This window comes from Oryctolagus cuniculus, chromosome 5 (genome assembly GCF_051225735.1).
Source record: "Oryctolagus cuniculus isolate XC-2025 breed Fujian yellow rabbit chromosome 5, ASM5122573v1, whole genome shotgun sequence".
In the NCBI taxonomy this organism is placed as follows: Eukaryota; Metazoa; Chordata; class Mammalia; order Lagomorpha; family Leporidae; genus Oryctolagus; species Oryctolagus cuniculus.
In genome coordinates this window covers 14,865,121-15,785,809 of record NC_142871.1, presented here as the reverse complement: position 1 = coordinate 15,785,809, position 920,689 = coordinate 14,865,121, and the positions used below count along the sequence as shown (strand labels likewise).

The 920,689-nt window shown below is 39.6% G+C and overlaps 4 protein-coding genes, 1 long non-coding RNA gene and 2 pseudogenes across 20 annotated transcripts; 3 read left to right on the top strand and 4 right to left on the bottom strand.

Annotated features, from left to right (window-relative positions):
- Nucleotides 1–29,767: 29,767 nt before the first annotated feature.
- SYNE1 (spectrin repeat containing nuclear envelope protein 1) lies at nucleotides 29,768–581,226 on the bottom strand. 15 transcript variants are annotated; one of them, XM_089332569.1, is made up of 148 exons: nucleotides 581,003–581,147; nucleotides 573,904–574,114; nucleotides 573,107–573,375; nucleotides 472,605–472,666; nucleotides 451,117–451,212; nucleotides 442,853–442,936; nucleotides 437,833–437,853; nucleotides 437,266–437,358; nucleotides 436,484–436,662; nucleotides 430,775–430,971; nucleotides 421,499–421,608; nucleotides 417,790–417,840; nucleotides 414,675–414,782; nucleotides 411,711–411,848; nucleotides 409,132–409,296; nucleotides 369,672–369,784; nucleotides 368,967–369,135; nucleotides 362,586–362,682; nucleotides 361,790–361,992; nucleotides 358,020–358,184; nucleotides 357,408–357,560; nucleotides 356,323–356,466; nucleotides 353,952–354,125; nucleotides 350,506–350,664; nucleotides 349,788–349,952; nucleotides 347,780–347,914; nucleotides 345,351–345,509; nucleotides 344,971–345,179; nucleotides 344,320–344,428; nucleotides 342,225–342,389; nucleotides 339,096–339,263; nucleotides 337,235–337,405; nucleotides 336,318–336,458; nucleotides 332,251–332,411; nucleotides 330,188–330,338; nucleotides 326,758–326,985; nucleotides 326,277–326,375; nucleotides 324,037–324,224; nucleotides 323,524–323,647; nucleotides 320,929–321,095; nucleotides 318,685–318,838; nucleotides 314,735–315,363; nucleotides 312,223–312,402; nucleotides 309,210–309,360; nucleotides 308,735–308,893; nucleotides 305,427–305,609; nucleotides 302,721–302,822; nucleotides 299,687–299,890; nucleotides 297,388–297,595; nucleotides 296,491–296,603; nucleotides 295,529–295,734; nucleotides 294,131–294,286; nucleotides 292,299–292,590; nucleotides 291,400–291,572; nucleotides 287,623–287,932; nucleotides 284,890–285,054; nucleotides 279,506–279,862; nucleotides 275,804–275,940; nucleotides 275,412–275,589; nucleotides 274,381–274,563; nucleotides 270,105–270,248; nucleotides 269,609–269,764; nucleotides 267,504–267,668; nucleotides 265,100–265,272; nucleotides 262,784–262,937; nucleotides 259,389–259,532; nucleotides 258,456–258,620; nucleotides 254,693–255,010; nucleotides 253,853–254,008; nucleotides 253,220–253,390; nucleotides 251,751–252,077; nucleotides 250,437–250,589; nucleotides 249,990–250,157; nucleotides 248,180–248,356; nucleotides 245,826–245,972; nucleotides 241,634–241,759; nucleotides 239,977–240,153; nucleotides 238,354–238,619; nucleotides 234,650–236,810; nucleotides 231,283–231,620; nucleotides 230,942–231,086; nucleotides 230,128–230,346; nucleotides 227,998–228,257; nucleotides 226,575–226,740; nucleotides 225,779–225,931; nucleotides 224,344–224,496; nucleotides 222,849–223,031; nucleotides 221,569–221,706; nucleotides 216,895–217,080; nucleotides 216,598–216,720; nucleotides 216,193–216,375; nucleotides 215,013–215,156; nucleotides 206,297–206,491; nucleotides 205,129–205,266; nucleotides 199,603–199,770; nucleotides 199,231–199,392; nucleotides 191,862–192,050; nucleotides 190,135–190,308; nucleotides 187,176–187,367; nucleotides 177,661–177,795; nucleotides 176,525–176,634; nucleotides 169,893–170,046; nucleotides 165,679–165,810; nucleotides 165,290–165,445; nucleotides 164,581–164,790; nucleotides 155,624–155,725; nucleotides 151,003–151,122; nucleotides 148,029–148,229; nucleotides 145,598–145,771; nucleotides 142,360–142,491; nucleotides 141,700–141,896; nucleotides 140,886–141,018; nucleotides 139,982–140,164; nucleotides 138,476–138,625; nucleotides 137,777–137,953; nucleotides 137,155–137,310; nucleotides 130,667–130,822; nucleotides 127,613–127,783; nucleotides 125,162–125,295; nucleotides 124,608–124,812; nucleotides 122,258–122,440; nucleotides 120,592–120,738; nucleotides 118,040–118,194; nucleotides 116,377–116,524; nucleotides 114,257–114,351; nucleotides 110,685–110,919; nucleotides 109,862–110,056; nucleotides 104,275–104,400; nucleotides 100,827–100,982; nucleotides 90,854–91,012; nucleotides 86,695–86,861; nucleotides 71,016–71,178; nucleotides 66,144–66,331; nucleotides 64,966–65,116; nucleotides 61,188–61,370; nucleotides 60,808–60,945; nucleotides 58,798–58,989; nucleotides 57,568–57,901; nucleotides 55,450–55,518; nucleotides 53,369–53,511; nucleotides 50,923–51,049; nucleotides 49,780–49,991; nucleotides 47,003–47,203; nucleotides 45,270–45,398; nucleotides 42,210–42,422; nucleotides 41,049–41,141; nucleotides 39,646–39,704; nucleotides 29,768–30,761 (listed from the first exon to the last, which is right to left on the bottom strand). In XM_089332569.1, exons 3-148 carry the CDS (start codon nucleotides 573,171–573,173, stop codon nucleotides 30,521–30,523), a joined length of 26,475 nt encoding a protein of 8,824 aa, XP_089188695.1. In that variant the 5' UTR covers nucleotides 573,174–573,375; nucleotides 573,904–574,114; nucleotides 581,003–581,147; the 3' UTR covers nucleotides 29,768–30,520. The 15 variants fall into 15 exon arrangements, with proteins under 15 accessions (XP_089188695.1, XP_089188694.1, XP_069929478.2 ...); XM_089332568.1 differs by lacking the exon at nucleotides 573,904–574,114 and having other exon boundaries at nucleotides 581,003–581,226; XM_070073377.2 differs by lacking the exons at nucleotides 573,904–574,114; nucleotides 581,003–581,147 and adding an exon at nucleotides 580,422–580,772.
- On the bottom strand, nucleotides 466,226–472,032 carry LOC127493138 (solute carrier family 71 member 2-like; annotated as a pseudogene).
- Nucleotides 581,227–597,916: 16,690 nt separating the features above from the next.
- Nucleotides 597,917–599,108, top strand: LOC100351759 (presenilin-associated rhomboid-like protein, mitochondrial). 2 transcript variants are annotated; one of them, XM_089332354.1, is made up of 3 exons: nucleotides 597,917–598,526; nucleotides 598,668–598,742; nucleotides 598,833–599,108. In XM_089332354.1, exons 1-3 carry the CDS (start codon nucleotides 597,917–597,919, stop codon nucleotides 599,048–599,050), a joined length of 903 nt encoding a protein of 300 aa, XP_089188480.1. In that variant the 3' UTR covers nucleotides 599,051–599,108. The 2 variants fall into 2 exon arrangements, with proteins under 2 accessions (XP_089188480.1, XP_089188479.1); XM_089332353.1 differs by having other exon boundaries at nucleotides 598,668–599,108.
- A 26,641-nt stretch (nucleotides 599,109–625,749) lies between these two features.
- MYCT1 (MYC target 1) lies at nucleotides 625,750–649,334 on the top strand. Its single transcript, XM_008263706.2, has 2 exons — nucleotides 625,750–625,935; nucleotides 646,929–649,334. The coding sequence occupies exons 1-2, from the start codon at nucleotides 625,884–625,886 to the stop codon at nucleotides 647,438–647,440; spliced, it is 564 nt and encodes a 187-aa protein (XP_008261928.2). The 5' UTR covers nucleotides 625,750–625,883; the 3' UTR covers nucleotides 647,441–649,334.
- Nucleotides 649,335–693,754: 44,420 nt separating this feature from the next.
- On the top strand, nucleotides 693,755–702,297 carry VIP (vasoactive intestinal peptide). The gene is made up of 7 exons (XM_008263707.5): nucleotides 693,755–693,927; nucleotides 695,076–695,192; nucleotides 696,958–697,068; nucleotides 697,976–698,080; nucleotides 698,783–698,914; nucleotides 699,703–699,791; nucleotides 701,465–702,297. Exons 2-6 carry the CDS (start codon nucleotides 695,086–695,088, stop codon nucleotides 699,746–699,748), a joined length of 501 nt encoding a protein of 166 aa, XP_008261929.3. The 5' UTR covers nucleotides 693,755–693,927; nucleotides 695,076–695,085; the 3' UTR covers nucleotides 699,749–699,791; nucleotides 701,465–702,297.
- Nucleotides 702,298–827,738: 125,441 nt separating this feature from the next.
- LOC149126419 (uncharacterized) lies at nucleotides 827,739–920,072 on the bottom strand. The gene is made up of 3 exons (XR_016233622.1): nucleotides 919,585–920,072; nucleotides 869,497–869,566; nucleotides 827,739–828,123 (listed from the first exon to the last, which is right to left on the bottom strand). It is a non-coding gene; the product is annotated as an uncharacterized LOC149126419 (long non-coding RNA).
- Nucleotides 890,819–891,243, bottom strand: LOC108177359 (large ribosomal subunit protein uL24 pseudogene; annotated as a pseudogene).
- Nucleotides 920,073–920,689: the final 617 nt, after the last annotated feature.

Below are 920,689 nucleotides of genomic sequence, written 5' to 3'. Positions count from 1 at the left end.
ATTCACAAAGAAAATAGGTGTATTTAGCTCACAGTTTTTGGAGGCTCAACCAACAAACAGCAAGGCACAGGAAGAAGTCATAGGGTGGATGGCGTGGTGGCAAAAGTGAATGTGAGAGGGATCACACAGTGAGCCAAAAAATCTCAGAATGGGCAGTGCCATTCCTGCCCTTTTATAATAGCCTACTCACTCAGGAACTAACTGGAGTCCCATGAGAACCGTGTTATTCCTCCCAAGGGCACTGTCCCAGTGACCTAATCACCTTGCTCTAGGCCTTACCCCCTAGAGTCTCACCGCCTCTTCACATCTCCACACTGATGCGAACCCTTAGGGCATACACCGGAGTCATACCCAAACCAGAGCAAAAAGAGATAATAGAGTCACTTGCCTGGAGCATCACTTTGAAGATGTGGGTCCATCCATGGAGAGCACTTAAGGACAGCAGCTGATACTGCTCCCTTTCCATTGTCCTCTGCAACTGTGCATCTGACCTCATTTCTTTATTAGGATGGGTTTAGAAACTTCACATCATTTGAGCCAACTGGATCCTGAAAACTATTTTTTTTGTTGTTCTATCATTCCTTCAGCAAATCCTTCAATCCTTTCTTCCTTGGTTTCCTCATTTCTAAAATAGAAATAAGAATGACACCATAGGAGTCCTGTGGACATCAAGAGAAAGACATCTACCAATGCTTGGTATAGGACTAAGGCTCAGTACCTAACTATGAATTATTGCAATTAGTATGACCATCTCTGAGCATGTACATTTAATGGAATTATTGACATGTTTTCATTTACATGTGCCATTTTTTTGTACATGTCTTTAATTTTTGTTGTTGTTGCTATTCCTCTGTCCTTACTGCCCCCTATTGCTATTGGTGATTTTGTGATATGATAAAAAGAAAAGTGGTTTCTCCACTGGGATGCTGAGAAGGAGATCCTGAAACTCATGTAGATTAGAATGCTAGGAAAATGTTGTGTGTACTATTTGGTCCTTGGCCCTATACCCTGATACAGAGCTCCTTAATCCCTCAGGATATCTTGGTTCATTGGAACATCTTTATTTTTTATTTTTTTCAACTACTTGAAAGGGAGAGAGATAGATAGAAGAGATAGAAGAGATAAAAGAGATAGAAGAGAGAGAGAGATAGATATCTTCCATATTCTCCCCAAATACAACAGCCAGGGATGGACCAGGCCAGGAGCCTAGAACAGCATCTGAGTTTTCCGTACAGGTTGAAGGGGCCCTAATATTTTAGCCATTATCCACTGTCTCCCAGGATGCACTAACAGGAAGTTGGATGGGAAGCAGAGGGACTAGAACCAGGTACTCTGATAGGGGATGTAGGTGTCAAAAAATGGTGGTTTAACCCACTGTGCATCAATGCCCAATCTACACCTTTTGTTTTTATGACAACTGTTGGTGGTGGGCTCCTGGATAGCATCAGGATAGGGGCTGCTTACCAGGGATTCCATCCATGTGATTATAGAGCTAAAACTCTCAACCCCACTCACCAATCTGGGGAGGAGAGAAGCTGAAGATTGATCATCAATGGCCAATGATGTGATCAATCATGTCTACCTAATGAAGCTTCCATAACAGCCTGAGCGGACAAGATTCAGAAAACTTCTGAAGAGCTGAACATGTGCAGGTGCCTGGAAGGTGGTACCTCGAGAAGTCATGGAAGCTCTATGCCTCTTCCCCTTAGCTTGCTGTGGCCATTTCTTCATCTGTCTGTTCATCTATTTGCTTATCTTCACACAGGTAAGTGTGAGCCCCTGTGACAGCAGCAAAGCTTTCAATCTTTATGACTTTCTCCATCCTGGTGCTAGCTGAACTTGGAGGGTGGAGGATGGAGGCAGTCCCAGGCAAGAATGCCACAGATTCCCACTTGCACTTACATGTTCAACAGTTTTCCAAGCGTAAACATTTCCCAGATGGTTGTCTCTCTTTGATCAATTTGCCAATGGTCAAAATGTGTTTTTATCAGTTTTGTTCAGCTTTACAGTTAATTTTTGGATGGAGAATTTACCAATTTCCTCAGTTGGCCATAGCTAGGTTTCCCCTCTTCACACACTTTCTCTTATTACCCTTCTCAGATGCCAGTATGGTCGTCGACATATGCCGTCTCTCTCTTCCAGTGATCAGTAAGCTTTCTCGAGAGATTGTTGAGCAATCTGTGGGCCTTTTAAATCTCTCCATTGGTGGGAATGCCTGAGGGGCTGCATCACATTGATTCAAGATTGCATTCTCCAAAGTCTTCAAATTTTCTTTTCTAGACAATAGAGAATGTATGCCTTGGAAGACCAAATTTTTATTATTGGGGCTACATACATTAAGGCACTAGTTTAAAGTTCACATTCACATCAGCTTACAATAGCAATAGTTGTAAATATCACAGGAAGAGTAGAGTCGAGACCAGAGGACAGGTGCTCTTTCAAGGAGGATAAACTTTCTTCTGGATCTGTCTGTAGATGATTTGGGCCACTTAGAGGAAGGTTAAGGGTGAGGAGATTCCCTGCAACAAGAAGCAGGGCCAGATACTGATTCTTCCCAAGTAGGGTTAACTCTGAGCAGGTGATTTGATTACCCTTTGATTACCCTTTCTATCCTGAGGGATTGCATGCACATATAAGGATACTTAAAAAAATTCATGAAAACATGGAGTTAAAAGGCAAGTTTTGGCTCAAAAAATTTTGATTCCATGCACAGTTGTTTCATAGAACACATTTCCATGAACTTTTTGAATACCCCTCAATATACGTGGACTTCAGGAATTCTTTGTACCATAATAAACATCATCTAATTCCATCTTCCATGAACATTTTAACTCCCTTGCACATATTTTTACACATAATATCATTTTGGGGTGTATTACTATGCTTTATTTCATATTTCTATATAATCCTTCCAGTCACCCTATGAAGGGAGATATATATTTTTATTATTATTATTATAGATGAGGAGATTGAGGTATAGTACTGTTAACTGACTTTTTCAAGCTCAGATATCTTGTGACTAGTGGGATGAGTCTTTCTGACGTCAAACCTGAGTGGAAGAAGAACCATTTTGAATTTCATAGGAGTTACTGGAAGTCTCTGAGTACATCAGAGGTTTTACTATAGGGTCAGAGGAAGAGTGATTTTTGCATTTCCTCAGCTTTCCCATTTAAGGAGTAGAAAGAAAAATTTGCATTAACTTTTGAGACAACACATGGCTCTTCCAAGAGAGACTAGTTTGGGCAGGTTGCTCTGTGCTATGCCTCTCAAGTTCCTGAGAAAGGCATCATTTCCTGGTGTGTGCTCCCTGGCAAGGAGGCGGGGAGGAGCACTTCTTCCTCTGTTATTCCTCCTACCTAGGAGGAGCCAGTGCTCTTGTGTGTGTGTTTTTTTTTTTTTTAAGATTTATTTATTTATTTATTTATTTGAAATGCAGAGTTAGAGAGAGAGAGGTCTACCATCCATTGGTTCACTCCCTAGAATTTCTACAATGGCTAGGGCTTTGCCAGGCTGAAGCTAGGAGCCTGACACTTCATGTGGATCTCCCATGTGGGTGCATAGGCCAAACACTTGGGCCATCTTCCACTGCTTTTCCAGGACCATTAGCAGGGAACCACTGGATCAGAAGCAGAGAAACTCAGACTGGAATCAGTGCCCATACGGTACGCCAGCATTGCAGGCACTGGCTTAACCTGCTGTTGCCAGCACGCTGGCCCCAGTGCTCTTGGTTTTTGAGGCTGTGCCAGGTACTTTTCCTATCCCTGGTTCCTGTCAGAAGTGACAGGGACAGGTGAGGTGACCTTGGCACCAGAAAGACCTGTTTCTAGGTGATGTCCTGGGACCTTGGAGCCCGAGACAGAGGTGTGCACTCTAGCACCAGGCCCAGGTTCAGAGTAAAACCACCTGGGAGGGACAGGCGCCATGGCGTGGCGGGTGAAGCCACTGCCTGCAGTGCCAACATCCCATATGGGCGCTGGTTCAAGTCCCGGCTGCTCCACTTCTAATCCAGCTCTCTGCTATTGTCTGGGAAAGCAGTGGAAAATGGCCCAAGTCCTTGGGCCCATGTACCCACATGGGAGATTCAGAAGAAGCTCCTGGCTCCGGATCAGTGCAGCTCTGGCCATTGTGGCCAGTTGGGGAGTGAGCCAGTGGATGGAGGACCTTTTCTTCTCTCCTTCTCTCTCCCTCTCTCTCCCTCTCTCCCCCTCTCTCCCCCTCTCTCTCCCTCTCTCTCCCTCTCTCCCCTCTCTTTCCCTCTCTCCCTCCCTCCCTCCCTCCCTCTCTCCCCCTCTCCTTCCTCCACCTCCTTCTTTCTTGGTGTAACTCTGACTTTCAAATAAATAAACAAATCGTTAAAAAAAAAAAAAAGAATAAGTGGAGCTCGGACTTGAACCCAGGCATACCTTATGGGATGCAGACATCCCAAACAGCATCTTAAACTAAACACCATCTTGTCAACACTTTTAAATGTTTGTTTAATGACTTCGGTTAGTAATGCAGATTAAAAAAAAATTACCTGGGCCAGGTTTGATAGCCCCCACTTTCCACAAGACCATCTCCTGTCTCATTGCCCAGAATGGAGACCATGTGACATCGCCAAGGCACTTGGCATGTATAGGTACCGTATATCACTGACAAACTAGTAGCTTTCACACTAACTAGGTGAAAACAAACAATGACAACAAAAATCACAACAGATGGAGCAAGGAATTATTAGGCCAAGCATTTTCAAAATTGGCTATGGAATGGGGTGTAATACTCTGCGTGAAAGGCCTGGCTGGGAACAGAGAAGCCACTCCCAAATGGCCCATTGCAGATCCTCTGCCAAGCACCAGGCCCCGGAGTGCTGCAAGGTGGCAGCAGTCTGAGAACCTTTGCAGAATGTATGTTGCCATGCCTCTTTGCATCAGGGCAACCTGTAACCAGCCAATGTGCACTGGGAAATCCAGGTTATAGGAGACGCCAGTGAGGTTTGTGAGCTGGTAAACTTTTTGACAGGTAGAGTGACAGACAGTGAGATAAAGAGACAGAGAGAAAGGCCTTCCCTCCACTGGCTCACTCCCCTAATGGCCACTATGGCCTGCGCTGTGCTGATCTGAAGCCAAGAACCAGGTGCTTCTTCCTGGTCTCCAATGCAAGTGCAAGGACCCAAGCACTTGGGTCATCCTCCACTGGCCTCCCAGGCCAAAGCAGAGAGCTGGACTGAAAGAGGAGCAACCAGGACTAGAACCTGGCACCCATATGGGATACCGGCACCCCAAGGCGGAGGATTAACCAAGTGAGCCATGGCGCCAGCCAACATTTTTATGGACTCATTGAATGCCCTAGCTCACCCAACTCTGAAGTTTAAGCTGTAAAGTTTTCTGAGTGTTTCCATATTTATAACCAGAAAGAACATGTTGTAATACCCAAGGCCCCAGACCATGGAATGCAGGGGAAGAAGGAAGAGAAGGGGCACTGCAGGCAGCAGCAGGGCCATGGCTGCCTCTGGGAGCTGCTGGGGACATCAGCCCCACCTCTCCACGGCACCAGGCGCAGCTTCTGAGGCTCCAACATTGGAAGGAAGCATTTCCTTCCAAACAGAGGGGCGGATTAGAGATGCCAAAAGTGGAGCTCCTAGATGCTTTACTAAGACTGGATTACAAACTAGAAGAAATTATTAATTTGTGTTTCTAAATTATTATTACATACTTCAAATGCCCCTTAATCCTTACAATCCAATTCTTGAACACATAAGAATACATATAGGTTGAGTAGCATTTTCTGAAATGGTTGGACCAGAAGTGTTTCAGCTTTCAGAATTTTTCAGGTTTAGAATATTTGCATAAATGTTACAAGTTGATCACTAATCCCAAAATCCAAACTGTGAAATTCTCTGTATTAGTCAGCATTTGGTTACTACTATGAAATGCTTGAGACTACTAACTTCATAAAGAAAAAAAAAGCTTATTCAGCTTACAGTTTAGGAGGTTCAAGTTCAGCTACGGTGGTCCCATCAGTTTGGCCTCTGGTGAGGCTGGCGGATGGCAATGTCAGAGCGTGCATGGAGGGAGGAGTGTGTGGCAAGCTAGGAAGCACAGAGAGAATCAACGGCCCCAACTCAAGCTTTTATAGCACCCTCTTCAGAGGATGAACTTCTGAGGGCACACCCCCAGTGACCTAAGGACCTCCCAGGAGACCCCACTGTCTGAAGGCCCCACCATCTCCCAATAGCACCAGCCTGGGAACTAAGCCTTTAACATGGGCTTTTGGGAGACATTCAACATTTACATTCCATGAGGATGCTCAAAAATTTTGGATTTCATAGTGTTTTAGATTTTGGATTTTCAGATTAGGGATGCACAACACGAATAAGGGAAAGCATGAAATAGGTTTATGAAAGAGGGGATTTGGACAAAGAAATTTAGTATAACTCCTTGGCAGTGTTGGTACCGGCTGGCATTAGTCCAGGATCAGAAGAAACGGGGCTCAGGAATGGGAAAAACTTGAACCCAGGAACTGCAGAACCCAAGGTGGCTCGAAGCATCTTCCCACAGGAGAAGTGGGTAAGTTTGGCCTAAGTTTTTATAAAAAAAAGAAAGTACTATATCAGAGAGCTTAAAGCATTATGAAGAATTTTTTTAATCTATTTTCTGTAATTACATAGAGATGGAAAAATACAATAGATGTCCTTTCAAACTTGCTATGTCCCAAGGCCAGTGCTCTAGTGGAGAACTTTAAGCTGCCACTTGCAATGCTGGCATCCCATATCAGAGTAACGATTCCAGTCCTGGCTGATTCAGCTCCCTGCTGAAGTGCCTGGGAGAGCAAAGCAGATGGCCTGAGTTCTTGGGGCCCTGCCACTCCTGTGGGAGACCTGGATGAAAGTCTGGGCTCCTGGCTTTGGCCTAGGCCAATCCTAACCTTTGCAGCTATCTGGGGAGTGAACCAGCAAATGGAAGGTGTCCCTCTCTCCCTTTCTTTAGTCCTGTCACTCTGCCTTTCAAACAAGGAAACAAATCTTTATAATAAGATTTCTGGGCCCCATTTACAGTTAAGTGTCCCAGCTGGTGAGTTCTGCTGGCGATCTCATCAGCTGCTAATGCTTAGAGGCCACTGGAACACTGCAAGGGCTGAGAGAAGCAAGCATTGGATTAGGTATCTGGGGAAATGGTGCTAGGGCCTCCTTCAGTCCACAGAAAGGAGCCCCAGCCCTTAACAGACAAGGCTGATTGCCTGCCAGACTATCACGATCCTGATTCCAAGCTTGTTGTTCCCACGTGAGCTCCGGGGGCCACATGTATGTACTCTCTCCCCTTAAAATTTATTTACTGGGGCTGGCGCTGCGGCTCACTAGGCTAATCCTCCGCCTTGCAGCGCTGGCACACTGGGTTCTAGTCCCGGTCAGGGCGCTGGATTCTGTCCCAGTTGTCCCTCTTCCAAGCCAGCTCTCTGCTGTGGCCCGGGAGTGCAGTGGAGGATGGCCCAAGTGCTTGGGCCCTGCACCCCATGGGAGACCAGGATAAGCACCTGGCTCCTGCCATCGGATCAGCGCAGTGCGCCGGCCACGCGCGGCCATTGGAGGATGAACCAACGGCAAAGGAAGACCTTTCTCTCTGTCTCTCTCTCTCACTGTCCACTCTGCCTGTCAAAAAAAATTGTTTACTAATTTATTACAAAACACAGGATTATGTATGTCAAGGTACTTCAACAATATCATGTAAAATATATTTATTTTTGTGCAAAAACTTTAGAAACACAAATACATATGACAAAATTAAGCATGACTTTAAAAAAAGAGTGTGCCACATTAAGTGTATATTTTAGTTCCATTTTTCTACAAACCTTTTGAGGTACTATGATATAAACATTTTTCCTTTCCTTTTTGATAAGATCATTTGAAATTTAAAAGTATCTAAATGTGCAAAACTAAACTATTAGCTACATTTATCATGTTGCACTATGGTTCTCAAAAACAAATCAAGAAAAAAACAAAAAAAAAAAAAAAAAAACAAAAAAAAACAAGAAGTAAAACTTCTTCCCCCTGCTTCACTGAGGCTCTAACTGCTCTGGTAACCAATTTCCTATCGCCCCCCCGCCCCAATTCCCACCATCTGGTAATCACCATTCTTCTATTTCTTGGAGTTAGTCTTTGATCGCATAACTGAGAACACACAGTGCTCATGTGTACTTTCTTTGTCAACATGATATACCCAGCATCAAGAAAACAGCTCTGTAAAGGGGCCAGAATTCTCACATTCCTGATTTCAGCCCCAGAAGCTGAGGGAACAGCCAAGGCTGCCGACCTGGCACGCACCCCAACCAGAAAAGAACAATGCAACTAGCGGCAGCCAAACATTCTCCATACTCTCTGTGACCATTACTCATGAAAGAAGATGCATTCCAATCTCAAAGCAAATATTAATGTCTTGTCTCCATGAGCTTCTGACAAAATGTAAGGGGCAGGGGGAGGGGACATGGGGAGGGAGGGAAGAAAAATTCATCCTCAATGCAGCAGAATGGCTTCAGGTTAGACCTCTGCATGATAGTCCAATGGAGGTGCAGGTAGGGGGAGCTGACAAAGTACTGATCTTACCTGCCGGGTTGCATCCTGCGAAGTTTCTATGGAGAAAGGAATAGCTGTTGCAATTCTGCCATTAATGGTGTTTTTCTTGGGCAACTCTATCTCATGGGTCAGCAAGCTTTTCCGTAAAACATCAAGAGTATTGAAGGCATTGTTTATTCTACAACAAAAATATAAAACTTAGTCAAAGGGCCTAAAAACAGGTACAGACTGTGGTCCTTTACTTTTCAAACCTTTGCTGAGTATCATCAGCCTGCAAGTCCCCACTTTGTGAAGAGAATAAGAGTCCAGGGAGGTGAAACTTTGAAGGAGGCCCTCCTGGAAAGGGCGACTGGGAGTAGGAGCTCAGAAACCTACATACCTGGCGGGATGGCCCTCTTCGCCTGGCAGAGTCCCAAGCTACTAGCAGAGCTCTCAAGACTCTAAGGTAGGCCGGCATCACAGCTCACTTGCCTAATCCTCCACCTGTGGCGCTGGCACCCCGGGTTCTAGTCCCGGGTTGGGGCGCCGGATTCTGTCCCGGTTGCTCCTCTTCCAGTCCAGCTCTCTGCTGTGGCCCGGGAGTGCAGTGGAAGATGGCCCAGGTCCTTGGGCCCTGCACCCCATGGAAGACCAGGAGGAAGCACCTGGCTCCTGGCTTCGGATCGGTGCAGCGCGCTGGCTGTAGCAGCCATTTGGGGGGTGAACCAGCGGAAAGGAAGACCTTTCTCTCTGTCTCTCTAAATCAGCATACAACACTGTGCTTATAGTTTTACTACATTGCACCATTTGAGAGGACTTCACAAAGTTTGCGGACGGCTGGGCATTTGGCTTAGCAATTAAGACTCCTCAACCACAGAATGTGGGTTGGGGCACAGTGAGTTAAGCCACTGCTTGGGATGCCTGTGTCTCATTTCAGAGTGCCTGAGTTTGAGTCCCACTTTCACTGCTAAACCAGCTTTCTATCGATGCACAATCTAAGAGGTAGCAGGTGATAGCTGATGTATTGGGACCCTACCATTCCCATGAGAGACCCAGTTGGGAGTCCTGGGCTCCTGGCTTTGGCCTGGCCCAGCCCAAGAATAGAACATTCATTCTCCTTCCCTCCTTCCCTCCTTCCCTCCTTCCCTCCTTCCCTCCTTCCCTCCTTCCCTCCTTCCTTCCTTCCTTCCTTCCTTCCATCCATCCATCATCTATCATCTATCATCTATCATCTATCATCTATCATCTGTCTTTTGTTTTATCATTCAAATATACAAACTTAAAAATGGGGAGGCACCCATATCCCACAGCAGAGTACCTGGGTTCAATTCCCAGTCCTGGCTTCTGATTCCAGCTTCCTGATAATACAGACCCTGGGAGGCAGTGGTGATAGCATAAGATACTGGGTTCTTGCCACCTCTGTGGGAGATCTAGTTGAGTTCCTCACGTCTAGCTTCAGTTGCTGCTGGCCTTTGGGGAGTGAGTTAGCAGATCAGAGTTTTCTTTGTGTCTCTGTGTCTCTATGTATCTGTCTCTGACTTCCAAATAAATTAAAGCTTTCATGAAATGTCTGTGAAAAATAGAATTAAAGTTTAGTTTAGTCAAGATGGCAGATGAGTAAGATGCTTGGTTGAGGGGCCGGTGCTGATGTATATCAGGTAAAGCCACCTCCAGCAGTGCTGGCATCCTGTATGGGCGCTGGTTCTAGTTCCAGCTGCTCCTCTTCCGATCCAGCTTTCTGCTATGGCCTGGGAAAGCGGTGGAAGATGGCCTAAGTCTTTGGATTGGCACAGCTCCAGCTGTCGCAGCCATCTGGGGAATGTATCAGCAGATGAAGACCTCTCTCCCTCCCTCCCTCTGCCACTGCCTCTCTGTAACTCTGCCTTTCAAATAAATAAATAAATCTCAAAGAAAAAAAAGACGCTTGGATGCTTGGTTGATGGTTTCCCCACAGAGACACCAATATGAATACCTATTCACACATCAAGTCAAGGTCACAAGACCATGGAAGCCAGGTAGAGAGACCAAACTGCCTGTATTAGTATAATACTAAGAAAAGATTCATTGAAGAAAGCAGGAACTCAATAGTTGCTTGTGTTATGCCTCCCCCACTCCAAATAGCACAGTTAGAGAAAATAATTCTGCTTGTCAGGGAGAGAGTGAAATAAGTACATACTCTTGACTTGAAATCCATTACCAGGGCTGCCACATGAAGAACATGCCCTAGCAAGGCCTCTTGGCCCCTGCCCCCGCCCCCCATCAATATTTACAGAATGAGATTTTGGTTCCTCTTAGCCAGGTGGCCTGAGACTACATCTACCACCCCTACTCTATCCTCTGATTGATAGTAGAGCGAGACTGCAGCCACTGGGGAATGGAACAGGAAAGGGTACTTAGGACCTTTCCTTGGAGCTCGGGGCCAGGCCGCAGCTGTGCAATCCAGCACCTGAGAATGTCCAAGGAGCTCCACCCCCAGGAAGTGCTCATAGAAGGAGCCACTAGCAGTTGCCCCAATTCCAAGATGTGTGCCCTGGTGGGACTAACATATTGCTGCTAACCTCAAGTGGCCCTTATGTGAACTCCCAAAATTGCAACAGGACTAGCGACAGTGAAACCCAGTTGTCACCCAGCTTAGTGTCAATGTGGAAAGTTAAATGGGCTGCCTTTGTCACTCCTACCCCAACCTTGGGTAGGCAACAAGGAACCGCAGGACTATGTATTGGTGCTCTCTACTGGATTAGTAAAATCCACACTGGGAACATTCCAATAGTCTCTGTCCCTAGGGCTGTGGACAAAACCTCTAGGTTCACTCTAGTGTCAGGTAAACACTTGCATCCTTGTGAGACAAACTCATTTCAGGACAAATCACTGCCAGCCTCACATGAACCTGGCATGCAACTCCAAGCTGACCAGGGACGGAGGCTGTGATTGACATGTTCCAGCTTAGAACCACCCTGGACAACCAAGCTGCTTAGATCACACCTCCTCTGATCTTAAACAGAGAGCAAGGAACCACAGGACTGTGCCTTGGAAATCACTGTTGGCCACGCTGGAAAAACTCAACACTGGTCAGATCCTAATGATTCCAATCCCCAAGCCAGTGCCAGTAGTCAGAGCTCCTGGACCTGCACTGGTGGCAAATGGAGTCTCATGTATGTGTTGATAAGAATTACATTCCAACCAGCATCATTTTTGGGTAGCTGTAGCAGATGAAGAGTTTATGGAAACTTTGAGAAAATATTAAAAGAGCAAACATTCAAACATTTGGGGTAGGAAAGGGACTTGAGAATGCCAAATAGGAAGCATATTTGAAGAGATATAAAGAAATCACACCGTTGGAAACATACCAGGGGATTCCAATTCAATCCCATCAAGGTGGCATGTGCCAATGCCATCTCACTACTCCAAGTGATCAATTTCAGTTCACAATTGATCATAATGAAAGGACTAAGAGTCAAAGGGAGCACATAAACAAGTCTAGTATCTGCTAACACCAACCGATAGAATAAATAAAGGGGAGAGTGATCCAACATGGGAAGTGAGATACTCAGCAGACTCATAGAATGGCAGATGTCCTAAATAGCACTCTGGCCTCAGAATCAGCCCTAAAGGCACTCGGATCTGGCTGAAAAGCCCATGAGAGTATTTCAGGCATGGAAAGCCAAGACACTCTGGCAAAAAGATCTCTGTGAGTGAGATCCCAGTGGAAAGAACAGGTCTTCAAAGAGGGAGGTGCCTTTCTCTGAAGGGAGGAGAGAACCTCCACTTTGACTATGACCGTGTCTAAACAAGATAAGAGTCGGAGAACTCAAGGGGCTTCCATAGCCTTGGAAACTCATAACTGGTGCATAGGGAGATTACTGATGCCATAAACAGGAGTGTCAATTGGTAAAGTCAACAACAGGAGTCACTGTGCACTTACTCCTCATGTAGGATCTCGGTCCTTAACGTGCTGTACACTGAGGCTTAATGCTATAACGAGTACTCAAACAGTATATTTCACTTTGTGTTTCTATGGGGGTGCAAACGACTGAAATCTTTACTTACTGTACACTAAACTGATCTTCTGTAAAAAAAAAAAAAAAAAAAAGAAAGAAATTTTCAATTCCCAACTTGACTCTCACTGGGATTAAACATGACAATAGGTCTGATCTGATTTCATCATCATTTTAAAAAAATCATCTATTATTTTTCACTTTATGTTTCTGTGTGGGAGCAAACTGTTGAAATACTTACTTAAGGTATACTAAGCTGATCTTCTGTATATTAAGATAATCGAAAATGAATCTTGATGTGAATGGAAGGGGAGAGGGAGTGGGAAAGGGGAGGGTTGTTGGTGGGAGGGACGGTATGGGGGGGGAAGCCATTGTAACCCATGAGTCGTACTTTGGAAATTTATATTCATTAAATAAAAGATAAAAAAAAAAAAAATGGAAAAAAAAAAAAAAAAAGAAATCACACCAACTTAGAGGAAGATGCACCTGTCCAGATATCACCAGATTGAACTCAACCAAGTCAACACCAAGACATATAATAATAAAGCTCTCCATGGTGAAAAATAAAGAGACCATTCTTAAAACTACAGGGAGGAGGAATAACTAACATGTAAAGTGGCCCCAGATTGACTGACTGCAGACTTACCAGCAGAAACATTATAGGTCAGGTGCGAGACAGATGAGATACTGATAGTACTCAAGGAAAAACGTGCCAAGAATACTGTGTCCAGCAAAGCTATCCTTCAGATAAGAGGGAGAGAGAAATGCATACCCAGACAGTAAAATGACAGAGATAATTTGTCACCACCAAACCTGACTTACAAGGAATGCTAAAGAGAGTTCTTTAAACTGAAAAGAGTGCTAAAAGGTAAGAAAAAATATCAGAAGCTAGAAAACTAAGAATAGCTGTACAAATTCAGAATCCTCTAATATAATAAGCATGGTGCACAAACATTCACATCTTTAGTATGAAGATTAAAAAGCAAAACAACTAAAATATAAGTATATTAATAAAATTATAGAAATATGTCAAATGGGATATCAAAAATTGAAAATATGAGGAAGAATCAAGTATAGAGATCTTTACTAGTATTCATATTTTGTTTTTCCCCTATCTTTGTAATCAGTGCTAAGTTGCTATCATTTCACAACAGCTTCTTAAAATCAAAATATGATTTTTGTCAGCCTTGTGATAATGAAAAAACAAAAGAAAAACTGCAACAGTCTAATCAAAAATAATAAGAAATCAAAACACACTACTAGAGGAAATGACTTAACAACAAATAAGATTGTAGGAGAGGGAGGGAAAAAAAGAACCATGGGATGACATTGTGGTGTTGCAGGTTAAGGCTCTGCCTGTGATGCCATATTGGAAGCCAGTTGGAGACCTGACTGCTTCACTTCTGATCCAGCTGCCTGCTAATGTGCCTGGGAAACAGCAGAAGATGGCCCAGTGCTTGGACCCCTGCACTCATGTGGAAGACCTGGAGGACGCTTTAGGCTTCTGGATTCAGCCTGGGCCACCCCTGGCCGTTTCGGTCATTTGGGGAGTGAACCAGCAAATGAAAGATCTCAATGTGTCTCTTTTCTCTGTAACTCTGCCTTTCAAGTAAAAACAAACAAAAAACTACAACAAAACCAGAAAACAAGTATCAAAATGGCAATATTGAGGCATGATCAATAATTATCCTTAAATGAAAATAGACCAAATTCTACAACTGAAAGAGTAATAGAATGGATAAACAAACTGAGTTTAACTATATGTTGCTTATAAGAAACTTGCTTCAACTGTAAGGACACATACAAACTGAAAGTGAACAGATGGAATTCAAAAGAATGCAGGAATTGCCATACTTATATTGGATAAAATAGATTTTAAACAAGAGTAGAAAGAGACAAGGAATGTCATATTATGATAAAGATTTTAGTCCAGCAAAAGGGCAAAAAAAAATGATATTTGTCCAATATCAGAGCACTCCAATACATAAAGCAAATATTAATAAATCTAAAGGGAGAAATAGACTCTAATACTGTAAGTGTAGAGGACTTCTACTTCATTATTTTAAAAATGGTCAGATCAGATGGAAAATAAAGAAATGGGAGACTGAAATTGCACCCCAGATCAACTGGACTTAACAGACATCTACAGAACCTTACATCCAAGAGTTGCAGAATACACATTCTTCTTAACAGCACCTATTATGGTCTCTTATGGTAGTCACAAAACAACTCAGCACATCTCTAAAAGTAGGAATTATATTGAGTATCGTTTCTGACCACAATGTTATGAAACTAGAAAACAGAAATAAGAAAAGCTTTGGAAACTACATAAGCAAGTGAAAATTAAACAACTTATTCCTGAACTAATAAATAAGTTTATTAGAAATCTCCGCGAAATGTGTGTGTGTCCTCTTCCTTGTCAGTGCTGCCACCTGTTTCCACTGCTGCTCCTGGTGCTGTTGGTGTGCTTGTTTGTTGTGGACCTCATACCTTTCTTATGAAGTAGCAGCTGAGGAGACCCCAGCACTCACATTTCATGAAAAGTCCAAGAAAGGAGTCAAGACTGAGAACAACAATCATTAATTTGAAGGTGGTGGTGCAGTTAGGAGGCATGCACCATTTGGTAAACTAAAAGGTCTATTTTGAATGACATGGCTTATCAATCAGGTAGATCATATTCTGATTTGATATGCAACCATCAGTGTAACATACATACCTGCACAGTTGAGGATGAGGACAAAATAGATGTAGTCCAGCAGCAGATAGGTTTCTACTAAAAGAATCTGCTTCCTACAGCACACTTGAATACATTCTCAATTGGAAAATTACAAATGCCACCATCATATTCTCTAGTTTTGTTTTGCCCTTTCCCATTCTTTTATTGTGCACAAAGTAACTGGTATACGTGCACAAGCATACTGCAATGCCTTTTTTTTTTTTTAACTAAATGGCCAGTAGTATGTTTTGATTGGCACCAAACGGAGATGGAAATGGGAAAAATCCTCTTTCTCCACTGGTGGCATGGACGCTCAGCTCTTTTGTTTGTAGTCCATTAAGCTATTGTGCCCTCACTGTTTCGACAAAACAACAACGTAACAATCCCTGAATACCTTTGATTGGAGAATACTGAAGTTTTTCATTTGTTATAATAAAACCAAGGACAATTTTATATCTTTCGTACATAGCTGTTAAATGTAGGGTAATTTGTTTTAAAACAGGTTTGAATTACTCTTTAAAAGTAAATTCAAGGCCGGCGCCGCGGCTCACTAGGCTAATCCTCCGCCTTGCGGCGCCGGCACACCGGGTTCTAGTCCCGGTCAGGGCACCAGATTCTGTCCCGGTTGCCCCTCTTCCAGTCCAGCTCTCTGCTGTGGCCCGGGAGTGTAGTGGACGATGGCCCAAGTCCTTGGGCCCTGCACCCTATGGGAGACCAGGATAAGACCTGGCTCCTGCCATTGGATCAGCGCGGTGCGCCAGCTGCGGCAGCCATTAGAGGGTGAACCAACGGCAAAGGAAGACCTTTCTCTCTGTCTCTCTCTCTCACTGTCCACTCTGCCTGTCAAAAAAAAAAAAAAGTAAATTCAAGATAGTATTTCCAGGGGGCTGGTGCTGTGGTACAGCGGGTTAATGCCCTGGCCTGAAGCACCAGCATCCCAAATGGACGCCAGTTCTATTCCTGGCTGCTCCTCTTCCGATCCAGCTCTGCTATGGCCTGGGATAGCAGTGGAGGATGGCCCAGCTCCTTGGGTCCCTGCACCCATGTGAAAGACCCAGAGGAGGCTCCTGTCTTTTGGCTTTGGATCGGCGCAGCTTGGGCTGTTGCGGCCACCTGGGGAGTGAACGAGTGGATGGAAGACCTCTCTCTCTGTCTCTACCTCTTTCTGTAATTCTGTCTTTCAAATGAATACAGTATTTCAAACATTTTGTTATTTAAATAAACTTGATTTTTTAGAAGAATGAAAATGAAAATACAACATGCTTAAACCTATGGGATACAAAAGAAGCATTAAAAGGAAAGTTTATAACAATAAAACTTCCATGAAAACAGCCGAAAAATTTCTAATAAACTTATTGTTACATCTTGAGCAATTAGAAAAGCAAAAACAAATCAAGTCATATCATTTGTATATAATTTCTACATTTGAAATAAATGTAGAAAAATGTTAAAAAATTGTAAAGGAAAAAAGAATAAATCGAACCTAAAATTTGTGTAAAAAGTAATAAAAGTCTCTCTCTCACTTTCTAACTCTGTCAAAATAAAAAAAAATAAAGTAATAAAGTTCAAAGCAGAAATGAGATGGAGACTTAAAAAGCCATACAAAAACATCAATGTAACAAATAGCTTGTTTTTTGAAAAGATAAACAAACTTGATAACCCTTAGCTAGGCAAAGAAAAAAAAGAAGATTCAAATCAACAAAATCAGAGTTACAACTGATATCATAGAATTACAAAGAATTATTAGGAATAATTATTTGCCAAAAATTTGATAAACTAGAAGAAATGGACAAATTCCTGGATATACATAGATTACCAAGATTGAGTCATGAATAAATAGATTCCCTAGATTAACCATTTATGAGTAGCAGGGTTGAATCAATAATAAAGAGTCTCCCATTAGAAGAGCTCAGGACCACAAGGTTTTGTTGATTTCTATAGAATATTTAAGGAATTTACACCTATTCTTAATTTATTCAAAAAATAGGGTAAGAGGCAATTCTTCCAATTTCACATGTCCAATGTTAACTCGATACCAAAACTAGACAAGAACACAAAAAATTGAAAGCTTCAGGCCAGTGCTCTTCATGAACATAAATACAAAAATTCCTAAAAAAAAATACTGAAAAGTTGAGTGTAATAGTACATTAAAAAAGATCACTCACCATAATCAAGTGGGATCTACCCCAGGCATGCAAGGGTGATTCAATACATGCCAAGTCAATAGACATGATATACCACATCACATTCTATCCGCAACAGAATGAGGGATAAAATTATATGATCATCTCCACAGATACAGAAAAGTAAGTTGATAAAATACAACATCTCTTCATGATAAAAACTCTGAACAAATTAAGTTTGGAAGGAATATACCTAAGAAAGGCCACACCAACACACACTAATATCATATGGAATGGGAAAACCTGAAGGCTTTCTCTCTAAAATCTGGAACAACACAACAATACCTGTTTTCACCACTTTGATTCAGTGTGGTACTTCAATTCCTACTCAATTAGGGGAAAGAAACACATGGCATCCAAATTGGAAAGGAAGAAATCAAATTGTCATTATTTGCAGATGATATGATCTTGTATAGGAAACCCCAAGGATTTCACCAAAAAAGGTATTAAAATGAGAAATTCAGCAAAGTTGCTGAATACCAAGTTCATGTCCAAAAATGAATGACATTGTAATACAGCCAAAGCTGGAGGCATCACAATACCAGATTTCAAGAGATACCACAGGGTAGTTATAATCAAAACATCCTGGCTCTGGCACAAAAATAGATATGTAGACCAATGGAAGAGAATAGAAACCTCAGAAATTAATCCATACAGCAATAACCAACTAATCTTTGACAAAAAAGCCCAAATCAGTCCCTGGAGAAAGGACAGTCTCTCCAATAAATTGTGTTGGGAAAATGGAATCAGTGCACAAAGAAGTATGAAATAAGATCCCTACCTTACACCTTACACACAAATCAACTGAAAATGGGTCAAGGATCTAAATCTATGACCTGATACCATCAACTTACTAGAAGAAAACATCAGGGAAACTGCAAGACATTGGCATAAGCAAAGACTTCTTGGAAAAGACCCTATAAAAACAGGCAGTCAAAGCAATCCTAGACAAATAGGATTAAACCAAGTTAAGAAATTTCTATTGGAATGGAGTCTTTTTCCAACCTTTCACTTTCAGTCTGCGTGCATCCTTGCTGGAAAGATGTGTTTCTTGTAAGTAGCAAATAGATGGGTTTTGTTTTTAATCCATTCAGCCAGTCTGTGCCTTTTAACTGGAGAGTTGAGGCCATTAACATTCAATGAGTATTGATAAGTAGTGACTTTGCCCTGCCATTTTTCCAAAGATGTTTCTAATATATACTTGGAACTTTCTGTGATCTTTTACTGGGAGATTTTCTTCCTTTACCTTCTTTTGTATTGATGGCCGTGTTTCTGAGATGGGATGGTTGTAGGTGGGTGGGAGTTATGGAGGGAAAAAGCTGCTATAATTCAAAAGTTGTACTTTGGAAATTTAAATTTATTAAATACAAGTTAAAAAAATTTCTGCACTGCAAAGGAAACACAGAGTGAAGAGGCAACTGATGGAATGGGAGAAAATATTTGCAAACTATGCAACTGATAAAAGATTAATATCCAGAATCTATAAAGAGCTCAAGAAACACAAAACAACAAATAATCCAGTTAAGGAGTAGGCAATGCACATGAACAGGCATTTTTCAAAGGATGAAATGGCCAACAAATACATGAAAAAATGCTCAAGATCAATAGTCATCAGGGGAATACAAATCAAAACCACAATGAGGTTTCACTTCAACCCAGTAAGAATGACTATCATCTAAAAATCAAAGAGTAATAAGTGCTGGAAAGCATATGGGGAAAATATGCCCTAATCCACTGTGGTGGAAATGTAAACTAGAACAGCCATTATTGAAGAAACTGTGGAGATTCCTCAGAAATCTGAAAGTATATCCACTACATGACTCAGCCATCTCATTCTTGGCTATTTATCCAAACAAAATGAAATCAGCATATGATGGAATTATCTGTTCCTCCATTTTTACTGTAGCTCAACTGCCAGTAGGTAAGATATGGAATCAACCCAGATTAGTGACTGCTGTATATGTATGCTATAGAATACTACTCAACCATAAAACAGAATAAAATCCTGTCTTTTGCAACAAAATGGCTATAAAAACATACGTAGGAATAAATGTAACCAAAGAGGTGAAAGATCTTTACAATGAAAACTGTAAAATACTGAAGAAAGGAATTAAAGAGGACACAAAGACACAGAAGAATATTCATGTACAAGGTTTAGAAGAACCAACACCATTAAAGTGGCCATACTATCCAAAATGATTTACAAATTCAATGCATTCCCTACCAAAACACAAAGTAATTTTTCACAGAACAAAAGTACAACTATCAAAATCTACAAAATCACACAAGAGCCCAAATATCCAAGGCAATCTTAAACAAAAATAAAGCAGGAGGCATTATAGTATCTGACTTAAAATACATTATGGCTGGTGCCGCAGCTCACTAGGCTAATCCTCTGCCTTGCGGCGCCGGCACACCAGGTTCTAGTCCTGGTCAGGGCCCCGGATTCTGTCCTGGGTGCCCCTCTTCCACTCCAGCTCTCTGCTGTGGCCAGGGAGTGCAGTGGAGGATGGCCCAAGTGCTTGGGCCCTGCACCCACATGGGAAACCAGGAGAAGCACCTGGCTCCCGGCTTCGGATCAGCACGATGTGCCAGCCATGGTGGCCATTGGAAGGTGAACCAACGGTAAAGGAAGACCTTTCTCTCTGTCTCTCTCTGTCTACTCTGCCTGTCAAAAACAACAAAAAAATAATAATAAAATACATTACAAAGTCTCAGTGGTTAAAACAGTATGGTATTGACATAAAAACAGACACACAGACCAATGTAACAGAATAGAGACTCTAGAAGTGAACTCACTTATCTATATCCAGCTGATCATTGACAAAGGTGCTAGGAACACACACTGAAAAAGAACAGTCCTTTCAATAAACGGTGCTGGGAAAACTGGCTACCCATACGCAGAAGAATGTAATTATACCCCTGTCTCTCAACATGAATAAACATCAATTCAAATTAGAATAAAGATAGAAATGTAAGATCTGAAACTGGGAATGACTAGAGGAAAACAGAGGAGCTGCTTCAGGACATTGGCATGAACTTGGATTTTGTGTGTCAGACCCCAATAGTACAGGAAACAAAAATAAAATAGACAAATGGATTTTCATCAAACCAAGAGCTTCTGCAGAGTGAAAGCGAACCATCTACATAATAGGAGAAAATCTCCAAGTTTTCATAGGACAAAAGGTTAATAACCAGAACCTATGAGGAAGTCAAATTCAATAGCCAAAAAAATTCAATTTAAAAATGGTCCAATTTATCCATTTTTTTCTCAATAACAAATGCACAACAGGTACATCAAAAGATGCACAACATCGCTTGTCATTAAGGAAATACAAATGAAAACCACAAGATATCACCTCACTCATCAGATTGGTTATTATCAAACAATAAAGGATGAGCACTGGCAAGGTTGTGGCAAAAAGGGATCCCTTGCATATTGTTGGTGGGAATGTAAATTAGTACAGCCACTGTGGGAAACAGTATGGAAGTTCCTCAGAAAAGTAAAAACAGTTCCAGAATATGATCTAGAAGTCACATTATGGAGTATGCATACATGGGAGATGAACTGTAGAAACAACTACACTCTCCAGTTTATCGCACCAATATGCACAAGTCAGGAAATGGGATAAACCTAAATGATCATCAACTGATGCACAGATAAATGTGGTACATATACACAATAAACTTTCATTCAGCCATATACAGGATGGACTCTTGTCAGTTGCAACATCAGTGCAGGTAGAGGTCATTTTGTTAAACAAAATAAGGCAAGCACAGAAAGATTAAGTATTGAATATATATCATATGTGGAATCTAAAAAAGTTTAGAAAATAGAAATTAGGAGTATAATGGTGGTTATCAGTGGCTGGGGCCTATAGGGGGAGAGATGAGGAAAGACTGAGTAAAAGGTACTAAGTCCAAGTTACAGAGGAGTAAAAATTTGTTCTATTGTACAATAGGATGGCTTTAGATAATGATAATGTACTGTATATTTCTCTAAAAATTATAAGATTTCAAATGTGTCTCCACAAGGAAATGTTAAATGTTTGCTGTAATAAGTATGTTTACCATGATTAGATATTATGTGGTGCATACATGTATAGAAACATCATACAGTTATCCTATAAATATGTAAAATGTTTAGGTTAGTTTAAAATAACATTTAGAAATGAAAAGATAAGTTTATCTTTGTGCAAACAATTGAAACTAACGCACATGGGGGGTCTTCAAAAAGTTCATAGAAATATGTATTATGGGGCTGGCCTTGTGGCACAGCAGGTTAAAGACCTGGCCTGAAGTGCCAGCATCCCATTTGGGCACCGGTTCTAGTCCCAGCTGCTCCTCTTCTGATCCGGCTCTCTGCTGTGGCCTGGGAAAGCAGAAGATGGCCCAAGTCCTTGGGCCCCTGCCCCCACGTGGGAATCCTGGAAGAGGCTTCTGGCTCCTGGCTTCAGATTGTCACAGCTCCAGCCATTGTGGCCACCTGGGGAGTGAACCATTGGATGGAAGACCTCTCTCTCTGCAACTCTGGGTTTCAAATAAGTAAAATAAATATTTAGAAAAAACTATGCAAAGATTTAAAAAATATTTGTATAAACTTATATGTATCTTTCAATACCATTTTCCATGAACTTTTTAAAGTACCCTTTAAAGTACCAGAAAAAAATCTGAAGAGGGCAAATCCCACATCATTTTTTTTTACCCACAATTGAAAATGTAGAAAAAGAAAAAAAAATTTTGAGACAGTTTCCTTTTCCCAAAATGGTTAAAAAAAATTAGGGGGTGGTGCTGTGGCATAGATGGTAAGGCTGCCACCCGCAGTGACAGCATCCCATAAGGGTGCCAGTTCAAATCATGGATGTTCCACTTCTGATCCAGCTCTCTGCTAATGTGCCTGGGAAAGCAGCAGAATATGGCCCAACTCCTTAGGCCCCTGCATCCTTGTGGAGACCTGGAAGAAGCTCCAGAGTCCTGGTTTCTGATTGGCCCAGCTCTGGCAGTTGCAACCATTGGGGAGTGAACCAGCAGATGGAAAACCTCTCTCTCTCTCTCTCTCTCCCTCTTTCTTCCTCTCTCCCCCCTTCTCCCTCCCTCTCCTTCCCTCCCTCTCTCCCTCTCTCTCCCTCCCTCTCTCTCCTCTGCCTCTCTGTAACTCTGCCTTTCAAATAAATAAAAATCTTAAAAAAATGGTTAAAAATAATAAAAACAACATGGGAGAGTCTGGTAAACTCTTATCAGTATCCAGTTCAGAAATCAATTTGCAACTAGAGGAAATAGTCATAAGACAGCATAGCTGTCTTTTAGTGCTTGTCTTGTACTATTTCAATACTTGCATATATTCATGTGTTTAGTCCTCATAAAAATTCCATATGGTAGGTACTATTTATTATCCCATTTGACAGAGAAGGAAATTGAGGAACTGATATGGTAAATAACTTGCTCAGGTTATAAACAGCCAGTAATTGGCCAAGCTGGGGTTTGAGTCCAAGTATTTTGGCTGCAAAATCTCTGCTACAGGTAGAGCCTATTTAAGACTTGAGCCAAAATAATTGGTATAAAAGTCCAGATTGCTGGTTCCCTTAATCAATTTTTGCATTTTGGTGAGTAGATACCACAGGTGAGGTGAGGTTGGGACACTGAACCACATGCCAAAGCCAGGCTTGCACGAGGTGGAGTCTCATAGGACATTAATGAGTAGGCGCAGATTCAAGCCAAAAGGCAAGCAGAATGCATGTCTGACACCTGTAGCAGGGAAGAAATGCACAGACACAAGCCCAAACCACCTGTGACTTCCAGCAGCTGACCATAGTCCTGTCCCCTCCCAACCCCTGTCACTTCTGGGGATCAGCTGCCTCTGGTGGCCTGACTTCACCTGCAAGCAGGGTGACTTCTGAGGCCAATGCTATATTAGGAAGCTGGAACTTTGCCTGAACAAATGACTGTCATTTGAACATCTCAGGGAAGACTTTCTCCTGTGAATTAGCGAGTCTCCTGGGTAGGGAGCCTCCTTATCCCAGACCACGGCCTGAACCCCTTTGTTCTTGCATCCTGGAGCCAAGCAGTCAAAATTAACACTCAGAGATGACTCATCATTAAGATTCTGCTACTTTTATAACTAGAAACCTGTCATTATTTTGGACATATTAAAAACTTTCTTTAAAAATTAAAAAGCAAAGCACATGTTGTCTCTTCATACAAGAGGACAAGTCTTTTTCAAGACTTTGTCTTTTCAAATTATCATTATTGTATCAATTTGGATAAAAAAAAAGTCATGCTCCCTGTCAAAATTTAAGCAGCAAAAAATGCTTAAAATGGTTTCTCTCTTTATAATTCCAGACACAATGTCAAGCCTTGTATTTCTTCTGTCTCTCCCCAAAGTTTTTTCTTGCCTCATACAATTAATAGATACGCATAGTTTTTTTCTATAAAAATTGATCATATTGGGACTGGTGTTGTGGCACAGTGAGTTAAGCAGCCACCTGTGACATCAGCATCCAATATCTGAGCACCAGCTCAAGTTCCAGCTGCCCTGCTTCTGATCCAGCTCCCTGCTAATGTGCCTAGGAAGGCAGCAAAATAATTGCTTGGGCTCCTACTACCAGTGTGGGAGACCACGATAGAGTTCCTGGCTCCAGCCTGGCCAGATCTGACTGTTGTGGCAATTGTAAAGCGAACCAGCAGGTGAAAGATCTCTTTCTCTGTGTCTCCTTTTTTTGTAACTCTTGCAAATAAATCTCAAAAAATATTACATGTATATTATCCTATATCTTTTTTTTAAATTTAAGAATATATAGAAGATATCTTCCTTAATCCACATACAGGTTAATCTAATTTAAAAAAATAGTCTCATCATAGTAAATACTATGTGTGCACTATAATTTATTTAACAAGCTCTGTACTGGCTGACATCCAGGTTGCTAAAAATTGGTAATACTCATAACAGGTGGCATCTCTGTGTTACTCCTGATCAGTTTTGAGACCTTTGTCTATTCATTTGGAAAATGACAAAGGAGTTCCTTACTTCATATCAAATACAAAAGTGGTTCTATATAGATTATTAAAAGAAAATACAACAATCATTTGCATAATCTTGGATCAGAAAAAGGCCTTTATAGTATAGACCATCCACAACCAACAAAACAACCTTTAAAAGTTGATGATGAAACATTAAAGCTTTTCCATGTAACTAAAGAAGATATTAAAATCAAATAATACAGGTGGCTAATTTTTCTCATATACAAAAAGCTTCTTTCACATGAAAATGTTAAAAAAAAATCTTCAGAGGATAAAACTGACCTTCCTGAAGAGATATTACAAACAGGATAATTATCATATAAACTAGTCACAGAGGGGCAAATTTTACAACCAAGAGCTACTGTTAGCCTCAAATGGGCAGTACTTTAGAAAACTGATAACATCCAGTCCTGCCCTTCCCAAAGCCGTCTGCACATGGAAATAGCCTGGGGAGTGAAAACCACTGCTCTCCAAAGACCAGGATTTAATTCAGAATGGTCTTGGATTCTGAATTTTTAAAAGTTCTTTAAGAGATTCTAATGTGCAGAATTTGAACAGTAATAATCTGGCCATAATTCCCCTAATTTGAACCAAGGGAAGGAATTTTTAAAAGGAAGTTTTCATCCCCACTGTGAGTGGGAATGCTAATCATCACAACTTTTTCAAGAAATAGTCCAGCAGAGTTTATTAAAATGCATTCAAAGATAGAATGTACATACCTTTTGATTCAGTGATGCCACCTTGAACAATGCATCTTAGAGAAATAAGATCAGTAGTACAAAAATGTGCACATGCACACACATGCAAAAGTGTTCACTGTAGCATCGGTGTACATCAAACAGCTGGAAGAAAACAACTGTTGAAAAAAGATACTGGTTTATTTCACTGAGTATAATGCTCCCCAGGTTCATCCATATTGTGGCAAATGAAAATCAGTAGTAATAATACATATGTACATTATATGTTTGCATTATATATTTAACTATACTGAAATATTATACAAATATTCATATACACATCATAATCAGTTATACTGTTCACTTACATAAAGTAGTGATAGCCAAAGAGGTCAATGGCATAGAAGAGTTCAGATTAAAAATCCAGATTCATATGGAAATTTATTGTTTTATGAAGCTATAGGGGGGTATGGGAAAACTTACTTAGACACTTTGTCATGGTGGCCAGCTGGAAAAAAGTTAAAGGGCCCTAAGATGTGCGCATATGGGGTGTATGGTGGCCTAGAAGCTGAATGTGGTACAGTCTTAACAAGTTTCCAGGTGATGCTGATGCTACTGATCTAGAACCCACTTTGGAAGGCACCAGTCTCTTGCATGCCTAAGTTTCCAGTCAACCTGCAACTCCCATGAGAGGTGCGGAACAGAGCATGGGAGGTGGGCTGTTCTGGGCTCCTGCCAAAAAATGTGGCTTAGGGTTGGGGGTAGCTGATGGGGACTGCTGTCCATTGTTATTGTCTGCTGCTTGGCAACTTTGCTTTTGAGTTCAACCACCAGCTGCAGATGTGTTCAGCAGGATTTAGAATGGCCCAGATGGCATACCTGCAAGGCACTGAAGTTAAATTCAGCAGGGACATCTAGATTTCTTCTCAGCCACCTATAGCGCCAAGTGCAACCATCTGTAGCTCAGCTTACAAATGTCCCCACTCTCCTGATGTTATTGCAGCTTTCAAACTCAGTTACATTCCCATACCTTTGGGTAGGGGGTAGGGTTGGGAGAACAAGGGAAGAGGAGGTGGAAACATTTGTAAGGCTGAGTCTTTTTTCCCCAGACTTTCAGTTTTAAGAAAGATGGCATCCAAATACCAACCTCAGTTCTCAGACTCAACTTTCCTTGTTGATCACCTTGTGGACAGTAAATTGCTCTGGCTTTGCATTAGCCACTCCTAACCTTCAACTTGCCTTAGGTAAATACCACAGGGGGCTGTTTGACAGAGGTTGTAGGACATGCCCCAGGCTTGCAATCTTCTTTGGCTTATTCCTCTGAACTTGAGTTCTCCTACAAATGCAGGTCTTTGTGCTGTAGCCCCCATGGATTCCTAGCAAATATTTTATACCTTTGAGGGCAAGGTTTGAGAGAAGCCAGGAGCAACAGAATAAAAGTTATCCTTCCTCAGTTCATTACCTCCAGGTAATGATCAGCTCAATGATCACAATGTGTTGTCACATCTACAACTGAAATGACAATGCTCAGAAAAATGCCTCCTCTCATAGTCAAAATTATCTTAGCACTTCCCACAGTCAAGTGGAAAAATGTTTCCAGGCCTGTAAATTGCTCTGATTTTACTCTGCTACCATTTGAATGGATGGACAGTTATGCTCTTTAAAATATCCACTATCACATAAACCAGGTAATGAAGAACTTAGAAGGAAATTTCCTGCCCTAAAATAGGGACCTACTAATAATCTCATTTTCTACCCCTAAATGAGATGGCTTTTTGTCTTTTTTGAGCCATGATCTCAAGATTCATGACATCCCGGTGGAGGAAGACACACATTCATATTTATGGTAAAGGCCCAGTGCCTTCTCTTAATTAGTAAATAAGAAGTTGCGAGGTCTTAGCTGAGACTTGACTTGCAAGGGAGCTTGGAGCCATTCCCACCATACAGTAGGCATTCCATAAATACTTGGGAAGTGAGTAGATGCCAAGTTGGTCCAGAAATACTTGCCCTGGTCATTTTTGGATCTATGGTAAACACTGAGACCACTTTAATTGCTTCACTATTCCCTATGGGAGTTTGGTGGTAGTGATGACAGACTCATGGGCACAGAGCTAAGAACCCAAATGTTGATTGAACTCAGGCAGATGTAGATCAGCACCATGGAGGCCCTCCTTATCTGGCCATCATTGCTCCATTATTTTTAGCTTTACAATATCTTATATGGCTTTCCAATAAATAAAATTTTATAGCTATAATTTCTTAATATTTGGCCTCAGAGAGTAGGTTATAAATCAGTCAGCACTGATATGCCTTTTTACAGTGAACTACAACCCACATCTTGCTGAATTTCCTATTTGGGCCTTTTGTCACCATCTCTTTTTACTTCTTAGAAAAACAAGGAGAGCCTCTGCCACCCCATTTCCTAGGGAACAACTGGGAAATTTCCTCCAAAGTCTTTCATTCCTCCCTGGATTTCTTATATAAGTCACTAGTTTTAGTTTCTCACTATTTATCCAGCTTTACTTTATGATCAATTTTTCTAACATTTCCTGTTTGCCTGTGCAATTCTCATACCCAAGATATTACTAAATCTCTTCTCACCCTTCCTGGTTGGTTAATGGTATCTTTGTCCATGTCCTTCCACACCCACCACTCACACAGAACTTCATTGCTTCTGTCCAGGCCACACCAGGTCTCCTGAGAGTCCTTACCACAGAAAAGGAGCCTCCTCAACAGCGATCAGGTCCTTTTACACCCTCAATATGCACTAAAAGCCCCCAACCCTTCCAAGAAGGCCTTGAAGAATACATCCTCTCTCTCCACTTCCAGGGTAGCTGCAGGGTGCCGGTGAGGGTGCCCCTGGTTCTTGAAATTGGGAAGACTCTGGTCCTGGTCTCATCGGCTGCTGGCTTGGTCGTTGCCTAGCTAGTCGAGTTGTCTTATGAGGAAAGCTATGATCTCATCACTTCAATACTCATACTTGGCTGCATCACCTAATTCTTTCCAACATTCTGTTTAACTCTTCAAAGTTTAGTGGAAATGCACATTATATACCATTTTGAGTGTCTCAGAGTTTTAGAAATGTAGAGATGAGACTGTACTATAAGTTTTTTTACTAATCAAAATTAGCTTTTTTTTTTCACAGAAACATTTAACATTTGAGTCTTCAGTGATGAGCAGGTGCTGAGGAAGTCAGGTAACTGTAGCCTGTGGGAAGGAAAATCTTCTGCTGTGTCTTTGTGCTTGCTTTTCCTGGGCCTACAGCCTCACTGAGTGGGAGGTTCCATGCTGTTCCAGAGGGGTTGGCTCTCTCTGCAAGAAACCCCTCTAATTTCAAGAGTTAGAAGCAGGAGTTCTGGGAAGTGATGGAGGAGTGAGGTCTGGAAAGGACCTTAGATGCCAGTGTAGGCATCGACCTCTCCCATGCCACACCGCCCCAGCCTCTCCAGAGGAAGGATGGGATGCTTTAAGCACAGGGTGTGTTCCGTATAAAACCAGCATTATTCCTGCTCCCTGAGTGGGCTAAAGTGAAGTAAAGTGGGAGTGACCTGGCGGAAAAGTCAAACACACATGACAGGAGTAGCACCAGAGGAAAGCTCAGTAGAAAGACATCCTACACACTGTCTAATGGGGGTCCAGGATTTCTTCAAGGGAGAGGGCATGTGTGCGAAGAGAGAGGAATGATGGGAACAAAATCATGGACTCAAGAAAGGGTAAGACAGTGTGTTTCAATAGTTATTTCAGGTATGTATTTGAAATGTAAGCTTCCAGGTCCTGCTTCAGGAGAACGAAGGGCAAGGTCTGAAGTGATCCCAGAGATCAGAAGGCTTCACCAGCCCCAGGGACCCTGAGATGATACTCAGCCCATGTGTGTCAGGAAACCATGGAAGACAGTTTCAGGAAATTTCAAGTATCTCAGATTGGTTTAGACACTTAACATACAGCAGGAATTGTAAACTCAAACACCTACTGTGCTTAGGCTGGTGCAGGAACTGAGAGAAGTTGATGGGCAATAACCGCAAATGGAAAACCTGTCTCCTCCAACTCTCAAAAAGGATAGCAATGGCTGACGTGGGGATGTTTTCAGGGCACCAGAGCTTTCAATTTTCAAGAGAAGCCAGAAACCTGGGTTTCCTATACCCCCTAACTTATTTAATGATGGATTACAATCCAAGAGCATGAAATAATTTCATGAGGGCCTCTTATCAGCAAAATTAGAAGGGCAGAGTAAAATTGTATTGACGGGACTTGAAAGACTAAAATTGTATACATGTAGGCAATGAATACAATGGAAAGCTTTGCACAAAAGAATGCATCTGGACAAGAGAATGCTTAAAGAAAGTTTACGAGGCTGTCGTATTCCCTTGGGATGGAATGGAGAAGCGCTGCAGACAGGAGACCCCAGGGAGCACTTTCAGAGGAGAATATGAAAGAGGCCAAGAAGCAGGAATTCATGAGATCTGTTTGTGGAGGGAAGAGGAAAAATGAATCATCTGGGACTTTCTGTTTAAATGTGCACTTCCCTTATCTATCCTGTCTCCTGAATACACACTTACATCCTGCTTCATTCATTACACAGATACACACACACACGATCACTGTAGTTGTGTAGTTGCATTATGATCACTGCCTGCTTCACAATGACTTTCAACCCATTTTTAGAGGAAAAAGAAATCCAGGACAGTATATTTTACTGTATCTATAATAAATGCAAAGTAATCAATACAAACAAAACTTGGCTTTAGCAAACTGTACATACATAAATATCTTTTTTTACTATAACATTCTTTTTTCCACAATAAAGCCTTCCATTATATATTTATTACATCTAGTTTTTCTTTATATCTTTAAAAAAGTGCATTTTAGATTTACAGCTTGTGCTTCTAAAGCAAAGGTTAGAACATCATGCCAAAAAGGAAAGCTGCCATATAAGCTCTTAAAAATTGTATGTTACAATGTACTAAAATCTCTTGAGCACTGGTTGGTTGGTAGATTGTACGATACTGACATGGCGCCTGGGTGGGCGGTTTATTGGATGGATGGAGCAGCACCATGGGAACGCTGCCCAGATGGTCTACTGAAGTCCTTGGTTATGCATAGAATGGGCCAGAGGTCCAGAATTCCCAATTCCAGGGAACTTTGAAAGTCCTCGTTCAATCTCCTCTGTGCTAAGGCTCAGAGTCTCCAACAAAATTTCTTCCAAACCTTCTCTGGTCTGTTTGCTCTCCTGCACTGCTTATCATCCACCTCTGAAGCCATGACTTGCACATGTGAGACACGGAGGATGGCCAAAGCCGGCACACCACTGGCTCCTGCCAAGATTCAAGTCCTCATTTTGGTAGTTTGGGATGCTTTTGGCTCCATCCTTCTTGTGCTTCCAGCATTTTTGCCAATGAGATCTGCTTGGTTCAGAGTGGAGGAGGGCCATTGGTATATCTGAGCATGGGGTGGAATGATCGGGCAAAATTGTTGGAGAGGGCACAGCTATAGTCTTCCTCTGACATTGGTACGAGGCAGGCGAGCCCGATGAGGAGCAGCAGCAGAAGCTGAAGGGGAAGAGCCGCCCGGAGGACTCGGAACAAGAAGGCTCGGCTGGACCGAGCTGGCTGGGGTTCAGAAAGGGAGGAATCGGAGCCACCTTTTGTGGACCTGGGAGAAGAATTGACATAAATAATTCAAATAACTCAAACATTGGGCAAATGCTGCTTTTTGCTTCTCCATCTTCCTGAAAGCTACAGGGCTAGACACAACCCAGTCTGGCAAAGGAGCTGCCAGCCTTCTGCAGTATGCACGGGTCATTAACCCAACACCAAATGAGGAGTTGTGGGAAACCACACTGACGAAGAGTAAACTTTTAGTTGGTCAGCTCAAAGTAACAAATTGAGATCAAATTCCAGCCCTTTATCCTTTAATTGGGTAAAATCTTTTCCATCAACAAAGATATTAATTTCACACATTATATCAGCATACCTTAAGTAGACCCAGATAATTAAAATATACCTGTTTCTTGCAGTTTATTTTTGATCTAACGATATCAGAAACATTGTTAGGCAAAATTACTTGCAGTCAGAATCATATAAGCCATCCCAGCTGGCCATCCCATAGATATCAAAACCCATGCATCAAGGACAAAAACAGTCCCAAGCATTTTACATAGACCCACAAAGCTTAGTTGATCTTCCAGTATACCATGGTTTCATCTTGCACTGAATCAGCACCTGGCCCTGACATTAGTGGGTTCCCAAGCTGTGTGAGCAAGAACTAGCGGTAGAGTCTGTGTTCAGAACACAGATGTTGAAGGATGTAGATTCTAGTCTGATCCTGTCACTAGCTCTGTTCCATTTATCTGAGGAAGACATTTTCATCATCATTTTTAACATTTTTTTATTATTTGAACAGCACAGAAAGAGACACACAGAGAGATAGACACAACAAAACAGAGAGAGAGAGAGGAGAGAGAGAGAGAGAAGGAAGGAGGGAAGAGAGGAAAGGAGGGGGGAGGGAGAGGAGAGAGAGAGAAGGAGGGAGGGAAGAGAGGAAAGGAGGGGGGAGGGAGAGGAGAGACAGATAGAGAGAAGGAGGGGGGAGAGAGGTGGGTGGAGAGAGAGAGAGAGAGAGAGCGCAAGCGAGAGCAAGTGAGCACTCCTACTGGTTCACTCCCCAAATGTCTGCAATGGCCTGGGCTGGGTCAGGATAAAGCCAGGAACTGGGAATTCAACTGAGATCTCTCACTTGGGTAGCAGAGACTCCATTATCTGAGCCTTCACTGCTGCCTCCCAGCATCTGTACCAACAGAAAGATGGAGTTAGGAGGTGGGGCCAAGGCCAGGAATTGAAGCCAGGCACTGCAATGTGGGACACAGGCCCCTTAGGCAGTGTCTCCAGTGCATGCCTGTCCCAAGATGGTCACCTTGAAGGGTCCTTCTAGATTACAAGTTTCAAGTTTCCCTGTGTCTCTTATAGATTCCTTTTAAATAGTGCATGGGGGATTAAGCACAAATTTCTGAATTCATAAGGAAGACTGCCAGAGAAACACTCAGCAGGCAAACAGGTTATAAGTAGGGTGCCATTGTTTTGTTTTGAGGAGCAGTCACACTTTGTTCAGTGACTACTGGGAAAGATGAAGAAAGAAATGTTATCTACCAGAACCATTTTGTGCACACCCACATGACATGAGAAAGGATAGGGATGGCAAGGAGATACAGTGTCACACACCTAGTATGAATTCCCTGATGGTTTTAAATATCCCTGAAAGTGGGAACATTGAATGTGAGCCTGTTGGGGCAATATGAAGGTATATAAACTATATTGGTAACTGCATTCTGGTCATAAGAAAACACTGTGTTTGCAGATCCCCTATTAGCTCTTAGTTTCTGAAGGTGGGACACCTTATTATCAGTGAAAGTAAAGGGTAGCACCAGAGAAAATAAATTTTTAAGACTATATAAGCTATATTATATGTTCAGGGAAGATCAGGGAACAGGAAGACTACTGAAACTTCTTCACTAATTTTTCAAAGAAAGATGGGAGACAAAAACAATGGTTCTGGGGAAGAGTCAAGCAACCCCGTACCAAATGTGTTTCTTGGATAGTTCTTATACTGAAATGGAAAAAAAATCAAATCAGACCTTGTTCTTTCCTGAAGTTCACAAATTATAGTATAACCTCAATGCATTTTACCTCCAACTGCCAATGTCTTCATCAATCCCTTCAAATTAGGCTAGATGCTCTTCTAACTTTACAGTTCCATTTTTTGTATGATTTGTGTCTTCTAATTCGTCAGTGTAAATAACCTCCCAACTAAGGGCCCACAAGAGTTCAATCACCATCTAGTGGTCAAATTGATCAACTACCCTGATGTTATGACCATTGTGTTACTCCTAATGAGCCACATAGGAAAAAAAAGTATGTACTTTGGGGAAAATAAGAATATAGCATACAAAATTTTTTTTTCATATACCTTATTAATGATAGGGAAAGATAGAAACTTGAGTTACTTAAATATAAAATACTGATGATGAGACAGGGCCTTAGAGAGTATCTAATCTACTTCCTAATTTTGTAGATAAGGTAAGGATAGTTAGCAGTTATACTTCTAATTGCTAACAACACTCCAGAATTTATCTTGGGTTTTCTCACTGAATCTCCACAACAGGCCTCTGGAGTATGTGCATATTATTTTCATTTTATACATGAAAGGAAGCTCAGATAAGTGAAATAACCAGATCAAGTTTGTACAGCTACCAAGTGGCAGAACTGAGATTTTTGACCTGGGATTTCAGCTTGAACTCAAACTCCATGCATAGTGTAAATGACCTCTCCAAACTCACTAGTTAAAGGTGGGAGGAGAGAGGGATCCACTAGGCACTCAGGGTTCCAAAATCTCTGTCCATCATATTCTACGCCATGCTCTGTCCAGTGTTATGAATGACGGTCATGCTGCTCATGTTCATTTCATAGGTATTTCATATGTAGGAACAAGGATAAGAATGCTGGCATCCTAAAATACTCAGAGTGCTTTTCTTGTGTCTAAAGTAAGCACCTCTAGTCATAAAGCCTCATAGCAGTACAGTGATCATCAAATCAGTATGTAGAAAGAAGGATGGTTTGTTTTGAGGCAGTTGTATAATTATACATGGGCAAGTAAATCAGTCTCTTTGGTCTTCAGTGTTCTCATTTGCAAAGATTAGGGGTTTGTTAATGTCCTAAAATCATTTTTCTCTGATAACGTATGATTAGGTAGTTTGCCTTAAAGTGTCTTGGGATAAGCTACCCACAATCTCTGCACTGAACTTTTCTTAAATATATCTTCTTTATTGAATATATATATAACCAACTCACTCTCAGACTTTGTTTCAGGCAGATTTACGTATATAATTGATACTACAATCTAACAGAGCTTAAGAGCCCCTATTTATTTATTTATTTTTATTTTTGACAGGCAGAGTGGACAGTGAGAGAGAGAGAGAAAGGTCTTCCTTTGCCATTGGTTCACCCTCCAATGGCCGCTGCGGCTGGCGTGCTGCAGCTGGCGCACCGCGCTGATCTGAAGCCAGGAGCCAGGCGCCTCTCCCGGTCTCCCATGCGGGTGCAGGGCCCAAGGACCTGGGCCATCCTCCACTGCACTTCTGGGCCACAGCAGAGAGCTGGCCTGGAAGAGGGGCAACCGGGACAGAATCCGGCGCCCTGACCGGGACTAGAACCCGGTGTGCTGGCGCCACAAGGCGGAGGATTAGCCTAGTGAGCCGCGGTGCCGGCCAAGAGCCCCTATTTATTAATTATTAATTTCTTTGAGCAATTAGGAAAAAAAATCAAGATCAAAACAAAGGATATTGACTAGTTTATACCAATGAAAAATGAGAAAGATACCATCTTTAGATGAAGGGCTCATGTGTTACAAACTCTGTTGAAACACATGGCACATTTAACAGTATCAGAGAATTCTTTATTACAAATTAATTGGCACATGACTTTCAATATTGAAGAGTGCCAACATAGGGAAAAAGTAATGAGTTGAGATAGGGATGAAGGGAACACATAGTACTTAATGACCACCCCTACAGTTGACTGCTTTGGAAAATATTCACTCTACTAAGAAAAAGGCCCACTCCCTGGGCTAAGGCTAAAAGTCACCTCCTCTTCAGGTTGAATCTATTCTAGAAATTTTAGTACCAACAGGTTAAAAAGTATACTTTCAGTATTTTCCTATTGACCTACCTAAAAATTACCTCAATTTCAAGAGTCTTGGGAAATTCATTAAGGGAAGGAACAAAGGAAACTTGTTGACTAGCCACTGTTCACTCTCTACTGGGGTTATTACTTAAGTTGATACCAGTGTACATTGTATTTGTGTAGGGAAAAGTAAATGTGTGAACTTATACAAGTAACTTAATCAATGGAGACATATCAGACAATTCTGTCCGGAAAACAGGGGGCTTATTCTCTACAAGTAAATATTTATTATTCTCACTCTTGTTACTCTTTAAAATTTGGAAGTAAATAATTTCTCAGAAGTTGTTTCATCTCTTCCCCAAAAATACACATACAGATGGGGGAAAGGAAGGTGGCAGGGGAGGGAGTAGTACAAGAGCACATCAAAGGTTTGTGGAAAGGGCTGGCATTGTGGTACAGCGGGTAAAGCCACCACCTGTGATGCAGGCATCTAATGTGGGAGCCAGCTGGAGTCCTGGCCACTCTGCTTTGACTACACACCCTGCTAATGAGCCTGGTAAGGCAGTGGAGGATGGCCCAAGTGTTTGGGCCTCTGCACCCACGTGGGGGACCCCGAGGAGGCTCCTGGCTTCAGCCTGGCCCAGCTCTGGTTGATACAGCCATTTGAGGAGTGCACTGGTGGATGGAAGACCTCTCTCTGTGTCTAACTCTGCCTTTCAAATAAATAAATAAATCTTTAAAAAAAAGTTTGTGGAAGATAGAATTCAAAAATAAACTTATTTTGATGCAAAAATTTTTTGAAATGCATGTTTCCCATAATATGCATTTCCATGAACTTTCTATAGTATTCTTGTACATAACACACCACACAAAAGAAAGTATATATGACAAAGAGACATGAGAAGTCTGAACATTGACAGAGTGTGACTCACTGTCAGAATTTTGCATAGTCAAGGAAAACAAAATGATATTTAAAGTCAATTGAAAAGAAACTTTCGATTCATTTTGCTACTTGTTGGCTGACTCTGGCAGTAGAGTAACAGGAATGTATTATGTTGAAATATCTAGGTTGTCCCTGATCTCGCTGCCTGCTGTTGTGTGAGTGGGGTTTGAAACTCAGTGTTTCCTGGATATGTGGTACAGACGATGAGTTTCAGAATCAGCTTAGGATGCTAGCTGTTCTTATTTCAAACCAAATATTCTGGCTTTGCCTAACCTATGTCAGGGAGTCTGTGATGTCCCAAGCCCTCAAATTGTTTGCAGTATCCTACCTACGGATGGCCCTTCAGTACAGTGGTGTGATTAACAAGCTAGGGTCCAGAGTCAGGGGAGAATTGGGTTGAAATCCTACATCTTCACACTGAATCCTGCCATCCTTGTCCATAAAAGCAAGGGCTGTGGCCATGTCAATGGGTTCTTGTGACGGTTACAGGAGGTAACGGATAGACAGTGCTTAGCATGTGCTTGGACTACATTAAGTACGAACTACATGTTATCAACTTGTTGTTATTATCTGTATTATTATACCAAAGGACTCAAGTGCTGACTCATACCCTTGGGGGTTGGCTGGATTCAGCCTTTCCTCCCCCCAAAATCATAATAATGCTTTCAAAGATGAGATGAATTCCCCAAGTACTTGACTTATTCTCCCGAAACAGGGGAAAGGTCCACCTCAATAAAAAGCAAAAGGGAAACCTACTGGAGCAATATCCTATAGCAGTTCTGGAGGCATGAGCAGGCAGCCTGCCTTAGAAGGGAGGCTGCTCTAGCTTGAGGCTCTCTGAGTGGTTTGAACAAGTAGATTGCCAGGGCAGAGTCTGATATCAAAGACTTGAGAACAAATTCTACAAGAAATTTCATGGTGTTTATAGTGAGGACCCAGTGTACATGGGAAAAACCCCACTGGGCTTCCTTAAGTGTATCTGACTGTCTCGAACACATTTTATATGTGGTATTTTTCCCTCCCTTTCAGTAATTCAGGCAGTTATTTGCCACTTTTCTGTGTAGAAGGTGCCAGAGACCAACAGTGTCCAGGGCAATTTTACATTTTCTAATACTTAGAAGCTTTAGAAATTACTCCATCCAGACCACAGAACAATTATTCCTTTGCTTTGCATGGAATTGGAATGAAATCTTCTAACTTGTCAAGTTCAACTCATCTGTAGTAGAGTTTTGAGGAGATACTGGTGATAGGATTAGAAAATTTTATGGCAGATTTAGGAAAAAGGTTCCAACTGGACTATTTTACATATTGCTTTGACAGAATACTTCTAAAATGTTTAATCTTAAATAAAGATCATGATCCAGTTAAAATGTATACTAAGATTTCTTTTAAAATATTTATAATTTCAAGAAGTCCTGGAGACATTCTTTTAGCTGGTTTAAGGAATCTCTAGATGATTCTGATAAATTATAAGCCTTTTAAAGATAGGAACCATACTACATTAATTTTATAGACCCAGTACCTAAACATAAAAGATGTTCAGTAACTGTTGGCTTCAGTCCATATACAGGTTTAGATGCCTATACAAGGGAATCAAACTGCCATCATCAAATCAAAGTGAAATATCAAACAGCTAAGTAGAGGAAGGGACTTCAAGACTTTCACAGAAAATGGAATTCAGTTGTTTTATTTTAGTGCAAAATATTTGAAATTTGTGCAGCCTTTTCATAATAGGCATTTTCCATTTATTGTTCAACTACCCCTCATATTAATAATATATGACTAAACAGTAACAAAACCACCACCACCACCACCACTGTAACAGCAGCAGTGACAACAAAAACATATAAGATGTCCCTCAGCTTGAAGTTTGTTCCAACATAGCCTCTTTCCTGCCCCAGGAAGACTGTCTAAAAGTTTCCCATTGCAGACCATTGGAGGCAACATTCTAAGCTAACTTCATCTTCCAGAATTGCTGAACCAGTGCAAGATCAAACACAAGATATTTCAATACTCCAGGAAAGGGGCCACCATGGCAGCCTGGTTAAGTGAAGCTCCTTCTTCCCCCACTGAATTTGCATTCGATTGTTGGGGTTGGGTGCACTCCTACAGGTGTCACAGAGTTACGAAGATAAAGAGTATTCAACCACAACCAGTCTGCCAAGGATTTTGATGGAGTTTGCCATTCAGGTAAAGGTTTGAATTCCAACCTATCAGAGTAGCAAAGTGAACATTGTGCTGAATTCTCAGAAAGACGTTAGTCAACAATGTGGGACAAAGCAGAGCTGAATGTCGCAGTGAGAGTGTCGCTGTCCCAGCCGCAAAGCCCTGTTAGGAGGCACGTGAAAGCTCTTTGCCATCAGAAATGAGGCCCTTGACATTTTAAGACCTGGGTAGTTGTCTGAAATAATCAGGGGGCACACAGATGTGATATTTCAGAACCAAAGGGTGGTTGCTGTTGGTGTTGCATACATATAAGGGCTTTCCCCTTCTCATCATCAAAGAACTGATCTCTGGTATCCTCAAAGGAAAAACATGGAGCTAGCCTTCACTTTGTGTTCATGGCACTTTAGCATTTGTGAAGACAGGGACTGTATAATACACACATTATCTATGGTACATGATTATCTTTTCCTGTAGAGGTTAAGCAAACATCAGATCACCCACAGAAGTCCATCATTATCTTCAAAAGTCCCTCTGAGTTTTTCTCCATATTTCAGCATTGATATTTTGTTATGGACGGGGAAGAAAACCCACAAAATTGTCTTCAGACCAAACCAATGGGAAAGAGAAAAAAATTATAAAATAAAATGAGGCTTAAAACCAAAAAAAAAAAAAAACATATCAAAACACATTCTGCATTAGTTCTGCTGAGAGGCAGTGGCCCATTGACATAGCCAGCCCCTGCCGCAATACAGCTCACAATTGTTTACAGTTCTACCTGTCCTCCTCCCTGCCCTCCTTCCAGGATTTAGATTCCTGCTCAGTGGTGGTAAGTTTACGGGGTGGGGTTGTGTGGAGGGTGGGAGGAGCAACCTATTTTTAACAGTGAACTCCTTGGGATGGGAATGAAACTCAGCTATGGGGACAATGGTTTTATTTTCAGAGAATCTAGGAAACCTGAACTGCTAAGTGGAAGGGCAGAGGAGCACAGACATCACACCAACAACAAAGAAGGCAAAGCACTGCCAACTGCAGAAACAAGGGCTGGTGAGAGGCAAGGCGTGAAGCACAGAGGAGTGGCTGGAGGCAGCTGGGGGGCCAACAGGGCTAGGGCACAGACGGTGGCTGCGCCAGAGAGAGAGAGCTCGCCAGGCTTCAGGAGCGTGAGAGACTGAGTGTGCTGGCTAGAGAGGAGGTCCAGGAAAAGCTGAAGAGAGAAGGTGCGCATTAATGTTAAGTGAAGAATACCCACTGAGGACTGGCTATGCTGAGAACCCAAAACCCACAATCTGGATAAAACATTAAAATAAAATAAAAAGCTGGGGATGTTAGTATGTTTTATGCAGATCTGTGGGTTCTGTGGATGGTCTAATAATTCATTGATTTATTACCTGTCTGATTGTTAACTCTAGAAATAAAGAGGATGATAAAAGTCTGCCATGAATCAAATGGAAGCTGTTGCACTGGTTGTATGGAATCCTTGCAACACACGGAAGACAATGTGATGGAAAGTACCACGTGGGCTGCGGGTGGCTGAACAAATTTTCAGTGGGGTCCAGACATTTATGCTCTGAGTTTGACTCATACTTTTGTTTTAGAAATGCCTCTTACAATTTGTTAGGGAATGATGTGGATTGAAATGGATAATTTCTCAACTGTCCTGAGGCAGATCAGATGTAGGCACACTTAGTCACGGACCACTTTCATCATCCTCTTGGAGTTCTAGAACAGTGTGGAAACCAGGAGAAGGAGGTACCTGCTATGTGGACTGCTCACAGAGGGTCCGGGCTGTGAGGGACTACATTTGCCTCGTGGCTGTTTGCAATGAACAGGGGGTAAAGAAAGAAGAATGTTCAGTCCAGGCAAATAAAGACAAGCTACTGATGAAAATTAAACTAAAAGTGCAGCAAAAGAAAAACAAATCAAATGAAACAATCAGTACCCATGAATTAAGGAAACTGGCTTTTCTTTTGGTGCAATCAATGTAGGTATATATTATCAATCACTGAAGAAATGCAAATTGTGGTTCTGAGGTCCACACCACAATGGGCATAAACTCATGGTGGAAACCAGTGACTCTACACTACTCAAGTGTCTCTCTATATTCACTGACAACAAATTCACCATGCTAGACCATAAGTGTCAAAGATATTTTACATATTTTTCTCATCTTTTAAAATATTAAAATGGTGCTTGTACAATTCTCTGCAGATAAACACAGCAACAGTAACATGACATTGTTTTTGGCAGGGATGAGACCCAACAAATTAAACTCAAGTTGAACAAAGTCTAAAATTTAACTTGAAAAGCCAGTATTCCTTCACATTCTTAAACTAGGATCTATAGGAAACTAGTGAATGTAGAAGAAAAAAAAATCCTAGAAGAGATAATACATTTGTCAGCATAGAACGTAAGTGCTTATAACAAAAGGGTACAAATGAAATTGATACTTCTAAAAACTAAGGAAAAATGGAATGACTATAATCATAAAGCCAGACAAAAAATAACAAAACAAAAACAAGCTTCTAATTACACAGAGAAACCAAGGCATAGAGGGTAGCAGGGGCCACATTTGTGTTTTGCATCCTCAGTGTTCTGCAGTGAGGACACCCCTACCACTGGCCTTGTGGGTGGGTGGGCTGACTTGTTGCCACTTTAGTGGCAGTAAATGGCCAGACACCTTCAGGACCACCACTCACAAAGTTCCTTGCTGGAGAGTTAAGAGAACCTCGGCTCATCAATTCCTTGGGTTCATAAGACATTCTCAGTTTTGTCCACCTCTGGCTGAGCTATTCCTGTCCTTTTTGAGGTGAACATAGCAGTGGTGGTTTGAAGGAGGAGCCACCAAAGGGACACATGAGCACCATTCTAGAAATGGCCATTTGAGCAGGAACACTAAGTTTTCTCCCTGCATACCAGCCACACCTTGAGCCCTGGTTCTTTTGAAAGAGAGAACTCCCATTTTGTGTTCCTGAGTGCATGCCAGAAGGGCGGTGGCAGGTTGACAAGAAGCTCTACCTGGGGTGACAGTCCGCATCTGTCTGGGGGTTCCTGCATTCGGGTGGGAAGAGCCTGCGGAACCTGTGGCAGGCACAAGTACTGTCACTCCCCTGTGTTCCCTCCCTCTGGGCCCACTGAAAGTCACTGATGGACAGTTACCGATTTCTGTCTGTTTGGGGTGCTTCTTCCTGATGTGGGACTCACAGATCCCGAAGTGTCTAGTTCATCAGCAGAAGACCAGGAAGACAGATCCTAGGTGGGAAAAGAGATCCTTTTAAGAATGCCATGTCCCAGAGAATGGAGGTTGCCTCACACACAATGTATTCCCCACTCTAACCCTCCATCCCATGTGTATGTCACACACACACACGCACATACACACACACAAATCCTTGGGGAAAAGGGACTCAGACAACATCTCAGAACAGGACCTAATTCTTCCAGTACATTTGGATTTCCTTGTTTATGTTTGGTCCTTCTGGCAAACCTAGCTATACGCTTTGTTACTGCTATGAGTCACTTAAAACTTTATTATTTCTTAATGACATGCATGGGGAGGAAATGATATCAGCATGGGAAGAGAAGTCTGTTTTATAACTGCAGGTCAGTCAGGGCAGAGAAAAATCAATTCAAGTAGTCACCAACAAAAGTTATCCAGGAATCTGCCTGGAAGCATCAGAGAAATTACATTATTTCTGACCCTTGATGCTATTTAAAATAGACTGCTGTTTTGCATGCCGATAAAAAAGCAAATCTTTTGTGTGTTCTTCACTTGATTTCAAAATTGAGTGTAACAAATCTTACCAGGGACAGCTACATTTGCAAATGCTTTTCCCAAGACCAACATTACTACCATGATGCAATAGATTTAAGAAAATAATATAAAAATAAATGAACAGAGGACCATTTTCAATGTATAAATTACCATATAAGGGAGGAGAATCACGCTTTACATGGGTTGAATACATCACTCACCGCAATGCCTGGTTTTCTCTGCCATGGCTGTGTTAAGTGAAAATGTGGGAATTCTTAAATAACCAGGGTAAAATATAAATGTCACAATAGTGGTAACAGGGTTGGTAGGAAGAATGACAAAAGATCTTTTGGATATAATGGACTCAAAAGCAGTGTCCTATAATATATATGGATGAGTCTTCTCTTTAATTCTGAGATGTGACTTGGAGGAGCAGTGAGTGAGAGTAGGCACTCCTTTCCCACAAGTACCACTTTCTAAGTCTTTCTTAAATGCCTGAAGATGCTGCTGCTCTGGTCTCTGTGAGACAGGCTACCCTTGCACAATCATGTCTGTTTAAAGCTTACCTGCTGACTGCTTGGCATGTCTAATAACTTCTCCAGTTCCTTGATATGACGACTGACCTCCTTCAAGAGAAGTTTGAGCCGATTTCCAATAACATGGACTTTTTCTTTGGCTTCTAAACAGTCTGTGCCTTCAGCATTCACCAGGAGTTGGCAAGACATGTCTTGTAGTGAGGCCACTTTGAGTTGCGACTCCAACAGCTCACGTCTTATTTGCTATATGTATAATAGGAAATATTTTTCTAAGAGTTTTTGGTGAAGTTCCAAAAGTGCAGAATTATAATACTGTAGCTTTAATGGGAAATTGGACTGGACAATGTGGAGCACACACACATACAAGGATGTAGCCAACCATGGCATAGTAACTGACGACCTGTGTTCTAATCCTGCCTCTGCTATTAATATTCTGTAAGACTTCTGGGGATAGAGGAGGAGGGGCTTTGATACAGCAGTTAAAATGCTGCATGGGATACTGGCATTCCAGATCAGAATGCCTGAGTCGGAGCGCCACCTCTACTTCTGATCCATCTTCCTGCTAATGCATTCCCTGGGGAGGCAACAAGTGATGGCTCAAGTACTCGGGTCCCTGCCATGTATGTGGGAGACAGGGAATGAGTTTCAGGCTACTGGGTTCATCCTGGTCCAGCCTCAGTTGCTGTAGGAAGTTAGGGAGTGAACCAGGATATGGAAGATATCACTCTCTGTGTGCCTCTTTTTCTACCTCTGTCTCTGCTGCCTTTTGCATAAGATGAAAACAAGCAAATAAGTAAAAGTTTTTTAAAAGACCCCTGAATCTTTTTTAATCTCAATTTTCTCAGTTGGAGCCTGCTGTGCAGTAAGTATCACTGAAGATTCAAATGGGTTAATATGTTAGTGTACTTAAACTAAACTTATGCAAATGAGAAATGAGATTCTTTTAAATCAGAAAAATAAAACTTACAATAAAATATAGCAAAATTTAAGTATGTCTATGCATGAGGCTACTTCAAAGAGTTTTTAGAAAATAGAATTAAAACATTTATTTTGGTGTAAAAAGTTTAGAAATTCATGAATAATTTTTTCAGAACACATTTTCTATGAATTTTTGAAAATTCGTTTATATACAGATTTCATTTTTTCTATCAAAATAAACTTATCTTTTAATTCTATTTTCCATAAGTTTACATATTCTATATTCTTATAGCTAATCATGATTTTTAAAAAAGACATCAGGTGGGGGCAGCGAAGGAGTTAAGAGGCCAGTTGAGCCACATGCATCCTGTATCTGAATGCCTGTTGAGTCCTGGCTGTTCTAACTTCCTGCTAATATGAACTTTGGGAGGGAGCCGTGAGTGGCTCAAGTGCTCAGGTTTCTGCCACTTACATGGAGTTGGAGTTCCAGGCTCTTGGCTTTGGCCTGGTCTAACCTGGACTGTTGGCATTTGGGAAGTAAACAAGAAAATAGAAGACCTCTCTATGGCTGTCTCTGTCTCCCAATATTCCAAATAGAATGAAATAAGTAGAAATTAATATAAAAAGATATAGGGTGATTCATAATTTACAATGTCATGTTATAACTTGACTCAGGTCAAACTCCAGTAAAAATGCATTGCAGAGCTATTTCCTTTTGGTTTCTAAGACCCGTATGGTACAGAATTAAAAGCTACCGGTTCTGTAGCTTTCACAAGTATTAGGTATTAAAACAAACAGGTTGGCCTGCGCCGCTGCTCACTAGGCTAATCCTTCACCTGCGGCGCCAGCACACCGGGTTCTAGTCCCGGTGGGGGCGCCGGATTCTGTCCCAGTTGCTCCTCTTCCAGTTCAGCTCTCTGCTGTGGCCTGGGAAGGCAGTAGACAATAGTCCAAGTGCTTGAGCCCTGCACCTGCATGGGAGACCAGGAGGAAGCACCTGGCTCCTGGCTTTGGATCAGCACAGTGCACTGGCCATAGCGGCCATTTGGGGGGTGAACCAATGGAAAAAGGAAGACCTTTCTCCCTGTCTCTCTCTCTCTGTGTCTAAATCTGCCTGTCCAAAAATAATAATAATAATAATAATAACAGTTTAAAAATACAGAAAGTTACAAAATGCAAATCATTTTTCTCCTAATGGAACTCAAATATGCTTTGTCTTCTATGAAAATCACTTAAATACATCGTATGTATTTCCCAAGACCCTTGAATAAGAATCTATACAATAAATTTCCACTTCAATGTAGTGCTAGAAAAAGGTTCTTATGGGCGCTGGTTCAAGTCCTGGCTGCTCCACTTCTGATCCAGCTCTCTTCTGTGGCCTGGGAAAGCAGTAGAAGATGGCCCAAGTCCTTGGGCCCCTGCACCCACATGGGAGACCTGGAAGAAGCTTCTGGCTTTGGATCGGCACAGTTGCAGCCAACTGGAGAGTGAACCAGCAGATGGAAGATCGATTGATTGATCTCTCTCTCTCTGCCTCTCCTTCTCTCTCTGTGTAACTTTGACTTTCAAATAAATAAAATCTTTAAAAAAAAGAAAAAGGTTCTTGATTCTAAGAACTGCTATTGTTTTTTTTTGGTCAGATGATAAAACAACTTAACTCATACTGCTTCATGTTTTGTCTTACCTTTCAGAAAACTCAGAACTAAGGTTCATGGTGAATCTGATATATTCATATTCTCTCTCTCTCTCTCTCTCATTTTAATGTCCTTTTATTATAAGCCATCAAGTATACCACGGGGACATAGACATAACAAAGTTGAAACAAAAAGCGTAATTCACTAGAAATAACTGCCTTAATAAACACAAGCTCATCAAGATGAGGAACACGTAGGGTTTTTACAACTGAGCGATGACTGAGGGTCAGATTCTAAAGCTAGCAGATGTTGACTTCTTGGCACACATTTGCTTCACAAAGGATGGAAAGAGTGAGGAGTTAAAAAAAGCATTAGAGACTATAGCATAAAAGGCTATAGCACACACACACATATAAATATATCATTGCAATATGTGTGTGTGTATCACTGCAATATTTGTGTGTGTGTGCGCATATTTCACTGCATTCAGTTTTCGTAAATGAAACTTGTCTGTGCTGCCACAGCCCTCACGTCTTACCATGAGCTGTCTGTGATGGTCCTGAAGTATTTCTGTGTCAAGGTTAGCATCAATGGGGACAATTTCATTTTTCCTTCTGTCTATGTTCTCCAACATAAGAAGCAAACTGTGGCTCATTTCATGGAAATCCTACCAAAACAAAACAAAACCACAGAGAGCATGAAATAACCATGGGTAACATATTTCTTGAATAGATTTTCTTCTTCTCAATTTCTACCATTGTTTAAACATAATACACATATCTCTTTTCTGAGGAAGGCACTAGTGGCTTTGTAATGATTTTACCATGAGTTTATGTTCTTGCCAAAATCATCTAATTATGTGGGGAAAAAATTTGACAAAGTAATTTAGCATCAAAGTATTTGATTTCTGAGAGAAGAGCAGTGCTGCTAGTTTGGAAGGAAGCAACTCTGCTCCCATTCCTTCTCCATGTATTAAAATCTTCCTATCTTTTAAGGCTTAGGGTCGATCTCATCACCATTTTATTCATCTGTTCATTGCACACACAATTACTCAATACCTCCCACATGTGTAAGGCGCTGGACTAGGAGTGGGTGTAGAGATGAAATAATGGTTTGAGTACCAGCTTTCAATGAGCTGATATTCTTGGAGCACAAATAACTTAAAGAACTAGCTTCACATCCTTCAAGGGCCTCCCATCGTGTTTAGAACAGAGTCCGAACTCCCCAGGACCTACCTTCAAGGCTCTACATGATCTAGTTCCTCAATCTTCCCAGTGTTTCTAAACACTCTGCCTCACTGACTACACTCTGGTCAGACTGGCCTCTTTTCTGTCCATAATGACATTAAGATTCTCTGGGGCCAGCGCCGCAGCTCAGTAGGCTAATCCTCTGCCTGCAGCGCCGGCACACCGGGTTCTAGTCCCAGTCGGGGCATCAGGTTCTTTCCCAGTTGCTCCTCTTCCAGTCCAGCTCTCTGCTGAGGCCCTGGAAGGCAGTGGAGGATGGCCCAAGTGCTTGGGCCCTGCACCTGCATGGGAGACCAGGAGGAAGCACCTGGCTCCTGCCTTCAGATCAGCATAGCGTGCCGGCCGTAGCGGCCATTTGGGGGTGAACTAATGGAAGGAAGACTTTTCTCTCTTTCTCTCTAACTCTGCCTGTCAAAAAAAAAAAAAAAAAAAAAAAAGATTCTCTGGGACTACCCACTGGTTGTAGTAACATCCCTCACAGAAACATCCTTCTAGAATCAGCTCAAAGAGTCGGAACATCCCTGAATACCCTCCCACTGTGGCTTTTCTCAGTTACTCTCACCATCCTGTCTGAATGTACCCTGGTTAACTATTTGCTTGCATTTTATATAGCTTGTTTCCCCAACAAAGGTAAAATTTATGCTTTTTTTTCATATTTGAATATACAATGAACACTAAGTAACTAAGGAATTTTCTAATGATTGGATGGATAAAATATTTGCAATGCTCACTTTGCTGTTCAAGAAATGTTTGCCAATGGGCTCAGTAAAAAGTGTTGAATGAATAAGTCAGAGAAGGAACAGCAGGAGTGACCTGAACCTGGGTAATAGTCTGTTCTTCCTAGCTGGACAGAAGATGGAAGCCATGGGCTTTGAACTCTGGTCACAACATGTATATTTTCCAGTAAAATGAGAAGTATGGGTACAAGTCATCTCGCTCCATATTGACTTTGGATCAAGTCACAGATTTGGCTAAAGAATCAGCATTTGGCTCCAAGTCACAGCCTGTCCAGAGCCCTTCCCACCTGGCACTGCATCAATGCATCCTGCAGCAGACCTCGCCACTCCTCCAGCAAAGAGCACACCCGGTCCCAGCGCCCATTCATGCGAGACAAGCGCTCCTGCAGGTCCTGGCTCTCCTTGCTGTCAGCCTGGGTAAACTCGGAGCTGCAGAGATTGATGGAGATGATGATGGCTTTGCGGTGGTCCACAGCTTTCTGGAGCTCCTGAAAGAGAAAAGAGAACAATTAAATAGGGATATTAATGGTTCAATTTTTTTTTCCTAAGACTGTGGTTTCAGTTCCTTGAAATGTTTTGCTCAAATAAAAAGGCCCATTAATTAAAACTGCCCTTAACAAGATGGCCAAGTTAGAGAAGCTGGATGCACTGCAGCGAGAACCATGCCATAGTTGGAAGAAATAGACTACATGGACACTTAACATGGGTGGGTTTTAAGAAAATATGGTGGAAGAGTTGGCATTGTGGCATAGCACAGTAAGCCACTGTCTGTGCCACTGGCATCCCAAGTGAGTGTTGGTTCATGCCCCTGCTAATGTTCCTGGGAAAGCAACAGAAGAAGATCCCAGTGCTTGGAATCCTGTCAAAATCTTGAAGACCCAGATGGAGTTCCAGGCTCCTGGCTTCAGCGTGGTCAAGCCCTGGTTATTGTGGGCATTTGGGGGGTTAGACGGCAGTTGAATGATCTGATTTCTCTCCCTTCTTCTATCTTTATCTCTGCTTTTCAAATAAGTAAACATTAAAAGAAAATGGTGGAGAGTGAAAAGGTCAAACTCAGAATGATATGTGGAAGACAATGGCATCAGTACATGTGTACACAAAAGCACTCACAGTGCTCAAGAATATACACAAGCAACAGACAATTCAGAATGGCTGCCATGGGCGTGAGGAATGGGGTTTTAAAAAAACAGCAGAGGAAATGGAAACAGAGTGAAGATGAGCCTTGTAGGAAGCCCTGACAACCCCATGCAACAAACAACGAGGTCTGATTAACTCACCCTATCCATGGTTTTTTTGTATGTGTTCAATCACAAGAAAGAAACCAAAAATGAGGCTCCAATAGTTCCCCTAGGGTAACAGTCCCACTTCTCTAGGCCAATGGTACTCAAACTGGTGTGCCTAAGAATGAGGTGGTGAGCCTGAGAAAGCAGATTCCCGGACACAAACTCCCGATGGTCTGAATCTGTGGGTAGAATGGCCCCCAGGCTGAGAATACTATCTGTGTCACAGGTCAATGTTTGAGAACAGGTTGGATACTTCTTGAGCTAGCGATTTTAGTTGAATTCACAAAAACCAGGCAATTGATTTTTGATTCTGTGCATTTCCAAAAAAAAACAAGATTCAGTTTCAAGAACTTCAGCACATGATTGTGTATGAATAATTGAGTATCTGGATACTGTTTAAATATCCCCAAATCCAAGAGAGGGGAACAGTTCTAGATCTACCCAGGCTGAATTTTCTTGTAATTTCTCACTAGCTCTATTATGCTCCCAGCTTGCTTTAAATTTTCATTTCTCAATACTTCTTAATCTGATGTGGCATAGATTCAACCACAGAGGCAGCATAAGATCAGGAGATATTGTGGAACACACTTGGTTATTCCATAAATTTATTTACAGAAAACATAGGAAGGATCAGGAATGGGAGCAGAGGAGGGTGGCCTTTTCCTAATGATGGAGGTTGACTCTCTCTCCAACCTAATCTCGCTGAGGTCTCAGACCCTGACCACATTTGCTTCATCACCTTAATAGTGATGGGAATTTGGTTGTAATGCAACATTGCCCTACTGGAGTCATCTAGGAACTCAAGAGAAAAATGCACTTTGCAATGCAGACTCATCCTGTCGACTGGCATTTCCCATTCTGGCCTTCATCTTAAAATTCACAGGGACAGTGCAGGGGCCTTTCTATAAAGATGTAACTGTGAGAACATCTTTGGAGATGACTATTTCTCTGCTGAAAATTTAAAACAGAACACAACTTCCAAAAGGCAAACTATAGAAAGATCCACCTCAGTTCAATAGTACATACTGAGCCATATAAACACCAAGGCATCACACTTCAATACAATAACCCAGAGAACCTGGGCAGCTTTGTCCTGAGGAGGGACACAATCTGATGCTCTCTATTAGAAAGAAACTGAGCTCTCAGTCCATAGAATGCTACAGCATTCATTTTAATAGCTGGGCTAATAAGGATTTGTAAGACCCAAAGCTGGAGTTGAAGGATATTGTCTCGTGCACCACACATTCCCAGGCCAAAATTAAATGCAAATCTCACGTGCTGTTAAATTATGCTACAGTTTGTTTTGTTGTATTCCTTACAGTAAAATTTCTTTATGCACCACTGCACTCAATTTCAAGTGTCATTGAATTGAGTGTATCAGATGATTTAATTAGGTCTCCGCAAATTCATGCAGATGCAATCTTGGAAAGGGTTTCTCTTCAGCTCTAGATACAAATTTGCAGGACTCTGATCATCTCTGTATTTCCCTTACAAAGAGGTTAAATGGATCCTAGATGTGCCTGGATTTTTCATGAGACTTTAATTGGCCATTTATTAAAATCCCAATTCATTAAGTCATCCTTGATTATTTACATGGTAGACAGTCCTACAAAGTTGTTCCACCATCTGCCCTTCAGAGCCAACTTTATGAAACAAGCGTGTTCTGGATGGCTGGTAAAGGAAATCATTCTTGCTCATTTTGGTTAGACACCTTCTCTGCTGCTGTGTTAGAGGAAATCAGGCTTAGAGGCTTCCTCGGAACAGGTGTTTTAGGCAGCTACCTTGAGCTTCTTGATTTGGAGCTCGATGGTGGGGATGTCAGTGCTGAGCTCCAGACGCTGCAGTTGTTCCAGCTCCTCCTCCGTCTCCCCCAGCCAGGCCCAGACGTTGTTCAGGTCTGAGTTGAATTGCTGCCACTTCTGGAGGTTCTGCTTCATTCTCAACTCCTTGCTCAGGGCCTGGGCCTGGATGAGTTCCCATCGATCAATCACACCTGCCAAGGCACACAGAGAAAAGTGAGGGGTTTTTCTCTACCCTAGATATTTAGGAAATGCTTTATATATACCTGGGGACTAACTTCAAAGACACAGAAGGAAACACCACTGGGCGTTTCTATAATCAAACAATAGTTAAAGGATCACATAGCTGTTTTTCCTATTTGCAACGATAATAAAGTAGAAAGAGGAATTAACTATATAGGATTTAAGGTAGTCAAGAGCTTATGAGGGGTAGGAACTTGGCCTAGAGGTTAAGATGTCCACATTTCGTATTGGAGTGCCTGGGTTTGATTCCTGGCTCTGCTCTCAATTCTTCCAGCTTCCTGCTGATGTAGACCTTGAGGGGCAGCAGGTGGTGGCTCAAGTTGTTGAGTCTCTACCATGCATGTAGGAGACTGGGATTGCATTCCTAGCTCATGGCTTGATCCTGAATGCTGTAGGCATTTTCAGAGTAAACCAGTGGATGGAAGATGGATCTCTCTCTCCCTCTCAAATATGTGTGTGTGTGTAGTAATGTGTGTACACACACACATATATGTACAATTATATATATATATATATAATTGAAGATTTTTTGAGGCAATAAGCAGTCATGTACATGAAGATATCATTCCATGTTTGGTTTCTTTCTACAGTAGGATTCTGAGAGCATACATAGGAGGGTATTTCAAAAAGTCCGTGGAAATGGAATTAAACTATAAATTTATTTTGCTCAAAAAATTGAAAATGCATTCACACTCATATAAAGTGCTGACTAGATGGGCTAGATAGTGTATTGAAATGAGTGGACCAGGGAAAATCTACACGATGCTCATGACTTTCCTTTCTGTAATAGGAGGTCATGAGCAGGTGCACAGAGAAAGGGCAGAAGGCAAACACTTCCAGATCCATGACTTCACTGCCCTGCACTGCGTGACGCACACTCACCAGCTGTTTGAGCTTCGGTGCTGTTCAGGTTGACAAAGCCAGGAAAGCTCTCCTCTTCCTCCTTCAGTTTGTGCTCCAGCCTCTTCACGGAGTCTATGGTGCCACTGCACTCACCCAGCAGCTTCATCTGTGTAGGCATTACAAATACACAAGCCAATCACTGAAATTCTCACCAGGGCAAGAGCTTCTGGCCAAATAGCTATTGCAGTTTCTCAACCAGGGCAGTGACTGCACGTTACTTCTCTGAGCCACTCAACCAAAGCTAAGCAAAATTCACAGGGTGAGCATTTGACCTAGGGGTTAGGATGCCCACATCCCACACTGCAGTGCCTGGATTCAAGTCCCCACTCTGTTCCAGATTCCAGCTTTCTGCTAATGTGCACCCAGCAAGACAAGAGGTGATGGCTCAAGTCTTTGAGTCCCCTAACATGAATGTGGGAGATCTGGATTGAGTTCCCTGCTCCCAAGGATTTGGGAAATGGGCCAGCAGATGGGAGGTTTCTGTCTATCAGTTTCTCTCTTTTTCTCTTGCTCTCTGCATCTCAAATGATTTTTAAGTGAACAGCAAATAACCAATGTTCAAAACATGTTGTTTAAATAAGCGACACATTTATGTATAAAAAAAGAAATGTCTTCAAGATATAGTTTGCATTCATGATTTACATGAGAAGTCATCAACCTTTTTAAATTCACGAATCAAAACATTAAATCAATCCAGGACTTAAAACTCAGAGACTTCAGCTTGCAACATAATATACAATTTTTGGCAAGTTGTTCCCTCTTCCTTTTTCTAAAACTGAAATGTCAAAATACTAGTATTACCACAAATCTCATGGGAAAATTTATGCATCAAATAATTATAATACTTAAAAGCATAAAGTAATATTAAAGTCAGCTGTTTTATTAGAAAATTTAAGCAATGCTTAACATAAATCATGGGACTCTATTTTAAAATAAGATAAAGTGCTTCCAAATCCATTTTGATTTTATTTTTGAGAAGGTGAGGGCTGGCAGTGCGGGGTGGGGTGGGGGTGGGGGGTTGGACAGATTGACAGTGAGTGCCAGAGAGTGGTTCTATCCCATGGAACTCAATCTAGGTCTCCCACATGGGTGGCAGGGAACCAACTATTTGAGCCATTATCTGCTACCTCCCAGGTTTCACAGTGCAGGAAGCTGGAATGAGAAGCAGAGCCAGGTCTCAAACCTAAGCACTCTGATATGGAATGCAGTCATCTCAACCAATGATTTAGTAGTTAGGCCAAATGCCTGCACCCAAATCCTTTGAACACTATATTCAAAGATTAAAAGGATAAGTCATTTCAAAGCATTTCTGCCATAGCAATCTTAAATTTATCTTCTAGAGCCTTTAACACCTTAGAATTCTATTTATTTAGATTATTTTTGATTGGGTTAAATGTAATTTTAGAGATACCAGCACAGTTTTCATAAAACTCTATTACTCTTTTGAAAAAGAGGTTTTAGTTTAATAGAAGTAATTGTGAGAATATCAGTTTCATCATATATGGCTGGAGCAGTTTTCTCCTCTGGCTTCAAAAAGTTGTACATGTGAGCTATGATTAGAACATGGAAAATTAAGTTTTATTTTATTTTCCAAAGCTGTGTTTTAGATTTGAAGAAAGATATGGGGCAAGAAATAGATTTATATGAAGACTTTGTTGCCTGTGTATGTATGGGAAAACAAATATAATGCTGAGGAAAACTTGTCAGTAACTTGAAAAGAGCACATAAAGTTACGCTAGACACTATCATGTGTAGCTAATAGCCGCTTAGATAGGGGGATCTTCAAAAAGTTCATAGGAAATTCCTGAATGAAAAAATTATGGATTTTCAAAAGCTTTTTGCACCAACAACAAACATATCTTAATTTCATTTTCTATCGGTTTTTTGAAGGGTCTTTACAGAACTGGTAAGATACATAATTTGTTGCTCTTGTCTCTCTAAGTCTCTCTCATGGACTGTTTTCTTCAGAGGCAGCATACTAAGAACAGAGGATAAAAATATTCCCAAGGTCATTAAGTGAATCAATAAACCCAAGAAAAGAACTCAAACAATCCCTTTAGTAATCTATTAGCTAAAATCTGTTGCTCCAAGGATAACCTTTGTCCAAAAATTACTAGCTGAATTTGGAAAAATGCCTAATGACTTTTGGATGCCAAAGCATTCTGCTGTTCAACTGACCAGATCTACCTAAAGGCTCAGTGTGAAGGAACAGGCTGATCATTACTTCAAGGCTTGTGGGTCTGAGAACAGACCAGTCCTATTTGAATGGTAACTTTAAAGGACAGGGCTTTGTTCTGCACATCCACATTCATGAATTCAATGACGGCATGGTGTTCAGAGACATCATAATACAGACGGACTGTTCCTTGTCATAGAACCACGAGTCCAGGTAGAGGACAGGGTCAGCATGGTCAAGGGGACTCACGTAGCCTTTGTAGCTGGAGTCTAGCTCCGGGACCGTGGGAGTTTTGCTGCGGATGATATTTTCAGTTTGCTGCATCTGAAAGCGGCTGTCATCCAGGGCTTTGCCCAGTTGGCGGATCTGCGATTCCAAGGCAGCGTGATCCCCTGCAGAGTCAATCATAAGACTCCTTAGCAGCCATACTGTTTGATTTATTTCAAGCTTGATGGTCAAGAATAAGTTCTGGAAATTATTTCAGGTACGGCAGCATAGAAAAAGGCATGTGTGGGGTAACTATAAAGCAAATTTAGCACTATCATGCTAGTGGGTTAGGCATTTAGATGCCAAATTAATGAATGTGTTTCTCTAAGTGTCCCAGTGAACTGAACATTGCAAATATCCTCATGGGTCTGCTCCCTCTTTCAGGTGGTCCCCTTTATATTCCAAATGCTATAAATGGTAGAAGGTCTTTAGAAAAGTTTGAAGCAGTGTCTACTGCACCCTAGTAAGCAGAGGTAGTGATTTCTTAGGCTCTTTCTGTGGTATCTTAGCAAGCAATGGTAAACACACGCTCTAATATTTCTTCCTGCACCTCCGAGAAGACAGTGCCTAGAAGGGCCCAGTTACTGCATCATTCACTTGAGACATAAATTCAAGTAATATGACAAGAGCTCAGAATAGAGATATATGGTGATATCACACTAGCAATGACTTTTTAGATACAAAAAGACCAGAGGAGGGTTAAAGTTTCAGCAATCCTTCTAGTTCAGGCTCTCAAAGCCTAGAATTCCTGGCTCATTCTCAGTTTTCACAGTTTTTTTTTTTTTTTTTTTTTTCAAAATTATAGTGTATGTGTCTGTGTATACATACTGTCGTCTTTGGATAGAATAAGAGCATTGATCAGAGTGGAGCAAGCACAGGGTGAAAGCAAAATAAACATTAGTAAGCTGTATTAAATTTATTATTGAAAAAAGCCCTTCTAATTACACCTGGCCTAGTGAAGTCTGCCACTGGGACTGCTCAGAAAATACTCTCTTAGTCACGCTACTTTGCTTCATGCCAAAACTCTAACTTCCCCTATCCCTTGGTATCCACAAGGAATTGGTTCCAGGACTCTCCTTGGATGCCAAAAACACACATGCTCTTCCCTTAAGTAAAATGGAGTAGTATTTGCTTACAACCTCTGCACATGCTCTCTAAATCATCCCTATAATATTTAATACAGGAAAATGCTATGTAAACAATTGTTTCAATGCATTATTTACAGAATATTTACAAGACAAAGTCTGTACACATTCAGTACAGGTACAACTTTTTCCAGAATGTTTTCAATGCACAGTGGGTTGAATCTGCAGATATACAACCCACAGATACATAAGTTCCAGATCCAGGTTCCGTATGTAGAGAGCTGACTGCATAAACTGGTGACCCCTGACTCAGTATCACAGGACTGTGTTCAAATCCTCCTCTCCCTAATCACTGACCCTGAACTGCAGTTTGCCTAGTACAAACTGAGCAAGACTACTTTGATTTTCCTTTGTGTTTGATTAATCTAAGGCACACTTTACTGTGCAATACATTTTTCTCTTCCAATTATTTTGAGATAATACTTCTGTTAACATACTACAGTTTTTAGAGCTCAAATTTATTTTCACTCTTGTCTTATAGGCAACCCCTGAGATGAGAGGGAGGAAGGGGTGGGTGTTCCCTAGGCCACTCCTGCAGGCTGGTAGACTTGTGGCCACTGCCTGTGCCCTAATTCCCCAGAGGGAGGGAGGTCTCAACCTCAGGAAGCTGGCATGACAGGACCCCAGTAGAACAGTGTGTGGAAGCATTAATGTGGAAGACTTCTCCCTCTCATATTTTCTGCCATTAATGGGCATAGGGACTGATCACCATTTCACAAGGAAGCTGTTTCATTTCACTGCTTATTAAAATTTTATTCTTGATGTTGATCACCCAGCTGTTTTCCTAGTACAGCAGGAAGAGAAGGTGGTTGTGCCTTAACATGCTTGAGCTAGAAAGCTGTGAGAGATACAGCAGATGTGCTAAGAGAGCCTGGTTACAGGTGAGGGAAGAAGGTTGGCTCCATCTTTTGTGCCTACCAGAGATATTTTTGATGGCATTTTCTGTGAGTTTTACATAGGCCTCGGGGCTTTCAGGGATCATTACATCTGCAAAAAGAGCACAGTCTAAGTTGACAGCTAAGTTCTGGAAAACTTGATTCCCTTGTGGCAGGAAAATAACTCTCCTAGAGAAAAAAGGAAATTAGTCATTCTGGACAAACAGCCCCTGAGCAAAGACAGCGGGGTGCACATGCTCACTAAAGGTTTCCTAAACTGAGTGCTAAGGAAAGCTCACACGGGTTGGAAGCATTTTACGAGCTACATACTAGTGTAAGTACCATTTATCCCAAGGTAACTCTACAGGATGCCTGGGAGTGTTATTCCCATTTCACAGGAAAAAAATTAAAAAAACACCCAGAGGAATTAAAATACTTACCCAACTTTAAACAGTAAGTGACTGAACTGAGATTTCAACCCAGATAGTCTGATTCTAGAAAAGCACTGTCTATATATTTCTATGGGAACCACATAGCTAATCTTGCAGGTTTAATAATCACACTGGAAGAGTAACGTAACACATGAAATCAATTTGAATACATTTTACTAAGTCAATATATTCAAATTATAACATGTAATCAACATAAATATTATTCATACTTTACATTCTTTCTTTGTGCTAAGTCTTGGAAATGTGTGTATCTGTTAAAGTACATTTTACACTTACAGCCCAAATCAATTTTAAGTGTCATATTTCAATGCTCAACAGTAACATGTGCTAGGTGGGTGGCTACATAGTGGACAGTGATGCTTCCAGTGCCATTTGCCTAACTAATGGACTCTGCTGTTAGGAAAACAGAAGTGAGAAAAATCATTTTATTTTTAGAACACTGGCATATGCTTGGGGATCCAGATTTCCACTGGAAACAAGCAGAACTACCCATGGATGATCCTGAAGAGAATGCATGATGACAAATGCCTCCAATCAGTCTCCAATGATCTATTCTACTTTTACTCACTGTCCTGACACTTGGCCTCTTTCTCTGTCCATCCTCTCATTACAGGCTGCTTGGGGTTTTCTTTCTCGTTTCCTGCTAGACACTCTTCCTTTGTGATTAACTGCATTCACTCAGAACAATTACTAATTATGCAATTTTAATTCCCTAATCTGCACATCCTGGACTTTAGACTCATGCATCTACTCCTTGGTTTTTGTATCTGGCAATCCTGCAAGTATCTCAGATGCAGGAGATACATAACCAAACTCGGCACCTCCACTAGCTCAGCACTGTGCCCCCTTTGCCCAGCTACAACAGTGATCTCTCTCCCTTGCGGTTCTCACGTCCTAAGGCCACCTGCATCTTCCTCCAAGATCCCAAAGCGAGCAATCACCTCCATCCCAATTCAGTCCATCATCAGTTATTCCTGATCTTATGATTTCTCATCTTCTCCATCTCCCATGCTACTTCCTTAGTTCAAGCCAACATCCTCTCTCTGTCCTAGATTATAGAGAATTTCCATTTGGATTCTTTCCCCCAGTATCTTTTTCTCCCAACAGTATCCAGACAGATATAACATCTGATTGCATCCCCTCCTAACCTCAGATCCTTCCATGACTCCCTGCTCCCTACAAGATAACCACCAGCTCCTAACATAGTGAACAGGTTGCTTTATGACCTGGTGTTTGGTTTCTGTTTTAGACTGTTTTGTTTAATCTTTTCCATGCAACCCCTAGTCTTTGTCATTCTGGGCAAACTTGCAATGACCTAAAGCATTGTGGCTGATCACAAAGCTGGGACCAGCTCCCATCTCCTTTCCTTCTCTGAACGTTGCCATGTCTACCAGACTTACTGTTGTTCCTCTTTCTGGTCTCAGCTCAAACGTTACTTTGCCCTTTGAGAATGAAAGGAACCGTGTATTCCTAGTGCTTGAAAAATGGCTTCTCACCCAGTAACCTAAATGTAGACTAGATCAATGGCAAGCCAATTTTTGTACAGGATAATCACATTGGTATGTAACTGTTGGCTCCAATAAAATTTCCCTCACTGGGAGAGGAAGACAATGACTCTGGAAAGAGGGTCATTATAGGTATGGCTCCCTATAACACTAATTCCCTTTGGTTTTCTTTCAAGTTGGGACTCATGACATGCTCATTCCTACCTGACAAGCCGACAGCACCCCTGAGGTAGAAATCCCGGTCCTCCTGGCCCTCCTCATCCTCAGAAGGCAGAGTTCCAGACACTGCAGACTCGAGGTCACGACTAAGGTCATAGTCATGGTCCCACTCCAGGGGAATGGAGTCCACACTGGCTGGGGTGTCTCGGCCCGATCTCTCGCTGCGGAGGGGCTGTGCGAGCGAGAGTGAGGGGTTGGAGGACGGTGGGGGTGAGGATGCCAAGTCTGCAGATGGCTCCTGCCAGCGCAGGTCCGAGAGGGCTGTGGAGTCTGCAAGTTCCAGCTCCCGGTCAGAGAGGTCGAGCTCATCCTCCGGCAGCTGGAAGGGAAGTCAGGCCAGCTCAGTGATTGCAGGGCTTGGCTGGTCCCACCACTCAGGTCCCAGCTTTCAGCAAACATCCACGATCAAGCCCACCTGGGCACTGCCTACCACCTGGGGATCCATTTAAATTCCCTAGTAACACATCAGGAAGAGCCTTCTAACCTTACCAAAAATGTCTGTGTATCAATCTCTGTAAGCCTTAGTTTCATTATTGGTAAAGTAGGAACTATATTAAAACCTACTTCAAGGAACTGATAGACGATTCAATGAAGTGATATCAATAAAGGCAACCTAGCACCATGCCTGAGCACAATAGGCACAGAATGGCACACACAAAGGGCAAAAAGAAATGACTAATAAAATCTTAGGTTGTCCTTTTCACATTATATCCAAGATATAAAATATATTTAATCACAGCAGAACCTAAATATTGTATTAACAGCGGAGATGTGATTATGATAACAAGGAAAATGACAGAAAAAAACCACCTCACTATAACTGCATCAATTGAGCAACTGTCTACATTGCCCATTTTCACCTTCTTATTGCTTCTAGAGGTTCTGTTGTCTACCATATAAAATTGGTGCTATACATTCTTCTAAATAATTGTAACTCTATGTGTACGTATACATATATATCTCAACTCATCCTGGGTTCAAAATGATTCTTTCTGCAAGGTAATTATTGTTGCTAAACCAGTTTTCAGTTGAGGAAACTAAGGAAATAAATGGAAACCAACTTGTTTACAAAGCCAACACATGCGAAAGCCAGGATTGAACCCAGGCATTATGGCTCCAGGGTTCGGGCTCTTACCAAGTATACAATACTACCTAATCCCACAAAAGTCATTCTCTTTAGATACAACAGCAATGAAAACAATACACGTTACGCACAGGCAGGCGGATCAGTTTCTTATGGTATCTCTCCACACGCCCGAAGACCTCTTGGCAGTACCGCTTCAAGTCATCGAGCTCTTCCTCAATGATTGCTGCGTCCAAGGGCTCACTCTTTTCCATCAGCTGCTCTCCTTGGGAAATGATCTGCTCAATCTTATTGTGGTTCAGTGAAATTTCCTGCTGGAAGGCCTAGGGAGCACAAGTCTCATGTAATTTTTTTATTGCTCACATTAATATAAAATAATAAGATATGCATTTCTTAGACTGTGCAGGGGGCAGATACTTGATTTACCATACACAGTGACAAGCCAAGAGACTGTTACCCTCTAAAGTAAAGCATAGAAATTTGAAGCCAGAACAGAAGTCAGAGAAAGAAGCATTAGAATTCCACAGGCAGGAAAGAGCCCTTGGTAATAAAATGTACCACCATGGACATGTTGAGTAGAGAATAACTCAGACTCATCATTGAGTCAGCAACACAGACAGGGCATCCAGGAGGAAAGCAATGGCAGTCAAAACACTGCCCGAGAAGTAAACATGGCATTTTAGAGAAATATTCTGAATATTTTGATTTTGGTTGTCCTGATCATGCATCAGACAGGAGTAGGAAAAAGCAACCATAAGACAATGCCACAAATTCTTCTCAGATGTGAGTAGGTAAAGTTACAGCAATGTGCCAAACAAGGGGTGCTGGGAAGTTTTAGACTCCTTCTTTCTGGTTCATAAGAGTTCAACCACTGGAGACATTTTGGGGAGTAAATTTTAATTCAATACAAAATTTAACTCTGGAAGCATGAAAATTATCCAGCCGTGAAAGTGACCACCAGAGGAACAGGGAAGGTGGTGGTAATTTCCATGATCTTAGCAGAGTCCCAATGGGGAAGACTCAACTACCACTTAGTTAAATTGTATGGCAGAAAATTTCTACCATCAATTTGCCTACAAGATGTCTTGTAGAAGGAGGTAGGGCAGAACATTTGGAAAGAATAGCAAAGTTTACAAGTTACGATTCCTTCCATCCCAGAATCTATGATTAAGGGTAATTTCCTTGGGGGCTGGCATTGTTACATACTAGATAAAGCTACCACCTGCGATGCTGGCATACCAAATAGTTGCCAGTTCATGTTCCAGCTGCTTCACTTCCAATCAAGCTCCCTGCCTGTGTGCCTGGGAAAGGGTGGATGATGGTCCAAGTGCTTGGGCCCCTGCTCCCAAGTGGGAGATGCGGAAGGAGCTCCCAACTCCTGGCTTTGATCTGGCCTAGCCTGGCCATTGTGGCCATTTGGGGAGTGAACCAATGAATGGAAAATCTCTCTGTCCCCCCTCCCCCTTAACTCTGCCTTTCAAGTTATAAAATAAATATATAAAATATAAAATAAATTTTAAAGAAAAAAGGGTAACTTCCTCATTTTATTACAATACTCAAAAGATTATAGGCAAAATGACCATACTTTTAAGAAATGTGTCTATCTATTGCGGAAAAAAAATTCACAAGCTGCTTTGCAAATTTTCAACTTATTAAACATTCCCTTTAGGAAATCCCCTATGTCTAATGTATGTCCCTCCTATTCAAATTCTAGCTAGTCAGTGTGTCTGCATTATATAGTAAAAACTGCATTTAGAATGAACTTGACATCCAAGAACGTAGAATAGGTGGAACAAAATTCCAACATCAGAGAGGTGTACAGCTTGGTAGATGGAGGTCAAACTATGTGAAGGTGCTTAAAGCAACTCAGAAGCAAAGCAAACACCATTAAAGAAGATCCCTACAATCTTGGCAGTTAAGTTAAAAACCAAAGTATGCACACTATTGGTAGTTGTATCTGGGTAGTGCTCTTTATTTTTCGATTGTTGAAAAAATAAATTCAGAAAACATAAAAACTAAGAACTAATTTTTCTTAGTTGAAACAGCAGCCTTCACTGTGTTTTTCCCAAAAGGATCTATAAATCCTTTCTGTTTTAGACTTTCTTCACATTGACACATTAAAAAAATATATAATCCATTACCTTCAGTTGCTTTATTTTAGCTTGAACATCACACTCAGAAAAATGCTCAATATTAGTGAGTTGCAGATCCATCTCTGTTAGCCAGACCAGAATGTTTTCCCGGGCAGTCTCAAACTCCTCACGCTGGCCAATGAAATGCTGGGTGTGGGGAGAAACAATAAAAATATGAAAGAACACAGAAACATACTGAGATGGCGCAGCCCGCCCCAGGCCCCTTTGGGAAAGCCATTGTCTCAACAAGCAGTGGGGATGTGCAGCCCCAGGCGTCACCCGCCTGCCCTCCCTGTCCACACAATCACTGAGACTGCGTCTCCACACAGCGTTCACATGGCCGGTCCTGTCTCTGGGCCTCTAAACTGCGGATGAGACGGAGCAGGAACCTTGAGTCTGCGCAAGATGGAGGCGACGCGCTTCTGCAGGTTGTCCCAGCGCTGGTTGCCCTCGTGGACCCTCTGTTTCAAGCTGCACTCGGAATCGGTGCGATTCTCCCTGGCCAGGCGGCGGTACTGCTTGTTGATCAGCTCCAGCTGGGTCAGGTTTTCGTGGACCTGGCGCTGGAAAGCCTACGAGCAGCGAGAAGCAAGTCAGGGCACCAGCTTTGTGAGCTTCCCCGAGAGACGGCTCCCACTGCACTGGCAGTGCGAGAATGTGGTGCTGAGAGGACAGAACAGTTTCTAAGAACATTGTACTTCCTCTTATGAAAGCAACACGATTTCATCAGTGTAGACTGAAGAGAGTGAGCAGATCAATTAAAAAAAATGGGAAAGTGGGGAATAGTAAATAGATACACATATGCACATGAATATATTCTTATACAAGTGATATGTATACACACACATATATGAGTACTCCAAAAATTCATGGAAAATCAAATTAAAAGATAAGTTTATTTTGGTATAAAAACTTGAAATCCATGCATGTTTTATTCACAATATGTAGTTACCGTCACCTTTTTGAAGACCACTTGTATACATGGATTTCAAAAATTGTTTGCAACAAAATACCTATTTTTGTAATTATATTTGTCCATGACCTTTTTGAAGCACTTTTATATACACATACCCTTTAAAATAATGAACATCCTGAGGACTACTGTTCATTCATAAACTTTATAAGATTGTGTGTTAAAATGTGAGTTAAAAATGTTCAATATAACTCATCTCAACACTGACAAACATATCTACAATAGAATTTCTTCTTGTAAAATATTTAATCTGAAAATCTAGGAATTGCCTCAATTCTTGCGTCTATAGAAAAAAATATATAATTCCCTTTTGCAGAAGGCTCTCTAAATGCAAGCTATTATTAACTTTTAAGAAAAACAATTTAGGGGCCAGAATTGTGGCATCATGAGTAAAACTTCTGCTGCAATGCCACAGCCCATACGGGCGCTGGTTCATGTCCCAGCTGCTCCATTTCCAATCTAGCTCCCTGCTAATGTGCCTGGGAAAGCAATGGAAGATGGCCCAAGTGCTTGAGTCCCTGCACCTGCGTGGGAGAACTAGCTGAAGCTCCTGGCTCTTGGCTTCAGTCTGGTGCGGCCCTGATGGTTGTGGCTATCTGGGGAGTGAACCAGCAGATGGAAGATTGATCAATTGATCTTTTCTCTCTCTCTCTCTCTCTGTAACTGTATTTCAAATAAGAATAAAATACATCTTTAAAAAAAGGAAAAACAATTTAGTAAAATATAAGTAATTTCACATTTAAATAAAATTTGGAACGTGATCCCTTCTTTTTTGTTTTTCCTATGAGTTAATTCCACTTTTTAGAAAATCTGGTGGAGCCAGTATACCACCATCCATGATAGTGGCTATTTACTCTGGGCGGGGGGGGCAGGGAGGGAGAGAAAGAGAGAGAGATCTATCCATCCATCCATCGGTTCACTTTCCAAATGCCTATAGCAGTCAAGGCTGGATCAGGACAAAGCCAGGACCCAGAAATTCAGTCTGGGTCTTTCACATGGGTAGCAGGGATCCAAGAAGTTGAGTCATCATCTACTGCTTTCTAAAGGGTATGCATTAGCAGGAAGCTGCAATCAGAAGTGGACCCTACACTTGAGCCCAGGAACTCTGGTCTGGGATGCAGGCATTCCAAATGGAGACTCACTCACTTGCCCTGAGGCCTACCTCAGCTATTTACTTCCCAGGACACTTTAAATTCAGCCTGGAGATTCTGAGGGTAAAACACTCTGCTTTGTTTCTAGAATATGGAATAGCCCTAGCAGAAGAGTCACTCAATCAAAATAAAATTAAGCCCTTTTCCCCAAAAAAGTATTTTTTTGATTTATGGCTGATTTTTATCCTGGCTTTAGGCCAAACATTTTTATAATGAATTAATTGAACCATACTCATCTAAATCTCCAAATTCTATTTTTCTTAGCTTAACAACATTTCTGCCTTGTAAATACTTTCCTTTCAGAGTTGCTTCAAGAGCTTCCATGCTATCTTCTACTCTATAAAACTCTAAGTCCTATCTTCTATATTTCCCCAGCAAAGAAAGCTGTAAGGGCAAGTTCAGTTTTAGCCACTACTAGAAGTCACTGCATGTGTTTGCACCCAGTGCAGTCACCCAGCACACCCTATCCTGTATATCACTGCCTTTCAGCAGGCTAAGGACTGTCTCCAAGCAAAATGTGGTTTCTGTGATCTATCTGTCTCTTAAAAAAAAACACTGCAATATTAATGGAAAATGATAGAAGCAATCATTATAAAGCTAACGCCAACGTCTAATTTTTGCTACAAAATCTGATAGTCTAAAATAGCTTCAAGAAAATCCTTGCATAATCCTCTTTCTGGAATGAGCCAATTATAAAAGGTTTAATCTTTACAAAGCTGAGTATAAGATGCAGTACAACAATGCTTCACTAGCACTTGTTCACATTGAGATGACCGGAAACCTACTGCAAAGTTGATTATAGATTTACAATCCACGTTTTCTGAGGGAAAACATCTTATTTCGAATATTTTTTCTGGAATTTAGTGGTGTAATTAGGTATAAATCCATTCACACATCAGGATAACTCACCTAGTATTTGAACATTATTATAGTTTTATTAATTATCTGCCTATGATTCTTAAATTTGAAACATCACAAGAACAGAAAAAATCAACTTTGTATTTCCCATAACAGGCCTCATTAAATGCCTGGTTAATCTGTATTGCAAGGTAGAAAAGAAGGTAGGAGAACACAGATTTTTGTCTTATTTCTAAACATAGTGAGGAACAAGAGGCAGAATCAGCAGCTCAGAGTGATCGGGACAGCATCTGAACTGTTTCCCGAGCACACATCTGTCTATCAGTGGGAATTAAAAAGAAACTTCTGACTTAAAACTGGCCAACCCTACACCATATCAGGACCCATGTGAAAATCAAAGGCAGCTGAGAAGTTAGTTTCATCACATCACAGTGACAAAGCAGACACAAGACTGCAAACAGGCAAGGAACTGGAACCAATTATTGAATGATTTGTCGCTTTATGATTTCGATTGCACTGTTATCACCACTATGTACTTGAAAAGACCTGGTGAATCAAGAATGGCACGACTCTACATTGTATACACAGAAATGGATTTTGATGAAAATGTTTCATTCATTTCTGGAGTCAAATCTATTTTATCAATGAATAAATATGTGTGTGTGTGCGCTAACATACACGAAGGTACTTCGAAAGGTAGAGAAAAGTTTAATTAAAAGATACATACACTGTGGTGCAAAAAATTTGAAGCCCATGCAAATTTCTATAGGTAGATGAAATAGATATTACTAATTAGTTTTTAAAAAATCAAGAAAATATAATAATTGTAAGGTAGATTTTTAGAGTGTGGAAAGCCATCATGTTTTTGAGTAAAGATGATTGATTACAAAAATTTTGAATTAAAAAATAATGTCGAGATTTTTTGGAGGGAACAATGATTTTTGTTTTCTAATAGGATTTCTCTTATTAGTACTTTTTTGGGAATTCTTGACAAAATTAAAATGGAATTCTCCCCATTCCTTTCTCTGTGTGCTTCTGAACTAACAGTAAAGGTGGCCACAAAGTTATCACCCAGCTGTCAGAACACGTGACGTGTGGGTGGACAGTGTATGCCTTGGAACACCAACTACCAGCTGGCTACTTTAATAGAAAACTAAGGATTAAATATTTGGAAAGATAAATCACCTCAAACTTCTTCAGTTCCTCCTTGGCAACTGTATACAGCACCCCCGACGAGCTGGGGAATGCAGCTGTCCTTTCTGAAGTCTTCAGCCAATCTTCAAATCGAGAATAGTCATCCAGAAACTTCTGCCACAGTCGCCATGTCTCTTCAATTCTGAGACACAAAATGAAGAAATGGATTCTGATTATTTAGGGCTGTTTACACTGTGGAGCCCTGTCTGATGCCTGCACTAGGATTAAGGGTGCCCAAACAAACATCTGTTGTGCCAAACAATAACTGTGCATTGAGCCAAATTTGAGGGAAAGAGAGACAACTGTGGGAACTAAAATGAAACAGCTTTTTTAAAAAACATGTCCTGCAGCTCTAGGTTTGAAATCAAACTAAATGTCACTAATGTGAACTATCCTGCATATGTGAAGGAAGTTCAGAAATTCAACATTTATTGTGTCCACTCAGCTCAATATTCCCAACATAAAACTGTGTCTGAAAAGTCCAACACCAATCTTACTCTGACAATTCAACCTGTGACAGCAAGACAAGTAGCAAGCTTTGAACCATTTGCCAGAGAGCACAACATATGTTTTCACTGATTATGATAATGTTGTAACATATCAGATTTCACCACTCTTAAATGTCAAAGAGCTTAAGGACAATGTGTCTCTTTTATTATTTATTTTTAATTGAAAAATGCTATTTTTTCATGCCACAAATTCTATAATGTTGTACTTGTTTGGCAACAGCTTTTCTGGATTATATTTAAACTGTTATGTCAGCTGTAACATGCCCGGGTTTATTGAAATATTACCTTTATACTTGCAAGGGTACTTCAAAAGGTTTGTGGAAAAATAAAAAGTTTATTTTGGTGCAAAACATTTAAGATTCATAGTCTTTTCATAATACACATTTTCCATGAACTCTTGGAAGACCCCTAAAATTCATGGATTTCAAAATGTTTTGCCCCAAAAGAGAAACTGACTTTTTTCAGTTCATTTTTTATGAATTTTCTGAAGTGCCCTCAGTACTTATTTTCACAACCAAATATAGGCAATGGCAAGTTAGCGAAGCAAGGCTATTTTGGAACATCTTAACCAAATGGAAACAGTGCACAACGGATACTCTGGGTGATTTTTTTCCTTTCTGGTCTTCCCTCTGCCCTGACAGCTGGAACATCCCAGCTCACTTGAGCCTTCTTTCCATGGATGTGGCACAGATATTTCTCCACCGCCGGTCCAGGGTTCGCGTTGCCTGCTGGATGGATTCACACTCGGCGTCAGTGGCACAGGCATCACAGTCGTGCAGTAGGACTTCACACAGGTTGAGGACAGAGGCCACCCCTGTGCTGTGTTTTTCTATGTCTCTCTGGAGCTCCTGCAGGGCAACATACATGCTTCATCCAACGGTCACAGCAATCAATGGGAGAAGCTGAGCAGTAATCACTGGCTGACAAATGTTAGGCTAAGTCTTGGTAAATATTTCACTTCCTCGTTTATGAAATCCAGCAAGTTCAAAAGTATGAGAAAACCGAACTAGAAATATGTCAGCTATGTGAGCAATGCTGAAATATAAACTGAATAAATTAAATAGACTGCACTACTGGTCAAATTAACCTTTTACATATAGTAAGGAATTTGACAAATTCTTTCCTAAAGTCACTTTAAACATAGTTTTGTCCAATTAAGTCTATAAGGATTATGTATATTGACAAGAGAAACACACAGAACTCTATATAGGAAAATATTGGAAAATGTTTTCTTGCAATTTAATCTGTCCATTTAAGTGGCTGTTGGGGATTAATCTCCTATTAGAGACAGATTACTATTTAGCTCTTATAACATGGGTCTTAAATGGTATAAATTTTGGAGAACCTTAAACATTTTCTACAAAGGAAACTACAGTAAAATGATCATGATTAAAGTAAATTACATGAGGCACGTCCAATTCTTTAAACTTTACAGTCCCACTGTGTGGCCCATAAGCTGATGATCAGGATCCCATGAGTAAGGAATGCCCCAGGCCATGTGGGAAAGTGGCAAGGTCAGGATTTGAACCCAGGATGTCTTTACATTTAGCCATCAGTACATAGCTTTTCAAAACTTTAATTTAAAACTGAATGAAAAAGCTCTATGTGCATATTTGGATATCTTAACAGTCAGAAACAACCCGGCACCCAGATCCCTCTTTCCCTGGAGCAACCGTCTCTCCTCCTCCTATAGCAAGAATTCCTTCTGGGACTCACATCTATATTTCCAAGTAACATGTTTATGTACCTATTTCTTGAGTTTTCAATTTTAGCCATTGTTGATTTTATTTTTGTAGAGAAGAAGTGAACTATATGGCCCACCATCCTCCAGAGACTGTTATTAGCACTACAATATGGCTAGAGCACTAATCATTGTTTATAGGACCGTACTTTTTTAGTATTTTTCACATTGGGCAACAAAATATGCTATCATCATAGTGTATTTCTTTCTTAAGTAACTTTATGCTTTTCTGGAATTAATTCTCTCCCTCTCTCTCAAATCTGTGTTGCTTGCTTCTTGCCTCTTTCCTGTAGAGCAGATAAATCTCTCTAGTTGGAGGCTGCTCGGGGAAGCTGGTTTGACTCTTTTGGAAGTCTTCCTCCTTTGGTTCCCTGGGCTACAGTGAAGATGTCATCAGCACTCTCATCCTGCAAATAGCCTTTCACTGTCTCTTGACTTGAAAATTCTTTTTTCCTCTGGCTTTAGTCTTTATAAGTATGTACCATACCTTTCATTAGATTCCTGCAATGAGTGAATGGGGGGTACAATTTTGATATATGTGGGTACTTCAAAAATGTCACAGAAAATGAAATTAAAAGTTTGTGCACCAGGTAAGCTGCTACCTGAAACTCTTACATCCTATATTGGAGAGCCTGGTTTAAGACTTGGCCATGCTCTTGTGCTTGCAATTCAGCTTCCTGCTAACGCATCTTGGGAAGGAGCAGATATTGGCCTAAGTACTTGGGACTTTGCCACTCATGTGGGAGACGTGGGTGGAGTCTCTGGCTGCTAACTGCAGCCTGGTTTGGCCCCAACTGTTTCGGACACTTGAGGAGTGAACCAGCAGACTGAAGATTTGTCTCCCCTCACCAACACCATCAAAAAATAAATCTTTTGGAAAAGTTTGTTTTTGTGTAAAAAGAAATTTAAATCCATGCAGTTTTTCACGAAGTTTTTGAAGATTCTCACATGCATGGATTTCAAAAATTTATTGCACCAAAAGAATTTATCTTTTTATCTCATTATATTTTATTTGAGAGGCAGAGAGTCAGAAGGAGGGAAGGAAGAAAAGGGAGATGAAAGGAGAGAGAGAGCAAGCTTGACTGATTTCTACACACTGGTTCACTCTTTAAATGCTCACAATGGCTTGGGCAGGACTGGACCAGGCCAAAGGCAGGAACTGGGAACTCAGTCCAGGTCTGCCATATGGAGGACAGACACCCAGCTATCTGAATAAGCACTTGCTTCCTAGGTGTGCATTAACACAAAACTGGAGCCAAAGCAGAGCTGAGCCATGAGCCCAGGTACTCCAGTAAGGGATTTGAGTGTCTTCATGGTGAGGCCATACATTAGCCCTAAACTTATCTTTTATTAAATTGTATTTTCCATTAACAGTTTAAAGTACCACTGTATTAATGGAAGGGTATAAAGTTCTAAATTTTAAATAATTTTTCCAGTTTGTTGAAGGCAGTTTGCTATTCTTTCTCAGGGCTATTTTGGGGAGAACTGAAATTTCTTTCATCCTGGAAATCTTCAAGATCTTCTTTTAATTCCTCAGGTCTTGCTAATTTACAATGCGGTGGCCTAGTGTTGTTTTTTTCTCCATTTAAAATTTTTCTGGGTATTTGTCAGGCTTTTATGATCTGGAAATATGTTTCTCATTTAGGGATTTTTTTTGTTTTTTAAATTACTACTTTGATAATTTATTCCTCATTTTTAAGCTTTTTTATTTTATGAAATAATTTTATGAAATAATTTCAATTAATGCATTAATCCTTGTATTAATCCTTTCATTTTATTATGTTTCTATTCTATTACCATATATATGTCTTTGATTTGCTTTGTGGGAGAGAGTCTCAATTCTGAAAGTTACTTTTAAAAAAATAATATGGCCATGCTATTCTTTTATGAATGCATAATTTCTCATCTCTGTGAGGTGTGGTTGTTTATTTTGTCTATCCACACATATTTAAGAATAAATCAGCCACTACTTGCTGTATATGGATTCTAGGGCATGCAAACCAGGAGGCATTACTCTGGGGAAGCTAGGCTGGAGTCTGGCTTTTTGTTGAGTTCCCTTACACATCGGTATCTCGTCTGGCCAGGTTTCTACAGGAATACCACTCCAGTCTCTCAGTTGGGGTATAAGCATGAGAACCAACACTGTGGAAGCCATACTGGGACATGGGGTGGGAGTACAGCACTTCGTATAAAGACATGTACTTCACTTCCCATTTTTAAGGCAGTGACTCAAGCCTCAATGGTTTCCTGACCTTAAGCCCAAAGTCCCTCCATTTTGCTTTCTCCAGAGCACAACTGTCTACTTTGCTTTAAGAGAAGCAGAGTGTCCTTGCTATCTGAGCTTACAAGGCATCTGCTAGTTCAACCACACTTTGTCCAAATGTTCAAACAAGCTTTCATTGTATAGGCTGACAATGCCCCGACCTTCAGCTGTACCTGCTCACCGCATTCTGATGCCCTGGGAACTCTGCAGCACAAATCCACTTTCCCCACCTTCCATTCTGCTACTGACATCATTCTCATCTACCTGCTTGCTAGCTTCCAAAATCCTGTTGACTCTGTAATTTTCATTTCTGTTCTGTTTGCCATGTTGGCTTTGGACATTTTTTGCCTTTTTAGTATTATTTATTGGAGTGTTAGTAGCAAAAAGGGTTATAAATGCATATCTTAAATTTACTATATTTAACCAGATACTATTTTGATTTTTATACATTTGCTAAATTACAATACTTGTCATTAGCAATTTAACTTTGATCATTGGTACACCTCATTCCCATACCTTCTAGAAGTATCTGGGGAATGGGAAGCCAACCACAACTCCCAGAGTTCAATCAACATCAACATCCGTTAGAGAATTTGAATCTTACAGAAACTGAAAAATATTCTGCTAACAAGTTTTCAAAGCAATGCAATTAATTTTAATGTAAAAATATCCAATACTTAAAACTGTTTTAACACCTATTTTCATTGGCTTAAACAGAATTTAAGATAAAGTCCATACATAAACTACTTCATAGGATTTTTAAATTAAGTGTGTTAGGTAAGTTGAATAGATACATTCTACAGCATTTTTAAGTTAAGCAACTTGGCTATGATGGCCTAACTATAGTGGAAAAAATAAGTCTGGATAGGATTTTCAAAAGCAATCTAAAGGTATGGGGTAAAACACTTGTCATAGGGAATGTATGATATTTACTGGAAACAGGAGTCTGATACACTTTAAGAATAAACAAAATGAGTGGGAGCTAAACATTTCATCCGAATGCATTGTTTAGTGTCATCCTATTGTGCTTTGTCGGGTTGCACATCTCATTCCAGTGAGATTTGATGGCTTTGTTAAACACATGGTGCTGAAATTACATTATGGTCTGCAGCCCATGTGGTCCTCTTTGTAAAACAAAAAAAAAATCTTATGTTCTAAAATTTCTAAATATGCATTGTATTTTTTCTCCAAGCATGAGACACAGAAAAAAAAAAAAGCGACTCCTTTCTAAGTAGAGAGGGGTGGACTAGTGGCCCACAGATGAACAAATCTATTAGCACTGTTTTAGACCCATTATGGCAATGCAAATTTCTTTCCACCGTGGAATGGCGGAAATGGTTGGTGAACCAATGACACTTAACCCTAGGATCTTTTTAGTCAACTCAGCAGTGATTTCAAAGCTATTTCCTTCCAACACCCATCTCAACATAGCTTCCCTTCCTCACCCATCCTGTTCAGCATTCCAGGCAGAAGGACAAGCAGACATTCCTTGGCCTACTACTTTAAGGTTGAAGGTTCTAAGTTATACCTGTTGCTCGTTAATCTTTTTCTGTATTTCTTCTGAGTTGCAGGAATCGTAGACTATGGGCTTGGCCAGCTCTGACTCGATGTGAGCAAGCCAAGCCCTCAGGCTGCTCATGTTCTTATCAAGCTGCTGCACAGCAACCAGGGTCTCCTTCAGCTTCTTCACCCTGAGGGCAGAGAAGGTGAGAAGGCCAGTGTCAGGGAGATGCCCTACTCATCTTGCCCTGGTCCATCCTGGCCCAGCCACTAACTGGCTGTGGGACCTTGAACAGGCTGCACAATTTTCCCGTGGCTCTATTTTCTCATCTATCAAATGGGGATTATATAGAGTATAAGAGTATTTGTGCAATTTAATTAAGTTGAATATAGAGTTCACAGTACATGAGAAATACATTCAATAACTACTGGCAATTATACTCAACACAGCTATAGTAATATAATCATGGAGTTACCTCATTGCTGTAACAAAAATTATTTCTACAAACAACATATATCCCTGTGAGGAACATATATTAGAGGAAAAATTGTACCATTTCTACCAGATCATCACTGAATGGATTGCATAGTTTCAGTTCTGATAGTGGCTAAACAAGTTTTCAGTTCCAGAATATTATATATCAGCATCCTTGTGACAGAAGAAAGCACAGTAAAAAATCTCTCAGTGGGATACTACATGTACTTCATCAGTTTGAGTCTTGCCAATGATAGGTCACATTAAAGGTACCTGAGGACCCACTGGATTGTGAACCGGTGTGGATATGAGGTCTTAGCTACCCAGTCTTCCACGTCCAGAGCCTAGTGTAGCACAGTATTCCCTAAACAGAATTATTTTTAAATGATTTTCCCCATTTTTTACAGGAAGCAGGAAGAAATACATTAACATTGACCTTTAGATGGGATTCCAAGATGGCAGAATAGGAAATGGGCATACTGCTTTAGGCTGGGGGAAAACAGTTAAAAAAAAAAGAGAAAGTGGAGGAAGTACATTCTCAGGGGAGAGTTGGAAAGAAAACTGCAATGTAAATTCTACAGAAGGAAGTAGGAGGTTGTGGATCTGAATGGAAGGTTAGGACATGTGGCACAAGCACGGACACAACACTCAACCCCAGGGCCAAGAAACAGAGAAAGAACCAGTTTTGGAGTGTGAAGTGAGATCAGACTGCAGCAGCCCATGCCACTTGAGATATAGCCAGATGGAAAGCCTGGTGGACTACAAAGTCTTTGAGTCTGGCCCCTGAAGCCCTAAGAGGGACAGGATACCTGCTAAGATAGCAAAAAAAAGAAAGTAAAAGGTGGGTGGAGACATGTTTCTCCCCACCCCTCCCACACTGGCACCCAGCAAACAGCTGAGAGTGGGCAGGCACCATTTAAGATGTAAGCAGCAGCTGCAGCAGCTCTTGTGCTCCAGCAACTCACAGGGACAAGATGCCATCTTGACAGCAGTAGCAGTGGCAGTAGTTCGAGTGTACACACCCAGCAATGGGAAGGGAGAAGGAGCCATTCTGACATTGGTACCAGCTGCAGAGGCTCTTGTGTATACCTGGTAACTGGCAGTGAGAAGGCATCAATGTGAAATGAGTAGGGGCTGCATCCGTCAGATCTTGTGTATGTGTGTGATCTAGGGACTTTACCAGAGAAAAAAGATACATTCCACACTGACTTTGAGTCTGGCTGGAAGGAATGACAGATGGCTGGGCACCCACATAGGACTGTGAAGTGCCCCCAGCCTCTCAACATATCACAGGCTCCTAGGCTGAACATTCACAAAGGCAGCTGGCTCTGAGAACATCTCTGCCTCCCCACGGATGGGTCAGACTAGAGGGGTGGGGTGGATCCTCTGCACCTTGTGACTATGGGAACTCTGTGACCGCACAAGAGGGCACAGGGGATATCTGGGAATCTGGGAAATCACTGTGTGCAGCTCCACACGCTCAGAGCTCCCTGATTGCCTGGCGTAGGTCATTGCAGTGGGATATGTGCTCACATTGAAGATAGCACAGACCTTTTGTGCAGTTCATGCAGCAGCATGGATGAATATTTCACCCACTGTAGGCTAACACTCAGGAATTGATCACCTTGGAAGAGAGGTCATGAAGTTTGATTATGCCAACAGTGGTGGCCTCCTTCCTGCTAACAAGAGAAGATCCACCATGCCCAATTTGGGTGTCACCCTAGACAGTCACCTCACCCTGGAGAATTGAACAGAGTTCGCTGGCAACACCCAGCACATGCCTCAGGGTATTCACTGAAAGAACAGACACTCCGCTAAGCCACAGAGGAATATTACAAAGATGTAAGTCATTAGAGAAGAAAACCAACACGTATTTCCACAAATGCCTAAAAATAAATGCAGAAATTTAAGAAACAAGAATATAGAAGACAACATAACTCCCTCAAAGGAACACAACAACACTTCAATGTTAGAATGTGAAGATGAAGATATTGATGAAATGCCTGAAATGGAATCCATAAGATTAATCATAGGATTACTCAGAAGCAATGAGAAGCAAATTCATGAGCTAAAGAAATTCATATATGATATGGATGAAAAATTATCCCATGAAATTGAGATTTTGAAGAGAAATCAAACTGAAATTCTAGAAATGAAAAAGTCAATATGTCAGCTAAATAATACAGTAGAAATTCCTAAGAACAGACATAGTGAGGCAGAAGAAAGATTATCCAAGCTGGAAGACCAACCTTTGGAAATTTTTCAATGAGACTAAAAAAAAGAAGAAAAGAAAAAGATGAAATTAGAAAAATTAAATAAAGTTATGGGGATTTATTGGATACCATCTAACAATCCAACATTCAGGTCTTGGGAGTTCGTGGAGGTGTGGAAATAAAGAATGGATCACAAGACCTAGTGAAATAATTAAAGAAAACTTTCTTAATTTGGAGAAAGGGATATCCAAGTACACAAGGCACATAGAACTCCTTATAGATATGACCAGAAAAGAACTTTGCCATGACACATTATAGTGAAACTTTCAAAAGTAAAATATGAAGAAAAGATTCTAAAATGTGGACAACAGAAATTCCAGATTACTTTCAGAGGATCTCCAATTAGACTCACAATTGACTTCTCATCAGAAAACCCTATAATCTAGGAGAGAACAGATAGAGTCCAAGTCTTAAGAGGAAAAAAAAAAAAGTCAACCGAGAATACTGTACCCTGTAAAGCTCTCATTTATGAATGAACATGAAATAATAAAGACCTTCCATACCAAATAGAAATTGAAAAAATTTGTCATTACTTGTCCAGGCTTACAAAAGATGTTTAAGGATATACTACACACAGAAACACAGAAGATAGTCATCATTATGAAATAATGTGAAGGCAGAAATTCTTCTAATAAAAGTACAAAGAAAAGCCAAAGCAAACAATAGAAATATTCACAGAAAAAAAGGTAGGGCCAAGTCATTACTTAGCAATAGTAACCTTGAATGTAAGTAGCCTAAACTCTCCAACTAAAAATACAGGCTGATTGAATAGATTAAAAGACAAGATGATTGAATAGATTAAAAGACAAGACCCAAGAGAGATTCCAAGATGGCGGATTAAGGAATGACATACAGTGCTAGGCTAAGGATAAACAGTTAAAAAAAAAAAAGTGAAGGAAGTACACTCTTAGGGGAGAATTGGAGAGAAAACTGCACTGGAAATCCTACAAGAGGAAGAGGAACATGGTGAACCTGTATGGTGGGTGCAGACATGTAGCACAAATATGGACACAACTACAGCTGATGAGAGCCAGAGAGGCTAACAGTTTAGAGATTGAAATGAGACAGGAATGTAGCAAGCTGCAGTGATACAGGCAGAGGGAAAGTGTGGTGTGAGTCCATACTTGAGCCTTGGGGGCTAGCAGTTGCTAGTGGTTGTCCACAGACCCAGTGGAGTAGAGGGGGCATGTTTATCTCACTCCAACTTTCCCATAACAGCACCTGCTGCCTAGATGACAAAGAGAAGGCACCATTTTGGTTTTGGGCAGCAGCTGTGGAAACCTTTGTGTGTGAGTACAGCAACTGGCTGAGACAGGATGCCTTCTCAGCAGTACTGGCAGCAGTGGTGGGCAAGGAACACACTTGGCCAGTGGCTCTTGTGTATATGTGTGATTCAGAGATTCTACTGGAGGGAAAAATCCAAAGTCCCCACTGATTTTGGGCCTCGCTGGGTGGTGCCTGCAGCCTCCTAGGATCAAGATACCTAGGTGGAGCTGTCTTGGAGAACATCTGCCTATCTGTCAACTGGACAGGCTGGCAGGACAGAGAGGTGTCTCTGAATCTAGTGACTGTGGGAACCATGTGTGCTGAGATCATGAGGACTCAATGGTTCCATGAGAAGGTGCAGGGTGTAGCTGGGTATTGAGATCTACCATGACCAACTTGAGTGTTACATTGCATACTTGCCCCATCCTGGAGCACTGACCAGAGTTCTCTGGCCACACCCACCACACACCTCTTGGTATTCAATGAAAATGCAGACATTCCACTAAGCCACAGAGACATAGCTCAAAGATAAAAGCCATCAGAGGAAGAAACAATAAAAATCAACTCCACAAATGCCTAAATACAAACACAAAAATCCAAGAAACAAGATTAAGCAAGACACCATGACCCCAAAGGAACACAACATTTCAATATTAGAATGTGAAGATGAAGAGATTGAAGAAATGCCAGGAATAGAATTCAAGAAATTTTTTTGAAAAAGACCCATCTATTTTCTATTTGCTGCCTACAAGAAACACAACTTACCAATAAATATTCAAGCAGACTGAAACTAAAAGTATGGATAAAGGTATTCCATGCTAACAGAAAGTAAAAGCAAGCAGGTATAGCTATCCTAATATCAGAAAAATTATACATTAACACAATAACTGTTAAAAGAGACAAAGAAGGGCGCTATATAATGACAAAGAGTTCAATTCAAAAGGAAGATATGTATGTAATAAATGTGCATGCACCCAACACAAGGGCACCTGGCTATTTAAAACAAACATTAATGGATCTAAAGGGAGACTTCGCCTCTAATAGTAATGAGGGTCTTCAACACTCCACACTCATCAATGGACAGATCAACTAGATAGAAAATTGACAAAGAAACAACAGAGCTAATCTACACTATGGACCAAATGGACCTATCTGATAGCTATAGGACTTTTCACCCCACCATTGCAGAATACACATTCATTTCATCAGTACATGGAACTTTCTCTAGGATAGACTATGTACTAGACCATAAAGCAAGTCTCAGCAAATTCAAAAAATGAAATCATACCATGTATCTTTTCTGATTACAATGGAATGAAGTAGGAAATTAACAACTCAAGAATCTTTAGAACACATGCAACCACATAGAGACTGAACAACATGTTCCTGAATGAACAATGGGTCATAGAGGAAATCAAAAGAGAAATTAAAAAGTTTCTAGAAGCAAATGAAGTTGATAACACAACATACCAAAACTTATGGGATAGCAAAAGCAGTATTAAGGGGGAAGTTTATAGCAATTGGTGTCTATAGCAAGAAAATTGAAAGGTACCAGAATAAATGAGCTAGCAATACATCTCAAGGACCTAGAAAGACAACAAACCAAACCCAAAATTAGTAGGAGGAAAGAAATAAGCAAAATTAGAAAAGAAATAAACTAAATGGAAATCAATAAACAAAAGATTAATGAAAGGAAGAGCTGGTTTTTTTAAAAAATAAACAAAATTGATACACCATGAGCCAGCTAACCAAACAAAGAGGGTTAAAGAGGGCTCAAAAGAAGGATGAAGAGGTGGCAAGGCCTAAAATCAGAGGTAGACAAACTGGTTCTAAAAAGTTTTCTCAATGATGGCAGGGTATAGGTAGCAGTTTGGCAGGGACATGGGTAGTATTCTCCAACTCTATGATTATGAAGTAATGATGAAAACTGATTATTGAGGATTTCTTGTGAGGACAATGCCATGGCTGTGTACATATATTGCTCTCCAAAGAAGGGTCCTGGTGATAGTAAGTACATGATCAATGATTTCTGGTACAGCCCTTCCTTAAAACTGTTTGACTTTTATACATGAATTTGCCACTTTAGGCAAATGTTTTAGGAAATATTATCACTTAGTTGACACTGCTCATTATACAGGTAAATAGCACAAAGGTACACCACTTCATTCTCCCAGGGTGAAACTTGGCCCAAATGAAGAGATATCTTCTTGAACAAATGTCAAGAGCAATATGACTTTTATAACTCTAAAGACATAATATATTTTAAGGCAGAGATCTGCAATAGAATGTTCTCAAAGACTAACAACTTACATTCAGAATCATCAAGTATTTCTCAACCTCTATTAGCATTCAGGTGTTTTTTAAAAAAAATTAAAAGTTCATTTATATCTACTTGAAGGGCAGGGCAAGAGAGTGAGCAAGTGTGAGCACTCTTTTCTATCTGCTAACTGCTCAGTCCCCAAAGGCCTACAACAGCTGGGACTAGACAGGCTGAAACCTGGAGTTCCCTCCAAAATATCCCACTTGAGTAGCAGGGTTCCAAACACTTAGGCAATCTTTTGTTGCCTCCAGAGTAAGCATTAGCAGGAAGTTGGATTGGAAGTAGAGGAGCCAGGACTTGAACCAGCATTCCAATATGGGATGTGGGTGTTCCTAACAGTGGTTTACCCCAATTCACACCACAACCCCCACACTTTGTTCAGGCTTTAGAAAAACAATTCTCAAATTGGGATTGTTACATAATCACCTGGAGGTACTTTCAAACTACAGGTGCCATTTTATGAGCTAGTCTTCACCCCTGGTGTTGAAATGCTTCCCTACTTGGGTCTTCGAAGAAAATGCTTCATAATCATAATAATCATATCGATATTTCAAACACTTGAATTTATATATTTAGTTCCTTAAAACTGATCTCAGCTCATATTATAGCTTCAATAAATCATTGCTTCTCTGAGAATGTGGTCCCATGATGACACAATTTCTTTTCTTCTTTGTCATTTTCCTCAGTGTTGTCATATGAATGCATTTAAAATGACTTCCACTATACTGGTCAGCTAGTAATAACAGCTGTATTTAATTATAGTTAATAGTCATATTTGAATAACATTGAGTTTGTGAAAGTACTCAAGTGCATGACTTTAGATTATGACCCCCACATTACACCCTATACAAAAATCAACACACAATGCATCAAGTATCTAAACCTAAGACCTGAAACCATCAAATTACTAGAGAAAAACAAAGGTAAAAACAATGAAGTCATTGGTATAGGCAGCAATTTCTTGGATACAATTATGGAATCACTGGCAATAAAAGCAAAAATAGTCAAATGGGATTATTTCAAGCTAAGAGGATTCCACACATCAAAGAAAACACTCAACAAGGGACTAGGACTCTGGCATGGTGGGTTAAGGTGCTGGCTGCAGTGCTGGCATCCCATATGGGCACTGGTTTGAGTCCTGGCTGCTCCACTTCCAATCCAGCTTCCAGCTAATGTGCCTGGGAAAGCAGTAGAAGATAGCCCAAGTGCTTGGGCTCCTACACCTATGTGGGACACCCTGGAAGAGGCTCCTGCCTCCTGGCTTCAGATTGGCTGAGCTCTATCCATTGCAACATTTGGGGAGTGAACCAGTGGATCAAAGATCTCTGTCTCTCTCTTCCTCCTAATTTTGTCTTTCAAATAAATAAATCCTTAAAAATGGAAAAAGAAAGACAACTGACAGAATCAGAGAAAATATTTACAACCTATTCATCTGATAAAGGATTAATTCAAAATATATAATGAGTTCAAACAATCTAGTTAAGAAATGAAAAAAGGACATGAACAGGCATTTTCAAAGGATGAAATGTGGCCGGCATTGCAGCTCAATAGGCTAATCCTCCACCTGTGGCGCTGGCACACCAGGTTCTAGTCCTGGCCGGGGTGCCGGATTCTGTCCCGGTTGCTCCTCTTCCAGTCCAGCTCTCTGCTATGGCCTGGGAGTGCAGTGGAGGATGGCCCAAGTGCTTGGGCCCTGCACCCGCATGGGAGACCAGGAGAAGCACCTGGCTCCTGGCTCCTGCCTTCGGATCAGCGTAGTGCGCCTGCCACAGCGCACCGGCCACAGCGCAGCAGCCGCAGCAGCCATTGGGGGGTGAACCAATGGAAAAGGAAGACTTTTCTCTCTCTCTCTCACTGTCCACTCTGCCTGTCCAAAAAAAAAAAAAAAAAAAGGATGAAATGCAAATGGCCAACAGATGTATGGAAAAAAAAATGTTCAGGCTCACTAGCCATCAGGAAGATGCAAATTAAAACCACAAAACTTCACCCCAGTTAGAATGGCTATCATCCAAAAATCAAAAAATAACAAATGTTGGTGAAGATGTAGAGAAAAAGTTACCCTAACACATGTGGGTGGGATTGTAAGCTAGTACAAAACTAATATGGATATTCCTCGAAAAACTGAAAATTGATCATATTAGCCAGTCACCAACTCCTGGGAATTTACCCAAAGGATGTGCAATAAGCATATGAAAGAGTTATCTGTACTCCCCTTGTTTATAGTAACTCAGTTCAACCCAGATGTACATCAACTGAGGAATAGATGAAGAAAATGAGGTATATATGCAGGATGGAATACCACTCGCCATAGAAAGAATGAAATCCTGTCTTTTGCAAAAAAAAAAAAAAAAAAAAAAAAAAAAAAAAAAAAAGAAAAGAAAGCAAGCAAGCAAAGCAACTGGAGACTATTATGCCTAATGAAATAAGCCAGACCAAAAAGTCAAAAATCATGTTTTCTCTATTTGTGGTAGCTAATATAGAGAATACAAAAAAAATGTGATGTATATGAATGAAGTTGACAACTTGATATTTGATTATTTATAACCTTTGTCTATACTCCTGTAGAACAATAATCTTTCTACTTGAATTCTTTATTTAGTGAACGATTAAGCCTGTAATTTAAGTAAATTGAAAGTAGGTTATTTGCAAAAATTAAAAGAAACTATAAAGTAAAGGAAGGAGGATGGAGGTTGGATGGGAAGTATCACCATGTGCCTAAAACTGTTTATATTAAACACATGAAATCTGGTCTCTTTATATAAAGAAAAAATATGCTCATATTCCAAAATAGGATACATTGACAAGTAATGAAAATATGTTGTAATGTTTATCATGACTCATAATTGCATTCAAGGCAAGATTTCTCTAATTATCTTTAAGAGTGCAAATTATAACCTGCCACCGGGGCACCTAAAGGTGCCTTGAAAAATATTTCAGCTTGTATATATATCCCAGTCACATTTTTTTCACATTTAAGACAAATTCACCTGGGTATCAGTTGGTGAACAACAGTTTTACAGTAGCTATTGATGAAAGCTGGGATAGCACATTCTACAAGAACCTTGGCATGGGCATAGGCATGCATCTTAACATGGCCCTGGCCATCCTGCCTCAGCGCCCCACACTGAAAGGACAGTGTGCAATTAGCAGGGTCACTAGGACAGGGCTGAGGAATGGTGTACCAAGCCATCTGTCCTGGCTCTGTCCCTGGAACAAAGTCCTCTCTGACTGCTCCTGCTTCCACCACTTTCTGCAGGTGGATTTGTCAGGATTTGAATGCTCACAATGCTTCAGCAGGGGCTTTTCCAGCAACGTCATAATATCCTTGTTCTCCTGCTCCAGGCTGGAGTATGTGCTTCCTCTCTATCCCTCTTACGTTAACTTCCTATGTCATTTATACAGAAGCTGGTCTCCTCCATGGTCATTCTGGGAATGCCAGTGCTGTGAATTTCACATCTTGATTTCCCCTCTCTGCCATGCTAAGCTTAGTGCCTCATGCAAAGTCAGACTGTATTTAAAAATCTATTAAACATTAATGCTTGGGATTCTAAGAAAAATCTTTACCTAATTAACATTTTAATTTTTTAAATGATACTGAATGTATACTTAAGTGTTTCTGCTAGATTCAGCATTGGCAAATGGTCTATTTGTCAAGTACTAAAATGCACTCATTTGCTTGGTTCAAAACTCACAATATGATCAGAAGATCCAAAACACAAGATAATACATGTAAACACAATTCCATTGGACCATCTATGCCAGCAAAATACATGACAGGATTAGTAATCTTGAATAATAGTGAGTTTCAAGTCAGAGTAATTAGTATGCAATATGTCAAGGGCATTGTGACACAGAAATGTTTATGGATTATATAGTCCATCAGGGAGAAGTTTCTCCTTCAAACTAATGTGTGAATTTAGTCAAGTTCATGGAGTGAACATTTAAGTGGTTCTTCATTCTCATTTTATAAAAAGTATATTTTACTAAGAATAGCTGTGTGTGTGTGTGTGTGTGTGTACATGTGTGTTTAGGGAAGCAGATCTGAACTTCTGCAGGAAACAGATAGCAAAGCCCTGTACATGCACTGTGGCTTTTATTGAATTTGATATTTGCCAGACAGCACTCACTCTTTTCAGTGAGGAATATCTCACTTTTCCCCCTTTATTTCTTTAAAGGAAGTTCTTGGTTAGAGTGTCACAATATTTTCATTTATCACTGGAAGAAGCCTGAGCAACATTCCTTTTGGCAGCATTCAGCATTATGATTTAAAATAGATACTTGCAGATGTCACATGTCTGCATAAATTTAGTGAGCCTGATAAACCTGTAAGTCCCTGCAGCTTATGGTTCTCCTTGAAGAGTCCAATGGGGATCACAGGCACTGACCTTTCTTCGGAAGGATTCTACTTTTAAATCCAATTGTCTAGCTTCTTAACATGGATGTGTGTGTGTACGTGTGTGTGTGTGATACACACACCGAGAAAAGCATGCATTTATGTATATAATTACATAATATATATCACTAGTTTCCTTTAAATTAATTTAGTACTACTTGTACACACATACATATAAAAGTATACATTTATGTATATAACTATATACTATATATCACTAGTTTCCTTTAAATTAATTTACTACTACATATATATAGCCACAAACAAAATTCTAAGTATAACAGAACTAAAAGTATAGACAGTAAACCCTATTCATCTATAGGAATTTATTTGGGGATGATAGGATAAAAGAAAAACATGTTTAAAAATTGGAAACAAAGTTCCTGTTATATCATTATTCTAACATAAAAATATTATAAACATTTGTATTATGTACTAATTGCTATTTAAGATATAAATTTGCACATTTTTCACATATTTCATATGCTTTAGTCAGTGACCAAAATTTACTGACAACCAAAGGCAAAAGCAACTTTCTCAAACACAAAATATTCCAGGCCCCTGAAATATGATTTTTTTAAATGAAGATAAAGTTTTCAGCTACAAGACTATCAACTGGCTAAGGCTGAATTTGAGTTTCATCAGAAGCTCATCCTTTAAATAGTGTATGATGAATTCTATCCGGCTTTTTTCTGAACATCTTTCCTGTGTCTCAACTTCTCTACCGAGTTCTTACTCCTCATACGACACATATGTCCCAGAAAGAACTCGAAACCAAGTTATTATAAGTTCATTAACCTTTTCACCCATCTCCATATACCCAGCAGAGGGACAAGCAAACAAACCAACAAATAACTCCATGCCAAAGTCCATGCCAAAGCAAACTCCTAACAACAATCATCTTCACTGAACACTGGCAAAGCAATTCTGGATTAAAGCTTCCAGCATCCATCCTATAAACCCCACGTAACACGAGAGCTGTGTACAATGGAAGACACTCAAGGAGATGCCTGCCTGGTGACATCGCAGTTGCACTCTGGGAGATCTGCATCTGCACAGCCGTCCTCTGCCATCCTCCGGGCGCGCAAGTCCTCCGCCACCACCATGAAGCTTCCACTTCAAAAAGTTAGTTTCTGTAGGGCAAAAAACTAAATCCTGCGTGGGGAGGCAAGTCACCCGTGTCTGCATGCAGAAGCGTGGAAACGCTCATGCTAGACAAATGTTGGTAGTCTGTGTCTGATAATATGACACTGAGCAGGGACAAGTGGTCATGTTTCTAAATAAAACCTACATTCATTAACATGTGCCAGGCTTGATCTCCTGGAATGTAGGCCACGAGGGTAAGAAGGGGAAAAAGCTCAGTGTAATCTGTGAAGAGGAGGAGGAGGAGGAGGAGGCTACAGGTCTAAAGAAAGGATATCAAAAATAAAGCTGGCTGCAGGACAGTCAACTTTTCTTGAGGGCTGTTTGCTAACAGCCTCAAGTGCAAACCAAAAACCATAACCTCCCCAACTGCAGCAGATTGTAGTTTCAAAAAGGAACAACTTCTCTTTGGTGTAATATGCCAGCTCACTGGTTTAAGTAGGAGTTTTAAGAGGTTGTTTTTTTTTTGTTTTTTTTGTTTTTTTTTTGTGGGGAGGAAGTAGGAAAGAGAAGATATTCTATAGGAAAGTGTTTGGTGTGTATCTTTCAACAGAGAACAAAAATTAATGAAGAAATATTACTGTCATCTTCATATATTAAAAACTTGTTGCTTTAAAAATTATTAATGGTGACAAAAATAAAATGTTCATTTAAGATAATTTTTATAATTAATCTATTTTAACTATCATTTTCTTTTAGAAACTTCAAAGAGTTCCCAAATTATCTGCACTACACATAAAAAATTATGAAAATGCATATAGTAGGTTATCTTCTGTTTTAATGTAAACTAAAGTGGGAAGAGTCATGAATGGGATTGAATCATGGAAACTTAATATCTCAGCCAGCATTTCACAGCTGACGACAGGTGTGGTAGATGGTGGGAAATGTTCACCCAGTTTGTGCGCTAAGGAAGCACTGATAAACAGGGGAAGGAAAACAAATGTGATGGCTGAGTGTCTCTGGGGAGAAGCCAAAGGCAGACTGTGAATCTAATGTGGCATTTAATTCCAAGGCAAATTAATGATCTTTGTGGCTTGTAGTCTAAAGTTGAAAGAGACACAAATGCCTACATTCAAGGAATGATTATCTGTATGTTGTAAGTCTCTACACAAGGAGAAACATTTGTGTACCTCATAAATATAATCAAGTGCATTAATGTATCTTTCTGGAAAGCAAACTAACATCAAAAATCCTTACCTAAACAGTCCAACAAAAATGTTTCATAGCAACATGATCCTAATGAGAAAATACCACACTCCCATAAAATGTTGGCTAATAGCTGGGCACACCCTAGGCTAGCTGCTTAGGACTAAATTATATTAATTTAAAATATCTTTGACCCACTGCATACCCATTCTTCACATCATTGAGGGACTCAGAATGTGGAAAGAATATTAGCAGCTTGACTGGATTACATGGAAATAACAAGTCTACCCGTGAGTCAGATTCTGACTGAAAAAATCCCACGGGTATTTACCCAGTGGGTGGTTTCTCTAGGAGGATATTTATAGTAGAAGAGGCTTCCATGTCTCCTTCTGAAGATTTTATCATTTTAGTGACAGAAGTGAGGCTAAACATAGCCCTGGGATCATAAAGCCTCCACATGTCTAAATTGTTGAGTGATTGTAGCTGAGATGTGGGCTGCCATCTCTTAAAAAAAAAAAAAGATTTTATTTATTTATTTGAAAGTCAGAGTTACACAGAGAGAGGAGAGGCAGAGAGAGAGAGAGGTCTTCCATCTGCTGGTTCACTCCCCAATTGGCCGCAATGGCCAGAGCTGTGCCAATCTGAAGCCAGGAGCTTCTTCCAGGTCTCCCAGGCAGATGCAGGGGCCCAACGACTTGGGCCATCTTCCACTGCTTTCCCAGGCCATAGCAGAGAACTGGATTGGAAGCGGAGCAGCCAGGTCTCGAACCAGCCCACATATGGGATACCAGTTCCTCAGGCCAGGGCATTAATCTGCTGCGCGACAGCATCGGCCCCTGACATCTCTATTTGTTGGAGTGATTGGCTCCTGATTTTCCTTGATTTCTTTGCATTTCTTCTGGATTCCCACCAAGCACTCTGTCATAGTATCCCCAACCTCTCTCCCAGTCCTTGTTACATATAAGTGCTGTACAAACAAAGCATTGGGAAATTATGCTGCCACAATTAATAACTGAACCTAATTCCATGTAACTGCATTCCCTCTGATGAGGAAAAGGTTGTCACAAACTCAACTGGCAAGAGAGTGGGTGTTGTGGTCTCAGGGCATCCTGGGCAGGCCTACGCCTGGGCTTACACAGCTCTAAAGTAGATACAGCCCCCTCAGTGGGTGTTGTGAACCACAAATAACACCCAGGAATAAATGAAGTGTTCAATAAGCATTGGCTGGGGCTGGCACTGTGGCGCAGTGGATTAACGCCCTGGCCCGAAGTGCTGGCATCCCATATGTGCACCGGTCCGGCTCTCTGCTATACCCTGGGAAAGCAATGGAAGATGGTCTAAGTCCTTGGGTCCCTGCACCCGAGTGGGAAACCCGGAAGAAGCTCCTGGCTCCGGATCGGCACAGCTCTGGCCATTGCAGCCAATTGGGGAGTGAACCAGCGGATGGAAGTCCTCTCTCTCTCTCTCTCTCTCTCTCTCTCTCTCTCTCTCTGCCTCCCTTCTCTCTGTGTAACTCTGACTTTCAAAGAAATAAATAAATCTTAAAAAAAAAAAAACAATAATCACTGGCTATGGCAGTGCTGTTGATACACATTTAAAAACCAGATAAGCATGTGTTCCAATTTATGTTTCATTATCACTAAATTATATCCTGAAATAACAATTTCTACCAAAGGTTCTAAAAATTAGTAATAGAGTCATCATGCCTGTAAGCAGTTTTGTTGGGTGCACAATATTCAAAATATACTGCTCATGCCCAGCTTTATACAATCCAGTTAAAGAAAGGCACTCAGATGGAAAAGGGTGCAGTGGGGTGGTTCCCAAATGGCTGAGTCTCAGAAGCATTTGTAACATTCCAGCTCTCACAGTTGCCATGAAAACGAACACCCATTCAGACATTCAGGTTTCCATTCATTCGTTCATCCACTGAAATGTTTACTGAGCCCACATCGCATTCAGGCACTGTTTGTAGTGCTCGTGATACACTGAATACTGAGCTCACAAAGCCCACATCCCAACATGAAGCAAGGTTCACCCCAAATAAAGCACCTATTAATTATCCCATCTTTATATCAACTAAGACAGTGCATCATTCAATCATATCAGAGTCTCATATTCTAAGGAAAAACCCTCACAGATGTTTCTTTTATCCGTTTTTCTCACCCTACCTTTCTGCAACAAAAATTGAACATGATATGCCTCTCAGAAGGGAGATGCACACATACAGTTATCATCCGAGGTAAGCACAAAATTACATATATGTAGCAGCTTATTTTTACAACCAGGCAGAGTGGCAATAATTAGCATTATTCCTGTACTTTACTTTGTGATGACAACAAAAACACCCTCCACAAATACCGGTTCGCAGTTTCCCTTTCTTCCAAACAGGAGGCTAAAATACTCATCAGTGCCTGAAATAAAGAATTTTCTGTAGGTAACAGCTTTTGTTTGGATGTGACGCTCTCTCTTGCTCACTCTGTCTCTCAGCTACATGCGAACAACACTAGGTTTATGAAGCAAAAAGGAGAATTTACAAGTTAATGAAGGTGCCATTTATGAGAACAGTCTGAACATTTTTCAAAATGAGATAAATCAAAAAAAGAAAGAGAATGATTCCTTCGATTGTCTTTAGCAGCAATGAAAGGCTTTAAAATTCTGCACACATGTGCTATTGAATTGGGTCCTCTTTACCTGGCCGCAATGAGATCCAGGAGATGCTGCCACCGGTCATTGACCTTCCCGAGCTTGTATTCAATCTCGGATGCTTTGCTTTCGTGGCTGGCTTTCGCAAGTCGTTCTCCCATTTGCTGGAGCTGTATTTTGTTCTCTTGGGCAACAGCAATTTCCTCTTGATAATCCTGTATAATAAATAGCAATCACAGAGGTCAGAAAGCTTATTCTTAATGCGTTCACCTGGCTCTACTACAAACATGATAATTACAGTTTTCTACTGCTTGGAAATAGTTTAGGCATGAGGAACACCGTGTGAACAGCAGTCCATATTCACAAGCATTAGCAGCGCCGATTATTTTCAGTATGGATGCAGACTGAGGATGTCCTTGAAAGGAGAGTGGTACTTTGTATTTGCTTAACATGGGCATTGAAAAATAAAAAAAATCATAATATTAGTTACAACAGACAAAACTTGATTGATACTTTATGGATTTTAATATGGGGAAACTATTCCTTATAGCACTAATCATTAACCTGCTATTATATTTAGAAAGAATTTTCATGCAAACACTTGCCACGCAGCTTGCAAGATGCACACATATATGACATATACAGCACACACATTCATACAGACACAGATGCAACTGACATATGCAATTGTGCCTGAGGGTTTGTCAGGATACTTGTGCAGAATATTTTAACAGTTTCTTCATTTGAAAGAGATTTTCTAGACAGTGCTGGTATTTTATAACACATAAATCAAGGACAAATTAACTCTCACCAACAATAGACATTCATTTTAGAGAATCAATGGGCCTCAGGCCTTCTTGATTTACCCTGTTTCTGTGCTAATTCCTTTTATATAGTCTACTTGTCAAAGAGAACCAGCTCCATATGTTCTGTTTGCAAGAGATAGGTTTTAAGTGGAATGGTTTAAGTTGTGGTAAAAGGACCACTGCCACTCACCCCACGACCAATTTACTCTCTTGCCACAGTCACGGCATCCAATCGTTAGGATCAACCTTTTCATTTTTGGCTTAAACACCTGTTAGTTAACAAATATTTTCTCCATAAGCCAATAAATATTATATGAGTGTGGATATTTTAATCTACTTTTGCTCTAAAGTTAATATCGTAACAATTTCCTCCCAAGTCATTTTACTTAAGTGTTGGTGAAATTTTATTCCATCCCAGTGCTGAGTGTTTTCCTCATGCCCGGGACCTCCGCCCAATAATCCATCATAAATTTGAGATGATTTCATTGAGAAATGTTTATTTCCAAGGAATCACAATAAATCTTAAAAACTACTATGGTAAAAGTATTCCAAATGTGTCACCTTTTAAGTTAAGCTGTTTTTGAGTGCTAACACCAAGTAGACACTAGTATCTAATGTTCAGTTTAATTATTTTTCTATGTCATCAACAGCAGCTCATGACAAGAGCCTAGGGTGATTACTGATGCCATAAACAAGAGTGTCAATTTGTTAAGTCAACAACAGGAGTCACTGTGCACTTACTCCTCATGTAGGATCTCTGTCCTTAGTGTGCTGTACATTGAGATTTAATGCTATAACTAGTACTCAAACAGTATTTTTCACTTTATGTTTCTGTGTGGGAGCAAACTGTTGAAATCTTTACTTGATGTATGCTAAACTGATCTTCTGTATATAAAGAGAATCGAAAATGAATCTTGATGTGAATGGAAGGGGAGAGGGAATGGGAAAGGGGAGGGTTGCGGGTGGGAGGGACATTATGGGGGGGAAGCCATTGTAATCCATAAGCTGTACTTTGGAAATTTATATTCATTAAATATAAGTTAAAAAAAAAAAGATTTCCATTGTTCATTAGTTTGCTTTACCCAATTACTTGTACTATCTCTGCTTCCACCAATGCCTGCATTTTCAGGAAGCTGGAATCAGGAACCAGAATCTAGAATTGAACCCAAGCACTCTGATGTGGGACATGGGTATCTTAACTGCCAGAATAAATGCCTGCTCTCTCATAACTTATTTTATATACTAACATGGTTAAGATTGTAAAATTTTTTACGTATTTATTTTAAAGGCAGAGAGGCATAAAGAGGCAGAATGATCTCCTATATGCTGGTTCACTACCTGGAGGCCCACAACAGTTTGGCCTGGATCAAGCCAAAGTCAACAGTTGGTGATTCAGTTGGGTCTCCCATGTATATGGTGGAGGTTCAAGTACTTGAGCTATAACCACTTCCTCTCAGGGAGCACATTAGTTGGAATGAGAAGTAGAGCCAGGACTTGAACCCAGGCACTCTGATATGGGGTACCGGGGTCCCAAGTAGTATCTTAACTACTATGCCAAAAGTCTGACCCTAGAGTTAATATTTTAAAGAGTACTTCTAACATTATGCTAAATAACAAATTATCTACAAAAAAGCTAAAATTTTTGTTTTAATTATATTTGTATTACAACAATAGAGTCTTTGTCGTGTCTAGTGTACCATTCTTTAACACCCTGCAACTAGCAAAGAACAACTTCAGCAGATGTTAAAATGAAATCTGCATCATCTCAGCCATTTTAAACATAACAAATTATGATTTATATATTTTGCAATTTTAAGTAGAAACCTATAACACTATTAACATTACATGTTAACTTATAGATTTTTCCCTTTTTCTTTTTTTTGTTTTTTGTTTTTTTGTTTTTTTTTTTTTGGCAGGTAGAGTTATAGACAGTGAGAGAGAGAGAGAGAAAGGTCTTCCCTCCATTGGTTTACCCCCCAAATGGCCACCATGGACAGAACTACGCTAATCCGAAGCCAGGAGCCAGGTGCTTCTTCCTGGTCTCCCATGTGGGTGCAGGAGCCCAAGCACTTGGGCCATCCTCCACTGCCCTCCTGGGTCACAGCAGAGAGCTGGACTGGAAGAAGAACAACCAGGACTAGAACCAGTGCCCATATGGGATGCTGGTGCCACAGGCGGAGGATTAGCCAAGTGAGCCATGGCGCCGGCCCCACCTTTTTCTCTATATGTGTTCATGGATAAAGGTAATTTTTCCTAACAATCTATTTTTTTCAGGATAAATGAAACTGTAATTCATTTACTCAGTAAATACCGAATGTTTATAAGAAAAAGTTAGGCATGGCCCTGGGTGCAGGGGAGATAACAATGAACAAGAAAGACAAAGGTATTCTCCAGTGAAGCTTACAGACCAGTGAGGATTCCATTCTAAACAGACATTGAAGCAATAAATACAAAAAGTGTAGCGTACATCAGGTGGTGACATGTGCTAATGGAAAGCATAAGCCAAAACATTAAAATGATTACTTGTTCAAAACCAATGTGGAAATTACACTTAAATCATCAGAAATAGTATATATGCTATTAAATTTGATCAGCCCTATATAGACCAATAATTGTTCCAATCCAAATGAATATATAAAATAAGTTCATCAGATAAATAAAACTTGAAAATAATATGAAGCCAAAATTATCAGGAAATTCTTCATTCCTATTTATGGTCTTTGTAAACCATATTTTATGGATAAAAATGTTATTTTAAGCGATCTTAAGATTTTTTTTTTTAGTTCTCTAGTGATTTTGCTTTTTCAAAAGAAAACAATGCTAAGACAAATAAATGATTTCTACTGAAAGCATGGCTAAAACACAAAATGTTGAGCAGTACCAATAGATAATCTATTCCATCACAGATGGAAAATACCCTATATATATTTTAGAAATAAAGTAAGTTTTGCCATGAAAGTTTATTTTTAAAAGATGAAATGTTTAAAATATAGCATTGCTTTTCCCAGACAGTAACTGTGAGTAAGCTGGCCCTCTTTTCCATGGATCCCACATCTGTGGGTTTCTACCAACTTCAGATTTAAAATATTTGGGGGAAAATTGTGCCTGTTCTGAACATACACAGATTATTTCTGTTGTCATCATTCCCTAAACAATCCAGTATAACATCTATTGACAAAGTATTACATTGGATTTGGTCATGTAAGTAATCTACAGACGGTTTAAGCATATGGGAGAACTGGCAGGTTATATGCAAATACTACATTGTTTTACATAAGGGACTTGAGCACCCACAGATGTTGACATTTGCAGGGTTTGCAGGACTCATGTCCAGGATTACTGAGAGATGCCTGAACTTTTTGCACACAAAGAAGAGTGAAAACATGGGTAGCATCCCATACCTTTCTGAGCTTCTGTATCATATCTTCAATGAGAATATCTCCATTCTGAGCGACCTTGCTTTCCATCTGAGTCAACCATTCACAGAGCTCCTTGTTCTTCTCACTGAAGACTGCCCATTCATTCAGTCTTTCACCCACTTGCTGCCGCCGCAAGGAGACCTAAAAAGTTCAAAATGTGAGGATATGCAAAAAAGGATAATGAGTACTTACTTCCTAAAAAATCTCTAACTGGACCATGTTGGGTGGACTAATGTGAGCGGTGGTTGTCCACCTATTTAGACCACTGTTTCCTGAAGTACAGGATTTGCTATCAAATCAACGTGGGAGACCTTGAACCCTTCACTCTAATTTTTCCCCACAAGACTCACATGTAGAATAATCCAAGTACACACATTTTTTAGCTTAGCTTTGCTACATGATCAATGGATGTATTTACATGATCGGTGGATGTATTTTTCCAAAAAAAAAGGAGGTGGGGGAGTTGGAAAGAATAGGGAAAGAAAGAAAAGAAAAAGGGAAAATGAAATGAAGGCAGAATAAAAGAAAAAGGGCAAGAAAGAACAAAGAGGAAAGAAAAAGGGAAAGTGTAAATAAAAATAGGGAAAGAAGAAAAGTGGGAAGCCGTCATTGAGCCTCAAGTTTCTGCAGAATGCAGCCAAGGAAGCACTGGAAGTACCCCAGAGTGGAACACGTGACTCCTGCAGCTAAGTTTGAAAGGGACAGTTTTATTTGGGGCAATTTTACTGCTATTTTTTCATTCATTTATGTTTGCATCTTTTCCTTTTTTCTGAGAACTTTATTGGGCTATATTCACATACTGTACAATTCACTGGATTTTAGTGTATTAACAGTGTTGTGCAACCATCACCACAATCTGCCATAAGATCCAGCAATCCCACTTCTGGGTGTGTATCTGAAGGAAATGAAATCAGCACACAAGGTATCTTCACTCCTATTCACAGTAGTCAAGATGTGGAATCAACCTACGGGTCCATCTCTAGATGAATGATGAAGAAAATGTGGTATATACACAAGATGGAATATTATTTAGCCATACAAATGAAAAATTAATAACATTTCCAGCAAAATAGAATCAGAGATTTTTATGTTAAGTGAAATAGACAAGACACAGAAAGACAAATACCACATGTTACCTCTCATTGGAACTTAGAATCATGATTACTGGAGGCTGGGAAGGGTTGGGGAGGTTGGATGATGGGTACAAAAACACAGGTAGATGCAGTAAGTTAGTGTTCCACAGCAGTGAGGTGACCATAGCATATGTAGATACATATTGAGTGTATATGTGTTCTATACTGAATGAAGAATTAGAAGAGAGGAGATGTGTAAGCTCCAAACATAAAGAAAAGGTAAGCAAATTGAAATTCTAATTAACTGACTTGATAATTTTATGCTATATACACGGGAAGAAATGTTGCACTGTATCCCATGTACAAGTGTTACATGTTAAAATTTTAACTGATCAAAAATAAACATTCTTCCAAAAAAGTATACAACTGATTTGCTTTTAGTATATTAACAGAGTTGTGCAACCATCATTGCAACTGATTTTATAACATTTCCATCATATGTTCCCTTCCCCCCAATACCCCTGCCTTCAGTAGCCATTCTTCTCTCCACACACACCTCCCAATTATATTCTACTTCCTATCTCTATCAATTTGCTTATTCTGGACATTTCATGTAAGGACAATAAAAAATAACAATAACAGATCCTCAGAGACTGGCTTCTTTCAGTTAACATATTTTAATTGTTCACTGATAACATACACAATATTTCATTTTATTGCTGAATATACAATATACTCCAGTGTATAGATATATCACATTTTACCTATTCATTCATTGGACGTTTGGCTGTTTCCATTTTCAATTATGAATGATGCTGTAACTAACCTTTATGGACAAATGTGTGTGCATATTTTCATTTCTCTTGGGTTTACACTTACCTGTAGAATCAGTGGGTCACGTGGTAACACTACAGATTGTGTTCCAAAGTGGTTGTGCTATTTTTATATTCCCATCAGCAACAGGATCCCAATTCCTCCACAGCCTCATCAGTATTTGTGAATTTGATAGCAATCCTAGGATTGTGAAGTGCTTTTGATTTGTAGTTCCCTAGTGGCTAATGATGCTGAGAATATTTTCATATTTCTTTGCCACCTGTATACCTTCTTTTTGGAAAACTAGTCAAATTCTTTGTCCATTTAAAAAATTTGGCTGTCTTTTTATTAATGAATTATACAAGTTCCTTATATACTATTGGTACAATGGGACTGTTTTCTTACTTTTAGGTGTAAAACTACTCCACAATTCTAAAGTCCTCTTAATTTGTAATACTCTGTTTTGAACTGTATTGTTTGAACTACTATTGACTGTTTCTAGTTGAATAGCAAAAACATAATATGATTTCAGTGGTAAGGCTTAAAATGTTTTTCTGTACAGTCCTATTGACAATGCTAGCAATTCCACCATTGATTCCTCTGTATTAAACATTTGTCTACTGATTTTCTCTTTCCACTCAGAATTTCTTGTGGAAAAGTTTAGAAACAGATATGCTGAAAGAATTATGTGGTAAAGATTTATGATATACTCCTTGAGTCTAAAATTGCTAACATTTTGCTTTTAATACATATATTTCTTTATCAATCCATTTACTTTATTATGTACTTTAATTTCCTTTTAAGGATGAAAATGAAAATATTTGTATGGTATCATGGTGGACTGTGTTAGTGATTAGACAGATAAGATTTAAAGTCTCAGAGGACTCCAAATGTCTGTGATTCTACATCAAAGAAAACAGAATTGCCCATGAGCTTAGGGCCAGCATTAGGTAGAGTGAATTACCTGGAGAGTAAGCCAACACTAGAAATGAAATGCCAACATTAGAAATTCATTTTCTGTGCATTAACTACAACTTTTTAAAATAAACATTTCTCTGCTTTATGCAACACACATGAATCCATTAAGTATTTCCTCAATACTTATGGTGTCATTAGTATAGTATAACTTACCACTTAATTGTTGTTGCTTGAATACTACAGTTCAGCCAAAGGCTGGATACTAAAATGAATGAAAATAGCTAAGAAAGTGCAGGTCAAGAAATTTTAGAGGGGCCTGTGCTGTGGTACAGCGAGTTAAGCCGCACCTGCAGCCCTGTCTTCAGTTCCAGCTGCTTCTCTTTTGAACCAGCTCCCTGCTAATGTGCCTGGGAAAAGCAGCAGAAGACGAGGCCCCTGCCACCCATGTGGGAAACCCGGAAGAAGCTCCAGGTGCTTGGCTTCGGCCTGGCCTGGCCTGGCCCCAGCTGTTGCTACCATTTGGGAAAGTAAACGAGCAGATACAATTTTGTTCTGTCTCTCCTTCTCTCTAACTCTGGCTATCAGATAAATAAATCTTGGGGAAAAAATTTTTGTGGAACATGGGATCAAAAGATAAATTGAGAGGCCAGTGCTGTGGTGCAGCAGGTTAAAGCTATGGCCCGCAGGGTCAGCATCCTGTATAGGTGTCTGTTCAAGAACAAGATGCTCCACTTCTGATCCAGCTCCCTGCTGATGCACCTGGGAAAGCAGTTGAGGATGGTTCCAGTCCTTGGGCTCCTGCACCCTAAAAGAAGCTCCTGGCTTCAGCCTGACCCAGCCCTGATTATTGTGACCATTTGGGGTGTGAACCAGTAGATGGAAGATTTGTCTCTAACTCAGCCTTTCAAACAAACAAATCTTTTTTAAAAGATAAAAAAGAAGTTTTAGAGACAACCTTTACCTTAAAATTTTTTTTTTGACAGGCAGAGTGGATAGTGAGAGAGAGAGACAGAGAGAAAGGTCTTCCTTTTGCTGTTGGTTCACCCTCCAATGGCCGCCACAGCTGGCGCGCTGAGGCCGGCGCACCGCGCTAATCCGATGGCAGGAGCCAGGTGCTTCTCCTGGTCTCCCATGCGGGTGCAGGGCCCAAGGACTTGGGCCATCCTCCACTGCCTTCCCGGGCCACAGCAGAGAGCTGGCCTGGAAGAGGGGCAACCGGGACAGAATCCGGCACCCAGACTGGGACTAGAACCCGTTGTGCCAGCGCCACAAGGTGGAGGATTAGCCTATTGAGCCGCGGCGCCGGCCTTTTACCTTAAATTTTTAAAGTAGTCAGAAAATTAATAAAAGAGTGTTTGATGCAAAGGAATCATTTGTGGAATATCTAACATCATCCATAGGATTGCAGAGGAACATTTTTAAGCAGAGAAAATGAATACACTGGATATTGGGATTCAATGATGTCCAAAACAGCTGAGGTCTTTTTAGAAATATTGAGGATTATTATCAATACACAGTTTTTCTTAAGTGTTGAAACTTAACTGAAAAGTGATTGCTGTTAAATATAAGAGAGGGAATAAGAGAAGGAAGAGATGTGCAATTCGGGACATGCTCAAGCTGACTTGCCCCAAACAGTAGAGTTAGAAACATACCAGGGGATTCCAATTCAATCCCATCATGGTGGCATGTACCAATGCCATCTCACTAGTCCCAGTGATCAATTTCTGCTCACAATTGATCATAATGATAGGACTAAGAGCCAAAGGGATCACATGAACAAGACTAGTGTCTGCAAATACTAGCTGGTAGAATCAAAAAGGGAGAGAACGATCCAACATGGGAAGCAGGATACACAAGCAGACTCAGAATGGCAGATGTCCTAAACAGCACCTGGCTTCAGAATCAGCCCTTAAGGCATGCGGATCCGGCTGAAGAGCCCATGAGAGTATTTCAGGCATGGAAAGCCAAAACACTCTGGCAAAAAACAAAAAACAAAAAACAAAAAACAAAAAGCAAAAAAAAAAAACCACACACAAAACACCACAAAAAACAACCTAAATTAAAGATCTCTGAGTGAGATCCCAGTGAAAAGAACAGGTCTTCAAAGGAGGAGGTACCTTTCTCTGAAGGGAGGAGAGAACTTCCACTTTAACTATGACCTTGTCTAAAGATCAGAGTTGGTGAACTCAAAAGGCTTCCATAGCCTTGGCAACTCATGACAAGAGCCTAGGGTGATTACTGATGCCAGAAACAAGAGTGTCAATTTGTTAAGTCAACAACAGGAGTCACTGTGCACTTACTCCTCATGTAGGATCTCTGTCCTTAATGTGCTGTACATTGTGATTTAATGCTATAACTAGTACTCAAACAGTATTTTTCACTTTGTGTTTCTGTGTGGGAGCAAACTGTTGAAATCTTTACTTAATATATGCTAAACTGATCTTCTGTATATAAAGAGAATTGAACATGAATCTTGATGTGAATGGAAGGGGAGAGGGAGCGGGAAAGGGGAGGGTTGCGTATGGGAGGGAAGTTATGGGGGGGGAGCCATTGTAATCCATAAGCTGTGCTTTGTAAATTTATATTCATTAAATAAACGTTAAAAAAAGAAATTTAGCAAATAAACAACAGAGCTAATCTAAAAAAAAAAGAAATATTGAGGATTATAGGTCAATTGAGTAATACGAGTGCTAAATGAAAAATAAAAATAACTATGTCAATTGTAAAGAAAAAAGCCTTCTTCCCATTGAAATCCTAATACATTTTGGTAATGTTTAGTTTAACTCAACTAGAAACATGTCCAGGACAGTGCTGAAGAGCATAATCCTTCACTATGCTTCAAACACTCCTTTTGTTTCTAACATTGAGAACAGAATGAGTTCTGAGCTTCTGTTTCAACTCTTCTAAGATTTGGATTGTCTTATAGATATGACTTTTCTCATTTTCATTCATAGACTGTTACCAGCAGGATTCTGGTTGGTAACTGAATTTCTTGATCAACTGATATAAGCTGAAATTACATTTTCATAATTGCTAGATGCTTTCTAAGAAAAAGTTAGAAACTGTAATCATTCATATTTAAGATGAACAGGTGCATAGCTTTCCCCTGAGTACTTCCACTCTGAGTAGCGTCCCCTAAATTTGATCATGAGCCAAGAATGCATTCTAGGGCTTCTTTCACCAATATCTGCAGGGAGGGTGACTACATAATAGAAAAATATTACTTTGAGAGGTGGGTATTATTATCGCTGTTCCAGAACAAGGAGGGTGAAGGTTGAACAAATCTTAGGCATCTGTCTATCGTTAGCTTAAGACAAGACCAGCAGGGCTGCAAAATAATCTTATGATCAAACATATAGAAGCAACTGAGATTCAAAAATGGTCTTATCACTTCCTAGTGGTGTGACCAGGGCAAGGTTATTTATCATCTCTAAGCCCATTCTCTTCATTTGTAAGTTAATCTTACATGTGTTTTAAAATTCATTAACAAATATTTATTATTTGTAGCACATGAGAGTCAAGCTGGCCGTTATGACACTCCACCACTACTCTTACTGCTACAACATGTGACTACAGGGCATCGTCTAAGTTTGTTTCCTCCTTGACAATCCTGTATTCAACATCTACACTAAGAAGCTTGGATATTTGTCTCTGCTGTTTATCCTGCACCGTGAAAGTGCTGTGTACATTTGCTTGCTGTGGAGATACAGCTGAAATAAGAATCAGGAGGGCCACAACCAGGGCTAAAATCTTTTCAAAAAGATGTCAGTTCAAAAGCAGGCAGCATCTTGCTTTAGTTTCTAAATCTCATGCTTAAGCTGCATGGTAAGTGGGCATTACTGTCCTTTTCTTTCGATGCAGTCAAAAATCCTCAAATGATTTATCAACTCAGCACACGTTATGGTTTATGAAGGGCACAAATACACTGTATTTCCTCTAGAGTGACAGCTGAACAGGAAATACATCCTTTTTTACTTTAAATATTTTTACCACAACATCTAAAAAAATTCAACATGCAATTATAGCATATTTATATATATATATTTATATATATAACATGTTTATATTTCTGCCAGAATTACAAACAAATCTACAACCAAACACAAGAATAAAAACGAGTAAAATTCACGGCTGTCCACAGGCAGCGCTGATCACCTGGGGATTGTGTTGGAAAATCAGATCCTATCATACATTCACCCTCCCTGGCAAGGTTTACTTACGGCCTGTCTTCTTAATTCTCACCTGTAGTCCCAGTTACCTCTAACTTCTCACCAACTGCTTCATTTGGAATAGGAACAGACTGCTTGCTCTTTTACACAGACAGTGCCATGTTTAACTAGAGCTTTTGAATTCTACAACGAGACAGAGGCATAAGCTCATTTCCTTTTGTGGTTTCATACTTGACAGAAGTTCACCGGAAATAACTTACTCAAAAACTAACAGCTAGTCTACTTCCTTTCTTACAGTTATATCCTGGTAAACTTGATTAAACTTACGACTAAACTCTCAGTAGTTTAAATAACTGTATTTAATTGAAGTAATATGGGATAAGTATGCTTTGGGTTCATCTCTTAAGACACTCCAATATAGGTAGTTTCCAGAAACACTTTAGACTCAATTGGCTGCTTCTTTTTTACTTCTTAATCTACCCACAAGTGCAAAGTACTAATCTCCTCACAGCACATCAGATGATCAAGAGTCACTTCCCAAATGCATTTTGAAACAGACTGTTGCCTTCGTATATGTACATTTCATGAATAGTTTTACAATATGTGGATATATAATTTAACAATAGTAAGATTTGCTATTTTTAAAATGTTTATTTTCTAAATGCTTTCAATTTTAAATTTTTTTTTCATCTACTTGTTAGTCAGAGGGGGCAGAGATAAATTTTCTATCTGCTGGTTCACTCCACAAATGTGTGCAACAATCAGTGCTGGGCCAGGCTGAAACCAGGAGTCCAGACCTCCATCCATTTGCCACCCACATGGGAGACCAGGATGGAATTCCAGGTTCCTGGTTTTAGCCTGGTCCAGCCCTGGTCGTTGTGGCCATTTGGAGAGTGAGCCAGCAGATGGAAGATCTCTTTCCCTCTCTGTGTCTGTCCCTCTTCTCCATCAATCTACCTCTCAAACAAACAAATTTTTAAAAAATTAAAATGAAGAAAAACAGATGGGTAGGCTCACAAAAGTAAATGGATAAAGCTATGACAATTTCTTATAATTTGTACCCACCAAATATATTTATAAGGCATATCATAAGGTCTTTATATCATAAAAGTATAGAAAAATTTACTGTTGATAATGTACTACTTTCAGATTAAAGAATTCAGGAAAAAAAATAAGTATTGTGAATAGTGTTACTACATTCCACGAATAACTCCATGTGTCTCAGTTTTCGTTGAGAATACTGAACTCTGACAAGTAGGTATGTCCATTTTGAACCCAAGTCACTAGACTTTTTGAAAGTCATCTCTTGCACATCTGCTGTTTAAAAGTATATTTTCAGAAGAAACTTCCTACCTACCACATGTGCTCCAGGTCTTCCTCTGGTCCATGGTCTAAGAAATATCTGAAGTTTTAATTTAAATATACAGAGAGAAATTTCCCAAAGAATTCATTTGTTGTTGATGTCAAATAAAGGCAAAGGCCTTGAGCCTCTTACACTGTTTAATGGTTCCCAAAGAGCAAGAATAAGCATCTTTAATGTCAGAAACAGTAGGGAGAAGGGCCATGAAGAGAGATTCCAGGGCAGAAAGGTTGGCATGGCATACAAAGCATGAGTCTGGGGTGAACACTAAGGAGCCCCTCTGCAACAGCCTCTGGCTCAGCTTTCCAACACCTGCTTGTCCCCAGCTAGGACCTAGGTGGACGTTTACTTGAGCTGCAACCTCATCAACACATCTGTCCATTCCCTCCACACTGGTCTGTCTCCTTTACTCTCAGTTCAGAGCTCAGTTTGAGATCCATCCATTACAAGGAACATCTCCTGTATTCCCTGCAATCCACACTGCTCAAAGCTTTCCAACACCTTCATACATTTGTATACATTGTTGTTACCTGTTTATACTTTGCTTTCTTCCTAACTGCGTAGAATTTCTAGCCTAAACTCAATTGTAAACCTGATGGTAGGAACAAGTATTAAAGGAACAAGACAGGAGCTGGCGCCGTGACGCAATAGGTTAATCCTCCGCCTGCAGTGTCAGCATCCCATATGGGCGCCGCTTCTAGTCCTGGCTGCCACTCTTCCAGTCCAGCTCTCTGCTGTGGCCCGAGAGGGCAGTGGAGGATGGCTTGGGCCCCTGCACCTGCGTGGGAGACCAGGAAGAAGCACCTGGCTCCTGGCTTTGGATTGGCGCAGCTCCGGCTGTGGTGGCCATTTGGGGAGTGAACCAACAGAAGGAGCTGTCTCTCCCTCTCACTGTCTGTAACTCTACCTCTCAAATAAAGAAAAAATCTTAAAAAATAAAAAATTAAAAAATAAAAATAAAAAAGGAACAAGACAGACATGACCCCTGCATCATGAAGAGTGTGACCACAAGACCTTAGACAGCCACCTGCTCTGTACTTGGAAGCCTTTAGTTTGCTGTTCAATTTTGTCCATGATGTCTTCTTCTCACTGTCTTTCCCCCAATATTTCCTTTTGATTTCAAACTCAAAAATTTACCTGATTTTAAGGTATTGTGCAAATAGAAAGTAATCAACAAGTAAGGTAAAAGTACCATACACCTATGAGTTACTAGAAAAGAACTCCAGTAAGTCACAAGTAATGATAAATCTTGTTTCTGAACTAGCTCCACGGTGTTGCTGAAATTGTAAATAAAACAATGTGGGTTTTTTTTTTCCACACAGAGAATGGAGGAGACCACCAATATCTAACAAAAAGTGCACTTGTGAACCAAACCACAACATTATGTTTTCTCTTAATAATACCCCAGCCAAGAAAGGGAAAGAAAGATATTTCAGTTTACACATATCTAAAATATAATGTTATGATACAATTGTCTAAATCAGAAACATTCTGGTTTTAACTATGGAGAACGTCCCTCATCCATACTGTACTAGATGGATGGGTTCATACCTTTGACATTCTGAATCATCTCCCAGTTCTCCATCTTTATGAACTAATCCCATCTCTGGAACTTGCTTTACCTGGTGGCACAGTTCTTCCCACTGCCTTTGCAGAAGCTCAATGCGTTCGTTAAGGATGGAGATGTCATCGGCACTGATATAGGCTGAGAGGGTGTCCCTTAGCAGGGTCAGCTGTGTCAAGTCATCTGTCCAGCTTCCAACTGCATTTTCTAGCTCCTGGATTAAAAATAAAAGTGTCAATGATTTTGCAAGTGTTTTTGAATACCCTCTTGATTTGACTTCCTGTCCATCTCAGTGAACTTCAGCATCTACCTTGGATCTCCAGTACTTGCTTCCTAACAATCTGGTAAGTTACCAAGTTCATCTGGAAAAATACCAGGTTGCTCTCAGAATCTTCCTACTCTATTTACCATTTCACTGATACTGATCATATTCATAAAGTAATATGAACAGGTTGCTAAATGTAGCCTTCATTTCAAACACTGTAAGTTACTACATTCCGCAGTACATACTTATAATGAAATAGCTAAGTTCTGTTGCTGTCTCTACTCAAGAATAATGAACTGGGAGGGAGTTTGGCCTAGTGGTTAAGACAGCAGTTATCATGTCTCTGTCTCACAATTTTAGTACCTGGGTTTACTAACTGATTGCGTTTCCAAGTCACATTTCCTGCTAACGCAACCCATGGGAAGCATCAGTGATAGCTCCAGTTATAGGGCTCCTAAAACCCATGTGGGAGACAGGTACTGAGAGCCTGGCTTCTGGCTTTGACTCAGCCCCATTGCAGGCATTTGGGAAGTGAATTAGCAGATGGATGCTCTCTTACTCTGTCCCTCTAACTCTCAAATGAATGCTTTTTAAAAACAAATTTTTTAAGACGTACTGAATGCATTTTCTATAGGATCAAAGACTTCTTCAAGTTAACTAAAAAACAAACAAAAAAAAAACCAAAAACAAAAAAAAAAAAAAACAAAAAACAAACAAAAGATGTTCCTGTCCTTTGGGGAATGGTTTAGGAAAAAAAAAATACACATAACAATATTTGAATGAGTATTGAATGAGTAGACATTAGTTTTTGCAATGCTTTGCCAGTTGAGCAGTTTTGCAGTTTGTGTAACTCTTCTCTGCCAGCTGTTGTTTCTGGAGTCCAGCTAATTTAGTGTGTGAACAGTGTGTTTCACACGGCTTTTTCCCATCTCTTTTTGTCTCCTCATACAGGAGACAAGTCTCCAAAGGCAAAGGGAATTAGCAATACTGGCTCAGGCTAACTTCACACGAGATTCAGGCAATCGGGGTTTTAGCCTAAATTTTCCAGGTAATTACTTTGTTTTGCTGCTAAGGGTGTTTTAAGAGAGTGCAGCAGAGAGCTGGACTGAAATGCACGCAGAGTGTTTTTGCCTTGGATTTGGGGAGATAAAAAAAATTGAGGTCCTGTGGTGACAGTATTTGGCAGAAAGACCAAACCACCCAAGTGAATTTAAAATGCAACGTTCAGTATATTACATTATGCAACATATTCTTACACATACTAAATTGTTATACCAATGGGAGAACTTTCTCTTCTGAATACAAATTTTTAGCTCCCAATGCCAGAATCAGATTTGCTGTTTGGGAACAATAGCAACTCAACCAGAATCCAACTGTTTCAGACTCATAGTTTCTGAGGAGTCTTCAAAGAGTTCATAGAAAATGCACAATATGGAAAAACTTTTCAAAAAAGGTTTGTGCCAAAGCAACTCTACCTTTAATTTTATTTTCCAATACCTTTTTGAAGTTCCCTCATATTTATCCATTTGGTGAATCAATGTGGTAAAAATATAGCCAGGCAACCCTGATACTTATAAGAAGTTATTAAATTTCTAGAAGCCTCAGTTTTCTGACCTTCAAAAGGGAATCAAAGGAATGCCGACACGAGCTTGTGTGAGCTAACACCAGCATAGTCACCGAAAGGTAAAAAGAACCTAACAAATGCCCACTTCTGCTTACCAGAAGTTTTCCTTACTAATTTTCTTATAAAATTACAATAGGTTTAAAAATAAAATTTTTAACCTGATAACCTTTGCATACTTGTTAAAATTACACTTCGAGATAATATTTCATTCATTATGTATGATATAAAATAATTTTTATTTACTACTTTTTCCTAAATCTGTCCCTCTCAAGTTTCAAAGAATATCCTTGAATTTTAACATCAAAGGAAAAATTCTTACACTCGCATCTTTTTAATGATTTCTAGCCTTCTTTAACAATTATAGTCTCCCAAACTTATCACTTCTTAGTCAATGTGAAGTGGAGAATTTGATAAAAGTCCTGGCCATATAATTATATGTAGAGTTTTAAACAGAATTGTCCTAGAACTACTGTTTGCAAATGGATACGTGTAAAGGTTTGTATGTGGTTTGTTCCCCATAGTTCCAGAGGGAACTATGTTAGAGGATTATTCTTCAGGGCAGTAGTACTGAGAGACTCTGGAACCCTTTAGAAGTGGGGTCAAGTGAGAGGTTCTTATTGGGTACAAGCTCTCAAAGGGGATTAAGGCAGCTCTGTGTGACTCCTTAGCGGTTTTTTGGACAGAGTTGTCATAAAAGCATGTAGCCAGCACCACCCTAGCTCTCTCCCTAGCTTCCTAGATTGAGATGTGATCACTTGCTCCTTTATACCCTCCTGATATTCCATTCTCTATGATATGCAGCAGCCAATAGGGCTCCCACCAGAATTGAACTAATACAGGTGCCAATCCCTTGAATCCCCCAAATTGTGTGCTAAATAAATCTCTTTTCTTCATGCTGTCAAGTATTTCATTATGGTAATTAAAAGATAATAACGGGAGAACATGTATAATTTGAAAGAAGGCATTAAGGGCCCTTGTGATACTATTACCACATTGCTCAGCAGGGAACTGATGATCAGGTGCCCACTTGAATACCCAGGTATGCCTGGAATGAATCCTACAGCCAGTAAGCAGTGCTAGTCTCCATGATCTCAGAATGCAGAGACAAGTTTATATCAGCCACTGATTTGCTTGAGTTAGATATACGGTGCTGATTAGAGCCATGATTAATTTAAGGATTATATGTCTCCATGCATTACTGAGACCTGCTTGGGTCTGGGAGGCAAGGCATGTTTCTCCTAGGATCACTGTCTGCAGCTCTTCCGGGATGCTGATTCTTGGTCTTCCATCCACAAACTGGGCTCTTCTGCTGGAATGACTGCCCTGTGTGGATGCTTTAGAAAAATTGCTTTTATTGCTCTTGACACAGCTTTTAAACATCTTTTATGTAGTGTTTTAAATTTTCATTTGTTTCCTTGGGGTGTTCCGTAAACAAGTCTGAACTTTCATCAACTGCAATAAGTCAGCCAAGCCAGTTTTACCAGAGAGCTGTCTGTCCAATTGATAGCCAGGATCTGCCGGCAGACAGTTGTAGGAATTGGACGGGATTATGCTTTCAAAGGCATTAGCTCAGCAGCGACACTGTTGGGTCACTGGGCAACGACGCCAGGAACTCACCTTGCAACGCATTTGCTCCGCATGGAGCTCCTCGTGGTGATCCGGCAGAGGCTGGGAAAGCGTCTTTTTGAAAGTGCGCAGTTTCTCCAGAGAATCAGCTATCCCTTTCTCACACTTTTCCCAGTCCTGTAACAGGAGGAAAAAGAAATTATGTGGATATTTTTGAGGAGGAAATCAGAAAAGAATGGAAATATTTGAGAGAGAGGCAGGCAGACAGACAGAACTGCCTTCTGCTGGTTCATTCCCCAAAAACACACAATGATAGGGTTGGACCTAGGTTGGAGCCATGAGCCAGGAATTCAAACCAGGTGTCTCAAGTGGATGGCAGATACCCAACTACTTGGGCCATCAGCTGCTGTCATCCTACATGGGGTACATTAGCGAGAAGTTGGAATTGGGAGCGGAGCTAGGACTTGAATCCATGTACTGCATAAAAGAATGCTTAACTGGGTGGGCAAATGCCTGCCCCAGAAACACTTTAATTCCCAGGGAAAGTATTAAAGTTGCACTGATGAACATCATTAAAGTACATCCATGCCCATTGCCATAGTAGGCAGAGTACTCGGTCATCAGAAAAGCTAAGTTCAAAATTGACTCCATTATTTATTAACTGTGAGGCTTTAAGAAGACCATGCTCTATGTGTCAGTTTTCCCATGAAAATGTAACTAGGGCATTGTGACATAGAAGGTAAAGCAGCCACCTGCAGCGCCGGCAAACCATAGGCACCTGTGCAAGCCCCGGCTGCTCCACTTCTGATCCAGCTTCCTGCTGCTGTGCCTGGGAAAGCAGCCGAAGGTGGTCCAAATCCTTGGGCCCCTGCACCCATGTGGGAGACCTGGAAGAAGCTCCTGGCATCAGATCGGCCCAGCTCCAGCCATTTTGGCCATTTTGGGAGTGAACCAGTGAATGTAAGATGTTCATATTCATATTCACTCTCATTCTCATTCTCTCTCACACTGCCTCTATGTAACTCTGCCTTTCAAATAAATAAATATTTTTTAAAAAAGAAAATGGAAATAACGTGAATTCTATACAATTTTTGGAAGACTAAAGCAGGCAATGAGTGTCAAGGCACCAAACACTATGGCCAGAGAGTTTGTGTACTGAAAACGTTACCTGTGCAGTACCTGGGAGTACAACCAAGTACCTTGCCTCTTTTCCTAGCTGTACCTACAATGGTTTGCAATCTCTATGCTCCCTCAAATGTACCATAAGGGATAGAAAAAGGACATAAAATTCCTTTTAGGGTGAAAAGTTATGAAGTGAGATGAAATATAAAAATAATACAACACTAACTGCAATTCATTATACAATGGGGCTTCAAAAAGTTCATGGAGAATTTACATTATCCCTTTAACTCCATTAACCCACAGACATTCAAAGCCCCTGCATATGAATAACATAAGCCACAGATTTAATTTGTTACCAGAGTGGAAACAGTTTGATCAGTTTTATCTTGTCTGTGTTGATACATGCAGCAAAGAGTTAAAAGCATATCACATAAAAGCCCATACAAATCAAGAAGTGGAAGAAGAGCGATAATGCACAACTTAAGAAATATATATCCAGCATGTCTAGTAGTGATAAGTGCTCTGGACAAAAATACATCAGGGTAAGTGGTAGAGAGCACACAGAGTGTGTGGTAGATCTCCAGGTACTAACAAAAGAAAACACAGACCAGATGGTTGTGTTTTGCAGGGTTACATAGGAAAATGGTAATAATGGTCTCCTCCAGGGAAGACAGACTTTGGATGATAGTGTAAGTGATATTTCACTTTTTACTCTACAAACCTCAATTATTACCTCAATTTTAAGACACATGTACTTATTTTGTAATTTAAAGAATAAAGAACAATTAGAGGAACTGTAACAGAGATTGAGTCTTTATAACCACCTGTGACCAAATTAATTTCTATCTAGTATCCCAGTGGAAATGCAAATTACATTTAACTAAACAAATCTTCCTTAGTTCGTGGAATGCTACCCCATTGTAATGTACTGTTCATTCGTGGCTTCCATGTTTCAGGTCATCCTCAGTGGCCACTCCCCAAATCAAAAGTTATTAAGCTCCAAAGAAAGACACATGGTATGACAGCTAGAATCACTGACTAATGAACATGGTGCAATACCATGTTACATTTTCCCTTCAGAATCCCTCCTTCGTCATCAGTAGCTTTTCCTTGTGTAGTCTTTCTGCCTTCTCTGCCGGCACTGTATTTGTAGCACACCAGCCCACAGATTACCACAGTTGTCTTCTGTACAGGTGTGGACTAACGTGCTTCCTACTCAAACTATCTAACTTGTCGCTCCCCCTCTTCGTGGAGGAACGACACTAAACCCTGCCTAGGCTTCATATCCGAGTCACGGCACCATTATGTCGCTCCCTGTCTTCGTGGAGGAGCAACACTGAACCCTGCGTTCTTTCGTCTGCTCGGCCCTCCCCGGATTTGCTGCTGGTTCTTCCCGGGTTGGCTACCGTCCCTTCCACCTCCGTGGAAGGGCGGTTCCCCCTGCCACATTCCCCACTTCCGCGGGGGAGCGGCACACCGCCGGCTGGCTCTCTCGGGGGCTGCACAGGTGTTCCTTCAGATGTTCCCCTTAGATGTTCCTGGTGCATGTTGTCTCTCTCCTCCTTTATAGTCCTCCTCCGCCAATCCCAACTCGGCTGCCCACACGCCGAGTATGCTGCTGTCCTCCAATCAGGAGCAGGATCAGCTCCTGGAGGTCAGCACTCAAGTTGGCAAGAGGCAGCTGCGTAGAAGCTGTTTTCTCCTCTTCCAGCGCCATATTGTGGGAGAGCAGATGCATAGAATAAGTCTTAATTCCAGTAACTCAGTCCAGTCCGGGTTGCTCCCCACACTAACTGAACTGGGAATTTGGACCAAGATTTTCAATGCTCTTTAAAATTCCTCCAGGAATAATTTCCACTTCCCAATAACTAACCCCCCCCCCCCCAAATAAAAATCTGTGCTTTCATGGGCAAATCTGTTCCAACTCTCCTTTATTTTAAAATGTTTCTGTGCTTCTTGGCTAAATTAAAATGTTTTTGAGTTTCTTGGCTACACAATTAAGGCTAGGCATGGTGAACATAAGCAAAAAGGTATTCTTTCTGATTAAACTGAACAATTAAATAATAATCATACATCAGAAATCCATCAATATGTAGTTAAAGTATGTTCATTGAACTGAAATAGATAGGTCAGCTTCTTATTCTTCCTAAGAGGCCATCATGAATCAGATGAACATGCAGGCCATGAAATTACAATGACTGCCTTTTTCATCCTTAGGGCATGAAATTAAGGGCTAAAAATACTCCAGTGCAATAGCCATGGTGAAAAGATACATGAAAATGAGGCTGTATAAACACTGCAATTGAGATTCATGAATTCCTTCTTAGGCAAATAGGGTGTAGTGTATGAGTCAAAGTAAACTTTAGGAGTAGAATAGGGGTTTTCCTTCCCAAGGGTGAGTTAGATTCTAAAGCCATAACCAAGTATTTTTCATTGCATGAGTTATAATGACATAACCTAATATCATGGTCTGAAAACTCCTATCAAGTGGATGCTTTATGCACCAAACAATAGATTGACAAGACAAGCAAATACAGTGACTCAGACATCACGCCTAATTAAGTCTTGGAAATAATTCCAAAAATCACAAATAAAGAGAAACATATTATGTACATGTTCTCTAAAGAAATGATTTACACTATTTAAATTCTTTCTTTAAAGCAAAAACAATCAGGCACATTATATTATTGATGAACTATCCTCTGTGCAAATAATACTTCTTTGCAATTATTCAGTGGCATTTTTGATTATTTCCTTCACAGAGGGTAATATTTTATTAAGTAAAATTTAGTAGAACTCAATGGGTGTTTATGCTTTAAGCATTAAATAAAGCAAAAATCCTGCAGTGGAAATTTGGAACAGTGGTTAAGACAGTGCTTGGGGGCCAGCACTGTGGCACAGTGGATTAACGCCCTGGTCTGAAGCACCGGCTTCCCATATGGGCGCTGGTTCAAGACCTGGCCACTTTTAATCCAGGTCTCTGCTATGACCTGGGAAAGCAGTGGAAGATGGCCCAAGTCTTTGGGCCTCTGCATCCGCATGGGAAACGTGGAAGAAGCTCCTGGCTCCTGGCTTCAGATCAGCACAGCTCCAGCCTTGGCAGCCAACTGAGGAGTGAACCAGCAGATGGAAGGCCTCTCTCTCTCTCTGCCTCTCCTCTCTCTGTGTAACTCTGACTTTCAAATCAATCAATCTTAAAAAAAAAAAAAAAAAAAGTGTTTGGAATGCCTGTATCCCATATCAGAGTGTCTAGGTTCAAGTCCTGGAACTGTTTTCCATTGCTCCCTGCTAAAATACACTTTGGGAGGCAACAGGTGATGGCTCAAATAATTGATCTCATGCCTCCCATCTGGGATACCCAGATTGAGTTCCAGGTTCCTGGCTTTGGCCTGGCCAAGCCCCAGCTATTTTGAACATTTGGAGAGTGACTCAGCAGATGGAAGGTTTATCTGTCTGTATGCCTATCAGTGCCTGTCTCTCTTTGTATCTCTGCCTTTAAAATGAAGATAAACTTTAAAGTTTTAAAAAGCAAATGCATTCCATTAACTTCATTTAGTAGTACTACCTTTCATTTAAATAATAAACCAAATTCAATATTCATTAAAGTGTTGATTATTAACATATACAAAACCTCAGCATTTGGCTGTGCTCACTTTTACAATAATACACATCAACAATGATATAGTTACTGCCATTTATTTAGTAATCAATACATGCCAGATACAGCACCATATGATGTAGCCTCATTTTTTCACTAACTCCTCACAATGGCCAGGTGAAGGAAGTAGGATTATTTCTGCTTTACAGATGAGGAAACTGGGGCTTAGGTAATGTGGCCTAACCAAATCACTAGGTTTGCAATGGTTTTAACTTGCATTTATCAGAATTTAGAGCTCATGCTCTTTTTAACTGCTGGTTTAATTATGTATTATACATGGAATTAGAGAGTGCAGGAGAAAAACACATTGTAGGACACGTGGATGAGGCTCATTTCCCCCAGACTCACTGTGTGCTCAGCATGCAATCGGTTTCCAACTAAGGGCTTGAGATACTTCCTGGAGATTTTATTGCATAGCCACTTGCATGGATAAGCTAAGATAAACTGAGAGTATCTTTTTGGGTTGGTTTTTCCCTACTATAAAATAAGAGATATCAATCTTGAAAACCACTTTAGAGTTTTAGATTAGGGAGTGGAATCCACTCTTTGAATTTCTGTCTGGGTTTATAAAGTCATCACATGGCTAAGGCTTAGCAGTGGCCATTAATCAGAACTCATAACTTGGAATGTCTTAGTAGACTTTAAATTACTTTGGTGGGGGACTTTACTAAAAGACAATATGCTGAAAATTGGGAAACCCTTCCAGTCCATGTAAGACAGGACAAATTCTTAAACAGAGCACAAATAGATCAAAATACTGTAGGCTGCTAGACAATGATCTTTGCATTATTTGACTCCGAAAAAAGCAATGAAAGGAAGTAGGGCAACTATTAAAAGGGCTTTTTGGATGGAACTTACTTTCAACAAGAAGGCCAGTTTTTTCTTCTGTTCCTCCAGACGCACACTGGCTGCTTTCCATTTCTCTTGGATCTCAGTGAGTTCAGCTTGCAAGGCGGCCTCAGCCCCACTATCAGCCGAGAGCAGAAGCTGCTTGCCAGCCTCTACAGTCAAGATATAGCTGCCTTGTTGTCGCAGAAATACTTTTTCCTTGAACTAAAAGGAACCACAGCTTTTTACTTTCTCTTTGTCTTCATAAAATGCCCTCCATTTTGGTATATAAAGCATGCTCTCTATGGATGAGGCCTCCCAGATAAATTTGGGGGGGAAAGAGATCACAGAAGAGCAACCTTTAAGGGATGTTAGCCCATGGACTATGCTGGGAAGGGCAGATTAGGGTGCTGGAGGAATCCATCTCCAGACCAGGGAAACTAAGGGACCAACTGGGGAGGGACAAAAGCTCAAGTAGCACTGAACCCGGGAGTACTTAAGTTCCATGTTGGAATCGCTTATGAGTAACATAAATACAACAGCACAGAGCTTTCCTTGTCATTGCCTTTGCATCCACACTGTGGTGGGGCTGGGGGGAGGGGTGGTCAATGAGCTGCCACAGGCTTTGGGCAGTGAAGGGAGGGACCCTTGAAGAGGAGCAGAGGTTTATTTTAACTTCCACGTTCACTCTGGCTTTGCAATACAATCATTTTTTATCTTTCTGTTGACATTTGTGAACAACGTTTCTCTTAATTCCAATGTCACTCAGAGTCCTTGTGAAGAACTGAGGCTAAGGTAAATTGTGCAGTGAAAACAGAGAAGAGGCTTGAGAACAATATGCTTCCCACCTTACCTGCACTTCATCAAATAGGGTTCTTGCTTGCTGCAGTGGTATAGGGATGCTTCCGAGACCACTCACGGGTAGATAGGACACTTCAACCAACCATTTACGAAGCTTTTCTGCCATCTCTCGATAGCGCTGCCACTGGCGAACCTGGCTGTCGATGATCCCCCTCCTCTGTTGGGCCCTGCGAATTACTCCCTGCCACTGATTACTGAGCAGAGTCAACTTCAAGTTGAACTCATCCCTGGAGAGGAAATAATTGCACGGGGAAAAGCACCATTATCTTCGATGCAGTCACACAGTCAGCCAATGTGTACCTTCTCAAAGATCATAAGCTATGAGGGCATAGTTTCAAACACCATGCCATGATCTGTTATTGAATCTATTGCAAGTAATTTACAATTAAACCACCAGCATTTGTAACAGTGAGTGTTTTCATATTTCAGCACAGGTGGGTAGCAAATACATAACAAGGTCATTGTCACTTCTCCTGAGTGCATGAAAGAGAAAAGTAATGGGAAGTGCTCCAAACCCTGCACACACTCACAGCAATGTGTGTAGCCCATGACCCAGTTATGTGTGCCCCATAGCAGGAAACCATGTGGAGAGATCTGATTTATAACTCTGTCTTCACCTAAAATCACAAGCCACTTTGGAGCAACAAAACTGTCATTTTAGCTGGAATCACAAGCCACTTAAAGCACATTATATATCTTAAGATTTTAAAAATCTGCACTGCATAAACTGAGTACTCCTTTAAAATAAGCAACCCCAGTCTTAAATTATTTCACATATGAATCTAAAGCATCCCCTCTACATTTCACTTTGTTGTTAGAAAAATGAAAGCTGTCTAGCCATTACAGCCTGCATATCGATTGTTCACATGTTTAGAGATATCAAAATTTAACTTTCTCAATTCAAGGCAAGATAACATCAGCTCATATGGGCACCAGTTTGAGTCCTGGCTGCTCCACTTCTGATCCAGCTCTCTGCTATGGCATGGGAAAGCAGAAGAAGATGGCCCAAGTTTTTGGACCCCTGTACCCATGTGGAAAACCTGGAGAAAGCTCCTGGCTTCAGATTGGCCCAGCTCCTGCCGTGGCAGCCATCTAGGGAATGAACCAGTGGATAGAAGACCTCTCTCTCTCTCTCTGCGTCTGCCTCTCTGTAACTCTGACTTTTAAATAAATAAATCTTTTTTAAAAGTATAGCATTACTTGTGCTTTCTCTATTAGTTTCGCTTTTGTTCCTTAGATACACTATTCTGTCCTTTTATGAGGGTGATATTAAACTGAATCAGACTTATCATTCTGGAATACTATGGGAAGGACCTTCAAAAAGTTCTTGGAAATGGGTGTTACGAAAAAAAAACAAAACAGTGCAGGGATTTAAGTTTATTTTGGTGAAAAAAATTGGTATCTTAAAAATGTTTGTTTTCATTTTATTTCAAAAGCAGAAAGACAGAGAGAGAAACAAAAGAAAAGGAGAGATCTTCTATTCACTGGTTCATTCCTCAAGTGCCCGCAACAGCTGGGCCTGGGTCAGGCTGAAGCCAGGAGCCAGGAACTCCATCCAGGTTTCCCACATTGATGGCAGGAGCTTCCAGTTCTTGAGGCATCACCTGCCACCACACAGGCTGCACATTAACATGACACTGGGTCAGAAGCAGAGTAGCTAGGACTCACTTTGCTATGGGATGCAGCATCCCAGCGGTATCTTAATTGCTGCAAATACTCACCCCAATAAACTTATCTTTTAATTCCATTTTCCACAAACTTTTTGAAGCAACCTCATATTATTGATACCTCATATTATCCAAGGCCACAATAAATTTGGACTTTGTAGACAAACGTGCTTAGTTCCAAAAACTTACCTAATGATTCAATTTAAACAAAAGAGGAACACATGGCTTATGCCAACAAAGCTGGTATTAAGGGAAAAAATGCACTGAAAAAGTTCTGGCAAAAATTTTATCATGCTCTCCTTTTAAAAACAGATCATGACTACTTAAATTTTAATGACTTCTGTTTTGGAAAGCAAATTCTAATAGATATGATCTGTTAGACATTTCTGTAACAAGCAAGCCCCTACATGCTACTTTCCATACCAGTCAAGAACTCTTTGGAGCCCTTGTCCTCATTCTTGTACAACTGCACTTCCCGAGCTACCTGCTAGCATGAGAAATTATTTAAAACATGACCTTGTTCCCATGGCTAAACTTGAAGCTCTGAACAACAAAGTTAACTCATGTTAACTTTTAGAGCACACTACATTTGTCATCGAGAACCTTCCTGTTGTCAACAGGCACTAATCTGATTCTTTTTCATCTGCAACTTTTGAAATAGTTTATCCTCTCTCAGGTCCAAACCTCCCACTTTCATCTCTTTGGCGTTGTCTCCGAAATGTTAGCATTTAAAATTTAATAGATTTTGGCTTGCATAGGAATTTTAAATTTTATTTTACTTAATGACTAGAATGTTTACAATATTGTTATAGAGTTGGCTAAGGGATGATAATGCAAAAGATAAAAGTTAATTGCACTTGAATTTGTTTTATTTTGAAGGCCTTAAATTCTCAGTAAAGCTCATATTTCAGTTTGGCTTCCTTAGAACAGAATAAATATGATACCACATTTTGTTGCTCCAACCTTAACCATGAAAATCTTTCATGTACTTTCCAAAGAAATTTCCACTTAAAACTGAAATTGCTTCCAAATCATTAAAAACAAGGTCCTCATAAAAGTGATTTATTTTCCAATTAAAAACAGACTAAGTTAATTATACTCACAACTACCAGTCCTAAATATGGAAAAGATGTACAAATGTAATAGGACAAATGAGGCTAACATCCCAAATATCACCATGGACAGTAGGTGAGATAAATACTGTCAACATAGTTGAAATGATTAATTCACATTTCATAAAGCTGAAGACAAGCTATATTCTTATCTCTGCATTTTTAGTAAAGCGATAAATCGCTACATCCAAGAAGAGCAAGAAGGACTTCATGCTGAATGCAAACTGATTTGAGGTAGAAAACCATTTTAAACATGGGGGAATTAACATAGCATGGACTCACCCAGCACTGACTAAAAACTAGACACGGGTGCTTTAGACCTGATGCTGCTGCTACTTAGCTACCAGACCTTGATCAAATCAGCTCAGATTGACAGTCTCCAGTTTTCATCTACAAGAGAGATGGACTAGGGATGTGTGTGCTCCTTTTAGGAGTGAAATTTCTGTAATTGTATGAGAATATTAGAAGCATCTGTTTACAAACCATTGATACAATTCATTCTGATCTATTCATCAATTCCAGTCCCCTGCAGATGATCAGCTAAGGTTGGCTAGGTGATTTCCAATTACTTTATGTCCTTCATATCATATAATAGCAGTTCTCAAAAAAGATTCAATACTCACTCATTTCAGAGATTCAGACAAGCCTTTCTTCCAATTACAGAGGCTCCACTAGGGCACAATTGCCTTTGGAAGATTGGATATATGCCCTCTAATCTGCTCATTAAAAAGAAAATGACTAATTTACTAGGACCCTTCTTCATAATAATTTGTCAAAGATCCTACCTGTCATCAACTTGACCTTGTTCTAGAAGACGTTGCCCATCAATAATGATTGAGTGCAAAATTTGCTGACGACTGAACATCTCGGCTTGAAACAACTATAATTTAAAAAAAGAAGTATGTATTTTAGAGCTCCTAATTTTAGTGACAAGCTCTCTGATAACTTTCCAAAAATTCTGGTTTTAGTGAGGCTACAAAAAATATCTCAAGCTGAATCAAGAAGTGTGTGCGTATGTGAGTGAAATATTATTGGGTAGGAATAATTTAGGTTTAAATCATCAATTAAGATATGATTGAAGGTACTGTTTAGTTTTTGGTTTATTAAAACCAAATGATTAGAAGTATAATTACTGTTCCCTTCTTTCTTTCAAAAGCATCTAATAACATAGTTAATGCACAATTTGTGGCCTGGTTTATTCTGTGTGTATACTGTAGCCCAAATTCAGGCACAGAGCATAGGTTAAGAGCTTTGTATAAACTGAAGAAAGTTAAAAAAAAAAAAAAAAAAAAAACACCTGATCTTTCTGAAGTCAGTGTTTTCAAGGTAATTAGATTAATGAAATCAATTTAGTATTTAAAAACTCAATATAAAGTCTTCCAAATTATTCCCACTATTTTAAAATAGCTTCATTGGGATGTAATTCACCCAGTTCAAAATGCCCAATTCAATGGCTTTTATGATAAGTGAAGACTTGTATGAAAACAACCATAACCAATTTAGAAAACTTTCATTAGCAATGATTCCCCAATTCCTCCCAGTACCCCCAAGCCTAGGCAGCCACTGATATTCTATGTCGCTATGGATTGCCTCTTTTGGATATTTCAAACAGCTGGAATCACAAACATGTGATCTTCTGTGGCCAGCTTCTCTCACTTAGTATAAAAGTTTTAAGATTTAGCAAGTTGCAGTGTGCATCAATACCCCATTCCTTTTTATTGCTAAATAGTACTCTATTATGTGGTCATGCTACATTTGACTCATCCATTCATTAACTGAAGGACATTTGGGTAGTTTCCACTTTTGCCTATCATGAATAATGCCACTATGAACAATGTATGCTGAACCAGTATTTATGTGGACACTGTTTTTATTTATATGGGGTACATCGAATTAGCAGTCTATGTGGTAACCATTTCACAGGTTAAGGAACCACCAAACTTTTTCCAAACCCTCTATATTATTTTACATCCCCAGTAGTGACAAGTAATGACAGATGTACTTTCTAGTGTATGTGTGTGTGTATGTGTGTGTTTGTGTGTGTGTTTTCTCACCAGCACTTGTTTTTTGTTGGAGTCATTCTGGTGGGTATGAAATGGTTTCTCATTATAGTTTTGGTCCACCATCTTTTACTTAATCATCTGTTTTATTTAATCAAACTCAGAAAAACTTGACTTAAAACTACCTGTACATCTTTAAATTCTATGCTTTTAAACTTTAATATGTTTTAAAATTGGTTCCATTCTCTTTTAAGCTTCTAAATTTTGCCCGTGGGTAAGTCCCATCTCTCTATGTTCATGTATTTCATAATCACATAGAACAATTTAGTCATACCAGTAAAAAGCAAAAAATGAACCAACAGTTGGCTACTTAATTTACTTTTTGTATGTAATTCTGCTTATTCCTTGAAAAATAATTATAATGCAATTTTACTAAGAGGTACACGTGGAGATATTTAATAACATGATTTTCTGGTATGAAATTGATGTTTGTTTTTAAAGAATACATAATTTTCATTTCTCAAAGTCTTTTGATCAAAGCAATTAACATTGGAAATATTAATACAGCACATAATCCAATTTGAAAACCATACTTCTACTTTGCTTCCTACTTTTCCTCCCAACTGCCAAGTCCCTTATTCCCACTAAGTAACCTTTAGCCATAATTCTGGTAGTACACATTGCGAGGAACTGAAGCTTAATACATGAGCATTACCAACCATGGAGCAGAAAACTTGGCTACAGTTTTGTATTAAGATGCCAAAGTTTCAAACTGAAGAAACCAAAACAAAGCATGCATTTGAGCTGACAAGGTAAAGCATTTTAAATTTCCCATGTGGCATTTTGCAACATCATCCAAAGTCCTAAAACTTTTTTCTTACCCCAAATCTACTGGCATAATTTACCTCATGGGCTCTCTGCTGCTCCAAAAGATGTTGATAATTGCCTGAAATCTCTACTGCTAACTTCTGTTCCGTCTGAACCAGGAATTCCATCCATGTTTCACATTTTTCCAAGAAAGTTTGATGTTGTAGCAAAAATGACTGCAACTTACTTACAGAGCAAAGGACAAAGAATGGCAATTATTTTACTGCTTATTCTTGTATCTCTATCATATAAAACTACATTAAATATTCTTTGTCTCCAATTCTAAATCGTACTGCCACAACACTTTCATGTTAGGCAGTAAAATAAAAGATAAAGAAGTAGTTCGGAAGGAAGGAAGAAAGGCAGAAAATTGAAAGGAAGTAAACTTTTGACTTATTATCATCTAAAGGATTAAAATAATATACTTCCCTTAAAATCACTTTTACTTATAAGAGTATTACAGAGGGCATACATTTGGCATATCGGTTAGGATGTCACTTGGGATGCCTACATCTCACATCAGAGTTCCTGGGTTCAAGTCCTGGTTCCATTTCAATTCCAGCTTCCATCTATTGTACATCCTGGGTGGTAGCAGGTAATGGCTCAAGTAGTCGGGTCCTTGTCACCCACATAAAAGACCTGGATGAGTCCCTGGCTCATGGCTTCAGCCTGGTCTATTCCTAGATGCTGTGGGCATTTGGGGAGTGAAACAATGGGTGGGGGAGATTCTCTCCCTCTCTCTCTCTCTCTCTTTCTCTCTCTCTCTGCTCTTCCTCCCTTTTTCTCTTTCAAATAATTTTAATACATAAAGAGTTTTCTTATTAAAACCCTGTTTAGTACATTGAACATGGAAAACCACTTCACATTTTGAGCTTCCCTTTTTAGTTCAAATTTTGTCAGTATTGTTAGACAGACCTAGAAGGTATAAATACACAGAAATCATGAACATATTTGCTCCTGATAATACAGGTGCTAGGGTTCGAATGTGTCTCCTCCTAAGTTCAGGTACTTCAAGGTTGAGGTAGGGCCTTTAAAAGGTCATGAGGCTGTGAGTTGTCCTCATCCACAAATGGAGTCATGGCCCTTCAAAGGGAAGCCTCAGAAAGCACTTGGTGCTCCTGCCCTTATGCCTTCCACCATGTGAGGACACAGCATTCCTCCCTCTGGAGGGTGCAGCCAGGAAGGCACCCTCTTGGAAGCAGAGAGCTACCTTTCCTAGACACCAAGCCTACTAGCATCTTAACTTCTCTTTTTTCATTTTATTTGAAAGATAGAGAGACAGAGGTGTCCTATCTGCCGGCTCACTCCACAAAAGCCTGCAATAGCTGAGGGAGGTCCAGGCTGAAGTCATGAGCCAGGAACTCAACCTGGGTCTCCCACGTGGGCAGCAGGATACAACTACTTGAGCATTCACCTGCTGCCTCTTAGGGTATACTTTAGCAAAAGGACAGAACTGGGAGCAGAGTAGCTGGGACTTGAACCCAGGCACTCCAATACAAGAGGTACACATCCCAAGTGGTCTCTTAACCACTGCATCAAATATCTGCTTGATATTGGCATTTTGATGCTATACTTTCCAGTCTCCAGAACTGTGAGACAATAAATTTCTGTTCTTTAAAAATTAACCTGCCTGTAATATTTTATCAAAGCAGCAATAAGCAGACTAAGACAACGTGAGTGATCAAAACATCTTCTGTTTACCTGAATCTTTCTGTTGTCTGAGAGGAGATGAGAGACCAGTGCCGGTTCAGGTTCTGCATCCTTTTGATTTCTTTATCATTCAATGGTAACCTATATCCAAGCTCATTTAGGCGGTCTAAATCTGGAGCCATGCTGCTGAATTTTAACATCTGTCCCTGAAAGCAAGGTTTTATAGTCAGAAAAGGTGGGGGTTTCTTTAGCATGCACAGTGAATTTCTAGTTTCAGGAAAACGCTGACCTTTGTTCTGCTGTGCATTTCTAGGTAATTTATCTGCAATGTGCAGAAGTAAAAATAGAGAAGAGCCGAGTCTCCTCTTCCCGGGGCACTGCTGCCACTGCTATTGCTACTGCCGCTATTTGTAGCAATTCATTGTAGCCTTCATTGTTGGTTAGGAGTTCACCTATATCATATCTATTTGATTCATTTATTCATGTGATCTTGATAGAACTGATAAAGGATGAGTATTATGCTGATGACTAAAAAGGCTCATTACTTACTCTTTACATTTAATTTATTCATGCTAATCTGCTCCTTTATTGTCTAATCATGGTAACAGTTATAACAGCCATAGCTAACATTTATGGAGCACTTACAATGAAACAAACATCATTTAAACAGCTTTATAAGTAAATACCTCATTTTCTCTTCAAAAACAATCTCATGAGGAAAGTACCAGTGTACTTTTCCCTTTACAAATGAGGGAAAGAAGCTAAGTTGCTCAAAGAAGTAAACTGCTCAAAGCCACAGCTAGCAAAGGGTGGAGCTGGGTAAACAAACGTTGGGTTCTTACTAGATGAAATACAAATCTCACTTGAGTTTTGAAATGACCACACATCGCCTGGAGAGCTTCAATGTTAAGTCCTTGAGCCTAGACTCAAAGTGCTGAGACACAAGCAAAATAGCAATCTTTACTTTCATATCTCTTTCCTCACTTCAAACACAGGACAAAGCTGCTTGTTCTGGTTTTTGCCATGGGCATTCTTATCTCCCTCTAGAAAACTGGCTACAGGAAGAAGAAAACCTCAAGACATCTTTAGCGATGTGGGTGTTCCCTCTTTACAGGCCATGCAAAAGCTCATGGTACCCGAAGAAGAATAACTCTTCCCAATTATTGGCCCAAATCACAACTATCAGATGGCAGAATTTCCATGGAAGGACATCAGCACTGAACAAAGTTGACATGACGTGGTCATGCACTTGGAAGGATAAGATCCCATGACAATGGTAGAGATCCCAGTAGTCACACACTCACACAAATGCAGTAACTAAATGACATGATGAAGCTGGCAGTAACAATAGTGTGCTATGAAAGTGTCACTGGGGAACTGGATAATCAGTGGAGGCCTTCCCAAGGGAGTGATTTTGAGCAAAATTATCAATTTTCCCTTTTTGGTGAGGAGGAAATTGGTGAAGACAAGCAAAGAAATGGGAAATATCATATGTTCAGACACTGGAACACACTGTGGCTCCCTCCTGAGTGGCTGGAATACAAGAGAAGAACCTTAGGTCTGGTGGAAGTTAGGCTACCATAGACTCAACAGACCACACTGCTCTTTATCCTAAGAACTAATGAAGGGGCCAGCACTGTGGCATAGTGGGCTGAGCCTCCGCCTCTGGCACCAGAAACTCACATGGGTGCTGGTTCGAGTCCCAGCTACTCTTTGATCCAGCTCTCTGCCTGGCCTGGGAAAGCAGTTGAAAATGGCACAAGTGCTTGGGCCCCTGAACCCACACTGGGGGCCAGAAGAAGCTTCTGGCTCCTAGCTTCGGATCGGTTCAGCTCTGGCCATTGTGGCCATTTGGGAAGTAAACCAACAGATGGAAGACCTTTCTATCTCCCCCAGTCTCTGTAACTCTACCTCTCAGTGAATAAATAAAATCTTAAACAAACAAAAACTATTAGAATCCAGTGATGGTTTTAACCAGAACAAGATGCTAAAATTATTATATCTATTGTACATTATCTACATCATTGAATGTTTAAAATAGTTAATTGAGTAAAATCAATTTTTCCATTTTAAAAATTAATACTGTTTTTGAATGACAACATCAATGTGATGGTTAAATACATGTATACAGTGTAGAATGATCAAATCAAGCTATTAGGTAACATTATTTGAAAGAGAAAGATCATGCTAGCTGTCAGGAATGGAGGAGGTTTCAGGGCAGGGGGTACATGCAAGGTCATAGGAGCTGCTATAGCAGTTGAGAGATCAGGGAAGCTTGAAGCAGGGGTGGATGATGTTCATCAGCAATGAAGGCTGGCAACTCAAAAAGGTGGAGGATGGCGCATGGTGAGGGACCCAGGCAGAAAGAAGAATGAGGTGGTTTTCTAGGTCTGGCCCTGGCTGTGCCCCAGCTACTCCCCATGGCTTGGGCAATCAGCTTGCATTCATCGCCCACATGCTGTTCATTCCTCTCAAGAAGATGGAGCTGAGGAGAATTTCCCTGAGGGCTCAAAAGAAAGGGGATGCTCGTGTCAGTTCCCAGTTTCTCTGAGGATTCTAATCAGAGAACAGCAGATCTGGGACTCAGACTGGAATATACTTACCTTAAGCTCTTCCATCCTTTCCTGGATGCTGGAGAGGTCTGAGGAGTGGGAGGGGTCCTGCCCTTGGAGTATGTCTTCAGCTTCCACTATCCAGGCCTCCAAAGCTTCTAAACTCTGGGCAAAGGTTTCATAGTCAAGAACTCCAGCCTGTTTTTTTCAAGTACAAAGAAAATTGGTGTTTCAGTGAAATATATTGACATTTTAATAAAATCTAATGAAAAGAAGCTATTAAAATTAATTTTCATCTTCCCAAATCAAATTGCTATTCTCAAGATGTCATTCTTTTTTTTGTAATTTGCAATTATCATTAGATTTATGATTTTTACTTTTGAACTTTTATTTAGTAAATATAAATTTCCAAAGTACAGTTTATGGATTACAATGGCTTCCCCACCCATAACTTCCCTCCCACTCGCACCCCTCCCATCTCCCGCTCCCTCTCCCATTCACATCAAGATTCATTTTCAATTATCTTTATATACAAAAGATCAATTTAGTATACATTAAGTAAAGATTTCATCAGTTTGCACCCACACAGAAACACAAAGTGTAAAATACTGTTTCAGTACTAGTTATAGCATTACTTCACATTGGACAACACACTAAGGACAGATCCCACATGAGAAGTAAGTACACAGTGACTCCTGTTGTTGACTTAACAATTTGACACTCTTGTTTATGGCGTCAGTCATGAGTTGCCAAGGCTATGGAAGCCTTTTGAGTTCGCCGACTTCGATCTTATTCCAACAGGGTCATAGTCAAAGTGGAAGTTCTCTCCTCCCTTCAGAGAAAGGTACCTCCTTCCTTGATGGCCCCGTTCTTTCCACTGGGATCTCACTCACAGAGATCTTTCATTTAGGTCTTTTGTTTTCCAGAGTGTCTTGGCTTTCCATGCCTGAAATACTCTCATGGGCTCTTTAGCCAGATCTGAAAGCCTTAAGGGCTGATTCTGAGGCCAGAGTGCTATTTAGGACATCTGCCATTCTATGAGTCTGCTGTGTATCCTGCTTCCCATGTTGGATTGTTCTCTCCCTTTTTTATTCTATCAGTTAGTATGCGCAGACACTAGTCTTGTTTGTGTGATCCCTTTGACTCTTAGACCTATCAGTGTGACCAATTGTGAACTGAAATTGATTACATGGACTAGTGAGATGGCATTGGTACATGCCACCTTGATGGGATTGTATTGGAATCCCCTGGCATGTTTCTAACTCCACCATTTGATGTCATTCTTAAAAATCCAAGGCTATCACAATATAATTTCTCTTATTTATTATGTAATTTTCTAAGAAGTAGAATTATCACTAATCAATAACCAATTAAAGTTATTCTTTAAATAAATTCTCAAAGATGTCCGAAATATATTGATTCCTGCAAAAACCTGTTACATAAACATGAGTGTTAATAAGCATTTATTAATAGAACAAACCATGAAGGCAAGCATAGACATCCTGAACAGAATTTAAAGTTACATTGTAGAGTATAGTACAAAACTCTCACTTTCCCTTGTTCCCACTGGGACTCCCATATTGGTTTATCTTTTTTATTATTATCCTTTGCTGTTGAAGGAGGCATTGTCTCAGTGAAGAGAAATCCTTTTTCTGTGTGCAGCCTGGACTTTACAGAGCACTCGGGTTATACCACACACTGCAAATGAGCTCTGTACCTGTAACACCGTCTGCTGTTTGCAAAGAGCCTGCTCCATGGCGCCCAAGTGTTGACTCAGGGAGAGCTGATCAGACTGAATAGCCGATGCTGCTGAAACATCCACTTGTTGCTTAAGCTGCTCTCCCAGCTCTTGGAGAACAAAAAGGGAATCCTTGACTGTTCCCAGTCCTTTGAGGAGGTCCTAAGGCAGATGAAAATAAGGCCTCGTGAAACAACATGGTAAGTGTATTCCTTGTTATAAAGAACAATCAGCAGAGGACCACCGTCTGGAAATATTCCATTCTTATCTATCAAACTATTACACTAAATAACATACACCTGCAGAAAAGTGACTAAGCCTTGAATCCAATCTCTAAAATGTTATGTATATTTAGCAGTTTAAACACATAATATATATTTTATATATAGAAAGTTCCTTCAACAGATTATGGAAAATGGAATTAAATGTTTAATTTACCTTAGTGCAAAAATATTATGAAATGTATTCAAACAAGGGCTTTCCAAATGTTCATAGGAATTGCATATTATGAAATTATGCACAAATTTCAAAATTTTTGCACCAACATAAATTTCTCCATTGAATCTATTTTCCACAAACTTTTGGAAGTGCACTGTGTGTGGTTTTTGTGCATGTGTAATTACTATTCTGATAAAAGGTACATAGGTTCATCACAGGACACTGAGTAAATGCAGGAAACACATAAACAAGGAAAAAAGCATGATCCCCACATGAAGCCAACTGCTGGAAACATTTTGGCAGTTACTTCTTGTCTCACTATGTAACCAATAACAAAGTCAAAATGCAATGCTCTATTTCACCTTCTCCTCATTGTTTGTACCAGAGATGAGTTGGTCCACAGCAGTTTCTACATGTGTTGTACATTACTGTAGTTACCATAACCCCCCTCACAGTGGGGTGTAGAGCCCATTGCTGATTCTGGTGAACAGGAGTGCTAGTAGACCATACCTCTGTTCTTTTCCATGATACCACTTGCCTCTACTCTGTGTAGAATCCTCTTCTAGCCTCAAAACCACAAGCCTGTAGGAATGCTCCTCTGTCCCTGGTTTTTAATCCATGAGTGACAACTTCTGTTTCTTCAACCCCACTGGACATGGTGGAGAGTGCACAGACAGCTATACCTACATAGCCACTAGTGCAAGAGAATGACAAAGGGCTCCCTTGATCTTGACGTGGACGATTGACAAATCCTCATTTTAGGAGGACTGAAAGTGACAGATCTGGGGTGGGCATGGGGCACAGTGGTTCAGACACTGCTTGGTTGCCTATGTTCCACATGGAAGTGCCTGAGCTCACAAACTGGCTGTGCTTCTGAGTCCAGCTTCCTGCTAGTACACACCCTGGGAGGCAGCAGGCAATGGCTCAAGTAGTCAGGTCCTGCCACCCACGTGGGAAACCTAAATTGATTTTCTGGCTTCTCGCTTTGGCCTGGCTGAGCCTCAGCCATTGTAGGCATTTGCAGAGCGAACAAACGATGGAAGCTCTTGCTATTTCTCTCTTTCTCAAATAAATAAAATTTAAAAATCTAAATCTCATTAAATTCAAATAAAGAAAATGACAGAACTTGCAAAGATAAACTATGAAGACAAAGAAAATATTGTATCAAATTAATCTTTACGCTTTAAAGTGATTATGTCAGAGTTATTCAAATAGGTTAAACTTTCACATTTATTTTTTATACTTGCCTAATCCTAACAAATTTATTTGGGAAAGTTAAGAAGCAGATCTCTGTGTAAGTTAACTGAAATAAAGACAAATCAGGATAAATATCAAGAAACATGTACTGGAGGAAACAAGAGCTGTCCCTGACAACCTTAAGTAGGTTATTGGCAATTACAGTGAAAAAGATTTTTTAAAAAGCTATTAAGCCGTATGCCAGTGAATCATGGGAGAAGGACTTCATTCTACCATTAACTTCTTAGGTAAAACCATTATGTAGCTGCTCACATAGCAGATATCAGATCTATCAGGACAGTATCTTTAACAGTAGTTTTTAAAAGACGTATCATTCCCCTTATGTTCACTTTCTATATTGGCTATCTCTGCAAAAACAGATAGCCTAAATCTTCACATGGATTATATTGTTTTATGAAAACTGGACAGTAATCCGACATTTAAAATGAAACAATGGGAGGGACCCCCTTAAATGTCATATCCATGTAACTGTGTTCTGAAAATCTAGCAGGCTCTTTGACATGTGAGATGATTAATCTGGGATAACTGTCTCACTTACTGAGACATAGCAAAAAGTCGCACACATCAGCATTAGCTCTGCTGAATTTGGGAAATCTAGGGACTTCCGGGGAAACACCATAGATCCTGAACTTACATTGCAATCTTGGATCCATGTAGCAACTTCATCATCAGCGATGTCCTTGTCGGTGGCTGCCTTCAACAGCTCGTTGGTTCGCTCTTCCTGCTGCTGGACGGTGGAGGTGCACTGTCTGGAATAGTCCCTGTACCTCTGCCAGAGCTGAAGCAGGGCCTTGCTAGAGTGCAGCTGCTCAGCAATCTCTTCCAGCAAGTTATTCCATCTGGAAATAACAGCCAGCACTCGTGGGCAGATGACAGCCGCTCAAACACCTTAGTTACTATCTCATTTTGCATACTCTTGCTTCATGCAAATATGAAAATAATACAGGCATGATTCATCCCTATTTAACGTAACAAAATTTCGCTCATATTTCAGAGGTAGATAATGGCAATCTATGGATACATAGCAGTTCTCATTATTTCTAAACATCTTTACTACATCATTGAATCCATTTTGTGGAGATCAAGATATCCACAGAATAGCATCTATACAGCTCAAGGTCAAAAGTCAGAAACTTTAACAGTGTTACTCATAATAAAGTTGGGATATGAATAATGTATACTTCATACCTCATATTGACTTCTTTTAGTGTGTTGGTAAGAGTTTCTGTCACAGGTGGGTGACATTCTTTTAATAGCTGGTTGGTAACAGAACCGAATTTCTGTAAGCTCCTTTCTTGTTTTTCTAGATCATCATGGAGACTCTGCCCAAAGAAAAAGCCCCATAGATGACATGATATGATTTAAATTACAATAAGCAATATTGAAATAATTTATATGTTTACATACATGCAAAACTTTGCTCCATTGATTAATAAGCTTTCCTTAGATCATTGCATCCTTATTTATGATTTTGTTTTTACAGCTATGAGAAGAGATTCCTAGCTACTGAGCCTTCTATAATGCCACCTGGGATTGTGTTGGAAAACATCACATGAAGAAGGATCCTTTTCTACCACCCAGTAGAGGGCGATGGCAGTGGCATGAATCTGTCACGTGTGCTGCTCTTTGACATTCAAAACCAAAATCCAGGTCCCCAGGTCTCTGATTTCTACATACCCAGAGTGGTTCCACTGCAAACTCCTGATAATTAAGATCCTAAGAACTCATAACTTTTATCAGCTATAAATTCTATTTCTGGGTGTTCTTCCTGGCAAAGAATTTGTTTAAAGATTTTTATTTTTAACTGAAAATTATTGTGTAAATTTATAGGACACATAGGTTAAGCCACTGCCTGTGACACCAGCATCCCATATTGGCACTGGGCTGTGTTTTCGTTGCTCCACTTCTGATCTTGCTCCCTGCTAACGAGCCTGGAACAGCAGTGGAAAATGACTCAAGTACTTGGCATCTGCACTCATGTGGGAGATCCAGACAAAGCTCCTGGCTCCTGACTTTGTCCTGGCTCAGCCCCAGCTATTGTTGCCATTTGGGAAGTGAACCACCAGATCGAAGATTTTGCTTTCTCTCTCTGTGTGTGTGTAACTCTGCCTTTCAAATAAATAAATCTTTTAAAAAATTTATAGGGTACAACGTGATATTTTTACATGTCTACATTTGGGATGATTAAATCAAACTAACATTGTCATCTCATATATTTTAGCAATTTTTGTCTGAAAATGTCAAACTCATAGAAACAGAAAGTACAACAGGAGGGGGAGGTGTAGTTTAGAGGGTATCTGGTTTGAACTAGACAGCAGGAATAAGTCCACTGATCCACTGCACAGGACTGTCACTGCAATGAACAACAAAGCACTGTATATTTCAAAATTGCTTTAAGCAAAGAATCTTTACTATACAGACTCAGTGGAATCTTCTTCCAAGGACCAGGGAAGTTTTGAGAACTGTAAGAAAGATGTTATCCTAGAAATACAGAACTGATAAGCTCAGTTTTTACAAAATCTCTATAGGTGAAGTAGGGCACAGTAAGTTTGTGTTGCTTAACACCTGCGTCTGATGGCCCTCAACTCCAAACAGTCAAGGAAAAGACCCTTAATCCTTTCATATCTTATGCAGCATTTGTAGGTCATAAACCCAAAAAGTACATGCAATTAAAAAAATACTTATCTTCTCAAACGCATAATGTGTATTTAAATGGACTATTCTCAAAATAAGTTTCAATAGTCCTTAGTGTCTGCAACAACTCCTGTTTAAAAGAAATCATTTTTAGGTAGTTCATTCCCTCCTCCTTACCAAATTGTTCAGAAAATGTCAGTCCCAGAAGAAAGTCTACAAATGAGGTCAGCCACATATCCACTATAATTGCCAAGCCAAGGATGTGGGATGGATGTAACAAGGGTACATGCTGAGCTTTGCTGGCCTCCCAGCCCCCAGAGGCCTGCTCATCCATCCCAATGTCTGCATTATTTAGCCAAGGAGAAAGAGCAGCATCAGGTAAGTGTGGCCTAGTGCCAGGCATGCAGGGAGTGAGGGCTGCAGCAAATTTGAGGGCAGTGACCTGACATAGGAGTTTCCTGCTTAAAACAGCCACAATTTCATTCTAGAAAGATGCAATGATAATAAACACATGGAAAAACAAGAAGAAAGTGCTTGCAAATAGGATGGCGTGGACACATCAGACAGGCCACGCATACTGGACAGAGTGAAGAGTAAACAATGGTATAAACATTTACCACTTTTACTATTTTTCTCTTTGCTTTCTTTAAAATCCCTTAGAATACATTTGTAGAAGCAAGAGAAAAAGAGAACAGGAAGACACAAAAAGCAGTGACAATGAATCAAGGAGGTTGATTTGGGTATAAATTATTTTATAAAATACATTTATTTAGGTATTTATAAAACAGAATTTTAAAGATTATTTATGTACATCCAAGCTAATCAAAAATTTGGTACTCATGGGCAACTTTAGCAATGAAGCACGTGAAATTAATTTTAAGATTTAAAAAACAATGAAATACAAACAATATACAGCAATATTCTGGTGTGATGCTCCCAATTGCTAATTTTCCAGGGTTCTCAAATGAAAACAGATGTCAAGACAGAACTAGATCCATTCCTTACCTGAAGATTGTCTACCTGCACCTGCACTGCTTCTAAGGAGCCAGTCAGCAGGCGGAATCGGGACAAAGAATATCTGGCCTCCATGAGGTAACTGTTTATCTCATCAAAGGCCTTTTTGTGATGGCTCCACTGGTCAAGCACAGACTTCAACAGTATCTTCAACTGCCCCACCTTTGGAAACAAACACTGCTTATAATTGCATAATATTTACGACGATGGAACATATAATCAATTCAAAGAAAAACATCAGAAATCCAATATGGCTTAAAGCAAGGAAACTAAAAGAGAAAAAAGAATGAGATAAAATGTAGCAACTTAGAAATTCATGCCCTTAACGACTGAACACTAAGTGTGAATGGAAATGTATAAGGGTGACTGGTAAATACATATATTTTAAAGGGATTATATTGACAACAAAAGTTTGGGAAATGTATTAAGTAACTGTTTTAAAGGCCTTAACTCATTTAATCCTCATAATAATCTCATGGGGTAGGTATAATCATGGTGAACATGACTCAAGACCATACTGTTAGAATCTGAGAGATCTAAATTTAAATCCAGGTAGTCTTTACCCTCACCTGCATCAGAAAAGCTTTCATTTTCGTCTACATCACTTAGAAAGAAGTCTACTTTGGACCTGTTGGATGGCACCACTGATCTTGATGTAATCTTTTGAATGGTGAGTCATAAACCCATAATTTAGAAAAGAGATCATGTAATTAATTTTCATTTGCATTCTTTGCTTTTCTTCTTGGCACAAAGGAAACCGATAAACTCTCTTTTGAGTCTCACAAAAGCAGTGCTGCCTCATCTCAGACAATGCCCATGGATGCTATCAAAGTTGCAAAACACAAATGAAAATAACGATCAACAGAATTTTTAAAAGGGCTATTTTTAATCTTATTTTTGTTTTTCATGAGGAGATGTTTCTATGAAATGCCCACTTTATGACAATTTTTTCCAAAAATGTATCCATTAATAAAAAGTATATAATAAAACAGATTTGGACGCTGTGGCTCACTTGGTAACCAGGACTAGAACCTGGCACCGGCATCCCATATGGGCGCCAGGTTCTAGTCCCAGCTGCTCTTCTTCCAGTCCAGCTCTCTGCTGTGGTCCGGGAGTACAGTGGAGGATGGCCCAGGTCCTTGGGCCATGCACCCACATGGGAGACCAGGAGGAAGCACCTGGCTCCTGGCTTTGGATCGGTGCAGCGCACCAGGGGTAGCGGCCATTTGGGGGGTGAACCAATGGAAGGAAGACCTTTCTCTCTGTCTCTATCTCTTTCACTGTCTAACTTTATCTGTCAAATAATTAAATTTAAAAAATAATAAAACATTTAAAATCAGGTTAAGCATAAGGGAAGGGCAGACTAGAGAGCTGAGAAGAGTGCATAGACCAGAAACCATTGTCAGGTCCCATGGATCCTGGTCAACTTCTTTGTACATCAGCTCCTATCTCTATAAATGTGATTCTTAAGATCCTACACAGTAGCCAGTGCCGCGGCTCACTAGGCTAATCCGCCGCCTTGTGGCGCCAGCACACGGGGTTCTAGTCCCGGTCGGGGCGCCGGATTTTGTCCCGGTTGCCCCTCTTCCAGGCCAGCTCTCTGCTGTGGCCAGGGAGTGCAGTGGAGGATGGCCCAAGTGCTTGGGCCCTGCACCCCATGGGAGACCAGGATAAGTACCTGGCTCCTGCCATCAGATCAGTGCGGTGCGCCAGCCGCAGCGTGCCGGCCGTGGCGGCCATTGGAGGGTGAGCCAATGGTAAAGGAAGACCTTTCTCTCTGTCTCTCTCTCTCACTGTCCACTCTGCCTGTCAAAAAATAAAAAAATAAAATTCAACTAAAAAAAAACTTAAAAAAAAAAGATCCTACACAGTGTGTGTTAAAGACAACTGTGATCTCACACTACAGAGTAGTATTTGTTGATTCACTTATTATTGGAGGATTTACCAGTTAATTCAGCACATACTTATAAAACTGCCTTTCAAGAGTACACATTTAGTGAGAGAAATTTAAATCTACAAGTAGTCAATAGCTATCTTAGCATTTGCTAAACAACATAGATAAAAGCAAAGGAGAGAACAGTTTGGGAGTAAGAAGTGGAGAAGAAAAAAGGACGTCTGTTTTTTAAAAGGTGGTCCTGAAAGTCCTGCCTGAGACGGTGAATTGGGGAGGAGAGGAAAGGAACTGTGCAGATACCTGGGAGAGGCTGTTCCAGGCAGAGGGAACAGCAAGTACAAAGTCACTGAGTGCAATAGGTGTCTGCGGAGTTCAAGTGCAGGGAAGATCAGCATGGCAGAAGCTATAGGAATCTGCCTACCACCACAGGAAGAAGAGAGAGAGCGGAAGCCTGATCAACAGAAGGAGATTTTGAGCAGGAGTGTGGGATGCTCTGACTTCCATTTACTCATACCCTTCCAGCACAGAGACTGTTTAGGAGGCCCAAAAAATAATCAAGACAGGCGATGATAGAGACTGAGACTAGGGTGTTAGCTGCAGAGAGGGGGACAGAGGTCAGAGTACGATCTAGTCTGAAAGTGCAACTGACACAGTTTTTGTGCGGACAAGATGTGGGATATGGGAGGATGCAAGGAGTAAAGATCAACTCTTCGGAAGGGTAGGGTTGTCATCCAGTGAGGAAACAGAAAGAGCAGTCTTGCAGTTTGGGCACAGAGTGTGCGATATCTATCAACCACACAAGTGGAGATATCTGCTAGTTGGATTTCTCCTCCTCTGTGTAGAGATTAGAAGAATCCGAGCTAAGGACAGACACTGAAGAATTATCTGAACCTTGATGGGATCTATAGCAACGGGTTGAATAGGATTATTAAGAGTAATGTTTATAATCATGGGCATTACAGGAAACACCTGTATTTATTCTGTATTCTGTTATATTTTTGAAAACAAAGTTAATGAAGTAGACTTAGTATAAAGGGAATAGGTATGAAGTTGACACATATTTACTCAGTTATTTTAGGGAAATCAAAACCCAGATTTGGGATAGGTGCTGGAAAACAGTCTTGGAGCCCGATGTCCACGGGCAACATTACCATGTGGTCTAAATTGGCCCAGGTCTGGTTGAGCTCCTGCAACGTCGTCGTAACAGTGCCGGAGACTTCTTCTTTCTTGTTCTGAATCAAAGCGAGTCCACTGTGCTCAATTTTCTCTATTTCTTTTTCTTTTGCTTTAATTGAATCTTCCAGATCCTGAAAGATTTTAAAAAATTGTTAAATTGTTATTTTATGGAACTCCAGGGGAGCCACTAGAACTGAGCTATTATAGTTTCCTGTCCTAAAGTTTTTTACTAATCCAAAAAGATTATCATTCTCCACAACAATACTTCTACCTACACTTACATGTTAAAAAAAAAAAGTCTTTTTACCCATGGGAAATTAGCATATCTGTTTTGATTATCAACCAGATAAAGAAGTGGTATTATGTAAGGTTTTAAAGAAGATTTAATGTTGGGGTCAGTGTTGTGGCATAGTGGGTAAAGCGGCTGCCTGCAATGACAGTATCCCATCCAGGTGCCAGTTAGTGTCCAGATTGCTCCACTTCTGATCCAGTTCCCCTAATGTGCCTGGGAAAGCAGCAGAGGCTGGCCCAAGTGCCTGGGTCTTAGTACCCATGTGGGAGACCGGGAAAAAGCTCTTTGCTCCTGGCTTCAGTCTGGCCCAGGACTGGTTGTTGCTGCCATTTGGAGAGTGAATCAGCTGACGGAAGATCTCTCACTGTATCTCCCTCTCTCTTTGTAATTCTTTTTTTAAGAAAGCTTTTATTTAATGAATGCAAATTTTATAGGTACAGCTTTAGGAATATAGTAGTTCTTCCCCCCATACCTCCACTCCCACCCCCACTACCATCTCACCTCCTACTCCCTCTCCCATCCCATTCTTCATCAAGATTCATCAAGATTCATTTTCAATTATCTTTATATATAGAAGACCAACTCTATACTAAGTGAAGATTTCAACAGTTTGCACCCACCCACACACAGACACAAAAATATAAAGTACTGTTTGAAAACAAGTTTTACTGTTAATTCTCATAGTGCAACTCATTAAGTACAGAGGTCCTACATAGGGAGTAGGTGCACAGTGACTCCTGTTAACAATCCACACTCTTATTTACAATGTCAGTGATCACTCGAGGCTTTGTCAATAGCTATCAAGGATATGGAAGCCTTTTTAGTCCACAAACTCTGTCAGTATTTAGACAGGGCCATAAGCAAATTGGAAGTTCTTTCCTCTCTTCAGAGAAAAGTACCTCCTTCTTTGATGGCCCCTTCTTTCCACTGGCGTCTCATTCAGAGATCCTTCACGCAGATCATTTTTTGCCACAGTGTCTTGGCTTTCCATGCCTGAAATGCTCTCATGGGCTTTTCAGCCAGATCCGAATGCCTTAAGGAGGGCTGATTTTGAGGTCAGAGTGCCATTTAGGGCGTTTGTCATTCTATGAATCTGCTGTGTGGACTGCTTAATAGTAACTTATGTTCTTAAATCCATGTGGGTTCATATTCAAAAAGTACACAGCAGAGCAAAGAGCAAGAGCATAACAGAATGGTATTTGGGTCCCCAGTATGTCAGATTCAATCATATTTCTATTTCTGTAAAGCTGTGTCCCTCTGGGTAAGTAAGAAACTTTCATGAAGTCTCAGTTTCTTCACTTAGAAAATCAGAAGACTGAGAGGGATAATCTCTATTAACCTCTGATTCTCTCTAAAATACTCTAATTCCATGATTCTGAAAAAGCAAATTTTCATTTTCTGTGGGGTGTTTATGACTACCAGTATGAAAAGTTCCAGAAAGAAAAAATAGAAGGAGGAAGAGATCTGGAGCTCATAGTTAACCACATATAAGAATTCTGATATATTTTAATGCCATTTAAAATGTGCAGAGCTCCGTGAGGCAACCTAGGAGTGCCATCAATGTGTTATAGATAAATCAATGGAACATCACGTCATCAGACCTGTCTTGGGTCACAAGTACTGTTGAGGGCTCCTGAGGGGATTAAAATGCAAACCATTCAACTACTAACTCTCAGCCCAACAACAGAGGTAACCCACGTAACAGGAAACTTTGCAGGAGTTGTAAATCACATCTCGGAGTGAAATGAAAAACTAAATATTGAGGCATGGATACATTCCCACGTTCGGGAGTATACTTCCAGAACTGAAAATAGATTTGTAGGAACTGGATGTTAGAAAGGACAAAATTCCAACATATTTAAGTATAGATAATGTTTCAACTGTGTAAAAAGATTTTCACCCCATGAAGATCCCTTTATCAATAAAACTATCAGGACTGGACAATGCTGTTGATGTTAATGAGGAGTCTACTGTCTCATTATACTAATTCAATTTTTGTACCTCTTATTTAATATTTTTGCCCCTTTCATTTTTGTATCTGTTGTGGTTCAACCTTTTAATCTCTCTCAACCTCATTTCTACAACAGATATATTTTTTGCTTATTCCAAAGGAACAAAATGAGATAAATATATATGGAATATGCAAGATATTATCATGTATAGCCATATGATAATCTGCTAAGCTTCAATGCAAATGTATTTATTTTTCTCTCCTGAATTATCATAAAGCTATTTTTGTCTTGGTGCATTAATTAGAAATTCATGAATTTAGTTGCATAAAGAGATCATTTTTGGTTTTTCATACTGTTCTTTCATTTCTATTTTATAATTGTTAATATTTTGACAGCGTTGATAATTACCAGAGAATGAATACAGTGATTACTGGGATTTTAGGTCCTTGACATAGTGCAGAAAACATAATTAATTTTACTATTTAAGGATTTTTCTCTCCCTTTCTCTAAGAAATAATTATGTATCAATCTTAACTTACATTAATAATATGTATTACTTTTTTATTTCAACATACAATAAGCACCACAACCCTTCTAAAATGTCAATTATGCTTCTAAAATTCAACAATTAAAAATTAATTTTAGGGGCCAGTGCTGTGGCATAATGGGTTAAGCCACCATTTGGGTGCCAGTTCAAGTCCTGACTGCTCCACTTCTGATCCCGCTCCTTGCTGATACACCTGGGAAAGCAGTGGAGGATGGTCCACCGATGCTCCTGTCTTCAGCCTGGCCCTGCCCTGGTTGTTGTGGCCATTTGTGGAGTGAACCAGCAGATGGAAGACCTCCCTCACTCCCTCCCTCCTTCTCTCTGTAGCTCTGCCTTTCAAATAAATAAATCTTTAAAAAATAATTTTATTCTTATTTTTCATAGATGTCAACTATGTCAACACATAGATGTCAACACATGATAAAAGACACTACACATACATATGTTGGCATAAGAGCAAAGCCCAGGAAAGAAACAGAATTGAAACATAGTTTATACAAAATTAAGATGTCTTTCCTTCTGATAATAATTAAAAAGGTTTCTCTTCCTGATCAATGAAAGAAAAGACCAAGCCTAACATTTTCGTTACAATAAATCATTCTTAACTTGGGTTAACTCAAAAATATCAGTTTTATGTTGGCTGCAATTAATAAATCACTTCTAAAGCACTGGAAAAATATTCAAGAGTTTTAAAACAAAGTGAAGCTTGAATCCAGTCACTGATTTAAGTATGCTGGCTTGAATTTCACACTCTGGTCCAAAGGAACAATTTCTCAAAAATGACAATAAATTTTATCAAGGTTTGTGGTGTTGCCAAACAGAACATGCCAGTTAGGCTATTGCGATTTATGTGAGATGTCCCCAAATAACTGTTGTGGGCTACTTTCATTCTGGTTTTTGTTTCAAATAAATGACCTTTCACTTGAAATCACAAATCAGCAGTGGTGCAGAGTCCTCTAAACCATATTCTAAGCTTTCTGCCCTGACGCTGTCTGACCTGACCCTCTGGGAGACTACTCTTTTAAGGAGAAGACATGCACCCAGAAAGAAGCAAAATGGAAAAGCAGAGAGAGAAAAGAATGGGAAAAGGAAAATTATTTTAACGGAATATTTCAATCATCCAGTGCTTAAGTTCATTAGAGCAAAGAAGTTTAAGCAATTAAAATGCTAAGCAATTCAAAATACATTTAAAAATTAACAAAAAGCATTTTAAATTTATTTATTTATTTGAGACAGAAGAAGGGGAAAGGAAGAAAGGAGGGAGGGAGGAAGAAAGGGAGACAGGGAGAGAGGGAGAGAGAGAGAGAGAAAGCACCTATATCTAAGTGTCACTCCTCAAATGTCTAGAACAGTGGGCTGGCCCAAATCAAAGCTAGCAGCCAGGGAACCCAATCCAGATCTCCCACAATTACTTGAGCCTTCATCACTGTTTGCCAGCGGGAAGCTGGAAATAGGAACCAAAGTTGGGTGTCAAACTCAGGTACTCTGATGTGAGACACAGGTGTCTCAACTCTTAGGCTAAACACCTGCCCCCAACAGAGTAACTTAAAACTCGACAAAAGGTATGACTTTCATCTTTAATAGTGAATTTTTGAAATTCTGATTTAGTAGATTTTAAAATTTATAGCCTGAATTGGAAATACTACTAGCCCCTAGAAAACTGGAAATGCAATGAGACTAGTTAATGCATGTTTTTGGCCTTTAATATTTTACAAATCATCTTCTAAGACATTTTAAATTTCTTATTAATTCAAGGTATTTGTCTAGTTGATGTTTTTGTCATTTTATGCAGCCTCAAAGTTGTAATCGAGGGGTCACCACTGTGAAGCAACAGGTTAAACTGCCACTTGCAACACCAGAATCCCATATATGAGTGCCAGTTTGAGTCCCAGCTCCTCCACTTCCAATTTAGCTTCGTGCTAATGCATCTAGAAAGGCAGAGGAAGATGGTTCAAGTTCTTGGGTCCCTGCTACCCATAAGAGATCCAAAGATGGAGTTCCTGTCTCTTTGCTTTGACCTGGCCCAGCCCTGGCTATTTTAGGCGTTTGGGGAGTGAACAGGCAGACGGTAGATCTCTCTCACACTCTATCATTCCTCTTCTTCATCTCTCCCTGTTTATGGTTTATGTGATGCTCTGTCTTTTGAATGAATGAGAGAATGAACGAAAGAATATTTTTAAAAATGCAACCCATTAGCTAAGGAACCCAACTCTAGGAACCTGAGCTCTTTCTTATCTAGACCAGAAAAAGCTTTGATTAAGAGCATCAGGAGATCTCTTCCCACATGTCCCCAAAGAAAAAGTGCTGATTGGAAGGGACACCATGACCTAATCCAGTTCTTTTAGCAATCTAGTCTTTTAAAAACCAGGATGTAGGGAGAGGAATTTCCTGCACAATCACTTCACAGTTGACTATTCAGTTGTTCTTGGAAAACACTGCAAGAGAACAGTCATAACTAATCTGTAACACAGTGCAATTAGTGAATTAGCTTAAACAATTTTATTACAGCATTAAGTGTAATTCTCACATTTCTTTCGTATAAACAAGAATACCAGAGGATCAATTACATGTTCCTAAGTTACTGAAAACATTTGAGCTACAAGTGTACCACCTGAATCCTTGGTCCTCCTTACTTACAGTTGGAGACAAGCAGGCTGTGTGTGTCCCCCCGTGACAAAGGAACACTGTTGCTTTGTATACCGTTGGGATACCTACATCCTATCTCAGAGTGCCTGAGATGGAGTCCTGGCTCTGCTTCCAATCCAGCTTCCTGCTAATGTGCCTGTGAGGCAGTAGCAATGGTTCAAGTAATTGGATTCCTGCCTGTCATGCAGAAGTCCAGGTTAGAATTCCTGGCTCTCGGCTTCAGACTAGCATAGCTCCCTCTATTGTATTTGTGGAGTGAATCAGCAGAAAAAAAAAGATTTATCTCCATCTCTCTCTTTCTGTCAAGTAATATTTTTTTTAAAGTAGAATGGGAATCCAGTCAAGCCTCTAATACTAACTTCCATGTATAAGCAATTCAGAGATGATAAAATCAAGTTAAATCACATCTTAAAGAAGTGCACAGGCTAACCCCGAACAATCTAGTTTCAGCAGCAAGTTCTAGTATTAAAGAATATTAAATAGACTTATGAACTCTAACAAGCAATGTGGACCCTGTTCATATTCATATTTGAATAAATTAATTTAAAATGCATTTTTTAAAGATAAGGAAATATGATTATCAACGAGGCATAAAAATACTAGGGAATTATGGTTACTTTTTTTGTAGTGATAATGTTATGATTGCATAAGAAAACACTGATTGTCTAAGATGCATATGGTAGTTTGTAGGAATAAAATGACATGTCTGGGATTTACCATGCAATCTTTAAAAACAAAGAGAATTCAGGAAAATATACTGAAAAATATTGATAGCTATTAAATCTAATGATTATAAGATTCCTGGCATTTCTATTTACAAGAGTAAAAATTTTCATAATTTCGAATTTTGAAAAAGCAAGTGCAAAAAACCTACAGTTAGGAAACTCTATAAGTCATATAATCACAGAAATTTGATACCAAATGTATCTATTTACACATAGTTAACTCATAACTCTCAGGCCTTCAAACTCACTCAGCACATGTGTGGAACAGTGGAAGGCCCATGTGAGCCACTTGGGAAAGTACCTGACAGTCTTTCAGTGAGTTCTGCACTGAAGCCTGATCCCCAACTCGTTGCTGTTGTTTTAGTCTCTTTTCCTGGATTTCAAACCAAGTTTTCAGACATTGTACGTTATTTTCATATTCTGACCAAGATTCCAATAAGCCTTCCAACAGCTGGATCTGAACAAACATAATGACATAAAATTTGAAATTTTATGTTAAGATCAAATCATTGGCAAGCTAATTACTCAAGCCACTATTTTCTCCAAATTAAGAATTGCTAAAATAAGGTCCATTATATATATGATTATAAAAATTCTGTAAAATGTGAATCAAGTGATACTGTTGGTAATCAAGAGAAGATTGATGCCAACTTGAAACAAAAATAAAGGAATTAAGAGCCATCTTTAAAAAAAAAATTGAAACAACCCGACACAAGCAAAGAGCAGAAAAGGTACATAAACAATTAATAAGACTAAATAAATTTAGAGTAATAAAATCCTCAATAACATTATCAGAGGCATTCTGGAGTCCAGTACAGATATACTGCTCTAGAACTGGGTTTCTCTTACCGACCATGCCTGTTTCGGGGGAGGCAGAGGGGATGCTATGATATATAGGAGCAGCCGCAGGTCACTTGGCTTACCTTCTCACTTACTAGACCTTGCAAGATTTGCCAACTTTTATTCATTGCTCCCAGCTGCTCAGCAAAATCAGTCTTATCACTCCGTTTACTTTCCACATCCTGAGTGCTGATTTGTAGCACAGACTGGTTCACAAAATCAACTGTCAGCTGCTTACAGTTAATGTCTATCTTAAAACCCTAAAAAAAAAAAAAAAAAAAAAAAGAAAGAGGGGGCAGTAACACAACCAGGAATTGTACATATCAATGCCTTACTATTTTACCAGGAATTAAAAACCTTAAGTGACCTTAAGACTAACATGATAACGTCCATTATTTAGTTCATTTATTCATATGACCCATTATTTTCAAAGGTAAATATTTACCTGTACACACTCATACAAACATATACACAGAGACATATAAATATAGGAGGATGTTTAGCTAGAAGATATAGCACTGGATAGCTTATAAAATCTCACTATAAATACTTATATTATTTGCTTTCATGATTTCCTTGATTTTTAAAAATAACACAAAATTATTCAAAATTATTCCTAACACCATACAACTTTTTTTTTTGCCTGTAACTATGGATTCAGTTTTCTTGGTTTTGAATGCCTGTTTGCCACCATTTATGAAACTTATAAGACCTGATTTCATAATTTGAGTTTTTTAGTTCTTTCAAATAAAATGATCTAAAAAGGAAAAAAAGCTAATTACCTTATATTTCTGAAGGTATTCATGAATTGCCTTGTAACCTATGCAATTTTTTATATCCTCTTCATCCTTTTGAATCACACTTTCCATTAGAGAAATCCAGCTCATGACCTCAGAAATGGCATGACGGGAAGGCAGCTTATCCATTTGGAGCTGCACAAGTTCGAGACAGAACAAGACGCAAGTGTTAAAATTCAAACCAAATTCTGCTACGTAAAAACCCTATATTAATTCACATCATTGTACTCAGAGATAATAACACTTTGCAATGACATTTTCAGATCTTAACCCCATTAGAAGGTTCAAATTAAACATCAAGCAAACACTGAAAGATAATAGTCATTTTATGTTCGCTTGATATCCAATACTATAAACACTGTATAAACATTAACTAATTAATCAAAACACCAGCAAGAAGAAAATATTATTCTTATTTTACAGCTAGTTTTATGAGCTTTAAAAAAACAACTACAAAACACTCAACAGATGTATTTTATTAATTATCTTGTAAAATCTCTGTATTATGACTCAGGAATGTGAAAAGAAGAAAGAAAAATACTACACTACAAGCTATCATTTTCTAGACTTTTGGCACTCTAATATTTATTCCTAAGAGCATAGCCAATTCTCTTAGTCGTTAATAAAATATACTTAGAATTCTGAATATTAGTATATCACTCATTTATGCATATACTTATTATAATGATTTGGAGGGGTAAAAGCAATTATTAAAAATTCACAGATGAACTTCTCTGTGATAATGAAAAACACTGAGATCGACGTGGAGCTGTTTCTGCCTTCTAGGAATGGATAGCTGCTGATTAGGAGAGATGAGGCATACACATTAGACATAGCTCGTACCCAGCAACTTGAGGATGAACGTCACATAAAGATAAAGGTGAAATGTTCTGGAATTTCTGCGGAGATAGGTACATTCTGTACACCAGGAACGCCGACATGGGCCAGATAATGTGTTTTAGTCAATCATAGACCACATATATGATGGCAGTCCTATACATGTTTATCACCTAGTGATGCTGTAGCCACCCTCTTGTGTGTAAATACACCCGGTGATGTTTGCACAATGATGAAATAATGCAAGGAGACATTGCTCAGAACTGCACTTCTGCTCATGACTCCACTACACCTACACTTATTGAATGCCAGTTGCCCTCTTATACACAAAATAATAATCTCTGACATGTGTTATAAATTATCAGCACCACTGACTCTCTTACATTTTATACATGAGAAAACAAAGTTTAAACAAGGCCAAAGATTTCAATACATACACACATACAAACACACACAACACGTTAAAGAAATATCATCTGGGCAGGGCTTTGGAAATAGTTCATTTTTAATATATAATGAGATAGAAGAAAGAAAAAATAAGATCTCTGAGCCAAAACTGATTTAAATATGTGAGTAAAAGCAGATTAACATGGTTCTCCATTTAATATAGCTTAAATCATTTACTCTCAATAAGGCCAATCCTTATTTTTCTACCTGGTGGAGCTTTTCTTGGACAGCTGGGATATTTTTCAGTAGCTCGGTCCACTGGTTGTCAATGTGACACAGCTCAGCACGCAGGGCAACTGTGTCCAACTTCTTTAATCGAAGAAGCTGATTTCCAGTGCTCAGGACAGATGACTTCAGGGAAGATTTGGCATCCACTTCTTTAGAAAACTCCTAAAAGAAGTAGCAATGTTTGCAATAGGGGTAAATAGTCAGATATTTCATGTAAGGAAAGCAACCAATTTAGTGAATAAAACCATTTTCTCTACATTCTGAGGCTGGAGTTGTGTTGGGTACTCCAGAGGAACACAAAAGCAGCACACCTTGCCTTCAAATAAAAGCCAACTTCAGCGGCTGGCGCTGTGGCATAGCAGGTAAAGCTGCATGCTGCCTGCAGTGCAGACATCCCATATGGGCACCAGTTCGATTCCTGGCTGCTCCACTTCTCATCTAGTTCTCTGCTATGGAATGTGAATGCAGTGGAAGGTGGCCCAAGTCCTTGAGCCCCAGCACCCACGGGGGAGACATGGAAGAAGCTCCTGGCTCCTGGATTCGGATTAGCACAGTTCTGGCTGACACGGCCAATTGGGGAGTGAACCAGCAGATAGAAGGCCCCTCCTCTCTCTGTGTAACTCTTTCAAGTAAATAAATCTTTTTTAAAAAAAAGTCAACTATGAAGTCGCTACTTAAAAACTATGTTAAAGAGGCAATGTTAAGTCCTTGAGCCCTACTATTTTGTATAATTATTAAACACATAAAATTAATACAGACAGGTTAGTTTAAAATACTAAGCCTTTGACAGCCGATTTCCTTGTTACCGATATATGGGTCAGACCTTGCCTATATATTTGAAAACAATGAAATCAAATCAAACGCCTTATATTCTCAGACTTACCAGGAAAGCATTGAGATGATCGCGGACCATCTCCAGTTCTTGTGGGACTGTCACAGATTGCTGAGCCCAAAATTCTAGCCTGTCTCTTGCTGACTGTAACCAGTGACTCAGATCTGCAGACTCCCGTTGGTAACTGCAAGTATATTAATGAGTTAAGTAAGTAAGCTTCCAGTCCCCAACTTTTTCTTACCCATGTTTGTTGAGTGTTTTCAAATTAGGGACACACAGTAGACTCAGAAGAAAAGTACACTTAGTTGTTACTCTAACACTCTTTTCTCTTAACATCCATGCCTTGATAAAGGCAGTCTCTCCAAGTTTCAGCTTTCCTACCCGTAAGCTGAAAAATAAAAATAGCTTTCTCCCCCTTCACATGGATGTTGCTTAGAAAATATTAGAATTCTTGCAAAGAAAGGTAGTATTGAAAGAGTGTACTATCACATTCCAGGTAACCCTTGGATACTTCCCATTGCCCCCTAAGAAACTTGTCCTTAGTTCACACTTCCTTTTGTTTGTCTTCTAAAGCTTTCCTATGGGACTCCCTCTCACTGACCCCCATCCCAGCAATAGACTATGTGATGGAGGAGGACAGTTGGAAAGTTAACTGCATTGTCCATCTGTCTCCCTGCCCAGTTTTAATACTAGGTTTATGACTATACAAGACTCCAACTAGTGACTTTCTAATATCTTTATTTTCCATACCATGCCACAAATTTCTAGAGGGACCACATCTTTTCCAAGTCTGACACCCAATAGCCTGATGAATACACTGCAATACTTATGTAAAAATATGCAAACCAGTTACTATATGTGTTACCTGGTCCAGTGTTTCAATATTGTTTCCAGTCTGTGAAGTTCCTTGGACACCTTGTTGGTATTATTTAGCCAGTGCTCTCCAAGTTGATTTAGCTGGCTTTCCAGATCTGAGCAGCTAACGGATATCAGAAGTCGTTTCCCATCATCTAATACCTGATACAGTTTGGGCTGGTATTCATTAAGACTGGATTTTAAATGCTAAAACAGATGAAAATATCAGGTTAAAAGTTTGGATAGTGCAATTTGTTTAAGAATTATAATTTCTGTGGTGCTTACACTGTTCAGATTACCCATAATTTAAACATAAATGATTTGTACCTAGGTAACATTGAAAACATTAAGACATTTCATCCGTATCATCCATATCTAGTTATAGATGCTCTTTCTTCTGGTAGTAACTTTAGGTGCCTTTTTTACAACTGCCAAGAATAATGTGACAACAGCATAAAATAGAGAAAATGCTTAGTAGGGTCTGAACTTTCAAAAAGAATTCTCTTTAAAATAAAAAAGGAAGATCTGCTTTCAACATGTTAATAACTTGAAAGCGCAAGGAGTTAATAAGGCATTTGCTTACATGTTTGTCTAAATTCCTTTAGCATTATTGGGCACTTTCAATGGAAATACAACAACTTGTCATCCCGAGACATCCCCAGACACAGACCTGGTAGAGCACGATCCGCTCCCTGAGCCTGTCCTCTCTTTCTTCCACCAAGCCCACGCTCGGAAGGCTGCTCTCCACCAGCGCCAGCTGTCTGCTCAGCTCCTGCTGCTCTGCCTCCAGATGAGACCACGTCTAGAAACACAATACTGTCTGTGAGCTAAAAATCCTCATGAGAGAAAAAAGTGCACTCGATACATTCTCTTTCAAGTCGTCAGGGGTGTTTGTGTGGGGATTGCTTGGGGGAAGCAAAACATGGCTCTGAAGCAACTAATCAGCTGGTGATTCTTTAAAGCCCCATGAATGGGCACCGGTGTTGTCTGCAACTAATCAGCTGTGTGACCACGGGAAAGATATTAAACTCCCGTGACCCTCATTTCCCAGACATTAAAATGGAGGTAATAATACTGTCTTCTTCATAATGAGAACTAACTGGAATAATGTATGCCATTATGGGGTATGGGGGATGCACGGTTTCATTTTTTATCACAGTAAGGGTTTAAGTCAAAGAGATAGTTTACTTTTCATGTAGCAAGTGAATGAAACACATTCCTTTTGCACATAAATTGAAAGCACAGCTTTCAAAAACTCAACATATAACATAGGCATTTCTGTAAGGAAAAATGTGTCACTTATTCCTAAATTCAGATTTTTATGTTATGTAAAACTAGAAAAAACATTTCTAAAAAAATCAGTTGACATTTTTTCTCAATAATTTGAAGCAAGACTCAACAGTTTTAAAACATGTGTATGTTCACTTCAATGTGCAGGTGGAGTGGGAACAGGGCATAGCATGGAAACCTGTGCTTTTTCCCACAAGCTTACTAAATAAGTATGGCCATGCACTGTTTGAGACCTTTAGACCAAACAAAATAGGAAAGATCTCTGATTTAGTTAAGTTAACATTCCAGTGAAGGGAGATAGAATAGCAACAATAAACAATACACCAAAAAAAAAAAAAAAGTAAAATTGATGGGCTGTTAAAGAGTCCTTGTGCTCAGGTCTTTGTGCGGAGGCTGTAATTTCAATGGCATGATCAGGTAGATCTCACTGATCTACAAAGTTCAGGCCATGAAACCAGACAGATAGGTGTGGTTTCCGGCTCTGACACCAATTAACCACGTGCCTTAGTAAGATAGTGCTTGCAGACGCACTCCCAGAAGAGAGATTGACACAGCATCTTAGAGAGTAAAATGACCTCGATGGATTCATCTGCAAATCAAATGCCTTGCCTGACATATATTGTTAAATACTGACTGTTCTCACAAATATTTCAAATATTAAAAAGAAATTTCTCTTCAGACTCGAGTAGATTGGGGAATTTCACAACTGGCCTGCATGTGTGTGGGGTTAGCTAGCTATGACAATGTTGGCCCAGAGAAGAAGATAAGACTTAGAAAAGTATAAATATGAGAGTACTTCAAAATGGTCACGGGAAATGAAATTAAAAGATGTTTTGTTGCAAAAAATTTTGAAATCCATGAATTCATGGGGCCGGTGCTGGGGCGTCGCAGGTAAAGCCGCCACCTGCAGTTCTAGCATCCCATATGGGCACGGGTTCAAGTCCCAGCTGCTCCATTTCTGATCCAGTTCTCTACTGCTGCCTGGGAAAGTGGTAGAAGATGGCCAAGACCTTGGGCCCCTGCACCCATGGTGGGAGATCCAGAAAAATCTCCTGGCTCCTGGCTTCGAAATGGTGCAGCTTGGCTACTGTGGCCATCTGGGGAGTAAACCGGCAGATGGAAGACCTCTATCTCTCTCTGCCTCTCCTTCTCTCTCTGTGTAACTCTTTCATATAAATAAATAAATCTTTTAAAAAAAGAAATCCATGTATTCAAAGAGTTTTCAAAAAGTAATAGAAAATACATGCATTAATTCTAAAAAATTCCCCCCCAAAATAAATTTATCCTTTAATTCCAATATTTCAGACTTTTTGAAGTCCCACCATACATCCTATAAGCAATCTAAGACTGGTAGTATCTGGGAAATGGATGAGGAAGAAAGGAAGAGATATAATTTCAAAAACTTTCATGGGAAAAAGGAAGGATGTGAAAGCAGAAATAGTTGAGGGCAATGACCTGGTTACTGAGAACAGGAAAATGTTGTTTTGGCATTGCATTTACCCAGGTTGCATAGATTACCCATCAGTCTCTGCTGAGCACCAACTATGTGACCAGGGCATACATTTGTGGTGAAGCTGAACTCCACTTCCAAGTCCATCTGACTCTACAGCAGTAGCCTGAGAACTTATTTTGCAATGGTCTAAGTAGCAAATATTTTCAGCTTTGTCTCAACTACTCACATCTCTCTCTAGAGAGTGAAAACAGCCACAGATAACAATGAAATGGTTCCAACTTTGTATATTCCAACAAAACTTCACAAAAACAGGCAGTGAGCTCTATTTGTCCCATGGCCCAGCCTTGGTTACAGACTATTTCCCTATCTTCTTACCTACAAGATCTAGCATATGAAACACCATTCCCTTCACCGAGAAGACTTGCCCTGTTGTATTGGTTGTCTGTCACCTGTCTGTTGCCTCACCAGTCCATGAGCTTGCTGAGACCAGAGTCCTGGACATTTGCAGCCTGCATTCCAAGTATCTGGGAAACTGGTGGCAGTTGATAAACGCTAAATGAATACATGCTTGATTCATTCATTTACAAAGAATGAGTGACTGAGAGTGACTAAATAAATGTGGGAATGTAATTGGTGACAAGGAAGACAACAAACTCAAGGTGATCCAGGTGAACACTACAAATGACTCTGACAATCTGGGTCCATGTTTTCTGATTTCAAGCCAGTGTTGCAAGGCCAAATGGACCCTTTATTTTCTGCTTTTGGAGCACAAAGACCCAGACTCAGTTGCTGTCCTCTAGACCCTGAACACCAGGGATAGAGCTTATCTAAGCAGTCACTGAAGTCGGGACACTCCTAGGGATATATTTCTACATTTTTTCGCTCGTAATTCAGCCATCAGTCTGAACATCAAGAACCCACCTCTCTCCATGCATAGTCTGATGTCAGTATTCACCTAGCAGACTTAACAGTAAGGGGCAGCATATACCCAAACGCAAACAGGAAATACAAGGTAACACATATGTAACAACAGAGCAGCACAATCCGGAGTCAGAGAGCGTGGCCAGTTCCCAGGCACGGCGTATCACCTAACACCGCTTGGCTTGCAGGTCTGCTCTGCCACGGGGAGACTGCAGCAGGGGAGCTGCCACACCCACAGACTCACCTCCAGAATGTACTCCAGCTCCACACCCCTCTTGTGAGCCTGTTTCAGCACAGCAGATGCCTGAGTCATCAGCTCCGTGTGGAACTGGGTCTCCTTTGGGACTGCAAAGCTGATTATCTTTCTGAAGAGTGTTTCCGTCAAGATCATATGAGATTCCAGGCCCTGAAAATATTCCTGCAAATTTTTAGGTAGAAAGTGATCAGTGACTCATTTATACAATACCAGGTGATAAAAACGGTCTCGGGTGCAAAAGTTGATAGAAGTCAATCAATACCCAACCAATACCTCTCTACTACACTCTGCTCATCCTCACTTTGCCCAGGCACTAACTGTTGGATGGGGAGATGGATTCTACTGTCCTAATCAGCTTCTGTTGTCTCTGCATTCAAGTGCATCTACTCACTGCTGTGCACAGACCAGTGTCCCTTGAACAAAGATCGCTATATGGGAGCAGCTACTGAAAAAAACTCCCATGTTCTCTTAATACCACATCCCTGTGCCCTCTGGCCTTCGACCTTTGGTGACACAGTTTCTCACTAACTCCATCATACCCCTAGCTGCCAGTGTGTGCCATCGGAATGCCTCACTCCCAGTTTCTCATCTTTGGTCTCTGTCACACTGTTCTTCAGATGTTCTCGGTTGACATTCACTAAGATCCTCCTTCCTCCATGCCTGGGCTTCAGGCTGACTTTTAAACTTCCAGAGTGTTTGTCATGCTTATTACTTTTGCCAGGCATAGCTTGACATACGCTGTTTGCTAACAAATATTTTAAAATTGCCCCTATTATACTTATACATAATAGAATCGTAGGCCTTGTACAACCCTACAAATATTTTTGAAATTCACTTTTATGTGTCATAGACCCTGGAGGATGGAGATAAGGCCAATCTCATATCCTATCCCCAAGACCAATAACAGTAACTAATTGAGTGCCTACTATTTGCTTGCTGTTCCTTCAACACATTACCTGACTCATGCTGTCCCTGAAACAACTCTTCAATCCTCGGTGGAGATAGGTGGCTTTATTTCTCACTTTTCCAGATGAGAACTCTGAACCACCAAGACCCTGTGGCTTGCCCAAGCCACATTGTCAACTGTGGCAGAGCGGGGATTTGAACCTGGGCTATGTGGCTATGTCTTTGTCCCTCACCTGCAAACTGCAGAATTCTATCTCCAAGAAAATGGACAAGTCAATAGAACCTAAAATCATTATTTTAAATTGACAATTATTTCATCTTAGAATTTTAAAGTTGCAGTTGATCTTGGAGGTCATCTAGTCCAACCTTCAATGAAAGCGGAGGTTCCTTTCACAAGGCTACCTCCCCTGACATCCTTGGCCTGACTTCTTATGGTCAGGAGAGCCTTTTGTTCATAGGCATCCCACTCTTCTTAGCATACTTCTTTTCTTGAGGTTTATTTCCCTGTTATTTATACTCATTGATCCTAGTTTTGCCTCTGGAATAACTCAGAATGATCTTTTATTGCGATGGTCATAGTTGAGAAAAAACAGCTGTGAATTTTAAAGCAGTGTTTTCAAAGCCAAATGATAAAGCCTCAAAATACCATAAAATTTGGACAAAAGTCTCTGGGGGAAAAAATAGCTAAAAGTACAATTCCCTCTCACTTTTCTCCCCAAGCCCACCATTTTTAGCCACTGAAGAGCTGCCGAATGTACAGGCTGTTAACCAGCTGTAACCCAGTGGGACTTTAGGTTTCCTTACAGGGAACTCCCATAGTCTGGGAGGCTAGCTTTGTGGACTGGCAAACTTTGCATGTTCTTTTTTAATATGCAGGAGAGAGGGAGAAAGGGAGAGAGAGAGTGTGTGTGTGTGAGAGAGAAAGAAACAGGCATCTCTTTACAGAGCAGTAGTATCTAAGCTGAGTTTGCTCACAGCACACGCAGATAGTGTCAGGCCCGCCCATTTTGTTTACATTGTATGAGGATTCCATGTCCCCAAGAAGAAACTGAGGCCTACATCAAATAGAAGTGCATGCATTTAAAGGTCAGAAGAGTCAACTGATCCATGGAATAGACAGGAACCCCGTCCCCAAGCTGAATGGGCAGCTCTGCATTCCCAGAGCAGAGCGAGAAGTCTTTGATCAAGAAGAGGCAGGGCAGAGAGAGCATCTGGCATTAGATACACAAGGGGGCACAGAGTGAAAAGCAGGGGAAAGACTGGAGCTGCAATCCTGTGAAAAGAATCCTTGAGTCTCCCCTTGATTGTAGTTTATGTAAGGGAAACGCCTGTCTAATAATAGTGACAACTAACTGAAAAGAAAGATTTCTGGGCTTGAATATACATCTGTTGCCCTTTTAAAAGCTAAAGTATAAAGGAGGAACTCAAAAAGGACACAGTATTAGGTTTTAGTAAGTATATATCATGATTTGAGAACATACTCTCACAACCACGCTTCTCTCTCATTTTTTACCTTGTGTTTGTCCAGCAGTTGCTGGATTTCCTCGTTGGAAGACACAATGATCTTCTGGTCCCCTGCCATCTTCTCCCGGCCAGTTTCAAGCAGGTCAGCCAGATCCTGCAGGGCCCTTTCGTACTGACTCTTGAGTGCAAGATTCTGATTGAGACCACTCCGCCGGGAGCTGATGGTCATCATCAGCTCGTCATACATGTCCTGAGAAACAGAGACCAGCACTCACTCTCAGTCCAGACTCCAGCCCCGCCTTTCACTGCCTGGCACTTCCAGGCCCCACCAACCACAGAAGCACCTTCAGGTGTGCGGCCCACAGGCCTTCTGCACATGCCAGTCATCTGCCTGCTTCTCTTACGAGCCTCACTTGGAAAACTTTTTTCCAAAAGAGATAAGCTTTGGATCTCTGTTCCCAAGCCTATAATATATGGTTTATATGATTGTTGTATTAAAAGATTTTGAAAACTTGGTAGTTCAAGTTATCTTATTAATATTGTTTAGTATTTTTTTTTTTTTTGACAGGCAGAGTGGACAGTGAGAGAGACAGAGAGAACGGTATTCCATTGCCATTGGTTCTTGCTCCAATGGCCGCCGCGGCCGGCGCACCACGCTGATCAGAAGGCAGGAGCCAGGTGCTTCTCCTGGTCTCCCATGGGGTGCAGGGCCCAAGCACCTGGGCCATCCTCCACTGCACTCCTAGGCCATAGCAGAGAGCTGGCCTGGAAGAGGGGCAACCGGGACAGAATCCGTGCCCTGACCTGGACTAGGACCCGGTGTGCCGGCGCCGCTAGGCGGAGGATTAGCCTGTTGAGCTGTGGCACCGGCCTGTTTAGTATTCTTAGCTATTCTTTCTTACTTTGAATTTTTATTTTATTTTCAATTGACAGGTAATAAAGCAAAACAGAAAATGGAAAAAAAAGAGAACTTTATTTTTAAAAATTTAGGTATGGAGTTACTAAGGAAGAAGATTATATATTCAATAAATAACCTGGAAACAAGTTAACTATTTGGAGAAAATTTGTGTCATAAACCAAAATATAATTTATATTGATTTTTAAGAAGTAAATAAAATTTTGAAAAATCTCAGAGAATAAAAATTTGTTGATAAAAATAAGCTTCATATTTTAAGATTCCAAAGATATACAAAGTATTTCCTAGGGGCTGGCATTGTGGTTCAGTGGGTTAACCTTTGCCTGCAAAGCCAGATCCCATATGAGCACCAGTTCAAGTTCCAGCTGCTCCATTGCCAATCCAGCTCTCTGCTAATGCAGAAGATGGCCCAAGTACTTGTGATCCTGGCTCCTACACGGGAGACCCAGATGGAGTTCCAGGCTACTGGCTTTGGCTTGGCTCATACCTGACCATCAAGGCCACTTGGAGAGTGAACCAGCAGATGGAAGCCCTCTCTCGCCTGCTTTATTTCCCTTTCATTTCTCTTTCTCTAACTCTGCCTTTCAAATAAATAAATCTTTTTTAAAAAAATTATTTTCTAAAAATGGCACATGATGTGGATTTGACCACCATTTTCTCAGGGTGTCAATAATTTAAGGTGGTGAGTTGTAGGGTGAAAATGTTGAAAAATTGTTCATGTGACTGAGGGAGATGTCATAGAAAATGGAATTCTAATTTTTATAATGTTCTCAATGTTTACATAATTTTAGAGCAATTGAAAACAGTATCCTTAACACTCCTGTTTGCTATATAATAATCAAATTTTGAACTATGCCTCAAATAGAGTATTAGACACACAGATGAGCTTAATGTGAGGAGAAAGACTTAAGTTTGAGAAAGGCAATGTTTTTGCCAAATGTGGTAAATAACTATTTAAATGGGAAAGATATTTTAAAAGATGATACACCAAAACAAAATTCATTTGAAGCATATGAACTTAATTAACGTATCATATTAAGGTTTAGCCAGCCAAAATGTTTCAAGCTGGACAAATTCAACTTTAATGCCTTTTTACAGCTATGACGTTTCACTGTTACACCTGATGCTGAAGTGCTGTCAGAAAATAATCAAGAAATGCGCACAGCGGAGACTGCTGGCTTATGACTTTGTCAAATATTCAATAAAAGAATGAGCTAGTTAAAAGAAAATGTAATGTCCTATCGTTTATGAGAGCTATTTCATTCCTTTCTGAGAGACAGAACTTGCAACCTCATCCTGGACTTACACTACTAATCCTTAGCTGTCTTGCAATGAGGCATGCAGAGAGAATTCTAATGTGTATGCATGTGTGTGTGTGTGTGTGATTACACACAGCTCAACATTGCTTTTTCTTAGTATAATGTAACCACATTGCCTTTCAGATGGTAATTTTCACTGGTCTGCCATCCCAGTATCTTCCTGCCACCAGATAATCAGATTCCTGTCTACGTGTCAGATCTCAGAAAGCAAACTAACCCCAAGTCCTATTGTATTTTCCTGAGGGATGCTGAGAAGTCTGTTTAGATTTCAACTACTTTCTAGTTTAATTATTTTTGTTATTGTTACAGAATTGAAACAATGTCTCTATTTCTTTCAAACATGCACAAAAGATAAACGGTAGTTTTCAACACCTTAGAAACATTTTCTTAAAAGTATTAACCTGAATATTATTTCCTTATATTAATTTTTGGGAAGACAGTAAGTTTCTCTAGGTAGGATTGATAGTTCTTACATTTTCTAGAGCAGAAAACAATGCTTTAACCAAACTAAACCAGAATGTTTAGCCATCAGAATAATGAAGTAAATAAAAAGTAAATGTCAAAAAATAAATATAATCTCCAGAAACATAGGAACACAATTCATTTTATTGTACTAAATATGGTAAAAGTTTTAGAAAACTTTCTAAAAGTTACTTGTAAGGAAAGTTAAGGCCAAAATGACATGAAATATATAAACAAAACTAGGAAAAGTAGAGAAACTACTTTTTTTCTCAACCTCAAGTTAGGTTGAACTGTTGAAGTACAATACTAGTGGTTGAAAACTGTACCTGAAGTTTAGAGAGTTCTTGCAAGGATGGCTGCTCAATCTGCAGCTTGTCTCCACGCCTTTTTAATTCAATGATTCCTGCATCCAATTCCTTTAGTCCATCTTCTGCCTGTTGTATTGCCTATGTGAGATTCGTGACATTTCATTAAAACTCCCAAGAACATGACACAAAATGTGAGTATTAGGTCTATCTGCTCCTCCTCCTTACACATACATACACACACACTCAAACACACAGAAAAGGAGTCATTTCAGCCAAACATCACTGTGACAGCTATACATTTGTTATGCTATGGATCAACTACCTTAAAGGAAAAGAGACAAGAGATTTAGAGTGGATAGACTGGAGAAAATAGCTTCCTTAAACAAACTAGGATATTTGTGAATAGCACTACATAAAACCGAACCGTGATTTAGAACATAGTTAGGAAACAGCATTTGCCTGAGACCTTCTGGAGGACTAACTCAGGGTTTCCTGAAATGCAGTTGTGAGCATCTGTGGAGAGAGATTCAGTGAGGAAAATACATTACAGCAGGGTCCAGGAATGCTTGCTCATTGTCATGAAGCAGAAAATCAATCAAGTACTAAAGAGGTTGCTATTGTGAAACCGTGTCTTCCCCGTGTGAGGTCTATAGAAAGAGAACCTCATCTTGGACATTAGGGAGCTGACAATCTGGTTGGGAAGTGAGAGGAAAACAAAGCAGGCTGCATACAATTAAGGGCTAAATTTGATGATGCAACTCACTCATCAGAGGCATTTGGAGAGGGGAGATACCAGGTCAGTAAATCTGGACGAAGTAAGCTTTGGGAAGAAGAGCAACCTCAGTTGCCCTCGAAGGATGAAAGGAACTGGACTCCAGATGGCAGATGGAACACATGTGTCCAATTTCTCTTTTCTGAAGACCCACGACAACCACAGCAAATATTCTGTTTGCTTGTTTTTGGTGTGTTTTCTCCCCATAAATCTACAAAGACAAGGGCGATGGGAAAGAAGACAATACCAACCCCAAAGAATGCTGGAAGCTGGGATTCAGAACACGAGAACATGGACTTGGGGAATCTAAGGAGCTGAAGGCTACTCCAGCAGATGATCTCCACTTGGAGCATCGGAAATGTCTGGAAGCCTGAGTGAAGTGGGATGCACTGCTAAACAAGGAGGGCTAGTGAAAAGTTACTTAAGGAGCAGTTAAAAACTCAAACCCCCTTCCTCATTCCCCATTGCCCTCTCCGTCCTTGCAAGATTGAAAGATCACTTCCTGGAGGAGGTAAAGCGGCCTCTGGACTTAGGGGAAACAGCCACGATGGTGCATGTAAGTGCTTGAAAGCTGGAATGACGTAACGGAATGTCAGTGCAGTGCTGTATGTGGGGTTCCAAAGTCTCTCAATCACATTGCTGCAGTAAGGCCACATAGAGGGCATACGAATGTGATACATTCTCAGACGCAGGGCCCACCAACCTACTCTCCAGTAAATCTCAGAATTGTCAGTGCCCATCCGTGCATGGAGTACCCAACAGCTCTTAGTCCCCCACAATAAATGTAGACAACGAAGGATTTCCATATACCTAACATGAAAGATAGAAACCAAAATAAGAAAACAAAAAATAATATGGAGTGAAACATACTATATGAAAATATTTTAAAGAAAATCAACAAATCATTAGTTACCATAAATGCATCAGTTGAAAAACAGAATGGGATAAATTTAAAAGAGGGTCATTCAGAGAACCAATGAGCTTGGGAAATAGTCAACATGTGAACAGTAATGCAAAATTCAGTGGGGCCAGTGCAGTGGTTTAGCGGGTAAAGACACCACCTATTGTGCCTGCATCTCACATGGGCACTGGTTCTAGTCCTGGCTGCTTCACTTCTGATTCCAGCTCTCTGCTATGGCCTGGAAAAGCAGAAGACGATGGCCCAATTTCCCTGGGCCCCTGCACCTATGTACGAGACCTGAAAGAAGCTCCAGGCTCCTGGTTTGGCAGCCCACCTCTGGTCATTATGGCCATCTGGGGAGTGAACTGGCAGATGAAGACTTTTCTCTCTCTGCCTCTCTGTAACTCTGCCTTTCAAACAAACAAATGAATCTAAAAAAAAAAAAAAAAAAAAAAAAAAAAACAAAAAAAAAAAAAAAAAAACTTAGTGTAAGAGTTTGGGGTTGAGATTGAAGATGTCAAAAATAGAGAAGATTGCAATAAGAAAATTAAAGGACTGGACCAAAATATTTAACATCTAACAGAAAGGAATTTCAAAAAGGATGACAGACAATATAGAGAAAAGTATTAAATAAATCATTAGAAAACTTTCCAGAATGGAAATATGAGCTGACAAATCAAAAAAGCCCATTGACCTCCTAGCAGATAAAAATAGACTCTCCCCAAGGCGTGGGACTGTGAAATCTCAGAATACTGGAGCCCCTTGGGAACTAGGACAATTGTAGATTCCTCAAGCCAATATTTGAATCTAGAAAACAATGGAGTAAATGCTTCCAAGCTCCAAAGGAAATTGATTTCAAACCAGGAATTACACAAAAAGCCAAGCAATCAATAAAGCTTGAGCATAGTTTAAGAAATTTTCAGACATACAAGAACTTAAAAAAATACATCTCTTTCTTAGGAAGGATGTACACCAGCAAAACAAGGAAGCAATACAGTAGAGAGAAAGACTTGGGACTCACAAGGAAAGATTCAATAGGAGAAGTGAAAGGAATTTTCAGGACAGTGGAGAAGGAAGAGCCTGAGAAGACAGCTGTGTAGCAGGCCTACTGGGCAACAAATCTCAGCCTGGAACAAGACTCAGCGAGGAACATATTTATAGAGGGTATCATCCTCATGCCTTCTGATGCCATCTTTTTAACCCAAAGAAGGTAGGGGCAGAATCAGCACATTCATCAGTTGCTTTCCATTGATTCAAAGAAGCAATTGTTTATTCCTTACTAATTGTTTACTCCTTTATCTGTGACATTGATTTAGTCATACTGTTCAATAATTAATAAAAATACTATATATCACATCAGAAATTCAATACAAGAAGACATCACTATAGTTGTTCAAATCTTTTTTGGAATCATCCACATTATAAGCCATAAACAAACAAACATCTCTTCATACGGAAGATCTGTCATAAAAATCATATTTAATTTGGGGAAAATGAGGAATTGGTTTCTTTAAAAGCAGATTATATTATGGTCAAGAAAAACGCACAGTCAACAATTCTGTGAACTATTTCAGGTGATCTCTATTTCAGAGGATTCTCTGTTGTCTATCCAGAGGTCCCTTGGGGTCCACTGAAATTATGTTAAGAATATTTATAAGTGCACGTCTGTGTCATATTCACTTAGCTTATGAAACATGAGATACTATGTAGCCTTCCTCCCAAGTCTTCTCTTTTCTCTGGTTTGAGTTCTCACTCTTTCTCATCAGAGAGGCAGCTACAGGAAGCCTCATGAAAGATCTGCCTTGATCCTGGTTGCTGTCAGGCCAACTGCCCATAGCAGATCTGGAACTGACACTCATTCTCACCCTCAATATAATATCCCCAGTGACTGTTCACTGCCAGTGGTCCCTGAGGTGACAAGCACCCCAAAGTGTACAAGACGATCTACCAGGATGAACTGCCACATCTTTGACTTACATTCAACCACATCATCATAAAATGTCATTAATGCCTATGTTTTATGAGATACTTTAATACCCACACATAATTTATAACTAAGTAAATATATGCATGCATATATTTGTGATATGCTTTTTATAGTATAAATATATAATAAGTATAGAGACCACTGGTTTATCTAATAAAGTCCAAAGTCTCTGATATTTACTAGACCCTACAAACTGCCTCAAATTTACTCACCCCATCTTATTTTCAATTTTTAATTTATTTTTATTTTTGAGAAAATATTTTTAGCCAAAGGCTTAATGTCCCCAATAAATAAAGTGTTCAATAAATAAAAAGTAAACAGACCATATTTGGCCAGGAAAACAGGCAAGGGCTATAAAACACAATCAAATCGAAAGATGTTAAATTTCCCTCACATGAAGTACACTTTTTAAGTAGTCACAAAATCATCAAAAGTATTCAATAATATCATCCTAAATTCAGATGAATAAGATTACTTGTGTTCTTCCCTAAATGTTAAGAATTTCCTAAAGTTTGCACTATATATATAAATGTTCTTGCTGTCTGCTGTTTTGATATTCTCTTCTCCAGTCACCATGTGTACAAATTTCCAATTTACTGAGTTTCCTTCTATAAAGTCTTGGTTGATTTTACCCTGGTAGAGACAACCTGCCCACTTCTGAGAGTCCACAGTAATTCCATGTATCTTTTTAAGGCCAGTTTGACTTTCTGTCCTATATCATCGAGTTTCCTATTAATCTCATTATTGGGTGTCAAACTCCAGGTCAGCATTGGTGACTGATATCTTTTCCTAACTCACATTTCCTAGTTCCATAAAAAAGTAGTGATGCAGTCAATGTCACTGTTACTCAAATCTAGTACTCAAAAAATGTATGACGCACAAAAATGCTGTATGATGTCACCAATTTTTCACAGAATATTTGAATTTCATAGTAACTCAGATCTCTGCATTTGCTCTTGCAGGAGGAAGATGTAAATACCTCCATCTGTTGTGCTACAGGCTGTTCGAACACATTCGCCAGTTTCTGCAGAATGATGTATTTGTTGTCAGTCAGCGATGCAAACAGCACCTTCAGATCATTCTAAGGAAGAAAGCAATAGGAAGAGATTTTGGAACAAGGAATTCAAACATATAATACATATTCTTACAAATATACACCAGAGACCCTTGGTATCCTCGGGGAAATGATTCCAGGACCCCCTGTGAAAAACATAATACCTAGATATTCACGTTCCTTATATAAAATGGCACAGTATTTGTATATAATATATGCAATCTTTCCATATACTTTCATTTTTCTTTTTACTTATGTGACAGGGAGGGAGGGAGAGTGAAGGGGAGAAAGCAAGGGTCAGGGTGACTATCACAATGCTGGTTCACTTGCCAAAGTCCGCAAAGCCAGGAGCCAGGAATTCAATCTGTGTCTGTCTATGGGCAGCAGAAACCCAATTACCAGAGACAACATCTGCTGCCTCTCAGAGTCTGCATTAGCAGGAAGTGGGAGCCACAGGTGAGTACTGAATCCAGGCACTCTGATATGAGACACAGGCATCTTAACTACTTGGCCAAATGCCAACTCCCCCCACCCTGTCTCCATATGCTTTAGATCCCCTCCAGATTATTTATAATACATAATACAATGCGAATACTATGTAAATAGTTGTTAATGTTGATTTAGTTAGGGAACAGTGACAAGAAAAATAAGGCTGGATATGTTTACTAAAAATATAATTGTATTTTTCCAAATAGTCTTAATTACAGTTGGTTGAGTCTGCAGTTGCAGAAACTAAGATAGGGAGTACCCCCTGTGCAAGTGTAGGAACTTAATCCCCAAGTGAAACCATACTGTCTTATGGGAAGGCAAAAGTAAGTTATAGCAATTTACTTAGGTGCTAAAGTGAATTTTGAAGAACTTGTTACACAAAGCATTTTCCAAATACAAATACAATTGAGCATGCTAGCAAAATGTAATAATTGTTATAGCTAAAATAAATGGGCACACGTGAACAATGCATATAAAATTTTATGCTAATGACTTTTATTGAGGAAAAGAAACTATAGGTATTATCCTAATTGGATAATAATATATTTTATTTATTTTTTATTTGACAGAGTTAGACGGTGAGAGAGAGAGAAAGGTCTTCCTTCCATTGGTTCACTCCCCAAATGGCCACTACGACCAGAGCTGCGCCAATCCAAAGCAAGGAGCCAGGTGCTTCTTCCTGGTCTCCCATGCAGGTGCAGGGGCCCAAATACTTGTGCCATCCTCCACTGCCCTCCCAGGCCACAGCAGAGCTGGACTGGAAGAGGAACAACCGGGACTAGAACCCGGTGCCCATATGGGATGCCAGCGCCACAGGCGGAGGATTAACCAAGTGAGCCATGGTGCAAGCCCCGGGTAAATATATTTTTTAAAAAGACTTATTTATTTATTTGAAAGACCTACAGATAGAGAGGGGGAAAAACAAAGAGCAAGATCTTCCATCCTCTGGTTCACTTCTCAGATGGCCACAGCAGCTGGTGTCGGAGCAGATAGAAGGCACAGCTTTATCTGGGTCACCCATGTAGATGCAGGGCCCAAGTACTTGGGCCAGCCTCCACTGCTTTCTCAGGCCCATTAGCAGGAAGCTGGACTGGAAGTGCAGCAGCCAAGACTCTAACTGGCACCAATATGGGATTAGGCTTAACCCAATGACCAAGAGTGCCAGCTCCAATAATATAATTCTTAAGAATAATATGATTCTATTTTTCCTTTTGTCTTTCCTTGCTTCTCTCCTTCACTTCCTTCTCTTCATTTCAAAGAATTTGCACAAGCTTATAAAGAAGCTCCAGAAGTTTAGAAAGTAAGCTTTTCCTTGGGGCTGGCACCATGGTGCAGATCAATCCTCTGTCTGCGTCGCTGGCATCCCATATGGGCACCGGTTCTAGTCTCGGCTGCTCCTCTTCCAATCCAGCTCTCTGCTGTGGCCTGGAAAAGCAGTAAACAATGGCCCAAGTCCTTGGGCTCCTGCACCCACATGGAAGACCAGGAAGAAGCACCTGGCTCCTGGCTTCGAAGCGGTGTAGCTCCGGCAGCTCAGGCCGTTGTGGTCATTTGGGGAGAGAACCAATGGAAGGAAGACCTTTCTGTTTCTCCCTCTCACTGCCTGTAACTCTACCTCTCAAATAAATAAATAAAATCTTTAAGAAAAATAAGCTTATCCATGAGGACCAGAGATTTATGAAGAGAAAACACAAAAAGTCTGAGATTTTCGTTCATAGAGATCATTGATTTATATATCCAAACTACTTATACATAAAAGGAAAAAGCTACCGGAGTTTTGATTTTCAATTCCAAAGAGGAAAACCAGAACAATATTTTAATAATAAAAATTTTTCCTGTGATGCTGGCTGTTCCACTTCGGATCATATTCCCTGCTGACACTTGGGAAAGCAGTAGAAATGGCCCAAGTACTTGGGCCGTTGGCACCCATGTGGGAAACTTGCATGGAGTTCCCACCTGCTGACTTCAGCCTGGCCCAGCGCTGGCCATTGCAGCCATTTGGGGGAGTGAACCAGTGCATAGAAGATTTTTTTCTCTCTGTCTCACTTTCTGCAACTCTGCCTTTCAAATAAATTATTTTTTTTAAAGTTTCCCTGCAACATCAGCAAGTAAGCTCTACTTATTGTCCAGCAAACACTTATGGTTGACTGGCTGTTGATCCCAGGCTGAAGCTCAGCTCATGACAACCTCTTCAGTGGGGAAAGTGTATGAGTGCATGTCACCAAAACAAATTCTGTCTTACGAGAAAGATAATCATACCAAGGTAGAAAAAGCATCTTCAAATTTAAGGATATATGGAGGCATTATAATGCAAATGCCAGGCTCAAAAGCAAAATAAGGAGTGAATTATTAGAAATAAAAAAAATCAAAGTGAAAACAAAGCTTGAACAAGAGAACTAGAGGCAATAGTTGATAATAATTGAAATTCAGACCCATCTGCCAGCCTACCGTCCAACTAAATAGAAAATTATAACTGTGCTAGAAATCCAATTCCAGAAATAAGAGTTTGAGATGAGTATGATAATATTTGTATTAGTCAGCCATGTTTACAGGGAGGTCCTGTGGGTCATTATAGCTATCACACATTTATCTATTTGTAGGCATAAAAGATGCTTCACATCATTTGAAAGGATCCCAAATATTTAATCTCCATTATCTACATGTATTTAGAAACCATTAACTTGATCCATCTAAATAAGCAGATACATATGAAGAATGTGTTACAGGTTACAAATTAAGTATATATCTATTTCTTGTACATTATCATTATACTTTCAGTAGCGTATTTTCTCTCTCAACTATGTTCTACTCAAGATCATAGAAAACAGAGCTTAGGATTCTGGAAGCCACACTAACTCCCAGAGGAGCTACTGAAGGCCATAAGGCATGTATTAGGAAGAATTTTTTAAATAAAAGACTTTCAAGGGATCAAATAATCAAATAGATGCTGATATTTTCTTGAAAGTCCAAAGAATATAATTTTTCTTACTCTGCTGATTATACAGGTTAGTTAAGGTATATTTCTATCACACATATAACAATTTTCTTATAGTCTATGGAATCAACAGTTCAATACAAAGGAGACAGATTCTAACTATTTGAGAAACAAATCCACAGAAAGTTTCAAGTTTTAAAATCATCTGCGCACCGGAAACCATTATATTTAGTGAAATAAGCCAGTCCCCAAAAAAACAAATACCATTTGTTCTCCTCTATCTGTAGTAACTAATTGAGTACCTAAAAGGTCATCTACAGAAGTGAAATTGACATTTATATGTGGTGATTTTAAACAGCCCTTGTCTCAACTGTTGAGGAACAACTTTTTTTTTTCATACTATCTGTTGAACTCTTCACTTAGTGTAGTGTTAACCTTATGTTTATAAAGTTAATTGAAAATAGATCTTTGTAAAAAAAAATAAGAATAATAAGAATGGGAACAGAAAAGAAAAAGAAGGGTAGGAATGCAGGCAGGCGGGGAGGGTAGGGTAGGAAGAATCACTATGTTCTTAAATCTGTATATATGAAATGTATGAAGTCTGTGTATCTTAAATAAAAGGTTTCTAGTTAAAATTAATTTGTGGTACCTCACTCATTTATTTATTAAAGAATTCTTTCGTTTCTTCTTTTTTTATCATTTATTTTTCATTTTTTAAAGTAACCAAATAATTACATGCCTAGGAAATTTTCTTGGAGGTAGGACTATGATTAAACAAATTTAAATACAGAACAACTGTTAATAATTGACTGTGATTTCATAGGTATAACATACATCTATAGAATATTATGTGTCCTTTCAAATAGTATTTTGGGTATAGAATAAAATTAGTCCTGCAAAAGATAATACTGAAAAATTAAATTGAAAATGAGGGGCTGGTGCTGTGGCATAGCGAGTAAAGCCACTGTCTGCAGCACTGGCATCTCATGTGGGGGCCAGTTCAAGTCCCAGCTGCTCTACTTCCAATCCAGCTCTCTGCTATGGCCTGGGAAAGCAGTGGAAGATGGCCCAAGTCCTTGGGCCCCTGCACCTGCGTGAAAGACCTGGGGGAAGCTCCTGGCTTCAAATTGGTGCAGCTCTGGCTGTTGCAGCCATCTGGGGAGTGAACCAGCGGATGGAAGATCTCTTTCTCTCTTTCCCTGCCCTGTAACTCTGCCTTTCAAATAAATAAATCTTAAAAAAATAAATAAGAATGAAAGCATGTCATTCCAATAATCATTGAGCACTGATAGCCTACTGGGTTCTTGGTAGAAAGTAAAATAAATGGTTTGTAACTTGAACTTTAATTATATAAGGGACCTTTTAAAATTTCATGAGAAATGTGTATTATAAAAATTATGCATGATTTTAAATTTTATACTAAAATAAAGTTATCTTTTAATTCAATTTTCCACAAACTTTTTGAAGGTCCCTTGTATTAACATTGGAATTCTTTGCCTCAATTAAGTTAGAACACAATATTTTGAACGATCAGATTCTGTTTGTGAGCTGGTCACCAACACATAAAAACTTTTTAGCAGAAGGAAAATGCAGAACATGATTTAAGTAGAATTTCATGATTACATGTTCTGCTTTTAGCTTCTGCAGCAAGATAAGTTCTAGAGTATCCAAGCTTAGTTCATATTTGACTATGACTTGTTATAATTACTAATGAAATTTAAAACTACCAAGACACTGACATAGTAAATGAAATTCAAAAAAGAGAAAATTAGCCTCAGAGTGATCCATAATTTGCACCTTTGATCTGCCTCACGCGTGGCTTACAGACTAGAATGCTGTGAATGTATAACTCAGGGTATTATTTTAAGAAAGATGAATGAGAACAATGAAACACGCTTTGGTAAGTTACCATAAACATACTATGTATATACATACATACAATCACCAACACTTACTTTTCTGACTCCATGTGAGATGCTCCTCATACAAATAAATACCAACCTAAATGGTTTGCCTAAGCCATACTCTTGCATATCCAAATGTCTACTATGACTTTACTGAGACCCTTCCCCAGTCAATGACATCATCAGTCACCCAGTCTTGTCCACTGGACAATGACACTGTTATCCACAATCCTTCTCTGCTGGTCAGTTACTCCCAGCTACCCTCATCTCCAGCCCCAGATGCTCAAGTCAGAACTCCTGGAGTTCCCCTGCAGCTCCTTTTCCCTCATTCCTGACATCCAAAACCACCAATAAATGCTTCCCTCTTGATTCTGCCTTCCAAATGCAACCTGAGTAGCAATTATTCTCCATCTTCTCTGCCATCACTCTAATTCTATAAAATACAAAACTATTCTTCGAGTCAAATCCTAGCTCTATTTCTTGATGGTTGAAAGCCCTGGAGAAGTAATTTAACCTTTATGTTTGTTTCAGATCCTCTAAGTGTTTCAATACTATTAATAGCAACAACAGTTAAAAACAAAACTCTGTGATACATAGCCTTGCTTTGCGTATCAGGCATTGTTCACAGCATTCTGCACATTTTAACTCATTTCACAATGCGCTTTGAGGCAACAATGATGGGCGTAATTCAATAGTTGAGGGTACAGGTTGGCGCCACGGCTCACTAGGCTAACCCTCTGCCTACAGCGCCAGCACACCAGGTTCTAGTCCCGGTCGGGGCGCCGGATTCTGTCCCGGTTGCCCCTCTTCCAGTCCAGCTCTCTGCTGTGGCCAGGGAGTGCAGTGGAGGATGGCCCAAGTGCTTGGGCCCTGCACCCCATGGGAGACCAGGAGAAGCACCTGGCTCCTGGCTTCGGATCAGCCCAGTGCGCCGGCCACAGCGGCCATTGGAGGGTGAACCAACGGCAAAGGAAGACCTTTCTCTCTGTCTCTCTCTCACTGTCCACTCTGCCTGTCAATAAATAAATAAATAAATAAATAAATAAATAAATAAATAAATAGAGGGTATAAAGTCTCAGAGAAGTTCAGCACCTGCTTTGTTCTTTCTTTTTTTTTTTTTTTTTTTTTTTTTTTGCTGTTTATTATCATTGATTTTTATTTACTTGAGGGGCAGAGAGACACTTTCCAAATGCCCACAACAGCCCAGGCTGGGCCAGGTCAAAGCCAGTTCCAGGACTCATTCCAGGTCTCCCTCAGGGGTGGCAGAAACCCAAGTTCTTGAGTCATTTATCCGCTATCTCCAGGTGTGGTCATTAGCAGGAAGCTGGAATTGGAAGCAGAGCCAGAGCCCAGACCTCAGCACCCCGACATGGTGTGCAGGCATCCCAAGTGGTGTGTTGACCACTGCACCAAAGGCCCCACCCCAGGAAGACTCCTTCATCGTGCTTCCCTTCCCCAAGTTTATATGCCAACAAATTCAGTCTCAAAGTAATTTCATTTTATTTAGATGTAAAAGCTTAACACTTTTCTGAATATTTTAACATAATCAAAACCTTTAAGACTTGCATTTTTTTTTTTATTTGATAGGCAGAGTTAGACAGTGAGAGAAAGAGACACACACAGCAGAGAGCTGGACCGGAAGAGGAGCAACTGGGACAGAATTGGACACCCCAACCAGGACTAGAACCCGGGGTGCCGGTGCCACAGGCAGAGGATTAGCCTAGTGAACCGAAGCGCCGGCCAAGACTTGCATGTTTTAAGACATAGTGTATTTCATGAGCCAGTAGGTAAGTGTATGGTTTTGCAGCTACATGGAGGCTTTATAAACCATTTTAATAAGAATGTATTTGACTCTCCAACAACAACAACAAAAAATATGCATGTGAATTAGCTCACTTTAGTCATCTTGCAATGTATGCAGGTCTCAAAACATGTTATGCACAATGAATATATATGATTTTTGTTTGTCGATGTAAAAATGACAAATGTGTATTTGAGGCTAATCGCATTAATAAGCGATTTTCAGTTTGCAGATGACATGTACAATCTTTATGGTGGGAACACCATGGTAGAGTTAGTGACTGTCAAATCATTTGACCTGTCCCTTGTGAGGAAGACAAGGACTATCCTTGAGACCGGACAAGAGGTGAGTATGTTTTTAGAACCTGCTTTAAATCTTATAAGCCTAATTTTGACAAGCAAATTCAATCCTGTATCTCCTGTGGCTGACATGAATGAGCAGCTAGTAAAACAGAAAAACAATTCCAGTTGAAACGAAGCTTTCTCATGCGCATCTTGCCAGTGGTGGCTAGCTCTTTGGGGTTGTAATCAGACAATGCAAGAATTGGAGCTTGGGATAAAAATCAATCTTTCAAAGCCAAGAAGGCTGTGCAGAGACCAGGCTGCACAAGGAGACCTTGTGGGCTGTACGAGGGGGCTGTGTGGCTCTCCCGGCCTGTGGGCACTGCACTTCTGGGAGGCCCAGTGTCTGGGGCACAGGCTCATTTTCTGCCATCCTTTCTTGCACAACTCTGTATAATTTTGGTTGATTTCAACAGTCTCTTGGGGTGAATCTTGCTTTGATTTTAACATTTAGTGGGTCAGAGGCAAGGTTGGTACCCATGGAAAAACACGTGTGTACATATATATACATACAAACATACAGCTTCAGCACAACTCTATGGATGTGGTAGTGGAAAAGAGTATTGTGGGTACCAAACATCATGTAGTCAAGAACACTGTCTATTGTGAGCTTCGTCAGTCATTTATCCACACTCCCCACCTTGCCCAGGTACCCAGTCATTTATCCACACTCCCCCACTCTGCTCAGGTTTACTGATGGCAGAACGAAGGTCGAATTTGAACCCAAAAGTGTTGGTAACAGAAAGATAATATTAGGCTGAGATAGGACTGAAAAGTAATGTGATAGTTTAAAAAAAAAATTAAGAGGCAAAGAGAGTTCTCATCTGCTTATTTGTTCCTCTAGAACAAGGAACTCAATCTGGGTCTCCCATGTGGGTTCCAGGACCCAACTTCTTAACCATCACATGCTGTTCCTAAGGGATACATTAGCAGGAAGCTGGGAACAGGAGTGGAGCAAGGACTTGAACACAAGCATTCCCATATGGGATGTGGGAATCCCACCGACTGCACAAAAGGCCTAGTCCATAACACATTTTTAGCCAGAGACAAGTTAGTGGGCCACAGCCACTTTCAAAGACTCCTGGACACCAGGGGCTAGGGCACCCTCTATCCTCTAGCACCTCCTGCATGCTAAACCCAATTACCAATTGAAAATAATATAATGAATCAAAAATTTGACTTCTAGTGTTTGAATTTCAAGTTCTATTAACTCCTTGATTTTATTGAGATGTTTTCTCAACATTCCACTTCTAGTACCATGGAAGATTTCTAATCCCTGAGTTTGATCGCCTTGATTTTCTACAAATGTATGTTTGGAAGAAAAAGGACTTATAACCTCCTCCATACGATACCCTGTTAATTATTATTAAACAGGCCTAGAGAATGGCTAAACACTCTTCAACAATGTTTACCTGGAAATTCAGTATTTGCTGAAGCCGTTCCTTCATCTGGTGACAACGCTGGTTCACGGCAGCATCTAGCAAAGACAACCTGCCCAAGAGACACCCCAAAGTGTCTTCAATGACATCTCGGTTATCGCCCTTCTCAGGAAAGGCCTGGGAAAACAAGTGTTTGTTCTTATCCATTTCTTCAGACATTTCCTTAATGTCTTTGGCAAGATTCTAGACAAAAGAAAAACCTCATGTCAATATCTATAATCTGATATGCAAATCAGGCCATCTCCTAACAGGAAGCCCACAAGATCTCTATTATTAATCACAAAAATTATGCTTAAGCCAGTTGAACGTCTCTCATCCTTACATTTTAGGCAAGTTGTTTTGGAAGATTTTCCCCAGTATTTCAGTATCTAATAATACAGCATGCAAAGTGCTATTTAGGAATTCAATATTTTTAAAGTCTTTGTTGCATATGTGAAGGACTTATAATATACAACAGTTTCCTACAAAGTTTTCCTTTTTTCTTCCTCTTACATACGTAAGAAATAAAAAGGCAAAATATAGCTATCTTAGAAAGCCTTTTGTTTTTATGGAATTCTTTTCTGCGTTAGATGCCTTGGAAACATATCTTTGTACTTTACGCTTAAATTTCTCGATACATAAAAATAGTTATCCAATACCAAAATCTCAAGTGCTTTCTTATGTCATACATCGCCACACTCACCTCTTGGTTGAAGAGGCACGTTTCCGTTTCCTCCGGCAGCAGTGCTGTGGCAACAAACAAACGCTCTTCCACATCATCCAGCCAAGTCGAGGTGGCTGAAACTCCATCGTACAACTTCTGTTCCAGGTGTATGTTCTGCTGTGTTGCTCCTCCACCCTGGAACACACACACACACACACACACACACACACACGGGTAAATAATCAATTATAGAGACTTGAGAACTCAGAATTATGAGGATGAGACTCCAGGATCCAGTGGCTTTATGTTTCAAGGCTCATCACCTGTGCTGTGTGGGTCTCAACACACATGCGTAGGATGGAACAACTTCACAGACGCCAAGGAAACTCATGCAAAGTGACCTGGTCACACAGATAGCACAGTCCTACCTGGGAAGACACCTCCTCGAAGACCTGGCTCAGTCCACCCAGCAAAGACGTAACTGCGGCTTTATCTTGGGTCTGCCCATCCCCTTTGTACAGTGGCATGCCAGACAGGAGTCGGTTTGGTCTGCTGTAAAACTGTGGGGAAAATGGGGCAGTTTACTGAAGAGAACATGTGTCATGGTCACATTCCCTCATTTGAGCACATGGAAGGAGATCCTGGGAAAACCATCCTCACCAAAACTAGAGAAAGGTGACTTCTACACAACATACCAGGCCTACGGAACAGGGCAGCCAGATTCAATGATGCCAGTATTTTCATAGATGGATTAAAAAAAAAAAGTGGGAGAAGAAATGCCTGAGATATTTCCACAGCCACCCTCTCAACTTGTCTTCTCAGTTTGAGAGTCTCTACAGCGAATGTATGCATCCTGAAAACCATACCTAGATTAAACTCTAAGAATTAGGAAACTTTTCTCCCCTAATCTCTTGTAGGCATACACAAAATACCTCCCCAAGAAGGACCATGATACGGCCTGGCACTCACACTTTTTGATGATGTTCTTATCAGACTCAGGCCCTCTGATTGTTCACAATCACCTCTCAGGCAAACTCCTCATCATCCTATAGTTCTCTGCATAGCTGGAATGTCCACCACACAGCCCACTTCTCTTTGAAAGTTGATACCTTACATTCCACATCTACTAAACAGGCTTTCCACTTACCAAAAAAAAAAAGTTTCCTTTGAATTTCTGAGTAAAAGCCTATCATGATTGCTTCATTATTTAGAAATGTATGAAATATTTTTTAAAGATTTATTTATAGATAGGCAGAGTTAGAGAGAGAGGGAGAGAGAGTGAGAAAGGTCTTCCATCTGTTGGTTCACTCTCCAAATGGTCACAATTGCTGGAGCTGAGCCAATCCTAAGCCAGCAGCCAGGAGCTTCTTCCTGGTCTCCCACATGGGTGTAGGGACCCAAGCACTTGGGCCATCTTCCACTGCTTTCTCAGGCCATAAGCAGAGCTGGATCAGAAGTGCAGCAGCCAGGACACAAACGAGCACCCATATGGGATGTTGGCATGGCAAGCAGAGACTTAGCCTACTGTGCCACAGCAATGGCCCAAATTATTTCTTCAACTGGGTAATGAGTTCTCAGAACCAGGGCCATGACTCATCCCCAAGCCGAAGAAAGTGTTCTGCAGAGGCACTAAAACACATTGGAAGTGAATGGGTGGAAGAAATTTGTCCTGATGCTCTTGGACCTAATTAACTACTCCACCCCCCAGGTTGTACCCTGCTTTTATACATGAGAGTAATAAATCTATCCAATGGACAAAATTGCCAGCAAGGTAATACGAGAAAGAAGGAACTCTGGAGTCAGATCTGAATCCCAACTCTACCTCTTCTTATGGTCCCATAACACTGAGAACATTATCTGGCCTCCCCAAGTGTTAGTTTACAGGCCTACAAAGTGGCGACATTGGTCTCACTTTGTTAGATATATTAAGAGCTGGAACACATAATATATTTATTACATAATCATTTGGGGTTTTTTCTTGGAAATTCTGACAAGTAAACAACTTCTACTCTATCTGCACCTCACCTTGAAAGGTGAACACCATATAGCAGAAAACAATCTAGGAGGCACTTCATATAAACAACGAATAATTCCTGAAAATATACACTCAAATGCAAAAAATGTTACTGCAAAAGGGTATTTGGTGCTTTCTACTTCTAAACTTAAAGGCGGTGAGAAATAAACATGAACCTAAACGTTTCCATCTAGGCACATGGGAGAATGTCAATGGCAGCTGGACAAGGTTAGATCAGAAAGCATTGGACGGTGTGGGGAGGCAGGCCCCAAGTGTAGAAGGAGCTCTCCAAGGTAAGAGCAGTGGAAGAAGCACCCAGGTGGTCTGCAGGTGCTGGATGCCTCAAGCAGGTGTCTTACCTTACATAACAACCAGTGGAATCCTGGGGTTGGGCATCTCATGAATGAAGTATGCATGGAATAAGCAAGCATAGAATCCAGAAATGTCTCAGGTGTATCTGGTTTAGAATTTTCAGAAAACACCGTGGTCCCTGATTAGGACTGTACACAGTCTTTGCATTTGAAGGAAGGGGGGAAGCCAATACCAAGAAGATAACAAGCAGTCAAGTCCAGGACCTACATCAGCAATTGAAGACTCAAGCTATGGGTCTGAGGGATGTTTACTCAGATGAGTGAGGCAGGATTGATTCAAACTCAGGCAGGAGGTCCATTCAGCATTGGCATATGGCACCACTGGCCAGGTGGAGTCTGAATCTGAGGCAAGTGCCTCTAGGAAAGAGTGTGTTATATTTCCCACAGCCAGAGCTGGTGACAGTTTCTGCAGAGAGTAATAAAGATGGCCCTGGCTGGCACTGCGGCTCACTAGGCTAATCCTCTGCCTTGCGGCGCCTGCACACCGCGTTCTAGTCCCAGTCGGGGCACCGGATTCTGTCCCGGTTGCACCTCTTCCAGGCCAGCTCTCTGCTGTGGCCAGGAAGGCAGTGGAGGATGGCCCAAGTGCTTGGGCCCTGCACCCCATGGGAGACCAGGAGAAGCACCTGGCTCCTGCCATTGGATCAGCGCGGTGCGCCAGCCGCAACGTGCCGGCCGCGGCGGCCATTGGAGGGTGAGCCAACGGCAAAGAAAGACCTTTCTCTCTGTCTCTCTCTCTCACTGTCCACTCTGCCTGTCAAAAAAATAAAAGATGGCCCTGGATGCAGGGAGCATGGAAAGGCATGTAGTTTTGTAAAATGGGCTAGAAATGCAGGGCTTTGACAAGATTTCTGTGTGGGACCTCATAGTTGAGGGGACATATGGCAAACTTTAGACCTCTTTACAGCAAGTTCTGGAAGATTACATGTGCTTTGGTGCCTGCTTTAACAGTTCCTGTCTGCCCCTCCTTGAACGGACTACAATTAGTAAACACTACACTTCTCATTCAGCCGCTCTCAGCCACTAACCTGGTCCTGGCTAGTGCAGTGAGGATACCATCTTCTGCAGATCCCCAGTAAAGGGCCTAGAATTTACACCAGTGGAAAATTACTGTCCTGGAACAAGCCAGGATGGGCACTGCTGGCTCAGGATATGCGGCTAGGCTTTGGTTTCAGAATTGCTCGGGCCACAGCTGTGGTAGGCAACCCAGGCATGGTTTTGTTCCTGGCTCACGCATTAGCCCTCTAAAGTCTCTGATTCCTCTGATTTCAGTTGTCCCCTGGCTTCTGCTCATGGTGAACTAATAGCAATTGTTTACCTGGAACCTTCTGTGGCTTTATCCACTTCCCCTGAACTTGGCATGCTTAGTGGAAACGAGCCCAACATCACACAATCTCCAGCCCAGGAACAAGTGGGTCAGTAACCTTTCTAGCTGACCACTGGCTTCCCTGCCATTGAGACCCACAGAGATCCCAGTTTGTTTCTAATTAAGAGCCTCTAGAATTATTAAATACTGGACGTAGCCATGGAAAATAAGATGACTTGATCACTTAGCTCCAGACTTGCAGAATCCTTTTTGTCCTACACATGTATGTCCTTGATTCGCTTCCATAATTTTCAAGATTGTCAAAAAAAGAGGACACTGATAATTTAATGGTTTATGATAATGAAGAATCATATACTTTTCATCTTTCAGAAAAAATATGATCTACAAATGAAATAAAATTTCATATATAAATATATTCATAAAATTAAGGGAAATATGAAAAAAACCTTGGTAAGAAAATGTAGATTAACTAATTTCTTTCATGTCATAATTTGGAATTGATAATTAAAATATATATTTTATTCTTTTATTTTTTGTATTTGTTTATTTCATCGACTTGAAAGGCAGAGCAACAGAGAAAAAAGATTGAGATTAAGAGGGAGGAGGAAAGAGCAAAGAAACAGATTGATTCCATCACTAGTTCATTCCACAAATGCCCACAGCTGAAAGTTCCAGGCCAGGCTGAATCCTGGAGTCCTCAGCTCCAACCAGGTCTCCCACATGGTGGCAGGGGCTCAAGCACTTGAGCTGTCACCTGCTGCCTCCCAGGGGCATTGGCAGGGAGCTGGAACAGAAGTGGATCAACTGGGACTGGAACCAGCACTTTGATATGAGACATCGGCATTCCAAGCAGCAGCATAACCTGCTGTGTCACAACACCCATTCATGTATGCATCTTTTATTTTAGTTAATATATAAACTATTGGATACCAGTTGCTCTTGTTCCTGCTCCAGAACATTCTGTAGTAGCTTCTGCTTGGTGCTGAATTCTTGATGTAGGCTTTCCCATTTCATTCTCATCTGGTCTTCAGATGATTTCTCCCCTTCCATCCCCAATTCCTGGGATAACACATCAGGTTTTTCGCTATTAGAAGAATAAATAATCTAAGTTTACAATGTGTGCAAAAAAGCGATGAGATAAGTAATATATTGTGTATACTAGACCTGGCCTCCAAAATTGGGAGTCATTAGCTTACATTTTAAAAATAAGATAGAAATTTTGACACTAATTATGAAACAAGTATATTCTTACTCATATTTAATTAAACCACAGGCAGAATATTTTAAAATACATCCATAAAACCTCAGTACTAAATAAAAAATAATTGCAACATGAAAATTTAAAAGTATAGAATTAATTACAGGCTAATAGACATTGACAAGCAGCCAACAGATAAGTTCAACATTGTAATAAAGTTACTTAGTTTCCTGGAAGTTGTTAACAGTTCAGAACATGGAACAGGACAAGCATGGGTAAAACCCAGCAGTGTGACATCTCAGAAAGAGGAGGACTTTTAGAGTGACATAGATCTGGATGACAGTCGCTGCTGTAACACTTTAGATTTGCAACACTGAGTAATTTGCTTCACTTCTCTGAGCTTCACTTTTCTTATCTTTTAAAAAGGAGGATCATCTGTTTTACAGATGAGAAAGAATAACATACAACATATGTGTGATGCCTGCAACCCTCCCTTGCAAACAACAGCCAATCAATAAACGTGGGTAAAGGAGAGTGGTAAAGGCAGCAATGACAATGGAGGGAACCTAAATTCCAATAGATCCTAATCCTTCAGGAGTTTTGCAGTCCTAACCAGAGCCATGTCATCTAAAAGCATATTAGATACTAATTAACATTTTGAAACAGGGCATTTTACTTAAATGGAAAAATAAATACCAAGTTTGTTGTTAGAACAATACTGTATCCTACCCCCAAGGCCTATCTTGTAGCCTACATATAAATAAAATAGTGTCTTTAGGTAAACCTCTTAGAGGAAGTCTTAAATTATCTATAAGCCTGGGATGCAGGGGTTGTACTTCCAGAACATTTAGGACTCCCTCTTATGTATTAGAGACATGTAAGAAAGTTAATTTCAACATATAGCAACAAGAAGAGGCAACACAAGGTAAATGTGATGTTTGCAACACAAAATACTATTAAGCAGTTAAACAACTAGACCTGTATGAATGGACATGACTCCATTTAAAAAAACTGTTGAGTGAAAAAAAAAATTCCCAAACAAAATTGACCTCTAACTGAGGGTTCATTATATTAGTTGCTAGGGTTTTCCTTTTTTAAAGTAAATCCTTTATAAATTAGAAAAAGTTTGTTTCTATTAAATTAAATTTCTTTATTGTGATTTTTATGTGGTGGTAGATTATAGCTCATTACTTTTAATTTGTTGATTCCAAAACTGTAATATTTACTATCTATGTTCTTATATGTAATCTTTGATGTATGTCAGACCAGCAGCAAATCAAATTTAAATTAGAACACTGCCTTCTGTTCCCCAGGGAAAATATTTTCCATTCTTTTGCTAAATGCCCAGTTGCTTTTCTTCAGTAGTTGGAAGGCCCACCGTCAGCGCTCCCCCCACCTTTGCACCCCATTCATCACAGAGGTAAATCTGTGAGTACTCTTATTTGAAGCAGGTCTTTCCACTCCCCCAAGGGTTTTCCTATACAAATCAATCCATATCTGATAATCTTAGAAAGTCAGTTAACAGGTTAAAGGCTTTTCCTTAGTGGTAAGTATGCTGGTGAAGACACCCATGGCCCATAGTTAAGGGCCTGGGTTAGGTTCCCAGCCTTGTTCCTTATTTCATCTTCCTGCTAATATAAATCCCAGGAAGCAATGATGATGATTTGAGAAGCTGGGTTCCTGCCACCCAAGTAGACTTGGATTCTTCCTGGCTCCCAGCTTTAGCCTGATCCAGGACCAGCTCTTGTGGGCATTTGAGATTTGGGAAGTTGTGGGGAGCAACCGGACTAGACTGAGTTACTGGAATTAAGACTTATTCTGTGCATCTGCTCTCCCACAATATGGCGCTGGGAGAGAAGTAAACAGCTTCCGCACAGCTGCCTCCAGTTCAACTAATAAACTGTAGGACTTGCTATTGATTGGAGGAGAGCAGCGTACTCGGCGTGTGGGCAGCCGAGTTAGGATTGGCGGAGGAGGACTATAAAGGAGGAGAGAGACGGCATGCACCAGGAACATCTAAGGGGAACATCTAGCTGAAGGAACACCTGTGCAGCCCCCCGAGAAAGCCGGCCGGCGGTGTGCCGCTCCCCTGCGGAAGTGGGGAATGTGGCCAGGGGGAACCGCCCTTCCACGGAGGTGGAAGGGACAGTAGCCAACCCGGGAAGAACCAGCAGCAAACCCGGGGAGGGCCGAGCAGACGAAAGAACAGCGCAGGGTCCTGTGTCGTTCCTCCACGAAGAGGGGGAGCGACATAATGGTGCCGTGACTCGGATATGAAGCCTAGGCAGGGCTTAGTGTCGTTCCTCCACGAAGAGGGGGAGCGACATAATGGTGCCGTGACTCGGATAGGAAACCCAGGACGGATAGGAAACCTAGGACGGATAGGAAACTTAGGAGGGAAGAAACGGGAAGAAGCAGGAAAATACCGGAGAGAGAGACTAGCGAAGAGCCTAGGGGAAAGCCGGACGAGAAAGGTGCCGGAAGAAGCTATTGAAAGCCTAGGCATAGACTTGGATACGGACTGTGGGAAAGAAGTTAGGATTGAAAGCGAAAGTGAAAGCTTTCATAGACTCGGATGCGGACTATGGCGGGGAAGCTAGGAGACTGAAAGCGAAAGTGAAACCTGAAGGAGGCTTGGACTTGGATACGGACTGTGGGGAGAAGCCAGGAGAAATGAGAGGAATATTGTTGGAAGAAAACTTAAGGAAACATACCGGGTAGAGAAAAATGTTAGGGAGGATGAAGCCACGAGCGCAGGCCAAGGCGGACACGAAAGCCACTTTGGGATTCTCAAGTTAGCCCGGGAATAGGGGGCGAAAAGTTGAAACCAGAAGCTGAAACGTAAGCCAGATTGGGATCCGTCTGATTAGCCCGGGGAGCAAAGGACGGGAAGCCAAACCGTGGGGCGGAGACGTATGCTGGGTTGAATTCGCCAGGCTAGCCCGGGGAACTTAGATTGAATGCTAGTGGCGGACACGTAAGCTACGCTGTGTTACTCGCGGAAGCCGCCGCGTGCAGAGAGAGCACGGGGCGTGAATAGATAAGGAACGGGGCTGGCGCAAGGCCGTGGTGCAGACGCGAAGGGCGTGGAGACCGCGGAGCGCGCGAAGCCAAGCCGCGCAAAGCCGGGAAGCTGTGCAGATGAAAGAGGCGCGGGCTGAAGCGGCTCAGCCGGGAAGCCGCTGAGAAGTAGCCTCAGGGCGGGCAGCGGGAAGCTGCGGGGATAAGAGAAACAGAAGTTTGGAAGTGGAGTGAGAGAAATGGGAATGTTGGCAGACAGAAGTAAAATGGGAGAAATAGGAATGCCCGGAGATAGAGAAATAGAGAAATAGAAAGGCCTCCCTACAATACAACAATTAGAAGGCTTGGATTCGGTCTGCCCGATTAGTGAGGCGATGAGCACCTGGGCGGCTAGCAGCTTATGCGCCGCAGGTCACCGAAGACAGGCACGAATTAACATCAGTAAGGCCTCCCCACAAAAAGGCAATGAGAAGGCTTGGATTCGGTTTGCCTGATAGGGCTTGTAAGCCCCTGCAGGCAGAGCAGAGCAGAGCATGCGCTGCGGGGCACCGAACACAGGCACGCATCAGCGCCTAAAAACCTCCTCATAACATGGCGAAGAGAGGACCCGGATTCGGTTTGCCTGATAGGACTTGTAAGAACCTGTGGCAACTCTAGCAAGTAGAGCAGAGTGTGTGCCGCGGGACACCGAAGACAGGCGCGTATCAATGCCAAAAAATAAAAAGAAAGGGGGATCTGTGGGGAGCAACCGGACTAGACTGAGTTACTGGAATTAAGACTTATTCTGTGCATCTGCTCTCCCACAATATGGCGCTGGGAGAGAAGTAAACAGCTTCCGCACAGCTGCCTCCAGTTCAACCAATAAACTGTAGGACTTGCTATTGATTGGAGGAGAGCAGCGTACTCGGCGTGTGGGCAGCCGAGTTAGGATTGGCGGAGGAGGACTATAAAGGAGGAGAGAGACGGCATGCACCAGGAACATCTAAGGGGAACATCTAGCTGAAGGAACACCTGTGCAGCCCCCCGAGAAAGCCGGCCGGCGGTGTGCCGCTCCCCTGCGGAAGTGGGGAATGTGGCCAGGGGGAACCGCCCCCTTCCATGGAGGTGGAAGGGACAGTAGCCAACCCGGGAAGAACCAGCAGCAAACCCGGGGAGGGCCGAGCAGACGAAAGAACAGCGCAGGGTCCTGTGTCGTTCCTCCACGAAGAGGGGGAGCGACATAATGGTGCCGTGACTCGGATATGAAGCCTAGGCAGGGCTTAGTGTCGTTCCTCCACGAAGAGGGGGAGCGACAGGAAGTGAATCAGCAGACAAGAGAGCTCTCTTTTTCACCTCCCCTCTCCCCAAAAAATTAAAAATTAAAAGTAGACATATTTTTCATTGGCTTGTTGATATCACTTAATTCGTGGCCACTACTTTGGTTGGTATCCAGAGGCTCAAGAAGAGTAGCTAAAGTGTAGTCAACTATATTTGAAGATGATTTTCTGAAGAATTTGTATAAACATTTTGTAAGAAGTCTTTAAAGTCAATCTTGTACAGAAAGCCAGTACTGCACTGTAAAATTTTTAAAAAATATTTTTGTATTTGAAAGAGCAATTTATATTTGTTTTTCATCTGGGTCTTTTCCAAAGCCCAAGGCAAGAAATCAAAAATTGAGACAAGAAAGCTGCAGAAGATTCCTACTGCTTTATTCCTGTGGTTGTGACTGCATACCTCAGGCAACGAGGTGTGCATGAAGTCTTCACAGAAAGAGTCTGAGGCTGGAAACTTTGCCTAGCAGTTAAGACAGCACGTAGGACACCTACTCCCATGTTGGAGTGCCTGGGTTCAACGCCTAGTTCTGCTCCCTATTCCAGGTTCCTGCTAATGCACACTGCTATGCCAAAGTTAGTTCTCATTGTCTACATTCTTATACAGTTCTTATTAATGTATATACTTTGCTGTCAATTTAACATCAATTTTTTTCCTTACAATGTTTTCTTAAAGAGTATCCATGCATAGATTTTTTCTTAGGCTTTTTATAGTCTATACTTCTTCATATATTTCTGCATTTTGTTATTCAGTATGTTGAATATTTTAAATATCACCTTCATAATACACATTTCCTAATTTTTATTATTTCCACCAAAAAAGTGTTCAGAAATGGGAAACAGACTTGCCAAAGAATACTTACAAATTACAATCTAACAACAGAACTCAGAGGTTTCATTTTTTTAATGTTTTAGATTTTATTCATGTTATCAATTTTTATTTATTCATCTTCAGTTTTTATTTGAAAGGGAGAGACAGAGAAAACAGAGACTGAGAGAGATCTTCCATGCACCGGTTCCCTCTCCATAGCCCACAACAGCTGGGGCTGAGTCAGGCAAAAGCCAGGAGCCAAAAACTCAATCTGGGTTTCCCACATGGGTGGCAAGGACCCAAAAAGCTGAGTCATGACCTGCGTCTCCCAGCCTGTGCACCAGCAGGAAGCTGCAATGGAGGTGGAGCCAAGACTTGAACCCAAGAGCTCTATGGGATGTGGCGTTCCAAGCAGGATCTTAACCGCTATACCAAATGCCTACTTCTGTTTCAGATTTTAAAGGTTTTCCTATATATCCTCTCACTTGGCATTTACAACATATACAATACTTCTGTGTTGATAGTAAATGATAATTATTTTAATCCTACAGATGAGCAAACTGAGGCAAAGATGAGTGGCTTCTCCAAGTCCTGTCAAATTCAGACCTGAGTGAAGTACAGACATTTCCACTCTGCTATAATTCCTCTACCTTCTTCTCCTTTCTAAATAAAAATTCTCATCATTAAAAACTGCTACTTTCTGAATTTTTCTTTTAGCACTTTATCTTTCTGCCAATACAACTTTCGAAATCTTTGCCCTTCTGCCCCAGACCAGTAATCCAAATTCAACATAGAAATCAAAGCAATAGATTCTAGAAAAGCCAAAATGTTTAGTGGGCACATATCTTTATGTCTTAGAATCACGTTGAAAGAAGTCAATCTCTTGAGGGATAAAGTGCTCAGCATTTAGACATGATAATTCAGTGGGAAATGCACTGACCTAATCTTACCATGCATTTCCTACTTGATTAGCGGACTCATGAGCATCTCTCTGGGCGGACAAGCTGAGCTTTCTGGAAGGAGGGCAAGTGAATCAGACACTATAGTTACTAGCTATGTTCATGCTACACAGAGAAATTTCCAAAGTGGAGGTATATTTAATTTCCTAACATGAAAACACAACGACAAATGTGACAGAAAACGCTTGAAATAGAATGTGGAATGAGATGGTTACAGTTCTTCAAATGTCAATCCAAAGAGCCAGTTGGAGTGTCAAACCTACCCTTCGCCACCAGAGGGCTCTGCAGCCGAGTGCTGGGTCAGAATTTCCTCTCCTCGACTGGCTACTGAGCGCAGGAGGATCTTTTGCTCCGCTAATTCCTGTTCCAACTCCTGCTCGAGGGAAACGCAAAGGCACAAGAATTTGTTACTATCGACTCCGTGTCTGGCGAATCCGAGAATTCTAGCAACAAGCGGTTAAGTTCACACACTGTATTGCTGTGGTTTAGGTAAACATCAAACGTGTCTCCAAAGTACACTATGGCTTTCTTTAGCTGTGATAACGGAGATCTCTGAAAAATCTGGGAAAACCAAGGTCTCAGAAAGTTTTGCTGGACAATGGTGCCCCCCAGTGGTATAAAATGCGTGTTCGGTTTTCAATACCAATACTGCCTTTTGCAGGTTGCCAGGGATGGTTGCAAGCAGCAGTTCGCTGTAATTCTCCACTTATTTTATAAATTGGATTGCCAACAGATTTGGTTTTGCATTTCATTATCTCTAATAGATGTTCTTGGTTCTGAGATGAAGAAACATTTTAGTGCTCTCTTTACGTGAGGATAAGGTTTCAATGAGAAATCATTCTTATTAACACCCATTTGTTTCCCTGGGCAACAACCTACACAATCCTATTTTGTGATGGCATCTACTTGAAAATGAAAATAAATTCCATTTCTTAAAACAGACACACACACACACACAACTTTTACCCAATCTCAGAGGCCTCCCTAAGATTTTTTCTTACAATAAAATGGACTCAAATGGAGGAAAATCTGAAAACAGAGTTGGTATCCATGATACAGCAGGCCAGGGTTGAGACGTCCTGTTTGTAAACCTAAAAACATGCTTTTTTTTGTATTTTATTTGACAGGTAGAGTTACAGACAGGGAGAGAGAGACAGAGAGAAAGGTCTTCCTTCCGTTGGTTCACCCCGCAAATGGCTTTTCTTAAAGACTGGGTTTCCAAACGGCCAGTCCTCCAGTGGGCACGACGACGCACACTGAGGCACGTGTTGCGCTTGATTCACAGCACAGGTAAAGGGACAGTCTGCCTTTACAAAAGCAGCAACTTGTCCTAAACCGCATCTCTCCACTCCTGTCCCTGGCAGGTCTGCAGGCTACAGAGAGGTAGGAAACACCTTACTTTTTGTTGCTGGAGACTGTTCTGCCGCTGGTGCGTCCATGTGGTGCGAGCTTGGGCCAGCCACTCCTGCACGCCCGGGCTCTGTGTGGCCGCCAGATCAACGTCACTCTCCTCCTTCTCCTGGGCTGTTCCCTGCTTTTAGTGAGGCAGAAACCAAGAGTCCTGTTACCCACAGGAAAACCATAACCAGCATGGCAAGAAAGCTACTTGGTACTGTTTGAATAATACCACCAAAGTGGTTCCATTTGGATGTGAAACCACACTTAAAAAAAAGGTAACACAAAACCCATCTAAGTTATGGCATTTGCAGGAGAGAGAACAATAAACAGATGGTCAAACACAGGAATATTTGAGGGGAGACCTGTCTGATTCCGCTGTGGTCACCAAAGACTATTCCAGAATCTTTTTCCACAAAAACATAACTAGGTCCTCCCATGAGTTTGTTCCTTAAGTCCCACGAAGGCAAAATGCTTCTCAAATGACCTTGACCCACCATCAGTCACTGTGTCCCTCCAGCGAAAGCACTGCTCTGTCACCTCCATCAAGCTCTACCCAATGAGTGTATATGCCAAATACTTGCTTGCTAAAGACTTCTCTAAAAGGTTACCAACCAAAGAGATTTATGTTTGAGAAGCCAGAAGTCTACGGCATTTGTAAAGGTTCACGAATTCAGTAAGAACTTGAACTTGATTGTTTTGCTCTTCTGCAGCATAGAGGTAAGGAATGCAGGCAAGGGCTCCCCTGGGTCGCTGAGCACCCACTGCCCCCACCCCTACCCCCCACCCCTACCCCCATGCTCCCTTCACAACCCAGGCTCTGGAACTCTGTCTACAGGCAAATCAATTCCTGAGGCACTTCAATGTGTCCAATACTGATCTTTGCATACCTTCAATGTCCACCTTCCTAGAGCCAAGCTTTGAAGTCGTCCTAGAATCCTGTATTTGTGAATGCCGTGTATACAGCTAGGTATACAGCTGTGTTTACAGATGCTCTGTATAATAAATAGATTCCACTTGAATCTCAGAATTCTTGAAGTATCTGTCTTTTACAACTATTAAGATGAGCACATTAAGAAAAGTACACCAAGTGGGTACACTTGGTTACCATTTTACAAATGCAAATGTTAATGAAACCTTTAGAGTTAAGCAGTGTGATAATTAAAGGTGAGACGTCTGAAAAGCTGCCTTGTCCTTTCTCTACTCCCTTCACAGTACCCTGGTCCACAGCCATGCTGCTGCTTGCTGGCTCTGTTACCAATTGGCTAAAGAAAGATACAAGCACTTATCTGCTAGGCAGATTCCAAGATTATTCCAATGGCATTTGGAAGGCCCACAATGCTGCCTATCAAATGGAATTAGTTCTTGAATGAAAGTTTTTCTACTAACATTGATGGATAGGTCCATGAGTCCCCTATGCTACTCACAAAGCATAGTTGCCAAACCCCCAGCACTGGCAATCAGAACTCACACACTATCACACTTGTCCTTGCTATCTGAGGAACTCTGGCTCCAGGATACCCTATGGATACCAAAACCCACACACGCCTAGGTCCCTTACATAAAATGTCATGGCCTTAGCATATAGTCTACACACATCATCTCATGCACTTTAAATCTTTTCTAGATTACTTATGAGTCTCCAAAATGTTCATGGAAAAAAGCACATTATGAAAAAACTATGCATAGAGTTCAAAAATTTTTGCACCAATATAAAATTATCCTTAATTTTTATTTTCCATAAGCTTTCTGAGTATCCTATGCGTCAAATGATACATTATATGATTTTAATCTAACTCACTGACAAGTACAGGTTCAGTACTCATTGTGTGTCAGATACTATTCTAGGAAGTGGGGGTATCCTACAAAAGGAAATGAGACAAGGGCCCGGGTAGGGGGTAGACAATGAACAAACAAGAGAAGTAGAGCCCGTGATTAGGGCTACTCAGCTTCCAAGCCAGAGAATGTGGTTTTGGTAAAACATTGCGTGTGATCTTCATCTAAAATATGCTATTTGCATTTTGCATCACAATCAGAATTGGTGACTGGTCACACCCAGTTCATGAAATTCTATACTGTACCAAGAATGACTCTCAAAGATAAGCAGTGCTTTTCCTGTGAGTGGGAGGTTTTTGTGGATGGGCAGTCTTCCAAGACTGAAGACCATGATTCTCTACTTCAAAATGTACCATCTTCCATGAATAAATTCTAAAAGAGCCTAGCTCTCCAGGCAACAAGGAAACAAAAGGAGAATGGCAGGTATGACATAGAGCAAACCCCTGAAGGAGGCAGAGTAGGAGACTGAGGTGTTTCTCCAAATCAGTGCCTTAGGCTGACAAAATAGTGACCTTGGCCTGACCTGTTGACTTTCCTCTGTGGGACCCTGGCCACTTCCTCTCTGCTTTTCTCTTCAATGGAGGCTTGTTTTTCAGAGCCCAGTTGGTAACTCCTCACAGCACTCATTACCAACTCCCCCATCTACTCAGGTTACCACCCTCTGACTGAAAGTGATTCTTTGAAATTCCTCATACCACATTTGTCTTTGGAAAAAAAGAAAATTGAAATGTTAGATCTTAAGAACAAAGTTCACTGTAGATATACCCTGATTCCCAGACTTGAAATCTGGAAAGGGGGTCACATCTGCTTAATTGAGTCCAATTAATAAAAATATGCAGCACCAAGAGCAGATGCTAACATGTATTTTCTATGTGGTCAGGTGTAGCTTGCCAGTTAGTGTTTCCCTGACATAGTCATTTAGAAACAGAAGATTTGGGCCATGGGAAGCCAAAAAGGAGTAAGAATTCAGTTCAAATTTCATTTCCTATTCCCTGGGGAGGAGCTGGCACTGCCAGGAGGAATGAGATTCTGGGACTTACTCTGAGACGTGAAAGCAGCTTTTCCTACAAGTTAGAGAACCCGAAGGCAGGCAGTTTGTGTCACCAGAGTCCCACTGGGTGGGGCTACCTAAGCTGTTTATTTTGGAAATAAAAGAGTAATCTCTTTTGCCAAGAACATTCCTTGGAAGATTAGTGAGGATTGGGAAATGCTAAACATAAATTAAACTTTCTTTACAAAGCATTTTATTATTTATAGAGAGCAAACTCTCCTCCCTGTTGATGGATGATAATGTGTGAAAATGACCCAAACCCTTGCGAAGAAAGATAGCATGAAATTCAAGATGCATTGTGATGAAGGTCAGTATTTTTCATGTAGAGAAGCAATCTACTTGAGCAGAAGCCAAAGGGATTGTTACTCAAGGATAACCATTCAAGTCCCATTAGTTAGAAAGAATGGGGTAATGGCAGTTCCCACTCTATAGGTACAGGTGCATCAAGAAATCATGCTCTGGCAGCCATCGGAGGCACAGGAGGGGGATCTCAGCCTTCCAGATCCTGTGAACCTAAGGTAAAGGACAACACCTGCCTGCCATATGCATTGAAAGCAAGACGCTTCTCCAATTCACTTTAATTTCAGATCAACTCCAAATTATTTTTAGTTTTCTGTATGGAAGGAGATGGTCCTTTTCATGGCAATACTAATGAAAATTAGGCTCCTTTTTCTTCCCACAGATTGAAAAATAATCTTGGAAAAGTCTAATTATTTTTAAACATCTCATCAATATCTTATATGCCAGACACCCATTAGAAGAAAGACGATAGAATTTATAGACATTTTTTTTTTTTTTGACAGGCAGAGTGGACAGTGAGAGAGAGAGACAGAGAGAAAGGTCTTCCTTTGCTGTTGGTTCACCCTCCAATGGCCGCCGCGGCCGGCGCGCTGCGGCCGGCGCACCGCGCTGATCCGATGGCAGGAGCCAGGAGCCAGGAGCCAGGTGCTTTTCCTGGTCTCCCATGGGGTGCAGGGCCCAAGCACCTGGGCCATCCTCCACTGCACTCCCTGGCCACAGCAGAGAGCTGGCCTGGAAGAGGGGCAACTGGGACAGAATCCGGCGCCCCGACCGGGACTAGAACCTGGTGTGCCGGCGCCGCTAGGCAGAGGATTAGACATTTTAAAAACAAACACCGACTAATTTCATGGCAGTAAAACACTACCATATTTTCTTGCATTTTCACTGCACATTCTTGGGCAGGCTTCTACTTGGGGGCAGAGTCAGGACCTGACTCTCCTGAATGAATTCCTGTGGCCCTAGGCAGAGTGTCCGCAAGCTCAGCCCAGCCTGGGTCAGGCTGCAGCCTGGCCTTCCAGCACATCGGGAGTTCCATTCTTCCCAGAGGTCATGGCTTGGAAACAGGTGGTTGTCATTATTATTACTGCTGCAATCTGAACACCTATTTTGCGCATTATCTACATTAAAATTCTCAGGATAATTAAGTTATACACAGTAGGCCTCTCCTCTTTTATCCACAATTCTCCTTCCAGTCTCAGTGGCCAATGGCCAACCATGCTCTGAACACATTAATATTTATCTTGACTCTTTCAAGACATTCACATGACTTTTGTTAAAGTTTAATATTAGAATTGCTCTATTTTAGGATTGCTGTTAACAACTCAGTGCACCTAGCTTATAAACTAAGCTTTATTATAGGTATGTATGCATAGAAGAAACAGCACATATGTCTAGGGTTCTGTGTGAACCCTGATTTCGGGCATCCACTGGGGAGTGTATCTTAGAACAAATCCCCAGTGGATAAGGGCAGACAAGTACCATTATCCCTATTTCACAGATGAGGAAAACTGATCCCTATGAAAATTTTGGGAAGCTGAAGGATCTTGTCCCAGGCCACTGGTTAATAACTGGTAGGAAAAGGGTGGATACATTTTAAATCTAGTTTGCGGTTACAAAGTGATGGCCCAAGAGCCGATCCCAGCCTGTGGCTATGCTTCATTTGGCACATAACTACCTTAAAAATTTTAAAACTCTCAGTGTTTAAAAATAACTTATTTAGAACTTTAAAATTAAATGTCACTGCTTAAAAATTGGGATATTTTAGAAATAAATGCAAATTTCCTTGCAAAACAGGCAAATCTAGCAACCCAGCCTTGTAGGACAATAGCTGGAACTGAGTAATAGCTGCTTCTTAGATCAAAGACCAGTTTGCCTGGTGCCTGACTGGGCCTGCTCGCTCACTGATGCTCCCTTCCTGGGCTCTGAGGTCTCGGAATGTGTGGGCGCTACCTTGCTTAATTCCAGTGTTGAGCAAGTATCAGGCTACCCCTTAGTTCCAGTATTAAGCAGGTGAGTATCAGGCTACCCCTTTCCTTCCTACCTGCCTCTAGGAGTGGCGTGTCATAGAAGCTTCACAAAAGCCAGCTATTCCACGTAGGAAACTGGAAACTTTCCTTTGTTGGTTTCTTTAGCGTTTAAGCTGATTCACAGATCACTTTGAGAACAGCAAAATATTATGCCAGGCATATTTTCCACCACATACATTTTCCATAATCTTTTCTAAAGCCTCTCCTATTTCCTTTCTTCTGAATTATGAGAATCTCTTCTCCCTTATATCTTTGTCCATATTTTTATTCTATGTTCTTTTCTTATAGAATTACAAAAGGTATGTGAATTATATAGTTTCTTTCTTGTTTGTCTCTATCTTTTAACTTGGTTAACTTTTAGATTTTTTTTTTTACCCATACAGAACCTTTTAAATTTCATATAGGAATTTTAAAAAGACTGTCAAAATTCTGGGTTTAAAGCCTACTGGGAAAGGCATATTCATGCCTTTAGTATTTTTCAGGTTTAATGTTCATGTTTAAATCTTGTTTTTCTATAAAAATGGTTGTGTGAAATGTAGTGTATCACTTTCCATGAAACTCACTTTATAACCAGAGTCAGTCATATTTTGTCTGCCGATTTATAATGTCACCTCTAACATTTATCAGGTTCTCTTATGTCCCAAGATTTCTAGAATATTCTATGTAATTTTTGTTCATATATTTTTGTGTCAATTCCAAACTACTTACCTATACATGAAAAGACTAATAACTCCTTTTAAGTCTGCATTTTCAGAATACTCTGGTTAGTTTTACAAAAATATTTCTCCAGATAAATCTAGTAATATTTTGTCACTTTCTAGAAATACACAGTTAGTATTTCAGTTGAAAATAATTTAAACTGATACATTAATAGAAGAATTAGCATCTTTAAGAAACTTTATTCCTACCTAAAAACATTGTTTTTTCATATGGTCTTGTGTTGTTTTAAAGTGTTTTAAAGTGAAATTCCACATAATTCACATTTTGCTCACATTGATAGAAAATTTTTGCACATTATTTCACAAACTTTTCCTTATATCAAAGTTATGTTTTCTCTATTCCTTTAAGCTAGTCTATTTCCTAAATTCTTCCATTGCTTCCAAAACTTTTCAGTTGATTAAGGTTTGGCTTTCTAAATTGTATAATCATAGAATTACAAAAAAAAAAAAAAAAAACCTGAAAAATATGTCGGGTTATTCTGAACAACCATCATAGACTGAGAAAACAAAGCAATTGCAGGAAATGTCCATCAAATTTTCACCACAATATTTATGCTCTAATTCCTTCCAGCATTTTACTCAAATACAGATGTCTTCCCTCCTTCCTAAGTTTTCTTTTTCTTTTTTCTAGTATGTGAAGGGATTGGCTTGGTCCCAGTCATAAATTATAAAAGAAGGGCAGCTTGGATGAAGCCACTGGAGGGGACAGAAGACATCAAGGGGGCATCAGTAGGTGGGGTGGCTCCGCCAAGGGGAGAGGCAGTTACTCTGCTCCTAGGCATGTCAGTTTCTGGCTTAGCAGGAAGAGCAGAGGAGACCACACTGCCCCTTGTGGTCTAAATTCAAACACCAAACACTCTACCTTTGATCCTAGCTTGTCCCTCCTACACAAGATTCCTTTTTCAGTTTTTTTTTTTTTCTACTGAGTTATTTCCATCTGTATGTAAACATACAGATACAATTATTATTTTTCTTATCATCAAACTAAATGTGTGTGGGGGGTGCTAAATAGGGGTGGGTGTTTGGCACAACTGTTGGGGATGCCCACATCCCATTTCAGAGTACCTGGGTTAAAGTCCCACCGGCTCCTCCACCGCACCCTGTGAGGCGGCAGATAATTAGTTGAGACCTGCCACCCACATGAGAGACTTGAGTTCTGGGCTCCCGGCTTCAGTCTGGCCCACCCTGTCTATTGTGGGCATTTGGGAAGTGAATCAGTGGATAGAGGACACCCTCCTCTCCCTCCTTGTTTCTGTCTCTCTCATTCATAAATCAATCTTTTTTTCTTGATGCGGTTCTTACAGCGTATCTCATTCCACTGTTCCATTTTCTAACAAAGCTCCTGGAGTCACCCATGCTCCCCCTCTCTCATGCCTCTGTTTTGTCTCAGAGGGCCCTCTGCTTCTGCCACTCCACAGAAACAACTCTTGCAGAGGTCACGAGTGGCCCGCAAGTCACTAAGACCAACAGGCAGTTCTCAGTCCTGCTCCGATCTCACTCCTCAGGAACCTCTGGGGACTTTCAGGAAGCAAACCCATCTTCCTCCCACCTTACTGGCTTCTCTTTTTATCTTTCCTGTTGGGCTCCAACACATCATCCAAACCCTAAATGCTGGAGCACCCCGGGGCTTCATTCTTCTTTTCAACCTGTCCTCACGTGGTGTGCTCCTCAAACCTTGTACCTCTAAGTGCCGTCTCGAGGAGGAAGCTCACTCGTGCATTTCTGTGATCCACTTGCTCCCCACTTCAGTGGTGGTTGTCACAGCAGCCCAGGGGACTCAGACAGGGCCTGATCTCTTAGCTGCCACTGTCCTCTTCCCCACCTCCCTTTGACCACACTGGCCCTGTCCAGAGCAGGTGTGACACTGCCTGGTAGTCTCTGCAGGTGCTTCTCCATATCCTTACAGTTCACTCTGTCCTGAAAAATTAGCGAGGGCTCCTTAGCCACCCTGTTGAAAACCGCAAACTCTAAGTCCTGCCTTTCCCTGTCATTTCACCTATGTCTCTGGTTGTCTTTTAACTTGGTATATAATAATGCATTTGATTTTTCCTCTTTCCTGTCCTTACGAACCATAATCCATTGAGGATGGCAACATACAGTCAGAAATACATAGCAAAATAGAGATTGTTGTTTCCCTGCTCCTTCACCAAATCACAAAAACCAGTAGCCAGCACACAGTAGCTAACTGATAAATATGTGCTTAGTTTTTGTATAGGATGATAACAAGAATGTGTCGTGATTAAAAACAGAATTAAAATGGTGGGCAGTACTAGTATGGAAGGCACATAGGAAGAAACTGAACATGTTGTAAGGTTCTTAACTGATACGGACCGAGAGTAAGATGCTGACTTGGAATTAGGTATGTATGCTATGTGCCTAAATCCGTGTGTATGAAATATGTGAAATTTGTTGTTTATATAAACTATTATAAAAATAAATTAAAGCACTTAATCACTTAAAAACAGATTGAAAAGGATACGAAGAATGCAAAAGAGTAGGACAAAATAGAAAGCAAAAAGTAAAATAATGAAAGTCCAACTATAACAGTAAGCACAATCTATTTAAAAGGACTAAGTTTGCCATTTAAAAGTCAGGGGCTTTCCCACAGCAGACATGTGATGTAGCAATTAAGACACATGTCCCTTTTTGGAGTATCTGGGTTTGATATCCAGCTTCTGTTCCTGTTTCTACCTTCCCACTAATGCTAACCCCCTAGGTGGAATGTGGTGATGGCTCAACTAATTAGTCTTTCCATTGCCATGGGAGACCTTAACTGAATTGCTGGCTCCTGGCTTCAGCCCAGCCAAACCCTGAATGAATGTTGTCAGCCTTCGGAGAGTGAACCAGCAGACTGGGGGAGTGGCTCTCTCACTCTCGCTCTCTCTGCTTCTCAAAAAATAAATTAAAAAAAAAAAACCTGGTATTTCCTGATTAAATGTTCCAAACCAACAAAATACAATTATTCTTTGTAAGAAACAAACCTAAAACATGAGGACACAGAAGGTTGAAAGCTCAAAGAGTTAAAAGACGTGCTTGGAAGGGAGGTTGTTTGCCTTAGAGGTGAAGATCCGTCTTGGGATGCCCATCTCTGATATCAGAATGCCTGGTTCAAATCTTGGCTTCTTTCTGATTCCAGGTTGCTGCTAATGCACACCCTGAGAGTCAGCAGTGATGGCTCAAGTGGTTTGGTCCCTGCCACCCATGTAGGAGACCTAGATTGAGTGTCCAGCTCCTTGCTTCAGCCTAGCTCATCGCCAGTCATCGCAAGCATTTGGAGAGTGAACCAGCAGTCTGCAGCTCACTCTGTCTGCCTGGATTTTCTGTCTCTTTCTGTTCATCTTTGGTTTTGGACTGTTATGCTTATTTCCCGTTCATTTCCCACACTGCAGTCCCCAGATCTATGGACTCACACACTCCTTACACAACTTATCTGAACATCTACTCCAAGGTCAAAGTGTAAATTCAAACAGCATGCTGCGATGCCTGTGTAAAGTGGCTGTACGGGGAAGCTCGGGTGCTCCTCCGACACTCAGAAGGGGCACACACAGCACGGATCGCGGCTGTCAGGGGCGGCGGGAGCCCTCACCTGGATGTCGAGCTGCCTGTCGTGCAGAGCCCTCTGCAGCTCCTGCAGGCTCCCCTTGAGCGTCCGCAGCTTCACCGCCAGCTGCTCAGCCTCGTCCTTCGTGTGAGCCTTGCCCTCCAGCAGCAGGTTTTCATTGTGCACTGAGAGCTCAGATAAGGCCACCACCTTCTGCTCAATTTCCACAAGCATATTCTACAATAACAGACATAAACATGAAATCCACATACCTGTAGCTTGTTTAGATTGTCTCTGCAGCAAAACACAATTCTCACGTGGTCTTAGACCAGACCAACAGGCTTTTGTAGGGTTTTGTAATTTTCCTATAGCTGGCAAGAGCAGCATATAGATTTTATTTTCAATTTCCTGAACCCTTGGATTTTACTCTTTCAAAGACTGAGTGTTAAAAATGAAAACCATAGGGTGTGTGTTGTGGAGCAGCAGGTTAAGCTGCCTCTTGGAACTCCTGTATCCCATACTGGAGTGCTGGTTCGAGTCTGGATTATTCCATTTCTGATTCAGCACCTGCTAATATGCATGGGAAGCAGCAGAGATGATAGCCCAATTACTTAGGTCCTCGCCACCATCATGGGAGACCAAGATGGAGCATCTGGCTCCTGGAGTTGGCTTAGCTGTGTCCAGATACTGTGTGTATCTGGAGATTAAAACCAGTGAGTGGAAGATCTTTATTTCTCTCTGTCACTCTGCCTTTTAAACAAATAAATCTTTTTTACAAAATGAAAAACAGTAGAGAAAATGTATTATATACAACAGATAAAGAGAAAAGGTTCAATGCTCTAGTGTATCTTATATTTATTACTATAGTATTTTAGTGTTACATTATCATGCTTATAGCTAGTATTAGTGAAGGTATCATCTCATCAACCTTTTCTTTGTTAATTTAAGTGGGACCCTATCTTTCAAAACATTGCTTCTTTGTGTTGATTATTTTCAGGTTGCAGTTCTTATGCCTTGTCTTTGTGGTTTTTTGTTTGAATATGATACAGCTTTATCCTTATATTTCCAACAAATTTTAATTCCCTTAAAATTTTAATTCATATTTCTGAGATGAATCTGTAGTGCTACAAGGTCTTCCTCTAAAATGAATACTAAACCAAGGGATCAGAAGAAATATTTTCCCTTCTTGCAAGGTAAAACAAAATATAAAGTCTTTTAAAATATCAAATATGAACAACACAATTTATGTATTACTATAACAATAAGTGTATTCAAAAGAAAGGGGAGGCAGTAATGACAAATTCTAATTTGGGAATACCAGTTTGGGTAGTAAGATTAAGTGCTAAAAGGAAGTGTTAAAAATAGATGTCATTTGGGGCACAATGTGGAGCAATGGGTTAAGCCACCACCTAAAACACGAGCATCCTGTATAAGTGCTGGTTCTAAGCTGCTCCACTTCCAATCAAGCTCCCTGCTGATGCACCTGAGAAAGCAGAAGATGGCCCAAGAACACGGGTCTCTGACCCATGTTGGATACAGATCAGCCCTAGTCATTACAGTGATTTGGGGAGTGAACAAGTAGATGGAACATTTTTCTCTCTTTGGCTTTCTCTTTCTCTGTAACTCTGCCTTTCAAAAATAATTAAGTAAATCTTAAGAAAATACATGTCTCTTTCAGAAAAGTAACATTAGAACAGAAAGCAATTACATGTGACTTTTTAATAACTATCATTTGAGCATGTAATAATAATAATAATGTCTTGTGTACATAGAGATAAGTTTCCTAAAGCAATCATAAATCCACATGGTTACCCTCAGCATTGCAAATATCAAGTAAAAAACAATAATGACCAAAACAGTGTACTACACATTAAGAAAAAGGTAGTGTTCACTGATGATTTTCACTTATTCTGATTCCAATTGGGAGAAATATCAAGCTGTATACACTGATGTTTCTGACTTCAGATTAGGAAGGGCTTTCTAGACATTTTATAGTTAATTAAATGAAAGAACTTTTAATGCACCCATATATATGTTGAAAATCACTAAATCATTGACAGTCACATCAGAGTTCATATCTATTCTATATAATTAAATGAGCATGTTTGGAAATCTCCTAGTAAGGAGGTAAGAAAATAACGTTAGGATAAGACTTCTAAACAATTAGGCCACACATTAATTCCTAGAGACCTGATGTAGGAGGAAGTAACTCTGCTCCAACAGATAATCTGTCCGTGTTCAGTATCTACTGTCTGCCTAAAACTGTCAGTTGGCAGGTTTCCAAATAATACATCAGAGTACACTCAAAATTCCAGCAAGACCTAGAGACACTTGCTATTGTGCTACAGTTGACTTAGTGGTACTGAGTTTGTATTCCTTTAATGTCTAAATATAGATACCACAAGTATTTTAGTATCTATAATCTGTAAAAATGTCTTCTGGTAAGGTGAAGATTTTCTAAAAAATAGATACTATTGGTGATTCTTTTCAAAAATTAAGTTCAGGCCGGCGCCGTGGCTCACTAGGATAATCCTCCGCCTTGCGGCGCTGGCACACCGGGTTCTAATCCTGGTTGGGGCACTGGATTCTGTCCCTGTTGCCCCTCTTCCAGGCCAGCTCTCTGCTATGGCCAGGGAGTGCAGTGGAGGATGGCCCAAGTGCTTGGGCCCTGCACTCCATGGGAGACCAGGAGAAGCACCTGGCTCCTGCCATTGGATCAGCGCGGTGCGCCAGCCGCGGCGGCCATTGGAGGGTGAACCAATGGCAAAAGGAAGACCTTTCTCTCTGTCTCTCTCTCCCTCACTGTCCACTCTGCCTGTCCAAAAAAAAAAATACACATAAAAAATTAAGTTCAAATTTGGATTTCATTTCAGCTTTTATAATGTATTGCTTTTCTGTATGAGTTGTGAGAAACATCTACCCACACATTTTTTTCACCAATATTTTTGGCAGTTTCAAAGTATGCATTATGGTGTTGGCATATTCCTTGCAATCATCTTCATACCTGGCAGTCCACCAGCTGAGCTTCCATGTCCATGGGCTCCTTGACTGTCCCCAGTGCACTATCCAGGGTGGCCTTTGTGCTCAAGAGCCAGTGGTCCAGCTCATCAGCCTCACAGCGGTACCTCTGCAGGGCCTGTTCCTGTCTCTGCTCTTCAAGTTGGTCATTTAACTTCTCCTAATAAAGAGTAAAAAATCTTTAAGATCCAATACAATAGAGCAATAGTTCCAAGCCCTTGTTGCACATCAGAAGCACTGGTGAAACTTCCAGAAAATGTTTAGGCCACATGCCAGTGAAACAAATCAGAATTTCTAGGGTTGAGGCTTAATAGTATTTTAAAAAACTTCCCTACAAGTTCTATAATGTACCTACAAATAATATACATCTAGCAGAAGGAACGATATGAATGATGAAAATCAGCCAAAGATTAGAAAAAAAAATGGTATAACTCAACTAGTAAATGGCAATAGACTCTTGACATTAATGTCTGAAAAACAGTAAGGAGTAGGGACCCTGGCTAACTTAAGAATATATGGTCTACTTAATCGTGTAGCCCCATGCAGCTTCAGGTAGCTGATCTCTGTGGGAAGGGATGGTCCAATGTTACTTGTGTTCACAGATAGGCAAAAATCTAAAGTTTGAGGCTACATCCTTGTTTTTCAGCTAGAAATTAATTTCATATAAAAAAAATCCAGACCAATCACTTCATTTTGAACCCCACATGTCTTTCACAGAGTAACTGCAGAAAAAATGAATGAAATAAAATGTTAACTTGAGGGGCCAGCGCTGTGGCATAGCAGGTAAAGCCGCCACCTACAGTGCCAGCTTCCCATATGGGTGCCGGTTCGAGTCCTGGCTTCTCCATTTCCGATCCAGCTTTCCACTATGGCCTTGGAAAGCAACAGAAGATGGCCCAAGCCCTTGGGCCCCTGCAACCACGTGGGAGATCCAGAGGAAGCTCTTGGCTCCTGGCTTCAGATTGGCATAGCTCCGGTCATTGTGGCCAATTGGGGAGTGAACCAGCGGATGGTACAATCAACAGCTAAGTAAAACAATATTCAATTTATACAATAAGAACTGTATTGAGAACCATATGAGCCAGAGGCATTGCTGAGCCCTGGAAATAAAAAGAGAGAGCCATGATAAAAGCGTTTCTGGAACCTTCAGTCAAACCAAATTAAAGGAGCAGCAATGTCAATGTCTTGTATGCTTTGTCCCAAGATTTATAAGACGTCAAACCAAAAGGAAAACAGCTCATTTTAACGCAGAACATTTTTGCCAAAATTTGTCTCTATATCAAATAATGCTTAAAACAAATAACATGAGACGCAGAATTAAAAAAATGAATTTTCGTGAAATAATAGGGTTGAATTGGTGACAGTAGGATTCATTCTTTACAGTATTAGTAACATCATGCATCAAATGCTCTTATTTTCACAGAGCAACCAGCATGGAAATCTTCTGCAATCATTCTTCACAGGCTCATGTCTGTCAAGTCTGCCTCTGATATTCTCAGTATCTCACACCTGCAGTGAGTACAGAAAGGGGAACAGGGACATACCCACGGCTACACCTCTCACTCTATTCACGAGATGGTTCTTGAAACACAATCGGGTTCTTGTGATGGGGAAACAATAAAAATTGAAATCACGTAAGTAACCCCCACACCGTGCACACAGCTGTAGGAGTTAATTCGGAAGTGAGAGGGGGACTTGAGGGTCCCTCATTACCTCAAGAAGCTGCCGTTTCCCCGAGGCTTTCATCCTGATGGTGGACATGCGCTCGGCCAGGACAGTGAGCGTGGACTGCAAGGCCAGCTGCTCTGTGGGGTCGCACTCCTGGGAGCCCAGCTCCTCGGCCAGACAGGACTGCAGCTCATTGATTTCATCATGGAGCATGAGGATCTCATCCATCAGGGCCTGTGAGGGAGTCGGTGGAATCACAGTCAGGTATACATTTAAGATTTATTTATGTATTTGAAAGGCAGCGTTAGAGAGAGGTCTTCCATCTGCTGGTTCACTCCCCAGGTGGCTGGAACAGTCAGAGCTGCGCTGATCAGCTCACACAGCCCATGGGTATCTCCCCTGGATTAAGGCTAAAGCCAGCTTCCTCCCTGTCATCTACTGCCTTTCTCTTCATCACTCAAGCTGGAGACATAGAAGTCATTCTTCATACCTTCCTCTCCTTCACTTACCATATCCAATCTGTCACCAAATCCTATAACTTCTACCTCCAGAATGTATTCTGTACACTTGCATTTTGCCACTACCCCCACCTGAAGACAAGGTCAACTTCCTGTCTTCTCTGAGTTGCCATATTGATCTTCTGACGGCCCCACCTACTCACACTCTTGTTTTTCTTGACACCTTTACCAAGCAAATACAACAACTTCCTAAAAATGTCAATCAGATTCTTTCACGCTCCTGATTTAAAATATGTAATGACTTCTTGCCTACAAAACAAAGTCTAGATGCTTTATTATCCTTAGAATGAATCAGCCTTCCTGCCCCTTGTAACACACACTCTTCACCTCATTCTATTCCGGACTGCTTCATTAATCTCAGGGCCCCAGCCCCTTCTGACATCCTGCCCTTTGTACATGCAATTCCCTCCATTTGGAACACTCTTCCTTCTACTCTTCATGTGATGTTCCCTTCATTCTTCAAGCCTTAGGCTAATTGTCTCAACTCCAGAGCTCTGATACCCAACCTAGAGAAAATCTCTATCCTTCCTTTCAATACTACCATTCTCCTGTTTAAAATCTATCACAATTATATATTACTTTTATTCCCAATTTTAAAAATATTTGATTTGCTCTTTAGTTAGCTGTTCACAAGAGAAAATCTCATGTAGGACTTAAATGGCATGTTAGAAAAACAGATACCATCACTAGAAAGGCAACCATAACTTCAAGTAAAATAGCCTAGGTTTTACATAAACTAATAATTCATAGTTTTTCATGCACCTTTACTTGCAAAATTCCTGTCTCTTCCATGGGACTGTAGACTCTTCTGTAAGCACAAGGCCTCCTTAGAGTGGATTCTCACTTCTCTAAACCCATTTTGCTTTTTAATATTCTAACTTCACACTTAACTGTACAATACACTCAGTTAATTTTTGTGTCCAGTGTACATAAAGGTCAAAATTTTTTGTTTTGTTTTCCTTTTTACCCATTATTTTGCAATATAATCTTTGCTAAAAGTCAAATGTCTATGTAGCTTGAGCCTCCTTCTGGGCTCTAAGTTTATTGATTCATTTGGTTAATGGAAACAAATTTTACACCACCTTACTTATGTACCATTTATATTAATTCATCTTGTTCAAAGGTGTCTTGGCTAATCTTGGGCTCTGCATGGTCAATATACATTTTTTTCATTTATTTGCAATATATGCATTTTAGAATTAGCTTGTTGATTTGTACCAAAAAACTGCTGAGATTTTAAAATGAGATTGCATCAAGTTTCTAGACTGATCCCTTTTATTAAACATTCAAAGTGTTTTTCCTCCAGTAAATTATTTTCTAATTTTTTTTTTTTTTTTTGGTGCTTGGTTGACAAAAGCATAAAGTCCACATTCTTTGGTCTGATTTTAAAGGCTCCTCCATAATTAGTCTGACCTCATTATGTCTCTTTTTTGCACTGTTCCTTCAGTTCAAACCAGGAAAGAACCACTTTACAATGGTACAGGAAGTGCACACTCTCCTTTGTGCCTTCTCTCTCTCTCTCTCTCTCTCTCACACACACACACACACACTCACACACACACACACACACACACACACTTACAGTTATGATGCCTGCAACCCACCCCTGTTGCCACTCTGAATTTTCAAACTTGTGTTTCCTCAAAGTCTTGGCTGGATCTCCTTCACTGTACTTCCTACTACTCCAGCTCACAACCACACTTTTGTTTTCTATACAGTGTTGGTGATTCATAATAGCACTAAAACAGGTTTTACATCATTTATTAATGCAAAAAGCTTGTCTTTTAGCTGTGCATATAGGAGATACTCAGTACATCTAGTTGAATTAATTATAGTTCAAGATATATAAAAACCAGTATCTGAATCATGAAGCAACCAAAAAAACTAAAAATATTTTTTAAAGCCTGATTTAATGTCAGTGGATTTTGAGGCTTGCAGTAAAGTCGCCAGCTTCCATTCCAGACTCACTCAATTCTGAAATAACTCTCAGAATGTTCTACGGTAAAGACTAAAGAGATTAGCAATTTTAGAACTGCCAGTTTTCATCCTATTAGAGCCAGGTACTTTGGTCATGCTTTGGGTTACAATAAGGGAGAACAGGTGGTTTTGGAAGTTGACTGTGCTTTGAACTTTAACATAGAGCAGCCAAGTTCAGTGGGTACAGGATTCTCTCCAGGGATGAGGAAAATATTTTGGAAGCAGATAGTGGTGGTGTTTATACAACACTATGCCACTGAACTGTACACCTTAAAATGATTAATTTAGCTGGTGCTGTGCCATAGCAGGTAAAGCAAATGCCTGCAGTGCTGGCATCCCATATGGGCACTGGTTTGAGTCCCAGCTGCTCCACTTCCAATCCAGCTCTCTGCTATGTCCTGGGAAAACAGTAGAAGATGGCCCAAGTCCTTGGTCCCCTGCGCCCCCATGGGAGACCCGGAAGAAGCTCCTGGCTCCCGGCTTCAGATCATCACAGCTCTGGCTGTTGAGGCCAATTGAGGAGTGAACCAGCAGATGGAAGACCCCTCTCTCTCTCTGCCTCTCCTTCTCTGTGTAACTCTTTCAAATAAATAAATAAATATTTAAAATTGATTAATTTTATGTTCTGTGATCGGCACAGCTGCTCACTAGGCTAATCCTCTGCCTGCGGCACCGGCACCCCGGGTTCTAGTCCCGGTTGGGGCACCGGGTTCTGTCCCAGTTGCTCCTTTTCCATTCCAGCTCTCTGCTGTGGCCCGGGAGTGCAGTGGAAGATGGCCCAAGTGCTTGGGCCCTGCACCTGCATGGGAGACCAGGAGGAAGCACCTGGCTCCTGGCTTCGGATTGGTGTGGCATGCCCTCCATAGCGGTCACTTGGGGGGGATGAACCAACAGAAGGAAGACCTTTCTCTCTGTCTCTCTCACTGTCTAACTCTGCCTGCCAAAAAAATAATAATTTTATGTTATGTGAATTTCATCTGAACCGAAAAAAAAAAAGATCAGCAGTGAAATATTTTAGTCCCCAAATTCTGAGTCCAAGAACTGGTGGCCAGTTGTGCCTCCATATCTGACTCAAAAATAAGAACAGCAAGATGAAAGGCATATTTTGGGACTCTGATTTGTGATTCTATTTTTTTTCTTTCTTTTTTTTTTTTTATTTTTGACAGGCAGAGTGGACAGTGAGAGAGAGAGAGACAGAGAGAAAGGTCTTCCTTTTGCCTCTGGTTCACCCTCCAATGGCCGCTGCGGCCGGTGTGCTGCGACCGGCACACCACGCTGACCAGAAGGCAGGAGCCAGGTGCTTCTCCTGGTCTCCCATGGGGTGCAGGGCCCAAGCACTTGGGCCATCCTCCACTGCACTCCCTGGCCACAGCAGAGAGCTGGCCTGGAAGAGGGGCAACCGGGACAGAATCCGGCACCCCGACCGGGACTAGAACCCAGTGTGCTGGCGCTGCAAGGCGGAGGATTAGCCTGTTGAGCCACGGCACCGGCCTTGATTTGTGATTCTAAGGAGGGTGTGTATGACACAAGGTTGAGAGAAGTACCTTGAACTTCTCGACAAGGACAAACTCAATAAAAGTTTGAGCAAATCATGGAGCTCACGTTTAGTTCAATGCCAGAGGTAAAAAGTTCATGCTTTCAGAATTATCTATGTATGTCTATGTATGTCTATGTATGTTAGAATTATCTATGCATGTACCTATGTATATGAATACAGTTATTTGCACATTCTATTTTATTTGTTCTCTGTATTGAAAAACAAAAGCAAAATAGCCTCAGAGCTCTGCCTATGATTTGTCACTGAGTTCACTGGACAAACATAACACAACCCAAAAAGCAGGTGTCCACAACTATGACAGTGAAGGTGGCAATGACAGAGGACTTAAAACTCAGAACAGCAGCCATAGCCCACTTAGGTGCCACGTAAAAGACGGAATTAAATATGACACCATTAAAGAGAGTAATGGGAAAGGCAAAGCACTCCACTCAAATTCATTGGATTTAATTAAGTGTTTAGAGGAAAAATGCAGGAATTAGGTTAACTCTAAAGAAATTTTAACTCTATAAAATGGTGGGGCTGAAATAATAATTGAACTATTTCTATTATTCTTTTAGGAAATTTTGAAAAGTAGTCTAGACTTTCTCACCCTTACTTGGTGGAACTTAACAGCAATTCTATAATAGTGCCTGTAATTTTTAAAGTACCACTGCAGAGGGTAAGAACAAATTTAGATACTGTGATACCATTAGCTTTTCACGTGGGCAACTATGTCCCAGAATTTGTAGAATTTAGGCACAAGTAGCAAAAGTTAGCAAAAAAGAACTTGGATGGAAAAATTTAATTTGTGATGAAATGCAAAATTATACTGAATCATACATTATTCATATTTTCTCTCCCTCTTATTAGATCATTAATATGACTGCTAAGCCCACAATGACTGAAAATCATTGCATTATCCCCATTTCCTCATTGCTATAATGGTAAGTTCGGACAACCACTCTCAACATAGAAAGGGTCGAAAGTCCTGTGACTGCCTTAATTATAAGAAAAGTCATGTATTCACTTATAATTTATAATACTCAGCATTACTGTGCAATTTTTAGTTTTCTCCATTAATTCTCCTGAACAAAATAATTTTGCTCTACATTCAGTGTGTTTTCATTCAAATGACTACGAGGTAAGATAGTGATGTTGATTGGGTGTACCAGCATTTTCAATTAGGAAGTCTGGAATGGCATGACTGACCACCAGGATCTTGTTTTCATGTAGTTCCTAACTTATGAGGGAGCCAGTGAAGGATCTTCTGCAGTCAGTAACCTGGGCCACAGGGGGGATGGGCCTTGAGCAAATATGGACATGACCTGAATACACAAAGTAAAAGGTAAACTAAATTAGCCTTTCTCCTGGGTCACTGGCTCCCATTAATCAGAGTATATGATCCTCAAATTCCTCTGAATCAGCCCTTGGATAATTGAAACTATTCTAAAATTTTTTTAAATTTTATTTTTTTCATTTGAAAATACATGTGATTGCTCACGCATGCACGCACGCACACACACACACACACAGATAGAGAGATACAGATGGACAGGCCAAAGACAGGTACTAGCAACTCAATTTGGGTCTCCCCCACTTGGTAACAGGGGCCCAGGTACTTATGCCATCACATGTTCCCTCCAGGGGTGCACACCAGCAGGAAGCTAGAAGCAGGGAGCAGAGGTGGGACTTGAACCCAGGCACTCTGATAAGAGATGTGGGCATCCCAAGCAGCTTCTTCACTGCTGTGCCAATGCCCTGCCCCGATGCTATATTCTTTTAGGATATTTGAAGTGACCCCGTCAAAGTTGACTTGCAGGGTTACAATGGAATGGAGAGAAGTGCTATATTCTCCAGGAACCATAAAGCAGAGGTATGGGAGACAGGATAGAAATAACTGCAGGAATAAGAGAAAAGACACCCAGAGAGCACACTGGGCCAACAGGAACAGCCCCTTCAGATGCGAAGGAAGTGGCTGTTGGCAATTAGAAAACGAGGGCATCAGTTAAAGAGGACTGGGACCGCTCTAGAAAAGAGGGGGCACGAGAGGGTAGCAATTAAGTAGGAAAATGGGGGAGTTCAGAGGACAACAGTTTTGTCTTAGTCACCTAAGTCCTTGGATGTCCTCATGATTGGTCTGGACTAAGAAAACTTAAGGTTAATTTTAATTCATACGTTCATAGTACCCACCTCAAACCCGGCTGATCTTGGGTCACTCTGGGGTAGCAGAAAAATCTTTAGAAGGTGGCTTTACCAAAACAAGACATAAAGATGGAGGCTATGCACTTTTATCTCTATCTTAAGAGGTTACAAGAATGTCACAAACCTGAAACCACTATTTCTCAATATTTCATCTCTAGATGAAATGTTCTCATTTTGTATTACACTGAAAGGTCCTATATTGCAAAAGATGGCAATTGTATCTGATTACACAGATGAGCAAGTGGTATATCCCAAGGTTACTTTGGCTTCTCAAACCAGAAAGTTATAGAGGAAGAGAAAGACCAAGAACAAATTTTCACTTTCATAGATAATAAATTTCCCTGCCCTTAATAGACACATCTAACACACCAGGCTTTCATAGCTCTTAATTAACATATAAAAATCTCTCTCTTCCTCTGCCTTCCGAAGGCTTGTCATACATTCCTGGTTTTGGTTGAGGGCAGTCTGCATATTCCCAAATCATTATGACTATACAGGTGAATGTGTGTCTCAGTGTTTTTAGACAGCATTATACCATATAAATATGGTCATGCATTAATAGCATACCTTGGAATAGCCCTCAAGTATTAACCAGATTTTAATATATGCACGTTCCTTAAGATTCATTTTAGATTCATGCCTTCTGACTTAGGTTATGTGATAATCTCCGCTTTTCACGTAGAGCTGAAGTTTTGTCTAGCTTATATAACTTAAAAAAAATCCAACTACCCTAGTCAGAGACAACCAAAGGTGAGAACCTAAAACCTCTTAAACTGCTTCCTGGCCCACTGAAGTCTGAGACTTGTTCCCTTACGTGACAGTAGGAAGGTGCTGGGCACATACTACTTTACGCCCAGAGAAGGTAGATTGGTGGTATAGTTTATTCTTACATCATTGGGTCTCAACAACAATCAAAATGAAGTGGCAACTATAAGGAAATGCACTTTGTACAAAAGTCCAAAAGCAACATCAGTGCACGTAGCCGTTAGATTCCAGATCTGGGCTTCTTTTCTCCTTTCTGAGATCTGTCCCTGAAGCAGTGGTGGAAGCAACCACGCTTGGAAACTTGTTTACTCTGTCCGAACTGATAGAGCAAAACAAGGTCAGTTTGTTCTCCCAACCAGTCACCAGAGTGCACCTACTTAACCCCACGAACAACAGAAGCCCTCTGCAGTGTTACCTGATGCTCAGCCATCTGGCTCTCCGGACTCCGGCCAGGTTCCAGACTCTCACTGAGTTTCACCTCGATGGCCTCCATTTTTGTGGAGATGGACGGGAGGGAGTCCTGGTACTTTTTCTGGCGTTCCAAAGCTTCATAGAGGGTGCGCTGCTTTTCACTGATCTGAACAAGAAAAGGGATCTTACCAACTGTTGTCGAGCCCCTTATCTTCCACGTTACCACATTTCTTTCCTTATTGCCTTACCTACTGGCAGAACAGAGGATACCCAACTATGCACCGCATGTGTAACTTTCTGCATGTATTTCATAAGACCATTGCTAAGGCAATTGGTGTCTGCTGGGCTTAAACAAGTCCGTGTGTTAAACACTCACCACATTCTTCAAGGTGTCCCAAGAACGCTGCAAGTCACCCAGTTTAGCAGTGGCAGATGCCTCCAGTCCTGGCTCACAGAACTCCTGGGATGCCGACACGCTGGGCTGAATCCTTGCAGCATCTGTTTGCAACCTCTCAGCAGACAAGGCTTGGTAATAAGCAATGTCCTGGGAGTGAGAGCAGAGCATTGGATTCCACAGGTCTTGAGCAAAGTGCTCTGGGTACTGCGTGTCATGCGTAGTGAGGGGTTAGGAGCTAAAGCTTTTGCCGGGGCTGCACGCAAGGGAGTTAGTAAATTCTTGTGACAAGAAAATATGAAGCACATTGCAATTGCTTTGGAATTTCGGCTTACATTTAAAAAGTAAACCATTTTGCCAATATTTCAAGTTGACACAGCTCAAAAGGAAATTCAAAGGATTTAAGTGATACATGTGTATTTAAGACTGATGAACTAATAGAGCAAAAAGAACTTGAATGATCTAGTTCCTAAAATGTGGTTTAATGTACAGATTAAGGTTTTGAATAATTTTAAGTACTGGTTTTAAATAAAATCAAAGCTATTGAAAGCAATTTTTCTGACATAGCTAGATCTTCACTAGTTGTGAATTCACTATATACAGAAATTAAATACTTTAATATTAAATAAGGAAAAGTGTGATAGGGAAGCTAAAACTACTCTAAGAAACAAATATTAAGAAAGAGTTCTTTATATCCATTTTCTGGAAGTACATAAGCAATCATTGAAGTGAATGATGACAATCATCTTTTAAATTTTTAAAAATCTAGTTATAAGTAATATTACATAGTAATAATTATAATGAAATTTTTTTATACCAATACATACAATTGTTTGTGTTTTCAATTGTTTTTATGGCTATTTATCTATACCTCAATAGAAATTTGATTGGAAGAGTAATGCTTATATTCTATGAATTGCTATTAAACTAGTAAACTTGATTGCTTTTACAGCTGTTCTGTAAGGTGAAGGTAATTATGTCAGTTTAAAATAACTTAGCCTTACAGATAATCATTAATTGGCAGAAGTCTTGAAGAAGGTTCCAGCCACATGGGAAAACAAGAGCACATCAGGAAGGGCCTGGCGCTGTTTTGGGGAAGCGGAAAGGACACTTCTTAGGGGCTACAACAGGATGCAATGGAATGAGTTAAGACTGAGAGTTGGGACACTGAGATCCAGCCAGAACTACTCTAAGTGTATGTCCCTGGACAACTGTGCCAGTCACTAACAACCTGCACTTCAGCTTCCTCATCTATACAACAGCAGGTGGTTTTGAGGAATATTCTTTGAGTGACAATACCGACTTTTGCCCATTTTTTGGTTGTGTGGCTGAGACTCCCAGATATGTCGATAACATTTATTGATGACAAAGGAACATGAAGACTTGTTCCTCTTCATTCTTCACTCTCTCAATCTCTTCAATGGGTTACTCTGGTATTTTCATGTCCTTGATAGGCTTATATCCATTGAGCTCACTCATGTCCACCTCATTTCATTCCTTGACACCCTTTAATGCTGTCATCATTAAATTGGTCACCTTCCCACCACCGGATACTTCTCACTGTGGTTAAAGTTACTTAAACCTCTTTCTTGCTAACTTTGTTTCTCTTACTTCTTTAAGCTCTGTTTCACCCACTTGGAAAATCCCAACAACCACCCAATCCAACTTTACTTTCCAGAGTACATGTGCTTGCAGTCACATCTGAAGCCATCAAGGTGACATCCCACAACTTCTCAGCTGATCAAGTCTGTCTATATTCAGACTCCTCCTTATTGCATGCATCAGGATGAACTCCCCTGTCATGAGATCCGTGGACTGATTTTCCAAGGACTTCCATCAACTAATACTCCCTCCCCTCTCTGCTGATATTCACCACCATGGGATATAAAGGGAATCAACTCTCTTCCATCCCTAAAGACCTACATGTCCATGTATTTTTATATCTTCTTTTCCTGAAGGATACTCCAATTTTAGAAAATTCCACAGATCACATTGTGATGGATCATCTCCTAAGAATGCACTCACATGCACTGGCTTAATTGCTAGTTCCTACTCCTCACCTATTCACTTTATAATCCAGCTTGTCAAAAGGGTGGCACATTAACAGATGAGGATACCTCAAAGTGTTCTTAGAAAATGAAATCAGGGCCAGTGCCATGGCTTACTTGGCTAATCCTCTGCCTGCAGTGCCAGCACCCCAGGTTCTAGTCCCGGTTGCTCCTCTTCCAGGCAAGCTCTCTGCTGTGGCCTGGGAGGGCAGTGGAGGATGGCCCAAGTGCTTGGGTCCCTGCACCTGCATGGGAGACCGGGAGGAAGCAGCCGGCTCCTGGCTTCGGATTGGTGCGGCGTGCCAGCCATAGTGGCCATTAGGAGAGTGAACCAATGGAAGGAAGACCTTTCTGTCTCTCTCTGTCTATAACTCTACTTGTCAAATAAAAACTAATAAAATAAAAATTTAAAAAAATGAAATCAAAAGATGTTTATTTTGGTGCAAACAAATTGAAATCCACATTTAGTTTTTTCACAATATGCATTTTTTCAAAGGAGATTTTTGAAGATCCCCTCTTTGGGGGGGTTCATCTTTATGCATTTCAATCCTCTAGGGATTTCAAAATTTTTTCACCAAAGTAAACTTATTTTTTAATTTCATTTTCCAAGAACTTTTTGAAGTACTCTTATATGTTCACTTTCTCATCCTTAATCCACTTCTAAATACCCATGAGGGCTTCCACCCTAAGGCCTACACTGAGACTTCTCTCATCCAAGTGATCAGTGGCTTCTTTTCTATGAAATAAAATGGTTACTTTTCAAGCCCTTCCCCCTCAGGTCCATGTGAAAGCATCCACCATCCCCTCTGAGAAACACTTGCCTTTTAATCTGTGCTCTCTACCAGCTTTCTTGTCAGCTGATCTGCGGCGTTTATAAGCTCCACACTCACATTTCTACTTGGTCACAGACTATGCCCCAATAGTTCTTCAAATGCTATCTTTCCAAAAAAGAACTTAACATGAAAAACTGATTTAGGAAAAAAATAATTTCTCAGCCAATGGAACTTATACCCACCTGATCTAAAAACTTAGAATGTATTCTTAACTTCTCTCCCTCTCTGCTCATGGCTACGTGAAGATGAAGTTCCATTGATGCATACTCTTGCTGCAGCCCAGGTCCAAGTCATATCTACAACAGCAACTTCCTAACTCAAGGGTAAATGAGAAGCCTGCAAACTGCCTCTGGCCTGTATGTTTTTAGTTTGGCTTACCTGAAGTTTTTAAAAGTTCTTATCATTAAGATAGGGAAATTTCATAAAAATTCAGATTCTTAGCTTCTCTTTGTAATCAGAAGATGTGGTAATACTGTCTACCTGGCTATAGTAACTGTTTCTAGGTGGGGGGGGGGCAAGAAGGGTGCAGAAAATTCTGGGGATGCCTCATTATTGTTATCCTCAAGTGAACAAAACTTATTACATTTTAGCTAATAGCTACTATCAAAAGCAGAGTACACAGACTATGAGTGGGATGGGTTATATAATGAAAATCCACTCATAGCTGCAGTCTAATGAAGTAGCTACATGGAGACAACTGTTTATATTCTGTACAGGGCATTGAGTCTGAAAACTTAAGGTGACTCTAACTGTCCTCTGTAGGTTTAAGAGACAATTTCACAGATGTAATGCATCACTGGTCACATTACTGTATTGTTCATTGACTCCTGACTTATTTTGTATTTTATTTTATCTATAATAATATATACTAATATACAACATAATTCCTGTACAGGAATGTGCAATATATGTGGCTGTAATGATGGGTTGACTGGTTGCAGCAACACCAATCATGTTTGCTTTTTCAACAGCTTCCTCTGAGGAAGTTTTCTGATTTAATCTAAACAAATGATATTCATGGATGTTACCAATATGATGTAACTGCTATTTTCCTATGATTAGGAGAGGGGAGGCATCAAAATGGGATTAAAAGCATAATCTTACTCAGCTTTGGATTTAAGTTAAGCTTTATGGTTGATGTCAAATATAAATAAGATGCATGTTTTGTCAGTTACAGGGCACTCTCACATGTACAGTGAGAGATACTTTACAATATATACCATGAGGACTTACAATTTTACCAAAGGTAGTCTTTCCACAGTGTTAGCATCAAGATCAGTACTGCTCAATTGAAAACGTTTAAGAACATTAAGCATATATAATATAAATTTTGTCTTTATAATAATTAGCTGACCGTAGCCCGATTTCTCTAACATAACATCTGTGACCATGGGGAAGAACGTATGGTCAAAGAGTGAGTAATACATATTTTTGTATCAGAAATTAGAGAACAGTTTCCCAAGTTCCCCATGGAGCCCTGGACTTCTCCTTTATTGTTGCTGTTTTTTAATTTCCTCTTACTGGTTCTGCTATTATTGGTCCCACATCTATCTTTCTGAGTTCCTAGCTGGCAGGACCACTGTCCCTCACTCTCAGTTGCATCTCCAAGACCCAGCGTAACATCTTGTGCCAAACAGGTGCTTAGAATACATTTGACGAACGAGTGAGTTAATAGCTTCCCAAGAGCTATATTGATTTTTACCAAGAGAATTGTGCTGTCTGAAGTTTTCATCAATTTTTATATTCTTTTTTTTGTGAGGCAGTGGGGGGTTTTCTTTATCACAGAAATCCGATATGAACTGCTTTAAAGTGAATTAATGTGGCTGATTTATAATATAGCTTACAAAACATTTGCTCTGTTCAATGCTTCTTCCTTGAAAAGACATCTGAATTCTTTTGTACTTTATATGATTTCATCATAATAGCTAAAAATGTTTAGTTGTTTTCCCTAGTATGCATAAAGTACTAATTAACATGTATTAAAGATATTTAGTTATAAAAGAACCCATTTCCACCCAATAATTTTTATTAAAATCCTGCAGTTGAATATAATTTATATTTAATATATGGCATGTTAAAAGGAATTTCAACACAATTAGGTATTATGCTTATTTTACAGGAAATAAAATTTAGGATTATTGAAAGAGAAGTAAGATATCTAGGTGTTCCAGTATATATAATGGTAGATATTCTTTAAGTTGGTTTATAGTTAAGTCTATGGTGAAAATATGATATAATGAAGGGAAGTTTTGCATTTTCAAAATCTGAACACTGTACTCCATGAATGTTAAACTAGCTGTAAAATTGTGTTATTTTACAACAGTGACACAGACCTTTCACTTTCTGTTAGAATGCAGGATCCCATTGCATACAATTGTTAGAAAATAAAGCTGTTACACCTTTAATAAGCTAAAATTTCCATGGCCTAAATTTTTTCTCATCTCACTGTCCGTAGGCCAGGAGAAGAGAGAATGCAGTGACTGAGCAAGCAGTCTCCCAAGGCATTCATAGTTTGCACAACTCTAACACCTAAGGTGTGGCCCTGGGGCCACGCCTACAGTGTCCTGAGAACCGAGAATGGAGTCCTGCATTCTCCCAGAGGCCACAGGACACCACGTGGGAGGTACCTGATTAACAGAAGCATCTGGATTAGCCACAGGTGAAGGGGAAGGACAGGCAGGTGGAGAGATCTCACTGCTGGTTCCCTCCTCCCCAGACTCCTCAGTGACAGGTGACAGCAAAGTGTGGCAGCGACCTGCAGTCATCTGCCCCATGAAACGTAGCCCAAAGGACATGAGAATCAGTTAGCTACATTAACAAAAGACCTGGTCAGGCACAGGTCAAAACACACATCATCCAATAACAAAGTTAGAGATACTGAGACCAAATTCACATGCTGTGTTAGTACTTAAAATTTTGTCTTCAAATGAACGTAATTCTAGAAACCACTTGTAAAACAGGGATGAGGGGTGCATATCACTTCGAAGATATTTTTGTTGTCTAAATACTTCCTTAACTGACTCCACCCCTATTTGATGAATGTCTGTGTCTTTATAACAACTAGAAAAAGCACAAATCATACAAATCAGGAAAGGGTCTGTACAATAAAGCTTAGGCTTTCATGGAATCTCAAGTTGCAGATATTCCAGGGAGGTCACATGCACCCAGAGTATTGCCTAATGGGCCCAGGTGTGATTAAACATTACCCGAGGCACAGCACCAATGAGCTGAAACACACAGCACTGGAAAGCACTGTAGTTACCAAAATACTCAAAGCAATTTAGATGCAAAATGTGGGGGGGGGGGGGAATAATGGTGCGGAACAGAAATAAATGGAATTTGTCTTTCAATGCAAAGCTGGAATTTGGATTTTCTATTTAGAATTTTTCTTCTAAATGCTGTACATGCACTTCTCTATCAGCTAATCAGCCTGGAAAAACTCAGCTAAATAAATGCACAGGATTCTCCCGTTCTCCCCTCCCCCACCCAGGAAACCAGAGCACCATGCAAAGGAATTTTTTTTTTTTTTTCATAAAAAGAAAGCACAGAGTCTCTCAGTGTGATTGCTAAATCATCCAGGAGATCACAGCCGACCTTGGACAGGTTCGGTAACTCAGCAGCCTGGGGAGAACAGCTTCATCCCAGCTGTCACTGTTTACTCTGTCAAACGCTGGCATCGCCCCAGAGAGACTTAAGGAAACTACTCCTCAATTCCAGTCGGGCGATCCGGAGAGCCCCCAGACCCCAGGCAGGCTGCAGGGGGAAGAGCTAAGCCGCCGGGACTCGACCCCTTACCATGACCACAGAGGGCTGGGCCGCCGGCGCGGGGAGGAGCTCCCCGTCCAGGTCCTCGCTCCCTTCTGCCAGCCCCTCGACCTCGGTCACCGTCAGCAGCATGGTGGCGTGCTTGGCTTTCATGGTCAGCATCTTGCACTTGGAGTTCAAGGAGGCGATCTGCTCCTGGTAGCCCTTGATTTTCTGAGCCAGCTCCTGAGAAAACATTTTTTTTTTTTTTTTTTTTTTTTGGTTCCTGCCCAGTGTGTCAGAGCAGCATCAAAAGGAAACAGAAGCGGTAGCGTTCATCTTCCTGCAGGGCGAGCCAATGAGCGCGCAGCGCCCTGCGGGGCTGAGAGCAGGATGTGGACTGCGAGCGAGCGCACAGCCCGCATCTCCGCTGGGGGCTGGCCCCAGCACAAGCAGCACTGAGAGACTCCCCCAGGGGATCACGGAACTTCCTACCGTTAAGATCCGGCAGCTTTCTTCCATATACCTACAGCATCTCAAATTTACCAGATGTTCATGCCAATTAGGTCATGTGACGGCTGGAACTACAGCAAAATGCACTGCGCAGCTCCTAACCATACTGAGTCCAACCAGCGGAGATGTCAGTCATTTCTAGAGACACAGTCACAAAGGAAAGCGCCTGTCCCTTCCTGTGGCTCCGGGGGCGGGGTTCAGGGATTCCAGATGGGTTATATATTATACATGAGAAACCCCAGTAAAATTTTGTGCAAGCTTCGCATTTTTGGCATGCACCCCATGATTGTCTCAAACACATCTGAGGCTTCAAACTGGCCCCTTGAACTTCAAGGGCAGTTCACATTTAGTAGCTTTGAAATTCATTTGCTTTTGAAAAGTAAATATTGTGTGAAAGATTTTAATCTTTTTACTGAGAATTTACTGGAAACATAATCTGGACAGCCCACTGGTCTTGGAAAGGTGATTGTACATGCATTTTAGGAGTATGGGAATTCTCAAATATTATAGATCCTTGCTTCAATATTAAACACTAAAGTTATACTTTCTTACATCTTTAAAAAATGAAAAGGTACATTCCAAAACATGGAGTCCTAAAAATATAAAACCATTGACTTTTTCTGTTCCTTTTATTTGGCCCCTTTATCTGAAAAGCTGTTCTTTGCTTTCATACAACATATTTGTGACAAAGACTTTAAATGTCAATGTCTTTGATAGTGTGTATAATATACACACACATAAGGGCCACACACATATATGTTCATATACATATATAACATCTCAGTATTAAGATTGTTCTGTTTCCTCTCTTCTCCCAACCAAAACTAGGCAGATGTGGAAACAGGCCTGTCTTCTTAACTTGTAGCACTGTAGGACTTTTAAAACAAGTATTTAAAATGTAAAATCATTGCTTCTTTATCTCTGGAGCAGTAGATGGGTACTTAAGCCCAATAGAGTTTTTAAAACAGAGATTAAATAGCTATTTAGTATATCTAGTGTAATGGCTAGCATATGAAATATCAACAAATGATAAGTATTATAATTGCATAATCCACACATATAGAAAACAGCTACTGGCGTAGCAGGCTCCCTGAGTTCCAAGTCACTTGGCTTTCTTAAAACCGCTTGCCCCATGGGGGTGCCTATGAGAACTATTTGTGAAGACAGAGCTCGTCTTGAGCCTTCCACCATTACCATCCACATGCTGGTCAGTCATGCTGCAGTCCCCGGCAGAGGTATGCCCACACTGACAGCATACATCCACTTCCTACGGCGAAATTCTCATCTCACTGTGTGCAAAATTCCTCTGGGTCTTTCCTAAGAATGCACGCACCCCTGATCACCACATCCAAAGTTTGCAATTTGCTGGGTTTGTGAGAATCTGCATTTCACAGTTTGCCCATTTACTATCATGCATGTGACACTCCTTAAGAAATAGTACTCTAGCATTTTCTTCCATATGAAGAAACTTGCTCATATCCCATCATCTTGTGGGCTGGTTAATCATGCACTAGCCAATTCTGCTCAAATACTATAGAGCACTGATGGCTCATGCGTTACGCACTCTCAGGAAGAACAGGTTGAGCACGCCAAAGCCAAAAATCTGAAACCTGAAATGTATTTCAGATTATAAAGGTTCAATTAGTAAAGCCGTGCAAATAGTCCAAAATCCAAAGAATTCTAAGATTTGAAACAATTCTCATAACTGTTTCAGATAAGAGATACTCAACCTGTGTGTGTGTGTGTGTGTGTGTGTGTGTGTAGGAAGGTGCTTCAAAAATTTAATGGAAATCAGGACAGGCATTTGGCACAGTGGTTAAGATGCTACTTGGGACACTTGTATCTCACCCCAGAGTGCCTGGGTTTGAGTCCTGCCTCTGCCTCAAATTCTAGCTTCCTGCTATGTGTACCATGGGAAGCAGCAGGTGCAGGTATTTGGGTCCTTGTCACCCACATGGGAGACCCAGATCGAGTTCCAGGCATCTGGCTTTTGCAGATATTTGGAGAAGTAACAAAAATCAAAAGATAAGTAAGAGGAAAAAGTTAATGGAACATAAAAAATATTTTAAAATATAAGATTTTGGTGCAAAACTTTTTGAAATCCATAGGGTTCTTTTTTTTCCCACAATTTTCCATGAACTTTTTGAAGCTCCCATATGTGTATATAGGCGTATGTGCATTTATTTATTTTAAAATTTATTTATTTGAAAGAGCTACAGAGAGACAAAGAATGGCATTCCATCTGCTGGTTCACTCCCCAGATGGCCACAATGTCCAGGGCTGGGCCAGTCCAAAGCCAGGAGCCGGGTCACCCACCGGAGTGGCATGGGCCCAAGTACTTAGATTATCTCTGCTGCTTTTCCCAGGACACTAGCAAGGAGATGGATCAGAAGTGGAGCAACCAAGACTCCCACAGGCACCCACACAGGATGCCAGCATCTCAGGAGACAGCTTTACCTGCTACAGCAAAACTCCAGCCCCTGTGTGTTCAATTTTTACCAGATTCTTATAATTTATTTATTTGAAAGCAAGAGCAAAGTGGGGAGGGAGGGGTAGTGGGCAGGAAGAGATATCTTCCATCTGCTGGTTCACTGAATAACAGCCAAGTCTGGGCCAGGCTGAAGCCAGGAGCCAGGAACTCCTTCCTAGTCTCCTACATGAGTGGCAGGGATCCAGGCACTTGGACCATCTTTAATACCTTCCCAAACACATTAGCAGGAAGCTGAATGGGACAGCAGTGGAGAAGCCAGGACTTGGATAGGCACTTCCATATGGGTACTGGTTTCATATGCAGTAACTTGACCTGCCGTGCCACAACCCCCATCTCCATCAGGTATTTCTAAAAGGGATGATAAAGTTGAGAATTTCAGGAGAAAGGAAGCACTCAGGAGCAGGCCTTCTATACCAGGTGGACAGCAACAAGGTCTGAGCATTCTCAACTATGATTTAAAAGTGGCAGGATTTAAAAATGGCAGCTGGTGCTGTGGCATGGCAGGTTAAGCCTCCGCCTGTGATGCCAGTATCCTATATAGGTGCCAGTTCAAGACCTGACTGCTCCACTTCTAATCCAGCTCCCTGTTAATGAGTCTGGGAAGGCAGCAGCAGATGACCCAAGTGCTTGGGTCCCTGCACCCATACAGAAGACCTGGAAGAAACTACAGGCTCCTGGCTTTGGCCTGGCCCAGTCCCAGTCATTACAGCCATTTGAGGAGTGAACCAGAAGATGGAAGACCAATCTCAATTTCTGTGTGTGTGTGTGTGTGTGTGTGTGTGTGTGTGTATGTCTCCTACTCTTTAACTCTGCCTTTCAAACAAATAAAAAATAGATACTTTAAAAAATAAAAGTTGCAGGATAATTTCTTTAAATTAAATGCAAGTTTTGAAAACGCACAAAAAGTAAAACATGAGTGAATTGCTTAGATATAAATTCCCAATTATTTTTATGAGTTGAAGATATCATATGAAAACCAGTTCCACTTTAAGATTAAAATTGAATTAAAAGCAGGCAGAAAATACAGGAAAAAGCCCTCTTTCAACTTTCACGTCTCATCAGCCAGGCTTTCTCTACTCAGCACATTCTTTCCTGTGTTTATTTTATGTCTACAATGAGCCTCACACAGGGCTACATCATTACTTTCAAGAAAATGTGTTCTCAAACACATGGTGAAACAAATATCAGAATACTTGAAAAGTTCATGGAAAATTTAAATTAAAAGAGCTCACTTGGGTGTGAAATGTGTTGCAACCCATGCATGGTTTTGTTTCTAATATGCATTTTTTATGAACTATTTGAAAATCTCTCCCATCTACACTGGTATTTAGGAGTATAAGCAGCAGATACAACAAGATGAACAGATCACTGAATTAGGAACCAGAAGACACACTCTGCTCCTACCAGGCTGAGAACTCTCGCTGTGACCTTGAGTAAGTCACTTATTTTCCTTCATTCTTTTTATTTTTTTATTTTTATTTTTTGACAGGGAGAGTGGACAGTGAGAGAGAGAGACAGAGAAAAAGGTCTTCCTTTTCTGTTGGTTCACCCTCCAATGGCTGCTGCGGCCGGCACGCTGCGGCTGGCGCACCGCGCAGATCCAAAGCCAGGAGCCAGGTGCTTCTCCTGGTCTCCCATGCAGGTGCAAGGCCCAAGGACTTGGGCCATCCTCCACTGCACTCCCAGGCCACAGCAGAGAGCTGGACTGGAAGAGGAGCAATCGGGACAGAATCCGGCGCACTGACCGGGACTAGAACCCAGGGTGCCGGCACCACAGGGGAGGATTAGTCTACTGAGCCGTGGCGCTGGCCTCTTTTTACTCTTTTTATTTTATTTTTTTTGTTCAATGAAAAAAAATAAGTAATTTCTGATACAGTGGAAAAATCATGGAATTTGGAGCCAAAATCCTGCGCTTGAGTCCAGCTTCAACCAGTTACTTACATTTGACAACTCAAGAAGTCATTTTTAAAAAGTCGATTTTATTATTAGTAAAATGCAGATGACTTTGAACATCCTTATCATTTTTTAAAATTATATAATACGGCCGGTGCCGCGGCTCAATAGGCTAATCCTCCACCTAGCAGCGCCGGCACACGGGGTTCTAGTCCCGGTCAGGGCGCCGCATTCTGTCCTAGTTGCCCCTCTTCCAGGCCAGCTCTCTGCTGTGGCCCGGGAAGGCAGTGGAGGATGGCCCAAGTGCTTGGGCCCTGCACCCCATGGGAGACCAGGAGAAGCACCTGGCTCCTGGCTTCGGATCAGCGTGGTGCGCTGGCTGCAAGCGCGCCAGCTGCAGTGGCCATTGGAGGGTGAACCAATGGCAAAAGGAAGACCTTTCTCTCTGTCTCTCTCTCTCACTATCCACTCTGTCAAAAATAAATAAATAAATAAAAATAAAATTATATAATACTTTAAAAGTTACTTTTAAAAATATTTTCAGCCGGCACCGCGGCTCACTAGGCTAATCCTCTGCCTTGCGGTGCCGGCACACCGGGTTCTAGTCCCGGTCGGGGCGCCGGATTCTGTTCCGGTTGCTCCTCTTCCAGGCCAGCTCTCTGCTGCCGCCCGGGAGTGCAGTGGAGGATGGCCCAAGTGCTTGGGCCCTGCACCCCATGGGAGACCAGGATAAGTACCTGGCTCCTGCCATCGGATCAGCGTGGTGTGCTGGCCGCAGCACGCTGGCCGCGGTGGCCATTGGAGGGTGAACCAACGGCAAAGGAAGACCTTTCTCTCTCTGTCTCTCTCTCTCTCACTCTCCACTCTGCCTGTCAAAAAAAATAAAAATTAAAAATAAAAAAATATATTTTTAAAAATTAGTTATTAATATTTTAAAAATAATTTCTGGGTTGATTTTGTGGCATAGCTGGTTAAGCTGCGATGTTGGCATCCTATGTGGGTGCCAGTTAAAGTCCCAGCTGCTCCTTTTCTAAACCAGCTCCCTGCTAATGCACCTATGAAAGCAACGGAACATGGCCCAAGTGTTTGGGCCCCTGCATCCACATGGGAGACCCAGAAAAAAATTACTTGCTTCAGCCTAGCCCAGCCCTAGCTATTGCAACCATCTGGGGAGTGAATCAGCAGATGCAAGATCTCTCTATCACTCCCTCTCTCTCTCTGTAACTTTGCCCTTCAAATAAAATAATTTTTTAAAGATTCATTTTATTTATTTGAAAGTCAGAGTTACACAGAGAGGAGAGGTGGAGAGAGAGGAGAGGTGGAGAGAGAGGAGAGGTGGAGAGAGAGAGAGAGAGGGAGAGAGAGAGAGAGAGAGAGAGAGGGAGGTCTTCCATCCACTGGTTCACTCTCCAAATGGCTGCAACGGCTGGAGCTGCACGATCTGAAGCCAGGAGCTTCTTCCAGGTCTTTCAGGCAGGTGGAGGGGGCCCGAGGACTTGGGCCATCTTTCACTGCTTTCCCAGGCCATAGCAGAGAGCTGCACGGGAATTGGAGCAGCTAGGTCTTAAACCAGCGCCCATATGGGATGCCAGCGATTCAGGCCAGGGCATTAACCTGTTGAGCCACAGCACCGGCTCCAATAAATAAAATTTTTAAAAAAATGTTTTCTGTAATGAGGAAAGAGTTGTTACAACAAATTTCTGGATCTAAACAAGTATAATAAAAACTCAGTTTATAATATATAATATACAAATATAGTCTAATCTATGTATTATATAAACAGTGGCTTCAAAAATTTGCATAATAGGTGAGCATTTCCTGCAGCAGTTAAAATGCCATTTGGGATACCTGTGTCCTATATCAGAAGGCTTTGGTTTGAGTTTCAGCTCCATTCCCAATCCCAGCTTCCTGCTAATGCGCAGCTTGAGAGGTCACATGTGATAGCTCAAATAGTTGGGTTCCTGCCACATATTTACGAGATCTCGATTGAATTCTGGGCTCCTGTATTTGACCTCCGATAGCCCCAGCTACTGTGGGCATTTGGGAGTGAACCAACAAGAAAGGACATCTCTGTCTATGAGAGACCTGAGCCTGGATCAAGGTGTAACTATTTTAAAATAGGCCTCCATCTTGTAACTTGGGCCTGACCGGGCCCTGAACCCTGAGCCAAAAGCTCCTAAAAATAAATAAATGAACTCCTCTTGCAATAAGCTCTCCTCGCAACAGCCAATTAGCAAATAGCAGAGAAATACCTAAAGTTCCAGCTGTCTTTTCAGGCAGTTAAGGTGATTGATAACATCCCAAAACCCTGCAGTTTGACACGTACACCCCAGCAAAGCAGCTCAGACCCTATACTTTAGCCAATCAATTTAAAGTCATCAAACCACCTTTACTAGGTCCATTCCCACCACTGGACGCACTAATCAATTCTAGGAGATGGCCTTTGAATTTCCCGTGGGATGAGATGATTTGCTAAATGGAGCTATAATGTATAGAATGTCTCTGAAAACCCTATAAAAACCCTGTTAACTGAAGAGTCGGGGCTCTCAATTCAAATCTGCTGTGTCAGTGATAGTTGAGAACCCAGGCCCGGACCTGTAATAAAACTCTCATGTGTTTTTACAGTGGTATCGGCTCCTTGGTGGTCTTTGGGGACAATTGAACTGGGCATAACATCTATAAAATTATATGTTTTCATTTAACCAATGCATAAGAGAAATAATTAACATAGATAATGTCTACAATTGTAGGAAAAAATTTTATAGATGGAAAATTTATATAAATTATTTGTAAATCATACATAAGGGCAAGTGTTGTACAGTGGTTTAAAGCCATTGCTCGGGATGCCCACATCGCATATTGGAGGGTCTAGATTAAGTCTCACTTCTGCTTCACATTGAGCGTCCTGCTAATGTGTGCCTTGGGAGGCAGCAGATGATGGTCTAAGTACTTGAGCCCCTGCCTCCCATGTGGGAGACCCAAATATAGCTTTTGGATCATGGCTTTAGCCTGGCCCAGCCCTGGCTGTTGAGGGCATTTGGGGACTGAACCAGCAGACAGAAACTCCCTCTTTCTCTTTCTGCCTTTCCAATAAACATAAGAAAAATCATATATACATACAAGTTATTGGTGTATTTTATATGTCAAGAAATTAAAGAAGGGTGTGAGTTGTAGTACAGTGAGTTAAGCTAGTCCTTGTAGACTCCTACATCCAATATTGGGGTGCCTAGGATCAAGTGCCACCTCAGCTTCTGATCCAGCTACCTGTCACCCACATGGAAAACTCAGATGTTGCTCTAGGCTCCTGGTGTTGGCTTGGCCCAGCCCAAGCTGTTGCATGCATTTGAGGAGTGAAACAGCAGATGGACAATCTTTCTCTGTTTCCCCTTTCTCTGTTACTCTGTTTCTAATTAATTAGTTATATTAGAAGATGATGAAAGTACGATTTTATTACACTTAAAAGACAACATTTTAATCTTCTGAGAGCCTAAGCTATTTGATTTGGAAAAACAGCTTGCTGTTCTCATGAAAAAGTTAAAATAGAGCACATGAAAGATAAATCAAAGACCCATCCTTGGCACAGAGAAATCAGACACTTCTCTTCAGTCACGTACCAAAAGCCATGGTGCTAAGAGCCAGTCTCCAAGGAAAAGAGTCAACTTGATCTATATAGCAATCGCCAGGTGAGGCAAGGAAGTTGACTGCTAACTTTACACTCAAGATGCAAAGAAGGCAAAGCGGCTGTCCAATAACTGAACATGCTACACACAGGACAGGGTGGACCTTTCTCCTCCATTCACAGGGAACCAATCATGTATTCTGGCAAGCCAATCGCCCGCCCTTGGTGCTTTGCCCACAGCCCTGTCTCACCTCATGCCGAGAAATCTGGGCTTGCAGCTCCTGGATATTACTGGTGGCCACAGGCGTATCCTCAATCTCTCTGTGAGCTCCTTCTATCAGCTGCTGGAGGTGCTTCATTTCTTGCTCATATTGTTCATACTGCACCACGGCCTCCTTGGGGAGAAACAAAATGAAACTCAATTGTCTTCCTATATCAAACTTGGTAAATGACTTTTTGCTGTCTGCCCTCAAGTGTAAACTTCCATTTACTTGTGTGTCTATGGAATACCGAAAGGATGGGTAAAAATTCCTAGGGGGTCCACATTCTCAACTCTGCTTAGCTATTTCAGAACTTTTTCTAAAATACTGTAGTGAAATTAATGATCCATTAAAAATTTTTAAATGGTTTGTGCTTTCTCTCTCCTCCCTACCCATATTTTTCTGAGCATGAAACATAATGGTCAGGTGGTAAGAAGCAGCATGTTTCATTTCTCCACCTAAGAAATACCAGATAAATAAGACAGATACTTGGCTAGGAGCTGTGGATTACGCATGGCTTGTAGTCTCAGAAATTTACTGTCTAGGAAATTACAAGACAATTCAAGGGGCAAGGATAGTTGACCAAATGCACAACTGGCAATTTTAGCAAGAGGATATTTATTCGATTTTTGATGAAACAAGTAAATATTGTTTTAAAGGAGATATATGGTAAATAGTGTCATTTCTCCATAGAAAATGATTATTTTGTGAAGAGAGTAACAGTTACACTTGAATATGATTCTTAGGGAAGAAAATGCATTTAATAAATCAATAGGCTGAAATATAAAAAAACTATATATCAAATAATAATAATAAACCCATATTGCCAGGTTCTAGATTATTCTGAAGTGAATAATAAAAGATAAAGATGGATGGCTGCATACAAAAGTAACCTTTTAGGTTGTTCTTAATTTAAAAAGTCACTACAAGATAGTTTTCTCCAAAGGATTTTTTTTTTTAATAGACCTTTCTCTGGACCTTTGTGGGGATCCAAATGACAGCATTTTAATCTCCTGATTTTATATAACCACAACAGTCTGTCAAATTTAACACTGGATGTGTTTTGATGGCTGAGCCCACACAATGCTAAGAAAAGAAGCCCATGACTCATTCGCCGTCGCTCGGGTGGCGTGGGCGCCACTGGCAGAGCCCAGCGCACAGCTGCACCTGCCTGCATGATGTTGCACTGCTGGATGGCCGAGTGCTGCAGCCGGCTGGCCTCTTCCTGCAGGCGCAGAGCAGCGTGGCAGAGCGGCAAGCTGGCAACCACGTCCTCAGGGATCCGGAGGGCACTCTGGCACAGCTGTACAGCATGTACCTTGGGCTTCAGGGACTCCATCTCTGACAGCAAATGCTGAAAGTGCAATTTCATAGTTCAGACATTTAGTATTTTTATCACCTATTGCATTAAGCAAAGGGCATTTACTAACTTATAGCTATCTTACAAGTTACAAACATTGTACAAGGAATGTTTTTAATATATCGAATGCCAAGACTGTCATAGAGCTTCGATTTTTCTTGCTATCATTTTTAAAAAACATGTCTCCCTCATCCATTCCACATGATTTTTGCTTACTTGTCGATGTGAGAGTTGCTCTTTGAGGCTAAGACGTCCAACTTCTGGAGAAGTTAGGGTTGCCTGGGCTTGTTCTAAAGCAACTTGTAAGTTTTTTAGCTCTGCTTCAAATTTTTTCATATCCTAGAGAAGAAAAGCCATTTGAATATTAATGAGAATACATCACATTTGAAGTCCAAAGTCATAGGTGAAGAATAATACCACAGTCAGGAAATTATACCACGGAGGAACTCGGTATCTCCACGGCAACATCACCATTTTTTTTTCCTTTTTAATTTTTCATTTTTTTTTTTTTACCTTAGCTGCATCTTGGAGGTTCTGCAAACGAGTTTTGATCATCTGTCGCAATTCCGCAGTCTCCCGCCCCAGCTCTGCCACTTGCTGAGACATTGTTTCTGTAGAGTACACACTCGTGAGGTACTGTACTTTCTCAGTCATTGTTTCCAGGTCATTGTGAATTTCTTCAGATTCTTCTAGGAGGGTCTAGAATAAATCATTGACAGGTAGGCAGAGAGAAACAGATAATGGATACAATGTGGTATGGAGACCACTTGACTGGGAAGGGATTAGAAATAAATTGTAATTTGCATTTCCATGCACATGTGTAGGTTATGTGTGTTTGTGATTGTGTTTAACTTTCACAACCCTGCTCCCAGTCCACACTTGGTAGCCACCTGCTGTTGTATCTACTTCATGGAAAGAGAAATCAAAGTTCAGGAACCAGAACAATTTGCTGAGACCGTGTGTTAAGTGTTGAACAGAGAGGCTCATGCTTAACCCAAGTTTCCTCCTCACGAAAGTCAAGACATGAGTAGAGCTGAGGCTCTTATGTGCTGGGTGTTGTGGTTACCAGGAATCGATGCCTGGGATAGCTTTTCTCCACACTTAAGCTAAAAAATAGCACTTTCCAGATCTCATACTCTGTATGCAAGATCTAAGTGCCTATTGGTTTAAGAATTGGAAACAAGAGTATTACAAATGATCAAAAAATCTTTTCAGGGTGAGTGTTATGGAGTAGAGGTTAAGCCATACCAGAGTGTTGATTCAATCCTTGCTTCTCTGCCTCCAATTTAGCTTCCTACAAATACTCGTGGGAAAGCAGTGGAGGATGTCCTAAGTACTTGGGCCCTCCCACCTATGTGGGGAGACCAGGATGGAGTTTCAGGCTCCTGATTTCAGCCTGGTCCAGCCCTGGTTGTTTGGGACGTTTGGGGAGTGAACCAGTGGATGGAAAATCGATCTCTCCCATTTCTCTCTGTTACTCTGCCTTTCAAGTAAATAAATCTTTAAAATTAAAAAAGTCTTTGATTGCTTATTTTTATTTGACAGATAGAGTTACAGACAGAAAGAGAGACAGAGAGAAAGGTCTTCCTTCTGTTGGTTCACCCCACAAATGGCTGCTACAGCCGGCGCTGCGCTGATCCGAAGGCAGGAGCCAGGCGCTTCCTCCTGGTCTCCCATGTGGGTGCAGGGGCCCAAGCACTTGGGCCATCCTCCACTGCCCTCCCGGGCCACAGCAGAGAGCTGGACTGGAAGAGGAGAGACCAGGACTAGAACCCAGCGCCCACAAGGGATGCCGGTGCCTCAGGCGGAGGATTAACCAAGTGAACACCAGCACCAGCCCCCGTCTGTTTGATTTAAACATGACAAAGGGGTAAAACCCAGTTGCATTATCAAGAAAAGCCCTCATCCTTTAGGATGGTTTCATCTATTGGGACTAATAACACAAATGGATAGTTACATAACATGCATTTTATGAAAAGTACAGTGAGACAGACTGAGTATTAAGAGATGACAGGGGAGATGTGCTACAACTTGTTGGAAGGTTGAAGAATTCTCCCTGAAAGAATGTAGTCTGACCTCAGAGGATGTTTGCAATTTGACAGATTAGGAAAAAGAGGAAAACATTTCATTCGGAGGGAGTGTTGTATACAAAGGCACCTGTAGAATGTATAGTTAGTGGGTACGTGATGTGTCTGGGCCAAGGATGGGAGCCAGGAATGTGACTCAGTTCTTAAACTCAGGAGGCTGGAACCCAATTACTTGAGCTATTAAGGCTGCCTCCCAGGGTGTTCATAGCAGGGAGCTAGAGTCAGGAGTCCAAGCCAGGAATCAAACCCAGGTACTCTGATTTGGAATGCAGACATCCTAACAAGATTTTAACCTATAGGCTAAATTCCCACCCCTAACTCCTTTTTTTTCAGCCACATGAAGAATACATGGATTTTTTTCCATTGTGTACTATTTTTTGATAAATTCAGGCAGCTGTCATTCCTAACGGAGGGAAATGAGAACTCCCAAAACCCGTCCACAGGCTTTCTCTGCTAAGCTTCTGTGCCAGTGTCTGGCGTCTCTTTTCATATGCCTTACGATGCACCTTCAGTCCTCCCAGCCACAAGTCACAAACACCTGGAGTCATCCTTGACTCCATCCTCCCCTTCACTGACATATCATAATCCTCAAGCTGGGGAATCCCAGCTCCTCCCAATCTCCTGATTTGGGCATCTCTCAATCTCCAAAGAGAGGACTCCTCATTTTCCACCAAAAGAGTGAAACGCCTCTTCTATTGCTTTACTGTCGTCGTCTGTTTTCCGCTGGCTGCTAGGTTGGTGTTTTTAAAATACAAGTCTGAATTTGTCACTGGCAGGCAACACATCTGTCAAAGGCTTAGGATAAAGTCCAAGTTCTTAACAGCCTTTCATCACCTGTCCTTTCCTTATCTCTCCATTCTTATCTCTTGTCCTTTCCAGCCCTCCAGGAGCCAATCAAAGCCCCTATCCTGCTGTGAGGATTTCCACATCTGTGTTTTTCAAAATCCCAGGACTCACCCCACTATCACCTTTGCCTAATAAGTCTTTTCTCACCTTCTCCAGGCAGTCTGGGGTATGCACCCCCCACCCCCACCCGGGGGATCTTTTGGCTCCTGAGCCCTCACTCTCTGTGTCAACATCACCATGTTGTAATCCACTCTGTTCTATCTGTCCCCTCCTCCAAAAATTCTCCCTAGGGCAAAGACAGGAAATATTCTTTGCATTCCAAACAAATGCCTCCCAATGTTCCTGATTTGGGAAAATATACCTATTTATCAAATTAACACATGAACAATGAATGCAGGAATTTTTTTAAAGTCTTCATGATCACTTTAAGTACTTCATTATAGTCTATCAAATGCAAATATTTACTCAGAAATATTATTAGATATTTAAGTTTTCTTTAAAATTTCACTAATTATTAATATGACAGAATATATTCTACAGTTTGGATTACTGCCTCAGCAGTGAGTCCAGAAATTCTAATCAACAGGTTGGTGTAGTTAACATTTTTAACATTACTACACATCTTGTCAACTGTTTTTCAAATAGATTTTACCAAGTTAATAGTGTTAGAGAGCTCTCTCATGTCTTTAAATATGAACTTTAAAAATTAGTGCTGACAGTGGAAACTCTCTCCCTGTTTTTTGCTGAAATTTAAATTTCTATATTTCTCTATATAAGGTTGGATTATTTTCATTGTTTATAAGCCAATTGGAACTTCAGTCTTGTCCATTAATATCTAGCTGTATCTTTTTTTTTTTTTTTTTTTTTTTTTTTTGACGGGCAGAGTGGACAGAGAGAGAGAGAGAGACCGAGAGAAAGGTCTTCCTTTTGCAGTTGGTTCACCCTCCAATGGCCGCCACAGCCGGTACGCTGCGGCCGGCGCACCGTGCTGATCCCAAGCCAGGAGCCAGGTGCTTCTCCTGGTCTCCCATGGGGTGCAGGGCCCAAGCACTTGGGCCATCCTCCACTGCACTCCTTGGCCACAGCAGAGAGCTGGCCTGGAAGAAGGGCAACCGGGACAGAATGTGGTGCCCCAACCAGGACTAGAACCCGGTGTGCCGGTGCTGCATGGCAGAGGATTAGCCTACTGAGCCAGGGCGCTGGCCCTCTAGCTGTATCTTTAAGCACAAAATTGGAGTTCTTTAAGAACAACATTTTGGAAGGAGTGTCCAAAATTGACTGGAGGAGAAAGATTGTGGATACAGGCTGAAAATTATGATCTAAGAAAGCATTCTAAGTAGTGGGAAATGAAGTTTTGATTTAGAACTCTCAACTGGAAGGAAAATTAGATTCATATAAAGGATATAAGAATACGCAAATCATCGAGAGAAAATCTAGAGAACTTGAGAATATCCATATAAATAAATAAAAGTCATTCTGTATACATATTTGATTGGAAGATAACTAGCCCATTAGGTATCTGTATATAATTCAAGCCTAAATTATCAAAGGATGAAATAATTTCCTGGATAACAAAAAGAAAAGGAAACTTGTTGTCATGTAACTGCAACGGAAATGAAGCAATGCAACCGCCATGCGATGTGAACTCATCTCTTGTTCCTGGCTGACCCCTACCTGTCGTGGAGGCCAGATGCCTGAGATCTGACACAAGCTGGGAGGAGAGAACATGAGAACTCTGAGCACCAGGATGGACATCTAGTGTCCTAGGTGTCTGCATCATGTTAAGCCATCAGATCCTCATGGTAATGACATATGATGACATCCCCATCTAGTAGATGAGAAGACGGAATTCACAAAGGCAAAGGATTTTGCTGCAAATCACAGCGAGCCAAATGGCAGAGCTATCAGGCCTAGTATGGAGCCTGTTGTCTTTCTATATCTCTTCGGTGGGAAGAGTTTCCCACCATTGCCTGTGTATAATTGTTTCAAAGAAGCTAGAAAAAAAACAGAGAGACAGCACCATCCATTGGTTTTGGTCTTGGGAAAAGGGAATGTAGAGAATTTAGTCACAGTCTTAGGAAATCTCATGGACAGGCACTTTCTGTCAGAGCACTAGACAGCTCCAGACTGCCTGTGCATTATTTCTATTTGGTACCTAAATTGCACACAATTATTCTCTAAATTTTGTGTCAGTCTAGCCACTAAATCAAATGGCTCTTCTTTACTCTTTGAAAACTATTTTTCCTAAAGTTACCTGATGTAAAATATATTGTTCCCGAAGCTGGCTTGCAGAATTCCATGTAATATTTCCATGTGCCAAGACTTTAGCTTTCTCAATCCACTTCAGAATTAATTCCAGCATCTCATTGTATTCTTCTAAATGTGATGCTGCCTGGAAGATCATTAACATTCATATGAGAAATGTAAATTTTGCTTCCTATTTAGAAATCCATCTTCTAGTTGTATCTTTGAACAATCCTAAGGTTTATTTCGAGATCTGTGATATTTAAGGATATCATGAAAAATAATGTGTTGAAAAGCTGTCCATCTTTTCAGTGTGACTTTAGGATAAAGTCCAACTTTTTAATATGCTTGAATGATTCCTGTTTTTCTGCTTCTCCATTCTTATCTTTTATTCCCCATAACTCTCCTCTATTTCTTTTCTCAAACTGCAGTGGGTAAGGAAGCAACAGGTAGAGATTACAGCATGGGGCAGGCATTGTGGCATAGTGGGTAGAGCCGTGCCTGGGATACCAGCATCCTGTACAGGTACCACTTCATATCCTGGCTGTTCCATTTCCGATCCAGCTTTGTGCCTGGGAAAAGCAGAGGAGGATGTCCCAAGTACTTGGGCCTCTGCCACCCACATACTTGGGAGACAGAAGTGACGCTTCTAGCTGCTGGCTTCAGCCTGGCTCTGCGCTGGCCATTGTGGCCATTTGGGGAATGAATCAGCAGATAGAATTCCTTTCTATCTCTCCCTCTCTGTAACTCTGACTTTCAAAATACGTAACTTATAAAAGAACGATTATAGCATGTCAAGTTTAAATACTATAATTCATTGGTTAACAACTCATGATTTTAAATTGTTCTCCTTTAGAAAAACAATACTCAATAGATTTATGGAAGTCCAGTCTATACTCCAGTTATGATGAACATACATCCTATATCTATGAAGCAAATGCAAGCTATTTATATATGGAGACTGAGAAGGGGTGTGTGTGTGTGTGTGTGTGTGAGCTGAATTTGAGATACACGAATTCTTCCCAAATTAATTTTTATAAAGCATGTTAATAGATAATTATTCATTTTACAAAATATGCACCAATGGACAATCTATGTCAATGTATTTGTTATATGATGAATATGATGTGTCAAAATAAACAGGTGTATACATAAATTTACAGAACACAAATGTGGTATGAAGTAAACTACACCTGAGCTGGTCACATCATTGTCAATATTGTTTTCATCTATTTTCAAAATAGAAAAGCAGAATCTGTAAGTTCATAGTTACTGTTCTGGAAAACATACCTCACCAAGCTTGTTGAGCCGACTCTCAGCCTGTCTGACGGTCTGCTGGTAGAGTTCAGTCAGCTTCCCTATCTTCTTGGCCAGTGGCTTACCCAGCTGAGTATTCCGTTCTGAGAATCTTTGTATGGCTGCATCTAATTCCATTAACCTTGAATTACACTGATCTAATTCCTCTCCCAGCACCTAATGGTCATGGGAATGAAAGAACATGAGATTACAGACAGTACGTTTCTCCTGGTCTTTCAGTAACAGAAAGATTATGCTACAAATAATTTTTGTAAAAGCTAAGTATTACAAAGGCTAATTCTACTATGATCAGGCCACTTCTGTTTCTTTGGCTGGATAGGCAGAGCAGGATGTGTTGTAATCCTGGTGTTTATTTCCTATGAGGCTGGGTGAGAGAGCTAACATTTTCCCTCTGCCCCACCCAAAAAGGATTAAAGTCACTTAACTCATCAACACAGTAAGAACACAGGTTTAGCTACCAAGAATGCCATTCACTTTAAATTCATGTTCTGTATTTCTAACCCATCATGCACATATATTTATTAATACAGTTTTATTATAATGATAAATCATATAAGCAGATCTGTGTTATTGCATTTATATAGTTTCTATACTGCCTTCTGTTACTATCTGGTTTAAAAAAGGTTGTTAACAAATACAGTTTTTTTTTTTCCTTTACCATATCCCCAAATAAAACTGACTCCTAAAATGTATTTAATTGATTATTAAACAAGAGTGTCAATTTGTTAAGTCAACAACAGGAGTCACTGTGTACTTACTCCTCATGTAGAATCTCTGTCCTTAATGTCTTGTTCAATGTGAATTAATTCTATAACTAGTACTCAAACAGTATTTTACACTTTGTGTTCTGTGTGGGTGCAAACTGTTGAAATCTTTACTTAATATATACTAAATTGATCTTCTGTATATAAAGATAATTGAAAATTAATCTTGGCCGGCGCCGCGGCTCACAAGGCTAATCCTCCACCTTGCGGCGCAGGCACACCGGGTTCTAGTCCCGGTCGGGGTGCCAGATTCTGTCCCGGTTGCCCCTCTTCCAGGCCAGCTCTCTGCTGTGGCCAGGGAGTGCAGTGGAGGATGGCCTAAGTGCTTGGGCCCTGCACCTGCATGGGAGACCAGGATAAGTACCTGGCTCCTGCCATTCAATCAGCGCAGTGCGCTGGCCATGGTGGCCATTGGAGGGTGAACCAACAGCAAAAGGAAGACCTTTCTGTCTCTCTCTCTCACTATCCACTCTGCCTGTCAAAAAAATAAATGAAATAAATTAAAAAAAAAAAGAAAATCTTGATGTGAATGGAATGGGAGAGGGAGTGGAAGTTGGGAAGGTTGCAGGGGGGAGGGAAGTTATGGGGGGAAAAAGCCATTGTAATCCATAAACTGTACTTTGGAAATTTGTATTTGCTAAATAAAAGTTAAACAAATTTATTCAGTAGCATCATTTATATTTCCAAATCTTCTTCTTCATTACCTTTTGGTCACTTCTAGCTTGAGCTAGATCATCAGTCTTTGCTTTCAGCTTTGTCAGAATTGTGGTGAGATCTTTGGCTATCTTCTGAATTTGCCGGCCGAATTCCAGGCTCATGGCTTTGCTCTGTTCAACTTCTTTTACTTTGTCTTGAATCTAAATAATGAATGAGGAAAGCAGAATCAACCATAATTAAATGGGATAACAGATACTAAAAACCTCAAATGCACTGACAAGAGACATTAGGTGGCCAGCCTTGCTTTGGCCTTGATGCACTTTGTCAAAGCATCCGTGCAAGTTCTTCGGTTACCAGGCTGCCTTCCTTCATACCACCCTGTTACATTCACTCACTGTGGGCCAGCAAATGAACAAGGAATTCACAATCCATGTGCGATGAACCATTTATTCAATATTTACAGAATACTCATTACAGATGGCCCAGTGGGCAGCATCAACACCTTTAAGCCTTTTTCTTCACAAAATAGAAAACCTTCCCAAACAGCGTATACAATGCATTGGAGATGTTTAAGAATCCAGCATGCTTGGATGAATTTTACAGTTTGTACCTTCCATTTCATTCAGTAGTTTAGAACTAGTAGTATATCTTTTCTTTGTCCCAGATAGAAAAATTTAAAATAAATTTTAATGGCTTTAACATTAAATGACCAAGAAGACCCCTTAAACCTATTAAATTTGCATACAGATGTTACTTAAGGTTATTTTTAGGACATAAACATGTGTCTTCTTTATGAGTCCAAATTTAGAAACCTATATCTGGTCTCAGCTCCAGAAAGAACTACATATTTCTTATAAGAAAAAAAAGATTGTTTTAAAATTTATAGACATGGAATTATATTTCCTTTCACTGCTTTCCTTGGATGTCTGGAAGCCAGGTTTCAAATGACAGCCTTTCCTCTCTCAGCATTACAGGACCCGGCAGCCTGGACTTTGTGTAATAAGTTTATCCCTGCATTTACCTTATTTTTCATAATTTGATTTTTCCCTATCCTCAAATATCTTCACCTCCTTATCTTGTAATTTGCTGAGCTGCTGAACCAAAATAGCAACTAGGAAAGTGCTTGGCAGATTCTGGGCTATCATTAAATATTTTTGTCACTGTATCCATAAAGAAAAAATTACTGTGTGCCAATTAAAGCATAAACAAACAAAAGTATTTGTTGTACACATGAACTTTAAGTCATTTTTAAAGATGTGGGAAAGTAAATAACCAATGTTTAATTGTATGACATTATTGATATCCTTAACTGTCTGATGTTTCTTGCCTATGAATAAGAACGTTAACATTATTGTTTCATATTGATCTAGTTTTTCACTCTGTTTCCAAGGAAACATGACTGCAAATCAGGAGATCTCATGCAAGAGGACTGGCTGTTGCAAAAGAAAAGAAACACACTCATTTTCTTGCTCATAAGTTTACCTGGTCCTGGATCTTTAGTTCCAATGCCACCTCAGCCAACTGAAGGGAGATTTCGGAAGGTAATACAGCAGAGAGACCCAAATACTTCTTCTTCTGTTCTTCAGCCATTTTCTCAATGTTCTGTCGGTGATTTGTAGCTTCTGTTAAGAGAATCTGAAGAGAAATAAATTAATTAATTTCTGGAACAATGACAAGGAAATGGATTTTTATAGGTAGAGAGACAGGGCTATATGTTGTCCAACAAAATATGCTGAAGTGTGGATTTAGAGAAATAGTTTTTAAAAATCCAAACTCTTCTTTAGTTTCTGAATATGAAATGTATCCATCTTATACAAAAGAAAATCCCACAAAGTAGCACAAAAAGCCCTTTATAAGATATATTTCTGAATTTTTGATTTTTTAAAATTTTAATTTGAAAGAAAGAGACTAAAACAGAGATGGACAGAGATCTTCCATCTGCTGATTGCCTAGCAGCTGGGGCTGGGTCAGGCCATAGTCAGGAGCTCATAATTCAATCTGGATCTCCCGTATGGATGCCACAGACCCAGGTACCTGAGCCACCATCCATGTGAGTGAGGACCAGGAGGCGGCTGGATTGGAAGTAGAGCAGCTTCGAGCTGAACCAGGCACTCTGATGTGGGATGTACACATCTCAATCAGCATGTTAACTGCTGTGCCAAATGCCTGCTTATGTTTCTGAAATGTTTTTCAGTATTTCATTAACAGCAAAGAAGTATATCTCATGGAAATCAGTGCAATTTTTTCTTTTAAAATGATGGTATGGAAATTTTTGTACCTGAAGCTCTTCGAGTTGGGCATCTACCTCTATTGTTGGATTTCCTAAATACTCCTTTGTTTCCTGAACCCAGGATTTCACAGAATTGATTTGCGTCTCCACTGCTTCGCGGTCCTTGAGCTCTTGCTTCGCCTGCTTTCCACGACTCTTCACTTTCTCCTGCATGCTTCAGGAACATCAGAGGGAGGAAACAGAAGTGGATTTGAAATGAGTCCCTAACACATGACATCGCTTCATCAAAAACATGCAAAAAAGTGGGAACTTGGGATCTTCTTTGCAAGTGAAGATACTTCCCTCCAAATCATCAGATAATTTTAGTAACACTTGAGTTCAGTTCCAATCTAACAAACTGAATCAAATATTCCTGGAAAAATGAGGTTCAACTTTCTCCTATGTTACTGTGCCACAATTTTCCTATCTGAAGTACCTAGGAATGATTCGATTATTTGCTTCCTCTTTGGAAGCATGCTCAAACAGCAGAATCACCAGCATTTACAATTAACATGCAGTGGGAATATTTGTGGCTAATAGAAATTAATCTTTAAGGACTGAACCAAGCTTTCGAAGCTTCACAGTGAATAATGTTAATAAATGTCCAAGGGTCACATCTTTGATTTGAAATACAGTAAATTCAGTAAAAAGGTTTAAATAAGTGGTGTGAGATGATCCTGACATTATTTGTAACCAAAAGAGGCTAAAAAAGGGTATGTGTGAGGTAATATTTGTTACTTAAATAATGATGACATATTCTCTCTAGCCTAAAAAATCAATGAAGCTGATGCCATGTAATTAAGATTCACCACCAGTGAATAATGGCTCCTATTCACCTGGACTCTGGTGTCCTCCTTGGTCCCTACTCCCCAGCACCCCACATGGCCAGGCGGTCTCAAACCTGGGTTCTAAGTATCTCCTGACTGCTTCCCTTTCCAGCTCCATTTCTCTTGAATTACCGCCCTCCTCCCCCACCACCGAAGGAGCTCCTGGAGAGTGACCTCCTTACTTCCAAGCCATTTGCATGTCATTCTCATGTTTGCAAAGTCTCCTCCCACCTTAAAGTCTGCTCACCCCTGCTCAACCTTCCGCTCAAAACTTCCTCTGAAGAGCACCCTTCCCGGCCGCTCTGAACTCCCTTCACCTGCTCCCATGTCTGCTGCGCTGGCTTACTTGTCTCTGCCGCCTGACTGTAAACTACTGAAGGGGGATACGGAACCTGGGTCATGCCTGAATTTTTAAAGTTCTACCAGATTTGTATTTGTCAGATACATGATTGAAAGGTTGAGAAAACGGAACAGCGGTGGTGATGGCAACAGAACCCTACATTCTTAAGGTGGCAAGCGGAGCACCCCTGCATCCGAGCACCACACTTGCCCCTGTGTGTCCAGGCCAAGTTAGTGACACAGAATGAGAGCAGGTGGATAATTACTTCAAGCACCGATCTTGCAGTGCTGCAATCTGTTGCAGGATGGGAGGCTCCTCCCCAGGTGGTGGGATGGCTCCATGCTGGAGCATGCTCAGTGCTTGCTGTAGCAGCGTGCCCAGAGCCGACTGCTGCAGCTCCAGCTCCATGAGGAACGCCTCCTGACATTCCAGAAGATCCAAGAGTTCTGCTTTGGAGGCCTTCTCTGTTGAACTTCCAGGTAATTTTTCTTGCAGCTGATCTGACATTTCAGTGGCTTTTTTAACCTGATGACAAATGTACATAATACGAAGTTCAAGAATTAAAAGCTGAAAAACACGGGACGATTACAATAGTACCTTTGACTGACACTTGTGCATCACAGCACATTAAAGGGGCTAGTGTAAGTTCTCAATTTTAAACTCTAAATCTTAGACTCATAGTTTCATTGATGTCTAAACCTGAGCAATTTCCATACCATGAAAGCAAAGACCACTAATGTAGCTCTAGGTTTAAAACTTTAATTTCAAAATAATGTTAGGATAATTAAAAACTATGGAAGATGTAGAAAAATTTTTTTTAAAACTAAATAAAACCTCCAATATTTCAGTCAACATGAATGTGTGTATCTTTGAAACATGGGAAGTTGTGATTTGCAACACTGAACGCTTCTTAAAAGAAGAAACTAAATACGGAATGAATATCCCTCACCAAAATGCTTTGAAAGTGTTCCAGATTTTGGATTTATTTATTTATTTATTTTTGACAGGCAGAGTGGATAGTGAGAGAGACAGAGAGAAAGGTCTTCCTTTTGCCGTTGGTTCACCCTCCAATGGCCGCCGCGGCCAGCGCACCGCGCTGATCCGATGGCAGGAGCCAGGTGCTTCTCCTGGTCTCCCATGGGGTGCAGGGCCCAAGGACCTGGGCTATCCTCCACTGCACGCCCTGGCCACAGCAGAGAGCTGGCCTGGAAGAAGGGCAACCGGGACAGAATCCATTGCCCCAACCGGGACTAGAACCCGGTGTGCTGGCGCTGCAAGGCAGAGGATTAGCCTAGTAAGCCTCGGCGCCGGCCTGGATTTATTTTTTGAATTTTGGAATATTTGTTTAGACATAATGAGATATCCTGGGAATGGGACCAAGTCTAAATACAAAATTTATTTATGGCTCATACACACTTACACACATACCCTGAAGGTATTATATAATATTTTCAATTCATCTATGTTTGGACTGGAACTCATCACCTGAATTTTCCACTTGTGGAATCATGCATGTCAACACTCAAAAGTTTTTGAAGCATTTTGGATTTCAGATTTTCAGATTAAAGATGCTCAACTTACATAGGATTTGGGAAATGAGTCAAATTATTGCCCAATTTTCATGGCAATAAAAAAGTATATTGTATTTTTTTCAAGAAAGAATGCAAATGAGGTAAAAGGGCTTATCCTCCTTTCAAAATTTAATTCTTTGGTTTTCATGTGGAACTATTTGATCCTGAGTTTGGAAAAAAATTGCCTGCTAAGTATTGTATTCATAATTTAGTTTTCATGCCTTAAAAATAGGGATTATAACAGGCTTTTACTTTCATAAGGTCAATTTTAAATAGGAGAAAAATATGAGTACTTTAGGAATTTTGTGGAGGATGGAATTAAAGTAGGAGATTATTTTGGTGCAAAATTTTTCATAATGTGCATAAAATGCCTATTATGAGAAAATTGTGTATGGATTTCAATTTTGTGTAGCAAGATAAACTCATTCTTTTAACACCAGCTTTCAGAGAACTTTAAGTAACCCCATACTGTTTTTCAAAACAGGGTCATCTCCACGTATGCAAGGGGGTTCAATTCCAGGACTCCCACAGATAATGAAACCCAGATTATTTTGTTCAAACCTCTTATGTGAAATGGCACAATATTTGCATATAAACCTTGGTCAGCTTCTTCTATACTTTAAACAATCTCTGGAGTACTTACAATACCTAATACCATGTAAATAGTTGTTATACTGAATTGTTTAGGAAATAATGACAAGAAAAAAGCACACATTTTCAAAACAGAGGCATTTTTTCTGAAGTATTCCTGCAGATACAAAGAACCAATGGTCACTATAATCAGGTAGGAAAATTAATTTGAACCTATCAATATTGGAAATTACCTTATTGTTCAAGTCCTTCCAATCATCCACTGCATCTTCCAAGATCTTCTCCTGGTCCTGGGCCACAGCATGGAGGCGCGTCCAACGCTGCCAGACCGCGGTCATCGACCTGCTCAGGGTTGCCTTACTGGCTTCATTTCCAGTTTTCTCCAGTTCTGAAGCCTTTTCCTCCAAGACCACAATTTTGGCACGGAAAGAGTTAACGACTGACACTAAAGCCTGGGGGTTTAGGGGTGGAAGGAGGAGAGATGGGTTCTTTAAAAGTTCTGTGGATCTTGGTAAAGCTTAAATTTTTTACCAGGGGAAATGTTTCTACCTGACATTGATTTCAGACTGAGTTACGCTTGGAATGTTCAAAACAGGTAAGGTGAATAGTACTTATTTAGTTATTAAAAACAGTTTTTACTTGAGATGATGTTTTCTCATTTTTAAAAAAATCAGCAAAAGTATAAGTGAGTCGAATTTGACAACTTACTGCAGTGACATGAGAGGGAAATGCAGTTACTGGTTTTTTGAATTTCATTTGAATTAATCTGAATTATCCACAGGAAGTATTTACCGACATTTACTATGTGCCAATTGCCCTGAAGGCCTTTTTCATATCTTAGCTGTGTATTTCCAATGAGGATTCTAAGAAGGTGACAGCATTTAATAAACTCGAAACTGCTATGAAATGTGATTAAATGCATCCTTAGCATATTTAAGGAAACCAGAGAGAAATGAAGATTTATCTATCTGTTTCTGGAGCCATCGTGTTGCAATGACACATTATAATCATAATTAAAGGATTTTTAGAGACAACAATAAAATGGACCTTGTGTTCTGCTAACTTTTCCTCTGCTTCATGACTGGAAGATGTCTTCAACAAGGAAAACTCAGACAATTTCTTTTCTGCCTCATTCATCAATTCAATGACCTCTTCCCTTGCCTTCTGGTAATCTTGCCAGTGCACTGCACACCTTGAAAGAGTCCAAGAGAAATCAGTAAGCAATATGAACTCACACATTTCAAAGCAGAGCCCTGGTGCATATATGTTTGATGATGTTTATGAAAGAAGAATGAATTTACATGCCAATGTATAGTATTACTGTATTACCATATTATGGGTGAAAATTCATTTCACTGAAGAATAAAGCACAAAGCAACTCAGAATACCTCTGTAAGAGATCCAACTGGGCATGTGAGTCCTGATTTATCCTCTGACTCCTCTTGTCTAGGGAGGCCACTTTCCGTGCTAGGTCCTCTTTTCCACTTGGCTTGATGAGTGGGTCAAGCTTGTCAACCAGACCTTGTAGCTCTTCCAGATTACTGTGCAACTGACCTTCGGCACTGAAAAATTCCATGTGACTTTTGAGATTTTCCTCTGCACTTTCCACATCTAGGCCATTGCCTGCCAGCTGTAACATTTCTTGGGCATCCTCAAGCCAGTCATTAGCTGCTTGAAATACTTGATAATACCTTTGACACTGACTGTATATTTCAGTCAAGCTGGCCTGAAAAACAGTAATTGAAACCATAATAAACTCTCAATTGCAATGTGTTTGCAGGAAATAGTTTCATTTACCCAATTTTTTTTCCAGTACTCAATCCTATAGATTTATGTGTGGATGTACAGCGATATATTGGTGAATTATTTTTGTGGGGTAATCTATTCTTAGTCTTTGTTTTTCCTATTACTATTTTTTATAATTTATCATTGCAGTTAAAATTAATAGGAACAGAAATAGAATAGAAATTTATGTTGGTATCTTGACTACTTCTAAAATTTTCTGTCTCCAAAGGGAAAAAAAAATTGTTTGGTAATAAATATGGCAGACTGAATGTTTACCAAATGGTAGCAGTGCCTCAGTTGGTTAGAAGTATAGCAACACCAAACTTCCCAAATGGAACCCTCCAGACCAGTTTCTAAAAGTGAAACAATATCACATGAATCTTGAATATAGAGTAAAATAGAAAAGTTTCGGTCTGGAATTCTGTCCCCTCAAATCCAAAAGTAAACATTCTGACTGCCTTTCAGTGCCTGCACAGGACAAACTAGCACTGCACAGCCAAAATGCAGAAAACTAGCAGACAAAGTACAGGCAAAGTTAGCACTGAATAAAGAATAGGGATGGCAAAGCAAAGAATCGGTAGTGCAAATTAGAAATAACCCTGAAACAATTTGCAAGATCAGTCTTTTTTTTTTTTTTTAATTGAGAGAAGAAGATTGAGGAAAGGGAGAGAGAGATCTCCCATCTGCTGATTCACTGCCCGCATGTCCACAACAGCCAGCACTAGCCAGGCTGAAGCCAAGAGCCGAGAACTCATTCTGAGTCTCCCACATAGAGCGCAGGGACTCAGCTACTTGAACCATCATCTGCTGCCTCCCAGGGCATGCAGTAGTAAAAATCTAGAATTAGAGTGAGGCTGGGATTCAAACACAGGCACTCTCTTAAGAGATGAAGGAATCCCACGTGGCCTTAACCATTATGCTACTACTATATACATACATACTATATATGATATACAATATATACACTATATAGTATATACATATATATACACTATATGGAATATATACTATAACAACAAATACCTGCCCCCAGTTAACTTCCATTCATACTCCTCACTCTAGGCTAAATACTTTGTTTATAACAATAGTTATAGAGAAATCATGAAACAAATTTAACAACAGTCTTGAGTCAATATGAAAAGATAAGTCAATAAATCTATTTGGGAAGTCAGAATTTTACTTGATAAAATTCATTAAAATTTTACCCAAATATTAAGATAAGCATTTTCCTACTTGAAGTATTAGCCTTAATCTGTATGTAAAATAAAGTTAAATGATCACAAAAATTTACCAGTGGTTGTCTTACTTCTAGCCCTAAGCTAAGAAGATAAACCTAATGAGGAAACTGTCACTCCCCGTCTTTGTGGAGGAACGACACAGGACCCTGCGCTGTTCTTTTGTCTGCTCGGCCCTCCCCGGGTTTGCTGCTGGTTCTTCCCGGGTTGGCTACCGACCCTTCCACCTCCGTGGAAGGGCGGTTCCCCCTAGCCACTTTCCCCACTTCCGCAGGAGAGTGGCACACCGCCGGCCGGCTCTCTCGGGGGCTGCACAGGTGTTCCTTCAGATAGATGTTCCTCTTAGATGTTCCTGGTGCATGTTGTCTCTCTCCTCCTTTATAGTCCTCTTCCACCAATCCCAACTCTGCTACCCACACGCTGAGTACGCTGCTCTCCTCCAATCAGGAGCAAGATCAGCTCCTGCAGCTCAGTCAATCAAATTGGCGAGAGGCAGCTGTGTAGAAGCTGTTTCTCCCTTCTCAGTGCCATATTGTGGGAGAGCAGATGCATAGAATAAGTCTTAATTCCAGTAACTTAGTCTAGTCCGGGTTGCTCCCCACAGAAACCATTGCTGTTCCACTTCCACAGAGAGAAAACTGAGACAGAGGTCTAAGTAATTTGCACACAACCATGCGGCTGTGATTAAAACCAGATGCGCCTTACTAAAGGCTTTAGATAATAAATTACCTTGAGAAAAGCTTTCACCTAAATGGTTGGTTGAAATCTCTCGTAATAAGAGTGGTGAGGACAGATGTGGTAAAAGGGAACAAGACTTAAAGGAAGTGATCCTCTGGACACTACTGTATCTCTTTTTATTTTTGAATGCATAGAAATTGCAAGCCCCAGAGCAATCCATATTTAGGAGGCCAATCTGAGAAGTTGTTATCCCGAGTCAGGTCCTCATGAATATTCTAGTCTTGCTTCTGCTGGGCTACAGGGAAATAGGCAAGGAAAGCAGGTGGTACAGATAAGAGGAGACCCCACAAGAAGATGCCTCAGCATCAGGGTGCATCATCAATTTGCCTCTCTGTCTGCATTTGGAGACCCTCCATGCAGCACTAATCTTAAAAAGGGCAGTGTTCATTATTCAGCGTTAATCAATTTGATTAATATTCTAATACAGTTGTCCCCGGTATCCTAGAGAGATAGGGTTCCCCTTCTCACAGACACAGCAGCACCATGGTTACTAAAATCCAAGATACTCGAGTCCTTTATACAAGATGGGGTAATATTTGCATAGAATCTATACCATCCTCCCATTCACTTTAAATCATCTTTAAATTACTTATAACATTTAATACCGTGTAAGTGCTATGTAAAATAGCTGTGATTTTTAAGGCAATATCAGCAAGAAAAAAATTTGCACGTTTGCCATAGACACTATTCTTTCTGAACATTTTATATCAGCAGTTTGTCTATATCAATTATTAAAATTTATTATCTCTCCAAATTGAGAATAGCTGAGATATTACACTATTTATTATAAGCAAAGCGGAGTCAACATGGAAACCCATATGAAATGAATGCTATGACAAACAATAAATACAATCTGAGAGTACAGAGGATGATTCCATGTAGTATCAAAAAGGAAGTATTAAAGGAAGTAATTCTAAGCTAACAGCCAAACACATTTCTCATGCCTGTTCACAAATAAGCTGCAGGAGAAAAGCAAAGCCAAGCCCAGGATGCCAACCTGTCTGGCGCGTAAAGCCTCCTGAACGTCTCCGTCCAGCTCCGAGAGCTCAGCAAGGGTGTGCTCTAAGTCAGCGGAAAGCAGTTCCTTGGCCTTCATGAACTTCTCCTTCTCCTTGTTACTCAGGGCATGCATGATTCTCAGGCTGGACTGGACCTCTTCCTGATGAATCTGGATCTTTCTGATTTCTTCCTGGATGGCCTGCAGATTGAGGTCCAGGCAGAGTGGCCCACTGAGTTCTGCCTTCACCCTCCTCAGCCAGTCCAGGGAGCGGCTCATTTCAGTCTGGAAGTCTATACTTTGTACCATCCGGCTCTCGCACTCTGTCACGGTCTCGCCGATGGCAGAAGTCAACAGTTTCAGCTCCTCTTGCCACAGCTGGATCTGACGCTTGGCTTTCTCATAAGCCAAGGGGTCCACGTGTGGGGTGAGATCGTCCAGATGCATGGCCACTCGTTTCAGTAGAATGCCCGAGTCCTGCAAACTTCCAGCCAAGGAGTGGTACATTTTGAGCTTCTCCTCTGCAGGCAGAGTTTCCTCATTCACTTTGGTCTGCTGTGTTTTCACAGACTCTAGTTGTCTCTCTAGCTGTTGGCACATCTTTTGGTGCTCTTGGTAAGCACTGGTGGCGTCTTCTAATACACTAACCCTTTGCTCCGTCTGTCGTTTCAGTCTGTGATACAAGGTGACGAGGTGCATCATCTTGTCTGGCTGCCAAGGCTGACCTGTGCTACGGAAACTTTCCTTTTTCTGATTCAGTTCATCCACAGCTTCCCCGAGGCCCGTCACCTCGCCCAGAAGGGTTCTACAATCATCCTGAAGAGACAGAGCTTCTTCAACAATCAGGTTCGTGGGGACTTTGCTCATCTTCAAGAACTGATCTTCAAGCTCAGTCAGAGACTGGGTTGTCAGCTCAATCAAGGAAGAATATTCTCTCCGTGCAAGAATTGCCTCTTGCACTTTGTAGAATTTGTCTTTGGCCAAAGCAACAATAACATTCAGCTGTTGGGGAAGAGCATTGAGCTTTTCACTGAGGTAGGAATGATCAACTTCATTCAGTGATGGTAATATGGCCTGTCCAGTTCTCTGTAGCCTAAGTAGAAGATTTTCATATTCTGGAGATTGTTCCAGAATGTCTTGGTATTTGGCCAGTTGTGTGTGTAGCTCAGTACTCTCATTCATTAGGTTTATTTCAGGAAATGTAACAATATCCGCTTGTTTTAGCCAGTGACAAGCTTTATCAAAATCTTCCTTAAAATGCTTCCTAGAAACTAAACTTTTTTCCAGTTCTTGCAGCCGATGGCTACATTTTTGTAAGACAGTGTCATAGACACTCTGCAATTCCTGAAGCTTCCCCAGCACTTCACCCTTTTCCTGCTCTGTGACTCCCTTCATCAATTCTCGACCCTGGGCCCAAAGTCCCGAGACTTCATTTTGGTAAGTCTTGAGGCTAGCTTGTGCACTCTTACATGTTTTAACTTGTTTGTTCACATCATCTGGTAGCAGACAGATATGTTCACGGAACATTATCTTCCGTTCATGTTGCTGAATTTGGCTGGTGGCCTGGAACACTGCCATGAGGAACTGGGTCTTCTCGGACAAGGCCTTGTTTAAATACTTTCTTCGCTGGCCCACTAAGTCGCTGAGACAATTCACGTGCCTTTGGGCGTCAGAGAGTGCCTTCTGGATTACTTGCCGCTCATTGAGGCCAAGGTCGGCCATCACCCTATCAGCATCCTTTGTAAGTGATTTCAGGAGCATCTGTTTGGCCTCCAGTTCACTGCAGATGGCCAGGTGGTCCATGAGGAGGTTCTGAGCCAGATCTGGAGGGGGGCTGTGCTTTAGGGCCTCAGCTATGTTGGGCTGCTGCTCTTCTGCCCACTCCATTAGCTCCTGAAATCTGGACTGAACCACATGCAACTCCTCCAGATTGGTGACAGATGCTTGGATTTTCCTTTTTACAAGGTCCTCAAGCTGAAACCAGCGTTGTTCAAAGTGACTGGTCTGCTCTTTGACAAGTTCTTTGTCATCTAAATTTAGGTGCTCTATTATTTTCTGCTTTTGGTCTTTCAGCTCTTCAATGGCATATTTTCTCTCTTGCAAGGCCAATGCTAACTTTTGCAATGCCTCCAGATGGACAGCAGTACTCTCCGCGTCAGATCTGTAAGAATATTTAAAGATACAAGAGAAATTCAGCTTCAGTCATTGTGGGTTTTGGTTCAAACCGTGTCAAATTACTCTTCATCTTTTTCTTTAAGTAGATGGCCTTAGCTTAAGGTTAAGCTTATTGTGAGTAGCCTGGTTCATAGTTTATTGATAAAGGTGCTGTAATTATTATGGAATACAAGTCCCATCTCTTTCTATTCCAGAAGTTGAATCAAATCAAGCCACCTACATACTTGTCTACTCTGCCCTCCAATCACATCTGCCTTATGTTTTTAGTTTCCTTTGGCTCTGATTAACTGAGCAGAATCTGAACAGGCACAAGATCCCCTGGTGATTTGTGTAACATTATATTTTGAAAAGCAGTAATCAACTGCATTCCTGAAAATGGAACTGAAGGAAAAAAGTCATGATTTACGTGCTTTCATATGGGAAGTGAATCCAGTAAACAAGAGTTAAGTACAATCTGGAAGGTGAAACCAAGACTCTAATAGCTACTCAATTTTGTACTTAGTGTTTTTTTTTTTTTTTTTTTTTTTTGTCATTAGAAATCTTTAAGTGTGAAATGCAAAGAATTTTTATTCCCCTGACCAAAAGCATACAAGAAAGTAGAATCTTACGATCTCTTACATTAACAAAGTGGTCAGTTCTGAAGTATGAGAAGCAGGGTTGGAGGCAGAATGAGTTCCATTTAGGATACAGAACTGAAGTACCTTAAAGACTAGCGTAAGCTAGAAGTTCAGGATTTTGCTGATACTATACTGACTGGATATATCACAGAGACCCTTAAAATGCTGAGCAAGTCAAAAGGAAAAAAACCAACAAATCAAAATAGTATACTGAAACAACAACAAAAACCCAGCATTGATGTAGCTGAATCCAAAACAATGTTGGTAGTTTTCACAGCTGAAAAGTTAAATCTTAGCAGGAACAGAATAGAGTTTAACAACTGTAGTGGAAGTGTAGGATGGTTTTCACATGTTGATCCTGTGTGTGTGTGTGTGTGTGTGTGTGAGTGTCCTTTTCTTCAAAGGAAAAAGGTAGGAGGAGTTCCATCACTCAAATTACAAAAGACACAATTTATTTTGGATGACTTGATGATTTCTAGAATATTAAAAACCTTGATCATATTACAAATATATTATTTAAAAAATTCATACGAAACCTAGGGAACATATACAGATTCAAGTGTTCATTTCACAAATTCATAAATAACAGTTCCACAAGGTAATTAAATAAAACCAGAAATATTCTTGGGATATTCTTTAAAGTGACTTAGTAATCATCTTTAGAATATCCTTTGAGGTCACAGAGAAAAACAGAGTCATTTTCAGATGATTCTCTTTGGCCCACTAGTAATTACAATATTAAGCTAGAAAACTAATGGCTGTATTTACCTGACAAAATTAGGTTAATAATGTTTCATTAACTCAGATATTGGTAATGATATTAAAAACATAAAGAAAGCGTTTTTGATTTTTATAGGAATTAGGAAATTTCTGGCTTTACACTTTGGTGACCCACTGGATAATTTCTCTTACCTGGCCAAGTTATCCCATTCCATAGTAAACTTTTCTAAGAATGCTTCAACAACATTCATTCGATCATGGTAATCTCTTGTTCTCCGAAGATCCTCTTCCCTTTGCAAGCAGAGATTGTTAGACTGAAGGCATAAGTCTAGCCACTGGTCATTTAAGTGGCTGATTTCCTTGTGTTCAGGAGACTCCTGATTTTTGGTGAGCTTGTTCACTTTTTCTATGACGGCACTCACTGATGCTTGCTTGGACTGCAATTGCTTAACAAATTCCTAAAAGATGATAACAACAAAATAGAGAACGTGAAAAGAACCCTCCAGATACATACGGAATGGAGCCCAGTTATGTCATCTCTAAACACTTTAAGTTCCTTAATGTAAAAAAACTAAAGATTGCATAATGTGTCATGAGAAAATGAGAAAAATCTGTAAATCAGCATACTTCCTTATGAATGTGAAGTTCTGAAGTTCATAAGAATCAGAGTAACTGTAGTATTTATTTTGTTATTTTGAGATGTATAAAGAAAAACATAAATGTGAAACCATATTATTGTCACTAAAAAAAGTTAGTATCTTACCTTGGAGTAGTCCTACTAAAATTTTTTCCTACTAAAAATTTTTAAAGAGCATATAATTTCAAACAATTCAATTATTTCCTACCATTTTTTCCATATTTGCAAACAATATCCTAGCAGAAAACATGACTCATTATCATAGAAAAAAGTCTTAAAGTTTGTTAAAAATATGATCTCACTTCCAATAAAGTTTATATACTTATATAAGGAGTCTTTGAAATATCCTGAAAATGCATATTATGAAAAAACTATGCATGAATTTCATAATTTTGGGATAAAATAAAAATTTTTTTAAAAACTATTTATTTACTTGATACACAGAGACAGAGAATCTCCACCAAGTCACTCCCCCAATGCCCACAATGGCCAAGGCAGAATACAGGAGATAAAAGCCAAAAACTCAAACCCGGTCTCCCATTTGGGTGGCAGGAACCCAATTATCTGAGCCATCACCACTGTCACACAGTCTGTATTAACAGGAAGCCAGAATTCGGAGCTGGAGCTGGGAATTGATCCCAGGTACTCTAATGTGGAGGTGGGCATCTGAAATTGTGTCTTAATTGTTAGACAAAATTCCCATCCCTCAAAATTTATTTTTTAACTTCATTTTCTACATTTTGAGGTACACTTACATATTCTATAAATTAAATTTGTATTTATTAATCAAGTATTTAATTGCTAAGCTTACAACCCTATGACTTTTTAGTAATAAAAATCTAAAAAATACTAAGGCCTCATGTTTGTTTGTTTAGTAGCAGAATCTTCTGGCTCTGTAGGCTGAATGACAGCTGCTGTGTTCAGAAACAAAGCAGAGAGGGAATGTCCACTGATGCAAGTGGCCATCTGGAGCTCCAAGAAGATTTGGACGTTTACCATAAGGTCTGTCTTTCCTGGCACCAAAGGAAGGCTACTTGTTTGGATCCTCTCTTATTCCTCAAACAGTTGTGCCGAAGTCTAGGGATTGACAGACCCCCCAGCTTATTGAACTGAACTCCTAAGTCCATTTCCTGTTTTCTACTTTGGCCTCTTTATCTCCTCTGCAAATTCAGTCCCACCTCTACTTGGGAAACCATGTTCTGGGCAATGTTGAGCTCTAGTTCCGAGTGCCTCCTCTTCATGTTCTGCACTTGCTGATCAGCGTCCTGCAGATAGATCCACAGCTCAGCTTTCAGACGCTTGATCTCCTCCCAGCCTTGAGTTAAGTTCTGTGCCTGCACAATCCTTTGTTCAATCTTGAGCAAACATAAGAATCAAAGTCAACAGAGATAGAAACTTCCATGCGTAGTGAAGACGACACACAGGCATGCAGAAGGGCAGACGTGCACACAACATGTACACACACACAGCTAAGCCCAAAAACACTTCTTTATTTACTTATTTTAGGTTTAGGGTGTCTAAAGACTTTGAATGCCTCAATTATGCCACGTGATTTCAGAGTTGTGGTGCTTTAAGAAATTCAACAATTTGTCAAGTTCAAAAGCTGCCTGATTGGATTTTCACACCTCTCATTTCAACTCGCACACCCATCTGACTGACTCATGCATTTGGTGTTGGAGTTAACCAGAAAAGACATTGTTCTCTGTTATGTACTTGTTCTTCCTTCTGAGTTATTAAATGTTTTGTATATATCTTTGGATTTGCTTCTCTGGATTTTGAAATTATATAATTTGTTTCAATAAACCACTCTGTAAAAATCTGCAGGTTATATCATGTCTCATAAAGATTTAACACCATATTTTGATAATATAATATAAGAGAAAAATCTTGTTATTTTAAGATATTTTCTTTTGGATAATTTTGCTACTGTGTGACCATTTATTAAAATAAATTCCAAATCCAAAGCTCATGTTTCTTTTCACTCTAAATATATCACCTTAAAGAATTAAAGGCTGCAGCAGCAGTAGCCATGAACAAATGACTCCTGTGCTGCCACTGTCTGTTGTGGATGGGTACTGCCAAATCATTACCATCCTTTCCACTGAGCCCACGTACAGCTTCAGAATCCTCTCAACAGCACACTTGATGGCCATCGCCTCCAAATAAGAAAGGTCATGACAGATGGCATGCTCTTCACCATTTCTGATGTAGCAGATCAAGAGTCAAGAGCCCCATCATATTAAGAAAAATTATATAGCATTATATATTACTTAATGACAGTAATACATTCTGAGAAATATGTCATTAGGGATAGCTTACCACTCACTTTGGCTATCTGAATAGCCTTTTGCTACAAGGCTACAAATCTGTACAGTGTGATATTGTGTTGAATACTATAGGCAGTTATACCACAATGTATTATTGTACCTAAGCATATCTAAACAGACTAGGGAATGTATAAACACTAGGCAATAGGACTTATGGAGCCACTGTGGCATATGCAATTTTTGTTGAATGAAACATGATTATGCAGAATTTGTGTTTCCTAAAGTAAAAGCTGAAAAACCGAGAAAAGAAAAAATACGGGGGAAGAGAGAGAATGGTAATTAAGGGAGAAAGCATGCAAATAGGTAGCAATAGACTGGGAATCAATGATTCAGTTCTTATTCCATGGCTTCAGTGTCAGAGGGCTCACTTTTCTATGACTTACCTGAAATTCAAATATCAATTTATTATAACGACGTCACAGTACTACAGTAAGAAGCCTCACATATAACATTCGAGCAAGAGAATACAGTAAAACAAATCCCATGTGACCTTAATTTCCTTTTTTACCATTTGCTCTGTTTGTTGAATGTCTTTTGCTGTGGCTTTCACTGAAGAGTTTGACAAGTCACACATGGAGCAAAGAAGATCTAAGTATGTCCTTGCCTGCTCTTGCAAAGCTCTGAAGTGTTTGACCTGAAACAAGGCAATTGTGAGTGGAAAATAAAGATATGCTCAATTTACATGGCAAATATTTGTACCAAATGTAATATACTTTGTTGACATTTCAAAAATAATCTTGGCATGTTTAGTGTTCTTACCATGTCATAAGTGATATACACTAGAGACTCTCAGAAAAGAATCTATGTGTCCTCTATCTGTTTCTCATTGAATTAAAGAAGTTTGTATGATGTTAAAGGAGGGGAGAAACCAAGACATTTCTACAGTCTTTCCAGATTCCCTGCTCACATGCTAGCTTATCCACTACCTTCTCTAGTCTATTGCTTAACATCTTTTTGCAGATCTTGGAGACATAAGGCAAAGGTCAGAGTGAGTTTGCAGGTTTCACTGGAATGAGGTGAAAGCACAGATGGTGGGCTACTTCTCTCTACACAAAGTTCATCTCTGACTCCTCCCTTTCCACAGATCCAAGAGAGGCTTCTCCTGGTGGATCCTTATTCAGAGAATAACGGGCATGGAGCAGTCCACAAAACAAAACCTTTGTTCCCATGGAGCTTATATTCTTAGGAGACAAATAATAAACAAACAAAAAATATACAATGCAATGCTTAGTGGTGTAAATACCAGGAAGAAAAGTCAAGATGGTGAGAGGACAAAGTATGAGGAGGAAGTGATGCTACTTCAGAAAGAGTCCAAGTCCAAGACGTCTCCAAAGAATCGACCTGAATGCTTGGCAGGTCAAGTCATGGCAGGTCAGATGCAGCAAATACAAATCCGCAAGGCTGCAGCAGAGTGAGCCAGGTAGGAGCAGAGGTCAGAGAGGTGACCAGAGGCCAAATCACAGAGCGGAGTTGACTACACAGCCCAAACACTGTGCTTGTGCCTTCAGTTCACAGTTGCTCAAGCTCAGAACCACTGACATCTGAGGTCAAATGATTCGTCATGGAGGTGGCTGTCCTGGACAATGAAGGATGTTCAGCAGCGTCCTTGCTCTAACTACTGGATGCCAGCATATCCCCAGTAGTCTGAGTCATAGCAACCAAAAATGTGTTCAGAATGCCACGTGTCCCCAGGCGTCAGGGGTTGAGGGCAAAGTCACTGCCTCCCTCAAGGGAATAACCATTGCAGTAGTTCCACTGGATGACAAAAGATGGACTCTTGTTAACAAAATGCAAGACATTATATGAACAGCTTATTGATAGGTCAGGGCAAGAATTTTGGAATTTACTCTAAGTGTGATGATAGGACATTGGAAGAATCATGGTCTGACCTCCACTCTGAGAGTCACCCTTACTGTGCTGTGAAGAGCCTGTCGTGGGCAGGAAGGAAAGCAGGTGAGCACTTAGGCTACTGCAGGCATTGGCTGAGAAGTGATGGTGGTCTGCCTGGTGGTGGAGACTGAGGTGAGAAGTGGTTCTTGGCTACTACATAAACAGCAAGTCCTAAGGGGTCAATTTGACCCACAGAAACAATAGGTGATTTTCAGCATCATAAAGCCAATATTGAGCATAAGCTTTTGATTATTTCAGTATCTTTTCTTCCGTGCTGTATGGACTGCCTAAATGTGCTATTCTTGTGTAGCTATAACAGACATAGAACAACTTCCCAGTAAGTCAGAGGTAGCACTTTATTTATCCAATGTACAAACTGACCAGCATTTCCCTTCTGATTAGTATTTAGTCACTAAGTAGTATACAAAAGCACCTTATCATGCACCTATGGCCCAGAGGTTATCTGCCCCAAACAACTTCTGGAAATGAAAAAAGAGTAAGGTATCAGAACATTAATTTCATAAATGCATTTCATTTAAAGGAACAAATGATTTATTTTGGCCTGATTCCAAAAGTGTTGGAAGCCACAAACAGATTATCAGTTGCAAAAGGTTTTTGATAAAGTTAACTTCAAAGGCAAAGCTGGTAGCACTTTTTCCTATTCCCCCAAATTGACATTTTAGGCCTGATAAAAGCATATGGCACTCTGAGTGGAGTCAATTCAGTGTGTCATTTTCTTGTGCTCATGTGGTTTGTTATCATTATATATTTATTGAATGTCATAAGAGGGAGGTGCTGGGAACACACATCTCAGGACGATGACCATTGTGACCGTAGCCAATCCCAAGTTTCACCTCTCTGTGGTTGTCACAGTGGGATTCCCCACTCACAGATCCAGGCTGGCCAACCATTCAGGATCTGCTGAATTTTACATGAACCGGTACTTCTCAAGGGGAAAAGTAATTAAGATAAAACAAAACAAATCCCTTCCCCTTCAGTGCAGCTGAGGATCAGGTGTCTCCAGCACCTCTAATTCTCTTCTCTGGTTACTCTCAAAGAGCAGAGAGCACACTCTGAGAGACCAGGGAGAGAAGCAGATAACCATACAGCCACATAAGCTGGACCCAAGAAGGATTAGCATCCACTATGATTTCAGCTTATTCTGCTAGGTTTAGTGACTCTCCTCTCTGCTAGTAAAATGTCATGAGGATTAATACTTTTTCCTCCAGTGACTCACTTCATTTATTTTTTGGTAGCACAGTAAAGGAAAAAATTAAATCATTTGATTCTTGTGAGCTTCAGTTTCTTCCTAGTGATTATATTTATTTCTGAAAACTATAATGAAACACAAATGAAAGTGAGCTGTAAACAAAAAAGCAACATTATCTTTGTTCTGGATAGATCTGAATAAGCCACCAGACAGAACATGACTCAAGAAAGCTTCCATTTCTCATGGAAAAGCAGAGTATAGAGAGTCTTTAATACATTTTTCTAGATTCAAAGACAGCTGGGTTTCATTTGTTTTGATCCCCTTGTTTATAAAATAAAGTATGAGGGTACTTCAAAAATCTCATAGAAAGCAAGGATTGTAAGAAGTATGCACATGGATTTCCAGGTTTCTTTGCACCAAAATCAATCTTTTAATTCCATTTTTCCACAAATGAAGTACTTGTTTATACAGTATGTGAACCATTTCATGACTGAATTAATGTAAATCATTTGGTCAGAAAGTTTATTTTGGAGGATAAACTAGATATGCTTCCTAGATGCACCAAATGAACAAGTCAATTATATTAGTCTGTTTTGAGAAAAACTGAATTATTTATTTAATACTGTCAATATCCTGTAACACTAACCTTTACAACTAAATTCCTTTGAAATGTTTTCTCACAGGATTAATACTGCATAGAAAAGCTGCTTAGTACATAGGCTATTAAAATATTTCCCCATATTTGGATGAAGTCTAAGTAGCAAACATTTAAGCATTTGAATGTCAAAATAATATGCAATAGTAACATATAACAATGTAAATTTCATTAATGATTTATTAAGTAAATATTGTGTCAAAAAACTGTGAGAGAAGCTAGTATTGTTTTTTTGTTCACAGATTGTGCTTGCTTGTGGTATGATACTTGAATTTCACCATAACTTTCAGAAGTATATATACAACTCAGCCTTTTCACCTGTAGAGTCTACATCCATACGTTCAGCCAATCGCATACCAAAGACATTAGAAAAAAATTGCATTGGTCCAGAACATGTATAGATGGTTTTTTTTTCCCTTGCCATTTTTCCCTAAACAATATAACAACAACTTCCTTAGTCTTGACATTGTGTTAGGTCTTATAAATAACTTAGAGATGATTTCAATTACATGGGAGCATTGTGTAAGTTACATTTAAATACTATGATATCTTATGTTAAGATCCTCAAGCATCTTGAGGCTTGGGTATCTGTGGGGGTCATGAACTAATATGCCATGGCTACTGAATATGGTCTGCACTTAATCATACATTAACAGGTGGGAAACTGACACTCACAGAAGTAAACTGTGGTCCGCCCATTGACTAAGTGCTAGAGTTGGTCCTTAGTTACAGCACCTATACTTTTTATTCTATCACTGGTCCCTCAATATTTTGTCCTTACTGGCTGGAACAAGAACTCAACCTTTGACAAGCTCAGCCCTTATACTTTGGGATTTTCAGGAGCCAGCACCTAAGTATTCAATATATTTTCAGTGATTATATATCTGAACATACACTAGAGTACAGTGCCATAGAACACTAGAACCAATTTAAGGAGCCTACTACCTGCTTCACGGCTTCTGCCCTGCTGAGAGGTGGCTGTGGGCTCGGCTTTAAGTCTGGCTGGACCGCAGAGAGCCAGGCCTGGCACTGCTGCAGAGTGTCTTGCCGGCTGACGTGCTTCTGAAGTTCATGTTCTAGACTCCGGTACACCTGACACAGAACAATCATGCTGAGGATGAGAGTGTTGCTTTACGTCTCTCCAAGAGCCATTGGAATTAAATGAAATACATCAACACATCTGTTTACAATGACTTTCTCACAGAATCCACCAATACCATATGCATATCTAAGATGCTTGCATATGTTGCAAAATTCTGTGGCTATCCCAACTTTATAACTTTCCATGAACATATCAGGATTTATATAAGCATGGAACCCTGTTAGAATACATGAGATCATCGAAGTAAACTGTAACAAACAGGTCAGAAGTTTTTGCAGCTTTTTGTCTATGGTATACATATTGCACTTTTTGTTTAAGCTAGAGACTAAAAATAATAATTAAACACCATCTCAAGAAAAGGTAACCTGAAAGAAAACATCTAACTCAGATGTTCTTGCTTTCGGGGTAGAGTCAAGCTGGGATGAAATTATAGCAGAGAACATGATGCCCTCATTTCATCTTAGAAATTATGTTCCAGAATAGCAATAACCCAAAAGTTCATACACTTTCTGATATATCCGTTCAATTAACTAGTCTTCAACCAGCCAACCAATGTCATTTTATTCATAAAGACATATTGATAAACTACCATTGTCTCTTTGAAATCGAAGTGATAAATAGCCTTGATATTTCCTGAGCAAACTATTTCATAAAAAGTAAAAAACAGGAAAATGAGTTTAGCCTGGAATTTCTTTCATTAATGAGACAACTAAAGTGGTCAATGAAATCTGTCTTTCTCTGCCGGCTGTTAAATTCATCACTTTCATTTGACATTGAGTGTGTCCTTTATTCTCATTTCAAGCAAAAAAAAATTTTAAAGGAGTTAGTTCTCTGTTATCACTTTTCAAACACAGTAAGGTTCAGACTACATATTCTTAGAGTTTCAACCGCTTTTTAAAAAATTATATAGGTCTTTGCAAAATTTGCCTATGTTTTTCTTTTCTATTTATTTTCATTTATTTGAAAGACAAAGAGACACAGACAGAGATCTCCCCTTTGCTGTATCTCTTCTCAAATGCCCACAACAGCTGGGCCAGGCTGAATCCAGGACTCTGGCACCCAACCTGGTCTCCCACCTTGGGGGGCAGGAATCCAAGTGCTGAGTCATCACTTGCTGAACCCAAGATAGATGGAAGCACAAGTGGGAACTGGAAGCAGAGGCAAGACATGAACACAGGCACTCTGATTTGAGATACAGGCAGCCTAGGCAATGTCTTAACCACTGCATTCAAAAAAAATTTTTTTTAATTTAAGCTCTATAACCAATGCAAAGAAAACATCTGATACAAATAATTCAGTTGCCACAAATCCTTGTCAATGAATGAGCTCACAAAACAGCTCCACATACAGTCATGTTGTTTTTATCTTGTTCTATTCTGCTGTCCGTCATTATCAAAATTATTTGTTAGATTTATTTTTTAAAAACTTTTTGAAAGTTAATTTTTCAAATTACCTAATGTCACTCAGCATTTATTTTTGTCAAATTTGCAAAAATGATAGAACTGGTTTCCTTTTAAAGCACAGACCAGTTTCGCAATCTCTCACTGTATCTCTCTAGTTCTTACTGGCTGGCTCAGTAACAAAAATACATGGAAGACTTTTATAAGTTTAACAAAATTTTTGCCATGTCATTTAAAAGTTCTAGAATAACATGAAGCTATCTACTTATTATGTTTTCATTTAAAGGAGAATTCTTATTCATCTTAGACATTTCTGTAACTTTAATGATACTATTTTAGTGGAAACACACTCTTCAAAGTATAACTCAAAATTGGTACTTACTCCTTTTTGCAAGTTCTATATGAAATGCCTAAAATAGTGAGTTAGAGTTAAAAAAACAAGATAATAATTGTGACAACTATGAAACATTTATTTTGGCCTTACAGAATAACTGGTAAATTGGAAAGAAGTATTGATGGCATGCAAATAAAAACAAAACAACTTTGTAACAAAATTCTTAATCAAATCATGGCATGAAGGCATTGGATAAAATTATATGGCTGAAAGTCTCTACTCAGTCACATCGATTGTATGACAGATTACAAGACTTTAGTTTTGTGTTCCCATAGAGATGATGAATCTATCCTATTTTCTGTCTGGAAAGACAACAGAACTCTCCCAAAGACGTAAGCATTGATCGTGTCCGAGAAAATCTCTAGATTGCACCATCATCACAGAGCATGCTGGTGGCACTCACCCTCTGAGCTGTGCTGCAGATCGCGGAGTAACTGTCCTTTGTCCCTTGCAGATGCGCATGCACACTCTGTTTAAGTTTGGCTTGCAGGTGGTCTGCACATTGGCTTATCAGAGTGTTGCCTTTAGTTTTCAGGCTGTCCAAACGGTCTTCGAAATTAGCAATTTCTTCCATCATTGCCTAAAAAATGAAGCAGAGTCCTCCTAAGCCCACTTTTAGTTCCAAGTGAACTTTGCATCAAACAGGCAGCTTAAAATCCATAACTTCACTGTGTAGTAAAGTTTCTAGAAGAGTTTTGCAATCTCTAGATCAATATCAGCAAATTTAAAAAAAGCAGCGTGTGTTTGGTGGTTAGGGATACTGCAATGGGAAAGCCAGTGGGTGTAAGGAAATGATAAGTAAGCCTTTGCTACAGTACGCTCATGCATCATGGTACTATTACCGGAGAAAAGGTATGATTACCAGAGAAAAAAACATATATTGTTCAGATCTATAATTAATAATTTTGGAATAATTTCATCTAAAATAATTATTTTTATCAAATTTATAGATTTTTCTAATTTCTATAATGATCTAATGTCTAATTATTTATATAAAACTACGTCTAATGTGTATGTCAATTAAAGTAACATTTACTCTTTATTAAGCACCTATTATATAGTCCAGGTATTATACATAAGCCCTGAAAAAAACATTGTGTGAGGGGTCTTTAAAAAGTTTAAGGAAAAGTGGATATTATGAGAAAAACTCCATTGGAGTTCAACATTTTTCCCCAAAAAAATGTTACATTTTCTTTCCCTTTTTCTGTGAGCTTTGTATGTTACAGGTGAGGGGGCTGAAGCAGAGAGAGGTCATGTGATACACTCCAGGTCATTCAGGTAATAAATGGCAGAAGCCTTCAGCTCCAGACACGTCTCTGCCTGATTTTAGCTCACACTGCAAGACCCACTCGTGTTCTCTAGTGAGAATTCTCATGGATTATCTAGGGGGGAGGAGCCAGCTTTTTTTTTAAAGTAGATTGCAATTTCCCTTTCCGTTACAGGATGTAATGACAAAGGACACATTCCAACACAGAGTTGCCAGGGTTGACTCTTCAGTTGATCTCAGGGAAATTCAGTGAGCTCTCAGCACTGCTGTGTGACAGAATATTATACACACCCAATCAAAAAGAACGCATTGAGTTGAATAGAATCATATAATGATTGAAATTTTTTTCCTGTTAAGTCACCCCATAGAATTGTGACCATATGGCATCTGTCAGCTGGTCCACCATAAATCTTACTAAAACCATATATTAAAGATAATACTGCATATATTGGTACGTGCTTTCACAATTGTAATCTCCTGTGACTATCAGAACAGTTCTTAGCTGGGGATGGTATTGTGACCATCCATCACAGAGAATAAGAAAGCTCAGAGAGGCTAGGTTTCCTGAGGGAGGAAGGGGAACACATGTTCTAAAATTCAACCTTCTTGAACAACAGTCCTGTATCCTGCCTTTGGCTGCACCTTTCTACAATAGAAATAATCTTCTTCTTTGCTAAATTGTGCTAGAAAATTGAATTGAGACACCTTTCAACTGGGGAAAGTGCTATACTGTGCTCAGAAGTCCAATGCCAGCACTGAACCGTTCTTGATTCCCCTGTTGAGTTCCATCGTTCTCAGTTGCCAGATGTGCTGAGACTCAGATCTGACTGACTCTTCAGGTACAATCTTTATATCACAGCGATGCACTGTACACAGGTACACACACACACACACACACAGGCAGCGCGAAGGCCATCCTGGGGCAGCCCATCAGGGATCAGTGTACCTTGTGGTGGGCCAGTTGTTGGGTGATTGTCTCCAGGCTGCTGGTCTCCAGCAGGTCAGGTGCCACCAGCCGGCCCGACATCTGCAGCAGCCACTTTTCCACCTCCTGGAGCTCACTGTTGTATTCTTCGTGGTCTTTGACTTTCGCCTCCAGGCTGAAGACATGCTCCTGTCAAACCAAGTGTCCACCAGAGGTGACTTTCAAGCCCAAAACTTACTTATTCAAAGCTGTTTTGTATTTCACAAGTGCAACAACTCACAGGTTTGTAGAGATAGTTATCTCAGGTGACAACTAGGAATAGAAAAACATGCCATCTAAATGTCCATTAGGCTGAAAGGAAAAGCACTGACCCATACCAATTCTTAAAACTGCCTTGTAGAGAGGAAGGACTCAGGTGCCCTTAGGCTGGAAAATAAAGACATTTATTGGATCTCAGATATCCCTTACCTTGGCGGTGCTGCAGAGGTCCTGGTAATCACTTTGAAGTTTGTCTACTTTGTCCTTTAATGTAACATCCTGCACCAGTTCCAGGAGCGCTTCCCCTTTCTCTCTCACTGACTTTACTGATGGTTCCTGGGACAGCACCATTTGTTGAAGGGACTTGAATTACAAAGAAAAGAAAAAGAGCTATCACATCCGTCTGAAAAAGGTGGATACACATGTACCTGTGGCACGGATGACACACCTCTCTGTGCGGAACAAAGTCCATGAGCCAATGTGTGCGAAACAATAAGGAGAGAAGGCTATATGATTTATGGCTAATACAGTTTTCAAATACATAATGAAAGCAACTGATTACACTTTTCTTTGGGCGTGGAGAAGAACAGTGGGAAGCAATCACGTTTGGCTAAATACACATTTGGCTAACAGCTCCTACTTCTGGATTCAACCTCATTCCTTTTGGTAGAGAAATAAAAATCACAAGATCAGATGAAGGGAGTGAAGCCTCTTTCTTTGATTTTGAGATCAGAAAGTTAGCTCCAGGCTGAGCTAGATTTGGAGCTGGGGGACAGGGCAGAATTCTAGTTGAAAGCTTGCTGAGCTAAAAGCACTATTTAAATACATGGAAAAAAAAATGGAGAAGAGGAAAAGTGATTGTGATTATTATGTGGCACCTTCAAAAACAAGCTGTCAGGCTTGGTCAAGAGGCCAAAGATAGAAACAGAAATATCAGTTGGAAGAGATATTTTAAAAAGCTCCTGAAGGAAAAACTTGAGAGTAGGCCAGTCATTATTTCAGACTATCACCAAACCATTCAGATCAAGTTTAGAACATAAATTATTCCACATATAAGCTTTGATAATTGCTACCCAAATTTGAGCAAGTTAAATAGTTTTAAATCATGGGCAGCTACAGATACATCAAAATTCTTTCAAAAATTAATTTCTAAGGTATTTAGCTATGATTTTAATTAGAATTTATTTTATCCCAAATATGATACCTCATTTTCAATTAACCAAACATTAGATTCTAGGCCTTGGGTACCAAAATATGAATATAACCATTGACCTGGGACAGATAAAATTGTTAGGGAAGGGATCCTGAAATTCACTGGTATCTATCCGGAGGACCTATAGGCCTGGATCGTACTGTCAAGGAAGATCTACATTTATAGGCTGATGGATGCGATAAATTCATTGACAGATCAGACACTTGAATGGAAGCATAGCACTGAGGTATCTTATTCAGCTCAATAAACCTTTCCCATTTTGTCCCTACAGACCTCCCTCCAAAGTTGCTGACAAGCAACGAAGTTATTACCTTGTATTTAGATAACTGAGCTTTTTTCTCATACAATTCCACTTTGGGTTCTTCAGGACCGTGCAGGATTTCTTGGTATTCTGCTATCCACTGGGTCAGTGCTTTGCATTTATCGGAGAATTCTTTTGTTAAGTGAAGACCTTTCTCCAGGCTCACGTGCTCTTTTCGGACAGTGCTTGTCAGCTCTTTCAGCTGCTCCACGTGATCCCGGATCTCCTTTCTCAACGTCTCAGCCTCCCCTGGCTCCAGGTAGGGAAGAGCCTTTTCTCCCTTCTCCCGGGCAGATTTCAGCAAACTGTGGCCTTTTTCCATGTCTTTCAGCAAACCCTGAGAAAGAGAGGAGTGGGAAGCAAAGGCAGAGTTAGTCTTATTTCTCTCCTTTGAAGAAAAATCTGTCAAGTCCTATTTGGAGTCACCTATTTCCCTTTCAAATAAGCTGTTGAGGGAGTGGCCGTTAAGTCTGAATTCAATTCCTGACTCCAGCTTCCCTCAGATGCAGACCAAGGTAGGCAGAGGTGATGGCTCAACCAATAAGGTTCCTGCCACCCGTGTGGGAGACCAAGATCAAACTGTTGGCTCCAGGCTCCAGCCCTGGCATTTGGGAGTGAACTATAAATGGGAACTCATGTGTGTGTGTGTGTGTGTGTGTGTCTGTCTCTTGAATAAAAAAAAAGTTGTTGAAGTTCATAACGAGATTTCATCTTCCAGGAATCAGGTTATTTTTTAATTTAAATAAAGGTTTTAAAAGTATTCAGCAATGTATCATTTTAAGTCATATACTCAGAAAAGGACTTGGCACTTCTCTATCTTTATTGATCTCCCTAAGGATCTGAGTTAAAACGTGTTATGGCGGCTGGCGCCGCAGCTCACTAGGCTAATCCTCCACCTGCGGCGCCAACACACCGGGTTCTAGCCCCGGTTGGGGCGCAGGATTCTGTCCCAGTTGCTCCTCTTCCAAGCCAGCTCTCTGCTGTGGCCCGGGAGTGCAGTGGAGGATGGCCCAAGTGCTTGGGCCCTGCACCTGCATGGGAGACCAGGAGGAGGCGCCTGACTCCCGGCTTCAGATCAGCGCGGTGCGCTGGCCACAGCAGCCACTTGGGGGGGTGAACCAACGGAAAAAGGAAGACCTTTCTCTCTGTCTCTAACTCTGCCTGTCAAAAAAAAAAAAAAAAAAAAAAAAAAAAAAAAAAAAAAAACACATGTTAAGGCATTGGACTAACTGGACTATGCATCTGAGATGGAGTCTCTTAATACCTAACAAAGTAGAAATTGGTGAAGTCTTTCACGGGAAGCACCACAAGTGAAAGCCACGTTTGGCCTCATGATGTTTCGAATGAAATGATGCACTCAAGATCATCAGTCGTGTGGATCTGGGTTGGACACAGGAATTTTTCTACATCTCCACGGGGGAAGCAGACACTGAGTGAATGAGGAGAGGTTTGAGACAAGTCTGCAGGATGCAGGCCTACCTCCAATGTCTTCAGTTTCTTCTCCATCATGACTTTATCTACTTTATCAATCTTGGTAGCCACATTCTTGAAGTTTTTATGCGTAGAGCCATACCAGTCAGAATAGGAACTGAGGGATAATTCTGATTCCTCCAAACTCTGGATCTCTTCCTCCAGGAATTTCACTTGTTCCTTGCAAAGAAAAGAGAAACATGAACCAGGGATAGAAGTCCTGCACCAAGGTCTTCATTGATAAATACACAAGTGCACTGGAAGTTACAGAAAGGCTTGTGGCTGCCGCTGCGGCTCACTAGGCTAATCCTCTGCCTTGCGGCGCTGGCACACCGGGTTCTAGTCCCGGTCGGGGCACCGGATTCTGTCCCGGTTGCCCCTCTTCCAGGCCAGCTCTCTGCTGTGGCCAGGGAGTGCAGTGGAGGATGGCCCAGGTGCTTGGGCCCTGCACCCCATGGGAGACCAGGAGAAGTACCTGGCTCCTGCCTTTGGATCAGCGTGGTGCACCGGCCGTGGCGGCCATTGGAGGGTGAACCAACGGCCAAAGGAAGACCTTCTTCTCTGTCTCTCTCTCTCACTGTCCACTCTGCCTGTCACAAAAAAAAAAAAAAAAAAAGGCTTGTGAGGCTTTGGTCCACTCACCAGCACTTGGAGCAGCAGGGCCTGGTACCTGGAGGTCAGCTGCGTGGCCTGGCATCCCAGGCTGCTGCCCACGTGGCTCTCGTCCAGTATCTCCTGTGCTCTCGCTCCCACGTCCTCGACCTCATCTCTGTAAGCAGTCACTTCTTCCTGCCATTTCTGAAATGACACAGGAGTTGGAGGGAAAGTCCAATCTTAGCCATCTTGAACAAGACAAGTACACACATATATCTTCTTAACAGGAAGTGATTCCAGCATGTATTTAGAATATATTTATTCTGAGATGTAATTTTGATGTCATATATAACCTTTGTGAAAAAAATGTATTATGGTAACACTATAAAAGCCATAAATTTGAGAATTTGGGGACCTTTCTTCATATATTACAATTCTGTTAAAAACTGTAAAAAAAATGACATTTTTTGTATTTTCTTTCAACTTTAAAAATAGATGAAAAAATAAGAAGAAATTCTCAAATTCCAAGCATTATTGTTGGATGCATACATTGAAATTGCACAAAACTAGAATAAAATTAATTATCAAATATCATTTCAATGTACAATGTCTGAGCAATTTCATATCAGAACTGTAAACTTAGGTGATTGTAGTACCAGCAAGTATATCTTTACAAAGCAAGGCTATAGGGTATGAGAATAAAATATAAAATACTTCCATTAAGCTACATTCTATCAAAGAACAAGCTATGAAATAAGCACCGTAAGATGTATGCTTCATTGTAATTTTTAAGTTTCTAAGCAGAGAGATTTTACAAAATCTAAGCCTTAAACAGTTAAAATTTTAATGAAACAAGTAACTGCTGTATTCAATTCCCATGAGTGGTACCTTCATCTGATGTAACTGTATCTCCTTGGTGGCCCGGTTTGACTGACGCCCCGTCCTAAGACTAACTTTCTCCTCCACTGTTTTTAGCCATTCATCCACTTGCTGAAACTTCTGCTCCATCAGCCTCAGTTTGTTCACGATGTTATTGACCTGAGTTTGGGTCTCAGACAGTCTGTGTTGGAAAGCCTGCCAGTCCTGCCGCAGGGACTCCAGCAGCCGGTCCTCCGCCTGTGGGATACCTGAGGGGATCACTTCCTCCCTGGTGTGCAGCACTGAATTCAACAGGGCCTGCCCCTCTGCACAGTGCACCTGTAGCTCCTGCGAAGAAAAAGGCACGGCTGTTACACCTCACCCACAGTTCACACTTGCATGGGTTCACACGGCTACACAGCTTACCCAAGCCAAGTGGGCCAGCTTGAACCTGACAGGGGAGAAATTTATTCTACCTTATATAAAAAGTTTGCATGTAACACTAAATACTGTTTCTCAAGTCAAGAGAAAGACTTTAAAATTTTTCCAATTAAAATAATTACATACACACAACCTAATATTTTTCTCAATTAACAGTTTCTGAAATTGGGCTTTTCAGCCAAAAGGCAAAAACATATATGATGAAAGGAGCTATTGTTTAAAAGAATGAACTAAGTTTGTAACTGAATGAGCTCAGTGCCAAACATGTCGGTGGGAATGGAGTCACGGACTGGCTTTCTGCAAAGGAGACATCTGTTGCTAAAGCTGTACTCTCAAGAACATGGCAACTAAGAACAGGTAGACACGGGGGGTACCAGGCACCCATTCCAGGCAGGCTGGATCATCACAACAGCCCTAAGCATGCCCTGGTACAAACACATTTCTTCCACTAAAGCATAAGCCCAAAGATTTTCTCTGCACATCCAGTTTCACCAAGTCTTTAAGAGCATAATCTTTTTCAAAGAGAAAAATCCAATATCCTTAAAGATGTTGGCAAAACAATAGATACTTGCATTTCTAATGATTAAAAATATCTGTACTGTCACTTGATCTGATCATCTGAAGTAAATGGATAAAGGCAAACCCCACCAAGAATGTTTAAAGTACCAACAAATTTAGTTAAAATATAATATTGAGGGGCTGGCTAAGCTGTAGCTTAGTGGGTAAAGCATCCCATATGGGCATCGGTTTGATTCCCAGCTGCTCCATTTCCGATCCAGCTTTCTGCTACGGCCTGGGAAGGCAGTAGAAGATGGTCCAAATCCTTGGGCCCCTGCACCCTCATAAGACGACCCGGAGGAAGCTCCTGGCTTCGGATCAGTGCAGCTCTGGCCATTGCAGCCAACTGGGGAGTGAACTAGTGGATGGAAGACCTTTTTTTCTCTCTTTGTGTCTCTGCCTCTCTGTAACTCTGCCTTTCAAATAATTAAATAAAATTTTAAAAAATATGTATAAAATCTATTTAAAAATATGAGGTTAAAAAGACCCTTACAATCAGAGCCAATCATTTGAAATTGCTGATATCTAATCATTTTACCCAAAAAATTAGCAACCTCATATGGTTTATGCTTATGGAATATTTTCTTCCATATGATGTCTTTCCAAGAATGGTGTAACCTGAAAGTGTATCTTCATGGAAAAATAATAGATGTTAAAAAATTAATCAAAATAGACACAAACACAAAAACAGAAAATTTATTACAAATTCTCAGATTGTTTTACAAGGTAATTTCAAGACTCTTTTAAGACTCCCAACTCAAAGTCACCGAACTGTCTGAAAAAGGCCTAATAGTAAATATCTTGGGCCTTGCGGGCCACTTAGTCTGTACTGCAAGTACTTAATTATGTCCTTGTAGCACTAACGTAGCCAAGAAAACATGTGAATGAACCAGTATGGCTGTGTTCCACTGAAATTTTACTCAAAACATAGACGTCATGGCCATTGCTGTAGGTAACTGATTCCTACCCTAGTTTGTCTTCTCAGTTCTTCATCATTTCTACCTTTTATGAAAAATGGTTTATCTATTATACAAATTATACTACTAGATAAGATTCTCATATATTCTATATTTCAACTATTTATTCTGGAGAATAAATATGGTTCAATATTTAATACAGAGATATGTTCTATGACCCAAGTTTGGCTTTTGGCTTACACAAAGTAATTTGTGAATTGGTTCAGGGTACGACTGATGGTCACAGTGCATGCCACAGGACAACAGCATCCTACAGAAGTTCTGCTGTGTCACTGGAGCATTGTAATTCTCTACCACTGTTTCCTGCCATTAGCATCTTCTTGCCTTTGAGCATTGGTGGTTACACAAATAATAAGGATGAAATGAGGGGTTGGAGTTATATTTGAGACACAATGATAGTGACTTAAGTGAAATATTTTTTCTGCTGTTGATGAGTAACTTCCTGATGGGTAATTTCCCAATTCCTGCACTGAAGCCCAGAGTACACAGTGTGTGATGGCCAGGGCAACTTGACCAGAGTCCTAAGGGTTATTCAGAGAAAAGTCTACTCAAATATATTGTAACAGCTATTCTCCGCAGATCCAGAAATCCCATTCTTTTAAGGCAAGGGTGAATAAGACGCTTAAGTAAGCTAACCAAACTGTGATTCTTCTCATTTCTACTACCTGTTATACAAACAGACCATTGCACTTTTCTCTTGCCTGAAGTCACCACAGGTCCTATTCAAGGAGTCCAAATTCCCTGACCCCAACTTGTTCTTCTACCATTACACAACAGCCCCTGAGGTCTAACAGAAAGAATCCGAAATTTTATAAGCAATGAAACCAAGATAGGCCCTGCTTTTTCCACTTCATCTAAGCTGTGGGTATATCCTGCCCAATCCTGAACCAACACTAGTGTTGGCTAACAATCAATGAATGAGTTCCAGCACTCCATTGGGGGGATGTGGAGTAGCCTTACTTGCCTGCCTTCATTCTATGGCTATACCTGCTAGCCCCTTTTATGGGGAACCTCCATGACCTCTACCACCTCTCAAGGTCAGTTAAGGGACCCTCATGGATGTGACCATAAAATTACTTGCATTAGTTGGTTACTATCTTCATGACCTTGTTCATAATAATCTACTTGTGAGTTTGTGTTCTTCATCAGATTACAAGTTCCTCAAAGACAGAAGCAATACTTTAATCATCTTCACTTGATGTGGCTACCAAAGTATGTGCATTGTATTACCTGTTCCATAAATGCTGAATGAGTGAATAAGTAGATGGGTTATAACTCCTTCCCCTACTTTGTCTGATATCATACCATAAATTGCAGCCTACTGGCCCAAACACCTCTACTTTTTTTTGAGTTTCTCTGATTTCTTCTAGAATGCTGACCTGTGATCCACAGCCCCATTGGTGTGGGAAGTTTTTATTGAAACCAGATGGCACAAGATACTTCCAACAGTCTGACTTAGAGTAGTGCCACATTCCATTGACTCTAATTATCGTGTCTCCTGTTTTATTTGATCCTTTAGGGAGCAAGAGGCAGGGATACAAGTGAACACCATAAATAAGGTCGTTAGCCATTTCTATCAAGGGCCATCTGAGTATCTGAATGAGTTTCCCAAGTACCTGTTCTAAAATGCCTACCAAATGATCTCAACTAGCAGACACTTCTCAAGTCCCAGAATACCCTATATCAAGCCTTACTTGGGTTGCACCTAATATGTGTCAGCCTGTACAGGAGTCAAGGCCATTTTAACTTCTTGTTTAAAATATTAATTCCATGTTCAGAATGAAGGGTGCTTCATTTTAGGATAAAGTAGACTTTACCTGAAGTTCCCGTAGAGTTGTCTCATGAGTGTGAGCATCACCTTCAAGAATCGAGTATCTATTAAGCTTTTCTTGCTCTTGTGCCAACCAAGCTTCAAAAGCCTTTAGGTCTCTCTGATACTCTTGGTGCAGGCGAACAAGTTTTTCAAACTTGCTCATTGCTTCCTGTAATTAACATTTCGAATTGTTGAGATAATAATACATTGCTATGTGCAGTGTCAAAGGGCTGTACCAAATCACTTTTGAAATTTTAGAAAAATATTATTAAATCACTGATTGATAGGATTTCCTAGGAGAATGAAATTTCAAGGCTTATGTAAAAAATATGAAAATGTAATACTCCAGCATTAAGAGATCTTAAAGATCACACTGAATTAACAACCTGATCTCTACATTTCTTATGAAAGTTAGCATAGATGTGTCAAAACACGAATGTTCATAAAAATTCAATTTTGCTAATGAAGAAAGTTGAAATTCTTATAGTCTGCCTTGAAGAACCAGACTCACTGTGGATTTCATTTTCCATGTACTTTTTCTAATAAAGTAGGATACATGCACAAAAGAATTTTAATTTTCTTTGTGAGGCTTAAATGAAGAATGCTCAATATTATTGGTGATTGCCTTTTACCTGTGAAAACTCTCATCACTAGATATAGGGTAGTTCTGAAACTTCATCTTAATCTATCTCGAACTTTTGTTAAATTGGTACATTTCTATATATTTCTCATTGAGCTTTACTCTATTCAGTAACTTTCATATGTTGACAATATTTGAAGGCTTTGGCTGATTTTCCCAGTGACACATTGAACACATTCAAATTCATTTTTGCTTCTGTAGTTCTGCCTTCATAAGCTTGCCAGTCTCAAAAATAAATGAGCATTATTCCAAACACTCTAATTTGGGGGCATCTAAGAGGAACCTGCTGAGTCATACCTTGGCCTTCTCTCTGATTGTGCTGTACCGTTCCTGGAGATCCTGGAGTTCTAACTGGGTGACATAGTGCTCCGTCATGCCAGCCCCTTTGACTTCAATGGTCTCCAGCAGGCTGCTGTGGCTCAACACTTCTTCATTCAACAACTGGAAAAAATGTTGAAAAAATGAGTTTCCTATGCATCTGTCAGTACTACTAAAATTCAGATATTTTATCTATACAGTTGACAAACAACCTCAGTGTATCCATATACGCATCCATATACTTAGCTTTTTAATATAGATACATGTTCAAACATATGAATGTGTACTTGCAGGCATTCAATATTTGGCCCAGACCTGTCTCTGAGACACTAACTTCCAATTGACTACTTGATATTTCTATTCTGCTATCTCAAACTTACTATGTCCAGAAATGTGTTCTTGATCTATGGCCAGTTGTCATTCTGCCTTGGACCCCACCAAACAATTATCTACTTCAGGTGTTGCTCAGACAGTAAATGGCTCCACTCCCCACCATGTAGACAATTCAGAAATCTGCATGTATGCCAGAGTTGTCCCTTGCTGTCTGTCAAATGAAATCTCATTAGTTCTACACCACAATATCATGATATTTGTCATGCATCCTGCAAACTCCCTTGCCCATGAAGCCTTCATCTCTCCTTTGGGCTTCTGCAGTAGTCTCCTAGTAAGGTCCTAGCTACTAATTCTTGCCCCATCCTTTTTCCAAACTCCATACAGCAGCTTACATGACAAAATGTATGACAACTGAAAATGGAATCATGTCACTTCCCAGTGTAAAGCATCACCTGTCTTCTCAATGCTGTCAAGATAAAATGAAAAATCCTCATGGTAGCCAATAGGATGATGTGTGATCAGGTCCCTGCCACCTCTCTCAACCAGCAGAATCTGCCAATTTATTTTCTGCTCTAACAGCTTTCCACATTTCTTTCAATGCCCTAGCGCATCAGGTGTTTTCCTTGCTGGGGCCTGTGTACATGTTGTTTATTCAATCTAGAATGATCTTTTCTCAACTAATTTCTCTGTTTTACGTACTGTAGGATGTAGTCCACCTGCTTATTGTTAGAGGGGTGTTTTGTGTCCTCCTAGCTAGCCCAAAGCCATTATTTCAGCCTGTTCCAAACTCCTGTCTCACCATGCCACTTGTTTCTTCATAGTGCTTATCAGTTATAACTGTTTTTTTATTCATGCACTTATTGAGTGTAAATATTCCAACCAGAACACAACCTTGCCTGTTCATTCACCTAGAATGGATGCATTGCCTGCATGGAAAATTTTTCAATAAATATTGATTGAATAGATGAATAATCTAACCAATTGGGCAATTAATTAGTGTAACACATAGTAAATGTGGATAATTACAAAGTAGATAATCCTATTAATATATAGATGCATAAATAAGATGCAGAAATATTAAGTGACTTGTCATAGACCACATAAGACCATGAAGTCATTCAAATATCCATTACTCAGCATTTGCTCTGTTTCAGAAAGACAAGTGCTTAGGATGGAAAGAAAACTAAGCATTTCTTCACTAAGGAGAGGGACATGTAAACATTTTCCTATAAAGCCCAGGATCATTGCGGTGGTAGTATCATAAAAAAAAATAACTTCTAAAACAACTCAGTAAGGTGAATAGCGCTTCCCAGGTAGAAGACAGAACAAGCACATTCTAGCAAAAGGAAGACATGCTGGGGCTGGCACTGAGGCTAGCGCGTACAGCCACCACCTGCAGCGCCTGCAATCCATATGGGGGCTGGTTCGAGACCTGGCTGCTCCACTTCTGGTCCAGCTCTCTGCTGTGGCCTGGGGAAGCAGTAGAAGATGGCCCAAGTCCTTGGGCCCCTGCACCCACGTGGGAAACTGGAAAGAAGCTCCTGGCTTCAGATTGGCACAGCTCTGGCCGTTGCAGCCATTTGGGGAATGAACCAGCAGATGGAAGACCTCTCTCTCTCTTTCTCTCTCTCTGCCTCTCCTTCTCTCTGTAACTCTGACTTTCAAATAAACAAATAAATATTTTTTTTAAAGAAAGGGAAGACATGCTGCAAAGACAGGAGAGGTTGGAGACCATAACACTTTCAGGAAACAGTTTGAGATTTGGTACGGCTGGAACATGTAGAGGGAGAGGGTGAGACAGGGAAGGAGATGAGGATGGCAGAGAAGCTTATTAACATTTTTACAAATCAGGCGAGGGGTGTTGATATTACACAATAGCCAGTGAGAAGTCAACAGAGGCTCCTTAGCAGGGAAGTGAGATATTCACCTTTATACGAAGATAGCAGTGGATGGAGGTAAGCAAGAAGGTGAGAAACTAGGAGTCTTCCAGTTTAAACGAAGTGGATGGATCAGGGGTATCTACGAAGTAGATACGAAGTAGGTGGGGATGAGAAAGGAGGATGTGGGGATGAGAAAGGAGGATGTGGGGATTTTGCAGTTTCCAATTTTGTACAGTCAGCATGGGGTGATTAACAGGGATGGAAATTGAGAATCTAAAAGCTTTGAGGGTTTCTGTTTAGGACATGACAAGGTAGAGATATAACAGGCAACTGGTGAGCACGCCCTGGAGTAAAGGTGTAGCTAGAAGTCAAAGGACTCCAAGATTTTATGTTCCAGTACTATTATTTATCAAAAAAAAATTAAGAACACATCTTTAATATTATTTAAAAATTTTATCTCATACTGTACTGATACAGCATTGGGGAAAACACAAAGAAGTAGTAATACCAAAGAATGTGGTACAAAGAAAGCATTTTTTCCTAATGATGAGCAGGCTGAAGATCCTACAAGTTGTTACCTTTTAAATGGTCTCTATCATAAAACATGGATCTGGGGCCACTACTGTGGCGTAGTGGGCTAAACCTCCGCCTACGGTGCCAGAATCCCATAAGGGCGCTGGTTTGAGTCCCGGCTGCTCCATTTCTGATGCAGCTCTCTGCTATGGCCTGGGAAAGCAGTACAAGATGGGCCAAGTGCTTGGGTTCCTGCACCCATGTGGGAGACCTGGAAGAAGCTCTTGGCTTCGGATTGGCTCAGCTCTGGCCATAGCAGCCATCTGGGGAGTGAACCAGTGGATGAAAGACCCCTCTCTCTGCCTCTCCCTCTGTAACTCTGCCTCTCAAGTAAATAAATAAATCTTTAAAAGAAATTTAAAAAAATAAAACATGGATATGCTTGGTTTTCCTGGAACAGAAATTTTCTGTTAATAAATAAACATAAGGACAAAGTCCACTTTAAGAACCATTAGAAATTACAGTTCAGGCTCACAATAAAATTGGCTTGCATGTGCATCCGTGCATACAGGACATCCCAGTTTGTCTGAAGGGACATTCCAAAGCAGCCTGTAGGAGATCAAATGGAATCTGAAATCCATCTCTAACCTTGGCTTTTCCAAGAGCAGTTGCTTTCTCCTGCAGCTCAGTATACTGCCTTTCGGATTCATTTAGGCTGGCTTCCACGCTGTCCATCCAACTGGAAAACTGTCGCACGTCATCCTGATAACTTGTCCATTTAGAAAGTGCTCCTTCAAGTTGACTGGAGGGATTTGAAAGGAGAATCATCAATACTGAAAATCTCTGCGAGTCCAATTATTTTTCACTGCGTCTGCTCTCCCCCAATCCAACTAACAGGGATTCCAGAGATCAGGAAAGGGGCAGGCTTCGCAGAGGGCGGCTGGCCTGGGGTCATCATATCCAAGCCTAAGACTCTGCCAAGGAGAGTTGGAAAGCAAGGGGGAGTGAAATCCATGTCAACATGTAGAAAAGTGGGCCTGGACACAAACCCAAGAGGCAGTGAGCAGGGAACACACTGGGAGGTATGGAGGAGGTTGGAAGGTGAACCCGGGAGGATCCTGGGTGGGTTTTCTCTGAAGCCCAAACTCAGGGCAGGCAGAGAGAGGCAACACCCAACTCTGCCAAGCTGGCCAGGACACTCAGAGCAAGAGAAAAAAAGGAAATTACTAAAGGAAGGAAGGAATACCCAAGAAAGAATAAATGCAGTACCCACCTTTCGTGAAAACTGAAAATCAGAAAATCACAATGGAAAAAAAAACAAACATTTCCTGAATTGGTCTAAATATTAAAACTCAATTATTTGTCTTACAAATAACTTCTTCAAGTCCCTATCTCAACCCTCACTGCATTTTTAATGCCATTCATGATTTATACCTAATTTTATCACTTTGATTTGAGTTCTTTTGCAGCAGTCATTGTCAGTGTCGCAAACACAGACACCAGCAGCATATGGCCAGCCAGAGTCTAATGGCCAGCTCCTGGGTCTCTGGGCCTGAGTACATCCTCTCTTACCAGTGTAATCTCAGCCTGGGGGCGATGGAAGTGAGGAGTAGGGGGGATGGTCTCGCCCAGGAGGAAGCCCGGATTGCCCTCTCCTCTCACTGGGTTTATTTAAAACATGCCAGTCCTTTATCAGCTTCTTAGTATTTGCTGGGGCCATTTCCCAATAAACTACTTGATCATATATTTATAGTATAAGTAACATATTTAATATTCTATTTATATTTAATATTTTATAATATTTATATTTAATATTGATTATATATAGTATAAAACCTTTCTTTATCTTTCTGTATGAGCTACAAACTATGCATTTTAGTTATTTGAAATATATTTTAATATGTATTTAAATATATTCTTATTACTTAAAATTTTATTTATTTATTGACAGGCAGAGAAAAAAGGAGAAACAGACACACACATAAACAGATGGCAGACAGAGGGATACAGAGAGATCTTTCATCTGCTGGCCCACTCCCCAAATGCCTGCCATGGCTGGGGTAGGGCCAGATCTGGAGATGGAGCAGGAGCTGTGAACTCAATCCAGGACCATCATGTAGATGGCAAGCACCCAACTCCTTGAGCTTTTATCATCGCCTCCCAAAGGCTGCATTAGCAAGAAGCCAGAGTCAGGAGCTGGAGCTGATAACTGAATCCAAGCACTGCAACGTGGAATGTGGTGTCTTAACTGCTAGGCTAAATGTTCTCTCCTAAAATAGACTTTTTTTTTAACATTAGGATGATCTGCATACAATTGCAGGTCAACATAAGTATAAATACACTTGTCTGCTTTTTTTTTTTTTATTCTAGTAAGAAGAGAGAGAGAATGAGAAAAGAATGATCAAACCAACTACATGACTAGTCTGTTGCTGAAGTATGAGGGGACTTCATAGACTTCAGGAAAAAAAGTCATTAAAAGACATTCTGATGCAACAAATGGAAACCCATGAATAATTTTTCTTTTCTTTTCTTTTCTTTTTTCTTTTTTTTTTTTTTTTTTTTTTTTGACAGGCAGAGTTACACAGTGAGAGAGAGAGAGACAAAGAGAAAGATCTTCCTTTTTCCGTTGGTTCACCCCCCAAGTGGCCGCTGCAGCCGGTGCGCTGCGTCGATCCAAAGCCAGGAGCCAGGAGCTTCTCCTGGTCTCCCATGCGGGTGCAGGGCCCAAGGACCTGGGCCATCCTCCACTGCACTCCCGGACAACCAGGACAGAATCCGGCACCCCGACCGGGACTAGAACGCAGTGTGCCAGCGCTGCAGGCAGAGGATTAGCCTAGTGAGTCATGGCGCCAGCCCCATGAAAAATTTTTTAAAGGTACATTTGCATGAACATTTGGAGGACCCCTCAGATTATACCGATTTTTTAGGACATGACTTGCAGTGCGGGGCTGCAGTTTCTCTTACCTTTTGCAACGAATGGCTGCAGACAAGAGCGACGCCCACATGTCCTTTACACTCTGCAGCTGCAGCTGAACTGCAGGCACGCCTTCTGGGGAGGTATTCTGCAGGACGTATTCTCCCCTGGCCACTATCATTTTCATCTGAATCTCTTTTTCCTGCTTCACTGATAATAAAGCCTGTAAAAGCAAATGCAGAAACCCTTGGCTATTTGTATGCTTAACATTTCTCAATTCAAATATTGTAGAGCTCTTGAAGGTGGTAGAATAATATGCAACTTTGTTGAGCTAGGAAGCCCCCAGGTGCTGAGATGGTGGGCGAATAAGCAGCTTGCAGGTGAGTACTAGCAACCAGTCACATGCTGGTATTTTTCTAAAGATTTATTTTATTTATTTAAAAGTCAGAGTGACAGAGACAGAGGAAGATACTGGCATAGAGATATCATCCATCTGTTAGTTCACTTCCCAAATGGCCACAACAGCCAGGGCTGGGCCAGGCTGAAGTCAGGAGTCAGGAACTCTATTAGGGTCCCATGTGGGTGGCAGTGGCCCAAGGACTTGGGTCATCTTCTGCTGCTTTCTCAGGTGCATGAAAAGGAAGCTGGATTGGAAGTGCGGCAGTCTGGACTTGAACAGTTCTAGATACAGGGGCACTGCAAATGATGGCTTAACCTGCTGCACACAGCCAGCCCCACCCACTGGTCTGTAAGTGACCTTGGCTTTCCAGATTTGCAGTTTTCTCTGAATAATCTCTTCCTTCCATAGAAGTTTACTGGTTTTGATAAAGGAATTATAAGCTACAGAATTCATGAATTCTGCAAGGTCATCAGATGAAGAGGTTATAAATGTTAAGGTCTCCAGAATTACAGAGGTCTAGAAATGTATTACATGTTCCAAGTTCTCCACAAGCACCACTCTTTTAATGTTTTAATTCAAAGTTACAAAACCAGTAGTACCACTAGCAATCACTCACCATGCTGTTTTTCTCTGGAATAATTCTCAAATTTCCACCTAGTTATCTTTTGCTGTGATAAGCTCCTCCATCATCATTTATTATTATTATTACATTATATTATTATTTTTATTTTATTTGAAAGTCAGAGATATAGACATACCAAGAGATTGTCCATCTGCTGGTTCACTTGGGCCTGCAACAGCCACAGCTGGACCAGGCTGAAACCACAGGAGCCTGGAACTTAATCTGGATCTCCCACATGAACGGTAGGACCAAATCACTTGGGCCATCACCTGCTGCCTCCAGGGTGTACTACAGCAGGAAGTTGGAAGCAGGAGCCCATAACTGAACCCAAGCACTCCAGTGTGCAATAATGGCATCCCAGGCAGTGACTGAACTGCTGCAACCACACACCTATCCCCGTCCCTCATTCCTAAAACTTGGGTTAGTATCAGACTTCCTAAGAAACCTGATCCAACTTTCAACCCCACCCAGCCCACACAATTCCACTCCTGTCTGTATCTGTAACAACCCTGTTTTTTGTCTTCTGTATTTCAACCTCCAGTCTCAGACAATAAAATCCTTGAGGACAAAGGTCACATTTTACTCACATTTGATCTCTTGATGTCAAGGAAAAGTGCCAGTCTCCTAGAAGGCACCCAGTATACAAATGAGTGCAGATTTATTATTTTCATCACAAACATAAAGTAGAACTAGTATCTTGGGATGGGAAAAGAATTGACTGAATAATACAGGCAGGCAAGTGAGTTGAATAGAATTTGAAATGTATTGCCCTACAAAATATTTCATTGTATTTTCTCAAAATAAAGGCTCTGTGATATAATTGGAAGGTAACCTCTTAAATGACTATCAAGGAAGCAAGCACATTTGGGTTTCATTTTATGTTATATACAGCATTTACGGGTGGCTGTGTCCAGGAATGAGTGACTTGGGACTGCTTGGGCATGCCCCACTACATAAACAGGGTCACATCCTCAAAGCATTCTAAGATTCTCATGGAGAGGGTGTGACGTCATCATGCCGGGAGGAGACACAGCTTGTTAGAGATATTTCTCTTTAAAAGTACACACCTCGGCCAGCGCCGCGGCTCACTGGGCTAATCCTCCGCCTGCGGCGCCGGCACACCGGGTTCTAGTCCCGGTCGGGGCGCCGGATTCTGTCCCGGTTGCCCCTCTTCCAGGCCAGCCCTCTGCTGTGGCCAGGGAGTGCAGTGGAGGATGGCCCAAGTGCTTGGGCCCTGCACCCCATGGGAGACCTGGAGAAGCACCTGGCTCCTGCCATCGGATCAGCACGGTGCGCTGGCCGCCGCAGCGGCCATTGGAGGGTGAACCAATGGCAAAAGGAAGACCTTTCTCTCTGTCTCTCTCTCTCACTGTCCACTCTGCCTGTCAAAAATAAATAAATAAATAAATAAATAAATAAATAAAGTACACACCTCAAGCTTGAGCATCCTGCTGTCCAGCACGCTTTTGTCAGATGTGGGGTGGCAATAGGAATCCAGCATGTGAACTGCATCCGTCATCCAGTCCTGCAAGTCTTTAATCCCGAGAGAGAACTGATTGTGCTCTGTGACAATTCTGTCCAGCCTCGACACTTTCTCCTGAAAGGACAGACATGGTTTTCTAGCTGTTGCTTTCCCAGAGACCTCACCCTCGAAAGCTAATCACATTGTAACTGTTTATTCTTTTAAAGCTTTAATGAATGCATCTTTCACAGGTACAACTTTAGGAATATAGTGGTCCTTTCCCCCATACCCACCTTCCCACCCGACTCCCATCCCACCTCCTACTCTCTCTCCTATCCCCTCCTTCATTATGGTCTGGATGAAAGGCCTGTGAGAGCTTTTCAGGCATGGAAAGCCAAGACTCTGTGGCAAAATATATCCTACACGAAGGGTCTCTGTGACACCTCAGTGGAAAGAAGGGGCCATCAAAGAAGGATGTACTCTTCTCTGAAGGGAGGAGAGAACTTCCACTTTGATTATGGCCGTATCCAAATACTGATGGAGTCTGTGGTCACAAAAGGCTTCCATAGCCTTGAAATCTCATGGCAAGAGCCTCAGGTGATCACTGACATCATAAATAGGAGTTTTAATTGTTAAAGGAACAACAGAAGTCACTGTGCAGTTACTCCCCGTGTAGGACCTCTGTCCTTAATGAGCTGTACTATGAGAATTAACTGCAAAACTTGTTCTCAAACTGTACTCTATATGTTGTGTGTGTATGCAAACTGTTAAATCTGTACTTAACATAGAGTTGGTCCTCTGTATATAAAATTAAACTAAAAATGTAACTGTTTATTGTAACTGTGATCAGTCATATCCTGGTCTGTAGAAACTCTGAGATACGAGAAATAGCCTTCTAAAGGTACCACAATCACTGGATCAGAAAACAGAAAACTTTATTTATTATTCCTGAACTTATTTATATGAATCATGATTTCTTTGTATACCAATAAAATTTCATCCTAATTCCTCATTTGGAGGATTAGTCAAAGTACATTCTAGTTCTTTTAGTTTACAAAGTCCATATCTCTTAAAGCATTCAAATACTGTATTTATTACTTTTTGGTATCTAAATACAAAGAAATAGAACTCCTTTATCCATTCCAATTTTAGCTATGTGCCAGAATTTTCTAAATACAGGAAGAAATAACTTATTCCTAGAATTAGCTTGGGTGTGAAGAGGCTATTTACTCCCAAGTCCTATACTAGCATGACAGTCTCAAAGATGTTTCATTGAAGACTCGAATTAGCAGACCAGAAGTGAGTCCACACTAGAGTAGGTGAGGCCAAATGGAAGAAAACATGCAAATACAATGAGTTGCATATACCCTAACATGAAATTAAGAATACATAGGAAACAAATGTTAAAAGCCACCTACAACCCAATAGGCCTGTGCCATCCAGGTCAAGGTGTGTCTACATTACAGCAGCTGACTGATTTGAATGAGATCAAGGTGGGACCCCACTTTTTCCTAAGCTGTGTGAAGGGATTTAATCAGTCATATAAATCTGCTAATTGTGAGCTCTGCTTGGCAATCTGCACTGAAACTCTCAATCAACACACACCTGACTACCATGAATGTAAGGTATTTAGATAGATTTTTAAAATCACCCCCAAACTCACTATATTTGGACCATGAAGATTCAAACTGAATTTATGTTTTCCTAGGGTAATTGACTCTAAGATTCTCTAGAATAAAAACTCTGAATTTTGCTTTGTGTTTATGCTTCAAATCTTTAAAAATCAAAGTCCCAGGGAACTTCTAATTGAGTACTCAAAGGAATATTTTGTGCAATAGAGATGGGAAATCTCTTTGGTCTTTGAAACTTCCCTGGTTCTTTTCAGAGAAACACGTGGAGATGATGCCGCATAAATGGTCACCTTGGACTGCAAGGTTGGAGACACAGCACTTGCAGGGCTTACTGTAGACAACACACTGTGGGGGTTCAGGACGGACTCCCAGCACCACCTACCTCCATGTCAGTTTTGCAACATCAAAATCACACACACACACAGCATATGCCAGGCGCGTTACCTTGGTTAAATTGCTCAGAGCGAGATACTGAGAAGACAGCTGCGACACTCTGTGCACAAAGCTCCTGCTGGCAGCTTGTCCCTCCCACAGCTGTTGAGCTTTCTCTTTCAGCCTGTGGAGCTGAGGCTCGTAGCAGTGTATTTCCTCAAGGACAGACTGAAAAGCACAAGCGAGTTACCATTCAGAGGCTGGGGGAAGCACATTGCAGACAAAGCACTGGCTCAAAGAACACAGAAATAAACACTGGCAAGCAGTCCGTGTCCCCGGAGGCATGATTATTCCAGGCTACATACACTGGAGCATTACAGGATGGAAAAAAAAAAAGTCACTCCTCAGAAGAAAGTCAGAAAACACAGAATCCATCAGACATAAGGAGGGGCACACCACATCTCAGGGCTGCGTATCCCGACGCCAGCACACATGTCTGCACCTGCAGCAGGGCGGTCCTACAGAGGATGGGCAAAGGTATGCTCAGTCAGCCCACGGGGCTGCTTACCTGGAGCTTCTGCTGTTCCCTCCTCTTTGCCGGCAGGTCGTAGAGACGATTGCTGCTTTCATGCACCACCTTCTCAGTTTTGCTGAGCCAGTTCTGCACAGGCTCAGCACTCACTTCAAAGTCCTTCATTTGGACCTTTAGATTCTGGGAAGATTTAGACAGTGCCAGGGACAAAACAAATTTAATAGTGAGTCTGGAGTCTCTTGCTTGGCATTCAAAGCCCATCCAAAGGTAGCCACACGGCTTCCCTCCCTGTCCCTCTCATTTCCCAATGTTTGGGACATTCCGTCTTTTACCTTGGTACCTGTATCATTTTTGAACAGTCTCTATGAACTTTTTTTTTTTTTTGACAGGCAGAGTGGACAGTGAGAGAGAGAGAGAGAGAGAGAGAAAGGTCTTCCTTTTGCCGTTGGTTCACCCTCCAATGGCCGCCGCGGCCGGCGCGCTGCGGCTGGCGCACCGCGCTGATCCGATGGCAGGAGCCAGGTGCTTTTCCTGGTCTCCCATGGGGTGCAGGGCCCAAGCACCTGGGCCATCCTCCACTGCACTCCCTGGTCACAGCAGAGAGCTGGCCTGGAAGAGGGGCAACCGGGACAGAATCCGGCGCCCCGACCGGGACTAGAACCTGGTGTGCCGGCGCCGCTAGGCGGAGGATTAGCCTAGTGAGCCGCAGTGCCGGCCTCTATGAACTTTTTATGCCTTTTTTTAAGCAAATTTTCCTCTAACTCCCCAGCCCATTTCCAACATCAAACCCATTTCTCAACTCCTAGATCTGCTGTTCAAAGCAGTGGCTACAGACTTAATGATACATTGGGTTGGATTGTGAACTTTTTTTTCTTTCCTTGGTTTGTTAATTTTCATTTGATGCACGCAATCTGTGTCACTACAACTAGATTATAAACTCAGTGAAGAGAAGGGTGTATGACTTATACTTCTTGAGTCACACCGCAATACGATGTAAGAATATAAATCAATGTTAGGAAGCATTTTGTTGATTTGATTAGTGATTGGGACAGGAAGTAGTTTACATGCTTATTATGTTTAAATAGTTTATTTTGAAATAAAAGAATATCAGCAGTGCATGCTTATTACATGAGAAGGCCATAAATCATTTCAAAGACATTGTGTAGGTACTACTAGCTGTGAAATATAATGGATAAAGTTTTATATGGTATCATTTCACCTTAGCAAAATTGTCTACATCAAATCTGATTTTGTTATTTATTTTATTATGTGAATCAACTAAAGGATTTAAAATTTAACAGCACTTTAGGTAGTTTTGTGAATAAAAATGGTTGGCAGAAAAATCAGAGGGTCAACCGTTAATGGATCCTGTAGTAGAATGGCTCAAGCTTTCATCTGTGTCCTGCCCAGGAAAACTAGGATATGGGCATAACCATGTCTTCACATTTACCTTGGCGGGAGACCTGTGAGCTACAGAAATGCTGTGGAAAGTTAAAAGCATCTCACAAATGTCAGATACCAAGGTAATTCCTGGAGTATGATAAAAAAAAAAATGCCTCATAAGGACAGGACTTTTTGTCCTGGTTTACTGTACAATGCATCCTCAAAGCCTAGAATAGTCCTTGGCAAATGGAAGATGTTCAATGAATGTTTATTGAATAAAGAAATTTATAAATGCAAAGTGTTTCCATCTTGTTACTGAAGTTTCTTGGAATCACCAAACTGCAAACTGGGGCAATTGTGATTGGGAATTCAGATCTGCAAAGTGCTTTGAGAAACAGAGTTTTGGGGGCTCAGCCAGAGGTCATCTGGAATCCTTTCCTATGGAGTGCAGTCACAGAACCTAAGCAAGGGGCCTGGAAGATAAGAATGAGGAGAGTGTTATTTTAACTTCCAAAGCTCCTCTTAATCTGAAGATTCTCATGTACTTTGCCCAGGGCTATATAAGCAATCGAATAAATGTTCATTCTACAGGTTTCTCAGTTATTTTTCCCAATCACTTCAATGGCCATCTGCAAACCCTCACAGCCCATATTTTTTGAATTATATATACCTGTATACTTTGAGGCAGCGTACCTGGGTTTGAACTTATCTCCGTCCCTTACCAGCTGTGAAATCTTGACAGATTCTTACCCTTTTTGTGCCTTAATTTCTCCATGTACAAAATACAAATAGGTGAGTTCCTACATCACAGAATGATCATTAAGATTAAATGTGGATTAGTCTAGAACAGTACCCAGTGCTGCTAAGCGGTCACCATCACTCTTACTGCAGCTCTGTCCTCTCTCTTAAGGCTCTTGGTCTTTGGCTCTTGGTTATCTTGCATGCACATAAAATTTGATGTGTATTAAGTGAATACATTTTTATTACCTTCTCTGAAACTACTTTTTCTGTCATATTTATAACTCAGTTTTTGCCATCTTCCAAACTAGAAACTGAGAACTCAAACTTAAGTTCTCTTCATCCCTATGCCTTCATCTAGTTAGTTACAAAATCTTGATGTATTTTTCCTTAAAGGTAACTTCTATATCCTATTAGTATTTTATTAAGTCAGGCCCTGTTTCTGTCATCTGGATCATTATGAAAAGCTCTCTCTGGAATTCCAGCTATGTATTATTTTCCATTTATTCTGTGGTACCAAGTTGGCACATTATCTCCAGCGTAAAAACCTACAGATTCCTCACTTGGCCTTTCTCAGTCAGGTTCTGGAAGATAACTAAGACCTAGTATGCAAAGCATCCATGTGTGTAATGAGTTAATTCCTTTCCTCAGCATCAGGTTCAGTTCCATCCTTGGGAAAACTGTGTCTGGGTTTCAAATAAGGAACCTGGTTGAGGACTAAGGTCATACTGCTTAGAACACAAGACATCTCACTCTCTGGCCCTCATCATCATTTCCAGCTCCTTCATCTCTGTTGCTTTTCTTGCAAAAACCTCACATTAAAGTCAAACTATTCAAAGTCCCAGTTCACAGTTGCCATTCAAGGCTTCCTGACCCTGTGCATTCAATGTCTTCTACCCGAAACTTAAGTGAGCCATGGCAAATTCAAAGGATGCTCGGGCTTCATGTTTCAGTTAACAAGTCTCCTCTCAGGAGACCTTCCTTGACTTTTCTAAATAGTTACATCCTTCAACAAGTGACTGTCACCTGTTGAACATGCCTATCTTATTTTATAGTCATATTTTCCTACACCATCTCTCCTCTAGAAGGCGCACTTCCTGAGGCAACACAAAATACTACTCCACTTTTAGTCCTTCCATAATGTCTGGCACCTGGTAAGCATTATTGTGTATCTGTTCCAAACAGGAAGGAAAGAAGGAGGCAGAGATCAAATAAAAGAGTTGTACCTGTCACGAGGAGGCAGGTTAAGACCACAGACAATTCCTGACCTACTTCCTCTTGGACATTTCTAGAACTAGGAAGTCTTGCAGTCAGGGTTAGGCATAATATATCTGATGGCTAATGTGTCAAACCTTAGGTCACGTTGCACTAATGACTTCTATAGGGTCCAGTGTAAATTTCTAGGCACTGTGAAGCGGATGGCACTCTGCTGAGTGGAGGCCGCCTCCATAATAGAATAGCTACCAACACAAGGGCCAGATCAACAGTCTTGAATTAAGAAACAATTAAAGAGAGATACATTCCTCCTTCTCGATACCAGTCCTCCATTATATTTTCCATTCTGCATTAAATGTTCTTAATCAAATGAAGGACCAATGAAATGCCACGAAGGATTGTTTGAAAAGGTAAAGGTGCTCCTCGTGCCTCTAAAATGTCCTCTAAGAGAAGAGAGGTTGAAAAAATAGATGATGTCAGGAAACAATGCATCGTGGCCGTAATTATTTTATGGTTAATAAATTCTCTGGGGAAGGTGAAATTATATGAGCATTGTCTCTTTGTATATTTAACTCCTAAATGCCTACTATGTGGTATTTATACAAATTATAACTTATCATTCACAGCAGTTTTGTAGCCTTAGGTGTGAATGTTTCTGTTCATTCTCCTAAAGCAGCTTCCAAAGCTGAGGCATTTCAACTGAAGGGTTAAGGGCTAGACTTCAAAGTAAATCGTGTTGGGAGAAGGCATGGCAATTCTGTGATGATAATGCCTAGCATGCAAATGCTGGCAGTTCCTCAGTGACTTCCACATTCTAGTGCCGAGTTATTTCTCACAGTTATTTAGTTGTCCATTTATATTCAGAGGGATGACCAAAGTCAGTGGAAAAGGTCCTTGGATACACTGAAACTGGTTTAACTAAGTAACAAAAAAACAGACAGTGTGCTACACTTTCCTGGCGCTGGCTAAATTGTACCTCTAGGGTAGATTCCTTTTGGTGGAGATTTGAATGAAAATTTTTCCAATCTTCTTTCGCAGCTGCAACCTTGGCTTGTATACCTTCAGCTTTCTCTTTGGTTAAAAGAGTACTCAAAAGTTCTCCTTTAGACAGCATCATGTTCAGTTTGTGTTGTCCATTTTCACTTTCTGACAGAAACTCCTATAAAGAAAAATAAAATCAGGCATGATAAAATTCTCTATTTTAAAATATTTTTCTCACATATTTCTAAATTAAATCAAAGTGAGGGAGGCCAGTGCTGTGGTACAGAAGGTTAAAGCCCTGGCCTGAAGCACCAGCATCCCATATGGGCACCGGTTCTAGTCCTGGCTGCTCCTCTTCTGATCCAGCTCTCTGCTGTGGCCTGGGAAGGCAGTAGAAGAGCCTGCTCCCGCCCAGTGGAGAAACTCCAAGCATAAGCCCTTATACATAATTTTCTCTGTGCATATGATTGCTGAAAACTACTCATACTTCATAACTACACTCAGGACAGCTAGTCCAACTATGAACAGTAATTTCCATAACTGTGCCTAAAAATGATAGACTTGAAGGTGCTGTGTGGAATAGCTCCATGAAGATTCAGTTAGCTGAAGAAATCAAAACCCAAATGAAAAAACAGAAAACACACCTGCAACTCTGAGTATTTTACATACCCATCAGTTCTGTGACCTCACTCAGATTCTTTACACTGTGTGTATACCAGGAAGACTAACCTTATGGTTATTGTGCAAATTAAATGAGAAAATCCATGTAGAATGCTCAGGCACAATACTTGTCAAATAGAAAGAGCTTTCATTATTTCCTCAATCCCTGTTAATATATTAAAGTAGCATGCAGTCATATAAATGGATTAGTTTATCTTCACTTACACAATAATTTCAAGCAGGGATTTAGTGGAAATTTGAGCTTCTTAAGCAAAACTTGAATATGGAATGCACTTATACAAACACCGAGTCACATTTTTAATCCACTTCAACACCATTATTAGAGTGACTTGATAGCACTGTTACCTGAATTTTCTGAAGACTTGTTGAAACTTCACTAATATTTTGAGGTATATCAAAACATTTGGCAGTAGTGATTCTTGCATTAACCATCCACTGCTGGAAATCCCTAAAGGCTTTCCGAAACCTTTGCTGTAAAATCTGTTCTTTATTCTGGCAGCCTTTTGATGCTTGCAAGCAAAGACTGAAAAAGTGTTTTGAGAATTTAATGGAAGAAGAAAAAAGAAAAAATTAATCAAAATAATGTTTCACAAGTCAACAGTTCCCCAAATACATTCTTATCTCATTTACATATTTAATACTTAATGCATATTATTGAAAACATACCCTAAAATAAATAAACCTGTAGCTTCTAATTTCTGTGAAAATATTCTGACTACCACATGGTCTGTGCTCACCAGTTGTATTCTTTAATCAAGCCTGAAACTCTTCCACTGTATGTACTCAAGTCTCTGGAAAATCGACAAAGTTCATTCAGCTGAGACTTGAGATTGTCTGTCCTTGGCTCTGCTTTTTGTAGAGCATCCAGAATTTCCTGTTATGATACAAGACAGAGCATCAAGCATTTAGATTGAGTGATTTCTCACCATGCCTGCATAAATCATATAAATTATTAATGAGGAAGGAATCACTACAGTAGATTTAGTAGAGAAATGAGGCCTAGTTTCAGAATTCCCCATGGCAAATCAAAGCATCTGCTGGATAAACACTCCTGCATCAAATACTGTAGAACAGTCAAATGATTAAATGGCCAAATGACTTAAAATAGGACGAGAAAAATAGAAAATAGCCTACATTTTAAAAAAGAGTCAAAACATTACACTAAGTCATCAAGATGAAAGTATTTGATAAAAGTAAAGAGAAATCATTTCAAAGAATAGTAACACTTATTTTGTATTTTTATATATGTATATATACATATACATATATATATATATAACAAGTGATTTTATGCAGCACACAAAGTATACTTTGACAAGAACGGTTTATTGTAAGCCACAGGTCTTTGTCAGTAATTCATTTCATAATTTCATTCATACAAATACTTCCTAAATGTCTACTGTGTGTCAGCATTTTGCAGGACTGTGGGACTCCCCAGGAGATGACACGCACGATTCTTGTTCCTGAGGTGGTTACAATTTAGCAGATGAGAGAGACACATGAATGAATTGTTACTGCACTGTGTATTCCTAACTCCAAATAAAGTTTATGTCTGGACAAGTACACTTTTGAAATTGAAGCCATGGTCACCTGAGTTACATAAGGTGCTTTACAATCCGAGCATTCTGTGCAGGGAATAAATGATATCGTGAGTGACAATACTTAGCACAATTCCTGTGCACTGAATACTCCCTGATTAGGATGACCACCAGGAACATGACTCCCAGATATCCAAACGGAACTGTGCACACAGTGAAATCACCAAAGCACAGCAATAAATTAAGTACATACAAAAAGATGAGTGATGGCTTGAATAGTTGCTGGAGTTACTATTATTATTCTCAGAGATATGCATCAAGAGGTGACCCAGATTTGTAGAGAATCCACATCCCTCAACAAACCAGGTCTGTGCTTCAGCCCTCACCCTGGTAGATGGCACTGCTGTCCTGATGGAAACTGTAGGACTAAGCACCACCTGGGCCTCTCCCTTTGGTTTCCCCTCTCACTCCTTGCAGGGACACCCCGGTCCGGGATTCTGTCTCAGCTCCTTTAATCACATATGCCTTAGCCTCTGCATATTGATCCTCACAGACCTTTGTGCTTTTATCATTTCTTTCTGGAATGACCCAATATCCTTCCAATTTGACTCCTCTTTTGTATTTTCCTCTCCTGAATTTTTTTTATTGTATCTTGGTGTTGTTCCTTGACTGCACCTATGTGGTCCAGATGTAACCATTCCTCCAAGTTCAGCTCAAATCACGGATGCATCCTTCCCGCCTCTCAGGGCCTCTCATCAGAGGTCACCCCAGCACCTTGTGGGCATTTGCCACAAGCTGCATCCCCAGGGATTTCATGATCCGGTTTGTGTGATCTGGACATCAGGGTGGGTGGTCTCCTGGTCTGCCCATTCTTTGTTTACCAAATTCATAAATAAAAACTAGACTGTTTCTTTCCAAAATTCCAAATGCTAAACCAGACACAACTGTGTTTCATGAACTTCCCGAAACGTGAAAATATTGAGATTCAAATCAATCACATAAAGTTGGGTGACAAAAGTGAAAAACTTTTGATTAAAACTTTGCATTTTAAAAATTTTCATAACTTCATCCTAAGTTAAAGCATTTTACATCACATTATATACTCATCCTCCTTAAAATAATTGTTAAATTTCCAATAGTAAGCCTAAAGAACATTGAGATAAATGAGTTTTGCAAACATGGTAAATAGGTTTTCTTACAATGTCATGTTATATGTTTATAGATCATTTGTACATTTTAAAAGATTTCTTGTATACCATTATTTAATTTCAGAAAATATATACTTATGAATATTTGTGATTATGGCGATTGCTGACAATGACAAGGCCTCTCTAACAACAGAGCAATGCCAAAAGAATCCTAGCAAATCCATTTTGTAAACGTTTTTCTACATACTCTCTGTAATTAAAATAAAAGGGATCATCAAAAAGTTCACATAAAAATGTGTATTATCAAAAAAGTATGCATGGGTTTTAAAATTTTTTGGCCCCAAACTTACCTTTTAATTTTATTTCTCCGTGAACATTGTTGAAGCTTCTTTGTATTGTACTCGTTTTGAGGTAAAATGCCATTTTACCTCTGGTAGTAACAGAGGCAGCGCAGTATTGCCCTCAAAAGAACTGGCCCTGCAGCCAGGTCTGGTGGTGTACCTAAGCATAGGCCCATTCGCTTTCCAAAGTTAACATAACTTGTTACTATTTTATTATCACGTGTGTTTTCATAGGCCTCAGATATTATTTTCAATAATAATATCAATATAAGAATAAAAACAGAATAATAATATAATCTAGGTACAATCAAATCTTTTTTAAATTTCGTTTATATAAATGGAATGGAAAGACTAGGAAAGAAAAAGAACCAAAACAGCACAATTCATTTGTTTCATAAACTGCACTTGGCTTATCCAAACAGACTTGCACAGAATAATCACCAACTTCCTTGCCCTGACTTACAGAACTGATTTGCATGATTTGCGTGCTTTATTCTGGCTTATTAACAAAACCCCAAACTTAGAAACATTACAAATGAAGCAGCATGAAGACAGGATTATACAATTTTATTTTATAGTGTGCTATCTTTGTATCAAAGAGCTGTAAACCAAGGCAATGCTGGAAATGCTACATGACCTGCTTATTGGCTGGAGCTATTTTGAAATGATCATAACATAAATAGAAGCAGAGTTTACGAAACTTCCTTTTAAGGACATCCGTGAGTCAGAGCCTGGTAAAACTGCAGACACTGAAAAGACTTTCAAATATACGATTTCACAGGAAAAGAAAGAAGAGGATTTTAAGCTTCTCCCTGTCTTGCGTTCTTGCTGTCTGAAAGGGCTTTCATTAGTTTAAAAAAAAAAAAAAATAGTCCCAGAGGACAACCGGCAAAGCTGACGTAGGAGCTGAGTTAACGGGGCTAACTCACGAACAGCTGTCAAAACCGCACACAGGAGAGCTAATCAGGGCGAAAAGTGCTTGGCGTGCTTTAGGAGACCACCAAATGCATTTGTCAAAGCTGTACATTCGACACTTCACTGAAATAGTTAACTGGCAAGAAGACCGCGATGACTCTCGGTCTATTTATGCCTCTGCCCACAGGCCAGTTTTCAGACTCTGTCTGAATACAGCCTTGCAAACTCTGACACCAAACACCATAAGAACGAAAGTATTGCGTCCCACTGTGGAGAAATGCTGCCTACGGCAAATAACTGCTTCTCCCCCATGTGTTAATTTTTACAAAAGCTTCACTTCAGACGAAAAGAAAAAGTTTGTTCTTATTCTTCTTAGTCTGAATGTTGCATGTTTTTAGTTAGCAAGAATTTTTTGCAGCCAAAAAAAAAAAAAAAAAAAAAAAAACAGAAGAAAAGTTTTTCAGCATAGGCATCAACAGAGCAAGAAGCCAACTTACTTGTTCTTTGTGCCAGCATTCCACTATCTCCTTATCCGTGTTCTTGCCTTCCAGGAGGCTTAGCTGTTGAGCCCAGGTTTTCAGGAGGGCATCGAATTGTTCCAGGGCCTGCTCCAGCTGAGCCACCTGGCCAGAGAACTCCTGCTCGCACAGGGCCATCTGGCTGACCAGGTTCTCCAGGCTGCTCTGCGTGTGGAACACACTGTCTTCCCACTGCTTCCAGTCGGCGCGCAGGGCCTGCATCTCCGTGTGCATGAGCGCACACCCACTGGCAGCTGTGTTCTGTTTCACTTCAGGGGCCAGCGACTCCACTCTGCTTAGGCGGCCGGCACCGATCTCTCTGGAATCTATCAGCTCCTGTAATGGAATATCGCCATGGTAACCAAGGAGGCCTTGCTCTGAGTCACTAGGACAGCACATTTCCAACTGGGAGCAGAGGGGGCTCCCGTCCTGCTAGGCATTCAGAGCGGGCGAGTGTGCCACAAGGAACAAGATTCAGTTCCCAAGTTTTACTAACAGGGAATTAGCACCACGAATGCTCAGGCTTGTGGGAAAACAACTTGAGAATCTGAAATATCCTGAAACAGATTAAGCAGGCATGCTGAACTCTGGTATTGCTGGAATATGTGGAAGTGTTTTGATAGTGGCTTCAGTATTTCCCAGTGGTGTGTCACTGCAGTACATAAGCAACTGCACACTCCCCATAAGTGCACACACACGTGAGGAAGCTGCAGAACTGGGTTCTGCTCATGGTCTGCACTCAGTTTCAGGCTCCTCCACAAATGGTGGCTCCCTTCTCTTCTGTCAGGAATCTGGCTGATCCGGCACGACAAAAGAATGAGTGCCTCGCCAGGACTCCATTACCTTAGCTAAACATTTTTATCATGGTTAAATGAAGAATTCATGACTCATAATCAAAAATTTCAATGACCTCTAGCTTGTGTTCATTTACTACTATTTTTTACATTAAAAAAAAAATCACTAGGTGAACTAGCATTGCAGTGTAGTGGATTAAGCCACAATCCACATTGCCGGCATCCCCACTGCTCCCTGCTACTGCGCCTAGGAAAGTAGCGGAAGATGGCCCAAATACTTGGACCCCTGCCATCCATATGGGAGACCTGCGTGGAGTTCCTGGCTCCTGGCTTTGGTCTGGGCCAGCACTGGCCATTGTTGCCATTTGAGGAGTGAGGCAGCAGACAGAAGAGCTCTCTATTTCTGTCTCTGTGACTCTGCCTTTCAAATAAATACATTAAAAAAAAAAAAAAAAAAAACCCTAGGGGCCGGCGCTGTGGCATAGCTGGTAGAGCTGCTACCTGTGGTGCCAGCATCCCATATGAGCACTGGTTCGAGTCCTGGCTGTTCCACTTCTGATCCAGCTCTCTGCTATGGCCTGGGAAAGCCATGGAGGATGGCCCAAGTGCTTGGGCCCCTGCACCCATGTGGGAGACTGAGAAGCAGCTCCTGGCTCCCAGCTTTTAATTGGCCCAGCTCTGGCCATTTTGGCCATTTAGGGAGTGGGCCACTGCTTCTTTTTTCTTCTCTGTAACTCTGCCTTTCAAATAATAAATCTTAAAACACCAGAAATTCAACAAGTTAGCTAGTTTTTCATCTTTTTTTAAAAAATAATTTGAAAAGCAGAATTACAGACAGAGTGGGAAGAGACAGAGTAGTCTTCCATCAGCTATTTCACTTTCCAGGGTTGAGCCAAGCCAGAGTCAGGAGCTTCATCCAGGTCTCCCATGTTGGTGGCAGGGACCCAAACCCTTGGGCCATCTTCTACTGCTTTCTCTAGGCCATTAGCAGGAAGCTGGAACAGAAATGGAGCAGCTGGAACACAAACTGGCACCCATATAGGATGTCAATATTGTAGACGGTGGCTTTACCCTCTATTCTACAACTTATGCCTTGTTAAACAGTTACAATAGTGGCAAATTTTCTGAGAATAGATTATTTTACTGAAAGTTTTCTTGTGAAATCATCTGGAATTTATCTATCTTCATATATATGAAAAATATATACACACACACACACATATTATTGCTGAGACCAGGATGTTGTTAGTATCAACACAAATTTATGACTTCATTCCTGGATCAAATAAAAGAAAAACTTCAAGAAGAAAAATCAATTCCAAATTAATAACAAAAACTTGGATGTTAAATACAATATATGTTTTAATGTTTTTCTAAGTACAGGGTATGTGTTAACTTGTCTTTACAATATTGTTTCAATTAGCTTGAAATAGATACATCTTCTTACAACTATACAAAATAGAGCTACTTTTTAATACAGATTACTTGGAAATATTTCATTATGTAGTAGGCCAAACTATAACCACACATAACTAGTATTTAGTACTCTATTTAACCTTTACTCAACAGAATCCTTAAAAAATATGTCTGTTTTCCAGTACACATAGCAATTAATAACTTGATAAAGGAAAATGATAACTTCTTTATGCAATGTCCAACTAACAGAGTAAGTACTCATATAATTTGCCTGAATAATTTCAAATTTGGAATTCAGAGGGCATCAACTGTTGAGAAATTAGTTTCTCCAAATACTCTCGTGCATTATCCCAGTTCACTTTGACATGGGACATTTCAATCTTTATGATCACTAATTCCACTCATCCAGATTTTTAACCAGGACAGAATCATGGTAAAGTGTTTTCAAATGACTTTCACATATATGTTCTTGCCTTTATATGTTCTATAAGGATATTGTATACACATACATGTGTGATGTATGTGGGCATGTAAAGTACTCATTTTGCTTTAAACTGGCTTCTCCGCAGTTGCTCTTGGGGATGGGGGTGGGAATCGTATTGAAGGTAGAGGCGGCACTTTGTTGAATTCCTGCAGGTTTCCTCCTTACACACCAGCCCACATGACAGCCTGGCCTGAGCTTCTAAGGGGCAGCCTCTAACAGGCCTCACTTTGTCTTTTCTCCTTCCTATATCCCAGCTCCTTTCTGGCAATTGATTGTCCTGTAGTTTCTGCCTTTTTGGAAGCATTTTTGTAAAAAGCTCTTCCCAAAATAAAAATTAAAAAATAAAAAAAGAGCATCTGGATCCCAGGAAGCAGCCTTGGTAAAACAATTCTTTTGCTTTCTCATATTGACATTTCAAAGGTTGGTGCATTCTGGCTATCTCCTGTCCTCACCTGCCATCCACAGGTGTAGTCTGGCTTCACACCCTCCTGTGCTGTGCAATGGCTCTCAGCGTAACAGTCAAATCCAGGGGCATCCTTCATTCTTCTTCCTTCTGTACTGCAGGGGAGGCTGCCTTCTCCACCCCAGGCCTCAATGGCTCCACCTCTTCTAGGTCTTATTACAGCTCCTATCCTTTTGCTTTCTCCCTTTCAACTCCTCTTCTTCTGGGGCTCCATGAATATTGGGAGCACCTAGGTTTCAGCCCTGTGCGTGTTGTCTGCTTTACATATAGGTCTTATCTACTCTAGTGCATTCATTGACAATTCATATGCTAGTCATATCCAACTCCGTCTTCAATCCCACTTTCTAGCCTGAAATTTGGATGCAAATATTCAACTGCCCCCTGACATTATTTACCACCACTCGGAAGTTCAAACGTGATGTCTGTCCTTGCATTCTTCATATTTCCTCTCTATACCTCAGTTCCTGTGCACACTCTTAATCTCCTCAAGAGGTGATACACACTGTAGATGAGGACGTGATCATCAACCTTGATAGTCAGTTAATCATTCCCATGGCAAATCAAGATTTTTTTTTTTTAATTTAAAAGCAAGATTTATTTAAGTCAGAGACCTCTAGCCACAGTGACCTGGTGGGGGAGGCCAAGAGAGGCAAAACCCAAAGGGGTGGTGGTAGTGGGGTTTTTAAGCACAATTTTGGGGAAGGAAAAAAAAATCAGTACAAGGTGGGGACAAACCCATCCAAAGACCTTATCTGCTCTTATTGCGTATGTGCTATGTGTCAGGGGTGATGCTAAATATGTCATGTGCATGGTGTAATTTAGTACTTGAAATAACTCTGTGAGACAGGTTCTAAATTGTGTTTCTCTTGGTTGGTTGTTATGAATTAAGAGGTTTGAGGATCTTAAGTAACTCACCCAAAGACATAACCAGAAAACCAGGAGACGATGGTGCGTGTCTGATTCTCAAGCCTGAATCTAGACACAGAGGGGGCTCCCACCACATGAATGTATTATTTTATAAATGTCAGTTTGTGCATCACTGTTCGCCAATGGACTATGAGTTCCATAGTGGGATGCATAACCATGGTTGGAAAAAATGGAGAGAGAGGTGGAAGAATAAATTGGAATATTACTAAAAATGTATCATTAAAGAATCTCACATATAAATATTAAAGATGTAAAAGTGGCCTCCTGATTATTTGCTTTAAATCTAGTCATTGTAAAAGGTAATGATAATCTTTTACAATCACATAGACATGTATCTTCAAAATACAGTTATTATTGCCATGTGATTTTGTGATTTTTACATTCTGATCTCCAGGGACCAGAATACAACCTCTGTCTAAAATTCCTGACCAAAATGGCCTATTTATTTCTTTATCTAAAACTACGCCATTGAGGATTCCATCACTGATTCCTTCTAATATTTAAATCTTTTTTTTTTCCCCATGGGGGAAATGATTGTAATGTAATAGTCAAGCAAATAGGAATATGCTAAAATATACAGAGATTTCAACTCTCTCAGAAATATGAATTTCTATTTTTTGAAATTATCCTTATAAAGAGTATATTTGGTGATTGTTTTAATTTTCATTAAAGTACTATCTTCTATTATGTTGCTGCACTGTTGGCTAGGAAAGAAGAATGACACATTCAGAATGACTTTTCCAAGTTACGGGTAAAATACAGAAGAACTTCAAGAGGTAAGTTAATTTTAGTGCTGAAAATCGTTGAAGTGCATGTGAGAGGTCTTTCCAAAGTTCATGAAAAATATGTATGATGAAACAGTTATGTCTGTATTTCCATTGTTTTTGTAGCAAAGTAATTTAATTCCATTTTCCCCAAACTTTTTGAAGTACATTTATCTAAGTTACTTCATAAACTTTTTTCCACTGCACTAGAAAATTGTATCTTGTTTTATCAGCCCAGCAAGCTGGAATTTTTTTTTTGTGTTTATTTCTTAAACATATTTGCACATCGGAACATATACAGACAATGTAAAAATTTGCCGCAAGTGTAAAGTCTTGAATTTCTTATGTTTTTTGTATGTTTAGAATTATTAAAGTGGGAAATAATACACAGTAATGCAAAACAGGAAGGAAACATTTTAAGTAACAGGATCTTACCCACCAAATTTTTATCACACATGTGTAGCACTCAAGAACGAATGAAACAAAGTAGTCATAGCATCTACCAATTTTCTGACCTTAATCTTGGACAACTTTTTCTGGGTGGCTGAGGAGTCTCCGGACATATCCGACCATCGATGGAGTTCCTCCTTTGCTGAATGGAGCCAATCTGTGAACTCTTGGACTGCATCTAAATACATCAGATGGTCTTTCACAATATCTTCCACTTTCCTCATTTTCTCCTAGTGAGAAAAGCAAAGGGTATTTGAAAACCAGTCATCATTGAGAGTATCAGCTAATAAGATAACAGGCCTGGCTGGGGGTAGATGTGGTGGCACCACTTGGGACACCTGTATTTCATATTGGAAAGCCAATTTGAGTCTCTGCTACTTTCTTCTGATCCAGCTCTCTACTAATGTGCCTGAGAAGTAGATGATGGCTCAAGTACTTGGGTTCCTGTCACCCACTTGGGAGACTAGATGAAGTTCCTGTCCCCTGACTTCAGCCTAGCTTAGTCCGGGCTATTGCACACATTTAGGGAGCAAACCTGTGGGTGGAAGATCTCTCTCTGTGTCTCCCTCCCTCTGTCACTCCACCTTTCAAATAAATAAATCTTTTTTTAAAAGATTTTATTTATTTATTTGACAGGCAGAGGTACAGACAGAGAGACAGAGACAGAGAGAAAGGTCTTCCTTCCGTTGGTTCATTCCCTAAGTAGCCACAACGGCTGGAGCTGCGCTGATCTAAAGTCAGAAGCCAGGTGCTTCTTCCCAATCTCCCATGTGGGTGCAGGGCCCCCAAATAAATAAATCTTTAAAGGATAACAGGCCCAATAGTTTCTTAATATATCTCAAAAGATCTCATTTCTGGGGCCAGTGTGGCTTAGTGGGTAAATTCACCACCTGTAGTACCAGCATCCCATATGGGCGCCAGTTCGAGTCCCAGCTGTTCTACTTCTGATCCAGCTCTCTGTTATGGCCTGGGAAAACTGAAGATAGCCCAGGTCCTTGGGCCCCTGCACCAATGTTGGAGACCCAGAAGCTTCTGGATCCTTGCTTCAGATTGGCCTAGCTCTGGCCATTGCAGTCATCTGGGGTAGTGAACCAGCAAATGGAAGATCTCTTTCTCTCTCTCTCTCTCTCTGCCTGTGCCTCTCTGTAACTCTGCCTTTTAAATATTAGTTTTTTTATTAAAGATTTCATTCCTATTATTTAACTTTTTCTGGGGTTAATAGCTTAAATTATTAGATTTAATTAAACTGAAAGATTTGAGGATACAATCACTTTTCCTTTAAGTTTACCATTGTTGGGCTTAGCATAAAAACTACACTTAATGAATATTGACTAACATCCCTAGCAATCTTTTAATAATTATCTTAGTAAATATTCTTGTTACTTAAGCAACGGAGAGTGTGAGTTTGGTGTGTAACATTGTGCTAAGCATTTAAATGCTTTTCTCAGTGAATTCTCACAATAACTGTGTGAAGTCAATACTATTATTACCACTATTTTATAGGAGAGAATCCTTAGGCTTACAGAGGATCAGCAATGTGCACAAAGTTACACCTCCAAAAAAAAGTTGAAGCCAAATTTCAAACTTAGGTCCTTTTGACTCTAGAGTCTTAATTCTTAATTATAACTAAATTAAGGGCCAGCGTCGCGGCTCAATAGGCTAATCCTCTGCCTAGCGGTGCCAGCACACTGGGTTCTAGTCCTGGTCGGGGTGCCGGATTCTGTCCTGGTTGCCCTTCTTCCGGGCCAGCTCTCTGCTATGGCCTGGGAATGCAGTGGAGGATGGCCCAAGTGCTTGGGCCCTGCACCCCATGGGAGACCAGGAGAAGCACCTGGCTCCTGCCTTCAGATCAGCACGGTGTACCGACCGCAGCGCGCTGGCTGCGGCGGCCATTGGAGGGTGAACCAACGGCAAAGGAAGACCTTTCTTTCTGTCTCTCTCACTGTCCACTCTGCCCGTTAAAAAAAAAAAATTATAACTAAATTAAAACGAAGATAAGCAAACACATATTAATTGTGGTATCAATAAGATAGCCATCTCAAAAGGCAAATCAAAGAAAACATAAGCAAACAGACCTTTTCCCATAATTTCTATAACATTCATAAATATGCAATAGAAATCATGGAAGAAAATAAAGGTTCATAAGGATGAAAAATACTTAATATTAAGATACCTGTATCTTAAAAAATAGGAAAATATAGTTTTTAGCTGGGAAATAAACACAATGTTTTCTACGTAGTTGAAATCTGGACGGTAAATAGACTTTAATATAACTCAAAAATACCATAAAAAATGAACTACACTGATATTTGATCTCAATCTTATACAGAAAACAGATGAATCAAGCATCAAAGTGGAATAAAAAAATCAAAGAATTATTCAAGATTGCAGGGATTAAAAAAAAAAAAACAACAACAAAAAACACCAGGGACCAGCATTGTAGCATAGTGTGTAAAGCCTGCAACGCTCGCTGGAACTCAAACAAACGCCCATATGGGAGGCGAGCGTTGCAGGCTTTACACACTGTGCTACAATGCTGGTCCCTGGTGTTTTTTGTTTTTTTTTTTTTGGTTTGTTTGTTTGATTCCAGTGGATGGAAGCGCGTTCTCTCTCTAACTCTGACTTCCAAAATATATAAATAAATCTTTAAAAACAAAACATATATATCCAAAGGTGAGAAATGACCCTATTCAATAAATGTTCAAATAGTTTTGAAGCAGCTACTTCTCCAAAAACTTAACCAGGAATTTATTCTTGACGTGCACCTTGGTGCTTTTCCTTCAAGAGAAAGCACACACCTTGGCAACAGTGACTATATCATTAAACTGTGCTTTCAGTTCTTCTTGCACCGTTTCCTTGAAAGACTCGTCCCCTGTCTTCTCATACAGCTCCCTGGACTTTGCAGTGAGGCGGTGAAGGGCTCCGGCGTGATCCTCCGCCTCAGACACGATGCACTGGAAGTGGTCCAGCAGGGCAAACTTCTCTTTCAGACCTGGCTGCAGTTGTAGAGGATGTTCTACTTTCTGATCCACTGATTCCATCCACTGCTCCAGCTGGTTTTTCCTCTCCAAGTAGTCATTCCACTGGCTGATCACAGACTCTAAAGTGCTGGAGTTAACGTCACACATTATAAAAATGAATTATTAATTATTTCACATTTCTACTGAAAACCAATTATAAGGTCATTACATCTATATTAATTTTTTTTTACTGAACACCATTGTTAAGTGATGCAAATGTTGCTTTGAGTACAGGGAGAAAAACTGCTTCTCTGATTCACAGACACCCAGTACAGTTCCCTCAGGCCAAGTAAATCTATGTGCAAGTTTGAATTAAGAAGATGTATACACACAGGCATCTGGAGACATTTCTTCCAAATGCTAATTATCCTAAACAAAGCGACAAATTTGTGTTTTATTGTTAGAAAAATCTGTACTAGAACTTTATTTAATACTCATATAGGAGTTCTTAGGCTTAGTTTATCTTACTTAAATCAGATGTTAATGGTGTGTTTACTGGAATTCAAAACTCCAGGTATTATTCTTGGGTAAGTAATAGCATTAGGTTGATTTTAATTGTGACACACACACATGTCAGTGCTTCAGTGTTGAATGTGCGAATGAATGAAAGCTGAATGTACTAACAACATAAGAAATATAGTCACAAATAGAGTCAAGTAAACGGATTTCCAGATAGCCAAAGCCTTTCCCAACTTAGCATTTATGGGAAGACCACATCACTCAGCTTACACACAATTCTGGAACTACCCACAGTGGCTTCCCTCATGTCAATCCCCTTTTCATACCAGCGTGTGATCTTGCAGTTATGATCTATGGCAAACGAATTTCCAACCTAGGATCCTGTGGCAAACAAACTTCCACTGGTTTCTAAAGTACTGGTTTTACATAGATAGGACCTAATTCTATATTTCTTAAATTCCTGTATTTTGCTTAGGAATTTTTTTCAGCCACAAGTTGGTTTAATTTCTAAGAGATATGAGTGCCATAATGAACAATGCAACATAGATGTCAACTTAATATTCAACAATGGCTAAACAAGATATTTACATTATAAAGTATAAAAAGTAAAACGAGTGCTAGAAAATAAGAGATCTCTCAATGTCTCAGTAGTTTTGTTTAGGTTTAGATATTTCCTCTTCATCAGAATTTCATCAGTTCTACCTTCTAATCTATTTTTATGAGGGTACTTCAAAGTTTCTATAAAAACCAGAAAAGTCTGTATAAAAAATAGAATTAAAAGGTAAGTTTTTTGTGGTAAATATCTTAAATATCCACACATAGTTTCTATAATATGTAAACGTTCCATGAACTTTTTCCAAGACCCCTCATGGGAAAAATCCCAAAAAATCCCAAAAGAGAGATAACTTTTTAACTTCATCTTGAAGAGTTACCATTAGTCTACCATTAATAAATTGGTATTAAGTAGTATTCAAAGAAAGAAAGAGCAGCATTAGAAAAGTCTTATAGATATAAAGCAAACTTAGATTGGAAAGACAGCCAATAGCCCAAAAGAGATTTCCTTTGTGTTACACAAAAAAAGTAGGTATCATCAGATCACAGATTTCTCAACTATAATAGAAGACAGGGTTTTGAATTAAATGGTAGAAATATGCATAGGAAATTTTCTACAAAGTCCAAAACAAAGTCACTTCTCCAGAAGCCACACAGGGCCTGCTTTCTTGAACAGTTCCACAGGGTCTTACACCGTCTTTGGAATCCAATCTAAGTCAGAGTTTTCCGCAATGTTCCCTACTTAGCCTCTGAGCTCTTACAGGGCAACAGCTGTGTAGTTTTGTTTCATCCTCTTAGCACAATCATTTGAATAGTGTTACTGTTCAGTGTGTGGTTGTCAAATTCAACGTCCTGCTGACAAGGAAGTCAGACGTGAAGCTACTTCTTGTTCTTAACCTTTTGCTCATCATCTGGAAAGCACTTGCCCATATTTCTATTAGATTTTAGGAAACTGGAAAATGACCAAGCACTGGCAAGTTTAGTTTGTGCTCCACCAGTCTGCTGTGTTGAATAAGAACCACTGGGTCTGATTTTTTTTATTCTTTGCTGAACATTCTGAGTTATCACTAAGTTATTCTGAGTTATTACAAAGTCATGCAGAGTGACTCTCAGAGTCACCATCTATGCACCATACTGCAGGACAAAGGAAAAAAAAAAAAACCTTCCAAATTTTAGTTGGTACCACATTTTATTGTTTAAATAAAAGTGGTTATCTTTGGTTTGATTTTGTGTTGAACTTTAATCTTCTGTTTGCCTATTTGTTATGAATGTCCTAGGCTCTTACTTATTCAGTTGTCTAACAAGGGATCTTCAAAAAGTTCATGAAAAAGTATGATGAAGGGCTGGCGTGGTGGCACAGCAGGTTAAGCCACCGTCTGCACTGCCAGCTTCACATAGAGGTACCAGTTGGAGTCCTGGCTGCTCCATTTCTAATCCAGCTCCCCACTAATGTACCTGGGAAAGCAGAGGAGGATGTCCAAAGTGCTTTGGCCCCTGCCACCCCTGTGGGACACCTGGCTGAAGCTCTGGAATCCTGGCTTTGGCCAAGCCCAGCCCTGGCCTTTATAGCCATTTGGGGAGTGAACCAGCTAATGGGAGATCTCTCTCTCCCCCTCTAACTCTGATTTTCAAATAAATAAATCTTAAAAAAGAAATGTATGATGAAAAAACTACATATGGATTTCAAATTTTCAATGCAAAAATGAACCTCTCTTTTAACTCCAGTTTCCACAAACTTTTTGAAATATCTATGTATTTCATGGCCCCCGAGAAAATGCCAGAATAATTCTGACTAGCGGTCATTTGTGCAACAAGCCAGCCAGAATTTTTGTGGACATTTTAAGGCAGAAAGGTGAACATGTTGCGCTCACAAATGTAACAGCACTGACAACACTGCCCGTTGTGACAACTGAGCCCTTTTCTACCTCCTCTTCAGCCTGTGATTTAGGTCTGTTCAACAGCGGTGCTCTGGGCATCCTGGGTGGGCTGGTTTTTGAATGAGTGAGCATGTTCCAGGAGTTGCAGGATGTCAGGTCTCCTGGCCCCAGTCACTAAATTACAAAGTCATCCCCATCACCATGACAATCAAAAAACACCTTGCAGGTTTCCTACATCTCCAGTGTGGGTGGTATTACCTCCAGCTGATGAACAGTTTATACTAAGGCTCAACATTTAGGTTCAACTTATTTTCCTGTATGTTCTTCCAAACAGTAAAAAGGTTGATGCAGATCACATATCCTTGATTTGATGACTTTACAAGGAGGCATTTTAGTGATCCCACGGGATGTGCAAGATTTCAGGCAAAGGGGAGATGTAAATATTTTAAAAATAAACCGAAACAGAAACAAAACAACCTAATGAACAGGAACCAGTCTTTGACCCATGGACAATACAGCACAGGCAAAGATAGGCACGCACTCAGCTGGCTTTACAAACACAACACGCTGGGCAAGCCTCCCACAGGATTCCCCAGCATTGCCCTGCCATTTGCCTAAACCACTGGGTTTACTTAAGCAAATTAACACTAAGAAAGAGGCTCTGTACCTCTGAGCGCGGACAGCAGAACTCATGACGTCAGCCCACACCTCTCTCAGGGTCTGCAGCTGAACCTGGATCACTGCCTGACCTTCTTCGTTGCTGCTCCTCAAGGCCTGCTCCCCTTTGCCGATGGCCATGTTCAGCCTCACTTCCCCTTCCCCTCTCATCAGGAGAATATCCTGGGCGGGAAGGAGGAGTATGTGTCAGTTGCAGTAGGAAAACTCTCAATGAAGACACGAAGAAACTCTGGCTCCTACCGCAAAGTAAGATGCTAGATGTCTGGGAGTTTGGGAGGTAAAGATTAACTCCAGATTGTCTCAGGAAACTCTGGGACGCAAGTGCAGAAAGTGTAATTTTATAAACTTGCTTCCCAAGAGCAGAAAGAAATTATTTTTAAAGTGAAGACACAGCTGTTAAGAACTTAACAGTCTTTTGCCTTCATTGCCTGGCTGATTCCTAGCATTCAAGGTTACCTTCACAGAGTACAGTCCAGGGTGGGGGTCTCTTCTGTGCTCCCAACACACCCTTGTTTTCTTCTATTATGGTCCCTACATCTGAACTGCAAAGCAAGTAACAATTTACAGGTTGGTCTCCCAGAATACAAGAACGAATGCTACTTCTATATTCCCCACAATTTGCACAGTACTCAGGGCAGAGCACGTAATCCATAATGCTTGCTGTTCAATTACTAGATGAAATTTAAAAGCATGTTAAAGCTTTTAAATATATTTCTTTAAAAACGATAAACATTACCCCTCTACATCCCTTTTTCTAGCTTTCTCTACTTTGACCACACGATCTGCATTTTGAGGCTCCCAGAACAACTAGAACCCAACTCAAACAACTCGTGGATGTAATCAAAACAATTCCCAGCCATTGTCAGCACTTGGCTGTGTCTCGTGTACCTGTATCTGAGCCAGCCTCCTCTCCAAGGTGTCTTTGCTGCCAATGGTGCTGTCTGCACTGGCCAGTCGGTCTTGAATGTCTTTCATTCGGGACCACGTGCTCTGCAGCGCCTCCTCCAGGGCTTCGTGCTCCTGGAGAGCCACCTGGCAGCCTCGCAGCTTCTCTTTGGTCATCCTGAGTAGGTTCTGGTAGCTAGTGAGGAGCTGGGAGCACAGGCGTCCTTCTTTGCCTGCACCGTGGCCTTCTTCACTAAGAAGCTGCCCTCGCTGGGAAAACTTGTCCAGAGACTCTCTAAAAACAAAAATGGAAAAACATTTTAAAAAATTCTGACCTTCTGGACTGCAGGGGAGTGACCAAGGATTGTTGATGTTGGAGCAGGAAGCAGACTGGAGCTCACAACTGACACGCCTGTAAAATTAGGAGGCTGGGAACTGGGCTGGCTGCTTGCATCCTCTTGAGGTCTCTCGTATCGTGGTCAGGATACACCAGGGAATACGACTCAGTCTATGCTGGGCCCTCATCCAACTTGCAGTTTTGGAGCCAACTGTCTCGCTAGGAATTCCATCCAGAAAATGGGCCCAGCCTCTCTCCACGGCCTCATTTCTAGCACCTCTTGATTTCTAGTTGAAATTCTAACCATGAAAAATTCCCCGAAGCCCTCCAAATGCTGTTTTGTGTACACAATCAGATGTTCAATTCTGTGAACATTTTCTGATTTTTTCTGGTTCTATACTAGACCATTGGAACGTAAAGCTGAATAAGACCTAACATCTCTGACCTTGAGAAAATCACAGGCGGGAACTGGGTGAAGAGTGGAAACAAAGAGTTTACAGCAAAGCAAGGACTCCCAGAGATGGGGGCAGAGCACAACCAGGGAATTTTACGGTCCTCAAACTGGCATTCCAAACAGTAGTTGTCAGGGTGGGTTCTGTTCTCCGTTTCTTTGTTTGCATGCTTTTTTCCAAAGGCAAGGGATGCTAGGCATGGCTGACCAAAAAGAGGACTCATTGAAAACCTAGAATGACTATGATATGAATTAAGTGATTTCTCCTCACTTGATGACTACTGATGATTTATCTGATCCTGCAGGCTGGGTGCTGTCTTCCGCTTCACAGACAGTACACTTGTTCTCTAAGAGGACAGTTAAGGAGCTCAAGTTTTTCATCCAGGTGTACCTCCCTGATGGATAGTCTTCTCTCTTCTCAGGGTGAGGAGGCAACTGAAGATGACGGTGGGTGTGGCATGAAGAGACAGCAAAGTGCTAAAGGTGGGAGGGGTTAAAAGCACAGCTCAAAGAATTTTACCAGGGAGGGGAGAGGAACCAGAAAGATTTTCTCAGTAGGGAAGCAAGGAAGAGATAAAGATTGCAGTAAGGAAGAGGAGCCACAAGGAGAGTCTGGTTTGGTTTACTAAGAATATTTTGAGGATGTGTGGGTAAGAAATGAACTGGAGGCTGTGATATGTGAAGAACAGATGAAAATTGGGTCTCCAGCAGTCACTGTTTTCTCCAAATTGGCTTCACATTATGTTAACAGAGCCTCAAAATAACCCCAGAGAAGAAGGCATAATATTATTAGCTCAATACATAAAGGAGATGAGTTCCTGCTTGATGTCTCCATTGCGGAGGCTGAACTGGGATGGACACAATCTCCTTACTCTACCTGCACACCCCTCAGACCCAACAGGGCCCCAAAGATGCTGCACCATAATTTGTATTCTGGAATTTCACAGGCAGGAATGATCTGCTACTGAACCAAACCAGCTAACCAACCCACCAAGCAGTCTAAAACACCATAGCAGGTAGAGGACCCACTCATTCTCTGTATCACACCTTGCAGCCAGTAGTTCTCCTAGAAACATTTCAACTTTATGAACTTCGTTTTTCTTCTCAGGAACGTGCTGTTTACTTTCTCCCAAATTTTCCGTGCTTAGCCTTTCTTCCATCTCATGGATCCACAAGTTCAGTTTTCTGTGCTGATCCTCAAAGCTAAAGAATATTTAAAAAATATGAGAGAAACCTTTAAGTGCTATTCATAGCAAATATGTTCTCATAGTTGAGGTCATGTCTTTTTCTATGGCATTTAAAATCTCATGAGCTTTCAAGTTATAGAAAACAACCATCAGCCCATCAACACTATTGCTTATTTCAGTAACAAAGTAACAAATCATGGTTGCTTCTTTTGATCTTGAAGCAGAAAGAGAGTCACCTCACCTAGATGAATGGATTTCATAGCTTGTAATTGCCAAGGTTATCATGCACTTAAGTATGTCTGTGTCTTATACAAAGATCCTTGAATCCAGACCAGTGGATAAGCAGGGCAATGGAAAAAAAAGGGAAGGGATCTCTGTATCTTATTTCTTAAACTAATTTGAATATGGCCCTTGAGTTTTGAAATGAAGTTAGCTCTCAAAGAAACCTGGACAAGAGTCAGGTAAATTACTGTCACCAGAAAGGTACTGTGTCAATACTGATAAATTTCTTACACCTAGTTAAAAGGTTTCATTTTTTCTTTCTAAATTTGTGTTTATTCCCACTGACATAATGTTTGGCCTCTCAACCTAAAAATTTAATAGATGTTTTGGATCATGACTCCATCCCAACAGGATAATTTAAAATTTGGGATGTCAAATTTCCAATGATTTTTTTTTGGTGGGGAGAGAGGGGTGGAGAGAAAAAGAGACAGAGAAGGGTCCATGTGCTGATTCACTCCCCAAATGTTACAGCAGCCAGGGTTAAGCCAGGCCAAAATTAGGAGGCTGAAACCCTATCGAGGTCTCCCACATGAGTGCAAGGGACTCAACTACTTAAGCAATCACCTGCTGTGCCCATGGTGTGCATTAGCAGGAAGGTTGAGTCAGGGGCCACAGGTAGGATTCAAACCCAGGCACTCTAATATGGGATGCAGGTGTCCCTAGCGGCATCTTAACTGCTAGGCCAAACGCCTGCCCCAAGACCTAATCAGATAGACAAGTTACATGCATGTGTGTAATTTACAGATAGGAGTGAACATAACCACTTTATTTATCCTGTATAGAAAGTAAAAATCAAACAATAACTTCAGAGTCTAAGTAATTGATTATTGTACTTGTATGAACCTGTACTTAAGGTCAAAGCTAAGTATAATTTCACCTCAATTTCAAATACTTGGTTGTTCACATGGCTCATTTCTTTAAGCCTTTGAAAACACATTCTATATATATGAAATCTATGATTATCCAAACAGCCTACCTCCCAAGTTCTGAAGCACAGTCTTGGAGAGCCTGCTTGTCTTTAAGGCACTGTTTCAGAAATGCCTGGAACTCTTCATTGGCCTTTGTAATTTGTTCCTGAATGCTACTGACCATTTGTTTGGGCAAATGTGCATACAAAGTTTGTCCTTCTTGAGTCACCACATCAAGTTTGCTCTGTCCATCACTGAATGAGTCCAAAAGTCTCTGTTTCAGGAAATAAAGGTAATATGGAACACCTCTTTTATTCAAAGGCCATGGTGCATATGAGTGGTAATTACAAATGGTAAGCCACGAGAAGAAAAACAAAACTTAGTGAAAAAGTAATCCCTACAAGGTTGATGGTAAAACAGTGCATACAATTGGGTTTAACCCAGCCTCAGAATAAAGATGGTACTAGTTAGCCATTGGCACCACTGGGAATAATTTTGGACAATGTGAGTATGTAAAAGAGGATGTTTTCATCAAGGTCTCCTTCTTAATCTCTACCATATTTATTGATTATTCATAGTCCACAAAACCAATATAACCCATACTGTTGATGATGTTAATTTGAATATATTCTATCTCCAAATTTACATCATAAGTTATTAAAAAACACAAATATCTCTTCCTTCCAAAAAAAAAAAACTCCTCTACACAAGAACATTAAAGAGAGACTCAATTATTCCATTGTTACTACGATAAAAATTAAAATTTGTCTTAGTTTTGAATTAACTCCAAAGAACCATTAATGGGCTTTAAAAAAAAAAAAAGAAGGGGGAAGAGGAAGGGATGTAGGAAGTCGTTAGCTTCCACTTATTTTCTCAACAGACTTTTCATATTGTCCAGCTGCTTCTGACTCAACAAGGCTAATTCTGCCGGGAAAGAAGAAACGATTAGCAAAGGAAAGAGGACACAGGCCTGGCCTGAAGGCCCCGGCGCGGGGACTGGGGAGGAAGGAAAGGGCACTGGGCTCTGTACCTGGAGGTCCTGCAGCTTGGCCCCCAAGACTTTGCTGTCACCAGTTCGATCAGCTGATTCTTTTGCAGCTGCCTTGGCACGCAAAAACCATTCTTGGAATTCCTGCATTGAATCTTTAGAAAGTATAAAAGTCAAGAGTAAATTCAAACCATCAAATGAGCTTCCAGATTTATCACAATGAATTACTTCTGGCCTTCAACCTATGTCACCTTGCTTTGCAAATTACTCCAGAAAAGTAAGGATAATATGGAAAATAATATCATCTGCAACCATGCCTGTTGGTGGTAGACTTGAGAAATTCTCTCAGAGAAAAGAATGAAAAGCTATCTGTATTCTGGAAATGTTTAATTTCCCATTGTACTTCTTTTGGTAAAGACAATAAACTGCAGGAAACTTTGTCTAAGAGTGCATGGGGGAAAATGCACCAAAGGCTTTAAGGCCACTTATAAGGCTATGTACCCGTATCAGAGCTCAGGCAGAGCTGTATTGAAGCAGCAACAGGGACAAAGGACTGCCAGTTTCTTACGGCCTAACCTTTGTCAAGTCACTTCATTACATTATAAAAACATCAGTGGTTATTTGGACAGTGGCTGCTGGGCACTTGACAGGTGGAAGTAATTTTACATGTACATGAGCTTTGTGTGGAAGACCCTGATGGAATGTAGAATCATCAGCACGGTGCACCCTTACTTTCTCAGGGAGAAAAGAGGAGGGATTCTGAGCAGAGTGAGAGCCTTGAGGTCAGCAGTCCTATTGCTCAAGTCCCAGAATCCAAATGGATTTGAATGATACTCATGTGGAAAGTTTCCTCAAACCTGATGGCAGTTTCTGGGCAGTGCTTGCTTTGGATTCTTTCTCATCAACAAAATACTCACACTGCAGCCCATCAGAGCTCACCATGGAAGTGTTTTTCCAGGGAATCCTGCAGGCTGGCCTGAGTCTTGGAGCACAGCTGACTCACAGCTTCATGCTTCTTTATCAACCCTGTCAGTGCCACGCCCAGGCTCTCCAGCTCTGCTGAGTGGTACTTGCGGCACAAGCTATTGAGATTTTCTTGGGTAGAGCTGATGTTGTTTTGCTGACTTTGAAGTTCCTTTTGTGTGTCCTATGGGATAAAAGCACACTGTGAAGGACATTCATCATACTCCAGCAATTCCATGGGGGTATGCTGCTTTAAATCTGAAGCTGATGCTGTTGAGATCCGATCAGTGGTGTGTAAACATTTTGGTGGCATTTGTGCAGTATTTGTGATAGAACTGTATTGTATTGATTCCTTAGTGTTTCTTGGGCACAAATAGCTGTTGGGAAATGGCTAGGATTTGGATTGTTGTCTATGATTTCAAGCTAATGGAATAGGCCCTTAAGGATTCCAGCCCCTGACCGTGGTTTTAGACACTTGATTAGAAACCATCACAGTTCATAGGGCAGGCATCTAGCCTAGCAGTTAAGACATCCCAGTTCCTCACTGGATGGAGTGCCTGGGTTCAATGTTCCATACCTGGCTCCAGTTCCTGACTCCAGCTTCCTGCCAGTGCAGACCCTGGGAAGCAGCAGAAATGGCTTAAGTAATTGAGTGCCTGCCACCCACAGGAGATACCTGGATTGAATTCCTGGCCCCTGGGTAAAGCCCCAGCCAGGGCCATGCAGACATTTGTGAAGTAAACCATTGGATGGGAGTTTCCTTTCTTGGTCTGTCTCTCTTTCTCTGAAATAAGATTTCAATAAAAATTTAAAAATTGTTTTAAAAAGAAAAGTACCATAGTTCACATTTGCAATGACCTATTTGAACCTTTTTTTCCCCTGTTATAGGCTATACCAGAAGCACCAAAAATAAATTTAAAATTACATAAGCCTTGTCTAGCAGGGATGGGGCACGTCTGATCTGTGGGCCAAGCCAGGGCAACGGCAGGTGAGACTCAAAATTCAGTAAATCTGTAGCAGGCTAATTTCTAAGTTGATCATTTTGTATGACCTGTGAATTACATTATAAATATCTCAAACCACCCTTTGCAGAAAAAAGGTTCCCACTCCTAGTCCAAAGGATTTTTTTTAGTAAGAAAACTTGCTAAAAGAGAATATGTTTAAAAAATCATCTATTATTTTTCACTTTATGTTTCTGTGTGGGAGCAAACTATTGAAATCTTTACTTAATGTATGCTAAACTGATCTTCTGTATATAAAGAGAATTGAAAATGAATCCTCATGTGAATGGAAGGGGAGAGGGAATGGGAAAGGGGAGGGTTGCGGGTGGGAGGGACGTTATGGGGGGGAAGCCATTGTAATCCATAAGCTGAACTTTGGAAATTTATATTCATTAAATAAAAGTTAAAAAAAAAAAAGAGAATATGTTGACAAGTCAACTAAGTTCACACTCTTTACAAAGAGTTCATCAGGAACATCGTTTACTTATACAGACGTGGAAGTAGACCGCTTTCTATTTTTTTAAGCAAAAATATATCATTCTACAGATGAAAGTAGTCACACTGACTGATAAACATAATTAAGCAATAAAAAACTATCTGGCATTCAAGCTTGAAAATTCATGGACTGTCAAGCAGTTTTTCTATGGTCTTCATTTTTTTATAAAAAAAAAGAAAAAAGAAATTAACCATCCTGGCTTTTAAGCAGGCCCTAAAGCAATGCATATTTTCTGTTTCCAGATTTTTCTTTGATTTCTTTTTTTAAACACATTTATTTATTTGAAAGACAGAGATCCAGAGAAAGGGAGAGAGAGAGAGACAGAGAGAGAATCTTCCATCCACTGTCCCACTCCTGAAATGGCCACAATATCTGGGGCTTGGCCAGCCTGAAGTAAGGAAACAGGAACTTCTTCCAGGTCCTCCATGTGGATGCAGGTGCCCAAGTCCTTGGGCCATCTTTTGCTGCTTTCCCAGGCCATTAGCAGGGAGCTGGGTCTAAGGAACAGAATCCAGACAGAACCAGCACCCATATGTGATGCCAGTGCCACACTGCTAACCCACAGCAGTGGCCTCTGTTCTGTTCTTTGATTTCCAAACAACTGCATTCAGTTCTTCACCTGCTTCTTACTTTGTTGTGTTCTGTGTCATGAATTAGCTGGCTGGTGTTAATATGAGTAATTGAGAGTTGAGGTCAGTTTTTTGTTTGTTTTTATTTTTTAGTATCGTCACCAACAAAACAGGAATTAAACAGCACTTAATGAGAGTTTACTACCTACCTTTACTTTTTTCAACCCTTCACAAGTCTCAGTTTGGGCACAGTTCATCAGGGACTCTTCGACTTTTGTCAGCCACAATGTCTTATCATTCACAAATTTCTCTACTTGTGCACTTTGAGCAGTGAAATCTTTCAAGGTTTCTTTTGCTTCTTCAGTGAATTCTTTGGCATGCTCCAGCTTTTGCCTTAAATCTGCTTCTATAAACTAAATAGAAAGCACAGTTTCAACAAAATCTGTGAGAGCCAGAACACTTGTTTGGGAGGATACCTGTTCATGCGCAGTTAATCAAATATGCAAAAGCCTCACTATGGAAGCCAGCTCCAGAGCTAACTTGCCTTTTCCAGGAAGGAAAATCAGTGGGCTTAGCTGTCAAACATAGGAAGTATGTGAAAAATTCAGAGGGAAGATTATAGTGAGCATGAGATATTAAAGCAGCAGTCATTTTTAAAAAATTATTATTTATTGAAAGTTGCAGAGAGAAGGGGCTTGGGGGGCTTGGGGGAAAGGGAGAGGGAGGGGGGGGGGAGAGAGAGAGAGAGAGAGAGAGAGAGAGAGAGAGAGAGATCTTCCATCTGTTGGTTCACCCCCAAGTGGTTACAATGGCTAGGGCTGGTCCTGGCCCAAACCAGGAGTTCAGAAATTCATCCAGGTTCTGTGTGGGTGGCAGGGGCCAAAATCATCTTCCACTGCTTTCCCAGACAAATCAGCAGGGAATCGGATGTGAAGTGGACAGTGAGACTAGAACCCACAGGTGGTGGGTTACCCTACTGTGCCTCACGTCCAGCCCCCAAAGTGGCAGTCTCGACTGGGGCTCCAGGGAATACACATGCTGAAAGCAATTAGACCTAAACAGAGCTCCCAGAGGGGCTCTTAACTTCTTGCTGGGAAACACACATTTTCTGCCCAGATGTGTCCACTGCTTAGGACAAACACTATAGGGTTTTATCTTAAAGCAGGTTTTTCTTTGTTTGTTTTCCATGCTCCATTGAAAGCAGTGGTGCTGATTCATTGCCCTTGCATGCATCAAGTATTTCAGGAAGATTGAGTTCTTGGGAACAGTCTCAACCCCACAATTCAAACATCCAAGCCCATTTGATAATGAAAGTTTTGAGCTTAAAGTTAAGGCTCCCTCTTTTCTTCCCAGCTCAAATCTGTTGCAAGCAGAAAGCCCACACTAGAAAACAGGCCCAGGGCCTCACATTTGTTTATTCTCTTTATTTCTACTCCTTCTTTTCCATTACAACTTATGTTATCTGCAGATTTGAACTGACAGACGGTAGACGAGGGTGCTGGTGTCTGTGCTTTCTAGGGTGGTTTGTTTGGACAAAGGGGAGACAGAAAAAGAGAGAGAGAGCTTCAAACTGCTGGTCCCCTCCCCAGATACTCATGATGGCCAGGGTGTTGCCCAGGCCAATGCCAGGAGGTGGGACCTCAATCCAGGTCTCCTACCTTGGTGGCAGGGACCCAACTACTTGATTCATAACTGCTGCCTCTTAGAGTCTGCACTGATAGTGAGCAGGAGCCAGGAGCTAGAGCAAAAAATCGAACCCAAGCACTTGCTGTTGGAAATTAGCATCTCAGCCCATGCCTTAAACCAAGCTTTGTTAATGGGTGTTGAGACCTCTCTCCCTTGTTTCCCCACTCCCACGGAAGCTTCCTAATGTGGTGATGCACCCCCCTCCCCCGGCTTTCGCTGCTTTCTTGTCCTGTAGGCATCTCTGACTCCTTGCTGTCGGGGTCTCTTTAGCCTCTTAGACAACCTGAGACATCCACCATGGTGCTCCCAACCCTCTTCCTTTCCTGTCATGACTCACGTCTGGCCACAGCTCACATTCTGGTGTCCCAGCATCCCCAAATCTGAGATGCAGGCCACCACAATCATTTCTCCTTTGGCAAGTATCCAAGCAGTGAGCCAGCCTCTCCATCACCTTGAGGGTTCTTGGGAGGTTAAACATGGTACTCCTGTATCTTCCAACTGCAGGAGAAAAGCATCCTCTAGATGGCACTACTGAAACCCTTCTGCTTAGGATTGAGGTAAGGTAGGACACCCTTCACCTCCTTCCTTGTGTTTACATAGGGGTGTGTGGTGTGTGGTGTGTGGTGTGGTGTGGTGTGGTGTGTGTGAGAGATAAAGAGAGAGAGAGAAGCTCTCTCCCCAAATCCTGCCTCAGACTTCATTCTGCAACAGTCCAATTGCATCTACTGATATGTGCAACATAGGCGAAATGCATAGGCAACCCTCCCTCTTTGTTAGGACTCCTTTGCCTCTTCTTGCTTCAGAAAACTTCTAAGATTTTTGTACTTGACTATCATCTACTAATTGATAGATATGCAGTCCCAGACCAGAGCAAAAATGGGTTAAGCTACTCTGATTTGTTACTGTAACATAGCAAATTAAGGATAAAGACATGGAGGAAGGAAAAAAAAAAACCTACAGAAAAATCCATGAGGGCAATAGCAAATGTAGAGGTTAAAGGGCTCTAGCAGAAGCCTTATGTGGAGTCCATGGGGCTGGCAGCCAAAAGAGATGCACTATGTTGGGTGCTTCAGGGCTCCGGCACTGAAGTAGCCCAGGACTCCTGGCCAGCCCGCTACACCCCATTCTGCCTCTTGGTTTCTGTTGATTTGTGCTGTCTTAAGAGTATTGAAGAGAGATTTGAAGTGGGGATCCTGCCAAACCCAGTTATTGAGTCAAAGAATTTGGAATTATGAATATGTTCCTATTTAGACATAAAATGATCCATGCAGCAAACTGGCTAGTAATGCATCTAAAATTCAGTAAAGGGAAACAACACTTTATTATAACATTTCTGTTGGAAATGTTATTAATACTGGCAAAGGGATTCTAAAAATACCAATATTTTAACTTCCCAATCTGATAAGATTCACATTAACTTGGAGTTTTGATGATCATAGCAATGAGGATATATAAAGATCAATAGATAGATAGATATTTTAGAGAGAGAGGGAGAAACACACATCGCAGAGGAAACCTTACACTTAACAGCCATTATAAAATAGACTGAGTGCTTACCTGAAGGTCCAGTGGAGTTTCAGGATTTTTCGTTAACTCTTTAAGTTCATTAATTTTGGAACGCAATTCTTCCCATCTCAATGTTTTGCTTTTAACTTCAGACTGCCCAAATTAAAAAAAAAGAAAAAAAAAGAGGGAGGAATCATGGCTAATGAAAAACCGACAGACTATATTTGGCAAATAAGAACGTCGAGAGCTAACTTAAGTACCAACCTGAAGTCAGTATGAAAAATAAGTCATCTGTCTCATGTTCTGAGGGACATTATTATTTCTAAATGTGAAAACGTTGCAGTAACGTTCACTTGGAATGTGAGGGAGGATGTGGAATTTTGTTTCTCCCCACTCTCTTATTAGAAAAAAAGCTCCTGGAAAAAATTAAAGGCTGGCCAAAAATCCTGAGTCAGTGGGTACTTTCAAGATGTTAACTGTCATTTTTTCATTAGCAGTAATGCCACTGGTTACTATGGCTACAAGAAACTCTTGAAGAAGCATTTCACATCAGCAGTGCCTAGTGGCTATAGACTAGATGCAATACATACAAACATTTAAAGTAGAAATCTACAGGCAATTACAACAGAAATCAGGTTAACTAGGAAACTGACACCTAATATTTTGAATTTTTTGCACTAAGAAAACATGACAGAAAAATCAAAGAAATTTTTTTACTGAGCAAATTAGATGACTTATAAACTTCATTAGGTATTTGGGAACACAAAGGAACATTTAACAAATTACTGTTCTAACCTTAAAAAATGGCATGTGGGTGCTCTGTGGACTTTAACAAACTTCCTGAAGCCTTGACTCCAGGAGATACTTTCCTGATGCAGTAGGATGTGACACACATAGCTCCTGAAGCTGGCTGGGTAATTAAGGATCACATCTCTGCGTCTACACTCATTATTGCATTGTAGCAAAGTGGCACTGGTAGACAAGCACTAACTCGCTGAATTTATTAGCTAGTGTGTCACAGTCAGGAACACAAAAAATAACATCTCTGTGCGTGAGTGAGCCTGGGCCTGAGACACGCTGACTCTGAATCTCTGAGGTCCATAGTAGTCTACTGGTTTAACAAATGCCCTCCCCCTCAACACACACACATGATGTCACTGCACATGGGCTGGAAGACACACAGAGTGGCACATCATTCTACAGTATTTACACCATCTATTATACAGCAACAACATCTGTCGATAACTCAAGAGCCTAGATAATATGTAGAATAATAATCAGGAAATGATGCAATCATTATGATGAATTCAATTATATAAATTCAATGAGTATTCATTATCTTTGTTTTCTTTTTTTTTTTATTTATTTATTTATTTTTTTTGACAGGCAGAGTGGACAGTGAGAGAGAGAGACAGAGAGAAAGGTCTTCCTTTGCCGTTGGTTCACCCTCCTATGGCCAGTGCACTGCGGCCGGCGCACCACGCTGATCCGATGGCAGGAGCCAGGTACTTATCCTGGTCTTCCATGGGGTGCAGGGCCCAAAGACGGGCCATCCTCCACTGCACTCCCTGGCCACAGCAGAGAGCTGGCCTGGAAGAGGGGCAACCGGGACAGAATCCGGTGCCCCGACTGGGACTAGAACCCGGTGTGCCGGCGCCTCAAGGCGGAGGATTAGCCTAGTGAGCCGCGGCGCCGGCCCATTATCTTTGTTTTCAATAAAATGTACTTAATTGTAAATTTATTTATAATTTCATTTTTAATTGTTTTTAACACTAGTTTTGAAAAATTACTGAAAATTTAACAGTTGACTTTTCTATACCAGATCCAGAACAGGCAAGCCACTGTTAGAACTAAAATGTTAATTTAATATCAGAGACAGCAACTAAACAGACTGCAGTATCCCTTACCCTAACATTTCTTCTACTCTAGAAATTTTCTACTTCTTATTGCCCTTAGACATCATGATTAGACTAAAAAATCCAGAATGTTCTTTGGGTCCAAGAAAGCTGGACACCTTTGAGGCAAAATAATTCATTCCCTTATGTTTTTTCAAACTAAAGTTAATTATTTCCTCACTCTATTTTCCCTCACAGCCCAATTAATCCTTGATATTTTATATGTTTCATATGATAATATAATTATGCAAATTCCATGATGGCGAAGAATTTGTTTTACTATTATATTTTCAGTGTCTTAAACAGTGCCCTCACATATGTTCAATATGCATTAACAATTAATGATACAATGAATGGATGTCAGAAATGGGAGCAAAGGAGGTTAGAATAAGTCAGTGATGAGAACCTTCCCATGGAAGCCTGTGGCACTCCAATCTCCAGTTTTCTTTCCAGTTCTGAATAGGGGGTGGAAGAACCCAGCATGTAGCACAAAAAGTAGCACAAGGTTATGTTTTTTGAGAAGAAAACAGATACTAAATATTACTGAATCTCAAACACAATTTTTTCTTTACTTTCCTGTGTTACCTTCTGATTTTCAGAAGAATCAGGAAAAGTATAGGTTTTTATTTTTATACTATTGCTTCAAAACCCCTACTAAAACTGACAAAGATGGAAGAAAAAAAAACTCTTACCATAGCCTATTCAAATTGCAAGAAGTAGTAAACGATAGTTAAGTGTTCTTTAACATCATATGTGTTTTTGAAGAGAAGGATGAACTTAAGTTTTTTTTTTTCACATTGTAATCTATGATGTCACACAAGCTCACACCACAAGCTACCATCTGTAGGTACACCCAGTTTACCTCCAGGTCTTTGAGGAGTTCTTCAGCTCTGAGGCTGTTACTCAGGTTGCTGATGTTTTCAGCCAGCTGTGGAATGGAGTTATTTGACCACGCATCGATCTCATCCTTACTTGAAAGTACATCGTCCCAGATGGACAAGCTTATCCTCAGCTTATCCATGTTTTCTTCCAGTTTCTCTGATGCCTAGGACAGAAAACGCAAGGCAGAGGATTGATCCTCTGAGGTGCTGAGGTGTCTAGTCTCTCACCAATGAATATTCCTTAATCAGAAAATTATATGATGATGCACATGTATAGTTTCACAAAAATAATTTTGTAAGCAAATTAGCACATCTGACTCAAGTGAATGCTGATCAATACACAGAATGTTTATGTGATTACAAGAGTTGTTTGAGCGGCTGGAATTGTGGCGTAGCAAGTAAAGATGCTGCCTACAATGCTGGCATCCGATATGGGCACTGGTTTGCATTGTGGCAGCTCCATGCTAATGGTCTGGGAAAAGCTGCAGAAGCTGGTCTAAGTATTTGGGCCCCCGGACACACGTGGGAGACATGGAAGAAGATCCTGGCTCTTGGCTTTGGCCTGGACCAGTTCTGGCCACTGTGGCCATCTAGAGAATGAACCAGTGGATTGAAGATCTCCCTCTGTCTCTCTCTCTCCCTAACTTGGTCTTTCAAAGAAATAATTAATTTTTTTTTTAAAAAAAAGAAGACAACTAACTGAGCACCAAAAAGGAAACCTATTGAAGTGAAATGGACATTATGAGAAACAGTGACTTGATCAGCCCTTGTCTAGACTGTTGATGAACTTAATACTTTATCCCTTTTAGTATTTTTTTATTCTATTTAATATTATTGGTTGAACTCTTTAATTAACACACAATTATTCTTAGGTGTTGAAATTTAACTGAAAAGTGATCTCTGTTAAATATAAGAGTGGGAATAAGAGAGGGAGGAGATGTACAGTTTGGGACATGCTCAAGCTGACTTGCCCTAAGTGGTAGAGTTAGAAACATACCAGGGGATTCCAATTCAATCCCATCAAAGTGGCATGTACCAGTGCCATCTCACTAGTCCCAGTGATCAATTTCAGTTCACAATTGATCATAATGATAGGACTAAGAGTCAAAGGGACCACATAAACAAGACTAGTGTCTGCTAATACTAACTGTTAGAATAAAAAAGGAGAGAACGATCCAACATGGGAAGTGGGATACACAGCAGACTCATAGAATGGCAGATGTCCTAAATAGCACTCTGGCCTCAGAATCAGCCCTTAAGGCATGCGGATATGGCTAAAAAGCCCATGAGAGTATTTCAGGCATAGAAAGCCAAGACACTCTGGAAAAAAAAAAAAAAAAGAAGACCTAAATGAAAGATCTCTGTGAGTGAGATCCCAGTAGAAAGAAGGGGCCATCAAAGAAGGAGGTACCTTTCTCTGAAGGGAGGAGAGAACTTCCACTTTGACTATGACCTCTTCTAAACAAGATCGGAGTCAACGAACTCAAAAGGCTTCCATAGCCTTGGCAACTCATGACAAGAGCCTAGGGAGATTACTGACACCATAAACAAGAGTGTCAATTTGTTAAGTCAACAACAGGAGTCACTGTGCACTTACTCCCCATGTAGGATCTCTGTCCTTAATGTGTTGTACTATGTGAATGAATGGTATAACTAGTACTCAAACAGTACTTTACACTTTGTGTTTCTGTGTGAGTACAAACTGTTGAAATCTTTACTTAATGTATGCTAAACTGATCTTCTGTATATAAAGATAATTGAAAATCAATCTTGATGTGAATGGGATGGGAGACAGAGCAGGAGATGGGATGGTTGTGGGTGGGAGGGAGGTTATGGGGGGAAAAGCCATTGTAATCCATAAGCTGTACTTTGAAAATTTATATTTATTAAATAAAAGTTAAAAAAAGAAGAATTTCTGAGACAGAAAATTATTGGTAAATTGGGATACCAACAACAGGTCTATCTATAAATCTACTAAAATATAATTTACTATAAGTCTGAATTCTACAGAATTGAGGTTCATTTCGGAAGTATTCTATTTATTTTTGAAAGTAACATAATACCATTTTTGGGGGGGAAATACTGAGACACAGCAATAGGCATTATATTCATTCTTTCTCCTCTTTTTAAGATTTATTTATTTAAAAGTCAGAATTACAGAGAGAGGGAGTGAGGGAGAGGAAGAAAGAGGGAAAGAGAAGGGGAGGAGGGAGAGAAAGAGAGAGGGGGGAAAAGGGGAGAGAGAAGGAGATCATGAATCCACTGGTTTACTCCCAGATGGCCACAAAGGCCAGGACTGGACCAGGGCAAGGCCAGGAGCCAGGATATCCTTCTTGGTCTTCCACATGGGCGGCAGGGGCCCAAGCACTTCGGTCATCTGCTGCTGCTTCCTCAGTCATTAGCAGGAAGCTGCATCAGAAGCGGAGCAGCTGGGACACAAATCAGTACCCATCTATATCAGATGCCAGCATCGCAGGAGGCAGCTTTACCTGCTAAGCCACAACCCCGGCCCCGGGTATTATCCTCTCACATATAACACAACACAAACTAACACGTGTAAGAGCAGTGGAATTCATGTATTTAAAGTGTCACTGTTTAATACTTTTTCTATAATAAGAATGCTCTTTTTGAAGTATGGGCATATGAGGTTTTTCTGCAGTTCTCAAATTATTTGATTACATTACAGAAATATCAATGTCTAGCTTTAGTAAATTTAGCTTAGATAAGGAACTTCTGAACTTAATGATAACAGGGATCAGCAAAAATCCCTGGATTTTTGAACTGTAAGGTAATATAAAATATTTATGGGTAAACACTTGAGTTCCAGGGAAGATCAAATGACTTCTTCTGTGGTCACATAGCTATTAAGTGACAAAGCTGGAACTAAAACCCAACAATGTGAAGTCCAATATTTCCTAATGCAAAATTATAGCCTTAGTGATTTACATTATTATATATTACAGCTTCATTTTCTGTAACATGTTTATAATCTTCTATTTTTAATCCATAATTCCAGAGTTTTGAAAAGGAAAACTTGCAGAGCTGTAATTTTTTATGATTAAGGCTACCATGTGAAATTCCAGAAAATCTGCCAGTAAGTTTTAACAAAAGGAAGCAAATAAATTTTCTGGTTCTAAACCTTATGTGAACACTACTTTTCTTCATAATATCATTTTTCATTTAGCATTAAAAGTTACAAGTGAACACACATCCCTGAATAAACCTTCACCCAGGAGTTTAAGAAACATGAACATTTAAACTGTTCACCGAACGCCTGTGATTGTCTTACATCCAGCCACTTGTCCACAATGCTCTCCATGTCTGTTTTCACCAGGATGAAATCACCACTGTGAATTTTTTTCAGCTCAGATAACAAGTGTTTTCCTTTACTGGTAAAACTATCCAGCTCTTTCTGTTTATTATTCATTTCATTCTTGGCAGTTTCATGCTGTGGACATAAATGTTGCCTTAATTAATAAAGCAATCAATAAGTCTAGTTTAAAATCACTTTAAAAAATTTAATATCACTGCCATTTGTCAAACCATAATTAATCAATGATGTTAATTATATGTATATTTAGTGACATTTTCTTAAATTACTAGAATTCTAGGATATCAATATACCTAGAAAAAAAAGGTTGAGTTTTTTCAGCCTGAATTATCCACATATAAATATACTGACAAAAAGAATTATGCAGAGAATTGATGTATGAGTAAAAAACAGACCTACTAATATAATAAAATAAATACATTTTGAATTTTACCTTGGAAAAAGCCCACTTAAGATCCTCCTGATCTTTTATAGGAGTTCTGGTTACAACCACACTGTTGGCATTTTCCAGGACTTTAGATACAGTTGACTTCAAGTTCTGGTAGTCTCTCATTAGGTCAATAAGTCCACAGCACTGACCCTGGCTGTCACGATGAAAGGAAAAATAGCATTTATTGTCACATATCAAGAAAGGGAAGAGGTCTCTATTGCTGGACTGATATATTTCTATGTAAATGCATCTACACATAAATGCTGGAATGAGAAAACCATATTTCTCCCTAGTAAAGCCAAAATAATGCTACTGATAATACTATTTAATTCAAATGGAAAAAAAAAATCTATGAACTCATTGGCAAAAAAGAATCCATATTTATTCTTAACAACTCAAACTTATTTAGATGAGTCACTGCAGTTTTTGTTTTTTAAAATGCAGTTTTAATTACTCTATAATGGCATATGTTGGGAGTAAGAAAATATAGCAATATAAAGCAAAACATAAACAAAAGAAACAAACACTCCCATTGTTTGAGATCTTTCCTTACATTTCAGTATAGCAAATTCATTATTAATGAATCACTTGAAAATTGTCAAAATAAGATATTTTTGTTTACAAGAGCAAAGTGCCATTGATTAAGCAATTCTATGTTTAAGAAGTTTTCCAAAGAAAAAGATTTATGTGTACTAACATTTAAGTAAAGTGATATTCTTCACACCATTATTTGTATTTTTAAGAGGGAAACAAAAATAATCCAAATGTTAAAAATGGATTAATGATTGAATAAATTCTACATTCTTAACAACTGAACACTGCACAACCTCTAAGTCACAATCTAAAAATTTTAAAACCTAGAAAAGTTTGTATGAATGGTTAAATTTAAAAAGCCTACATTAACAGTCTACATTTTACAATGTGTTCTTAGTTCTGTTTAAAAGGCTTTTGCATGTGAGGTAAGGAATACCTTGAGGTTCACTTTTAATGCACAGGTTTATTCAGTTTTTCCAGTACTATTGTTGAAAAGACTATCCTTTCCCCATCAAATTGCCTCTGTGGTTCTATTGAAAATTCACTGACAATGTGTGAGCAAACTAATTTCTGCATGCTATTTATTCCATTGACCTATACATATCACACTGAAAGCAGGTAAAGTGAATTCTTGATTTTTTTCAAAAGAATACTATTTATAATAAGCTTGTACGCTTCTAAAAAATTGTGTGGAATTTTTGATTGTCATTATATTGATACAAAAGGACCACAATAACTATTTTAAATCAAAAAAAATTGTTGATGTGAACAGGTGCTTTATTAACAAAGATATGCAGATGGCAGATAACATATCAAAACATGCTCAATGTCATTAGTCATCCGAGAAATACAAACAAAAAATACAAGATACTTTTATACATTTATTAGAATGTCAAACAAGAAACTAAATAAAAACTTGATGACACCAAGTGCTAAAAATCATGTGGAGCAACTGGAACTCTCATACACGTTTGCACTCTGTTGAGAGTGCAAAATGTTGAATGGAAACATTTAGGAAAATAATTCTTTAAATGTTAAATATATACTTTATCACAGACCCCACAGTCCCACTTTTACCTATCCAAGCTAAATAAAAACTTATATACATGAACTTGAACATGAATGTTCATAGATTTTTTTATTCATAATCATCTAAACTAGAAAGAACCCAGATGTCCATCAACTGCTGAATGGTTAAACGATGCACACCCATTCAGTGTGCATTCAGGTATAAAAAAGAACAAACAATGGATACATGCAGATTTGCAAAGCAGAAAAAGCCAGACTCAAATGGTTATGTCACGTATGACTGCCTTTATATTGTTATTCCAGAAACAAATGCAACTATAGATACAGAAAAATGATTAAAACTTGGCCAAAGACTAGCGTTGTGATGGAGGAAGACTGATTGTGAGACATGCGCGATTTTTTTTTTTCAGGTGGAAGAACTGTTAATATAAAATTTGAGGTTTTGATAGTTACAAAATTGCACGTTCATCAAAACTCACAGAGGCAGGCATTTGGTGCAGTGGGTAAGGCCGCACTGGGGACACCCATATCCCATGTCAGACAGCCAGAGGTCCACCCCTGCTCTGCTTCCATTCCAGCTTCCAGCTAATGCACACCCTGGGCAGCAGCAAGTGCCGGGTTTAGGTCACTGTCATCAAGGGGAGACCCAGATTGAGTTCCTGGTTTCAGGTCAGCCCTGCTCTGGCTGGGGACAGCTGGGAGTCAATCAGTAGATAAAAGGTATTCTCTCTCTCCCCCACTTCCTTTTATATAAATGAAAACTAAGGTGTTGAAAGATTTATTTATTTGAAAGGTGGAGTTAGAGAGAGAGAGAGGCAAAAGCAGAGAGAGAGAGAAGTCTTCTATCTGCTGGTTCACTCCCCAGATGGCCACAATGGCCAGGCCAAAGCCAGGAATCAGCTGCTTCAGCTGGATCTCCCATGTGATTGCAGGGGTCCCCAAAGCACTTGGGCCATCTTCTACTGCTTTCCCAGGTACATTAGCAGGGAGCTGTATAGGAAGTGGAGCAGCCAGGATCGAATCTGTGTCCATATGGGAAGCTGGCACCACTTAGCCCACTACACCACAGTGTGGGTCCTAAATAAACAAATTTTTAAAACTCATAGAATTGCACATGACAAAGGGTGAATTCTCCTGTATTTAAATTATATCTTAAGTCACTACAAATACAATAAAACAAAAAAGAAGAACCAGAGTTTCTCATTTTAACACTTTTTTAATTTTTGATAATGTCTGTTTTCAAGCACTGTCTTCCATGTGTAATTACCTCAAGACTACACACTTGATAACCTCCTGTGGGACTGGGTTTTTGTGTGCCTAAAGGGACACGGCATACCTACGGCAGCAGAAGCTATTTAACTGTTGGTCACATCGAGGTAAATCAATAACATATGGCCTAATGTCACAAAGTAAGGGGGAAACTGAAAACAGAACTGGAGCGTTTTTCACTTACTTTTCATGAATTAACTTTCTCGTATCTTCCCAGGTGACTTCTAAGCGGTTTATCTCCCTGTCGACTTCAGGAGCGAAAGCTACATCTTTCTGGGCAATTTGCTTAGCTTTGTCTTTCAGCCAACATAGTTCATGCTCGTGAGAATTCAGTTCATCTTCTAGCTGATTAAACATTCTCAACCTGTGAAGCATGTTATTTTATGGTCAGTTTTCGAAAGTTAGTAAATTATTTTCTCCCTTAGCACACAAGGTATCCATAAAGCACACAGAGGCACAGCTGGAAAAAACCCTTTAATTAGTGTATATTAACTGATAAAGATGCTTTTCAAGTTAATTTTGCAGCATAACTTAAATTATATCTAAAAAAAAAAAAAACACTAAAAGTTACTTTTACTATTCACCTTCAACTTTCTGCTGACCTTGTCTGTCTACTTTGTTTTGATAGTATGATTTTGAAGACTCAGGCTAACCTGTGGGCCAAGTAGGTGAATATTCATTGCAAGGCCATTGCAATAAATCCTTCTGTGCCATGAGATCCAATTCATGTAAATAATGCTATTTAAAGGTCGCAACTGTTTCACTCACCATCAAAATGGCTTTATTAAGCTTTATGAAAACTATGTTTAAGAACTTAAAGGACCTACTGAATTAAAAAGATTCCCATGTGATCACGGTTGTATCTCTAATATATTAATACTTGAGCATTTATGGCCTCACAGAGGTTCTTCCAGTCTAGTGTTTCGGTACAGCTTTGTAGAGTTTATACAGGGAATATCCAGGTGTTATTCATTTTGTTCCCACAATGAAAGGGTTGGAAGCAGGCATTATCATCGTCTCTGCCTTACAAGAAGTGCTGTGGTTTTCCCAAGGGGGTGCAGGGATGCATAGGCATGGCTGGGATTAAATGAACCCATCAAGTCAGAGCAGCATGTGGCATCCCACATGAGACTGTGGAGTTTGGTTTGGGGGCACTAGCAAGGCTCTTGAGCCCAACCCAAGCTTCCTTTTCTAGTAATGCTAGGGTCTCCTGTTTGCTTGGCCTGAGCAGGCCTGACAAAGTCCAGACACCCTACGGGACTAAAGCTACTGCCAACTTCCGGGGTGAAAAGCACTAGGCAACTCCTCTCTGTACTCTGCAGGCCATTTCTTCTTCCCAAATCTCATCCTGTTGTGTAAACTTCTTCCCAGATCTCATTCTGTTCTGTCAGTTTACCATGAGATTAGAGAGGAAGCTTACTGCCTACAAGGGATGCAATTTCAGGTGCTTAGTCGTTGCCCCATATTAACTCCATTCTCATCTAAAGCTTTGGCTTAATGTATGATTTTGGTTAAAATGAGACAAATGTCAGTGTTCTTGGTGGAGCCGACATGGATCTGATTAGTATGGAGAACTTCGTTTGAGTGCATTTCATCTGTTTTGTTGCCCCAAAAGTGGCCCCGGGAACATGAAAGGAGAGATTTTATTAACAGGGAAAAAGGAGATTGAAATGAAATCTGTACAAAGGGGAGATCATGAAGGGAACTTGCCTTTGAGCCCTTTGCTTCACTATCGCACTCACTTGACAAAACCCTAATTTTGCTTAAACCCATTTCTCTGCCCTCTTCTGCATACACGGAGGCATACAGACAAGCAGCTGTCCTGGGGAATACTACGCCAAGCTGCCTGGTCTCACTTGAAACGAATGAGCACAGACCTCAGGTGTCTGCTCAGTGCCTTCCTAAGCTCCTCAGCCAGAGAGCTGCTTCCTGCCACTTCCTCTCTGGCAACATCTGCCAGTCTCTCACCTTAGGAGCTTGTTCCAGTGTTCCACCAGGAGCTGGCAGTCCCCAGGGAGGAATCTGCTTATTTTTACCATCAGAACAACCGATCTACTCAGATTTCTTCATTTCTTTTCTCCCATTCTTTTTAGAAAAGATGAGTCCCTTCTCCTATCCATAATACATTGCTTAAAATGGACAATGTGAGTGCCAGATCTGGCGTGCAACAGATTAAGCTGCTGATTTTGATACTGGCCTTCCATATCAGAGTGCCAGTTCAAGTCCTGGTTGCTCAGTTTCCAATCCAGCTTCCTGTTAATGTACCTGAGAAATTACTGGACAATGGCCCAAGTACTTGGGCCCCTGCCACACATGTGGGAGACCATTATGACAGAGTCACTGGCTCCTGCCATCCCTGATTGTCGCAGGCATTTGAAGAGTGAACCACTGGATGAAAGCGCGCGCACGCTCTCTCACTCTACCTTTCAAATAAGTAAATAAATGTTTAAGAAACAGATGGTGTGAGCTACATGTGATCTTTTATCTAAAGTCTCAGAGTGGATCATACGAAATCCTTCTTAACATCCTTAAGGAAGCCAAGAACTTGCACTTCTCAAGTGTTAAATCACCCATGAATTTGCATCTTCGAGTATTCTTTAAAAGTTGCCAAATACAGTGCTGTTAAAGTTTCGCACAAAAGTTAATTTGAGCACAAATACAAAGAGCCAGCTGCCACGCACACCACTTCCCATTACCTCTGCTGGAGAGCCTGCCGGGTGGGCTCCTTCAAGCGCTCCTTGTCCGTCCGTTCTTCAATGTCCTCTATGCTTCTCAGCAGCTCCTCTTTCTGCTCCTGGAATGCTTTTTTCAACACTGCCAGGGCATCAGCTTCACTCTGCTTGGTTCCCAGAAGGTTCTGGATCCTCTCTACTTCAGCAGAGAGCTGATCGGCCGTGGCTCGGCATGACGTCCTTTGCTTGGAGCTCCCGCTTCTCAAATGGTATTGGGCTTTGGCAAGAATGCTGTCCAGACTAATGGCAGTGGATTCTAAGGTTTTAACATCTGCTATAGCATCATTCAGGTCTTTTTTTAACAACTCCGATTGTTTCTTACTCATGCTGCTGGTTGCTTCCACCGTTTCCCTCAACCGGTGGAGAAGCCCAGACAGAGAGGCATGGGTCTGTAGGAATTCTGTCAACTGGGACAGAGCAAGCTGCCGCCTGCCCACCACCTGAATGGCCTCCTCAAACAGCTGGAAGCAGTCCTCTGCCTTGCCCTGAAGGAGGTGGAGGTCCTCGGCTTGGCCCAGAGACCCCAGCTTCATCAGGTGGCTCCGCAGGCTCTGCAGTTCTCCCTTCTTGCCGTCTACTTCTGCTGCATGGTCCTGGAAAGGAAAAGAGGTGCTGATTCCTCGAGTACACAACCATGCATGACACAGACGGGCTGCAGGGGTTGTGATGTCAACTACAATACTACAAGTGCAATGGACTCAGCAGCATGTAAAGGTCATTTATGGCACTTTTTTTTAAAAAGAAATGCTCATAAAATTTCCCATTTTGTTCATTGGGTGCTTCATATAAAACACCATTCTGAGCAGGAACAAACTGCCTGGTGGGTAGAAACTGTCAGTTAAAACAAATTGAAAATTTGGAAGATTTCTAAAGATTATATAATACAGAATAGAAATAGTTTTATAAATAATAAATGCTTGTATAGAGCAAGTGTTTGGTCTAGTTATTAAGCCACCAGGTAGGGTGCCCAGATCCCACATCAGAGTGCCTGAGTTCAAGCTTCAGCTCTGTTCCCAATTCCAGGTTCCTGTTAATGCAGACCTTGGGAGGCGGCAGGTACTTTGTTCCTTATCTCCCCCATGTGGGAAAACTGGACAGTTTTTGGTTTCTGGCTTCAGCTGGACCCAGCTCTTGCCATTGGGGGCATTTGGAGAGTGAACCAGAAGATGGGAACCCTTTCTCTCCACCTGTCTTTCTCCCCCTCTCAAGTAAATAAAAAATAAAAATTTAAAAACATTTGTACATTACATATATATGCATATATAAACCTATGTATGCGTATACTACACATCCATATACATGGGAACTTTAAAAAGTTTGTGTAAAATGGAATTAAAAGATAGTGCATGTTTTCCAGGAACTTTTTGAAGCCCCCTGTGTGTGAGCACGCACTGTACAGCTAATTCTAATAAAGCTTACAGCAGGGGTGGACATACTCCTAGATGAGCATTAGCGTCCTTTCAGAGGTGAAGACCTGCACACGTCTCAGCTGCCCTTTCTCTAAGGCAGTGGCGTGCAGAAGACCATCCTGTGGGAAGCTTGACTGTTTCCCAGTGACTCCTTCTTACAGTCCAGCAGAAACTTGCTAACAAGCTCAGCAGGCTTCCCATTAAAGGGAAATTATTTATTTTGATGATAATGACATTCATGAACCCATCAGCTTGACTACTAAATGTTAGACCACTTCCTTCCTAACAGGAGGTTCTTTTTCTAGAGCAATTGCTTCAGAAAACTTGTCATTGCAACTCACTCTTTCCTCTTTGAGATGTCAATCTTTTCAAAGGCCTTGGGCCAACTCTTTAACCTGGGAAAATCTTCCCAATGACCTGGGGGCCTTCCCCTCGAAATGCAACCATCCTGAAAGAGAGCAGTCCTATCTCCCAATGTCTTTTTTTTTAATATCCTTTTTTTCTATCCTATACATTTTGTGGGAGGCAGAAACATAGAGGGAAAGAGAGCAAGCGAGAGTGAGAGAGAGTGCGAGCACTCTTATTCACTGGTTTACTCCCCAAATGCCTGCAACAGATGCAGGCCAGGGGCTGATGCCAGGAGACAGGGACTCAATCCAGTTCCGTGTTGTGAGTGGTAGGAACCTAACTATCTGAGGCAACACTACTGATTTCTTCACTAGCAGGAAGCTGAAGCCAGGAGCCAGAGATGGGTATGGAGCCCAGGGACTCCCCTATGGGACACAGGTGTTTTAATTGGTATCTTAGTCAGTAGGCCAAAAGCCTAGCTTTTTGCTATAATTTTTAACGAGATCAACATGTTATACTGAAAAAGGACACAGTTTTTTCCTAATATCCCCACATCAATATACACCAGAAAAGTGAAAAGCAGCAGGTATATGTAGAAGCCTGAAAGGTACAAAGGAAAGAGGGGAGAAAGGAAACTATAAGGTGGTGCTGCCAGAGCAAATTTATTTTGATTGATATATGAATAGCATTTTTAGCTTATAAATCTCAAAGGAACAAAAATGCTCCATTTAACAGCCAACGGTACTTAACCCTCTGTATGTCATTTTAGAAGTTATGTAGCACAAAAATTGTATTTTATCACAAGTATATAAGAGCAATGCAATGATAAAGTTTTTATTGAATCATCTGTGACAGGCATGTTCCTGTCGCTCCCCGTCTTCGTGGAGGAACGACACAGGACCCTGCGCTGTTCTTTCGTCTGCTCGGCCCTCCCCGGGTTTGCTGCTGGTTCTTCCCGGGTTGGCTACTGTCCCTTCCACCTCCGTGGAAGGGCGGTTCCCCCTGCCACATTCCCCACTTCCGCGGGGGAGCGGCACACCGCCGGCCGGCTCTCTCGGGGGCTGCACAAGTGTTCCTTCAGATAGATGTTCCCCTTAGATGTTCCCTGTGCATGTTGTCTCTCTCCTCCTTTATAGTCCTCCTCCGCCAATCCCAACTCGGCTGCCCACACGCCGAGTACGCTGCTCTCCTCCAATCAGGAGCAGGATCAGCTCCTGGAGGTCATCACTCAAGTTGGCAAGAGGCAGCTGCGTAGAAGCTGTTTTCTCCTCTCCCAGCGCCATATTGTGGGAGAGCAGATGCATAGAATAAGTCTTAATTCCAGTAACTTAGTCTAGTCCGAGTTGCTCCCCACATGTTCCAAATGTTTTATCTCTATTATTTAATTTGATTCTCCTCATACCCTTATAAAGTAGCTACATTATTATCCCCATTTCGTGTATAAGGAAACTGAGACTTAAAGCTAAGTAACTTGTCTGCATTCTAAGAGATGTAAGAAACCACAAGGCACTTCTAATCTCCCAATGTCTTCAGTGAGTGCCTTGCTCCGAGATGCAAAGCTACCTCCTGTCCTGAGGGTATGAGAAAGTCTGAGCCGATCAACAAACCATCACAGTCTGCATACTCAATAAACATAAAATGTTTTGATATTAAGTATTATAGCAAGCATATTATATGGCTTATCCCAATTATGCCAATGCTGAATGATCAATATCTGATTTTTCTAAATGTTTTTAGGTTCCAGGATAGATATTACATTGAGTTCATAGATAAAGGAAGTCATAAAGCTTAAACCTCTTTAAATAGTAACTAAGAAAAATGAGATTATTAAAACATTCAGTATTAGATTTAAGCATTGGAATAAAACAAACTGGGAAGCTTTAAAATGGACATGGCATCACATTACCCTAGAAATCACTTGTTCTTCTATGAAAAAATTCTCTCCAGGTGGGTGCTTATTTTATGAGACATGATTTTAACTCTTAATCTACATAAACGTTGCCTACACTCATACGCTCAATTATTAGAACATTTTCAGATGAGGAAAAAAGTAAATTGGTACCTGCCTGGTAGACTGTTTTATTTAAATGTTGCATCCCTTTGCCACCAGGAATTATTTTAGAAGTCGTTCTTCAGTATGAAAAGAACATACTTTACCTTGTGCCGGGCAAGAGCTACCTGCTGATCCGTCAGGCTTATCTCAGAAGTAGTTTGTAATTCACCAAGAAACAGCTTAATCCACGTAGAAAAGGAAAGCAGCAGCTCATCAAATTGCTGGTGTTCGGCAACCACAGACTGAAGAAAATTAATCCTACGGAGAGAAAGGCATGGAAATGCCCCAGAAGTGGGCAAGCTCCCCACGTGTTTTGGGAACTGAGTTTACCCCAGGCAGGTGACGTCATCAGATGGGGACACAACAGACCTCTGGCTCTTTTACACTTCCCAGCCCTGTTCATTTCCCAGCTTCCCCTGCCACTGTTGCCCCACCCCCCCTCAATCCCCTCCATTTCTTTTCCACCACATCTGATCTGTCCATATCTGGTTAGCACCTCCACCACGGTAGACAATGACACTGAAATCTTCTCTCCACATCCAACCCCCTCATCTTGGTTGAAATCACTTCATCTCACGCTGGCCTCCTACCTTCTCCTGCACCCACTTCCCTCCTGCCACCTTTGCCTCCATATCTTATTGTCCAAGGTCTAGATAACAGTCAGAAAGGATAGCATTCCCTGTCACGCAGAAACACTAGGCTCCTTTTCTGTGACACTTAGGAAAGCAAAACCCCTAGAGCTTCCAACTGCGGTCTACAAGGAAGCCCACACAATTCTTTTTCCTGCTCCATCTGACACGGCTCTGCCCAACACCCCACTGATCTCTTGTTATGTGATATCCCAGCTCATTTCTGCTATAGGGACTAACACTTTCTCCCTGTGTGCTCTGTCCTCAGAGGACCTTGGGATTTCTCCCACACAGAACTCAGATTTCAATTGGATACATCGCCCGAGAAATGCTTTGTCTTGCCCCAGCCATGTTACCCCATGTTGTCCTCTTTACGATGCTTAGCATCACCTGGAGCAGCTTTGTTCATTTGTTGATTATACACTCGTTTTCCCCTCATTCCTTCCTGTGTCCCTCCTCCTCCATGACAGCAAGGACTTTCCCCGCCTTGCTCACTAGAAAAGTGGTTGGCATATGGTCAGGGAGCTCCCAGTCCTTGTGTAATAAATGAACTGGTTCATTAATAATAGGCCATGAGAGCTCAGAATCCAAAACTGGTGTTAAAATAGCACCTTGATCCAATATTTGCAACTGAAGGTCAACATTTTAAAATTGACTTTCATGCTTTCATCCTTATCAAATCTGTTACAGATTATCCTCACATGCACAAATTATATTTCAAATGCCTTGATGTGAGTATAAGGCTTTAAAAGTCTTTTATTCTCCCCTGAGGGGTGGAGAGAGACTGTTCTATTTTACAGAAAATTGTTCATATTTTGACAGTTGGCATCAAATCCTTCTGTAGGTCTTCCTGAACCCATTCTCCCAATGGTTTCCTTGTTATCCTAAAATTGATGTAGAAACTACTGAAGGTCAGGTATTCTGTATTTTTGTGGCTCCAGTATCCGATATGTGTAGTATTAGGTAGGCACCCAATAAATACTTGTTGATTGAATAAATAAATAACCGATGATTAAGCTCAAGCTCCATGGAAGTAGTCAGTGAGAATCTGATTACCCACCAACACACACCAGAGTGTCCTGGTTACTATATGAACTCAATAAGTATTTGATGAATGAATGGACTTAAAAAATGGCCAGAAAGTTTGAATTCTTATCCAAGACCACATAGTAATCAAAATCAATATCAATTTAAAGAGAATTTGTTTTCTTTCATTAGAAAGGTATTTATGGCTAATTGCTAGTCATCTGGTTAATTAAAATTTAATATATTTCATATAACATATAATGCATTTCAAATAATAATCATTTTCCCCACTCTCCCCAAAAGATCTATATTGGAATGAAATGGAAGTACTAGTGTGTATATATATATATATATAAAATGCCTCTGGTTGAGAAATGAATTGTGAGGCAAATTTTAGTTACCATTTTCCATCTGTTCACAGACTGCTTGGGCAATAAACAATACAAACATTAGTAACCCTACTGCCCTCAATATACTAAAACTATTTAAATATTTGCTCATTGTAAGAAAAATGTTGAATTAAGGTTCATCAGTCATGTTAATTTTTGAGGACCTTAAAAAAGACTTGGACCTTAACATGACTGATAAAGTAGTTCTCATCTGTGATAGTCTCTGAGCAGCTGAATTAGACAATCAAAACTATGCTCCAATTTAAAAGCAAGCACACAGTATAGAAACTGTTTTACAACCAACCGTTTGCTAATTCTCTGTGGTAAATCTCTCCATCTCTCATCCAACTGCTCCAGGTGCAGTTTCATCGTTTTCACGTCGTCTTCAGAGGCCACGGAGAACAGCGACCCCTTCAGCTGCAGAAGGTTGCTGTAGCAGGAGGCCTGGGACACGACTTCCTTCTGCAGAGCCTGGGGACAGCAGAGCACATCACAGATGTTGGCCAATAGGACTGAGCCAGAAAGACCGCAAGACACCGGTGTTTGTCACTGACGGTTCTCATTCCTTCAAAATGCAAGCCATTCGGCTGCAGGAAGTTTTTAATTGCTTTTTAAAAAGATTTACTTATTTAATAGGTATGCACACACATATATAGAAAGAGAGAGAGGGAGGGAGAGAGACCTTCTATTTTCTGGTTTACTTTCCCAAATGCCCACAATTGCTGGGGCTGGGCCAGGCCAAAGCCAAGAACTGGGAAATCACTCTGGGTTTCCCACATGGATAACAGGGAATCGAATACTTGAACCACAGTCTGCTGTTTCTCAGTGTGCACACTAGCAGGAAGCTGGAATACAGAACAGAGCTGGGACTTGAGGGCCAGCCTGGGACTCCTCCATGGGATGTGGGCATCCTGAGTGTCATCCTAACCGCTGCACTAAATGCCTACCCATTTTATTTGATTTAGAAATGGAACAACTGTATCTTTAATGCTAATTTTCAGATACTACTGGAATCCAAATGAGTTTTCTGGAGTCTAAGTTATATTTGGTTAGGCTTATGTGGAAGCCGTAGAATCTCTTTCAGGATGTGTAGACTGACCATAAAACAGGAATCAAAGAAAAACTATTACCAAAGAGATCCACGCATCTAACAATACCAAGCTGTAGTGCTAAGTATATGGAACACAGCTGCTCTCTGATTAGGTCAAAATGGGGAACTTGGGCTCTTTATCTTACTTTCACACAACTGAACTACTGATTTAAAAAAAAAAAAATTCAGGCATTAAATCTCTTTGGCATTATGATTGCCGAAATTAAAAGTGTGGGTCCAACATAATAAGAGATAAACACTCATATAAATGGGCAACAACAGAATATGGTGTTAAATGAGATAATAGTTGTAGCATGACTCATAGCAGATGCTTGTCCAAACGTGCTCTTTCCCTTCTCAATGAGGCTACAAGCGAAAGAGCTAAAGCTATCAGTGAAAAGAGCACATGGCCTAGGGGTGACAAGTAACACCACAAAGCAGAACTGGGACTGTGCCGAGTAGCACAAAGGGAACAAGAAACACAGGAGGCCAGACCAGGAGGTGGGCATTCACAGGTCACATTTGGCCCACCCAGAGGGGACAGCTTTGTTGACGCAGTATGTGGATGCTGCGGAACCAGGCCTGCAAGCCCTCCATCATCCTCTAGGTCATACAGTACTCAGCTTCCATGTAAACGCATGCAGGGACACAGTTTTATATTCCCAAATGTCTTTGTACCCATATGCCTTACAATCTGTAAGAAAGGAGCTGTGACTTCCCTCTTGGAACTTCTTACATGCACAGACTATGGACTAATCATGGCCTCTGTTCTCAGGGCAGCAAAGAGTCACTGTTGTTTTCTGAAAAGGAGCTTTTGTGGAAGATTAAAACAGAACACATCAGTGTTTGATGAACTTGAAAGGCAAGAGAACCCAGGCTGTGGAGGACTGTCAAGGTCAAGGAGGCAGGAGAAGTGACAGACACTTCTGATGGAGATCTTATAGAAGCAATTATGAAAAGGAAAGGAGCTAAGCTTCCTCTTAAACTTACTGTACAGTGTTATGGGAGAAAGCTGGGGTGTCAATCTGTAATACAATAAATCTTGTCTGAGAAGCGATTTTGCCTGTTGAGCTTTTTGTCACAGTCAGCACCACTTAAAATAAATTATTAATCTGCAGAAATCAGTAACAGTGTCTGTAGCTTCAATAATACTTATATTTTAAAACAACTTCTTCACGAATAATATTTATATTTTGAAAACTAAATTTTATTTATTATTTATATATTTATGTTATATATTATTATTTTAAATACTTAAATTTTAAAAACTTCAAGAATGTAACAAGAAGCTGGTTTTTTTTTTTGCATTTCTATCTACCGGCATTTCTGCACATTCATTTTTTAAGCCTTACTTGAAAATAATAATTACTGTGACTTCTCTCTACATTATACTACTCCTCACTTCTTAGAAATACTTTTTATTAACAAAAGTCCACATAAATTTGTATTAGAAATTATACGTATGACCAGCTTCAGAAATTATCAATCGATAATCAACTTCGGTTTATCTACACTCGTCTTTCTACCCTCCCTCCCTCAACTCCCCTGACAGTTCCGTTCAAATATGAGACATTATGCTATGGGATTTTAGCACATCATGGAAACTGGTCACCACAAAGTCCTTTTCGTTACTTTATCTTTGGGGCTGTTCTATTTGGGATACCTTGACATCAAGTGATGCTTCAAGAATCACAAAACCCAAGCAAAGTGTTAAGTTGGATCTAGGTTTTTCAGTTATTTTCTTAAAAAATATAATGAGGACATAGCAAGAGCATTTTATTTTCCATGCGCACACCTCCCTGAACTTGCCTGTATCAGCTGAAGTTCACCCTCCACTTTGACTCTGTCAGCGGAGATGTGCCTCTCTGGGGATCGGGCTATTGTCTCACACCGCTCCAGCCAGGTCGAAAAGGATGACAGTTCTTTCTCCAGCCTAATGTAATCAGAGAAGAAACAAATTCACCCAAAATTGTCATGCTAAAGGATTAGACTTTTCTCAAGTTGGAGGGTCCAACAGGAACCAGTTTAAACAAGACGATGTCGGTCATGTCATTCGCAGCTGCAAAGGTGGGAAAGTTGCTTCTTTCTCTTCCCTATGTGGACTTGCACACGTGTTTACATCTGAGCAGGATATAAAGATCCGTACACAACCTCTGCACCCTCAGAGGTCTTCAGCTGGTATGTAGAGGTCGATCGCATCCCATAATACACACATGAATTTATGTATTTTACAACGGGGGTGACTATTCCCCATCTCTTAAAGGATAGTAGCCCAGAACTTCCTACCTCCTAGGGAAAGTATCAAGAGAAAACACGGCTTACCTCTGCCAGTGGGCCAGCAGGCTCCCCAGCACGGCCTGTCTCTCTTTAGCCTTACTCAGCGTCTCTTCATACCGCTGCTGCAGATCCATGGCGTCCTGCATGCAGGATTCTCCGCTTTTCACCTTGCGGGCACTGGCAGAGAAAGCAGTCACGGTGCTGCTCAGGGACTCCAGGCCCTGGCAGAGGTCCTAAGGAGAGGGCAAAAGGAACATAGTAGCCCGTGCATGCTCTCAAACCCTACACAGACTTCCTATCTCTTATATACATATCCATGAGAAAATTGAACTTATAACAGGCCCAGAGATCACAGTAACTAAAAATAGAAACCGTAACAATGCTGCAATGAACGTCATTTAAATTTTACGAGTGGGTTCTTTCTGGACTCTCATTTTATCCTTTTAGGCCATGAGTGTGGGTAACTGGAAGTGTGAAGGGACTGTTGGACAGCAAATGCACAGGATTGAACAGGACACAGGATTATTTTGAAACCCATCATCAAAAACTATTTCCCCTCTGTTGTCATAAATGCCGGTGGTATCAAAATTAAAAAATGCTCTGTCCCAGATTTGAAGTAAGCTACAGAGAAAGTGAGGACAAAGCTACTTTCTCTCATGCTCCTCTGTCTCAGCGTCAGCCCAGGTTCTTCCAGGTCTGGCCCAGCCCTACCTCCGGCTTTCTGGTCCTCGCTGGGCGGTGCTCTGGAGAGGTTTCCCACAAGGAGAGCAACTTGCTGTGTACCTGAGTAGTTCCAGCTCTCCCTCAACAATTCTGGTATCTTGTGAACATTCCTATTCCTTTCACATAAAATTTGTATTTAAAGAATGCTATTCTTAATTGAAAAGCTGCTTGCAACTTAGTACTTCTATGGAAACATAGAGGAAAGGTTAACACCCAAAATAGCTGTTGCTGGGCTTCGAATAATCCCCAGATGCCTCTGAGTGGGGTGGGGCGGGGCAGGGCAGGGCAGGGCTGGGCTGTCCATTGCATGGACAGACTGCCTTCCTGAAATATGCAATTGTCTGCAGAGACAGAAGAAAGGCACATTCTGTCATCACACCCATTTTACAGATAGGACAATCAAGATGGAGAAAAGTAACTTATGTTAGGAAATCTAAGTATTAGAAAAAATAGAATGGTATTCTCTGGGATTGCATTATTAACCTATTAAAATAGCCATTCAGATTGATCTTTTCCTATTTTTCCTCAAATTTTTCAAAGGAACATGTGACACACAGATATACCATCATCATGAACACTCAAATGATAAAAATTCCACCCCCCTTTCCGGATGTGCCTGTCTCAGCTCCCTGCTTTGCATCACTTAGCACCTTTCTTGCATGTATGTACAGCATCCCTACTAGGGATAGCATCCGTATTTGTGCTTATTAATTTACACGTTTCCCTTTAGAATTTCCTCGTGAATGAATCTCTTTCTCAGCATTGTTCCCCAGGCCTGCCTAAATCCTCAGTGGCCTCGCACAAGATTCTCAGTGATCATTGTAGAGCTTGGACCACAAAAGCCAGCACTGGAAACAGATCTGTGAGGACACAGCCCTTTCACATCTCAGTGCAGTGGGCTGACACCTACTCTGCACACACAATTCTTCCTGCACATTGAATTTTAAACATGCTAGCAAGTGGTTAAAGTGTTTATCAAAGCTATATTCTCAAAATATTGTGTTCTAATTAAAACGGAAATATTTTTATAAGTTTTTTTTTTTAAACATGGGTGGCTTTAATTTCAAGATTTATTTATTTGAAATGGACAGTGAGAGAGAGTGAAAGAGAGAGATCTCCTAGGTACTGGTTCACTCACAGAAATGCTCACAATGGCTGGGGCTGGACAGGCCAAGGCTAGGAGCTGGGAACTCAATCCAGGTGGAAGGGTCCCAACACGGGAGCCATCACCTGCTGCCTGCTAGTGCACACGCGAATGGGAAACTGGAATTGGTAGAAGGGCCAAGAGTCAATCTCAAGCACTCCAATAACAGGGATGTGGACACTTAACTACTATGCTAACTGCCCACCCTACAAAATATATTTTAAATGAACCCCCCTTTCACATACATTTTTAATGAGAATTTATTTGTATATTTACACCTCTTTTATGAAGTATGTTTGATCTATATGTTTTAACATGAAAATCTTTCCAATTTTAATTCTCATAAAATATTTACTCTGTTTTCTTTTCAAGTAGGAGTTATCCAATTTTGAGCTGAAATGTTGAAGCATATTCTTACCATATGTTCTTGGAGTACTTTATATGTTTCTGTAGCTGAAGAACATATTTTAATTGGATCAGCCAGTTTATCTTCAAATTCAGACACAGACTGCTGGATCTAAAACATTGGTGAAATACAAAAATATTGTTGACAAAAATATACAGCAAGGCTAAGAAGGTGGTGGAGAAAAAAGTATACCAACATTTTATGGTTAACATTCAATGTGATGACAAAATTCACCTAAAAATATCTAAAATCAATAGGTTTTATTATTTGAATTGGAAAATTAAGGCTTCAGGACCATTTGCATGCAATGTGTAAGCCTTACACTTCCCTACAAAGGGTACCATACAAATGCCTATAACTTTAAAAATTATGGACGACCTGGTAGACGATTGGTAAGTGTATCCTTTGCTTACTCCACTACTTGTGCAGGATTTATTACATTTAAAAGGCAAGGCGAAATATGTAACTGAAGAAATCAGGGACCGATTCTTACCTTGCTAAGGTTCTCCTCAAACTTTTGCTGCTGAGATAAGTGCCCCAGAATGGTTCCTTCGAGACACTGTGCATGCTCGCGGAGTTCTTCCCAGTATCTTCTTAGTTGTGTCAACTTGGCTTTGATTCGAGCAGACTCTCCGGTGGTAATAAATTGAGCAAAAGACTGAACTTCTTCTTCTAATCCTGCAATACTGCTGAGCTTACTTTCTATTTCTTGAATAATGACCTATTTAAAACAAGAAAAACTGAATGTAGGCTGAGTAAGATCGCCTTCTTGAAATGACATAATTATCTGCAGAGACAGGAAAGCGAGGAAAACCTCCTTAACTGACTTTTCAACATACTTGGTTGGTTAGAGTACAACTGTGAAGCAACTCTGTTTCCTGACCTCGCTGGGAGGTCTACAAATACTACCCAGCAGGGTTGGGCTCTCTGGCTAGAGACTAATGAGAAGCAGCTACTTCTGCTTGCAGTAAGTGACTCTTAACAGTATCTCCTAAGGTGCAGAGAGCCGCCTACTCTTCCAACCAAGCATTTGCATTGACTGATCTGGGAGGCAGTGTGTTCTAGCAACTGGTGGGAATGCTAACATTTACATTCATGTAACTTCTCTGAAATGTAGCTGCTATCTCATATTTTACCAAGCTAGAAGGTTTCCTGGCTGCATCCCTATTTAAAACAAGTCTTTTCAAATTTATCGTCCATTCTCTATGTTTATAGTTTCCAAATTTAGAATGTATTTGGGCTTTCTGGTTTCACCTGCAGAGATCAGATCCATCAAGTCTAAGGAGGCACCCAAGATTTTGATTTCTAGCAGATTCCCAGAGAAGCTGATACTACAGAGTCAAGGACTCCTCTGCTCCATCCACTCACTTGCTCTCTACAGGAAGGAGCCAGAACCCTGTAATTTTAATCTGAGGCACAGATGACATGGCATATGTTAGCATATGCCTGAGAAGTGCCAACAACCCCTGAAGGATGCATGTGTATGGAAGTGGGTGTGTGTCTCTCAAACACAGAGGCTTATTTGTGTATAAGAAAATCAAAGTTATTTGAGAAAAAGAGCGAAATCATTCCATCAAAATAGTGCCAAGAATTTTGACAAATTTCAATTTCAAATAATTTAAATGAAAACTCATGTTATGCTAGGAAAAAATAAATTAGTGATTTCTGTCTATATGGGATTCATGAATAACAGAGTAAGTTTCAGGTATACATTGCTCTCTTGTCTATTTTTTCATATGTGTGAAACAGTGGGATAGCAGATATTTGTTGTTTAATGACAAACCATGTCTTGATTAATAGAGTTCCTTTCTCTGTTTTAAAGTCTTTTTTAAGAAAAATATTACCCATAAATTTATCATATCTCAGAGTGTCTCCTATACTCTGATAATTGTTTTCTGTGCTTATATGGTGAAATAATCTTAAAGTTTTAGTTACTAGAGTAATACAATTTCATCAAGATGTTCACAAATACAATTTCATGGTTGAACTGTGGCTAAAAAAAATTCCACTCAAGAGAAGATGGGCAGTGATGGGCATTGTTTATCAATGATTAATTAGAAATACGGAACCAGTTACTTGGAAGAACATGTAACAATGAATAAACACTAACCTTGGGTAACTGTCATCAAAACAGTACAAATGCTTCAAAAATTTTAATTGTGAGATTAAAGTGAGAACACTATGGAAGTACTACTATATTTTTAATATTTTCTCTAACATAGCTTTCTGTTGGACATAGAACATGAGTCTAGCCAGCTAACCTCCACAGAATAGTCATTTCCATCTTTCCTTTCTTCTAACAGATGTTTTTTCTTTGTTATTTATGCTTATGTAATATATTTTTAGATAATTTCAAATGGCATACTGGACATAATAAAATGTAGTAGTTTTCTAGTCTGATGGCATGGAAATCCACAATTGAATATTTATATATGTTAAAATAAAGGGTGTAATTTTTTTTTACTCTGAAGAATAACAATGAGATGACATTGGATTATGGATGTATTTCAGAAGACCCAGAACAAGGGTTAAAATAGCAGTAAATGGATCACAGGAAGAATATAAAAGTTAAAAAATATATGTTCATTTTGAAAGGGGAAATATTTAAGAACAAACTACTCAAATATGCTATTCTTTTTTTTTTCTGAGAATTTGGGGGAAATGCTTGGATGTCTACTTTGAACAATTTTAAAGATTAAAATTATTTCATGAATATTCTTTGATGGTTTGGCATGTATTTTTCCTAACATACCATGGAAAGTAGGGCAGACTGTGTGTACCACATCTTGAGTATCTGTACATGCAAGGCAAGAAGGATCTGTATGGCTGTAATCTTAGCTCCACAACATTGCAACCCCCAAGCCCCTGCCTCCATGGTCATGGCTTGTTTGAGTCATCATGTGAAATGTTCCCTCACCTTGGTATTTATTTTATGCTATATGATGAACAAAATGGCAGAGGGCTTTCCTGTTCCCACCCCTCCCTTCTCTCCCACCACCAAAAAAAAAAAAAAAAAAAAAAAAAAGAGGGAAGAAAGAGCTGATAAAGAAGTGGCTGAATCTTGAAAATGTGTCATGTAAAATTACATAAAAAAAAGAGAAAGAGACCACTCCAAGCTTCTTTCTCTCAGTCCATTTTTCCTTAAACTGCTTGATAAGTGGACGATGACAATCTAAACACATGGTTATTTTAGATCTTGGAGACCTAAAGTTTCAGAGCATCTGTTCATGTCCCAAGGTCATTAACAAAAACATTGCAGGGGGTGGGGGATCTTTTTTTTTTTTTTTCTGCCAACAGCCATTTGGATATTTATAATATCTTCGAGTTACACAAAATTATCAATTTACGAATTAGCCTGCTACAGATTTATTGAATTTCAAATCTCACCTGTAGTTCCCTTGGCAAGGCCAGACCAAATGATTTTACCAGCTATAAGACATGCAGGCTGAATGCTCCCCACCCCTGCAGTGTCTGACACTTTACCTAAATAAAGTGAACTTTGTGAGCTCCCCCTTGTGGTTCATGAAGGAAACACCACTCATACGTGAGCTAGACATCTGAGATGACTCTCAGAGGACAAATGCATTCCAGACTGTAACAATGAATCAACAGAGCACCTCATTGAAGGTTAATTCAAAATCAAGGAAAAGAATAGTGTAACCATAAAAATATTTTAATGATATCGCACACAATAATGGCTTCAGATGCATAAGTCAGACAATATTAATACATAATTCCATCTATAAAGTATTACTCATTGTATCAATGAAGACCTCTTAGCTGGTATTTTCTGTGAATTTTAATGGGATCACATAGCAATGAAAGATTGATCCTGGGACCACGTAGTTGTTGATGAAATAAATTTAAGAAAGGAGTTCTAACAGCTAGGCATAGATCAGAAATGTAACATGGGAGCAGGTCACCTTAATTTGGCTGATTTGCATGTCCATGGCAGATGACGAAGTTTCCAAGGCATTGAGCTCATTTTCTTTCTCAGTGATCCAGATGGACAGGGTCTCAAAATTACTGCCAAAATGATCCCACTTGTTTTTCACCATTTCCATGGTTTTAATACTAAAATTAACCAAATTAAGTAAATAAAATGCAGCATTTTAATATAGAATAACAACAGATTTTCCTTTAAGTCATCAGGTGACATGATAGTGAAGACATTTTACCATTTATAAGTTGAAACTATGTTAATGAAAAATAATTTACATTTGATCTTAGTAGTATGTCAGGCCTTGAGTCTTTTATTTACCTCTGAGAATAAACTTTAACAAGGCAACACCTATGCTATGATAGAAATGGAACCACAAATTTGAACAAAGTATTATTGGGTACAAAGGGGAATTGCCTCCAAGAGAAATCTAATTTTGTTTGGGCCAGTAGTTGCCAGGACTAATCTTAATGAACTATACCAGAGTAGATTCCAGTGCACGGAGTTTTATAAGTGTACAATTTTCATGGACACATTCCTCTTGCCCATAAAGGAGAGACACTGTCAGGATGCTTTATACTGAAATATATATTTATACATGTGTCTTTGTAATCTGAATCCCATACCATCAGGCAGAAATTGTGTCCATCATTAGTGTTAGGACTGCAATTTATAATCTAAAATGATTTCAACTATTCTTATATCCACAGATGTCCTACTGTCCTGATTCCAAAAGACTTTTAAAAACTCTTGAGCATGAGCACCCTGTTTTTAGACACTTAGGCTTATCTATAACATATGTAGTGAACAATATCAGCTACAGACTCCCTGTTTGTGTTATCTATGCAGACATAACTAGTTGAATATGGCTTTCAGTTTAGAAAAAGACTGAGTACCTAATGGTATAATGTTGAACTGATAAGTCTTTCTTTGGGTTAAAATAAAAAGGCCAAAGAATATCCCTGTTTACCAAAAGGCACTTGAAAACATCAAGCAAAATTGAATGGTATCATTGATTGTCAGATTAAATAGTATTGTAGTCACAAATCTATGCCCTTTTTTATACAAAGTAACAAATAGATATTCTTAATAGGAGATTCCTTTATAATAAATTTTAAGTTTTACTTATAATAAATTTACTTTATAATAAATTCTAAGTTTTACTATTTCCATGATACAATTATTTACTATAAAGTCCTCCAAATTTCAAATCTTAATTTGCTTATAGCAAAACAGTTATCAAATTTTAAAGCTGAGGCAAATGGAAAATGTTAATTTCAAGGTGTTAACAGTATAAAATTTTTGAGATGATTGGCCGTAACTGACGTCCTGTTTCTCAGGAATACAGTGCTATGTGTCACTGAACTTTTTACCAAAGGACCTTCAAACAGAAATGCCTAACTGTATTTTGAAAAATATTGGCCATATCCCATTATGTCTATCTCCTCCAAACTTTTTGTATATATTGTATATATTACAGGATGCCAATAGGCCAAATTGTTTTTTTTTTCTTAAACAAACATAAAATGCTTAAGAATTAAAGAGATTATTCAAAGTAACTTCTGGAAATAGCATATGAGTCAGTGACAATTTGAATATCTAGCGCCTGTGAACAAGCTCCCTGAGCCTCCCCAAACTGGAGACAAATGATCTATAAGGGATGCGTTTAGACCTAGAATTTAAACGAACAAAATTTCTCCACTTCCCTCTAACTGGTGACACCAGAATGATATGGTAGAAGAATTATATGAAATATTGGTTCTTTTTTTCCCTCTACAATGTACAAAGGCCACAGAGTTGAATAGATATGGCTTTCTAATGGACATAACCCACTAAGGTGCAGAAGCCACATCGTGTTTGTTTACTCTGGTATAGGTAGTGGTTCCTGTATTGATGACATTTCTTCTGAATTGTGAGCTGCTTTCTCCAACATGCTGAAATACACAGACACTTAGGATTGTAAGACTGTTTCGATTACAAGATACAGGAAAGACTGCATTAAGCTTTAGCTCAGAGAAGAAAGTTTAGGACTTGTCGAGCACGTACTCTTCTTCAAGTGTGTCTTCTAATTTTTTGACTTGCTCTTTGACTGACTTAGCCTGCTGTTGCAGCAGCTGCTTGTTCTTGGGCCCCAGTGGTATCTCCGAGGCTTCCTTTACAAGGTTCTCAGCCTGGACTGCGATATTTTCTGTCCGTTTAGAAAACTCCTAGAAAAAAATATAATTGTTAGATGAGAGCAGTTTTATTTAGCTTAGCTCTGCCCTCTGCACGTGCAGGTGTTCCTTGTTATCTGTGAGGAATTGCTTCCAGAATCCCTTGTGGGTGACAAAATCTATGGATGCCAAGTCCCTTATACAAAACGGTGTAGTATTTGCCTATTAACCTGTGTATATCCTATTTTATACTTTATCTCTACTTTACTTATAAATACAATGCAAAGATGATATAAATATTTTCCTATATTGTTTAGGGGATATTAAGAAAAAAGCCTACATGTTCAGTACAGATTCATTTTTCAACAATGTTTTAGATCCACAGTTGGTTGAATTTATGGATGTACAACATGGAGATATACAGGGCCAACTGTGCTGCATATTCTCTCCCAGAAGAGATGGGTGGATAGATGGATTCATGAATATATGCACCTATATTGCTCTTAACAATAAAACTTATTTTCCTATGGCCAAAATAGACATAAAAACTTTCTCAGTTTACAAACATAATCAACTATTACTTTTCATAGCCACCCACGAATCCTCACAAAATACTCTCTCCATTATATCCTGGTTTTGGTTTACTGTTTAGAATTATAAGCTACAATATAATTATTAAATTGTCTATAAATAATTACTATAGGCCAGTTCATGAAATAATAGTGATTGATTTTTCAATCATGGAAATAAATTTCTAAGCCAATGAAGAGAAATATTTGTTTATTTAGTTGAATAATATCTTACACAACACACAATATCAGTAATCTCCACTATAAATATTTTGTTAAATTGTTCTCTGGAAGATTATATTATCTGATCTTAATGCCATTAAACCTTGCTTACTACCTGTGCATACACAACATGATAGAAAGAAAGATTGAACTTTAACCAGTCAAGCCTGGTCTAGAATTCTGGATCTGCCAATCATGATTTGTTTGTTGTTGGCGAATTGTTTGCAGCTCTTTCATGTGAAGTGGAGACAGGAATGCTTTTCATGGGAGGTAAGCATTTTTAAATGCCTAACCCTTTGGCAGTTACCATTTATCATTTTATATCTTATAAATAAAAATGAGGACTAAATGGTTTATTAAATCTACATACTGATATTTCATAAACTATTTTAAATAAATATTAATGTTTAAAACTTATTTGAAGTAAGTCTATTTCTATAGACTATGTTAATTCAAATGTTAAAATAGATGAGGCACTGGTAAACTTCAGGTGCTGTCTAAATTTTGTTAGGTAAATACATTAAATACTGAAAGCTAAAGGTAAACTCAAGGATAATATTGAGTGAAAAAATTTAAACTTTGTGTCTCATTTCTTCTCATGTAAGAGAATCTCACAGATCTAAATTTTGGTCCTCAGTGCCACGAAGAAATCCAATGTAAATATTAGTAAAAAAGCTTCTCTCTCAGAGCATCTCTGGGAGTTATTACATAATCAATACTAGTCATACGGTCATTAATACTGCTTTGGCTTGAAAGTCTTAAACTCATGGAAATAAAATATCAGTGTCATTTTGGAGAAACAACCTGCAATTTGAGAAAATAAAAATGAGTAAGTATAGCTTCCTTCTGGTAAGATTTATAGTGTCCTAAAATATGATGCTTGCTAGTATCACAACACTAAATTCTGTGGTTAAAAAGATCCACTATATAGGCTGGTGACGTGGCTCACTAGGCTAATTCTCCACCTGCGGCGCCGGCACCCCAGGTTCCAGTCCCAGTTGCTCCTCTTCTATTCCAGCTCTCTGCTGTGGCCCAGGAAGGCAGTGGAGGATGGCCCAAGTGCTTGGGCCCTGTACCCGCATGGGAGACCAGGAGAAGCACCTGGCTCCTGGCTTTGGATCAGCGTGGTGTGCCAGCCGCAGCGGCCATTTGGGGGGTGAACCAACGGAAAGGAAGACCTTTCTCTCTCTCTCTCTCACTGTCTAACTCTGCCTGTCAAAAAAAAAAAAAAAAAAAAAAAAAAAAGGATCCACTATATCTATGTATGATTTTATAGTCCCTGCAGATTCAACTGTGAGGGCCATGAATCCCAGAATAATCTCTCAGAATCCCATGAGGATCAGAAGCATAAGATAAAGTCTTCTTCCCCTTTGTATTTTCCCGATTGCAAGAAAAAACACAGAGAAATCAATGCTTGAATATGCTTATATACATTCAAACTTAGAGCCTCTTATGTGAGCTGTTAGGTGAAAGCACCATGTAGAGGAATCCCAAGAGCAGAATGCTGTTGATAGAAACAAAATTAAACAAAATAGAACATTGTGAGGTCTTATCCCTAAATCTGAAGAAGACATATCAGTGGTAGCACAATGTATCAGGAAAGAATTGATCTGGAGTTGAGTCTAGGGTCTTTCACTGCTGAGTGAGTTGTATCCCACAACTCTGTGAATTTTATTTCCTCAGGAAAGTCACGTTTTGTGGGAGGAGAGAAAACACGATCCCACTGTTGGATGCCTTACCACGCCCTTGCACACAAGGGACAAAGAAGTCACTCACATTGTCAACTGCAATGAAGGCTGTAATAACAATGCAGAGTAAGCAAAGAAGCAGAGCAACTGTTATGGATGATATCTGCCCGTGTGGCAGTGTAGAACCCAGTAAAGCCGCTCAGCTTTTTAACAAAAATCCAATATAGGAGCCAGCTTCACCACTTAGAAATTTGGAGACCAGGACAAGTTCATCAGTAAGCTTGTGCCTTCTTAGACCTCACTGATAAAAGAGGATTAATATTCATACCTTCTTCTTGGTATTGTTTTGAGGATTAAAGAAGGTGATAGAAGATGATAGACATGAGGATATAGAACATATTTAATAAATGTTTGCTCAGATCATCAAACCAATCTCAAAGCATGGAAGATCATCAGAAAGGCAGAATGTTAATGGTAAGGTTAAAAAGGTTACATTTGTTTTATTTACAGGCAGTTAAACTGATCCAGAGAAATAAGTACAGTCACAAGGTGTCAGACAACCTGGATGGAACCTGAATGAATTTACATGCAAAATCCACATGTAGATTAACCCAATGAATGTCTTTGAGGTTATAAAGACTCCTGTCATGCTTTAGCACAAAATAATTAAAAACTAGATGCTCATCTTTCCTCATTAACAACCACTCCTTCACGTTCCCTGTCTCACTGTCATGCTAACAACTTCTTGCTTCTTACCTTCTCTATCTAGTTTAGCTGCCCAAGCTTAGTGTGAATGGCATATCTTTGGCATTTGTCTCCAGGGCATCAACTGCAACCCCCCTCCCCTTATTTATACGCATATTAACTAAGGCTCATTTGCAGCACCTTTCTGATTAGGTTCCAGGGTCCCCAGTCCTCACGCTTTCAATCCCTTCTCTACACTTGTCTAGAAATTCAGCTCCAAAAAGCGCAACTCTTTCTGAAACCCTTTAACAGCCGCCGTTCCATGCTGCCATGAGAATTTCTTTTTAGGTCTTATCAGACTACTTGGAATGTGGCCTGGCTTTCCTTGACAAATCTACTTCTTATTCTGCTTTACAACACAGAAGCCCCATATATGGCACTTTTATACCTCATGCTATTTTCCCTCTGAGGAATGTGTGCTCTCTCTGCTTCAAATGCTACTTTTCTGAGTTTCATCTGACCTCCAAGATTATTTAAAAGTATCTTTCCCTCCAGATTTTTAAAACTATACACACATATTAGGGAACTAATCATTTTCCACTTTATGAAAACATCACTTTCTCTCTTGATGGTTAAGTGCACCTGATGATTTCATTCCCTGGAGTATTGAAATAGTAGATTATCAACACATAAGTATTGATTAAATGAATAATAGCAACAGTAATAATGGAGAGAAATAAGTGATATTTTTTTCTGAATAATGAGTACCGAGGGACTGTATGGTCTTACTAATATACCTTCGTCTGCTCCAGTTCTGAAGATAAGCTTTCCAAACTGCTAAAACTCAAGAAGCGTTCATGACTGGAACCTGTTTGGAAAAGGTATCGGACCACTGTCTCTTTGTTTGTTTCAAACCGTTCCCACTTTCTTAATGTGACCTAAATATGGAAAAACAAACATGCCAGGTTACAAATTACCAAAATGTGCCACGAAATATTGTCATTTTTTATCCATTTGCTAAGCTGCTAACTTCCAATGAACTCTAGCTCAAATCGCACACAGTCACACTGAATAAAATGATTCCAGTGTCTTAACAATTTCCTTTCTGCACCTCAAGTCTTCATCCATAAAGAGAGGGGACACATGGAACAGATGCATCCTGAGCGCTCCATTAGTTCTGACAATCCTAATATTTTAATTTAGATAAGTGACAAAGGCAGGGAAGCACCCCAACCTCATAACAGAGAGGAGGAAAGGAAAAGGAAAAGGAAGGAGAGGAGAGGATAGAGGAGGGAGGAGCAAGGAGGGAGGGAGGGAGAGAGAGAGGGAGGCAAGAAAATCTAACTTTTATAAGATCACGTGCCCCCCTCACAATGAAACAACAATGTAAGGCGAAGGTGTCGCCGCTGGGCTTCCTGGCAAAGTGAAATGAGTTGGGCCAAGTTTCTGGATTCAGACAAAGCAAATCCTGGCTCTATTCTTGACCACTGTTGTGAGACGTTGGGCAAAGTGCTCAAAGCTTTTTTAGGCATATGCACTTGGACAACATGTTAATTACAGTACTTCCCTTCCAAGGCTGATATGATGATTAAAAGAAATAATTAAAGTACTACAATGCTGGACGTGGGAGGCAAGAACAAACATTTGCTCCTGCGGGTAGCAGGTAGAGCCCTGAAGGCCACCTGCAGAATGGCCCCTGCCCCACAGCTCCAACCTGGATGCGGCGCTCCTGTCTCTCTCTGCTGTGCTCCACGCGGTCCAGGGTGCTCTCCAGCCTCTGCAGCTCCTCCCTGCCGGGGCCCGGCCGGCCACCTTCTCCCTGTTGCGCCTGCGCGATCTGCTGCTGCAGGTCTTTCTTCTTAGCTGAGATCCTCTTGGTCTTTTGCTGGAAGCATTTATTCAACAGATGGATATAAATGTTACTCTCCAACCAGCAAGTCAGGGACATAAACACCCACACACATTGTAGGTACAGAAAGGTACGGATTCATGAAGTATGGGCCTGAACTGTATTGTAAAGTTAACAGTTAAAATGACAATGGTGACTGTATAGGTCAACATGGACATTTTATATAAATATTTTATGTTTTTAATAGTAAGCAACATAAATAATTTGGCGTTAGTGCTTTAATTGTATGCAAATTTGGAGAACAATTAGCATGTTGTGTAATACCTTAGAAAGAATTTGGCAAAGCAATTCATTTGACATGATGCTTTCTGATATATTCTGCCTAAAAACACAAAGTCTCCAGTTATTTTTAACTATGCTATATAATGCTAATATCAAGAGATGGACTTCTTGGATATACTCAAAAGGGTTAATTTACTAAATATTGAGGGAAAGTTATGTTGTAAAGAAAATTTTTTCATTGAGATACAAGGGGACTTCAAAATGCTTGGAAAATGGAATGCAAAGACACTTATTTTGCAAAAAATGTGAAAATCATGTATATGAGGAGTATTTAAAAAGATCATGGAAATACATAATATGAAAAAAACTAAGTATAGATTAAGATTTTTTTGCACCAAAATAATCTTTTACTTTTATCTTCACATGAACATTCAGCCTTTGTATAACCTTCAAGCACAATGGTCCACAAATCTTGAGTGTACAACTGATGAGATTCAACAAGCACACACATGTAAATATGTAACAGTCCAAGAACTATGAGAAGAGTTTTAAAATATTAATATAAACACATGTAATCTTACAATTTTCTAACAAAGTATATGAAACCTGAGAAAATGATTTTGCAATGCTGGAGAACACAAACATTAATGGTTTTGTACACACAGCCTTTTTCTAGTTAAGTAAATCAATAAATCTTAGTGGCTGCCTTACAGTTTCCAGGCAAATTCCATTTCCATTTTATACGTAAAATTAGCTGTCTCTTTGCTATACATACATGAGAAATTTGTCACTGAAATTTTTGATTTGAATCTTATTTCTATTTATACTGAGTTTTCAAAGTAATATTTTCCATGTATACATGTATTTTAATATCTACACCAGGGCTATCAGGGAATAAGTTGATTAAAGTTATTTATTTCAACATAAATACCAGGATTCCTCTACTTCTAGTTCTAATCTTTGGTAAGAGCATGTTCTCCTGAAAGGTCTGGTACTTTAAGTGAGTTATAATTTCCCAAAGTAAAACATATTCAAGGTTGCAAATTGAAGAGAAATATTTTAACATAGTGACAAAAAATAATGGTTTGAACTATAAAGGAATTTGTCCATATTACACCTTCCCTGTTAGGACAAGGACTTTAATAAGTTTCATGCATATTTTCATAGTTAAATTATTTTTCTGCCCATGGTATTCCTTGAACTTTTTGATGTTATAAATAACTCCTCTGGGAATTTGTCTTTCTGGATATCCTAAAATATTTAATACTTACGAGACAGAATAGAATACAAATAGCCAAGTTCTTTTCACCATTCAAGCAGACTCCTTCTGGTCCCTCACTCCTCCAGCCCCCCATCCCAGTGGAGGGACCCATTCCTTATCTCTTGTTTTGTCAGCACCCAATCAACTTTACACGAATGCACTGGAGTATACAGGCTTTGCTACCTGGTGATGAAGAAGCAGCTGCTGCGCTTCAAACAGATTTTCAGTGTCTAAGATCTTCTCGGCTTGTTCTTGGACTTCTTTAGAGCCAGAGATTAAGTCTTCAAGGGAACTTTTGACTATTTCTTTATACTGGACACATTCCCCAAAGTTGCTTAACATCTTTTCAACCTAGATTTTCATGAAGTAAAAAATGTGTATTAATTGCTAATTAGTGAAGTTCATGCAATCATTTTTACTGAGATACCATTGACAAATGCTGTATATGTTTAAGGAATACAATGTGATGCTTTGATAAAGATACACATGTGAAAATTTCCCAAATCAAGCTAAAAAGTCTATCCATTACCTCATTATTTACATTTTTGTGTATAGGTGAGAACACTTAAAATTTATTCTCCTAGCAAATTTCCAGTCTACAACACAGTATTATTACAAATTCCACTATGCTGTTAGACCTCCAAAATTTATTCATCCTGTAGCTTAGAGTTTGTATTCTTTGATCAATACTCTCCTGTTGAAGTTCATGTATTGACTTTTTAGAGTATATTCCAACAAACAGAAGTATGTATCTTTTATTCTTTCACACATTTTAAAGTTGATTTATTATTAAATTACATAGTGATGTGATTACAAGCATTATTTGATATAGTGCATGAGCTCTATTAAATACCCACTTGACCTGGCAATCAAAGCAGGAAACTAAAACTGTATTGTTCCCTACAGCTAAATTATAATCTTATTAAAACCCAATTATAAAAGTGTCTTATAAGAAAGTTGAATCCATACTGTTTAAATAAGGAAAAAAAATGTAGAAACAGAATAGACTATTATTTGTGGGAAATGCATTTCCTATATTTATAACTAGAATGACATAATTTCTAATTTTGAGGTTCTTTTGTGGATTCTGTTTTTTTTTATCATCTTCCTGAATCTTTGGCTTTCTAATTCTGCTTCCTTAGTTTCATCAGTATCTTTTGTTTTCCAAATCCATCTTCCCATCTTCACTAAGATCGGGCTTTTTATATATTGCCATCATTTGTCTCCCCCAGAAGACTCCTGGTTTCTCTTCTCACACCCTTTCCCTTTGATCCTCTTCTGGTCTGAGTTGGCTCAAGGTAATGTGTGTCATGCTCATCTCTAAAGAAGCAGCAATAAGACCTGTGAAACCACACACTCCAGATCTTAGAAGTGGTGTGAATCTACCCACAGTCTCTTTCTCTTGACAGGGGACAATTGTAAACACATTACGATCTGCATTAATTTAAATATTAAATGGATACTGATTGAAAGAAATGATTGAATGTGCCAAACATATGTTTTTATAAAAGCTTATCCATAAACATGTTTTTTCTTATTCCTTTATTTTTGCTTTCATTTTTTGATTAAGCCGCAAAAAATGGTACTGATATTATACAGAATTTTAAGGTAGACAAACATGCCAAGAATTAATGTTTAATTGTGTATTATAGGAAATGTAAAAGATACTGTTAAATTTTCACTTAAAATGTAATAAGAACAATTAAGTTTGACCATTGCTGTGAGAGGTAATCAAAATATTGAAATAGCTTATATTCCATAATTGGATTAAAATCCTAAGTAGTCTGAAATACTTTTGGCATATAAAGCAGATCTGCATGGATTAAAGTCATCAAATGTTAATAGAAAAATTGTTACATTAGGGACATCAATAGAGAATTCCAGATCTTCAGAATCAGAAAGCTTTATGTGCCTTTTATAGTAATCTAATGGGCTATTTTTCCGAGCACGTTTATACTTGAACAAATCCAAGAAATATTGGCAAATATATATTCTACTTTACATTTTGATATTATCTTTCCATGCACAAATTACGCAACAGCCCAGTCAATAAAACTCTTCTTGCAGAGGGGAAAAAGTCTCTACTAGAAATGAGAGAGATGGCTTGTATATTTTAGTCTAAAAAGGAATATAAACAAACATTGAAATGCTATCAAAAAATTTAATGTGGGGAGGTCATAGCTAAAAGAGAAGCTTATTGTCCTATTGACCGAATGTTGACTATTTTATAATCATCAGCTGTGAGTTACTGGACATTCACTGAGTTCAGGCACAGAACTCAGCACTTTACAGACTTTATTACGTTCAATCCTTGCTACTGCCTTCTAGGGTGAATAATTTTTTGACAGAGTTAGAGAGAGAGAGACAGAGAGAAAGGTCTTCCTTCCATTGGCTCACTCCCCAAATGGCCACCATGGCCAGAGCTGTGCTGATCTGAAGCCAGGAGCCAGGTGCTTCCTCCTGGTCTCCCATGTGGGTGCAGGGGCCCAAGCATCCGAGCCATCCTCCACTGCCTTCCCGGGCCACAGCAGAGAGCTGGATTGGAAGAGGGGCAGCCGGGACTACAACCCTGCACCCACATGGGATGCCAGCGCTGCAGGCGGAGGATTAACCAAGTAAGCCACAGTGCTGGCCCCAGGGTCAATAATTTCAATCCTGTTTTAGAAGTAAGGAACAAGGAGTGGGGGATATTGAGTAATAAGCTCAAGACTACCTAGGGAAGCAGGATATCAAATTGAATCTCTAATCCGGAGTTTGACTTTCAAGTCTTTTTCTTAACCTCTGTGCTCTTATATGATTGTGAAATAATAATGTTTCTAGTATGAGTGAAAAAGCATGGGCTTGGTAAGCTTTGAACTTTTTTTTTCTTTTTTTTAACTTTTATTTAACTTTTTTTAACTTTTATTTAATGAATATAAATTTCCAAAGTACGACTTATGGATTACAATGGCTTCCCCCCATACCGTCCCTCCCACCCACAACCCTCCCCTTTCCCACTCCCTCTCCCCTTCCATTCACATCAAGATTCATTTTCGATTATCTTAATATACAGAAGATCAGCTTAGCGTACATTAAGTAAGGATTTCAACAGTAAGCTTTGAACTTTTAATGTAGGCCATTAACCTGAACTAACATATCCAATAATGGCACAGACCATAACTGAAACACTCATCTTTTCCAGCAATGGTGAAGCACCGTGACTATTCTGTATCATCTGAACTTTCTCTATGGGATTAGTTGCTACAGTGTAACCAGACAACGTTCCAGGTCCCTCATGCAGAACCGTTCCTTTAGGGTTAGTAAAGGACATACCTCTGACAGTAAGGAACCCAGAGCCTTGAAAGAACTAGATAATTTTGCCAGCTCATCCCCTTGCTTTTGGGCTTCTTTCTCAGAGGAAACCTCAGTCAGAATTTTAAGTCTGGATTTCAGCCAGCCAAGAGTCTCTCCTCTTTTGGTAACGCCACTTCGAACCTCCTGAAATTAAAACAAACAAACACAAAAAAACACTTTTGATGAGCAAAGTGCCATCGTGGAGCCTAACATTCCAGCAAGAAAGGACTCAATCCAAGAAGATTTGTAAGGTGGAAGGAGGGCCAGCGCCGCGGCTCACTAGGCTAATCCTCCACCTAGCAGTGCTGGCACTCCGGGTTCTAGTCCCGGTCAGGGCGCCGAATTCTGTTCCGGTTGCCCCTCTTCCAGGCCAGCTCTCTGCTGTGGCCCAGGAGTGCAGTGGAGGATGGCCCAACTGCTTGGGCCCTACACCCCATGGGAGACCAGGAGAAGCACCTGGCTCCTGCCATCCGATCAGCGCGATGCGCCGGCCACGGTGGCCATTGGAGGGTGAACCAACGGCAAAAGGAAGACCTTTCTCTCTGTCTCTCTCTCTCACTGTCCACTCTGCCTGTCAAGGAAAAAAAAAAAAGGTGGAAGGAGGAGAGCCAGGAATTCTTTCACCAAAACAGTGTCTCCTTATGTTACATATTGTACATGTCTTTCACAAAAGTCTACAATTACTCAAGAGAAATCTCCAATGCCAATACCCAATGTGTAAAATTAATAGTTTACAAATAATTTTCATGATTAGATTGGTTAGATATTTATAGACATTTCTTTAACCATGACAAAGGAGCTACTAAACACATGGAAGAAGAATATGAGGTACCAAAATTGGGAAGTATAACATAGATATACTTTGTCATATCACTTTCTATGAGCTGGAAGAAATAGTAATTTTAGAAAAAGAGAATGATAATCCTTTTTCAGCCAGCTGATTTCTATTACTAAAAAGTCCACTTGTTGAATATTGCTATGCATGCTCTAAAGATCTGCTTTAACTTCATCAAGTTACATTTTTGGCCTTATTTTTGCTAACTTTTAGAAGTCAACGCCCAAGTTAGATGCATAAATAGGAATCCCAGTTCTAGTCCAGGAAGGGAGGATTCGCAGCAGCCAAAACAATGCTGTGAAGATTTTGGGGCTTTGGCTTGTGAGGGAGAGGTGACTAGTGCAACCTGTGCTCCCTCTACCAGCCTGTTCCAAGGTTTTTGCAGGACAAATGCATACAAGCCAGAAAATTCTAGGATCCAGAAGTAAGTGATCTTTTCATTCCAAATAGCTTTTTTGTTTTTGTTTTATTTTGTTTTTACTATAACAACCACCAGTGGAAAATACAGCTCCTTCCATATACATACTATGACATTGAGTACCTCTTGCATTTGAAGGGATTCCATGATATAATTTAAAATAATGGACCTCACATGACAGAAACAGGAAGGAAATATCCTTAACAACAGCCAGTTGATTTGCAAGGGTTAAAAAATGCTGAAAGCAAAAAAAATTTTAAATGCTAAAAATAGCCTACGTCTACAAAATGAAGAGCTAAGATGAGAGGAAGAGGAATTGCTGGAACAATTCCCAGAAGTCAAGCAGTATTCAGGCCTGAGGCTCTGTCATCTTGGCTGGGAAGTGAAATTAAACAATTCACCCTGAACATGACATAAAATGGATGCTTAGAGACTTTGCTCAATTCTAAGTTTTCTAGGGCCTTGCTTTTGCATGGTGGAAAATATATTCTATAAAAGCATGCAGTGTTCTTGTTTACCATGACTATTTTCCGCTCTCTGCTGTGTTATCCACCCATGCATGCAATTTTCCACTCAGGGCTCCCCATTAGCTCGAGATCCATTGGAATCACCACCCAGAGGGACAGAATCTCAATGTTCCCAAAGATTCAATAGAATAAAACCCTATATAGCTCTTCACAATAATACAAGATTTATTTTAAAGAAAATTTTCAAGGACTCAATTTTTTTTCTAGAAAGAAACAAAAAGAACAATTAGGTTGTTTAACTTAAAAAAAAATTACTGGACAATTTCCTCTGCTGAACAGTGGACTTGGACTTACGTCAACAACATACGTGACCTCTGCATGGTTGGCAGCATGGATGGCCTCATCTTTGATCCCTTTTAACTGCATTTCCTTGGCAGATATCCAAGATGAGAACTCAGAAAATCTAAAGTAACACAGGCATTTTCTTATTAGAGGGAGGACATAGTAGAATGGGAATATGTTTCTATTTTGAATTAATTCACAGAAATGGGACAATCAAGCAATTACAAAATTGATTAACAATTTTTTTGGAAACTGTTCACTTAACGTGCTCTCACTTGAACAGATCTTAGCTGAGGACAAAGCTGCATCCTGGGCCATGAGCATCTCCCAGGAAGGGAGCAAGGAGCTGCCTGTCATCTGGCCTTATATGCTCCTACCGCAGGAAGACACTCACCCAAAGAAGCAGACGCCCCTAGAGTGGGGGATGTGAGGAAGTCAGGGAGAAGGGGGTTGATCAATGTTGCCTCTGGGTCATTTGGATACAAAGTATCTCACCCAGATTCTGACTGAAAATTTTTTTTATTAAATGTAGAATTTTCATATAAGAACATGTGATTATTGCGTAAGAGGAAATATACGCTGTTTCTCATTTTGTAATGATGTCTGAACTAATGGAATTATGGTAGACTAGGTCCTTCTGTGAAGACAATCCCAAGACAATACCTGCTTGTGTAGTCCTGCCACTTGTCTGGGTTTTCCATAAGCTTTGCACAGGTGCTGTCGATGGCAGCTCGGAGCTCTTTGAGGGTCGCATGACAGCTTCCAGGTGTTTCCCTAACGGGGTCCCGGACTGGGAGCTTCACACACAGTTCTTCAATGAGCTGCAACCTCTTCTCACAGAGATGATGAGGACCCTTGTCACTGAAGAATATCTAATGAGCAATAAACATTTTTATAATGCCTGTGAGAATCCATCCAATACCTTGACATTTTCATAGAAAATCCAAAGAAAGATTCTCAAGCAGACTATCACTGTAGGGTAATTAAAAGATTTTATCCAATCATATTGTTTAAGTAACAATGTGTACAAGGGAGAGATGTACCCTGTGCTCTTTGATGATCTTTTCACTTCCTTCCTGGGGCACCAGCCTGGTCTCTCGGTCCAGCTCATTCCTGCATTCTTCCACACAGGCTAAAAATCTATTCTTCTCCACATCAATCTTTAGATGAAGCAAATGATAAGGGGCTTCTCCTTGAAGATCCTGCATTCCACAGGAAAATCCAAAATACAGGATAATGTTTCTATGTACATTTCCAATTGAAGTGGCAAAAAACATCCCCTAAAAATATTCTATTTAGGGGCCAATGTGATTTAAATACTGTAGATATACTTAACCTCTCTATACTTTTCCAAGTACTGGGCCTGCAGCAAATCCTTTCCTGCTCCTGTAGGTCAGGTGTTTCTACAGTGATTATTCTATTTGATTCTCACAATGGCCCTGCAAAATATTAATGTCCCTATTTTACAGATTAGGCTACTACAGAGGCTCAGGGGATAACTAGAAAAGCTATGATTTGAACCTAGATCTAAACCATGCACTTATGCCATTTACTTTTTCCCTGCTAGGTGTCCCTGTTCATTTTGGCCACAGCTATGTGAGGTAGGAAGCACTGATACTGTGCCTGCTTCACAAAGGAGGAACATGAGACAATTTTGTAAGTAAAAACAAATCAGGATCAACTGGTGATGGCTGGCCATGCCCTCTTTCCATAGGTCACACACTGAGAAAACAAGCAAGCAATACCCAAACAACACATACATCTTCATGTTCTCTGATATGGGCACACGCTTCATCATTATCCTTAGTTCTTTAATTTATTAGCCAATTTGTATCCTATAGCATTTTAAAAATTACCTAAAAAGAAGATAGAGATGAGGTGGGACTATGAAAAGACAATGAGAGATTATATCCTACAGAGTTTAACATGTATGTGTGTAATGCAACACAACTTCCAATTTTGGTCTCTATTCTAGAACACATGTGTGATGTGCTAAGCCACAAAGACATCTTCATTTCTTTAAGGATCTTCTTTATGAGGAGGCACTTAGGTTTCAACTTAGAAACTTAAAAAACACATTGCATTAACTGCGCTTTTCCTACACAGATGATATTTTAGTGAATATTGCTGAGAATTTAAAAATCTTGAAAGTAACAAACTAATGGAGAGAGTTAGGCTCCAGTCTTTCAAGCCCTGAGACTCCCTGATCTAATACAAAGGAAATACCACCTCACTGCAGCCCCCGTTCACCCACAGCTAGAGTCGCCCTCCAGCTGTTCTCATAGAAGATGGCCTTGCCGGGTCTCAATTACACTGTGGCTGTCTGGAGAATCTGAGGTTGATTCCTCCTCCCCTGGGTCAGGTCTGGTCTCAGCTCCCTCAGCAGACATTCGGGGAAGCCTGAGCCTGAGCGCGCCCCTGGTCCTCCAGTGCATACGCTCCAGTTTTCTCTGATTGCTTTGCCTTCACCATCCTATCCACATTCACATTTTTTTTTCTTTAAAGTTCCAGCTGAGGAACAGGCATTTTAGCACAGGTATTACGATACCTGTGTCCCACATTAAAGTGCCTGGGTTCAATTCCTGCCCCTGGCTCCTGATTCCGGCTTCTACTAAGGTAAGCTCTTGGAGGCAGCAGTAACGGTGCAAATGATTGGGTTCCTAGCTCCCATGAGGGAGACATGGACTGAGTTCTTAGCTCCAGCCCATGACCAGCCCCACCGAACATTTTGGGAGTAAGCAATTGGTGGAAACTTTCTCTGACCACATTTCTCAAAAATTTTTTAAGAAGTCATTGTAACCCATAAGCCGTACTTTGGAAATTTATATTCATTAAATAAAAGTTAAAAAAAATAAATAAAATCATGAGTAATTCCTACATCAAAAAAAAAAAAAGTTGTTGTTCAATACTAATGATTCTATTCACCCATCTCTGATCACCAAGTGAGTTAAACTCTATAAAGCATGGGTGTATTATTTATGATTTTTGACTATTGTTTACAACTAACTATATTCCTATCTATATTCTAACATCTTTGGTGGAGAAGAATTATGCTTTGTTCATTATTGAATCCTAACCAATAAATGTTTTAATTTATAATTTTAGATCATAACTATCTGACCTGGATGGCAAAATATTTAGTCCAAAAACTGTGTGTGTGTAGTTTTGTAATTTTAGTAGTATACCTAGGATGATTTATTCATCTAAAAAGAGTTCACTAAATGTTGCTTAAGTTAAATGTCAAAAAAGAGAAAGAATACTCAAGTAGTGTGACAAAAGTGATGCCACCAAAAAATAAAAACAAAAAGTTCTATCATATTTTATCATTTATTCATGTCCAGTTTTTTTTATAAATCACCGAAGCAGCTATGGCAACTTTCTCTGCATTTCTCATTTCTCTTAGAATCGGACCTTAGCACACTGACGTTCTCTCCACTCATTTAATGCGAGGCACACACTGTGGCTGACTCACCTTCCATTGCTTATGGAGTTTTCTCACAGCTTCCTGCAGCCCCTGCTGCTCCTGCTCGGGGAGGATGTCTGTGAGCTCGTCACAGGCTTTCAGGAAGGCATTGAGCACCCTCTGATCCAGCTGACTGAAGAACTCCTGGCGTGGAGCAGCGAGATGCAGGAGGAGAGTGCGGCAGAAGAAAACGCAGCATTGAACATGATCTCACTCCATATACACACCTGTTAGAGGGCTGCTGCCCTCTACAAAACTTCTGGAAACAACTAGATTTCTTTTGTAGGAATGAACTATAAACAACTATACTTGGAGGTCAGAAACCCTCACGTTTGAAATTTAGTACTTTTTATTCTTCAGAGAGAAATAATCTGCTTTCACATTTGGTAGACTGTACCAAAGCCAAAGGGGATCCTAAATCCTAAGCCTTGATTCCTCAGCGATAGTTTGGGATCCTTTTTGGTAAAGTCGGGAGAGCAAAGGAGAAGCCAGCACGAATCTTCTTGGTGCCTCATTCCCTAACTGCAATGTATTCCAAGCCCTGCTGGTTCATTAGGAGCCATTACAATGTTCACACATGTGCACATGAACACACACCTACGTCCTGACTTGTGTGCCTGCCCCCAATTCCTATGTCTAAGCCTTACTCCAAATACGTTGTATTTGGGGATGTGGGGAATAACCACGTGTAGTTGAAATGGGATGATCATGATGGGACTGATACCCTTGTAAGAAGAGACACTAGAGAGCTGGCCATACCAACTCTCTCTGTGCCACGTGAGGACACAGGACAAGCCCACCACCTGCAAGCCAGGAAGAAGGCACTCCCCAGGATCTTAAAATAGTGGCAACTCTGAACTTGGACTTTCAGCCTGCAGAACTGTGAGAAGATAAATTTGTTGCTGAATCCACCACTCAATTTTGTTATGCAATCTAAGCAGAACAGGACAATACTTGTGTAGACACATCTGTGGCTGATCCCCCACAGCCTCAGGTACATGTATGCAGAGATAAGGTGAAACAACCCTGATTGGAAACATAAAGAGCTATTCTACAGAGGTGTACAGATGAAATGTTTTGCATTTGGTCACAGAAATTAACCCTGTAGTTAGTAGCCTGTGTCAAATCCATTGCTCATCTTTTGAGAGGGTAATTTAAATAACTATTCACTGAAATTTCAGGAAAAAACAACTCAAATACACATTTCTCAAGTGCTATCTCTCTAGATTTCATATTTTACTAATTTTTTGATACTAATACAACTTAAACAAGTATAATGAACAAGGATATAGCTTCATAATACTGGGACAAGATGTGTAAAGCAGCTATGAGACTTCACATGCTTTGATGTGGATTTATAAAAGGAACACAAAGGATATAGACGCTATTCTCAAGTTGCCTTTCAAAAGAATCTTTAGTTGCAAACAAATTATTTTGCTAAATAATAGATTTAGTAATTAGAGAACTCTCCAACTTAGTCATTTAGAGAGCCTTAATTATCCTGGGCCTCTTGCTGTTCCAGGGGCTTAAGAATTGTCAGTTGGGGGTGGGTGGGCATTAGGCCTATCAGTTAAGACATGCGTTAGGACACCCACTTGCATCCCATTGTTCCTGGGTACAATATCCAGCTGACTCAGACTTGGGAGGCAACAGCGATGGCTCAAGGACATGCTTCCCTGCACCAACAGAGGAAATCCAGATTGTTTCTGGCTCCCATTTTAACCCCTGGCCTAGGGCCATTGCAGCCATTTGAGGAGTGACCCAGGGGATAGGAGATCAAACGCCCTCTCTCTCTCCTCCAAATAAATTACTTTTTGAAAATTAAATGGGCAAGTATAAGCTAATCAATTGCTCTTGAAGTTCTTTTTGCCATTGTCTCTTTGAGTCTCATACCTAAAAAGTTCTGCCTTCCTCACTCATCTCCCCTCTCCACCTGTTAGATCACAACGCTCGGTATTTGCGCATCCCAGGCCACCTGTTTATGCACTCTTTATGCACTCGGGGAGGGTGGACTCACAGTGTGCCTCCGCAGGAGTTCTTCAGGATCTCCCTTCTCCTGCAAGCCCTCCTGTGCCATACGCAGCACCTTCTCCAACTCTGCTCGAGATTCCTCGAATTTCTTCATCAAGCGACTGTTGGTTTCCACATGCTTCTTCCAGTCTCCAGTTTTCTTTACCATGTTCTTGATGTAAAACAAACAATTGATTCTAGGACCCCCATGGATACCAAAATCTGTGGATACTAAAGTCCCTTATATAAAATGGTGTCATATTTGCATTTAGCGTAAGTACATCCTCTCATATACTTTAAATCATCTCTGGATTACTTACTTATAATACTTAATACAAATGCAGTATAAATAGTTGTTATATTGTATTGTTTATGGAATGACAAGTTTATATATGTTCACTGTGAATGCATTTTTTTAAAAACTATTTTTGATTTGTGGTTGATTGAATCTATAGATGTGGAATAAACTATGATCATAATGTGATACTGTTTTCTCATTATTGAAATTACCATTGTGTCAGATTATTAGGTTTTAAAAAACACTTGGAAGACATTATGTTATGATGAGATTCACTCTTTTAAACCGATATTAGAAAAAGTAGTGAAAACATTGATTTAAACATCAAGCAAGGTGTTTACAAGCCTGAGCGCCCAAGTGGTAATTACCTGTTCTCAGTTTTTACATTTTTCCTGGCTCACAGCACTAAAGCAGGAGAGAAAATTACCTGAAAAGCAACATGAACATCTGCAATCTGTCTTTGCAGCTTCGTCTGATCAAAATGTTTTAATACATTGCTCAAGGTCACAAACTTTTGAACACTTTGACTGCCTTTCTCAACGAGTGTCAAAGTTTTCTTACAGCTTTCTTGACAAGCTAACAGTTCCTACAAAGAAAGGAAAGCATAACAATATTATTTACAAGTTAAAGAGAAGGAAAGTGACGAACCTTACGAATAATAACATTATATAGCATTTAGTCTTTTAGTCAGCAATGAGGAAAATAAAAAAAAATACAGGGGGAATCAAAAGCACAGGGGGACATTTCAATAGAGCTCAATTAGAAGAAATCACTAGAGTCAGTGCTTTTATGTAAAGTATTTAAATATCACCATGAGTTTGAGATTTTACATATTTCGTGAACATTTCAATGACAGTAAGGAAATGACACAGCATCACAATTACTACTTGTCCAGTGTTTGCTTTCCTCCAGTCAGTTGATAGGGCTAAGGTTTATTTAAAGAACAGCCATAAAATCAATCTACATGTCATGGATTTATTTAAAAAAAAAAAGATTGATCAATTTGAATCAGAGTTGCACAGAGGGAGAGATAAAGACATCTTCCATCTGCTGGTTCACTACCCAGTAGACCACAATAGCCTAGGCTGGACCAGGTGGAAGTTAGGAACCAGGAGCTTCACCTAGGCTCCCACATGGTTGACAGGGGCCCAAACACTTGGGCCATCTACTACTTTTTCCAGGCCAATAGCACGGAATTGGATTGGAAGTAGAGCCTCTGGGGCTTGAACCGGTGCCGATATGGGATGCCAGTATTGTAGACAGTGGCTTTACTCGCTATGCCATAGCACTGGTGTCAACACATGTTTTATCCCACCAAATCAATTTAGCACTAAAGTGTTCGCATTTTACTGGAAGAGTCCATTGGCAGATTACATGTTACTTCTATATCCTAAATTTATGATACTTGAACTCCTAAGATTCTCAGGTTATCATCTTCATTATTGAATTTGTGGATTCCAGATCCAACTCAGAAAATGCAACAGAGGGACCAGCACTGTGCAACAGTGGATAAAGCCACTGCCTCCAGTGCCAGCATCCCATATGGGCAGCAGTTAAAGCCCCAGCTGCTCTACTTCTGATCCAGCTCCCTGATGATGCCTGGGAAAGCAGCAGAAGATGGCCCAAGTGCTTTGGTCTACACTCATGTGACAGACCCAGATGAAGCTTCTGTCTCCCTGCTTTGACCTGGCCCAGCCCCAGCTATCTGGGGGGTAAATCAGCAGATGGAAGAGCACTCAGCCCTCACTCCTCACCCTCACTCTGCCCTTCAAATAAGTAAATCTTAAAAAGAAAATGTAGCAGACCAATGAGTCTGGGGAAGATGTGTGGATGTTACACATTAGCAGGATGAGATGCAACAGTGACTCACAGAACTTCCACCTGACTATCACAGGGATTTCTGCAGTAAGTATCATGGAAATACAATCCCAAGGTAGAATCATTTTTTTTTTCACTTGAATGAACACCACTTGTATTTCAACACCTTAATTGCTTTGAAAAAATATTTCTCATAGCTCGTATTTTTGGCTATCTAGATGTAAATATTTTTAAAATTCTTATTTCAGAGATAAATACACACAGAGAAAGAGAGAGAGAGAGAGAGAGAGAGAGAGAGAGAGAGGGAGGGAGGGAGGGAGGGAGGGAGGGAGGGAGGGAGGGAGGGAGGGAGGGAAGGAGGGAAGGAGGGGGAGAGAGAGCGAGAGAGAGAGAATGAATAAATGAATCTCTTCTATATACTGTTTCTGTCTCCAAAGCTTCCACTAGCAGCCAGGATAAGGCCGGACTGAATCCAGAACTCAATCTAGATCTCCCTCGTGGGTGGAATGGACCCCAGTATTTGAATCATCACTTGCTGTCTCCCATTGTGTGCATTAACAGGAAGGTGGAATGGGAAACAGCTGGGACTCAAACCCAGCACTCTGATATGGGATGTGGGCACCCAAAAGTGTCTGAACAGCTGTGCCAAATGCCTGCCCCAATCTAGTCATCAATATTAACAGCAGGGTTTTTGTCTTGTTTTGGGAAAATGGAATAAGGCATACATTTTCCTTTTGAAGATTTAGGAGATAAAATGTTGTTAAATATATTATAAAATGATTAATATTTATTAATAAGAGTATAAATATTATTTCAACATGGAAAGATTATATGATAATGATAGCAATTTATAACAATTTGAGAATGTAGGAAATAGTATGTTTTAAAATATAAGAAAAAATTTTTATCCAATATTTTGAGAATCTTTGTTTGGTGGTATAATCATTGGGGTCTCACTGTGGATAATAGTAAGAATGTTACTTATGGAGTATATACTACCAGGTATTACCACTTTAATTTTTAAAAAGGAATCAAAACTAATCAAGGTTTTGTAATTTGCCTAAGATTTGAATATCTGTCTGGCTCATTTCAGACACTCTCTACTCTGTATACTAGGAGATGCCACGCTCTTTCCCCAAATCTATGGGAATTAATACAGGAGTATAGTTATTTCTTTTATCATCATATATATCTAAATGTACATATAATAGATATTTGTATGTTTGCAAGGAATCAATTAAGGAACATACACTTTTTAAAAATGAAATTAACCATTTCAGCAGTTAATGAGGTAACAGGTATTATTCAAAGTTATGTGTGGGAAACTGCTCTAAATGATTTCCTAAAAGAAAGCCAATATAAAGAGAAACATGTGTGTGCACATGTGAATTTTCTATCCTTTAGAAAATGCAAATGAGAATGTATTATACTTTTTTATGGGCTTTGATGGTGAAAAATAATCCCTGGAGTCAATGGCAGAAAGATACTGCAAGAAAAACAAACAAGTACAAAAGCAGAGAGGTTAATAGAAAGCCCTTCTACTAAGGGCATCCTTTTGGTTTCAAAAGAGAGCGGTGGCTGGCTTGGACTGTCTCAATCATATTCTTTATTTCATACAGACAACATGAATATCTCACCTTTTATACCTGGAGATCTGAATGTGCAGCATGGGTGTGCACAGAGCAGCTGCTCAACACTTGTTGGGTCCTGTCAGCTCACCACACTGCCCAGTTCATAGGAGGAGAGCCAAGTGCTCAAAACAAACTGGCCTTCCAAATTTTGCTTAAGTCCATGAATTTATTAATGAGATAATTAGTGCCTGTCTCTAACAAACCTAGTTTGCACCTCAGGATTCAGCTTAGCTCTCCCCGGAAAAATAATTCAATTTCCTTTCACCAACAGTGGTTAGGTTTGCATCATTGGACAAGGCATGAATTTTTGTTTTTTCATTATTAATACTGTACTATTTTAGAAATGTTTTTGTCCTGAATTTCTATTCAGTCTCATTAAACATGCATTAAAATAATTATGCTTCCTGAAAGAGATTTTTCTTACCTGGTGTTTTTGTTTAAAAAGAGCACTAGATTGTGCTTCATGCTCAAGAACCGCTATAATTTCATTGATTTTTCCAAGTGAGTCATAAAAGCACGTCATCTGCTTTTCTAATTCCTCCAACGGCACCAGCAGCTGCTGAGACTCATAAAGGAGTGGGGAGCAACATTCTTTGACCTTTAGAAATACAAAGACAAACACCCCGTGAAAGAGCGTTGGGTACCAGAGGCTCTGGCACCATTCATAGCTCCTACAAACATTTTCTTTAGTGACATGGTCATTCAATGCTTAGAAATATCCAAAGACACTTTTAACATGCTTCCTGTATATTATTAAATTCTGCTATAAAAATACTACTGCTGCAGCAAACGGCTTTTTTTTTTTCACATGAGAATTCATCTAAATTGTCCATCTAGACAGCATTTTCTAACCTCAATGATGGCTGTTGGTAAGCAGATGGCACCAAATTCTACTTCATAAACCATGTTAGAAGATGTCTCCCTCATCTGAGTTGGCTCAGCCCTTATCTTTCACTTGTTTTTTAAAAAATGCTATCAGCTCATACACCTGCATTTCCTTCATGAAGGGATCATAAGGTGGAGTCCAAGAGCTTCATAAAGTATCTGCCTTCTCATGTTTATCCAGGATCTTAGAATTCTCCAAGGACTTTATAATTCATCACCTTCCTAATTTATTTAATATTATTAATACAAAGAAAATCAATATTTTAGTAAGAGAAAGTGCTTTGTTTTCATAAAGTATGAAGACAATAATATGTTAAATTTAGGTGTGATATTTTGAAAATAATCCTTGAAGAAAGTGGGAGGTACCAATTTGTTAGACTATTATATGTAGAAGTTCCCACACAGAAATATTTTCTGGGGTATTCTGCCAGAAGGATACACTCATCAAAACAAAACAAACAGGGGCTGGTGCTTTGGCATAGGAGGTAAAGCTGCCACCTGCCATGCTAGCATTCCATGTGGGTGCAGGTTTGAGTCCGTCTGTTCCACTTCTATCCAGCTACCTACTAAAGTGCCTGGGAGAGCAGAAGATAATGGCCTAGGTCCATGGGCCCCTGCACCCATGTTGAAGAAGCTCTTGGCTCCTGGCTTTGGACTGGCACAGTTCTAGCCATTGCAGCCACTTGGGGAGTGAACCAGTGAACCTCTGCAACTCTGCCTTTCAAATAAGTAAGTTTTTAAAACAAAACAAAACAAGAAAAAAAGCCAAACTGCTAGCTTTCTACTGCAATAAGCCTCAGTTAAAATCACCCTGTAAAAAACCTAGAGACTAGGCCAGCGCCCCCCGGCTCACTTGGCTAATCCTCTGCCTGCGGTGCTGGCACCCCGGGGTTCTAAGTCCCCGTATGGGCGCTTGTTCCAGTCCCGGCTGCTCTGCTTCTGATCCAGCTCTCTGCTATGGCCTTGGAAAGCAGATGATGGCCCAGGCCCTTGGGACCCTGCACTCACGTGGGAGACCCAGAAGAAGCTTCTGGCTCCTGGGTTCGGATTGGTGCAGTTCAGGCTGTTGTAGCTATCTGGGGAAGGAATCAGTGGATGGAAGCTCTCTCTCGCTCTCTCTCTCTTTCAAATAAATGAATAAATTAATCTTTTAAAAAACACAAAATGTTTCTACTTATTTATGTAATAACTTTTATCAAAAGTTAATTACCCAATGTTAGAGGACTTCACAAACAATATTATTGATTCAACTCAAATTCAGAGAACAGATCTCAATTGAACTTTCAAAGCTGTTAAGAAAAGATTTCCAAATAAAATAGGAAAGACCTATGGCTAATGCTTGTAAGCATCAAGCACCCTGTACGGAAGTGTCATAAACATGTATGTGGTAAGCCTAAACTGAGCTCTGTCAGATGAGGACAAAATTTCCACTGCTTTGTGTCTTTGCTGCAGAAGACAATAGAAATAAATGTAAAGTGGAGGAACGTCGAGTAAATATCAATAATTCTCATTTCAACATATGACTTGCTCTTTTTCCTAATCCTCTTATTCTTTATGTTAGTTACCTTTACCTCTCTGTTTCATCACATTTTAAACTTCTCTAATCTATAAAATGCATACCTATTAAAATGTAGTTATTGCTACATTTTTAGCTACTATTACTAAATTTAGCAGCTATTACTACTAAATAACAAAAGTGATTCCTGGTATCATCCTCATAGTTCATTTTTTAAGTTCACTACAAAGTTACTAAATGCCAAAGTTACTAAACTAAGAATTCCAATGGGAAACAGAAGCATAATTTGTCACCAAGTCAACCACTTGCCAACAGTTGAAATGAGGCCCTAAATCAGGCTTGTTGAAGGCAGAGTTGGCACCACACAGTGTGGCACATTCAAGAATTTTCCCACCTTGGTTAGCTGTTCTTTGAGCCCAGACATGGTTGCAAACATTTTATTGGCTTCTTCTTGGGAGCTTTCTTTGGTAATGAGGTGTGCTGTCTTTGTAATCATCTTGTATTGTGCATCCATCACAGGTACCCTCTGCTCAATATCCTGTGCAAATCATTGGAACAGGCAGATTAGCACCTGGCACATCTTCAACTTCAGGATTCCACAAAAGGCAGAACCAAGGTCAGCTTGCATGGTGCAACACTCTATGCCTGAAGCAAACTCACGGATTCCAGTTATTACTGTCCTTTGTTACTAACATATTGGTAGTATTATACAAAAAACTAAAAGCTTCTCAGTAAAAGTGTTTAAAAATCCATTAACAAGTATTCTTTGCGCTTTCAAACAAAATCTATGATACTATATTGTGAAAGTATTATGTCATATAAAGGTATATTATTAATTTTGAGTATTTCTGACTCTAAAGATTGACTTATTTTCTCTTTAAAAAGCAACATATTGTCATTGTTGAAAACCTATGAATTATAGATATTAAGAGAATGAAAATTTAAATTACTTATAGCCTTCTTACTCAATGATAAGCAAAGGTAACATGTCTATATCATTAATCTTTTTTAGGGAATGCTAACATCCACCCAGTTTCATGAAAACAGTTTATATCAGTTTTAATTTTTCTCATTGAACAATTTATTTAAATATCTTTCCATGTTGTTAAATATTCTCCTGCACTTCATTTTTGAGAGGTGCAGGCTATACGAGGTATGTGATCACCACAATACATGTAATCATTTCCTTTATTATTGGAAGTATTTATGCAAAGTTGCTATCCAGATGTATCCTGTTTTCTCATTTTTTACAATTTGGTTGTTTAAAAAAATCTCCAATAGAAAAACTATTTTGAAGTTACTTTGTGTGATCAAAACATATCTTAAAAATATATTTTTATGAGTGCAAATCAGGATATACAGATATGTCAAAATGGCCACAGGAGACAGTGTCAGCTTCTACAATGATCTGAGTAACCACAACAATGTTTATTTTCACTGTAGAATAGTTTTGCACTTTGGTGTCCAGAAGACCCTCACCTCCAAGTCTTGAATTAACAACTTGACATTCATGAAGGAGACTTCTAAGGGGTCAGAAAATTTCTTACGAGCTTCAGCTGCAAAACTCAACAGCACAGTAACACAGTCTGTGTACTCTTTCTTCATTCTGTCCATGTCATCAGCCCTGGCGTACTGCAAGACAAATGGAGGGACACCTTGAAAGCCATCACACTGAGTTCAGAAGCCCACAAACTTCACTTTGGCACACTGCCCTATTCTCTGGAATTGTTAAATGCTAGAATGACTCTCATTCCTGATTCTTAATTTAGATAAATTTGAAGAAAGTCCAACTGCTCTGAAAATAAAAGGAAGTAGCATGGAGATGAAGAACTATAATTTTAAAGGCAAATCATTGCATATAAGTAGGCTCCATATGTCAACATAATCCTTAATCAAACTGCACATTTCTGTAATGTTCCTCCATGATAAATGGAAAAGAATGAATAATGGACTATAAAACATATCACTCAGAAACACATCTATTCCTGCCGTAATGAAGCCATTCTATCAAAATAAAATTGTCTTCACAGCTTGTTTACTATATTTATAACACACACGGCTGAGAGATGAATACAGATTTAAAAGACATACTTGCTTGACTTCCATAAACAACTCCCTCCATCGTCCATTTAGCAACAGTAACTGCTGCTTGAGGTCACGGGAAACCATCTCATCACAAGTTTCAATGAGAAAATTTCCAGCATCATTCATGGTGGTGTGTTGTTGAATCCAATGAGGCAAATTTCTAAAAAAATCCTAAACAATAAATAATACACACTATTATAATTCATGAACTAGATGTTAATGACTGATTTGCAAGTGACCATATTAAGAAAAATATCTTTGAGGGGGCTGGCGCCATGGCTCACTTGGTTAATCCTCCACCTGTGGCGCTGGCATCCCATATGGGTGCTGGGTTCTAGTCCCGGTTGCTCCTCTTCCAGTCCAGCTCTCTGCTGTGGCCCGGGAAGGCAGTGGAGGATGGCCCAAGTGCTTGGGCCCCTGCACCCACATGGGAGACCAGGAGGAAGCACCTGGCTCCTGGCTTTGGATCTGCGCAGCACCGGCCATGGTGACCATTTAGGGAATGAACCATTGGAACCAAGACCTTTCTTTCTGTCTCTCACTGTCTATAACTCTACCTGTCAAAGAAAAAATAAATCTTTGATCTAAAATTTTTAAAGTAAATATGAAATCTCTTTCAAAATGCAAATCTTAATGGTTTCACAAATAGTGTGATAGTTTTATAAATAAATTTATATTTTAATTTTATTTTCCACACATTTTTTTAAGATTTAATTTATTTATTTAAAAGTCAGAGTTAGAGAGAGATATCTTCCATCTGCAGGTTCACTCCCAATGGTTGCAATAACTGGGCTGGTCCAGGCTGAAGCCAAGATTTAATACCTTCTGAGTGTCCGATGTGGGCAGACAAGGACCCAAGTACTTGGGCCATCTTCTCCCAGGCCATTAGCAGGGAGCTGGCCATTAGCAACTGTGATTGAAGTGGTACCCATAGAGGATGCTGGCTTTGGCTTTACCTGCTACACCGAAATGCCAGCACCTAAAATACTATTTTTTTTTTTTTTTTGACAGGCAGAGTGGACAGTGAGAGAGAGAGACAGAGAGAAAGGTCTTCCTTTGCCGTTGGTTCACCCTCCAATGGCTGGTGCACCGCGCTGATCCAAAGCCAGGAGCCAGGTGCTTCTCCTGGTCTCCCATGGGGTGCAGGGTCCAAGTACTTGGGCCATCCTCCACTGCACTCCCGGGCCACAGCAGAGAGCTGGACTGGAAGAGGGGAAACCGCGACAGAATCCGGAGCCCTGACCAGGACTAGAGCCCGGTGTGCCGGCACCACAGGCAGAGGATTAGCCTATTGAGCCACAGCACCGGCCTCTAAAATACTATTTTTTAAAGATTGCTTTGTGTGTGTATGTGTGTGTGTGTTTGTGTGTGTTTGTGTGTTCAGAAGAATATCTGCATTTCTTTATGTGTAAGGGACTCACAGTCTTCAGGCTGGTAAATGCCAGTTAGAGTGTCACATAAAAGGCATACTAGGTCAGGGGCATTTAAAAAAAGCTTGAACTACTCTTTTTGATTTTAAAATCTGAATATAGTATATTAAAACAGAAGACAAACATCAAAGGAAAACTTTTTAAATGAAATACTAAATTTAAAGACAAACAGCAGCATACTTTCTTACCTAAGGGTACACACTTGGCACTAAAACGTTTCTGATTCATTTAAAATAAAATACACATGTTTGCACATGCAGACACACGGATCACAGTAAAAGCCAAATACCAGAGATAATTCAAAATACTTTTCCTAAGCCATGTGTAGCAGAACTTTCAGTGTCAATAGATGAGAACACTTCTGTATCTGGAGCTGAGCGGCCTTTGGATCCAATTAACACATAGGACATTGACTAGGACTCCACTAGTCTGATCAAAAAGATTAAAATCTGTGGGCAGCATTGCAGCACAGTAGGTGAAGCTGATGCTTGAGACACTGGTTTGATTCCTAGTTGTTCTGCTTCCAGTCCAGGTTTCCGCCATTGTGCCTGGGAAGGCAGCGGATGATGGCCCAGGTACTTGGATCCTTGCTATTCATGTGGGAGACTAGAATGGAGTTCTTTGCTCCTGGCTTCAGCCTGGCCCAGCACTGGGTGTTTCAGCATTTGGGGAATAAACCAGCAGATAAAAGATATTTCCCTCTCCCATACTGTCTCTGCCTCCTCTCTGTCACTCTGCCTTTTAAATAAAGAAATGTTTAGAAAGAAAGCCAAAATCTGTATGGTTACATAGTTACTGCTTTTTTTGACTATACAAATGTATATGAAATATAGAATGGTAAAACATTTTTAAATAACTATCTACAACTGTAGAGGAACCAATCTTGGATAGCAAGCAGTAATTCTAACACATGTATTATATTACTCTTGTTCTTTAAAAATTATTATTTATGTGGGAGGCAGACACACACACACACACACACACACACAGAAATAGACAGTGTACCTATCTGCTGATTCATTCCCCAAATGCTAGCAACAACCAGGACTTGTCAAATCTAGGAGCCATAAATGCAACCCAGGTCTCCCACATGGCTGTTGGGAACCCAATTATCTGATCCATCGCTGCTGCTTCCAGGGTACACTTTGGTGGGAAGCTGGAGTCAGGAGTTGGAACTGGAAATCAAACCTGGATAATCAAATGTGGGGATATGGGTATCCTAATTACTAGGCTGAATGGCCACTTCTAAATGCACTATATTTCTTAATGGGAGCCTCACATGTTGATGTCTTTGACATATACATTGATTTTTCATGTAAAGGTTCCAGACTTCTGTTAACAATAATATGCATAGGTTTCAGTCCATTTCTGCGATACTTACATGTAAGTGACATTAAAGTAAAACATTGACTCTTACATGCAAACACTCATATACATTGTAAATGGTGTAAAAGGAATCACTCCTCAGAATTACACCTTTCGCTGGGGATTGATAAAATCCAAAAATGAAAATGTAGACAAAAAAATGTGATGTTCCAGATGTCCTACTGGTGTTTGCCTCCAATTAAGCACTATGTTAGCTGAAGTTGTTTTGTTTTCCCATGAGATTAGGAAATCCATATCCTAGACTTGCCCTTTCCTTTACAGACCCCTGGACTGTCCTTGGGGTTTGGATGACCTTCCATCTCTTACAGCTTCTTTGAATGTAAAAGTCAAAGGCTGGACTCCACAGAAAAGGAACTGTTTGAACAGAGGTTTTGCTAAGCAGTATATTTATTGGTTCAAAATAACTAACCTGAAGTGCAACTTTTTAGGTAAAGGTAGGATTCTCAAGTGTTTTTTTGTTTGTTTGTTTGTTTTTTTGTTGTTTTGTTTTTTTGGACAGGCAGAGTTAGACAGTGAGAGAAAGAGAGACAGAGAGAAAGGTCTTCCTCCCGTTGGTTCACCCCCCAGATGGGCACTACAGCCAGCGCACTGCGCCGATCCAAAGCCAGGAGCCAGGTGCTTTCTCCTGGTCTCCCATGCGGGTGCAGAGCCCAAGCACTTGGGCCATCCTCCACTGCCTTCCTGGGCCACAGCAGAGAGCTGGACTGGAAGAGGAGCAACCGCGACAGAATCCGGGGCCCTAACCCAGACTAGAACCCAGGATGCTGGTGCTGCAGGTGGAGGATTAGCCTAGTGAGCCGCGGCGCCGGCCAAGGATTCTCAAGTTTCTCTTGCAAGCATATACCACCTAAGAAGTCTGTCACTTGTATTGATGAAAAATTGAAAAAATAGAGTAACAGAAAAAAGTCTCATTTCTACAACTGCAACAATATTTTTTTCTTTCGTATGAAAGCCTCTTACCTTTTTGGCATTTTCTGATTGATTGAGCATTTTTTCGGCATCCTCTAGCCAGGCTTGAAGACTAGCCACCGTATTGCCATAGCGATCCCAGTTAGAGATCACTTCCTCCAGCATGCTCCGCACACTCCTGACTTCTACTGAGAGATTCCGCCACTGAGCAGTGGTTTCGGTCATGAACTTCATAACATTCTCAGCTTCTTCCACTAAAACAGATAAAACCAATTACAAACTTCATTTTTTAAATCCTCAATGTCTTCTTTCTGCTGTCTTTTATACTGGTCTACTGAAGCCCTAAGCACAAAAGCTATGTTTCTAGCAGATGTTTTTACAAATGGAAAACATGTTTTACAAATTGTATCTTAACACTTACTCAAGTTCTCATTCAATTGATTATGATAATCAAGTTTTTCCAATTTGTTTTGCTACAATCCTTAGAATTTAAAATAGGCTGAAAATTTTCCATTTAGAAAATGCTTATTTAGCTATTCTTAGAAGCTCTCAGTCTCTCTCTCTCTCTCTCTCACACACACACACAGTGAGAGCAAGAAGGAGGGAAGGAGGGAGGAGAGAAAGAGGGAGAGAGGAGGGAGAGAATGGAGAGAGAGAAGGACAAAAATTATTATGCATGGTTAGATATTGCAAAAAGTTAAGTAGATTAAATCCAGTGTCTCCAGGCCAATGACTTGGCCATGTAAGGATTCTGCAGAGAAAAAAAAAAAAATGATTTGATCACAAAAAACCCTACTCTACATCCTATCTCGTTCCAGCCTGCAATAAACCCTGCAGGGTACATTACCTGAACCATCTGCTTTGACGTACATCTCAGCTGTCTGTTTCAAGATCTGGTACGTCACTTCATATTGTTCAAAGAACTTGCTGTTTTCTATAAAAGACTAGAAAAGGAGGAATGGTTAGAAGAGAGTAAACATCAGCCTTATATAGGAATGGTAAAGACGATTTGTTTTCAACATAGTTATATGGATATTTTACCCAAATTCTCCAATTTCCTTCTTGAAAATACAAATGAATTCCACTTCCACAAGTAACTAAGATTATACTGAGCACATAAAATTGATTCTGCACTGTTGATTCTAACTCAACACTAGACAGAGAAAATATTCTATTTCTTTGCCACCCACCCAATGGTTTGTTCTTTGAAAAGACAGAAATTTCTCCAGAGAAGTAGGGCTTAATGTTTAGAAAGCACTAAATTTGGAAGAACATTTTAAAATATCCCACTGAGATTTAGCTGTGGGAATCTGTTATTCTTTAAACATTATTATGGGTGAATGACTGTTTTGAGGAAATTCAGATTATAAATAAATGATGTTACACAAATACTTCCCTTAAAATAAAACATAGGTAGAAAAATTTAATTATGTATTTCATCTGTGTTATCAGTGGTCTCACATTTATCATGTTCAGTATAAAAAATTAGATAATCACACCTAAGTATATCTGTATGTAAATTACATATTTAATAAAGTTATTGTCAGCAAATAGATACTATAAACACTGAGAACATACAAAAATTTAAGAAAATGTTACTGCTAACTCTAAAAATAATTCTTTTTCCAAGAATTTTATTTCTCCTATTAATCAGAAAAATTAATGCAATTATAGAAACACATCACTAAAGGCTTTTTAATATAATGAATTCCTATTATTTTAATACATTAAAATACTTAACAGTGTCACTCATAAAATCCAAAATTTGTCCTCCAAAACCAGTTGAACATCTGTGCAGTATGTTGATGAATGCATAATGTACAGATGAAAAATGCCTGTGTGTAGATGTAAAACTATTCATGCAGCAATTCACAGCCATATGTAGATTTTACTGGTATTTAACATTTTTTTTTTTTTGACAGGCAGAGTGGACAGTGAGAGAGAGAGACAGAGAGAAAGGTCTTCCTTTACCGTTGGTTCACCCTCCAATGGCCGCTGCAGCCAGCGAGTTGTGGCAGGCGCACCCTGCTGATCTGATGGCAGGAGCCAGGTACTTATCCTGGTCTCCCATGGGTTGCAGGGCCCAAGGACTTGGGCCATCCCCCACTGCACCCCTGGGCCACAGCAGAGAACTGGACTGGAAGAGGTACAACTGGGACAGAATCGGCACCCCGACCGGGACTAGAACCCGAGGTGCCAGTGCCGTAGGCAGAGGATTAGCCTATTGAGCTGCAGCGCCGGCTTATTTAACATGTTCTAACATTTAAAAACATACACATGTATGTACACATATACATATACATATATACACCCATTTAATATTTTATGTTCGTACAACATTTACTTATATTCTTCAGGATTTAAGTGAATAAAGAAAGCTAAGAATTAGTTACATGGAATGAGAAGTTCCATGATGAATGCTTTATAACATTAATAGATATTATTATTTTGTTTGAGAATAAAACAATACAACAGAAGTCTGGCTAATTCATTGTTTAGCTTTATGTCTTAGTCCTAACACTTCAGTTGGGGGAAGAAAAATTTATTGGAATGTAAACTTTAAATAATTTAACCAAACAAGCAAATTATCATTTGATGAAAATGTATACCTAATGTTCAAGACACACAGTAGGAAACTGAAGAGATAATTATATGATAAAATTTTTAAAATATCATCCATTTAGTTTGGGCACAAATTTCAAGGAGATAATGGGAAAACAATTGCTCCAAGTGTCAAAGAAACAGGAAATCATGGCTGTGGTGGACAGTATGAAGTATGCTTTTGCTAGAGTAGTTAATTTAAAATGAACAATAGAGAAAGTTTACTTCCACTTTCATTTTTAATTGCTTGGTGAATGCTTTACATATTATACATTTTTCAGGGATTAAAGAATTTTTAAAAATTTGAATGATAGAAAAAGAGAGAGAGAAAGAGAGAGAGAGAGACAAAGAGAGAGAACAAGACTTATCTCTCCAAATACCTACAATGGCTAAGATGGGGCTGGGTCTGGGGCTGAAGCCCAGAGCCAAGAATTCAATCCATGTCTCCATATGGGTGACAGAAAAGAACCACTTGAACCAACACTGCTGCCTTCCAGGGTCTGCACCAGTAAAAGCTAGAATCAGGAAGCAGAGCTAACAGCCTAATCCAGGTACCCTGACGTGGGGCACAGTCTTCTTACTGGTGCCTTAACTTCCTGGACAAATGCCAGCCTCATTAAAGTATTTTTAAACTTCCTATTAGGAAGACCAGGCAATTAATCTTTGAAGGAAGATATATCATTTGTTATTTTAATTTGTATTAGTAAATTTAACTTGACCATATTTTTCTGACTATGAATTAAATCCATTTGACAATGTGAATTATTTGATTAGAATCATTTTAGCAAGAGAACTGCTATGTTTCCTTTGTACTGTGATTTGTCCAGACACACCTCTAAGATAAATGCAAAAGTAAATACAATTGAATTCTTAAAATGATAAAAAGATGATATTTTTTTCAAAATTAGGCTGAAACTTGGCTTTCAAGTTCAATAAATAATCCATGTTAGTTAGGGATCCTTTGGACAAATATCATGTTTTTTCTGATACAGGGTATTTAATAACAGAATACAAGAAATATATAGGAATGCAATGGACATCTTGTGATTTGATTTTGATTTTTAGCCTTATTCATACTCCTGTGGAACTGTGGTCTTTCAACTTTATACTTGATGAATATTATGGTTAGTGGTAAATTAAGCCTGTGATTATAAAAAGTTAATTGAAATCATGTTTTTGGAAATATTGGAGGAAAAAAAAAGGAAGGAGGGGGGTTGAAGGAGGCACTGAGGGAGGGAAGGAACTATGGTTATGTTCTTAGAATTGGACCTATGAAATACATGAAATCTGTTCTGTTTAATAAAAATTTAAAAAATAAAAGCAATAAAGGATGATATTTCAAAAAAAATAGATGCCTCTTATGCCATTAAACTCAAAATACTAGTGGAAGTAACCAGATTTCTATTCTCATGAGATGAGTACAGATATAATAAATGAATAAAACTCATCAATTTCATTTGAGGGGAGCATGTATTAATTTTGTTGTTGTCAACCATTCTGAAAGCAAGAACCAAATCTGTTACCTTCTGATTTACATTACAGTATGCATTTATCAATAGCATTTGGATTAAATTAATTCTATCAAGCATTTGTGAAGTATTTTCTAAGAATTTGTTAAGTACTCAGTGGCTTTATATCTAATCAAGGAAGCAAGTTCTCTGATTCTCCAATCCTTAAAAAAATACTTTGTCATTATTTTTTGTAGATGAATAAAATTGGGTTGGGGCAGGTGCTGTAGCATAGGTTAATCTTCCACCTGTGGCGCCATCATCCCGCATGGGCACCGGTTCTAGTCTCAGCTGCTCCTCTTTCAATCCAGCTCTCTGCTGTGGCCTGGGAAAGCAGTAGAAGATGGCCCAAGCCCTTGGTCCCCTGCACCCATGTGGGAGACCAGGAAGAAGTTCCTGGCTCCTGGCTTCAGATCGGTGCAGCTCCGGCCATTGCAGCCATTTGGGAAGTGTACCAATGGACCTAAGACCTTTCTCTCTGTCTGTCCCTCTCACTGTCTGTAACTCTACCTCTCAAATAAATAAAATAAATAAAATAAAATTGGGTTGAGAATTCAGACTGAGGTAAAGATAATTATGAAATCTTTATAACCAAATAGTACGTTAGCTTTCAGATGATGTGGCAGCATATGGCTTATTATAATACATTTTTTAGGTTCCTAGATAAGATCACATTTAAGAGAGTGACTTTATTATTTAATATGAAACTTTGAAACAATCTGTTCTAAAGAGAACTACACTCCCCCAAACGCCACAAGGATGAGATAGGCTCCCAGGGGCTGATATAGAAGGAAACATTCTGTGTCAGTCTTAGTCCCTTAGAAAAATTCCTGTTTATCATTGTCAGAGAATCGAAAATGAATCTTGATGTGAATGGAAGGGGAGAGGGAGTCGGAAAGGGGAGGGTTGCGGGTGGGAGGGACATTATGGGGGGGGAAGCCATTGTAATCCATAAGCTGTACTTTGGAAATTTATATTCATTAAATAAAAGCTAAAAAAATTTTTTTTGAGAAAGTCTTCTATAAATTCTATAAATTAACAAAGTCACATTTAGCAAACAGCTGATCCATGATTTGACCACATTTTTATGACTGGCGGCCTGGCTTCAACAATCTCTCCTCCAGAATACCATGCTGCCTAGTGCATGGGCAACAACAATGAACAGGCTGGAGAGTGTGAGTGTAAATATTGTCAAGTCCAGACTAACATTAAATGGTACTATATTTATGTGAGACACATGCTTTAGCTCAATAAAATGTGCAATATAGCAATGATTCGGTCTTTTTAGTTAATTTTTTTTCTTTTCATGAGCAATTTTTTGATAGTAACATTCAGTATTTGAACCTCAAGGGCTTTTGATTTAGAAACACTTCCATGTCTTGCCAATTGTACCACCTGGGGTATATAACTTGAACCTTAGCGCTGCAAGACTTTAACATGATTTCTTCAGTGTAGAAAACAATGTCACAATGTCCAGCCTGCAGGGCTGGCGTTGGGAGGAAAAGTGAAATGTCCCACCCCCCAGCAATTAAAACTATTAGACTAAACTGCCTTGAAAGACCTCACAAGAAAGAAACACAAGTGATACACTAGGGTTCTTGCTAGGGGATAAGAATATTAGGGAATGGTCATTCCTGCTACCAATGAGACTGCAATTGTTGCCAAGCAGCTTGCTATTAGCAGCTTAGTGAACTTCTCTTTGACTTTATAGAGTAGGCAGAAAGTTGTGTCTTTTTGCATCATTAAAAATAATTCTACATTTACATATCTGTTGGGAAATTTAAAGTAATTATTAATATCATTGTATTAAGTGTTTTTAAAGTAGTAGAACAGTCCCATTAGGTAGCTAGATTGGATTGGCTGTTTTAAAATAGATAGAACAAAGAATGGATCCCATATAATTAACCACAGTGCTTTGAGTGCAACATTTGATGTGACTAAACCTGAAAATATAAATGCATATCTGTAGTTAATGTTTAAAGGGCTAATATAATTGCTTGAATTTTAAAAAAGTCTCATTACTTTCCAGAATTATTTTAAAAGGAATATATCATAACAGATTTCACATTTTTGACAAATGTTTCTTGGATAATTTTAGTAAATCTAGAAAAAGATTTTACTTTAAACCAGTTAACATCTTTTTACATAAGGGTTATTCATCTATCACTTAGAAAATAAAATTAAAATACAGCAGAATAGATCATGATTCTAAGATGCTTCATTAAAGATATGGTTTCAATGAGAATTCAGTGATAACATATTAGTCATTGTCACTATTCAAGTCATAAATGGGCTTACATTTTAAAATTTCATTGCTTTAACATTTAGAACATTTGCTTTAGCACAAATGAAAGAATATAGGACTAACATGTCATTAATTTTATGAACAAATTTGCCAAGTTTTGGGGGAGGGTGTCATGCCTAATTGTCCAAGAGAAAGTAACTGCCTGGAACAAATATAATGCACAAATTATATATAAATGGAAACACTTAGCTTCAGAAAATAAACTTAATTGTCTTATTAATGCAAGGCTACTAGTCTATGTAGTTACAGTATTATCTATAATGAAAACCCAATGTATGAGATAATTTTTAAAAATTAACTTGGTATAAAGATTCATAGACAAAGTGTTACTTTCCCTGGGTGCACACAAAGCAATGAAGATCAAAGAATGATCATGAAAAACACACCTTAAAAAAAGTGGACAGTTTCTGTGTGGACAATTGAGAACTGCTCTTAATTACCCTGGACTGGATTTCAGAAGACAAGAGGACAGTCTTTCAGAATTTTAGCACAGCTTCCTAGTGAGCTCCAATCAAAGGTGTGAATATGCAATGCAAAAACTTTGAAGCAGTAAAACCAGGCACAATGGTTATGTATGATTCAAGCAGTAAAGCCTTTTTGAAGTATGGGATTTTAAAGAATGAAAATACAAAGAATATAGAGTTACATTTCAGATGATTGTGATAAGCTCATAAACTTACACCTACCCATTTAATGCATCAGTATCTTTATATTTAAATTCAAGTTTCTAGCCATATTGTCAATTAAAATGGTAGTTGTTAGATGCTAAATCCATGGCTCATCTGATTTCACCCTCAAAGCACCAGGGACTTACGATGTAGTTTTGTAGAAGCAGCTCCACTGACTCCCTCCTTCCATACTTGATTATCCAAGACTTGAGCTTTGACTCTGCAAGAACCAGCAGTGAGAGCAGACGGTACTTTAATTCTAGAAATTCCATTTTCATTAAGTGTAGCTCTGATGTGGAGGAAACAAAATGAAACCTAGAAATAAAACACCGAGAGTTTACAGGATGTAACAACCATTAACAGAACGATGCTTACTTAACCTGTTAAATGTCAGCCTTAAATATGATGCAGCCAGAGGTCTTAACACTGGCTCCTCACTGCCTGGAGTACCGATTCCTTTTCTAGCTCTGGGTTTTAAAGGCAAAACATGACTGACTGAAGTCTTTGATTTAGTTCTTTACCCTGCCAACACATCCCTCCCTCCTCTGTTTCTTTTATAAGCTGTTTTTGCAATATTACATAATGTTCCTTACAGAGCAGAATAAAAATACAGCCTATGAAGAAATCATCTCTTTTCCGAGGCTATGGGTACATTCAGGTCCACTCTTTTTAGTTAATATATTAGCACACTGGCAACCTCAGCATATGTCAGGGGAACCCACTTTTTATTTACCAAATGTATGCATGCATATATCTAAAAGATCCAACAATTCACTAGAATGAAATGCAAAAAGCACCCACCTAGCATTTTTTAAGAAAAGGACTTCACTTAAAACCTGACATTCTCTTACCTCTCGGCCATGTCCTCTAACTGATCATGTGGCACTGGGATCCCATTCACAGTCCTGGTCCGGTAGATCTCATGAAATGCTCTTTTGTGGGCATCTGTGTTTTGAAACAGATCCTAAGATACAATTTCAGAAAAATAAAAAATGAGAAAACACATTTCACAGAAGGCTTAGAAGCCAAATTTTCAGTCTGCACCGCTGAGTCAATGCATTCAACAATTTGATCCTGCTACCACTGTCAGATGCAGTCTGTCACTGGCTTCTACCTTGAACAGGAGTCCGGTGTGTGTATATAAGGCACCATGTGAGAACCACATCTAATAATTATGGCATCTTTGAATACACGACACTTTCATAGCAATACATTCAGACATTTTAAAGGCATATGATTCAAAGGAAAACATAATTCCTGCAATACAGAATGATTTCAGCATTTTTCTCCTTCCTCGATTTTGGATATGTTGGTATTTAAAGGCTGAAAGCTAAGCACTACAAACTTAACCCTTTAATTGCAAAAAATTACACTCTCAGTTGTTTTCTTATTTTAAATTCTTCCAGGCTATTATAAGGAGATATTTGCTTGCTTCCTAAGATGTGTCTGTTACATTTCAACATGTTTTGTTAATTTTTTTTGGCTGGAAAATTTCGAACAATTGCGAAGAATATCTCACTTATAGCACAGTGGGAAGATCAAACATGAGGTTAATAAACATTCTTTAGCAATTATATGGAATTATACAGGTTTGGTATATTCAGGTTAATTTGGATCTTTCTGGATTTGCTTGGAACATTTTTCACACTAGAATATTATTTATATAAAGATATGTAAGTATATTTCAAATGTTTGTGAAAAAATAGAATTGAAAGTTGATTTTGGTGCAAAAAATTGAAATCCCTGCACAGTTTTTTTCATGATCTGTATTTCCATGATCTTTTGGAATTAGCTGTATCTCAGCTTCCCAATTTCTCACACAGATGAAGAGTGAAGTGAAAAGAATACACCATAGTTTCTAGAGCTTGGTTTGCTTCCTTGTTGCAAAAATAAATGCTTAACAGTATGTCACTCAATGAAAAGACATATTAGTCCAAGAAAATAATAAATTAAAATATTGTTTCTCTCAAATTGGGATGCATTGAATTTGATAAAACAGAAGGGAAAACAGCCTAAAAGCAAAACACACACGTTTGACAGAAGGCACAAATGGAAGGACTTCATTATAAGTTAAAACGTTAAGGCCCATGTGTATTTGTGTGCATAAGTGACAATACCACTGACAACCTCAGAACCAAGCTTCTGTCCTGATGTCTTCTGCTATGAGCATGTTTTGCCTTGCTTTCAGGCTGTAGGCAACAGCATACGTATTCACAAGTCACTGGTGCCCTGGTAGCCAAGAGCTGCTCACAGAGGACAAAGTTCTGTTCTTGAGATAGCTATTAGTGATGAGTATTTTTGTCACCCTTTACCTCCTTTGTTTGATCCAGACATATTCTTATATTTTTGGTCCTGGTGGAAACTCCCTCAAGGGACTAAAGGATGAACCTGGAGTTGCCACCATGGCTAATTCTTTGTTTTTATTACATCTGACAGTTTTAAATGGCTACTGCATTGAAAAAGTCTTCATGTGATATCAAAATAAACACTTTCACATGTATGACAAAACGATATCTACAGCTGCCTCAGAAAGGATCTCTCCTTATAGAAGAAGCATACATTGTTACACGATTTTTATTCACTTCGTTGGGGACATAGGAAGTAAGAGAAGTCTTTTTTGTCCTTCATTCTATGAGATGTGTCCCAAAACTGGTTCGTGAACCTGTGAACAATAACAACTGAAAAAGCCATCTTGTTCTGTGGAAATATTTATACATTTCCTGCAGATGGAATGTCAACCCTAGTGTCTTTGAGTTGAGTCTTAAAACACTACCATTTCCCCACAGGGTGGGGTGAGGGAGGATGGATGAAAAAAGGTGTTTAAGGCCTGTGCTGCGGCTCACTAGGCTAATCCTCCACCTAGCAGTGCTGGCACTCCGGGTTCTAGTCCTGGTCGGGCCGCCGGATTCTGTCCCGGTTGCCCCTCTTCCAGGCCAGCTCTCTGCTGTGGCCAGGGAGTGCAGTGGAGGATGGCCCAAGTGCTTAGGCCCTGCACCCCATGGGAGACCAGGAGAAGTACCTGGCTCCTGCCATCAGATCAGCGCGGTGCGCCGGCTGCAGCGCGCCGGCCGCGGTGGCCATTGGAGGATGAACCAACGGCAAAAGGAAGACCTTTCTCTCTGTCTCTCTATCCACTCTGTCAAAAAAATAAATAAATAAAAAAAAGAAAAAAGAAAGAAAGAAAGAAAAAGGTATCCTGATACACTGTTGGCAGCGAACGAGTACAACCATTATGGAAAGCAGTATGGAGATTCCTCAGAAAACTAAAAATAGATCTACCATCAGCTATCCCACTCCTGGGAATATAACCAAAGGAAATTAAATCAGCATATGAAAGAGATTCATGTTTATAGCAGCTCAATTCACAATAGCAATGACATGGAATCAACCTAGATGCCCATCAACTGATGTGATATATATACATGATGGACTACTCAGCCATAGTAAAAAATGAAATCCTTACATTTGCAATAAAATTTATGGAACTGGAGATCATATGCTAAGTGAAATAAGCCACAGCCAGAAAGACAAGTGTTCTTCTAGCGTTCAAGTCAACATAGAGAATATATGTATGGATGTCATATCATTTGGCATAGTTATAAATATTGCACCACTGAATCAATCATACCATGTACATGAAAAGGTACCCTCCCTTCCTTCATTATGATCATTGTTATAAATTTCTCATTTTGTGTTTTTTTCAAGAGAAAAATAATATGTGTATGTGAAATAAATATGTATCAAAATAAAAAATAAAAAATGGTTAGAGGAAAAAAGACATAACATTTGAGATACTGATAAATTCTAAAAAAAAAAGAAATGTAAATAGGAAAGGGTAAAGGGAAGTTTTAGGAAGTTGTAACTTCAAAAGGGGTGGCCAGGAGGTGACAAGTAATAGAAGGACATGGAATTTTGTCTTCTGGCCCAAAACACTAATTTGCACACTAAGCATGCACAATATTCATTGAAATATCAAGAAAACCAGAAAAGTACTTATTGTTCCCTCCATTTGAAATTACAAAAGTAATTTTCTAAAGTTACTTCTTAAAACTCATTTTCTCCATTTTCTATTTACAGTTTTTTTTTTTACTGGCACATTTCTTTATATTTATATATGTATTTACTCTTTATTAATATAAAGAGAACAGGTTCCATGCATTCCAAAGGTAAGCTCCAAGAAGACAACAATAATTCCTTCCTTCCACACCTTCCACCCTGAACCACCTCTCCTCTCCCTTTCCTCTCTTCATCAGTTTTTGCAAAGATAAAATTTTAATCCACTGTATACTAACAGGCTTAATTCACCACTAATCATAATATTCAGCAAGTAAAAACTAGGAAGATCACAGTTCCACGAGAGTCTAAATAAGGGCTAAAAATGACTATCATTTTTACAGTTTTCCTTAGAATTTATCAACATCTTAACTGTTGTGACTTTCTCTCCCTTTAACCGTTTCTTTCTTATTAACTGAAGTACTGTTATCTTTTTAGATGTACCTATGAAGTACATGAAATCTGTTCTTTATATTAATAACAATTGTTTTAAAATGTATGCATGTACACAAAAGTATTTAAATTTTTCTCATTTTATCTTTTATATAAACATATATACCATTTTTCTCAAAACAGATATTAATGTCACAAAGTGAGGAATTCATGACAATGATCATAATGTGGGAAGAAAACCAGGAAATAGACTGATGAGAGCATTCTGAGGATGAAGGAATAAGTGCATGAAACACTGCGAATGGAAGAGGTAAGATGAGGACTGAGCATTGGCCACTGGGTGAGGAATGAGGCAAACCCTGGTGAATTCCGCATGGGTAGAACAGGAAGGGAAGTGTGTGATTAGAACAGTCCTAGGAAGACTGAGAGAAGATGATTTTGAACATAGATGTTTCTTGCGAAGAACTTTGCTGCAAAACAAAGGGGGGGATGGGCAGTGGCTAGAAAAGGAGGTAGAGTTAATGAACAGATTGTTATATATGAGTGAAATTGACAGTCTGAGATTTGATTATTGTTTATACCCTTTGTCTATACTCCTGTGGAACCATGGTTTTCCCATTTACTGCTTGTTGAATTCTTTATTTAGTGGAAGGTTAAGCTTGTGATTATAAAGTAAATTGAAAGAATGTCATTGTAAAAATTAAACGAAAAATAATGAAAGAGGAAAAAGGGTGGGTGGAAGCGAATGAGGGAAGGAGGGAGGGCAGGACGGGAAGTATCATGCTGCTTAAACTGTATAATGACATAAGTGAAATTTCTTCCATTTATATAAATAAAAAATAAAAATAGCATATTTGTATGTGGATGAAGAAAATCAACAGAGGGAGAAAGAGAACAAAAATAAGGGGAGGAACAATAGGAATGGTGTTCTGGAGAAGGGAGGAGGATGCCATCTAAGGCACACGTGGAGGGGCTGGCCACAGCTTGGAGCACAGATGGTTCACTCAGAGTAGCAGCAGTGAAGATGGAGTACCCGGGCACAGATGCAAGGATGTGGGTGGATGTGGTCGTGGGAGTTTGCGGAAATTCTTTTCTGATTGCTTCTATTTTCTCAGAGAATTAGGAAGTAATGTCATCAGCTAAGAGTGAGGATGGGGAGGAGTGTGTAGAAGGCTTAAGGAGACAAGGGCTGAAGCAGTTGTCCTAGCAAAAGAGCTTGGAAAGGTCTTGTCTGTGCCAGGCAGCATGAAGGGCCCACTTGGGTTAGTCACTGTGCCTGGGGTGTGCTGTTCTCTAGCCAGAGTCAGCTGCATGTGCGTGGGCATGAACCAGGCAAAGAATTGGCTTCAACCAGCATTGTGTTTTTACCAGGGGAGTATGACAAAGTGAGGCATGCACAAGGCAACTGAATGTGTACATAAGGGGTGACATTTATGAGTACTGAATTTAAAGAGAACAAAGGGTAAAAATGGAGATAGCCAGATTGACAGATTTTAGGGCACAGAAGAAATGGGGACTTGTTTGATTAGAGAAGGAGATGCTTGATCAAGAAGTGTGGAGAGGTTTCAGCTAACTGGTGATGGCAATTCTAGGCGATGGCTGTGGAGTGAGTGGCTAGATAGGGGTAGGACAGAATTGCAGGGTGAGAGGAAATCAAGGAACTGAGGATTATGATGTTGGGAGGATTATCTCTGGGTCGCTGAAGAATAATTCTATAATACTATATATAATACATATAATACTATAGCATGCATTATCATTCTGGAAATAAAATCTTGAAGTAGGGGAGGTGATCTAGGCAGGGCTCATAACTACAATAAAGGTGGGTAGCAGGTAAGAAATCTTGTCTACTCATGATTTCTTAAAGTTGAACACCTTATTTTGCCAAGGTAATAATCAATGCAGTCACTCTACATTTATTATATGTAATACTTTTGGAAACATTTTAAGTTTAACCCTTAAGGAAGTCTAGAATCTATGTTACCTTGGGCAAGTCATTTAACCTCTCTCCACCTACAATTTACTCCTGCCAGAAAGGTTAATAATATTTATCTTATTGCCCTTGTGGCAAATGTTCAGGCTGATACATGGCTAAAATCTCAGTGTTATGTTCACTGTCATCTGTCTAGATGACTAAACATTGGAGTACCTGAAACGCAGAAAGACAACACAGGTGTACTTTGATTTGTAGAATAAACATATTCTAACACTGTATTTTTTAAAACAATAAATCATTAGCAGAACACCCAGGAGCTCAATGAATATGCTTATAAAATTATCTGAATCTTATTTGCAAATACCACCTATGTATTATGATAAAAATTATCCTACATTGGGGCTGGCACTGTGGCATAGCAGGTTAAGCCTCTGCCTGTAGCACCAGCATCCCAAATTGGTACTAGTTCATGTCTTGGTTGCTCTTCTTCTGATCCATCTCTCTGCTTATGGCCTGGTAAAGTGGGGAAGGGAGATGGCTCAAGTGCATGGGCCTCTGCACCCATGTTGGAGATCCAGAAGAAACTCCTGACTTCAGATAGGATTAGCTCCAGCCACTGTAGCCATTTGGGGAATGAACCAGCTGATGGATCTCTCTCTCCCTCCCTGTTTGTAAATCTACCTCTCAAATAAACAAAAATCCTTATAAAAATTATCCTGTGTATGTCTTAAAAGGTATGAAGTATGAAGAAACAAGCATTCTAACTTTTGAATTCTGATAAGAATCAGAATTGAATCAGAGATACAATATGGCTGAATAGAGAAAAGATGTGCTGAATCTGATCAGAAAGATAACAAAAGTAAAGGGGAGGAATTGCACTGCAGGGTATAGTTGGAAAGAAGTTTGCAGCAGAAATTCTAAAAAAGAAAGGAGTCACTGTGGAGCAGTGGGAACAGTACAATCATCCAGCAGTGAGCTGGGCACTGCCATTGACTCTCAGAGCCAGTGGCTGGCTAGGACACAATTTTCTAGGAGCACGGCAATGGCAACCAGCATGGAGGAAATACCATATTAAGAAGGCAAGTAGAGGCTGCTGCAGTACATGTGTAACTGGGTAATTTTATTGGAAAGATAAATCTGCAGCCCCCGCTGACTTTGAGTCTGGTATAGAGGGTTGCTGAGGGGCAGGACCCCCCTTGGGTCCATGGGGGGTTCCCTTCTCCTTACTCTCTCAAGGAACCCACACTTGACTTTCCAAGCTGCAACAACAAACAACCTCTATCCATTAGGCACATGGCTCTGGGAATGCCATGGTTCTTTCATGGATGGGTTGAGAGTAGAGCCCATGCTTCTTGTGACTATGGGAGACCTGTATTCTGCTACTTTGGGAACTCTGTGCAATAGGGTGTGTGAAAGGTTGTGGCGGAGTCTTTGGATAATTGTGGGTGATCCTGTGCCTGGCTGGGAGACGGTCTGTCTAGCCCATGCAGGAGATTAAGAGGGCATAGCACCCCATGCCTCCTGGGAAAGACCCTGGATGGGGGCTCAGCATGCTGAGACCCACCCATGACCTGAGTGCTGGCAGGCAGTAGGAGTCCCAGGCACATTTCTCCCACTCCCACTTCCTGTTGAGGGCCTTGTAATTGTCAATTAGGTAAACAGCTTCAGGGTATGGCCCAGACCCATGACACCATCTGGAAGGCTACATAGGTTATGTGATCTTCAAGCTGATTAGGGAAGCATAGAGCCACTACTATTGGCTTTATCCTATAGAATTAGTGTTGCCACCCTGAACTAGTTACTCTCTTTGCCTGCCCCATAAGAGCTTGTGCCTAATTGTTAATAAACGGACATGTTCACCAAAATTGTCTCTGGTGTTTCTTGTTAAAGAATGCCATCGCCTCACCAACCTGACAATGTGGGCCTTGCAGGTCAAGTCCATAGATTATCACTGTATCTAGCATCAATGGCTCAAGGTTCTGTGCTTACATTGAGGAGCACACAGATGGTTTGTAAAGTTCATGCACCTAGTGGGTGAGGAGCCTAAGCACTGTGAGCTCACCCTGGGTAGTTGGATCACCTTGGAAGAGAGAAGATGATGCTATGACCATGCCAGTCAATGCCATCATACCCTCCCCACCTACTAATTGTCGCTCCCCCTCTTCGCGGAGGAACGACACTAAACCCTGCCTAGGCTTCATATCCGAGTCACGGCACCATTATGTCGCTCCCCGTCTTCGTGGGGGAACGACACAGGACCCTGCTCTGTTCTTCTGTCTGCTCGGCCCTCCCCGGGTTTGCTGCTGGTTCTTCCCGGGTTGGCTACCGACCCTTCCCGGGTTGGCTGCTGGTCCTTCCCGGGTTGGCTACCATCCCTTCCACCTCCGTGGAAGGGCGGTTCCCCCTGCCACATTCCCCACTTCCGCGGGGGAGCGGCACACCGCCGGCCGGCTCTCTCGGGGGCTGCACAGGTGTTCCCCTTAGATGTTCCTGGTGCATGCCATCTCTCTCCTCCTTTATAGTCCTCCTCTGCCAATCCCAATTCGGCTGCCCACACGCTGAGTACGCTGCTCTCCTCCAATCAGGAGCAGGTCCTGCTGTTTATTGGTTGAACTGGAGGCAGCTGGGTAGAAGCTGTTTTCTCCTCTCCCAGCGCCATATTGTGGGAGAGCAGATGCATAGAATAAGTCTTAATTCGAGTAACTTAGTCTAGTCCGGGTTGCTCCCCACACTAATGAGAAAGGAGACCCACCATGACCAACTTGCCTTCACCCTGGACTCTTGCCCCACTCTCCAGCACTGGCCAGAGCTCTAGGCCCCAACCATTGTATACCCCCTTTATATCCCCTGATGGAGCAGATACTCCAATAAGCCATCGAGGCATTTTTAAAAGAGCTGCCCAGGAAGTGTGGGGGGAAACCAACAAATGTTTAAACAAATGCCTAAAAATAATATAGAAATATAAGAAGCATGAACAAGGAAGGCAATATGACTCGCCAAAAGGAACACAACAATGTTTCAATATTAGAATGTGAATATGAAAATTGATGAAATGCCTGAAAAGGAATTCAAAGAAATGATCACAGGATAAATCAAAAACACAGAGAAGCAATACATGCATTAAATAAATCAAAATATGACATAGATGAAACATTATGCCAGGATATAGACACTGAAGAAAAACCAAACTGAAATATTAGAAGTCAACTCAATGTCAAATAAAAATACAGTGAAAGTCCTAAACAACAGATTTGCCAAAGCATAAGAAAGAATGCCCAAGCCATAAGACAAATCTTCAGAAAAGTCAAGAATAAGGAGGAGGAGGAGGAAGAGGAGAAGGAGAAATTGGGAAACTGAAAATAATGTTAGAGATTTATGAGATACTATCAAATGATCCAAGATACATGTTTTAGGAGTTCCTGAAGGTATGGAAATAGAAATAGATAGATTAGAAGACAGATTTAGTGAAATAATAGCAGAAAACTTCCCTAATTTGAAGAAAGATAGGGACATACAAGTAAAAGAAGCACAGAGAACTCCTAATAGACATGATCAGGAATGATCTTCATTATGACACATTATAGTCAAACTTTCACTAGTAAAGAAATTCAAGATCCTAAAAAGTACGTGAGAGAAATTCCAGATTTTATTTAAAGAATCTCCAATTAGATGGACAGCTTATTTCTCACCAGAAACCCTATGGGCTAGGAGAAAATGGAAATATATAGTCCAGGTCCTAAAAGAAGAAACAAAAATCTGTCAACCCAGAACACTATACCCAGCAAAGCTTTCCTTTATAAATGAAGGTAAAATAGAGATGTTCTAAAACAAACAGGAACTGAAGAATTTACCAGCCTTACAAATGATATGTAAGGATGTGCTATCCACAGAAAAAGAGCAAGATAGTCATCATCATGAAAGAATGTGAAAGCAGAAAAATCTCTTAATAAAAGTACAAAGGAAACCCCCAAACAGTAATATTTTTTTAAAAAAGGCAGGACAAAGTTGTTATTTATCAATAATAGCTCTGGAAGTAGATGGCATAAAGGTTGTAATTAAGATACGGACTAGATGGCAGAGTAGTGAGGGAGCTTACTGCTCTGGCCCAGGAGAAGACAGTATAAAACAAGTGGAGATAGTGTAGTATCAGGAAAAAGTGAGGGAAAAAATGGCAGAGGAAACTCTACTGAAATTAGAGGACACAGTGGACCTACATGTGGGTGCCATGGCTCAGGACTTCAGCAGCCAAGAGCCTATGCACCAGCACTGGAAAGTGAGGTGAGATGAGACGGCAGTAGCCTGAGCCACTGGTGAAAAAGTGGCGGGAAGAGCTTAGAGGGAACAAGGCTGGAAGCCCTGTGGGGGAAAGTGTATCAGGCAAATTAGAGAAGAGGAAAAAAAAAGGGGGGGGGATGGTACAGACACGTTTCTGTCTGATCACTTTACAAAGGTGTACAAGCCAATAGAGCGGACTTCATTTTGGACATATGTAACAGCTGTGCCAGCTCTTGTCTGCACCCAGAAATCAGCTGAGTGGAGACTTCTGATTCTAACAGGGGGCTATGAGCTTGTGATTGTGTGAAGCTTCTGAACTGAGACTGTGAAAAAAAAAAAAGTGAGGGTGTGTGGGAGAACTCACGGTGTGGCTGGGACTTTGAGCAGTCTCAGTGGAAGACACCACAAGCTTGGGGGTTCCTGATTACCTGGTGAGAGACATTGCTGTGGAATCTGAACTTACACTGAGGACTACACAGATCCTTTGTGGTTCTTTGGGACAGAGCAGATGAATATTATATCCACTGGGGCTAGCACTCAGGCACTGGTCCCCATCAAGGAGAAGAGCTCAGCTAAGCAGAATGTATTTCCTTTCTGATTGAAAAAAAGAGAGACGATTTACCATGCAAACCTGGGTATGTCACCTTAGGCATGACTTTAACCCTGGAGAACGGAACAGAGCTCTCTGGCCACACCCACTACAAGCCTCTAGAGATTTAATGAAAGAAACAGTCCTCTTACCTGAAAAGTCATAGTACAATGATAAAAGCTGCCACAGTAGGGAAAAAAAGACACCAATGAATATCTCCACAAATGCCAAACAACAAATGCAACAATCCAAGAAACAAGAATAAGGAAGACAATATGACACTCCCAGAAGAACACAACCCTGCAATACTAGATTGTGAAGATGATGAGATACAAGAAATACAGGAAATGGAACTCAAAAAAATTGACCATAAGATTACATAGCAGTAATCAAAAGTAAACGCACAAACTTGTGAAATCCATGCAGGACATGAAAGAAAAATCTTTTATGAAATTGAAATCTTAAGGAGGAGTCAAAATGAATTGAAGAATTAAATAGAACATGAAATTGAGATATTAGAGAGAAATCAAAATGAAGAAGTCAATAGAAAGAATTAAAAATGCAGTGTAGAACATTAAAAACAGAATCAGTGAGGCAGAGAGAGAATACTGGACTTAGAAGGCAGAGCACAGAAAAGTGTACAGCCAAACCAAAGACAAGAGGAAATTATAAATCTAAAAAACACTGTTTGGAATCTACAGGACACTATAAAAAATTTGGGTTCTAGGAGTTCCTGAAGGCATGGGGAGAAAGGATTAGAAGGCCTTTTTCGTGAGATAATAGCAGAAAACTTACCAGGTTTGGAGAAAGAAAAGTCCAAGTTCAGGAAGCACACAGAACTCCCAGTAGACATTACCAGAAAAGATCCTCACCACGATACATTGTAATCAAACTCACAACAGTGCAACATAAAGAGAAAATACTAAAATGTGCAAGATAGAAACTGCAGATTACTTTCAGAGGATCTCCAATTAGACTCACAGCAGACTTCTCATCAGAAACCCTGTAGGCTAGGAGAGAATGGAGAGATATAGACCAGTACTAAGATAAATGAACTGTCATCCCAGAATACTATAAATTGCAAAGCTCTCATTTGTGAATGAAGGTGAAATAAAGACCTTTCATAACAAACAGAAATTGAAAGAATTTGTCACCACTCATCCAGCCCTGCAAAAGATGCTTAAAGATGTGTTATACACAGAAACATGGTCATCAAAACAAAAGAAGGTAAAGGAAGAAAGTCTCTCAGTAAAGGATCAAAAGAAGTTCAAAGTATAAATTAGGAAAATCTGGAAAAATGGCAAGGCAAAGTCATTACTTATCAATAGTCACACTGAATGTAAATGGTTTCAACTCTCCAGTTAAGACATAGACTGGCTGAATGGGTTAAGGAACAAAACTCATCTGTTTGCTGCTTCCAAGAAACACATCTTTCCAACAAAGGTGCATGCAGACTGAAAGTGACAGCTTGAAAAAAGGTATTCCATGCCAATAGAAACCAAAAAAGTGTTGGTGTAGCCATATTAATACCAGACAAAACAGATGTTAACACAAAAACTTTTAAAGAGACAAAAAAGGGCACTACATAATGATTAAGGGATTAATTCAACAGGAAGATATTACTATTATAAATGTATATGCACCTAAATACAGGGAAACTGGCTATCTAAAAGAAATGCCAAGGGATTTAAAGGGAGACATAGATTCCAATACAATAGTATTGGGGGACTTCAATACTCCACTTTCAGCAATGGACTGATCAACTAGACCAACAAAAATTTCAAGAAATTAGATTTAATCAAGACTATAGACCAAATGGGCCTAACAGATAAATATAGAGCTTTTCATCCTACAGTTGCAGAATACACATTCTTCTCAGCAGTGCATGGAACTTTCTTTAGGATTTACCACATACTAGGCTGTAAAACAAGCTTCAGCAGATTCAAAAATATCAAAATAATACCATGAATCTTCTCAGACTACAATGGAATGAAGCTGGAAATCATCAACTTAGGAATCTCTAGAACATATGCAAACACATGGAGACTGATAACATGCTCCTGAATGAACAGTGGATCATAAAAGTAATCAAAAGACAAATCAAAAAATTTCGGGAAACAAAGATGACAAACAACATACCAAAATTTGTGGGATACAGCAAAAGCAGTGTTAAGAGGAAAGTTTATAGCAATTGGTGCTACATCAAGAAACTGGAAAGTCACCAGATAAATGAACTATCTATGCACCTCAAGGCTCTGGGAAAAAAAACCCAGCAAACTAAACCCAAAACCAGTAGAAGAAATAATTAAAATTAGAGAAGAAATCACCAAAATTTAAACCAAAAATGCATTACAAAAGATCAGCAAAATGAAGAGCTAGTTTTTTGAAAAAATAAACAAAACTGACACACCATTGGCCCAACTAACCCAAAAAAGGAGAGAGAAGACCCAAATCAATAAAATTACAGGTGAAAAAAAGGAATATAACAACAGATACCTCAAAAATAAAAAGAGTCATTAGAAATTACTACAAAGAGTTGTATGCCATAAACTGGGAAATCTATCAGAAATGGATAGAATCCTGGACCCATTCAACCTACCTAAATTGAACCATGAAAACAAATAAACCAGGGCTGCCACTGTGGTATAGCAGGTTAACCCTGAAGCAGTGGCATCCCATATGGGTGCTGGTTTGAGTCCTGGCTGCTCCACTTCTGATCCTGCTCTCTGCTATGACCTGGGAAAGCAGTACAAGATGGCCCAATTCCTTGGGCCCCTGCATCCACATAGATCTGCAAGAAGCACCTGGCTCCTGACCAATTAGGGAGTGAACCATCGTAAGGAAGTCTCTCTCTCTCTCTCTCTCTCTCTCTCTGCCTCTCCTCTATGTAACACTGACTTTCAAATAAAGAAATAAACCTTAAAAAAAAAAGAACACCTGAACAGACCCATAACCTAACAGAAATTGAATCAGTAATAAAGGCCCTCCCAACAAAGTAAATCCCAGGACTGGATGGATTCACTGATGAATTCTACCAGACATTTGTTTTTTTTTATTTTTTTATTTTTTTTAACTTTTATTTAATAAATATAAATTTCCAAAGTACAGCTTTTGGATTATAGCAGCTTTTTCTCCCCATAACCTCCCTATCACCTGCAACCATCCCATCTCCCGCTCCCTCTCCCATCCCATTCACATCAAAATTCATTTTTAATTATCTTTATATACAGAATTTCATTGTTGTTCCATGTATGGGTAAGAGCTAGGATTTGAAATTTAAAAACAAAATTAAGCATCATTTAAAATTGCATCAGGTTAAGAAGCAAATCCCAATCGGTGTCTTTTAACTGGACAGTTCAGGCCATTAACGTTCAATGTGACTAATGAAAAGTGGTAACTTTGCCCTGCCATTTGCCAAAGATAAGTTCTAATATATGCTTTGAATTCCCTGTGATCTTTTGCTGCGAGGTTTCCTTCCTTTATCTTCTTTTTTTTTTTTTTTTTTTTTTTTTTTTTTTTTTTTTTATTTTTGACAGGCAGAGTGGACAGTGAGAGAGAGAGAGAGAGAGAAAGGTCTTCCTTTGCCGTTGGTTCACCCTCCAATGGCCGCCGCTGCAGCCGGCGCACCGCGCTGATCCTGGCAGGAGCCAGGAGCCAGGTGCTTTTCCTGGTCTCCCATGGGGTGCAGGGCCCAAGCACCTGGGCCATCCTCCACTGCACTCCCTGGCCATAGCAGAGAGCTGGCCTGGAAGAGGGGCAACCGGGACAGAATCCGGCGCCCTGACCGGGACTAGAACCCGGTGTGCCGGCGCCGCAAGGTGGAGGATTAGCCTATTGAGCCACGGCGCCGGCCCCCTTTATCTTCTTTCATACTGATGACCGTGTTTCTGTGTGTAACACATCTTTAAGCATCTGTTGCAGGGCTGGATGAGAATATTGTTATTATACTCACTTTGTCAATCTTTATCTTTTAATGAATATATTTAAACAATTCACATTTAAGCCTTTAAATAAGAAGATGGTATTCATCCTATTTCACAATGGTTACTGTTCCTCTTCCCTGTCATAGCTAATAAATGATGTTTCTAAGCCCTCTACTGTGAAAAGTTGGTGGGATTCCTCAAGATAAAGCAAAGTATTGGATCCCTAAGTCCATGTTGCCTGGGAGTTTCCCATTCAGGGTAGGAATGGCCTCCAGCCACTGGGTAAAATTGCCTTCACACAAAGTTACCCTCTAAGTGCTTCAGCCAGGACTCTGTTCCAGATAAGCAGGTCCCAGCTGTGATTCCAGCTTTACGACCTTTGATGATTCCTGGGTGCTCATTGCATTGTAATTGCAACTCCTTAGTGTGCCCAGAGAAGCTGTTGATATTTGTTTTGTTTAGCTTATTATTGTTGTAATGAGGAGAGTAATGACTTTCAAGTCTTTTCATTTCGGAAATGATACTTGAAAGAACTTCCACTTTGACTATGACATTGTCTAAATAAGATCGGCGTTGGAGCCTCGGGTGATTACTGACGCCATAAATAAGAGTGTCAATTGTTAAATCAATAACAGGAGTCACTGTGCATCTACTCCCATGTAGGATCTCTGTCCTTAATGTGTTGTACTATGTGAATTAGCGGTATAACTAATACTCAAAACAGTACTTTACACTTTGTGTTTCTGTGTGGGTGCAAACTGTTGAAAACCTTACTTAGTATATACTAAATTGATCTTCTACCAGACATTTAAAGAAGAACTAACTCCAATAATTCTCAAACTATTCAAAACAATAGAAAGAATGGGAATCCTCCCAAATTTTTTCCAAAGCCAGCATCACCTTAATTCCTAAACCTAAAAAAGATGTAGCCGAGAAAGAGAATTCAGACCAATTTCCCTGAAGAACATAGATGCAAAATCCTCAATAAAATTTTAGCCAATAGAATCCAACAACACATGAGAAAGATCAACCATCTAGACCAAGTGGGTTTTATCCCTGATATGCAGGGATGGTTCAACATTCACAAATCAATCAATGTGATACACCACATTAACAAACTACAGAAGAAAAACCATATGATTATCTCAATAGGGGCAGAGAAAGCATTTGATAAAATAACACCCTTTGTTGATGAAAACTAAGAAGATTGTGTATAAAAGGAACGTTCCTCAACACAAGACAAATTATGGCAAACATGTGGCCAGCATAATAGTCCATGTTGAATATTTGGAAGCATTCTTACTGCGATCCAATACAACCAGAGTGGTCCACTCTCACCACCGCTATTCAATATATTTCTGGAAGTTTTAGCCAGAGCCATCAGGCAAGAAAAAGAAATCAAAGGGATACAAGTTGGGAAGGAATAAGCCAAACTATCCCTCTTTGCAGATGATATGAATCTTTATTTAGGGGGTCCAAAGAACTCCACTAAAAGACTATTGGAAATCATAGAAGAGTTTGTTAAAGTAGCAGGATATAAAATCAATGCACAAAAATCAACAGCCTTTGTATACACAGGCAATGCCACAGCTGAGAAAAATCAATTCCATCCACAATAGCTACAAAATAATCTAATGCCTTGGAATAAACTTACCCAAGGATGTTAAAGATCTCTACGATGAGAATTACAAAATCTTAAAGAAATAGAAGAGGATACCAAAAAATGGAAAAATCTTCCATGCTCATGGATTGGAAGAATCAATATCATCAAAATGTTCATTCTCCTAAAAGCAATTCATAGATTCAATGTGATACCAAGAAAATACCAAAGGCATTCTTCTCAGATCTGGAAAACATGATGCTGAAATTCATATGGAGGCACAGGAGACCTCGAATAGCTAAAGCAATCTTATACAAAAAACAAAGCCGGAGGCATCACAATACCAGATTTCAGGAAATACTACAGGGCAGTTGTAATCAAAACAGCACGGTACTGGTACAGAAACAGATGGATAGACCAATGGAACAGAATTGAAACACCAGAATCAATCGAAACATCTATAGCCAACTTATATTTGATCAAGGATCTAAAACCAAATACTGGAGCAAGGAGAGTCTATTCAACAAATGGTGCTGGGAAAACTGGATTTCCACATGCAGAATATGAAGCAAGATCCCTACCTTACACCTTACACAAAAATTCACTCAACATGGATTAAAGATCTAAATCTATGACCTGACACCATCAAATTATTAGAGAACATTGAAAAAACTCTAAAATATAGGCACAGGCAAGCACTTCTTGGAAAATAACACCCGGAGACACAGGCAGTCAAAGCCAAAATTAACAACTGGGAATACATCAAATTGAGAAGTTTGTGTACTGCAAAAGAAACAGGACAGTGAAGAGGCAACCAACAGAATGGGAAAAAATATTTGCAAACTATGCAACTGATAAAGGATTAATAACCAGTATCTACAAAGAGATCAAGAAACTCCACCACAACAAAACAAACAACCCACTTAAGAGATGGGCCAAGGACCTCAGTAGACATTTTTCAAAAGAAGAAATCCAAAGTGCCAACAGACACTGAAAAAATGTTCAGGATCACTAGCCATCAGGGAAATGCAAATCAAAACCACAATGAGGTTTCACCTCACCCTGGTTAGAGTGGCTCACATACAGAAATCTACCAACAACAGATGCTGGAGAGGATATGGGGAAAAAGGGACACTAACCCACTGTTGGTGGGAATGCAAACTGGTAAAGCCATTATGGAAGACAGTTTGGAGATACCTCAGAAATCTGAATATAGCCCTACCATATGACCTGGTCACCCTGCTCCTCGGAATTTACCTAAATTAAATTGGCAAATAAAAGAACTGTCTGCATGTCTATGTTTATTGTAGCTCAATTCACAATAGCTAAGACATGGAATCTACCTAAATGCCCTTCAGCAGTAGACTGGAAAAAGAAATTATGGGATATGTACTCTATGGAATACTACACAGCAGTAAAAAGAAATGATATCAGTCACTTGCAACAAAATGTAGGAATCTAGAAAACATCATGTTGAGTGAAATAATCCAGTCCCAAAGGGACAAATATCATATGTTCTCCCTGATCTGTGGCAACTAACTAGGCATCTAAAAGGAAACCTGTAGAAGTAAAACTGACACAATGAGAAGTAATGACTTGATCAGCCCTTGTCCTGTCGAGGAACAGCTTATTATTATTCTTTTTAGTATTTTCTTTTTCTACTTAATACCATTGGTTGTACTCTTTACTTAAATCCAATTTAAAATTTTAAATCCAATTGAAAATTGATCCCCATTAAGAATAAGAATGGTAATTAGAGAGGGAGTAGATGTACAGTTTGGCACATGTTCCCTCAGACTTATCCCTAAGGGTAAAGTTAAAAATTTTCCATGGAACTCCAAATCCCATTAAGTTGGCAGGTAGCCATGTTATCTTACTAGTTAAAGTGATAAGTTTAAGTTCATAACTCATAATAAAGATAGGATTAGTTGTCAAAGGGATCACATAAATAAGAGCAAGTGTCAACTAATAATTATTGATAGAATTAAAAAGATGAGAACTGGGGCTGATGCTGTGGCGCAGCAGGTTAATCCTCCACCTACGGCACCAACATCCTATATGAGCACTGGTTCTAGTCCTGGCTGCTCCTCTTCCAATCCAGTTCTCTGCTGTGGCCTGGGAAAGCAGTAGAAGATGGCCCAAGTGCTTGGGCCCTTGCATCTATATGGGAGACCAAGAAGAAGTACCTGGCCCTGGTTTCAGATCGGCACAGCTTCAGCCATTGCAGCAATTTGGGGAGTGAACCAACAGAAGTAAGACCTTTTTCTTTGTCTCTCCCTCTCACTGTCTGCAACTCTGCCTCTCAAATAAAAAAATAAAATCTTTAAAAAAAAAGGGGGTGGGGAGGACAATCCAACATGGGAAGCAGAACATGCAGCAGACTCATAGAATGACAAATGGCCTAAAAAGCACTCCAGCCTCAGAATCAGCCTTTAAGGCATTCAGATCTCACTAAAAAGCCCATGAGAGGATTTACGTCAGGGAAAGCCAAGACACTGTGGCAAACAATGACCTGTATGAAAGTTCTCTGAGTGAGATCCTGGTAGAAAGGAGGAGCCATCAAAGAAGGATGTAACTTTCTCTGAAGGGAGGAGAGAACTTCCACTTTGACTATGGTCTTTTCTAAATAATATCAGAATTTGTGGACTCAAGAGGCTTCCACAGGCTTGGCAGCTCATGACAAGAGCCTCAGGTGATCACTGACGTCATAACTAAGAGTGTCAATTGTTAAATCAACAACAGGAGTCACTGGGTTCTTGCTCTCCATGTAGGACCTCTGTCTGAAATGAGTTGTACTATGAAAATTAACAGTAAAACTCATCTTCAAACAGTACCTTATACTCTGTGTGTCTGTGTGGGTACAAACTGTTGAAATCTTTACTCAGTATAGAGATGATCTTCTGTATATAACGATAATTGAAAATGAACCTTAATGAAGAGTGGGATGGGAGAGGGAGTAGGAGGTGGGGCAGGAGTGGGGGTGGGAGTGTGGGTATGGGAGGAAGAACCACTATATTCCAAAAGCCATACCTCTGAAATTTATATTTATTAAATAAAAGCTTTCTATAAAAAAGATACAGGATGGCTGAATCAGCATACCTCACCATAATAGATGCACCAAGAATACAAGCAAAAGGATAGAAAAATACATTGCATGCTAATAGAAAGCAAAAATGAGCAGGGGTAGCCATCATAATATAAAACAAAATAGACTTTAAGATAAGAACTGTTAAAAAAGACAAAGAGCTACTAAGTAAAGATTTCAACAGTTTGAAAAAAAAAAAAAGACAAACAGCACTTTGTAAAGATCAAGGAATCAATTCAACAGGAAGATGTTACCATAGTGAATGTATATGCATCCAATGCCAGTGCACCTGGCTACTTAAAACAAATGTTAAGAGATGAAAAAGGAGACATACACTCCAATACAATAACAGGGACATTAACACCCCGTTTTCAGCAATAGAGAGATAAACTAGACAAAAAGTCAGCAAAGAAACAACAGTTCTAATCTATACTATGTACCAAATGGACCTAATCAAAATCTACAGAGCATTTTACCCTATAGAGAACACATTCTTCTCATCAATGCATGGAACTTTCTCTAGGATAGGCCATATGCTAGGCCATAAAGCAAGTTTCAACAAATTCAAAAAAATTAAAATCATACCATGAATCCTTTTTATTTTTTTGACAGGCACAATTAGACAGTGAGAGATAAAGAGAGAAAGGTCTCCCTTCCATTGGTTCACCCTCCAAATGGCAGAGGATTAACCTAGCGAGCCACGGTGCTGGCACCATGAATCCTTTCTGACCACAATGGAATGAAGCTGAAAATTAACAACTTAAGGAACTCTAGACAATATGCAAACACATGGAGATTAAAAAACATGCAGTTGAATGAACAAGTGGATCATAGAAGAAATCAAAAAAGAATTCAGAATTTCCTAGAAATTAATGAAGATGACAATACAACATATCAAAACTTACGGGATAGAGTTTTGACAAGGAAATTTACAGCAATTAGTGCCTACATAAAGAAATTAGAAAGTCATCAAATAAATGAGCTAACAATGCATGTCAAGGACTTAGAAAAACAAGAACGAAAATCTGTAAAGGTAGGAATTAAAATTAGAGGAGTAATAAACAAAACTGAAGCAAAAAAATAAAAAAGATCAGTGAAATGAAGAGCTGTTTTGAAAAAATAAACAAAATTTGTACACTATTATTTCAATTAATAAAAAAGGGAGAAGACACAAATTAATGAGATGAAAAAGATACAATTACCACAGAAATAAAAAGAATCATCAAGAATTACTGCAGTTATATGGCAAAAATTGGATAATCTACAAGAAATGGATAGATTTTTGTGTACCCTCACAAAAATCGAGTAATGAAAACCTAGAAAACCTAAACAGACCAATAACCAAGACAGAGACTGAATCAGTAATGAAGACCCTCCCAACAAAGCAGAGGAACAGCTGGCTTTACCCCTGAATCCTATCAAACCATTAAAAAGAATTAATTTCAATTCTTCTCAAACTATTCAAAATGGAAAGGAATGGAATCCTGCCAAACTTTTCTACAAGGCCAGCATCACTTTAATTCCAAAACCAGCAAAAGATACAAGAAAGAGAACTATAGATCAATATTCCTGATGAATATTTGCAAAAATCCTCAACAAAATACTAGCTAATTAAATCCAAAAATATTTCAGAAAGATCACCTGAACCAAATGAGATTTATCCCTGGTATGTAGGGATAGTTTAATATACATACATAAATAAATGTGATATATCACACTAATAAATTAAACAATAAAATCCTAGGTTATATCAATAAATTCAGAGAAAGCATTTGATAAAATACCACATCTTTTCATGATTAAAAACTTAAGAAATTTGGGTATAGAAGGAATAATCCACTATAGAATTAAGGCAATATTGACAAACCCATAGAAAGCATCATACCGAATGGAGAGAAGCTTGAAGGATTTCCATTAAGTTTCTTTTCTTAAAGATTTATTTTATTTATTTGAAAGATAGAGTTACAGAGAGAGGTAGAATCAGAGAGGTCTTCCATCTGCTGGTTCACTCCCCAGATGGCCGCAATGGCTGGAACTGCGCCCATCCAAAGCCAGGAGCTTCTTCCAGGTCTCCCACGTGAGTACAGGGGCCCAAGGACTTGGGCCATCTTCTACTGTTTTCCCAGGCCATGGCAGAGCACTGGATTGGAAGAGGAGCAGCTGGGACTAGAACCAGGGCCCATATGGGATGCTGGCGCTTCAGACCAGGGCTTTAACCTCCTGCGCCACAGCACCAGCCCCTCCACTAAGTTTCAGAACTAGAATAGAATGCCCACTTTCACTATTGCCATTCAGTACAGCTCTGGAAGTTTTATCTAGAGCCATTAGGCAAGAAAATAATTCAAAGAATTGAAATTGGAAAGGAGGAAGTCAAATAATTGTGTTTGCAAATGACATGATTCTTTACATAGGGAAACCAAAAGACTCCATTGAGAGACTACTGGAACTCATAAGAGCTTGGTAAAATTGCAGGATATAAAGTCAACACACAAAAAAAAATCAATAACCTTTGTGTACAGACAATGCCATGGCTGAGAAAGGACTTGTAAAATCAGTATCACTCACAATACTTACAAAAAATTTGAATATCAGATTAAATTTAAGCAAGGACATAAAAAATTTCTACAATGAAAATTACAATACTTTAAAGAAATCGAAGAAGAAACAAAATGGAAGAGTCCATGTTCATGAATTAGCAGTATAAATATCAAAAAAGAAAAAGAAAAAGAAATAAAAAAGGCATGCTGGCTGTAGCAGCCATTTGAGGGGTGAACCAATGGAAGGAATACCTTTCTGTCTCTCTCTCACTGTCTAACTCTGCCTGTCAAAAAAAAAAAGAAAAAGAAGTATAAATATCATCCAAATGTCCATACTACACAAAGCAATTTTTGATTAAATGAGATTCTAATTGAATACCAAGGATGTTCTTTTCAGATCTAGAAAAAATACTAAAATTCATATAGAAACACAAGAGACCCAAAATAGTGAAAGCAACCTTAAACAACAAAAACAAAGCCAGAGGCATCATAATACCAGATATTTCAATACATACTGACACAAAAATCGATGTGTAGAAAAAAGACACAGAACAGATACCCTGGAAATTAATCTGTGCAGTTGCAGCTAATTAATCAATCCCCTGGAAAAAGACCGTCTCTTTAATAGTGTTGGGTAAAAATTGGATCTACACAAGCAAAGTAGGAAACAGGACCCAATCTTTTCTTTTTAACATATTATTTCTTTATTTGAGAGGTAGAGTTACAGACAGTGAGAGGGAGAGACAGAGAGAAACGTCTTCTTCCTGTTGGTTCACTCCCCAAATGGCCGCAATGGCTGGAGCTGTGCCAGTCCAAAACCAGGAGCCAGGTGCTTTTTCCTGGTCTCCCATGTGGGTGCAGGGGCCCAAGAATGTGGGTCATCTTCTACTGCTTTCCTAGGCCACAGCAGAGTGCTGGATTGGAAGAGGAGCAACCAGGACTAGAACCAGCGCCCATTGGGATGCCGATGCTACAGGTGGAGGATTAACCTACTGCACCACGGTGCTGGTCCACAAGACCCAATCTTACATCTTATACAAAGATTAACTCAAAATGGGTCAAAGATCTCATTCTATGACCTTATGACCTTATTCTATTAAATTACTAGACGAAAATATCAGGGAAACTGATAGACATTGGCATAGGCAAAACTTCTTGAAAGACACCCCAGAAACACAGGAAATCAAAGCAGAAATAGACAAATAGGATTACATCAAGCTAAGAAGTTTTTGTACTATAAAGGAAACCCTCAACAAAGTGAAGAGATGACTGACAATGGGAGAACATATTTGTGAACTATGCAACTGATAAAGGATTAATATCCAGAATCTAAAAAGATCAAGAAACTCAACATAATCCTGCTAAGAAATGGGGAAAGGATATGAACAGTCATTTTTCAAAGGATGAAATTGAATTGGCCAACGGAAGCATGAAAAAGTGCTCATAACCACTCCTCATTAGGGAAATGCAAATCAAAACCACAATCAAGTTTCATTTCACCCTAGTTAGAATGGCTATCATCCAAAAATAAAACAAAGGCTGGCAAAAATATGGGGGAAACTGTACCCTAATACACTACTCGTTGGAATATAAACTAGTACAGCCATTATGGAAGACAGTGTGGAGATTCCTCAGAAACCTGAAAATAGATCTACTATATGACCCAGCCATGCCACTCTTGGGAGTTTATCCAAATAAATTGAAATCAGCACATGAAAGAGTGATATGTACCCCCATGTTTATTGCAGCAACTTCTGACTAAATAAAATATGGTATAAATACACTATGGAAAACTACTCAGCCACATAAAAGAATGAAATCTTGTGTTTTGCAATAGAACGATTGCAGCTTGAAACCATTATGCTTAGTGATATAAGCCAGTCTTAAAGAGACTACTATGTTTTCTGTTATATTTAATATAGAATACAACAATCTATAGGGATGGAATGGGCATCTTGTTATTTGATTGTTGTTTTCAACCCTGTTTATTCTTCTGTGGAACTGTGGTCCTTCTATTTTTTTTTTTTTTTGACAGGCAGAGTGTACAGTGAGAGAGACAGAGAGAAAGGTCTTCCTTTGCCGTTGGTTCACCCTCCAATGGCCACAGCGGCTGGTGCGCTGTGGCTGGTGCACCACGCTGATCCGAAGGCAGGAGCCAGGTGTTTCTCCTCGTCTCCTATGGGGTACAGGGCCCAAGTACTTGGGCCATCCTCCACTGCATTCCCAGGCCACAGCAGAGAGCTGGACTGGAAGAGGGGCAACCGGTACAGAATCTGGTGCCCCAACCGGGACTAGAACCTGGTATGCTGGTGCCACAAGGCGGAGGATTAGCCTATTGAGCCACGGCACCAGCCGGTCCTTCTATTTTTAAGACTTATTTTTATTCATTTGAAAGTCAGAGTTAAGAGAGAGGTAGAAAGAAAGGGAGGTCTTCCATCCACTGTTTCACTCCCCAAATTGCCACAATGGCCAGAGCTGAGATGATCTGAAGTGAGGAGGCAGGAGCTGCTCCCATGTGGGTGCAGGGGTCCAAGCACTTGGGCCATCTTCTACTGCTTTCCCAGGCCATAGCAGAGAGCTGGATTGGAAGAGGAACAGCCAGGACAGGAACTGGTGCCCAGATGGAGTGCCAGTGCCTCAGGCTGGGGCATTAACCCACTGGACCCCAGCATCGGTCTCTCTCTCCTCTTTTTTTTTTTTTTTTGAAGATTTATTTATTTGAGAGGTAGAGTTACAGAGAAAAAGGTCTTCCATTTCCTGGTTCACTCCCCAGGTGGCCACAATGCCTGAAGCTTGGCTGATCCGAAGTCAGGAGCCAGGATCTTCCTCTGCATGTAGCTGGGCTACCTTCTACTGCTTTCCCAGGTCACAGCAGGGAGCTGGGTTAGAAGAGGAACTGCTGGGACTAGAACCAGTGCTCAAATGGGATGCCAGTGCCATACGCAGAGGCTTAGCCTACTTTGCCACAGTGCTGGCCCCTCTACTTTTTAGTTTTTTATATCATGGTTAGTGTTGGATTGAGCTTGTGATAACGGAGTAGATTGAAATTTTGTTGCTGTAAAAAATAAAAAGAAACAAAGAAGGAAGGGCATTTGTGGAGGTAGTGAAGGAGGAATGTGTGGTTATCTTCTTAAAATTATAAAATACATGATATCTGTTTTATAAAAAATTAAGAAGAAAAAAAAACAGTCTTATTGATGTGTCAGTCCTATACTGTGATTTTGCCACATCCTGCATCTCTAGTGAGCCCGCTATATCAGCATAGAATAGTTATATCACAGGCCAGTCCTGTGGCATTGTGGGTAGAACTGCTGACTGTGGCACTGGCATCCCATGTGCGTACCAGTTTGAGTCCTGGCTGCTTCACCATCAATGTAGCTCCCTGCTAATGTGCATGGGAAAGCACCTGAAGATCAAGAGCTTGGCTCCTGGCTTCAGATTGGCCCAGCTCTGGCTGTTGCGTCCATTTGTTTAGTGAAGGAGTGGATTGAAGATCTGTCTCTCTTTCTCCCCTCTCTCTATAACTCATGCCTTTCAAATAAATAAATAAATGCACCTTTTAAAACATTAAAAACTTTGGCAGTTACTCCAATATGGTAGAATAGGGAGGGAGCACACTGATAGTCTGGGAAAAGATGGTTTAATAAAACTGGAGATCCTGTAGTTTCAGGGAAGAGTTAGGGAAAAAACTGCAGAGGGAACTCTTCTGGAAGTAGTGGGACACATTGGACCTACGAGGAGGGCACAGGCGCCCATGGCTCGGGACCCCAGCCACTGAGTCTATGCCCCAGCGTTGGAAAGGGAGGTGAGGCGAAACTTCAGTAGCCCGAGACACTGACTGGGAAATGGCAGAAGAGCCTAGAGGGAATGAGGCTTGAAGCCCCATGGGGGAAAGTTCACCAGGTTAACTAAAGGAGAGAAGAGAAAATAAAATAAAATAAAATAAAATAAAATAAAATAGACCAGTACGGACACAATTCCCTCTCCACTCACCTTACAAAGGCAAGTGAGACAAAGAGCAGGCTCAATTTTGCACATATGTAAAAGCTGCGCCACCTTTGGGCTGCATCCACCCTCAGCCAAGCAGAAAAACCTGACTCTGGTTGGGAGAAATAACAGCAGATTAAGAACTAGTGAATGTGTGGAACTAATGAAATGAGACTGTGAAAAAAAAAAAAAAAACCTGAGGGTGTGGGAGAGAACTCACGGAGTGCCTGTGATGCCACAAACTCAGCAACCTTGGCAACCTGGTGGGAGATTACAGGGGAATTTGAGCTTACACTGAGGACTGCACAGATTCTTGGTGTGGTCGCTGGGACAGAGCAGACAAATATTATACCCACAGGGGCCAGAGCTCAGACACTGACTGCTTCAATTCCGCTCAGCTGTGCAGAAATACTTCCCTTCTGAATAAAGAGAGAGAGAGAGAGAAGGAGAGGGAGAGGGAGGGAGAGATTTACCACCCCTAACCTAGCTGTGTCACTTTTGGCACACCCTTAACCCTGAAGAACCTAACAGAGCTCTCTGGCCACACCCATCACAAGCCTCTAAGTATCCATCAGGGCAGACAGTCCACTTAATCTAGAGTCATAGTATTACGAGAAAAACCACCACAGCTAGGAAAACAAAAGAAGAAACCAAAGAATATCTCCACGATGCCAAGCTACAAATGCAGAAACAAAGGAAACAAGAACAAAGAAGACATTATGATGCCCCCAAATGAACAAGACACCCCAATTCAACATTATGAAGATGATGAGATAGAAGAAACGCAAGATATGGATTTCAAAAAATTTATTTTAAGAACATCTAGAAGTTCTCAAAAACAAATTCTTGAACTAAAGAAATCCTTACTGGACAGGATAGAAAATCTCTCATGAAAATGAAATCTTGAGGAATCAAAATGAAATGAAGAAACTAGAAGAACATGAAATTGTGATAGTGAAGAGAAATCAAAATGAAATGAAGAATTCAAAAGATCAAATGACAAACGCATTAGAGAGCCTTAAAAACAGAATCAGTGAAGCAAAAGAGAATATCAGACTTAGAAGACAGAGCACAGGAAAGTATACAGTCAAACCAAAGATAAAAAGAGGAAATTAGAAATCTAAAAAATATTGTTGAGAATCTACAGGATACTATTTAAAAAACCAACATTTGGGTTCTAGGAGTTCCTGAAGGCATGGAGAGAGAGAGAGAAAGGAGAGAAAGGATTAGAAGGCCTTTTTAGTGAGATACTAGCAGAAAACTTCCTGGGTTTGGAGAAGGACAGAGACATCCAAGCACAGGAAGCTCATAGAACCCATAATAAACATGACCAAAAGAGATCCTCACCACAAACGTTGTAATGAAACTCACCACAGTGAAACAAAGAAAAGATCCTAAAATGTGCAAGAGCGAAATGTCAGATTACTCTCAGAGGATCTCCAATTAGACTCACAGCAGACTTCTCATCAGAAACCCTTCAAGCTAGAAGGGAATGGTGAGACTTGGCCCAGGTAGTAAGAGAGAAAAACTGCCATCCCAGAATATTATATCCTGCAAAGCTCTTATTTGTGAATGAAGATGAAATAAAGACTTTTCATAGCAAACAGAAATTGAAAGAATTTGTCGCCACTCGTCCAGCCCTGCAAAAGATGCTTAAAGATGTGTTATGCACAGAAACCAGAAACACGGTCATCAGTATGCAAGAAGGTAAAGGAAGAAAACCTCTCAGTTAAAGATCACAGGAAGTTCAAAGCATATATTAGAAATATCTTTGGGAAAATGGCAGGACAAAGTTACTACTTATCAATAGTCACATTGAACGTTAACGACCTCAACTCTCCAGTTAAAAGACACAGACTGGCTGAATGGATTAAGGAACAAAACCCATCTATTTGCTGCTTACAAGAAACACATCTTTCTAACGAAAATGCATGCAGACTGAAAGTGAAAGGTTAGAAAAAGATACTCCATGCCAACAGAAATGAAAAAAGAGCGGGCATAGCCATCGTAATATCAGAGAAATTAAAAATTATCACAAAAACTGTTAAGAGAGACAAAGAGGGGCACTATATAATAATTAAGGGTTCAATTCAACAGGAAGATGTAACTAATATAAATGTATATGCACCTAATTACAGGGCACCAGTTTATTTAAAAGATATGTTAAGGGACTTAAAGGGAGACTTAGATTCCAATACAATAGTACTGGGGACTTCAACACTCCACTCTCAGAAATAGACAGATCAACTGGACAGAAGATCAACAAGGAAACAGCAGATTTAATCAACACTATAGCCCAAATGGGTCTAACAGATATCTACAGAACTTTCAATCCTACATTTTAAGAATTTACATTCTTCTCAGCAGTGCATGGAACCTACTCTAGGACTGACCACATACTAGGACATAAAGCAAGTCTCAGAAAATTCAAAAGAATTAGAATCATACCATGCAGCTTCTCAGACCACAGTGGAATGCCGTTGGAAATCAACAACTCAGGAATCCCTAGAGCATATGCAAACACGTGGAGACTGAACAACATGCTCATGAATGAACAGTGGCTCATAGAAGAAATAAAAGAGAAATCAAAACTTTTCTGGAAGTAAATGAGGATAATAGCACAACATATCAAAACTTCTGGGATATGGCAAAAGCAGTGTTGAGAGGAAAGTTTATAGCAATAAGTGCCTACTTCAAGAAATTGGAAAGGCACCAAATAAATGAGCTTTCAATGCATCCCAAGGATCTAGAAAAACTGCAGCAAACCAGACCCAAATCTAGTAGGAAGAGAGAAATAATTAAAATCAGAGAAGAAATCAGCAGGATTGAATAAAAAAAAATTAGAAAAGATCAGCCAAGCCAATCTATGAGTCTGCTGTGTATCCCACTGCAGATGTCCTAAACAGCACTCTGGCCTCTTAATCAGTCCTTAAGGCATTCAGATCAGGATGAATAGCCCATGAGAGTATTTTAGGCATGGAAAGCAAAGACACTGGCAAAAAAAGAAGAGGACCTAAATGAAAGATCTCTGTGGGTGAGATCCCAGTAGGAAGAACGGGCCATCAAAGGAGGAACCTTTCTTTGAAGGGAGGAGTGAACCTCCAATTTGATTATGACCTTTTCTAAATAAAATTGGAGTCCGCAAATTCAAAAGGCTTCTATAGCCTTGGCAACTCATGACAAGAGCCTACAGTGATTACTGATGCCATAAACAAGAGTGTCAATTGTTAAATCAACAACAGGAGTCACTGTGCACTTACTGCCCATGTAGGATCTCTGTGCTTAATATGTTGTACTATGTGAATCAATGCTATAACTAGTAATCAAATAGTACTTTACACTTTGTGTTTCTGTGTGGGTGCAAGCTTTTGAAATCTTTACTTAGTATATACTAAATTGATCTTCTGTATATAAAGATAATTGAAAATGAATCTTGATGTGAATGGAATGGGAGAGCGAGTGGGAGTTGGGAGGGTTGCGGGTAGGAGGGAAGTTATGGGGAAGGGAAGCCACTGTAATCCATAAGCTGTACTTTGGAAATTTATATTTGCTAAATAAAAGTTAAAAAAATAAGTTCAGGCCAGCACCGTGGCTCACTAGGCTAATCCTCTGCCTTGCTGCGACAGCACACCGGGTTCTAGTCCCGGTCCGGGCGCCAGATTCTGTCCCGTTTGCCCCTCTTCCAGGCCAGCTCTCTGCTGTGGCCCAGGAGTGCAGTGGAGGATGGCCCAGGTAGTTGGGCCCTGCACCCCATGGGAGATCAGGAGAAGCACCTGGCTCCTGCCATCGGATCAGAGTGGTGCGCCGGCTGAAGCGCGTTGGCCGCGGTGGCCATTGGAGGGTGAACCAATGGCAAAAGGAAGACCTTTCTCTCTGTCTCTCTAACTGTCCACTCTGCCTGTCCAAAAAAAAAAATAAATAAAAAAAATAAGTTCAGCCAAATGAAGAGCTGATTTTTTAAAAAATAAACAAAATTGACACACCATTGGCCCAACTAACTTAAAAAAAGAACAGAAAAGACCCAAATCAATAAAATCAGAGATGAAAAAGGAAATGTAACAACAGACACCACAGAAATAAAAAGAATCATCACAAATTACTACAAAGAGTTGTATCCCAGAAAACATGGAAATCTATCAGAAATGGATAGATTCCTGGACACATGCAATCTACCTAAATTGAACCAGGATGACAAAGAAAACCTAAACTGACCCATAACGAAACAGAAATTGAAACAGTAATAAAGGCCCTCCCACCAAAGAAAAGCCCAGGACCAGATGGATTCACTGCTGAATTCTACCAGACATTTAAAGAAGAACTAACTCCAATTCTTCTCAAACTGTTCAGAACAATTGAAAAAGAGGGAATCCTCCCAAATTCTTTCTATGAAGCCAGCATCAGCTTAATCTCTATGCCTGAAAAAGATGGAGCATTGAAAGAAAATTACAGACCAATATCCCTGATGAACATAGACGCAAAAATCCTCAATAAAATTCTGGCCAATAGAATGCAACAACACATCAGAAAGATCATCCACCCAGACCAAGTGGGATTTATCCCTGGTATACAGGGATGGTTGGTTCGCAAATCAATCAATGTGATACACCACATTAACAGACTGCAGAAGAAAAACCATATGATTATCTCAATAGACACCGAGAAAGCATTTGATAAAACAACACCCTTTGTTGATGAAAACTCTAAGCAAACTGGGTATAGAAGGGACATTCCTCAATACAATCAAAGAAATTTATGAAAAACCCACCGCCAGCATCCTATAAAATGAGGAAAAGTTGGAAGCACGTCCAATGAGATCTGGTACCAGACAGGGATGCCTACTCTCACCATTGCTATTCAACATAGTTCTGGAAGTTTTAGCCAGAGCCATCAGGCAAGAAAAAGAAATTAAAGGGATACAAATTGGGAAGGAAGAAGTCAAACTATCCCTCTTTGCAGATGATATGATTCTTTATTTAGGGGGTCCAAAGAACTCCACTAAAAGGCTATTGTAACTCATAGAAGAGTTTGGCAAAGTAGCAGGATATACAATCCATGCACAAAAATCAACAGCCTTTGTATACACAGGCAATGCCATGGCGGAGGAAGAACTTCTAGGATCAATCCCATTCACAATAGCCACAAAAACAATAAAATACCTAGGAATAAACTTAACCAAGGACGTTAAGGGTCTCTTCGATGAGAATTACAAAACCTTAAAGAAAGAAATACAAGAGGATACCACAAAATGGAAAAATCTTCCATGCTCATGGATTGGAAGAATCAATATCATCAAAATGTCCATTCTCCCAAAAGCAATTCTTAGATTCAATGTGATACCAAGAAAATACCAAAGGCATTCTTCTCAGATCTGGAAAACATGATGCTGAAATTCATATGGAGGCACAGGAGACCTCGAATAGCTAAAGCAATCTTATACAAAAAACAAAGCCGGAGGCATCACAATACCAGATTTCAGGAAATACTACAGGGCAGTTGTAATCAAAACAGCATGGTACTGGTACAGAAACAGATGGATAGACCAATGGAACAGAATTGAAACACCAGAATCAATTCAAACATCTAAAGCCAACTTATATTTGATCAAGGTTCCAAAACCAATTCCTGGAGCAAGGAGAGTCTATTCAACAAATGGTGCTGGGAAAACTGGATTTCCACATGCAGAATATGAAGCAAGATCCCTACCTTACACCTTACACAAAAATTCACTCAACATGGATTAAAGATCTAAATCTATGACCTGACACCATCAAATTATTAGAGAACATTGGAGAAACTCTGTAAGATATAGGCACAGGCAAGGACTTCTTGTAAAATAATACCCGGAGGCACAGGCAGTCAAAGCCAAAATTAACAACTGGGAATACATCAAATTGAGAAGTTTGTGTACTGCAAAAGAAACAGTCAGGACAGTGAAGAGGCAACTGACAGAATGGGAAAATATATTTGTAAACTATGCAACTGATAAAGGTTTGAACCAGAATCTACAAAGAGATCAAGAAACTCCACCACAACAAAACAAACAACCCACTTAAGAGATGGGCCAAGGACCTCAATAGACATTTTTCAAAAGAAGAAATCCAAAGTGCCAACAGACACTGAAAAAATGTTCAGGATCACTAGCCATCAGGGAAATGCAAATCAAAACCACAATGAGGTTTCACCTCACCCTGGTTAGAATGGCTCATGTTCAGAAATGTACCAACAACAGATGCTGGAGAGGATATGGGGAAAAAGGGACACTAACCCACTGTTGGTGGGAATGCAAATTGGTTAAGCCATTATGGAAGACAGTCTGGAGATTCCTCAGAAATCTGAATATAACCCTACCATTCAACCCAGCCATCCCACTACTTGGAATTTACCCAAAGGAAATTTAATTGGCATACAAAAAAAGCTGTCTGTGCCTTAATGTTTATTGCAGCTCAATTCACAATAGCTAAGACATGGAATCAACCCAAATGCCCATCAACAATAGACTGGATAAATAAATTATTGGACATGTGCTCTATAGAATACTATACAGCAGTAAAAAAAAAAAAAAAAAAACACAACGAAATCCGGTCATTTGCAACAAAATGGAGGAATCTGGAAAACATCATGTTGAGTAAAATAAGCCAGTTCCAAAGGGACAAATATCATATGTTCTCCCTGATATATTTTACAACTAACCGAGCACCAAAAAAGAAACCTGTTGAAGTGGAATGGATGCTATGAGAAACAGTGACTTGATCAGCCCTTGTCCTGACTGTTGATGTATAACTTAATACTTTATCCCGTTTAGTTTTTTTTTTTTTTGTTCTACTTAATACTACTGGTTTAATTCTTTACTTAACACACAATTATTCTTAGGAGTTTAAATTTAACTCAAAAGTGATCCCTGTTAAATATAAGAGTACGAATAAGAGAGGGTTGAGATGTACAACTTGGCTCCTGCTCAATCTGACTTGTCCCAAACGGTAGAGTTAGAAACATGCCAGGGGATTCCAATTCAATCTCATCAAAGTGGTATGTACCAATGCTATCTCACTAGTCTAAGTGATCAATTTCAGTTCACAATTGATCACACTGATAGGTCTAAGAGTCAAAGGGATTACATAAACAAGACTAGTGCCTGCTAATACTGATAGAATTAAGAAGGAGAGAACAATCCAACATGGAAAGTGGTATACACAGCAGACTCATAGAATGGCAGATGTCCTAAACAGCACTCTGGCCTCAGAATCAGCCCTTAAGGCATGCGGATCTGGCTAAAAAGCCCACAAGATTATTTTAGGCATAGAAAGTGAAGACACTAAGTAGAACAAACAAAAAAAATACTAAGAGGGATAACATATAATACTTTTGGTTGAATACTGTAATCAATACACAGTTCTTAAGTGCTGAAACTTAACTGAAAAGTGATTGCTGTTAAATATAAGAGTGGGAATAAGAGAGGAAAGAGATGTGCAATTCGGGACATGCTCAAGCTGACTTACCTCAAACAGTAGAGTTAGAAACATACCAGGGGATTCCAATTCAATCCCATCGAGGTGGCATGTACCAATGCCATCTCACTAGTCCCAGTGATCAATTTCTGTTCACAATTGATCGTAATGATAGGACTAAGAACCAAAGGGATCACATAAACAAGAATAGTGTCTGCAAATACTAGCTGATAGAATCAAAAAGGGAGAGAATGATCCAACATGGGAAGTGAGATACACAGCAGACCCATAGAACGGCAAATGTCCTAACAGCACTCTGGTCTCATAATCAGCTCTTAAGGCATGTGGATCCGGCTGAAATGCCCATGAGAGTATTTCAGGCATGGAAAGCCAAGACACTCTGGGGGGGAAAAAAAAAAAAACTAAATGAAAGATCTCCACGAGTGAGATCCCAGTGGAAACAATGGGTCATCACAGAAGGAGGTACCTTTCTCTGAAGGGAGGAGAGAACTTCCACTTTGACCATGGCCTTGTCTAAAAATGATCAGAGTCAATGAACTCAGGGGGCTTCCATAGCCTTGGCAGCTCATGACAAGAGCCTAGGGTGATTACTGATGCCATAAACAAGAGTGTCAATTTGTTAAGTCAACAACAGGAGTCACTGTGCACTTACTCCTCATGTAGGATCTTTGTCCTTAGTGTGCTGTACATTGAGATCTAATGCTACAACTAGTACTCAAACAGTATTTTTCACTTTATGTTTCTGTGTGTGAGCAAACTGTTGAAATCTTTACTTAATGTATGCTAAACTGATCTTCTGTATATGAAGTGAATCGAAAATGAATCTTGATATGAATGGAAGGGGAGAGGGAGTGGATAAGGGGAGGGTTGCAGGTTGGAGGGATGTTATGGGGGGGAAGCCATTGTAATCAATATTCTGTACTTTGGAAATTTATATTCATTAAATAAAAGTTAAAAAAAGAAAAAAAAAAAAAAGAAAGTGAAGACACTCTGGCAAAAAAAGAGAAAAACCTAAACGAAAGATCTCCGCGAGTGAGATCCCAGTGGAAAGAACGGGCCATCACAGAAGGAGGAACCTTTCTCTGAAGGGAGGAGAGAACTTCCACTTTGACTATGACCTTGTCGAAAGAAGATCGGAGTCCATGAACTCAAAAGGCTTCCATAGCCTTGGCAACTCATGACAAGAGCCTACAGTGATTACTGATGCCATAAACAAGAGTGTCAATTGTTAAATCAACAACAGGAGTCACTGTGCACTTACTGCCCATGTAGGATCTCTGTGCTTAATATGTTGTACTATGTGAATCAATGCTATAACTAGTAATCAAATAGTACTTTACACTTTGTGTTTCTGTGTGGGTGCAAACTGTTGAAATCTTTACATAGTATATACTAAATTGATCTTCTGTATATAAAGATAATTGAAAATGTATCTTGATGTGAATGGAATGGGAGAGCGAGTGGGAGTTGGGAGGGTTGCGGGTAGGAGGGAAGTTATGGCGGGGGGAAGCCGCTGTAATCCATAAGCTGTACTTTGGAAATTCACATTTGTTAAAGAAAAGTTTAAAAAAATTAAAAATTTGATGAACTGCTTTAGAGCTACTGAATAAACAGAATTTTAGCTATCTTACTAATGATTCAGTTGTGTTACTTTTAAGCTTGGCTTATTTGGGGCATTGAATAAATGTATTTTGAATAAATGAGAACTGATCATAGTTTGCAATTACATTGCTTTATGCCTTAGCTAAGTGCCTGCAAGCAGACTTAGTTTGTGCCTCCCTGAAAAGACTTGTTTCATTCAAAGACTTGCCTTGATCCTTGTCTTGACTTCCACTTACCTCAGCTTGTATGCTCCTGTTTCTTATTTACATTCTCTGGGTTTCTCTTTACTCCTTTCCATTATTTCAGGCCTGGATAACTACTCCTGCCCTCCTGCCTCTCCCTGCTCTATTCATTTATGGTTTCTATGGCTTACTTACTACACTTTGGTCAAGAGGTTGGTCTAGCTGCACTCTGGGTGATTGGCAGAGGCTTTCTCCCTCTGTCTCTGTGGGGTCAGAGGGCTCATCAAGAGCCTCGAATTACACAGTCCCTGAAACATACAGAAAGCATGCATATCATCATGACTCAAAATACAGTACCTGTCAGGGGCTAAAGCTGTCCATAGCGTGCATGAGTTAGCATTTTCATCACCAGGCCTGTGGCCCAGCATTCCACACAGGTGTCAGTTTGACTATGGCCATTCCACTTCCAATTAGAGTATTTGGGCCCCTGTTACCCACATGGGATACTTGGAATTCCAGGCTCCTTGCTTTGGCCTGGACCAGCCCAGTCCTGCCCATTCTCATCATCTGAGGAGTGAACCAGCGAATGAAGCACTCTTTCTCTCCACCCTCCAGTCCCCCCAACCCTGGAAGCTCTTGCTTTCAAATAAATCAATCTTTAAAAAACATTGAATGAAATCTTATAAATAGTACAGTTACATTGTAGGACATATTCTCTATGGTAGAACACTTATTTCTTTTTTGACAGGCAGAATGGACAGTGAGAGAGAGAGAGAGAGAGAGAGAGAGAAAGTTCTTCCTTTTTCCGTGGTTCACCCTCCAATGGCCGCCGCGGCTGGCGAGCTGCGGCCGGCGCATCGTGCTAATCCGAAGCCAGGAGCTTCTCCTCGTCTCCTATGCAGGTGCAGGGCCCAAGCACTTGGGCCATCTTCCACTGCACTCCTGGGCCATAGCAGAGAGCTGGCCTGGAAGAGGGGCAACTGGGACAGAATCCGGCGCCCCAACTGGGACTAGAACCCGGTACTCTGGCGCCGCAAGGCAGAGGATTAGCCTAGTGAGCCGTGGCACCGGCCCACTTATTTATCTTTAAAGCCTAAAGTTTCAAAATATTTATTTTCATGTACTTGAGAGAATCATCCATCTGTTGGTTCACTCCCCAAAAGGCCACAATGACCTTCTGCCCAGGACAAAGTAAGGATCCCAGAACTCTAGCTGGGTCCCTCATGTGGGTGGGAGGCAGCACCCAAGCCATCATCTGCTGCCTCCCATGATCCATCAGCATGAAACTGGATTAGAAATGGAGGAGTCAGGACAGGAACTGAGAGTCTGATAAAGGACATGGCCATCCCACTGCACCACAATGCCTGCCGCATTGAAGGAGCATTTCAGTCAACTTAAATCTATTATTTAACCAAAAAACACATGGTGTTTATCAAGACACCCACTTGGAGTCATTACAAATACTTGGATGTTTTCTAGCACCTTTACCAATTCCCTAGTACTGAAGCCTAGCACACAGTAGGACCTCAATGAATACTTGCCAAATTATCACATTTAATTCACAAGTGATATTTTCTACATTTCATTTGAAAATCTGAGTTCATTTCTTTTAATGTAATTTATTTTTATTTTTATTTTTTATTTTTGACAGGCAGAGTGGACAGTGAGAGAGAGAGAGAGAGAGAGAGAGAGAAAGGTCTTCCTTTACCATTGGTTCACCCTCCAATGGCCACTGCAGCCGGCGCGTTGCGGCTGGCGCACCGCGCTGATCCGAATCCAGGAGCCAGGTGCTTCCCCTGGTCTCTCATGCGAGTGCAGGGCCCAAGCACTTGGGCCATCCTCCACTGCACTCCTGGGCCACAGCAGAGAGCTGGACTGGAAGAGGGGCAACCGGGACAGAATCCGGCGACCCAACCGGGACTAGAACCCGGTGTGCCGGCACCGCAGGTGGAGGATTAGCCTATTGAGCCGTGGTGCCGGTCTCTTTTAATGTAATTTTAAAATTTCTTTTTTAATTGATATCACATAATGCTTCATTATAAGAATATACTGTGTATTTTTCAAACTGGGGTAAGTTTCTTTAGCCTAGTAATTTATCATTCCTGTGTGGAAAAAATATTCAAAATCCCCTTGTCTAGCTTTTCTGAAATATACAGTACATTATAGTTACCTGTATTCATCTTATTGTGCAATAAAACAAGAGGGAGTAAGGTGATTTCTTTTGATGCTGATATTCACACCAGTGAAAGTAATTTCAATTGGTGCACATTTTACTTGAAGAGAAATTATCATATGTAAAGATGCCTAATTACTAATGGTTAAAGTGGTGTTACTTGTAGAATGAGTTTAGCACTTTGGGTGTTTCTATGCTTCTGAGAAGCCACAAACTGGTTCAATTCCAGAAAAAATGCTTGTGACTTGATCTCATATGAGGCCTGAACTCTGGCTCCAATAGAACTTCTCCTATTTCAGTGTACTAAGGGACAGAAAATCAGGACTGGATTTTACTGTATTTGTACAGGTAGAGCAGACCTCACAGTCATTTTCTCATCTGAGAAACCAGATGATAGGAAGCTCTTTGTGTGTGCTTGTGTGTGTTGATGGTGGTGGGGGGTGGAAAGGTTAAGTATAGAAAATTTGAAATTATCTGAGCACATCAATTGTTGGGAAGGGATGCAGAGCCCCAAGATAAACCCACATAGGTAGGCTCAATTGATTTTCAACAAAAGTGCCAAGAACACAATGGGGAAAGGTCAGACTCTTGAATCAATGTTGGGAAAACTAAATATCCATGGACAGAAGACACTGTACAGGCCTTTATCTGACACCTCACTTAAGAATCAACCCCAAATGTATTAGACTTAAATGTGAGACCTGAAACTAAATCTAGTAGCAGGAGGCATAGGAAAAAAGCTCTTCAACATTTGTCTAGACAATGATTTCTTGGTTCTGATCCCAAAAGAATGGTCAATTAAAGCTAAAACATACAAAAGAGAATGTGCCAAACTGAAAAGCTGTTAACACAAAGAAACAATCAACAGAGTAAAAGTAAAACCTGTGTAGCGAGAGACAATATTTGTAAATCATACAACAAATAAAGGGATAATTCCAAAATATATAAGGAGCTCAAACTACTTAATAACAACAAATCATCTTTTAAATAAACAGGCAAAGGACTGGAATAGAAATTTCCCGAAAGATGACATACAAATGGCCAACAGATATATGAAAAAATTTATGACATCACTGATCATAAGAGCAGTATGAATGGAACAGAATACAATATCACCTTATACACACTAAGTTGCCTATTACCAAAAAAAAAATTGGTCAGAAAATACTTATTAGCTATAAATTGCCTCACTATATATAAATGTATGTATGTATAAATGTACACATATATCTCATTCATATATATTATATGAGATATAATGAGGAGTAGAAATCCCTGGTTAGCAGTTTGTTTTCCACGTAGACAGTGAAATTCAAATCTATGGCACAGCAAATAGGTACATAATCTCAATGAACAAAATGTGTTATTGCATTAATGTGGTAAACCAATATTTTCAGTTAGGTTTGTGCTATCAAAGACGATGCATAGAAAGTACATTGGAACTTAAACCATACACAGTAAGATAAAGTCCCAATTGAATAAGTGGCCATTTGCAACAAAATGGATGTAACTGTAAACCATTACACTTTGTGAAATAAGCCAATCCCCAAGAGACAAATATCTTATGTTTTCCCTGATCTGTGGTAACTAATAGAGTACAAAATATGTAATGCATATGAGCGAAGTTGACAATTTGAGATTGTCTCTACTTGTCTCTACTGCTGAGGAACAGTGTATTTTTCTTCTTACTATTTGCTAAATTCTTTACTTAGTGGAAGGTTGTGATTATAAAAAATTCAAAGTATGTCATTGTAAAAATTGAAAGAATAAGAAAGCGCAGGAGGGATGGTAGGAGTGTGGGCAGGAGGGAGAATAGGGTAAGAAGTATCACTAAGTTTCTGTTCATATGAAATATGAAATTTGTTCACCTTGTATAAACAAAAAATTGAATAAACAAGCCTAATCTCACCACTTCCTAAGGCTACTGCTCCCACCAGCCTTACCCCTGCTCTACAGTGGCAAGACGGGAGAAATTCTGTCAGCCCTCTTTTGAGAATGGAGGCAGGGATGAGGTCTGGGGCCAACCACCAGTCACACTATTATGTAAATGTATAAATCTGTGGGCCTATCTTTGGAAAAATAAAGAAAAAGAATTGCAGTGATAGGTGTAGATCTCAAAAATTTAAAAAAAGTGAAGAAAGAAAGGGAGAGAGAGGGGATGGGTGGGCGGGAGAAAGGGATTGTCATTACATTCTTAGAACTGTGTCTATGAACTACCTTGAATCTAGTCTTTGTATTAATGGTATATTACCATGAAAAAATAAGTATCAGAGGGAGAATAAAAGGAAAAAAATCACAAGTTTAATGGTAAGTCTCTGAGGAAATCAAACATTTGGAATTATCAGCAATAAGTTTCCAAACAGGAAAATGTAAACTGGAGAATTCCTGAAAACACAATGTCTCTGAATTGCTGGTACTGCATATTCAGGAGGACCTGACCAGCCCAGGTTCTGATCGGGCCATGTGTGCAGGGCTGGTTATGCTGTAAAGTTTCTCAACCAGAATTTTACCTTATGTTGCTCAAGTTTCCGCTGTATTGTGTTTGCTGTTTCTTCATGCACCTGCTGCACTGTTACTTCCTCTCTCAGGGCCACCTCTGCCCTATACAGCCAAGCACCTATGGTGCCCAGAGGTGCAGGAAGAGATTTATCAAGCTGTATGTGCCAATCAAAGAGCTGAAAAAAAATTGAAGTATGAAAAGAAAATATCTTTAGTACAGAAAGCTATACATAAAATTTCCTTAAGAATTTTAAGACTACATAGACTTAAAGTTAATGATTGCAGGCTTATTTAATAAACACCACATAAGCAAATATCTATGGTCTGAGTCTTATACTTTGGAGATTGGGAGGAAAATTAGTTACAAGCAAATTCCAAGGAAACAAAATATTAAAAATGGAAGTTGGTATGCTTTGAATATTTGTTCCCCCAAACTTAGGAGTTTGGTCCCCGAAGTCTCATGTAAATAGTTCTGAGAGGGCAGGAATTGAATCCTACTGATGTTTAGTGATGGAGTCTTTGGGAAGTGATGAGATTGCTTCAGGCAGTTAGGGGGAGCCCATGATTGAATCCTGGTAGCTTCATAAGGGACTACATAGACACAGACAGACAGATGTGCTCCTTGTCCCTTGCCATGTCATGCCCTGTGCTACTCTGGGGCTCTCCCAGTAAGAACAGCTTCACAGTGGCTGAACCTGTGGGGTCTATCTGTTCTTACACTTTGGACATCAGAGCCATGAACCAACATTAACTTCTTTCCCTTATAAGGTTAATTGCTGCAGGTACTTAATTGTATCAGGAAACTAATGCAGAAGGCTACCATGGGAAGCCAAAGTACTTTACTTCTCACAGAAACAGCATCAAGTGCCCACTGATTGTCAATGTGACTTTTGATGAAAGTTAACGACTGGACTCAAAGGATGCAGTGGTTATACACTAGCATATGCTAATCAGAACAGAATCCCATTGAAACCTCCTACATAGTCAGAGCAAGACCAGAAAGGTGGAATTCAATAGGTAGATCTAGATACAAACAAGTTAGCAAGATTCTATTTTAACCCCTAAAGGTTTTTCTAAACTTCTGTCAATGTCTTCCATCTTACTGGGATAACAGTTTGGATGGGGCAGGGTGTTTAGGAGTTAAGCTATTCTTTGTTGGTGTCAATGGGAAAAAAAACTTGAGATTATCAAATAAAGAACATATGGTAAGCTAATGACAAACATTCCTATTGGTGGTTTAAGAGTTCCAGGCATTTAAATCTTGGCCTTCAGCATGAAAAAAACATTAATGTGAAAGATAATGAGAAGTGTTCCATCAGGTTCATGAATGATCAAATAGAGGAAATGCTTGAATAAAGAATACAAAGTTGGGGGCCAGTGCTGTGGCACTGAAATCCTATATGGACGCCAGTTCATGTCCCAACTGCTCCTCTTCTGATCCAGCTCTCTGCTTATGGCCTGGAAAAGCAGTAAAATATGGCCCAAGTTTATAGGCCCCTGCACCCACAAGGGAGACAAGAGGAAGCTTCTGGCTCCTGGCTTTGGATCGGCTCAGCTCCAGCTGTTGCTGCCATTTAGGCAGTGAACCAGCAGATGGAAGACCTTTCTCTATGTTTCTCCCTCTGTCTGTAACTCTCTCTCTCTCAAAAACAAACAGGGGCTGGTGCTATGGCTTAGTAGGTAAAGCCATTGCCTACGTTGCTGGTTTCCTATATGGGAGCTGGTTCAAGTCCTGGCAGCTTTACTTCCAATCCAGCTCTCTGCTATGGCCTGGGAAAGCAGTTGAAGATGGCCCAAGTCTTTGGGCCCCTGAACCTGCATGGGAGACCCAGAAGCTCCTGGCTCTTGGCTTCAAATTGGCCCAGTTCTGGCCATTACAGCCATTTAGAGAGTGAACCAGCAGATGGAAGACTTCTCTTTTCTCTCTGCCTCTGCTCAAAAAGTAAATCTACTTTTTTTTTTTTAAAGTAATACAAAGTTATATGTCAAAGCCTGAACATTGTTTGCTGTTGATGAAACTTGGTTACAGAATATAAAAAGGGTTAATTACTGGGAATATTCTAGATTCATCTCTTCCAAATAACTCAGAATTAAGGTATATAAATATAAAGTAATATACATGGTCTTTTGTGATTTCAATCTATTGCCTACCAGAGGTGCGGAACCTTTTTTTCTGTCAACGACTGGACTTTTACAACATCATTGACAGGCCATACAAAATTATCAGCTTAAAAATTAGCTTGTAATTGATTTATTGAATTTCAATTCCTGTCTGTGGTTGCCTTGGCAGTGCCAGCCCAAATAATTTTACTGACCTCATATGGCCCAGGAGCCAGATATTCCCCTCTCTAGTAATGGCTGATAATACATGTTGGATAGGCAAGGCAGGAAGATAGCTGGCAAACCAAGCACTTCCACTAACTTACAGGAAGATTTGACAAGAGGACAAAGATTGTCCCAAAAGTAAGCCTTTCCAACCCCAGAAGCAGCAGGCCCTGATGCAATATCATCATTTAGAAAAAGATGATAAACATTATGTGCTTGACTAAATTTTGCAAGCCCTAATAAAATTAATTGTAGCAGTACTTACCCTGGAGGACACTCTGTCCCAGGATTGTTTTAGCAATGCTTGGTCAAGTGACAATTTGCTGTCTCTGTGTATTGGTTGGATTAAATGCTCAATCTGTTTCCTTTTTATTTCATATTGAACTCTGAAGTGCTTAAAGGACTAGAAGAGGAAAAATAGCAACAATATGGCAGTGAGTCAAAAAAAGCAAAAGCAAAGGAAATCACATTTCCTAAATAACAACCCATTATATTTGGATAACACTCAATAAAAAGTTATCAATGTTGTTAGTAAAATTAACGGCAGGGGGCTGGCACTGTTGCATAATGGGTAAAACTGCACCTGCAGTGTCGGCATTCCATATGAGTGCCAGTTTTAGTCCTGGCCACTCCACTTCCAGTCCAGCTCTCTGCTATGGCCTAGGGGAGCAGCAGTAGATGGTCCAAACGCTTGAGCCTGTGTACCTGCAAGGGAGACCAGGAAGAAGCTCCTGGCTCTGGATTGGTGCAGTTCCGGCCGTTGTGGCTAATTGGAGAGTGAACCAGCAGATAGAAAACCTCTCTCTCTACCTCTCCTTCTCTCTGTGTGCAACTCTTTCAAATAAATAAATAAATAAATCTTTTTAAAAAACTAATGGCAGTCAAGATACCAGTAGAAGTTACCATTTATCAGGCCTGCAATTTGAGATTGACCCTGTGTTAAGTGCTTTCTACATAGTATCCTCTCTGGTTCACTGTGTAACCCTACAGCATGGAAATGTGTTGATTTTGTAACCTATAAGTGACTTGGCAAGGACAAATAATGGATGCAAGACTAACACCTAGGATTTTTCAATGTGAGTTAAATAATTTACACACCAGTCCATGTTTTCAGGAAATATAGTAAACAGGAGATAAATCTTTACTAATAATTGCAGTACTAACTTTATCTCACACTACCATAGAACTTAGAAATATCAAAATAAAGCTGAGTTAAACATAACTAAATTTTGGGTGGATGTCTGACACAATCCTTAAGATCTTACTTAGGACATCTACATCCTTTATCAGAGTGCCAGAGTTAGAATTTCTACTTTATTTAGGATTCCAGTTTCCTGGTATCAGAATGAGCACCCTGAGGCGTAGCAGGTGATGGCTCAAGAACTTGGGTCCTGTCACCCATGTGAGACCCAGACTGAGATCCAAACTCCTGGTGTCAGCCTGGCCTGGCCTCTGCTGCTGTGGCACTTTCTGACCATCTCTGTCTTGACTCTCTGCCTTTCAAATAAATAAATATATTTTAAAAAAAATACCTCAATTTGTGTGTAAGTAATCCTGTGTAAATAAGTTTACATTAGTGGAATTAATTTACATAATAATCATTTGCTTTAATTTTAAAACATTAAAATATGCTAAAATATACTTGAGATAAATCTGTATTACATAGACATAACCACAATGGTAACATTAAAAGGAATTAAAACCCTACATTTTATATGAATATAGTCTAAAACGTGACTCAAAGTTCAAATGTGAATTAAAAATCAGATTTTAATGTAAAATTACAAATTGGGACAAGAGAACAGCTCTACAGAATCTAGCAGATAGCACGCCCATATGAGCGACAAAATTGTGAATGAAGATGCACATTCACATGAAGAACACTGGGGGGAGATGGTGAGTAAAAATTTTACAAACGTTTTCTTTCCATTCCCTCTATCTGAATAAAATTTTACAAATATCCAAATATAAAATTGATCTTTACTTTCATTCCACAGATCCCTATGCGTAAACTGGAAAATACAACATGTATAAATTGAAATATATTGAATGCCTAATACAGAGATGAAGGCAATGTTCCTAATATTCAGATTTCAGATAGGATAGTCACCAGGCCCATTTTTAAGAGACTAGTGATCATCCTTGAACTGAAGGGTATATTTCTGTTTTACAGTTTTCTAGTCCTTGGTTTATTCCTTATTTAATATCATTTGTACAGCATGTAACCTTGAATCCTTGATCACTTAAGCTAAAACTAAAACTCACCAATGGATGAAATAAGTATATTCACTTTATTTGTTCATTTCTGTTTTCAATTTACTAACTTGATCTTTTTTTGCTTTTTAAATGGAACTCATCCCAGAAATTTTTAATTTGGGGAAAAATATCACTTTTGAGTTTCTACTGCTTTGCTGATTTAACAAAAATATTGATGGTATCATCCATCTAAATTCAGGCATATTTTATACATATGATTATCTCACAAATACTAATACTGTAGATAACTCTTTATTGTCTGCCATCTTGAATCTCTTACATCATTGGACCCTTTTTTGTATCAGAGTGATAAAATAAAATGTAGATTATAATATTCTATAGAATACACAAAGACTATACTTAGTTTTCTCAGCAAAATGAAGTTCTGGAGACTAGCAGACCACATAGAATAAATCATTACAGTTTAATGGGAAAAATATGTTGTATGACTAAGTCTTGGAAGTGGATATAGAAAGCAGAAATCCAATTAATGAATTGCAGAAAGCCACTACTCTGACCTCAACTTGATGACAATAGTGTTGATCTATGAGGTCATAGGAGAAATTATCTCCACACATGCCTACTTTAAATAGTCATTTTGCAAAACTTTATTACATTCACTTATTTTAGTACTTTACAATTTGGTGCAAGTCTTTTCTTTTGGGTGAATTTCGAGTTAGATGAAAACTAACACATGAGCATGAGTTCTACAAAAGCAATGACTCCCTATTTCTCCTGAGTTCTGGAAAAGGCAGGAAGCTCAGAGCTCCATATGCAGTGTGAACAAAATGTGACTTCAAACTTCCTATTTATATAGTAATGCAGCTATTAAGTCAAATGCAAACTTAAGATGATGCATATTTCTTTAAAGACTTTTCTCACTGATGTAATTTGAGACTAAACAGATTGAATGACAGACATCAGTTGTCTTCATGAAAATCTTTTGAAAAATTGAAATCTTTTTCATACTTACCTGATATTTGTCCTGCAAATTTGATTCTGTCATCTGTGCCCTTGTCAAATCTCTTTCAAATTGTTCTACCCAAACTTTCATTTCCTTCAAAAGTAGCCTGTCTTCTCTCTGGAAACCAGGAGACATCATCATTTTATTATGTAATTGTGCATTTATTTCCTTGCTTGATCAACATTTGAGTGATCCTAGAGTAAACAAGTCCCAGATGTTTCTGATTTTTTTCTTTGCACCATGCCTTTTGGAGAGTAATATGCAAAAATAACTACAGAAAAACAGCTTAGTTATGTTTTTGAATACCAAAATTATCACTTCTATCTCCCCCCTTAAGTAGTACAAATTTAGCAAAGAAAATATACTCAAGAATGTCCCAAGTATAAACATACACAGAAAGAGCAATAGATGGAATGAAAACAGACCTGTGAGGTGCTTCCTACCCCAAGGCCATCAGTGACTCAGGGGTCTGTTCTAGATGGGATTAATTTTGACTAAATTCAAGAAGCTACAGTCATAATATTGTAGACTATCTACACTATTATTTTAATATAATATTTAATATTCTAACAAGTTACATGTGGACAGAAAACACATATATCTTGTTCAATGTGGTTTTCCAGACCCTGGCAACATGATCCCCATAAGAGATCTACCAAATTATCTACTAAGTGAAGGCATCCAGGCCATCACTCACATCTCAAAAATGAGAAACAAAATTGAAATTGACATACATGTTTTCAAAAAATAGGAGCCATTACAGCACTGATTTAGTGAATATAACCCAATGTTTCATCAAGACCCTGTCTTCTAAGTAGGTCAGATAATCATAAATACATTCCACCATTTTTTTTTTTTTGGAACTGGCAAATAGCTTAAAGCTATGGATTGTAAGTTTTTTCTCATCGTCTTGTAACAAACATTAAGAAGCCCCCTTAAATTGCCTCCTCTCCTTCCAGGTTACAAACTCCATATAAGTCTTTCTAGCTTCAGCCTCTAACATTGTGTGATACTCAGGATCACTCAGTATCATTGTGGAATAATGATTAATTGGTAACATAGTAAGGGAAAGAAATGGAACTAGAGCCCAGGATTTCCCATGACTTTTCTGTTTTTTATTTTTTAAAGAATGATTTAGATGACAGAGAGAGAAGGACAGACAGGGAGAGGGAGAGGGAGAGATATAGATCTCTCATCCACTGGTTCACTCCCCAAAATGCCACAACACCATCCAGGTTTCCAGTGTGGATGGCAGGGGCTCAATTCTGGGCCATCTTCTGCTGTTTTTCCAGTCACATTAGCAGAGAGCTTGATCTTGAACTAGTGCCCATATAGGATGCTGGCATCATAGGCAGTGGCTTAACCTGCTGCACCACAATACCAGCCTCCCGCATGACTCTTTTGAATGAATAGGTGAAGTAATCAAGGCACATGTTTTAGCACCAGTTGACTTTTAGTTCCCCAAACGGCACAGATTCTCATGACCTCAGAGCAAAAGGTGTTCCCAGTGTCCAGGGTACCAAGTCTACCTCCAAGGTATCAGAGGTACCTTGAGTGAGTATTCTCAGTGGCCCACATTGCAAGGGACCTCACCATCAGCCTCCTAGGAAGATTTATTAACTCTTGGACATAAAATGCATTTGAGATTATCCTAAAGAGGAGCTCTTCGTGGTGAATTAAAATGATTTAACAACAAGTTATCTGTGAAGAAAAGTTTATATTCTTTCAAATCAATGAATAAGTTTTAGGGGCCAGCACTGCGGCATAGTGGGTAAAGTCGCTGTGTGTGATGCTGGCATCTGACTTGGGTGCCAGTTCACATCTTGGCAACTTCACTTCTGATCCACCTCCCTGCTAAAGTACCTGGAAAAGCAGCAAAGGATGGCCCAGGGCTTGGGCCCCTGAACGCACGTGGGAGACCTGGATGGAGTTCCTGGTTCCTGGCTTCAGCCTGGCCCAGCCTTGGCCAGTGGTCCCATCTGGGGAATGAACCAGCAGATGGAAGATTTTTTGTGTCTCCTTCAAATAAATAAATCCTTTTAAAAAGTTATTTTATTAGAGTTAATTTAGTAAATAACTTTTCCAGTGGTGGGAAATTTTCAAGTAAATTGCAAAAGGTAAGGATGGAGCTACTTATGCTTTCAACATTCTCCTCTCTAAGAGGGAAATAAAGTACAAAATAATATTGAAAGTCCGAGAACCCATTCATCAGGTGACTTTCCTTTAACAGGCGACTTTCGCATGTGTTCAAGACGTGGGGGTCCATGTGCCTGTAGAAGACTAGCTTTATTCCAAAGATCGAAACTGTCAACCTTCTCTCTCCTTGTGTTTGTCTTTTCACCATCATTCTCTCCCCTCCTCTTCTCTCTCTCATTTACATATATGGGCACAGTGCTGCTTTCTGTATTATGTTTCTACATACATGAACTCATATCATGGAGAATGAAATAAAAATTTATTTAGTATTTGATATGAAATTAGTTACTTCTGTTTTTATGTTCTAACATTAGCATAAGGTCTGTTGTATTGATGAATCTTTTACCTCAGACCTAGAGGGAACATGAAAAATTGAAAAGCTAAAGTAGAAGATAAGCACTCAATGTCTTGCTTGGACAGAAGAATTTGTAATCATTCATTCCACAAGTATACTTGAGCACCTATTATGTCGTGAACTTTACTAAACCACATGACTCATCATGGAGCACAAGAGGCATCAGGAAACACAGACTGATGAGCTAAAGGAAGACTAACCTTCTGCAATGATTTCCCACTTAATATTTTAAGATATAAAAATGAACTTTTCACTTTATTTTTATTTTCCATCTTACCTTTACAGAAACCAAACTGCAATTAATGGTAAATTCTTTTGGCTATTAGTGCTATTATGTGTTATTAAAAATAAATTAAAAGATAACATCTCACAAAGATTAGTAAGCAAATCAATGGGAGAGGGTCAGATTGCCACTAGCATTTGTAACAGATGTATGTTATCTGTTCTGCTAAAAAAGAGACTAACGTGATTAAGGTATTAAAAGAAATACATACATAAAGAAAAATGCATGCAAAGAAATTGCTAGTAGACTACAGAATGCAAGAGGTCACTAATTCATTAGTTAAATCTTACCTTAAATTTTTGAATACAATTTGCAAAAGATGGGAAACCTGGAAATATTTCCTAACAATATGAGAGATAATATATAGAAACATAACATAAATCAAGGATAAAAATTATATATGGCTAAGAAGAAAAAATCACTTTGGGGGCATCTGTCTAGAGAAAAACATGCAATAATTTTAAAGGTATATTTACCCAAAATATTTTTGTAACTTTTGAAAATATAAAAATTTTCAATTCCAGTAAGTCAAGAGTTACTTGGCAAATAAATAAATAATCATATGTGGCAACATATATATTTTTGTGAATGTCTTGAAATAACATTCAACATTTTAAAATGAGTTCTGGGTAATAAAAGAGATAATATGGGCTCCAATTTTTCCTCCTAAGTACACTAACACATACATTTGTCTGTCTTTAGCACAGTTAAGACAATACTGTGCAGTGCAAAAGTCCACGTGTGAAAAAAAACTGAAAGTTTAACATTGGAAGAGATAGCAAATAGATACATTTTATTTATTCTAATATAAGTAAGTTCTAATATAAAAATTAAGTTCTAATACAAATATTGTAATATATATATGTCTAATTACCCAATCATTATCTTCAGGAAAAAATTTATTAGTATTATTGGTTGAAGTGAAAAAGGCATAGTAATGCCTACTTCCAGTAAAAAAAAGTGTATTTAAAAGGGTATTCATAAAGTATTTAAATAAAATCATAAAGAAGATGTAGAAATCAAATCCACAAAAATGGAAGCCTGCTGGATATGTTGTCAAGTTTTAAAACATGAATAGCAATTAAGACTTGTCTAAATGTTTCAGCCACTCCAATCCATGTAGGCTATAAAATCTTCAATTTGTGGTAGGTAGAATTTGGTGACCATTAACTGCAATAAGCAAATATAAACTAAGTAAAAAAAAATTTACATTATAGAAATGTTTTAGGTGCTTATGCTTTATAATACAATTACCATATAAAATGGCAATATTTATATTCTTCAAAACTAATTTTTGAAATAACCCTGAATAAATCACGTGCATCCTCTTTTTAGGAAATGAATATGGAGAATTTACAAAAAAAGTAGCCAGAATGTTTCCTTCAGGTAATTAATTTCTTAAAAGTAAAGTATCTTTAATTGTATATATTAACAGACTTCTATCAGGAATATGTGTGCTGCACATATATGAAAATGTTTGCATTAAATTTCTGCTCATGAGCATTAACTAAACATCTCCTGTTTCTCAGATGTTACTCATCACAAAGTTCATTCATTATTAATATTAGGACAATTAAAACAGCAAAACCTCAGAAACCAAATCATATACAAATTCAGTTGGGCAATATAAAAGCATTTCACCCAAGGGACCCAAGAGTCACCAGTTACTGTTCTCCTTCTTTTGTGAATCCTTAGTTTCTAATCGTTAGTGTAATACTTGGTCCTGCTTAAAAGCTTTGGGTAATGCTCTCCTGATCTTTTCTTTCCTTAGACTTATTTCTAAGTCTATTTAAAAAATACATCTTTTGAAATTTTCTGTTTTTCTTGTCCTTCATCATAATCTCATTCTACACTGAAAACTCCAATGGAGATCTGAGCAATGAAGACAATGTTTAACACATCCTGAAAGTTCTATTTAACATTTTCTTTGTTGTCATTTTGCCATATACTTAATTTTAAATCAGCAGTGAATTTACCACTTAATAATGAAAAAAAATACAGCTTCAACAATGTTTGGAGACTGGTCATGTCTTTTGTTGTTATACACAAGGAAAAAGGGCATTCTGGTATCCTCTTTAGAATGTACACCACTTGCTTGTACTACATAAAATTGTTGGATATTACCTATTATTTAAAAAAAAGAGAGATTTCTAAAGGCAACCCAGAGGAATCCTTAATCCAGTTCTTCATTAGAAGAGATGTGCAATTCGGGACATGCTCAAGCTGACTTACCTCAAACGGTAGAGTTAGAAACATACCAGGGGATTCCAATTCAATCCCATCAAGGTGGCATGTACCAATGCCATCTCACTAGTCCCAGTGATCAATTTCTGTGCACAATTGATCATAATGATAGGACTAAGAACCAAAGGGATCACATAAACAAGAATAGTGTCTGCAAATACTAGCTGATAGAATCAAAAAGGGAGAGAATGATCCAACATGGGAAGTGAGATACACAGCAGACCCATAGAATGGCAGATGTCCTAAACAGCACTCTGGCCTCAGAATCAGCCCTTAAGGCATGCGGATCCAGCTGAAAAGCCCATGAGAGTATTTCAGGCATGGAAAGCCAAGACACTCTGGGGAAAAAAAAAATGAAAGATCTCCACGAGTGAGATCCCAGTGGAAAGAACGGGTCATCAAAGAAGGAGGTACCTTTCTCTGAAGGGAGGAGAGAACTTCCACTTTGACCATGGCCTTGTCTAAATATTATCAGAGACAGTGAACTCAGGGGGCTTCCATAGCCTTGGAAACTCATGACAAGAGCCTAGGGTGATTACTGATGCCATAAACAAGAGTGTCAATTTGTTAAGTCAACAACAGGAGTCACTGTGTACTTACTCCTCATGTAGGATCTTTGTCCTTAGTGGGCTGTACATTGAGATTTAATGCTATAACTAGTACTCAAATAGTATTTTTCACTTTATGTTTCTGTGTGGGAGCAAACTGTTGAAATCTTTACTTAATGTATGCTAAACTGATCTTCTGTATATAAAGAGAATCGAAAATGAATCTTGATGTGAATGGAAGGGGAAAGGGAGTGGGAAAGGGGAGGGTTGCAGGTGGGAGGGACGTTATGGGGGGCAAGCCATTGTAATCCATAAGCTGTACTTTGGAAATTTATATTCATTAAATAAAAGTTTAAAAAAAAAAAAAAAAAGAATGTACACCAGGATAACATTCTACAGAGGAATCTGTAAAGCATTTAGGAAGCACTAAATTCCACATGCCCTTTAGCCTAGGAAATCCGCTTCAAAGAATGAATCTTTAGCTTTATTCATAAAATCATTCAAAATAGAAAAAAAATCTGAATTTTCCATTCATTAGTATTGGATAAATTATTGTACATACATATGACCTGCATAGCTCTTTATAATATTAATGTAAAAAGATGATTATAAAATTATATGGGTACTATGATTCTAACTGGATGAGAAGAAAAATCCTGATTTTTCTCTGGGATAGTTCTTCTCTAGAATGTCAAATACAGATAATATTCCTTTTTCTTTCCCCCCTCCAAAGTTTAAAAAATTATGATAATGTATATACATCATTTGAGCAATGTGAAAATCTGAAAAATTTAACACTGTCAACAATAAGAGCTTTTACAAGTTATGCCTTAGTTCTATAGGCTTGCTGTGAATATATACAATAAAATCTAAAAGCCAAAATTAGATTTCATCAAATCAATGAAGCTTGGGGACTTAGGCTTTAGATGTGCAATGATGTGATCGATGTGAAACTGTTTTCAATTCTGAAATTACTAACATGGAGGTCCAAACACTTCTATCTTTGATCAGTTTTAATTATCAGCATCACAAATCTAACACTTATCATTTAGTACTCCAAGGATTATCTATCATACAATCACATCCCCCATAGCTAGTCCTTATTCAACCAATATTAAAATGCATACCAACTTATTAACAACAAAATATTTAAAACTGAGTTAGCATCATTGAGGACTATCTATACTTGATGCAAACAACGACCAACCTCATTCTCCAGCCCATCAATGCCTCCACTGTGGATGTCAGGATAATGTTTCAGAAACTGGGCCACATAGGTCATAATAGACTTCTCATCAGGCTTATCCACATCCACATCTGGAAAAATCAAAACCAAATGTAATAAAATTATCAGCACTCATTGCATTATAGTAATTCAAGTTTTGAAATATAGTTTTATGCCAGAAAACACTGTCCTAGTTGCAAAAGAGAAAGTTCTGGGGTAGGAGAAACTAACAGTCTGATTGATATATGTCTGACCCAAAAAGATGAGACATTTTAACAACACATTTTTAGGAAAGTAGTACATGTTTTCATTTAAGCAATCCCAACATTCATTCTTCAGGTATCCTAGATGCTCCACTCAGTCATTCTCTTTAGTTAATAAAATACAAATAAAATGTAAATTTTAGAATTGGGGTGAGTGACTGGTATAAAAATGCTCAGAGTTGTGACACTGAATTACATATGAAAGATACCTGGCCAAATGCTGATTAGCCACTCACTGTCCCCTGCAAATTTTGCTGGAGAAAAGGAGAGCTTTATATTCGACTCCTTAGATAGCTCTTCATTGTGAGCATTCTCTGTGTACCACATACTTTGAAAAATGAAGTACTCTGAGGGAAAGACAAACTGAAAATAGCTCAGTCATTATGGTTTTGACATTTATAGGTATTTACCTATCAAACCAGGAAAAATTTGGCAAATAAATTTATACAAATTTATTTTTTAAAGATTTACTTGTTTATTTAAGTCAGGGTTACAGAATGGCAGTGAAGATTTATCCTCTGGTTCACTCCCCAAGTGGCCACAACAGCCAGTATAGAGTCAAACCACAGCCAGGAGCTTCATTAGGGTCTCCAATGTGAGTGACAAAGGCCCAAGCACTTGGGCTGTCCTGCTGCTTTCCCTCCATTAGCAGAGAACTGGATTTGAAGTGGAGCAGCTGGGACACAAATTGGCTCCCATATGGGATGCCAGCATCCCAGGTGGTGGCTTTACTCACTATGCCACAACACCAGCCCACTAAACAAATTGAGTAATTATATACAGGATAACAGTGCATCAAGTGTCAAACATAATAAACATTTAAAATGCCCACTTTAAAGGCAATAAATGTGAAAACATTTTGTAAAGGTTCCTTTTGATTTGAGGTATAATTTCTAAGAATTAGCAATGTAGGATTTAAAATGTGCATATGATTTAAAAGAAACAATGATCATATGTTTTAGAATTAGTTACATGGCTCACAGGTGATTTCAGAAATGATAAGAGCAGAGATCCAAGATGACTGAATAGGCAAAAGACTTGCTGATTATGAATACAGGAAGATACCAGAAGAACAATGGAGAAACTGCGTTCCCAGTGGACAGCCGGAGAGAAATTTGCAGTAGAAAATCTACAGAATGAAGACACACACCATGGAGCAGCAGGGACTGTAGACCCATGCAGCAGTGAGCAGGACACCACAGGTGACTCCTGCAACTGGTGGCTGGGGAGACACAATCTTCTTGGAGTGAGGTGAGAAGGACCTGCAGCAGCCTAAGCTATTGATGGTAATGCCTGAGGGAGAACCCCACTGTCCCCATTGACTTTGAATAAATCCCAGAGCACTAGCAGGGAACAGGATGTCCACCTAACCCCATGAAGGGAGACCTCATTGCTTTCCTCTCCTCCCTCCACCAAGGTGCCTGTGATCAGAAGGGAGGAAGCTCCATTATAATAGGTGAGTGAAGGTTGCTACAGGGTGCAAGTGACTGAAGGATCTGGAGGGATAAATTTCACAGTTCCCACTGACTTTGAGTCTATCCTGTAGTGTTGGCAGAGGATGGGGTGGTGCCCATTCAGGTCCATGAAGCAAGGACAGGTTGCTCCCCTCCCCTCCCTCTCTGAAGGAGATGGACTCAGCTTGCCAAGGCAGAGCACTTAGCAACCTCTGTCAGGAAGGTAGCTTGCTCCAAGAATGCCATGGCTTTTCCCATGGACAGAGAGACTCACAGGTCTGAGAGTAGATCCCCTACTCCCTTTGACTGTGGGAATCATGCAACATGCAATAGCGTGTGGGATGTGACTTAGTCTTCGGATAAGCACTGTGGCTTCAGAAGCGAGAGTGCCCTCAGAGCTGGGGTCGGTGATTAAGAAAGGCTCTATGTTCTCTGAGGAGCACAGAGATCCTTTGTGCATTGCATCCACCTGTGTGGGTGGGGGTGCATAGGCACTGTGGGCTTACCATGAGCAGCTGGCTTACCCTGGCAGAAAAGGGCTGATGCTATATTCATGCCAATCAACATGCACATTCCCATCCTGCTGACAATAGAGGAGATCTACCATTCTCAACCTGTGTACCCTTTTGGACTCTCTCTCCCCAGCTCCCTGGCCCCACCCAGCACACAGCTCTGGATATCCATTGAAGGAGCACATACTAAGCCATAGAGAGGTATTTCAAAGATAAAAGCCCTCAGAGGAGAAAACCAAGTATTTCCACAGATGCCTAAAAACAAACAGAAATACAGCAAACATGCACAAGGAAGACAATATGACTCCTCCAAAAGAATGCAACAACACTTCAATATTAGAATGTGAAGATGAAGACATTGATGAAATACCTGAAAATGAATTCAAAAGAATGATCATAAGATTACTCAAAAACACGGAGAAGCAAATACATGGGTTAAAGAAATCCATAGATTACATAGATGAGAAACTCTGCTGGGAGATAGATATTGAAGTGAAATTAAACTGAAATATTAGAAATGAAGTATTTTATATATCAAATTAAAACACAGTGGAGAGCTTTAACTGCAGACTTGGTGAGGCAAAAGAAAGAATATCTGAGTTAGAAGATAAATATTTGGAATATCTCAGACAAAAAAAAGAAAATTTATACAAACTGAAAATAGTGTTCAAGATTTATGAGATACTATCAAATGACCAAATATAGATTTCTTAGGAGTTTCTGAGGGTGTGGAGAACCAGACTAGAATAGAAGACCAATTAGTGATATATCAGAACCCTTCCTAGTTTGGATAAAGATATGGACATCCAAGTACAGGAAGAACATACAACTCCTAATAGACACAATTAGAAAAGATCTTAACCACAACACATTGTAGTCAATATATCAAAAGTAAAACATAAAGATAAGGTTCTGGGGCCGGTGCTGTGGTACAGTGAGTTAACGCCATGGCTTGAGGTGCCAGCATCCAATATGGGCACTGGTTAGAGACCCAGCTGCTCAACTTCCAATCCAGTTCTCTGCTATAACCTGGGAAAGCAGTAGAAGCTGGCCCAAGCAGTTGGGCCCCTGCACCCACATGGGAGACCCAGAAGAAGCTCCTGGCTCCTGGCTTTGGATCGGCAAAGCTAAGCCATTGCGGCCAATTGGGGAGTGAACCATCCGATGGAAGACCTCTCTCTCTCTCTCTCTCTCTCTCTCTCTCTGCCTCTCCTCTCTCTGTGTAACTCTGACATTAAAAAAAAAGACAGGAATAAAATTGTAAAAAATAAAAGGTCCTAAAATTCACACAGGAGAAACATCAGATTACCTTCAAATGATCTCCATTAGATTGACAGCTGATTTCTCATCAGAAACCCTATAGATTAGGAGAGAATAGACACAGTCCAAGTCCTAAAACAAAAACCTGTCAACCCAGAATATTGTGCCCACCAAAGTCCTCACTTATAAATGAAGGTGAAATAAAGACTTTCCAAAACAAATAGAAATTGAAAGAATTTGTCAACACTCGTCCAGCTTTATGAATGATACTTAAGGATATGCTATGCACAGAAACAGAGGAAGAAAGTCATCATCATTAAAACCATGAGAAATCAAAACATCTAAAAAGTACAAAGGGAAGAGAAAAGAATCAATAGAAATATTTATGAAAAATGGCAGGACAAAGTCATTACCTATCAATAATAACCTTGGATGCAATTGGCCTACATTCTTCAATTAAGAGATACAGAATGGCTGAATGGATTAAAAAATAAGACCCATATATTTTCTGCCTGAAAGAAACACAGTTCATCAATGAAAGTCAAAAGATGAAAAAAAATTGTTTCATGCTGTAAGGAAGTAAAACTGAGCAGGAATAGCCATCCTACTATCAGACAATACAGGCTTTAAGACAATGTTAAAAGAGACAAAGAAAGGCATTCTACAATGATTAAGGGATCAACTCAACAGGAAGATGTGAATACAATAAATGTAAATGTACCCAAAGCTAAGTCACCTGGCTATTTAAAACAATTTTAATGGATCTATAGAGACATAGGCTTCAATCCAATAATAGGGAATTTCAGTACCCCACTTTCTAAAATGGACAGATCACTAGGCAAAAAATAGCAAAGAAACAAGAGCTAATCTACACTTGACTAAATGGACCTACTTGATTCCTATAGACATTTCATCCCACAGCTACAGATACACATTCTTTTCATCAGTGCATGAAACTTTCTTTAGGATAGACCATATGCTAGGCCATAAAACAAATTTCCACAAATTCAAAAAAACTGAAATTATACCATGTGCCTTTTTTGACCACAGCAGAATTAAGGTGGAAATAAACAAGAAACTCTAGCAAATTTGCAAACATGTAGAGAATGAATGACACTCATAATGGATATAGGTCATGGAAGAAATCAAAAGGAAAAACAAAAAAAAATCCTGGAAACTAATGAAGATGACAACACAACATATCAAAACTTATAGGATAAAGCAAAAAGCAGTGTTAACAGTAAAGTTTACAGCTACTAATGCCTACATCAGAAAATTGGAACAGCATCAAATAAATGATCTAAAATAAATCTCAAAGACCTAGAAAAACAAGAATTAACCAAACCCAAAATTAGTAGGAGGAAAGAATTAAAATTAGAGAACAAAAGTGAAAGAAAAAACACAAAAGATCAATGAAATAAAAAGCTAGTTTTTTTGAAAACATAATGAAAATTGATACACCATTAGCCCAACCCTCCCCCCCAAAAAAAGAAAAAAAGAGGAAACCCAAATCTTAAAAGTAGTAACAAAAAAAGGAAACATAACAAATACCACAGAAATAAAAAGAATCATCAATAATTACTGTAAACAGCTACATGCCAACATACTGGAAAACATAGAAGAAATGAGTAGATTCTGGACACACACAATTTATCAAAACTGAGTGATAAAGACATAGGAAACCTAAATAGACCAATAACAAAGATGGAGATTGAATCAGTAAAGAACTCTCAACAATGAAAAGAGTAGGCCAGGATGGCTTCAGCCCTGAATTCTAATAAACCGTTAAAGAAGAACTAATCCCAAGTATCCTTAAACTCCCAAAACAGTGGAAACGGAGGGAATCCTCCCAAACTCCTTCTATAAGGCCAACATCAACTTAATTCCAAAATCAGAGAAAGATGCAAGAGAGAACTACAGATGAATATAGATGCAGAAATCCTCAAAAATACTAGCTAATACATCAGGAAGATCATTCACAAATTCCAAGTTAGATTTATCCCTGGAATATAGAGATAAATGGTTCAAAGTCTGCAAATCAATAAATATATCATATTAACAAACTGAATTAAAAATATTGTATCAATAGAAGCAGAGAAAGCTTTTAAGAAAATACATCATTCATGATAAAAATCTCAGGCAAATTTGGTATAGAAGGAACATTCCTCAACACAATCAAAGCAAAACATGACAAACCTACAGCCAAGATCATATTGAATGAGGGAAAACTGGAAGCATTTCCACTGAGATCCAGAACCACACAAGAATACACCCTCAAATCATTAGTATTCAGTAAGTTCTGGAAGTCTTAAACAGAGCCATTAGACAAGAAAAAGAAATCAAAGGGATATAAATGAGAAAGAGAAAAGTAAAATTATCCCTGAAATGATTCTATACATAGGGGAACCAAAAGACTCTGCTATGAGATTACTGGAACTCCTGAAAGTTTTTATGAAGTTGAAGGATATAAAATCAACATGCAAAAATCAGTAGTCTTTGTATATACAATGCATTGGCTTAGAAAGAATTTGTATGAACAGAACCACTCACAATAGGCACAACAAACTTTAAATATCTTGGGATAAATTTAATCAAACACATAAAAATCTCTACAAGTAAAATTACAAAACATTAAGTACAGATACAGAAGAAACAAAAAATGAAAAAGCAATCATGTTCATGGATTGAAAGAATTAATATAACTAAACATATAAATGAATATAACTAAACTATCCATAGTACCCAAAGCAACTTACAAATTCAATGTAATCCCAATCAAAATACCAAGATGTTCTCAGATCTGGAAAAAAATGGTCTTAAAATTCACATAGAGGGGCTGGCCCTGTGGCATAGTAGGCTGAACCTTTACCTGCAGCACTGGCATCCCATATGGGCACTGGTTCATGTCCCAGCTGCTCCTCATCCGATCCAGCTCTTTTCTATGGCCCAGAAGAGCAGTAAAGGATGGCTCAAGTGCTTGGGCCCTTAAAACCATGTGGAAGACTCTGAGGAAACTCCTGACTCCTGGCTTCGAATAGGCCCCACCCTGGCTATTGCTGCCATTTGGGGAGTGAACAAGAAGATGGAAGATCTTTCTCTCTGTCTCTCCCTCTCTCTGAGGCTCTACCTCTTAAATAAGTAAATAGCTTTTTAAAAATCCCATAGAATCACAATCACAAGAGACCCCAAATAGCTAAAGCAATCCTAAACAATAAAAACAAAGCAAATAAAGCTGGAGACATCACAATACTGTATTTCAAGACATACTATAGGGGAGTTATAATCAAAATAGCCTGACACTGGCACAAAAATTTGGACCCATTGGAATACAGACCCTAGAAATTAATCCACATGTCTACAACCAACTAATCTTTGACTAAGTAGTGGCAAATCAATTTCTGGAGAAAGGACAGTCTCTTCAACAAATGGTGCTGGCGGATCTCCACATGCAGAAGAATGAGACAAGAACCTTATCTTAATTCCTATATAAAAATCAACTCACAATGGATCAGAGATCTAAATATAAGACCCGAAACCATCAAATTACTAGAGGAAAACATAGTGGAAACACTGTAAGACATTGGTATAGGCAAAAACTTCTTAATAAAAATCCCAGGAAATTCAGGCAACAATAGACAAGTGGTATTACATCAAGCTAAGAAGCTTCTGCACTGCAAAAGAAACACTCAGCAATGTAAAGAGGCAGCTGACAGCCTGGGAGAAAATAGTTGCAAACTATACATCTGATAAAGGATTAATATCCCGGATATATAGAGAGCTCAAGAAACTCAACACCAACAAAACAAGCAATCCAGTGGGCTAAGGACATGAACAGCCATTTTTCAAAGGATGAAATGCAAATGGTCAACACTCACCACAATGAGGTTTCACCTTAACCCCAATTAAAATGGCTATTATCCAAATATAAAAAAAAATTAACTAATGCTGATGAGAATGAGGGGATAAAGTACCCTAATTCACTAGTGGTTGGGATGTAAGCTAGTAAAACCATAATAGATAACAGAATGGAGATTCATCAGAAATCTGAAAATAGATCTACTATATGACCCAGCTAGCCCACTCTTGAGAATTTAATCTAAAGGAAATGAAATCAGCATATTGAAGAGTGATTTGTACTCATGTTTCTAGCAGCTCAATTCACCATAGCTAAGATGGAATCAACCCAGATGTTCATCAACTGATGACTAAAGAAAATTTTGCTCACAAATACATGATGTAATGCTACTCAGCTGTAAGAACAAATGAAATCCTGTCTCTTGCAACAAAATGGATGCAATTTCAGAACATTATGTTTAGGGAACTACGCAAGTCCCAAAAAGAGAAATATGTTTTCCCTGATTGTGTTAAGTAATATCAGACTACAAAAAAGCAATGTATATGAGTGAAAATGAAATTTTGAGATCTGATGATTATTGTTGCCTTTGTCTACACTCTTGAGGAATAATGGTTTTTCTACTTAAAATAAATGACAAGATCACTGATATTGAGGATTTATGCGAACAACTAGAAAAACCATTTCATGTAATACAGAAATGGAAAGAAAAGCAGCATTTTATTCATGATGTAACATAGTATATACTGTTACATAACAAATTGTAAAATTTTTATAATTTTTGGCCTACTTAAACTGTTTCCACAAAAGTTGACACATTCAAGTTAGCAAATAAACATTTTTTTTTGAAATGCAGAGAAACAGAGAAATGCAGAGACAAGAGCGAGATCTTCTATCCACTGCTTCACTTTTATGTCCAAAACAGCTAGGGTTGGGCCAGACTGGAGCCATGAGCCTGGAATACAATCCAGACCTCCCATATGGGTAACAAGGATCCAATTACTTGTGCCATCACCTGCTGTATTCCAAGGTATACATTATCAGGAAGCTGGAATTGGAAACAGAGCTGAAATTCTAAGCCAGGCTCTCCAAAACAGGAAGATGCTCCAAGTGGCTTCTTAAACATTGTTCTGAATGTGCCCAAGTAAATAACTTTTTGAAGGGAAGGTTCTCATTAGAAAAATAGAGGTTAACAAAGTTCATTTTGAAGCCTCATCTTGAAAATAATTTGCATTCACTGTATATTTCCACGTCATTAATACAAGTTTCCATTACTGTCATCCCTAAGAAGAAATTATCTGTAACATTTAGCAAATTCACTTTGCTACTTTCATTTCAATGTAGCAACTTACTAGTTTATGTAGAGTATCAGAATGATCTTTTGAAGGCTTGAAATGGGTAACTATTTCCAGAAAGCCTTAAAATTCATAGCCCTACCAAAACTGTGTCAAACAATTAGAATGAAAATATTAATCATTTATGTTTTTGCTACTTGACACCAAATCACTAAATGGTTACCAACATTTCTAAGTATCTAGTAACTAATATTTTAAAGTTGATCAAATATTTCCAATAATTAAGTAGAATAATTTCATTTATTCCAGAAATTTTAGAGTTATTTAAATTATTTTATCCTGTTAAACCCTGACCTCCCATAAATGCACTTCTAAAAATTACATTTAATCCTTAATTCTATTGAGTAAGTCCAGTCCCTCTGGATCAAAGCACTATTTGGAACAATGTAGTCATATTTTATCCAGTGAAAAATTGGTACAGGATGATTTTTTTTTTTGCCTCTTTTTGCCAGCTTTCTGATTTCCAATAGTGTCTTGGAAGTTGTGTGATTTCTGGATTTAGGCAGGACACACAAGCCCACTGTGTTAGGGTATAAAACAGTCCTTGGTTATTTTAGGTACCTTCAGGATCTAGCAGCCTTGGGATCCCCAGTTGCACTTCTGCAATGGTGAATGCTTCCTCCAGGTTCTCTCGGTTAGATCTGCCTCTCACTTTCTCCAGGTCCACTAGTTCAGGTCTGATTGCATGGATAACTGAATGAAAGGCAACTCCACTCCTCCAACTCCGTCCAAAGTCCTTCACTTCTATTCCAGTCTGCCTTGGTGTGATAAACACACAAAATCATGTCACATTCTCAGTAAACACAAGCACTCTCCTCAAGGCCTAATGCAAAATCCAGGGCTTTTCACCAACAATATACAGTTAAATAAATCAGTTCTATGTTTTTAGAAAAATGTAAGCAACAAAATTTAGAAGGCAGTAAGGCAAGATGGAAATCTAGTCCCATTTTTGGTGCTTCCTATAGAAATACTGGACTTTTTGGTCATTGATAGCTTAAAGCACATTTTCACACTTTCAATTTTTTTTTATTTTTTGAAAGATTCATTCATTCATTTTAAAGACAGTGTTGTAGATAAAGGGGGGTGAGAGAAGGGGAGATGGCAGAAGCAAGAGGAGAGAGGGGAGAGAGGAGAGAAAAAGAGAGAAGAGGAGAGGTGTGAGAAGGGGAGAAGGAGAATCTTCCATCCATGGGTTCGCTCTCCAAATGGCCATGATGACCAGGGCTGGGGCAGGCCAAAGCCATGAGCCTGGAATTCACCCACTTTTCTGATACGGGTGACAGGGGCCCAAGCACTTGGGCCATCTTTCACTACTTTACATATTAACAGGAAGCTGGATCAGAAATGGAGCAGCTGGGACTTGAACTGGCCCCCATATGGGATGCCGACATTGAAGGAGGTGGTTTAAAGCACTGGTCCCATTTTCACCTTTTAAAAAACAAACAAAAAAAATGTACAGAAAATGATCTGAGAAAAATTTTAAAAAGCTAAAGTATAAAAGCATCTAAAGTGATAATAATTAACTACTGCATAATTTTTGAAGACATACATTTCTGAGAACTGCAATGCATAGGTTATAACAGACTAAGGTATTATGGCTGAACTGTAGCAAGTGCAGAATATACAAATGCAAATAGATGTGATAATAAGTCCAAAGTGGTGACAAAATACCCTATGATTCTTATCAGCTCAGAGAGCCATTCCAATTATCTTATTAAAAGTTTTTAAAAGATTTATTTATTTGAAAGTCAGAATTAGAGAGAAGGAGTGACAGAGAGAGGTTTTCCATCCACTAGTTCACCTCCCCAAATGGCCACAATGGCCAGGCTGAAGGCAGGAGGCAGGCGCTTCATCCAGGTCTCCTCTGTGTGTGCAGGGGCCCAACCATCCTCCAGTGACCTCCCAGGCACATAGCAGGAAGCTGGATTGGAAGTGGAGTAGCTGGATCATGAACAGATGCCCATATGGGATGTTGGCACTGCAGATGGCAGCTTAACCTGCTGCACCACAATGTCAGCCCTTCAAATGGTTTTCATATGCTTTTGTGGTATTTTAAAATTACCTTGAAGACAATGACCTAGTGGCAGATCGGTCTTCTTTGTTAGTGAATTAGTTTTGAACCATTTATAATTTAGAAAGAGATTCAAACTGGCAACAGAAACCAGAAATGAGTCAAGATCATAGTGAGGATTTTTTTCTCTACATAACTCATCACTGAGAAAGGCAGCTCCATAAGGAGAGCTGAGATCATTCTGAGCATCACCAGCAGCCCTGAGTAGGAGAGACTGTGAATATGATTGCTTAATTAAGTGAAATGCAGTAGATCCAGTGATTTCAATTTCTTCTTAAAAACTTAGTCTCATTAACTTTGTAGCTATTCTAAATAAAGCAGAAATGTTATTTTTACTAGATTCTCTAACATTCCATGAAAAATACAATCTGACATACTGTTTAATAGAACAAATTTAGCAGAGCTGGTGAATGTTAAGTTTTCTAAGTGAACTTGAGGTTCACTGTAAAATGTTCATATTTTTTTTAAGGATTTATTTTATTTATTTGAAAGACAGAGTTACAAAGAGACATAGAGCCAGAGAGAGAGAGAGGTTTTCCATCAGCTGGTTCACTTCCCAAATGACAGCAAAGGCCAGAGCTGAGCTGATCCGTAGCCAGAAGCTTCCTCGGGGTCTTTCATGCAGGCAGGGGGCCCACGGACTTGGGCCATCTTCAACTGCTTTCCTAGGCCACAGCATAGAGCTGGATCAGAAGTGGAGCAGCTGGGCACCCATACGGGATGCCAGCAACGCCACAGCACCAGCCGCATGTAAAATATATACTACCAATGCACACAAACCTAAAGGAAACTCAAATACATGATGTAATAAATTGATGAAGTGTCCAGTTTATAGGCATTTCTGAACTGTAATACATGCTTATTTTAAGCTACTTTGAATGAATCTGTGTATACCTATCTTAATTAGTTTAGTTTGGTTATCTTATTAATTTCCATCATAAAATATAATTGTTCTTCATAGATACTTGATAATAGGCATGCAAATGTCAAATATGCTGTAAATTAATGTTATTTCTGAGACTATGTACTGGCAGTGGATGAAATCAATTTAAAAATAGCATTTATGGGGCCTGCATTGTGACATAGCAGTTGAACCCCTGCCTGCAGTGCTGGCATCCCATATGGATACCAGGTTGAGTCCCAGCTACTCTGCCCTCCAATCTAACTCCCTACTACTGTACCTGCAAAGCAGAAGATGGTCCAAGTGGGAAAATTGGATGAAGTGCTCCTGGCTCCTATCCTCGGTGTGGCTCAACTCAGGCCATTGTGGCCATTTGGGGATTGAACCAACAGATCGAAGTTCTCTTTCTCTCTCCTTCCCTCCTTTTTTTGTAACTCTACCTTTCATATAAAAAATTTTTTTAAAAAGCACTTATGTAGCCTGTGTTACTGATACAGTATTTTAATCTCATTTCTAAAATATTGTTAAACTATATATGAAAATAATGAGTTTACACTGACAGTCCGATGTTTACTGAATGTTAGTTACTTCCTACCGAACCTCCAGATTACAGAGTCCCACAAAAATAAAAATTTGGGGGAAAATATCATTCATAGACTCTATGGTGGATCCAAAGTCTCTTAACCACATCATATAATAAGTTCCATGAAAAGTATACACTAGGCTAGCATAAAAGGTAGATTTTAGGAAAAATTATCAAGAGTTGGGAGTATAATGGAATCATGTATTAGTCACCCAATTTTCATGGCAATGAAGAGTCATCTCCTTAAACCTCTAATTTCTGCATCTACAAACAAATGGATCTCATTGATGTGTTAGTGGGTGGAGAACATCAGGTCCACATTTCTGGATATTTCCACAGATAAGCAAAACACAACTTCCATTGGTGTTATGGGTATACAAGCAAGAAACGTTTTGAGCTGTCTCTGGACCCCTGAACATCTTTGAAACTCAACATGGCATGCATAAAATTAAATTCAGGGCGACTCCAATAACATTAAATATGAGTTTAAGTTAAGCCACTTAATTATTAAATGGGAATTTGTTTTGGGCTAATTTAATGCTGTGTGGAGTAATAAATAACAGAATGCTACATTGACTTGGTTACAAAGTTTAATTCCAAAAGCACATCAGTAAATATCTGGATGTGGTTTTGTGTTCTCCAGTCCAACCTCTTCCTTTTTCCAGTCAATTTCCAACAGAGATGAGTAATGCCCAATGTACTTGCGGTCAGTATCCCAGCATTGTGGGAAGAACTTATCATATTTATTTTCCACTATAGATTCTACAGAGTCACAAAAGCTTTACTTCAGGAATATTTTTGGCTGCTCTTGAATCATAAATATGCATCCCAAATTAGAAGTCGACACACTTTAAAAGCTAAAAAACTGCAAAAATTAGTAACATTAATTACATGTTCACAATGTTAATTTCCTCTTTCCATTTTTGCTCTTCAGTCACATTTAAAAATAGAAATAAGTCTGTTTAATGCCTCAATATTTTACATTAATTACTATTTACAACAATTTTTCAGAAAGAAAATCAGACTCAGATTATATTTAGACATGCAAAACAAGATAGAAAATGAGTTAGCTTATATAACAGGTAGGAAAATCAAATTAATGAACAATATCTCTATGAATGGATGTAGCCTTTTTTTTTTTTATTTGACAAGCAGAGTTAGTGAGAGAGTGAGAGAGTGAGAGAGAGAGAGAGAGAGAGAGAGAAAGAAAAGCCTTCCTTCTGTTGGTTCATCCCCAAACGGCCACTACTGCCAGTGCTGCACCGATCCGAAGCCAGGAGGCTGGTGCTTCCTCCTGGGCTCCCACGTGGGTGCACTTGGGCCATCCTCCACTGCCTTCCCGGGCCACAGCAGATAGCTAGACTGGAAGCGGAGCAACTGGGACTAGAACCCAGCGCCCATATGGGATGCCGGCGCTACAGGCGGAGGATTAACCAAGTGAGCCACAGCGCTGGCCCCGTGGATTCAGCCTTGATCACAAGATATTGATAAGTTAAACTGAACACTCCATTGAAATTTCAGTGAGAAGACTTCTTTTGGAGAGTAGTCGTTTTCTATATACGATTATCATATAAATGTTTCTACATGTGTATTTGTTGTGACAAGCAAAAGGAAAACCAGAGCAAATTCTCAGACTATAGAAGTAGAATTGGGGCCAGTGTTGTGGCACAGCAGGTTAAGCCACTGCCTAGAATGCTGGCATCCCATATCAGAGCACCTGCTGGAGTCCCAGATGGTCCACTTCTGATCCAGCCCTCTGTTAGTGCACCTGGGAATGCTTCAGAGTATGGCCCAAGTAGTTGGACTCCTGACATCTATTTTGGAGACCTGGATGGAGTTCCTGGCTCTTGGCTTTGGTCTGGCCCAACTCTGGCTGTTACAGCCATTTGGGGAGTGAACCATAGGATGGAGAATCTCTTTTAGTGTCTCTCCCTCTCTGTCACTCTGATTTTCCAATAAATAAACCTTAAAAAATAAAGAGTTGGCAAAAGAATATACCTTCTAGACAAAAAATGAGATCAATCACTAGAAAGTTTCAGGACACAAGAACATTTTTTTCCAATATATAGACTTTTTAGTATTAGTAAAAAGAGCTCAGTAGTCTTATAAAGAGATGATATAATTTAAATCTCTAACTTATTTGTGTAAAGATTATTCAATAGGAGCAGAAATTCTATCCAAAGGCCTGAATAGAATTACTTCTCATGCTATTAGCCAAAGTGTAGAATTAATTCATCTAATTAACCAGGCCTAATCTCACAAATGAAGAGGAAACTAATATTATTTCAGTATATTTCTAGACTACTACCAGTAATTGTTTTCATTTTAATTCAAGGGAAGAGAAACAAGAGTTAAAATAAAGACATCCATTCAAGTATCTCTTCAAACATTACTATCATTGGAAGATAATGTAATCAATTGATAAATTATTTAAGGGCTTTAAAAATTATTTATTCTTTTGAAAGAGATATCTCTCTCTCTCTCTCTCTCTCTCTCTCTCTCTCTCTCTCATCTGCTGGTTTACTCCACAAATGCCTACAAGTGCCAGGACTGGGCTGGGCTGAAGTTAACAGCCAGGAACTCAATCCAAGTTTTCCATTTTGGTGGCAGGAATACAAGTACTTGAGCCAGAGTCAGCTACAGGTCATGGGCATCAACCACAAAGCCTAACACCCACTCCACGGGTTTCAATTTAAACAAACTCTTAGTACTTACTTGCCAGCTGCACACTGAACCCACTTTAGTAACGTCTTCTTGGCATTTCCGTGGATCTTGGTAGCTACCTTGCGCTTACTTGGAGGGCTGGCGGTTTCAGAGCTGACAATGCTGTCCACGGAAGATGCACTGCCAGACAGAGACTGCAGCTGCGGCAGGTTGCTGGTCAACTCTTCAATCTGTGTGTGTTAATTACCAGCAAAAACATAAGAACTATCTTTCTTCACATAAGAACTATCTTTCTCCACATATATTTTACTTTTCTAACTAAATGTGGTTCATCTTAATGTCCTTAACACCCTCGACAAAATGTAAGACCTTACAGGAATTGGGTAATATCTTATTCCTCTTTGGAGCTACCACTGCACTCTGTTTTATGCACATCAATATATGCTCAGTGAATACAGTAATGCATTAACAAAACACAATGGTCAACAGTTATTTGGGATGGAATGACAATTCTCCCCTTCTTGTCTAACAGGAGCTTAGAAATGCTCCATCACAGAGAAAAATGAAAATTTCTTTGAGCTCCTTCTGCAGATAATCTTCATTTTTCAGACCGGACTGCACTGGAGTTCTCTGGGAGAGGCTCCATGTACAACATCTTTGCAAAGGAGAAGAGGAAAGAAAATTCCTCTGCTATTAAGAAACAATGTGTGAAGTTCACATTTCTGCTGAGGATTAACCTCAAAGATACAACAAATGAAGGCACTATTGAAATGTCTACTGCTGTCTCCCTTCATAACATTATTGTAGGTAAAGAAGGAAGCATAGCACAATACCTGGAAATAGAGAATGATGGTCCACATCAATCCGAGAACTATTGAGGGCCTCCCATCAGCTATATCCGTGGAGTTAATGTTGACTAATTTAATCTATTTAAAAAGAAAAAATGTACTAGTAGTATACTAGAACATTATAAGCCATTTAATTTTGTAATAATCAGGACTTTATTAGATGTCACTAATATTTGGGCATGCCTATGTAGTGGTCCACACAGGTCAGTAGGGTGAGTCGTAAAAACAAATAAGCATGTGGTTTCAGTGAAAATTCCAGGTGCATTGTTAGGTGCACAAAACAAACAAAAACCAAAAAAAACTATAAAATGGATTTTAAAAACTTTTGTTTAATGTTGAAAAATATATCATGCAGGAAATTGCCAACAAAAATGATAAACAAACAAAAAGCATATTCTTTATATTTAGAGGTCGACTGGGAAATAAAAGGAACCATGATGAGTATTTTAAGAAGATGCACTTACTTTGAAGTTTGTTACCAAATAGCATGAAACTTAGATTCTCTTTTACCTACAAAAATCAGGAGTTAAGAATTCTAAAATTTGTACTAACCGGTGATCCTCTGTACATGGACTGACATGAAAAACAAAGGGAGAAGATGATATTCATACATAAACCACCTTTCAAAGTCAGCATCATTTGTTCAAAAGAAATAAATACCTAAGTAGTAAATTTGAAAAAAAGAAAAAGGAAAGCTAAGAAATAGTAAAATGGAGAGATATTAGCATTCATTTCCTACTCTGGGGGGAAGATAACTATCAGGCATTCAGGATAGATGTCAATTTGTTACCAGTTGTCCCCAATTACTCATTTTGTTGTTGCCCTAAATATTAAAAGAAACTTCTTCTCTCCCAGAAAAATATATATAGTAAGTTTACGCTAAATCATTCTCCATAGTATTCAGTCAACAATTGCTCATCACTCTTCGCATAATCCCTGAACAAGAAAAGAAAAATAACACAGCACTCTTCAGACTTCTAGCACAACAGCTAAGTTTAGACTGATGATAAAGATGCTAGTTGAAGTATCCACTTCCCATATCAGAATGCCTGGATTTGAGTCCTGCTTCTGGTTCTTGACTACAGCTTCTTCCTAATATGTACCCTAGGAGAAAGCGCAAATATTTGGATGTCTGCTACCCTCATGGGAAACCTGGATTTAGTTCCTAGTTTCTTGCTTCAGCCCTAATTAGCCCTGTCCTGGTGATTATGGTAATTTGGGAGAATTGGTGGATAGAAAAATAATAATAATAATGTTTTTGCCTCACAAATAAAAATTTTAAAACAAGTTTAAACCGAGATTTCATGAGGTATGTTACTAATAAGAAAGGTTCAGGAACTCGTGATGGTTTAAAGATATTTATCCAAGACTCAAATGCATTACTTTCTCACTAAGTACAATATTTAAAATCTGAGTCTTCTCATTTTTTTATTACTTGACATTCCGTGAAAGCAGACCTTGTGAAAGGCAGTCTTCTGTGAAAACAACTCCGTGTAAACACATTTTACAGGATAAGGCATTAAACTTTTCTCTAAGATTATTAATTAATAAGATGAATTTTTAGATTCTAGAGAATAAATACACGTCAGAATGAAATACGGCCTTATTGTTATACAACTGAAATGGGAAAATTAATGACCTGAAAAACTACATTTATTGTTCCTCCAAAGCTTCACGCAGTTTTCTATGAAAAACTAATACAGGTTGAGCAAGAAGCAGGCATCCAACAAGAGTAAGATGACCGTGATCTTTTCACAACACATTGGGAATGAGGACCGCTTTTCTACACTACATAAACACCTGGAATCTCTCTTGGATATGAAGTTTGCACAACTGACTGAATTTTACACTGATTCATAGCATTGTCAACCTATCAAAATGTAAATGTTGAGGGGTAGGTCCCAAGATTTAATTTCGTATCATCCACAGTTCCTGTTTGGTGAAAGTACATTTGTGGAGTAAATGAATTAATTTAGTGAACATGAATTGAGAAGGAAATAATTGAATTGTTCTGCTTTCCAGAACTTTGTGTTATTCTATTTATAAAGCTGATTTTGATATCACCAAGCACAGATTTCTCAACTCCCACACTTAGAAAGGCTCAACCTCAGAGGGTTGCTTCAGCACTTTTGGAGGAAAGTATGCAAAACTTCACAAAAGTACATGTACATTTGTGTGGGGAGCAACCCGGACTAGACTAAGTTACTGGAATTAAGACTTATTCTAGGCATCTGCTCTCCCACAATATGGTGCTGAGAAGGGAGAAACAGCTTCTACACAGCTGCCTCCAGTTCAACCAATAAACTGTAGGACCTGCTCCTGATTGGAGGAGAGCAGCATACTCGGCGTGTGGGTAGCAGAGTTGGGATTGGTGGAAGAGGACTATAAAGGAGGAGAGAGACAACATGCACCAGGAACATCTATCTGAAGGAACACCTGTGCAGCCCCCGAGAGAGCCGGCCGGCGGTGTGCTGCTCCCCTGCAGAAGTGGGGAAAGTGGCTAGGGGGAACCGCCCTTCCACGGAGGTGGAAGGGTCGGTAGACAACCCGGGAAGAACCAGCAGCAAACCCGGGGAGGGCCGAGCAGACAAAAGAACAGCGCAGGGTCCTGTGTCGTTCCTCCACGAAGACGGGGAGCGACACACTTGCTTTTTTTTTTTTTACCTAGAAATCACACTTGTGATTTGTAATATACTTAGAAGATATATTTCTAATAATGTGAAACTACTTATGCTACTAGTTATAAATTGCGTCACTGTGTTTGAAAAATATTAGACTCAATCTAAGTGTCATTCAAAGAGAGGCTGAATAAGCTATGGCATATTCAGATAATGGAATACTACACAGTTGTGAAGAGAATAAGGTAATCTCTATAAACTGACATGGGTAAATTTCCAGGATGTAATGCTAAATGGAAAAGTCAAAATCCTTTATAGTGTGCTCACCTTCATGAACAGAAGTAGGGAGAATATGAAAACACGCCTCATTTGCGAAAGGAAATACAGAGAGGAGTTCAGAAACTAGAGTCTGGTTACCTGCAGGGGGCAAATGGAGCTAAAGGCAGAGAATAAAGCCACAGTAGCAGAGATGAGGTGGAAGGTTATGCTTCTCTAAACATAACATACTCTTAGAGTCACAGGGATGCGTCAGTCAACCAAGCAATTAAATCAACCAAGATACGTAAGTATATGTGTGGGAGGACAAAATGGAGTAGAAGCAGTAACAAATGAATATGACTATACTACAAATGAGTAAAACAATCTCACGGAAGGGGATGGGGAAGAATATAAGTAATCTAAATACATTTGGAAATTAGTCTCTTGGTGGGATACTGAACCACTAAAGACAAAAAAGTTGTACACAAATATTATTTTTCAGGTAGTAAATGTTTCTCAAAGGGGTAGTGGTTAGAAATTCTGAAACTACTTTATGTGTATATCAGAATTAAAGGCTATGTGAATATATTATAGATGAGAATCAGGTTGTTCATTTTCAGAGAAAGCAGAAAGCAAGCATTTAAGACTAGAATGAACATTGCGGGGTTGGATTAGGCTGTAATCAGGGGAATCAGCTTGAAATGATAGTGGGCACATACACACAGACAGAGGAAGGAGAGGAACAGATGTGTGTGTACACACAGGCAGTGAGAATGTATGCTTTCTCGATCTGTCTGCCAAGGTGGCCTAGGAACATTGATACCCAGGAGCAATAAGCAGATATCTAGACCGTGGTTTCTGATACCACCCACCAATGAAAGGAACAAGGCCTCCTTAGAGAAGTGCTTGATCTCAGGGTTGGGGTAGAAAGGATAGATCATAATCCTGGAATCTCTATCATTTCAGAAAAAAGGATGTGATTGAAAATTGGCAGGGGGACATCAGATGGTGCTATCAGGAGCTCTTAATGCTCAAAGCTGGAACAATACAAGTAACAAAGTAACAACAATAAGGAGAGTAACGGAGTATAACTATTGAATAAATATGATGAGTTTACACTGAGATAAAAAATTGAACAAATAAATGGGGAAGACAAGACTATTTTTCTTACAGAATAATTCAATTAATAAATGTAGTGAGAAGAAGGGAAATACAAAATTACCATCATGTAAACATCACAGAAATAATTTCTGTAAACAATTGATACCAACACAAGTGAACAGAAGTTTGCAAATGAATCAGAAAATTAGCAAGTGTTAATAATCTCCTTGGATTGCTTCTCAACATGAAGGGGAAAAGGTAACTTTACCACAAAACACATAGTGGACACCATCTACTGTACTGAACTATGTCCCTAATTCCGTATGTTGTAGTCTTAATCCTCAAATTCCTATGTTCATGATTGGTTATGTGATCTTTAGGAGGTGATGAAGATTGCACAAGGTAAGCAGGATGTGGTCCTGTGATAGAACTGGTGGCTTTAAGAGAAGAGAGGACAGACCTGAGCTGACACATGCTTGCTCTGTCTTGCCCTCGGTTACATTCTGCAGCAGGGAATTCCTCACCAAGTGACAGAAGCTGTTTTTTTTTTTTATTTTTTTTTACAGGCAGAGTGGACAGTGAGAGAGAGAGACAGAGAGAAAGGTCTTCCTTTGCCGTTGGTTCACCCTCCAATGGCCACCGCGGCCAGCGCGCTATGGCTGGCACATGGTGCTGATTCGAAGCCAGGAGCCAGGTGTTTCTCCTGGTCTCCCATGCGGATGCAGGACCCAAGCACTTGGGCCATCCTCTACTGCACTCCCAGGCCACAGCAGAGAGCTGGCCTGGAAGAGGGGCAACCGGGACAGAATCCGGCGCCCCAACCGTGACTAGAACCCAGGGTGCCGGCGCCGCAGGTGGAGGATTAGCCTATTGAGCTGCAGCGCTGGCCAGAAGCTGTTCTCTTGGTCTTTCCATTCTCCAGAACCATAAGCCAAAGAAGCTTCTATTATTTATTCTTTATCAACTACCCAGTCCCAAGTATTTTGTTACAGCAACAGAAATGGACTAGGACACCACCTTAGCAAGTGATCTAAGTTAACATTATCAGCAATAAGACTTGCCAGAATCCTGTATCCACTGAGTGAAACACTGGAAAGAATGCAACTTCACTTCATTGCCAATAGTCTACAGCTTCAATTGAATCATGACAGTATATTATATAAACTCAAATTGAGGACGTTCTGCAAAATCACTCACTAGCAATTATAAAAATTGTCAAGGTCATAGGAGACAATGAAAGAATACTGTAGACTAAAGAGACAAAGGCAACATGTAATACTGGGTTGGAACAGAAACAAAACAGCAGGAAGAAAATTGATGGGATTTGATCAATGTTGCTGCTTTAGTTAATAGCATCATAACCATTTCAATCTCTATTTTGGTAATTGTACTGTGGTTATACATGTTCTTAACATTAGTGGAAGTTGGGTGAAGAGGAGGCATGGAATATCTTTTGCAAATTTTCTGTAAATCTAAAATTATCTCATAGTAATATTGTATGTCTGTGCTGCATAGATTACATGGTGTTTTACCCCACAGCCAGTCAGTGTGTCCATGCCTTCCTTAAGTGTTCTGGTGTTTTATTTCTCTCTTACCTTTCTTCCCTCAAGGAACCTGAGTGCTGTGCCGATGTTAGCCACAGCATGGATTCGTTTCATCCGGCGTCCTTGTTCACAAGGCTATAAAAAGTTAAAGAAAAGGAATAAATCAAAATGAACACATTAAAATAGTTATAAAATCTATTCGTATGGGTTAAAATGTGCTGACAGAATATTCAAGAGCAATAAAAATTACTTGGTTTCTATAAAGGTCAGCAAATACATGAGGGAATGTTGTCTTCTTAGCACTCTTGAAGATGTACTAATTTATTTAATCAAAACATTCATTTTCAGCTGTCCTGTTAATGCATTTGCCTCTTAGGTTTCTGTATGCCTAAGAATGGAGATTTCCCAAACTCCTGTGCTTGAGAAATTAACAATCTATTGAGATTGTCAATCTTACCAGTAAGGAAATTGGCCACTTACTATCTTTTTTCAGCCATATGAACATGCAAAGATACTGACAGTACTAGTAGCATTCTTGATTTGAATGACCAAAACACATGGAACAGAAGAGCTAAGGATAAAATATAGTTGTGAGAATGAAAATATTTTCCACAAAACAGTGTGTTCTGATACATATATATCCTAAGTAATCTGTGTTTATGTCGCTCCCCCTCTTCGTGGAGGAACGACACAGGACCCTGCGCTGTTCTTTCGTCTGCTCGGCCCTCCCCGGGTTTGCTGCTGGTTCTTCCCGGGTTGGCTGCCGTCCCTTCCACCTCCGTGGAAGGGCGGTTCCCCCTGCCACATTCCCCACTTCCGCGGGGGAGCAGCACACCGCCGGCCGGCTCTCTCGGGGGCTGCACAGGTGTTCCTTCAGATAGATGTTCCCCCTAGATGTTCCTCGTGCATGTTGTCTCTCTCCTCCTTTATAGTCCTCTTCCGCCAATCCCAACTCTGCTACCCACACGCCGAGTATGCTGCTCTCCTCCAATCAGGAGCAGGATCAGCTCCTGCAGGTCATCACTCAAGTTGGCGAGAGGCAGCTGGGTAGAAGCTGTTTACTCCTCTCCCAGCGCCATATTGTGGGAGAGCAGATGCATAGAATAAGTCTTAATTCCAGTAACTTAGTCTAGTCCGGGTTGCTCCCCACAGTTTAAGCTACCAAAATTTTTTATGCACTGTCCCCATGCTACATTGTTAACTTGAAGAACCAAAACAATTTCCATTAAGTAGATATTAGCATACTTTACATGAAAACTCTAAATAATCTCTCATTCAAGCAAAAACCAAATCCTGTTAATAATGTGCTAGGTTGGGGCTGGTGCTGTGGTGTAGTGGTTAAAGCCTCTGTCTGCAGTGCCAGCATCCCATGTGGGTGTTGGTTTGAAACCAGCTGCTCCTCTTTTTTATTTTTTGACAGGCAGAGTGGACAGTGAGAGAGAGAGACAGAGAGAAAGGTCTTCCTTTGCCGTTGGTTCACCCTGCAATGGCCGCCGCTGCCGCGGCCGGCGCACCCCGCTGATTTGATGGCAGGAGCCGGGTACTTATCCTGGTCTCCCATGGGGTGCAGGGCCCAAGCACTTGGGCCATCCTCCACTGCACTCCCTGGCCACCAGCTGCTCCTCTTCTGATCCAACTGTCTGCTATGGGCTGGGAAAGTGGTGGAAAATAGCTCAAGTCCTTGGGCCCCTGCACCAGTGTGGGAGACCTGTAGGACCCTCCTGGCTTCGGCACAGCTCCAGCATTTGCAGCCAATGGGGGAGTGAACCAGCAGATCAAAGTCCTCTCTCTCTGCCTCTCCTCCTCTCTCTGTGTAACTCTTTCAATAAATAACTCTTTGGAAAAAAAAAATAGTGTGCTAGGTAGTAAGTTTGAGGATCAGATTTTAAAGCAAATACTTAAATAGAGGATATGTTTTAAAATTTTTGTTTATTCTTTACTGGGACCACTGTTATACCTTGTGCACATGAATCACTTAGATATCATTTATAATACAAAAAGCACCCATGAACTGCCAGCTAGAATTCAGCTAGGACCTAATTAAGAATGAAAGTCATATCCCTTGACACCATGATTTATTCCATACTCCTACATTCCTGCTCTCATGACAACCATCCCACTGCGTTCAATTCAACAATTCCCTTTATGTGTGTATATATATATATACACACATATATATGTATAGATTCCTTTAATTTATTTGTATTCTTTAACAGAATAGTCACTTCCATTTTAATACTATATAAAGAATATCACTGTATCAGTATCTTGAGATTACTTTTCCAGGTAGCACATTTTTAAGATTCATTTATATTATTGATTTTTTTGCTAAATTTTGTTCATTTTGAAAGCTATCTAGTGTGCCATTTACATGCTTTCCTTGTAAGATCACATGGATTATTTCCAGATTATTGCTATTGTAACCTATGCTGATGGGTCAGTCTTGTACTTCTTATCTTTTGTGTACGTATAGTTTCTCTTAGGTATATGAATAGGAAAGAACTGCTGAGTTAGCGGGAATGAGACTTTTGAACTTGCAAAGTAATGCCAATCTTCCCTGAAATGGTTGTAGTACTTTTCTCTATTACCAGCATTGCAAAAATAATCCTTTTTAAGCATGTGCTCTATGACAGTTGAATGACAGATACTTAAGAATCTTTTCCCCTTCAACTGAATGCATATAAAATGTGTGCACCCTTTTTCACTGTGTTATTCATTTGCATTTCCCCAATCAGCAATGATGTGCACATCTCTTCCTCTGTTTATTAGCAATGTGTGTTTCCTTTGTAAAATGCCATACTCTTGCCCAGGTTTTCCTATGAGCTATGTATAGACGTACTGTTTTGAAGATGTGTTTTATATATTCTTGGTAAAGTCTTCTTTTCATCCTTTCACAAAATGAATTTTGAGTATCTTCAACAAGTTTGTAACTTGTCAATTCAAAGGTGTTTTATTTTTAAAATAGTCTTAATTTTAAAAAATTAGTTTTTTCCAGATTCAATGTGATTTGTAGATACAATTCTAAGAACATAATGATATTTCCTTCCTATCTTCCTCACTTCAATTTTTTCTCTTTTTTTAGTTTGAGTAAAATGTATTCTAAAATTACATTACAGTAAAAAGGCTTAATACTTAATAAATTGAACCAGTAAAATGCAAAAATACCCCAGTTTAGTGGGGGTATAGATAATGGCCATAAATAATAATTGAATGGAAAATGACCATTTCACCCATATATAGCAAGTTTTATAGTAATCATAGATCACTAAAACTATAATTTTAATTTAAATACAGCAATATTTTCTGTGTCATATTAGTTTTTTTCAAAAAATGTTCACCCATACTAAGAATTTAAAGAGTTTCGGCCGTTATGCTCTTAATATGTATAGCTTTTATTTTTTATAGCACAATGATCAAATTTCATCTATTTATATTAGGATAAATTTTACTCCTGTTTAATTTATTGACTAGTTCCTCATTTCCTCAAGATCTGACATTCACCTCCAACATATTCAGGTTCCATTCATGTCTTTCTGGACTCTGCTATATTTGTCAATATGCCTATTTTTGTAACAATACCAACTGTCTAAATTGATAAACCTTCATTGTAAAATCTGATATTGTGTAGGGTAAATAATATCCTTTCTGCTTTTCTCATTCATTCAGAAGTATCCTGGCTATGTGAGGAAGACACAAACATCTATTATATTGTTTCATCATATTTTAATACACATTTTCCCATCCTAATACAATCATCCCTCCTTACTAAACTATAAGCTCTTTAAGGGCACTGAACATATCTTACTCACTTGTGCTCTGTTTTTCTCAGAGGGTAAAAGGTAGTTCCTCTCCATAACAATAACCCTAAAAATGTTAGCTGGATGATTTATAGAAAATGTCAAAACCCAGTGCCGAATTGAGTTTTAAACTAAATATGTGATTAATGGCTAAAAGTCACCAAATGAGCATGCAGAAATCTGATACTTGATTTCTTAAGTCTGACTATTGTTCACTCTTGGGTATGTCATTAAGCTTCTCCAGTCTTTTAAAAGATACTATACGCAAGATTAAAAAATAAGAGAGGGTTTTTTTTTCTATAATCCTTACTTTCTAATCATATTGTTTCTATCTTTTTCATGGTAACTCCATACATTTTTTAAGTTTTTTAAAAATTAATTTCTATAGGAAAGGCAGTGACAGAGAAAGAAGAAGAGTAAGATCTCTCTGCTGGCTCATTCCCCAAATCCTAACAACAGCCAGGACTTGGCCATGCAGAAGCCAGGAGCCTGGAGCTCCATCAGGGTCTCCCATGTGGGTGGTAGGGAGCTAAGCACTTGTGCCATTACCTGCTGGCTCCCAGGGTGTGCTTCAGCAAGAAGCTGGAATCAGGAGCACAGCTGGGAATTGAACCAAGGCAATCCAGGACAGGATAATGACATTTAAAGAAACATCTTAAGCACCATGTCTGTCTCCCTCACATTCTTAAAAAAAAAAAAAAAAAAAAACACTTAAGTGAAAAACTAAATTTAGTGTTCCTATGTTTGCATGTAATTAGAGATATATAATTTTTTTTTATTTGACAGGTAGAGTTATAGACAGTGAGAGAGACTGACAGAGAAAGGTCTTCCTTCCTTTGGTTCACTCCCCAAATGGCTGCTACGGCCAGTGCTGCGCCGATCCAAAGCCAGGAGCCAGGTACTTCTTCCTGGTCTCCCACATGGGTGCAGGGGCCCAGTCACTTGGGCCATCCTCCAGTGCCCTCCCGGGCCACAGCAGAGAGCTGAACTGGAAGAGGAGCAACCGGGACTAGAACCTGGCGCCCATATGGGATGCCAGCACCACAGGCAGAAGATTAACCAAGTGAGCCACGGTGCCAGACCCAAGATAAACAATGTTTTTTTTATTTTTTATTTTTTAACTCTTATTTAATGAATATAAATTTCCAAAGTACAGAATATGGATTACAATGGCTTCCCCCCTGCAACCCTCCCCTTATCCACTCCCTCTCCCCTTCCATTCACATCAAGATTCATTTTCGTTTCTCTTTATATACAGAAGATCAGTTTAGCATACATTAAGTAAAGATTTCAACAGTTTGCTCACACACAGAAACATAAAGTGAAAAATACTGTTTGAGTTCTAGTTATAGCATTAAATCTCAATGTACAGCACACTAAGGACAAAGATCCTACATGAGGAGTAAGTGCACAGTGACTCCTGTTGTTGACTTAACAAATTGACACTCTTGTTTATGGCCTCAGTAATCACCCTAGGCTCTTGTCATGAGCTGCCAAGGCTATGGAAGCCCCCTGAGTTCACCGACTCTGATCATATTTAGACAAGGCCATGGTCAAAGTGGAAGTTCTCTCCTCCCTTCAGAGAAAGGTACCTCCTTCTTTGATGACCCATTGTTTCCACTGGGATCTCACTCGTGGAGATCTTTCATGTAGGTCCCCCCCCCTCCCCAAGAGTGTCTTGGCTTTCCATGCCTGAAATACTCTCATGGGCATTTCAGCTGGATCCGCATGCCTTAAGGGCTGATTATGAGGCCAGAGTGCTGTTAGGACATTTGCCATTCTATGGGTCTGCTGTGTATCTCACTTCCCATGTTGGATCATTCTCTCCCTTTTTTATTCTATCAGCTAGTATTTGCAGACACTATTCTTGTTTATGTGCTCCCTTTGGTTCTTAGTCCTATCATTACGATCAATTGTGAACAGAAATTGATCACTGGGACTAGTGAGATGGCATTAGTACATGCCACCTCGATGGGATTGAATTCGAATTCCCTGGTATGTTTCTAACTCTACCATTTGAGGTAAGTCAGCTTGAGCATGTCCCGAATTGCACATCTATTCCCTCTCTTATTCCCAATTTTTTAAATCGTAGACATTTCATAAAAAATATTCAAGGGATGTAGAAAAATCCAAAAATAATTTTTCCGTACTTACTTGAAAGAATGACAGAGATAACAATAAAAATAGAGATGAGGGAGAGAGTGAGAACGAGACCAAACTCCCATCTATTAGTAAGACCTTATATCACAGACAATAGGTTATTAGAGAGTTCTAGGATATGGAGAGTCCATCCTCACCCTGAGATGCTGGCAGTAAGGGGAGTGCTAAATTATCTGGTCACAATTCCTGGATAATAATTATCTGAGCCAAAGTTCTTAGTTATGTGAACTGCAACATTTGTAGTGACCTTAATAAAGCTCTATCCATCACATATTTATAGGATTTCCAACCAGGGTTAATGATTCTGAAGAAACAGTTCTGCCCATATTTTCCCTTTGAAAAGCTCTACAAAAAATGCCTAGGACAATGCTTTCTTTAAAGTTATGCTCCTCGTATTAATGTGGTCCTGAACCATAGTGCTCACAGGTACAAAATATAAGTTAACCATCACCAAAACATACTTATAATTTCAGAATAATTTTCTTTTATAGAATTCAGAATCTTTCAGGATTCAATATAAATAAATAAAAGAGGTTAATCTGGAAACCACCTTTCTATGCCTTTCTAAACCACCTTTCTTTCAGTTTCCATATCTGTTAGATGATAATGCTGAGATTCTTTCTGAATTTTTTTCAATTTTAAGTTCTCATAACTCTATCTGAATGAGGATAGCACTTAAACAGAACCAGAACTGGTATGTAAAAAATATATACATTTTATGGAATAATTTAGCTTGGTTGTTAAATGTCCACCAGGATTTCTGTATATTGTTGGCCAAGGACAACAATGGAATTATATTGACCTGAAGAAGAACGCATGTTCTTGAGTGCCCATTATGTAGGATCCTTAATTCAGGATGATAAAACAGAGTGGCCAGTTCTATCAGACAACTAATGGAGTGTGTATTTCAGTCTAATGATGGCCACATCCTAATGTTTATTTAGCTCATGAATGTGACCCATACATACAAGTTAGCTATTCATATTTGTCTTGTTTTATTTTCCCCAAAGCAGAAGTCGAGACAGGACCTTGGTACACATAGTACATTGTTGAGGTGCTCAGGGTAGCAGCAGTGAGGATGTGTGGAGAGTAGGTATGGGGGAGAACAAAAAGCCAATAAATGGTGTCCTGTTGGTGATTCTTGATTTGGGCAATGGAACTCAGGTCTGAATCTCGGAGGAATACATGTGACCTGTGTAAAAATATGCCTCAGAACCGGTCTTCCTAAAAATGCACTCATGTTTTCATGGACTCCCATCTACCCTAGCCGAGAGTCTTTCAAGACCATCAAGTTCCCTATCCTTCATGGCTGCCACATGCAACTTGTGGCTTTGACAAAATCCCCGAGTTGATAACCCAACTCCTGCCAACATGGTTGACATCAGAAGGTAGTAGAGATGGGACATGGGGAACCAAAAGCACCTGCTGTGATATGAACCCAATTAGATAAATGATTTACATAAATTATTTTCAATTTGTATTTTCCAGCAAATGGTTATTTATAGAAGCTATTTTGAAACTCTTTGCACAAAATAAGCTGGAAGTTTATGGTCAGGTAAAAAGTCTGAAAACTTTAGTCATGCATGAGTACTGTGTAGTTCTTGCAAGGTACAACAGATAAAAAATTACCAATTTGGGACTTTGTGTTTAGTGTATTATACAACATTCCAAGCATTTCCTGAACTCCTATTTCCAATTACAGTAAACATTATTTGTAAGTCATGTTTATAAACTGCTTACCACTTTCCTACTCTGAATTGAAAAAAATGAGCAAGAAACTATATTTAATTATTTGAAAATGTAGTAAAATATACTTTATAGCTTACCAACAATGTTGTTGGTTATGTGCTGGTTTCACAGCACATAAAAACAGCTAATCCTGAACATGTTGTTCTTGTTATAAATGAGTGATAGTGGAGGAAGTCCACAGGAATAAGAAAATGCCACCTTGAATTTATGTTTAATTTTCAACACACAGCTATATAAATACACAGTTATCAACCAACAATTCATTCCAAATGGGAAACAGGCACTTAAAAGTGAGGGAGATGTTAATTTGCAACTAATCTTCCTCCATTCCATCCTGATTCAACAGTTAAGCACACTACATTACTGATGAAGTTCTTTACTCTTAGGTATGATGTTGCTAGTGCATTCTACACATGATGACTGTACTAAGAGTGTGCAGGAACAATAAGGGAAATGTATTCCTTGCTCACAAAGGGACCAGTAGACTAGCATTTCCACAAAAGAACCTTCATTTCTATGGACAAAACCCTTTTATGCTCAGAACTCTACATCCCCAAATTTCAAATGGGAGCCATTTGACACATGCGGTTCCAGAAAAAGCATTCTTACCAATTTCTGCCCAGACAGGACCTCCAGCAGAGCAAGCAGCTTAACACCATCCTTCATGTCTTCAAAAAGATCATTGACCACCATGGGAGGTTTCCGCTGTTAAAAAAGGAGTAAATGCAAAATAAAAGAAAGGCCTCTCTCACTTTTGCTATTCATTGTGGTGACATCTGCAGGAGAAATTTCTATATACCTCATCATTTTAGATATAACAGCCAGACACCTGTTGATAACTCTAAGAAGAAAACCTAACCAATAGAGGAATATGTTCAGTGCTACACAACACAGTGGGGAGACTATAGTTCTCAGTAACCTGTTAGATATTTTAAAAACTAGAAGATCGCCAATCCTCAAACATAAAGAAAGGGTATGGATATACAGATTCTAGTTATTGTGATTTACTTAGTACATGCTGTATAAATGTCTTAAATTATCACTCTGTATCCCATAAAGTTGTAATTATTTGTATATTAATAAAAATTATAGATCTTTTGTAGAATGTCAAAATAAAATTTTTAAAATCCAGTATAGATTAAACTCAACATTCAGAAACCTCAGAAGATTTTACGTTTGGGCTTTCACATATACAAGAGCTGCTTTGTGGAAATAGATTTTTTTATAGAGATGAGATGGTATGATAAGGAAAGGAGAAGAACACTACCAACCTAAAAGGTCAAAGAGAAATTGAGGCAGGACACAAAGGGATAGCAGTAGATATCTCGGACCAACTGATCGTACCAATCCCACAACTTCCCTCTGAGTCTAGCAATACTGAGGCCACTCCAGGCACAGCCCTTCCACTGGATTCTCTCACCATAGCACTCAATAGCCCAGGGCCCATCTTCCTGTGGGTTAGTTAGCTAGCTGTGTTCAGTTTCCCAGACTGGGGCATCGAGCAAACCTCCCATTGTGACATTGAACCCAAAGGATCATTAGTCCAAGAGAACAAGCTGATGGGGGGGGGTGAGGGTGGGGGGAGTCACTTACTGGGAAAATAAGTTAAAGGCTTGGTTATGTTCTGAGGATATTTTTATGAAAGTTATTAAAATACTTAATATACTGGAGTTTATCCAAACCTTGAAGTAGTTTCTGCATGGCTGGTGATAAAGTAAAGCAGCAATCATGTTAATGTTGGTCAATAGAGTGGAAGTGTTCACCAAATTCTTGAAGAATTAATTCTGTTTTCTTTTTTACTTTTTTTTAAACTTTTATTTAATGAATATAAATTTCCAAAGTACAGCTTATGGATTACAATGGCTTCCCCCCAATACCGTCCCTCCCACCCGCAACCCTCCCCTTTCCCACTCCCTCTCCCCTTCCATTCACATCAAGATTCATTTTCGATTCTCTTAATATACAGAAGATCAGTTTAGTACACATTAAGTAAATATTTCAACAGTTTGCTCCCACAAAGAAACATAAAGTGAAAAATAATAGATGATTTTTTAAATGATGATGAAATCATATCAGACCTATTGTCATGTTTAATCCCAGAGAGTCAAGTTAGGAACTGATAATTTCTTTCTTTACAGAAGATCAGTTTAGCATACATTAAGTAAAGATTTCAAAGGTTTGCACCCCCATAGAAACACAAAGTGAAATATACTGTTTGAGTACTAGTTATAGCATTAAATCTCAATGTACAGCACACTAAGGACAAAGATCCTACATGAGGAGTAAGTGCACAGTGACTCCTGTTGTTGACTTAACAAATTGATACTCTTGTTTATGGCATCAGTAATCACCCTAGGCTCTTGTCATGAGCTGCCAAGGCTATGGAAGCCCCCTGAGTTCACCGACTCTGATCATATTTAGACAAGGCCATGGTCAAAGTGGAAGTTCTCTCCTCCCTTCAGAGAAAGGTACCTCCTTCTTTGATGACCCATTGTTTCCACTGGGATCTCACTCGCAGAGATCTTTCATTTAGGTTTTTTTTTTTTCCCCCAGAGTGTCTTGGCTTTCCATGCATGAAATACTATCATGGGCATTTCAGCTGGATCTGCATGCCTTAAGGGCTGATTCTGAGGCCAGAGTGCTGTTTAGGACATCTGCCATTCTATGGGTCTGCTGTGTATCTCACTTCCCATGTTGGATTGTTCTCTCCCTTTTTTATTCTATCAGCTAGTATTTGCAGACACTATTCTTGTTTATGTGATCCCTTTGGTTCTTAGTCCTATCATTACGATCAATTGTGAACAGAAATTGATCACTGGGACTAGTGAGATGGCATTGGTACATGCCACCTTGATGGGATTTGTGGGGAGCAACTCGGACTAGACTAAGTTACTGGAATTAAGACTTATTCTATGCATCTGCTCTCCCACAATATGGCGCTGAGAAGGGAGAAACAGCTTCTACACAGCTGCCTCCAGTTCAACCAATAAACTGTAGGACTTGCTCCTGATTGGAGGAGAGCAGCGTACTCGGCGTGTGGGTAGCAGAGTTGGGATTGGCGGAAGAGGACTATAAAGGAGGAGAGAGACAACATGCACCAGGAACATCTATCTGAAGGAACACCTGTGCAGCCCCCGAGAGAGCCGGCTGGCGGTGTGCCACTCCCCCGTGGAAGTGGGGAAAGTGGCTAGGGGGAACCGCCCTTCCATGGAGGTGGAAGGGATGGTAGCCAACCCGGGAAGAACCAGCAGCAAACCCAGGGAGGGCCGAGCAGACGAAAGAACAACGCAGGGTCCTGTGTCGTTCCTCCATGAAGACGGGGAGCGACAGGATTGAATTCGAATCCCCTGGTATGTTTCTAACTCTACGGTTTGAGGTAAGTCAGCTTGAGCATGTCCCGAATTGCACATCTCTTCCGTCTCTTATTCCCACTCTTATATTTAACAGTGATCACTTTTCAGTTAAGTTTCAGCACTTAAGAAGGATTGTGTATTGATTACAGTATTCAACCAAAAGTATTAAGTAGAACAAACAAACAAAATACTAAGAGGGATAACATATTAAGCTGCTCATCAACAGTCAGGGTGAGGGCTGATCAAGTCACCATTTCTCATAGTGTTCATTTCACTAACAGGTTTCCTTTTTGGTGCTCAGTTAGTTGTCACCTATCAAGGAGAACAAGTGATATTTGTCCCTTTGGGATTGGCTTATTTCACTCAGCATAATGTTTTCCAAATTTCTAACAGGGATCACTTTTCAGTTAAAATTTAAACACCTAAGAATAAGTGTGTGTTAATTACAGAGTTCAACCAATGGTACTAGAAAAAAAAATACTAAAATGGATAAAGTATTACATTGTACATCAACAGTCAGCACAAGAGCTGATCAAGTCACTGTTTCTCATAGTGTCCATTTCACTTCAACAGGTTTCCCCTTTGGTGTTCATTTAGTTGTTGCCGATCAGGGAGAACATATGATGTTTGTCCCTTTGGGACTGGCTTAATTCACTCAGCATGATGTTTTCCAGAATCCTCCATCCTGTTGCAAATGATTGGGTTTCATTGTTTTTGACTGCTGTATAGTATTCGATAGAGTACATGTCCCATAATTTCTTTATCCAGTCTACCGTTGATGGGCATTTGGGTTGGTTCCAGGTCTTAACTATTGTGAATTGAGCTGCAATAAACATTAATGTGCAGACTGCTTATTTGTTTGCCAATTTCATTTCCTTTGGGTAAATTCCAAGGAGTGGGATGGCTGGGTTGAATGGTAGGGTTATATTCAGGGTTCTGAGGAATCTCCAGACTGACTTCCATAGTGGCTTTACCAGTTTGCATTCCCACCAACAGTGGGTTAGTGTCCCTTTTTCCCCACATCCTCGCCAGCATCTATTGTTGGTAGATTTCTGAATGTGAGCCATTTTCACTGGGGTGAGGTGGAACCTCGTTGTGATTTTGATTTGCATTTCCCTGATTGCTAGTGATCTTGAACATTTTTTCAGGTGTCTGTTGGCCATTTGGATTTCCTCTTTTGAAAAATGTCTATTGAGGTCCTTGGCCCATCTCTTAAGTGGGTTGTTTGTTTTGATCTTGTGGAGTTTCTTGATTTCTTTGTAGATTCTAGTTATCAACCCTTTATCAGTTGCATAGTTTGCAAATATATTTTCCCATTCTGTTGGTTGCCTCTTCACTTTCCTGTTTCTTTTGTAGTACAGAAACTTCTCAATTTGATGTATTCCCAGTTGTTAATTTTGGCTTTGACTGCCTGTGTTTCTGGGGTGTTTTCCAAGAAGTCATTGCCGGTACCTGTATCTTGCAGGGTTTTTCCAATGCTCTCTAATAATTTGATGGTGTCAGGTCGTAGATTTAATTCTTTAATCCATGTTGAGTGAATTTTTGTGTAAGGTGAAAGGTAGGGGTCTTGCTTCATGATTCTGCATGTAGAAATCCAATTTTGAAAAACCCACAGCCAACATCCTATTGAATGCGGAAAAGTTGGAAGCATTTCCACTGAGATCTGGTACCAGACAGGGATGCCCACTCTCACCACTGCTATTCAATATAGTTCTGGAAGTTCTAGCCAGAGCTATTAGGCAAGAAAAAGAAATTAAAGGGATACAAATGGGGAAGGAAGAACTCAAACTATCCCTCTATGCAGATGATATGATTCTTTATTTAGAGGACCCAAAGAACTCTACTAAGAGACTATTGGAACTCATAGAAGAGTTTGGCAAAGTAGCAGGATATAAAATCAATGCACAAAAATCAACAGCCTTTGTATACACAGACAATGCCATGGCTGAGGAAGAACTTCTAAGATTAATCCCATTCACAATAGCTACAAAAACAATCAAATACCTTGGAATAAACTTAACCAAGGACGTTAAAGATCTCTACGATGAAAATTACAAAACCTTAAAGAAAGAAATAGAAGAGGATACCAAGAAATGGAAAAATCTTCCATGCTCATGGATTGGAAGAATTAATATCATCAAAATGTCCATTTCCCAAAAGCAATTTATAGATTCAATGCAATACCAATCAAGATACCGAAGACCTTCTTCTCAGATCTGGAAAAAATGGTGCTGAAATTTATATGGAGGCACAAGAGACCTCGAATAGCTAAAGCAATCTTGTACAACAAAAACAAAGCCGGAGGCATCACAATACCAGATTTCAGGACATACTACAGGGCAGTTGTAATCAAAACAGCATGGTACTGGTACAGAAACAGATGGATAGACCAATGGAACAGAATTGAAACACCAGAAATCAATTCAAACATCTACAGCCAACTCATATTTGATCAAGCATCCAAAACCAATCCCTGGAGTAAGGACAGTCTATTCAATAAATTCTGTTTTCATTTATCATCTGAGTTCTATAGTTTCCTGACTTTCATGGAGTCTTGTTGAAACACTAATGTTTGATTCTTTTCAACTTTCATTCTTAAAGGAAAGTATGTTCTATATAGGGATACTTAATCATCCAGTGTGTGGTTAAAATGTGACTTTTTTCTACCCAGTGATACATAGCATTTACATTTCTTTTTTGACTACATGATTTACAGTCTCTGAATGGTACAATTTTAAATGTGTTTTTTCTCTTTATAAAATGAACAGCTGAGCATATTTGGTGCTCATGTTGTGAAATACATGTGCAAAAATAAGTCTTCACTTTCATCATTCCCACTTAAATTCTACCATTCATACAGCTTACTTACAAAGCAAAAAATAGTGACTTTATATTCTAAGCTTATAAATAAGATTATTAAAGTAAATGGAGTAATTATATATTCTATGATGAAAAAGTATGTAGTCATGAAAATGAGGCCTATTTATCATTCAGGGTATTCATTTACATTTCCATAATTTATACCAAGGTATTTGATTTTTTGTAGCTATCGTAAATGGGATTGATATTAGACCATCATTTATATAAAGCAAAACAATGAGGAAAAGTTCATAAATATGATGTATTCATTGAACAGGTACAAATGAAGTTTTTTACATTGTTAATCCATGTATACAAAGTAGGAAATTTCCATGAAATAAGATTCCAAGAAATGTGACACCAAATGTGATCAAAGGCGTGCATTTATCTTCTCTGTCTTTAGACGTGCACAGCTATCTACCACTTAGAAGAACATTTTCTCTTGATCCCACTTCTGTCTCACATTGTTTGCCTCTTCTGTCCTCATTTGCATTCCTCTCCTTTTCCCCTGAAGCTGCTCCTTGCACAATGCTTCCCCATGTTCTTGGGAGAGGTTGGCTGCTCCACAGTCCAACAGCCCACAGCCTCCCTGCACAGGGTATTATGCATCGCTGATGCCATCCTCCTGTAGATCTGTTCTTCCCCCAGCCTCTGTGACCAGCCTGCCAGGTTCATTCATAGCCTACACTCACTCTCCCTGCTTCCAAACTGCAACTATTCACCAAACTCAACCCTGGGTCCTTTGTTCTTTACAAAATTACAAATACAACATTTATCTGCAGACACATGACTCCTGAATCTTTCCAAGTGTCATCTCTTAGACATTGTTGAGCACATGTTGGGCAGGCACTCAAATATCTGTCACTGGCTGGCTGACTGAACCCAAATACAATGTAAAACCAATAAAATCTTTACTTGTCAAAAATTAGTCCAAACAATTATTGGACATGTTTTGCCATCTCAGTTTGCATAAGGTAGTGTTTCTATATGACAAATGATCACCTAGAAAAGACCTTTGCTATTGTGACCACACCTTATTTTTTTGAATTAATGTTTTAATAGAAATCTTTCCACTAAAATGTTTCTCCTGTCACAAAGTCCAATGCTTACAGCACCAATATGATTGCTTTGGTAGGACTTGTGTCATAGTGTTTGAGGTCAAAAGACAATTAGAAATGATAATGTCATGGAGCCTGACTTAATGGAAAACAAGGACAATGTGGTTTGGTTCCTATTGCTCACAATCATTAGATGGAATTCAAGCACTTTTCTGGATTATAGTTATCTTTTGTATTAACGGACAATTATGACAAACTTTCTACAGTGCTTTGGAAAATAATATTCCTCAACTTTCCAGTCATATTTAGTGTGTTCTACAGTGGAATTAAAAGTATTCATGCTGAGTTCCAGATGGCCCTCCCGGCTGGGTGAAGGAGCAGGAGAGGGAGGGTACTGAGATGACAGAGGAACAGACTTCACTTCAGAACCTTTCCTCAACCTAGACTTAAATCCTAAGGACAGGCTCTACAAGGAATTTCTGGTCTCTGGAAATGCATATACCACAGTGCTGGCGGGCTGGCATTGCCTGGCTATTCTCTTTGGAGATTGCTCCCAAGTGGGACAGACTCATTAAGCATTTTTCTCCATTTCTTTTCCTCCCACTTTATTTTTGTTGTACCAGTCCCAATGATAACACGAAATAAGATTCATTCCCTTCATCTCAGGACTTGAAGGTAAAAGGATTCTCCTTAAACTTTATGAAATACAGAAAAGCACAGATACCTTTGACTTAATTTCTTTTTACTGACCATTTCCTGTATTTGGGGAAAACAATCTCTAGCTTCATGTGCATGGGGTATGTGTGTGTTTGAATAACTTGTTTCTCTTTACTGGTCTACAAGTATCAGTTCATTTTTTGAGAGAGAGAGAGAGAGACACAGACACAAACCCTCTACTAGGTCACTTCTTAAATGGCTACAATGTCCAGGAACTCCATCTGGGGCTCCCATGGGGGTGGCAATGGCCCAAGCATTTGTACCATCTCCCTCTGCTTTCCTAGGCGTAGTTTTTATATTTTTATTCATGAAACAATGGCCATATTTGTTATGTTACATGTTAATTTTATGCCCTGAAAAGCATTCCGTAGAGGGGGAAGATATGAATAATTTGATGAAAAAACTCAACTATTTGCTACAAATGAAAATAAGGATGTCTTACATTGAAAAATTATGAATGAAATGAAAAATGTTCGTTCATAAAGGAAACATGACAAAACAATCCTGGCATAGACTATATCTATAAATTACAACAGTTAGCAAACATGTCTATGGCTTAGATATTTATAAACTCAATTTAAGCAGGTGGTTTAATAGGCATAAAAGGGGGAAGAAAGGATAATAGGAAGGAAAAATGAATCAATTACTGTTGAAGATTTAATATGTTCAGTAGTATTACATGTCATCTAACTTAACAGTCACAATCGTCACATATGCAGACACTACCCTCTTTTCAGAAACACGAAATCTGAATCCCAGAGACACTTAACTGTTTGAGCCACTCTGTTAAGACACTTGGAATAAAAAATTTAGGTATTAACATTGGCTTTTACTGACGAATACACAAACCTGTCAGTGTGATTTGTACTTAATAGCTACAGGAAAAAGTGACTAGTTAGTTGAAAAACTTGGTAATGTACTAGAAACAACAGATTTGTTATTAAACTGAACACCAAAAAGGAAACTTGTTGAAGTGAAAGGGACACTATGGGAAACGGTGACTTGATCAGCATAGCCCTGACTGTTAATGAACAACTTAATACATTATCCCTCTTAGTAGTTTTTTTGTCTGTTCTACTTAATATGACTGATTTAATTCTGTAATTAATACACAGTTATTCTTAAGTGTTGAAATTTAACTGAAATGTGATCCCTGTTAAACATAAGAGTAGGAATAAGAGAGGGAAGAGATATATAATTTGGGACATGCTCAAGCTGACTTGCCCCAAATGGTAGAGTTAGAAACATACCAGGGGACTCCAATTTAATCCCATCAAGGTGGCATGTACCAATGCCATCTCACTAGTCCAAGTGATCAATTTCAGTTCACAATTGATCATAATGAAAGGACTAAGAGTCAAAGGGAGCACATAAGCAAGTCTAGTACCTGCTAACACTAACCGATAGAATAAATAAAGGGGAGAGTGATCCAACATGGGAAGTGAGATACTCAGCAGACTCATAGAATGGCAGATGCCCTAAATAGCACTCTGGCCTCAGAATCAGCCCTAAAGGCATTCAGATCTGGCTGAAAAGCCCATGAGAGTATTTCAGGCATGGAAAGCCAAGACACTCTGGCAAAAGATCTCTGTGAGTGAGATCTCAGTGGAAAGAACAGGTCTTCAAAGAAGGAGGTACCTTTCTCTGAAGGGAGGAGAGAACCTCCACTTTGACTATGACCTTGTCTAAACAAGATAAGAGTCGGAAAACTCAAGGGGCTTCCATAGCCTTGGAAACTCATGACTGGAGCATAGGGAGATTACTGATGCCATAGACAGGAGTGTCAATTGGTAAAGTCAACAACAGGAGTCACTGTGCACTTACTCCTCATGTAGGATCTCTGTCCTTAATGTGCTGTGCATTGAGATTTAATGCTATAACGAGTACTCAAATAATATATTTCACTTTGTGTTTCTATGGGGGTGCAAACTGTTGAAATCTTTACTTAATGCATACTAAACTGATCCTCTGTAAAAAAAAAAAAAAAAAAAAAAAAAAAAAAAAAAGAAAAGAAACTATCAACTCCCAACTTGACTCTCACTGGGATTAAACATGACAATAGGTCTGATCTGATTTCATCATCATTAAAAAAAATCATCTATTATTTTTCACTTTATGTTTCTGTGTGGGAGCAAACTGTTGAAATCCTTACTTAATGTATACTAAGCTGATCTTCTGTATATTAAGATAATCGAAAATGAATCTTGATGTGAATGGAAGGGGAGAGGGAGTGGGAAAGGGGAGGGTTGTGGGTGGGAGGGACGGTATGGGGGGGAAGCCATAGTAATCCATTATTCGTACTTTGGAAACATATTCATTAAATAAAAGTTAAAAAAAAAAAGCCTTTTCAAAATGTGGATATAAGACTAAAAAGTTAGAATGGAAGCATGTTTATAATTACACACTAACATAGATATAAAGGAACCCAAGATTCCACATCCATCAGTGGTCATGCTTCCAGGACACCGCATCCTTTACTATCTTGGTGATCTGAGCTGGGCACATGCCATTCTATGCTTGGATCCAAAGTTTGGCTGGGGCCAAGCTGTCCTGTGGCTGTGACTTAAGGACAAATGTCACCGGGTCCTGGTGCTGAGATCCCAAGAGCCACTCTGTCTCTGTCCTTCAAAGGCTGGGTTAATTGGGATGTGGAGGGTCCAGGACCACCCTTGGTGTTGATGATTTGCTAGAAGGACTCACAGAAACCAGACAAGTGGTTATAGTCATTATACTTGATTAAACAAAAGGAACAGGCATGGGGAATTAAGTCCAGGAGAAACCATGCACAAGCTCCCACAGGTGAGTGACCTTCCCTTCTCGGTGCAGTCTTATGGGGGTTCACTTAGTTTTCACAGCAATGATGTGTGCTAACACCTGCAAGGCGTTGCCAACCAAAGGAGCTCAAACCTCAGCACCCAGGGTTTTCACGGCAAGTTTGTCACATGGTACACACATGACTGACCTTAACTACGCTGACACCAACCACCCCTTGTAAGCACCCTCACCACCAGCAAGAGAAGGTATTAATCAAAACCACATTGTTAATCTGAAACAATCTGATCAAAGTGGTATAATTCAGCTAAGGCCTCAGCACACAAAACACTGGTGTCAGGGGGAATACTACACTTACTCAGAAGCTCTCAGAAGCCAGTCAAGGGTCGTTCCTAAACATGAACTTTTGTTTGTACTGTGCAGGGTTTGAGCAATACAGGCCTGCTGAGTTAACTTTCCTGTCCAGTTTCCTTTTCCTTTGTACTCTGTAGTAGCCAGAATCCTTTCCAGTGATTTTTCTTCTTCTTGGTTAGATCACCTAAAACTAATTTCATTGACTTGCAACAAGATGACGCACAACTAGCATATGTGGATAGTTTATTATTTTGAAAACAGTTTTGAGTGGAACAATTTACATCTTAGCACATTTCCATTCCCATTCAATGATGAGATTCATGTTAGCAACCAAAAATGACAGTCTAGAAGGTGGGACAGTGCATGTTTAGAGGAACCTTATTGTATTTACTAAATTTTAAAATTTTAGCTATGCTAAAAGAACATAAAATTTACGACCTTAACCATTTCAAGTGTGTGGCTCAACAATGTTAAATATTTCTGCAACATGTGCAACCAATATCTTGAATTATTTTCATTTTGTAAGCCTGAAATTCTGTACTAATTAAATTGTGACTCCCCATTTTCTCTTAGCCACTGGCAACCTTTATTCTACTTTTTCAATGATTTTGACTATTCTCAGCATCTCATTTGAATACCTGTTATTTTGTGACTTGCTTACTTCTCTTAGCATAACATCTTCAAGGTTCAAACATGTTGTGGGTATGTGTCAGAATTCCTTTTCCCTGTTTAAAGCCAATCTATTTGGTATGCATGTACTAAATTTTGTATATCCATTTATCAATGGACATCTGGGTTGCTGCCATCTTCTGGCTACTGTGAATAATGTTGACATAAATATAAGTGTGTCAATATCTCTAAAACCTTGCTTTCAGTTCTGTTGGATATATACTCAGACATGGAATTGTTAGATGATATGGTAATTTTTTTTTAACTTTTTTGACAAACTGCTATACGGTTATCAATTTTGGCTGCTGTGTAGAATAGAAACCTACATGTATATTGAAATGTTGCTAGCATTATCACTTCACCAATAGATATCTATGTATCATTTAGATTCTTAGAGTGCACAATGACCAATGTGTGCTACATAGACTTTCATCACCAAGGATTTATTCTTTTGCAAAGAAAAGGGGGAAATCACCTATCTCATGCCAGGAACAGTCCAGGTCTTTATTTATCATCATATTTTTAGTGTTCCACTGAATGTTTTTTTCCTCTTGGGGAAAAAGCTCAGATACGCTTTAGCTCACATTTTGATAGCATTTTACTTTAAAATATGAAAGACATATTGGTTTAATATTTGTTATTGCTGGAAACCCAATGATACAAATAAAACGAGCTAGAAAATGCCTACAGGAAATGCTCTTGTCACTAAAAACCATGTACTTCAGTTTAGATACACACGTTTGAGCATGCTCCTGGTTGCTGAACATAGTGCATAGTTACAGCCAAGTTTTTCAAGGCTGCCTTCTGCACCACGTGTAGGGAGGTCTGAAGGCAAAGGGTGGCCCCAAGGTGCATGCAGTGCATCTTGTAACCTTTGCACAGAGGTGTCCTATCACTGCTAGAATCAGACATACCACTACCCCTGACTTACCCAAGTTTCCACTAGGAATTAGTCTGCAGGCTGAGACACAGTAGCTCGGGGAAATTTCCCAGCCCAGGATTAGTCCCGAGTTTTTACCTTCTCTGATGACTATCATTTGTGTGGGAACAAGTGAGACAACAGGAACAGAGAGGAATGGGAAGGGAAGGAAGGTTGACCAGCAGATGTAGAGAGTGTTACCTCCCAAGAGGTTAGCAAACTGCCAACCACACTGAAATGTCTCAAAATGTCAAAGTAGCCTTGCATCGGATAAAATCATGACTCTCACCACTGACAGTAGCCAAGTAAAATTATCTTAATGTGTAAAGGTTTTGTGTTTATTTGGAAAATCTAATGGAATATTTCCAACATCCCCTAAAAACAAGGTAAAGTCATCTAAAAAGTTTATGTGGCATCAGTTACTCTCTCTCTCCCTTTATAACAGCACTACTGGTCATAATTTTCCAGCTCTCCTTGGCAAAGATGGGATAAGAATTCCCATTCTTCTGTTTCCTGTGACAGCCTAATCCTTTCCACTTCCCTGATGGTTCCATTCAATTCTGAATAAATATCCTACAGGCAGTAACTGCCCTCCAGTCCAGCTGCTGGAGGAAATATGCTCAGGAAAACCTCACTTTTTACACTTGGATAATAAAGTTCTTTTTACTAGATAGTATAAAAGCAGCACCCTCCACATTCAGTACAAAGTTGGGGTTATCCCGACACCTCTATTTTATCCACACTCAATGTCTGATCCCTTCAACAAATCTGGTCTTCATTTTCAAAATTCATCCAGAACCCAACTGCCTCTCTTTACCTTTACTGCCACCACTCTGTCCGGCATCCCTTGCCTGGAAGACTTCAATGACCTCCAGCCTATCTCTCTCCTGTCCTTGCCTTTCTTCAGGCTTCTTTGCTTGCTTCTCCGTTAAGATCTAAGCCCCATCATGCAGGTAGTATTTTTTCTGGTTTGTTCACTGCTCCATCGTCAGTAAGCACTTCAAAATATTTGATGAGTGTGTGACTACGTATTTCTAAAGAAGGAATTCTGAAAAACCGTATCAAAATGTTAAATAATAAATGTTGTGAGATGTCTATGCTATAAATAAACCTATACTATAATAAATTGTCTATTTTGAAATGGTGATTTTCTTTATTTTCAAATATGCAATAAAAAAGTTACAAGTCAATATTTTAGTATATCCACAATTAACAAATTAAAGCAGGTGTACTTTTCCAGTTTTAAGATAATGAGATGTTTGGTTTCCATTGTGTTTTGATATAAATATATGTATATACATGTATGCATGCACATTGTAAATGATTAAGTTAAGGTAATCAGCATTACATCACATAGTTAATGCAGCTTTACAAAAACAATCGAAGGATGGTTTCTGAGGTGAATTATTATATTAATCTTGTTCTTTTTGTATCTGTCTTGTCTTAGTTTAATAAGAATCTCACAAAAATAGGTATAAGGAAACAGATGGGAGTAAAACTCAGTACTGTTGGTTCAAAGAAATCAGGAAGCTGAGAGCAACCACTAAAGTGGTATTTTATGACCTGGAAGATATCATTCTTCTTTTTTATATTTTAGCTCCCACATGTAAGAAGCATGTGGTGCTTGTCTTTCTGGGTCCAACTTATTTCACTCGACAAGATATCCTCCAGTTGTGTCCAATTTGCTGCAAATGGAAACCTCAAACAGAAAAGGTCACGCCTCTGATCTTTTTTATAGCTGAATAATCTTCTATTATGTATATATACCACATTTTCTTTATCATTCAAAGTTATAATTAGCATAGATTTAAAAAAACACAAAATTCAAAGTGCTTTTTTTTTATCCATGGAAAATTTATTATGCATTAGGAAGCTTAACCTAAAAACCCAATAGCATAGCAAAAAAACATGCTATCTCTGTTCATGGTAGAACAGATTTTTAATATATATATATATTTAAATATAACCAGTTACACAATACTTTATAAAAATTGTATGTATATTTTGTCAATATCTTCATTACATTTATAAGTACAAGATATACACTCACCCCATCAAAAAATTAAAATCCCTTACAAATATCTACATATATTTCATATCTATAAAGCTTTCAAAGGAGTGCTCTGTTACAGTAGGCCCTAGTTAATGGTCCATTTACTTTTGCAGCAAAATGCATATAAATCTGTAACGTGTTCTTTGTCCATAAAACATCTTGAAAAATTAGCAAGATACTTATTGTGAAACTGAGCTTCACTAAGCCCTCATATTTTAGAAAGGAATTTGATGTGTGTATTCCTATGAGATTCAAAACTCATGACAGATTGAGATAAAAGATTAACTGGAAAGAAAAGCACACTACCAAGCAGTAAAGGCAGCAGTGTGAAGGATGAGAAACGTTGGAGAAACAGTAATAATGTATTAGGAGTCTGAACTTGGATATAAACTCCACTGGGATCCAGTTACTACCTCTAGTCTTCTTAGGAATTTCAGATTTCTTAGAGGCACCCTCCACAATTGTTGCCACCAGGATGCATGATGTGCTTTTTTTCTATAAAGACACCTCAATCTGACCAGGACACTGAACTCAGGTCCAGGAATCTGAGTTCTACATGATTTAAATGGAAGAGAAGACCTTCCTTCATCTACAAAGGTAATCATTAACCGATATTACTAATGTTCATTGTAGCCAAGCATAGGAGACAAAGAAAACACAAGGAGAATAAAAATTAAGTTTTTTTTGACCTTTGGACAAAGGCAACAGGTCCCTGATACTGAGTGACTCTTAGGAGTGGCCACTCACCACACCTATGGTCTACCCGGGAATACCTCCAAGCAGCAGGAAGGAGGACAACAAAGATGTTCACCTGAAATCTTGCCAGAAGAGGCAGTCCACCACCGTTCGGTGCCATCTGCTACAAATGGCCTGGAAAGACTATACTGGCTCCTATTCCAGAGCTCCCAAAGAAAAGCTATCCTTTGATCAGAGGCGTGACCTTTTCTGTTTGAGGTTTCCATTTTGAAGCTTGGATTCTAGGTAACTGAGAGTTGCACATCATTTGCAAGGAAGTATTTCAAACCTTACTTTGTTCTAATAACGTACAACATAAAAGAGTATGAAAAAAAGGAAGAGGAAGAAAGGGATGGAGAGAGTTGCTCAAACTTGTCCCTGAAGAATGCTGCTTAGCATCTCCCCTCCAGCACCATGAAGCCTCCATGTGCAGCTCCCTCCATGGCTCGCAGAGGTGGGTCGTGGGTCAGCAGAAACCCCTTCCTGCAGAGTACACAATTCAGTGCACTGATTCCCAGGCTCCTCAAAAGAGAGCAGCCCCCAGATGCTGCTGTCATGTAACAAAGGCTCAATGTCCTCTCCACCGCCCCATTCAGGGATGCTGGTAAGGCTGCCAGTGCCACTGCTGCTATGTTTTTGAATTCTACTGACTTAACTGTATGAATAAGGCAACCAGAAAGACCTAAGAATTAAATATACTCCAAATAAAAATAGCGGGCTTGGGATGACACTCCCTGCAGGGCAGCATTGTCAGACTTCAATTCCTGCCCCAACTTAGTTCAACATGGAATAGGTAGAGTATGAAGCCATAAAGTGCTGGCCGCAGGCCATTGCAAAAGCCTCTTATTCCAGTTATGACACCCTGGGCACCTCCTTGCTGATCTGGCTCTGTGTTCCCAGACACGAGCACACTGATTGCTGGGAATGTGATGCTGGACATGGTGGCCACTGTCCATGCCGCCCACTTCATCCAGGTCCAAGATCCAAACCGATACCGGGCCAACCGGTGCAAAGTCCAAGCCGAGAAGGACAGTGTTCTCATTCCCTAGTGATCTCATCAAGATGCTAAGAAAGACTGAGCCCGGGTAGACAGACTTCCTACCATAACTATGAAAGCTGCAACTTTAGTAGATCCAAGCCTATGACCGACCGCCTGAGATAAGAAAAAGCTTGAAAACTGTCCAGCTTCAGGAAGGTATGAAAGAAACACGGTGATGCCGATTTGTAAGACAATCGATCTTTCCCAACTTTCTTCATTGCTGCAGAAGGGTCCTGCTTGTTTCCAAGAACTCTGAGCTCCCCAGGAGCCTGGCATCCTCTTCTCAGGACGAGATTCTGGGACAGCCACCAAGATGAAGCAGATGTCCAGAGGAGCCACAACTGTGGCCATCAACACAGCAAAGCTGTCTCCATAACTGGCAGAAAGGCATGCTCCGATGACTGGGCTGCTGACCAGAGTAGTTGCAAAGGGGGCTGAGACCCCTGCATCAGCAATGGTTCTCTCTGTTCCAGAGAGGCATCAGCAACATAGGCAAATATCACAGAAAATGTGACTGAGAAGACTCCAGACACAGAAATCATTGCAAAATACCACCTTTACACCTTGAATGAGACCATACACGAGAAACGTGCGTTGAGTAAGCATCTCATGCAGAACAGTCAACACTGAATCATTGTACCTCCAACCTTACTCGTTCATGCTCTATATTTCAAGTGTGAGACTGAGGGAGGTTTGGTATCAAAGTGATAATTTCATTCTGCCTCAAATTCTTTAATGTCTGACATTTCCTATAATTTCATGTTCAAATTCTCTTAATGACTATTCTTTGCACCATTCTTTGTTGTCAATCCACTCTTGAAATTCACATTTTTATGAATTCTCAATTCCTTCTATTCCTTTTATTGTACTATGAATTCTTTCACCTCTCAACTTTTGAAAGCATTGGCTCCTTTACCTATCCATCCTCAAGATGTTTCTCTAATCCTTCCTTCAGATTATCTGTGTGGCTGGTTGTGCTTGCTGTATGCTCACTTCCTGTACTTCCTCTTGCATGGAACTTATCACATGTATGCAATTACTTTATTCTACTGGACTATCAGTTTCATGATAGTCCATATTGGCTCACCACCACATCCATAATCCCTATCACATAACAGGTAATTAGTAAGTATGGGTATTTGCTGAATGAATAGTTAAATAAAAACATGCAGCATGAGTGCATCACACCGATTAGTGTCTTATGGATTGAATATTTGGGTCTCTCCAAAAGGCAGTGACTTTAGGTGTCAATGAGGTCATTAGAGTAGGATACCATCATGAGATTGACTAGTATCCAAAGAGGAAGAAAGATCAGAGTTCTCTGTGTACTGTCTGAGGATATAGGGAAAGGGTGGTCATCTGCAAGCCAGGAAGACAGCCCACACCAAGGATCAAATTGGCTGGCATTTTTATCTTGGACTTTCAGCCCCCTCGAGAACTGTGAAAAATAAATGTTTCTTGTTTTAGTTGTCCAGTCTATGGAATTTCATTATAGCCACGTGAGATGACATTGTCTAAGCTTAGGAGTCATGGTATTGAACTCTGACATTGTCACTTGTGCAGTCATAAGCCCATTAATTAACTCTAACCTACAAGTAAATAATCTATACACAGAATTAGTGCCAAAGCACAGTAAGCATAAAGAGTAGCCCTGTCATTTAGAAGCATCTTAGTGATGAGTGCTGAAAAGGTAGACCTGAATCAGAAAACTAAGTTTGAGGAAATGTTACAATCAATATCAAGGGGACAGGCATTTGAGACAGTAGTTGTGACATGGCCTGGGATGCCTGCATGCCATATTAAAGCACCTGCTCCCAATATGATCCAGCTTCCTGCTAATGCACACCCTGGTTGCCAGCTGGTGATGGCTCAAGTGCTGAGTTTCTTGCTACCCAAGACATGGATGGAGTTCGAGGCTTCTAACTTTGGCCTGGTCCAGCTTTGGCTGTTGCAGGCATTTGGGGAGTGAATCAACAAATGGGTGATTCTCTAATAAATAGTAAAATGTTTAAAAATAAATACTAAGATAATTTTTTAAAAGGCTCCACCTTCTTTAACAAGTGAGACATGCAGGCATCTTCCTGAGAAAGAAATAAATTACAGGTTCTATATTTAAAAATGTAGTTCCATCTCCAAAAGGAATTATCAAGTATATGAAATAACTACCACCTAGTAATGTCAGTTAGTATTATGTTACATCATATTCATCTGTGATTTGTAATGTTTTGAAAAATTTCAAAAGTATTAGGGCTTTGATTTTAAAACATCAAATAAGAACAGATCACTATATCTACTAATTTGAATAATCTACATTTGTGTATCAAAAATGGCATGAAACAGAGAAAATACTTAGATTTTCTGTCCTAATCTAAGAAAAGTACATTTTGTAAGTACATCTGTGAAAATATTAGTGCCTCCTGTTTTTGTAACTGTGGTCATATTTATAAGGAATTGTTACACAGAATGGAATGTCATCAGTAAAATATTTTACTATTTTATTAACTTAGAAGAAAACAGTTTATATAATCTGAAACTGAGAAAAGTAGTCAGGAACTACAATGAAGTTTTTCTATTTAATAGTCTACTGAAATTCACCCTCACCAGTGTGAGTGAAGCACAAATGGAAGACCTCTCTCTGTAACTCTGCCTTTCAAATAAATCTTAAAAAAGAAAAGAGGGCTAGATTTGAATTTAAGGATGTTTCTCAAAACAAAGTGAGTCAGAAAAGGAAAAACATTCTCCAATAATTTTAGTTATGTTTAGTAAGATGCCATTTGTTAATATAAGTAAGTTCAACATAGTAAGTACAGGTATCATTCTTTCACTTCAGATAACAAAAGGAAAACAACTACAAATATAGAGGAAGTAAGAGCAAAAAATATCTACTACTCTAAAGGCAACCATGGTAAGTTGTGAAGATTATAATTTACTGTACCCTTCAAAATGGTATCATTCAGGCAAAATGTGTAACATAGAAGAAAACATGGACTTTAGAGTCTTGTCTCGATTTAAATCTCATCAGCACCAATTTCCAGGTGTAGGAAGATGTGAGGTGGCCTGTGATAAGTACTCAGCATGGTGCCTGAAATTAATCATTGTTGAATATATTTCATAATATTATATCTTTACTATTCAAATGAAATGAAAATATAAATATGCGGTTTTATTTATTAAGCACCTCTGATTGATATTCAGCACTGTAACAGAGCATTTATGAGTTATAAAGAAATTGCAAGAATTAGCATATGCCTTAAAAATTTTATGATGTTTACAATGTCAGGAAAGTGAGACACGAGACAGTTCAAAATGATTTAAGACAAGCTAAACTTTTCCACCTCTGTAGCAGGTTCTGGAAAAGCACCAGGAATTCAGATTACAGCTCCAGAGACAGGAAAGATGGGGAAAGTCAGGGGATGGTACTGGAAAAGGCATGCAGGGAGAACTGCCCCCATTCTTGAAGCATTTGCTAAGGGATGGACTCACTTTTATGTATGTGGTTAGAAAGGACTTCATGAATCCAAGAGGCTTGAACTATACATTAAAGTAAGGCTTAGATAATTCAATAGGAAATAGAAGGAGTAAGGTCACAAAGCTGGGTTAGAAATGAGATCAGAAAAAGACACTATTAGATCCTATTTCTAATAAATATAGCCACCAACTGTCATATGAATATTCAAAGTAACTTTTGATGATAAAACACTAAAAAAATGATAAGCCAAATTTAAAAATGAACTCCTGGCATAATATCCCTCCATCTAGGTCCTTTATATGTTCTATGCCATGGCATGTATTCCAATTCTTCTAAGTTCTCAGTATATAAATAAGTGTATTAAAATATATACTTTAAAAGATTCCCCAAAGAGATTTGTCCAGCTTCTAGTTTTTAAAAATGCATACAATTATAAACTATTCTAGCTAACCAGAATGAGAAATACTATTAAAATGTTTGGGAGTATTTTAATAGTGCAAGGAAATACAGGTTTTCAAAGGCTCTTGAATTTATTGAAATCACAGTCATGTCTTTTAGGAAATTATCCTAAGAATTGAAATCACACAGGTATACAAAGATGTTCAAGGACTTTAGTATTTCATATAATATTGAACAACATGATAATTGATAGGCAAGTGGCTAACTATGGCCATTAAAAAGACCATGTAATTCTGTCTATTGAAATTAAAAAAAATATGTATTTAATGAAATATTAATTTACAGAACAGTATCCTACAAAATTGAAATGAGTTGATGAACAGAAAAATGTTGACTATTTTAGTCATGTACATACTTGGATGGTGTAATTTGAAGCAATTTTTACTTTCTTTATGCTTTGCTAGAAGTCTATTATTTTACAATTAGCATGTAACATTTTCATCATACGAAAAACAATAACAATTTTTATTTTGGAAGAAATTGTCTTTCCCTGTCACTAGCGATTCTGTAGTAGATGTAGTAGCCAATTATATCAAGTAAGGCTTGAAAAACTGATGTCTTCAAGCCTACTGTATTCATTACTTTTTGACAGGGCAGATTCCAGGAGCAAACAGTGAGCCAAACAATTATCTTATCATCAAATAGTGTTGCAAAGAGATTTCAGGAATCATGATCCCAGTTTATCCCTCTCCAGACATGCAGTCCTAGTGTGCTTTCATTGCTAGACTCTGAGCTTGTCAAGGCTGGGAAAGGGTCTTCCTAATATTTTCTTGTCTCCAAAGCCTCATATACACAAAGAAGTTAACTGTACAGGCACAGTTAACTTTAGAACAGGACTAAAGTATATGACCAAGATTTAGTTATTTCTGAACTATAAGAAAGGCTTTGGGGAAGACCTAGATCAAGTACTGCCACAGAGTTGGGCCTTACTGACCACAGGCACTGCCCTCTGCCAAGGGATCCTCTCCTGAATTCAGACAAGTGTCCTCTTACCTGGATCTAATTTCACAAACATGATGCTTCTCGGTTTGTTTATTTTTCCATCAGCAGAATAAGAGATTAATTTCATTGGGATATACCAAGATTGCATTTTATTTTATATTAGTATTATTCAAAGGCATTGCAATATATAGATACAGTCACCTAATACAACAATATCAATATGGATAACCTATTTGTTTCAGTTAATGTGCTGTCCTTTCACCATTGTTACCTTTTTATCAAAGTATCTAAGAATGAAGCAGAGATACCATCATTATCTTCTCAGATAAAATTCTTTGCTCAACAAAGACTATTCATTGCTCTCATCTGTCCCAAATAGAAGCAAACACACTCAAAAATCCAGCACAAATTGTTTTGAAGTGATACACATGTATGGAAGAAATCATTGGACAAAACATTTCAGCAAGATTCATAGACGAGACATGAAGTCACTGCCCTTAATTGTAGCTATCAGTGTATTCCCAGGGGCAGTGTTAGCAGATGCTACACTTAGACAAGATTTAAACCAATAGAATTGCCAATGTCATTGACTGGTAACAGTGACAAAACAGAGTAATGGTAGCCCTCATTTATGTGATGCACTTACTGATTTATTGGCTAGAACCAAGCAAACCTGGACTCCTGGTTAGTTTCCTTTACCTTGGCCAGATGAGAGTTGATCCATTTTGTGAAAGTGCGTTTTTGTACAATCTCTTGCTCATCTAGAAGAAAAAGAAATCTGGTGAGGTAGTATGTCATGAAGTTGCATCATGAAAAGAATTCACAGACAATTCTAGAAGCAATGTTAAGATTGCCTTATCTTCTAATTCATTTTATCAACTTTTGTTTGGAAGGAAGAGTCAATACAACTCAAAATATATTGATCCATTAGAATGTTCCAAGTGCTTTAAAATTTGCAACATGTTAGTCTTGTGTATACTTTCAATCACTCATTAAAATTTCACTGTTGAATTATACCTCAACAAAATTACTAAAAAAAGAGTTTGGAGCAGGTGTTTGGCCTAACAGTTAACAAGCTAGTTAAGATGCCCACATCCTACCTAACAGTGCCTGAGTTCAATGCTTGGCTCTGACTCCAACTTCCTGCTAATGTTAGCAGGTGATAGTTCATGTGCTTGAGTTCCTGGAAGATCTGTATTGAGTTCTTGGCTCCTAGCTTATTTCTTATTCCAGACCTGACTTTTGCTGACATTTGAGGCCTGAACCAATGGATAGGAGCTTGCTCTTTAATTTCTTTTTAATTTATGTGAGAAATAGACAAAGTTCTCTGAGACCAGCTAAATGTCAAAATTTATGCTAAATGAAAAGGAATTGAGAGACCAACAGGACAAGGCCTCTGTCAGTACGGATCTAGATGTGGAGATGCAGAAGCAAGGGAAATTCTATAGAAGAGGCCTACTCAGTAATGTGATAAAACAGAGCTTTACACATTGGTTACTACAGGAACATAAGCCATTTGAGGAGTGTGGCAAATACATCCTAGTAGTGACTTCCAAGAACTTCCACCCTCTGGAGGTTATAATTTTGAATAGGGAAAGTGCAGACAGAATCTGCGACTTGCTGCTCACCAACAGATCATCACAAAGGTGATGAATGTGGCACCTCTGCTCATGTTACTTTCCTTAGCTCCATCCTGGCTGACAGCAATGAGACATTCCCCTGCCCACCTGGAAGAACCAAAGAGCCGTGCTGTAAAGTGCCCATGGAGAGGGCCCATGGCAGGGAACTGCGGGTCCCAGTTAGGGACATGGTTAAGCCAGGCGCCCTCAGATTCACAGCCACTGGGAAGACACCATCTGCCCACACGTGGATCAGCTTGAAAGTGGATTATTCCCTAACGGAACTTCCAGATGAGAATGCAGCTCAGTTGGCCGATGATTATAGCCCATGAGGCCCCAAGCAGAAGACATGGCTGAGTATAGATTCCTGAGCCACAGAAATTTGGAGATACTGTATGTTGTTTTAAACTGTTTATAGTAATTTGGGAGTCATAGGAGAAAACTAAACACATAACAGTGGGAATTTATTATCATGCCAGTGATTTCATTCCAGCTCTGTACACCAAAATCTACAAGTTCTGTAAGACCCAATATTCTTCCCATTTTTATTTATGTGAACAAACTTCATGTACTTCATACAGATTTAGTAGCATAGTGATACTTTTCAACCTACCCTCCCTTCCACCCTCTTTCTTCCTTTTTAATTTTTACAATGACATACCTTCAGTTTTTAATTTTTTTTTTTTTTTTGACAGGCAGAGTGGACAGTGAGAGAGACAGAAAGGTCTTCCTTTTTGCCGTTGGTTCACCCTCCAATGGCTGTCGCGGCCGGCATGCTGCAGCTGGCACATCACGCTGATCCAATGGCAGGAGCCAGGTACTCCTCCTGGTCTCCCATGGGGTGCAGGGCCCAAGCACTTGGGCCATCCTCCACTGCACTCCCTGGCCACAGCAGAGAGCTTGCCTGGAAGGGGGGCAACCGGGACAGAATCCGGTGCCCCGACCGGGACTAGAACCCGGTGTGCCGGCGCCGCAAGGCGGAGGATTAGCCTAGTGAGCCGCGGCGCCGGCCACTTTCAGTTTATTTTATAACCGTAAGATTAACCCTCTACAAAGTATTTAATAGTAGTAATAAGAAAAAAGTAGTAAGACAAGGACTGTAAACAATAACAAATCTCAAAATGTCAGTTTTACTCTATATATTACATTATTTTGTACTCTATTATCACAGATCAAGGAAAACATATGGCGTTTGCCTTTGGGGACTGGCTATTTCACTAAATATAAAGTACAGGGATTCCTCAGAAATCTGAATATAGACCGCCCATATGACCTAGCCATCCCACCCCTGAGAATTTACCCAAACAAAATAAAATTCAATGAAAGAGCTGTATGTCCCCCCATGTATAACAAATCAATTCACAATAGCTAAGACATGGAATCAACCTAGATGTCCATCAGCCATTGACAGCATAAAGAAATGTGGTATACAGACACTATGGAATGCTACTCAGATGTAAGAATGAATGAAATCCTTTCTTTCCAACAAAATGGATGCAAGTGGAAACCAAAATAATTAGAAAATCAAGAGATAAATGCCCAAGACAGGAAGCAGTTTAACACTTCCAAGAAAAGGGGTGAATTTTATTTACACCACCATGACCTTTTCCATGCCAGTTGTTTGGAAAACAGACTAAACCTTGAGGGAGGACCCAGACAAGCAAGATGCAACTTTAATCCCCGAAACCTGGCGGAGGGAGGATGCTGCTCAAATCAAAACCTCTAGCTCTGAGTGTCAGGAACATTTGATCGCCTATTAGAGTATGCTCCTTGGAGCACCTACAAATATGATAGACATGAATGAGAAAGCCAAAATCTTTGAATCTGGAGAAACATTAGATATATCAATAAATTTAAAGAACATCATTATTTGCTATTTTTAAATTTTTATTATTTTGTATTTGAAAGGCAGAGACATACACAGAGACATATAGAGATCTTCCATCTGCTACTTCACTCCCCAAATGTCCAGAACAACTGGGGAGAGGCCAGACCAGTCAAGTGTCAGGATGGCATCGAGTCTCCAATGTAGGTGGCAGGTGCCAACCATCTGAACCATCGCTGCTGCCTCCCAGGGTGAAGAACAGCAAGAAGGTGAGTCAGAAGCAGAGCCAGGACTGAAATCCCAAATCGTGTCTTCAACACTTCACCAGTCACTCCATTTAATGTATTTTTTTTTAATTTATATGACAGAGTTATAGACAGAGAGAAAGGTCTTCCCTTCATTGGTTCACTCCCCAAATGGCCGCCACAGCCAGCACAGCACCGATCCAAACCCAGGAACCAGGTGCCTCTTCCCAGTCTCCCATGCGGGTGCAGGGGCCCAAGCATCCGGGCCATCCTCCACTTGCCCTTCCAGGCCACAGCAGAGAGCTGGACTGGAAGAGGAGCAACTGGGACTAGGACCCAGCGCCCATATGGGATGCCGGCGCTGCAGGTGAAGGATTAACTAAGTGAGCCATGCAGGTTAAGGATTAACTAAGTGAGCCATGCACCGGCCCCCATTTATTGTATTTTAAACATGTTTCTTGTTTTGGCTTTCAACACAAATGAACAAACCAGTGGGGGCCAGTGTTATAGCTTAGCAGGTTAAACCTCCGTATGCTATGCCAGTATCCCTTATGGGTACTGACTGATTCCAGTCTTGGCTGCTCTACTTTCAATCCAGTTGCCTGTTCATGTTTTTGGGAAAGCAGCTGAAGTTAGCCTAAGTGCTTGGGCCCCAGCACCCATGTGGGAGACCTAGGAGAAGCTCTGGGTTCCTATTTGCAGCCTGGCCCAGCCCTGGCCATTGTGCCCATTTGGAGAGCAAACCAGCAGATGAAAGATCTCAATCTCTCCCTCCCTTCCTCCTCCTCTCCTCTCTCTCTCTCTCTCCCATTCTCTCTACAACTCTGCATTTCAAATAAATAAATCTAACAAAAAAAGCTACTACTAAAACCATAGGCAATACTTCCTGTGTACATGGCATTTAAATATTTAAATTTAAATATATACATGGAATTTAAATATAGAAATATATAAAACTGTTATAATTACTTAATGATTATGTATTAATTCATTTAATTCTTGTAATAAGCCTATAAATGTACTATAATTCTAAACATAAACGTAACAAGCAAGTGATACATTAAAAATTCTACCAAAGTTATCCAGTGACAGAACTATTTTACACTCTAGAATTTTGGTTCTTATGTCTTTATACAGCTTCACAGGCATATAAAAATTATAAAATATCAAATTATAAAATCTTAAAAATAAATCAAATATAAAAATGATAAATTATAAAATTATAATATCAAATCTATTACATGAAATGTTTAACTCAAGGGTAAATCAACTTAAGTTTGACCTTTGAATCCGTTTTATAAATAATGTACCAACAAAATAATTTTAATTATGTTCAATGGAAATCAGAACTTTAATACTAAATTGGAATTCCAAATCTATAGTGATATATGGTACATTAAAAATGTATGTAAATTTTTACAGATAATTTGAGATTATGTACTCTTTTACAAACATTATAAGCTGTCATGGTTTTAAAAGTTAAAATAGTGTCATGTTGGTGAATAATGTCACAAATTTAAGAATGTAATCTAACAACACAGTGCTTTACGATTTTAAATTATTAATTTCACTGCTACCAGTTTTAATGAAACACTGCATTATAACAGCTTCATCTGATGATGAATTTGAGTTTATATTTAGACTTAGCCAACAGGCTTTCTTTTAGAAAGCTCAAATTGTGTCTTTTGTAGCACTGAATATATCTAAATGTCAGATTCCATGCATGCGTCCTTTTATCTTGTGCTGCAAAACCACATTTTACTGGGTCCTAAGAATCTACCTTTAATGTTATTATATATAACCAGCTGAATTCTCAGTAAATGTTTCCTAATTTTACCATTTTCCCAAATGAAAATATCCTAAAAGTTCATAAGATCAACAAACTCATTTTTTTGGTGAAACCTTGATAATTTGCTTCCAGATTTTTTAGTTACATCTGATACTAACAACATAAAATGTTTAATTATGGAAGGAACAAATATGTGATGAATGTCTCCAACCTACATAAAGAACTATTATGAATAATGCAATATGTTTATAATGCTCTTGACAAAAAACCAAGTTAATCTAACTACATAGGTTTATAGAGTTCCCCCTACATATCCTTTATTGTATTTAAGGTGACATTATTTAAATATATCTCATAAGTAATGACTTTATTAACACTTTTTCTGTCTGCAGCATCTGAGAACGTGATATTGTCTTATAAGTGTTCATATGTGTGCATGCTAACATTTCTATTTAAAACAGAAACTTACAAATTTTGTTGAGCAGGTGTATTAGTTCTGAACACAATAAACTTTATCTACTCCCCACAAATAAATACAGTCTTCTGGTTTAAAAATAATCAAGTTGGGGTTGGCATTGTGGCACAGCTGGTTAAGTCAGGACCTGCAATGCTAGCATTCCATAAGAGCACTGGTTTAAGTCCTGGCTACTCCACATCCAATTTGGCTCCCTGGAAGTGCTTCTGGGAAAGTAGCAGAAGATGGCTTGGACCCCTAGATAGAGTTTTGGGCTCCTGGTCATTACAGCTATTTGGGGAATAAGCAGAGGATGGAAGCTCTTTCACTCTGTCTCTCCCTCTAACTCTGCCTTTCAAATAAAATCAATCTTAAAAATTATAGGGAAGAAGGAATTGATCCTTTATCAGTTTTATTCCCTAATTTCTATTAATATAACTAAGATCCACACAGTTCTTATGCTAGTAACCCCCCACATTGAATCCATAAAGAATTTCTTACTACTTCCTATCTCATATCCACCAGTATCAGTCTTGTTCAAGCCAACACCATATTTTAGATTCATTTTAGATTCATTGCCACCTACAAATTGGGTTTTTGATTAGACAGCAGGGACTATGCCTAACTTATTCATGGCTGCATTTTCAATCACTGCATAGCAGATAGTGAGTGGGCAGTTTGCCATGGACATGCTAAGTCCCCTGCTGTGGAAGAACTGGTAGTAAAAAGAATGAAACACACGTATAAACAATAACTCAACAAAATGTGCTAACCACCACAATAGAAGAGCACCCGTAATACTACAGAAACCAAAAGAAAATTCTTATGTGGGATAATGAAATGGGTTGCCAGCTTGAGTAGCTCGTAGGAAATGATATTAAGCCAAGCATCAGATGATGAAAGGAAATTTGTATGAAAGAGGGCAGCATTGAAAACACACAATGGGGCTGGCTCTGTGGTATACCGGATAAAGCCGCCACCTGCAGTGCCGGTATTCCATATTGGCACCGGTTCAAGTCCTGCCTGCTCCACTTCCAATCCAGCTCTCTGCTATGGCCTGAGAAACCAGTAGAAGATGGCTCAAATTCTTGGGCCCCTGCACCCATGTGGGAGGACCCGGAGGAGGCTTCTGGCTTCTGGCTTTGGATCTACACAGCACCGACCATTGAAGCCAGTTGGAGAGTGAACCAGTGGATGGAAGAACCTCTTTCTCTGCCTTACTTTCTGTGTGTAACTGACTTTCAAATAAATTTTTTCTTGATTGAAAATTTTCTTCCTGAAAATTGAAGTGGAGCAACTCTATGGGTGCCAAACTGTTTTGCCCAGATGAGCTGCAGACAAGAGCAAAGCTTTCCATGGAAATATTAAACAAGATCCAGAAGCAGTTCTTCCAAAATTTTAACAAGAGGTAAAAGGTGACTACTATACAAGCCTGAAGAAAAAGCAGAGAATGCAACAGCTCCCAAGAGGTGGAAGTGATCTTGTCAAAGCAGAAGCAGATCTGTCCAGAGCAAAGTCCATGGCTACAGTTTTTGTGGATTCTTTGGCTCTACAAAGCGTTAATAAGCAAAATGTCCTAACTGTGATATCATCTTCGTCTTATGTCAGGGTTCTGAGAAAATGGACCAAAGATTTATCAGAAAAACTCCAGGAAGCATCACCATAGTCCTTCTCCACCATGACAATGTTCCTGTACATTCCACACATCAAATGAGGACAATTTTATGGGAAATCGGTAGGTATCATCAACTTGTAATCCTGATTTGGCTCCTTCTAACTTTTGTTTCCTAACCTTAAAAATCTCTAAGTGACACCTATTTTACTCTAGCTAATAATGTTACAAAGACTGCATTGATATGGTTAAATTTGCAGCACTCAATTATTTAGAGACGGCTGTATCAACACTTACAAAGTATCTTGAATTGAATGGCGTATATGTTGAAAATTAAAATTTCTATTTTTTACATTTAATTTTTAATACAATTTTCAGGAACTTTTTCTAAATATATTTATATATACTAGATTTTCTCCATTCACTTGCATAAGCTAATTTAATCACAGTAATTATCTCATAGAATATACACATACCAAATCATGTTGTACATGTTAAATACGTACATGCAGTATTTGTCAATTTTCCTTCAGTGAGGCTGGAGTGAAAAAAGAGAGAGCTCAGGAAGATTTAACAGAGCTTACTTGATCTTCAACTAGACAAACCAGCTTCTAAGAATCTTAAGAGCATTGCTCATTGCATCCCATAGATATACCCAGTTACTTTCAAACTTTAGGATTTGGGGGCACAGTATGAACTCTAAACAGATATTAGGCAGCCAACCTCCACTAAAAAGATAGGATGATTGAAAACAAGCAGAGGGCTTTGGAATCACAATTTTGTGTGTCTAGAAAGAAGGCTAAAACTATCAGAGTCCTAAACTTACTAAAAGACCAGGACCATCTCTTAGTCCTAGATTAAAGGATTCGGCCGCAAGTACTAGCTGCATTTCTGATCAGCTTTGAGTCATGATAGCAAGCTCCCTTTTGTTCTTCTCTTTGAAAAGAAATATCTACTGCAAGAGCCTACCTTATTTCATCACTGCATGTCAGCCACACGGAGAGCAAATAGTTTCTTTTTCATTTATAGGTCTAGGGATTAAAAGGAGCTACACCCAAAAGACCTCATCTGCATCTGAATCAGATGCAGATGACACAAACTGGACTTGGAACTTGATGCTGTTTTAGAAACTTGTTTATTTTCCATCAGCTTCATTTCCATTTTTGCTTTAGAGACTGTGGCTGAGCAGCATAAGCCCACTCAGTGCTTGTTCCTACCCATTCAGTGGCCTGAGCAGAAAGAGCTGCAGACCAGTCTTCAGCAGGGAACTGCTCAGTAGGCACAGAGGTCAAGGTCACGTGCACACCTTCAGACCAGCCTGCAGCCTCAAATGCAGCAGCAGGAACTCAGGAGCTGGGGCAGTCCATTCACCCTGAAATTCTTTAGTCACAGCATTTTCAGCTGCAGCTTGTTTTTTTTCAAAAAAAATATTTTGGGAAAGATTATTTTTGAGTTATGAAATTTTTATGTATTTCATAGACTTAGAAACATGATACTTCCCACCCTAACCTCCCTCCTGCCCAACCCTTCTTCCTCCTCCCTCTCCCATTTCCACTCTTAATTTTTACAAAGATGTACCTTGTTTACTTAATGATCATAAAGTTAACTCTACACTAAAAGAGTTCAACAAATAGTTTGAAGGAAAAAAAAGAAACATCATTCCTCAATGGAAGAGTCAGGACTGTAAACAATCATCAAATCTCAAAGTCCATTTCACTCCAGTACATTACTTTTCATGTACTTTATTAGTTACCCTGGATCAGGGAAAACATATGGTATCTTTTGGGGACTGGATTATTTCATTAAATATAATGGTTTCCAGTTGCATCCATCTTGTTGCAGAAGACAGGATTTTTTTTTTTGTTTATAGCTGAGTAGTACTCCATAGTGTGTATGGATTGTAATTTCTTTATCCAGTCAACAGTTGATGGACAGCTGGGTTCATTCCATATCTTAGCCATTGTGAATTGTGCTGCAATGAACATGGAGGTACAGATAACTCTCATATGCCAATTTCTTTTGGTTTGGGTAAATTCCTTTTGAATCTTTTCAGAAACTCTGTAGAAGACATTCAGGCATGGCCTGCTATGGGTGTTCACTGCAGATGGTACCATGCATATACAGAACTTCTTGGGCCAGCATCCAGTTATTGAATAAGGTTCTAAGCATGAAGTAGCCAGCAATAGAACTGGCATTAGCAAAAACAGTAAATTTCAGAACAATCTGGACAGTGTTCCTAGAGGATGTGATACTGACATCAGCAGGGTTCAATGGCAAAATGCATGGCCTGCCAACAGAAGCGTCTCCCAGGTCCCATTCAGATTGATGATGTAGATGTCACCACATTTCTGTAGATATATTGTTCCATTTAGAAGTCAAGGTTGGTGCTACCTAAGGGGTTCTTGCTGCAAGGAATTTGAAGACCTCCTCCTCCATTTTGGGGGGTGGGGGTGGAACACAGGACATCAAGTGCTCTGGACATTCCCTTTAAGTTGTGCTAGAATCAAGAGCACCATATGAACTCACTGGGTAGCATTGAAAGCTGATTTAGATTCTTGATGACTCTTAATGGAGAATGAGTGAATTTTGCACAAAGGAAGAATAAAAACAACTAATAATCACAGGACAGATTTTAAACAATGGTCCCAACAGCTTCTGGTCTTCGTATGCATTCTCCTTTGCAATGTCACTTTGCTCTTCCTTTTATCCAAGGGTAGAATTGATTTTCGCTTCCCTTTGAATCTGATCTTGTATTATACTTGCTTTGATTAATAATGCAACAGAAATCACTTTGTCTTAGATGTGAGGTTTTAAAAGGTCTTGCATTTCTCTTTCAGCTGTCTTGGATCAAAGTCCTAATACACTGGATAAGGAAAGCTGTCTTTATTAGAGAATGCATGTCAATGTGCAGAAACTTGAGATGCCAGAACCAACTACTTTACTGCACATGAGAGTGAGGTCATCTTGGATATTTGAGACCAATCAACCCCGCAGAGGAACTCAGCACACATGATCCCAGGTGAAGCCAGCAAATTGTGGACTAAGACTTCAAGACTGATGCATCTGAAAACTCTTCTCTTCTGCCTCCATACATAGCTGATTAGTTTCCTTATGGTAAGAGATGAACCCCTGCCTGGCACATTGTTTTTCACATGTGTCCTAATCTGGAACAAATCAGTCAAATCATAGATGGTGAGAAGTGATAAACTGTGATTGTTTTACATTAAAGTTTTGGAGTAATGTGTCACATAGAAAAGGGCAACTGAAACAATGGCATTTAATTGTGTGACCATAATATATAAGTGTGTGTGTGCACGTGTGCAATTCTCTTACTCTTCCTTCACTCTGTTCTCCATAGCAGAAGGATTCTAGACTTTCTTGGTTTCCTTCACTTCCTGGTCATTTGATGTTCTGATGAGTAATGGGGACAATAATGACAAAGAACAAGGACATTGTGACCCTGCCCACATTCCAGCATGGGCTGTCAGGAGATGACAGGAGAGGACAAGAAATCAATAGCTATCTAGAGCCATAGTATTAAGAAAATGAGTAAAGAGATTTTTCATGAAAGCATACATATATTGAATGCTATTTATTGATTTGTTTTTTAAAATCAACTGTATATTAATAAAATCTCATATTGCTTTTTTTTTTAAAGATTTATTTATTTATGTGAAAGTCAGTAACACAGAGAGAGAAGGAGAGGCAGAGAGAGAAAGAGGGATCTTCCATCCTCTGGTTCACTCCCCAAATGGCCACAATGGCCAGAGCTGTGCCGATCCAAAGCCAGGAGCCAGGAGCTTCTTCCAGGTCTCCCACATGGGTGCAGGGGCCCAAGGACTTGGGCCATCTTCTACTGCTTTCCCAGGCCATAGCAGAGAGCTGGATTGGAAGTGGAGCAGCCAGGACTCGAACTGGCGCCCATATGGGATCCGGCAATTCAGGCCAGGGCATTAACCCACTGCGCCAAAGCGCCAACCCCTCATATTGCTTTTAAGATTCCCAGAACTAAAATTGTATTTGTTTTATGTAAAAGGAATGACTAGATCAAAAGAATCTAGCTTCATTGAATTTGCAAAGTATAGTGCTATTTCACTTTACATCTGTAACACCAAGGGAGGAGAATGTGATTATCTCAGATTCTGAGTTTCTTAACCTCAGCATTGACACTGGGGACAAAAAGATTCCTTGTTGTGAGAGGCTGTTGAACATGCTATGGGATGTTGCTGTCCTCCGTGGATTGCATGCCAGCAGCACCCCTACCTCAGTATTACAAGCATCAGTGTCTCCAATCTCAAATTTCTCAGAGGGGGAAAAAAATCATCCCAGTGGATGACAGTTACCTAAATATATGTGCAAAACCACTGTTACTGTCAACATTTCCACTGAATTAACTAACTACTCTAAAAAGTCTTTGTATTTATCTATTTAGGCACAAATTCTTTACTCTGAGATATATGTTAGAGGTGCCAAAATTCAGGAAGGCTAAGACCTTTTCTGAAGGATTATGCAGAAATTATGATTTTTCCAATATGAATGAAATATCCTATTATGTCTGAGATACTCTGTCAATCAAATCTGGGATGTTGGTCTGATGTTATGAGGAGGGGAAGGGGAGATATATATATATTATATATTATATATATAAAATGAAGCCAAACACAATATTCTAAATCTTTAAAACAATTTTCAGATGAGTGAATATGGCCCAGATTTCTGGCTTTCCAGAGGACAGAAACTGAATAATTTGGATGAGAATACAATTTAAAGTTTTTGCCAGACTAGGGATGCTGTTCAGAGAATGAATAGACTCGATATAGCTCAGAGTACGTATTTGAAATTGAATTGCTAACATAGAGCTTGTCTGCAGAATATAAAGACTTGTAAAACTCAAGAGTAAATAAATGCACTCAAAGGGAAAATGGGAAAAAATTTAGTGTAAAAAAATATGAAAGATCAGTAAAATGACAAGCTGATTTTTTTGAAAAAATAAACAAAATTGATACACAATTGGCCCAACTAACAAAAAAAGAGAAGGGAAATACCCAATCAATAAAATCAGAGATGAGAAAGGAAATGTAACACATACTACAGAAATAAAAAGAATCAGGAAGTACTACAAAGAGTAGTATTTTAACAAATTGGGAAGCCTAGAATAAGTCGATAGGTTTCTAGATACATATAATTTACCGAAATTGAGTCATGAAGACATAGAAAACCTAAACAGATCCATAGCCAAGGTGAAATTGAATCACTAAAGACTCTCTCAACAAAGAAAAGCACAGGACCAGACAGCATCACTGCTAAATTCTACCAGACATTTATTTATTTATTTATTTATTTATTTATTTTTGACAGGCAGAGTGGACAGTGAGAGAGAGAGAGAAAGGTCGTCCTTTTTGCCGTTGGTTTACCCTCCAATGGCCACCGCGGCTGGCGCGCTGCAGCCGGCACATTGCACTGATCTGAAGCCAGGAGCCAGGTGCTTCTCTTGCTCTCCCATGCGGGTGCAGGGCCCAAGCACTTGGGCCATCCTCTACTGCACTCCCGGGCCACAGCAGAGAGCTGGCCTGGAAGAGGGGCAACCGGGACAGAATCCGGCGCCCTGACAGGGACTAGAATCCGGTGTGCTGGCGCCGCAAGGTGGAGGATTAGCCTATTGAGCCGTGGCGCCAGCCTGCCAGACATTTAATGAAGAACTAATTCCAATTCTCAAACTATTCAAACCAACTGAAAGAGATGGAATCCTCCCATACACCTTCTATTAAGCCTGTATCACCTTAACTCCTAAGCTAGAAAAATATACAGAGAAAGAGAACTATACCCTGATGAATAGAGATGCAAAAATCCTCAACAAAATATTAGCTAATCAAATCCAACAGCACATCAGAAAGATCATTCACCCAGAACAAGTGGGATTTGTCCCTGGTATGTGTTGAATAATGTTGCAAATCAGTGAATGTGAAACATCACATTAACAAACTGAAGGACAAAAACCACATGGTATTTCAATACATGCAGAGAAGCTTTTAATAAAACACAGTATCCTTAAGCAAATTAGGTATAGAAGGAACATTCCTCAACACAATATTGAATGGGGAAAAGCTGGAAGCATCCCCCCACATCCAGATCCAGAACCAAACAAGCATGCCCATTCTCACCATTGCTATTTAATAGTCTCAGAGGATGTAGCCAGAGCCATTAGATAAGAAAAAGAAATCAAAGGGATACAAACTAGAAACAGTAAATGAAAATGAAACTATCCCTATTTGCAGATGACATTATTCTATATATAGGGGATCAAAAAGACTCCAATGAGAGACTATTTTAGCTTATAAAACAGTCTGGCACAAGTGGCAGGATATAAAATCAACATGGAAAAATTAATAGCCTTTATTCATACAATGTCATGGCTGAGAAAGAACTCGTAAGGTCAGTCCCATTCACAACAGCTCAAAAAAAAAAAAATCAAGTAATTTGGAATAAATTTAACCAAGGGTGTCAAAGATCTCTACAATGAAAATTACAAAACACCAAAGAAATAGAAGATGACATTAAAAAAAAAAGGAAAAATCAATCCATGTTCAATGTAATATCAACCAAAATACCAATGACAATCTTTGCAGATTTAGAATATTTGATGCTAAAATTTATGGGGAAACAAGAGACCCCAAATAGCTAAAGCAATCTTATACAACAAAAACAAAGCTGGAGGCATCACTGTTAGGAAGGGTTGCAGATTGGTGCCTCCTCACACAGGGCACCAAAATGTTAGGAAAAGAGGCACAGAATAGAGAGGAGGCAGTATACGAATTTACAACCAGACCGAATTTATTCAGAGGAAATAACTCCGTAGAGGTGGGTGACCAGCTGCCTGCATGCACACTGATGGAACACATGGCAGAAGGCCCCGACCCCCAGGGGCCAGGCCTTTTTATACTTTAGGAGGGCTGGGATGGGAGTGGGGCAAAGGGGAATTCCTGGAACTGGTCTTTCAGGTGGCTGTCGGGAGTGGGCTATGAAGGCAATAGGGTATGAGATCCAATTGAGTTTCAAGGGCAAGGAATACATTCCAGAGTTTATCTCCTTTGGGCAATGAGGGAGAATGGCTGAGGCTTATGTCACTTTTCCATCAACCACAATACCTGATATAAAGACATATTACAGGGCAGTTATAATCAAAACAGTCTGGTACTAGCACAAAAACAGACCTGTAGACCAATGGAACAGAATAGAAACTCCAGAAATCAATCCATGCATTGACAACCCACTTATCTTTGACAAAGGAGCTAAATCAATCTACGGAGCAAAGACAGTCTCTTCAACAAATGGTACTGGAGAAACTGGATCTCCACATGCAGACGAATGAAACTAGACTCCATCCATCTTACACAAAAATCCACTCAAAATGGATTAAACACCTAAATCTATGACCTGATATAATCAAATTATGGAAGAACATTGGTGGAAACTCTGCATGATACTGACATAGGCAAAGACTTCTTTGAAAAGACTCCAGAAGCACAGGAAATCAAAGCAAAAATTGACAAATGGGATAATATCAAGCTGAGAATTGGCTGTACTGTGAAAGAAACATCAGCAAAGTGAAGAGGCAACCTACAGAATGGGAGAAAATATCTGCAACTGCACAACTTATAAAGGTTTAACATCCAGACCCTATAAAGAACTCAAGAAATTAAACCCCAACAAAATAATCCAGTTAAAAAAATGGGCAAAGGATTTGAACAGGCATTTTCATGAGAGGAAATTTAAGTGGCCAACAGACACTAGAGAAAATGCTCAGGATCACTAGCCTTCAGGGAAATGCAAATCTAAACCACAATGAGGTTCCAGCTCAGCCCAGTTAGAATAGCATTCATACACACATCAACAACTGACACATGCTGATGAAGATGTAGGGAAAAAGTTACCCTAGTCCACTGTTGGTGGGAATGTAAACTTGGGCAGCTACTGTTAAAGACAGTATGGAGATACCTCAGAAATCTGAAGATAGACCTCCCATATGATCTAGCCATCCCACTCCTGGGAATTTACCCAAACCAAAAATATCAGCATCTGAAAGAATTATCTGTACCCTCATATTCATTGCACCACCATTCACAATAGCTAAGTTGTGGAATCAACCCAGATGTCCATCAACTGTTGACTGGATAAAGAAATTATGGTATATATACACTATGGAGTATTACTCACCTGTAAAAAAAAAAATGAAATCCTGTCTTTTGCAACAAGATGGATGCAACTGGAAACCATTATACTTAGAGAAATAAGCCAGTCCCAAAAAGACAGATTATAGGTTTCCCTTTATCCGAGGTAATAGAGCACCTGAAATGTATTGGAGTGAAACAGACATTTTGAGATTTGATGATTGTTTACAGCCTTTGTCTCTTCCATTGAGGAACAGTGTTTTGTTTTTCCTTTTTCTTCATGCTATTTGTTGAACTATTCTACTTAGTGTAGGGTCAATAATATGATCATTGAGTAAACTGAAAATAGATCTTTGTAAAAAATTAAGAGTGGGAAATGTGAGAGGGAAGAGGAGGAAATGTTGGAGCATTGGAGAGAGGGAAGATAGGGAGAGAGAAGTGTCATTACGTTCCTAAATCTGTATATGTGAAGTACATGAAACTTGTATAACTTAAAAAAATTTAAAAAATTTTTAAAAAAGCCAACAAATAAAAAAATATTGCTCATTTAGGTGGTTGTTAATGAAAAATAGTCTGATTTATTTTTTTTTCTGAAAGACCAGGGAGAATATATGTCAGTCAAATGAAAAAGTCTTAAAACTTACTCCTCATGTAGGATTTCTGTCCTTAATGTGTTGTCCAATGTGAAGTAATGCTATAACTAGTACTGAAACAGTATTTTACACTGTGTTTCTGCGTGGGTGCAAACTGTTGAAATCTTTACTTAATATATACTAAATTGATCTTCTGTATATAAAGAGAATTGAAAATGAATCTTGATGTGAATGGAATGGGAGAGGGAGCAGGAGTTGGGAGGGCTGCGGGTGGGAGGGAAGTTATGGGGGGAAAAGCCATTGTAACCCATAAATTGTACTTTGGAAATTTATATTTACTAAATAAAAGTTAAATACATTAAAATACCTTACTTCTTTTATTTGAGTGGGGGCAGTTAAATAGCGATGGATCTTTAAGGACACACATGTCAACATGCCAGGCAGTGTGTTAGTCTCTAGGGACACAATAATGGGGAGGAGCTTCCATCTCACGAGGAATTTATAACCTTCTGTTCATGGGAGAAAGGAGGTAACAGATAAGTAAGCCATGAAGACTCAGACAGGCCTCAATTTCACCATTATTACACAAATTGTTAGGTAACAAAAAACTGACCTACATTGAGCACTGTTGAAAATCATTCTTATCCCACTTAATGTGAAAAGGCATACTTTTTTTCTGTAGAAATATTAATGTTTTTGATTGTAAAGTGTTAGGAGTGATACATAATTTGTGGTATGTGCACTGTATTACATTCTTAAAATGGAAACGATTCTGACTTTAAAAGCAAAGCTAGGGTCTTCCATACATAGGCCTAGGCATTCAGTACAGAAGTGCTAGAGGTGTGAACTGCAGAATGATGACTGATAGAATAAATGTAAGAAGAGAGTAAGGACAGCGGAACTTCCTGTGGCAATTCACAGCAGTGGCTTCCTTCAATACATTTTAGTTCTAAATAAAGACAATGAATTTTAATAGTTTGGACAGAACTTATTTTTTGTGTTCTAATAACTTTTCCTTCTATTGGTGAATAGAAACATCACAAAATAAAATGATCATATAGAGAAATAATGAAAATATCTGTTCTCTATATAACAAATTTACTGATGTTTTTGTGCATATTTCTCATTAGGCTCTCTCAAGGAACCTACTACATAGAAGCAGAGAGAGATTAAGAAATGTTCCTGAAATCTAGAAACTGTAAGAGAGGCTGCAGGATTACAGAATCATGACCAGAATTTAAGTAGTCGGACTCCTGCCTAATGTGATTTTGACCAGACCCAAGAATTGATTATTTAATAAATGCTTCTGTGCCTGTCCTGTGTTACAGCCATACTGTTGTAACCAGCCGAGGTTCAAGAGGACAAGCTCAGTTATCTAAAGTCCAGCAGGGAAGACAAGAATCAAAAAGAAGTGTATCATTGCTTAAGCACTGGGGATGCGAAGTTAAGGGCAGTGACCTGAAATATGTAATTAGATTTAAGGAGGCTACTGCTGGCAGATTAAAGGCAACATGAATGTGAAAAATATGAAAACCAACCTCTACCAGTTACTAGCAGAGAAGTGAAGAGGAAAGTGCCGATTCTACACCTATGATTTTTCCTAATAAATCACCTTTGAAGGCATATGTAAAAGAAAACATAAGAACAACTGATCTCCTTGAGCAAGTATTATTCCCAGTCAGAGCATTTTGTGGAAGATCTTAAAGCTGGGGCTGGATGCACTTGCCACATGAAGCTGTTTATCTCCTGATTTTGTAAGAAAGCCACTACAACTTAGAAATCCTTTCCTGTTGTGAGCTCTTGGCAGCAGCAGGAGAGGGAATATTGAAAACTGTCCTGAAATGTCATGTTCACAAAACCACTTCATTTTAACTTAAACTGTATTTCACTGCTAGAGTTCCAAGAATTCAAAATATGTTTTATCTGGTTAGGGGAAGAAAGAAGAGTAGATCACAGTGTTTGTACATTTTATATCCAATGCTTACTCAAGACTTCAAAAACAGACTTCTCACAAATAAATCAGTTTTCCTAGATAGTGCTTTCAATATTTGCTGTTCTTTTCCAATTAAATTACTGCTTTTTGTCTAAATCAGGATTACAAACACATTTTCAGTTTGGGATTTTGTATTTCAAATTACTGCCAATATTTCTAATTCTTATCTTATGACAAACATCCTTCCCCCATTGTTTTTATCAATACATAAATTTCATAAATACCAATACATATAATTTTTTTTGACAGGCAGAGTGGACAGTGAGAGAGAGAGAGAGAAAGGTCTTCCTTTTTCCATTGGTTCACCCCCCAATGGCCTCTGTGGCCGGTGTACCATGCTGACCTGAAGCCAGGAGCCAGGTGCTTCTCCTGCTCTCCTATGCAGGTGGCAGGGCCCAAGCACTTGGGCCATCCTCCACTGTACTCCTGGGCCACAGCAGAGAGCTGGACTGGAAGAGGAGCAACCGGGACAGAATCTGGCACCCCAACCGGGACTAGAACCTGGTATACCGGCTCCACAGGTGGAGGATTAGCCTATTGAGCCGCGGTGCCAGCCAATATAATTTCATTTATATTTTATTCTGCCTTTAAGATATAAAAAAGAGCTACACTTACAATATCAAGTTTCATAAATTGAGATTGATGAAAATATAAAAACAAAAGCCTAAAAGAATGAAGTTAAAAAATATGGTCAAGCTTCAAGTTTGCAAAGCACATTGCAAACTCCACTGTCAGACAAATTCAAGGTCCAGCACATGGTGTTCAATTTACTACTCAGGAGACCTGCATTCAGTTGTCAATCATGCTCAGAACACTGGAGGATATTGGAGCTTTGAGTGCTACAGGGCTGGAGTGACCTCAATGATCTTAATGGAAGAGCCATTGAATCCCAGAACAGTGGGTACTGTACCAGTGGGAGGAGCCTCCACATGGGATAGAACTGGATGGTGTCACGAATGGATTTCCCTGGTGTCAACCTAACAGGCTCAAGCTTATTTTTATAGTGATATATTATTTTAAGTACATTATAATAGTACCTATTTAGAACATTCGTGGGAGATGTAATATTGCATAAATGTATTATTCACATTATCTAATGTAAATATACCAATGAAAAAAATAAGTCCACCCCATCTACATCCCAATTTTACATGTAAGGAGACTGAGGCTACAGGGGTTAATGAACTTCCACAAGATGGTACAGATGCCAGGTAGCAGAATATGTATATCTGTCTGCTTCTAAAGCCTGAGCTTTCAATCACTTCAGTTTATGCTGTTTAATTTGCACAGAGTATTTTCATATACTTCATCTGATCTGAAGATTTGCACTATAGACACTACTCCCAACTCAGAGACAAGGTTACAGTGTTACTGAAACAGTGTCTCTCTAAGCAAGTGCCTAACTCAAACCAAATAACTTCTGACCTGTTTTCTCTGCACCACGTTAAATACTATTTGTCCAGAATACAGCCTGTGGAGAGAGCACCTCCAAGCTAACTGGTGTTTGTTCCACCACCACCGAGCTACAGCCACAAGGAGTTCTCTTCCCCAATGACATCTTGGCCTCCTGCTTTCCACTTGCCAACTTATTCCATCCTCATCTTCAGCCCACTTTATCACTTGCTCAGGTTCCTCAGAGTTTGTGCAGGAAACAGTCTTAACCAGATGTTCATGAAAGTTGGTTTCATGTACAAGTCCACGGAATACCTTTCTTCTACATGCCTGTATTTGCATCTGTTATGACATTATCATGTGTCATAGATCACAGGGAAACAAAGTCTAGAACAAATTTTGTTGGTTAGAAGATTTTAGGGATCTACTCTTAGGATAAACCAACTTAAGGATACAAGGAAAGGACTGGACAAGAAAGATGTTGAACCGAGATGCAGTCATAACTGAGTTTGAGACAGTCTTTCAGTGATGACTTAAATGGAAGCAAGGAGGTGGGACCTTTCACCCAGGTATTAATCAGTGCTGGATAGGGACCCACTCCAGGGAAGGGGTTAACTTGAAAGATGCAAATTTCCTGGGCTAAGGAAGAGTTCTGGGGAGGGGCTCAGCTATGAACCTTCATAAAGCAACATTCTGGAGAGCCAGAAAATTAAGACCTCAGAACTACAGGGCAGGATCTGATCTGTGCCAACAGCATCTACTGTAACAGCCACTGTGTTAGCTACTATTCCCTCAAAATTGACTCTGTCCAGTTCTCAGATACTAGCAGCTCCCATTCATGCGTGTCGTATTAGGCATATTGCATTCTGACGAAGTCAAGACTTGTTGTTCTCTAAGGCACTAGAGCCAAATCCTTTACCATAATGTTACTTCCTACATTTATTTCAAAATGAACAAAGTTGCCAAAGCCCATGTTTGTACTTTTCTGAGGACAGAATCAAAGTGTGGCAACATACCAGATAGTGAAAAGGGACTTGTCTGCCATGAGATGGCCAATTACATGGAGATTTCCAAATAATCCCAGACATACTAGTTTTTCTATCAGTTCGAATGGTTTCTCACTAATTTCTATTTTTCTTCAATCTAAGCAGCCATACTTGCTTGGACCTTTCTATCCTCTGAGCCTATGTACCTAATGTAATTTTTTATGTCTTTAACCAGAGAACTTGTTCTGCCCTCTTTGTCTTCTATTTCACCATCCACTGTTGACTCTTTCCCCTGTAAGTGAAACCACCCTTCCAGCCTAGGAGCCTACACAAACAAAAAACAGGAAGCTGTCAATTAGTGGCAGGTAGGTGGAGTATGAAGCCAAAATGTGCGTGTGTGTATGTGTGTGTGTGTTTTAACCAGGTACATTCTAAAGTGTTTTAGCTTTAATGTTTTGAGTTATAACTTACATTTTTCAGTTTTCCACAAACCTAGCACTCTATCTTTAACCAGCTATTTAAGGCACCTGAAGGTGAATGGGTTTAAAACAAACAGGGAGACTTAACACAGTCCATTTATGCACAGATGGGAAATGAGAAGGCAATATGGAAAAAATGTAATGAAGGGGCAATAATCAAAATAAAGACTCCCACTTTAAAAGAAAATCTATTTTAATATTTTATGGTTATTTTTTGCTATACCTATTTTATGTCTGAAAATCAGAAGATATTTTCGAATTACATCTCAATCCCCATCTGCTAGTTTAAGTTAGTATTAATTTGTTAGCAAATGATTTCATGGAAATGCAGAATGATTGAAAAGTTATTTTCTTTGTTGCAAATATATAAACAGTACCATTTGAAAAATATATATAGAACCACAAAGGCTTGGGCATTTTTGTATATTACCAAATACCAGATTCCAAATTTATTACAATCAGCTGTAATATAGCATATTATATGTAAAATGCTGAAAACCATGAGATTTTATGACAAAAGCTTGTTATTAGTATTTCCTATTTAGTCAAACCAGCATAAAACTCCCTGTTGGATCTATATTTGTTTTCTAGTACAGAAAATGACTCAGCTACCTAATTACATTCCAGAGGGTGTCACAGAAGAAAAATGGTTGTTATATTAGAAGTTAACTAGCAGTACATTGTATCTAAACACAATGGAAAAGAGGTGAAATTTTGAGACATCCTCACATTTAAAAAAAAATCTTAAATGTCAGCGATGTGGCAGTATGGGAGACTCTAGTGCTCTTCCCTCTCCAGAGTCACCAATATAAATATATTTTCCCCCATCACCAGGCTGGCCTCTGTGGACCCAGTCTTCAAGCATGCCCCCATGGATCCAATTGCTAAGGCCCAATTCAGAATATGATCCAGGTTCACTTTGATGATCCCAGCACCAGGACAGCTCCTGTGTATCCAGCAGGCAGGCTTACACACCCGACATGAGGACTGTAGAATCGAGCCCATCCAGGGATTCTACCAGCTGGACTTCCCAGAATCTCTGGACAGGCTGACAGCTGAAGGGATTTCCCTGCTAAAGCTAGTCTGTGAATACTGGCAGAGGGGACTGTATCTTCAAATGCATAGGCATCAACACAGGCCACTGAGATCACAAATAGGAAACTGCCAAGGTGACGAAATGAAGTACCAGCAACTGACTCTAACATAGTAGAGATCTATGAACTGCATGACAAATAATTCAAGATAATCTTTAAAAAAACTCAGTGAAATGCAATTGAACATAGACAACTAATAAAATCAGGGAAACAATACATTAAAAAAAGAGAAGTTCAACAAAGTGATAGAAATTATAAAAAGAACAAAACAGAATTTAGTAGATAAAGAACACAAAGAATGAAATGAAAAGAGACATTAACAGCAGATTCAATCAGGAAGAACCACGGAGCTTGAAGACAGGTTTGATATTAGACTGTCACAGAATCAAAAAGAACAAAGCCTTAATGGTATAGAATATCATTAAACTAATCAAGATATATTATTGCAGTTCCTGGAAGAAGAAAGTGAAAGGGGGCAAAAAACTTATTTTAAAAATATCAGGGGTTGGTGCTATGGTATAGCAAGTTAAGCCTCTCCCTGCAGTGCCAAAATCCCACATGAGTACTTGTTTGAGACTTGGTTTCTCCACTTCTGACCCAGTTCCCTACTAATGCATGTGGCAAAGCAGAAGATGATCCAAATACTTGGGACCCTGTGCCCCATGGGAGACCTGGAACAAGCTCTGCTCCTGGCTTCAGCTTGCCCCAGCCCAGGCCACTGTGGCCATTCGGGGAGTGAACCAGCAGATGGAAGCTCTCCCTTTTTATTTTTGCATTTCAAATAAAAAAAAAATCAGGAATCAGGTATAGCCACACTAAGGTCAGCACTGTGGGATATGAAAAGAACAAAGAGAAGATCACATTTCCAGTGACCTGATAGACATTTCTAGGAAAAAAAAAAAACACAAAACACACACACACAAACAAAAAAAACTGAAAAAACAGTGAGGATTCTGTGGGACAAGAGAGAGGATAGGGACTCCACTGCAGCCAGCTGCTGGCTCAAGCTGCCATCATAACAGGACCAGGTAGGCAGAAAACCTCATGTGCTCGCCACTTGCAGTTTTACCTGAGGGGAAATCTCAATCAGCTGCTGACTTTTGCTTCGGTCTGGGGAGCTGACTGAAGTCTGAACAATCGCCTGGCTTGAAGCAGGGAAGGCTACCTACCTCTTCTTCCCTCCCCACTCCAGCAGACTGTGGTACTCTGCAGCAAAAAGATGGGCAGTGCTCTTTCATTCTGCTTCTATCAGTATCAGAATCAGTATAAGGAGGAGATGACACTACTTAAACAGAAATGAGAGATTGCAGCAGCCAATGTCAATGGTGACATTGCCTGAGGGAGAAGCTTGTAGACACACACAGGCTTTGAGTGCAGCCTAGAGCACTAGTTGAAGGCGTGGTGCACCCACCTAAATTCACGAAGCAAGAGCACATTGCATGCTTCCTCCCACCCCAAGGGCTCCCAGTGAATAGTAGGGAAGAAGCACCATATTAAATGGCACGTACAGGCTGTCACAGCTATCATGTGTGTGTCTAGGGGATTTTATGTGAGGGACAAATCTGCAGTCCCACTGATTTTGAGATTGGTCTGGAAGGTTGGCAGGAAGCAGGGTGCCCAGTTAAGCCTGTGAGGTGCTCCCCTCTGCTCTATATCATGGGCGTCTGTACTTAAGTTGCCAAGGCAGAAAAATGACAGGCTCTCTTCGTGAGCAGAGCAGCCTTGTAGGGCTTAGAGTGGATCCTCTGCTCCCTGAAACTATGGGAGCTCTGCAGGCTAGAACCTGGCGATTCTATGGCTGCATGATGGGCATGAAGTACAGCTGGGTATCTGGGCAATCACTGAGTCTGGATTTAGAGGTTCAGATCTCCCTGAGATTACCTAGGTAATCAATTACCTGGGTAATTGCAGAGGGTTCTTGCGCACACTGAGGACTGCACAGATCCTTTATGCGGTTCTTGTGAATGCATGGGTGGGGTGTTCAGCCACTGTGGACTCAGGGCATCAATCACCTTGGCAGAGAGGAGGTGAGACAGTGATCAGTTGACATCATCATACCCTCTCCTCTGCTAACATATAAGACACATACCATACGTAATGTGGACTCTTGTATCATGCCCAAGAACAGACTGGAGCTCCCTGGCTGGAAGTATTTCCACTAACATCCAGAACCAGACAAGGATGCCAACTCTCACCATTGCTACTCAATTTAGTTCTGGAAGTTTTAGCCTGAGCCATTAGGCAAGAAAAAGAAATCAAAGGGATACAAATTGAAAGGAAGAAGTCAAATTATACCAGTTTGCAGATGATATGGTCCTATATATAGGTAAACCAAAAGACTCCACTAAGAGACTATTGGAACTCTCAAGAAAAGTTGGTAAATTTCAGGACATAAAATCAGTACACAAAAAATCAATGTTTGTATACACATTGTCATGGCTGAGAACTAACTTACAAGATCAGTCTTATTCATAATAGCCTCAAAAAACTTAAATACCTTGCAATAAATTTGACCAAGGAGGTAAAATATCTATATGATGGGCTGGCGCCATGGCTCAATAAGCTAATCCTCTGCCTTGCGGCACCAGCACACCAGGTTCTAGTCCCGGTCGGGGCGCTGGATTCTTTCCCGGTTGTCCCCCTTCCAGGACAGCTCTCTGCTGTGGCCCGGGAGTGCAGTGGAGGATGGCCCAAGTGCTTGGGACCTGCACCCGCATGGGAGAGCAAGAGAAGCACCTGGCTCCTGCCTTCAGATCAGTGTGATGCGCCGGCCGCAGTGGCCATTGGAGGGTGAACCAACGGCAAAGGAAGACCTTTCTCTCTCTTTCTCACTGTCCACTCTGCCTGTCAAAAAAAGATCTATATGACTATATGATGAAAATTACAAAACATAAATAAGACAAAAAATGTAAAAATCTTTCAATGTTTGTTGATTAGTGTTTCCAATATCAAAATTTGTATACTACCCAAAGCAATTTACACATTTAGTGAAATCCCAATAAAAATACCAATGACTTTCTTCTGAGATCTAGAAGAAATGATGCTAAAATTCATATGGAAACACAAGAGACCCTGAAGAACTGAAGCAATCTTAAACAACAAAAACAAAGCCAGAGGCATTACAATACCAGGTCTCAAGACATACTACAGGGCAATTAATTAAAATATCCCAGTACTAGCACAGAAATTGACATGTGAACAAATGGAAAAGAACACCCAGAATCAATCCACACATCTACAACCAACTAATCTTTGAAAAGGAGCTAAAACTCAGTTCCTGGGGAAAGGACAGACTCTTTAACAAATGGTGCTGGGAAGATTGGATCTCCATGTGCAGAAGTATGAAACAAGACTCTTGTCTTACACCCTATACAAAAATCAACTCAAAATGGATCAAGGATCTAAATCTATGACCTGATAACATCAAATTACTAGAGAAGAACATTGAGGAAACTCTGCAACATATTGGGATAGGTAAACATTTCTTCGAAAAGACCCCAGAAACACAGGCAATCAATGCAAAAAATAGACAAATGGGATTACATCAACCTAAGAGGCTTCTGAACTGCAAAGGAAACACTGAACAAAGTGAAGAGGCAATTGACAGAATGGGAGAAAGTATTTATAAATTATGTAGCTGATAAGGGATTAATATTACAGCATCTATAAAGAGCTCTAGAAACTCAACAAAGCAAACAATCCAATTGAAAAATAGGCAAAGGGCTGGAACAAACATTTTTCAAAGGATAAAACTGAAATGGCCAAGAGACATATGAAGAGATGCTCAAGATCACTAGCCATCAGGAAAATGCAGATAAAAACCATAATGAGGTTTCACCTCACCCCAGTTAGAATGGCTCCCAAAGAAATCAACAAACAACAAATTCTGGGAGGGATGGAAGAGAAAAAGTACTCCAATGAACAGTTGTGGAAATGCCAACTAGGACAGCCATTGTAGAATACAGTATGGAGATTCCTCATAAATTTGAAAATAGATCTACCATACAACCCAGCCATCCCACTACTGGGAATTTACCTAAATGAAATGAAATCAGCATTTTTTTTTTTTTTGACAGGCAGAGTGGACAGTGAGAGGGAGAGACAGAAAGAAAGGTCTTCCTTTGCCGTTGGTTCACCTTCCAATGGCTGCCGCGCCCGGCGCACCATGCTGATCCGAAGGCAGGAGCCAGGTGCTTCTCCTGGTCTCCCAGGGGTGCAGGGCCCAAGCACTTGGGCCATCCTCCACTGCCTTCCCTGGCCACAGCAGAGAGCTGGCCTGGAAGGGGGGCAACCGGGACAGAATCTGCTGCCCCAACCGGGACTAGAACCCGGTGTGCCGGCGCCGCTAGATGGAGGATTAGCTTATTGACCTGCAGCGCCGGCTGAAATCAGCATATTAAAGTTATCTGTACCCCATGTTTACTGCAGCTTAGTTGCCAATAGCTAGAATATGAAATCAATCTAGATGTCCAGCAGCTGATGACTGGATAAAGCAAAGGTGGTGTGTAAATACACTACAGAATACCACTCAGGTATAAAAAAAGAATGAAATCCTGTCTTTGAAACACAGTGGTTCAACCTGAAACCATTATACTTAGTCCCATAATCCAAAAAAGACAAATGTCATGTTTCCTCTGACTCATGGAATCTAATACACAAAGTTAAAAAAAAAAGCAATGTACATGAGCAAAATTCACATTTGGAGATTTGATTATTATTTATATCCCTTGTCTCTACTGTTCAGGAACAGTGTTTTTTTCTTACTATTTGTTACATTGTATATTTAATGGAGGTTTAATCTTATGATTATAAAATAAACTGAAAGTATGTCATTGTAAAAATTAAAGGAATAAGAAAGGAAGGGGAGGAAGGGTGGAAGTTTAGGAGGCAGGGAACTATCACTATGCTCATAAATCTGTATATATGAAATACCTGAAATTTGTCCACCCTATATTAATAAAATTTATTTTAAAAGAAAAATACTACATGGTGCTACATAAATGTGGAAACTGGGATTTTCTCACAGAAGCAGAAAATAAAATAGTAATTGCATAGTCGTGTGGGGAATAAAGGGATGGAGAAAGAATGGTTACTGGTACAGGATGCAGATAGATAGGAAGAATATCTTCCAATGCTTTGTAGCAGAGTAGGATAATGACGACAGACAACTAATTAAGCAGTTCAAAAGTAGCTAGAAGAGAGGATTTTGAATGCTCGATCTGGAAATGAAGAATGCCTGAAGTGATGTATATATCAACTAATCATTGTATACATGTATGGAAATATCACACTTTACCCCCATGAATATGTACAATTATTTTGTGTCAACTGAAAATAGAAATATATTTTTAAAGTATATTTACATTAAAAATAAAGGGATTATTTCCTTTATATAATGTAAAAAGAACATCAGAATTTTTCAAATCTCAAAGAAGTGAACATTCAGATACATGGATATTAGAGTTCCTGAGAGACTGCATAAAGAGATCTTCCTCAACACACATTATAATTAAATTCTCAAAGTCAAATAAAAAGAATTTTGAAAGTTAACAATAGAAAAGTGACTTGTAACATACAAGTACAATGTAACTTGTAATAAAATCCCCATGATACTATGAGATTCCTCAGTAGAAATCTTGTTAGTCTAGAATATAATGGGATGATATATTCAAAGTCCTGAAAGAAAAAACTGACAAAGAATATTATACCTGGAAAAGTTGCCTCATGAAAGCCCATATGAAGTAAAGATATTTGCAAATAAAAGCTAGGGAGTTTATCACCATGAGTCCTACCTTACAAGAAATACTGTAGAAAGTAGAGTTTAAAAACGAAACTACGCTAACTAATGACATGAAAACATATGAAAGTAAAAAGACCCCTTAATGGTAAATATGACCCTATTCAGAATACTGTCACTCTGTCATAGTGCTGTTAGTAATTTTTAACTCTAATATATTAATTGAAAAGTATTAAAGATAACCAAATATATAATAATTTGTTCATTAATATACAGAGATGTAAATTTTGACATCAATAATGTAAAATGTGGGAGAGAGAAGTTAAAGTACATGGTTTCCATATGACCAAAATTTAATTGTTAGCTTAAAATAGATTGTCATAACTAAAAATGTTTATGGAAGACTTATGGTAATCATGATGAAAAAAATCCTATTCTACGTATGAAAAAATTTAAAGAGAAAGGAACCAAAGCATATCCCCCAAAATAATTCATTGCATTACATAGGAATGTAGCAATAGAGCAAATATGGAACAAAGGAACTGCAAAACAAAAAAACAATGAGCAAAATTACTGTAATATGGCTTACCTACAATTACTTTAAATGTGGGCAGATATTTCAAAAAGTTTTAGAAAATGAGAATACAGTAAGTTTATTTTTATACAAATAATTTTTGAAATCCATGCCTGGTCTTTTCAAAATACATACTTTCCATGAACTTTTTAAAGACCATTAGTAGCCATAGATTTTAAAAATTTTAATGTATTTAATACATTAATACATACATTAATACATACATTAATAAATAAATACATTAATGTATTTAATTTTACTTTCCACAGTTCTTTGAAGTGCCCTTATAAATGGATTTTTATAAATGGATTGCATTCTCTAATTGATATTCATGGAATGACTGAACAGTTGAAAAAAAACAGATCTAACTATATTCTGCCTACTAGAGTTTAACTTTAATATTAAGAAAATACATAGGCTGAAAGCAAAAGATGAATTTAGATACTTCAGGCTTTCCAAAGGAAAGCAGCAATGATTATACCTATGTCAACAGAGTTTAACTCAAGCTATCAGAAGAGAAAAAGTTCATATAATGACTATATGATCATTTCATCAAGAAGATATAGCAATTGTAAATATATGTACACCCAATACAACAGCACCTAATTACAAAGCAAATGTTTGATACCTTATTTTCAAAAGATAGATAATCCATTGGGTCTGGCACCATGGCTCACTTGGTTAATCCTCCGCCTGCGGAACCAGCATCCCATACGGGCGCAGGGTTCTAGTCCCGGTTGCTCCTCTTTCGGTCCAGCTCTCTGCTGTGGCCCAGAAAGGCAGTGGAGGATAGCCCAAGTGACTGGGCCCCTGAACCTGCATGGGAGACCAGGAGGAAGTACCTGCCTCCTGGCTCCGTATCGGCCATTTGGGGGGTGAACCAATGGAAGGAAGACCTTTCTCTCTGTCTCTAACTCTGTCAAATAAATTAAAAAAAAAAAACTAAAAAAAGATAATCCACACATAAGATCAAAAAATAGATTTGAATACTATAGACTAAATGGATCTAACATGCATGTACAGTGTATTCCATCTAATATTACACATTCTTTTCAAATGCACATGGAATATTCTTCCATGACAGATATGATAGGCCACAAAATAAATCTAATATAGTTAAGAAAAAATATTTTTGACCCCAATGATATGAGATTAGAAATCAAAAATAAGAGATTTGGAAAATTCACAAATGTGGAAATTAAACAATACAGCCAATGAGACAAAGAATAAAAGAGAAACAAAAAATATCTTGAGACAAATTGGAGTATTATATACCAAAACTTATGAGTTGTTGCAAAACCAGCTCTAGAGGTAACTTTACACTGATAAATACCTACAAAAAGAAAAAACATTTCAACAACCTAATAATATACCTCAGGGAACTAGAAAAAGAGTAGAGTAAGGCCAAAGTTAGTTGCCAAAGGAAATAAGGATCAGAGGAGAAACACATAAAATAGTGGGAAGAAGGTTAATGCACCCAAGGGTTGATATTTGAAAAGATAAAGTTACAAAACTTTAGCTAGACTAGGTGAGAAGATTCAAATAAAATCAGAATTAAAAATGAAATTTCACAGCCAATGCACAGAAATACCAAGGATCACAAGAGACTACTATGATCTATTATACCCCAACAAGTTGGGCAGCCTAGAGTAAAAGCATAAATTCCTAGATACACACAACATACCAAGAGTAAGTCATGAAGAAATAGAAAATCTGAATGGACCAGTAAATTGTAAGGAGGTTGAGTCAGTAAATCAAACTCTCCCCAAAAGAAAAGTCCAATATCTGATGAATCCATGAGTGAATTCCATCCAACATTTAAAAAATTAAGACCAATCCTGTTCAAATTCTTAAAAAAAAATGACAAGGATAGAATACTTCCAAACATGTTTTATAAGACCAACACTATGACACCAAAACTAGGTAAAGACACTGCCAGGAAAAAGAATTACAGCCAATGTCTCTGATGAGCAGAAGATCAAACATCCTCAATGAAACACTTGCAAACCAAATGTAATAGTACCCAATGGCTGATGGAATTTACCCCTGGGATTCAAGAATGGTTCAACATGTATCAATCTGAGACACCACGTGCATTGAAGTATGAAAAGAATATGATCAATAGGTATAGAAAAAGCAGCTGACAAAAATGAATTTAATCACATTTACAATAAAAATTCTCAAAAATATGTATAAAAGAATGTATCTCAACATGCTAATAACTATGTGACAATCCCACAGCCAACAGCACACTGAAAATTGGAAAAGGAATCTTTACCTCTAATATCAACAATAGACAGCTTGTCTTGTTCTTACCATTTGTATTCAACACAACAGTCAAACCCTAGCTAGATCATTAGACAAGAAAAAGAGGATATAAAAGATACTCAGATCAGAAAGGAGGAAGTAAAATGTTCTGTTTATAGATGACATGATCTTACAATCTAGTAAACCCCAAATACTCCACCAGAACCCAGTAATAATTCGTGAAATAATTCAGGAAAGTTGAGCTAACAAATATCACATACAAAAATCAGTTGTGGGGCTGATGCTGTGGCAGATAAAGCCATCACCCACAGTGCCAGTATCTCATATGGGTGCCAGTTTGAGTCCCGGCTGCTCCACTTCCAATCCAACTTTCTGCTATGGCCTGGGAAAGCAGAAGATGACCCAAGTCCCTGGGCCCCTACACCCACATGGGAGACCTGGAAGAAACTCCTGGCTCCAAATCAGCGCAGCTCCGGCTGTTGCCGCCAACTGGAGAGTCAACCAATGGATGGAAGATATCTCTCTCTCTCTCTATCTCTCTCTCCTCTGTGTAACTCTTTCAAATAAATAAATAAATCTTTAAAACAATTAGTTGCATTTCTATACACTAATAATGAACTATCCAAATAAATGAAGGAAAATAATTGTATTTACAATGATATCATAAATATAAAATAGTCAGGAATAACTTTAACCAAGGAAATAGATTGCTATACTGAAACACAATATTGATGAAAGAAATTGAAGATACAAATAAATGGAAAAACAGGTTGATGGATTGGAAAAATGTCAAAATGCCCACACTACCCAAAATAATATATAGATTCAATATGATTCCCATGAAAATTCCAATGGCATTTTTTTCAAATAAGCAGAAAAAAAATCCTAAAATTCATATAAAATCATAAAAGGCCATAAATAGTCAAAGCACTCTTAAGCAACAACAATAAATCTGATAATGCCATAATTTCTAATTTCAAATTACAAGTTACATCAAAATAGTATGGTACCAACGTAAAATTAATGCATAGAACATCTGAATACAATTGAAAGCTTCAAAATAAACCCAAGCTTCATGTTAGTGCAAAGAGTGAACAATGAAGTTGCTCCAATAAATGGCTTTGGGAAAACTGCATGTTCAAATACTGAGAAATAAAATCAGATGCTTATCTCACACGGTACACAGAAACCAACCATGGATTAAAAGTACTAAAATCCTCAAATAGAAGATGACACAGAGGAAAGATTCTTGACACTGGTTTGGCAATAATTTTCAGGATAAAACCTCACATGTATAGGTAAAACACACAGAGGTGACAAATGGGATTGCATCAAATTGAAAAGCTCCTGGATAGCACAGGGATCAACCAATAGTAAATTCCCTTTGGAAAGGAAGAAAATGTGAACCATATAGCTGAAAAGGGGTTAATATCCAATTTATACATGAAACCCCAATGACTCAGTAGCAAGAAAAATAATCTGATTTAAAAGTAGAAAGTACTTGAATAGACATTTATGAAAAGACATAAAACCAGCCAACAGGTAAACAAAATAAAATGCTCAACATCACGAATTATCAGGGGAATGCAAATAAAGCAATGATATGTCACCTCACAAAGATGGCAATTACCAAAGTGACAAAAAAAATAACAAGTGTCGGTAAGGATATGGGCAAAAAAGGAACTCTTTTACTCTGCTGAACAGAATGTAAATTAGTGCAGCCACTGTAGAAAACAGTATGAAGTTTCCAGGTGAGGGACCGAGGGAGGAAGAGAATACTATATTCTTAGAATTTCTGTGTAAACTATATTGAACCTGTTAAAAACTAAAAAAAAAAAAAAATTTAGAATAAAAATGTTGGAAAAAATTAAAAGTACAACTATTATATGATTCAACAATCTCACTTCTGGGTATAATATATAAAGTATATAATATCAGTATATCAAAGAAATACCTGCAACCTATGTTTGTGATAGCATTATTCAAAAGAGCCAAGATATGTAATCATCGAAGTGTCATAGACAGGTGAGTAAATAAAAAAGATATAGATAGAATGATGGAAATTATTCAGATTTAATAAAGAAAACCCTGTCATTCCTGAAGACATAGATGAACCTGGAGGACATTACGGTGAAATAAGCCAGGCACAAAATTAAATCACTGCATAACTTCACTTACATGTTGAACTGAAAAAAAGCAGAGAGTAGAAAGGAGGTTGCCAAGGACTAGGGGATGAGGGTGATATTTGTCACAGTATAGTTTCAGGTAAGCAAGATGTCAAGTTCTAGAGATTTATTGTGCAGCATGACGACTATAGCCAGTAATGTAGTAAATACTTGCAATTTGTTAAGTCTTAAATGTTCTCACCACATACACATAAGAAAAGAAAACTAAGTGAAGTGATGGGATATTTTAGTAAGTGATTTTGAAAATTCACATTGCATATGTATCAAAATATTATGTTGTACACTTTAAATATACCTCCATAAGCTGTGAGAAAGTTTGAATAAAATTTTAAAAATTCCATTATATTAATCTAAAGATATGAAATAAATCAATATATTTAAAATCTAGAATTGAAAAGCAGTATTACTAGAAAGTAAGAAGAAACTGAAATCATTAACAGACTATGTCAAAATTTTGCCTGAATATCAGACTTGAGGAATATTTTTGTCCATTAACTTGAAGAAGATATTCAGGACTGTCATAAATGGCTACATTTATGCTTTAAAATCTTAAATTCTGGACACCATTTCTGAAAAATATCAAGATGTCAATCATTGAAATTTTCACTATTAATAACTAGCTTCATTTTGTTCAAAATCATAAGCACAAACGAGTATTATTCATTTCACTTGAATTAGTTTCACTTCCATTTAGTTCAGACACAATAGAAAACATTTAAGTTTGTTTTGAAGTCTGCTCCATATATATGTTTTTCTGAACCAGGGATTCTGACACAAATTATTGTAGAACACACACACACACACACAGAGAGAGAGAGAGAGAGAGAGAGAGAGAGAGAGAGAGAGAGAGAGAGAGAAATAGCAAAAAGTACCTTTTATTGCACCCGGACTCTTGTAGTTTGTTTTTATCATATCCCACCTATTGTAGTGACTTTTGAAGTTGTCCTAATTCAATGAGCATCTAAGGCACACACAGCTTTCACCAAGGGAACTTCCAGCTCTCTTAGCAGCATGCTCCTTGCGGGATCGCTGTAGCGACACCTCTATAAAGGCATACTATTATTCGTTCATTCCTCAGTCTTACCCCCTGTGCACTGACCAAATGCACTGCTTCAAGTGCCAGCACTTCTACAAGAGCATTTTCACATCGATTTATAAAGTGCTTCAGTTGCATTTTTAGTGAGAAAAAGGACACTTCTTTTACTTGATATTTAATGGTTCCAGCATTTTCCCATGTTAACTTCTTAGTGTTAATTTGATTATGGTGAACACTTCAGAGCATATTTATTTACCAAGTCATTGCATTTTATACCTTAAATACACACACAGACACCTCTATTTTTTTCAATTATATCTGAATAAAGCTAATTTTGTTGAAAAGGGTGATTCCACTGATAAAGTCTTAGAATTATATTTTAGAAGCATGTATAAAGCATTTAGAATATGGGAGAAGAAACTAAATGAATATTTTGTAGACAGATGTTACATTTAACTTCTCATTTTTGTATTTATATAAGATCAATCTTGTTTATTCCTAACTTGCTCTTTGAAATTTCTGGAGCTTTTCCCCACATATTTAATATGGTGACACACATTCTGGTTTATAATTGCCATGTTAGAAATACAGCTTATAGCAAACTGCTTTGGAAATCACTTTTTTTTCTAAAGACTCAAGGAATATCAGAGAGATTTCACAATAGGTATAGGCATAAACACCAGTTGAAGGAAAAGCCATACAAAAAATAAAGCACAAGAATGCGCAAAAAGCATCTAAAAAGGGGCCACCCCTGTGCCACAGAATGAGCTGACATTTGCAGTGCCAGCATCCCATATCAGAGTGCCAGTTCTAGTCCTAGCCACTTCCCTTCCCATCCAGCTTCCTGCCAGTGCACCTGGGAAAGCAGCAGCAATGGCCCACGTACTTGGAGCCCCGTTATCCATGTGGGAAAGTGGTGCGGTTTTCCTGGCTCCTGGGTTTGGCCCGGCCCAGCCCAGTTCTGGCTATTGTGGCCAATATGAAGAATGAACCAGCAGTTGGAAAATCTCCCTTAAGATCTCTCTTCCTCTCCCCTTCTGTGGCTCTGCCTGTCAAGTAATTTTTTTTGTAAATCCCAGCTTATGTTGCCTAAAGTAATTTAAGACTAGACCCTAAGCAAAAAAATATGTACAGTAGGTCTCTCTTGGCCTAGAATGAAATAATTCCTTGATATGGGATTTCAAGGCAAAATAGAAGTCACTGTAGCCACACTCACACCTGTTAAAATGACACTGCAATAAAATTAGTCACGGAATGTTTTCATTTTCCTACCCTCTTGAGAATAAGGAATGTCTATTGTATATAAAATCTGTTAACCCTGAAATATTGTTTGTAAAGAATGCTAACTTTTCATGATTTATAGAAAACAGAAACTGGGACTGTTCATTGAGGCATAAAGGGAATGATTAATCTCCTGAGCAGTAGGCGTTGGGCTCTGGGAGTGCAGCAGATCTGACTCGAATCCCAACGTCACCTTCACAGCGAGACCTTAAAGATGTGACCTCTCCATTGTGAGTGTGAGCCTGTTTGCCCTTCTGTATGCTAGAGACACAAATGCCAACACAAGCATCATAGAATCGCTGTAAGATGAACTGTGTTAAATGCATGATCCAAATAAGACTAGCTACAGGGCATTTAATCATAAATTATAATTACTGTTATACTTGTTTTTATTTTTATTGATTTAAACATGATAAATTCTACTTAGAATAGAATAGACTACTGCTCTCTCTTCTCTCATTATTGGAATACACATTTAACAAAGTCAGGGAAGCTGACAAGTTTAAGTGAGGGGAAATCCTAATTATTCATTGAACAGGCTCCTCAACTAGTTCCTGTAGTAAGAAGAGGGCTTCCTGTGAAATTCAGACATTCCATCCATATCTGAGCATCACTGTTGACTGATCTTGACATGTTCAGGGCATCTTAATTGATTATTGGTAATAAAATAATCTAAAACCTTAACAGCCAGGCCCAGCACCTGGTATTTACCCATGTGGGTTCAGAATCGTCTTCCAACATAGCTCATGGAGAAATTCAGTGTAAAGTATAGCCTTACTAGCTACTTCTGCATTTCCTTGCATTGTTACTGCTTTCTATGTCCCTCTGCACTGAATAGTGATGCTTGTGATATTTAAATTTTAACCTTGTTATTCTTGAAATTTTTATATTCACTCAAGACTCAAAAGAGTTCATGGTTGCTTAACTTTTTATCACTTCAAAATCTTTCCTTAGACAAGTTACTCACTGAAAGGAAAAAAAATGCAACTCTAAGGAAGGGCAGATTTCATATTTGAAAATTGAAGTAATAAGACGATTTTCAGTTATATTACAAACAGTATTTCTTATCCTTAAGAATTTTTTATTTAATTCTTATTTCCATATGGTAAACAGCTACCCTGTGGTGACGAAGGGCAAGAAGTGTGAGCTGAAAAATTAAAAGTTTTGTAGCCTTAAAGACAGGAAACATTTATCGCACCTAAACTGCATGCAAAGCATTGACTACCTATGTCAGTGATGCAGGAGGTGGGATACAGGAGCAAGAGGAAGAAGACACAGAACATAAACCTTCTGTCTTGTAAATGGAGTTCCTTTTACATCTCAGCAAGAAAGCCTCAGCTCTGTGTGTTTGTGTGTGTGTGTGTGTGTATGTGTGTGTTAAGGGTAGAGGGAGTATGTAGGGTAGAAACACCAGGTAAATACAGCTTTCTCCATTTCATCACCATACTACCCTCTCGAGTGTTGAACCTACGGAGTAGGTGTGGATCACCAGCATCTCAGTCCACGAAATAAGAGTGAAAGAATGAGGAAAGACAAGGGGCAAGGTGAAGACCCTGGCTTGTTTGAGAATAACCTGTTCTCTCTTCTCAAGCTGGAGCCAGCGACCAGCATGATCTTCCCTGTTATTTTGTGTCTGTATTTTCCTTTCATTTTCCATTTCCACTTGTACTGTCAGGGGCAATGTTATTTCTTTTCAAGAAAAAGCAAGACCAACATTTTGGAAAAAAAATACACAAAAAAATGCAACCACACAGAAGTGTGAAAGGAAGGAGTTGCAGGGAGGATACAGGAAGATTCAAGAGCACTAAAATATAGATTGAGAGGCAATTTCAGTCTATCTGCTACCCTTCAAATTAAATTAAAAGCATGGTAAAAATAGCATTTTTGGCACAAACTCTCAAATTCACTGTGCTGTAGGACAAGGCTTAGTGAACTGTCAGCAGAAAGTGGATGCCAAATGGACATCAGGCAGGAAGAGGAACCACAGATGCTCCTTCAGCAAGGTGTCTTGATAGGATTACTCCACACAGAGCTTGGCCTGACTCAAATATCCACTTCACAAACAATGGCAGCTATGAGAGTGATTATTGTCATTTATAGGCATAATCTTAGTGGCAGAAAAAATGACCAAACTTCATTTTGTAGCACTGCTAAGTACTCTTATTTTTCTATACATTAAACATTATCTTTTTATTAGCTATGCTTTAGATGTATAAAATGTTTGATATACATGTAAGTATTGAAAAAAGTTCTATATTCAGCTAGCTTAGCATATCCAGTTAATATTTGTGTGTATCCATGTGGTGTGTATTAAGACCACTTAAAATCGATTCCCAGATTTCAGTATACAATGTTTTTAACTGTAGCATAACTCTGGACCTTAGATCTCTAGATTTATGCATCCTATGCAAACTTTAATGTGTACTCTTTTGCCTATATCTACCCATTTGATTCCCCTCCTCCTGCATGTTACTACTGTTCTGCTGTCTCTATGGGTTAGAATTTTCTTAGATTTCTTATATAAGTGAGGTCATGCAGTATTCTTCCTTCTTTAACTGGCTTATTTCACTGAGTATAATTTCTCCAGTTTCAACCATGTTGTCACAAACAGCAGGATTTCTTCTTAAAAGCTAATGTTAGGCCAGTACCGCGGCTCACTTGGCTAATCCTCCACCTGTGTTGCCGGCACCCCGGATTCTAGTTCCAGTTGGGTCACCAGATTCTGTCCCGGTTGCTCCACTTGCAGTCCAGCTCTCTGCTGTGGCCTGGGAGTGCAGTGGAGGATGGCTCAAGTGCTTAGGTCCTGCACCCCATGGAAGACCAGGAGGAAGCACCTGGCTCCTGGCTTCAGATTGGCGCAGCACGCCGGCTGCAGCGGCCATTTGGGGATGAACCAATGGAAGGAAGACCTTTCTCTCGCTCTCACTAACTCTGCTTGTCAAAAAAAAAGTTCCATTGATGGAAATATATGTGTGTGTGTATATATATATACACTCATACATATACACATATAATTTTGTAGTATAATCTGTAGTTGGATGTTAAATTTTTTAATCTAGTTGACACTTGAATGAAAAATATTTTCTTTATTCACAATATAAAGTTGTACATAATCTTGTTTTCCTAACCTATACAGCTTTAAATTTTTTTTTTAAATAGCAAAGATCTCTTGGGGCCAGCGCTGTGGTGCAATAGGTTAATCCACAGCCTGCGGCGCTTGCATCCCTTATGGGCGTTGGTTCTAGTCCCAGCTGCTCCTCTTCCAATCCAGCTCTCTGCTATGGCCTGGGATAGCAGTGGATGATGGCCCAAGTCCTTGGGCCCCTGCACCCACATGGGAGACCAGGAAGAAGCACCTGGCTCCTGGCTTTGGATCGGTGCAACTCCAACTGTTGCAGCCATTGAGGAGTAAACCAGTGGATGGAAGACCTTTCTCTGTTTCTCCCTCTCACTTTCTGTAACTCTACCTTTCAAATAAATAAAATCTTAAAAAAAATTTTAAAAAAAACTAGCAAAGTTCTCTATTAGTGGGTTGTCCTACAAGCCTATGATGAAGTACAAGTATGTAACACATTACTTCCCTATTTCTATTGAATTGTCTTCATTCTCTAAGTTGATTCCTACCATCTGCTTATGCAAAGGCAATAGAAAAGACTGAAAAATAGTATTGTCAAAATATGAGTTAAAATTTTAAATAAAGTCAATGATAAAATCCTGAAGATCTAGAATGTTACAGTTATGAGCCAGCAATTCACAAAATGGCTTTTCAAAATGTGAATAAAGTTTGACACAATTTATTTTCTAAAGTGAAGATTAAAACAATGAGATAAGTATAATATGCAAGAGTAATTTTTAAACACGAAGTTTTGAGTAAAAAAACTTATTTTTGAAAACCAACACTTCCAATTACTATAATGAAGATTAAGCAATATTAATGAAGTAGCTATTGAGATACATATATATGTATCTTTCAAAATAATTCTTACAAAAACAAAGTAGGTATTTATTTCTCATGGTCTCAGTATGATCAGACATCAGTAATTTTCAAAGTGTCTGGAATAGCATCACCGGTGAACTTGTGAAAACAGTAAATCCTTGCCTTGCCCTCAAGCCAGATCTGTGGAATAAGGTGAACAAACTGCTGCAACAAACCCTCGGGTGATTGTTATGCACAATCAAGTCTGTGAATCCCTGTATGCACAGAAGCAGTAGAAAGTTCTATGTCATAGTGGTTGGCAGCATGCCTCCAAAGAGCCTGGGTTTAGTTCCATCTCCACCTCTTGGACAAGTTATTCAGGCTGTCCATTTTTACATTTTCATATATGAACTGGAGATTACAATGGTGCCTGTGTCATAAGGTAGTTTGTAGGCTGACTCAAGCTAATATTTGAAAAGCACACAAAATGATGTTTGCTAAATAGTTTAGCCTGTTAAAAATAACAAAAAGTGAAAATATAGTAAATGATTTTTAAAATAAAAATAATTACACTATCAAAATATTGAGGGATGGGCATTTCACCTAGTGGTTATGATAATAGCATCTCACAATAAAGTGTCTGGATTCCATTCCTGACTCTGGCTCCCAACTCCAGCTTTCCACAAATGCAGACCCTGAGAGACAGCAAGGATACCTCAAGAAACTAGGTACCTGCCACCCACACAGGAGGTCTAGATTGATTTCCAGGCTTCCGGCTTTGTCCTGGCCCAGCCTCAGTCTATACCACAGACATCTGTTGAGTGATCCGGTAGATGATAGTTCTTCCCACCCCCACACTACCCAAATAAATGAAAAAAAAAAAAAATAAGTGCTGAGTACATGTGCATGTCTGCAGTAGAAAAAGTATGTAAAAGTGAGAATTATTTAGAATGATAAGACAGAAAACAAGAAGAATATATGCAGGCTGCATTTAAAATATTCAAATATTCTGACAAAAACAACCCATCTAATTCAGAGCTATTCTGAACTGTTAGTTTGTGTGATTATTCTAAGATGATTGGGCAATATATACCACTTCTACTTGATGCTAGAGATATGTGTGACTTATACTGTTAAAATTGCTAGAAATAGTAAAAATATGTCTTGAGGTCATTCTTTGGCAGAATGAATATCCCTGTATTAAGCTTCAAGTGCTCCAACTAATATTTTAGCCGATTATCAAGATATTCTTAGTTATTTCAGTCTACTTAGTAGTCCCTCTTCTGATTTACTATTTACTGAAATAATTTTGAATTAAAAAGCAGCAGTCTAGTAGTTATTTAAGCATTGTCTAGACAATGTCTGATAATTCCAAATTAATCCTCAGTTGTTAATAACAAATTATCATGCAGTCACAGCAAAGTAAATGAAAAATGTACCCATATTTCCTATTTTTATTGTTTATGCTCAGCATTATGCAACATAAAATAAAGCTTAAAGTATTAACTTTGGGGCACTTCAAACAGGTCATGGAAAACAGTTTTTTAAGAACACTTGTCTTTTATGCAAAAAATTTTTCAATGTAGTTTTTCCATAATATCCATTTTCTGTGTACTTTTTCAGTATCTTCATACCTTTGATATTTGTTCAAAATACATCAAAAGATTTTTAAGTACACTTTCAAAAAATCTTTTGAATCTGTCTATAAAACATTTACTCTATTACATTGAAAACACTTGTCTGAGTATAATTTTCAGCTTCCTTCTTGTGAACAGGGTAACCTATGCCTTTAGGGTTAGGTAGATGGGGATGTCCGAGGCTGATAAACAAAGAGGTTGTTGAAAACCAAAATGGTCAACTTGATCCTTTGGGGGAGCCCCAGCCCTGTTTTCACTGGTGTTGAACTGGATTTGGCCTAAATCTAGCTCCATATTTGGAAGGAGTCTCCACTGGCAGTGAACTTGATGTGCAACCAGGTTGCAGCCTAAGAGTCTGCTTTTGTAGCTCAGTAACTGAGCCTCAGCTAATCATAGCAGCTGACTCTTCCCTCAGTCACAGGCTGAAGGCTGCTAAATTATATAAGGCAAATGCCACAATGTCCTAAAGAGTTAATTTCTGTATGTCACTTCCTGAATTCCTATTTTTTTTTTTTAAAGATTTATTTGAAAGAGTTACAGAGAGAGGTAGAGACAGAGAGGTCTTCCATCCGCTAGTTCACTCCCCAGATGGCCGCAGTGGCCGAGCTGAAGCCAGGAGCCAGGAGCTTTCTCCCGGTCTCCCACGCAGGTGCAGGAGCCCAAGGACTTGGGCCATCTTCTACTACTTTCCCAGGCCATAACAGAGTTGGATCGGAAAAGGAGCAGCTGGGACTAGAACTGGCGCCCATATGGGATGTTGTCGCTTCAGGCCAGGACATTAACCCGCTGTGTCACAGCACTGGCACCTGAATTCCTATTTATAAAAGTAGCTCACCACACTGTAAGAGGGGAGGTATTCCAACTGTCTTTGGGCCGGAATGCTGCTTAGTGTAGAATATTTGAACTGGTTTCTTTCACTAACCCCAGGCTTTACAGAAGCCATTTTGGATCTCCAAACTCTCAGTGCCGAGTCTTTCTGGCCCTTTATCCTAGAGGTGTGTTCCACCTACTTCCACCAAGAAGCTAGATTGGCAGATGTTTAATAACTGTTCCCACAATCAGGGACAACTGGAAAGATGGGATCTTTATCCTCCAAAGCCATGAACAGAGCTTCCAGAAAGATTCAGTCTCTACCATCAGGATAAGATATCTTCTTTTGGCATTTATATCACTGAAGAGAAACAACAAAGTCAAACTCTTACCCACAGCAGTGTGGAGATAAGGTGAGTGCTGTCCAGGATGCCCACCCCAAAAGGTGCCTACATGCAGAGGGATTTTTCCCAGGAGACCCACTCTTCTCAGGCTCAGGAAGGGATAGACAAAGGGAGATCACTCTCTCTGGCTGGAAACCAAGGCGGCAACAAATTCAGCTCAAAAATCAAATTTTGCTGGGATTGGTGTTGTGGCGTAGGGGGTTAACCTGCCCTGCCAACCCTTCACCCCAAATGGGCACCAGTTTGTGACCTTGATTCTCCACTTCTGATCCAGTTCCTTGCTAATGCCCCTGGGCAGTTGGAAGATCTCTCACTTTCTGTCTCCCCCACTATTGCTCTGCCTTTCAAATAAACAAGTAAATCTTAAAAATAAAATTGCTTCTTGCATAAGATTTATTTTGGTCTTTTATAACTCAGGCAGCAGGACTAGAGATATTTTTGAATTGACAACTATCTAAGTGACCTGATTTCAATAATTTGATGGGTAAATATTACCTTGCAATGAGTTCAGTTTTGAGTTTCCTTTTAAACCCAATGGCATGGAAATGATCCCTGTCCAGTTTTTGTCTTCTGAGATTGCATAAGACCAGGAAACAAAGTAGCTATTACTAGTCTTGCTTTTTAAACAGCCTTGGCTGTGGCCACTAGCTGAGAACTGGCACCTTTGTGGAATCTGGATCTTCAGAAAATCAAGGGAAGAAAGAAAAAGTGAAAAAAAAAAAAGATTCAAGCAATTCCTTAATGAATAGAGACTATATATGTGTATATGAATCCTTTAACAGTATGCAATTTACAACTGCATATCTGCAATCCTTTAGAGCAACACCTATGACAGCAGGGATGGATGTAGGGACGCAACGGGAATGTATACATAGTTTATACATGCATGTACATGAGTACCCTATGAAAAAACAGGATGCATGCACATGACCTTCTGGACATGATAAATGGTTCAATTCAATTTGTTTGCAAAATTCATGACTGTAAAGTGCTCAGAAAGAGACACAGAAAATGTCCTCAGAAACAACATTGTCTTATTGTGGCTATATTTGTATTGGATCAATTACTATGACAAAAAGAGCATTTTAAGAAAATGAGTATTTTCTTAAATAATTTAAAAAGGAAAGAGTAACATCCAACTAAGTTTAGTTTTGGTCTCCTGCTTACTTTTTATATGTGACAAACTTATTTTCTAATGGATTTACAAGAAAGTTTGTACATCACAAATTTTCAAAATGTCCTTGTCAAGAGATTATTCTATCAGAAGGTTCAATGACAAAACTCCTTCTGGACACTTTCTGAACCAAGAGAATAGAGGTAGAGGCAGCTTCATAACCACAATCTTGGACTCACCTTTTGTATTAAGCATTTGAGCAGGTGAGTAGAAATCAATGCATTTTTATATAATGCTTACATCTAATGATTCTCTTGAAGTATATGGGTGATATTTTTATTGTCATTACATAATACTTAGCATTTTACTGTACTCAGCACAACCACCAAGTTAATGTTTACTACAACCTTAGGTAAATTGAAACTTCTATAAATTACAATGTTTCCATTTTTTGTCAGTTTTGTTAATTGATGTGCAATTCTCACTGTCTTTGTTTAAAAAAAAAAAAGGCGGTTCATTAATTATACAGGTCCAAAATGCACAATGATCTATTTAACCATTAGAACAATTCACTTCAGTCCTGGACGTATTGTTTTGACAGAGTGCCTATTCCCTATGCCTTATGGGAGAAATTATTTGATTTGAAGCTCTTCCAGTCTGAATAAACTGAATAAAGATGCTCCCAGAATAACAGATTTCTAGAGTTAGAACACTTTGCATACATTCCGAAAGAGCTCCAGAGTTGGTGACTCACTCAGGGTCAAAAAACCAGGTAGCCACACAAAGATAGAAATAATGCTCATCATTGCCAGAAACCCCAAAACACTTCCTCCACAGTTAGAAAGATGAGCTACAGAAAAAGACCTTCCTGATGAGTGACTGACTTTCTGCTAGAGGATGAAGGTGCTGATAGAAGAAAAGGGAATTAACTAATGTAATACCAAAAGGTATTGAATGAAACTGATTCTGTGAATTTTGCTCACTGGCATTTTGTACTAAATGGGAACGCAAGTAGGCGTACCTGCTCATTTGGTTTATGAGGGTAGGCAAGGAAAAGGACCAAGCCACAAATTCTGAAGCAGGGAGTTAATTGGCCTTGGTGTGATAAGCATTTCAGGAATGTAAACATCTACTAGGAAGGGTGGGTCTATGAGTCATTCACACTTCACTCTCAATTGCTGTAATTAGGCAACAATTTCCTGAATTGCCTCAAGGCCATGAAAACTAAAAGGCTGAGAGGAGAAAGAATACTTTCCTACTGTTGGACTCTCAGCTGTGGAGACTCCCCACAGGGCAACATCAAGTTGAGGTCCCTATGGAGGAGGTTGAGAAAGGATGAAAAGCAGGTCAGATTCCTCATCTCACAGCCCCCAGTTTTTCATTCTCCCATTTTGAATACAGGATTAAACATTCAAAAAGTTTTTTAAACCAATTTCGGAGAAATACCTAGATTGTATTTTATAAATCGTAACATCTCAAACATTTTCTGAAGATGCCTCCTTAAAGGTCTCTTGCCCACTACTCTAATCCAACATGTCCAAGAATCAAGTTGATAAATTCTTTAAAAAATTCAGGTTAAATGTTCAAACTAATAATGATAACGGCACTTACACATCCTAAAATCATACCTATCACATAAGGCAAAACTTCTAGACTAAAACAGAACAAGCTCATTTTTGGATATTGCAGTGCATCACCCAAGCTCTTTCACTTCTTAGAACCCTAGGACATATGAGGGCTTCTCAAAAAGTTTATGAAAATTACATATTAGGAAAGTACTATGCATGGATTTTTAAGGATTTTTGCACCAAAATAAACTTATGTTTGAATTCCACTTTTCACAAATTTTTGAAACTTTCTTGTAATTTTTTTTTAATCTTTCTTTCTTTGAAAGGCAGCGCAACAGAGAGAGGGAGAAAAGGAAAGAGAGAGATCTTCCATCTGTTATTTTAGTCCCTAAATAGCCACAATAACCTGGGCCGGGCCAAACCCAAGGGCCAGAACTATCTGGCTCTTACGTGGATGACAGGGTCCCAGATACTTGGACAATCTTCCACTGCCCTCCCAGTCACATTAGCAGGGAGCATGATCATAAGAGTAGCTGGAACTAGGACCAGCATGCTGATATGGGATGCTGGCAACACAAGCTGTGACTTTACAAGCTGCTCCAATACTGGCCTATATTTGAACTTTTCTTACAAAAACATTCGAGATGTTGTGCCAAGCTCTGAGTCTTCTGACTGCTAGTTAAAGATTCTCATAACCACATTACAAGAAAGCCAATGCATGCAAGAATCTCTGGCTTCCAACTTGTGAAAGTCAACAGCGATACAGGTTTGTAAATATGATTTGAGGTTCAAAATTAGGGAAAATAGAGAAGAGACACAAAATCTATGTTGGCATATTCATTTTCCTTTTTGTGTATGAGATTTGGAGAGTCCTTTAAGAAACATATGTGTCCCTACACGAGGACATCTCTCCAAGCTCAATCCTGTGGGGTTCCCTCAGCTTTGTCTTGTTCTGGTCTGTCCTTCCCACACCTGAATGTCAATTGCCCTAAAAGACAGCAAGGGCTAGAAGACCTTCATCCACTCTCTTCCCCCTCTCACTACCTTCTTTTCTGTGCTTTGGTGAGTTGATTAACTTGAGCAGTCTGGCAATCACTCCAAATCTTATATTATTATATGAAGGCAGAAAAAGGGATGGCTATAATAGGTGCTGGATAAATACTATACCTGTTTCTCTATCATGGAAATCTTCATCTAAATTATAAGGTTGTCACTGTGCTTGTGGTCAAGTGTTTAAGGTATTTGAGGTAATCAAGTGACTTGCCCCAATGTATAAGCCAACTTCTGGCTTTGAGGCACATTAATCAATGGGGATCCCTCAGACACTGGTGCACAACCCTCGGATTCACTATTACGTCCTTTGAGAAGAGGACTCTCTGACTTAGTTCTCTGCTGATTTTTTTTCCAATTCTATAGATTTTATATAGCTCTATAAGCCACCATGAAAGTATTTTAAGAGAATAATCTTTGGAAACATGTTCTCCTAAGAAAAATAAATGTGAATATACCAATTAAAATTCAAATTAAGATGTGGGTGATCCCATGGAGCTGCCTGCCCTGCCCATGAAGCAGGTTGAGACGGCACAGTGTGCCATGCCACCTAGGAGGGACCCCACAGCCTGGCTGCTGGCAGGTGGCAGGAGCCCCAGGCATATTTCCCTCAGGCAGGCCAATCAAGTAAACCAATCCTGGGTGTGGCCCAGACCCACCTGGAAAGCTACCCTAGCTAAGAGCCCTTCAAGCTGATTGGAGAGGCATATTGCCACCAGTGCCAATTCTGTCCTATAGAGTTAGTGTTGCCCTGAATTAGTTATGCCCCTTCTGTCTGCCCCTTAAAAAGTGTACGTGGTCGTTAATAAGGTGGACATGTCACCGAAGCCTGTTCCCAGTGCTTCTTGTGAAAGAACACCGTTGCCCTACTCTTTTGATGGTTTGGGCCTCGCAGGATCAGCCTGCAGTAAGAGGTCTATACTAGAGATATAAATCTTAGCTCTGAATATTGCTTAGTAGTTTATTTAGTTAATGAGATTTGCAGCACAAGATGTTGTTGCTCCTAGGCTTCCTATTCGAGTCACGGCACCATTATGTCGCTCCCCCTCTTCATGGAGGAACGACACAGGACCCTGCGCTGTTCTTTTGTCTGCTCGGCCCTCCCCAGGTTTGCTGCTGGTTCTTCCCAGGTTGGCTACCATCCCTTCCACCTCCATGGAAGGGCGGTTCCCCCTAGCCACTTTCCCCACTTCCGCGGGGGAGCGGCACACCGCCGGCCGGCTCTCTCGGGGGCTGCTCAGGTGTTCCCTCAGATAGATGTTCCTGGTGCATGTTGTCTCTCTCCTCCTTTATAGTCCTCTTCCACAAATCCCAACTCTGCTACCCACATGCTGAGTACGCTGCTCTCCTCCAATCAGGAGCAGGTCCTGCTGTTTATTGGTTGAACTGGAGGCAGCTGTGTAGAAGCTGTTTCCTCCTCTCCCAGTGCCATATTGTGGGAGAGCAGATGCATAAAATAAGTCTTAATTCAAGTAAGTCTAGTCCCAGTTGCTCCCCACAAGATGTCAGCCCTTTTCTGGGAATGTAGTAGATGTCTTATAAGGTTATTCTAAGGGGATGCACTTGACAAAGATTTTTTTCCAGTATAAAACTGCAGAATAAAATTTAAAGAAACTTTTCAATGGTCTAGGTTGAATTATATTCCTCTAGATTTGTATCTATCAAAATGTGATTAATGGACCAAAGACACCAGAATGGGGTACCTGCTAGAGTTACGGATTCCAGGGTTCTGCATCAGAACTCCTGAATGAGAATCTCTGGGTCAAGGCTTGCACTGAGACACATTCTTCATACAATATTTAACTAAATTGAAATTCAAAAACCACTGCTTTGGATCTTTAAAATACTTGCCTGATAATTTGACTATGTTAATAGTTAACTTTCAAGACTGCGATGATAATTGCATTCACTAGAGTTCAGTAATCAATGAGGATATCATTCCATTTCTGGAGTGTGGTATCATGGAGACAAACATTTTTGGAGTCAGAACCACCCACATTTCCTGCTACTTACTAGCTGTGTGACCTTAAGCATATGTCTTGACCTATCTTAACATCAGTTTCCTTATCTGTCCAACAGGGAAACTAATAACAGCTACTTCACAGATCTGCTGGGGACTAAATCAGCAATGGGCATAATGTACTGCACAGCCCCAAAAGCACAGTAGAAATCTAATCCATGAGATGGGCAATTATTATCTACCATCTTGACAACCTGGCAGATTATAACTTCTTTTAAAATATTCAGTTTAGATACAAATTTCTCTCATTATTCTTGCAGCCATCAGTAATGTTCTTGGGAAACAAGCATTGCATAATCTGCCAAATAAGAACAAAGTGGGTCTTGATTCATTAGCCAACATGCCCATGCATGTCTCTCTATTTTTTTTAAATAGCTGACTGAATAGCAACCAAAAACAGTTTAATATATAGCAACCCACCTTTCTTTACTAATGTTAAGTCTAATCCATATTAGCTGCTTGCTTCCTGCAGTTACTGGTTTGCATTCATGTTCTGTATCTGTAGGATAAATTCAAAATAAATTTTGTTTCGCAGAAACAGATTCTCAAGAGGCTCAGAGCAGGCAAATGGCTCAGTGCTTACTAAGAAGACTGAATAATTTGGTAAGAAATGTGTAGGTACTATTGTGCAGCAGGCAAAGCCACTGCCTGCAGTGCCGGCATCCCATATTTATGTGGTTTTGAGTCTCCACTGCTGTCCCACTTCTGATCCATCTCTCTGCCATGGCCTGGGAAAGCAGAAAATGGCCCAAGTCCTTGGGTCCCTGCACCCACATGGGAGACCCAGAAGAATCTCCCGACTTCAGATTGGTGAGATCTTGCCGTTGCAGCCATTTGGGGAGTGAACTAGCAGATGGAAGACCTCTCTCACCCTGCTTCTGCCTCTCTGTAACTCTTCCTTTCAAATAAATAAATCAATCTAAAAAAAATGCTGTGTATATGCTCACCATCACAGATGGGAAGAAGTGAGTAGCAGTCATTTATGGCAGAAATGCTAGCAAACACTGTAGTCTTAACCTTTTAGTCCTGCTATGCACACTTCTATGTATTTATACGGTGTTATTTTTTGTTACAACAACTTTCCAAGAACACATTGTACTCAGGGTTGTTATTGAACTATGTAACAGAGTATTTACCTTGTGAAGCCTACTCATTTTGCCATCAAAAGCCAATTAAAGAATGATTACTATGAAAGGATTTCCAAGTGAGACAATGACATACAGACCAAAAGGGTTTCCAGACTGTGGCATATTTGGGGTCACAGCAGGTGTGAGGATAGCCAGATTCTTTCCTATTAAAATTAGCTAGAGGAGGTACAGAAATTATTTTACACTCTCACAAATCTGACTGTCAAGAGTCAGTGGAAAAATCCAGCTTTGTCTCCATGCTTCCCTGAGTCTAATCAAATTCAGTCCAATTAAATTATGAAAAGTAGCTAACTCACAGAGGAAACATAGGTGCAATTTGACTTAATGATTGAGCACTTGCAAAAGTTCTATGGAAAACAGACTGTGAGCTAAACCAAATAGGATTTGCAGTAACCTTTTTTAGAAAAACCTTTTAAAAAATAAATTTGAACATTAAAATGTCAACTTTCATTGTGAATCAAAATTGCTCATACATTAAAAAGGTTTTTTTTTTGGGGGGGGGGTCAATTCTTTAAATTCGGTTAAGCTTCGCCATAGCTCTAGCCATACAAACTGCAGACTAGTCCACTCTGTCACTTATAGACACAGCTGACAGTAATTAAGACAAAAGAAATCACCCAGAAACTACACTCCTGAGCAGTAATCAAAAGTTTTCCACCATGGAAAATTCTAGGACCTGACAGCTTTCCTACTATATTCTATAAAACGTTCAAGGAGGAAGTAACTTCAATACTCTTCAAACTATTGCAAAATATTGAACAGGATAGAACTCTGAAACTCTTTGAGGCCAGCATCATTTTCTTTGTTTTTTGTTTTAAAGATTTATTTACTTATTTTAAAGGCAGAGTTACACAGGGAGAGTAGTTGAGGCAGAGAGAGAGGGGTCTTCCATCTGCTGGTTCACTCCCCAGGTGGCTGCAACAGCCAGAGCTGTGCTGATCAGAAGCCAGAAGCCTCTTCTGGGTCTCCCACGCAGGTTCAGGGGCCCAAGGTAATGGGCCATCTTTTACTGCTTTCCCAGGCCATAGCAGAGAGCTGGGTCTGAAGTGGAGCAGCTGGGACTCAAACCAGCACCCATATGGGATGCCTGTATGGCAGGCAGTGGCTTTACCTGCTTTGCCACAACACCAGCGCCAGCATCATTTGGAACCCAAAACTGAACAAAGACATAACACAAAAAGCAAACTACAGACCTATATCCTTGATGAACACAGATTCTCAACAAAATACTAGCCAATCAAATCTGAAACCATATCAAAAAGATCACACACCAAAATCCCAGAAATACAAGGGTGGTTGAGCATTCATAAATCATCATGAATCACATCAACAGAATGAAGAACAAAAGCAACATAGTCATCTCAATCGATGCAGAGAAAGCCTTTGATAAGATTCAGCATAAAAATTCAGCATAAGATTCATGATAAAAATCCTCTACAATGTAGGAATAGAAGGAACGTACCTCAAAATATACATCACAAGCCAACAGCCAATATCATACTGTATGGGGGGAAAGCTGAAAGCATTTCCCCTCAAATCTGGAACAAGGCAAGGATGTCCAATTTCACCACTCTTATCCAACACAGTACTGGAGGTTTTAGCAAGAACAGTTAGGGAGGAGAAAGCAAGGGCATCAAAATTGGAAAACAAAGTCAAATTATCTGTGTTTGCAAATGACATGATGTTGTACCTAAACACTACACCAAAAAAGCTGCTAGCATTGATAAACCAATTCAGCGAAGTTGCAGGTTTCAAGATAAACATACAAACTAGTTTTGTATGCTAAACTCCAAGAAATAAATCCCATTCACAATAGCCATGAAAACATCAAATATTCAGGAATAAATTTAATCAAAGTAGTGAAAAAACGTATAATGAAAACTATTATCAAACATTGCTCAAAGAAATCAATCCAGGTCACACAAAACTGGAAAGATATCCCTTGCTCATGGATAAGAATCAATATTGCTAAAATGTCAGTACTACCCTAAATCAATTTACAGATTCAATGCAATCCCTATGAAAATAACAATGGAATTCTTTACAGAGTTAGAAAAAAAAAATCCTAAAATTCACAGGGTATCACAGAAGACTCCAACTAGACAAAGTGATCCTGAACAAGAAAAACCAAGCTGGAGGCATCATGATATCTAATTTTAAAGCATATTTAAAAAGCTATAGTAATTAAAACAGCTTGGTGCTGGCAGAAAAAAAACAATACATACATCAATGGAATGGAATAGAGAGCCCAGAAATTAATACACATACATACAGGCAACTGATTTTTTTTTTTTTTAACAAAAGTGCTCAGTCCATACAGTGGAGTAAGGATAATCTCTTCAATAAATGCTGGTCAAACTGGCAAAATCAAAATCAAGAATGAAATGAAATCCATACTATATACTATATAAAAATTCAACTAAGGACAGATCAAAGATCTAAATTTAAGATCTGAGACTATGTTGCTGGAAAACATAGGAGAAACACTCCAAGACATTGGTGTAGGGATGATTTCTTAGACAAATTCCCCAGGCACAGATAGCAAAAGTAAAACAGGCTGGCACCGTGGCGCTGTAAGTTAATCCTCCACCTGTGGTGCTGGCACCCCATATGAGCACTGATTCTAGTCTCAGCTATTCCACTTCTGATCCAGCTCTCTGCTATGGCCCAGGAAAGCAGTAGAAGATGGACCAAGTACTTGGGGCCCTACACCCATGTGGGAGACCCAGAAGCAGCTCCTGGCTTCAGATCGGCTCAGCTCTGGCTATTGCAGCCATTTGGGGAGTGAACCAGCAGATGGAAGACCTTTCTTTCTGTCTCTCTGTAACTCTACCTTTCAAATAAATAAAATCTTTTTTTAAAAAAAGGTAAATCAAATGGGATTATATCAAACTCAAACTTTTGCTTGACAAAGGAAACAATCAATACAGTAAAACAACATCCAACAGTGGGAAAAGATATTTGCAAGCCATCTGACAAAAGATTAATATCCTAAATATATTAGTAACAAACTCAACAACAAAGTAACCAAATCATTTGCCCATTTCTCAACTGAATTGAACAGGAATTTTCCAAAAGATGAAATTCAAATTGGCCAACATAAACATGAAAAAAAAAAATGCTCAGGCTCACTAGCCATCAGGGAAATGCAAATCAAAACCACAATGAGATTTCACCTTATCCCAGTTAGAACGGCTTACATACAGAAATCAAAAAATATAAATTCTGGTGAGGATATGGGGAAAAAGTATCCCTAACCCACTGTTGGTGGGAATGTAAACTAGGACAGCCATTGTGAAAGATGGTATGGAGATACCTCAGAAAGCTGAAAATACATCTACCATATGACCCAGCAATCCAGCTCCTGGGAATTTACCTAGAAAATGAAATCAGCATATGAAAGTGTTATCTGTACCCTCCATGTTTACTGCAGCTCAATTCACAATAGCTAAGATATGGAATCAACCAGAATACCCATTAACAAATAAATGGATAAAGAAAATGGGGAATTGGCACTATGGCTCAGCAGGTTAAAGCCACACCCTGCAGTGCCAGCATCCCATATGGGCACCAGTTTTCAAGTCCTGGCTGCTCCACTTCTGGTACAGCTCCCTGCTAATGGCCTAGAAAGGCAGTGGAGGATGGCCCAAGTGCGCAGGCCCTTGTACCTACATGGGAAAACTTGAAGCTCCTGGCTCCAGACAGGCCCAGTTCTGGCTGTTGCAACCATCTGGGGAATGAAACAGTGGATGGAAGATCTGTCTCTCCTTGTCTCTCTTTGTAACTCTTTCAAATAAGACAAATATCATGGTTTCTCTGATCTGTGCTAATAAAGTAAAAATATAATGCATTTGGCAAAAATCAACATTGAGAATTTATTATTGTTTACAGCCCTCTACTGTTGTGGAATAGTCTTTTTGTTGAATTCTTAGTGGAGAATTAATCTTATGATTATAAAATGGAAAGTATGTCATTGAAAATTTAAAGACAGGAAGGAGGATGGAAGGTGGGAGGGAGGGTAGGGTGGAAGTATGACTAAGCTCCTAAATCTGCATATATAAAATACATGAATTTTTTAACCTTCTATAAATAAAAAATTGTTTAAAAAATACAAATGACCAAATATATGAAAAAAATATTCGACACCTCTAGCCATCTGGAAAATGCTCATCAAAACCACAATGAGATATCACCTCACCCTTGTCAAAATGGATAGAATCCAAAACAGAGTAATAAACACTGCTGAGTATATGGAGAAAGGGAAACCACTTATCTATATCACTCTTATATGTATGCATCTTAATATTTCATAGGACTGTCATGTTTCTATTTCATGGTCATTATGGTCATTTTTAGTAGTAAGAGCCACATATTTCTAGGTTGTCTACTTAAAATCTTAAATATTTGGAAACTGATATTAATATTCTCATTTATTTCAGGAGATTTTTACCTCATATGCCTATAACAAGGAAATATAAACCTAAGTACAATAATTTGTGTGCCACCTCACCTAATGGACTGATTTACATTTTATAACTCGCATATGTTTTATCATATTGTAGAAAATTGCATTTTTCCAAAACATAAAACAGTATTTCTCATCCTACATGCCTTCCCAGGACCTTTCCTGACCAGGTTATAGAAACTACATTGTCCTCTGGAAACTGTCATGATAAGCAGGACTTGTCAGAAGTGATGCAGGGTGATTCATGAGGCACAAAGGCTTCTGCCTGGCTCTAACCTGAGTCACTCACCCCTGGAACCCAGCTGTGATGTTGTGACAATGACCCAGCTACATGGGGAGACCACAAGCAGGTGATCCAGCTAATGCATCAGCCAAGAGTCACAACCAGCTGCCAGATGTGTGCTGACAGCTTTCTGACTCTGCCAGCCCCACAGCATTCACGTCTCCCAGCTGAGGACCCAGGCATTATGAAGCAGAGATAAGCTGCTTCTAGTGAGCCCTATCCAGAATTACTGACCCAGGAAAGGTGTAAGGGGATTGGGTTTTTGCTACCAAGTTTTTGCAATTTGTTATAAAACCTCAGATGACCATGTTTACTTAAACAAGTACACAATGACTATTTGGCACTTAAGCTGCCACATCTGTTAACACACATGATGTTGCTTTCTCCTAGCTTTTGAAACAATTTACTTTCTCCACCTAGCCATTTTTTCTGTACTTGGTACACTTGACTGAAATCTATCATATATGGCTAATCAAAACGAAAACTTTCCCAGGGAGACCTCAAGGATCACTGATGTATGATGTATGTGCAAAGACCTGCTTCCCTGTGAAGTGCCCCCAGCATAGTACCGCCACTACCTGAACTCCCGGCCAGGTGATGCAGGCTGTAGACAATATATGAGCATGAATGGGCTGGGACTTTTATGTATGCAGATGTGAGGCGATATCCTAGCAGGCTAGGGAGTGGAAATAGTGGGAGATGGCTCCTCCATCAGCCACAACAGAGCCCTGGGCCCTTAAAAGGAGTGATTTCCCAGGGCTTTGAGACATGTCTCTTGGTCTGCAATAAATGGTGTCATTCCGTGAGCAGTTACTGTGTGACTACTGTATCCTGATAGGAGCCCACAGGGCCTGGATAGAGAAATAAACACAATCACAACCTCTTCTCTGCAGGATGACTGTTTTTCTCCTGCCCATGGACTCTTCCTCCACCACCAAGTTTTTTTTTAATGAACATAAATTTCTAAAGTACAGCTTATGGATTACAATAGCTTCCCCCCCTCCACAACTTCCCTCCCACCCACAACACTCCCCTCTCCCACTCCCTCTCCCCTTCCATTCACATCAAGATTAATTTTCAATTATCTTAATATATGCTAAATTGATCTGTATATAAAGTAAAGATTTCAACAGTTTGCATCCACACAAACACAAAGTGTAAAATACTATTTGAGTACTAGTTATAGCATTAAACACCTAAGAGTAAATGTGTAGTAATTACAGAGTTCAACCAATAGTTTTAAGTAGAACATAAATACTAACAGGGTAAAGTATTAAGTTCTTTTTTTGGCCGGCACCGCGGCTCAATAGGCTAATCCTCCACCTAGTGGCGCCGGCACATGGGGTTCAAGTCCCGGTCGGGGCGCCAGATTCTTTCCCGGTTGCCCCCCTTCCAGGCAAGCTCTCTGCTGTGGCCCAGGAAGGCAGTGGAGGATGGCCCAAGTACTTGGGCCCTGCACCCCATGGGAGACCAGGAGAAGCATCTGGCTACTGCCTTCAGATAAGCGTGGTGCGCCGGCCACAGTGCGCCAGCCGTGGCTGCCATTGGAGGGTGAACCAACGGCAAAAGGAAGACCTTTCTCTCTATCAACTCTGCCGTCAAAAAAAAAGTTTTCTTTTTCTTGTTATATAGTTTTTATTTAATAAATGTAAATTTACAAAGTGCAACTTTTGTATTGTTGTGGCTTCCCCCCACACACCCCCTTTTCCCTTGGCCCTCCCCTCTCCCTCTCCCATCCCACCCTTCATCGAGTTTCATTTTCAATTACCTTCATATACTGAAGATCAACTTAGTATATACTAAGCAAGGATTTCAACAGGCTGCACTCACACAACCGCAGAAGGTATAGGGTGTTGTTCGACTAGTAGTGTTTAAGTTTCATAGTAGAACACATTAAGGACAGAGATCCTACGTGGGGAGCGTGTACCCAGTGACTCCCATTGTTGATTTAACAATTGGCACTCTTATGACATTAGCAATCACCTGAGACTCTTGCTATGAGCTGTCTAGGCTATGGAAGCCCCTTGAGTTCACTGACTCTGAACTTGTTTAGTCAAGGCCGTATCACAGTGGAGGTTCCTTCCTCCCTTCAGAGAAAGGTGCCTCCCTCCTTGATGGCCTGTTCCTTCTGCTGGGGTCTTGTTCACCAGGATCTTTCATTTAGATTGTTTTTTGCCACCGTGTCATGGCTTTCCATGCCTGTGAGACTCTCATGGACCTTTTAGTCAGATCCGAATGTCCCAAGGGTTGATTCTGAGGCAGGAGTGCTGCCATTCTATGAGTCTGCTGTGTGTCCTGTTTCCCCCGCAGGTTCATTCTCTCCCTTTTAATTCTATCCTTCATTATTTGCTTACACTGGTCTTATTTGTGAAATCTCATTGACACATACCCTGTCTTTTTGATTGGTTATGTATTTATACTTATCACTTTACCAAGTGTGCTGGCATTGGTACCTGCCTCCTTGGTAAGGTTGAGCTGAAATCCCCGGCACATTTCTAGTTCCACCATTGGAGGTAAGTCCGAGTGAGCATGTGCCATCCTATATATCTCCTCCCTCTTATTCCCACTCCTTTGTTTAACAGATCACTTTTCTGTTAATTTTAAACGCCTAAGAATGATTGTGCATTGATTACAGAGTTCAACCAGTGGTCTTACGTAGAACAAACAGAGCAACAACAACAAAAATACTAAAAGGAATAAAATAGTAAGTTGTTCCTCAACAGTCTAGACAAGGGCTGATCATGTCATTGTCTCTCAGTGTCCATTTCACTTCAATGGGTATCATTTTAGATGCTCGTTTAGTTGCCATCGATCAGGGAGAACATATTTGTCCCTTTTGAACTGGCTTATTTCACTCAGCATGATGTTTTCCAGCTTCCTCCATTTTGTTGTAAATGCCCGGATTTCATTGTTTTTTACTGCTGTATAGTGTTCCATAGAGTACATATCCCATAGTTTCTTTATCCAGTCATCCATTGATGGACATTTAGGTTGATTCCATGTCTTAGCTATTGTGAATTGAGCTGCAACAAATATTGAAGTGCAAATGGCTTTTTTCTCCCCTTTAATTCCATTTGGGTAAATTCCAAGGAGTGGGATGGCTGGGTCCTGTGGTAGTGCTATATTCAGGTTTCTGAGGAATCTCTAAACTGTCTTCCATAGTGGCTTTACCAGTTTGCATTCCCACCAACAGTGGATTAGTGTCCCTTTTTCCCCACATCCTTGCCAGCATCTGTTGTTGGTTGATTTCTGTATGTAAGCCAGTCTAACCGGAGTGAGGTGAAACCTCATTGTGGTTTTGATCTACATTTCCCTGATGGCTAGGGATCCTGAGCATTTTTTCATGTGTCTGTTGGCCATTTGGATTTCCTCTTGAAAAATGTCTGTCAAGGTCCTTGGCCCATTTTTTTATTGGGTTGTTTTGATTTTGTGGTGTTTGATCATTGTGTAGATTCTAGTTGTTAATCCTTTATCTGTTGTGTAGTTTGCGAATAATGTCTCCCATTCTGTTGGTTGCCTCTTCACTTTCCTGTTTCCTTTGCTGTTAAGAAACTCTTCAGCCGGCGCTGCGGCTCACTAGGCTAATCCTCCGCCTAGCGGCGCCGGCACACCGGGTTCTAGTCCCGGTCGGGGCTCCGGATTCTGTCCCGGTTGCCCCTCTTCCAGGCCAGCTGTCTGCTGTGGCCAGGGAGTGCAGTGGAGGATGGCCCAGGTGCTTGGGCCCTGCACCCCATGGGAGACCAGGAAAAGCACCTGGCTCCTGGCTCCTGCCATCGGATCAGCGCGGTGCGCCGGCCGCAGCGGCCATTGGAGGGTGAACCAACGGCAAAGGAAGACCTTTCTCTCTGTCTCTCTCACTGTCCACTCTGCCTGTCAAAAAAAAAAAAAAAAAAAAAAAAAAAACTCTTCAATTTGAGGTAATCCCATTTGTTTATTTTATCTTTGATTACTCGTGCCTCTGTGGTCTTCTCCAAGAATTCTTCACCTGTTCCAATATCTTGAAGGGTTTCCCCTATACTCTCAATTAGTTTCATGGTGTCGTGGCGCATCTCTAGTTCTTTGATCCATGTTGAGTGGATTTTTGTATAAGGTGTAAGGTAGGGGTCTTGCTTCATACTTCGGCATGTGGACATCCAGTTTTCCTAGCACCATTTGTTGAAGAGGCTGTCCTCGTTCCAGGGGTTGGTTTTAGGTCCTTTGTCAAATATGAGTTGGTTATAGATGTTTGGATTGATCTCCGGTGTTTCTATTCTGTTCCATTGGTCTATCCATCTGTTTTTGTACCAGTACCAGGCTGTTTTGATTATAACTGCCCTGTAGTATGTCTTGAAGGCTGGAATTGTGATGCCTTCGGCCTTGCTTTTATTGTAAAGGATTGCTTTAGCTATTCTCAGTCTCCTGTTTCTCCATATGAATTTCAGCATCGTTTTTTCTAGGTCTTTGAAGAATGACTTTGGTATTTTGATTGGTATTGCATTGAATGTATAAATTGCTTTTGGGAGAATGGACATTTTGATGACATTGATTCTTCCAATCCATGAGCACGGCAGGTTTTTCCATTTTTTGGTGTCATCTATTTCTTTCTTTAGTGCTTTGTAATTTTCATCATAGAAGTCTTTGACCTCCTTGGTTAAATTTATTCCAAGGTACTTTGTTTTTGTGGCTATTTTGAATGGAATTGATCTTAGAAGTTCTTCCTCGGCCCTGGCATTATCTGTGTATACAAAGGCTGTTGATTTCTGAGTGTTGACTTTGTATCCTGCTACTTTACCAAACTCTTCTATGAGTTCCAATAGTCTCTTATAGGAGTTTATCGGATCCCCTATATATAGTATGTCATCTGCAAATAGTAGTTTAACTTCCTCCTTTCCCATTTGTATCCCTTTAATTTCTTTTTCTTGCCTGATGGCCCTGGCTAACACTTCTAGGACTATATTGAATAGCAATGGTGAGAGTGGGCATCCCTGTCTGGTGCCAGTTTTCAATGGAAATGCCTCCAACTTTTCCCCATTCAATATGATGCTGGCCATTGGTTTATCATAGACTGCCTTAATCGTGTTGAGGAATGTTCCTTCTAACCCCAAATTGCTTAGGGTTTTCATCATGAAAGGGTGTTGTATTTTGTCAAATGCTTTCTCTGCATCTATTGAGATAACCATATGATTTTTGTTTCTCAATTTGTTAATGTGATGTATTACATTGATTGACTTTCGAATATTGAACCATCCCTGCATACCAGGGATAAATCCCACTTGGTCCGGGTGAATGATCTTTCTGATGTGCAGTTGGATTCGGTTTGCCAGAATTTTGTTGAGTATTTTTGCATCTATGTTCATCAGGGAGATAGGTCTGTAGTTCTCTTTCTCTGTTGTGTCTTTTCCGGGCTTAGGAATTAAGGTGATATTGGCTTCATAGAAAGAATTTGGGAGGATTCCCTCCCTTCCAATTGTTTTGAATTACTTGAGAAGAACTGGGGTTAGTTGTTCTCTAAATGTCTGGTAAAATTCGGCGGTGAAGCCATCCGGTCCTGGGCTCTTCTTTTTTGGCAGTGTGTTTATTACTGATTCAATTTATTCCATGGTTATGGGTCTATTTAGATTTTCTGTATCTTCATGGCTCAGTTTAGGAAGGTTGTATGTGTCCAGGAATCTATCCATTTCTTCCAGGTTCCCCAATTTGTTAGCATACATCTCTTTGTAGTGGTTTCTGATGATTTTTATTTCTGTTGTGTCTGTTGTTACATTTCCATTACTATCTTTGATTTTACAGATTTGGGTCTTCTCTCTCCTTTTTTTTGGTTAGTTGGGCCAATGGTGTGTCGATTTTGTTTATTTTTTCAAAGAACCAGCTCCTGGTTTTGTTGATCTTTTGTATTTTTTTTTGTTTCAGTTCTGTTTATTTCTTCTCTGATCTTTAGCATTTCTTTCCTCCTCCTGGATTTGGGCTTGACTTGCTGTTTTTCTAAATCCTTGAGGTGCATGGAGAGTTCATTTGTTTGGTTCCTTTACAGCTTCTTGATGTAGGCACCAATTGCTATAAACTTTCCTCTCAGCACTGCTTTTGCTATGTCCCACAGGTTTTGATAGGTTGTGTTATCATTTTCATTTGTTTCTAGAAATCTTTTGATTTCTCTTAATTTCTTTGATGACCCACTGTTCATTTAGGATCATGTTGTCCATTCTCCATATATTTGAATATGGTGTAGAGATTCTTGGGTTATTGATTTCGAGTTTCACTGTGCTATGGTCTGAGAAGCTGCATGGTATAGTTTCAATTTTTTTGAATTTGTTGAGGCTCCCTTTATGGCCTAGCATATGGTCAATCCTAGAGAATGTTCCATGTACTTGGGAGAAACACGTGAACTCTGTGGCTGTGGGGTGGAAGGTTCTGAAGATATCTATTAGGTCTATTTGGTCTATAGCATCAATTAACTCTTTTTTCCTTGTTGAATTTCTGACTGTTGATCTGTCCCTTGGTGAGAGTGGGGTGTTGAAGTCCCCTGTTACTATTGTATTTGAATCTATATCTCCCTTTAAATCCTTTAGTAATTCTTTCAGGTAGCCAGGCGCCCTGTAACTAGGTGCGTATACATTTATAATAGTAATGTCTTCCTGTTGGATAGATCCTTTAATCATTATATAGTGCCCTTCCCTGTCTCTTAATAGTTTTTATGTTAAAGTCCATTTTGTCTGATATCAGGATGGCCACACCAGCTCTTTTTTGATTTCCATTAGCTTGGAGTATCTTTTTCCATCCTTTCACTTTCAGTCTGCGTGCATCTTTGCTGATTATGTTGCCTTCAGGAGACACACCTTTAGATGGATTCTCTTTCTTGATCCAATCAGCTAGTCTGTCTCTTTGTAGTGGAATTAAGACCATTCACATTCAGTTTGATTACTGTTAAGTACTGTCTTTTCCCATTCATGTTTCCTAAACGAGCTGTTTATGTATTTTGAACTTTGTAGGTTACTCTACATTCACTTTTTTTGTAGTGAAGTTCTTGTTTTTGTGTTTCTGTGTGCAGCATGTCTTTGAGCAAGTGTTGTAGGGTTGGACACGTGGATACAAATTCTTTCAGTTTCTGTTTGTCGTGGAAGATCTTTATTTCCCCTTCATTCATAAATGATAGCTTTGCAGGGTGTAGTATTCTAGGTTGGCATTGTTTCTTTTAAAACTTGAAATATATCATGCCATTGTCTCCTTGCTTATAGTGTTTGTAATGAGAAGTCTGGGGTGAGTCTGATTAATTTAACCCTGAATGTGATTTGTCATTTTTCTCTGGCACATTTTAGGATTTGTTCTTTGTGTGTCACTGACCTGAGTGTTGCCACAATGTGTCGTGGTGAATATCTCTTCTGGTCTACCCTGTTCGGAGTCCTGGTTATCTGTTCAATTTGCCTGTTATCCAGCTGCCTGTTTGAAGTTTGATATTATTTCATTGAAAACACCTTCTAATCCATTCTCTTTCCACCCCCTCAGGGACTCCTATTATCCGAACATTACACCGCTTGATTGAATCTTGTAGGTCTCCAACCATATTTTTTAATTTCTTCCCGTGTTTGAACTGACTGTATTATTTCTGGAAGTTTGTCTTCATATTCTGATATTCGGTCTTCTATTTCATCAGTTCGATTTCCGAGGGATTCCACGGTGTTTTTTTATATGGTTACTTGAGTTTTTCATTTCCAGTATTTCATTCTGGCTTCTCTTTAGGATCTCTAATTCTTGGGCTTGTTTTTCGTTCAGCTCTCGACACTGTTTCTCATTATTTCTAAGTAATCTGATTAATAATTTTCTGAATTCTTTTTCTGGCATAGTTTCAAATTCTTCTTCAGCCTCTGTTATGGTTGGTTTAGCCTGTTCCATTGGTGAGTTTATATGTTCTATATTATTGTGGGTTTTTGTTTTGTTGGCATTCTGTCTGGGTGGTTTTTGAGGTTGATTTCCCTCTGCTATGGGCTGCTGTGAGTCTGTACCAATATCCAGTGTAAGCAGGCTGCTCTGCCTTCTAGAGTTTATTTTTTACTTATTTATTGTAACTTGAGTGGGCTGGTGTCAGGGCTTTGAGGTGCCAATCTCTGCCCTTGGAGGGGGCTGGTTTCCTTGTTCCTATGTTCGCCCTTATGTGTCTGTGCCTGGGGTTCGTTGGTCAGCCACTCTTTCACTGCACCTCCTGTGTGAGGAGTGTCAAGTAGCTCCAGGCCACCTTTGGTCTCTACCCCTGCTGCTTCTTCCTTCGGAGCAGAGGCCAGCCTCCTTTAAGCCCGAATGTAAACAAGATGGCTGCACTCTGCCCGCTGCAGCTCTGATTGTGGGTTGGGCGTTATTGATCCCTCAGTTCGTCCCCGTGGATCCTGCCCTCTTCCCACGGGCTCTATTCAATTTTTTGTTTTTCTGGTAACTTGAGTAGACTGGTGTCAGCGCTTTGAGCTGCAATCCCTCGCTGCCCGCCCCTGCACAAGGAGTGTTGTGTCGCTCCACTCCACCTTTGGGCTCCGCCTCCAAAGGTTAGTGCGGAGGCAGAGGCAGTTCTCCTTTAATCCCGAATGTAAAACAAGATGGCTGCTTCCCACCCGCTGCAGCTCAGACTTGGGGGAGGGATCCTCACTTGTTTAGTCCCTCAATTCATCCCCCTGAATCACGCATTCTTTCCGCAGGCGCTACTCACTCTGTTCTGTTTTCTATTTCCTCCCCCACTCAGACACTGCGTGTCTCAGTGTCCATCCCAGGGTGGGTTGGGGGAGGGGCAGTGGTGGCTGCTACAGCAGTGCTGGGTGAACGCCCTGTCTCACCTCATCTTCCAGCGCTGGTACGTACACATTCCTGCTGGTGTCCTGCTTCTCAGGCGTCTGCATCCTCCTCACAGGTCCACCCTGTCTCCCCCGTTTCGGAACTACAAATTCTCACCCCTCTTTGAACCTTCCCTTCCCGGACCATCGGTGTGCTCCCTCCCTATTCCGCCATCTTGGAACCATCTCCACCAAGGTTTAACCACACACCTCTGATTGTTCTCATTCCTTTTCTTGGCCTCAGTCCCTTCCCCCTCCAGGTTCAATTCAAACACTTCATAGATTTCCTTTAAAGTTCTTATAGGGAGGCAGTTGTCTACCAACCTAATGATTATTTGGGGCCCAAACATGCAGGCCCCTGGGCCACCCAGGCTCATTGAAGCAGAATCACTGGTGACAAGATTTAGGTTGAGTTTTCCAAAAGGCTCCCAGCTAATTCTCCTGCCTCTGTTTCAGTCTCAGACACACCAGTCTCTGCTATCCGACTCTCACTACTCACTAATGCTACATTACTTTTTCAGAGCACAACTCTGATGGTGTCATTCCCTTGCCACCTTAAAGTGGGTTACCAGTGCCTAGAATTTTTTTTACTCCATATCCCAGAACTCAGCTTTTCCCAATCTAACCTCAACCTACTTTCTAGTGCCGTGTCTAGAAAGTAACCCACATAGAGCCAGCTCTGCTACACACAGCTTGCTTCTGCCGAATTATCCACACTTTGCCTCTTCCCAAACACAGCCTGGACTTCTTGTAGCTGCCTCCCAGTTCCATCTTTCTTCAAGCTGGCCCTGTCACTTTGGATATCCTCAGCTTCTCTGCTGTGTTGGTAGAAAGCCTCCAGCTTGCCACCTAATTTGGTGGCGATTCCCACATGATGTTGTCTTATCTGAAAGTTCTTTCCTTTCAAAATCTATAGCATCATGTTCAAAACACTCATAGTAGCTCTCACATTCCTCCTTGTAATAATATCAGTATCTACCATACAGCATGCATTGCTCACTCCATAGAAGTGCTCAGAGATATGTGCATGTGTGCATACACACTGAATTTAAAACATTTTTTAAATCAGATTTATATTCTGTGGTAATACTGGACAGCTACAAATCTGAAGTTATCTCAGCAGGGAATGAAGAAAATCACACTATGTCACCTTGTGATAATATTGTCTATTAAAGTCTTGATGTGTAGGGCTTTTGAAATGTAAATCACTATCTAGATTCAAATACTACACCATAAATTATAACTTAAATTTCAATCACTGTAATAGTGTACTTAAATTCTAGAAAATATATTTCTTCATTTGTCAAAATAAGTCATTATTTATGTAATTATGTAACTATTCATAGTTCAAAACACAAAGGTTTTATTTTCTTTTTGGCCTTAGCTATGTATCAGTTACTCATTCTCATAAACATTGTCCACTTATATTGTAGCCTTTCCAACATTTGCTGACATTTACAAGTCTACAGTGAAAACTTAGTTGATAGTTTCTAAATACTTTTTAGAAGGTGGAAACCATAGTTTATTTTGTTGGGTTATTTTATTTAGCCTTTGCTTGGCTCTGATTATGGACAATATCAGAGAGTCCCACTAGAATCAAATTAGTACTTTGTCAGAGTAGAAGGCTTCTGAAGTATTATAAATCTTATGTATTTTATAATCATTTTATTGATAAAGAGCAATAAATCTTTAGTGTAAAAATATTTTGTACTGAAGGAAATGTACTAAATTTAAGTTTTGAATTATTTATATTCAGGTTCTGAATTAGCAATCCTCACTAAGAAGCCACTGTGTCCGCCTGGCTTCAGTCACATCTTAAAATCAGGGAGACTCAGGGTAGAAGCGCCTTTAGGACTAGTGGAGTCAAATTTCCCCTTTGACTCTCCACAACCCATATTTGTTTTCCTAAAAGGATAGACATTGTACTAACAGTTCAACCATTACTAACTTGACGACCTTGGACAAATAACCTCACTCATCTAACTCCATTTCTTTATAAAATCATAATAGTGTCCATTAGCTTCTTAAGGTTACAATGAACATTACGCAAAATAAGAATCTATGAATTGGGGCCAGTGCTGTGGCGCAGTAGGTTAATCCTCCACCTGCAGTGCTGGCATCCCATATGGGTGCCAATTCTAGTCCTGGATGTTCCTCTTCCAATCCAGCTCTCTGCTCCTGCACCCACATGAGAGGCCTGGAAGAAGCTCCTGGCTCCTTGCTTTGGAGCAACTTTGAAGTTGTGGCCATCTGTGAAGTGAACCAGCAGATGAAAGACCCCTCTGCAACTCTGCCTTTCAAATAAATATATCTTTTAAAAAAATCTATGAATCTTACCTATTCTATCATAAAAATCTATTATAACATTTAGTTTTATAATCTTTATTAGAAAAGAGAAGCAGGGAACTCCCTATGTTCAGAAACTGGTAAAGAGGCTCTATCTGGTTTTACAAGTTCCAGAAATGGGGTTGTGTATTCTGTGCCAGAGGTACATCTATCTAAATCACTACAGCTACCAAGTACATACCAGTGTCTGATAGACATAGTATTCCCTCATACCTTTTTCTTCACAGGTTCTTTTAAATTTTTTATAATGTTTATCTTTTCAAATATAAACAATTATTCAAACAATTCAAAATTTTAAAAAAACCTTTCTCCCGAGTGCAATTTTGTTTAACTTTTGACAATATTTTCCTGTCCAAGAGCAAAATATTTCCTTCGTTGTGGTCAAATCCTCTTTTCCATGTTTCTTAAAAAGATGTTTTTTTCATATAATTCCATAAATGGATTCCAAGATGGTGGAATGGGGAAAGGGTGCACTGCTTTAGACTATGGAAAAATAGTAAAACAAACAAAGTGGAGAAAGTGCATTCTCATGGGAGAGTTGGAGAGAAAACTGCAGTAGAGATTCTGCGGGAGGAGGAGGTATGCACAGATCCATGTGGAAGGTGCAGACCCTCAGCAAGGAGCATGGACACAACACACGGCCCCAGCAGCAGAAAGCAGCGAGAAAGCATCAGCTTAGGAGAGGGTAGGATCAGCCTGCAGTGGTCCTTGCCAATGCTGAGTCAGCTGGTGGGAGAGCCTAACTATGCTATCTTCAAGTCAGGCCTGGAGTCCTGAGGGGGACAGGCTGGCCATTAACCAAGTGAAAAAAGGGGCACATTTCTCTCCCTTTCACCCCCTCAACAGCATGCAGCAACTGGCTGCGAGAGGTTGGGCACATTTTGGATGTAAGTAGCGACTGCGGCAGCTCTCGTGCATGTGCCCAGCAGCTGGAGAGGAGGGGGTGTGATCATGAAAGTAGGAGCTGCAGCTGGCGGCTCTTGTGCACACATGTGATGCCCATGGACTTTGAATTTGGCTGGGAGGATTGACAGGGGGCTGGGCACCCAAGTAGGACTGTTAGATGCCCCTAGTCTCTCAACATACCATAGGATCCAGGACTCAAACAGCCTAGGCAGAGCACCCACAGGCAGCTGGCTCTGGGAACATCTCAGCCTCCCCACATGGTAGGGATGCCATGTGGGAGCCCTGTGTGCGGAGACTGAGAACTATATGACCGCATGAGAGGACATAGAGTGTAGCTGGGTCTCTGGGCAACACTGTGTACAGCTGCACATGCTCCGAGCACCCCGACTGCCTGGAGTGGGTCACTGCAGCAGGATCCATGCTCACAGAGGACTACACACATCCTTTGTACAGTTCACGTAGCAGCAGGGATGGATGTTACACCCACTGTGAGCTAACATCCAGGCACTGATCACCTTGGAAGAGAGGAGGTGAGGGTGTCAATATGCCAACAGGGGTCATCATGCCATCCCTTCTGCTAAAAAGAGGAGATCTACCATGCCCAACTTGGGTGTCACCCTATATACACACTCTACCCTGGAGCATGAGAGCCCCATGGCCACACTCAAACTCTGGGTATTCATTCAAAGAGCAGAAACTCCACTAGGCTACAGAGGAATAAAATTTTGTCTTTGAATTTTCCTAAAATATTAATAAAATTCCTAACTATTCCCATGTTGCTAGAAGAAACTAAGAAACTCAATTTGAGGTATATTATTTAACAAATTGTTAAATTACGTATTTTAGATTACAGAGAATAAAAATATTTCCATGTTTTCTTCAACCCGTTTCTGATTTTTTTTTTTTTTTTAATGAGGAAGTAGGTCTGTATAAGAATGTTCTTTGTAGGCCGGCGCCGCGGCTCACTAGGCTAATCCTCCGCCTAGCGGCGCCGGCACACTGGGTTCTAGTCCCGGTCGGGGCGCCGGATTCTGTCCCGGTTGCCCCTCTTCCAGGCCAGCTCTCTGCTGTGGCCAGGGAGTGCAGTGGAGGATGGCCCAAGTGCTTGGGCCCTGCACCCCATGGGAGACCAGGAAAAGCACCTGGCTCCTGGCTCCTGCCATCGGATCAGCGTGGTGCGCCAGCCGCAGCGCGCTGGCCGCGGCGGCCATTGGAGGGTGAACCAACGGCAAAGGAAGACCTTTCTCTCTGTCTCTCTCTCTCACTGTCCACTCTGCCTGTCAAAAAAGAAAAAAAAAAAAAAAAGAATGTTCTTTGTATCTACAGTATCTTTCCAAGGCCCCTGGTCATGGAATCTTTGTCAAGGATTATTTGGGTGGGGAGCATAAATTGTTCTTTCAGAGAGGCCCTGGCCCTACTTGAACTCTGAAGGAGTGTGCTCGATTCTCCCTGCCCATCAATTGATCTGATCTGATCCAAATGTGACTGTTGGGGCTGGCACTGTGGCGCACTGGGTTAACACCCTGGCCTGAAGCGCCAGCATCCCACATGGGCACTGGTTCTAGTTCCGGCTGCCTCCTCTTCCGATCCAGCTCTCTGCTATGGCCTGAGATAGCAGTAGAGGATGGCCCAAGTCCTTGGGCCCCTGCACCCATGTGGGAGACCTGGAAGCAGCTCCTGGCTTCCGATCAGCACCGCTGTGGCCATTGCAGCCATCTGGGGAGTGAACCAGCGGATGGAAGTCTTCTCTGTCTCTACCTCTCTGTAACTTTCAAATAAATAAAATAAATTTTTAAAAAAATGTGACTATTTTTGACAGCTATTGATTTGGGTTGAATACTGGTTGTCTTCAAATTTACCAAAATTGGATTTTTTCATTACTTTTTGTTGTTTTTGATAAGAGATACTTAGCATTCTTCACAACAGTCTTTTCTCAAAACTGTATCGCTGCACTAAATTTGGCCTGTTATCTCATTGGCTGTCCTTGTGTAATCAATCTCTTGTTTTTGGATATGTGAGTTGTTACAAATTTCCACTGTGCTAAGTACATGAAAAGAATATTCATTCAAAAAGACCAAGATTGGAGAAAATCCAAATTCAATCACACAAAATAATGAATAGAGCAAAGCAGAGGATCCCGTAAAACACTAATGACAATGTTCTACTGGTATGGTGTGAGCTCCTCAAGTAAAAAGGAACACACAGAGAACTGAACATCTTTAGCAAGTCCCTCTTATTTAACACCCTCTTCTGGTTTTCCTTCCCACATCCTCTTATACAGGATCTGTTGGGTCAACTACCGTGAGAGATTAAAAAACTTCTCACTTAATTCATAAAGTACTTAACTGGGAGTTGGAAGCACATGGACTTCTATACTTTCATTTCCTTGAATTCTCACTTATTTGAAAACCCAAGGTTGCCATTAGTAATCACAGAAATGTTTTTTGGAACTCAATTAGTACAAATTATACGGTTATGGGCATAGTACATTAACTTAGAGATAGGTGAAATGGTCACCTTGAAATAGAAGGGCTAGCTCCTACCTGGGCTTGTATTTTTTTTAGAATAATGACAACATGTTATTAGTCACCTATATCAGACACCTGTATTTACTTCATCAGACATACAGATGTCTCAGGTCAGCTTGAGCTCTCAGATGGGCATTAGAGAACTATGTCAGTGTCAACAACAAATCTACCAGGAAATTTTGAATTATGCTGATAAGGCTCAATGCTAGGCAGTAAGGACAAGGAAATGTGGCACAGGAGCCATGCCTCGAAAAGGCTTACAGGCCCTGGGCTAAATAGAATCTTGATATAGAGATGACACTTTGCATTCTGTAAAATATTCTATTAGTGAGACAGAATCACACGGAAAGACTGAAAATCATTCTACAGGTGGTTCTTTCTGGATTTTTGTTTTGTTGTTTCACTCCGTAGAACTCCCTAGCCACACACTGGATAGTCAAGGAGAGGTCTAGACCAGAGGTTGACACATTGTTAGACCAACAAGGTCAAGGTCAGACTTGGAGAACAAAGAACCCTCCTAGAGGGCCAAGCCGCCCTTGTATGATGGGGAGGAAGGGGAGTAGGGGAGGAAGGGGAGTAGGGGAGGAAGGGGAGTAGGCTCTATCCTACTCACCAGAGGAGCAGTTGTGAAACACACATTCCTAGGTGTCCTCCCTTTAGAGTCCTGGTCAATGTTTTAAAGAAGCTCTTAGAGTGATTAACTCTTCCCTCCCCATTCCATATCTACAGACTAATGAGGACTTCTGCCCTGAAAAAAATCATCCAGCTGGGCCCCTAGGAGGGCACCTGGCCCCAACAACACCTTCTAGACAGTGCAAGCAAGCAAGGAGTTACTCAGCTAACAGATGCAAAAGCAAGATCAGTAAAGCCTAGGGTTTTAAATAATTGTATTTTGATCCTTCCCGTTAGTAAGGAACATGGGCAGTTGTTAGCCATTTCATGGGATTATGGAAGAAATACAGAATTAAAAAATATTCTATTAATAGCTTTGGTTATCTGGGAAAGGCTTCTAGTAATCTCAGAAAACCATTTTCTGCCAGGAAAGTTAATAAAAATCCATTTTAAAGTCGTATATTTTATGATGACTTTAAATAAAAACCCATTGATATAAAAAATTCTTTATCCTCTTATCAGGAAAATCAATCACAAAAATGAGTTTTGGTAATAAATGAAGCTAAATGGAGGTACAGGTAATAAATTATATGGTACAAAACAGATAGAAAATTAGGGGGCTGGTGCTGTGGTGCGGCAGAATTGAGCCCCAGTCTGCAGTGCCAAGCATCCCATGTGGGTACCAGTCCCGGCTGTTCCACTTCCAATCTGGCTCCCTGCTAATGAGCTTGGGAAAGCAACTGAGGATCACCCAAGTCCTTGGACCTCTGCATCCACATGGGAAACCCAGAAGCAGCTCCTGGCATTGGATCAGCCCAGCTCTGGCTATTGCAGCCATTTGGGGAGACCAGCAGATAGAAGACATCTCTGTCTCTACCTCTCTGTAACCCTGTCCTTCAAATAAAATTAAACTTTTTTTAAAAAAAAGATACAAAAATAGAACTGAATGGATTTTTTTGTCTGAGAAATCTTCAGTCAACATTTCACCCATCATTCATGTTGTCATTAATATTTGTTAGCATTGACTCTAGCAAGAATCCTATGTGTATTACACCAATCTTGGAGTATAGCAAGGGGTTAGCACAGGTCCAGCATGGCAATCTAGGGATTTCTCTTAAACATGAGGTACAATGACCCATATGCAACATCCACTGAAAATGAAATAGCAAATCTTAATTGAATCAATTATTTTCATATACATTCATATCCCAGTTTGCTTGCTAGTTTGACTCCAGTTCCAATACATAGAACCATCCTTCACTTAATATGCAAATAAAAATAAACTTTCCCTAAAAGTTTATTTTTTATTACCAAAATCTTCATAAAATATGTTCTGATGACATAATTACCAAAGGCATAACTAAACAACATGACAGATTATAACAAAACATGTAAATTAAGAAATGGATAGGGAAAAATCCTTCTGTCTTTTGGAATATTCTACATAGGACATAGCATCTAACCTATTCTTATATACTAAATGATTTTAAGTAGTGTCAAAATGGCAAAAACAATTCATTATCCTTATAGTGATCACAAATCTTATTACCCTTAATTTAAAAACTCAAGCCTCATACATTTTCTGAAATTACTACTTTTTAATAAAGATTTATTCATTTATGTATTTGAAAAGCAAGGGGGCAGGGAGAGAAAGAATAAACTAGTTCACTCCTCAAATTGTCCTAACAGCCAGGGCTGGGCAAGGCCAAAGTCATGAGCCCAGAACTCCGTCCTGGTCTCCCAAGTAGGTGGTAGGGACCAAGTGGTTGAGCCATCTTCTGCTGTTTTCTCAAGTTCATTAATGAGGAGCTATAGCAAGGACTTAAACTGGCCTTCCCATATGGGATACCAGCATCACAGGTGGCAGCTTAGCTCACTGCACCATGATGATGGACTTCTTGTAGAGTTTTCTACAATTCCTTATTACCAGGTGTAAAATTAGACAAACTTGTCAGCATGGTCATGGATGTTCTAGCTTGTTTGTCACTGATTGCTAGTATGCACCTTTTGCCCCATTTAACATGAATTACAAGATATACGTTGCCTTATCTACTCTCTCTATGCCCATTGTGTATGCTTTTCTTTAGATACAGATACAGTATTTCATCCTCTGAAACTCATCTCACATCTTAATTTATACATGAAGAACATCAAATTCCTCCACTTGATAATGGCCCCTCCACATCCAGGCATAGATCTAGAGGCAGAGAATTTATTAGTTCCGCTCTTCAGGATTATCCTTTATATCATGCCTTTTACAATCAGCCCACTGTACAGGGGGTACTCCAGAAAGTTCATGAAGAATAGAATTAAAAATATATTGATGAAAACAAAGTTTGAACTCCTTGCACAGCTTTTTCATAATAAACTTTTCCCATAAACTTTGAGGGTTCCTCTTTTCTGTGGTTTCCACATTTGTAGATTCAACCCATTGGATCAAAAATGCTACAACAACATAGTTAGGCCTATTACAGTTACATCCATACTGAACGTTTACTATGTGATGCAGTAGTTGCATAAAGTAAAGCATTCCTCCCCTGAACTTTACATCATCTCTATATTACATCACACAATGCAGATGCTAAATAAATATTTGTTGTGTTTTGTTTAAGGAGAGATAACGAAACACAGCCTATACTTCTGTACATGTTCAGAAAAGTATATTATCTTTCACTGAACTTCAAATATTGGGTAGGACCAAATGAGCAATGATCACTTCTCTACTGACATTTTCCCTTCAGATCTCACTAAGATGTTTGCCATCTATTTGACCTGGAATCATAGATACTCATCCTGTTTTGAACTTTCCTATGTGCTCCAGCCATTCTACAACACTGACTTCTCAACATTTCCATAGATGCCTCACAACTTTGGCATCAATTGTTTTTCTGAAGCACAACACTTGATACAACGCCTTAATCTCCAAGCCCCAGATACACGGGCTGCATCTGTTCACTCACCCTGCAGCACCCTCCTGTGTTCCAAGGCTCCATCCTTCCCATGCAGGTCTCTGAATGAATATCATCTCTTTGAAAGTTTTTTTTTTTTTTTTTTTTTGGACAGGCAGGGTGGACAGTGAGATAGACACAGAAAGGTCTTTCCTCGCCATTGGTTCACCCCCCAAATGGCTGCCGCAGCCGGCACGCTGCGGCCGGCGCACCGCGCTGATCCGATGGCAGGAGCCAGGAGCCAGGTACTTATCCTGGTCTCCCATGGGGTGCAGGGCCCAAGGACTTGGGCCATCCTCCACTGCACTCCCAGGCCACAGCAGAAAGCTGGCCTGGAAGAGGGGCAACCGGGACAGAATCCAGCACCCCAACTGGGACTAGAACCTGGTGTGCCGGCACCACAAGGCAGAGGATTAGCCTAGGGAGCCGTGATGCTGGCACTATTAAAAGTTCTTGCCAGCGCCGCGGCTCCCTAGGCTAATCCTCCGCTGAGTGGCGCCGGCACACCGGGTTCTAGTCCCGGTCGGGGCGCCGGATTCTTTCCCAGTTGCCCCTCTTCCAGGCCAGCTCTCTGCTGTGGCCAGGGAGTGCAGTGGAGGATGGCCCAGGTGCTTGGGCCCTGCACCCCATGGGAGACCAGGAAAAGCACCTGGCTCCTGCTATCGGATCAGCGCGGTGCGCCGGCCGCAGCGCGCTGGCCGCGGTGGCCATTGGAGGGTGAACCAATGGCAAAGGAAGACCTTTCTCTCTCTCTGTCTCACTATCTACTCTGCCTGTCAAAAAAAAAAAAAAGTTCTTAGAAGGTCTGTTTTCACTAATTCATTTTTGTTTGAAAGGCAGATGGAGAGAGACAGAGACAGATAAAGAATATGGATCTCTCATGTGCTAGTTCACTCTCCAAATGTCCACAATTCCACAACTGCCAGGGCTGGCCCAGGCTGAAGTCCGGAGCCCAGAATTCCTTCTGGGTCTCCCATTTGGGTAGCAAGGAGCCAAGTGCTTGAGCCATCACCTGTTGCCCCCCAGGGTATACATTAATAGAAACTGGATTGGAAGTAGAATAAGGAATCAAACCCAGGCACTCCAGTATAGGATGCAAGTGTCTGAAGTGGCATCTCAACCATCATGCAATAAAACCCATCCCTGAATATCACCTCTCAGATTTGTGTTTGCTGACAACTCTATTTCAAGTAATTTTGTAGACATTTATTAAGTAGAGGATATGTCAATAAATAGTAATTTCTGGTTTTTATTTTAACAATTAAAAATGCTGCCATTTAGCTATTACAAACATTGCCAGGGACTATGTATTGTTTCTTGAGTTTGGAAACACTGGAAAGAAATCTGTTAACAGAGTTGTGGAAAATGTAGTTGGCAATCCATCTGCCCCTACTGGGAGCTCCAGAAATCTCCTAAGAGGGTATGATAGCAGCTAATCCAATAGTCTGGCCCCGATAAAGCACTGTGCAGGCCACAGTCACTTTATCTACCAGATGTAGTTGTTGGGTCTATGCTTTTATTTTTTATTTATCTTTTTGACAGGCAGAGTGGACAGTGAGAGAGAGAGAAAGGTCTTCCTTTTGCCATTGGTTCACCCTCCAATGGCCGCCGCGCTGCAGCCGGCACACCGCGCTGATCTGAAGGCAGGAGCCAGGTACTTCCCCTGGTCTTCCATGGGGTGCAGGGCCCAAGCACTTGGGCCATCCTCCACTGCACTCCCTGGCCACAGCAGAGCGCTGGCCTGGAAGAGGGGCAACCGGTACAGAATCTGGTGCCCCGACCGGGACTAGAACCTGGTGTGCCGGCACCACTAGGCGGAGGATTAGCCTAGTGAGCTGCGGTGCTGGCTTATGCTTTTATTCTTAAAATAACCTATAAACTCTTACAGCTCTGATACCTAGTGATGAGATGCGAGATGGACCCTACTCAGGGATGGACCCTACTCAGGAATGGACCCTACTCAGGAATGGACCCTACTCAGGAATGGACCCTACTCAGGAATGGACCCTACTCAGGGCCGTCTCAGGAAGAGGCTCAAGGGCAGAAGCTTTTGGAACAGGCTTCTTCTCTCAAAGGATGAACTTACAAAAAAAGAAAAAGTAAAAAGCTCCTCTCCAATCTTTGTTCCTTGACTGGAATGCCCTTAAAGACAAGTAATTATCAATGTATACTTAAACACTAATTTTTTTATAATGAGCTATCTTTCAATTATTTTCTCATTTAAAAAATATTTGCCTTGTCTAAATATGATCAGAGTCAGTGAACTCAGGGGGCTTCCATAGCCTTGGCAGCTCATGACAAGAGCCTAGGGTGATTACTGATGCCATAAACAAGAGTGTCAATTTGTTAAGTCAACAACAGGAGTCCCTGTGCACTTACTCCTCATGTAGGATCTTTTGCCTTAGTGTGCTGTACATTGAGATTTAATGCTATAACTAGTACTCAAACAGTATTTTTCACTTTATATTTCTGTGTGTGAGCAAACTGTTGAAATCTTTACTTAATGTATGCTAAACTGATCTTCTGTATATAAAGAGAATCGAAAATGAATCTTGATGTGAATGGAAGGGGAAAGGGAGTGGGAAAGGGGAGGGTTGCGGGTGGGAGGGAAGTTATGGGGGGGGAAGCCATTGTAACCCATAAGCTGTACTTTGGAAATTTAGATTCATTAAATGAAAGTTAAAAAAAAATTGACATTTTTGAATTGCAAAAAAAATTATAGTTACAATGATACCCTTTTCCATTATTTTTTTTTTATTTTTATTTTTTGACAGGCAGAGTAGATAGTGAGACAGAGAGAAAGGTCTTCCTTTGCCGTTGGTTCACCCTCCAATGGCCGCTGCGGCTGGTGCGCTGTGGCCGGCGCACCGCGCTGATCCGATAGCAGGAGCCAGGTACTTATCCTGGTCTCCCATGGGGTGCAGGGCCCAAGCACTTGGACCATCCTCCACTGTACTCCCTGGTCACAGCAGAGGGCTGGCCTGGAAGAGGGGCGACCGGGACAGAATCCGGCACCCCGGCCAGGACTAGAACCCCGTGTGCCGGCGCCGCAAGGCAGAGGATTAGCCTAGTGAGCCGCGGCGCTGGCCTCCATTATTCTTATTTAACCTTTCCACTACACACGATGAACAGAGTGTTAACTGTCTAGTTATGCCAAAGGTAAGTGCTATATGTAATGTGAAAGGAAAAGAGAAATTTGTTTTTTCAAAGCTGTTTCATTCATTTGATATGTTTTTATAAGACAGCATTTTAAAAAAAAAAGGTAATTGAAAAGAGATCTGTTTATCATCCTTTGCTAATGAATTTGACAGTTTTAAATAAGCTGGGGCCGGTGCCATGGCTCACTTGGCTAATCCTCCACCTGAGGTGCTGGCACCCTGGGTTCTAGTCCCCGTTGGGGTGCCGGATTCTGTCTCAGTTGCTCCTCTTCCAGTCCAGCTCCTTGCTGTGGCCCGGGAGTGCAGTGGAGGATGGCCCAAGTGCTTGGGCCCTGCACCCGCATGGGAGACCAGGAGGAAGCACCTGGTTCCTGGCTTCAGATCAGCGCAGAGCGCCGGCCATAGCAGCCATTTGGGGGGGTGAACCAACAGAAAAAGACGACCTTTCTCTGTCTCCGTCTAACTCTGCCTGTCAAAAAATAAATAAGTTGAGCATTATACTCTAACTTACTGGCTCTCCGTAGAGGCACACACAGACACAAGAAAAACTGCTCATTCTCTGTGCCAGGAACATGAGTGCTTCCATATGTCTGGGGAAAATGTGGGCATCAAGTTGTCAAGCAAAATAAAATTCAACAAAACCACTCTTCCTCTCTTCTTAAATGAAAGAATTCTTTAACATGGACAATTTTTATTGAATTAAATGTAAAATGGTGGATTTTGGCTACATGTGCTTTCTGGAGGATTCTAGATAGTTTAGTAAATCAGACATTTGAGTTTTGAGCAGTATGTTTTGCATTAAGCATATGTGGGAGAACTTATTTTCCTCTTTGCCTCAAACTTTCTCCCTTATAAAACTGACATGGTTTAGCAAGCACAAGATAAATATCTGTTGAATTATATTTCATTCAGTAGTCCAGATACCTATTGTGTTCACAATGCTGAAGCATAAACAGAGGTCAGATCAACCCATTATCCAATTGTAGATTGCTTGTCTAAGAAAACAGCTACATCTAAGCAATTTCTTCTGTTATAACTGTTAATATACTCCTAAGGATAAACTCAAAGTATGTACTGAAATATGTAGTTTATATTACAGTGAGATACAGAGTCTCTCCTCTGAAAAAACTGTATGTGGCTACTACAATATTGAAATATTGATAATTATTTCACATACAAGGACTTTTTTGGGGGGGGGGGGACAGGCAGAGTGGACAGTGAGAGAAAGGTCTTTTTTTGCCATTGGTTCACCCTCCAATGGCCGCCACGGCTGGCGCAGCGCGCTGATTCGAAGGTAGGAGCCAGGTGCTTCTCCTGGTCTCCCATGGGGTGCAGGGCCCAAGCACTTGGGCCATCCTCCACTGCACTCCCAGGCCATAGCAGAGAGCTGGCCTGGAAGGGGGGCAACCGGGACAGAATCCGGTGCCCCAACCAGGACTAGAACCCGGTGTGCCGGTGCCGCTAGGTGGAAGATTAGCCTATTGAGCCGCGGCACCAGCACAAGGACAGGTTTTCAAAAATTTAATAATACGCATTATGCATGGGTGCCAAATGTTTTACATCAAAATAAGTATCTTTTAATTCCATTTTCAGTTTTTAAAAATACTTTCATGGGTTTGAAATTTCCTTCATTTTCCTGAGACTAGGAATTGATCCATGAGCACCATCTAATTTAATAGGAGAATCATTACATTAATGAAGTGGTAACAAATGCACTACTCATATTAGGAGAAATGAAGTTTTCCATGGGACTGAGGGAGGAAAAAACTCAGACTTGAAGATTCAGATTCAGGAATTGAGTATACACATTAAGACATCAAATTAAGTCTTCTTAATTAAATCACGTTTCCCAGTTTTTTGTGAATTCTGTGGTCTATATGTAATCTGTACCATGATATATGTTTTTAGTTACAGGATTTTCAAAATGACAACATTCAGACATGGTACACTCTTAATTGGCAAGGTTAAAGAAAATTTCCCATGCATAGATCTCAAAAGAAAGGACAATGTGGTAGTTACTCATTACTGATAACTGTAGCAGCCTCAGGATCTGAGTAAAGTTTCCATTTAAAAATAAGACTTCTTTGTATAAAGGAAAAGAATCAGGTAGGGAGCATCAGAAATGTATTAATATACATGCAACATTTGATTTAAATCTGACAGATAATGTAACAGCCAACAACAGCATGGTATGACACAATTTATTATTTTTCATACACTTTTTTCTCCCTGTTCATCCAGATGTTTTGTTACTGTTTATCTGTATCACAGAGAAGCTGAATAATGGAAAATTCAAGTGATGTCATTCTCTCTCGTAAGAGGTCAGAGCCCTTGTCTGAGTCTTTCACAGGAATCTAGTAAAATGAAAATAAACATCTGGATTTAATTTTCACTCTTCACATGAGATAAACACAGTCTAAGACAACTTATTGATTCTTCAGTAATCTCAGTAGGTAAAATTCACAGGAAAGAAAATTATTCCAAACTCATTTAAATGATTAAATCTAGACCCTTTTGAGTCTCAATTGTCACCAGTTTTAGACTGGAGAACTCACTATTAATGGCTACACAAGTCTGCCAAGGAAATCACCAGTGCAGAATCCTCTAATAAATGCTTGGAACACAGAGGAAGAATGTTCGGTGCAGTCCTATTTGGGCCTATTTATCTGATTGTAATAGGTTATCACGCACTCACAGGCTTTCCAGAACTCCGCCCACTTCCCTCCCTTGACATGCAGAGAAATCTACTTTGGTGACACTATCAGATCAAAGAACTAAAAATGGCTTTGATTCCCAAAGGAATAAAGACTTCTAAAGAACAATGATGACTCTTGGAACTAGTACTCTGAACATTCTCTATCTGCCCTGGCCAAATACATCATTGTTTTTCTCTTAATTTTTAGAAAAATAAACTGTAAAAACTTGCATGAAGCTTGCTAAAAATGTTTAAACTTCTGATTATATAACTATGCTTTTGCTGATTATCTAGGTAAAAATTAAAATCCACTGGCCAGGTTCATTTCAGTCAAGTGTACACAAGTGTATTATTTAATCTACACCACCATAGTTTCTAGTGTCTATTTATCCTACAAAAAATAATGGCATATATTATATACATGTCCTATAGCACAGGGGTCATAGCCAAGTCCTCTGAAGGGGTATTGCTAATCAACAGATGAGTATTAAACACATAGAATGGCACCTGCTGGGTAAAAAGTGGAAGAAACAATAATTACCTGGAAGCTAAGTATACAACTTGGGTTGAGCCAAAAATTCACATGAGACTTGGAAAGAATATGTAATCCATTTAAATGTATCTCTTTTCATAACAGCAAGAGCTAGCAAACCCTAGTAATACCAGTCAATCCCAACTATTGATATTAAATGTAGCAGTAGTTGATAGTCCTGTAACTGCACTTGTAGTAACAAATATGAACAGTTTAACACAAGACAGTTCTGATGTGGCAAAAGCCTAAGAGGTGACAAAACAAGATAACAGATGGTGAAAGGCTACAAGGAAAATGTGTTATCACCCAGCTGAGAAGGACTGAGAACCCAAACATACATCACCTTTGCAGAGCTTCTTTTTAGAGGCAGAGGTATAAAATGTTCCATCCAAGCAAAAACTAATCCAACTGGCTAATCAATGATCATCAATGAGTTAAAAAAAAATCTGTATAAAGAAAAGCAGAGAGAGTGTCTGATGGAGGGATTAAAGGCAAGGCTTGGGATGCCCACATCCCATGTCAGTGTGCATGGGATTGAACCCTGTCTTGTCAAGTACTTGGGCACCTGCCACCTCTGTGGGAGACCACAATGTAGTTCTGGCATTGCACTGACTCAGTCCCTGTTGTTGCAGGCATTTGGGAAAAGCAAACAAAACCCTCATTTTAGTGTCTTTGATTTTACAGAGTTGAATGCAGAATTTTAGGACTAGTCACCACTGAGAAGTTATGGTAACTTTTCTCCTGAGGTAAATGTTTTCTGGCAAATAATAATAATAATACCACCAACACCAAGTAGATTTACTGAAACCCTACCCTGTATTTTGCTTCTAATGATAATCTGAGTTCCACCATCTGTGTTCAGGCTCTTCTTGGCTTCTACTCAAGCATTCTAAATGCTCCTAGATGTTCAGAGAAACAAAGACTTGGGACAGACTTTGAGTCACTGGAGAAAAGTTTTCCTTTAGACAACTGTTTATTTCATAAGAGAAAAAAGGTCTACTCTTAAAAGTTCTCAGAAGCTCAGAAAATGAATTTATATACCATAAAACTAAAAACTCTTAAATATAGCTTTGACAAAATTATTTCCATGAAGATAATGAATAGTTTTCATTCTTCTCCATGGAAATCATGCTATGATTCTCCTTGTGCACTTATAGTTACAGGCTTTGAATCTAATAATTTGGGAATATCAGCTTCCAAAACTAACAGGACAACAGAGAACTTGGGAATGAGAATGACATTGTTCTGAGGTGAAGGAACCATTCATACCTGCTAGGAAGCAATCATTTCTATTAAATACAGGAATGTTGGTAGTTAGTTCAACATCAAATTAAATGCTTAAAAATAGAAAGATAAACATTTGATGATTATCAGGAGACAGGATTTATATATGGTGAGAGTTTCCATGACCATGAGCAATAGCAGGCTTACCTAGGATTGGAGTTTTCTTTTTCTTTCAGAGGGAAGGGAGAAGGGGTGGAAGGGAGAGAAAGATAACACAAGCGAACACTCCTTCCTATCTGCTGATTTGCTCCCCAAATGCCCAAAATAGCTAGGGTTCAGCCAAGTCAAATCAGGAGCTGAGAAATCAGTCCAAGTCTCCCATGTTTGTGGAAAGAACTGAACTACTTGAGCAACCTGATACCTCCAAGGGCTCACAGACAGCCAGAATCAGAAACGGAACTGGGGCTCAAACCCAGACAACCCAAAATAGGACGCAGAAGCCCCAACAGATACCTTAACCACCAGGCCAAACACCCATCCAAGAAAATAGCTAATCTGATGGAAGAAACTGAGGTTCACTCATCCTTAACCGTGAGCTAATGGACACACTTAAGGGAAGCTAAAGAAGGGGAAGAGGTTGAGGTCAACAAGTAATGATTAATGCCACTAAGATGTCTAGCAGGGGGGCAAAGGAAGCAAAGAAAGACAGTGCAATGTAGCCTACACCAGATGAGGAAGGATCAGTACAAGGAGAGCACATAAATGTTATTTTTCTATAAGGAAATAGTTCAGGAAGGATATAACTGCTAAATAAAGTAAAAATGAAGTTCAGGCTATAGGCACAAGGAACCCCCTGGACACATATAATGAAAGATGACAAACCATCATCTGACATGCTTTCAGAATTACTTAGATTCTCGTTGGATCTATTGCTATCTGGAGTTGCCATTTGAATAGAATTTTATCAGAGAGGATTGACTTATATGAGATTTGAACACTACATAACAATGATTATCTAAGCAGGAGCAAGACAGGTTTCTCTTCCCTACTTATTGCACATTGATTCCTTACAGTTAGGCATAGGCTGTATGTAAAAAACTGCACATGCTTTGGAATTCCATCTCCAGGGGACAAATGGCCACCTTGAGCTTGCTGTTGCACTGGATTATCTTATTCCTTGTCTTTCAGTCATCGTGGTCTGGTGCCCAAGGTCCTTTAATTGATGCCGAAGTCTGGCACTCAGCAACTTGGAGACCAGTTGCTCAGTGGATGTTCTCTGCTCTGCCCCTATCCGTACTCCCTCAGTCTTCAGCTGGAGACAGACTTAGATATTAATATGGTCTAAACTATGCACATCCCCAACTCAAATTCCTATGTTGAAATACTAAAGTCAAGGACCTCAGAGTCTGTTCCTATTTGGAGATGGGGTATTTACAGAAGTAACTAAGTTAAAATAAGTTCATTAGGTTGGGTTGTAGCACAATATGACTGTTGTCCTTATTAAACAGGAAGTTAGGACACAGATATCTACAGAGGGAAGTCAATGCAGAGAAGGAATAGGCAGAGGACAGTCTTTTACAGGTCAAGGAAAAAGGTCTGGAACAAATCTTTCCCTCACAACCATCAGAATAAACCACCTTGTTGACCTTGAATTTGGACATCTGACCTCCAGAACCAAGAGACATCTGTTGTTTAAGCCACCCAGGTGTGGTACTTTGGTGTGTAAGACCCAGCAAACTAATGCAGGGTTGTCAGCACTAGCAAATGATGAAGGTGACAGTAATTGGTACTTTCCATGGGCTAAGTTACTCATCCTTATTTGAAACCAAAATACATCTGGTTGTAAGTATTTGTTATTTTCAATGCTTTCTGGAATAGAGTACATATAAAGATCTCTCATGATCTGAAACTAGGCTGACAGTGTTTTTCTTTTATTCATACCTGTCAAGTTTTGGGTAGCTACTATTTGTAGAAAGGAGGAGGGAAAAAGGCAGAGAGGAAAAAGAGGTGCAATTTTAAAAGAAGGCTAAGAGGTGTGTACTTCTGAGAAAGCAGGAGATGGAGGAGTGAGACCTGTACAAGCCTTCCCAGGTGGAAAGCCGCCCTCTTTGGGGTAACTCCAGGGAAAGCCAAGCCAGCTGTATCTTGAGGTGAGGGAAGAAAAAGAGCAGAAAACGTGAGTCAGGTTGGGACAGAGAAACTAAACCAAGGTCCAAGTAGTGCCGATCTGTGTATTTCAGATGAAAATAATGAGCCTGTAACTGAAATTATCACCAAGAATATGAGTAGGCTTTAATGTCTTGGCACTCATTATTTTCCATACTTCTCACAATTTTTACTCCAACTCACAAAATAAACTGATGAGGCTGAGAGCTAGGGCAGCTGTCTGGGTAACTCAGTAGAAAAACTGAACTCTAATATATAGGTAATTGAGGTACTAAATTGCAATTCAGGAAAGGTTTTGGACTGTATCCTAAACTTCAGCACTTTATATTTGCATTACAATGACTACAAACAGCGTTATCGCATATCACATGGTTATTTTGCAAAACATGTGCTTTTTGTATCCTTTTAAATGGGATGCTACTGACCCCTCTGCCCTTGGCCGCAGGAGAATCAGTCTGTTCAACAGAAATGAAGCATGAACTCCTTACAGGAACTTCCTACTGAATACAAGAACAGTGATTCTGTTTCTGGGTTACACGGTTCAACTCTACTTGGAGAAAGAAGCTGCCTCATGTGAAAATATTCTGTAGTAATTGCAACTTCATACACATCTTTCCAAATTTTAAGTCACTAAGATCATTATCAGAATCTATATCTTAAAATAACACTCATTCCTAAAATGCATGAAATTCTTTCCTCTTGTTACAGTTGTTTTCTATTTATTTATTTGAAAAGCAAAGTGATGAGAGAGGGAGACAAAAAAAAGAAATCCTGCATTGCCAGATGGCTGCAATGACCAGGCTGGTCCAAATAAAAACCAGGATCCAGGAAATCCATCCAGGTCTTCCAAGCAGGTACAGGGTCCCAAGTATTGTGCCATCTTTTGCTGCTTTCCAAAGCATGGCAGCAGGATGTTGGATCAGAAGCAGAGTGGCTAGGACTCACACATGTGATGTCTGTATCATAGGGCATCTTAACCCACCGTACCAAATGCTGGCCTCAAAATCAGTGTTTACGCAAAATTCACTATGAAAGAGAAAGCATTCTAAGTGGGTTAAAAATGTGACCAACCTTATTAATATTAGTGAAAAACTAAGCAAATAGAAGATTAAATTTTAAAAGGTATATATTCAGCCATTCAATGATGAAAATTTATATTTATTGATGTGATATGTGCAATATACAAGGGTACTTCAAAAAGCTTATGAGAAATTGTATTGTTTATTTTGGTGCAAAGTTAGAAATTCATGCATAGTTTTCATAATATTCATCTTCCATGAACTTTCTGAAGATTCCTTGTATCGCTTCATAAAAATACCTCAGACTACAAAGCAATACTCATTCATTTTCATGTGTGCATTGAAGAATACATGAAACACTAGCCACCAGAAAACAATTATGTCTATGTGTGTATATATATGTAGCTTTATGCATCTATCCAATCTATATCCATCTATGCAGTGGTATTGGTAAAGGATTTTTTTTTTATCTTGGTTGAAATTTTTTTGACAGGCAGAGTTAGACAGACAGAAAGTTATAGACAGTGAAAGAGGAAAGTCTTCCGTTGGTTCACTCCCCTAAGGCTGCTATGGCTGGCGCTGTGACGATCCGAAGCCAGGGGCCAGGTGCTTCTTCCTGGTCTCCCATACGGGTACAGGGGCCCAAGCACCTGGCCATCCTCCACTGCCCTTCCGGGCCAAGGTAGAGAGCTGGACTGGAAGAGCAACTGGGACTAGAACCTGGCACCCATATGGGATGCCGGCACCACAGGCGGAGTATTAACCAAGTAAGCCATGGTGCTGGCTATCTTGGTTGAATTTTGAGAAACTAATGTTATTGTATAACCTGGAGGAAGAAGCTAGTTTAACATTTGAAAATTTTTTTAGAAATTGTTTAATAAGTTTTTTGGTTAATATCACTGATAGAATGCTAAAAAGTAATCAGTTTTTGGAGAATATTTTTGCTTGATGAATAGAAAATTAGATTTCTATTTGGATGTATTTCTCTTAAGAGGAAATGAGTGGCCAGTGTTGTGGTATAGTAGGCTAAGCCTCCACCTGCAGTGCCAGCATTGCATATGGGTGCTAGTTCTAGTCCCAGCTGCCCCTCCTCTGATCCAGCTCTCTGCTATGACCTGGAAGAGCAGAAGATGGCCCAAGTGCTTGGGCCTCAGAACCCATGTGGGAGACCCGGAAGAAGCTCTTGGCTTTGGATGGGCTCAGCTCCAGCTGTTACAGCCATTTAGGGAGTGAACCAGTGATGTAAGACCTTTGTCTTTATCTGTAGTTTTGCCTCTCAAAATAAATGACAGCATCTTTATTTTGGGGCATATTTTTTGTGGAAAATACACATAAAAATGGATGGTCACAATAAAAAATTTGTTAAGCATATAGTTCAGTGGCATTAAGTACATTCACATTGTTGTACAATCTCCATCTCCAGAACCTTATCTTCCCCCCAAACTGAAACTGTACACATTAAACAGTGGCTATCCATTTTCCCTCTCCCTACCCCCTGGAAACCATTTTTCTGCTTTGTCTCTGGGTTTGACTACTCTAGTGGCCTCACGTACATGTAATTATTCAGTACTGTCCTTTTGCGACTAGCTTGTCACTTGGCATACTGTCCTCAAAGTTCATCCATGAGTGACATATGAAGCATGTGTCAGAATTTCCTTCCTAAGGCTAAGTTATACATATTCCATTATATGTTTATGCTGCATTTTGTTTATAGATTCATTAATGGACACTGGGGTTGCCTTCACATTTTACTTATTGTGAATATCTGTTTTGAATATTAGTACACAAGTGAATCTTCAAGATCCTGTTTTCAGTTATTTTGGGCAAATAGAAGTGGAATTGCCCAGTCATATGGTAATTCTAAAGTTAATTCCTCTTCTTTAAACTTTTGGAATCTTCCCAACATGATATACATATTTACAAGAGAAAATGTGATAACTCAATATATACAATACACAATGATCAAGTCAGGGAAATTAGCGTTTTCATCTCAACATTTATCATTTGTCCTCTCTAGTTGTTTATAAAATGTATAATGGGTCCAGCATTGTGACACATAGGATTAAGATGTCACTGTCATGTATCAGAATGCTGGTTCAAGTCTCAGATACTTGGCTTCTGATCCAGCTTCCTGCTAATGTTCCTGGGAAGATGGCTTAAGTGCCTGGGTCCCTGCCTCCAATGTGGGAGACCTGGATGGCATTCTTTGTTCCTGGCTTTAGCTTGTCCTAGTTTTAGTTGTTGTGGTCATTTGGGAAATAAACCAGGGGATAAAAAAGATCTCTCCCTCCCTCTCAAATAATTAAACCATATATTCATATGTATATTAAAGTAAGTTGTCATGAACTTTATCAACCTACCATGCTGTAGAACCCTGGAATTTATTCTACCTATTTAATGGTGATTCGCTACCTGTTATTCATTCTCCCTGTATTCCCCTCCCATTCCTTTTCTTAGTCTCTAGAGAAGACTTTTAGGATACCAACGTTTCTGGCTTTCACATGTAAGTGAACATTTGGTGTTAAGTTATCAAACAGATAATCAGAAATAAAGTAAATATTAGATTCACATTTCCTCTCAAACCAGAAACAGCTTTTTGATACTCAAAGTACTAATTATCCTTGAAACGTAAAGTGTGTCTAATATTCTCCACCAATAACCTAATCTACTTAAGAGTTATCTTGAGGGGCCAGCATTGCTGCACAGCATGGGAAGCTGCCTTCTACCACAAATGGCATCCCATATGAGCACTGGTTAAACAGACCAAACACTCAGAAACAGGTTTCTTGTGTTACCAAACAGAAATCTGTCTCCTTGTAATTTCCCTAATATACTTAGGAAAGCCCAAGATGGCTGCAGTACTTGGGCCTCTGCAGCCACATGGGAAATCCAGATGGAATTCTAGTTCCTGGCTTCGGCCTGGCCCAGCCGCAGTCATTGTGGCCATTTGGGGAATGAACCAGTGGATTAAAGGGCCCTTTCTCGGTTTCTTCTTCTGTCTCCATCACTTACTTTTAAATAAGTAAATCTTTTTAAAAATGTTTTAGGTAACAGGAATTAGTTATATCCAAATATATAAAAGCTCACATTAATATATATCTTGAACAACTGCCAGAAAAATGTACATTGTAGCATGTCTGATGGCTTGTAGTTAAGGCTAATTCAAAATTTCCATTGTAAAACTCCATTTGAAGCATTAATAGCAGCCCATTAAAATCAATTCCAAATTGAAATTCCATACCTAACTTTAGGAGCAGAAAGTCTATAGTTTAGAACAGAAACTTTGAAGATCTGCGTTTTAAAAGGTAAGGATATTTTTTATGATTGGGATTAAGATATGAGGCTTCACCGATTTAGAAATATTTTCTCCCTTCCTCTTGGAGTTATATGTGTTCATAGAATAATGCTTGGTTTTGAGTAAAATGGCCATAAAATGCTACTCAAGTAGTCCATATCTTTCCAGAACTTTTCATTTTGGATTTGGGAAGTGATAATTAGATACTATTCCTGAATGCCTTAGACTAGGAACAAAAGCCAGTTTTCCCTGGTATACAGAACAGGCCAATATTACAGACCTGTGGGATAAACACACTGCAGATGCACTGTGGGGAAGAAAGTGAGCATACCTCATCCTCCCACCTCCACGGTCTGTGGCTTGGCAGTGCTTGCAGGGAGAAGCCACAGTCTGTTGTCCCTGACCCTGTGGCCATCTGGAGTATGGCAAGAGGGGTTCCTTGGCAGTTCTGAGTGTGGCCTCATTTTAAAGCTTGAGAATGAAAACAAGGAGGGCTAGCGCCCAAGATGGAGAACTCGCATAGAGACTCCAAGGCTGCCTGGCATCACCGTGGGAAGAACTAAAAACAGCTAAAAGACTTATTGCAAAATTCACAAATTTAAGCAGCCAGGACACAGCTATCAGTTTCAGAGTTAGAGCCCTCAAGTGTAAGAGCACTTGGAGCATGGGATGTACTCAATCTATGTGTGTTGTAGGAATGGAACATCTGCTGCATGGCCACTCGCTACTACATTTCAGGGACAAAAGATCACACAATTGTACAGAAATCCTATAAAAAGGTTTTCAAAAGAGATAGTATCCTTAGTTTAACATTTACTAGTTCAGCTGATAGGTAAGGAGTAAATGGGAACTTTAGTGAAATGTTCACAATAGCCCTACTGAAGCAATACGTACAAACTGATGTGATGAGCTAGATTCTTTTTCTCCTTCCCCCTACAAAGGCACAACGTAGAGGTGAACTTCCTCATCTAACATCCATTCAACATTAAATGAATACTTACCATATTTTACAAAGCTGAACAAGAGGGCATTGCTAACATCAACAGTAGCTCCAACTATTTGCAATAAATATTCTAATTAGAGGTAAATAAAGTTCATAATTTTATGTAAATTAAGAACATATTAACAGACTTGTTTTTCAAGTGCGAACAGAGCTAGAAAGGTGATGTTTCTTAGTGCAGGATGTAATTTTACCATGAAGGAAACATTCCTTAAGAATTCATAATTCTGGAGATGGTTAAGAGATTCTAGGTTCTAGTCCTATCATAAATGCATGAATTTGTACTGTCTTTAGGAATCATATTAATCTAAAAATTGGAATTAGATAAGCTGAATTTTTTAACTTTTATTTAATGAATATAAGTTTCCAAAGTACAGCTTATGGATTACAATGGCTTCCCCCCCATAACATCCCTCCCACCCGCAACCCTCCCCTTATCCACTCCCTCTCCCTTTCCATTCACATCAAGATTCATTTTCGATTCTCTTTATATACAGAAGATCAGTTTAGCATACATTAAGATTTCAACAGTTTGCTCCCACACAGAAACATAAAGTGAAAAATACTGTTTGAGTACTAGTTATAGCATTAAATCTCAATGTACAGCACATTAAGGACAGAGATCCTACATGAGGAGTAAGTGCACAGTGACTCCTGTTGTTGACTTAACAAATTGACACTCTTGTTTATGGCATCAGTAATCACCCTAGGCTCTTGTCTTGAGCTGCCAAGGCTATGAATATCCATTTTAGTATTTTTTTTGTTCTAGTACCATTGGTTGAACTCTAATTAACACAGATAAGCTGATTTTTAAGATTTTTCCACCTAAAATTAGATTCTGTGTTCCAAGATATTTATATACACCATTGTCATATACAGACTTGTGTGTATATATATGTACACATATACACAATGCTAAGATGTCAAAGTAGTGTATTTTGAGAGAGTGGCAGAGAGAAGAGTATGCTTCCATCCACCAGTTCTCTTCCCCAAATGCCTGCAATGCCTGGAGCTGCACCAGGATGAAGCCAGGAGCCAAGAACTCCATCCAGATATTCCAGGTGGGTGGCAAGGACTCATGCACCTGCTGCCTCTTAAGATGTGCATCAGCAGGAATCTGGAAGCAGGAGTCAGAGCTGGGACTGGAGCCCAAATACTCTTATATGGTTTATGGGCATCTTGACGGTCCTCTTAAGCACTAGGCCAAGTGCTTAGCCACAAAGATTTTTACTATAACTAGCCATCTGCCAAATACTTATAAATATTTAATGGAGTCATGTATTATTACTATCATGTTAAAAATCAGAAAAACCTTGCTATGCATCAACATTGCCATGAAATTTTTTTTAAGTGAAAAGTCAAAAAGGTCCTGCAACCATTTCTGAGACCTAGAGGAGGCTCCTGGCTCCAGCCTGGTCCAACCCTGGCTGTTGTAAGCCATTTGGGGAATGAACCAGCAGACAGAGCTTTCTTCCCGCTCTTTCCGTCTTTCCCTCTCTCCCTCCTCCCCTTCTCTAACTCTGCCTTTCAAATAAAATCTTTATAAGAATACTATTTGTATAAACAGTTCTAGTCCAATTTTTTTAAAGATTTATTTGAAAAACAGTTACAGAGAGGTAGAGACAGAAAGGTCTTCCATCCGCTGGTTCACTCCCCAGATGGCTGCAATGGCTGGAGCTATGCCGATTCAGAGCCAGGAACCAGGAGCTTCTTCTGGGTCTCCCATGTGGGCGCAGGGGCCCAAAGAGTTGGGCCGTCTTTTACTGTCATCCCAGGCCATAGCAGAGAGCTGGATCAGAAGAGGAGGAGCCAGGACTAGAACCAGTGTCCATATGGGATGCCAGCGCTTAAGGCCAGGGTGTTAACCCACTGCGCCACAGTGCTGGCCCCTCTAATCTGATTAAACACACTTTATAGTAACTTGTTATAAAGATTAACAGTGATATTTAAGAAATTATTGATAGACAAGTATAACATTAGAAGGCAAGATGATGTCAGAACAACAGTTTGAGAACCATGAACTTGGAAATGATTGCTCATCATTTGGCCTGTTTAAAAAAAAAAATCAAAGCGACACATTCTTTACAGACTTCTTACAACTTCACTGAATACAGATTTTCAAATTTTTTGTATGTCGTACATCACACTTTTACAAATTTGACTATAGCGCTACTAATTGCAGGGATGAGAAATTAAAGGACTATCCTTAGTATTGGTATACTGAGAAATATAAAAAGTAACTGCTAGTTCCCCATGACTCATTATGGTCTAAACATTGATGAAAACTGTATATTAAAATAATGAACATTCAAAACAATCTTTCCTCTTGCAGAAACGTATAGACAAACTTCCAACTCACTGAATGATGATGAATTCATCTTTATGATTTTTAAACTATGATAATTATTATTAATAGTTTATGATTTAAACTATTTTTAAAATACTTAAGGATGTTGTCTTGAGTCTAGAAAGGTGATTTGTTAAGTGATAGATCCTCAGGTTCCCAGTGGATTTAGCCTGCAGAAAGTTTAGCTAACGGATCTCAAGAACTAGTGTTGAGGGGCCGGCGCTGTGGCGCAGCAGGTTAACGCCCTGGCCTGTAGCACCGGCATCCCATATGGACGCCGGTTCAAGACCCGGCTGCTCCACTTCCCATCCAGTGCTCTGCTGTGACCTGGGAAAGCAGTACAAGATGGCCAAAGTTCTTGGGGCCCTGCACCCGTGTGGGAGACCTGGAAAAGGCTCCTGGCTCCTGGCTTCAGATCAGCACAGCTCCAGCATTTGTGGCCAATTGAGGAGTGAACCATCGGATGGAAGACCTCTCTCTCTGCCTCTCTCTGCAACTCTTTCAAATAAATAAATCTTAAAAAACCATGAACTAGTGTTGAGTTCAAAACTGGGTTTGAGATTAGGTTGAGACAGTCATCCTCTGATGCTTTTATGGAAGACTGACTGCAAATATGATTTCAAACAGGTAAGGGCTTCTCTTAGCCCCATCCTTTGCCACCTCTTCTTGTGATAGCCCCAGTGCCCTCAGGGTTCCACATCTTCCAGACTCCGATGCCCTCTATTCTTGAGATTGGAGCCCCAGAGTATGTACTGTGACTTCGGTTTACCACTTTACTTCTCTAGAGTGAATAATGTCAATTCTGTTAATTCACTTGCAAAATAAAATATGAATTATAAGCCCCTTCCTAGTCAACAAGTGCCTTCCCATATATAAAACCAGGAACCTGTGCTTTTAGGAGTAAGGCATTTAACTCAGTGAAAGACCACACAGAAATAACTTAGATCATTTAGCAGCTTGCTACTCTGTTCAATTTAATTATATCTGTTTGCTTTAGTTGAAGTTTATCCATTCATTTATATAAAGTATATACTTATCCATTTATTGCCTAGCTTCTATTTTTTAAATTTTTTATTTATTTGACAGGTAGAGTTATAGACAGAGACAGAGACAAGTCTTCCTTCCATTGGTTCACTCCCCAAATGGCTGCTACGACTGGAGCTACACCAATCTGAAGCCAGCAGCCAGGTGCTTCCTCCTGGTCTCCCATGCGGGTGCAGGGGCCCAAGCACTTGGGCCATCCTCCGCTGCCTTCCTGGGCCACAGCAGAGAGCTGGACTGGAAGAGGAGCAACCAGGACTAGAACCCCCGGCACCCACATGGGATGCTGGTGCCGCAGGCGGAGGATTAACCAAGTGAGCCATGGCGCCGGCCTCTATTGCCTAGCTTATAAATTCTTACTATCTTCTCCAGTAGAACTCAGCTATCATGTTCACATTTGTGTTCAGAGGACTTGGGGACAGTAGATGACAAATTCATGAGTGTCCAGCTGAATGAATTGAGCACTTATTATAATGCCAGGATTATGCACTGCAGTTAATATTTAAGATTGAGTAAGACCCCTACCCTCAGTGTTCTAGTATATAAGTTGGACAGATGAACAAACCCTCGCAATCTGATGTCATTGACACATCTATAGATGTGTGATTCAGAGTAAACGTGGGAATCTCACTGTGGCTGCTAGTATTGGAAAAGGCTTCACAGAGGAGGCAAATTGAGCTGAATCTTGAAGCTTGAGAAACAGAAGGAGAAAGAAAATGGAAAAATACAGGAGGTCAGAAAGTGAGTAGAGGGTAAGTAGAAATGAAGATGGGGAAACGGTATTGTGGTGCAGCAAGTTAAGCCCTATACTGGAGTGCCAATTCAAGTCCTGGCTGCTCCACTTCTGATCCAGCTTCCTGCTAACATGCTTGAGAAGGAACCAGGGGATGGCTCAAGGCCTTGGGTCCCTGCCACCCATGCAGAGAATCAGGATGGTGTTCCTGGCTCCCAGCTTCGGCTTGGCCTAACTGGATTTGGATTGGAAGTAGAGTAGCCGGGACTTGAACCGGAGCTCAAATGGGATGATGGCAACTGTAGGCAGCAGCTTCACCCACTACACCACAGCACTATTGCAGCCCTTTTGGAAGTGAAGAATGGAAGATGTGTCTCTCCCCCTCTTACTTGTTTGAAAGGCAGAGTGACCATCTTAAAAATGAACTGAAGATAGTAAAAAGTGTCTTCAGTATCAGATTCCTATGTGTTAAAGGGGCATATTGAGGCATCTTGAAAGGTCTTTCTTGGGGCCAGAGCTGTGGCATAGTGGGTAAAAGCCGCCACCTGCAGTGTCGGCATCCCATAAAGTCACGGCTTGAGTCCTGGGCACCTCACTTTCAATCCAGCTCTCTGCTATGGCCTGGGAAAGTACTGGAAGATGGCCCACGTCCTTGGACCCCTGCACCTGTGTGGAAGACCTGCAAGAAGCTCCCAGCTCCAGATCGGCACAGCTCCAGCCATTGCAGCCATCTAGGGAGTGAACCAGCAGATGGAAGACCTCTCTCTCTGCCTCTCTGTAAGTCTGCCTTTCAAGTAAATAAGTCTTCAAAAATAAATCTTAAAAAAAAACAGATCTTTCTCGTTACAATATTGATACAGTCATGTTGAACTCACAGGTTGTGCTTATACTGTAAGAATTCCAGTTTTCTATGGGCTTTTCAGTAAGAAAAGCTCATATCAACCAAAATTAGACAAAATCAGATAGTGAGATCTCTCAGAAAAGGACAAGAGCTGAAAATGTAGGCCAGAAATATATAATTAGTGTAATTCTTAACAATAAACACTGTAGCTCACAACATACAGCAGTATAACCACCAGATTACAACACAATAAATCCCAAGTATGTCCAACTACTGAGTACACAAGTCAGCAATATGAAATAAACAGATAAAAAGGATTCAAACTGCCTGTGAACAACACTGGTGACTAACGTGAGGAGAAAGGAAGGAAGTGAACAGAGGACAACTAGAATTCAAGGCTATTTTTTTTTAAATGGGTGGGGACCTTTGTTTACCAAACATGAAAGATTAATTTCAGTAGAGGAAGGAATTGTTTGTTTTTAATCCAAAAGGTCATTGTGAATAAAACAGCGTAAGTTACCATAGAAACTATTTTTAAAATACTTAAGGAAACTTCATTATGTCCAAAGGATTCAAAATTTTATAGGCAGTCAACTTTTCCTCCCAGATGTTTAAGTAAATGAGTGAAAACAGAAAATTATTTCCTTGTCCTCAACATTATGGTAAAGCTGCATATATTCTTATGATTTCCCAGCCATTTAAAATAAATTCATGATAAGCTGAATACACATGATTAAAATAGCATAATTAAACTATAAACTGTCATAGCAACATCAGGAACCAGAAATTTAGGTGTGAATGTCACAAAAGACTATGTCAATATCCTTCCCAGTCCAAATTTGAAAGAAAAGACTCAATTCACATTCAAGTCTTTTAAGTGAAGAACTTATCACATGAAGTTTACGGTAATTTACCCCTTTTTATAGGTGTCTATTACCTTAAATCATAGTATTAATAAAACTAAGTTCATGGACTCCTGTGTGGTCTAGAATTGTTCTTATCCAGTTAACTTCTGAGAATCTGTATGGGGGCAATGGACAGGGCTATTTTTATTTTTCTAGAACTAAAATATGGGCACAGGCACTTATATGTATTCAAATGTGATATTTGCACATAAAATGCATAATATGGCCGGCGCCGTGGCTCAATAGGCTAATCCTCCGCCTTGCGGCACCGGCACAGCGGGTTCTAGTCCTGGTCCGGGCACCGGATTCTGTCCTGGTTGCCCCTCTTCCAGGCCAGCTTTCTGCTGTGGCCTGGGAGTGCAGTGGAGGATGGCCCAAGTGTCTGGGCCCTGCACCCACATGGGAGACCAGGAGAAGCACCTGGCTCCTGCTTTTGGATCAGCGCGATGCACCAGCCGCGGTGGCCATTGGAGAGTGAACCAATGGCAAAAGGAAGACCTTTCTCTGTCTCACTGTCCATTCTGCCTGTCCAAAAAATAACATTTTGCATCTTATAAACATAGAAACGTGCACATATAAACCTTAACAGCATTAACACAATTAACCTTTCCTTGGCTTCCAGATAGTCCTCCTCTTTTCCCACTCAGCTTCTTATATGTAGGCCCCTCCTCATTCCCTGACACCTCCTAATGTTCAATGCTTTGTTTCTTAAACCTCTTCTTTCCTATCTGCTCTTACTTCAAGGGGAACCTACTCAACTTTAAAAAAGTTTTCATTTTATTTGAAAGGCACACGTGCATGCGCACACACACACACACACACACACAAGGAGTCAGGAACAGTGTGCATCTCCTACATGGGTGGCAGGGACCCAAGTACTTGAGCCATCATCTCCTGCCTCCGAGGATGTGCCTTAGCAAGAAGCTGGAATTGAAAGTGAAGCCAGGACTCGAATATGGGATGTAGATGCCCCAAATGGCAAACTTCCATTGTTGTGTCCCTCCATATCTGTAAATCTTATCCATTTTGGCGATTTCAACACTTTTTTCCTAATTATATTTTTCCTTTAATCTGATATTCAACTCCTTTCTTAGATGTCTAAGATGTCTAACCAAGCATCTAAAATGTTTTTTTTTTTTTTGACAGAGTGGACAGTGAGAGACAGAAAGGTCTTCCTTTGTTGTTGGTTCACCCTCCAATGGCCACCACGGCCAGCGCACCACGCTGATCTGAAGCTGGGAGCCAAGTGCTTCTCCTGGTCTCCCATGCGGGTGCAGGGCCCAAGCACTTGGGCCATCCTCCACTGCACTCCCTGACCACAGCAGAGTGCTGGCCTGGAAGAGGGGCAACCGGGACAGAATCTGGCGCCCTGACCAGGACTAGGACCCGGTGTGCCGGTGCCGCAAGCAGAGGATTAGCCTAGTGAGCCGCGGCGCCAGCCAAAGCATCTAAAATGTACTATGTCCAAAATAAGCTCTTGATTTTCTCAACACTGCTTACCCCAACTATTTCCCTATTTCAAAGTGAAAGGGTCAGCTTTGTCTTAAGATTTGTTTATCTCTTTGAAAGGCAGCCTGGGAGAGATGAAAGAGAAAAATCTTCCATCTACTGGTTTGCTCCCCAAATGCCAGCACCATCTGCTGCCTCCCAAGCTCATCAGTAGGAAGCTGAAATGCAAGTGTGGGAAAGCCAGGACTCATGCCAGACACTCAGACATGGAAGTAGGCATCCCAAGCAGGAGACTTGAGCCACTGAGCTGCAATGTTCACCTCAGGACCAAGTTTCATTCTTGTCTTTCATATTCCAGCTCTAGTCAATCAGAAAGGTACTCAGGTCTCATCTTCAAAATATATTGATAATATGATCACCTCTCTTCCCATCTACTGTTTAATACTGAGCCCAAACCATTCTAGTTTTCCTGACTTATTTCAATAAGTCTTCCTGCTAGTTCCCCAAACTTTCAGCAATAATATGGTTTTTAATATTTACATTATAGCCACTCAAATACGAGGAAGTAGGCAGGTTACAGAATGTAACCTGGATAGTGTGTAGGACATAAGTACAAGTTTGACAGAACCTGCCCTAAAGATTTTCATAGTGTAGGTGGGTAGATTAGATGCATATATGTAACATGATGGAAGGTAATTCTCTAAGACTATTATAGTAGTGCTAAGAAGTACTAGAGCAATTTAGCAGAAGGATGAGAATTTCTCATTATAAGAGATAAAGCCTTCACTGAGGAAGTTGTGCCTAAACTGGGTCTTGAAGATAAGGTTTAGGAGCATAGATGTAAACTCATTGCTGATGCTGACCCAGAAACAAAGAGTCAGGGTATCCTCAGCGCGTGGTGAGTAGAGCCATGGGCTATGTAAAGATAGAGGAAGAAACGCAGGACAGGTAAGATGGAGTTATAGCAGAGAAGCTGACCCAAGAATTTGGATCTGAAATTGTGAGTTCAAGAAGTAATTTTACATATGTGTTTAATGTTCAATGTGTTTACATGTGTGTTTAACAGTCTTCAAAAAGAATAAATGTGGAGGCAATATAGAGGCATGCTTTATGTTTATAGGCTTTTCACACTTTGAGGCCTTCAACACCTTATATCAATTGCAGTAAGAGATTTACATACAATAATTTTGAAACAATTCAATTTACATTTAGTTAGTAGCCATAATATTAGTATTGCATTTATGAACTTTTTATTTTTGATTTAGCAATTTCCTATTCCTTAGAACTAGTATTTTGTAGGTCATAGAAGGCTCTGAGGGCCTCAGGCACTTTCTCCATAAATCACAATGGATAAAATAACTTGGTAAATAAAAGGGCTTGGGAGACAGAGCAGGACACAAATGTAAGTACCATTATCCACATGGAAATTCTAAGAATGGGTAAGAGATCTCTGGGAAGGAAAATGCACTTGAAGTGTTATTAAAATAGCACACACATCTGAGATGTCAATACAGTCATCTATTCAGGCAGATGTGTCCTTAAAGTGACTTGTGTGTGCAAATTCTATTTTTGGTTAAGAAATTCAGATAAAGGTTATTTAAAAATAGTGCAAATAATGTAGGCCTCAATTTAGAAGGTTTCTTTGCTTTTAAATGTCTTATTTTTTAATATTTTATTTGACAGACTTACAGTGAGGGAAAGACAGAGAAAAAGGTCTTCCATATATTGGTTCACACCTCAAACAGCAGCAATGGCCAGCGCTGGGCCAATCCAAAGCCAGGAGCCAGGAGCTTCCTCTAGGTCTCCCACGCAGGTACAGGGGCCCAAGGACTTAAGCTATCTTCTACTGCTTTCTCAGGCCAGCAGCAGAGAGTTAGATTGGAAGAGAAGCAGCCGGGACTAGAACCGGTGCCCATTTGGGATGCCAGCACCACAGGCGGAGGATTATCCTCCTGTGCTAGAGCGCTGGCTTTTTACATGTCTTGATTAGTTTTATCTTCATTAGTTTCTTCGATTGTTTACCAAATATTTAACTATGATGCTTCAATATGAAAACATCTTACATATTTAAATTTGAGATGCTATCATACAACATCCATGTAGAAATAAAGATCTTAACAGAAGTTCAGCCTAAATAAGTGAATGTGGCTTTTTAATGTATTATGGTTTTATAAGAGTCATAAAACTTAATCTCTCAAACCACTACAAAAATAAAGATGCCAAATTACTTTTACTGTTATTTTTCTACTTTTCAGTCAACTTTTGTTGGTTTCAGGTTTTCCTTAATATGGTGTATGAACATAGGAAAATAAACGTTTAACCAAAATGATTTGAAATGGGTAGTAAAAATATTGTAGAGGCCATGATCATTTTGCACTGAAAGGTTAGAAAACATAGCTGTCTCTAAGGAGAAAAATGTTGTAACTTTTTCTTCATTTGTTTCTTTCTGAATATATGCACAAGGTCTAGAAATCAACTTTTGCTTGCAATGAGTAATTATATTTTTAAGTAAACCACTCTAACATTTGTTTGAAAGTAAGAGAATGAGAGCACCGGGTTCTAGTCCCAGTCGGGGTGCCGAATTCTGTTCCGGTTGCCCCTCTTCCAGGCCAGCTCTCTGCTGTGGCCAGGGAGTGCAGTGGAGGATGGCCCAAGTACTTGGGCCCTGCACCCCATGGGAGACCAGGAGAAGTACCTGGCTCCTGCCATCAGATCAGCGCGGTGCGCCGGCTGCAGTGTGCCGGCCGTGGCGGCCATTGGGGGTGAACCAACGGCAAAGGAAGACCTTTCTCTCTCACTGTCCACTCTGCCTGTAAAAAAAAAAAAAAAAAAAAGAGGAACAGACAGCATTATTCAGGGGTTCATTCCGAAATGCAGTAGCTGAGTCTTCCGTGTGGGTGGCAGGGACCCGATCACTTCAACCGTTACTGCTGCCTTCCAGTCTATCTTGGCAGAAAATGAGTCAGGAGTTGGAGAAGGGAAGCAAACTCAGGCCCTCTGGTGTGGGATACAGGCTTCCTAATCTGTCTTAACCTGTAGACCAAATGTCTTCCCACCCATTTTAGCACTCTAGTATCTGCTATGGGTTAGATGTGGTTTGCGCCCCAAAGGCCCATGTGTTAGACATTTGCTCTTCAGTGTGGCGACGTTGGGAGGTAGGACAATTATAGCAGTGAGCCTAGTGTGAGGTCCTTAGGTCAGTTTGGACCATGCCCTCCGAAAGGGATTTTTGTGCAACTCCTTGTGGTTCTCAGGAAAGCCCCACTCAGGCCCTCCAACGTCCTGTGTTGAGCTTTGACCTTCTCCTGTGTGCTCGCATTATCTGCCATGGGATCCTTGCCAGAGCCTGCACTGTGCCGTTCCAGTCTCCCAAACCATGAGCTAAATGAATCTATTTTCTGTACAAAGTCAGCCTGCCTCAGATACATGGTCAGAGCAATGAGTCTGACTAACACATCCATCTGAAGCTTTTCTGACATTTACTACTTACTCTATAGAATTGCACTAGTGTTACCATCTCTTACAATAAAGAACAGGTATATTAACTCAAAAAACATTTAATATATTAACTTCTAATGAAAAATGTAGTCTATGGAATAAGTCAAAATACACATTTTGGACTTGGTATTCTGGCCGAGCAATTGTGGTATTGGGATGCTGGTTCGAGCCTCATTGCTCTGTTGCATATCCACTTCCTGCTAATGCACCCCAGAGAGTAGCAGCTGACGTCCAACTACTCAGAATTCTGATGCACAGCATGGAAGACACACATGGATTTCTGGGTTCCTGGCTTTTTCCAGTCTGGCCCAGCCCTGGCCTTTGTGGCTTCTTGGGGAGTGAATACTTGGATGGGAAGATCTCTCTCCCTTCCTCTCTCCCTTTCACTGTGACTTTCAACTAAATTAAAAATATTTTCAGCAAGTGTTGGGCAGAATATGTAAAACTACAAAAATAATCTAACATTGTCACTGTCTTACAATGTATGATCTGAAGAGTTTGTTCTTTGATGTATTATAAACTAAATTAATTGTAGACACCACTTGCTAAACGGATGGCTATAGTTAACCTTTAAAAAAAAAAAAGCTGGGGGCCATCTGACATATTGGGCTAAGCCTCCACCTGCAGCACTGACATCCCATATGAGTGCCAATTCTAGTCCCAGCTGCTCCTCTTCTGATCCAGTTCTCTATGGCCTAGGAAGTAAATAGAAGATGGCCCAAGCACTTGTACCCTGCACCTGCATGGGAGACCTGGAAGAAGCTCCTGGCTCTGGATAGGTCCAGCTCCAGCTGTTGCAGCCATTTGGCGAGTGAACCAGCAGATGGAAGACCTTTCTGTCTAACTTTACCTCTCAAGAAAATATATAAAAAAAGCAAAAGCTGCAGGGCCTGTGTTGTAGCACAGGAGGTTAAACTGCCTCCTGCAATGTTACCATCCCATATGGGCACTGGTTCCTGTCCTGGTTGCTCCATTTCCCATGCAGTGCCTGCTAATGAGCCTAGGAAAGCAGCAGAAAACATCCAAAGCTTGGGCCCCTGCCAACTGTGAGACACCCGAATGGAGTTCCAGGCTTCTGGCTTCAGCCTGACCCAGCTCTGGCTGTTATAGCCCTTTGGGAAGTTAAACAGCAGTTGGAGGATACCTCTCTCCCTCTTTCTGTAACTCTTGCAAAATAAATCTCTTAAAGCAAAAATGTATTACATGCACTTAAAGTTTTAATACAGCTATATTGTACTATTTTACTGTATTTGCTTTTAAGCTTATATTTGACTACAGAAATATTCATTATCCTAAGAGCAAATGAAACTGCATTGCAGTCTGACTGCTCATCCATAATTCAGAATCCAAGCCTAAAACATTATGCTCAAACAAGCACAATATTGGCAAAGGTGAAATATTGAACTGCTACAGTAGTAGCTAAATTATGTAGCAATCTGTGTGTGAACTTTGATTTCCTAGCAGTAGAAATAAAAATTAACAGAAAAATAATGAACAATTACTAAATAAGCAAGGTAGTAAAGTCAGGATCACATTATTCAAGGCTACATGTTCTTCATTAGTTATGAATAAGTCTGACAGTTCAACCCAAGAGGAAAAAAACCAGCAAGAAAAAACACACTAATTATCTATTCATGCAAAAACAAGATGAAAGAAGAACCTAGAACAATGTTCTCAGATTTAACTTTGAAAATAGCAACCCCAGTTTGTTTAATAGAAATTTCTCTCTTCAAATAAATCTTTGTTTGGCCTAGTTATTTGGCAGTAATGCTAGCCCTCTATTTAATGGGACCTTGGTCATTTGTTTGGAGGGACCAGCAGGTAAGTAGCGTTCCTAAACATGGTGACCAAAGACAGACTGTAGCCCCTGTTTAAGCTTAAAGCAGCCGTAAGGTTATGCAATGAAAACAGAGCAGGAGGCACACACCTTGCCAGCTACATCAGTAGAATTCATCCAGATAAATTGGATACCAGAAATACCTAGCAGGCCAGTTTCACTTCCTGCCTTTTTACGTTGGTTCCAATAATATAATACCAAGAAATATTATATTACTGGTTGTGCAGACCTTATATACTGTAGGCAGCAATAATGTACACATGAAGCAATTGATGCTAAGGTCTAATGATAAAGACCTAGTGCTGAGGAATTCTACTTCCTGGTCAGGTATGCTTATGGCATGGCTTAACTATTTTGTAGAAAGGAAAAATAAAGTACAGTCACATCATTATGTCATAAAATTGATAATTTTATACAACACAATATAAAAAGCCATTAATATTCCTCTCAAACTCTGGATGATTAGAAGAGTCTGCAACAAATATTTAACAAAATATCAGGTTGTGCCTTCTCATCCAATTTTGTTCCAAGATTATTTAGACAGTTCACCCTATCATAGCATTCATACTTTAGCTTCACAACAATCCTTACTGAGGAGCTAAGCCAAATGGAAACAGCCCATGTTTTGCAAAGGAGGCAGCTAGACACAGAAGTGTTAAGTAGGGCATCCACTATCATGGACCTGGTGCAAGACGGAGATGGAGTCACAGCTGTTAGTACCATTCCACGCATCACTCAAGAGCTACTTCTACATCCACTGTACACTGGGTCATCAGTACTTGTGACCCTTCTCACTGCTAACCATTGCTCTCACGAAAGGATCGCCATCAAACCATGATCAGAATGAACAGTGTTTATGAGATCACAATCTAATGCATCCTTTCAGATTTGTTCTTTAAAACTTCTTTATTGTCAATATCTCATCCAGAAAGTTTCACACTTAGTAGATGCAAAGCAAAATCTGCACATGACCTATCTTGTCTACACTTTTCTAAGGGAACTGTAGGCTACTTTGCCATTATTCAGTAGGTGATATCATGGAAGCACAGAACAGTTCAGTAATTTGTCCACAGACAAACAGCATGGCCAATGGAGGAACACAGCTCCAAACTCAGGGTCCCATCTACCTAAGAATATACAACCTAGATCCAAGCTCCTTTTGGCAGCAAGGGAGAGGGGAACATCAGTTTTTTAGCCCATTGCAAAGATCTATTTATTCGTGTTATTTTGTCTAACTTGTCTGACTAGAACTTCTAAAGCATGACAAGTGGATTGTCCAACAGCGAGCAGGCAACAAGGACCACTCTCAATGAAGCATCACATACCAGCCCAGGCAGATGAACACAAGTGGGACCTACTTAACTACAGAAGGTCTTGTCTAATTTGTTGGTCTCTGGACAGACTTGTAGAACTCAGTTCTACCAATCTTATTTTCTAACTGGGCAATGAATAAAGACAGCATAGACTCATTTGAAGGCACTGGAATTAAAGTTGTCCATTCTATTCTTTGATAATCCAACTTTAACGCATTCAGAGTTTGATTGGTATTATAATTTAAAAAGAAACCCGACATCTCTGTCCCTTACCTTGCAACCTCTGCATCACATTGGCAATGTCCCGAGGTGACCTTGAGGCTGCCCTGGAGGTTGCCATGGTCCTTCCTGTAGCATGAGACCAATACCAAGAGAATGTGCACCAGAGGCAGTGCAGGACTGTGCTGCTCCAGAAAATACAGATGAACTATTCCAGATCTATCGAGTTGTAAATGAATCCCAGGCAGTAGCAGCAGTCAGTGAAGAGACAACATTCCCAAATATTAAATCATTTTTCTCCATTTGTTTCAAGACTCAAGAACCTGAAAAACAGAAAAGGTATGATATATTTTTAAAAATCTACATAGGTCAATGTACTATTAAAGCGAGCCTTCTTCCACTTAACCTGAATGCCCGATTCATTATGAAATAACTAATGTGAAAACCACTTACTATACAGTACAATCCAAGTGTTAGGAATTCCTGTGACACTTCACAGCACACACAAACAGAACATAAAGTAAAATTGATTACTAAAAGGAGAAATGTCTTCTTTATTCCATATTCTTTCTACCAATTTTCTCTAACGTTCTATGAAAGTGAAAGCACTTGTACACAAGACAGCGAGTTTTGTTTCTCAATATTCACAGGTTCTCTTATCTGTGCTATTTTAGCTTCTTTGAAAATGCATCTTGCTTCACTTTGTTGAATGCTTTCCAGGAATGAGATCACATCCTAGCTCCCAATAACAATATGATGAATTAAGACAGTATAAATGTAAAAACTATTTCATTCTAACAATTTGATTCTAAAATTGAAGTACTTAAAACTCAAAAGCAAGTCTGACTTACAGAACTTTACAGTGAGTTGTTAAGGTTGGAGTATGGGTCCTTCAAACTTCTCCCTGAATTTTCTGCTTTGGTCAGGTGTAACTGATCACCCTACACTGGGGGAAGTAAAAAGGCAGTAGACCAGTAGGTGATAAAATCTTCACATTGAGAAATGTCCTTTGCAAGAGGATTTCTTAATCCTAGCATTAGTCAAAGAGGAAGTAGTCTTGCCCTGAGAAGAGACAATTAAACGGAAAGATTAAGACAGCAAATAATATACCCAGAGAACAAAGCTTAACCAAAAGGGCCAAAAGAGGCCCATGTGAGTGTGATACAATACAGTGTAAATTGTAAAGTTAGGTAATGATGATGAAAATCAAAAAAGGGGATGAATGGAGGAAGGTAAAGGATGGCAAAAGCCAAACCCTGAAGAAAGCACAGGACATACACATGGCAGGGGTCTTTGCTTGAAGGAAAAGGAGATAACAAGCAGATTTCATGAAAAGTATAACTGGAATGTGCGGTCCATCAAGGCATTATTTATGAACAATTAGTAGAGTAATTAGGAAGTATAATTGATTTGAAGATGGAATACTACTATATTGGTATTCACTTACAACGTAAAATGCAAAGTGATACCTTTCCATGTTTGTGTTTAAAGACGATGGGAAAATTGCATACTATTGCTGCTGTGTGAGAAACAGCAGCAAAGGACTGGAACAAGGAAGCCTCACTAACAGCTCACTGAGCAACTTAGGGACAGTAACACAGTAAGCTGCATTAGTTGGTTGGAAGGTAGATGCAGATTTCTCTTGGCCCCTGAGAGGTCATTTTCTAGAAGTAGAATCCAATACTTGTATCTTCTGGGCTAGAGAGGTAGCTCTTGGTTGGTAGCTCTCTCAGGGACTCTCAGGAGAAATAAGGGCATCTGTCCAGGCTGTCACATCAAAATTGTAGCCCTGCTGGAACCATGTGCCCAGAAGCAGCCATCTCCTGAGGAAAAATATTTCCCCTGTCTACATATTAACGTTGTCTTATTTGGAAAAATTCATGGACAGTGAGAAGTGCCCGAGGAATCTTCCAAATAAATGGCTTCTTTAAGTTGTTAGAAGTTTAGGTTCTCCAAATGCAATATGACCTTCTAAGATCTGCCTGTCTGACTGCTTATTCATTGACTTCATCTACCTGTATGTATAAAAAGGAGAGAAGAAATTTCCTTCAGTCTAGCTACCTCATGCTAGGCCCTCTCAGCACTGGGAGTTCAGATGATTAAGACATGGCCACCATCTTCAATCAAGAGTTACATTAAAGGTGGGCATTTGGTATATCAGTTACGATGACCACATCCTACATCAGAGTACCCAGGTTCAAACTTCAGCCAAGTTCTTGATTCCAGGTTCCTGCAAAGGTGTACGTGGAAGGCAGGGGGTGGCTCAAATTCGTGGGTTCCTGCCACCCATGTGGGAGACCTAGATTGAGCTTCTGCCTCCTGGTGTCAGCCTAACATAGCCCTGGCTGCTGTAGACATTTGGGGAGTCAGTGAATTGGCATTCTCTCTCCACATTAGAGTCAGAATGTACCTGTGTGTCTACCATGTGTTCAGTCTTACTTGCTGGATTCATGCTAAGATATTAAAATCAATAGGACAGAATCTGAGGGGCTTAGAAGATGGTGGGAAGTACATCACAGAAAAGATAAAGAAATACCAGGGGTAAGTACCAATGTAACAACTGAGAGGGTGGGCACTAAGTCAACCAGGGGCTCTGGAAACAATCTCAAGAAGAGTTTACATCTGAACTGAGTCTTGACACATGAGTAAGGTCAGGTGAAAAGTTTAAGACATAGTGGTCAGAGTAAACAGCTAGAACAAAGGCATGAATTGAGAACTAGTGTAACTCATGTGGAGCTGCTAAAGCTTAGACCCTACAGGACTATGAGTGGAAGACAGCTTCCAGATGGTGGGTGCCCCATCTGCTCTGCTCAGAATGATCTTGGTCGCTAAGAGGCAACAGGAAACTATGGAAGGATTTGGTGCTAGAAGTAAGACATAATCAGAATGCTGTAGCTATGATTTGTAAGGGTGCATCTGAGGTGATCAAGACTGGGAGATCCATTAGGAATGCATCTCAGGAATCCAGGCAGGAGATGAGGAAAGACAATGAAGGGAGGAAGCAGAATGAGCAGAGGGTTAAAAAAAAAAAAAAATCGAAGATTTGCAGAGTTGGCGATTAGTCAACAAGGGGTGGGGGTATGTGGGGAACGAGGCGGTGTTTACAAGGTAGTTAAGAGGCCAAGGCATCTCATGACTTTCAGGATCCATGGTATCATTAACTGAGCTTGGTGGGGTGAAGGGGGGGCACCCAGGATTTACCTGCCTAGTACTCACACTCTTCCTACCCTCCTAATTTTGGCACAGCTCTGTGGAACCTTGTCTTTACTGCCCCTTCCTCCCTGTTGAGACTCCCAGATGGACAAATCCAGCTTCCCTAAATCCCTAACCCATGACCTAGTACCACTCGAAGCCTCCCCTAAACACAAGGACACACACTCAGCATATTTCCCCCCAATTCCCAGCACTAACATTCCATAGGACAAATACAATGGGCTTTACATGTGTCTAGTGTTCTTATCTCAATTTGACTATTTCGTTTGTGTGAAGCCTTTGTTTGCTTTAGCATTGCACCTATTGACAGGAATGAAGTATATCCCTGAGCATATTCCTAGGCTCTCAATATGTATTTTTGCTTCACCGAATCAGGTTCATAATGATTTATTCTATGAGACAACACCCTAAACCCCTTCCTTTGCTGAAAAAGAAATTGTTGTAATATCCTTTCTTCAAGGATGAAACAATTTCATCATTCATATTTCCTATTTGTGAAATTATGATTTTCTTGCTCTTTACTGATTTACTGTCATGACTTTGATATGAAAGTTCAAATGAATAAAAAGGAGATCATAAAAGTAGACCAGGAATTAGGAGATAAAAGACTAGATTTCACTTTGTTCCTGTTGGTTGGGTGGTTGTGAGTAGAAAGGTTAACAATCACCAACTGAGGAGAACACAGTACCTGGAAATGCGAACTGTGTACTAAGAAAACGCTGGAGCTGATTCTTAATTCTGTCGCTTACTGTCCATGTGATTGTAAGAAAGTAAACTTTCCTCAGCCCTGATTTGTAAGATAAGGTAGGCACTCTAAAATGGGTTAACATTATCCTGTTCAATTTGAAGTTTAAAAAGACAAGCATGTAATGCTTTCAGCAGATTGTTTAGCATGTGGCCCAAGTTTCTCTACCTGAATATGAGAGTTACCCTAGAACAGATGTTCCTGAGTGTGCCTACCGTTCCAAAACCAACAGCAGCATTGCTTCTCAGCCTTTTTGGCTAAGATCAAGCACAAAACCAACAGCAGCACAAGTGACAGCTAAAATAACTACAACCGTTGCAAGTTCATTAGATCTTTGAACTAACTGGATCCATAGCAGTGTTCTGGTGGTAGACATGATCTACAGAACCGGAGCACCAGAGGATGATGAAGAACCATCAAATAGCTCACTGTTCCAAAGGTTATTAAAAGACTTTCATTGGTATAGGATGTTGTAGGGGTGGGGAAGGAACATGGTATGAAGCTAGCTGTTGTAATAGAGTGATAGTTGGGTATTAATGGGTTGTGCACCAGTTAATAGTCCCTTTACTGTCTCAAAGTCTTTCCAGGAAAAGGAAATAAGATTACAAATCCTGCTAAATAAGTCTACCAGAGTTAGCAAGGCAGTAAGAAACTTGTATTATTTCACAACAGTATATATTGAGAACTTATCTGTAAAGGACAGTGGTATTTAGTAAGTAGGAGTGAACAAGTGAACATGACTAACACCTTTTAGAACCCACATACCAGAGAAAGGCAGATATATAAACAAGACTGCAACAAGGTGGGATGCCTTGGCAATGGATAAGTTTACTGCAGGAGCCACAGGACACCTGATCAATAATCATCTATTGACTTTATTGTGCAATATATAGAGGGAATTCACACATTGTCTCTTATCCAAGATTCTTCTAGCTGAATCATGCCATGCTCTTCTAACACCAACAACAGTGAAGAGCATAACCATAAGATAGAAAACCCCATTTTTCCTGTCTAGGCATTATGAGAAGCTGGTGACAAAAGCACCTGGTGTGACTGAAAGGGAACACAGAAAGGCAGTGGAGGAAATGCTGCTAGGTCATATCTTGAAGCAAGGCATTGAATTTGTAAGCATTAGGAAACTACAACAGAAAATGCCAAACCCTGTAGAAATGAGATGAGCTGAGTAGAAATGAGATGAGCTGAGTTCTAACTGAAAGAGATAAAGGCCTCATTCCATAATAAACAGATTCAGAGCAGTGTGAAGTATAGGTATTACTGAGTTGTCTAAATATTTAGAGTTACACCATCAAACATTTAGAAGCCATGAATAACCTGTCTCTATCCTAATCTTCTGCTGGTATGAGTTCATAGGTGTCTTTAATTTTGTTCTCTAGTCGCCCCTTAGTAGTGATACTAATTAAACACTAATATACCTAAAAAGCAGGAAGGAAAAGGAACATGCTTGCATTAATATAAATATTGTATTCAAGTAAATATGCAAGTTATCAGTAAATAATGCTATTCATTATTATGAGTTATACTGAATAAGAAATTATCTTCTCCCCAGGAAAAAATATGAACAAGTAGTCAAGACAAAGTATAGGACAGACCAACATGACAGATAAGTGTCAGTTCATTTTTGGTAAACCTGCAATATGAGCCCAAAATTTCTGCTACCTTCTTTCCATAGAAGATATAGTACACTCCTTGTCAAATACTAGTTCTCATTAGATTAGGCCACAAGAGAACATTTTAGAGGAAGAGAAAGGCAACTGCCCCATAGTTCTGGGGCCTTGCATGCCTGTTACATTCAGGCCACAGGGTGTGGTTGCAGTAGTTAGAGGTACCAGCTGAGCCCAGCCACAGGCTTCTTGCATGCAGTTAAGGTTATGCTCCCCTTCCACCGCAGATGCAGGTACTGCATAATAACCACGCAGTAGGCCCTGGTGTAGCACCAAGCAATTCTCAAACATTTTAAAATAAGCTTGCTTTCTCTAATCCCCACTCCTTAGCAGGGAAGGGTCAAGTCAAAGTTTTTAAAACATGGGGATGACAAAGACAAAACAAATCAGTTTGTGAGCAGTCATTAAGAAGTAAGGATATAACAAACATGAAGCAAACGTTTTTCAAAGGCCAGCATTATTATCTGGGTCAGTCTGGAGAGGTTTCTTTTTCTTCAGCATGAAACACATGAAGTTAGTAGTGACCTTGCACATTTTGTTCTAGATTGGAAACAAAGTAACGAACAGGTGCAAAAGCACAAGAGAAAATAGATTGTTATTTTGTTACCCTGTTCTAGTGATGCAGGTTTGCTATACCACTAATATTTGGGGGAATATAAAGCCTATTAAAGAGTAGATCAAGACTCAAAGGAGCGTTTTGGGGAGACATAGGTCATATTGATAATCTTTGCAATCGAGCATTATGATTTCCACCCTCTATGTGTGACTTCTGTATACAAAGGCTGCCTTCAAGAAGTAATTCTCATATCGCGATAAACAAAAGGGGATTTAAAAAGAGAAATAGTTATTTTTGAGCTAATTATTCACAGAAAATTTTCAGGTAAAAGTTCTGCACTTCACATGCTCAGAAATGAGCAGAATGTGAAGGATTCAGAGCTGTTCTCCCCCTAGGCTGGTCCCATTTTTAATGGAGGAGGCCCTGAACTTCCAGCATCCAAAGGCTGGCAGCCCAGTCGGCACCCAACCCGGGGTTTCCAGCCTTTGCGGCCGACGGGCTACGTTCTGCACTATATTCCTACCACCGCGAGATGCACCTGCTCCCTGTGGGCCACCATATCCCAGAACTCCTCCGGCAACATCCCTGAAACATGTCTTTCTGGAGAGGAGATGAAAGTTATCTTGCCCTCTAGTGAAAGCTCGCCTGGACGCACTTGCACCATGGCAGCGCCAGAGCAGTCCACCGCGCGGGGCCTCCGCGCAGCTGGGAGCCCTCCCTTCTGGTATCCATCCTCCCTCCCCCAGCCCTCCCTGAAGTAGTCGGGGGGAGGGGGAGCGGGTGGAGGAAGGGAGGCTCCCGGAATGTTTAACGCCCTACATCTCCCATCAGATAGCAGCAACAGGACCGACCATTGCGGTAAGAGGGTGGCTGCCTTCTGCTTCTGCAACACTGGAGGCCGGGCTGTGCCACCGGCGGAAATACTCAGAGTGGGTATTAATAGGATATCTATGTAAGAGATGCCAGGAGGCTCCCCAACCCGCTTATCCGCTTGTCCGTGAGCATCACACACGTCCACACTGCCGTCACCCCCTCCCTCCCATGCAGGGCGCCCAGCCTGTGCGTGCAGGCACAAACTTGCTTACAATTTCTCTGCCATTTGTTCGTCTTGCACCTGTTTCTCCACAATCTGTCTCTCGCCCACCACCTCGCTGTCTCTCTAGGTCCTTTTACCTTCTTTCTCGGCCTCGTTCAGATTCCGAGCAGACACGAACGAGCAAACGCCTCCTTCCCGGCTCGCTGCGCGCCCGGGCTCCACGGGACCGTGGTGGGGGTGCGTCGGCTTTGCCACCCCGGCTCGGGCGCGGTCTGCAGGGCTGCGGGGAGCCCGGCCGCCCTGGAGACCGAGTACAACAAACCCAGCCCCGCTCGGGGCCAGCTCGCCCCGGCTGGCTCGCTCACACTCCCTCCTGCGCTCGCCTGCTCCGTCGCCCTCCCCTCCCTGCGCGATCGGTTCCTCCTCCCGCTGCACGCCGTGGGGTGAGGCCTCCCCCCGCTCCCGCGCCCCGCAGCCACTGCTCTTGCAGGAGGGGAAGGTCGCCCAGGCGGACTCAGCCTCTGGGCAGAGGCCCAGCTCTACCAGGGCCCGCCACACCCCCTCTCCGGTCCGGCGCCCTGCGCCCAGTCCCAGCCCGGAGATGCGCCTGTCCCTGGTGGAACCGGGGGGCGGGGACCTGGCTCGCCCGCAGGCGTCCCCCTGCCTCCCTGAGTGGCCTCCAGTTCTTGCTAGGAGCGCAAAGCGGCGTGTGACCTACCCTCTCTGCAAGCCTTGGCTTGGACGCCGCTGTGGTGGAGGTGGGAGGCAGCTGCCCCCAGTGCCAGGACTTGCTGCCCCTGCTGCCTGAATTCAGGAGCTGCGCGTCTCTGGCCTCTAACTTTTGCTCAAGGCTTCCACTGCCCGAGTGACCTCCGTGAGCAGAGCCTAGCTTGGAAGGCTGGGAGGTTCCCTGATGATCCCAGGAAGGATATGATGCAGTTCAGGGAACGCCGCGGTCCGCAGGCTTCTTTTAAATCAGTTTCCACGAAGATCCTAACAGCTGACCTTTAGGGCTGTCAAATCAGTAGCAAAGAGCCCAATCTGAGGAAGGCTGCTCAGGCTTTATAGATTTTTGTTACTGTTCTTTATCAAGCTTGGATGTCCTGAGAAGGCACTTGACACCTGGATGGTATTAATGCTTGATTATTTATTAAGATGATGCTAAAAACCACACCCTTAAGTTTTTCAGTGCTTTGCCCTGTGGAGCCTTTTAAATCTTTTACCACAAGGCCTCTTCGTGCAAAAGAGATCCCGGTGTTGCCTAGTGGCATTCAGGAGAATTAATTTTGTTGTGGCTTTATGGTTTCCAAGCACAGTCAAACATAGTCTCTCCTCACCAACAACGAAGTACAAGTTCTACAGGATTATTGCAGCTAAAATGATGGATGTTGCAATTCTCTTAAAAATAATGACCACCCCCTCGAATCTTCAATGTGAGCAAAACATTTTTTATTCTCCTAAATTTTTGCTGAATGCAAGGACCAGTTTACAAAGTGGATGAAGTTTCTCTTTGCTGCCTGCCTTTCCCTCACCTGCTGCCAATATTCCTGCTAGTTATTCTTCCATTTTCTTCAAATCTCTTTCTTCTGGACCCAATCAGAATAGTAACATCTGAAATGAATCGGTAAACCAACCCAACGTGTTCTTTCCTTGTGTATGCACTTTGTGTAGAGACCAATAAATTTCTAGTTGCAGAACTTGGTACATCAGGAAGTGGGTCACTATCAGTGCATGCCCTTGCCTCTGCCCAAGGGGAACATTTACAATGGCTCCCCAGAGCGCCCTGTAGAGATAACCACTAGAGCCTAGTGATGCTTATTTTCATGTCCCAATAAACTCAACTTAGGTTGGAGACAATTAAGTCAGAAACACTTGGAATACACCTAACTTAGAGAACATCCCAGCTCAGCAACACAATGCCCTGTAGAATGGCAGTTGCTTCCCTTCCTGGCTGTGGGCCCTACCTACTGCTGCTACCCAGGATCAGGAGAGAGGATCAGGAGTTATAGAACTAGCCCTGGGGAAAAAGCAAAATTCAGAATTAGGACCAGAGTTTCTACTAAACATGTATTGTTTTTGCACCATTGTAAAGTTGAAAAATTGGAAACTGACCCATCATATATCAAAGCCCATCCCTTGGTATCTCAGATCAGCACTCTGTTCAATGACCAGCAGATTGGGGTCCGAACTTCCAGGCCTGCCAACAGTTCTCCCTCTCAATCCCAAACTTCCCAACCAATGTTCCCTGCTGGCTTTGGAATAATGAGGTGGGAAGATACTCTACCAACTTGATAGTCTCTGTGTTAACTTCCTTGGGTTAACATACCTGATAGTGATCACTCAAAACAACCCTGAAACATTGCTCCCACCAGCTAAAACTCATCTATTAGACCCAACCTCTGTTTTCCCAGACTCAGACAGGCAGGAACATATGGCTGTCTGGCTGGCATTGGTTCCCTGTTGAGCATAACTTCCACTCTCACCTCAAATTTGTCCTCCAAAGAAGGGATAAGTACATTTTAGACCTTTTTTTTCCCCTAAAGATTTATTTATTTGTTTGAAAGCCAGAGTTACAGAGAGAAAGGGAGAGAAGAGAGAGAAATCTTCCATTTGCTGATTCACTTCCAAGATGGCTGCAACAGCCAGGGCTGGGCCAGGCTGAAACCAGGAGCCAAGAGCTTCTTCCAGGTCCACCTTGTGAGTAGCAGGGTTCCAAGCACTTGGGCCATCTTCCACTGCTTTTCCCATGCCAGTAGCAGGGTGTTGATATTAGAGGTGGAGCAGCGGGGCCAGGAACCAGCATCTGTATGAGATGATGGCATTGCAGGCAGAGGCTTTACCCACAATGCTAATTTTAGACTTTTTGAAAGGGATTTTTCTTGGCTGGCGCCGCGGCTCAATAGGCTAATCCTCCGCCTATGGTGCTGGCACACTGGGTTCTAGTCCCTGTCAGGGCGCCGGATTCTGTCCTGGTTGCCCCTCTTCCAGGCCAGCTCTCTGCTATGGCCCAGGAGTGCAGTGGAGGAGGGCCCAAGTGCTTGGGCCCTGCACCCCATGGGAGACCAGGAAAGGCATCTGGCTCCTGGCTTCGGATCAGTGCGGTGCACTGGCGGCCGCAGCGGCCATTGGAGGGTGAACCAACGGCAAAGGAAGACCTTTCTCTCTGTCTCTCTCTCTCTCTCACTGTCCACTCTGCCTGTAAAAAAAAGGGGGATTTTTCTTTTTTCTCTTTTTTATACTTTTTAAGTTCTAGAGAGAGAGGGAGAGGGAGAGAGAGAGCAAGCACATTCCTATCTGCTGGTTCACTTCCGAAATTCCTGCAAAGGCCAGAACTGAGCCAAAACAAAGCAGGGAGTCAGGACCTCAATCCAGGTCACCCATGTGAGTTACAGGAATACAATTGCTTGAGTCACCACTGCTAACTCCCAGAGACTTCATTAGCAGTAAATTGGAATAAGAAGCTGGAGGTGGGTTTTAAACCCAGGCACTCCATTATAGGTGTGGATTTCCTAACTGGTGGCTTGAGCAATAGTCCATATGTTCATTTTTGGGCATATATTTTTCATACCACAGGGAAAGGTGTTGAAGCTCCATTTTAATGACTACTGTTTGGAAATCAAGCTCACACCAAATATGAAGGTATTTCAAAAGTTCATGGAATGGAAGTAAAAGATAATGAGTTTGATAAGACTCTTACTATCTATGCATAGTTCCTTCATAATATACATTTCCATGAACTTTGGAATATTTCTAGGATGCTCCTAAGCACTGGAACTACAATGATAACAAAATTTCACTAGGTTCTGGCCTTTATAGAACTTATAATGAAAATCAGATGTTCATCAAAAAGCCACACAAAGTGGGTATTTAGCTTAGTGTTTAAGACGCCCAAATCTCACACCCTGGTACTTGTGTTTAATTCTTGGCTCTGGCTGCTGACTCCAGCTTCCTGTTAATGAAGACCCTGGAGGTAATGGTGATGATTCTTGGCCTCCTGTCACTCATGTGGTAGACCTAAAACATTTTCTCACATCCTGGCTTCAGCCTGACCTAGCCCTGGCCATTGTAGGAACTTGAGCAATGAACCAGTGTATGGGAACATGCTTGTTCTCTTTAACCCTCTCAAATAAATAAACACACCCACCCACACATCAACACTTATGTATCCCTATTCTCCAAGAAAAGTCAAATGTTGTTATGAAGGCTTTTAATGAGGAGAAATAATTTATTTCATAGATCAGAGAAAACTTTGCTAAGGAAGTGACATTTGAAGTGTGATGTGTGGGAAGGATGGTGATGATTAGGCTAAAGAGTATAGGGAGGTTTGGAAAAACATTTCAGACAGAAGGACTAGCATGTGCCAAGGCGCTATGAGTGAGATGCACATGGTGCATTTGAGAAACTGAGGAAGACCTATGTGACTGCAGAAGAGAATACAAGGGAAGGGGCAGGAAAGTGTTTTCAATAGGTGGTGCAACATAATCAGACATATTTTGAAAGTTTCCCTTTGGCTAATGTGGAAAATGGACTAGAAGTAGAGCCAAAATCAATGAATGTGGACTGGATAGGAAAGTGCTACAGTAATCTTTCAGAAAAGATGACATTTGTTATTAGAGTGATAGTGGTGGAGAAAGTAGGTGGACTAAAGAGATTTTTTTGATAAAACTCACAAGGTGTAAGATCATGTGTGCTGAATGTTTGTACCTTGAAGCCCCAAATCATGAGTGAAACCTAATTGTTCAAGTGATGGTATTTGGAAACGGGGTCTCTGGATGGTGATTAGGTCATGAATGTGGAGCCCTTGTGAATGGGATTAATGCCCTTATAAGAGATTCAGTGGCCTTTTTGCTGTGTAAGAAAACATAGAAGATGGCCAGCTATGAACCAGGAAGTAGGCCCTCATCAGAGACGGAAACTTGAGATGCCTGGAACCTGGACTTCAGAGCCCCTAGAACTATGAAAAATAGCTGTCTGTTGCTAATTAGCCAATCTGCCTATTGTATTACATTATAGCAATCCATAGATCCTAAGACATGCCAAACAGAAGTTAGAAGACTATAGGGTTAAAGGTCTTAAGCTTTAAAGAAAGGTCTAGATTTTGTGTCCCACCTCTATCATTAACTAGGTTCTGGCCTTTACAGAACTTATAATGAAAATGGTGTGATTTTTAGCTAGTAATTTAACCTCTCATGAACTCAAATTTTACAAACCTACCATTCAGGATTATAATAGTATCTCTCAGAAGGCTGTTACAGAAAGCAAATGAACTAATACTTGAAAAATACCTAGCACCTCATTGCCCAGAATGTGGTCACTAAATGCGAGTATGATTAGCATCATTGGTAGGGTCATAGTTATTATCATTATTCTAGATGTTTCTAAAGTTGGCAAATGAAGAAAATAATCAGTCACTACTCCACTTTATAATAGCCTGATTGAGCTGGGACATTAGTTCCTGAGAATAGCAAAACATAATCCCTAGGCCATCACAGGCTGAGAGACAGCTGCCAGGGAAGTAACCCAGTTTCCTTTTACATCAAGCCCAAGGTCTGTCCTTCTTACCTTTCTATGTCTTCATTTCATGTGATTGCACTTTACACAGGATCCTATTCTTTTATCACTGCACCTGAGTCTCCAGAATCTTCCCTCTGCATTAATAGGAGGTAGCAAAGTGTAACCAAAATTACGGATTGCCTTCAGCTCTGCTTTATCTCAATGTCTGCATTCTTGCATTCCATACATATGTGAAATAAATGTCATGGTGCCCATATGAAGTTCACAAATAATCATTTATATCATTTCTTTTCTATATACTTAGGCTAATATCATGGCTAACATTCCCATATCTAAAATTTATTATTGACTGATCAAAGGAAAAAAAAGGCAAACAGGATCTTACCAGATGTATATCTTTACTATCAAAAATTTGTGTGCAATTCAGCAGGTGGGCCTTTTCTCCCACTACCCTCCCCTAGTCTTAAGTTACTTTGAAACCAACCTCTGTTAATTGTGCACTAACACTCTGAACAAACCAGCTGTCTTCCTTTTTAAAAGTAAAGACACATTGTATCAGTTGGGGTCTGCATGCAGTAAATACTGATCTGACTTGGTTTAGAAGACTTGGGAGCCTCTGCTATGAAATGCCCTCAAGTGAAATCGATCTTATGTGCTCATGAGGCAGCAAAAAAAAGCAGACTAGGGAGGAAGGACTCCTTTTTCCTGGCAAGGAAGTTTCAGGAGGATTTAAAGTCAAAGTACTCAGATTCACCCAAATTCTCCAAAATGCTCCTTTTCCAACTTTCAGATTTCACTTTTCACAAGAAGAGCCTTAAGTTTCACACAAGAGACCTGAGGAAACTTTGAATTTATCTTGTGTTTCAATTTTCAATCTGCAGAAGCAGACTTTCAACAATGTGGCTGTAAGGTCCGGGTTCCTATGAAAGTTCTGGTTCTCTGACCATGCTTCATCCATGAGTGCAAAGTTTTTCAGCTTGTAATTTTCTTTTTCATTGTCTCCAGTGCAGTTGGTAGTAGCTAACATACTTTATAGTTCTGCTTACTCTCTTTGCTATATAAATTTGACAACAGCCAAACTAGTCTCCTAAATTCTAAATGTTTTTGTCAAGCCCCTAACTCCAGGTAGTCTTGTGTTAATGTAACTCTTTGCTACCACCTGCCATGTCTCTTTAGAATTCTATTTTACATTGGCAATCATCACTGAATGCAAATACAAATGCAAACAGGTCAAATATCAAGATTCCTGTTTCTGAACTTTTGGAACCAGTATTTGCATGAAATACTGTGTCAATCAGGATTCATTAAAGATAAAACAAAACGAATTGAGGATTGAATTTGAGAAATCAGGTGCTAAAAATTGTTGGAGAGACTAGAGAAGAGCAATCCATCAGAACCTTTCATTTTCAGGTAACACCCTTGCAGGAGCAATCCAGAGCTCAGCAGGTTGCTGCTGCCACCCAGAGGTCGAGATACCGCAGCAAACTGCCAGCTGCCTCACAGATGCCTCTGTTCTGAAGCTAGTCCTGCTGATGGAGTCTGATGCTTATCCAGCCGCCACAGAACTGCTGCCGTCACAGAGACAGGGAGAATGTCCTGGAGTCCTCTTTGCCTTTCAAATTTTATGTGAGAACATTTGCAGAATGCAAATTTCATGTAGACACCAAAGGAATGGAAGGCTGGGAAATGTGGTTATAGAATTGAGGTAGAAATTGTGAATGAAGGCTGTTTGCCAACAATACCTAGTGCCAACACACATTTGAGTTGAACTAGATGCAAGTGTTTATTTAGATTAAAACATATAAATTCCAGTTTAAGAAGTTTTAGCTTTTAAATATATTATAATCTTCATTGAATTTTGTTTAGAAATTTAAGATTTTTTTTAAAGAACATGTCAGTATTGCTGATAAATTTTAAGATACTATTAATTACCCAGTGTAATTTTGTTTTGATATTTTCTCCCCAGGATACCTTGAGAAATTGCTTTTCTTAGGCCCTGGCTTTAGCCTTCTGTCCCAATAAAGAAAATGATTTGTAATGATGATCTTGTCAGCCCCACTATCTGACTTTTTTGTTTCCAGTCTTCTCCTTCTAGTATTCCAATTCCAAACACCCCTCAATGGAATTGGACCTTTATCCATCGGCATAGCCCTCCCAGCCCTTCTGATGCCTTTGCATGAATTCTTCAGGACACTCCAATTTCATGTGTAAACTATTCTGTATATTTTTTGATAAAACAAGATATTTGAATACTACAAGAAAATGACTTCACATATGAATGGCCCCACTTGAAGGAGATACCCTTAGGTGCTTTTAGCACATAACCCACATTAAGCACATGTGGCATCTCAGGGACTGCAATAGTTCCCCTTGCCAGTGGTTTCACTTTCTGCAGCTCCAGTTACCCGCAGTCAATGGTGGTTCAAATACATCATTGAGAATTTCCAGAAATAAACAATTCATGAGATTTTTGGGATTTTCATGTTTTATTCAATATAGTGCTATATGTAATTTTAAGTTTTTGACATCATAAGGTGTCCATGTATTTATTATTTATATACAACAAAAATTCTTTAAACAAAAAGGTTTGGCTATATGATTACTGGAGTCTCATGTGATTTAGATGCTTTATAGTTCTATTTTTAAAAATTCTTAGATACATAAAATTGTACATGTTTATTATAGGCATTATGTGGTGTTTTAATACATGCATACATTGTATAATGTCCACATCAAAGTACACATACCATGGCTGGTGCCGCAGCTCACTTGGCTAACTCTCCACCTGCGGCGCCAGCACCCTGGGTTCTAGTCCCGGTCGGGGCGCCGGCTTCTGTCCCGGTTGCTCCTCTTCCAGTTCAGCTCTCTGCTGTGGCCCGGGAGGGCAGTGGAGGATGGCCCAAGTGCTTGGGCCCTGCACCTGCATGGGAGACCAGGAGAAGCACGTGGCTCCTGGCTTCGAATCACTGCAGTGCGCCGGCCACAGTGCGCTGGCAGCAGTGGCCATTGGAGGGTGAACCAACGGCAAAAGAAAGACCTTTCTCTCTCTCTCTCTCTCTCACTGTCCACTCTGCCTGTCAAAAAAAAAAAAAAAAAGTACACATACCTATCTCCTCAAACACATCATTTCTCTATGGTGAAAACATTCAAAATCCTTTCTTTAAGTTCTTTTTAAAGAAAGCTGTACCATGCATTATTTTTAACTATAGTCAACTACTGTGCAATAGAACAATAGAAAACTAGAATGTCTTACTCCTACCTATTAATCAACATTTAGCCATTAATCAACATTTCTAATCCCTCCCTCTCTGTCTCCAGTGCATGAATTCTAAAATGAGTGTTGCTTGGAGTAGTGTGGTAAAAGCTTGCATTATCCTCCTCTGTCCTGCTGGGGATGTAAAACGTCCCTTTTGTTCAATAAATCCACACTGTATATGCTACTTGCACAAATCATCATGGCTCCATGATCCAGGACCATCCAAAATGGATGATCCTCCTTCTGACGTATCATCAAAAAGTCAATAGAATAGCAGCCTAATGCTACATTGCAGTGCCTGTGTAATCTATCTCACTTCATCTCACCTCACAGGCATGGTACCTTCTCACATCAGCATAAGCAAGGGAAGTACAACACAATAAGGTGTTTTGAGAAAGAGAAACCATGTTCACATAACTTCTATTACAACATTTGTTCTGTTTTATTTTATTACTAATCACTGCCATTAAACTCTTACTGTATGGGAAACATAATATACATAGGATGTGGTACTACCTATGATCTCAGGTACCCACTGGGAACCTTGTAACTTATATCTTGCAGATAAAAGGAAACTATTGAATTGATCCTGGAATTTTTTTTTCATTTTTCACCACCTCCTTTGTGTTCACTTCTTGTAAACAGGTTTATTTCTTTATTTTTGAGGTATAGAGAATGAAAGCAAGAGAGAGAACCCATCCATTGATTCTTCTCCAAATGTCCACAAGCACCAAGTCTGGCCCAGGGCAAAGCCAGTAGCCAAGTCAATTCAGGCATCTCACATAAAAGGCAAGAACCAAATTACTTGAGCCATCACTGTATCTCAGGGTGTGAATTAGTAGGAATCTATAGTAATGAACTGGAGCTAAGTACTAAACTGAGGCACTCTGATATGGGACAGAGGCATCTTAACTGCTAGGCTAATTAAACTAGTTTTAATTCTATGTCTATCCATCATACACATCCCCTGCTCTCTCCTTGTCATACTTGGGTAAACCAGATATTTCACTCACTTCAGCTCTGTTCTCTTTTTCCTTTCACTCATACTGCTGATAATAACTGGAAAAAAAACTCCATCATGTTAGCTTGTCATTGCATTTTTGATCACTAAGTCAATTATACTTGTATACGCTGTTTCTCTAATCAATATATTCTCCCATTTTCCTAAGCATATTTTATACTTTTTCCTATTTACTCAAATTTCAAAATCTTCTCTCGCATGTAAAATTTCAGCTGTTAACCTCACTTGAACATTTCAAGCAATCAAGAGAATTTTGACAAGCTCTCCCTATCACATATATGCACTGTCTACATCATGCCCTTAAATAACATTCAATTGCTACCAATAAACTGTTCAATCTCCTAGATAAAGCAAACTCTACTACCCACTCTCATATACTTGATCCATCCCTTACTGCCAAAAATATTTTTCTCTCTTCCCAGTCATTACTTTCTTTTCTCTTTACTAGTTCATTCTCATATACATGTAAAGATGTTGCTGTTTCCCCTACTTGATCACCACCTGAACTCCAAATACTACTTTTTTTTTCTTTTCTTTCAAGAAAAACTTAAAGAGTATATACTCACTGTTCGCCATTTCTTTTCCCCTATTTGTTCCTGAACTGCCTGCAGGCAAGCTTTGACCCCCAGTATTCACCTTTTCTAGGTTACCAATCACTTCTTTGTTAAATTCAATAGTTCTATCTCTGCCCCTATCTTGATCTTGAACTACTAGAAGCAAACAGAGAGAGAGAGGGAGAGTGATAAATCCATTTTCTATCCACTGGTTCACTCCCCCAAATACCTGCAACAGCGAGGACTGGGCCATGCTGAAGCCAGGAGTCAAGAACTCCATCCAGCTCTCTCGTATGTGTGGCAGATGCCCAAGTACTTTGGCCATCATCTGCTGCCTTCCCAAGCACATTAGTAGGAAAAACTGCATCAGCAGTGGGGGAGCTAGAACTCTAACCAGCACTCCAATATTGGATGCAGGCATCCCAAGTGGTGGCTTAAACCTAAGCACCATGATGCCTACACCTATAGTAATATTATTTTCAAATCTTTCTAGATGTCAGTTATTCATATCTCTGAAACATCTTGATCCTCAATGGGCCATCAGCACAAGATAATTCCATGTTTCATGCTATAAAGTGGTAGAAAAACATTATTCTGTCCTATCAGCTCCTGATTTTGTTTTTCTTCTAACTGAAATGGCTCCTGATAACTCTGAAATCCCCTCACAAAACTTCTGAGATTTTTTTCTGCTTTTTAAATTTCTCTTGAGTCTTTTCTTTTTCTTCATCACATTTAATACCATCTATATATTTTCTCTGTCCTTATTTCTCTCTTTACAAAGGATCTTAACATTTTCTGGATACTTTAAAAAATTTCTTCATAAACTACCACCATTCTGTCTAGCTTGTATATAATAAATTTCCTAATCACTGTTGGAGACAGAGCATTTGTTTACAAGATAACTGTGCCAGTAATTATATCAGTTCATGGGTGAGTTTGCAAAGGGAAAGACTATGTGGATTGAAGAACTGCTTGATTAGATCCTACAGAGAGTGGCTGAATGATCTCACTAGAACACACAATTTTATGGGCCACTTGGAAATATTTCAAGGAGTCTCTGAAAAGGAAAGAAGATTGCTGTTTGTGAATTTCTTTCTCCTGGTTTATTTCACTGCCTATACTTGCTTTCAACTGGAAAACTTATGAGAAGTCACCAGAATTGAATTTCTCTGTGAACCTGGGTCACTTCAGGCTCATTATGACACAAGTAAATAGGTCAGAGCTGATCATGGCAAAAACAATAAAAAAAGATTTTTTAGATTGTGAATATCCCAGAAAGGTAGGCTTCAGGATTCATTCAAAGTTTTCATAAGGATCTGGTTTCTTTCTATTTTCGCTCCTGCTGCCCACATGCTGGTTTATTTATAAGGGCGAATGTTAGCATGTTTTAAGGCTGTCCATTAGCAATAATTGGACAGTACAAATTTCTTGGTTCATCAATATATAAAGTACTTGTGTCTAAAAGTTCCAGAGAAAGGTCTTTGAATACTACCTTAGGATATGTGCACAATACCTTCTTTCCATTTGTGACCAGCAAGAACAAAAACATTCCTATGGGTATTTACCCATTCAGAACCCATCTTTGGAACTAATCGTGACAAAATATCTTGTCAAAGCAAATTTACAAACAAGGAACAGATACATGTGTTTATGCCCCACCTCCAAAAAAAACCCCAGAAGTGATATACCTTAAATTAGAAAAATTTTAAGTGGAGTACATTTGTGTGGATTTTGTTTGTTTGTTTGTTTGTTTGGGTTGTTGTTTTATTCAAAGGACAAATTACAAGGTACATCTGGAGTGTAATGGGACCATAAGGTCTAGCATAAGAACTTGGAATGAGCAACAGCAGGGCCATTACTCATCCTAAGCCCACAGGAAAACAAAGAGAGCCTGATGGAAACTGGGAGAGGCACCCCACAGAGAATAACATGTTAATAAGAGCAATGACCCTTAAGGAGCACAGGTACCCTCAGGGGACCCTAGGGAAAGAGCTAGGGAAATTGGTTCTCTAATAGGTTGTTTTCTCCTCTTTCCATTGGGATAGCTCATGGCCCAAATAAATAAGCCTGAGAATGCTGGAGCAATGTGATGTTGCCCGTGCTGGCCCTCCTTCCAGTAAAGAGCTCTGAGTAGAAAGGACAGAGAGCAGGGTTAGGAGGATAAATGAAATACATTCTGCACAGCATCTGAATGAAACTTTAGGTTCTGTGGGGAAGATAGGAAGGCGTAATAAAAATAAACCCCAGTGAGAGAGCCAATCAATGGTCCCTATAGACTAGAAGTATTCTATTCACTAATCTTACTATGAACCCCTAAGATAGCATCTAGTGTCCTACAAAGTAGACAGTCTCTTAAAAATACACATATATTAGTATTCTCCTATTCTAATGACTAGAATTGTGGACTAATGATTTACCCCAATTAACCATATTTATTGTCATCATTATGTTACCAGGTACAAAAAGGATATTAACTAATTAGTGAGATATATAGCTTAACATCTAGGAATATTTCTTAGCCAAAAATATTACATATGTGAAAGATTATTGTGTGAGTGATAGGGAAGTCCTATTTTATAACTTTCTTGAACAGAAAATGAGAGAAAAATTAAGCACAAGATGTTTTCATTAAATAGAGGTACATGTTTTTGACAGTAATCTGTCAAAAGTTTGACAGTTAAACCCCCAAAATTTGTTGTTTCCTATTGTCTGCCTGTGTTCAAAACTCAGTCTGGCAACAAAGATCACCTAAATTGGATATAAAAATATCCTTCCTTCTCCAAGCAAAGAATTATTCTATGTCCTAGGGGTAGCTATCCTGTTAAAGCTGTCATGGCCGTAGGGGAAGTGATCTAACGTTTTTCTCCTTCTGCAGCCAGCCTTAGGTGGTACAGATTGCCAAATCATGGCATGGAATTTCATATGTCATGACTGGGGAAATATCATGGGATGGTAGGCTAGACAAGAAAAGGTAGAACTCAAAATCCAAGCTGATATGCAGAGTTGGGACTCAGCACATTGATTAATTTATCATTTGCAGAGTGCCTGCTACATATCCAACATGAAATGCTTTTTTAGTTGATTACAGCAGTGAACAGAACAGAGTCCTTGTTTTCATGAAGCTTATCTTCCAGTGAGTAAAGTGGACAATAACCATATACATGCAATTATATACTATACTAGGGAATGACCACTGAAAACAGAAAAGGCAAAATCTGTGTTGAATAGTTGCCTGAAATTTTAGTGTGACTTCTGACAAAAGTCCTGAAAGAAGTGAAGTGTGGAAGTCATAGCAGAGCTGCCTGGCGACAGCATTCTAGGAAGAACAGAGAGTAAGAGCAAAGGCTCTCGGTTTGAAAACACTCTGACCTACTGGGAGAGTTGGAAGGGAACTAGAGTGGCCAGAGTGGAATGGACAGTGGGGAGAGCCATTTGATATGAGGTCTTAGAATTGGTAGTTAGTAATGAGTTCAGATCCTATAATCCTGGAAGGCCATTACAGGGAGTTTACAGTTAATCAGCATGATACTGAAATCCACTGGAGGCATCTGAGTGGAAGAGTAGTGTATGTGACTTATATCCTAAAAATACAACTGACTACTATGTCGATAATAGACTGTCTTGTACCCAGGTGCTTGCTCTTTTGCCTTGTTATAAAGCAAGTTAGATGTTCTAACCAGACCTGGTGCCATGCTCTTGAACTCTCCACATCCTAGAACAATGAGTCAAATAAATATCCATTTTTATACATTTTTCAATATGTACTGTTGTGTTACAGCAGAAGAAAATAGAATAAGAGACCAATTAGTAATCTGTTGTTTTAAAAACACATGACATATAATGGTGGCTTGAACCAATGTGATGGCAATGAAGATGGTCAAAGTAATCAAATTCTGAATATCACTATGAAAGAAGGTGAAGGCAGAAAATCTCCCAATAAAAGTACAAAGGAAATCCAAAGCAAACAATAGGGATATTTATGGAAAAGTGGCAGTGCCAACTCATTATTTATCAATAGTAACCTTGAATGTAAATAGTCTAAATTCTCCAACTAAAAGAAATACACTGAATGGATTAAAAAGCAAGACCCACCTATTTGCTGCCTACAAGAAATATGCCTCACCAACAAAAATACATGCAGATTGAAAGAATGGAAAAATGATATTCCATGCTAATGAAAAGAAAAAATGAGCAGGTGTAACCATTCTAATATCAGACAAAATAGACTTCAACATATAAACTATTAAAAAAGACAAAGAAGGATATTATATAGCAATTAAGGAATTAATTCAGTAGGAAGATGTTACTATGGTAAATGTATATGCACCCAATGACAAGCTGCCTAGCTATTTATATGTTAATGACTCTAAAGGGAGACATAGACTCCAATACAATAGTAATGGGGACTTCAACACCCAACTTTCATCAATGGACACATCAACTAAGCAGAAAATAAACAAAAGAAATAACAGTACTAATCTACACTATGGACCAAATGGACCTAACTGATATGCAGATCCTTTCATCCCACAGTTGAAGCATACACATCCAGTGCATGCAACGTTCTCTAGGATACCTTATGCTATACCAACAAACACAAGAAAAGATGCTCATGATTATCAGCATCAGGGAAATTAAAATAAAAACCACAATAGGTTTCTCCTCATCCCAATTAGAAAGGCTATCATCCAGCAATCAAATCAAAACCCAATAAATTCTGCTGACTGTGTGAGAAAAAAAGGTACCCTAATCCACTTTTGATTGGAATGTTAACTAGTACAATGATAATGGAAACAGTATGGAGATTCTTCAGAGATTTGAAAATAGATGCACCGTATGACCTAGCCATTCCAATCCTGGGAATTTACCCAAAGAAAATGAAATCAGCATATGAAACTGCTATTTGCACTCCCCATGTTTATTGCAGTTCAATTCACAGTAGCTAAGGTGTGGAATCAATCAAGATGCCCATCAGCTGATGACTGGATAAAGCCTATGTAGTATATAAACACTATGGAATACTACTCAGCCATAAAAGAATGAAATCCTCTCTCTTGCAACAAAATGGATTTAACCAGAAACCATTATGCTTAATGAAATAAACTAGTTTCAAAAAGACAAATATCATGTTTTCTCTGATATGTGGCAGCTAATATAGAATACAAAAAAATCTATAGAAATGAAATGGTCACTTTGGGATATGATTGTCACTTTTAGCCTGTATTTATACTTGGTGGAATTGCGGTCTTCCTACGTTTTACTTGTTGAATAGTATGATTAGTGGAAAATTAAGCCTGTGAACACAGAGTGGATTAAAATTATATTATTGCAAAAACTGATGAAGAAAGGGGAGGGAAGAGGATGCCAGGGAGCAGGAGAGTGAGGGAAGTGTGGTTGTCTTCTTGAAACTTTACCTATGAAATGCATAAGATCTATTCTCTTTATGTTAATAAAAATTAAAAGCAAAACAAAAAAATTGTGCTTTGAAGTTTATAGGACTCATTTATAGATTCTATGTGACATGTGAGAAACTGAGATACCATTAGAAAGTGAAGATTACTGCTATGTCTCTAAATATTTCCCTATGCAAACATTTGAGTTCCAGTGGATCTGAAATTGGAAGTGTGTCATTCTCACAGGGCAAGTTTCCAGTGAAATTTTGGGTCATTTAGGATGGACAGAATGACAAAGATCATAAGAGTAGTATAAGATCCAGAGTGAATTAAGGTGATTGGCAGATCCACTTAATTCAATCACCACAGCTCTAAGTAGGAAGCATCAGAGATGCTTAAAAGCATGTACCGTGGTAATTTTGACTGTGATGGATTTGGGTCTTGGGCAGTAAATTGAACAAGGCATTACTCACTGGGCACTAGCACATTGCTGGGCCACAGATTGGAGCTGGCTATAGCACAAGCCATGCACTGCCCTTTAATATTGCCTCAGCCAAGCCAGAGCTGATATCAAAGCAGGTATAACCATTCTAATATCAGACAAAATAGACTTCGTAGACTGAGAACTAACGCGAAGTATAACAAGTTACAAGACTACAAATCAAGCAAGTGAAGACCCTGAGAGAATGCAACCAAAGGCCTTATTTATTTCTCTTGAATATTCAAGTTCTAACAGAATGTAAAGGTTCGTAATGAACTATGGAAAGCAATTTTTAACCTCCTGGGGCTTCATCAGCCTCTACAGACTTTGGCGCGACACTAGTGATTTTCTTCAGCTTTTTCCTTATGGACATGCTCAAGAATTATATATATGTCTGACTGCTACTGAGGCTCAGGAAAAGAAGTGTTCATACATTGAATGCATTGTCGACTTATCACACTATACCCATAGGTATGCACAGTTAAAATAATAATAATAAAAAGAAAGGAAGTATTTTCCTAGGTAGACCTATATTGACAGTGAAAGATAGGAAATTATTTGGTAAATGTAGAAATAGTGTGGAGTCATATTTTGTGGAAACATGGGAATGGAAAAAGGTAAATCCAGGAAGAAAGCATTAAAAGACAATTAAAATCATTAATGAATCCTAACGGGAATAAAAGTTGCAGCACTGTATCTTAGCAAGCTTTCTCCACCTGACGTACGAGTGTGTAGTAGTCAGCTAAGGCTGCCACAACAAGATACCATAGATCGGTGTCTTAAACAACAGAAGTTTATTTTCTCACAGTTCTGGAGTTTGACATCAGAGATCAAGATACCGGTAGAATTGGTGCCAATGGCCACCTTCTGCCTGCTTCTTCCCAAGTCCTTCCTCTGTGTGCATATATTCCTGATGTCTCACCTTCTTCTTCTAAAAACTTCTGTCCTTTGGATTATTGGCCCACCTTTATGGTTTCATTTAGTTCTAACTACCTCTTTAAAGATTCCAGCTCCAAAAACAATCACTTTGCAGACTACAGCTCTGGTGTTTGAATTTAGGGAGGAGAAACAGAGTTTGGTCCATAATAGAGGAGTATGAAATGAAAGCCAAGAATACCATTATAAATTTTCAAGTGGGAGGAAATGGGGATCTAAACTAATCAGGTAATAGTGAAAGGAAAAGATGGCTATGAAAGATACTTCGCAGGGAAAGTCTGTAATGACCAAGGAGCTGATTGAATACCATGGATCTTCAAACCTTCAAAGAAAATGCCTATTATGAAAAAACTATGCATGGATTTCAAATATCTCTTTTGCCCCAAAATAAACTTATCTTTTAATTTCATTATTGTCTGTGAACTTTTTAAAGTACCCTTCTATGGAGGCCAAGAAAGGAATCCATGGGTTGGGAAGATGGCGTGGCAAGGCTGGGCACAGAGAAGCTGGGGCTGCAGCCAGGCGTGGGCTTTAGGGGGCTGCAGCCCCGAGGAACTCACTACGGCCTTGGCCCCACTGTGGCTGCTCGGATGCAGGTTTAATTTCTTTATTCAGCAAAAATCTGGACTCAGAAAAGCACTGAGGAAGGTTGAACCTGGAAGATCAGACACAGGGACAAGTGGCGAAACATACAAGAGAAGTGCTTTGATTCCTCCTGTGGAAGAAACAGCATTTTACCCATCTCCGTATCCTATAAGGACTCTTGTGAAACCGTTGTTTCTTGCTGTTGGGTTTACAGGCTGTGCATTTGGATCAGCTGCTATTTGGCAGTATGAATCACTGAAATCCAGGGTCCAGAGTTATTTTGATGGTATAAAAGCTGATTGGTTGGATAGCATAAGGCCACAAAAAGAAGGAGACTTCAGAAAGGAGATTAACAAATGGCAGAATAACCTAAGTGATGGCCAGCGGACTGTGACAGGTATCATAGCTGCAAATGTATTTGTATTCTGTTTATGGAGAGTACCTTCTCTACAGCAGACAATGATTAAATATTTCACATCTAATCCAGCCTCAAAGGTCCTTTGTTCTCCAATGTTGCTGTCAACATGCAGTCATTTCTCCTTATTTCACACGGCAGCAAATATGTATGTTTTATGAAGCTTCTCCTCCAGCATAGTGAACATCCTGGGTCAAGAACAATTCATGGCAGTGTACCTGTCTGCAGGTGTTATTTCCAATTTTGTCAGTTATGTATGTAAAGGTGCCACAGGAAGACATGGACCATCACTTGGTACATCCGGTGCCATCATGACCGTCCTTGCTGCTGTCTGCACCAAGATCCCTGATGGGAAGCTCGCCATCATCTTCCTCCCCATGTTCACCTTAGCAGCCAGCAATGCCCTAAAAGCCATTATTGCCATGGATACAGCGGGAAGGATCCTAGGATGGAAATTTTTTGATCATGCAGCACATCTTGGGGGAGCTCTCTTTGGAATATGGTACATTACTTACGGTCATGAACTCATTTGGAAGAACAGGGAGCCTCTGGTGAAAATCTGGCACGAAATGAGGACTGATGGCCCCAGAAAAGGCGGTGGCTCTAAGTAAAGCTGGGGCCAGACAGGACGGTGCATCTGGCCCACGCTGCCTGCCCCTGAGCCTGGCGTGACCCTGGTGGACGACGCCCAGCAGCCCAGCCTCCCCAGCGTCCTGTCCCGTGTTCCTCCCCGCTCCCCGTACATGTCTTCTTAGGGAATCACGACAAAGTGAAATAAAGATTTATATCTCTAGTTTTTTTTTTTTTAAAAAAAGAAAGGAATCTATGATAAATCAGAAGTATTACGACTGGGTGTCAAGGAGAGTTAAATAAACATTGGGCCTTTTTTTCCTGTGCATTTGCCTGTTTCACTCCATTCTTCATTTGTTTTCTCAAGATACCACCTCCATTCCTATTTCTAGGTCCACTCTCCTCCACGCTGCTACTGCAGCAGAAATTCCAACAGTTGGAGAATCTTCATTAAGACAATTCTAGGAAACACATTCTTCATGTTACTTCTATCCTTTCTCTCTTCCTACATTTTCAGACATTGCAATTGTTTCTTTTGATTGTTTTATCTGTTTACTAATTCCTCTTTTCTTGATTTAACCCTTCCCTCTTCAAGTTCTGTTGTCATTTCTTATTCAGTATGCTTTTGCTCTTAACAGTAATTATGTTCAAATTATTGTTTGATGTACACATATAGCGATCTTTTTCAAGGCAATTTATTTTATGGCCGGCACCGCGGCTCACTAGGCTAATCCTCTGCCTGCAGCGCCAGCACCCCAGGGTTCTAGTCCTGGTTAGGGCACCGGATTCTGTCCCAGTTGCTCCTCTTCCAGTCCAGCTCTCTGCTGTGGCCCGGGAGTGCAGTGGAGGATGGCCCAGGTCCTTGGGCCCCTGCACCCGCCTGGGAGACCAGGAGGAAGCACCTGGCTCCTGGCTTCAGATTGGCGCTGCGCACTGACCGTGGTGGCCATTTGGAAGGTGAACCAACGGAAAAAGGAAGGCCTTTCACTCTCTCTCTCTCTCACTTTCTAACTCTGCCTGTCAAAAAAAAAAAGGCAATTTATTTTAAAGGAGGAAAACAATGTATATAAATTCCACTTCACCAACTATATATACGTGTGCTTTTGGAACTCAATTCTTATTATTGAAAAAATGTGAATAGGTTACTATAAACTCAAAAATGAGTTTATATCCCATGTAGGATATGAAAAAAGAAGGCTTAGAGAGATTTTTGAACAGTTGTTAGAAGAAATTATAATGGAAATTATATTATTTGAGAGTATTTTTCTAAGTTTTTGAAATTTATGTAATAGCAATGCTTTCCAAATGCTGTATCTGATTTATCCACAGAGTTTTCTAAAAATATATTCTTTTGGACACCAACCTCCCACATTCTGGTTCTGTAGGACTGGGCTACAGCATGGAAGTCTGGATTCTAAGTAGGTTCTCCTGGTAGTTCAGACATTCAGATAGGCCAAAAACTAATTTCAAAGGGAACAATATCTCGTATGAACCAACATAAGCAGTTGAATACAGATGATGTGGTTTGTGATCTGTATAATTTAGCAACAATTGTAATTTCTTCCAAACAGAAAGTCTGGTGATATACTCAGTTGGTTTTGCTCTTGAAGCTTACATGTAGTTACAATCTTAAAGATAAACTTAGAAAGAAATACGATGCTAACAGTGTTAAAATTAAGAACACTTGGACCACCCCCACCTGCAAACAAAAATCCCAAAATAAAATATCATAAAATTAAAAACTGTTTTATGTGTATAAAATATCTTCTCAGGGCCGGCACCGTGGCACACTAGGTTAATCCTCTGACTGCGTCGCTGGCATCCCATATGGGCGCCGGTTCTAGTCCCGGTTGTTCCTCTACCACTCCAGCTCTCTGCTTTGGCCCGGGAGGGCAGTGGAGGATGGCCCAAGTGTTTGGGCTCCTGCACCCACATGGGAGAGCAGGAGGAAGCACCTGGCACCTGGCTCCTGGCTTCGGATCAGCGCTGTTTCATATATTTATATGAAATATATAAATAATTACTATTGTACTAATTTTGTAAATATTGCAATACCAAAAATTCACACAAAAAAATCAACCTAATAATTAGTACTAAATCAGGTGAGTGATTCCAGCTACAAATGTTACAGCCAGGCTGTTTGATTCCATTCAATGTGTGTGTAAACATCTGAATCACCTTACATTTTGAAAATGCATTCTTCTCTGGATTCATGCATTTTGTTCTTCTAAGCAAAACAAAACGCAAACACATAAGAGAAAGATGGAAGAACACTTAACGACAATAAACAAAAATTAACTATCGCTGTAAACAGAAACCTTCCAGGCAGAAGTATAGTATTTTTTCTAAGAAAAAGTATAATATTTTTCCTTCCTTTAGGGAAGCTTATCATGAAAGTTCATTCTGTTTATCTATATATGGTTTCTAAGAAAATGAATTCTTTGGCTATCTATTCTTTTGTATTTTTAATCTCCTCTCATGCATTTCTAAATTATGCTTTAGAATTTTGTTTCTCAAAGTATGTAGCAGTATGTATATATGTAATCTTGAAGTCAAACAATTCTTAAAGTATGATCCAACATGGGAAGTGAGATACACAGCAGACCCATAGAATGGCAGATGTCCTAAACAGCACTCTGGCCTCAGAATCAGCCCTTAAGGCATGCAGATCTGGCTGAAAAGCCCATGAGAGTATTTCAGGCATGGAAAGCCAAGACACTCTGGGGGAAAAAAAAAAAAAAAAACCTAAATGAAAGATCTCTGCGAGAGAGATCCCAGTGGAAAGAACGGGTCATCAAAGAAGGAGGTACCTTTCTCTGAAGGGAGGAGAGAACTTCCACTTTGACCATGGCCTTGTCTAAATATGATCAGAGTCAGTGAACTCAGGGGGCTTCCATAGCCTTGGCAGCTCATAACAAGAGCCTAGGGTGATTACTGATGCCATAAACAAGAGTGTCAATTTGTTAAGTCAACAACAGGAGTCACTGTGCACTTACTCCTCATGTAGGATCTTTGTCCTTAGTGTGCTGTACATTAAGATTTAATGCTATAACTAGTACTCAAACAGTATTTTTCACTTTATGTTTCTGTGTGGGAGCAAACTTTTGAAATCTTTATTTAATGTATGCTAAACTGATCTTCTGTATATAAAGAGAATCGAAAATGAATCATGATGTGAATGGAAGGGGAGAGGGAGTGGGAAAGGGGAGGGTTGTGGGTGGGAGGGACGGTATGGGGGGGAAGCCATTGTAATCCATAAGCTGTACTTTGGAAATTTATATTCATTAAATAAAAGTTTAAAAAAAGTATTATTGCAAAAAACAGAAGTCCTTATTCCTCACACATTCCTATTTTTCCACCTCTACAGGCATAAAACCTGGAAAACATGTAGTTATATTTAATTTTTATTACCTCCACACCTTAAGCAACATGCTTATATTGCTAATTTTTAACTTCAATAATTCAGGCATTATCTATTGTCTTCTCACCATGGAAGTGAGAATTTAACTTTAATCCAGAACCTTCCCTACACACACACACACACACACACACACTTTCTGTCCTCTGTACTTCTGATAAGAGTTTATCATAATCTTAATTAGAGAAATATCTAGTGTTAATATTGTAAGAAGTAATGTAAAATGGCATTCACAGTTGAATCACTGTACCGTGACTGCTCACCATTCCCTCTGCAAGTCCCTGTTTTCCTTGGCATGAACGATTTCCTTGTTATTTCGCTAGATTGTTTACATGAAACTTCCACAATCTGATTCCCTAGATATAGACAAATCAATCAAGTTTCCCATCAACTACCCCTGCATTGTGTGGTGATACCAATTCAGCCACACTCCTCTGAAACTCCAAATGTTAACTAGCTTTGTCTTCTTCATGTAAAGCATATGGGGAATAATTGGGGGTAAATAAATATTAAACAACAGGAAATAGTTTCCCAGATGGAAGGCCTAAGTTGTTTCTCTCTGCCAATCCCTCAGCTGCATGTATTTTTCACCTGATGCGATGATCCAAACCAACCCCATTTCAGACGAGTATGCAATCTTAGTGGGCTTGTTTTTAATGTGTTGCTGCAGTACTCAACTTGGACTACTAGGCAAGGGAGGGTTAAATGTAACTCAGTTTTTGTTTTTTTTGTTTTTTGTTTTTTGTTTTTTGTTTTTTTTTTTTGACAGGCAGAGATAGACAGAGAGAGAGAGAGACAGACAGAAAGAAAGGTCTATCTTTGCCGTTGGTTCACCCCCTAAATAGCTGCTGTGGCCGGTGCGCTGCGCAGATCCAAAGCCAGGAGCCAGGTGCTTCCTCCTGGTCTCCCATGCGGGTGCAGGGCCCAAGCACTTGGGCCATCCTCCACTGCACTCCCGGGACACAGCAGAGAGCTGGACTGGAAGAGGAGCAACCAGGACAGAATCTGGCGCCCCGACCGGGACTAGAACCCAGGGTGCTGGCGCCACAGGCAGAGGATTAGCCAAGTGAGCTGCGGCACCGGCCTTGTTCTTGTTTGTAGTGTGATATATCACAGTTATTGATTTGGTTGTGTTGAAGCATCCCTGCATACCAAGGTTATATCCCACTTGGTCCAGGTGAATGATCATTCTGATGTGTTGTTGAATTCAATTAGCTAGTGCTTTGTTGAGAATTTTTGCATCTATGTTCATCAGTGTTATTGGTCCATAGTTCTCCTTCTTTGATATATATTTTTCTGGTTTTGGAATTAAGGTGCTGTCATCATCGGAGGAGTTTGGGAGGATTCCCTCCTTTTCAATTGTTTTTGAAAAGTTTCAGAAAAATTGGAATTAGTTCTTATTTAAAAGTCATCTTATAAGAGCACCCATCACCTTGGGTTAAGGACCTGGGATACTCCACTATAGCTTCATCTTAACTAATTCTATCCACAACAACCCTATTTCCAAGTAAGTTTTCAGGAAGGACATTCATTTGGAAGGAGAAGCACTATCAATAACACTATCAAAATTTGCTTGTGATCTCACGATCGGGTATTTAGTCTCTACCAGGGCTAAGAAAACTCTTTTCTTATCAAGACTGAATATAATAGAAGAGGACTTGACTTTACCTTCCCAGCATTGGCACTATCATTCTCTTGAGGGTTTTCAGAGGCTCCATACAACTCCTCTGTCCCAGATTCTGTTACAACCTGCTACATTATATTGCAGACCGCTGCCTTAGCCTAGACCTGCTGCAGAGCCTTTTTTTCTTGACCTTACTCAAAGCTAACAACTTTATGGATTACAGGAAATGGACTGAAGCAGCTTGAACAAATATGTTCTGTGTGGAACCAAGGAGGTTCAATACACATTACACGTTGTACTCTGTGATGGGCTTTGAAAGGCACAGCAACACGTCTCTTAACACTGGAAGGAATATCCTGATATGTCTCATATCCCTGGGCCACTAGACTCACAAGTTTAAGGAATATTTATCTCCCTTTTCAGGTTAATTAGTTTATGCAAGTATTAGTATGTTATTAGTATTAGAGTTCAGCTAGAATAATGTCATCAGTGACATAGATCAGTGTGGTTCCCTGTGAATAATAACACGATCAATTTAGAGTATAGACAAGGGCTATAAACAATTATCAAATCTCAAAATGTCAATTTTGTTCAAATACAGACATTTTTATTCTGTATGTTAGTTAACATGTGATATCTGTCTTTTTGGGACCGGCTTATTTCACCAAGCATAATGGTCTCCAGTTGCATCCATTTTGTTCCATGTGTCTCATTTCTGAGATATCCTATTCTACTTTTCATTTAAAAATTTCTCATATATTCTCTTTTTCTGGGAGAATATGTTTTGAATTTTAGATTTTCAGATTGATCTTCTCTCTTATTTCTGTTCTCAGCGTTTTGAAGATTTAATGAGATCTCTTTTTGCTATATATACTAGAAAACTATCTTGACCCTAATTTGGGTATTTACTTTTTTACTTCAGTAGTTACAATTGTTTATTTTGTCTTTAAATATTAATTTTTATTTAAAAGGCACAGAGAGTGGGAGAGACGTAGCTGTTTCATCTGCTGGTTCAATCCCAAGTGCCTGTAACAGCTAGGATGAGGTCAAACTGAAATCTGGATCCTGGAACTTCATCCGGGTTTCTTACATGTGTGACAGGAACTCAGCCTATATATATGGACCATCTTGGGCTGCCTTCCCAGGCACATTAGCAGAGAGCTGGATCAGAAGAGGAGTAGCTGGGTCTCAAACCTGGTCTCTGATATGGGGTGCAGGTGCTCCCAAATGGCATGTTTAATCACAAAGCCTACTCCAGTCATCATAATTTTAATCTTTAAATGTTATTTCTTATATTATGCTTCTTTAGCATTCCGTTTTTATTTCTGGATGCAATAACCTCTTCAATATCTCCCAGAATATTATTCTTGCATTAGCTCTTTCCTCTAAGAACATTTTTGTTCATTTGTTTGCTTATGTCTGTTCCTCTGCTTTACAATGCCCACTCTTCTCTTACTACTGACAAGTGTTGGGTATCGATTTGCATTGAAGAAAGGACAGGAATGGTGTGTGGAGGTAGTTCTCTCTGTCATATATAGTTATTTCTATTTTTCTACTCCTCTTCCTAATTAATCATTCTGACTGGAAGTTCTAGGTGGGCTATGTGTTACATAATAGTCTTTACTATTTTTGAGTGATTATCCAGTTGCAGGTTTACTCAATTACTAAATTGAGGAAAATTTTGCTCTAGAGCACTAACACTATTTATTTCAAGTTTAAGTTCATTACAATTCTTTAGGCAGAGTCGTAACATTTACTTCTCCCCATTGCATCCCATTCAGTCCTAGGCAAACTGAGAATGTCATCCTAGTTAGGACACTTTGTTGGCACATAGGGTAGGAAGGTGGTATCAGAGTACAGCCTGTGTTTTTGTTCTATATACAGGTTTGTTTAATTTTTCCTTTTCAGAACAACTTCTAATTCCCATTCTTGGATCCCTGCACCCATATAGGAGACTTGGGTGAAGCTCCTGTCTCCTGACTTCGGCCTGGCCCAGCCTCAGCCATTGCAGCAATATGGGAGAATGAACCAGCTGATGGAAGACCCTCTTTGTTTCTCCTTCTTTCTCTCTCTGTAGCTCTGCCTTTCAAATAAATAAAATAAATCTTAAAAAATCATATTTCTATTGGTTGTGTTATCTTACATCATTAAACTTTGTTGTAATAATTTTAATATTGGATTTAAGCCTACCATTTTGTTATCTGACTTTGAGAGAGGAGTCCCTGTGTGGTTCCTAGTTTTCTCTATAGAAATCATGTACTAGGGGTTGGCACTGTGACATAGTAGGTTAAGCATCTGCCTACAGTGCTGGCATACAACATGGGTGCCAGTTCCAGTCCCAGCTGCTCCACTTCAAACCCAGCTCTCTGCTGTGACCTGGGAGAGCAGTAGAAGATGGCCCAAGTGCTTGGGCCCTGGCACCAACATGGGAGACCCAGAAGAACCTCCTGGCTCCCGGCTTCACCCACTTGGGGAGTGAACCAGCAGATGGAAGAGCTCTCTCTGTCTCTCCCTCTCTCTGTCTGTAACTATGCCTCTCAAGTAAATAAATAAATCTTAAAGAAACCATATAGTATATTCTTGTGGCTTACTTTGCTTATTTCATTCATCAACACACACACATACATACATATACACACACACTCACAGAGGCACACACCCTTTACCTTTCAATAAATTGGTAGTCCACATATTTTATTTGATTATTAAATCTTTTAAGTGTATTCATGTATATCTTTTGTAAGTCTTGTGTGGATATATAGTTCCTTTGCGTTGGGAAATATCCAGGAGTAGAGTATTTTTGTCATATTTTAGGTAAATATTTAAGTTTTTAAAGAAAGTGTTTTTAAGCATGGTCTTACTTTTAACCCACTGCGTGGCTCTCAGTTTAGAGTTTTGCCACCCAAAATAGTAGCTACTAGTTTATTTATCTACTGAAAATTTGAAAAGTTCCTACTCCTAATTACTATGTACTTTAAATGTAAAATGCATGCTGGATTTTGAAGATAGTCCAAAATAAGAATGGTATATTTCACTAGTAATTTTTTTTAAAAAGATTCATTTGTTTATTTGAAAGGCAGAGTTACAGAGAGGCAGAGGCAGAAAGGGGGGGGGGGTTCATCTGCTGGTTTACTACCTAGACGGCCACAACAGCTGGAGCTGTACTGATCTGAAGCCAGGAGCCAGGAGCTTCTTCTGGGTCTCCCACACAAGTAAAGGGGCCCAAGGACTTGGGCCATCTTCTACTGTTTTCCCAGGCCATAGCAGAGAGCTGGATCAGAAGTGGAGCAGCTGGGACTCAAATCAGTGCCCACATTGGAATAGTGGCACTGCAGGTGGCAGCTTTATCAGCTACGCCACAACGCCGGCCAATAATTTTTAAAGTTTTTGCATTTTGAAGCGATAATATTTGAATTTCTTTCCATTTGTTTAATATGTGACTGCTAGAAAATTTTATATGTGAAAATTGAGTTATATTTCTAGGGGCTGACATTGTAGCATAGCACGTTAAGCTACCACCTACAATGCTGGCACCCCATATTGGTGCTGGTTTGAGACCCAGCTGCTCCACTTCTGATCCAGCTCCCTGCTAACATGCCTGCGAAAGCAGTGGAAGATGACCCAAGTTCTTGGATCCCTGCACCCATATAGGAGACTTGGGTGAAGCTCCTGTCTCCTGACTTCGGCCTGGCCCAGCCTCAGCCATTGCAGCAATATGGGAGAATGAACCAGCTGATGGAAGACCCTCTTTGTTTCTCCTTCTTTCTCTCTCTGTAGCTCTGCCTTTCAAATAAATAAAATAAATCTTAAAAAATCATATTTCTATTGGTTGTGTTATCTTACATCATTAAACTTTGTTGTAATAATTTTAATATTGGATTTAAGCCTACCATTTTGTTATGTGTCTTTGAATATATTATTCCACTTTCTTCTAATCTGCAAGGTATTTCATGACAAATCCAGAGAGACTTACAAAAGCTATATTGTTGTTTTCAAAATTCTCTTTAACTTTGGAAAATTAAATAGAATGTGTCTTAGTGTAGTCTTCCTTGGGATGGTTCTCTTTGGTGATTTTCAGCTTGATGGATCTGGATTTCTACTTCCTTGTCTTGATTTTGGAACTTTTGTTTTATTAAAAAAAATTTTCCTCTACTCTCTCTCTCTTCTAAAGGAGAACCCTACAATGAATAAATTTGTTTGCTTTCTGTTTTCCCATAAATATTACATGCTTTCTTCATTCTAATATCTTTTTCTCCTCTGCTTGGATAATTTCCAGTGCCTTGTCCCTGAGTTTGCTGATATTTCTCTGCTTCATTGAGTTTACTGATTCTCTATGTCATTTTGTATCCCATTCATTGTATTCTTCAACAAAGAACCCTTCCAAAACTCTGCTTGTTTCTTTTTTATAATTTTTCTGTTTGTTGAACTTCTCTTGGTCTGTATTCTATTTCTATTTCAGTGAATTTCTTTGAAACAATTATTTTGAAATCATTGCTGGGTAATTCCTGGACTTCCATTTCTTTGGGGTTAGTTACTGGAAATTTGTTGTTATATTTCCCTGAATTTTCCTTCTTTGTATCCCTGAGTAGTGCCTGTTGTAGTAGTGCATTTAATGGAGAAGTCACCTCTTCCAGATTTGATGGACTGACTGGCTTTTGTGGGGGAAAGATCTACGCCATAGTTGGAGAGGAGCTGGCTGGGTGTCTGTGGTGAACAATTCTAGGGCATGTGGCGGTGCAGTTCTGTGGGGGCATGAAAGCACTCATCGAGGGTCACACAACAGCAATCAGTTTAGTTGGAATACAGTGTGAATGTGTGCAGGGAGCTCATGGCAGTACCAGATCTGGGGCAGGTAGCAGCAGATCTGGGAGGTGGGTATGCACATGTTGGTGCTGGGACAGGAAGGTGGTGCCCTATAATGGGCCCACTGGAGATCCATCAGCAGACTCCCATGTCAACAAAGACTAAGGGAATCCTCGAGGGTGAAAGATGTTGTGTGGTAGCAAGGGTTGCTAGGATCCTCAGTGGTACACAATGATTGAATCCTCCTGCTCTCTCTTTCCATCATGGAAGGAAGTCACAGGTAAGTGTATTCTCCTTGGTGCTGAGCTGTGTGAGCTTGGGGTAGCGGGATGGTGATGCAATCAAAACTATCTTATACTTTTATATGACACCAGCCTCGATTTTGAACACTGCTGGGCTGCTGCAGCTTCTTAGTCATACCCTCAGACTTTCCCAGAGCTACTTTAGTCCATAGACAGTCGTGACATCATTATTTTTGTAGGTGGATGATGACTGGGACATCCTAATTCACCATCTTGCTGACATCACTTCTCCTACTTAACTCCATCTAATGTTTCCATATTCTCTATATATTTAGACAGCATCGAATGACTCTTAAGTATGAGTAATGCAGACTTAGTGCATTTCCCTTTTTCTTCCACCATCTGCTCTACTTACATCAGCATTAGCTAAATATATTATTTTCTTAGTGTCTATTGCATATTTAATACACTTAAGCATATATTACTTGAGTTATTAGCTCACATTTAGGACACAGACACTGATCATCAAATCTGGCAAGTTTTGTGTATTCAAATTGTAACTAAAAACATTTCAAAGGATTTCCAGAAATATGTATGGGAGAAAAAACAATGGAAGAGTCAGAGATTTTTACTGATTAGAGGTGATGCTGGTCATTCTTTAAAATGTGGAATATTACTTTTAATAAACCAAGTGAACATATAGCTTTAATGAAAGTCAAGATATCTGTATTACAACTTGGTTTTCCTATAAAATTATATTCAGTTTTGATCTGCTTAGTCTTTTTAAACATGATCAGCTTTCATCTATTTTTCTTAATGCATTTATGGTTTTCTGAATTCTCCATTTAATTGGAGCTTCAACTAATAGAGAAGGGAAACATCTTTTTTTTCTTTTATTTTAGTTTAATACAGCAGAGCTAAGTCACTGATTTCATTTCTTTTCCAATTCTATCACTCTCATAGTCAGTAAAATTCTTCCTAAAGTTTGGATATTTCTTGAGTCTCAGTGTTGGAATATTTTTGTGTATTTTTATATATTTTGATGGTAAGTTTGGAAAAGACCTAAGAGGCAGTATTGAATATTTTGTCCAATTCTAGGATAAATTGGAAGGTTAATGCATTTATTTTTGACGAATAGCCTGTTTGAACTGTTACCATGGGGAACTATGGTGTATTTTTAGTTTCCATGAAGAGTAAATCTTTTTGTTGTTGTTGTTGTTATGTCTTCATTTTCTGCCCAGAGGTTTAGCATCAACTGGAATTAAGCATAACTTTTTATTATTCAACTGCTTTCAGATATCTGACATAGTAAGTAATATTTATTCTTCTTGAATAGATGATGGATTTCCCTCACATTTTTAGGAATGTAGGTGACTCACATAATTTTAAATTATTACTGCTATGTGAAAGATAACCCAGTTGACTTAGAAGTTGAGAAGTCGAATGTTTAGTTGGCTCATTAAGAAGACTTTGAAATATTTTTTATCTTAAATTCAAACCAGAGACTCATAGAATAGCAGATGTCCTAAACAGCACTCTGGCCTCAGAATCAGCACTTAAGGCATTCGGATCTGGCTGAAGAGCCCATGACAGTATTTTAGGCATGGAAAGCCAAGACACTCTGACAAACAAACAAACAAACAAAAAAAAAACAAACCCTAAATGAAAGATCTCTGTAAGTGAGATCCCAGTAGAAAGAACGGGCCATCAAAGAAGGACGTACCTTTCTCTGAAGGGAGGCGAGAACTTCCACTTTGACTACGACTTTGTCTAAATATGATCAAAGTCGGCAAACTCAAAAGGCCTCCATAGCCTTGGCAACTCATGAGTAGAGCCTAGGGAGATTACTGACACCATAAACAAGAGTGTCAATTTGTGAAGTCAACAACAGGAGTCACTGTGCACTTATTCCTCATGTAGGATCTCTGTCCTTAATGTGAATTAATGCTATAACTAGTACTCAAACAGTACTTTATGTTCTGTGTTGGTGCAAACTGTTGAAATCTTTACTTAATATATACTAAATTGATCTTCTGTATATAAAGATAATTGAAAATGAATCTTGATGTGAATGCAATGGGAGAGGGAGCGGATTGGGAGGGTTGTGGGTGGGAGGGAAGTTATAGGGAGGAAAAGCCATTGTAATCCATAAGCTGTACTTTGGAAATTTATATTTACTAAATAAAAGTTAAAAAAAATTAAACCAGAGAACAAAACCTGCCTTGCATAAGTAATGAAGACAAAAAAAACTTGAATTTACTTTCAGTAAAATAAAATATATTTGAAAATTCTTGTAAAAAATACATAAAAAATTTTTACTAAAATTTCAAATGTAAAAAACAACTAATTCTTACAATAATTTCACTTTGTTGTTTTGAATCCTACCATTGTTGAATTTTGTACCATTGTTTAAAATAGGAAAGGATAAAGAGGGAAATGAGATTAAAGGGATATCTTCCTATGTGCTTTCAGATTTACAACTTTTGTAACAATAAAATACCATAGATCTGACAATGCCAATAGTACTTTTGATATATATATATATAACATATATATCTATATTTTTTTTTGACAGGCAGAGTGGACAGTGAGAGAGAGAGACAGAGAGAAAGGTCTTCCTTCCGTTGGTTCACTCCCCAGTGGCTACTGTGTCTGGCGCACTGCGGCCGGCGCACTGCGCTGATCCGAAGGCAGGAGCCAGGTGCTTCTCCTGGTCTCCCACGTGGGTGCAGGGCCCACGCACTTGGGTCATCCTCCACTGCACTCCTGGGCCACAGCAGAGAGCTGGACTGGAAGAGGAGCAACCAGGACAGAATCCGGTGCCCCGACTTAGACTAAAACCCGGTGTGCCGGCACCACAGGTGGAGGATTAGCCTATTGAGCCATGATGCTGGCCTATATATCTATATTTGTATCTATCTATATAGTATACCTGATGCAAATGACTAAAATGAAAAGCATTGTCTGTAATTGTAATGGAGTTGGCTCAATGCAAGTATCTTCTAATTTAACAATTTTAACAGCAAGAAATACAGAGTTTGGTATTGCCATCTCCTAATGAGTTTCATTAACTCCTTGCACTATTTCTATGGTGGTTAAGTTTTCACAGTAGAATCATCACATGATTTCCCATTCTAAACAAATGTCTTTATCAGTAAGAATGTATTTGTGTATTAAATTGACAAAATAATGGCTGAAATAAAATTACCTATTTTTAAATATAAATGATTAAATTTCAAAAGGCCAAGATTGTGATTATTTATTTTGTTCATCATTGCATCCTCTGTACCTAATACTCTTTATAGAACAATATTTACATATTTAATTTCGATAGACTTTATTCTTTTTTAAATTTCTTTATTTTTTTAAAGATTTATTTATTTTATTTGAAAGTCAGAGTTACACAGAGGGAAGAGAGACAGAGAAAGAGGTCTTCCATCTGATGGTTCATTCTCCAGATGGCCGCAATGGCCAGAGCTGTGCTGATCCGAAGCCAGGAGCCAGGAGTTTCTTCCGGGTCTCCCACATGGGTGCAGGGGCCCAAGGACTTGGGCCATCTTCTACTGCTTTCCTAGGCCATGGCAGAGAGCTGGATCAGAAGTGAAGTAGCTGGGAAGAGAACTGGTGCCCATATGGGATGCCGGTGCTTCAGGCTAGGACTTTAACCCACTGCACCACAGTGCCGGCCCCCAGACTTTATTCTTGACTTTAGTTAATTTTGACTTTATTTTCCAGGATCAAATAGAAATTGCTCTCAAATCTGAGGCCTTTGGGCTATCTCAAAATTTTCAGTCTCCATTTTTCCTTACTTGTTTCATCCAGCTGTTTCCTACGATTCTAGGTGCTGAAAAGCTCTAGTCTTACAAGAAAAGGGTGATTTGCTTCCTTTTCGAAATACCTCAGATCTTCCAGTGTTCTGGCTAATTTCAAGCAATTGTTTTTCCCTTGGAAGATACAGGTGATGTTGCATATCCATCTGTAATTGTGTCATAAGAGCTTTCTAACTGCACATTATGGCAGATTTGGCCACAGTGACACATGACATTGTTATTGTTGCCTGCTCTCCCTGGCAATGGACCATGTGTCTCTACTGGGATATTTCTTTCTGATGAAACATCCTAGAGAATACACATTTGATTGTCATGTCAAACTCACCATCATCCCTAGAGTATCTGGAGGCCTAAATGTTATCTAATATCCTACTCATTTGCAGCTCACAAAACAGCAGCCTCAGTTCAGAACTTCCTTAAAGCCATAAAGTGCATCATGGATAGGGACCCATCAGCAGTTTTCCCTCTTCCTTCTCTTGAATTGTTTAGATGTCTTAGTCCTTCCAACACAGTAAAATAATTTTATAGAAAAGCTGTTTCCTCATAGTTATTTTTCTCTTCCCTGTTTGATTGTGTCATTAAGCTTCCACACATCTTTTTGTTATATTTCCGGGAGGAACCTTCTCTGAGATTAGTTCTTCCGCTTCTATGCTTTGTGTTTGTGCCTTTCTGTATTATCTCTCTTCTCCCCTTCATACCATCTTAAATTCTCATTATCCTCTTCCTGACTCACTGATTCCTTGCTGGCTGTATATTTTCCTGTCCTGGATTGGTCATTTCCTCACTACTCTGGGATTACCATGATCAGAGATATTTCCAGTGTGACATCTCTGAAATGAACTAAGGTGTTGTTTTATCTAGCAAATTAAGATGTACACTTGATTCAAAAGTATGACTTTTGCATGTGATCATTTACTGCTTTACTGTTTTCCCGTGAGTGAGTAATAAAAACAGTAACTGCCATATTGAATATCCACTATGAGTCAGGCACCATGAAGAGTATATTACATACATCGCTTCTAATATTTATAGATGTCTTATGCGATAAGCATTGTGTACCCAATTTTGCAAGTAAATAAACAAGAGCTCAGAAACCAAAATATTATCAATGTCACTCAACTAAGACTAGAATTCAGAATTATCTGAATTCAAATTCTGTATGTTACTCAAAGTTATGTAGAGTTTTAATACCAGAGATGCATATTTCTATCTCATCACAACTTTTAAAATTTAAATAATCCCAGAGACATAACCCATAATTTCATGGACACCTTTTCAAAATCTGATGAGTATGCTTAGTACTGTCCAACAGAGCTTTCTGTGATGGTGTAAATCTGTGTCCATGATATTTATATGGCCATGCATGGCTACATGTGACTGCTGAAAGTATTAAATATGGTTCATATGATTGGAAAAACTGAATTTTAATTAAATTCACTCATAATGAACAAATATAAATAGCTAAGTGTGGCTACCCTATTGGGTGATGTGATGGTAGATGGCGTAAGATCTCCTACCCCATTGCTCCCTGCTATCCAAGCACTGATCCAAGCTTCCCCCTTTGAGGTTTTCTGTTCCATTCAGCCACTCTGAAATCATTGTGAAGACAAAGAAATTTGCATTTTTGATTATAACTATGGTAATGGAAGTTAATGGTAATTACTTTAAAATGTTAATTTCTAAGAACAATATGTTTACATTATCACAATGCACCTCTGCTCTTGTTTGGTTTTGTTTTCTTAATGTTAAAAGCTTAACACTTTTCTTTAATTGGGACTTGATTCACTTTGATGTGTAATGTAAAGTTTTTCTTTAACACCACTAATTCACAGTTTATTTGCCACATCATAGCCTTGTTTCTCACTCTGTGAATTACTTGCATTCATACATTTAGTATTTGAGGTATAAAGAGGCTGAGGTTATACCTTTCACACCATGAAGCATCATCTCTGGGTCAGTCATCACTTTTTATTTATATGTAATTTTTCATCAAAACTTTAAAAAAGTTTTTACTTGGGTATATAGTTACTCATGGAGAAAAATTTAGGAGATATTCTTCACAAAAACTTTTGTTTAATAGCTGTAAGATATAATGAAATATATTTGAGATAATAAAAGTTTAGCTATATAAAGAAAGATGGAGTCACATAATATACCTTTACCTTATTTTTAAGTAGCATTTATTGTTTGACTTTTTCGATATTACAAAGTGAATCACTATTTACTAAAATTATCTTCTAAAGTTTCCTTTAAATTGGGAACTCATTTTTTTTTAAAAAAAAAGGTTGTAATTATTTTTGAGAGCCTATCTATTGCCTACAAGTGATACATCTGAAATTGTTTTTATAAGGGCAAATACAGGATATAATAATGAACATACCAGAGTTGTTTCCACTGAACATTTATATTTGAGCGTATGTTCTCAGTTATATGGTAAAAAGGGTCTGAACATTGAGAACTTTGAATTTATGGGGTTTCGTTATCCACTAATGTAAGCTGTGTGATTAAAAAAATCACTCCCAGTGGGATACAATTCCACTGATTACACATAGACTTCCAAGGACATTTCTTTCCTGTGTCCTCCCCTGGAATTCTTCCCTCAGGGTGTGAACCCAGTAAGGGGAAATGAGTCTTTAATATGACTTAAAAACAAGTACTCCTGTGCTAGCTTGATTTCTGCTTTGAGCATTTTAAATGACCTGTAAAAAAGATCAGGAATATGAGATGAGGAAAAGATAGGGAGAATGAGGTGAGAGGTATGTGGAACTCTTTGTATTGCAACCTCATCATTTTAATTTTGTAACTTTGAAACTATTCTGAAATAAAATCTTTAAAATAAGAGAGAGAGAGAGAGAGAGGGAGGGAGAGAGAGAGAGAGAGAGAATGTATCTGTGGCAGTCACTTAGCCTAGTGGTTAAGACACCTGTGTCTCACATCACAGTACCGGGTTTAACTCCTGGCTCCAGCTGCTGATTCCAAGTTTCCTGATTGAATAAAATAGGAAGGAGGAAGAGGAGGAGGAGGAAGGGGAGGAGGAGGAAGAGGAGGAGAAGAAAGAGGATGAGGAGATAAACTCAGAGAAAACAATTACTTAGGACGGTCTATTCCCCTTAATATAGTAACGCCTTTCTGAAGCTCAGAAAGCGTTTTCATTTGTAGTAAACAACAACAACAACAACAACAAATCCTCCACTGACTAGACAATGCCATTGGAGATATTTTGTATCTGGACAAATCTATTTTAGCTGATGAGCCATGATCTTCTGTGGGTCATAAGTTCTCCTGAGACAACTTGGTATCACAAAGACCTTTTTTTTCCACCTATGGAAGAATATATCTTTCTCCTTCATTATTTCTGTAATTTCTTCAAGAGAAAGATCATTTTAGTGATTCAAATTTATAAAATCATGGCACTATTCCAATAAAAGAAGCAAGAGTGACTTATGTTCAAAATGTAATATTGATTGAAAAATATTTTCTATCATTGTTTCCCTGTTTCCCTTTTCTTTGTTTCTAGTAGTCACCTTTCAGTTATTTTACATAAATAAAATTTTTACCAAAATACTCAGACATTTAATATGTTCATTTTTGTCCTGTCAATGTACTACCTTTGTTTCATTTTAAATAATCATCTTCTCAATTAGTAAACTGAAATTGAAAATATACTATAAGAACTCAATATAATGAGGAAATAACCATCAAAAATTAGATTAAAATAATAACTAGAATAGCTCCTAGAGATTTTCCAATCCAGGTTATTTTATAAGACATTAATAGTAGGACTTCGTACATGTCAGACACTAATTATGGTTACTGTATCTTAACCCTGATATAAAGGCTTTTCATGGATTCTTTCATTTAATCACTTCTCAGTTCCACAGGGTGAGTAGTATTATCATGTCAGATAGCTCAAGGAGACATTGAAATTCAAAGAACAAAGATTAGAGAAAAGAATGGAAACAATGAGAAGGAAATTGGTAGGCCAAAAACCATGAGATGAAATGCCTGTAATACATAGAAGCTGAGTCATAAGCTGTTCTTAACCCAATCAATATATGGAGGGAGAGTATAAACAACATTTCTAAAAAGTGATAAGCTATTAGAAGACAGAATAATGAAAAACTGTAAATTTTAGCTACAATAAACATTAAATTTAAGAATAAATATAATTTCAAATCTTTCAAAACAAAAAAGTATTTGAAAGATGAAAATGAAGCTCTCATTGTTGCTGATGAGTATTATAACATATACTCATTAGGCCATGAATTATTGACCGTCATTTAAAGTAAGCATTTAAGGCCAACAGAATTTATGTGTACTGGCTTTATGTTGAAATGTTGGAGCCCTTTTTACAGGTTTGGAACAAAGCTCATTGGAGTTAAATGACTTGGCCACAGTCACAAAGAGTGACTTTGAATATTCACAAAAGTGTCTAGACCAAGACTTGAGGTATTAACGATTAGGAAAGAGGAAAAGCGAAGAAAATAGTTATTGCCTTAACTTTGTAGAGTCAATTCCAACTTTCCAGTGCAGCATAAACTCTGGGGGAGAGTGGGCAGTGAGCTGTGTAATGAACAAAGTTGCAATAAATTGCTTTATTTACATTCCCACACCTCACTCCCAGTTTTATTAAACCAGGCATTTTCCTGTCCCAAGATTCTCTGAGCTTTGCCCCAGGTGGATAGATTTGATTTCTAGTGACCTCTGCCTGTGTCTTCTGCTGTTCTAGTCACCACTCCATCACTCATTTCCATTGTTCATTGTTCAAACAATATTGAACGCTAGTGTGCATCCCTCTTCATTGTGAATTTCTATTCTCCTGTTCTTGTTTTAGCATTAAGCTCTTCATTTTGAAATAATTATAGAAAAACTAATATAGAGGGATACCTTGTAAACTTTATCCAGTTTCTTTCAATGGAAGTATCTTATAAAACCACAGCACAACACCTCAATAAGGATACGGACATTGATGCTCTCCATTGACCCTACTTAGGTTGCTAAGCTTTGCATGCATGAACACATCTGTGTATGCACACTATGTACTTTTATCTGCACAATTTTATCACAAGTGTAAGTTCATACATACAGAAGTCAAGAAACATCATCTTTTATATAAATTTTGCAAATTTTGTTATTTTTATTTAATATATCTTGTTCTTTAAAGATGGTTTTCTTTTGTAAGTTTTTATATTCTGTGATAATACACAATTACAGAACTCTTTATAAAGAGATATAATATGCAAAAATTATAGGTTCATTTCTAAGTTTCTAATTCTTCTACATTGTACATTTATTTGTATTAATTTATAGGCCCTCCAGGTTCATCCATGTTGTTACAAATGACAGTATTTCCTTCTTTATTGTGACTGAGTAATATTCTGTTCTGTATGGCCATCACATTTTCTGTATCTAGTTATCCATTGGGGGATGATTAGATCAGACCCATATCTTGCCTATTGTGAATAATGCTGCATTGAATATAGGATTGCAGTTGTCTCTTAGAGACACTTTATTTAATTTTCCTCTTGTCTATAAGCAGATTTGGACTCCTGGGTCATATCATAGATCTATTTTTATTATTTTGAAGAACATCTAGTCTATTTTCCATATGAGCTCCACCAATCTATACGCCCATCAACACTGTACAAGGGATCAAATTCTCTACATCCTCACCAACACTTGGTATCTTGCTTTTTGAGAATAGTGATTAGAGGGGAGCAAGGTCATTTCTCAATGTGGTTTTGATTTGCATTTCTCTGATAATTACTGATGTTGATGTTTATCATGTATCTGTTGGTCATTTCTATGTCTTCTTTTGAGAAATGTCTATTCAGGTCCTTTGTCCGTTTTTTAATCAGTTGAATAAACTGATTATTGAATATAGTTATATAACTATTGAGCTATATATGATCCTTATATACTTTGGCTATCAGTCTTTTATCAGACATAGAGTCAGCAAATATTTTCTTCCTTTATTTTAGATTTTCTCTTTCCTCTATTGGTGGTTTTCTTTGCTGTGAAGATTTATAGTCTGATCAATCCCACTTGTCTATTTTGCTTTTATTGCCTTTGATTTTGTTGTCATGTCTAAAAAAGCAATCATTTCTTACAACCAATGCCAAGAAGTTTTTCCACTTAGTTTTCTTTTAGCAGTTTGAAGTCTTGTATCTCAGTCTTTATCTATTTTGAATTGATTTTTGTGTATGATCTGAGATAGTGATCCACATCTTGCTACCTGTGAATTTCCAGTTTTCCCAACACTGTGTATTGAAAAGATTATTTCTTCCTCATTGTGTGTTCTGCGTAACTTTGCCAAAAACATTGGCCATGAATGTGTGGATTTATTTATGGGCTCTCTATGCTGCTCCACTGGTCTATATGTTTGTTTTTCATACCAGTACCACAAAGTAATTAGTTACTATAGCTTTGTCACACAGTTTGAAATCAGGAGGTGGTATGCCTCAAACTTTGTTCTTCTCTCTTAAGATTGCTTTGGCTATGCAGGGTCTTTTGGTATTCTATATGAATTTCTAAATTGTGCTTTCTATTTCTGTAAACAATGTCCTTGGCATTTTGATAGGTATTTCATTGAATTTGTAGATCACGTTGTATATACAGACATTATAAAATATTGTTGCAGTCCATGAACTCTGGATGTCTTTCTGTGTATCTGTATTATCTTGAATTCCATTTATTGATGTTTTACAATTTTCAGAGTACAAGTTTTAAACTTTGGTGAAGTTTATTTCTAAGTCATTTTTGTTGTTGCTATTGTAAATAGATTGTATTCTTTTTTAAAAAATATTTATTTATTTATTTATGTGAACATCAGTGTTACAGAAAGAGAGGGAGAGAGATCTCTCTTCTGCCAGTCCTCTCCCCAGATGATTGCAATGACCAGAGCTGGTCCAAGCTGAAACCAGGAGCTAATAGCATCATCTAGGTCTATCACGTGGGTGGCAGAGGCCCAAACACTTAGACCATCTCCTGCTGCTTTTCTCAGGCCATTACTAGGGAGCTGGATTGGAAGTGGAGCAGCTGAGACATGAACCAATGATATGGAATGCCAGCATTGCAGGTGGTGTCTCTACCTGGTATGCCAAATGCTAGTCCCAGATTGTATTCTTAAATACTTTTTCTGTAGTTTGTTTTTTATAGGTTCATTTTGTATCCTGCGACTTTATTAAATTCAAGCATCCAAAAATAAATTACCACCATCTTTCTTAAATTCTTCTAAAAAGCAGAGAATGAAAGGATATTTCCAGACTCATAAGGCAGCTTTACCCTAATACTAAAGGTAGACAATGTTCCTGTGTATCATTTGTCTCTGTATCAAGTTAAAAGTCAAACTTCAAAAATATTGATGTGCCTATTAATAGAGATTTTTAACTTTTGTTTTACATGCCAAGAAACATTTTTAACTTGACTAGGAATGTCCAAAATAGTTTCCTTAGAGATTCCTTCAAAATATTTCATTCCCTTATTTTTTTTAAAAAAAAAAAGTCTTTTTATGTGAGGGGCAGATAGAGTGAATACAATAGAGAGAGAGAGAGAGAGAGAGAGAGATCTTCCACCAGAGGTTCACTCTCCAAAGCTTACTAAAGCTGTGATGTGGCCAGGCAGAATCCAGGACCTCCACCCAGTTCTCTCAAATGGGTGCAGGGACCTAAGGATCCAAACCACATCCATTGCCTCCCAGGATGCACATTAATAGGAAGCGAGTTGTAAGCAGAGTTGGCACTCGAGCCAAGGCACTATCGTATAGTATGTGGGTATATCAAATGGCAGCTTAACCGTCTGTGTCACAGCACCAATCTGATTCCATTATGTAATATTTATTAAGGGCCTATTGTGCTCCCAATACTGTTTTAGTTACTGTAGATACAAATATGAGCATAATCAATAAAGTTCTTGTCTTATGCCATTTTCCTTTGCTTTAATGAAATACCTGAGTCTGGGTACTTTGTAAAAAAGAAGTTTATTTGACACACAGTTCTGCAGGTCCAAGAGCATTGTTCAGGGCCGGTGCTATGGAGTGGTAGGTCAAACAACTGCCTGCAGTACCAGCATACCATATGGGTGCCAGTTCGAGACCTGGCTGCTCCATTTATGATCCAGCTCCCTACTCATGGCCTGGGAAAGCGGTAGAAGATGGCCCAGGTGATTGGGCCCCTGAACCCCTGTGGGAGATCCGAAAGAAGCCCGTGGCTCCAGGCTTTAGATCCAACCATTGTGGCCATTTGGGGAGTGAACTAGAGGATGGAAGACCTCTTTCTCTGTCTCTTCATCTCTCTGTAACTCTGCCTCTCAAGTAAATAACTTGATCATTTTTTAAGAAAAAGAATAACATTTTTCAATCACCTGTTCAAGCTCTTGTGAGGGCTTTGGGGAGATGGCATCACAATTGTGAGAACAGGTGAGGAAGAGATAACACAGTAAGACAGGAAGCAAGATGCTAGGAGAGGCCAAACTTGATCTTTCTGTAACATCTTATTCATTTTTAAAAGATTTAATTATTTTATTTGAGAGGCAGAATCACAGACAGGCAGAAGGAGAGGCAGAGAGAGAGGTCTGCTATCCACTGGTTCCCTCCCCAAATTGCCACAACAGCCAGAGCTGGGCTGATCTGAAGCTAGGAGCCTGGTGCTTCTTTCAGGTCTCCCAAGTGGGTGTGAAACCATTTTGCTTATTAATATTTCTGAAATTAATAAGCTATGTGGGTTCTTGTCATGTATTCAGAGAATTCTGAATACTGGCTCTAATAGATCAGGCACCATGGTAAGATTTTAAGCTTTTTATTTAGTGAGAGAACTTCATGGGAAAGTGAGGGTTTAATCTAAGGGAGAAAGGAAAGTCCAGAAATTAAGTTAGGGTCCGTACTGGGCAAAGAGCCAGGCCAAGAGCCACGTGCAGCAAACGTTTGGTTATGATCAGCCACAAGCAGCTTAGCACGGGCAGAGAAGCTAAGGTGGAGAATGCAGGCAGCCGAAGGCCACGTGCCTGGAAAGCCTGGGGCAACAATGCAACAAAGGTCCATAATGGTGAAAAAGGGGAAAAATAGGGCCGGGCCCACCGTGTTTCAGGCCTTTTATCCACTTCCGAAGGGGAATGGTTACAGAGCCTGGTTGGAAGGAGGGCATACAGGTGGGATATGGTAGGGGGTTGAGATCACACAGGGGGGTGGTGAAGGTGAGGTCTTCCAGCTCACAAATCTAATCAATTTATCCTCTCTTCCTGCCTACATCAGGTGCAAGGACCCATCAGGCCATCAGCAGGGAGCTGGATAGGATGTGGAGCAGCTGGATAGGATGTGGAGCAGCTGGGACTAGAAACTGGCACCTACATGGGGTATCAGCGCCGCAGGCAGAGGCTTAACACAGTGCCACCTCCAACATCTTATTCATTTGAGAACTCACAGCAGTGAGACCCAATCTACACGCATAGACTAGCATTAATCCATTCGAGAGAGCAGAGCCCTTGTGATCTATTCAGCTTTCACATGGCCTCCCCTCTTGAAGGTTTTACCACCTCGAAACCACCACACTAAGGACCAAGCTTCCAGCACGTGAAATGTTAGGGGATACATGCAACCATATCAAAACCATGAAACTTATTTTTGGTGAGAATGAAAATCAAAACCAAACAGAAAAGCAAAGCCTATCAGCTTAGTCTGAATGTTTATGTCCCTCCCCTAATCCCTCCTACAAGTTCATATGTTAATGTCCTCACTCAGCAAAGCACTGAGTGATAATTAGGTCATCATCAGATGAAGCCCTTGTGAATAGATTAGTGCCCTCATAAAAGAAATCAAGGGTGACCCTTCCCACCCTCTCCATGTGAGGGTGGAATGGAAAGACAACTCTTCATGGGAAGCAGGCCCTCTACAGAAAATGGAATCTTTCAAGGCTTCGTTCTGGAATTTCCCAGCCTCCAGCACTGTGGGAAATACATTTCTATTGGTGCAAAATCACCCAGTTTATGGCATTTGCTATAGGAATTGGACAGACTAAAACACATAATAGCATAATGTTGGTGAATGATAAGTGCTCTGTAGGGTCAGTGGAGAGAGAATGGTTCAAGTGGCAGCAGTCAGACAAGGTGGTTAATGACAGCCTCTTGAGGAGGTGGTTTGTGGCCAAGGACCTGAGCGAAGACAGCAGGCTTGTCCTGTTGAACTCCTGAGGGCAGAAGAGATTTCCAAACATGTTTATGACTACTGGAGAACTCAGCTCCAAAAACCCACTTTGTGAAATAATGAACAGTAGAAAAGCAGACCTAACAACATTTTGAAGATAAAAATCAGCTTCCTGTTATGGCATAACAAATCATGAGATTCAAAAATCACACAGACATAAACACTGGCTTATCTGGATCTGTGCCAGGGAAAAGTACAAATCCATATATATGTGTATGTATATATCTGTGTGTGTGTAAATACGCATGTGCATATATACACAGATAAGAGCTTATATATATACATACATGTATATATATATATATGTGTGTGTGTCTATATACACATAGATAAGAGCTAATGCTATCAGCAAGCTTTTAACAAAAGAGAAACATTCCTTGGTCATAAATTATAGAAAACACATTTTCCCCAGGGTTGGACTGGGTTCTGACAATCTGCACAAGTGAAAACTTTGGTAGAAAATCTCGATGGTTAAACACGAAACAATGAAAGGAAGTCTCCGCTGGTGTCCCAGCCCTGAGGTGGAATGAGCTCTGTCCCTGCACAGAGCCTTGTGGAGACAAAGCCCGAGCCATCCACTGCATTCACTTTGTTATTCAGAGAAAATGCAGCTTATGAAATTCTGTGCATTTTAATAATAATAATAATCTCTTAATAATGCAAGATGTATTTTAAAAGCATACAGTAGTTGAAGAATCTCATTCTATGTTTTTAGGAGAGTAAAGTGGGTAGTATTGCAGTATCATTGTAGTATAACAGGTTATTTTTTTCAGAAATAACATATACTTTTTAATGTTTGCAGACTTTGTTTATAATTTTGGAAAGTAAAGGTAACTGTTCAAATACAGGCCCTGTTTTCCTTTCTTAAGCAACTATATGATTATTTCTTCACTAGCTTATGTGAAAATAAACTTTAGCAAAAATATCATAGATATGATTTTTCAAATTCCCAAGTGAATTCTCTAAATTTTTATGTTCTTTATTTCAGATTGCTTGTTGTCTATAATTTCCAACAAATTTATAGTTAACTTAAATCCAAACAAATTAAGAAAATGAGCAGAATTAACTATTTTTTTGGAAAATTAGAACTGTAAAAATTAACATGGAATCAATGTCATGACTTTTTCACCAATTTTCCTAGAGCTACGCAATAATATAATACAGGCTTCACACAGATGATTTCAACTGCACAGTATTTCATGCTTCAGTGACTGTTAGTGCTAATGTAAGAGTCCATGCTAGCATTACACAAAGATTATGGAAAGCAGACCATGAAATGCAGCTGAAGGCAGTTACTCAACTCGATCTGCCGCTGTTATTCCCATTTCCAGTGGGTCCCCTGTGCTCAGAAGAGCCAGGCTAAGCGAGTAAACCTTGCAAGACTCTTGAAATCTTAATTAATCTACTTTTCCCCTGAAATTTGAACAAATTCTTTTCTTTATTGTCTTTCTCAGGTCTCTGCATGAAAAACAAATTCCTATGATCATTTTACCCCTTACTATAGCACTTAATATTCTGTTGTAATTGACAAGTTTTGTATGTAAGTTCCCCCTACCTGATTTTAAATAAATTCCTCCAACATAGAAGATTTTTTTTTGTAGTTAAATACCAATTAGGGGCTGGAGCCATGGTTTAACAGGTAAGGCTGAGGCCTTGAGTGCCAGCATCACATTTAGGAGCCGGTTCGAGTCCTGGCTGCTCCTCTCTCTCTCTCTGCATCTCCTTCTCTCTCTGTGTAACTCTGACTTTCAAATAAATAAGTAAATCTTTAAAAAACAATAAAAAAATACCAAGAGTACAAAACAACAAATAAATTATACTTTAAGGAATATTTATAAATTAAAAAATTAACTTTAGAAGTAATATACTAGGGTCCAGTGCCGTGGCTCATTTGGTTAATCCTCCGTCCGCAGTGCCAGCATCCCAAATGGGCACCAGGTTCTAGTCCTGGTTGCTCCTGTTCCAATCCAGCTCTCTGCTGTGGCCCGGGAGGGCAGTGGAGGATGGCCCTAGTGCTTGCACCCCTGCACCTGCATGGGAGACCAGGAGGAAGCACCTGGCTCCTGGCTTTGGATATGCGCAGCACCGGCCATGGCAGCCATTTGGGGAGTGAACCAACGAAAGGAAGACCTTTCTCTCTGTCTCTCTCTCTCACTGTCTATAACTCTACCTGTCAAATAAATAAAAAAAAATTTAAATTTTTTTAAAAAGTAATACACTAAATAGGGAAAGAGACATATTAAGAATTTTAATAAATAACAGATCTGTAAAGAAAGAGTGTTAGATAAAACTAATTACACTCAGATAGAATTTGGAATTGAGCTCCCCATTCCCCCTTAATTTATTATATAAATACAGTGTGCAGACATCAGAGGTCAATCCGTTTCGCAGTTCTATGTAAATGTAACCCCAAGTGCTAGAGTGAAGTGCTGCCATGTGTGTCAAGAGGAAGGGGAAACACCGAGGAAAAGGCCTCCTGTCTCAAAGGCAGATTTGGAGGGGCTGAGACCACAGTGCTTAGTAACTCAGGAAATGACGAGAAGGAAATTGTTCTGTGTCTCAGGAACCATGTGGAATTCCAAGATAAGAAAAACAGTTGCTAATTTGAGTATAAAAGCAGGAAACATGATACACTTATTTCCTTTATGCAAACATAAGTATATGAGGGCTTGTGTGAAAATTATTTTTCCCTTGCTTACATTCAAACTGCTTCTCTTGGGCATACTGGCTTTTCTTTCTTTCTTCTCTTTCTTGTGGATATTATGGCTAATAACACAACAAGTTTAGGGAGTCCATGGCCAGAAAACTTTTGGGGTAAGGTATTTTTTTAACTGTTTTTAATTTAAAAAGAGAATACAGAGAAATATGCTGAATAATTTATTGAAACATTGGGAATGTCATACATTTTGTTTACTGTCAACTGATTATTTAAAGTTTCTATGGATTTATTACAATGGAAACCTATAAATAACAATTGTTTTAAAGTGGACTGTGAAGACATTTAAGAAGAATCTGATCAGCAAGTATAGATTTTGGCTGGAATTATAAAATATCAATGAGAACAAGAAAAGACAAGAAGTATAAAGTGGAAGTAATTGTTGTTTGGAATATGACAATGTAGATATTAATGGAAAAGTAGGTTTAGTTTGTCTTAACAATTGTATATTTTATTTAATGGTGCCAAACTGATTTATAGAAGTTATTTTAACTTAGTTTGTGAACATTGTACTTTTTATTTTCCAAAGTGAATCTAAATAGCAACACTGTACTTAGATGAATGAATTTTGAGATGATGTCATTGCTAAAACATGGAATAATATTATGAAATTAGAAAAGGTGGTGTGGAAATATCACAGGTAGCATTTTGATGGGAACCTATCACAGCGGGAAAGGAGCAAACCCTTGGTGTTTTTGGCTGAGGCCGATGGCAGCTCTCAGTGCAGTGTTGTTTATTGCCAGGAGCAGCCGGACAGCGTGAGGTGAGAACTGCCAGTCCCTCCCGGGTGGACAAACACAAGGAAGAAGGGCTGGGGTGTGAAAGTGACAAATACTCTTAGGTTCAGAGAAGTTGTAAAAGTGAAGGGGGAAATTTGAGTTAAGTCCAGAAGAAGGAAACTTAAAGGACAAAATGTAGTTTATGAAGAGATCCGAACCCCGATTTATATGTTCAGAATACATTTTAATCATCTCAGAATCATTTCAGACTCTCTGCTGTCATTCAAAGGGAGGTTTGAGAATTAGCAGGCGGGAAGGAAAACAGCAGCAGCTGACTGTTCCAAACAGTCTTGCCTAGTCGTCTACCCCTACAGAAAACTTTGCAGGTGGAATGCGTTCACTGTTCTTTACAGCAATTATTGATGTTTGATTTAATATTGAAGTGGAGGGCTATGGCTGAACATTGTTATAAAATTATATAACAAAATTGAAAGAAAGCAAATCACACTTCGTAAAGAACGGCTTTGATAATAGGTTATTAGGTAGATACCAATCAAAAATAAGACTGCATTGTAGATGCTTAATTATATGCTGGTTACATATTATTTGCTGTCCTCATTTACAGAGAAAGTAAATATGCTAAACATGCAAAAAATGAAAGTAGGTCAAAGATAAATTCCTCATGATGAAAACAAGTATCCGTGTAAATTATTCAAAAGTAAGGTTACAGTGCAAAGTTCATGTCTAAAAGCTGAGTCTATTTTTTTCATATCATTAAATATTAAATTTCATTATTCCAAAAAGCAATTATTTCCATTGACTAAGAGGTAGGTAATAATCACTAAAACCATCTGAAGTTCCAAGAGAATGTTAACAGTTCATCTATTGATGATAAAAATCTAAATATTTTTAATAAGAAACTGTGCATAAGAAGGGATTCAACTTATTGTTCCAAAGCCAGGACTTCGTGTTCCTTTTTTTTTAATACTTGAATATAATGGAAATAATGAACACCAGGAACATAGCATTACACTGTAAAACGTTAACAAAGCCAGTGTCGATGTAATGTTTGGTGATTTGGGGAAAATATATGAAAAATTGTATTATTACTTCTGGGATAAACATAAGAAATACAAATATAAATTTATTTATATGCATTGTAACAATTTTCTTAAATATAAGTGTTAATCTTTCCTATTTTCATTTCCTTTTTGTATCTTAATTGATATTTGTTTTTAGCACTGACTTTCCAAAATTATTATTTTGAAAATTTTGCACAGTGCAATGTAACATATTATCTATTGCTTTCAAAATTAGTTGCTTGGCACTTTTACTTTCTGAGAATAGCTTATAAAAGCAAAATATATATTCTGTACCATACAAATAATAGCTGCAAAAAGCAAAATATGTGTCATGTACTATACCAATGTCCTAGATTTAACGTGTTTAAGGAACTTAAATTGTTTTTCAAATATTATTTTTTGGTTACTTTAGTGAATAACAAAAATGAAGGTATCATTCCATGTTATTACCAATAATAACTTGAATTCTCTCAATTTTTATGCACTAAACTCACTCAACATAGCGTGAGTATTAAACTCAAGAAATTAAGTGTTAGCCGGCGCCGTGGCTCAATAGGCTAATCCTCCACCTTGCGGCGCCAGCACACCGGGTTCTAGTCCCGGTTGGGGCGCCGGATTCTGTCCCGGTTGCCCCTCTTCCAGGCCAGCTCTCTGCTATGGCCAGGGAGTGCAGTGGAGGATGGCCCAGGTGCTTGGGCCCTGCACCCCATGGGAGACCAGGAAAAAAAGCACCTGGATCCTGGCTCCTGCCATCGGATCAGTGCGGTGCGCCGGCTGCAGCGGTGGCCATTGGAGGGTGATCCAACGGCAAAAGGAAGACCTTTCTCTCTCTGTCTCTCTCTCTCACTGTCCACTCTGCCTGTCCAAAAAAAAAAAAAAAAAAAAAAAAAGAAATTAAGTGTTGGCTTTAAAATTGCCCATGAGTGACAACACAGATGCAGATTGCCTCCCCGAGAGTCCACCTTCACTTTGAACGTTTACCGTGCACTGCTCTCACGAAACAGAAGACAAATGTCAGTCAACTCTGTTATTTGCTTAATACCTGGGAGTTCTACAGAGGACATAGTTTTGTTTGCTGTCTGCTGTACTTTTCATTTTTCTTTCTGCTAACCTTGTGAAAAGTCAGGGGATTTGTGGGTGTAGGGACTTATATTTGTTCACCTAACTGAATCCTCAAAAAAAAGTACAATGTCTGTGCCAAGAGGATCATACTGTTGGAAGTCATTATGTGTTCACACTGATGCAAAAAAAAAGCTGTATAGTTAAGGAACAGCACAAGATAATATATGAAAAATGGCAATGATTGGTATTATATGACTGAAGAAAAGGTAGAGCTGAAATGATACCCAAATCCTTCTCAGAAAACAATGGAGGTTTACCTCTTCCTAGAAAAGCAGAAGGTTTCAAATAGGAAGGTAACTCTAAGAAGCAGATTCTAGTCATTGACTTCTCCCTCTTAACTCGTTTTCATTCAGCTCAGTAGTTTACTGAGGAGCGCTGACTGGCCATATTAGGCAATGTGTGAGGAGTTAGTGACACAAATCAGGCATTGTTCGAGCATTTCATGGAGCTCAGGGGAATGTTACGAAGAAGTAAGATGTGCAGAGTGACTGTAGAGAAGTGAATGGTGTAACTAGAATGCATACAGAAGTCGGAAAGGCAGGCTGCAGGCAGATTTCAAGATTCTGAATACCAGACCAGGTGTTCCAGCCAATTTAACTTGAATACGGGCAAGTTAGTGACCTCAAGTCTCTTCACCTCCCTCCCCACTAGGAATTTTCTTTCATGTTGAAAAGGGATTGAGGGATTTGAGATCATGATCTGCTCAGTAGTGGAGGGAAAGGGGCCTTGGTTTTTCAAGTTCTGGCCTCTGCTGACATCTACTGACGTAAATTTCTTTTCTGCTTTTGGGACACTGCTCTTTCTCCCATTTGCACTGCTGAAGCCCCTCACTATAAAATCTGGCTCATATTCTCTGTGTGACATTGGTCAAGATATGATTTTTCTTTTTCATAAGCCCTCTACAGTCTCCTGTCCTTATTCAAGTACTTTTCTGACTGTCCCAATGGCACAGAACAATGGTTCATGTTTTCTCATAACCCACCCACGGGCAGGGGTCTCAGCAGCTTGGGCTATATTAGGTGCCTTCAGTGTGAATGGACAAACATCACCCACTCTGTTCCCTTTATGTTTTGCTTTTGGGTACCGAAGATTTCTCAGAGGGCTTTCTGATCTTTCTGAGGATACTGGGAATAGACACCAATTTCCATCCCGTGCCCCAGCTCCATCTGTAGCTCATCACAATGGGTGGGGGGGGGAGGGGTGGATCAATGGTCCCCTTCTCATCTTGGTGTCTCCAAAACTCCTTCGTTAGCCTGCTCATGAAAATTGACTTACAGGCTATGAGTCATGGTGAAAAGTTCCATGGTAGAATCTTTCAGGTTATTAGTATTTTGAGACTGAAAGATTCACTCTCAATATCTACTTCATGCATTAAAATGCTGGTTTTCAAACTATTACCTACTCCACATACTAGTAATTCAGGGAAGAAGCATAACTCTTTCTTTTGTATGGATTTTTGGAGCAATATTAACCTTCTTCAAAGTAACTGAAGAGGTGGAAGGCTGTGAAGTGACTTGAAAATCAAATACTGCCATGGGTGAGAATCCTTGGTTAATACCAGAAAATGTTGTTTCTTAGCCTGCAGCTTCAGCAAATGGGGCTAGGGTGTACTTTTTAATTCCTTGTCAGCCTCAGAGGTCTATATATAAATTCATGAGTTATATTGTCCTGTAGTTCTTTTTTTAAATATAAGAATTTTTAAACCTTTTATTTTAGCAACAGCACAACAAAAACACACCTATGTGGCAGACCCAGATGGAGTTCCAGGCTCCTGGCTTCAGTCTGGTCCTTCCCTTGCTATTGTGGCCATTTGGGGTGTGAGCCAGCAGATAGAAGATAACTCTGTCTTCCTCTCTTGCCTCTACATAACACTGACTTTCAAAAAATCTTTAAGCAAAACAATTCTGATCACAATAATGATTATGTCATAGCCCTCTTAACCCCACTCCCTATTCCCCTTATTTAGAGAAAAGATTTATAGTTATCAATATTATAAATTTAAAATATTTTTTCATGATAGTCATTAAGTTTGCATATATCCACAATACATATATTTATACATACTTCAAATTCTAAATAATATCATAATACATAATTCCTCTGTTTTCATTTCTGTTTAGCATTTTCTTAATGATATTTATCAAAATATGTGAGGTTTTGATCCAAAATCCCATATCTATGTTTTTAAAATATAAAAACATATAAAAATGCATTAGCATTATCATTAATCACCTGCTGTATAATAAAACCTCAGAACTTCTTACTGCAGTGCAGCTATATCCTAGTACCTGTCAAGCAATCTTTCTCCATTGTTCCCTCCTCCTTTCTGTTCACAGCCTCTGGTAACCACCAATGTATTTTTACCTTGTATAAGATCACCTATTTTTTTTATTCCACATGTATGAGATTGTGTGGTATTTTTTTCCATGCTTGGCTTATTTCATTTGACATAATGACTTATAGTTCCACACCACTGTTGCAAATGACATGTTTTCACTCTTTTTTTTTTTTATGTCTGAGTAGCATTCTGTTGTGTATATGTTCCTCAGTTTCTTCATCCACTCATTAGTGGATGGACACTTAGGTTGTTTCCATTCCTTAGCTATTGTGAATAATGCTGCAATAAACATGGGACTGCAGATGTCTTTTGAAAAATGCATTTAATTTCCCTTGCTTATACCCAGGAGTGGGATTGCTGGCTCATATGGTAGTTCTAAAATTTTTAGTCTTTTGAGGAAAGTCTGTATGGTTTTCCACAATGGCTGTACTAATTTACATTATTGGCCCCCAGCAGTGCACAAAGTTTCCCTTTTCTCCACATCCTCCTTAACACTCATTACCCTTTGCCTTTGTTCTCATAGCCAGTCTTTCTGGAGTAAGGTGATATCTCAATATGGTCTTGATTTGCATCACCCTGATGATTAGTAATGTTGGCCATATTTTCATGGACCTGTTGACTATTGGCATGGCTTTCTTTGAGAAAATGGCTTTGTAGATCAATTGTCCACTTTTAACTGTATTATTTGGGGTTTTTTGTTTGCTTGCTTGCTTTTGCTGTTGAGTTGTTGGAGTTCCTTATGTATTCTGGATATTAACCCCTTGTCAGATGTATAGGTTGCAAATATTTTCTCGTATTCTGGAGATTGTCTTTTCACTCTTCACGGTTGCCAGTGTAGTGCAAAAGTTCTTCACTTGGATTAAATCCCACTTGTCTATTCTTGCTTTTATTTCTTAGTTTTTTGGGGTCTGATCTAGAACATTCTTGCCTATTTTAATATCCTGATTTGTTTTCCCTGTTTTCTTCTAATAATTTCAAAGTTTCAGGTCTCACATTTAGGTCTTTACTCTAAGTTGATTTATGTGCATGGTGAGAGATAGGGGTCTTATTTTGGAAGTGGATATTCAATTTCCCCAGCACCATCTATTAAAAAGTCAGCCCTTCTGAAGTAACATATTTTAATTCATATTACAGTCAAGGGTTATCTAAAAAATTAAGAAGGAAAGAAGACAGGAAAAGGAGGGAGTGGAACGGAATATTATATTTTTAGAACTGTACTATGAACTACATTAAATTTGTTCTCTTTGGATTAATATCATATTAACCTGAACAATAAAGTATCAGACAGTAAAAATTTTTTGAAAGTCTTAAAAAAGAAGACAGTCCTTTTTCAAATGCATGTACTTAGCACCTTTGTCAACTATCAGTTGGCCATAAGTGTATGGATTTACTTTTAGCCTCTCTATATTGTGGATCTGTTCATATGCCAATATCATGCTGTTTTAATCACTAGCATTACAATACATGTGTCTGGCTTTGTTCTTTTTGCTCAAGATGGCTTTGACTTTTGTAATTCCATAAAAATTTTATAGTGTTTTTTCTAGTTCTGTGAAAAATGTCATTGGCATTTTGATAAGGATTGCATTGAATCTGTAAGCTGTTTTGGATACTATGGACATTTCAATGACATTAATTCTTCCAGCGTATGAACATGGAATGCCTTTCCATTTCTTTGTGTCATCTTTAATTTATTTCAATGATTTATATGTTGATATCTTTCACCTCTTGGTTATATTTATTCCCAAGTTTGTTTTTTTTTTTTTTTAGCTATTGGGAATGGTATTATTTTCTTTTTCAGACAATTCACTATTGTTTTATGACAATGTTATTAATTTTTGTACATCCTGCAGCTTTACTGAATTTGTTTATTAGTTCTACATCTTTTTTGGTGGTCTCTGGGGTTTTAAGATCATGTCTTCTACAAAGACTGACAATTTGACTTCCTCCTTTCCAATTTGATGTGCTTTATTTATTTTTCTTGCCTAATCACTGTAGCTAAGAATTTCAGTAAAATAAAAGAGGATAAAAGTGTGAAAGTGGGCGTCTTTATCTTCTTCCAGATCTTAGAAAGCCTCTGGTTTTTCCTATTCAATATGATGCTACCTATTGCCTTGTTATATTTTATTTTGTTTAGGTATTTTTTTTTAACTTTTATTTAATGAATATAAACTTCCAAAGTACAGATTATGGATCACAATGGCTTTTCCCCCCCATAACTTCCCTCCCACCTGCAACCCAACCCTCTCCTGCTCCCTCTCCCCTTCCATTCACATCAAGATTCATTTTCGATTCTCTTTATATACAGAAGATCAGTTTAGCATATATTAAGTAAAGCTTTCAACAGTTTGCTCCCACACAGAAACAAAAAGTAAAAATTACTGTTTGAGTACTAGTTTTAGCATTAAATCACAATGTATAGCACATTAAGGACAGAGATCCTACATGAGGAATAAGTGCACAGTGATTCCTGTTGTTGACTTAACAAATTGACACTCTTATTTATGGCGTCAGTAATCACCCTAGGCTCTTGTCATGAGTTTCCAAGGCTATGGAGGCCTTTTGAGTTTGCCAACTCTGATCATATTTAGACAAGGCCATAGTCAAAGTAGAAGTTCTCTCTTCCCTTCAGAGAAAGGTACCTCCTTCTTTGATTACCTGTTCTTTGATTGTTCTTTCCACTGGGATCTCACTCACAGAGATCTCACAGAGATCTTTCATTTAGGTGTGTGAGGTTTTTTTTTTTTTTTTTTTTTCCAGAGTGTCTTGGCTTTCCATGTCTGAAATACTCTCATGGGCTTTTCAGCCAGATCCGCATGCCTTAAGGGCTGATTCTGAGGCCAGAGTGCTGTTTAGAACATCTGCCATTCTATGAGTCTGCTGTGTATTTTGCTTCCCATGTTGGATCATTCTCTCCTTTTTTATTCTAATAGTTAGTATTTGCAGACACTAGTCTTGTTTATGTGATCCCTTTGACTCTTAGACCTATCATAATGATCAATTGTGAATAGAAATTGATCACTTGGACTAGTGAGATGGCATTGGTACATGCAACCTTGATGGGATTGAATTGGAACCCCCTGGCATGTTTCTAACTCTACCATTTGGGGCAAGTCAGATTGAGCATGTGCCAAATTGTACATCTCCTCCCTCTCTTATTCCCACTCTTATATTTAACAGGGATCACTTTCAGTTAAATTTAAACACCTAAGAATAATTGTGTGTTAATTAAAGAGTTCAACCAATACTATTAAGTAGAACAAAAAAATACTAAAAGGGATAAAATATTAAGTTGTTCCTCAACAGTCAGGACAAGGGCTGATCAAGTCACTGTTTCTCATAGTGTCCATTTCACTTCAACAGGTTTCCTTTTTGGAGCTTGGTTAGTTGCCACCAATAAGGGAGAACATATGATATTTGTCCCTTTGGGACTGACTTATTTCACTCAGCATGATGTTTTCCAGATTCCTCCATTTTGTTGCAAATAACCGGATTTCATTGTTTTTTAACTTCTATATAGTATTCTATAGAGTACATATCCCATAATTTCTTTATCCAGTCTACTGTTGATGGGCATTTAGGTTGGTTCCAGGTCTTAGCAATTGTGAATTGAGCTGCAATAAACATTAAGGTGCAGACAGACAGCTTTTTTATTTGCCAGTTTAATTGCCTTTGGGTAAATTCCAAGGAGTGGGATGGCTGGGTTGTATGGTAGGGTTATATTCAGGTTTCTGAGGCATCTCCAAACTGACTTCCACAGTGGCTGTACCAGTTTGCATTCCTACCAACAGTGGGTTAATGTCCCTTTTCCCCACATCCTTGCCAGCATCTGTTGTTGGTAGATTTCTGTATGTGAGCCATTCTAACAGGGGTGAGGTGAAACTTCATTGTGGTTTTGATTTGCATTTCCCTGATTGCTAGTGATCCTGAACATTTTCACGTGTCTGTTGGCCATTTGGATTTCCTCTTTTGAAAAATATCTATTGAGGTCCTTGGTCCATGTCTCATAATTTTTTAAAGATTTATTTATTTATTTGAAAGTCAGAGTTACAGAGAGGAGAGGCAGAGAGAGGGGGGGGGGGTCTTCCATCCAATGGTTCACTCCCCAATTGGCTGCAATGGCAGGAATTGTGCTGACCCGAAGCCAGGAGCCAGGAACTTCTTCCGAGTCTCCCACACTGGTACAGGATTCCACGAGCTGGGCCATCTTCTACAGCTTTCCTAGACCATAGTAGAGAGCTGGACCAGAAGTGGAACAGCTGGGTCTCGAAGTGGCACCCATATGGGATGCCAGCGCTTCAGACTAGGGTGTTTACCCACTGTGCCACAGTGCTGGCCCCCTATGTTATTATTTGTAGTCTGAGTTATATTGTTTCTTTCCTTCTTATCAATTTTGGATTTGATTTGCTCTTTTTTCTCCTCATTGTTGTGGTGCTGTGGTAAGTAGTTTATTTGAGATCTCTGATTTTTGATGCAGGAATTGAGTTTTATAAGCTTCCCTTTGTATTACTTTTGCTGTATTTTATATGTTTTGATATGTTGTTTTCCATTTCATTCATTTCAAGAAATATTTTAATTTCCTCTTTATTTCTTTATCTATTGATTATTCAGGGTTAAGTTGTTTAATTTCCATGTATTTATATAGTTTCAAAGTTTTTCTTATTACTGATTTCTAATTTCATTACATTATTACATTGTCATCAGAAATGATACTTGATATGTTTTCTATTCTAATTTTGTTGAGACTTCTTCTGCGATCCATTATATGATCTATCCTGTTCCATTTGTCATTAAGAAGAATGTGTATTCTACAACCATCAGGTAAAAACTTTTGTAGGTGTGTTAGATCTTATTTTTCTGGGGGGGGATTTATTTTTGTTCCTTCTTTGTTAATTTCTCTCTAGATCACCTGTCCATTTTTGTGATTTGAGTCTTAAAAAGTTTTGTACAATCATTGTATTGGAATTTGTCTTTCTCTTTAGTTCTATTAATATTTATCTTATGTATTTGGATGCTCCTACATTATGTGTGTGTGCATGTGTGCTATTGCTGGATTGAACCCTTTATAATTATACAGTGATCTTCCTAGTCTCTTTTTACTGCTTTTGAAATAAAATCTATTTTATTTGATAGAAGTATAGCTACTCCTGCTTTCTTTTGGGTTCAATTTGAGCTTATTGATTCTTTATTCTGCTTGATTTATTCTGCTATTGATGCCTTCTATTGCATTTTTATTTCACTTGGTGTTCTCAAATTGGTTCCAAATCTGCAGTTGATATGTTATTGGTATGCACTGGAGATGAACCCATAAAGGGGTAGTCTGTCTCTGCAAGCCCTTTTTTCTTGGCCTGTGGTAGGCTCCAACTACTTGTTCTGTGTTCCTGAATGCTATGATGATAGATCACACCTGAAACCCAAAGCCCATTAAGACTGGTGCAACCTGGATATAGGAGCAAAGTTCATCTTGCTAGGATCTGTATCCTGCTGAGTGGATTCACAGCCTCATGCTACAACTTTCAGTTACTGGTGATATTGACTGGGGTAAAAGACTGTTCACCTGAGACCATGGAAATCTGCGGGACACTGAAGCAGAACCAGAGTCCCTCTGCAGGCACTGTCCAGGGGACAGGGAGAGTTAGGATCTGTTCAATACTAGGTTTGTCGGCCTGGCTCCATCCCCAGATAGTCTTGTGATTCATTGAACACTATCCTAAGTTGTAGAAGAGGTGCACATCAGGCCTGCAAGAATTTGGTGCTACATACCAAAACAAATTTATCTCACCAGGGGGCAGGCCTTTGCTGATACAGCCACAAGTCCAGAGACTTCCAAAGGCACTTGCCTCAGGACAGAAACCATAAGGATCTTCCCAGAACAGAGCTTTGCCAACACAGCACTGAATCCCAAGAGTCCAATGGCTCCTTGCTGTCTTCCTAAAATTGGAGGAAAGCAGTAAAGTCAATTGGAACTGGAAGAGGAATGATACCAGCAACTCTTCCTTCTTGCGTTCTTCTTTCTTTAACAATGACGTACCCCTCAGATTTTCTATTGATTCTTCTATTAGTTAAGGAAGTTTGTGTTTTGTGGAAACCATTTGCATTAAATATCCAAATATGCTGAATATAGACTGTTCATGATACTCTCTCAAGTATTTTTCCAACAGTTTATTAATAAATATTTAAAAATCCAGAAACATTTGAAGAATTCTATAATAAATACTCATATACCTAACCACCATGATATGATCATTAATATTTTTACAATATTAATTTTAGTAAAAGGAGGATCTGAAGAGAAAGCAGAGTATACAATATTAACTTTAACCATCGATCTATTTGTTTATACATTTCAAAGTATATTAAACATATCCATACACTTACCCCCGATTACCTCAAGATTCATATTATTAACAGGAACTCAATGGAGTTTTTTAAGGTCATACTTAAATATGACATAGATAAAATGAATTACAATGAAGTGCACAAGCCATAGAAGAAAATTTGCTGAATTTCTATAAATACATACACTCTTGATTAACCCAAAGCCCAGTCAAGACATGGAATATAATCACCAACTCCTAAAGTCTCCTAAAGCCTGTTCCTAGTCATCTCTGAGAACAGTATCCTCAGATGAAGCCACTCTCCTGACATCTTTTCTATCAATAAAGCCTTATAGTGTTTATTGTTTTGTGTACAGCCTATTTCCTCCACATAGCACATTTAATATCTATTCTATTTGTACTATATTAGTAATTCTTTTTATTGCCAAATAGCATTTATATATCACAAGTAATTTATATTTTCATATTGATGGACATCATGGCTGAATACAGTTTTTAGCTATTAAGGATAAACCTGCAATATCTGTTCTTGTACGTCTTTTTATGGATATATATTTTCACTTTTCTTGAATACCTTTCTAGAAGTAGAATTCCTGGGTCATAACCTTGCAGGATGCAGGACTCCTGGCCAGGGTTACTGCAGATTCTTCCTTCCACATGTGAAAGAATTCAGAGGGCCTGATGGTGCAGAGAAAGGGAAGGCAGTTTGGATGGTGCACCGAAGGGGAGCTGCCACACGGGACAGGCTGGCTGTCTATGGGTCTGCAGCAGCTGTCCTAGAGCAGCTGTTATACCACAGATTGCCTGGAGCTGTCAAATCAGTGGCCTGCACTTGTCAGTGTGAGGTTGTACACCAGCAGTTTAGCTGGGGCTGTCAGACTTCAGCTCCTTTCCCTAGCTACCTACATTCCCACAGCAATTGTTTTAGTATATATTCAAGTGTATAAGAAACCACCAGGCATTTTTTTTTCCTAAGTGGTTTTACAATTTAACATTCTTTCCAAGGTGAAGCTTCCAATTCCTTCATATTTTTGCTCATTTTAGCTTTATTCACTATGGTTAGCAATTAGTTCTATCTCATTATGTTTTTATCTTGCACTTCTGTGGTGGTAAATGATGTTGAACAGGGATAGGCAAACTGTGATCCCCTGCTAAATCTGACTCACAGCCTATATTGATAAATAAAACTTGATGGAAAACTTGCCCACTGGTTTATGGCTACTTTTGGAAGAGTTCAGTAGTTTAGATAGAGAATGGAAGGCCTATAAAGTCTACATGTTGGCTGCCTGGATTTGTTTAGAAAAAAAGTGCTGTCTCTTGATGTAAAGTTTTTTCACTCATGCTTATTGGCCTTTGAATATGTCTTTCAGAAGTGTTTACTAAAAATTTGGCCTGTTTTAATTTTCTTTTTAGTCTTATAAATGAATGGAAAAGTCCTTGATATATGCTGGTTATTGTCAGATAAATGTAGGTTTGTAAATATTTAATAGTTGTCTGTGGTTTGCCGATTAATTTTCTTTGAAGTGTTTTTGCAAATCTAGTTTGTCTATGAACATTTGTATATGTCTTCTCTCCACCAAAACTCATACTAAGGCTTGATTTCTCAATTCAGCAAGGTTTGCGAGGGGTACCTGATAGGTTGTGTTTGAGTCATGGGCTGAACCCTCATAAAGAGATTAGTTCCTGCTTTTCAAATGTGAGTGAGTTCTCACTCTCATAGGCCTCAGTTTGCACTCTCTTTGCCTCCTTTGGTTTTCTGCATCACAGTTTCTTCACTAGACCAGATGCCAACACCCTCTCAGCTTCAAAACTGACCAAGATAAATCTCTTCTTTCTTAAATTTTTTAATTTAATTTAATTAAAAATTTTTTTGGACAGGCAGAGTGGACAGTGAGAGAGAGAGAGAGAGAGAGAGAGAAAGGCCTTCCTTTTACATTGGGTCACCCCGCAATGGCCGCTGCGGCCGGTGCACTGCACCCGGCACACCACGCTGATCAGAAGCCAGGAGCCAGGTGTTTCTCCTGGTCTCCCATGGGGTGCAGGGCCCAAGGACTTGGGCCATCCTCCACTGCACTCCTGAGCCACAGCAGAGAGCTGGACTGGAAGAGGAGCAATCGGGACAGAATCTGGCGCCCCAACGGGGACTAGAACCCGGGGTACCGGCGCCGCAGGCGGAGGATTAGCCTAGTGAGCTGTGCCGGCCGGTATTGTCTTTCTATGTCTGTATTATTTCATTCAGCACAACATCCCCCAGGTTCATGTAAGTTGTTGCATATGACAGTATTTCCATTTGAAAAGGCTGGACAAGGGACCTTGTGGTGCAGTGGGTAAAGCCTCTGCCTGCAATGCTGGTATCCCATATGGGCAATGGTTCATGTCCTGGTTGCTTCTCATCCCATCCGGCTCTCTGCTAATGACCTGAGAAAAGCAGCCAGAAGATGGCCCAAGTGTTTGGGCCCCTGCCACCCACATGGGAGACCTGAATGAAGCTCCTGGCTCCTGACTTTGGCCTGGCCCAGTGCTGGCAATGGTAGACATCTGGGGAGTAAACTAACAAATGGAATGTCTCTCAGTAACTCTTTCAAGTAAATATAAATGTTTTTAACAAGCTGGATGATAATATTCCATTATTTTATAACATTCCACTATGTAAATCAAATATCTCTGTATATCAAATTTCTTTATCCATTCAGCTGACAGTGGATGCTTAGATGTTCCAAATCCTGGGTGTTGTGAATAAAGCGGCAATGAACAGGAGAGTGCAGATATGTGAGAGACACTGATTTCATCTCAAGACATGTGCAAATGTTTGGATATGTAGCTGGAGGAATTGCTGAATCAAATAATTATTCTGTTTTTAACTTTAAAGGAACCTCCATAGTTGTTTACATAATGGATATATTAACTTAATAATCAGATCGATATTTTCTCCATGTCATCACCAGGATTTATCTCTTGTCTTTTAGATAACAGCCAATATGATAAGTATGAGGCAATATCTTATTATAGTTTTTTTTTTAAAGATTTTATTTATTTTATTTGAGAGTTAGAGTTACAGTGAGAGGGAGAGACAGAGAGAAAGGTCTTCCTTCCGTTGCTTCACTCCCCAGATGGCTGCAACGACCGGAGCTGCGCTGATCCGAAGCCAGGAGCCAGGAGCCAGGAGCCAGGAGCCAGGAGTCAGGAGTTTCTTCCGGTTCTCCCATGCAGGTTCAGGGGCCCAAGGACTTGGGCCATCTTCCACTGCTTTTCCAAGCCATAGCAGAGAGCTATACTGGAAGAGGGACAGCCGGACTAGAACTGGCACCTATATGGGATGTCGGCACCGCAGATGGAGGATTAACCTGCTGTGTCATGGCACCAGCCCCTTATTATAGCTTTATTTGCATTTCTCTGAGGATTAGTCATGTTGAACACCTCTTCATACATGTGCTGGCCAATTGTATGTTTTCTTTTGAGAAATATTTGTTGAGGACCTTTTCTTGGTTTAAAATCAGAATATCTGTTTTCTTGCTATTGAGTTCTCTATGTTCCCTATAAACTTAGGATATTAACCTCTTAACATACAAGGGGTTTTCAAAATGTTCATGGACAATGAATATTCTGAAAAGGTTATGGACATATTTTTAAATAGTTTTTGCAGCAAATAAACTTGACTTTTAATTTCATTTGCTTGAATGATTTGAAGTACCCTCATATATGGTTTACAAATATTTCTCCCATTGTATGACTGTCTCCTCATTCTGTTCTTGTTTCCTTTGATATGCAGGAGCTTTCTAGTTTGATACAATCCCATTTGCTTTGGTAAAAGTTTAGTTTGTGGGGCTGGCGCTGTGGAACAGTAGGTTAATCCTCCGCCTGTGGTGCCAGCATCCCATATGGGCACAAGTTCTAGTCTTGGCTGCTCCTCTTCTGATCCAGCTCTCTGCTATGGCCTGGGAAAGCAATAGAAGATGGCCTGAGTGCTTGGGCCCCTGCAACCATGTGGGAGACCTGGAAGGAGCTCCTGGCTCCTGGCTTTGGATCAGCCTGGCTTGGGCAATTGCAACCATATAGAGAATGAACCAGCAGATGGAAGACCTTTTTGTCTCTCCCTCTTACTGTCTGTAACTCTACCTCTCAAATAAATAAAATATTTGAAAAAAAAATAGTTTAGTTTGTAATTCTTACAATTCCAAAGGGTTTCTGAATATTTAATCAGTGTTCCATTCTGTTGTCACTGAGAAAATCATTCAGATACTGGAATGATTCAGCTGAAGGCCACTAGATGGAAACCTCTACTAAATTTCAATACCAGTAAGCAGGATTTGAGTTACTGATTATATTTGCTGCAAATCATACATAATACAACGTTAGAATCTTAGAATTGGAAAGCAATATAATGGCTACTACTACTAGGCCAAGAAGAATTTATAGCTTCCATAAGTTAAACAATTAGTAGTAGGACAGTTAGCACTTGAAGATTTACTGTGTGCCAGCTACTTACTGCTTGTGTAGACACATGTTACAAATTAGGATAACAACACATAATTTATATTACATGATTTAACAGTCTGAGAGTTTGCTTCATTTGCCTTCAAAATGAGATATGTTCTTTAAAAAGTACTTTTGGGGATGGGCATTTAACTTAATATTTAAGATGTCCACACTCCACATCTTAACTACCGGGTTAAATGTCCACATTCCACACCAGAATACCTGTGTTCCATTCTTAATTTCAGCTGAGATTCCAGCTCCCTGCTAATGCAGACCTTGGGATGTGGTGGTGATGGCTCAAGTAGTTGGGTTCTAACACTAACACTGAACACCTGGATTGAATTTCTGGCTCCTAGTTTCGATCCAGCCCAGCCCTAGCCATTATGGACATTTGGAAGCATGAACCAGAGACAGGAGCTCTCTTTGTATCTCCATCTCCATCTGCATCTCCTTCTCCATCTCCATCTCCGGCTCTATCTCCCTCCCCACCCTTTTTGCCTGTAAACAAATTAATTAATTTTTTAGTCTGTATCAAATTTTATAAATTATCTGGACTCATGCATCTTATTGGAGAGAAAACAGAGGGCTTGGTTCTAGGAGCCACTGAGTAGTTCTTTACTTTTTAGTTCTTTTCTAGACTATTTTGCCAATTCATTCTTGTCTTTTGATAGTTTTTTAATATTTATTTGTCTTGAAGAATCCCAAATTTTCCTTTCATCTTGTCTCTTCCTCATTATTGTGTGGTTTCCAACCAGCACAATTCCTTTTTATTTATTCTTTAAATAGCTTTATTGAGACAGAACTCAATACCATATAAATCACCTGCCTAACAACACAATTAGTTTCCACAGTAGTTTAATCACTAAAATCTAATTTATGAACATTTTTGTGCTTCAAAGAAACCTCAACCTATATGCATGCTCTTCTCATTCCTTCCTATCCCACCCTCCAGCCTTAGAAAATAATTTATTTTTTGTCCTTTTTGTTTTAACTATTCTGGACAATTCACACAAATGAAATCATACAATATGTGATCTTTTGTGACTGACTTCTCTACCCTCTGCCTCTTCAGCGAGGGACTGCTCTCTAAGACAGCTTCCTCACATTCTTATACGTACTCGTAAGTTCCTTTCATTTACTCGGTGTGTGTGTTCAGGCACCAGTATACTTTCCAATGTTTTCACAGTTTTTCTAAAATTGCCCTTTCTTGCCGGCACCGTGGCTAATTAGGCTAATCCTCCGCCTTGCGGCGCCAGCACACCAGGTTCTAGTCCCGGTCGGGGCGCCGGATTCTGTCCCGGTTGCCCCTCTTCCAGGCCAGCTCTCTGCTGTGGCCTAGGAGTGCAGTGGAGAATGGCCCAAGTGCTTGGGCCCCGCACCCCATGGGAGACCAGGAGAGGCACCTGGCTCCTGCCATTGGATCAGTGTGGTGTGCCGACCGCAGTGGCCATTGGAGTGTGAACCAACGGCAAAGGAAGACCTTTCTCTCTGTCTCTCTCTCTCTCTCTCACTGTCCACTCTGCCTGTCCCTCCCCCCCCCAAAAAATTGCCCTTTCTTTCCATGAAGGCTTATGTTGAAGCATAAGAGATCATTTACAATAGTTGTTTTCAATTATTCACTTCCTAGTAACTTAAAGTGTGTATGTTATTTGTTTTCTAATTAGAATCCATGCTGAAAACATGGATTTTATGTGGTTTTATTTACTCATATTGTTGTTATTATATTTTAGGAAGAAGGGTGAAATTCTGATTCTCATGATTGCTATTGCTATGGCAACTTAAAAATTCTTATAACTTCTGAAGCAGAATTTTAGGTTCTAAATATTTGGGCACTGAAAAATTTAATTTAGAATTGTCATGTATTATGCATAGGTTAGTATTCAGCCCTGCCTATATTTATTTGCTCTTTCTTGGTAGAGCCTAGCTTAGAAAAATCTCTGAAGACATTGTATTTTAAGGCTGTGACTCAATATTAAGAGACACATTTCAGAATAATAATACCAGGCCAGGCTGATCTGTGATAAATCACCTTATAATTCAGAAGTCATCTTATTGCAAAGGATTTATTGTTTATATCTGATATATATCATTGTTATAGAGGATTCTAAGTATTTGTGAGGACAATTACGAAAGTAGAACATGGCAAATATAGCCTCTCCACAGGAGATCTACGTGAAATTATGTGCTTGGAAGACACTAAATATATCCTAAAATTATTCAACAATGATTATTCTTATTATTAATATCAATTTATATTTATTAGATTGATTTTTGTCATTTCTATGTACTAAATATTTTATAGAATATCACTGATTACAACAATTAATTGGAAAGAAACTTGACAATCATAAAATCTAACTCTTTTGTGTAATTTGCCCCTTTTTTCATTTTCTTTTTTAATTACATAAGGTGAACAAATTTTATGTATTTATACAAACAGATTTAGGATCATAGTGATACCACCCACCCTCCCCTCCTCCACATTCCCACTCTCCCTCTTTCTTGCTTTCTTATTCTTTTAATTTTTTTTTTTTTGACAGGCAGAGTGGACAGTGAGAGAGAGAGACAGAGAGAAAGGTCTTCCTTTTTTTTTGCCATTGGTTCACCCTCCAATGGCCGCCATGGCCGGTGCACTGCGGCCGGCGCACCACGCTGATCCAATGGCAGGAGCCAGGTGCTTCTCCTGGTCTCCCATGGGGTGCAGAGCCCAAGGACTTGGGCCATCCTCCACTGCACTCCCTGGCCACAGCACAGAGCTGGCCTGGAAGAGGGGCAACCGGGACAGAATCCGGCACCCCGACTGGGACTAAAACCTGGTGTGCTGGCGCCGCAAGGTGCCTAGTGAGCCGTGGCACTGGCTTATTCTTTTAATTTTTAAAATGATTTAATTTCAGTTTATTTTATAATCATAAAATTAGCCCTCCACTAAGAATTCAACAAATAGTAAGAAGAAAAAACATTGTTCTTCAACATTAGAGGCAAGGTCTGTAAACATTCTCAATTCTCAAAATGTCAATTTCACTCATATTCATTACTTTTTTGTAATTATTAGTTACCACAGGTCAAGGGAAACACATGATATTTGTCTTTTTGGGGACTGGATTATTTTACTAAGTATAATGGTTTCCAGTTGCATCCATTTTGTTACGAAAGAGAGGACCTATTTTATGGCTGAGTAGTATTCCAGAGTATATAGACCACATTTTCTGACTGTGGTCCATAAATAAAGGCCTCAAACATTTTATAAAGGTAATGAAATCAGTGAGTCTACACAAATACCCTAAAAATTGCACATGTGAGATTAAGATGAATCTGGAACACTGTATCAGTGAGCTTTTGTTGTTAGCAATCCATTTTAAATACAGTGACAAAACAATTCACTTAGCTCGTGATTTTGTGGGTAGGCCATTAGGAATGGACTCAGCTTGATGAGCTGTCCAAAATCTTTGCTGATGGACCACTGTCAGTTGGGGTACTGACTAGCATCTGAATTACCCTGGATAATTCCATTCATTTGAACAGGAAAGCAGGCTGCTGGCCAGAGCAACAGGTGTTAACTGGGTCATGTGTCTCTCATCACTCAGCTACCTGGCCTGGCCTTATTCATTTGACAATTGCAGGGCTGGCAAGAATAGCAAGGGTAGAAGCTGAAAGTCTTTGGGCCTTAGGTTTCCATTTGCATAGATTCAACTCCATTGCATGCTATTTAGTCAAAGCATGACATGAAGCCAGCCCAGACTCATGGAGTGGGAAATAGACTCTACCTGTTGATAGGAGGAACAGCAAAGCACTTGTGGCCATCCCCTCCCACCACCACCTCTCCACTGTGTTACAACCCCAATCAGTAGTTTCCAGTCTAAGGCTCTCGCAATATAGCTTCGCCAGATAAGTAATTCAATAAGAATTACTCTCCACTTCCCAGTAACTCCTTTTTCTCTAGGAAATGTAAGAATCCTTATCAAAGAGGACCTTGAAGAATGAATTTTCCAGACAGAAACCTAAAAATTGGTATCCAGAGGTAAGGGAAACATGCAGACAGCACAGAGTCCTAAAGAGAATGATAGGCTTTGGGATGGTGAGAAAACTAACAGGGCTGTGGATTATTATGGGGTGGAGCATGAGGACTTGAGTAGGCAGTGGGGCAGTCAGGCCTTCAAATACCCAGAGAGTTTTTTTTCCATGCAATGTGGAGTCTAAGCTTCCCAGTTTAATTCTAGAAGATGTTTTTAGTTCACAAGTGGCAGTAGGATAATATTTCTATTTGGAGAACATATTTCTCACCCCTCCACAGCCCCAAAACAGGAAATCTGAACAAACAGAACTTTGATGAATTGGAGGACACTGGCACATAACAAAAACTCTGAGAGGTTGAGAGGACAGGAATTTTATTATCACAAAAAGGTCACGAGCTTTGGGGAATAAGAAAAAGCCTAGTAGTCTGCACAGGTCATGTCAGCACGGAGTCCGAGACACTAGCGACATTCCGGGTGTTCAGGAAATAAGACATAAATCAATCAGCTAGCCAGATGGTTCTACCTCAGCACTTCCTATTTCAGAAACAGACAGGAAGGGAGGTGTCATGAAGAGTGCAGGTGGGAGAACTCAATGTGACTGCTGAAAACAGATAGAGGACAAGGCAAAATCAAAGCGGTGACTAAATCCTTTATGGACTTGGCACGTTAGCTACTATTATCACCCAAAAGGAAGTCATCTTTGGACCACATTCACACTCTAGAAAAATTTATAAAGTATGGCATTATGATGACTATTTTTATTTCTTAGCTCTTACATGAAATAACATAACCTAGAATGCTGTCACTATAAATATTATTTTGTGTTTTCCTGTTTGAATAAATGGAAGCATTATCAACTTCCATTTCTTTATAACCATTGCAACATATTCTCTTTCTCTCAAAGCATGTTTAAATTAATGTATTTCAGTAGTTACAGTCTATACCTCTGTTTGTCATGGATTACCTGTTTTAAATTTGACTTAGATATTTGTTTTCTTTGTTTCAGAGGACCTTATAATGTCCTTCACTGTATCCATGGCAATTGGGCTTGTCATGGGAGGATTTATTTGGGCCCTGTTTGTTTGTCTTTCTCGAAGAAGAGCCAGTGCCCCCATCTCACAATGGAGTTCCAGTAGGCGATCAAGGTCTTCCTACACCCATGGCCTCAACAGAACTGGATTTTATCGCCACAGTGGCTGTGAACGTCGAAGCAACCTTAGCTTGGCCAGTCTCACTTTCCAGCGGCAAGCTTCCCTGGACCAAGCAAACTCTTTTCCAAGAAAATCAAGCTTCAGGGCGTCTACGTTCCACCCCTTTCTGCAATGTCCACCACTTCCTGTGGAAACTGATAGCCAGCTGATGACCCTCCCTTCCTCCAGTACCTCTCCCACCATCACTGCCTCCCACAGTCTGAGCCGTCCTGATTTCCACTGGTCCAGTAGTAATCTTCGAGGCAGCCTCGCAACACCACCACCACCCGCCTATGAGTCTATCATCAAAGCATTCCCTGATTGCTGAGTAGGCTGCTTTCATTGTTTAATGGTTACGTTTTTCTCATTTTTTTATTGAAAGGAAATCATAAATAGGCCAAATAATTTTGAGGGAGAGGCCCAAGTCACTGATGAGTTTCCAAATTTAAATATTCTGTGTAAATTGGACATTACAATGTAAATCATCTTCTTTGAACACTTTTTTATGTATGTTTCACAAAAACATTGTATTTTCTCAAATAGTTAAGTATTTATGTATTTTGTATTCAATGTGGGGCTAATCAAAGAGAGTGATTCTAATGCAAGAATCAGTTATAATGTTGTCTATACAATTGTCCCTTGGCATCCACAGGGAATTGGTTCCAGGACTGCTGGAGAATATCAAAATCCATGGATAAAGCTTACAACTCTTATATAAAATGGCATAGTATTTGCATATAACCTAAGCACACATGCTTTAAATCATCCCTGGATTACTTATAATAGCAAATATGATGTAAATAGCCGTTGCACTATGCTTCTAAGGGAATAACCATAAGAAGGGGAAAAGTCTATACATGTTAAGTATAGACACAGTTTTCCCCCAAATATTTGCAATCCAAGATTGGTTAAATACAATTGATTGAGTCTGTCGATTTACAACTTGGATGTGGGTGGCTGGTTTTATTTCAGGTTAGAATAAAACTTTAGACAACTGTGGTTTAAAATTCTCATTCACTTATATAACTGTAAAGAGAAAAGAAATCATCATTTTTTTAAAAAATCTTCTATTCTAAGGAAATTTAACTCTCCTTTCTTTAGGATGACAAGTGAACCATATTGAAGATTTTTGTTTAAAATTTTTTATTTATGTAAGATGAACAGGTTTCATATATACAGATTTAAGAGTATAATGATAACTTCCCATCCTTTCCTCCTCCTGCCCACTCACCCACTTTATCTGGAGATCTTCACTTGCAACTTTGCAGAAAAATAACTACAAGTCATTTGGAGATGGTCTGTTATAGAAATAGATGTTACAGTCATGAAGAATTCTCCATCTGGAGTGATTCTTAACTCTCAGTCATCATTTCTTGTTTGCTTCTTTATAAATTTGAATTTCAGGTTTTCTGAAAAATCTTTGTATAATGATTGCACTATGTCATGTGGTTGGTGCAGTTAACTTGTCTACCCTCATGAGTGGCTATTCTTATTCAAAAAGTTTGAGGTTCTTTTCTGATATAGCAAACACTTACCTTATGTTGCTGTTTATTTCTCTGAACATTGAGATTTTCTGGGAAGAAAATGTAATTTCATTTTGGCTTCTACAATGCTGTGGTCACAGCTAGTAATGTCTGAATATGGCTCAAGAATATAATTTTATTTTTACATAGTAAGAGTTGCATATAGCATTTTCTTTTTACTTTCATTTAGGTTATATTACCCATCATTCTTCAAAGATAGCTATTCTTATCAATGTCTTTGGATAGATGCTCTCTACATATAAAGAAAACAAAGGAAAAAAAAGGAAGAATGAACAGAAGTAAAGAAGGCAGGAAGCGGAAAACATTACTAGCAGGATAACTTGTTAAAAATTGGTTGTAACAAGGAAATTATTTAGCAATTGTCATATAGTCAAATAAGATTTCAAGAGAGTGTTAACTTAGGAACAAATCTATTTTTGACTTGCATGTGATCCTTAATGTGAAACATGAGAAGTGAACAAAGTCTATGTTTTTTCCTTAGAATTTAAATTCAGAGTAAATCCTGCTTTTTATCTCTCAAGTGAGGGAAATGAAAGCAAAAATCCTCTGGTGCATTTAACTATATGGGAGAATTGTCGTCTGCTCCCTTTACTTATAAAACTGTAAAAATGAGTACTTTGTAAATATTGTGCAGTGTATGAAACATGAAATTAAAGCAAAAACCAGAGACTTCGAAAATTGTATTTGTTTTATTTGAAATGCTCTATTAAGAATGTTTTATTATTATGTCAGTTTTGATTCACACTTCTTAAAATAATGAAAACACTCCCTTTTAAAAGCAGGAAGTCAAGAACAGATATGAATACACTTTGTCAATTAAAATAGATGCATTTCTCCTTCCCCAAAAAAGCACAAAGTTAGGAAATTGTAAAACTAAGATATAAATCAGGAAAATCCTTTGGATGAAGAAAAATTACACTATAAAGTTTTGAACTTGTAAACTTCATTGAATAAGAAGAGTCTTTTCATTTTGGCATTTTAACTCAATCTAGGACATTCTTTTTTTTTTTTTTTTAAGGTTTATTTATTTTATTTGAAAGTAAGAGTTACAAGAGAGAGGAGAGGCAGAGAGAGAGAGGGAGGTCTTTTATCCATTGGTTCACTCCCCTTGTGGCCACAATGGCCAGAGCTGCGCTGATCCAAAGCCAGGAGCCAGGAGCTTCTTCTAGGTCTCTCTCTCAGGTGCAGGGGCCAAAGGACTTGGGCCATCTTCTACTGCTTTCCCAGGCCATAGCAGAGAGCTGGATCAGAAGCGGAGCAGCCGGGACTCAAACTGGCTCCCATATGAGATGCCAGCACTGTAGGTGGCAGCTTGACCAGCTAAGCCACAGTGCTGACCCCAAAGACATTCTTTATAAATGAGTACACTAAGAGACAAACCTATTTACATAAAAAAGTATAATAGAAAAATAATAGCTTCAAAAGTAAGGTTTGTAAGGCTTTTCAACAAATTAATACAAATAAAAATAGTAATTTGTTAAAAATATGAATTTATATTATTAACCACACCACCTAGATAAATAATTCCAGAATTATTTATAGAATAAACATTTTAATTAAGGCTATATTAAATGGAGACACTTTAAAATATTTATTTGGCAAATATATGAAGTAGAAAAGGGTATTTTTAAGAGTGAAAGGGGTAAAAATTATGAAGCAAAATATTAACAACTGATCATTTAAAAAAATTGAAATTCTGCTCATCAAAAGATAAATTTATCCAAATTCTAAAAGCAAGCATAAACAAATAAAAAGGAAGAAGAAAGAAAAATTCCTACTACAAAAATTGTTTAATATTCTCTGTTATTATGATTAGCTTACACAAATAGATATGAAAAACATGTCAGTCCTAGTTAAATAAATGAGCAAAGGACTGTGGAAATTGTTGGAATCGAAATGGAGTCGCTTGTGCCAACCCTAACAAGATCAATATAGTCATGAGGTTAGAAAGGAAGGGCTCTCATACAGGATTCCCTGATGATAACTATTACAAAAGGCTGCCAGAGCAAACCTGCCCAGAAGCCATCAAAAACTTAGACAAAAAGTACTTTTTTTTCCTGTATGGATATTGTCCAACAATTATCTGTTCAAATCACACGGTTACCAAGCCATTCTTAATCTTGTGGCCAATGATTACCGCTTTAGACATCTTACAGAATCTTCTTCATTTCTGTCTTTAAATACTTGTTCTTGGGGCCGGTGCTGTGGCATAGCAAGTAAAGCTGTCGCCTGCAATGCCTGCATCCCATATGGACACCAGTTCAAGTGCTGGCTGCTCCACTTCTGACCCAGCTTTGTGCTATGGTCTGGGAAAGCAGCAGAAGATGTCCCAAGAGCTTGGGCCCTGCATCCACGTGGGAGACTTGGAAGAAGTTCCTGGCTTCCGGCTTTGGATCGGCACAGCTCCGGCCATTGCAGCCAATTAGGGGAGTGAACCAGCACATGGAAGACCTCTCTCTGCCTCTCCTTCTCTCTGTGTATAACTCTGACTTTCAAATAAATAAATAAATTAAAAAAAAAAAAACTTCCTCTCTTCTGAACCTCATTGGATATGCTCGTAATTCACTGTGGCACACTTACTAACATTGCAATGACAATCTATGCCCAAAGAAATTCCATTCTTTAAGAAGATCTCTTAGACTTTTTACTTAGTTTGACAGGACCAAAGCAGAAAAGTCACCAAAAAGGATACTTAATTTCCTAACAAATATATGCTAAAACAGTGTTACTACTAAGAAAGTGCTCATGTGCATTTTTTTTTAATTTGATAGATGAATTAGACAGTGAGAGAGAAAGACAGAGAGAAAGGTCTTCCTTCCATTTGTTCACCCCACAAATGGCCACTATGGCTGGAGCTACGGCGATCTGAAGCCAGGAGCCAGGTGCTTCCTCCTGGTCTCCCATGCGGGTGCAGGGGCCCAAGCACTTGGGCCATCCTCCACTGCCCTCCCAGGCCACAGCAGAGAGCTGGACTGGAAAAGTAGCTACCAGGACTAGAATCTGGTGCCCATATGGGATGCCAGCACTGCAGGCGGAGGATTAACCAAGTGAGCCATGGCACCAGCCCCTCCTATGTGCATTTAAAGAAAATGCTGGCAAGGGTTGTTGTGCATCATATCGGTTGATCACCTATAAAAGGATGAATCTCCTCACTGTTGGCAGATGTACTAAAAAAAGTGTGTTATTACATACTTCTGGTGGCAAGGTAAATTGGAACTGCTCATTTGGAAGGAAGTTTGATAAACTGTACCAACAGCCTTGAACTTGACAGATGACAAAATCCCATGATACCTTTAGGTGCACAGTTTTATCTGGGAAAAGTACCAATAGGCTTTCAAGGAAGCCAGTTCTGCTCTACTGATTGTGTTTGTCTGAATGAGAGCATTCGGTGTCAGTTGGTGGGTCATTGACCCAGCTAGATCTGTCTTGTTTCAGGTAGAGAGGTTAAAATAAAGGGAGCGACTGTGAGAATTGCCACAAGAGACCTTGAGGGGAAATGAGGTACAAGTATTCATCAGAGACTAAGGAACTACATAAATATTTTTCCATCCATCTAAAATATTCACAGAAAGATCACAGTACCTTATATGTGCCCATGAATTTTTAAAGACATTTTGGCTAATTTTTAAAAGATTTAATTATTTATTTGAAAAACAGCGAGAGTGAGAACAAGAGCAAGAGCAACAGTGAGAGAGAGATAGAGAGAGAGAGAGAGAGAGAGAAAGGGAGAGAGGGAGATTTTTCCACAGGTACATTCCCAAATGACTACCAACAGCCAGGTCTGGGCCAGGCCAAAAACTCCATCTGAATCTCCTAGGTGGGTGGTGGAGACCCAAGTTTTGAGCCATCTTCTTCTGAAGCTGGATCAGAAACAGGGCAGCCATGTCAAACCAGCATTCTGATGTGGGATTCCAGTGTCACGAGCAGCAGCCTAACCTGCTGTACCACAATACCAGCCCCTAACTAACATTTTGTATAGTATGAGCCTTGAAGAAGATATTTGTACACTGTTTCATGCATCCTAGAAGGGTCTCTAGGCTGAGCTATCTCAGTCTCTAGGCTGAGATAATGTGAGAAGACATGAGGCACTTGCCTGATCTGATTTAGAAAGCATACAGTCCATGCTTTGTTGTGCCAAAATGCTTGCCCTCTCTGATCCCTGTGGTTCAGACACTGCATTTACTGAAGAGCTTTGGCTTTTGTGGCTATAGCATCAGAGAGGTTCCAAGAGGCTAAACTATGCAGATAGAACAACTTTAATTGGATCTTTCTTACAGTGTAAGTACAGTAGAGAGCAGCCATGCAAGTGTACTAGCCATGGTGTTTCTTGAAGAATATGTGGTGGAGAGGCTAGACCCTCATTCCAACGTGCCTGCCCAGAGGAGATAGGACTAAAGGGCCAGCATGTGTCACTGTAGTCAGAAATCCATGCTGCTGGTAGTGTGCTCTTTGAGATCACTGAATAGTAGAAATGCACACATTGATGAACTGTGACATTCCCAGAGTGCAAGGAATCCATGATTATGGAGGGTCTTTATTAAAAAATCAGGACTTACAGGTAAGGCTCTGCTGAGCTCAGACAGTAGGAGTATTGAAGCTGAAGTTGGATTACTGACAACAGTAGGGACAGCAGGAACCAGGCCTGGCTAATATTACACAATTGAAGTCAAATAGCCAAATGTTCAGTGGATATATATCTAAGGGTGAAGTTATACATGGTGTGATGGCAGTTACCCAGGATGTTTGCTCAAAGATGAAGAGCAAATTGAGAATCAGTGTCAAAAGAATGAGTGAGGCTGGCGCCGCGGCTCACTAGGCTAATCCTCCGCCTTGCGGCGCCGGCACACCGGGTTCTAGTCCCGGTTGGGGCGCCGGATTCTGTCCCGGTTGCCCCTCTTCCAGGCCAGCTCTCAGCTGTGGCCCGGGAGTGCAGTGGAGGATGGCCCAAGTCCTTGGGCCCTGCACCCCATGGGAGACCAGGATAAGTACCTGGCTCCTGCCATTGGATCAGCGTGGTGCGCCGGCCGCAGCGCGCTGGCCGTGGCGGCCATTGGAGGGTGAACCAACGGCAAAGGAAGACCTTTCTCTCTGTCTCTCTCTCTCACTGTCCACTCTGCCTGTCAAAAAAAAAAAAAAAAGAAAAAAAAAAGAAAAGAAAAGAATGAGTGACAGTTAATACTATTTGCATAAAGAGCTCATAATGAGATCAAGGTAAAAGTCATCACAAGAGAAACATAAGAAAATTCACTTGCAAAAATGGATATAAAGAATAGTAGCTAGAAAAGAAAACTCCAGCAGACACTGAATGTAAGGAATATGGGAAACGTTAAGAATCCACTAAGAGGGGCTGGCATTGGTGGCACAACAAGTTAAGCTGCCACTTACAATGTCAGTATCCCTTATCTGAATGATGGTTTGAGTCCTGGTTACTGCCCTTCCTATCCTCTTTCTGGCTAATGTGCCTGGGAAGGCATCAGACAATGGCCCATGTATTGGGTCCCTGCCACCCACTGGGGAGACCAGGATGGAGTTCTGGCTCCTGGCTTCAGCTTCGCCCAGATCTATCACTCTGCCTTTCAAATAAATGATCAAATCTAAAAACAAACAAGCAAACAAACACACAAAAAGACACAAACCCATGAAAAACAGAAAGATGCAGTAGAATTGTGTGATTGAGAAGAACAATACACACTTTCCTGCTCGGGAACACAGTGTGAATTTGTGGAGCATGGGTTCGGTGGAGAAAACTCAAGTACCTGACTACCCAGTAGAGAGGGTCCTTCATGTTTTGAAGTAATCATGAAAAAATCTCTCAACCTAAGACATGGCAACACAGGAACTGTTGTGCAAGGCTGTGGTGATTAACACCCTCTGATGCTAAGTGCCATGCTCTTCAGAACTTTGCCTGCACTAATATTGTTAATAGAATCACTATTGTTCCAGTTAGTGCTACAGTTACAAACTTGCACAGGTCTTGAATTTTTTGTTTTCTCTTGCCAGTGGTTTGTCCTTCAGCTTATTTTTTTCTATAAACCCTGTTATTTTTAGTACTCAGTTCTATACAACATGAAACCTTTCAGGAACACACATAGAGGATTATAGCAAAACCACAAACAGCTGTGTCTATATATGTCTATATGTAAACATGAGAAGTTTCAAAAATTAAGGAATCACTCTCCAATATAAATGTATCATCTTCAAGTTGGAACTGAAAATGATGCAAAGAACCAAGGTATAGTTGCAACACAGCACATGAGAATATTCTAACAGGACAAACAGCCTCAGTTTTAGGGAAATCCTACAAATTAGGAGAGAAACCACAGAATGAAAATTCTCAGACCACAGACTCACACTCAGGTCCTCTGCAGACACAGAGGGCCCCAGGCATATGGAGTATTATACCAATCATCATTGGCCAATCTCAGACTTGGGTAGGTCATCTGCTGTATTAGTTCTCAACAAAAGCCCATATCAGTCAGATACTAAATATTAGCTTATAAAAGTATCCTAAGAAACTCCAAACATGCAGGGAGACAAGATTTAGAAACAAACTTCAATCAAGGATATGTCAACTTACAAAAACCACAGAGTGCAATTCACCAAAGGATAATGATATTTGTTTGGGAATGGCCATTGCAATGGGAATACACACACATATATTCAAGGAGGCTGAGTCAAGAGGAAGATTTAAAAGGTTATTTGAGGAAGATTGAATAATAATTTTGAAGTAATAATCCTTGGAAAACAAGAATCCATAGCAAGGGAAGTGTCAGCACATGATTAAATAAGCAGTGGTTAGCAATATGACCTTGTCAAATATGTGTGTGTGTGTGTGTGTGTGTGTGTATGTAAGGATGTGATGGGCTTTGTGCAAGGTTGGGATTCAGGCAGTCTCTTGAGAGTTCTTCTCATCAGGTATATGTGCATGAGATTCCCCTCTTCATAACCTCCATGGTTTATTTATTCATTTATTATTGAGGCAAAAAGTACCTCTACTTTGGTTCTGCCAGTTTTCACAGATTCAGAATTGTCTGTCTTTTTCTCTATATTTTCTATATTTGCTTCTCTCTACCTGTTGTGTTGTGCCTTCCATTTTTTTCCCCCAATAGTGTAAGGAAGAATGATGATCACATAATAGGGAACAAAATAAAGCCAGAACTTTTCACAACTAAATTATTGCCAGATGATGGAGGAATAGAGCTATAGCGAGTTCATGCTGCACACGGTTGTTTGCCAAAACCATTGCTATTTTGAAAACTAAGTACTCATATAGTTTTGGCAGGAACAATTACTACATCAAATGTAACCTCATTGATTGATTGGTCTAGTAGAAGGAGCTAACCAAGTAGATAGAGTGATTTTACAAAATTTCAGGATAAGGATTCAAAGGGAGTCAGGACAGTATCTCATAAATGTCTAAAACTGTAAGTAAAATTTCAAAACCCTTTTCTGTAAAACATAGAGAAAGGAATTGAATTAACTTCAGAGAGGGGGGAGGGGATGGAAGTACCAATCATGTTGGAATTCTTAGTCCCTGTAATTCCTAGAGCCCAGCTACATGTCTCTTCTTTAGGTGGTGTGGGTAATGAAATCTTAAAATCTACTAGAAACCACACTAGCTTTCTATGGAATTCTGGTTACTATACAAATGATATAAGGTGATAGTACAATAACTTGCCAAAACTATTTCTAATTAATATGGGGATTTAATATAAATATAATTGTTTCTCTTTTCTTTCTCTTGAAAAGATTTTTTTACATAAAAGGCAGAATGAAAGAAAGAGAGGGAACAAAAAAGATATTTTCCACTTGCTGCTTCAATCTTCAAATGCTCATAAGGGCTGGGACTGGACCAGGCCAAAGATAGGAGCCTGGAAATGCATCCTTGTCTCCCACATGGGTGGAAGCAACCCAAACATTGGTCATTGGTCCATCTTCCTGTACTTTCCCAGGCACATCAGCAGGGGCTGAATCAGAAGTGGAGCAGCCAACAACAACAAAACAAATAACCCGGTTAAGAAATAGGAAAATGATTTAAACAGGCATTTTTCTTTTTTTTTAACTTTTATTAGTAAATATAAATTTCCAAAGTACAGTTTATGGATTATAATGGCTCCCCACCCCCATAATTTCCCTCCCACTCGCACCCCTCCCATCTCCAGCTCCCTCTCCCATTCCATTCACATCAAGATTCATTTTCAATTATCTTTATATACAAAAGATCAGTTTAGTATATATTAAGTAAAGATTTCATCAGTTTGCACCCACACAGAAACACAAAGTGTAAAATACTGTTTCAGTACTAGTTATAGCATTACTTCACATTGAACAACACATTAATGGCAGATCTCACATGAGAAGTAAGTACACAATGACTCCTGTTGTTGACTTAACAATTTGACACTCTTGTTTATGGCATCAGTAATCTCCCTAGGCTCTAGTCATGAGTTGCCAAGGCTATGGAAGCCTTTTGGGTTTGCCGACTTCGATCTTATGCCAACAGGGTCATAGTCAAAGTGGAAGTTCTCTCCTCCCTTCAGAGAAAGGTACCTCCTTCTTTGATGGCCCCGTTCTTTCCACTGGGATCTCACTTGCAGAGATCTCTCATTTAGGTTTTTTTTTCCAGGGTGTCTTGGCTTTCCATGCCTAAAATACTCTCATGGGCTCTTCAGCCAGATCCGAATGCCTTAAGGGCTGATTCTGAGGCCAGAGTGCTATTTAGGACACCTGCCATTCTATGAGTCTGCTGTGTATCCCAATTCCCATGATGGATCTTTCTCGCCCTTTTTGATTCTATCAGTTAGTATTTGCAGACACTAGTCTTGTGTGTGTGTGATCCCTTTGACTCTTAGACCTATCAGTGTGATCAATTGTGAACTGAAATTGATCACTTGGACTAGTGAGATGGCATTGGTACATGCCACCTTGATCGGATTGTACTGGAAACAGGCATTTTTCAAAAGGGGAAGTCCAAATAGCCAACAGAAACAGACACATCAAAAAATGCTCAAGATCAGGGAAATGCAAATCAAAACCACAATGAGGTTTCACTTCACCCCAGTTAGAATGGCTTTCATACAGAAATCAGCAAACAACAAATGCTGGTGAGGATGTGGGGAAAAGGTACCCTAATCCACTGCTGGTGAGAATGTACACTGGTACAGCCACTGTGGAAGACAATATGGAGATACCTCAGAGATCTGAATATAGACCTACCATATGAACCATCCATTCCATTCCTGGGAATTTGTCCAAAGGAAATAAAATCGGCATACAAAGAAGTTATTTGTACCCCTGTGTTTATTATAGTTCAATTCACACTAGCTAAGATATGGAATCAACCAAAATGCTTGTCAATTTGAAGACTAGATAAAGAAATTATAGGATTTGTACACCATGGAATACTACATAGTGGTGTAAAAAAATGAAATCCTGTCATTTGTAACAAAATGGATGAAGCTCTACGACATCAAACTTAGTAAAATAAGCCAGTCACAAAAGGACAAATACCATATGTTCTCCCCACCTGTGATAACTAATAGAGCACCTAAAAGGTAATAATCTGTAGAAACAAAATTAATACTTCAAGATGCAATGACTTTGAACAATCCTTGTCTCAACCATTGAGGAACAGTTTTCTTTTTTTCATTCAATTTGTGGAACCCTTTAATTAGTATAGAGTTAATCATATGTATGTAAAGTTAATTGAAAATAGATCTTAGTAATGGGTCATCATAAAAGGAGGTACCTTTCTCTGAAGGGAGGAGAGAACTTCCACTTTGACCATGGCCTTGTCTAAATATGATCAGAGTCGGTGAACTCAGGGGGCTTCCATAGCCTTGGCAGCTCATAACAAGAGCCTAGGGTGATTTCTGATGCCACAAACAAGAGTGTCAATTTGTTAAGTCAACAACAGGAGTCACTGTGCACTTACTCCTCATGTAGGATCTTTGTCCTTAGTGTGCTGTACATTGAGATTTAATGCTATAACTAGTACTCAAACAGTATTTTTCACTTTATGTTTCTGGGTGGGAGCAAACTGTTGAAATCTTTATTTAATGTATGCTAAACTGATCTTTTGTATATAAAGAGAATCAAAAATGAATCTTGATGTGAATGGAAGGGGAGAGGGAGTGGGAAAGGGGAGAGTTGCGGGTGGGAGGGACGTTATGGGGGGGAAGCCATTGTAATCCATAAGCTGTACTTTGGAAATTTATATTCATTAAATAAAAGTTAAAATAAATAAATAAATAAATAAATACTAAAAGCAAAAAAAAGAAAATAGATCTTAGTAAAAAATAGGAATGAGAATAGGAGAAGGAGGGTGAAGGGGGGTAGGAGTGTGAGTGGAAGGGCGGGTATGGTGGGAGGAATCACTGTTTTCCTGAAGTTGTATTTATGGGAAAAAAAGTTATATGAAAAGAAAAAAACGTGGAGCAGTGGGAACCTGACCCAACATTCTGGTATGGGATACCAGCATTGTAGATTGCACCTTGATCTACTGCTCAACAATGCCAGCCCCAACATACTGCTTTATTTCTAATGCTTAAAACGTAAGAAATATGTGCATAAGGATATTATGAGAAATTATTTCAACAACTGCTAATAAAATAATCTATTTTGGAATAATAGACATGGAATAAATCAAGTTGAGAATACACAGCAAATGATAGAACACAATGAAAATAAAATGAAAAGTATAAGATGTTAGAACTAAAATAAATTGCATTCATTGTAAAAGTAAATACAATGGGAAGCACACACACAATTACAGGCATCTATTGAACCAAAAACTTCCAATTTTAAACCAATCATGCATACTGCTTAAAATGAAGTATCTTAGAAAAGTTAGAAGTAGAAGGAGTGTCACAGATGTATTAGAGTGTACCAAGTTTAAATATAAGAGGAAATTGGTCAAGGCAAAGTGTATGAAATGGGATAAAGACTATTCTTACTACATCAAAGAGAATGAGATCAATGAGGTATAAATAAGTCTTAGATGGTAAGTACAAAATCACCAGATATGATTATGCAACAGAATGTTTGGAAGGCTTACCTTATTTGAGAATAAGAAGTCTTAATGTTTTAAGATACTTGGGTCCTGGGGCCGGTGCTGTGGTGCAGTAGGTTAATCTTCCACCTGCAGTGCCAGCATTCCATATGGGCACCGGTTCTAGTCCTGGCTGTTCCTCTTCCATTCCAGCTCTCTGCTGTGGCCTGGGAAAGCAATAGAAGATGGCTCAAGTCCTTGGGCCCCTGCACCTGCATGGGAGACCAGGAAGAAAAGAAGCACCTGGCTCCTGGCTTTGGATCAGCACAGCTCCAGCCATTGTGGCCATTGGGGAGTGAACCAGCAGATGGAAGACCTTTCTCTCTGTCTCCCTCTCTCTCATTGTCTGTAACTCTACCTCTCAAATAAATAAATAAATCTGTTTTAAAAAAAGATACTTGGGTCCGGCACTGTGGCATAGAAGGTTAAGCCTCTGCCTGCATTGCCAGTATCCTATGTGGGCGCTGGTTCAAGTTCCAGCTATTCTACTTCTGGTACAGTTCCCTGCTAATGTACCTGAGAAGGCAGCAGAAGATGGTCAAAGAACTTGGGCCCATGTACCATTGTGGGAGACACAGAAGAAGCTCCTGGCTTCAGACCAGCCCAGCACTGGCAGTTTGGCAATTTGGGGAGTAAACCAGTGGATGGAAGATATAATTTTCTCTCTCTCTCCTTCTCTCTGTGTATCTCTGTCTTTTAAATACATACATACATACATACATACATACATAATAAATCTTTTAAAAAAGATACTTTATACTTAAATAATTTTGCAATCCCTGCTGTGGGGAGCAACTGGGAGCAACTCGGACTAGACTGTTACTGGAATTAAGACTTATTCTATGCATCTGCTCTCCCACAATATGGCACTGGGAGAGGAGGAAACAGCTTCTACACAGCTGCCTCCAGTTCAACCAATAAACTGTAGGACCTGCTCCTGATTGGAGGAGAGCAGCGTACTCGGTGTGTGGGTAGCAGAGTTGGGATTGGTGGAAGAGGACTATAAAGGAGGAGAGAGACAACATGCACCAGGAACATCTATCTGAAGGAACACCTGAGCAGCCCCCGAGAGAGCCGGCCGGCAGTGCGCCGCTCCCCCGCGGAAGTGGGGAAAGTGGCAGGGGGAACCGCCCTTCCACGGAGGTGGAAGGGACGGTAGCCAACCCGGGAAGAACCAGCAGCAAACCCGGGGAGGGCCAAGCAGACAAAAGAACAGCGCAGGGTCCTGTGTTGTTCCTCCACGAAGACGGGGAGCGACATAATGGTGCCGTGACTCGGATATAAAGCCTAGGCAGGGTTTAGTGTCGTTCCTCCACGAACAGGGGGAGCGACACCCTGCCATTTCGATCAGAATCCTGACCTGCAGGCTTTGTTTTGTTTTCAAATTTCCTTTTAAATTAGATAAAGAAAGTCATTAATGCATAAAACTGTTGGGATCGGCATTGTGGCATAGTGGGTTAAAGCCCCTGCCTGCAGTGCTGGCATCGCATATGGGCACAAGTTCATATCCTGACTGCTCCACTTTGATTTAGCTCTCAGCTATGCTGTTAAAGTAGTAGAAGATGGCCCCAGCCCTTGAGCCCCTGCACCAGTGTGGGAGACCTGGAAGAAGCTCCTGGCTCCTGGCTTCAAACAGGCTCAGCTCTGGCCATTGCAGCCATTTGGGGAGTGAACCATCAGATGGAAGACCGCTCTCTCTCTCTCTCTCTCTCTCTCTCTCTCTCTGTGCCTCTGCCTTTCTGTAACTCTGCCAAATAAATAAAATAAATCTTAAAAAAAAGTGTCATCAAAAGTCTGATATAAAATAGTGACAATGGTGCCTTCATGAGAGGGTGGGTGCCATCTTGAGCACATGTAACAGATGTACCAGCTTGTGTCTGCATAACTAGCAACCAACCCAGAGGAGATGCCTGAGTCTGGCTGGGAGGATTGAGGGGGTGCTGGGCATCCATGTAGGACTGTGAGGTGTTCCCAGCCCCTCAACACATCACAGGCTCTGGGGCTCAAGCTTCTTAGGTGGAGCACCCAAAGGCAGTTGGCAATGGGAATGTCTCTGCCTCTCCATGGATGGGATGGACTGGCAGGTAAGAGAAGACCCTGGTGCCTTGTGACTGCGGCAGCCTCCTGTGCTGTGAGTGTGGAAATGCTGCGGCTGTGTGGGAGGATGCAGGTTGTGTCTGGGTCGTCACTGTGGGTGGCTCCACATGCCAAAGGCTCCTTGATTGCCTGGTGTGGATCATTGTGATGGGATCTGTTCTCAAGCTGAGGAGTGCACAGATCATTTGTGTGATTGGTTCTTGTGGCAATGCAGATGAATACTGAACCCACTGGCACTAGCACCCAGGCATTGATCACCTTGGAAGAGAGGAGATGAGGGTGAGACTATGCCGAGAGAGCTGATCAAACACTCCCTTCTGATAAAAAAAAAAAAAGAAAAGAAAGAAAGAAAGAAAAGAGAGAGATCTACCATGCCCAACTTGGGTGTCACTCTGGATACTCCTTTAACCTAGAACTCTGAACTGCTCCCTTGCCATACCCAGCACGTGCCTCTGGGTATTTGTTGAAAGAGCAGACACTCCACTAAGCCACAATAGCTTGGTCCAAAAATAAAAGCCATCAGAGAGAAAAAAAGAAAAAAAAAACAAGTAGTATCTGAATTAGAAGACAAATCTCTGGAAATTTTATAGTAAGAACAAAAAAAGAAGAAGAAGAAGAGGAAGAAGAAAGAGAAAGAAATTAGAAAAATTAAAAACAGTGCTAGAGGGGCCAGCGCTGTGGTGTGGAGGGTAAAGCTGCATCCCATATGGGCACCAATTCATGCCCTGGATGCTCCACTTCCAATCTAGCTCTCTGCTATGGCCTGAGAAAGCAGTAGAAGACGGCTCAAGTACTTGAGCCCCTGCCCCCATGAGGGAGACCCAGAAGAATTTCCTGGCTCCTGGCTTCCGGATCGGCACAGCTCTGGCCATTGTGGTCAACTGGGGAGTGAACAAGCGGATGGCAGACCTCTCTCTCTCTCTCTCTCTGCCTCTCGTTCTCTCTCTGTATAACTCTGACTTTCAAATAAATAAGTAAATATTTTAAAAAAACTTATGGGATACACCAAAAGCAGTGTTAAGTGGAAACTTTATAGTAATTGATGCCTTTATCAAGAAGCTGGAAAGGTACCAAATAAATGAGCTATAATGCATCTCAAGGATCTAGAAAACAACAATAAACCAAACCCAAAATTAGTAGAAGAAAAGAAATAATGAAAATTAGAGAAGAAACAACATAATTGAAACCAAAAAACAATACAAAAGGTCGGCAAAACAAAGATTTGGTTTTTTGAAAAATAAACAAAATTGATACACCATTGGCACAATGAAACAAACAAACAAAAAAAAAATGAGAGAGAGAGAAGACACAAACCAATAAAACCAGAGAAGAAAAAGGAAGTGCAATAGATACCACAGAAATAAAAAGAATCATCAGGAATTACTACAGCAAGTTGTATACCAGCAAACAGGGAAATCTAGAAGAAATGGATAGATACCTGGATACATGCAGCCTACCAAAACTGAGCCATGAAGATATAGAAAACCTAAACAGACCAGTAACCAAGATGGAGAATGAATCAGTAAAAAACATCCTTCCAACAACAAAAAACAGCAAAAATCCCAGAACCCTATAGCTTCACTGTTGAATTCTACCAGACATTTAAGAATAACTCATTCCAATTCTTCTCAAGCTATTCAAAAAACAAATAGTGGCAAGGGTGTGCGAAAAAATATACCCTAATCCACTGTTGGTGGATATGTAAACTGTCCAGCCACTGAGGAAGACAGTAAGGAGATATCTTGGAAATCTCAAAATAGTCCTACCATTTAACCCAGTGATCTCATTTCTGGGAATTTCCCAAAGGAAATTAAATCGATATATGAAAGAGTGATCTGTAGTCCCATGTTTATTGCAGCTCAATTCACAACAGCTAAGATATGGAATCAACCCATATGTCCAGCAACTGAAGCCTGGATAAAGAAAATATGGTATATGTATACCATGGAATACTACACAGCAGTAAAAATGAAATCCTGTTGTTTGCAATAAAAAGGATCTAACTGGAAACCATTATACTTAGTAAAATAAGCCAGTCCCAAAAGGACTAATACTATATGTTCACTATGATCTGTGGAAACTGATAGAGAACCTAAAAGATAATCTATGGAAGTGAAATTGACACTTTGATATGCAATGATTTTGAACAGCCCTTCTCTTGACTGTTGAGGAACTTTTTTTTTTCATACTATTTGTTGAACTCTTTGTTTAACATAGAGTTAATCTTATGAGTTTAAAGTTAATTGAAAATAGATCTTAATTAAAAAATAAGGATGAGAATAGGAGAGAGAAGAAGAAGAAGAATGGGCAAAAAGTACTTCACACTTTGTGTTTCTGTGTGGGGGCAAACTGTTGAAATCTTTACTTAATATATACTAAATTGATCTTCTGTATATAAAGATAAATGAAAATGAATCTTGATGTGAATGAAATGGGAGAGGGAGTGGAAGATGGGAGGGTTGCGGGTGGGAAGGGAGTTATGGGAGGGAAAAGCCACTGTAATCTATAAGCTGTACTTTGGAAATTTATATTTATCAAATAAAAGTTAAAAAAAAAAGAAGAAGAATGGGAGTGCAGGTGGAAGGAAGGGTAAGATGGGAAGAATCACTATGTTACTAAATTTATATATATGAAATGCATGAAGCTTTTATACATTAAATGAACAGTTTCTAGTTTAAAAAAGAGAAAAGAAATGACTTGCAACCAAAAAAATAAATGACCAGCTGTCTGAAATACAGAGAAGAGTTCTGAGCTAGAACTATAAATGTGAGAGACATCGGAATAGGTATGTAAAGCCACAAAGTGAATGCCTCACCTGGGTTAAGACTGTAGAACAGTGAGAGAAGGACTAAGCTAGCTAAGTGTGCTAATAGTTTGACTCACTCTTCTGAGGTTCATACTGCTGGGCACTGCTACTACTTCCCTTTCCTAATCATTGGCACATTTCTATCAATATCTATTCATTAAAGACTTTTGGTAAAATGAAAAAAAAAGAATACATATTACAAAAATAAAACAAGGCATATGTGGAAAATTAGTTATAATGAGGGTGGCATTTTCAACAAATGAGAAAATTTGATTACTTAATTGATGTTTTTGGGAAAACTGAGTAATGACAGAAAATTATCTTGCTCAGTCATCTCAAAATAAGTTAAAAATGAGCTAATCCTAATTATTTTAAGTCTACATTTGAAATCAACTTTACTGAAATTTAGTTCATATATATAAACTTCATACATTTTAAGTATAGTGTTCAGTTATAACATGTATACATCCATTTACCATTACCACAATTAAGATATATAACTCTTCTATCATCAATAAATATTCCCTAACACCCCTTCCCAGTCAATCCTCACTCTTTACCCCAGCTGCAAGCTAACATGTATCTGCTTTCTTTCATTATAGATTAGATTTATTTGTCCTGGAGTTTTGCACAAATGGAATCAATTGTACAGTATGTACTATTTTTTGTCTGGCTTCTTTCACTGAAGTATTTTGAGATCTATCTTTATTGTGGCACATTTCAATAATGCATTTTTTACAGGTAAAAAATTCCGTTGACTCTTATTGAATGGATAAACTCTCACTTGTTTTTCATTGACCTACTGGTAGACATACCCTCTGCCCAGTTTTTGGTTATTATGAATAAAATTTCTAGAACATTTGCATACAAATATTTTTGTATACTTCTAGTAGGCTGAATAATGGTCCCCAAAATATCAGTTCTTAATCTCTGAAACCTATAAGTATCCTTATTTCAATAATCGGCTTTTTAGATATGTGATTAAATATATGACATTGGGAGGCTATCTGCATTATTTCTCTGATCTCTTAATGCTATAACAAATGTCCTCCTAAGAAAGATATAGGGATATGTACCACAGACACACAGAAAGGAGGGTGACGTGAAGAAAGACCAGAGAGAATTTAAAATTCTAGCCTTTAAGGTTGGGGTGATGTAGCCACAGAAGAAATGCCAGCAGCAAGCAAAACCTGGAATCGGCAAAGAACAGATACTGTGTGCTGAGGCTCAAGGTGGGGTAGAGGTCAGACATCAGAGCCTTTTCAGAACCTTCCGGAATGTGTGCACAGCACTTCATGTGTGTGTTTAGGTTTCCAAGAATAGGGTTGCAGCTTTTCAAAACCCTCTATAGGCCATTCTTGCTTTATATTTCCCTTACAAAAATTTTAGTCAACCTCTTTTGGCTCCCCTGTTGTCTCTGCATTGGGTAACTGCAAAATTAAACATTTGTTGCTGATTATTTTCAACAAATGTCTTGGGGATAGAGAATTATCCATTTAGTGATTCTGAAGGAAGTTATATTAAGAAAATTGAGTTTTCAAGGCACTGCCAGTCAAGTCAAATAGTACCTCTTCCTGAGACATAAGTCTGTTTGAGAAGTTCTAGATCATTTTGACTTCTCTGGTGACTGTTAACATTGTTGGTTTTCACAGATACTGAGATCACAACTTACTGATTTTCTTCTTTTCCCAAAAACCAATAGATCTTTATTGCATTATTAAAATATCATAAATTAGACTTACAATTCAAATTCTTGTTCTGTAGGTAGACAACCTTTATTCATAAGCCTGCTGAACTCTTTCTTCTTCAGAGACACAGATATCAACCCAAAATTTTCTGTTATCATCATTTTTAACTGTTGCTACCTGCTGAATAAAAGCAGCTGAATTTGAGAAAAGTTTGTCATTTCCTTGAAGAACTAATTCATCTTGCTCAGCTTGAGCCATTGAACAAGAACTCTTACCCTTATCTGAATCCTTCAGAAGTACTCAAGAAATCTTGTATTTCAACAAGACCTATTCTCCTGAGCAACTACGTTGATGGAGAAGTGAGTACACACAGACCTCATTTTTAAATTGAGCCCAGGGCAACTCCCTTGACCATGTTCTGTTCACAACTATAGACAATGAGAACAGTCACCCTCACTCTTCTAGTTGCCCTCTCCTTGTCAACATAGAGCCTCTTCTTTCCAGGAAGGCTGAGTTCTACATGGATGTAATAGAAGTCTTTCCACAGGGTTCCTCTGGACCTTTCTCAATAACTGTGTGGCTCTTCTGGCTGGTTGTCAACATTTTCTGGAATGGCAACAGTCTGAATGCTGATAATAGTCTGTCCTCATAGTAGACGCAGCAAAGAGCAACTTGCTTATTTTCAAGGCTACCATTCAGCTAACAAAAAGGAGCTAAGTATTGGCAACTTAACATGTCACAAAGCTCACTGTTTTATACTGAGATTCAGTCATTTTATTTGGTAAACATTTGTTAGGTTACTACCACTTTTCACTTTATTTCCAAAGTACTGAAAAAGGTGTTTTGCCAGTGTTTCCACTATTTTGGTGGAGGGGATAATTTCCAGACGTCTTGTCCCATTAATCCATAAGGTCTTATTCTTATTGAAATTTTGATAGTCAGGCAGTCTTGCTCTTAAAATCTTCTGGCACAAAGTATGTATGTCCTAAAAATTAGAAATGGATCTGTCAGTCCTACACTTGAATATTGTGGTGATTGCTTCTGACTCATTATTTCTTTTTTTTTTAATTTAATATTTTATTTATTTATTTGAAAGGTAGAGTTACAGACAGTGAGAGAGAGAGAGACAGAGAGAAAGGTCTTCCTTCCATTGGTTCACCTCCCAAATGGCTGATACGGCCAGATCCGAAGCCAGGAGCCAGGTGCTTCCTCCCCGTCTCCCATGCGGGTGCAGGGCCCAAGCACTTGGGCCATCCTCCACTGCCCTCCCAGGATTCATTTTTTTTTTATAATATGAAGCAACATGTGGGCTTCATGATGACTTTTGAGAGTGAGATGACTGATTATAGAAGCTTATCTTTCATGAGTCTCTTATAAGTGAGAACAAGGAGTGGAATTCCTACAGATGGTCAAAAGGCTGACACATCACATCCCAGTTCCAAAATCTGGACGATATTATTCAAGAATTTCAGTCTCTAATTCTTCAAAATGAATCTCCAACTTCATTTAATCTAGTTCTTCTGGATAAATTTAGAATGTATTGTTCAAATCCAATCCAAAAAGATGCTCATGTGTGATAAGCATCAAGGGGAGACGTATGGCTTGGCCAAACTTCCACCTTGGCATTTTGACATTTCCATTGACCTGACTTGCGGGGAACACAGTCATAAGCAGTGTCCTCTTTGGGTAGAAACAGGAGATGGGACATGTGTACTGACTTGTTTATCCTTTGCCTTTCCCTTTGTGTGTGCTCTTCCACAGATTCTTCCTCACAGAAATTCTCATTAGAGGACACACTTCAGTAACATTTCCCACATGCTTTGACATTTTTTTCTGAGGAGAATGTTTCATTCTATTAGGCTAATTCCACCCCAAGGTATTTGCATAAGTGGTTTGGGTCTGGCCTTTGACGTTATCTTCCTGAATGATCTCTGAGTGCTCACTCAGGCATACTGCAGACACAAGGTCTCATTGATTCTTGCGCTATCTTTACCAAATCAAATCTGTAAAGTTCACTTGCAATTTAATGTATTGTTTTTGAGTCATCTTGACATTTTGACTTCGTAAGTGTAAACTGAAAACTGCATTTACTGGAAATTTATTTTTAAAAATAAAACAACATATGCCAGATCCCTGTTCTACAGATGCCTTATAAAATTAGACAATACATATGAGGTAATGCTGCTGAAAGAAAATTTTAAAATGGAAATTGATCTCCAATATTACTAAAGTGCATGAAAAAGAAGACTGTGTTCCACAGAATAAAATATATCAGGAAGGGTGTAATTTATTAATGTAGAATCCAATTTTTTAAAGGAAGGCAGAGAGAAGGATTAAATTCTAACAGAGGGAAAATGGTTAGCACTGTTGAAAGAACTTGGAGAGAAACATGTCCTTGTTTCAAAGTTGTAAATACTATTAATACAGGGATACCTCAAAAAGTTCATGTAAACTGCCTATTATGAAAAAACTGTGCATGAATTTCAATGTTTTTTTGCCTCAGAATAAACATATAAATACATTTATCATAGATAAATTTTTGGTAAGTTTGTGTTAAGAAACCAGTGCATATTTGTTTGAATTAATGTAACTTTTGGATATTTTATAATAACCGTTATTCTATTTTGTAGTAATATCGAAGTTGAAATTTTCCTCGAGGAGATTATCAATGACTGAAATAGCCTAAGGTTAATTCTTTCTATTGAATGGGATCACCATGGAGTCAATCCCATCACTTCGTTTATATTAAGCTTTTAGCCATTCCCTTTTATGTTGATATATAAAGGTAAATCAGATGACTAAATAGAGCCAAAAGGAAAGTTTTTAGTGTTTTTATTTCATATGTTTTAAGGTTAAGATGTTTTGACAAATTTCCAGTCACCAATAGGACACCAACAGATTGATAGAATATTTTTTTACTTTTTTTCCATTTTATTTTACATCCTCTAAGTCATAAGAAAACTTGAAGTCATAAAATTTAAACATTTAACTTCTTGTTTACTTTGGAAGAAATATTTTTAATTGCTTACTTTTTGAACTCAAATGTAAAGAAATATAGCAGTTAAAGCAATTTCTTGTCCTTTTTATTCCTTCATTCCATCTTTTCCTTCTCCCTTCCTTGCACTGGTGTACAATATTTATAAAAGGGCTTCTAAACAAGATAACATAAACAAGAAGTAGATGTAAAGTTAAGGCCAAGAGTAAGTAAATACCAGCAATGGGCCATGGTGAAGTCAAGTCATTCATTAGCAGCAACATTGCAAGTTCTGATTTTTATATCCAAGCAATCATATTTGATGTTTATCATAAAGAGGATCCAATGTGATATAATATCCTTAGAATAATTAGAGCAAGGAGTTTCATGGCAGTGTATTCTAATTTAGGAAGCTGTCATCATATTAAAAAAATCTATGTAAATTATCCCACAGAGGCAAATACCAAAGAATCCCTCAGTAAGCAGCACTTCAGTGGTCCTGTGAGGACATTTATAGAAGTTCTTGAACAGAACTTCCTATTGAACATGAAGAACCCAAAGGGAATAGATCCATTAGCTTTGAAAAAAAGGTCCAGGAATCCTACAAATTGTGTACATTAGTGGGTTTGCTTGGGTATGGATGCATCTTTCTGAGGACAGAATTTGTAGATTTTTCAAAAAGTGGCTTACTTTGGAAAAGGTTGAGATAAGTGAAGAGGATGAACATCATCATAAACATCTTTTGTAAAATGGACTTTTTGTAAAAGTGTTTGATTTTGAGATTGTACTCTTTTCCTGCTCCTCAAAATGAAAAAAAAAATCTGTATATCGGATTAAAGAAAACACATGCCCCAATACTCAGCTGACCAGGTTAGGTTTGACCTTCTCCAGTGAAAATTGAGAGGCTGACTTGAGGTTAAATGGTAGAGATTCCTGTTTCATGTATATTTAGAAGTAAGCAACTTTTAGGAAAACTATAGATCTCTTTTTTTTTCAACAGGAAAGAATTCTGAGCATATTTCACATGAAATTATAATGACTTCCAAAGTTTGCAGCATATTATATAATAATAGGTTTAACATGGGTATTTTTAAACTAAAAGCGTATCTTGAACATTACAAGGGAAAGAATTGAATCAATCACCCACTGACTATCTGGCTTTGAGCAATGCAATTTCCTAGATTGGCATAGTGACACAAATTGCTTACAAAATGTATTCCTCTGTTGTGCTGAATGAACACCTTCTTGCATGGGGTCATTTGCTAAAAATAAATTAAAAGTTTTCCTTCTAGCAATGGATAATTGGGTTGAAGTTTCTAGGTCTTGGCTATATCATGCATTTAAAATGTATATTGCATCTTGTATGTGTATATGTTTATGTATAAATAAGATTTAAAATATATTTGTGTGTATTAAGAAAAATACTGGAGATCTATGCCTGTCTGTCTACCTACCTCTATTTCATTATCTAGCTGGTATCCCAAAGAAATTCAATGACCTGCTTGAGGTCTTGCACTGCATATGAACGGTGGAGATGGTATTTGGCCAAGACTGTGTTTCTCCAGAGTGCATGTCTTGCCCTCTAAACCACACTCCCTCTATGCAAAATAGTAAAATCACAATATAGACGGACAATGCCTCTACTTCATTCAAAATACTATTAAAATGCAAATATAACCCACACTGGGATATCATCTCACTCCAGTTAGAATGAGCAATACATAAAAAGAAAGGCAGCAAGTGCTGGCTTAGATGTAGAAATAAAGATATCCTTTCCCATTGTTGGTGGGAATATAAATTAGTTCAGCTATTGCGGATAAAAGTATGGATACTCCCCAGAAATGTTATCATATGATCCAGAAATACCACTACTGGGTATATACTCAAGGAAAATGGAATAATCTGTTGATGAGACAACTGTACACCCATGTTTATTGCAGCACTATTCACAATAACCAAAAAAAAAATGGAAATAACCTAACAGCCTATCCGCTGATGAATGGATAAGTAAAATGTGGAACATATATACCATGGAATACTATTCAGTAATTAAAAGAAGGAAATGCTTTAATTTTCAACAATGTGGATGGAACTGGAAGCCATTACATTAAGTGAAAGAAGTTGCACACAAAAAGACAAATAGCATCTGATCTCAAACATATGTAGAGTCTAGAAAAATATATTTCATAGAAGTTGAGAGTACAATGGAGATTACCAGAGGCTGAGGAGAGAAGTGGGGAGACAGTGATGGGGAAAGGATGATTACCAGGTACTAAGCTACAGTTAGATAGGAATAAGAAGATCTGGTATTCTATTTCACAAAATAGTGACTAAAAATAATATGACTAAAGACAGCTAGGTACACATGTATACTGTGTGCATGTGTATGTTATAAGAAAAGATTTTGAGTATTTTCACCACTAAAATTGATAAATGTTAGAAGAGATAGATGTCTACCATGATCACTAAGAACAAATTATCAAGAAAGAAAATACACCTGTATTATTTTCTACTAGAAATAACTAGCTATTTTGTCAGGAACAATGTATAGTATATGTTTTGTGTCAGGTTTCCCAACTGAGAAAATAGCTGGACTTCTTTTAGTCAGCTCCTGTTATTATTTCATTTGTACATAATTAAGAGAGTCTAATTATATGGTTTAATTTATATCTCTCTTTCACTTTATCCAATTAGCTTTATGACTGTCACATCAGTTAACATAGCAATTTTATTTCTAGGAATTAATGCCAATGAAACAATTTAGTTAAAGAATAAAATCTATTTTCACAAAAATATCAATATCTCTTTATTCATCATGGAATGTAAAAACATTAGGGAAAAATAGAAATTTTATACTAAAGGGTATAAAGACAGCTCTACACTCCAAATAGAATTGGCTTTTGATGTGGAAAGTCAGGGCTTCAGATGGACAGAGAAGTCAGCTCTGCCAGCAAAGAGCTGGGTCACTGGAAATGAAACTGCCCTGGAGTTGAAGGACTCCCAGGTCAGAGCAGCAGGCACTGCTGGTTCTAAGCTGAAAAAGCCCGTGACTCAGCCCAGCTTCCCAAGTAACCACTGCTGTTGAGGGGACAGCCAAGTAGGGTCAATAACATTGCAGGCAGAACTGTAAATTTCCTTTCAGAGATGCCACCTACCTTCTATTCAGGCCAGCTCTCCTCCCAGGCCAGCTAGGTAATGGAAGTCAACAGGGGGCCTTCCCTAAGGACGTTCACACCTCCCTTATGTCTCTTCTGGTACTCCATGTGAAGAGATTGATAGGTCTGGGCCTCAAACCTGGCCAGCTCTTAATGCCCACCGGATTATTATCAAACCCCTTCTGTCACTCCCCCTCTTCGTGGAGGAACGACACTAAACCCTGCGCTGTTCTTTTGTCTGCTCGGCCCTCCCCGGGTTTGCTGCTGGTTCTTCCCAGGTTGGCTACCGACCCTTCCACCTCCGTAGAAGGGCGGTTCTCCCTGCCACTTTCCCCACTTCCACAGGGGAGCGGCACACCGCTGGCCGGCTCTCTCGGGGGCTGCACAGGTGTTCCTTCAGATAGATGTTCCTGGTGCATGTTGTCTCTCTCCTCCTTTATAGTCCTCTTCCACCAATCCCAACTCTGCTACCCACACACCGAGTACGCTGCTCTTCTCCAATCAGGAGCAGGATCAGCTCCTGCAGGTCATCACTCAAGCTGGCGAGAGGCAGCTGCATAGAAGTTGTTACTCCCTTCTCAGCGCCATATTGTGGGAGAGCAGATGCATAGAATAAGTCTTAATTCCAGTAACAGTCTAGTCCGAGTTGCTCCCCACAATTCCCCCTTTCTTTTTATTTTTTGGCGTTGATATGCGCCTGTCTTCGGTGCCCCGCGGCACACACTCTGCTCTGCTTGCTAGAGTTGCCCACAGGTGCTTACAAGCCCTACCAATCAGGCAAACCGAATCCGGGTCCTCTCTTCACCATGTTGTGAGGAGGTTTTTAGGTGCTGATGCGTGCCTGTGTTCGGTGCCCTGCAGCACATGCTCTGCTCTGCTAGAACTGCCTGCAGGTGCTTACAAGCCCTACCAATCAGGCAAACCGAATCCAAGCCTTCTCATTGCCGTATTGTGAGGAGACTTATTGGTGTTGATAACGTGCCTGTCTTCGGTGACCTGCAGCCGCCCACAGGTGCTTATCGTCTTACTAATCAGGCAGACCGAATCCAAGCTCTCTCATTGCCATGTTGTGAGGAGGCCTTATTTTTCTCTATTTATCTCCGGGCATTCCTATCTCTCCTATTTTACTTCTATCTGCCAGCATTCCTATTTCTCTCATTTTACTTCTAAACTTCTGTTTCTCTTATCCCCGTGGCTTCCCGGCACCCGCCCCGAGGCTGCTTCTCGGCGCCTCGCCCCGCGGCGGCTTCCCGGCTCTCCGTGGCTTCCCGGCTTCGCGCGCTCTGCGGTCTCCGCGCCCTTTGCGCCCGCACCATGGCCTTCGCGCTAGCCCCGCGTTCCCTATCTACTTGCGCCCCGTGCGCCCTCCCCGCACGCGGCGGCTTCCGCGAATCACACAGCCTAGCTCATGTTTCCGCCACCAGTTGGTTTAGTTTTCAGTCCAAGTTCCCCAGGCTAACCTGACGAAATGCAACCTATAGCTTACGTCTCCGCTCCCGGTTTGGCTTCCCGTCTTTTGCTCCCCGGGCTAATCTGACGGATTCCAACCTGGCTTACATCTCCGCCTCTGGTTTTAGATTTTCACCTTTTGCTCCCCGGGCTGACTTGAAGAATTCCAACCTGGCTTACATCTCCGCCTCAGCCTGCCTCCGCGGCTTCATCCTCCCTAACATTTTTCTCTACCCGGTATGTTTCCTAACTTTTCTTCCAGCAATATTCCTCCCTCATTTCTCCCGGCTTCTCCCCATAGTCCGTATCCAAGTCTAAGTTTCTTCTAGGTTTCACTTTCGCTTTTAATCTCCTAGCTTCCCTGCCATAGTCCGCATCCGAGTCTATGTTTCCTCCAGCCTTCACCTTTGCTTTCAATCCTAACTTCTTTCCCACAGTCCGTATCCGAGTCTATGCCTAGGCTTTCGATAGCTTCTTCCGGCACCTTTTCCGTCCGGCTTTTCCCTAGGCTCTTCCCTAGTCTCTCTCCGATTTTTCCCACTTCTTCCCGTTTCTTCCCTCCTAGGTTTCCTATCCGAGTCACGGCACCATTATGTCGTTCCCCCTCTTCGTGGAGGAGCGACACCTTCTGTCAGTTTCTGTTTGCCTCTCAATGGGAAAACTTCCTCGTGTTTGGACAGCACCTTTCTTAGGTCCTTTAATAATGACTTTGTCCTTTGTTTAAGACCCTGTGAATTTAATCTGCTTGTCAGATTCATTTTTTGCAGACTTGAAACAATGGAATTCTAGGTGCTCAAGCACATGAAACCTCGGATGGAAGCAGTTTCTGCAAGCTGGCATTGCATCCTCCTTGAGAGACCACCTCCTGCTGGAACCCAGTCTTGACAGCCAGTCCTACTCTGCTCCTACTCAGCGTGAAGAAGCCAGAGACAGCAGCCATCATCCCGTACTCCCTAACAAAAGTTAGGGTCCATTCTTCTGGGGGAGGTAATGTGAGGAGTCAGATGGGCTAAATAGGCAATCAAGTTGGTCCAGTGGAAATTGAGGGTACAAGGTCAAAGGTTCCTGCTCCACTCCTTGGAAGCTTCCAGTTTTATCATGAGAATAGCAAGGAAGGGGAGATTCTATCCTTCTGAGTTCACAGTTTACTGTAAAAACATTACCTATTCTACACCTTGGCAAATAAGATTACAGATCAGGTCTTTTGATGGGTTTTGTCCTTGCCTTGTAACTGAATGTCAAGCTGATTGTCAAGTTTTTTCTTCCCCAAAATTGTGCTTTAAAGCCCCACTACCACCAATGTTTTGGGTCTTGCCTCTATTGGAACTACTGTCATGGCCACTCTACCAGGAAGTCTCTGACTTAAATAAATCTTACTTTCAAGTACAAAAGAAGCCGGCACCGTGGCTCAATAGGCTAATCCTCCGCCTTGCAGCGCTGGCACACCAGGTTCTAGTCCCGGTCAGGGCGCCAAATTCTGTCCTGGTTGCCCCTCTTCCAGGCCAGCTCTCTGCTATGGCCAGGGAGTGCAGTGGAGGATGGCCCAAGTCCTTGGGCTCTGTACCTGAATGGGAGACCAGGAAAAGCACCTGGCTCCTAGCTTTGGATCAGCGCGATGCGCCGGCCGCAGCGCTCCGGCCATGGTGGCCATTGGACGGTGAACCAATGGTAAAAGGAAGACCTTCCTCTCTGTCTCTCTCTCTCTCACTGTCCATTCTGCCTGTCAAAGAAAAAAGTATAAAAGAAAAGACAATTATACAAAAACAAGGGAATATTATATAAATATAATAAGCAGTTATAAAAATTTTTCAAAAATATGAAAAATGTTGCAATGTCAAGAAAAAATAGGAACATGCCAATGTATACACATGAATTCTATCAGAATTTCAGCAATGAAAATAAAAAAAGATGTGAAAAAATAGAAATAGTCATGTTGTAATGGAATTATAACATTTTGTTAATCTTTCCTTCACATTATGATTTTTTAATCTCTCCAATGAACACTTGAAAATTCTCTAACTCATTCCAATACAGATTCTTAGGATTTCCTTAATCATTAATGGACTTTCCAATGTTCAAATATTAGCTACTATACTCACTTACTGGGTGATAGTCAGCCAGTTCATTAGCTTCGTTATAACACATATTTTTTCCCACTGAAAATGAAGCTAATAGCATTCACCTCGTAGCATTATTGGTATCAAGCAAGAAATGCAAAGTAAGCCTTAATAACAAACTGCTTAAAGTACTGCTTAAAAGTAACAAAAAAGTAAATCCAAATGAATTAACAGACTCAACCACCATTTGCTGAATATTCAGAATTTCAGAATAATGTGTGAGATATTGCCATTTTAATGGTGAGCCAAAAAGTATAATTAATATACTAGAACAAATTTTAATTTTGTTTTTAATCTTGATGGAAATAAATAATGCATCATAGAATTCTTAATGTCAGGCACAACTTCATTTTTTCTGACCTTTTAGGTAAAAGTTATTTCACTTAAAAATCAGCTTGAACTCAGTAATAAAAATTAGAGAATTAGAGAAAAGGGAGGAAAAAGAGAAAACACTATCATTGACCTCTAAAATACAAAGAAGAAGAAGAAGAAGAAGAAGAAGGAGAAGGAGAAGGAGAAGGAGAAGGAGAAGGAGAAGGAGAAGGAGAAGGAGAAGAAGAATTTTAAAACTATTTTAGGTCTTCATTTTCAGCCTTTTTGTAAACATGGGATACTTTTTTAAAATAATAAAATTTTATTTGAAATTTTGTATTTCTCTTTCCACTTACAATTAGAAATGGTCTCTTCATTACAAGATCATCTCCTTCAAAGAATAATGGGTACATCAAAGTGAACTGATTCAATAGTACGACTTAATAAAATATTCTATAATAGCATACCTTGTTTTAAAACTATTAAAATGAAGCTATGTTGATCACTGCAGTGCATTCTTTTTAAATTTTTATTTCGTTACTTTCTCATGATAGTTTTCTAGAAATGGAATCATTGGTTTAAACTATGAATTTACAGATTTTAACATAGATGGGTACATCAGATTGCCAGGAAAGAATCAATAGGATATTGAAGAATAACAAAGTAGATAATGAGAAAAAAAGAAGAAAAACTTGGACTTCTTGAAACATGAAGGTTTCAAGTCTTGTCTTCCATAAATATACAATGGAATACATTTACTGTTTATTGATAATTTTAGATTTTTGTGAATTATCTATTTATATTTTTACTCACTTGTAAACAATGCTATTGTTAGAAATAGTACTAAGTAGTATTACCAATTGTATGAATATTTTAACTTATGAAAATGTTAACTTTTCATTCTATTTTCCCCTAGGATTTCTGCAGCCACTCTCATTTTAAAATTTGTTTTTCCTAAAGAGACATTTCAGATGTACATTCAAATAAACCCACTAGTTACTTTGTAATTTTTATTTCACTTCATATTTTACATAATTTCAATATTAAAACTTTATAAGTATTTAATTATTTGTTTTAAAATCTTAAGTTGACAAGCAGTTTTATTTATTTGTATCTAACTCTATCTTAGTGAAAATTGAGTTCAAAACTGCTTTTCATCTTCAAGTTATTTTCATTTTGCAATTCTTTTGTAATAAGAAGCCACAATTTAAAAAAAGAAAAAGATTCATTCTGGAATGCTGTGATTATTATTTAAAATAAACCGTGATAACTTCCACTTGTGTGGAATCATAAGTAACTTCTCAAATGTCCTAATTCTCTGCTTAGAAATATCTTTTTTCCTACTATTAACCTGAATCCTAGGCAAACTGATTTTTTTAATAGTGGATATAACACAAAAAGACCCTAAAATTGAAAAATAAACAGAAGAGAATAAAGGGGTTCTAACATATATAAAATGACATAAAATCCGTAAATATAAATTGGAGATAAATGCATAACTAGTTGACTTTGTTTTTGTATATTACTCTGCTTCCGAAAAGGCTGTATTTTCATTGTTTGTTTTAAATGAGTAGACTTCTCTCTGAGAAAATCAGTTTTAGATTAAGGTGCCTTACCAGGAAGTAAGAACAAATGACAAATATTCTTATTATTTGAAATACCAGTTTTTTTACATAAAAATTTAAAATATATTGGTCACGTGTGGTTTAGGCTTTCCCTTTAACTATAAACACATTCTTAAGACAAAATGATTCTAGTTATACAAAGTCAATTTCAAAAGGTATTTAAAGATCAAGGTTGTAAACACAGTTCAAAAATATTTTCTCTTTTCTAGAATTTTCTGTCCAGATTAGCCATCTGCTCACTTTCACCATTCCCTCACCTCCCCTGGAGAGGGAAACAATCGAGCAGGCAATTATCCTCTCTGGCACTAGCTTCAGATGATCTCATATGACCTCATTGGTGCAGCTTTTGCAAATAAATTTAGCCTTTCTGTAGTTTATGATTCTCCACATTTAGCAATCATCTTAGATCAATTTATATATTTATTATAATTATCTTGCTATTCCTTTATTTGTTGCTTGTTGAAACAATGATGAAACCTAGGCTGTCTCAATGATGTCTAAGAATGAGACAAAATATTTGCAAATTAAACTATGAAGGGACAGGTAAGCCGTACTTTTCAATCTGGCTTCATAAAACAAATGGCTTCTCCATGTTGTGTATAAGTTCATAGTTTAAGAAGCCGGATATTTACCTGATGGCACTGGAGTTCACAAAGTTGAAGAAGTTTTGGAAGGCCCTGACCACTTCTTATTTGCTATGATAAATGCAGTTGGGAATGGAAAAGGAGGACACAGGAACTAATAACTGCCCTGCTACAACTTAAATGTAAACTCAAGATGCAGAATTTTCTCCTGTCCATTCCTACTTCCCAATAAACATAATGAAATCAAGCAACCGGCTGTCTAGCTTAGCAGTATTTGTGTTCTATTCTCTTACATATTTTCTTTTAAAAATAGTTTTGAGATGCAGAGAGATGGAGGTAGGGGAGGGAGGGGGAAGAGTCCCATCAGCAGTGCACTTCCCCAAAACCTGTAATGGCAGGGACTGCGGACAGGGTCAGGCCAAAGCTAGGAGCTCAGGTTTCCCTCGTGGGTATCAAGAACACTTAGTTGAACCACCACCTACTGCCTCTCGTGGTCTGCATTAGCAGGAAGCTGTAAACAAAAAACAAAGCCAAATCCAGAAATCAAATTCAGATATTTCAATATGGGATGTGGGCACCTTAACTGCTAGACCAAACGTCTTCCCTATGTTTGTATAATTTTTGTGTTTTTTTTTAACACTTTTATTTAGTAAATAAAAATTTCCAAAGTACAGTTTATGGATTACAATGCATTTCCCCCCCCCCCATAACTTCCCTCCCACCTGCAACCCTCCCAACTCCCACTCACTCTCCCATTCCATTCACATCAAGATTCATTTTCAATTATCTTTATATACAGAAGATCTATTTAGTATATATTAAGTAAAGATTTCAACAGTTTGCACCCACACAGAACATAAAAGTGTAAAATACTGTTTCAGTACTAGTTATAGCATTAATTCACATTGAACAACACATTAAGGACAGAGATCCTACATGAGAAGTAAGTACACAGTGACTCCTGTTGTTGACTTAACAAATTGACACTCTTGTTTATGACGTCAGTAATCTCCCTAGGCTCTAGTCATGAGTTGCCAAGGCTATGGAAGCCTTTTGAGTTTGCTGACTTCGATCTCATTTCTTTAAAACATACTACTTCCCTTTAGATTCGGTGAAGATGGGTTTTCTGATTAAGGAGCTGACAGTTACTTCAATATACCCTGTGAAAATTATGATAATCTCTATGTTGAAGGTTAGGACCCTTGAGAAAAAGCTACCAAAGTGAAGGTTTGAATGCAGCAAGTTTGTTGGGATGTGTACTAAGATGTAAAATCTTTGGGGAAGTGGGGGAAATCAGGATTGGGCAGAGGTTGAAGTTGAACTGAAGATAAATTTTAATAAAAGCCTCAGTGGTTTCCCAGTGTTGCCCTAAACTGAGGCCAGCTGACTGCACACGTACCTTCCATTGGACAGTCATTGTAAGTGGGCCACACCCTTCATTCAATGGCAATTCCCATACATGCTAGACAAGGGCTGGTGTGAGACACCAACACCTCTGATATCAGAATGCTTCATTTATAAGTAGTGGTGGTGTCTGGGCAGCACCTCAGGAGATTAATCACACTCCATCCCTAATGCTTGCTTAATGCATCTGAGAGTAGCTCTTCCAGGGTTCCAGTGAGTCTCTTCTCCTGAGGAATTTTATGAAAGAATAATTGGGAAAGATCATATTCCCTGCTGTTGCAGTTGGTGTGTAATGCACAGCTGAGATGCATAGCTCCTACTACTGCTCTTCTCTTAGCTGCACACCTGAAGCACTCCATAGCATACCTGGTGGAGCAACACAGACCCTCTCCCCATTAGGTTTCTGATTTTTTGGCCACCATACCCTTCTGAGGATGTGATATCCGTATTTGTCCATTAACTATTTGGAGTGGAAAATAGGGCACCAGAAGATATGTTAAATTTGAATGGGACTCCTTTTATGCTCTCAGCTGGAAAGTTTTCCCCTATAGTTACCAAACACACAAGTCTAGATTTGCAGGGACTAGAACCACAAATTCTGCAGTGAGCCACTGGGAATGATGGTCGTCTCTGTAAAGTCCATAGTGCATCCCTAGGTTCCTGACCTCAGATATCTTACTTATTGGCCTGCTGCTTCTGGTTGGCTGAATAAGTAATTGAACCAGTTGGTCCCAGTTACATGTCACTGTTGTGCCTCCATTGCTAAAAAGGATCCTGTAGGTCTCATGAGGAATTGCTTTGCAGATAAAATACTTTGTAAATTGTTGGATAGTAGAGTTGCTTGAGGTCCAGCCATGTGGAACACATGAGGATTTCAGTCAGGATACATTTTTACCCCTTCCATAGAATTTTTCAGCCTTATTTTCATTTGGCTTTCTAATTTTGTTACAATATTCTACTGTTCTTGTTTCATTTTCACATAGCTTTCTCTTGATGTAATGGGTTTTTTTCTATTCATCTGCAACATTTGACAACTGTATGAACCTTAGATCTTAATGGTTAACAAATGGTTAACAAGCTAGAAATCAAAATTCCTCAAATAATACTTATAAGTGGTCTGAAACATTTTTACATTGTTTTAAAAACATACCCAATTTATATCTTGAACAAACTGCAATTTTTTTTAATTTATTTGACAGGTAGAGTTACAGACAGTGAAGGAGACAGAGAGAAAGATCTTCCTTCTGTTGGTTCACTCCCCAAATGGCTGCTACGTCAGGCGCTGTGCTGATCCAAAGCCAGGGGCCAGGTGCTTCTTCCTGGTCTCCCATGCGGGTACAGGGGCCCAAGCACTTGGGCCATCCTCCACTGCCTTCCTGGGCCACAGCAGAGAGCTGGATTGAAAGAGGAGCAACTGGGACTAGAACTGGCGCCCATATGGGATGCCAGCACAGCAGGTGGAGGAATAACCAAGTGAGTCACGGTGCTGGCCCCTCAAACTGCAAATTAAAAAAGCTGTAAGGATTAATTATTAGTTGATATTTGTAACGTGTTGAGCAGAAATAAAGATAACTTTACTTTCATATTTTTATAAAGTTGCTGTCATGCAAGCACATCTCAGAATTTTCTTTCCATTAACTTATAATTTTATGGCTAATTTCTTGTATGGTCTCTTCTGTTTAGCTTCTTTTAATTCTTGACATCACACAATGTTATTTAATTCTGCCTCTCAGTGACCATACCAGAGGTCATAAAGAATAAATATTTCTTCAGGGTCCTGACCATTTGCACTACCCAAGTTAAGCCTTCAAGTCTAGGAAGCTCCCTAGGCTTGCTAATCAGGGCAGATTCAGCTATAATTCAACACACTGACAGCTCTCACACAAGTCTTACTTCCAGGATCATCCTCAGAGTCCCAGACCACCCTTAGACCACCTCAGAGATGGACAGATAACTAGGCCTTGGAAGGGCCCGAGTCAAAGATGACTAAATATTGATCCAAAATGTTTTTATTTTAACTTAGAAAACTTAGCTTGAATTGGCAAGTTTGGGCTACATGTTATCAAAAGAAATGGGAACTCCTACAGCCATCTGAAATTTTAAGAATGGTTTTTACATTTTTAAATGGCAGAAAATTCAAAAGAAAAGTAACATTTTATGATATGTGAAAAATTAGATTAAATTCAAATTTCAGTTTCCATAAATAGTTTCTGATTTTCATCTATTTATGCATCTATTTGAAAAAGAGGGAGAGAGAGAAAGAGAGAGAAATGAAAATTTCATCCATTGGTTAACTCTCCAGCTGCCTATAACTCCTGGGGCTGGGACAGACTGAACCTGGAATTTCATCTGGGTATCCCATGTAAATCCCAAGGACTCAAGCATGTAAACTATAATCTGTTGCTTCCCAGGAGGCATCAGCAGGAAGCTGGGTGGATCAGAAGCAGAGTAGCCAGTAATTAAATTGACACTCCTGTATAGGATACAGGCATCCCAAGCAGTGACCCAGTCTACTGCATCATGATGCCTACCCCTTAATTTTTAATTGCCTATTTTTAAAAAAGACTTATTTATTTGAAAGGCAGAGTTACAGAGAGACAGAGGCAGAAAGAGATAGAGAGAGAGAGAGAGAGAGTCAGTCTTCCATTCACTGGTTCACTCCCCAGATCACCGCAGTGGCTGGAGCTAGTAGATCCAAAGCCAGGAGCCAGGAGCTTCCGCCAGGTCTCCCACATGGGTGCAGGGGCCCAAGGACTTGGGCCATCTTCTACTGCTTTCTCAGGCCACAGCAGAGAGCTGGATTGGAAATGGAGCAGCCAGGTCTCAAACTGGTGTCCCTATGGGATGCTGGCACTGCAGGCAGTCGCTTTACCCGCTACACTACAGTGCTGGCCCTTCATTGCCTATTTTGACCAACTGCTTCAACCAACTCAAAATATTTTCTGGGCTCTACTATTACCAGTTGCTATTCTTAGGATTGAAATCCAACTTAGCAAAGAACAAAAGGTCCAAAAAACATCTTTTGAGATTTTCAACCTAGCCTAAATGTTCCACTGTGAATCTCTAGTTACCTTCTTATATTCATAATTAATATTTACACATTATTTTCCCAGAAGTCTGTTTTTAATCATTAAAATATATACCCCTGCCTGATGCCTTATCAAGATTTCATCTTCTGTTTGCCAAAAAACTATAACATGAAATTCACCAGTAAATTATCATGCCTACCTGCATTTGTAACAATATTTTCTCTTTTTTCTACAGATTCTATCAAGTAAATAGGACTTCTTAACTTCTCAGAAACCTTATACTATTGATTATTCTATTCTCTAACTTATGGCAGCATCTCTTTTGCGTCTTCAGCATCTTTATTTCTAGGGACTTCTTTTCATCATCACTAATATCTTCCAAAGTCCCTTCCATCACAATGACCTCCCTTTTCCAATTGTTATAATGTCCTCTTTTCCTGTCTTCATAGCCAGAATTTTCAGTACAGTTTCTGGATTCCTTTACTTGTTTTCTAGAGATCCACTTGCATCTGGACCATAGTCCGAACTTTTCAGAAATGCTTCCTTTGCTGAGGATTCCCTGCCAAGGAGCTTCATGTAGCTTTCGATCAGCACCTTGTTTGAACTACTGAAAGATTCAACACCAGTGATCACTTTGGAAATGAGAGCTTCCATTTCCCTTCAAAGCCCAAATTCTTCAGTTTTCACCTGTCTTACCAACAGTCTTCTTTTCACTTGTCCTATTATACTTAAGTAAGAAATATCGGAGTGCTTCAGAGCACTATTTGGATCCTTTTTCTCTCTCCTCTCTTCCTGTCTCCCTAGGCAATATAATCCAGGACTGTTGTTTCTATTATCTTATTTACATTTATTAAACTACTTATCCTATTATTTGAAATCCCCATCGATTCCTATATCCCTCTATCTTCTCTCCATTTACAATGACTCGTAGTTCCTTCAAGTTAACACATCCAAGACTTAATTTATGATTTACTGCTCTCCCCAATCAATTCCACAAGAATCAGTTTGTTTGTCTTCTCTATTCTCTAGTAGTCTCTCGCCATTCACCCGGTTCAAACTAGAAATCTGAGAAGCTTCCTTAAATCTTTCCCCCCAGCTCACAATCTAGTCACTAAATAGTTAATCTACTATTACCACTCTGCTACCACATAATCTAACGCATTATTACATTTCCACCTGTTCCTCTGTAATAACCACCTAACTGCTGCTTTGATAGACAGAAAGCAAGAAAGGAGAAAGTATTCCAAAATTATTGTTAGTAAGACAATTACAGTAAATGTGGTATATTGGGTAAACAGCTTCAAGATTTCTACTAAATCGAAGAATTAATAGATGTCAAAAACCTTTGTATTGATGTAGAGCCAGAGCTGACAAGATTTTTCTGTACAAGACCAGTTAATAAATATTTTCAGTTCTGCACTCTGCATGGTCTATGTCACAATGACTCAGCTCTACCATTGTAGCACAAAAGTTATCAGAGACAGTTTGTAAACAAATGGGCATGACTGGGTTTTAATAAGACTTTGTTTATGGGCACTGAAGTTTGAATTTAATATAGCTTTCATATACCAGAAAGCATTATCCTTCCTTTGAATTTTCAACCATTTTAAGATTGAAAAATCATTACTAACTTATAGGACACACAAAACAGCTGATAGTCTAGACTGGTTCATAGGCTATACTTTGCCAACAGTTGGTATAGAGTTGTAGTATAATCACATAATTGAAAGGATAGTTCTTCGGGACATGAGTCTTCAGACATCTTATTCTGTGAATTCAAAACATGTAACTCTACAGGATTTAAAATTAAAAACTATAATTAAGAGCATTTCTAGATATTTTTCTGTGTGTCAGTTTCAGAATTGCAGAGATTCAACATGAAGATTAAATAATACTGACTGGAAGGGCTGGGGTTGTGGCATAATGGGTTAAACCACCACCTGCAATGCTGACATACCATATGAATACTGGTTTGAGTCCCAGTGCCCTAGTTGCAGTCCAGATCCCTGTTAATGCAGCAGGATCTCTGGGAATACAGCAGAAGATGGCCCAAATCCTTAGGCCCACATAGGAGACCCAGATGCAGTTCCTGGCTCCTTGTTTCAGCTTGGCCCAGACCAGGCCATTGCAGCCATTTGGGGAGTGAACCAATAACCAGTGGGTGGAAAAACTCTCTCTCTCTCTCTCTCATTCTGCCTTTCAAATAAAAACCTAGATATTAGAAATATATAAATAAATAAAACTGGCTGGAAAAATATTTAAAATTAACTTTCTTTTTTCTAATTAAAATATCTATTTAGTTTTAGTCAGCAACATTTGGGGCAACTTACAACGTCTCAAGTACTGGTGATAAAATGATACACATGACTAAACTGTGGTAAGGACTATAGTTAAATCAAGTGATCATCTGATCGGGCTATGGAAAATACCATAATGGACAATACAGATAGACTTCTGTGAAAACAAATTTGTAATGGGGAGATGAAGCATTTGAAAGGGGTGATGAATCATGTGCTTTTTTAGGAAAAGAGCATATCTTCTGTTGTGAAAATAAAGGTAATTTTTCTAGGAACTCTATTGGTCTGGATCAACATTTATTCAGGTTAAAATATACACCAGTGGGGTGAACACTGTGGCATAGTGGGTAAAGCCACTGCCTGCAGTGCTGTCATCCCACATGGGCATTGGTTCAAGTCCCAAGTTACAGCTTGGGAAAGCAGTGGAAGATGGCCCAAGTCCTTGAGCCCCTGCACTTGTGTGGGAGACCTGGAAGAAGCTCCTGGCTCCTGATTTTGTATCAGCACAGCTCTAGTAATTGCTGCTATCTGGGGAGTGAACCATAGGATGGAACACCTGTCTGTCTCTGCTTCTCTGTAATTCTGCCTTTTAAATAAATAAATAAATAAACAAGTCTTGAAAAATGCACACCAATATACTAAACAAGCATTAATCAGAGAATTCCTTCATATTAAGTATCACTTTAGGAAAGGAAACCTGTTGAAGTGAAATGGACACTATGAGAAACAGTGACTTGATCAGCCCTTGTCCTGACTGTCAAGGAACAACTTAATACTTTATCCCTTTTAGTATTTTTTTGTTCTACTTAATACTATTGGTTGAACTCTTTAATTAACACACAATTACTCTTAGGTGTTTAAATTTAACTGAAAAGTGATCCCTGTTAAATAAAAGAGTGGGAATAGGAGAGGGAGAAGATGTACAGTTCGGCACATGCTCATCGGACTTGCCCCAAATGGTAGAGTTAGAAATGTGCCAGAGGATTCCAATTCAATCCCATCAAGATGGCATGTACTAATGCCATCTCACTAGTCCAAGTGATCAGTTTCAGTTCATAATTGATCATAATGATAGGTCTAAGAGTCAAAGGGATCACATAAACAAGACTAGTGTCTGCTAATACTAACTGATATAATTAAAAAGGAGAGAACAATTCAACTTGGGAAGTGGGATACACAGCAGACTCATAGAATGGCAGATATCCTAAACAGCATTCTGGCCTCAGAATCAGCCCTTAAGGATTCGGATCTGGCTAAACAGCCCATGAGAGTATTTCACGCATGGAAAGCCAAGACACTCTGGCAAAAAAAAAAAAAAAAATCTATATGAAAGATCTTTGTGAATGAGATCCCAGCGAAAAGAATGGGCCATTAAACAAAGAGGTACCTTTCTCTCAAGGGAGGATAGAACTTCAACTTTGACTATGACCTTGTCTAAACAAGATCGGAGTTGGCAAAATCAAAAGGCCTCCATAGCCTTGGCAACTCATGACAAGAGCCTTGGGTGATTACTGATGCCATAAACAAGAGTGTCAATTGTTAAATCAACAAAAGGTGTCACTGTGCACTTACTTTGTCCTTAATGTGTTGTACTATGTGAATTAACGGTATAACTAGTATTCAAACAGTACTTTATACTTTGTGTTTTTGTGTGGGTACACACTGTTGAAATCTTTACTTAGTATATACTAAATTGATCTTCTGTATATAAAGAGAATTGAAAATGAATCTTGATGTGAATGGGATGGGAGAGGGAGCAGGAGATGGGATGGTTGTGGGTGGGAGGGAGGTTATGGGGGGAAAAGCCATTGTAATCCATAAGCTGTACTTTGAAAATTTATATTTATTAAATAAAAGTTTAAAAAAAAGTAGAGTTAGAAAAAAAAGTATCACTTTAGGGACCAAAAAGTTACACCTTTATCATTCAATGAGATATGACTGGGAAATCTTCTAAAATATAAAACTGATAACATTTGAGGAAAAAACTCTACTAAGAATAAAGTAAATTTGATGATAGGAGAGAATTATGGTACGTTGTATCAAGAGAACCAAAAAATAAAACAAAGGTGGACATTTTGCCTAGCAGTTATTGGGACACCTGCAACCCATATCAGAATGACTGAGTTCAAATGCCATCTCTGCTTGTAATTCCAGCCTCATGCTAATGCATTCTTTGGGAAGCAACAGATGACAGCCCAAGAACTTTGTTTTTTGTCACTCATATAGAAGACCCAATTGAGTCTCCATCTCCAGCTTCAGCTTGGACTAGAACTAGCTTTGAGGACACTTGACTAATGAACCAATGTATGAGAAATTTGCCTGTCTATTTCTCTCTCTCTCTGTGTCAAATAAATTAATAGTGGTAGCCTTCAGTCTGTTGTTTAAAACACTAATGTTTATCATGAGAATGTCTGAGTTTAATTCCTGTCTCCATTTCCTGCTCCAGCTTTCTGTTAATTCAGACCCTGAGAGGTAGTGATGATGGCTCATAATTGGGTTCCTCCTACATGGGAGACCTGGATTGCATTTCAGGGTCTGGGTTTCAAGCCTGGCCCATCCCCAGCTGTTGTAGGAATTTGTGGGAGTGAGCCAGCAGATAAGGCTTTACTTTCCCTATCAGTTTCTCTCCTGTCCCCTTCTCTCTCTCTCTCTCTCTCTCTCTCTCCTCCTGACCCCGTATGTATGTGTGTGTGTGTGTGTGTGTATCTGTCTGTCTGTCCCTCAAATTCAAATACAACAACATTTATGTACTAAAGCAGTAATAAAAACTTTAGGTTCATGTAATGGACAAATGTAACACACTGTAAAAATCCAGATTTCACCCACCTCAAGTCTTTTTAATCTCCATTATTATGTTAGAGAAAATATGAGGTTTAATAGGGACCAAAACAGTGCATCTTGGCCCAGATTTAAGGAGGAAATGGGCTGAAACCTTTCTGGAAAACTGTTCTTTAAGTTGAGACTTGAAGGATATGAAGAGAATGGAGTGGGTATTCCTGAGAAAGGAAATGAGATATGTGAAAAATATGGTACTTCTGAGAGTCTGAAAGCCATTCAGTGTAGATAAGAATAGATTGTGGTGGGAAGAAGCGGGGATATGGAGGAGCCACTGACCAGAGCAGCATCAGTCAGTGTTTAAACCTGCTACTAGGTCAGGACTTTAGAGAGTTTCTGGGAACCACAGAAAGACTTAAAACAAGATACTGAGATAGAGATATGGTTGGGAAGAATCACTTTGGTAGTTTTTGGAGAAAAGCTTAGAAGGAAAAAGGCTGGAGGCAGCGGGACCACAGTGCAGTTTGCTGAAGTAAGAGTAAAGAATTTCCAGTTTTACTATCTAAAGAATTTGTGATCTCACACTTGATTCTCCCCCTCCAAAGACAAGAATCCTCATGTATATACACATAAGTACAATTGTCTGAGACTGCATTTATCTGTGTCCAGAAACACAGGTGGCTCCAGAAGCAGCTAAATCTCATTGACTTCACACACAAAAATGCCAAAAACAGTCATTCTCGTGTGTGGTGAGAAGAAAAAAGCATTTTTGAAGATTATGACTTTCATGTCTAATATTTAGGCTCAAGGCTGTTTTGATAGAAACATGGGATTTCTTTCTCTTCTTGCATGGTACCTCCTTTTTTCTTTAAAAATTCATTTTGAAAGTCAGAGTTACAGAGAGAGAGAGAGAGGGACAGATCTTCCATCTGTCGGCTCACTCCCCAGATGGTCTCAATGGGCAGGGCTGGACCAGGCCAAAACCAGGAACCAGGAGCTGCATCCAGATCTCCCACATGGTTGGGAGGGGCTCAAATACCTGGCATATCTTCTGGGCCATTTTCTGCTGCTTTTCCCAGGCCATTACAAGTGAGCTTAATCAGAAGGAGAGCAGCAGGGACATGAATGGGCACCTGTATAGGATGCCGGCATTACAAGCAATGGCCTTACTCACTAGGCCACAATGCCTGTTCCACATTAGGTAGCTCTTTAAGACACCCTACGGACTATAAAGTCAGAAGTAGTATGCACCTAGTGAGTGATTCTGGTTCTGACAGCATTCAAATGTTTCATTTGTTTATTATTTTGTATAAGAACTATTTAAATCAGTGGACTTATCTGTCATTAGCATTATCAATATGCTAGAGAACATGATCGATTCAGATGTTCACAGCTGGACGATGATTGCACCTGTCCCCCACTGTTCTGTCACTTTGGGTTACATGACACATTCTCTATTCTGTGTGTTGATAATTTGCTAGCTTCACAATCATCTTGGACAGGGAAAAGTAGTGCCCAAGCTCAGATGTGCTACTCATTCGAAGTCATTTGTCTCTTTTTGATATAGAATTGCTACAATTTTTTTAAAGTAGCATGGCTATATTATCTTAAATTCTTTGTGCTGAAAACGATGATTCTATGAGTCAGAAATGAGAACATCAGTCTCCCTGACTGGAAATCATTGGAGAAATGACCACAGATACAGGATATTGGAATGATGATTAGGAAAAAAGTTCATCAAATAGTCACAGCTCTGCTTCCTAGACAATGAGGTTTCATTTCTAAGGGACAGGCGCCAGGAGTTCTGAGGAGGGAGGAGTTGAGTTTGCCTCAGGTCTCTTTCCCTACAGTTGTGTTCCTCCCCCACCCAAAGACCCCAATAGGGGGTTGGTGTCTGGCTCCTGGCAGCCCATTGACCTTTACTCCAGACATGTGCCAGCCACAGATCCAGCCTCTTTTCCTAGAGGGAATTGCGTGGCATCAAAGGCCTGAATGGGCTTCTAATTTATTTGTGTTTCAGCCACAATCTTCAAAAATCAATTGCTCACCAATCCGACAGGGCTGCTCAGGGCTACAGTGACCTTCCTCCAAGCTTTGACACTGGATATTTTAATTCTTTAAACTCAAATGAAGAATACTAAAACATTCCAAATCAGCAGATTTTATAAATATATTGAATCCTAAACACTTCCAAATACTCTTGGAAACGTGAAGTTGGTGCAGGAATGCGGGTACACCAGAAGGAATCCAAGGAAGATGCAAATGGTTGTCTCTAAGTGGGGAGCATTCAGCAAAGGTGATAGAAGCAACAAGTGAAGGAACCCAGAGGCTGGCCTTAGCAAGGGGCTATTTAGCACTTCTAGGGCTACAAGATAAAGTCCACCTTGCTGAAGCCTGGTCTTCAGGGATGACATGGTCCAGGGGTAACAAAAGCTCAGAACACCCTTTCCTCATTCTTTTAGTCCCTTTGATATCTATCCAGTCCCTCTCTTTAGCTAAATCCAAGCAGCAGCCAACAGACCATGGATTGTAGTAGGTCTTAAGGTCTGCCTCCAGAAAATAAGAAGCAAAGTGGAGAACAGCAGAGAGCAGATCCAAAAGGAAACTGGAAAATGTTCAGCAGAAGGAACAGCTGAGTGTGCGTCCTGTGCCATCAAGTGTGTTCCGAAGGGAAGTCAGATCTCAGGGGTTAGGAGCTGATGTTTGGCACAGTGGGTTGAGGTGCCAGCATCCCATACATGGGTGCCTGGGTTAAAGTCATGGCTCTGCGCTCAATTCCAGCTTCCTTCTAATTCACACCCTGGAAGGCAGCAGGTGATGGTTCAAGTACTTCTGTTTCTGTCATGCACATGGGTGATCCACATTGATTTCTGGACCCCTGACTTTGGTCTGACCTCTGGCTGTTGCAGGCATTTAGGAGGGGAATGAATAGATGGAAAATCTCTCTGCCTTTCAAATAAATAAAAATTAATTAAAATACAAAAACATAGGTGCACTGGGGTGTCATAGAGGGCTGAAGCAAATGAAATACATGCATGTACCATTCAGTTATATTGTAATATATACAATATTGATATTATAAAATATGTTATACATTCAATACATGTACACGTATCCTAACATAAGTTACAGAAAACTATAAGAACTAAGAATAGTAAAGCAAACAAAGAACTTCCATGTCTTACAAACAGGAGTTTCTACACCAAGAACTGGCAAACTGTTTTTGTGAAGGACCAAATAACAAATATTTCAGTCTTTATAAAATATACAGTCTTCTTTGCGACTGCTGAACTCTGCTGTTGTAACACAAAAGCAATCCTAGACCACACATATATGATGAGCATCTTCATGTTCCAAAAAACTATTTTATGGACACTGACATTTAAATTTCACATAATTTTCATATGTAACAAAACCACTCATTAATTTTTTAACCATTTAAAATATGAATACCATTCTTAGCTTGAGGGACATAAAAAACAGAGGGATGGGCCTTTCGGGCTTTTAGCCAATAGTTGAAGCCCTCAGATCAAGGCTTAATAATTCAGAGTTTTCACGGCACGTCTCATGGCACATTCTGGTCTCGTGGCTGGGTATGAGTTAGGGTGAGTTAGTTAGACAGGCAAACTGCCACACAGAGGCATGGCTTGGGAAAATAATCCCTGAGAGGATGAAGAGCCTCCATTAGCTTTTGCACTGGCAATCAGAGTGATTCTGAATTTCTGCCAATCTCCTGACCTTGAAAACCCCTTCCAACTGATCTCCCTGTATCTAATTTGTTTCATTTTGACATATCTTTCCATAATTTACCCAACTCTGGCAAAATTCATTTCCTACTTTTTGGAAAGATAAAGCAGATTTAGCTGCATTTGCTGAGTGCTATTATAAAATATTCTAGATAAATTTAATTTCAGTATTTTTTCTTATGATTATTTTTCTGGAAGCATCTATAATTCGACTGGTTAAAGATTCATTTACACCTCATTTCCTTGAAAGAAGAGAAAAAGTACTCAGATGATTTTATTAAAATCTATGAATTAAGACTTTGAACCTGCAGATGGTGCTGTGATCCTATTTTGAAATAGCTTTGATTTCTAGTTTAAATTCATTAGAAAAAAAATGCAGGTCTTTACTTTAGTGTTTTTTTTTCTACCAAAAAGTAATAAAATTCAATTCATCTCTTTATTTTTATGTTTTATTATTATAATGGGAGAAAACATCTACTTCGACCAAAGTAATAATGAATTTTGTTTTTTCTTCTATATAATTTCAGCTTGTCATTCAGCATCAATTGTCTGTAACTCCCAATCAACTTACATTGCTGTTGCTGTTCTTAAATAAAATTGATTCACTGAGGATTGGGTGACGAAAAGCTAAAGATAAAAAATTCCATATGAGAACCATTTCAACCTCTAGTTTGTAATAATCAGGTAAAAAAAGATTTCCTGGAATTAAGCCACAGGAACTCTGGTTTAAGTCAGAGCTGTCAACTGGGAAACAAATTTCCAGACATTTTGAAATTTAATTCATTTAATTTTTCTTGTAACTGGATTATAAAATATGATTAAGCATAGCAAGATATTCTGGATCAGTCTGACTTTGAATGAAGCAAATAGATACTAAAATGTTAAAGAAGAAAGAAGGTTTTACAGCCATTCTCCCTTGTGGAACATACAAATAAAAAATTTAAAAGAATACACTCATTAGGAATTTTTAAATAAAAGGAAAGATAGTATTTTCTTTTGTTGTACACAAAATTGTTCCTGTAGTTCCACTTTTATCTCAAATTCTGATTGAATGTACACTAAGCCACTGTAATCAAGGAACTCACAAGAAGAAATTAAGTATTTATCAAAATGCTCTACAAATGCAAATAAATCTTTGAACATAATTTAAAGTGATTGAATCAGAAATTTCCAAAAACTATTGCACACATATGTGTGTGTTGGGGGAGTGGGAGTAGAAAGTGAAATAATTCTACATAGTGCAAGCATTTATAAAGTGATATAGATAATTATTAAAAGGAAGAGAAATTCAGTGCTTTGAGGGATAGAGTCTGAGAAGAATTTTAGGAGTGATCATTTGATATCATATTGAGATGTGAATTGGGAATTACGTTATTTTATGCATATGTGAAACAGCAACTGCACTACTGTTTCATACAACATATTTTTCTATCTTGGAGATTTTCTGAAAACTTTTATCTTAAGATTATTTTCAACAAAAAGAAAACATATTAATAGAAGGGAAAATTATTTCCAGATGCTTTTAAAATTAGGATAAATTTCAAGAAGGACTAAATAAGGATCTGCTTGAATAATAGAAAAGAAAGAAAGAAAGACTAGGGGAATTGATGCTTTGTAATAAAAGATAATTATACATTCATAAGCATAATGAACGTAAGTATTTGTAGCTTTCTCAATTTGTTCCTGCACATGAAGTCATTATCTGAAGGAACCCCAGTAGCCCTGGCTCTAACACCATAATCATTCTCTTATTCCATTAAGACAAAGTAAATATCAAAACATTTCACATTAAGCTTGGTACATTTTTTTAAAAAAGCAAATTTCCTCTTTTTATCTAAGATCCTCAAGTTACTCACTACAAATTTATATAAATCAGACATAATGACAATTTAATATGAACTTCAAGCCCTATTCATCTCGTGGGAGTATTACTGTGACGTCTTTCAGGGAGCTTTGTGATTGCTCAGCCCAAGTATAAGCCTATAAAATGATGGCTTTGAAACACTGGTCAGGGAAGAGTGAAGGGCAGTAGCCAGCAATAACAGCCAACCCTTAGCCAGTGCTACGGACAGAGAACTGGTGGAGCCTTTCTTGGCTTCGCAGAACTTCAGCACCTTGGACAGCTCCAGAACACCAGGTCCCTGAGGAACGCTACCCAGCAAGGTAAGTGAAAACTTTGCTTTTCCTTTTTATGTTTCCTGCCTGTGGAACTCTTCTTGGGGTATATTAAATTCAGGTCACCTGGTAAGAATAGAATGAATTTTCAGAATTATGTTCATTGGAAGATGTTTTACCCTCCTGCTATTTTGCTTAATACTGATTTTAAAAAATACACCCAAGAAGGGGTTTTTGACTATATATATATATATATATATATATATATATATATTTATATATATATATATATTGACTGAAGGGTTCAGTAGGTACATTTGTTTTTGAAGTCTTCAACTTCTTTTGAAAGAACTGTTATTTCTATTTCACATGTTGGTTAAGTGAACTTGGAACACATTTTTTCTCCTCTGTAAGTTTAAATGCTGTGATTTTTATATACAGCAAAAAGAAAACACAGACCTTGTCCTTCTAAGTTTATATCTAGAAACTATTTATAAATGAAGTGAGTGGACCAAGTGCAAGAAAAATAAGCTTTGTTTTTACATATATTTTGTGGCATAATGAACCACATAATAACAATATGTGATTCAATGAGTTTATCAATATTAATTTTCTCTCAGTTAATTTATTTAAACCTAGGCCAAAATTGTGTTAATACACAAAGAAGTAAGTTTATGCTAGTATCTACAACTAGGAGAGGAAAATATGTATTTATAAAATGTTGTGTTCTAGTATATATATGTACATTATATTCATAGATACACACTGTATACACATGTTTATATATAATTTACCAGAGTAGAAGAATATTTAAATACATTATATTCCAGTTTTATATTAACCAGATGTTAAAGGCTTAAAGTAGGAAAAAATAATTTCTTGAATTGATTTCCTTAGAAAATATACTTAACTTTGATGCTACAACTCTATTATAAAGTATGATATTCAATATATTCTTAGGCTAAGTGCCTGGGGAAAGATAAGCAACCAATGAAAAGCATCCTAATTTTTTTCAAATGCTTGTCACCAAGAGAAATTTTCTTCATTTAAGAGTAATCATACCCAGTTTAACTATCTCTTCAACATGAAAACTATTTTTAAACTCCTCAACAAACTTCAGAAATTATTTCTAGACACACAGCACTGCCTTGCTCATGACATGTGGATTTGAAAGACTTATCTGGCTCTCTCTTTAGAGGCACAGAAATGGAAAGCAGACACAAGCCCCAGCTCCTGGTGTCCCTGATACTTTGCAGTGTGCTCTTCTCGCAAACATTGGCATGGCCACTTTACGGAGCCCCAGGAACTCTAAGGTAGGTCCTTTTCAGACAAGTTTCTCTTGTAATTCATCAGTTGAACATTCATTCTTTGTCTAAATGGCAATGCCCTACATGCTATTTTCGACAACTCAACATTTAAAATCGTGAAGTATGCACATAAATCTTTTGGTTTGTGTATTGAGCAAGATGTTTTCAGCATCAAGTTGACAGGTTGGTCATGAATCCTGTGTGCAGGCATGACAAACAGTGTCACTGATTAATTCTACAGGTCAAGTGGTCACATTTCTAAACATGAATGGCAATTTGACTTTCCATTCATTCAGAACCAGTTTTAGATGAGTAATAAACTTTCCTCAGTTCAATTCAGTTCAGTTTCTGATAGAAAAATAGCTGTTTAGCTGCCAAACTCCTTTTAAATTTTTCTAAAGGTCTATCAGTACATATTAGTTTATTAGTGAAACATGCATAAAATCATATTGGAAAGATCTGTATATAGGAAAGATTTATTCTCTAATATTAAAATAGTGGAATAACTTTTTAATTGAGACCCATTTCCTTAATACTTCCTTTATTAGTACATTTTAATGTATTAGGTTAGAATTATAAATACTTAGTTTTAGTGTTTTATATGTTACTATATGCCATACTTCAAATTAGTAAAGTACGCAACTCACAATTAAAGCCTTTCTAACGTAAAATAAATGTATTCAAAGTAAGTGAACAATAAATGAAGGATATGTTAAACTCATTTTTCCTTCAAAGTCATAGACACCACCATATTTTAAGGGAAAACAACAATTTGCTTATTTGTCCATTTCTGATCATTTACTTAAGGTATTCTTAAGTTCCATATAGTGAATTATCTATTAGCCTGTAAGTGTTATCTATGAAATTTGTTTAAAGCTATCTCCTCTAGTTCATGGACAACTTAGTAGAATGGGTCCATTGGAATGCTTTCATGACAAACAAGGAATAATCTGAAGTATGCTAAAGTTTTTGTTACTCACATGACTTGAGATTCACAGAGGACTGCTCATTACTATCAATTTTTATATCATGAAAGATACATACATAAATGCAATGGTGTGCTGGTGGTAAGAATGTGCATATACCTACAAATATAGTCCTATTTCATAGGTAGGCATAACTGTTCTTAGGTTCCCATGTGTCACTGTATTTCTTCACTTATCAGAAGGTCTCACAAATTCTTGAATTCGAGTAACTAGTAATAGACAGAGAGATTACTTGGACTTGTTAAATACAGAGAAATATATCATGCTAAGGTAAATCTTTGAAGTAAAACTTAGATACCTAGAGAGAAAAGTGAGTGATATTCAGCTCTGAAGAGATTAGGGCAAATATACTAAAAAACCAAATACAAAAATTGCTAACAGTTTTAATATTATTACATTTTTCCAAGTTTCTATTTTGTAAATGTTTCTCTGCCTGTAATATTGACTTTAAAAAGTGAATATATTCTTGGGGAAACACATTTACCAAGGAAGTGTACTTTGCTAATGTTCCAAGAGGATTGAATAAAGTAGCTCTTACAAGTTGTACACACATCTTATAAAAGTTTTATAACATTTATTTTATGGGCTAATAAAAGTTTTCACTTCATATTATCATTAATCATAGAGTACATTGAATTAAAGTATGCTATTCTTATATTGGAAATGGGTGATACTTCTCCAAATTTTCAGTATCTTACTTCAAATGATTGCTTTACCATAGGAGGAAAGGAATATATTTTACTCCTAATTCCTAATGTATTTTTCCCTAAAACATTGGCTGACAGAATACAACTGGAAGGAGCAAATGAACCTGATCAGGTTTCATTAAAATCAGATACTGACATCCTGCAAAATGTGTTAGCTGAAAATGACACACCCTATTATGATGTATCTAGGTGAGTTTATTTTTATTGAGTCTTATGTTCAAATACATACTTTAGAAATATGTTTGTCTAATTTTATCTCACCATGAAGCTACTCCTCTAGCATAACAGTACGGGTTTCCTTTCTCTGACTTCATTCAGCCTGATTTGTTGCAGCTTTCGAAGCTATACATGATTTTCATATAGAAAGGTTGTTAACAAACAAACAAAAAAGAAACAGAAAGAACACAGTATTCGCTTATATTCTGTTGGACATAGTTCCGAGATCACAGATTGTATCATCCCTAGTAAAGCTACAGCAAGTTGCACTCCACAATGGAGAGAGTGTTAAGGACACATGTATCTCTTTGTAAAAAGGAGGTGTCTAAGAGTTAGAGCTGTTCGTTTGTAGAACTGTTTGTCTAGAACAGCTTTCAGCAGAGACTTAGTAGCTCTATCCTGAAGTCAAGTATAAAAGGTTCCTCATCTGAATGGAAAAGTTAGTGATGGGCCCTAAAATCCTCTCTATTGTAAAGAGTTTTACAGAAGAAATAAAAATAGGTATAATAGATTTGTGAACGTGACAAAACTAGAATATTTTAACTTTGCATTTATTTTTATTCGTGGGAGTAGAAATAAAACACTGTAAGTAAATAGAAACTAATATATTTTTCAAAATTATATTTCTCAAAAAAGAAATAGCTTTAAATACTGAGTAATATTTAATTTTTCAAAGTTGTATGCCAGAAATATAGAATATATCTTGATAGGAGTTTTTAGAAAATATCTTCAGTTTGGTTGGCAGGAAACTTCCTTTTGGACTTATGTTTTGATGAGAACATTTTTTGATAAACTGATGATTCTCTGTTATTTAATGAGCCAGATAATATTATAGAAAATAATATACAGAATGATAGCTATTCCTTCTTCCTTCTTTTAGAAATGCCAGACATGCTGATGGAGTTTTCACCAGTGACTTTAGCAGACTCTTGGGTCAACTTTCTGCCAAAAAATACCTTGAGTCCCTTATTGGAAAACGAGTTAGGTAAAGATAATTTATTATTTTAATAAGGCACAATATAATTACTCAATGTGCAAGTTATATATTCATTGTTGACAAGTTATTTACCTGCTAAAAATTGATAACTCTTACAGAATGTTCAGTTTAGTTAAATGATTTCATATTCCTGATTAAAATATACTAGGCTGATGAGTTAAGAAAACAAGGTTGACTCCACACACACACTAATATTTCTGAAGTAGCAATCATTTACAAATCTGCAATCAAACTGAACTCAGCTCAGTAAAAAATAAGAAGAACTAGTACAAAGACAAGCAAATTTTAAGGTCAATCAATTGATTAGATGAGAATTCAAATAATTGCTGAGGGATTTTTTTTTCCAGTGGAACATAGATGAATGCTTTCATGATGCTGCTAAAGGCTCCATTTTTAAAACAAACTTCCTATTGACAGCAGAATGCAAACTCAATGCTCCCCCAATTGTTGTAAATATATGCTCAGCTAGTCCAGAACATGTTATAAGGCTGTCACAGTCAATGCCAGAACATGGTAGATCATTCCTTGCTCCCTATTCTTACACAGGACTGCAAATTTTTTGTAGCATTTTTTTGGGATAGAACATGAATTGGATGTTAGAATTTCTTTTTATCTAAGACATTTGGAACATTGGTGCATTTACCATCTTCTGTTGAAACTGTCTCATTTCCTTTTCCTCACATTCCTTAGCAATAACATCTCAGAAGATCCTGTACCAATCAAACGTCACTCAGACGCAGTCTTCACTGACAACTACACCCGCCTTAGAAAACAAATGGCTGTAAAGAAGTACTTGAACTCAATTCTGAATGGGAAAAGGAGGTAAAGAAAAATAGAACTTAATAAAATGGGAAATTATAAATGACTTTGAAAAATTCTGAGCTTCATATGGAGACCCTATCTACAGTATATGAAGCAGCCATTATTAATGTTGGCTGTCACTAGCACAACTATAAATTTTAAAATACTGATTTTGGTTCTTATACAAAATCAATTGGCAGGAAATCTGAGGATGTGGCCAGAGACATCACTGTTTTCTTCAGAGTCCTGCAGCTGATTCTATTGTGGCCTCAGAGTTTAAAATAATGGCTCTAGTTAGAAGCAGGCTGAATCCGGGAACAGGTTTTAACAAAAGTAATGATTTTATAATATATGATGTGCAGTCAATTAACAGTTTGCTTCATAAACATTTTCAATACCTTTACTTTATCTAATCGAATCATAAAATAGTTTGTATGTGTGGATTCAGTAAAATTTATGTCTCCCTGTGGTGTGTAAATAATGGGCACAATACATAGGGAATGGAGTGCTCTCTCTCTTTATATCAATTATTTTGGTTTACTTGCTTAATTGTAAGGATAATTCTGTTAGGTGAGACAAGAAAATCTTCTGCTCTTTGCACTTTAAATGAAATTCTTTAGGAATAATTTAGACAGTCTGAAATTGAGAAACAATTCATACATAATAACTAACCTCAAAGATAATCGGTTGGTGCTAGTGTACTCTACAGAATACTGAGAATAATCATGTTGTGGTGCCATCATTGTTTCCTTATAACCTTTCCCATCTAAGAGCCTCAACATGTACAATTGTCCTTTCCTGTTCTGCAGCATTGAGGGCGAACCTCTCGATTTTCCTGACGAGTTAGAGAAATGATGAAAGTGCTCTTTGCCGCAAAGTTGATGACAACTTCCCAATGGTGGGTATATCTGTGCATTCTTACCATGCTCTCATATCACCTAATTATATAAATAGGTAAAAGTCACACAATTCAAAAAAATCTTGGAGTTTAGCAATCTCTCTTCATGAGACCTCATCTAAGAAAGACACTATTACCTGAAGAGGACCTCAACCCAGTGAAGAGCTTTAAAGGATTCATGCAATGTTCTGATCAGTAAAAAGAGAATGCTCATAGTGAATAGTTTGTATTTAAATGATACTCCTCTTTACTCAGACGATCTGCTATCCTTGTGAAAAACAGAGGAACTTAACTCTTACTCCATGAGAAAAAGCTTTCTTTTGGAGAATCAAACTGTGTTCCTTGTATTAAAGTTTAACTAAGTTTTATTAAGTTTTAATCTTATGATTTATTGTTAACTTCTCATTTAATTTAAGTACAGGGAAATATCACCAATATATAGTCAGGATTCTTATCATAAAATAATGCCAAGGCACTGTGATTCTGATTGTTTGAGACATAGCAAACTCCATGCAGTAAAAGTCACAATTAGCTTGTTTCATACATAAAGTGTGTGTATGCACCTTGACTCCAGCAGCAATGTAACATTTTTTGAGTAGAGAAAACACACACAGGTTTTTTCCTTTGTAAAATGATAAACTATTATCAAAAGTGTTTTTTGTAAACATGGTACAAGATATATTTCTTTCCTGAGTTACATTACATTAATGTATACATTAGCTCATAAAAATCTATTTTTAATATTTGCCAAGTACTCAAAATTCAGGTCATCATCATATCAAAAGTTAGCAACTTTTTCTCTAAGAGATTATAGAATCATATTTTTGGTTCTGTGGGCTGTATGCTTCTGTTACAACTGCTTAACTCTGCTGTAGCATGAAAGCAGTTGCAGATAATGTGCAAAAAATTGGGAGTGGTTGTGTTCCAATAAGACTTTGTAACCAGAAGGTAAGAGTCCAGCTCCTGTTAGGTCCAGATTCAACTAGCTCTGTGCTCAGACAAAAGCAACTCATGGTATTACCTCAGTTCCTGGTGTAGTTATCTCAGGTTTTCAAAAAGGTTATCCAGAATAGAAAGGGTATCTGGAGTGGCAACTGCCAGACTTGTTGCTTTTGTACACCGATTACCTGTTAGCCGCTAAGGAAAATACAGAGGCAAGAGTGATGGCCAAAGCAAGTACTTAACATGTGTAGTTATTTCAGAAAAGCAAGCCCTTTGCACAAAGATAGAAGGTAATTACATTAGGCTTCTCAAAAAATATTTATACAAATTATCCTCCAACAGATTAAGAAATACTGTAGGTACTAAAATATAAAAGTAGGTCAACCACTGTGTCCTTTGCAAATTTTAAGATCATTTAAAAGATTCCATCCTCTGTTTTTTTTTATCCAAGGGTAGCTTTGGAAAAGTTCTTTGAACAGGAAATTTGTGGGATATCCATTTCTGAATATTACAAAACAGATAGTTATTAGTGAGTAAAGCTCCTCCTTTATGACAATAATTCTCTGGAAGGTGCTCTTTTGATTTATTCCAGAACATGTTCCCCTACCACAGATGTTGACAAGGGACAAAGAGAAATATATGTCTACTATATGAGTGGATGAGTGAATTAAATTGAGGTGCTGTAAATAAAAATATCTTGATGTTTAAGGCATGAATTCTTTCTTTTTCAGAATTCTTGGAGGAAAATGATAGACAAAGTAATCACATTTTGAGTTCTACATGAGTAATTCAAGAAAACAAATTCAATGTCAAACCAAATAAATTATATTGTGTTGTGAATGTCATGATTTGTTTTATTCTAATGTAATAACTGTGATGTTTACATTGTAAATATTATTTCAGAATTTAAAAATTTGTCTTAGCTCACAAGAGCTTGTAATTTCATATGCTCTATATTCTTTCTAACAAAAATATATTTAGTGATAAGTAGCTATTAGGGTAATTAGAACTACATGAGGCTTTTGGGATGGGTAGCAATAGAACAAAATCAATGTGTTTATTTATAGAGTATACTTAACTACTCAGAAGAGTAGATCAGATAATTAGTGTGTCTAAATTTGAATGTTAAGCAGATTGAATGCTATGTTAAATAAATCTCAAAATATCTAAGAGGATTCCAACAACAAAGATATACTCCTAAAAAGGTTTTCAGGAAACTTTATGCAGTTCCACATTTCTAGTGGGATTAAAATCTCTCACATTTGGATCAGTATTTGCCAGAGGGTTTCTTTTGACCTAATGATTCGACTAAAGAGAATGATGCCTGTTTCTGGTGTTGAACCTTCACACTTGTGTAGTATGTGTAAACTGTGAACTGAATGGAACACTTGTTTTTCAGTAATAAATTTTTTTTTCATAGTCACCCAAAATACTGCTTTGGTCATATCAGCTTCATTCAGTGAAAGTACTTTTGGAGACACAACTATTTTTCCAAAGTGATTGTAAGAAATTAAATACAAAAAATAAAGATCTTTGATTATCATTGCAGATGCTTTCTATTGTTTAAATTCTTTTATGTGATTCCATGTAACTCATTTCATCTCGAAATTTCCAAAAAACTACATAGTTTATGTAATATTTGTGGTAGGGTTCTATTTTATTGTTTGAGTCCTACAATAACAGTAACTTAAATAAAGGAGCCATTTCTTCCTCACATAAGACCAGAAATAAGATATAAAGGGTCAATATCATGGTTCTGTCCTTGGTAATCTAAACCCTTCAGCAACTCACTCCTTCTTTCCAGTTCATACTCTACGTGTGCACATAGTGTACTTAACTGTTCAGAAGAATAGATTATCAGTGTATGTAGGGTGTGACTCTTTTATTTATGATCCAAAAATCACACCTGATGTTCTCATCACCATATCCGCATTCCACCCTGCAGGATAGATAAACAGTCATGAATGAAAAGGGAGTAAACTTCATACTACCTCTCTTTGAATTGCTTTCTTACACTAACATCTCAAGGCTACAGTACAGTCTTAGGGCCATAGGCATTTCCAAGAGAAACTTAGATGGCAAAGAAGTCTGTATGGGAAGACCAGTGTGAGCTAGATGGAAACTGAGAAGGACATAGGATCAAAATTTAAGATGTCACTTGGGAACCTACATCCCATATTGGAGTGCCTGGCTTTGAGTCTTGGCTCTGCTTTCTGTTAATGCATATTCCAGGAGGCAGCAGGTCAGGAATTAAGTGGTATTCCCCAGCAGCCTACATGGGCGACCTGGATTGAGTTCTCAATTACTAGCTTTGGCCTGGACCTGCCCTGTCTGTTGTAAACATTTGGAGAGAGAAGTAGAAGACAGAAGGCAGGAAGTTTGAAATCGAGGACCCCACAGGGCCAGCTCCCTCCAAGCATTTTGTAGAAAGATCTGATCCTTGTCTTCCCTTGGTTCCAGGAATTTGTTGGAAATCATTAGCTTACAGAAACATTACCCTGATCTCTGCTTTGATCTTCATCTGTCATTCTCCCTGTGTGTGCATGCACGTCTCCAAATTTGTTCTTTCTATTAGGACACCTATCATATGAGATTAGGTTTCACGTGAAATCCTCATTTTGAATTGATCTCCCCTGTAAAAACCCTATCTCCAAATAAAGGCACATTCTGAGGTACTGGAGTTAACAACTTTCCCATATGTACTTTGGGCAACAGAGTGTGTCACCTTGGAAAATCAAAGGAAAAATGCTAGAAAAGGAAAATTGGTGATGCCTAAATTAAAGTGGGATTGGCTTGAGTGTTGTCCTTGAGAAGAGGGAAAAAGGCATTGTTATCAAAATGTTTCTGTGATATAAAATGAGATTTGTTTAGTCATTTCTTCAACAAGCATTTATAAGGAGTCTACTATATGACCAGCATTCTTAGATTTATGATGACATAACTGTAGGAAAAAAGACAAACATGTTTGTCCTCATGAAGATTACAATCTATTGAGGGCAAGAGACAGTAAACAAAATAGTTAAGTAAACTTTACATTGTGCTAAAACATGATAAGTGCTATGGATAAAAATTAATTTGAAGAAGGATCATATAAAGGGCTTGAAATTGTAGATGGGTTCTTAGTGAGGGATTTACGAGACAGAATATTGCTGACAGCTTGGAAAGAAGAGAAGAAATCTGCTAGAAAGCTCTGCTAGCATCATTCTGAACAGAGAAAATCAGACATAAAAGCTTTAGGGTGGGGACAAACCTAATATTTTGAGGAACAAAGAGGAAGCTGATCTGGCTGGAGGGAAAAATGATGAAGACAAGATATTCGAGCTGTAATAAGAGAAGCTATGAAGAATCAAGTCACATACAACACTGTAGGGCATACTACAACTTTGGCCTTTAATTTTAATGAGACAGTTCCATTGAAAAATTGATTGTCTACAGTGACCTCCATAGAATGGTATCGGTGGAGTGGTGTAGCTGAAAGCTGGATTGAAAGGGACCCCGCAAAAAAGTGTCTATGCAGTGAATAGTTGAGATCTTCTGCCACAGAGGAAGATCAAAAAAGGGGTAAAGGGATGTGGCATAGGAAAAAGGTGGCCAGTACTCTTAGTGTAGAATTATCAAAAGCATGTTTGCATGCCATCTTAGCCCATTTTCTGCTGCCATAGCATAATACCACAGACTAGGTCATTTATAAACAATGCAAGGTTCTATAGGATGAAGTCCAAGAGCAGGGAGCACCCTCTGGTGGGGGCCTTCATGCTGTTATAACATGGAAGAAGGGCAAGTGAGCATGCATAAGACAAAAAGAGAGGAAATAATGCTGCACTTACTTTCATAAAAAAATTCATTCTTGGGATAACAAATCCACACCTGCAATAAGGACATTAATCCATTCCTAAGAGTAGGGCCCTTAGGACCCGACCACCTCCTGACAATTCTGTTAACACTGTTACATTGGCAATTACATTTCAACACAAGTTTTGGAGGAAACATTCAAACCACAGCACAAGCTGAAAGGAAAGATGCTAGAAAAAGAAAATTGGTGATGCTGGGGGTAAAGTGGGTTTGGCTTGTGTGTTGCCCTTGAGAAGATGGCACACATGAGTGATGCACAGAGAGACTGACCTCATAGTGGCACAAGCACTGAGCAATGATAATGACTAGTAGGGTGTCTGGGTCAAAGGCGGATGCTTGAATAAACTAAATGTTGAAAGCATATGGGATGTCTTTTCTGATTGCTTCTGTTTTCTCAGGGAAAGTTAATCACTAGGAAAATGTTCTCATCTGAAGACCTCAGGAATGTCTTAGTGGACTTAGAAATATACATCAAGTTAAGCAATTCCAGACTATATTTATGGAGCTGGCGCTGTGGTGTAGTGGGTAAAGCCGCCACCTGCAGTGCCGGCATCCCATGTGGGCACTGGTTCGAGTCCTGGCTGCTCCACTTCCAATCCAGCTCTCTGCTATGACTTGGGAAAGCAGTAGAAGATGGCCCAAGTCCTTGGGCCTCTGCACCCACAGAGGAGACCTGGAAGAAGGTCCTGGCTCCTGGCTTTGGATCAGCAGCTCCGGCCTTTGTGTCCATCTGGGGAGTGAATCAGTGGATTAAACACTCTCTCTCTCTCTCTCTCTCTTTGCCTCTGTCTCCCTGTAACTCTGCCTTTCAAATAAATAAATAAATCTTTTTTCAAAAAGACTATGTTTATTTATGTTTATTATTTTGGAAGTTGAGTGCAACTAAGATCTCTTCCCACATGTGAACGGCTTATATATATATAATATATTTATATATATAAATATATATTTTATATATATACTTTATATATATATATAATATGCATTTTTATATATTTATTTATTTTCAGAGCATTCACTGAATATTACATGCCGGTGCATGGAATTTGTAAATGCTCAGGGATTTGTTTAAGATCACTATCCCAGTGGTCATGCAATGATTTGGGTCAGGTGAAGAATGTCCTGCAAATCAAGAAGATGGCAGATGGACCATTAAATTCACCCAATGGTAAGATTATAAGGATCTGAACCTGACAGGTTGGAATGAAAAAGGAAAGGAGTAATAGTAATAGCCATCACTTATTTTAGAGCAGATGGTTTTCTATGGGTTTTCTACATTGCTAAATTATGCTAAGTATATGAGATATGTACCATTCTTCAGTTCATTTTCCAGAAAAGAGACTGATTCATAATGAAAAGATAGCAGACTCTTTGTCCCAGAAATTTTATGAAATATTCTAGAGTCTTTTGATGAGACTTACTTAAGATCACTTTAACACTAAATGACTTTCTCAAATATAACACAATTATTCAGTATGGCAAAAGAGGGAATAAGGCCCAGATGCTTGTTTTATCTTGCTCTGTCCCATGCCCAGTACTGCGAATGGCAAACCTCAATGAGTCTGCATTAGTTATCTTGGGTCCTCCTCCATTCTCAGTACCCTCACTGCAGAAGTTTGCCCTGACTTCAGAGAGTTACAGAGGCCAATCCATTAGGAGGTCAAAGCATGCACCTCAACACCCTGTTTGCCTAAAAGGCACATATCTCTTTGTGTTTTAGGGATGATATTAGACTGCAGCCTTTCAAATAACATCCCTTCCCTAAGAGAGCGGTTAACAGCTGCCAGGACTGCCTGTATGTCCGCATTCTGCCTGTGTCTCCTGGGTACTGCAACTTTCCTCATGTCTTGCCTTAAGAGGTCTATCCATGAAACCCAGTACCTGCCAGTTCCTGTAGTGTCCTTCACTGAACTGTTTCCAAAGTTGCCCTTCATTTAAAAAAAAAAAAGATTTATTTTTTATTTGAAAGGCAGAGTTACAAAGAGACAGAGGTGGAGAGAGAGAGGTTTTCCATCCGATGGTTCACTCCCCAATTGGCCACAACAGCCAGAGCTGTGTTGATCTGAAGCCAGGAGCCAGGAGCTTCCTCTAGGTCTCCCACGCAGGTGCAGGGGTCCAAGGACTTGGGCCATCTTCCGCTGCATTTCCAGGCCATAGCAGAGAGCTGGGTTGGAAGTGGAGCAGCCAGGACTTGAACCAGTGCCCACATGGGATGCCAGCACTGCAGGTGGTGGCTTTACTTGCTATGCCACAGCGCAGGCCCCAGAGTTGCTCTTCTTATGGGTTTCCCTTACTTTGCCTTGGACATGTGGCTGACTTGGCAATGGTTCAGATGAAATTTGCCTTGGAGAATTGCCTTTTCTCCTCTCTTTCCCCTGCATTACACTTTCCCTGTGGGATATGAACTGGACAGAATTTGCCAAGGGTCATAAGGGCTTCATTTATTACTGCTCGTCCCATTCTGAGCAGCTTATACTCTTTCTTTCCTCTGTGTTAATCTAACTTCTAAATTCTTCCTTTCCTACATTTTCTCTCTTTCCTCCTTGCACACTGTACAATGGCAAACTAATGATTTTCTATAACTTATGTGAAGATAATAAATGTATATGCACCCAAACCCAGGGTGCCTGGATATTTAAAAGAAATGTTGGGGCCGGCGCTATTACGCAGTAGGTTAATCCTCTGTCTGTAGTGCCGGCATCCCATATGGGCACCAGTTCTAGTCCTGGCTGCTCCTCTTCCAATCCAGCTCTCTGCTGTAGCCTGGGAAAGCAGTAGAAGAAGGCCCAAGTCCTTGGGCCCCTGCACCCACATGGGAGACCAGGAAGAAGCACCTGGCTCCTGGCTTCGGATCGGCGCAGCTCTGGCCATTGCAGCCATTTGGAGAATGAACCAGCGGACAGAAGACCTTTCTTTCTGTCTCTCCCTCTCACTCTCTGTAACTCTACCTCTCAAATAAATAAATAAAACCTTAAAAAATAAAAGAAACATTAATAAATCTAAGGGGAGACATAGACTCCAATACAATAGTAAAGAGGGATTTCAACACACCTCTTTCATCCATGGACAGATCAACTAGACAGAAAATCAACAAAGAAACAACAAATCTAATTGACACTATGGACCATGTGGGATCTAACTGATATCTATAGAACTCTTCATCCCACAGTTGCAGAATGCAAATTCTTTTCATCAGTACATAGAACTTTCTCTAGGATAGACTACTTGTTAGGCTATAAAGCAAGTCTCAGCAAATTCAAAATCATGCCATGAATCTTCTCTGACCACAATGGAATAAAGCTGAAAATGAGCAATTCAAGAATCCTAGCCAGTGCCGCAGCTCACTAGGCTAATCCTCCGCCTAGCGGTGCCAGCACACCGGGTTCTAGTCCCGGTTGGGGTGCCGGATTCTGTCCCGGTTGCCCCTCTTCCAGGCCAGCTCTCTGCTGTGGCCCGGGAGTGCAGTGGAGGATGGCCCAGGTGCTTGGGCCCTGCACCCCATGGGAGACCAGGAGAAGTACCTGGCTCCTGGCTCCTGCCATCGGATCAGTGCGGTGCGCCGGCCGCAGCGCGCCGGCCGCGGCAGCCATTGGAGGATGAACCAACGGCAAAGGAAGACCTTTCTCTCTGTCTCTCTCTCTCTCTCACTGACCACTCTGCCTGTCAAAAAAAAAAAATCCTGAGAACATATGCAAAAACATGGAGACTGAACAATACAATCCTGAATGAACAGTGGGTCACAGAACAAATAAAAAAATTCTGGAAAGAAATGAAGATACAATACAATATATAAAAATGTATAGTATACAGCAAAAGCAATGTTAAGAGGGAAGTTTTAGCAACTGGTGCCTACATCAAGAAATTGGAAAAGTACCAAATAAATTAGCAATCAACACATCACAGGGACTTAGAAAAACAAATCACACCCAAATTAGTAAGAGGAAAGAAATAATTAAAATTACAGAAGAAATAAACAAAATTGAAACTGAGAAAAATAACACAAAAGATCAGTGAAATGAAGAGCTGGTCCTTTAAAAAGTAAACAAAATTAATACACCATTGGTCGAAATAACCAAAAAGAAGAGAGAAGAGCCAAATAAATAAAATCAGAGATGAAAAAAATGAATGTAACAGAGATGCCACAGAAATAAAAAGAATCAGCAGGAATCACTACAAAGAGTTGTATGCCAACAAATGGAAAACCTCAAAGAAATGGACAGATTCTTGGACACATATTCAATCTACCAAAATTGAGCTATGTAGACACAGAAAACCTAAACAGACCAGTAACCAAGAGAGAGATTGAATCAGTAATAAGGACCCTCTCAACAAAGAAACACCTACTACTGGATGGCTTTGCTGCTGAATTCTACAAGAATTTTAAAGAAGAACTAATTGCGATTCCTTTCAAGCTATTCAAAACACTCGAAAGGGAGGGAATCCTCCCAAACTCCTTCTATGAAACCAGCATCATCTTAATTCCTAAACCAGAAAAAGACACAACAGAGAAAGAGAACAATAGGCCAATTTCCCTGATGAACATAGATGCAAAAATCTTGGGAGAGCAATGGAGAATAACCAAAGTACTTGGGCTCCTGCACCCTTGTGGGAGACCCAGAGGAAGCTCCTGGCTCCTGGCTTCAGCCTGGCCCAGCTCCAACTGTTGCAGCCATTTGGGGAAGTGAACCAGCAAGTGGAAAGTTCTCTCTCCTCCTTCCTCTCCTCCCCCCTCTCTTTCTCTCTCTTTCTCAAATAAATAGGTAAATCTTTAAGAAAAATAGCAAAATTATCTTTGATCACTCAAGCAACCAAGTGTAAGTACAGGGTTCTTAAAAGACGGCAAAGGGAGGCAAGAATGAGTGCAGGAAATGTGTCTTTAGAGCAAAGGTTGGTGTGGTGTCATTGTTTGACACAACCAGGAGTCAGTATATGCAGGTAGCCTCTGGAAGCTGGAGAAGGCAAGGGTAGTATCTCACCTAGAGTCTCAAGACACAGTTGTGCCTTGGTATTAGTCCCATTAGAACAATTTTCAGTCATGTGACCATCCCCAACCAAAGAACCATAAAATAATAAAACTGTTTTTTTGTTAAGGCAGCAATAGGAAACAAATACAACTGTCCTCCTCCAATTATAATAGAACTTGAGTCTATCTGTTTCTTTAGGAAATGATGATATAGCAAGACACTGAAACAAAATTTCTTTAGGACTCTTGTGTGATCAAAGCGGGAAAAGAAAGATCAAAAACTGAATTTGATGGACATACTGAGTTGTGTGATTATGAATTGATTGAGTTTTTAATTATCTAACATATAAGGTGCTTGAGGTGTGAATTAATTTCAATTATATAAAATAGAAGTCAGGTTCTTGTATATCTCAGTTTGAAATGAGACTAACATTAAACATCTAAAATATATTAGAAATCATTTCATAGACTTGAAAATAATAGTTTATCACTTACATGGCCTTCAGTAAAAAAACACAAAATCCACCCCTCCCCAACCCCACAAAATGACACAATATCCCAAGATTTTTTTAAGCTCTAGATTATAAACTGAGACTACAAATGTGTCTTCCCTACCTCCCCAAACACCATAACTTAATGGTAAGAGTGAAGAAACATTATTCCATGTAGGAAGGATTAAAAGGGAGTCCTGAGTTGTTAAGTGATTGCCATATATTTTGCAGGAAAGATAGACAGTGGATTGAGGAGTGGATGCACGAAATAGCTGTGGGAACCTCAGCACAGAATTCAAGTGGACAGTCTGCAACAGATGACATTTCCTACTGAGAAGTTCAGATTTGCCAACTGGAAGCAAGTGTTCTCCTCAGAAGTACAAGTGTCTCATAGGGAAGTGTAAGGGCTGAAGAGAGAGTATCAGCTTTGTCAAATGTCAACAATTACTGTTTCCACTTAGAAATTTCATTTCTACCTGAACAATTTTTGGACAATTCATGTACTCTGACAAGTTCTGAATCTGAGAAAAGATCATTAAGAAATCAGGAAAACAAGATAATCTGTAAAATGTCATAGGTAATCTATATTTTCTCTGATAAATAAAATTATTTCTCTGATAAATAGAAGTTTCAAAGAACAGAGAAAAGAAAAGAGATAAATATCACCAAAAACATAATAAAAGTAATTTTAATATTCCCCAGATTGCACTTCGCATGCTGTTTTGTTGCATGCATGCTTATTTTAATTATGAATGAATGTATAACAACAATATTAACTATCCCAGAATATTCGAGTGTGTTGAATTTGTCATCTTAGGACTTTCTTAGAGAAATATCATCAAAATTTTCTTAATAATTTGTTTCTAATGTGAGAAATTAATTCTTATAAATATTATAAGTTCTGGGATGGGACATTACAAATATCTGGTTTCCTAACTAAGTTGTATTTGTCCATTCTAGTAAGAAAAGTTACATCTTTTCTTCTATAACTTTTGATTTTAAAAAGAAAACACATTCCATTATGATAAACAATATCTTATACTATGTTAATATGGAGACTGACACACAAGGCTGTCTCAAAGACAGACCATCACACTTAGGTCTTTCAAAGAAACTCAGAGCTGCAAATTTTGGGAGATCTAGATTTTAGAAAAAGTATACCCCAATTATTTACTTGCCTATTCTTGTGTTGGGCTTTCCAAACTCAAATGGTATCCTCCCTAGTAAACTAACAGCAGCTGCAATTTTTTGAAAAGAGAGAGGGAAAGGACACATTAAAAGCATCTGCCTTTTCACAACCCTCTGTTAACAGCTTTCTCTCCCTGATTATTAGAGAGAACATTTCTTTGGTCCTTCTCTTTTGCCTTATGTAATTGCAAGTCTCTTGCAAGATGCATCTCCTTTCATACTTTAACTTTTCTCATTTTTTCCCTACACAATTGTGCTTTTGCTTTTTTTTCTTTCTTGGAAACTCGCCCTGGTTTCAAAATTTTGCTTCTTTCTCCTTTGCTTTTCTGTTTCCTTCAGAGTTATGCATCCATTCAGTTGGATATTTTGCTCGCTGCTTCCTGCCCTACCTACACGTTAGCCTCATTTGTTCTAGTGACAGAAAATACATGTAGATCTCTTGCGATTTCATTTTATCTTTAGATTTTCTTTCTACTAGACCCCAGGCATGCATATGTAACACTTGTTAAGATATATTTCCTAATTTACATTTTGTTTCTCTTTCTGCTTAAGAAAAATAGATTCTTTGAGCTAGAAATTGCCACTGTATGTAAGCTTATCTCTAAATACTATGAAAACAAAAAATAAATAAATCCTAATAAGACAATTGTTTTTTAATTTTTTTCTTTTTTCTTTTATTTTTTTATTTATATAAGGTGAACAAATTTCATGTATTTCATATACAAGGACTTTAATCTCTTTTAAATTTTGACTCTAAAAATAATTTCCCTTTACCTTGACACTTATCCACATAAGGAAATCTTACCCATGTCCTTATAAACTTGGATAGATAGTAATAAAATAGAAGTTTGAAGCAATAGTATACATAATAAAAAAGAAAGAAATTTATCATAGAAGGGGAAACTGACATTGTGTATAGTTAGTGAAGACAAGACTCATGGAATAGAACTGAAAAAATTCTTCATTTGAGATCTCAGCTTTTGTTGAGCAGCTCACTAGAGGAGTGCTGTTCTGAGACTATAGCCAAAAAGGACAGGCAAAGTTTTAAATAAATGATGATAGCCAAATGTGAGTTCCATGTGGAGCCTTTCATAATAATTATATCTTTAAACATCATTGCAGGGGCCAGCGCCGTGGCTCACTTGGTTAATCCTCTGCCTGCACCAGCATCCCATATGGGTCCAGGTTCTAGTCCTGGTCGCTCCTCTCTCAGTCTAGCTCTCTGCTGTGGCCCAGGAGGGCAGTGGAGGATGGCCCAAGTGCTTGGGCCCCTGTACCTGCATGGGAGACTAGGAGAAAGCACCTGGCTCCTGGCATCAGATGGGCGCAGCACCGGCAGTAGCAGCCATTTGGGGAGTGAACCAGCGGAAGGAAGACTTTCTCTCTGTCTCTCTGAAATAGATGTATTTTCTGTGAATGTTATTTACTAAATTTTACACCCTAATTTCCAATCTGTTTATAATTGGAAATTAAATAATTACATGAGTGACTTGTATTTAAGTAACTTCTATATGGGATTAGTTTAATTCAGTGAGGCTTATGTGAATGGTAAATTCTTGTTGCCAAGTTATGCACTTCAGTTTTAGAAGTAATCATTAAGCATCAGAATCAAGAACCGGAAGTCAAAGGCTGCTAAAGAGCTTTGGTAAACTTCACCCCAGAGCAACCCAGGTGTCCATACAGATTTTAGACATGCAAGTGATGGGCTGATGCAATTTTCATGCCTGTTTTTTCATTGCCTGTTTCAGCTGATGAGTTCCTGCAAGACAGGACAGAAGTCCTCTTTTTCCACTAAATTAAGGAGTCATAAGGAAATCAGTCTCACTGCTTGGAATGCCCAAGAATGACTTTTGCTTCAAGACATTGACATGAGTGCTTTGGAACTATACTTTATATCTACAGCTTTTGACAAACTGGGAAACAAGATTAAATTTTCCAGGAATCAAACATTAAGGGTATTAAAGTGGGACATTGTGTGCATCAGGACTGCTTCCCCAGGGCTGTTCTGCAGTCCAGGAGGTGCCTGAGAGAGGGCTTTTATTTGATCTCTCTCTTCAGTGACCTTTCATTTGGTCTATTCGCCAGCAAGGGGGCCAGCACCTCTGCTCCAATGGGGATTGAATGGCCTCAAGAGTCTGCCTCAAAGTTAGTCAACAGTTCCTTCTGCCCAAGCACCAAAGAGCAAAGATCAGGTACTTATCAATCTGACCTACAAGTCAACTCAGGGAAGGTAAAGCTCTTTCTGGCTCAAGTGTCACTAAAAAGTGAATATTGAATCTTGACATTTTTCTCTGGAAATACTGTAAGTGCAGTAGTTCACACAATAGGTCTCTAATCCATGCTTAAATTTCCCACATTTCTTCAGCCATTTCTCACTTCTTATGTCAGGAAGACTTGTAAGGAAATCAAAGAATCTGAAGAAATGGATCATCAGTGAGTTCATATGTGGAATTTATAATTTGGCTCAGATAAAAAGGAATCCAATAGCAAATTCTGACCATAATTCAGAGAACAAAAAATTGTTTTGGAATTTGGATTACTCAGTGAGAGTTTATCCTCCATCTCATGTTAATGAGCCCACTTTAATTCATAAAGTAGTACTAGGATGAAAGTTAAGGAAATTTTATAGGGGCCAGCATTGTGGTGCAGAAGGTTAAATTGCCTTTTTGCAATACCATCATCCTACATTGGAGTTCTTAATGGAATCCCAGCTGCTCTACTCTGATCCAGCTCCCTGCTAATGTGTCTGAGAGGGTACTAGAAAGTGGTCCAAGTACTAACGTCCTTGCAATACATATATGAGACCTGAATTAAATTCTAGGCTCCTGGCTATGATCTGACCTAGCCCCAACCATTGCAGCCATCTGGGGGGATGGAGGATCTCCTTCTCTGTCTCTCCCTCTCTGTCACTCTGACTTTCACATAAATAAATCTTTTTTTTTTTCAGGGGCGTATTTGTTTTCCTTTATTTTTTTTTAACTTTTATTTAATGAATATAAATTTCCAAAGTACGATTTATGGATTACAATGGCTTCCCCCACATACCGGCCCTCCCACCCACTACCCTCCCCTTTCCCACTCCCTCTCCCCTTCCATTCACATCAAGATTCATTTTCGATTATCTTAATATACAGAAGATCAGCTTAGTATACATTAAGTAAGGATTTCAACAGTTTCCTCTCACACAGAAACATAAAGTGAAAAATAATAGATGATTTTTTTTAACTTTTATTTAATGAGTATAAATTTCCAAAGTACGACTTATGGATTACAATGGCTTCCCCCCCATACCGTCCCTCCCACCCACAACCCTCCCCTTTCCCACTTCCTCTCCCCTTCCATTCACATCAAGATTCATTTTCGATTATCTTAATATACAGAAGATCAGCTTAGTATACATTAAGTATGGATTTCAACAGTTTGCTCCCACACAGAAACATAAAGTGAAAAATAATAGATGATTTTTTTAAATGATGATGAAATCAGATCAGACCTATTGTCATGTTTAATCCCAGTGAGAGTCAAGTTGGGAATTGATAATTTCTTTTTTTTTTTTTTTTTTTACAGAGGATCAGTTTAGTGTACATTAAGTAAAGATTTCAACAGTTTGCACCCCCATAGAAACACAAAGTGAAATATATTGTTTGAGTACTCGTTATAGCATTAAATCTCAATACACAGCACATTAAGGACAGAGATCCTACATGAGGAGTAAGTGCACAGTGACTCCTGTTGTTGACTTTACCAATTGACACTCCTGTTTATGGCATCAGCAATCTCCCTATGCTCCAGTCATGAGTTTCCAAGGCTATGGAAGCCCTCTGAGTTCTCCGACTCTTATCTTGTTTAGACAAGCTCATAGTCAAAGTGGAGGTTCTCTCCTCCCTTCAGAGAAAGGTACCTCCTTCTTTGATGACCTGTTCTTTCCACTGGGATCTCACTCACAGAGATCTTTTGCCAGAGTGTCTTGGCTTTCCATGCCTGAAATACTCTCATGGGCTTTTCAGCCAGATCCGAATGCCTTTAGGGCTGATTCTGAGGCCAGAGGGCTATTTAGGACATCTGCCACTCTATGAGTCTGCTGAGTATCTCACTTCCCATGTTGGATCACTCTCCCCTTTATTTACTGCATTGGTTAGCGTTAGCAGGTACTAGACTTGTCTATGTGCTCCCTTTGACTCCCAGTCCCTCCACCATGACCAACTGTGAACTGAAATTGATCACCTGGAACACTGAGATGGCATTGGTACATGCCACCTCGATGGGATTGAATTGGAATCCCCTGGTATGCTTCCAACTCCACCACTTGGGGCAAGTCAGCTTGAGCATGTCCCAAATTATACATCTCTTCCCTCTCCCATTCCCACTCCCATGTTCAACAGGGATCACATTTCAGTTAATTTTTAACACTTAAGAATAACTGTGCATCAATTACAGAACTAAACCAGTCATATTAAGTAGAACAGATAAAAAAACAGATAATGTATTAAAAGTTCATTAACAGTCAGGGCTATGCTGATCAAGTCACCGTTTCCCATAGTGTCCACCTCACTCCAACAGGTTTCCCTCTTGGTGTTCAGTCAGTCGTCACCGATCAGGGAGAACATATGGTATTTGTCCCTTTGGGACTGGCTTATTTCACTCAGCATGATGTGTTCCAGATTCCTCCATTTTGTTGCAAATGACTGGATTTCGTTGTTTCTTACTGCGATATAGTATTCTAAAGAGTACATATCCCATAATTTCTTTATCCAGTCTATCGTTGATGGGCATTTAGGTCGGTTCCAGGTCTTAGCTATTGTGAATTGAGCTGCAATAAACATTAGGCTGCAGACCGCTTTTTTGTTTGCCAATTTAAATTCCTTTGGGTAAATTCCAAGGAGTGGGATGGCTGGGTTGTATGGTAGGGTTATCTTCAGGTTTCTGAGGAATCTCCAGACTGACTTCCATAGTGGCTTGACCAGTTTGCATTCCCACCAACAGTGGGTTAGTGTCCCTTTTTCCCCACATCCTCGCCAGCATCTGTTGTTGGTAGATTTCTGCATGTGAGCCATTCTAACCGGGGTGAGGTGAAACCTCATTGTGATTTTGATTTGCATTTCCCTGATTGCTAATGACCTTGAACATTTTTTCATGTCCCTGTTGGCCCTTTGGATGTCCTCTTTTGAAAAATGTCTATTGAGGTCCTTGGCCCATCTCTTAAGTGGGTTGTTTGTTTTGTTGTTTTGGAGTTTCTTGATGTCTTTCTAGATCCTGGTTATTAACCCTTTATCTGTTGCATAGTTTGCAAATATTTTTTCCCATTCTGTCGGTTGTCTCTTCACTCTCCTGACTGTTTCTTTTGCAGTACAGAAACTTCTCAATTTGATGCAATCCCAATAGTTGATTTTGGCTTTGACTGCCTGTGCCTCCCGGGTCTTTTCCAGAAACTCTTTGCCTGTGCCAATATCTTGAAGGGTTTCTCCAATGTTCTCTAGTAACTGGATGGTGTCAGGTCGTAGATTTAGGTCTTTAATCCATGTTGAGTGGATTTTTGTGTAAGGGGTAAGGTAGGGGTCTTGCTTCAGGATTCTGCACGTGGAAATCCAGTTTTCCCAGCACCATTTATTGAATAGACTGTCCTTGCTCCAGGAATTGGTTTTAGATCCTTGATCAAATATAAGTTGGCTGTAGATGTTTGGGTTGATTTCTGGTGTTTCAATTCTGTTCCATTGGTCTATCCATCTGTTTCTGTACCAGTACCATGCTGTTTTGATTACAACTGCCCTGTAGTATGTCCTGAAATCTGGTATTGTGATGCCTCCGGCTTTGTTTTTGTTGTACAAGATTGCTTTAGCTATTCGAGGTCTCTTGTGCCTCCATATAAATTTCAGCACCATTTTTTCCAGATCTGAGAAGAAGGCCTTCGGTATCTTGATTGGTATTGCATTGAATCTGTAAATTGCTTTTGGGAGAATGGACATTTTGATGATATTGATTCTTCCAATCCATGAGCATGGAAGATTTTTCCATTTCTTGGTATCCTCTTCTATTTCTTTCTTTAAGGTTTTGTAATTTTCATCGTAGAGATCTTTAACGTCCTTGGTTAAGTTTATTCCAAGGTATTTGATTGTTTTTGTAGCTATTGTGAATGGGATTGATCTTAGAAGTTCTTCCTCAGCCATGGCATTGTCTGTGTATACAAAGGCTGTTGATTTTTGTGCATTGATTTTATACCCTGCTACTTTGCCAAACTCTTCTATGAGTTCCAATAGTCTCTTAGTAGAGTTCTTTGGGTCCCCTAAATACAGAATCATGTCATCTGCAAAGAGGGATAGTTTGAGTTCTTCCTTCCCAATTTGTATCCCTTTAATTTCTTTTTCTTGCCTAATAGCTCTGGCTAGAACCTCCAGAACTATATTGAATAGCAGTGGTGAGAGTGGGCATCCCTGTCTGGTACCAGATCTCAGTCACATAAATAAATCTTTTAAATATTTTATAAGGAGTATATGTTAGATAGAACTTTAAAACCATATATAAATATTTTATAGGGAATATGTTAGATAGAACTTTAAAACCATTTCAAAGGTGATTGTCTATAATCAAAACTCAGCATTCTCATGAATAGCATGGGACACTGAAGTTCTATTGGATTCTAAATTCTCTATTCTAATACACTAAGTTAGGAAGTAGTTTATTTCTATCGTAGCCATCAAACTGTTTATTTTGATTCTCTGGTGATTGATGACATTCCTCAAAGAAAGGAAAAAGAATGGTGATTCAATAAAAGAGAGATAAGAAAATTAAAATGAATTGGAAAAATTGTTAACAATAACAATTTTCAAAGCCACTTCAAGTCTCCCTATCTCCACTACTCTTTGAAGCTATTCAAGACAATAGTATTAAATGTAGAATTACATACACTATTTCTCATATCTGTTGACTAGAGGTGACATAGTCTACAAACTTCACCTGAATTTCTATATCTCTACAGAAAGTGGAAGTAGGAGTAGGGCAGGGTTCAGCGTGGGAGTAGAGGGATGTGTACTTGGGAAGAGGGAGTGGAGTTGTATGGATTGCAGCTCATCTGGCTCTCTCACAATACCCTGAGCAAAACAAATTCATCCTACTGCCATCCGTAGTGCTCTCTGAAGTTTGAATGGAATGGCCTATATTTAAACACACACAAAAGAGGATTGACTATATATACTAAGGTGTCTTGCCCTGAGGAGAGGTTAAGAATCCCAAATTCAAGTGACTTCAAGTTAATGTAAATGCATAAGGATTCACACACTGTAACACCATAGAGAATTGTAAGAGTTCTGATTTACTAAAGAGGGAATCTCTTTTACAAAGGAACCAATGGAACAGAATAGAAACTCTGGAAACCAATTCATTCATCTACAACCAACTTATCTTTAACAGAGGAGTTAAAATCAAACCCTGGAGCAAGCACAGTCATTTTAACAAATGACACTGGGAAAACTGAATCTCCACATGCAGAAGTATGAAACAAGACCTCTACTTCTTGCCTTATACAAAATTCCATTCAAAATGGATCAAAGACCTAAATCTATGATCTGATACCACCAAATTACTAGAGAACTTTGGGGAAACTCTGCAATATATTGGCATAGACAAAGACCTCTTGGAAAGACCCAGAAGCACAGGCAATCAAAGCCAAAATTGACAAATGGATTACATCAAGCTGAGAAGCTTCTGCACTACAAAAGAAACACTTGGCAAAGTGAAGAGCCAACAGACAGAATAGGAGAAGATATCTACAAACTGTACAATTGAAAAAGGATTAATATACAGAATCTATGAAGAGCTTAAGAAACTCAACAACAACAAAACAAATAATCCAGTTAAGAAATGGGCAAAGGATTTGAACAGACATTTTTCAAGAGAGGAAATTTAAATGGTCAACTGACACATGAAAAAAATGCTCAGGATCACTAGTCACCATGGAAATGCAAATCAAAACCACAATGAGCTTTCACCTCACCTCAGTTAGAATGGCTCTTATACGGAAATCAACAACCAACAAATGCTGGCAAGGATGTGGAGAAACTGTTCCTTATCCACTGTTGATACAGACATTGTGGAAGACAGTATGGAGATTCCTCAGAAATCTGAATATAGACCTACCATATGACCTAGCCATCCCACTCCTGGGAATTTACGCAAACAAAAAGAGTTCAACATTTGAAAGAGTGATCTGTACTCCCATGTTTATTGAAGCATAATTCACAACAGCTAAAATATGGAATCAATCTAGATGTCCATCAACTGAAGACTGGATAAAGAAATTGTGGTATATATACACAATGGAATAGTACAGTGTTAAAAAAAAAATGAAATCCTGTTGTTTGCAGCAAAATGGATGCAACTAGAAAACATTATACTTAGTGAAATAAGCCAGTACCAAAAGACAAATACCATATTTCCACCTGATCTGTGGTAACTAATAGAGCACCTAGCAGGTAATGTATAGAAGTGAAATTGACATTTTAAGATTTAATGATTGTTTATAGCCCTTGTCTCAACTGTTGAGGAACAGTGTTTTTTTCTTCATATTATTTGTGCAACTCTTAGAGTAGAGTTAGTCTTATAAGTGTAAAATCAACTGAAAATAGATCTTTGTAAAAAATAAGAATGGGAAAGGATAGTAAGGAGGAGGAAGTGTGGGAGCATGAGCAGGAGGGAGGTTAGAGTAGAAAGTTTCACCATGTTCCTGAATCTGTATATAGGAAATACATAAAATTTGTATGCCTTAAATTTTTTTTAAAAAAGAAGTATGTTATTGATCAAATAAACCAAAACTTCGGGTCAAATTTGGGTTATTTTGGAGTGTCTGTTTTGAGTTCAGTCTCTTCCACTTGCCATCCAGCTTCCTGCTAATGCACACCATGGGAGGAAGCAGATGATGGCTCAAATATTTGGTCCCTGCCACCATCATGGGAGAGTCAAATGGAGTTCTAGTCTCCTGGCTTCAGTCTGGCCCATCTGCAGCTATTGTGGGCATTTGGGAAGTGAAGCAGGAGACAAAAGATCTTTCTGTGTCCATCTCTGGTTTTCTCTCTTTCAAATACAATGAAAATAAATAAAATTTTGAGTAGAAAAGAAAAATACAAGAAACTACAATATGCTTGATCCAGATTCACCAATTACTTACTCACCTGATTTACCTTACCTTTCTGTTTTCAGAAGTATTTGAGATTGGGGCTGGGGCTGTGGCATAGCAGGTAAAGCCACTGCCTGTGGCTCCAGCATCTAATCAAGACACAGCAGCTCCACTTCCAATCCAGCTTCCCGTTAATGTGATGGGAAAGCAGTGGAGCATTACTCAAGTGTTTGGGCCCCTGTACCACATGGGAGATCAGGAAGAAACTCCTGACTCCTGGCTTTGTACTTGCCCAGCTATGGCCAGTGTGGCCATTTGGGGAGTGAACCAGTGGATGGAAGATCTCTCTCTGTCTTTCCCTCTGTCTCTCTGTAACACTACCTTTCAAGTAACTAAAAAAATCTTTAAGAAAAAGCATCTGGGCCAGCGCCACAGCTCAATAGACTAATCCTCCACCTAGTGGCGCTGGCACACCGGGTTCTAGTCCCGGTCGGGGCGCCAGATTCTTTCCCGGTTGCCCCTTTTCCAGGCCAGCTCTCTGCTGTGACCCAGGAAGGCAGTGGAGGATGGCCCAAGTGCTTGGGCCCTGCACCCCATGGGAAACCAAGAGAAGCACTTGGCTCCTGCCTTCGGATCAGCGTGGTGTGCTGGCCGCAGCGCGCCAGCTGTGGCGGCCATTGGAGGGTGAACCAATGGCAAAAGGAAGACCTTTCTCTCTCTCTCTCTCACTATCCACTCTGCCTTTCAAAAGAAAGAAAGAAAGAAAGAAAGAAAGAAAGAAAGAAAGAAAGAAAGAAAGAAAGAAAGAAAGAAAGACCATCTGAGGTGATATCATTTTGCCCATAAGTACTTAGGTACATATTTCCCAGGATAAAAGATATTTTTATATAACTATTCAATTATCAAAGTCAGAAAATTTAGTAGCATACAAAGTGTTTATTTCACCCACAGCCTATGCCTCAAATTTTCTCAATTGCTCCAATTACTTTTTTTTTTTAATTATCCAGGTAAATTTATCAGGCGAAGTCTCCAATCAGGAATCATGCAGTATGTTTGGTTGTTATGTCTTTTTAATCTCCTTGAATATTGAAAAATTCCTTGACTTTTGTTGTTTGCTTGACCTTTTTTAAAATGCAGAACAATTAGTTTGTAGAATATCTCTCAATTGGCTTGTCAGATACTTCTCTTTATTAGAGCCTGGCATGCATTCTTGAACCAGAAATTCCTTTTCTGAGTAAACACTTTAAAGGAAATATCTGCACTAATGTTCACTGCAGAATTATTCACAATCATCAATTTATGGAAACAACATAAAAGTCCACCAGCAGATAATTGGATAAAGAAATTGTGGTTATTTACATATAATCCAGTTTTTAAAAGAGGAGATTCTGCCTTTTATAATGTCATATAAGAAAGTGAAGGACATTATGTTAGGTGAAAGAAGCCAGAAGCTGTATGAACATTTGTAGAATATAAAAATAATAATAAAATAAAATAAAATAAAAATAAAGAACAAACAACTACATAGAAACAGAGAATATGAAAGTGATTACAAGAGCTGTCAGTGTAGGGTATGATAAAGGCAAAGAATGGGGGATGAAGCTCAAAGGGTTAAAGTTACAATTAAATAGGATGAATGAGACCTATAAATCTACAGATCTTAGCTGCAGCATAAGCCTTAGTTAACAATATTGTATTCTATAATAGAAATTTTCCCAAAGTAGATTTTAGGTTCTCTCACCATACTCACACACACACACACACACACACACACACACTCACACACAAGAATGTAATTATGTGAGCTAATGCATGCTAAGTTACTTTCCCATAGGAATCATTTAATAATGACTATAGATGTCAAAACATCATTGGTGGGACCAGCGCTGTGGTGCAGCAGGTAAAGCCACTGCCTGAAATGCCTGCATCCCATATGGGCATCAGTTCAAGTCCCAGCTGCTCTACTTCTGATTCAGCTCTCTGCTATGGCCTGGAAAAGCAGTAGCAGATGGCCCAAGTCCTTGGGCCCCTGAGCCAACATGGAAGACCCAGAAGAACCTACTGGCTCCTGGCTTCGGATCGGTGCAGCTTCAGCCATTGCAGCCATCTGGGGAGTGAACCAGTGGATGGAAGACCTTTCTCTCTCTCTTTATCTCTCTCTCCCTCCCTCCCTCTATATAACTCTGCCTTTCAAATAAATAAATAAATATTAAAAATAAATATATAAATAAAATAATCTTTCAGGAAAAAAAGACCATCATTGGTACCCCTTAACTTTATACAATTAAAATTAAAAAACAAAGGCCGGCACTGTAGCATAGTGGGTAAAGTCACTGCATCTCATATGGGCACCAGTTTGAGTCCCAGCTGCTTTGCTTTTTTTTTTTTTTTTTTTAGTTTTTGATAGGCAGAGTGGATAGTGAGAGAGAGAGACAGAGAGAAAGGTCTTCCTTTTGCTGTTGGTTCACCCTCCATTGGCCGCCGCGGCCGGCATACCGCGCTGATCCGAAGCCAGGAGCCAGGTGCTTCTCCTGGTCTCCCATGGGGTGCAGGGCCCAAGCACTTGGGCCATCTTCCACTGCACTCCTGGGCCACAGCAGAGAGCTGGCCTGGAAGAGGGGCAACCGGGACAGAATCCGGCACCCCAACCATGACTAGAACCTGGTTTGCCGGCACCACAGGCGGAGGATTAGCCTAGTGAGCCGTGGCACCGGCCTGCTTTACTTCTGATCCAGCTCTTTGCTATGGCCTGGGAAAGTAGTGGAAGATGGCCCAAGTCAGGAGACCTAGAAGAAGATCCTAGCTCCTGGCTTCGGATCAGTGCATCTCTGGCCGTTGCAGCAGTCTGGGGAGTGAACCAGCAGATGGAAGACCTCTCTCTCTCTCTCTCTCTCTCTCTCTCTGCCTCTGTGTCTCTGTAACGCTGCCTTTCAAATAAATGAACAAATCTTTTAAAAATATTTTAAAAATTTAAAAATACATGTGGAAAGAATAATAACACCAAACCCATAGCAAATATCATTCACAATGGAAAAACTAGAAAATCTCCTATAAAATAAAGAATGTATCAGAGATACTCAAAATCACTGTTTCTATTCAACTTTGTATTGAAGGTCCTATTCAGAGAAAGAAGACAACAAAAATCAACACTTGGCTGTATCCACCAGCAGATACTCACAAGAATGGTCTTAGCAGTACTATGTGTAGTATTCTGGAACTAGAAACCATTAACAACAAGAAACATAAACATTCACCTAGTACCGTTAATAATTAGATTACTCTCCTGGTCATATATATACAATGGTATCTTTTCCTTGTTGGAGGGTGAGTTTTATTTCTCTTGTGAATATATACTGGCTAGTATTTAAGTTAATAACTATTTAAAGTATTTTTAAATAAATAGCAAATTACTTTATCAGAAGCAATAATAATTAAACATAAAAAGCTAATATTTTAACATTGTATATAAAATAATATATCTATATCTATATCTACAGTGCATGATTATAAAACTATCATGTAATATTTGAAGGGAACTTCACTTTTCAAGAATTATACTTAAAAATTTTTGTTCGGGTAATGAGCTTTAAATTATCTTCATTTGCATCTTTGCAAATTTGGGAGTGAATGTAATATAGATACTTTGAATGAAATTAAATAACATAATATTTGAATATCTTTGTTCCTTTACAGACATATGGGTAATAAAATTACCCACATATGTTCCCCTAAAGGGAACATAAATATTGTAGGTCATAAGTAATTACACTCTGAACATACATGGAATTGGTTAATCATACTCATAACTAGCAATTCACTCACTAAAATTTCTAATACACCATCCATGTTAGTCAGCATCTATAATGTTGTCAACATTATAAGTTTAAGTTTATTTGAGAGGCAGAGAGGTGGAGAAAAAGACAGAGAGAAACAGAGAGAGAGAGAGAAAGAGAAACAGACAAAGAAAGCTCTCATCTGGTTCACTCCCCAAATATTCACAACAGCAAGGACTGGGCCAGATTGAAAATAGGAGCCAGGATATAAAACAAGTTTTTCCAAGTGAGGGGCAGGGCCATCATCTTCTGCTTCCATTACCTGCTGAGTCATCATCTTTGGCTTCCCAGGGTCTTCACTGGCAGGAAGCAGGAGCCGAGAATTAAACTCAGGCCTTTGGATGTGGGTTTATAGGCATCTTAACAGGACTCTTAACCTCTTGCCCAAATACCCACACCCAATATGACAATTTAACATTATTAAGAACTTAGGTGATTCTGTCACTCTGTCTCTTTGTCTCTCCCTGTCTCTCTGCAACTCTGCCTTTCAAATAAAGACGTGTTTTTTAAAAGAGCAAGAAAGAAAGGGCAGCAGATTAAGCCACCTGTGATTCCAACATCCCATATGATCTATGTTAATGCACCTGGGAAAGCAGCCAAAGATGGCCCAATTCTTTGGGACCCTGCACCTATGTGAGAGACCTGGATGAAGCTCCTGGCTCCTGGCTTCGGCCCAACTCAGCTCTGACTTTGTGACATTGGGGAGTGAAGCAGTGGGTGGAACATCTCTCCTTAGCTCTCTGTAACACTGCCTTCCAAATAAACAAATTAAAAAAAAAACTTAGATGATTCTAGTTGATTTGTATATAGGGAATCATAGTGTGATTTACATCTGAGGAAGCTGTGCTGCAGGGTCTCAGAAGACGAGAAAATAGAATGTTCTTGGGTTTATGCACTTTATTTTCAACACATAGTATAAGCCAAGCTAAAGCTGCAGTTTAAATGGGTGATTTGCTGTTAGACTCAAACTTCAGTAAGTTTTTCAAACCTCTGCTAGAAAGCCCAGAACCAGAAGGCTGCCTAGAGCCTCCCTACTAGGGAATCCTATTAGTTACTGTTCCTGCATCACAAGTAGTGGGCAGTAGAAACAATTCTGAATTTCATTTCAAATCCTGTGGCCTTTTCATTCATCCCTAGAAGTTAGAGACAGCTGTTTTTATGCAAGATAGCTAATACTGAGATAAAATCTGGAGAAACTTGAAATTCTTCAGGCCTGGCAATGAACTGATGGACTAAAAACCATTTGTTTTCTAATTGTCATAGAACTAGACTTAAACTGTCAGCTGCACCGAAAAACCTCAATTCTGTCTCTGAAATCTGATTCAATGAGAGAAATGAAAGAAGGGAAAAATGTAAGACTAGCAGGTGAGCTCTGTGATAACAGGAATTTTTGTTTTTGTGTGTGTGTGTGTGTGTGTGTGTTTTGATCATTGGTACATCATCAGGGTCTAGTGTATAGTCATTCAGTAAATACTGGGAGAAAGAAAGAAGCAAGGTAAGGGAGAGAAGAAATGAGAAAATTGCATGTGTTGGCTGATGTCCCTGTAGCAGGCTATCCACGGGCTTGGCACTTGTACTCTTCCTTCTCGTGGCCCACTGCCAGTGCTTCACTCTCTGTCCATTTTGACTTCAAAACTACACCTTTCCTATGCCACTTGCCTCCTCCTCCCACAAGGATCTAGTTTTCTATTTTGAAAAGACCCTTTCAAAGCACCTAAATACATACTGAAGTAGGTACCTGCCTTGCGTTTCTAATCATCCAGCAATTAGAGGTGATTCAGGACGATGGAATAAATACAGCCTTAAAAACAGGGGGAATCTGATCCTTGCTATAACATGGGTGGAACTTGAGGCTATGTAGAATAATAGATCCATCAAAAAAGTAAAAAAAAAAAAAAAAGGAAAATGCTACATAACTCAACTAATAGGAGATACGTTGAATATTGAACTTATAGAAACAGTAGAATAGTGTTGAAAATGGCTTTAATTTATTGTAAAATGAAAACGTTATGATTTGGCAACAATGTGAAAATGGTTAATATCACAGAACTATAAAACAAAGACAAAAACATAATAATCTTTTAGTCTCTCTAAGAAAAGTCACATTAAAAACCACAAGCTTGGATTGAGTCAGAAATGGCTACTGGTTTTCTAAAAGTTGTAACAAGGAAAACATCACTCTAAGACTCAAAATCATATCTCACTCCAAAGGTTTTGATCACAAAACTGGATTATTAAACTCTCTCTCTTGTCCTTTCCTGAAGTCAGAAATGCTCTAAGAAAAGGGACCCTTTAAATAAAACAATGTTCCTGGCTGAGTTTGACAATTTTACCAAAGTTTCTATGGATTTGCATCAATGTGTTATTTCCTGTCAAAGTTCAGGGTTACTTTGAATTCATTTATGAGGTTATTCTAGGTACCATTCTAGAAAATTGTCTGTGGGGGAAAAAAATCACAATGACTAGTCTTCAATTGTAGATAATTTAAGAAGATAAAAGGATTTGGGTATATTTGGGGTCATTTCCTAAAGCTGTGTCATTGAAATCATAATTTCTCAGTAACACAGGTCATTTGAGGTTAAACATCTGTGTTCTTAGTGCCCAAAATAGAAGAAAATTCAACACCTTAGGACTTTAAACGAAGTTCATGAGACAACTTGTGGCTAAGCTAACTTCAGTTCTTACATCTGTAAGAAGAGCAAGCTAGCCTACTGCCTTTCATCTATTTCTTTTTTTTTTTTTTAAGATTTTTATTTATTTGTTTGACAGGTAGAGTTACAGAGAGAGAGAGAGACAGACAGACAGAGAGAAAGGTCTTCCCTCCATTGATTCACCCCCCCAAAATGGCCGCAATGGCCAGAGCTATGGTGATCTGAAGCCAGGAGCCAGGTGCCTCCTCCTGGTCTCCCATGCAGGTGCAGAGGCCCAAGCACTTGGGCCAACCTCCACTGTTTTCCCAGGCCACAGCAGAGAGCTGGACTGGAAGAGGAGCAACTGGGACAAGAACCAGTGCCTATATGGGATGCCGCAGACGGAGGATCAACCTAGTGCGCCACGGTGCCGGCCCCAACCTTTCATCTATTTCAATTGAGCAAGTCAGCAATATGTTTCATCTACCTCGAATTTACCCATTGATACATTTGTTCATTTATTTATTAGCAAAACTTTGTAGAACATCTGTCTACTATATAATTAGGAGAGGATAAATTGTAAAAGCAAATATGAATAAAACATAATTCCTGCCCTCAAGGATGTAACAATTGTATTTAGGAACTTGAAAACCTGATCTCCATCTGTATTCTCTTAACTTCCACTTACAATCTGTTTAGCCCTGCTTCCCCTTCATTTCCATGGCTTTGACTGCATTTCCCACACTGTTCAATTTGGCCTCTGCTTTGGTCTTGTATTATCTAATATCTTTTCATCTTTGTAACTATTTTCATTGGCTAAAAGATCAACTATTGTAAAAGTTAACTAAATCCAAGTTGTTGTAATACCTTTTCCTCCTGGAAAAATATGCATAAGTTTGGGGAAAAAAAAGTCATGATTTCCCTTGGAGTCTGAATGTCCCATTAAATACAACTTGTCAATCAATACATTAAGCTTTCCTTTACCTACTGTGGCATGTGACTGAAATAAGACTGTCAAGTTGCTTTCTCCAGAATGTAAATCATGAACAGGATTTTAGAAACTGAGCCAGACTTCATGTAGGCAGCAGGCCTGGAAGAGACTATCAATTCATGCCTAGAACCACACTGGTCCCTGGCCTCTCCTGCCTTCTCCCTTGCATCTGTGATGTGTCTTCCATGGCCTGAATCAGTTTCTTTCTTGTTAGATCATCTGAGTTTCTACCTATGTTTTTGAAATAGAGAATTCTAATTGTTATAGTCCATGTTGGTGAACCATCTGGATCTATAGGGATTGTCGAAAGAGTCATGCCTCCAACACTTTTGTGGAAACTCTGGGACATGTCTCATGTGGACTCACAGTTCAGTCCCCTCAGTGTTGTAGTGGCACAGTTGGGCACAATACGCCCTCTATAGTGAAGTCACTGCCCAAGGAAGCTGTTCTCTGCTGCTCAGATAAATTCTTCCTGTGTCAAAGCTTGGACCTTCCATTTTTGAAAAAAAAATTATTTATTTGAAAAACAGAATAAAAGAGAGAGAGAGAGAGAGAGTTCTTCCACCCACTGGTTCACTCCTCAAATGGCCACAATGGCAAAAGGGCAAAGCCAGGAGCTAGGGACTTCATCTGGTCTGCCACGTGGATGGCAGGGACCCAAACACTTGGACCATCTTCTGTGGCTTTCCCATGTTTATTAACAGACATCTTAATTGGAAGTGGACCAGCCAGGACATGATCTGGCACTTACAAGGGATGTGGGGATTGCACACTGGAGCTTAAACCATTACACCACAACACCGGCTCCTAAACCCAGATTTTCTTTTCTTTTTCTTTTCTTGATAGGTGGAGTTAGACAGTGAGAGAGAGAGACAGAGAGAAAGGTCTTCCTTCCACTGGTTCACCCCACAAATGGCCCGCTATGGCCAGCCCGCTGCACCGATCCGAATCCAGAAGCCAGGTGCTTCCTCCTGGTCTCCCATGCGGGTGCAGGGCCCAAGGACCTGGGCCATCCTCCACTGCCTTCCCAGGCCACAGCTGAGAGCTGGACTGGAAGAGGAGCAACCAGACAGAACCTGAACCCCAACCAGGACTAGAACCCGGAGTCCCAGCACCACAGGCGGAGGATTAGCCAAGTGAGCCACGGCGCCGGCCAGATTTTCTTATACTGAAGTTAGGCTGTTTTCTTTGTCAAACGGCATGAATATCTTTACCAAAGCAGTGCAAATTCAAAAGTCGTTGCCTCATTTCTCAGTGTCTGAAAGATATTTCAGAATAGCACTTTTTCTTACTCAGAAGATAAGACAAGAATCCATGGGAACTGGGCTGTGGAAAGTTATTAATTAAAAAATTTATATAATTGCACTCTGATAATGATGACTAAAACTGCTCTTTGTAAGTTAAATATGTTTCCTTTGATTCTACACTGAAAGATTTTGAAATGAGTTTCCAGAAGCAAACACCTGCTCGCTAAATAATGCATCTGCATCTCACTGCAGATTTGTCTCAACGTCTAAAATATTTAACTGTTTCAAAGGTCATGTGGGAAGTATTCATCAATTACATGACTGTATTTGGAATTTTTCTCTTCTGTGATATTGAATAATGCTCATTCTTTTCATTTTACAAGTGTTACAATTTTGGAGTCTTCTGAAATATTAGCATTGTGTACCTAATTTGACTCATTTGTCCAGATTATCACCATTGCTTTTTGATTTGTTTGAAAATACAGTTATCACTTCTGGTTACCATCATGTATTTTTTTAAAGATTTATTTATTTGAAAGGCAAAGTGACACAGCAAGGAAGAGGGACACACACACACACACACACATACATACACACACAGAGAGACTTTCCATCACTAACTCACTCCCCAAATGCCCAGAACAGTTGAGACTGGGCAAAGCCAAAGACAGAAACCAGGTTATCAACCACAAGAAAAAATATATTCTATAACTATAAGCAAATATAAACAACTGTTAAATATAAAATGGTTTTTAAATATTTGAAAATGTGATTATCTCTCAAAGTTTATCTAATGGAGAAAACTGTGTGTTGAACTGGAACCAATCATAGGACTTTCCCCTCTCAAAGAAGCCCCTTGGGATCCTGGATATCATTGCACAGTACCCACTCTGGCCACTCTCCCCAAGCTGAGGTGCTTCAGAGCTCAGAGTGCCTTACAGCAATGTACTTTGGTTATTCTTACCCATTTTCAAGAACACTTCACTACTGCCTCCTATCATCTTATCAGAAGTCACAATTCACATTTCCAAATCTTCTTTTCCAAGGAACTGCCAGACAACCTTGGCTTGTTTCATCAAGACTTCATGCGGTATGGTCTTCCGGCTCTATCCAATGGTTACATTACAGTATGTTCTCATGATAGTGGGCAAGTGCACATTGAGAATCTACACTGGACTATGCCCACAGAATCATATGTATGCTTAAGAACAGTGTGGCAGGCAGGCAAATAGTTACAAAGCAAGACTGTATCAACTTCTGAGCCAAGCAGTAGCGACCACAGTGAGGGAGGCTGACTTTATCTTCCCAACACTCTAACCCTTAAAGGTTCTTTATCTCACAGTCAGTGTGTCAGTTATCTCTCAGGAAGATCCCTGTGACAAGAGTATGGAATATTGCATTCAAATTTCCTGACAATATAAACTATAGAAACTAATTATCAGTGAGCAGGTGATACAAAATACAATGAGAAAGGCTGTTCAACACCTGCCCATCATGGACACCCAGCAGTCCCAGAGGGGATCCTGGTCATCTGTTCAATGTGTGATGTTACTTGCTAAAGCAACAAGGGCTTGGGTTACATTGTGATGGTCACCTTGTATATATCTACAGCTTTCAGCTTTCAATATGCACATACATACACTACCTTGAGCTACTGAAAGGATATCTAATGCTATACTATCATGTACAACAACCTTTATCATTTGGAATGATTTTTTAAGATACCTAATGCCTGTTGCTTGCATTGAGGGGCCAATGCAGTAACTTTAGCTTCAGTGACTATGGTAACCATGTTTGGGGCGAACAGAACAAGTAGATAATACCACCATGCTATACTTGTAGGTAATACATAAAGAAAAAAGGAATATATCATACCTGAGACCCATTGCCTGCTTGTTCTACACATTTTGGAACTTGTGGGGCTAAGTCCACTACTTCTACAGAAAGCCAACCCAGAACATCTACACTGAATACCCCAACCGTGGCCATGTCTTATTATGCTGCTCCCAGACTAGAATCTTCACATGGGACCTGTTGTTGCTCCCTAATGTATCAGAAGAATTTCATCCTCCCAACCAAGTCCAGGTTTTGTCAGTGACTGTGGTCACCTTCCAAGGTAGTCCAGTTACAGAGCTTATAGGTAACTCTATGCACATCCAACCAGCAGATTGGTTACCATTGAAAAGATATATGCCCAGTCAACCAGGGTATTCACAACTACCAAGCTAAAGACAATGAGACAAAGAAGTGGCACCAACAATGGTAAATCAATTCAAATAGAGGCAAGGGATTTATCTTGAGATAACACCACACCTGGCAAAAAGGCATCATTCTAGCCTCTTAGGCCAGACTCAGTGGGGCATAGATTTTACTTAGTATTTTTCTACATGTATGGATACTGGATAGGTTAGCACTAGACATAAAGCTGAGACAAATGTACCGTTAAGCAAGATAAAGTCTCCTTCCTTGTTTAGGTAATGTACTTAGACCACAAGGGGTCAAGTGGCTATCACTCATGTGTTACTCATGGTGCCACCTTCAGGTCATGTTCTTTTTTTTTTTTTTTTTTTTTTGCATGCAAGGCAAAAGCATAAATTGTATACCAAGAATTGCAGGAATGTTCAATAAAGAGCTGCACTCACATTCCGATTTTAATCCCCATGGTGACAGCAAGGTAAACGAGGTCTTACTGGCTTTTTGTATTTCCCATGGCCACTGCCAGGTGACATATAATCTGGATGAAGGGCCATGTATGTAGGTAACAACACATTGTTTTGTCTTCCAATTCCTGATTTCAATAGGAGGTCAGTTATTTGCACCTGCAGCTGAATGGGCACTACTGGAAAATGTAGCAAAGTATTTACAGGGGCTAGTGCTCCTGCCCAGGGCAGTTCATTCAAGAACCATAACAGAGTCCACAGTCTCTTGATCCATCACATCATGCAGCCTGAGTTGGCTTCCTTTCTGAGTCTTTGCTTAAATAGTCCATTATATTGCTCAATCATTCCAGCTCCTTGGGGAATGTCATGGTTCATGCTATTTCCAGTGATCCCAAGACATTTAGCCGAGATTTGCACTCTTAAGGCTATAAAATGAGTCCCACAGTTACTCTCAATGCTCTCCCAAAATCTTTTCAAGGCATGAAGAATTGCCTACTGGTCAAGTTGTTTAATGAGAATAGCAAAAAAGCAGTCTCATAGTAGTATTTACACAGATAACATCCTGTTTGTACACATCAGATAGGGGCAAAGGTCCAATAAAGTTATTTTCCACCTTTCAAAGGATACTCGACTCCTTTCTAGAGTTCAGTGGCCACTGGTATTTGATGGAGATGCTCCGGGGAACATAGTAGAGCTTTTACAAGCACCTAGAACATTCTGGTAACTTGTAGATGGGTTCCAGGCTTCAGTGTAGCCCACATTGTCTTTTGTCCAGCATGTAAGCAGCCACCAATGTAACCACTGGGCAACATAATTTCCTGGAGTCTTTTCCAACCAACACATTCTAGTTAGGATATCAGCATTATTATCCCCCACATGGGCAAGAGGCACGTGGCCTGTCACATAGTATACAGTGATTTTCTTTTGCTGTCTGTCTCCCATGGCTTGGAACCATAAAGGTCTGTGCATGATTATCCAACTTTCTGTGTGCCACATCACTATACAGATAGTTAGGCCCTGATCGATGGCCCAGCTGTCCATGCAAATAACGAAATGTGAGGGCTCATTGACAGTAAACTGCCATACTGCTCATAGTCTGTCCCATTGATGACTTGGATGATAACCTTATACTCACCAAATCATTTTGGTATAAGGCTGGAAGGCTACCAGAGTTTGCTGTACAGAATGTCTCCTGCTAGATCCATCCATGTATCAGACCTCTGCAGGCATTGGTAAGGACTCACTCTAGTACAGAGTAGGTACTGGTTCCGTGTTGCTAGGAGCCTCAAGAAGCATACTGTGAACTAAATATATCACAGTGCCCCAAATTGCTTGTAATTCAGCCTATATCAGGTTCATGCTTATAACTGCCCATTATTACTGAGAGGCTTCCCACTTTGCCACTGTGGACATTTGTGCTGTTCATTCTTTGGTTTCACTGCCCAGTCTTTATCTAGCCAACAACAGAGTAATAGGTGGACATAGTGACAGCAGCAGTGCCTGTTATATTTTCAGTAGCCATCAAAGTGGCATACACAGCAATGAGTTGTTTTTCCATCAAGAATTACCAAATCTGTGTTCCCTTCTACAACTGAGACAAATACTATGGGCTTCTTCTACCCTTTTGTGCCACCGCCAATGTCCCCAACCAAACCCTTTTGCAGTGATGTGTATGTCAATCTCACGTGGGCTGGTTGGATCAAACATGTGGACAGCCTAGATAGCCTGTTGAATAGCTTGTACATTTCACTTAGCCACTGTGAATGTTGCTTGTCCTTGCTTACCCCATTTCCACCTGATGCTCTTCTTTACCAAACAGTACAAAGAATTTGTGCCAGATGCAGGACAAATACTAATATCCCAATGATCCCATTAACTCCTGCACTGCTTTACAGTCATTGGGATGGGGAAGGCCTGAATTTTGTCTATAAATGCCTCTGGAATGACCTTTAATCTTAACTGACCAGACAACTTCTAAGAATTTGACCAAGAGTCCCAGTCCCTGCATTTTGGACTCATTGACTTCTCAGCAACATGACTTTAGATGACTTATTAACATGCACATAGCTGCTTCCAAATCTGCAAGAAAGTTACAGGTTAACATCACATCATTTACGTAATGGAACATGTGCACTGTCACAAGTATTGGCCATCATACTAAATTTGCTACTTCCAAACCAAGACATAAGGTGGTACTATGCAGATAGCCTTGTGGAAGAAATGTAAAGTTCCACTTCTGGCCATCTCAAGTAAAGGTGAACTGGCCCTGATTTTCAGGAGATATATCAATAAAGAAGAAGGCATTGGCTAAATATAAAACATAATGATAGTTTCTGAGTTCATGGCAGAGGTAATCGATAATATCACTTACTAATGAAACTGCATGCAAGAGATGAACAACTTTATTAGGATCTCAGTAATTTATCATGATATACCATGTCCCATTTGACTTTCCTACAGGTCATACTGGGGAATTAAATGGGTTATGCATGAGCTTAATGACACCTCCTTTTCCAGTTACTGGATGGTTCTAATAATTTCTTCATAACTACCCCCTGAGCAGTTTGCACTGCCTGGTGTTTGTTACCTACCAAGGCTTGGGTATCTGTAACAGTGGATGGGCAACATGTTCCCTAAATAGAGCTTTAGCCACATATACTCACAGACATATCTCCCACACTGTAGTTTTTAGCTATAAGCCTTATAGGACATCAATAATTAGTATGTAGTCAGGTATGAGAAATACATACAAAATTTTTCCCTAGATAGTAGATACCCTATTACCAAAGGCAGCTGTATTGTACACTGATAGAGTGTCCTCCACTGCCATCTATGGCTACTACTGGAGACCTGGGAAACCTGTCAGGTTCAGCCTCTGTGTCAACAAAGCCAGCATTCTCTGAACATTTGAAGGTGATCAGATAACAGGTTCTACATGAAACCTCTGGTCCCCACCTGTCCCCACAAAGTGAGACCTTGGCCTCCCTTTGTGAGACTTTGGCCTCCCCATAACCAGGTTTAAATGCCCAATTGTCAATGGTCATTTCAGACAGCTCAGCAGCTCAGAAAATCCTGTAACCAAACTTCTGGGACCCCTGGTGCACATTTGGTTGCTTTACTCAAATTAGACCTTTTCTATGACTGGAAGCATTGTTCTGGTTTTATTTATTCCCATAATTCCAGTGATATCTTACTGGCTTGTCCATCTGATCTTTTCCTTTCTGTGCCTGCTGCCAGAAGGTTGACCCACATCTGGGTTTGAGTGATCCTAGTTGGTCCTTTACCTTCTTTTTCTTCAGTCATTGTCTAAACCCCTTTCTGAGTGCACACTGTTTCAGCCTCCCCAAATCACCAATGATATGGGTGATTGCAGTGATAGGTTGTCCCGTATACAGGGCTAATATCATCACCAGGGGCCAGAGAGGGCAGATGCAATGGTTTGCAGCACAAGATCCTGTATTGTGGTGGAATGAGAAGGCCATGCCAAGATGACTGCTGGCAACAGAGTCTGCCTGGCAACCAGCTGTGATTGGATGGTTTTGGAAACCACATGACAGCGGAGTCTGCCTGGCAACAGGCTGTGATTGGAACATGACTGAGGGAGAGACAGCATGTCGGACTCGGCAAGGTCCCCCTGGATTTCGGAAAGTAGGCCCCTCAGTGTTTTATGTGCTGTTCGGTTCTGTGAGGGTGAGCAAAGAACCCCCTCCTATGCCCCTTTCCTTGTCCTTGTCCTTGGTCTAAGTGACCTTAGGTTAGGCACACACCGCCCAGAAACATACACCACTTCTTGGCTCCTCCTTTTACTTTCGGTTCGCCCAGCAAATTCACATAAGGGACTGATGATCCCAGAATTCGGAACCAAGTCATCTTTCCTCACTCGAGAGAGGTGACACTCCGGAGACACCATGTGGGCATACGGCCTTGACCTCATGAATCAAGGAAGTTCCCCACTAAGCACAGAACATAGGTACGATCTGATACACCACTGTGTGTCTAACATAGGGAATCCCCTGTAGAATGCCATCAGCCACTGAGGTGCTAGGAATTTGCTTTGTTTTGGCAGCAAACATGGGAAAGCGCTCAAACATGGGAAAGATACCCCCCTCTCAGAATCCCGCGCAGATTACCAAACATAGTGAATCTGTGAGTGATAAGAGCCTGACACTTCAGGTCCTTGTCTCACAGACAACAGTTGATGACTTAGGGAGAGAGAGCTCTGATGGTGAAAATGACATGACAGCAGACAACGCAGCAATGCCTGGTCAGCCACCCCCCAAATACTCGTGGGATGAACTTAGACAACCTCGAGGCAATAACCCATGTGAAGTCATCCCATCTACACCCAGTGAGGATTCCCACATTTGTGGCAGTCCCCAGGCACCCCAAGCTCTCAGGGCAGCTACTGGATCCTATCCCATCCACAGGTTTGCCGTTAATGTTGAAGTGAACACAGAATTCAGGCCCTGGATTCCAATGCCTGTAAAAAGTCTTCTGCTAACCAAGGGCCAAGGATATGCTTGTGTCTTTCCAGAGAATGTGGGACAGCCCATTTGGGTACCAGCCAGAAACATCAAGCCTGCAACTGACAGCCAACCAGAACCAGCTGAACAAGACTGAGAGTCTGCCTTGTTAGCAGATGCACCTTCCCTATCATCCTACCCTGAGGAACTGCCCATAGCCACATCCATTACTGTATTATACTCCACTAGCTCTGGTCAGCCACTAGAATGGCCCACAGCCTGTGTGCAGTCAAGCCTTCCTGATTAACATTGTTCCTCATTCCTACCCCCATCTGAGCAAGCACTCCTGTGGTCTCCCATTTTGAGTGCTGGTTAGTCAACGACAGGTAAGATCCCCTGGGGGACAACCTAAGACAAGCACAGTTGCGTACTCAGACCACATGGAAACCGGGTCAACAATAGTATGGCCAAGAATTATGCCTCCTGTTGCTCAAAAATAAATGAAAAGGGGGAAATGTGGCAGAATGAGAAGGCTATGCCAAGATGGTTGCTGGCAACAGAGTCTGCCTGGCAACGGGTTGTGACTGGATGGTTTCGGAAACCACATGACAGTGGAGTCAGCCTGGCAACAGGCTGTGATTGGTTAGGGCATAGACTGCCCCTTGACCGGATTGGCTGCCTTGGCTATATAAGCTATTGTAGTAACTGAAATAAATGAGTCTGCAGGCTGCTTGCCTCAGGCCTGCTTTCACCCGACTCCCAGGGTCTGTGTGGTGATTCTGCACCTCTTGGCCCCACCACGCTCCTCCTCCCAGAAACAAATCCACAGCAACACTGTATACCTGCAGTAAAAACTTCCTCATTTGGCCCATGAGTTCCAGAATTGAATAAAGCATTTCACACACCCAACTCTCACATCACTTGCTGTAGTGCATCATACAGATTCTACCTGTTAATGGCCTCAGGCAGCTCTCTAGCATTAGGCCATACCATATGGGTTCTTGCCATCATCCAGTCTATAAGAGAATGATTTCCTGCCATATGATTATAGTCTAAAGCTATTGCCACAAGCTTGTGTGCAAAGTCAGGGATGCCCATTTTTCCATTTTTAGTCCTGAGAGCAAGATCCCATACATTCCATAATCAGAGCAGTAAAGCTTAAATGGAATCAGACACCTTATACTTAGATTTAGATATCAGATCTACCTATTCTGTCAGAGTATATGGGCAAAACACTGAATAATTTACCACCAGGAAGGGAGAGGGCTGTGGCTGCCCCTGAGGATTCCTCTGTTGTTGAGTCTTAATCTTTTGGGTGACTACTGGATGGGCTTTGAATAGCACTAGAAGCACTGTACCCTTCCTGTCATTGGAGGACTTAACCACCACACCACAATCATCAGGTTGTCTCTGGCATCAAGAGTGGTCCAGAAAGTGTTGGTCTCAGTGCCCAAGGGGTGAATGGTGTCTTCTTTTACCTTGTTCTCTCTCTTCTTCTGTATGGAACACTACAAATCCCATTATTGGGTCTCCACCTTCAATCAAGCATTGGTTTCTGCCACAAGGCAGTTAGGAAGACCCACCTCATGGCTCGTGCAATTGCCTGGGTGCCCTCCTTCTCTAATGTCTCCTGGAGCACATGCAAAGCCTTCTCTATACTAATAAGTGAGCCATTGACTTCAGCTCTCTCCTGGGGAGGCACCCAGGCAGACAAGACTGAAGTCTCTGAGCCTCTGAGTACTACACACTTGTGGTCAGACACGCATGAATCCTGCCTCCTGTGGTCTGAGACAAATCCTGCCTACTATACCATAGGTAATGCAAAAGCTTAGCTCCAAGGAGATCCAGGCCAGATGCAGGCAGGCCAAAGAACAACTGTGGAGCTAATCACAGATCATACTCTTTATTCTTGTGGCAGTGGGCTAGTACACAAAGGAAGTCCACACTTTATTCTCATGGTGGGTGAGCACACACAGATCTGTACTCAACTATGCCCTCAGTGTCTTCTATATGCTTACAAACAGGAGTGACAGCCAGCCAGTTACAAAGCAGAATTATATAAATTTCTAGGCTTGCTGGTAGAGACAACAGTGGGGAAATCGGACTGAATATTTTCCCAACAAAGGCAAAAGCCAGCTCTTTTTTCTTAAAATGGAATAAACTCTTAAATATTATTCTTCTGTTGAGCCTATCAAGGGGTCAAATAGACTGTTGCCCCATTTCCAGCTGAGATCACCCCCTTGTTTATATTTCTCCCTGTCTTGAATATCTCATACAGCTTTCCTGAAAGAATTCTTCAATACATTACTCTTATGACAATATTTTTCAGTGCTGAAATCAAGGAAAAACCCTACTTAAGACAGCTGATATCTTAAGCTGGTGATCAGTTTCTAAGAATGGGATTCTGGGGATTGAATCATTCATTGGCAGATGGCAATGAGGTACTGCCTGGTGGAAGGCAGATTTTTTGATAGTGAAGACAAATGCTTGACCCTAGAATTTTCTCTTTATACCTGACAGTTGATATCTATTGAACAACAACTCCCCATTCCTTAAGTCCTCAGCCTCTGCCAGCTACCAAGCTTTTCAGAGTTTGATTAGTTTAGATAATTCTTATAAGGGGAAGAATGCAGTCATTCTGTGACTGGTTTATTTCACTTAGAGTAATATCTTCCAGGCCCACTAATGTCACAAAAAGCAGATTTCCTTCTTTGTAAAGGCTGCATAATATCCTTGTGCATATATACATGTTGTCCTTATCCTTGAATGCTAAACCAGATTTGAATTCCTGAGATTAATTCCATCAAACATGATATATACTTATTTTTATGTTACTGAATTCATTCATGAAGGACTTATGCCAGTAATTTTCTTTTTTTACAGTGTGTTTGTCAGATTTCATATCAATATTATCCATGCTCACAAAATGAACAGTGGGATGCATTTTCTTCTATTCTCTGAAAGAATGTGCATAGCTTGATGTTATCTTTTGAATGTTTGGTGGCTTAGTTACTGACAAACTCTGCAAAGAAAGTTGATTTTCTAAGCATCAGTTTCCAGTACTTATAGTCATCTTTCTCCCTCATATCTCTAGTTTGCCCCTGACTCTTCTACAGCTTCTGAGGGGTGAGTCTGGTAGACTTGTTGGGTGAGTGGGGGAGTAGTAAATCCACGTAAGGTGCTGGTTAAGGCACCTTAGACTTTCATTCCTGAATGCCTGTAGCCCTCATGGCCATGCTTTTACCAGGCTTTATAATTGCTGTACTTGCCCAGCTCTAGGAAAAATTCAGTGCAAAATACAGAGGAGGTCCCAATGAATCATGTGAGCATCAGCTACATCTCTCCTCCAGCCCCAGCATGAGGCAAAAATTCTTCTTTCTCATGAGGAACAGTGCCAACTACTCTGCCAGCATAGTCACTTACTCTGCCCACAAGACATTGGCATGAGGAACCCAAGAAAAGTAAGTCACTTATATGGAGAAGTTCATCAGGACTTTCGTTATTACAGTAAGAATTAGAGGTGATACACATGAAATGCCTTTTACAATTCCTGGAATAAAGTAAGGATTCAACAAGTTCTTACTGGTATTATGATATTAGCATGCATAGGGAAGCACAAAACACTTTTTTTCTGTAACAGAAACAAATCTTAATCTCATGTGAGAAGATTCCATTCTTTTCAGTCATTTATTTTTTGTAATGTTTAAGTGTGGATAAGAACATAGTACTTATCATTCCCAGTATTTAAGTATCCTTAATTATTTACAAATAGAAATGAGATTTTTTGAATCATAAAAAAATCATTAAATAGCTATAAAGCTATGTTCAAAATTTGGAAAGGAAGGATTTCTTAAAGCTTATGTTCCAATGAGGTTAAAGAGATGACCAAAGTATGTGCAGTGAAACACCAGAAGTTCTGGAAGCCTAGGAGAAAATCAAGGGTTGCCTCATACTCTATCAGAATTTACATTATCTGCTTACAACATGTACTTGGAATTGAAAAAAAAAATCAGGAAGCATTTCTCAAGGTGGTTTCCTCAAAATATCAGTCCCACCAAAAGAGGCTTGGAGAAACTTGTAGGAAATAGCCTTCATTTATCCTAGTGTTACTCAGTTGTATTTAGTCATTGGGAAATACTCACTTTTCTTCTTTTTCTGTATCCATCTTTTTAGTTTTCTAAAGAACCAATGTTTGAAGAATCTCACATGAGAAAAGTCCGAAAAGGAAAAGTCCTATATATCTATTAAGTCAAGAGAGCAAAGTTCTAGGACAATTTTTGCCTTTACATGTGATGAGTCTCACTACCTCAGCTGTAAATTTCCTCCCATATTTTTATTTATCTTATTTATCATCAATCTATCAATGAAGTTATATATCTTCTTTCACTCTATTGACCTATGTATCATCTCTCAACCATCCTATTATCTATCTTTGTATCTAACATTTTATCTAAATTTTTATTTTGAAATAATGTTACATTTGTAGAAGAGTTGTAAATATAGTAGAATGTTGCTATATAGCTTTAATTAAGCTTTTCCCAATGTTCCAGACTTATATAACTGTGGTGCATTTATTTAACTAAATTAGTACAATATTTGTATATAATAGTATACAATACTCATTAAATTATATACTTTATTCATCTTGCATCCATTTTGCCACCATTGACTTTTTTTTTCAAACATGATTGGATCCAGGATACCCCATTACATTTAGGGATTACTCTTATTTTAGTAAGAGGTTGTTGATACTTTGAGACAGAAAAAAAGAAAAAGAAAAAGAGAAATAAGAAGGATAGAAAGAAGGCATGGACTTGACTTTACTCAGAGAGTGTAATACTCAGAGAGGCAGGAAATAAATCTCAGAGTTGGGCAGGTAAAGGACTTTCAAGAACTGGAGTGCTTAGATTGAAATTGAAGCTTGGTTGCAATATTGACGATTCCTCCATCTTCTTCTACCAAATTATTAGGGTTTCTATTGCATTTCCAAAAGACTCTGCAACAGTTTGGGAAGAGGGGCCACAGATAGCATTGAGATAAATTTCATATATGACTCATCACGTTGCCCAAACACAGATAGAATTCAGGGATGATGAGGTGACTCATAACTTGAATTAATTTGATCAAGGGAGGATTTTGAAGCCTGAGATGCACATGCACTAAATCTGTTTCCAATTAACACCCTAGAGGACTTTATAGTAACATAGGCAAATTTTGGACTTAAAGTATACACATTGGGAGTGAGAATTTCAAAGCAACCTCAACTATATTCATTTTACTTATTTTATATTTTTAAATACAGGGAACAAATTTCAACTATTTCATATATTCCATTTTAAGAGCATATTACAGCCGGCGCCGCGGCTCACTAGGCTAATCCTCCACCTAGCGGCGCCGGCACACAGGGTTCTAGTCCCGATTGGGGCGCCGGATTCTGTCCCGGTTGCCCCTCTTCCAGGCCAGCTCTCTGCTGTGGCCAGGGAGTGCAGTGGAGGATGGCCCAGGTGCTTGGGCCCTGCACCCCATGGGAGACCAGGAAAAGCACCTGGCTCCTGGCTCCTGCCATCGGATCAGCGCAGTGCGCTGGCCGCAGCGCGCCGGCCGTGGCGGCCATTGGAGGGTGAACCAACGGCAAAGGAAGACCTTTCTCTCTGTCTCTCTCTCTCACTGTCCACTCTGCCTGTCAATAAATAAATAAATAAATAAAAGAGCATATTACTTCCTCCCTCAATCCATTCTTCCTTTATTTATTTTTCTTTTATTTTTACAATGGCATACTTTCAATTTTCTTTATAATCATAAGCTTAATCCTCCACTTAATAAATAATTCAACAAGTAGTAAGCAGAAAACCCATACTCAAGAGTAAAGCCAAATGGGGCGGGTGCCATGGCACAGTGGGTTAATCGTCTGCCTGCGGCGTCGGCATCCCATATGGGCAGTGGTTCTAGTCCTGGCTGCTCCTCTTCCAATCCAGCTCTCTGCTGTGGCCTGGGAAAGCAGTAGAAGATGGCCCAAGTCCTTGGGCCCCTGCACCCACGTGGGAGACCAGGACGAAGCACCTGCCTCCTGGCTTTGGATCAGCGCAGCTCAGGCCATTGCGGCCATTTGGGGAGTGAACCAATGGAATGAAGACCTCTTTTTCTGTCTCTCCCTATCACTGTTTGTAACTACCTCTCAAATAAGTAAATAAAATCTTAAAAGAATAAAGCCAACTATATTTCAAAGATCAGAAAGTAATAAAATCACATCTCATTCAATGAATATGCAAAATGGAAAAAATCACATAAAATAATACATAATTGGAAAGAACAATAAGTGCACATGGCTAGTTCATTTTCAATCACTTATCTAGTAACTTATTTAAGCACACAATAAAATTAATATTACTATTCTACTATTGGATCATTTTTAATAGATTCCACAGCCTTTGTATCTCCTACACCACTCTCAATGCTAATGTCATTCTGCTCCTATAAAATGAACATTTCCTTTCCTAGGATGCTGGTTTTTCAAAAAGAGACACTGCATTTTAAATTAAATGAAAACAGCCAAAATACAATGACATAATCTACTTCACTTTAAAATTTCTTCTTATTTATTAAATATGCTTTTATTCATCACTGATTCCTCATATTTGACTATAAATCATGATGTATAATTTTCTTAGTTGGAACACCATGCTGATCATGAATCACCTGAACATCATATCATTTCTTTTTTTTTTTATTTTATTTTTTGACAGGCAGAGTGGTCAGTGAGAGAGAGAGACAGAGAGAAAGGTCTTCCTTTGCTGTTGGCTCACCCTCCAATGGCCGCTGCGGCCGGTGCACCACGCTGATCCGATGGCAGGAGCCAGGTGCTTCTCCTGGTCTCCCATGGGGTGCAGGGCCCAAGCACTTGGGCCATCCTCCACTGCACTCCCTGGCCACAGCAGAGAGCTGGCCTGGAAGAGGGGCAACCAGGACAGAATCCAGCGCCCCAACCAGGACCAGAACCCAGGGTGCCGGCGCTGCAAGGTGGAGGATTAGCCTAGTGAGCCGCGGCGCCGTCCCATATCATTTCTTAAAAGAAGGAAGAGGCTAGTGCCGTGGCTCACAAAGCTAATCTTCCACCTGTGGCGCTGGCACCCTGGGTTCTGGTCCTGGTTGGGGCGCTGGATTCTGTCCTGGTTGCCCCTCTTCCAGGCCAGCTCTCTGCTGTGACCAGGGAGTGCAGTGGAGGATGGCCCAAGTGCTTGGGCCCTGCACCCCATGGGAGACCAGGAGGAAGCACCTGGCTCCTGGCTTTGGATCGGCGTAGCGCGCCAGCAGCAACAGACCAGCCATAGCAGCCACTTGAGGGGTTAACCAACGGAAAAAGGAAGACCTTTCTCTCTGTCTCTTTCTCTCACTATCTCTGCCTGTCCAAAAAAAAAAAAAAAAAAAGAAGAAGAAGAAGAAGACAGAAACTAAATTTTGTGAGCACTTCATGAGCATTAAGCAGGTTCACGGTTCTGTAAGTAGATGACTTTTTTTTTTTTTTTTTGGTGACAGGGAGAGTTAGACAGTGAGAGAGAACCAGCAATGAAATCAAGACACTTCTATATGAGGTATTGGCATATTAACTGTTGTCTGAATCACTGGGCCAAATACCCATCCAAGAGAATTGTTTTAAAGTTAAAAGTCAAATTAGAATTTAGTCAAATTTACTCAAAAAATCCCTTTAATCACCCTCAATGGACATTATATATAACATATATAAACTTATATTGAAATATGACTCTTTCAGCAAACACCTATATATACTACAACTTAGGGTACATATATAAAATGTATTCTACAATATTTTAATTGTTGCAAAAGGAAAATAAGTATAATTGAATTTGTGTAAAATTGACTACTCAGCAATAGTGTAAATATTTAGATATTTTTATTAAAAATCATCTAATGATTTATATTTTTATAAAAATAAGAAAAGCAAAATATACCCACAAAATTCTATCTTCTCAAAATTCAGCTTTTCTGATTCACAGTAATGAAATTTCTGCTATTTAAGGCCTGTTTGAAGCATTCTGCTTATAATGTGGCAGACTAACCCTTTTAAATTCTCCATCCCTGCCCCAAATGTCAGTGAACTAATCTGGCAGGAATGGACTCCCTTCACAGATGAATGCTATTTCCTGTCTCCAGCTAAGTCAGAAATACGGGACCATGGATGACCCTGTGTAGCTTCCTCTCCTGTTCATTGTGGAAAATGAAAGCAGAACAAATTAATCTCAAAATAAAGGAAGCTTTGTTGTCTTAGAAACAAAATTCTAAATCAGAAAATGTAATCTTTTTCCTACTGCACCTTAACTTTTACATATTAATAAAATTTGGGTATAATATTTTTCACTAAAGGAGAAATATTTTAAGGACTCATAAAAGGATGAAAGAGCTCATAAAATTAAGTACGGAGAGTAATATGTCTCACCTTCATATTCAGAGTGGCTAATGAGTCCACATACTGGACACAATGTGGGCAAATTGGCTCTTAAGATACTTCGATGTGACTGACAGAATTAAAGACGTATGATGGAGGCTGTATATGGAGTGGAGTTAGGTATTGTTTGTGATCTTTGTTTTGTTTTCATTTGTTTCTGAGACAGCTATTGTAAGAGAAGCAAGAGTGAAATAGGGCTGATGCATACCCTTAGCTGTGTTTCAACAGATGCTGGCCTTGCAAGGGCCAACATTTTTCAGATTTCCATTCAAAATTAGAAATGTTCAGAGACACCCTACAATTTCTAAGCACTAAGCTATTGTATTTTATAGTGTCAGTGGTTGTTTTACTTCTTATTTTGCTTTTTTATATTGTGGAAAATGCTTAACTCTTATTTCAATTGCCACCTTCTTGTCTAGAGAATCTTACCACTGAGATTTTCTTAGACCTGAGACCTGTTGAAAGGTAGGGTCTCATCTCACTGGAAGGAATCCACAGATGACTTCAAAAAATCAACATTTAATTACTCTAACAAGGGTTTGTTTCAGTTGGCCATAAATAAAGAAATAATTCCTCACATCAAGAATCCATTCCTTCATTTGACATGCTAGCCTTGGTGGTGTCCAACACATCCGTATTCAAAAGAGTTCTCAAGGTAAGGGGCATTATTCAGTTTCAGGCTTAGCTGATTCAGAAATGACAGAAAATCTTCTGTTTGTATTCCTTCGATTTTCTGGAGGATTCAAAAAGGATAAGCACTTGTATTTGTCATGCACTCTAGGCTTATAGGATCTTAGGGTGCTTTCTTTCTGATGTGGCATTCCTCAAGCCTGACACAAACTAACTGTCATCCCATCTGTGCCATCACCTAAGCCCAGAGGTTGGATCTGTAAATCTTTCAAAGTCTGAAATAGAACAAAGGCAAACTGTGGCCCATGTCACTTGTTTGCTAATGGACTCAGCAAATGACACGAAAATGTGATTTTAAGAAAAATTTAAAACTAAATGATATAATGGTACATAGTTTTCTCTCTTTCAAGATTCCAAAGATAGCTCACCTAGCAACAGTTAGGGAGGGGAGGCCATCCCCACCGAAGGGAAGTGTTGCCCATGGAGACCCTTGTACCTGCCCAGCACAATTGTGAAAGGAGTAGGGCTGTGGTCAGCAAGTAGTGTTCACACATGTTTTCCAGGGATTTTACCAGAGGGAGATAGTTACGTTTCCTACTGAATTGAGTCTAGTTGGGAGGATCGCACTCAATCTGCCCAGGTAAAACACATGGGTGGTGGCTCTGGGAACCCATCAGTCTCTGTTGACAGGACAGGCTAGTGGGGTAGAGTGGACTCTCTTGCGCTCCTTGACCATGGGAGCTTTGGGTGCTGAGACTGGGAAAATACCACAACTGCTGAGGGGAGGCAAGCTGTAGCTGAGGTTCTGGGCAAGCTCTGGGTGCAGAGCCACACTCTCAGAACTCCTAGATTGCTGGGGCAACTCCTTGCAGCTGGAACTGTGCTCACAGGGAGGACTGCACAGATTATTCATATGGATGTGTTGAACATGCTGGGACTAACACTCAGGTGCTGCTAAGCTTGAATGAGAGGATGTGTGGGATAATCACACCAACAGATGTGACCCTTCTGTTAATAAGAAGAGAGCTACCACCCCCAACTTGGGTGTGACCCAAGGTTCTTGATCTACCCTGGAGCACTGACCAGAGCTCCCTGGACAAGCCTATCACATACCTTTTGGTATTCACTGAAAGCACATTCCACAAAGCCACAGAGGCACAGCTCAAAGATAAAAGCCAGCAGAAGAAAAAAAAATGAAACAACAATTAACTTCACAAATGCCTAAAAATAAACGCAGAAATTCAAGAAATAACAATAAGGAAGACCCCAAGACCTCCACAAAAGAACACAACAACATTTCAATATTAGAATGTGAAGATGAAGAGATAGATAGATGAAATGCCAGAGATGGAATTCAAAAAATTAATCATAGGATTACTCAAAAGCAATCAGAAGCAAATCCACAAACCAAAGGAATGAATGAAAATGAATGAATGAAAATTTTCCCATGAAATTGAGAATTTAAAGGGACATCAAAATGAAATATTAGAAATGAAGAACTCATTAGATCAAATAAAAAATACAGTGGAAAGCCTTAACAGCCAACTTGGGGTGGCAAAAGAAAAAAATATCTGAACTAAAATATAATCTTTGGAAATTCTGCAGTAAGCCCCCTCCTCCTCAGAAAAAGAAGAAAATAGAAAACTTAAAAAATCAGTGTTGGAGATTTATGGAATATAATCAAATGACCCAACATATAGGTCTTAGGAGTTCCTGAAGGTGTGGGACGAGAGAATGGACTAGAAGGCCTATTTAGTGAAATAATTACAGAAAATTTCCCAAATTTGGAGAAATAAAGGATAATCCAAGTAGAGGAAGCACACAGAACTTCTAACAGACATGACCAGAAAATATTTTTAGCACAACACACTGTACTCAAACTCTACATAAACATAAAAGAAAGATTTAACAATATGCATGAGAGAAATGCCAGACTACTTTCATAGGATCTCCAATTAGACTCACAACAGATTTCTTATCAGAAACCCTACAGGCTAGAAGGGAATGACAAGACATACTCAAAGTCATAAAAGAAAAAAACTGTCAACCTATAATATTGTACCCTGAAAAGCACATTTATGAATAAAGGTGAAATAAAGACCTTCCATAACAAACAGAAATTGAAACAACTTGTCACTGCTCACCCAGCCTTACAAAATATGCTTGAGAATCTGCTACACACAGAAACACAGAAAGGTAACCATCATTATGAAAGAAAGTAGAAGTACAAAAGAAATCCAAAGTAAATAGGAATATTTATGGAAAAATGGCAGGGCCAAATCATTACTTATCAATGGTTACCTTGAATGTAAATGGCCTCAACTCTCCAGTTAAAAGACACAGATTGGCTAAGTGGATTAAAAAACAAGACCCATCTATTTGCTGCCTACAAGAAACACATCTCACCCACAAAGATAGATGCAGACTGAAAGTGGAATGATGGAAAGATGTTCCATGTAAATAGAAACCAAAAAAGAGCTGATGTTGCCAGCCTAATATCAGAAAAAATAGACTTTAACATGGAAAATGCTAAAAAAGTCAAAGAAGGGCACTATGTAAATATTAAGGGATCATTTCAACAGGAAGATATGACTATAATAAGCATATATACATCTAATTACTTGGTGCCGCACTATTTAAAAGAAGTATTAATGGATCTAAAGGTAGACATAGACTCCAATACAATAGTAATGGGGGACTCCAATACCTAACTTTCAGTAGTGGACAGATCAACCAGAAAGAAAATCAGCAAATAAACAACAGACTTAATCAACACTATAGACCAAATGGAACTAATGGATATCTACACAACCTTTCACCCCACAGTGGCAGAATACAAATTCTTCTCAATAGTACATGGAAGTTTCTCTAGGATGGACCATATGGTAGGCCATAAAGCAAGTCTCAGCAAATTAAAATAAAAACAAAATCATATCTTGCATCTTCCCTGGCAACAATGGAACAAAGTTGGAATTCAATAACTCGAGAATCTCTAGGTCATATATGGAAACACATGGAGACTGCACAGCATTCTCCTGAATGAACAGTGGGTTATAGAAAAAATCAAAAGAGTTCACTGACTCGAGTCAGTGCCAGGGGGCTTCCATAGCCTTGGCAGCTCATGACAAGAGCCTAGGGTGATTACTGATGCCATAAACAAGAGTGTCAATTTGTTAAGTCAACAACAGGAGTCACTGTGCACTTACTCCTCATGTAGGATCTTTGTCCTTAGTGTGCTGTACATTGAGATTTAATGCTATAACTAGTACTCAAACAGTATTTTTCACTTTATGTTTCTGTGCGGGAGCAAATTGTTGAAATCTTTACTTAATGTATGCTAAACTGATCTTCTGTATATAAAGAGAATCGAAAATGAATTTTGACATGAATGGAGGGGGAGAGGGAGTGGATAAGGGGAGGGTTGCGGGTTGGAGGGACTTTATGGGGGGGAAGTCATTGTAATCCATATTCTGTACTTTGGAAATTTATATTCATTAAATAAAAGTTAAAAAAAAAGAAAAAATCAAAAGAGAAATAAAAAATTTCTGGAAACAATTAAAGATGACAATCCATCATATCAAAACTTATGGGATACAGCAAAAGCAATGTTAAGAAGGAAGTTTATAACAATCAGTGCCTATATGCAGAAAATTGAATAGTACCAAATAAATGAGTTATCAATGCATCTCAAAGACCTAGTAAACAACTTCAAACCAAACCCAAAATTAGTAGGAGGAAAGAAATAATTAAAATTAGAGAAGAAATAAACAAAATTGAAACCAAAAACACAACACAAAAATAGGTGAAATGAAGAACTGGTTTTTCAAAAAATAAGCAAAATTGATACAGCATTGGCACAACTAACCAAAAAAGAGGGAGAAGGTACAAATAAATAAAATCAGTGGTGAAAAAGGAAATGTAACAACAGTCACCACAGAAATAAAAAGAATTATCAGAAATTACTATAAAGAGCTGTGAGTCAAAAAAAGGGAAAACTTAGGAGAAATGGACAGATTCCTGTATACATATAATCTACCAAAAATGAGTCATGAAGACATAGAAAACATAAACAAACCAATAACCAAGACAGAAATTGAATCAGTAATAAAGACCCTCTAACAAAGAAAAGCCCAGGACCAGATGGCTTTGCTGCTGAATTCTACTAGACATTTAAAGAACTAATTCCAATTCTCAAGCTATTCCAAAGAATTGAAAGGGATGGAAGCCTCCCTAGCTCCTTCTATGAAGCCTGCATCACCGTAATTCCTATGCAAGAAAAAGATTCAACAGAGAATGAGAATTATGGTCAATATGCCTGAAGAATATAGATGCAAAAATCTTCGGTTGGTCGGCTCCAAGATGGTGGAATAGGGAGGTAGCACACTGATAGTTCAGGAAAAGATAGTTTAATAAAAGTGGAGATAGCATAGTCTCAGGGAAGAGTTAGGGAAAAAATTGCAGAGAGAACTCTTCTGGAATTAGAAGGACATGGTGGATCTACGTGGAGGGCACGGGCATCCATAGCTCAGGATCCCAGCTGCCAAGAGACTCCTCCATACCAGCACTGGAAAGAGAGGTGAGGTGAAACTGCAGTAGCCCAAGACACTGGTGGAAAGCGTCAGGAAGAGCCTAGAGGGAACAAGGCTTGAAGCCTGGTGCGGGGCGGGGGGTGCACAAGCCTAAGTAGAGGAGAGAAAAAAAAATAAAAGGGGCAGTATGGACAGGATTCTCTCTCTTCATTCACCTTACAAAGGCGTGCAAGACAATAGAGCATTTTGGGCATATGTAACAGCTGCACCAGATTGGTGCTGCACCCACTCTCAGCCAAGCAGAAAAAACTGACTCTGGTGTGGAGAAATAACAGAAACAAAGACCTAGTGAATATGTGGAGCTTATGAACCAAGACTGTGGAAAAAAAAAAACTGAGGGTGTGTGAGAGAACTCACAGTGTAGATGAGACATGAGTAGTCTCGGTGGGAGACGTCACAAGCTCGGGCAGCCTTGGCTACCCAGTGAGAGATATTACAGGGGAATTTGAGCTTACCCTGAGGACTGCAGAGATGCTTTGTGTGGCCCTTGGGACAGAGCAGACAAAGATTATACCCACTGGGACTAATTCTCAGGCATTGATCGCCATCAAGAAGAGCTCAGCTCATCAGAATTACTTCCCTTCTGGATTTAAAAAAAAAGAGAGAGAGAGAGAGAGACATTACCACAACAAACCTGGGTGTTTCACCTTTGGCGCACCCTTAACCCTTAAGAACTGAACAGAGCTGTCTGGCCACACCTACCACAAGCCTCTAGAGATTCACCAAAAGCAGATAGTCCACTTAATCTAGAGTCATGCTATAATAAGAAAAGCCAACACAGCAAGAAAAAAAAAAAAGAGAAGAAACCAAAGAATATCCACAAGCCAAACAACAAATGCAAAAAATAAGCAAACAAGGACAAGAAAGACATCATGATGCTCCCAAATGAATATGACACTCTAATAAAAGATTATGAAGATGATGAGATAGAAGAAATGTAAGATATGGAATTAAAAAATTATGATAAGAATATTTAGAAGTTCTCAAAAACAAATGCATGAACTATAGAAATCCATATGGGACAGAACAGAAAATCTTCTTCATGAAAATGAAATCTTAAGGAGGAATCAAAATGAAATGAGGAATTTAGTAGAACAAGAAATTGAGATATTGAAGACAAATCAAAATGAAATGAAGAATTCAATAGAACAAATAAAAACATATTTGAGGGTCTTAAAAACAGAATCAGTGAGGCAGAAGAGAGAATATCAGACTTAGAAGACAGAGCACAGGAAAGTATACAGTCAAACCAAAGACAAAAAGAGGAAATTATAAATCTAAAAAATATTGTGGGGAATCTACAGGATACTATTAAAAAACCAACATTTGGGTTCTAGGAGTTCCTGAAAGCATGGAGAGAGAGAAAGCATTAGAAGGCTTTTTCAGTGAGATACTTGCAGAGAACTTCCTGGGTTTGGAGAAAGACAGAGACATCCTAGTACAGGAAACTCATAGAACCACTAGTAAACATGACCAAAAGAGATCCTCACCATGACACGTTGTAATCAAACTCACCACAGTGAAACATAAAGAAAAGATTCTAAAATGTGCAAGAGAGAAATGTCAGATTACTCTCAGAGGATCTCCAATTAGACTCACAGCAGACTTCTCATCAGAAACCCTACCGGCAAGGAGCGAATGGGGAGACACAGCCCAGGTACTAAGAGAGAACAACTGCCAGCCCAGAATATAATATCCTGCAAAGCTCTCATTTGTGAATGAAGGTGAAATAAAGACCTTTCATAGCAAACAGAAATTGAAAGAATTTGTCACCACTCGTCCAGCCCTACAAAAGATGCTTAAAGATGTGTTGCACACAGAAACATGTTCATCAATATGAAAGAAGGTAAAGGAAGAAAACCTCCCAATAAAAGATCACATGAAGTTTAAGCATATATTAGAAAATATCTTTGGCAAATGGCAGGGCAAAGTTACTACTTATCAATAGTCACATTGAACATTAATGGCCTCAACTCTCCCGTTACAAGAAACAGAATGGCTGAATGGATTAAGGAACAGAACCTGTCTATTTGCTGCTTACAAGAAACACATCTTTCCAACAAAGATGCATGCAGACTCAAAGTGAAAGGCTAGAAAAAGACATTCCATGCCAACAGAAATGAAAAAAGAGTGGGCATAGCCATCTTATTATCACACAAAATAAACTTTAACACAAAAACTGTTAAGAGAGACAAAGAGGGGCACTATATAATGATTAAGGGATCAATTCAACAGGAAGATATGATGATTATCAATGTATATGCACCTAATTACAGGGCACTGGTTTATTTAAAGGATATGTTAAAGGACTTAAAGAGAGACTTAGACTCCAATACAATAGTACTGGGGGAATTCAATACTCCACTCTCAGAAATAGACAGATCAACCAGACAGAAGATCAACAAGAAACAGCAGATTTAAACACTATAGCCCAAATGGATCTAACAGATATCTACAGAACTTTCAATCCTACAGCTAAAGATTTTACATTCTTCTCAGCAGTGCATGGAACCTTCTCTAGGATTGACCACATACTAGGCCATAAAGCAAGTCTCAGCAAATTCAAAAGAATTAGAATCATACCATGCAACTTCTCAGACCACAGTGGAATAAAGTTGGAAATTAGCAACTCAGGAATCCCTAGAGCATATGCAAACACAAGGAGATTGAACAACATGCTCCTGAATGAACAATGGGTCATAGAAGAAATCAAAAGAGAAATCAAAAACTTTCTGGAAGTAAATGAGGATAACAGCACAACATACCAAAACTTATGGGACGCAGCAAAAGCAGTGTTAAGAGGAAAGTTTATATCAATAGGTGCCTACATCAAGAAATTGGAAAGGCACCAAATAAATGAGCTTTCAACACATCTCAAGCATCTAGAAAAACTGCAGCAAACCAGATCCAAATCTAGAAGAAGAGAAATAATTAAAATCAGAGAAGAAAACAACAGGATTGAATCCAAAAAAATTTAAAACATCAGCCAAGCGAAGAGTTGGTTTTTTGAAAAAATAAACAAAATTGATACCCCATTGGCCCAACTAACTAAAAAAAGAAAAGACCCAAATCAATAAAATCAGAGATGCAAAAGGAAACGTAACAACAGACACCACAGAAATAAAAAGAATCATCAGAAATTACTACAAGGACTTGTATGCCAGCAAACAGGGAAATCTATCAGAAATGGATAGATTCCTGGACACATACAACCTACCTAAATTGAACCATGAAGACATAGAAAACCTAAACAGACCTATAACTGAGACAGAAATTGAAACAGTAATAAAGGCCCTCCCAACAAAGAAAAGCCCAGGACCAGATGGATTCACTGCTGAATTCTACCAGACATTTAAAGAACTAACTCCAATTCTTCTCAAACTAGTCAGAACAATCAAAAAAGAGGGAATCCTCCCAAATTTTTTCTATGAAGCCAGCATCACCTTAATTCCTAAGCTGGAAAAAGATGCAGCATTGAAAGAAAGTTACAGACCAATATCCCTGATGAACATAGATGCAAAAATCCTCAATAAAATTCTGGCCAATAGAATGCAAAAACACATCAGAAAGATCATCCACCCAGACCAAGTGGGATTTATCCCTGGTATACAGGGTTGGTTCAATGTTCACAAATCAATTAATGTGATATACCACATTAACAAACCCCAGAAGAAAAACCATATGATTATCTCAATTGATGCAGAGAAAGCATTTGATAAAATTCAACACCCTTTCATGATGAAAACTCTAAGCAAACTGGGTACAGAAGGAACATTCCTCAATACAATCCAAGAAATTTATGAAAAACCCACGGCCAGCATGCTATTGAATGGGGAAAAGTTGGAAGCATTTCCACTGAGATCTGGTACCAGACAGGGATGCCCACTCTCACCACTGCTATTCAATATAGTTCTGGAAGTTTTAGCCAGAGCTATTAGGCAAGAAAAAGAAATTAAAGGGATACAAATTGGGAAGGAAGAACTCAAACTATCCCTCATTACAGATGACATGATTCTTAATTTAGGGGATCCAAAGAACTCTACTAAGACACTATTGGAACTCATAGAAGAGTTTGAAAAAGTAGCGGGATAAAAAATCAATGCACAAAAATCAATAGCCTTTGTATACACAAGCAATGCCACGGCTGAGAAAGAACTGCTAAGATCAATCCCATTCACAATAGCTACAAAAACAATCAAATACCTTGGCATAAGCTTAACCAAGGACGTTAAAGATCTCTATGATGAGAATTACAAAACCTTAAAGAAAGAAATAGAAGAGGATACCAAGAAATGGAAAAATCTTCCATGCTCATGGATTAGAAGAATCAACATCATCAAAATGTCCATTCTCCCAAGAGCAATTTATAGATTCAATGCAATACCAATCAAAATATCGAAGACCTTCTTCTCAGATCTGGAAAACATGATGCTGAAATTCATATGGAGACACAAGAGACCTCAAATAGCTAAAGCAATCTTATACAACAGAAACAAAGCTGGGGGCATCACAATACCAGATTTCAGGACATACTACAGGGAAGTTGCAATCAAAAAAGCATGGTACTGGTACAGAAACAGATGGATAGACCAATGGAACAGAATTGAAACACCAGAAATCAATCCAAACATCTACAGCCAACTTATATTTGAATAAGGATCCAAAACCAATCCCTGGAATAAGGACAGTCTATTCAATAAATGGTGGTGGGAAAACTGGATTTCCATGTGCAGAAGCATGAAGCAAGACCCCTACCTTTCACCTTAAACAAAAATCCACTCAACATGGATTAAAGACCTAAATCTACGACCCGACACCATCAAATTATTAGAGAGCATTGGAGAAACCCTGCAAGACATAGGTACCGGCAAAGACTTCTAGGAAAAGACCCCAGAAGCACAGGCAGTCAAAAACAAAATTAACATTTGGGATTGCATCAAATTGAGAAGTTCCTGTACTGCAAAAGAAACAGTCAGGAAAGTGAAGAGACAACAGACAGAATGGGAAAAAATATTTGCAAACTATGCAACAGATAAAGGGTTGATAACCAGGATCTAGAGAGACATCAAGAAACTCCAAAACAACAAAACAAACAACCCACTTAAGAGATGGGCCAAGGACATCAATAGAAATTTTTAAAAGAGGAAATCCAAATGGCCAACAGGCACATGAAAAAATGTTTAGGATCACTAGCAATCAGGGAAACACAAATCAAAACCACAATGAGGTTTCACCTCACCCCGGTTAGAATGGCTTACATACAGAAATCTACCAACAACAGATGCTGGCGAGGATGTGGGGAAAAAGGGACACTAACCCACTGTTGGTGGGAATGCAAACTGGTTAAGCCACTATGGAAGTCAGTCTGGAGATTCCTCAGAATCCTGAATATAACCCTACCATAAAACCTACCCATCCCATTCCTTGGAATTTACCCAAAGGAAATTAAATTGTCAAATAAAAAAGCTGTCTGTCTGCACCTTAATGTTTATTGCAGCTCAACTCACAATAGCTAAGACCTGGAATCAACCTAAATGCCCATCAACAGTAGAGTGGATAAATAAACTATGGAACATGTACTTTACAGAATACTATACAGCAGTAAAAAACAATGAAATCCAGTCATTTGCAACAAAATGGAGGAATCTGGAAAACATCATGCTGAGTGAAATAAGCCAGTCCCAAAGGGACAAATGTCATATGTTCTCCCTGATCGGTGACAACAAACTGAGCACCAAAAAGGAAACCTGTTGAAGTGAAATGGACACTATGAGAAACAGTGACTTGATCGGCCCTTGTCCTGACTGTTGTTGTACAACTTAATACTTTATCCCTTTTAGTATTTTTTTTCTACTTAATACTATTGGTTGAACTCTGTAATTAACACACAATTATTCTTAGCTGTGTAAAATTAACTAAAACATGATCTCTGTTAAATACAAGAATGGGAATAAGAGAGGGAGGAGATGCACAGTTTGGCACATGCTCACTCAGACTTACCCCTAATGGTAGAGCTACAAATGTTCCAGGGGGTTCCAATCCAATCCCATCAAGTTGGCATGAACCAATGCCATCTTACTTGTTAAAGTGATCAGTTTAAGTTCACAATTGAGCAAAAAAGATAGGATTAAGTGTCAAAGGGATTACATAAATAAGACCAGTGTCTACAAATAATAATTGATAGAATTAAAAAGGAGAGAATGATCCTACATGGGAAGCAGGATACACAGCAGACTCATAAAGTGGCAAAAGCCATAAACAGCACTCTGGCCTCAGAATCAGCCGTTAAGGCATTCATATCTGGCTAAAAAACCCATGAGAGTATTTCAGGCATGGAAAGCCAAGACAATGTAGCAAAAAAAAACCACAAATGTCCTAAGTGAAAGATCTCTGCAAGTGAGATCCCAGTGGAAAGTATGGGCCATTGAAGAAGGAAGTACCTTTCTCTGAAGGGAGGAGAAAACTTCCACTTTGACTAGGGCCTTGTCTAAATAAGATTGGAGTTGGCTAACTCAAGAGGCTTCCATAGCCTTGGCAGCTCATGACAAGAGCCTCAGGTGATTACTGACGTCGTAAAAAAAAAAGTGTCAATTGTTTAATCAACAATGGGAGTTACTGTGCACCTGTTCCCCATATAGGCTCTCTGTCCTTAATGTGTTGTACTATGCAAATTAATGGTAAAACCACTACTCAGACAGTACTCTATACTTTGTATGTCTGTGTGGGTGTAATCTGTTGAAATCTTTACTTAGTATATACTAAATTGATCTTCCATGTATAAAAATAATTGAAAATGAATCTTGATGAAGAATGGGATGGGAGAAGGAGTGGGAGAAGGGATGTTTGCAGGTGGGAGGGAGGTTATGGGTGGAAAAGCCACTATAATTCAAATTTGTACCATGGAAATTTATATTTATTAAATAACAGTTGAAAAAAATCTTCAACAAAGTGTTAGCCAATTGAATCCAAGAATGCATCAGAAAGATTCACCAGGAGCAAATGGGATTTATCTCTGGTATGCAGGGATGGTTCAGCGTTTGCAAATCATTAATGTGATACATCACTTTAGCAAATTGATGAAAAAAAAGATATTGTTATCTCAATAGATGCACAGAATGCTTTTGACAAAATATAACTTCCTTTCATAATAAAAACTTTAAGTAAATTAGGTTTAGAACACAATCAAGGCAACCTATGACAAACCCACAGCCAATATCTTATTAATAGGGCAAAGTTGGAAGCAATCCCACTAAGATCCCAAACCAGACACGGATGCCCCCTCTCACCATTGCTATTTAATATAGTACTGGAAGTTTAAGCCAGAGTCATTAGGCAAGAAAAAAAATAAAAGGGATACAAATTGAAAATAGGAAATCAAATTATCACTATTTGCAGATGACATGATTCTATATATAAGGGATCCAAAAATCTCTACTGAGATATTACTGGAACTCATAAAAGAGTTTGGTAAAGTGGCAGGATATAAAAATCAACATGGAAAAATCAAGAGCCTTTGTAAACAGAGACAATGACATGGCTGAGAAAGAACTTTTAAGATCAGTCTCATTCACAATAGCTCCAAAAATAATCAAATACCTTAGAATAAAATTAACCAAGAATGTCAAAGATCTCTATGATGAAAATTACAAAACACAAAAGAAAGAAATAGAAGACATTAAAAATAGAAAAATCTTCCATATTCATGGATTGGAAGAATCAACATCAAAATGTTTCTACTACCAAAAGCAAATTACGGATTCAATGTGATCCCAATCAAAATACCAACAACAGGGCCAGCGCCGCGGCTCACTAGGCTAATCCTCCGCCTAGCGGCACCGGCACACCGGGTTCTAGTCCTGGTTGGGGCGCCGGATTCTGTCCCAGTTGCCCCTCTTCCAGGCCAGCTCTCTGCTGTGGCCAGGGAGTGCAGTGGAGGATGGCCCAGGTGCTTGGGCCCTGCACCCCATGGGAGACCAGGAAAAGCACCTGGCTCCTGGCTCCTGCCATCGGATCAGCGCGCAGGCCACGGCGGCCATTGGAGGGTGAACCAACGGCAAAGGAAGACCTTTCTCTCTGTCTCTCTCTCTCACTGTCCACTCTGCCTGTCAAAAAAAAAAATACCAACAACATTCTTCACACAAGACACCTAATAGCTATATCCAACAAAAACAAGCTGGAGGCATCACAATGTTTGGTTTCACAAAACACTATAGGGCAGTTCTAATCAAAACAGCCTGATGCTGGCTCAAAAACAGATTTGTAGATCAAGAATGGAATAGAAACTCCATAAATCAATCCATGCATCTACAACCAACTTATTTTTGATAACGGAACTAAACTTAATTCCTGTAGCATGTGCATTCTTTTTAACAAATGGTGATGGGGAAACTGGATCTCCATGTGCAGAAACTAGACCCCTTTCTTATGCCTTATACAAAAATCCACTCAAAATGGGTCAAAGTCCTAAATCTATAACCCAATATCATCAAATCATTAGAGAACACTGGGGAAACCCTGCAAGACATAGGCATGGGCAAAAACTTCTTTGAAAAGCCCCCAGAAGTACAGGCAACCAAAGCCAAGATTGACAAATGGGATTACATAAAGCTCAAAGAACTTCTGAACTACAAAAGAAACAGTCAGCAAAGTGAAGACCCAAACACTCAGCAAAGTGAAGACCCAACAGACATAATGGGAGAAAATATTTGCAAACTACTCAACTGATAAATGGTTAACATTCAGAATCCATAAAGAGCTCAAGAAATTCAACAACTACAAAACAAACAATCCAGATATGAAATGGGCAAAGGACTTGAACAGGCATTTTTCAAGAGAGGAATTCAAATAGCTAATAGACACTTAAGAAATTGCTCAGGATCACTAGCCATCAGGGAAAAGCAAATCAAAACCACAATGAGGTTTTACCTTACTCCAGTTAGAATAGCCTACATACACAAATCAACACACAATAAATGCTGGTGAGGATGTGGGAAAGATATACCCTGGTACACTGTTGGTGGGAACGTAAACTGGTGCAACCACCTTGGAAGACAGTATGGAGATACCTCAGAAATCTGAATATAGACTTACCATACGATGCAGCCATCCCACTCCTGGGAATTTACCCAAACCTAAAGAAATCAATATACAAAAGAGTTATCTGTACCCTTGTGTTCATTACAGCAAAATTCACAATAGCTAATACATGGAATCAACCTAGATGTCCATCAACTGATTATTGGATAAATAAATTATGGTATATATACACTATGGAATACTACTCACCTGTAAAAAAAAAAATGAAATCCTGTCTTTTGCAACAAGATGATCACAACTGGAAACCACCATACTTAGTGAAATAAACCAGTGCCAAAAGACAGATATCATATGTTTTCCCTGATCTACTCCATTAGGTAACTAAAAGAGTACCTGAGGCCGGCGCCAAGGCTCACTAGGCTAATCCTCCGCCTTGCGGCGCTGGCACAACGGGTTCTAGTCCCGGTCGGGGCGCCGGATTCTGTCCCGGTTGCCCCTCTTCCAGGCCAGCTCTCTGCTGTGGCCAGGGAGTGCAGTGGAGGATGGCCCAAGTGCTTGGGCCCTGCACCCCATGGGAGACCAGGAGAAGTACCTGGCTCCTGCCATTGGATCAGCGCAGTGCGCCAGCCGCAGCGCGCCAGCCGCGGCAGCCATTGGAGGGTGAACCAACGGCAAAGGAAGACCTTTCTCTCTGTCTCTCTCTCTCTCACTGTCCACTCTGCCTGTCAAAAAATAAAATAATAATAATAAAAAAAGAGTACCTGAAATATAATGTATTGGAGTGAAATAGACATTTTGAGAATCAACGATTATTTATAGCCTTTGTGTCTTTTGTTGAGGAACAGTGTTTTGTTTTCTCTTCATAATATTTGTTGAACTTTTTTACTTAGGGTAGGGTTAACTATACTGAAGAAAGATCATTGTAAAAATTATGAGTGGGAATCCAAGAGGGAAGGGGGAAAAGTTCTGGAGTGTAGCTGGGAGGGAGGTTGGTGGGGAAGCGACACTTTGTTCCTAAAATGTTATAAAGGAAATATAGCAAACTTGTATAAATATATTTTAAAATGTTATAAAGGAAATATAGCAAACTTGTATAAATACATTTAAAAATTCCAATGATAGGGGCTGGGGTGGTGGTGCAGTGGTTAAGCTACCACTTGTGATACCAGCATCCCACATGGACATTGGTTTGAGTCTTGACTATTCTACTTCCAATCCAGGTCCCTACTAATGTTCCTGGAAAAGCACTGGAGGATGGCTCAAGTACATGGGGCCCTGTTCCCACATGGGAGACATGAATGAAGCTCCTAGATCCTGGCTTCAGCCTGGCACACCCATGGTCATTACAGCCATTTCAGTGTGAACCTGCAGATGGAAGCACTCTCTCTTTCTCTGCCTTTCAAATAAATAAATCTTTTTTAAAAAATCCAAGGACAGAGACTGTCACTGTGGTGCAGTGGGTTAAAGCCCCAGCACCAGCATCCCATATAGGTACCAGTTCAAGTCCTGGCTGCACCACTTCTTTTTTTTTTTTTTTTTTTTTTTTTTTTTACCTTTCATCCTTTTTTTTTTTTTTTTTTTTTTATCTTTTATTTAATGAATATAAATTTCCAAAGTACGACTCATGGGTTACAATGGCTTCCCCCCCCATACCGTCCCTCCCACCAACAACCCTCCCCTTTCCCACTCCCTCTCCCCTTCCATTCACATCAAGATTCATTTTCGATTATCTTAATATACAGAAGATCAGCTTAGTATACCTTAAGTAAGGATTTCAACAGTTTGCTCCCACACAGAAACATAAAGTGAAAAATAATAGATGATTTTTTTAAAATGATGATGAAATCAGATCAGACCTATTGTCATGTTTAATCCCAGTGAGAGTCAAGTTGGGAATTGAAAATTTCTTTCTTTTTCTTTTTTTTTTTTTTTTTACAGAAGATCAGTTTAGTGTACATTAAGTAAAGATTTCAGTCGTTTGCACCCCCATAGAAACACAAAGTGAAATATACTGTTTGAGTACTCGTTATAGCATTAAGCCTCAGTGTACAGCACGTTAAGGACCGAGATCCTACATGAGGAGTAAGTGCACAGTGACTCCTGTTGTTGACTTTACCAATTGACACTCCTGTTTATGGCATCAGTAATCTCCCTATGCACCAGTTATGAGTTTCCAAGGCTATGGAAGCCCCTTGAGTTCTCCGACTCTTATCTTGTTTAGACACGGTCATAGTCAAAGTGGAGGTTCTCTCCTCCCTTCAGAGAAAGGCACCTCCCTCTTTGAAGACCTGTTCTTTCCACTGGGATCTCACTCACAGAGATCTTTTTGCCAGAGTGTCTTGGCTTTCCATGCCTGAAATACTCTCATGGGCTTTTCAGCCAGATCCGAGTGCCTTTAGGGCTGATTCTGAGGCCAGAGTGCTATTTAGGACATCCGCCATTCTATGAGTCTGCTGAGTATCTCACTTCCCATGTTGGATCACTCTCCCCTTTATTTATTCTATCGGTTGGTGTTAGCAGATACTAGACTTGTTTATGTGCTCCCTTTGACTCTTAGTCCTTTCATTATGATCAATTGTGAACTGAAATTGATCACTTGGAGTAGTGAGATGGCATTGGCACATGCCACCTTGATGGGATTGAATTGGAATCCCCTGGTATGTTTCCAACTCTACCAATTGGGGCAAGTCAGCCCGAGCATGTCCCAAATTATACATCTCTTCCCTCTCTTATTCCCACTCTTATGTTTAACAGGGATCACATTTCGGTTAATTTTCAACACTTAAGAATAACTGTGTGATAATTACAGAATTAAACCAGTCATATTAAGTAGAACAGACAAAAAAAAATACTATGAGGGATAATGTATTAAGTTGTCCATTAGCAGTCAGAGCTATGCTGATCAAGTCACCATTTCTCATAGTGTCCATGGTCAAGCCACTATGGAAATCAGTCTGGAGATTCCTCAGAAACCTGAATATAACCCTACCATTCGACCCAGCCATCCCACTCCTTGGAATTTACCCAAAGGAGTTTAAATTGATAAACAAAAAAGCGGTCTGCACCCTAATGTTTATTGCAGCACAATTCACAATAGCCAAGACCTGGAACCAACCTAAATGCCCATCAACGGTAGACTGGATAAAGAAATTATGGGATATGTATTCTTTAGAGTACTATACCGCAGTAAGAAACAACGAAATCCAGTCATTTGCAACAAAATGGAGGAATCTGGAACACATCATGCTGAGTGAAGTAAGCCAGTCCCAAAGGGACAAATACCATATGTTCTCCCTGATCGGTGACAACTGACTCAACACCAAAAAGGAAACCTCCTGAAGTGAAATGAAGTGAAATGGCTGCACCACTTCTAATTCAGCTCATGGCTAATGCACCTGTGAAAGCAGAAGAGGATGGCCCAAGTCTTTGGGACACTTACAGCCCTTGTTCCTTCCCATTGGAGAAGCCAGAAGAAGCCCCTGGCTCCTGGCTTTGAATCAGCTCAGCTCCAGCCGTTGTGGCCAATTGGGGAATGAATCAGTGGGAGGAAGACCTCTCTCTCTCTCTCTTTCAAATAAATAAAATAAATCTTCTTAAAAATCCAAGGATATGAAATAAAAAATAAATTCATTTGATAGAAAAAAACAATGATTTTTATGAAGGAATTTACCTCTGCCTACTGAGCCAGGAACATACCACTCACTGTACAGAAGAGATGCACTTGATCTGTCCTTCTCTCTGATGCTTGTGGGAAGAGAGGCAGAACCCCAACCAAAAGCCAAGAAGTGCATTTTTCCTACAACTTGCTGCATGTAAAGTTTAAATAGAATGAGAGAGACCTGGAAAATCAGTCGCCCACGCCATAGGATCCACATAACATATGTCACTGTTATTTGCTCATAAAGTACGCTCTTTGGACTGTTGTCTTTTGACCCCACATCTATTGCCTCCTTAGAGAAAATGGATTTATTGAACTACCCTCTTTCCTCTACATTTACAGCCCTTGTTCCTTCCCATTGGAGAATTTTTGCCAATCAAGGAGCAAATTGCCACTGAATGATCTCAGAAAACTAGTAATTTATATTATGTATATTGTATTATACATTATTTCTATTCTATTATTATATCTGAGTATTAAAGCATATGTAGTCCCATGCACAATGTTTCTTAACCATTTAAAGGCACTAAAGCATATCAGATCTGGGATCTGAGATATACTCAACTTTCTGTGTTTTTTTCTTTCTTTTCTATCTCTCTGACATTGTTTCTACAATCAGATTCTCTTTCTAGGGTATTCTGCATTTGCTCTCTTTGTTGCATAAGCCTTTATTCCTTTTTCCCCCCTGAACATGGGTAGCTAATTAGATATACTAATAGCTTAATAATATACTGTTTTTGACGCCGGCGCTGTGGCACAGTGTGTGAGGCTATCGCCTGCAGTGCTGGCAACCCATGTGGGCACCATTCGAGTCCTGGCTGCTCCACTTCCAATACAGCTCTCTGCTGTGGCCTGGGAAAGCAGTGGAGGATGGCCCAAGTCCTTGGGCGCCTGTACCCACTTGTAGACCCGGAAGAGGTTCCTGGCTCCTGGCTTCAGATTGGTGCTGCTCCAACTGTTGCGCCGATTGGGAGTGAACCATCGGATGGAAGACCTCTCTCTCTGTCTCTCTCTGCCTCCTCTCTCTCTCTCTCTGTAGCTCTTTCAAATAAATAAATAAATCTTTTTTAAAAAATAACATACTGTTTTCTATGGGACACTGTTGTGTTACAGGTTTTATATTTGATGTCTTCTCTGAGGTAAATTATAGAACCTTAACCTTCCACAACTCCATTGATTTAACTCTGTCTTAGCTTCAGTGCAGACATAATCTTCAGCACAAAAGAAGAAGTTCTCAATATAAAACTGTTAAGATATTGATATGTGATTAAAGAAACAATTTTAAATGTGAGGTTGCAAACAAGGAAATAAAGGGATGACTGTTTGTAATTAAGTCGGGCTTAGGAGTAAGTGTTATAGAGTTCCATTTCATAAAGCTGACCCCACACATTGCATTCCTTAAAGAATCATTAGGAGGAATTGTTACAATTTGCAATGTAACAATGTTATTCCTTGTGTAAATAAACTCAATATATAAACAAAAATGCCTCTATTTAACCTTTAGTAAAAATGTTAAAGACGGGGGTTGTCACTAAGAACTGAAAATACCAAGCAAAATAATGAAATCATTCAGGCAGCCCAAACTCCTGCTTAAACAACCTTATCTCCTGCTTCTCTTCAAGACTAAGTTTCTGAGAAGATTCATCTCTTCCTTCTCTCTTGTTTTTATACAAACTCTTTTCTGAGTACAGCTCTTCTCAGTGTTGCTCTTGCCTCCTTATATCACCTGAACTTCTCTTGCTCTACTTTGCCAATTACAATCCAAGTGAAATCCAATTCAAATCCAAAAATGAAAATCCATCCTCAACTACTTAACTACTCTTGGGTGTGTGATACTGAAGAATGTTATACTTTCTCAGGTTTTCTACTTCATTGGCATCTAGGACATATTTCCCCCATGTCTCTTTGTATCTTTAAAATCATTAGCTCTTGGCCGGTGCCACGGCTCAATAGGCTAATCCTCCACCTGCAGCGCTGGCACCCTGGGTTCTGGTCCTGGTTGGGGCGCCGGATTCTGTCCCGGTTGCTCCTCTTCCAGGCCAGCTCTCTGCTGTGGCCCGGGAGTGCAGTGGAGGATGGCCCAAGTGCTTGGGCCCTGCACCCCATGGGAGACCAGGAGAAGCACCTGGCTCCTGGCTTCGGATCAGCACAATGCGCCAGCCACAGCGGCCATTGGAGGGTGAACCAACGGCAAAGGAAGACCTTTCTCTCTGTCTCTCTCCCACTGTCCACTCTGCCTGTCAAAAATTTTAAAAAAATCATCAGCTCTTAAGTCTCTTTTTAAATCTCTTTTGCTTGAATTCAAGCTGACTGAAGCAGAAACAATGTCTTCTTAATCATCATATAACCTACTATACACATTGTTCAATAAAGTAGATGTTTAACATTCTTTACATGAGTGGATTTTAATGTGTTAATTTTAGAAATGAATGGAAATTGTTTATCAGCTAGTCTATTCTTGAGATGTGGAAATCAAGTTTGATGGAAATTCGGTGACTGCTCCAAGGTCACAGACAGTTGGCTGCAGGAGTGGAATGAGAACTGAGGTCTCCTTCATGTAAATTCTGTGTTGTCTTCAAGCACCACAGGCTAAATGCAATTACTTCCTCAGTGAGAATCTGTATCTGAACACAGAATGATGATTTCTAGAGGATGGGAAGGATAGGTCAGCATAGAGGGGATTTGGATAAAGGATACCAAATAAAAGTTGGATGGAAGGAATAAGTCCCTAGGGTTCCACAGGATAGTAGGAACACTATAATTCACAGTGCTCAAGTATATATCGTATGAACAAATACAAGAAGGAAGTTACAAGCCTCCAATCATAAAGTAATGTCAAAGATGATGAAATGTTGATTATCCTGTTTTGATGATCATCCATTGATTACATGTATTATGTCACATTGTATTCCATAAATATATACAATCATTGTCAATAAAAATTTTTAAAAGAATCCAGAGAGTTAAAATCACAGCTATCCTATTAGAAATCCCAAAGAAGTCTAGGAATTGAAAGAATCTAAAGAAGTCATATCATCTGAGTCATTTCATACTCACATAAATGCACATTTGCACAGATAATAATACATAAATATACAAACACATAAATGTATGTGTACAACTATACCATACTACTCAAGTGCTTGGTTCAAAATAACAGTGTAAATTTGTTTTTTTTTTATTATTCCTCCAAATATTGTTTCTTCATTTTCCCTGAATGCTCCAAATTGAAACTACATTTTGCTAATCTAATTGCCTTTATTTCACAAATAAGCCCCAAATCACTTAACCAATTTGTCAAACAGTGAAAGGGTTACAGTGAATCAGAGAGTGATGTTTGTCCTTAAGCCACTGAGTCACTGCAAAGAAGCACGTCTTAGGGAGCATTAAAAGCACAGAATCTTCTCATTGGAAGGGACTGGAGAGAGGTCATGTACTGTGAAATTTCCCTAAAGCAGTAATTCATTCCTGAATAATGACTATTAACTCTATGATAGAACATGTTTATGAGGTTCTGCTCCATTTATTCTTATTTCTTTCATCACACATAGGCAATTTCTCCTCCAAAAGACTCAATATTTCATTGGAGTGAAAAATAGGCTCTTTAAAGCAAAATAGTCTGAATTCAAATCCTTTGTCAGATAATTTCCAGGTGATCTTGAATAAATTAACTAAGACCTCTAAATCTTAATATTTTTCATTTCTGGGGCAGAGATCTTTAATCACAGAACCAAGGTGAGGAGAAGTTATGATTATGTCATGCAGTGATATGTCTTCAACAAACCATGTAGACTTCTTTCCCTTTGTCATATTAAATTCTGGCAATTTTGTGATGCTTTTGATTCCCTAGTATCCTTCTGGCTAATTTTTCTAGAGAAGTGTTTCACTCTCCAGTAAGGTTTGGTAAGCTCTTTTATGTTCTCCACTAATAAGTTTCATTAGCTTTCATGTATAGTTCATAAGAATGGTCATTACTTCAGACACAAAGAAAGATAAAGTCATTGCTAAGAGGACACAGAAAGGTTTCCTTGGTACTCAGATTCATTCTTCCTGATCTGAAACCTAACTAATGCTCTTCACACTCCCTCTTGAAAATTCTCCATGGAAGTTTCCATGACTGCTGGAATTTTAGATCCCTGATTATTTGGAGGACCTCAAAATCCTGATTTAGATTCTTCTAGTTGGCATGGCTTCCTTGGTTCTTCTTGCTGATAGTCAGCTGTAAGTGCTAGTCTCCTTTGGAAAATATAGGAGCACAGATGTTTCATCCTGGTCATCTTGACTGGAAGACTGTTCTAAGGTGTTTCCCCAGGGCTTGGGATTTAATTAAAATATCTCAATGTTCTTGGATTCTTTATGAGTCCATCGTTCTTACTTTTATTTTTACTTTTTACTCCATTTTTTAATTTTGTCACATTCTTGACTAAACTTTATCAGTCAGTGCTTAGGCATTTACTGTCTTACTTGAATTTCCAAAGCTTTCTGGATTTCTTTGATCATTGTGCATTTCTTTTCATCAAAATTCATTTCTTTCTATAAATAGTGTGTGATCCCAGTCTTATTCCTGACATGAATTCCAATTTTGAACTGAAATATAGCAGAAAGAAAGCTCATGGCTAACCCAAAGCAAGTTTGGGAAGGCTTCTGTCTATATTTTCTGTGTTCGTCCTTGCTCCCTTTCTCTTTCCCTTCCCAAATCACCTTAACTGAGGGTCTTCCACCTCCTCCCTACAGATCTTCACCCTTCCACAACTCTGTGTGTTTCTACTTCCCTGTGGTTGCTTACATCTTCTTTTAGTAAAATTTGGAAATAATGACTTGAAAAAGTCCATGTTCATTAGCTAAGTTATTATCCCTTTTCGGGAATCTATTCTGAAGAAACAAAGCAAGAAAACTAAAATATTACAATTATGAAGGAAATCCCTAGTATTGACAATGATAAATTGAAACAACCTAAATATTATATCAATCAGGTAGAGTGATTTGAAGAATCACATTAAAGACTTTATAACGTCTTAGAGAACTGTTTGTGAAATAATATTAAAAGATTATAAAGCACAAATTATATGTAAGATAATTATAACAATTCTATTTTTGCAGAGGAAAGTATTAGTGCAATTGCAAGCACCTCAATAAATCTTTACCTAAATTTCTTGCCTCCTGTTTTTCTTGCATGACTATTTCCCTATTGACTAATATTAATGTCTAACACTCTTGCCAACTGTGAGCTAGGAATTATCCAAGGATGATACACCCATTTTATCTTTAGATCTCATTTAATGTTGATGATAACCCCCTGAAGAAGGGGACATAATAAATCTGTTTTACAAATAAAATCAATTAACTTGTATAAGAAGTAAATCTAGAACATAATCCAGACAATCAACTGAATCCGTTCTTCTAACCATGGTACTATGCTATCTCTGATATTTACATTTAATTTATGATTGCTCTTGTCAAATTGTTTGGAAAAAGTAAGAAGTAATTTGACAATGTTTTTAAAAAGCGATGATAAGTCACTCTAAGTATATAACCACACACAGACATAAATGCACATATCCAATATATGGATACCAACTATACAAAACTATAGCAATATAAATATATATTTAAAATAATGTTTAAATGTATACATATAGATATATACATTTAAACATTAAGTTTTAAATATATATTATATATAAATATTATACAATATAAATATAAATATATATCAAATATATGTATGCATATATATATTTAAAACTTAATGTTTAAAGAAAAGTATAAGAAGTATATGAGGATGACACTAATAGAGTTAAATTAATATTTTCTAAATGCAAATAAAAACCACAATGAAGTTTCACCTCGCTCCAATTAGAGTAGCTATCATCCAAAAATAAAAAAAAATAGATTCTGGAAAGGATATGGAGGAATAGTACCCTAGTACATTGTTGATGGTAAACAGTTAGTTGTAAATGAGTACAACCATTATGGAAGACAGTATGGAGATTCTTCAGAAATTTGAAAATAGACCTACTATTTGACCCAGTCATCATACTCCTGGGAATTCACCCTCAAAAAAAAATGAAATCAGCATTTGAAAGAGTTATCTGTACTCCTAATGTTTTTTTTTTTTTTTTATCTTTTATTTAATGAATATAAATTTCCAAAGTACGTCTCATGGGTTACAATGGCTTTCCCCCCCATACCGTCCCTCCCACCCACCACCCTCCCCTTTCCCACTCCCTCTCCCCTTCCATTCACATCAAGATTCATTTTCGATTATCTTAGTATACAGAAGATCAGCTTAGTATACCTTAAGTAAGGATTTCAACAGTTTGTTCCCACACAGAAACATAAAGTGAAAAATAATAGATGATTTTTTTTAAATGATGATGAAATCAGATCAGACCTATTGTCATGTTTAATCCCAGTGAGAGTCAAGTTGGGAATTGATAGTTTCTTTTCTTTCTTTTTTTTTTAACAGAAGATCAGTTTAGTGTACATTAAGTAAAGATTTCAACAGTTTGCACCCCCATAGAAACACAAAGTGAAATATACTGTTTGAGTACTCGTTATAGCATTAAGCCTCAGTGTACAGCATGGAAAGCCAAGACACTCTGGCAAAAAGATCTCTGTGAGTGAGATCCCAGTGGAAAGAACAGGTCTTCAAAGAGGGAGGTGCCTTTCTCTGAAGGGAGGAGAGAACCTCCACTTTGACTATGACCGTGTCTAAACAAGATAAGAGTCGGAGAACTCAAGGGGCTTCCATAGCCTTGGAAACTCATGACTGGTGCATAGGGAGATTACTGATGCCATAAACAGGAGTGTCAATTTGTAAAGTCAACAACAGGAGTCACTGTGCACTTACTCCTCATGTAGGATCTCTGTCCTTAATGTACTCCTAATGTTTATTGCAGCTCAGTCACAATAACTAAGATATGGAATCAATCCAGATGTCCATTAACTGATGACTGGATAAAGAAAACAGTACTCAGCCATAAAAAGAATGAAATCCTGTCTTTTGCAACAAAATGGATGCAACTAGAAACCATTATGCTTAGACAAATAAGGCAACTTGCAAAAGACAAATATCATATGTTCTTCCTGACTTGTGGTAATTAATATACAGAACACAAACAAACTTTTCCTTAGTTTAGTGGCTTCTATGTTATTATTATATCTTAGATTTTTATTTCCTTAGAGTTTAATCCTGTGCTTTTCTACTTTAATTCTATATGCTCATTCTGGTTGTTATCATACACTCCCATATTGTAAACTAGCATGTATTAAACCAATGATTCTTAAATTTAATCTTCCGTCTACACTTCCCTGCAGAACTTCTTCACATCCATGTATTTAATATCCTACTGGGAATTCTCTTCCACTTGAACATACTATCCTTCTAACCCAACAGCATACCCTAAACTGATTTTTTATTAAATATATATAAAAAAGATAGACTATATACACTGCTATTAATAGATTACAATGTTGAAAGTTTTGGGATCTAGGTCATTATAGTTCAATGCCCTTGCCTTCTTAAGGTTAAATCATATATGTGACTCATGCCTATGTAATACAGAGGTAGCATCTAGGACAATCTATTTCTCCTTGCCTGATCTCTTAAGAGCGCTTTTAAATGAGCTCAGATAAGAAACATTGACACGAATTGGTAAGGACTGGATGCTAGCCAAGACAATGAAACTAAGCAGACCTTTCGGCAAAGAGATGGACAATGATCAGCCTTTTTATGATATCAGTACCAACAGTTCACTCATATAATGCCTAGATTCATTATCTCTATTAGACACTCTTTAGTTGGAAGAACAAAACACATGTTAAGAAATACCTTGTAACATCAACTTCCATAGAATTCCATAAAGTTCTTTCAAATATAAACTTGGTTTTTATATTAGGTTTACTTTATATTTAAATATATTTTATTTTTATTTACACAGAGTAATTGTGATATTTCGGGACTCTGGGTGGCATTTCAATACACATATGCAATGTTTAATGATCAATCCATAGTAATCAGCTTATCTATCAACTTCGACATTTCTTTGTTAGTAACATTCAAAATCCTCTCTACCAGTTATTTTGGGATATACAATTAATTGTTGTCAACAATAATTACCCTAATATGCCACAGAACATTAGAAACTGTTACTTCTATCCAATTGCACACCTGTGCCTGTTAACCATTCTCTCTTCATCCTCTCTCCTCCACATCCTTCTTTGCTCTAGTGACCATTTTTCTATTTTCTATCTTGGAAGCACCTTTTAGCTTCCATATATTAGTGAGAACACATGGCATTTGACTTTCTGTGCCTGATTACTTCATAAATCTAATGTCCTCTACTTCCATCCATGTTGCTATAAATGTCAGGCGCTTAGAGCCAAGTGTTCCACTTTGATATCCAGCACATAATAAACCCCAAAGACCTCTATTCCTAGGCCATTGCTCCCAGAGAATCTTCTAGACTTGCCCTGAAATCTGGAAAAGAACAGTGTCCCAGTGGGTTGGACTCATTTCCCTGTGTGCATCAAGTGAACCTGGAATGCATTTCCAAAACTGTGTTGGGTCTAACCACTGTGAGGCCTGCAATCCACATGCAATTCAGCCTAGTACTAGTCTGGGCCCCAAGGTTCTGCCTTTATCATTCCTCCTCCAACCCTGGATAAACAACAGTGAGCCACAAGTCTTTGTCTTGAAACTCAGTGTTGGGTTGGTAAAACTCCAAACTGGATAGATCTTGATGGTCCCTGTCCATTGGACAGAGCCTGTGCATGGAGTCTCTGCTAAGACCTGGAGAGATGGACTTTTTTAGGTATGTATCATCTCCAGCTTCAGGTGAGCCTGGGATAAACTCAAAATTTCAGAGTTTGATAATTGTATTAGAAAGTGAACCAGCTAGTGCCAGCACGGGCAGATAAAGGGCTTTCTGTGACAACCCTCTTAAAAAAAAAAAAAAAAAAAAAAAAAAAGCAAGCCTTGGGCAGACAACAAGATGCTACAAGACTTGGGACACAGTGCCAGGCTTGGAAAACTCAATACATACTACATCCTAATCTTGCCTCGGGGCAAGTCCCTGAAGATGGATCCACTGGGCTTGTTTTGGTACCAAGTAGAGTTTTGGGGCCCCAGTAGGTCATTCTTATACACAGCATCATCAGAAGTGGCAGGTAGGAATGGCATTGGGTAGGCACTCCAGCCCAGCCACAGACCATAGCAGTAAGAGTTTCAGTCCTACATTCAGGCCGCACTGGTGATGAGCTATGGCCTCTGAGTATCATCTAGCATCATGGAACTGGAGGCCATAGGAACTATGTGTCTGGGCCTCTCCCAGTTCCAGAAATAAACTTGTAAGGATGAAATATACATTTTTGGACACTTCCCTAATTCATCTGAACAAGAAACCAACTATTCATTTGGGACAAATTTGAGATTTGGGAGTGTTTTAAAACAGAAAGAGTAAAAACACACCTACAACATACCTGCTTAGAATACCAACTAAAGCTGAAATAGCAGAAGTATCTACAGCAAAGAGAAATAATAATAATAATAAAGACTGCTTAGAATTTCTAGCAAGACAGGCACAAAAGTAACCAAATTACTATAACCTGTCCTTCAATGCAAAGATGACATCATACACCAATAAGAATCACAACACGTTAAGCTGCTGCTTAGGATGGCCACGTTCCATTTCACAGTACCAGCTCTAATCCCAGCTGCTTTGTTTCTCTAGGAGGCAGCAAGTCATGGCTCAAGTGCTTGGGTCCCTGCCACCCACGTGGGAAACCCAGATTGAGTTCATACAGTTGGCTTCAGCCTAGACCATCCCTAACTGTTATGGACAACTGGGGAGTGAACCAGTAGATGCAAGATCTCTTTATCTTTCCCTATGCCTTTCAAAAAAAAATGTGGAAAACCTAACGGATCAGGACAGAAATTAAGGAGAAAAATTAAAATTTGCTGAAGTGAATCAAAATGGCAATGGCAGGCACTGAAATGCAGCAGGTTAAGCCATTGTTTGTCACACTGGTGTCCCATATTAGGAGTTACAGTTCAAGTCTTATCTACTCTGCTTCCATTCCAGCTTCCTGTTAATGCACCTGGGAGGAAGCAGAAGATAGTCCATACACTTGACCCTCTGCCACATATGTTGGAGATCAGAGGGAGTTCTTGACTCCTGACTCAGACCTGACACAACCCTGGCAATTGTAGCCATTTAGGGAGTGAACCAGGGATTTAAAGATATCTCTCTTTCTCTTTCCCTTCCTCTCTATCTCCCTCCCTCTCTCCCTCCTTTCCTTCCTCCCTTCTTTCTTCCCTCTGTGTTTCCCCCCCTCTCTCTGATGCTCTGCTTTTCAAATAAATAAATAAATAAAAATTTTTAAAATGTCAATACAACATAGCAAAACTTATGAAGTACAGCAACAGCAGCACCAAGAGAGAAATTTATAGAAATCAATTCTATAATTCTGCCAAACAATTAAAGAAGAATTAACAGTAATTCTTCTTAAATTATTCCAAAAATATTAGAAGAGAGAATTCTTCCAAATTCCTTCTACAAGATCAGCATTACTTTGACACCAAAATCAGAAAAAGACACAATAAAGAAAGGAATGCCATGTTCCGATTTCTTCAAGAACACTTGATGCAAAAATCTCCAACAAAACTGCAAACTGAATCTGATGACATATTAAAAAGATTATTCACCATGATCAAGTGGGATTCACCCAGGAATGTTCAACATAAACAGGATGGTTCAATGTACACAAAAAGTGTTGCATACCATATTAACACAATGAAGGATACAAATCATGTGTTTATATCAATAGATACAGAAAGAGTACTTGATAAAATGTAACATTCTTACATAATAAAAACTGTGAACCAATTAGGTATACTCACGATATTGTTCATGATAATGAAACCATACATAATAATCCGGTGGCTAACATCATGCAGTAGGGTAAGAAGCCGAAGGATTTCTCTCTAAGATCTAGAAAAAATACAAAAATGTACATTTTTATTAGTTTTATTCAATATAGTACTAGAAGTTCAAGCCAGAGCTATTAGGGAAGAGAAAGAAATGAAGGGTATTCAAATTGGAAAGAAGGAATTGCCCATATTAGAAATGACTTGTTCTTTTTTTTTTTTTTTAATCTGACAGGTAGAGCTATAGGCAGAGAGACAAAGAGAAAGGTCTTCCTTCCATTGGTTCACCCCCCAAATGGCCACTACAGCTGGCGTTGCACCAATCTGAAATCAGGAGCCAGGTGCTTCTTCCTGGTCTCCCACATGGGTGCAAGGCCCAAGCACTTGGGCCATCCTCCACTGCCTTCCCCGGGCCACAGCAGAGAGCTGGATTGAAAGAGGAGCAACCAGGACTAGAACTGGCGCCCATATGGGATGCTGGCACCATAGACAGAGGATTAACCAAGTGAGCCATGGCGCCGGCCCGACTTGTTCTTATATAGTAAACACCCCCCAAAGACTCCACCAGAAGGCTAGTAGAACTAATAAATTCAGCAAAATGGAAGGATATAAACAAAGCACAAAAATCAGTGGCTTTGTTCTACACCAATGTTGAGTTATCTAAAAAGGAAACAAGAAAACTATCCCTCATTACTAATAGCTAGAAAAAATACAATAGTTAAAAAAAAAAAAAAAAGAGGAACTGGCAATTGTGGTACAGTGGATTAAGCTGCTATTTACAATGCCAGCATCACAAAGGAGCACTGGTTTGAATCCCAGGTGCTCCACTTTCTGATCCAGCCTCATGCTGATGTGCCTTGGGAGCAGAAGATGGCCCAAGTGGATGGGCCCTGCCACTCAGGTGGGAGATCAGATGGAATTCCAGGCTCTGGACTTTGGTTTGGCCCAGTCTTGGTGGTTGTGATCCTTTGGGAAGTAAACAAACAAATGGCAGAGCTCTAGTCTCTCCCTCTCTGTAATTCTGCCTTTCAAGTAAATAAAATAAATTTTTTTAAAAAAAGTGATCAAAGAAGTGAAAGATATCTACAACGAAGACCATAAATCATTGTTAAAAGAATTGAAGAGGACACAAAGAAATTGAATGTATTGTATGTTCCTGGATTGGAAAAAGCATTGTCATTAAAGTGTCCATAAATAAATAAAATATTTTTAAAAAGTGTCCATTTTACCATATTAATTTACAGATTAATGTAATCTCCAAAAATACCAATGCCATTTTCTACAGAACTCAAACACACACACACAATGAGCAAACATACACACACACACACAAGAAAAAACTACTAAATTTTGTGTGGAATCACAAAAGGAACTGAACGGATTGGCATTAAAATAAGATCAATACTCTAATGGAATAGGATAGAGACCTTGAAGTAAACCGACACATCAACAGCCAGTTTATTTTTGACGAAAGTGCTTAGAACATGTGTGTTTATCTTTTCAATAAACAGTGCTGAGAAAATTGGATATCACATGCAGAAGAATGAAACTTGACCCCCTCTGTTTTGCCATGTACAAAAGTGAAGTCAAAATAGATTAAAGACCTATATGTAATACCTGAAACTTTGAAACTACTACAGGAAAACACAGGGGGAATGCTTCAGCATGTGAGAATAGGCGAGGATTTTTTGAGCTAGACCCAGAAGTTTGGTAATTAAAAGGAAAAAGTGAAAAATGATATTTTATCAAACTAAAATCTTCACAGGAAAAACAGCCAAAAGAGAGAATACACAACCTACAAAATGGATGAGAACATTTGCAAATGATAAATCGGGGGGCTGGCACTGTGTCGTAGTAGGTTAAGCCTCCTCCACCTGCAGCGCCAGCATCCCATATCTATGCCAGTATAAGTCCCAGTTGTTCCACTTCTGATTTAGATCGCTGCTAATGGCCTGGGAAAGCCGTGGAAGATGGCCCAAGTGTTTGGGACCCTGCACCCATGTGGGAGACCCACATGGAGCTCCTGGGTCCTGGCTTCAGATCGGCCCAGCTCTGTTTATTGTGGCCATTTGGGGAGTGAACCAGTGACTGGATACAAGACCTCTCTCTCTCTCTGCCTCTCACTCTCTTTGTATCTCTGTCGCTCAAATAAATAAAAAAAGTTTTTTAAAAAGTGATAGATCTGGCAAGGGATTTATAACCAGGATTTAGAAGGAGTTCAAGCAACTCAACAGTAACAGTACACACACACACACACACACACACACGTACACACACCAAATAACCCAATTAAAAACCAGGCAGATCTAAAGAGACATTTGTCAAAGAAAGACACACAAACAGGTAAATGGAAAAATGCTCAGCATCACTAATATGAGAGAAATTCAAATCAAACCACAATGAAATATCTCCTCACCCCAACTGCATTGGCTATTATCAAAAAGACAAAAGGTAACAAATGTTGGCACGGATGTGGAGAAATGAAAATCCTTGGGGCCAACGCTGTGGCATAGCAGGATAAGCCACTGCCTGCAGTGCCAACATCCCATATGGGTGCTGGTGAGTTCCAATCCAGCTCCCTGTTAATGCAACTGAGAAAGCAGTGGAAGATGACCCAAGCATTTGGGCTCCTGCCACCCACATGGGAGACCTGGATAAAGCTCCTGGCCCCTGGTTTCAGCCTGGCCTAGCTTTGGCCTTTGCAGCCATCTGGGGAGTAAAACAGCAGATGAAAGATCTCTATCATTCTGTCTCTCCCTTTCTCTATTTTTGTAACTCTTCCAATTAAACAAATAAATCTTTAAAAAAAAAAAGACATTGCTACTCAATGGGTTTACTGAGGTAGTATTCACAATAGCCAAAAAAAATGGAAACAATCTAAATGTCTACACTTTAATGAATGGATAAAGAAAATATGTTACATATACACAATAGAATATTAATCAGCCATTAAAAAGGATGGAACCTTTTCATTTGCAACAATTTGGCTTGAACTGGAGGTCATTATATTAAATTACATAAGCTAAGCACAGAATTATCTTCATAATTGTATTGAATACTTGTATATATTCTCCTTCATACTGTTAAGTTTGGATGCTTTTTTAAACAATTCATCAGCTTCCTTTTCTTTGAGGTCTGTTGCTAGAAATTTACTGTGTTGCTTAGGAGGTGTCATGCCATTTTGTTTTTTCCTGTTTAAAATGTTAGTTTCCTCTGTTTTCTCTGCTAGCATATATGCATCTGGTGGCCAAGTTGTCTCTATCAATTTTACATAGAGGTGGGACAGCTTTCATAGTAAAAGACTTTCTCTTCATGATGTATCGTAAATTGATATTTCAACAAGATGAATTGGTTTTGATTCCAGTCCTATGCTTTAGTGCATTACCCATGTAGCATCTTCAGCTGTAAGCAATGTTGGTGATAAATAAGATTAGATGTTTCAGTAGACTAAGCTGAAAGGTTTGGGACTGGGATACCAACTAGGATGCAATTTTCCTAGGTGGTGAACTCACTGTGCATTTGTATGTTTGTCAGTTTAAGGTTGCTGGTTTTCATGTTGGTGTTTGGGACTCACTGATGGGCCCAGGTTGGTGTGGCATAAGATTCCCAATAGTGGAACAGGATGCCAGTCAGTCTAGGGGCACGCAAGAACCAGGCCACACTAATGGACCCATGTGTGTTTCTGCCCATGTCTGAAAACTGCACAGGCGACTTACAGTACCTCTGGGGCCCAGTTTGCTCAAGGTCAGCTGTTTCCTAGTGATGTGTGTGGGAGATCATGGATACTTTTCTTCTCAGGACGAGATTTGGAAACTAAGTTGCTCAGCTGCCTCCTGTGTCACAGGTAGGGTACTTTGGTGGGCCAATATCCCAGAGAAGACTAACTCATCTGCTTCATAGAGTTCTGGGTGGGTGGATAGGGCCACCTGTCTGCTTCCTGGGCTACTCAGTGGGCCAACAGTGCTGGTCATCCAGCTGCTGCCCAGAGTTAATGGTAGGTGGTGGGTGCCCCCCTCAGCTGTTTCTAGAGCATACACAGTGGTGAAGCTGCTGTGGGAAGTTGGGTGGGGCTGCTTCACTGATGTCAAGGGCTGGCTGGCCAAGCTTTGGGCATCTTCCCAGCTGTTGCTTCACAGAAAACCTAGGTGGATAAGGTCTCACGACTGTACTTTGCAACAGGAGCCTGGTTCATGGACTGGGCTCTTTATCCAGGTCGATACAGTATTGTGTAACCTGGTAGCTGATCAGGCTGGGTTCATGACTTCTAAGACCCATAGTCTTTTCCAGCAGCAAATGCCTCAGGTGTCTGTGACATGAGTGGGAATTCCTGGGAGACCCTTGTTACCATTTGCTCCCCAGGAATTCTACAGTTGATCTCTAGCTATGGGACTATAGATGCCATGTGCTTGGTTCCTTCTTAATAAGGTCATTGTATATCTGTCTCCATGCTCTTCACCATTTCTGTCACATCCCCACTGCACTCTGATGTTCTACCTCAAATACTCCAGTGAAATAAATGTTTTCCGCTGGCTTTGATCTTTTGTTGTAGAGAGCATTGGACTAGACCACCAGTCATTTTGTCAGTGTTACTCTAGAATCACTTTAAAAGCAAGTATCAGGGGCTGGTGCTGTGGCATAGCAGGTAAAGCTGCTGCCTGCAGTGCCAGCATTTCATATGGGCACCAGTGCAAGTCCTGGCTGCTCCACTTCTGATCCAGCTCTCTGCTATGGCCTGGGAAAGCAGTAGAAGATGGCCCAAGTGCTTGGGCCCCTACACCTGCATGGCAGACCTGGAAGAAACTCCCTGTTCCTGGCATTGGATTGGCACAGCTCCAGCCTTTGTAGCCAATTGGGGAGTGAACAAGCGAATGGAATACCTCTCTCTCTCTCTCTCTCTCTGCCACTCCTTCTCTCTCTGTGTAACTCTGTCTTCCAAGTAAATAAATAAATCTTTTAAAAAAGCAAATATCAGATTCTAAGATGCTGGGATGCTGGAATAGGGTAAGGGCATACTGCTGTAGGCTTGGGTGGGGGGTAGCGGAAACCATTTTTAAAAGGAGGAGATAGTGCATTCTCAGTGGAAAGTTGAGAGAAAACTGCAGTGGAGATTATGCAGAAAGTGGAGGGATGCCATTTTCCTAAGTGAAGGTACAGACGCACAGCAATGAGCACAGACACAACATACCATGCCATCGGCTGAGAGCCAGAGAAAGTGTCAGCTTTTGAGAGCAACGTGAGATCAGACAGTAGCAGCCCATGTCACTGGATATATAGCCAGAGAGGGAGCCTAGCAGACTACATTGTCTTTGAGTCTTGCCAGGAGCCCTGAGGGGAACAGGGTGCCCATGAACACAATGGAAAAAAGGGGGCATGTTTTACTTTCCCTATCCCCTACACAACAGTGCCCAGCCACCAGCTAAGAGATGGCAGGCCCTATTTGTGCACACACTCAGCAAGGGGCAGGGAGAAGATGCCATCTTGACAGCAGCTGCAGTAGCTCAAGCGCACATACCCAAGAAGGAGCCATTCTGACATCAGTGCCTGCTGCAGAAGTGGGGCCACAGCTAGTGGGTCTCGTGCTACATGTGATTCAGGGATTTTTACCATGGGGCAAAATCCTTGCTGACTTTGAGTTTGACTGAGAGGATTGACAGGGTCTGGGCATCCACGTAGGGCTGTGGGGTGCACCCAACCTCTCAATATATTGTAGGCTCTGGGTATCGAGCCCCCTAAACACAGCACACGAAGGCAGCTGGCTCTGGGAATGACTCAACCTCTCCATGGATAGGACAGGTTAGCAGGGCAGAATGAATCCTCCTTACCCCATGACTGTGGGTGCCCAGTGTGCTGACACAGAGGGAACTCTGTGACTGCATGAAAATGTGCAAGGTGGAGCTGGGTCTCTGGACAATTGCTGTATGCAATTCCACATACTCAGAACTCCCTGATAACCTGTAGTGGGTCATTGCAGTGGGATCTGTGTTCACACTGAGGATTGCAAAGACACAAGAGTGTTAATTTGTTAAGTCAATAACAGGAGTCATTGTGCACTTACTCCTCATGTAGGATCTCTGTCCTTAATGTGTTGTTCAATGTGAATTAATGCTATAACTAGTACTGAAACATTATTTTACACTTTATGTTCTATGTGGGTGCAAACTGTTGAAATCTTTACTTAATATATACTAAGTTGATCTTCTGTATATAAAGATAATTGAAAATGAATCTTGATGTGAAAGGAAGAGAATAGGGAGCAGGAGATGGGAGGGTTACAGGTGTGAGGGAAGTTACGGGGGGGGAGCCATTGTAATCCATAAGCTGTACTTTGGAAATTTATATTTACTAAATAAAAGTTAAAAAAATAAACAAAATTCATAAACTATTGGCCCAACTAACCAAAAAAACAAAAAGTAGACAACTCAAATCAATAGAATCAGATATGAAAAAGGAAATGCAGCAACAAATACCACAGAAATCAAAAGAATCATCAGGAATTACGAAAATAGCTGAATGCCAACAAATTGAGAAATCTGGAAGAAATGAATAGGGTTGGCGCTGTAGCATAGAAGGTTAAAGCCCTGGCCTGCAGAGCCAGCATCCGATAAGGGCACAGTTGCGAGTCCTGGCTGCTTCTGATCCAGCTCCCTGCTAGTGTGCCTCAGAGAGTGCAGAATAGCCCAAGTCCTTGGGCCCCTCTGCAGCCACGTGGGACTCCCAGGAGCTCCCAGCTTCTGGCTTCAGATTGTCTCAGCTATGGTCATTGTGGCCACTTGGGTATTGACCAGCAGATGGAAGACCTTTCTCTCTCTTTCTGTCTCTACCCCTTTTGTATCTCTCTTTCAAAATGAATAAAATAAAATAAATTAAAAAAAATTGATAGATCCTGGACACATAAAACTTACCAAAACTGAATCATGAAGACAGAAAACCAAAACAGATAAATAACCAAGACGGAGATTGAATTGGTAATAAAGAGCCTCCCAACAAAGAAAAGCCAAGCACAGGATGGCTTCATGACTGAATTCTACAAGACAATTAAAGAAGGACTAATTTAAACTATTCTCAAACTATTAAATAATTGAAAGGGAGGGCATCCTCCCAAACTCCTTCTATGAAGTCAGCATCACCCAATTCCTAAACCAAAAAAAAAAAAAAAAAAAAGATACAACAGAGAAAGAGAAGTATAGACCAATATCCCTGATGTACATAGATGGAAAAATACTCAACAAAATACTAACAAATCAAATGCAAAAACACATCAGAAAGACAGTTCACCCGGACCAAGTGAAATTTACCCTCATATGCAGGAATGCTTCAACATTCTCAAATCAATAAATGTGATACATCATATTAACTGAGGAACAAAAACCATATGATTATCTCAATAGATGCAGAGAAGGCATTTGATAAAATGCAACATCCTTTCATGATGAAAAGCTTAAGCAAATTGGTAATAGAAGAAACATTCCTTAACACAATCAAGGAAATTTAAGGCAAACCCATAGCCAGACAATGATGCCCACTCTCATGACTGCTATTCAGTATTGTCCTGGAGGTATTAGCGAGGGTCATTAGGCAAGAAATGGAAATCAAAGGGATACAAATTGGAATGAAAGAAATCAAATTATATTTTCCATTGGCATGATTCTACATATAGGAGAACCAAAGACTCCAAAAAGAGACTATTAGAACTCATAGTTTGGTAAATCGTAGGATATAAAATTAACACACAAAAAACAATAGCCTTTTTATACACAGACAAGGCCATGGCTGAGAAAGAACTTTTAAGATCAATCCCATTCACAATAGCTACAAAAAATTAAATACCATGGAATACATTTAACCAAGGTAGTGAAAGATCTCTATGTTTAAAATGACAAAGCATTAAAGAAAAAAAAGAAGATACAAAAAAATGAAGAAATCTTGCATGTTCATGAATTGGAAGAATTAATATCAGCAAAATATTCATACTAAAGAAAGCAGTTAACAGATTCTATGTGATCCCAATCAAAATACCAATGACATTCTTCTTGGGTCTAGAAAAAGTTCAACTGGAAACACAAGAGACCCTAAATAGCTAAAGCAATCTTATACAACAAAAACAAACCAGAGGAATCACAATAACAGATTTCAAGACGAAGTACAGGATGATTATAACCAAACATCCTGGTTCTGGCATAAAGATAGGTGTGTAAACCAATGAAACAGAATAGAAATTCCAGAAATCAAACCACACATCTATGACCAAATATCTTTGACAAAGGTGATAAAATTAATCCCTGGAAGAAGGACAGTCTCTTCAAGTGTTAGGAAAACTGGATCTCTGCATGTAGAATATGAAAACAGTCCCTATCTTACACCTTATTCAAAATGGATCAAAGACCTAAATCTTTGACTCAGTACCATCAAATTACCAGAGAACATCGGGGAAACTCTGTACAAACATTGGCATAGGCAAAGTCCTCTTGGAAAAGGCCCCCAAAGCACAGGCAACTAAAGCCAAATGGACAAATGGGATTACATCAAGTTGAGATTTTTCTACACTGCAAAAGAAACACTCAGCAAAGTGAAGAGGCAACCAACAGAATGGATTAAAATATTTGCAAAAATGAAACTCATAAAGGGTTAATATCCAGAATCTATAAAGAGCTCAAGAAACCCAACAACAACAAAGCAAACTATCTAGTTAATAAATGGGCAAAAGACTTAAATAGGCATTCTTCAAGAGAGGAAATTCAAGTGGCCACCAGATGCATGATAAAATGCTCAGAAACATTAGCCATCAGAAAATGCAAATCAAAACCACAATAAGGTTTCAATTCACCCCAGTTAGAATGGCTTTCATACAGAAATCAACAAACAATAAATGCTGATGAAAATGTAGAGAAAACAGTACCCTAATCCACTGTTGGTGGGAATGTAAAGTGGTGCAGCCATTGTGGAAGACAGTATGGAGATACCTCAGAAAGCTGAAAATAGATCTACCATATGACCCAGCCTTCCCACTCCTAGGAATTTACCCAAATAAATTGAAATCAGTAGATGAAAGTTATCTGTACACCCATGTTAATTTCAGATCAATTCACAATAGCTAAGATTTGGAATTGACCCAGATGTCAACTAACAGAGTACCTAAAATATAATTTATTGGAGTAAAATTGACATTGAGATTCAATGATTATTTACAGCCCTTGCTCTACTGTTGAGGAACACTGTTTTTTTGTTCTTGCTATTTGTTGAATTTTTACTTAGTGTAGGGTTAATCTTTACAAGTACAAAGTTAGCTGAAAATAGATCCTTGTAAAAATAAGAATGAGAATAGAAGAGGGAGCAGAAAGAACAGTGTGAGTATGGGTGGGAAGGAAGATAGGGTGGAAGGTATCAAATTTGCTCCTGAATCTGTATATATGAAATACATTAATTTTTTTATACCTCAAATAAAATTTTAAAAATCTTTGTGATAATTAGGAGTGGGAATAGGAATTGGAAGAGGAAGAAGGATTGGAACATGGGCAGGAGGGAGGGTAAGCTGAAAAGTATCACTATATTCTGAAATCTGTATATATGAAATGTGCAAAATTTGCACATCTTAAATAAAATTAATAAAAAAGTTACAGGCAGGTTAAAAATATGATATAACCCCATACTTTTTTCTACAGAATAATAGAAATGTATCACTAAGTATCATTACATAAAATATTAAAGTAGGCCGGAGCCGCGGCTCACTAGGCTAATCCTCCGCCTTGCGGCGCCGGCACACCAGGTTCTAGTCCCAGTTGGGGCGCCAGATTCTGTCCCTGTTGCTCCTCTTCCAGGCCAGCTCTCAGCTGTGGCCCGGGAGTGCAGTGGAGGATGGCCCAGGTGCTTGGGCCCTGCACCCCATGGGAGACCAGGAAAAGCACCTGGCTCCTGGCTCCTGCCATCGGATCAGCTTGGCGCGCCGGCCGCGGTGGCCATTGGAGGGTGAACCAACGGCAAAGGAAGACCTTTCACTCTGTCTCTCTCTCTCACTGTCCACTCTGCCTGTCAAAATAAAATATATATATATATATATATATATATATATATATATATAAAAGTACTGATACCTTAGTGGAGAATGGGACTGGGAATGGAAGAGGGAAGAGGAGGAGGGGTGGGAGGCAGGTATGGTGGGAAGAATCACTATATTCCTAAATATGTATTTATGAAACATATGAAGTTTGTATTCCTTAAATGAAAGTTTTCATTGGAAAAAAATAAAGTACTGATACCAGAATAGAGGGATTCATAAATAAGGAAAAAAGGCAATCAGTAAGCAAATATATGCAAATTACAAATATTAATTTCAATATATTTTGAATCAGTAGGTAAAATATTTAATAAATGTGTGGGAATTATTATTTTTAGACCTCTCCCTTGTATCCTACAGAATAATAATTGCCAGAAGATTAAAGCATTATGTAAAATTAAAAAAAAAGGAAATTGATTCATTGAAACTTTAAATCACATACTGCCATAAGTTTGCAGTAAAATGCAACAAAAGATAATGTACATTTTTCATGATCTCTTTGAAGAGTAAAATGGATAATAATCTCTAATTTCTGTTTTATTATAAATTTTATAATAAACATTTTTATTTTATGTTTATATTTTATGTTTATTATATTTATTATATTTTATTTATTATAAATTAAACAGAAATTAGAGATTATTATCCATTTTACTAAGTGATTATTGCTAATAATATCAAGAGTTTTTGTTAACTGCATGAGGCTCTTTACTTTTAGGTCCATGTTTCATACAAGTTTGTGTTGTTCACCACTCCCTTCTAAATGATCTGCACCTCTATCTATCTTTTTCATAAAATGTTATGTTTGAACAACCTGATCCTACTACCTTTCTCCTAAAGTTGATTTTTCATGAAACATTATTTATCCAAGTTCCAATTAAAAACCAGACATGGTCTTTGAAGTGACATAACATGGAGCTTCAGTCAGCAGGAATGACAATGATGCACTATCCCAGTTAGGTATTAGGAGTTTTTAGCTCAACACAGAGCAGAAAAGACAAATCCAGCTACAAGGAGATGGTAAAAGTCCTGATTCAGGTGGGAAAGAAATCCTTATATACACAAAAGTTATTGGTTTGTAGAAGTTTAAAGTGACTAGAAACCAAAGAAATACAAGCAGAGAAAACATATCTGAATTGTATTAAAGCCAGGACATAATATTAGGAACAAAAAGAATCACTGTCATATATCTTTAAATTAGAAGATAAGAGGAAACATGGTGAGTCTATGAAACTTATTTATGAAGTAAAGATATTTTTACACTAGAGTAAATAGATCTCTTAAAGTTGAAAGTGTTCCAACTAAATATACTCTAGGTTTCAGGTTTTTGAAGTAAAAACAAAAGGTCCATGTGTGACATTTGCAGATACTAAAAATAATACTTAAAATACAAACAGTATTTCCCATTGGAGAATGAGGGCTTACCACAAAGATAAGAAAACTGCTCTCAAAATTTCTTTCTGAATTATACCTCCATGATTAATCTACATTCTCCAAAATCAGACAGAGTATCATTGAACTCTATGATAATCTAAGACTGCAAATCTTTGGGTCCCAGAATATGAAAGTTCATGGAAAATTGTAACATTTCAGAAATACGAGGGGTATCTGTGGATACTGAGAAGATTTTAAATTCTAATAATGGTTACTCTTTCATCTTATTCACAATCTTAATTTTGAAACTTGAGAAGATTTTAAATTCTAATAATGGTTACTCTTTCATCTTATTCACGATCTTAATTTTGAAACACTAATCTTGCCTTCTCCTAAACCTTTCCAATGCATTCTCCATATAAAACTGATGGCTTGCTCTGTGTAACTCTAACAAACCACAGAGTCTAGCATTCTCATTTTTGCCCACACTGCCTCTTCTATCACCTGTCTTCCATTTCTCCCACCATCAAAGTTTTAATAATTGTGCCAACCCCCAATTAAATCATCTTCCCATCTCAATGCCTGTAAGTACGATCCCTTTATAAGTGATCCAACCCACTTAAGACATAGACTGCTAACTACTGTTCTTTTTATGGTCCCATGTATTTCTCTGTGCCTTCTGAAAGTAGGAATCACAACTTTCCTTTCTTTGTGGCTCCAAAGAACTATATAATAACTGTGCTATAAAATAATATTCTATTAATAAAGAAGAATGATTTGGGGAAACATGTTAATTTACTGTTCAAACATGTGAGAAACAAAATGAGTTTTTTGTGTATTAAGACTTTGGATTTTTTGAGAAGGTCTAGGTTCATGTCAAAGGTGAGTAGAAGAGAAAGAGGTTTCCCACATGCCTCTTTCCCTGACACATGCATTGCCTCCCCCATTATTAACATTCGTCACTAGACTAGTACATTTGTCTCAACTGATGAACCTACACTGACGTGTCATAATTACCCAAAAGCCCATGTTAGGTTTCCCTAACATGAATTTACCCATTTTATGGATTGGGACAAATATATAATGACACTTTTCTACCATTACTGTATCCATATAGATTAGAGTCATGGTCCTCAAAGTACTCCATGTTCTGGCTATTTATCCTTACCCCTCATAACTCCTGCAAAACATTGAACGTTTTACTGGCTTTATAGTTTTACCTTTTCCAGAGTATCAAATAGTTGTAATCATATTTTAGGTAGCTTTTTTAGTTTGACTACTTTCATTTGTTAATATGCATTTACACTTCCTATGTAACTTTCTCAGATTTATATTGTATTTCTTTTTCCAACACTAAATAATATTTCATTGTCTAGATGTAGCACAGTTTATACATTCACCTACTGATAGTCATCTTAGTTGCCTCCAAGTTTTATTAAATATGAATACATTGCTATAAGCAACCATGTGCCATTTTTTGTGTGGGCATTAGTTCTTACCTCTTTGGGGTAAATATTGAAGAATGTGGTGTCTGGATTGTATTTTAACAGCAGGTTTAGTTTCATTAAAATAAATAAAAACACCACAAAAGCCTAGATTCCAAGATGGAAGACTAGGGAATGGACATACTACTTTATACCAGGGGAAAATGGCAGCAAAAAGTATAGTGCATCCCTAGGCATTCTTCAAGAAAGGAAATTCAAGTGGCCACATGAAAAATACTCAGGATCACCAGCCATCAGGGAAATGCAAATCAAAACCACAATGAGGTTTCACCTCACCCTAGTTAGAATGCTATTTTACAGAAATCAAAAAACAATAAATACTGGCAAGGATGTGGGATAAAGGTCCTTTAATCCACTGTTGTGGGGAATGTAAACTAGTACACCCATTCTGAAACACAGCATGGAGAACCTCAGAAAGCTGGAAATAGGTCTACCATAAGAAACAGAAATTCCACTCCTGGGAATTTACCCAAACAAAATGAAATCAGCAGATGAAAGAGTTATCTGTCCCCCCTCCATCTTTATTGCGGTTCAATTCACAATAGCTAAGATATGGAATCAATCCAGATGTCCATCAAGTTGTGACTGGATAAAGAAATCATTGTGGGGGTTTGGGGGGAGAGAGGAGAGAATACTACTCGGCCATGAAAAAAAAAGAATGAAATCCTGTCTTTTGCAACAAAATGGAATGTACTGAAGCCACAATACTTAGTGAAATAAGCCAATCCCCAAAAAACAAATGCCACACATTTTCCCTGAACTGTGGTAACACAGAGTACCAAAAATGTAATCTATAAAAGTGAAATTGACATTTTGAGCTTCGATGATTGTTTACAGCCATTGTCTCTACTGCTAAGGAATAGCATATTCTCTACTTACTAGTTGTAGAAGTTCTTACTTATGACAGGGTTAATCTTAAAAGTATAAAGTAAACTGAAAGTAGATCATTTTTATGTATAGAACTTTCAATCCTACATTTAAAGATTTTACGTTCTTGTCAGCAGTGCATGGAACGTTCTCTAGGATTGACCACATACTAGGCCATAAAGCAAGTCTCAGCAAATTCAAAAGAATTAGAATCATACCATGCAGCTTCTCAGAACACTGCGGAATGAAGGTGGAAATTAGCAACTCAGGAATCCCTAGAGAGTATGCAAACACATGGAGACTGAATAACATGCACCTGAATGAACAATGGGTCATAGAAGAAATCAAAAGTGAAATCAAAAAATTTCTGGAAGTAATTGAGGATAACAAACAACATATCAAAACTTATGGGATATGGCAAGAGCAGTGTTGAGAGGAAAGTTTATAGCAATAAGAGTCTTCATCAAGAAAGTGGAAAGGCACCAAATAAATAAGCTTTCAACACATTTCAAGGATCTAGAAAAACTGCAGCAAACCAGACCCAAATCTAGTAGGAGAAGAGAAAAAATTAAAATCAGAGAAGAAATTAACAGGATTGAATCCAAAAAAAATTTTAAAAATCATCCAAGCAAAGAGCTGGTTTTTTGAAAAAAAAAAAAAAAAAGAATAAAATTTACACACCTTGGGCTCAACTAACTAAAAAAATAAAAGACCCAAATCAATAAAATCAGAGATGAAAAAGGAAATGTAACAACAGACACCACAGAAATAAAAAGAATCATCAGAAATTACTACAAAGAGTTCTATGCCAGCAAACAGGGAAATCTATCAGAAATGGATAGATTCCTGGACATATGCAATCTACCTAAATTGAACTAGGAGACATAGAAAACCTAAACAGACCCATAACTGAGACAGAAATAGAAACAGTAATAAAGGCCCTCCCAACAAAGAAAAGCCCAGGACCAGATGGATTCACTGCTGAATTCTACCAGACATTTAAAGAAGAACTAATCCCATTTCTTCTCAAGCTATTCAGAACAATCGAAAAAGATGGAATCCTCCCAAATTCTTTCTATGAAGCCAGCATGACCTTAATCCCTAAGCCAGAGAAATTTGCAGCATTGAAAGAAAATTACAGACCAATATCCCTGATGAACATAGATGCAAAAATCCTCAATAAAATTCTGGCCAATAGAATACAACAACACATCAGGAAAATCATCCACCCAGACCAAGTGGGATTTATCCCTGGTATGCAGGGATGGTTCAATGTACACAAATCAATCAATGTGATACACCACATTAACAAACTGCAGAAGAAAAACCATATGATTATCTCAATAGATGCAGAGAAAGCATTCAATAAAATTCAACACACTTTCATGATGAAAACTCTAAGCAAATTGGGTATAGAAGGAACATTCCTTAATACAATAAAAGCAGTTTATGAAAAACTCACAGCCAGCATCTTATTGAATGGGGAAAAGTTGGAAGCATTTCCACTGAGATCTGGTACCAGACAGGGATGCCCACTCTCACCACTGGTTTCAACACAGTTCTGGAAGTATTAGCCAGAGACATCAGGCAAGAAAAATAAATTAAAGGGATACAAATTGGGGAGGAAGAAGTAAAACTAACCTTCTTTGCAGATGATATGATTCTTTATTTAGGGGATCCAAAGAATTCTACTAAGAGATTATTGGAATTCATAGAAGAGTTTGGCAAAGTAGCAGGATATAAAATCAATGCACAAAAATCAACAGCCTTTATAAACACAGGCAATGCCACGGCTGAGAAAGAACTGCGAAGATCAATCCCATTCACAATAGCCACAAAAACAATAAAATACCTTGGAATAAACTTAACCAGGGATGTTAAAGATCTCTATGATGTGAATTACAAAACTTTAAAGAAAAAAATAGAAGAATGACAAAAATGGCAAAATCTTCCATGCTCATGGATTGGAAGAATCAACATTATCAAAATGTCCATTCTCTCAAAAGCAATTTACAGATTCAATGCAATACCAATCAAGATACCAAAGACCTTCTTCTCAGATCTGGAAAACATGATGCTGAAATTCATATGGAGACACAAGAGACCTCAAATAGCTAAAGCAATCTTGTACAACAAAAACAAAGCTGGAGGCATGACAATACCAGATTTCAGGACATACTACAGGGCAGTTGTAATCAAAAAAGCATGGTACTGGTACAGAATCAGATGGATAGACCAATGGAACAGAATAGAAACACTGGAAATCAATCCAAACATCTACAGCCAACTTATATTTGATCAAGGATCCAAAACCAATCCCTGGAATAAGGACAGTCTATTCAATAAATGGTGCTTGGAAAATTGGATTTCCACATGCAGAAGCATGAAATAAGACCCCTACCTTACACCTTACAGAAAAATCCACTCAACATGGATTAAAGACCTAAACCTACAACCTGACACCATCAAATTATTAGAGAACCTTGGAAAAACCCTGCAAGATATACGTACCAGCAAAGACTTCTTGGAAAACACCCTGGAAGCACAGGCAGTCAAAGCCAAATTAACATTTGGGATTACATAAAATTGAGAAGTTCCTGTACTGCAAAATAAACAGTCAGGAAAGTGAAGAGACAACCGACAGAATGGGAAAAAATATTTGCAAACTATGCAACAGATAAAGGGTTGATAACCAGAATCTACAAAGAGATCAAGAAACTCCAAAACAACAAAACAAACAACCCACTTAAGAGATGGGCCAAGGACCTCAATAGACATTTTTCAAAAGAGGAAATCCAAATGGCCAACAGGCACATGAAAAAATGTTTAGGATCACTAGCAATCAGGGAAATGCAAATCAAAACCACAATGAGGTTTCACCTCACCCCGGTTAGAATGGCTTACATACAGAAATCTACCAACAACAGATGCTGGCGAGGATGTGGGGAAAAAGGGACACTAACCCACTGTTGGTGGGAATGCAAACTGGTTAAGCCACTATGGAAGTCAGTCTGGAGATTCCTCAGAATCCTGAATATAACCCTACCATTCAACCCAGCCATCCCACTCCTTGGAATTTACCCAAAGGAAATGAAATTGGCAAACAAACAAGCTGTCTGTACCTTAATGTTTATTGCAGCTCAATTCACAATAGCTAAAACCTGGAATTAACCCAAATGCCCATCAACAGTAGACTGGATAAAGAAATTATAGGACAAGTACTCTATAGAATACTATACAGCAGAAAAAGCAATGAAATACAGTCATTTGCAACAAAATGGTGGAATCTGGAAAACATCATGCTGAGCAAAATAAGCCAGTCCCAAAGGGACAAATATCATACGTTCTCCCTGATCGGCGACAACTAACCAAGCACCAAAAAGGAAACCTGTTGAAGTGAAATGGACACTATGAGAAACAGTGACTTGATCGGCCCTTGTCCTGACTGTTGATGAACAACTTAATACTTTATCCCTTTTAGTATTTTTTTGGTTGTTCTACTTAATACTATTGGTTGAACTCCATAATTAATACACAGTTATTCTTAAGTGTTGAAACTTAACTGAAAAGTGATCCCTGTTAAATATAAGAGTGGGAATAAGAGAGGGAGGAGATGTACAATTTGAGACATGCTCAGTCAGACTTGCCCCAAATGGTAGAGTTAGAAACATACCAGGGGATTCCAATTCAACCCCATCAAGGTGGCATGTACCAATGCCATCTCACTAGTCCAAGTGATCAATTGTTGTTCACAATTGGTCATAATGATAGGACTAAGAGTCAAACGGATCACACAAACAAGACCAGTGTGTTCAAACAATAATTTATAGAATAAAAAAGGGAGAGAATGATCCAACATGGGAAGTGGGATACACAGCAGACTCATAGAATGGCAAGATGTCCTAAACAGCACTCTGGCCTCAGAATCAGCCCTTAAGGCATTCAGATCTGGCTGAAAAGCCCATGAGAGTATTTTAGGCATGGAAAACCAACACACTCTGGCAAAAAAAATAATCTAGATAAAAGGTCTCTGCGAGTGAGATCCCAGTAGAATGAACGAGGCCATCAAAGAAGGAGGTACTTTTCTCTGAAGGGAGGAGAGAACTTCCACTTTGACTATGACCTTGTCTAAATAAGATCAGAGTCAGCAAACTCAAAAGGCCTCCATAACCTTGACAACTCATGACAAGAGCCTAGGGTGATTACTGATGCCATAAACAAGAGTGTCAAATTGTTAAGTCAACAGGAGTCACTGTGCTCTTATTCCTCATGTAGGATCTCTGTTCTTAATGTGCTATACATTGTGATTTAATGCTATAATTAGTACTCAAGCAGTATTTTTCACTTTGTGTTTCTGTGTGGGTGCAAACTGTTGAAAGCTTTACTTAATATGTGCTAAATGGATCTTCTCTATATAAAGAGAATTGAAAATTAATCTTGATGTGAATGGAAGGGAAGAGGGAATGGGAGATGGGAGGGTTGCAGGTGGGAGGGAAGTTATGGGGGGAGCCATTGTAATCCATAAGCTGTACTTTGGAAATTTATATTCATTATATAAAAGTTTAAAAAAAGAAAGTAGATCATTTAAAAATTTGGAGCAGAGAAAAGAGAAAAGAAGGAGGGTGGGAGCATGAGTAGGAGAAAGGGTATGGTGGGAAGTATCATGATGTTCCTAAATCTGTATACATGAAATACACAAAATTTACAAACCTTAAGAACTTTTTTTAAATCACATAAAAAATTAAAACAATAAAAATTAATATTAAAATTAACTTTTCTCTAAAAAAAATATATTGCAAATTGGCTGTCCCATTTCTCGTTCCCATAGGAATGATGAGAGAATCTGTTACTCTAAATCTTCCCTGTAATTTGGTGGTGTCAGGTTTGTGGATTTTTCCCATTTTAATAGATGTGTAATGGTTTCTCATTTTTGCTTTAATTTGTATTTCCCTGATGATATGATGTTGAAGTTTCTATTTGTATATTTTCTTTTAAAAAAGTGTCTGTTAAGCTGTTTGGCCCATTTTAAAATCAGGTTACTTGTTTCTTGTTGAATTTTAATAGTTGGTTCTAAATTTTGGATAACAGTCTTTACCTGGTGTGTTTTTTAACAAATATTTTCTCCCATTCTGTGAATCGTCTTCCCTTTCTCATAACATTTCATTTCACAAAGCAGAAGTTTTTAATTTTAATGAAATCCAACTTATAGCTGTTTCTAATAAATCATGCTTTTGGAGTTGTATTTAATAAGTTATCATCATACCCCCAAATCATCTAGGTTTCAATCAATGTTATCTTCTAAAAATTTCTTTTTTTTTTTTTTTTTTTTTTGACAGGCAGAGTTAAACAGTGAGAGAGACAGAGAGAAAGGTCTTCCTTTTTCCATTGGTTCACCTCCCAAATGGCTGCTATGGCCAGTGCTGTGCCAATCCGAAGCCAGGAGCCAGGTGCTTCCTCCTGGTCTCCGATGTGGGTGCAGGGCCCAGGGACTTGGGCCATCCTCCACTGCACTCCCGGGCCACAGCAGAGAGCTGGACTGGAAGAGGAGCAACCGGGACAGAATCTGGTGCCCCAACCAGGACTAAAACCTGGAGTGCCGATGCCGCAGGCAGAGGATTAGCCTAGTGAGCCGTGGCGCCGGCCCTAAAAATTTCTAGTTTTGACTTTTACATTTAGGTCTAGTATTCATTCTGAGATAATTTTTGAGAAGATCATAAGGTCTATATCCAGGTTTGTGTTCTTTGCATGTGGATTTCCAACTGCTCTAGTACCATTTTTGAAAAGACTGTCTTTGGTCCATTGTACTGCCTTTGCTTCTTTCAGTTGACTGTATTTCTGTATATATTCTGAGCTCTCTACTCAGTTTCATTGACCTATTTGTCAGTTATTATACCAGCACCACACTCTCTTGATAGCTGTAGCTTTTATAGCAAGTCTTAGAGTCCAGCAGTGAAAGTTTGTTCTTCTCCTTCAACACTGTGTTTATTTTTCTGGGTCATTTGTCTCTCCATACCAACTTTATAATTAATTTTTGATATCCCCAAAATATCTTGCTGCTTGTATTATGATTGGGATTGCATATATATATATATATATATATTAAACAATTTTCATCTTTAAGAATTTAAATCTTTGAAGAATATAAAAACTGATGTCTTGACAATATTAGTGTCTTCCTATCCATAAACAGGAAAGCCTATTTGTTGATTTCATTTATCAGATTTTTATAATCTTCCTCATATAGACTTATACATATTTTGTTGTATTTGTACCTAAGTATTTCTCTTTTTTGTTGCTAATGTGCATGATATTGTCTTTTAAATTTCTTGTTCTGTTTGTTCACTATTGTTAGGAAAATGATTGGATTTAGCATATTAATCATGTACTATGGTTTAAATAGGATATGATTCCTGAACTCATTGAAGACATTTAAAGCTTAAACCAAAAAGATTTATGTTAACGGTACGAGAAGATGGAGACAACCAATTATGGTGTTGAGAAGGTGGTCCTAGTGGAAAATCTTTAGGTCATTGGGGCATGAACTTGGAAGGTAATTCTCTTTTTCATTTTTTTATTTGTACAAATGGAACAAATTTGATGCATTGCATATATGCATGCATATATGTATTGCATGTATACATGCATATGTACAATTTGAAGAGCATAATGATACCTCCCAAACTACCTTACTTCCCTTCCTCATTTCCACCTTCCCTCCTTTTTTCTTATTTTTCTTTTAACTTTTATAGTGACATACTTTAAATTTACTTTATAATCACTAGCTCAACCCTCCACTAAAAAAGAATTCAGCAAGTAATAAGAAAGATCACTCTTCCTCAAAAGCATAGGCAAGTGTTATAAACAATAATGAAATCTCAAAATGTCAGTTTCATTCATACACATTGCATATTTAATATGTTGTATATAAAAGCCAGTGTCAGATCCTGCAGCTCTGTTTCCTTATTTGCCACATGATCATTCATCCATGTACAATTTACCATTGCCACCCTCTGGCCTCATGCACTGTCCGAATCAGTGAGGTCTGCTAAAATTTGGACTCCAAAAACAGTGAGCCCAAATAAGCATCCTTTATTCATATGTAGGTGGAATTATAGATTTGCAATGGTATCTGGAGTATATTCATACTATTACACTATGTATCCTGTACCCATGTGGGAGTCCCAGAAGAAATTCCAGGCTCCTGGCTTTGGATCTGCTCAGCCCTGGCCATTGCAGCCATTTGGTTGCTGAACAAGCAGATGTAAGACTTTCTCTCTAGCCCTACCTCTGTCTCTCTGTAACTCTGCCTTTTAAATAAATAAATAAAAATCTTTAAAAAATTGTATTTATGAAAAACCAAACAAATGTTATTGTAAAAATTAAAGGAAAAAAGACAGGAAAGAAGGAGGGATGTTTGAGGGAGGCAGGAAGAGAGACTGGTATGGTTATCATCTTAGAATTTTATCTATACAATATATGGAATCTGCTCTATTTATATTAATAAAAAATGTTAAATCTTTTAAAAAAATTTTATGCCCTTAAAAATTGATTTCTTTATTAGTATATACAATTCTTCTCTATTGGATATCTTTCCTGTGTCTGAATTCTGCTATAGCTCAAATTAACATAGTTTTTCCTGTTTTTTTAATTGATGTTAACATGAAATATATATTTCTTACTTCAAATATGTGATTTATTTATTTATTTGAAAAGTAGAGTTTCAGAAGAAGAGGGAGAAATACACACATACAGAGAGTGAGACAGAGAGACAGAGACAGAGACAGAGAAAACAGAGAGAACTTTCATTTGCTGTTTCACTACCCAAATGGTTGTAATTGATTGGTCTGGGACAGGTCAAAGCCAGGAACTTGGAACTCTGTCTGGTTCTCTCACATGGGTGGCAGAAGCCCAAGAACTTGAGCAATCTTCCACTGCTTTCACAGGCACTTTAATGAGGGACTGACTCAGCAGTTGGTCAGTTTTAACCAGTGCTGGCATCACAGGGAGACACTTATTCTGTTTCTCAACAATGGCAGCCCCAACATGGTATATTTTTGTAGCAGTTTGGTGTTAATCTAAATGTGTATTTGTATTTAAGGTGGGATTCCTGTAAACAGCATATAATTGAGTCCTGTTTTTTATTTACCCTGACCAAATGTCTTTTAATTAATGTATTTTACTATTGATTTTCAAAATTTTTATTGATATATATATATTTGCATTAATATCTGTCATATTTGTACTTGTTCTTTTTTTACTCCAGCCTTGAAGTAGGCAGGCATACAGGCTGAAATTGATTAGGTTTGGCCACTCAATGGAAAATTATTAAGCAGATACACAACTCTACCCACTTGGGAAGAGATGCCTTAGTACAACTGGTCTCCCAAGCTTTTGGAGGAAAGGGACTAAATATGGTCACAAAGGAAGTGACTCGTTCTTGCCCACTATGTTTACAGAATAACGCTGACCACGTAAGGCCATCTCCCTTGTTGACTCCTGTGCAGAGGAGGGGAACATACCCATGTGAAGACTGGCAGGTTGATTTTACCAATATGTCCCCAACAAGCAATTATAGGTACCTTCTAGTCTTTATGGATACTTTTCAGGATGGATAGAGGCCTTTCCGACATGAACAGAGAAAGCACACAAGGTGTCTAAGGCTTTATTGAAAGACACCGTGGCCAGCGCCGCGGCTCAATAGGCTAATCCTCCACCTAGTGGCACCGGCACACCGGGTTCTAGTCCCGGTCGGGGCACCAGATTCTTTCCCAGTTGCCCCTCTTCCAGGCCAGCTCTCTTCTGTGGCCCGGGAAGGCAGTGGAGAATGGCCCAAGTGCTTGGGCCCTGCACCCGATGGGAGACCAGGAGAAGCACCTGGCTCCTGCCTTCGGATCAGCGTGGTGCGCTGGCTGCAGCGCACCAGCCGTGGCGGCCATTGGAGGGTGAGCCAACGGCAAAGGAAGACCTCTCTGTCTCTCTCTCACTATCCACTCTGCCTGTTTAAAAAAAAAAAAAAAAAAGACACCATGCCACGCTTTGGACTCCAATGGTCACTCCAGAGTGACAATGGACCTTCATTTATATCTAAAATAACCCAGCAGGTAGCCACTGCTCTAGGAATTTCTTACCACCTCCATACTTCTCGGAGGCCTCAGTCATCAGGTAAAGTTGAAAAGGCTAATCATAGCCTTAAAAGGATTCTGGCCAAACTTTACCAGGAGAACTCAGAAATGTGGCTCAAACTGTTTCCCATTGGTCTTCTCAGGATGAGAATAGCACCTAAAACAGCCTTAAAGCTTAGCCCCTATGAGATGCTCTATGGAAGGCCTCTCCTCACCTCTGACATCCTCTTTGATTCAAAGGTAGAAGATCAAATAAAGTACATTATCAACTTAGGCCAGATACAAAAGGCTCTAGTAAAGTATGGCAACAAGTTCCTTCCGGTACCAGACTCTGAGGCTCATGAGCAGCCTGTCTCCCCAGGGGACTTGATCTTATTAAAGACTTGGAAGGATTAAACTTCTACCTCTTGAGTCTCCACAGGTGGATCCAACAGATACATTGGCTTATTCCTGTGAGCCAAATGAAGATCTAAAATACCTCTTCAAAAGGAAGAAAGATAAGTAGAACTCTTGTCCTAGCCACGTCAAAATGCTGTAATTCAGTGCCCACCTGATGTACATACCTCTCTTGATCCTTTCTGGGTGCTATTATTGGCAGAAGGACCCCTTAGTGGGTTCCATAGTGGTAAAGAGTGACAGCTCAGAAGAGTTTTATGAAACCAACTTGTAGAACCTGACCTTAGCTCTGGGTAATCTGGCCTACACTTCAGGATGGCTCTGCAGCAGGCTCTGATTCCAGTAGACTCCCTGTCCAGGGTAGTTATGGACAATAGACAGGCCTTAGAGTTCATATTAATAGAACAAGGGGGCATGTGTGCAGTGCTCAACAGGATCTGTCACCATTACTTAAACAATAGTATGTTCACAGAAAGGGGCATCAAAACTCAAGCTAAATAGTTTTACAGTTTGCATAGGGGTAATCTCTCACCACCTACTGTCTGGGAGATGGCTAGACACGTTTTTTTCCATTTTAAGGGGCACACCAGTTGCATTTGGGGCTATTCCAATCTTGCTCATGGTGATTGACAAACTTACACGTTTCAGAACCCAGCAGCTTCTGAGAATAATGATGATCATGCAGGGGACACAACAATGGCGGTGACTGAAAGAGCTCCACTAGTGAAACGAATTCATTAGATGAGATAGGCAGAGACTTCCGGACCGAGAACAGGCAGGTTCTGCACCCCTAATAAGCAGGAAGCAGCTACAGAAGATGGTGACTGAACACCCATCAACATCCACTTAAGATTAAGGTCTGGAATCTCTGAGGGGGGAATGAAGTAGGCAGGCATACAGGCTAAAATTGATTAGGTTTGTGAGCTGGAAGACTACACCTTTGCAGCACCCCTGTGTGACCTCCCACCATACCTGATACCTTTTCCATCCACCTATGTGACTTCATGCCCCCTACCTGGCCACACCTGGTTGCCCACCAGCCAATCAGGTTAATTAACCACTTCCCTTTGGAAGTGGGTTAAAAGCCTGGGACACAGTGTGTCCCAGCCTTCTCTTTTCTCTGGCCTCTTGCAAGGAGGGGGCTTGCTGTAGCCCTGTGCCTCCAAGGCGCATGGCCTTTGGGACACCCTCCCTAGGCTTCCAGGCCTAGATGCTCCTCCATGTGGTTGGTTCCTGGTGCTCCATATGAACCTAAATTTACCTCTCTCTCTTAAATAAAGCTTTCACTCTTCTATGCATCTTTCTCACTAAATAAAAGATTAAAATGTCCCATGCTGCCTCATTTATCTGTGCCAGTATTTAGAATTCTTCTCTAAATATTAGGCAAGAACCCTTTGGGGCTTATTAATTTGGTGGATTAATTAATAAGCACATGGTGAAATCATATGGCACCCCAAATTTCGGTAGAATATGTGGCACTCCAGATAGCACTTCTGGGAAACTTTAAAGGGCCACATTTGTATATAAATTTTAGGGAGTCTTCTCCAATTTCAGTCTATTTCTGCTTTTTGCTAAGCATTTCACATGATTCTGTTTTCTCTCCAAAATGACAGGTTTCGGAAGTGAAATGGACACTATGAGAAACAGTGACTTGATCAGCTCTTGTCCTGACTGTTGATGTACAATGTAATACTTTATCCATTTTAGTATTTTTTTTGTTTTGTTCTAGTACTATTGGATGAACTCTGTAATTAACACACAATTATTCTTAGGTGTTTAAATTTTAACTGAAAAGTGATCCCTGTTAAATATAAGAGTGGGAATAAGAGAGGGAGGAGATGTACAATTTGGGACCTGCTCAATCAGACTTGCCCCAAATGGTGGAGTTAGAATCATGCCAGGGGATCCCAATTCAATCCCATCAAGGTGGCATGTACCAATACCATCTCACTAGTCCAAGAGATCAATTTCAATTCACAGTTGATCACACTGATAGGTCTAAGAGTCAAAGGGATCACACAAACAAGACTAGTGTCTGCTAATACTAACTGATAGAATAAAAAAGGGAAAGAACGGACCACCATGGGAAGCAGGATACACAGCAGACTCATAGAATGGCAGATGTCCTAAATAGCACTCTGGCCTCAGAATCAGCCCTTAAGTCATTCAGATCTGGCTGAAGAGCCCATGAGAGTATTTTAGGCATGGAAATCCAAGACACTCTGGAAAAAAAAAAAAAACCAGACCTAAATGAAAGATCTCTGTGAGTGAGATCCCAGTGGAAAGAACGGGGCCATCAAGGAAGGAGGTACCTTTCTCTGAAGGGAGGAGAGAACTTCCACTTTGACTATGACCTTGTCTAAATAAGATGGCAACTCATGACTAGAGCCTAGGGAGATTACTGACGCCATAAACAAGAGTGTCAAATTGTTAAGTCAACAATAGGAGTCACAGTGTACTTACTTCTCATGTGGGATCTCTCCTTAATGTGTTGTCTAATGTAAAGTAATGCTATAACTAGTACTGAAACAGTATTTTACACTTTGTGTTTCTGTGTGGGTGCAAACTGATGAAATCTTTACTTAAAATATACTAAATCGATCTTCAGTATATAAAGATAATTTAAAATAAAAAAAGGACAGGTTTCTGTAAATTTTTATATAGTAGAATTAGGAATAGAAGTGTTAGGCAAGAAGTCAGAGATGAGTTTATGTGTGTGTGACAAAGGCCTAAGGAGGCATCTAGGGCCAGCACATGCATCTCAAAGTCACTCCAATAACCTTCCAGGGGCAGCCCAGTATCTGCACTTCAAACATCCTACCAATCTTCCAGGGGGTCCTGCCCATCCTTCCTCTAACCAGGCGGATGCCAGCCAGATTTCCTCCTGTCTGATAACTTCAGGGGGAAAACTCAGATAGGAATTGTTTGTATTTGCATCCAAAAAGTCCTTTGTTCCAGGAGCAGCAGAGGTGGTGAGGCAAAACTCATCCCCTTAAAAGCCCCTGGCCTCAACCAGACTGTGCTCTCAGCCCTCTGCCTCACTGCTGAGCCACCCACCTGGCCTGTCCAGGTGTATTCTCTCCACTCAACCATGTAACCTCGCTCTCCCCCAGTCTGAGCAACTGGGCACGCTCTCTCTGGTCCTGGAGAGGTGCCCATCTGTTCTTACGGATGTCCCTGCCCTAATAAACCTTGCTATTTGTTTTCCACTTACTCTCTGTCTTTGCCTGAATTCTTTCTTGCGCAAAGACAAGGACCCTTGCAGTTCTCTGGTAACAGAAGAGAACAACTAATAACATAATTACAAAAGTAAAGGATTGGTGAAATGTTTTTTGCTTTAATATTTGTTCTTTAATACATCTTGTGCCCCCATCCAAAACTGTGAAGCTTATATATTGTGTTTTATTTGTTGAAAAATACCTTGTTGACTTAGCTTTTAAAACAGTACCTAAAATAAGTAGACTTTTTCTTCACTCTTCATTTAAACAAAGAAAGTGCTTTATTATTGTGTGTGCATTTAGTTGGCTGTTATTTCCACTTGAATTTCTCCTTTATGACTTCAGTCGTATTAAAGCATTGTGCCATGTGGCTGTGTATTCTCTTGGATAATCAAAAAGGATGCTGGACTTGTACAATTGTGTGCCTGTGATCACATATATACTTAAATAAATGTGAAAGGCATGGCTTTGTAAGGAGGCTTTGAATTTCTCAGCTTCAAGTCTCACTTGTAATCATTAAGGCAATTGGAATTCTCTTTCTGGTCATTTCAAAGACTATTATAGACTGTTACTATCTATCAGCTTTTCAGAATTAAAAGAACTTGAAGCTTTTCTCTTTACCTTTGAAAGAAGAGAAACATCTCTATTGTCAAAATCTGCCTCCACACAGCATGATGGGGCTGGCAACTTTTTTCCAATGAGTATTGCACTGTCACTTGGGCTCCCTAAGACTTGGAATGTGAAATTCAGGAACCAGTAAATGTGATTAAATAATTCTGATGAGGACAATCATCAAAATCTGGGCTATGATGTTCTATCATTTAATTTTGTAGAGATAATGCAATTAATAGAATACATTGGAATTTTTAATCCTATAAACTTTCAATTACAGCTTCCCACATTCCCACATTTCATCTTCATTTTTACTTCTGTTTTCCACTTTGTCATTTTCCTATCAGTAACCTAGAAATTTTGACCTATCTCTTCCCCATTACTCAAATATATTCATCTTGCATAATCCTACTTGCTGACAAGTTTACAGATTCATTTCTGAACTCAATGACCCACAAGAGAACATGTGATTGCTGGCTGTTTCTTTCTCTAGTAGTTTCATGCTTCTCCAAATAGCTGATAAGTTCCTAGAGGGTAGAAATCAGGACAAGGCAGTCTACAATTGTGAGGAGTCAGAAGAGTTAATAGGCAGTCAGGGTGGTCCCAGTGGCAATTTAGGGTGCAAAATGCTTGCCTTCCTCAAAAGTTGATATTTAGCAAGATCAAAAGTGACTGCCCCACTTCCTTAGGAATCTCCAGTCTTATCATGAGAATAGCAAAGGTGTGGCAATTCCTCCAGAGCTCCCAAATTAGGTATTTCACCCTCCTAATGGCTCCTTTTGTTTTATGAAGAGCAAGCCAGACAAGGTAAAAGATGGCAACTCAGGTCTTTTGATGGTTTTTATCCCTGCCTTGTAACTGAATGTCAAGCTGTTAAGTTTTTTTCTTCCCCACAATTGTGCTTAAAAACCTCAATACCACTGGGTTCTTTGGGTTTTGCCTTTCTGGGAGCACTTCCCTCCCCGATGCCACTCTGGCTGAAGGTCTCTGAATCTAATAAATCTTGCTTTTAAACCTTTCTGCTGGTTTACTTGGAAAATCTTCTTCCATGTGAGACAAAGAACTGGGGTAATATTTTCTCCACTGCCATTTCACCCATAACACGATCATTTAATAGGTGAGAAATTTGAGTGATGTTCAGACATCATATAAACATCTCTCTGTTTTGAATATGTAGAAATTGAGTCACAGAAGACTTAGATTGTTTCATGCATGAGTTCAGTAAATGCTTGAGCATCCGCACTGTGCCTGGAACTGTTCTACATGCTAGATACTGTTAGGTAGGAAGTCAGAAATGGAGCCTGTGTGTGAGAAAGGCCTGAAGACCAGCACCTACTGTGGAAGCTCCAGAAGCCCAGCATCTTGCACTTCAAAGTCCTGCTCAGACCCTGATAACCTCCCAGATGGTCCCAGCCCTTCCCCCAAGGAAAGCTCCCAGAATTTGCTCTCCTCAGGACCAAATGGGTTACCTGACCTGATAACATGGGGCAATAAAACCTTCTCAGATGCCCTAAGGGAAGCTCCCCTACTCTGCTGAGTGCCAGTAAATCTGGGGAGGAATTTGCTAATTTTCTTTTTTTAAAACTTTTATTTAGTAAATATAAATTTCCAAAGTACAGTTTATGGATTACAATGGCTCCCCCCCCATAATCCCCCTCCCACCCGCACCCCTCCCATCTCCTGCTCCCTCTCCCATTCCATTCACATCAAAAATCATTTTCAATTATCTTTATATACAGAAGATCGATTTAGTATATATTTAGTAAAGATTTCATCAGTTTGCACCCACACAGAACATAAAGTGTAAAATACTGTTTCAGTACTAGTTATAGCATTAATTCACATTGGACAACACATTAAAGACAGAGATCCCACATGAGAAGTAGGTACACAGTCACTCCTGTTGTTGACTTAACAATTTGACACTCTTGTTTATGGCATCAGAAATCTCCCTAGGTTCTAGTCATGAATTTCCAAGGCATCTTGAGTTCGCTAACTTTGATCTTATTCAGACAAGGTCATAGTCAAAGTGGAAGTTCTCTCCTCCCTTCAGAGAAAGGTACCTCCTTCTTTGATGGCCCCGTTCTTTCCACTGGGATCTCACTCGCAGAGACCTTTCATTTAGGTCCTCATTTTCTTTTCCAGAGTGTCTTGGCTTTCCATGCCTAAAATACTCTCATGGGCTCTTCAGCCAGATCTGAATGCCTTAAGGGCTGATTCTGAGGCCAGAGTGCTGTTTAGGACATCTTGCCATTCTATGAGTCTGCTGTGTATCCCGCTTCCCATGTTGGATCGTTCTCTCCCTTTTTGATTCTGTCAGTTGGTATTAGCAGACACTAGTCTTGTTTGTGTGATCCCTTTGACTCTTAGACCTATCAGTGTGATCAATTGTGAACTGAAAGTGATCTCTTGGACTAGTGAGATGGCATTGGTACATGCAACCTTGATGGGATTGTATTGGAATGTGCCAGAGGAATTTGCTAATTTTCACCCAACAAACCCTTCTGCCAGGACTCTCCATCCTTTGTCCTGGAGGAGAGAGGGAGGTGGGTAAACAGACTCCCTTAAAAACCTAGAGAGTGCAAATGGACTGGATGCTCAGCCCTCTGCTCTCTGCTTAGCTGCCCACCTGGCCTGCCCAGGTGTATTCTCTCCATTCAACCATGTAACCTCATTCTTCCCCAGTCTGAGCGACTGGGTGCTCTCTCTCTGTCCCTTCCATTATCACAGATGCCCTATCCCTAATAAAGCCTTATCACTCTGCTCTCTGTCTCATGCCTGAATTCTTTCTTGTGTGAAGACAAGAACCCCACAGCTTCCACAGCCTTCCCTTTGGTAACAGATACATCACTGGAGAGAAGTCATGGGGTTCTTGCCTTCGCACAAGAAAGAATTCAGGTGTCAGAGAGCAAAGTAACAAGGTTTTATTGGGGACAGGGCATCCATCAGAATGGAAGGGACAGAGGGAGAGTTCCCAGTCACTTGGACTGGGGGAGAGCAAGGTTACATGGTTAAATGGAGAGACTACTCCTGGTGGGGCAGGTGGCTCAGTGGAGAGCAGAGGCATGAGTGTGCACAGTCTTTGTTTAGATTCTCGGTTTTTAGGGGTCTCTTTACCCCCTCCCCCTTCTCCTCCAGGACAAAGGGTTTATTGGATGTAAATAAGAAATATTCCTTCCCAAGTTTACCACTGATGTTGTCAGATGTGGGGAGTCTTGTTGGCTCAGGACCAAGGGGCTTCCCCCTTGGGTGCCTGCCTAGGAGGAAGGATGTTAATCAGTCCAGGTAGCTTTCCCATGGGAAAGGGGGACCACCTGGCAGTTTATCAGGTTCTGGGCAGGACTTTGAAATGCAAATACTGGACTGCTGTAGAAATCAGTTTCCTCAGGCTCTTCTCACACACATAGGCTAATTTCTAACTTCCTACCTAACAGATACACAATACAAAGTGAAAACTAACATGTCCCTGGACTTCAGCTTGATGAAGAGATTCGGTCATTGATCAGATAGCTACTTAAGATCTAAATTTAAGACCTGTGATTATAAAGTTGCACGAAGAAAACATAGGGGAAACACCCCAAGGCATTGATGTAAGAATGACTTCTTGAACAAGACCCCCAAAGCACAGGCATCAAAGCAAAACTAAATAAATGAGACTATATGAAACTCAGAAGCTTTTGAACAAAAAAGGAAACAACCAATAGAGTGAAGGAACATCCAAAAGAATAGGAAAAATATTTGCAAACCATATATCTGATAAAGGATTAATACCCCAGATACAGGAGCAACTTAAAAAACTCAACCACAAAAAGCAACCAATCCAGCTGAAGCAAAAGACTTCAATAGACAGTTTTCAAAAGAAGAAATACAAATGGCCAACAAATATAAAAAAATACTCAACATAACTAGCCATCAGGGAAATGCAAATCAAAACCACAATGAGATACCACCTCATCCCTGTCAGAATGTCTAAAACACAGAGACTAACAAATGCTGGCCAGGATGTGGACAAAGGGAAATACTTATACACTGTTGGTGGGAATGAAATTAGTGCAATTACTGTGCAAAACAATGTAGAGATTTCTTTTTTAATTTTAATTAGTTTTTAACAGATTCAAAGTGTTTTGCAGATACAATTCTAAGAACTGATAATCCCTTCTTCTCTCCTTCTTTCTTTCATCCTCCTTCTCACTGTCCACTCTGCCTTAAAAAAAAAAAAAAAGGAGTAGCTAGTTCAGGGCAACACTAATTCTATAGATAAAGCCAATATTAGTGCCGCTATGCTTCTAAAATCAGCTAAAGGCCCTATAGCTTACATAGCCTTCCAGGTGGTCCTTATGGGTCTGGGCCACACCCAGGAGCTGTTTATCTAGTTGACAGTTACAAAGCCCTTCAACAGGAAGTGTGGGGCAGGGAAGAATGAACCTGGGGCTTCTGCTGCCTGCCAGCAGTCAGGTCATGTGTGGCTCTCAGTGTGCCTGAGCCCCCAACCAGGGTCTATCCCAGGAGGCATTGAGTGCCATGCCCTCTTAACTTCCTGCATGGGCTAGGCAGGCAGTCTCCCCGCCAGGCAGAGGATCACTCACAAATGGATAAAGAAAATGTGGTATATATACACAATGGAATATTATTAAGCTATAAAGAAAGAAATTATACCATTTACAGCAAAATGGATGCAACAAGAGGACATCAAATTGAGTGAAATAAGCCAGTCCCAGAAAGATAAATACCATATGTTCTCCATTATATGTGGAAGCTAAAACTTAAAAACCCCCCAAAAAAGAAAGAAAAAAGCAATTCTGTGTATATCAGTGTTGCTGTAAATATAATTTTGTGAAAAGTTGTTTTATATCTTTATGAAACCATTGGTTAAGAATGTTATAGTACTAAAGTTTAAATGATCTGTGATTACTATAAAATTTACTGTTTATGGGTGAAATGGCCAATTTTCCATCTGATTATTGTTTATAGCCATGTCTGTATTCCTACTAAACTAGGGTCTTTTGCTTTTTATTTGTTAATTTCTTATTTTGCAATAATCAAGGCTTTTTACTGTAATCTAAATTTAAAATAGTATCTCAAAAACTTTTTTAAAAAGGAGAAAGAAGGAGAATAAGAAGGAAAGAGGGGGAGAGAGGGAGAGGGAGAGGCAGGAAGGAATATCATTATCTCCTTAGAATTCTATCTACAAATCACATTGAATCTGTTAAAAACTAACTAAAAAAATTTTAAAGATTTATTTATTTATTTTTAGGTAGAGTTACAGACAGTGAGAGAGACAAAGGTCTTCCTTCCGTTGGTTCACTCCCCAAATGGCCGCAATGGCCGGACCTACACCAATCCAAAGCCAGAAGCCAGGTGCCTCTTTCTGGTCTCCCATGTGGGTGCAGGGGCCCAAGCACTTGGGCCATCCTTCACTGCCCTCCTGGGCCACACCAGAGAGCTGGACTGGAAGAGGAGCAACTAGGACTAGAACCCGGTGCCTATATGGGATGCCAGCACCACAGGCAAAGGATTAACCTAGTGTGCCACAGCACCAGCCCCATAAAACTAAAAATTAAAATATAAAAATTTTTAAAGTAAAAAAATAGAAATTATTAATCAAAAGATCTCTTCCATCATGGTAAGAAATATGAAATTTTTGATTGTTGCATTTTGAGGAGAGATTTATGGTGATATAAAAGTATATAATATAGTAAATAGAGATTTCTTTCCTTCTTCTATCAGCTAGAACAGAATTTAAAGTAGAACCTGGGTCTTCTACTTTGCAGAATAATCCCCAAGGTTGTCTACCACATAGTATGCGTTAGATAAATTCTTCCTGATCAGTTCATTACCTATTACTCAGATGACCTAGAGTTGAAGATAAGAGTAATATACAAATTTGAGGACTGAGGTTATGTATCACTGACGCCACAATTTTATAAAGCTGTTTCTGTTCTCTTAGAAACTAGGCCTAAAACAAACATGAAGTCATTGAATTTTTCCAGTATTGTATAGGCCAGCCAAGCAGACTGAGAGTTTTGTGTTCTGTAATAGGCTCTCATCAATAGAATTTAAAAATCGACAAAAATACCATCTGGTGTTTGAAATTCCATTTCAGCATTACAGCCATAAACAATCTATAGGATACTCACATATCTGTGATGTTGGAAAGAATTCTCTTAAGATAGTACATTCTACATTCACTGAATTCTTGTAGAGTGGTGTGAAAGTTGTCTGAATCAAAATGTAGTCACTTGTATCAGTCTTAACAAAATTAATAAATAAAACCAGGAGGTTATAAAGAAAGGGTCCTTATTCACAATTGCTCCATAGTAACCATCACAATGTTTCTAGACCAGAACCTTACACAAAAGCCACCACTGGCTTACACAAAAATAATTCTGCAAAAAAAAATCTTCTCAGCAACTGTCTGTTAAACTGCAAACTGGCACTATTTATTCATTTTCTTTTTTTTTTAAAGATTTATTTATTTATTTGAAAGAGTGACACAGAGAGAGGAGAGGCAGAGAGAGAGAGAGAGAGAGAGAGAGAGAGAGAGGTCTTCCATCCGCTGGTTCACTCCCCAATCGGCCGCAATGGCCAGAGCTGCACCGATCTAAAGCCAGGAGCCAGGAGCTTCTTCCAGGTCTCCCACATGGGAGCAGGGACCCAAGGATTTGGGCCATCTTCCACTGCTTTCCCAGGCCATAGCAAAGAGCTGGATTGGAAGTGGAGCAGCCAGGACTTGAACCGGCACCCATATAGGATGCTGGCGCTTCAGGCCAGGTGTTAACCCACTGCGCCATAGTGCTGGCCCCTACTTATTCATTTTCAAAGCTAAAAATTATTGTTTCAAAGTAGTTTTTTTTTTTTTTTTTTTTTTTTTTTTTTTTTGACAGGCAGAGTGGACAGTGAGAGAGAGAGACAGAGAGAAAGGTCTTCCTTTGCCGTTGGTTCACCCTCCAATGGCCGCCGCGGCCGGCGCGCTGCGGCCGGCGCACCGCGCTGAAACGATGGCAGGAGCCAGGAGCCAGATGCTTTTCCTGGTCTCCCATGGGGTGCAGGGCCCAAGCACCTGGGCCATCCTCCACTGCACTCCCTGGCCACAGCAGAGGGCTGGCCTGGAAGAGGGGCAACCGGGACAGAATCCGGCGCCCCAACCGGGACTAGAACCCGGTGTGCCGGCGCCGCTAGGCGGAGGATTAGCCTAGTGAGCCGCGGCGCCGGCCCTCAAAGTAGTTTTTAATCTTCATTTTTGCCTTTGCTTTTCAAAACTTCCCCATGCCTCAACCCCTTTTTGAATGTACTCAAAGTTTTCTATGTCATATCAATTCCCTTTGCAATGTTCTGCTAGTGCCAGAGAAACTCTCTGAATATTATTTAGGTCAATAGTGATAAAGGTGTTTTTTGTTTCATAATGGGCTAGAGTATAGATAGCTCCTAAGACTCCTAAGAGTTAAAATCTAGGATTAGTACCATATTTTAATCCACTAAGTGACAATAGAAAAGTGATCTAAAATACACACACACACACACATTTTCCTGGTGGAGAAAAGATATGTCAGGTTTACAACTTTAATCTTGCAAGTGACAAAAGTACTTGACAGTACTGATTCACAGAGGAAAAAAACCAACAAAGTTTACTATGAGTATTAGAGCACTCATTTAAAAACTATTTAGAAATAGCAATCAAGCACCTGTGAGCCTATGTGCATACAGAAGCAGTTCTCTGTGCTCTGGAAAACATTCAAGCAGAAAGCTACTGTTCTGTTTCATCAGTAACAGCAATTTGTGACAATCACAGAGTACGCTGGGCATCATCAACTGCATTGTTATCTGCTTCAGTACAATTTAATTAGCAAGCCTTAGTTTGATTATCTGCCAGGGCAGCTACCTTAACTGCTCTGTTCCAGTTTGAGGACTCAATCTGATCTTATCATATTAACCCATTTGAGAGGATACCTAAACATTCTCAAGTGTTTTGTTGGTCATATTATGCTCTCTCATCAACAAAATTCTATTAAAATCTTTGACGTCAGCTTAAAATATTCTCCAGTGAATCCAATACTTATTTCTGGCAATAGAAACACCTTGACTTCACTCTTGATACGATTTCCTAATTTACAGATGTGTTGAAATCAGGTGAATGTATGCGATATATTTTAATGGTGTGCATGTATTCTTTCAGATGAGTGGTCACCAAGAGTCCCTGCTAGGAGCGAGGGAAGGCTACAAGCAATCAATCAAGTGAGGCAGAGGAGAAGCTTAAAGGCAGCTCTGTCTTCAGATGCAGAAAGGAAGTCTGGGACGACAGGAATTATCTGGACAGATAATCAGGCAAGGGACACAGTCATTGCAAAGTCAAGCAAGGATCAGAACCAGAGGAGTCCAGCAAAGGACTATGGGGCATCTCTCGGAGTAGAAGGGAGTGAAAATGATCCAAACAGCAAGGATCAGTCGGAATAATCCTTGTCTTGAGCCGGTGCCGCGGCTCACTAGGCTAATCCTCCACCTTGCAGCGCCGGCACACCGGGTTCTAGTCCCGGTCGGGGCGCCAGATTCTGTCCCGGTTGCCCCTCTTCCAGGCCAGCTCTCAGCTGTGGCCCGGGAGTGCAGTGGAGGATGGCCCAGGTGCTTGGGCCCTGCACGCCATGGGAGACCAGGATAAGTACCTGGCTCCTGCCATCGGATCAGCGCGTATGCCGGCCGCAGCGGCCATTGGAGGGTGAGCCAATGGCAAAGGAAGACCTTTCTCTCTGTCTCTCTCTCTGCCCGCTCTGCCTGTCAAAATAATAATAATAATAATAATCCTTTCTTGCACTTCAGATGCTAGAAACGACTAGAGGACTTTGGCCCTTTCAGTTTGGCCTTTGATGGAGAAATTTGTAGTCTGTCATTAGTCTTCTTGGTGTTTTGTATTCTCTCATGTTACTAATAATAGTAATAAGTAGAAGTGTATGACTAAACCTCAGACAAAAAACATGGAATCAGTGAGAATACATAGGAAGTAAATAATGAAATATGAGATTTGATATATTATTTAATTTTTACAATGTTATATAAACTTTTCTTTAAAATATGATTCATGTGACTTTTGTCAGAGTTTACATCATCTGTGGACAGCCACATTTATGTCAATGGTGGACTACAGATACATTCTATAATGGACCCATAGGATTCTATCACCCAGTGTTGTCAGTCATCTTCATTGGCGCAAGCATGCTCAATGATGTCCGTGTGAGGACATCACCCATGCATTGCTCAGAATATATCCTCAGTGTTACATGACGTACACCTACTTATTGTCAATTGGCCCTTGTTTTTCTGGATAACTTATGCAATTCCAGTGAATTGAAACTTATCAAAAGTGTTATGCCTTCTCTTGCGTGCCTTTATGCCTCTCATGCTACCTAGCACTGTGTGAGTTATATAGCATCTGTTTGATTAGGTATGTGCTAAATTTAATATCTAGTATGTACACCCTACACTAAAATTCATGTATAGTGTGGGAAATGCAGTATGAAAGTCTTAAAGGAAGAAAAGAAGCAACATTTACCCCACTCTAACTTCTGTCTCAAGTAAGTGCAATGGTTTACTGAGAAAAATTCAATAGGGTCAAAACATGAAGTTTCTTTTTTTATTTTTTCCTTTACTTTGCATTTAACAAAACCATGTTCTTTCCCACAACAATAGAATCTTTGAGGCATGGATCTCCACCTTTATTTCAGGTGCCCTTCTTTTCCTGTCAAGGACAATCCCAAGGGAGGGGCCAACCTCATATCTTTCTCCTCTCCTCTCACAGCAGAATCTTCGCATGGATGCAGTTATTCCTTACTTCTCTTTCCTTTAAGGAGACTAGCTTCTGAAGGCAACTACAGAATCTTCAGGTTTAACTGAACTGGGCATGTATTGGTGGCAGGCAAGCAACTCTGACCCCACCCTGGCTCCATCCAGTAGCCCTGGTGGCTCTTCACAACTGCTGGGGTGTGGGGAGCAACTCGGACTAGACTAAGTTACTGGAATTAAGACTTATTCTATGCATCTGCTCTCCCACAATATGGCGCTGGGAGAGGAGAAAACAGCTTCTACGCAGCTGCCTCTTGCCAACTTGAGTGATGACCTCCAGGAGCTGATCCTGCTCCTGATTGGAGGAGAGCAGCATACTCGGCGTGTGGGCAGCCGAGTTGGGATTGGCGGAAGAGGACTATAAAGGAGGAGAGAGACAACATGCACCAGGAACATCTATCTGAAGGAACACCTGAGCAGCCCCCGAGAGAGCCCCCGAGAGAGCCGGCCGGTGGTGTGCTGCTCCCCCGCGGAAGTGGGGAATGTGGCAGGGGGAACCGCCCTTCCATGGAGGTGGAGGGACGGTAGCCAACCCGGGAAGAACCAGCAGCAAACCCGGGGAGGGCCGAGCAGATGAAAGAACAACGCAGGGTCCTGTGTCGTTCCTCCACGAAGACGGGGAGCAACATAATGGTGCCATGACTCGGATAGGAAACTTAGGAGGGAAGAAACGGGAAGAAGTGGAAAATACCAGAGAGACTAGCAAAGAGCCTAGGGGAAAGCCGGACGGAAAAGGTGCCGGAAGAAGCTATTGAAAGCCTAGGCATAGACTCGGATATGGACTGTGGGAAATAAGTTAGGATTGAAAGCGAAAGTGAAAGCTTTCATAGACTCGGATGCTGACTATGGTGGGGAAGCTAGGAGATTGAAAGCGAAAGTGAAACCTGGAGGAGGCTTGGACTCGGATGCAGACTGTGGGGAGTAGCCAGGAGAAATGAGGGAGGAATATTGTTGGAAGAAAACTTAGGGAATCATACCAGGTAGAGAAAAATGTTAGGGAAATTGAAGCCGCGGGGGCAGGCCGAGGCGAAAACATAAGCCAGCTTGGGATTCTTCAAGTCAGCCCGGGGGGCAAAAGGCGAAAATCTGGAACCAGAGGCAGAGACGTGGGCCACCAGGTTGAATTCGCCAGGTTAGCCCGGGGAACTTAGATTGAATACCGGTGGTGGCGGAAACGTAAGCTACGCTGTGTGACTCACGGAAGCCGCCGCGTACAGAGAGAGCACGGGGCGTGAATAGATAGGGAACGTGGGGCTAGTGCGAGGCCGTGGTGTAGGCGCGAAGGGGCGCGGAGACCGCGGAGTGCGCGCGCGAAGCCGGGAAGCCGCGCAGATGAGAGAAGCGCGGGCTGAAGCGGCTCCGAGCCGGGAAGCCGCCGAGAAGCAGCCTCGGGGCGGGCGCCGGGAAGCTGCAGGGATAAGAGAAACAGAAGTTTAGAAGTAAAATGAGAGAAATAGGAATGCTGGTAGATAGAAGTAAAATAGGAGAGATAGGAATGCCCGGAGATAGAGAAATAGAGAAAAATAAGGCCTCCCCTCAACATGGCAATGAGAGAGCTTGGATTCGGTCTGCCTGATTAGGGAGGTGGTGAGCACCTGCAGGCGGCTAGCAGCTTATGCGCCGCAGGTCACCGAAGACAGGCACGAATTAACATCAGTAAGTCTCCCCACAATACGGCAATGAGAAGGCTTGGATTTGGTTTGCCTGACTGATAGGACTTGTAAGCACCTGTGGGCAACTCTAGCAAGCAGAGCAGAGTGTGTGCCGCGGGGCACCGAAGACAGGCGCGTATCAATGCCAAAAAATAAAAAGAAAGGGGGATCTGTGGGGAGCAACTCGGACTAGACTAAGTTACTGGAATTAAGACTTATTCTATGCATCTGCTCTCCCACAATATGGCACTGGGAGAGGAGAAAACAGCTTCTACGCAGCTGCCTCTTGCCAACTTGAATGATGACCTCCAGGAGCTGATCCTGCTCCTGATTGGAGGAGAGCAGCATACTCGGCGTGTGGGCAGCCGAGTTGGGATTGGCGGAAGAGGACTATAAAGGAGGAGAGAGACAACATGCACCAGGAACATCTATCTGAAGGAACACCTGAGCAGCCCCCGAGAGAGCCGGCCGGCGGTGTGCTGCTCCCCCGCGGAAGTGGGGAATGTGGCAGGGGGAACCGCCCTTCCATGGAGGTGGAGGGACGGTAGCCAACCCGGGAAGAACCAGCAGCAAACCCGGGGAGGGCTGAGCAGACGAAAGAACAATGCAGGGTCCTGTGTCGTTCCTCCACGAAGACAGGGAGTGACACTGGGGGGTCTCTCTGCACTTTGGAAGCTTCCCTGTCAGTGATGTGGAGGGCTCTCTTGCTGTTATCCTTAGAATTCTAAACCTTTAGATTCTGAAAATGTGAATGAATTCACAGCATCAAGCTCTAAAATTTTCTTCCCAATAATAGTTGATAACATCCATTATGCGTATTGATGAGAATCACCAAAACAATTGTGTGTATAAACATAAATACATTCAAAGTTTTCAAAGAAAAAGAAAAATTCTGTACCCTGGCATAACAGAGGTATGAGAATTCCTGTCAGAATTCTAAATTCACATTATCTATGGTGCTCCTGAATACATTAGGTTACCTTCTTGAGCTTCTACTTCCTCATCTGTAAAATGTACCTAGCAGGGTCTGGCTTGCAGAACTACTATAAGAATCAAAATAGGGAATGCATGGAGGCACACGTAAAGCCCTTAATAGATAGTAAATGTATTACATAGTGTACAGTTACTACACTACGTACAAGTATTATTTGTTAATTTTTAAAAGTTGCAATTTCCTTTTTCTTGACAAAATTATCCTCCTCATTTGATTTGTAGAAAGACAGAATAAGACAAGAGTAGAAACAGACCCTTCCAATAACTATTTTTAAAGTTTATTTATTTATTTACTTTAAGATAAAATAAGACCGAGAGACAGAGACACCGAGAGCTGTGCCAGAGCCAGGAGCCAAGAACTTTATCCAGGTCTCCCAAGTGGGTGGCAGAGACCCAAATGCTTGATTCAGCACCTGTTACTTCCTAGTGAATGCATTAGCAGGAAGCAGAAATGGTATTTGAACCAGGCCATTTTGATATGGATTGCAGGCCACCCAAGCAGTGCCTTAACCACTGTGCCACAATGCCTGCCACAAATAATTCTTTCAAACATAAAAATTTATTTTTGAAAAAGGAGGAATTCTAATGCTTCAAACTTAAGGACTCAATGCTCTACATTTAGTTACAGCTTTATCCAAGGTGATATCAAGATAAAATAAGTATATAGAATATAAGTATTTCACTGAAATGGTGTGTTCCACTGTAGACATTTTTACCATAGAATGTGAGGTATAATCTTTTAGGTGCGAAATAAAAAATAAATGTCATAGTTGATGAGTTTTAACAAATTGTGATCCCAAAGGAATGAATATGGAAGACGAGTGCTAAGGTTCACAGTGTAAACACCAAGTTCTTCCCTAGCCACCATGTGTGTGTTTGTGATCACATTGATCCTCTGACATGATGTAAAACTATGTGATTTTCAATATCCCTTCAGGCTCTACATTTCTACAATGAAGTAAGTGGAATCCTATGGAATACAGTTATTTAAGTTTCATTTTTTTTCCTGACTTTTCCTAAAGATCACCTTGACCAACCTCCAAACTTCAAGAACTATGAAATCCTTTTTTCTAGTCAGAAAATATCTACCCAGAGCCTTAGTATTTTGTGGCTCTATTCTTTTTAAATGGATATCTTCAGCATGGCTTAATTAGTAGTTCCTATCTATTCCAACTTGAAATGCATATAACAAAAAGAAAACCTAAACTATTAATCCCTTATTACTCTTTTCTGTTAAGGCAAACTTGTTACTATATGTTAGATCCTACCCATTTCAGAAAATCCTGATTTTTTTATTTTAGTTTTTAAGATTTATTTGAGAATTAGAGTTACAGACAGAGGGAGAGACAGAAATGCCCATATTTGTGCAGATCTAAATCCAGGAGACAAGAGCTTCTTCCAGGTCTTCCACATGGGTGCAGGGCTCCAAGCACTTGGGCTACTTCACTGCTTTCCCAGGCAATAGCAGATGGCTGGATTGGAAAAGGAGCAGCCAGGACTTGAACCATCACCCATATGAGATGCCAACACCACAGGCAGCAGCTTTACCCACTATGCCACAGTACTGACCCTGAAAATCCTGATCTTTACTAAAATTGAAAAATAAAATTATTTTCTTTTGTGGGAGAAGTTGGGAGACTCCTTTTTTATTATACCAAGCGAAAAAATTAACACAATAATTGAATTCTATTTGGAATTCAGAAAGATTCCATTTATTCAATGCAAGAAACAATTTAGGCAAAATGAGGCAAATTGATTTTTACTAAAGAACCCAACACCTATTCATAAAAATAATGTCGATGATCAATGGTTAATACTGTTGGATTGGGCTTTTGCTGTGCAACAGGCAATGTTCTGGGCACTTTGCACATGATAATTCATTTGGTCCCTAGATTAGCCCCGTGAGGTGGGTATTAATCATGCCCTCATTATTGCAGTGTTGAAACTAACAAATAGATATTTCAGCTACTTATTCAGGTTCACCCAGCTGGTGAGTAACAGGAAATCTATGGGAGAAATAACATTGGTGAAAATTACTTTACCTACAATCCTGAACAAATAGTTGAAAGATTGCATACTATACTTAAACCGCTAGTGATAATAATTTACTATAGTAATTATAAGATAAAATGCTTTTAAGTTCTATGTAACTAAAAATATGAGGCAATGCGATTTTTAATATGTTAGAATGAGAATGTCATTTGGACTCCTGCATCTCACATTGGTTGGTGTTTCTGGGTTGGTGTGCCATCTCTGCTCCTGATTCCAGCTTCCTGCTGACACACATCCTGGGATGCCTACATGATGGCTCAGGAAGATGGGCTTTAGCCATCTATGTGGAAGACCCAAAATAAGTTCAGATAAAGAATTTTTTTAAAAAAGAGATACTTAAACAAAATTTTATAAACATAAACTTTCAGTTATTAGATGAATAACTTCTGGGAATCTAATGTATAGCATGGTAATTATAGTTAATAATACTGTATTATATGTTTGAAATTTGCTAAGAGAGTAGAGCTTAAGTGTTCCCACCAAAAAAAAAAAAAAAAAAGGGACTGTGTTATGAGTGGATATGTTCATTAATTTGATTAAGGTAATCATTTCACAATGTACCTTTATATGAAACCATCAAATCAAAGGATTGTACACTTTGAATATATACAATTGTATTTGTTGGTAACAGCTTGATAAAACTCAAAAAATATATAATCTTAAATGGGACATATTACAATGAAAGAAGTAAATCCATATTGTGCTGCAGTGGGCCAGGCCACCAAATCCTGGCATCCCAAATTGGAGTGCTCATTTGAGTCCTTGCTGCTCTGCTTCTCATAAAGCTTCCTACTATTGTGCCTGGAAAATCAGCAGATGATGGCCCAAGCAATTTGGTCCCTGACAATCTTGTGGGAGAGCTAGATGGATGGAATTCCTGGCTCCTGCCTTAGGCCTGACCCAACACAAGCTGATAGGGTCATGCAGGGAGTGTACCAGCAGATAGAAGATTCCTCTCTCACTCTCACTCTGTCCCTCTTTGTCTCTGACTGTTGAATAAATAAATCTTTTTTAAATAAAATGGAAGAGGGCTGATTCTGAGGCCAGAGTGCTGTTTAGGACATCTGCCATTCTATGAGTCTGCTGTGTATCCCGCTTCCCATGTTGGATCGTTCTCTCCCTTTTTGATTCTGTCAGTTGGTATTAGCAGACACTAGTCTTGTTTGTGTGATCCCTTTGACTCTTAGACCTATCAGTGCGATCAATTGTGAACTGAAAGTGATCTCTTGGACTAGTGAGATGGCATTGGTACATGCAACCTTGATGGGATTGTATTGGGATCCCCTGGCATGATTCTAACTCCACCATTTGGGGCAAGTCCAATTGAGCATGTCCCAAATTGTATATCTCCTTCCTCTCTTATTCCCACTCGTATATTTAACAGGGATCACTTCTGGCTGAAGATCCCATGAGAGTATTTTAGGCATGGAAAGCCAAGACACTCTGGCAAAAAAAAAAAACCAACCAACCTGAATGAATCAAAGATCTCTGCGAGTGAGATCCCAGTGGAAAGAATGGGCCATCAAAGAAGGAGGTACCTTTCTCTGAAGGGAGGAGAGAACTTCCACTTTGACTATGACCTTGTCTAAATATAATCAGAGTCAGCGAACTCAAAAGCCTTCCTTAGCCTTGGCAACTCATGACTAGAGCCTAGGGAGATTACTGACGCCATAAACAAGAGTGTCAAATTGTTAAGTCAATAACAGGAGTCACTGTGTACTTACTCCTCATGTAGGATCTCTGTCCTTAATGTGTTGTTCAATGTGAATTAATGCTATAACTAGTACTGAAACAGTATTTTACACTTTATGTTCTGTGTGGGTGCAAACTGATGAAATCTTTACTAAATATATACTAAATCGATCTTCTGTATATAAAGATAATTGAAAATGAATCTTGATGTGAATGGAATGGGAGAGGGAGCAGGAGATGGGAGGGGTGCGGGTGGGAGGGAAGTTATGGGGGTTAAAAAGCCATTGTAATCCATAAACTGTACTTTGGAAATTTATATTTACTAAATAAAAGTTTAAAAAAAAGAAAATTGTAAAATCTTGTGAGGGCACTTCAAAAAGTTCATGAAAATTTTGCATTAAAAGATGTTTGTTTTTGTTCAAAAAAAAAATGGAAGAAAAGGAAACTCTGCTTCCAGTCAAAGTGGAAAACACCAACCAGGATTGTCCTCCCTCATGAAATAATTAAAGCACATACACAGTGCAATTCAAATGAGTCAAGTATATTTATGCAGTAGCTCCTCATCAATAAAGAACACACAATTAGTCACCAGCAATTTAATCAACCACAAGCCCATGAGCCATCCTGCCTCCTAAGGTGAATTAACAGGAAGCTGGAAGCAAAGCAGAGCTGGGAATCAAATTCAGGCATCCAAAGCAGTGTATTAACTGCACCAAATGCTCATCTCTTATGTTCATTCTTGAATGTAAAATCTAGTTAATTAAAAGATAACCTTTGGCCGGCGCCGTGGCTCAATAGGCTAATCCTCCACCTAGTGGCGCTGGCACACTGGGTTCTAGTCCCGGTTGGGGCGCCAGATTCTTTCCCGGTGGCTCCTCTTCCAGGCCAGCTCTCTGCTGTGGCCCGGGAGTGCAGTGGAGGATGACCCAAGTGCTTGGGCCCTGCACCCACATTGGAGACCAGGAGAAGCACCTGGCTCCTGCCTTCGGATCAGCGCGGTGCGCCAGCCACAGTGCGCCGGCAGCAGTGGCCATTGGAGGGTGAACCAACGGCAAAGGAAGACCTTTCTCTCTGACTCTCTCTCTCACTGTCCACTCCTGCCTGTCAAAAAAAAAAGATAACCTTTGCTCAAGCCAATTTCATTTATAAAAATACAATTGATTTGAAGGAGCTAAATGCTCCTTGATGCCCATGCTTTGCAGCAGTAGTGCGTTCATCAAGTCAATGTGATTGTTTACTAGGATCATAGGCATATTAACCACTGTGAGCCAGAACTTGTTCTAGGGAATGATGTAGTTATACTGATCTTCAAAATTCTTTAATTATTTTGTCTATAAATGATAAAATACAAAGATCTATCACTTTTCCTCATATAAATTGCAAATATTGGAATGTCCCATGTAAAGCATATTCAATTATGGGGAACATATTTAAAAGTAAAAGCCATATCTTTTTCAAATTTTCAAATGACTTTTGTTTATAAAATACATGACCGATGATGTTTGTTTATGTACCCTCTACCTCTTGCATTTCTTGATGAAATAATATTTAGAGACATAAAGCACTGCAATAATTGAGGCATGTTACTTTATTGGTACATATCTGTGACAAGTGAGAGCATTAGTTGTATGCAATGTGGAGGCAGCTAGCTATAATCCAGCACTAATTTCCCACTCAGAAAAATATAAAAATGCCAATAATATGCCTGCAACTAAACCATGCTATAATCTGAAAAAAATGGCAATCATTTAATTTTTACTTTAAATATTAGCAGAAGTGAATTATTAGGAAACTGATGTGTTAGTATATCATGAGCATGATATTAATTTGACACTATCACTACTGTCTCTTCAGTTTCCTGCCACAAATTTTTCATTTAAAAATATCAAGGTTCAATTTGTGCTTACTCTACAAAACTTTCAAATATAATGAGGCTAATAAGTACTTGTGTATTAACAGTGCAATTATATATCTTTCAACTCTGAGAAAATAAATTTTCAGCCCATGTTTGGCCAGAGCTAGAAAGATATCTTTTTTAGTTCCAATTACTTTTATTTTTTTAAGTAATAAGCATGCTAATCCAATTTAATGAATACACCTAACAAACCTCTGGGCCTCCCAGGAAGGAGCGGAGAGTCCAGTCTGTCTTCAGACTGCAGGGTTTGTGGATATGGATATAGGCTCTCTGTTTCTCCTTTCCCCTCCCTGTCTGGAACAGTGCTGGATGGAGGGCTTCCTGAGCATGGAATTCCAGAAAATCCACCCATAATATCCCCCTTGTGTAGGGTGCGGAAGGTTCCCCTAAGCTGCCCCCTGGGGAGGGTTAGGACACACCCAACAAGGTTACTGACCGAAAGCAATACTTCAGATAGGTAACTGCTGGTCAGGTTTGCTCCTGCATTTCTTCCCACATTCAACTACACAAAAATTTCTTTGAAAAATTTCCCATTTTCTTCATTCCCTTGTACACATGTAAGCTGTCTACCTGGCTACTTTAACATTCTCCCCTCAAGAGAAGTAACCCGTAATTATATGGAGGTAACATGGATGAAAATCCATCTTCAAGCTGGCATAAGGACATAGAGTTGGTTATGGATACTCTTCTCCTGCTGTCTGCTCAATGGTGTTTGAGGGTGGCCCTAGAACAGATTATCTTGCACATTTCAGAGGGCTGTTAACATCATCCAATAGGAGAGTTTGGAAGTCCTGCCTCCCAACCATTTGGAACTGAATGACTTTTATTCTGTTGGAAACTAAATGAGTGCATTTAAAATGCATGGTATAAAGAGAAGCAATAAGAGTATGGGAACTGTAGGTCCAAGGAGAGACTGCAACCAGGATTTCCATGATCCCAAGCTGAGCCAGAAATTCTAACCCTGTTTGGCCTGATTCTGGAATTGTCTGCCCTCATCCCAGAAATGTTGAGGGGCCAGCATAGTAGCATAATGGGTTAAGCCACAGCCTGCAACACTGTTATCCCATATAGGCTCCAGTTTCTGTCCTAGATGCTCCATTTCCAATCCAGCTCCCTGCTAATGTACCTGGGCGAGCAGTGGAAGACAGCCCAAGTACTTGGGCCCCTGTACCCATGTGAGAGACCTGGATGAGATTCTTGATTCCTGGCTTTGGCCTGGTCCAGCCCTAGCCATTGCAGCCATTTGGGAGAGAACCAGCAGGTGGAAGAGTCTCTCTCTCTCTCTCTCTCTCTCTCTCTCCCCCTACCTTTCTCTGTAACTCTACCTTTCAAGTAAATAAAATAAATCTTAAAAAAAAATTGAATACAGTTTTTAACCTGTCTAGTTTGATTGACTCAAAAACAACACTTTAGGAGCATGGCATGGATGCCTACTTGTTAGCAAATGTATAACTGCCTGCCTGTTTTTAAGGACTGGGTTTGTCAATGCTAGCTTGGGGTCCCTAGTCACGACAGCGTTTAGCTAATCAAAGGGTGTGTTTTCTTCTCTTTCCCAAAAGTCAGGCCTCTGTCTCTCTTGTTCTTGAGAACCTGCTATAGAGGCTTTGCTATTTCCCTGTGTGCAAACATCCATAACCTGTTAGAGAAATGCTGTAGCTGTCTAAAGGTTGCAGGAACAGGAATTTGCTGAATGGCCTTTCTCTTCTCTGGGGCTAGTCTCTGCTCCCCAGAGGTGAAGATGACCTCTAAATAGTTAACTTTCTGGTGGACCAACTATACTTTCTCGTTGGCCACCTGGTGGTCCCATTCTGTTAGGTAAGGGTCCTAGTGAAATACCCAAACTGGAGTCTCAGGTGAGGGAATAGACCAGCAAATCATCTACATTTTAGATCAGCTCTGCAATTGCCTCAAGATGTTGGTCCTTTATTCTCTGTGAGGGCCTGCCTGAATAGGTCCAAGTTAGCTGTTAGTTTACACCAGGTCTGATAGCCCACTTAAAAGAAAGTATGAACTGATAGGAGAGGTTTTTAGGCATGATAATAATTGGGTGGGTTTTAAGGCCTGGCCAGGTTTCTTTTTTTTTTTCTCAAGATTTTTTATTTATTTATTTGAAAGGCAGAGTTACAGAGAGGCAGATGCAGAGAGAGAGAGAGAGAGAGAGAGAGAGAGAGAGGTCTTCCATCTACTGGTTCACTCCCCAGATTTCCACAACAACCAGAGCTGCACTGATCCAAAGCCAGGAGCCAGGAGCTTCTTCCAGGTCTCCCACACGGGTGCAGGGGTCCAAGGACCTGGGCCATCTTCTACTGTTTCCCCAGGACATATCAGAGAGCAGGATCAGAAGTGGACCAGCCTGGACTTGAACCAGTGCCCATATGGGATGCAAGCACTGAAGATGGTAGCTTTACTTGTTATGCCACAGCACGGCCACATGGCCTGGCCAGGGTTGTATGAGGCCCAGACATATCTATCTCTTCATGTGAAGTGGTGGGAGAGACTCTACAAGGCAAGAGTGAACCTCCTTGAGGAAGGCACTCTGTAGATACCCACTACCTAACTGGCCTGAATAGGAACTGCATCTAAAAGAAAAGTCACCATCTGACATGCTATGTCAACAATGGCCATAAGCTCTGTCCCATCAATGGCGATGGTCACTTTGGGAGCCAGGAAGAGGGAAGGGTTTTCCATCCTAGGGCCAGCAGGGTCTGTGATTCTGCCCCAGGAGTCCTCTCATCCCTGGAAGTTCCGTTTCCAGTGGCCTGGTTCTGGTCAGAGCTGACGGGGCTCTCTCAGAAGCTGCTTTTGTCACAACAGCTGTGCTTACCCAATGCTGTGGCTCCCCACAAAGAAAACAACTGCTTTCTGGGGGTGACTGGCTCTTTTGGGTCCTTGGCAGCAGATCACCACCTAAAGCTGCTGTTAATTGGGGCTGCCACCTGTTCTTATGTTGTTCCTTTTTCACAGCTTGCTCCCCTTCCACCTGGTCTGCTAAAGTAGAACAAGAGGCAGGCTAAAGGATGTCAGTCAAGGAGTTGTTCAGTTCTGTCCCTAATTTCTGAACCTTCTTTATAGTATCAAGGCTGAGCTGAGCTAGAAATCTATAGTTATGGGCATGTTCTGACACTATTCGTCTTTCCCGTTGAGTAAGGCTGTGCCCATGAGAACAGTATCCTTCCAGGTAAGAGCAAACATGGTGATCACCTTCCGACACAGCACATCTGTACGTTTTTCAGGGTCATTAGTAAAACTTCCCATCACCCTTGATTTCATTTGAAAAAGGAACTTCTTCTGCCTATTTACTAAGCCCACAACAGAACAGACCTATCTATCTGCAAAATCATATCATTGTTCTGTAAAATCATATCATTGTTCAAACTCTCATTTTCTGGCCATGCTATTTGGTCTTACACATTGTGGCCAGGCACTCTTATGGGGAAAAAGGTTAGTCACCCCTTCTTCAAGGTCTGGGAATTTACTGTACATGCTAGTGGAGAGTCATGTGGTCCAGTCAATTTCCCACCTGGAAGAGAACAGAGGAGAAATGAGGCAACGGGCCTGGCCTCCCTGATGTTTCCTCACCCAGGAAAGAACCAGTGTCTTCCCCCTGGGTTTTTGCACTTAACCAGTGCTCACTGTGTAGCCTACTTCCTAGAAGGCTTTCAGGCTTAACTGGTATTCACTGCATAGCCTGCTTTCCTGGGCTTTTGAACTTAAACTGCGCTCACCTATTTTTCATTAATACCTACTTACTAAATCAAAGAAATAAAGTCTAATGGATTTTCTAATAATAGAAATTTTTAAACTTTTTTCAAACTCAAAATTTAACCTTCACTGATAAGAAGAATCATTTAAAAAAATCCCTGAGAAATCTTCAATTAAATTCCCCAAATGTTGCCATATTTTTAACATATTAGTTTTAGTCTCCTCTTCTGCATGAATATATAGATATAAATGCAGATATATACTACATCATAATAGATATTATATATAAAATAGATATTATATAGATATTAATAGATATTATATATAAAATATATAAAATATAAAATATTATATATAAAAAATCTCTTCTAAGCTATTGAAAACACATTGCAAACTTAAGTCCTACCCATAAAATCTTCAGTTTGTATTCCCAAAAAAAAGACATTTTCTTCTGTAACTATATATCAATGTTCAAAGTCAGGAAATTAACTTTGATATGATATCTCATGTACACACTTTACTCAAATTTCATCAATTGCTCATTAATATTCTTTAAAGAAAAGGCTAAAAGAAGTTTCTAGGGCAAAATCAATCCAGGATTTCTCTTTCATTTAGTTGTCTCCATCTTCAATCTCCTTTGAGATGGAACTGTTCCTTAGTCTCTCACGACTTCCACATTTTGAAGAATACTCAGCATTTCTTATGCAGCACATGCTCATTGTGTTGATTTGATGATTCCACGTTTCCTTGTGATTAGATTTAACATGAGTTTCTTCTTTTTTTTTTTTTGCAGAAGTAACGCAAAAAGTGATGTGTATTTGGCATATTTTTTTTTTTGACAGGCAGAGTGGACAGTGAGAGAGAGAGAGACAGAGAGAAAGGTCTTCCTTTGCCATTGGTTCACCCTCCAATGGCCGCCGCGGAGGCGCGCTGCGGCCAGCGCACCGCGCTGATCCGATGGCAGGAGCCAGGAGCCAGGTGCTTTTCCTGGTCTCCCATGGGGTGCAGGGCCCAAGCACTTGGGCCATCCTCCACTGCACTCCCTGGCCACAGCAGAGAGCTAGCCTGGAAGAGGGGCAACCGGGACAGAATCCGGCGCCCCGACCGGGACTAGAACCCGGTGTGCCAGCGCCGCTAGGCGGAGGATTAGCCTAGTGAGCTGCAGCGCCGGCCATATTTGGCATATCTTATCAGATGTGCATTTCTCCTCTTTTCCAAATTTGAAGGGTATTCAAAAACTTCATGGAGAATGTGTATTATTGAAAAAAAAACTATTCATGGATTTCAAACTGAACTGATTTTTTAAATTCCACATTGTCCCACCTAGATCCCTTGTTTAAAGTGGAGTCTGCCAGGTTTCTCCACTGTAAAGTCTCCAGTTTTACTCTGTCACTAGTAAGTATTTTATGGAGGAGAAACTTTGAGATTATATAATCATTACTTTCTCACCAGCTTATCTACCAACTATAGTTCCACTGAGACTTTTTGCTTAAAAAATAGCTGTTTATGATGATTGCCAAAAATCAGTCATCTATTTTCATTCATTTTTTTCTTAAAATATATTAATTCTCATACTAATATTTTTAATGCTATTATTCATTCTTTTTATATCAGAGGATTATAATCTTCTCACTATTTTGGGTTTTTTTATATATTTTTTTTCACTTATATAAGGTGAACAACTTTCATGTACAGATTCAGGAGAATAGTGATGCTTCCCACCCCAACCTCCCTCCTACCCACATTGCCACACTCCCTCTCCTTCCTTTCTGATTCTTTTTTAAAATTTTTACAAAGACATATTTTTAGTTTATTTTATAATCATGAGCTTAACCCTCCACCAAATAAAGAATTCAACAAACAACAACAAGAAAAATCGCCCTCATCATACAGTTGATGGATGATGAGTGGAATGCCTTTAGAACTGACTCCTGTATCTTTTTCCTTTGTCCCCACCATTCTTTGAGTGTCTTCTTACTTTCCAATCCAGAAAGCTGCACCATGATCATCTTGTGCTTCCTCATTCCATGCCCACAATTAACCCACGCTCCATGCAGTACTTGTTCTCTAGAGGGGAATTCTATCTATAAACCAGGTTCTAGAGGCTGTGAGAACCTAGTGATAATCTACTAGGATATTGATGCTTCTAGCTTCCTCTAGCATGTATAACCAGGAAATACTGGTATAAGTATTTATCCACTTATATGTAAATATATATCAACATGTTTATCATCTATTTTTATAACTACGATTTGATACTCATCCACCAAATTCCAAATAAAATATCTTTGAGTATTTTAGCATCTTTCAGGTTCAGAACTGGATTTTTAACTTTTTATAATCTATAAGTCAGCTTTTTACTATTTCATGGATGCTGGCCGAAGACATGATTTCTGAGTTGGAGATAAAGAACAATTTTTTTCTTGTGATAAATAAGAGTTAACATATTATATTGGTTTGGCAACTGACAGCAATAACTGTAAATAAACAACTGAGGCAATTTTTATTGGTGAGACACAGAATTGTAAAATCTTGCCCAGGGGAAAGAAAAGCAACATTTAAAAGCTGATATTCTGGCTTGGGGATTATTTCACATTAAGGTAACTTCTATCAAGAGAGCAATATTTCCCAGCTGTTCTCTGCAACCTTTACCTTGTACATTACACTTTGTATTTTCAATGGGTAATAGAAGCAATTGATTCTAAGCATTATAGTTTATTCTACAATTGGGCATCGCAATTTTAAGGAACAGATTTTTTAAAAAACAGTATCATCCCTAAGGCCGGTACTGTGGCTCACTAGGCTAATCCTCTGCCTTGCGGCGCCAACACACCGGGTTCTAGTCCCGGTCGGGGCACCAGATTCTGTCCCAGTTGCCCCTCTTCCAGGCCAGCTCTCTGCTGTGGCCAGGGAGTGCAGTGGAGGATGGCCCAAGTGCTTGGGCCCTGCACCCCATGGGAGACCAGGAAAAGCACCTGGATCCTGCTATCGGATCAGCACGGTGCGCTGGCCACAGCGCTCCAGATGTGGTAGCCATTGGAGGATGAACCAATGGCAAAAGGAAGACTTTTCTCTTTGTCTCTCTCTCTCACTGTCCACTCTGCCTGTAAAAAAAAAAAAAAAAAAAAAAAAAAAAAAAAAAAAACAAACAAACAATATCACCCTTTATTTTAAAGCTATAGTGTATAGTGATTGTTAAAATATACTATGCTGCTTTTTTTTATTTTTATTTAATGAATATAAATTTCCAAAGTACAGATTATGGATTACAGTGGCTTTTTCCCCCCCATAACTTCCCTCCACTCACAACCCTCCCCTCTCCTGTTCCCTCTCCCCTTCCATTCACATCAGGATTCATTTTCAATTCTCTTTATATGCAGAAGATCAATTTAGTATATATTAAGTAAAGATTTCAACAGTTTGCACCCACACAGAAACACAAAGTGAAAAATACTGTTTGAGTACTAGTTATAGCATTGATAAAGAACAATTTTACTCACATCACAGCAAGCAGTATGATTTGAAAAGTGTCTCTGCATTTTATGTTTAAAATTTTTGACTGTAAAAAGGTTTTTAAAAATCATATAACATTGGTATTTCATCTTAGGGGCACTGAAACATTCTAAATAAAATAGTTCATATTTATACAAATACATTTAAAGTCTGCAACTATCAAAATAATATTCTTGTGCAGGAGAAATTCTGGTTTAGCAGTTAAGATGCCACTTGGGATGCCTGTGCCCCACATTAATGTGCCTTGATTTGAGTCCCAGCTCTGCTCACCATTCCAGCTTCCTCTAGGGTGCACCCTGGAAGACTTTAGGTAATGGCTCAAGTACTTCGGTCCCTGCCGCTCATGTAGGAGACCCATGGTGAGTTCTGAGCTCCCAGCTGTGGTGTGGCCCAGATCTAGCTATTGTGGGCATTTGAGGACTAAATCAGCTGTTGGGAGATCTCTGTCTGCCTGCCTTTCAAATAAATGAAATAAATTTAAAAATATTTGCCCTGCTAAAATGTATCAAGTTAAGAAGATGCTAACATTTATGAAGACCAACTTCTATTTAGTTTATTCACCTTGTTTCCATGATTTGGTATCTAAGTTATCTTGAATCTTGAAGCCAGAGCATAAAATAATGTAAAGAAAGCACAAAGATCCAGGTTAACATATTTTTTTTAACTTTTATTTAATGAATATAAATTTCCAAAGTACAGCTTATGGATTACAATGGCTTCCCCCCCATAACGTCCCTCCCACCAGCAACCCTCCCCTTTCCCTCTCCTGCTCCCCTTCCATTCACATCAAGATTTATTTTCAATTCTCTTTATATACAGAAGATCAGTTTAGCATATATTAAGTAAAGATTTCAACAGTTTGCACCCACATAGAAACACAAAGTGAAAAATACTGTTTGAGTACTCGTTATAGCATTAAATCACAATGTACAGCACATTAATGACAGAGATCCTACATGAGGAGTAAGTGCACAGTGACTCCTGTTATTGACTTAACAAATTGACACTCTTGTTTATGGCATCAGTCATCACCCTAGGCTCTTGTCATGAGTTGCCAAGGCTATGGAAGCCTTTTGAGTTCACCAACTCTGATCATATTTCGGCAAGGTCGTAGTCAGAGTAGAAGTTCTCTCCTCCCTTCAGAGAAAGCTACCTCCTTCTTTGATGACCTGTTCTTTCCACTGGGATCTCACTCGCAGAGATCTTTCATTTAGGTTTTGGTTTTTTTTGTTTGTTTGTTTGTTTTTTGCCAGAGTGTCTTGGCTTTCCATGCCTGAAATACTCTCATGGACTTTTCAGCCAGATCCACATGCTTAAGGGCTGATTCTGAGGCCAGAGTACTGTTTAGGACATCTGCCATTCTATGGGTTAACATATTTTAAAACTAGAACTACTTATTTGAAGTTGAGATTCCCACAGACCAGTTTCTCCAAGGAGCCAAGATGTCTATGTACTCTAAATTCTTTTCATATTAAAATATTTTAAAACATAGACTGTAAAATGTTTTAACATAAAATGTTGATTCAAGCTAAATTTGTTAGAAGTTGTAGAAATAGAAGTCATCTGGGCAGATATAGATTTTGATCCATCTTATACTTTTGTTGCTCCATCTTCTCATACACCTGCTAGGTGGTATCTTCCTGATACAACCATGCACTAAGAGAGAGACTATTCCAGAATCACAAATCCTCATAGTAGCAATTCAGAGCCCCTGACTTTACAAGGCTATTCTTTTCAATTTTCAATAGGAGAATTTTGAAAATGTAAAGATTTATACCTGCAACCATTGCCTCTTCCCAGAGAACTTGGGTTTGTCTTCTAATACTGGGGAACTTCACTCTAATTAAGGGAGCATGTGAACTCCTAATGGATCTGAGGATATTACTAAAAGTGTCATAGTAAAATGAGCCCTTAGTAAATAGAAATCATTGCCCAGCAGGTCCCCGGAGATCTCTGAAGCACAGATAGTGATAGGGCCACTGACAACTTCTTTTGGTAGATAAGCGACACTCATCATACTTATGAGGCTCTTCCCGTAGTTTGGTTTTAGATCTGAGGAGTTGGTTCAGGGTCACAGCAGCCTTAATGGACAATAATCAGGGATATGTATAATTTGATGACAGTCTCCTGACTTCACTGGGTGAAACCTTTGTTAAACAGAAGTTTCCTGTGTACAAATAGATTGGAAATTGAAAATTATTCAGGAAATTGCTCAAAAATGACAGAATGGTTTAATATTTTAATGTCAAGTAGTTTAATCAGTTGTACTGGAGACATAAAAAAACCCAGAGGTCAATTCTGAATTGCATAATTGAGTTATATAGTTTAGTATCTGAGATCTACTACAGGAAGTTGGGAGTTTAATCATGAAGTACATAGGAAAGGAGATTTTTAAAAACAATTTGAGAGAAAAAACTTGCTTTCAAAAATAAATCTGCAAAGAAGAGGAGACATCATAAAGATAAAAGTTCTTAAAATCATGTTGCAGAGGCAAAATAGCACATAACTTTTGAGTGAAGATACAGTTGTCAGAAATTCTGAAAAGATGTGTGTCAGCATTTATGAATGAGGCTGGGTGAATCTCAGGTGAGCTCTGGACTATGTAAAATGGACCTAACCAGAAAGAATTTTTCCAAGTTTAAATTGCTACACACAAAGTGTGTTATTTATTCATCTCAATGTAAATATACTTATCGCAAGGAGAATAACATAGATGAATTTCGACAAGCAAAAAGAATGAGAGGGTCAAGAACTAAGATGCTGTCATGTTGTAAGCTACAAAAGTAGTGCTTCAAAAAACTCACCCATATCCTGTTTTCACTAAAAATTAAATCTGTGTTCAGCTTCTATATAAGAGTGAATGCTTGCTCAGATTTATATCTGCCATCAGAGGAATGATAAGAGATGTAAACCTGGTTTTGACTTGAGGTTTATGTCTAACGTATTTTACATTTTTATTTTCATCTGAGTCTTTTATATCTTCCTCTTATGGGAGGAGAGGAGAATTCTCAGAGAAAGATATGGTTTTCTTAATAACCTATAAAAAATGTTGGAGCATAATATCTGTGATAGCATGTTTAATCCTGTGAATTACTCTACTTTTAAAATATATGGAAGCAAAACAAAGTTGACAATTTGTAACTTACCTTTTCATCCTGTTCTTATAACTTCTATAAGCACAGTTTTAACTCTCACTCCTCCTTAGAGAAACTAGAGACACTCTTAACTTTTGTGAGATTATAGGCATAATAAGTACAACCTTTGCTCTTAAAATAACATTCTGTAGATAATGTAGGACTTAAATAAAAAAGAAAGCATGGGGGCAGCATTGTGGAGCAGCAGGCTAAGCTGTCACCTTCAAGACAGCAATAGCCAGCACTACGCCAGCACTGCTCATTCCCCAAATGACCGCAGTGGCCAGAGCTACAACGATCCGAAGCCAGGAGCCACGAGCTTCTCCTTCCAGGTCTCCCATGCAGGTACAGGGGCCCAAGGACTTGGGCCATTTTCTGTTTTCCCAAGCCATAGCAGAGCTGGATGGAAAGTAGAGCAGCCGGTATTTGAACCGGCGCCCATATGGAATGCTGGCACTGCAGGCAGAGGATTAACCTACTGTGCCACAGCGCCGGCCCCATCATAATCCAATTGTAAAAGACAAAAATAAAATCTTGAAGACAATGACAGAGAAACAATATGTGGAGACTTCAAAATGCCTGTGGAAAAAATGAATTAAAACATGCTTATTCTGGTGAAAAAATTAAATTCATGCATAATTTTTCATAAAATGCATTTTCCAGTAACCTTTTAAATGCTGCATAAATATCACACACAAAGGTCCTTCATGAAGTATCCAAAGATCAACAGCTAATTTTTCAGCAGAACACATGGCAGTCAGAAGGCAGTGAGACAGATATTGAAAGTGCTGAATGAAAAAAGACCGTTGTTCAAAAATTCTATCTAGCAGTTCCTCAAAACTGAAGGAAAAATGAAGGCCTTCTCAAACAAAAACAGAATTTGATTCTAGCTGACCAGGCAATAGTAAATACTATAGAGAACCACTGAGGTTAAAATGAAAGGATGTTAGATAGTAACTCAAGTCCAAATGAAGTAATGACCTTTAGGTCATTAGTAAAGATAACCAATATTAAATATAAATGACATTAAATATGCGTTTTTGATTATAGCTCTGTTTTTCCCATATCCCACTTAAAAATCAACTGTATAAAGTCATAATTGTAAAAAGTGATGTACTTATAACATGTAAGATGTAATTTGTGTAACAATCAGCACAAAAAAATTGAAGGAAACTAATATAATAAAGAAAAAAAGTCTTTGTACATTATCAAAATTTATTTGATACTAACCTGAACTAGATTGTTATAAAACAAAATACCCATTGTAATCCCAGAAAAAGTCCTAAGAAAATAAAAATATAGTAAAAGAAACTACAAAGGGATTAAAATGGTATACCAGAAAGCATTAAATATACACACACCAAAAATGAACTAAGGAAAGAACAGAAGAACCATTATGGCATAATGTATTATAGTAGGCAGAAAAATGTTTTCCCCAAAGATGTTCATATCTTATTACACAGAATCTCTGAAGTTGTTGCATTACAAAGGACAAGGGAAAATTATGATAGTAAGTGGAATTAGATTAGTAATCAATTGACTTTAAGACAGAAAATATATCCTAAATTATCCAGTGGGTCCAGAATAATCAAAAGTGTCCTTAAAGGAGGGAAGAGGCAGAAGAGTGTAAGAGGACCCAAAGACGATAGTAAAAGAATGACTCACCATGAAGAGAACCCAAATGGCCACATAGGCTTTGAGAGTGGACAGCCTCAATGTTACCTTATAACATTCCCTTAAGCAAGATTGAATTTCCTTTTGAGCTTCAGTCTTGCATAGGCTAACATCCTTTAAATCCTGCCCAGCGAAACAAAGTGTGCTGTTTTACAACACCATCAAAAACTGAACTAAGATGTACTTTATTTTCACAGCTGGTATAGAGTACACTGCTATAGGTAAACAAGCAGCCTTGAAAAGCTGCTGTGAGCAAGTCAGCAGATAAAAAAAAAAGCTAAACCACAAAACAGATTAGAGGTTTTTAAAAACCCAGCTACTCTTATTCTGGATAGAGTTTGTCTATTTGGTATAGTTTGGTTTTTACCCTTGCTTAGCTCATAAGTTATTTATATAATTACAACATATATTACATTACTGTTTGTATAATGGTCTTTATTGGGAAATTTGAAATTTCAAAAACTACCAGTGTCCTGCCAGTTTAAGGATACACTGTAGAACTGAACTTTGAGTTACTGTGCAAGATTTTTTTTTTCATGCTGTCATTGTAATATGTTCTTATAGGAATAATTGGGATTAAAGTTTTGGTTACAAAAAAAATCATACCTTCATCTTATAGCAGTCATTTTTGAATAGAGATTTTTTAAAATTGAGCTAAGTTGACTGCCCTGAGAAGAGTCTCCATTTTGGTGAAGATAAATTCATAATTTAATCAAAATTACTTGAAAATGTGGTGGAAATCTAAAGTCTCAAATTTAGCATAAAAATTTATATAATAATGGCTGCCTGAAACATCCTTCTCTAAAAAGAATTTAGTGCAGCAACATACATACTAATGGCAGATTTTTAAAAAATTTTTGTGTGGAACTGCCTTTGAGTTAATTCTAAAGCAAGCAAACTATCTTCATTTTTCCATTTCTTTCTCTTCTTTTTATTGTGGTAAGTACACTTAACATGATATATACTCTCAACAAATTTTTAAAGTGTAAAATATATTATTGTTGTTGATAGGTACAATGTTTTATAGTAGTTCATTAGAACTTATTTATCTTGCTTAATTTAGACCTAGACTACACATGCCTTCCCTCCCAATCAGAGGTAACAGCTCTTCCCACTCTTTGCTTCTATGAGCTTAACTATTTTAGGTGCCTCAAAACTTCATTGAAATAAATATTATGAAAAAATTGTCCAGGGAATTTAATTTTTGTACCAAAATAAACTTATCTTTTAATTTCATTTTTCTGTGAATTTTTGAAGTGTCCCCAGATAGTGGAATCATGTATTTGCCCAATGACTGGCTTAACTCATTTAGCATAATGTCTACAAAGTTTGTCATGTTGTTGCATGTTGCAGGGTTTCCTTCTTTTTTAAAGCTGACTAAGTATCCCACTGAATGTATATACTATATTTTTTGTTCGTTTGGGACATTTAAGTTATTCCCACATTTTGGGAATATGAACATATTTTCACTATGCAGTGAACACAGCAGTGATAAAATCTATTCAAGTCTCTAATTTCAGTTATTTTGGATACATACTCAGAAGTGAGACTGCTTGGTCACATGTTAATTTCATTTTTAAATTTTTAAGGTACCTTCATTATTTTTTATATTAATTATATCATTTTGCATTCTGCCAATAGTGTGTAAGGTTCCCATCTCCAATCCTCACCAATAACTGTTACAATCTGAGTGTTCCATGTCTTTCTACTCTGTACTTTCTTCCTACCTGGAAAATTACTTTCCAAACAGTCTGCTGAGCCTACACTTCAGGATCCATAATAATGCCTTATGATATTTCAAAATTCAAGAGTTAGAAGTTTAAAAAATTTAGAGAAAAATCAAAATATGAAAATTCATTTCACACTGGACTCCAGGTTCTGCCTTTTTCCATATTTCAGCAATTTCACAATTCATCTCTAGTCAACCATTTGGGTCAATCATTTGGGTCTCCCGTTAAACCTAACTGTTTGAATTCATCACTCTTATTCTTCAGTTCTACCCCTATCAGAGTTAACCAGAATGGACAGGAAAAGAATGATCTAAATGGTTTCTGAGCTGAGCAAACAAGGAAAAATCAGGGGATTCAGACCCCAACAATGGCAATTCTGGGATTCAAGGGGTTATAAGATAAAGTCAGCATCTGGAGGGAACAGGACAGGACTGAGTCCTCTACCACACACCCAAGGATTTGTTCTGGGTTGGGGAAGGAATGAAATCAGATCAGAAATAGACATGGAAGACTCAGTCAATGGCCCAGAACAGTTCTACAATATCTAAAGTTTGCCATTACAGCATGGAAATTTATTGATCAATGCATGTCCTTGTTTAAGGGCTAGGCAGACAGAGGAAATTATTTCATTTACACATTGTAATGAGTTATGGTGAACATACTTCCTATCAAAAGACCTTAAATACTTAAACAATTATTATGTATTATATTTTGGAGGGTTTATTACATATTATTATATCACAATTGAGCCTCATAATCCTTTAAATTATTATTATAGCTGTCATTATTAATGATAAAACAAATATCAACACTTACTGAACTGACCAAGACCACCTACTAGTACATGTTATAGTGGCACCCAAGCCTTCTATCTCCAGGTTCCTTCTACAGGTGAAATCAGCCTTCACACCTTAGTTTCCTACCAAGGGTATTTCATGCATTCCTTACGTGTTGGTGAAAAGAAGTCATTTTATAGGATAGAGGTCTACCTTAGTGCTCAGAAGCCCAAAGAATTACTGAAGAGTTTATTCACTTGCTCATTTGTTCATTCCTCTTCTCACAACCAGAACCACAAGTTGTAAGTATATTCATTCTTGAGTCCAGATAGTCAGAATAAATTAGAAAATAACTGAGGACATGGCTAAGAATAATCAGAAAGAAATAAATGAACCAGGGGAGTAGAAATAAATGAACCAAATGCTAATGAATAGGTTTTCAAAGACAGAGTAGATCTTGGTATATTACCGAAGGAGGTGAATCAGTATGTTGAAGAAATATATGACTCTTAGTTCATTGCTCTATTACTCATAATTTGTAGTCAACCCAGATGTATGTGTGTGTGTGTTGGGGGGAGAGCACATACACATGCAGGAATACTATCTGGTTTTCACAAAGAAGAAATCCTGTCATTTGCAAAATGGTTGAACCTGGAGAACTTTATGCTAAGTGAAATATGCCCAGCATTCAAAGAAGAAAACCACATATTTTGCACTTGTATGTGGAACCTAAAACAATTAAACTCATGGAAACAGAGAGAAGAGTGGTGGTTATTGGAGACTGGGATGTAGGATGAAGAAATGGATAAATGTTGGTCTAAGGGTAAAAAGTTGAAGTTAAACAGGAGGGGTCAATGGGAAGTTTTTAAGGGGGTGGATGTGTTAATCACCTTGATTATATCTTTCACACATAATAACATCACTGTGTGCCCCATAATTATAAAAGATTATGATTTGTCAATAAAATAAATGTGAAGCAAATGGGGAAAAAATGCAGTCTATTTAATAGCTGTGTTATGTCTTCTTCTATTCCCCCGATTTTACTTTTTAATCAAGCTATATATAAATAAACAAAAGTGGAAAGTTGCATTGATGCTCAAAGTCAAAGTTATGAAAAACAGTGCCTGTTGGATTTAGGAATATGGAAGTAATTCTACTATTCTGAATGTTTATTTTGTATTTGAAAGGCAGAGAGATGGAGAGATAGGCAGTCAGATTCTACCACCTGCTGGTTTACTTCCTAAATATCCATAAAAGCTGGAACTGGGCCAGGCCAAAGTTGGGAGCCAGGAACCAAATCTGGATCTTCCAGAGGAGTGTCAGGAATCTAACTACTCTAGCCATCACTGCCGCCTCCCGCTGTACTTTAGCAGGAAACTAGAACCAGCAGCACAGCCAGAACACAAACTCTGGTGCTGTACATGGCACATGGGAATATTGAGCAATGTCTGACCAAACAGCTGACCCTGGAAATAATTCTCAACCTTAGAAAAACACTGATATTTTGGAGCAGAAGCCAAATCGAAATAGATTCAGGATTGTACAGAATATATTAGTGAGGACACTATAAACATAGGCCACTATTTGACTATCAGTTAGAAAGATTTACAAGGGTAGAATGTTCCATGCTACTGAAATACAGAGCTAGGCCAATTAGGCAGATTTTCTTATGTTTAGGTACAAAAAAGTCAGTGTAATTTTCTTCAGATATAAAAATTATTTTTCAATATAAAACTTGCCTTTATTTGAATTCAAATGTCCTCACTGCAAATATTTTAGGTAGTGAAGAGTTATTGTCTATGTCTTTTTGTTATAAAACTTTTATAATTTAAGAAAAAACTGTAGCTTTATTAAAGCACAATAATTTTTCCCTTTGCCTCATTTTCAAATATCAGCTGACTGAAAAATGATACTAAAGAGATAATTATTTTTGGAAGCATGTGCTATATTATTAGAAGCAGACAATAGGAGTACAGCATAATATAAAAATATTTAGCATTTTATTAGATAAATTCCAAGATGGTATAAAATAAAATTGTCATTGAGTAATGAAATAGAGAGAAATATGAGTCTGTAGTTGCTGTTCAGAGACCCAAAGATATAATCATCACAATTAAGTGCAACAAATAGACCTTAATTGTCACTTAGCATTCCCTTGAGGTTTGGTATATAAATATTTAAAATCATCTTCACATCATCTTTTCCCACCCTTAAGTACTAGGAGTCTAATACTAATTATCTTCCAACCTAAAGCATTGGCAGATTATAAGTCTATATTACACTCAAATGTCCTGTACATCCCCTATCATTGTTCATAGGCTATAGAGTGGTAACATCTCCTTTAGAAGTTAAGCATAGTTCCTTCAATATATCTAGAATACAGAAATCCCAAAAAGTGACACCGTAAATATATTAAGATGACAACTTGATAAGCTTGTCCTTATTTTCTATGTGGACCATCTCTTTTAAAACGTAGTGTGATGTTTGAGGTTTCATAGCCAGAATAGCTTATTTTATTCATAATGTATAAAAGCTTTGACTAAATTTATTTTGAAAACAATAATGATTTCTTTCACTTGCAGATATTAGATCATTTGATGGAAAATTTGTATGTTGTAAGAGACTCCTACTGAGGAATCTGTAGCAGTGGGGTTTAGTGAGCAGTATGAAGAGAGAAGAAGATGTTGCTTTGATCCAGCTAGAAGAGGAACCAAATGAGAAGGGGAATTTGATATTATAATATTATGAATATTATGTTATTTGACAAAACAATGACCCTGAGCAGGATCAAGAATGTAACTCAAAGGATTCATCTTTACCATTAACAATGGTTAATTCTCAAAGACAAAGGAGAGTAGATGGCTCAACATTTTTTGGAAAAGAAGAAAGTTGAACTAGTTTATATAAATGACCTTGAGCTTCTTTATAAAATATCAGTAGGTCACTATTAGTAGAAGAGGGATAGCAGTGGAGTGCAGAGGGGTTGGGAACAAGGTTTTAAAAAACTGCTACAAAAAAAAAAAAAACTGCTGTAGGTAATGCAACACAGAGTATTGGACAATATTTTTCCAGCAGTATTAAATGTCCAGCCAAGCTTGCAAGGCATGGCTCTGATCATTCAGTACAATGTTGCAAATTGAACCACAACACTTACAAATATATGAAGAGCTGAAGGTAGAAAGAAACTCCAATCCAAGTTTAAGGATTAGCTTGTTGCTTGTAATAAAATTGGACAAAGCCATGAACGTTCAGTGGTTTTCACCTTACGTGAGCAACCCACTGCAGGTCTTCATTGCATGTGTATTGAATGAGTTAATTAACAAACGAGTAGATAAAGACATGTATGCTGTGTTACTTTCTCTCACAGCACTTATTATCAAGATGACAACCACAGTCTGTTGCTTGGGCTTTTCTTAGAAATGGCTATGTAGAAAGATTTGCCAACATTTTACAGAATCATTGCCTATCTGAGACGACATAGTCACTATTTCTTTTTTGTAAATATTCTTAGTGAAATCCAAGAAATGCACTTAAATGTACAGATCAATGAGTTTGTCATCTAATCACCTTCATAATCAACACCCAAATGAAGAACAAAACATTACCCCAGAAGTCCTCACTAACCCTTCCTCCATTTATTTTTTAACATGTGAAACAGGAGTATATTATCATTTACATGGTATGATTCAGTGAGAAATATTCATAACTATATAGCAAGTGATTTGATATCCACACAATTCTTATCATCTCTCTTTATATTAACTACCATCAATTAGAGAAAATGTGGTATTTTTTCTTTTTGGGCCTTTCATATTTCACTTAGCATAGTGATCTTGTATCTGTTTTGTTGCAAATGTCAGGACTTCATTCTTTTTATGGCTGAGTACTATTTCTTAATGGGATAGTTCTCGAAACATGCATGTATGGTTTTAATTTTTAGAAATTACTGAAAACTCTTTCATAGTGAGAATTTCTCTTTTAGACTCAATTTCTTCATCTAAGGATGAAAACTAACAGCACTGATATTTCAGATTATTGTCAGGCATTATTCTAAGCACTTCACAGGTAATATCTTACTTGATTTATACAGTAACCTGAAAAGGTAGGCATTATATTCACCTCCATTGTGTAGGTGAGAAAACTGAAGACTTGAATGGTTAAATAACTCAAATTCCCATATCAAGAAGATAAAGAAGTATAGTTTTAAACCCAGATTATCTGACAATAGAACTTGTAGGCATAGGTAATATGCTAATTATGCATATTTAGATATCTAAAATAATTAACTTGGAGAGATCATTAAAAAATAGAACCATAGGCCGGCACCGAGGCTCAATAGGCTAATCCTCCGCCTTGCGGCGCCGGCACACCAGGTTCTAGTCCCCCTCGGGGCGCTGGATTCTGTCCCGGTTGCTCCTCTTCCAGGCCAGCTCTCTGCTGTGGCCAGGGAGTGCAGTGGAGGATGGCCCAAGTGCTTGGGCCCTGCACCCGCATGGGAGACCAGGAGAAGCACCTGGCTCCTGGCTTCGGATCAGCGCGGTGCGCTGGCCGCAGCGTGCCGGCCACAGAGGCCATTGGATGGTGAACCAACGGTAAAGGGAGACCTTTCTCTCTGTCTCTCTCTCTGTCTCTCTCTCTCTCACTGTCCACTCTGCCTGTCAAAAATAAAAAAAAAAATAGAACTATAAATAATCACCAGAAAGAACTTATAAGATGGTCTTCAATCTGCCAAATTCAGCAAAGAGTAACTTTTCAAAAGAATGAGAAAAACATTTCATGAATTTTGAAGAAACTTTACTCATGATTCTTTGTAACTAATTTTTTTCTTGCTTTTCAAATCCAGAATTCATAGAGTCCAGGCATAAGGTAAGTTTTGCTGAAGTATACTCATATTAAGAACAAAAAGTCATAGAAGTTTTTACAGCATAAATTCTCTGTGGCAATAACTTGAATATTATGATGACATATAGAAACAATCTTTGTTACTGGAGCATAAAGCTCATGTAGTTTTGAAGCTAAATTTTCATACTTTTGCTGATTTTACTCTGTGTGCCCAGCTTTTCAAAGACAAGGATTCACTTTTCACTTTCTTCTACTATTAGAAGAAGGTATACTGGGGACATTTTTGAAAAGAAACATTAAAGGCAGAAAGAACATGGGGCAAAAGTATTTGAGAATTAAAGATAAAATAATGTTATCTTTAGGAAGACAATTTTAGGAGATACAAAGAATTTTAGGACATGAGGCTGTATTTTCCTTATCTTTGTTTTTTGTTGGTTAGATTGAGCCACAAATTGAAAGGACTCCACTTTGCATTATAGGGAAGGGAGTGCCCAGCTCAGATCATTGGAATAATTAATTTGCCATCGCTGCTCTGTACTGAGAATACAAGTGCAGAGAGAGAAGCTGGTATGTAATTGCTGACAAATACACTGTGTGTATTGAAAACCAGAAAATTTGCAGCTGCCACCCAGACTCCCCCTTTGTGCAGATTTACAATGAGCCACAAAAGGGACATGAGGTAAATGTAGGGTGTATGCCACAAGCCATTTGGATGAAATATCTAGGGGACAATTTAACATGAAATATCACTGGTCAAAGAGACCAGCTGCCTGTTAAGAAGGATGACTCAAGCTAAAAACTCTAGCTCCTAATTTATAATGAAAAATTGCCTGCATATAAACCTTCACTTGAAAAAAAAAAAAAAGATGGTGGCTCTGAATGTATAATGGGTAAGTGTGCGGACTTCAAATGGTCTGAAGGAACTGCATCTTCTGAGTGTAGTCAAAAGCTGAAACTTTTCAGGAAATCCAGAACGCAACTTTCTTAGATGATGTACTTTCACTCCTCATCTTTTCCTGTGTGCATTACATGGATATTCAGCGTGCTCTGAGAAACAGAAATCTACTTTTTAAAAAGCCATCCAGTCAATCCTGGACCAGCTTCTCAGGAATATCACTTTTCAGGTAGCAGATGTATCCGCTTTCTGAACTTTCTGAAATGGTACAATGCAGATCAGCTCTATTTTGGGTAAGATGTACTGCCAGCTCAGCTTTGAGTTTTCTTCTGTCTGCAGTCAATGAGCACATACCCCTGTTGCTTCTGGCTTTCAATATTGCTATCATCTCTTTGTTCTTGTGAGTCAAAGCAATTAAAAGTCTGTCCATTCAATCCATGAATGTTAACCTGAAATTCTGCTAATTTTAATGGAAAACACTTCAACAATGGAAACTGTATTCAATGTCGAAATTCTAAGCATCTTGAAAATATAAAGGGAGGGATGAGAGGACTACAGATTCTCCCAGAACTCATCAAATTCTGCTGTAGCTGTGCGAAATAAAAGCATTCTATTTATTATGAACTTCAGAATCCTGTGGGACATGAGGTTTATAAGTAACCTCTATATTTCTATGAAAATCTTTCAACTCTTTTGAAAATTCATTCATCTCTGAATTTTCCCTCTGTGAAAGTTTCATATTGACAAATATTTTACTACTTTCCTGTCCACAGTTTCAGTGCCAAATATTGGAATGGTTATGGCTTTCAGCAGCTTTCCCCAGCTCCTTTCTATAGCTTTATCTACTAACATTTCTTTCATTAATCTTGACTTAAGTCAAAGTACTAATCTATCTAATCTTTAGTGCACATCACCATTTCAGACATTTGTTTTTCACTGGGACTCACCCTGGCTCTAAAGATCTACTATCTACCCTCACCTCTGCTAGCAGAAATATAGAACTTATAATCCTAAAAATTTCTCTGATAAAAGTGAAGGTGTTACTGGTGAATGGCAGGGTTCTTGTCTTCGTGCAAGAAAGAATTCAGACATGAGACAGAGAGTAGTGGAAAGTAAAATATGAAGGTTTATTAGGGAAGGGACATTCATAAGAATGGGTAGGCACCTCTCCAGACAGAACCTGAGAGAGAGTGCCCAGTCGCTCAGACTGGGGGAGAGCGAGGTTACATGGTTGAGTGGAGAGAATACACCTGGCCAAGTCAGGCAGGAGGCTCAGCATGGAGGCAGAGAGCTGAACATGCAGTCCAGTTGAGGCCAGGGGTTTTTAAGGAGATGGGTCTTTGTCTTCACACATCTCCTCCCAAAACAAAAGATTTATGGGTGTAAATACTAAAAACTCCTATCTGAGTCCCCCCCCCCCCCCCAAGGTATCAGACAGGAGGAAGCCTGGTTGGCGCCACCCTGAGTTAGAGGAATGGTAAGCAAGATCCCCTGGAGAATCAGGATCTGAGCAGGGTATTTGAAATGCAGATACTTGGCTGCATCTCAAAGATTGTCAGGCAGAAAGGGCGGGGACCCCTACCTGGCAGCTTATCAAGTAGAAGGGGGCAGAACAGGATGCGAACACTGGGCTGCCCCTGAAATGTTATTGGGATGACTTGGAGATGCATATGCTGGACATAGACATCTTCTCTTTAGGCCTTTGTCACATACATATAAGCTCATATCTGATTTCCTACCTAACAAAGGGTTCTTACAGTTACTGTTATTTCAGTAGTTAAGTATGATCAGAAATGGCCCTGATAGCTGAGATTCTTTGACGTGGTTTCCTAAAAGGAATCCACCTTTTCCTCATCTCTGCATCACCATCCTGGCCAGGATGTGTCCCTTGCTCTCCCTCTTACTCCTTCCAGCCTTTTGCTTATGCATAAGTACACACTTCCTTTCTCCAACCTTCCTTCCTTCATTGCTTCTTTTCTTTCTTCTTTGTCTGTATTCTCCCTCTCTCCCTCCTGTACTGCCTTATTCTTTTTCCTTCTATCTTTTTATCTATTTCTTCCCTTCTGTTAAATCAAGATCATATTGTGCAGACATGTATACACCCTGCTTGTTTGTTACAGAAATTTTCAGCAGTCAGCCCTTCTGTGAAAATGCTATTTGAATGACTGATGCGTCCCCATTTAAATTTAACTCATTTATCTTGTTCACTCCTTTCCCTCCTTTACACCCGGGGTATTTTTCTCCAAATGCTCTTCCTGCATCCCTCTAAAAATGACATTTTTTCTTTCTTTTTAAGTATCAACTTTCTTTCCTGATCCCATAGTCTCTTCTCCATTCTTCCTTAACTCCAATTTTGTTTCTATTCTTTGATCTCTTAATCTCTAGTCTTTGACTCTCTGCCTGATCATCTTAGGTCTTCCTATCAACAAAAAAATCAGTCCCTAAATTTTCTTTGGTCTTTATATCCCATAAAAGCATTGCTATAAATTTTTTCCTATCACTTACACTCAACTAATCTCAATTTCTGGTTACTCCAACTACTCCTTATACTCCTTAGCCTACTTTGATCAAATTTTCTTGCCACTCAGCTGCATTCAAAAACAACCGGAGACCCTTTCATGCACCCAAGAGCCTAAACTTATCCAGAGGTCTTCTATCAACCATCCCTTTTCAACATCCTTCAAAGCACTTGCCCTTTCAGTTCTCCTGCCTAGCTCCCTAACACTCCCTTGCTGTCTTTATTATGTCTGCTTCTATACTAGCTCCATTTTAATCTCCATTCCATTCTGTTTGTATTGTTGCTGTTTATTTCTTTGTGGCATAGAAATTTGTACATCAAGTTCCAGTCTTCCAGGGCCAACACCATGGCATAACAGGTTAAGCTACCACCTGTAATGCTGACATCCCATATGGGCAGTAGTTCATTCCTGGCTGCTCCACTTCTGATCCGGCTCCCTGCTAATGTGCCTGGGAAAACAGCACAGGACTTCCCATGTGGGGAACCCAGAAGAAATTCCTGGCTCCTGGCTCCTGGTTTCAGCCTGGCCCAGCCCTGGTCGTTGTGGCCATTTGGGGAGTGAACCAGCAGATAGAAGATCTCTCTCTGTCTCTCACTCTCGCTCTGTAAGTCAGCCTTTCAAATAAATAAAATAAATCTTAAAAAAAGTTTCAGTCTCTCCATCTTGTTTTATTTATTTATTTATTTATTTATTTATTTATTTATTTATTTTTGACAGGCAGAGTGGACAGTGAGAGAGAGACAGAGAGCAAGGTCTTCCTTTTTGCTGTTGGTTCACCCTCCAATGGCCGCCGCAGCTGGTGCATCACGCTGATCCGAAGCCAGGAGCCAGGTACTTTTCCTGGTCTCCCATGTGGGTGCAGGGCCCAAGCACCTGGGCCATCCTCCACTGCACTCCCAGGCCACAGTAGAGAGCTGGACTGGAAGAGGAGCAACCGGAACAGAATCCGGCGCCCCAACCGGGACTAGAACCTGGTGTGCCGGTGCCGCAAGGCGGAGGATTAGCCTAGTGAGCTGCGACGCCGGCCTCCATCTTGTTTCAATGCTAACAGGTACCTCTGTCTGCCACCTGCCACTACCATGATGAGAATAAGAGATAGGTTCATAAGAGTTGATTGGTGTATATCTGTAATTAAATTTTTTCAACTAATTAAGCTGATTTATATAGTGCCATACGTTGTGTCTAGACACACACACACACACACACATAAACAGACACACACAGAGTGAGAGCGAGAGAGAGACTAGCAAATATATGTTAAAAAAGAAAAGGTTGAACAACAAAAAAGATTGAACAAAGTGATTGTTCAGTGCAAAATTTTAAACATATGGGGAAAGAAGGGCATTAATAAGAATTACCAAAAAACAAAAAGCCTTTTGTAAATTGACCACAAAACTCATTTGTTGAAAATACAAATAAAATAATTAGAGGGCCCCTTATTAAATTTACTTACATATTTGTGAAAATTAAATTTACTTATATATTTATGAAAATCAACCTATGAAAAGTAGAAGAGAAAGTTCATTTAAAATGAATAAGTAGTTTGAAACCCAGCAATATCTATGAGACAAAGCAGATATCTCTTCAGTTAGCTCTTGAAGGCAAAATAGACTTGAATTCAATGCCTCACTGAATCTGCTATTGGGTGGTAGAGTTTATGGCAACTCAATTACAGGGAAAGTCTTTCTGAGGCAGAGTCTGTGGCTCTCACATGACAGTCCCTGTTTGGAGCAAAAGTTAACCTCCCTGCGCATCCTAAATTGTATGTATCCTATAAAGGTATCCTTTAGCTCACCTGTTCTGAGAACAATGAAGTCTTCTCTTTCTCCCTCCTCAGGTTATTTATGTTTTCTTATATATCCTTCATTTATCAAGTCCAGGAATATAGATACATTTTAAAAATAAATTACTTCTCTATGATATGTAAGCCCTGTGAAAATCCGTAGAAATAAATACATCCTAATATTTATAGACACCAGGGCTATCTCAGCAAGCTATACTTGCAACTTCAACATCCACCCACAGATAAGATCTTGCGCTTATAAAATAAAGTATGTGGCTGAAAGGCTTTTCTTGAGATATTATTGACTTGTACATAAAACTGTGAGTTCTTATGCAGAAGACTGTCTTAGGAAACGCAATCTACAGTTTGGATTCCAGTCTTCAGGGAGAGTGGACCACCTTTGTCTCAATTACTCTGAGTTTCTGATTTCCTTAGCTTTTTAACAAATCTTTTTACAAAACAAATGCACAGACATCCAGGAGTCCTTTGCCTTTAGAAGTGCCTGAGAAACAGCCATGAATAGCTTCAGATGTTCAAGACTATAATCCACTCCAGTAGGAACACATAGCATGGCCTATACAGAAATTAACTTAATGGAAAGAACTTATAAGAAAATTTTTAAAAAGCTTGCTTCAAGAACTGAAATGCTATTAAATTTATCTGAAATACTAATTTTACTTCAAAACAAATAATAGAACTTGCCCAATTCTGATCTTTAAAAACCTTATTAATGGGTAGCAATTGATATAAGAGTTAAGACTTATGGGATGTGCCCATACCCCATAGCAGAATGCTTGGACTCAAACACTTGCTATACTTTGTATTCCAGCTCCCTATTGATGTGCATCCTGGGAGGCAGCAGTAATGGTTCAAAAGGTTGTATACTGTGGGGAGCAACTGGGAGTAACTCGGACTAGACTAAGTTACTGGAATTAAGACTTATTCTATGCATCTGCTCTCCCACAATATGGCGCTGGGAGAGGAGGAAACAGCTTCTACACAGCTGCCTCCAGTTCAACCAATAGACTGTAGGACCTGCTCCTGATTGGAGGAGAGCAGCGTATTCGGCGTGTGGGTAGCAGAGTTGGGATTGGTGGAAGAGGACTATAAAGGAGGAGAGAGACAACATGCACCAGGAACATCTGAAAGAACATCTATCTGAAGGAACACCTGTGCAGCCCCCAAGAGAGCCGGCCGGCGGTGTGCCGCTCCCCCGCGGAAGTGGGGGAAGTGGCTAGGGGGAACCGCCCTTCCACGGAGGTGGAAGGGATGGTAGCCAACCCGGGAAGAACCAGCAGCAAACCCGGGAAGGGCCGAGCAGACAAAAGAACAGCACAGGGTCCTGTGTCATTCCTCCATGAAGAGGAGGAGCGACATAATGGTGCCGTGACTCGGATATGAAGCCTAGGCAGGGTTTAGTGTCGTTCCTCCACGAAGAGGGGGAGCGACAGTATACCTCCTACCCATGTGGAGACCAGGATTGAGTCCTAGTGCCTGGCCCAGCTCTGGCAGCTTCTCTCTCTCATTTCTTTCTTTCTTTCTTTCTCTCTCTCTCTCTTTCCTTCCCTTTCTCCATCCCCCCATCCCCCTACCTTTTAAATGAATACATATTTAAAATAAAACCCCTCACTATCAAAAAGTTAATACACATGAAAGCTCACTCTAACTCTGTGCTTGGAACCAAGGTTGATTCTAGAGACAGCAAGGAGAATCTAAGGCCACACCACCTTGAATTTGCCAGATCTTTTCTGATCTTGGAAGCTAAGCAGGGTCAGGCTGTTTAGTACTTGGAAGGGAGAGAGAAGGGGGAGAGGGATTCCAGGAGCTATATTCCAGTGATGGGAGAGCTGGTCTTAGGGCAAATCATCTGCGGTCCATCATTGGCCCAGTGGCTCACAGCTGATCTCAATTTGATATCATTATACATAAACATGTGTCTCAGAATCCTGTCAAGTCTCCTAGAAGGAACAACTCACATTCTAAATTATTTATTTATTCACTCAGTAAACATTTATAGTGCTTAAAATGTGCCCCAGGGCCGGCACTGCGGCTCAATAGGCTAATCCTCCACCTGCAGCACCGGTACACTGTGTTCTAGTCCCGGTCGGGGCTCCAGATTCTGTCCTGGTTGCTCCTCTTCCTGTCCAGCTCTCTGCTGTAGCCCGGGAGTGCAGAGGAGGATGGCCCAAGTGCTTGGGCCCTAAACCCGCATGGGCGACCAGGCGAAGCACCTGACTCCTGGCTTCGGATCAGCGTGGTGCGCCGGCCACAGCGCACCAGCCGCAGCGGCCTTTGTGGGGTGAACCAGCGGAAGGAAGACCTTTCTCTCTGTCTCTCTCTCTCTCACTGTCAACTCTGCCTGTCAAAAAAAAAAAAGTGCCATATACCAGGCCATTTGCCATAACAGATAAATGAATAGTATCTAATCTTGACAATAAAAGTAAGAATAAATTAACCAAACATCTTGGATGAATTTACCATTTTTTTGTTTCTGACATTAGGATTACTGTTCCCTGCCTAGATGTTACCTTTCTCAAACCTTCCACATCCACAAAATAGACCCATCCTCCATCATAGAGTCATTTGATGATGATTGATCATAGATATTGGAGCCTAATTGGATATTTAGGCATCCATGGATACTGACTCCAGGACCCCTTGTGAAAATAAAAATCTGTAGAGACTCCAGTCCCTTATATAAATTGGTATAGTATTCATGTATAATCTAAGGACATCCTCTGGTTTACTTTAAACCATCTCTAGATACTAATTATACCCAATACAAGCAAATGAAATGCAAATAGTTATTATACTGTATCGTCTGGGGCATGACAAGGAAAAGGCCTGCACATGTTCAGTACCAGATGCAATTTTCTTTTGCATATTTTTTTCTGCAATTGACTGAACACACAGATGTAAAGAACTGACTTCATATTCATTTGTTGATTAGGAATTCCCTGGGGATGTGTAGCTTTCTGGAAGCAATGAAAATCCAAAGGGGCAATAACAAGAATAAATCCTTCAAAACCAGTCTGTCTAATATACACAACAGCACAGTTCCTTACATCTTTCCTTCCCCTTACCTAGGTTCCAAGTGTGTTTATGTGTTTTATTACTAACCATAGCATGTCCACTCCTGGGAAAGACACAGATGAAAATTTTGTCTCACCACACTTCTTTTAATATCCTATGGTGGTATGGATCTACATGGAGGGTGTGGTTGAGCACAACTCAGGATCCCAGCAGCCAAAATCCTCAGCACCAGCTTTGGAGAGTGAGGTGAGACCAAATTTCAGCAGTCCAAGTCATTGGCAATAAAGCTGCAGGAAGAGCATGATGTGAGTCTGGCTTTGAGCCCTGTGGGGGACAGTGTACCTGCCAACCTAAAGGGGAATAAAGGTGGCCCATTTCTCTCTCCCTGACCACCCAGCACTGGCATCCTGTAATTAGCCATGAGGAGGCAGGCACCATTTTGGACATAAGTAATAGCTGTGCTAGCTCATGTCCACATGCCCAGAAACCAGCAGAGAAGAGACGCCTGAGTCTGGCTTGGAGAATTGTCAGGGGGCTGAGTGCTTGTGACTGTGAGAAACTTGTGTGCTGAGACTATGAAAACACTGTGGCTGTGTGTGAGGGTGCAAGGTATGGCTGGGTCTTTGAGCAGTCATGTGGGCAGTTCCACACATTCAGGGCTCCCTGATTCCCTGGTAAGGGTCACTGTTGCTGGATCTGAGTTCACACAAAAGAAAGATTGCATGGATCCTTTGGGTGGTTCTTATAGCAGCACAGATGAAAATTATACCCACTGAGGCTAGTGCCCAAGCATTGGTCTCCTTGAAGGAGAGGAGGTGAACATGAGACTATGCCAATAGAACAGACTAAACCTCCCCTCTGATAAAGAAAAAAAAAAAAAGAGCGATAGAGAGATTTACCATGTCCAACTTGGATGTAACCTTGGACACTCCCCTCAACCTGGAGGACTGAACAGAGTTCCCTAGCCTCATCCAGCACACACTTCAGGGTATTCACTGAAAGAGCAGACACTCCACTAATCCACAGAGGCATAGTTCAAAGACAATAGCCTTCACAGGGAAAGAAAAACAACAAGAAGTATCTCCACAAATGCCTAAAAATAAACACAGCAATTCAAGAAACAAGAATAATGAAGACAACATGATGCCCTCAAAGAAACACAACAACACTTCAATACTAGAATGGGAAAATAAATAGATTGAAGAAATGCTGGAAACAGAATTCAAAAAATTAATCATAGGATTACTCAGAAGCCATCAGAAGCAAACCTATGAATTAAAGAAATGCATTCATGACATTAATGAAAAATCCTCCCATGAAATGAGCTTTTGAAAAGAAATCAAAATGAAATAATAGAAATGAAGAATTCAGTATGTCAAACAAAAAATACAGTGGTGAGCATTAACAACAGACTTGGAAAGGCAAAAAAATAATATCTGAGTTAGAAGACAAATCTCTGGAAATTTTACAGTCAGGAAGAAGAAGGAGGAGGAGGAGGAGGCGGTGGCAGAGGAGGAGGAGAAGAAGGAGAAGGAGGAGGAGGAGAAGAAGAAAAAGGAGGAGGAGAAGAAGGAGAAGAAGAAGAAGAAGGAGAAGAAGGAGGAGGAAGAGAAGAAGGAGAAGAAGAAGGAGAAGAAGGAGGAGGAGGAGAAGAAGAAGAAGGAGGAGGAGGAGGAGGAGGAGGAGGAGGAGAAGAAATTAGAAAACTAAAAAACAGTGTTGGAGATTTATGCGATACTAGCAAACAACCAACATACAGGTCATAGGAGTTCCTGAAGGTGTGGAAAGAGAGAATGGACTAGAAGGCCTATTTGGTGAAAAATTTACAGAAAACTTCCCCAATATGGAGAAAGAAAGGGACATCCAATTAGGGGAAGCACATAGAACTCCTAATAGACATGACCACATTGTAGTAGACTACACATTGTAATAAAGCTCTCTACAGTAAAACATAAAGGAAAGTTTCTAAGATTACTTCAATTAGACTCACAGCTGACTCCTCATTAGAAACCCTACAGGCTAAGAAAGAATGGTGAGATATATTCCAAGTCTTAACAGAAAAAAACAAGGTCAATCCAGAATACTGTACCCTGCAAAGCTCTCATTTATGAATGAAGGGGAAATAAAGACCTTCCATAACAAACGGAAAGTGAAAGAATTTGTCACCACTCATCCAGCCTTACAAAAGATGCTTGAGGATGTGCTACTCACAAAAACATATAAACATGGTCATCACTATGAAAGAAGGCGAAAGCAAGCCGGCGCCGCGGCTCAATAGGCTAATCCTCTGCCTAGCGGCGCCAGCACACCAGGTTCTAGTCCCTGTCGGGGCATCGGATCCTGTCCCGGTTGCCCCTCTTCCAGGCCAGCTCTCTGCTGTGGCCAGGGAGTGCAGTGGAGGATGGCCCAAGTCCTTGGGCCCTGCACCCCATGGGAGACCAGGATAAGAACCTGGCTCCTGCCATCGGATCAGCGCGGTGTGCTGGCCGCAGCGCGCCAGCTGTGGCGGCCATTGGAGGGTGAACCAATGGCAAAGGAAGACCTTTTTCTCTGTCTCTCTCTCTCTCTCTCTCACTGTCTACTCTGCCTGTTAAAAAAAAAGAAAAAAAAGAAAAAGAAAAAAAAAAAAAGAAGGCGAAAGCAGAAAATCTCCCCGTAAAAGTACAAGTAAATCCAAAGTAAAAAAATAGAAATTTTTATGGAAAAAATGGCAGGGCCAGTTTGTTGCTTATCAATAGTCACCTTGAATCAAATATCCTATCCAGTTAAAAGATACAGACCGGCTGAGTGGATTAAAAAACAAAACCTATCTATTCACTGCCTACAAGAAACACATCTCACCAACAAAGATACACACAGACTGAAAGTGAAAGAATGGAAAAAGATATTCCATGTGAACAGAAGCAAAAAAAGAGCTGGTGTAGCTATCCTAATATCAGAGAAAATAGACTTCAACACAAAAAAATTGCTAAAAGAGACCAAGAAGGGCACTATGCAATGATTAAGGGATCAATTCGATGGGAAAATGTGACTATTATAAATGTATATGCACCTAATTACAGGGCACCTGGCTATTTAAAAGAAATGTTAATGGATCTAAAGGGAGACATAGACTCCTATACAGTAGTAATGGGGGAATTCAATACATCACTTTAAGTGATAGATCAACCAGATAGAAAATCATCAAGGAAACAACAGTTAACCAACATTATAGACCAAATGGACCTAACAGATATCTACATAACTTTTCATCCTACAGTTGCAGAATACACATTTTTCTCATCAGTGCATTGAACTTTCTCTAGGATAGACCATAGGCTAGGCCATAAAGCAAGTCTCAGCAAACTCACAAAAATTGAAATCATACCATACATCTTCTCGGATCACAGTGCAATAAAGCTGAATGTCAACAACCCAAGAATCTCTAGAAAATAGGTAAATATATGGGGACTGAACAACATGCTCTTTAATGAACAGTGGGTCATAGAAGAAATCAAGAGAAATCAAAAACTATTGATGAATGGGTTTTCTTCCATAAAATTTGCTGAACTCTTTACTGAGTATAGAGTTAATCTGTGTATAAAGTTACCTGAAAATTATCTTGGTAAAAAATGAGAATGGCAATAGGAGAGGGAGGAGGAAGATTGGGAGTGCAGATAGGAAGGTGGGTACCATGGGAAGAATCACTATGTTCCTAAAGTTGTATTTATGAAATGCATGAAATTTGTATACCTTAGATAAAAGGTTTCTGGGGAAAAATACCCTAAAGTTTTAAGGTAGCTACTACCATGCCTATATTTAAATCTGAGTGTCAACTACCCTGTGTATATCAAAGTCTGCCATACTTCTGCTTACATTATTTATATATTACAATATTTCCTGATAAATGTAAGTATTTTAAGGTCATTGGAGAAAAATTGAAAATAAAAAAGGAAGAAATCATTCTATTTAATTTCACTACAAACTTATAAATGTTATTAACATTTTTATACTTTTGCCCATAAATCATAAAAATTGGGCCTTAAAACAAAAATGTGCTTATTTGATATAGTGTTTGGCATATTGCTTTTTTACTTAATATAAGAATATTTTCCTTCATCATTAAATAATCCTTTTAGTGTATTTTAACAGCATTATAAAGTTCTGTGTAATAGGTACCTCATAATTAGCTAGTCTGTTTCCTAATTAATTTTATTAAGGTTTTCATTACAAATAATTATTTGATGAACATCCTTTAACTATGCTTGTAAAAATATAGCACTGTCAAACTGGTGGTTGCCTTTCCTTTATCCATTATCCCCTTCTTCCTTAATAAAAGAATTCTTAACAGCACTAGTCACATTGAATATATCCCATCCTCACCTACTCCAGGTTAAATGGCAACTTGGGACTGTTGTTTGATCCAATGATGGCCAATAAGATAAAAGTAGAAGTGCAGTAGGTAGGGCTTCCAGGTAAAAACAACCCAAATCAGAGTATAGTATGCTTTTTCTCCTTCTGCTTTTTACATGCATTCTGCCTAATATGTGGACATGATGTCTAAAGAGGCATCAACCAGTTTGCTAGCCTGAAGAAGGAGGCCACATCAAAGGACGCCTAAAGCTACTTCTTCATAATGGATGTCTTTGAATTAGCCCTCAACAGAGAACTCCATACATCCTGTTACAAAAGAAATATAAACCTCTTCTAATCCAATTATTTTATGGAGATTGCTGCTTAAAACTTAAAACTCAGTTATGAAACAGAGAACTTAAATAAAATATTCAATTCAAAATATTTCAATGAGTATTTCACCAAGGAAAAGAGGAAGAAAGGGGGAGGGATACAAAGAACTCATAAACATGTAAGAAAATATTCAACCTCACTAGTTGTTAGAAAAATACAAAATAATATCACAGTGAGATGCCCACATTTCAGTAAGGAGTTCTATTCTATTAGAATGACTACAATTAAAAAGTCAGAGAATACCTATACTGGTGAGAATGTGGAGATTGAAATGATGTAATGCCTTTACAAATCAGTTAGGCAGTTTCTAATAAAGTGACACAAATTCTCATTCAACTGAGAAAGTCCATTCCTAGAAATCTATCCAAAAGAAATGAAAACACATAATCACATAAAGACTTGTATACTAATGTTCATGGAAATTCTTTCATAACATCCAGAAAATTGAAATTTTTCATTGGTTCCTGAATAAGCAAATGAGGCATGAGTAAACAAAAATATATGCATTCATACAACAAGTCTATTCAGAAACAAAATGAAGAGAGGCACTCACAAATACTACAACATGTATGAACCTCAAAAACAGTATGTAAATGGAAGAAGCAATAGTCTACATATTGCATAATTGTTCTAATTATATAATTGTTCTAATTACACAGCAGACGTGGTCGCTCTAAGGGTAGGATTTTAAATTAACTGCAGAAGAGTACTACTAGGAGTTTTGGGGTGATAGAAGGCTTTAAATATGGGTTGCGGTTGGGGCTGGTGTTGTGGCATAGCAGGTAAAGCCACCACTTGCAACACTGGCACCTCATATGGGTGCTGGGTCATGGACTAGCAGCTATATTTCTGATCCAGCTTCCTGGCTAATGGCCTGGGAAAGCAGCAGAAGATGACCCAAGTGCTTGAAACCCTACCACCCACATGGGAGACACAAAGAAGTTTCTGGCTCCTGGCTTCAGCCTGGCCCAGTCCCAGCTGTTGATGCCAGCTTGGGGGTAAACCAGCAGATGGAAAATCTCTCTATCAGTTTCTGTCTCTCTCTAACACACTGTAACTCTGACTTTCAAATAAATCTTTTTAAAATGAGGGGGGATGTATTGTGGGAGTGAGTTTGTGGTACTGCAGTTAGGCTAATGTTTGGGATGCCTGCATCCCATATCAGAGTGCCTGATTGGAGTTCCTGCTGCTCCACTTCAAATCTGTTTTATGCTTTGTCAGAAACAAAAATATAGTAAGAAATTTTCCCATGAAATCCACTGATTGCATCTAAAAGAAGAGTTTTCATCTGGGATATATCCATTTACGGTAAGGCTTAATGATGGAGAATCTTTATTGGTCATGTAATATACTAGCAAATGTGATCATAGGTATATTCCAGGTATAAGTGATTGGATGGGATATTATTTATTCAAAGACACATGCTCATGTCTAAAGTTGGATATTGGATGGGCTCTATCAATGACCCATGAAGCTCATCTTGACAAACCCAGAAATCATTCAAATAGCTATAATATGTACATAAAAATAGAGAAGTTGGCCATATCTCCCAACAGTAAACCTTTACCATTTAAGGGACAATCTTTGAATGTTGGAATGTCCCAAATCTTCTCTTTTTGCACATAAATATAGATAGAGAATTCTTGAAGGACCAATGATTTGCTTCTGTCTTTTTCAAAACATCCAGAGACCAGCATTTTATCACTGTCTCCATACCTCTTAATGCCTAAAATGAACAAACATCCAGTTATAAACAATAATGTCCTCAACAAATATGCTCTGGAACAACTGACCAAAAAATTCATCTTCAAGTGGAGCGATCTGTTAACAAAAGGAAATTAATGCAAAGATGGTACAGCATTGCAATTAAGTCCATTAGGTAAATACAGTATATTAAATGACTGGTTTGAAGTGACCACTTGAGGGCACCAAAGCAGAAGCAATGAGTCCTATATCGGCCCCTCAAAGAACTCTTGCATTCTTCACATCTGTTTGAGATTGTCCATGCTTCAAACACCATGGCAAGGTAGCAAATATTTTCAAAACTGGCAGATTTTGATAAGATGCATGTTTTCACATATTGTATTTGATTACTCCCAAATTCTGCAATAAAGCTAGGAGTTTTTTCCATCATATGTAAAATTATTTCTTAATTCCCAACATGAACTTATCAAAACTTCCATCCAAAGTCATGGAGCATCATTTAAGTCATATTCTGTCATTGTTCTTATTTCAGTTTCAATTCTGATATGACTATGTCTTTCCCACTAGCATTTTTCTACTGCCTGACTCTAATTAACATTGGAAGATTCACAATCCCTTTATTACATTAGTCTCAGTGTCATCTAACTGAGATATACTGTCTTTACTCCCTAGATGACTATAGTGGGTACATTCCTCTTTCTCCAGAGTCCTAGTGCTTTGAACCTACATCTTTAAGTGCTGGATCTCCATATTTTGATTGCTTATTTGCTTGTGTTTTCCCATTAGACTACAAGGTCCTCATGTGCAAGAACTTGGTCAAAAATGCACCTTCCTTTCCTCTCTGCAGGTTCTTAATAAAAGTTACATAAGGAGGCCAGCACTGTGACCCAGCCTGTTAAACCCACCACTTGCAACACTGACATCCCAAATCAGAGTGTTGGTAAGAGTCCTGGCTGGTCTGCTTCTACTCCAGGTCCCTGCTAATGTGCCTGGGAAGACAGCAAAGATGGCACAAGTGCTTGGGCCCCTGCAGCCCTTATGGGAGACCCAGCTGGAGTTCCGGGTCCCTGTGGCCTGGCCCAGCCCTGGCTGTTGTATCCGTTTGTGGAGTAAACTAGCAGATGAAATACCTCTTTCTCTCTTTCTCCCTCTTTGTGCCATTCTTTCAAATAACTAATGAATAAATAAACAATTTTTAAAAAAAGAATGAATGTAAGAAAAAGCTCAAAGTTAGACTGAGATCAAGAGCAGAAGCCTTCAAGGAGAATTGTAAATGCAAACATTGTGAAAGATGTATTTCAGGAAGATTCACCTAGATATAGACTGGGAAGTGCCTAGGTGAGGAAGGCTGTAACTGTAAATAAATTCAGGCAGGCAAAAAGGGTCTGATCATGGCGACTGGAACCAAAATCAATGAGACAGATGTGAGCAACTATGACCTAGGAAGTCTCGCTGGGGCTTGGCTGAATACAAATCCAGTGAGTCATTTAAATGTATTTTAGGTTATGTATGTGAAGTGAATAGTTTATAATAGCCTTTGCATTACTGCTAAAGAAACATCATAATTATTTGTCAATTTTCCTTTCCCTTGCTATCAAGTTAAGAATTTGAATCTGGAGATGGATATTTAGTGCAGCGGTTAAGATGCTGCTCAGACATCCACAACCCATGTCGGAGTGCCTGGGTTCAAGTCCTGGCTCCCATTCAAATGCCTGCTTCATTCTGATGGGCATCTTGGGAGGCAGCTGACGCTGGCTCAGGAGTTGGGTCTTTGCCACCTACTTGGTGACATGGATTGAGCTCCCTACTTTCAGCTTCAGCATGGCCAGCCCCACCTGCCATGGACATCTGGGCAGTGACCAGCAAATAGGAGAGCTTCCTGCCTCCCCACCCCTCTCTTGGCCTTTTTAAAGATTTATTTATTTGAAAGGCAGAGATATAGAAAAAGGAGAGAGAGAGAAAGAAAGATAGACCTTCCTTCCTCTGGTTCACTCCCCAGATGACCACAAAGGCTGGGACTGAGCCAAGCCAAAGCTAGAAACCAGAGCCAGGAGCTTCTTCTGGATCTCCCACATGGGTCCAAGGTCTCAAGGACTTGGGGCATCTTCTGCTGCTTTCCCAGGTGCATAGCTGGGAGCTGGATCAGAAGTGGAGCAGCTGGGACTTGAACCAGTGCCCATGTGGGATGACAACACTGAGGTGGAGGCTTAACATTTTATGCCACAGAGCTAGACCCTCTCTTTGCTTTTTAAAAAACAAAATAAATAAGGAATTTAAATCTGAAGGGAATATGGCTATACACATATGTGTAGATTTCCATACAATAGTGCACATGTTTGGAATGTTGAAGTGTTGAGTCCATGAGTTCTCCAAAGTAAAGAAAAATGACCCAGAAATTAGTCCTGAACAATGCATGCACACAGTTCTGGAATTAAAAGAGGAAAGAAAATAAGAAAAGTAAAAGCACCAACCCTGTACAATTGCAGCACAGTTGGCTAGAGGGTTTTAAGAAAAAACAAATTACCAACAGTTTCAAAAAGGATTTGTAATTAAGAGTTACAATTTCATATCCTTTGACTATAGTTTTAGCTTGTTCTCTTTTAATAATATTTGCTGAGAATTTTCTTTACTGGCCAATATTTTTAAATATAATTCTGAGTACTTATCAAGTACTTATTATCAAAATATCATTATACTTTCTCTTAAGGAATAAAACATTATTTATCAAACTCTAATCTTTTTTTCTTTTTTTTTTAAAGATTTATTTATTTATTTGAAAGTCAGAGTTACACAGAGGAGAAGCAGAGAGAGAGAGAGGTTTTCCATCCACTGGTTCACTCCCCAGATGGCTGCAATGGCCGGAGCTGCACCGATATGAAGCCAGGAGCCAGGAACTTCTACATCTCCCACACGGGTGCAGGGGCCCAAGGACTTGGGCTATCTTTTACTGCTTTCCCAGACCATAGCAGAGAGCTGGATCAAAAGAGGAGCAGCTGGGACTCGAACCGGCGCCCATATGGGATGCTGGCACTTCAGGCCAGGGCATTAACCTGCTGCGCCACAGCACCGGCCCCTCAAACTCTAATTTTACAAAAGGCTTCCATAGCCTAGGCAGATTATGTCAAGAGCCTCGGGTGATCACTGATGTCATACATAAGAGTGTTGTTACATTAACAAGAGTCACTGTGCACTAACTTCCTATGCGGGACCTCTGCCTCAAAGAATTATATTATAATTATGTCTAAGTGCTTGCAAAAGATGTATTATTCTTGGGTGCTTCTTTAAAGTTAATTAAACTTCTAAAAAAAGTGAAATTAACTTCAAGATGCAATGACTTTGAACAGCCCTTGCCTTGACTGTTGAAAAACAGTTCTTTTTTGTTTTGTTTTGTTTTTTGTTTTTCCCATACAAATTGTTGAACTCTTTACTTAGTATAGAGTTGGTCTTCTGAAATGGATCTTGGGGCTGGCGCTGTGGCTAACTTGGTTAATCTTCCGCCTGCGGCGCCGGCATCCCATATGGGCGCCGGGTTCTAGTCCCGGTTGCTCCTCTTCCAGTCCAGCTCTCTGCTGTGGCCTGGGAAGGCAGTGGAGGATGGCCCAGGTCCTTGGGCCCTGCACCCACATGGGAGGCCAGGAGGAAGCACCTGGCTCCTGGCTTCAGATTGGCACAGAGTACCAGCCATAATGGCCATTTGTGGGGTGAACCAATGGAAGGAAGACCTTTCTCTCTGTCTCTCTCTCTCTAACTCAGCCTGTCCAAAAAAAACTGTCAAAAGAATGACATAGAAAAGGAAGCCAGTTTCATTAAATCAATACTTTAAACACTGAGAGAAAAACTATTTACCGTGTAAGCAATGAATGTTATGTAGTATCTCAATTCTTATAGCACAAATACCCAATGCCTTGTACGGTTTTTAAGGACTTAATCATATTCTTAGAGTTATCCTTTAATCAGAAGTAAATTGTGTAATAATAGAACACATCTGGGTTTCCTACAAAAATTCAATAAAACAATTTAATAGTCTTCATAAAATACTTATCTACTCGAGTCAATTAACTAAGTACTCAATGGAAATTGCTTTAGCTCTCCGCAGCCTTTTACCCATGTGGTATATTCTCTACCCAGATTTCTAAAATGCTCCTCTAGGGTGTGGACAGCATTCTAGATGCAGTGGATAAAGACTCTGCTATGTCAAATGACCTCTCCAATGAAGACCCCAAAAAAGTAATAATCAAGGCACAATAGGCAGCATGGAATAGATTGATTAGTTATCTCTTTTAGTCATGCCTATATATTCTCCTTGAGCAATAACTCCTGTAGGAATTTGAGGGCCGAAACTAAGAAGTACATGGTCAAAACACAATAAACAATATCAAAAGGCAAATAACAAACTGCAGGAATGTATTTGCAATATGTGTTACAGGTAAAGGTCCAGTATTTGTAAAATCATTTCAAAATCACTTTATTTCTTAAATTACTTTAAAATATGAGGGGAAAGTACAAAGAACAGAGAAAACTGGCAAAGGCCACAAATAGTATGCTCTGTATTTCATTTTGCTCTCTTTTTCTCTCTCTCTCTCCCTCTCATACACACACACATACACACACACACACACACACACACACACACATATATATATAAATGGTCATTAAACTTATGAAAATGTGTTCAATTTCACTCTCATTTTTTTTTTTTTTGACAGGCAGAGTGGGCAGTGAGAGAGAGAGAGAGACAGAGAGAAAGGTCTTCCTTTGCTGTTGGTTCACCCTCCAATGGCCACCGCGGCCGGCGCGCTGCGGCCGGCGCACCACGCTGATCCGATGGCAGGAGCCAGGTACTTCTCCTGGTCTCCCATGGGGTGCAGGGCCCAAGTATTTGGGCCATCCTCCACTGCACTCCCTGGCCACAGCAGAGAGCTGGCCTGGAAGAGGGGCAACCGGGACAGAATCCGGCGCCCCGACCGGGACTAGAAACCGGTGTGCCGGCACTGCAAGGCAGAGGATTAGCCTAGTGAGCCACGGCGCCAGCCAATTTCACTCTCATTTTTAATAAGAAAAATAAAATCCAAACAGATGCTATTTATGATTATCTACGATTATACCAACTACGATCTATTTTACTCTCAAATATTCATTATATGTCAACAAGACTACAGGAAACAGGTTCTATTATGCATTACTAGTAGATATACAAAATGATGAAATATGTATAGAACAGAAATTAATAACAACTCACAATAAAATTCAACAATGACTCCATTTTCCTTCTGTTACAGGTTTTCTGTTCCCTAGAGTTTTCTGTACACCTATGTTTATAGCTCACAATGCTAAGATAAGGAATCAACCTAGATGTCCAACAACGGATGACTACATAAAGAACTTGTGCTATTTATGCATGATGGAATACTATTCAGCCGTAAAAAAAAGAACAACATCCCATCTTTCATGACAAAAATGGATGCAACAGGAGACCATTATGCTTAGTGAAATTAGCCAGTCCCCAAAAGATATCTATATGTTTTCCTGATTTGCAATAACTAATATACAAGATACAAAAAATGTAATGTATATGAATGAAATTGACATTTTGAGATTTGATTTTGTTTATAGCCCTTGTCTATACTCTTGAAGAACAGTGGTTTTTCTAGTTAATACCTCTTTAGAAAAATTTATTTATTTATTCATTCAATTATTCATTCGTTTGAAAGGCAAAGTTGGAGAGAGACAGAGACAGAGACAGAGACAGAGACAGAGACAGAGACAGCAAGAGATTTTCCATCTGCTGGTTCACTCCACAAATGGCTCAAAAAAACAGAGCTGGGCTAGACCAAAGCCAGAAGCCAGTAATTTCTTCCAAGTCTCCCATGTGGATTCAGGGGCTCAAGGACTTGATCCATCCTCCACTGCTTTCCCAGGCATATTAGCAGGAAGCTGGATTGGAAGTGGAGCAGCTGGGACTCACTCTGCAGCGTGGGCCTCTACTTACTGTTTCTTAAATTCTTTATCTAGTGGAGGGTTAAGCTTGTGATTTAAAGTAAATTGAAAGTATGCTATTTTAAAAATTAACAAAGAAAGGAGAATGGAAGGTAGGAATAAGGGAGGGAGAAGGGTAATGAAGGAGGTATCATTAAAACTGTGTATATATGGGGCCGGCACTGTGGCGCAGTGGGTTAAAGCCCTGGCCTGAAGCTCCGGCATCCCATACGGGCACCAATTCTAGTCCCAGCTGCTCCTCTTCTGATCCAGCTCTCTGCTATGGCCTGGGATAGTAGTGGAGGATGGCCCAAGTCCTTGAGACCCTGCACCCACGTGGGAGACCAGGAAGAAGCTCCTGGCTCCTAGCTTTGGATTGATGCAGCTTCGGCCATTGCAGCAATTGGGGAGTGAACCTTCAGATGAAAGACCTCTCTCTCTCTGTCTCTACCTCTCTGTGTAACTCTGTCTTTAAAATAAAAGAACAAAGCAAAACAAAAAAACTGTATATATATGAGGGGCCAGTGCTGTGGCTTAGCCAGGAAAGCTACCGCTTGCAGTGCTGGCATCCCATATGGGTGCTGATTCAAGTCCCAGGTGCTCCTCTTCTCATCCGGCTCTCTGCTATGGCCTGGGAAAGCAGTAGAAGATGGTCCAAGTGCTTAGGCCCCTGCACCCATGTAGGAGAGTCTGAAGAAGCTCCTGGTTTTGGATCGGATCGATGCAGCTATGGCCGCTATGGTCATCTGGGGAGTGAACCAGAAGATGAAAAACCTCTCTTCCTCTGCCTCTCTGTGACTCTGCCTTTTAAATAAATAAAGAAATGGTTTTTTAAAAAACTGTATATATGAAATTTGCTTCCTTTACATGAAATTTTAAAAAGCAAAAAAATTCAAAAATGTATTAACTCGGTTTTTCATTGTGACTTTATGTGTAGCTGATAAATATTAGAAGCAACCTCCCTATTCATGAATAAAAGAAGAGTTGGAGAAACTACTACATTCATACCGTGGAATACTCTGCAACTGGAAAATATAAATCCATTTCTGAATTGACATGGAGTGTTGTCTTAATCTATTTCCTTTGCTGTAACAAAATCTATAAGACCAGTAAAGAAAAGAAGGTAAAGAAAAGAAAGTTTGTGTATCCCACAGTTCTGGAGGTCCAGACACGTGTCAACATCTGCTCAGCTCTAGTAAGGGCCTCATGATGGATGGCTTCACATTGGTATGAGCTCATGAGGAAGAAATCGCATGGCAAGAATGGAAGCAAGAGGGGCCAGGCTTGCTCTTGCTAAAACAACCCATTCCCATGAGAACTATCTATTTTTATTTTCTTTTTTTAAAAATTTTATTTAAGGTATACAAATATCATGTATATTAGATTTAAGAACATAGCACTACTTCCCATCCTACCCTCCCTCCCACCCATGCTCCCACCCTTTTTCTTCCTCCATCTCCTATTCCCATTCTTAATTTTTACAGAGATCTGTTTTCAGTTTACTTTATACTCATAAGATTAACATGACACTAAGTAAAAAGTTCACCAAATAGTATGAAAAAAAAAAAAAAAAAAAACACTGTTCCTCAACAACAGAGACAAGTGTTGTAAATGTGCATGGAATCACAAAATGTCAATTTTATTCTAACACATTACATTCAAGTACTCTATTCGTTACCACAGATCAGGGAAAACAAGGTACAGTCTCTTTGGTACTGGCTTATTTCACTAAGTGTAGTGGTTTCCAGTTGCATCCATTTTGTTGCAAAAGACATGATTTTTTTTTTTTTGACAGGCAGAGTGGACAGTGTGAGAGAGAAAGACAGAGAGAAAGCTCTTCCTTTGCTGTTGGTTCACCCTCCAATGGCCGCCGCAGCCGGCACACTGTGGCCGGCGTACTGCGCTGATCCAATGGCAGGAGCCAGGTACTTATCCTGGTCTCCCATGGGGTGCAGGGCCCAAGCACTTGTGCCATCCTCCACTGCACTCCTAGGCCACAGCAGAGAGCTGGCCTGGAAGAGGGGCAACCGGGACAGAATCTGGCACCCCGACTGGGACTAGAACCCGGTGTGCCGGTGCCTCAAGGAGGAGGATTAGCCTAGTGAGCCGCAGCGCCGGCCAAGAGACATGATTTCATTTATTTTTTTACCACTATGTAGTACTCTATAGTGTATATATGCCTTAATTTCTTTATCTTATTGTCAGTTGACAGACATCTAGGTTGATTCCATACCTTAGCAATTGTGAATTGAGCTGCAATGAACGTGGGAGTACAGATAACTCTTTCATCTGGTGATCTCATTTGGTTTGGGTAAATTTCCAGGAGTTGGATTGCTGGGTCATATGGTAGGTCTCCATACTGCCTTCCACAATGGCTGCAGCAGTTCATATTTGCACCAACAGTGGATTAGGGTACCTTTTTCCCCACATCCTCACCAGCATTTGTTTTTTGTTGATTTCTATATGAAAGCCATTCTAACTGGTGAGACCTCATTGTGGTTTTGATTTGCATTTACCTGATGGCTAGTGATCCTGAGCATTGTTTCATGTGTCTGTTGGCCATTTAAACTTCCTCTTTTGAAAAATGCCTGTTCAAGTCCTTTGCCCATTTCTTAACTTCATGAGGATTATCTTAGTCCTGAAAGACCCAGTCCACTCCTCCAGAAGAGCTTTAATCTATTTATGAAGGTGGAGGCCCCAAAGACCTAAAGAGCTTTCACTAATTCATACCTCTTAAAAGTGCCACTACTACACAGGTAACCAAGCTTCTAGCATACACTCAAATCATATCCAAACCATCACAAGTGATTTTTCAAGATAAATTGTTTTTGAATGAAGAAAAGAATATATGTGTGTATGTGTGTGTGTGTGTGTGTGTATGTGTGTAACTTTTGTTTAAATCACCAGGAGGAAATAAATGCATGTATTTGCTTTTTTGTACAAAAAGAAACATATCAATAAAGATAAATCCAAAATAAATGGCAAAGATTAGCACAAAGGAGGAGAAGGATAAAAAAGATATCAGGAGAAGAATAAGGTTTCTCTTACTATACTTTTTTATATAAACTTTACTCTTGAACATGCTAAATCTTTTACAATCAAAAACTAAGTATTGAAAAAATAAGGCAGAATCAGAATAAATGAAATTATTTCAGATTAATCTTATAACAACACAAAAATATGTTAAATCAAACAGCTTGGACATAATAGTCTGGTTGTTCCCTAAGTGGGATATAGTCTAAGGATAAAAAGGGCTGCCAAGAAATCTTGAACTTTACTTCCTTAGTTTATTATTGGAAGTGTTTTTGGTAGAATAATTCTAGAAATATTTTCTGTATCTAAAACAGAGTCAATGATATTGATATTGGTGAATAAGTTGTGGTAATGGAGATGAAGAGTTCTATATATTGAACTAGATTTCTAGATACCAATATGAACTCTCTCTCTCTCTTTCTTTCTCTCTTGATGAATGATAGGTTGACAGATAGATGATGAATACATTTATACATATATTTGTATTTTTATAGTTTGAAGCAACAAAACTTCCAGTAGCAGTAAGTACATCCTTACAGGTAAGGGCAAGGAAAGCACATTGAGAGGATGGAATGCTTTGTTTTGCCACAAAATAAGAAAGTGCCACAAAATTGATGTACACAAGATCAAAGGATTACCATTAACAAAGTGTGGGTGAATTCAAATAAAAGATAATGATCAAGCCGAACAATTATAGGATACTACATTTTAAAAACAGAGTTCCAAGTGACATTCCAAAAAAGGAGAAAGAATGAAGGCAAACACTTTTTCACAAATAATAAAAGTTAATAAATCTAGAAGGAATTATAGAACTGGAATAATCACAATTTTTGAACTGTCAGTATAATAATTCAGGCAAGATTCATCAACGCTTGCTACAACCATTGCATATGATGTGAAACTGAATATGAATATCATCTCAAAGTGCTACCCCTAAATATCACTCACTACAGAGCGTAGAAAGACACCCTTTTCATCGGAGAGTATCAATTGATTAACTCTAGCAGTGGAAAAAATCAATAGTATTTGCCTCCTAATATTGGAAAGAACACCATTTCATCTATGTTTCTGCTAAAATATGCTTCCAAGATAATTTAATCATGAGGAAATAATCAGAGAATTCTTTATCATGGACAAATAGAAATTGCAGGACATTAAGCAAAACCATTGAGCAATAATTCAAAAATATCAATGTCACCAAGGAAATGTTAATATTGGAGGAACTATTCTAGATTAGCTGAGTTTAAAGAAGCATAATAATATCCTATTTTTATTGGATTTTGTATTCAAAAATTTTTAAATGAGTTATAGAATATATTTTGGGGGAAATTTGAATAGGGACTCTAGTTAAATTATTGAATCAATATACATGTGATTGCAAAAGAATCAATATACTGCCTTAATTATAACAGAAGAGAATGAAAAGTAATTTAATATAAAATGACATATAACAATATTTCATCACTGGAATAGAAACATATTTGAATTTGAGTACATAATGAAGCAGATGTTTTTTTCCTGAGTATACACTGATCATGGCAACAGCTATAAACGCAGACTACTAGCATTGTATTGTACTAGCAACCAAAGCACCATGAACAGCATTGGTATTATTGCCATTAGTGCTTGCAATGGTGAACAATGCTTGGGAAACAAAACAACACACAAATTTTCTTTTACACTGTCATTGCATTGCTAATAAAAATCAGTAAAACATAAAATCATGCAAAATATAATTTTTTGTGTTAAAAAACTATTCATTTCTAGGCTATGAAAATTATAGAAGCATTGTCCAAATAGATTAATATTTGATGGTATACTTAGAAGTTGTGCAGGATCAAGACTGTTATTTGTTGGACAGTATGATCCTCATTGCCGGACACTGGGCATATCCAGCTCCTACCCATTAGTTACCAGAGAAGACCTCTAATGTAGGCTGGAACAACCCCAGGGAATCAATTCTGAGATAAAAATCAGCATGCAGGGCTATATGATGAAGTGCTTAAGCAGAAGGGAAGGAAACAAAGCAATATTGGGCAGAGGGGGATGTTGGTCTATGATGCATTCCCAAAGAATTCTCCAGCTGACCCCATGTGGCACTCGGAAGCAAGGAGCCTTCCAGTATGAAGAAGGTGTTAGGTATTTACAACCCCATATCAACCAGATATTGAGTGTGGGCTGTTCTGGGAATAAGGTGGATCCTTGACAAAGTGGCTCCTGTGAGCAAAGAGAACCCTGAAGAGGGCTGTCAGCTCATGGCACAGCCAGGATCTGGGGTAATAGATCCTTTTTGGCTGAAAGGGAATTTGGCTAACACATAGTGTCTACTGTTTACTCCTGAAAAATTGTGCGAATAAAGTGAAAATCACTGCTTTGTACTATCTAAAACACAATTTTCTGTATTTCCCCCCAATTAGTGAAGGCATTCTTAGAATGTCTGTCCAAAGATTTTTAAAATTTATTTTGTTTGCAGGGGCAGGGGGAGAGAGAGATATCTTTCATCTTCAGGTTCATTCCAAAGAGAGAGATCTGTCATCTGCAGGTTCACTCCATAAGTCTCCACAATAGCAGAGCAGGGCCAGATTGAAGCCAGGAATCTGGAACCCTGTGTAGATCTCCCATTTGTTTGGCAGGGGCACAAGCACTCGAACCATCATCTGCAGCCTTCCAGGATGCATTGGCGGGAAGCTGGATCAGAAGCAATATAGCCAGGACTCAACAGGGAACTCTGACGTGGAATGCAGGCATCCCAAACAGTGGCTTAACCTGCTGTTCCAAATGCCTGACCCTAATCTGTTTTAGGAGCTGAGAAGGGCCATTATGGCTAGAAGGAATGAGGCTGATTGACAGAAGGATATCCAAAAATATTGCAGAAATGTGCAGGCAACATATACTTACAACTACCTCATGACCCTTCCCAGGTTTTCGGGTTAGTTAAATAGTAGTAGAAACAGTGGGAAGTTTTGTTCCTGGGTATATATTTATTTCCAGTGACTTAATGGCCTCTAGTTTGATAACTGTTAATAGGATTTTCTGGGAAGAAAAGAAAAAATTTTATCAACTCATGGTGCATAAAACCATAGGTTATCATTGTTTTTTTTTTTGTTTTGTTTTTGTTTTTTAACCTCAACTTGTAACTTGCCCTTTTCATATCTCCTTAAACCTAAACTGATAATCTTCTAGCAGGACCTCTGCCACAGGGCAAGGTGAAACCCCAAGGCAAGAGAGTGAAGGTGCATCTACACTGAGCCTGATCTGAGGCTGCCTCAGAGGGTGTGGTATCATGACAGAATTAACGCTCTGTCCAGCAGGAAGCATAGAGTTGATATTTGAGAAGGGCGTTGAATATTGGGTTTCTGGATTTTCCCAGATCCTATCCAACCTTCCTTTGCCGTTTCTACTTCCCTCTGTCTTTGCTCTTGGCAATTTTAGCTTACAATAAAGACTTCTGGTTTTACATTTCTACAAACTTCTCTGTAGTAGAATGAAGTCCTTAGTGGACAATGTAGTTGATTAAAATTCCTTTCATTCTAAAGAAATTTTTACCATACCTCAAGGAAGCCTACAACCAACTTAATGATCAGCTATAGGCTGACAGGGACTCACAACAAATTTTCATTCTGTTTCCTCTTAGATGAACTACTTAGGACTGACATTTGCACCACTCTTGCAAAACTGTACTAATGATTGAGGAAATAGCCAATACATTTCAATATTCTGATATTTCTCCTCCTAAATGATGTAAAGACCCAGTCTTGCCCAAGGCTCTAGTAACAATGTAATCAGCTCATTTTCTGATAACGAGGGTTTCTTACTTCTGAAAGAGTAAACTGCTTATCCCTACTCTGACCATACCTCAACTTAACTAAATTCATCCACTTAAGGTTTATGGCTTGCAACATCCACTGTCAAGGAAAAATTTCTATGCAGATTAGAATCCCTTATATTGCACATGAAAAAGGAAAAAATTCAAAATGGTTTAACCCTAACTATCATAAAACTGGAAAGTCTAGGGTAATGCTGGCTTACATCCTGGAACTCAAGTAATGCTATCGGCTCTGTATCTCATTTCTGCTTCTCTCTGAGTTTATTGCCTCATGCTATGGGACCAAACAAGGTAGCCATAAGCAACTTAGGATTTATAGCACTTAGCAAAAATCACAGAAATGGTTTCCTATTCCCAGAGTACAAATGTAAGTTCCAGAAGAAGAACTTGATTACCTGATTCTTGTCAGATATCCAGATCTCTAATGAATCAGCATTGCTCTGTGTGTGTGTGTGTGTGTGTGTGTATGCTGGCATGTGCTTGTGTGTACTGGTAGAAGGAAGCCAAGCATAGGCTACATTATATCCATCTTTCTGATGGTGAGGGAAAGAAAGGGCAGCAGTGTACTATGACTGATAACTTCACTGGGACCAGACAGAATTGGAGAAGGTTTGTTCCCCAACTGAAGAGACATTGCACCATCAAAAACCTTGTGATAATAAACTTCCTTATATCAAGTTTTCAAATACCACTCACATTGCAGAAAACTGAGAATTTTGTTGGTTTTCTTTCTAATTCTTTTTTTTTAACTTTTATTTAATGAATATAAATTTCCAAAGTACAGCTTATGGATTACAATGGCTTCCCCCCAATAACGTCCCTCCCACTCGCAACCCTCCCCTTTCCCACTCCCTCTCCCCTTCCATTCACATCAAGATTCATTTTCGATTCTCTTTATATACAGAAGATCAGTTTAGCATACATTAAGTAAAGATTTCAACAGTTTGCTCCCACACAGAAACATAAAGTGAAAAATACTGTTTGAGTACTAGTTATAGCATTAAATCACGATGTACAGCACACTAAGGACAGAGATCTTACATGAGGAGTAAGTGCACAGTGACTCCTGTTGTTGACTTAACAAATTGACACTCTTGTTTATGGCCTCAGTAATCACCCTAGGCTCTTGTCATGAGCTGCCAAGGCTATGGAAGCCCCCTGAGTTCACCGACTCTTATCTTATTTAGACAAGGCCATGGTCAAAGTGGAAGTTCTCTCCTTCCTTCAGAGAAAGGTACCTCCTTCTTTGATGACCCATTCTTTCCACTGGGATCTCACTTGCGGAGATCTTTCATTTAGGTTTTTTTTTTCCCCAGAGTGTCTTGGCTTTCCATGCCTGAAATACTCTCATGGGCTTTTCAGCCGGATCCGCATGACTTAAGGGCTGATTCTGAGGCCAGAGTGCTGTTTAGGACATCTGCCATTCTGTGGGTCTGCTGTGTATCTCACTTCTTTCTAATTCTAATTCAGTGGATGCTTCAAATTGCTCTATCCTTTCTGGATTTCAGTCTCCATTTTTGTATATTTTGTATTTGTTTTAATATGTGTCTTATTTTGTGTGTTTCACTTATATCCCAAATGTTAAGATGACTTCTAAAAACATCTGGTGTTCTACAATTTTAAGAGTTTGGTTTTTGTGTTTGTTTTTGAGTGAAATGTTTATATTTATATTGAAATATGCACTAAAACAGAATGAGTTCTGTTAGTCAATGAAACTTTGCCAAAGCAAATGAGTCAGAATGGTTCTTGGGAAAATGAGACAAATTGCAAAAAAGGTCATAAACATTTTAAGTATAGACTGTCTTTATAATTCATAATTTCTGAAGAGCTGTTTTACTTGGCAGTTTTAGATGTAAGAATGAGAAAGCCAAAAAATAATACTGGGCTATTCATAAGATAAATGGTTGAGTAATGTAGCCTACTTACACAAAGTATCATTGTATCTATGCTTTAATTATAACAATATTCAATAGACTGATCAAAACTCTTTAAGTTCTGCTGACATATACTCTCCCTAGACCGAACTCTAGTAAGGCTCCTTTGAACTGTTTCTCTCAACAGTATCCTGACTGTTCAGCTTCTGTGTTTATCTATGCTTATTCCAGACATACAGAAAATCTTGCTAAATCATTTTAGCAAAAAGCACATACCCTTAATACTTGTTTGCAATTCTCATCCCCTACCCTTAATATCTTAATAGCCTTGCCCACTCCAGCAACACACCTTTCAAATTGCTTTAGCCAGAATTCCCTTTATCCTTGACTTTTCCTTTTAGTCATTTTCTGTCCACTGACCCCTACCCTATTTCTTGGCTATCAATCTTCCCACCCCTTAAGACTGATCTCTCTTAGCTACTATAAAACCCCACTGTAGTAGCCCTCCTTGAATAGTGTTATCATCTTTATCAAATGTCATGAGTAATTTTCTCTCTAACACTACGTGCGAGGCAATGAGCTGTGTTTCATAAAAGATCTGTATTAAGGGTACAACTTCTGTTAAATGATGAGAGCACTATTTGCACATTCTGCTAACAAAGAAATATTTTGTAATTAACATAAAGGACTATTTGAGTGGATTGAAGGGTAAGCTGCATAATGAGACGCTAATTACAGGGTGAATTCCTGACTAGAGATATTTGTGGAATATTTCCTGACAAAATACAGAATATTTATGGGGCATTTACGTAAATCAACTGATTTCTGGGATGAGATGAGCAGGAAAAGATTGTTATCCTAAACTAAGAGGAAGTATTCTCTGTGCCCATTATTCCATAATTAAGTTTCATGTTCTTTTGTAATCATCCGAAATACAAATGTTGATTTTTGCCACCTGTGTGTAGAACTAGTTTAGAAAGACTGATCTGAAATTATTTTCTACTTGAAAGTGTATTGAATTTGTGTACTATTGGAAGCTATTTTCTGACTCTTAAAGTTTCTGAAAAATAATTTTTCCATATGAAAAGATGCCATCAGTAATTGAGTAAATCACAGTTTACCTGATCTTCCTTGTAGTCAATAATTCAATTTCTGCTTCAGTGTATTTAACAATCTTTCAGAAGCTTTGGCAACAGCAACACTTTCCTACCTCTCTTGGCTCTGCCATCTATCTAACTCAAGAAGTTAACAGTTTTTAAAGGCATCGAAAGTCAACTAAAAGACAGCTATGCTATAAAAAGAAAATCTTGAATACGAATAAGGCATAGACAGTGAAATTTTAATGCTAATTTTACTACATCTAGGTGCTAATTAAATAGGTTTAGAAGCTGATTATGGTATGTAGGTTTATGTTTGATTACTATATATTCCAAAGCAAAGATCAATTTCAACAGTCTAACATGCAGATTGACACTAGACAGAAGAAATTCAGACTGTCCCAGAATATCTCATTCATGATAAATACATCTGCAATTTATTATAACTGCAATAGAAATTTAGTCGTATATAGTACTTTTGAATTTATAAATTATTTTTGCATCTATTATTTCCTTCCCCACTATATTTTAAGCATCTCAAGAGATTTTGATTAATTTATACTGTAACCCTCACAAGTTCCATGGGTGTCCTTTAATAAGTTCCTTTGATGTCACTTGTTGCAAGGAAGTCCGCTTCCCACATAAACATGAACCTGGACTCTTCAATGGTCTCCTATTTACTTATAAATTTAATCATCCTAATTCTTTTCTATTTTTTCCCCATCCCTAAGGATAAACCTACCTCCTGCAGTTACTCTGTCCTGTGGTTTAAGTGTGTCTCCTTCAAAGTTCAGGTGATGAAACCTAACGGCCAATATGATGGTGTTAAGAGGTAGGGTCTTCAAGATGTAACTAGATCATGAGAGCTTTGCCTTCCATGAATAGGAGGAAGGCTTCAAGTCGTGATTAACTCACTCACCCTTCTGCCTTCTGCCATGTGAGGAGACAGTCTTCTTCCCCCTCAAAGGATACAGCAACAAGGTGCTGCCCTGGAAGCAGAGAGCAGCTCTCATCAATCAAAACTGTCAGTGCCTTTATCTTGGACTTCATATTCAATCCCACTGAACTAACCTATATGGTTTCTCTTTCTTGACTTGACCCTAATAGGAGAGAGAGGATTGAAATAATGTTGGGGAGACTAGAATCAGTACATTGCTCGAGTTCATCATTTTGGAAAAAAAATTAAATGTATACTTTATATATAAATTTATATCTAATATTTTAATAGACTTTCTATTTGGGACTTTCTACCAAATTTCATCAGCTCTCATAACCCACTTCTTCAACTGGTTAATGCATTAGGGCTTCTAATAATAACTAGGAAATTTTAGATGCTGGCTAATTTCTTGATGACTTCAGCTTAAATTTTTGCTACCTCATTTTGTAAATAACACTGAAAAGTCTTCTTATTTTATGGCCAACAAGAGAAAGAGAAATAAATGAAGAAATAAAAATTAACTTCTTTCCTTTAATCCATTTCTTTGATGAAAAGAAAAAGAACTACATAACACTAAAAGTCCACACTGAGTGTCAACTTCATTGTAGGAGAAATGATCAGGTGGAATTGGTGTTTTACTTCTTAGAATTTTATTGAACACTCTGAAAAAACTTAGCTCTCTTTGTATTGAAATGGAAAAATACTGTCCAATATTGAAGTATCTCTTGAATGAAAATTTTCCAAGTATCCTTAAAAAATATTTCTGAATACTCAATTTCTGAAGCAAGATAATTTAGTTTGATTTGAGTTTAAAAGAGGCAGTTACTGTAGGGATTAAGTTATTGCATACACTGTTTGTAAAAACCCAGTTTTGTTGCTAACTCATGTCTTCCAAATAATTCCCAAACCCTATTTATAAATAGTCTCCTAGTCAAAACTGAAACCAGATAGAAATACTCAGAATTGCCATTTTTATAGTCCTTTTTGTAGTCTTTCTTCTCTTCACCATTACAAGTAATTATTCTTTTTAGAAAACTTTTCTTTCTTATGAACATTTTGAAAAGAAATCTTGAAATGCTTTCAAATCATTGCTTTGTAAAGAGAGAATGAACCTCTGAAAAATCACATGACTTCTGCATATCTCCAGTTCCAAGTCTAGCACTATCCTTGTTTCATTCAGTAAACACTCCTTATTAATCATTTTGTGCTTTCCCTGTGGCACTGTGCCAAGCACTGGAAACTCAGAAACAACTGAGACCCAGGGCCTGCCCTGAAGGAGCTGTCTCCTAAAACACATAAATGACTGAACTATTAGATGGATTACAGGGACTAGCAGAAGAGAACTAATAGAAAGTCATGGAAGTTCAGAGGAGGGCAAGATGAGAAACGGAAGAGATGACATTTGAATTTAATGTAATATTAGTGTATTTCATTATACAACCACTTGAATGCCATGTTAAATATAGAGGTACAAATTAGACTTAAATGAGTTAAAACTTGAAACAAGTTCTACCCGCAAAACAGGAACTAATATTAGGGAGATGAACCTGGCTACAGGTTCTGCTTCTTAAAGTATGGTCCAGCAGTAATTCCATCAGAATAATCTGGGTACTTTTAACATTTTTTTAATTTCTAAGATCAGTTTCCCAAGTTTCTGATCTATTGTCTAGGCTGAAGGAGTACAAATATCTGTTTAACCCACATGCTGGTGATTCCTAGGCATGCCTAAATTTTGAGACTCCTACTGCAAGGATTTGATAACAGGCAGTAGCACAGAGAAGCAGTGAAAGGTAGGGACAACCGATTTGACAAAAATAGATGTTCTGACAAGCAGGTGAAGACTGAGCATTTGACAGGAGCATTCAAGACTGCGGAATCAGGAACACTTGGAGCAAGGCATTCTAGTCCCCCTTTCATGAGTTTGGCTGTTGGGATTTAGGATTTAGGACTCTGGTCCTGGCGAGAATATACAGAGAAAATATACAATTGGAAAAAGAAAACCAAATCCACAGATTTAGACTGCTCTAGGCAGTGATTGAAAGACTAACTTGGGTACTGGAGACCATACTTAGGATTTAGTTAGTAGAAATGGGAAAAGGAGGCCAGCGCTGTGGCTCACTTGGCTAATCCTCTGCCTGCGGTGCCGGCACCCCAGGTTCTACTCCCAGTTGGGTGCCGGATTCTGTCCCAGTTGCTCCTCTTCCAGTCCAGCTCTCTGCTGTGGCCCGGAAAGGCAGTAAGAATGGCCCAAGTGCTTGGGTCCCTGCACCCATATGGGAGACTGGGAGGAAGTACCCGGCTCCTGGCTTCGGATCCACGCAGCTCCGGCCATAGTGGCCATTTGGGGAGTGAACCAATGGAAGGAAGACCATTCTCTCTGTCTCTGTCTATAACTCTCTCTCTGTCTCTCTCTCACTGTCTAACTCTGTCTGGAAAAAAAATAAATAAATAAATAAATAAATAAAAGAAATGGAAAAAGGATTGGAAAACGCTGACACCTGCTTACTAGAGGCAAAAGTCCAGAGCACATTTTGGTAAGTTGTAATTCTATTTCATTATTAGAATCATCAAAGAAGCTTTATGATAATATGTACTCTTACATCCTCTGGGCTTACAATATCACAATCATAGGAATAGAAATATTGATTTTTATAAAAGTTCTTCTAGATGATTCTTGTATTATTCAATTGTAAGGAGCAACAAACATGTCCACAACCTCAATAAATCACAAGCTATGGTTGGGCCTGCAGTGAACTCTAGTTATATGGAGGCAGCATTGTGGTACATCTGGTCAAACTGACACTTGCAACACTGACATCCCATCAAGGGTGTAACTTTCATGACCTACCTACCTCCCAAAGTCCCCTCTTTCTAATATCATCACTTCAGTGTATGGGATTTCAGCATGAGTTTCAGAATATGTTCAGAACACAGCAAACTCCGGCTCAGCAAATGAATATCAGGTATCACTTGAACCTTTCTCCTGTCTGAGTTTTTTTCATGGAGTGACCATTAACAAAGAACAGTTTTGACTGTGATCTGAATTTAAACCAAGCAATGTTGGTAGCTTTTAGATCATTGACTTGTTCCATGATTTCACTTCACATTATGCTATTTTTAGACAGAATTTGCCTTTAATAGTTTTAATTTATCCGTCTTTGAAACACAAACAGTACTGATGAAATCACAAGTAGGAAGATGTGAGCTACAAAGATTACCTTGCTAAGCTGCAAGCAGATGAAATTTCTCTTAATAACAGCAGTAGAATCACAAGAAAATCTGTATTGAAAACCAGTAAATTTATGCTAAATACTGTCCAATTCCAAGGGGTACCACCCAGTTGAAGTTCAGCCAGGCCACCTGATTCTATCTTCCACTGGTATAGACCATCTCATGTGAGCCAGCTGCCATGGATGCATTTCAGAAAGCTGTCCCTGAAAAGATCTCTGGGCCATCTGTGCTTACAGTTCTATTCATAGAATGTCCTCCAAATCCAAGACCTTCATCAGTAACCTCACATGAAGATCTTCTCCAGCATTAGTTCTGGAGCACATCACTCACCAGCAGTTCTTGTGATCTGTTGCAAAGGCACATAATCTGAAGTGAAGGGAGGCCAAGAGTATGGGGGGAACCAAAGAAGGCTATGAATTTCTTGAGGCCAGGGGAATGTGAGGATTTTGCAAAAAAAAAGCTCATGGAAAATAGAATTAAGAGATAGGTTTATTTGGATATGCATACATAATTTTTTCATAATACATGTTTTCATGAACTTTTTGAAGGCCCCTCTGTATGTTCTCCCTTTCATTGTGCCAAGGCCAAGCCCTATGACTGGGAAAAAAAAGGGGGGGGGGCATGTTGAGTCATACTGAAACATCTTGTAAGTGCCATGCATGGGTGCAAGAGCTTTACAAAGTCATCTCATAGTGGAAAAAGTACTTTTCATTATTAAAGAAAGAAGGGTAAATATAGGTGTATACATTAAGTAACTTGTCCAAGTTGGCGCAGATGGTGAGTGGCAGACCAAGATTCTGGACACAGGTTCTCTGACTCGAAACTTATAGAATATTCTAGATTTGTATCTTTAATTAGGTCTTTTTCTTTAAAGAAAAATTAAGTTGACTTAATATTCTATGTTAGAGCCGGTGCTGTGGCTCACTTGGTTAATATTCCGCCTGCGGCACCAGCATCCCATATTGGGCGCCCGGTTCTAGTCCCAGTTGCTCCTCTTCCAGTCCAGCTCTTGGCTGTGGCCCGGAAAGGCAGTGGAGAATGGCCCAAGTGCTTGGGTCCTGCACCCACATGGGAGACCAGGAGGAAGCACCTGGCTCCTGGCTTCGGATCGGCACAGCACCGGCTGTAGTGACCATTTGGGGGCTGAACCAATGGAAGGAAGACCTTTCTCTCTGTCTCTCTCTCCCACTGTCTATGACTCTACCTGTCAAAAAAAAATTCTATGTTAGAAAACAAAATCAGGCAGGCGCTGTGGCTCACTAGGCTAATGCTCTGCCTGTGGCACCAACACCCCGGGTTCTAGTCCCGGTTGGGGTGCAGGATTCTGTCCTGGTTGCTCCTCTTCCAGTCCAGCTCTCTGCTGTGGCCTGAAAGGGCAGTGGAGGATGGCCCCAGTGCTTGGGCCTTGCACCCGCATGGGAGACCAGGAGGAAGCACCTGGCTCCTGGCTTCGGATCAGCGCAGCGCGCCAGCTGCAGCGCACCAACTGTAGTGGCCATTTGGGGAGTGAACCAACGGAAGGAGGACCTTTCTCTCTCTCTCTCTCTCTCCTCTCTCTCTCTCTCTCTCACTGTCTAACTCTGCCTGTCCAAAAAAAAAAAAAAAAAAAAAAAACAAACAAAATCAAACCTTTTAAAGAAAAGCGTACTCATTGCACTGCTCAGCTTTTTATTATTATAATGAAATACCCAAGCCACTAACTTTTTAAAGAGCAGAGACATATATAACTCCCAATTTTGAAAGTTCAAGACTGGATGGTCCATTGGTTTGGCTTCCATGAGGATGGTGGGTGACAGTGGAAGAGCCTGTACAGAGAAAGGGTCACATGGTGAGGCAGAAAGAGAGAGAGAGAAGGGGGGGGAGAATGGGCCTGACTAGGGCTTTTATAACCACATCTTCAATGACCCCACAGACTTCTCATTAAGCCCACCTCCTAAACACAAGACACATAATTAAGTTTCTGTCCTGTTAGTCTCACTAACAGGTGACCATAACATGTGCAAGAGTTCAGGGGCCAGTTAGCGAACTGTGGTACTCAGCATCAGTTCTTTGTTAAATGAAATCACTTCCATAACTTTTCCAACAATGTTTTGGGTTTTATTTTCCCAACTGCTGTCTTCTTTTTGTTCTTTGAAGAAATAATTTTGAGGAATATGCAGTTTCATGTTTAAAGGTTTAAAGGCTCTTTGATAATATGTGATGATGACAGATCTCTGCCTCAAGGTATTCTCTGAGTCAGCAGCCTTCCAAAATTTGCATGGACACAAAATTTAATGACCTTTGGAGTTGTGAAGCTGTATGAATCATCCTTGTAGGAAAATTTTAGACTGAGAAAGTTGGACTGTCCATTGTTCAGAAGATAAACCATCGCAGTTCATACATACGCACTGAAGGTTTGTATGGATCCACATAATTTACCAAGTAAGAAGTTACTGTGATTAACAATTACACTAAGCACATGCTTTTATTTGCAGCTCTATGTAACTAATAAATATCAATAAAATGACTAATTTAAAGTTACCCCTATAACAAAATTAAAGTTTCCAAAATGTATTGCATTTTTGTCACTCTAAATGAAGATTTATGTGATTGTATGTCCACATAGAAGACTGCTTCAAGATTACCTTCTCATAATTACTGGCATTATTAATTTTGGACGTCTTTCCTTCAATGAATTTGTCCATTAGTATGCAAAGATATAGATGGATGACATAGCTTGAAAAATAACTTATCTAATTTGAATCACATTGCATTTGATAAGAATTTGGCTTTAGGGAGATGAAGAAGGTTTTTCTGAAGAAAATACCTCTATTGGTGTGATATATTTTGTCCCGACATAAAACAGCATGCTATTTACTTATAAAAAATAAAAGAGAAACATACAAGTTCTCCCAAATTATTGACACATCAATTGATATAGGATATAAGACCTGACCTTAATGGATCAGTTCAGAAATTTTATATAGTTCTCTCTGTAATAAACTCACCCCTCAAGATTCATCAAAATGTCACCTCCATGAAGTCTTTGCAAATTTGAAAGCATACTTAGCACAACTATTGGATCTCCCCAGGTACTAAAAGGATGCATCTAAACCAATAATATTGCATGTAGTTTGTAGAAAGGTTGATTTATGATACGTCAGTTTCCTAAAACACTGAAAATCCTAAATCATTCAGGTGAAAGTTGTACCTTTCCTGTCATTTCACAAATACTAACATAGGACTGAGGTAGAGCAGGGAACCAATATCTTTTAAAGTAAATCAAAGTTTATTAAATTTGTGACTTAGCATTAGCTAAAATTGCTTAAATAGTAACATAATTCCTGCTAATGATGACATTGAGATTAAAACATTTTAAATTTTGAAAATTATTCTAGTGAATCATTTCCTGAGTTAAAAAAAAACGTGGAGAATTTCATGAGAATTTTTTATCATCAACTTTTCTGTCAGCATTCAAGTAGGAAAGTCATAGACTTGAGGACATAACATTGAGAGGCTTCCACTGTATTCTTTAGTTGCATATCCCACAGACTTCCCAGAATCCACATGACAGCAAAATGTACACGCCATTGCCACTATTGATACAGTTAATAGAACATTGTGCTGGAATTTATCTAACCAGCACATTCTAAACAACCTATTTAAGTTAATGTTAAAAAAAAAAAAAAAAGAAAGACTTCATGGGACATTGTAGTCTATGAAGGAAAAGAATTACTTCACTCAATGGAATGTAATTCATATTATTGGCCCTTTTTCTGAGCTGACCCTTGCTTATGATGCATTCTGTATTCATGACATTGGTTATCATGAAGCTGCCATCTGGTTAATTCTTTTTTTTTTTAATTTTTTTATTTTTTTATTTTTTTGACAGGTAGAGTGGACAGTGAGAGAGAGAGACAGAGAGAAAGGTCTTCCTTTGCCGTTGGTTCACCCTCCAATGGCCGCCGCGGCCGGCGCGCTGCGGCCGGCGCACCGCGCTGATCCGATGGCAGGAGCCAGGAGCCAGGTGCTTTTCCTGGTCTCCCATGGGGTGCAGGGCCCAAGCACCTGGGCCATCCTCCACTGCACTCCCTGGCCACAGCAGAGAGCTGGCCTGGAAGACGGGCAACCGGGACAGAATCCGGCGCCCCGACCGGGACTAGAACCCGGTGTGCCAGCGCCGCAAGGCGGAGGATTAGCCTAGTGAGCCGCGGCGCCGGCTTAATTCTTGCATGAGTTGTTTGTACCAACAAACATGCAAAAGCATTTTCATTATCTTTTTGTTAAAAAGCTGACACACAGATAATACATCAAGCAAATCACTTCATTATCATCATCAGTACAAACTGTTCATACATATGGGGTAAAATCTACTCTTATTCCAGATATCTTATAACTACGCAATTTTGGATAATAGAAATTGAATATTCAACTTATTCTATCATTCTTATTTCATCTGGCTAGGCTTATGAAAGCAGAAAAGAACTTTTTTACTTGACTTCACATAGTCCCATAGGACTCATTTCTCAAAAAAAAATTGCCAAGTGACTGTTGAATCCATAGCTAGCAGAAGTAAAGATTAAATTAATGAAACAGATAATAGTCATCCCTGTAACAAAATTTTCTGTATTCTCAGATACTTCTTTGTTAAATGATTTATTCCATTCATAAAGTACTAGTCAAGATTATACATCTTGAACCTGCACCTATATGGGATGCCAGCACTGCAGGCAGCAGCATTACCTGCTATCCCACAGCGTTGATCCCTTCATGTATTATTTTCACACATCTCAGAACAATTACTCTGAATCCTGTAAACTATACCAGTAAACATATTTACTAGTTACTACAGGAGAATCATCAGTAACCACATCTGCACTAAAGATCTTTGTTTCTTCTACTGCCAAATGGAAGGAGAAAGCAGGTGCCAACACAATTTAGACCAAAAGTAATCTCTCTCTAGAAGACAAAGGTAAAGACTGGGGAGAAGGTGGAGTTACCAAAGGGGCATCTGAGTAAATGAACAAGCCAGGGCAGGTAGAAGCACAAAGGATACCATAATGGTTATTTTAAGTTGCTGAGTATTGACCACAGAGAGAAAAGGGATTTACATTGTCTCACAATTACTCCTATCTGACAAAGGCCAAAGGTTTTTAGGTCACCACATACCCAGGTTTTTTCAAAGTGACTTTCAGATGTCACATAACTATATAATTTATGTTTTGGCTGAAGTCAATCAAATAAACTAGGAGGCCTTTGAAGACCAGGCTTACCTGACCTGGATGTATTCATTCTCCATTGCTTGTTCAACAAGCAAACTATTTAAGGCTTACATGGTCTTAAAAATAACAGACGGAGCATTTTCACAGGACTCCATACATTAGATGGGAGAGAAATAGCCATTTTTCAAACGGCTTTTCTTTCTTCCACTTGATTTCACTTATTATGTTTTAATGTTAGCTTTTCACGCTGGCCAGCATTTATAGACAAGAAAAGAAAGGCTACAGTGAGTGGTCACAAATACACAATCTGATTGGGAGAGAAGAATGCCTAAGAATATGGTGAAATCAACACATCCACATTAGGGTGCTAGGAATATCCAGCCCCAGCTTAGAGGATCACAAGATTTTCCAGGTTAATAAGATGTAAAAGAAGCACCTTACCTAAGTAAAATATGACACCTGGAAAAATCGTTCCTTGAATAATCTGAAAACAAGCAAACAATGACGGAAGCCCTCCACAACAGTCTCCCTTTTCTACTGTCACATATGCATAGTGACTCACTCTTAACCATTCTAAGATGAAATATATTTAGATTAAATTGTAGGAACTAAACTGTATTCAATGACAATTATTCACTCATTTATTTTGGTTTGGTGTTGATTTTCCAAAAACCTCACTTAGGTGTGATCAAAATGTAAGCATTTATTTATAAATTTTTATTTATAAATTTTTGTAGAAAATGCACATATTTAGTCAGTTTTGCAGTTATTTAAAAAACACATTTCAGAAGTAATAGTTCCATATGATTTACTAAGAAAGATCTACCTTGCACATTTCTCAGCTCCCATCTATCGTTCAAGCAACAATTTTAACTCTTTTAGTTCTTACCTCTATATATTCTACTCCTTGAGTTTTTAGTGTTATACATAATCTATTATGGCAAGCTGAAGACTGACTTCCTTTTCTTTACTACTACATAACCCATACGCAAGCTTATTTTCCTATTCTCCCAGCGTTGTGACATTATCATTGTGATTGGTTCAATATCAAGCCATATAATACACTATGGAGACATGAATGATTATTTTCTCTCTCTAGAATTTTGTATAATTTGTGTGCTTAGTTTAATATGTACTTATTACCAGTTAATATTCCACATGTCCCCTATTTGTATAACTGTTGTCTCATTAAATTGAAATGTGCTGTAAATATTCTATTTATTTTATTTTTACTGCATGCCCACTGCATGTGCTACACAGGCCATCATCACAAGAGCTTCCTGACCATATCCCTCCACATTGTCTTTTTAACAATTCTCTTTCTAATGAGATTAACGAGAGCCACACTGACTGGCTGCCTAACTGATGGAAGTGTCTGGCATTCCACTGCTCTGGGCCATGGCCCCAAATCTGATTCATATAGTTCTGCTACTATGACCTCTTACTGCTCCAGTCTCCACTCTATACTCTCCTAGCTCCCTACTAATTTTAGACTCCAGTGCTTCACAGCTTAATTTTTTAAACAAGATTGATTTTTATTTATTTGAAAGACAGAGATACAGAGAGGGGTAGAGGCAGAGAGAGAGGGTTTCCATCTGCTGGTTCATTCCCCAAATGGCTGCTGAGCCAATCCAAAATCAGGAGCCAGGAGCTTCTTCTGGATCTCCTACATGGGTGCAAGGGCCTAGGTACTTGGACCATCTTCTACTGCTTTCCCAGCCATAGCAGAGAGCTAGATCAGAAGTGGAGCAGCCCGGACTAGAACAGGTGCCCATATGGGATGCTTGTACTTCAGGCCAGGGCTTTAACCCACTGCATCACAGTGCCAGCCCCCACAGTTTAATTTTATTACTCAAACATCCCAAGCTTTCTCACAATTGGCTCTTTGGTGTTTTTCTCTACTAGAAATTGCTCTTCTTGAATACTGATTACCTGATATACTTTTTTCACCCTAGAAACCTTTTATTTAAGGAATACACATTTTATACATTTCATAATTACAACTTTAGGAGCATGGTGATTCTTCCCACCATACCCGCCCTCCTGTAGAGGATACTACCTAAATGTTCTCAGGGGAGCACACTCCCCTGGAATAGGACATGGCTGCAGTTCTGTCTCTAGCTATGCAGGCTGAGTGAGAGCACACCCTCCCAATGGAACAGGGTGGCAGAAGGCAGCAGGGTGGGTAATCCGTAACTAATGGTGAATACAGGTTTCAGGAGCTCAAGACTGTAAATAAGATTCTGGATCCTGGTACTGCATGATAGGGATCAGCTTGCTGCCCCCCACCCCCGCCCCAGAACATAGGATTTGGTTTTTCCTGTTCATGTGGTGGGCTTTGTTTAATGTATTGCTGTGTCCACATGCTTGCTGGCTTGTAGAATTGCCTGTAAACTCTAATAAAAAGTGCTGGCTGAGAGCTAGCTAGTGGCATGCTCCTCTGATGGAGGCTCCGTGTCCTGTCTCTTCATTTAAAAAACCCTCCCACCCCTCTTCCTCCTCCCTCTCCTATTCCCATTCTTATTTTTTACTAAGATTTATTTTCAATTAACTTTATACACATATGATTAACTCTATGTTAAGAGTTCAACGAATAGTATGGGAAAAAAAAAAAAAACTATTCCTCAACAGTAAAGACAAGGGCTGTTCAAAGTCATTGCTTCTCAAAGTGTCAATTTCAATTCTATGGATCACCTTTTAGGTGCTCTATTAGTTATCACAGAGCAAGGAGAATATATAGGATTTGTCCTTTTGGGACTGGCTTATTTCACTAAGTATGATGTTTTCCAGTTTCATCCATTTTATTGCAAATGACCAGATCTGTTTTTTTTTTTATTGTGTGTAGTATTCCATGGTGTACATATTCCATAATTTCTTTACCCAGTCTTCAGTTAATGGGCATTTGAGTTGATTCCATATCTTAGCTGTTGTGAATTGAGCTGCAATAAACATGGGGGTACAGATCACTCTTTCATATGCTGATTTCATCTCCCTTTGGTAAATTTGCAGGAGTGGAATGGCTGGGTCATATGATAGGTCTATTATTCAGATTTCTGAGGTATTTCCATACTGTCTTCAATGGCTTTACCAGATTACATTCCTACCAACAGTGGAATAGGGTATCTCTTTCCTCACATAATCGCCAGCATTTGTTGTTTGTTGATTTCTGTATGAAAGACATTCTAACTGGGGTGAGGTGAAACTTCATTGTGGTTTTTAATTTGCATTTCCCTGATGGCTAGTGATCCTGAACATTTTTTCATGTATCTGTTTGCCATTTGGACTTCCTCTTTTGAAAAATGTCTGTTTAAGTCCTTTGCCCATTTCTTAACAGGGTTGTTTTGTTGTTGTGGAGTTTCTTGATCTCTTTATAAATTCTGGTTATTAATCCTTTATCAATTGCATAGTTTGCAAATAATTTCTCCCATCCTGTCGGTTGCCTCTTCACTTTCCTGAATGTTTCTTTTGCACTACAGAAGCTTCTCAATTGGATGCAATCCCATTTGTCAATTTTGGCTTTGATTTCTTATGCCTTGGGGTCTTTTCCAAGAATGGATATACTTTTATTCACCCAGTAGGACGCAGCTCACCTATATCCTCTGTGAAGCCTTCCTGGAGTCCCTTAACAATAGGACCTTTGCATCCATGTTATCACTGCAAGTATAATTATTTCATTATGGGACATATTGTTTTGTGAACTGACTGTTGCTCCACAAGAGTAAAGGAGAAGAAATTTCTTTTTAATTTTTTTTGAGTATTCATAAAGCAGAGCCTGAAACAGCATGCATACAGGAAGTCTTCCTAAAACCATGGGCAGAAATTTGGCAGTGATTCAAGATGCCATTTTGGATGCCTGCATCCCATATCAGAATGCATGGGTTTGAGTCACAGCTTTACTTCCAATTCTAGCTTTCTGCTAATGCACACCTTTGGAGGCAGCAAATGATGGTTCAAGTACTTGAGTCCCTGCCACCCATGTGGGAGAACCAGGTTGAGTTCTGAGTTCTTGGGTTTGGCCTGGCCCAGCCCTGTCTTAGGAATTTTGAGAATGTAGGAGGAGATAAGGGATTCTCTCTCTCCCTCTCTTTCTCTCTCTCTCTTTCTCTTCTCCTCCCCAACTCTCTCTTTCTCTTTCTCTCTGTGTCTTTCAAATAAGTAAAAATAAATGAATTTTTAAACTTTTATAACAAAATAAAACTAAGCTAACCATGAAGTTAAAAAAATAACAAACGCATATCATCTCAGACAGAGTCCACTCTATCCCCTCTCATCATTGTCTCCTTAACTATTAGGGAACCCAGATACAAAATCCCTACGTAGAATTCCCAATCCTAGTGGTTATCAAACAATGCACTTGCTTCTTTCCCCTGTAGACTAAGGAAACATAGGTCTCAGGTGGATGTGGTTAGTTTTTCATCCTCTGAATGAATGGTTTTAATCCCCTACAGCCACGTTCTTGCGCATGAGTAGAATGCATTCGCTATGGAGTGTATTTTTTGGGAACCAGGATGAGGACTTGATCCAAAAGTTTGAGAAATCCCCCAGCCCAGGCCTACATCTACATATAATGTTTGTCTCCATTTTCAGAAATGAACAATTCACCATCCAAATACAGATGCAGATAATGTCTAGGCCATTCTTCACTCTCAGGACTCATTTTTTTATAAAAGCTATGCTGGATCCTACATTCTACCAGAGTTCCATATATTCATGTCACACAACAATAAACCTTATAAAGAAATAACTTTAAAAATTCTCAAAGGCATCACTTCTTTATTTGCATCATTTTTAAAAGCTGTAATTAGAACTCAGTGAGCTGATATCACTGTGCAGCTACATGGGAAATGACAAAATCCAGATGCATGACTCCAAATGCAATCTTATTTATGTATGAGATAAAATGCTATCTTATTTATACTGTCTTCAAGATCATGACAGAAATCAAAGAATAAGTACAACCCTTCTAATGATTATTTTACTCTCTTCAGCAGCTGCTCTTTTGAACTGGATATTTTATGTTGCCAAAAAAAGCAGGCACTGGGTTTGCAGTGAATTATTTTTGTATACTTACTTTTCTCAGCATAAAACAACCCAGAAAAATCACTGAATTAATAAGTTTTATTGTTAAAGTACAAATATAATTATAATTATTATATTAGTACATTCTTAAGAAAAAATTTAAATGCCTATAACCCCAACAAACACCTACCATCACAATTTTTTTATTTCTCTTGTTCTACTATATAATTCACAACATCTAAAGCTTTACTTTTTACTGTATTTGAGCAAATAATCTGGTTCCAGGAAAAAAATATGAAAGATACTGAAATTCTTGGTTATTATGATGAAAGTAGCATGGCCTCTGGGGAAAAAGGCTGTTGGAAAACTTCAACTGGTTATTTGAGGCAACTGGAGTAGCCATGTGAACACTTATCTACATAATTCCTGGATTGCCCTCACCTTGTTTTTGCGAAATGTACATTCCAAGCTAAGCTTAATGAGAAGTATCACTGCTTCCTTTCCACCTTTTGTTTCTTTCCCAGTGGTTCTCAAATATGACGCCCGGTATAGGCTAAAGAGGCATAGATAGCAAGTAAATTATTGCTGCTAATGGTCAAATAATAATGAATGTGTGTGAATGTTTCATTATGTGTGTGAATGTTTCATTTTTTGAAATAAAAAAAAAAAAAAAAAGAGACTGAGGGAGGGCTGGCACGGTGATACAGAGGGTTAAGCCACAGCCTGCAGCACCAATGTCCCATAGGGGCACCAGTTCAACTCCCAGCTGCTCCGCTTTTTTTTTTTTTTTTTTTTTTTTTTTGACAGGCAGAGTGGACAGTGAGAGAGAGAGTCAGAGAGAAAGGTCTTCCTTTGCCGTTGGTTCACCCTCCAATGGCCGCCGCGGCTGGCACACCACGCTGATCCAATGGCAGGAGCCAGGTGCTTCTCCTGGTCTCCCATGGGGTGCAGGGTCCAAGCACCTGGGCCATCCTCCACTGCACTCCCTGGCCACAGCAGAGAGCTGGCCTGGAAGAGGGGCAACCGGGACAGAATCCGGCACCCCGACCGGTACTAGAACCTGGTGTGGCGGCACCACAAGGCAAAGGATTAGCCTAGTGAGCCGCGGCGCCAGCTTAAATAAATTAAATTGAATTTTTCTTCTTTCCACTAACTTAAGGCCTACCGCTCTTTCTGGGCACTTGAATGTGGCCATAAGCTTAGGCATGGCCTTGAAATATGCCTCCACATGAATTTTCCCATCCTGAAGTTCACATCAGAGAGAAGGCTCTAACACCTTTACTGTGCCTTCCCTTTTTGACTTTTTAAGGGCAAATGCCAGATAAAAAGAAGAGATGATTCTGTTTGCTGAAAATAATGGAAAAAAGTTCTCCTCCCTCTTCCTTTCAGGATTCCTTTCAGGAAACTTGGAATTTCTTTTCTGACCATTTGAAATGCAATATTTTTTAAAGGCTAAAAAAGCCTTTTTTTCCAGTTTTACCACTGAGGAGGGTCTTGGGAGCTATCTCTTTCCAGTGGAATCCTCAAGGAAGATAGAGTCATTTATCTCAGTTTCTATTGATAGGTAAGGTGCCTCTTCATTTTGTACACTTATTTCCTTTCAAAAAGACACAAGAAATTTGCTTTCTCTTTACACAAAAGCAATATTCAACATCAGCAGCTACCCCAATTGTTAACTGAAATCAGGATGAACCAAACCCAGTAGTGCTATAAAGTCCTCGTCCTTGAGGGCCAGTCTTCATTTATCTTGAAAACATGTATGGAGTGGATTGTATCTGCTTGGCTATGTAAAAGGTAGAATTTCCTCTTTTCACAATCTACTTAGTGGATTGGCTATGATGCAAATCTATCCTAGTTTATTGCTGATTTAATAATAAAACTTTTTTCTCTTCTGCCTTTTTGAAATTTTTCTTGTGTGTGTGTGTGTATGTGTGTGTGTGTGTGTGTGTTTGGAAAGTATTATGGGTTGAACTGTGCCCCTCTAAAATCCACATGTTGAAGTCCTGATTCTCAGTAGCTCAGAATGTGACTCTGTGTGGAAATAGGAACTTTAAAGTGATATGCAGTTGAAATAACTGCATTAGGTAGAGCCTGAAGCCAATATGGCTGATGTCCTCCTAAGCCGGGGAGATTAGGACACAGATACAAAGGGAAGACTGCACGTAGACTCTAGTAGAAGACAGCCACTTACAAGGCAAGAAGAGGGAACTCAGAAGAAACTCAGCACCTCAGTCTGACTTCTAGTCACCAGGACAATGAGAAAGTCAACTTCTTACTTAAGCCACCCGGAGTATGGTACTTTGTTGTGGCAGATTTTCTTTTTAATTTTGTTTCTGTAACACTCTCCATTCTTTCTTTGTTAATTCTTGCCTCCCACAAATATATGCTGAGCATCTAGTAAATATCACATGCTGGGCTAGTTTCTAGAAATACAAAGTTAAATGAAACTTAACTTTCACAGAACCTGAAACTTCACGAGGAGAAAAGCAAACAAATGAAAAACTATTAAGTGTGACAGTGCTGGGGCTCAGAAAATGATCCCCCCAAAGGGCAATTCTTTGACAAAGTGAGCTGGGGACAGCCTCAGAATGTAGGTCTCACCGACCTTCCCTGCCCCAGTTTATCTGTTATCTCCAGTCTTCTTTCTCTCGGCAAGCTCTGGGAGAGGCTTCCTCTGAAGTTCCCTTATCTGACTAAGAGAAGTTCCCTTCCCAGCAGGAATGCAGTCCTTATGAAATCCCAATAACCAGGAAGCTTAACCACTGCAGAAGACATAGAGTTGATCCTTTGCAACCTGAGGCCAACTTTATTACTGGACTTTTGAACCCCCCCAAAATTAGAAAAACTACTAAAGAATTTGTATAGAACAATTAACACTATGGGACCAATTTGCAGGTGGAAAATTGGTGATTGTAGATGAGTGAAATTAAAAGCAAAGAAGGAATGGAATAAGACAAAGACAAGGCAAATAAACAAAAAGAATAGATAATGATACCAGATAGCAAATAAGCAGATTCTTGACTTCACAAGAAAGAATTCAAGAAGTGAGTAAGAGAATAGATCATAGAAAACAGCAAGCATTTTACTGACAGAGTGAAAGTACACACTCCACAGTTAAGAGTGCAGGATCACTAGGAAATTCTCTGGACTGTGCTTAGCCTTATATATGTTCTTTAATGAAAGAATAGATACATCCTAATAAAAGGAGAAATATTCATAGTTTTTCTGGTAAGTAGCTTGATTTGACTTCATGAACAAAAAATAATACCTCAAATAACTTTTTTGGAAATCTATTTATTTACCTGAAAAATAGAGCAACAGAGAGAAGGAGAGATGGGGAGAGAAAGAGATCTTCCAGCTGCTGATTCACTCCCTAAATGCATACAGCAGCCAGGGCTGGACCAGGCCTAACCCAGGAGCTAGGAACTCCATCTCAGTCTCCATATGAATGTGGGGCCCGTCATTGTCTGCCTTCTCAGGTGTATTAGGAAGGAGAGGGATCAGGACATGCCAACAGATACTCTAATACAGGATACCAGGATACAGTTGTCACAAGCTGCAGCTTAACCTGCTGTATCACAACACTGCCCCCCCCAACTAATTTTAAAGGCAGCATATTTATTCATTATTGTAATAAGTAAAAATTAATGAAAGGCAGTCCCACCTCAGTCAATGAAATCTCAAATGGTATAGCAACCATCGTAACTCTCCCTAACATAAGCAACTATTGACTTGAAGACAGCAAATTTGCAACATCTACCAACAGCATTGTTTGTACATGTTAGCTTTTTTTAATATTAGATTTCAGAAATCCAGAATGCAGCTTGGTAGCACACAGTCTGAGTAGCATGAGGAGGAGAGCAGAGAAGGAGGAAGAATTAGTAAGGGCTACGCTTTCTGGGACCTGTGCTGCTTTTCTCTCTAACAGTGGCTTCCTTGCCTCTCTGGGAAAGGCCAGATAGCAAATGACAAGGTACCTTAAAAAGGGAGAAAATGGGACATGAGAAACAGAATCTCAGAATTTCTGAAGCTCGGTGATTGTGTCAGGTATTTTCTCAGGTTCTCTAACTTCATTTAAATTGTGAAAGCAATGATTTGGGCAAAGGATCTGCCTCTAGCTCTCTTCTCTGAATAGAGATTCAATCATCTAAAGAAAGGAAAATGAGTCTTCATTTTTTCCCAAGATGTATCCAGTTCATCATTTCAAGCAGGCACATTGCTTTCACTTTGAAAATCAATGATAGAAATGTCTCAAAGGTGTGTTAGTTTATTTAATCCCATTCTCATCTTTTGTATTTTTTCAATAAAACATTTAAATATTTTTTTAAAAAATTCATCTTCATTTCCTTACATATTCACAAATTCTTAAGTTATTCTGGAATTGGTTTTACCCATCTAAGGATAAAGTCTTGCCTCTCTAAGGCGCACTAAAATCCTGTGAATTTTGCCTCTCCTAAGGCCTTATCCCTACAACTACTCCTCCCTAAGCCCTTTAGTCCATGATCCTATATCTCTACTTCTTCTGATTAACTTCACGAATTCCAAGTGTGGAAACAATAGCTTCTAATCTGTTAAAAATAAAATCCCTTCCACTTCAAGGAACCATCTTTGGCCAGCTACTCCTAAAACTAGCTGAACTGTAGCCATCGCCTGCAGGTAAAACACTATAAAAAATTTCTTCCATCTTTCCCCAGATTAAAATGCTGCTTTGCAACCTTCTCACTCTCAGCAGTTTAAAAGAAACACTTAAATTAGCAGCCAGCTAGTTTCAAAATCATTTTCATGTTTTGTTACACAAGCAAGTAAGTGCTACATAGTAGTTTTAAACTGTATCATCTTGATGATAGAAATTAGAACCAGTATGTTAACATTAAAGTTTTCAAAATGCCCTTGGTTTGGGGCCTGGAAAGAGATGACACACTTAAAGGGTTTGAACTAAAAAGTTAAAGTTTACAGTGCTAAAAAAAAAATTGACAGTTTTGTGGGCAGAGTAAGGCACTGAACTAGCAACAAAACGAAACCATTACTAACCTAGGGCCCAGCACTATGGAGAAAGGTCTGGTCGAAGTTTGATTATGAAAGACAACAGCTGCTACCAGACCCACAAAGCAAGAAGGAAGAGGGGGAAGGGCTCTGTTCTGCAAGTTTCTGTCGCTAGCTGAAGATAACAAGAAGCCAGAAAGCAAGACAGCTCCAATGATGCATTCTTTAGAGGTGACCCTCCTAGGGCAGCACAAAGGGTTGATCTTGATAGGACAAATGGAAAATGCAGCACTAGCATTGTCTTAGGACAAATTCCTCCAAAACAGAAACAAAAAAAAATGATTAAGTGCAGGAAGTCAACAGCAAGTTACTCTTGAAACAACATCTGAGTGAGGGGACTCTGAGTGAGGAAAATACTGAACTGAGATGCAGTTACAGCACAACTTCTACAGGGAAAGGAAGCATTCGTGTCCATGACTACTTCCATGCCTATTCTCTGTAGTTATGTTCTGTACTAATGTCATGTATGACAAGATTCAAAAGCATGCAATGCCTTCTAACACAAGCAGGAGTCATGAACAGAAAATACAGGAAGGAGATCCAATCAATATTCCTCTCTACTTTTCAGCATTATTCCTTTCAACAAGAATTAGGTTACAATAGATTTATGGGTTTTGTAGCAGGCAAGTGTTGAATAAATAATAAATTCTAAGTATGTGAGTAGAATTTCTGAAATTGTTTTATAGAGAAAGTAAAGCTCTGCATACTTTTAATAAAGTTACCAACTATCATAGAGCCAACTATTCTAACCTTGAAAGCTATTCAGGAGCAATAAATATTCAGGATTTCAGAAAAAGATTTTTCAAAATCTGTTACACTAAGAACTCAAGAACTAACCAGGAATTCAAAATTACAAATTCTGACTGTAGAGTGTTTCCATCCCTAACAATAATATAGCCTTAAAAGCTGGATTTATCCTTCAATATTAAACAAATAGACTGGACAAAGTATATGACATAACGGTTTTCAATCACTGATCAACAGGCAACACAGGATTCTTCTCTCTGGATAATGAGAATCAATTGATATCAGTCCTATTAGTACCCACAATTTTGGACTATGGACAATAGACCATTGAGTTGGGAGGGAAAATCTTCATAAATTACAGTGCTTCTGCTCAGCTGGGGAAAACAATAACATTAATACACTTGAATACTTTTCTTTTATTAAAAGAACATCCAGACAGAAGATTAAAGGATGATCTTTTCAACAAATGGGGTTGGGAAACTGGACATGCACTTACAAGTGCATAAAATTGAACCTTTATTGTAAATAATATACAAAAATAAATAACTCAAAGTATATTAAAGACTTAAAATATTAGATCTTAAACTATAATACTCCCAAAAGAAAACATAAGAGAAAAATTTATTACATTGGCCTTAGCAATAATTTTTTGGATGTAACATTTAAAAATAAAAACTGTACCTTTGAAAGTTTAAGAAGATAGATTGCATATATAACATATATATGAACATACACATATATATAACACAATAAAAATAAATAGCCAAGACAATGAAATTTTTAGCCATGTAGAGCTGGAACTTTGCATATTCTAGGAAACTTTAACCAGCATCTGTTTGTCAATAGAAAGTTTGAGCTTTGTTGTTTTAAGATCCCAAGTTGCTTTTGCCATTTTGAACTCCTTGGCCTAGAATCTTTCCAAGAGCTGCTGAGAAATATCACCTAGGCCCATAAGGACATAAATTGTCTGATCCTCTTGTCTCCCAGAAGTTTCACCTTCCTCCTAGTCTGGATGGTAGCATTTGGAGAGACTCCTGCCATGAGGGATTTCTCTTGGATAACCTTGAGCTTATAACATGTCACTGTCTCTTGTGGTCATATCTTTTTTCTTACTTAGTCCCAAACACCTGACACTTATTATCAGCCTGGAACTGTGAAAAACTTACTTGTGGGGCCAGCATTGTGGGCATCCCATATAGGCACTGGTTTAAGTTCTGGCTGCTCCATTTCCAATCCAGCTCCTGCTAATATACTTGGAAAGCAGCAGAAGATGGCCAAGTCCTTGGACCCCTTAACCCACATGGGAGACCTGAATGAAGCTCCTGACTTCAGCCTGGCCCAGCCCTGGCCATTACGGCCATTTGGGGAGTGAACCAGTGGATGGAAGATCTCTCTGTTTCTTTCCTTCTTTTTCTGTAACTCTGCCTTTCAAAAAATTAAATAAATCTTTTAAAAAGAAAAACTCACTTGTGGGGCATGGTGGTTTAAGCCTGTGTCTGCAACACTGGCATCCAATATGGGCACCAGTTCGAGTCCTGGTTGCTCTTCTTCCAACCCATCTCCCTGTAATGCCCCTGGGAAAGCAGCAGAAGATGGCCCAAGTCCTTGGGCCCCTGTACCCACATGGGAGACCTGGATGGAGTTCCAGGCTTCTAGCTTCAGTCTGGCCCATCCCCAGGTATTGCTGCCATTTAGGTTTGAATCAGTGGATGGAAGGCTCCCTCCCTCTCCCCCTCCCCCTCCCCTTTCCCCTCTCTCTATAACTGCCTTTCAAACAAATAAATAAATCATTTAAAAAAAATCCCTTTAAAAATAACTGGAGACCAATTTCTGCTCTTAATGTCCTAGTTTTCAAATTGGTGGAGAGTTTGAGGAGCCAGGAAGGAACAGCTGATATTACCTGTAAATTATCTTCTGGGTGGTCACAAAAAGGTATTCTAAATAGAATGGCATTCATTCCTGGAGGTGCTATAAAAGTGGATATCAGTAGTCTGCTACAGAATATGGAATATGTTTTTCCCCCATTTTAACAGTTTTTAATGAACATTGTATATAAGATTACTTTATTCCCACATCTTCTCAATTGTTTCTTCATTATATTTGCCCCTCTCCTTTGCTACTTGGCTGTCTGAGGATCTTTCTGTGGTCTTTGTCCAGCTTTAGCCTAGTGATAACCACTTTGCTGGGGTGCATGCCCAATGTGGACAGCTACGCCATTAGTCTTTCTTCACTGCAGCTGTTCATTGTAGATGACAAATTTCTTCCTGTAGATCTGGACTACTCCGTCAATTTGTTGACCTTTATAGTATTCTCACTAAACTTGCATTTCATCATCCTTCTAGACAGGTGTGGATCACACATTATATTTCTGTCTCAGCTCTTTGGAAAAGGGGAAAAACGTAATCTTCCTGTGAATGTGGGAAGGGGCATTGAAATGCCTTTTTCAAATCTTGCTTCAGTCAGAAGTCACAAAGGGATTGAATCTCATTCTGGTCAGTTTCTCTCCAGCAATGGCCACAAAAGGGCAAAGCTAGAAAGTGTATTTTACTTCTATAGAACTTTCACTTTAAACTCCTGTAACAAATCAGATAATGAAAAAACTCAGCCTGATTAAACCTCTTTATTTCTTCTGTGAACATCTTCATGGAGGTATAATATATAATTGTATTAAAAGCCATTATCAAGCATTGATGTATTATTAAATATTTTCTCTATATTTGTATTTGCATATAAAGTAGCACTAGTTTTGTTCATCGAATTCCTCTAAAAACAAGCATGATAAATTTAGTGTTGTAAAAATAACGTTATTTTCCTGAGAATGTCTCATGATTCCCCTTATTAGATGAGAACTCAATTATACAAGGTTTTTTTTTTCCCCTTAGTCCAGTTTTTCTTTTTATGTCTGCCTCCACCCAACACAGGACTCTTGTTCTTTCATCAGAATTGCAATGATTTTGTGGTCTTATTGCATTTGTCTTTTCTTATTGGATTAGAGCACTTTGCTCATATCACCACCATGTACTGACTACATGTATTATAGTGAATTGTCATCCTCTATTAGACAGTGAGCTTGTTGAATACCGAGAACACGCCACATTTATTTTAATCCTCCCATCACATAGTGTTATGTGCTTCTTTTCAGATAGAAAATACCAATATATGTGTATTGATTTGTTTCATTAAATTATCATAAGCTACCTCAAATCCTTTGCAATGGTAAGCGAAGTAGAAGATAAATAGCAATTTTAAGTCAGATATCAGAAATAGGACCTTGACATTGAAATGGAATATTTGCTATCTTTTAGTAACAGATCATTTATTTTTGTAAATGAGGATTTCATTAAGGATATTAAATATTGTCAATACAAGTTCATATTTTCAGCAAAATGTGTTAAGCATCTACCATGTTTTTATAAATATGAATTTCATAAAGAATATAATGTCAGTGAAAATTCATTCCCTCAACAAAATATACTAAACATCTACTGTGTGTATATCACTTTTATAAAGCACTGAGGGAAAAGGGAAAATGGTAAAAGTTAAAAATACTTCAGAAAATATGATTTACCTTTTCAAGTTTCTATTAATTTGTCACTCCTTTTTTTATTCTTAAAAGTGCAATAACTTAGAAGAATGATGGTGAATGTGGTAATGTCCTCAATCTGATCTTTAACAGGATCTCTTTAAACACGCAAAGGAGGAATGTAAATAAGTGTCATTTAGGAAAATATAGGTGGAAATGGAGTAGCCACTGAAACCTATTTTCTATGGTATTCCTTTAAGAAGAGCACAGAACTAAAGCCAATACTATCACGTGGTCTCAGGGCTGGGTTGTGTGGAAAGTCTTCTCAGGCACGAGGTTGGGCCATCAAGAAAAGGTAACAGGGAATTCGGGATCCAGGGATCAAGGAATCCAGTCCAAAGCCCCTCAAGTGATATCAGAAGAGTAACTTTTTCTTGGTATTTTATGTGGAACTCTTGGTAGACTGCAAGTGATGCAATGAGTACAAATATTTGTTAATCTCCTTCTCTCATTATCTTACTAAATATTAAATAACTTTTATATCTATACTTCCTGATATGGGAAGTATAGATTCTATAACAATAAGTTTTAAGCAAATTTACCCTGAAAATAAAATGATATAATGCTTCTAGTTAATTTCATGATTAGCATTTTTCATTAGGATAAATTTTATGCCAAAATAATATCTTTTCTTAAGAACGGAGAACATGGGGCCGGCGCTATGGTACAGTGGGTTAATCCTCCACCTATGGTGCCAGCATCCCATACGTTCTAGTCCTGGCTGCTCTTCCAATCCATCTCTCTTATGGCCTGGGAAAGCAGTAGAAAATAGCCCAAGTACTTGGGCCCCTGCACCCACATGGGAGATCCAGAAGAAGCTCCTGGCTCCCCGCTTCAGATCAGCACAGCTCTGGCTATTGCAACCATTTGAGGAGTGAACTAGCAGAGGAAGACCTTTCTCTCTATCTCTCAATCTCACTGTAACTCTACCTCTCAAAAAAATAAATAAATAAAAGAATGGTGAACACATGCAGAATTCCATCTTTGAATAGTTTTTAGTAGGCATGAGATTTTAAACATCACAAATTGGCCCTGTTCTGTGATCTTTTTATACACAGTTTCTTTAATGAACTAAAACTCATGTTGTATTTAAGTTCTGAAAATTGAATGGAAATCTAAGTGTTTCTCTGTCCATATTTAGATTAAGCCCTACCATATAGGAGAAAATACTTTTTTATACAAGTATTTTTTTCTAAAAATTCATAGGATGAACTTAACTAGAAAACCTACGTATTCTAGTTCTCTGTCTCATTTGTAACAACTCAGTAATTTCCCACCAGAATTGGAATAAAGCCCAAATTCCTGTTTCCTACAAGACTTGCATAAACTTAGCCTCACCCATGTCTTCTCCAACACTTCCCTATCTCATTGCCTATTTTCTGAATATTCTGGACTTATTGTATTCCATGAACATCCTGGGTTCATTCCCAAGTTAGTGCTTTAGCATCATGTCCATGATGCTTTTCTCCTAGATTTCAAATAGCTATTTCCCCCATCACTCAAGTTGCAGTACCAATGTTGCCCCCTCAAAAGATACTTCCCTAATCACCCATTTGAGTATACACCCCAGCTTGGCTACCTTCTTTCCTATTGTCGTGTTTTATTCACAGCAATACTTGACACTTAAACTTCTTATAAGTTTATTTATTATATTATCCTTTGTTACAATATCAGATAGAAGAGACTAGAGACCTTGTCTTTCTTGTACTTAGTTTCTATTCAATAAACACTTCTTCAGTGAGTGAACAACTGAATAAATGACTATTCATCCTATTGTAAAATATCTCCAGTACTGACACGGTGGTGCAGCAAGTTAGGCCACTGCTTGTGACATTGGCATCCCATATCGCAACCATGGTTTGAATCCCAACTACTCTAGTTACCACCCAGCTCCTAGCTAATGAACCTGTGAAGGCAATGAAGGTGGCCCAAGTACCTGGACCTTGACCACCCACATGGGACAGACCCAAATGGAGTTCCTGGCTTCTGGCTTTAGCCTCACTTAGCCCCAGAGGAACTGCCACTTGGGTAGTAAACCAGAAGATGGGATCTCTCTCTCTCTCTCTCTCTCCCTCTCTCTGTCACTCTGCCTTTTAAATAAATTTTAAAAAACTTTTAAAAGAACTTTTAAAAATCTCCAAAAGAAGATAACATTTTACCTAATATTTAGTTGAACTAACTTGTAAGAAAGATTTTTCCCCTTGATATTTATTCAAAAATCCATCTTTTAGCTACTATTATTTTTTTTCACATTCTGTTCTTCTCAGAATACATTGTACATATTTAAATTTTTCCCCAAGCCAAGTAATTTTAGTTCCTTTAATCTACTCTCTTGGGTTTTAGGCATTAGTATTCCAACAAGGTGGCTGTCCGGTCCTTCCCTGAAACCTATTCAAATTTCCTACCTTGTTCTAAATTTTAGGAACTTGGAAAAGCAGCCATAATATGAATAATGTCCTGACCAGTGTTGAATACATAGGAGTCATCATTTAATTTACAAAAGGGTGGATTGATAGTTAATATCAATTTGTTTCCTTTATCTTTTCTTAATGAAAATTAAAATCTTATTACTACAGTACACATGCATGTAGAAATATTAAATTAAAGTTATATTCCTTATTGTCTTAATTTCCTATTTTCATCATTTTTGAAAAGAAATAAGGATGGTTTAATATTTCCAGACTTTTAAAATGTAGTTAAATAACCTTTAAAAATGGGAGTAACTATAAACAAATGTTTTCTTCAAACTCTAATTGATAATTAATCCCTCTTTGTCCTTCCTCCTTTGTCATGAGCTTCAACAATATTACATTCAATTTGTTGGGTGGCCTCTGACATCTGGGCTGCACAAATCAAATCAATGGATTTGACATTATAGAGCTGCTCATGGCGTGCCAGACTCCACGTCACCTTTGAAGCAGTCTCTCAAAAAGTTTGAAAGAGATCAGGTCCCATTTCATGAATATGGTTAGAAAATTACTTGTTCTGCAAGTAGGAAGAATGTCATCATGTAGAAAAAAGACCTGTGATTTAGACATATTCCATCTGAAACTAGGTACACTGTATAGAGCAGAGTGAAGAATGTTGAGAATGGTGGCTCATGCAGTCCTGGTATTTTGCCAAAAGTAAAAATCTGTCCTTCTTTTTATCCTCTTGCCAAAGTCTGTCTTGTATAACAATTTTGCAATGAACAGAATCTGAAGAGTTGATGGATATAAAATGAATAAGGCAGCTAGCAACTTTGCCAAAAGAAAATAAAAATCTCTCCAGTATGCACAAACTGACTTACCATTGTATCTTCATATATGAACATTATTTAATGATGTTTACAGGCTACTTTGTCTTTTTGTTTTCATGAAAGCTATATGTACACAGGATTTCTGCATAGATTCAAATGAAAAAAGAATGTCCTCCAAGCACAGTCTCAGAGTTCTGCTGAATTGGATCCCCATACCACCTTCATACTACTGCCATCAATGTCAATCTGTCTCATACACTCTCTGTGGCTACCTCAACCATTTGCTTGGTTTCCAGATTCTCTCAGAATTTGGCTTTATGCTATCTACCTAATTTTCCAATAAACTGCCACTCTCTAATAGTGTGCAACACCCTAACGTGTTTTTTTTTTTTTTAAGATATCACCCCTGTTGATCCCAAATCTTCCTTCTCCTCATCCATTATAGTGCCCATCCTTCATAGTCCAGGCCAAATTATAACTTTTCTTATGAAATGACCCTTCATTGCTACCCTTCTTAATCCCAATAACGCAACACCCACTACTCAGATTAAAGAAGTTTTTTTCTTCTTGGGATCTCAGAATTCAAAATATATCTTGAATCTATTAGCACTATATATGGAATTGGTGGTAACTAAATTCATACATTCATTGATTGGTTTGTTACAGGTAAATTTCATGTCCAACATGATAAAAGGAAGTGACAACCAATGGTGCAGACTGAAAGGAAGCAGCATTATAGAAAAAGACTGGTAAGATATAAAAGAAATTTAATAATTTTGGAACTTAGTAACTTTCTTAAGTGTTTGCAAGGCTAATGCACTCTACTTTCTGTTTAGAAACATTGGTAGTAATTAGATCCACAAGCCATTTATAAACCTGCTAACAGTGAGTGAATGTTTGCCACATTAGTTAAGATGTCACATGTATACCAGCAACCCATGTCAGAGTAGCTGGGTTTGAATTCCAACTCTGCTTCTGATTTCAGTTTCCCTGAATTGTGTATGCTGGGAAGCATCAGTGAAAGCACAAGTACTTGGGTCTCTGCCACCCATGTGGGACACCCAGATTGCGTTCCCCCCAAGCCGTCAGAACACATTCAGAGTCAATGGGTATAGTTTAAATTTTTGAAAAATCCATTAGTTGATTAATTCAGTCAAGAAATATTTCTTGAACAATGATGTGCCATGCACTTTGCTGTGTTCAGGGAACACAAAGTGGAAAAACACAGTCCCTGCAGGTGAGAACTGGTATTTCACACTTCATACATGACAGCCAAGCCAAGTATGTACCATTTGCAAGCTTATTAATTTTTATTTTTTGAAATGCAGAAGGACAAAGACAGAGATCTACCATCTGCTAGTTACTTCCAAGATGCCTTTAACAGTAAGTCAGAGTTAGGATAGGCAGAAGTCAGGAGCCTCAAGCTCCATCTAGGTCTCCCTTGAGGGTGGCAGAGACTCAGATACTTGAGTCACTATTTGTTACCTTCCAGGGTGCTCATTAGCATAAAGCTGGATCAGAAGTGGAGACAAGACTTGATCCCAGGCACTCTGATATGGGATGTAGGCATCCCAACCAATGTCTTAATCCACTGTGCTACAACACTTGCCTCATTACACTCATTTTAGGGATCAGCACTGTGGCACAGCAGGTTAAGCCACAGCCTGCTACTCCAGCATCCTGTATGGGCACCAGTTCAAGCTCCAGCTGATCCACTTCTGAAGAGCTCCCTGCTGATGCACCTGGGAACACGGTGGAAGATGGCCCAAGTCCTTAGGCCCCTGCACCCACGTGGGTGATCTAGAAGAAACTCCTGGCTTCTTCCTGGCCCAGCCCGAGTTGTTGCAGCCATCTGGGGAGTGAACCAGCAGGTAGAAGATCTCTCTCTGTGTCTCTCCTCTCTCTCTGTGACTTTTTTTTTTTTTTTGACAGGCAGAGTGGACAGTGAGAGAGAGAGACAGAGAGAAAGGTCTTCCTTTGCCGTTGGTTCACTCTCCAATGGCCGCTGCGGCCGGCGCACCGCGCTGGTCCAATGGCAGGAGCCAGGTACTTATCCTGGTCTCCCATGGGGTGCAGGGCCCAAGTACTTGGGCCATCCTCCACTGCACTCCCGGGCCACAGCAGAGAGCTGGCCTGGAAGAGGGGCAACCGGGACAGAATCCGGCGCCCTGACCGGGACTAGAACCCGGTGTGCCGGCGCAGCAAGGCAGAGGATTAGCCTAGTGAGCCGCGGTGCCAGCCTGTAACTCTTTCAAATAAATAAATAAACATTTTAAAAAGCTCATTTTAGTATTACAAGAACAATTTTAAACTGAAATGTATAATAAATGTTAATAGTTACAAATGAAATCTTTAAAAATAAATGTAAATTCAAAATTCAGAGAGAGGAAAAGAACATTTTTTGGTACATTATTAGATGTTCTTGTTTGTTATACATAATCCCTAAGGGTAATATTTTGTCAATCTACCTTCTTATTATTTTCTAATTCTGATATTGTTATTATGTGACTTTAATGAGCACATTAAGATAATAAATGAAATGCCTTAAGTAATGCACTTTGGTACTACATTATAAACATAAGAGAAAAGTCAGACTATTAAGAGTGTTCCAGGGTTTAATTTTTTAAAAAGATTTCAGCTCTGATGAAAAAGGAACTGAATTATTCAAAGTTATATTATTTCACAATAATATACCCAGATCTCATTCATGCTTGCTTATTCCATATGCCTGAGTAAATCTATCACTTTTAATTATATGCTCAATATTTCAACACCAATTATTTCCAGCTAGCAGTGCTTTGCTATGTAAAAGCTACTAAATTAATCAGAAAGCAAAGATTATATTAAATACACTTTGAATTTGGAAGAAAAATAGATGAAGCATTCAATATAAGATAAAGTTGTAAAGAGGTACTTTTCTCTAAAGGGAGGAGAAAACTTCCACTTTGCTTATGGCTCTGTCTAAATAATGTTGGAGTTTGTGGACTCAAAAGGCTTCCATACTCTGGGCAGCTCATGACAAGAGCCTTCGATGATCACTGATGCCATAAATAAGAGTGCCAATTGTTAAATCGAAAACAGGAGTCGCTGTACACCTGCTCCGCACATTGGACCTCTGTCCTTAAAGAGTTGTACTGTGAGAATTAATGGTAAAACTTGTCTTCAAACAGTACTTTATACTGTGTGTGTCTGTGAGGATATAAGCTGTTGAAATCTTTACTTAGTATAGAGTTGATCTTCTGTAATTAAAGATAATTAAAAATGAATCTTAATGAAGAATGAGATGGGAGAAGGAGTAGGTGAGATAGGAGTGGGGGTGGGAGGTTGGGTATGGGGGGAAGAACTACTATATTCCAAAAGCTGTCCCTATGAAAATTATATTTATTAAATAAAAGCTTTCAAAAAAAGATAAAGTTGGTATAAAATCAAAACTACAGGAAAAATGAGGAAAAAACATGGCTTTCCTTATGTTGACACATACTATTATATGTAGAATGCAATGAGAATTACCAATATGGAAGGCAGTTAAATGCTGAATCACATTTAAAATATCATTTTATCTCTGTTATGTCTGTTTCTCTTGCAATCTTGTTAAAAAGTTATCATTTAAAAACACAAATTTCTGAGGGATGATGACAAATGTGCTTTTGAAAAAGCAATAAATATAATAATTCTGTCCACACCCTTTATTTGATGAAAGGTAGATTATTCTAAATATAATTGTCATCTGAGAATAGACACATAATCATTTTATCCCTATGACTCACTTCTGCATCATTTGTAGCCTTAGCTCTTTTTCCCTTTCTTCATCTGAGATGGTCACTAATAGCTCCAGGCATGGAGAGCAAAGAAGCTGATAGTCTCTATAAAGGTCAGTCTTAGTCATAGATAAAGGAGGTGGGGTATGATTTCAGAGGCATCAGGCAAGGTTACTGTTCCAACAACATCTTCTCACCAAGTCCAAAAGTTATACCATAAGAGGTATGATTTTATTGCACTTAAGGATAAGACATGGGGGGTGAGTAGGGGCTGGCACTATGGTGTAACTGGGTGAAGCTGCCACCTGCAGTCCCAGCATTCCATATGGATGCCAGATCAAGTTCTGGCTGCTCCACTTCCAATCCAGCTCCTGCTAATGTCTCTGGGAAAGCAACAGAAAATGGCCAAGTGCTTGGGCCACTGTACTCATGTAGGAGACTGGAAAGAAGCTCCTGGCTCCTGGCTCCTGACTTCAGGCTGGCCCAGCCCCAGCTATTGTGGCCATCTGGGGCTTAAACCAGTAGATGGAAGACCTCTCTCTCTTTCTGTCTTTAAGAAAAGAAAAAAAAAAAAAAAGGTCATAAAATCCAATCTGGCTATCTCTTACTTCTGTTACCTTAAAAAAAAAAAAAAAAAAAAAAAAGCTAAGAAAGGATAAGACATGGTACTTTGAATTAAATTTACAACAATGTTTACTATCAAGCTATTCTACAGAGAAGGACTTTGTAGGTAGAGAGGCAGAAAAGCAAGCAAGCGAAGTAAAAGATCCCAAGTCCCCACCATGTGGAGATCATGGATGGATGTTGCATATTCAAACCTAGGCACATCTTGGGAATCAGACACATAAAATATAGTTAAAGTTGGTTAGTATTTGTTAAGTCCCATGGTAAAGATGGGTGAAAAAGAGACAAAAAAAAAAAAAAAACCTTAAGATGGTTTTGATTTGTTTTCAGGACTTGGGAGGACCATGGCGAAAGGATTAAATGGTCAGATGAGCTGGTACCCTGGAAAGGACTTAGTTTAATGTGCAACACATAGAAGGCAGTCAATGGTATTAGTTGCCAAAATTATTCACATTTCCGAAAGTAGAACAGAAAATTTCTCATGGCAGACAAATTAGGTAGATATGATGTATGCATGGAAAATTACTAAGGGAAACCATTCAGCTAATCCATTAATGTTGACATCCTGCCATGATACTTTCTGGTCTTATAACAGTTGTTAGTTACTCTCCTAATGATACCAGTAGTTCACAAGGCCATTCTGCAGCTATTCTAGGGAGAAGGGGAATGCAATTTTCTTCTCACTCCTCATATAAACCTTCAGAAGAGGTAGTTCAATTAAATAAAATTACATGTTTGACACATGGTATAGAATAGCAGGGAGAATATTCTGGATTTAGTTATAGTACTTCTTCCATGAATGAATCCACAGGAATAAATTTTTAATTAGATAAATCATAAAATATGATTAGGACATGAAGGAATAGACTTTCAACTAATGCGCACATATACAGTAGGCATGAAGAGAAGGGGGAAATAATGCCCTCTTAGAAATGTCCATGGGACTGGTGCTGTGACATAGAGGGTAAAGCCACCACCAGTGGTGCCAGCATCCTATATGGGTGCCAGTTTCAGTCCTGGCTGCTCCACTTTTGACCCAACTCCCTGTTAATGTGCCTGGGAAGGCAGAAGGAGATGTGCTGCTGCACCCATGGAAGAGACCTGGAACTGTATTAGAACTAATGTTAGAAAATATATGTACTATGTACACATATTTAAGACTGATGTCATTTTTCCCCTTTCCATTTTTGTGAGACTGTCGTGAGATTTATATGGCCACTTTACATATCATTTTTACGCCTACTACTTAACTTGGCCAGTAATTCTAGGGCATAATGTAATGGCAATGGTAGGGCCCACCCAAAGTCTTCCTTATCTTCAAGGTATCAGCTGCTCACATTGTGGCTGCTTTTGCTTCCTTTCTGATGCCTTCAGACTGAAGTTTGTATTCCATCCAGCTTTCATTTGGTTTTGGTAAGAGGAAAGATTAGTCTGATACAAGAAACACCATTCTTCTGAAAGATATCTGGATATCAAATTCAATCAAATTCTTTTTTTATTTATAAATGATCATATTAGTATTTTTCTTGTATTTGCTTAATGTAAATGGTAATGATTGATTTTTGAATGTTGAACCTCTTTTGCAGTCTTGGGATAATTTCAACTTGATTATGATGTATTCTCATTGCTATATGATAATGTACTGATATGCTTAGGACTTTTGACTCTGTATATATGAGGAAGACTACTTTGTAGTTTTCACAGTGCTTACATGTAGATAAGAAATCTGGGGGCTGGCGCTGTGGCGCAGCGGGTTAATGCCCTGGCAAGAAGCACCAACATCCCATATGGGCACCAATTCGAGACCTGGCTGCTCCACTTCTGCTCCAGCTCTCTACTGTTGCCTGGGAAAGCAGTGGAAGATGGTTCAAGTCCTTGGGCCCCTGGACCCGTGTGGGAGACCAGGAAGAAGTTCCTGGCTCCTGGCTTCGGATCGGCACAGCTCTGGCTGCTGCAGGCAATTGGGGAGTGAACCATCAGATGGAAGACCTCTCTCTCTCTCTCTCTGTGTGTGTAACTCTGACTTTAAAATAAATAAATAAATCTAAAAAAAAAAAGAAAAGAGCCGGCGCCGTGGCTCAATAGGCTAATCCTCCACCTTGCGGCGCCGGCACACCGGGTTCTAGTCCCGGTTGGGGCGCCGGATTCTGTCCCGGTTGCCCCTCTTCCAGGCCAGCTCTCTGCTATGGCCAGGGAGTGCAGTGGAGGATGGCCCAAGTGCTTGGGCCCTGCACCCCATGGGAGACCAGGAGAAGCACCTGGCTCCTGGCTCCTGCCAGGATCAGCGCGGTGCGCCGGCTGCAGCGGCGGCCATTGGAGGGTGAACCAGCGGCAAAAGGAAGACCTTTCTCTCTCTGTCTCTCTCTCACTGTCCACTCTGCCTGTCAAAAAAAAAAAAAAAAAAAAAAAAAAAAAAAAAAAAGAAAAGAAAAATAAATTTGGCCTAGGACATAGCACAAGACAAGAAGCAGAAACTAAGATTATTGACCAAATCGGGATGTTCCTACAGCTTTTCCTCCATTTAAAGGAATAAGAAAACTCAGCAGATCAGAGATGTGACATAAACGCTTTAGAATATTTGGATCTTGAAGGGAAAAGAACAAAATAACAAACAATACAAAACCCTAGACCTGAGACAGTGTGAAAAGATAACAAGAATTTAAATTATTTGTATTAGGTAAGAATTTTAAGGTAGAAAATTTAACTTAAATGATGGAAAAATAAATCAAACCTCTGGGAACTCAGCATAAGCAGATACAAAATGGGTCTTCAATACATTTTTATAAAGATTTATTTATTCATTTGAAAGTCAGAGTTACACAGAGAGAGAAGGAGAGGCAGAGAGAGAGAGAGAGAGAGAGGTCTTTCATCTGCTGATTCACTCCCCTATAGCTGCAACTGCTGGAGCAGTACCAATTTGAAGCCAGGAGCTTCTTCCAGGTCTTCCATGTGGGTGCAAGAGCCCAAGGACTTGGGCCATTTTCTACTGCTTTACCAGGCCACAGCAGAGAGCTGGATTGGAAGTGGAGCCGCCAGGATACAAACTGGCACCCATACGGGATGCCACCACTGCAGGTGGCGGCTTTACCTGCTGTGCCACAGCACCGGCTCCTTCAATACATTTTTACAACAGAAGTTCCTATGGCTGGCGCTGTGGGTAAAACTACCATCTGCAGAACCAGCATCACATATGGGTGCTCCACTTCTGATCCAGCTGTCTGCTATGGCCTGGGAGAGCAGTGGAAGATGGCCTGAGTCCTTGGGCCCCTGCACCAATGTGGGAGACCCAGAGGGGGCTCCTGGCTCCTGGCTTTGGATTGGCACAGCTCCAGCCATTGCAGCCAATTGGGGAGTGAACCAGCGGATGGAAGACCTCTCTCTCTCTCTCTGCCTCTCCTTCTCTCTGTGTGTAACTCTGACTTTAAAATAAATTAAAAAATCTTTAAAAAATAAAATAAGAGCATAAATAATGCTGGATTAAGACCCTACCATGATGGTTATATTTTAGCTTAATCACCTCTTTGAAGAGCATCTCTCTAAATAGAGTCACATTCTAAGATCCTGGGGATTGGAACTCCAATACATTAATTTTGGAGAGGACACAATTCAGTCCTTAATGTGGTTTATACCACTAAACTATTATCAGACAAAATAGTATCTAATGCAAAATGCATTAAGGGCTTAATTACAATGTGATAAAGGGGAAAATGATCAAAAGAGATCTAAAAATCCCAAAAACTAGCTGTACAAAAAGAATTGGGCTCAAGATATAGACATCAAATATTGACAGTATTATAAGAAGAAATAGACGCATCCCTATTCACAGTAAGGGATTATAATATATCTCTACAAAAACTGATAGATCAGTTAATAACAAGTAAAGACTTAGAAGGTTTGAATAATACAATGAACAAGCGCAGATAGAAGCCTATGTATAACAAATAGAGAATACACATTCATTGAAAGCAAACAGGACATTTATAAAATTAGAGTACACACCAGCCAACAAAGCAAATCTCAGAAAAATCAATATGCTACCTGCTCACTTCTTTTTATATAGTAAAGCAAAATAAAAAATCACAAGCAAAAAGGGACATGAAATTTAATTCACTTATAAATTTTTAAAGTATTTATTTATAAACCATCATTGGGGCCTATAGAGAAATAGTAATTGGGATAATAGAACATCGGAATGAAATATCAGTGAAAATAATGCATGTGAATACTTTTGGTCTATGGTTGATGTAGTTTTGTGTAGGCAATTCATGACCCTAACTGCATATGCCAAAAAAATAAAATAAAACTTTAAAGCTATTTATTCCTATTTGAGTGAACATCTGGTGCAGTGGTTGAGATGCTGCCTAGGCTGCTCGTATCCCTCATCAGAGTCCCTGGGTTTGTCTTGGCCCTGCTTCTTATTCTAGTTTCCTGCTAATGCACACCATGGGAGGCAGCAGGTATTGCATCAAGTACTGGAGTCCCTGCCACTCATGTGGGAGACCCAGATTGAGTTCAGGGCTCCTGGCTTTAGACTACACTAGCTTTGGCTATTGCAAGCATTTGGGGGAGTAAACCAGCCAATAGAAATTCTGTCTGTGTGTGTCTGTTTCTGTCTTCCTTTCAAATAAAATAAAATAAAAATAAATAATATATTTTAAAACATTCCTTCAACTCAAAAAATTAGAATCAGGATAGTGGCCAGAATACAACTACATTAAAGGAAGGAAAAATAATTTTTCAAAAAATGACTGCCAAGTATTAGGCCATTCTGTATCCTTTGAGTCAATCCCAAGACTATCCACAAATTGAAATCCCCTTGAAAATGGGACCATATTTTTCCAAGATTTTGTTCCTACTGTGTAACTAACACATAGTCTGATTTTTAAAAAAGACAGCTCTTATACCGAGTGGAGATTTGGTGGGAGTAGGAGCAGTATCTCCAGTTAACAAGGCCTTGAAATGATCTTGCTGTCGGTTTTCTATCTTTGTTGAATTGCACATCAGGAAAACTTTCTTGAAAATATTTCACTTAATCCTCAGGGATCAAGTTTCCATGGAATATATGAGCAGCCTTGAAAGGGTTTATGGAAAATATATATTAAAATATTATTCATGGATTTCAAATTTTTTGCACCACAAATAAACTTAACTTTTAGTTCTGCTTTCTTTAAACTGTTTTGAAATTCCTTACATTTAACTTATTAAAAAAATCATAATATGCCCATCCTTACATTTGATGCATCCTTCTTTTACAGCCACTAAATCAGAAGATTAGGACCTTGACTATGACTTCCATTTATACCAAAGCCATTTTAAAATGTAAAGCAGAAATATATTAAAATATGATAGAAATTATGCTTCATACATATGTTGTTCATAGGTAATTCTCTAAACTATTGTTATTGAAGGAATTCTTCAATTTGACTACATTTCCAAGTAGTTTTAATAATCATTAGAACACAACCATGGCACAGAAGAGCAGTTTCTGTGGAGTCCCCATCTGTGATGGTACAAAGGAGACAGAGAGAAAAGAGTGAGTGAACAGAACTGCCTTTACAAACAATTATCAAACAGCTTGCAGCTGAATAATGCCCCTGCTTCACTTTTGTAAACAGAAAATAAAAGCACAGTATTTTTCAGGTGAACTCAGTGTAGTCACTGATAATTCCATTTTGTTCTCTTCTCTTTTCTTTTAGTAGAAGAATAAGAGTCCTCAAATGCACCATGAGCTAACTAATGCTGCTGATTTATTCAACCAAAAAAAAAAAAAAAAAGGATTTGAAGTAAGGACAGAACGCTAGAGATATAAAATCTATGGTGCTTTGAAAATTCATAGTTTTTTTAAAATTCATAGAGACTTAAAGGAAAACACTATTATTTTGGTTTTGAACCAAACCAAAGGTAATTTCAGAGAAGAGCTAATCAAAATATTCTACGACAGAGGAGTTAATTTCAATTTAGAGAAGTACAACTGAGTACCAAGCCACAATATTCAAGTTCATGTTTTAAAAAGCAAGAGTTCAATCTTTATAGATGAAAGAAAATGTGTTTTCTAATTTAATGAAATAAATTTGTAAATCATTGGAAAAAATTACCTCATTATTATTCCTAGCTTATTAATAACATTTGGAAGTACTATGTGACAGATATGTTGACCACTCAAAATATAAAATTCTACCAAGATATACCACTGTTACAACTATTTTTTCTATTTTATAAATTATTAAAAACTTTAACTATTTTACAAATTATTATATTTTGGTGACTAAAAACTTGAGGGATTGGATTAAGATGGTAGAGTAGGCAGGGAGCTTGCTGCTCTGGTCTAGGAGAAGATAGTTTTAAAAAAGTGGAAAGAGTGCAGTCTCAGGAAGGAGTTAGGGAGAAAACAGCAGAAGAAACTCTACACAAATTGGAGGGACACAGTGAACCTATGTGGAGGGTATGGATATGCACAACTCAGTACCCCAGCAGCTGAGAACCTCTGCACCAGCATGGAAAATGAGGTGAGACCAGAATGCAGCAACCCAAGCCACTAAGTAGAAAAGGTGCAGAAGAGCCTAGAGGAAATCCAGCTTGGAACCCCATGGTGGATAGTGTACCTGCCAAACTAGAGGAGAAAAAACAAAGGATGGGGACACATTTCTCTCTCCCTGATCACCCTGCAATGGCATATTGTAACAAGCTGATAAAGAGCAGCCTCCATTTTGGACATATGTAACAGCTGTGCCAGCTCATGTCCATGCTCAGCGAACAGCCAAACAGAGACTCCTGAGTCTGGTGAGGGAAACAGGGGACTGGATACTCATGACTGTGGGAGACTTGTGAGCCAGGACTGTGAAAACACTGAGGCTGAGTGGGAGGACTCAGGGTGTGGATGGGACTTTGGGCAGTCACTGCGGGAGGCTCCACACAAGTAGAGACACTGGTTACCTGGTGAGGGACACTGTTGGGGAATCTGAGCTTACACTGGGGACTACACAGATCCTTTGTGTGTCCCTTATGGCAGAACAGATGAATAATATACCAACTGGTATATATAGTGCCCTGGCACTGGTCTCCTTTAAGGAGAGGAGCTCAGCTGAGTCTACACCAACAGTCAAGAACAAATTTCTGCTTTGATTTTTTAAAAAAGAGAGAGATTTACAACACCAAATGTGGGTGTTTCACCTCAGACACACCCTTCACCTTGGAGAACTGAGCAGAGCTTCCTGGCTGTACCCACCACACACCTCTAGGTATTTACTGAAATCAGACATTCCAGTAATCTACAGAGGAATAGTATAAAGATAAAAGCTGCCACAGTAAAAAAAAACAAAGAAACTAACAATTATCTACACAAAATGCTGAATAACAAACCCAACAACTCAAGAAACAAGAATAAGGAAGACAATATGACACTCCCAAAAGAGCAGAACACTTCAGTAATATTGGACTGTGAAAATGATAAGATTGAAGAAATGCCAGAAATGGAATTCAAAAAATTGATCATAGGATTACTTAGATGTAATTAGAAGCAAATGCATGAGCTAATGAAATCTATACATGACATGAAAGATTTCTCCCATGAAATTGAGATCTTAAAGAGAAATCAAAAAGAAATCTTAGAAATGAAGAATTCAATAGAACAAATAAAAAATGCAGTGGAAAGCCTTAACAACAGAATCAGTGAAGCAGAAGAATGAATATCTGACTTAGAATACAAAGCACAGGGAACTATACAGTCAAACCAAACACAAGAAGAAATTAGAAAACTAAAAAAGTTTTAGTTGGTTGGTAATCTACAAAATACTGTCAAATGACCTAACATATGGTTTCTAGGAGTTTGTGAAGGTATGGAAAGGGAGAAAGGATTAGAAGACCTTTTTAGTGAAATAATAACAGAAAAAAGTCCCTAATTTGGAGAAAGAAAGAAACATCCAAGTACAGGAAGCACAGAGAATTCCTAATAGACATGACCAGAAAACTTCTTCACCACAACATATTGTAATCAAATTCTCCACAGTACAACACAAACAAAGGATTCTAAAATGTGCACAAAAGAAACCTCAGATTACTTTCAGAGGATCTCCAATTAGACTTACAGCAGACTTCTCATCAGAAACCCTATAGAGGGCCGGCGCCGCCGCTCACTAGGCTAATCCTCCGCCTAGCGGCGCTGGCACACCGGGTTCTAGTCCTGGTCGGGGCGACGGATTCTGTCCCGGTTGCCCCTCTTCCAGGCCAGCCCTCTGCTGTGGCCAGGGAGTGCAGTGGAAGATGGCCCAGGTGCTTGGGCCCTGCACCCCATGGGAGACCAGGAAAAGCACCTGGCTCCTGGCTCCTGCCATCGGATCAGCGCGGTGCGCCGGCCGCAGCGCGCCGGCCGCGGCGGCCATTGGAGGGTGAACCAACGGCAAAAGGAAGACCTTTCTCTCTGTCTCTCTCTCTCACTGTCCACTCTGCCTGTCAAAAAAAAAAAAAAAAAAAAAAAGAAAAAGAAAGAAAAGAAAGAAACCCTATAGGCTAGGAGAGAATGGTGAGATATATTCCAAGTCTTAAGAGAAAATAATTGTCAACCCAGAATACCATAACCTGCAAAGCTCTCATTTATGAACAAAGGTGAAATAAAGACTTTCCCTGACAAACAGAAACTGAAAGGATTTGTCTCAACCTGTCCAGCCCTGCAGAAGATGGTTAAGGAGGTGCTGCACTGTGGTTAAAAAAATAAAAATGAAATCCAGTCATTTGCAATAAAATGGATGAATCTGGAAAACATGATACGTAGTGAAATAAGCCAGTCCCAAAGGGACAAATACCATATGTTCTCCCTGATCTATGAGAACTAATAGAGCATCAAAAAGGAAATCTGTAGAAGTGAAATTGACACTTTGAGAAAAAATGACTTGAACAGCCCTTGTCTTGACTGTAAAAGAACAGTTTTTTTTTCCTTCTTCTTTGTACTATTTGTTGAACTCTTTACTTAACATAGAGCTAATCATATATGTATGAAGTCAATTGAAAATAGATCTCGGGGCCAATGCTGTGGCACAACAGGTTAATGCTCTGGCCTGAAGCTCCGGTATCCTATATGGGTGCTGGTTCAAGATCCGACTGCTCCACTTCCAATCCAGCTCCCTGCTATAGCCTGGGAAAGCAGTGGAAGATGGTCCAAGTCCTTGGGCCCTTGCACCCACATAAGAGACCAGGAGGAAGCTCCTGGCTCCTGGCTCCGGATCAGCGCAGCTCCGGCCATTGTGGCCAACTGGGGGGTGAGCCATCAGATGGAAGACCTCTCTCTCTCTCCCTCCCTCTCCTCTCTCTGTGTATCTCTGACTTTCAAATAAATAAATAAATCTTTAAAAAAAAGAAAATAGATCTCAGTAAAAAATAAATAAGAGTGTGAATAAGAGAGAAGGTGGATGTTTGTAACTTTAAAGCTGTATAATTCTGCATACATTCCCACAGACTTACTTAAGGGTACAATTTAAAAACTTGCCATGGGATTCCAAATCCCACTAAGCTAGTTTGTAAAAATGCCATCTTAATTGTTAAAGTGATCATTTTAAGTGTTAAAGTGAATATATAAATAGGATCAAGTGTGAGTAATTATAGTAGATAGAATCCAAAAGGAGAGAATGCTCCAACATGGGAAGCAGTTCACAGGGCAAACTCATAGAAAGATAATTGCTCTAAATAGCACTCTGACCTCAGAATCAGCCCTTAAGACATTCTGGTCTGGCTGAAAAGCCCATGAGAGCATTTCAGGCATGGAAATCCAAGATATTGTGGCAAAAATAAATGTCCTACAGGAAGAATCTCCATGAGTGAGAGCCCAGTGAAAAGAAATGACCATCAAAGAAGGATGTACTTTTCTCTGAAGGGAGGAGAGAACTTCCACTTTGCTTATGGCTTTGTCTAAATACTGATGGAGATTATGGATTCAAAAGCCTTCCATAGCCTTGGCAGCTCATATCAAGGGCCTCAGGTGATTGCTGATGTTATACATAAGTGTGATAACTGTTAAATTAACAATAGGATTCACTGTGCACTTACTTCCTATGCAGGACCTCTGTCCTCAATGAGTTGTATTATGAGAGTCAACAGTGAAACTTCTCACTTTTTTTGTGTGTGCATGTGTGCGCAAATTGTTGAAATCTTTACTTAGTATAGAGTTGGTCTTCTGTGTATAAAGTTAATTGAAAATGAATCTTGATGGAGAATGGGAATGGGGATGGGAAAGGGAGGAGGAGGTGAGGTGGGAAGAATCACTATATTCCTAAAGTTGTACTTATAAAATTTGTACTCCTTAAATAAAAGGTTTCTTTGGGGAAAAAACTTTTGAAAATACAAATTTTATAAAAGCAATTCACATTTAATGATGAAATATATTAAATACTACTAAAGTGACATCTACAGATGTATAATGTATAATATATGTATTCTATTCATGTTGTATTAGCTTTTTTTATTTTTATTTTTTGACAGGCAGAGTTAGACAATGAGAGAGAGACAGAGAGAGAGTTATAGACAACAAGAGAGAAGCAGAGAGAAAGGTCTTCCTTCCATTGGTTCACTTCCCTAATGGCTGCTGTGGCTGGTGCTGCGCCGATCTGAAGCCAGGAGCCAGGTGCTTCCTCCCTGTCTCCCATGCAGGTGCAGGGACCCAAGCACTTGGGCCATCCTCCGCTGCCCTCCCAGGCCACTGCAGGGAGCTGGACTGGAAGAAGAGCAACCAGGAATAGTACCTGGTGCCCCAACAGGGACTAGAACCCAGGGTGCCGGTGCCACAAATGGAGGATTAGCCAAGTAAGCCTCGGCTCTGGCCCATGTTGTATTAGCTTTAGTTACTACAGTGAAATCTCTAAGACAAGCAACTTATAAGAGAAGGAGGTTTATTTGACCTCACGGTTTTGGAGATTCACAGTACAAAGGCATGTAGCCTCCCCACCCCTGGTTTGGCCTCAGGTAAGGCTGGAGCATAGCAGTGGGAGAGCATGTATGGAAGAAGATCACTTGTGATCCAAGAAGCTGGGCCAACCAGGTTTTTATAACCAATCCTCTCAGGAGGCCTACCTTCTGAGGGAGCATCCCCAGTGTCCAAAGGCCTGCATCTAGGCCTGCATCCCAAACATAACTGGATTAAGTTTCCACCCTGTTTGAACTGTTAACTACGACTTTGGGTATTAAACATCTTCATGAATTTCGGAGCCAAATCTTGTACAAACCATAGCATAGGTATTATAGACAGTTTTTACAATATATTTCTATGTAACTGCACCTTATATGTATCACTGCATATTTCTTTCTTCTTTTCACAGGCAGAGAAGTTTTATTATCTCACATGAGACATCTGTCACAGAGAATGACAGTTATATCAATTTTGCTTGGCTGCTCACCTCCACCTTGATTTAGGAAACATACTTTGATGATTCACACGTACAACGTAAATGTAGCATTGACGCACAGTGATTTCAAGCTATACAAGGCCATAAATAAAAGGAAATTGAATCTTCCATACAAGTAATCCACACATGAAATCATTTTGTAAAACCAGAGTAATTTATTCTAAATTGGGATAATGGGTACAAGTCCCCCCAAATAAATAAATAAATAAATGTTTGTAGTTTCTACTTTTTAATTCATTTACATAGAGTTACACTCTTCCTCCTCCCCAAATATAGTTGCATTTTTTGTGCCTAACATACATTTTTTCTTTGTTTCATTTTTAAAAACATGTTCAATAAGAAGTAGTAAGTTCATTAATGGGTATAAGTTGTTTGTTTTCCACAATTGGCCATATTGGCTGGAAATGAATTTCTCAAATATTGATGTGAATAGAAATTATCTGGGGTTCTTATTAAACTGCTGACTCTGATTCTTATTTTGTAGGTCTGAAATGAGACTTCACATTTCTGGCATTTTCCCAGCCGATGCTAATGCTGCTGGCCAGTACAGGGTTCTCTATGCCCCAGGAGAATTGAATGCTTCAGCCATACCCTCTCACACAAAGACACTCAACCAACATACACTGAGCAGAAACTGAGGACCAACCATTGTGCCTTCCAGAAATGAGAATTTAAATGCAAGCAGGATTTAAGGTTCTATTTTTCTTCATATTTTGCTTATTCCATTCAGTTATGAAAAAAGGCTTGAAAAACACCTTAGGAAAAATATTTATTAAATAATTCCTATGTGAATTTCTCCTGCTAAGCACCATCTAAATCCTGGTGGAAAGAATCCTTATACAATATTATTTAAGGAAAGCTTCACATTCTTGCTCCTAACAATATAAAAACTCCAACAGTCATTTCACTTACAAGAATCAACCAAAAGTTCATTTTCTTCAACTCTCCCAACCTTTCTTCAAGGTAAGGAAATCCTGTGAACAGAAGACTGGTTTGAGAACCAGATTTGGGTTAAGGTACAACAAATTACACTTACTTTTTTGACACTGAGAAAAATTTATCAACTCTCTGAGCATTGTTTTCTTTCCTGTAAACATGAGTTAATAAAAATTACTGGGCAGGTGTTGTGGTGCAGCAGGTTAAGTCACACTTTGGGATGCCCACATCCCATATCAGAGAGCTGGTTTGAGTTCTAGCTCTCTTGCTTCTGATCCAGCTTCTTGTTAATGCACCTGGGAAGCAGTGGATGATGGCTCAAAAACTTTTGTTCTCATCACACACATGGGAGACCTAGATAGAGTTTCTGGCCCAGATGTGGCTATTGCAGGCATTTGGGGAGGGAAACAGTTGGTAGAAGATCTCTTTCTCTCAGACTCTGCCTGAAACCCTGAATTTAAAAAACCATTTTTTTAAAGTCGCAAACAGAATGAAATTCTTTGAAAATCACCTATTCATTTATACCACATTTACTGAATGGCTAATTGCTAGGTGCTGTTCCAACATGGGAAGGACTAATGAGCAGTGGACTACCACATCTCCCTAACATGTGTGTTGGGTGTAAATTATGCATTTATGTGGTCATGGGACATACCTGACACTAAAAAGTGGGAGTAATTGGCTTTGTTTCATAGCTTTCTGTTCTTAAATGCTTTTTAGGCAACTCTTGGTTAGTAGAATTGCTGTTTTCATAAACTTTCATGGCAGCTGTCACATATATAGCACTTCCTGTATGCCAGCCATGGCCCCAAGTGCTTTATAAAAATGTCTAAGCCCATGGAATCCTCACAACAATGCAGAGGCAGGTAATTTTTCTCATTTTAAAAGTATGAGAACACTTGCTCAGAGACAAAATTAAAGAATTGTCCAAGGCCACAGAGCTGTCAATCAGCAGAGCTAGGATCTAAATTCACATAGGTTGACTTTGGAGACCCTACTCTTAATCATAACACCTTGGAGTAACAAAATTAGAACCACATTAAGCTAAGAAAACTTCATGTATTGAAGCAAAAGTGCCAAACTGTGGATTAGCCAGGTTTATCATGCCCTCTGGTGGAAGAACCAAAGAAGGAACAGTAAAAGAACATTAAGAACAATAGGAAGAGAAAACAGCAAGCTATGATTGATATTCTGAGCTCTTTAAAAGTTTGCAAGTTCAGGAAAATCTTGCAGGAACAAGACATGAGGATAGTGAGTAAGACTCCAAGTAATAGACATGACATAGATTGCTTGCATACTGGCTACACACAGCGAAGTCTCCAAAGGGACAACTGTGCAAAGGAAACAGCATACAAGCTCAAGGTCTAGATATCAGAGGTATTCATTTTATTAGAAATAATTTTAAGTAAAAAGTATTTGTCAGCATGCCAAAAAGCCTGATTGTGAATCCTTGTACATTATCTTTTCAAGAATAAACTGCTACTTTGTGTTGCGGTGTGGGTGCAAACTGCTGAAATCTTTACTTAATATATGCTAAATTGATCTATATATAAATACAATTGAAAATGAATCTTGATGGCGAATGGGAGAGGGATCGGGAGATGGGAGGGTTGCGGGTGGGAGGGAAGTTATGGGGTGGAAAGCCATTGTAATCCATAAACTGTACTTTGGAAATTTATGTTTATTAAATAAAAGTTAAAAAAATAAATTGCTAGCAGGAAGTGTGGCGCACCCTTCATTTCACTACTAGACTTTTTAGAATGGAGTTCTTGGGATCATGCCCTCCTTAAGGTTGCTGCTGTGCTCCTTATCCCTTCAGGCCAAAACAAAAGCTTGTCTAGAATAAGACATGATTCCTTTGCTCATCAGACTATACATTCATGGAGTTAAAGCCAGTGGGAGTTAGGTGTAAGCTGACTGGTGCATCTTGCTGGGCTCAGCATTGCATGTGAATTCATCAACAGTCTGATGCCTTTCCTGATCCTAGACAACTGGAGCAGGGCAGAATCGTTACTCTCTTCTACTTTTTTCTCTTTTCCTTTCAGTCCCACTTGTGTCAATCTCCTCACTTCCTGGAGACCAGATCACTCCCAGAAAAACTTGTCACTATTCTCTGGAGTGATGAGAAAGGACAGCTTTCAACTCCTCCTCTGGATAAGGATTCTCCTTTCTCTTCCTTTTTTTTTTTTATTTATTTTTTATTTTTTTATTTTTTGACAGGCAGAGTGGACAGTGAGAGAGAGAGAGAGACAGAGAGAAAGGTCTTCCTTTGCCGTTGGTTCACCCTCCAATGGCCGCTGCGGCCGGCGCGCTGCGGCCGGCGCACCGCGCTGATCCGATGGCAGGAGCCAGGAGCCAGGTGCTTTTCCTGGTCTCCCATGGGGTGCAGGGCCCAAGCACCTGGGCCATCCTCCACTGCACTCCCTGGCCACAGCAGAGAGCTGGCCTGGAAGAGGGGCAACCGGGATACAATCCGGCGCCCCAACCGGGACTAGAACCCGGTGTGCCAGCACCGCTAGGCGGAGGATTAGCCTAGTGAGCCGCGGCACCGGCCCTCCTTTCTCTTCCTTATTGACTCTCTCCAGAAGAGATTACTTGGGCATCTTTCTTCTGAGAATCTGTGACTTTATGTAAGTATTAGCTTATCTTGAGAGAAAGAACATGCTTTCTCCTGTATCTTGGACCTAGAACATTGAGTTATATATCTGCTTTATTTACCCTCCAATAATCTACCCTCCACTCATTTAAAATGTTTCCCATTTATACTCTGGAATGAGAAAATCTAGTCCTTAAAAATATTTAAATATTTTCACTTAAAATATTTTTAAAACTTCGAAGACTACTCCTTAAAAGTAAACAACCATGAGTGTGGTACAGCAAGTTGAAGCCTCCGCTTGGGAGACCTGCACTGAAGTCTCTGGTTGAGTCCCAGCTATTCCATTTCTGGACCCAGCTTGATTCTAATGTCCCTGATAAGACGGCAGAAAACAGCCTAAGTACTTGAGTTCCCAGCTCTGACTATTGGAAGCTTGCCCTCACTCCCTCCCTCTCTCTGTCTCTCTGTATGTATGTCATTCTGCCTTTCAAATAAAAATACATAAATAAAACCTAAAATAAATGTGTTCTAAAATTAGTTTAAAAAGCATCTGATTCTTTGAGTTGTCATAATCTTTAATATTACTTCCGAATTTCCACTTCTGCCATTGTATTACTAAGTCTTTAAATACATTTTCAATCGGGGCAAGCATTTGGCCTAGCGGTTAAGATGCAGTTAGGACAACAGCAGTTAGGACATGGGAGTACCTGGGTTTGATTCCTCTGGAGCTCTGCTCCTGATTCCAGCTTCCTGATAATTTGCACCCTGGGAAGCAGCAGTAATAGCTCAGTAGTTGGGTTCCTAACACCCATGTGGGAGACCTGGATTTGGTTCCTGCCTCCTAGCTTGGCCTCAGCCCAACCCAGTCCGTAGATATTTGGGGAGTGAACCAGCAGGTAGAAGCAATTTCTTTCTGTCTCTCAAATAAATAAATGTTTTAAATGCTAAGATTTCAATGAAGTTTTCATAATCAGCATAAAATACATATTATTTTCCCAATATGTGAAGAAAATTGATGATAAGAATTATTTTTCTGCATAGTAGCAAAGGAACTTTCAAGGATATCAGCATCCTTACCCTGAATTCACAGTCATTCGCTAGTGTGCCTCTTGTACAGCCCTTACCGTTTCTCCAGAAACCACATACACCACCTAAGACAGTCTCAGGGCATAGTACAACATTTTGCACATTTGTAAAATGGGTAAAGGGAGAAAAAAATGGGCATTTTTTTCCCATCTTTCAAGAGTTTTTTTAATAGTCTTTTTGTTCTGATCCTCTTGTTTGAAGCTATTTTCCTTCCATTCTGTTGCCATGATATTTTGCTTGCTCTGCATTTATTTCATTCTTGCCATATGTAGTATTTCATTCTGTTGCCATCTGTGTATTGTGTACACAGAAGGTACACAATGAATGCTTTTTAATAAACAGATAAGTGGGCCGGCGCCACGGCTCACTAGGCTAATCCTCCGCCTAGCGGCACCGGCACACCGGGTTCTAGGCCCGGTCGGGGTGCCGGATTCTGTCCCGGTTGCCCCTCTTCCAGGCCAGCCCTCTGCTGTGGCCAGGGAGTGCAGTGGAGGATGGCCCAGGTGCTTGGGCCCTGCATCCCATGGGAGACCAGGAAAAGCACCTGGCTCCTGGCTCCTGCCATCGGATCAGCGCGGTGCGCCGGCCGCAGCACGCCGGCCACGGCGGCCATTGGAGGGTGAACCAACGGCAAAGGAAGACCTTTCTCTCTGTCTCTCTCTCTCACTGTCCACTCTGCCTGTCAAAAAAAAAAAAATAAATAAATAAACAGATAAGTGGGGGCCAGCGCTCTGGCACAGCAGGTTAAAACCTGGCCGGCAGTGCCTGCTTCCACATGGGCACCAATTCAAGTCCTGGCTGCTCCACTTCTGATCCTCTTCCCTGATAATGTGCCTGAGAAAGCGGAGAGATGGAAGAGATGGCCCAAGTCCTTGGGCCAAGCAAGATGCTGGCTCCTGGCTTTGGCCTAGCCTAGCTCCAACTGTTGTGACCAGTTGGGGAGTGAGTCAATAGATGGGGAAGACCTCTCTCTCTCTGTAACACTTTCAAATAAATAAAATAAATCTTTAAAAAATAAACAGATAAGTGAATAACAGTAAGCTTCTACATGTGAGTTTTTAAGTCATTTGAAGATCCATCCCATCCATATTTTAACAAAATTATTTTCTGGTAATAAAGTTGCTTTCTCTGCTCACCTACTTAGGACACAAAAAAAAATTTTCAGCGCTCTAGAGTGAATAACACAGGTGATGGAAAATTTGACCTGAGATCATTCTCCTTATCAAAATTATAAAATGATTTAGGAAAGAATTTTTATTTTTATTGTCATAAATATCAAGATACTTGTAAAACTTCACATTTTGGCCATGGTAAAAAATGTACGGTAGCTAAATTTATTTATTGCACCAGAAATTGCATCAGTGCTTTTACTTGTACATATTTTTCAAATTAATCATTATGCTAATATCAGGTAGGTAGTATTACCTTCTCTATATAAATATGAAAACTGAAGCTCATAAATATCAAAAACCTTCCCAGTAATAAATAATAAATGGACAGGTCAGCATTCCAAGCCAGAGATTTCTAACAGTAAAGAATCATTCTTTCCTTTCTGGACACTAATATCCCAAGGTGTTTTAGACAAATAAACTTTAAGTGTATCTAATACATGATTATGTTGCTTCTTCTGTTTATGGGTACAATTATCTTTCGCATATTGTCAATAGAATAAGAATTATATTAACAAAACATAGTGTATATGTAGCCATCAATGCTTAGAAGAAAGGAGTAGTTTAGAAGAAGAGTTTCCTATCTCTTCACTTTCATCTAGTCAGCCACTTCTTTTCACTTACTTTAACTATGACATCATTGCACATGAAGTCCAAGCCTTTGGATACCAAACGACAAAGCATAGATGGACTTTCAGACTCTTTTTTTTCATTCCCATTTCCAGTATGTAAAGAGATCTTTGACTAAAAAATAACCCTTTTTTATTTTTTACTTACTTTAAATGCAGAGTTAGAGAGAACAAGCAAGCAAGCGAGAGAAATCTTCCATCCTCTGGTTCACTCCCCCAAATGGCTGCAACAACCGGGGCTTGGCCAGGCTCAAGCCAGGAGCCAGGAGCTTATTCCAGATCTCCTATGTGCATGCAGGGGCCCAAACACCTGGACCATTCACCGCTGCCTTCCCAGGTGCACCAGCAGGGAGCTGGATCAGAAGTGGAGCAGTCAGGAGCAGAGCTGGTGCCCACATGGGGTGTCAGTGCTCAACCCACTAACCCGTAACGTCAGCCCCAGGCAGATAATGATAACTACTTTAACACTCAGTTCTCCCAAATAATCAACACTCAATATCGGCAACAGAAAAACATGTGAAACCTCCTCCTCCAAGACACTTTCAACCCTCATTATTTAGGTCAGTTACCACACCACAGGAAAAGCATGATTAAAAGGATTAGCACATGATAATAGCATCTTTTTAAAAAAAATTTTATTTATTTATTTTTTTTTTGACAGGCAGAGTGGACAGTGAGAGAGAGAGACAGAGAGAAAGGTCTTCCTTTTGCCATTGGTTCACCCTCTGATCCTCGCTGATCCAATGGCAGGAGCCAGGTACTTATCCTGGTCCCCCATGGGGTGCAGGGCCCAAGCACTTGGGCCATCCTCCATTGCATTCCCTAGCCACAGCAGAGAGCTGGCCTGGAAGAGGGGCAACTGGGACAGAATCCGGCACCCCGACCGGCACTAGAACCCGGTGTGCCGGCGCTGCAAGACGGAGGATTAGCCTATTGTGCCGCGGCGCCGGCCGATAATAGCATCTTTAAGCCTAGGAGACAACCATGTTTGTGAACTAACCACGTTTTGTTAAAAGATAAAGCTCCATAAATGTAATTGCAAATATTTTCAGAGACTTGCAACTGGAAGGCAAACGTACTTAAAATAGCTGCTCAGGATAACTCAGCAATTTACAACGGTTTACAAAGTACAGCAGAGTTTCAAATTTTTATCCTTTCCGGCCTCAGGACCTTGGATAGAGGGCAGTCGTGATGAAAGAACTCTGAGTTTAACAAGTTTAACAAGGCATGCATTGTAGAACAGAGATCTTAAACAGGTGTGCAGAGAAACTTACATAATTTAGCAAGCAAGAGAATGGAACCCTTAAGGTGGGAAGGGCCAAGAGGCCTGCTCTTTCAAGTCTAGAAAAACTTGAGAGGGTTGGAACCCATGGCCCTGCACAGTTCTGGTGGTGGTTACAAACGGCAGTTGAAAATGAGCCATGTGATCAAAACGGCGGCCAAGGAGGGAGTGGAACAGAGGTTCGGGGACCCTTTTAAAAAGCAGGGAAGGCCTTCGGAGGTCAGGCGCTAGTCACTCACTGCCAGACTTCCCCCACTCCCCCAGGTGTGAGACAAAGGCGAGCGGCCGCGGACAGAGGGCGGGCCAGGCCAGCCGCAGGGCCCAGGCAGAGAGCCGGACAGTGAGCGGCCTGGGCCCTTGTAGGATGCTCCTCCCGCGTGACTGGCAGAGACAGCAGGGTGCGGCCAGGGTGGCCGGGAGACAGGAAAGCGGGCGAAACTCTGCCTCCGCGAATCACCGGGGAGGAGCCCTGGGTTCCATGAGACGAGGCCAGAGAAAGGCTGGAAGCAGCGTTCGCAGAGTGACGCTGCTCAGAACTCACCCTGGTCCTCGCCTGTGTCCCACGTTGACGCCACCTCTGGACGTGACCAGGATTGGTTGCTCGGAGTTTTGGTCATCCCACGAGAAAGGGAAGAGCCGTGAGCCGCTAGCGAAGTTTGCAGAAGAGAAGTAGTTAAGAGAGTACACCTGGCAGGCCAGGTGGGTGTCTCAGTAAAGAACTCAGAGCCAGGGGCCGGCGCTGTGGCGTGGTGGGTAAAGCTGCCGCCTGCAGTGCTGCCATCCCATATGGCCGCCGGTTCTAGTCCTGGCTGCTCCACTTCTGATCCAGCTCTCTGCTCTGGCCTGGGAAAGCAGTACAAGATGGCCCAAGTCCTTGGGCCCCGCACCCACGTGGGAAGACCTGGAGGAAGCTCCTGGCTTCTGGCTTCCGATCTGCAGCCAACTGGGGAGTGAACCAGCAGATGAAAGATTCTCTCTCTCTCTCGCTCTCTCTCTCTCTGCCTCTCCTTCTCTCTGTGTAACTGACTTTCAAGTAAATAAATAAATCTTAAAAAAAAAAAAAAAACAGGCCAGCGCAATTAGCTCAATAAGCTAATCCTCCGCCTGTGGCACCAGCACCCCAGGTTCTAGTCCCGATTCGGGCGCCGGATTCTGTCCCAGTTGCCCCTCTTCCAGCCCAGCTCTCTGCTGTGGCCTGGTAGGGCAGTGGAGGATGGCCCAAGTGCTTGGGCCCTGCACCCGCATGGGAGACCAGGAGGAAGCACCTGGCTCCTGCCTTTGGATTGGCGCAGTGCACTGGCCACAGCGGCCACTTAGGGGGTGAACCAACGGAAAAAGGAAGACCTGTCTCTGTGTGGCTCTCTCTGTCTAACTCTGCCTGTCAAAAAAAAAACAAAAACAAACAAAAAACAAAAAAAAAAAAACAAAAACAAAAAAAAACTCAAACCCCCCCCCCAAAAATAGCCTTTAAAGCAAATAAAAATGACATTAGTAAGGCAATATTTCACAAAGCTAATAAGGAAGGGGAAAGATTACTCCTGAGAAAAGGAGTAGAGAAAGGTTTTTGTTATTATTATGTACTTTGCAAGGCAGACACATAGAGACAGATAGACAGCAAGAAAGCTCGCATCTGTTTGTTCATTTCC

What these genes read in the sequence shown, in the direction of transcription:
- LOC100351759 (XM_089332353.1), top strand. Translation starts at nt 597,917, where the DNA reads ATGGCGTGGCAAGGCTGGGCACAGAGAAGCTGGGGCTGCAGCCAGGCG. An exon ending in TCCAGCCTCAAAGGTCCTTT is followed by an intron (nt 598,527 to 598,667) that starts GTTCTCCAATGT and finishes ACCTGTCTGCAG; the next exon opens with GTGTTATTTCCAATTTTGTC.
- VIP (XM_008263707.5), top strand. Translation starts at nt 695,086, where the DNA reads ATGGAAAGCAGACACAAGCCCCAGCTCCTGGTGTCCCTGATACTTTGC. An exon ending in GGAGCCCCAGGAACTCTAAG is followed by an intron (nt 695,193 to 696,957) that starts GTAGGTCCTTTT and finishes ATTGGCTGACAG; the next exon opens with AATACAACTGGAAGGAGCAA. An exon ending in ATTCTGAATGGGAAAAGGAG is followed by an intron (nt 698,915 to 699,702) that starts GTAAAGAAAAAT and finishes CCTGTTCTGCAG; the next exon opens with CATTGAGGGCGAACCTCTCG.
- SYNE1 (XM_089332568.1), bottom strand. Translation starts at nt 573,173, where the DNA reads ATGGCAACCTCCAGGGCAGCCTCAAGGTCACCTCGGGACATTGCCAAT. An exon ending in AAAAGTTGTCCAAGATTAAG is followed by an intron (nt 279,863 to 284,889) that starts GTCAGAAAATTG and finishes ATTCCATTACAG; the next exon opens with GAGCTGATAGATTCCAGAGA. An exon ending in CAACTCTACGGGAACTTCAG is followed by an intron (nt 255,011 to 258,455) that starts GTAAAGTCTACT and finishes TTTTCTTCGCAG; the next exon opens with GAGCTACAGGTGCACTGTGC.
- MYCT1 (XM_008263706.2), top strand. Translation starts at nt 625,884, where the DNA reads ATGGCTAATAACACAACAAGTTTAGGGAGTCCATGGCCAGAAAACTTT. An exon ending in ATGGCCAGAAAACTTTTGGG is followed by an intron (nt 625,936 to 646,928) that starts GTAAGGTATTTT and finishes TCTTTGTTTCAG; the next exon opens with AGGACCTTATAATGTCCTTC.